The sequence below is a fragment of the Bubalus bubalis genome, chromosome 15 (assembly GCF_019923935.1).
Source record: "Bubalus bubalis isolate 160015118507 breed Murrah chromosome 15, NDDB_SH_1, whole genome shotgun sequence".
Lineage (NCBI taxonomy): Eukaryota > Metazoa > Chordata > Mammalia > Artiodactyla > Bovidae > Bubalus > Bubalus bubalis.
In genome coordinates, this window is record NC_059171.1 from 50,272,924 (window position 1) to 51,342,945 (window position 1,070,022).

Genomic DNA, 1,070,022 nt, shown 5'->3' on the forward strand with positions numbered 1-1,070,022 from the left:
CACTGACCCACCTGGGAAACCCAATGGATTATTAGTATTTTAATAAATAACAGTCATACGAATTTAAGTGAACTCAAAACATCTAAACCATTAATTTCTTAATATAATATCCATATTTTCTTGAAAATACAATGAGAAAAGAAAAAGGGGCCTCATAAACTTTGTCCCCCAACCCTGTTTTCATTGTCCTGTGTTTACACTTTTTCTTGCTAGGAACTCTGCTTTATTATCTTCAAGGCAAGAAGTGGCAACATGACAATGGCCCTGATGTTAGAGGACTTGAGTTGGTTCCTGAACATGCTTCTCACTACCTGTGTAACTGGGGCAAGTCTTTTGGTCGCTGTCACTTCAGTTTCCTCATCTGGCTAATCGGGAGTACAGGTGTATCTCATTTTATTGCACTCCAATTTGTGTTTTGCAAATACTGTATTTTTGGCAAATTGAGAGTTTGTGGCAACCCTGCATTGAGAAAGTCATCAGCACCATTTTTCTGATAGCATTTTCTCTCTGTGTAACACTTTGGTAATTCTTTTTTTTATTATTAAATTTTTATTTATTTGTTTATTTAGGCTGCACTGGGGCTTCATCGCGGCATGGGCTTTCTCTAGTTGCAGTGAGTGGGGGCTACTCTTCACTGTAATGCATGTGCTTCTCATTGCGATGGCTTCTCTTTTTGCAGAGTATGAGCACTAGGCACATGGGCTCAGTAGTTACGGCTTACAGGTTTGCTTCCTCTGCAGCATGTGGAATCCTCCAGGACTAGGGATGGAACCCATGTCCCCTGCATTGGCAGGTGGATTCTTATCCACTGGACCATCAGGGAAGTCCCACACATTGGTGATTCTTAAAATATTTCCAACTTTTTCATTGTTATTATTTTTAAACAGATCAGTGATCTTTCATGTTACCATTGCAAAAAGATTATGACTGGGTGAAGGCTCCAATGATGGTTACATTGTTTAGCAATTAAGTATTTTAGTGTATGTATGTTGTGTTTTTAGACTTAATACTAACACACATGATACACTATGCACTGGGAAAACAGAAATTCCTGTGACTCATTTTATTTCAATGTTCACTTTCTTGCTGAGGTCTGGAGCCAAACCCACATTATCTATTAGATATCTTGTAATTATCCAACCTAAGTCCTAGGACAAGTATAAGGATTACATGAGATGCTATGCACTGATCTCTTAGCATAGGACCTGCCTCAGACTGAACACTTAAGGCGGGTAATTCTTAAATAAAATATCTACTTAAAACATTATGCATGCTTTATGTGTTACTGACTATGATACCTTAAAAGTGGGGTTCTAAAATTCCATTGCTGATGTATTATTGAACTTCTGGTCCATCACATATAAAAATAGCACTGTCTCAACTCTTCAATGAATAGTAGTCTGAGGAACTGTCATAACAACAAAATTTTCAAAAATTTTAAAGTTTCTTTAAGATATAATTCATTAATTATTGTATCCATTTAATAGGATAGGCCACTGTGCAGCTATTAAAATTGTGTTCAACTCTGCGACCCCATAGACTGTAGCCCACCAGGCTCCCTTTGTCCATGGAATTTTCCAGAAAAGAACACTGGAGTGGGTTGCCATTTCTTACTCCAGGGGATCTTCCTGACCCAGGGATCAAACCCACATCTCCTGCATTGGTACCCACCTGGGAAGCCCATAGTGAAGTATTATAGGTATTTAATGGATATTTGTGTGACCCTTGTTTTCTCATCTCTGAAACCATAGACCTAGGTTAGAGATAACTTTTAGTTACTTTGAGTTCTTTTCTCCCACATTTTCTGTAGGTTTTCATTGTGATTTAATTTTCTTAGTTTGTTATCAGAGTGGATTTGGGTGTATTATATCCATACTGAAAGAAAATAGATGAGAGTGAATAGGAGGAGTCATTGTGACAACTAGATTTCCAGGAAATAGCGAAAAACATTCCATCTCTTATACTGTAGCAAATTGAATGCTGCCTTGCTGCTGCTGCTGCTAAGTCGCATCAGTCATGTTCGACTCTGTGCGACCCCATAGACGGCAGCCCAACAGGCTCCTCTGTCCCTGGGATTCTCCAGGCAAGAATCCTGGAGTGGGTTGCCATTTCCTTCTCTAATGCATGAAAGTGAAAAGTGAAAGTGAAGTCGCTCTGTCATGTCTGACTCTTAGCGACCCCATGGACTGTAGCCCACCAGGCTCCTCCATCCATGGGATTCTCCAGGCAAGTGTACTGGAATGCGTTGCCATTGCCTTTTCTGGAATGCTGCCCTTGGAGTTGTGCAATATGGCGGCCCTGCTTCTAATAGGAGAAGCCCTTCCATAGCACCTGCAGATAATGTTGGGATTTGTTGTTGTTGTTCAATCACTCAGTCATGTCCCACTCTTTGTGACCCCATGGACTGCATACGCCAGGCTTCCCAGTCCTTCACCATCTCCTGGAGTTTGCTCAAACTCACATCCATTGAGTCAGTGATGCCATCCAACCATCTCATCCTCTGTCATCCCCTTCTCCTCCTGCCCTCAATCTTTCCCAGCATCAGAGTCTTTTCCAATGAGTTGGCTCTTCGCATCAGTTGGTCAAAGTATTGGAGTTTCAGCTTCAGCATCAGTCCTTCCAATGAATATCCAGGACTGACTTCCTTTAGGATTTGAGTGATTTGATCTTGCAGTCCAAGGGACTCTCAAGAGTCTTCTCCAGCACCATAGTTCAAAAGCATCAATTCATGGGCACTCAGCTTTTCTTATGGTCCAACTCTCACATCCATATATGACTACTGGAAAGACTATAGCTTTGACTCTACAGACCTTTGTTGGCAAAGTGATGTTTCTGCTTTTCAATATGCTCTCTTGGTTGTTCATAGCTTTTCTTCCAAGGAGCAAGCATCTTTTAATTTCATGGCTGCAGCCACCATCTGCAGTGATTTTGGAGCCAAGAAAATAAACTTTGTAACTGTTCGCATTGTTTCTCCATCTATTTGCCATGAAATGATGGGATTGGATGCCATGATCTTAGTTTTTTGAATGTTGAGTTTAAAGCCAGCCTTTTCACTTTCCTCTTTCACCCTCATCTAGAGGCTCTTTAGTACCTCTTTGCTTTCTGCCATTAGAGTGGTATCATCTGCATATCTGAGGTTGTTGGTATTTCTCCTGGAAATCTTGATTCCAGCTTGGGGTTCATCCACTTTGTCATTTCACATGATGTACTTTGCATATAAGTTAAATAAGCAGGGTAATATTATACAGCCTTGACATACTTCTTTCCCAATTTGGAACAGTCTGTTGTTCCATGTCTAGTTCTAATTGTTGCTTCTTGACCTGCATACAGGTTTCTCAGGAGGCAGGAAAGGTGGTGTGGTATTCCCACCTCTTGAAGAATTTTCCACAGTTTGTTGTAATCCACACAGTCAAAGGCTTTGATGTAGTCAGAGAAGCAGAAGTAGATGCCTTTCTGGAATTCCCTTGCTTTCTCTATGATCCAGTGGATGTTGGCTATTTGATCCCTGATTCCTATCTTTTCTAAATTGTGGTCCACTGGGGACGGGAACAATAAACCACTTTAGTATTCTTGCCTCGAGAACCTCATGAACAGTAAAACTTAGGAATGATCTTCTAATGATGAAGGATTTCAAGCTGTGATTTATTTTTAAAACCCTGGTAGCGAAAAATCAGAGAGATGAATAATTCTTGGGTCTCTGTCCCAAGATTGTGGCATTTGCTAACGGGTCTCGTTTTCACATTTGCATAATATATGCCCTAGTCTTAGATATCCCAGCCACACTTCCAGGTGTTTTCTTTGCTCAGGGGTAAGAAGAGCACACATCTAATAATTTAATAAGACTTGAAACAGTTTTCTGAAGGAGCTAACAGCAGATTGATACAACTCTGGACTGCTGAAGTCTGCCTTTATTAAATGAATGCCATACTACCTTTGCAGTTAGGTTCACAAGAGAATGAATTTATTCATGAGGGATTTGCATCTCTTCTGATGGCATTCTATCCAGAAAGCAATATCCAGTTAAGCTCCATAGCAGGTTTTGAGGGATGATGAAACTCACACCCTCTGCCCTCAGCGAAGCACACACTGTTCCTTTGACTCAGGAATGCTTTTCCCTTTCAATCTAGGAGCAAAACATGTGGCTCCATGTGCTTTCCTCCCAGATCACTAAAGCCTGAAGGCACAGGGCTGCTTTCTAAACTGGTTCCTGTAGCAAGAAGCAAAATATTGGGCTTAAAAAAAAATCTCCGCAGATATACATGCTTTACGGTACTAGAGTGCTCATCATTTTGATGGGGCTATAGAATCACTCAACTCCATTCCATCAATATCTAAAGATGAAGGAGCTGATGATGGGTCATGGGCCTCCGCCACCACTTAGCATCCCTCGGGGGTTAAACTGCTGAGCCCTGTGGACTGCAGTATAGGATTTCTGCTCTGTGGCCCCAGAGTTCCCTACTCTCCCTCACCTGGTTCTCCAATCACATCCCACTGGGATTCTACAGGTTGAAATCCAAGGGAATACCACTCCCATCTCCATGCACCTCTTGATGGAATCCCCCAGAGCACAAACTCCGTGGGGACAGAGCCTAGACCCTGGAGGCTGGTTCTCCTCCCGGCTTAAATAAAATAAAGACAGTTGGCAATTTCAGTGTGTCCTGACTGCACCTCTCACTCCCCACCCCTGCTGACCACCCAGTCACATGCCAGACACACCCGGGACCCCAGGACTTCAAATTTACAACTAAGATGTGGTAAGAATATTCATACCGGAATACGATCCAAGTCAGCATCTTCTTGTACTTGAAGGAAGTGGCCTTTGGCATTCACTGCTTTACGTAGTGTCATGACATTTTTGCCTTCAAACTATATATTCAAGCATCCTCCCTGACATTGTTTTCCCACCTTTTCACACCATGACAAATGCGTAAACTTGCCAGGAGAAACAGGAGGTGGAGGAGGGCAGCCCATCCCACCCCCTCGCAGCCATCCAAAGTTGGCCATCTGTCTTGCCATCTTGCTTCCCAGCTTCAGTGTCTTTATTTGAACACATACAGGGATATAAAGCAGGTGTCATCTTCTATGGTTTTCCAACCAAGGGCTTCCCTTGTGGCTTGATTGGTGAAGCATCTGTATGCAATGCAGGAGACCTGGGTTCAATTCCTGGGTCCAGAAGTTCCCCCGGAGAAGGAAATGGCAACCCACTCCAGTATACTTACCTGTAGAAACCCATGGACAGAGGAGCCTGGGGGGCTACAGCCCATAGGATTTCAAGAGTCAGACATGACTTAGCACTATCTTTCCAACCAAATTTACCCTAATATAAAACTTGACCAAAAAAAGAAAAAAAGACTTAAAGCAGAACAGGACTAAGGTTGATAAGGTCTCCTTTGGTTGTCTTCCCACTTTTCATTTCAGAATCCTCCTCTCATCCAGGCTGCCAGCCCACCCCAGCCACACACAATTCTCCAACAGCTGAAGACAGCCACTTCAGGTGGCTGGGTGGGTGGGTAGAAGGGTCCTGTCTGGATTTGTCCTTCCTGCATAGCACCTGTTTATCTGAATGAGAAAGATTATGTTCTCCCCTCATACATGCAATCAAATGTTGTATATTCTGTTTCATTCCTCTCTTAGAACCCTGGTATCATCTTGCTTCTCTGACAAAACGTATAATGCAATGAATAGGTAGCAGTGAAGCAATGATAGTTTTATCTGGAAAATAGTTCATCTTTTCTTATTTTTCTCAGTTAAGACATATAGTGAATGAAGCTCCATGATATAAAAATGAAAAAAAAATTATGGTTTCTGCATTTTAGAAGCTTACATTCTAGCTAGGAGAAAGGGTGCATACCGACTATATTTGAATAAAAACAAGTTATAATACAATGTCATTAAATGGCCTAGTAGAAGTCTGTAAAAACTGACATGGAGACACTAGACAGGAAAAAGAATGATGAGAATGGATAAACGATCCCCAACCTTTTTGGCACCGGGGACCGGTTTTGTGGAAGACAGTTTTTCCATGGATGGGGGAGGAGAGGGAGGTGCAAGTGATAATGCAAGCAATGGGGAGTGATGAGGGGAGGCAGATGGAGCTTTGATCACTCACCTCTTATCATGAGAGTATATGGAAGCCAAACAAAAACAAACAGCTAAAAGTCAGTTATAAATAATTGCACATTCTTCACAGGTTAGACTTTTCTCTCTTCCTGCAGACAGAAAATTTACAGTCACTTTCTGAGGATGAACTGGCCAATGAAGAGAGTGTAAGAGGAGGCTTAGGGTGTCCTGCAGGCCTCACACAGTTGCCACCACCCCACAGTAGACCTTGACCCCAACTGTCTTGACTTTCCTTGGCAGCTAGTTTCCTAGGATATCATCTTAAAACCAAAAGTCAGTGTGTATAACCCTGTCTTCTCAGAAGCACTTAGGAAGAAGGCCTTTACTCTCTCAATAGAATGAAGTGTGTGCAATGCGTGTGTGCTCAGTCATGTCCAACTCTTTGTGACCCCATGGACTGCTGTAGCCTGCCAGGCTCCTCTGTCCATGAAATTTCCCAGGCAAGAATTCTGGGGTGGGTTGCCGTCTCCTACTCCAGATCTTCCTGACCCAGGGATCAAACCCAGGTCTCTTGCATCTCCTGCATTGGCAAGCGAATTCTTTACCTCTGTGCCACCTGGGAAGTCATCAAATGAAGAACAGTGTTATCTAAACGAAAAGGTCTGGGAGGACAACATTTTTATTTGAAAAAAAGCAAAATCCCTTAATAGACAACACTAAAGGAAGTATTCAGTTCAGTTCGGTCGCTCAGTCGTGTCTGACTCTTTGCGACCCCATGAACTGCAGCACGCCAGGCCTCCCTGTCCATCACCAACTCCTGGAGTCCACCCAAACCCATGTCCATTGAGTCGGTGATGCCATCCAGCCATCTCATCCTCTGTCGTCCCCTTCTCCTCCTGCCCTCAATCTTTCCCAGCATCAGGGTCTTTTCAAATGAGTCAGCTCTTCCCATCAGGTGGCCAAAATATTGGAGTTTCAGCTTCAGCATCAGTCCTTCCAATGAATATTCAGGACTGATTTCCTTTATGATGGACTGGTTGGATCTCCTTTCAGTCCAAGGGACTCTCAAGACACATCAAATTTAATTGACAAACAGATTACCAGCAGATGTCAGATGAAAAAGAATAAAAATGCATAGAATATAAGGTAGATGATAAAAAGAACCAAGATTTAGAAATTAGTAATCAGTATTTTTGTATCATATTATGCTTGGAAATGCAACGTTGTAAATGGAATACAACTTAACATTTAACATTATATGTCTCCTTGCAAATTTTTTAAACCACTGCACATAATTTTCACAGTCACAGCTATGTACTATGGGAAAGGCTAAGCCGAAACATACAGGAATGGGTGCCAGTGGGTGAAGGGGGAGAGAGAGAGAGATTGATGTCTGTTAAGCTTACGAAGAAAAAAATTGAGGACTTTCCAAAAGTGCAGAACTAAATTCAGTCCTACAGCTACATACGGAAACTCTTAACTAAAATAGACACGCCATTCAGTATTCTGAAATTATAATTGGTCTTTCAGCTTATTTTGCCTTGAGTTAGTCTCCTTTAACTATTAATACAGAAATACCTGCCCCAACCAGTACATCTTCCCTGTACCCTTACAATGTGATAAAGATCATTACTTTCTTTAGTATATATGAATTTCTGATTTTTGCTGAATGAGTTCTTAAAGCACATTCTCAATAGGATTACATGCATTGGCACACAGGAATGCTAATGAGGCGCTTCAGGCCATTCCCAATTGAAAACCTAATTGCCTTCCCAAAAATGCATTGGAAAGTTGACTAACTGGAACTCAGAATGTATCCTCTTGTGGAAATAAATGGTGGATAATTTCCCGGATGGCTCACAACAGTTAAGCCAGATCATGACATACCTGGGCCATTGTTCCAACAGCAGCAGGATTCCAGGTCCAGGTAATAGAACCTTTTTGGTAGAGTAGGAAGAAAGAAGATACAATGAGGTTTTCTCCTCTTTGTTTTGTTGGTGTTATTCAGTCACTCAGTTGTGTCCAACTCTCTGTGACCCCATGGACTGCAGCACACCAGGCTTCCTTATCCTTCACTATCTCCCAGAGTTTGCTCAAGTTTATGTCCATTGAATCAATGATGCCATCCTACCATCTCATCCTCTGGCTGAGTGGTTAAGGCGTTAGACTTAAGATCTGATGGACATGTGTCTGTCCATTCCAGTAGAGTTGCTTTGTTTCAGTATTAATATTATTATATTGGGTTGGCAAGAAAGTTCGTTCAGGATTTTCCTTACTATCCTATGGAAAAACCCAAATGAACTTTTTGGCCAGCCCAATATATTATTAATACATAGGTTAAGGGCATCTTGGCCATTATCTCACCTCTCATTTAGCATCTCTCCACCGTTTACTAGAGGTCCTGTCCTCAGAGTGACTGTGTCACCAGCCACCCCAGCCTGGCAAAGTGTCTAAGCTCCAAAAGTAAATGCCTTCCCTCCTTCCACCCTAACCGAGCCCCATGGTCTTCATGCCAAGGAGGCAGCATTTGAGATGCATTTACAGTCCATAAGATCACCTACTTACAAGATTTCTTATTGGAATTCTATAAGGAGGAGCAGCTCCTCTCATTGCTTCTTCTGGCTTTCAAGAGACCAAACTGTCATTAAAAAAGAAAAAAAAATCAAGAAATTTGCAGATGTTTCATTCTTGGCAGTAAAAGCCCCAGTGAGTTCCAGACAGCAGAAGCCCCCGCTTCTCTTGTTTCTGGCTCCCGTGGCAGTGTTGAAAAGGTTTAAGAACAGCTGTCTGTGGCCTCTTTCTCTCCTTTTCTCTTTCCTTAAATGTTCTCTCTAACATGCCCCAATGTTCCTTTTAAGTGAGATCTGTTTTTTTATTTTTTGAAGCAGATGCTCTTGTCACTGTCCTATTCTGGTCATGAGGTCCATTGTTGTTGCTTAGTTGCTCAGTCATGTCCAGCTCTTTGCAACCCCATGGGCTGTAGCCCACAGGGCTCTTCTGTCCATGGGATTCTTCTGTCCATGGAGTGGGTTGCCATTTCCTTCTCCAGGGGATCTTCCCAACCCAGGGATTGAACCTGTGTCTCCTGCATTGGCAGGTGGATTCTTTAGCACTGAGCCACTGGGGAAGCCCCATGAGGTCCGTTACAGCAGACCAAATTGTCCTTCAATCCAGTCTGAATCTGAGTGGAGAGGCAGCAGGTGAGGAACAGTCATGGCTCATTGCAAAGCTCCAAAGCTTTATAGGGGCTGCCCGGAAAGTGCCAGGAGAAGAGTCCAAGGAGAAGATCCCAGTTCCAGAACAAGAGGGCCATGATTGATTTTTGAATCGGGCGTGAAAATTGGCCTTTGGATGGCAAGGAACCCCACACACTCACACATACACCACTTGATCTTTGGCAGAGGGAAGTCAGGTCAATCTGGGTTCAGTTCCAGGCTTTTCCATTTACTAGCTGTGTGGCCTTGGACAATTTAACTTCAGTTTCCTCACTTGAAAACTGAGATAAAAGCTATATTAAAGGTTAAAAGTTAGCATTTGTAAAGATGCCAAACTATTACTTATCCTTTTCACTAACACCATCTGCCATTGTCTTTTAAGTCAACTAAATCCATAAATAATGGTCCAGACATGGGTTCTGAGCATGACTATAGGTATAGCCTCTCTCTATCAGTTACCTGTCTGTAAGTGGGGATGTTAACACCCACCTGATGAGGCTGCTGTTCAGGAGTAGAGTCAGGTCCACAGGAAACGTGCAGTGAGTGAGGGCCCAGCATAGAGTGTGCCAGTCCGCAACCTATCATATTTGAGGAGGATGTCATCCTGCTCTTTACCATCTGAGCCGCCCCTCCCCCAGTGGCTCAAACACCAAAGAATCTGCCTGCATTACAGGAGACCTGGGATTGATCCCTGGGTCAAGAAGATCCCCTGGAGAAGGAAATGGCAACCCATTCCAGTATTCTTGCCTGGAGAATCCCATGGACAGAGGAGCCTGGTGGGATACAGTCCATGGGGTCACAAAGAGTTGGACACAACTGAGTGACTAACCCTTCCACCTTTCATCTTACTCTACCCTACTGTTCACACAGCGACAGTCACCTGGAAAGCCAGTGAAGAGCTCACACACTTCCAAGGGGCCTTCTGGCCGTGCTTGGTAAAGAGAGGCACTGGAACCCCACTGTGACTGACAATGATGGGTGGCTACAGAAATAGCTGGCCATGGAGATCACATTTTCAGCAAGGCCCTCCAGCCCCAATGAAACATATTCCTGTCCTCTGTCCTATCCCATGTGCTCCACAAAGTAGGGAAATAGAGTTTAGAAGATCACCACAGATGAGAGGCAGTGACCTAGTCTGTACTACATCAGAACACAGAGTCACCATCTGGGTTGCAGGAGCCCAGAGCTCCATCAAAGTCTGGGAGTGTGGCATGTGGAATGAGCTCCTTCTTCTTTTAACTCGGTCATTGAGCAACTGAGATAGTCTAGCACAGAGTAGACACTCAGTGCATTTGTTGATGATAATTGCACAAGTGCCACGTACATTCCTGTACCCCAGGAACACCAAAATGTTCGGACAGTGAAAGCAATAATGCAGTCTGTAATTAGAATACCAAAAAATTTAATGTCACACTTAATCAAATCTAGTAACTCTCTCTCGTTTAGTCTTATCATAATAGTCAGCCAGTTTGATTATTTGTTATCTCAGGCTTTAACTCCCAGCCTGATTATCAAACTGATTATTGCCTGGACTTAAAAACAATATTGGGAGAAATTTTTAGTTTTTGACTTTATTTTTGAAATTTATTTATTTTTGGTTGTGCTGGGTCTGTGTTGCTGCAGGGACTTTTCTCGAGTTGCAGTGAGCGGGACTACTCTTGTTGCAGTATATGGGTTTCTCACTGCAGGGGCTTTCCTTGTTGTGGAGCGTGGGCTCTAGGCTTCTGCAGTTGTGGCACGTGGGCTTCTTAGTTGTGGTTCCCAGGCTCTAAAGCACAGGCTCAGTACTTGTGACACGCTGGATTAGTTGCTCCATGGCATGTGGGATCTTTCTGATCCAAGGATCGAATCTATGTCTTCTGCATTGGCAGGCAGATTCTTATCCATTGAGCCACCAGGGAAGCCCTGGGGGAATTTTTACAATTAGTCGATTTCCTTCAATTCTGTTATTTAAGATAAAACATTTTGAAATTGTAAATTTTCTGGTTGTTACCAAGTTCTCTATAGTGCACGTGTGCATGCTAGGTCGATTCCATCGTGTCCAACTCTGCAACCCGGTGGACTGTAGCCTGCCAGGCTCCTCTGCTCGTGGTATATACTTCTAATTATAAAGATATAGGCCAAGGGATAGCTAGAAACAACACAATGATTTTTGCTTCACAGTTTAAAGTCATCTATTTGACTCTGAATAAAAATTTTTGCCAAACTAAAATGGTTATTGTACATTAATCATGATAGCCAAACTTTCTATTTTCTGTTCCCAAACCCTCTTACGCAACTTTATTTCCTGATACTAACAGAATTTGTTCCATATAAAGGCATGAATACATTATTTTTGTCACTAGAGGGCAGGAAATTAAAGTACATTGTTTGTAAAATCCCTTAAGGTAAAAGTATTATATTTAGCGAATTGTAATGATTTCTTAAAAGAAGGAATTAATTCATTAAATAAATATTGTCCTAGCAAATACGCCATAAGCACCAATAAATTCAACTCTTTCTGCTTTAACAATTTTTATAGGAAAGAAATACAAAATCCTATTGGGTGGCAATTTTTAAATAAACATTTCTTCTATAATATGTCTTTTAATAGTTCTCATTTGCTTAAAAAATTCTTTATTGCTTTCTGTTGTGATTGTTCTTCATGTAATAAGTTTCTTTTCTCTGAAGTTTATTTAACCTTGTTAAATCTTTAGCGAATGGTTTAAATTTTGAATAATAGAATTCCATCTATTGATTTGCAGTCGTCTTCCAAACTGGCTTTCCTGGCATTTTTCCATAACTGGCACACCTGTGAATACCTTCCTGCATAAGACCTCCAAGTAAATGCCCTGAGAAGTTATGCACACTTAACATTTCTTTAAGTACTTACCAAATGAACCAGGGGCTTCTCTGGTGGCACAGCGGTAAAGAATCTGCCTGTCAATGCAGGAGATGCTGGTTCGATCCCTGGGTCTGGAAAATCCCCTGGAGAAGGAAATAGCAACCCACTCCAGTATTCTTTCCTGGAAAATCCCATGGACAAAGGAGCTTAGCAGGCTACAATTCACGGGGTTGCAGAGAGTCAGAGACAATTTAGTGACTAAAAACAACACAAAATGAACCAGACAGAGCTGAGTCCCTGCCAACATGCCTTAGATTCAAAATGTGAATCTAAAGTTGGAAATCTACATAACAAAATAATACAAAGGAAAATGATCAATTATGAATTCTGTGAACATAGAATTCAAATCAGATGATCTCAGGCTTTTACTGTCTGTCTCAACCTTAGTATAGTAGGCAGAATAACTGCCTCCTAGAGCCTGCGAATATGTTACTTTCCATGGCAAAGGGACTTACAGAGATAACTGAGGTTAATGACCTTAAGAGGGAGAGATTTTCCTAGACCATCTAGGTTGTTGTTGTTTAGTTGCTACCAGCTCTTTTGCAAGCGCATGGACTGTAGCCCACCAGGCTCCTCTGTCCATTGGATTTCCCAGGTAGCAATACTGGAGTGGGTGGCTGTTTCCCTCTCCAGGAGATCTTCCTGACCCAGGGATCAAACCTGCATCTCCTGCACTGGCAGGCAGACTCTTTACCACTGAGCCACCTGAGAAGCCCCAGACTATCTAGGTGGGCTGGTCTAACTATATGAGCTCTTAAAATCAGAAGAAGAAAGCAGAGAAGACCAGGCCAGAAAGATTAACTGGAAGAAGCAGAGGAGAGATTAGAAGTGTGAGAGGGAAGTGCCCCACAGTTGCTGGCTTTGATGATGTAGGAGCAGGGTCATAAGCCAAGGAAAGGCTTCTGGAACCTCTGAACAGCCCTCAGCTGACAGCTAAAGAAATATTTACCTTCCAATCTACAGACCTGTAAGATAATACCCGTGTGTGGTTTAAGCTGCTAAGTTAGTGGGGATTTGTCTGGCTATCCTAGGAAACAGATGCACCTGGCCACTGCTGATGGGATGAAAGAGGTCCCCTTTCCAGGGTCCATCCAGTGCCTTAGCTTTGCATCTTCCTCCGAGCTCACCCACAGCCCCACTAAGCTTTCCTGTAGGAGATGGTGCCTGAACAGAGTCTTGCAGGAGGAGTTAGCCAAAACAAATGGGAGTTGTTTCAGGCAGAAGGGATGGTGCAAGTGAAGGCAGAGAGACGGAAAGTTGTATGCTATGTGAAAAGAAGATGAAGGCTACTGTGTGTTGTGAAGCATAAAGTGTGGCAGGGAGTACAGAGAACGAGGCTGGAGAGGTAGACCAGGACCAAAGCAAGGAAACAAATGCCACATTAAATACCACCTTCACCTACAGGCAATGGGGAGCTGTTCATGTACCACCAGAGTTTTAAAGTTTAAGCATGCGCTTCACATGGATCATTCTTACAGCTGTAAGGAAAGAGGATTCAAGGGAGATGAAGTGTTAGAATAGTCATGCAGATAGCCAGGTAAGATGTGATACCTAACCTAAGATAATGCTGTTTGAGGATGAATCGAATCGGTATTTAGCTCATGAAATCGGCAGAACTTAATGATTAATATGATATGGGATTTGAATGGGAGGTAGGGTCACCAGGTGGCTCAGCGGTAAAGAATCCACCTGCCAAATACAGGAGATGTAAGAGACTAGCGTTCAAACCCTGGATGGGGAGGATCTCCTGGAGAAGGAAATGGCAACCCACTCTAGTATTCTTGCCTGAGAAATCCCATGGACAGAGGAGCCTGGCAGGCTACAGTCCATAGCATTGCAAAGAGTTGGACACAGCCGAGGGACTGAGCACACACACACATGGACACACACACTTACATGGTCATGCTTAACTCCTAGCGTCAGAGTAAATGGTGGTTCCGCCAACAGAGATGAAAATACACAGAAGGAAGAGCTGTGTAGTGGGGAAGAGGGTCATGTGCTATTTTTGGCATATGCTATGGAATTTGAGATATCTATGGAGAATCCAGGATGAGCTGTCTAGTGCTCAGCTGGATTTTTGAGTCTGAAATGCAGGGGAGATGTTTATATTGTATAAATAGGGACATCCTTGGCGTATGGCATATACAGAGTAGTGAAAATCATGAGGGTAGTAGTGATTCCCAGAAATAATATGTTGAATAAAAAGAAATAGGAATCTCACATTAAACCCTTGAGTATGCAATGTGAGAGTCATGGAGAGAAAGAAACCCCACAAAAGGTCCAGAAGAGGAAAAGTCAGTGAGATTAGTTGAAGAAGCCATGGAGGGCAGTGCAGGCAACGTAAGAAGAGAAGAGAGATCCCAGAGAAACGAAGCAGCCAGCGCCAGTACAGCCGTGCTTGAACCCAGCAGGTAAGACATCGCTGGTGACCTGATGGCAATCCCAGTAGCACAGGTGATACTGAAGCAGGCTACAGTGAAATGAGGGGAATACAGCACATGAAGAAGTGAAGAGAGTACTGTTTCATCCTTGATATTCACTGCGTTTTGGCCTGACATCTATTCTTGGTTTTACCAGGATGTAGGATCTTGCCAGCTTCATTCAAGTTTACTGAGCACCTACTCAGAGCCATGCACCGAACTATGGAGAAGATGAAGATACATACATGTAGGGTCTTCCCAGTAAGGAACCTATGGTTAAAAGGTAAGATAATCCATAACAAAAAACGATAGCTGGCCTTTATTGAACATTTTCAATGTGCAGGCACTGATGTCATGCATACTTTACATCTTTATAAGTACCATGTTAGTCACAATTATTATGCTTGATTTTTTTTTCAGATGAGGAAACTGAGGCACAAAAAAAAAATTGTGTAACTTGCACAAGGTCATTTACCTAGTAAATATTCACATAAGAATTTAACTTCAGGAGATGACATCAGTGTGTACATTTAACTACTAGCCCTATAAAGAAAGCTCGAACATAATGGGGGTCAGAAGAGAGGAACTGTGAAGCACTTTGGGGGTTCAGAAGAAAGAGAAAAAAGTCTTCTGTTGAGAGAATCAGGAATGAGTTCATGAGGAGGTTGCATTTGATTAAGCTGGATGATGACGTGGAGCGTGAGAGAAGGAGCAGTGAGGAAGGGCCAGTCCCAGGGCATGAATCAGCCACAAGGACCAGATGCAGAGCTCCTGGGTGCTGCTGAGGCACGTGGGGAGGACAGGAATTCTGGGAGGAAGGAAGTCCTGAAAACCTGGACACTGTGAAGAGTGGACTTGCAAACAAGAGATGAGTTCAGCCCCTGACATGATAATCAGAAATTCGCACTATAAAATAACCAATTCATGAAAGTTTACAATATAATTGGCTTATTTTTTGCTCTGTCCTTCCACTAGTCCCCTTTTCTGAAAAATCTGAATTTTTGAGCTTCTTTTTATCTGGCTGAATGCAATATGAAATGCTAAATGCACATATCTAACAATTGTGAGTTAAAAAGGTACTTCGTTTGTATAAGGAAATATTTATTAGTGAAAAAATATTGCTAAAGGAAATCAGGCCTTCAGAGATTGAACTGTAATGACCTTCCTTAAGACATTCATTTCATTTGGGCCAGGATCAAAACTGGAAGCAAAATTGCAGCTGTCTATAAATATACTATTAAAAATATAAAGACCATATTTTAAGCTGATAAATGTAAGATACTGTCACATTAAAAAAATCTCAGAAATGAAAATGGGAGGCATCTACTTTGGAAGCCCAACTATCTTACAGTAAGGATGTTTGTATATTAGATGTTTCAGTCAAGGTCCTGAACTTAGACAGATGGTGTCATAGCCTGGGATTTTTGAGGAAGCCTTTCTAGTGAAGGAATTGTTTGCAGCAATACAGACAAGGATTCCCAGTGGCTCAGTGGTAAAGAATTTGCCTGCCAGTGCAGGAGATGTGGGTTCAATCCCTGGTTCGGAAAGATACCCTAGAGAAGGAGGTGGCAACCCATTCCAGTATTCTTGCCTGGGAAATCCCAAAGACAGAGGAGCCTGGCAGGCTACAGTCCATGGGGTTGCAAAAGGTAGGACATGACTGAGCACATATGCAAAAGACAGGGTTAAGGGACCCTGTAGTCAGGGTGCTGAAGCGTGCTCAAAGACTAGCAGCAGCTAGAAACCATCACCACCCACAGGCCTGAGATGTAACAAGAGAGAGGCTTTTCTAGAACCAGGGACAGCCCAGGCCTTGGGAGACAGAATAACCATCACACTCACCAGTAACATGTGTATGTAAGGCTGCTGCTGCGGCTGCTACTAAGTCGCTTCAGTCGTGTCCGACTCTTAGCGACCCCATGGACTGCAGCCCACCAGGCTCCTCCATCCATGGGATTTTCCAGGCAAGAGTACTGGAGTGGGGTGCCATTGCCTTCTCCAGTATATAAGGCTAGGAGACTTCAAAACTCAAATCTAAGCAACCTCACCCCATCTCCCACCAGTCACGTGCAGCATATAGTATCCTGCCCTGAGCTGTAAGAAGTTGGTCACAACCCAAAACAAAGACAGAACTTAATAACTAAACAACACCTTTTCTGTCACTTATATAACCCCAGGCCGTGAGATTAGGTCTAGTGTGTCCCTAAAGTCAAATCTTGAACGCTAAAGTTGGGAGGAGTCTGATCACCTTTCAGGATGGCCAGCAATTCCTGCAGGATTTGTGCCCCAAAGAGACATCCCTAAAAGGTGGTGGAAAAGTTTTCAACAGGAAGCATTTATGCTAAAGGATTCCATACATTCCAAATGGGAAATGTCAAGACCGAAATATTATTTTTATTATTATTATCATCACTTTTGCTGGAACAAGCAAATCATCACATATGGACTTTATAGCCAAAACATTTTTTTTTCCTGCTTCTCAGTTCCTCCATCAAGCCCAAAATAGGTAATTACAGAAGCCAATGAAACCCTTTATACGATCCTAAGATTTTGCGGGAGCCCTCACCGCCTACACACTGGGCAGCGGGTCCTCTGGGAAACATTCAGTGTGAGCCACATGTGAGTGAAAGTGGAAACCGACAGCTTTAGTTCTAGCTTTGGAACATATGGTGCAGTAAATGATCAGCATGCAGTCTATAATTAAGGGCACGGCTTCTCAATAATAACACCTAAATGTGCATGTATTTCGCTGTACGTTTATCTCTGGAACAGACTCATATATGGTCAGGCTCTGGTCTGAGGCAACACTGATGCTTTGGTGACTGTCATGAACAGCCTCAAAATGATAAATGCCTTCCTCATCCACTCCCGTCCGCCTCCAAGCAGCTGGTAGTCCACTCTGACCCACATGTTTCTTACCTGATAGTATGTGACCCCCATCATCTTGGCCATGAGCAAATGGGATCAGCAGCTGGGGTCTGAGTCAGTGACTGTGATCAAAAGCCCACAGAGTGGTTTAGCCTGAGAACCTCATAGTGCTCATCACTAAGGAGTATCAACTCAATTCAAGTACTTATTCTCTCTGGAGAAGTCTCAGTGGAAACGGAAGCCAGGGGGCAAGAGCCTCCAGGAGCAGACACAGCCACTCTGACATAGAGTGCAGGGCAACAGGGAAGAAGGCGCTGGGGTGTGGCAGAGAGGCTGTAGATTGGCACTGGGCACAGCAATAGACGCTGAGGCTCTACAGTAGTGTTGTACTGAGATTAGAATGGAGGGCGGGGAGCGACAGATACCTGACTCTGATATGGCTCCTGCAGCAGCCTGAACAGCCAGGAATGGCATCTCACTTCCTTAATGCCTGACTGTGAGGTTGTGGCTGGAGATGGGAATGGCAGCCCACTCCAGTGTTCCTGCCTGGAGAATTCCATGGACAGAGGAGCTACAGTCAATGGGGTTGCAAAGACTCGGACACCACTGAGGGATTATCACGTTCATGAGGTTGTATGCATCATTTCCTGATGTATCCTTATAGAAATTCCTACCACTGAAGATGGCTCTGTGATATCTCTGAGTACATGATGTCTCTGAGCACATCTCTGTGTCTTGTGACTTAAAAAAAAAAACTGAAGACAGGAGATTTTGTGTTGAAACCACATTTGTACAAATGACAGTTTATCCCCACCAGGAATATTCTTTTTGCACATATAGAACAACAAAGGATGAGTATGGGGCTTGGGAGAACTTCACTTCTAACACCTAAGCAACACTGCATTTCAGCTCTGCCAAACCAACGTACTGACCAGTGCCAGAAACTGCTAGGATGAAACCGGTCCCAATCTGGGGAAACTGTGGCAAAAATCTTGGAAGAAACATGAAGTGTTAGAGATTTTCATTCCTGTTGGGCATAACACTATAATATTTATACAAACACAACTATATCATGGCCTCCTTGAGCACCAGAAATGTGTCTTATCGCTCTCAGTGCCTAGGCAGGACCTTGCATACACCTCAGACTGTGTGAAGCTGGTCAGCGCTTCTTATGTCTGGGTTGTCAAGGTACACGGTCAGGTATTTAGGAAGATGCAGCCATGGAACCATAGATTGCCTTAGATTTTGGTGGCATGATTTCCCCACCTGTAAATCAGTAAAAAAAAAAGAATGAGTAATCTCTTTTGATTATAATTGTTAGCATCTACCTCATTATGAAAAGCAAGTGAAAAATAACTTCCTCCAATTTCTTAGTAAAAACAGTGCTGTGGTTTGAAATGGAAGCAATTCTCCTTTCTGAGAAGGCTGGCTGGCTAACCAGTCCCTTACAAAAATTGCAATGAGAGCTGAATTCCCCAGCAGCACACGAGTTCATCCTCAGTTCTGCAGACTCAGGCCAAAGGATGTAGAGGAAGTAGAATGCCAAGTTAATAATGGACATGAACAACGTAACCACCAGGTGGCGGGGCATTCACATCTGCTCAAGCAACCACCCGAGAGGTGCTCAGAGTGATTCCAGAGGGTTCTTTAGTTGATCAAAGGAAGGAGGGGTAAAGTTTCACGGCAGCAAGCTGTGTTATCTTGCTGGTTCCATCTCTAAAATGGGCAGATTTCTGCCAGGTCCTCACACTGGCCTGGCAGCACACATCTCTTCTAAGCAGGGTTGGATGGCACTGTCATCCAGTTCTGGCCTCTCATGTCCCTTTTTTATGTTATGAAGCCTGGAATCATTAACTTTGTTGGCCTATTCCTTTGGCAGTTTGACAAAGCCCAGGAATCCATTCTCAGGATAATATTTTCAATGCATACTATAATACATAGGATTACAAATGAAGCCAATTATCATGAAACACGGTCCAACCCACTGAGGTTAAGATCCCCCGCAACTTGACTCATTCATATAGCCTTTCTCTGAATCAGGAATAATGAAATCAATTAGGTTTCCCCTTACCAAATTAAATTCACATTCTGCCTTACTGTATTATTTTTAGATTGCCTTGGTTGGAGTTTGACAAATCTCCAACTCTTCTGTTGAATTTTTTAAAAGTTTTTATTTTTAATTGGGGGATAATTGCTTTACCAGGTTGTGTTGGTTTCTTCTATACAACAGCATGTATCAGCTAGAAGGATACATACATCCCCTCCCTCCTGAGTCTCCCTCCCACCCTTCTACTGCATAATCACAAAGCGTTTCTTGGTCATGCTCGTACATGGCTCCCAACAACACATGGCTGACAAAGCCCATCATTTCTTCCATCTCCAACTCCTAGAGAAGTTCTTCATTATCACTCCCTAGTAATGATGTACAGAAGGGAACTAGTAAGAAGCTGTGCAATAAGTGAAACAGACTGGATGGAATCCCCTAAATGCAGCTCACCTAGTATTTTCTAAACAACTTGCATGAGTGCTCAGTCATGTCTGACTCTTTGCAACCCTATGGACTGCCACCTGCCAGGTTTGTCTGTCCATGGGATTCTCCTGGCAAGAATACAAGAGTGGATTGCCAGTGTCCTCCTCCAGGGGATCTTCCTGACCCAGAGATCGAACCTCAGTCTCTTGTGTCTCCTGCATTGCAGGCAGATTCTTTACCCACTGAGCCGCCTGGGAAGCCCATTCCACCCAGAGATCCACTCCCTGCTCTCTGGAGTGTCTGGAGTTCAGAGAGCTATTTTGCAATTCAATCTCATCTCCCAAGCAACTCTGGGCAAACCACCTAACTCTCTGGGCTTCAGTTTCCTCATGTAAAATATGTAAATAACAGCCATGGCTCTAAATATAGTTGTGAGTGAAGTAAGTGAAAGAATGCATGTGAAGGTGCTGTGTGTTAACAAAGTTGGCACTGAAAACCACGAGCACCTGGGTGTTCTGTAGAACCTTCATCACATCTAACTTCAGCTATTGTTAATTACTGATGAGTGGGTCCATCCTCTCCCAGCTTTTCTTAAGTTTGGAAGCATCAAGCTTGTCTCCACTCTCAGTGTATCCTACAAGTCTTTCTATTATAATTTCTTAAAATATAATTCATTCTTAAAATAATAGCACTTAAAAATATCCTTGGTCTTCCTAGGATATTTTTGCCCTGAAAACAGTTGTGGATGTTTAAGCACCAGGGTTTTTAACGCCCTGTTGCTGGCTCCGTTTGAGGGTGGGGAGCTCCCCACCCTCAGGGCTATTCAAGCAGGAGCTTGGTAAGCGTCCGTAGTAGCTCCTGTGAGGGTTTGTTTGATCTTTGTGACCTGCATTCCTGGTAGCCAACAACCCATACTTGTTTTGTTTTACAGAGTTCCTAATCAGGACTTTCAGAATCATCTGTCTGCCCTCGCTCCACAGGGCTGGTATTAGTTTTCCCTCAGTTATCCTTTCAGACTGCCTCCTTAATCAGGGATGGATTAAAAGCTACAATCACATGAAAAGTAGAGGCAAAATGGCCTAGGAGTCCTTTATCCTATAAAACTCCCAATAAAACTCAGGCGTGTCCAAGTTTTTTCGACTCCATGGACTGTAGCCCCCCAGGCTCCTCTGTCTATGGGATTTTCCAGGCAAGAATATTAGCGTGGGTTGCTGTGCCCTCCTCCAGGATATCTTTCCAGCCCAGGGATCCAACTCGAGTCTCTTGTGTCTCCTGCATTGGCAGGTGGGTTCTTTACCACTGGCACCACCAAACTGCCAAGCACATAAGAACTCTGTGGAAATTCATCACTGATGTATAAACCCTGCTAATCTGAGAGAGGACCTCTAACTCCTTTTCCTGTGCTCACCATTTCAGACTTTGAGGGGTGGGGCAAGAGGAACAGGAGAAAACAATTTTTTCTTTCTCTCCTCTAAAATATGAGAAAACCTATTATTATCCTTCATAGGCATGAGACAACCTTAATACTGTTCTCACCACTGTCTTACAGCGAGGAAAATTCTCTCCTATCTGAAATTAATTCACAGGAAATACATTCTGCTAGCTACAATATGAGACTCCCAGAAATTACACTAGAAATGCTGTTTAAAAATTCAGAAAACTTTTTCCCTGAAACTTTTGAAGACACCAGAGCAGGTTTTATTCTGGTTCCCTGAGAGCATCTCACCCCGATTGTCAGCCCTGGGCTCCTACCCTCCATTCCATAAGTGTTTACCTCCACAGCAGGTATGCATTGCGTTGGCCATACAAAGAGGCATGAAACACAGTCCTTGTGTTCAAGGAATTACTCTCTTGGTCCAGTTTTTGGTACTGACATCACAATACACAAGTTACAATGTAAATTGTTACAATCAGTGATACCACTACTGACATGCTGATGATAATGAATGATTTACTTTCCTTTGCTGACAAAGGTCTATCTAGTCAAAGCTATGGTTTTTCAAGTATTCATGTAGAGATGTGAGAGTTGGACCACAAACAAGGCTGAGTGCCGAAGAACTGATACTTTTGAATTGTGGCGCTGGAGAAGATTCTTGAGAGTCCCTTGGACTGCAAGGAGATCCAACCAGTCCATCCTGAAGGAAATCAACCCTGAATATTCATTGGAAAGACTGACGCTGAAGTTGAAACTCCAATACTTTGGCCACCTGATGCGAAGAGACAACTCATTGGAATAGACCCTGATGCTGGGAAAGAGTGAGGGCAGGAGGAGAAGAAGTTGACAGAAGATGAGATGGTTAGGTAGCATCACCAACTCAATGAGTTTGAGCAAATGAACATAACTTTCAGCAAACTCCTAGAGATAGTGAAGGACAAGGTAGCCTAGTGTGCTCTAGTCTGTGGGGTCACGAACAGTCAGACACGCCTTAGCAACTGAACAACAATAACTTTCTTAGTAAATTGCTGTTGCTGTTTAGTCACTAAGTTATGTCCAACTCTTGGTGACCCCATGGACCATAGTCTGCTAGGCTCCTCTGTCCATGGAATTTTCCAGGCAAGAATACTGGAGTGGGTAGCCATGCCTTCCTCCGGGAGATCTTCCTGACCCAGGGATTGAACTCTTGTGTCTCCTGCATTGGCAGGCAGATTCTTTACCATTGCACCACCTGGGCAGCCCCTTAGTAAATTAGATCCCATTTAAAGTCATCCCCCAAGCACTTGTGATCATTCTGATTTGCTTCCTTTAGTGGGATGGGAGTGAGTGGAGTTACAGTGACATCTAGGTTCTGCATTCAGGATTTGTGACTATCACCATTCATGAGTGTCACAGAGAGAAAGAGGGGTTGAGAAGAGCTGCCCTGGCACATGCAGTGAGGCGCTGGACTCCTGGCCATAAGGAGCTTATAATACAACTGGCTTGATATATCTGATAACCATACAGATAATGTATAATTCACAGCTAAACTGAGGGAGATTAGACTACGTAAGTGAGAGAAAGAGGGTGGGGGAATGATTTCATATTAGTCTTGAGACATTTTGTAAGGGTGGGGAGGCTCCAAGATTAGGGAGGTGTTAACAGGTGAAAGTCATAAAGACAAGCCTATTGAAGAGGGGTAGATTCCCTTCAAGGGTCTTCCCTGGTGGCTCAGTGGTAAAGAATCCACCTGCAATGCAGGAGACATAGGTTTGATCCCTGGGTCAGGAAGTTTCCCTTAGAGGAGGAAATGTCAACCCGTTCCAGTATTCTAGCCCAGAAAATCCCACAGACTGAGGAGCCTGGTGGGCTACAGATCAAGGGGTCATAAGAGTCAGACATGACTTGACGGCTAAACCACCACAGACTCCCTTCAAAGTGAGACTGACTAAGGCTGCTCCCTTGTGTCTCCACGCATCTTTCCACATCTCCCACTCAGAGCTGCAGCTCTCATCAGATTGAACCTCAAATCCATCCACTTCCCTATACCCCTCAAGTCTCCATCTTAACTCAGGACTTCATAAGGTTTTACCTCTGTTCCTGCTACAGCCACTATACGGCTCTTCCTGTCTCCGCTACTGCCTTCTTCAAATCCCTCCTCCACAGAATGGCCCCCCTGATATAAAGGACCATGTAACTAACTCTTGTGCTAAAACCAGTCAGTGACTCACCTAGTGCCTCCAGGAGGAGGCCCCACCCTTGGACACAAGACCTTGCATATTGTAGTTGTTACTTTCCCTCAGCCTACCCTTGCCCCTTCTGATCCCCTGTCCCCCTCCCCAGAATCTGAATTACCCTCTGTCCTTCTTAGGTCAGGTTAGCCTAACAAAATGCTATAGATTGGATGCCTAAATAATAGAAATGTATATTCTTACAGTTCTGGTGACTGGAAGTCCAAGACCAAGGTGCCAGCAGGACTGATGTCCAGTAAGGACTCTCTCTTTGGATTGCAGATAGCCACCTTCTTGCTGTGTCTTCACATGGCCATTCCTTGGTGCATGCCTGTGGAGAGAAAAGGCTGGTGAGTGAACCAGCTCCTTGGTGTGTCTTATAAGGACACTAATCCTGTAGGATCATGGCCTCATCCCCATGTCCCAGTCTAACCCTCATTACCACCCACAAGCTGCATCTCCAAATGGCAACACACTGGGGGGTTAGGGTTTCAAAATATGAATCTGGGAGGGGGGAAAAAATTTTCAGTCCATACCACTTGCTAGTCTCTGAGTTGTTCCCGCTAGCTGGTATGTCCTTCTCTGAACCACTCCCTGAAACCCCCTTTCTGCCACCCCCTCTACTTGTTGTCTTTGTTTGGCTAATTCCTTTATACACCTTATGACTGAGTTCAAATTTGGCTATATATTCTCCTATAGGCTCCCACGGGCATCTTATATGCTTCCATCAAGGCTGTCCTATAGCTGAAAGGACCATATATATTAATATATGGGTTTCCCAGGTGGTGCAATGGTAAAGAATCTGCCTGCCAATGCAGGAGACACAAGAGACGAGGGTTTAATCCTTGGGTCAGGAAGATCCGCTGGTGTGGGAAATGGCAACCTGTCCCAGCATTCTTGCCTAGATAATCCCATAGACAGAGGAGCCTGGCAGGCTACTGTCCATGGGGTTGCAAACAGTTGGACTTGACTGAGCAACTGAGCACGCACGTGCACACACACACACACAATGTATATATATAGTCAGGATGGTGAAAATATATATATAATGTATGTATATAATAAGGGCCATAATTTCCTTCAGGGCAGAAGTAATGCCTTATTTTTTATCTGTCATCCTATCCCTAAAGCTTAGCACAGCACCTGTCACATATTTGTTGAATGGATGAATAAATGAATAATAAGGAAGGTGAAGCCAAGTTGTGGGAAAAATGAGGCAGAAAATTTATGCTTTTAAAATAAGTAGCTTGAAGCCCTTATATATTCTTGGCATAAAATATGATACACATGGTTTTATAAGGATGGTTGGAAAATTTTGTTCAAGAATGACAGGGGATGGGTGAGGACACCTGCTATGAGATGATCATAATAATCCCATATTAATGCAGAAAATAATAATAGTAACAATCATATCTATCATTTGTTCAGCACTTGCTATGTGTCAGATATCAAGCAGTTTTGTTTATAATTTTTTTACTGTGGTTTTATTTATTTATCTTTGGCTATGCTGGGTCTTCGTTGCTGCGTGGGCTTTTTCTCTAGTTGCAGTGCTCAAGTGCATTGTCGTGGCCTCTCTTATTGCAGGGCACCAGTTTTAGGCACGTGGGCTCGGTAGTTGCAGCTCCCAGGGTCTAGAGCACAGGCTCAGTAGTTGTAGTGCATGGGCTTAGTCGCTCCATGGCATGTGGAATCTTCCTGGATCAGAAATCGAACCTCTGTCTCCTACATTGGCAGTCAGATTCTTTACTACTGAGCCACCACAGAAGTCCTCAAGTGTTTCAAATGTGTAACTTAGATTCTAACAACCCCAGCTTAGAAGATAAAAAAAAAAAAATTCCTATTTTATGTAAGGGGAACCTGAGGTACAGAGAGGTTAAGGTCACAGAGCTAGGAAGTAGCAGAGATTAAAGATAAACTATAAAAGAAATTTCAAAGGCTGAAGAATCACAGCTTGAAGCTAGTTTAGGTGTTATAAGAGAATGGGAGAAGCAAGGATGATGTTCAGGATTCTAACACAGGGAAAGAGAAAACTGAAAAAGTTAGGATGAGAAGTCACCTTGTTGAGAGACACTGTGATCATCTGGGATGAATTGGCCTTAATGTAGTGACTTGACATCCCAGTGGAGGTGATCCATAGGCAGTTATAAATACACACAGCAAACCCATGTGGACTCTGACACACATGTTTAGATCCAGGGAGATGCAAACATGGATTTTATGTGACATTTCTTTCTTTTTTCTTTGTTGAAAGTATAGCTGATTTACAGTATTATATTAGTTTCAGGTGTACCACGTATTTAAAGTTTTTAAATTTAAAAACACCATAAAATATTGGCTGTATCCTTCATTCTGTACAATATATCCTTGTAGTTTATTTTATACATAGTGGTTATCTTGCCCCACTCCACTCCCTTCTCCCCGATGGTTAGCACTAGTTTTTACTCTATATCTGTGGGTCTTTTGCTGTTTTATTATATACATGCATTTTTAAATTTTTTTCAGATTCCAGATTTAAGAGATAACAGCATAATAGTCTCTAGGTCCATCCACATTGTTGCAAATGAGAATTTCATTCTTTTTTATGGCTGAGTCATATCCCATTGTATATATGTATCACATCTTCTTTATCCGTTCATCTGTTAATAGACATTTAAGTTGCTTCCATATCTTGGCTCTTGTGAACGTTGCTGCTAGGAACATAGGGGTGCATGTATTTTTTTGAATTAGTGTTTTCATTTTCTTCTGATATATACCCAGGAGTGGAATTGCTGGATCATGACAGTTCTATTTATAGTTCATTTGGGCAACTAAGTGAAGGGTGGTATTAAGGAGGATTTACTGAAGTCAGGGACACAGGTTAAGAGTGGAAAGGCTTTGTATACTTTAAGATAAATGAAACAATAAATTTAATATTATGTATATTTTACCACTATAAAAAGAGGTGAGAGACTGCTTCAGGGATCCAGGGAAGAGATGATTAGACACAAACGTGGGAAAGGTCAAGGGAAACTTAATAAGGAAGATTTATTGAACCATCCATCCTTTGACTTATTCTAGCTATAAACATAAGAGTGATTTATTTTTTAACATTTATTGACCCGATACTACGTGCCAGATGCAGGGCTGGGGCACAAAGATGGATAATCATTCCTACTCTTTAACTGTATCCTGCACACAATTGCCTAGTGAGATTAAAAGATTCATATGCAATATTCATAATACAGCATATCAGGGGGCTTTTGACACAAGTAAAGGATACTATGGAAGCACAGTGGAGAGCAACTAACAAGCTGTAGGGAATAGTCAGGGAAGAGTTCTGAGACCTGGTGGCCTGTAAATTGGGTCTTAAACAATGAAGAAGACCTTGTCAGGTAAAGGAGAGTTGGAGGGAGGAGGGGGAATTCCAAGTAGAAAAGAGCACAGGTGGTGTTGCTGAGGCATTTGCTGGGAGGCACAGAGGGACAAAGAAGAGACACGAGGTCTTGGCATCTGAAGATCTCCTGTTACTCTAGCACATCTGCTGCTTCCATGATGGGACCCATTCCCTTGGTCCACATGGGTGGTGATGGAGCCCCAAACTCTCAGCCCACCCAGCTGGGGAGAGCAGCTTCATCAGGCAGGATGGATGTCTACTGCCTTTGGCACATTTGGTAAACAGTTCTCCTGAAGTGCCTAGGGGAGCAGAAGGAGGAGCAGTGGAGAGAGCCCTTCAGAAGATTCTGAGGATGCTGTAGACTTCAGCAATGGCATAATTATTACTGAAAGAAGATTTGTTATTTAGTCGCTCAGTCGCGTCCTACTCTTTTGCAACTCCACGGACTGTAGCCTGTAGGCTCCTCTGTCCATGGGATTGTTGTTTTTGTTTTTTAATTGAAGGGTAATTGCTTTACAGAATTTTGTGCTTTTCTGCCGTACATCAACAAGAATCAGCCATAGGTATACCTATGTCTCCTCCTTCCCAGACCTCCCTCCCATCTCCCTCCCATCCCACCCTTTAGTCTATCACAGAGCCCCTGTTTGATTTCCGAGTCATACAGCAAATTCCCATTGGCTATTTTACATATGGTATTGTAAATTTCCATGTTACTTTCTCCATACATCTCACCCTCTCCTCCTTCCCTCCCCCTGTGTCCATTTGTCTGTCCTCTGTGCCTGTTTCTTCACTGCTGCCCTGAAAATAAATTCATCAGTACCATCTTTCTAGATTCCATATATATGCATCAGTATGCTGCTGTTGCTAAGTCACTTCAGTCGTGTCCGATTCTGTGTGTGTCCCACCAGGCTCCCCCATCCCTGGGATTCTCTAGGCAAGAACACTGGAGTGGGTTGCCATTGCCTTCTCCAATGCAGGAAAGTGAAAAGTGAAAGTGAAGTCAGTAGGTCATGTTCAACCCTCAGTGACCCCATGGACTGCAGCATACCAGGCTCCTCTGTCCCTGGGATTTTCCAGGCAAGAGTACTGGAGTGGAGTGCCATCACCTTCTCCAATGCATTAGTATACAATATTTATATTTCTCTTTCTGACTTACTTCACTCTGTATAATAAGCTCTAGGTTCGTCCACCTCATTCAGTTCAGTTCAGTTCAGTCACTCAGTCGTGTCCAACTTTTTGCAACCCCATGAATTGCAGCACTCCAGGCCTCCCTGTCCAGCACCAACTCCCGGAGTTCACCCAAACTCATGTGCATTGAGTCGGTGATGCCATCCAGCTATCTCATCCTCTGTTGTCCCCTTCTCCTCCTGTCCCCAATCCCTCCCAGCAGTTCACCTCATTAGAACTGATTTAAATGCATTCCTATTTTATGACTGAGTAGTATTCCATTGTATATATGTACCACAGCTTCTATATCCATTCATCTGTCAATGTCCATGGGATTTACCAGACAAGAATACTGGAGTGGGTTGCCATTTCCTTCTCCAGGGGATCTGCCCAACCCAAGGATAGAATCTGCGTCTCCTGCATTGGCAGGCAGATTCTTTACCGCTAAGCCACTGGGAAAGCCTGACAGAAGACTAGATGTCCATCAGCAGATGAATGGATAAGAAAGCTGTGGTACATATACACAATGGAGTATTACCCAGCCATTAAAAAGAATATATTTGAATCAGTTCTAATGAGGTGGATGAAACTGGAATTGATTATACAGAGTGAAGTAAGCCAGAAAGAAAAACACCAATACAGTATACTAATGCATATATATGGAATTTAGAAACATGGTAATGATTACCCTGTATGCAAGACAGCAAAAGAGACACAGATGTATTGAACAGTCTTTTGGACTCTGTGGGAGAGGGAGTGGGAGGATGATTTGGGAGAATGGCATTAAAACATGTATAATATCATATAAGAAATGAATTGCCAGTCCAGGTTCAATGCAGGATACAGGATGCTTGGGGCTGGTGCACTGGGATGACCCAGAGGGATGGTATGGGGAGGGAGGTGGGAGCGGGGTTCAGGATGGGGAACACATGTACACCCGTGGCGGATTCATGTTGATATATGGCAAAACCAATACAATATTGTAAAGTAATTAGCCTCTAATTAAAATAGATAAATTTAAATTAAAAAAAAATGCTAAACAATGCCTCAGTAAAAAAAAAAAAAAAGAAGAAGACTAAAAGTGGATAAACGAAAGATTCCTTGAGCTAACTCCAGAGTGTTATTAATGAGTATCCTGGGACACATCCCGGAATGAATGCAGGAGTCACCTGAGGGGAACTCTCTAATGGTGGCAAATTTCAGAAAAACGTATTGCCTTGTGAATGGAGGCAGACTTCCAAGTCAAATGCACCAATTCTGCCAGTTAATATCTGTCTGGACTGGATAATTTTGTTACCCTCTCTCGACCTCTGCTGCTTTTTTCTGTAAATGATGATCAGTAGCACCTGCGTCATGGTCTGCCATGAGGACCAAGTGTGACCACGCTCCTGTGGTTCTTGCAGTCCCTGACACAGACTGAGGCACTCATTGTGTTACGATAACCATCACCATCAAAACGACACCACTGATGCTCCCCAGTCAGAAAGACAAGACAGCCCGAAATGGGGATCCCAGGGCTAACATTTTCACATTTATTGTGTTAATCAGCATTTTTTAAAGAGGTGGATTTCTAGATGTTTCCTTCCCATAGAGTGGAGGACAGCCATGCAATTAGTCTTTTTCTAACTGAATATCTCTTTACAAAGCAAAAAAGAGGGAATATATGAGTAACTGAGACATTGCTTTCCACCTACCAGTAAGGCAACATAAAATGTGCCAAAATGACTGTCAGAACATTAATTTTGGAGTGAACCAATTAAAGAGAAATTTCCTTTTTCTGTCTTTATTTTCATAGTTTCCTTGTTTAGTTAAAAACAAGCAAACAAACAAACAAGCAGTCCAGGTAATGAAATTAGTTCACTAGACAGAACTGATGTCCTGAGAGACCACTGCAGAGGGAGGGCAGGTGTTTCTCACACACAGAGTAAAGGAACACAAGGCAGCTATTTCGGGAGCTGAAAAAAGGGAAATATCAACACATTTCACTGAGTTTTTCCCCTGAGAAATTGTGCCAGGTACACATTTTACATTTTCACATATTAAGAAGCTGAATATATTAAAATATGGGAACTAATTCAACCTCAGGGGTGTAACTAAAATCCTAAATAATGCAACATACGAAGAACCCAAAAGTTAAGCTAAATGAAGTTTTTTATATAAAAAGAAAAATAAAGCCAAGTGAGGAAAATGAAATCTAATGAGTGAAAATATAATTTATAGGGAAAAATGTAAAATTTGTCTCATGAAGTTAAATCTGGTCAGGTGGCACTAGTGGTAAAGAACTCACCTGCCAGTGCAGGAGACGTAAGAGATGTGGGTTTGATGCCTGGATCGGGAACATCCCCTGGAGAAGGACACGGCAACCCACTCCTGTATTCTTGCCTGGAGAATCCCATGGACAGAGGAGCCTGGTGGACTACAGTCCACAGGGTCACAAAGAGTCAGACACGACTGGAGTGACTTAGCACAGCACACACAGCACAGTCATATTGGAAAATAGAGAACTCCTAGTCCTCTACTGAAACTGATGCCTTAATAAAACTGAAAGTACAAAATTATCTGGCAATGTTCATAACTTCTACCATGTCTATTACAGAGAATGATCTTCCACCTGTGCAGACAGGACAAACATTGCCAAGAGGGAATCGAATCCCAAGAGATGGAGAGGAGTGAAAGAGTACTTGGCCACAGTAAGTGTTAACACCCCTTCAGACCAACATAGATTATATTCGGGCTATAAAAGGAATGTGAAGGTGCAGTCAAGGACCCAAATAGATTACTCTTGAGAAATCACAGAGAAATAGACAGCAGTCCTAAGGCTTGAGGGGAAGAAATGCCCCTCTCTTCTAAAACATAAACCCAAGAAACTGCCAAGAGGAGATCAGGATGATCCATAGAATTCAAGTGAGTTCACTAAGGGAAAAAAATTACCCAACTAACCGTCAGTTAAGAAGTTGTCACAGTGTGCCTGATGTCCTCTGCCGGCATTCAGAAAGACAGAAATATAGATCAATGGAACAAAATAGAAAGCCCAGAGATAAATCCACGCACATATGGACACCTTATCTTTGACAAAGGAGGCAAGAATATACAATGGATTAAAGACAATCTCTTTAACAAGTGGTGCTGGGAAATCTGGTCAACCACTTGTAAAAGAATGAAACTAGAACACTTTCTAACACCATACACAAAAATAAATTCAAAATGGATTAAAGATCTCAACGTAAGACCAGAAACTATAAAACTCCTAGAGGAGAATATAGGCAAAACACTCTCCAACATACATCACAGCAGGATCCTCTATGACCCACCTCCCAGAATATTGGAAATAAAAGCAAAAATAAACAAATGGGACCTAATTAACCTCAAAAGCTTCTGCACATCAAAGGAAACTATTAGCAAGGTGAAAAGACAGCCTTCAGAATGGGAGAAAATAATAGCAAATGAAGCAACTGACAAACAACTAATCTCAAAAATATACAAGCAACTCCTACAGCTCAACTCCAGAAAAATAAATGACCCAATCAAAAAATGGGCCAAAGAACTAAATAGACATTTCTCCAAAGAAGACATACAGATGGCTAACAAACACATGAAAAGATGCTCAACATCACTCATTATCAGAGAAATGCAAATCAAAACCACTATGAGGTACCATTTCACACCAGTCAGAATGGCTGCGATCCAAAAGTCTACAAGCAATAAATGCTGGAGAGGGTGTGGAGAAAGGGAACCCTCTTGCACTGTTGGTGGGAATGCAAACTAGTACAGCCACTATGGAGAACAGTGTGGAGATTCCTTAAAAAACTGGAAATAGAACTGCCTTATGATCCAGCAATCCCACTGCTGGGCATACACACTGAGGAAACCAGAAGGGAAAGAGACACGTGTACCCCAATGTTCATCGCAGCACTGTTTATAATAGCCAGGACATGGAAGCAACCTAGATGTCCATCAGCAGATGAATGGATAAGAAAGCTGTGGTACATATACACAATGGAGTATTATTCAGCCATTAAAAAGAATACATTTGAATCAGTTCTAATGAGGTGGATGAAACTGGAGCCTGTTATACAGAGTGAAGTAAGCCAGAAAGAAAAACACCAATACAGTATACTAACGCATATATATGGAATTTAGAAAGATGGTAACAATAACCCTGTGTACGAGACAGCAAAAGAGACACTGATGTATAGAACAGTCTTATGGACTCTGTGAGAGAGGGAGAGAGTGGGAAGATTTGGGAGAATGGCACTGAAACATGTAAAATATCATGTATGAAACGAGTTGCCAGTCCAGGTTCGATGCACGATGCTGGATGCTTGGGGCTGGTGCACTGGGACGACCCAGAGGGATGGTATGGGGAGGGATGAGGGAGGAGGGTTCAGGGTGGGGCACACATGTATACCTGTGGCAGATTCATTTTGATATTTGGCAAAACTAATACAATTATGTAAAGTTTAAAAATAAAATAAAATTTAAAAAAAATTAAAAAATAAATTTCCATGGGAAAAAAAAAAAAAAAAGAAGAAGTTGTCACAGACACTGTATACCAGGATTTTAGCAATGCAGTTTAAAAGCTCAAAAAACTCCTCATGAACCAAGGGTATACTTGCATACTCAAGATAGGTGAATTCCTGAATGGTTGAATAATGTTAAATATGGGTAGGAATTCACTTAGGGTATAAGGAGTTTCATACCTGGTCTAGTTCTTTTCTGTAATGTTGTCCGTGACCTGAATGAACACCCAAAAACACATAAATCACAGTTGCACGATTAACTCTTCAAATTGCTAAATAATTAAAGTACATAAAGAATACATACTTAAAATATTTTTGCCTTTTTCCCACAGACTGGTGGAAAATTGGGTCCAAAATAAATATGATAAAACTTATGACATGTAAAATAGAAAATTTTACATAGCGTTTCAAATGGCAAGTATACAAGACTTTTTAATTTTTTTTTTTTACTTTATCTTCACAGTGATCCAGTGAGGTGGGTATTTTTGCCATGTTACAGATGATGATATTGATGTTTGCCAGATTAGTGACTTTCCCAAGTCACCTTACAACCTCCTGCTTCCATAATCACATCTTCCTGTCTCCCTCCCATAAGGAAACTTGTGATCCCATTGGGTGTACCCAGGTAATCCAAGATGATCCCCTCATCTTGAGATCTTTAACTTAATCCCATCTGCAAAATCTCTTGCTATATTGAGTAGCATTCACTGGCTCCAGAGATGGACATGGACATCTTTGGGGGTTGTTATTCAACCCAGCCATGCTGTTGCATGATGAGCAAGGTGGGGAGTTGTTAGAAATGAGGTCAGAGAGACAATCAGGAACTAAATCACATGGACCAGAGAGACAATCGGGAATGAAATCACATGGGCCTTGAAGGCCATCCTAAGAATCTTGGGTTCCACCTTAGTGGAACACTATGACAAATCTAGATAGCATATTAAAAAGCAGAGAAAGCTATGGTTTTTCCAGTAGTTATGTACAGGTGTGAGAGTTGGGCCATAAAGAAGGCTGAGCACCGAAGAATTGATGCTTTCAAATTGTGGAGCTGGAGAAGACTCTTGTCAGTCCCTTGGACTGCAAGGAGATCAAACCAGTCAATCCTAAAGGAAATCAACCCTGAATATTCATTGGAAGGACTGATGCTGAAGCTTAAGCTCCAGTACTTTGGCCACCTGATGTGAAGAACCAACTCATTGGAAAAGACTCTCATACTGGGAAAGATTAAGGGCAGGAGGAGAAGAGGGTGACAGAGGATGAGATCGTTGGATAGCATCACCGACTCAATGGACATGAGTTTGAGCAAACTCCAGGAGATGGTGAAGGACAGGGAAGCCTGGCATGCTGCAGTCCACGGGATCACAAAGAGTCAGACACAACTTTGTGACTGAAGAACAAGTGGAAATCCACGCAGAGGAGTGACACTGTTGAACTGTGTCTTTAAGGATGACTCTGGGGGCTGTACTGACAGGAAACTGCAGGGAGGTCTGATAGACAAGGGGAGGGGAGAAGAGTGAGGAGGTGCTTACAGTGATGTAACTGAGAAATGATGGCAGCTCAGACCAGGGTGGTATCAGCGGAAGCGGTCAGAAGTGTTTGGATTCTGGAGGTACTCTGAAGAATAGAGCCAACAGGATTATCTGACAGATTCAATGTGCTCAGAGAAAGAGGGGTCAAGGGTGATTTCTTTTTCATCTGAGCAACTCAAAAAATGAAACTATCTGTTCAAATGGAAACTTCTGTACAAGGAGTAGATTTGGAGAGATAATTAGAAAATAACCATATATTCTGTTTTGAATATGTCAATCATCATGACTATTAGACATCCAAGCAGAGATATGGAATAGAGAGCTGGCCTTAGGAATCTGGAATTTAGGAAAAAATTTGGAACAGAAATACAAATGTGAGAATATGAGAATTGTCAGCCTATAGAGTGTATTTTCAGCCACAAGCCTGAATGAGATCATCAAGAGAGTAAGTGTTAGATAAATAAGAGATGATCAAGGCCTGAATTCTGGAGCATAACCATATTAGCAAGACAGAAAGGAGAAGGGAAGCTATAAAAAAGAGTAAGAGAAAATCAGGGTACAAGTGCAGTTTCCTAGAGAATAAGTGAGAAGAGTGAGGAGATTAAGGATGATGAATCATCATCGATAACTCGAGATGAGCCAGATTGCCCAATCCATGTGATCTGGGATAGTCTGATAGCTCTGAGTAGTAATAGCCAAGATGATGAGTAGCTATAGATAAATCACTTAGAACTATGGTTTCCAAGCTTCATCTCATTTTTGGAATCGTCTGAAAACCTAAACTAAACATAGTGATACTTGGCCCACTCCCCCAGATATCCTGAGGAGGATTTTTTAACGTTTCCCAGCTGAATCTAAGGGGCTTTGCTGGTGGCTCAGATGGTTAAAAATGTGTCTACAGTGCAAGAGACCTGGGTTCAATCCCTGAGTAAGGAAGATCCCCTGGAGAAGGGAATGGCAACCCACTCCAGTATTCTAGCCTGGGAAATGCCACGGACAGAGGAGCTGGCAGGCTACAGTCCATGGGGTCATAAAGAGTCAGACACGACTGAGCAACCAAGAGTTTTCAGCTGATTCTTTGTGAAGCAAAGTTTGGGACACGCTAGTTTAGAAAAATGCCCAGTGTATCAGAAGCTTTCTCAGAGTAAATGAAGTTGAGGAAGCTTGTGGGAAGAGAGAGGGTTTAAGGGGAGGGAGGTGGGGGAGATCAGTGTGCAACTAGCAAATTATGTGGACAGCATAACTGTAAACTGAGTGCTTGTTGTTCAAGCATCGTGCTGGCAAAGGCAATTATATTTGAAAAAATTTACATTACAAATTACATTTGGTGCACCAAAATTTTGGGACCTTATACCAAAATTAAGTAGATATTTGTTTCTGCTAGAAATTGTTTTTGTCAGTTGCATCATAACAAGAATGATGCAACTGAGAAAAAGCAAAGAAAATATCTCTAAGAGTGAGACTTAAGCCTCCAAATGGTGGGCCAGACCCCAAAGGCACAGACTGAAGGAAGCCAGTACAGAGTGACCCTTGGTCCCAGCGACACTTTGTAGTGCTGCCTCCCAAGCAATACGAAAGCGATTCCTACCACTACTTCAGACTACCTGAAGAGTTAGACCACAGATAGTTGTCTTTCTTTTGGAGCCGATGTAACCATATCCAGACTGTTTTGTTTTTTTTTTTCTCCCTCCTAGAAATCTTGCAGCTGTGAATTTAATGCCAAGTTGCATGTTTCAAATGAAGTTCAATAAAGAACGTCTAACTCAGATAACAAGAGGCTCTCAGAGATTCTTTATCCACCAGCTGTTAACTTTTATGTTAAAATTCTGCTTGGATATTTGATTCTTTCCTTTAATTCGGAAAAGCACTTAAAGCACTTAGGAAAGCACCAGATTGATTTTCAACTTGGGAACCCCCTGTCTGCAGAGCAACTCAGAAAGAGTTTCAGTAACATTATGTGAGTGTTTTCTGCTCTAGTAAGCAGGTAAAGTGGTGTTAGAAATGCATTCTGAACAAAGAGTTCGCTTATGATGCAATAAGGAGCTTTTTTTTTTTTTTTGGAGGGGGGTTGGTTTTTGTTGTTTTTAATTTTTATTGGAGTGTATTTGTTTACGATGTTGTTAGTTTCTGCTGTACAGCAAAGTGAATCAGCTATATATATATACACATATTCCCTCTTTTTTGGATTTCTTTCCTATTTAGATCACCACAGAACTTCGAGTAGAGTTCCCTGTAAATTAGGAGTTTATCCTGAAGAAAAGGTGGACAAAATCAGGAGGGAAGGTGGATGGAGTTTGATGGGAGTGACCTGATTTGACAGGAGGATTCAAAGGTTAGTGGGGGGGTGCTGACAGGAATTGGGGTGGAAATAGGAAAGACCTGGGGGGGAGGGGAAGGAGACAGGTCCCTGATCAGAGAGAAGAGGATCCATAAAATAGTAAACTAATCATTGGGAACAGGAGAGATAAGAAACAAAAGAAAGAGAAAAAGAGGACAGTCCCCAAACAAGGGAGAAAAGGAATGAGAAGCCAGTTAACGTGAAAAACTTTGGTCAGGAAAAGGAAAGGAACCAGCACAGAACCAGAGATGAAGTGTTGGGGCTGAAGCTGGGAGAAGACTGCCCAGGTTCTGATGTGAAGGAGGAAATATGGTCAAATTCGCTGTTTTCTGCCACCACTGGTGACTTTTCAAACTGTCCTACCTACAACAGAAAAACATCAAAATAATACAAAAACTGTCTGTAGATGACAGAGATTCAAATAGCTGTGGTTAATTTATTACTGATACATGGCCAATGTGAAAGGTCTCATGAGTGTCCATAACAAGGATGATGCAACTGACAAGCAAATCCAGTTGTACATATGGCATGAAAAATAAGATAATCAAGCCATTTCGAAAAACTTTGGTGAAATGTCTGCTAAGGACCACAGTTAAGCCCATTTTCAAAGAAGTTAGTGAAATATTACATCTGATTTATAAAACTAGATGAATATACTTTTTACAGAGGATATAATTTTGATATATAAAATAATCCTGAGACAAAAGACACATAATAAATCAACAATATGCAAAGCATATGTTAAAACTATCCCAAGATTATAAAGTAAAGAGATTTAGTAAGTAGAATCTAGACGTCTGTATTTTTTATAAAACCTAGGAAATCAACCCTGACTATTCATTGGAAGGACTGATGCTGAAGCTGAAGCTCTAATACTTTGGCCACCTGATGTGAAGAACTAACTCATTGGAAAAGACCCTGCTGCTGCTGGGAAAGATTGAAGGCAAAAGAAGGGGCAACAGAAGATGAGATGGTTGGATGGCAATACTGAATCAATGGTCATGAGTTTGAGCAAACTCTGGGAGATAGTGAAGGACAGGGAAGCCTGGCGTGCTATAGTCCATGGGGTTGCAGAGTCAGACACAACTCAGAGACTGAACGACATGCATGCATGTATCTGATGGACATCCCCAGAACCACTGGCCTAGAAGATGTCAGATTCAAATGAAGGATAAGCTTGTGGCAAATAAGCAACTGAAATTTATGACTAACAACACTTGACCATTGATGCCTAAAACCCTCAATCAAAACCACACCAAGACTTTGATAAATAGAAACATGTTGTGGATCACAAGGACATTGACAAATTCCCAGGAACCTGTCATAGAGGATACAGTTTCTGAAATATTTATATTAATATTTTACTTATAAAATATTTACCTAGAGGAGGATACACATCTCTTTCAATTTGACATCTCTCATGTAGTCTGTCAAGAGGAATATAGATTTTTTTTTAAAAATCTAATTATTTCTAGTGCTTTACACAGTGAAAGAATACATCTTTGTGGTTTTGCAGGGGTTCTCTGGGAAATCATAAGTACAGTTTTAGATACAAAAGATATCCTGAAAGCTTTACTTTATTTATTTTTTGTTCTATACTTAGTGTCTGGTTTGAGGAAGACAAAATAAAAATATTATCAGAGGAGATAAAGGCACTTGATTAAGTGGGTGCCTAAGAAACCATACTTGTTACCTATTTAGTTGAAGTGACAGGAAAATTAACAATAAACGTTGAAGGTAGCATAATGGTAAAAACGTTAGGTCTTTCAGAAGTGAGGATTCTTCTTTTGTTGTTGTTGTTTTCTTAAATAATGCAGGATGTGACAAAGTCAGCATAAAGCACAGAAGGTTACTCTTAGGACAATCTTTGCTGTGTAGGTAGATGACACTGAAAGATTAACCCTTCACATTGTAAGCGAAAGCAATAAACAGTGAGCCAAGGAAGCAGTTCCATCAACATGAGCAAACTTTGCTAAGCCATTAACACATTCCATAGCTTTTCAGGTTCAGGTATTATAAACCAAGGCAAACAAAATTTACATTCCAAGCTTTGCCTTTCCTTGTGCTCTTTACTCTCTGGAACATACTGGCACTTTAGGATACATCCTACAAGACCATGAGAAATAATTTCAGAAGATGTTATTAGCATACAATGCTTTCATCATTACTAACCTCAAACAAACAATAAATAAGCCTTTTTTAGAAGTTCTCAGTTTCAATTTCCAATACAGTCATTATCAGTAGCTATTCATCAGTACCTATCCGTAAATGAACTCTTCCGAGCCCTCAGTAAGTTTCAAGAGTGTAAATTGGTCTGAAGAACAACAACAACAACAACAAAACAGAAAACAACAGTATTTTAGAGGAAAACCATTCTTTTCCTTGAAACACAGAAGTACATTTGTAGTTATATTTTCTCTGTCATTGTTGCTCCTAGAATGGTCTCAAACACCAGTATTATTGTAACTTTAAACTGAACCAAAGTGACTAACATCTACTTCATAGAGAAAATTTCTAAGTGGATAATTGAGAATTGTCTGTCAAAAATCAGCATTTTAATCAACAAGAACTCATAAATACATCTAATGCAACTTTCTAAGATACACTTGCTACAATTTTATATCCCTCTGAAAATGGCAAAAATTAATGAAAGATATAGCCTATTGGTAGCATATTAAAAGAAAACATATAAAATTATGCTCAGATATCAATGTTTCAGGGGTTTATCTTCCTTTGAAATAATTTAGATATCCAGTAATGATCCATTAATTAGCTCTATTTAATTAGTCTAAGGTTTTAAATTCCCTAGAGTTCTTTTTTAAATTGAGATATAATTCACATAGCATAAAGTTAGCCATTTTAATGTATACAATTCAGTGGTTTTTAGTATATTTACAAAATTGTACAACCATCGCCATTATCCAATTCCAGAATATTTTCAACACCCCCACCAAGGAAGATTCATACCCCTTAGTGGTCATTCTCTTTAACTCCCTTTCCTCCTGTTTCAGCAACTGCTGATATACCTTGTGTCTCTCTGCTCTACCTGTTTTGGACATTTCGTGTAAAGAAGATATCCATGTGGCTTTTTGTGTCTGGCTCCTGTCGTTTAGCATAATGTTTTCAAGGTTCATCCATGCCACAGCAAGTATCAGCATTTCATGCCTTGTAGGGCCAAATAATATCCCATTGTATGGACATACCAAATTTAGTATTTGTCCCTTCATCAGTTGGTGGACATAGAGGTTGTCTCCACTTTTTGGTTCTTATGCATAATGCTGCTTTGACTATTTATGTATAAGTTTTGGCGTGAACATATGCTTTGATCTTTCTTGAGTGGAACCTAGGAGTGTAATTCTAGATCACAGGGTAACTCTATATTGAATTTTTGAAGAACTATAGCACTGTTTCCTCAGCAACTGCATACTTTACATTCAGACCCACAGTAGCTAAGGGTTCCAAATTTTCTACATTCTCACCAACGTTCATTACTGTGTCTTTGATTCTAGCCATCTTGGGGCACATGAAGTGATATATCATAGTGGTTTTGATCTGCAATTCCTTAACGACTAATGATGTTGAGCATCTTTTTCATGTGCTTATTGGCCATCTGTATATCTGCTTTGGAGAAATGTCTACTCAGATTTTTCCCATTTTTCAATTGGTTGTCATTTTATTATTAAATTCCCTGAAGATCTTGGAAATTATCTTCAAGCTGCCATACTTCAAAACATGATTATTAAAATAAAGCATCTGCCCAAATAATTCAATATAATTGTAGACAAATTGACATTTTTCATAACCAATCAGTACAACTGTATAAGTTTAGAGAAAGTACATTCAAATAGAATAAAAAATGTGCTTTTACATTGTACTTGACATTGATAAATCAGAGAAAAACATTGCTGTTTTTTATTATACCAATATTATTCAACTAATCTTATTTGCCAAAGGCTTACCTTAATTGAATGAACTTGGAGTCTTAAAATGTTTCAGAGTTAGTTTCTGCAAGAGTACATTTTGTTTTAATTGTAGCATATTGAAAGTATTATTAATTCAAGTTCCCTATTTTCTTGGAATTTAGGGACATTGAAAGGATACTTATCTATCTCTACAAGCCAATTCGATCAGAGCTCCTTTATTTTTCTATTTACTCTTTCCCTGTCCTTCAGCACTAAGACAATATTCTCATCTCTCCACCTTTGAGCATCTAATATGTCTGAAAGTAGAACATTACTGTCTATCTGACCTCTCTCCTCATGACAGCTTTTCTTCTTAAACAAATTTCATCACCTATTCCTCAAATTTCTACCCCCCCACCCTTAGTCTTTTTCATAAAAGTTTTGTTTAAAATCTAATCTTATCCACTGTTATACAGTTTCCATTCTTATTTGTTTTTGTTTTTTTCATCATCTTTCACTGTCCTAGGCAAATGGATTGGAGAGTGGTTTTTCAATCCTTCGTTTATTTTTGCTTTTGACTTTATCCTCATCAAACCTTCTTAATCTCTGTCTCATGCTCCATTCCAGCTCAACTTTCTCTTAATTTTCATTAGAACACTTAATGTCACAAATGGTGTAGCAAACATCCTTTCTCTGTTATTTGCAATGACAGTCTCTAAAGTATTCTTATCTATGTTTTCTCTACTTTATAATCACCTTGGAGACAGGATTTAGGAAGGAGGGGAAAGCAGGATGGAGAATGGGAGAGTGGGGAGGGGAGGAAGAGGTGGGAGAGGGGAGGGAGAGGGAGGGCAAAGGGAGGACGAGAAGGAGGAAAAGGAGGAATCAGAAGAAGTAGCTGGTGTCTGAGGGAGAGATGGCTAGTTGACAAGAGAAAGATTAAAAATGTGGGGGCAAGATGGTGCTGGAGAAGATGGATGGGAGAGAATTGCTAGTGATATGTTGTGAAAGGAAGCTCCAGCACATTCCTCACAGAATTGCTGAGACCACATATGGCAGCTAACCTCACATCAGCTCTTTCCTCAGGTGTTGGAACAATGGCAGAAAGCCATAAAAGAGACCGTGTGAGCAGTAACATCTCTGTCAGTAAGACGTGGAGACATGAGCACAAAACCACCTGTGAGGAGAGGATTGTTGTACCGTGAGCCCAACCCAGGTCGTCCACCTTCTCTTCATGAGGTCTTTACCAAAATCTGTCTACATGGTTCTCACTCATAGCCTAAGAAAGGGACTTACAAAGTCTTCCCTCATAGCATCATAGAATCCCAGATCTGGAAGAGACATTAAAATTTATCTAATCGTCCACCAGAATGAACCCACATCAAGGAAGATGTCTTCCTTTCCCTACTGTAGTTTCCTCTTTTTTTTCTCTCTGCAGGATAATATTTCTTTTAATAAAACTCACCCTTCCACTAAAATATGACAAAGGCATAGCCAATAATCAGAATTTCCCTTCTGTCCATCTCCAAATCTCTAACTGGTTTAATAATTCACTCCCTCAGTGCCTTAAAAGGGGGACTTTTATCTTTGAATCCATCTATAAAACCATCTTCTTCTCCTCCCACTTGCTAAATGGACTCTATTTATCATTCATTTTATGGGCGCTTATCTACTCTAAGGGAAGTCTGATCAGATAACCTGGTCTTTAGAAAAGCAGGGGAAGATTGTTAGGAAGGGCTTCTATTGTTTGGGAACCTTTCTTTGATCTTAAATTTTTAGGAAGGTTATAGAATGTCTCCAGGGTGTTTTGCATTTCTGATGGCTCAGGAAATGATTACCTTGGTCTCAGGGTCTGGAGAGCATTTGCTAAGCAGGCTCTCTGGGTCTAGCCCTTCAGGATGATTTCAGGATGAGCTTAATCCCCAGTTAGAGACTGAACATTCCTAGTTTAATGTTGTGATATAATATGACAGATTTATACATTGTTCTGACATAATGAAATGCAAAGAGATGAAGTGTTTTATTTACACAGTAACCTCTTATTTCAACAGCTCACTGGCAGTTGTATAGGCTTTTGTGGCCTTGTCGAAAAGGCCCCAGGAAATATCACTGTGAGCCTTGCTTGCAGAGCAGCCTTGCCAGTTCACAAAGACCAAAGCACCAGGCCAGGAAGTCAAGACAGAAGAAGTCAACATAAACCAGCAGGAAACAAATCCAGGAGGCTGGGTACGGCCCCTTCTCAAAGGCACCCATGCAACTCTCAGCTGCTCCGGTGGGCTTTCCTCTATGTGGATAGAGAGGCCACAGAGTAAATGTCTGTTGAATGAATCCCTTCTCAGCTTAGCACTCACTCAACAAACACTGTTGATCATTCCTTCGGTGAACGTTGTTCTCTCAAGGAGAGAAGAGGCAGTCATACAAAGACAGAGGGACACAGCTCTGCATTCAGGGAGAAGACAGACTTTTGAGAAAGGCAGACCAACACTTAAAATTGACGTGCTGTGCCCTACAGTAGCAGACATAGTGGGTGTTAGGAAGGGGGACATGGAGAAGAGATTAACCGAAGTAATCCTGGGGTAGTTGGAGAAAGGGGCTTCTCAGGTGGCTCAGTGAGCTACCTGCTGACATAGGAGCTGTGGACTTGATCCCTGGGTCATGAAGATTCCCCTGGAGGGGGAAATGGCAACCCACTCCAGTGTTCTTACAGGGGAAGCCCCTGGATAGAGGGGCCTGGGGGATTGCAAAAGAGTCAGACATGACTTAGCGAGAGTAAAGCAACAAAGAAGTTGGAGGAAACTTTGGAAAATCATCTTAGACGAAAATCATTTTTTTAGCTGTTATGCTCCAAATGCCTATGTGTTTGGTTAAAGTCCCCAGGAGGAAGAGTTGGTGATTTCTTTTCTACCAAGGGTTCTGGCTGTCATGTTAGAAGGTGCAGGAGCTCTTGACGGCAACTGGTCGTGGGTGACAGCAGGAGACACCCTAGATAGCCATGTTCTTATTTACTAAAGCAAAGCACATCCTCCCCCAAGATGGGTTTTCTGGTGTATGAGGGTAGAAGTGTGCTGCTGTGCTAAGTCACTTCAGTCATGTCCAACTCTTTGAGACTGTCTGAACTGTAGCCCAGCAGGCTCTTCTGTCCATGGGATTCTCCAGGCAAGAATATTCGAGTGGGTTGCCATTTCCTTCTCCAGGGGATCTTTCTGATCCAGTGATTGAACCCAAGTTTCTTATATCTCCTACATTGGCAGGTGGGTTCTTTACCACTAGCACCACCTGGGAACCCCAGGGGTAGAAGCAAGTAAATGCAAAAACAGCCTTCTTCATCACCAACATGGGAAAACCAAGAAGGAACTGGCTTCCTTCAAGGTTTCCTCCACCCCCTAGCTTTTAGAGAGAAAAGCCAAAGCAGAACTCATTGTAAAGTAAAGCCTTGTTCCTTGAAGTGTGACTGAAGGGCCAGCAGTACAAGCATCAGTTGTAATCTTGTTAGAAATGCAGAATCTCAGGCCCCAACCCCAGCCTGCTGCCTTAGAAGCCGTGTTCTAACAAGATTCCCAGGTGATGTGTGTGCACGCCCGAATTTGAGAAGCCTGCTCTAGACCAGCAAGGGGGCTGAACTCCAGCTCACCTGAGGGGCTTTTTCAACAACTGATCCCACCCCCGGGAATTGATTTAAATAGCCTGGCTCCCTAAGTGATTCCAAATGTGTGGGGAATGTGCCTCAATACCCAGAGTCCTCTAGTTCCCCAGGAGAACCTTTGCACTGGCCTCAGGCCTGGGTGCTGCCGATGACATGTGAAATCAGCATGGGGCTCCCTGAAGCACAGGGAAGTGGCTGCCCTGACTTGGTTCAGGTAGGAGTGGGGACCTGGGTTGGCCGGCCACACCTGAGGTCCCCAGCTCATCCAGACTGAATTCATTGTGCATTTCAGGAGGTGGACTCCAAGGAGAAATTTGCCTTGGTAGAGTAAAACACAAAGCCTGCAATGCTCTACACCTGTGTGTTTTAGCTCATCCTCAAACAAGTCTTTTGCAGTTCACACTCATACTTGTGCTCAGTCATGTCCAACTCTTTGCCACCCTTTGGACTCTAGCCCACCAGGCTCCTCTGTCCATGGGATTTTCCAGGCTAGAATACTGGAGTGGGTTGCCATTTCTCCCTCCAGGGGATGTTCCCAATCCAGGAATTGAACTTGCACCTCCTGTGTCTCCTGCATTGCAGGTGGATTCTTTACCTGCTGAGTCATCAGGGAAGCTCTAGGGTAGGAGGAAGGTTGTCGTAAAAAGTTAGCATCCTATAGTTGGAAAGCAAAAAAAAAAAAAAAAAAGCCTCCAAAAACAAGAAAATAAAAAGAGTTACCCAAATGAAGCAGCACCCAGCAAACCCCCGTGGTGAGTCAGCCTGGGGAGGCCCAGCCCCTTGGAGGGAGCCTGGTTAAGGATCTGATCAGTTCAGGGCAGGGCTGTGTGAGCTGCTGCTTCTCATCCCAGGACCAAGTCTGAGCAGCAACCTCCCTCCCTCAGCTGCTTGAACTTTTTTTTTGTTCTCCGAGGCTGGAAAGAAGTGTCACATTTTGCTCCCTCCCAAGCCCACGCCCCCACCTCTCCCAGGGACCGTGTGCCGTGTGGAGGGGGTGCCTTAACTACAGGGGAACTTTTGCAGCCCTCTCATCCTCACACTATGAAGTTCTTCGGGAAGCCCAGGAGCCAGACAGCAGCTTTTCTGCCTCTCTGCCTGCTCTTTTTGAAGAGCCTGAGCCTAGGACACAGTCACCTTTACAGCAACCGCTATGCTGGGTGAGTGGAGCGACTTTCATGCCCTGCACGGCTTGGAGTAGGATCAGGGGAGGGCACTGGTTTGGTCCTGAGTGAGCCTTACTTGTTCTGGTCTGTGGTCTGTGTGTGAATCTGTATGCTTTCCTGGCCACCTAATCTTAAATGTCCATGCAGTCCCAGGCTCTCTGGAGAGAATGTGCTGGGCACACGTCTAGTTTCTCATACTCTTTATGATATGCCAACCTGAGCCGTGGACTGGTGTTGATTGGGATTCTGTCTTTAGAATCACTGTGGCCAGTGTGTACAGTATCTGCCTTGGTGTATGCTCGGCCGCGGGGATGCTGTACCACATGAACTGTGGCCTGAAAACTAAAGCTTCCCCTTGAGGAGTGTATGCAGGAGCGGTGGGTGGAAATTCACCAGTGATTAATTTAAGAATCGGGTGTGACTTTTTATTTTCTCTTGAGTGTTTGTTAGCCTACAGCGTGGTTATTAGAAAGATTTTCAAATCTGAGCAATGGAAATGAGTCAACTCAAAATAAGCCCAATAAACGTAGCCAACTGCAAAATTATGGGTGTTTTTCTGAAGGGAGAAACCTAAAGGGGGAACGCCGTGTGCGTTTCTCCCCCTCTGGGTTAGCATGCTTTGTTTGCCTTCGGTGAGGAGGCGCGGGGCTGCGTGTGAATCGTGTGGGACTGCGCATGTCTTATCCTAAAGGCTTACTGTGAAATATACAGCCTGTGCTTTGCTTGAATTTGCAGGGGGTCGTTCTCTGAATCTGGAAATGCTGGCATTCCTGCATTTTAGGGTGGGGGGAACCTTAAATAGCTCCTCTAATTCAGTTCCTTTCTACAGAGAAGGAAAAACTAGAGTCTTAAATCTTTCTAAATAGTCTACCAGTGCTCTGTGAGGACCAGTAGAGGAAAGTTTTCATATCAATCTGGATGAAGGCCAGGTCTTAAAGCAATTGTTCTTTCTAGGAATCATGTAGAGAAGAATTTGTAAGTGTGACCCTGGAAAAGAGAATTGTTTCTCTTTTTCTCCTAAAGAATCTGGGCACAGCTATAGAGGTCCCTCTGAATACGGTGCTTACAGAGGAAATTTTGTAAAATGTGCTCTCAGTTTAAGGAGATGCAGGATGATGGAGAGGGGGTGTTGGAGATGAGGACTATAGATAGTAACATCCTCAAAATTTCCACCCTGGTGTTCCTGGGAGTATTCGGAGTTAAATCTGACAGCTGCTTTTCTGTCTCCTGAACATACATCGTCCAGGCTTTACAACTTGTCCTTGGTGGTCACCGCCCTTGAAGACCTGGGTATGGAAGCTGTGTTTAGTGACTGATGATGCCAGCTAAGATGTGGAGGAGTTTGCTCTGACTCTTTAATGGATGTTAGTTACATGATAAACATATATCAGATTTAGATGTGCTCGTGTGACATAGGACCTCACTCCTCCACTCAGCTGTGGCTCAGTCCATAATGACTTCGGTGTGTGACCCTCGTCAAAGATAAGTGAGCACGTCAGCTTAGCAGAGCAGGTGTGCCCACTTCCCTAAGCACCACTTAGCAGAGGAAAGGAAGCCAAAGGTGGTGGCCTTTCTTAAAGAACTTGGAATCTTTCAGGACGAAGTTGCACTATCTTTCTGTTGTTCTGCAAAGAAAGTAATTGCCATTTTCTCTCTGGCTGCTCCATAATAAGTTAGTCCCAAATGTATAAATTAGAGGTGTCTGGAAGTTGTAAGGAAAAGATGAAACAATGAGACATGGAAGGGAGCCTTCGCTGTCCATCACAGGAGAGCTTCTCCTTTATCCAGAGATGTCTTTGAGCACACTCACCATTGAAAATGGGGGTTTTTGCTTTTACTTCATTTGATACATGTCATTTTCTTACCACTAAAGACAGAAATGCTGCGTAGGTTTGGGATTCTGTTGCTTTCCTTCCCCAGGAAATGCTTTCTGCAAGTCTAGCTAGAACTAGATAAAATAACATGATAGAATGGTATTGAACATTATTTTTGTTTCTCATCTGAAGTTATTCTAAACCACCTCATTTTTGTCCTTTAAGTAATCTATTTAGGTACTATTGGTAGTAATTATGAAGCAGCACTATTTCTTGAAGTTTTGTAAAAAAAACAAACAATTTTTTTGTGAGTCTTGGTTGAATCTGATAATAAGTGATCATCATTTGCAGGACTCTGAGCACAAACAAAAACAATACGCAGGGCAGACCAGTGTGCTTCTTAAGAGCAGCTAATGAGCCTAGGCTTTCTACACAAACTAGTAACAGTTGTGTGATGCGGTCGTATAATAAGATGCTTGAAAAATGGCAAATTTAAGCATGTTGGGAAAAAAGTGTAGGGAGACTATAAGGAAAATCTGACATAAATGAATACCTTTTCAGGTAACTACCAAATTACTTACAAGGAAGATTTAAAAATATGTAGAAAAGGGATGAAGCCAAGTGTGGAAAATAACTTGACATCAAATAACATTTATTGGTACTCTGTTAGCAGGTTTTAAGAGCTATGAAACAGGTCAAACATTTTGGTGATTAAAAAAAATATCAGTCAGTGAATGAGACTCCAACTCGGCTAACATCACTCTGTGTTCTCTCCTGTTCCCTTATCCCCTCATATTCCTAGAAGCAGTCTTGGTTATTTATTAGACTGTGATACTGAGGGCAAAAAGAATCTTCTGCATGACATGAAATTAGGGTAGTTTTTTTTAGTGATGGTAAAAGAGAGATCTAAGCCAGTGACACAATAAATTCTGGTGATACTGTAGAAGCAAAGTGGCTATAATATTTTGCTGAACTGCCTATTCAGTTCTGCCTTTACGTATAATGTTTATAAGTCCTGAAGTTCAACTGTCTGCCTTTCAGTTTCTGCTTTCCCACTCCTAGTAGCTCTGTTACCTTAAGGTAAATTCCTTAACCTCTCCGAGCCTCAGTTTCTTCATCTGAGACACTGAGAAAATATTCCCTGCCAAGTTGTCATGGGAATTAAATGCAACAGCCTGAGTATTGCATGGTTTTTGGCACTTAGCTTTTTTAACACCATGTCAACTACTTACTAAAAATACTTACCAGTACTTAATATAAAACATTGATAAAAAAATATTACTTTCTCAATTAGCCTAATGAGCGTTTTGGTATCCTCATTTCACAGAGAGGTTCAATTGAGGGACAAAAGGGCAATCCAAGTTCACAGCTAACTATCCCACAGCGGGGATTCTAACCCAGCTCTGCCTAACTCAACAAACTGTACTTCTCACTGTGCCCCCATTCAGGTATAGAAAAGAACGATTTTTTCAGAAGAACGGAAGACTTCACCTTGTTGAGGGAACTGATAATAGGATGATGAAAGAAAAGAGTAGATTATGTGGGCAAAATTGTGAGCTGACCCTTGGTGGTCTTCTCTAAGGTGGCAAATTGTTAATAGAAAAGCAGGCAGAGACCATATGAGATAAGGAACTTTAGATTGTCACCAAAATAAGTAGCACAGAAAGCGGCCATGGGTGTGCACTTCGTGCCTTCAGTATTATTCCAACACCTACTTGTGCCAAGAGTACAAGAGCCAAGGCCCTCTGATAGCTTGCAGTTTAGTAAAGACAGTAGCCCCACATGTAACATTAGGAGGCACACAGTGTTTGAGTGTGTTGTGGGATAGCAGTCTACTGTGGGATTGCAGAGAGAGCTCAATGCACCAAGAAGGAGGGAGAAATCCCTCCCCTCTTCTGGTCACCCAGCCTTGGGTACCTGGGCTAGGGTAGAGAGAGCACGACTTCCACCACCAGAGCCACGACGTGGGACTGAACGCTGGTGCAGGGTCTACATAGGTATGTGCAGGCTGGTCACAGCCCACTAGCCAGCTGGTGTGTTCTGATGAGCCAGCATCCATGCTGCACTCGTCCTCGCATCCCTGCCCCTCCCCTTCCATCTCCCACCTGTACAGACACCCGGTTATTGGTCAAGTTCACCAATCATCCATTGGAATGGAATATCAAGATCCAGGAATTAGACTTGAAGAAAATGAGATTTTTAAAGGCATTTGGTTCTTAAAATCCTGTGAGCAGAGAGGCCCCAAATTGGGATGTGACACGGCACCCCACTCCAGTATTCTTGCCTGGAGAATCCCATGGACAGAGGAGCCTGGCACTCTGCAGTCCATGGGGTCGCAAAGAGCCGAACACGACTGAAGTGACTTAGCACAGCACGTATTGCAGAGAAGTAGAGGTTTGGGGGAATAGATTTGACTTCAGGGATGTCATTCTTGCTCTCCATCTTAGCTCTCTAGGTAGTCCCCTCCATTGCTCAAAGCAGCTTTTAAGTCTTTTACCTTTCTGATGGTGGGGGTGGGGGTGGTGTTCAGTTATTAAGTCATGTCCGACTCTTTGCGACCCCATGGACTGCAGCATACCAGGCTCCCCTGTCCTTCGCTATCTCCCAGAGTTGGCTCAAATTCATGTCCATTGAGTCGGTGATGCTATCTAACCATCTCATCCTCTGCCACACTCTTCTTCTTTGCCTTTAATCTTTTCCAGCATCAGGGTCTTTTCCAATGAATCGGCTTTTTACATCAGGTGGCCAAAAAATTGCAGCTTCAGTTTCACTGGTAGCTTCCTAGTAATGTTCTGAACTTTTGGAAACCTAGGGCTAGAATTCAAGCAATCCAGTTGCTCATGCATGTTAAGAGTTATCTTCTATGTTGGTGGTTAAAGTTCTTTTCAGATGGGTTGACCATGAACCTCACTTGCCATGGACTGGCCCTGTCTGTAAATACTGTTCTGGGGTAGTAACTGCCAGTGCTCCTCTTTCAGTCTGAGAAGGGTCCTGATTTGGGTGGAAAATTGTGGGTTCTGCCTTTTATTCTTCACTGTGTCTGTTTCCTTGATGAGCTTTACTCTAGATCTTCAACTACCTTCTTATTTCATTCCTGAAGAGCAAGTCTATCTCTATAGTTCCTTCCATACCTATAAAAATTATCCTACTTGTCCTCTCTCTTATAATAGCTACCAGCCATGTTTATGATGTCTTTATCTCAGCTTGGATAAAGGTAACTTTCTGCTAACTGATCTCCCTGCCTATAGTCTTTCCCGTACTGATGACCTCACTAAATAAGACTTCTGTTGTGTTGCTCTCTTGCTCAAAGATCTACTTTGGCCACCTATTGCCAAAATACATCAAATCCATTCTCTGCCAGGCTCTCAAGTCCTCTATCATCAGACTCTCTGGTTCCTCTGCCTCTATTTCACTCTGCTCAGTCCTAAAACTCCTCTGTAATGAGAATAGAGAGCTTCAGCTTTGCTCATCCTGAACAAGCAAGGCAGGCAAGCCCCGCTCATAATAAGAGCCAAAAGCAAGGAGGAGCCATCTCAGATCATGAATAAGGGATTAAAATGTGTGTGATAGACTTCCCTTGCTGTCCAGTAGTTAAGACTTTGCCTTCCAATGTAGGAGGTGCAGGTTCAATCCCTGGTGGGGGAACTATGCTCCCACATGCCTCGCAGTCAAAAAACCAAAACACAAAACAGAAGCAATATTGTAACAAATTCAATAGAATTTAAAAATGGTCCACATCAAAATTTATTTTTAAATGTGTGTGAAAGACATAGATTTGGGGCATCAGGTGTTAGGAAGGGTGTATGGTGGGATCTAAGGTTGCTTTGAAACTTTGTCCCCACAGGTTGGCATGTGATTAATGGAATGGTTCTTCGGTGTCTTCTGGAAGTTCCTTTTAGCACTTGACCCTGGTTGCTGCTGCTGCTGCTAAGTCGCTTCAGTCGTGTCCGACTCTCTGCGACCCCATAGACAGCAGCCCACCAGGCTCCCCCGTCCCTGGGATTCTCAAGGCAAGAACACTGGAGTGGGTTGCCATGACCCTGGTTAGTGGGAGGCTATTTTTGGTTTCCTTAGGCACTAGCACAGAGTACAGCACCCCCTTGTGGATTGTTGGTCAGCTCATTACACCAAAAGTTTTCTTCCCTGCCCGGTGTTGTGTACTGGAGCTGCCAGCTTTGCTTCTGAAGGACATCGATGCTGCAGCCCCTACTCCTGACCTGAACTGGCAGGTCGATGGTACTCCGTGGGGATCAGCATTCCTCCTGCCAGTGAACTAGTGGGAGGAGGAGCATTTCCTGTGCTTCTGGACTGCTTTTCCAGTGGAGCCCAATCTGATGACGGAGCTTTTATTTTATGGCGCCAGGATACCTTCTGGGTAATGCCATTAAGCCTAATCACTTCCACCCCGTGAAAAGCAGTGAAGGATGTTAATGTTTCATAACTTCACGGCTTAGATTGTGCAGGCTACAAAAGCATTGTGTTTTCTGTCTTTATAAATGGAATTACTGAATGGAAAATAAAAACTCTTTTGATGACTTGTTTTACAGTCTTCATTATGATCAATCGGTAGATAACTGGTATATAGGATTAGCATTTGCTTTGACAAATAAATGCCTTTCCAGTCTGCCTTCTGGGTATTAACTTCTTTATAATAAAGCAGCATGTGAAGCTTTAGGATCTTTTTCTGGGTAGTATAGTAAATTTCCTTAAGAATTAGTTTTCTTATTACAGGTTGAAGCAAACTTGTATCTGGTTTTCTTCAACAAAATTACCATCTTTGTTCTTTTTTCTCAGTATACTTTGAAAATAGTAAAATAATTTCTTAATATGTGTTCTTAAGAATATTATTAGGTTGTCTTATTTTTCTTTCTCTTTTTTTGTTAGAATAAAGAACCAAAAAATCAATGGCTTAAACAAGAAACTTATTTCTCTCTCATGTGAAAAATCCAAAACTAGTATGGTTGATGGTGACAGAGACTCAGGGGTCTGTCTGTGCTATGCCTCGGCTGTGCTCAACACTCAACTCCCAGATGTGTCAGGAAGGAGTCTTCCAGCCTTTGGGTCCAGCCTGCAGGAAAGTAGAAAGGGATGGTCTCTCTTTCCTTTTAAAATCACAGCCCAGAAGTTCAAATATCACTCACTACTGGCTAGAATCAATTACATGCCCTTAGCTGCAAGAACCCTAGAATGTCACAGTAGTTCATCTTTATGGCTGAGCTGGCTCTCTATGTGAGAGAATGGTGGTCACAAGGTGTGTGTGTGTTAGTCGTTCAGTCATGTCTGATGCTTTGCGACCCCATGGACTATATATAGCCCAAAAGGCTCCTCTGTCCATGCAATTCCCTAGGCAAGAATACTGGATTGGGTTGCCATTTCCCAGAGTGGTTTGTTATCTTCCTGACCCAGGGATTGAACCCGGGTCTCCTGTATTGCAATGGGTCTCTGGGATTGCAGGCAGGTCCTTTATCAACTGAGCCATCAGGTAAGTCCCTTTAGCTGCAAGGGAAGCTATGAAATAATGGCCAGATATGTGATATAAATAGCAATCGGCCTCAATGGTCACTCTGTTACTTAATAAATGCCCACCCCACCCCGCCATTCTCCCTTCCACTTGGTTCTCCTGAAGAAATAATCCATCCAAATGAGCATTCAGGATTTTGCACTTCAAGGTGATTTGAAAGTGTGCATTTTTATTCTGTATATGATCTTTTTAAAGTCAGAGTGTCAAAGCTGAAGGAGACCAAACAAACAAACAAAAAAAGCATAGCCCAATCCTTTTATTTAATATATATAAGGAAGCAGAACTCCAGAAAGGTAAAGGGATTTTCAGGGCTGGTGGTGGAGTTGGAACTAAAATCTAGGTCAGCCAAGTTCACAGCATTTTTTTTTTTTTGTACAGTTGACAACACTTTGAATCCAGAAAACTTCTCTCTCTTTTCTATTCCCTACAGTAGCTGGGAATGAAGTAAAGTGAGTTGGCAAGGCTGAGACATGTTTAATGAGGGAGGATTTTCATTTCATTTCTATAAATATTTGTTGGGAATCTGGCCCTCTGCTAGTCTGGGATGACAGAGATAAAAGAACGGTACATGTGCACAGCATAATGAGGATTCAGGCAAGAAAACAAGCAATTCCAACTCTGCAATCATGGTGCCCTCAGAGAGAACTCTTGGAGTTGGATAAGTGCAAGAGAGTGTCACTTAATCCAGACTGAAGGGTGGAGAGAGGTCAAAGAAGCTTCTTGATTGCAAGATGGGTCTTAAAAAACAAACAGAAATTTGAATGGATTATTAAATATGCAAGGTAGTTTTCTTTCAAATGGTTGGTACTCAGAGGACATGACCCTGACCTTGGTCATAAAGAAGAGGTAGAAATCAGGTTAAGGTTTTCCAGATACAGGGAATATATTGAATGCACAGAGAACTACAGGTAAGAGAACTTGTCAAGTCTAGAAAATTAAGCATAGCTAAAATGAAAGGCTTCAAAGTCATGAATCACTTTATGCCCCATAACATGAAGCTGTTTTCTCCCGAAGGTAATGGGGTGCTGATGAAGACTTTTCAGCAGGGAATTTACATAGATTTTCTTGAAGAAAGTTCCCTCTGCCATCATTGAGAAGGGGAGGCTTGAGGGCTGAAGATTTAGGGGCAAGAAGACTGGGATGTTATGGTGACCATGGTAATACCCAGAAGAGCCTGGCTTCTGGTAGTGACAATTGAAGGAAAAGGAGGGAAACCAATTTAAAAAGTATTTAGGAGGTAGGATTTTCACAATTGGGTAAGCCAAAGAGGAGACACAACAGGTAGTAGTTATAAAGTGATTCTCAGGATTGGTTAGCAAGACTGAGCACTTAGCAGAGAAGGTTAGTACTTTCTCAGATATGTATGGTTTGAGGTTCAAATAAAGTGCCCAATTGGATAAAAGAGAAACTAGTTAAAGTGTTAATCCCTCAGTGTGTCCAACTCTGTCAGACCCCATGGACTGTAGCTCACCAGGCTCCTCTGTCCATGAAATTCCCCAGGCAAGAATACTGGAGTGGGTAGCCATTCCCTCCTCCAGGGATCTTCCCAACCCATGAAAGGAACCCGGGTCTCCTGCATTGCAGGCAGATTCTTAACTGTGAGGGCCACCAGGGAAGCCCCAATTTGATAGATGGGTTGAATCTAAACTGACATAGATTCTAGTAACTCATGTGTAAGGAATTTTTTAACATTGAATGTACCATAAAACATCCAGGAAGTATTCATTATGTGAAAAGAACAGTGGGGGAAAACCAGAGAAGAAACAAGTAGAAAGGCCTACAGAGAGAATAAGAAACCCAAGAAATATTAAAGGAAAATAAGAGATTCAAGAAGGAAGAGGTCAGTCACATCAGTACTGCAGAATAGTATCCATTGGTTTGTCCATTAAGGAAATCCTATTTGTCATCAAATGATTTTGGTGGAAAAAATGAGTGAAAACCAGAGCACAGTAGGTTGGGGAATGAATGGGATGTGAGCAAGTTAGCAATGAGTGTAGATTATAATTTCAAGAAACATCTATGATAGGGGTGGAAAGAGAGGTCAATGACTAGAGTTGAAGAGTTTTAATTATTTTGCTTTTACTTCTTAGGAAATAAATGGCCATATTTTATGCCAGGTGGTAAGAATGAAAAGAGAAAACAAGACTACAGATAAAGAAGAGGGAGGGGGGAAGGATGGAGTTGGGTCTCTGAAGACACAGTGCTAGCAGGTCTCTCCTTTCTCTTTAAAGTTGGTGGAGCGGTCGTGGTCCTAGAAGAGACCATAGACAGAAAACTGGTAAAAGGAGAGATGATTTACGTCTAGACTGCTTTCATGTCCTAGCTGCTGTAAAAAGTGCTGCAATGAACACTGGGGTACATGCATCTCTCTGACTTATGGTTTTCTCAGGGTATATGCCCGGTAGTGGGATTGTTGGGGCACGTGGTAGTTCTGTTCCTAGATTTTAAGAAATCTTCATACTGTTCTCCATAGTGGCTGTATCAGTTTACATTCCCACCAACAGTGCAAGAGGGCTCCCTTTTCTCCACAGTGGGAATTTGCTGTGTGACACAGGGAGCTAGCTCAACACCATGCTGTGTGACAACCTAGAGGCGTAAGATGGGGAAGGAGATGGGAGAGGGCTTCGGGAGGGAGAGGACATATGTATACCTGTGGCTGACTCATGATGTATGGCAGAAACCAACATAATATTGTAAAGCAGTTTTCCTCCAATTTAAAAAAAGAGATTTAGATTTAAAGTGTTCCTCAGAGAGATGAGTTGAACCCTAAGAAGGACCACCAGGCATTACTGAGAGTCCAGCTCTTGGCAGAGATGTTTGTAAAGGAACCATGATCCGGCTCCATCATTTTCTTGAGGATCATCCTAGGTTTCCTCGTGTTATCTAGATCTTGCCACTGTGGACCCTCCTCATTCAGTCTATCACAGTTTCATGAAAGGGTGAGGATACATCTTTAAACAACCTGTTAGGAAGCTGTAAAGCAAGTTAGGAAAGTTAGTTTCAGAAATCTCCCCATCCATCCTCCACTTTTCTTTTCTCTGTACCTGCAAGATGGGCTTCTGCTGCTGTGTCCAGCTCCCTTTCCCAGCAAGTGAATTGGCAGAAGGAGAGAGAGACGGGGGGTCTAACCTCCCCATCCCTCCGTTCTGCTTTCATTGACACAGTTCTGACGGTAGCTGCCAGCCTCCATGGTTATATAAGGCTCCTTCAGGACAGCCTCTCCTCTAAGGGCCAGGTCATCCTGCCCTCCAGGAGGATAATTTCCTTTCTCCCTTTGTCCCTTCCTTCAGACCCCAGGAATCGCTAACTTCTAGGTTAGTGAGGAACCAAGCTGGAATTGAAAGCAGAAAGAATATGTGTTTAACTCTGGCCATTTGTGTGAGAGCAACTTCTGGAGCTCAAAATGAAAGAGGGCAGAAATGATTTAGCAATGGAAGAGAGGATAAAGTAAAGGCTGCCACTAATATGTATTTCTCTAGCACTGAACAAAATGATAAAGTGGTTTATAAATCTAAATCTATTATAAAGCACTATATTTATTAGGTAAATGATTATGTTTAATATTAGTTAGAAAGGCTCTTGTGTAGATGTATCCTATTATAAAATTGATTACCTTTCCATTACCTTCTAACTTCCTGGGGCATTAAAATACCCCTGAAAATGGATCTTCTTAATCAAATAAATATGGGGCTTCCATGGTGGCTCAGATGGTAAGGCGTCTGCCTGCAATGCGGGAGACCCAGGTTCGATCCCTGGGTCAGGAAGATCTCCTGGAGAAGGGAATGGCAACCCACTCCAGTACTCTTGCCTGAAAAATTCTATGCACAGAGGAGCCTGGTGGCTACAGTCCATGGGGTCGCAAAGAGTCAGACATGACTGAACGACTTCACTTTAATCAAATAAATGAGCCTCTCTCTGCCTCCCCAATCAGTTACCTGAGAACAGGAGGTATTGTCTCCTCTTCCATCTTTCCAGATCTTCCATCCTCCCCCATTTCACAACATTTACTGATCAAGAACCAAGAGTACCGATGGATGATGACTTATCATTCCTTATCCCCAGGTAAGATTGCTATTGTTATTGTTCAGTCACTCAGTCGTGTCCAACTCTCTGTGACCCCATGGACTGCAGTGGGTTGCAAGGTTTCTCTGCCTTCACTGTCTCTCAGAGTTTGCTCAAACTCATGTCCATTGAGTTGATGATATCATCCAACCATCTCATCCCCTGCTGCTCACTTCTCTTCCTTCCCTCAATCTTTCCCAGTGTTAGGAATGTGTAACCAAGTAAGGTTAGGAATTGTCAAAGGAGATAGCAGTAGCCCCTGCATCTTGAGGACTTATGTTTTAATCCAACAATCTAAACTGGAAAAAAACAAATGAAAATTCAAGTATATTAGGTCAACCCACCCTCTTCCTGCTCTTTTGTGACCTGTTTTTTAATTTTTTAAAACACACATATCATTTATTTGGATAGCATTTCAGCCTTAGATTACTAACCACTGACAGATGAAACTTTCGTAAGATCACACGTCTTATCCTCAGGTGAGAATTCTGGTCTATTTTTGTACTTACAGACTCTGTAGCCATTGCATTTGGGACCTCATTTACCATACTTTCACTTCCCCATCTACTTTTTAGATGGTCCAGTTCTTATCAGACATGGAATCACCTAAGTTTCTACTAAGTTCCTTTTGGTGATTTTTGTGAATGTAACGAGGTTACAAAGCTTGTCATGAGATGGTTGGGGTCCTATTTACAGTCTGTCAATCATGTTTCCACGGAACATATGTAATGTGTGTACGATTATGTGTTAGCAATGTATTTGGCATCAAACTTACTAAGCATATGGAAGGTTTGAGATATTTGAGACAAGCCTGTGTAGCACAGTATTTGGAGTAGTTATAAATTTGCTGCCAGAAAAAAAAAAAAAATACTTTAAGCCATTGACTTACAGGACCTAGAAGGAGGACATATGTGGGGGAGACCAGTTCTCCCTTAGTGTTTAAGTTTCTGTGTAGGCACAACAGGGAATAGACTGCAAATGGCAGGTAGGGAAGCATCTTGATATGATATCTGATAGGAAAACCACATCAGTATCCAGAGAGAAATGTAGCCTGCCTTGTTTCCTCTGTCTCAAATGAGGATTTCTTCTTTCTATTTTTCCCTAGGAGCCTAGTTTGCTGCGGTGGTTCACACTCCACAATAGCTACCCTAAAAACTCTCCAATTACCTCAAGTCCCCAGTCTACCTAACCTCTCTTCTTCCCACTCCAAAACCCAAGCCTTTTACTTACAAGAACAAAGAAATATATTTTTTCCCTTCGAGATCAAGGCAATGTGGCTTCTATCTTGAGTCATCTTCGCTTCCATTGTTTCTACCTCAATCTACACAAGGTCCTCTATCTGGCTCTCATCTAAACAATGTCTCATTCATTCAGTCAGCGCTATTAACTGAGTGCTACTGTGTGCCAACACTATCCGAAGTACTAGGAATACAGGAGTTTAGGTGCTCAGAATACAGCACTGCCTGAGACACAAGGGAATGAAATAGTCTCTCGTGGAGTTTATATCTTCATGTTGTTGTTTTTCACTTGCTAAGTCATGTCCAACTCTTTGTGACGTCATAGACCGTAGCATGCCAGGCTCCTCTGTCCTCCACTATCTCTGGAAGTTTGCTCAAATTCATATCTACTGAGTCAGTGATGCTATCTAACCATGTCATCCTCTGCCACCCTCTTCTCCTGATATCAATCTTTGCCTGCATCAGGGTCCTTTCCAATGAGTTAGCTCTTCACATCAGGTGGCCAATACTATTTTACATCCTCATGAGATGACAGGAAAGTCATAAACCATAGTGTTAAGTTCTGATAAGGGTTTTAAAGATAGATGAAGCATAGAGAAGGGATAGAGAGCATCATGAAAAGAATGAGACCAGGAATCACGTTAGTATCTGAGGGCAGACATTCCCCCATGGGAGACAGCAAAGTGGAGTGGGAGGCTGTTTGACTGGTCCCTGTGCAGGGACTGTGGTTCTTGGACGAGCAGCATCAGCATCACCTGGGAACTTGATAGAAATGTAATGTGAAGCCCCCCAACACCACCACTGTGAGGAACTCTGGGGCTAGGGGTGGTGGCCTAGCAATCTGGGCTGTAAGGAGTGACGTAAGCTAAAGTCGGAGAACCATGTGGTGAGCCAGCACCCAAGTGACACAGCTAGAATTGAACCTTTGAGGAAATAGTTGCTCTTGCTGTTGCCCTGCCAGTGGACCTCCATTTCATCTTTTTTTTTTTTAACTTTACAATATTGTATTGGTTTTGCCATATATCAAAATGAATCTGCCACAGGTATACATGTATTCCCTCCTCCCTCCTCCCTCCCCATACCATCCCTCTGGGTCATCCCAGTGCACCAGCCCCAAGCATCCAGTATCGTGCATCGAACCTGGACTGGCAACTTGTTTCATATATGATATTATACATGTTTCAATGCCATTCTTCCAAATCATCCCACCCTCTCCCTCTCCCACAGAGTCCAAAAGACTGTTCTATACATCAGTGTCTCTTTTGCTGTCTCGTACACAGGGTTATTGTTACCATCTTTCTAAATTCCATATATATGCGTTAGTATACTGTATTGGTGTATTTCGTTCTGGCTTACTTCACTCTGTATAATAGGCTCCAGTTTCATCCACCTCATTAGAACTGATTCAAATGTATTCTTTTTAATGGCTGAATAATACTCCATTGTGTATATGTACCACAGCTTTCTTATCCATTTATCTGCTGATGGACATCTTGGTTGCTTCCATGTCCTGGCTATTATAAACAGTGCTGCGATGAACATTGGGGTACACGTGTCTCCTTCAATTCTGGTTTCCTTAGTGTGTATGCCCAGCAGTGGAATTGCTGGGTCATAAGGCAGTTCTATTTCCAGTTTTTTAAGGAATCTCCACACTGTTGTCCATAGTGGCTGTACTAGTTTGCATTCCCACCAACAGTGTAAGAGGGTTCCCTTTTCTCCACACCCTCTCCAGCATTTATTGCTTGTAGACTTTTGGATCGCAGCCATTCTGACTGGTGTGAAATGGTACCTCATAGTGGTTTTGATTTGCATTTCTCTGATAATGAGTGATGTTGAGCATCTTTTCATGTGTTTGTTAGCCATCTGTATGTCTTCTTTGGAGAAATGTCTATTTAGTTCTTTGGCCCATTTTTTGATTGGGTCATTTATTTTTCTGGAATTGAGCTGTAGGAGTTGCTTGTATAGTCTCGAGATTAGTTGTTTGTCAGTTGCTTCATTTGCTATTATTTTCTTCCATCCTGAAGGCTGTATTTTCACCTTGCTTTTAATTTCCTTTGATGTGCAGAAGCTTTTAAGTTTAATTAGGTTCCATTTGTTTATTTTTGCTTTTATTTCCAATATTCTGGGAGGTGGGTCATAGAGGATCCTGCTGTGATGTATGTCGGAGAGTGTTTTGCCTATATTCTCCTCTAGGAGTTTTATGGTTTCTGGTCTTACGTTTAGATCTTTAATCCATTTTGAATTTATTTTTGTGTATGGTGTTAGAAAGTGTTCTGGTTTCATTCTTTTACAAGTGGTTGACCAGATTTCCCAGCACCACTTGTTAAAGAGATTGTCTTTAATCCATTGTATATTCTTGCCTCCTTTGTCAAAGATAAGGTGTCCATAGGTGCGTGGATTTATCTCTGGGCTTTCAATTTTGTTCCATTGATCTATATTTCTGTCTTTGTGCCAGTACCATACTGTCTTGATGACTGTGGCTTTGTAGTAGAGCCTGAAGTCAGGCAAGTTGATTTCCTCCAGTTCCATTCTTCTTTCTCAAGATTGCTTTGGCTATTCGAGGTTTTTCGTATTTCCATACAAATTGTGAGATTATTTGTTCTAGCTCTGTGAAGAATATCATTGGTAGCTTGATAGGGATTGCATTGAATTTATAAATTGCTTTGGGTAGTATACTCATTTTCACTATATTGATTCTTCCAATCCATGAACATGGTATATTTCTCCATCTATTAGTGTCCTCTTTGATTCCTTTCACCAGTGTTTTATAGTTTTCTATATATAGGTCTTTAGTTTCTTTAGGTAGATATATTCCTAAGTATTTTATTCTTTCCGTTGCAATGGTGAATGGAATTGTTTCTTTAATTTCTCTTTCTGTTTTCTCATTATTAGTGTATAGGAATGCAAGGGATTTCTGGGTGTTGATTTTATATCCTGGAACTTTACTATAGTCATTGATTAGCTCTAGTAATTTTCTGGTGGAGTCTTTAGGGTTTTCTATGTAGAGGATCATGTCATCTGCAAATAGTGAGAGTTTTACTTCTTCTTTTCCAATTGGATTCCTTTTATTTCTTTTTCTGCTCTGGTTGCTGTGGCCAAAACTTCCAAAACTATGTTGAATAGTAATGGTGAAAGTGGGCACCCTTGTCTTGTTCCTGACTTTAGAGGAAATGCTTTCAATTTTTCACCATTGAGGATAATGTTTGCTGTGGGTTTGTCATAGATAGCTTTTATTATGTTGAGGTCTGTTCCTTCTATTCCTGCTTTCTGGAGAGTTTTGATCATAAATGGATGTTGAATTTTGTCAAAGGCTTTCTCTGCATCTATTGAGATAATCATATGGTTTTTATGTTTCAATTTGTTAATGTGTATTACATTGATTGATTTGCGGATATTGAAGAATCCTTGCATCCCTGGGATAAAGCCCACTTGGTCATGGTGTATGATCTTTTTAATGTGCTGTTGGATTCTGATTGCTAGAATTTTGTTAAGGATTTTTGCATCTATGTTCATCAGTGATATTGGCCTGTAGTTTTCTTTTTTTGTGGCATCTTTGTCAGGTTTTAGTATTAGGGTGATGGTGGCCTCATAGAATGAGTTTGGCAGTTTACCTTCCTCTGCAATTTCCTGGAAGAGTTTGAGTAGGATAGGTGTTAGCTCTTCTCTAAATTTTTGGTAGAATTCAGCTGTGAAGCCATCTGGACCTGGGCTTTTGTTTGCTGGAAGATTTCTGATTACAGTTGCAATTTCTGTGCTTGTGATGGGTCTGTTAAGATTTTCTATTTCTTCCTGGTCGAGTTTTGGAAAGTTGTACTTTTCTAAGAATTTGTCCATTTCTTCCATGTTGTCCATTTTATTGGCATATAATTGCTGATAGTAGTCTCTTATGATCCTTTGTATTTCTGTGTTGTCTGTTGTGATCTCTCCTTTTTCATTTCTAATTTTATTGATTTGATTTTTCTCCCTTTGTTTCTTGATGAGTCTGGCTAATGGTTTGTCAATTTTATTTATCCTTTCAAAGAACCAGCTTTTGGCTTTGTTGATTTTTGCTATGGTCTCTTTTGTTTCTTTTGCATTTATTTCTGCCCTAATTTTTAAGATTTCTTTCCTTCTACTAACCCTGGGGTTCTTCATTTCTTCCTTTTCTAGTTGCTTTAGGGGTAGAGTTAGGTTATTTATTTGACTTTTTTCTAGTTTCTTGAGGTATGCCTGTATTGCTATGAACTTTCCCCTTAGGACTGCTTTTACCGTGTCCCACAGGTTTTGGGTTGTTGTGTTTTCATCTTCATTCATTTCTATGCAAATTTTTATTTTTTTTTATTTCTTCTATGATTTGTTGGTTATTCAGCAGCATGTTGTTCAGCCTCCATATGTTGGAATTTTTAATTTTTCTCCTGTAATTGAAATCTAATCTTACTGCATTGTGGTCAGAAAAGATGCTTGGAATGATTTCAATTTTTTTGAATTTACCAAGGCTAGATTTATGGCCCAGGATGTGATCTATCCTGGAGAAGGTTCTGTGTGCACTTGAGAAAAAGTTGAAATTCATTGTTTGGGGATGAAATGTCCTATAGATATCAATTAGGTCTAACTGGTCTATTGGATCGTTTAAAGTTTGTGTTTCCTTGTTAATTTTCTGTTTAGTTGATGTATCCATAGGTGCGAGTGGGATATTAAAGTCTCCCACTATTATTGTGTTATTGTTGATTTCTCCTTTTATACTTGTTAGCATTTGTCTTACATATTGCGGTGCTCCTATGTTGGGTGCATATATATTTATAATTGTTATATCTTCTTCTTGGATTGATCCTTTGATCATTATGTAGTGACCTTCTTTGTCTCTTTTCACAGTCTTTGTTTTAAAGTCTATTTTATCTGATATGAGTATTGCTACTCCTGCTTTCTTTTGGTCCCTATTTGCATGGAAATCTTTTTCCAGCCCTTCACTTTCAGTCTGTATGTATCCCCTGTTTTGAGGTGGGTCTCTTGTAGACAACATATGTAGGGGTCTTGTTTTTGTATCCATTCAGCCAGTCTTTGTCTTTTGGTTGGGGCATTCAACCCATTTGTTTAAGGTAATTATTGATAAGTATGATCCCATTGCCATTTACTTTATTGTTTTGGATTCGAATTTATACACCCTTTTTGTGTTTCTTTAGTATTTGTTGGAGAGCTGGTTTGATGGTGCTGAATTCTCTCAGCTTTTGCTTGTCTGTAAAGCTTTTGATTTCTCCTTCATACTTGAATGAGATCCTTGCTGGGTACAATAATCTGGGCTGTAGGTTATTTTCTTTCATCACTTTAAGTATGTCTTGCCATTCCCTCCTGGCTTCAAGAGTTTCTATTGAAAGATCAGCTGTTATCCTTATGGGAATTCCCTTGTGTGTTATTTGTTGTTTTTCCCTTGCTGCTTTTAATATTTGTTCTTTGTGTTTGATCTTTGTTAATTTGATTGATATGTGTCTTGGGGTGTCACCTTGGGTTTATCCTGTTTGGGACTCTCTGGGTTTCTTGGACTTGGGTGATTATTTCCTTCCCCATTTTAGGGAAGTTTTCAACTATTATCTCCTCAAGTATTTTCTCATGGTCTTTTTTTTGTCTTCTTCTTCTGGGACTCCTGTGATTCGAATGTTGTAGCGTTTAATATTGTCCTGGAGGTCTCTGAGATTGTCCTCATTTCTTTTAATTCGTTTTTCTTTTTTCCTCTCTGATTCATTTATTTCTACCATTCTATCTTCTAATTCACTAATCCTATCTTCTGCCTCTGTTATTCTACTATTTGTTGCCTCCAGAGTGTTTTTGATCTCATTTATTGCATTATTCATTATATATTGACTGTTTTTTATGTCTCCTAGTGCCTTGTTAAACCTTTCTTGCATCTTCTCAATCCTTGTCTGCAGACTATTTATCTGTGATTCCATTTTGATTTCAATATTTTGGATCAGTTTCACTATCATTATTCAGAATTCTTTATCAGGTAGACTCCCTATCTCTTCCTCTTTTGTTTGGTTTGGTGGGCATTTATCCTGTTCCTTTACCTGCTAGGTATTCCTCTGTCTCTTCATCTTGTTTACATTGCTGAGTTTGGGGTGTCCTTTCTGTATTCTGGCAGTTTGTGGAGTTCTTTTTATTGTGGCATTTCCTTGCTGTGTGTGGGTTTGTACAGGTGGCTTGTCAAGGTTTCCTGGTTAGGGAAGCTTGTGTCGGTGTTCTGGTGGGTGGAGCTGCATTTCTTCTCTCTGGAGTGCAATGAAGTGTCCAGTAATGAGTTATGAGATGTCTATGGATTTGGAGTAACTTTGGGCAGCCTGTATATTGGAGCTCAGGGCTGTGTTCCTGTATTGCTGGAGAATTTGCTTGGTATGTCTTGCCCTGGAACTTGTTGGCCCTTGTGTGGTGCTTGGTTTCAGTGCAGGTATGGAGGCGTTTGATGAGCTCCTGTCAATTAATGTTCCCTGGAGTCAGGAGTTCCCTGGAGTCAGGGTTTGGACTTAAGCCTCCTGCTTCCAGTGATCGGTCTTATTTTTACAGTAGTCTCAAAACTTCTCCTTCTATACAGCACCAGTGATAAAACATCTAGGTTAAAGATGAAAAGTTTCTCCACCATGAGGGTCACCCAGAGAGGTTCACAGCGTTACATGGAGAAGAGAAGAGGGAGGAGGGAGTTAGAGGTGACCCGAATGAGATGAGGTGGAATCAACAGAGGAGAGAATGGGCTAGCCAGTAATCACTTCCTTATGTGCCCTCCACAACTGGGCTGCTCAGAGATGTTCATGGAGTTATACAGATAAGAGAAGAAGGAGGAAGGAGAAAGAGGTGGCCAGGAGGATAAAAGAGGAGAATGAAAAGGAAAGAGACAGATCCAGCCAGTAATCAGTTCTCTAAATGTTCTCCACCATCTGGAACACACATAAATTCACAGAGTTGGGTAGAGTAGAGAGGGGTTATGGAGGAGACACAGGCGACCTGGTGGAGAAAAAGGAGAGTCCAAAGGGTGAGAGAGCAGTCAAGCCAGTAATCTCATTCCCAAGTAAAAAATGGGTACTGAAGATTGGGTTCTTAAAGGTACAAAATTGGTAACAAATACCTAAAAGCAAAAATTAAAAATCTAGAGTAGAGTTTGGAATTTTAAAAATACAATGTTAAAGAAAAGAAGAAGGAAAAGAAAGAGAGGAAAAAACAAAAACAAACAAAGTCGCAAAAATTATAAAGAAAATATAGGTACAAAACTGATAACAAGTACCAAAAAGCATAAATTAAAAATCTAGAGTAAAGTTTGGAATTTCAGAAATACAATGTTAAAGAAAAGAAGAGAAAGAAAGAGAGACAAAAAAAAGTCACAAAAATTATAAAAAAAAATGTAGGTACAAAATTGATAACAAATACCAAAAAGCTAAAATTAAAAATCTAGAGTAGAGTTTGGAATTTCAAAAATACAATGTTAAAGAAAAGAAAAAAAAAAAAGAGAGAGAGAGAAAAAGAAAAAAAAAAAAACAAGGTCACAAAAATTATAAAATATATATATATGAAGTTTGCTTTTAAAAGAAAATAGGGTCTTTTTTTTGCAAAGTAATAGTAGGTTATAAAAGTGAAAATTAAAGGAGTAATAGAGGACTTAAAAATTTTTTTAAAATTAAAAAAAAAGAGAGAATGATCATAAAAATAGTTTAAATATATCTAGGACTTTCTCTGGTGTTATTGAGGGTATTGTGGGGTCAGTTCATTTTTGGCTAGTTCCTTGGTCTGGCTTATATTTCTCAAGATCTATAGGCCCCTTCCTATGTAGTCGGTACTAACGACAGGGTTTTCATCTACTGCCTGTCGTTTCCAAGGCGGTTCCCTCTGTTATAGCTTCTTCTGTTTGCTGGTCTCTTCAGTGTCTGATTTCCGCCCTGATACAAAGCGGGTGGTGGTGGACACTTTTTTTTTTTTTTTTAAGGCTCACTTGTTCAGTCGCACTGTGGGGAGGGAGGGACGCTGCAAACAAGTAACACTGGCGTGTGCTCGCAGTACCTCAGCCACACTGGGCCTGCCTCCGCTCAAGGAGCGTGTAGTCTCCCTGCCCACACTACTCAGGCTCTAGGTTGCTCCACCGGAAACCATCCAAGGTCGGCCCTGGGCTGCCTGCACCTCCCAGGTCCAAGCCGCGCAGGTTCAGGCACTCAGGTAGTCCTCAGAGGCCCAGACTTGGTTGGGCCTGCGTTTTGTGCCCTTCCCAGGTCTGAGCAGCTCAGGTGATGAGGTGTTTGGCGAGCATGGTTGCTGCGACTTATCGCCTCCCCACAGCTCGGTTTTCTGGGTGTACAACCGGCGCACCTTCTCAGGTGGATGTTGACGATCCAGAACCCCAAGAAGTCTTAGTTAGCAAAGAAGCCTGCTTACAGTTTGTAGATAATGTCTCTCTGGGGCTGCGATTGCCCCCTTCCGTCTCTGGCTCCCTGTCACAGGAGGAGTATGGTCTGTAGCCGGCTATCTGTTCAGTCCTTTGTTCCGTGAGCGGGCCTGGCAGTGTCTTAGGTTAGGGCTGGCTTTTCGCATGGTACATATCCCACAGTCTGGTTTGCTAGCCCAAATTAGTTCGCTCAGATAGCACTCGGGGCATTCAGGCCAGATCCTAACTCTAAGCGATGCAGCCCGCGCCACGCCTCCCTGCCCAGCCCCTGCTTGCTATTGGCGGGTGCAGGCATCCGCGCTGCTTCTCCGCTAGGGGAGTTACCCTGGGCTCCTAATCTGTGGGTTTTAATTGTTTATTTAATTTTCCTCCCTGTTATGTTGCCCTCTGTGCTTCCAAGGCTCGGCACAGACTCGGCAGTGAGAGTGTTTCCTGGTGTTTGGAAACTTCTCTCTTTTTAAGACTCCCTTCCTGGGATGGAGCTCCGTCCCTCCCTCTTTTGTCTCTTTTTTTGTCTTTTATATTTTTTCCTACCTCCTTTCGAAGACTTGGGTTGCTTTTCTGGGTGCTTGATGTCCTCTGCAGGCATTCAGAAGTTGTTTTGTGGAATTTACTCGGCGTTTAAATGTTCTTTTGATGAATTTGTGGGGGAGAAAGTGGTCTCCCCCTCCTATTCCTCCTCCATCTTAGCTCCTCTCCTCTATTTCATCTTAAAACTGTGAACCATCTCCATCACCTGTTCAAACTGTGAACTTCCTCCACACCTTTGTCTAGGTGGGGTATATTTCTTGGCGGGGGGGGGGGGGCCCTCCCTCCCCCCTGCCTGCCCACCTGCCCACCTGCCCTCCAAGAGACTTTCAGACACAGCTTCTCCAGCAAGAGCTCCCTGGCAACCATCTGTGATGGCTTTCTGCTCTGAGATTCCAGAGACTTGCTCAGTCATTTATAGTCATCCCCATGTGCCACAGGGACCTCTCGTCTTTCCTTTTCAGTTATATGCAAATTAAAAGTAAGGTGCTACATCTTATCTTTATCTGTATTCTTAGTCCCCAAATAGTGTTTGACATATTCAGTAAAGAGCTTCCCTGGTGGCTCAGTGGTAGAGAATCCACCTGCCAATGCAGGAGACTCGGGTTCAATCTCTGGGTCAGGATGATCCCCTGGAGAAGGAAATGGCAACCCACTCCAGTATTCTTGCCTGGAAAATCCCATGGACAGAGGAGGGTGGGGGGCTGCAGTCCATGGGGTCGCAAAAGAGTTGAACATGACTTACAACAACGAAATTCAGCCAAAGTTTAGATGATGGAAAGGAGTGAAGGGAGGAAGAGAGGCTGGCAGAGAAGGAAACTAATAAACCAGGAATCAGGGTCTGACATCTGCCAGAAGTTTTGCCAGACTAGGTTTCATCAATCAAGGTTGTGAGAAAGAGACCATTTGGCTCCCATGACTGCAGGAGGAATGTGAGGTTGCTTAGGGCCACCTGTATGTGCCTTGGTGCATCCGGCCTGTTGTTAAGGAGGTGTGATATTCCTCCCTGCTCAGTGTGTCTTGGGTATCACTCACACAATTTCCCAAATTTGGTCTCGGATGTTTTATAGCCTCCTAAAATGCTTTGAAAAGCATTCTGACTCCTGGGGTGGGGTGGGCGGTAGATTGGAGGCAAAGCTGTTTCCTGCAAGTATCAGAATGGTCACCAGCTGGTCAATATGACTCTTCACTACTGCCTTTCATCAAATTTAAAGAAATGATCCTTGCCTTCTTATTATTGTTCTATCCTCTAAGGCAGTGGTCTGCAACTTTTTTGGCACCAGGGACTGATTTTGTGGAAGACAGTTTTTCCATGGACTGGTGCTGGGTGGAAGAGGGGATAGTTTCAGGATGACTGAAACACATTGCATGTATTGTGCACTTTATTTCTATTGTTATTACATCAGCCACCTCAGATCACCAAGCATTAGATCCCAGAAGTGGGGGACCCTTGTTTTAAGAAATACATGTGAATGCATTTGAGATTATAGATTGCTCCTTACTCATCAGTTCACGTTGAGTTTAATATCTTCTCTAAGTCTCTGAATAGTTTTTATGAATCAGGGAACTTCCATTACCCCAAAACTGGGTTCACCTCTTTTTGTGGGTTGTTGAGTCAAAAGACACAACCAAGCAATGATCAGGAGAAGGAAGGATTTATTACTTGCAGCAAGTAAAAAGAACTCAAGGGATATTTCCCAAAGCAATATCTCCCTGAACAGCAAAATTTGAGAAGTTTTAATCTAAGAATGGGTGTGTTAATTGCTCAGTCATATCCAACTCTTTGTGGCCCCATGGACTGTAACCCACCAGGCTCCTCAGTTCATGGAATTCTCCAATCAAGAATACTAGAGTGGGTAGCCATTCCCTTCTCCAGAGAGGATCTTCCCAACCCAGGAATGGAACATGGGTCTCCTGCATTGCAGGCAGGTTCTTTTACCATCTGATCCATCAGGGAAGCCTGAAGGTTACATACATATGTCATGAAGGGGTTTGGGCAGTATATGCATATTCATTAAAGTAATTGAGCAGAGGAGAATTCAGCCTAGAATTAGGTCAAAGACTAACAGAGTCCAGGCTTTAGTTGAAAAAAGTCACAAGGATCAGATAAGGTCAACATCATCATCTGTTAGTTTCCAATGGAGCTGGTGGTTGAGGGGTCAAGCAGGGTCGAATTCTGCAAAATGGCTCAAGAATGTGTTTGAGCTGGCAATCTTTACAACTGATTTATTATCTTTGTTATTGTTACTTTGCTTACCTAATAACAGCCAGTCTGTTCCTGCATTATTTTGACCCTAGCCCACCAGATTCCTCTGTCCATGGGATTCTCCAGGCAAGAATACTGGAGTGAGTTGCCATGCCCTCCTTCAGGGGATCTTCCTGACCCAGAGATCAAACCTGGGTCTTCTGCATTGTGGGCAGATTCTCTTCCCTGGTGAGCCACCAGGGAAGCTTTACTCCCTTAAAATCACTAATTACTGAGACCTGTTCAAGGGCAAACATTGTAGTCTGGCTTAGATCACAAAATGCCAAAAATGGCTTCTCTTACATCAAGAAAGTCATGCCTGGTACTCTTTCTCTGGGGACCCCCCATGCTATCTTCTTGTACATCTACACGATCTCTCAGAACTTTATTGTCCATGTTCTTCCCTTTAGCTCATCTTTTTCTAACTCGTTGGGTGTCTTCATGCAATAGGAATATGTCTGCTGGTATTTCCTATATTCCATTCCCCTACTTAGATCACCATATATAAATTCCAAGTACCATAGAAACAGAATGGCCCTGGAGACCAGAGGCAGGCTTCCTTTAAAAAAGATCACAATAAAAAATTTAACAGATAGAATTGATCAAATAGAGTGCTGTGTGGTTCAAAGTGTCCTGAGATGTACGGCACTTTCTGCTTGGAGCTCAGCACACTTCCCAGGGCAGCAGTCAAGTTTAGTAAAATCTGTAAATATCCAGATGGAAACTGTGTGAAATCCGCTGGTCCCTGTGACAGAGGCTTAGCTTCTTAGAAAGGCTTGAAGTAAGGAGTTGTGGGGAGAAAAGGGGAGAGAGGAGAACCAGCTCAAGAATAGAAGGAAGGGGGAGGGGATTAAAGGTTGGAGAATTTACTCTACAGTTTTGAAACTAATACATAGTTTCTCAAGAAAACATAACGATCTGAACTGCCAAAGGACTTGCCACCATCTTGGCTTCCTTTTTGCAGGTGAAAAAGCATTTGGTTTTTCCTTTAATACAACTTATATAGAAAGTACTTAACTACAGGTTGAATACTGCATCGTGGATCCAGCTATTGATACCTAAGTTCTTTCTAGGATAGCAATCAATAAGAAAAAGAGGAAATAGTAAAATGGAATATTGCCAATTCAAACATTCAGTTAATTCCCTTTCCCCAAATTAAGCCTTCTAAACCAACCAGTGGAACACTGCAAAATCAACATGATGACTCAGGCTCATTTGTATAAAAGTCAATTGCAGATACTTAAAGGAGTGACTTACTGAGAACAGGAAAAATTTATGGTAGGTATTTAACAAAGGTTTTGTATTCTGACATGTACTGTATAATTTATTTAAAAGTTATGCACCACTTCTGGTGAGCATATTGTATCTTTCAAGTATTAATTACTCCAAAGAATCTTTGGGCAGCCAGTTCATTTCACCCAGCTAAAAATATCCGTTAACTTCAAAAAATAGAAATGGCCAAATTGGAACCCATGAGAAAAGCACACCCTAAGCCATAAGACCTGTAACTTTCTTTACCTACTATCATTGTTAAGAACAACACAAGCATCTTGCTTTCACAGTTTAAGCAGTAATTCACATCATCTGTATTTTGTAAAATACCTTATATTCCTCACCCATTTGTTTTATCAGAATCTGACAACTTATGGGGATACCCACTTAATAATCTAGCTAAAGCTTGCAAAGCCAGTCTTTCTTGTCACTAATAGAAGGAAATAATTGTGTTCTTTCATAGCATTTATCTTTCAGGACATTGCTTAACTCCCTCCTGAGGTCTCAGAATGCTCTTTGGTAGCACTTATCATTTTGAATTATAATTGTCTGTTTAATTGTTCATTCTTCCTAATTGTGTACACTCTGGGGGGAAAGAATCTTGTTGTTCTTCCTCAAGTCCAGTCTAGACAGAGGTAGGATTTATTGTTATTAGATATATTATCTAAAATATGAGCAATTTCATGTGGTTCAACCTAATATAAGCTTTGAAATGAAAATATTAGTTGTGCTTTGCAACCTGTTAGACTGTAGCACCCCAGGCTCCTTCCCAGAATTCTCTGGGCAAGAATACTAGAGTAGTTCCCATTCCCTTCTCCAGGGATCTTCCCAACCCAGGAGGTGAACCCTTGTCTCCTGCATTGCAGGCAGATTCTTTACCATCGGATCTTTAACTGAAAAATGAGGATTTTGTTTTCATGCTATGGAAATACTAGCAACTTATATCCAGATTTTCCTTGAAACAAGATCTATCAAGTTTACAGATGTATTGCCAGACTTCCGAAGGTCTAATGTTGAAAATAGATCACCAAGAGATCTCATTAACAGTGAATTTTCTTGAGGGCTGGGGTAGGGCCTGAGACTGTGTTTGTAGCTGACTCTCACGCACGGCTGATGCTATGGTTTGCAGGCCATGCTTTGCAGAGCAAGTTTTTGGACCACAGAATGAAGAGTCAGGAGATATAAGTTCTAGATCTGCTGCTAGCTGTCTGTGTGACTTTAATAAGTTACTTAATCTTCCAGAGCCTTGCATTCTGTGATGTCTGAGGGTTCAGTTGGGAGGTCAGTTCCTTCCTGACTTGTTAAGAGTGTGTGACCTGTTAAGATCGTGTTTACATAAGTGATTAGAGAGTCTGCACAGCATAAAGGATAGAAGCACCAGCCCCATCCTTAGACTGCCTGGGTTCGCAGCTTCTCCGCTTTCTAGGTAAGTGACCTTAGAGGGAGTTACTTACATTTTCTGTGCCTCAGTTTCCCCATCTTCAGAATTGAACTGATACTGAATTATCTTATCTATGCAAAGTGCTTACAACAGAGCCTAGCACATGTAAACTCAATTCATTTCCTCTATTGCAACATTGGTGTTCTTTAGGGTTTCATTACTAGGAAGACTTCTTAAGGGGATTTTCTGAAATATGGGCAAAGATTTAGTATATGGAAAGATGTTCCTCACCAATTTACTTTATCAAAACCTAGGAAGCTACCTGGGGCTTCCCAGGTGACTCAGCGGTAAAGAATCCGCCTGTCAACACAGGAGATGGAGATTCGATTCCTGGGTCAGGAATATTCCCTGGAGGAGGAAATGGCAACCCACTTCAATATCCTTGCCTGGAAAATCCTACAGATAGAGGAGCTTGGCGGGCTGCAGTCCATGGTGTCACAAAGAGTCGGACACAACTTAGTGACTAAACAATGACAACAAGGAAACTATATATATGCTCAACAATGAGAGAAAGGCTTCTTGCAGTGCATGTGATGGAATTTTTTTAATTGGAGTATAATTGCTTTATAATGTTGTTAGTTTCTGCCGTGCAGCAAATTGAATCTCCCACATGTGTACATGCATACCCTCCCTCTTGAGCCTCCTTCCCACTTCTATAGGTCATCGCAGAGCACCCAGCTGAGCTCACTGCGCTACACAGCAGCTCCCCACTGGCTATGTTAGTGTGTATATGTCAGTGCCGCTCTCACAGTTCATGCCACCCTCCCTGCCCTCCCCATGTCCACGTGTCTGTTCTGTCTTTTGTATCCATTGTAAACATCTACAGATAACTCTTGAGATGCAATATAAAATGGGGAGAAATCGGGATATGGAACTGAATTAACAGCTCAGGTTTAATTATGATTTCTTATGTTAACTGTATCTAGGGGAAAATGCTCCAAAATACTGTGATTATTATGACCAAGTGAAAGCATTTTAAGTGATTTTCTTCTTCCCTCCCCTCTATTTACTACTAATTCTACATAAAGCATGAGTGACTTTTATATTCAGAGAAAAAGTAATTTTAAACATGTGTAACTTCCCTCCCCATCCCTTCCTACCCCATTAAAAAAAAAAAAAAAAAACCCTATAGCAAGGATTTTGGCTTCTGTGGTGCCTTATGCCAAAACTGTTCTAGAAGCATTGCAAAGAAGAATCAGAAGTCAGTAAGTTTAGTAATATCCCACTCAGCGCCAAGCTAATGACTGAGAAGTAAAACAAGTGTGTTCATTTTTATTATTATTATTATTTCTGAACGAAATGAGATTGTCGGGTATTCAATGAAGCATTAACTGGTGCAAGCTGCGCATCATGCAGATGCTGGAAAGATTGAAACACAGAAGCAGGGCTTAAGGCTTTTCAGTTTAGGATAATACCAGGAACAGCCAGCACCATGCTGATATGTGTGTTTAAGTAGATGAGTTTTCAAATAGAAATTCAGCAGTGGTCTCAACACCACAGTCCATTTAAATCCATATTTAGATTTTTATTTAAAAGTTAATACAATAGGTCAGCAAAAGGCATTTGAAGTGACTGGAGGGGGGATCTATTATATTTTTCCATATATCCCCCAGGACATATATTTTTCCCTGCCTGAGCTCAGCCATTATACTTTGAGAAGAAATTCAGGAAAAATATTTGCGAGCAATTTCCCACACCATAAAGCTGTCATAACAGTGATCATCAAAACCCAGACCAACTTGAATGTCTTCTGACTTGCCGAAGAAGATTAAAGACTATTTCGTTCTTGCCTCTGTGGGGCATGGATTGGGAGGAAAGTGTCTGCATAAATTTTTTTACTACTACACTGCTGCCTGATAAAAGCCCTCATCCTTAATTTTTATCTAACTTTTTAGTACTTTGAAGTTCTCACTTTTGGGGTATACATCACCTATGATCTATGGACACTTGATTGGCTCCCTAACCAGAAACCTCAACCTCACAACTACAAGAAAATAACTTCTGAATAAAATCACGTTTCAATCACTTACAAATAGTTTTTCTTACTCTCCTCACTCTCATGCATTCTAGAACTCCGATGAAAAAGAATGCTATCTCTGGACTTCCCTGGCAGTCCAGTGGTTTGGATTTCACCTTCCAGGGCAGGGAGTGAGGGTTCAATCCCCGGCTGGGGAGCTAAGATCCCACCTGCTTTGAATTAAAAAACCAAAATGTCAAAAAACAGAAGCAATATTGTAACAAATTCAATAAAGGTCCACATCAAAAAATATTAAAAAAGAATTCTGTCTTAAAACAGGCTTTTGGTTAAAGAATATTGAAAAAAGTTGCAGCTAACTCTGTAACTGTAAGCAGTTTAACTGTGGGTGATTGGTATCATCCAGAAAAATAGGTCTGGGACCTATGTTCATTCATTCATCATACTCTCATTGAGCACCTTTCTATCCCAAGTTGGGCTTCCCTGATGGCGCAGATGATAAAGAATCTGCCTGCAGTGTGGGAGACCCAGGTTCAATCCCTGGGTCAGGAAGATTCCTTGGAGAAGGAAATGGCTACCCACTCTGGTATTCTTGCCTAAAATATTCCATGGACAGAGGAACCTGGCAGGCTACAGTCCTTGGAGTCAGATACAACTGAGCAACTAAAACTTTCACTTTCACGTCCCAAGTTGTTCCAGATATTAGGAGTATCAGGGGCTATGGACAAGGCAGGCAAAGCCCTGATTCTGGTGAAGCCCATATTTCCATGAGGGAAGTGGGCAATGCGCAAGTGAACAAACAATAATCATTACAGGTGCTTACAACAGATATAATGTAAATAGACAAGATACTATGATTTTCATTTATTTGTTCAGCAAATATTTTTTGATTATCGGCTCTGTACCTACTACTGTGCTGAGCATCCCACAAAGTAGGTGTGTCTTTCCTTTCGCTGAGTTTACACTCTGGTTGCTGTGACAAATGTTAATTACAAATACAGTTAAAGTTACAAAGGAAAAGTAGTACAAGGTACAAATAGTTCAGAGGGGACTGACAGCTAAAACTTGGGGGTTGAGTATAAGACCAGAGAGGGCTTTCAAAGGATGTTGTGTGTGGCAGGGCTTTGAAGGGTGAGTTTACTGGGAGTGGTGATTGTAGCCGAGGACAGCTGGTGAGAGATGTGCTCTCATCTAGGGAGAAAGGAGCCAGGGGTACATGCTGTGCCTTTCCTAAACTCAGTTTTCTTTTATTTAAATTCTTAGTTTTTAGGCTTTATCAGGCAACTATTTACTTTCTTTATTGGAGTATAACTGCTTTACAGTGTTGTGTTAGTTTCTGCTGTACAACAATGTGAATCACCTACTTGTTGTTTAGTTGCAGAGTCACATCCAACTCTTTTGCAACCTCGTGGACTATAGCCTGCCAGGCTCCTCTGTCCATGGGATTTCCCAGGCAAGAATTCTGGAGTGGGTTGCCATTTCCTTCTCCCAGGGAATCTTCCTGATCCCAGGGATCGAACCTGTGTCTTCTGAATCTCTTGCATTAGCAGCAGATTCTTTACCACTGAGCTACCTGGGAGGCCTGAACCCACTCCAGTATTCTTACCTGGATAATCCTCATAGACAGAGGAGCCTGGCAGTCTATAGTCCATGGGGTTGCAAGGAGTCGGACACAACTGAGCGACTAAGCACAGCACAGCATATACATAAATCCCCTCCCTCTATAGCCTCCCTTCCATCCCTCCTCTGTGCCCCACCCCTCTAGGTCATCACAGAGCGCTGAGTTGAGCAACCTGTGCTATACGGCAGCTTCCCACTAATAATCTGTTTTACATGTAGTAGTATATGTATGTTAGTGCTGCTCTCTCAATTCGTTCCACCTTCTCCCCCACCCCACCCCCATGCCCACAAGTCTGTTCTTCATGTCTGTCTCAGTTTCTAGACTCTAGAACTGGCCATGGTCCTTCCATTGTAGGACACACCTGAAATCATGAAATGTGGGGAGCCCTTTGCTTTGCATATAGAGCTTTCTGAGTATTCCCTCTTGGCCTCAAGAGGCAATTGAGTTACTGTGAGTTGGCTGCAGAATTAAAAGGAGAGGTTGGAGGGAAATGTCAAAAGGAAAATTCAGATGTGATTTAGTAGGTAGGTGAGGTTTCCTAAAGGCAACACAGCACACGAGGAATTGGATCCAAATGCCAAGAGGCTCTGCAGGCAGGCAATGAATTCGAATGTGAGAAGGTCATATTGGAGGAGATGAGCCTTGGATTCATTATTCAGATAGAAACACACACTTTGTATACATTTTAAATACATGCAGTATGTGAGTGGAAATATCACTGGATATGTATCCTTTGCTCATTTCTCTACTGCTTGTTTTTCTTTTTCCTTTTTGGCATCAATTTCCAAGAGTCTCATGTATTAGGGATATTAATCCTTTGTAACCTATAAATAGCACATGCTTTTTTTTTAACTGATTATCGTTTGTCTTTCAACTTTTTATGTAAGGCAAAAAACAATATACATAATTTTAATGGTTATAAATTCAAACCTACCTTCAATTTTTCCTCCATTGTGGCTTTTAGATTTCTCCTATTTAAAGCATCAACTATCTCTTCTGCTCAAAGTTATACACTTGTTCTAGGATTTTTTTTTCTTCTGATTTGGCAGTCTTTTTCTTTAAGCCTTTATTCTATATGGATTTTTTTCTTTTGCATGATGTGAGGAAGAGTATAACTTTGTTTTATCCTAATGGCCATTCACAGAACAGGACATTCAAAGAGCCAATATACAGGAAAAGTTGCATTTCAATCTCAGGGACATGTAGAGGAAAGCAATAAAATGGCATTTCGCATATATATTATAAGAGTAGCAAAATTTTTGACTTAATGGACGTGAGTCTGAGCAAACTCCAGGAGATAGTGAAGGACAAGGAAGCCTGGTGTGCTGCAGTCCATGGGGTCGCTAAGGGTCAGACACACCTGAGTGAATGAACAACAGCAAGAGATTGAAAGTGCTCAGTGCTGGTAAAGATGTGGAAGAAACAGGAATTCTTGTACAGTGGAAGTGGAAATGTGAAGTTTTGCACGTTCCTTAGAAAATAATCCAACAGAATTTAATAAGAGTTAAGGTCTTTGCACCCGGCATAGCACCACCCGAAAGCGGGAGCCTGGCTGCTCGCTTCTCAAAAGCCAATAAAGAGGAAAGGAACGTTTGCTTTATTTTGGAGATGCTAGGAACCAGGGGCTTGGGGTGGGGGAGTGAGGGGGAGGGTGGGCTCCCCCCACATCCCTCCAACCAATGGGCAAGAGCTTTTATAGGATGAGAGAGAGCTACACGTAGAAATAGCACAGTCAGCTCTGACAGTCGTCTTGAAATCGGTCTGACTGGCATCATCTTGATTGTTTTAAGTACAGTTAATCTTCAGTTCCAGACCTGGCTTTGTTCCCGTTTCCTTGAGGTCAGTTCTTGGAATTGTGACCGCTTCTGTCATGGCATCAAATAGTTAACGTCTTCCACCTGGTTTCAGTATCTGTAAGTCAGCCCACAGGATATGGCTCAGAGTATTATCTATAGCCCTTGAGAAGGAACTGAAGGTCCTGGACTTTGCTTACTGACTAAAGTACTACTGCCATTTTGTCCTGTTTGTTTCCTTTGCTTCTGCAATTTTTTTCACTTCTCTGATTAAATTTATTCTTTGGCTAAAGTATTTCCACAGAAAAAAGGCAGGCAGAGGACTTGGGAAGGGACCAGAGTGTCCTGCGTTCTAATCCCATTCATTAGAAAATACCTGTCAAAAGAACTAGCATGTTATGGTGTTTATGGCAGTGCTGTATACAGGGAATTTTTTAAAAACCTGAAGACAAAGTCTGTCAATGAGGGAATTATTGAAAAAATCATATATCTGTCTATACTGTGAAATATTATGAAGCTCCTATAAAGAATGCATTATTGGCAGAGGAATGTGCATGATGTATTGTTGAATGAAAATAGAAAGTTTTAGAGAATGTATATGTGCTTATTTTTGAAATGTGATAGTTTTGTGTTACAGGGACATTCTTTGGGGTGTTGTCTGTGTGCTTCACTGCTTTTTAGGAGATGGGGAGGAGGTGTTGGCCGTGCTGTTTTGTGAGGGTAACCATCGCTTTCTCCCTTTTAATATTAAAATGATCTAGGGACTTCCCTGGTGGCCCAGTGGTTGGGACTTTGCCTTCCAAGGCAGAGGGTGCAGGTTAGATTCCTGATCGGGGAGCTAAGATCCCACATGCTTCCTTCCAAAAAACCGAAACATAAAACAGAAGCAATATTGTAACAAATTCAATAAAGACTTTAAAAATGGTCCACATCAGAAAATCTTTAAAAAATATTAAAATGATCTAATATAGCTACATGGGAGACAATTCTATCCTGTGATTATATATTTCATAAGAAATAGACTAGGGAGCAGGAAACCTGGTTTATCTTGACTTACATGTCTTGGGTGTGTCTCTATGTTCCTAGTATCTCCTTCTAACACATGTTAAGAAAAAAGAAAACATCAAATACTCCAAATGCTCCTGAAGTAAAGGCGTGATCTGTACACTTGCAATAGTTCAAGGCCAAGATTTACAAGGTCATCAAGAACCCACCAGAGAATGACTATCATTCCCTCATTTAGCAGAGATTCAGTGTCTTAATGCTTATACTTAGCAGATGGAGAATGTAAGCTCACCTTGGGTCATAGTCTAGTTTACCTCACAGCATCTCCCATTCATAGAATGAAACATCTAGAAAGAACTGAGTTACCTCAAAGCTACTGATCAGAATCACCAGCAGCTCTAACAAAGGTAAATACTGAATACAAACACACTAGACCCAAATGGACTGAATCAGACTATTTGGAAACTGGGCCCAGGAATCCATTTTTTTTGGAATAATTGCTGAGTGATTCTGACACATTTTATCTATAGATGACTGTTTGTGAACTACTGACCAAATTGATCTAATAAGTCAAACTACCTGCCAAAGTTCATATAAGCAGTCACGGCAGTGAACATTTGTAAAACCTCCACTTAAAAAGTACGTTTTAGTGCCAGGCTCTCCTGCACAACTAGCAGCATGTGTAAAATTCGAACATGTTTGAAGTTTTTCATTTTTCCCCCATGTGCTAGAGGCCACTGATCCTTGATATGGGGGTTTTGTTAAAGTAACATATCAGCCTTGCCATTAAAAAGTCTTACCCCGAGTCTCTGCCATTAGTATGCACCTGACACTCTCAGTGTCCTGATACTGGTTTTATCCCAGTCTTTAGCCACAATGCATATACTTTGTGTCAAAAACTCAGTTGTCTAGGCAATACGATCCTTTAAAAACTTTACAAGAGTAATGCCAGTGTCCAAGTCTTAATTGTATATTCCCTTCCATTTTGAGTAATGGATCTGACTTGTTTAAAAGTTGAAAGAAAATCTATTTACACCAGACCTTCAATATTTGAGAACCTTGAAGAATATTACCACTAAAAGAGAGACCAAGTGGAATGGAAACCTTTTAGAAACATTGAGACAAAGCAAATGGCACACATGGTATTTCTCCTTAGCCTCTAAGGCAGTAAGGGACCAGCTGTCATACAACAAAGTCTGAGGGGACCATGTAACCTAATGGGCATAGCCAGAGTGCTCAGCTTTAAAAGGCTCTTGTGCTTATAAAAACAATCAACGTGGCACCATTAACTCCATATGTTAGATTTAAGGCTTTTTTTTTTTTTTACCCCAGCCTGCATTTGATTTACTTAAACATTTGTAATGCTTACCTTTTTAATTCAAATAGAGAATATAAGTGAATAAGATGTTTGTTCAGATTCTAATGTGGGGTTTTTCCCTTAGGAGGTTGCTTGGCAAATATTTGTTGACAGTATGACCTGGTACCTTCTTATTGTGCCATTAGAAAAAAAAAAAATCAACTGACATTGATCTCTAAAGTTAAATTAGCTTCACAAAGCACACATTGCTCCACTGGAGAAGGAAGTCAGGAAGGAAATGATTAACGTGATGAAGAAAATCCAGGGTAGGGTTGTAATTGAGCACAAAGTCCCTAATTCAAACATTAAAGCAAGCTATTTCTGAAGTTCAAGGTACATAGTGCAGAGATATAATTATAAAATCACCAAGACCACTCCTCCTTTAAGTTCTATTTCCTAGAAGTCTGTGACATTTTCCAAACACGTTGCTTGCCTCTCTGAGCACTTCTTTGTCTCCCTCACTAGATCCTTCCCCAAAGTGTCCCCCAACCTCCACCCCAGCACAGAGGGCATCACTCAGGGCTCTCCCTGTCTCTAGGAGCTCTGTGTTCCCTATCCCAAAGATGCCGGTCAATTTCACGGCTTTAGGATTACTGGTGTTCTGATGAGTCTCACGCCATTAGTTCCAGCCCTGGCTTCTGACCCTAATTCAGTCCCATATGTCCAACTGTCTGCGGAACATTTCTAAGTGGATGCCAACTTCTTTGAAATAGTTCATCCTTTTCCCCACAGTCTTCCCTGCCTCTGTTCCCAATTTTCATTCAGTTGAGAGAACTCCCACCACACTGAGTCAAAACCTCTGTTTTTCTTTCTCCCCTAGTTCAGCTGCTCCCCACATCTCATCACTCCTTTTTTTCCCCCTCAGTCTCCTTCAGTTTCATTTCTCTTGTGCCACCTTCATTATATCATGGTCATAATAAGCTCATCACTTGCCTCTCTGCCACCAGTTTTACCCACTCTGATCTGTTCTGCACATCAGTACCAAATTAATCTTCCTAAAGTACCGTTCTCTGATGTTGCTGTGCTGATCCAGGGCCCTTCAGTAGGCCTCAACATTCCAAGAATCATGTCCAAACTCATTTGTCTGGTGTCCAAGGCACTCTACAACTTGGCCCTCTATAGTCTTTTCCTTTTCCCATTCTCACTCCTTTTTTCACTCTGAAACAAGTCTCAGTTCAAATCAGAGGGGTCTGACCATCACTTGGCCACACTCCATTTACCCCCATCCTATCTATCAGGATTCTGTCCTTCATACTGTCCTCCTATCTGAAACATCTGTACCCTTCAGCCTCTAGTTCCAAGTTCTTCTCTATCATGACCAAAACATAAGCTCACAGATATGTCTCTCTCCTCCAACAGCTTTTTCGTCAACTCTGTGTACCTTACATGTAAGCCCATGTCTTCAACTACTTCAGATGGCTGTCCTAGTGCTTCGTAAATAGTAAATGCTTGGAAAAGATTTTTTTTGATTAGATTTAGAGCCTGGCCCATTGTCTTGATCAAGATTCTCAATTCAGCTTGCCCCAAACATGAAACAAACAAACAAACCCCTGCCAAAAGGAAATATTGGCAGCTCGACTCCTTTTTTATTCCCCTTTGTGGCTCAACTGGTAAAGAATCCACCTGCAATGTGGGAGACCTGGGTTTGATCCCCGGGTTGGGAAGATCCCCTGGAGAAGGGAAAGGCTACCCACTCCACTATTCTGGCCTGGAGAATTCCATGGACTGTATAGTCACAAAGACTGTATGGGGTCACAAAGAGTTAGACACAACTGAGCGACTCTCACTTCACTTCACTTTACTTTGTCTAAAGTTAAACAAGAAGACAGTGTGTGAATTGCATTTCACCCTCATCTGTTTCCATTCATATAATCCACATCTCCTAAAACCGGGAGATCTGTACTTGGGAAAAGGGATCAGCCCATATAAAGATGTGGAGGAGAGACTGTGGCCAGAGGAAGTTTTCTGACTTGCCAGCTTGATAAAATCCCTCTAGGGGGATTTTCTGAGATGCGCAGCACCCGTTGCCACAGCCAGTACCTAAGCCATGGTCCCCGTGGAGGTGAGTCAGTGCACACAGACCTATCTGGTTTTCCTAAAAACGTTAAGAATTCTATGCTCCAGACCCTTATCCAAAAGAAGTTATGATTTTACTGGCTGTGTTTTCTGTAGCCCAAACTAGCCTAAAAAGAATCAAAGAAAAATACAACTCTTAAAACTCTTGAATGAATTTCTGGATAGATACATTATTACCTTAGTTGTGCCACCCAGGATTGATTATGACTTAATGTACTTTGCTGTGGGGAATTGAGTAGTTTTAAGAAGTTAAATATTCTAGAAGTTGGTGAGCCTGGTGCTAAGTCATTTCAGCCATGTTTGACTCTTTCATGACCTCATGGACTGTAGCCCACAAGGCTCCTCTGTCCAGGGAATTCTCCAGGCAAGAATACTGGAGTGGGTTGCCATGCCCACCTGCAGGGGATCTTCCCAATCCAGGGATCAAACTCGAGTCTCTTGCATTGTAGGCAGATTCTTTACCATCTGAGCCACCAGGTAAGCTCTTGAACCAAAGTTAGCTGGCTTGGGAGAGTGCATATGTAACTCTTCTGGAAAACAAAAGAACATAATGTTTTACACACACACACACACACGTCTTTGTGTCTTCAAGTGTTATAGATTCAGTCCCAAAGATATTTCCTCCCCAAAGCCTGCTTCTACTGAGGATGCTGATGAGGTTGAAATCAAGGCATCCAGGACTGTGCTCCCTCTGAAGGGTCTAGGGGAGAATCCATACTAATGGTGACCTCCTCTCTCCAAACTCTTGCTCTGTGGTCACATTGCCTTCTCTTATATGTGTGTTAAATCTCCTGCCTCTCTGTATAAAGATACTTGTGATTCCCTTTTGTTGTTTCCTTGCTCAATCATATCTGACTCTTTGCAACCCCATGGACTGTGGCCTCCCAGGCTTTTTGGTCCATGGGGAAGATTCCCAGGGGGATCTTCCCAACCCAGGGATCAAACCTGAATCTCCTGCATTGGAAAGTGATTTCTTTACCACTGAGCCATCAGGGAAACTCATTATTGCCTTTAGGGACCTCACAGATAATTGGCACTAATGGTTAAAAAAAAAAAAAAAAAAACACACACACACACAAAAACAAAAAACCCCACTTGCCAATGCAGGAGACATAAGAGATGTGGGTTTGATCCCTGGGTTGGGAAGATCCCCTGGAGGAGGGCATGGCAACCCACTTCAGTATTCTTGCCTGGAGAATCCCATGGACAGAGGAGTTTGGCAGGCTACAGTCCATAGGGTCACAAAGAGCTGAACATGACTGATGTGACTTAGTATGCACACACAGATGCAGATAATACAGGGTAATCTTGTATCTCCAGAGCCTTAATTTAATCATATCTGCAAAGTTCTTTTTTGCCATAAAAGGTCTTATTCACAGACTGCAAGGATTGGAGCATGGATATCTTTCAGTTCAGTTCAGTCACTCAGTCATGTCCAACTCTTTGCGAACCCATGAATTGCAGCACACCAGGCCTCCCTGTCCATCACCAACTCCCGGAGTTCACCCAAACTCATGTCCATCGAGTCGGTGATGCCAATCCAGCCATCTCATTCTCTGTCGTCCCCTTCTCCTCCTGCCCCTAATCCCTCCCAGCATCAGAGTCTTTTCCAATGAGTCAACTCTTCACATGATGTGGCCAAAGTATTGGAGTTTCAGCTTTAGCATCAGTCCTTCCAAAGAAATCCCAGGACTGATCTCCTTTAGGATGGACTGGTTGGATCTCCTTGCAGTCCGAGGGACTCTCAAGAGTCTTCTCCAACACCACAGTTCAAAAGTATCAATTCTTCAGTGCTCAGCTTTCTTCACAGTCCAACTCTCACGTCCACACATGACTACTGGAAAAACCATAGCCTTGACTAGACAGACCTTTGTTGGCAAAGTAATGTCTCTGCTTTTGAATATGCTGTCTAGGTTGGTCATAACTTTCCTTCCAAGGAGTAAACATATTTTAATTTCATGGCTGCAATCACCATCTGCAGTGATTTTGGAGCCCAAAATAATAAAGTCTGACACTGTTCCCACTGTTTCCCCATCTATTTCCCATGAAGTGATGGGACCAGATGCCATGATCTTCGTTTCCTGAATGTTGAGCTTTAAGCCAACTTTTTCACTCTCCACTTTCACTTTCATCAAGAGGCTTTTTAGTTCCTCTTCACTTTCTGCCATAAGGGTGGTGTCATCTGCATATCTGAGGTTATTGATATTTCTCCCGGCAATCTCAATTCCAGCTTGTGCTTCCTCCAGCCCAGCGTTTCTCATGATGTACTCTGCATAGAAGTTACGTAAGCAGAGTGACAATATACAGCCTTGACATACTCCTATTTGGATCAAGTCTGTTGTTCCATGTCCAGTTCTGTTACTTCCTGACCTACATACAGATTTCTCAAGAGGCAGGTCAGGTGGTCTGGTATTCCTATCTCTTTCAGAATTTTCCACAGTTTATTGTGATCCACACAGTCAAAGGCTTTGGCATAGTCAATAAAGCAGAAATAGATGTTTTTCTGGAACTCTCTTGCTTTTTCCATGATCCAGTGGATGTTGACAATTTGATTTCTGGTTCCTCTGCCTTTTCTAAAACCAGCTTGAACATCAGGAAGTTCACGGTTCACGTATTGCTGAAGCCTGGCTTGGAGAATTTTGAGCATTACTTTACTAGCGTGTGAGATGAGTGCAATTGTGCAGTTGTTTGAACATTCTTTGGCATTGCCTTTCTTTGGGATTGGAATGAAAACTGCCCTTTTCCAGTCCTGTGGCCACTGCTGAGTTTTCCAAATTTGCTGGCATATTGAGTGCAGCACTTTCACAGCATCATCTTTCAGGATTTGAAATAGCTCAACTGGAATTCCATCACCTCCACTAGCTTTGTTCATAGTGATGCTTTCTAAGGCCCACTTGACTTCACATTCCAGGATGTCTGGCTCTAGGTCAGTGATCACACCATTGTGATTATCTGGGTCATGAAGATCTTTTTTGTACAGTTCTTCTGTGTATTCTTGCCACCTCTTCTTAATATCTTCTGCTTCTGTTGGGTCCATACCATTTCTGTCCTTTATCGAGCCCATCGTTGCATGAAATGTTCCCTTGGTATCTCTAATTTTCTTGAAGAGATCTCTAGTCTTTCCCATTCTGTTGTTTTCCTCTATTTCTTTGCATTGATCGCTGAAGAAGGCTTTCTTATCTCTCCTTGCTATTCTTTGAAATTCTGCATTCAGATGCTTACATCTTTCCTTTTCTCCTTTGCTTTTCACTTCTCTTCTTTTCACAGCTATTTGTAAGGCCTCCCCAGACAGCCATTTTGCTTATTTGCATTTCTTTTCCATGGGGATGGTCTTGATCCCTGTCTCCTGTACAGTGTCACCAACCTCCATCCACAGTTCATCAGGGAACTAAAATGGACTGGAGTGGGTGTTTTAACTCAGATGACCATTATATCTACTACTGTGGCCAGGAATCCCTTAGAAGAAATGGAGTAGCCATCATGGTCAACAAAAGGGTCCAAACTGCAGTACTTGGATGCAATCTCATAAATGACAGAATGATCTCTGTTTCCAAGGCAAACCATTCAATATCACAGTAATCCAAGTCTATGCCCCAACCAGTAATGCTGAAGAAGCTGAAGTTGAACGGTTCTATGAAGACCTACAAGACCTTTTAGAACTAACACCCAAAAAAGATGTCCTTTTCTATAGAGTACTGGAATGCAAAAGTAGGAAGTCGAGAAACACCTGGAGTAACAGGCAGATTTGTCATTGGAGTACAGAATGAAGCAGGGCAAAGGCTAATAGAGTTTTGCCAAGAGAATGCACTGGTCATAGCAAACACCCTCATCCAACAACACAAGAGAAGACTCTATACATGGACATCAAGAGATGGTCAACACCGAAATCAGGCTGATTATATTCTTTGCAGCCAAAGATGGAGAAGCTCTATACAGAAGCTCTATACAGCAAAAACAAGACTGGGAGCTGACTGTGGCTCAGATCATGAACTCCTTATTGCAAAATTCAGACTTAAATTGAAGAAAGTAGGGAAAACCACTAGACCATTCAGGTATGACCTAAATCAAATCCCTTATGATTTTACAGTGGAAGTGAGAAATAGATTTAAGGGACTAGATCTGATAGATAGAGTGCCTGATGAACTATGGATATCTTTGGGGGGACATTATTCAGCCTATCACAATGATTATTAATATTTTGTTTATATCAAATACTACATAATTTTAAAGTTATAAAGCATCAAGAATTTATTAGAAGAACATACAGCATATGGCTAACAGTTGTTATCTCTTAGGAGTGGAAGGCTGGCAGAATTTCACTTTCATTCTTTTGAAGCATTTTAGTTGCTTAAATAGCAGAGACATCACTTTGCAGACAAAGGTCCATATAGTCAAAGCTATGGTTTTCCCAGTAGTCATGTACGAATGTGAGAGTTGGACCATAAAGAGGGCTGAGCACTGAAGATTTGATGCTTTTTAATTGTGGTGCTGGAGAAGACTCTTGAGAGTCCCTTGGACTGCAAGGAGATCCAACCAGTCAATCCTAAAGGAAATCAACCCTGAATATTCATTGGAAGGACTGTTGCTGAAGCTGAAACTCCAATACTTTGGCCAGCTGATGCAAAGAGCCAACTTATTGAAAAAGACCCTGACACTGGGAAAGATTGAAGGCAAAAGGAGAAGAGGGATGAGATGGTTAGATAATATCATTGATTCAATGGACATGAGTTTGAGCAAACTCCAGGAAGTGAAGGACCAGGGAGTCTGGCATGCTACCGTCCTTGGGGCTACAAAGAGTTGGACATGACTTAGAGACTGAACAACAACTCTTTTACAATGAGGCATGTGATGGATGTGTTTGTGTTTAGGGATAAAACTGTAAGAATTAATACAGATTTTTTTAGATGCGTTCAGCAATATTGAAACATAACTACGGAAGCCCACACACCCTAGAGCCACAAACAGTGCCACGGTGAGGTACTTTTCTCTGTATTTTACAGCACTTGTTTCCAGGACTCCCTTCCCCCACCCCCTGTGCAGCTGTTCTTCGTCTCATCTATGCCATTTGGATTGAAAACACACTTAAGGCAATTACATCCAAGCTCGGATTTGCTTGGCTTCCAAGTCCCTGCTGTTTCCTCTGCTGCAGGCTGGGTATTTTTCCTAATTTCTTCCTTCAAAGACCAAAGAAGGGTGTTTCCGGAAGGAAGAGGACAAGGAGAAGAACTGGAAAAAAAATAGAGAATATTTCTTTTTTGATCTGTGTGCTGAGATTATTTTGGTTTTGGTTTTCTCTCAATAAGGGCTGCAGTGCCCCACCACTTAATTAGGACAGATCCACTCCTCCTTCATATCTAAAAACCTATCATTTGTGGAATGGTGTTTGTTTTTCTATGCTGCCAACAGTGAAGTAATGATACACATTTTCAACCTATGTTCTTGGAGCAGTTGATAGTTTTCAACTGTAAACTGAGGTAGCTCAGAATACAGTTATGAATAAGAAAAAGGCCATGCTCTAAAAACTCATTTTTTTCCACTTCATCAGTCTTCTATCAAGGCCATATGCATACAGTTGACTGATGACTAATTTCTTCCATCTCTCTCTTCTCTAACATTCTATTTCTTTACAAAGGCCTCAAAGTCTGAAGAGTCCATCTAATAATCAAAAAAAAGAAACATTTTGAGTTAGAAAAGAGTGTCGTTTCTCTCTAGAGGACATTTCATTATTTTAAAGAACAAATTTGGAAATCCAGAACTTTTCTACAAATGTATGAATTAGAACCATTATTGTGTTTTGAGGCCATATTAATCAAAGAATTTGCAGTTTCGTGTGACATAGGACATTTTTCATTGTTTTTGTGAAATAACCAACTGTCTTAACCTGTATCTGTAATCAGGCATTTAATTAGATCAACTTGATTAATCACTAGGGGCATTTATTATACTGTCTACTCACAGAGGTGAACAGCTGGTATGTGCATGTGGTTGAAATACTCTGGAAGAAGGAGGTGGAAAATCTGTTAAAATCTGCCACTGTCTTGCTTTTTTCAATTTAGACACTGTAGGGAGGGGCTAATTTTATTGACAGTAAAGGCAGAAGCAGAATAGACATTGTTAAAAGAACGTAGGAGAGCATCTAAGTATATGAATTGTAGAAAAAACATACAGCCAAGCTTCTCAAACTTCGTGTGCATAGGAATCACCTGGGGATTTTGTGAAAATGCAGATTCTGATGTAGGGGGGCTGAGGCCTAAAATTCTGCATTGCTAACAGACCCCAGGGTGCTGCTGGCGCTGCTGCTGGGGTCCACCCTGTAGACTAGGAACACCGAAAGGGGTCAGTCAACCCAAGGCCACTGCTTTTGTGAAATCGAGAAAACAACCCAATTATAAATCTTGGCCCTGAGACGGCTGAAGTCTCATACCTTGTCCTTTTCGGTGCCAAACAGGACTTTCCTTTCGGGAGACTTACAGAGGCTCTAGTCCAGAGGTGCCTTTCTGATATTGTAAACCTACAATAGATTTTCAGTTGCTTGGTTTAATCTGGATTTTTAAAGTGTATGTATTTTTAAGTTTTTATTTATTTTTGTCTCTGCTGGGTCTTCAATGCTATGCAGGCTTTTCTCTAGTTGTAGCAAGCAGAGGCTAGCTGCTCTCCAGTTGCGGTGTGCAGATTCCTCATTGTAATGGCTTCTCTTGTTGCAGCGCATTGGCTCTAGGGTGTGTGGGCTTCCGTAGTTATGGCTCCCAGGCTCAAAAGCACAGACTCAATAGTTGTGACACACGGGCTTAGCTGCTCCAGGGCATGTGGGATCTTCCCAGACCAGAGATCAAAAAGTGTCCTCTGCATTGGCAGGTAGATTCTTTACCACTGAGCCACCAGGGAAGCCTAGTGTGTGTATTTTAAATTTCCAAATGATACTGTAAATTCACTGAGAGCAAAAACAGGATCCCGATAATGGATGCATATTAAATTTTAATCAAATGTGCCTCTAATTGAATATTATGACGGCTCTGTTTCTACAAAACATTTCCAGTTAGCCCAGTCTATGAGCTGCTGATTTTGCCAATAAAACAACTGATGTTGCTTAGGAAGGCACTTAATCCTAAACTTTAAATGTTGACTGAGGGAGTTCCCAAGATGGCAGAGTGGAAAGACTCTGAGCTCACCTGCCCTCATGGGCACACCAGAATTACAACTATTTACAGAACAACTGTTGATGAAAAGATGGGAAAGACCAGAAAAGATCTACATGTGGAATCTAAAAAGTAAAACAAAGTAGTGATATAGCAAAAAATAGACTCACAGATATAGAGAAAAAACTAATGGTTACCAGTGGGATGGGGAAGAGGGAGACTCACCATGGGGTAGGGAATTAAAAACTCTATACTATGTATAGAAGTAAATAAGCTTCAAGATATATTGTGCAGCAAAGGCAATATAGGCAATATTTTACATTAACTATAAATGGAGTATAGTCTATATAAGCTTTGAACCATGTTGTACACCTGAAACTAAATGTATTATTGTAAATCAACCATTACTCAATTGAAAAACAAAAAATTTCTCACTCTCTTCCCACTCTGTAAGTAAAGGATATTTTCATACTGAAAAACAGTTAACCTAAATCTGCCTTCAATCCCAGTTATGATTCTGTATTAGAATAAGAGATACCCTAAGATCATTGGGGAGTTGTCAGCACCTGAACACACCTTTTTTTTCCCCCTCCAACCTCACTATCAGGATTTTGTTCACTTTCCCTTCTGTTTTAGTATACTCTGTATACTCCACCTTCTACCCATGGTATCATCCTGTGCATCTTTAGATATGGTGTAGGTGAAGAGATCCATGGTCTATCTGTGTACCCCAGGACCTGCTATGATATATAGATATACATATACATATATTAATCTTATTATACATGATATAGTGTATATAATAAGCAGATGTGTTTATGGGCAGAATTCAAAATTCTGAATATTTAATGACAGCCCCATTTCTAGATGATAATCTTAACTTTGAGATTTTAAAAATACTTTTGAGACCACAATTAATTGAATCTGGAGCTTGTGTAAAACCAACAGGATTAAAATTCATATGTGGCTGGCATTTAAAAATCAGAGCACCTGAATTACACCTTAGTTCCTGTGCTAAGAGAAAGGAGCAGAAAGTAAATAGACTTGAATGCAGTTATTAACTAGAAATACAAACAGAAGTTAGTTTAATATAGAATATTAGTTTCCCACTAGCCAGTATACTATAAAATCAATCTTCTTTTCAAAATGAAGAAAAACTGAATGAAACCATTTGGAGACTGGGAAGCACTTTAGAAATGCTCATTGTGTCAAATGCCTATGATGGAAACTGCAATTATAAATTGGGGTGACGTAGAAACAATGGGTGAGCTATTCCCAGGCTGCCTAGAAACTTCCCAGGGCACTTAATATCTGACTTCTTGTTACACAGAAGGTGTCTGTTAGTTCCACAAAGCTTAATTGCTAGAGCAGACTTTTTTCCCTCCTCTTTTTTGAAAAACAGAGCCATGAGGACTAAATGACTTGTTAAGAGTCTGAAATGAGGAAATGACCTGGCTAAGAACTGGCTGAAGACAAGCTACTTAATTAGCTTCTCTATTCAGACTTTATTCATTTGCCAAGACAAAACTTCAGATAATTATTTTTTGTCTATTCAAATGACCAGCATGGCTAGTGAAAGATGAGTTGTCCCTAGACCAGGTGTTAGTTTCTAAAATTAGTTTACTTTTGGGAAGGAAAGCTTTCTGAGCTCCTAACCATCTCCATTTCAGTGACCACAAGCTTGAGCCCCCTCTCTAGCCTTTTAGAAGGAACTCGCCCTCATGAGGATTCATGCTTCCACTTTAAGTTTCTCAAAACAGATCTCAGTGGGATCCTTATCCTGCTTCTTATGTGCAAGATAATGTCTACCCTGTGGTGAAGCCACAGACAATTGCAATGAGTTTAGTGTGTCTCCATGCTTTGCGTAGCATGGGAAGCTGTGTGGATTCACGTGCATGGCTGATTGCCATCCCTGACAAAATTCCGCCTGCTATGGCCCCAACAGAGCTGGCTGTCCACTGAGAGTGGGAATGTGTGTCTTCCAATTGGACAGTGGTGTCCTTGATGCTGCTAGACCCCCTCAGGATACAAGGTTGCAGCCCCAGTTGCCCAGCTAGCTGTTTCTCTCCACCTAAGTTGTGCCAAGGCCTGGTCAGGGAGCTCTGCTCCTGCTACATTCCTGTTTTGACCCTCGATCAATGCTGTCCCCTGTGGCTGAGTCATCTCCACCCAGGTTGCACTGGGAATTCACTTCTGTTCCAGCAGCTCCAGGGAGCAGCCCAAGTGTGCATATCAGTGCGGTTTGCTGCACACTTACCACGCCAAAGCACTGGTAGGATGCAGAGGCAGGGGACAATGGAGGGGGAGAAAGCGAGAGAGACCCTCCTCTTCTGAGGATCTGGGAATCTGGGATCCATAGCAATGCAGGTCAGCTTGGACTCTGAAGTATTGTGTGGCTTTCTGAGCCTGTCCACCACTGTTTCTCCTCGGGGAAACCATGCCGCTGGGATGTTGACTGCTTTGCTACAAGACTGTCTTTCATTCAACTGCCACCTCCCTTATACCATTCAATACTCACTGTGGACTGGTTCAGACACCTCCCTTTCCCCTCAACCACCCCCATAGGATCTGACCTCCCTCTTTGAGAAATGCCTCTCTATCTTTCATGTGTGTGTGTGTGTGTGTGTGTGCGCGCACACACACAGACACATGTGCATGCACACACAAGTGTTTGTATACACACACACTTATGTTGGAGAAAGGGTTTGGATTCCCCCTTCCCTCGTCCACTACAAACCTGGAGCCTTCTTAGGTTTGTGTCAATGAGCTGATGCAAACATATTAAGGAGGAGACATGGTGCCCAGTTCCACAAACTGGATTAATCTGAGTGTGATCACCAGCCCAAACACAGCATCTGTTCTTATGTCCTGGGGCCCTGGAAAAGAATGCTGGTACTTATAAATTTGTTTCAGATTTTCCATAGACACTCTGAAGAATCTGATAGTTTCTGTTATTTATCGTAGATAGTCTGGGGGTTCTAACAAATTAGCATTTGAATTGCATATTGGTTAAGGGTTTATTGTTTGTGAGTAACAGAAGCCAATTTGAGCTACTTTAAACCAAAATGGGAAATTTGTTGAAAGGATTCAGGCAGGGCTCTGGGGACTTCAAGGAAGGATCATGGACCTTTCTTTAAGAACTCTGTGTTCATCTGATCTTTGTTTGCAGTCCCTGTATCATAGTTAAAATCCTAAATTGTAGGCAGAAAGAATTTGGTGTCTGTTCGGTCACATTCCAGCCAGTCAAGATCATGGATATAGATTCAGGTCATTCAAACCAAATGCTTGGGGCTCAGCCCTGTAGACACAGTGTAGAGGTCTATGGATAAGACTCCAAAAAATATCCATCATAGGGAGCATTCATTCATCATTTTATATTATTGAGACAACTATAATCGAATGATGACATCTTGTTAGTCCTTTGGACTGCCAGAAGCTCAAAGCAGTCAATCCTAAAGGAAATCCACCCTGAATATTCATTGGGAGGACTGAAGCTGAAGCTTCAATACTTTGGTCACCTGATGCAAAGAGCCGACTCATTGGAAAAGAACCTAATGCTAGGAAAGATGGACGGCAAAAGGAAGAGGGGGTGACAGAGGATGAGATGGTTAGATGGCATCACTGAGTCAATGGACATGAATTAGAGCAAATTCTGGGAGATAGCGAAGGACAGGGAAGCCTGGTGTGCTTTAGTTTGGTGGGGTCGCAAAGAGTTGGACACAGTGACTAAACAACAACAACTTTAACTCCTAGGTCATATGAGACTAATTAAAATGCCTTTTCAGAAAGGAAAGGAACCATTAAAGTAAACCCAGGGGTTCTGAACTTGGTTCCCTAGACTCATAAACATACAGACAGGGCCTCTGCATGTTCCACCGCTCCAGCATTTCCAAAGGCTTTCATTTATTTGCTATGATAAAGCTGCTGCAAATCATTAGGACCTTGAGTTTCTTTGTTCTTTGGGGGGAAAAAATGGTATTAACATCATGTGGAAGTGTTTCTGTGTCCTCATGAGAATTATTTGTGATACAAAATATTCTTTTACTAAACAATGGAGAAATTATTTAATAAGCTGAATATAGTAGTGTGTGTGCATGCTAAGTCCCTTCAGTCATGTCCAACTCTTTGCAACCCTATGGACTGTAGCATGCCAGGCTCCTTTGTCCATGGGATTTTCCAGGCAAGAGTACTCAAGTGGGTTGCTATATCCTTCTCCAGGGGATCTTCCCAACCCAGGGATCAAACCCACATGTCTTAAGTCTCCTGCATTGGCTTTGGAAGGCAGGCTCTTTACCACTACTGCCAACTGGGAAGCCCCCAATACAGTAGCAGTTGTAATAATAGCAAGCACTTACGCAGGGTTTTCTGTGTGCCGACACTCTCCAATGCATGGCAGATACGATCTTTCCAAACCTGGAATTCAAGAAAGAGTGGGCGGAAGAGGCATTTAAGTCCCAAAGAAGATTGAGGGCCACTGAGCTAGGTCTTCAGTTACTGTTCAGCATTGCAGTAATTTTGATGCAGAAATAAAAACATTTTCTTAACAGAGGGTTACAGTTCTTCCCAGGAAAAACGTCATAAATGAGCCTTCTCTTGCTCACCTCCTCTGAATTTGGTTCTAGCCACAGCTTCACACATTCCTAAACTGAAGTTTTGATCTGTTTAAAACCTTCGATGTTTTCTCATTTCTCTTGCTATGTATAGGGCATCTGAAGTTAGATGTAGTTTAGCGCAAGAAAATAATCACTAAACTATAAACACTTTCAGGAAACCATCATGAAGAGCTGTTGCACCCTTTGGTTTTTAAGTGGAGTCTAGAAAAATGGTACTGATGAACCTGTTTGCAGGTCGGGAATAGAGACGAAAAACAATAGAAACGGAGACTAGGGAAAGGACTTATGGACACAGCAGGGGAAGGAGAGGGTAGGACAAATTGAGAGAGTAGCATTGAAATATACACACTTGTTGTTTAGTTGCTAAATCATGTCCAACTCTTTTGTAACCCCATGGACTGTAGCCCAGTAGGCTCCTCTGTCCATGGGACTTCCCAGGCAAGAATATTGGAGTGGGTTGCCATTCCCTTCTCCAGGGGATCTTCCTAATCCAGGGATCTAAGCCATGTTTCCTGCATTGGTAGGTGAGTTCTTTACCATTGAGTCACCAGGGAAACCCCAACCATGTATAAAATAGATAGCTAACAGGAACCTGCTCTATAGCATGGGGAACTCACCTCGGTGCTCTGTGATGACCTAGAAGGCTGGGATGGGGAGGTGGGAGAGAGGCTCCAGAGGGAGGGGATATGTGTGTGCTGCTGCTGCTGCTGCTGTTGCTTCAGTCGTATCTGACTGTGTGACCCCATAGACGGCAGCCCATCAGGCTCCCCCATCCCTGGGATTCTCCAGGCAAGAACACTGGAGTGGGTTGCCATTTCCTTCTCCAACGCATGAAAGTGAAAAGAGAAAGTGAAGTCGCTCAGTTGTGTCTGACTCTTCGCGACCCCATGGACTGCAGCCCACCAGGCTCCTCTGCCCATGGGATTTTCCAGGCAAGAGTACTGGAATACGGTGCCATTGCCTGGATATGTGTATACTTACGGCTGATTCACATTGTTGTACAGCAGAAACCAACACAACATTGTAAAACAATTATTCTCCAATTAAAAATAAATATTTTTTAAAAATTGGAAAAAAATAATGTGAAACATGTTCTCTGATCTGCCACAGTTTCACAGTCATAGTGTGCCTATCCCTTCAAAATTAAGTAACTATCTAATAATAAAGGGCTTCCCAAGTGGCCCTAGTGGTAAAGAATCTGCCTGCCAATGCAGGAAATGCAAGAGACTCAGGTTCGAGCCCTAGGTCAGGAAGATCCCCAGGAGGAGGAAATGGCAACCCATCCCAGTATCCTTGCCTGGGAAATCCCATGGACAGAAGAGCCTGGTGGGCTACGATCCATGAGGTCACAGAGTCAGACACAACTGAGCATCTGAGCAAAGCACAGGATATCTAATAAGAATTCAGTTTTAAATATTACCTGTTTGTCAGTTACTGAATCAGGTACCTCTTCATATGTGCTCTTCACAACGCTCTGAGAAATGAGTGTTATTAATCTCCTTTAACAGCTGAGGTAACTGAGGTCCAGCCAAGTAAATACAGAGGATGCGATCATTGGATAGCTTCATCAATTCAGTGGATGTGAGTTTGACAAACTCCAGGATATAGTGAAAGACAGGAAAGCCTGGCATGCTGCAGTCCATGGGGTCACAAAGAGTTGAACATGACTTAGAGACTGATAACAACAAAGTAAATACTTGATTCATAAGTTGTTGTTCAGTCGCTAAGTCATGTCTGACTCTTTGCAACCCCATGAACTGCAGCACACCAGGCTTCTCTGTCTATCACTGTCTCCCTGAGTTTGCTCAAACTCAAGTCCATTGAGTCAGTAATGTCATCCAACCGTCTCATCCTGTCATCCCCTTTTCCTCTTGCCCTCAGTTTTTCCCAGCATCCAAGTCTTTTCCAATGAGACAATTCTTCATTCACATCAGGTGGCCAAAGTATTGGAGCTTCAGCTTTAGCATCAGTCCTTCCAATGAACATTCAGGGTTGATTTCCTTTAGGATTGACTGGTTTGATCTCCTTGCAGTCCAAGGGACTCTTCAGAGTCTTTTCCAGCACCACAGTTCGAAAGCATCAATTTTTCAGCACTCAGCCTTCATCATGGTCCAACTCTCACATCCGTACATGACTGCTGCAAAAACCATAGCTTTGACTATACAGACTTTTGTTCACAAGTCGCATCCTCTGAATGGAAGCTATTTTATTCTAGGCAGCAAAACTGTGTTCCTGTGTTTCCTGTTTTATACTCTAGCACCAAATGGGCCCAGGAGGAATATGTAAGGAAGGAATAAGTGAATGACTGTCTAATTCAGTCTGTACACTCTCCACTGTACCATGTTTCCTCTGATGTTACCCTGGAATGTGCTCGTGCACTAATTAATATGTGTACAGCAGTCTACTGTCACAGAGTATGTGTATATTCCCAGCCATTGGCTTGTCTTTATGTATTCCTGGCATAAAGAATGTTGGTTGGAGAATATGGAATTAAGTTATCACAAGTCTGTGATTAGTGGGGAGCGAGGGGTGATCAGAATCTTATGTTTGAATACTACCTGTTTTTACTGTTGTTTGCTGTTCAGTCACTAAGTTATATCCAACTCTTGGCAACCCCCTGGACTGTAGTCCACCAGGATCCTTGAGGTTCTCCAGGCAAGAATACAGGAGTAGATTGCCATTTCCTTCTCCAGGGAATCTTCCTGATTCAGGAATCAAACTCATGTCTCCTACATTAGCAGGCAGATTCTTTACCATTGAGCTACCGGGAAGCCCCACCTGTTTTCAGCAGAGCCACAAAAATTCACCTAATTCTGGAATATTTTTCTTCCCAGATAATGATATATAAAATACAACTTCCTTGAAGTCAAGTTATTTTACATTTTCTCTTGTCAATACATTTAGTTTTTGATGTTTTACAGCATAAAAATATGTTTACTATAAGCCCCAACATAAATCACAAGAAGGAAAGATGAAAGCAGAAGACCCGGGCTATAAATATCATCCTTAGAGAAACATTGTGTCACTTTACTCATACATTTTTTAAGTTTATTTTTAATTGGAGGATAATTGCTTTACAGTATCGTGTTGGTTTTTGCCATTAGACAATGTGAATCAGCCATAAGGATACATACATTTGTTGATGATACACATTGTTTTAAACCTTGGAATTGTAGATCTAATGATTCCCTCGTCTCTAAAAAATACCGAAAGGATTACAATACCCATTGACTTTAAGTCCTTTGCTCACCTAAGAACTTCAGGAGACTTGCATTGTCTGGGTGAAATGCGGTCCAATGATTGCTGGAGAAAACGGCCATGTTGATTGAGAATGATAGTTTATATTAGCTTGGCAACTACAGTTTGAGGTTAATTACCAGCAATAGTGGTTTTTCTTTCAGCATTTATATACTCCCTGATACTTAGGAAACTAAAAGAATGTGTGCTCTGCTACTTTGTAACCAAGATTATTCAGTGAGCCTCTTTCAGTATACAAACATCTGGCTCCCAGAGATCAGCAAAGACATCTCAGCTTCAGGTCTATAAATAGTGCCTCTCCATTACAGCCACTGTATTAGAATATTTGAAATGAACTTTTTAAAATGTCATCTAGAGAAACACATAAGAAAAACTCTGGTTTGGTAAGCCTCGTGGTTGTATTAGCCAAAATAAAATCTTTATACCAGGGAGTGATAAACTCCTTTTGAGTTGTGAATTCTTTTGGGATGAATATTATATATCTGGTCCTCCACAGTGGAAATAGGTAGAAAATTTTACACACCATTTTCAAGGATTCTCTAATCTCTGAAGCTCATCCATCTCAGTTAAAAATGTAAATATCACTTCAATTCTTAGGCACAAGCCTACCCAGACTTAAAACTGTTCAGTTCAGTTCAGCTGCTCAGTCGTATCCAACTCTTTGAGACCCCATGAATCATAGCACGCCAGGCATCCCAGTCGCTCAGTCATGTCCGACTCTTTGCGACCCCATGAATCGCAGCACGCCAGGCCTCCCTGTCCATCACCAACTCCCAGAGTTCACTCAGACTCACGTCCATTGAGTCAGTGATGCCATCCAGCCATCTCATCCTCTGTCGTCCCCTTCTCCTCCTGCCCCCAATCCCTCCCAGCATCAGAGTCTTTCCAATGAGTCAACACTTCGCATGAGGTGGCCAAAAAATTGGAGTTTCAGTTTTAGCATCATTCCTTCCAATGAAATCCTAGGGCTGATCTCCTTCAGAATGGACTGGTTGGATCTCCTTGCAGTTCAAGGGACTCTCAAGAGTCTTCTCCAACACCACAGTTCAAAAGCATCAATTCTTCGGTGCTCAGCCTTCTTCACAGTCCAACTGTCACATCCACACATGACCACTGGAAAAACCATAGCCTTGACTAGACAGACCTTTGTTGGCAAAGTAATGTCTCTGCTTTTCAATATGCTATCTAGGTTGGTCATAACTTTTCTTCCAAGGAGTAAGCGTCTTTTAATTTCATGGCTGCAGTCACCATCTGCAGTGATTTTGGAGCCCAGAAAAATAAAGTCTGACACTGTTTCCACTGTATCCCCATCTATTTCCCATGAAGTGATGGGACCAGATGCCATGATCTTTGTTTTCTGAATGTTGAGCTTTAAGCCAACTTTTTCACTCTCCACTTTCACTTTCATCAAGAGGCTTTTTAGTTCCTCTTCACTTTCTGCCATAAGGGTGGTGTCATCTGCAAGTGAATTAATCCCCTGGAGGAGGGAATGGCAATCCACTCCAGTATTCTTGCCTGGAGAACCCCTTGGACAGAGGAGCCTGGTGGGCTACAGTCCCTGGGGTCACAAAGCATCGGACATAACTGAGCAACTAACAGTACTACTCCTAGTGGATTAATTTCCTTGTCTGTTTTTCTGTGTAACCTCTTTATTACCTTTAAATGTCTACGAATGCCCAGAAGCCATAATGATCTAGCATTTGGGAAAAGTTTACTCCAACAATGTGGCAGTTGATACCATGCCATTCTTCAGGTCTTTCTTTTTTAATCGTCAACTACATAATACCTTGCATTGCCTACCTTATGTGGAGTGGCCTGCCATGAGCTTCTAGTCTTTCAAATATATGATTTTCTCTGGAAACTTATTTGAACCCATATTCAGGGGGGAAAAAAAAAAGAAACTGGACCCAGAATGTAGTAGTGGAACTTTTAGACACTATTCTTGCCATTCACAATTAATGCCATTGTGGGATCATTTAGCTAAAACAGCCTGTGTATCAGTGCCCTTGCTTTCTTAGTATCAGTTATCATGTTGGCCTTGTGTGACACAAAGAACTGAAGAAATACATATGCCTGTCTCAAGGATCTTTCAGGTTATAATAAGGAGATCTACACCTGAAACACGGAGTGAAACAAGAAAACAGTTAATTCAGTATTGACACAGAATAAGGAAACATTGATATGTGCTAACTGATTCTAACAGCAAGTATACAAGTACATCATTATAAACTTAATGAGTGTTTCTCAGAGTGTGTTCTCAAACTTATTTGGCCATAAATCCTACTTTATAACACCAATTACTATCCTGAGAGCACACTTGGGAACCTGAACTAGAATTATCATGAAAAATTATTCTAAGGGAGAAAGATCTTGAGAAATAGGTAGGATATGTATGGCCCAGAATAATCTGCCCCCAAATCATCAGCAGTTATTTTTTTTTAAACACTTATTACTGGGTCCTACCTTGGTCCTTGTTGTTCAGTCGCTAAGTCATGTCCAACTCTTTGTGACCCCACTGACATGCCAGGCTCCTCTGTCCTTGTCTATCTACCAGAGTGTGCTCAAATTCATGTTTGTTCAGTCAGTGATGCCATCCAACCATCTCATCCTCTGTTGCCCCCTTCTCCACCTGCCCTCAATCTTTCCTAGTGTCAGGGTCTTTCCCAAAAAGTTGCCTCTTTGCATCAGGTGATCAAAATACTGTAGCTTCAGTACCAGTCCTTCCAATGAATATTCAGGGTTGATTTCTTTTAGGACTGACTAGTTTGATCTCGTTGCTGTCCAAGAGACTCTCAAGAGTTCTCCTGCACCAGAATTCAAAAGTGTCAGTTCTTTGGTGCTCAGTCTTCTTTACGGTCCAACTCTCACATCCGTACATTACTACTGGAAAAACCATAGCTTTGACTATACGGACTCTTGTTGTGGTTTCCATCTGTATAAAATACTTTTAAAAAGTAATCTGTATCCTTCTTCTGATTATTAAAGAGTGATTTTTTTTTTTTCATCTCAAGAGAGAAAAGGGAAGGGAATTTACTTTCATTGAAGGTCTACTAAGGGTCTGGTCTTTTTTGTCATTTATCTCACTTAACACCCAAAACAACTTAATAAGGGAGGTATCATATCTTACAAGATATTTGATAGATTAAGGAACTAAAGTTGAAAGAAGTTGAATGGGTTGCTTAGGTCTTATGACTATTAAGTGGAAAAGCCAGAGTTTTAACCTCCTTTTGTACCTTGTTTTCCCCATGAGAAAACACTGTCTCTGAGAACAGCAGAATCTCTAGACACCTTGTGTCTAGCTCAGGACTCCCTCCTCACTCCTGGCAACAGACCATTTCTGTAGAGGGCAGCAGCCTCTAGTGGCTTCAGCTCTGGTGAAAGTTTGCTGACCCCAGGAACTCCCACCAGCATCATAGTGTTCCAGGCATCTCCCAGAGCCCAAACAAGCAGTGTGGAGGACCGATTGCCAACATGAGCTTAGATTTGATAATGACTAGCCATGTAACCTTAAGTAAATTGCCCAGTCTCTGACACTGTTTTCTCAGTTTCACAATGGGAATAATGCCTGCTCATAGAATTGTGTGGGTTTCATTAACAGGTTTATTGAAGTATAATTTATATTCAATAAAATCATTCAAGGATACAATTGAGTGACTTTAGTAAAAGTCATTAGTGGGACAACTGCCACCAGAATCTAGTTTTAGAAAATTTCCATCACCCCATAAAGTATCACAGGGCCTTTTTTTTTTTTTTTTTCAATTCCCAGCCCTACCCTTGGTTCTAGAAAATACTTATATGCTTTCTATAATAATAGTTTGCCTTTTCCAGAATACCATATAATTGGAAATATACACTATATAGTCTTTTATGTTTATTATCTTTCACTTGATATGCTGTCTTATGGTTCTTTCATTTTGCTTGTAGTTTTTTTTTGTTTTGTTTTGTTTTGTTTTTTTTTTTTAACTTTACATAACTGTATTAGATTTGCCAAATATCAAAATGAATCCGCCACAGGTATACATGTGTAGTTTTTATCAGCAGTTTATCCTTTTGATTACTGAGTAGTGTTTCATTGTATAGATAACCACATTTTTCATCTCATCAGTTGATGGATATTTGGATTGTTTCTACTTTTTGGCTATTATGAATAATACTGCTATAAATAATAAGCCTATAAATATTTCTGTAGACATACATTTTTATTTCTCTTGAGTAGATACCCAGAAGTAGAACTGCTGGGCCATGTTATAAGTTATGTTTACTGTTATAATTTGCAGTCATACTGCTCAGAGTATTTGTACCATCCTCATTTACAGGGCATAAAGGGTTCAGTTGCTTTACATTCATCACCAGCACTTAGTGTTACCAGCCTTCAACATTAACTATTCTAGAAGGCTTGTGGTAGTTTCTCAGTATGGGTTTAATTTTCATTTTCCTAATGCACAGTGGTATTGAGCTTCTTTGTGCTTTGTTGACAGTTCATTTATCTTCTTCTGTGGATCTTCAGTCCAAATTACATATCCTCTTTTATGAAGTATTTAGTCATAAAAGGATTTTTTAAGATATATATCTTCTATTGCATAAGGTCTATTCAGGTATTTTGGTCAATCCAAAATTAAATTTTGTCCCCTTACTGTGTGTTTTAAGAGTTCATTATCTATTTTGGAAAGAAATCTATCATTAGATACATTTTGTAAATATTTTCTCCCAGTTTGTGCCTTGGGTTTTTATTCCCTTGATAGTGTATTTCAAAAAGCTGGTCCTTAATTCTGATGACATCTTGTTTATCAATTTCTGTCTTCTATAACACAATCAGCACAACTCAGAAAAGAAATGTTATTGGTGTCACAGCTAAGAAAACCATGTTCATAAAAATTTTTTTCCTAGGTTTCCTTTTACAGGTTTTATAGTTTTAAATTTTTCACATTTATATTTATGATCCATTTTGACTTTTTTTTGTATAGTATAAGGGAAGAGTCAAATTTCATTTCTTGCATGTGGATAGCCAATTATTCTAGCACAATTTATTGAAAATATTTCTTCACTATTAAATTACTTGGCCCCTTTGAAAAATTCATTGATTATATAAATGTGGGTCTTTTTTTAGATTCTCTACTCTCTTCATTGATCTATACTTCTATTCCTATGACAATACCATGCTATTTGATTACATGATTTTCTATTAAATCTTGAGGTCAGGGAGTATAAGTCATCTAACTTTGCTCCTTTTTTAAAAATGTTTTGGTATTCTAGATGTTATCAGTTTCTCAAAAATGCACACTAGGATTTTGATTGTAATTGTACTGAACCTATACATCAATTTGGGGACAGTTGCTATCTTAAGTTTTCCATCCATGAATACAGTATCTAATTCCATTTGTTTATGTCCTAATTTCTCTCCGTGATACTTTACAGCTTTCTGTGAGGTTTTATACACAGTTTTATTCCTGAGTCTGTCATGTTATGAATGGAATTATCTTTTATTTTTGAATTTTCATTGTTAGTATATAGAAATTTAATTTTTATATTGCTCTTTGTGTTAATTTTCTATTGATGCTATAACAAATCACACAAACTCAGTGGCTTACCACAACACAAATCTATTGTCAACAATTCTGGAAATCAGAAGTCAGAATTCAGTTTCATTGGCTAAAGTCAAGGTGTTCGCCTGGCTGATTCCTTCTGAAGACTCTAAGAAAAAACTTCTTTTGCCTTTTTCAGCTTTTGGTGGCAACCTATCTTCCTTGGCTTATGGTCCTTCCTTCATCTTCAAACACTGCTTTCATCACCATATCACCTTCTTCTCTCTGTAGTCGAATCTCTCTATGCTTTTCTCTTATAAAGACACCTGTGATTCTAGTTAGGACCCACCCAGATAATCCAGAATAATCTTTCCATCTCCAGATCATTAACTTAATCACATCTGCAATGTCTTTTGCCATAAAAGGTAAAAATCACAGGTTCCACATATCAGAACCTGAATGTTTTTGGGGGGCATTACTCAATGTACCTTATGGCCCTGCTAAATTCACTTATAAGTTCTAGTAGGTTTTATGTAAATTCTTTAAAGATATCTACTTGTATAATAATATGATCTCTGAATAAAGAGTTCTAATTCTTCCTTTCCAACTTGTATGCTTTTTATTTTTTTTCTTGCCTCATTTCAACAGATAAAGCTTCCAGTAAAATATTGAATACAAATAGTGAGAAACACCTTTTCCTTGATGTTAGCAGGAAAGCAGTCTATCTTGCATCATGTATCATATTTTCTATAAGTTTTTCATAGATCAGTTCAGTTCAGTCTCTCAGTCATGTCCGACTCTTTGCCACCCAATGAATCGCAGCACTCCAGGCCTCCCTATCCATCACCAACTCCCGGAGTTCACTCAAACTCACGTCCATCGAGTCGGTGATGCCATCCAGCCATCTCATCCTCTGTTGTCCCCTTCTCCTCCTGCCCCCAATCCCTCCCAGCATCAGGGTCTTTTCCCATGAGTCAACTCTTCACATAATTGGCCAAAGTATTGGAGTTTCAGCCTCAGCATCAGTCCTTCCAATGAACACCCAAGACTGGTCTCCTTTAGAATGGACTGGTTGGATCTCCTTGTGGTCCAAGGGACTCTCAAGAGTCTTCGCCAACACCACAGTTCAAAAGCATCAATTCTTCGGTGCTCAGCTTTCTTCACAGTCCAACTCTCATGTCCACACATGACCACTGGAAAAACCATAGCCTTGACTAGATGGACCTTTATTGGCAAAGTAATGTCTCTGCTTTTTAATATGCTATCTAGGTTGGTCATAACTTTCCTTCCAAGGAGTAATCGTCTTTTAATTTCATGGCTGCAATAAAATAAAGTCTGACACTGTTTCCCCATCTATTTGCCATGAAGTGATGGGATCAGATGCCATGATCTTCGTTTTCTGAATGTTGAGCTTTAAGCCAATATCTTCACTCTCCTTCAAGAGGCTTTTTAGTTCCTCTTCACTTTCTGCCATAAGATGGTGTCATCTGCATATCTGAAGTTATTGAGATTTCTCCTAGCAATATTGATTCTAGCTTGTGCTTCTTCCAGCCCAGCATTTCTCATGATGTACTCTGCATAGAAGTTAACTAAGCAGGGTGACAATATACAGACTTGACGTACTCCTTTTCCTATTTGGAACCAGTCTGTCTTTCCATGTCCAGTTCTAACTGTTGCTTCCTAACCTATATATAGGTTTCTCAAGAGGCAGGTCAGGTGGTCTGGTATTCTCATCTCTTTCAGAATTTTCCACAGTTTATTGTGATCCAGTCAAAGACTTTGGCATAGTCAGTAAAGCAGAAATAGATGTTTTTCTGGAACTCTCTTGCTTTTACAATGATCCAGCAGATGTTGGCAATTTGATCTCTGGTTCCTCTGCCTTTTCTAAAACCAGCTCTAACATCTGGAAGTTCACAGTTCACGTGTTGCTAAAGCCTGGCTTGGAGAATTTTGAGCATTTCTTTGTTAGCATGAGAGATTAGTGTAATTGTGCAGTAGTTTGAACATTCTTTGGCATTTCCTTTCTTTGGGATTGGAATGAAAACTGACCTTTTCCAGTCCTGTGGCCACTGCTGAGTTTTCCAAATTTGCTGACATATTGAGTGCAGCACTTTCACAGCATCATATTTTAGGATTTGAAATAGCTCAACTGGAATTCCATCACCTCCACTAGATTTGTTCATAGTGATGCTTCCTAAGGCCCACTTGACTTCACATTCCAGGATGTCTGGCTCTAGGTGAGTGATCACACCATTGGGGTTATCTGGGTCATGAAGGTCTTTTTTGTGTCATTCTTATGTGTATCCTTGCCACCTCTCCTTAATATATTCTGCTTCTGTTTTAGGTCCATACCATTTCTGTCCTTTGTTGAGCCCATCTTTGCATGAAATGTTCCCTTGGTATCTCTAATTTTCTTGAAGAGATCTCTAATCTTTCCCATTCTGTTATTTTCCTCTATTTCTTTGCATTGATCACTGAGGAGGGCTTTCTTATCTCTCCTTACTATTCTTTGTAACTCCGCATTCAAATGGGTATATCTTTCCCTTTCTCCTTTGCCTTTCACGTCTCTTGTTTTCTCAGCAATTTGTAAGGCCTCCTCAGACAACCATTTTGCCTTTTTGCATTTCTTTTTCTTGGGGGTGGTCTTGATCACTGCCTACTGTACAACATCACGAACCTCCGTCCACAGTTCTTCAGGCACTCTATCTGATCTAATCCCTTGAATCTATTTGTTACTTCCACTGTACAATAGTAAGGGATTTGATTTGGGTTATACCTGAATGATATCGTGGTTTTACCTACTTTCTTCAATTCAAGTCTGAATTTGGCAATAAGGAGTTCATAATATGAGTCAAACTCAGCTCCTGGTCTTGTTTTTGCTGACTGTATAGATCTTTTCTATCCCTCCATCCACAGGAATGTCCAGGTGAGAATGATGGAGTGGGTTGAGATTTCCTTCTCCAGGGGATCTTCCCGACCCAGGGATCAAACCAAGGTCTCCCGCATTGTAGGCAGATGCTTTACCGTCTGAGCCACCAGGGAAGACTTTCACTTTCACTTTCTTTCATAGATCTTCTCCAACTTTGGCTGCAAAGAATATAATCAATCTGATTTCGGAATTGACCATCTGGTGATGTCCATGTGTATATTCATCTCTTATGTTGTTGGAAGAGGGTGTTTGCCTATGACCAGTGTGTTCTCTTGACAAAACTCTGTTGCCCTTTGCCCTGCTTCAGTTTGTACTCCAAGGCCAAATTTGCCTGTTACTCCAGGTATCTCTTGACTTCCTACTTTTGCATTCTAGTCCCCTATGATGAAAAGGACATCTTTTTTGCTGTTAGTTCTAGAAGGTCTTGTAAGTCATCACACAACCACAGTTCAACCTCAGCTTCTTCAGCATTACTGGTTCGGGCCTCAGCTTGGATTACTGTTGTATAGAATGGTTTGCCTTGGAAACAAACAGAGATCATTCTGTCATTTTTGAGATTGCACCCAAGTACTGCATTTTGGACTCTTTTGTTGACTATGAGGGCAACTCCATTTCTTCTAAGGGATTCTTGCCCACTGTAGTAGATTTAATGGTCATCTGAATTAAATTCACCCATTCCAGTCCACTTTAGTTCCCTGATTCCTAAAAGGTTAATGCTCACTCTTGTCATCTCCTGTTTGACCACTTCCAGTTTGCCTTGATTCATGGACCTAACATCCCAGGTTCCTATGCAATATTGCTCTTAAAGCATTGGACCCTGCTTCCATCACCAGTCATATCCACAACTGGGTGTTGTTTTTGCTTTGGCTCCATCTCTTCATTCTTTCTGGAGTTATTTCTCCACTGTTTCCAATATGTAGCATATTGGGCACCTACCAACCTGGGAAGTTCATCTTTCAGTGTCCTATCTTTTTGCCTTTTCATTCCATACATGGGGTTCTCGAGGCAAGAACACTGAAGTGGTTTGCCATTCCCTTCTCCGTGGACCACATTTTGTCAGAACTTTCCACCATGACCCGTCCATCTTGGGTGTCCTTAGGGTTTTCCAGATACAATATCATGTTATCTGTAAATGGTGAAGATTTTACTTCTTCCTTTCTAATTTTGATCACTTTCTTCTCCTTGTCTGATTGCTCTGGTTAGAGCTTCCAAATCTATGTTGAATAAGATGATGAGAGTGGGTATCTTGTCTTGCTCCTGATTTTAAACAACATGTTTTCAGTACTTCACTGTTAGAGTATGTTAGCTGTGGACTTGTTACAAATGTTACAAACTTTATTATGTTGAAATACATTCCCTTTTTACCAACTTTGTTGAGAAGTTTGTTAAATCATCAACAGACATTTATAGATGCTCTTTACAAGATTGAGTAATTCCCATCTATTACTAATTTGCTAAGATTTTTTAAAATCGGGAATGGATGTTAATTGTCAAATGAGTTTTTTCACCTATTATGTGGTCATATGGCTTTTTTGCTTCATTAATATAATCTATTCCTTTCTTGATTTTTTCTTTTACTATTAAGACAACTTTTTAGTTGTAGAATAAACCCAATTTTGTCATGCATTATATCTTTTTCAAACATTACTAGATTTGACTTGCTAAATATTTTAAAAATATTTTTGCATGTGTATTTGGGAGAGATATTTGTCTATTGTGTCTTTACTCTTTCATATCGTTGTCTGGTTTTCATGTTCAATAATACTTCATAAATGGAGAGTATCCTTTTCTGTTTTGTGATTTTAGTTGATATTTGCAGTCTTCTTAAATATTTGTTTCAATTCACAGTGATGTTATCTGTGCTTTGGCCTTTCTTTATAAGAAAGTTTTAAGTTACTGATTTAATTTCTTTATATAATAAAAGTATATTCAAATTTTTTGTTTCTTCCTGAGGCAGTTTTGGTAATTTTGATCTTCTGAGGTATTTTCCCTTTCCTCTGAATTTTCAAATTTGTTGGCACAAAGTTATTCATAATGTTCTTTTATTAGCTTCTTAATGTGTTTAGAATTTGAAGCAATATCCTGTTTTATTCCTGATGCTGGTAACATAAGCATCTTTTTCTTGATTCGTTTATCATTTTCTATTTTATTGATTTTTTCAAGAAAGCAACTTTTTCTCATTGACTTTATCATTTATATCTTTCATTTTTCATTGATTTTTAATTTTTTTCTTTTATTTACTTTGGATCAAATTTGCTCTTGTTTATAAAGTTTCTTAAGGTGGAATCTTTGATCATTTGTCTTCAATCATTCCTGCTCCCCAATATAAACATTTCAAGTTATTCATATTCTTCCAAGAACTGTTTTAGGTTCATGCCACATGTTTTAATATATTATGTTTTTTATTTCCATTCAGTTCCAGACTATTTCTTAATTCTCCATGTAATTTATTGTCTTTAATTTAATTCCATTGTGGCTGAAGAATAAATTCTGTTTGCTTTCGGCTCTTTGAAATTTATGAAGGTTTTTATGGCCCAACATTTGGTTGTCTGGTGAATATCTCATGTGTACTTTAAGAATGCTTATTTTGCTCTTGGATTTATGGAAGGTTCTATACATGGGCTTCCCCTGTGGCTCAGCTGGTAAAGAATCCACCTGTAGTATGGGAGACCTGGGTTTGATCCCTGGATTGGGAAGATCTCCTGGAGAAGGGAAAGGCTACCCACTCCAGTATTCTGACCTGGAGAATTCCATGGACTGTATAGTCCATGGGGTAACAAAGAGTCGGACACAACTGAGCGACTTTCACTTTTGTACATGTCAGGGTTGTTACTGTGTTTTGGGTTTCCTTTATTCTTACTGATTTTTTTTTTTTCTACTTGTTCTGTCAGTTACTGAGGGTAGAGTGTTGATCTCTTGCAAGTGTTGATTTTTTGCTCTCCTTTAATTTTGGCAGTTTGTGCTCCATGTATTTTGGAGCTCTGTTGTTAGATACATATACATCTATAATTTTCCCTGCTATATTGACCCTTTGAAAAAATGTGAAATGTATCTCTGGGTTTCTTTTAATTTTATTTGCCTTTAAGTCTATTTTACTTACTCCAGTTATCATATTTATTGTTCAGTATATTTCTCCCATCTTTTGACTTTCAATCTATTTCTGTTTTTGACTTCAAAGTGTCTGTATCTTACTTTTTAAATCTCATCTAATGATTTCTGCCTATTGATTATTTAATTCATAACTTTTGATATGATTGGATTTGGTTGTCCATTTTATTTTCCATTTCTCTCATCACTTTCTATAGTCTTTCTGCAAAATTAATATTTTTGTATGACATTTTAATTTCTCTATTAAAATTTGTAGCTCTATTTCCTTGCCATTACAATATGCCTTTTTAAACTTCTGATAACCTATTTCAAGTTAATACTTGTTTTTTTACATAAAATATGAGAACTTTATATTGATATAGATCTGTACTCCATTCTTTTTTGGTACTATGTCACATACACTTCATGAATGAAAGTTTTAAACCCAATGACACTATTTAATTATTTTTGCTTTAAGAAGTCATATTTTTAAAAGAAGCTCAGAAATCAAAGAAAAATTGTAAGTAGAAATACATGTGTGCATATGAGTAGGTCTATTTTTGTGCCTATATATACATATACACACATACACATATGCACATAAAAACATACCACATATACTTATACCTATAGCTCCATATTTCCAGTGCTCTTAATTCCCTCCTTTGGATCTTAGTAACTGCAAGGAGATCCAACCAGTCCATTCTGAAGGAGATCAGCCCTGGGATTTCTTTGGAAGGAGTGATGCTAAAGCTGAAACTCCAGTACTTTGGCCACCTCATGAGAAGAGTTGACTCACTGGAAAAGACTCTGATGCTGGGAGGGATTGGGGGCAGGAGGAGAAGGGGACGCCAGAGGATGAGATGGCTGGATGGCATCACTGACTCGATGGACGTGAGTCTGAGTGAACTCCGGGAGTTGGTGATGGACAGGGAGGGCTGGTGTGCTGCGATTCATGGGGTCGCAAAGAGTCGGACATAACTGAGCAACTGAACTGAACCTTTTGGTATCACTTCCCTTTAGACTGAAAGACTTTTTAAAATCATTTCTTGTAGTGTAGGTACATTGGCAATTTGCTGGGTTTTTGTTTTACCTGCAAATAGTTTTATTTCACCTTCATTTTGAAAGAGTCGTTTCCCTGGAAAGAGAATTCTTGACCAAAGTTTTCTTCTTTCAGCAATTTGAATATGTCTTTCCAATATTGGTGGTCTTCATAGTTTCTGATGAGAAGCTAGCCATTACTCATATCATTGTGACCCTCTATGTGCTGAGTCATTTTTATATTGCCTGCTTTCAAGATTTTCTTCTTACCTTTGGATTTCAAAAATTTGACTGATCAAGTTTTTGTTTTTTGTTTTTTTTCCCACTTTAGTTAATATATTTTTCATTTCTAAAATCCCATTTGGATCTTTTTATAGTTTTCTTCTCTTCTATATTCACTATCTGTTATTAATTTTCTTTAATTTCTTGAACATAATTTAAGTTTTTGAATATATTTATAATAGCTGTTTGAAATCTTCATCTTAAATCCAACATCTGAGCCCACTCAAAGTCAGTTTCTAATGACTACCTTTTTTCTAAATATGGGGCATACTTTCCAGTTCCTTTTCATATCTCAATTTTTAGTTTAGAATTAGTAAATATTTGTAGATAATACCTGTAGTGACTCTGGAATGTGTTTTCTCCTTTGGAGAGATTTGGGAATTTTTATTATTAACATGTCTGGAGTTAAATTGAAATCCCCAAGTGCCATTTTTCTTTTTTTTAAACCAGAGTCTCTTGAGGGGCTGTGGGTGAATTTCTCCCCTGCACCTTCAATTTAGATGCCAGCCAATAATTTGGGGAAAGATTAGGCTCAGATAGGGCTTCCTTGGAGGCTCAGATGGTAAGGAATCTTACCATTATCTCCTGCAATGCAGGAGACACAGGTTCGATCCCTGAGTCAGGAATATCCCCTGGAGAAGGCAATGGCAACCCACTCCGGTATTCTTGCCTGGAGAATTCCATGGACAGAGGAGCCTGGTGGGCTACAGTCAGTCCATGGGGTTCCAAGAGTAAGACACAACTGAGTGACTAACAGTATCAGAACTAGGCTCAGAGACTTCAAGGCAGTAGTTCTTTCATCTTCTGCTGTGGATGGCAGTACACATTCAGAGGTGTGGCATATGCACAAGCCCTCCTGCTTTTAATTTTTGTTAGTTTCCCTGGAGTATAAGATGAGCACACACAGTGTTTAGCAGTCAGCCAGGGAAGTTTATTATATCTGCTCTTCTACAGTTCTTTCATATCCAAAATCTCTCTTTTTAGCCGCTTTCCCACCAGCACCTAATGGAATCTGTCACCTTCAGCTGATAAATGTGCAGATTTTCAGTGCCCACATTGGGAGCTGCTGGAGGATAGGAATACTCCGAGGACCAACCCCCTCCCCCCACCCAAAAAACAACAGCTGCCAACCCATAGTTCTTATTCCGTGCAATATCAGTTTCTCATGAATAAACATTTATCAACTTGCTGAATATATTTGGTTGTTTTTCCAGTGCCTTGAAGAGACTGTCATTAATAATTTAGTCTAGTGCATAGTCATTGAAGGCAATGGCACCCCACTCCAGTACTCTTGCCTGGAAAATCCCATGGACGGAGGAGCCTGGTGGGCTGCAGTCCATGGGGTCGCTGTGAGTCAGATACGACTGAGCAGCTTTACTTTCACTTTTCACTTGCATGCATTGGAGAAGGAAATGGCAACCCACTCCAGTGTTCTTGCCTGGAGAATCCCAGGCATGGCGGAGCTTGGTGGGCTGCCGCCTATGGGGTTGCACAGGGTCAGACACGACTGAAGCGACTTAGCAGCAGCAGCAGCAGCAGCATAGTCATTTTCTATGGAGAAGAGTCATCTGACCTTCTCGTGCTGTCATCACCAGAAGTAGAGTCTATAGGATTATTTTGAGGATGAAAAGAAATACTGTACATAATGTATTGGTTCAGCTTCCCTGGTGGCTCAGACAATAAAGAATCTGTCTACAATGTGAGAGACCTGGGTTCAATCCCTAAGTCAAGAAGATCCACTGGAGAAGGAAATAGCAATCCACTCCAGTATTCTTGCCTGGAGGATTCCATGCACAGAGGAGCATGGAAGGCTATATATAGTCCATGGGGTCGCAAAGAATCAGATAAGGACTGAGCACCAACACACACACAATGCATTGGGTACAGTGGCTGACACACGGTAAGTACTCAATAATAGTTGTTTCTGTTATTGTTATTTTTACTTAATAGATTCTAGACCTCCTCACTAGGCACCCAGCATTACTCATTCATTTTCTCCTCTGGAACAGAGCATCTAAACGATATGCAGGGAAATCCATCTTACCAACCCTGAGGTTGCCTATCATCTCCTCCTCATGCAGGAGTCCAAATTCCTCAGTTTACCCAAATATTTCATACAAATACTCTCATTGTCCACATGTGCTGTGACATGGAAAGGTTTAGAAAGCACTACTCTTAAGGACTGCCCAGAGTCAGGGCCTGAATGGACTCTGTAGGTCAGCTTTCAAGCAGGCTTTTTGGGAACAAATCTTTTAAGGAATATTTTCAAAGTTCTCTAGAACAGGAGTTCATCTGCATATAAGACCATCCATTCAGCAAGTAATCTGGATGATTTGAAATGTGCCAGGCCCCTTTGCCCAACTTCCACCAATTCAGGAGTAAAGCAGAGGTCCTGACTCCCGCGATGGTCCATAATATGCTCTACCTTCTATGAGTGTCCTATTTCTCCTAATAGTTTATGCAATGTGTATGTGTGCTCAGTTATATCCGGCTCTGTGCAACCCCATGGACTGTAGCCCACCAGGCTCCTCTGTCCATGGAATTCTCCAGACAAGAATACTGGAGTGGGTTGCCATGCCCTCCTCCAAGGGATCTTCCCAACTCAGGGATCAAGCCCATGTCTCTTGCGTCTCCGGCACTGGCAGGTGGGTTCTTGACCACTGAGCAACCTAGGAAGCTCAGTTTGTGCACCATGGTAATTTAAAAGCCCCTAACTGAGTTTGTTGGCTTTACCAAAGACAAGTGGGTAGAGGGTGTATGTGCAGGGGGAGCTCTAATAATAGCTCTGAGTATCATATCTGTTGTTCCATATTTGTAGGGAGTGCCATATTAGTTCTGTAGAATTTTAAAAAAGAAAGTTATCTTGGTCTACACAGTTTACAAACGCTGCATGGTAAACAGAAGGAATTTCGTTCCACAGTTATCCTGTTTGGGGCCAGTCTTTTCACAGTCGTCTATGCACCGATACCATTGCAGCCATCAGCCTCATTAACTAGAGATGGACATCATGGTGGGGCTCTGAGGGATTGGTGGAATTTTTATTCAGGTTTCTATTCCTGCTTGAATTGGCCCCTCAGTAGAGTTCTTTGTGTCCTAGGCTTAGGATTTGTGTCCTAGGCTTAGCTTAGCATTGTCTATGCTAATTGGTAGAACTCCATGAGTATATATTTACATTCATAGTTCTAGCATATTATCGGCCAATAAAGATTACATGTGAACTACTTTGGGTATTAATTTGTACTGATTATCTGTGCGCAGTTTGAAGCAAAGAGGTCAACACTTTTAAGGAGACCTATGATTTAAAGGAGAAGTACACTCACTTCCCATTAATAGAGCTTGTTGCTGCTTAATAAACCCATCAATTAAGGGTCAGCATTTCTGTGTGATACTAGGTTTAAAGAAAAATAGCCTAGCATGCCCACTCTAGAAATCATATAGCTAAGGAATATATGATGTACACATAATAAGTTAGAGCAAGAAACTTCACTGTTAAAATTCTCCATAGAGTAAAAATGTTTACTTTTCATCATTAAAATGCTCTACAGAACAGTTTCAATAAAAATAGTACGGTGATGAAATGCATTATGCGAGACTTATGAAGATAAATTATATTTTCAAGCAGCTGCCAGCACATAGTTCACACTTTAATAAGTGAAATAGCCCTTAATCACACTCAGGTTTCTCTACTCTCTTGTTCTTTAAAAATCTGTTTTTTGTCTCTGCACAGCATCTGCTAGGACAAAAAGATGATGTGTCAATTAAACAACTCCAGATAGTTCATGAGGGAATTATCCTCCAGCAACCAAAAAGGTTTTTGGAGTTGATGCCAAAGATATGTTTGGAGTTTCATTTTAATTTATCAGTTCATGTTTTGGTCCCTGAAGGTAATATTTTCCTTCTAAAATGGGCCTGTATTAGGTTATTTTCACTAAAAGCCAATTTCCTGAAGTCTGTTCAGCATTTCAGGGTGCTATGTAGATAAACATTCAAAAAATTGAAAAATATAGGACTGTGAAGTAACTTGGTAAAGTGAAAGAGATATTTATATCTCAAATTTAAATATCACAAACCATCACAGGCACAGAAATATATGCGGAGCACTCAAGGTTTGTTGCGCTTGCCTAACTGAACATGAGATCTTTACTTTTATTGTATAAAATTATACCTTAATAAATATTACAGATTTATATTAGAAAAAGAAAAAAAAGACTTGTTTGTTGCTCATGACACAGTGTGGGGGCCAGGGGTGCTCTCTCTGAGAGTTATTCAGAAGTCTAAGCTCTTTTCATCTTTCCTGCCATCTTCTCTGGCCCTAGGGTTTAGCAATGGACCCTCTGCACTCCTTCAGCAAATGGGGAAAGGGAGGTGGAAAGGATTTTAAGGGAGATTTCAGGGGCCAGACCTGAAAGAGGCACACATCATTTCTACATACATGCCAACCAGACTGGTCACTCAGGGTCACGTAGATGTCAGCAGATGAAAAATACAGTCTGTGATGTGCCAAAGAGAGGGTGGAAAACAAAAATACTAAGCCCCACTAACCTCAGTCACGGAACTAGAGTTCTGGGCTTATGTAAACCTGTAACAGACACTCTGAACAGATATATGAGGCCAACATGTCTTATTTCTAAAAAGAGACAAATAGCTGGTCCGTATGTGAATTTCCTGTCTTGTTTCCATAAGGTTCCTTTTGTATTACTAAGTGAAAACAGTAAAGTGACAAACGCTTGCAGTTATCAGAATGTAATTTTCAAGTTAATGTATTTTATCCTTCAGGAAATAGAATTTAGTTAGATTAGTCACTCATCCTTAATTATTTTGTTTATAAAAATGATTTGTACAATAAATATGTTGCAGATCAACTTGGATCATACTATGTGATATAGTTATACTTGCCATCACAAGTTGGTATTCATTGGCATTTTGTTGTCTCTTGAAATATATCCCACATTTGAATATGTAATGACATTGTCCCTGCAACTTATCCATAAGTTGAATATATATTTAAGTTAATTTTTAAAACGTCTCGATTCACTGCAATATTTTCTTACTCCTATTTTTAATTTAGTAAGAATTTCCTTCTGTAGTTACTTTTCTAATGTGTCCTGTATCAGCTCCTTTGGTTGATATGGCTGTTTGTCTTGCTTCTGAGCATTTAATAGGACTCGTAATTTCAGAACTTTGGACTCCTGAACACCAGTATTGCTTTACATGCAGTTGTGGTTTAAAATAACATGCCTTTGAATAAGCACTGTGATCATTTGACTAAAAATATCATGTCTCCAATAGATTGCTAGAATCAAATTATTCATATTTTAAATTTATTTGACAAGGATAATTATTTATACAGATTTTTAAATTCTAATCTTGGGTAGTCGTTAATAATCATGTTACTTTATTTATTTCTGTTGTCTTTGATGACTTTAAATATATAATCTCTGATATATTAGACATTGATCTATCAAGACCAGTCAAGTCTTAACTACCAAATGAAATGTTATGGAATTTGATCAAGATTAATTGAGTACCTGTGAGATACAAAGATAAACATCCCATAAAGATAAATGCAATTCCCACATGCATGCTCAGTCACTCAGTTGTGTCCAACTCTTTGTGACCCCATGGACTGTAGCCCAACAGGCTCCTCTGTCCATGGAGTTCTCCAGGCAAGAATACTGGACTGGGTTGCCATTCCCTCCTTCAGGGGATCTTCCCAACCCAGAGATTGAATCCAGGTCTCCTGTGTCTCCTGCATTGCAGGCAGATTCTTTACCCTCTGAGCCATCTGAGAAGCCTGTAACCTATATTTATTCAATTTTGCAATAACCCTTTGAGACAGAGACGGCTGCTGTAGTTGTCTTTACTTCACAGATAAGGAAACCAAGGCTTAGGGAAGTGAAGAGACTTGGCTGAGGTCATAGTGACAGATGACTAAAGAGCCAGAACCTGAACCTTGACGCTAAAGCCCAAAGGTGATGATGAACTACCATGTACTGCAGCTTATTAAATACATGGTTACCAAATACTAGGCCCAGCACTAAGACATTCCATGTCTCCATGTTTAATTTGTATCACCAACAACTCTATTAGAGAGGCAAGACAGTCAAGTGGTTTGAAAAGGGTCACAAGCCTAGAAAATGCAAAAAATGTGATCTGAGAAAAAAAAAGAATATCTGCCAGACCCCAAAATTCCCCCATCCAGCCTAGGTCCTCTGACCCTGAGTCTATTGTTCTGCCCTTGGTACATCAGGCAATGACTTCACAAGACCCAGAAAACAGTCCTGGATCTTATCTGAGAACTCAGGGCTCATCATCCCACAAGTAGATACCTAAAAAATAACAACCATCCCAGTTTGCCCAGGAATAAGGGGTTTCCATGGTGATGGCAATTTGAGAGCTAAAACCAGAAAGTCCTGGATGAACCAGGATGACTTGGTCACTGTAATTATCTGGTACTCTTCTGTCCATGAATGTGTCCTGTGGGAAATTCCTATCATTATCCCAGTTAATTTGCTATTCTGTTTCCTAGAAGAGCTAATTTATCAATTTGCTGTTAAGATGTCACCTCTAAGAAGAAAGAAAGGAGGAATTTAAGTACTGACAGGTACAGATAACCTTGGGTAGACTGAGACTTTTGGGCTCTGAAAACCCAGAGTAAAGTCTATGTATGAGTATCTCTTGCCTCCCAGGTGGCTCATATGGTAAAGAAGCTGCCTACCAATGCAGGAGACATGGGTTTGATTCCTGGGTCAGGAAGATCGCCTGGTAAAAGCAGTGCCTCCCCACTCCAGCATTCTTGCCTGGAGAATTCCAGGGACAGGGGAGCCTGGGGGGATCTCAAGAGACAGACATGACTGAGCAACTAAACAGCAATGAGTATCCATTACATAGCAGAGTTTAGTTTAATTGAATTTTGTTCTTCAAAATTCTTTTCTTGAACTCTCTCACACTGATAATGTAAAAGTCATTTCTCATATAGTTCCCCATCCCCTAACCTCTTAAAAATTTTGTGTTTGTTTTTATATTTGTGAGACACCACTCCCAAGTTCTCCCCTTTTGTAGTTAAGCAGTGTTCATAAATTTATTCCTTAGCTGACATGCCCTCTAAGAATAACCTCAGCATGTAAACTCTTCTTTCATACAGTTTGAAATTGCAAAATCCCCAAATCCCAGCTTGGAACCCAACCATTAAACATGTAAACCCCCAGATGAATAAAGTTCCATTTTGTTTTATAACCATTTTGCTTGAGAGCCTACATACTAAAGCAAAAGCTCTGACAGTTTTCTTTTGCAGTCGAGAGGGGGTTGTGGTCAGCCAAGACAGAACCCCTCAGTCCAGAAACTCATAATTCCTGCTCTTAGCACTTGCCTTCCCCCAAGTTGTTGTTGTTAGGTCACTCAGTGATGTCTGACTCTTTGCAACCCCATGGACTTCCCCAAAGTTATACATACATAATTCTTACTTTTGGCTACTCATATGTATATTCATATGATTAAGAGGTAATTTTTAAAAATACTAGTGTATGCATGAACCAGGTCTTTTTTTTTTAATTGTGGTAGAACTGCTTCACAATGTTGTGCCAGTTTCTGCTGCACAATGAAATGAATCAGCTGCTGCTGCTAAGTCACTTCAGTCGTGTCCAACTCTGTGCAACCCCATAGATGGCAGCCAACCAGGCTCCCCTGTCCCTGGGATTCTCCAGGCAAGAACACTGGAGTGGGAATCAGCTATATGCATGCAAAAATCACCCCCATCCCACCTCTCTGTGTCATCACAGAGCACCGAGCTGAGCTCATTGTGCTATAAGGCAGGTTTCCGCTAGCTGTCTACTTTAGACATGGTAGTATATATGTGTCAAACCTAATCTCCTAATTCATACCCCCTCCCCTTCCTCTACTGTATCCACATACCTATTCTTTATGTCTGCATCTCAATTCCTGTCCTGGAACAAGCTTCATCTGTACCATTTTTTTTAGTTCCACATACATAATTATGATATTTGTTTTCCTAACTTCACTCTGTCTGACAGGCTTTAGGTCCATACTACTATGGAAAACAGTATGGAGGTTCCTTAAAAAACAGGATAGAACTACTATATGACCCAGCAATCCCACTACTGGGCACGCACCCTTAGAAAACCATAATTCAAAAAGACAAACCTGTACGCCAATGTTCATTACAGCACTATTTACAGTAGCCAGGACATGGAAACAACCTAGATGTCCATAGACAGATGAATGCTTAAAGAAGATGAAGTACATATGTACAATGCAAAATTATTCAGCCATCAGTTCAGCTCAGTTCAGTTGCTCAGTCGTGTCCGACTCTTTGCAACCCCATGAATTGCAGTACGCCAGGCCTCCCTGTCCATCACCAACTCCCAGAGTTCACTCAGACTCAGGTTCATCGACACAGTGATGCCATCCAGCCATCTCATCCTCTGGCATCCCCTTCTCCTGCCCCCAATCCCTCCCAGCATCAGAGTCTTTTCCAGTGAGTCAACTCTTCACATGAGGTGGCCAAAGTACTGGAGTTGCAGCTTTAGCATAATTCCTTCCAAAGAAATCCCAGGGCTGATCTCCTTCAGAATGGACTGGTTGGATCTCCTTGCAGTCCAAGGGACTCTCAAGAGTCTTCTCCAACACCACAGTTCAAAAGCATCAATTCTTCGGCGCTCAGCCTTCTTCACAGTCCAACTCTCACATCCATACATGACCACAGGAAAAACCATAGCCTTGACTAGACAGACCTTTGTTGGCAAAGTAATGTCTCTGCTTTTCAATATGCTATCTAGGTTGGTCATAACTTTTCTTCCAAGGAGTAAGCATCTTTTAATTTCATGGCTGCAGTCACCATCTGCAGTGATTTTGGAGCCCCCAAAAATAAAGTCTGACACTGTTCCCACTGTTTCCCCATCTATTTCCCAACAAGTGATGGGACCAGATGCCATGATCTTCGTCTTCTGAATGTTGAGCTTTAAGCCAACTTTTTCACTCTCCACTTTCACTTTCATTAAGAGGCTTTTTAGTTCCTCTTCACTTTCTGCCATAAGGGTGGTGTCGTCTGTATATCTGAGGTTATTGATATTTCTCCCGGCTATCTTAATTCCAGCTTGTGCTTCTTCCAGCCCAGTGTTTCTCATGATGTACTCTGCATAGAAGTTAAGCAGGGTGACAATATACAGCCTTGACGTACTCCTTTTCCTATTTGGAACCAGTCTGTTGTTCCATGTCCAGTTCTAACTGTTGCTTCCTGACCTGAATACAGATTTCTCAAGAGGCAGGTCAGGTAGTCTGGTATTCCCATCTCTTTCAGAATTTTCCACAGTTTATTGTGATCCACACAGTCAAAGGCTTTGGCATAGTCAATAAAGCAGAAATAGATGTTTTTCTGGAACTTGCTTGCTTTTTCTATGATCCAGCAGATGTTGGCAATTTGATCTCGGGTTCCTCTGCCTTTTCTAAAACCAGCTTGAACATCAGGAAGTTCACGGTTCACGTATTGCTGAAGCCTGGCTTGGAGAATTTTGAGCATTACTTTACTAGCGTGTGAGATGAGTGCAATTGTGCGGTAGTTTGAGCATTCTTTGGCATTGCCTTTCTTTGGGATTGGAATGAAAACTGACCTTTTCCAGTCCTGTGGCCACTGCTGAGTTTTCCAAATTTGCAGACCAACAAGACCTTTTTCCAAATTTGAAGACCTACAAGACCTTTTAGAACTAACACCCAAAAAAGATGTCCTTTTCATTATAGGGGACTGGAATGCAAAAGGAGGAAGTCAAGAAACACCTGGAGTAACAGGCAAATTTGGCCTTGGAATACAGAATGAAGCAGGGCAAAGACTAATAGAGTTTTGCCAAGAAAATGCACTGGTCATAGCAAACACCCTCTTCCAACAATACAAGAGAAGATTCTACACATGGACATCACCAGATGGTCAACACTGAAATCAGATACTCAGACATAAGAAGGGTCAAAATTGGGTCATTTTTAATGATCTGAACCAGGGTTTTATGAGAGTTGATTAATTAAATGACAGATGGTGGTAGCAGCCCTGGCTAAGGGGAGAATGTGACTCAAAAAAGATCCTAATGGCTTGATCTCCTATCATGATGATCTCTCTCAAATAGACAGTTGAGCTGGGTCACTCCCATGATAACTACTCATGTGGGTACTACTTGATAAGAGAAGTCATGAAGGGGGTCATGTGATGCTGTACTGGTATCAAAATGATTGTGTATTAAGCAGAACATGAGAAAATTTTGCCTCATGAGTCTAAATGAGAGCCTGACCAAAGCAAAACATGTTCCAGCCATTCACTGATTCTCATTCATTCAACAGATACTTTTCTGAGCATTTGCTACGTGCCTGGCTTCATTCTAGCCATGTAGGCTCCACCTATATTATGGTGGAGAAGCAATAGACAAATGTATCAAACAGATGTATGTGCTATTATCAAGCAGTATAAGGTGATATAAAGTTAAGGATAGAGGGGGAGGGATATTTTATTATTTTATTTTATTTTTATTGACCATACCACACTGCATGTGGGATCCCGGTTACCCAACCATGGATCAAACCCTTGCTCCCTACCCGTAGTTTCAACCACTGGACCATCAGGGAAGTCCCAGGGAAGGCCACTGTAGCTACTGAGATTGGAGAAGTCTTCCCCAATGAAATGATTAGAACTTTGAATAAAGTGAGAAAGTAAGCTATGCCTGTGTCTGAGGAAGGAATCTTCCAGGCAGAAAGAAAGTTAGAATATAGATCAGTACCTTTGGTCAACTCAAGGAGATAGTGATATACCCTACAGACTAGAAAATGGCTAGAAAGTAACTATGAGAATGGCACCTGTGGATCCTTTTACAGACACCATGAGCTGTTATTCCATAATGGCATTTAATGATTCTGATCTTTAAACGTGTGCCATAGTACAAAAAGTAGCCATAGGGCTAGTTACATCAGGAAGATGCTGAGAATATAAAAATAGAGATACAAAAAGAAATCCCTGTAAGATACAGGGTACTCTTTGACACGGGGCTTCTCAAGTGCTAGTGGTAACCTGCCTGCCAATGCAACAGACATAAGAGATGTGGGTTTGATCCCTAGGTTGGGAAGATCCCCTGGAGGAGGGCATGGTACCCACTCTGGTATTCTTGCCTGGAGAATCCCATGGACAGAGGACCTGACCACCTATAGTCCATAGAATCACAGAGTCGGATGCAACTGAAGCAACTTCACACACAAGCAATCACTCTTTGACACATCTGGATACCCAGCCAGAAAGTACCCTGCTCTTTGGGTGTCCACTGCTCCTGAGAAAGAGTGGACAAGTTCCTGACTCTCTAGGGTTGATGCTGGCTGAGACCTGTACAAGTGCCTAGATTTCCCGGGCATCAGCTCAGTCTTGATCAGGGGAGAATCTGTGGTCTTTACACTAATTCGTTGGCATTTGGTTGTTCCATTGGCATCCATCCGCCTGTTGTAAAAAAAATCATCCCACATGGGAGGATACTGGTGATTTGTTCTTGATGGTCAGGGAGGCAAGAACTTCGAGTTCCAACAGCCCATCACCTTGAAGCTTTACAGAACTGACAGATTATCAGGGATAGGAAACTTGTATTTGCATTTTCAGTGAGAGACTATAACAGGATGGAGAATGACCATGAAACATTTATTAAGCTCCTACATGGATGACAGAGTATGAGATGGTTGGATGGCATTGCCAATTCAATGGACATGAGTTTAAGCAAGCTCCAGGAGTTGGTGATGGACCGGGAAGCCTGGCATGCTGCATTCCATGGGGTCACAAAGTGTTGGACACGACTGAGCAACTGAACTGAACATGACACATGACAGTGATAAGCTTAAGCACTAGAGGAATGGTGTATAATACAAGCTTCTGATGTCAAGAACTCTCTCATCCAGTGTAAAAAGAAATCAGAATTGCCTATCAAAAATTAAGGATGAAAAGTACCTGAACTTTTGAGCTTTGTTCTGAGAAGCTCTTAGATAACTTAGGAAAACTATTAAGTTACTTACAAACTTTCTGTCTTAGTAGGCAAGTCAATAATTCAGGCAATAAAAGCAAAAATATATACAGGAGCTTCACGGACTAGAGTCTTAAAGGATCCATTAAGGAAATAGGACTTAACCACTTCTTGAAAATTGGTAGAACTTGAATAGGCTTAAAGGAGAGTGTTCCTCATGGGGAGAATATTGTAACCAGGCAAAGAGACTATGATTCACAGGTAACGTTGGAAACCTGTTTAGTTCAGCCTGGCTGGAATAGTAAGAAGTTTGGAATGATCACTGGAGGTCAGAAGGTGGAGGATCGTGTGTGCCAGACTAGGAATGTGAGTTGCATCCTAAAGCCAAGGGGAGATGCCACTGGTTCTGAAGAAAGCCATGGTATATAAAGATTTACTGAGACTGAGTTAGAGGGAAGGGATGACAAATAGCAGAACCTAAAGCTAGAAGAGTTGTTAGAAAAATTACTGTAGTCGGTAGCTCAGGTGTCAGAAGACGTGATGTTTCAAGTTGGGTGAGTTGGACAAAGATTGACCCAAGTGGTTGAACAGGGCACCGCAACTTCTACTTTTAACCAAGATGGATTAGCAGAGATTGGCTATAACTAACTTCCTGCCTAAAACAACTAAAAAAACAAAATGAAACAATGGTATTCAGATACTGAACATCAGACCTGACAATGATCAATGAGAAGAAACAAATAAGGTTAGTAGTCTGCTCCAGCTTCCTAACTAGAGAGAGTTTCCAGGAAGCAGTGGAGGGAAGGGTGGGGGGAGGGCTGAGGCGGAGCCTAAAAGTCTCCCTGAGTTGAGGAGACAAAGGTAGTGGAAGGTATAGCTTATGGGGAAAATACAGGAAGCAAGAAAGTTCCAGAGATCTGCAGGGAGCTCCTCAAATCTTCCACTGAGTATTAATCAACAAATCAATGTGAAACTACTCAACCCTGGAGAAAGAACCAGCACAAAGATTAAAGAGAACAGTCCCTGTATTCCAGGTAGGGCAGGAATGCAGCAATAGTTTATCTTCCCAAAGGATTGTTGTTGTTGTTCAGTCACTCAGTTGTGTCCAACTCTTTGCCACCCTGTGGACTGCAGCACACCAGGCTTCCCTGTCCTTCACCATCTCCCAGAGCTTGCTCAAACTCATGTCCATTGAGTCGGTGATGCCATCCAACCATCTCGTCCTCTGTCATCCCCTTCTCCTCCTGCTTTCAATCTTTCCCAGCATCAGAGTCTTTTCCAATAAGTTGGCTCTTTGCATCAGGTGGCCAAAGTATTGAAGCTTCAACTTCAGCATCAGTCCTTCCAATGAATATTCAGGATTGATTGCCTTTAGGATTGACTGGTTTGATCCTCCTTGTAGTCCAAGGGACTCTCAAGAGTCTTCTCTAACACCACAGTTCAAAAGCATCAGTTCTTCAGTGCTCAGCCTTCTTTATGGTCCAGCTCTCACATCTGTACATGACTACTGGAAAAACCATAGCTTTGACTATATGAACCTTTGTATCCCAGAGGATAGAGTAGAAAAATCCTCTTCATTCACAGGACCTCAGGGACAGAACTCAGAAGGATCTTCCTGTAGTAGTGGAACAAAAATGATCTGTAGAACAGAAGCTATTCTAATCCTGACTAGCAATGCTTCAAAGCAAGACAGGAGAATCGAATTGTGTCCAGGTACCTTAACTTCTAAGGACAGAACTTAAAAATATTAGAATACAAAAAATGTCCAAGACCCCCAAGTTGGAATTTTTTACCCAATGACTGGTGTCCAAATCAAGTATTACCAGGCATGCAAAAGAGTGTTCGATGCATGAGACAGGGTGCTCAGGGCTGGTGCACGGGGATGACCCAGAGGGATGGGATGGGGAGGGAGGTGGGAGGGGGGTTCAGGATGGGGAACACATATACACCCATGGCTGATTCATGTCAATGTATGGCAAAACCACTACAATATTGTAAAGTAATTAGCCTCCTTAAAAAAAAAAAGTAGAAAAAGGTGAGCCATGAAGAGAAAAATTAATAGAAACAGACCTACAAATGCCACCAGTGATAGAATAGGTAGATAAGAATGTTGTAACAGTCATTATAACAGTATTCCATGTGTTCAATAAGGCAGACAAAAGATTAAGCATGTAAGTAGCAACATGGAAAATATGAAAAAGACACTTTGAAATTCTAGAGATGAAAATTATAATGGCTAAAATGAAAAAAATAAAACCACTGGATAGGATGAATAGCAAACTAGATAAGGCTGAATAAGAGATTAGTGAACTTGAAGAAGACATGACAATAGAAACCATTTTAAATTATGAAATGAGTTGCCAGTCCAGGTTCAATGCACGATACTGGATGCTTGGGGCTAGTGCACTGGGACGACCCAGAGGGATGGAATGGGGAGGGAGGAGGGAGGAGGGTTCAGGATGGGGAACACATGTATACCTGTGGCGGATTCATTTTGATATTTGGCAAAACTAATACAATTTTGTAAAGTTTAAAAATAAAATAAAATTTAAAAAAATGAAACAGAGATAAAAGTGCAAAAAAAAACGGCTCATTAGTAAACTATGAGAAAATATCAAGCAGCCTGATATACATGTAACCAAAGTCCCCAGTGGCCAGGAGAAAGAAAATAGTAGGGAAGAGGAGAGAAAAAACATTTGAAGAGATAGTGGCCCAAAATGTGTACAAACTGGAAAAAATTTAACCACTTTGCCAAATAAGATACACATACAAATGGCCAAATTAGCCCATGAATACGCCAGAGATTAATTACAGCTACAATGACGGTTAAGTTGACTTCAAGTTTTGGATCTTGGATAACAGAAAGGTTAAATGGTATACACGACAGCTAAAGTAGGAAAGCCAATTAGGGCTGGAGGTGTAGGGTTGAATTTTAAATGTGTTCCTTTTGTGGTACAGAAACATTCAGGGTGGAAATATCTAACAGACAGATGAAAAAAATAAGACTAGAACTAGGAAGACAGGTGATGTCTGAACATATAATTGTTAAAAGTAGAAACAATAAAAAAATCAATACTCAATGATTTCTTTCTTGATAATGTTTCTATATATGTGTATGTGTGTATTTCATGTATGCTCACATATATAGTCATGTGAAAGGCTTGTAAGTTTACCTACTGCCTTGAAAGTAGCACTCATGTTAAATTACACTTTGTGTGAATGGAAACAGATGGCATTCTCAACTCATGTCTAATCTATTCCTCTGTTCAGAGTGACATAAAGATGGGAATCCTGGGGAAAGTGCATTTTAATACTGATCTTTAAGAAAAGGACAATGAATAGCTTTAAGTCCAGCCTGCACACAAGTTAGTTTTATATGTGTGTCGTGTGCTCCATGGCTTCCATCGAAAACAACGCATAACCCCCAGCACAGCCCGCCTCCAAGCCTATATTATGATCACCATCAACAATTGCAGCCAAGGAATAACAGGATGCACCACTTACTGAGGAAATGAGACAATTAAGTCCTAACATTCTTGGATCTAAGCCTAACAATAGATTGAGCTATGTGAGGAAATGCTCTATAAGCAGTAAACAGCCATTCATAGGAGAACAGACTAAAACCCGCTAGAATGCTGATTAATTTGGTGAGGGTGCTTTGGCTAAACAGTTCTTGATTGTGACTTCCTATCCATCAAAATCATGATAGCTGTTGACATCCCTGGCTATTTTGCCATTTGATTACTTTACGTAGGTAAAGAGACTTCCACTCTGGAATCCCAACTATCCCAACTATCAAACCGACTAGCATAAGCATTTGTTGAACTTTTAGTAGTAAATAGCATAGTATGCAGTACTCAAGTCAATGATGCGAAATTGAGAATGTTTAGCTTAGCACATTATCAATAAAAAGACTTTCAGAGGCATTAAAATCCATTCAAAACAGATGCCTAGAAGCATTTTGTCTCAAGAGTGTTTTCTCTTCCAAATAGTAAGGTTTTAACACAGAGGCATATGTTTGAGCTGAGCAAAAACGTCCTTTCTATAAAAAAGCAGGGTAACACCGAGAACTGTTTAATCAATAAGCTCTCATGGATAGAATACATGTGATATGCTTTTGGTTCTTAGAATGTTTGAGGCTATTTTTTACTGTGTGCGTTTTATTGGCATTAGTATGCAAGCATAACATACGAGAAAGAAGTTTCATACACACAAACCATAGGTGTTCAGTTGAATGACTTTTCAGAAAGTGACCAGATCCATGTAATTGATAACCAGACCAAGACACAGAGTATTACCAGCACCTCTCAGTCCCTGCCCCTCCCCTCAAGGATAACCAGCATCCTAGGTTAACATCATTGCTTAGTTTTACCTGTGTCTGAACTTTATATTAAGGGACTCATACTCTTAGTATCTGGCTTCCTTCTCTCAGCATTCAGGAAGGGTGTCCATATCTGTGCACCGTCATTGTGTTTTATTTTTATATAATAATATACCCGCTCTTGGGTTATTTCTAGCTTGGGGCCTAACAAATATTACTGCTATGAACATGCCCGTATGTGTCTTCTGCTGAACATGTGAATGCATTCTGTCAGGGATATGGTAGGAATTGCTGAGTTATTGGGTAGCTTTAGTAGATACTACTACAATTTTCTCAAATAGTTGCAACAATTTACACTTCCATCAGCAAGCGTAATAGCTGCACAATTTGGCAAATCCTTGACATAATTTGCCTTTCATCTGAGCTATTCCTGTGAACATGTGGTGATACTGCACTGTGTTTTGACTTGCATTACTCTGATGACTAACAAAATGCCACTTTGTATGTTTATTGGCTATTTCGGATGTCTTCTTTCATGAAGAACCTATTCAAATTCTTTGCTCATATTTCTAATGGATTATTGTTTCCTGTTAAGCTCTAGGAGTCCTTTATATATTCTGGATATATGGTTTTATTGGCTACATGTAGAGTAATTATAATAATTTTTTAAAGTCGTTTAGTCATGTCAGAAATTTGCGACCCCGTGGACCACCAGGCTCCTCTGTCCATGGGGTTGTCTAGGCAAAAATACTGGAGTGGGTTGTATTCCCTTCTTCAGGGAATCTTCCTGACCCAGGGATCCAACCTGGGTCTCCTGCATTGGCAGGTGGATTCTTTACCATCTGAGCCACCAGGGAAGCCCAACTGTAATAATGATTTGTAACAAATTCTAAACGTCCTCTTGCATTTTATGTTGTCTTTTAAAAAAGCTTATTTATTGAAATAAAGTTGATTTACAGTGTTGTGTTAGTTTCAGGTATATAGCTAAGTGATTTAGTTATGTATATATATGAATACACACACACACACATACACACATATACACTCTTCAGATTCTTTCTCCTCATAGGTTATAACAAAATATTGAGTATATTTCCCTATGCTATGGAGTAGGTCCTTCTATGGTATCTTTTGATGAAGAGAACTTTTTTTGTTTTATTGTAGTCTAATTTATCAGATTTTTTTAGGTTTGGCACTTTCTCTGTTTCTTTTAATAAATCTTTGCCTACCCTGAGGCTTTGAAGATATTCTATTTTTTTCCAAAATCAGTGTTTTCTCATTTAGAGCTACAGTCCACATGGAATTAATCTTTGTGTACTGTGTGAAATAGAGTCAAGAGTTGTTTTTTTTTTCTATATGGCTATCCATTGTTGCTTGGATATTTATCAGTCTGGGCATTTGATTATTTCTCTAGTGGAGCAAGAAGAGTAAGTTGCAATAACATATGCATGTGCAAATATATAGATATTTATATATACCCACATATGTATGTACAGATTTATACACACATATGTTGAGGTGCAGATTGTGCTGCAAACATTCATTTGTGAGGTGGTATTTTTTATGCCTCTACATCCAATGTTATCAATATTTAATTTCCAGGACAGCTTATAAAACCCTCGTTGGCACCCATTGTTCCAGTGAAGTATAAGATGCAGTCAAATTCCAGTTCTGGACCCCAGGACATCTTCCATTTCGCTGGCAGCAAGATGAAATAGTGCTTTCAGAGTGAATAAAGAGATAGACTTCAACAGGAAGGTGTGTGAAAGAGTGAAGTAGGTACTATTGAACAGTAACAACGCATTAATAACTTCTGTATAGCAAAGTCTTTGACTCTTCCCAAGTGTTCTGAATTGAGAAATACCAAGTACCTCACATGGCAAGGCAAAAATTGTATTGGCAGATTCCAGGCCCTCCATGGTAAACTGTGTAGACTATGCTACATACCTTGTGGGAAGGGGACAGACTTGAACGGTACCTATAGAGCTATGTAGTACAATTTAGGACATTTGTCCTGCTGAGCTGGAAACAGATATATCTATGGAGAGAGATATGCCATACAAACTTTTCAGGTATCAGGGGGAGTAGTTGCTAAAATTGAAATGTCAAAATTTGCAGACATAATATCCTTGCTAATAGTTATAAGTAAGGATTTCAGTATTCAAAGGCTTTTATACTGGGAGCATTTAAAATAGCAATATACTTTTATAAAAGGATAGCATTTATAATACACTATAACTCTTCAAGTAACACAAACTTCTTTTACTATTTCTGATGCTAAAGTTCAGGGTTCTAAAGGAATGTTCACTAGGCATGTAAAAGCCTGTTTAAGGAAAAGAATTCAAATGAACCTATTATAACTAGTACCAGTTATTTCTGTGCAATTAATCTATAAAAATTTAATAACATAGCTGAGTGTCCAAGTTGAAAACTAAATGGCAATGCAGTAAAATAGTGGCCTGACAGAAGCTATACCTTTGAAGCTCCTGCAGTTACCAACATCAGCTTAAAACCTGAAGTAATATCTGACATGTCCAAACAATCATAGAGAGTAATTAAGACCAGCGGTTTAAAAGAAGTTGTAGGCTTGCCTAAGCTTGGTATTTTAGTAAATGTGATCTGATTTCTTTTAAGCCTTATTTGAATGAGCGTTAAACCTTATAAATGCAGACTCTCTTGGATGCCATTTGGTGGGAAGTGAAAGCACAGCCGCCCCTCTGTATTTATGAGCTGTCCAAGAGAACCGTAACTGGGCAGATTAAATAATAATAAATGTTCTCACCTCCCCTTGCTTATGCTCCCATAACCCTATTAAAAAAGCAAAAGACCAAAAAAGCAAAACAAAAAATACTCCTCTAATTATACAGTTGACATAGAAATAGAGTGTGTCTCACCATATCTGAAAGCACTGAGTTTAGGAATGTGGCTCAGCAGAAAAGCAAGATTTTTCTGGTCTTAAAATGAATAAGACCTTGATATTTGCCAAACAAGCAAATGTGTTTCCGAGCAAAGATGCCCTGCAGCGTGAGTGTTGCGGTGGCTCGGACGGTAAAGGAGCCGCCTGCAAAGCAGGAGATCCAGGTTTGATCTCTGGGTCAGGAAGATCCCCTGGAGAAGGACATGGCAACCCACTTAAGTATTCTTGCCTGGAGAATCCCATGGACAGGGGAGCCTGGCCGGCTACAGTCCATGGGATCACAAAGAGTCAGACATGACTTAGCAACTAAACAATAAGTATTATAAGTAGGTAAGGCATTAGTGGTGTGATCTAAGGATTCACACAAAGCCCCTCTTCCCCAGCCCCACAAATGGCTCTCACATCAAATCATCCTTGACTTTTCACTGCAAAAAATTGTCAGTTCAGTTGGTTGAGGGATTGCCTTCTTTTAAGATAAATGCCCAAGAGAAGGAAGCATTGAGTGACTTAGGTAATCAGATCCTCTCCAGTGAAAAGTAGTGGGTCAGATAGAGTCTGTTTTGTTGGAGTACAGGAGGGGTGAAAAACCAGGGTACCAGAGTGGTAAGAACTGAATGGGAAGAGTGTAACTGGAATAAAAATTGTGGGGGAAAATAGGATGAGTAAAAAGAGGGACAAAACTATCTCCAACAGGTGCCATCATACAGGCTTCAGTTCAGTTGCTCAGTCGTGTCCAACTCTTTGCAACCCCATGGACTGCAGCACACCAGGCTTCCCTGTCCATCACCAACTCCCAGAGCTTGCTCAAATTCATGACCATTGAGTCAGTGATGCCATCCAACTATCTTTTCCTCTGTCATCCCCTTCTCCTGCCTTCAATCTTTCTCAGCATTAAGGTCTTTTCCAATGAGTTCTTTGCATCAGGCAGCCAAAGTATTGGACCTTCAGCTTCAGCATCAGTCCTTGCAATGAATATTCAGGACTGATTTCCTTTAGGATTGACTGGTTTGATCTCCTTGCTGTCCAAGGGACTCTTGAGAGTTTTCTCCAACACCACAATTCAAAAGCATCAGTTCTTTAGTGCTCAGCTTTCTTTATGAAAAAAGAGTTTCCTCTCAACACTCACATCCATGCACGACTGCTGGAAAAACCATAGCTTTGACTAGATGGACCTTTGTGGGCAAAGTAACATCTCTGCTTTTCAATATGCTGTCTACGTTGGTCATAGTTCTTCCTCCAAGGAGCAAGTGTCTTTTAATTTCATGGCTGCAGTCACCATCTGCAGTGATTTGGGAGCCCACAGAAATAGTCTGTCACTGTCTCCATTGTTTCCCCATCTATTTGCCATGAAGTGATGGGACCAGATGCCATGATCTTAGTTTTTTGAATGCTGAGTTTTAAGCCAGCTTCTTCACTCTCCTCTTTCACTTTCATCAAGAGGCTCCTTAGTTCTTCACTTTCTGCGATAAGGGTGGTGTCATCTGCATATCTGAGGTCATTGATATTTCTCCCAGCAATCTTGATTCCAGCTTGTGCTTCATCTAGCCCAGCATTTTGCATGATGTACTCTGCATATAAGTTAAATATGCAGGGTGACAATATTCAACCTTGATGAACTCCTTTCTCAATTTGGAACCAGTCCAGTATTCCACACTCGGTTATAATTGTTGCTTCTTGACCTGCATACAGATTTCTCAGGAGGCAGGTAAGGTGGTCTGGTATTCCCATCTCTTGAAGAATTTTCCACAGTTCATTGTGATCCACATAGTCAGAGGCTTTAGTATAGTCAGTGAAGCAGAAATAGATGTTTTTTCATAATAGCTTTCAGAATTGAAGGAAGCGATTCCCCACTTCTGTGGAGAAAGGAAGGTCCAAGCAGGAGTGAGGAGGGCAACCAGCCCAGTAATGGGACAGGATATGTCTGGTGGGAAAACAAACCCAGAGCCAGTTTCACTCTGCTGATACTGGCATCTTTATTTGGAAGCTTTCAATGATCAATAAATCTGCAAAGAGAATCAGCCATACAGTCTCTATCCCTACCCAGAAGACTTCAAGTAGAGTCAGATATCCATATGATTCCAGCATCATATGGGTATGATGCTGGTCAACAGTAGTTTTCAGTTGAGAGCCTTAAGAAGCAAATACCAGGCTTGCCTTAATTACAGTTGTGGGAAATTAGCATGAAAGCAACCTTGGAGTTCTAGCTCAACCTTAACACCCAAGGCAGGCATCTTCTCTACATTGTTCCTGGAAAATGTCCAATTAGCCTCTACAGCACAACCTGCCTGAGTCTGAACCATGAAGTCAGATAGACCTCGGTTCAAATCCTGGCTCAGCTGCTCCCTAGCTACATGGCATCAGCTTAACCCCTCTGTCAGATTTTACAACTATAGAATAGAGGTCACAGTTCCTACATCATAGCTTTGTTCTAAAAATTAAGAAAAATGGTACATAGAAAATAGTATGGAATATGTCAGTAGCTATTATTATTATTATCTACCTGAATATTCTCCCTTTATTTACCCTTACCTCATAAAGCAAGTCTTCTAGAATGTTCTATATATAACAATTTTATGAAAAGCTTCTTGAGGGGAAAGGCCTTTGTATTTTTTGTCTCCATCTTGTATGTCTTTGACCAACATCAGATGCCTAATGCCTCAAATAGTACCTCTTGCATAGGAGGCATATAATAATATCTTTGTTAAATGAATTTTGCTGAATTAAGTCTGTTCCATTCCCTGCAAGTGCTAAAATGTTATTTTCTGAGGGTAAAAAATATTAAAACTATTGAAAGAGACTACAAAATAAAAACCAGAAACTATAAAACTCCTAGAGGAAAACATAAGCAAAACACTCTCTGACATAGATCACAGCAAGATCCTCTATGACCCACCTCCCAGAGTATTGGAAATAAAAGCAAAAATAAACAAATGGGACTTAATTAAAATTAAAAGCTTCTCCACAACAAAGGAAACTATAAGCAAGGTGAAAAGACAGCCTTCAGAATGGGAGAAAATAACAGCAAATGAAGCAACTGACAAAGAATTAATCTCCAAAATATGCAAGCAGCTCATGCAGCTCAATATCAGAAAAATAAACGATCAAATAAAAAAAATGGGCCAAAGAACTAAACAGACATTTCTCCAAAGAAGACATACAGGTGGCTAACAGACACATGAAAAGATGCTCAACATCGCTCATTATCAGAGAAATGCAGATCAAAACCACAATGAGGTACCATTTCACACCAGTCAGAATGGCTGCTATCAAACAATAAACACTGGAGAGGGTGTGAAGAAAAGGGAACCCTCTTTACACTGTTGGTGGGAATGCAAACTAGTACAGCCACTATGGAGAACAGTGTGGAGATTCCTTTAAAAAACTGGAAATAGAACTGCCATATGACCCAGCAACCCCACAGCTGGGCATACACACCGAGGAGACCAGAATTGAAAGAGACACATGACCTCAATGTTTATCGCAGCACTAGCTAGAACATGGAAGCAACCTAGATGCAGACGAATGGATAAGAAAGCTGTGGTGCATATATACACAATGGAATATTACTCAGCTATTAAAAAGAATGGATTTGAATCAGTTCTAATAAGGTAGATGAAACTGGAGCCTATTATACAGAGTGAAGTAAGTCAGAAAGAAAAATACCAATACAGTATATTAATGCATACATATGGAATTCAGAAAGACGGTAACGATGACCCTATATGCGAGACAGCAAAAGAGACACAGATGTAAAGAACAGACTTTTGGACTCTGTAGGAGAAGGTGAGGGTGGGATGATTTGAGGGAATCGCATTGAAACATGTATATTACCATACGTGAAATAGATGACCAGTCCAAGATCGATCCATGAAACAGGGCACTCAAAGCCAAAGCACTGGGACAACCCAGAAGGGTGGGATTGGGGGGGAGGAGGGAAGGGAGTTCAGGATGGGGGATATGTGTGCACTCGTGGCCAATTCATGTCAACGTATGGCAAAAACCACCACAGTATTGTAAAGTAATTAACCTCCAATTAAAGTAAATACATTAATTTTAAAAAATAAAAATAATACAACCTTGAATATTCAAATTTTAAACTGTTTTTATATCCTACAGTCAGAAAATTTGTGCATCATTTATTCTGCCCCTTTAGGATCTGATTTAATGCTGCCAAATAGAGTAAGAGAAAGGGATAGATGTAAGACAAACAGGACCAAAGAATTTATCTTTTAAAAATTTTTTTGTATTGGGATATAGCCAATTAACAACAATGCTGTGATAGTTTCAGGTGAACGGAGAAGGGACTCAGTCATACATATATGTGTATCCATTCTTCCCAAACTCCCCTTCCATCCTGGCCGCCACATGACACTGAGCAGAGTTCCCTGTGCTATATAGTAGGTCCTTGTTGGCTATCCATTTTAAATACAGCAGTGTGTACATGTCTATCCAAAGCTCCCTAGCTACCCCATCCCCTCATCCTTCCCCTGCCCCTGGCAACCATAGTTTGGTTCTCCAAGTCTGTGAGTCTGCTTCTGTTTTTTTTTTTTTTTTTTTTTTTTTTTTTTTTTGTGTAGCAGAGTTTTATTAAAGAATGAAAAGGGACAGGGAAAGTTTCTGACATAGACATCAGAGGGGGGGATGCCCCATTTGGTAGTCATTGGCAAGGGAATTACATACTTTTTAAATTAGTTATTACAATAAATCCAAAGAATGTCTCAAGCTTGTAAAAATTTCACCAGACCCGCTCCCACAATTTACATTTTAGGGTAACAGGATTAGAACTTAACAATAGAAAGATCCTACCAGACCCACTTCCATAATATACATTTGATATCAGGATTAGTCAGAAGGTTTTCAGGAAGGAGAAACTGTCCTCAAGCAGCATCAGTTCAGTTCAGTCGCTCAGTCATGTCCAACTCTTTGCAACCCCATGGTCACCAGGCCTCCCTGTCCATCATCAACTCCCACAGTTTACTCAAACTCATGTCCATTGAGTCAGTGATGCCATCCAACCATCTCATCCTCTGTCATCCCCTTCTCCTCCCGCCTTCAATCTTTCCCAGCATCAGGGTCCTTTCAAATGAGTCAGTTCATCACATCAGGTAGCCAAAGTATTGGAGTTTCAGCTTCAGCATCAGTCCTTCCAATGAATATTCAGGCCTGATTTCCTTTAGGATGGACTGGTTGGACTTCGTTGCAGTCCAAGGGGCTCTCAAGAGTCTTCTCCAACACCACAGTTCAAAAGCATCAAGTTTTTGGTGCTCAGCTTTCTTTATAGTCCAACTCTGACATCCATACATGACTACTGGAAAAACCATAGCTTTGACTAGATGGACCTTTGTTGGCAAAGTAATGTCTCTCCTTTTTAATATGCTGTTTAGGTTGGTCATAACTTTTCTTCCAAGGAGTAAGTGTCTTTTAATTTCACGGCTGCAGTCACCATCTACAGTGATTTTGGAGCCTCCCAAAATGAAGTCTGCCACTATTTCCACTTTTTCCCCATCTATTTGCCATGAAGCAATGGGACAAGATGCCATGATATTAGTTTTCTGAATGTTGAGTTTTAAGTCAACTTTTTCACTCTCTTCTTTCACTTTGATCAAGAGACTCTTTAGTTCTTCTTTGCTTTCTGCCATAAGGATGCATATCTAAAGTTACTGATATTTCTCCCGGGAATCTTGATTCCAGCTTGTGCTTCATCTAGTCCAGAGTTTCTCATGATGTACTCTGCATATAAGTTAAATAAGCAGAGTGGCAATATACAGTCTTGATGTACTCCTTTTCCTATTTAAAACCAGTCTGTTGTTCCATGTCCAGTTCGAACTGCTACTTCTCGACCTGCATACAGATTTCTCAACCAGGATACATTGTTGCTATATAATCCATAGTACAGAGTTTAAACTGAGTTTTGTTGTGTAATCATCAGTTTCTGGCTTAAAGAAAAAAAAAAAATTTTATGCTTCTGTTTTTTAAGTAAAGTTCATTTGTATCATTTCTTTTTCGATTTCACATATAAGGGATGTCATTTCTCCTTCTCCATTTGACTTACCTCACTCAGTATGATACTCTCTAGGTCTCTCCATGTTACTGGAAATGGCATTATTTCATTCTTTTTAATGGCTGAGTAATATTCCATTGTACCAATGAACCACAGCAGGACCAAAGAATATAGGCCTGATGTGACATTCCTGCTGCTTTTATTTGGCAGAAGTTTCTGTCTTTTTCCTTGTCCACAATTCATTTTTATAATTTTTTTAATAAATTTATTTATTTTAATTGGAGGCTAATTACTTTACAATAATGTACTGGTTTTGCCATACATCAACATGAATCTGCCACGGGTATACACGTGTTCCCCATCCTGAACCCCCCTCCCACCTCCCTCCCCTTACTATCCCTTGAAATTAACAATAACACAATAATAGTAGGAGACTTTATTACCCCTTTTAATATTAAAAATTCCAACATATGGAGGCTGAACAACATGCTGCTGAATAACCACAAATCACAGAAGAAATAAAAAATGCATGGAAACGAATGAAAATGAAAACACAACAACCCAAAACCTGTGGGACACTGTAAAAGCAGTGCTAAGGGGAAGGTTCCTAGCAATACAGGCATACATCAAGAAACAAGAAAAAAGTCAAATAAATAACCTAACTCTACACCTAAAGCAACTAGAAAAGGAAGAAATGAAGAACCCCAGGGTTAGTAGAAGGAAAGAAATCTTAAAAATTAGGGCAGAAATAAATGCAAAAGAAACAAAAGAGACCATAGCAAAAATCAACAAAGCCAAAAGCTGGTTCTTTGAGATGATAAATAAAATTGACAAACCATTAGACAGACTCATCAAGAAACAAAGGGAGAAAAATCAAATCAATAAAATTAGGAATGAAAATGGAGAGATCACAACAGAAAACACAGAAATGCAAAGGATCATAAGACACTACTATCAGCAATTATATGCCAATAAAATGGACAACGTGGAAGAAATGGACAAATACTTATAAAAGTACAACTTTCCAAAACTGGACCAGGAAGAAATAGAAAATCTTAACAGACCCATCACAAGCACAGAAATTGAAACTGTAATCAGAAATCTTCCAGCAAACAAAAGCCCAGGTCCAGACAGCTCACAGCTGAATTCTACCAAAAATTTAGAGAAGAGCTAACACCTATCCTACTCAAACTCTTCCAGAAAATTGCAGAGGAAGGTAAACTTCCAAACTCATTCTATGAGGCCACCATCACCCTAATACCAAAACCTGACAAAGATGCCACAAAAAAAGAAAACTACAGGCCAATATCACTGATGAACATAGATGCAAAAATCCTTAACAAAATTCTAGCAATCAGAATCCAACAGCACATTAAAAAGATCATACACCATGACCAAGTGGGCTTTATCCCAGGGATGCAAGTATTCTTCAATATCCGTAAATCAATCAATGTAATACACTACATTAACAAACTGAAAAATAAACCCATATGATTATTTCAATAGATGCAGAGAAAGACTTTGACAAAATTCAACATCCATTTATGATCAAAACTCTCCAGAAAGCATGAATAGAAGGAACATACCTCAACATAATAAAAGCTATATATCACAATTCATATTTTTATATTTCTCCCTGGGCTACATCTGATTAGCTGCCCAGTATACCCACACCTGCGAATCACAGCTAGTTGCCTTATTAGTTACTGTAGATTTGCTCCCAACTCGCTATAATCTACCACTTTTGAAACTCACTTTGTTACATAAAAACTTGATTTTTTTTTTTAAACTTAGAGGAATAATGTCTTCCTTCTAGTGCCATAGCATCCTATAAGCTTAAAGAAAGCAAGGCAGTTAGGGCGTATTTGTTCAAAAGAGCCTCTGATTTGATATTTCATCAGCTTTAAAAGCAAAACCTCATTTTTGGGACTTATAATAAAGCATCCTGATTGGGTTCTGAGCAGGAATTCAGACTGGTTGGTACCTAGGTTAATAGCATTTTCACTATGATGCTTTATAAATGAAATATAAATTGCTCAGGCTTTTGTCCCTACATGTTCTTTCTGGGCCTCAGCTCACTGACAAACCACCTCTTAGGAGTTCTGCAAACCCCTGGGGTGCTAGACGTACTTGGATGAATTTGATTCTAGATACTGGAGGTGGGGTGAAAAAGACTTGATGATGGATAGGACGAGTGAGGAAGACAAAAGAAAGGATGACTTTGAAGTTACTGGCATGAGGACCTGCCTAAATAGTGATACCATTTACTAAGATGGGGGAAAAATAGAAAATCAACTGCTTTGGGTTGCATGGAACTATGAAAGGGTGATCTATATGATTTGCAGGTAACCAAAGAACATTTTCGGAGAAGGCAATGGCACCCCACTCCAGTACTCTTGCCTGGAAAATCCCATGGATGGAGGAGCCTGGTAGGCTGCAGTCCATGAGGTCGCTAAGAGTCAGACATGACTGAACGACTTCACTTTCACTTTTCACTTTCATGCATTGGAGAAGGAAATGGCAACCCACTCCAGTGTTCTTGCCTGGAGAATCCCAGGGACGGGGGAGCCTGGTGGGAGGCCGTCTATGGGGTCGCACAGAGTCGGACACGACTGAAGCAACTTAGCAGCAGGAACAGCAGCAAAGAACATTTTATGGGCTTCCCAGGTGGTGCTAGTGGTAAAGAACAAGCCTGCCAACGTAGGGGACATAAGAGAAGCAGGTTTGATCCCTGGGTAGGGAAGATCCCCTGGAGGAGGGCACGTCAACCCACTCCAGTATTCTTGCCTACAGAGTCCCATGGAGGGGCCTGGTGTGCTAAAATCCATAAGGTCAAAAAGAGTTGGACGCGACTGAAGTGACTTAGCATGCACACAAAGAAGAGTATTTTATAGTAGAATTGGAATTTAGGTGAGTTCAAAGAGGGAAAAGATTATTAAATTTCCCATTGTTATATGATACTTGGATTCCTTTAGATAATTTTTGAATGTGATGTATTTTTTAAAATGTCAATATTTATGATACACTAAAACTATATCCATTGTAGCCATTTAAACTTGTGAAAATATTAGATGACAACTTTAAAACATGTGAGGAGATAGTTCTTCAAAATTTTCTTGTGTGTAAGTAAGCAAAAATATTTGAAGACCACGGCAGGAAAAAGCCAAGGTAATATTCTAGCCTATACAAAGATCTGATGTCAAATTGTTTTCTTAACAATCAAAAAGTGAAAGCCTTTTCCAAAACCTCCTGATTCTGCGGCCAAGTACACACTAGTGGGCTTCAGATTCAAGGACATCATGTTCTTTAGTGCGCTGGCGAGCTGGTACCACATTTGTATAAAATAAGAGGCCAGAATGAAGACATATAGGGAGACAGCAGTATTCTATCTTGTTTCATGTATTTTTGTATTTGAGGCATCTCAGCCTGAGTCTGAATCATTTCTGTTAGCATCACCAATGAACCCTATGGAACACTGGCTGACATGAAGCCAAAACATAGCGTGTCTGCTAGTTTTGGACAGATGTGTACAGTAATATGATGCCACTGAGAAGGGCCTTTGTGAACAGCACTTCCTGCTGAGTGAGCTACAGTGTTGAGGTGGGGACTGGGGCCTAACAAGAGAAGATAAAATGTTGTCATGGGGACCCAGAGCCCAGGATCAGGGAGAAGGTACAAGATTTACAGACAACTGAAAGATAAATGTACAGGCAGGTTTTAATTCCAAAAAATATTTAATGAGCCCCTAATATGAGCTGAACACATTTGTGGGCTGTAAGCAAGACTGAGCTGATGGCTTTCAAGGCTGGCCAGCCAATACTTCATTTTTTAAAACAATTCTTGCCTCCACAGCAACTGCAATCACTAGTCAGAATAAGAACTCACATCAACATATAGAAAAATACTGTTTTTCCTCCTCAAATAAAACTGATATTTCCTGAGCCATCATCTTGGACTATAAAACAAAGATGGTGAAACATATGTGAGTTTGTGTTTATGTATACAGGATAGGTGAATTATTTTTTTAGTTCAAGGGTGATGCTTTTTTATTGAGATAATTGACATATCACATTATGTTAGTTTCAGGCATATAACATAGTGATTTGCTATTTGTATATATTCTGAAATGATAAGAGTGAGTCTAGTTAAATTAACATCATTACCACACAGTTAATAAATTTTTTCTTGTGATGAGAACTTGTTAAATCTATTCTCTTAGCAACTTTCAAATGTACTTATATAGTGTTAACTTTGGTCACCATAAAGTGAAAGTGAAAGGAAATGGTAACCCACTCCAGTGTTCTTGCCTGGAGAATCCCAGGGACGGGGGAGCCTGGTGGGCTGCCGTCTATGGGGTCGCACAGAGTCGGACACGACTGAAGCGACTTAGCAGCAGCAGCATGGTCACCATCCTGTGCATTATACCATCAGTTCAGTTCAGTTCAGTTGCTCAGTCGTGTCTGACTCTTTGAAAGCCATGAACCACAGCATGCCTCCCTGTCCATCACCAACTCCCAGAGTCCAACGAAACCCATGTCCATTGTGTCCGTGATGCCATCCAGCCATCTCATCCTCTGTCGTCCACTTCTCCTCCTGCCCTCAATCTTTCCCAGCATCAGGGTCTTTTCAAATGAGTCAGCTCTTCGCATCAGGTGGCCAAAGTATTGGAGTTTCAGCTTTAACATCAGTCCCTCCAATGAACACCCAAAACTGATCTCCTTTAGGATGGACGGGTTGGACCTCCTTGCCATCCAAGGGACTCTCAAGAGTCTTCTCCAACACCACGGTTCAAAAGCATCAATTCTTCGGCGCTCAGCTTTCTTTATAGTCCAACCCTCACATCCATACATGACCACTGGAAAAACCATAGCCTTGACTAGATGGACCTTTGTTGGCAAAGTAATGTCTCTGCTTTTTAATATGCTATCTAGGTTGGTCGTAACTTTCCTTCCAAGGAGCAAGCGTCTTTTAATTTCATGGCTGCAATCACCATCTGCAGTGATTTTGGAGCCCAGAAAAATAAAGTCAGCCATTGTTTCCACTGTTTCCCCAACTATTTGCCATGAAGTGATGGGACCGGATGCCATGATCTTCATTTTCTGAATGTTGAGCTTTAAGCCAACTTTTTCACTCTCCACTTTCATTTTCATCAAGAGGCTTTTTAGTTACTCTTTACTTTCTGCCATAAGGGTGGTGTCGTCTGCATATCTGAGATTATTGATATTTCTCCCAGCAATCTTGATTCTAGCTTGTGCTTCTTCTAGCCCAACATTTCTCATGATGTACTCTGCATAGAAGTTAAATAAACAGGGTGACAATATACAGCCTTGACGTACTCCTTTTCCTATTTGGAACCAGTCTGTTGTTCCACGTCCAGTTCTAACTGTTGCTTCCTGATCTGTATACAGGTTTCTCAAGAGACAGGTCAGGTGGTCTGGTATTCCCATCTCTTTCAGAATTTTCCACAGTTTATTGTGATCCACACAGTCAAAGGCTTTGGCATAGTCAATAAAGCAGAAATAGATGTTTTTCTGGAACTCGCTTGCTTTTTCTATGATCCAGTGGATGTTAGCAATTTGATCTCTGGTTCCTCTGCCTTTTCTAAAACCAGCTTGAACATCAGGAAGTTCACAGTTCATGTATTGCTGAAGCCTGGCTTGGAGAATTTTGAGCATTACTTTACTAGCATGTGAGATGAGTGCAATTGTGCAGTAGTTTGAGCATTCTTTGGCATCACCTTTCTTTGGGATCGGAATGAAAACCGACCTTTTCCAGTCCTGTGGCCACTGCTGAGTTTTCCAAATTTGCTGGCATATGGAGTGCAGCACTTTCACAGCATCATCTTTTAGGATTTGAAATAGCTCAACTGGAATTCCATCACCTCCACTAGCTTTGTTCGTAGTGATGCTTCCTAAGGCCAACTTGACCTTACATTCCAGGATGTCCAGCTCTAAGTGAGTGTGAGTGATCACACCTTTGTGATTATCTGGGTCATGAAGATCTTTTTTGCACAGTTCTTCTGTGTATTCTTGCCACCTCTTCTTAATATCTTCTGCTTCTGTTAGGTCCATATCATTTCTGTCCTTTATTGAGCCCATCTTTGCATGAAATGTCCCCTTGGTATCTCTGATTTTCTTGAAGAGATCTCTAGTCTTTCCCATTCTATTGTTTTCCTCTATTTTTGCACCGATCACCAAGGAAGGTTTTCTTATCTCTCCTTACTATTCTTTGGAACTCTGCATTCAAATGGGTATATCTTTCCTTTTCGCTTCTCTTTTTACAGCCATTTGTAAGCATCATGACTTATTTGAAATTGGAAATTTGTCTCTTATGAAGAGCTTCACCCATTTTACTCACCCCTACATCTACCCCTTCAATATGGCAACCACCAATCTGTTCTCTGTATCTGTGAGCTTATTATTTTGTTTGTTTGGGGGCTTTAGATTACACATATAAGTGAGACCATATATGTGTGTGTATATATATATATACATACACACACACACATATACATACATACATATGTTTGTCTTTGTCTGACTTGTCAGACTTAATACACTAGCATAAAGTCATCAAAGTCCATCCAAGTTGTCACAAATGGCAAGATTCCCTTCTTTTATGGCTGAAAAAATATTCTATTTTATCTTTGTATATTTTCTTTACCCTTTCACCCATTTGTGGATACTTAGGTTGCTGCTCTGTATTGACTGTTGTAAACAGTGCTGCAGTAAACAAACATGGGGGAGCATCTCTCTTTCTTTTATTTTTGGAGTTAGTGTTTACCTTTGGATAAATCCTCACAAGTGGAATTGCTGGATCATGTGGTAGTTCTACTTCTAGTTTTTTGAGGAAACTCCCTACTGTTTTTCATAACAGCTGTACCAATTTACATTCCCATCAACAGGGTACAGGAGTTCCACTTTCTCTGCATCCTCACCAAAACTTATTTCTTGCTGTTTTGACAATAAACATCCTAACAGGTATGAAGTGATAGGTCATGGTGATCATGACTTGCGTTTCCCTGATGATTAGCGGTATTGAGGACTACTTCATTTACCGACTGGCCAGCTGTCTTCTTTGGGAAAATGTCTATTCAGATCCTCTGCTTATTTTTTAATTGAATTACTTGTTTTTCTGCTATTGACTTACATGTATTTTTTTATCAATTTTAGATATGGATCCCTTATCAGATATGCGATTTATAAATATTTTCTCCCATTCAATAAGTTACCTTTTCATTTTATTAATGGTTTCCTTTGCTATGCCAAAAATTTTTTAGTTTGATGTATTCCCACATGTTTATTTTTGCTTTTGTTGCCTTTGCTTTTGATGTCAAATCCAAAAAATATCGTTGCTGAAGCCAATGTCAAAGAGTTTATCACCTATGTTTTCTTTAGGAATTTTATGGTTTCAAGTCTTGCATTCAAGTCTTTAATCTGTGTTGAGTTTGTTTCTGTGTCCAGTGTAAGACAGTGGCCTAGTTTCATTCTTTTGCATGCAGCTGTCCAGTTTTCCCTACATCATTTAGTAAAGAGACTGTCTTTTCCTCGTTACATATTCTTGACTCCTTTGTTGTAAATTAATGTAATCTTGTAATGCATGACATGATGCTTTGATCTCTCTGAAAACTGCTTTTGTTAGTGGGAGTCCTTTGTGGTTCCACACAGATTTTAGGATCGTCTGTAGATTGCTTTGGGTAGCGTGAACATTTTAATACTGATTGTCTCAACCTATGGGCATGGAATATGTGTCCATTCATTTGTGTCTTAAAGTTCTTTCATCAGTGTCTTACAGTTTTCAGTGTACAGGTCTTCTACCCCTTTGATTAAATTTATTCCTAGGTATTCTTTTTGATGCACTTGTCAGTGGGATTGTTTTCTTAATTTTTCTTTCTGATGGTTTGTTGTTAGTATATAGAAACACAACACATTTTTGCATATTGATTTTGTAACATGCATCTTTACTGATTTTTATTAATTCCAACAGTTTTTAATATCATGTTATCTGTAAATAGTGACAATTTTAGCTCATTTCCTACTTGAATTTCTTTTTTAATTAATTAATTTTGGCTAATTGCTCTGGCTAAGACTCCAGAAATGATGTTGAATCAGTGTAGCAGAGTGGACCTCCCAGTTATTTTCCTGATTTTAGAGGAAAATTTTTTTACCATTGGGTATGAGGTTAGCTATGAATTAATCATATATGGCCTTTATTGTGTTGAGGTATATTCCCTCTGTATCCACTTTGTTGAGAGTTCTTATCATAATAGATGCTGAATTTTATCACATGCTCTTTCTGCATTTATTGAGATGAGCATATCATTTTTAATGCTTATTTTATAATAAGGATTATGTGGATATCACATTATCACATTAATGTATATCACATTGATTTGTGGATCTTAAAGCATCTTTGTATCTTTGGAATAAATCCTACTTTATCATGACGTATGATTCTTTCAGTATGTTGTTTGAATGTAGTTCACTAATACTTGGTTGAGTAATTTTGCATCTGTGTTCATCAGGGATGTTGTTTAGTCGCTAAGTCATGTCTGACTCTTTTGCGACCCCGTGGACTGTAGCCTACCAGGCTCCTCTGTCCATGAGATTCTCCAGACAGGAATACTAGAGTGGGTTGCCATTCCCTTTTCCAGGGCATCTTCCTGACCCAGGGATCAAACCTGGGTCCCCTGCATTGCAGGTGGATTCTTTACCATCTGAGCCACCAGGAAGCCCAACAGCAGGGATATTGGCTTCTAATTTTCTTTTCCTGTGGCATCCTTGTCTGGTTGTAGTATCAGAGTAATGCTGGCCTCTTGAAATGAGTTTGGAAATATTCCATCCTATTCTATTTTTGGAGAAGTTTTATAATAGTTGGTATTAATTCTTCTTAAATGTTTGGTAGAATTCACCAGTGAAGCCATCTGGTTCTAGACTTTCATTTGTTGGAAAGTGTTTGATTACTTCCTTACTAGTAATGAATTTGTTCAGATCTTTTTCTTCATGATTCAGTTTCAGTACGTGGTATGTTTCTGGGAGTTTATCCACTTCTAGGTTGTTCCATTTGTTGGCATTTAATTGTTCACTGTAGTTTGTTTTTCTGTAGAATCAACTGTAATGTCTCCTCTTTGCTGACTTTGCATCTTTTCTTTCTTTTATTGGTGAGTCTTGCTAAAGGTGTTTCAGTTTTATCTTTTCAAAAAAAAAGACTGTCTTTTAATTTCATTGATCTTTTTATTGTCTTTTTAGTCTCTGTTTTATTTCCATTCTTTGTTATATCCTTTCTTTAGTAACTATGGGCTTTACTTGTTCTTTTCTTTTTAGTTCTTTATGGGTTTATTATTTCACCCAACATGTGGGAGTCACTGAGTTTGGGGGTTTTTTCATGAGAAATTTTTCCATATGTAGCTTATGATGGTATGTCCATGGGAAAAGGTGAGCTCAGGGTCCTCAATTCCTAATTGTGAACCAGAACTTGATGCATCATGAACATACAAGAGTTTCCTTTTTCAGAACATTCAGAATCATGTCAACAATATAGATTAAATATATTAAAATTGGTATTTGATGTTTTATTTGCAGTATCCCCTACTAGGTTCCTCTGCAACTTTCCCTGCCTTTATTTCTGTCTCCATGCAGGACTCCTCTGAATTACTTTCCCGGCCACAGAGCAGTTCAGGTAACCTGAAGAAAAACGGACAAAGACATGTACTTGGTGTTGACTGCTTCCCTGTAAATATACAACACACACAGAGGTGTGTGTTCACACATCATGCTAGTAGACAAGCTATTAATAGATACTGTCATTTGCATTGTTTTCTTTCTGGTAATAGTGGAAAACTTGGGTCTTCTTTTACTCTCTTTGTAAAGTCAATGTTGGACTTTCAGATCTGAGGAAGCATTGTACATGGGAAGGGTGATGTTTGCTTAAACTAGTAGTAAATTATTTGCCAGGGATCTAATCTATAATCAGTCTTTGAGTTAAAGAGAATTATGTTTAACTTTGCTAAAAGGGATGTATCTTGTGTCTTGGATGGGTAACTGAAGAGATTCCCCAGACCCCTTGAAAAATGCTATTCTATATAGACTAGTTTTAAAGGAGCTGGGAGCAACATAAACATCAATGTTTTTACATTAACTATTCTAGCAGGAAATCTTTCTAAACTATAACACGCCCTAACTGAACATAGGCTAATACTTGACCTTTTATAACCAAGATGGATTATAGTCAGTGTCAGTTATTTGGAGGCACTGAAGTGCTGTGGTCTCCTGGCTTCCATGTTATATAGCTCCCAGATGCTGTCTCTTGTCCTGACGTCAGTTTTGGTATCTTATATTCTTTTTGGCTCTTAGTTATATCTATTACAAGCAAGAAGCACCAAAGGTCTATAGTAAACTCTTCACTCCCTTTTGAATGTCTACTCTTCTGTTATTATTCTAGCATGGTAATAGGACACGATAGATACCCAATGAGGAAAAGAAGGAAGAAAGGAAGGAAAGGAGGAAATGAAGAGAAAAGGAGAGAGCAGGAAGGAAGTTATTAGCTAAGAAGTTAGATTACTAATTATTAGAATTATCTCTAAATTAAATGTAAATAAGTTCTTGAATTTTGTTACCTCAGCACAGATTCTATAATATTGCCCTTGGCAACTGGGAGATGATTTTGTTTATTTCTTACTTCTGGGATGAGTTCTGGAAAGACTGTATTTGTCTATAGAGATATGTGTATAATTTGATTAAATTAACCATCTATTTTTTTTAAACTCACCTTTTCCTCTCTTTAGTCTACATATGAAGAAAATTCTGAAACAATAATGAGTTGTTTCTTTACAGTTATATATTGCCACACTTAGAACAATCCTCTTGTTGGGGACTACTTTCAGCCTCTAGTAATAAATGCACTTATTTAAAACTGTGATAGTGTGAACAGTCAGTTGCAATTAGCACTGGAATAAATCAGGTCATAATTCAGAGCATCTTTCCTAGGTGATTTTCTAGATGACTTTGGCAATATATCTTTGTCTAATGGGGGAAGAAAGCTTATTGACATCTAAACTGGTTTTCCCTGGAGAAGGAAATGGCTTCCCACTCCAGTATTTCAGCCTGGAGAATTCCATGGACTGTACAATCCATGGGGTCACAAAGAGTCGGCCACGACTGAGCAACTTTCACCTCACCTTCACTGCACTTGTTCTCCAGGACCCACCTCCAGTGCATCCTTCCACTAACATTGAAGTGCTCCTTCCTCCATGACCTCCCTAACCTATAGCTTCTCCTCGCCGTCTACCTACAAAGGAGCAGTTACCTGTTGTTCTAGCCTCAGCTCAAACACTGCCTCTGTTAAGAAACTTTCCTTTCAGGAAGATTCGGGTGCTCCCATGGTACTCCACTTCCACAAACATATCGTCATGTCATTGTGTATTTGCATGTCAGTTTCCTCTCTAAATTACGTGCTTCCTTGTTGCATACTTAAAACATGTTGTATTGTTGGGTGCCAAGGAGGCACTTAGAAATGTCTTTTGAATGACTGAATAATGGGAGATTTTGTAATCCTAAATCTCCAGAAGGACTTCTGAAGTAAATCAATATCATACCTTCCCACAGGTATCCATTTCTCCTAATAGAACATAGCTTCAGTGGGATATGCTATTTTTCACTGTAATATATTATTTTTAAATACTAACTAGAGAGGAGCTATTACTCTATTGGGAAGAATGGTGGTAAGATGTTACAGGAAAACCTGAATGAACTTTTAGGCCAACCCAATAAAAATACAATTGACCCTTGAACAATACAGGGATGAAGGGCCCATCCAGTCAAGACTTTACGTATAACTTTACCGCTTGCCCTCCAGATTCTTGGTCCCACATCTATGGATTCAACCAGGCAATCACAGATGATGTGATACCTATTTATTGAAGAAAAAAAAAAATCTGCATAAAGTGGACTCAGTTCCAACTCGTGTTGTTAAAGGTCAAATGTAATTCCTGTTATAATTTAGAGACATTGGTTAACTCATTTTAATTGAAGCAGTTCTTTCACACTAGCAAAGCACTTTAGAATTGCCTGTGTGTGTGTAACTAATGGACAACAGATGAGAGCTGTGATGCCAAAGCCTTTTATTGGGTGTAAATTCATTTTTATGGCTCTAGGAACTGTTGTGAATATAGATTAATTCATTTGAGGCTATTGAAATTACTTTGAGAAACTATTTTACCAATATGTGGTAACAAAAGCAATTTCATGTTCTTGTATGTGTGTGTGCCAGAGATGGACATGAACCTGAACTTGGCCCTTCCCTTTCTGCCACTGCCCCCAGTAGCAGGGCTTCACCCAGGGCCACAGTGTCATAAGTGACAAGCCTCACAGTCCTATTGGAGAAGGCGATGGCAACCCCCTCCAGTACCCTTGCCTGGAAAATCCCATGGACGGAAGAGCCTGGTAGCTGCAGTCCATGGGGTCGCTGCAAGTCGGACATGACTGAGCAGCTTCACTTTCACTTTTCACTTTCATGCATTGGAGAAGGAAATGGCAACCCACTCCAGTGTTCTTGCCTGGAGAATCCCAGGGATGGGGGAGCCTGGTGGGCTGTCATCTATGGGGTCGCACAGAGTCGGACACGACTGAAGCGACTCAGCAGCAGCAGCAGCACAGTCCTATCACTAGGCAACCCATATCCCTGGTCAGAGTAGCACAGAGACCCCCCAGCACCAGCCCAACCACGCTGCTGTTCTGGGCTCTGAAGTAAAAAGCTTTTCAAATACTTGCCTCTCTTTGGTGGAGAAGGCAATGGCACCCCACTCCAGCACTCTTGCCTGGAAAATCCCATGGACAGAGGAACCTGGTGGGCTGCAGTCCATGGGGTCGCTGGGAGTCGGATACGACTGAGCGACTTCACTTTCACTTTTCACTTTCATGCATTGGAGAAGGAAATGGCAACCCACTCCAGTGTTCTTGCCTGGAGAATCCCAGGGATGGAGGAGCCTGGTGGGCTGCCGTCTATGGGGTCGCACAGTCGGACACGACTGAATCGACTTAGCAGCAGCAGCCTCGCTTTGGACCACTGACCCCAAATGCTTCCTGCTTCTAATCACCAATAACAAGGAGGAGCCAAGGGGGGCTTTCTGTCCAGGTACTAAGGCTATAGGGCCCCAAGTCATGTCTCCCTCTGCCCAGATTTACTGACCACTACCGGAGCCCTCCACTGGCAAGAGTGACCCTCTGGTTTTTTTTGTTTTTGTTTTTGTTTTATTAAAGCATAGTTGATTAACAATGGTGTATTAGTTTTAGATGTACAGCAAAGTGATTCAGTTATATATATATATATATATATGCTTTTTCAAATCCTTTTACCTTATGGATTATTAAAGACTACTGAGCAGAATTCCCTGTGCTATACAGTAAGTCCTCGTTGATTATCTTTTTTCAATACAGCAGTGTGTACATGTCAATCCTAAATTCCCAATCTATTCATCTCTCCCACCCTTCCCCACTGGTAACCATAAATTCATTCTCTAAGTCTGTGAATCTGTTTCTGTTTGGTAAGTAAGTTCATGTCTATCAATTTTTTTAGATTCTTCACATAAGTGATATCATAGGATAGTTGTCTTTGTCTGACTCACTTCACTTAGTATGATAATCTCCAGGTCCATCCATGTTGCTGCAAATGGCATTCTTCCAGTCTTTTTAATGGCTGAGTAATATTACATGGTATATATGTACCACATCTACTTTATCCATTGCTCTGTTGATGGACATATCGGTCACTTCCATGTGTTGGCTATTGTAAATAGTGCTCTGATGAACCTTGGAGTGCATGTGTATTTTTGAAACATGTTTTTCCCCAGATATAAGCCTAGGAGTGGGATCGCTAGGTCACATGGTTGCTCTAGTTTTAGCATTTTAAAGGACCTCCAAACTGTTCTCCACAGTGGATGTAGCAATTTACATTCCCACCAACGGTGTAGGAGGGTTCCCTTTTCTCCATCCCCTATCCAGCATTTGTTGTTTGTAGATTTTTGGACTATGGGCATTATCACTGGTGTTAGGTCATATCACATTGTAGTTTTGATTTGTTTTTCTCTAATTAAGGATGTTAAGCATCTTTTCACATGCTTTTTGGCCAACTGTATGTCTTTTTTAGATAAATGTCTTTTTAGATCTTCCACCCATGTTTTGATTGGGTTTTTTGTTATTTTGATAGGGAGCCACATGAGCTGTTTGTAAATTTTGGAAGCTAATCCCTTGTCAGTCTCATCATTTGCGATTATTTTCTCCCATTCTGTGGGTTGTCTTTTTACTTATGATTTCCTTTGCTGTGCAGAAGTTTTTGAGTTTAATTAGGTCCCAGTTGCTTAATTTACATTAAACAAAAGTTTCCATTATTCTAGGAGACAGCTCAAAAAAGATATTGTTGCTATTTGTGTCAGAATGTTCTGCCTATGTTTTCATCTACTAATTTTATAGTGCCCAGCCTTACATTTAGGTCTTTAATCCATTTTGAGTTCATTTTTGTGCATGATGCTAAAGAATGTTCTAATTTCATTTTTTTACAAGTATCTGTCCAGTTTTCCCAATACTCTTATTGAAGAGACTGTCTTTCCTCCATTGTAGGGAGTGACCGTCTTCCCTCTGTCACCAATCCCTAAGGTCTCTTTGGACCTGTTTTTCTGAGGGAATGGGTAACACCTTACTTTGGAGGACTTTCTGGAAATGTTTTGCTTACTTCTGTGACTCTCCTCACCAAGCAAGGACTTACAATCCTCTATACTGAGAAAGTGTAGCAGGAAAGTACATATAGAACTAGCACTAAGGAGGGAAGTGTTACTTGTTCCTGGGCAAAGGGGGGTACTGAAGAGGTTGTGTTCCCACCTGGGAAGAACGTGAATCTGCCATCCAACACAGAAGGCATGTTTAGCATGTTTGCAAAACTCAAAGTAGTTCAGTGGTTCTGAAACATAAGCTGTAAGACTGGAAACAGCAAGAGATGAGTCTCTAGGGATGGCAGAGGACCACAAAGCCTAAAAGGACACATATATTTTATTAATTACCTGTGAAAGCGTTCATATTTTCCAGGCACTGCGTTATGGCCGTGCCTATATTAATTCATCTAATATCTACTGCAATCTGATAAGATAGGCACTCTTACTCCCATTTTACAGATGAGGAAACTAGAGACTAGAAAAGTTAAATAACTTGTCTAGAATCATTCTGTCAGTGGAATAACTGGAACTCAAGCCCAGGTCTTTCTGGAGTCTAAAGCTCATACTCAAACTGTATTGCCTGTATCCTTGAAAATCATTGCTGTAGCAAATGGGGCCCCACTGATGATTCTCAAACAAGAATGGTAAATGAAAACAGAACCATAGAAAAAAGTGTACATGCAAGGCTATAAAGAAGCAAGAAGAGCCGAACAATAAAAATGTTAATGAATTTGGACTCATTATTTAGGCAGTGAGAAACCATGGGTATATATGATTAATTTTAAAGGATTTCTTTTTAATTTTAAAAATATTTTCAAAACAGCTTTGTACAAACTGTATTTTCCATCTTTTCAGTCCCAGTATTTGGAGATCTGTTCCTGTGTCATTTTTTTCATTCTCTTGGTGTCATACTATTCAATTTCAGCAGTGGAAATTGAGGTCAGAAAAGAGGAAATTACAACTGCATGTAGAGAATCAGTCATGTAAGGTCCTGAAGATCTCAGTTGCACACAGATATGCCTATTAAGGAGCCCAGAAGGGGAAAGTAATGGAATAAACCTTAGCACACTTTGAACCTGAATTGTGTTCTGCTGTTGTATTTTGTTTTCCTGAGCAGAAATAAAAATCTTGTAGAATAAAGCCACAAGATTGGTACTGACAGTCTACGTGACCTTTAAAAGTGAAACCTTTGCTGGTATTTTTGGGAGAAGAATAAGCAGTTTTTTACTTCAGAAGTAAGAAAATAAGTTGTTTAGGATTTATTGTGTTACTGAAACCATTTTATTTTCACCTTTCCTGGACAGCATGGTAATGTTGATAGGTAATGTTGATCTCTTTTGGTTTAGGATACAGTAAACCAAGTATTTATGTATATATGTTCCTTTCCTAGCCTTTGACATGTTCAACTAGCTTTTCAATCAGATGAGCCATAATTACCCAACTGTAACCAAAGTAATACTATTTCCTGATATTACAGCTAGTATTACATCCTACTAGCTAGGTGAGAGGATCCTCTGCCCTGGGTGTCTTGCTCTGGCTCCCCTCCAACTGTATCTCCATCCTCCTCAAAGTGTACCCTTTTTCCATGGACTGTTTTGGGAATCCAGAGCCTTGGAATCCATGCCCAAACAGCCTCCTTCCCACCTCCAGGGCCCACATAAGATTTGCCAGCTCCAGACTCAAGTGGTAAGAGAGGCAGATATTTGTGCAGGCTGCTCTTGGAGCATGGATATGCAGACTGGGGTATCCACAAGCCAGGAGTAGGAGAAGGCTGCATGTTAGCAGCCAACACTCTCTGTGCTCCTACGCCTGGGCCCAGTACCCCTTGGAATATAATTTGTAAATTTCAGTCTGGATTTCCAGACTGTTAAGAAGGTATGCCTCTCAACCTGGGAGGATAGTACATTTTATTATCTTTTCATCCTGATTTACATCTTTTAGTATTTACTTGCTTGGCGCAGGGTCTCCTTTAGACTCTTGGCTGAGGCCCATCAAAAGTTAGGGGTCTGGGTTGACACCTGACTCAAAACCATTGAATGTGATTCTCTGACCTGGGGTGTGGAGTGGGGTATGACCATCTTAGTTTCTGCAGACCACTTAAGCTGAGAACATGCTGATGTAGGAACTGAGTGCTATCAATGGTAGGGCCAACAAGCATAGTCCACAGACTTTTGGAATGAGACCTTAGAAGCACCTTAGTTCCTGTACTATCCAAGCCTTGGTTGCTCATCTTAAATTCTATAGACAACCCAGTGTCTTCCCTATAAACTTCCTTTCTGCCTCCTTCCTTTGAAAAGGGTGTCCATTACTTCCATCTCATAACCTATGTTTCTACATGGACAGTGGGTCTTAATGAATTCATCGCCTAATAGCCTAAAACATGATGTGGGAACATAGGCTGATGAACAGGCTTTCAAGCTTGTTCATAAAAATTGCACCCACTACATCAAGCAGTTCGAAGAGGCTGGTCAGATAGCTTTTATAACTGGCCAATAATAGACTAAAAGAGTTCTACTATCCAGACTTAACCAAATCTTCTGTACCTACCTGTTGTAACTGAAGAATGATCTTCACTGGTGTTTGCTGATGACTTCATCTCTGTTTGTATTTGCTTTGAGGTTTAGAGCTTTGTTCTCTGAGGCAGTGTACTATATACATTGGGTTTTATTTCTAGGGTTCTGAATAGAGAACTCTTCATAGGAAGGGCAGATAGTAGGAACCTGCCTGTCCCTTTTCTGGAGAGGTGTTAGGGGGATACTCTGTCTCCACCAAGAGCCACCAGCCTCACGAGCCCTTTCCCAGAGGACAGCCTTTTGACGGCATCAGTTCTTTTTCCTCCCATCATGCTTTCTCCTCAGTATAATTCGGCTCTAATTGAGAATGTCAATAAACTGATTTTTTGGAGGATATATGGAGGAGAGGAGAGATGTGCTTCTGTACTACTGACACCAAATAACTCTCCAAGGTGCTGGCTGTGGAGCATTGTGTTACTTTGAGACACATATTAAAATAACACAACAACAAAGTACTTCATCATAAGGGCCAAATCAGCAATAAATCATTGGGTGCAGGAGTAATATTTAGTCCTTTCAAGTAGCTATTAGTCACAATCTCATATTTTCAGAGCTGTATTATGAGTAGTAACTTTGTTCCTACCCAAAGATGAATGCTGCTACTTGAGATGGAGATAGAATTGGAATGGACTGCCCACAGCAAATTGTTGGATTGCGAACTCCTCGTGCATTATATGTAGATTAAATTCCCCCTCATTTTACAAAGTTGGGTTTCCTGGGTGGCACAGTGGTAAAGGATCTGCCTGGCAATGCAGAAGATGCAGGTTCGATCACTGGGTCAGGAAGATTCCCTGGAGAAGGAAATGGCAGCCCACTCCAGTGTTCTTGCCTGGGGAAGCTCAAGGACAGAGCCTGGCGGGCTGCAGTTCAAGGGGTCACAAAAGAGCTGGACACGACTCAGCAACTAAACAACAACAACATCCTACAAGAGAAAATAGAAGCCATCAAGAGCTCCCATTGTCACATGCTACCCTCCTAAAGTTGCCCACAATCCCAGCCATCCTCCGAAAGGAAAGAGTGGAACTCCTCTGCCTTGACTCCAGCTAATTGCCTCCTCCAACTCCCACCCCCAAAATCATTGTCTGAGGAAGTTGCAGTGACCCATAGGGATGACATCCAAGATGGTGATGCAGTGCTGAAGGATACACCCATGTGTGTGTGCGTGCATGCATGCTAAGTCACTTCTGTGAGACACTACAGACTGTAGCCCACCAGGCTCCTCTGTCCATGGGATTCTCCAGACAACAATACTGGAGTGGATTGCCATTGCCTTCTCCAGAGGATCTTCCCAACACAGGGATCAAACCCAGTTCACCCTCATTACAGGCAGATTCTTTACCATCTGAGCCACCAGAGAAGTCCCTCCCTTCTTGGGGGGCAACCACTACCAGAAAAGTTAAATCTCAGGGCTCTGACAGCAGATATTCTCCTCCAGGGGATCTTCCCAACCCAGGGATTGAACCCATGTCTCTTCTATCTCCTGCATTAGCAGGCAGGTTCTTTACCACCAGCACAACCTGGGAAGCCAACTCTACCCATACAGTGGAATATTTTATTCAACCATAAAAAGGAATGAAATTCTGGCACATGCTACAGAATGGATGAAACCTGAATACATTTCACTGAGTAAAATGTCAGACATAAAAAGATAATATCATATGATTCCTCTCAAATGAGATTCCCAGGGTCATCAGATTCAGAGACAGAAAGTAGGATGGTGGCTGCCAGGGGCTGGGGAGGTGGGAGATGTGGGGAGTTGGTGTTTGTTCTCTCTACCCCTGTGTGCTCTGTTTCAGGTTTCCCATTTCTCATAAATTTTTAGAATATACTCCCTGAGCTGTGTAATCAACACCTGTAGCATTCACCCCAGATTCTCCTGTTCTGTAACAAAGGAGTCTTCATGTTGGGATGGGTCATAAGTTATGTGACATTTTCTTGGAGCCCAAGGGTTTATCAGATGCTTGAGCCTTGAGGGGGCCAGCTTGGGGACCAGCCTCTCCCACTGTGGGCTACAGAAACTGTAGGTGCAGGATGCTTCCTGCTGCATGAAAAGGGTAACTTTTGAAAAAAATTCCCTTACTGCACTTGGATCAGACCATTCCTCTGCTTAAAACTCTCTGATGACTTCATCTCTGGCTCAGATTAGAAGCCAAAATCTTTACAATGGCCTTCAAGGCCCTGCCTCTCAGATGCCCCCTTCTGGTCCCCACGACTCACTTCTGCCAGTCACACCAGGCTCCTCCTAACTCCTTAATCCCCCAAGCATGCTTCCATGCCTCAGCCTTTGCATTTGGCCTCTCTTTGCCTGGAACATTCCTTCCATAGGAATCCACATGGCTTTCTTGCTAGTGTTGCCTCCTCAAATACACCTTCCTTGACCACCATACTTTTTAAATATTTATTTATTCATATAGGCTGCTTTGGGTCTTTGTTGCCTCATGCAGGATCTTCGTTGTCTCATGCAGGATCTTTCCTTGCAATGCATAGACTCTCTAGTCATGGCACATGGGCTTAGCTGCACTGCAGCAGGTGGAATCTTAGTTCCCCACCTAGGGATTGAACCTGCACCCCTTGCCTTGCAAGGCAGATTCTTAACCACTGGACCATCAGGCAAATCCCTGACTGTCATATGTAAAATTCAGCAACCCTCCTCTGGCACTTGGTAGAACCCTCCCCTGCCTTCTGGTCTCCATAGTGGCCCTCACCATCCACAGACTGTATGGTTTACTTATGTATTAAGTATGAATGGTTCCCCCCTGATGGAAGTCAGAGATTTTTGAATTTTTGACCATTTCTGTTTCCTCTTTGCTTAGAACAGTGTGTGGTGTGTTGTACACACTCAGTGAATATTTGAATAAATTACTAAATAAAAGAATGAACTAGTGTTTGCTCCCAAGAATGGTTAGAAGTCATGTTGCTGCACAAAACTCTCTCTTTAGAATGGAATTATAAATGGAATCTGTACAGGTCCACAGTGATTCCAGAATTCTGTGACAACCAGGGTTTGTTAATCCAGATTACTGACAATAGTAATAATGCCAAAATCATTAGACCTTCAAGGGAACCATAATGCAAAATAAACCCAACTTTCCCAGGAAACCCACATGCTCTGGGAAATTAATGGAATCAAGTCCCCTTATCAACTGCAACTCTCCAATGATACAAACTCGGAAGTTCAGCATTTTCCTTTGCAAATAAGTAAGGTCAGTGGTAAAGAATTCTCCTACTAATGCAGGAGACTTGGGAAATAAGGGTTTGATCTCTGGGGACAGAAAGATCCCCTGGAGAAGGAAATGATAACCTACTCTAGTATTCTTACCTGGGAAATCCCATGGACAGAGGAACCTGGCTACAGTACAAAAGAGCCAGACACAGCTGAGTGACTAAACAACGAACCCCAGTAGTAGATGGAATATTCTTCAGAGAAACCTGAGGCTCAGAAGTCACTTTCCCAAATTTATTCTGCCATGTGATTCAAACTTAGGTTTTCTGAATCTACCATCCAAAGCCTTCCCATCACACTACACTGCCTCCAAAGATAATAAAATCATACCATTTGGGATTTGTTTTTGCTGACCCTGAACTAGATTTGAAATGACCAAGCCTCTACAACAACTTTCTACCTGTATTGCTAAAACACTGACTACAGTGATGAAACTTTTCCACAGCAGAAGGAAATGATATTTCAAAGGCTCTTATCTTTTCCAATTCATGTTTTGAAGATCATCTTGGCTTATCACTAGGGGAAATCTCTAAGTAATAAAAGAAATGCAATGAAAAAGAAAGGCAATGTATCATAAAATGTGCTTTACATCTTGATAGCAATGTGATTTATTTATTACTGATGATAAATGTGAGAATAAATTGTTTTTGTGGAATTCATGAATAAGACAGTTTTGGTAAAGTGAAGTCTTGCTTCTAGCATTCAGCCGGTTGAATACTTTGTTGAAAAGTAGAGTAAGGACCTTGGGGCAGTTTTGCAAATATAATTAGGTTTGCAGCTTATTAAAATGTAGATTCAAACTTCCCCAATATATAATATATTTTGAATAATAATACAGATGCCAGGAGACTCTCTGAATGAGATTGGGAAAAAAAGTGATAATCTTTTTTTTTAGTGTGCATCAGAGAAAAAATTACCTATCTTAGAACAGCCATTGTAACTTAATCTATTCCATTTTTTCCCCAAGATAAACTATGTCCAAAATGAGCCCAGTTAATTCTAACTGAAATAAATAGGTTGGTATATTCCTTTCCCATGTTAGGCAGTGCCCAGTTATACATATGTATCACACTGTTTTGTATCTTAATTAACAATATCCTTAGTTTGAGTGATGACTGGCAGCCATAATTTAATTAGGAGAATCTCAGCATCCCCTGATAACTGATATAATCTGAATTTGAACTCTATTATGTGTCTGCTTCCATTTGGTATGGAGATTCCTGGCCAATTAAGAGCAAAAAGTAAAATCTGTATGTGTGTGTGTCTGTGTGTACGCACACGCTAAATTGTTTCAGTCGTGTCCAACTCTTTGCGACCCCATGGACTATAGCCTGCCAAGCTCCTCTGTCCATGGAATTTTCCAGGCAAGAATACTGGAGTGGGTTGCCATGCCCTCCTCTAGGGGATCTTCCCCACCCAGGGATTGATTTCTTATGTCCACTGAATTGGCAGCCTGGTTCTTTACTAGCACCACCTGGGAAGCCCAAAGCCTATATATTTGAAACCTACAAAGTGAGGGTGTAAGGAGTGCAAGAAAGGAGAGGAAGGTAGAGACCTATTGGGATAGTGTGTTGCAGATCATGCTAAGATTTTTTTAGAAGAATTTTCTCTTTTTGTGAGTGGAAAGGTACTGAAGAGTTTTAAGCAAGGAAGGATGGGATGCTGTTTGCATTTTCCTTTAAATTGGTTTACCTGCCTTGTGGGGAAGCAGGGGAGCAAGATGGTAGCAGAGACTCCAGTCATGAGGCTGGGAAAGTGGGCCACACAGGAGAGAGGAGGGAGGGAAAAGCAGTGGAGGTGAAGAAAGCGAGGAAGAATCCAGATCTGTACAAGAAGTGGAATGAACTAGATGTGGTAATGGGTTGAATGTTGGGTTAAAGGAGAAGGAAGTTTCAAAGACAAGGTCATGGCTCCTGACTTTGTCTTGGTGCCTTGACTTACAGCAGGGAGTGGATGTTTTATTTAACAAATAGGATAAGTGGATTTGAGGGAAAGATTAACTTTGCTGTTGGATATTATATTTGAGATGTCTGGGAAACACCCAGGAAGAGATAATAAGTTAGATCTACAGTCAGAAGTGAGCAGAAACTGGGAAGAAAGGTTTGATGCAGAGATAAATTTGGGGGGGAGGGGAGTGGTTATCAATCGAGAAGGGAATGGCTACCCACTCCTGCGTTCTTGCCTGAAGAATCCCATGGACAGAGGAGCCTGGCGGGCTGCAGTCCCTGGGTTGCAGAGTCAGACACGATTGAGCGACCAATACTTTCACTTCACCTATCAATATACAGATGCTTCAAAATCATAGGATTAGGTGAGATTGCCAAGGGAAAGAGTCTTAGGGTGAAAAGGGAATGAGACCCTGAGAAAGGATGTTTAGAGGCTGGTACAGGAGGAGGATCCATGGGGAAAGTTGATCTCCTAAGTTACACCTCTGCTGTGATTCTTTGGGCAGATGTGTATTCCATCCCTCCCTAGGTGCTGGGCAGGCCAGCATGCACTAGAACTAATGCCTGACCTCAGGAGGCTGGCATTGCAGCCAGGGAAGGAAAGCACTATGATCCAGTGCTGTATGTATAATGACATACGTGCAATACACAGATGTAACACACAAGCACGTGCTGGCAGAGCTGTAGCATTCAGGATATGCAAGATACAATGGTGTCGTCATTCTGGTTAGGGTAGGAAAAGCAGTCGGAGAGGCCTTTACAGAAAAGCTCTGTAGCTGGGTGTTACAGGATAAATAGGAGTTCTTCAGACCAACAAGGCAGGGAAGGGTTTCATTGCAGAGGGAACAGCTAAATCAAGAAAGGGAGAGTCAGCACTGCTCTCAGGCAGTGAAAAGGACTCTGGTGTGGCTGAAAAGCCGGCCATTGAGATGGGGGAGGAAACCAGGAGAGGAGCCTGGTTACCGTGCAGTTCCACATGTGATGGAAAGTTGTTCAAGGGGATCTTTAGAATCTGAATAGTTGCTAGCAGGGCACAGGAAGTCAGTAAATGTTGATTTAATGAACACGTGATCAGATTTACATTTCACAAAACCCCACTTGTGGCGGCAGAGAGAGAGAACATGGGCCTAAGGAAACAGTGGAGCAGGACCAGCAGAGCCAGCTGAGCCCTTGCTTGGACCAATGAGAGAGAGAGAGGAAGGTGGACAGAGGGTCAGGGAGAGGGGACAGGGCTGTGGAAGAGCTATAGGCAGCCCGAGTGCTATCATTATCCCACCTACAGACAAAAGAAAACCGAAAGCTTTAGAACCTCCAAGATTTAAAGAAGCTTTAATTCACCAAATATTTGCTGAAGACCTACCATGAACTAGGGACAGGACTTGTTGGGGGATACCAGTGAACACAATGCCTCAGGTGTGCACGGAGCTTCCCTATAGCAAAGAAGTAGAACCAGTCGTCTTTGCTGGGCTTCCCGGGTGGCTCAGTGGTGAATCCGCCTGCTAGTGCAGGAGCTATAAGAGATTCAGTCTTGATTTCTGGGTCAGGAAGATTCACTGGAGAAAGCAATGGCAATCCACTCCAGTATTCTTGCCTGGGAAATCCCATGGACAGAGGAGTCTGGTGGGCTACAGTCCATGGGGTCGCAAAATAGCTGGACATGACTTAGCAACTAAATAACAACATACCTAGTGGTAAGAGGTGGAGAGATGCACGGTAGGTATAGAAGGTGGAATAGTATTATTTTGTTGGTTTTATATTTGAGAGGAAAGGACAAGATAGCATCACATTGCCTCAGTTTCCCCAACTCAATCCTCAAGACCAAACTGCTAGGAGATACTTTGCATGAATCCAGAGATCCAGGCACAGAGGCCTGTCTATTTGGTTCTGGCACTCTACTCTTGACCATTAAGGAAAAGTCCCAAACTCAAAAAGACCATCTTTAAAATCCCAAGGGAGAAGGCAATGGCACCCCACTCCAGCCCTCTTGCCTGGAAAATCCCATGGACGGAGGAGCCTGGTGGACCGCAGTCCGTGGGGTCGCTAAGAGTCGGACAAGACTCAGCAACTTCACTTTCACTTTTCACTTTCCTGCATTGGAGAAGGAAATGGCAACCCACTCCAGTGTTCTTGCCTGGAGACTCCCAGGGACAGGGGAGCCTGGTGGGCTGCCATCTATGGGGTCGCACAGAGTCAGAAATGACTGAAGTGACTTAGCAGCAGCAGCAGCAAAATCCCAAGGGCTATAGGCCCAAACAGAACTTCATTGTTATAGGACATTTGACTGCTTTACAAAGAGCCTCATTTCTGTTCTCATTCAGCCCTCCCCAGACTCCGTTCCTTAGTGAGGATGATCAGGTGTTGAGAAGGTGAAGCAACTGAGCCAAGCCTTGAATCCATCTTGATGACCTGGATTCAAGGGCGCTTGTCACCTCCACATGGGTAAGGTCAGGTTTACAACTGGGCATCGGTTGTTAATTGTGATCACATCACCTCCTGGTTCTTCATCCTCCTGTGAGTTCTTTGTCATGATATGTGCTCCACAAGTATTTATAAATCATGTAGATTTGGGGTTAATCAGTCATCACTGCATCAGTCCATGTTTCCTGCTCCCTGGCAGCTGTGGGGATATTGGAAGGCAGAAGAATGGGGTACTGAAAATAGAAATGTCTCAGACAGAAACCACTTCAACAGTGTTTATTTAGAGTTACAGTTTTCATGGGGAGGTAGAATGGCTCTGAAGTCAGGGTTGGGGGTGGGAAGCAACTGCAGCTCTGGTTGGTCTGGGCTAAGTAAGCAAGGACACCCAGCCCGCCCTTTCACCTCCAGAGTTCTTTTCTCACCCAACTCCATGCATAGTCCAGCAGAGGAGGCAAAAATAAATAGCGGTAATAATAATTCCTCCAATCGCCTGCCTTGTGTGCCTCTCTGTTTCCACAGACACTCAAAGGAGTTGGATTCCAACACACACCAAAACCCATAACCCTATGGTAATATGAAGACCAAGTGTTTTACATCCAGGAAGGGAGATGGACAAGAAATAACCTCAGGGAAAGCAGAGCTAAGGATGAACTCAGGGAAGATTCTGTACAAAAATATATTGTATTTTAAAAAGAAATTCAGGTACTTCTGTCTTTGCCACCATCCCTCCTCAGGGCTGTGTCTTCTGACTCACACAGTGTGACTGTTTTAAAGTCAAGGATTGCAGGGATTAAATGTAGCTTTTTACTGATGCCATTACAGTCACACACTCCCAGATGAGCTCGTCCTCCTCTTTTGAATGGGCATCAGAGTCAGCCTATGTGATCCCCCTTAAGGTGGAGATAGAGAAGCTGGTTCACTTTCTTTTTCTTCAGGAATCCTGATTAATGCAAAACAAAAGATTGCAGCAGAATCAAATGTTACATTTAAGCAGTTTGAGTAAGGAAGGACATGAAATGTCTTTTGTGACCAACCATAATGAGGTTTTAGAATTACTCTCAAAGGGGACATATATCCTCATATCCTTCCATCAAAATCCGTGTCTCCTGACTCCTGTTACGTATTTCACAGTAGGCATCCTTTCTGTCCATCTCATTAGAGCCAGTGAAATCGCAGAAACCACGCTAATGCTTGAGTCAGAACCCTGTTATCAGAGATTTGACTGCTATTCTACTTGGATGATAACAGCCCAAAGACTTGCATGTGCCTTTTTCTCCTATATCTAATTTTATAAAGTAGAAGCATCTTAGTGCTTTGCTTTTTAGAATGAGCAAATTATATCACTGCAATGAGAATTCCCACCACAACAAAGAAACCCTCAGGCACATTGAAAGACTGCAGGGTTGAAACACTGCAGACCATTGCTGGTGTTTGAGAGACTAAATAACTCTCTCCCATTGTGTAACTTGACAATTTGCAGAGAATGCCTCCATGCTCCCTAATTTGATCCAACTAGCTGTGCTACAATGTAGGGCAACATTAACCATGTCTTACAGAAAGATCACAGAGGTGAAGTTGTTCACCTCAAGTCTCACAGCTAGTGATGGGAAAGCCAGGACTAGAATTTTAAAGTGCAGAAGAGGAAGTTGAGGTGTATCTGGGCTCCTATTGCTATGAGCCCTCCAGGCCTGGAGTAACATAGAAAAGGAAGAGGCCAGCATAGACATGTCAGAATAATATGATTCCCACAGAGCTCTGATCTAGCCTTACTCAGAGAAGGATATTGTCAAAAAGATTACATAAATTGGCACCCACCCTGTACCAAACCCTCTTCATTAACTGCCTTCAATCCTCTTCCAACCCATATCATATTACAAAAGGTAGAGGGGTGTGGCTCGGGGCAGGAGGGAAGCCAGTAGGAGGGCTGAGGTGTCTGATGTTTGTCAATCAGGGGCTGTCAATCAGGGGCCCTAGCCTCCTTCATAACCCACTCCAGTGTTCTTGCCTGGAGAATCCCAGGGATGGGGGAGCCTGGTGGGCTGGCGTCTCTGGGGTCGCACAGAGTCGGACACGACTGAAGTGACGCAGCAGCAGCAGCAGCAGCCTCCTCCTCCATATTCTGTGCTGCAGAATACAAATAAAGCCATTTGAATTCCAGAAATTCCCCACTATTCCAGACTTCCAGACTTCAATAACAGTTTAGATCTGTGTTTCTTCCCAAGATCTGGCCATTCATAAAGCTAAAAGCCTACATCATATAGATTTTATCCATCGAATGGGGAAAGTTAAGTACCTAGTAAGAAGACACTAAAAGTGCAGCCTGAACAGGTGGCATTGCAGAGTCAAGGCCTTTATAGAATCACAAAGCCATTAAGCTTCATGTAAATTCCTTTTGGGGAGACAAAAGAAATACAGTTTAGTTTTTGCCTTTGAAAGAGCTGACAATCCTTTGATTCTTCAGCTTTTGTGTGGTTAATTTTAGACTGCTAATATTAACATCCCCTCACTGATTATTCTTAATTAAACTTACTCCTGAGTCACTGTTAAATGCCAAAATGTCTGTATCCTCAGAATATTCTTCCAGAAGGCTTTGGCTTGTAGGAGCCTGTAAAAATATTCTCCACTCCCACTCCTATAGTTTGCGCCTCATGTACATGGACATTAAAAACTGCCAAATCAACACTGCCACCCACCCTCCACCCCCTGAGCATCCCACTAATCCTGGGTGCAATCTAGGAAAGGCAGTTGTCAAGAGATGGGAAAGAAAGTGCACGTGGGATTGCGTCTTGGTTTATACACACAAACATTGTGTATTTCCTCATTGTGAAGTAGTCATGTGTTTTTATGATACCTCCACCGCCATCACCACCATCTTCCCATCATCATCTGCAGGAGTGAGCCTAGATAACATGAAGAATACATTCTTCTTCCACCATGATTGGTTCAAGGATGAGCTTAGCATCTTAATGATCCAATCTGTAGGACTCTTTCCTTTCAGTAGTTGAAAAGGAAAAGTAAGCCCTTCTTGGTAACAGTGTGGTATATGGATGTGAGACCTGGGCCTGCAGCAGCCATTTTGTGACAGTGAGTAAAGTAGGCTTGGGTGAACAAAGTTAAGAGAATTGTGGAGAAATCAAGCTGGAGCCCTGACCAAACTCTGCTGACTTATTGCCAGACTTTTCACTGATAAGCAAATAATTTCCCATATGATTTAGTTCATTGTAAGATGGGTTGTCTGTTATTTGAAACCAAAAGCATCTTAACTGAGGTGTTAATTACACAATCATATTTCTTAACCCCTGACTGAAGTGTTCCAGAATTGGTTACATTTATAGAGCCAGATAGTCCAAAAATGAAAAGTACAGTTGGTCGACCCTTACCAAGGTGGGTTTGAACTGCCAAGGTGCACTTATACATGAATATTTTTCAATAGTAAATATTACAGTACTATATGGTCCTTGATGGGTTGCATCATGGATGTAGAGGAAGCTCAGATACTGGCGGGCCAACGATAAACTATATGTGGATTAACCCCCAAGTTATTCAAGGGTGATCTGTAAATTCAGAATTTCTTCCAGGAAAGGAACTCAAAGACCTAAACCACCCAACATCATACAGAGAGTCACCACATTCATTTAATAGAGAAAATAAGGAGGGAAAAAAGACATATCCAGGGTCTGGGCCCTGCAGGCTCTTGGATCCCACAGGGGCAATGACAAGGCCCAGCTGCCTCACTCTCTGCAAGTGTCCTCATTTCCCTCCCACTGCTGCTGTTCCTTCTCCACAGGCTGGTTGTCATTCTGCCAGTTTTCCTTAAGTCTTCACAGCATCAGCCACCATTGCCATGCAAGGAGCTTTTTATCAGGGCAAGCTTACTTCAAAGTTCTTGTTCCTTAGAAATTTTCAGATTCAATAGAACAAGTCACAAGTGATGATAGCTATACAGTTCTGATGTCATACATTGCTCACAGACACAAGAACAATTCAGGACAATTTTGACAAAGTAATCCTTCTACGACATTGAATAACCCTTGACAAAATTCAACCCTAACTCTCTATGCTCTTGTATACACAGATAATCATTGCCTTTATCATTTCTTCAAGTCCTTAAAGGATAGAAATAATCAAATACACTACCTTAAAACAGCAAACACTAAATTATGAAAGGATCAAAAAAATCATAAAAGGATCAGATGAGATAAAACATATAAAACATCCAGAAAGAGATTGATAATAAAAACTCAAAAACTATTGGGTATCATTGTAATTTATTGTTTGGATTAAAAGTAAATACATTAAACATTGCAATTGAAAAAGCTCTCTGCAGACTATTCAACTTGGGCAATTATTGTACGCCTAATTATTTTTCATACAGCAGACAATTCCATATTCACACTGTATTTGGATAGCTCCAGTATGATTTTAAATAAGTTCTAGACATCTTTATCAACATCCCCTGAAATTTTAGGCAGAGAAGAAACAGGAATGTATAGGTAGTCTTTTGCAGCTACCTTAGTCTCCGCATGAAAAAATTCAAGACTTGCAGTTCTGATGTTCTTCTAACTTTGTTGAGATATAATTGACATGTTAAATTTGTGTAAGTTTAAGGCATACAATATGATAATGTGAAATGTTTACTAGTATAGAGCTAGTTAAACACATCCCTTACCTCATAAATTACAGTTTTGTTGTTGTTGTTATGGGTGGGAAGGACATTAAAGTTCTATTCTCTCAGTAACTTCCAAGTATACAGTACGATATTATTTTTTTTTTAATTTTATGTTTTTTTCCTTTTTTTTTTTTATTAGTACAGATTTTTTTTTAAAACCTCAAACACTGTATTAGTTTTGCCAAACATCAAAACGAATCCGCCACAGGTATACATGTGCTCCCCATCTTGAACCCTCCTCCCTCCTCCCTCCCCACACCATCCCTCTGGGTCATCCCAGTGCACCAGCCCCAAGCATCTAGTATCGTGCATCAAACCTGGACTGGCAACTCGTTTCATACATGATATTACACATGTTTCAATGCCATTCCCCCAAATCTTCCCACTCTCTCCCTCTCCAACAGAGTCCATAAGACTGTTCTATACATCAGTGTCTCTTTTGCTGTCTTGTACACAGGGTTACTGTTGCCATCTTTCTAAATTTCATATATATGCGTTAGTATACTGTATTGGTGTTTTTCGTTCTGGCTTACTTCACTCTGTATAATAGGCTCCAGTTTCATCCACCTCATTAGAACTGATTCAAATGTGTTCTTTTTAATGGCTGAGTAGTACTCCATTGTGTATATGTACCAGAGCTTTCTTATCCATTCATCTGCAGATGGACATCTAGGTTGCTTCCATGTTCTGGCTATTATAAACAGTGCTGCGATGAACATTGGGGTACACGTGTCTCTTTCCCTTCTGGTTTCCTCAGTGTGTATGCCCAGCAGTGGGATTGCTGGATCATAAGGCAGTTCTATTTCCAGTTTTTTAAGGAATCTCCACGCTGTTCTCCATAGTGGCTGTACTAGTTTGCATTCCCACCAACAGTGTAAGAGGGTTCCCTTTTCTCCACACCCTCTCCAGCATTTATTGCTTGTGGACTTTTGGATTGCAGCCATTCTGACTGGCGTGAAATGGTACCTCATAGTGGTTTTGATTTGCATTTTTCTGATAATGAGTGATGTTGAGCATCTTTTCATGTGTTCGTTAGCCATCTGTATGTCTTCTTTGGAGAAATGTCTATTTTGTTCTTTGGCCCATTTTTTGATTGGGTCATTTATTTTTCTGGAGTTGAGCTGTAAGAGTTGCTTGTATATTTTTGAGATTAGTTGTTTGTCAGTTGCTTCATTTGCTATTATTTTCTCCCATTCTGAAGGCTGCCTTTTCACCTTGCTAATAGTTTCCTTTGATGTGCAGAAGCTTTTAAGTTTAATTAGGTCCCATTTGTTTATTTTTGCTTTTATTTCCAATATTCTGGGAGGTGGGTCATAGAGGATCCTGCTGTGATGTATGTCAGAGAGTGTTTTGCCTATGTTCTCCTCTAGGAGTTTTATAGTTTCTGGTCTTACATTTAGGTCTTTATCCATTTTGAGTTTATTTTTGTGTATGGTGTTAGAAAGTGTTCTAGTTTCATTCTTTTACAAGTGGTTGACCAGATTTCCCAGCACCACTTGTTAAAGAGATTGTCTTTAATCCATCGTATATTCTTGCCTCCTTTGTCAAAGATAAGGTGTCCATAGGTGCGTGGATTTATCTCTGGGCTTTCTATTTTGTTCCATTGATCTATATTTCTGTCTTTGTGCCAGTACCATACTGTCTTGATAACTGTGGCTTTGTAGTAGAGCCTGAAGTCAGGTAGGTTGATTCCTCCAGTTCCATTCTTCTTTCTCAAGATAGCTTTGGCTATTCGAGGTTTTTTGTATTTCCATACAAATTGTGAAATTATTTGTTCTAGCTCTGTGAAGAATACCGTTGGTAGCTTGATAGGGATTGCATTGAATCTATAAATTGCTTTGGGTAGTATACTCATTTTCACTATATTGATTCTTCCAATCCATGAACACAGTATATTTCTCCATGTATTAGTGTCCTCTTTGATTTCTTTCACCAGTGTTTTATAGTTTTCTATATATAGGTCTTTAGTTTCTTTAGGTAGATATATTCCTAAGTATTTTATTCTTTCCATTGCAATGGTGAATGGAATTGTTTCCTTAATTTCTCTTTCTGTTTTCTCATTATTAGTGTATAGGAATGCAAGGGATTTCTGTGTGTTGATTTAATATCCTGCAACTTTACTATAATCATTGATTAGTTCTAGTAATTTTCTGGTGGAGTCTTTAGGGTTTTCTATGTAGAGGATCATGTCATCTGCAAATATTGAGAGTTTTACTTCTTCTTTTCCTATTTGGATTCCTTTTATTTCTTTTTCTGCTCTGATTGCTGTGGCCAAAACTTTCAAAACTATGTTGAATAGTAATGGTGAAAGTGGGCACTCTTGTCTTGTTCCTGAGTTTAGAGGAAATGCTTTCAATTTTTCACCGTTGAGGATAATGTTTGCTGTGGGTTTGTCATATATAGCTTTTATTATGTTGAGGTATGTTCCTTCTATTCCTGCTTTCTGGAGAGTTTTGATCATAAATGGATGTTGAATTTTGTCAAAGGCTTTCTCTGCATCTATTGAGATAATCATATGGTTTTTATTTTTCAATTTGTTAATGTGGTGTATTACATTGATTGATTTGCGGGTATTGAAGAATCCTTGCATCCCTGGGATAAAGCCTGGCTGAATGGATACAAAAACAAGATCCCTACATATGTTGTCTACAAGAGACCCACCTCAAAACAGAGGACACATACAGACTGAAAGTGAAGGGCTGGAAAAAGATTTTCCATGCAAATAGGGACCAAAAGAAAGCAGGAGTAGCAATACTCATATCAGATAAAACAGACTTTAAAACAAAGGCTGTGAAAAGAGACAAAGATGGTCACTACATAATGATCAAAGGATCAATCCAAGAAGAAGATATAACAATTATAAATATATATGCACCCAACACAGGAGCACCACAGTATGTAAGACAAATGCTAACAAGTATGAAAGGAGAAATTAACAATACCACAATAATAGTGGGAGACTTTAATACCCCACTCACACCTATGGATAGATCAACTAAACAGAAAATTAACAAGGAAACACAAACTTTAAATGATACAATAGACCAGTTAGACCTAATTGATATCTATAGGACATTTCATCCCAAAACAATGAATTTCACCTTTTTCTCAAGCGCGCATGGAACCTTCTCCAGGATAGATCACATCCTGGGCCATAAATCTAGCCTTGGTAAATTCAAAAAAATAGAAATCATTCCAAGCATCTTTTCTGACCACAATGCAGTAAGATTAGATCTCAATTACAGGAGAAAAACTATTAAAAATTCCAACATATGGAGGCTGAACAACACGCTGCTGAATAACCAACAAATCACAGAAGAAATCAAAAAAGAAATCAAAATTTGCATAGAAACGAATGAAAATGAAAACACAACAACCCAAAACCTGTGGGACACGGTAAAAGCAGTCCTAAGGGGAAAGTTCATAGCAATACAGGCACACCTCAAGAAACAAGAAAAAAGTCAAATAAATAACCTAACTCTACACCTAAAGCAACTGGAAAAGGAAGAAATGAAGAACCCCAGGGTTAGTAGAAGGAAAGAAATCTTAAAAATTAGGGCAGAAATAAATGCAAAAGAAACAAAAGAGACCATAGCGAAAATCAACAAAGCCAAAAGCTGGTTCTTTGAGACGATAAATAAAATTGACAAACCATTAGCCTGACTCATCAAGAAACAAAGGGAGAAAAATCAAATCAATAAAATTAGAAATGAAAATGGAGAGATCACAACAGACAACACAGAAATACAAAGGATCATAAGAGACTACTATCAGCAATTATATGCCAATAAAATGGACAACGTGGAAGAAATGGACAAATTCTTAGAAAAGTACAACTTGCCAAAACTGGACCAGGAAGAAATAGAAAATCTTAACAGACCCATCACAAGCACGGAAATTGAAACTGGAATAAAAAATCTTCCAGCAAACAAAAGCCCTGGTCCAGATGGCTTCACAGCTGAATACAGTATGATCTTATTAACTAGAGTCACCTAGAGCTGTGCACTAGATTCCCAGACCTCATTCATCTTAAACTGAAAGCTTGTACACTTTGTCCTGCATCTCCCAAGCCCCCTACCCCTCGGCAACCACCATTCTACTTGCTATTTCTATGAGTTTGGCTTTTTTAGTTTCCATTCACAAGTGAGGTCATATAGTACTTGTCTTTCCCTGTCTGGCTTATTTCACTTACCGTGATGCTCTCTGGGTCAATTCACATTGTGGCAAATGGCAAGATTTCCTTCTTTCTTAGGGCTGAATACTATTCTATTGCATCTTCATACCACATTTTCTTTGTCCATTCATCCAGCACTGGACACTTATTTCCACATCTTGGCTATTGTGAATGATGCTGCAATGAACTTAAGAGTTTGCCCTCTCAATCCCACATTCTGTATTAATTGTATATCCACAAAGCAGTAAACGCAGTCACCCCCAAAGATATAAAGACCAATCCCTTTCCACAATATGAGAATGTTTCCCAGTTTAAAAACATCCTCAAGGTTTCAAGGAGCTGTTCATTCATAGAATTCTAAAGGGAGGGAACTGAATTTAATGAGACATCAACACAATCTGTGGGAAGCAAAAGGCACTGAATTTTGATCACTCAAAGGAAGAGCTCCCTAACAAGGAACAGTTTGTTCTTCATCTCGGGATCTTAGTTTTCTTTAAACTGGAGAAGGTGAGGAAAACCTGGTAGATCTGCAAGTAGATTTTGAGAATGGAATCGCTGCTCAGCTTCTCTATATGATTTGAGCCTGTGATGCTGTAACTGCAGTTAAACTCGAAAATAATGAACCTGGTGATTTGATATTGTGGGATATATCTGAATTTATACAAGAAAGTTTCAGAAATTGTAATATGATTACCTTTTTAAAATAACAGAATAAATATTTTATATTTAAAAAAAATAAAAAATAAAAACATCCTCAAACAAAACTAACATCATAAAAAGACCAAAAAAACCCAAAAAACTCCAAATTTCCAAACTGAGGACTACATTTGGCAAGAATGTAAACAGATCCTGCTTCGTTTTTCCCGTTTCATTGACTATATCCCCCAGTTCGGTTCCCAGTAATTTCAGTCAATTCTTGTTTTTGATTAACAAATTAAAGGCTAATTTAGAAAACTGGCTCATAGCTTCCAAGGGAAATTTGCCACAGCTTTCTGTAACTGCTTCATCCCAGTAGTGCACCAGAAGGAAAAAATGTTTCTGCATGTCAAATTTCCAATAAGTGTTCTTCAAATCTCTTGTAGAATTAAAGCCTCATTAAAAGCCAGTGCCCATGTTTTGCTGATCAGCGGGGCGGACACTAGATTGGCTCTCTCAGCACCTCCTGCAGCCTCTGCTTGTGTGTCTTTCTGGCCAGCAAAGGCTACAAAAACCTAAGCTCCCTTGGTTCCATATGTGATTTAGGTTGCATTTGACCCTGACTCAGATTAGAGCTGAGGTGTGTGGAGAGAGACACTGTGATAACAAAGCAGCGTTGTACGTATGAGGTGTGTCTTGTGGCATAGTAGCAGGGCTGTTCTCTCCCCAGCTCTTCTGCCTCATACAATTTCTACTGAACTCTCAAATCCTAAGGTTACAAACAGAATGAAGTAATAACTAGGAAAAGAGAAAGTCTGGCCAACAGCTTCTGGGAAATCCAAATCCTATTTACAACATTTTACTACTCTAAACATTCTTTGCCCTAGTTAGGAGAAATGAATATCAGGGTTTTAAATACTAACCATATGTTGTGTGTGTGCATGCGTGTGCACATGCCTGTGCTCAGTTGCTCAGTTGTGTCTGACTCTTTGTGACTGCCTAGACTTTAGTCAGGCTCCTCTGTCCATGGGATTTTTCAGACAAGAATACTGGAGCAAGTTGCCATTTCCTACCATTTACCAATCCAGAGATCGAACCTGCATCTCCTGCATTGACAGGTGTATTCTTTACTATTGAGCCACCTGGGAAGCCCCAACCATATGTTAATGTATTCTAAATTTTCGTTTCTGACCTCAGCTCCCTGCCAAACCCCAAATTCATATAATCCAACTGACTCATCACCTTATCCAAGGCCTGATAGGATCTCAAATATAGCATGTCCAGAAAGAAAAAGGAGCTTGATCTTTCCACCAAACCTGCCTCCGGTCTTCTCAATCTCAGCTAATGGCCAAAATGTAGTGGTCGTCTGTGATTGTTCTCTAACTCTGCTTTGGTTATATATAAACTCAGCAGTGAGTTCTATGGTCTCTACCTCTAGCCTAACCTGGATCTAGCCTCTCTCTCCCCCTTCGTAAGCCAATTCTGTCCTTCTTGTTTAGTCACTAAGTCATGTCTGACTCTTTGTGACCCCATGGACTGCAGCACACCAGGTTTCCCTGTCCTTCACCATCTCCTCGAGCTTGCTCAAACTCATGTCCATTGAGTCAGTGATGCCATCCAACCATCTCATCCTCTGTCACCCCCTTCTCCTCCTGCCTTCAATCTTTCTTAGCATCAGGGTCTTTTCCAAAGAGTCAGCTCTTTGCATCAGGTGGCCAAAGTATTGGAGCTGCAGCTTCAGCTTCAGTCCTTCCAATGAGTATTCAGGTTTGCATTCCTTTAGGATTGACTGGTTTGATCTCCTTGCTGTCTAAGGGACTCTCAAGAGTCTTTTTCAATACCACAGTTCAAAAGCATCAGTATTCTTTGGTGTGCAGCCTTCTTTATGATGCAACCCTTGCATATGTACATGACTACTGGAAAAACCATTGCTTTGACTAAACAGACCTTGCCTGCAAAGTGATGTCTCTGCTTTTTAATACACAAAGTTTGTCATAGCTTTTTTTTTCCCAAGGAGCAGGCGTCTTTTAATTTCATGGCTACAGCCACCTTGGGACTTGCATGGGTAGATACCTATTGAATGAATGGTTTGTTCTCTGTTGTGGTAAAAGTTTTCTCTGATTGAGTCCTATTCTTCAATATCACAAGAACTTGTCAAATAATTATTTGACAATAATATACAAAAGTCCTTGAGACATAATAAAGATAATATTTTACTGTAAGAAAAAAAGAACTTCATGGTAGGGTTACATTTCATTGCTTTTTCCCTCTCTGACCTGTGCTAATAAGAGAGCAGGGAATTTTCAAACCACACAATGGAAGCCAATTTCAGAAATTTCAAAGCAGTTTACAAAAAGCCAATTTCAATTCAGCAAATATTTCTTGATCAGCCATTACATATGAGATGTCAGGGTAGGCATTCAACCTCTTGAGAAATTGTCTGCTACAAAGTGAAGTACAAGAGAAAGGCTTTTGAAGATTATGTTTTTCTTTTCTCTCTCGTGAAAATAACTGTAGCAACAACAAAAAGAAGGTCGTCACTTCTGCCTAATGTTGATCCAAGAGTGAAGTCTAAATCTTCGTGTTCTAGGCAAACTGCCACAGGGAGCTTCTTCATGTTCTGAGTACTTTATATTGCAACTATAAACTATGACCAAAGATGGGAGACTCCATTTAGCTCTCTTGAGTATTCTCTGCCAAGTTGCCTCTTATTTATTGCTTTTTAATGAAATTTTTCATGTGCATCAAAACACAATCTTTCAACAAGGGAAATACAGCTCTGAGACCTCTCTAATATAGAATCTACATGTGAACATTAATTTTTCTAGATGGGATTACTTAATAGACTTCTTTGTCCTTGGGCTGAGGGGTTTTTTTTTTTGTTGTTGTTGTTGTTCAATAAATGAACAGCCTATTATTCATTCTTCCACAAGATACAAGCTTTCAGAAAATTCAGCAAATATTTTAAACTGTCCTATTTTTCTTGCAAATGAAAGATGAGCCTTAGCTATTGAGTAAATCTCCCCTTTTGAAAACACACAGTTTTTTTAAGCTGCCATCAAAATTAAACAGGTGTTTTAGAGAACGGTATTCGGGGAGGAAAGAAAGAATATCAATATGTGTTTTCCCACATATGAAATATGTTATTTACTATTGTGTGCATGTTAAGTCACTTCAGTTGTGTCTGATTCTATGTGACTCTCTGTAGCCAACCAGGCTCCTCTGTCCATGGGGATTCTCCAGGCAAGAATACTGGAGTGGGATGCCATGCCCTCCTCCAGGAGATGTTCCCGCAGGGATCAAACCCAAGTCATGTCTCCTGCATTGGCAGATGGGTTCTTTACCACTAGTGCCGCCTGTTTACAGTTCAGTTCGGTTCAGCTGCTCAGTTGTGTCCGACTCTTTGCAACCCCATGGACTGTAGCACACCAGGTCTCCCTGTCCATCACCAACCCCTGTAGCCTAGTCAAACTCATGTCCATCATGTTGGTGATGCCATCCAACCATCTCATCCTCTGTTGTTCCCTTCTCCCCCTGCCTTCAATCTTTCCCAGTATTAGGGTCTTTTCTAATGAGTCAGTTCTTTGCATGAGGTGGCCAACGTATTGGAGTTTCAGCTTCAGCATCAGTCCTCCCAATGAATATTCAGGACCAATTTCCTTTAGGATGGACTGGTTGGATCTCCTTGCAGTCCAAGGGACTCTCGAGAGTCTTATCCAACACCACAGTTCAAAAGCATCAATTCTTCAGTGCTCAGCTTTCTTTACAGTCCAACTCTCACATCCATACATGACTACATAGCTTTGACTAGATGGACCTTTCTTGGTAAAGTAAAGTCTCTGCTTTTTAATATCCTATCTAGGTTGGTCATAACTTCTTCCAGGGAGCAAGTGTCTTTTAATTTCATGGCTGCAGTCACCATCTGCAGTGATTTTGGAGCCCCCCCCAAATAAAGTCTGTCACTGTTGACATTGTTTCGCCATCTATTTTTCATGAAGTGATGGGACCAGATGCCATGATCTTAGTTTTCTGAATGTTGAGTTTTAAGCCAACATTTTCACTCTCCTCTTTCACTTTCATCAAGAGGCTCTTTCATTCTTCTTCACTTTCTACCATAAAGGTGGTGTCATCTGCATATCTGAGGTTATTGATATTTCTCCCAGCAATCTTCATTCCAGCTTGTGCTTCCTCCAGCCCAGCATTTCTCATGATGTACTCTGCATAGAAGTTAAATAAGCAGGGTGACAATATACAGCCTTGACGTACTCCTTTTCCTATTTGGAACCAGTCTGTTGTTCCATGTCCAGTTCTAACTGTTGCTTCCTGACCTGCATACAGATTTCTCAAGAGGCAGGTCAAGTGGTCTGGTATTCCCATCTCTTTAAGAATTTTCCAGTTTGTGGTGATTCACATAGTCAAAGGCTTTGGCATAGTCAATAAAGGAAAAGTAGGTGTTTTTCTGGAACTCTCTTGCTTTTTTGATGATCCAGCGGATGTTGGCAACTCAATCTCTGGTTCCTCTGCCTTTTCTAAATCCAGCCTGAACATCTGGAAGTTCATGGTTCACATACTGTTGAAGCCTAGCTTGGAGAATTGTGAGCATTACTTTGCTAGTGTGTGAGATGAGTGTTTACTGTTAAATAACATTAAATGTAATTATTCCATTGGTTTTCCTTATGTAATTCTTACAAATAGCCATAAGTAAAATCAGTTATTGTGCAGCATGCTTTTGGTTACAAGCAGATGACTCAAACTGGCCTACAGAATAAAGAAAAATGTTACACTATAAATTTTACACTATATAACAGGAAGTCTGGAGGCAGGACAAGCTTGAAAGTTGGTTGATTCTCTAAGGTCATTAAAGACCTGGGTTCTTTCTGTCTTTCTATCCAATGGTCCAAAGAATCTGCTTCACCCCAAAGTTCACTCTCTTCTTAATTATGCTGCCATGGCAAGCAGGGTTACACATTGTTTATGTCCAACAACAGAATGGATCTTATTTTCCCTTAAACCTTGGAATATCAGTCCTTCCCTTAAACCTGATTGAGTCCATTTATAGCACGTGGCCATCTCCAGACCTCCAGACTAACAAAAGCTTCCAGGGATATTCAAGCTCTAATTGGCTGACAAGACTCATTCCTGATATGGGGATGGGGGTGTTTATCTGAGCAAGTCAGTTCTGTTAGGGTTTAAAGAGGGGGAATAGATTTAGGAGGGGCAGTCAAAAACATCCACTACACTCATCTTATCTAATACCTTGTGAAGGGCAACATTAGAAGCCCTTTTCCACATCTGGTAAATTGCCTTTATTAAAAAACTGAACATGGGTAGCTTGTACCAATAAAGAAGCCATTACTACAAGACTATGAAATTTTCCCTCTTCATTATATATAAATCATGGTTGTAGAAAATAATGAGACTATCCATATGTGTGTTTCAGATGCCAATGAGAAGAGAGGAAATAGTCCCAAACAGAGAAACTTATCAATGATTAGATTCAAATACATGTGAAAATGTTAAGAAATAAAAACACTACCAATAGCCAAAGAAAGTTAAAAATACACACGACTGAGTCATGGGTTGCTTCTGATACTTACAGTGAAACACACTTGGAAAAGCAACCTATTTCAGCCCTTTAAGTTTTAAAGGGTGAGAAAAATATTTTTCTGTAGAGGTAATAATAGTAGCTACTATGCACTGATGGAGAAGGCGATGGCACCCCGCTCCAGTACTCCTGCCTGGAAAACCCCATGGACGGAGGAGCCTGGAGGGCTGCAGTCCATGGGGTCACTAAGAGTCGGGCACAACTGAGCGACTTCACTTTCACTTTTCACTTTCATGCATTGGAGAAGGAAATGGCAACCCACTCCAGTGTTCTTGCCTGGAGAATCCCAGGGACAGGGGAGCCTGATGGGCTGCTGTCTATGGGGTCGCACAGAGTCGGACACGACTGAAGCGACTTAGCAGCAGCAGCTATGCACTGAAAGGCTGTGAGAAGTTAGGTGTTTCTCAGACAGGTGTTTCTCTCCAGGACTATGAGTATAAGCCCATCATGGTAGGAACTATTGTATCCGTAGCACCCACCACTGTGCCTGGCATATAACATAACTTTTAAAAAGTGTGGTCAAATGAAATTTCACAACCACAGTTGTGAAAGATACATGTGCCCCAGTGTCATCGCAGCACTATTCACAACAGCCAGGATGTGGAAGCAACCTAGATGTCCATCAACAGATGAGTGGATAAAGAAGTTGCAGTGTGTGTGTGTATATATATATATATACACACACACACAAAGGAATATTACTCAGCCATAAAAAGAAACGAATTTGAGTTGGTTCTGTCGAGGTGGATGAACCTAGAGTCTGTTATACAAAGTGAAGTAAGTCAGAAAGAGAAAAACAAATATCATATATTAATACATATATATGGAAGCTAGAAAAATGGTACTGATGAACCTATTTGCAGGTCAGCAATAGAGATGCAGACATAGAGAACAGACTTGTAGACACAGTGGGGGAAGGAGAGGGTGGGAGGAATCAAGAAAGTAACCTTGAAACATATACCTTACCACATATCCTTGAAATGGATAGCCAGTGGGAATTTGCTTATAACACAGGGAGCTCAGCCTGGCACTCTGTGGAAACCTAGAGGTGGGGGAGGGAGGTTCAAGAGGGAGGGGACATATGAATACCCATGGCTGATTCATGCTGATGTAAGGCAGAAACCAGCACAACTTTGTAAAGCAATTATCCTCCAATTAAAAATAAATAATTTTTTTAAAAAGAAAAATTCTCACAAAAACCTTATGTGACAATATTTTAGTGTTTCCCCAACTAAGGATCAGGTATTGTTGGCTCTAAATGTTTATACAGCTTGGTCAAGTGGAGAAGCCCAGACTGGAATCCAACCTTATTCTTTTTTCTTTCCTGAATGAGAGGGAACTGGATCAGAAAAGATAAATTCAGTGACTTAGAGACAGGAATGAAAAACTGAATTACTGGAGTTTGTGTTCTTAATACTGGTGCATTTATTAGGTTTAGAAAAGACATGTTCCAGATACATCAGATGATAGAAGTTTATCATGCTTGCTAAGTCACTTCAATCATGCCCAACTCTTTGCAACCCTATGGACTGTAGCCCGCCAGGCTCCTCTGTCCATTGGATTCTCCAGGCAAGAAACTGGAGTGGGTGGCCCTGCCGTCCTCCAGGGGATCTGCCCGACCAGGGATCGAAACTGTGGCTCTTATGTCTCCTGCACTGGCAGGCGGGTTCTTTACCACTAGTGCCCCCAGGAAAGCCCAGAAGTTTATCATAAGGAAACACAAAAGGAGGGGGACTGCTTCTAACACAGGTCCTGAAACCAAATGATCATCACGAAGGGCTGTGTCCGGAGATTCCTGCTTGATGACTTTGGTCACTCGGCAGTTCTGAGTCCAGTGCCCTCCTCCAGACCCTGCAAGCTAACTGATCTTCTGTTCTCTAGGTCTCAAGCGCAAACTCCCCATGACAGGATCCGACTGCGTCGGCTGTTTACCTGTTGCCGCTGGCGGTAGAGGGAGCCCAGCTGGGCAGGACTCACTTGTAATTCCACCCTACTATCCACAGACTGTCTTTAAGTTAGGTGTCAAGTTAGGTATGGTCCCCAGGGAAGCAGTTACCAAGAAAAAGACAGCTGGAAGGGAGACTGCAGACAGGTCACAAATTCTGAGGCCCCCTGAAGGTCTGCTTCAAGCCATTTCTTCATGAGAATCTTATTCATTCTTCCGCTTGACAGATTAGGACAGGAGAGAATATGAAGGAAGGATGCATGAGGAACTCTCAAAGTATTAATACTGGATAAAGTGGGAAAATGCCAAAATGTAATAATAATATCAAACATCTAAAATATCTGACCATGCTGCTTCTGCTGCTAAGTTGCTTCAGAGTGTCTGACTCTGTGCGACCCTATAGATGGAAGCCCACCAGACTCCCCCGTCCCTGGGATTCTCCAGGCAAGAACACTGGAGTGGGTTGCCATTTCCTTCTCCAATGCATGAAAGTGAAAAGTGAAAGTGAAGTTGCTCAGTCGTGTCCGACTCTTAGTGAGCCCATGGACTGCAGCCTACCAGGCTCCTCCGTCCATGGGATTTTTCAGGCAAGAGTACCGGAGTGGGTTGCCATTGCCTTCTCCGATATCTGACTATATGTCAGGTATTACTCTAAGCACTTGACTTGAATGCTCCTTTAACCCTCACTCATTGAATAGCCCATTAATTAAGTGCAATTCTCCCCAATCCACTGAGAGAAGGACTGAGACACAGAGAGGTTAAGAACCTTGCCTAAGGCCACACAGGTGATGTTGGCAACTTGCCCTCAGAGTGCATGATGCTACTGCCCTATCAGTTAGTGGATAACTGAGCTTTGGAGAAAGAAAAAAAGAGAAAAGTTACAGGTGCCAAACATTTGAGGGAAAAGAAAAACCAAAGCTGAAATGGAAAAAACTGATGCATTGTGGTCTGGGAGTCAGGACTTTGAAATGGGGCCCTCAAACTGAGGATGGGGTTCCAATGCCAGCAGTGGACAGGAAGGGGTTCTAGAAGCAGGTGTGTATAAAGCAGAGAACCTCAAAGCATCTAGAAAAACTTTCCACTCAGCTGGAAGAAATTGAGGAAGGTTTTGGTCTCCTAGGGAAGTGGGTATGAGAGGTACCTCTGTAATATTTTGATTTTTATAAACATGGATTCATATACTAGCTCTGTTAACTTACAAGGAAATGTAGAGTTTGATGTAAGCGTTAATTGTGAAAGGTCATGCCAGGAAACAGAGGAAAAATCTGGAGCTTTACATCTGTGTCTTTCAAAAAGAGGCTGAGGAAAAGGACTCTCAAATCACCCGTTTGTTGTTGTTTAGTTGCTAAGTCACATCTAACTCTTTTGTGACCCTATGGGTTGTAACCCACCAGGCTCCTCTGCCGGTGGGATTCTCCAGGCAAGAATACTGGAGTGGGTTGCCATTTCCTTCTCCAGGGGATCTTCCTGACCCCAGGATTAACCCTGCATCTCCTGCATTGTCAGGCAGATTCTTTACCACTGAGCCACCTGGGAAGTCCCAAATTGACATAAACAGATGTTCTTCTATAGTTGTGGTGTGATCAAGGCATAGCAATGACTACGGCAGGCACTGAACTCAAACAATATACTCTTTGTTATTTTGCTTTGTGACAAAAGTCAGAGAAAGACAAATGCTATATGTTTTCACTTCTGTGCCTGTGTGCCTAGTCGCCCAGTCATGTCTGACTCTTTGTGACCCCATGGATTGAAGCCCACCAGGCTCCTCTGTCCATGGGGATTCTCCTGGCAAGAACACTGGAATGGGTTGCCATCCCCTCTCTCCAGGGGATCTTGCTGACCCAGGGATCAAACCTGGTTCTCCTGCATTGCAACTTCCAGGAGACTTATATGTGTGACTTAAAACAAGTGAAGTGAAAGTGAAGTCGCTCAGTCGTGTCCGACTCTTTGCGACCCGTGGGCTGTAGCCCACCAGGCTCCTCCATCCATGGGATTCTCCAAACAAGACCAGTGAACAAATAAAACAGAAATAGACTCATAGATACAGAGAACAAGCTAGTGGTTACAATTGAGAGAGGTGGGGCAGGGGGGAGAAGTAAGTGAAGGGGTTTAAAAAAGACTACTAGTTATAAATGGGTCACAGTGATACACAACACAGGGAAGACAGTCAATATTCTGTAACTTTGGTGTGTCATCTATATAAAAAATTGAATTGCTATGTTGTGCACCTGAAAATAATATAATGTTGTAAGTCAACCATACTTCAAAAAATTTTAAATGTGTATATAATTAAACTCAATTTTAAAATATAATGAAAAGGCAACTGGGAGTTCATCCCCCACTCCTGCAACAAGGACCCTGAGACCCAGACTGATGGTAACAAGTTTGAGATGGGAATCTCTTTCTGAATTCTCTTCTCTACGATTATATTCTCACTAGACATTTTAAAAATTTTTTATTAAAATATAGTTGATTTACAATATTGTATTAGTTTCAGGTGTACAGTGAAGTGATTTAGTTATGCACATACACGCATTTTTTATATTCTCTTCCATTAAAGGTTACTGCAAGACATTGAGTGAAAGTCACTCAGTGTCGTCTGACTCTTTGCGACCCCATTGGCTATACAGTCCATGGAATTCTCCAGGCCAGAATACTGGAGTGGGTAGCCTATCTCTTCTCCAGGGGATCTTCCCAGACCAGGGATCAAACCCAGGTCTGCCACATTGCAGGTGGGTTCTTTACCAGCCAAATCACAAGGGAAGCCCAAGACATTGAGTATCTTGTGCTTTATAGTAGGTCCTTGTTGGTTATCTATTTTACATATTATAGTGTGTAGATATTAATCCCAATCTTCTAATTTATCCCACCCTTTTCCCCTTTGGTAATCATAAATCTGTTCTTTGTGTCTGTGAGTCTATTTCTGTTTTGTAAATTAGTTCATTTGTATCCTTTTTTTGCATTCTGCATATAAGTAGTATATTTGTCTTTCTGTCTGGCTTCACTTAGTATCTCATTAAACATTCAGTAATAGTTTCTTTTTAATTAATTTTTAATCAAAAGATAATTGCTTTACAGTGTTGTATGGGTTTCTGTCATACATCAACATGAATCAGCCATAGTTATACATATGTCCCCTCCCTCTTGAACCTCCCTCCCACCTCCCAACCCATCCCACCCCTCTAGGTTATAATAGTTTTTAAATCAATTAAATTTATTTATTCTTATTCATATGGTTGCTATGGTGCATAAGGGCTTCCTAGGTGGTGCTAGTGGTAAAGAACCTGTCTGCCAATGCAGGAGACGTAAGAGACGCAGGTTCACGCCCTGGGGTCAGGAAGATCCCCTGGAGGAGGGCATAGTGACACATTCCAGTATTCTTGCCTGGAGAATCCTATGGACTGAGGAACCTGGCGGGCTACAGTCCACAGGGTTGTGAGGAGTTGGACACAACTGAAGCAATTTAGCATGCACGTATGGTACATAAGAATTAGTCAACAAATTTACAACCAGACTTGATGCTAACATTACAACAAAACCTCATTTGCCCTGTAAGACAAAGGGACGGAACATCAGTATAGCATTAGTGAATGCATATTAATAAATATTGGGCAATTACTTACCTGTTATCTATACTACATCCTTAAACTGTAATTAAAAACATCTGTGCAATCTTTCTGGAAACTTTATATAGGCTGAGTTAGAAATCTCTGACTTACAATGCCCATATGTATGAGTAGCTGGTTGCCCACTCATGTCTCTAACCTTAACCCGCATTCAGACCTTTGAGTCTCTCGTTTTTAATCCCAAGGGGCCTTAAAATGATGTTGCCACCTAGCGGTTGAAAAAAAAAACTGATACATTATAGAGGATTGGGAAAATCCGGAGAAGGGAAGGGCAACCTACTCCAGTATTCTTGCCTGGAGAATCCCATGGATAGAGGAGCCTGGCAGCTACAGTCCATGGGGTCACAAAGTCAGACATGACTGAGAGACTAACACTTTCACTTTATGAAGGAAGCCTCAGTTCATCTTCTCTGATAGTTGTGCACAGCTAATTTTCCTAAGTTTCAGTAGCTACTTGACTTCCTGAAACTTTCCTGTTTGTGGTCCTGAATTTTTGTTTTGCTGGTTTTGTTAGTTGCTAAGTCATGTCTGAGTCTTTGCAACCCTATGGACTGCAGCACACACATGCTCTCCTGCCCTTCACTATCTCCTGGAATTTGCTCAAACTCATGTCCATTAAGTTGGTGATGTTATCTAACCATCTCATCCTCTGCCGCTCCCTTCTTTTTTTGCCTTCAGTCTTTCCCAGCATCAGGGTCTTTTCCAATGAGAAGCTCTTTGTCAGATGGCCAGAGTATTGGAACTTCAGCTTCAGCATCCGTCCTTCCAATGAATATTCAGGGTTGATTTCCTTTAGGATTGACTGGTTTGATCTCCTTGCAGTCCAAGAATTATTGTTTACCACTTCGAAAAAGACTAGCTAATGGATCTGGGGAGAATAAGCTTTCTGTTTGGTAAAACAAATGGGGCACTTGGGAGGCACTGGTCTTACATGCTGAATAAAGAGCTGTTGGGTTTTGGCTACTGGCTAGTTACCAATATAATTTATGAGCTTACAAAAAAGTATGACATTTCATGGGCTTTGCGAAATAGCTTTCCTTATTCTCTGTTCTTTGATAAGTAATCAAATGGTAATAAACACATTTCTCAAGTCACACCTGAAAATTTCTACAAGCTGAGATGAAGTGGACTTTTTGTGGTAAAAATGACAAAACTGGGTTTGAACAATCACTTTCAGGGTTAATAATCCCAGGGGTGGTCCCCTTTTATCCTGTACTCACAGAGGAGGAACCAATTGCCAGGTTGAATTATCCATCATCTTAAAAAAAAAAACAAAAACTTCCCATGGCTGTAAAACAGCTACAGATTGCTTTCTTTGCACTCTTGAGGAGCTGACAGGGCCCCAGATGGAGGTGTTTTTCAGCAACTTGTCAAGCGATCCATTCCTCAAAAAACAACCATATCATCCATTGGAGTTGTTCTTTGCCAAGAATTATATTGGGCAGGTGAGAGAGGCCAGGATATGATGAATCCAGAAAACACAAAGGTCAGAGAAATGTGTAATAGAAATGAAAAAAAAGAATGAAAGAAGAGGTGTAATTGCATTTAAATTCCGAAGGTCATAGTTGAAGTTTTTTGTTTTGTTTTGTTTTTACAGTGACTTGATTTTTTTTTCTCCTTTCCTTCTACTTTTTTATTCTTTCCAGGAAAATGGACTTTATGACACAGGTAGCAAGAGGTGGTTCTGTGTGATGTTTTTGAGGAATACAAAAGCCAAAGCTACAAAACCATATTGAGTAGGAGTGTGTACAACATACTAAATTATCATTCAGCAAGCCAAGGGTCTTTTAATTCATAGGCCTAAGGAAGGTATAACAGGGTCATTTGAAACCATAAAGCAAAAATTATGGGAAATGGACACAGAGCCCTAAAGAATGACTGTCTAACAAATCCAAAGTCTCCCTTGGGCTCTGATGTCCTCCATATTAATTTTAACCTAGTCTTTGAGACTGCAATTCATCTAAGTGGTAAAACCATGGAAAGCTCATAAATTCCATCCTTCTTCTGATACAACTTTGAGGCTGGAGAGAGAAGCTATGGCTGAACTGCTCGAGTTTTTGTTTTGTGCTTTATATATGTGGTATGGGTAGCATTCTATTTTGTCTGTAGTCATTGTAAAATGCCATTGAAGATGATGGAAAATACTCATTCCTCTTATACTTCATTTTTCCTTACATTTCCTCTGGAAGCCAATTATTCTCAATGATCTCCTTTATACCAATCTGCTAATAAATATTTAGTAAGTTTCTACTCCATGAAAAACTCATTGAACAGTTGTGGGGTTTTTTACTATGATAAATTAATTTTTTTATTGAAGTGTAGTTGATTTACAGTGTGTTAGTTTCAGGTGTACAGCACAGTCATTCAGTTATACATGTATAGTTGTGATTATTATATACTAGCATTGTGCTTCTCAAGCGCATCATGACAAAATTAGAAAGTGATAATACGTGTGTGGCACACCTGGGGGAAAAGTACCGCTGCAGAGAGCTCTCTGGTGGAAAGCATGACACCTCTAGTCTTCTTAGGCAATTCAGAATCTGTGTAGACTGTTCAGATGTAATTTTAACTGTGGAAAATTTTTAATGGCTGTAAAAATTGATTTTAAGTTTTTATCACTTTCAAAAACCATAATGAAAAATAATATGAAAAATAAAAATATATATATATATATAACTGAATGACAGCTGTACACCAGAAACCAACACAACATTGTAGATCAACTATACCTCAATAATTTTAAAAAATAAAAAATAACAAAAATTTTATAGCCATCGGTATTTAATGGCCACAAACAATGGGGGCAGGGGGTTCCCTCCAGTTCGGTCTCACATACCAGTCGGTAAGCTGTGTACTCAAGAAATAAGATGTCCCTTAGAGGTGGGCTTATCTTTATGTTCTCAATGTGGAAAGATTCCAAACCAGAAATGTTCCACTGTATATGGATGTCATGGGTCCTCTTATCAAAAGTCACGTTCCTTTTCAGCATAAAGTTAAACATTTTAAGTAGGCTTTTTTGCTTTTTTTTTTTCCTGTCATCGGGAACTGTCCTTCTCAGTATCTGCTCTGAGATATCATGGAAGTTCTTGTCCTGTTGCCACTGTTACTGTTTTTTTCCCCTTTCTCTGCTTGAGTGTGAATTTGTAATCTTCAAAAACTGATGAAAAAATAAATAAATAGTTTTAAGACAGAGGGGGAAAAAAAGATGAAAACTATCACAGAGTACCAAGAATGCAATAAAATTCCTATAGGCCAGTCTAAAATTTTGCTGTTTTTTCTAAATGCAAAGGCAGTTTTTTTTAAAAAAAAAAAAAAATAGAAATGGCTGTATCTTTATTTTTAAAGGGTATACCTCACCATTTTTTTCCCTTTATTATAGTGATAAGGTGATAAGACTCACTCCCAATACAGAAGAGGAAGCATTTGTACTGAAGAAAATATGCCACCAAATGAAGGTAAGCAAGTGTCCACTCATTTGTCATTACGCTCATATGTGTTTATAAGGCTTTGCTGACTGAGGTTGAATCACTGGACTCATGGGAAAAAATCACTGGACTCTTAGCCATGGGGAAAAAATGCTAAGAGCTAACCTGAAAGTGCCTGGAACGTATAGTTAAGGTTACTCCAAATTGTATATATCTGACCAGTTTTCTAGTCTATTTTCCATCTCCCTTAGTAGAATGTAAGCTTCATGAGAGAGCTTATTTTTGTTTGTTGCTCTGTTCTCAATGAGTGTCTTGAACATTAGAAGCTCAGTAGGTTTTCTTAACGAATGAGAGAATTTAGTTAGTAATTTTCCAGAGCTTCACTTCTCCTCCTTGAAATCTTCTTGCTGATTATCTAGACACTTTCCTTCTAATTAAAACTTCAAGCAGACGTGAGCGGAGGAAAATAAGCTAGAAACTCAAGTTAATTAATTTTGCTATGTTTCAGTGAGTCCGATAAGAGGATTCTGTTGGTAAAGGTTGAATGACTTTGATTATTCAATCTTTGATGAATTCTATGGATTTTAGAGTTAGAGGATTTCTCATCTCCCTATTACTATATATAATTCAGTGTTAACTTTAGCTAAAAGGTTATGATGAGAAATGGGGTTGATGGTCTCTTTTCCATGCCTACTAAGCACAGAAGCATCCCATAAAGTTTGTGGTGCTCTAGCTTCATTTTAATGGAAAGCAAAGCATATTTACCAGGGCGGCTCATTAACCTCAGTGTGGGATAGACAAACAAGTGTCCTAGGACTGGCATACAGTTCTACCTGGAGATGGTGTTAGGGGGATGACAGAGGAAGGATAAATTCGGTAGCTTCTGGAGATATGTATAATTATCAGATTTGGGGTCTTTTATTTTTGGTTTGATGTTTCTCTTTGCCATCTTCCCTTCAGATACTGACTTTATTTGCAAAGGAAGTTTGTTTGAACTTTTATTGATTGCTTGCTTCCTCCTCATCCATGGTTCCTACACAGGCAGTGCCAATTTAAGTTGGAGTCTCATGACAAGGGCTCATGAATGAGGATGCAGGAGTTTATTCCAAACTCTTGTGATTTTCTCCAATACCAACGAGGCTGAGCTTGCCAGGCATTTCCTAAATCTCCTCTCCCCTTCAAAAGAATCCCTGATTCTGGGTACTGACATTGAGCTACCCCTGGTCACATATGATCATCAACCCCATTATAGATTTTTTAGCAGCAATACCTGAACACTCTCTGAACAGTACCCCAGGGACTCAAAAGTTGCAGTGAAACAAAGCAAGGTTCAAATAGAAGCTTCTGTCTCCATTGACATGTGGTAGACATATCACTCGGAGAAGGCAGTGGCACCCCACTCCAGTACTCTTGCCTGGAAAATCCCATGGACAGAGGAGCGTGGTAGACTGCAGTCCATGGGGTCACGAAGAGTCGGACACGACTGAGCAACTTCACTTTTACTTTTCCCTTTCCTGCATTGGAGAAGGGAAATGGCAACCCACTCCAGTGTTCTTGCCTGGAGAATCCCAGGGACGGGGGAGCCTGGTGGGCTGCCGTCTATGGGGTCACACAGAGTCGGACAAGACTGAAGTGACTTAGCAGTAGCAGCAGCAGCAGACATATCACTAGAAAAGTATAAGAGCCCCCTTTACATTTTAGTGTGTAGTATTTCAGGGAACAAATAATCTGAACAAAATATTGGGGAAAAAATTGTTCATCAAAGGACTTTTTCCCCATTTTGTGAATATATTTACCTGGCAGGCCTTATAGAGTTATGAAAATGAAATTGCATAGTTCTATATGTGATAATCACTTACCATTATCAAAAGCAATAACATTGTATCAGTGGGAACTGTGGGAATTTCTTATAAACTCATCAGTCATTGTAGATGAAACCAAAAGATGCTAAGCCTAGACAAGATGGTAGACCCTGATAACAGCACATTTACGTCGTAACTTTTGGTACTTAAGAAAAACACAAAATCATATACAGAAAAAATGTGTACAGAAAAATATGTTCCTGTATATTGTTTTCATTAGGTCCTTAAGGAAAGGGAATAAACCAGGGAAGGAAATGATTTGGATGTGAAGGGGCTTAGGGGAAGGGACTGTTGAGGAAAGAGGGGAGCAGAGTGAAGGGGAGGGAGTTGGAGTTAATATTTCAAGTGTTAATGATACTCTGAGTCCATGTCACAGACAATTACATCCGGCCCCTCACGGTCACTGTGTGATGGTCACAGTGCTAAGTGCTTTCCAGAATTGCCTCATTTCAACAACACAATGAATTGGGTATTGTTATTACTGCTGTGTTATGACCAACCTAGACAGCATATTAAAAAGCAGAGACATTACTTGGCCAACAAAGGTCCATCTAGTCAAAGCTATGGTTTTTCCAGTGGTCATGTATGGATGTAAGAGTTGGACCATAAAGAAGGCTGAGCACTGAAGAATTGATGCTTTTGAACTGTGGTGTTGGAGAAGACTCCTGAGAGTCCCTTGGACTGCAAGGATATCAAACCAGTCAATCTTGACTGGTTTAAAGGAAATCAATCCTGAATATTCATTGAAAGAACTGATGATGAAGCTGAAGCTCCAATACTTTGGCCACCTGATGCAAAGAACTGACTCACTGGAAAAGACCCTGATGCTGGGAAAGATTGAAGGCAGGAGGAGAAAGGGATGACAGAGGATGAGATGGTTGGATGGCATCACTAACTCAATGGACATGAGTTTGAGCAGGCTCCAGGAGTTGGTGATGGACAGGAAAGGCTGGCATGCTACAGTCCATGGAGTCACAAAGAGTCGGAATGACTGAGCAACTGAACAGACAGAGAAACTGGGAGAGACAGATAGAGGTTGAGGAACTTGCCCAGGTCACAGGGCAGAATACACATCTAGGCAGTGCCAAGCCTTCTAGAGCCCAGGTCAGCCCACCTCCTGACTCTAGTCTGTGTTCTCTGATCCTAGTCACAATGGAGAGGATTAAAGCTGAGTCTGCAGGGCAGTGGAGCCCGGTCTCAGAATGTGATCAATATCATGCTCTTACCTACTTTATTCCTTGAGTCAGGGGGTCACCAAGACCACCCCCAGTTTCAGTGATTGCTGGAGGACTCTTACGGCTCAGCCTATAAACTGTTTTATTGGGCTGAAGTTTGAGGCCCGGAGCTTAAATAAATTTCTATCCAAAAGTGTCATGTTAACTTGATGTAATTTTTAAATTCATGTGATTTCATCCCGTGATCCTCTTGCACTGCTGAAAATGGCAATTCTGGCCAGGCAGAGAAAGCAGCCTGCAGAGAAGAAAGAATGTGACCGTCTGCCATCCGATGCCCTGTGGAGCTGGCGGGACAGAATTGGGGCCATTGTTAGCTCTTCAGCACACCCTGTGCACTGCCTCCACGGAGAGAGAGGAGAGTTTGCCAGAGGCTTTCAGTTGCCTTCTTTCCCTGCAGCATAGTGTGGCGGGCAGAATCCTAAGGTGGCCTCACAATTTCTATCCCATGGTGTACACATCCCGCATAATCCCTCCTCTGAGTGTGTGTGTGTGGAGAGGTGGAGGCAGGGAGAGCTGTTAATACGATAAGATAGTCATTTTCTTGATATATAATGTATTATGTGGCAGAAGGGAGAGTACCAGGGTGGGCCTGACCTAACCAGACAAGCCTCTTAAAAGCAGAGCGTTTTCCCCAGCTGTTCACAGACAAAGAAGTCAGAGAAGTGCTCCCACTGGCCTAGAATCAAGCTGCTGTGTTGTGAACCGCACATGGGAGCCATGTGATAAGGAGAGTGGCCTCTAGGACATCAGAGCCCTCCCCAGTGATAGGCAGCAGGGAGATGGAGATGTCAGTCCCACAACCATAAGAATTCTGCCACAAGCATACAAGCTTGGAAAACGACCCTGAGGTCCAGATGAAAATTCCAGCCCAGCTTGTACCTTGATCTTTGCTTGGGGAAATCTTCAAGAAAAAAATCCAGCCAGCTGCATCTGGACTTTCAACCTATAGAATTGTAAGATGATAAATGGGGATTGTTTTAAGCTGAGCTTGTGGTCATTTGTCCTGCAGCAATAGAAATGAATAAGCACAGTAAGATAACATTTCTATATCTTGGGCTTTGATGGCTCTTGGTTTAACAGCATATATAAATGCTTTAGGACTTCCAAGATAGTACTAGTGGTACAGAACTCACCTGCCAATGCAGGAGATGTTAAGAGATGCAAATTCAATCCCCGAGTCAGGAAGATCCCCTGGAGGAGGGCCTGGCAACCCGCTCCAGTATCCCTGCCTGAGAAATCCCATGGACAGAGGAGCCTGGCGGGCTGTGGTTCATAGGGTTGTACAGAGTCAGACACGACTGAAGTGACTTAGCACATGCACACAGGAATGCTCTAAGTTACTTTTTCTGTTTTCACTGGCTGTAACCAAGCATTTATGGAAAAATGAAAAACAATTGGAATATGTGCTTGGGCTAAATTCACAATGCCTCATCTGAAACCTGAACAAATGCAAAGTGTGTGTGCAATGCTGAATGGAATCTGAGAAGGTACTGTCAGAGCATAGCTAATTAGACAGAGAACTGCTGTTACAAAGCTGGTTACTTTCCTAATTAAATTTCATGGTTTCACTGAAGAATTAAAACAAGAAAGTTAAACAGAAAACCATGCCTCCAGAGAACTGGATTGAGAAAGCACCAACCAATTAAATTGTTAATTAAGAGCATAACCATGATTTAAATAAAATTATGATGGAGAGGGGAGAGTTTGCAGGTGAGTAAAATTAAAGTCTGAACACCATGGTCTGCCTACATTTCCTTGCAAATTCGCTGTGCTCTGAAGAAACAAAAATGGCTTTATGTAAGATCACAAAGTTTCTCTTAGAGAATTGACACAGCCTTGGTGAAAGAAAAACTAATGATGTTTGTTTCCAATTTTCTCTTCAGAGATCTGTGGGATAAAAAAAACTGCCCTGTGTCTGAAATTTTATCATTTTTTTCCAACTAAAACATATCCTCAAAAATATTAGTTTTCTTGGTATCTTTGAGTGACATATCTAGAGTCATAAATTTCCATGGGGAAAAAGCTGCACTTCATATGAGGCAGGCTTTATCCTTTCTCTCTGCTCAGTTGTGAACTTGGCTGCTGCCTTGCCCAGGTGTGACCTCCCTCCTCAGCTTTGTGCTCTAGTTGACCCCTCTCTTCTTTTAATCCTTCTTGGTACCCACCCAAGTCATGCAGCTGGACCCACAGGAGTCCAGAACACCTGTGGTCCCTAGAAGCTCACAAGTTCCAACATCCAACTGGACAGTTTAATGGATTAGGGAACTTGTAAGGAGGAAGATAAATGATAGAATTCTTGCTGCAGGAGTTACTTGTTCTGAGTTTCATTAGAAACTGATTGTGCCATTAGAGGATCTCTTAAGCCTTGCTATGAGAGACAGAATTCTAAGATGATCTTGAAGATTTTTAGCCCTGGTATATACACACCTTCTCCCAGCTATTCCATCAAACACTAATCTAGGCACTGCTTTTAAAGGATTTTGCAAATGTAAGTAGGGTACCAAGTCAGTTGATCTTAAAGTAGGGAGATTGCTCAGGTGGGCCTGACCTAATCGGATGAACACTTTAAAAACAGAGTGCTTTCCCCCACATGATTGCAAAAAGAGGAAATCAGAAAGACTCCTGCTGGCCTGGAGGAAATCAAACATCTAGGCTGAGAGCTGCCACGTAGCAAGAAACTGCAGGAGGTCTCTAGTTTTTGACAGCTGACTAGGAGAAAAACAGGGACCTCAGTCCTACAATCGCAATGAAGTAAATTTTACCATCAACCGGTGAGAATGTAAGAGGATCCTGAGCCCCAGATGAGACTGCATTTTAAGCTGGCACCTTAATTGCAGCCCTGTGACACCCTAAGCAGAAAACCAACCCACTTCTGACCTACAGAAATGGTAAAGTAAAAAACTGCACCACTAAATTTATGGTAACTTAGCAATAAAAATCTAATAGGATAACCTCAAACAGCCAGTGACTCAGTAAGTTAGCTGATGATACACACAAGCATTTTGAATGATATTGAAAGATAAATGTGAAGAAGAGACCAAAACTTTAATCTGTCAAAATGTTTGGGGCAGGAAATAGCATTTACATTTTTCTGTTAAAGGCTTTGTAAAGCAATGAAGCAACTTTGCTTTTGCTTTCTCTGGCATGATTTTTGAAAGAAAGCTTCTTATAATCCAGGCAGTATGTTCAAATGCAGTTATGGATTACATTTCAGGAATACAAATTTCAGAGGTGGTATGCAGTTTTTTCCTCCCTTTGTGTGGCTATTGGTAATTAGTAAACTCAATAACAGAAACATTAAGAGAAATAATACAATCTGTGGGAAAGACAGGAATACGTTGGAAACATTCTTTCAAAAGTAAAAAAAAAAAAAAAAATCCTACAGTATTCTTATTCTGATTACCCTGATCCTTCATTTAATTTACTCAAGTTGACAACATGACCATGGACTAATGCCACTGTATTTTTTAAATTTATTGTTAATTGGATGACATTTGCTTTACAATGTTGTGTTGGTTTCTGTTGTACAACAACGTGAATCAGTCATAAGTGTGCGTGTGTGTGTATCCCCTCTCTCTTGAACCTCCTTCCTGCCCCACCCCCATCCCACCTCTCTAGGTTGTCACGGAGCACTGGGTTGAGCTCCCTGGGTTATGGAGTAACTTTCCATTAGTTATCTATATTACACATGGTAATGTACATGTTTCAAAGCTACTATCTCAATTGAACTCACCCTTTCCTTCCCCCACTGTGTCTACAAGTCTTGTCTCTATGTATGCATATCTACTGCTGCCCTCCAAATAGGTTCATAAATACCATTTTTCTGGATTCCATATAAATGCAGTAATATATGATATTTGTTTTACTTTCTGACTTACTTCACTGGGTATAACAGGCTCATCCTGTTCATCCAACTCAGTTCAACTGACTCAAATTTGTTTCTTTTTATGGCTGAGTAATATTCCATTGTATATACGTACCATATCTTCTTTATCCATTTGTCCATTGATGGACATCTGGGTAGTTCCCACATCCTAGCTATTTTAAATAGTGCTGCAATGAACATTGGAGCACATGTGTCTTTTTCAGTTCTGGTTTCCTCAAGGATAGGCCCAGTAGTGGGATTGCTGAGTGATATGATAGTTTTATTCCTGGTTTTTAAAGGAATCTCCATACTGTTCTCCATAGTGGCTGTATCGATTTACATTCCCACCAACAGTGCAAGAGGATTTCACACATCCTCTCCAGGGCTTATTCTTTGTAGATTTTTTGACGATGGCCATTCTGACTGGTGTGAGGTGATACCTCATTGTAGTTTTGATTTGCATTTTTCTAACAATGAGTGATGTTGAGCATCTTTTCATGTGTTTACTGGCCATCTGTAAGTCTTCTTTGGAGAAATGTCTGTTTAGGTCTTCTGTCTCTTTTTTGATTGGGTTGTTTTTCTGATATTGAACTGTGTAAATGGCTTGTATATTTTGGAGATTAATCCTTTATCATTTGCTTCATTTGCAATTATTTTCTCCCTTTCTGAAGATCATCTTTTCATCTTGTTTATAGTTTCCTTTGCTTTGCAAAAGCTTTTAAGTTTAATTAAGTTCCATTTGTTAATTTTTATTTTTATTTCCCTTACTTTAGAAGGTGAAATACCACTGTATTTTAAGTTTACCATGTTTCTTTTCTGTTTGTAAGACTTCTTAGTTTTGATCTTTAAACAACCTGTTCTGAGATGAGTTTTTAAACTTTAAAATTAGTTGCTCTTGTTGGATGATAGTAATCGTTATTCCTAAAGTACTTGAAACTGGACAGCTCAAGAGGCCGGATCCAGCACAATCTCCCATAGAAGGTGATCTCCACTGGGCTCATTCATCTACCTACCATCACTCTCATGGCTAGGGATTGGCTGTGGGCTGGAATGACAGGACATCTGAACCATGTGTCTCTTAGTCTAGGTAGCTAGTCTGGGTGTCATGGGGATCTGAAAGCAAACTTACAAATCTTCTTAAACCCAGTTCAAAACTCAGGACTTCTTCCACATTCCATCAGCCAAAGGAAGTCAAACGGCCAATCCAGACCCAAGGTACAACAGACTCCAGTTCTTGATTAGATGATTTCAAGGTGTGAACTGTGGGCTTTTGGGTGGCGCTAGTGGTAAAGAACCTGTCTACCAATGCAGGAGACATATGAGACTCAGGTTCAATCCCTGGGTTGGGAAGATTCCCTGGAGAAAGGGAATGGCAACCCACTCTAGTATTCTTGGCTGGAGAATCCCATGGACAGAGGAGCCTGGTGGGTTACAATTCATGGGATCACAAAGAGTCGGACATGACTGAAGTGATGTATGCATGCAAGGTGTGAATACAGACACGAGAAAAATGTGTGGTCATTTTTATAAGCAACCTCAGACCCCACACATACATATCCTTTCCAGTCTGCACCAAATATGAAGTGAAAGATGACAGCCCCTACCTTGTCTATAGTCTCGCTGCCACTACCTTGATTCTGGCCTTACGGTCTCTAGCCTGGTTTGCACTCATCTCCCAAACTGCCTTCCCATCACTCACTTATGACTTCAATTTGTTCCCGATAGTGTAGTCAAGGTGATCTTTCTGAAGTGAAAACTGACCATGTCATATCTCTACTTAAAGCTTTTGAAGTGTTCCCCATTGTCAAAACTGGAGAAGACCCTGATGCTGGGAAAGATTGAGGAGGAGAACGGGGTGACAGAGGATGAGATGGTTAGACGGCATCACTGACTCAAAGGACATGAGTCTGAGCAAACTCTGGGAGTTGGTGATGGACAGGGAAGTCTGGCATGCTGCAGTTCACGGGGTCACAAAGAGTCAGACAAGACTGAGCAACTGAACAACAACTCATTGTCAGTAACAGTATTTCTAGTCCAGGCTGTACACTGAGTCTTCTTGGAAGCTGGTATCTGGCCCCCACACTGCCAGAAGTTCAGATTCAATTCTGATAACCAAGGCTCAAATTCCAGATGAACCTTGGTTATTAGAGTGTTTTGAAAATTTCCTTAGGTGCCTTCACAGGTGGTAAGGAGAATCAAGCACTGGCCAAGGGTATAAACTTCAAACTCTTTGGCATGACACACAGATCCCTTGAAAACCCCACCCGGCCTGCCTCTTAAGCATTTCTCATCATCCATTTTGTCCTTGGCTCAGTGCTCAGAACCCTTGCTGTACTGACCTGTCATTTCTCTCTGAGGGGCTTTTTCTAAGCTATTCCTCTTATCTGGAATGCTCTTCTCCTCTTTGCCCTACTCATAAACATCACACACCTTTGAAGATTAGGCTAACACTTAGGGTTCTCCTTGAATTCTGACCCTCTACAGACAGTATATCTGGGCATCTATGTCACTTTGTACTTAACCAACATCTTCCCTCCCCCAGTCCATCCCCAGTGCAATGAGTTGCTTACAGATCTGCAATTTAGTAGATCCCTGAATTTCAGTCAGCGCATATAACTCCTGGGTTGGGAAGATCCTGGTTGGAGAAGAAAATGGCAACCACTCTAGTATTCTTCCCTGGAGAATCCCATGGACAGAGGAGCCTGGCGGGCTCCAGTCTTTGGGGTCACAGGAGTCGGGCACGACTGAGTATCTAAGCACACACACACACAGGGAGGCACTGACGGGAGAGAAATAAGTGAGTCTTCCATTGGTGCTAAAGAAGTGCATAGCCAGGCACGCACTCCTAGGAATGCAGCCAAGCCAAAACATACAAGAGACCATTACTCCTTCCAGACCCACCCTTTGGGCTTCACTTTTTTTTCCTGTCCTTGGTAAATCACCCTTTGTATTTATTCTTATAATTTTACCCCAAAAATAATAAGAATTGAAGGGTGTGATTTTTGCTTTGTCAAATTGAATTTATTTCTGCTTTTAAAGAACATGAACATGGGATCAAGGATGTGGGAATAGATGAAGTTCCTTTATAAGGGCAGAGATGAAGCTTCTTAGTGGCTGAGAGGTTTCCGACCAAATGTATAGACTACACTTTGGTGCCATTTCCTAGACCCATGAACTTACAATAGCCTATTCATCAGCCACAAAGACTTTGCTTGGTTTTAGAAGTTTCCTGTTTTCTAGTATATTTTTTTCTCTAGTTACATAAATGTGGAGTGATTTCCCCTGCCTTACATGGTTTTAGAGATCATTTTCGGTGAGAAAGACGGAACCTCATTTTAAAGAAATGGGCACCAGCATATAAGTGAGTACCAGTGACTCAAAGGAGTGGACCATGACCATCCAAACACATGTATTAAATATTTAACCATGTGAGGTCTTATACAGGTCAGTTGGGGAAAGCAGTTAGCATGGTGATGAATGAGAGTATAACCCTTGGAGATAGACTTCCTAGGTTCATATCTAGGCTCTTTCATGTTGTGTGTGCGCATGCTCAGTCATGTCCGACTCTGTGACCTCATGGACTGTAGCCCACCCGGCTCCTCTATCCATGAGATTTTCCAGGCAAGAATACTGGAGTAGGTTGCCATTCCATTCTCCAGAGGATCTTCCCGACCCAGGGATTAAACCGACGTCTCCTGCATCTCCTGCATCAGCAGACAGTTTCACTGAGCCATCTGGGAAGCCCTTTCATGTTATATGTGTCAGCAAACTACCTGATTTATCCGTGCCCCTACTTCCTAACCTGTAATGTAGGAAAATTTAGAAAGAGTTGATTATTCCCACACTTGGGTTACCCTATAGCCGGCACATATATTAATATATCATGGGAAATAGATGGGGAAACAGTGGAAACAGTGTCAGACTTTATTTTTCTGGGCTCCAAAATCACTACAGATGGTGACTGCAGCCATGAAATTAAAAGATGCTTACTCCTTGGAAGGAAAGTTATGACCAACCTAGATAGCATATTCAAAAGCAGAGACATTACTTTGCCAACAAAGGTCCGTCTAGTCAAGGCTATGGTTTTTCCTGTGGTCATGTATGGATGTGAGAGTTGGACTGTGAAGAAGGCTGAGCGCTGAAGAATTGATGCTTTTGAACTGTGGTGTTGGAGAAGACTCTTGAGAGTCCCTTGGACTGCAAGGAGATCCAACCAGTCCATTCTGAAGGAGATCAGCCCTGGGATTTCTTTGGAAGGAATGATGCTAAAGCTGAAACTCCAGTACTTTGGCCACCTCATGCAAAGAGTTGACTCATTGAAAAAGACTCTGATGCTGGGAGGGATTGGGAGCAGGAGGAGAAGGGGACGACAGAGGATGAGATGGCTGGATGGCATCACTGACTCAATGGATGTGAGTCTCAGTGAACGCTGGGAGTTGGTGATGGACAGGGAGGCCTGGCGTGCTGCGATTCATGGGGTCGCAAAGAGTCAGACACGACTGAGCGACTGATCTGATCTGATCTGATATTGCAGTTATTTTTGACATGCTGTGTCTCCCTCAGTAGACTGAGAACCTTCTGAGAGCAGAGAGTACTTGTCATTCTTCTTTGGGTAGAATCAATGTCTGACACGCCCTAGTACTTGGCTGTAGTAAACACTCAACAAACCTTATAGGAATAAACAGATGTCATTCATTCATCTACTTGCCTATGATTATAATGCAAGCAGCTCTAACTTGGATTCTAATCAAGAACATAAGTATGACTGAATATGTTTTAAACAGGATCCGAAAGATTATCATCATAGATCATCTTTTGGATAGAATGATGGGTTAAAGGGAGTATCAAGAAATAGGCAAAGGTGTGAGGTAAAGGAAATTATCTGTCTCTTCAATTACAAAGGAAGTTTGATGAAGGAAGTAGGATTTCTCTAAAAGCTTGATGTAAGTTTTCTGAGAGAATCATCTTTAAGTTCTGCCACTTTCTGCTAGAGGCTCAGGTCACGTTAGAATTTTGCCTTCAGGCGTTGACTAACTCAATGACTACAATAATGGTAATAACCAGAAATACTTCAATTTGAAAATCAGATTTCAGGTGTTCTCGGAGTCTATTTGTTCTGTTTCATCAAAAGTGTCTGTATCTCTTTAAGGTGCTGACATCCTTGATGAGCTTGATGAACAAATCCATGCCTTTCTTATAACCTAAAAACAGTTATTAGGGATGCCTATGTGGCAGTTCTCTGTGCCCTAAAAAAATTCAGAGCAGCTTCTGCATATTCATCAGCCACAAAGACTTGACTTGATTAAAGACATTTCCTGTTTTCTACCATTTTGTTTTCATAGCTGTGTAACTGTGGAGTGATTGAAATTCCCATGGTCCCACAGATATATCTCTTAGATCTTTTCCTGATAATTGCATTTGCTTTAAGTCTATCTGATCATGAGTGTTCTTCTGTTCTCTCACATTTTAGTCACATTTTGAAAGTGGACTGTGAACTGGGCGGAGACTCAGCCTCAGATTTTTGAGAAAGAAGAAAGGAGATGGTCCAGGGGGCACAATCATGATCTCACAAGGAGAAGATATTGACCCAGTGTAGGGATCAGTGATCTTTAAGAAGTCACATGTCTTGTTTGTTCACCCCCTTAGGGAGAGAACGTTGGGATCACAGGCAAAAGACATCTCTGTGTTGGTGGACAAGTCTGAGCCTGGCAGTGATCTGATGAGGGAGCAAGCCCTGGGCTCTCAGGAAGAAGTGACTAGATGCGAGGATAAACAACAGAAGGGCAGGATGTGTTCTTCTCTCATTCAGTAGTCCCACCCTTCCTTGTCCTAAAACCTCAGTCACCACATCAGGAGTCTGGCTTAGAATAGACAGTCCATTGGTTTAGTCAACAAGATCAGCCAAGGTCCAGTCAGAAACCACACTAATAATTTGAACAGAAAAATGTTATGTACAGTATTGTGTTGGCCAAAATGTTCATTCTATCAGATGTTATGGGAAAATCCAAAGGAGATTTTTGGCTAACCCAATAGTGTTAACTTAGTAAAGGATGACTGACTACTAAAAGGCATAAGAGAGTAAATACAAGGGCAGAGAGTACTGCACTTGGGCTCTCTACCCCTGGGATAGGAAAGAAACTGACGAACGGACTAAGAACTTAACAGTGTTTTTCACCACCCCCAATGCCAAGGCAGAGATTCAGTCCTCCCTGCAGTCAGTGGCTCACCAACGGGTGGAGAAATGAGCCAGGATACCTGCAGGCCAGAGCTGGTCCAAAGGAAACTGTTAGCTATGGGGTCCAAAAAACCCGACAAAGTAAGTGCAACTCAGACTCACATGAGTCAAGTTGGGCGGCTCAGACAGTAAAGAATAACTGGCTTCAGTCCTCGGGTTGGGAAGATCCCCTGGAGAAGGAAATGGCAACCCACTCCAGTATTCTTGCCTGGAAAACGCATGGACAGAGGAGCTTGGCAGGCTGCAGTCCATGGGGTCACAAAGAGTCGGACACAACTGAGCAACATACACACACACACAGACACGACTCACATATGCCACCAAAAGCAGTGACATGGGAGGGAAGAAAGCACATGGGAACCAGAAGAGGCTCCTTCCTCTGCTGTGTCTCTGCAGCCCTCTCCGGACAAAGCCTGCACTGACCAACCATCAGAGGAGACATGTTTGCAGGGCCCAGCTTGAGTACCACAAAGCAGGACAAGAAGAGGGTGGACTTGCAGTTAAAAGGCAGTATATTCATAACACAGCACCTTTGCTTTAGCCCCAGAGATATGGTAGTTAACAAGATAAATTAAGGTCCTTATTCTCACTAACCCTATCATCTGAAGAGAAATAGAAGTAAAAAAGTCATGGCAGGGAGTAGCTATTAAAATGTTAGTTACTCAGTTCTGTCTGACTCTTTGTGACCGCATGTACTGTAACACATCAGGCTCCTCTGTTCATGGGATTTTCCAGGCAAGAATACTGGAGGGGGTTGCCATTTCCTTCTCCAGGGGATCTTCCCAACCCAAGAATTGAACCCAGGTCTCCTGCACTGCAGGCAGATTCTTTACCATCTGAGCCACCAGGGAAGCCATATTAAAGGATGATTTTGAATCCCTCAACCCACCAAAAAAAGAGAAGGGATTTAACAGTTCTTCACTTACTATGTGCCAAACATTCTAAGTATCAAATATTTATCATGTAATTGCTGCAATTTAAAGATTGGGATTATTATCCCAGTTTTTAGATGAAAAAAAAATGGAGTCATCCTGCATCCATTTCACAAAAGACTTTTTTAATTTAAAGGAGTTCCTTTTGAACATGATTTCAGGAGGTTTCATCTGAAATCTTTATCAGGTTTGGAAAAAAACTTTTGCTGAGATTATTCGGGCGGCCAGCTGAGAGCAAGAAAGAACACTGAGATGTGGATGTGCTAAAAGGGGGAGTCTGGATGGAAGGAACTGGGGGCTTGCCACGGACCAACCTGGCTCCCTTCACAATATTATCCAGAAGGGCTGAGGGCCTGGCCAGTGAGCCATCTCTCCTGCCACCCCCAGCAACAAGACTGCTTCTTTATTTATTGATTAATAATGTGTTCAAACCATCCCAGCACATTTTATTTTAGTATATCTAAATAATTGATGTCAAACATTAAAAAATTATTTTTCTACTATGACTATGTGAATAATGGAGAAGCAGCTAAGAGACTGGAGGAGAAATAGTGGCAGCAAATGAGGTCTTTCTATTTAAGCAAATGTAAAGTTGACTCTACATATCACAGATCTTATCGTTTATTATATGTATTTCAAAAATATCAGGCAAAACAATTTATAGACTATGAAATAAACACTGATTTTGGCATAACAATCTCTTGGGGTCACCTGATCTCTTTTAAGAGTATCAGAGCCCTTATTGGTCAAGAGATCAATTGATCAGAGTTGATCAAGGTAAAGGATGTATACTAAAGGTTGACTTTCACAGGACTAAGGATATTACCTAGGATAATTTATTCCTCCATAAATTATACAAATGACATCTATATCATACAATTATGAGTAGATTCCATCTCAGATAAGGAATGTAAGGAACATAGCCATAAAAGTTAATTCTCTGACCAAAAATATCTAGCCTCATTCTCTTCATCAAATCTATGCTTATGGTCTCCAGAAAATGTCCAGGAAGCTGGGGTTATAATCAGAATTCCAGATAACTGTAATTAAATAGTAGATGGTAAAGAATCTGCCTACCAATGCAGGAAACTCAAGAGATGTAATTTCGATCCTGGGTCAGGAAGATCCCCTGGAGTGGGAAGTGGCAACCTACTCCAGTTTTCTTGCTTGGAAAGTTCCATGGACAGAGGAGCCTGGCAGGCAACAGTCCATGGGGTTGCACAGAGTCAGACATAACTGAGCAACTGAGCACTCAGAAACACAGAAGTCAGAGTTATCTTAAGGACAAATGCAGAGTATGCTTACAAACTTTTAGACTATATCACACATAAGGGAAAAAAATCAAAGACCATAGTGAAATATGAGTTTATCACTAACAAGCATTGTAGAATTAAACGTCTGTGAGTTGATGTGCCTATTAGGGTGCAAGGCTGACTGTCCTTCAGTTTCTAGTCTCCTCTCTTATGATAAGAGTCAGGCTTCCCTGGTTGAGGAAACTCCTAGGGAAGAGAGTTACGACTGTTACAGGAAAGTTTTTTTTAGAGAATGTATTAATATTTTCAGGCAGATAAGGAAAATAAAAAAGTTTCTTCCTGCATTTGCTGTTTTTCAAGTGCTTAAAGCTTAAAATAATCAAAATACCAAAGCAGCACCCCTGAAAGTGGCTTGTCCTGAACTCCTCATATTTTGGGATGGCATATTCTTTTTTAAATAGTTATTCAATTATTTGGCTGCACTGGGTCTTAGTTGTGACGTGTGGGATCTAGTTCCCTGACCAGGGATCAAACCCTGGCCCCTGGCATTGGGAGCATGGAGTCTTAGCCAGACCACCCTGGGTTGTATATTCTGCCCTTCAGCATCATCACAGCTAATACTGAAGGTGGTACAACAGAGTGCTATCTTAAACAAAAATATTTGGCATTAACTTAGCAACTGGGCAGTAGATGGAAGGAACCTAGACATCACCATCTGGAGAGAGAAAGACCAATGTTATATAATAACATTTAAACTATCAGCTAAACTGATATCAGCTGTCCCAAAAAAAGTACTTATTGATCCAGCTACCCTGGTGGCTCAGACAGTAAAGAATCTGCCTGCAATGCAGGAGACCAGAGTTTGATCCCTGGGTTGGGGAGTTCTCCTGGAGAAAGGAATGGCAACCCGCTCCAGTATTCTTACCTGGGAAATCCCAGGACAGAGAAGCCTGGCAGCCTACCGTCCATGGGGTGGCAAAGAGTTGGACACAACTGAGTGACTTTTACATTGATCCTATAGCTCTAAGGAAAGTAGTTGCAAATATCCAGAATATTAACATGCATTGGTTCTTTTCTTTGTTTACAGAAAGGTATCACAAGGAGCTGAATTCAGGCAGGAACTGACCAGTTTACAAACAGAAATGAAAAGGAATTGGGGGAATAAAAAGGCAAGAAAAATGCTTCTAGATTCTAAACAGAGGAAAATAAAACTGAAAGAGCTTTTCAGAAAAAAGGGTTCATTAAGATTTCTCAGATTTGCAAAGTGACTTTTTTTTAAAGGTTTTTTTTTTTTTAATGTGGACCATTTTAAAAGTCTTTATTGAATTTGTTACAGTATCACTTCTGTTTTATGTTTTGTTTTTTTGGCTCCAAGGCAGTGGGATCTTAGTCCCTGCCCTGGGATCAGACCTCCACCCCCTGCATTGGAAGGCGAAGTCTTGACCACTGGACTGCCAGGGAAGTTCCTGCAAAGTGACTTAGATCGAGTTCTTTTTCTACCTTTCCACTTCAGCCTACTTTTTCCAATACCCTCAAAGTGGCTCCCATTGAGTTAGGGAGCGGGGACAGTGACCAGGACTAGGAAGCCAAAAATTATAATAAGATTTGAGAATTATGTTTAGATTCAGGATTTGGTTACAGAATCTAGTTTCTGAGAGATAGCCCAAAATATCATAGACCTGATCCCAAAAAATGTTTAAAAAAATATTAATATCAAATGGTCATATTTGTTGGGCAAAAGTAAAGCAGGAAGAACACTGAAAGACATGCAGTATAATTTTAAATAGAATGGTCAGAAAGACATCATTAAAAAGATGGCCTTTGAGCAAAGGTTTAAAGGAGGTAAGGGTGAGTTTTAATCCTACACCTTTGGGAATACCCACCCCTTTCATATTTACCTGTCCAAAGGACCATCCTGGATGCTAACTCATGAGAAGCTTTTGCCAACTGCCATGACTAGATGCATGCATTCTCCTTGAGCCCATGAAGAACTCTGTTAGTCTCTCGTACAATCTGTTCTCACATTCTTGTTTTCTTACACACGTGTTCTCATTCACTTGTTAGTATAGGAGAATGACACACCCAACTTAATAAGAATAACCTAAGGTTAATAAATTGTAGCTCTCTTTTCCTTAACCCCACACAACCTCCATCACCTCTTCATGTATTTTAATATTGACGATTGACATTTCTCAACATCCTTTTACCCTTTCCAACAAAACTACTGTTTATACACCCCTTCCACACAGAAATACTACCTTTCCTGCCTCATATACAAAGAATGTTCTTCCCAGGTGGTTCACTGGGAAAGAATTTGCCTGCCAATGGAGGAGACGTGGGTTTGATTCCTGGGTTGGGAAGATCCCCTGAAGGAGGAAATGGCAACCCATTCCAGTATTTGTGCCTGGGAAATCCATGGACAGAGGAGCCGGGCAGGCTGTTGTCCATGAGGTCACAGAGTCAGCCAGGACTAAGTGACTGAGTACATACACATATAAAAAGGACATGCGTTTTTAAAGATGTATACTATGTTTGTTAATACAAAGGATGAAAAATGTTAATGACACCCACAGGCTTAGCTTGAGTCAAGGGGACAGAATGGTATATAGGCAAAAAGAGACAGACTTACAATAAGACAGTGTGAAGGCAAAAGCAGAGCAAAACAAAGCAATTACAGAATTTAGGTTCAATTTAATCTGAGGTTAACAGGAAGGCTTTAGAGAGAAGATAATGCTTAGCGATTCAAGTCCTTGCTTATTCTCAAAGGAAAAAGGGTAGAGGAAAAAAATCTCACTTGCCTGGGAATCATTTGCAGACAGTCTCACTGAATATACACCACCAGTAACTCCAGACTGTCTGAAAGGAAACTTAGTAAATACTGACTACAGACCTGAATGTTTCCAATACTCTTCAAAGAATCTCTAATTATTTATTTAATGCTGTTGAACAAAAATTCATGGACATGCTTTAGCAGCTGTCAGTTTCATTCAGGATCCATTTTGAAACTGACAGAGGCTTGCTTTCTTTTAATAACAACCTCATTCCTCTTGGAAAACCATAATCCTGAAAGAAGTATGTTAAAGTACAGGACAAACTCTTTCAAGAATAAATAAGTTTGTAGTTTAAATTTGAATGGATTTCTAAATGTTTCTTCTCAAGGAATTTTGTAAGAATAATTGCTAAAATTAAAACAGCTCAGGGACAAATCCTGCACTCATCTCTGCCTGGGAGGTAAAGAGTACCTGCATATAATTTGCAAGCTCAGAGTGAGCCTCCGTACTTACACGCAAACATTTAAGGAATGCAGTTCTTGTACATACAGAAGGATATTTCTTAGAAAGAGAATGATCCTTGGAAATAAAAGCATTTTGTATGAGGATATAATAGACAAAACTCAGACCAAACCTCTAAAATAGAAACTTACCTCTTTTCTAGGATGGAAACACAGAGATCCATTTTGAGTCACAATTAATTTCTTGCTTATAATGAGAACATTAACTTTATTTTTTTAAAGACTAGAAAGCTTATAAAATTCTTATATGAACTTCATGAGATTATATAATTCTTATATAACACTTTGCTATCAAGGGATTCTAAACTCTTTATAAAATGTTAGTTGGTTTAATTATCACAGTTCCCAAGCAGGTAAAGAAGTGACAAGTTGTATGTGTGATGGGCTTTATCTCATTTTCTACTGTGAGTCATGGTTACTCTTGAAGCAGAAATGGAGCTATACTTTCCTAATATGCAGTTGATCTGACTCATTCTACCTCCCCCTGAGTTGGGTGGTTATGTTCCAGTTTTGCTGTTATTTCTGTTTCACTAAGGTCTGGCAATGGAGTGTCATAGTCTATGCCTCCATGTTGGATTTGATGAGATGAAGGCAAGCAAAAGCTTTTTAGAAGATACCGGCTTTGTTCTGTTTTATGGGCAGTTATACCTTCAGAGTACTAGATCTCAGTACATGATGACTTCTTCTTTGTTGTGACATATGTAGGGTTCAAATGGACTCATTCAAAGTTGGATTTCTTTTTAATGTAAAACACAATACATATAGTGTTCAAAATTCAAAATATTTAGAGGAGACACAATGAAAATAAATCCCCTCCTACCTCTCTTACCATAAGGTTCTTCCCACAGAGGCAACCAGTGTTAGCAGTTTCTTACAGAGATATTCAACACAAATCCAGGAAGGGAGGTAGCAGGGGAAGGGATAGATAAAGATATTCCATAAATTATAACAAACCTATACACATTGTTCTACTAGGCACTTTCTTCACTTAAGATATCTTAGCAATCATTCCATAACAAAATAAAAAATGCTCCCATATTCTTTTTTTGTAGCTCTGTAGTTTTCATTGTGTGAACATACCAAACTGTCTTTAACCAGTCTTTCACAGATGATGTTAAGATTGATTCCAATACTGTGCTATTATGAACATTATCACAATGAAGAACCTGATAGGAAATTCGTTTCCCACATTTACCAGTAGGATAATTTCTCAGAAATGGAATTACTGGGTCAAAGAGCATATGTACTTTCATTTATAGATATTTTTCAAATTGTTCACTGAGAATTTATCAATTCACACTCCCACCAGAAATGTCTAAGAATTTCTATTTCTCTACATCCATGGCAACATAGTGTTCAGTCAAATTATATATAGACTAAATAATGAGTTCCCTATTCTTAAAGAAGATACTTGATACATCAAAGGCTATCATGTTTCCACAGGCCCACACACTAAAAATAACTTGTGTACTTATTTTCAAGAAAAGTTTTTGAAAAATTTTAACTTGAGGTAAAATTGCTTATAAGTACAGCTCTACCCCATGCGCTATGACCATTGTTGTTGTTCAGTCGCTCAGTCGTGTCTGACTCTTTGCAACCCCATGGACTGCAGCATGCCAGGCTTCCCTGTCCTTCACTATCTCGAGGAGTTTGCTCAACCTCATGTCCATTGAGTCATTGATGACATCCAACCATCTCATCCTTTGTCACCCCTTCTCCTCCTGTCCTCAGTCTTTCCCAGCATCAGGGTCTTTTCCAGTGAGTCGGCTCTTGACATCAGGTGGCCACAGTATTGGAGCTTCAGCTTCAGTCCTTCCAATAAATATTCAGGGTTGATTTCCTATAAGATAGACTGGTTTGATCTTGCAGTCCAAGGGACTCTCAAGAGTCTTCTCCAGCACCACAGTTCAAAAGCATCAATTCTATGAACAGAGCTTTGCTGAAACAATTTTGTGTGTCAGATTTCTAAACCTTAACAAGCTAACAAGTTGTTTCAATAAATATCTGATAGAAAACATTTCTAGTACTATTGAAGATTCTGAACAATATATTGGAGCCTCTTATACTGTAATGTGGTCACTTTCAGGAAAATGTGGAAGCCTGAATCTAGTGAAAAGTAGAAAATACTATTTCATATATGGTATTTAAAGTATGTATCTGTAGTACAGGGTAGGCATTTAAAAATATGCATGGGTTAGGATTTGTGATATTACAAGCTGAATTGCAGTGAAGTTCTGCCAAGTGAGAAGTTGTTTTTATGAGATGTTTAAATGTATGTTGCATGTTCCAACAGAGCTAGCCTGCTGTATACTATACATTATGTATATAGCATTTGCAGAGATATAATAAAAATGTCTAATATTCCAAATGTGGACTTGCACTCAACCATAAATTATGTTACAGATATCTTATAATAGCTCTCTCCATTTACAATTACAGGAAATTCTCAAGATTTTATTATACACATGTATGGACAGGTATGCCCCCAGAGCCTTGCTGTTTTCCACAGAAAGTAGTGTTTGACAAAGCTCTAAAGTATCAGACCTTGATAGGTAATGTAAAAATACTTGATTAATACTGTAATATCAACAAAAGTTTACTATTCATTCAAGGCCTTCTCTTGAAAATCTTTGTTCTTACAAAATAAGGCTATTGAGGAAACCTTCTTGTGGTTATATTAAAGAGGAAAGATTAAAACATGTCTATGTTGGTATTGCTAGAAGTTCATATGGCATAAAAACTGCCTCTCACTTAAACATTTATAATACCAAATATTCCTTTACACCATTTGAGTTAGATACTAAGAATTTTTAAAATAAACTGAAAATGGATTAAAGACCTAAATGTAAGAGCTGAAACCATAAAACTCCTAGAATAGAACATGGGCAGAACACTATTTGACACAAATCATAGCAATATTTTTTTAATCTGTCTCCTAAGGCAAAAGAAATAAAGGCAAAGATAAATAAATAGGACATAATTAAACTTGAGACTTTTATACAGAAAAGGGAACCATTGAGCCCTTGTGCATCCATGGTGAGACTCTAAATTGGTACAGTCACTATGGAAAACAGTATGGAAGCTTCTCAAAAACTGAAGAACTACCATATGACCCAACAATTTCACTCCTAGGTCTATAGATGAAAAAAACACTAATTTGAAAAGATACATGCACTCCAATATTTATAGCAACATTATTTACAGTTGCCAAGATATAGAAGTAATCTACATGACTTCTTTGCCAAATTACTTTGTTGGCAAAGACATTACTTTGCCAACAAAGGTCCATCTAGTCAAGGCTATGGTTTTTCCAGTAGTCACATATGGATGTGAGAGTTGGACTGTGAAGAAAGCTGAGCGCCGAAGAATTGATGCTTTTGAACTGTGGTGTTGGAGAAGACTCTTGAGAGTCCCTTGGACTGCAAGGAGATCCAACCAGTCCATTCTGAAGGAGATCAGTCCTAGGTGTTCTTTGGAAGGAATGATACTAAAGCTGGAACTCCAGTACTTTGGCCACCTCATGCGAAGAGTTGACTCATTGGAAAAGACTCTGATGCTGGGAGGGATTGGGGGCAGGAGGAGAAGGGGACGACAGAGGATGAGATGGCTGGATGGCATCACTGACTCGATGGACGTGAGTCTGAGTGAACTCTGCGAGTTGGTGATGGACAGGGAGGCCTGGCATGCTGCGATTCATGGGGTCGCAAAGAGTCAGACACGACTGAGTGACTGAACTGAACTGAACGTGACTTCTTGGGTGGTGCTAGTGGTAAAGAATCCACCTGCTAATGCAGAGACATAACAGACATGGGTTCAATCTCTGAGTCAGGAAGGCCCCCTAGAGAAGGGAATGGCAACCCACTCCAGTATTCTTGCCTGGGAAATCTCCTGGACAGAGGACCCTGGTGGGCTACAGTCCATGGGGTCACAAAGAGGCAGACATGACTGAGCAACTGAGCATGCATGCACCACGTCCATCAAGAGATGAATGGATGAAGAAGATGTCACACACACACACACACACACATATACACATACATACATACATACAAGAGAATACTTTTCAGCTATAAAAAAGAATGAAATTCTGTTATTTTCAATAACGTGGATGAACCTAGAGGGTATTATGCTGCTGCTGCTGCTGCTGCTGCTAAGTCGCTTCAGTCGTGTCCGACTCTGTGCGACCCCATAGATGGCAGTCCACCAGGCTCCCCCATCCCTGGGATTCTCAAGGCAGGAACACTGGAGTGGGTTGCCATTTCCTTCTCCAATGCATGAAAGTGAAAAGTGAAAGTGAAGTCGCTCAGTCGTGTCTGACCCTCAGCAACCCCATGGACTGCAGCCTTCCAGGCTCTTCTGTCCACGGGATTTTCCAGGCAAGCGTACTGGAGTAGGGTGCCATTGCCTTCTCCGGGGTATTATGCTATTATCACTTAAATGTGGAATCTGAAAAAAAACTTTAAATGCATATATATAACAAAACAGCAATAGACCCACAGATATAGAGAACAAATTAGTGTTTACAAGCAGGGAGAAAGAAAGGTGAAGGCGTAATATAGGGGTAGAAGATTAAGAGATACAACTACTGTTCTATACATCTGTGTCTCTTTTGCTGTCTTGCATATAGGGTTATCGTTACCATCTTTCTAAATTCCATATATATGTGTTAGTATACTGTATTGGTGTTTTTCTTTCTGGCTTACTTCACTCTGTATAATAGGCTCCAATTTCATCCACCTCATTAGAACTGATTCAAATGTATTATTTTTAATGGCTGAGTAATACTCCATTGTGTATATGTACCATAGCTTTCTTATCCATTCATCTGCTGATGGACATCTAGGTTGCTTCCATGTCCTGGCTATTATAAACAGTGCTACAATGAACATTGGGGTATATGTGTCTCTTTCAATTCTGAAGGGAGGGGGGTTCAGGATAGGGAACACATGTATACCCATGGTGGATTCATGTTGATGTATGGCAAAACCAATACAATATTGTAAAGTAATTAACCTCCAATTAAAATAAATAAATTTATATTAAAGAGACACAACCACTATGTATAAAATAAATAAGCTACAAGGATATATTATACAGTACAGGGGAACATAACCATTATTTTGTGATAATTTTAAATGGAGTATCATCTATAAAAATATTGAATCACTATTAAATCACCTGAAATTAATATAATATTACTTCAGTTTAAAAAGGGTACCTCCACAAGGACTAACTCAGACACAACTTTTGTTGAAGATGATTTTCAACAGATCCCATAACCCACTCAAGTGTGATATTAATAATGGTAAATAATACTTGACAATAGTCCTGTGAATGTGAAAGTCACTTAGTCGTGTCGGACTCTTTGCGACCCCATGGACTTCAGCCTGCCAGGCTCCTCTGTCCATGGAATTCTCCAGGCAGGAATACTGGAGTGGGTTGTCATTACCTTCTCCAGGGGATCTTCCTGACCCAGGTATCGAACCCAGGTCTCCTGCCCTGGAGACAGATGGTTTACCATCTGAGCAACCAGGGAAGCCCTAATAGAGGCATACCTTGGAGGCACTGTGGGTTCAGTTTGAGACTATCAATAAAGTGAATATCACAATAAAATGAATCACACTAATTTTTTGGTTTCCCAGTGCATATAATAGTTATGTTTACACTATACAGCAGTCTATTAAGTGTGTGGTATCACTGTTTTTAAAATATATACCTTAATTTTAAAAAACACAATTAGGATAGTAATATCAAAGATCACTGATCACAGATAACTGTAACAAATAATAATGAAAACAGCCTGAGATACTGAAAGAATTACCAAAATGTCACATGCAGACACAAAGTAAGAAAATGCTGGTTGGGAAATGGCACAGATAGACTTGCTCAGTGCAGTGTTGCCACAGCCTTTAATTTGTTTAAAAAAAGAAAACTGAAGCACAATAAAACAAGGTGTGCTTGCTTGAGAAATTGCTTAATTTCTCAGTAGAAGCAATTGGAAGCCAGAAGTCAGTGGGATAACAGCTTTAAATTGCAGAATAATAACTATAACAATAAGATTCTGTCATATGACAAAACTAAAGCAATGTAATAAAATTTTGATGTCTTTTATTCAAGGAAAAATAAGGCATGAATTGGAGAAATACATTGCCTCACAGGCAGTGGAGTGCTCTGCCCAGTAATTTTGGATAACAGCAAGTTTTACAGTTTTAGAAAAGGCAATGTGTCAATGGGCACGACTGACTAGGAGGTCAGGGATTTCTTTTTTTTTTTTTTTTAATTTTATTTTATTTTTAGACTTTACATAACTGTATTAGTTTTGCCAAATATCAAAATGAATCCGCCACAGGTATACATGTGTTCCCCATCCCAAACCCCCCTCAGGGATTTCTTTACAAGGCTAGTAGGTCCTGTTTTCCAGGGCAAGGTAACCTAGGGCTTCCTTGGTGGCTCAGTGGTAATGAATCTGTCTACCAATACAGATGTGGGTTCAATCCCTGGGTTGGGAAGATACCCTTGAGAGGAAAATGGCAACCCAATCCAGTATTCTTGTCTGAGAAATCCCATGAACAGAAGAGCCTGGCAGGCTATACAGTCCATGGGGACACAAAGAGTCAGACACAACCCAGCGGCTAAACAACAAAGGTAACCTAGCTAGAGCTTAGTTAGAGGACCATGATTGGTATCATGTTAGCTTTCCTTGACAGGTGTTTCCAGTGAGTATGGGCTGACTTACTCTAGACTTGTGATGTGGGTCAGGCCACTGCGACAGCCTCCATTTTGTGGGTCCTGTATAATAAATTATCTTTATCAATGCCAACCTTTAAGTGCAAACCCAGCAAAAGATATCTTCTGAGAATGAGGATGGAGTATGTCAGACAAAATTGGAAGACTTCATCAGCAACACTCACTAAAGGAAATGTTGGAGGCTGTTCTTTAGGGGAAGGTGTAACTTCCAAACTAATGAAGAGAAAAAATAGAACAAGCATACAAACAAAAAATTAATCCCAGAAATGACAAGAATATTGAAAAACAGCATCAAGGAATAGGTCTGGGGCTATACCCCATAGGCCCAGCCTCCAGACAAAAGAAAGAGCCCAGAGACAGTGACAGAGATAGCAGGAGTTTATTGGACCTGGGATCTTCATGTCCAAATAAAGGTCTTGGAGCGACACCCCGCCATGAATGGCAGGCAGGACGTAACCACAATCTTTGGAGAAGGAGACTACCATTTATATGGGGGGTGTTAGTTGTTCAGTTGTGTCCAACTCTTTGCAACCCTATGGATTATAGCCAGCCAGGCTCCTCTGTCCATGGAATTTTCCAGTCAAAAATACTGGAGTGGGTTACCATTTCCTTCTCCAGGTGTATTCTTGACCCAGGGATCAAACCTGGGTCTTCTGCATTGCAGGCAGATTCTTTACTGTCTGAGCTACCAGGGAAGCCCCTTTTTATAAGGGGAATGGATGTTAAGTTGGCTCATCAATTACCAGGACAATTAGCCACTAGGGCTCAGTACAAGCATTTAGGCAGTTACCTATTAAGTCCTATAATAAGAGGGTTGGATAACTGTGTGAGTGAAGTGGGGACTGGTCAAGCAGGGGTTCTGCAGAGAGTAAGAGAATAGCTATATTGAAGGACTTGACCACACAACAGGTGAGACAATTAGAAAGAATTGTCTTGTTAGATGATTAAAACTAGAAATGAACAACAACAAAAAAGTGATTCCTATAAAAATTGGGGGAAGGGTCTTCATTAGGGGTCCTAGGGTGCTACTGAGGTTTTGTTTCTTAACCTAGGTATGGTTACATGGATTTTTCACATTGTAATAATTCTTTAAGCGCTATGTTTGGCTTGGTGTATTCTTTTGCAGCAAAAATGTTTTTAAAACTTGACAACTCTGTCTCAGCCTCATTGCAAGAAACATAAAAATGATTAAATGGCCCCTCAAACTCCTGAAAGATCTCACAAGGTACATTTGAGGATCGGAAAAAGTTTACAAAAACTCTCACCCACACCCCATGAAAGATCTGATTTTCTATAAACTACTCCCTTGCTTTGATATTAAATGTCTATCTATATTCCCTTTTCCTTCTGTGAAGTTTTCTCTCAACAAGGTATTTCATTCATTAGAAAATCTATCATTTCATTCACACAAATTCCTTCTAAAAGTGAGGGCACTGTGCTGCCTAGAACTATTTGTGGAGGAGTTTTGATCAGATCTATTTTTTTAAAAAATAGACTTTTTCATTTTTTAAAGATTTGATAGACACTATTTCAGTAGTTTGCTAAAAGGATAGATCTTAAATGTTCTCACTACAAAAAACTAAAATTGCAAATAGAAAATAAAGAAATAACAGGCTTACAGAAATTTTGAAATAAGCTAAAGAAATGTTTCAAACCTTATAAAACTACCACATTCCAAGCTAACATACCTGAAGCTTCCTTGTACAAGTCCCAATAATTACAACATCCCAACATCAATCTTTAATCTAGCTCTGGCTTCTGGTCTCCATCACTCATGATCTTGATAAACAAACCATACCTTCAGGCTGAGCCAAAGTGAAAATTCAAAAAGTAAGAAACACTTGACATTCAGACTCAACAAACTACTCTGATTTTTCTTTGATAATAATTTTCTGTTTTGGGGGCATTTTGAGTTTTGCCCGTTCACTGGCTATTTCTCTTTTTTAAAGTATTGGTTAAGCAGTGAAAGGGGCTTAATAGGATTCCTGCCATGATTTCAGTGTTGCAATTAGAAATTACATTTATTTTAATCCTCAGGCTTATTTTTCCTTTCCATACAAATTTTTATCTTCTATCTTATGTTTTCCTCCTTCCTTCTCTAAGTTTCTTTGGTTTTAAGACTTTAGATTTTCTGGAATATGAAAACTGGACTCTTTAATAGTCTGGAGGCATTTCAACAATTCTTTTTATGAGGTAACTGAAAGGCAAAGCTAACAGCAATGAAAGCCAGAACCTTTTCTGTTCTTGTCTAGATGACACATCGGTTTGTTGTGACTTTACTTCTGGTCCAGAAATGCTGCAGAAATATTGCTTATGAGGAAAGGCTAAGAATCCAAATTGTAAACTCAATGAATCAAATATATGCCTGTATTTCATATTAAAAACATATAGGCAAATATTACATTTTAAGACTTCCTGATATGAGGACAGGACAGTCATAAGTTCAGATTAAACTGGAGTTTGGGATGCTACCCAGGGAAAGACTTAGCTGAGATACTTAATTAAAACCATCTGTCAAGGCAAGAGGAGCCAAATACAGAGAAGATGGATGAATGGTCCTATAGGCAGCTAGGAAGGAAAAGCAGAATCCCCTGCATGTGAGCTTTAGAGGTGGGTCTAAAAAGTGAACTTGTGGATTCCTAAGCTTCTAGAACACTTCCTGGGCTCAGGGAGAAGCACCCTCACCACTGGGCAGGGCGGCTCCACTTGGATCCTGCATCTCAGTTGATGGGTGGGTGAGAGGATAGATGAGAAAGATTGAGGGCAGGAGGAGAAGGGGGCAACAGAGGATGAGATGGTTGGATGGCATCACTGACTCAACGGACATTTGTTGCTGTTGTTCAGTCGCTCAGTCATGTTTGACTCTTTGCAACCTCATGGACTGCAGCCATCTCCTTCACCATCTCACGGAGTGTGCTCAAACTCATGTCCATGGAGTCAGTGATGCCATCCAACCATCTTGCCCTCTGTTATCCCCTTCTCCTCCTGCCTTCAATCTTTCCCAGCATCGGGGTTTTTTCTAATGAGTTGGCTCTTTGCATCAGGTGGCCAAAGTACTAGAGGGACTCTCCAGAGTCTTCTCCAACACCGCAGTTCAAAAGCATCAATTCTTCGGTGCTCAGCCTTCTTTACAGTCCAACTCTCACATCTATACATGACAATGGACATGAGTTTGAGCAAACCCAGGAAAAATAGTGAAGGACAGGGAAGCCTGGTATGCTTCAGTCCATGGAGTCGCAAAGAGTCAGACATGACTGAGCGACTGAACAGCAACAATAAAGATGGGAGATGAGGGGGAGAGGGAACCTCTGTCCTTATACGCACACACACCCCCCCCCAAAAAAAACACTTCTCTGCCCTTTCCCTCCTCTGCTTTCCTATCCTCAGCCTTTACTGTTTATTGTTCTCTGGGTAAATGGAGGATGAGGATAAACAATCTTTTAAAAGAAGCTCTTTTCTCTTAGTTCCCAAACACCCTTCAGGCAAAATTTTCTGCTACAATGATCCTTTATTGGGGTTTTTGAAATTCAAGACACAGCATGACTTGCATCTTCTAAAAAAAAACAAGGGGGGGTGGGGAGGTAATAGGGAGCACACTTTCAGTAAAGGGCGCGGGAGAGTAAATGTTTTAGGTTTGATGGCCATATGGTCTCTGTCTTAAACACTCAACACTGACGTCTTGGCCCAAAAGCCGTCATAGATAATACTTAAACAAATGAGCATAACTGTGTTCCCATAAAACTTTATTTATGGATGCTGAAATCTTCTTTTATTTCTTTTTCCACTTATCTTTAAAAATGTAAAAACCGTTCCTAGCTTGGGGTCATACCAAAACAGGCAGCAGGCCAGATTTGGCAATGAGCTATACATACTTTTCTAACCCTTGATTTAAAAGGTAAGATCTTTTTGCTTTAAAATTGAGGTTATTTTTAAGAAAGCATAGCCTTATAAATGGTCAAAAAATTCACATCAAAAACACAACAAGATAACATTTTCTAATCACATAAAAAATAATTAAGAATTAATGAAGGTAGATTGACCCACCTGGAGCTTTCCAGGTGGCACTAGTGGTAAAGAACCCGCCTGCCAATTCAGGAGATGTGAGAGACAGAGACCTGGGTCTGGAAGATACCTTGAAGGAGGACATGGCAACCCACTCCAGTATTCTTGCCTGGAGACTCCCATGGACAGAGGAGCCTGGTGGGCTACAGTCCATGGGGTCTCAAAGAGTAGGACACAACTGAAGTGACTTAGCACAGCATGGATTGACCCATAGTACCTGTACTTTGGGGTTTAAGTTTAGGTGTAGGTGTTAAATTCATTGGGGCAATCTGTGTGTATCTGATATTTACTTACTTGTAATGTTTGATGTGATAGAGAATTTAATGGATTAGTTAGGAAGATTCCAATTAAAATGTATAATTGATTATAGATGACTTCTGATTTTAAGATAAAAGTTGGAAAAGAGTTTAACTACACTCAAATGATAGCAAAATGCTTGGAAGAACTTTAGTCTCTATAAGTTTAATAGTTTATATTAAAATTTACAAGTTTAATTTATATTGTTCAAGTATGTAAAAAGGACTTATCTGTTTAAGTAGTAAACTTGCCTGGTCAGACATTGAAATAAAATTCATTGAGTACATTTATAAATGCAATGTAAAATATTTAAACACATTGGATAAACTAAAGACTATTTAAGGATGTTTATCCTGAAGATCCCTCAGAGAAGGAAATGGCAACCCACTCCAGTATTCTTCCCTGGAGAATCCCATGGACAGAGAAACCTGAAAGGGTATAGTCATAGGGTCACCAAGAGTCAGACATGACTGGGCGTACACATGCACACATCCTATGCAACTTAACTAAACATTAATGAAAGAACAAAGGGGAATTTCCTGGCTATCCAGTGGTTAGGACTCAGGGCTTTCACTTCCAAGGGCAGGGATTCATCCCTGATGGACGAACTAGGATCTGGCAAGCTGAGGAGCCGGAAAAAAAAAAAAAAAAAAGAGTAAGGAAGATCTCTTTGAATTGATAGGAAGTGATCTCCAGGACACATAGTTAAAGTGAAAAAAGTAAAGCAAAAAAAAAAAAAAAAAAAAAAATCTATTAAAAAAAAAAGAGAGAAGGTAAATTTGTTGTTTTAGATAGAGATTTGCAAATGGAATAATAAGATTTGTATTAATAAGTTGAGGTTAAAAATTAATGAAAAGGATGCTTTTAATATGTAACATTGCTAAGTTGATGTTCTTGAAAAATGTAAGCAACTGAGACTAATCCTTTCTGTGAAAAAGCTTCTTGAACTTCAAAACTCATGATAAGAGGGATCCATAAAGAGCACAATGACAGGAAGAGGACACCAGGTATAGATAGCAAGACTGGCCAGTCCACATTGACAATTGAGAGTGCCAATGATATTGTACCAACTGGGTCTGTGCCCATGATGCTAATTGGTAATGTGTTTCCATAAGATATGCTCTTGACCCCAAGCTAAGCCACCAGTAGCCAATCAAACGTCATGGATCAGGAAGATGTCAGTGTTGCTGTTGAGCACTTTGAGGAAGGAGACCCACAGATGTTTTAGATCTTCAGCATGATGCCACCAAGTAGCTGGAGCACAGTATTCCCTGTAACTTGAGAAATACCCTCTGCATAGAAATGTAGAACAGGAAAGTGGTGTCTGTCTAAACCTGCCATAAGTCAAATCCCAAAGCTTTCCTGAGAATGTTTTAAGAACAGAGATCACCAAACTATAGTCTGGGGCAAAATCTGGTCGGCCACCTGTTTTTGTACAGCCCTCAAAATAAAAAATAAATGGCTTTTATATCTTTAAAAGTTAAAATCAAAGCAAAATAATATTTTGTGACACATAAAAATTATATGCAATTTAGATTTCAGCATCCATCACAAAGTTTAATTGAAACACAGCCATGCTCATTCTTTGGCTTTGTGTGTTGGTGTCACAATGGCAGACTTGAGTAGATGCGACAGAGGCCATATGGCCTGCAAAACCTAAAACGTTTACTACTCGATCCTTCATAAAGTTTGCCAGACCCTGCTCTAGGTGGGACAGCTTTATCACCTCCAGAGAGTTGATGTGCTGCATGGACAATCCACGGCTACCGCGTATTTCTTATCCCAGGTGACCTGAGATGATTTGCTGGCCAGAGGTTTGAGGTGGGGAACTAACCCCTGGGGCTGCAAACAGGCAGGCAGCTCTGCATGACACCAGGCGACTCCTCATTCATGTTATTAATATGTAAGCAGGTTGGCCTCTCCCAGGATTAAGTTACTCTCTTGTGAGAGTTAGCAGCAGATTAAAGCTAATCTCTTTACCTTTGCTCTCAAGAAATTTTAGTATCCCATTTAACTCAAAAAACATTTTAATCTTTACTCTTTGGATTTCGACTACCTCTTATTCAAGTCATCTTCAAAGAGGATAAAGAAAATTCTTGTTCTTCAATTAGTATTAATATTAGAGTAGCCCATCTTCCCAAATAGGAACCTCCAAGTTATATGCCAGTCAAGCCTTAAGAGTTCAGATGCAAATATGAATTTACTGTTAGGTTAAAAAAGTCTGAACTTTAGCACACTCACAAGATAGCCTATTTATTTTATTTTTATTTTTAATTTTTTATACAATTTTTAAGGTTACTTTCCACTTACAGTTGAAACAAAATATTGACTTTATTTCCTGTGGTGTACAATACCTCCTAGGCCTGTTTTACACTCAATAGTTTGTACCCCCCACTACCCATATAATGTCTCCCTGTGACTGGTAATCACTAGCTTGTTCTCTGTATCTGAGTCTGCATCTTTTTTGTTATATTCATTTGTTTGTCATATTTTTTAGGTTCCACATATAGGTGACATCATACAGTTTTTGTCTTTCTCTGACTGATTTCACTTAGCATAATGCCCTCCAAGTCCATCCATGTTGCTGCAAATGGCAAAATTTCATTCTTCTTTTATGGCTCAGTAGTATTCCATTGCACATATATATCACATCTTCTTTATCCTTTCATCTATCAATGGACACTTAGATTGCATCCACATATTGGTAATTGTTATTATTTATGCTGCTCACTGGGATATGTGCATCTTTTTGAAGTGGTATTCTTGACTTTTTCACATATATACCCAGGAGTGGGAATTGCTGGGTAATTCTTGATGAAGGTGAAAGAGGAGAGTGGAAAAGTTGGCTTAAAACTCAACATTCAGAAAATGAAGATCATGGCATCTGGTCCTATCACTTCATGAGAAATAGATGGGGAAACAGTGGAAACAGTGTCAGACTTTATTTTTGGGGGCTCCAAAATCACTGCAGATGGTGACTGCAGTCATGAAATTAAAAGACGCTTACTCCTTGGAAGAAAAGTTATGACCAACCTAGATAGCATATTGAAAAGCAGAGACATTACTTTGCCAACAAAGGTCCATCTAGTCAAGGCTATGGTTTTTTCAGTGGTCATGTATGGATGTGAGAGTTGGACTGTGAAGAAAGCTGAGCGCCAGAATTAATGCTTTTGAACTGTGGTGTTGGAGAAGACTCTTGAGAGTCCCTTGGACTGCAAGGAGATCCAACCAGTCCATTCTGAAGGAGATCAGCCCTGGGATTTCTTTGGAAGGAATGATGCTAAAGCTGAAACTCCAGTACTTTGGCCACCTCATGCGAAAAGTTGACTCATTGGAAAGACTCTAATGCTGGGAGGGATTGGGGGCAGGAGGAGAAGGGGACGACAGAGGATGAGATGGCTGGATGGCATCACTGACTTGATGGATGTGAGTCTGAGTGAACTCCGGGAGTTGGTGACGGACAGGGAGGCCTGGCGTGCTGCGATTCATGGGGTCACAAAGAGTTAGACACAACTGAGCGACTGAACTGAACTGATGGTAGTTCAGAAAACTAAGATTATGGCATCTGGTCCCATTACTTCATGGCAAATAGATGGGGAAACAGTGTCTGACTTTATTTTTCTGGGTCCAAAATCACTACAGATGGTGTCTGCAGCCATGAAATTAAAAGATGCTTACTCCTTGGAAGGAAAGTTATGACCAACCTAGATAGCATATTGAAAAGCAGAGACATTACTTTGCCAACAAAGGTCCATCTAGTCAAGGCTATGGTTTTACCAGCGGTCACATATGGATGTGAAAGTTGGACAGTGAAGAAAGCTGAACGCTGAAGAATTGATGCTTTTGAACTGTGGTGTTGGAGAAGACTCTTGAGAGTCCCTTGGACTGCAAGGAGATCCAACCAGTCCATTCTAAAGGAGATCAGCCCTGGGTGTTCTTTGGAAGGACTGATGCTGAAGCTGAAACTCCAGTACTTTGGCCACCTCATGCAAAAAGTTGACTTATTGGAAAAGACTCTGATGCTGGGAGGGGTTGGAGGCAGGAAGAGAAGGGGACAACAGAGGATGAGATGGCTGGATGGCATCACTGACTCAATGAACATGAGTTTGGGTGAACTCCGGGAGTTGGTGATGGACAGGGAGGCCTGGCGTGCTGAGGTTCATGGAGTCGCAAAGAGTTGGACACGACTGAGTGACTGAACTGATGGTAGTTCTATTTTTACTTTTCTGAGAAACCTCCATGCTGTTTTCCATAGTGAAGGGCAGCCTATTTCTGATGCATTCCATGCTCATCTGTATTGGAAAAGCAAGATTTTTAACTGTAATCTTTTGAGACCAATGCTTCAATCCACTTAAACATTCCTTCTGTCACTCCTACCTCCTTGTCTTTGGAAGGGCCATGGTTCTTGAAGGATCCATCTAAAGGGAGGTAGAATTTGGGTTATGTTTAGTTCAGTATGCTGCTGCCAAGTCGCTTCAGTCGTGTCTGACTCTGTGCGACCCCATAGACGGCAGCCCACCAGGCTCCCCTGTCCCTGGGATTCTCCAGCCAAGAACACTGGAGTGGGTTGCCATTTCCTTCTCCAATGCATGAAAGTGAAAAGTGAAAGGGAAGTCGCTCAGTCATGTCCGACTCTTAGTGACCCCATGGACTGCGGCCCACCAGGCTTCTCCGTCCATGGGATTTTCCAGGCAAGAGTGCTAGAGTTGGGTGCCATTGCCTTCTCCATTAGTTCGGTATAAGTGGGATTATATTTATATGACTTGAGTTACCTGATCTACACTTGTTAGCTGTCTTTTTCAGCCCATTCTGCCAACATAATGACTCTGTGACAGGTGAAGTAAAGGGATACAAACTCATCCTATAATGCCCAGGACTGGAAGTAGGATTCAAGGGGTATAAGATGTGTAAAGCCAGATTCTGCTCTATAGAATAGTCTTCATGTCATCAGACATGCATAGCTGTAAGCATAAGATTTGCTTTTTTTTTTTTTTACCATCTAGTCAAGTCAGAGAAGGCAATGGCACCCCACTCCAGTACTCTTGCCTGGAAAATCCCATAGACGGAGGAGCCTGGAAGGCAAGTCCATGGGGTTGCTGAAGGTCGGACACGACTGAATGACTTCACTTTCACTTTTCACTTTCATGCATTGGAGAAGGAAATGGCAACCCACTCCAGTGTTCTTGCCTGGAGAATCCCAGGGACAGGGGAGCCTGGTGGGCTGCCGTCTATGGGGTCACACAGAGTCAGACACGACTGAAGTGACTTAACAGCAGCAGTCAAGACAGACATCCTCTGCTGTTAGAAATGTGCTTGACAGAAAAGCACATGCAATTATAAATGCACTGTATATTTTTTATGGAAATCATGTAAAGTACCAGAGAAGGCAATGGCAACCCGCTCCAGTACTCTTGCCTGGAAAATCCCATGGACGGAGGAGCCTGGTAGGCTGCAGTCCATGGGGTCGCTAAGAGTCCGACAATACTGAGCAACTTCCCTTTCACTTTTCACTTTCATGCATTGGAGAAGGAAATGGCAACCCACTCCAGTGTTCTTGGCTGGAGACTCCCAGGGATGGGGGAGCCCGGTGGGTAACACAGAGTTGGACACGACTGAAGTGACTTAGCACCAGCAGCATCTAAAGTAAAATTTCTGTGTTTTCAGAATTTGTGTTTTTTTTAATTTCTTTATTTTTAATTGAAGGATAATTGCTTTACAATATTGTTTTGATTTCTGCCATATATCAACATGAATTAGCCATAGGTGTACATATGTCTCCTCCCTCTTGTACCTCCCTCCCACCCCCACCCTTTCCTACCCCTCTAGGTTGTTACAGAGCCCCAGTTTGAGTTCCCCAAGTTATACAGCAAGTTTCCTTTGGCTATCTATTTTGCATATGGTAGTGTATATGCTTCCATGTTACTTTCTCCTTTCATTTCACCCTCTCCTTCCTCCCCCCCACCCCCGACCCTTGTCCACAAGTTCGTTCTCTATGTCTGCATCTTCATTGCTGCCCTGCATATAGGTTCATCAGCACCATCTTTCTAGATTCCATATATATATGTTAATGTAAGATCAAAATTAGTGTTTTTAAAGCATGAATCTGTAGCACTTCTGCCAGCAGTGAGTACATTCATGTGATAGGTCACATGTCATGCCTTCCACTGTATCATAGCAAATCCTAGTGCATACTTAGCATATCATGGCCTGATTAAGGCTCATGGTTCCAGACAATACGCTTTGCAAAACTACCACTAACTCAGTTAAGTAGCCTGAAGAAATCAGTGTTTTTGTAGCAAAACTATATATTCTTCAGTAAGTTAGTAGTTGCCACGAAAGAGTGATTTGCCTTGGAAACAAACAGATCATTCTGTCATTTTTGAGATTGCATCCAAGTACTGCATTTCAGATTCTTTTGTTGACTATGATGGCTAATCTATTTATTCTAAGGATTCTTGCCCACAGTACTGATATAATGGTCATCTGAGTTAAATTCACCCATTCCAGTCCATTTTAGTTCACTGATTCCTAAAATGTCGATGTTCACTCTTGCCATCTCCTGTTTGACCACTTCCAATTTGCCTTGATTCTTGGACCTAACATTCCAGGTTCATATGCAATATTGCTCTTTACAGCATCGGTCTTTACTTCCATCACCAGTCACATCCACAACTGGGTATTGTTTTTGCTTTGGTTCTGTCTCTTCATTCTTTCTGGAGTTATTTCTCCACTGATCTCCATTAGCATATTGGGCACCTACTGACCTGGGGAGTTCATCTTTCAGTGTCCTATCTTTTTGCCTTTTCATACTGTTCACAGGGTTCTCAAGGCAAGAACACTGAAGTGGTTTGCCATTCCCTTCTCCAGCAGACCACATGTTGTCAGAACTCTCCACCATGACCCGTCTGTCTTGGGTGGCCCTACACGGGCATGGCTCATAGTTTCATGGAGTTAGACATGGCTGTAGTCCATGTGATCAGATTGGTTAGTTTCCTGTGATTGTGGTTTTCAGTCTGTCTGCCCTCTGATGAAGAAGGGTATGAAGGTTATGGAAGTTTGCTGATGGGAGAGACTGACTGAGGGGGAAACTGGGTCCTGTTCTGATGGGCAGGGCCATGTTCAGTAAATCTTTAATCCAATTTTCTGTTGATGGATGGGGCTGTGTTCCCTCCCTTTTATTTACCTGAGGCCAACTATAAACTTGCATCTGGGTCAGTCTCTTATGGGGTCACTGCTTCTTTCTCCTGGGTCCTGGTGCACACAGGGTTCTGTTTGTGCCCACCAAGAGTTTGTTTCCTAGTCCTGCCTAAGTTCTGGTGGCTCTATGGTGGGCTCAATGGCAACCTCCTCTAAGGGGGCTTATGCCATATACATGTTTGCTGCACCCAGAGCCCCTGCCCCTGTGGCAGTCCACTGCTGACCCATACCTCCACAGGAGACACTCAGAGTTCTGTCTCAGTCTCTGTGGGGTCTCTGGGTCCTGGTGCGCATAAGCTTTGTTTGAGCCCTCTGAGCATTGTTTAAGCTGGATTTAGAAAAGGCAAAGGAACCAGAGATCAAACTGCCATCCGATGAATCATGGAAAAAGCAAGAGAGTTCCAGAAAAACACCTACTTTTCCTTTATTGACTATGCCAAAGCCTTTGACTATGTGGACCACAACAAACTGTCGAAAATTCTTAAAGAGATGGGAATAACAGACCACCTGACCTGCCTCTTGAGAAATCTGTATGCAGGTCAGGAAGCAACAGTTAGAACTGGACATGGAACAACAGACTGGTTCCAAATAGGAAAAGGAGTACGTCAAGGCTGTATATTGTCACCCTGCTTATTTAACTTATATGCAGAGTACATCATGTGAAATGCTGGGCTGGATAAAGCACAAGCTGGAATGAAGATTGCCGGGAGAAATATCAATAACCTCAGATATGCAGATGACACTACCCTTATGGCAGAAAGTGAAGAAGAACTAAAGAGCCTCTTGATGAAAATGGAGGAGAGTGAAAAAGTTGGCTTAAAACTCAACATTCAGAAAACGAAGATCATGGCATCTGGTCCCATCACTTCATGGGAAATAAATGGGGAAACAGTGGAAACAGTGTCAGACTTTATTTTTGGGGGCTCCAAAATCACTGCAGATGGTGACTGCAGCCATGAAATTAAAAGACACTTATTCCTTGGAAGAAAATTGTGACCAACCTAGATAGCATATTAAAAAGCAGAGACGTTACTTTGCCAACAAGGGCCCATCTAGTCAAAGCTATGGTTTTTCCAGTGGTCATGTATGGATGTGAGAGTTGGACTATAAAGAAAGCTGAGCGCCAAAGAATTGATGCTTTTGAACTGTGGTGTTGAAGAAGACTCTTGAGAGTCCCTTGGACTGCAAGGAGATCAAACCAGTCAATCCTAAAGGAAATCAGTCCTGAATATTCATTGGAAGGACTGATGCTGAAGCTGAAACTTCAATACTTTGGCCACCTGATGTAAAGAGCTGACTCATTTGAAAAGACCCTGATGCTGGGAGGGATTGGGGGCAGGAGGAGAAGGGGACAACAGAGGATAAAGATGGTTAGATGATATCACCCACTCAATGGACATGAGTTTGAGTAAACTCCGGGAGTTGGCAATGGACAGGGAGGCCTGGCACACTGCAGTCCATGGGGTCACAAAGACTAAGTGACTGAACTGAACTGAAGAGTGATTTGACTGTAGATCAATGCAAAGAAAGAGTGAGTTTAAGACATTCTTGGATTGCCTTTGTGAACCATGTTAATTTTGCATTTTTTAAGAGAATACCTCAAACTGTGTAAGCATCCACAAGACCTGTACCTGCCCTGGCCAGGTCCACTCATCTGATTCCCAATATGAGAGAGGAGTTGCACTGGTTGGTCTACTCTGTTATCTAAATAATAAATAATACACATTTGTGAGAAAGATGGTGTAGGGGAAAGACTCTATTATTATTACTGTGACTCTTACTATCTACAAATCTGCTCCTCTTTCAGTCTCTTCACATGCCAGCTGATGACTTACTTCCATTCTTAAATTTCAAATTACCCATGAAGAAGTCTAACTCAACTTTTCTTCCTAGGCTACAGTATAGGTTATTGAGGAGCCCATGGAGTAACCACCCTTTTGCTCCAAACAGTGGCCACTCCTTTGTAAAGAACAACTCTGAGCCTCACCAGTATTCCTGGGCATCTCCTTTAATCATCTCTCCAGTCAGTACATGAATATGAAAGAGGCTTGATGAGCAGCACTGAGTACCCTACTGAGGCTGGAGAACCTGCAGCAGAGCCAGTCCACACACTCCCTGCCCTTCTCCAGCAGCCCTGGCTCTCTGGGTGTAGGAACAGAGCAGGTAAGCTGCAGCATTGGTCCAGGGCTGGGGTTGGCTGGTGCGGGTGCAGTGGCATGAGGTCACATAGTGAGGTGATTGTAAGTGCTGTCAACCACAATGTACAGTTTGGTAAAGAAAGAGTGAAGGCTGCAAGGGAACTGGAAACCAGGAGAAAGCAATAGAATCTAGGGAGTCAATATGTAAATGAGATTAAAACTCAGAAAGGTGAAAGCATGGCTCAGGATCTGTTGTGGTCCATGAGTGGTTAAGATTTTGGAAGTGTCGTAAGATGTCCTCAAAGTGCATGTCTGGAGTGGAGTGGAGATCTGGGTCATTGTAGTCAAGATGGTGAAGGTTCAGGTGTCAATTATGGATGTTGTCTTGCTTCTAGAATGTTGTCTGCAGGTGGGGTGCTGACTGCACACCATGAGGAAGTGCCCCATCCCAGTGCACGAGGGAAAACGACCACAAGGTCAGCAGAGGGCAGCACCAAGTCAGGACAGATGGCAGTGCATCCACGTAGCATTATCTTTGGAGGAAGATACTCCTCTTCTAGAGGAAAACTAAAGAGTAGAGGCATTGAAGCCATAAGGGGGACCTGGGAAAATACCAAGCAGGAGAAGAAATGGAAGATTGGCTATTACTTCCATGAGATTTGAGCTATTTATCCAGATATGAGAATTTAGTTTTGCTCTAGAAGGCTTTTCAGAAGCCATTTGGGTGTCTGGCAAAGAAATGAAAATCATGAATCAGTTGCAACCATATACGAATGAAATTCTCTCTGAAAGTTTAATTTAGTCTTGGCAACAGCAAAGGCAGGGTCCACTTGTCATGGTGATTCTTGCTGTCCAAGTGTTTGCAGGAGGCCTTCTTCAGAGTGGCACACAAGGAGCCTGGTACTCTTGAAAAGTCTGGCAAAGTAGAGATGGCATCTTAGAGACAGAGCTCATCTGCCTGAGAGTCCAGGTACCTGAGAAAAATCTGCTTCACAAGTCAACCATGTTTTCAGTAGATTCCCATAGTTGATTGATACATACAAATGATTTGTTCATTCTGTTTCCCCTGAGGGCTGGGAAACAAATCTAATAGCAACTTGGCAAATAATCGCCATTGAATTTGCTGTCCTAAAGGTCTTTTTCAAAGCAGTTTATCCTTTAGGAGCAAAAAAAAAAAAAAATAGTGCTTTTGTACTTTGGGGCTTCCCTGGTGGCTCAGACAGTAAAGGATCTGCCTGCAATGCAGGAGACCCAGGTTTGATCCCTGGGCAGGGACGATCCTCTGGAGAAGGGCATGGCAACCCACTCCAGTATTCTTGCCTGGAGAATTCCATGGACGGAGGAGTCTGGCGGCCTGCAGTCCATGGAACTGCAAAGAGTCAGGCAGGACTGAGCGACTAATGCTTTGGCTACATGTCCATTAGCTCCTCTGCTGCTCCATTTCTAGGGTGTTTCATGGTAGCCCTGCACCTTGTGTGCAGTGCAAGGAGCTGCCTTTGATCTATCATGTCAGCAGTCAGGGAAGCCCCTTAGCCCAGCAGAGGGCTGCCTCAAAGGACAGACTTCAAAGTGATTGTCATTCTCAGAAATAAGCACACTAACGGGTCTGTATGGGTTTTTTTAATCACATGCTGCCAACAGAAACTTCATCATTGGTTTTGTTTTTCTATGTCCCATTATCCTTCCAGCCTTCCCCCTTTGAAGTGTTTACTCACCATCTCTACATCTGGGTTTTAAGGGGGATTCTGCAGTAGTTTATAGCATACCTAACAGCAGAGCAAGAGACTCTGGGGGGGAAAAAAGAAAGACACACCATGATCCCAGATCTAATTGTCTCCCACCTGCTCTCCATTACCCAGCATATTTGTTTTGGGGTCGTGCAGATTTAAATTTGTCTCTAGCTTTAATTCAAATAGTGTGACCAATCTGACCAAATGTCACATACTAAATGATTTAGAGACCACACTGTGATTCTCAATTCATTTCTCAGTAGTAATCATTTTTTGACACTGAGTCAAAATACTTCTTATAAGATCCCTTTAGAGGACAGCAGCATTACCCTTTGTGGTTTGCAACAATTGTTCTCATCATTGTTTATTTAGGATGAGCTTGTTGCCACTTTATGGATCATTTTACATCTGAAGAAACTCACAAAATTATATTGGCAGTTTTAATTACTAATTAAAATACACTGACTTCATTTGTTTTGCTGTCGTTCAGTCACTGTCGTGTCCAACTCTTTGTAACCCCATGGACTGTATGTAGCACGCCAGGCTTCCCTGTCCTTCACCGTCTCCCGGAGTTTGCTCAAACTCATGTCCATTGAGTCAGTGATGGCATCCAACTATCTCATCTTCAGTCACTCCCTTCTCTTCCTGCCAGCATATTTCCCCGCATCAGGGTCTTTTCCAATGAGTCCACTTTTCGCATCAGGTAGCCAAAGTTTTGGACACTGACTTCAAACTTAGTGTATATAATGAGCTCAGTTCAGGCTTTTTAAATGAGAAAATTCACTTTATGCAGGGATAATGGTTGGAAACAGACACAGATCCCTTCTAATGGATACTGATTGGTATAACCATTTTACTGATGTGATGGTTACAAGAACATTCTGTGTATTTGATACAGCTCTATGTACTATTGTCAGAACTCACTCATGTAAGAGAAGAATACAGTTTTGCAAAAGGGTGAATCCTTGCACAAGCAGAAAGTCTGAATTAAATAAACTAATACTGTAGGTACTGTCCTATCTCTCCAAAATATTATCTTTAGTAGCCACTGCTCAGTTTGTATCCCAGCCAAAGCACAGGCTGCCAAAAAAAAAAAAAAGGCGGGGCAGGGGGAGAAATAGGCAGAGAATAGGGAGAGAAATATGGGTTTTACCACTGTAGACTTCAGCGAGCTTTACTCCTAGAAGCAAGACCGATTGCATGGTTCTTTTTCTTATACATACATTTTGTCCTGCCAACAAGAGGATAACCTCCTCTGGGGCAGTTATATCTTTCCTTCAATTTAAAGTACTGGAAATAAAGTTTTATGCAAAGTCCCAGGACCCCTAACTTATACTTAGTAGAAGTAACCTGAACCAATAAGGAGCTCTCCCATACTGAGAGAACTGGAGAGGTAGATTACCAATGTGCTCCCCAACCCCAAAAATGGAAGAGTATTCCAGCCCAGGATGACTGCTCCAGGAAGGATAACTGAGTCCAGGAAGGGGAAGTGAATAAATCATTTAAATTGTGCCTCAGAGAATGCAGTGGGGATCAGTTAAAGTTAGCACTGAGTGCAGCCTTGAAGGACACAGGCTGAACATGCAGAATTTCCACCACAGAGAGAAACATGGAAACATGATGAAATGCAGTGGCCTTACTGTGGAAGAGGAATGAGATTTTAAGGCTGTTAGTGTCAGGTCATATGGTATCATCCCTGATGGCTCAGTGGGGTAAAGAATCTGCCTGCCAATGCAAGAGATGCAGGTTTGACCCCCTAGTTCGGGAAGATCCCCTGGAGAAGGGAATGGCTACCCACTCCAGTGTTCTTGACTGGAGAATCCCATTGGCATGCTACAGTCCGTGGGGCCACAAAGAGTCGGACACAACTGAGCACACATATACACACACTCAGGCCTGAACTCCCCAACCCACCTTGTATAACTAGTCTGGGAAAGGAACTGGATATAAGATGACTTCTCCTTTCTCAGAACTACATGGGTTATCCAATAGCTGGCTTTCCAGCTGAATCCTCTTCGAGAAGCCTGACCTCCTTGAGAGAATTTCAGAGCAATACATTTTCATTTTCTATTCAAAAATTTTAGGAAAAAAATTAATCATAATAGCTAACCGTCCTCGAGTTGTTAATTATTAGTCAAACACATAATGTTCTTTACCTATATCATTTCACTTAATGCAAAAGCCTTAGGCAGCAAACATTACTAATAATTTCCAGGTTCTGAAGCTAGGAAGCAGCAGAGCAATGATCAAAATGTAACCTGGGAGCTGACCCCAGCCCTGTGTTCTCAAACATGCTTCATTTTCCAAGGGACAGTTGCTTTGTGTTTTTGCTAACGCTGAAGCATTTATTTCTGTAGCTTCTGTTTTAATTAAATAAGGAAACTGTGATTTCACAACTCGCTTAGAATTGCTTTTCTTTTTCTTGTCATCATTCTAGTTTTTGATTCAGTTCAGTTCTACAGACATTCATTGAGCAACTAGTCTGTGCAACTATTCAGTGCTCCTATGGAAACACAGCCTCTGCCCAGGAAGAGCATGTGAATGGGACAAAATGAATATAGAGGAAACAGAGAGCCATACAATTGCAATATATTGTATCAGCAAATGCAAGACGGTGTCATGCCAGCTGCATGTAGAACTGCAGAGCAAGGAGTAAGTTGCTGATTGAAAGTACCCACAGACTAAGTCTTCCTAACAGTCATCAGGACAGGGAAGCCAGGCATGCTGCAGTCCAAGGGTCGCAAAGAGTCAGACATGACTGATGGACTGAACTGAACAGTCATCAGGAAGTTTCATGCTCCCAACCATCAACACTTGTTATGGCGTTTGAATCAGACATTCTCTTAGAGCCAGAAAAGGCACAAAATCTTGGCTAAGATCTAAACAAAGCTTTGAGTGCCTGGGTGAAATATTCAGAGAGAAAGGGATAGAAACTTGGGGAAAGGCAAGATGCAGCAGCAGAAGAATAGACAGAATAAGCTGAAAAGTGTACGTCTGTATGTTTTCACTTAGGCCGGAAGGGGCTGGTTGTGGAGAATTGGACTTAGAGCTTTCCTTTAAGGAACCCCAGTAACTTCTGGCTCCGCTAATCACTAAGGGCACTGTTCCTCGCTCTCCACCAGAGACTGGATCTCAGAACAGTCTTGGCGCTTCTAGGGATCACCTGGAGATCTAATTCATTGTTTTAAACCTGAAGAATTTACCCTAACAAACTCTTATCTGCCCAAGTCCTCCCATTCTAATAGCCATTACTCTACTCTCATCTGGACAATCACTATTAGCTTCCTAACTGCTCTGCTTTCTTTCAAGGTCGCTCTGCACCAACTCCCGTCCCTTCTACACAACACAAATTACCTTCTGTAAAGTGTAATTCAGATCATCATTATTATATCATATCTGCATCTTCATCAGTGATGAATGTGGCAGGAAGTATGCTGAGCCCTGGACACACAATTAAATCTCACTAATTCTCACACACAAACATCAGCTTTATTTCCACTTTACAGATGATGAAGTGCTAGCGCTCTGCTAAGTCGCTTCAGTCGTGTCCAACTCTTTGCGACCCCTCAGACTGCAGCCCGCCAGGCTCCTCTGTCCATGGGATTCTCCAGGCAGGAATGCTGGAGTGGGTTGCCATTTCCTTCTCCAACAGATGATGAAACTGAGATTTAAATAGTCACAAGTCACACAGCTTGTTAAAAAGACAAAGTCAGCATTTGAATCTGGGTCTAACTCCAATGTTCATCTTAGCCATTTTTCTATCCTGCCTCCTCCCATTTCTCTGAGAATTTGTAAGGCAACAGGGAAGCACTAAGTGTGTTTGAACACACCACTTTACATGAAAAGTTTTCCTCCTAGACATCACTACCTATTTAAATTCTCCCTCAATCCCATCTCTTCCATGAAGAAAAGCAAAATAGCGCACAGGAGAATATACCTTTCTAATTATTTTTATTTTGAAACAGTCTTAACTTACAGAAAACATGGAAGTATAGTCAATACAAAGGGCTTTTTTCTAAACCATCTGAAACTAAGTTTTCCCGTTATGCTGAACACTTCCAAGTATATTTCCTCCAAACAAGGGCAGTTTCCTAATAACCAAAATAGGACCCTCAAACTCAGAAATTAACACTGATACCTTACTACCGTTCAATCTTCAGACCCCACTCAGATTTTGCCAATTCTCCCAAAAATGTCCTTTATAGTAAAAGCATCTGGTACAGAGTCACGTGATTGGATTAAATTGTCATCTCTCTTTAGTTTCCCTCAGTCTGAAATAAGTCTTTCCTTAACTTTCATGATGTTGAGACTTCTGAAGTTTTCAAGTCAGTTATTTTGTAGAATATTTTTTGTTTTGTTTTGTTTTGTTTCATGTTTCCTCGGGTCTAGAATCTGGTTATTCTTCTTCGGCAGAAACATCAGAGAACATCTCTGTGTTCTTGTTGCATCCTATCTACCAGCATAAATTTCTGTGTGTCCCATGGCTTATGATGTTCACAGCAACTACTAACTGAAAAGGAGTCTGCCAGGCTTCTCCACTGTTTCTTCTCCTAAGTGCTTTGTAGAGAGGTATTTTGAAACTGTGTAATTCCCATTTCTCATAAAACTTTAATCTATGTATAATATATATTAATATGGGCTCATGTTTTCCTATCTGATTCAAGAGATCTAATCTATTATTACCATGATCTATAGTGATGCTAAATTTGTTCTGTATTAGACCAGTGGGAACTCTTTTAAGTTGGCCTCTGTGTCTTTTCCCATCCTTCTAATCATACTTTGGTTATTTTCTTTCTGGCACAAGAGGGAGTTCCCAATTCATCTTGTACTTCCCTTGCCCTGGTCTTGGAATTAGCCATTTCTCCAAAGAGTCCTGGTTCCTTTTAGTGCAAATTGATATTTTAGAAGTCAAGGTCTAGACATTGGGTATGCTCGTTGATGCTGGTAGACAGAGCTAACGAACATAGGCATGTATTATATATGTGTGTGTGTGTGTGTGTGTGTGTGTGTGTACACAGACATATATACACACATTCCAACTTTTATTTGAATATTTATTTTTGTATCTGCTTTTATGTTGAAAAGCATTGGTTTACATTAAAGCCTATTTTAATTTTTGTCCTGTCTGTAATTCTTTCTTCGGTACTGAGAAACCAGCCTCCCATTATTTGAAATGCATTTACTTATTTGACCAATCCCCTTGAGTATAACCTACTCATATCATTTCCTCAACTTTACACACGCACACACACACACACCATCCTCCTCACCCTATTTGGGCTCTAAAACCCTGTGCCAGGCCACCAGTTACCCCATATAGAATCCCTTCTTAATCTATGCAAGTGCTGATGCTCAGAGTGAGCACCTATCCACATGGGCACCCTCCTCATCCTCCATGGGCTCCAACATCCATCTCTTGGCCAAGCCCTCTGTGTGGACACCCTCATGACCCTGCCCAGGCTCTGACACCACACTCCCTCCCCACTCCAGCAGGACACCCTCCTTCCTACACAGACATCCTGCCTAGGTTCTGGGTTTCCATCCCCCACCCCCAAACAGGGCTGCTCAGCCCCACCTCAGGGTCTTAGGGCTGAACTGTTTAGGAAGGGAAGGGAAGAGGAGGAGAAAGAGGAAAAGGAAACAAGCATGTACTTGGAAGTAAAATAAATATGCTTTTCCATCCCTGTCACTGCTTAAGAGCTTGATGAACTCTGGCAAAGCTGCTGACCTTCTCTGAGCTTTTTCCCTAAGAAGGCAGAGGGCATAGTCTAAGGAAGACAGACTTTGGAGTCAGAGACTTGTTTTGAAACCAGGTTCTGCCTCTGTCTCAGTCTGTCCAGGCTTCTATAACAAAATAACACAGACTGGGTGACTAAGAAACAACAGAAATGTATTTCTCACAGTCCTGGAGGCTGGAAGTCCAAGACCAGGTTGCCGGCATGGTCCAGTTCTGGTGAAGTCTTTCGGTTTGTGGGCTGCTAGCTTCTCACTGTCTCCTCATGTGGTGGGAAGGGGCTCAGGAGCTCTCAGGCTTCCTTATTAAGTCACTAATCCCCTTCAGGAAATCCTGTCCTCATGACCTAATCATCTCTAAGTCCCGACCTGCCAATACCATCCCACTGGGCATTAGAATTCTAACACGTGTGTATGGGAGGCAGACACACATGCTCAGACATCGTGGCCACTGACTAGTTCCATGACCCCAGGCACATCACCTACACTCATTGTAAAATGAGAGGGATTAAGTGTGATGCTGTATACAAAGTGCCTGGTGTGGGCAGGAACTGGCAGTTGCTGTTGCTATAGTTATCTGTAAATGGAGATATCAACATCCAGGTTCTACAAATATTAAAAGTGGCAAGGGAAAAACAACAAATAACACACAAGGGAATACCCATAAGGATAACAGCTGATCTTTCAATAGAAACTCTTCAAGCCAGGAAGGAATGGCAAGACATACTTAAAATGATGAAAGAAAATAACCTACAGCCCAGATTATTGTACCCAGCAAAGATCTCATTCAAGTATGAAGGAGAAATCAAAAGCTTTTCAGACAAGCAAAAGCTGAGAGAATTCTGCACCACCAAACCAGCTCTCCAACAAATACTAAAGGATATTCTCTAGACAGGAAACACAAAAACGGTGTATAAATTCAAACCCAAAACAATAAAGTAAATGGCAACGGGATCATACTTATCAGTAATTACCTTAAACGTAAATGGGTTGAATGCCCCAACCAAAAGACAAAGACTGGCTGAATGGATACAAAAACAAGACCCCTACATATGTTGTCTACAAGAGACCCACCTCAAAACAGGGGACACAAACAGGCTGAAAGTGAAGGGCTGGAAAAAGATTTTCCATGCAAATAGGGACCAAAAGAAAGCAGGAGTAGCAATACTCATATCAGATAAAATAGACTTTAAAACAAAGGCTGTGAAAAGAGACAAAGATGGTCACTACATAATGATCAAAGGATCAATCCAAGAAGATATAACAATTATAAATATATATGCACCCAACACGGGAGCACCGCAGTATGTAAGACAAATGCTAACAAGTATGAAAGGAGAAATTAACAATACCACAATAATAGTGGGAGACTTTAATACCCCACTCACACCTATGGATAGATCAACTAAACAGAAAATTAACAAGGAAACACAAACTTTAAATGATACAATAGACCAGTTAGAACTAATTGATATCTATAGGACATTTTACCCCAAAACAATGAATTTCACCTTTTTCTCAAGCACACATGGAACCTTCTCCAGGATAGATCACATCCTGGGCCATAAAGCTAGCCTTGGTAAATTCAAAAAAATAGAAATCATTCCAAGCATCTTTTCTGACCACAATGCAGTAAGATTAGATCTCAATTACAAGAGAAAAACTATTAAAAAATCCAACATATGGAGGCTGAACAACACGCTGCTGAATAACCAACAAATCACAGAAGAAATCAAAAAAGAAATCAAACTTTGCATAGAAACAAATGAAAATGAAAACACAACAACCCAAAACCTGTGGGACACGGTAAAAGCAGTCCTAAGGGGAAAGTTCATAGCAATACAGGCACACCTCAAGAAACAAGAAAAAAGTCAAATAAATAACCTAACTCTACACCTAAAGCAACTAGAAAAGGAAGAAATGAAGAACCCCAGGGTTAGTAGAAGGAAAGAAATCTTAAAACTTAGAGCAGAAATAAATGCAAAAGAAACAAAAGAGACCATAGCAAAAATCAACAAAACCAAAAGCTGGTTCTTTGAAAGGATAAATAAAATTGACAAACCATTAGCCAGACTCATCAAGAAACAAAGGGAGAAAAATCAAATCAATAAAATTAGAAATGAAAATGGAGAGATCACAACAGACAACACAGAAATACAAAGGATTATAAGAGAGTACTATCAACAATTATATGCCAATAAAATGGACAACATGGAAGAAATGGACAAATTCTTAGAAAAGTACAACTTTCCAAAACTTGACCAGGAAGAAATAGAAAATCTTAACAGACCCATCACAAGCACGGAAATTGAAACTGTAATCAAAAATCTTCCAGCAAACAAAAGCCCAGGTCCAGACGGCTTCACAGCTGAATTCTACCAAAAATTTAGAGAAGAGCTAACACATATCCTGCTCAAACTCTTCCAGAGAATTGCAGAGGATGGTAAACTTCCAAACTCATCCTATGAAGCCACCATCACCCTAATACCAAAACCTGACAAAGATGCCACAAAAAAAGAAAACTACAGGCCAATATCACTGATGAACATAGATGCAAAAATCCTTAACAAAATTCTAGCAATCAGAATCCAACAACACATTAAAAAGATCATACACCATGACCAAGTGGGCTTTATCCCAGGGATGCAAGGATTCTTCAATATCTGCAAATCAATCAATGTAATACACCACATTAACAAATTGAAAAATAAAAACCATATGATTATCTCAATAGATGCAGAGAAAGCCTTTGACAAAATTCAACATCCATTTATGATAAAACTCTCCAGAAAGCAGGAATAGAAGGAACATACCTCAACATAATAAAAGCTATATATGACAAACCCACAGCAAACATTATCCTCAATGGTGAAGAATTGAAAGCATCTCCTCTAAAGTTAGGAACAAGACAAGGGTGCTCACTTTCACCATTACTATTCAACACAGTTTTGGAAGTTTTGGCCACAGCAATCAGAGCAGAAAAAGAAATAAAAGGAATCCAAATTGGAAAAGAAGAAGTAAAGCTCTCACTGTTTGCAGATGACATGATCCTCTACATAGAAAACCCTAAAGACTCCACCAGAAAATTACTAGAACTAATCAATGACTATAGTAAAGTTGCAGGATATAAAATCCACACCCAGAAATCACTTGCATCCCTATACACTAATAATGAGAAAACAGAAAGAGAAATTAAAGAAACAGTTCCATTCACCATTGCAACAGAAAGAATAAAATACTTAAGAATATATCTACCTAAAGAAACTAAAGACCTATATATAGAAAACTATAAAACACTGGTGAAAGAAATCAAAGAGGACACTAACAGATGGAGAAATATACCATGTTCATGGATTGGAAGAATCAATATAGTGAAAATGAGTATACTACCCAAAGCAATTTATAGATTCAATGCAATCCCTATCAAGCTACCAACAGTATTCTTCACAGAGCTAGAACAAATAATTTCACAATTTGTATGGAAATACAAAAAACCTCAAATAGCCAAAGCGACCTTGAGAAAGAAGAATGGAACTGGAGGAATCAACCTACCTGACTTCAGGCTCTACTACAAAGCCACAGTTATCAAGACAGTATGGTACTGGCACAAAGACAGAAATATAGATCAATGGAACAAAACAGAAAGCCCAGAGATAAATCCACGCACCTATGGACACCTTATCTTTGACAAAGGAGGCAAGAATATACAATGGATTAAAGACAATCTCTTTAACAAGTGGTGCTGGGAAATCTGGTCAACCACTTGTAAAAGAATGAAACTAGAACACTTTCTAACACCATACACAAAAATAAACCCAAAATGGATTAAAGATCTAAATGTAAGACCAGAAACTATGAAACTCCTAGAGGAGAACATAGGCAAAACACTCTCTGACATACATCACAGCAGGATCCTCTATGACCCACCTCCCGGAATATTGGAAATAAAAGCAAAAATAAACAAATGGGACCTAATTAACCTTAAAAGCTTCTGCACATCAAAGGAAACTATTAGCAAGGTGAAAAGACAGCCTTCAGAATGGGAGAAGATAATAGCAAATGAAGCAACTGACAAACAACTAATCTCAAAAATATACAAGCAACTCCTACAGCTCAACTCCAGAAAAATAAATGACCCAATCAAAAAATGGGCCAAAGAACTAAATAGACATTTCTCCAAAGAAGACATACAGATGGCTAACAAACACATGAAAAGATGCTCAACATCACTCATTATCAGAGAAATGCAAATCAAAACCACTATGAGGTACCATTTCACACCAGTCAGATTGGCTGTGATCCAAAAGTCTACAAGTAATAAATGCTGGAGAGGGTGTGGAGAAAAGGGAACCCTCTTACACTGTTGGTGGGAATGCAAACTAGTACAGCCACTATGGAGAACAGTGTGGAGATTCCTTAAAAAACTGGAAATAGAACTGCCTTATGATCCAGCAATCCCACTGCTGGGCATACACACTGAGGAAACCAGAAGGGAAAGAGACACGTGTACCCCAATGTTCATCGCAGCACTGTTTATAATAGCCAGGACATGGAAGCAACCTAGATGTCCATCAGCAGATGAATGGATAAGCAAGCTGTGGTACATATACACAATGGAGTATTACTCAGCCATTAAAAAGAATACATTTGAATCAGTTCTAATGAGGTGGATGAAACTGGAGCCTATTGTACAGAGTGAAGTAAGCCAGAAAGAAAAACACCAATACAGTATACTAACGCATATATATGAAATTTAGAAAGATGGTAACAATAACCCTGTGTATGAGACAGCAAAATAGACACTGATGTATAGAACAGTCTTATGGACTCTGTGGGAGAGGGAGAGGGTGGGAAGATTTGGGATAATGGCATTGAAACATGTAAAATATCATGTATGAAACGAGTTGCCAGTCCAGGTTCGATGCACGATGCTGGATGCTTGGGGCTGGTGCACTGGGACGACCCAGAGGGATGGAATGGGGAGGGAGGAGGGAGGAGGGTTCAGGATGGGGAACACATGTATACCTGTGGCGGATTCATTTTGATATTTGGCAAAACTAATACAATTATATAAAGTTTAAAAATAAAATAAAATTTAAAAAATAAAAAGAAAAAAAAAGCATCCAGGTTCTAGGGTTGTTATGAGGATTCATGATACGAGATGTGAACCACTGGCACACCACACAAATAAATGCTTAGTGTATAATTGCTGCTCTTCTAGATGCCTCCTGTGTGGCACATATATTCTGCCCTTACATTCTCCCAATTAGGTTGTAAATTCATTGAAAGTAGGAATCTTCTTAGGCTCATTTTGTATCTTCGGCAATGCCTAGGGAAGTTCTTGGCATGTATTTTTTTCACTAAATTAATGGAGAGCTTTAAATTACCAAGATTAAAATCTGGGAGTTTTGTTCTATAGGCAATTTGTAGTCATTATAAATTTGAGGGTATGGCAGAGACATTGGAAGTGTTGTTAAAGAGTGATTAATTGGTTGGTTTTATACAAGATGAATTACAAGAGGAATGGAAGGTGGAGATTTAGAAATTGTCTATTTATTTGGTGTACTATATAGAATCTTCCACATTTGCATGTTTATAATGTGGTTTCAAATAATCAGGCTTTGGTGAGCCAAACTACATTTACTCTCTAAACAATAATTGTTTTCAGCAAGAGTGGATAGATTTTTTTTTTTTTTTTTTTTTTTGCAGTGTCAGGGTGAATGAGGAATAAGGGATGGGGCTAAGCAGAGATTCCCATAAAGATTCTGACTCACAAAACTGGCTGGAAAGGGGATCTAGAAGGAAAATGGGAGAGGACCTAGTTGACAGTTTCCATTTGGCTTAAAGTCCTGGTGTCAGCTGGTCACTTAAGATGCTTGTGTGTGTGTGTGTGTGTGTGTGTGTGTGTGTGTGTGTGCGCGCGTGCGCGCATGCACGCAAATGTGCTCAGTCGTGTCTAACTCTTTGCCAACCCTATGGACCATAGCTGGCCAGGATCCTCTGTCCATGGCAATTCTCCAAGCAAGAGTACTGAAGTGGGTTGGCATGCACTCCTCCAGGGGATCTTCCCAACCCAAGGATCAAACCCATGTCTCTGCATCTCCTGCATTAACAGGTGGGTTCTTTACTGCTGGGGATGTCAATACCTAAGTTAAAACGTCAGGAACACTTGAAAAGTTGGCAAACCTCAGCTTCCTTCAAGTCAACCCTTAACCCCACCCCCATGTGAACCTCTTCTGGTAGGAGAAGAAAGAATGAGTGAATGAATGAGTAGCGATTCTAGGGCCCTTCACCCTTGAGCCCCATCCCCCACCCACCTCTTACCAATGCAGTTTACTGCTCTCCACAAAGGCTTTTCCTATCCACGGGGACCGTGGCTGTGTAACTCTGGGAAGATAAGGTTTTGCAGGACACTGTTAACTGTCTGCTGCTTTTGAAAGCTTTGTCTTTCTTTCTGGCACATACCTGGACTAAAGGATAGGACGTCTGGGAAGTCCAAGCTTGAGAAAGGTAGCCTCATCCCACTGAGGGAGACTGTATGTAAATCAGGAATGTCCCCAATGTCATAAATGGTGGCATCTAGCAAGCACAGAGAAGCATCATTGCTTTTGTAACAAGTGTGTTCTCTCCATTTCACTGTGCAGTGGTTTAGAATCAGAGTCCTGCCAAATGTCCATCTGGGAAATAGGACTCTTTGGTCCAAATCATCAGCAGTAGAAAGCCCTAGTGTTAAATCCTCTGTTTATGAAGTTACAGACAAGTTTCTCATTTTACTGCTTTCCCTCAGTGACTCAGAGCATGACGTCTATGGTTGTGAGAGGTACCTTCGTCAAGACCTTAAAAAGATAAACAGTAGGATCAGGAAGAAAGCTTGCCTGTATCTCCACACTTGTAAAATTTGAATAGATTTGGGATGTTGACAGTGGAGAAAGTCGGTTCTACTCTTACGGTAGGGTCATAATGACCGAACATGAGCAGAAATCTGAAGACTGTGTCCTTACACAGCTAAATTCTCCACCTCGACAGGGAGTAATTTTGTAGGATCGCATGGCTATGGAGTAGTGAGCGGGGCTGTGGGCAGGCTAGCATCATTTTTCCTGAGACTGAATTCATAGATGAGATTCGTCTTGTTGACTTTGTCCACCCAGTTTCCCTGTATATTATATGTGTATTTGCAAGGAGGGGTAATAAATACTTTCAGTGGGAGAAGTATAAAAGTTGGATAATCTATCAATTGGGAAATCGTTCTATGAGTAGTCTATATAAAGTTTCATATGGATTTTATTAACTTACATGTATATAAATGCTATATCATGGATAGTATAGTTATGGTACTATAAGAGTGTGCCAAGATATGGGGACAAAGAGAAATTTCCTAATGAAATACGGTTCTCTAGAAGTGTAATGTCTTTAGTCAGACCCCAGACTTTGGTGCATGACATGTTATGGTCAACCATTTGATTCAAGGGGGCCTCAGATGTGTTTGGAAAAGGAAGATGAGTCAATATCAGACAGTCTGATAAGCCCCTTGGACTAATATAACTTGATAGGGCTTCATGAAAGAAAATGTCATCAGTTTTACTGATTCTTGTACTCTGCCTTAAATTTTTGCTTATGTGACAAGATTATACCTTTTTCCTTTGAGTCGGTGTTCAGGGCATGTTTGCAGACACCTTCAGGCTCATGATGAAGTGTGACCAGATGGGATGAAAAGCCTAAGCCCACAAGATTTGTGATATTCATTTGCTGAGAGCAAATGCATTGGTGAATGGTTTGCAACTGCTCTTCCTCACTCTGTTTTGCACTGACAGAGTCTTGCATCAAAACTATGCTTAACCCCCTTCCTGCTGATCTCTTTTTCCAAGAGGACTTAGTGTAGCACATGAATGGTCCAACCTGTGAAAACAGCTGTCCACTTGTTCTGGGTAGACTTAGAAGAATAAAAACTTTATATTTAGGTACTTTGAATTTCTATGTTCCTTTGAAGGATAACACTCATAATTTGCATTTATTTGCATATTTTAGACAGTGCCAAAAGCTAAATTTATTTTTTAATCCAATAGCTATTTAAAGAGGTAATCAACAAGGTAGACAAAACAGATGCTCCTACAAGCTTATATTCTAGTCATGGAGAAGAAAATAGGCAAATACAGAAGAAAACAAGGTAGTTAAGGATTATGGTAAATGCTATGAGAGAAATAAAGGGGATTATATTGAGAGAATGGAATTCTTTGAAAGCTCAGTAAAAGCCTCTTTTAAAAGGTGATAATAAGACTGTAACCTGTCATGCAAAGGTCTCAAAAGAAAACATTCCAGACAAATACCATTGTAAGCACAAAGGCAGATTTGCCTAGCAGAGCTTAGTTGCTTTATGGGAAAAAAAAGTTAATGTGGCTGAATTGCAATAAATAGAAAGAAGAGGAGTTAATCATGAGGTCTGAGATACACCCCAGGGCAAGGTCATTCAAGGCCTGGGAGAAAACCATATAAAACTGGGGTTTGTTCTGAGGAAAGTGGAAAGCTGACTTTTTAAGCAGAGGTATGATGTGGTCTAGGCTTCCCAGGTGGTTCAGTAAAAAAAGAATCTGCCTACTAATGTGGGAAATGCAGGTTCAATCCCTGGGTTGGGAACATCTCCTGGTGAAGGAAATGACAACCCACTCCAGTATCCTTGCCTGGAGAATTCCACGGACAGAGGAGCCTGGCAGTCTGTAGTTCGTGGAGTCACTAAAAGTCAGAAACAGAGCACACACGCCCGATGTGATCTAAAGCAAAAGACTCTTTCTTCCAGGAATGGACAATCTTAGGCATAATCAAAACCCAGTGCTGAAAATGGTCCACCCAAGGCTCAACAGCTGTGATCAGAAGTCTACTTTCTCTTGAATATTCAGTACAACAGGGGCTTAGTGTCTGATCCATGGACACATGAACAAAGGGAATAAGTAAGGATTATTAGACTTGAGGGCTTCCTTGATGGCTCAGACAGTAAGGAATCTGCCTGCAATGCAGGAGACCAGGGTTTGATCCCTGGGTTGGGAAGATCCCCTGTAGAAGGGAATGGCAACCCACTCCTGTAATCTTGCCTGGAGAATTCCACGGAAAGAGGAGCCTGGTAGGCTACAGTCCAGTGGGTTGCAAAGAGTTGGACACCACTGAGCAACTAAGCACACCACATTAGACTTGAGACTCACACAAAGCCTCCCTCAGAGCCAGAATGCAGAAGTCTGAGGATTCAGACCACTGCTTGGCTGATGCTGATGTCCCAGGAGCTTTGGGCAGACACTCTGCAGACCTGAGATCCAACCTCTGAGGATGGAGGGGTTTGCTGACCAGACGGTACTGATCTCTCTGATGTACAGTGACACACATGCTGAAAAGACAGAAGAAACTGCAGATTGAATCCAGCAGCTATTGCTAAAAACAACTGCTACAGGAACAGATACATGGGGTGGCAGGAGTTGGGGTGGGGGGGTGGCGGTGCGCAGCAGCCACTTCATCATTAAAGAGTGAGATGGAAGGTGCATGCCTCACTTCCACTCCTATTGTCTTGGTTTGACAGGCAACAACAGGGTTCAGAAGAAATATGACTAATTACTGGTGAGTGTGCAATTCAAATAGCAGGGCAGTGGTGCACAGATATTCCATAGAGAGTAACCTGCAGACTTCAGCTGTCCAGTAAGTCTTGGGCCTTAGTCAGTGTCCTTTCCAGAGAGCATGGAGACCATCCATTAATCTGGCAACTGGTTAACATCAGTTCAATTAAGTCTGTTTTGGGCACTAACTGCTGGTCCTGCTCAAGCCTCACCATTTGTCCTATTAATGGTCAAAGATGCAGTGAAGCCTTCCAACTTACATGGGACAAGTAAAGAGCTATAAAAGAGACCTGGGAGTAAAAATTCCTTTTAGTTATCCAACCTCCCTCCCTACCCTTGAAAGGTTTGTGTGTGTGCGTGCTCAGTTGCATCTGATTCTGTGATCCATGGATTGTAGCCCACCAGACTCCTCTGTCCATGGGATTCTCCAGGCAAGTATACTGGAGTGGATTGCCATTTCCTCCTCCAGGGGATCTTCCGCACCCAGAGATTGAACCCATGTCTCTCGCATTGACAGGCAGATTCTTTACCACTGACCTACCTGGAAAGTCCTTGCAAGATTTGGTAGGACCATGGTAAAGAGAGGTAGCTTAGAATATCTCTCCTTCACTCCTTCAGGCCTTAGCACAAAGAGGTCTCATTCTTCTTTAACATCCAAGTGCTAATCTCCACGTGATCAGTGCATGCTCAGTCACGTGATCAGTGCATGCTCAGCCACGTGATCAGTGCATGATCAGCCACGTGATGAGTGCATGCTCAGCCAGGGCCAGGATCAGATATGGTCCATATATTGAGTACACATAGAGCAAGTAACACATTCTGCTAAAAGGCATGGCTGTGGTGAGGGGTGGGAGAGGGTGCAGTTATATTTCTATCCCCATGTCTCCTTGTCACCTGAGGCCCTTATGACACAGGCAAAGCCTCTATAAACAATTCACAGTTGTCTAAGTGAAGCAATGGTCACTACATTGTGACGTCCACACACTCCCAGGCTTTAATAATAGTAACCTGCTGCCCTTCTGTTCTCTTTGTGAATTTCTTTGTGAGTGTACTTATATGCATGTACTGCCTTGTTTCTCTAATTCTCCACTTGTTAAGTCTGGTTGTTTCAATAGCTAGAGGGAAGAAAGATTTCATTATAAACTGCATGACCACATTTGTTTAATTTGAAAGGATTTAGAAGAAAGGAAACAGGCATTTTTTTTAAGTATGTTTATGTTGTGAATGAAATATGAAAGAAAGAAAATGAAAGAAAAAAAAATCGATTCTTAAAGCAACAATCTGCTTCTTATAGCAGATGATGAGAAATGCCCACTGAAAGTCTTCCCTGGACCATTTTGTCAGCTGCAGGCATGTCATGAGTTCACATAATCCAAACTTCTGTTGCATATTAAAATTGAAATTAAATTTTTAATAAATTTTTTAAACTTTAGTTCTAGATTGTGGGTTTCAACAGTAAATTAGGGCCTAAGAGTCAGACACAACTGAGTGACTAACACACATACGGTCTTTAAAAACTTTACCTATAAGTTTCCAATTTTGATGTTAAAACAATGCTAAGATCTCTTAAAGTTGGAGCCAGCACACTGGGCAAGAGTGCCCAGCCCACCCCACATCCAGGGCATCACCACACATGGACATGCACCCCATGGGGAATGGTGAGCAGTCCTGTCCTTAATCCCTAATAACCTCAAGGCTTCAGGTAAACAAAGAGCTTTTATTCCTGGTAGAAAGTTTGGTAATTTCTTTCTGAAATGATTCTATGAGTAAGAGTGCCTGGGCTTCATAATTTTTGCATGTGTGTGCTGGGTCTTCATTGCTGTGCACAGCTTCTCTAGTTGTAGTGTGTGGGTTTCTCTAGTTGTGGAGCGCAGGCTTTGTGGGATCTTGGCTCCCAAGGCAGATTCTTTATCACTGGAACAGCAAGGACTCCCTGGGCTTTATAACCTTTCAAAGCCTCTTTTCAGTTCTTTCTTTCTTCCTTTTCCTTTTGTGTGTGTGTGTGTGTGTGTGTCTTTCCTCTTTTCTTCCTTTTGGTCCTCAGAAACTCATCTAAATTTTTAGATAAATAAAGCAAATCACCGGTATTACTACTCTAAAATTTTTAAAGTTTTTCCTTGTTGAATAAATTTTTTTTCATAAAATTTTCTTAACATTATGCTCTACTTTGCCTCTACTCTGTCATCTTCCTTTGCTTTTTCAAAACTATATTAGTCTCTGTATTCTTGTATACATCTTAAGTACTGTGGAATTAAATGTTTTGTCATATATAACAGTTTTCATATTAAAAACTCACATCCTTATGGGTATGATTTTAATCAAGTACCACCTTTTTTAATATTAACATTTTAACAGTAAAAACTCATGTCATTATGTATATGATTTTAATAACCTCATGATATTCTCCCTTTCTTTAGTCTTTGGTTGTTATCTTTGTAATAAGAAAAACAATACACCCTAATCTAGAATAAAGATTTGGTAACTGTTGTTAAATATTTCCCCAAGTACTATAGTAGTTTTTGTAGTGCTGGTCGCTCAGTCATGTCCAACTCTTTGCGACCCCATGGACCACAGCCCACCAAGCTTCTCTGTCTATGGGATTCTCCAGGCAAGAATACTGAAATAGGTTGTCATGCCCTTCTCAGGAATTGAACCTAGGTCTCCTGCATTGCAGGCAGATTCTTTACCATCTGAAGCACCAGGAAAGCCCCAAGTACTATAGCAAATATATAAGGAACAGTCTGAACCTTTAAAATTCTTTTTATTTTCCTTCCCTTTAAAACATGATCTAAGAATGGAACAACAAAGGATTATTAATTTGCAAAGTAATATATAGTTACTCAATAAATTTTGTTAGTTACATTATTAATAGAGAATTCAATTTTTAAAAACTACATGTAAGACTCCATAATTTTTTACTCGCTAAAAGTATAGAAAGATAAAATTTTATAAGATGCTTAATTCTTTTTCAGTTTAATATATATTCAAGCACCTAGCATGAGCTCAGAATGAATGAGCTTAGAGTGAATGGGATGTAATTCCTGTAGAACTTGGCCACCAGCACCCTCAGGAACTTGTCAAAAACGTAAATCCTCAGCTCCATCCAGCTCAACTGAATCAGGAACTCTGGGAGTGAGAATCACAAGTTATTCAAGCTGTTTCAGGTGTACTATAAGGTTTAGGGATTTACTGGTATATTATAAGGTCCCCAATCCACAAGAAACAAAAACACACTATTGCTACTTACTGTTCAAAGTGCCATGTTAAACGTGTCTACAAAGCACCCTGGAGAAAAGGAAAAATCAACATTTAACTGTTTGAGAAAATTCTGGAAGACAGACCCAAACTTTGGTGGGAGTAGAATTTTATTCTTTAATTCAATAAATCTTTATTGAGCATACTCTATCCTCATTACTCTACCAGACTGAGAAAGTTTAACGAACAATAGTTCAAAAAGAGTCATTGAGGAATAGCTCAGAGGCAGATTTACCAAGAAGCTAACCAAGCTTAAGCTCGGGCTTCCTCAGTTGTCTGGGACCCTGCCAATGCCTGCCCCTATTTTCATAATTATACAAAAGTATGAGAATGCAAGGCTTCCCAGGTGGCACTAGTGGTAAAGAACCAGCCTGCCGATGCAGGAGACACGAGATACGGGTTCGATCCCTGAGTTGGGAAGATCCCCTGAAGGATGGCATGTCAGCCTACACCAGTGTTCTTGCCTTGGAGAATCCCATGGACCAGAGAAGCCTCACAGGCTACAGTCCGTGGGGTCACAAAAGAGTCGAACATACCTGAGTGACTGAGCACACACACACACACACACACACACACACACGCAAGAAGGCATAATTGTGTATTCTTTTTCTTTTTTCATTTAAAAATAATTTAGTTTATATATATGCCTGTAGCTTTTGGTTTTTCCAAATAGATAGTCACATCTGTAAGCAATAGGACTTCTGTTTTAGCCCCAACTCCCAATTCCTTACAACTTTATATTCTCACACAATGACCAGAACTGCCATTGTTGTCATTGTTTAGTAGTTAAGTCGTGTCCAGCTCTTCTCGACCCCATGGACTGTAGCCCACCAGGCTTCTCTAAGAGATTTCCCAGGCAAGAATATTGGAGTGAGTTGCCATTTTCTTTTTCTTCATTTAAAAAAAATTTTATTACGGTATAGTTGCTTTAGTGTATTCTTTTTCTTACACTGGACTCCCCAGATTGTATAAGCCTCAGGTTCCCCACAAAGCCTGGATGGGTCTCACACTTGCCATGTTTGGGAGTAGAAGAGAAATAGTGAGGAAGCAAGTGGGACCTTCCAGCAAAGGAAACCGTATATGCCAGGGGATGGAGGCCAAGAATGACAAGCCTGCCTGGTGACCGGGGGAAGGTGATGCTGAACAGGTGCATGACCGGGGGCCTTGGATGTGCTGCCAAGGGATCTGGACCTGATCTTCTATGCAGTAGACAACATTAGGGATTTGTCAGTAGGTGCCTGCATTTAATAAAGTCAACTGTGGAAGGAAACAGATAGGTGAAGGGAAAGACTAGACCAGAGTTATCAGTCAGCAGTATAATGAAACCAACCAGGAGCGAAATGTTGAAGGTACAGATACAGACAGTAGGAGTGAATTTGAGGGACATTTCAAAGAGACAGTCCACCTAGGGACTGATAGACTGGGAAGAGGCGTTAAAGGTGACATTTTAGATTTAAAGTTTGAGTGGTTTGGGTGCCTTATAATGTGGACAATGAACCTCTCAACTCAAAGAAAAATATTAGAGGAGCAGTGAGTTTCATGGAAAAAACAATGAGCCCCGTTTTCAATCATCTGATTTTTTCTACATGATGCTTCTATCATCCTGAAATACATATATCATTCCAACCAAATGCTTTTTGAAAAGAGCTACTACACATTTAAAAGAAAAATCACTTAGACATGGGCCAGTGTTTTATAATTACACAGTATCGCTATTCTAAAAATTATATTCTATGGTCATTAAACAACTAGTTATTTCCAAAAAAAAAATGGGATATAAGTACATAAGCAGCAGTCTATCTTGATGATTAAATATCAATTGAATAGCCTTTAAAATAATTTAGCGCCATCTTTGATGGCTAGGGCTTTTCTGGTAGCTCAGGCGGTAAAGAATTTGCCTGCAATGCAGGAAACATGGGTTCAATCCCTAGGTTGGGAAGATCTCCTGGAGAAGGGAATGGCTACCCATTCCAGTAGGATGACTAGAAAAATGGTTCTAAAGTATCTGCAAATAGTTTCTAGGATGAAGAGGTCCATTTATATCATTAAATGGATAGTAAAGGGGAGAAGTTAACAGTAGGCTCTGCTTGGGCCCAGTGGAGGTTGGAGGTTGGTGGAGGAAAGTTTAAAGTTCCATATCAGAGATATATATGACAGAGCAGTGAATTATATTTGCACTCCACATCAAAGAACACAAGACAGATTTGGCGCCTTGATATAATTATACGGATTAGACATTTAGCAAAGCATAAAGCAGCATGATGTCTCAAGAAGAAGGTCATCTAAATACCCCTCAAGGATTTCTCACTGAGATTATTCTGAAAGAGTAAACTCCTCGAGGATAAAGGACATCTGTTTTGGGTACATGATCTTCGAAGAGCCTGTTAGACTTCATGATTTATTCATGGCCATTTAGGGGGCAAGCTGCTGCCCGAGCTCCACACTCCTAGTCTGTACTCTGCAGAGCCATGGGGCTGCCAAACACACAGAAAACAGCCATGGAGGCTCCTGAGTTGCCATGAAAGTCCTCAGGCCAGCTTAATACTGATCAAAGGGTTCCTTGCTGTGAATTAAGAATTGATACATCCTGACCACATTTCTACTCTTGAGATTAGAAGTTATTTCTCTCTTTTCCTGGATTTACCTCAAACCTGGTTGAAATTAATTCCCTTGGTTCTTTGAATTTTTTATGACTCAGCAAGCTAAAGGCGATTTTAGATAACCATACAGTTACCACCTGTTCAATTGGCAAATGGTCAGGAATTTTTAAAAATTATGGTGGAGAGAGGGGAAAGGGAAGTTATAGTTTAATGGGTAGAGATGACGTTCTGCAGACCTGTTCCCAGCGTGACTGTAGTTAATCCTACTAAATTGCATGCACTTAAAAATGGTAAAGACAGTCTAAAAAATAGAGTAAAATTTGTCATTCTTATCACACATTTTGCCACAAGAAGGAATTCTCCAGGCAAGAATACTGAAGTCGGTTGCCATTCCCTTCTCCAGGGGATCTTCCTGACCCAGAGATCGAACCTGGGTCTCCTACATTACAGGCAGATTCTTTATTGTCTGAGCCACCAGGGAAGCCCTACATCATACATTATGCCACAAGAAGCCCCAGGCCCTTACTGGGTAATTCAGTTTCAAGATTCCCCCAAAGAAACCCACCTCTTTCTTTCCATACTTGTTTTTGTATAGAGTATCTGGTTTGGTTCTTGGATCTTTAACTGTGTATTTGTCAAACAGAAATTGGGCAGCATGTTCAGCTGACAGGCATACACTCTAAAGGTGGGTTAAAAGAAGATGTGTGGATCTGCCACTGTAAGAAGTTGAGATCCATAAACCAAATCCCACGGCATGGTGCAGAAAAGCAATGCTTAGTGATTCCAAACTCAGAGCCAAAACCTGCCCATTCTTCAGTATTCTTCTTCACAGAGACGATCAAAGACATAAATGATTTCAAACAGCACATAGACAGATGACCATTTCTATTTTGTTTAAGAATATAGGTGTTTTTGGAGAAGGAAATGGCAACCCACTCCAGTATCCTTGCCTGGAGAATCCCATGGACAGAGGAGCCTGGCGGGCTACAGTCTATGGGATCGCAAAGAGTCAGACACGACTAAATGACTAACACACACATACATACACATAGGTGCTTTTGCTAGAACACAATATTTACATTCCAGAAAACCTTGCATTATACAAAATTATACACTAAAAATAACAGGGCTTCTAAGAAAATTAGATTATTGACAGACCACTCAAACCCATGCAACTTTATACAGAGAATAACAACAAAAACAACAACAAAACAATAACATACTAGTGTGATTTAAAAGGTATGTTAAATTCCTAATGAATAAATACTACAGTTGACACAGGGACAGTAAATATAGGTATTTATTTCAGGAAATAGAGTGGCTGGATGGAAAGGGGTGACAGGAGTCCACTGAGCTTCACAGTGACAAGGACAACATTCAGAAGGATCAGAAAAAAACAAGCAAAGGGGACTTTGAAGGCGAAGCAGTGATCGAGTTGAGCCAAGAGTGAAAACACAGGGTGAATGGGATTTTGAAATGTCCTGAATTCCTCTGAGCCTTGCTGTGTCCCTCTGCAGAGTACCCTTATGTTCAGCTCCTATTACTTGTCAGTGTAAAACATTAACACACTGGGAAAACCATATAGGAACCAATGCAAATTCAGTTTTATTTTTACATTGCCCCGGATTACTGCTATTGAATGAATGTTTTTGTCCCCTCCAGATTCATATGTTGAAACTGATCACCAATGTGATGGTGTTAGAAGATAGGGCTTTGGGGAAGTGACCGGGTGATGAAGGGGAAGCCCTCGTGCATGGTACTCATGACCTTGCCCAGAATACTTACCTGCCCCTTCCATCACGTGAGAACATACCAATAAGACTTATGAACCAGGAAGCAGGGTCTCACCAGATATCTAATCTGCTGGCATCTTGATCTTGGACTTCCCAGCTTCCAGAATTATGAGAAATAAATGTTTACTGTTTATAAGCCACCCTTCCCTGGTGGCTCAGACGGTAAAGAATCTGTCTGCAACAGGGGAGACTCGGGTTCAATCCCAGGGTTGGGGTATTTCCTAGAGAAGGAAATGGCAACCCACCCCAGTACTCTTGCCTGGAGAATCCCATAGACAGAGGAGACTGGTGGGCTACAGTCCATGGGGTCACAAAGAGCTGGACATGACTGAGCAACTAACAATTTCACAACTTTCAGTCCATTATAGAAATTTCCAGTCATGTAGAAGCTATTTTGAATTATGGAAATGCACATCGTACAAAAACAGACTATACCTGAATTTGAATGTTTTCTGAAAATGCAGAAAATGTGTAGATTTGACTCAGGAAAATTTGAGAATGGACTTCGTTCCTATCCCTGCCTCCACATCTCTGTGCATATCCTTTTCTGCTGCCAAACAAATGACTTTTCCTCTAAAACTGGTGCCAGACACAAGCTTTCTCTAAGAGTCACTGAAAAAGAGTAGCTGATTAAGGGCTACTAAGGGTTTCTTGATGTACAAAGTAAACAGAGAAAATTTCAGAGTCTTCAAAACTATAGTTAAATCTGGTGTTGTCATTAACACCCACTTGAAAGAGCAGTCCTCACATGGGACTTTCATAAAGCATGGTCCTCAGAATAACTATTTCAGAATTGCCTACTGCACTTGTTAAAAAGTCAGATTCTCTTGGAACCCTTGAAATTAGGATTTCTGGCAGTCGGTCCCAAGAGTCTTCATTTTCAAGACTTTCATTTCTTCAAGTCTTTCATTGTCAAGCTATCCGTCAGGCTAATAAGTCTGATACTCTCTAAAGTCTCAAAGGCAGTAATATAATGGTCTCTTGCCAGACAGTGCAGAGGGACATAGTAGGCAATAGCTGTTTAAAAATGTATTTTTCAAAGCATGTACTACTTAAGAATCTGATACATCTTTTTGACAGGCTCTGGATAAGGTAGAAGCATTACAAGAAACTGCTACTGCTAAGTCACTTCAGTCGTGTCTGACTCTATGCGGCCCCATAGACGGCAGCCCACCAGGCTCCCCCGTCCCTGGGATTCTCCAGGCAAGAACACCGGAGTGGGTTGCCATTTCCTTCTCCAATGCAGGAAAGTGAAAAGTGAAAGTGAAGTCACTCAGTCATGTCCGACTCTTAGGCTAATGCTGCCTGATACTGTTGGGAATATTAGGAATGTTAGGGAAGACATGATCTTCAATGATCTATTCCCTGACGGCATTCAGGTCTTATGTTCAAGTCTTTAATCCATTTTGAGTTGACTTTCATGTATAAGACTGTGGTCAAGTTCATTCTTTTGCATGTGGCTGTCCAGTTTTCCAGCACCATTTGTTTGAAGAGACTGTCCTTTTCCCATTGTATATTTTTGGCTACTCTGTTGTAAATTAATTGACCATATATGCATAGGTTTATTGCAAGGCTCTCTTCTGTTTCATTAATCTATGTCTGTTTTATGCTAATTTCATACTGTTTTATTATTATCCCTTTATAATATAGTTTGAAATCAGAAAGTGTGATACCTTCAGCTTTGTTCTTCTTTCTCAGGATTGCTTTGGCTATTTGAAGTGTTTTGTGGTTCCATACAAATTTTAGGTCACCAGAGCCAGTGGCATGTACAAATTCAACTCTAGGGGCCAGCTGCACGTGCCTCTGTAGTGTGCACGCATGCATGCGTGCCTACGATCAATCGTGTCTGTCTCCTGGTGACCCCATGGACTGTAGACTTCCAGGCTCCTCTGTCTCTGGGACTTCCCAGGAGAGGGTACTGGAGTGGGTTTCCACTTCCTTCTCCAGGGAATCTTCCCAACCCAGGGTTGGAACCCATGTCTCCTGAACTGGCACGCAAATTCTTTACCATCTAAGCCACCAGGGAAGGCAAAGGCCCAACCTGTGTGGTGGCAGGAGCTCAATGCAGATATACTTGTAGTAACAGGGGCCAAAGCAAGCAGCAAGGATCAGGGTTAACAGTGAACTTTCTGGCAACTATAGGAGCCCTGGGGGTTGGTGTGCCCTCCCGTCACTACACCATCTCCCCCAGGTGTGTGTACTACAGTGAGGCTGGTGGCAGGGCTGGGCCAGGCAGGTGTGCAGCTGGAGACGTTAACTCCAGATGAGTATCATGGTCAGGCCAGTGACAGAAGACAGGGCCTGACCTGTGCCCACAAGCAGCCACAGGGGTTTGCTTGTGGCTGTCAGCATGCTCTCCTGTGGCTGTCCCATCTCCCTCAAGGTGCGCACTCTGCAGTCTGGTATTGGGCCTCAGTTCAGTCACATGCAAGTGCCCAGCTGGAGGTGCAGCCCCAAGTACATGCACAGTGGTGGGGGTCAGCCACAGGAGTTAAAGCAGGTCAAATGCATGTTCTTGCACCATCACAGGGGCCTGAGCTGGCTGCTAGTGCAGCTGGAGGTGTACTAGGCTCTGCCGATGTTGGGGGGGGAGTGGGGGAAGGGGAGCAGGAGGGGCTCAGCTGGCATTAGTATGTATGAATACCTATCAGGGCAAAAGCCAGTGAAATCTGCAGGAGGCCTGCGGCAGCCGTGTTGGTCATTGGTTCCTTCCTCAGTGGTAAATACAGCTCAGTTTCTCTTTAAAAGATCTCAGACGGTAAAGAGAAGGAGAACTCTGTCTTGCTGGCATGTTCCCTCTTGATACTGAGCAGTGCTGGGTTTTGGCTGGGATGATGCAGGCAAAATGAAGCTGACTTTCTTGTCTTCTTGCGCAGTTATTCCCATTTTGTTGTTGTTGTTCCACTGTGTTGCTGAAACTTCTTAAGTAGACTCCAGAGCTCACTCAGCTGTTTTTATTCATGGATATCTGGCTAATTGTTGATTTTTGTTGGAAGATGGAGTCTGGGGTCACCTATGTCACCATTTTGGTGACATCACCTAAACCTACTTTTCTAATAACCCACTTTTTCACTTAATGCTATTTTATGGAGATATTTCAAGGCCCATCAAATACACATTTTTAAATTTTTTATTGGAATATATAGCTTTACAATGTTGTTAGTTTTTGCTGAAAGCAAAGTGAATCAGTTATCCATATACATATCAGTTCAGTTCAGCTGCTCAGTCACGTCCGACTCTTTGCGACCCTATGAATTGCAGCACGCCAGGCCTCCCTGTCCATTACCAACTCCCAGAGTTCACTCAGACTCACATCCATCAAGTTGGTGATGCCATCCAGCCATCTCATCCTCTGTTGTCCCCTTCTCCTGCCCCCAATCCCTCCCAGCATCAGAGTCTTTCCAATGAGTCAACTCTTCGCATGAGGTGGCCAAAGTACTGGAGTTTCAGCTTTAGCATCATTCCTTCCAAAGAAATCCCAGGGCTGATCTCCTTCAGAATGGACTGGTTGGATCTCCTTGCAGTCCAAGGGACTCTCAAGAGTCTTCTCCAACACCACAGTTCAAAAGCATCAATTCTTCAGCATTCAGCTTTCTTCATAGTCCAACTCTCACATCCATACATGATCACTGGAAAAACCATAGCCTTGACTAGACGGACCTTTGTTGGCAAAGTAATGTCTCTGCTTTTGAATATGCTATCTAGGTTGTTCATAACTTTCCTTTCAAGGAGTAAGCATCTTTTAATTTCATGGCTGCAATCGCCATCTGCAGTGATTTTGGAGCCCCCAAAAATAAAGTCTGACACTGTTTCCACTGTTTCCCCATCTATTTGCCATGAAGTGATGGGACCAGATGCCATGATCTTCGTTTTCTGAATGTTGAGCTTTAAGCCAACTTTTTCACTCTCCTCTTTCAATTTCATCAAGAGGCTTTTTAGTTCCTCTTCACTTTCTGCTATACTCCTCCCTTTTTTAGATTTCTTTCTCATTTAGGTTACCTTAGAGCTTTGAGTAGAGTTCCCTGTGCTATACCGTACGTTCTCATTATTTATCTATAGTAGTGCACATATCCCAACTCCCAGTTCATCCCACCCCCACTTCCATCCTTGGTATCCGTACGTTTGTTCCCCACATGTGTCTCAATTTCTGCTTTGCAGATAAGTTCATCTGTACTATTTTTCTAGATTCCACATATACGCGATATTATATATTTATTTTCTCTTTCTGACATACTTCACTCTGTATGACAGTCTCTAAGTCCATCCATGTTTCTGCAAATGGCACTATTTATTCCTTTTATGGCTGAGTAATATTCCATTATGTGTGTGTACATATATGTATATACATATACCACATCTTCTTTATCTATTCTTCTGTTGATTGACATTTAGGTTGCTTCCATGTCCTGGCTTTTGTAAATAGTGCTGCAATGAACACTGGGGTGCATGTATCTATTTGAATTATGGTTTTCTCTGAGAATATGCCCAGGAGTGAGATTGCTAAGTCATATGGTAGTTTTATGTTTAGTTTTCTTAAGGAACCTCTATACTGTTCTCCACAGTGATTGTACCCATTTACATTCCCACCAACAGTGTAGGGAAGGGTTCCCTTTTCTCCACATCCTCTCCAGCATTTATTGTTTGGAGATTTTTTGATGATGGCCATCCTCACTGGTGTGAGGTGATACCTCACTGTAATTCTGATTTGTATTTCTGTGATAATTAGACACGTTGAGCATCTTTTCATGTATTTGTTGACATGTGTATGTCTTCTTTGGAGAAGTGTCTGTTTAGGTCTTCCATCCATTTTTTTCATTGGTTTGTTTGGTTTTTTTGTTATTGAGCTGCATGAGCTATTTGTATATTTTGGAGATTAATCCCTTGTCAGTTGTTTTGTTTGCAAGTATTTTCTCCCATTCCAAGGGTTGTCTTTTTGTCTTGTTTATGGTTTCCTTTGCTGCACAAAAGCTTTTGAGTTTAATTAGGTCCCATTTGTTTGTTTTTATTTTCATTTCTCTAGGAGGTGGGTCAAAAAAGATCTTGCTGGGATTTACGTCAGGATGTTCTATGTTTTCCTCTAAGAGTTTTATAGTGTCTGGCCTTAGATTAATGTATGTGTATATATTTACTTTGATATTATATCTCTAAATGCTGCTGATCATTGAATTTTCATGGTTTACCTGTGTTGACTCCCTTGCCTTCTCTGTACGCAGTGATTTGTAAATAATGACAGTCTTATTTCTTCCCTTCTAGCTCTTAGCCTTTTTTTCTTTATTCTTCTGCTGGCTGTGAAGAATATACTTCTGCCTCAGTATGAAAATCTGTGGAATTGGCATTAATGTACATTTACTTTGTTTCTGACTTTAAAATGAATGCTTCTAATGCTACTCCTGTATGCAAGTGCCTGCTGTATATTTTTGGTAGATAGTATTTAATAGACTAAGGAAGTATACTTTTCAGTATTAATTTCTATATATATATTTTATAATTAATAGACATAGGACTTTGAAAAGTTATCTTCCTGAGTATATTGATATGCTCATATAGTTTCTTTAATATATTACTATTGATATAAGGAAATACACTAAAGATAAACTAATTGCATTCAGTCATGACATTAATACCTTTTTCTATAGTTTGCTAACATACATTTCTAGGGTTGGCACCTATGTTTATAAATAAAATTGGCTTATCATTCTTTTTCTCAGGCTATGACTGTCTCATCACTGTTAATAATATTGGTCACCTGAACCTTCATTCTTTTGCTCTTAAGCAATTGTGCTAACAAGTTTTCTATTTTAAATATGTTTCAAAGACCAACTTTGGTTTTGGTAAGCCTCATCATTACTTTTTTTTTTTCCTTTTCACTAATGTATGCTCTTTTTTCTAATGCCCTGTATTCTATTCTTTTGTAGTTTATACTATTGTTCTTTTTTTAAGTTTTGATTTAGACGTAAGACTCATCAATTTCTCATCTTTATTCTTCTGCAACAGGATCATTTACGGTTATAAATTTCTTAGAAATGTCCTATTTAGTTTTGATTTGGTTGCAACTTTACTACAGTGTCTTTCTTAACCCACAAGTTATTTAAAGTCTGTTTTCTCAATTTCTAAATGTAGATATATTTTGTCACTGATTTCTAAATTTAATTACACTGTAATCAGAGAACATTTGTTTGACATGAAGTCTCTGACATTTGTTGAAACTTATTTTGTAGCCTGGTATTGAGTTAATTTTCATAAAAATTCTAAGTGTGCTTGGGAAGCAAGTCTGATCTTTTGGTTACTGAGATATAAGATTTTTAATTTGAAGTCCTTATGATATCCATTTTTGTGATACATATTTTGATGCTGTTTAATTGAATGCATTCAGATTAGTAGCATTTATGTCTTCCAGTAAACTGAGAATTTTATTAGTATATATGGATGTACATATGTACATACATATGTATAAAGATATTTTTATATTTCTACATTATATATAGTGATATGTATATATATTAATATATTATCCCCAAAAAATGGTTTTGCCCTAAATGTTTTGCTATTAATATAGTTATACTAGCTTTTTTCCTGTAGTATTTGCATAGTGAGTGAAGTGAAAGTCACTCAGTCATGTCCGACTCTTGCAACCTCATGGACTGTAGCCCGCAAGGTTCCTCTGTCCATGGGATTCTCCAGGCAAGAATACTGGAGTGGGTTGCCATTTCCTTCTCCAGGGGATTTTCCCGATCCAGGAACCGAACCCATGTCTTCTGCATTGCAGGCAGATTCTTTACCAACTGAGCTAGTTTTCACTGCTTCTATTTTATGTCTTTTGTAACCAGTACTTAGGAGAATACTTCTTATTATTCAATATTCAGGCTCTTTTAAGCTGGAGAATGTAATCCTTTTTAATTAACTATATTTACTGACATGTTGTCTTATTTTTTTCTTGAAACTATTTTTTCCTGATGCTTTTTCTGTGTTTTTCTGCCTTGCAGACATTGTACTTCCCTCAGAACTCCTTTACCTTTCTCCTGTTTGTCTGAAATATTTCATCTATATGGAATTGATAACCCCATCAAAGTATCTTTCATTTCCTTTCCTTCTCAGGAACTTCCTCTAGCCAGTCTTTTAGACCCTATGAAGATCTCGAGTTGAGCATTCTAGCTATGAGTTGGATATGTTGGCTTTTACTTATAGTAGATACCTTGATCATGTGTTCTACATATTTTTTCTCATGAACTCTTCTTCAGCAAAGTTTCAGATGAAAGAATTCTGCATGGCCTGACTTGAGGGTACATCTTTGTCTGGAGAAGTCTTGCATTTATTACTACAAAGTGCCTCCTTATCAAATCTTACTGGTGTAGAGTTGTTAATTCCTACTCTTTAACTGAGGCTATTGCCCTTTGAAGGTCTAGTTTTATACTAGAAGCTTGGTTCCAGCTCTGAACTTTGGACCCCAGATCTCAGCCTGATTCCCCATGTGGTTGTGACAGATTCCCACAATTCTGATACCATCACAGCTCATGTGCACACAGCTCTAAATGGCATTTTCTTCTTTATTTTAGGCTCCTGGGAATTTCGCTTTACATTTCGCTCTACTTTAGGAGGAATGGTAGCTATATTTTATTCAGCTTTTTCTAGATATCTTGCAGCAGAAGAGTGTTAAGGTTTTCTAGCTCTCTGTATTGCTGGAAAAGTAAATCCCATGGCAAGTTGATCATTAGCATGAAAGTGTTAGTTGCTCGGTTGTGTCCAACTCTTTGTGACTCCATGGACTGTAGCCTGCCAGGCTCTTCTGTCCATGGAATTCTCTAGGCAAGAATACTTTCAGTTCAGTTGCTCAGTCATATCCAACTCCTTGCAACCCATGGACTGCAGCACGCCAGGCTTCCCTGTCCATCACCAACTCCTGGATCTTGCTCAAACTCATGTCCATCGAGTTGGTGATGCCATCCAACCATCTCATCTTCTGTCATCCCCTTCTCCTCCTGCCTTCAATCTTTCCCAGCATTAGGGTCTTTTCAAATGAGTTAGTTCTTCGTATGAGGTGGCCAAAGTATTGGAGCTTCAGCTTTAGCATCAGTCCTTCCAATGAATATTCAGGACTGATCTCCTTTAGGATGGACTGGTTGGATCTCCTTGCTATCCAAGGGTCTTGAGAAGACTCAAGAGTCTTCTCCAACATCACAGTTCAAAGGCATCAATTCTTCAGTGCTCAGCTTTCTTTATGGTCCAACTCTCACATCCATACATGACTACTGGAATAAACATAACTTTGACTAGATGGACCTTTGTTAGCAAAGTAATGTCTCTGCTTTTTAATATTCTGTCTAGGTTTGTCAGAACTTTTCTTCCAATACTTAAGTGGGTAGCTACTTCCTTCTCCAGAGGGTTTCCCATCCCAAAGTCAAACCCAGGTCTCCTAGCACTGGGAGCGGGGTCATTAGCATACACTGTCTAAAAACTTTTAGGATCTTGTCTTTATTCCTGGTATTCTAAAAATCCTTATATATTGATCTGAGTTCTCCTTTCTTCTCTAATCTGTCTTTATGCTCTTAATTCACCAGATGTTGGGCATATGATATATTTTCCTGTATTTTCTCTATTTTCTATCTTTTTACCATTTTGCTCTACATTCTGGGAAATTTTCTCAACTTTTTTCTAAGATTCTATTGGATTATAAGTTTCTGCTCTTTTTTATTCTCTAATTGTTCCTTTTTTAAAGCATTTGCTCTCAGGGCTACGGCCCTGTCTCAGCTCACTGGGGGGAAGTGGGCAGGTGAGCACCCTGTACTGATAAGCTCGAGGGAAGAGTCTGCGAGCAGCCGTGTCCTCATGGCACCATGAGGTCCTCCAAAGGCCTGCCACCAGTATCTGCATCCCCAGGGAGAGTCCCCATTACACTGGCCTTCAAAGCCAGACATTCTGGGGGCTCAGTTTCCTTTGCAGGAGCCCAAAGTGAGGCTCAGATCCCTTGTTCCTTGGGAAGAACTCTTACAGTGGTGATTATCCTCCTGCTTGTGGGTCACCCACCCAGGGGTGTGGTCGTGAATACACTGCGTCTCCATCCATCCTACTGTCTCACTGTGGTTGCTTCCTATACCTTTCGTTATAGAAACTCTTTCCTGCATTTCCTGTCATTCTCATTGATAGCTGCCCTGTAAATTGTTGTAATTTTGCTGTGCCCTTGTGTGAAGCAGGGTCCCTTACTCCACCATGTTGGCCACCCAGGCACTTTTCAGGTAACAATAACAACTAGTTAAGGGTTTTCAAGCTGTCACTATGACAGGCTCTCTGCTATGTATTTTACTTCTATTGTTCCAGTTAATGTTACAAAAAAAACCTGTGAGTAGGTTTTAAATTGACCTTCACAGACTGGATGAGGAAACTAAGACTCAGAAATGTTAAGTGAAAGTGAAAACCGCTCAGTTGTGTCCAACTCTTTGCGACCCCATGGACTAAACAGTCCATGGAATTCTCCAGGCCAGAATACTGGAGCGGGTAGTCTTTCCCTTCTCCAGGGGATCTTCCCAACCCAGGGATTGAACCCAGATCTCCTGCATTGCAAGCGGATTCTTTACCAACTGAGCTATGAGGGGAGCCCCCAGAAATGTTAAAACCTCATCCAAAGTCACACAGCCCATGCTGCCAGCGCTAGCATTCCAGCCTAGAGTCTTGGATTCCCAAGTCCATGCTGTGAACTTTTACATTAAAGTTCCTCCACCTCTTAAACAGATCTGGCTGCGACTGGTAGTCATAGAAGGAAAGGAATGCATGGGAACACCCACCCAGTTCCAAGGTGAGAGACTCTGCAGAGGAGCATCCTCTCCTGGAATATCAGTTGGCCGTGGCAATAAAGACCTGAGGCAGCTGGTCTGCAAACAGCCTTAGGCCATCCTGACCAGGCTGCTGATTCTAGGTTGTGGTCAGTATCCAGGGTCACCCAGCCTTTCTGCTCATAGCCGGTTCACTTCATCCAGATGGGATCAGGCCCTAAGGAAATGACTAATGGTAACCTGCCCACAGTGGGCTGACCTGAACTTTGAAATACCTGCATATAGAATTCATAGGGCAAAAAGCCCTTAATGGGAAAGATCAGGATGTGAAAGCCACCAAGCAGACCCTCTTGAACACTAAGGCAGGAAATTGGAAGTTGTTTCTAGTTCTGGGATATTCGCAGGAAATCCTGGAGATACTTACCCAGTCAGTAAATGATGGGTACCGGAGTTAAGCACATTCTATAATACCATTCAGTAGCCCTGCATCCTTGGGAAAGGACTTTGCCTCTCTGAACCTGAGTCTTCTTGTTCATAAAATGTACAATCAACTCGTTTCCCAAGGTCTTATAGAAAAGATTAGAACTACCATAAAGTGGGTGGCACTTTACAAATCTCATGTGAGTATTACAGGAGTATTACTATAACTTAGACATAGGAGTCTCCTGTATCTTAGTGTGGGCATCAGCCTGCCACCCAAGACTGAAATATTCATGTTACTTACCCAAGTACCCTTTCCCTAAAACATTACTGGAGAAAAATCTGGTAATTCATTTTAGTTTACTAATACCAAAACAAAATACACTTCCTGATTTTTGCAGATTCTTTTTTGTTGGTTTGTTTTAGACCAACTGCTTTCTGGTGACGTTTCCTAGGAAGGCTTCTCCAGGTCAGGCAGTAGGGGACATTTCTTCCATGGAATTTTCCTATGGAGAAGCTATGCTCTTCTGTGGAGTGAGGATTCTTATTTTAGCATATGCCCCAGAAACAGCACTCACAGACTCATCACCAGAGTGGTTATTCAGATATTTCAGGTTCCTGTGGCTCTCCATCCTCTAAATACAGCACTATTTCCTCATCTCCACAGGTATGAGGTGATACACCTTAATAGCAAGATCTGTCTCTGTAATGGGTTTAGAGGCAAAGATGATTAAAGGATTAGAAAGTCTTAACATATAAAGAAAAGTACAAGACAGAAAGGTACTTTGTCTCACAAAAGCAAGAAACCAGTCATTCCCCATTGAAGAACAGAACAAGGAAAAAAAAAAGTGTGCTTCAGTGTAGGGATTAAGAAAATGTCTGAAAATCTGGTTAAATGTGGATATGAGTTAAATTAGGATAGCGTCGACTCTCATCTTTGGGAAACATAAGAGATGTGGTTTAGATGCATCAATTGGGGACAGTCTGGTCCAGGCCTGGACATATCCTTGCCCAAGGGCTGGCAGATGGATCAAATGACCTCTCAGCATCCCTCCCAACCCCACACTTCTGTCATCCTATGCTTGTTGGACTAGCACATTAGCTGCGTTAGACTTGCCCTTGCAAGTTAGTGGAGGAGGCAGCTGCCTGAAAGAAAACAGGTAAACTCTTTTTGTCCCCAAAATAAATGCCTCTGTTTCAGGGGGCTTCCCTGGTAGCTCAGATGGTAAAAAATCTGCCTGCAATGCAGGAGACCTGGGTTCAGTCCCTGGGTCGGGAAGATCCCCTAGAGAAGGAAATAGCAACCTGCTCTAGTATTCTTGCCTGGAAATTTTCATGGATGGAGGAGCCTGGTGGGCTACAGTCCATGGGGTCACAAAGACAAAACTGAGGGTTGCATGATCCTGCAACAGATCAAGACCAGAAATGCAGGAAGAGGGAGTCCCAAACAGAAGACGTGAACATGACCTGTAAAGACAAACTGTGCCTTACTGAAAGTGCAGCTCTTGGCTTGTATGGAATTGAGGCTCTCCTCCATCCCAGCTGAGTCCAGTTCATTCTTTCAGTGAATGAGCAGCTCCTACAAGGCATGGAGCACTAGACAGTGTACCACAGACTCTACTGTAAGCCAAACAGTGACCTTTTGCTTTCCTGCAAAACACTGAATGAGTGATGAACATGTGGTCAGTTACCCTGCAGGGTCTGCACTTATGCAGCAAACAATGACTGAGTTGCTAAGATGCACAAGACACCATGCCAGGCACTTGGAATGGGTTGGTAACTAAGTGGACAAATCCGTTGCCCTCATGGAGCTTACATTCTGGGAAGAGACACACATGATGAAAGACACACGAGATTCTCTAAGAACTGTGACAAGGAGCCCTGCCCTGGCTGACAAGTACCCCCCCACACCGCCCCTGAGAAAGGGATGTTTCTATTGGCATGTGAAAGCTGAATATGAATCGGTGAACAAGCTTGCATCATGGGAGGAGGCATTAGGAGAGCGCTCCATTTAAAGATACCGAATGTTGTCAAGGGACCACAATCTGCTTTATAGTAGGATGAAGGGTCATCTATGTATTCCTCTTTCTTGCTATTGTACAAATATTAGTGCAGTAAATAATTTTAAACAGTATCAAAGTCATACTTAAAACTAGTTTATCTCATTTTTATCTTATGACTAATAGATTGGTATTTATTACTTGTAAACTATGATCAGATTCTACATGGATGTGATATCATTTGAACACTAAATTCAGAATCAACTGAGAGATTGACCCTGATAATGAAAGCCTTGAGTCTAATTCTAAAATGGCTTTGGTATTGCTGTAAGCCAACAAGACAATGTGTTTGACACTGTGACACGGATCTTTCCCCACCGACATTGACTGTGAATTATAGGTTGGTTCCTGCACTACAGGTGGACCTGTGGCAGCCCGGAGGTGTCTCCCAGATATCACAGGGAACAGTCACCGATGTCCACGTTCCCCACAATGGCTCCCGAGCCCTGTTAACCTTCCTGCAGGAAGCCAACATCCAGTACAAGTAAGCGTGCTTTTTCATTGCTTAATTCATTTCTACTCAATTGAACTGAATGGCAACTGTATTTAGGTTATGTCTTAAGTGCCAACAATAGTGTTTCAGGTTCTGTTTTTCATGTTGGGGAAGGCAACATGGATGTAGCACAGTTCTATTTGCCAGTCATGAGCTTCTTTCTTAGTGTAATGGTGGAAGGGGAGCAATCACACTTCTCTATCATTTACCTAAGTAATCAGTGTACACATGGGAGGGTTTTACTGTGTGAGAAGAAGACAGTAGTTTATCCACGCCTAGAAGGTGATGGGCAGACAAAAGCCAGACTCTGCAGGAGCTGCATCAGTTGGACAAAGGATGAGACTTGGGACCTTGAAGGCAGAGGGGAAAATGCAAGCAAAGGCGCAAAGTAACACAGTGAGTGCGCAGGGAACTGGTGCAGGTCAGGGAGTAGGAAGAAAAGGTGCCTGAGAGGTAGGGCGAGGGGCCAGGTTGTGGGAAGCTGCTGTTCAGAGTTAGGAACTCAGACCTTATCTTATGGGTGATGCTGCACAATCGTAGGATGTGAGCAAGGGAGCCACATGTAACTGGATAGTGGGGTAGGAGGAGACGACAGCAGCAATCCAGGTGAGATAATGAGGACCATGAGTCAGGACCAGAGTGGCGGGATCAAAAGAGAATTCCAAAAAATATTTCAGAAGCAAAACCACCTGGACTCTGCATTTGTTGGGATGTAGATGGAAGAGGAAGAACTCTTGGGTGATTCCAAGTCTTCTGTCTTTGGTGACCAAGTGGATAGATTTGAATACTTTGAGTTTTTTTTTACAGTATTAGTTAAGCAGTGAGTGTGAAACAGCTGGAAGATAGTCCCAATCATCAAATAAGAAACAAAATCTTTTGAGATAAGGGATGTCAGTGGCACCCAGTGCCACAGTGATCTCCTGCAAGAAAAGGACTGATCAGTTACCTTCAAATTTGGCAATGGAAGTTTCACTGGTAACCCTAATGGTAGGATTAGAGTGTCAGGAGCAGAAGACAGAGCAGTGAACAGGAGGTGAGAACACAGCAGCAGAGCAGACTATTCTGTGACTCTTAGAAGTTACAATAGGGAGAGGGCAGAGGTGAGGAAGATGCTTATTCAGTGACTGCCTGAGATTTGGAAGGTGGGCAGGGGGCCTGAAAGTGCTGTGACCAGCAGGGAAGGAGGCAATTGATGATGAAAGACAGAATGCACAGGTGAGGGAGTAGTTTTAAACGGTAGGAAAAGTACTTTATCCTATAAGACCAAAGAGGTAAATGTGGGTCTAGTTCAGATTGTGGAGAAGAGAGTCAAGAGGTTAAAGAGAGAGCAGTCGTCGTCGTCGCGCTAGTGGCTCCGTCCTGTCTGACTCTTGTGACCCATGGACGGTAGCTAACCTGGCTCCTCTGTCCACAGAGCCCTCCAGGCGAGAATACTGCAGGGGTAATCATTTCCTTCTTCAGAGGATCTTCCTCACTCAAGGACCGAACCCAGGACTTGTGCATGGCAGGTGGATTCTTTCCATTTGAGTCACCAGGGAAGCAGGGCAAGAGATCATAACTAATAGCCCAGTTTTCTGGATGAACTGAGAAGCAAAATTTATCACTTAGAATAAAGAAATAGGGGTAGGAACCAATAAAAGTGGTTGTTGCAGAGAAGAAAGATTGTAGCACTGATACAGAGTTGATGTTTTGTTGGTTAGAACCACAAAAAGCTCAAGGCGATAAGGAAGTTAAGGTTTCTAGTGAGATGCTAGCTCAAGTATTCATCTGTGGGGTCTAATCTGGAGAGTCTAGATTAGAGGAGGATCTAGGAAGAATGATGGAACACTGGGGTGCATGTTATTTTTTGAATTATGGTTTCTTCAGATATATGCCCAGGTATGGGATTGCTGGACGTATGGTAACTCTGTTAGTTTTTTAAGGATCCTCCATACTGTTCTCCATAGCGAATGACATATACACAGTACTATAAATAAACTAGCTGACTAATTAACTAAATAAACTAGGACCTACTGTGTGGCTTCCCTGATGACTCAGTGGTAAAGAATCCGCCTACCAATGCAGGGGATGCAGGTTCAATCACTGGGTCAGGAAGATCCCATGGAAAAGGAAATGGCAACCCACTCCAGTATTCTTGCCTGGGAAGTCTCATGGACAGAGAAGCCTGGAGGGCTACAGTCTATGGGGTCAAAAAAGTGTTGGACATGACTTAGGTCCTTTGTTGGTGTTGTTTAATATCTAACTGTATAGCACAGGGCACCCTATTCAATACTCTATTTCCCCATATAGGTCATTACAATCTAAAAAGTGGATGTATGTTTAACTGATTCACTTTGCTGTAAAGCAGAAACCAACAACTTTGTAAAGCAACTATATTCCAATTTAAAAAAAAAAATTTTTTAATGATGGGACAGAATGGAAGAATCAGGGCATTAAGATATTTACAGTGAAAACAGGTTTAGTGTGACTGAGGGCAACAAGTTGGAAGGAAACACATTTTGATAAAGTGTAGGCTGCTGGACATTAAGAGTTCTGGAGTAGAATACTTGTGGCTGGTGGCAGGATTACAGGGGTAGCAATGAAGGAGATGGCTGAAGTGGAATGCAGATCATTGAGGTTGATGCAGTCAAGAGAGAGTGAGGTTAATCACCATAAAGCCATCTCAGCAACCTTGAATTTCCTTGGCTGATGGCAAGATTAGAGGTGGGGAAAGAGAATGTGTTTCTCAGACAGGAAGTAGCAGGGAGGAGCCAGGAGTTAGAGGTAAGCAACCAGGAATGGCACAATGCTGAAGGGAGGATGAGCTTTTCCTGGAAGTTAGAAGGTTAATGGAGCGGTACCAATGGTACCCAGGAGGATGCTGACAAAGTAGAAGAGAAAGTCACCAAAGAGTCTGTGTCCTTGAAAGAGTCCAGTTTCTGCTGGTGCAAGAATATGAGAAGAGGGAGTTCTCTAAAGAGACTGGAGAATGTAGGAATTTTATTTATGATCAAAGAGAATTCCAGAGAGCACAAAAGCAAAGGATGGGGGGAAGAGATGGAGAGAAAATGAAAAATCTGGGGGGAGAAATGCAGGCTAGTGAATGAGTGAGATGGGAAGGAGTGACTTACTCTTGGTTTGGAACCCAATGATTTTGGCCACAATTGTAAATGACTAAGCAGGTGCTGCTAGTGGTAAAGAACCTGCCTGCCAGTGCAGGAGACACAAAAGATGCAGGTTCCATCTCTGGGTCAGGAAGATCACCTGGAGAAGGAAATGGCAACCCACTCTAGTATTCTTGCCTGGAAAATCCCATGGAGAGGAGCCCGGCCGGCTACAGTCCATGAGGTCGCAGAGAGCCAGACACGACTGAGCACATGCAACCTCTCAAGTACTCCAACTTTTAAGCTAGTGTTTTTACCGCCAGAACTGGCACAGAGATCCCCAGTGAGGCCCAGGAAGGGTTCAAGGCTCTCTCAGTCAAGGGAGAGAGCTCTCGTCTCTGTGAAAGCCTGGGACAGAGGGTTCAATGGGGCAGTAACATCCTTCCCTGGCCCCAGAGATATTTGGCTCTCAGAGCGATAACGCAGCTTTATGAAAGTACTGATGGGCTTTTTGCAGAAAGGTATTTTAGCTGTGCCTCCATAACAGGGCAGAATCACAGCTATGCATAAAACCATTGTTCACAGTGAACACATTTTAGTCACTGCTGTAGCTCTGAAGGCAGGCTTTGATTCTCTGAATGCCTAGCAGGGAAGAGCTTATTTCTATAGGTCCTCAATAAAAAACTCAAATGCCTCATTAATTATTATTTGGAAGAAAAGAATATACCAGTTATTTTAACAAGTCTCTATTTCCATTCAACATAGGTCATGTGGAACTGCTATAGAATAAAATATCACCCTTTATACCACAAATAGAGTTTTAAAAAATGAGAGTTTTAAACCAATGGTCTCCTCCTGGAGAGCAATCATTTAGAATTATTCATTTTGTTGGCATGAAGATAATAATACATAGGTCAATTAAATTCCCCAGGGCTGGTAGGTATAGATCATTCTAATTGAGTTATATTATTGTAGCCTGGGATATTTTCCAAAGATTATAATTTACTCTGTACAACTATACATAATGTATAGATATACTCATCTTTATAGCAGAGATAATGTGGCCTCATGTGTCTGGCCCCTGGGTGATCAACCCCTCTTAACAATATGACCTAGGAAATGATTCCTTTTGCCACAAAAAATTTCAATAATTTTTTAAATTGAATACCTGTTAAAAAAAAATGGTAATGGAATTTCAAAGTTTGACACACACTCACTCCCTTGTCCACCCTAGAAGCTTTGGGAAGGTGATTTTGTACTAAGTGATAATATTACTTGTATATAGTTCTTAATAGATCTAGAAAAAAAAATCTTTGACTATTTCAAAAGGAAAACAACTCAATGAAAATATAATCATATTAAAAAAGCTTGAAACAGTACACTTTGGCATGTTCATTGACTTTTTAAGGAAGTATATGCTACACATTGAGGCTTCCCAGGTGGCACAGTGGTAAAGAATCTGCCTGCCAATGCAAGGATGCAAGAGACGTGGGTTCGATCCCTAGGTCAGGAAGATCCCCTGCAGAAGGAAATGGCAATCCACTCCAGTATTCTTGCCTGGAGTATTCCATGAACAGAGGACCCTGGAGGGCTACAGTCCATGGGGTCACAAAGAATCAGACACAACTGAGCACACACATGATTAGAGTAGAAAGAGTAATCAGCCATAAGGAAACTAAGAAACTACAGCTGTTTTTTTTTTTGTTTTTTTTTTTTAAAGCCATTTGGACCCCATTTCATGGGCCTCTCGTCAATCTGCTGGTTTCCAGTTGGCCACTTTGACAAGAAAAATGGGGCCAGACCTGGTGTGACAGCGTGGCGGTCAGGAAGCTGTTCCCAGGCTACAACTGCTCCCACTCTTGTGACCATTAATTGCCTCTCAAGTCAAGAAGCTGGTGACTGGACCCCAGAGTTCTGAGTCCAGACACCTGACAACCTCTAAACAGTCATGTTTCTGCCACCTCAACATGGTCACACCAGCAAGAGATGGCCTCTGCCCTATTCTTAACTTCCTCTCTTGGCAGGGTTCACAAATTCATACCCAGAACCATAGCTACAATAGATGCTGTTGACCACACCCAGCACAGACACTCAGGAGCAAAGAGGATGCACGGACCAGTCATATTCTAATGCTTTCTTCCATTTTTATTTAATGTGGAAACTGAGAAGACTGAGAACAGTCAGTTTCCAGATTAATTAGCCTAAATTACTGGTTTCCAGATTGTTAGCCTAAATTTGAGCTCAACTATGTATTAAAATCACCTTGTGATCTTTTCATAAAGGCCTGATACCTTTACACAGAGATTCTTGTGTAAGTAAGGCTCAGTGCGGCATATTTTTTTACAGCTCGTGGGTGATTTTTAAAGCAGCCTATCTTGAGAATCACTGGCCTAAATGAATGGATAGATAGCAGAGCTCCAAAGACCAGCTCAATTGAGGGCACCAGGAAATTTTAAAACAAGACTGAGAGCTTAAGTGTTGATTCATCAAAGAAGTTAATACTCAACTAGATTGATTCCACAACCTCAAACTGAAAAACTTCATAATTTTCTTACTTTGGTTACAACACTAGTTAGAAAATATTACAGTAAATCTTGTATAGGAGCAATTATCAATTAGAACTATTCTGATTATTCTCTGAATGGGGATTTCATTATATTATTAGCAATATGTTAAGTCATTTATCGACTGATAATGATAAAGAATTCATTCAGAAGCATGATTTTTCATACTGAAACTCCTGGGAAAATATTAGCTTTTGAAGGGGTACAGTGCCAAACAAACAGATGGACCAGCATCAGAACTTCAGAAATTTTCTGATGATGAATATGAAGAATGACCTTGTGCCTGCTTAGTCGCTTCAGTCGTGTCTGATCTTTGCAATCCCATGAACTGTAGCCCACCAGGGTCCTCTGTCCACGGGATTCTCCAGGCAAGAATACTGGAGTGGGTTGCCATTTCGTTCTCCAGGGGACCTTCCAGACCCAGGGATTGAACTGGCATCTCTTGCATATCCTGCATGGGTAGGGTAGGTTCTTTACCACTGAGCCACCTGGGAAGCCCACTCTTGCCTTAAGGGGAAACAAATTATCTGTGCTTGTTTATGTTTAAAAAGTCTGGAAATAATACAAAAACAGTACACTAGAGCTTCGTTTTGTAAACATTCTGTAAAGGTCTTTATACCTTTGAAAACTTCTGTGTGTTTGTGTGTCTTATGTTTTTAAATTTAAACTTCACAGAGATTCTTCTGTAGTTTGCTGGCTTTGACAAATCTATTTACTACCCACCCCCCACGTCCCCCGCTTAGTTTCCTGAAAGAGATAGAAGTATCCAGGAGAAATGGATAGATGGTACTGGTAAGGGAATCATAGCTGAAGACTGCCTGCAGTAACTGGAATTTGTTGATAGTTTATAACCATCTCAGCTCTAATCAAACTTGCATTTTTCTTGACCACCCCAGATTTGCTCACAACACAAGAAGATGACATTGACAAAGATGTTCATTTGGATCTTTACAGCCACACTGGCAATACTGGAAAATTATTTACCCATACAAAGCTACTTTCATCTATAACTTGTTTCCTTGAGGGAGGAAAGAAAGAACTAATACAGATCATGTTCAGACTGACAATTTAAACTCCACTCATATTTTGAGCCCCAGCAAACAGCTACCAAACAAGTTTACCAACTCTGTGCCATGCCACCTTACCTTGATTTTTGACGTTTCTAAAGTCAAACATTGAAACCAAAAGGACAGTAAGCTGATGATAAATTCCCGATTAAATGCTTTGTCCTCAGTGGGTCCTCAGTAAATAACAAATGAGTAAATCAAAAGGAATGTCCTACACCCAGCATGACCCTAAGTAAATCTACTTCTTTTGTGGAGCAAAAAATTGTCTTGAATTTCTTGAATAAAGTGGCTTTCATGGGTCAGCTTTGAAAGTCATTTAAAGATGCCATTATATGTTGCTTTAATAGCCCTGAAACCACCAAGCAACAAGTTCTTTGGAATATAAAATAAGAAAGCAAAGTTTTTGGTTTTCTTTTTTTTTTTAGCTACCTGTCCAGCCCAGGAAAATCAGTGAGAGGCTCTTTAACATCTTTAAGTAAATAAATGAGCACCTTGTTACTTCATGGTGCTCTAACTGGTGGAGGTGAGCGAGCACTGGGGGAACTAGCCATATTTAGCTTGGACATCTCATCGAGGATATCAATGACTGCCGCTGGAGCTATTCCACACATTTCAGTGACCCTGGAATCCCCGACCCTGGCCACAGCCTTCAGTTCCCAAGAGCATTCGCTTTGCTTACCTGAACTTGTCTTCTCTTGGCATCCTTGATGCTGTCAGGCAGTAAAAGTAGCTTTTTCTGACTCTGGTTGTTTCTTCTGTTTCCTCTTGAAGCTGGCAGCTTCTTCTTTCCCTTTTCTGAGCTCTGGGTCAAGTGTGCTAGGTAATGACATAAGGAAAGTCTTTCAGTGACAAAAGGCACAGAAACAGAAACAGATAGAAACAGCTGAAAAGGAGGCTGCAGCAAGGGAGTGAAGGAGCTTGTCTTGCTTCATTTCTCAAAATGTTGCACTAGATTGAGTCTGTTTTGAGTTCACATTCCAAGTTCAAATTCTGGCTTTGCATCACTAGCGGAATGACTATTGGCAAGTTCTTAACCCTTTTGAGGCTTGGTCTCCCCATTTGCAAAGTGGAAATAACCATATGAGGTAGGTTTTATTAACTCAGTTGATGTATGTATTGGGATGGCCAAAAGGTTCATTCAGGTTTTTCTGTATGATGTTATGGAAAAACACGAACAAACCTTTTGGCCAAGCCAATAAAATACACAGCACAGTGCCTCCCACCTGGTAGGTGCCCAGCAAATATAAGTGTTCCCATCATTCCATTCTTGTAGCTACTCCATCAATGGTGGTTATTATTAGTATCATTATTACTTGGGAACATCTGTTCTGTAATTTTACATTTAATATTCATTATACCATTTATCTAAGAATTGTTATTTTCTGAAAAAGAACATCTTCCCCACATTTGGTATTTTTAGAAATGTCAGTCCTGGTTTTCTTTTGACTCATTTTTATATTTTCTCCATTTAATTGTAATCATGTCTATCATTTTAAATCCAGGATCCTCATAGAAGATCTTCAGAAAGTACTGGAAAAGGGAAGCAGTTTGCCAGCCTGGAGAAGTCGAAGATCCCTCTCTGGATATAATTATGAAGTTTATCACTCCTTAGAAGAAGTATGTAATCAAAGGACTTTTTGTGGCTTTTTTTCAAGTGCCTCTTTATCATTCAGGTCTCAGGACTGGGGAGAAGCATAGGGACACAGGCAGAAGTTATGTGAAGAATATTTAAGCTCTTACAATGTCCAGGCACCTCAGTTCTCTTCCATTAAGCATTTTGTCTGAGAAGTATATACGAGAAGTAGCAAAATAATTTTAATTTCACGTGCTTTACCCAACCCACCCCTACAATGGCCAGGAGAAGTGCAATGGAAGAATGTGGTAATGCTGCTGTATAGTCAGCCCTTGGTATCCAAAGGACATTGGGTGCAGGACTCCCTGTGGATTCCAGAATTGTGGATACTCAAGTCCTCGTGTACCACAGCATGGTACAGTCAGCCCTCAGAATCCACCAATTCAGCATCCAAAGATATGGAGGGCCAACTGTAATAACAGTAATAAACACCCTAACTGGAAATCCATGGAATGTAGAGCTAGCCAGAGTTTGAGGGCAATGGTTTGGCTGAGCAGTGGAGTGAATTTTGATGTTGGCCCCATACCCTCTGCAAATTTGAGTCCCCCAAGGCCAAATGGCATGTGTGGCTCCTCAGAGCCTGTTAGCTTGCTGTTACTTATTTTATCTGGAAAACATAGGGACCCATCCCACTGCTGCTACTGTACATCTGGGCAACAACTAGTTATTCTTCAAATCTCAGTTTGTGCAAGAAGACAGCTGGTTCTACTCTCCCAGATGGGCCAGAACTCCCTGTCCCAGCCCCAGCGTATTACCTGCACCCATGGTACATGGATGTGATACCTAACATAATTTTTAATTATGACTAAGTACTTGATTAATGCCTTCCTCTCCTAATAAGCTGCAAGGGCCCTGGGGGCTGGCCATTGCTTTCTTGTTCACCATTGTATCTCCAGTGTCAAGCAGAGACTTCCAAATAGAGGGTCGTTGACAGAATGAATAAATGAATGAGTACATACATTTTTTCATTCTTCCCCTGAATTCTGAATTGAGCAAAGGAATGCCAGTCATAGAAGTAATGAGATCCTGTTATATTCTTAAGAGAATGTTTGGTTCTCTTGATAATGACTTTCAAAATTACGTCCACATATTTTATGTTTTTAATATACTTTGGAGAAGCTTGGAGTTAGCAGCAATGGAAAGGATTTAGATAACCTGACACATTAAAGTGCTATTAACATGCACTAGAAAAAGGTCAAAATTTTAAAATATATTAATATAGATAAGTACATATACATGTGTGTGTGTTGAGTTGCTCAGTCTTACATACATATATGTAAATATATGTGTGTACATGTGCTCATTAGACTAAACAGCAATAGAAAAAAAGGAAAATATGAGTACTTTCCAAATATTTTTTTTAGACTCTTACACATCTTGAAACAGTGGGACACTTTTTTTTGTGACTTCCTTCCTCCTCTATTGGGCTTTTAAGTCAGAAATGTTACCCATCTTTCTAAATACCTTATTTATCTACCTCAAATATACCTTTTCCTGATGCCAGATAAATGTGTGTGAATGGATCAGTGTCAGCATATTGCTATCACTGGGGAAATTATTCATGGTATGCCCTCAGATGTGTGGCTGGGTAGACTAAATCTTAAATGCAAAAGATAATGCCTTTTTCTTAGCATCTTCTGTTCAGTGGTAAATTACAATATATAGGACTTAAACACCTTCGAATAGTTGGGATGGTTTTTCTGAAGCTTATTTCTTTCTTTTCCTCTTAAACACTTGGAGATGAAAGAAATAAATTTTTATTTTTAAAAAAGAATCCAGAATACATTGATTAACTTTCTGTAAAATTTTGCCATTAAGATGTTAATGACAAATAGTAGTAGAAAGGTATGCTTTAAAAAGGGAACAATATGAAGACAAAGCAGCTATATATGAGAGCAGAAAACAAAGTGTAATTTTTAGTATCCTGAAGAAAATTAAGACTACAAAATTGGTTTTTCATTAAATTTTATACTACATACATGCTTTTTGAGTTCCAAGACCTATTGTCTTTTTGTTACCTTTTGTTTATTAAAAGCTCCATAATTGTGTGAGTCTAATATGGTTTTTAATTTATTTGCTTTTAGATTCAAAATTGGATGCATCATTTGAATAAAACACATTCAGGTCTCATTCACATGTTCTCTATTGGAAAATCATATGAGGGAAGATCTCTTTATGTTTTAAAGGTAAAAAAAATAAAAATTAGCAACTGAATATTTACTATTCATCTTTTTCAGCTTTGACTTATAAGGAAAAGAAGCAAAATGGTATTTCATAGTGTCTCGTATTTAACATCATCTGGTAATTTAAGACTGGTGGCTTAGATAGTAAAGAATCTGCCTACAAACAAGAGACCCGGGTTTGATCCCTGGGTGCGGAAGATACCCTGGAGAAGGGAATGGCAACTCATCCCAGTATCCAGGCTGGATAATCCCACAGACAGAGGAACCCGGTGGGCTGTCAGTCCATGGGGTTGTAAGGTGTCAGACATGATTGAGTGACTAACACTTTCACTTTTTTCCCAGTAATTTAAGAAAAAATATTTTTTCCCTTAAGTTTTTGAGCCATATTTAATTTTTGCCATTTGAGTATTCCAAAGAATACTATTTCTAACTTATTCAGAGTGACTGATGAACTTCAAAAATAATGACCTTCAAAATTATTTGTGGGTTGGTGCTGCTTACAATGAACACATGCAAAACTATACAAATGTGTCAGAAGGTGTACATCACTCCCAGCCCTTGAGCCTGCATTCTCTTCCAGCTACTCACCTGTAGCTCTCCATTCCTTCTCAGCCAAACATCTTAAAAGATTTTCCTACATCACTGTCTCTTACTTCCTCACCAACCATTCAGACCCTGGACTCCCTGACCTTTGCCCCGACAACGACTCTAGAACTTCTGCATGACTTCCCATCTCATAGCATCCTCTTCCCTTGTCCTTTCTATACGTGCTGGTGACCCCAGGGTTCTCTCCCCAGATGTGCTCTCTGTCTACCTACTGTCTCAGAAGCACATCCACCACATGGTTTCAGTGATCATTCCAGACTTACCTGTTCAGTGGACTCTGCTCTCTAGAGCTGGGCATCCTCATCTCAACATTCACCAAAGCACCTCAGACTCACGATGACACCACAGTCTCCAGATCAGGAAACATGAACCACCCCAAATTCCTCTTCCTTATTCTAACCACTTCAAATCTAACATGAAGAACTGACAAATTTTTTTTTCTTCTATCTTCTGGATTTATCACAACCTCTCCTCTTTTCCTCACTGCTGTTGACCTAGGCTTGTTTCTGGATCTATTCTCCCTGGACTATTACAATCATGGCTTCAGGACTGAACTTCCTCATGAGTCCCCATCCTCTCATCCTCTAACCTAACTATACACACACACCCACACCCCTCCCATAGAATACAGGATGAAGCCTTATCTGTATGTCATATCCAGGAATGTCATCTGTCTCTTGCCTCTGTGTCAGCTTCATCTCCCTTCTTTCCTCAGACCTTAGAAGCAGTGGTTCAAACATGGTGTGCTCAGCTTCTCTTCCAAGCTTGAGGTAGATGTCTTCTTTCACTTGTCTGCCAAGCCAGCTTCAAGTCTTACTCTCCTACTCAAAGTCTTTCTCTTCTGAGAAGCCCTCGTTTGTTCCACAGGCAAATGACACATAGCACCCAATGTCCCCAAAGTAACTCCTGCATATTCACATTATAGTGATGAATTGCTGGTATCTCGGCCCTCTCCACTACCATATAAATTCCTCATCTTCTTTTCTCAGAATCTCCAAGGCCAAGCACCATGTCTGATATTTAAAAGGATTTCTTGAAGTGTTAGTATAAGTTGAGTGAATTAATGAATGAGTGAAAACTAGATCTCCCATCAATGTCAAAAGCCACCTACTAATTAGTGGGTAAGAAACCATGTTATAGATGAAATTTATATAACAAGATTATAAAGAAAAGTTTATTGCTTGATTCTACAAATCAAATTGTTTTGTGTTTCCTTTATGTACTGTAATAAAATTTGACTTTGTCTTACTACAAGACATAGCTATTTCTTTAATAGATATTGCTTGGGAATATTTCTGTTACCTTGCCTGGGGAGGGGGGTTGAGAAAAAGAGGGCAAGGACAAGGAAAAGGAAGGGGAAAATTCAGCTTCTTACTTAACCGCCACATACTATATTAAAATGGAATGTGTGTGTGCTAAGTCGCTTCAGTCATGTCCAACTCTTTGCAACCCTATGGACTGGGGACCTCCAGGCTCCACTGTCCTTGGGATTCTCCAAGCAAAAGTACTGGAATGGATTGCCATTCCCTCCTCCAGGGGATCTTCCCGACCCAAGGATCGAACCTGCATCTCTCACATCTCTTGCTTTGGCAAGCAGGTTCTTCACCACTGGCACCACCTGGGAAGCCCTAAAATGGAGAAGCACACCTATTTAACCAAATGCCTTTTCCTTATGTATTTTCCACTTCTTTGATTTGTAATTAAGGCAATAAATTTACAGTTTCTGCATAAACAAGCCTGGACTTCTGAAATCGATAGGCACTCTCTTTGTCTTTTTTATGGGTTACCTAATGAACCCAACTCTAGTGAAGTATTATGGTGAAACCATATTAAATTATGCAGGTCAGTGAATCCAAAAATAAAAGCTTGCTTTGGTAACTATGAATACTCTTGTTTTCAGCTGGGCAGAAGATCACGAGCTTACAAAAGAGCTGTCTGGATGGACTGTGGCATTCATGCAAGAGAATGGATTGGCCCTGCCTTCTGTCAGTGGTTTGTAAAAGAAGTAAGTTAAACCCATTATGCAGTATCCATTTGAGCTAGCCAGTGTTTTTATTCTGCTTAAGGAACAAAACTGGGAATGTGAAGCGAGTGATACCTGAAAATAACACCATAATTTTGTGGGTTGCTTTTATGTTTATGAAGGCCTCTCAAAACCCTGGCTTATCTTCACCTCTGCCCTTGGAGACTGGAATTACCAACCCTCATTAAAGAGAAAGAACTTGAGATTCAGAGTGTTTATGAATTTATGACAAATTAGGAACCAACCATAGGAGCTGATATATGACAAAACGCTAAAAATTCAATGTATGGTGTTCCAAAACAGTTTCTCATGTGATATTCAGCATGGAATATTCTACATGACTTTTGTTCTCCTTCAAAATGATCCCACATAAGCTATAGCAATAAAGAGATGCCCTCCTGCTATGGATCTGTGATTTAGACACCCAAGACCTTTAGCATTTGTAGATGTAACATTCGCTGTTTCAGTGCTTTTCAGTGACTAATGGTTGGTGACTCATAGTGGTTTCTCATTTTCTGGAGGCTTCATTTAAGCCATAAGCCCTATGAGGCTAGTATATTGAATATGTTCTTATCCCAAGAGTGGGTCAGCTTCATGGGCTAACATCTTAATACGTTCTGATATCTTTCTATTGTCAAGAATGTAATGACTTTCATGGTTTTCTTTTTCAGTTTGACTTCTTAGTGTTTTGTTTTTTTTTAAAGACTCCTAAAAGAAAACAAACTACTAGTACAGGTAATAAAAGTGAAAAAGTCTAAGGAAAGGAGGTTCTAAGCCAGAAAATAACCCTAAAAATTATTTATGGAAAACCATTAATGATACAAGATAGTGAAATATTTCAGTTATATTTCACTATGTTTTATGGGAAAGTGACCTAGTGCATTTGTGATTTTGAAGACTCCCCTAGTCTTAGAAAATATGCCTTACAAATGTCAGTGATGTACTAAATTTGTAAAATCTGCTTCTCCACCACTACCAAGCCCACACAAGTATCCATTTTATAATGTAATAATAAAATTTTCAAAGTATTCCCACTCAGTGTATTCAGCAATTCATATTCTCTTAAAATACCATTTTATCCAGTAGGACAAATGCAAAAGCTAACAAACTGTTAACCCTAGCATCTTGTATAAATATCCATTATATACATATAACATTTTCTACTGTCTTAAGTTTCAAAAATGAAAAGGGAATAAATGGTTAAGAACAGAACATCTTGGTCTCCCACATTGCAGGCAGATTCTTACTGTCTGAGCCACCAAGTAAGCCCCAAACATGTGTTCAGTTCAGTTCAGTTGCTCAGTCATGTCTGACTCTTTGTGACCCCATGAATCACAGCACGCCAGGCCTCCCTATCCATCACCAACTCTCAGAGTTCACTCAAACTCGCGTCCATCAAGTCAGTGATGCCATCCAGCCATCTCATCCTCTGTCGTCCCCTTCTCCTCCTGCCGCCAATCCCTCCCAGCATCAGAGTCTTTTCCAATGAGTCAACTCTTCGCATGAGGTGGCCAAAGTACTGGAGTTTCAGCTTTAGCATCATTCCTTCCAAAGAACAACCAGGCCTGATCTCCTTTAGAATGGACTGGTTGGATCTCCTTGCAGTCCAAGGGACTCTCAAGAGTCTTCTCCAACACCACAGTTCAAAAGCATCAATTCTTCGGCGCTCAGCTTTCTTCACAGTTCAACTCTTGCATCCATACATGACTACTGGAAAAACCATAGCCTTGACTAGACAGACCTTTGTTGGCAAAGTAATGTCTCTGCTTTTGAATATGTATACATAAGATAAATTCCTACACGTGTACTTGTTAGGTCAAAGGGCATGTGATTTTTATTTTTATTTTAAGGAGTATTCTAAAATTGCCTTGAGATTGGATATAGCATACTCACAGCAATATGTAAGAGCACCTCTTTCTTTACTCTTTATATTTAGTGTATTATCAAACTTGTTATATTTTGGCATTTGTCAGGTGAAAATATGATATTTTGACAGAGCTTTAATTAACTTTCCTCTCATTAAATATGATTTTGTTTTATATTAAAAAAAAAAAGAACAGAACATCTATTGTTTATAGACTATGGTCCTTCCCAGGTGGTGCTAGTGGTAAAGAACCCAGCTGCCAATGCAAGAGACGTAAGAGACATGGATTGGATCCCTGGGTCAGGAAGATCCCCTGAAGAAGGGCACAGCAACCCACTCCAGTATTCTTGCCTGGAGAATCCCATGGACAAAGGAGCCTGGTGGGCTACAGCCCATAGGGTAGCACAGAGTCAAACACAACTGGAGCGATTTAGCACACATGCGTGCATGGTCCTGTGTGTTATTATAAAACATAAAATATATCTTCCAAACATTTAGTCTCACCCTCACATGTGCAGCCTTTTTATAGCATCTAAACTTAATTTGTCCATGTGGTAATTGTCTCTCTTCTTATACCAGTGCCGAGGGCAGAGCCTATCTTATTCATTGCCAAATCCCTAGCACCTAGAACACCATCTGGCACTTAATAATACTTTAGTTATCTGTGAATAAATGGGGATAATGAGAATTCAGTGGTTATGATAATGAGAAATATCTGGGAGATGACTTGCAATTCATCTCCTAAGGATATGAATGGTACTACCTGGACTTTGCAGTGTGCAATATGTATAGCCATACATGACAGCCCTAGAACCCAAGCTAAATTGAGTCCCAAAGAGTTGATGCTTTTGAACTGTGGTGTCGGAGAAGACTCTTGAGAGTCCCTTGGACTTCAAAGAAATCAAACCAGTCCATCCTAAAGGAAATCAGTCCTGAATATTCATTGGAAGGACTGATTCTGAAGCTGAAGCTCCAGTACTTGGGCCACCTGATGCAAAGAACTGACTCTTTTGAAAAGACCCTGATGCTGTGAAAGATTGAAGGCAGGAGGTGAAGGGGACGACAAAGGATGAGATGGTTGGATGGCATCACCAACTCGATGGACATGAGTTTGAGTAAGCTTCTAGAGTTGGTAATGGGCAGGGAAGACTGGCATGCTGCACTCCATGGGGTTGCAAAGAGTCAGACATGACTGAGTGACTGAACTAAACTGAATTTTTGCTCTCTCTTTTTTGGTGCTTTTCCCCAAATTCAGCAGCTTAAAACAGCAAACATTGATTACTTTCTAGTTTCTGTGGGTCACAATCCAGGTGCAGCTTAGCCAAGTGCCTCAGGTAAGTCAAGGTGTCAGCTGGAGATTGGGCCATCTCAGGCTTGTGTGGGGAATCTGTATCTGAGAGCTCAGTCGCGTGACTGTCGGCAGCTTCCATTTTCACTGGCTGTGAGCCAGAGATATTAGTTCCCCATCACATGGGCATCACCACAGGACAGCTCACAACCCAGCACGTGGCTACCCTCAGAAAAGATGAGGCGGAGAAAGAGCGAGCAGCCCAAGATGGAAGCCACAGTTTCTTTTAACCTAATTTCAGAAGTGATATCCTATCACTTTTTCATATTCTGTCCATTGGAATACATCACTAGGTCCAGACTGGATTCAAGGGGAGGGCATTAGACAAGAGCACAAGTGCCAAGAAGTGAGAATCACTGGGGGCCACCTGGCACCTTAGAGGCTGCCAGCCGTACCCGGTGGGACTTTCCCGTAGCCATCACTGTAATGTTTGCATCCTTACTTCAACATGAACTGGAAGAAAGCTCATCAAGCCTTTTAAGTTCCTGCTAGAACAGCAGATGGCACAGAGGTTACGTAAACACATGTAGTAGTCAGACAGCCCTGGGTTGAAATGCCAGCTCTGCCATTTACTAGCTGTGTGATCTTGGTGGGCAAGTCATAATCATAATCATAATATGTGACACACTCGGTTATTGGGAGGATTCAATTATACAATGTTTATAAGAGACAAGAGTGCTTGGCATATAATAAGCAGTTAATAAAATCAATTCATTTGTAATAGGAGTAGTATCAGCAAGTTGATATTTTAAAATGACCAGAGCATCTTTAGAAAGAAAGTCAGCAAGGATATGAAAAAACTTACCACCAACAACCAACAGGATCTAAATCACATTTATGGATCACCCAACCAACAACAGCAGAATATGCATTCTTTTCGAGCGCCTGCAGAACATACTGGGGCTTTACCCCAGCTCAGCTGGTAAAGAACCTGCCTGCCAATGCAAGAGACGCAAGAGATACAGGTTCAATCCCTTGGTTGGGAAGATTCCCTGAAGAAGGAAAATGGTAACACACTCTAGTATTCTTGTCTGGGAAATCCCATGGATAGATGAACCTGGTGGGTATGTCCATAGGGTCTCAAATAATTGAACACAACTGAACACACACACAGAACATATACCAAGATATTCCATATCACACACCAAGAAACAAATCTCAACAAATTTAAAGGAAGTGAAATCATACAGACTGTGTTTTCTGACCACAAGGAAATCAAACTAGATATTGATAATAGAAAGATAACCTCCAAACACTGAGAAATTAAGATGCCTCTGAATTACCTATAAGTTAAGGATACAATCTCAAGGGAAATTTAAAAAGTAAATTGCACTGAATGAACATGAAAATACATACAGCATGTTAAAATCTGTGGTACACATCTAAAACAATGCTATGAGGGAAATTTATAGCACTTAAATGTATACATTAAAAAAGAGGGAAATTCTCAAAACAATAAGCTCTCAACTCAAGGACCTAGAAAAAGAGAAAATAAAGGCAAAGCAAGAAGAAGGAGGTAATAAGGATAAGAGTAAAAATCAATGAAACTGAAAACAGAAAATCGTTAGAGAAATCAGTGAAACAAGGAGCTAGTTCTTGAAAAAATCAGTGAAATCAACAAAGTTCTAGCAAGAGAGACAGAAAAAGACAGAACATAAATATTACCAACTTAGGAATGAAAGATATGATTACAGACCCTGCAGATATCAAAAGGATAATAAAAGAATACTATGAATAACTCTACACATATAAATTTGACAACTTAGGCAAAAATATACCAGTAAATAGAAAAACACAAACTTTCACAACTCATCCATTATGCAACAGGCAAGTTGAATATCCCTACTACTATTAAAGACAGTGAATTCATAATTTTAAAATTCAAAAAGAAGAATAAATCTCCCTACCCAGATGGTTGCACTAAAGAATTCTACCAAATGTTTAAAGAAGAATAATACCAATTCTACACACTCACTTTCACAAAATAGGAGCAAACATTTTCAATTCATTTTATAAAGTTAGTATTTCCCTAGTACCAAAATCAGACAGAGACAGTAGGAAAAAAAAAAAAAAACAACTAGAAAATAGATTCAGAAATCCTTAACAAAATATTTCCAAATAGAATTTACCAATCTATAAAAATAATTCTGCATCACAAGCAAGTGAGGTTTATTTCAGAGACCCAAACCTGGCTTAATATTTGAAATTCAATCAATGTAATCTACAATACGGAGAAGGCAATGGCACCCCACTCCAGTACTCTTGCCTGGAAAATCCCATGGAGGGAGGAGCCTGGTAGGCTGCAATCCATGAGGTCGCTAAGAGTCGGACACGACTGAGCAACTTCACTTTCACTTTTCACTTTCATGCATTGGAGAAGGAAATGGCAGCCCACTCCAGTGTTCTTGCCTGGAGAATCCCAGGGACGGGGGAGCCTGGTGGGCTGCCGTCTATGGGGTCACGCAGAGTCGGACACGACTGAAGTGACTTAGCATAGCATAGCATAGCAATCTACCATACTAACTAGCTAAAGAAGAGAGTCTATTTAATCTTATCAATTGATATAGAAAAATACCTTGACAAAATTTAATAGACATTCATAATAAAAACTCCCAGAAAAGCAGATATAGAGTGGAACTTCCTCAACTTTATAAAAACTATCTATGAAAATCATATTGCAAACATTATACTTAGTGGTAGATAAGCAAATGCTTCCTCCTAGGATCAAGAACAAGGTAAGGATGTCCACTCTCACCACTCCTAATTAACATAGTGCTGAAAGTTCTAGTCAGTAGAAGAGGAAGAAATAAAAGACATACAGATCTGAAAGGAATGAATAAAATTTTTCTATTCATTAATGACATGATTGTCTACATAGAAAATCCCAAGGAATCCACAGGAAAATAGAAGTAACAAGTAAGATCACAGGACACAAGATAAACATACAAAAATCAACTGTATTTTATATACTAGCAGTGAATATGTGGATGCTGAAATTAAAAACACATAATTTATAATTACTCAACAAATGAAATAAACTTAGGCATAAATCTCACAAAACAAGTATAGGAATTATGTGCTGAAAACTATAAAACACTGATCAAAAAAAAATCTAAATATATAGAGACATGCCATATTCATGGACTGGAAGTTCAATATAGAAAAATATCAGTTCTCTCCAATTGATATCAATGTTTAACATAATTCCTATAAAAATTCCAGTAAGACTTTTTGTAGATATAGGTGAAATTATTCTAAAATTTATATGAAAAGGCAAAGGAACCAGAAGAGTTAAAACTATTTTGTTAAAGAATAATTTTACTCAACTTCAAGGTACGTAGCTACAATAATCAAAAGTATATAGTACTGGTGGAGGGACAGACAGAAAAATGGAACTGGAGACTCAGATACAGATCTACAAAATGTGCCCGGGTGATTTTCAATAAAGATGTAAAAGCAATTCAGTGAAGGAAAGACTTGCTTTTCAACAAATGGTGCTGGAGCAAGTGGACTTCCATAGGCAAATAAATGAATTCCAACCTAAGTCTCATTTCTTGCACAAAAATTAACTCAAAGTGGATCATAGACGTAAATGGAAAATGTAAGTTTATAAAAACTTTTTTTTAAAAAAATAGGAAAAAAACCTTCAGGATCTAAAACTAGGCAAAAAGTTCTTAGACTTGACACCAATTGCAAGCTCCATATAAGGAAAAGTTGATAAACATTATCAAGCATAATCAAAATTTAAAATTTTACTGTGTGAAAGACCCTGTTAAGAGGATAAAAAAGACAAGCTACAAACTTTGCCACATATCTGATAAACGACTCCTATTTGGAGAATATAAACTCAAAACTTGACAATAAGAAAGCAAGTAATCCAATTAGAAAATGGGCAAGAGCATGAAGAGACATTTCACCAGAGAGTATACAGATGGCCAAAAAAAAAAAGCCCAGAAAAAAAGATGCCATTAGTGCAATTCAAATTAAAACCACAATGAGTATCACTAGACACCCATCAGAATAGCTAAAATTACATACACACACACCCCTGGAGGTACAGGGAGGGACTGACTCACCAACCAGTGCTGGGGACGATGGGGAAAAACTGGATCACTCACACACTGCTAGTGAGAATGTAAAATGGTGGAGTTACTCTTGAAAACAGTTAACACTTTCATTTAAAACTAGACTTGCCATCTGCAAACAGTGAGAGTTTTACTTCTTCTTTTTCAATTTGGATTCCTTTTATTTCTTTTTCTGCTCTGATTGCTGTGGCCAAAACTTCCAAAACTATGTTGAATAGTTATGATGAAAGTGGGCACCCTTGTCTTGTTCCTGACTTTAGAGGAAATGCTTTCAATTTTTCGCCATTGAGGATAATGTTTGCTATGGGTTTGTCATATATAGCTTTTATTATGTTGAGGTATGTTCCTTCTATTCCTGCTTTCTGGAGAGTTTTTATCATAGATGGATGTTGAATTTTGTCAAAGGCTTTCTCTGCATCTATTGAGATAATCATATGGTTATTTTTTTTTTCAATTTGTTAATGTGGTGTATTACATTGATTGATTTGCGGATATTGAAGAATCCTTGCATCCCTGGGATAAAGCCCACTTGGTCATGGTGTATGATCTTTTTAATGTGTTGTTGGATTCTGATTGCTAGAATTTTGTTAAGGATTTTTGCATCTATGTTCATCAGTGATATTGGCCTGTAGTTTTCTTTTTTTGTGGGATCTTTGTCAGGTTTTGGTATTAGGGTGATGGTGGCCTCATAGAATGAGTTTGGAAGTTTACCTTCCTCTGCAATTTTCTGGAAGAGTTTGAGCAGGATAGGTGTTAGCTCTTCTCTAAATTTTTGGTAGAATTCAGCTGTGAAGCCATCTGGACCTGGGCTTTTGTTTGCTGGAAGATTTCTGATTACAGTTTCAATTTCCGTGCTTGTGATGGGTCTGTTAAGATTTTCTATTTCTTCCTGGTCCAGTTTTGGAAAGTTATACTTTTCTAAGAATTTGTCCATTTCTTCCACGTTGTCCATTTTATTGGCATATAATTGTTGATAGTAGTCTCTTATGATCCTTTGTATTTCTGTGTTGTCTGTTGTGATCTCTCCATTTTCATTTCTGATTTTATTGATTTGATTTTTCTCCCTTTGTTTCTTGATGAGTCTGGCTAATGGTTTGTCAATTTTATTTATCCTTTCAAAAACCAGCTTTTGGCTTTGTTGATTTTTGCTATGGTCTCTTTTGTTTCTTTTGCATTTATTTCTGCTCTAATTTTTAAGGTTTATTTCCTTCTACTAACCCTGGGGTTCTTCATTTCTTCCTTTTCTAGTTGCTTTAGGTGTAGGGTTAGGTTATTTATTTGACTTTTTTCTTGTTTCTTGAGGTATACCCCAATGTTCATCGCAGCACTGTTTATAATAGCCAGGACATGGAAGCAACCTAGATGTCCATCAGCAGATGAATGGATAAGAAAGCTCTGGTACATATACACAATGCAGTATTACTCAGCCATTAAAAAGAATACATTTGAATCAGTTCTAATGAGGTGGATGAAACTGGAGCCTATTATACAGAGTGAAGTAAGCCAGAAAGAAAAACACCAATACAGTATACTAACGCATATATATGGAATTTAGAAAGATGGTAACAACAACCCTGTGTACGAGACAGCAAGAGAGACACTGATGTATAGAACAGTCTTATGGACTCTGTGGGAGAGGGAGAGGGTGGGAAGATTTGGGAGAATGGCATTGAAACATGTAAAATATCATGTATGAAACAAGTTGCCAGTCCAGGTTTGATGCACGATACTGGATGCTTGGGGCTAGTGCACTGGGACGACCAAGAGGGATGGTATGGGGAGGGAGGAGGGAGGAGGGTTCAGGATGGGGAACACATGTATACCTGTGGCAGATTCATTTTGATATTTGGCAAAACTAATACAATTTTGTAAAGTTTAAAAATAAAATAAAATTTAAAAAAATAAAAAATAAAAATAAATAAATAAATAAAACTAGACTTGCAAATATAATCAGTTCAGTTCAGTCGCTGTCGTGTCTGGCTCTTTGCGACCCCATGAACTGCAGCATGCCACGCCTCCCTGTCCATCACCAACTCCCAAAGTTCATTCAAACCCATGTCCATTGAGTCAGTGATGCCATCCAACCATCTCATCCTCTGTCGTCCTCTTCTCCTCCTGCCCTCAATCTTTCCCCGCATCAAGGTCTTTTCAAATGAGTCAGGTCTTTGCATCAGGTGGCCAAAGTATTGGAGTTTCAGCTTCTACTATCATATAACCCAGTAATTGCACTCTTGGCATTCATCCCAGAGAAATTAAAACTTATGTTCACTCAAAAACTGTATACAAATGTTTCCAGCAGCTTTATCTGTAATAGCCAAAAACTGGAAACAATCCAGATACCCTTCAATGGGCAAGTGGTTAAACAAACTAGTACATGCATACCATGGAAAACTACTCAGCAAAAAAAGGAACTATGGAAACACACAACATGAATGAATCTCCAGAAAATTATGCTGAATGAAAAACTAGTCCCAAATACATATATACTTTAGGATCTCCTTTATAGGATGTTCTTGACTCAAATAGACAGCATATTAAAAAGCAGAGAAATTACTTTGCTGACAAAAGTCTGTCTAGTCAAAGCGATTGTTTTTCCAGTAGTCATGTATGGATATGAGAGTTGGACTCACATAAAGAAAGCTGAGCACCAAAGAACTGATGCTTTTGAACTGTGGTGTTGGAGAAGACTCTTGAGAGTCCCTTGGACTGCAAGGAGATCCAACCAGTCCATTTAAAGGAAATCAGTCCTGAATATTCATTGGAAGGACTAATGCTGAAGCTGAAGCTCCAATACTTTGGCCACCTGATGCAAAGAATTGACTCATTGGAAAAGACCCTGATGCTGGGAAAGATTGAAGGCAGGAGGAGAAGGGGACAACAGAGGATAAGATGATTGGATGGCATCACCAACTCAATGGACATGAGTTTGAGCAAACTCCAGGAGTTGGTGATGTACAGACAAGCCTGGCATGCTGTGGTTCATGGGGTCACAAGTTGGACATAATTGAGGGACTGAACAACAACAAATATGGATTTAAACTGCAAGGGTCCACTCATACACAGATTTTTTTCAACAAATACGTAGCACAGCTGTACATGATCCTTGGTTGGTTGAACCCAGGGATGTGGAACACTAGATACAGAGGACCAATTGTAAAGTCATATGTGGATTTTTTTTTCTGGCCATACCGTGTGGCATGTGGGATCTTAGTTTCCTGATAGGGATTGCACCTGTGTTCCTTGCACTGGAAACATGGAGTCTTAAACATTGGACCTCCCGGGAAGTCACATATATGGATTTTCCACTGCTTTTGGAGGGTCAGCACCCCAGTCCCCATGTTGTTTAAGGTTCAACTGTATAGAAATGGATAACAGATTAGTGTTTTCTGGGGATTAAAGAAAGGAAAATGGATGTGGCTATAATAGGGCAATCATGAGGGGTCCTTGTTGTGATGGCAAGGTTCTGTATCTTGACTGTGTCCATTTCAGTACACTAGTTGGGATATTATACTATAGTTTTATAAGATATTGCCATTGGGGGAAGTGGGTCCAGGGTACAAGGGATTTCTCTGTATTAATTCTTATATGTGAATTTGTAATCTCTGTCCATGGAATTTTCCAGGAAAGAATACTGGAATGGGTAGCCATTCCCTTCAACAAGGGATCTTCCTGACCCAGGAACCAAACCTGGGTCTCCCGCATTGCAGGCAGATTCTTTACCATCTGAGCCACCAGGGAAGCCCCATGTGAATCTATATCTATCTCAAAATGTTAAATGTATTGTAAAAAGAGTAACCAGGTCTCCGTACTCCTGGGTTCCATTCTCTTTGGAACCAGGTACTGTTTTCCTTTCTGGGCAGTCAGAAGCCAAGTTCATTCTTGCTCCTTCCTCTCGCTATGTATAAACCTCATCAACTGACCCTGACTCACTCCACCATGGACACCAGGAGTATTGGCTGTGGCTGTGACTGTCCCTCTCAGCCAGCTTGCCTCTCCCATGTCAGGCCCTGGGAGCCACTTCCACTGCTGCTGCCTACTCCAGTTTAGTAGATGAGTCCCTGAGTGTCTTGGACACACAAAGCTTAGAAAACAATGACAGAGAAGCAAACTACCTGGCTTGATTCACGGGTGAGATGGCCTTGATTATTTTAGTTTAAAAACTGCTCAAGCGAATTCACTATCTCAACACATAACTGATAACTGTATTCATTATCTCAACAAATAACTGCTGGCTGGCAGATGTTTTTAAAATGCAAAATGCATGATAAGATTGTGGGTTTTATCTTTTAAATTGAAAATCTTTTAATTATGTTGAAAAATAGAGAGCTATCACTTTCAATTTCAATACCTGTCACTTCTTTTTTTTATAGTATTCATATTATAAATTTTTTATATCTTATTAATATAAGCAAAATAAAGAAAACCAATGGAGGTATGCTCGGGTTACAAAATCTTTCTCTTTTTCAATGCTTCTTTATACCAGGTTAACAGAACCATTATTAATGTTATATTTATAGTACAGCAGATAGCTCAGTTGGTTAAGAATCCACCTGCAATGCAGAAGACCCCAATTCAATTCCTGGGCCAGGAAGATCCACCAGAGAAGGGATAGGCTACCCACTCCAGTATTCTTGGGCTTCCCTTGTGGCTCAGCTGGTAAAAAATCTTGCCGCAATGCGGGAAACCTGGGTTTGATCCCTGGGTTGGGAAGATCCCCTGGAGAAGGGGACAGCGACCCACTCCAGTATTCCGGCCTGGAGAATTCCATGGACTACAGTCCATGGGGTAGCAAAGAGTTGGACATGACTGAGTGGCTTTCACTTCATTGGTATTACTACACTTCAGGGGTATACTTTGGCCACCTGATGTGAAGAGCTGACTCATTAGAAAAGACCCTGATTCCAGTGTCCAAAAGACATTGGAAGGACTGAGAGCAGGAGCAGAAGTTGGCAACAGAGGGTAAGACAGTTGGATGGCATCACTGGACATGAGTTTGAGCAAACTCCAGGAGATAGTGAAGGACAGGGAAGCCTGGCGTGCTGCAGTCCATGGGGTCGCAAAGTCAGACAAAACTTAACAACTGAACACAACAACTGGTTTTGGATGGAGGAAGCCAAGGGGAAAAAACATGGTAGATGTACTACTGAAATGTGTATCAAAGATGTCACTTCACCATGAATCCAAAAAGGAATTTTAAGAAACACTATCTTTTGCTGATAAAGTTTTCTTAAATTTGTCATGGGCCAAGAGGGATGATACAGATACTAAATTCATCAAAGAAAGAAAACTAGAACAGATTAAGAAAGGGAAAGAAACAGAGGTAAATATATAGAACTTGGAAGTTACCTGTGTGCAAAAGTGAACAGCTACTACTTACAGATGAATAAGAGACTTAAATGGGCTTCCCTAGTGGCTCAGCGGTAAAGAATCTGCCTGCAATGCATGATCAAACCTGGGTTTGATCCCTGGGTTGGGAAGATCCCCTGGAAGAAGGCACGGCAACCCACTCCAGTATTCTTTCCTGGAGAATTCTGTGGATAGAGGAGGCTGATGGGCTACAGTCCATGGGTTGCAAAGAGTCAGACATGACTGAACAACTAAGCATGGCACAAGAGACTTAAATATGAGGACACAGGGCAGGGAACAAAGAAAATAGAGAGCTAAGCAAGACTTATAAAAAGGAACACTCACAAAGCTTAAAAGTAATGGAGTTAAAAATAAAATTGCAAAGGAAACTAACAAGTTAAAAATAGTTAAAAACCGTTTAGCACTTCCTCAAAAAGTAAACACATAGTTACTCATGCAACCCCCAAATTCCACTCCTGTATATATAACCAAGAACAATGAAAACATATATCCACACAGAAATGTGTACAGGAATGTTCACAGCAAAATTTTCCTAATAGCTAAAACAATGGAAGCAACTCAGAGGTCCATCAACTGATGGATAAACAAAATATGGTAGATGCATGCAATGGAATATTATTCAACCATAATAAAGTACAATGCAAACCACAACATGGATGAACCTTGAAACATGTTATGTGAAATAAACCAGAAGTAAAAGGCCATATATTGTATCATTCCATATATATGAAATGTCAAGAACAGGCAAATCCATAGAAACAGGAAGTAGATTAGTGGTTGCCAGAGGATGCAGGGAGAGGGGAATTGGGAATGACTACTAACAGGTACCATGTTTCTTTTGGGGGGTGATGGAAAAGTTCTGCAATTAGATAGTGATGACAATGGCATTTATGAACATACTAAAAAAAACCACTGAACTGTACATTTTTAAATGAATTACACTCAATTTTAAAAAAAAAGAAACAAAATGTTGATACATGCTACAACATAGATGAACCTTGAAAGCACTGAGCTAACTGAAAAAAGCAGCCACAAAAGACCACACAGTACACAATTCCTCTTGTACATGACGTCCAAAACAGGCTAATTTACAGACAGAAAGTGGATTAGTGGTTACCTATGGCTAGGAAAATGAGGGGGGTCAGGGAGTTGATACCTAAAGGATATGAAGTGTCTTTTTTGGTGATGAAAATATTCTAAAATTAGGTAGTGGCGACAGTTCATTACTCTGTGAATATATTAAAAGCCACTTAATTGTATACTTTAAAAAGATGAACTGTAGAACGTGTGAATTATATCCCGATAAAGCTGTTATTTCTTTAACTCAGTGTTAAGTAGGGTCCTGTTAGAGAATGTTTATATTAATCAGCCAACAATTTCTTGCTGGTCACTCCATTTTCAGCTCTCAACACTGTGGGGTCAGCAGAACTGTAAGTCATGGGCCAGCCCTCAAGGAGTCTACATTTTATTTGAGGAGAAATATTTGTGTGCAGGAAGCAGTAAACAACATAAAACAGTGTATCTTTGGAGATTAAGTTATACTGACTGTAATAGCTGAAGGAATTCAAGAATCAGAGACGGACTTTCCTGGCGATCCAGGGGTTAAGACCTCACCCTCCAGTGCAGGAGAGTGTGGGTTCGATCCCTGGCGAGGGAGCTAAGATCCCACATGCCTCATGGCCAAAAAACCAAAACATAAAATAGAAGAAATATTGTAACAAATTCAATAGTTTTGAGTTTTAAAAAAAAAGTTTTTTAAAAAAATAGTTTTCAAGAGTTTTAAAACGGTCCGCATCCAAATTAAAAAAAAAATCTTTAAAAGAAATCAGAGAAATCCATTAGACTTTGAAAGATGACAAGCTTTAGGAAAAATCTGTGGGGAAGTGAGTCTCATTAGACCTTGACTCAGGAATGGAAATGTGACCAGGGAGATATAATCATGAGATATAATCACAGTCTTTTTTCAAAAAAAAGACTAATAACATTGAGGACATGGTGTAGATTAGTAAGACCAAATCCTACAGTCTGTGTGAGTGGATTCTAGTGCAATCTGAGACTGACTGAAAAATTATTAAAGTTAGCCTTGGAAGCCAGAGTTTGGTCCAATAAAGAAAAATGAGAAAATACTCTCATGCATGAAAAGCATATCAGTATTAAATGAGAGTTTAAAGAAGAAATACAATGATATATGAATGGAAGGAAGTAGGAGCCTAGAGTGAGGCAACTAACTAGAAGTGTTTAGGGCAAAATTCCACACATGGACAGGGAGAGTGGATGTAGGAATGGAAAGTAAAGAAAAGGTTTATATGGTTCAAATGAAAAAATCATTCATTCATTCAACCAAAGACTTATTAAGCTCTTCTTTTTATGTGAAAGCAGCTTGCAAAGTTCTAGAACAGTACAAGTACTATAATGTACATTACGTTAATGCTTCCCTCAATTCTTTTACTACACTTCTACTGGGGAGATGAGACACAAACACAGAAAACAGCAATAAAGAAAGTCTTTAGGAACTGATGACCAGCTTGATATGGGGATGAAAGTGCAGGACAAGTCAAAGATGGCAAGATGCTCAAGAGAATGATGAAACTGTGGGAGCATCAGCTGAAATGTTGGCAGTTTTATTAGTCTGAAGGGAAGAACCCAAAACCACACTCCATTAAGCAAGTTAAATGATTGATGTAGTCAACAAGTAATTACTAAGTGTCTATCATGCACCAGCCCAGGCAGAGTGTATAGTGGGGACGGAGACAGGATTTTCAAAACTCTGTTCTCTTACAGCTTGATTCTCCTAAACCAAAAGGAGGAAATACTCTGATGAGAGATTAAAGAGACTCTGTAAACAGAGTTGAGTATCGCAACCAAAGGAATCAATACCTGGTTTACTGGTTTAATTTGGAAACAGAAATCCAAGAAAACATCCCAGTGATTTAGCCAACCATAACAGAATTGTTACAAATATTTTTCTTGAGTGTATTACTCCACCTGAAAAGAGACAGGAAAAAGGTAGAGAACTGAAACAGTTTACCACTCCTGTTCTGAGCTCTGGCACGAGTTCAGGGGAATCATAATGGTAGTTGAGGTAGGCAAGCAATTTTTAGCAGCAGCCTATATTTAACATCTTTTAATTTTTCATATTTTTTTCTTAATTGTGGAAAAGCCACTTAATTCTTTGTTGGCAGTGCAGATGGAATAGCATTTGCTCATTTCTCAGAATCATCTCCAATCAAATGAAGTCATCTGGGCTTTGTGCACTTTTGACAGTTTAAAATTGTCTATCTCCAGAGATGGGTATCTCAAGCCACGGCTGGGGCTAGCTGGCTCAGAGTTATGTACATAACTTAATTTTTGCCTCAAATATTTCTACATTGCTAGAGCAAATTTTTTTAAATTATTTATTATAATTGGAGGCTAATTACCTTACAATATTGTGGTGGTTTTTGCCATGCATTGACATGAATCAGCCACAGGTGTACATGTGTCTCCCCACCTCCCTCCCCATTCCATCCCTTTGGGTTGTCCCAGTGCACCGGCTTTGAGTGCACTAGGGCAAATTTGACCAGAGTCTTTACTTACAAAATATAGAATAAGTGGCACTTCCCTGGTGGTTCAATGGCTAAGACTGCCCTCCCAATTCAGAAGGCCTGGGAGTTAAATCCCTGGTTCAGCGGGGCGGGTGGGGGCGGGGGGAGTTAAGAGAACTAGGTCCCCCATGCCACAACTAAGAGTTCACATGCCACAACTAAAAATCCCACATACCACAATGAAGATCACGTGCAGCCAAATAAATATTTTTTTAAAGAATATAAAAGAAGTAACTCTGGAAAACATTGATTTGACTTCCAAGTAAGTAAGATGTTTCCAAATGTCAAAGTAAAGCAGAAAAGTATAAAGGAAACGACTGATAGCCCTGACTTCATTAAATATATTAAAGGAGTATTTAGGATGGGAAAAATGCCTGTGACATGCTGTTATATCAAAAATAAATAAATAAATAAAAGCCAGCATGGACACATAGCAAAGTAAACCTAAAGCAAATGAAAAGACAACCCTCAGAATGGAAGAAAATATTTTCAGATGAAGAGACTAACAGGAATGTAATCTCCAAAATATACAAACAGCTCATGAAACTCGATGTCAACAAACAACCTAATCAAAAAATGGGCACAAGACCTAAATAGATGTTTTTTCCAAAGAAGATATACAGACAGCCAAGAGGCAAAGGAAAAGATGCTCAACATCACTAATTATCAGAGAAATTCAAATTAAATGATGTATCACTTCACATCTGTCAAAACGGCCATCATCAAAACATCTACAAAGACTGGAGATGAAATGGATAAAAGGGAACCTTCCTACATAGTTGGTAGAAATATAAATTGGTACAGTCGCTCTGGAGAAGAGTATTGAGGCTCCTTAAAAAAACTAAAAATAGAGCTACCATATGATCCAGCAATCCCACTCCTAGACATATACCCAGATAAAACCATAATTCAAAAATATACATGTACCCCAGTATTCATTGCAGCACCATTTACAATAGCCAGGACATGGAAGCAATCTGAATGTCCATCAACACAGGAATGGAAAAAGCTGATGCAGTACATATATACAATGGAATATTATTCAGCCATAAAAAGGAATAAAATAATGCCACCTGCAGCAACACAGATGGACCTAGAGATTGCCACAGAGTGAAGTAAGCCAGAAAAGAACACATATCATTTATATATAATAATGATATATAATATCATTTATATGTGGAATCTTAAAAAAAATGGTACACATAAACCTATTTATAAAACAGAGTCACAGATGTAGAAAACAAACTTATGGTTACCAAGGGGGACTGGAGACAGGAGACTGATAAATTGGGAGATTGGAAGTGACGTATACACACTATAATATATAAACAGATAACTAATAAGAAGCTACTGTATAGAACAGGGATCTCTACTCAATATTCTATAATAACCTATATGGAAATAGAATTTTAGAAAGAGTGGATATGTGTATATGCATTACTGATTAACTGTCGTATAGCAGAAACTAACACAATATTGTAAAGCAACTATACTCCAATAAAAAATAAATTTTAAAAAAATTTTAAATAACTTTTACACTTATTACAACCTGAAAAAAAACAGCATGGACATTATGATTTCCATGTTGTAAAATCTATATTTGGGATACATATACATATATACTAAATACTAAAAAATTATGATTTTTCTTATTTTTTTGAATTTTCCATATTAAACAGAATCCAAAATGACATGTTTTAAACAAATTTAACCCAGTCAAAACTGAATAGTTTCATTCTCAAACTAAACTCATTTATGCTTGAGTTGTATATTCCTGCAGGTATTTTAAAATCGGGCTTCCCTTGTGGCTCAGCTCTTAAAGAATCTGCCTGCAATGTGGGAGACCTGGGTTCACTCCCTGGGTTGGGAAGATCCCCTGGAGAAGGGAAAGGCTACCCACTTCAGTATTCTGGCCTGGAGAATTCCGTGTACTATACAGACCATGGGGTCGCAAAGAGTCGGACATGACTGAGTGACTTTCACTTTCACTTCATTTTAAAATCAGTGATTGAATTTAACTCAGCGGCAGACCAAAGATAAAGAAAGCAAGGGTTTGTGAGAAGATGATCCATGGGAAAACTGGGACAAGAATGCTCTGAAATGGAAAGTTCTTCCAGACTTTGAAGAGGCATAATATATAGGTGGATCTAATTTGGTCCTTTAACAGAATGGTAGCCAAAAGGAGGGAGGGAAAGAGAGCGAGAGAAAAAAAAAACTTCCTTAATGTCCCAGGTGGATCATGGTATTCTTCTGCTGTTATACAATGTGAAACCTCACTCTTTCAGGCCCAGCCTGATTACACTGGAAAACCAACTCCATTTCCACGCTCCTAGCCATCTACAATAGGCACTAAGGATGGCTAATCCTGGTGCCAAAACCTGGCATGCGATTCAGGGTAGTATGTAATTGTTGGTGGTGTTGTTAATGAGTTTCTAAGTCATGTCTGACTCTTTGCAATCCCATGGACTGTAGCATGCCAGGCTCCTCTGTCCATGGGATTCTCCAGGCAAGAATACTGGAGTGAGTAGCCATGGCCTTTTCCAGGGGATCTTCCCAACCCAGGGGTCGAACCTGTATCTCTTATATCTCCTGAATTGTCAGGCGGGTTCTTTACCATTGGGATTCCCTGGTGGCTCAGATAGTAAAACATCTGCCCCCAGTGCTGGAGACCCGGGTTCAATCCCTGGGTCGGGAAAATCCCCTGGAGAAGGAAATGGCAACCCACTCCAGTATTCTTGCCTGGGAAATCCCATGGACAGAGGAACCTGGTGGGCTACAGTCCACGGGGTCGCAGAGTCAGACAGAACTGAGCGACTTCACTTTCACTTTTCTTTACCATTAGAAGGAAGCCCCTCATTATGTCTTACTGGAAATTAAAGGTAAAAACCAATATAAACCCTCAAATGTAGGCATGAAACTCAAACTTTTGGTTAAGAAACGTATCACTAAAAATAGAATAAACCTTTTAAGGAAGAGAATTTAAGTTTTTGTATAAAATATACCAAAGGTTGGGGAATAAATAAGTAATTGAGAGGGTTACTAACTCCAGACCAAACTTCTAATAAGTTCAGCTGAGTAAGCAAATAAGTCTTTGTTGTTAATGGTATAATAAAAAACAGTTCATAGATCTGCATTTGTAAAAATTCTCTGATTTTGTCCACTACCATCCCTTTTAATTGCAATATTTTAATTTTTCTGCCAGTCTTTTAGTACCTTTAATTCCTTATATTCTCCTATCCTTCTCACCCTTCCCAGTCTTCTCTTTAATCCTCTGCATCCTCCAACCAAGCTCTTTCTTCCTTTTAATTCAATTTGTAATGCCTTATATATAGCAGGCTCTATATTAATGTTTGTTCACTTTATTTTTTTTTAATTTTATTTTATTTTTAAACTTTACATGACTGTATTAGTTTTGCCAAATATCAAAATGAATCCACCACAGGTATACATGTGTTCCCCATCCCGAACCCCCCTCCCTCCTCCCTCCCCATTCCATCCCTCTGGGTCGTCCCAGTGCACCAGAAAGCCATTGCATCCATCATGCTCCACTATTCAACATCTGAGAATGTTTTGGGCACTGTTTATACAGGCAGTGTTTATACAGGCAGTCTTCACTTATCTGGCACAGAAAAGTATGTATGACTGTAGAAGTGACCATGCAAACTGAAGCCATAAAAATCTATCTTGATAACTAATGTGGAAAATTAAGTTTGTTCTATGATCTTTATGTATTTTTGTCAAAAGATTAAAGACTTTCTTACTCTGTTGTAAGCATGTAAGACATTGACCAAAAATAGTGAAACTAACACTTATTACACTGTAATTTAAAACATTAAAGATATTGATAATTAAATGTCTTATTTCTTTGTAAAAATCTTTATCACAGGTTGTTTGGATAGTGCTTCTCATTATAAAACTTACAACATGAGGTGAGCATCATTTTTTTTAACACTCTGGCAAATTGTAATACTCCTTTCTTAGTTTTGATCAGATTTCAGTATTTTTTTCCTTTCCTTGTGCTTTTGATGTCAAAAAATATCTGCAAGAGTTGCTTTAATGTGAAATGTTGACAGCGTCGTTTTTTCTGGAACACCTTCCTCCTTTCCATTACAACCATTTCCCTCATTTATGTCAGTGAGTTTGTCTTCACTTAGTTCCTCAGGCTACCTAAGGCAGTGTCCATATTCCTGTGGTCAGCTATTTCTACTATAACTCCACTTACATTTGATTCATATTTCCCTTCTGCATTATCTGCATTATTGCTTCACTGTAAGCCTTGTTGGCCAATACTCTCTTACCATATCCATTTTTGCAAAATGCCACATGAGTTTTTTCACCGGAAGACAAGGGAGCAACACAGCTACATACTTTGCTGTCTGTGTATGAACTGAGTAAACACACACAGTGGCCAATCACACACCTACAGACTTTAAAACAAGTGGCACAATTTGTCACAGGTCTTGATGCACAGCTATAATTTACACAGTGGTTTGTAGAGTTAAGACCTAGCACTAGTAACAAATTTGAACTGTACTTGGAGGACTGCTATTATTTAACTAAACCATGGTTACTGATATTTGTGTATATCAGAGCCATGCAGATTGAAGATGCCTATGCTTTCTTTTTGTAGGTTAATGATTCTTACATAGTAGATTTTAACAATGCCACCAAGTCAGTCCTGGCCTCTGCTCTGTTGGCCCTGATTAAATACAACCAACCATTGTTATCAGGCTATCTCAGTACAAAAATTCTAGAACTGTGAAGTGGTTTTATTTAAGGAAAAAGTAATGCAGCTACTGCTAAGTCGCTTCAGTCATGTCCGACTCTGTGCGACCCCATAGACGGCAGCCCACCAGGCTCCCTGTCTCTGGGATTCTCCAGGCAAGAACACCGGAGTGGGTTGCCATTTCCTTCTTCAGTGCATGAAAGTGAAAAGTGAAAGAGAAGTCACTCAGTCGTGTCCGACTCTTAATACAAAATATTTCAAATGTTTATCTATATCTCTTAATAGAAAATATAGATTAATAGATAACATTTTTCAATAGTCACCTTCCCTGTTAGACTAGCCAGTCTCTGAGAGGTTCTCAGTATAAATTAATTAAGTATAAAAATAACTAGATGTGCATATGATTTTCCAGTTCTCCATCATTCATTCACAGAGCCTTTGTTCATGTTGCTTCCAAGCTATTATTTAGTTACCATATTGTATTTAAGGAGCTTCTCACAGTATGACTTTGAATACATTATACATTAAGCTCCCTTTTTAAAAATTTCCCTGGGAACTCTCTCCTGCTCTAATTCATTCTCCAATTATTGCATTATAAATAACTCCTTTGTGTCAAGATGCACCCACTTTGGTGTTTCAACTCTTTTCTACCATAAATAGTTTTACTCCACTCCAGTCTAGGTGAGAACCTTCAACTTGACTGCTGACTGTGCTGTTACTTTGACCTCAGTTATAACAGCTAGTTCTCCCAGCATGCACTTCACTCAATATGTGCTTGTTATTTTTAGGTCTTCTTTTTTTATATATAAATTTATTTATTTTAATTGGAGGCTAATTACTTTACAATATTGTATTGGTTTTGCCATACATCAACATGAATCCGCCACGTGTGTACACGTGTTCCCCATTCTGAACCCCCCCTCCCACCTCCCTCCCTGTACCATCCCTCTGGGTCATCCCAGTGCACCAGCCCCAAGCACCCTGTATCATGCATCAAACCTGGACTGGCAATTCATTTCACATATGATATTATACATGTTTCAATGCCATTCTCCCAAACCATCCCACCCTCGCCCTCTCCAACAGAGTCCAAAAGACTGTTCTATACATCTGTGTCTCTTTTGCTGTCTCACATATAGGGTTAGTTACCATCTTTCTAAATTCCATATATATGCGTTAGTATACTGCATTGGTGTTTTTCATTCTGGCTTACTTCACTCTATATAATAGGCTCCAGTTTCACCCATCTCATTAGAACTGATTCAAATGTATTCTTTTTAATAGCTGAGTATTTTTAGGTCTTCTGTAGTGATTCTAGAAGAAAAATAATGGAAAAAATTTTAAAGCTGCCTTTTTAAAAGCCAGCACCACTGATCCTAAAAACAGTGTCACATTCCAGGTTGCCATCGAGTTCTAAGAAAGCAACATCCAATCAAATAAATTAAAAAACAATGAAAAGGGGGAACTCTTGGGCCTAACCTTCTCTTACCACACAAAGACTTTCATAATTGCAAAATTTTTCTTTGAATTTAACTGAAGCTTATTTGGTGAATTCTGGTATATGTTCAGTTCAGTCACTCAGTTGTATCTGACTTTTTGTGACCCCACGGACTGCAGCCAGGGTTCCCTGTCCATCACCAACTCCTGGAGCTTGCTCAAACTCATGTCCATTGAGTCCATGATGCCATCCAACCATCTGTCGTTCCCTTCTCCTCCTGCCTTCCATCTTTCCCAGCGTCCGGGTCTTATCCAATTAGTCGGTTCTTCGTATCAGGTGGCTAAAGTATTGGAGCTTCAGCATCAGTCCTTCCAATGAATATTCAGGACTGATTTCCTGAATTCTGATTCTGATTCTGGTAAATGACATGCATCTCTTGATGCAGAAGCCAAAGTAGTCTTGGTAGGTACCAAATAGATTCATTCTTTGTCTCTCTTCATTAAGTTCAGAAATTCCATAACCTAATACCAACATATCACTCTCCTAGCAGAATGTTATACTCAAAACTGTACCTTTTAACTTAAAATGCATCTCAGCAAAGTACTTTTAAGTGAACTGATGGAGGTGAGTGTAGTACCTAAAGACTGCCACAATGAGGCGTGTGGAACATGGTTTTGTGACTGGCTTTCAGGTCATGACTACTTAAATCTTCCTTCTAAGCAACAACAGTAGTCAAGAAATTAAACTTGGAAAACCAGGAAGGAACTCGATTAGTAGGTATCTCCTTTCCTGTGTGTATGGATGGTGGGAATTGATTGCTAAAAAGAGTCCCACGTGTTAGAAGGAAAGCACGCCCCAGTGTTCTTTATGGTTATCCTGTGTTAGAGTATGATAGACAGTCACATGATCATCTTTTAAGTATGATAGTATGATCATGTTAGAGTATGATAGAATGTCACATGATCATCTTTTTTTCCTAGAAACTTCACCTAAACCATACAAGAAGCCATCTACAGCCATTATTTAAAGCACTGAAGAAAGAGGTTTCTGAATTGTCCTATTCAGCTCTGAACAGTCATCACATTGTGATCATTCTCATTTTGTCTGACCAGATGGAGAATGGCTGCAATTCTTAGAGTTATAAAAATCACAAATATAGCATATGCAAAACAATGACACTCTGTTTATTTGTCAGAGGAAGAAAATGTTCCGGCACATCTCAAATATTAAATCCACTCCAGAAAAGAATGTTAGGAAACAGGTTCCTTAGTTAATACATTATTTGGAAATGAAGAAATTTAAAACAAAGCCATGTTAATGGCCTCAAAATATATAAAAACACTTGACAGTTATAATTAAAAGTGATAAATCGTTTTAAAATGAAGTTTTAGAAGTGGAATATTTCCAAACTCATTCTATGTGGCCACCATCACCTTGATACCAAAACCAGACAAAATTACAAAAAAAGAAAATTACTGGCCAATATCACTGATGAACATAGACACAAAAGTACTCAACAAAATACTAGCAAGCCAAATCCAACAATATGTTAAAAAGATCATACACTGAGATCAATTGTGACTTATCCCAGGGATGCAAAGACTCAATATATGCAAATCAATCAATATTATACACCATATTAACAAATTAAAGAATAAAAACCATATGATCATCTCAATAGAGCAGAAAAAGCTTTTGACAAAATTCAACAAGCATTTATGATAAAAGCTCTCCAGAAAGTGGGCCTAAAGGGAACCTACATCAGCAAAATAAAGGCCATATATGACAAACTCACAGCAAACCTTATTCTCAATGGTGAAAAGCTGAAAGCATTTACTCTAAGATCAGCAACAAGCAAGGAGCTCCACTCTCACCACTTTTACTCAACATAGTCTTGGAAGTTCTTGCCATCACAAGGAAAGAAAAAATAAATAATAGAAATCCAAATTGGAAAGAAAAAAAAAAAGGAATCCAAATTGGAAAGAAGAAGAAGTTATCTTTGCAGATAGCATGATATTATACATAGGAAATCCTAACGATGCCATCAGAAAACTACTAGGGCTAATTAATGAATTTAGTAACGTCTCAGGATACAAAATTAATATACAGAAATATCTTGCATTCCTATACACTATCAATGAAAGATCAGAAAGAGAAATTCAGGAAACAATCCCATTTACCATTGAAACAAAAAGAATAAAATACCTAGGAATAAAGAACAAAATACCTAGGAATAAACCTACCTAAGGAGGCAAAAGACCTGTACATAGAAAACACTGATGAAAGAAATCAAAGATGACATGAACTGATGGAGAAATATACCATGTTCTTGGAGTGGAAGAATATTGTGAAAATGACCACTACCCAAAGTTATCTACAGATTCAATGCAATCCCTATCAAATAACCAATGGCATTTTTCACAGAACTAAAACAAAAAAAATTTACAATTAGTATGGAAACACAGAAGTCTCCAAATAGCCAAACGAGTCTTAAGACAAATGGAGCTGGAGAAATCAGGCTCCCTGACTTCAGACTATACTACAAAGCTACAGTAATCAAGGGAGTATAGTACTGGCACAAAAATAGAAATACAGATCAACAACATGATAGAAAGCCCAGAGATAAACTCACACACCTGTGGCCACCTAATCTATGACAAAGGAGGCAAGAATATACAAGGGAGAAAACACAATGGCTTCGATAAGTGGTGCTGGGAAAACTAGAAAGCTACATGTAAAAGAATGGAATCAGAAGACTCCCTACCACCATGTTCTTTACTGTTTTAGTCCCTCAGTCCTGTCTGACTCTCTGTGACCCCATGGACTGTAGTGTGCCAGGTTCCTCTGTCCATGGGATTTCCCAGGCAAGAATGTGGAGTGGGTTGCCATTTCTTTCTCCAGGGGATCTTCCCAGCCCAAAGATCAAATGCACGTCTCCTACTTGGCAGGCAAATTCTTTATCACTGAGCCACATGAAATGCCTCCCTAATACCATACACAGAAATAAATTCAAAATGGATTAAAGCCTTGAATGTAAGGCCAGATGCTATAAAACCCATAGAGAAAAACATAGGCAGAACACTTTTTGACATAAATCACAGCAAGATCTTTTTTGACCCACCTCCTAGAGGAAGAAAAACAAAAATTAACAAATGGGACCTAATTAAACTTAAAAGCTTTTGCACAGCAAAGGAAACCATAAACAAGATGAAAATACAATCCTCAGAATGGGAGAAAATATTTGCAAACAAAGCAAATGACAAAGGATTAATCTCATAAATATACAAGCAGTTCATGCAACTATATATTAAAAAAACAACCCAAATGAAAGATGGGCAGAAGATCTAAATACCCATTAACTTTTTTTCATTGAAAGCTTAACAAAACCAAGGGTTGGCAAGTTGTAGAGCAATGGGAATTCTCATTACTGATAATGAAAATATTTACTGATTTAGACACAAAATGGCAACATTTAGTAAAGTGCAAGGCACAGAAATCCATGACCCAGCAAGGTATTCCTAGATTTATATAATAAAGAAACTTTCACACATGTCTAGGAAAAATGTTCAGGAATGTTCACCGCCAATCTTGTAACACTGAAATATCAGAAACAACATAACCATCCATCAACAAAATAAGGGATAGATATAGTGTGCATTTACCTTTATAAATGCCTCTATATACCTTTATAGATATAGTGTGCATTCCATTTATAATGGAATTCCATATAATAGTTAAAAATGAATAAATCATCAACTTAATAAGTGTCAAAATATAACATTGGAGAGAAAAGCAAACTGAAGATTGCCATATCATGATCTCATTTGCATGAAATTTCAAAGCATACTCATATTATATATTGTTCATGAATCCACATATATGTACTAAATTAGAAAATCATGCACAGAAATGATAATGGCAAATTGAGGACACTTATTGAAGGAGGGGAGGAAAACGGGATCTGAGAGTGATAAAAAAAAAAAGGGGGGGGAGCTCTAGTTTAACCTATAATGTCTTGATATTCTTTTAAAAAGATTTGATAAATACAACAAGATACAGTGGATGTAATTTCTTCTCTGTATTTTTTATATTTGTTTAAAATATATTGTGATTTTTTAAAAGGAAGTTAGTGATATTTTCTCCAATACAAAAGCATGGCAGTCAATTGCATTGGAGGAGGAGAAGGCAGAATAAAATGAGAAGGTCCAAATGCAAGTCTCCAGAATAATCTAGTGCTTAATGTGCTAACATGTAGCACATTTTCTGTGCTTGGAAGAGGTGAGACTTCCCCACTTTGGACTGAGATGAATGAGTCATGGATCCCAGTGCTATGAGAGAAGGGAGAGAAATTACAACTTTTCCTATCTCTTCATTCCTGCCTTGCTGCTCCAAATTCCTTTCCTTCCATCTCTTCTTCCTCTCTAGAGTGGCATGGAAAACCACAAACCTCTAACATTAAGGGAGAAAAGATAGCTAATCATATAACTGTCTCTGGCATCCCACCAGCAGACTTCCTCCAGGCTTTGGGGGACCTCCTTTTATTAGAGGAAAACAAAATTCCAGGGTATGTACAATTGATCACATACCAGGAACTTTCCTCTAGTTTGAGACATTGGACTGTTAATAGAAATTCAAGCACATATGAAAGTTCTACCGAAGTTATTTGGCCAGCAAATTATTGAGTCTTAAAGGAGAACAAGAGAGAATTGTATTAACAATGTTTATCGACTTGTATTAATTTATAAGTATTAAAATTATAGTTAATAAAATAGTATTTAACTCATTTCTTATGTTCTTGAATATATTCCTATATTTTCAGTATTATTTCTAATATAGTGATACTTTCTCAGATTGCATTATTGGATTGCTGCTCTCTCTTAACAGAATTCTCACTGTATAAATACAGAATGCTGCTTATGATTGGTTCAGAAATTCTACATACCTGGATGTAAAAGAAAATTGAAACTTTTAAGTATTAAATTTTCCAAAGCAAGATATAATTTAAGAATTATTTGATTTTGAATTATTTTAATATGGTAAAATTCTAACAATCCAAATGGATATAAAATGAGAGGTGGTAATCTTTCCTATACATTGTCCCCCAGGCCCCCTCCCCCAAGGCAGCCATTGTTACAAATATCCTAAATGTTTGTCTAACGTACTTTATAAATAGACAAATATGCATCAAAAAGGATTTATTTTAAAAGTCCATTCCATAGGAATGGTATTTCAAAATGTTTATATTCTTAACTTGGCTTAGCATATTTAATGCTTTTCTATTTGAGGCCAAATCTTCAAGCCTGGCATCAGTCACACAGAAGCAAGATTTCAAAGGAACCATGATAAAGGTGACACAATAAATAATTGTCCATTAACTCTTTGTAGAAAAGTCAGGAAAGAACAGCGTGTCCATGCAGTAAGTTCCAAAACTTGAGTCTGCTACCAGTTACACATAAACAGTTAAGTGGCAGATATAACTATCCTGTGTTGTGATGTATCATGTAAGAATATCAAAATATTTAGGTAATTGTTTGTCCACAACTGAATGGAATCTTAAAAAGCACTGATAATACAAAATCATATCTAAATTGCTGCTTTCTTAATCATCCTAAACTTTAGCCAGATCTGAAATATTACAAGAGGCTGCCTGATTAATCTGTTTTGCACCCTTGCTAAAATGTTATCAGAAATAGTTTGAGACAGAAGTCTCAAGAAAGAACATGTGATGTCAAATTATAACTCACATTAGCTTGTTACTTTTCAACTCAATATATTTAGTATTGCCCATAGATATAAAATATTTCTCATATTATTTTTCGAGATCTTTATGTGGGATTGATTTGTAGGAAACATGTCACCTCTGTCTTTTAGGCTCTTCTAACATATAGGAGTGACCCAACCATGAGAAAAACGTTGAATCATCTGTATTTCTATATCATGCCTGTGTTTAACGTCGATGGATACCATTTTAGCTGGACCAATGTAAGTCACTTTGCCTATCCAACTGAAAAAAAACATGGAAAATTGTCCTAAAGCAGGAAGGATGCTTGGTGGGCAGCCAGCCTAGTACTTCCAGAGCTATGAAAGATTTCCACTCCCTTCCCTAGCACAGCATCAACCTTCTGATTTTGTTTATATATGTTTGTCTTTTGCATAAGATTTCATGTTTAAAGAAAGATGTCTCCTTACAAATAAATTATGAAAAGTCACTTGTCTAGTCCAGCTTATTGAATTTTGCCTGTGAAGAAATGAGGCCAAGAGAAACTAAGAGAGAAGTCTGTGGCAGGAATTGGAGCATGAACCTGGGTGTCCAACGCTCATCTTGTCCTCTTCTCACTCCATGGACTTGTTTATTCCTGGAGGAAATCCCCCACCCCTCACTGCTGTGATTCATTCACTGAAGAACTACTAAAATGCATGGGCATAACCTCTTAAGTGTTTATTCTGCACCTCTTTTCTTTTAATTACATCTAGGATCGATTTTGGAGAAAAACAAGGTCAAGGAACTCAAGGTTTCGCTGCCGTGGAGTGGATGCCAATCGAAACTGGAGGGTGAAATGGTGCGGTATGTTGGGGACTAATTGGGATCTGGATTCAGAGGTATCCATTGCGTTCACTCTCAAAAATGATGAGCCCATTAGGGCTCCGATGTAACTTTGATGTCTTTGTGTATGTGAAAACCTCCTATGTTATGCACTGTAGCTGTAATTCACAAAAGAAAATCAAAGCATTTTCATAAAGGATTCAAATCTGGCAACCTCATCCTGAAAACTGAAAATTTAAACACAGACATAAAAGCAGAAAACTAAGGGATATTTGTCATTCAGAAACTAAAACAGGAAATGTGGTTTGTGGTATAAATCCAGTTATCGTAATTTATCCTTTCACTGAGAGTAACGCTGATCCTGTCTTCATCTATCTATGGTGATCACAGCTGCCAAATTCTTGTCTAGAATCTACCAACCTGCCAATCATACACTGATTGGGCACTCATTTGGCAAATATATTTTCACTACATTCCATGTTTCATGACAGTAACCTTTTAAATAAGGAGAGGATGTCATTTTAAGAAAGGAAACTCTTGTGGCAAAAGAAAGAAGCAGGTAGACAGCAAAAGAGAGAAACAGAAAATCAGCCACAGCTAGTGTAGAAGAGGCAAAACTTGACCTCGTCCCATCTTGGGTTTTCAGCTGGGGCTCTTAAACAGAAAGACAGATTAACAAGGAAAAACAGCTTATTAATGGGCTCTGCACAGGATACATAGGAGAAAGCTCATGAAAAGTAACTCCAAGTGGCAACTTAGAACACCAACTTATACAGAGTCTTCAACGAAGAGCAATAAACTTGTAGAGAAACAATAGGACAAAGGAAAACAGTTTTAAGTTTCCAAGGGCTGCCAACTGTGGGAAATAATTATATGAGAAGAAACTCAAGCAGGAAGGTTTGTTTGCAGATTCCTCTGGTGTTGTCTCTGGGCTAAAGGTCTGTCTCCAGTAGGAGAATTTATATCCTGTCTTTAGGCAGAAAAGGGGAAGGTGAACAGAACTTCTGCATTTGCTGCTGCTCAATTGCCTTGGACTCAAATTAATTTTTATGTCAAAGAGGCATATTTGGGGGCAAGCGATATATTCTGGTTTACTTTGCTAGGTATCCTAGTTGGCAACAGCGGGGAGGGAAACAAGTGTAAGCCACATGCAGCTGTAAAGAGCTACCCTTTCTCAGAGTCCTTCCCTAGTGCCCTCAAAATACAGACCAGAGCGTTGTGCAATAGCATGTCTCACGAGAGTCTCTTAGCAATGAAGCTCATCACAGTCTTTCCTTCTGTGAGGCTTTGGTTCGGTACCAGATGCCACTCCTCCCATCTCCACCAGCATCAGGCAGGATAACTGGGTGTGCTTGAGACTCCTTCCATAGAACATTCTTTAATCCATTAGGACTGGCAAATCAGAATATGGTAAAGCAGAAAGAATATGGTTTAGAATATCACAGATAGATGGCTTCCCTGGTGGCTCAGACAGTAAAGAATTTGCCTGCAATGCAGGAGACCCGAGTTTGATCCCTGGGTCAGGAAGATCCCCTGGAGAAGGAAGTGGCTACCTACTCCAGTATTCTTGCCTGGGAAATCCCATGGACAGAGGAGCCTGGCAGGGGTTGCAGTCCATGGGGTTGCAAAGAGTCGATAGACTGAGCGACTAAATACCTTCACTTCACTTTCACGATTTCATTCTACTCTTGTTAGCAGATTGATTTGGGTGATTTTCTCCAATCTACCAAATTAGTAATAATAATAATACCCACCTCATTGGGTTCTTAAGGGAATTAAAGGACTTAACATATGTTTAAAGATGATTCGGTCCTAGCTCCAAACGGGTTGACATCTCAGTGACCCAACCATTCTTCCCCACCTTCCAGAACACTCAGTTCACCTCAGCCTCAGGTCAGTTGTTTGTAAAACTACCTCTTTCCTTCAGGGGAGTGTTGTGGTGATGAGCCATGAAATAAGCTTTAAAGTATTTGCACTTATGAGAGAAAGAAAAGCATTACATAAATACTATACAGTGGGGACTTCTCTGGTAATCCAGTGGTTAAGACTTTGCCTTCCAATATGTGTTCAATTCCTAGTCAGGGAGCTAAGACCCCATATGCCTCACAGCCAAAAAACAAAAACATAAAACAGAAACAATATTATAACAAATTCAATAGACACCAAAAAAATCTTTTAAAAAAACACTATAAAGTGATACTATTGATGCCTATTTAGATTTTTTTTTCTTCAACCTGGACTGAGAAAGCAAACTTATTCGTATTAACTCCCTGAGATCACTAACTTTTAAAAATTCCCTTTTTTCCATCTCTCAGATGGGAACTTTTTGCAAGCTCATAATTATGTGTGCTGTTTCAGTAGCTGCCAGGTGCCCGCATCCATAGGTATGGCCAAGATGCCCACAATCACCTGAGTGAGCATCCAGGATAGTAACTGAGTCAAGTCACACTAGCAGGCCAGCCAGCTCTGCAGTGTAAAACTAGACCCTTGATTATATCCAATTACAAAGAAGCGGCTCGCTCCCCTGTGCTTCCTCCTTTCTCCAGACTGTTTCCTTCAGCCATGCACCTTCTCTGATTCCTTAGTTCCAAACTACAGTCCCAGCTGGAATTCCTTTGATTCTCTCCATGTTTGAATCATTCTGATTCTTCCCATGAGTTGGCACTCACGATGTGCAGGGGATTTTGTCAAATGTCAGTGGCAAAATGACCCTGGTGGACCATTGTAGGTGATGCAGGAATGCAGGTGTGGCTGGACCTTTCTCCCCACCAAGGTCTCTCAAGTGGATTCAGCTGATCTGACCGGCAGGCAGCTGTGGCTTCCTCCCTCACAGCGTCTAATCCATCTGCTTCACTGAGGGAACCAGGATCAAGGGCATCCTGGTACCTGAAATCAAATCCTAAGTGAACCTCCAAATAAATATCTATAATGTAGAAAAGCCCAAGACCAGTGAAAACACTATAGAGTCAACACTGAACTGACAAAAACCAGTATTTCTTTCTCTGAAATTAGTGAGTCTCAGACTTAAAAAGATGAGAACATGAAACTATGGTTTTATCATGAAAAAAAAATCTGTGGACATGCAAATAACAGTCTGAATACAATGTGGAAAATACAGCTTAGAGCATATACATGGAAATAGGTATACCTGTCCAATACTTGGGCTTCCCTGGCGGCTCAAATGGTAAAGAATCTCCCTGCAATACAGGAGAGCCAGGTTCAATCCCTGGATCAGGAAGATCCCCTGGAGAAAGGAATGGCTACCCATTCCAGTATTCTTGCCTGCAGAATTTCATGCACAGAGGAGTCCATGTGTGGCAAAGAGTCAGACATGACTGAGTGACTAGTACTTTCACTTCCAATACTTTAGAGCACGCCCCAGGGGCTTTCAGGCTATAAAATAAATATCACTCTTCTGGAAGTCCAGCAGAGGGACTTAACAAGGCAGAGTAGTGTAGGAACCAAGAATAAATTTCATTCATTCATTTGCCAAAGTTAACTGAGCACATACACTCTCTTAGACATTGTGTTGTTGTTTTTTCCTTCCTCTATGCACTCTTTTTTAGAGAATACTGTGAGTACATAATTTTCCAAATTGCAATAAATCCAGGAGAAAACCAAAGGGTTTGGATGAATCCCATACTAAGCTTTAATCTGTGAATAATTCAAGTGTTGCCTAAATTTAAATTACTATTAGGACAACCTACAGATGGGAGAACATGTTTGCAAATCATATATCTGATTAGGAACTCAGAATATTAAAAGAACTCTTACAAGTCAACAATAAAAAGATGACCAAATTTTAAACACACAAATTATTTGGGAACAGACATTTCTCCAAAGAAGATATACAAATTGGAATAAGCACATAAAAAAATGCTCAACATCATTAGCCATAAGGAAAATGCACACCTAGGTACCACTTCACACCCATTAAAATGGCTAAACAACCCTCAAAATGGGAGAAGATATTTTAAAATGACACAACTGAAAAAGGATTAATCTCCATAATATACAACCAGCTCTTGTAACTCAATATCAAAGAAACAAACAAACAAACAAACAAAAACCCCAATCAAAAAATGAGCAAAAGACCTAAACAGATACTTCACCAGAAAAGACATACAGGTGGCCAACAAACACATGAAAATATGCTCAACATCACTAATTAGTAGAGAAATGCAAATTAAAACTACAATGAGGTATCACTTCACACCAATCACAATGGCCATCATCAAAAAATCTACAAATAATAAATGCTGGAAAGGGTGTGGACAAAAGGGAACCTTCATGTACTGTTGGTGGGAATGTAAATTGATACAGCCACTATGGAGAAGAGTGGAGAAGGGAATGGCAACCCACTCCAGTATTCTTGCCTAGAGAATCCCATGGGCAGAGGAGCTTGGCAACCCCAGTCCATGGGGTCGCAAAGAGTTGGACACAACTGAAGCGACTTATCACCCATGGAGAACAGTACAGAGGTTCCTTAAAAAACTAAAAACAGAACTACCATATGACCCAGAAATCCCATTTCTGGGCATTTACCCTGAAAAAATCATTGTTCAAAAACACACATGTACCCCATCAACAGGTGAATGGATAAAGAAGATTTTTCATATATATATATGCATGTGTGTGTATATATATGTGGAAAATTCTGAAAGAGATGGGAATACCAGACCACCTGACTTGCCTCCTGAGAAACCTATATGCAGGTCAGGAAGCAACAGTTAGAACTGGACATGGAACAACAGACTGGTTCCAAATAGGAAAAGGAGTACATGAAGGCTGTATATTGTCACCCTGTTTGTTTAACTTATATGCAGACTACATCATGAGAAACGCTGGGCTGGAAGAAGCACAAGCTGGAATCAAGATTGCCGGGAGAAATATCAATAACCTCAGATATGCAGATGACACCACCCTTATGGTAGAAAGTAAAGAGGAACTAAAAAGCCTGTTGATGAAAGTGAAAGTGGAGAGGAAAAAAGTTGGCTTAAAGCTCAACATTCAGAAAACGAAGATCATGGCATCTGGTCCCATCACTTCATGGGAAATAGATGGGGAAACAGTAGAAACAGTGACAGACTTTATTTTGGGGGGCTCCAAAATCACTGCAGATGGTGACTGCAGCCATGAAATTAAAAGACGCTTACTCCTTGGGAGGAAAGTTATGACCAACCTAGACAGCATATTCAAAAGCAGAGACATTACTTTGCCAGCAAAGGTCCGTCTATTCAAGGCTATGGTTTTTCCAGTAGTCATGTATGGATGTGAGAGTTGGACTGTGGAGAAAGCTGAGTGCCGAAGGATTGATGCTTTTGAACTGTGGTGTTGGAGAAGACTCTTGAGAGTCCCTTGGACTGCAAGGAGATCCAACCAGTCCATCCTAAAGGAGATCAGTCCTGAGTGTTCATTGGAAGGACTGATGCTGAGGCTGAAATTCCAGTACTTTAGCCACCTCATGCGAAGAGTTTTCTCATTGGAAAAGACCCTGATGCTGGGAGGGATTGGGGGCAGGAGGAGAAGGGGACACCAGAGGATGAGATGGCTGGATGGCACCACCGACTCAATGGACATGAGTTTGGGTAAACTCCGGGAGTTGGTGATGGACAGGGAGGCCTAGCGTGCTGCAATTCATGGGGTCACAAAGAGTTGGACACAGCTGAGCAACTGAACTGAAATATATATATATATGATAGAATATTACTCAGCCATAAAAAGGAATGAAATTGAGTGATTTGTAGTGATGTGGATGGACCTAGAGTCTGTCATACAAAGTCAGTCAGAAAGAGAAAAATAAATATTGTATATTAATGCATATGTATAGAATCTAGAAAAATGGTACGGATGAAACTATTTTCAAGGCAGACATGGAGAACAGTCATGTGAATACAAGGTGGGAAGGGGAGGGTGGAACAAACTGGAAGAGTAGGCGTGACATATATACACTACTATGTGTAAAATAGGTAACTAGTGGGAAGCTGCTATATAGCACAGGGAGCTCAGCTTGGTGCTCTGTGATGACTTAGAGGGGTGGGATGGGAGTATGCGCAGGAGGCTCAAGAAGGAAGGAATATATGTATACATATAGCTGCCTTGCAGTATATATATGTATTCATATATTCACATTGTTGTATACCAGAAACTAATACAACATTGTTAAGCAAATATACTTTTTTTTTTTAAGATGGCTATAATACAAAAAAAAAAAGTATAGCAAGTATTAGTGAGGGTATGGAAAAACTGGAACTCAATACTTGATGGTGGGAATGTAAATGATGTGGCCACTTTGGAAAAAATGTTTTAATAGTTTCTCAAAAGTTAAACACAGAGTAGCCATATGGCCTAGCAATTCTGCTCCTAGGTATATACCCATGAGAAATGAAAACACACATCCATAAAATAACTCATACGTGAATGCTACACAAAATAAACTAGTTATGAAATAAAAAATATTGTATGATTCCATTTATATATATAAATGTCCAGAATAGACAAACCCATAGACAGAGAGTAGATAAGTGGTTGCCAAGGGTGAGGGAGATGGGGTAGTGACTGTAATGGGTAAGGGTTTTGGGGGGGAGATGATGAAAATGTTTTTTAATTAGATAGTGGTAATGATAATGAATATACTAAAATTCATTTAACTGTATACTTCAAAAGAGTGGATTTTATGGGATGTAATTATAGCTCAATAAAACTGTTACAGTTAAACTGTTAAAGAATTTTAACTATCATTTAGGATGAAATTAGGCATTTACTAAAACATAACTACTCTTTGTAGCAGACTCCATTACCTAATATTGTAAATTACATGTCATATGGAGAAGAACCACATTTTGTAGGAGCCAATCACATATGCACCTCTCCACATATGCCCTTCTCCTCCCAACACTCCCTCACTCTATCAAAATAAGAGGGGTATGTTTTGACAGGGCAAATATTTTGACAGATCACCTGAGATGAAAAGGGAAACTGCCACTTAGTGGTTGTTCCCAGCCAATGCCTGGGAAAGTACAAGAGAAGGTCACTGGGTGACTTTCTGGGAATTTCTGCAGCTGAAGGGCTTTAGTTTTTAGAGAGCTGTTCTAGCTGAGAACCCGGGTTGCACTGCTACCAAGACATAGGAAACTTCAAAGGACTGGGGCAAGGAGAAGGAAAGAAAGGCAATGTTGCTAGGATATCTAGAAAGGGGTTTGGAATCCCAAGATATCTAATGAGGATTTTAATTAAATTTTGCTGTGAAGTATATAAATTGTCTTCAGTATGTATTCCATAACCACCACCATTGTTCAGATTCAGCACCATCTACTTCACTTACTAAGGCTTTGCGGAACTGGGTCTGCTGTTTGGGGCTATGGGCAAGTGCTGAGTCTGCCCTCCAGGTAAGCTCAGGGAGAGACTGCTGCTAAGTTGCTTCAGTTGTGTCCGACTCTGTGCGACCCCATAGACGGCAGCCCACCAGGCCCCCCCGTCCCTGGGATTCTCCAGGCAAGAACACTGGAGTGGGTTGCCATTTCCTTCTCCAATGCATGAAAGTGAAAAGTGAAAGTGAAGTCGCTCAGTCTTGTCCGACCCTCAGCGACCCCATGGACTGCAGCCTACCAGGCTCCTCCATCCATGGGATTTTCCAGGCAAGAGTACTGGAGTGGGGTGCCATTGCCTTCTCCAAGGGAGAGACTATTCCACATCAAATGTTTCAGAGGCATGGAATGCACAATAGGAGTCCAAGTGAATTTACATCATCAGAGATGTACAGACAAGAGTTCGATAATTCTGAGTAGAGTGATGGATTAAATGTCAACTAGGTGATCAAACTAGATCCTTGAGATTCCAGCCACCTCTGTTAATGGTGATTCTAATATGTTCTGTGTGCTATGTGCTAAGTCGCTTCATTCGTACCCGACTCTTTGTGACCTTAGGGACTATAGCCTGCCAGGCTCCTGTATCCATGGGATTCTCCAGGCAAGGATACTGCATTGGCAGTCAGGTTCTTTACCACTAGCACTACCTGCTGCTGCTGCTGCTTAAGTCGCTTCAGTCGTGTCCGACTCTGTGCGACCCCATAGACGGCAGCCCACCAGGGTCCTCTGTCCTTTGGATTCTCCAGGCAAGAACGCTGGAGTGGGTTGCCATTTCCTTCTCCAATGCATGAAAGTGAAAAGTGAAAGGGAAGTCGCTCAGTCGCGCCCGACTCTTAGCAACCCCATGGACTGCAGCCTACCAGGCTCCTCTGTCCATGGGATTTTCCAGGCAACAGTACTGGAGTGGGGTGCCATTGCCTTCTCCGAGCACTACCTAGGTAAATCCAATTAATTTTTTTAAACTGGAGGATAATCACTTAACAATGTTGTGTTGGTTTCTGCCATACAATAATGCTAATCGGTCATACACACAAACACACATATATATCCCCTCCCTCTGGGGATATTAGACCATTCATTCACTAGATCATTCAGAATGACCTAAATCAAATCCCTTGCAATTATACAGTAGAAGTGACAAATAGATTCAAGGGATTAGATCTGATCAAGTGCCTGAAGAACTATAGCCAGAGGTTCGTGATATTGTATAGGAGACAGTGATCAAAACCACACACCCCCAAAAATGAAAAAAGGCAAAATGGTTGTCTGAGGAGGCCTTACAAATAGCTGAGAAAAGGAGAGAAGCTAAAGGCAAAGGAGAAAAGGAAAGATACACCCATTTGAATGCAGAGTTCCAAAGAACAGCAAGAAGAGGTAAGAAAGCCTTCCTCAGTGATGAGTGCAAAGAAATAGAGGAAAACAATAGAATGGGAAAGACTAGAGATCTCGTCAAGAAATTTAGAGATACCAAGGGAACATTTCATGCAAAGATGGGCACAATAAAGGACAGAAATGGTATAAACCTAACAGAAACAGAAGATATTAAGAAGAGGTGGCAAGAATACACAGAAGAACTGTACAAAAAAGATCTTCATGACCCGATAACCATGATGGTGTGATCATTCACCTAGAGCCAGACATCCTGGAATGCAAAGTCAAGGGGACCTTAGGAAGCACCACTATGAACAAAGCTAGTGGAGGTGATGGAATTCCAGTTGAGCTATTTAAGATCCTAAAAGATGATGCTGTAAAAGTGCTGCACTCAATATACCAGCAAATTTGGAAAACTCAGCAGTGGCCACAGGACTGGAAGTGGTCAGTTTTCATTCCAATCCCATAGAATAGCAGTGCCAAAGAATGTTAAATTACCACACAACTGCACTCATCTCACACGCTAGCAAAGTAACACTCAAAATTCCCCAAGCCAGGCTTCAACAGTGCATGAACCATGAACTTCCAGATGTTCAATCTGGATTTAGAAAAGGCAGAGGAACCAGAGATCAAATTGAAAACATCTGTTGGATCATCTAAACAGCAAGAGAGTTCCAGAAAAACATCTACTTCTGCTTTATTGATTATGCCAAAGCCTTTGACTGTGTAGATCACAACAAACTGTGGAAATTCTTCAAGAGATGGAAATACCTGACCACCTTACCTGCCTCCTGAGAAATCTGTATGGAGGTCAAGAAGCAACAGTTAGAACTGGACATGGAACAACAGACTGGTTCCAAATTGGGAAAGGAGTACATCAAGGCTGTATATTGTCACCCTGCTTATTTAACTTATATACAGAGTACACCATGTGACATGCTGTGCTGGATGAAGCACAAGCTGGAATCAAGATTGCCAATAGAAGTATCAATAACCTCAGATACACAGATGACACCACTCTTATGGCAGAAAGTGAAGAGGAACTAAAAATTTAGCCTCTTGATGAAAGTAAAAGAGGAGAGAGAAAAAGATGGCTTAAAACTCAACATTCAAAACACTAAGATCATGGCATCCGGTCCCATCACTTCATGGCAAATAGATAGGGAAACAATAGAAACAGTGAGAGACTTTATTTTCCTGGGCTCCAAAATCACTGTAGATGGTGACTGCAGCCATGAAATTAAAGGACACTTGCTCCTTGGAAAAAAAGCTATGACCAACCTAGATATCATACTAAAAATCAGAGACAGCAGTGTGCCAACAAAGGTCCATCTAGTCAAGGCTATGGTTTTTCCAGTAGTCCTGTATGGATGTGAGAGTTGGACTATAAAGAAAGCTGAACACTGAAGAATTGATGCTTTTGAACTGTGGTGTTGGAGAAGACTCTTGAGAGTCCCTTGGACTGCAAGGAGATCCAACCAGTCCATCCTAAAGGAGATCAGTCCTGAATACTCATTGGAAGGACTAAAGCTGAAGCTGAAGCTCCAATACTTTGGCCACCTCATGCGAAGAACTGACTCATCAGAAAAGACCCTGATGCTGGGAGGGATTGGAGGCAGGAGAAGAGGACGACAGAGGATGAGATGGTTGGATGGCATCACCAACTCAATGGACATGAGTTTGAGCAAGCTCCAGGAGTTGGTGATGGACAGGGAAGCCTGGCATGCTACAGTCCATGGGGCTGCAAAGAGTCGGAACCAACTGAGCGACTGAACTGAAATGAAACTCCCTCTGGAGCCTCCCTCCCACCCACCACCATCCCACCCCTCTATTTTGTCACAGAGCACTGGGTTGGGCTTCCCACTAACTACCTGTTTTACACGTGATGGTGTATATATGTCAGTGCTGCTCTCTCAGTTCCTGCCACCCCCTCCTTCCCCTGTTGTGTCCACAAGTCTGTTCTCTATGTCTGCATCTCTATTCCTGCCCTGAAAACAGGCTCATCAGTACCGTTTTTCTAGATTCCATATGTATATTAATATATATTTGTTTTTCACTTTCTGACTTACTTCACTCTGTATAACAGACTCTAGTTTCATCTACCTCCCTACAACTGACTCACATTCATTTCTTTGTATGCCTGAGTAATATTACATACACACACACACACACACACACACACACATATATATATACCTAGCAATTCCATTACTGGGCATATACCCTGAGAAAACCATAATTTTAAATGATATATGTATTTCAATGTTCACTGCAGCTGTTTACAATGGCCAGGACATGGAAGCATGGACATCTAGCATGGAACCTAGATGTCCATTGACAGATGAGTGGATAAAGAGGTTGTGGTATGTATATAAATCTAATTTTAAATCAAAACAAATGTATTGAGCACCTTATTTCTTTCCAGGATAGAAGAGCACAAAGCTAAACTGCAAATCCTCCTATTTCTAACACTTTAGGAAAATGCAAAAAAACACTTCATTTTCTTCTGTCATAATTCAAACACATTTCCCAATAATCCACCACTAAAAAGAGCTATTTTATTTTACCTTTTGGCAAATTACTTGTAAATCCAGTTTTTCCTAATCCAGATACTGATTATATGTAAAACTCACCTCATCTCCCTATTTTATATTTCATGTTCTTTGTACAAGGTGCATCCAAAAATTAGTTTTTTGTAACAACAAATTAAATAACATTTGATATTGATTGCATGGGTGTACTGTACACAAAATGATATATTGTTTTATTTCTCTGATCATTCTTCTGAATAAATACGTAGGAATTAGAAGGTGGATGAAAATATCTTAGTTTATTTTTTAACGTATTTTCCAACATCATGCTCAGATATCTTTGTTGAAGCTTTTGAAAATGACATCACAAAGTTTAGAAACCTTTTATGAACAGCTCATCTTTGAAAATCAGTGAAGAAAGTAGCATGAAGTGAGGCACGATGGACGTTTCAGAATTACTCCCTTGGTTCCTGGGACACTGACCTCCTGATTTTTCATTTGGCACTGATTTTTTAGTCCAGTAATTTTATTGTACCTGTTTCAGCAGGTAAGCCTCCCATGCTGCTAAATCTTTAGGAGACTTCTAGTCTTGTGCTGGGCATGTGTGCTAAGCCGCTTCAGTCGTTATCCTACTCTTTGCTACCCTAGGGACTGTAGCCCACCAGGCTACATGGGGTTCTCCAGAAAGAATACTGGAGTGGGTTGCCATGCCCTCCTCCAGGGGATCTTCCCGACCCAGAGATCAAACTCTACGTCTCCAGCATTGGCAAGCAGTTCTTTACCACTAGCACCACCTGGGAAGCCCATGCTGGGCATAAGAGTGAGGATTTTAAGGTTTTTATCAACTTATTCTTGTTCCCTTATGCTGGCTGCTCTTCAGCATTATTGGATTTCTGAGTTCACTAGAAACAAACTATATCTCTCTGATCATTTTCCTCCAGCTGTTAGCATTTGCATTTGACAAGTCATGTAATTTTTTATTTTCATAAATTTCATGCATATCTAATCGCTTTGAATTTTTGGGTCCTCATTACTGTTTTTAACATTATATAAGCATTACTACATTATTAGCTTCCTTCTGGGTCACTAATGTTGTTATTTCCCTTGTTTTCAGATTCCTGTTTCCTTTCTGTGTATATGCTTATTTTTAATGAAAACTCCTTTTGAAGTAACTTTTCTATTACTAAAGCAATCTCTTTTGAATGCTATTCTTACATGAAGAAATAGGAAAACAATGATATTCTTTTTATCTACCACTTTTTATAATTGAAAAGCTGTGATCTGCTGAATAATGACATGAAGCACATGGGCAGTTACCTTGCCTTCACACCGTCTTTTTGAACAGCATTCCCCAAATTACACAAAACAGCAGCATTCCCCAGCCATAAAAAATCCTAGAGAACTGCAAAACCCTAGTGGTCCAGAAGTTATTAAGTGTCTCCCACAAATAACTATCTTAGTCTATCCAGGCTGCCAGAGCCTAATACAGTTGACCCTTGAACATCATGGGGGTTAGGGGTGCCAACCCTTCACACAGCTGGATGTCCGGGTACAACATATAGTCTGCCCTCTTTATCTGCGGCTCCTCCACATCAAAGGTTCTGCATCAGAGGATTCAACCAGCCAGGGATCATGGAGTGCTATGGACTTACTATTGAAAAAAATCTGTATATAAGGGAACCCATGCAATTGAAAACCCGTGTTGCTCAAGGGTCAACTGTACCAGAGATGAAGTGGCTTACAAAAACCAAACATTTATTTCTCACAGTTCTAAAGGCTGGCAAGTGCAGGATCATGTTCCAGGCAGATCCATAGTTTACGAGGGCTTCCTGGTCCATAAGTAACAGCTTCTCTCTGGGTCCTCACTTGGTGGAAGGTTCTAGAGAGTTCTCTGGGTTCTCTTTGATAAGGTCACTATCCATCCATGAGTGCCCTACCCTCATAACCTTATTCTGTCCCAAAGGCCTCACCTCCTAACACTATCACACTGGGCATTAGGATTTCAACATATGAACTTGGGAGGGGGGAACCACAAATATTTAAACCAGAGCAATAACTGATACTAATGATGGTAGTATTTTTTATTCCTAGTTTTTTTAAGGAACCTCAATACTGTTCTCCATTGTGGCTGTATCAATTTACATTCCCACCAATAGTGCAAGACGGTTCCCTTTTCTCCACAACCTCTCCAGCGCGTACTGTTTGTTCATTTTTTGATGATGGCCAGTAGTATTTCTAAGTTGTAAGAAAAAAAAAAGACTTTATTTCACAACCTAAGAAAAAATACCAATTATATTTTATATAGTTGTCATCTCAGACGTTATCAGATGAGTGACCAAATTCATTCATTCATTTATGTAACCACTATTTGCTGAGCTAATTACTGAGAGAACAGCAATAAACAAAGTCAAGCGTCATACATGCTATGAAGAAACAAATGCCAGGAAAGTAATAGAGAGTGACAGGGTGAGGGTGGGTTAACTGTTTTAGGTGACATGGGGAAGATGATCTCATCTGATGAGACTTGAGAGTGAAGGAGGGCTGGAGAAAAAGCAGGTAGAGAGAAAAACAGTATAAAATCTTTGAGTCAGGAGCATCTTTTAAGGGAGAGCAATGAGGGCTGCGTGCCTGGAACTGAGAGAGGAGGAGGAAGGAGAGACAGGTAGAAGATAACGTCAGAGAAGCAGACACAGGGGAGATGATGTAGGTCCAGTATCTTAGGAAGGACTTGGGATGATGTTTTGAATGGGATGGAAAAAAAAATTACTGGCAAGTTTTGAATTGAGAAGTGACATGACCTAATGAACTTTGAAGATAATTATTCTGGTTTCTCTATATCAAATGGATTGTTGAGGGCAGGTATTGATTGCTGAAGGCAGATGTGGGTGCATGCTCAGTTGTCGCTGACTCTTTGTGACCCCATGAACTGACCCCATGAGCCCACCAGGCTCCTCTGTCCATGGAATTTTCCAGGCAAGAATACTGGAGTGGGTTACTATTTCCTACTCCAGGAGTTCCTCCCAACCCAGGGATCGAACCTGCATCTCTTGCCTCTCCTGCATTGGCAGGTGGATTCTTAACCACTGAATCACCTGGGAAGCCCTGTTGAAGACAGATATTTGGATTCAAATTATATTGTGTTGGCCAAAAAGTTCGTTCGGGTTTTTCCGTATGCTGTCACAGAAAAACCCAAACAAACTTTTTGGCCAACCCAATACTTTTCCATTTAAAAACACTGCTTTTAAAATATAACTTTAAAAAAGTCTGACCTAAGAATATTATTCCCATTGACAACCATGGCATATACGACAATGAATTCTAAATGTTAACATATCTTTATTATATAAAGAACTAAGTGTTTGTTTAAGGAACCAAAGATAAGCAACTATGTGAGAAAAAAATATTTGCAGTAAATAAAGCAGAGAAAGTTTTACTATCATTTTTACATAAACACTTCAGAATCAAACATTACATAGTAAAAAGTGATTTTAAGCGTCCACATAAAACGTAAAGAAAAAGCCTCTAGAGGCTGAGATTTTAAAAACAGTCATAATTCATGAAGATAAAGCCATATGATGAAATGGGCAACCTCCCAGTAATCAAAGAACAATATTAAAGTAAAACAAGATACCATGTCATCCATTAAATTATTCGCCAAATTATTTGATGTGATAACCTAAGCTGGAAACAATGGTAAAACTGGGAAAGCATGTACCTCTGGGGGCTTTTCTGCTGCTGCTGCTGCTGTCGCTTCAGTTGTGTCCGACTCTGTGCGACCCCACAGACGGCAGCCCACCAGGCTCCCCTGTCCCTGGGATTCTCCAGGCAAGAGCACTGGAGTGGGTTTTAGAAAGCAGTTTGATCGCACATCCAGAATGCCATTCATTCTTCTATTCACTCAAAAAAGAAAAGGTTACCACATGCATTCTTTTTGCCACACTAGACTAGGCACCCAGCAAGTAGAGATGAATCCTACAGTTTCCCTGTCCTCATGGTGTTTAGAAATCTTTGAGCTTGAAGCAGGTGAACAGAAGAATGACAAAGGAGAAAGAGTGAAGGGTGGGGGGGGAGGGACAGAAGAAAAAAGGAGCAAAATGTTAGAGATATACATAGTATGGGCAGGGGTCCCCAACCTTCAGGATCTAATGCCTGATAATCCAAGGTGGGGCTGATGTAATAATAGAAATAAAGTGCACAGTAAATGTAATGTGCTTGAATCATCGCAAAACCACCCCCTGTACCCGGGTCCATGGAAAAATTATCTTCCACAAAAGCAGTCCCTGGTGTCAAAGAGGTTGGGGACCACTGGTCTAGAGAGACATACACACATGCAGATGATCCTCAACTTATGATGGTTCAACTTACAATTTTTCACCCTTACAATGGTGTGAAAGCAATACACATTTAATGAAGGATATACTTCAAATTTTGAATGTTGATGTTTTCACGCCCAGTGATGCGTGGTATGATGCTCTCCTATGATGTTGTGCAGTGACAGTGGGTAGGTCAGCCACACAGCTGATACACTTGCAACTATTGTATACCCAGAAAACCAGTTTTCACTTTCAGTACATTATTCAATAAATTACATGAGATCTTCAAAACTTATTATAAAATAGGCTTTGTGTTAGATGATTTTACCCAACTGTAGGCTAATGTAAGTGTTCTGAGCATATTCAAGGTGGGCTAGGCTAAGTAAGCTACAATGCCCTGTAGTTCAGGTGTATTAAATGCATTGCAACTTAGAATATTTTCAATTTATCATGGGTTTAATGCCATCTGCATGTAACCTCACTGAAGTCTGGGAAGATCTGTATAGTAAGGCTATAAAGGAAAAAGGAACCAGTGCTATTTGATGAAGTCAGAAAAGTCTTCACAGAAGAGATAATAGCAGATTTAAAAATTAAAAATATATTTGTCATCAGGTAGACTGAACTGTGGGGCAAAGGTAAACACAGCAAAGACTTAGAGTTACAAGGGAATTCAGGTAGAGGAAACAGGTATGTTCTGGAGAAGAATAAGTAGGCAATTAATGACATGTGAAAATAGATTTAATATCTTGGCACTATTAAAAATTATGATTTATGATATGAAAAATTATCACCAGTTCTTAGGCTGTGGTTTTCATTTCTACCTTTCACAATATTTGAAGTTATTTTACAAGGTCATAAGTATAGTGAATTTGTAAGATTCTTGAGAAAAAATAAATGAAATTTTTCAACTACATATTAATGTAAATTTTAAAATAGTTTTTCATCAAAATAGAGTATGCTGCTGCTAAGTTGCTTCAGTCGTGTCCGACTCTGTGCGACCCCATAGATGGCAGCCCACCAGGCTCCTCTGTCCATGAAGGTAATAAATTGCTCTGTTTGAAGTTTTTGTTATATTTTAATAGCAATTCAGTTTCAAAAACAATCATGGCCAATACTGTCTCTCTCAATTCATTTAATCATTTATAAATATTTAATAATTCAAATTCCTTAATGTAAGTAAAGGAAAAAAGTAGCTGTTTTCATGTGAGTCTTAAACTCATTAGAATATAAATTACAGAGTTTTGTGCAGGAACATGAATAAAGTCTATGTACGAAATTTTTTAAAAAAAAGAATATGCAACACGGTAAAGAATCTGCTTGCAATGTAGGAGACCTAGGTTCAATCCCTGGATTAGGAAGATCCCCTGGAGGAGGGCATGGCAATCCACTCCAGTATTCTTCCCTGGAGAATCCCCATGGACAGAGGAGCTTGGCGGGCTACAGCCCATGGGATCGCAAAGAGTCGGACATGACTGAGCAACTAAGTACATCATGCAACATTAAACAGGCTTGGATGTGAGCATCAGGTGACCCTGGGTGGCTAGCGCACAGGATGCCTAGAAGGACAGGTGAGAGATGAAGCAGGAGAAGGTCCCAGTGTACAGGTCATGAAGGACATGCTGAATTTCAAGGCTGTGCTGGGCTCTATAGATTTGATCCTAGAAGCCGTGCCTTTCAAACTGAACTGAGGTTATATGCTTATAGATACACATCCCAGAGAAAGTCACCAAAAAGCCATAGCACCCTTTCAGGGCATATCAATTTCATTTGAAGATTTCAGAAGGGGAATTATTATTTTATGTTAGAACAAACACAAATACATAATTGAGCAACCAGACAAGTCACATGAATTTTGAACGTAAAACAAAGATTTCAAAGAAGTCATGGACTTAAGAGTCTATGTTGCTTTTGCCTCCTCGGAGCATTTTGATGGAAAAGTTTGACCAACACTCGGTAATTGCTGGCCTTTTAAGGGAAGGATCATTGGGAGCTTTCAAAGCTGGGAAGGAAATGACTGATCTCTGAATGTCAGTTGAACAGGAGTGTCAGACAAAGGATCAGTCACGAAACTACAGCAGGACCATCACCCTGGGGGAGCAGCAAGAATGGAGAGGAAATCCACACGTGAGAAATGAGGAAAGATGCACTCACTGGACCCCAGTGAGATGTAGATGATGAAGTCAGAGGGAAAAGAGAGCAGCCTAGGATGATTCCATTTCTGGTTAGAGCATCTGGCTGGTGGATGGGGTATCACCTGCCAAGATCTGGCATCTACCAAGAGGTGAGGATTTGGTGGAAAATCAGAGTCCAGTTTGGGGCAACGGATCTCAAATGCTTGTGGAAATCTAGGGAAAGATGTACAGCAGGTAGCTGGATACAGGCTTGGAGCACTGAAAGGGGTCTAGTCTGAACAAACAGGCTTGTGGGTCTTCAGCACATCGAGAGTAATTGAAACTTCAGGGACAGATTAGATCAGTACACATGAATAGTAGAAAGAGAAGCAAGTCAAAGCAGAACCTTAAACCTGTGCATACCCTTGGGACTCAGGATTCCATTTTAAAAACACATTATAAGGAAACAGAAGATGATGCTGATCACAATGTGATCTATATCAACAAAAGATTGAAAACAACCCAATGTTGAACAACAGGGCAATGATTAAATACATTAATGTATGCCCATTTGGTGAAATTTTAGGAAACCATTAAATGGATTAAAAGTTCATTTAAAAATAACAACAACAACAAAAAAAAAAAGAGGCTTCCCTGGTGGCTCAGTGGTAAAGAATCTGCCTACCAATGTAGGAGACATAGGTTCGATCCCTGGTCTGGGAAGATTCCACATGCTCCTACACCACAACTATTGAGCCTGTGCTCTAGAGCTCGGAGACCACAACTGCTGAGCCCACATGCAGCAACTACTGAAGCCCGTGTGCCCTAGAGCCTGCACTCTGCAGCAGGAGAAGCCATCGCAGTGAGAAGCCAGTGTGCTGCAACTGAAAAATAGCCCTGGCTCACTGCAACCAGAGAAAAGCTGGTACAGCAACAAAGGCCCAGCACAGCCAAAAATGTAAATAAATAAACTTTTTTATTTTTAAATAACAAAAAGGGAATGCCCCAGTGGCCCAATGGTTGAGACTCTGTGCTTCCACTGCCAAGGGTGAGGGTTCAATCCATGGTTGGGGAACTAGGATCCCACAAGCCCCATGATGTGGCCAAAAAATAAAATTTTTTAAATAAAATAAAAATAACAAAAAGCTTATGATATAATATTGAGTCTCATTCTAATTTTTTTCATTGTGATTACAATTCTATAAAACATATAGTGATGATTCCATGTGTACATATAACAGATATGTGTATATGACATATACACATTTACATACTAACACAAGAGAAAAAAGACTGGATGAAAATATGCCAAAATGCTGGAATTAGAGGACTAGTGGTGTTTTTCTCTTCTTTTAAATGTTTTCTAAACTTAATTTTAGAACTTCACTCTAAGAAATAAATTTGCCTTTAATAATGTATAGTCTGTATTTACTTCTCCCATACAACCAGCAAGTGATAAGCCAAATAATCAATCAAGTGGCATGGGTTTTTTTAAAGATGTATATTTTGAAAAAGAATCCCAGAAATAAGTGTCATTTAAATATATGCTCTTGTTGCCACTAATGAAACCTTAAATAAGCCCATCCTATTACTGAGAACTTAGAAAAACTCAGTAGAGGCACAGAATTTATTCAACAAATTTATTGAACACCTACTACATGCTGATACTCTATTTGGATTCTATTTTGGAATAAATGTTTCCTCAGATCAAGGAAACAGTTTCCAATTTTCTTCTTCAAAGTATTTTTCTCTGCTTATCTGTGTTCAAATGACACTTCAAATAAAAACATCTTTGCTGACTATCCAACTTGGACCTATTGATATTCTTATAATTCTATTTACATTTCTGTGTGTTAGAAGACATAAAGAAAATAAAATTTGAAGGATACAGGATGCTGTGAAAGTGCTGCACTCAATATGCCAGCAAATTTGGAAAACTCAGCAGTGGCCACAGGACTGGAAAAGGTCCGTTTTCATTCCAATCCCAAAGAAAGGCAATGCCAAAGAATGCTCAAACTACTGCACAATTGCACTCATCTCGCACGCTAGTAAAGTAATGCTCAAAATTCTCCAAGCCAGGCTTCAGCAATATGTGAACCATGAACTTCCTGATGTTCAAGCTGGTTTTAGAAAAGGCAGAGGAACCAGAGATCAAATTGCCAACATCCGCTGGATCATAGAAAAAGCAAGAGAGTTCCCGAAAAACATCTATTTCTGCTTTATCGACTATGCCAAAGCCTTTGACTGTGTGGATCACAATAAACTGTGGAAAATTCTGAAAGAGATGGGAATACCAGACCACCTGACCTGCCTCTTGAGAAATCTGTATACAGGTCAGGAAGCAACAGTTAGAACTGGACATGGAACAACAGACTGGTTCCAAATAGGAAAAGGAGTACGTCAAGGCTGGATATTGTCACCCTGTTTATTTAGCTTATATGCAGAGTACATCATGAGAAACGCTGGACTGGAAGAAGCACAAGCTGGAATCAAGATTGCCAGGAGAAATATCAATAACCTCAGATATGCAGATGACACCACCCTTATGGCAGAAAGTGAAGAGGAACTCAAAAGCCTCTTGATGAAAGTGAAAGTGGAGAGGGAAAAAGTTGGCTTAAAGCTCAACATTCAGAAAACGAAGATCATGGCATCCGGTCCCATCACTTCATGGGAAATAGATGGGGAAACAGGGGAAACAGTGTCAGACTTTATTTTTCTGGGCTCCAAAATCACTGCAGATGGTGACTGCAGCCATGAAATTAAAAGACGCTTACTCCTTGGAAGGAAAGTTATGACCAACCTAGATAGCATATTCAAAAGCAGAGACATTACTTTGCCAACAAAGGTCCATCTAGTCAAGGCTATGGTTTTTCCTGTGGTCATGTATGGATGTGAGAGTTGGACTGTGAAGAAGGCTGAGCACCGAAGAATTGATGCTTTTGAACTGTGGTGTTGGAGAAGACTCTTGAGAGTCCCTTGGACTGCAAGGAGATCCAACCAGTCCATTCTGAAGGAGATCAGCCCTGGGATTTCTTTGGAAGGAATGATGCTAACGCTGAAACTCCAGTACTTTGGCCACCTCATGCGAAGAGTTGACTCATTGGAAAAGACTCTGATGCTGGGAGGGATTGGCGGCAGGAGGAGAAGGGGACGACAGAGGATGAGATGGCTGGATGGCATCACTGACTCGATGGACGTGAGTCTGAGTGAACTCCAGGAGTTGGTGATGGACAGGGAGGCCTGGCGTGCTGCGATTCATGGGGTCGCAAAGAGTCGGACACGACTGAGTGACTGATCTGATCTGATCTGATACATTTCTGTTAAGAATGTGAATGAGTAGAACTTCTTTGGAAGGGTACTTGGCAATGTCTACCAAAATTGTTTTAAAATACACATCATTTTGACTGAATAAATAATTTTACTCTTAGGAATATGTCCTATGGCTATATTCACATGTGTAGAAAATAACATATATACAAGGATATTCATTGCAGCACTCTTTTGTCATGACAAAAGATTAGAAGCATCAAATTCCACCAACGAAGGACCAGTTAAAGAAGTTAGGCTATAATTATACAGTGCAATAGTCAGAATTAGACAACTATTTTATGGACTAATATGGAAAAATCTCCAGAATTACACATATCAACACACACAGTTGAACAGAGTAAGGCTTTAGATTAATATATATAAAGAATACTACTATTTGTTTTAAAAAAGGGTTTTTCCTCAAAAATGGGTATTTTAACTGGCTTTTTGCTTATCAATGCAAAGCCTAACCATGGAACAGTACAAGAAAGTAGTAAAAGTGATTGCTTCTCAGGAAAAGAAATGGATGGCTAGACAGATGAAACAGGAGCCCTTGACATGGCAAACCATGTATATCCACTGGACCTTCAAAAATAAAATTAAAGCAGTAAAAATAAGATTCTTTTCTGAAAAAACAAAATAAAATTTCAACTAAATCAAGCTCCAAAGGTACTATTATTAGTAAAACACAGGAGAGTGAGGCCAAAAAGCAGTAATTCATGGGCCTATACAGAAGTCATATCATACTTTTTCCACCAGCATACCTCACTGCCTCCACTCACTGCCCCACCACATGGGGTGGAGAGTAGTAAGTCACAGACTATCTAATCTAACACACAGGCTTCCCTGGTGGCTCAGTGGTAAAGAATCCACCTGTCAACACAGGAGACTTGGTTCGATCCCTGCATCAGGAAGATCCCCTGGAGGAGGATATGGCAACCCACTCCAGTATTCTTGCCTGGAAAATCCCATGGACAGAGGAGCCTGATGGGCTACAGTCCATGGGGACACAAAAGAGTCAGACGGGACTTAATGACTAAGCAACAACAACAAATCTAACACCAAAACATGATCCTCTACCCATCTGGCCTTCCCCATCATCCCTCTCAGTACTACCCTAGAAGTGTTGACTGTGAAAGAGATTGAGAGAAAAAGGTTTTACTTTGATTCAAAACATTTTACAAAAATGTATTGTTATACAGAAAATGTACATCAGCAAAAAATATTTTAATTAATGTGACATATTCCATTAGGATACAATATCTATTTTCTTACACTGACATCTGTTTAAAATCAGGTTCCAGCATGTCATTCCAGACTAAGTAATTCTGAAAGAGAAATCCCAGAATGGGCTTCCAACAAGTTCCATAACAACAACAAAATAGCACTAATCCATTTCATTTACCACGCCTATATTGAGAAGGACATGGGCAACAATCAAAGACAAAGCAGCAATATGATTTAAAACTATTGATTCCCTTTTAATTTATTCTCATTCTCAGGTATATTCTTATTCTCAGGTATGGTTTTTTGTGTTTTTTTTTTAAATTTTTTTTTTAATTTTATTTTATTTTTAAACTTTACATAACTGTATTAGTTTTGCCAAATATCAAAATGAATCCGCCACAGGTATACAAATGGATTAAAGATCTAAACGTAAGACCAGAAACTATAAAACTCCTAGAGGAGAACATAGGCAAAACACTCTCTGACATACATCACAGCAGGATCCTCTATGACCCACCTCCCAGAATATTGGAAATAAAAGCAAAAATAAACAAATGGGACCTAATTAACCTTAAAAGCTTCTGCACATCAAAGGAAACTATTAGCAAGGTGAAAAGACAGCCTTCAGGTATGGTTTTATTTGTACATATTTTAAGAGTACACTGGAAAGCTAGAAAGCAACATCTTTGTTCAGCTCTTGTTCAATCTCTCACCTTCTTTTACAACCTTAAATTATAATAAAACTGACCTTAAAATATAAAACACAAGTGGAATTTTAATGTGATAGACTAAGAGGGACCTTGCTGTAGGGCAGATTGACTTAATAAACATTTATTGAGTCCCTGCTATGGCTGATAGGCAAATAGGAATACTATCCAGTTCTTGTTCTTGGGAACTGGTGGTCAGTGAGGGAGACTGGCAGGTAAACCACCAGCTGTGCTTTGAGACTGAGTGAAAACTGAAAACCAGGGGAACAAGTGTCACCCTTACAGAGGCGAGAGGGAAGAGAAATCCTGACCAGCGTGAGACGGAAAAGCTGCAGATCAGTGGCTTTTGAGCTCAGCCTTCAGGTGTGGAAGGACCTTGATAGGTTGCAAGAGAGGAGCCAGACAGTCCAGGCTGAAGGAGAGGAACAAAGGCAAGGAGGTGTGGGGGCATGAGGAAGCAGGAACTGACAAGCGAGAGCAGGGGCTGCTTGTGGGGTATGCAGGAGAGAACGTGAGTCTAAAAACGTTCAGTCAGCCTGGGCTTGGGCACCGTGCTGAGGGTGGTTGCATGAGGAGCCAATGAGAACTGGGGGGAGGGGTGCTGGAGAGGGTAACACGATCTATTTGTGTTTTAGAAAAGGTCTCCGATAGCAGTAGAAAGGATGGATTAAAGTGTGTGGTGACAGGGAGACTAGCTGAGAGGGCATGGTGTTGTCCAGGTGAGAGATGAGGGATGTCAAAATTAGGATAGAGCCAAAGAGGAGAGAAAGCAGACACTGGAAAGATAGAGGGATAAAACATGGTGACTGACTGGAGGAGGGATGGGGCACAGTGGAGTTTAAAACTCAGATCTTTAGCCAGAAAATTAGCTTCCCTATATATCCAATTAAAGAACTTTGACCCTCAAACCAAAGAATGTCAAAAGAGAGAAAAAATAATAATTTTGTAGAAGCATCCTCTGGTCTGAATCATATTAATAAATTCATTCATTTACTTAATATTTCTAAAAGCAGTATGCTAGGTAAAGGGATACAAATAATAAAAAGACATGATTCTTGCCCTCAAGAATATAGTTAAAATCTTGAGAAAGAAGAACAGAGCTGGAGGAATCGAGCTCCCTGACTTCAGACCATTCTACAAAGCTACAGTAATGAAAAACAGTAGGTACAGGCACAAAAACAGATACACAGATCATGGAACAGAATAGAGAGCCCAAAATAAGCCACACAGTCATGGCCAATTAATCTATGACAAAGGAAGCAACAATATACAATGAAGAAAGACAATCTCTTCAGTAAGTGGTGCTGGGAAATCTAGACAGCTTCATGTAAAAGGATGAAATTAGAACTCTAACAGCATATGCAAAAATAAACTCAAAATGGACTAAAGACCTAAATATAAAACCAGAAACTATAAAAGTCCTAGACCTGGCTTCCCAGGTGGCTCAGTGCTAAAGAATCCTCCTGCCAGTGCAGGAGACATGGGTTTGATCCCTGAGTCAGGAATATCTTCTGGAAGAGGAAATGGCAACCCACTCTAGTATTATTGCCTGGAAAATCCCATGGACAGAGGAGCATGGCAGGCTACAGTCCATGGGAGCAACTGAGCATACATAAAACTCCTAGAGGAAAACATAGGCAGAACACTTTTTGACATAAATCGTAGCAATACATTTTTTTTGTATCTGTCTCCTAAAGCAGAAGTAATAAAAAGCAAAAATAAAAAATAGAACTTAATTAAACTTAAAAGCTTTTGCACAGCAAAAGAAACCATCTACAAAATGAAAAGACAACCTACTGAATGGGAGAAGATATTTGCAAATTATATGGCCAATAGTGATTAATTTTATCCAAAATATATAAATAGCTCATACAACTCAACATCAAAAAACCAACACAACCATATTAAAATGGGCAGAATATCTGAATAGGCATTTGCCAGAGAAGACATAGAGATGGTCAACAGGTACATGAACAGATGCTCAGCATCACTAATCATCAGAGAAATGCAAATCAAAATCACAATGACATATTACCTCACACCTGTCAAAATGGCCATCATCAAAAAGAACCAAAATAATAAATGTTGAGGAGGATGTGGAGAAAAAGGAACCTTTATACATAGTTGGTGGGAATGTAAATCGGTGCTGCCTCCATGGAAAATACTATGAAGGTTTCTCAGAAAACTAAAAGTAGAACTAACATGCTGCTGCTGCTGCTGCTAAGTCACTTCAGTCATGTCCAACTCTGTGCGACCCCAGTGACGGCAGCCCACCAGGCTCACCCGTCCCTGGCATTCTCCAGGCAAGAACACTGGAGTGGGTTGCCATTTCCTTCTCCAATGCATGAAAGTGAAAAGTGAAAGTGAAGTCGCTCAGTCGTGTCCAACTCTTAGCGACCCCATGGACGGCAGCCTACCAGACTCCTCCGTCCATGGGATTTTCCAGGCAAGAGTACTGGAGTGGGGTGCCATTGCCTTCTCCGGACTAACATAGAACCCAGCAATTCCACCCCTGCATATATATCTGAAAAAAACAAAAACCCTAATTTGAAACAATACATGCACCCCAATATTCACAGCAATGTTATTTATAATTGCTGAGATATGAAGGCAACCCAAGTGTCCAACAAGAGATGAATGGATAAAGAAAATGTAAAGAACAAACTAGGGTTATCAGTGGGAAAAGGGAAGTGGGGCAGGACAATATAGGAATAGAGGATTAAGAGGTGCAAACTAGTCTGTATGAAATAAGCTACAAGGATATATTGTGCAACACAGGGAATATGGCCAATATTTTATAATAAGAATAAATGGAGTATAAAAAAAGACTGACAGTTAAGTGAAAATAAAATTAAATTAAACTATGATAAATGCTGTTTAGGGATAAATAAAGGATGATTATAAGAGTGTATTTGTGTCCTATTGACTTCCGTGGTGGCTCAAACGGTAAAGCGTCTGTCTACAATGTGGGAGACCTGGGTTCGATCCCAGGGTCAGGAAGTTCCCTGGAGAAGGAAATGGCAACCCACTCCTGTACTCTTGCCTAAAAAATCCCATGGACGGAGGAGCCTGGTGTCCATGGGGTAGCAAAGAGTTGGACACGACTGAGCGACTTCACTTCACTTCATTTAGTGTCTGCTCTAACAAACTGCCACAAACCGAGTAGTTAAAACAAAACAAATTTATTTTCTTACAGTTCTGGAGGCCAGATTTCACCAGGCTAAAGGTGTGCTAAGCCCCCATTCCTGCAGGAGACTGTAGAGGAACACACTTCCTTGTTTTTTCCAACTTCTTAGTGGTCTCTTGTATTCCTTGTGACCTCTTCCTTCTCCTTCAAAGTCAGCACCCTAGCATCTTCTCTGACTCAGCTTTCCTCTGCTTCTGTCACATGCCCTCTGTCTTTAATCAAATTTCACTCTTAGAGGATACTTGTGATTACATTAGGGCCTACCCAGATAATCCAGGATAATCCCCCCCACCCCCGTGTCAGACTCCTCAGTGTATCACATCTGTAGAGGCCCTTTTCCATTTGGGGAAACATTGACAGATTCCATGGGTTAGAACCTGGCAATCTTTGGGGGCCATTATTCAGCCAACCAGCCCCTTTCTCCTAAAGGCTGTGGTGAGTTTTAAGCAAAGGAACTATGTGGTAAGATTTGAATTTTAGTAAGATTAACTTGGAACTTCTGAGGATGCAGAAGAAGAGCCTGGAGTCAGGGAACCCCTCCAATAATTCTGGAAAGTTTGATTGAAACCATAGTAGTTGGGTTGGGTGTATTGGTGGGAAATTAAGATGGCACCAACCGCTCTTTGCACACTGCTGGATGCAATAAATGATTTCTGGTTTGGGCAATCAGGTGCCACAAATGAAAATTTGTAATACAAGAAGAGAAGCAGATTTGGAAAGGGGTTGGAGGACCTTAGGCAAGGAGGGAAGTGTTTATTGAAGAAAAGTATTTCTAATCTGAGAATTAAACAATGTGCTTGCAAACAGAAATCAATTTACATTACTTGTGTTAGTAAGTTTTATCCTCATATTCTTAGAACATAATCTAAGGATGTTAAAGAAAAATAAGCATGTAATTATACTGAATTTTTTTTCATCTGGAATCTGCAACCAACAGTCCCCAACCTTTTTGGCACTAGGGACCAGTTTCATAGAAGACAATTTTTCCATGGACTGGGGGCATTGAGGGTGGTTTGGGGATGATTCAAGCCCATTACATGTATTGTCCACTTTATTTCTTTTATCATTACATCAGCTCCACCTCAGATCATCATTCATTAGATCCCAGAGGTTGGAGACCCCTGCCCTAAACTATCAATGCTGTGAAGTCACAGCGATCTTTCTCATCCAATAGTTCTCAGTTTATTTTTTCCACTGCTACATGCCCAGCTGAAAAGAGGGGCACACTCCTTTTGGTTCATTCCAACACACATGTTCTAATTGACCTTTTTTCTCCCCCATTACAAGCTTATGTTAGAATAAATTGAGTTATTTATCAGGATAAATAAACCAATTCTTTTAGTTCAACAATTTTGTAATGTGAGAACCAGCTACTGTCAGACAAACCCCAGGACTGATAGCAACACACTGTCACAGAAATAGAGCAGGATCCTATGGTCCTGGACCCCCTTCCCCCACCCCTTTGTGTCCTCAGTCTGCCTTTGGTCTGTGAAAAAAAAAAAACTTTAACCAAAGGATAAGTTGAATCACAGAAGTGAGAAAATGCAGAAACAAAAGAAAACAGGCAACCAAACTAAATAATAATAATTTAGTCACTAAACTAAAGATAGCATCACTGACTTAATGGACATAAACTTGAGCAAACCCTGGGAGATAGTAGAGGACAGGGAGGCCTGGTGTGCTGCAGTCCATGGGGTTACAAAGAGTTGGACACGAGTTAGTGACTGAACAGTCACTAAGCATAGTCAAGGACATTTAGTTCCTTCTCAAGAACTACGAATAATATTCTGAGCTATATCTTGTGATCTGTCTTATAGATACTGAAACCCCCACAAGGTGGAAGTTAACTATTGCAGTACTTGAAGACTAGGCTGTAAGCATGACATAAGCTCCCATAATTCTGAGAACCAGCCTCAAAGAAATGGAAACAAACAAACCCTGGAACTGAAGATTAACTGTACATAAAACAATCATCATGACGCTGGTCAGACCACTGATGACCAATTTCAAAATGCTTGTCAGAGCTGACTGTGCTGTTTCTGTATGTAACCACGCCTCCTCCCTCTGTCTATAAAAACTCTTGCCCACTGGTTGGGGGTGAAGGGAGTCAGCCTTTGGACAGGCGTCTGCCTTCTCCCTCACTCCCCCAGCCTCCAAAGTGGAAAGTTTGTTGGCATCCAAAATACAGCAAACTTTGTACCAACCTGGCCTCTTTATTGGCTTTTGAGCAGTGAGCAGCCAGACCCCACTTTCAGTTACATCACAGCAGCACATAAGAATCACTAATTCGGTCCCTAATCCACCCAGGACCAGTGAAGCCAGAGCAGTGACACGCCTGTTCACTGAGCTCATTAGGACAGCTCTGACCAAGCCCGGTCTTGTGATTTTCAGCCCATTGCTGCTTCTAGTATCAGTTCCTTCTCCATTTTTTCTCTATAAAGACTACCTTCCACCTCATTTTACCATCCAGAAGGACTAAGGTTCATAGAAACAACAGAATTTATTTATTTTTTTTTTTCAGTAAAGTAGTATCTTTTCAAGTTTCATCCATCTTGAGTCCCATCTAGTTTCTTCACTATTACAGCCTCACGGGGCCTTCCCTGGTCTCCCGCGCTCTCTCCTCCCTTTGTGCTCCTATGCACTCAGCCTGCACCGTGCACTTTATGGCTGTTATATCCTACGTTGTCTTCTCCTCTCGTTTCCTTATATGTGCATGCACTGTCTTCTGCCTAGATTTACGAGGTCCTTGTCGAGTTTTGCATCTGAGAACTCAGAAATGAAAGAGGTGATCTATGGTGTGGAAGTTAAACTGCTGAAGCATTCAGAACAGAGATGTCTGCTGCTTTTTTGACGAGACTACCATCTCCCCCCTCTGCACTGCAGAGATCCTGTTATATATTCTGCAGTTGTTCTGCATGTAAAGATGGGAAAGAGACTGTTGTTTCAGCTTCAGAAACAATATATTGGCTCCCATAAACTGAGAGAAAACTAATAACCTGTACATTCTCATGCTCCTAAAACCTAGAGTGATGGCTTAGATGATTCTTGTTCCTCTCCCCCAGAAGTATGTTTTATCATTGTTTCTTGGCTATGGAATTCTTTTATGGTGTTGTTTCTTTGAAATGTGTCCTGGTGCTTTAGCTTTCTGCTATCTTGATCTTCTGGAGTACAGCAGCTATTTCTGATCAGAATCTGTGTAATTGAGGCTAGGTTTGGACAGGACTCTTCAAATTGTATATCCAACATGGTTACTTAAAATCCGCCAGGGACTTTCTGTTCAATAATATTTGTGAGCTGTTTCTTCACATTTTAGTAAAGCCTGGATAGTGCCCCAAAAGGCTATAAATAAAATTAGATTGTTTTAGTGGTTTTCTTTGCACCTGAATTAATTTATTTCCATCTTAGAGGCCCCACTATTCAGGATTCTGATTTTATTTTTTAAAGACAAATAAGTAAGGCAAAAAATTAGAGATACACTGGCAGAAAGCATTCTCAATGTGATATCCCATTTTGCTGCTGAATCAATACGTAATCTGTAGTAAATAACTGTGGCAGGATGCCAATCAATAAAATTAAACCATAAAGTGCTATAGAATATTCCAGTGTCTATATATGTTTCTCAGGCAAACAGCATTAAATTGAGGGATAATCCTTCTCCATATTATACCATTTAGCTCATATATGATAATTATGAAATAAAATGCTTTTGAGTTTATTTTGCACCCAACATTGGTCAAGCACTCTGCTTTGCCTAATCGAGTAGGGAAATGGGTTTGCATACATTTTAACATAGGCACTAAGTTTTATGACAAATGCAGATAAAGGGCGTTACAGGCATACAAAGTACAGGCACCTAACCCAGCCTGGGGGCCACTGGAAAAGGTGCCAAGGAGAAGTGCTATCTGAAGAACAAGTAAAATCAGACTGGGAAGAAAAGAGATACATCAGACAAGGGAACAGCACGTACAAAGTCATAAGACAAGGTGTGTGGAATATCAGGAAAATAACCAATAGTGTGGTGAAGAGTGTAGTGTATTAAAAGTAGAAGTAGAATGTTTAAGACAGACTGGTGGAACCTAAAATTTCAAGCAAATCAACAGAACAGATCATGAAGGGCCTTATCCCATAGGCATCTGGCCAGAAGGAGAAAGCATAACCCTCTGACATTCTGAATTCTAAAAAAGGGGGAACTATGTAACCTTGAAACTATTATAGAACTACAGAAGGTCCATGACATCATCTGGTAAATGGTTAAATACCAATCACAGTGCTCTCTGTATAGCAACAGGACAAAAATCACCAATTGGGTTTTGATTTTTTTATTTTTGGCTATGCCTCTCAGCATATGGGATCTTAGTTCCCCTTCCAGGGATTGAACCCATGCCCCCTGCAGCGGAAGTGCTGAGTCTTAACCACAGGACTCCCAGGCAAGTCCCATAAATTCATTTTTTTTTTAAGACAGAAAAACACACAACAAGATGAACTGTAATGCCTTTCACTACTATTTTCAGACACTTTGACCACACTACCTCTCTGGCCTTTAAGCCATAGTAAAGACCTCCCAGGTGGTGCTAGTGGTAAAGAACCCACCTGCCAATGCAGGAGATGTAAGAGACGCAGGTTCCATTCCTGGGTCAGGAAGATCCCCTGGAGGAGGGCATGGCAAGCCACTCCAGTATTCTTGCCTGGAGAATCCCATGGACAGAGGAGCCTGGCGGGCTATGGTCCATGGGGGTGCACAGAGTCAGACACGACTGAAGTGACTTAGCACCCACTCAAAGACTTTAGCACTTTATCTAGAAGGCAGCCAATGAAGGCCTTTAAACAACAGAGCAATAAGATCAGTTTTACGTTTTTAGAAGATTACAATGACATTGTTGAGAAGGCATTCAAGGCAAGCCAGACTGAAGGCAACGAACTATTGTGGTAATGCAGGGGAATAATGCTGAGGGTCTGCACTTTGCTCGTAGGAGTCACATAGAGGTGGAACAGATGGGATCGACTGAATTTCCTCTCCAACAGCATGGAGGGATTAGGGAGAGGGCTACTTTCAGGGTCTCTCCATCTAAGTTTCTGACTTGAGCCACTCAATGAATGAGGGAAATATAGGTTAAGAAACATTGCAAGAGGTCACTTTGGTGGGTAGGAAAGACAGAGATGATTTCATCTAAGGACAGCTTGAGCTTCCAGTGCCTCTGAGACAAGCCGGTGGAGACATGCAGAAAGCTTGAGATAGAGATTCAAGACATTGACTTGAACTAGATATTTCCTACTCAAGAATATTGCTCCAGGAATTTTCCCATCTCTATTGTTTTGTTGTCTGTTTGTCTGGTTGGCTGGTGTGTTTGTTTGGTTCTCTACTGGGCTTTCCCCCATCAGCATGAAAGCATGCCATTATTCCTCTCATCTGAAAAAATCCTGTCTCCCCTTCTTCCACCAGCTACTGCCCCATGCCTTTGTTCCTTTTTAGCAGAGTCTCATCCTCTCCTAGTCCCTACACATAATATTATACTATATAAACTCACTGCACATAGTATTATACTCTAATCAAATCCCACATTGCTAAATACAATGGTCACGTCTTGATCTCACCTTACTTAGTTTCTAAGCTGCTTTGACCACGTGAATCATGCTTTATTTTTCAAAACATTTAGCTTCACTTGACCTCCATAATATAAAACTCTCTTCCTAACCCACTGGTTTCCTCATCATTTTTTTCACTCTAATTTTTTGGGGTAGGAGTCGGACATGAATGGGCGACTAAGGCAAACACACACATATACCATTTTTCTAGATTCCACATATATGTATTAATATACAGTATTTTTTGTCTCCTTATGACTTACTTGCAAAGCAGAAACAGACACACAGACTCTAATATATGGGTACCAAAGAGTGGGTATGGTTGGGAGATTGGGATCAACATATATACACTACTGTGTATAAAACAGATAACTAATGAGAACCTACTGTATAGCCCAGGGAACTCTACTCAGTGCTCTGTGGTGACCCAAATGGGAAGGAAATCCAAGGAAGAGGGGATATATGTATACGTATAATTGATCCACTTTGCTGCACAGCAGAAACTAACACAATGTTGTAAAGCAACTATGCTCCAATATAAAAACCAAATTAAAAAAAGAACTTCACATGACCTGGTCCCCCGTTGATTGTCTGATCTAGTCGATTTCTACCCCACGCTCGACACTTGGCTGCATGCACACTGGCCAGGCACACGCCAGGCCCGCTGTGGAGCCATCACATTGGCTGTTAGCTCCACCCAAAACACTCTTCCCCAGCGGCACTGGCTGACCGCCTGTGTTCTTCAAGAATGCTCAACTTCAGCTACTAAGAATAGCTCTCAGTGCCATCTTTGTAATCGCAACTCACATCCCCAGAATTCCTGATCTTTCTTTTACTCTCTGCCTTTTCTCTGTTCCACTTCTACTACACAGTGCAATTACTTAGTCACTGTGTTGTTCATCTCCCCATCACTGTCACTGCCACCGTTAAAATGTAAATTCTATGTGGCAGAAAACTTTAGTTTGTTCACTGACCCGTCCTAGTTTGAGGTGCATAGAACTAAATGAATGAAACTATCAATACATAAGCAGGAGCTGAAGAAGACATAGTCATTGAGAGATTATTGGAGAAAATGGACTAAGGGCAGAACAACTGGGTACTTTTCTTTTAAGGACTAAAAGAGGAAGACAAACCCATAAAGAGGGCTGAGAAGGAAATAATATAGTTGTTGGAAGAAAAATATAAGAGGAGAATGTGGGGGAGAAGGGGAGGGAGGTTCAACAGGGAGGGGATATACGTATACGCATAGCTGGTGCATGCTGTTGTACAGCAGAACGGCTTCACAGCTGAATTCTACCAAAAATTTAGAGAAGAGCTAACACCTATCCTGCTCAAACTCTTCCAGAAAATTGCAGAGGAAGGTAAACTTCCAAACTCATTCTATGAGGCCACCATCACCCTAATACCAAAACCTGACAAAGATCCCACAAAAAAAGAAAACTACAGGCCAATATCACTGATGAACATAGATGCAAAAATCCTTAACAAAATTCTAGCAATCAGAATCCAACAACACATTAAAAAGATCATACACCATGACCAAGTGGGCTTTATCCCAGGGATGCAAGGATTCTTCAATATCCGCAAATCAATCAATGTAATACACCACATTAACAAATTGAAAAATAAAAACCATATGATTATCTCAATAGATGCAGAGAAAGCCTTTGACAAAATTCAACATCCATTTATGATCAAAACTCTCTGGAAAGCAGGAATAGAAGGAACATACCTCAACATAATAAAAGCTATATATGACAAACCCACAGCAAACATTATCCTCAACGGTGAAAAATTGAAAGCATTTCCTCTAAACTCAGGAACAAGACAAGGGTGCCCACTTTCACCATTACTATTCAACATAGTTTTGGAAGTTTTGGCCACAGCAATCAGAGCAGAAAAAGAAATAAAAGGAATCCAAATTGGAAAAGAAGTAAAACTCTCACTATTTGCAAATGACATGATCCTCTACATAGAAAACCCTAAAGACTCCACCAGAAAACTACTAGAACTAATCAACTAGTAAAGTTGCAGGATATAAAATCAACACACAGAAATCCCTTGCATTCCTATACACTAATAGTGAGAAAACAGAAAGAGAAATTAAGGAAACAATTCCATTCACCATTGCAACGGAAAGAATAAAATACTTAGGAATATATCTACCTAAAGAAACTAAAGACCTATATATAGAAAACTATAAAGCACTGGTGAAAGAAATCAAAGAGGACACTAACAGATGGAGAAATATACCATGTTCATGGATTGGAAGAATCAATATAGTGAAAATGAGTATACTACCCAAAGCAATCTATAGATTCAATGCAATCCCTATCAAGCTACCAAAAGCATTCTTCACAGAGCTAGAACAAATAATTTCACAATTTGTATGGAAATACAAAAAACCTCGAATAGCCAAAGCAATCTTGAGAAAGAAGAATGGAACTGGAGGAATCAACCTACCTGACTTCAGGCTCTACTACAAAGCCACAGTTATCAAGACAGTATGGTACTGGCACAAAGACAGAAATATAGATCAATGGAACAAAATAGAAAGCCCAGAGATAAATCCACACACATATGGACACCTTATATTTGACAAAGGAGGCAAGAATATACAATGGATTAAAGATAATCTCTTTAACAAGTGGTGCTGGGAAATCTGGTCAACCACTTGTAAAAGAATGAAACTAGAACACTTTCTAACACCATACACAAAAATAAACTCAAAATGGATTAAAGATCTAAACGTAAGACCAGAAACTATAAAACTCCTAGAGGAGAACATAGGCAAAACACTCTCTGACATACATCACAGCAGGATCCTCTATGACCCACCTCCCAGAATATTGGAAATAAAAGCAAAATGAACAAATGGGACCTAATTAACCTTAAAAGCTTCTGCACATCAAAGGAAACTATTAGCAAGGTGAAAAGACAGCCTTCAGAATGGGAGAAAATAATAGCAAATGAAGCAACTGACAAACAACTAATCACAAGACTATACAAGCAACTCCTACAGCTCAACTCCAGAAAAATAAATGACCCAATCAAAAAATGGGCCAAAGAACTAAATAGACATTTCTCCAAAGAAGACATACAGATGGCTAACAAACACATGAAAAGATGCTCAACATCACTCATTATCAGAGAAATGCAAATCAAAACCACTATGAGGTACCATTTCACACCAGTCAGAATGGCTGCGATCCAAAAGTCTACAAGCAATAAATGCTGGAGAGGGTGTGGAGAAAAGGGAACCCTCTTACACTGTTGGTGGGAATGCAAACTAGTACAGCCACTATGGAGAACAGTGTGGAGATTCCTTAAAAAACTGGAAATAGAGCTGCCTTATGATCCAGCAATCCCACTGCTGGGCATACACACTGAGGAAACCAGAAGGAAAGAGACACGTGTACCCCAGTGTTCATCACAGCACTGTTTATAATAGCCAGGACATGGAAGCAACCTAGATGCCCATCAGCAGATGAATGGATAAGAAAGCTGTGGTACATATACACAATGGAGTATTACTCAGCCATTAAAAAGAATACATTTGAATCAGTTCTAATGAGGTGGATGAAACTGGAGCCTATTGTACAGAGTGAAGTAAGCCAGAAAGAAAAACACCAATACAGTATACTAACGCATATATATGAAATTTAGAAAGATGGTAACAATAACCCTGTGTACGAGACAGCAAAAGAGACACTGATGTATAGAACAGTCTTATGGACTCTGTGGGAGAGGGAGAGGGTGGGGAGATTTGGGATAATGGCATTGAAACATGTAAAATATCATGTATGAAACAAGTTGCCAGTCCAGGTTCGATGCACGATGCTGGATGCTTGGGGCTGGTGCACTGGGACGACCCAGAGGGATGGAATGGGGAGGGAGGAGGGAGGAGGGTTCAGGATGGGGAACACATGTATACCTGTGGCGGATTCATTTTGATATTTGGCAAAACTAATACAATTATGTAAAGTTTAAAAATAAAATTAAAAAAAAACTAACACAACATTGTAAAGCAATTATACTCCAATAAAAATAATAATAAATGAAAAAAAAATAGTAGAGATGGGAAAAGGAGGAGAGTATATCAGAAGCCAAGGGAGGAAAATATTTCAAGCTCTGTGAGAAGCCAGGTAAGGCTTCTGGTCTCCTGAAGGATCACCTGGTCCTTCTTAAGCCATGGACCATTTTCCTGCTTCACTGGCCAGCCTATACCTTTTCTGGCCCTGTCCATCCTCCACACCCCTCTGCTCTCTCTGCACGTTCCTTGAGGAAATAGTTCTTGATGGAAATGTGGCATAAAATGGAGAGTGAGGTGACCAAGCAATACAGAATATAGAGTTTTATAAGAAATTAACATTTGTGTATAGAATAACAGTTGCAAATATTCAAACAATAAAGTCTGAGGCTAAAGGGAAAAAAAAATGCCTTCCTGTTGTAAACACTCCCCTCCAGTTACAAATATCTCTCCATCCATCCTCTGAAAGAAACGTATCAGCATACTGTCACAGCTTTTATGCAATCTAAGAGGAAACTTAATGGCCCTTTTTGGCTATGACCTATTAAAAGCTCACTCATGAAACTATCACTCAGGATAGCTTGTGTTAGGGGCAAGGGAGGATTTGCATCTACATGCATAAACAATTGGGGCTCATCACCATAGAGAAGAAGTTTTGAAGTATCCCATTTCCTTGCTAAACATTTATTAAGGTATAATCTTGGGAACGGAGAAGGCAATGGCACCCCACTCCAGTACTCTTGCCTGAAAAATCCCATGGATGGAGGAGCCTAGAAGGCTGCAGTCCATGGGGTCACTGAGGGTCGGACACGACTGAGCGAATTCACTTTCACTTTTCACCTTCATCCATTGGAGAAGGAAATGGCAACCCACTCCAATGTTCTTGCCTGGAGAATCCCAGGGACGGGGAAGCCTGGTGGGCTGTCCTCTATGGGGTCACACAGAGTCGGACACGACTGAAGTGACTTAGCAGTAGCAATCTTGGGAAAGCTCAGAATTTCGGATTTGAAATTATTCAAGAAATGCTTAGGTAATAGAGTGTTTTCATACACCAACAGGCTTTTTGAAGGTAGTTTGGTGGTGGTGGTGGTGTTGCCCTGGTGAGTCCTCAGCGTTCCATGGAGATGAACTGGTATTGTCTAAGCAAAAACCTGGATTCAATGAAATAGTCCAAGATATAAGCACCCCCCCTGAGGAGGGTCAGCTCAGCTTATTCATTCAACAACAATTAGAGTGGAGCAAAGGTGTCCACTTTGCTAAGTACTGGGAATAATAAGGCATGACTTCTGTCCTAGAGGAGTTCACCCTCTACAGAAGTGGTAGAGTCTATAAAAATAAATAACTACAGTACAACATACATGCTACTGAATTTACAGCCAGACATAGTCATCTGTAGAACTATTCTATATTCCAAACCCTGCTGTTCTTCCCATCCTGTGTTAGATCTGTACCACCTATGTTAGTAAGCGATGTTACAAAAACCTCAGATATACCCAGAGAAGATTTAGTGAAGGTGTGGGAAAGCAAGTGCTTCAGGTCAAGAATAGTGTCTCCCTGTGGCCACACAGCCAGGGATACAAGACTCTCAGCATCCCACCTCAATCTCGCCGCGAATGCTCCCCACTCCAGAAAGGAATACTAGCACTAGCTCTGTCTTCAGTACAGTGTAGTTATCCCCCTTGCTACTCAGAAGAAGTGTATTTCTTGGAAAAGAAAAGCATTGTTTGGTTTTTCTTACCTTATAAAGGATAGAAGACGGCAATCCTTACCCACTATTAGCTGAAAAACAAGTAGATCTCTAGCTTCTACAGATTCAGGAATGGCTTAGAAATACTTCACAATCTATAGAAAGAATGGAAAATGAGAATACTAAAGAATTATGGGCCTTCTTTCTTGACAGTTTGAACAAAGCAAGTAATTTAGCAACTTAGAATGTTATTTAGAAGAGGGTCTGATTTTCTAAAGAAATGTCAGTTGAGCTGTCACTCATTATCCCAATATGATATTATCTAAGGATACAGTTATCAGAAAACACTATTTATATGTGTAAATAACATATATTTAATATAAAATTTAATGGGCCACATTTTTTTTTATTTTGACAGCACAGAAGGCTCCAAAATGAAGTTTAAAGAGATGGTTTGGACAACTAATTCCTAGTTAGGTCTGATGGATCTGGTAGAGGACAGGAAGGGGGAGAATGGGAGGAGTTCTCATGGTATCATGAAGTGACTTCTACCACCACAGTCTTAGAGGACCATTTGGAAAATAGCTACCAGTGGTAGCCACTAGGGAAAACAGTATGGTTTCTCAAAACACTAAAAACAGTATTACCATATGACCCAGCAATTTCACTCCTGGGTACATATCAAAAACAAAAAACACTTATTCAAGAAGGAATGCACTCCAATGTTCAGAGCAGCATTATTTATAACTGCCAAAATATGGAAGCAATGTAAGTGTCCATCAACAGATGAATGGATGAAGATGTGATATACATATGCATTGGAATACTGCTCAGTCATAAAAATAATAAAATTTTGCCATTTTCAGCAACATGCGTGGACTTAGAGGGCATTATGCTACATTAAATAAGTCATACAGAAGTAGGAAGATTGAATGATACCACTTTTACGTGTAAAATAAAAATACAACAAATTAACGAATGTAACAAAAACAGAAGCAGACTCACAGATATACAGAACAAGCATAGTTACTAGGAGGAGGGTGGAGGGGCAGTTATGGGATGAGGGAATGGAAGGTACAAACCACTAGGTGTAAGATAAATTCAGGGACATACTGTACAACATGGGGAATATAGCAATATTTAGTAATAACTGTAAATGAAAGGTAACCATTAAAATTGTGTAACAATTTTTAAAAAGAAATAGTTACCAATTCATAGTAATAACAACAATAAACAAGATATACTGAAGAAAAGAGTGATAAAATATTGATGATGAACATAAAACACCATCTGAGCAAATGGAATGGTGTAACATGTCCTTGGATTGGGTGACTCAGTATTATAATATCCTCAAAAAATCAGTATAAATTTAGTGCAATTCCAGTTAGAGTCTCAACAGGGTTTTTCATTTATGTTTTGGGGGACTGATAAAATGATTATTAAATCTATATGGAAAAGCAAATAGACCCTAAAAAGCACTGAAAAAAAGAATAACAGTAAGGGGAACTTGTCTGATATCAGCACATATCTTAATGCTACTATAGACTAATAGGGTGACAATAAGGAAAGAGACTAATAGAACAGCAGAACAGAGAATCCAGGAATAGATCAACAAATGCAACAGAGTTTAATATATGACCAAGGTGGTTTTTCAATTCAGTGGGAAAATGGTAGCATATTTAATAAATTATGCTGAATGAATTGTCTATCAATATAGAAAAACTGAAGACAAAGCTGTGTGTTACATATGTATAAAAAGAAATCCAAAAGGATTAAAGACTTAGATGGAAAAAAGATAAAATGATAACATTCTTGAGGTTTCCCTGGTAGCTCAGTGGCAAAGAATCCATCTGCTAATGCAGGAGACATAGGCTTGATCCCTGACACGGGAAAATCCCACACGCTGTTGAGCAACTAAGCACATGCGCCGCCACTATCGAGCCTGTGCTCCAGAGCCCAGGAGCTGCAACTGCTGAGCACACGTGCCACAACTACTGAAGCCCACACACCAAGAGCCCGTGCTCTGCAACAAAAGAAGCCACAGCAGTGAAACCTGCACACTGCAACTAGAGAGCAGCCCCTGCGCACGGCAACTACAGAAAAGCTTACGCAGCACCAAAGACCCAGCACAGCCAAAAATAATAATTTTTTTTAAATGACAACATTCTTAGAAGAAAACCTACAAACAAGCTATAATCCCTCAGAATAGGAAAAAATTCTTAACCAAGACAGGAAACCCAAAAGCCATTGAAAAAGACATAGTAATTATATAAAATTTAAGATGTTTAAAATTATAAAAAGCTATCATAAACAATTGGAAAGTATAAATATGAGGATAAAATGCAATGCAGATGACAAACATCTATACAAAGCTCTTTTATACATGAGTAGGGCTTCCCTTGTGGCTCATTCCCCCACTGCCAATGCAGGAGACACAGGTTTGCTCCCTGGGTCGGGCAGATCCTCTGGAGAAGGGAATGGCCACCCACTCCAATATTCTTGCCTGGGAAATCCCATGGACAGGGAACCTGGGGGGCTATGGGCCATGGGGTTGCAAGAGTTGGAGATAACTTAGCAACTAAACCAACCAACCAAAAAAAGATAAACAGCCCAACAATAATATGAGCTAAAGACAAGATTAACCAATTCAGAGGCATGTCCAATCCAATTTCAACCTATAAATCAATGTTCAAACATACTTGCAATAAGGAAGGCAAATTAAATTTTGCCATCAAAGGCAAAAATCAAAAGGTGATGCACTTTCAGGGTATTGTTGGAAGAGATGGTGCTCTTGACCATTGCTTGTGAAAATATCAATAATAACAATCTTAGTAAGCAATCTGACAAAATTGATGATAACTAAAATCTTTTTAAAACTTTAAAATTATGTAATACATGAAATTTAAAAACTGTAAGTGAAAATAGTACACATTTAAAATGAAAAAATAACCAATGAAAATATGCCAATAACTATGACATCTTTATTTCACTCTCGCATTTCAATGAATTCAGCTGTAAGTCTAGACTCAAATTTCCTGTTTCAAAAAAACTTTGCAAATATTATTCTAGTTTTGCTGTTTAAAATGTCAGGTGAGCTGAGCACTGAAGAACTGATGGTTTCAAATAATGGTGGTGGTGAAGACTCTTGAGAGTCCCTTGGACTGCAAGGAGATTAATCAATCCTAAAGGAAACCAACCATGAATATTTACTGGAAGGCCTGATGCTGAAGCTCCAATACTTTGGCCACCTAATGTGAACAGCCGACTCATTGAAAAAGACCATGATGCTGGGAAAGACTGAGGGCAGGAGGAACAGGGGACGACAGAGGATGAGATTGTTGGATGCCATCACTAACTCAGTGGACATGAGTTAGTGAATTTAAGCAAACTCTGGGAGATAGTGAAGGACAGGGAAGCCTGGCATGCTGCAGTCCATGGGATCGAAAAGAACTGGAACACAACTTAGTGACTGAACAAGTGTTGCTATTTAAAATGTCAGATGTGAATCTAATTTCATTCCTCTATAGATGGTCTGCTGCTTTCTCTCTGGAATTGATTCCTTGCTCCTAAATTTCACTTAACTGTATCATGTTGATATTTTTCCTTTTCTCTCTCATGTTGGTACACAATAAGACCATTTAACCTTTAATCGTGGCAAAATTTCAATTAGCAATTCTTCAAGTGGTTAACTTGATTTTTCATTTAGAAGCCCTACTAATCAGATGTTGGCGATTATTCTATTTTTCATGTCCTTTAATTTTTTTTTCATTTTTACAATTCTTTGTTCCCTTCTCAATGCCTCTGGGAATGTTTCAAAATCCACTCCATCTCATCAATTCACACATTGATTGCATTCATGCAACCCATGAGTTAAGTTTTTTCCATTATATCTTATGGTTCTTTTTTATAACTTCTTGCCCCTGTCTAATGTTTCCAGTGCCCTCCCATATGCCCTTGAGAATATTTACTATGGTTGTTGTGAGCTCTTGTTTCTCTAGCTCATTACTTCTGCTCCCTCTGGAAGTAGTTGCTCAGTTTGTGATCTCTCCTTTACATCAGTGTTGCTCAAAGGTCTAGTTTTTTCTGTTCCTTTTGGAGCCTTAGCTATAGTTTTTATATTAAGTTCTGAGTTCCATATATATCCCAGTTGCTTTTGAGGCTTTGAGTTCAAAATTAGAGTCCAAGGAAGAAAACCACAATTGCTTTAAGTTCCCTATCCTGACTCCTTCTGCATAAATGAGACATAATGTCCTCAAGAATTAGCCTGGTCTTAGTTTTTTCATTTTCAGTAGTGCTAGACTAGGTCATAGACCTACCAACCATTTTCCATTTGTTTATGGAAAGAGTTCCAGCGTTCCAGTTATAGGAGAGATAGCAAGGACTCAGAATGGCAAATCACTATGGAAAATGCCATTATTTCCAAAATTTCTTGGAACCTTAATCCTCTGTGATTATTACTGTAAATCTTATTTTCCTCCCTCTCCTTCATGGACTTGCATAATTTTTTAATTTCAAAAATATTAAAATTTACTTTTGAGGATTTCTTAACTGAACTGACCCTGAAGATAACTAGAGAGCTCTCTTGGGTTTTATAAAACCAGTTTGACTATAGCTGATCTAAAAATATAACAGAAATTGGCATGTTCTGTGGAATTATTTCTGTTTTGCCTCCCTGTTCTTAATATATCAATATTTGTATCTTATCAGACATCTATACAGATGTCTAGACTTTTCTTTTGATCTGACATTTACTTATTCAACAACTGTTTGTTGAACACTTGCATATTATTGTTCTAGTTGTCAGGTGCCCAAAAAGAAAGACACAGTCCCTGCCTTCACAGAGCATTAGAATCTAACAAAGAATCCAGACTGAATGCGGGTTCGGTTATAGCAGGGATTTCTTCCTATGTTGTCTTCCAGTATATCCCAGGCACCCAGATCAGTGTAAATATTGACTGCATATTAAATGAGTAACTATTGACACTTAGGACAAGTGGGTTGAGTGTTATGGTGGGAAAGTGCAAGTGTCATGCAGTATATAAACAAGAGGCCTTACCTGCTCTGGGGGGATCATACAGAATTAGTTCTCCAGCTGTTGGAGCCCTCCCGTTAGGGTGTTTTATGCAGGCTTCGCTAAACAAGCAGCATCCAGTTCCTATTCAGGCTGCCCGGCCATTATATACATGGAGGCCTGAGCCACCTTGGATTTTTCAATATTAATTTCAGTAAATGACAAATTAGGCGAACTGCTTAATAATATCGTGTGTTTACAGAAACAACAGAAGAATCCGTTTAACAATGGCTATTTGTGTTTCTTGCTTCTTGCCTGCCCGTGCCTACAGCCCATTTTCCTTTCTAACTCGCAGATGAAGGAGCCTCCACGCATCCTTGTGACGATACATACTGTGGACCGTTCCCAGAATCTGAGCCGGAAGTGAAAGCTGTAGCTAACTTCCTCCGAAAGCACAGGAAGCACATCACGGCTTACCTATCTTTTCACGCATATGCTCAGATGTTGCTGTATCCATATTCTTACAAGTATGCAACAATCCCCAATTTTAGCTGTGTGGTAAGTACTTGAAGCTGGATATGTGTGTCGGGCTTCATGCTTTTCTAATGCCAAGATGGTCCTATGTAATGATGCAACAAGCATTGTGTATATATATACACACACTATACTATATATACTATACTATATATATATATACTATATAGTTATATAGTATAACTATAGTATAGTTATATAGTATATGTATAACTATAGTTATACATATATATAGTTATATATATAGTATATATATAGTATATATAGTTATATATACTATATATATAGTATATATATTATATATAATATATAGTTATATATATAGTATAGTATATAGTATATATATATAATAGTTACTGTATATGATTAAGAAAGGTCTTAATCATATATAGTAACTATTATCCTCATTTTATAGATGAGGAAACTGAAACCTAAGCATATTAAATAATTAAAATAAGAACACACCACTACTCACTGTCATACCCAGGATTCACTCCAAATCTAGCTCAAATGTTGTTGCTTTTAACCACTGTGCTACACTGCTTCTCAAATGCTATCATTTGAAACTATTTACTTTCTTACCACATGTTATTTGGAAAATGTCAGGATAGATTTGATTGTTTTACAACTTCGGTCACATATGCAGGAGTGTAATTAACTTTATTGAGTAAATAATTGTTCATAAATTATGGTCTGACTCTCATTAATTAGAAGCAAGTTTTAATTTATAAGCGCTATTTGCTTAATACCACTAAGTCTCTGGGCATGTATCTGACAAGTTGGTGCTTAGAATGAACAGCTTTTCAAGCATGAGATTACTTGAAAGTGAAAGAGCAGAGTTCCTTCCTCTCCTCATCTCAGAAACCCAACAAGCTATCCACTACAGGAATTAATTCCTTGTAAATGAGTCTGGTTCTGAGCCTGTAGCATCTAGAGGCCAATGAAGTTCAAAGCCAGGCCAAGCTAATAGATAGTGTTACAAGTAAGGAACAAGGAGGGAGAAGGGATTGGGAGGGGGCGTAGGCAAGCTTTGGGTTGCTGTTGATGTTCTGTTCTTTGTCTGGATGCTGGTTACTGGATGAGTGTGTGCAATTTGTGATCCTTCATCAAGCTATAAATTTAATTTGTATACACTTCTGTAGGTATGTTACACTTTAAAGTTTTTTTCATAAAAGCATCCCCTTTCTTCCTATACCTCAATCTCCAAATCCTGCATCTGTTGCTTGGGATTGCAGGAATCCCTGATCTAGATATCCAGGACCTAGGAGGAATGAGGAACATGAGGTGGTCAGAAGGTGGTCTGGGGAAGGTTTGTTTCCTATCCAAAAGAGGAACTCTGTTCTTAGCCTTTTGTGCAAGAATTCTGAGCAAATTCTCTCTCTTGAGAAATACTGTAAAGGTGGGAGTGATGCTAGATGGTGCTATTCTTCAGCTCCTCAGTGGAGCAAAGACGCTTTTCATTTTCGGTGTTAGTGCCCTGGCAGCGTAGCACCTGTACTGCAATATTTCTATAGGCAGTTGTTCATCCCTTTCTAAATTGGGCACAGCGTCTGTTTGTATCCTCCCGACTGATTATATAGAATATGCAATGTATTCAAACTATCACATGAGGATGGTCTCCATATTTTGAATTTATTTTCCCACCAGCAGTTAAATTACTTTCTTTTTGTCTTGGATTAGAGGATATGGTATGAAAATTGGATCAGTGATGAACTCTCCTCCCAAGGGACACTGGACAATGTTAGGGACATTTTTTGATTGCCACCACAGGGGTGGAAGATGTTACTGGCATCTAGTGGGTAGAGGCCAAGGATGCTATGAAATATCCTACATTACACAGGACAGCCTTCCACAGCAAAGAGCAATTCAGTCCAAACTGTCAGCAGTAACCCTATTGAGAAATCCTGTTCGTGGGTTGCAGATAAGCTAAATTGCTAATACCAAGATTACAGTTCTCAGAAACCAGATAGTCTGTGAATGTTAACCAGAAACCATTAAATTCTGTTCAACTTGTTCAAAAGCATTCCATCAATATGTAGGAGTCTGTGGTTCTGCTAACATATTTAGGTCATGAAGATCTTTTTTTTTTTAACTTTTAAAAAATGATTATTATTTTTGGCCATGCTATGCCACAGCATGTGGCACGTGGGATCTTAGTTCCTTAACTGGGGTTGGAACCTGTACCCTCTGCACTGGGAACATGGAGTCTTAAACACCAGATTGCTAGAGAAGTCCCCAAACTTGCTTTAAATATACAAATATTTAAAGAACAAATATACTCCTTACTTAGCTGAGATCCAATAAAGGAGGCCTGGGTCCTTCTGAACAACTTGGGGGAAAAAAGCAATGGAGAAAGGAAGAATCACTTAAACTTATCTAAATAGATGCCACCCTGGAAAATAATTCTTAGAAAATTTGATGAAGTTTCTACTCTGTGGAAGGAATATGCCTAAACCTCTTATCAACATACACCCCAGTCACAGAAGTCCAGTGATCACAAAAGGCTAAAACTATGTTTTGTGAAAACAGGCAGAGTGATTATCTTTTTTTTTTTTTCTCAATAGTTTTTTTTCCCCCCTTTGGGTTTAGTCATCTGAAATAAAAAGGAAAAAAGGTCTGTTCATATCAGGATGCAGTAATCTTCTAAATGTAGAAATATCTGCCCTTGCCATGGACTATTGCTGAGGCCATTGGAGAAAATGTTAAAAGTCTTTGCACATTCTCCATAAAGATACCTCATTATGGTGTTTACATTCCTATTCTGTTGGCTCCCACGAGGAGAATGTCATCATCAGGGAGATCAATAATAAATGTTTGTCAGGTCCTACTGCCTGGTCCCTAAATAGCCCCGTGTAGCGTTTGCTGCAAATGCTGCTCTCTGCATCCCGGAGGTAAGCGAGAGCAGCAGGCTGAAGCCGGGCCCAACATACAACACCGTGTTGCCCAGAGTGCTTCAGTGTGCTGCATTAAATTATTCACAGGCAAGTGGAAATGGGAGAGTCATACACCAGTCTCAGCATACTTCTTTTCCCCTCACTGGTCACTCAATATGTCTCTAACTCCTTGTTGAAACTAGTCCTTTCACACCATTTGAAAATGTTTTCACAGGGTAGTCTTTATCATTTGAGTTCATCTTAGGAATATTCACCTTTAGGTATATTTATGGCATTTATTTTTCCTGCTTTTTGGCATAGGTAGGAAGTTCCACCTTAGAATTTCTACATCTTAGCCACACCTGGCTGAGCTCTGCCAGAGGAGTGTGTAACCTTAGAAGCCAGGAAGCATTCTGAAAGTGTTTCCATTCCCACGAAGGATAAACACACAGAACAAGAGGAGTCACTCCTACTGAATTAAAGGGTTTGGGAACTGATTCAAATGGGTTTTAACTACCTTGAACCTAGCCAGTGAAGTATGTACTTAAGGATTGAAAAGATTATCTTGATGCTCTTGCAGATCTATGCTTATTCAACATACATGCAAGAAATAGTGATTAAGGGGACTTCCCTCATGGTCCAGCAGCAAAGACTCCATGCTTTCCCTGCAGGGGGCGCAGGTTCCATCCCTGGTCAGGGAACTAAGATCTCTCATGCTGTGTGGCTAAAAAAAAAATTTTAATTAAAATAATCTATTTTTTTAAATTTCTCTTAAAAATAGTGATTAAGCATCTGTTATATACAACCATGTTGCTAAATGGTGTATATGTAGCTATGAGTAAGACTGACATGAGCTCTGCCCTGTCAAGCATTTTGTAATTTATAGAAATGGTGTCTCTGAACTAGTTCAAAATAAAGAGGGCAGAACACTAAATCGGTCTCGGAAGATGTCTTTATTTCAACCCAACCATTCCATGCAGTGTAACCCCAGTCTGACCACTGAACCTTGATGAGCCTTCCTTTCCTTGTCTATATATGGAAATATTACTGATCACTGGCTCACTGTAGAAATTAAGGGAAATAGTGTGCTCTAAAACATATTGCAAAATGCAATATGCAACAAAGAATAACAATATTACCATTAAATACAGCTATTCATCAGTGTGCCCAGCGTTCTCTAAATTGAGTACTGATAATACTCAGACAACATGTCGGTGTTTCTAAAGGTGTCAATGCAGTGATGTATGTGATATAATTTCTCCATTTAAATTAATAGGAATCTGCAGCTTATAAGGCTGTGAATGCACTTCGGTCAGTTCATGGGGTACAGTACCGATACGGGCCTGCCTCCAGCACATTGTGTAAGTTTCCTTTGGATGCTGTGTTGGAATCATCTCTTGAACCAATATCCTGTGTAATGACTTCCCTTTAAAAAAAAAAAAAAGAGAGAGAGAGAAAATATGTTCCCCACTCCCCAAAATGAAATTTTTGACTACCAAATTAGCCAAGGAAGATGGAAGTTTACGTCTGACTAGTTTTACGCTGCTTGACAGAAATGACTGTCCCAATTCAAATAAATCCTACACAGAGAACACGCTAAGCACGTAATAAAGACGACAGAGTTGAACTGAGATCTCATGACAGTACAAAGTACCCAAATGGGCTCCTTAAGCAGGTGTAACTCCTGTGAAATGGTAATGGGCCTTGAGAAGAAAATGAAGTAATGTTTCAGCTCTGAAAGAGCTTCCTTTTTATCCCTTTCCTTCACCGTTCTTGTTATGACATTCTATTTCTTACATAACACCATCAACTGAATTTCTTCTTGAATGGTAATTAAAATATCTCCTATTTCATGTGAAATAAAGAGATAAAGAGTAACAAGTTCTTTCCAGTGTATGGACATAACTTGGACATATATAGAACCAGGAGACATGGATTCTAGTCTTAATTCTGCCACTAGTTAGACAGAATCCTGACAAAGACGATAATCCTGGGCTTCAGTTTGCACAACTGATGCATGAGGAATGGGACTAGGTCATTTCCCATAGTCTTTCAAACTGTGCAATTCATTAACAGACTTCTCTGGTGACCCAGTGGTTAAAAATCTGCCTGCCGATGCCAGGGACACAGGTTTAATCCCTGGTCCAGGAAGATCCCAAATGCCTTGGGGCAACTAGGCCAAGTGTGACAACCACTGAAGCCTGAGCACCTAGTGCCTGGGAGCCACAAGAGATACCACCACAATGAGAGGTCCACACACCACAGGAGAAGACCCCACTCTCCACAACTAGAGAGCCCATGTACAAAGACCCAGTGTAGCCAAAAAGAAATGTAAAAATAAAATTCATTGACTATATGATTTAGAAAATCTAGTGAGAAACCATATATTCCTGAATATCTAGTGTCATTCTAGAAGCTCACCATGACCATATAGTGAATCATATAATGTACATTATATGTGGGTGTACAGACATTGACATTCAATTATACTTTTCAATGAGCTAGCAAATTTCTTAATTTCTTTAATTTATCCATTGTAACCAATTTATCCATTTCTAACCAATCACTTCTTCAGCCTTCAGAAGAAATGCTTGGCTTGTTAATTAACATTGTTTATAAGTTTATCCTGGTAATGGTGATATCTTAAGTATCAGAAATTTTTTTTAAGTTAATGATCATTGGTCTAATGCTGACCTTTCTATAACTGTCTTTTAAAAGAGCCACTTTGAAAGGGGAAATATAGTATTTTTTAAAATCACATTACCAGTTAATGCCAATACAATATATATTAAAAATCTAAAAACATTAATTTTTAAAAAGCCTTACTCACAGTTCACCTTTCAGCTTGGTTTTAAGACACAGTCATAGTGTTATATTTACTGAGAGCAACCTGTTACCATAGAAATGAGGCTGTCATATCACCATGATGTAAGGGTTGGCAAATATTGTCTCTGACTTCGGCTACTATGGCTACTATTTGCAGTTCCAGTGACTGACTCTAACCCAGAGGGACAAGAAAGCCACAGCCTACCTTCTGGCCCCAACTGAAGCAAAGGGGTCCTGGGAAACAGCAGAGTCATTTGATTGTCATCGTTATGTAATTCTGTCTAACTAGTCCTAGCAAAAATGGCATCAAAAAGTGGTATCATTTGAGAGGGAAAATTTTTAAATAATGGTGTTATGTTAGGCTGGATCATATAAACTTCAGGAAAAAGTATATAAAGATTCTTCTATGAAAATTTATTCATTTATGAGTTAATTATTAAAAGCATGTTATGCTAAAAACTGCATACTAGGCACTTTGGGGTTAAAGGTATTAAACAGTAACACCAAATGCATCCTGATTGCTTTAATTTTCAAAACAACTCTATGCAGTAGGTACTATGATCCCTTTTTCAAAAGGAAGACTGAGGCACAAAGAATCCCAGAAGGTGCTGTGATTGGACACAGTCCAAGCCCACAGTGTGGGCTTTCAGTTCTGTGCTGGAAAGCTGGAGTGTATAAGGTCACAAAAGCCAGAAGGAGAGAGTTGCCAGAATGGATTATCAGCTAGGTTAAATGCTGCTGAGAGGCTAAAAGTGTGATCTGAGCAAGGAAAAAATGAAAAAGGAGATTAGGCCCGCTGTCATAGGTGACCTTCAAGAACAAAGGCTTCATAGTCTGGTAGAGGCAAGAACCAGATTGAAAGTGGTTGAGGATGTAGAAACAACATATATAGATTATCTTTTGAGAGCTAAAGCAAAAGAAAGAAGAAAAAGAAGATAATATATAGTAGGGATCTTGAGAAGGAAATGCTCCAGGGAAGTAGGGCTGGGACAGTTTGGTCAATGAGGATGCAAGAGAAGGGGTGGTCTATTAGCAAAACAAGGTCCTGGAGAAGGGACCCTCTCACTACCAGAGAAGACAACAAAAAATAGCATCAGACAATGTCACGTGTAAAAGACGAGCAGCATTTCTTCCTGAGCTAGGAGAAAGGTGAAGAGTGGGATGGAAGCAGAGGAGGTGCTGGGTTAACTACCCATAATGAGAGTGGAAACAGTGATAAAGTAAGGGGCAGGACCAGAAGAGAATGACGAAGGGTCTGTAAGTGAAAGTCTAGAAAAAGGCACCTATAATACTATTGGTAATGGAGAAAGACTTCAGAATGAATGAATTTACAACAGATTTTCTCCATCTCCCTGTTGAGATCGAAAATGGAGAAACTGGACTTCAGAATTGAGAATTAGTAAATCAAAAGCAGAAAAGGGCTAGAAAAGAAGGGTCTAGTGAGAAATTTAGTGGTGTAATTCATAGTCAGCTAGAGAGTTCAATGAAATTCTAAGAAGCCTGTGGGCAGTCTTAGAAACTGCAATAAGTAAAGGCAAAGAACAAGTTCATCAGGAGTGAAAAACAGGGGATATAGAAGAAATGAGGTTTTCTGAGATCAGAATTTCAATATTCTAGACCTTGGAAGAGAAGAAAAAAGCCCACAATATGGGTATGTTTCTTGGTGAATGAAGTGAGGGTGGAGAGAAATGATATTGAAGTTGAAGCTGAGAAATTGAGGTCATTGTACTGGAAAAGCATTGCTGCATAGACTAGATCCTCCAAGAGCAAAGTTTTCATAAATGTCAGAGGCAAGAACCAGACTGAAAGTGGCTAGGATGATTTATGATGATAGCAGGTATGATTTATAAGTTCCATGAGCTCAGTGTTAAGGAACTCTGGTTAAATTGCTCCTGTTGAAAGGGTATTTAAGTGGAAAGATTTAGTATAGCTTAGTAAGCAAGTACTATATATACATTTTGAAAATTACATACTCTAGTGAGGTTGACAATTTTTTTTTTAACTTTTAGATGTGAGTTCTGGTAGCTCAATGGATTGGGCCTACAAAAATGGAATACCCTACACGTTTGCTTTTGAACTACGTGACACTGGGCATTTTGGCTTTTTACTCCCAGAGACACTCATCAAACCCACCTGTACAGAGACCATGCTGGCTGTGAAGAATATCACAATGCACCTACTAAAGAAGTGCCCCTGAGCCACCCCAAGGGGCAGGTCAACCACCAGAAAGAGCCGATTCTGTGCAAGATTCATGTGAAAGTTACAGAGAAGGGCAACTGCTGAGAGGGAACCTAACTGTGGACTTTAAAATCTTCTCATGCAATCCCATTATATTGCCTACTTTGTTGTAAGAGAAGACATCCATTTCTATCCTTTTTGAGTCTTATTTGTTTAAGTGGGGAGGGGATATTTTCTAATTTTTTTGTCTCAAGAAATGTACAAATTGGGGATTCTACTTCAATAAATCTCATCTTCTCAATTAAAATCTAGGCTACTAATTATGTTTTATCACTTGGTTCTCATGTAAAATGAAAATTTTTAGAATGGAAAGAAATATATTTCTTAATATCGTAAATATAAAGCCTAATAAGACCTCAGATTATTCATATCACCCACTGGCATTAGTGCACCAAACACCTATAAAGATGTAGCAAGGAAGGGCAGTTATGTTCAGACTTCAAGAATGCCACTTAAAAAAAAATCGAGTAAACATTAATTGAGGAGCCACACAGTGTTAAGAGTTTTACACTTATTAGCAATCTCACCAATTCCTCAAATACTATTTGGCTTCCCTGGTGGCTCAGAATCTGCAATCCCAGCTCCTGCAATGCAGAAGACCTGGGTTTGATCCCTGGGTCAGGAAGATCCCCTGGAGAAGGGAATGGCTACCCATTCTAGTACTTTTGCCTGGAGAATTTCATGGAAGAGGAGCCCAGCGGGCTACAGTCCATGGGGTCACAAAGAGACAGACTGAGTGACCTTTCACTTTCAGACACTACTGTCATTCCCATTTTTCAAATGAGGAAATTGTGGTTTAAAAGGATGATATCAAGCAGGGGGTGGGATGGGGTAGATTGGGTAATTGGGATTGGCATATATACCCTGCTGCTGCTAAGTCACTTCAGTTGTGTCCAACTCTGTGTGACCCCATAGACGGCAGCCCACCAGACTCCCTTGTCCCTGGGATTCTCCAGGCAAAAACACTGGAGTGGGTTGCCATTTCTGTCTCCAATATATACGCTACTATGTATAAAATAGGTAACTAATAGCATTGATGACTGTATAGCACAGGGAACTCTACTCAGTGCTCTGTGTTGATCTAAATAGGAAGGAAATCCAAAAAAGAGGAGATATTAATATATGTATATGTGTGGCTGATTCACTTTGCTGCACAGCAGAAACTAACACAACATTGGAAAGCAACTGTTACAAAAAAATTTTTTAATGTTTTTTAAAAAGGTAATATAGATTCCCATTTCTAAGAATATGATAGGATAAGTATCTGTACTGGTGGAAATAACTCAAGCTTCTAGACAAGTAGAGAGGGTACAGATTGCCACTGAGTCCTCACCCAGGTTTGCAACCCCAATTCAGACTACCTAGATGGTCTGATAGGCCTCTAGCCAAGAGTTCAGTTCTGACTAATCCCAGACTGGTTATACATTCCAAGTATGTGATAGAAGCAAATCCTCTCAGAGGACTTAGCTGACCAAAACACATCATGAACACCAAGATAAAGAGATGAGCCTTAAAAGTTCCAGAGAGAAAAAGAAGTGATGGCAAAGAAACAAGGACCAGAGTGTCGGGAAACTTCTCAACAGCACCACACATGCTGGATGATAGAAAAATGTCTTTAGACTTTTGAAGGAAAAATCTATTCTAAAAATCTATAACACACCTTCCCTGACTGTCCAGTGGTTAAGACTGTGCTTCCACTGCGGGGGGGTTGCACATTCGATCCCTGGTTGGAGAACTAAGATCCCACATGCCAAGCAGAAAAAAAAAAAAAAATCTATACCCAGCAAATCAATCAATGAAATGTGAGGGTAAAATATAGACATTTTCATATAACTGAAGTCCTAGTTATCTTTCTCTGAAAACTCCTTAAGGATATGCTCTACCAAAGTAAGGGTCTAAATGAAGATAAAAATGTAAAATCCTAGAAAATAGGAAATTCAACATAGGAGAAAAGAATGTAAAAAAATCTCTACAGTTGTGTGATTTGAACATCCATGCCTTGTGCTTGGTTGCTTAATAAATATTTATATTTGGCTTTAAAAAATAAAAAAGAATAAACAAATTTCAAGATAAAGAATCTGAAAAAGGGACTTCTGGTGGCACAGTGGGTAAGAATCCACCTGCCAATGCAAGGGACACCAGTTCAATCCCTGGTCCAGGAAGATCCTACCATGGAGCAACTAAGCCCGTGCACCACAACTATTGAGCCTGCACTCTAGAGTCCCTGAGCCACAACTACCGAAGCCCACGCACCTAGAACCCTGCTCCACAAGAGAAACCGGCATACCCCAAGGAAGAACAGCCCCTGCTCTGCACTAGAGAAAGCCCGTGCACAGCAACAGAGACCCAGCACAGCCAAAAACAAACAAACAAAATTATATAAAACAACCTGAAAAATACATAAACATATAACTGAATCACTTTGATGTACATTTGAAACTAACATAACATTGTAAATTAATTCTACTCAGTTTAAAAATAAATAAAATTATGATTTGCCTCTCCATTAAAAAAAAAAAATCAAGATAGTGGTGAAGGGAAACTTTCCAGTAACAGCATGTGCCAGGCTTAGAGAATGATTAACTTGGCATAAGGGAAGGAAAACTAAAGACTTCAGAGGAAGTTTTCCAAGATATATATGAAACAGAACACTTAAACATGCTCAGAGGCAATTTTCACTTATATCCAAAAATTCAGGGATGATTTAGTAATGAAAGCACAGAAACCAAGCTAACCAAAAACAAGCAGCAATGGAGAAGAAATATAATCATATACAGTCAGCAAAAACAAGACCAGGAGCTGACTGTGGCTCAGATCATGAACTCCTTATTGCCAAATTCTGACTTAAATTGAAGAAAGTACGGAAAACCACTTGACCGTTCAGGTATGACCTAAATCAAACCCCTTATGATTATACAGTGGAAGTGAGAAATAGATTTAAGGGACTAGATCTGATAGACAAGAGTGCCTGGTGAACTATGAACAGAGGTTCGTGACACTGTACAGGAGACAGGGATCAAGACCATCCCCATGGAAAAGAAATACAAAAAAAGCAAAATGGCTGTCTGAGGAGGCCTTACAAATAGCTGTGAAAAGAAGAGAAGCCAAAAAAACAGGAGAAAAGGAAAGTTATTCTCATCTGAATGCAGAGTTCCAAAGACTAGCAAGGAGAGATTAAAAAAACAGCCTTCCTCAGTGATCAATGCAAAGAAATAGAGGAAAACAATAGAATGGGAAAGACTAGAGATCTCTTCAAGAAAATTAGAGATACCAAGGGAACATTTCATCCAAAGATGGGCTCGATAAAGGACAGAAATGGTATGGACCTAACAGAAGCAGAAGATATTAAAAAGAGGTGGCCAGAATACACAGAACTGTACAAAAAAGATCTTCACGACCCAGATAATCATGATGGTGTGATCACTCACCTAGAGCCAGACATTCTGGAGTGTGAAGTCAAGTGGGCCTTAGAAAGCATCACTACAAACAAAGCTAGTGGAGGTGATAGAATTCCAGTTGAGCTATTTCAAATCCTGAAAGATGATGCTGTGCAAGTGTTGCACTCCATAGGCCAGCAAATTTGGAAAACTCAGCAGTGGCCACAGGACTGGAAAAAGTCAGTTTTCATTCCAATCCCAAAGAAAGGCGATGCCAAAGAATGCTCGAACTACCACGCAATTGCACTCATCTCACATGCTAGTAAAGTAATGCTCAAAATTCTCCAAGCCAGGCTTCAGCAATATGTGAACCGTGAACTTCCAGATGTTCAAGCTGGTTTTAGAAAAGGCAGAGGAACCAGAGATCAAATTGCCAACATCTGCTGGATCATCAAAAAAGCAAGAGAGTTCCAGAAAAACATCTATTTCTGCTTTATCGACTATGCCAAAGCCTTTGACTTTGTGGATCACAATAAACTGTGGATAATTCTGAAAGAGATGGGAATACCAGATCACCTTACCTGCCTCCTGAGAAATCTGTATGCAGGTCAGGAAGCAACAGTTAGAACTGGACATGGAACAACAGACTGGTTCCAAATAGGAAAAGGAGTACGTCAAGGATGTATATTGTCACCATGCTTATTTAACTTAAATGCAGAGTACATCATGAGAAATGCTGGGCTGGAAGAAGCACAAGCTAGAATGAAGATTGCAGGGAGAAATATCAATAACCTCAGATATGCAGATGATACCACCCTTATGGCAGAAAATGAAGAGGAACTAAAAGCCTCTTGATAAAAGTGAAAGAGGAGAGTGAAAAAGTTGGCTTAAAGCTCAACATTCAGAAAACGAAGATCATGGCATCTGGTCCCATCAATTCAGTTCAGTCGCTCAGTCATGTCCATCTCTTTGCGACCCCATGAATCATAGCACACCAGGCCTCCCTTCCTGGAGTAAGCGTAACTTGCCTTCCAAGGAGTAAGCGTCTTTTAATTTCATGGCTGCAGTCACCATCTGCAGTGATTTAGGAGACCAAAAAAATAAAGTCTGACACTGTTTCCACTGTTTCCCCATCTATTTGCCATGAAGTGATGGGGCCAGATTGACTAGTTTTCTGTGATTATGGTTTCAGTGTGTCTGCCGTAATCACAGAAAACTAGTCAATCTGGTCCCATCACTTCATGGGAAATAGATGGGGAAACAGTGGAAACAGTGTCAGACTTCATTTTTTGGGGGGCTCCAAAATCCCTGCAGATGGTGACTGTAGCCATGAAATTAAAAGACGCTTACTCCTTGGAAGGAAAGTTATGACCAACCTAGATAGCATATTCAAAAGCAGAGACATTACTTTGCCAACAAAGGTTCGTCTAGTCAAGGCTATGGTTTTCCCAGTGATCATGTATGGATGTGAGAGTTGGACTGTGAAGAAGGCTGAGCGCCGAAGAATTGATGCTTTTGAACTGTGGTGTTGGAGAAGACTCTTGAGAGTCCCTTGGACTGCAAGGAGATCCAACCAGTCCATTCTGAAGGAGATCAGCCCTGGGATTTCTTTGGAAGGAATGATGCTGAGGCTGAAACTCCAGTACTTTGGTCACCTCATGTGAAGAGTTGACTCATTGGAAAAGACTTTGATGCTGGGAGGGATTGGGGGCAGGAGGAGAAGGGGACGACAGAAGATGAGATAGCTGGATGGCATCACTGACTTGATGGACATGAGTTTGAGTGAACTCCGGGAGTTGGTGATGGACAGGGAGGCCTGGCGTGCTGCGATTCATGGGGTCACAAAGAGTCGGACATGACTGAGCAACTGAACTGAACTGAACTGTGTCACTTAGCTATAAATAATACCTATATCATTAAAATGTCAGCTCTAAATACTGATTTGACCAAAAACTGATATAAATATATGAGAAGGATAGAAAGAGGTGAATGTATATGAGAGGAGGGTGTACAGAGTTAAATCTTTGTCTGCTGTAATAGGTCAATAGATAAGATCTAAAACCAAACAAAAAAATTTTTTTTAAAATCAGTATTCATATATTATTTAGAAATAAAAAAGTAAGTACTAGAAGGCAATTTTAATGATTAAGAATTGTTGCACTAATAACAGAGAACTGGAAATAAGGAGGATGGAGCAGGGGATTGCTGTTTTTGATATAAGCCTTGTTATGTTAGGGCTTCCCTGTACCTGCTGGTAGCTCAGATAGTAAAGAATCTGCCTGCAATGCAGGAGACACGGTTTGAACCCTGGGTCAGGAAGAACTCCTGGAGAAGGGAATGGCTACCCACTCCAGTATTCTTGCGTAGGAAATCCCATGGATAAAGGACCCTGGCAGGCTACAGTCCACGGGGTCGCGAAGAGTCAGACATGACTGAGCGACTAACATTTTCACTTTTCACTTGTCATATTATTTGACTTTTTTTAATTATGAAAAATATCATGACGTATATCCCTTTTAAAAGGAAGATTTAAAAAAAAATTTATATTATATTGGAGTATAACCAATTAACAATGCTGTGATAGTTAGGAAGAGTATTTTTTTAAAACAAACTCTCAAACTACTCACCTTCCTGTCTGTTGATGTTTGTAAAATAGACATTATTTCAATAAAAAATAATCAAAATTAAATTTAATATTAAATAAGATTATCCATTGAATGCCTGGCATAGAACCTAGACTATAGTAGAAAACCAGGAAATAGTAGCTTTATCTACGTTTTACAAAACTGATTTATTTTTTTATCTTATAGTCCCAGTTATATATTGTAGAAATTAATCTCAGGCAGGTTTGGGGCTCAGTCCTGCTAAAGATGATTGCACCTGGGAATTTAAACTTCAACTCATTCCTTCTGGCAGTAAATGTTCAGAAATCATGTACATTTGGGGGTTAGTTTATACTATTTACTTCTACCCAGAGAATAGGCAAAAGCCAAAGTGCAAAGAATCTGTCTGCAATGCAGAAGACCAGGGTTTGATCCCTGGGTCGGGAAGATCCCCTGGAGAAGGGAATGGCAACACACTCCAATATTCTTGCCTGGAGAATTCCATAGACATAGGAGCCTGGTGGTCTACAGTCCATGGGATTGCAGAGTTGGACACAACTAGAGAATAACGCTTTCACACACACAAAGTGTCCAGACACAACCAGGAGACCCTAAGGCTTATAAAGACCCAAGAATGCAAAGGGGCTGCTTCTCAAAGGATCTGGCAAAGATGCACACCATCACCTGGAGGCCTCTGGCGGCCTTCATGGACCCCTTATCCTTTCGACTGGGAATCTGCTGTGTGGCCCCTGTTCTGCTGGTTGCCTGTGTCTAGATCCAGATGCTTTGCCTACTGATACCTTTCCAAACTTTATCACCCCTATGACAACCAAACACAGTCAACTTGTGAATATTCAGGGAGAAAAAAAGAATTTACAGATAATCCCCCAAATTCATTTTTCATTGTATTTTAAATTTCTAGGGACTTCCCTGGTGGTCCAGTGGCTAAGACTCCATGCTACCAAAGCAGAGGTCACAAGTTTGATCCCTCATCAGGGAATTAAATCCCACATGTGGAAACTAAAACCCAGCACAGCCAAATAAATAATTTTTTTTAATTCTACTTTTTCTATATCCTCTGAAATAAGATCTGTTAGCAAGTTAATACCTAGAACTTAAATTTTTATTAGTTATCCCTGCCCTTCATATAGCATAGGTGCTAAAAGTAATTTTTTCAAAGTCAAAACAAGGGTGACAGAAAATATAGAATCTGAATAATCCACAAACTAGCTGAGTATATAATTTGTTATCCACAAATAGATTCAAGATGAAATGTTGCCTTGATGAACCTCATGTAAATTCTTTTCAATGCTTATTCTCACATTTCAGGAGCACTATATATATTTTACAGCTCAAGTTCCATAAGTGAGTATTTTAATATTTATAGGCTATTTTCATTTTTAATCTTTTTAAACTGAGCTTCAAAATTCCGTACTGTTGGATAATTTACATTCAAAGCATTTCGCTAGGTGCTGTGTGTGTGAGGAGGGTGTGCTGGAAACAAAAAATGTTATACTGACGTCTAAACTTGCTTAGGAATGTAAATGGTTAACTTCAAATTAAAAATATTTTTAATAGTTTAGCACCTGAATTTTAATAGTTTAGCAAGATACATCCCCCCATCCTTCACTTTTGTTAATAATTTAACAAATCCTGGTTATGTTGGGTTGTTTTTGCTCCCAAGAAATTCTATAATAAAACACCACAAATTGGGTGGCTTAAAAAACACGGAAATCTGTTGTGTCAGGGTTCTAAAAGGCTAAAGTCCAAAATCAAGGTGTCAGCAGGACCATGCTCCCTCTGAAACCTGAAGGAGGATCCTCTCTGGCTCTTCCTTGTTTCTGGTGGGTTGCTAGAATCTTCAGTGTTCCTTACTTGCGGTACTTAACTTCAAACTCAGCTTCTCTCACATGGCCTTCTCCCCATGTGTCTCTGTCATCATGCGGCGGTCCTCTAAGGCCACCAGCCATTGGGGACCCACCCTACTTCAGTATGATCTCAACTAGTTCTATCTGCAATGACCCCATTTCCAAACAAGGTCACAGGTACTAGGAGTTACAACTTCAAAGTATCTTTTCTGGGAGGAAGAGAAAACTCAACCCAGGACAGTGAACAAACATCCTTAGATACTGTCACAGACCCCAGAAGTGATGGATCTTGGGAGTTCCCTGGTGGCCAGTGGCTAGGAGTCCAGGGTTTCAGTGCTGTGGCCCAGGTTCAAACCCAGGTCTAGAAACTGGGTGGCATTGCCAAAAATTTTTTTTAAAAGGAAGTGGGTGAATCTTGCTTGAGCTTAATATTTTGTTCTCAAGGTTGCTGGGGAATAGATGCAAATAAGCATATTTTTAAGTCCTAACACTCCCAATGAGATTGTTTTTAATAGACGATTAATGGAAATAGAACAATCTACTCTTTGTAGTTTACTTTTTTAAAAACACTAAAATTATAGTTCAAATGACAATTTATTTTTCCTAACATAGGAAGCTTGTTCATTTTAGGTACGGTCACATATTACCTTAGCTCCCAATAATTATTTGGGGTTGCTGCATCATAAAAAGTATTTACAGCTAAGTTATACTAGATCAAATCTAATTGATTAAATCAGAATTCTGTGCAACATTAATTAAAGTATGCTGCAGATTAAGCAAAGTAATTACATGAGGGATTGCATTTAATGGAATATTTTTATGAATCAGAATATTGCATAATAAACCTGAAAACAGCTACACTGAATACCAAATATATTTCACAAAACAAATTGCACTGAGAACTGCAAAGACATCTGAACAAATGCGCATGAACCTAAAGGCGACTTGAAGTTCTTCTTAAGCAGGCTCCATTCTTCATTTCTACGCACCGCCAATCCCATCCACCACCACCACCCCCCCCCCCACCCCGCATGCTTCCATAATGATCACTTTTAGGACCACTTCCTCTTTCCCCAGGAGAGGCACTATGGGAGTTTCTGCCATGGAGCATCCATGCCTATTCCACCAGCCCAGGCAAGGGGAGAGAACCATATCAGAAACACGAGATGTTATAGCATATAGACTCTGGAGTACTATTCACCTTATAATTTATGAGTTCAACTAACAGGATAGCTTCCCACAAAACACTGAAACAGTGTGTTTGAATGTTTAAACTGTTTCACAAGTAAATGCTTCCCCAGTTGGCAAGATCTAAAAGACAACAAAGACACCCAGCCCCACCACCCCAAGAAAATGAGCCAACAGTTCAGGGCAAATGCTCTGGAAGAAATCATTTGCAACAACCAAAGGACTGCTGTTAGGTTCAGTTATTGAATTTCTATTTCTGCAGTTATACTTCTGGCCGAAGCACAGATCTCTGCTACCCTAGGTAGAATTCTTCAGTAATGTAAAGCTGTATCCACTCTTCTAAAGGAAGCTATCTGACATCTGCTCGGTAGAAATTGTGTTGCTGGATGTTTTCAGATCCAGCTGTCCTATCTCAAGCAACAGTAGTCTGAAATCTTATGTAAGGTTTTCATTTGGTAGAGCAGCAGACATAAAGAGACATTGTAATGGCTCTGTGCCAGTGTCAAGGGAATTTCATAAAAGAAGGAATATTTGAAGTAAGTGCCACTGCTGCACCTATTACCAACTATCAGGGGAGATCCTAAAGAGGTAGAACCGAGCTAAGCAGGAGTGTCCAAGAATCAATCAATCATTTAGAACAATAATAGTAACTCTGAGATACTATTAACTAAAGAATTCTATACTGGGAACTTGAAATCAATTTTTTTTACTGTCATAAATATGAACACTGGGCTTCCCTGGTGGCTCAGACAGTAAAAAATATCTGCCTGCAAGGCAGGATGCCAAGGTTTCAATCCTTGGGTTGGGAAGATTCCTTGGAGAAGGTAATGGCAACTCACTCCAGTATTCTTGCCTGGAGAATTCCATGGACAGAGGAGCCTAGTGAGCTACAGTCCAGGGGGTCACCAAGAGTTGGACACAACTGAAAGACTTTCAAATATGAACACTAGCCTTTATGTTTCCTTACAATAACTTCAGAGTCTGTTCTTTTTTATCATCTTTAAGCTGCTTTTATATAGAAGACTTTGAGTCACAAACAACATTTCAACCACAGATCTTATAGCAATCTGCATATTTTGTTAGCCAATTAATCATTCCAAGCATACTACTATAAGTGTTTCTCTTATACCTGGATACAAATTTTCAGCATACCACTGTCTTTCCCTATCTATTCCCCTTCTTTTAAAGGCTAAAGAGAATTCTAGCTTCCTGTGTCTTAGTCTCTTTTATCTGCCTCCCTCCAACGTGCATTCTTCCCTAGTAGACCCTTCTTAAGTAAGTTTTTGCAATGGGCAACTGGGGGAAGAAGTGAAGAAAGCAGAAGAGGAGCGGGAGGCTCCTTTGACAGATGGGAACTTTCCCAGGGCCTTTGAGGGCAGGAGGCACAGGCAGCTGCAGTTCATAGGATAACGGATAGGAGAGTAAAGAAGGAATTCTAGAAATCATTTCTGGGGCTTCCCTGGTGGCTCAGTGGCTAAGAGTTCACTTTGCAATGCAAGGGACACCAGTTGGATCCCTGGTCCAGCAAGACCCCACATGCCGGGAGCAACTAAGCCCATGGGCCACAACTACTGAGCCCACACACTTAGAGCCCATGCTCCGCAACGAGAAGCCACTACACTGAGAAACTAGCGCACAGCTAGAAAGTAGCCCCCACCCACCACAACTAGAGAATGCACATGCACAGCAACAAAGACCCAGTGCGGTCAAAAATAAAGAATTAAATACATATATTTATAAAAAGGAATCATGGCTGAAGATTATACATGGCTTTGTCATGGTCAACAAGGACCTTGAAATTACTGGGCCTATTCATTTGAATATATAAATATACATTATTTGAAAATGAACCATTTGGATCCTAGTTAAAAACATTAAACTCTATACTGGATGTTTATTATAATTTCTGTTTGGTTAGCACCCTAGAATACCCTTGCCCATGTCTAGGGAAACATGAAGATGTAAAAATCCTGGGTTCCCAAGGTGGAACCCAGAAATAAGCTTAGTATCATTTGCACAACGCACAGAATACAAGCATGTGACTTAGGCTCCCCTGATAATAGGTCCAGAAGTGAGAGTTGCTATTCAACAGTCATTAAGTTTCAGCTATGTAAGATAAGCTCTAGAGATCTCTTTATAACATCATGCCTATAGTTAACAATACTGGATTACACACATAAAAATGCAGTAAGAGGGTAAGTCTCATATTATATGTTTGTAACAATTTTTTAATACCGGAAATTTTTTTTAAGTGAGCAACCTGAGGAAGAGAAAGTACCACTCAGCATCCATGAGGTGGCAAAAACAGCAGCCAACCAGACAAAACTCTAATTCGAAAAAGATACATGCACCCCAGTGTTCACAGCAGCACTGTTCACAATAGCCAAGACATAGAAACAAACCAAATATCCACTGACAGATGAATGGCTAAAGAAGATGTGGTGTGTACACACACACACATACAATGGAATGTTACCCAGCTATAACAAAGAATGAAATAAAGTCTTTTGTAGCAATATGGAGTAACAGGCAAACTTGGCCCTGGAGTACAGAATGAAGCAGGGCAAAGGCTAATAGAGTTTTGCCAAGAGAACACACTGGTCATAGCAAACACCCTCTCCCAACAACACAAGAGAAGACTCTACACATGGATATCACCAGATGGTCAACACCGAAATCAGATTGATTATATTCTTTGCAGCCAAAGATGGAGAAGTGCTATACAGTCAACAAAAACAAGACCAGCAGCTGACTGTGACTCAGATCATGAACTCCTTATTGCCAATTTCAGACTTCAATTGAAGAAAGTAGGGGAAACCACTAGACCATTAAGGTATGACCTAAATTAAACCCCTTATGATTATACAGTGGGAGTGAGAAATAGATTTAAGGGACTACATCTGATAGAGTGCCTGATGAACTATGGACGGAGATTCGTGACACTGCACAGGAGACAGGGATCAAGACCATCCCCAAGAAAAAGAAATGCAAAAAGGCAAACTGGTTGTCTGAGGAGGCCTTACAAATAGCTGTGAAAAGAAGAGAAGCGAAAAGCAAAGGAGAAAAGGAAAGATATATCCCTTTGAATGCCGAGTTCCAAAGAATAGCAAGGAGAGATAAGAAAGCCTTCCTCAGTGATCAGTGCAAAGACATAGAGGAAAACAATAGAATAGGAAAGACTAGAGATCTCTTCAAGAAAATTAGAGATGCCAAGGGAACATTTCATGCAAAGATGGGCTCGATAAAGGACAGAAATGGTATGGACCTAACAGAAGCAGAAGATATTAAAAAGAGGTGGCAAGAATACACAGAAGAACTGTACAAAAAAGAGCTTCATGACCCAGATAACTGAGATGATGTGATCACTCACCTAGAGCCAGACATCCTGGAATATGAAGTCAAGTGGGCCTTAGGAAGCATCACTACAAACAAAGCTAGTGCAGGTGATAGAATTCCAGTAGAGCTATTTCAAATCCTGAAAGATGATGCTGTGAAAGTGTTGCACTCCATAGGCCAGCAAATTTGGAAAACTCAACAGTGGCCACAGTACCGGAAAAGATCAGTTTTCATTCCAATCCCAAAGAAAGGCAATGCCAAAGAATGCTCAAACTACTGCACAATTGAACTCATCTCACATGCTAGTAAAGTAATGCTCAAAATTTTCCAAGCAGGGTACAACAATACATGAACCGTGAACTTCCAGATGTTCAAGCTGGTTTTAGAAAAGGCAGAAGAACCAGACATCAAATTGCCAACATCCGCTGGATCATCAAAAAAGCAAGAGAATTCCAGAAAAACATCTATTTCTGCTTTATTGACTATGCCAAAGCCTTTGACTGTGTGGACCACCACAGACTCTGGAAAATTCTGAAAGAGATGGGAATACCAGACCACCTGACCTGCCTCCTGAGAATCTGTATGCAGGTCAGGAAGCAACAGTTAGAACTGGACATGGAACAACAGACTGATAGCAAATAGGAAAAGGAGTTCGTCAAGGCTGTATATTATCACCCTGCTTATTTAACTTCTATGCAGAGTACATAATGACAAATGCTGGGCACAAGGAAGGAAGCACAAGCTGGAATCAAGATTGTCAGGAGAAATATCAATAACCTCAGATATGCAGATGACACCACCCTTATGGCAGAAAGCTAAGAAGAACTAAAGAGCCTCTTGATGAAAGTGAAAGAGGAGAGTGAAAAAGTTGGCTGAAAACTCAACATTTAGAAAACGAAGATCATAGCATCTGGTCCCATCACTTCATGGCAAATAGATGGGGAAACAGTGGAAACAGTGGCAGACTTTATTTTTGGGGGCTCCAAAATCACTACAGATGGTGACTGTAGCCATGAAATTAAAAGATGCTTTCTCCTTGGAAGAAAAGCTATGACAAACCTAGACAGCATATTAAAAAGCAGAGATATTCTTTGAAAACAAAGGTCGATCTAGTCAAGGCATTGGTTTTTCCAGTAGTCATGTATGGATGTGAGAGTTAGACTATAAAGAAAGCTGAGTGCCGAAGAATTGATGCTTTTGAACTGTGGTGTTAGAGAGGACTCTTGAGAGTGCCTTGGACTGCAAGGATATCCAACCAGTCCATCCTAAAGGAAATCCGTCCTAAATGTTCATTGGAAGGACTGATGTTAAAGCTGAAACTCCAATACTTTGGCCACCTGACGGTGGGAAAGATTTAAGGCGGAATGAGAAGGGGACGACAGAGAGTGAGATGGTTGAATGGCATCACCGACTCAATGGAGATGAATTTGGGTAAACTCTGGGAATTGGTGATGGACATGGTAGCCTGGTGTGCTGTGGTCCATGGGGTGGCAAAGAGTCAGACATGACTGAGCAACTGAACTGAACTGTAGCAACATGGATGGACCTAGAGATTATCATACTAAGTGAAGTCAAAAAGAGAAAAACAAATACCATATATCATGAATTATATGTGGAATTTAAAATATGACACAAATGAACTTATCTATAAAACTGAAACAGACTCACAGACATAGAGAACAGAACTGTGGTTGCCAAGGGGGAGGGGGTTGAGGGAGAGACTAAGTGAGAGGTTGAGGTTAGCAGATAAAAGTTTTATATACGGATGGATAAACAACAAGGCCCTACTGTATAGCACAGGGAACTATATTCAATATCCTATAATAAACCATAATGGAAAAATTATATGTGTATAACTAAGTCACTTTGCTGCACAGCCAAAATTAAACACATTGTAAGTCAGGTATACTTCAATAAAATAATTTTTTTTTAAATAGCAGCCAAACTCACGCTACAGAAACAGTGGTGGGGGGGTGGGGGCAGCTACAGTGAAGGTTATGGTTAAACTCGGCAGGCCTGTTCTGCGGCCTGTAGTTGGACATCATCCCCAGATTCTTAGCTGTGAGCCTGTTCTCCCATAAATATTTATACAATAAACTCCTTTCCTGTTTGATCAGCCAGCACCAATTTCTGGCGCCATACAAAACATTTTATTAAAACTCTGGTGGGGTTGCATATGAGAAGAATGGCCCAGTTTTCCATAGTTACTCTGCTTTTATATTTAACCCAGGCATTATTTGCTGCATAATATTACTTGGAGATTTTAATCAGTGGCTTTTAGTTCAAAGTTAGATTGTATTTCCACAATGTTAATGAAAATGGCATGAGTATACCATGGAATAAAGTGTCTTCAAAATTCCATATGTAACTACTCTCATAAAGAGAGGGTGCAGTGAGACAAGAAGTATGTTTGGCTTTATATTTAGAAAGAGAGAAGATTCTGACTGGGTCTCTTAGTCATACTCCAGAGGAGTCTTCCTTTAATATTTTTCTGAGCAATAAGCACATATTATGAAGGACCTGAGCTTCATATCATTCATACCAAGCAACAGCCTCTAAATTTTACAAATATGTAAAAACACAGGGTAGGAGATGCAGGCAAATTTTACTGAACCAAGGGGTGGGTATGGTGATGGTGGAGGATATTAATCTAATCAAAGCTTGCAGAGGTCCTCATCGATTATGGGTAAATGATCATTAGGATTTCACCTTGATCTACTTTTATCATAGTCAAGCTACTGGTCACCTTGTTTAGCCAAAGGAAATTCTTTTTTTTTTTTTGTATAGCACACTGTTGACAATGCAAGTCAACTTAGAAGAAAAACATTTCAGTAACTATCTCATCTAAATAAAGGAGGAAATGATTTAAATACAGGCTTTGCTGAGAAGAAATCTCCCTGTTTGGTATTCCTGGGGATAATAAAGATTTTATTCTTAAAAGCCTAAACTAACAAGACTAAACCACTTACTGGATACATTTACCATTCTGCATGTGTGACAAATAAGCAATCATGCCAGAGCAAATCCATGCCTCAAAGGAGTTGATGTAGTTACCCAAAGGTTTATTGAGCAACTGCTCTGTGTCTCCTGCCCAAATGATTCACGAGCAAAATCAAGAAGGTATAAAGTTATCAACAGTGCCTCCTCTCTTGGCAACCTCTATTTCCTCTAGATATCCAGCTCCCTCTGTTGCCTCCCACTGCTCAAGAAATCCCACCACCACCACCATGAGCCCCAGCTGAAGCACCCACCGATGGCCTGCCTTTCCAGATAGGTCTCTACCTCTAGATCTCTCTCCACTCCTCTCCTGTAAAGACCAAATCTTTTGTCCCTGAAGGAAGTGCTCTTATCTGTCTTTTGAAAGGTTATTAGTCAGCTCTTGCAACCATAGCAAAATACTGCAGACTGGGTGACTCAAATAGCACCCATTTTTTCACAGATCCAGAGCCTGGATTCTAAGGTCATAGTTCCTGGCCTTTCTTGATGCATGGTAGCTTGGCGGGGTTTAGGCCATAGGGTCACAAAGAGTTGGACAAAACTGAAGGAACATAACATGTAAGCACACACGGGGTGGGGGAAAGAGACAGAGGGAGTGAACACTCTGGTATCTCTTTTCATAAGCACACAAATCCTATTTAATCAGGGCCACACCCCTGTGACCTCATTTAACCTTAATTGCTTCCTCAGAGGCTCCATCACCTCTGGGATCCACACTGGGAGTTAGGGCTTCAACATATGAATCTGTAGAGGCTGGAAACACACATATTCAGATAACAGAAGACATACAGTTAACTCAAATAAACCACATGATGAAAGGATTTTAGCCCTCTTTGCGCAGAATGCACCTTCTGGCAGGGAATAATCCCTCAATTACCATGGGAAAGAATTTCTAGTGATTCAGTGGGTAACTTTGATGAGAGTCAAAGAAAAGTGTGAAAAAGGCTTGAAACTCAACATTCAAAATGGCAACTGGTCCCATCACTTCAAGGCAAATAGAAGGGGGTAAAGTGGAAGCAGTCACAGATTTGATTTTCTTGAGCTCCAAAATCACCAAGGACAACAACTGCAGCCATGAAATTAAAATATGCTTGCTCCTTGGAAGAAAAGCAATGACTAACCTAGACAGCACATTAAAAAGCAGAGACATCACTTTCCAACAAAGGTCCTTATGTTCAAAGCTATGGTTTTTCCAGTATTCATGTACAGATGTGAGCGTTGGACCATAAAGAAGGCTGAACACCAAAGAATTGATGCTTTTGATCTGTGGTGTTGGAGAAGACTCTTGAGAGTCCCTTGGACAGCAAGGAGACAAAACCAGTCAATCTTAAAGGAAATCAATGCTGAATATTCATTGGAAGCACTGATGCTGAATCTCTTATACTTTGGCCACCTGATGTGAAGAGCTAACTCATTGGAAAAGACCCTGATGCTGGGAAAGATTGACAGCAGGAGGAAAAGAGAGTGGAATGGATGCGATAGTTAGTTAGATAGCATCACTGACTCAATGAACATGAGTTTGAGCAAACTCCAGAAGGTAGTGAAGAACAGGGAAGCCTGGCATGCGGCAGTCCATGGGGTCACAAACAGTCGGATATGACTTAGCAACTGAACAACAAAACAGGAGGGAAGTACAGCCTTCACTTATCACATGGCCCCTGTGTCCTCCTGACCCCACTGGGTGCAAGGCTCACTCTCATCCAGGTTTGCAGCTGTCTCACTGTTCCCGCTTCTTTGGTGTGGGTCAGGAATATGCAGTAAACCACTCCACTGACGGCCGGGCACGCAGTCACACACTCCATCCCCAGACCTTCAGGCCACAGGTCATCTGTGGTCCTGAACTTTGCCAAGGCTACAAGTCCACAAATAAGAAGGGGTACATCATGTCCCCTAGTCTGGCAGTACACCATACAGCCATGCCTGGCCCGTATTCCAAATTTTCTAAATCATTTATGCTTGTGCATATAGAGCAACAGACAAACTTGCGTATTCTTAACTTGTAAGCTTTTCCTTCTACCTTTACCTGCCTTTGGGGGAGTTAAATTATATTACCTTGTAGTAGATACAGATGGTGTTTAGAAATCTTAAAGGTTTCATGGCCTGTACCTCAGAAATAGAGAAAGAGCCAAGATGTGTGTGTAACATTACTTTTTTTTCCCCTGTCCTAGTCTCACATAGAAATCTGACCAAACGCTACATCAGCAGCTACTGCTGCTGCTACTGCTAAGTCGCTTCAGTCGTGTCCAACTCTGTGCGACCCCATAGAGGGCAGCCCACCAGGCTCCCCCGTCCCTGGGATTCTCCAGGCAAGAACACTGGAGTGGGTTGCCATTTCCTTCTCCAATGCATGAAAGTGAAAAGTGAAAGTGAAGTGGCTGAGTCTTGTCTGACTCTTAGCGATCCCATGGACTGCAGCCCACCAGGCTCCTCCACCCATGGGATTTTCCAAGCAAAAGTACTGGAATGGCTTGCCATTGCCTTCTCCAAACTTTTTTTCCCTCTATGTACTTCTCTCCCTCACAACAGGGAGACCAAATCAATTTTAATGGATCAATAAACAGAAGAGTAAAAAATAAAATAAAATGCAATAATCTTGATGGTAGAAATTTAAAATGTCAGCTTTAAGGTTACTTTAAAATATTTTAATATGTTCCATTTCCATGAAAAGTGCAAGCAAATCCCACCATTTCCCTCCAAGAAATCAGATCCCTGGAAAAAGTCATGTGTGGAAATGCCTATCTGGGTACTTCAAAACTCCTAAGGTTGTATCAAAGCTATATATATATATAATTGGGTATGGAAATTGTGGAGGTATTTAATAAAATGTAAATAATTCCGGAGTGTGTCACCTTGTTAAATATTTGGTATATAATTTAACAAAGGTTCTCTGATATTACTGTCTTCTGAGTTTATCAAATTTTCAATTTATTCTCATTTTAGTATGGAATTTTCATTTCACACTCATTAAGGCAATCCAGGGTGGAAGGGAGCTTCAAAAGGGAAGAGAAATATGTATACCTATGGCTAATTCATGAAGAAGTCAATGGCACCCCACTCCAGTACTCTTGCCTGGAAAATCCCATGGACGGAGGAGCCTGGTAGGCTGCAGTCCATGGGGTCGCTAAGAGTCAGACACGACTGAGCGACTTCACTTTCACTTTTCACTTTCATGCATTGGAGAAGGAAATGGCAACCCACTCCAGTGTTCTTGCTTGGAGAATCCCAAGGACAGGGGAGCCTGGTGGGCTGCCGTCTAGGGGTTGCACAGAGTCGGACACAACTGAAGCAACTTAGCAGCATAGCAGCAGCATGGCTAATTCATATTGTTGTATGGCAGAAACCAAACCAATATTCTAAAGCAATTATCCTTCAACTAGAAATACATTTTATAATTTTTAAAAAGGAAATTCATTCACTACAGAGGCAAATAACTGACCTGTAGAGTAGCCATAATGCCTGGCAATGGAGGCAACCATATATAAGTGGTTTATTGAAATGACGTGTCAATACATTATGTTTGAATGTTGTCCTTCATTAATGATGCATAGTTTAGTGTGTTAGGCAGACTGGCAATGGACAGGATACTAGGATACGTTAACGCCACATTTCTAGCAAGTCTTATACATACATCTGCAGTGCATTGATACCAATCATTAGTTTTCAAACAATACCTGGAATCAACAGAATCAGCAATGCCTGGGAACATTAAAAATGCAAATTTTCAGGACCTCACCCAGACCTACTGAATCAGAAACTTGGACTCAATTGTTTTAACAAGCTCTGCCTGGAAAAATCCCATGGACAGAGGAGCCCGGTAGGCTGCAGTCCATGGGGTCACTGAGTCAGACACGACTGAGCGACTTCACTTTCACTTTTCACTTTCATGCACTGGAGAAGGAAATGGCAACCCACTCCAGTGTTCTTGCTTGGACAATCCCAAGGACAGGGGAGCCTGGTGGGCTGCCATCTATGGGGTCGCACAGAGTCGGACATGACTGAAGTGACTTAGCAGCAGCAGCAGCAGGTGATTTTAATGCAAGCTATGGTTTGATAACCCCAGGCTCATTATTTGTGCCTGATTTTCAATGAACACAAAAACAAACCCCAAACCCTGCCCTTTCTGCACACCCCAATCATAGTTGCCAGATTTAGCAAATAAAAATAAGAGGACACCAGTTACATTTCAAATAAAAACGTAAAATTTTAGTATAATTATGTTCTTGCAGTTATGTCCCATATACATACATATATATATATATACACACACACACACACACCACTTATACAGGGGGATATATAGTATCTCTGTGCATACTTATACTAAAAAATTATTTGTTGCTTATCTGATATTCAAATTGAACTTTTCATCCTGTGTTCTGAGGTTTTCTGGCCTCCACACCCAAGGATGTTCTGATCTGGCCAGCCCTTGGCATTCTCCACAGGGTTACATCATCCAATCCCGTTTTAGAGTTTATCACCTTACCAGCCTCTCACCACCCCAGGGGTCACATGATGGTTGCTCTCAGAGTGACCTTCCCTCGCCTGTCAGAGTATGCACACTAATTGGTACAGAAAGTGAAGAGGAACTAAAAAGCCTGTTGATGAAAGTGAAAGAGGAGAGTGAAAAAGTTGGCTTAAAGCTCAACATTCAGAAAACGAAGATCATGGCATCCAGTCCCATCACTTCATGGGAAATAGATGGGGAAACAGTGGAAACAGTGTCAGACTTTATTTTTCCGGGCTCCAAAATCACTACAGATGGTGACTGCAGCCATGAAATTAAAAGACGCTTACTTCTTGGAAGGAAAGTTATGACCAACCTAGATAGCATATTCAAAAGCAGAGACATTACTTTGCCAACAAAGGTTCGTCTAGTCAAGGCTATGGTTTTTCCTGTGGTCATGTATGGATGTGAGAGTTGGACTGTGAAGAAGGCTGAGCGCCGAAGAATGGATGCTTTTGAACTGTGGTGTTGGAGAAGACTCTTGAGAGTCCCTTGGACTGCAAGGAGATCCAACCAGTCCATTCTGAAGGAGATCAGCCCTGGGATTTCTTTGGAAGGAATGATGCTGAGGCTGAAACTCCAGTACTTTGGTCACCTCATGTGAAGAGTTGACTCATTGGAAAAGACTTTGATGCTGGGAGGGATTGAGAGCAAGAGGAGAAGGGGACGACAGAGGGTGAGATGGCTGGATGGCATCACTGACTCAATGGACGTGAGTTTGAGTGAACTCCGGGAGTTGGTGATGGACAGGGAGGCCTGGCGTGCTGCGATTCATGGGGTCGCAAAGAGTAGGACTGGACTGAGCGACTGATCTGATCTGATCTAACATGGTCAAACAGAACAGTCACCTACGTTTATACTTGTGGCCACTCAAGGTAGAAATATTGGGTGTCAGCTGAAGACAAGAGCTAAAGAAACATACACCAAACTTCACCTAGCTAACTTTAATTAATGAAAAACTTTTTTTCTGTTTAAAGAGCTTTACATTTCATGCATGATTCTGGATTACTAATAAGGAATAATTAACTGTGGATGAAAAATGTTTGTGTATCTCTTAGCAGAGCTGTATGCTGACGGTGGGTTCTTTCCTACAACTGTTCTATTTAAGTCAGACAACCAAAACCCAGCAACTGTGAAACATAAATCCTTCCCAAATTGGTTTTATAGTCATTTTTCATTTTTGAATTGTCACCCTGTTTCCTTTTTGAATTTACATAAAATAGATTTTAAATACACAGTTCAATATGTTTTGACAGACACGCATCTTCACCCCATTAACATACAGAACATTTTATTTTCTTCTCTCTAGAAAAGATCCTCAGGCCCCTTTCTAGTCAACTACCACACACCCCCCAGAGGCAACCACTGCTCGGATTTTTATCACCCTACATTAGTTTTGTGTGTTCTAGAACTTCATATAAACAGAACTGCTTTCCCTTTCACATATTCAAAACATTTGGCTCTGTGGCAGGGGACTTTTAATGTGTTTTTATTTCTCTCCTCTGAAATTCTCTGAAAAGATCTAAAGTTAGGATCTCAGGCCTCACTCGCAAGAGGCAGGATGGGTGCTGGATATTTTTCTGGTCTGAAAGGAACAGAAATAGGCCAGGGTTCCCTAATGGCCTCCTGAGACAGGTCCCCAAGGCAAGAAGCTCTTGGGTCAGGGAACCCAGGAAGTGGGGCGGGGGAGGAAAGGCAACTGGAGGAGCTTGGCGGGCTACAGTCCAGGGGGTCACAAAAGAATCTGACACGACCTACCGAGCCACTAAACAACAAAGGGAACGTCTAGGAGCTGTGCTGGATGGGGAGCTCCTCCAGCGCCCCCGTGGGCTGCGTGAGGTACTGCACCATCGCCTTTAGGTCGGCTCCCATCACTAGGCTTCTAGGCCTACAGGGGTTGCCCGTGTACTCCATGGTATCTGTAATGAAAATCAGACTCTGCAGCATGGGAAAGTGTTCCTATGTCTGTACTTTGGGGACAGACTAGACCAGACCAGACTCCCTACAGCAACAGCAGAGGAATGTAGCTGCCCCAGCTCCAGCTAATATATGTTAAACATATGAGTTACTTAATATTTTTAGTGCTTTTCAAAGTACCCACTGGAGTAGTCTCTAATTATTATTTTAAAAGTCTACTACCCAGACAGAACATAAAATTTTAAATACCAGAAGTATGTAATCTAATATTATCCTCTATTTCACTTTTGTTCACATCCCCAGGGGGAATCCAGGGATGAAAAAATATATAAATCCAAACAGACATGTTGCTGGAATGGTTAATTTAAATTGGTATATACAAATGTTATATATGAGACAAATTTAGAAAAATACAAAGAATAAAATTATTTTAAAGACACCCCCCCAAGACATTGACGCTCATCACAAATAATCAACAGCCCTTCCGCCCCCCAACCTGGAGTTGTTCTCAGACTTCTAGAATCTCCCAAAGGCAGACTTACCTATGGCTCCTTCCATGAAGACTCCAAAGCTGTTCTTGCTCACTGGATGGTAGAATCTATCTCTGTCAGGTTCCCAAGACCATCACCTCCCCTAGGTCAGAGGAGAGGCCTTGTAGGACCATCACACAAGACAAAAAGCCTTCCTCCTCCTTTGCTGTCAGAGGCTGAGTCCTCCTGGAGAGCATTCTGGCAGAGTTTGTAGAGCAAGATGCTTGTCAAGGATCAACAGCTGTGAAAGGAAGGGGCACAAGCTGACTTAGAGGAAGTAGGAGAACAACCAGGCAAGCCCAACAAACATGGCTGAAAACTCTGGGCTGAGAACTCCTTGACCCCTGACCCCTGCCTCTGACCCCTGCCCTGTCTCTAGATCCCTCTCTCTCCCATCACCCCATGCAGGCAGCTCCAGGAAGGGTGGAATCTCGGGCCAATCAGCTCAGGAAATGAGGCACACCTGAGGAGCTGACTCTAGAAACCCCATACCTGTAAGCAATTATGCCCAACCCTCCCCTCCCTGCTCCCCTGGCAACCACTCATCTACTTTCTGTCTCTATGAATTGGCCTATTTCGGACATTTCGGATAGATGGAATCATATAGTAAGTGGTCACTCATTTCTGGGTGTGTAATTTCAAGGCACATGTCCAGCACTGGTTTTCAGATTTCCCCAGGAGGATGAAGCTTGCTGCCCACAGTGGTGTGGTGATGCTGGTTTATTTGCTAAGTCATGTCTGACTCTTGTGACCCCTGCAGACTGTAGCCCACCAGGCTCCTCTCTCCATTAGATTCCCAGGCAAGGATACTGGAGTGGATTGCCATTTCCTCCTCTGTGGGAATCTTCCAGACCCAGGGATTGAACCTGATCCTGCGACTCCTGCATTATAGGCAGATTCTTTACTGCTGAGCCACCAGGGAGGCCCCACCCACAGTGGTGATGGGTAGTTAATTGGCTGCTTTACTTTTCTGATCTCATTCTCCTACTTCCCACCCCCACCCTGCCCCCATGTTTCCTAGAATCATGTCTCAAAGAAAGGTCTTGGCTCAAATCCTTGCTTTAGGATCTGCTTCTGGGAGAACCTAAACTGAACACTGGATATATCCAGTTAAGTAATCCATTTATCAGATATATACACTGAACATTTCCTCTATGCTTATTACATTGCTTGGTAACTTTATGTTTTGTTAGTTATATCTCATTAAAAACAAATTGCAATAAATAAATGATGGAGCTGGGATATTTATATTTATATTAATATATTTCTGCTGCTGCTGCTAAGTTGCTTCAGTCGTATCCGACTCTGTGCGACCCCATAGACGGCAGCCCACCAGGCTCCCCTGTCCCTGGGATTCTCCAGGCAAGAACACTGGAGTGGGTTGCCATTTCCTTCTCCGATGCATGAAAGTGAAAAGTGAAAGTGAAGTCACTCAGTCGTGTCCGACTCTTAGCGACCCCATGGACTGCAGCCTACCAGGCTCCTCCGCCCATGGGATTAGCTCCATTCAATAATCAGGGCTACTGGGGAATGGGATGTTTATTTCCACAGCTCATTCAAGCTCAGGCAGAACAGACTCTGAGATCAGGGCTGTGTGTATGTGGTTAGTCATCAGTCGTGTCTGACTCTTACGACACCATGGACTGTCGCCCACCAAGCTCCTCTTTCTGAGATTCTCCAGGCAAGGATACTGAAGTGGATAACCATTCCCTTCTCCAGTGGTGCCCTCTGGCAAAGAGATGTAGGTACCAGCCAGCACTTGTAGTCTGGAGGCAGGATGCACTGAAATGGCAGGGATGAGGGGCTGCAGGTGGGGCACAGATAGGACCTGCTGCATTTGGTACCTGAGAGATGGACCTCACATACCTGCCCAGCATATTCACAGATGAGCCATTCTGTGAAGAAGGAGGGTTCACTTAGAAGCTTCCAAATCTAAGAACTTATCTTTATAAATGTATTCCTAAACAGATCAGTACATGGATGACGTGTTTGGGGAGCCCCTTTATCTCAGTTGTAACCCCAAATCAAGAAAAGCTGAGGAAGGAGACAAGCACAAAGCTTTCAGGCCAAAGTGGGATTTTAGGTAGAATAAGGACCCCAACATCCCCAGTTATGTCTGCATCCTAATCCTCAGAATCTGCAAATGTTCCATTTTAAGGTAAAAGGGACTTTACAGGTGTGGTTAGATTAAGGATCTTGAAATGGGGAAATTATCCTGAAGTACCCAAGTGGGCTCAATAGAGTTGCACTTGTTTTTAGGGTTAGCGTTTTATTTTTTTAATATTTATTTCTTTATTTGGCTGCATCAGGTGTTAGTTGTGGCACGCAGGATCTTTAGTTGTGGCATGAGAGTTCTTTAACGGGCTTTCCAGGTGGCGCTGGTGGTAAAGAACTTGCCTGCCAATGAAAGAGACATAAGAGACGTGCATTCGATCCCTGCATTGCAAAGATCCCCTGGAGGAGGAAATGGCAACCCACTCCAGTATTCTTGCCTGCGAAATCCCTTGGACAGAGAAGCCTGGTAGGCTACAGGCCATGGCATCCCAAAGAGTTGGACACAACTGGAGTGACTTAGCACACACACATGAGGGTTCCTGAGTTGTGGATTCAGGATCTTTAGTTGCAGCCTGTGGACTCTTAGTTGCAGTACATGGGATCTAATTCCCCAACCAAGGATCTAACCCCAGGGCTCCTGCATTGGGAACAGAGTCTTAGCCACTGGACTGCCAAGGAAGTCCCAATCTCGCAATTTTTATGAGAGGGACAAAGGAAAATTAGAGTCAGAGAAGGAGATTGTGAACACAAAAGCAGAGATCAGGGTGATGTACTTTGAAGATGGAGCGAGGGGCCATCAGTCAAGGAGTATGAACGCCACTAGAAGGAGAAAAAGGCAACAACACAATCCTTCCTCAGAGGTTCCAGAAGGAACCAGTCCTGCCAATATCTTGACTTTAGTCCATTAAAAATGACTGCAGACTGCTGACCTCCACAGCTGTAACAGGGTAAATGCACTTTGTTTTCAGCCACTAAATTTGTTTATGTTTATGTAGTTTATGGCAGTGGTAGGGAAAAGGCAACAGCACCCCACTCCAGTACTCTTGCCTGGAAAATCCCTGGTAGGCTGCAGTCCATGGGGTCACTGTGAGTCGGATACGACTGAGCAGCTTTACTTTCACTTTTCACTTTCATGCATTGAAGAAGGACATGGCAACCCACTCCAGTGTTCTTGCCTGGAGAATCCCAGGGACGGGGGACCCTGGTGGGCTGCCATCTTTGGGGTCACACAGAGTCGGACACAACTGAAGCAACTTAGCAGTAGCAGCAGCAGCATGGCAGTGGTGCCATGTACTCAGTCATGTCTGACTCTTTGCAACCTCGTGGATGGTAGCCTGCCAGGATCCTCTGTCCATGGGATTTCCCAGTCAAGAATACTAGAGAGGGTTGCCGTTCCCTGGAAAAGAGAATCTTCCCAACCCAGGGATCAAACCAAGCCTATAGCATCTCCTACACTGGCGGGCAGATTCTTTACCATGGCATCACCTGTGGTAGTAGTAATGGAAACTAATACAGGGACCATTGGAGAGTACTTTCCCAGAATGGGTTTGAAAAATAATTGCCATCCTTTCTTTTCCAGAATACATTGCAATATTTGGAAGAGTCTTTTTTTTTTAATTAATTTATATTGAAGTTTCTTTGCAGAGTTGTCTTAGTTTCTATTGTACAGCAAAATGAATTGGCCACACTTATACACATTTCTGCTCTCTTCTGGACATCCTTCACATTCAGCTCACCACAATGCACTAAGTAGAGTTCCCTGTGCTATACAGTATGTTTTTATTATCTATTTTATACAAACTATCAATAGCATATATATGTCAATCCTGATCTCCTAATATCTCCCAACCACCCTTTCGCCCTGTTATCCATACATTTGTTCTCTAAGTCTGTGCCTCTATTTCTGCTTTGCAAATAGGATTACCTATACCATTTTTCTAGATTCCACATTTATGACTTAATATATGGTATTTGTTTTTCTGACTTATTTTACTCTGTATGACACTCTAGGTCCATCCACGTCTCTACAAATGACCCAGTTTTGTTCCTTGTTAAGGAGGAGCTCACCCTTATGACAGAAAGTGAAGAACTAAAGAGCCTCTTGATGAAAGTGAAAGAGGAGAGTGAAAAAGCTGGCTTAAAACTCAACATTCAAAAACAAAGATCATGGCATCCGGTCCCATCACTTCATGGCAAATAGGTGGGGAAATAATGGAAACAGTGGCAGACTTTATTTTCTTGAGCTCAAAAATCACTGCAGATGGTGACTGCAGCCATGAAATTAAAAGATGCTTGCTCCTTGGAAAAAAAGCTATGACCAACCTAGAGAGCATAATAAAAAGCAGAGACATTGCTTTGCTGACAAAAGTCTGTCTAATCAAAGCTATGGTTTTCCAGTAGTTATGTATGGATGTGAGAGTTGGACCATAAAGAAAGCTGAGCACCAAAGAATTGATGTTCTTGAACTGTGGTGTTGGAGAAGACTCTTGAGAGTCCCTTGGACAGCAAGGAGATCAAACCAGTCCATCCTAAAGGAAATCAGTCCTGAATATTCATTGGAAGGACTGATGCTGAAGCTGAAGCTGAAGCTCCGATACTTTGGCCACCCTTTGCAAAGAGCCAACTCATTGGAAAAGACCTTGATGCTGGGAAAGATTGAAGGGAGGAGGAGAAGGGAACAACAGAGGATGAGTATATATATACTGAACTGAGTGTGTGTGTGTGTGTGTGTATATATATATATATATAATGGAATATTCAGTTCAGTCACTCAGTTGTGTCCAATTCTTTGTGACCCCATAGACTGCAGCGAGCCAGGTTTCCCTGTCTATCACCAACTCTCAGAACTTACTCAAACTCATGTCCATCAAGTTGGTGATGCCATCCAACCATGTACTACATTTTCTTTATCCATTCCTCTGCTGATGGACATTTATGTTGCTTAATGTACTGGCTATTGTAAATAGTGCTTCTGTGAACACTGGGTTGCATGTATCTTAAATTATGGTTTTCTTGGGGTATATGCTCAATGTCACTAGCTATTAGAGAAATACAAATCATAACTGAAATGAGTTATTACCTCACACCAGTAAGAATGGCCATCATCAAAAAATCTGTAAACAATAAATGCTAGGCAGGGTGGGGAAAAGGGAACCCTATGTGCTTCCCTGGTGGTTCAGTGGTAAGGAATCTGCCTGCCGATGCTGGAGACGTGGGTTCAGTCCTTGGGTCGGGAAGGTCACCTGGAGAAGGAAATGGCAACCCACTTCAGTATTCTTGCCTGCAAAATTCCATGGACAGAGGAGCTTGGCGGGCACTATAGTACATGGGGTCACAAAGAGTCAGACACAATTTAATGACCAAACAACATCATGTACTATTGGTGGGAGTGGAAATTGATACAGCCGCTATGGAAAACTACTGAGGTTCCTTTAAAAACTAAAAATAGAACTACTGTATGATTCAGTAATCCCCCTACTGAAAGGATCTTAAAAATTAAATATAAAGAAAATAAGATTTTTGTACCTGGGTGTACTTAATCTATTTTTTAATCTCCTCAAATACCATACTTTTACTTTCTTTGTATGATTCCTTTTTAAAATAAATATGATTTGAAAGTATTTGTGTGTGTGCTTTTTAAAAAATTTTATAAATTGAAGGTTGAAATTTACCTTTTAGGCTTTGGATTTACAAATTATGTCATGCCAAGTAAATATTCTTCTTGTAATGTTAACATATGAAAAAACAATGGATGAATTCCATGAAAATAACATGTTTACAACTCTAAAAATAGTGTAAAATTCAGTAAATTAAACAGAAATATTCCTACTACATATCATCAAATATCTGAGCAAATTCAATGTGAGTTGAAGGAAGAGGGCTGCCAGGCATAAAGGGGAGAGTGTGAGGTTCCTAAAGATGAGAATGGGACACAGGGTGGGATAAGGTCTTAGAAAAATATAAGAAGAAAAAAAGGAAGGGGGTTTACAGACATAAAAGAAATAAAGTGTTCCAGGGACATGTGGTAAAAGGCCCATGTAACTTATCTCTGACTCCAGTCCATTCCCCACCTTGTCACCAGGTAACATATAATAAAGTTCACTCCAGTCATTCCCCTGCTTAAAATGCTCTAATTAAAAAGTGTTAGGTTAAAATAAAACAGAAGAGCCACAGTCCGTAATCTCAATGGTCTGCAAAGCCCTGGAGGATTGAAAGCCTTATCACCAGCAGCCCAATCAGACAAGACTCTGCATTGTTCCTAAGACATCCCATTGTCTCTCATGCCTCAGGGCCTTTGTGAATACTCTTCCCTCGTCCTGTTTGTCCTCATCAATTATCATTTCAATCCATCCTAACTACCATCTCAGTGAATTTTCTGCTAGAAGAGTTAATCCATCTTGGGTGCCGAGCATCCATCCGTTGCATTCTTGCCAGGGATGCCAAGAACACAAAACTCTGACTGCTCTTTACCCTGGTTAAGTTCTCAGCTTTGTGCTTACAGAGAGCCGTCTTGAGAGCTGATGCAGCATCTTGCTTGCTGCTCACTATAAAAAAGATAAATTCCTTAAGCTCAGGGTTCCTCTCCTATAACACAACACTTGGCATGTGCAAACATCCATCCGTCTAGCCCCACCTGCATGCCCCATGGGATTTGGGAGGCAAGGGGTCTGATGTCAATGTCATGCTAGTGCTGGTCACTGTGCTGTGATTAATAGTCATTTGTCTCTGTCCTAGAAATCGTGTATCTTCTCCCAGTATCTATGAAACATTACCAGTCTAGCCTGTTAACTTCCAAGTAGGGTTGTTTAGTTGCTAAGTCATGTCCAACTCTTTTGCAATCCCATGGACTGTAGCCCACCAGGCTCCTCTGTCCATGGGATTCCTGGGCAAGAATACTGGAGTGGGTTGCCATTTCCTTTCCCAGGAGATCTTCCAGACCCTGGGATCAAACCCAAGTCTCCTGCATTGGCAGGCAGATTCTTTACTACTGAGCCACCAGGGAAGCCCCTCCAAGTAGGGCAAAATCCCATATTTTTCACAGACCTTGATAGTTTCCCTTCTCTCCAGACAAGGTCTGTGGCCTCTTCTATCTGTGATCCCACAATATTTGCACAAATAAAATATTATTACAGGAGGGCATGGTTTATGGCACATGGGAAATGTTAAAATAAAATGTGTCAAATAAATATTTTCAGTTTAGTAAAGGTCTGTGCTCTGAGAACTGCTTCACTGTCCCCAAAAACTGGGCCTATTTAAATAGAATAGACAAAGGGAGACTGTTCTTTCATTGCCTAAGGCCAATGTGAAAGTCACTCAGTCGTGTCTGACTCTTTGTGACCCCCATGGACTATACAGACCATGGAATTCTCCAGGCCAGGATACTGGAGTGGGTAGACATTCCCTTCTCCAGGGAATCTTCCCAACCCAGGAATCAAACCCAGGTCTCCCACATTGCAGGTGGATTCTTTACCAGCTGAGCCACAAGGCAAGTGTTCCTGAAATGACTGGTGCTCTGAAGACCTTGGAGAATCAAAGAGTGACAGTGTTAGGCTCCTTCCATCTTGCTTCAGGTTTCCCCAGTGGCTCAGATGGTAAAGAATCTGCCTGCAATGCAGGAGATGCAGGTTTGATCCCTGCATCAGGAAGATCTCCTGGAGAAGGAAATGGCAATCCACTCCAGTATTCTTGCCTGGGAAATTTCACGGACAAAGGAGCTGGCTGGCAGCGGTCCATGGGTTGCAAAGAGTGGGACATGACTAAGTAACCAACACAAACATACAACCTTGCGCATGTCAATTACATCTGGCCAGCATGATCCTGTTAACAGTTCCGAGGCTTAAAAAAATCCATTTGAAAGCATAGTTTTTCTAGTCCATAGTATATGTTTTCTGTCCTTAAGAATTGAAGGTTGAGTCTACATTTCAACATTTTGAATGATTTTTTTTTCTGAATGTTGTAAGCTGGGGGGAATAAAAACTCTCATTAATTATTGAATTTTTTCCCAGTGATTCTATCATGTTTTTGCAGCCAGAAGGCATGGCAGTGTATTAATAAGCTGAAAAAAATAAATGCATTAATAGACTCTTACTTGGTTATGAGATCATGAAGAGAAACTGAAAAAAATGCAAAGTAACAAACAGAAGCAGCTGTTAGAAAGCCCCAGTAGTGGGGATATCATGAAATAATAAGTATCTCTAGCCAAAGGCAACAGGTTGGTGTGCCAGGTGGAAGCCAGAGTCACCTCACTAATGGATGGTACAAGAAACACTTCCTCCTGCCCAAGAGGTAGGGAAAGAAGGAATAATGTATTCTATTCGCTTCAAAACTAGTTGAACACTTGTATTTAAATTAACTAAAGTCAAAGACTCTCATGTTTGAAATCAGATTTATGTTGATAAAATATGCAACTGATTTTTGAGATAGCATATGCACAAGGCTAGGGGCTTTCCTGGTGGCTCAGATGGTGAAGAATCTGCCTGCAATGCAGGAGACTTGGGTTTGATCCCTGGGTCGGGAAGATCCCCTGGAGAAGGAAATGGCTACCCATTCCAGTATTCTTGCCTGGAGAATTCCGGGGACAGAGGAGCCTGGCGGGCTATAGTCCATGGGGTCACAAAGAGTCGGACACGACTGAGTGACTAACACACACATGTACAGGGCTGAGTTCCTGCTGGAAATGAACCTTTTGTTAAATGCAGGAGGTAGATTCCCTCCCTCAGTCCCTGATGGCATGGTGACCCATGAGGTCACCCCAAGGTTACAGCGCTATGTGTCTGTGTTCCAAGCAGCACCGTTCACCTCACACTCTGGCTCCAGAGCTCGATTTAGGTGGAAAGTTGAATAAGAAAAGGATGTTTAGCCAAAACATTCCAAAATTTGGAATGGCTTGAGAGAACATTGCGCATTTTATTCCATCTTAATCCGCCTTCCTTATTTTTTCCGACATTTGAAAGAAGGAAACAGGAACCATGAAAATACCATTAATCAAAGCAACATAAAAAGAGAGGAAAGATGAGTCTTCTAATAATTGGAGGAGAGGATATCTTCATAATTTTGGCACCTATGCTGTACTCCCCTTACTAAGGCTCACACCAGAAGCTGTATCTTGGGGCTCTGGGAGGTGGGTGGGTAACTCCCATGAGCTCTGTTCAGGATTTCAGTCTGCCTCTACTACTGGCACAGTTCAGTTCAGTTCCGCCACTCAGTCGTGTCTGACTCTTAGAGACCCATGGATTGCAGCACACCAGGCTGCCCTGTCCACCAACAACTCCCAGAGCTTGTTCAAACTCATGTCCATGAAGTCGGTGATGCTATCCAACCATCTTATCCCTTCTCCTCCTGCCTTCAGTTTTTCCCAGCATCAGGGTATTTTCCAATGAGTTAGTTCTTCGAATCAGGTGGCCAAAGTATTGGAGCTTCAGCTTCAGCATCAGTCCTTCCTGTGAATATTCAGGACTCATTTCCTTTAGGATGGACTGGTTGGATCTCCTTGCAGTCCAAGGGACTCTCAAGAGTCTTCTCCAACACCACAATCCAAAAACATCAATTCTTCGGAGCTCAGCTTTCTTTATGCTCCAGCTTTCACATCCATACATGACTATCGGAAAAACCACAGCTTTGACTAGACAGACCTTTGTCAGCAAAGTAATGTCTCTGCTTTTTAATATGCTGTCTAGGTTTATCATAGCTTTTCTTCTAAGGAGCAAGTGAAGAAAGAAGCAAAGAAGAAGAAAAGGCAAAGGTGAAAAGGAAAGATATACCCATCTGAATGCAGAGGTCCAAAGAATACCAAGGAGATATGAGAGCCTTCCTCAGTGATCAATGCAAAAAAATAGAGGAAAATAGTAGAATGGGAAAGACTAGAGATCTCTACAAGAAAATTAGAGATACCAAGGGAACATTTCATGCAAAGATGGGCACAATAAATGACAGAAGCAGTATGGACCTAAGAGAAGCAGAAGATATTTAAGAAAAGGTGGCAAGAACACACAGAAGAACTACTGACAGAAGAGTGGGAAATGCAGAAATGACCTAGCATGTTCTCTATTTTGGCCATTGTCAATGGCACCCACCTGTCCTTTTTTTCAATAATTTGTTTATTTATTTATTTATTTAGGGCTATGCTGGGTCTTCACTGCTGCTCTCAGGCTTTCTCTAGTTGTGGTGAGTGGGGGCTACTCTTCCTTGTGGTGTGTGGGCTTCTTATTGCAACGGCCTGTCTTGTTGTGGAGCACAGGCTCTAGGCTCAAGGGCTTCAGCAGTTGCAGCTCATGGGCTCTAGAGCACAGGCCCGGGAGTTGTAGTGCATGGGCTTAGTTGCTCTGCGGTATGTGGAATCTTCTTGGACCAGGGATCAAACCCATGTTCCCCGCATCGGCAGGCAGATTCTTATCCACTGCGCCACCACGGAAGTCCCACCTCCCCTTTTTACCACAAAGCTGGAAAGCAAGGTACCTTCTCCTTCAAAGCTTCATGTCCCAATTATAACTCTCACTCTACCAATAACCTTCATGATAGCTCAGGGGCCAGGAAAAATGAAGTTGTGTTAAACCATTAGCCTTGAATAATTAGATCGTTTATTAAGAGAACTCTAGATTCAGCGGTGGATGAGAAATGGGAAAGGCTGTTGAAAACAAAAACAGTTCAGGAAAAAAGGAAAACTCACCAGGCTCAATACTTCCCTCCCCTATTCATCTTCCCTATTCTATAAGGTAGGGTCTTTTACCTCGCCTCCAAATTCCTATCACTTTGCGGGATCCCACTGAGAGCTCCAACAGGGAAGATGGCTGTGATCCCAGACTGTCAAGGATGTATGTTTTGACATGTTCTGTGCTTCAATCTGATCTAGTGGTGTGAAGACCAATGACATCATCCCCAGCACCATCTTGTGTGCTTGGGTAATAAGATGAAGACCACTGACAAAGACATCACAGGTACCCCAAGGAAATCTCTGGTCTATGCATACTAATAAAAGTCTCTTACCGGTCATTCAGGGTGGTGCTTATATCCACTAGTTGTGGGTTTGGGTTATTCTGGGCTAACCCAGATAAAGCCTTCTGGGGGTTTCGCTTCTATCCTTTCAAATTGGGGAAATAACTAACAAGGGAAAGTTGTTTTTAACTTCTTCATTTGTAGTAAGAAAAGTAATATAACAGGACTCAAAAATGAGGGTCACCTAGTTTCCACTCTGCTTAAAGTTTGCCTAGTAGGGCTGGTACTTTCCCGGGTTCTCTAGAGCAGTATCTGCACAAGCCCCACCCCAGGGTGGAAAGGTAGGGGTCACAGAAACAGCCTTACATACATATTTCTCAGGAGAAGTTGACTTACTAGAATTCCTGCTGCTGCTGCTGCTGCTAAGTCACTTCAGTCATGATCAACTCTGTGCAACCCCATAGACGGCAGCCCAACAGGCTCCCCCATCCCTGGGATTCTCCAGGCAAGAACACTGGAGTGGGTTGCCATTTCCTTCTCCAATGCATGAAAGTGCAAAGTGAAAGGGAAGTCGCTCAGTCGTGTCCGACTCTTAGCGACCCCATGGACTGCAGCCTACCAGGCTCCAGTATTCTTGCCTGGAGAATCCCATGGACAGAGGCTACTTTGTGTGTGCTTGCTCAATCATGTCCATCTCTTTGCAACTCTATGGCCTGTAGCCTGCCAGACTCCTCTGTCCATGGGATTCTCCAGGCAAGAACACTGGAGTGGGCTGCCATTTCCTTATCCAGGGAATCTTTCTGACCCAGGGGTTGAACCCTCATCTCTCTCATCTTCTGCATGGGCAGGCAGATTCCTTGCCATTGCACCACCTGGGAAGCCCCTTGACCAATTCATAAGTACCATTTAAAACTCAATTACCTGAGCCACATTTCTCATGTAATTCCAAATAGCTGTTATCCCTAATCATTGTATTCATGTTAATAGCACCAATATTCTTTTGTTCATCCAGGCATAAAGTATCAGATCACCTCTGACTCCTCTTCATGAGGCCCCTTCTTCACCCAATCAATTGTCAAATCCCCTGGTGGTGGTAGTTGAGTCTTTCAGTCATGTTCAGCTCTTTGCAACCCCACAGACTGTACCCTGCCAGGCTCCTCTGTCCATGGAATTTCCCAGGCAAGAATACTGGAGTGGGTTGCCATTTCCTCCTCCAGGGGATCTTCCCAACCCAGTGTTCGAACCCATGTCTCCTACATTGCATGCAGAATCTTTACCACCAACCCACAAGCAAAGCCCCATCAAGCCCCTGATTCCTTAATAAAATAGTCTTCCCTTCTGCTAATACCCTAGTTCTGATCCTGTCTGGCTTTAAATGGTCTCCCAGCTCCAGGCCTTTCCTACCTTCATTTGGCAAATGGCAGTTTGATTAATCTGCCCGTTTCATCATTTTGGTTTTAGGACCCATGTGTTTAAAAGTTCTTCAGGACTTTTTTTTTTTTTTTAAGATTTACTTATTTATTTTTGGCTGCTCTTATTTATTTTTTGCAGCTATGAAGATTGCTGCATGCAGGCTTTCTCTAGTTGCAGCAAGAGGGGACTAGTTGCAGTGGGAGGGCTTCTCATTGCGCTGGCTTCTCTTGTTTCCTAGTGTACAGGCGCTAGAGCACTCAGGCTCAGTTGCCTCACAGGCTTAGTTGCTCCTCTGCATGTGGGTTCTTCCCCGCACAGGGATTGAACCAGTGTCTCTTACACTGCGAAGCAGATTCTTAACCACTGGACCACCAGGAAAGCCCCGGGACTTTCTATATTCTGCAGCAAGGTTTTTCATCTGGTAACACACAGCATTTTGTCCCTGTTCGTTGCATGCTTTGCAAACATCCTGCCACCTTTTGACCAATAAGGTAAATGTTGGTTTCCTCAGCATTCAAACTTTTAACAGCAGTTTCTGTCAAACAGAATGCTGATCTGAGCAACTTGGGGGCGGTGTTACCTAGAGGATCACTTGAGTGGGAGGAAAGAGGCTTGAAGTAACATCAAGAATATGCCAAGGGAATGATCTTGGGCTTACTGGAACTTGTGACATCAGCAGGTGTTTAAGATGTACCATCTGAGAGTAAATAGCTCCATTCCCAAAGAAACACGCTGAAGGCCAACCAAGTGAGCAGTGCAGTATCTACGGATGCTTTCATAAACACTGTTAGACCTTCATTGTACCACACCATGGCTTGTGCTAGAAGTGCTGCTGGCTTGTTTACTGTTTCTAGACTTTTCATCTTTTCCACTGTCCTGCAACAAATTCTAGTTCTTAAAGTTACAGCACCAGCCCAAAAGACAGAATCACTGGCCAGTAAGACTTAAGTCCAAATTCCTTACCATATTCCACAAGGCACTTCTCACTTTGACCCCAACCTTCCTTTCCTGCCTCAGCTCCCAACACTTTCCCCTTGAGTCGCATGGGACCACACGTTGCTCTTTGACTAAACCAGCCATGGTCTTTGGGACTTTGTATGCAGGAGAAATGCTATGTTCTTATTTTTTCTGTACTCATTCATCAAGACCCAGTTACAACGGCATCTCCTCTCTGGTGTTTTCTCTGACTCTCCCTATGAGAGGTGATGGCTCCCAAATTCTTCACATGGATCTTCATGACAACATGTAAATTAATACCTTCACTTATTGTAATCAGTTCAGTTCAGTTCGGTCACTTGGTCATGTCCGACTCTTTGCAACCCCATGGACTGCAGCACACCAGGTTTCCCTGTCCATCACCAACTCCCAGAGCTTACTCAAACTCATGTCCATCAAGTCAGTGATGCCATCCAGCCATCTCATCCTCTGTTGTCCCCTTCTTCTCCTGCCTTCAATCTTTCCCAGCATCAGGGTCTTTACCTATGAGTCATTTCTTTGAATCAGGTGGCCAAAGTATCGGAACTTCAGCTTCCGTAGCAGTCCTTCCCATGAATATTCACGATTCATATCTTTTAGGATGGACTGGTTTGATCTCCTTGCAGTCCAAGGGACTCTCAAGAGCCTTCTCCAACACCACAGTTCAAAAGCATCAGTTCTTCGGTGCTCAGCTTTCACTATGGTCCAACTCTCACATCCATACATGACTACTGGAAAAACCATAGCTTTGACTAGATGGACCTATGTTGGCAAACTGCTGTCTCTGCTTTTTATTATGCTATCTAGGTTGGTCATAACTTTTCTTCCAAGGAGTAAGCGTCTTTTAATTTTGTGACTGCAGTCACCATCTGCAGTGATTTTGGAGTCCAAGAAAATAAAGTATGTCACTGTTTCTGTTGTTTCCTTATCTATTTGTCATGAACTGATGGGACCAGATGCCATGATCTTTGTCTTTGAATGTTGAGTTTTAAGCCAGCTCTTTCACTCTCCTCTTTCACTTTCATCAAGAGACTTTTGAGTTCCTCTTCACTTTCTGCCATAAGGGTGGTGTCATCTGCATATCTGAGGTTATTGATATTTCTCCCGGCAATCTTGATTCCAGCTTGTGCTTCTAGGTTACAATCTCGTTGAAGTAGGAAAAATGCCTTATTAGTTTTTGTTTTCTCAGTGATACGAATAAACTTACTTATAAAACTGAAACAGACTCACAAATTTGCAGAACAAACTTATAGTTACCAGGGGGGAAGTGTGGGGGAAAATGATAGACTGGAAGTTTAGGATGGACAGATAGACTCTGCTATATTTAAAATAGATAGCCGACAAGGAAGTCTGTTGGAAGTCTATATAGCACAAGGAAGTCTGCTCAATATTCTGTAATAACCTAAATGGGAAAAGAATTTGAAAAAGAATACACATATGTGTATGTGTGACTGAATCACTTTGCTGTACAACTGAAACAAATACAACACTGTTAATCAACTATGCTCTAATATAAAGTAAAATTATTTTAAATTTTGTTTTCACATTAGCATCTATGCAACATTTTGCCAACAGAAGGTAGTTTTCAAATGCATGAATGAATGAAGTGATCGTTTGTGCAGTGCCTCATACGATCCAGTGTGTTCTATTTACATCTGCCATCATACATTTAAGCTGTGGTTTATGTGATAGGAACCACTGCAACATTTCCTGGGCACGTTATGCAATTGTTATCATGGGAAGCAAATTCTTGTATCATATTCTCAACACTATTGCAGGCCTGTTTCCTTAATAAGATAAATTTTTTAAACACTACACAGGATGAAGATGTTAACAAACCTTATCGTGGTAATCATTTCACAATATGTACGCGCATCAACTCACCATGCCGTACACCTTAAATTTACATGTTCTATGTCAATAGTACCTCAGTAAAGCTGGAAAAATCTACACAGGTGTTCTCCTCTTACTCTGGAATGTGAAAAATCATAATTTATAACACAGGTAAGAGGAATGACAAGTCCTAATACAAGTGAATTCCTTCTTTTCCACCTGCAGGCAAAGTTGATTTCTCTCTTCACTTCAGTTCACATATGTATTATAGCAATAATTTCTATTGTTTTGTAATTATATGTTTCTACATTATCTCATCTGCTAAATTTTGAGCTTCTCAAGCCCAAGAATCATGTTTTATCTATCTAGATCTATTGATCAATCTATAATAATCAATTTGCATATATAAATATATGTATATTTTTATTTACTTTATATACTTATGTATAAACATATACATTTATATACTTAGTATTTATATAAATTTATAAATTATATAAATTTACATAACTAATTTGACTGGCAATACTTTCCATTTGACAAATATCAACATTACTAAAATAATGAATGGACATTTTAAACAGTCAGTAATTTTTATCACTAACAATTTGTTTTCAGAACTACTAAAAGGAGAAAAAAATTAAAGCAAGGCTATTAAGACCCATTGCCCCTAAATAGTAATTGAAAATGAATACAAAACTCCTATGAAGTAATTTTTAAAAAAGCCAAAACTCAATCATGATTCAATTTTTTAAATTTATTTTTTAATTGGAGGGTAATTGCTTTACAATATTGTATTGGTTTCTGCCATACATCAACATGAATCAGCCACAGGTATACATACGTGTCCCCTCTCTGTTGAACCTCCCTCCCACCTCCCACCCTATCTGACCCCTCTTGGTAATTACAGAGCTTCAATTTGAGTTCCCTGCGTTATACAGCAAATTCCCATTGGCTATCTATTTTACATATGGTAGTGTATAAGTTTCCATGCTATTTTATCATGATTCAAATTTGACAGAACTTTCTAGTTTAATAGTATTGGTCCATAATTTGATATTATTTAGCCACTGGGGTAATAACAATTTTCCATTGCAGTTTAGAGCAACGTTTCCCAATTTTGGTTAATGAAAAGACCCCCTTTTAAACGTCAGAATCCTCCAGACTCACACTTGCCCTAATTTGTGCTTGTTGCTGTTCAGTAACTCAGTCATGTCCTACTCTTAGTGACCCCATGGACTGCAGCACGCCAGGTTTCTTTGTCCTTCACCATATCCAGGGGCTTGCTCAAACTCATGCTCATTGAGTCAGTGATGCCATCCAAACATCCTCTGTCATCCCCTTCTCCTGCTGCCTTCAATCTTTCCCAGCATCAAGGTCTTTTCTAGTGAGTCGGCTCTTCCCATCAGATGGCCAAAGTATTTGCGTTTCAGCTTCAGGATCAGTCCCTCCAATGGATGTTCAGGATTGTTTTCCTTTAGGATTGACTGGTTTGATCTCCTTGCAATCCAAGGGACTCTCAAGAGTCTTCTCCAACACCACAGTTCAGAAGCATCAATTCTTCAGAGCTCAGCCTTCTTTATGGTCCAACTCTCACATACATACAGGACTACTGGAAAAACCATAGCTTTGATTATATGGACCTTTGTTGGCAAAATAATGTCTCTGCTTTTTAATACGCTTTCCAAATTTCTCATAGCATTTCTTCCAAGGAGCAAGCGTCTTTTAACTTTATGGCTGCAGTCTCCATCTGCATGAGTTTGGAGTCTGATAAAATAAAGGCTGTCACTGTTTCCATTGTTTCTCCATCTATTTGCCATGAAGTGATTCATTTTCTGAATGTTGAATTTTAAGCCAACTTTTTCACTCTCCTCTTTCACCTTCATCAAAAGGCTCTTTAGTTCCTCTTCACTTTCTGCCGTAAGACTGGTGTCATCTGCATATCTGAGGTTATTGATATTTCTCCTGGCAATCTTGATTCCAGCTTGTGCTTCATTCAGCCCAGCATTTCTCATGACGTCCTCTGTGTATAAGTTAAATAAGCAGGGTGTCAATATACAGCGTTGATGTAGTCCATTCCCAATTTTGAACCAGTCCGTTGTTCCATGTCCAGTTATAACTGTTTCTTCTTGACCTGCATACAGATTTCTCCGGAGGCAGGTCAGGTGGTCTGGTATTCCCATCCCTTTAAGAATTTTCCACAGTTTGTTGTGATCCACACAATCAAAGGTTTTAGCATAGTCAATGAAACAGAAATAGATGTCTTAACTGGACATTACATGAATTCAAAGTACATGTCCAAATCATTTCAGATGGTCCTTTATTATTTTTTTTTCCTAATGTTTACTTATTATGTCTGTGCTGGGTCTTTATTGCTTGTGGACTTTTTCTGTAGTTGCAGCAAGAGGGGTCTATTCTCTAGTTGCGGTGCACGAGCTTCTTATTGCAGTGGCTTCTCTTGTTGCAGAGCACAGGCTCTAGGGCATGTGGGCTTCAGTTGCTGCTGCTCCCAGGTTCTTGAGCCCAGGCTCAATGGTTGTGGCACACTGGCTTTGTCGCTCCAAGACATGTGGGATTTTCCTGGACCAGGGATCGAACTCATGTCGCCTGCCTTGGCAGGTGGATTCTTTACCACTGAGCCACAAGGGAAGCCCTGCCCTTTACCTTTGACTCGTTTTGTATGGAATAGAAGTCACAAACAGAAAAAAAAAAAAAAAGAATAGAAAAAAATAGCTTTCTCATCCCTTGTGGCAGCATGGTGAGAAGTGCAGGATCTAACAATGTTGGGAAACTTATGCTCTGTCCACACTTTTCTGATTTCAACAAGTACTTCTCTGAGAGAAGACCAGCCTGTTTTAACTGTACACAAAGTAATAGCAGATCCTCTTTCTTCTGTCCTTCACACGTGGAAATGGCTGACAACCCTCAACCTTTTTTTATTTAGGGTGAACATTTTATTAATAAACACAATGTAACGTTTAGAAAGGTGATACAGGATCAAAGAATGCATTGGTGATTTTGTTTCCACTATTATATATAAGATCTATCATCTTATAAAAATCTCTTAACTCTGTTCAAGTTTTTGTTTTCCCTTCCTCGAAAATCTCTTGTGAGTTCCACCATCTGTTTTTATTTATTTTTAAATTGGAGTATAACTGCTGTACAATGTTGTGTCACTTTCTGCTATAGGACAATGTGAATCAGCGAGAAGTATACATATATCCCTTCCCTCTGGAGCCTCTTTGATCCTTAACTTACGTTGAGTGCTCAGGCACTTCACTAGAGTCCAACTCTTTGCAACTCCATGGACTGTAACCCACCAGGCTCCTCTGTCAAGGGAATTCTCCAGGCAAAAATACTGGAGTGGGTTGCCATGCCCTCTTCCAGGGGTTCTTCCCTACCCAGGGATTGAACCCACAACTCCTACGTCTCCTGCATTGCACACAGATTCTTTACCCACTGAACCACCTGGGAAGCCCTAATTTATTTTGTCCAGGACAAAATAAATATGTCCTCTTCAGACAGGCTGGCCTCCTTCACACCAACAATTGTCTCTGAAATTCTACAGGTCATCCAGGTTCAATGACAGACAGAAAAAAAAAGCTTCACGATCTGCAAATTCTCAGAATCATCGCTTCTTGAGTAGAGGCCAGGAGTCCCTGGTTCCAGACAAGTCCCAACTCCTCTGAAGGTAGAAACCCTACCTGCTGGAGCTGACAGGAGGGCAGCATATTGAAAAACTAGAGTGTGACTACAGGGAAATGGGCTTGGTTATCTGGTAACACAGAAACAGGCTCTAGAGGTAATCTCTAAAATATTTTGATCACCAGCCCAGCCACTGGAATGGAAATTTAGTCTCCTAAGCAGATCTTTGATGCACCATTCTGGTCATTGTTTTCTGTTTTTATTTTATTTTAATATGACTTAGATCAAAGACCACCTCTCTATAAAGCTTTCTCTGATCCTTCTTGTCAAAATTCATTGTCCTCTCCACTTTATATCCATAAACGTACTTCTACTGAATATGTTTCGTTATATTTCATGTTGTGATTAGTTGTTTAAAATGTTTCATATTGCTCGTCTCTTGAGAGCAGCCATTAATTTTAATCATATTTGTACCCCTTAAGTTCTCTGCTGGTGCTTAGAAATAGCAAGTATTCAATGCATGTTTGTTGATTGGAGTAAAAACCTGCTAAGTTGATGTTTAGGTTAATAACAACTAAAAGAATAGTGAGTCTGTGCCACGTGATTTTTAAAACTATGTGGCAGGGCTTCGCTGGTGGCTCAGCAGTAAAGAATCCTCCAGCCAATGCAGGAGACATGGTTTCCATCCCTGATCTGGGAAAACCCCGCATGCCTTGGAGCAGCTAAGCCCCTGTGTCACAACTATTGAGCCTGTGCCCTAGAACCCAGGAACCACAACTTTTGAGCCCCCGCACCACAACTACTGAAGGTGGAGCGCCCTAGAGCCCATTCTCTGCAACAAGAGAAGCCACAGCAATGAGAAGCCTGTGCACCACAACCAAAAAGTAGCCCCCGCTCGCTACAGCTAGAGAAAGCCCTGGCAGCAACAAAGACCCAGCACAGGCAAAAATTAAAAAACTACATGGCAGCTAAGCAGTTCAGGCTTTCACAATAACGGACATGGACATCTTTGCAAACATTTTATCCACGATGTATGCAAAGCACTTTGGAAACCTTAGACCATTATAAAAATACTAGTGGTTTCTATTAGGTTCTGAGATGAACAAAGTGTATAGCATTTCTGTAGCTAGGTAGTCTAGTGAGGCAATTTTGTTAAATGTGGTTATTTAAAATAAAATGTATAACAATGGAGAAGGCAATGGCACCCTACTCCAGTACTTTTGCCTGGAAAACGCCATGGACGGAGGAGCCTGGTAGGCTCCAGTCCATGGGGTCCCTCAGAGTCGGACAGGACTGAGTGACTTCACTTTCACTTTTCACTTTCATACGTTGGAGAAGGAAATGGCAACCCACTCTAGTGTTCTTGCCTGGAGAATCCCAAGGACGGGGGAGCCTGGTGAGCTGCCGTCTATGGGGTCACATAGAGTCGGACACGACTGAAGCAACTTAGCAGTAGTATAATAAATGTCATGGCTATGATTAATTTGCATTTCACTGAAATCAGAATTCATCATTAGGATCATATGAGCTGAAAGGTACCTTTACCAATAGCACAGGGTTTTGCTAAAAAAAAAAAAGAGAGAGAGAGAGACAGAAGAACAAAAAAGCAAGCTGTTTTCAAAGAGTTTGACAGCCCACATTAAAAAATTACAATAAAGCAACAGTGGTGTTGTAAACAACTGTTTGTCACAGAGATAAGTACCAAGGACCACTACTTGCCAACACCTTGGCCCAATGGAGGGGCGTCTCTATGGCTACTGCATTTGAAAATATTAAAGCTGCTTAGCTTCAAAAAATAGCATTTATTCATACTTTTCCTTTAGCACAATTAGTAAGGTGACTAACACTGGCTTAGTTTGTATATCTTCCACATGGTTTATTTTAAACTGTTATGGACATGGCACATCAGAGAACCTAGGAAGTCCAAGTTATCTTATACAACAGTTACAGAATATCATTTCAAAAAGATAGTAATGGACAATTAGGGGGAGCGGGGAACCTTCAATTTTTGTGAGCATACAGGGCAAAAACCTGATGAAATTTGCAGCAATGCACTATTGTAAAGCTTAACAGAGGATCCCCTGCAATTAGCAAAGGAATATCATAAAGACCAAGACTGTAGAGAACTTAAACACACTGCTACCATTAGAAAATCATAAATCCTGGAAAAAAAAAAAAAAGAAAATCATAAATTCTGACCCATTGGCATTTAGTCTGATGTGCTACGTTATTGAACAGCTAATATTTGAGGGACTTCAAACTTCACCCAATGGTAAACAACGGTAAACACTTTGAACAGAAAGAATGAAGCGGAAGTCTAAAGTTATGCAGCGTTTTCAGAAAAACAGGGGTAGAACTCATAAAAGGTCTCAGCAACTCAGATATAGTCCACTGAGCCTAGGTTTCCCATTCTTCAAATTATTTTTCTTGTTACTTTTAAGTGGAAAATAGAAATATTTTCTAATCTCAGTTCAAAAAATTAAACAAGGCAAACCACTCAGAAGCACTCCCTAAAGTCAGCACTCAAGTGGGAAAGAATTTAATATTGGATCTGAGGAAGTGTTAACCAAAGTCAATGATACTTGCCGGGAAAAGACAAAATTCTGTGGACTTTAATTTTAAGGAATAATATCTCATGTGATCATACATTCAGTTTTCCATTATAATTTTTATGAAATAATATTTGAAATATGCTGCAAGGCATGCATGTTTTTCAAGATATTAAGTAAGCTGTTAATATAAAATTCTTGGTAAATGAAAATGCCACATTACTGTATTTCAATGTTTTCTCTGTTAGGCCATCTCCTAACGTTATGTCTCATGAACTTATTTTTATATACCTCTTTTATTACTCACACGGAAAAAATAGAAAATATAGACAAGCAAAAAAGAAAAAAATTGTATATTGTTACCATCCAGAGATAAGCAATATAAACATTTTTATTTATGTCCTTTCAGAGTAACTAAAGCTCAATACATTCATCATATTGTACGTTGATTTTTCCCCAATTACAATATGAAATCTTTCCATATCAGCAATATAGACACACCATCATTTTTTTCCTTTTTTTAAAATTGAAGTATAGTTGATTTACACTATTAGTTTCAGGTGTACAACATAGTAATTCAACATTTTAACAGATTATAATCCATTTAAATTTATTATAAAATAATGGATATATCCTTGTTGCTTATTTTACTAATACATGGTATTAATAATTATAATTGTTGCTTATGTATTATTACTATGTACATGGTAGTTTGTATCTCTTAAGCACTGGTAACCACTAGTTTGTCCTCTATATCTGTGGGTCTGTTTCTGTTTTGTTATATTTGTTCATTTATTTTATTTTTTAGATTCCACATGAGTGATAACATACAGCATTCGTCTTTCTCTATACAAAAAAGTGTTTGTATTTCACTAAGCATTAATACCTTCTAGGTCTGTCCATGTTGTTGCAAATAGCAAAATCTCATTCTTTTTTACTGCTAAATAGTATTCCATTGTGTGTATGTATGTACATATGTGTGTATTTATATACACACACACACACATATATATATATATATATGTAGCATTTTCTTTACCCATTTATCCATTGATGGACACTTAGATTGATTCCATATCTTGCCTATTGTAAATAATGCTGCTATGAACATTGGAGCCCATGTATCTTTTCAGATTAGTGCTTTCATTTTCTTTGGAAATATATCCAGGAGTGGAATTGCTGGATCATATGATATTTACATTTTTAGTTTTCTGAGAAACCATCATACCATTGTTTTATTAACCAATTCTGCATCAGTAGATGTTTGCTGCTGCTGCTGCTGCTAAGCTGCTTCAGTCGTGTCCGACTCTGTGCGACCCCATAGACGGAAGCCCACCAGGCTCCCCCGTCCCTGGGATTCTCCAGGCAAGAACACTGGAGTGGGTTGCCATTTCCTTCTCCAATGCATGAAAGTGAAAAGTGAAAAGGAAGTCGCTCAGTCGTGTCCGCGTGTCCGACTCTTAGAGACCCCATGGACTACAGCCTACCAGGCTCCTCCATCCATGGAATTTTCTAGGCAAGAGTACTGGAGTGGGGTGCCATTGCCTTCTCCCAGTAGATGTTTAGGTTGTTTATTATAAAACTGTGATAAGCAATCTATCCTCTATCCCATACCCAGAATGAATTTTTAAAACATAAACTAGGTAAGTTATTCCCCTACTGATCATTTCATTTTTCTGTTGTGAAAAAGACTAACTCCTTCCTTAGCCTATAAAACCCTACCTAAAATAGGACCCTGGCTCCTGGCCAAGAACCTCTTCCCCTTCCTCCTCTCACTTATTTACTCTGGCTTCACATTTCTCTGTGGTCAGACACGTCAACAGTATGGTTTCTGCATCAGGGCCTTTGAACACACTTTTTAACCAGACATTCTGTAGCAAGCTCCTCACCATCCAGGCCTCTGTGCCCTGTGGGTCCTTTCCTGACTACCCACCCAACCACCTCTTTTCAGTTATTTTACTTCATACTGCCTGATAATACCATATTTATTTGTTTTAATTTTCTGAATATTTTCTGTCACTCTCCCTAGGTTACATATAAGATGCTATATGTACTCTTAGTGGAATATCAGACTTCCCTGGTGGCTCAGATAATAAAGAATCCACCTGAAATGCAGGAGACCCAGATTCAATCCCTACGTTGGGAAAATCCCCTTGAGAAGGACCTAGCAACCTACTCCAGTATTTTTTCCTGGGAAATCCCATAAACAGAGGAGCCTGAGCCTGGTGGGCTACAATCCATAAGGTTGCAAACAGTCAGACTCGACTGAATGACTAAGCGCGTGCATGCACACACACGCATGCACACACACGCACGCGCACACACACACACACGTGTTTGAATTAATCAGTTAATTCAGGACAGAAACTCAACAAATACTGTTGTTCTTATTTTAATTGTCTCCTCAGAGGCAGCAACTGCAAAGAAAAACACACTGGTTTAGGAGTAAACCAGCCTTTTCTAATCCTGGGCAGATTAAGCGTGTCAGGAAAACCTTGCCTCACTCCTCACCCCTCTCTCCTTTCTGCCACTGCCACACCCTTCCAGATAATACTCAGAAATTTCCCTCTGTGGAAACCACTGTAGTGGTTACTAGATTATTCACATCATCATTTGTTTAAAACATTTCTCCTCCAGGAGACCAAAACTCTGTAATAAGACTATGTCGTATTCCCTGCTGAGTTCCCAGCTCCAGGAATAATGCCTGGCATGAAATAAGTACACAGAAATTTCTTTTACTTGTTGAATGAAAGAAAGATTAGTCTTCTTTTGACTGAAAACACTGGGGTTTAAAAATAAATTATAAAGCGTCGAAATTTTTATTTTCTTAAAGCTGCACCAGAACTCTTCTTAGGAAGGGAAACACCTTGGTAAGGAGGAGGAGGTGAACACCTGCGGTCTGTGGGAAGGTGCTGAGGCAACAGAAATGACTTAACAGGTTCTGAATGACACCGCAAGAGGAATTTGTTTTGCCTCAGAGTGGCAGGAGGAGCCCAGGTGATGAGAATGTGAAACCAGGGCACCAGGTAAGATGGAGAGTGTGAGAGAAAGTAAAATTTCCCTTGGAATTCTCTACTTCCATCTCTCTCTTAGATCTTCAGTAAGGTCCACTTACTATGCAAACTGGGGCTTCCCACGTCGTGCTAGTGGTAAAGCACTGTTCTGTACATTTGTGTAATCTTAGAACACTGCCTGATGCAGTAGACTCAGGAGACGCAGTTTCAATCCTTGGGTTGGGAATTTCCCCTAGATGAGGAAATGGCAAACTACTCCAGTATTCTTGCCTGGGAAATCCCGTAGACAGAGGAGCCTGAGCCTCGTGGCTACAGTCCATGGGGTTGCAAAGAGTCGAACATGACTGAACACATATGAACACACCGTGAAAATCACCTTGTGGGAGCTGTGTGTGGGTAAGAAAACTGGGAAAGAGCCTGAATGTGACATCTGAGTCAATGCATTGCTGAACAGAACCAAACACATGAGACACCAGAACAATCCATAAACTGAGGAAATAAAAGTTTGGAGCCAGAGGACTTTAAGAAAGTTAACTGCCTAGGTATTTAAGGAAACCAGCCACAAGCCTTGGAATTGGAGAACTGATTTCATTCCACACAGACCTCAAGGGACAGGGACACCCCTGGATTAAAACAACCAGGGAGGGACTCCTCTTAACTTGTTACCCCAGTTCTGGTTTAGGTTGCAGCTCATCCTTTCAGCAATGTGGAATTTGGGGTCTGAAAGATTGAGGAAAATGGGGAAAGAAAAAAAAGGAATGAGAGACCCTTTTCTTTTATCATCAGATAAACTCAACCTCACTAACATGTCCCTTCCTCCTTGTCTTAGAAGACAGAACATAGCAATTTCGTGGTTGAACGTCTTTTGGGGAAAGGTACTCTATAAATAAGCAGCGTATCCTTTGCAGTTAAGTTACTCAAAGTAAATGCCACATGGTTTTCTTGATTTTACTTGATTACTCAAACAGATTTTTGCCACTTGGAAATTTCTTTGGAGTATGAATTGCATTACTGTTTTCAGCTCCCTACCTAGGGAATCTGTAAGGACAGTCCTATGAAGATCTTTGATGATGACTCATGAGTGACCTGCCAGGAGAAAAATATCTGATATCAAGAGTACTATTCTGTACATTTGTGTAATCTTAGATCACTGCAGGAGGAAGGAAACAGTTGCCCAGTCAGACATAAATTGTTAGAATAAATATATAAGCTGGGTCTCTTCATTTTCACAGAGCTCAATAGGCTGAAGCATGCTTTATACAAGGTTATGTTTCAAGTGTGGACACATAAGGGTTTCACGGCTGCCAATGGCTGCTGTTGTCATTGGAACAACCCTGATTCTTCCCAGAAAGAGAGTTTGCAAACTTTCTTGCCAAAATTCAGTCAACTCATAACTCAACACACACTAACACATTCACTCTACTTCCATTGGCCTCAGAATTCAGAACATGCAGGGCCAACTGGACTGACCGCTTACATCCAAAGTAGCTTTATTGATTATAACTAAAGTGTTGTTGTTTAAGATTTTCTTTTTTTTCTTTTTGATGTGGACCATTTTAAAGTCTTTATTGAATTTGTTACAATATTGCTTCTTCTTTTTTTTAATGTTTTGGTGTTTTGATCCCGAGGCATGTGGGATCTTAGCTCCCTCACCTGGGATCAAACCCACATCCCCTGAATTGTAAGGCAAAGTCTTAACCACTGGACCACCAGGGAAGTCCCAACTAAGGTGTTTTAAGGCAGGAAATTTGTGGTAATATGCTATGGCAGTAGGAAACTAGTACAATGTGTAATTCTGGTTATCTTTCCTGGGGGGTTTTGAAAGAAAGGGAGTTTGATATTTCTCAGATTTTATATACAGACATACCTCATTTTATTGTGCTTCAGTTTATTATGCTTTGCAGATACGGCATGTTTTTATCTATTGAAGGTTTGTGGCAACCCTGCATTGTCCAACAATAGTTTGCAATTTTTGGCAAGAAAGTATTTTTAAATTAAAGTATGTCCACTATGTTTTTTAGACAGAATTCTAATTTACATTAGAATAATGTAATTATTACATTATATATTAAATTACATATTATAATATAAATTTAACTTTTATATGCACTGGGAAACAAACAAAACAAATGTGTGACTTACTTTATTGCAATATTTGCTTTATTGTCTGGTCTAGAACTGAAACTGCAATATCTCCTACTTATACCCATGATGTATATACATTACTTTTATTTATTTATTTATTTTTTACTGGAGTCCTTCTTTTTTAACTGGAGGATATTGCTTTACTATATTTTGTTGGTTTCTGCCATACATCAACAGGAATCAGCTACAGGTATACCCATATATGTATGCATTACATTCATAATCAGAAAAATATCAGGTTTATTATTTTCTCCCAAAATACTAAAATGGTAATGAGAGCTGTGGTAGAAAGTTTTAAGCACTGAGGCTCAAACTGACAACACTCCAATCCTTAGAGTCTAGTGTCATTTATTGAGAAAATCAACTTATGAAGATTCATGAAACGAAAAGTGGCAGAGTTTATTTTAATCAAGAGCTCATAAACAAATAAAACTCAATTTATTAGACATTTATCGAGGACCTGTTGGGTATCAGGCACTATCTAGATCCATCAGGTGTATCTTTTTAACAGACTTCTTTAAAGGACAGAATGTAACATTCTCTCTGCACAGGCCAATGTGCAGACATCTTTCCAGTGCCTGAGCTTTGTGCCCGGTGGCTGGTGGTGCTTCCAGCAGTCAGAGCGGCTGGGGGAGGAGGTTGTCAGTCATGGCCAGGGGTGGAGTCGATGCTCTTGGGACAGAGGAGGAGGTGATGGCACGGGGTGAAGGCACTGGCAGGAGAGGGGATAGCAGAGATGATGGACTATTTCATAATTCCTTAATTAGGACACTGAAAAGGCACCTCCAAGATAGCCTTGTTTGTGGCAACATGTTGATGTCCTTACTTTCCTTTGGTAATTTCTGGCCAGGTCAGGAGGACCAGAGGGAAGCTAATGAGATGGCTGAAGGGAGAGGCAGGGTAACTAGCTTTTTCTTCATTGTCTCTCAGCCCCACAGCACGTTACAAAAGCTTTGTCTAAGATAACTTTCCGTGTCCTGTCTTCTCTCTCCAGGCATCATCAACCTCTCAAGCCCTCACACCTGAGCCCCACACATTCAGTCCTCTGTCTCCAGGCTGTTCCTTCAGCTTGGAATATCCTTCTCCCTATTCAAAAATTACTTTATCCTTCGGAGCTGCTCAACTCCAATGCCAATGGCTTCTTGCAACAGTAAGTTAAACCGTGTGCCAAGGACTTTGATATCCAGTATATTATTGGATCCGTTCCATCTGAGTGTTGCTTTCTCATCTGACAGTGTGTTTATTCAAACCTGGGATCAGCCCACTATTGCCTGTGGCTGCATAAAATCTCCCTTCAGTGGGTTTCTCTTTCCTCTTTGTTCCCATAGCTCAAGGCATAAGTATTATCATTGATTTTACACTGCTTCATAATTAGCTACCATTTTACATATTTGCATTCTCCCTTTGGACCCCACTGGTGATACATGTGTACAAAGAAAACACAAATATATTTATAGATCAGGGGTTTCTTCTCCAGTTTCTTCTCCTAACCCTGAACTTTGAGAGAGTCACAAGGTTTCAAAAAGGTTAGAATTTTCCCTCTGTGCTACCACTGCCAATTAATGTAGAAAGTTCATCAATGTGTCACACACTGGAGTCAGGAAATGGTACTAAAACGATTGCTTGCTGCTACTGTTTTGTGTAAAGCCTTGAGTTAGTAAGACCTGCTGCTTAATGAAGTGGAGAAATGAATCTTGGAGAAATGGCTCTAGGATTTCAAGGTGGAGTCAGAGATAACATCACTGGAGGAAGTATAGGGAATTCAGTCAGTTAAGTTCAGTCCCTCAGTCGTGTCCAATTTTTTGTGACCCCATGAATCGCAGCACACCAGGCCTCCCTGTCCATCACCAACTCCCGGAGTTCACTCAAACTCATGTCCATCGAGTCGGTGATGCCATCCAGCCATCTCATCCTCTGTCAACCCCTTCTCCTTCTGCCCCCATCCCTCCCAGCATCAGGGTCTTTTCCAATGAGTCAACTCTTCACATGAGGTGGCCAAAGTATTGGAGTTTCAGCTTTAGTATCAGTCCTTCCAATGAACAGCCAGTACTGATCTCCTTGCAGTTCAAGGAACTCTCAAGAGTCTTCTCCAACACGACAGTTCAAAAGCATCAATTCTTTGGCGCTCAGCTTTCTTCACAGTCCAACTCTCACATCCATACACGACCACTGGAAAAACCTTGACTAGATGGTCCTTTGTTAGCAAAGTAATATCTCTGCTTTTTAATACGCTATCTAGGTTGGTCATAACTTTCCTTCCAAGGAGTAAGCGTCTTTTGATTTCATGGCTGCAATCACCATCTGCAGTGATTTGGGAGCCCAAAAAAATAAAGTCTGACACTGTTTCCACTGTTTCCCCATCTATTTCCCATGAAGTGATGGGACCAGATGCCATGATCTTAGTTTTCTTAATGTTGAGCTTTAAGCCAACTTTTTCACTCTCCTCTTTCACTTTCATCAAGAGGCTTTTTAGTTCCCCTTCACTCTCTGCCATAAGGGTGGTGTCATCTGCATATCTGAGGTTATTGATATTTCTCCCGGCAATCTTGATTCCAGCTTGTGCTTCCTCCAGTCCAGCGTTTCTCATGATGTACTCTGCATATGAGTTAAATAAGCAGGGTGACAATATACAGCCTTGACGTACTCCTTTTCCTATTTGTAACCAGTCTGTTGTTCCATGTCCAGTTCTAACTGTTGCTTCCTGACCTGTATACAGATTTCTCAAGAGGCAGGTCAGGTGGTCTGGTATTACCATCTCTTTCAGAATTTTCCACAGTTTATTGTGATCCACACAGTCAAAGGCTTTGGCATAGTCAATAAAGCCAAAATAGATGTTTTTCTGGAACTCTCTTGCTTTTTCCATGATCTAGCAGATGTTGGCAATTTGATCTCTGGTTCCTCTCCCTTTTCTAAATCCAGCTTGAACATCTGGAAGTTCATGGTTCACATATTGCTGAAGCCTACTTGGAGAATTTTGAGCATTACTTTTCTAGCATGTGAGATGAGTGCAATTGTGTGGTAGTTTGAGCATTCTTTGGCATCGCCTTTCTTTGGGATTGGAATGAAAACTGACCTTTTCCAGTCCTGTGGCCACTGCTGAATTTTCCAAATTTGCTGGCATATTGAGTGCAGCACTTTCACAGTATCACCTTTCAGGATTTGAAATAGCTCAACTGGAACTCCATCACCTCCACTAGCTTTGTCCGTAGTGATGCTTCCTAAGGCCCACTTGACTTCACATTCCAGGATGTGTGGCTCTCGGTCACTGATCACACCATCGTGATTATCTGGGTCATGAAGATCTTTTTTGTACAGTTCTTCTGTGTATTCTTGCCACCTCTTCTTAATATCTTCTGCTTCTGTTAGGTCCATACCATTTCTGTCCTTTATCGAGCCCATCTTTGCACGAAGTGTTCCCTTGGTATCTCTAATTTTCTTGAAGAGACCTCTAGTATTTCCTATTCTGTTGTTTTCCTCTGTTTCTTTGCATTGATCACTGAGGAAGCCTTTCTTATCTCTCCTTGCCATTCTTTGGAACTCTGCATTCAGATGCTTATATCTTTCCTTTTCTCCTTTTTTTTTTGGCTTCTCTTCTTTTCACAGCTATTTGTAAGGCCTCCCCAGACAGCCATTTTGCTTATTTGCATTTCTTTTCCATGGGGATGGTCTTGATCCCTGTCTCCTGTACAGTGTCACGAACCTCCAACCATAGGTCATCAGGCATTCTGTCTATCAGATCTAGTCCCTTAATTCTATTTCTCGCTTCCACTGTACAATCATAAGGGATTTGATTTAGAGCAATCCTGAATGGTCTAGTGGTTTTCCCCACTTTCTTCAATTTAAGTCTGAATTTGGCAATAAGGAGTTCATGATCTGAGCCACAGTCAGCTGCCGGTCTTGTGTTTGTTGACTGTATAGAGCTTCTCCATCTTTGGCTGCAAAGGATATAATCAATCTGATTTCAGTGTTGACCATCTGGTGATGTCCATGTATAGAGTCTTCTCTTGTGTTGTTGGAAGAGGGTGTTTGCTATGACCAGTGGCGTTCTCTTGGCAAAACTCTATTAGCCTTTGCCCTGCTTCATTCCATACTCCAAGGCCAAATTTGCCTGTTACTCCAGCTGTTTCTTGATTTCCTACTTTTACACTCCAGTCCCCTATAATGCAAAGGACATCTTTTTGGTGTGTTAGTTCTAAAAGGTCTTGTAGGTCTTCATAGAACCGTTCAACTTCAGCTACTTCAGTGTTACTGGTTGGGGCATAGGCTTGGATTACCGTGATATTGAATGGTTTGCCTTGGAAACGAATAGAGATCATTCTGTCATTTTTGAGATTGCATCCAAGTACTCTATTTCGGACTCTTGTTGACCATGATGGCTACTCCATTTCTTCTAAGGAATTCCTGCCCAGAGTAGCAGATATACTGGTCATCTGAGTTAAATTCACCCATTCCAGTCCATTTTAGTTCACTGATTCCTAGAATGTCGATGTTCATTCTTGCCATCTCCTGTTTGACCACTTCCAATTTGCCTTGTTTCATGGACTTGTCATTCCAGGTTCCTATGCAATATTGCTCTTTACAGCATCGGACCTTGCTTCTGTCACCCAGTCACATCCACAGCTGGGTATTGTTTTTGCTTTGGCTCCATCCCTTCATTCTTTCTGGAGTTTTTTCTCCACTGATCTCCAGTAGCATATTGGGCACCTACCCACCTGGGGAGTTCCTCTTTCAGTATCCTATCATTTTGCCTTTTCATACTGTTCATGGGGTTCTCAAGGCAAGAACACTGAAGTGGCTTGCCATTCCCTTCTCCAGGGGACCACATTGTGTGAGACCTCTCCACCATACCCGCCTGTCTTGGGTGGCCCCACAGGGCATGGCTTAGTTTCATTGAGTTAGTCAAGGCTGTGGTCCTAGTGTGATCAGATTGACTAGTTTTCTGTGAATATGCTTTCAATGTGTCTGTCCTCTGATGCTCTCTCGCAACACCTACAGTCTTACTTGGGTTTCTCTTACCTTGGACGTGGGGTATCCCTTCACGGCTGCTCCAGCAAAGCACAGCCGCTGCTCCTTACCTTGAACGAGGGGTATCTCCTCAGGGCCACCCCTCCTGACCTTGAACGTGGAGTAGCTCCTCCCGGCCCTCCTGCGCCCGCACAGCCACGGCCGCCACTCCTTTGGACATGGGGTAGCTCCTCTCGGCTGCCCTCCCTGACCTCGGGCGTGGGGTAGCTCCTCTCGGCCACGCTTCTGCGCGGTCCGTCGCAGCATAATTAACTTCAATAACCAAGCAGAGACCACTCCCACCCCTACCAGCTGAACTTACTATTCTCTTATAAAACATGTTGGGGAAGAGGGGATTGGGGATGACAGATTCTGGGAGACTGGTTTAACCTGTTGGCTCTAATATTCAGAGAAATAAAAGCAATGGAAGTACAAACCAGATTTGAGACTCTGCATGCAGTTACTAAAGAGATTCTCTTTGTGACCCCATAGACTATAGCCCACCAGACTCCTCTGTCTATGGGATTTTCCAGGCAAGAATACCAGAGTGGGTTGTCATTTCCTTTTCCAGTAGATCTTCCTGACCCAGGGATTGAACCCACATCTCCTGTGTCTCCAGAATTGGCAGGCAGATTCTTTACCACTGTGCCACCTGGGAAATTAAAGAGATTCAAAGCCAATTAAAAGCAGCACCGATATAAATGAAAACTATTAACATGTCAGTTTCACACAAACATTTTCCATCATTTGAAGAGCAAGGGGGTCTGATCATTCTTAGAAGAAACAATTTGTAGATGCCTTTCAGGAATGGCATCTCCCCAAATTATTTTGTTCATTTGCCGCTAAGTGAGGCAAGACCCTAGAAACAAGTACATATTTACAAAATAAAAATTCTAACATAAGCAACACAAAGAGATAGCTCTTTTGTCAAAATCTGTTTGTTTCCAAAGTTCAGGGTTAAATTCTATGCTTTGAACATTTTCTCTTCCTCTTTCTCTCTTTGTGTGTATGTGTGTAAAAGTAAATATTTTTTCATTTATTTTACCATATCATGTATTTTGCAAAACTACATAAATATTTAAATTAGAAATAAAAAAGAGAATATATTTCCCCAAAAATAAAGCTTCCTCATACCAGACTTTTTTTTTTTCCTAAAACAAGTGTTTCCAGAAACAGAGACTTCTTTTTGTGGAATGTGTTTTTCCACTTGCGAGAAGGAATGAATTAAAAGAGCCATAACTGTCTGTTGCTGGCTAGAGCAGAAAGTAGGAAAAAACAGTCATTTTGCTTTTTTCCCTCTACACTCTCTCAGTGACCTCCTCTTCTCCATCAGGAAGGCATGATTATCCTAGCATCCATGCCCCCTGATCTCTGTGGTCAGAAGGGGGAGGCTGACGAAGACCTGGTGCTGAATTCTCTGGAACAACACATACTTAATCTTCAACTATAAAAGCAGAAAGGAAAGGCAATCACATACGAATACCACCATCTTTCTTCCCCAGTCTTTCTCTCTGAAATATATAACCAGTTATACACATGTTAGCCCTGGGCACATTTTAGAATATGGAGGAATTTTTAAAGGAAAGGAAAATGAGAGTCCATTTTATGAACTCTAGATTCTACTCACCCTTGCCAATGGCCAATTTTGTCATTTAGCAATTGTGTTACAATTTCAAAAATGAATGGTTTCCAAGAGTGTTGGTGGACCAGGATCCTTCTAGCTTTCATTTTAGAAGGAAAAAGAAAAATGGAGAAAAGCAAGGGGAAGGAGTGGAACAGGAGTAGGAAAGTTTGCAGCCGTATTCTTCAGGCTAATGTTTATTAACATAACTAGATTCCAAGTCACGGTTAACTAACCAAGTCCTAATTATATTTCATGGAGCAAATTTAACCCCCTACAGCAGTAGTGCTCAAACCATCAGAATCACTACAGGATCTTGTTAACACACAGCTGGGCCTTACTCTCAGAATTAGACTTCCTTGTTGGCTCAATGGTAAAAAGCCTGTCTGCCAGTGAAGAAAACACAAGTTCCATCCCTGGGCCAGAAAGAACCCTGGAGAGGGAAATGGCAACCCAATCCAGCATTCTTGCCTGGGAAATCCCATAGACAGAGAAGGCTGGTGGGCTAGAGTCCATAGGGTCACGAAAGAGTCGGACACTACTTAGTGAGTAAAACAACAGCAAACCTCGGAGTCTTGGATTCAGCAGATTTGGAGCAGGGCCAGAGAACCTGCCTCTCTAACAGGTTCCCAGGTGATGCTGCTGCTGTCGGTCCAGGGGCCCCACTTTGAGAGCTGCTGTCCTTTAGCAGCAGCTATTTGCAATCCTGTCTTGCATCAGAAGATTCTTCTTAGAGGGTTTATAAAATCCTGATTCCTAGGCCCCACCTTAGATCCACAGAAATAGAATCTCAGGGGTAACTCTTGTCAAAGACAAATCTATATACCAGTTAAAGCAGTAAGGATAGAGTTTATTCAGTAATAACAGCTGTAACAGGGAAGAGGGTCCAGCGTGAATGGAAATCAACTTTGTTGAAACTAAAGGCAAGAGACTTTTTTTTTTTTGGTATGTATTTATTTTGTACTGGGGTGTAGCTGATTGACAATGTTGTGGTAGCTTTAGGTGAACAGTGAAGGGACTCAGCTATCCATATACATGTATTCATTCTCCCCCAAACTCCCATCCAGGCTGGCACACTGAGAACAGTTATGTGCTACACAATAGGTCTTTGTTGGTTATCCAGTTTAAATATAGCAGTGTGTAGGTGACTTTCCCAGCTATCCCTTCCCCCTGACAACCATAAATTCATCTTCTAAGTCTGTGAATCTCTTTCTGTTTTGTAAGTTCATTTGTATCATTTCTTTTTAGATTTCACACATAAGGGGTGCCCTGTGATATTTCTCCTTCTCTGACTGACTGACTTCACTTAGTATCACACTCTCTAGGTCCATCCATGTTGCTGCAAATGGCAGTACCATTCTTTCTTTCTTTTTAATGGCTGAGTGATATTCCATTGCATATATGTACCACATCTTCTTTATCCCAGTGTTCACTGCAGCACTGTTTACAATAGGCAAAACATGGAAACAACCTAAGAGACTTCTTAAAGATAGGGTATCATAGGGAGAGGAATCAAGTGGCATTAAGGGTCCACGTGACTAGGCCATTTGGGTTTGTTAATTGGTGCTTACCCAGGGGAGAAGCAAACTTCTCTTAGCTTTACAACAGGAGGTTGGGACATCCCTGGTGGCCTAGTGGTTAAGACTTCGCCTTCCAATGCCAGAGGTACTGGTTCAATCCCTGGTCGGGGAGCTCAGGTCCCATATGCCTGATGGCCAAAAAAAAACAAAATATATAGAGTGAAAAACCAGCAATATTGTAACAAATCCAATTGTTGTTGTTTAGTGGCTAAATCAAGTCTGACTCTGTGTGACCCCATGGACTGTAGCCCACCAGGCTTCTCTGTCCATGGAATTTTCCAGGCAAGAATACTGGAGTGGGTTGCCGTTTCCTGCTGCAGGGGATCTTCCCAACCCAGGGATCAAACCTGAGTCTTCTGTGTCTCTTGCATTGGCAGGCAGGTTCTTTACCACTGCGACTCCAGGGAAGCCCAACACATTCAATAGAGACTTGAAAAATGGTCCACATTAAAAAAAAAAGTCTTAAAAAAAACAGGAGGCAGTGGTGCAAGTTGATGCCCTGAACCCACCAAAGTTCAGCCCTTACTCTCCCTAAAGGGCTGGGAGCCAGATTGAAAGGTAGCTCCTTAAAAGTTTACATTTCAAAGAAAGATTCTTGAGATTCCTTTTTTCCCCTCCTCATCCTCCCACCCACAACTTTTTTTTTTTTACTTGAGATTCTTGAGAAAATAATTCTGGGTGGTAGAGATTAATGGCTCAAAGTGGGAGTGAGAGGATTTATAATTGCAAGCTTCCTAAAGTTGGGGTTCCCTGGTGACTCAGATGATAAAGAATCTGCCTGCAATTCAGGAGACCTGGGTTCAATTCTTGGGTCAAGAAGATCTCATGGAAAAGGGGATGGCAACCAACCCACTCTAATATTCTTGCCTGGAGAATTCCATGGACAGAGGAGCCTAGCAGGCTACAGTCCATGGGGTCACAAAGAGTCAGACACGATTGAGCAACTAACATTTTTCCTAAAGTAACTGCTCTAAGAAGGAGTTTAGGGAGTCTATCTGCCTATCACCAGTTTGAGTTGGAACAAACAGTAAATTGTCCTGGCAGCCCTGAGCTTGCTCAGGAAGGAATTTAAGAGGACACAGCCTTGAGTTTTTAGAAACTAGTGTAGTGTTTCTTCAGTTCTCTAGAATATGAGGTTTAAGGGGTGGGAGAGAGCAAATCATTTATGCTGAGAGTCTGGTTAAGAACAGGCATCAGAAGAGCCTGACTGGACTTTGGTCAAGGAAAGAATCTTTGTGAGTGCAGGCATCTGTACATTGAAACTGTGAAAACTGTCCATAGATGATTTTAATGACCAGGGTTGAAAGGCAATTCGTACAGTAAGGAGATTTACAGTTCTAGATGAGAGGTAAGGTTTGCTTTAATGTATTTCTTTTATAAGTTGTTCCTAATACTTACACAACTTCAGGAGTAATTGGAAAACAGGAAAGATTTCTGCACTTCTCTATGGTGTGGACACACAACATTTCAGAGCACCTACAGTCACCTTATATTTTATAAAGTAACATTTCAAGAAGTTCCAAGTCAAGGAAGATAAGGGACTGAGAAGTAACTGCCAAAACCACCCTGAACCTTTTTCACAATATTTAAAAATACGTACTGAAGGACATGTGATTGCTAACTGTGGGAGACCTAGGCCAAGCCCCTGCGTCTCCCAAGTCCAGAGTCACTGCTACACATTCCCAGGGAAAATCAAACCAAGCGACACCCCCTGGCTGCAGCATTTTTGTTCAGGAAAATTATGTTTAAATAAAGAGTAAGCACGGGGCTTCCCAGGTGGTGCTAGTGGTAAAGGACCCACCTTCTAGTGCAGGAGACCTAAGAGACACAGGTTCAATCTCTGGGTCAGAAAGATCCTCTGGAGAAGGGAATGGCAACCCACTCCAATATTCTTGCGTAGAGAATCCCATGGACAGAGGAGCCTGGTGGGCTACAGTGCATGGGGTCACAAAGAGTCAGACATAACTGAAGCAACTTTGCACACACGTGTGCAAAGAGCAAGCACAGTCTTGATTGGGATAAGAATTCCAAAGGACATGTAGGCTAAGAGGGCAATTTCTTTGATGATCGTGGGAGTGGAATTCTTTGTGGGATCTGCTGAGGACTGAATTAATTGGGTCCTTCTGAAATTCATGTGTTGAAACCCTAACCTCCTATGTGACTATTTGGAGATATAGCTTTAAGAGGTAATTAAGGTTGAATGTTAAGGTTAAAAGCAGAGATGTTCCTTTGCTGACAAAAGTCCATATAGTCAAAGCTATGGTTTTTCCAATAGCTGTGTATAGATATGAGAGCTGAACCATAAAGAAAGCTGAGGGCCAAAGAATTGATGATTTTGTACTGTGGTGTTGGAGAAGACTGTTGAGAGTCCCTTGGACTGTAAGGAGATCAAACTAGTCAATCCTAAAGGAAATCAGTCCTGAATATTAATTGGAAGGACTGATGCTGAAATTGAAGCTCCAATACTTTGGTCACCTAATGCAAAGAGCTGATTCATTGGAAAAGACCCTGATGCTGGGAAAGATTGAAGGCAGGAGGAGAAGAGGACAACAGAGGATGAGATGTTTGGATGGCATCTGCAACTCAATGGACATGAGTTTGAGCAAGCTCTGGGAGTTGGTGATGGACAGGGAAGCCTGGCGTGCTGCAGTCCATGGGGGGTCACAAAAAGTCGAATGCAACTGAGCAACTGAAATGAAGGGTGAGTGAGGTCATTAGGGTAGAATCCTAATCCAACAGGATTAGTGATTTTATAAGAAGAGAGAGTGGGAGAAAGAGAGAGAAAAGATAAAAAGGAAGGAAGGAAGCAAGAAAGGAGAGAGGGGAAGATGTCTTCATGCTCACATACTGAGGAAAGGCTATGCGAAGAGAAGACACAGCAAAAAGGTGGCCACCTATGAGCCAGAAAGATGGTCATCAGTTCAGTTGAGTTGCTCAGTTGTGTCTGATTCTTTGCAACCCTATGAATCACAGCACTCCAGGCCTCCCTGTCCATCACCAACTCCCGGAGTTCACCCAAACTCATGTGCATTGAGTCAGTGATGCCATCCAGCCATCTCATCCTCTGTCGTCCCCTTCTCCTCCTGCCCCCAATCCCTCCCAGCATCAGGGTCTTTTCCAATGAGTCAACTCTTCGCATGAGGTGGCCAAAGTATTGGAGTTTCAGCCTCAGCATCAGTCCTTCCAATGAACACCCAGGACTGATCTCCTTTAGGATGGACTGGTTGGATCTCCTTGCTGTCCAAGGGACTCTCAAGAGTCTTCTCCAACACCACAGTTCAAAAGCATCAATTCTTTGGCCCTCAGCTTTCTTCATAGTCCAACTCTCACATCCATACATGACCACTGGAAAAACCATAGCCTTGACTAGACGGACCTTTGTTGGCAAAGTAATATCTCTGCTTTTAAATATGCTAACTAGGTTGGTCATAACTTTCCTTTTAAGGAGCAAGCATCTTTTAATTTCACGGCTGCAATCACCATCTGTAGTGATTTTGGAGCCCCAAAAAATAAAGTCTGACACTGTTTCCCCATCTATTTCCCATGAAGTGATGAGATCAGATGCCATGATCTTCGTTTTCTGAATGTTGAGCTTTAAGCCAACTTTTTCACTCTCCTCTTTCACTTTCATCAAGAGGCTTTTTAGTTCCTCTTCACTTTCTGCCATAAGGGTGGTGTCATCTGCATATCTGAGGTTATTGATATTTCTCCTGGCATTCTTGGTTCCAGCTTGTGCTTCTTCCAGCCAAACATTTCTCATGATGTACTCTGTGTATAAGTTAAATAAGCAGGGTGACAATATACAGCCTTGACGTACTCCTTTTCCTATTTGTAACCAGTCTGTTGTTCCATGTCCAGTTCTAACTGTTGCTTCCTGACCTGCATACAAATTTCTCAAGAGGCAGGTCAGGTGGTCTGGTATTCCCATCTCTTTCAGAATTTTCCACAGTCTATTGTGATCCACACAGTCAAAGGTTTTGGCATAGTCAATAAAGCAGAAATAGATGTTTTTCTGGAACTCTCTTGCTTTTTCCATGATCCAGCGGATGTTGGCAATTTGATCTCTGGTTCCTCTCCCTTTTCTAAAACCAGCTTGAACATCTGGAAGTTCAGGGTTCACGTACTGCTGAAGCCTGGCTTGGAGAATTTTGAGCATTACTTTACTAGCATGTGAGATGAGTGCAATTGTGCGGTAGTTTGAGCATTCTTTGGCATCTCCTTTCTTTGGGATTGGAATGAAAACTGACCTTTTCCAGTCCTGTGAACACTGCTGAGTTTTCCAAATTTGCTGGCATATTGAGTGCAGTACTTTCATAGCATCATCTTTCAGGATTTGGAATAGCTCCACTGGAATTCCATCGCCTCCACTAGCTTTGTTCATAGTGATTCTTCCTAAGGTCCACTTGACTTCACATTCAGGATGTCTGGCTCTAGGTGAGTGATCACACCATTGTGATTATCTGGGTCATGAAGATCTTTTTTGTACAGTTCTTCTGTGTATTCTTGCCACCCCTTCTTAATGTCTTCTGCTTCTGTTAGGTCCGTACCATTTCTGTCCTTTATTGAGCCCATCTTTGCATGAAATGAGCATTGTCACCAGAAACCAAATCAGCCAGCACCTTGATCTTGGATTTCCATTTTCCAAAACTGTGAGAAATGGGTTTCTGTGGTTTAAGCCACATGGTTTATGGTATTTTGTTACACCGGCCTGAGCTAAGACAGGATCATTTGTTTGTTCATTCATTTATTCAACAACTGTCTTTCTTTCAGGCACTCTGGAAATAAAGTTCCAGCCTTTGAGCGGCTTATATGCTAAAGAGGGGCAAAAAAACCCAACAAAAATCAAAGCAATATGTAGTGTGAAAAATGGTAACTGCCATGGGGAAAATAAAGGAAATTGAGAGGGACAGAGGAGTGGGAAGTGGGTGTTTCATGCAGTGTGGTCAGATAAAGCTCCAACAGAGACTGGAAGTGAGCCTTGGATTCTTTGAAGGAAGAGGATTCTAAGCAGAGGAACAAGTGCAAAGATCTGGAAGCTGACAAGTTCAGGGAATAGCAAGGAGGCCAGGTGGCTGGAGCTAAGCCAGACAAGAAGAGCAGTTAAAGTGCTGGTTGGGGGGAGGCAAGTTATGCACAGAGCCAACTAGGTCTGCCTTAGGACTCTGCTTCTTACTCTGAGTAACAGGGGGTACCATTGAAGGCTGTGACTGCAGGAGATTGACTTCTATGTTAGGACAATCGTTCTTACTGCTGGGGAAATGGTGGATGGGGAAAAGTCCATATGCAGGGAGACTGGATGGAAGATAGGGAGATGGGCTTACTCTTAAACTAAGTGATTTTGTTTATTTTGGTTTGACTTTTGAAACAGCTAATGGATACATGTCTTTAGGAGTTTTCAAAGGTGATTTTGTTTGAACCTTGGGTTATTCAAATGAAGGAGACTATATATTTACATCCAGGGTTTCCCAGGTGGTGCTAGTGGTAAAGAATCCACCTGACAATGTAGGAGACATGGGTTCAATCCCTGGGTTAGGAAGATTCCCTGGAGTAAGAAATGGCAACCCACTCCAGCATTCTTGCCTGGAAAATTCCATGAGCAGAAGAGCTTGGTGGGCTCCAGTCCAGGGGCCTCAGAGAATCAGACATGACTGCATGATTGAGCACATGCATGCTAGCACGCGCATGCGCACACACACACACACACACTTACACCCAGGAGCTTGGATTTTCTTTTTTGACCTTTGGTTCTGGGTCTTTCTAGGATTCCTTTTGGTTCTTCTGTAAATTTCACAAAGTCTGCTCACTGACCTTTCTCTATTTTGATATATTATCAACTTGCCTAATAATGTAGGGCTGTTGGCACCATCTTCCTCCAACTCCAGCTTTCTTTTGGCTGTATTTTTTCATGCTTGAAGGTGCACATAAATCCCCTAGGAGGGTCTTTAATTAAAATGCTGATTCTGATTTGGTAGATCTGGGGTAGGTCACAAGGAGTCTGCATTTCTAGCCAGCTCCCAGTGCTATCTATCCTCAGCCAATATTTTGAAGAGCAAAATACGATTCAAAGGATTTTACACACTTTAGATATTCTTTTTGTGAAGAAAAAAAATCAGACAAATGTATGCAATTGAGGTAGTAGGTAGAGAGGCCCCAGGCTGAGCAGCTGTAGCTGGCCTCCTGCCGATGCTTCAAGATGGGGTACCAGGAAGAGCATCGGCCCCACTTGGGTGCATTCTTGTGAATTTCCCCACCCAACACATGCACAGAGAAGGCCCTTAGTCTAGGGGAAGGACAAAAGGAGGGAGAGGCCAGCAGGAATCCATCTTAGCTGAGAGATGTGTGCTCACACCAGGATCAAATGTGGAGACGACTGGCCAGAGATAACCTGGAAACCTGCCCCCAGGTAAGCAATCTAAGCCACCCCATTGGCTGCAACTCACTCTGAGCTCACCTGTGTGTTCTTTCATATGTATTTTGCTTTTTCCAAACATACTTTGCTGCTGATAAAAATTTTTATCTTTTTCATAATCTTGGTCTCTTTGCTGAATTTCTTCTTCAAAGAAGATAAGAACCAAGGTCCTTATTCCAGCTTTTCAGTACTGGAATCACTATGAGAAATCTATTCTTCAGCATTTTTCTATTGAGTGAGAATTTTTGGCCCCAATAAAGACATCGAATTATTGTTTCTTCTTTTTCTAGGCAGTTTTTATAAAATGCACAGATATTTTTTGCAAAGAAGAGGGAATAACATTTATTTTTGTAATAAGCAATGTATTTACAGGGTTCAAAATATAAAATACATAAAATGGTCATCAGTGGTATATTCCAACTCTCACTCCTGAACACTTAATTCTCCACTTCTATATTCTTCCAGAAACAGTCTGAGCAAATACTATAAATATACATGCATGTGTGTGTGTGTATATACAAGCTTTTCCCCCATTTTTGCACAATTTATAGTGTATTAAGTCTACTATTCTGGTTTGCTTTTTTTACATCTAATATGTATTAGGTGTAATTTCATATCAGTACATTAAAAGAATTCTCATTCCTTATTATGGTTTTGGAATATGCCATTAGATGCGTGTGCCATAGTTTATTTAACTAGTCTCAAAAGGTAGCTTTAAATTAATATAATTGGAACTGACAACTCTAAAAACTGCAAATGAAAACAATTATAATTCAGTTTTCCAACCACAGAGGAAACATATTTATACATAAGATAAAGACTAAATTGTTCCTATAATAAATGCAAATTTGTCTTAAGTATTTAAAAAACTTAAGAGATTTTACTTAGCTGCACATCAGCGGTGATATTTTGAAAAGAAAACAATTTTGACATCTTCTAGTATTTAAGGAATTACTTTGGGATTATGAATAGTGTGTTAGGAAATTGCAGAAACTCCTTCAGCTTGAAAACAGTGGTAAATCACCAAAACGAGCTTTGGAAGTAAGTGTTCCTGTAGTTGTTTAATCATTAAGTCGTGTCTGACTCTTTTGCCACCGCATGGACCGTAGCCTGCCAGGCTCCTCTGTCTATGGAATTCTCCAGGCAAGAATACTGGAGTGGGTTGCCATTTCCTTCTCTAAGAACACTGGCGTCAGTTGCCATTTCTTTCTCCAGGATATCTTCCCAACCCAAGTATCAAACCTGCATTTCCTGCTTGGTAGGCAGACTCTTTACTACTGAGCCACCTGGTGTTTCAAAAAATATAATTGATTGCTGTGGAATGATTAATGCACTTCAAGAGTCTTTCTTACTTACAGGTGAGTGGGATCTTGTGGAATGATCCAAAAAATTCCATTCATGGCCTATCTGGATGATTGAGATGATGATTTTATTAACCAGACACCTGCCCTCACCAATCCTACTTACTTTTTTTTTTTTTTACTGCTTGATACAGCAAATCTGTTTCTTTCAAGTACCTAAAATATCTTTAGAATGTCATTTATCTCTATCTTCTGTCCAGTGGGTCCTGATTTAGTAGTTTCATTGAGGTAAAATTGATATTTGGTGTTAAAAATAGAGGGCTTTTCCAAGGGCTCAGCAGGTAAAGAATCCCCCTGCAATGCGGGAGACACAGCAGACTCAGATTCTATCCCTGGGTTGGGAAGATCCCCTGGAGAAGGAAATGGCAACCTACTCCAGTATTTTTGCCTTGGAAATCCCATGGACAGAGGAGCCTGGTGGGTTACAGGCCAATAGGTTGCAAAGAGTTGGACATGGCTGAGCAACTAAGAGGGCTTCTTAAATTATCATATGGTAAAACTGACTTTTTCCAGTGAGCATTTCTATAAATGTGAACACATGTATGTACAGATTCATGTAATCACCACCATAATCAGAATACAGAACATTTTAAGCACTGACATCCTCTCTCCCCATGCAAAAGGAAACAAAATAAAATTAAAAACCTCCTTTGTGCTGTCCATAAACACAGATTTTCACCCCAGTAGTTTTGTACTACTGTTCATCCATTTACACAGTGAAAAAGATATGAGTTGTTTCCAATTTTAGTGAGTATGAATAGAATTTCTATAAACATGTATGTTAGATATATGAGTGAAAGTCACTCAGTCATGTGTGACTCTGTGACCCCATGGACTATAGCCCACCAGGCTCCTCTGTCCATGAAATTCTCCAGGCAAGAATACTGGAGTGGGTAGCCATTCTCTTCTCCAGGGGATCTTCCCATCCCAGGGATCAAACCCAGGTCTCCCACATTACAGGCAGATTCTTTACCATCTGAGCCATCAGGGAAGCAAAAACATATGTGTACATGCTTTTTTTGTAGCTATAACTGTTAATCTCCCTTTGATAAATAGAGAGGGATTGCTGGGTCACAGGGTAAGTGTTTAACTTTATAAGAAACTACCAAACTGTTTCTCCAGAGTTGCTATGTATATTTTGCATTTCTGATAGCAATGTGGGTTCAAATTCTTCCACGTGCTCTCTGGCACCTGATATTGTCATTTTTTTCCATCATTTTTATAGCTGTGTAGTAGTATCTCATTAGGAGAAGGCAATGGCAACCCACTCCAGTACTCTTGCCTGGAAAATCCCATGGACGGAGGAGCCTTGTAGGCTGCAGTCCATGGGGTCGCTAAGAGTAGGACACGACTGAGCGACTTCACTTTCACTTTTCACTTTCATGCATTGGAGAAGGAAATGGGAACCCACTCCAGTGTTCTTGCCTGGAAAATCTCAGGGACAGGGGAGCCTGGTGGGCTGCCATCTCTGGGGTCGCACAGAGTTGGACACGACTGAAGCGACTTAGCAGCAGCAGCAGCAGTATCTCATTGTGGTTTTAATTTGTATTAATGGCTAATTTGTGACCTGCTAGGTTAATTTGTAGCCTGCCAGACTCCTCTGTTAATCAGGTTTTTAAGGCAAGAATACTGTAGTGAGTGCCATTTCCTTCTCCAGGGGATCTTCCCAACCCAGGGATTGAACCTGAATTTCCTCTGTCTCCTGCATTGGAGGTGTATTCTTTATCCTCTGAATCATCAGGGAAGCCCTTTTAAAGCTTATTTGCCATTGTATATCCTCTTTAGTGAAATGTCCAAGCTTTTTACCCATTTTTGAAAATTGGGTTGTTGTTTTTTTAGTAAGGTTCAGGAATTTTTAAAATATATATTCTGAATACAAGTTACTTGTCAGATACCTGATTTTCAAGCATTTCCTTCCATTTTGTAACTTGTCTTTTAGCAATGTCTTTCACAGAGCAAACGTTTTAAATTTTGTCAAGTCCAATTTGTTAATTTTTTTCTTTTATAGATCATGCTTTTGGTGTCATGAAGAAGAAACTTTTGCCTAACCCTAGCTCATGGAGATTTTATCTTATGTTTATTTTTGAAAGTTTAATAGCTTTATATTTTACATTTAGGTCTATGACCTATTTTGAGTTCATTTATGTACAAAGTATGACCTTTAGGTTGAGGCTGTTTATTTCTCCCACATATGGATGTCTTAATTTTTTCAACACTATTGATTGAAAAGACTATCCTTTCTTCACTGAATTGTCTTTGAGCCTTAGTCAAAAATCAACTGGCTATATTTCTATGAGTCTATACCTGGACTTTCTATTCTGTTCTGTGACCTGAATGTCTATCCTGTAGCCAATGCTGTATGTCTTGATTATCACAACTTTATATTAAGACTTCATATTGGGTATTATGATTCATCCATTTCTATTCTTTAAAAAAATTTTATTACTCTTCTAGTTACATTGCCTTTCCATATAAATCCTAGAATCAGCTTCTCTATAACTACAGATTTAGAATTATACTATACCTATAGATGACATCTTTACACATGTCTTTCAATCCATGAATATGATGTCTCCCCATTTCTTTAGGTCCTCTCTGAGCTCTTTCATGAGCACTTCAAAATTTTCATCATAAGATCTTGTATATTTTGTTAGATTTACAATTAAACCTTTTATTTCTGCCTTTATTTTAAATGATGTTTTTAAAATGTTGGTTTCCAATGCATATGAATAATATGTAAATATAAAATAGATTTTTGTACATTGACTTTGTATCTGACCTTATTAAACTCAGTGATAAGTTCTAGATATATTTGGGTAGATTCCTTGGGATTTTCTGCATAGACAGTTATGCTGACTGTCAACGAGGAAAGCCTGTTTCTTCCATCCTGTGTGCCGTTTGCTTCATTTTACTGTATTGGCTAGGATCTTCAGTGTGATACTAAATAGGAGTAGTGAGAATGTACACCCTTGCCTTGTTTCCAATATTAGCATTCAGGTTTTCACTGTTGAATCTTTTCACATTTGAGTATGATGTTGACTATAGCTTTAAAAAAATTTTTTTTCAAGGATATATATTTTTTCAATTTTCTTCATTATTCAATATTTATTGAGCAGTGACCTTTTTTTTTTTTTTAAATTGGAGGGTAATAGCTGGCTTTTTTCAAAGATGTCCCTAATCGAGTTGAGGATGCCTGCTCAGAGTTTTTATAATGAATGAGTGTTGAATGTTACCACTTGCTTTCCCCTGACCTGTTGATAAGATCATGTAGTTTTTATCTTTTCATCTGTCAGTTTGATTACATTGCTTGGTTTTCTAATATTGAACATATCTGCATCCTCAAGATGAACCCCTCCTATTGGTTGTGGTGAACTTTCATATACTGCTGAATCTGATTTGCTAATATTTTGTTGAGGATTTTTACATCTATATTCATAGGGGATATGGTCTGTAATTGTCTTTTTGTATTATTTTTATCTAGCTTTGGTTTCAGGTTTATGCTGGCCTTATGATTTGAGAAGTGTTCCCCCCTTCTATTTTTTGAAGGAGATAGAGTTGATGTTATTTCTTCTTTTAAATGTTTGATAGTTTCACTAGTAAATTCTATCTGGGCCTAGAAATCTCTTTTTTCAGTAGGCTTCAGATTACAGTTTCTTTAAAACAGGCTTTAAATAAAAATCTCCATGTAAAAATTTTCTTAAAAAACCTGACCTCCAGAAAATTAATTCTCACTTAGTAATTAATATGTACTTGTAGTTGGCAGTTGTTTCAAAGGAAATAAAAGATATGGGTCTGCTTCCCATGTGGCACAGTGGTAAAGAATCCACCTGCCAATGCAGGAGACATGGGTTCGATCCCTGGGTCAGGAAGATCCTCTGGAGAAGGACATGGCAACCCACTCCAATATTCTTGCCTGGAAAATCCCATGGACAGAGAAGCCTGGTGGGCTACAGTCCATGGTGTCACAAAGAGTTAGACACGACTAAGCAACTGAGTAATTAATGTGTACTAGTTGTTGAGAGTACTTTCAAAGGAAAGAAAGATATGGGCCTGCCTTAATATAATTATGGCACAGCATTGGTCAAAAAGCACTTTCAAATGGATTATTCAAATGTGTGACTAAGAAGAAAGTATAGAACAATGGATAAGAACATGCATGAATTTTGGCAAGGGACAAGTTTATATTTGGTACTATTAACTTCTCTAACCATTTTTTCCTCATTTGTAAAAGAAGAATAATAACATGTACCTGGCTGAGTTGTAAGAATTAAATGAGTTAATGCTTGTCAAGGGCTTCATACAAAGTAAACACCTAATAAGTAGTAGTTAACATTAGTGTGACTTTACAGGAAAAATTATAACAATGTATACAGAAAAGTACTGTACCATGGATTGAAAGTAAGTGCTTTCCATCCCTCTAGAGCGAATTACATAACTTTAAATTTTTAATGAAATCTAAGTGCTTATATTTTCAGTTTTGTTATTCTGTAAATATTTAGCACTGAATGATTTAAAATTATGGAAAATTATATTACTTCCAACTTCCAGCTCTAGATTTGTAATTTTTTTTTAACCACAACATTTAATTTTTTTGAAACTTCACTTTATCAAATACCACCTCTTGGTATTTGATATAGACACAAATTTAATTACAAATTTGTTTGCTCTTCTTATATTTTCTAGATGAATTTCTTCAGCCTACCATGCTCTTCTTTTATCTGTGCTGTTCAGTGTATTTTGACACTTTTTCTGCAGAATAGTGAGCAGGACCTCTGACTTTAAAGACAAATTTTATTCATTTACTTCCTTAATAAACAAGATGAAAACAAGCAGACTGATAAATAAGGAATATCAAGTTTTCAGACTAAACTCTAAATGAAAAGCAAGAAAACAGACGAGTGACTTTGGAGATGGCCTCTCTCATTCATGTCATTATCGAGGTCTCAGCAAAACTGATTGTTTCTGGATTTAATCCATGTTTCCCATCTTTTACTAAGTTGCCTTCTTTGTGTGTGTTAGTTTCTCAGTCCTGTCTGACTCTTTGCAACTCCATGGACTGGAGCCTGCCAGGCTCCTCTGTCCATGGAATTCTCCAGGCAAGAATACTGGAGTGGGTTGCCATTTCCTTCTCTGTTGCTTTATCTTTTCTTAAATCCCTGGTCTCAAAAATTTGCAGTCTGATTAAGAGCCACCATGGTTATATACTTAGGTATAAAGTATGAGGTAGACAAAGATATGCGTGCGTGCTCAGTTGCTCAGTCGTGTCCAATTCTTTGCAACCCCTCCTAGGCAAGAATACTGGAGTGGGTTGCCATTTCATCCTCTGGGGGATCTTCCTGACACAAGGATTGAACCCAGGTCTCCTTGCATTGGCTAGTGGATTCTTTAACATTGAGCCACCTGGGAAGCCCAGACAAAGTTATACAAGGCTAGAAAAGGGAGGGATTTGTGCTGTTGTAGGTAAAAGGAGAAAACTTAGAAGTGGATGAATTTCACTGAGGTTTGGAAGGTTGGGAAGACTTTGGGGAGAGCAAAAAAAGAGAGATGGTGGTGGGTGCTCTGGGTTGCTGAATGATGAACAAAGGCATACAGGGGCAGGAAAGCTTTGTGTTTGTATGGACGTGTGGTGTGGGGATGAGAGGAAGGAAGGAGGTGGGCATGAAGGAGGAATGGGTTGGAACTTGAGAATCTACATCTGTATTTCAGTGGAGGAGGGAGTGGACAAGGAAGGAGGTTACAAGACTGTTCAGAGGCAGTATAGCTTAGTTGTTTAGAGTATGGGCTCTGGAGCCAGACTTTCCAAACTGGAATCCTGGCTCTGCTGCTGCTGCTAAGTCGCTTCAGTCGTGTCCGACTCTGTGCGACCCCATAGATGGCAGCCCACCAGGCTCCCCCATCCCTGGGAGGAGCCAGACTTTCCAAATTGGAATCCTGGCTGGCTCTACCACATATAATTTGCATGATGTGGGCAAGTCATCTAAATTCTCTTATGTCTCAGTTTCTTCATCTATAAATCAGAAATAATAATGGAAACTTCACTTGAGTTATTGTGCTTGGCTTATAATGTGGTGGTGGTTTAGTCGCTAAGTTGTGTCTGACTCTTGTGAACCCGTGGACTGTAGCCTGCCAGGCTCTTCTGTCCCTGGGATTCTCCAGGCAAGAATACTGGAGTGGGTGGCCATTTTCTTCTCCAGGGGATCTTCCTGACCCAGGAATTGAACCCGGGTCTCCTGAATTGCAGGCAGATGATTTACCGATTGAGCTATGAGGGAAGCCTATACTATATTAAGTTCTATATAAATGTTAATAATTATTGCCATTGCCATTGAGACATTAGTTGGAAGGTCAGAGAAGGGTCAGATTACAGAATGTTTTGAGATCATGTGAGACTACTGGAGGCATCATAACTTCTTTTTAGTCAAGTGAATATGATGCTATTTTTGGATGTTAACCAGTCTTGGCTTTTAACATCAGATATACTCAGCATTAATTAAAATTTTATTCACATTTTCATTTTCATGCTACATCTATATTTAAAAGGATGATAAAGCACACCAACCAAGACTCTAAGATCTGGGTCAAAGTCTTTCATTGTTTGATATTATTTAACGATCTGGAACCAAGGTGGGACTAATACCCAAAAAGTCAAGGCAACTAATATACAACAAAGTTATAGATGAAAGAGAAAATGATGAGTGGTAATTAATGATAGGAAGGTGAGATTGCAGACAGAGGCAAAAATAGACTCAGTAAAGCAATCATGTATAAAAAATATATATTTTAACATTTAAAGGATAGAAATTGGTAGAATTTAAGTGTGTGGAAAACAATGAGTCAAATATAAGTAAATACTGAAATTGAACTTATTTAAATAGATTGGATAAGCACCAAGCAGCGACATTAATTTTAAAAAAAGGAAACATACGTACAGGGAAATATACTCAAATTTAGTGTAAAATTTGCCTGAGCCTGACATCCCTTCCACTATAATTGAGAATAAAAGAGTAAAAATATTATCTTTCCCTTATCTTTAAAAGGCACCTGCTTTAGCGTCATACTTACTTTTTGCTCCAGACAGGTAAGAGTTAATATCTTGAGTGTCAAGTTGGGTAACAGGTCTCCAACTCTCAAGGCTGTGCACCAACCCCCATAACCCACCCCATCCCACCCCTATCCCTACCACATTTTGGATGACATCCTAGACTCAGCAAAGGGGAAGAAGGATTGTCCTCTGGGAGAAAGGAGGGTGGAGGCCATTACTTCTGATGGTCAGGTCATGTTTCACAGGCGTAGATTCTTCTAAAAATTGTACCCTCACCCTCAGACATGCTCTTCTCCCAGTCTAGGCCCTCTCTATAAACAGCATTTCTACTCATCTATGGATTCCAGTCAGAAACATGGCATTCATCATGATCTCTTCCTTTCTCTTATCTTCCCTCCAATTCATTACTAGATCCTGTCCATTCTGCTACCAAAGTACAACTCAGATCTGTCCACTCTGCTCCATCGCCACTGCCATCACTCACAGTATTGGTCGAGCTAACATTTATCCAAGTTAGAAAAAGGAGCCCCTTCCCCTTGGTAGATGCTGGGGCTCAAGTTCAGCCCCATTTTGCTCTGTGCAGGGTGTGGTCTCCAAGCTTTGCATGATAGTTCAGGACCCCAGCCTAAACCATGAGGCACTGTCGTAACCATCTCCTCACTGTTCTGTCCACATACAAACTCATCCCATTCCAATTCATTCTACAGATAGAGGGGCTACTTTTATATTGCCAATTTGATAACTTAACTCAATAGATTTCCATTGCTAGTGGGATGAAATCCTAAACCCTTAACATGAAGTCCATAATCCTTAACATGCCTATATGACCTGGTTTCCTCTTTATCTTTACTAGCACCATTTCCCCTTGATAACTTTCAGCCATGCTGCCTTATTTTGGTTCCTGAAACTTGCAAACTTCTCCCCAACCCCAAGAGACTGCCAGGAATGTCCGGCTTAGTTTGACTAATTTTTCCTCTTCCTTCAGGCCTCAGTTAAATGTTACTTCTTCAGGGAATCATCTCTGAACCCCAAATCTAAAGTAGATTTCCTCATAGCACCTTAATAATACATTTTTAATTATATATTCACTAATGATTTACTTGTTTAGTATCTTTTTCCCTACTATATACTGCAAGCTCCTAAGTCACATGTGATCTTGACTTAACCTGCTGCTAAGTCACTTCAGTCGTGTCTGACTCTGTGACCCCATAGATGGCAGCCCACTAGGCTCCCCCATCCCTGGGATTCTCCAGGCAAGAACACTGGAGTGGGTTGCCATTTCCTTCTCCAATGCATGAAAGTGAAAAGTGAAAGTCAAGTTGCTCAGTGGTATCTGACCCTTAGCGACCCCATGGACTACAGCCTTCCTGGCTCCTCCGTCCATGGGATTTTCCAGGCAAGAGTACTGGAGTGGGGTGCCATTGCCTTCTCCTGACTTAACCTAGTGTCTTTCAAAGTTTCAAGTTTCTACCAAATGCATTTTCTGTGCCAATGACTACACTAGATGCTAGGCTTATAGAAATGGATAGATGATGTTTTTGCTCTGTATTATTCATTAATGAGTGTCAAGTACATTGATTAGGATAAGGCCAGCTGCTAAATATACCCTTTTGCCCATGTAAAGTCCAAAACAAATATTGGATGACTCTCCATCAAGTTGTAATTCCAGGGACCTTGGCTCCTTGTAACTTGTGGCTCTGCTGTCTTTAGCATGTGGCCACTGAAGGGAAAGAGCATGGAAGACTGCCTGTGGAAGATTTTTTTTTTTTTTTTTAATGAGCTAAATCTGGATGCTAAGTCACTTCAGTCCTGTCTGACTCGTTGCAACCCTAGGGACCGCAGCTGGTCAGGCTCCTGTCCATGGGATTCACCAGGCAAGAATACTGGAGTGGGTTGCCATTTCCTCCTCCAGGGGATCTTCCAGACCCAGGGATCAAATCCATATCTCTTATCATCTCCCGAATTGGCAGGCAGGTTCTTTACCACTAGTGCCACCTGGGAAACCCAAATCTGGATGGCTACACTTAACTGCAAGGGAGAGAAGAAAATACAGTATATCTCTGTAAAGAAGAGTAAATAGATTCAGTGATCAGCTAACACCTTCAACAATACCTGTTCCAACACTGGCATGACAAAGAAACAAAAATTAGAAATGGAACTTGTTCTCAAATCTTATTACCTATGAGAGTGAAGACAGAAATCAATATTATGTCTGATCTAGTATATCAAATCTCTAACTTCCAGGAATCTATATAGAAACAGCTATTTAAAAAAAAAGAAAAGAAAGAAACAGCTATTGGAGTGAAATTAATCAATTTATGGATTTGTTTCTTAGGATAAGAAAGTTTAAAAAAACTAATCTATTAATACTAGCCCACTTTAATTCTGGATCACCTTCAAGGTTTCCATTTTTATTTCCCATGGTTTTTAGCCTGCCCCAAATTACAGCCTCTCCTTTTGAGTTTAGTTCGCTGCATTAGGACAAGTCCATAGTCAAGGGCCCTGGAGGAGGGCATGGCAACCTACTCCAGTATGGTCCCACCGAGTCGGACACGACTCAAGCGACTAAGCAGCAGCAGCACAGTCAAGGGAATCGAATGGATCAGAACAGTGAGAGACACATTCTAATACTTCGAGATCTAGTATTGATAAAGCCACACAGTAGCTTTGAACTTGGAAAGATGTGCCCCTAGATCACCATGTAAACGAATTCTTCCCATTTAATGGTTTTCCTTGTTATTTTCTGTTCTGAATGAAAACACTGTGGAAATCCGAATAATTCTTTGGTAACAAAATAGGCACACGGTCAGCTGTGTGTCTGCGGTAACGTTTGTACTTAAAGCTTTTCCATTCTGAAACTGGTTTTCATATCCTCGACTGAACCTTAGTATTAGAGGTACAGAAAACACAAAGCTCTAAAGGGCCTCGTCAATCAGAAGCATTCACCTGTTCCTTAACTTTAGTCTCAATTCAGAAGAAACCTCAGAGATTCCTGATTTACCCTACAGAGATGAAAAAGTGAAACATTCGTGCATCCTCGTCAGATCGGTTGTACTCTTCCCAAGAGAGAATCGTGAGGTAGTCGGGGGACACGGTCTTGGATCTAGCAGTTTCCTGCAGCTGGTAATTAAAGAGTCGAGAGCGGCAGGTGGAAACAGTGCCGCCGAGCACCGGCCACGCGGCAGGTGGAACGAGTGCGGTCGAGCTCAGGCCCTGAGGGTGTTTCCGTGAGTCCCGGGGCGGAAGGGACTGCGCGCGCGCCCACCCACTTGGACTCTGGAAAGTCGGCGAAGCGCCCGCAGCGGAGCCCGGAGCCGCGTCCGCTCGGCGGCGCCGGGGGTCATCGGAGCACGAATCACCCAGCGCGGCGCCGCAGGACGCCCGCCACGCCCCGCACCGCCCTGCAGGCGAACGCGGGAGGCGGCGAGGCCCCGCCAGGCCGCCGTAGCGCTGCGGCTCGAGCCGCTCCTCCCGCGCCGCCCTCCGCCCCCTGCCTCCCGGCGCCGCGGCAGCTCTGGGCAGCCAACGCCGCCGCCGCCGCCGCTTCCTCCTCTGCAGCCGTTCGGCCGCTGCGTGACGCGTCGTTTCCTCCCAACATGGCGGCCGGGGCAGGTCGGCGGTGATGGAGGCCAGTCCGCGGCCGAGGCGGGTGCTCGTTCCCACAGGAGCCAGGGCAGCCCTGCTCTCGCCGGGCCTCTGATCCGCCGCCTCGTTCCTCGGTCCACCAGCCTGACGGCCGCCGGGCTGGGCTCCCTCGCCGTCTCCCGGGCGGAGGGGCGAGTGAGGGGGAAGGTGGTGGTGGTGGTGGTGGCCGGGAAGCGACCCCCGGGCCGGGAGAAGCGGAGGTCCCACGGGCGCGGCCCTTTGGGGGACGGCTACGACCTGCGCGCCCCTCGCCCACCCCGCAGCCGGCCCAGCTCCTCCGCCCCTTCCTGATCCCGCCGCTGCCCTCCACGCCTCCTCCTCTCCCCCACTGCCACCCCCTCTCCTTTCTCTCGGCTCTTCCTCTCCCTCGTCGTCGTCCTCCTCCCCTCCAGCCTCTGGGATCCGCGGGTCGGACGAGCCGCCGCCTCCTTCTCTGCGTCCATGTATGAGGGGAAGAAGACGAAGAACATGTTCCTGACCCGGGCCCTGGAGAAGATTTTGGCCGACAAGGAAGTGAAGAAGGCGCATCACTCCCAGCTGCGCAAAGCGTGCGAGGTGGCGTTAGGTGAGCGGGGAGGAGGCCCGAGGGATGGGGGTGGGGAGAGTGCGGGGCGGGGGGAGGGAGGCCGGCGCGGGAGGTGGGGTCGCCGGGGCTAGGGCCTCGCCCCTGGGCCGGCGCCACTGACCCCCGGGAGGCCGGGCGAAGCTCTGGGGCTGCGTGGCAGGAGTTGACAGTAACTCGGCTCGATGCGGGGCAGGGGCAGGGTGGAGGAGGAATGGCAGTGAGACGGGCCCGGGGAACGCGGCCGGGCTGGGGGGTGGCGGGGGTCGCCTGGGGAATCTGCGAAGGTTTGGTTGGTGGACCGTGCGGTGCGGCCGGGGCATCACCCTTTGTGAAGAGGCAGGAGTGGAGGTGCTGTTTATTCGCTGAGAAAATTGAGGTGGAGCTGACTTGTCAAGATGGGGCGTGGGAAGGGTTCCGTCTCGTAATTTCAAATAACTTTTCGTTTGGCGTGGTACTTTGGGAAGAGAGGCTGAAGTTGTTCCCTTGTTGACAGTGTCGAGAAGGGGTTTGCGAGAGGTGCAGCCTGTACTGGTATCTTTCCGCCTCCGCCACGGGAAAAACAGAGAGTAATGTTGTATCCGACTGGGCTGACCTGGAAGAACAAGACCTGAGGTTAAGGGGTGGGGGTGGCGAGATAAAAGCGGGGAAGGAAAGGACCTTTAGATAAGCTGGCTTTAGTGACGGGAAGGGAGGCTTTGAACGGGGGAAATGAACAAGACAATGACACCCACCAGCCACATGTCTGGACCGTGACAGCTGCTCGCAAGCTTGAATTGTGATTTACAGTTCAGACGAAAGAGATCTAGTGTCTTGAAGCCCCTTAGCAGGGTATATGCAAACAATACCCTACAGCGAAGACTGGCAGATGAGGAATTGTTAAGGGGGACCACTGATGGATCTTTTGCATTCATCAGGAATGAAATCCTTTAAGGAAGGACCAGGACGTTAAACGCAAAGACGAATTCCTAATGCTTGGCTTTAGTTTATAGCGCTGGAAACAGACTAGATTAAGTTGACGAGAAAAGAAAGAGTGTTAAGTGGGCTTGGAAAAAAGCATTCTTAAAAGGGGCAAAAATCCGGAATAACTTGGATGTATGCTAAAGGGTCAAGATAGATCAAAAGCAACTTTGCCTTTTAATTATTAAAATAGAAAGACTTTTTAACTTACTGTAGTAAGCGGTTTTTATCTCCTTTTTGGATCCTTTAAAGTGATGAGAGAAGTATTATTGAAGAAATTTTCATTAATTTTTTTTTAATTTTATGTATAATGAATTAAAATTTTTTTTTAACCCTTCATGGATCAGAAGTTCACCTTTTGTTATTCTTGTAGCTAGCGAAAGACTATTCCAGGTTTATGAGAGGATGTTGTACAGTGGTAAAAATTGAATTTATAGCTGGGTCTTGAAAGAAATAATTAACTTGAGGGAAGGAGTGATTTGGGGAATTTTTTTAAAAAATTGTTATGTGTAGGTTTTTTAATAACTTGTAGGTTAAAGAAGTTAAGAGTTCAAACTAAAGTTTTAGTTTTTGAGGTCAGATTTTCTGTGTTAAAATATACCTTTCATTAGATTAAGGAAATGGAGTGTTGTGTGTGTGTGTGTGTGTGTGTGTGTATATATATATATATTTTTTTTTTTCTTTCCCCTCTCCAAAATGCTAATATAAGTATCTGTTCTAAATGGAATGCTTACTGGAAGGAGAATCAGATCCTGGCTTTAAATTGCAGGTCTGTTACATTGCAGCAAAGTCAGGTCTGTGGGCCTCGGTTTCCTTCTCTGTATAGTTAGGATATTGAGCATAATGGTTGTAATGTGCTACGAATGTGAACACAGTTGTTTTGTTAACTTGTACCTTGAGAGTATTCCTGTCACTCTTGATTGGCATCTTTAGAGGCTTTAATGGCTTGGTCCTTGCTGTTTTGAGAGGGAGGGATTACTTGCTCATGTCTGCCTCGGCTCTAGAAAGATTATTTCAGATTTTGCCAGTTATTACTTGTTTGTCCCTTCCACATAGTTAGCAGAAGCTTATGAGGAGTGTCCCAGAGTACTTTTCTTTACTTTAGACATACAGGGCTTTTTCCTTTTATTTCATAGTTATATTTAGTCTCCTACAAAATCTCATTGAGCAATCTGATGGTAATTAATCCCTGATGACCTTTGTTTCTTCCCTTTTAGTCATCCATGTACATTACCGCCCAAACATAATTTAATAGGAATGGCACTTTTTATCTTTGCAGAAAGTATAATGTCCTGTAGTAGATAGTATCCCCAAATACATCCCTGGAAGCTGTCATAGGCCTCATTCTTCCACTTCACTACTGAGACCTGGGTCAGGCCACCTTTGGTTTCTTGGTAATCTGTATGGCTAGCAAGCTGGATGGGAAAGTAAACTGGAATGGCCTGGTTTGGTCATTCCTTATCTCTGGGTTGTGAGTGAGTAGGAGTTGCCTGGTAGTGGTAGAGAGGTGGGTGTTGCTGTAACTCTTCTAAATAGACTTTGTAAATAACCCACCTAAATACACCTGCCTGCATTTATTCTGTGTGTCGTCACCCCCCCCCCCCCATTTTTACTGAGCACCTACCATATAGCTAAAGGGAACAAGAAAATACATCTAATCCTTTTGTGTTTTAAAATCATGTTAGTGGTGTGTGAGTAGATTCAGAGCACTGGTATTCAAAATTCAGTTACCTTTTAACAAGATGACCTATAATAAATTGATTTTCTGTAAATTATACTCATGAAATTACAGTTCATCTCATGTTCTTAAGAATACTGTATTTTTTTCTTTTTTCTTTGGTCACAATATAGCTTTTTGGAAACCTTACCTAGATAAGGGGAGATTTTACTTTATTAAAAAAAACCCAATCTCAAAAAATACCACATAAAAGAGCTTTTATTTTCATGTAAAGAAAGATAATGAAACCTTTAAAGCAGATTATTGGAAACTTTTGTAAAATTATCTTACATTTCAGACTTTATTGTGAAGTAAAGTGGTTAAAAAAAAAAAAGAAAAACAAAACCCTTCCCACCTTGACTTTATTTTGAAGTAAAGTGGTTAAAAAAGAAAAACAAAATCCCTCCCACCTACGTTGTTACCATCGGTGTGAAGCCCACAGGCCCAGGAACAGCTCCAGGTTGCCCTCTCTTGGTACCTGCCCCACACCAGCTTTCTGCAGCAACCACTGAACTCTGCAGAGTCAGGGCCTCCAGGCTGCCCTAGCTTAGCTTGATCCATTCTTGCTCTCTAGAATCCTGAATTAAAAATAGTCTGGCCATCTGCTGGCAGATGAGACAACAGCAGAACTATTTTTAGTTTTAAAGAATTTAGGATTGTTGAGGGATTGGGCTTGAAGGTAGCATTGTTTGTCTTATAGGGAGGGGAGGGTGCAGTTGGGCCGTATTCCAGCCAGGCCTCTTAAGTTTCAAGAGTTTCTTTGATGTTAGGGCTATGACTAGTTCAGCTTTTGCCTCTAACATTGAATATTTGTGAAGATACCCTGCAAATGTTAGGGTGAGTGAGTTCAAGGTTGGAAGCTGGCACTGATAGAGAATAGAAGTGAAAGAGGTGACCAGAAGAAGGTTTTAGAGGCAAGGGAGGCCTGCAGAGGCAGCATTAAGGTTGGGTTCCCTGCAGAGATACTGGGGAATGATGGAGAAAAAGAAGGATTGCTAGGAAAGTAAATTTTGCATCATACAGGGTGTGAATTTCTGTTCATTATGTTCTAAAGTGATCCTGCTGATTTTCTTTTATGAGTTTGTTATCTAAGCTTATAGTCTTTTCCAGAAATGTAGATATCAATATCATATTTAGGCTAAAAACTTTCAAAACTTGCTCGTTCTGCACCTCCAGTCTCGCCCTTGTTTTGGTTAGTGACGTTCTAAAAAAGAAGTATGAGTTGGCGGGAGCGGGATTATTTGAGTGCATTTGACCTCAGTTTTCTGCTACTTCTGGTAATTTTATTAATTTTTGTCACTCTTGACTATTTACTAGAAAATGACTTTGTCTCAAATAATACCCTGCAGACAGTGAATTATCTTAATTATAATTTAAATCCATTAGCAAGTCTCCTTTTAAACCTTCCGTGATATCTAAAATAAAAGGTGTTTTCAGTAAGTCAGGCTGCTAGAATTTTTGAGGTAGCTAGGAAAGAAGGGCGTGATGAATGATGTGACTGAAAGAGTATATATTAGGGTTGAGTGGAAAAAAATAAGTTTGGGTTACAGTGTATATACACTTTCCATTGTGGAGATTTATATTGCGCATTAACATAGTTAAGATTCTGAAGAGTCCTCTATGAAAAAAAAACGGCTCAGTTTTGCTTAATGAAGTTTCCCTAAATTTGACCCTTTTCAGTATCTGTTAACACCCCTTGGAAATGTTGTTCCTTGAAATTTACTTTAGGACACTGTTCAAGGAAAAAAGACAAATGCGGATAGAATGGCCCTAACTGCTGAGGGAACCATTCTTATGTTTTTGGAAAGCAGGAGTTTTGTTGATAGTATGTGGAGAAATGAGGTGTAGTTGGACAGAGTGGTATCAGGATCAGAGGGCCATTTGGTTTCTAGCTCTTTCTTTCCTATCCTGTCTAATGGCAAAGCAACTGCTCGTCTCCGGTGTTAGTGTTTAACTCGTAGAGAAACTTCTGTGGGTAATTATTGTTTCAAACCAGAGTAAAAATGTATTGTGAATGGGAAATAATTTGGGGGAATATTTGTCATAATGTTCATCACAATTGGATGAGGGAATTTCTGAAAAAGGGAAACACATGAACAAATTATTGTTGCCATTCCAAGTTAAGTGTATTCTTCATTCAGATCCTGGGTTGAACTAGTATGGGCCAGGTAGTGTTTCAGCGCTGGGCATAGAGCAGTGAGCCAAATATGCTTTCATGGAACGTACTTTCTAGTTGAGGCTGAGAGTAAAAAACTGATGTTTTGTGTTGTCAAATTGATAATTGTTATTATCTGAGGAAATAGTTCAGAAAGGTAAAGGGAGAATGACCAGGAGGGCAAGTATAGGTAGGGCTGTCAGGAAAGGCCTTTTCAGGAGGTGACATTTCAGCAGAGAAGTGATAGATCCGGTTTTTCAAATACCTGGGTGACACAGGCAGAGGGAACAGCAAGGCGGGTGTTGTGCTTGGTACCTTCCAGGACGAAAGGAAGCTTGTGTGGCTAGAGAGTTGGAGGAGGGAGGAGGAGAGGAGAGCAGCTTTGGCTTTTATTACATCTGTACTCTGAGTCCCTAGAGAGTTTTACAGGGGGTGACAAAGCAGGTTTACACGTTGAAAAGCTCACTTTGGCCAGAGGTGATAGTGATTTAGGCTGATGGTGGTGGAGGGAATGAGAATTGGTTGCATTTGAAAATGTATTTTTTTCCCGTGGGGTGCAGGGTGCCATATTCAAAGCCTCAGTTCTTGCTGTTGTTGTTGTTGTTTTAATATTTATTGATTTGACTGGTTCTGGTTTTAGTTGCAGCACATGGGATCTTCCTAGACCAGAGATCAAACCGTCTGCATTGGTAGGCGGATTCTTATCCACTGTCACCAGGGAAGTCCTGGAATATACTTTAGAGTTGACAGGATTTGCTGATGGGTTGGTTGCCTGACAACAAACAGAGCCAGAGCTTCCAGGCTATTGGAGAAGGCGTTCACTATGATGGGGAACACCAGGAGAGAAAACATATTAGTAAAACATTTTATTCAACTCTTTGTGTATTTTAGAATTTTTTAATGATAGAATTTCCTGCTGATGTAATAGAATATTTTCTACTGAGAAAAGGCACACTTAAAATGAGAGAATGGCTTCCCTGGTAGCTCAGAGGGTAAAGCGTCTGCCTGCAATGCAGGAGACCTGGGTTCCATCCCTGGGTCGGGAAGATCCCCTGGAGAAGGAAATGGCAACCCACTCCAATATTCTTGCCTGGAGAGTTCCATGGACAGAGGAGCCTGGTAGGCTACAGTGCATGGGATTGCAAAGAGTCGGACACAACTGAGCGACTTCACTTCACTTCAAAATGATAGAGCATAGTCTAGTGAGAAGGCACAAAACAATTTCAGATTTGAGTTGTCAGTTTTTTCTCTGAGGTTTTTTCCTAAGAGAGCGTACCTTTCACATTGTTTCAATTACAGTAAACAATTGATCTGGTCCCTTTTCAGGAATAGGAACTTGGCAGATGATATCAGTTAAGGATCTTGAGATGAAATCAGCTTGGATTTAAGGGTAGGTCCTAAGTCCAGTGACTGGTGTCCTCTGTAGAGGGAGAAACACAGAGACACACAGAGGAAGAGAGGCATGTGGAAATGGAGGCAGGCAGAGATCGAGGTTATGTTGCTGGAAGCCAAGAGATGCCAGGTGTCACCAGGTTGAGACGGGGCAAGGAAGGATTCTTCCTGGAGCTTTCATTGGTGGAATGGCTCTGCTCACACCTTTAGTTCAGACTTCTGGCCTCCAGAACTGAGAGAAAATGAATTTCTAATGATTTAAGCCAAGTTTGTGGTAGTTTGTTGAGTCAGCCCTAGGAAACTAACAACAGTTGTCTTTATCCTGACTTTAAACCCACTTCGATTTATTTGAGCTTCTCTTTTTAGAGTGCAGGTATACTTGAACAACATGGGGGTTAGGGCACCCACCCTCCAAGCAGTTGAAAATCCAAGTAAAACTTTACAGTCGGCCCTCCTTATCCATGACTCCACATCCTTGGATTCAGCCAGCCTTGGATCATGTAGTGTTTATTAAAGAAAATCTGCATATAAGTTCAGAAGATCAAACGTGTTTAAATAATCAAATACTGTCTTTGGTCTTTTTCATAAATTTAGAAAGGAATTATTCTCAGGCTTTAATGTTCATGAGTCTTAAGAAACCTCTCTTAATAAAAGAGTCCTGGGCCCAAGTGTTTAATTAAAAGTTTTATGTTCTACTTTTGATAAGAATTCACTAATCAGCTGTTTAATAACACTCATCTGTCCACACCTTGCTAAGAAATTAATCAGTAAAAATGCAAGCAAGCAAAGTAGTATCAGGAAAACCAAGGACTGTTTCCATAGGAGAGTCCTTGTGCCTTTACTCAGTTTACTTTTAATTACATGTAAGTCCAATAAATTTGGCAGTTTACTTTTTTAAAAAAATAAATCCTTTTCTTCAAACCATTTTCAAAAGTAGAACTAGGGGTAAAAAATCACCCATCACAATGGAGGTAGTTGTTACCTTTATAAAAAGTTTTATTGAAGTCGCAGTTTACAATCTGTAAAATATGCCCATTTAAAATATATTTTTTACTAAATTTCACTGAAGTGTGCACCCATCACCATAATCCAGTTTTAGAACATTTACATCACCCCAGGAAGGGCCCTCGTGCCCATTTACAGTTAACCCCAGTTTGCAGACATCCACTAATCCAGGTCTTTGCCTTTTCTGGAAATCTGTGTGTTATACATATGTGGTCTTTCATGCCCGACTTCACTCAGCATAATGTTTTTGAAGTTCATTCTTGTTGTAGCATGTATCAGTATTTTTTTTAATTGCTGAATAGTATTCCATAATGTGGATGTGCCTTATTTTTTTGCTTGTCTTCGCACAGTTGTTAAGCATTTGGGTTGGACATAGAATGCTGCTATGAATATTCAAGTGTAAATCTTTATGCAGGTCTAATATTTTATTTTTGATAAATACCTAAGAAGTGGAATTGCTGGGTCATATGATAACTTTGTTTAACTTTTAAAGAAACTAAGTTGTTTTCCAAAGTAACTGCATCATTTGGGTTTCTTATACAGCCTTGCCAGTCAATATTTTTTATCTTCTGTGTTTTTGATTTTAGCCATCCTAGTTAATATGAAGTTATTTCATTGAAACAGTGTTAGCTTTTTGAGGCATTTTTTTCCCCCAGACTTTGTACACATACACATGAACAGATAAATTCTTCCAAAAGTTGAGCTATTTAACTTGAGGTGATAATAGGAAAAGAAATAGCTGACATTTATTGAATGTTTACTGTATTCCAAGTTCTTTGCCAATTAAGTACTTCATTAGCTGTATCTCAGTTAGTTGTCAGAACAATCCTATGCGCTCTAGTGCTGCTATTCTCTGCGTTTTGCAGAGGAAGAAACTGAGGTTTAGAGCTGTGTTTAGTACAGTTGGAATGTACTTTTGGCTTAATGTGGCCGTCCTGAACTGTGCCCTAAGTCACGGAACTGTTTACAAGTAACAAACTAAAAAACGAGGTAAGAGAGCAATCACAGAAAGAAAGGCATGCTAAGAAAAGATAAAGAACAAAATACATAGAAGACAGAGAAACAGTCAACCGACAGCAACAGAAGAAAATACTGCTCTGTACATTTCAGTGAGTCTTGAGGGTGTTTATGTACTGTGTGCTCATAATGGCGTCCCTGAGTCCATCATGCAAAAAATCATTTTATTGTATGTTCTACCTAGAAAGTCAGGCAGATTCTTGTGCATTTTTCTGTGTCTTTTGAAGATTTTTACCAAAATTTTAAAGTAAGATTTTTATTTGAGCTCTTTGAAAAATTCACCTGTGTTCTTACTCCCAAGGACTCTGGCCAGGCTAGCTTTCATTGTATCTGTAGTCCTAACTTGTAAAAATACACTACTCTCATGTGCTTTCTTTCTTAATGTTCATAGCATTTCAGATCATTTTAAGAATTGAAAACAAGATCTTATTGAAATGTCATCTTATGGCAAATTACAAATAAGACAATCTAAAAATAACTGGTTGTATATCTCAGTATATCTCAGCTTCTTTTATAAGTATACAAATGTAATTATTGTGTAATTGTCATAATTTTTGGTTGTATAGTCTCATATTTCATATGCTGTATCTGTGTCTTCCTACCTAGCATTTTAATAAGGTGTCATTTACTTAAATGTTTTTGACTTTGGGAGTATTTACATATAAAATTTGCTTCACAGATTTTTCTTTTATTAATCCCTGCAAAATTCTTTGAGCATTTAGTTATGTATGCAGAATTACCTAAACATTAAGATGGAGCTCACTGGGTTATTAGAGTGTGGTCACTTATGGTTCTCGTTCTTTAGGCAAAGTTATCATAAATATAGTTGTGCTGGGTATAACTGTACATACAGCACAGTATTAGGAAAATAAGTCAGGGTATTCATCCTCTTTAGATTATTGGTTTTGATCCATTTTTACTGTAAACATTCTTTTTCATTGTTTCTTTGCACTTTTTTTTGTTCTTAAAGTAGGAATTAAAGACATAAAAACTGCCTTTTTATAGTTAGGATAAGTATAATTTTGTTTTCTATAAATTTTATTTTTTCATACTTTTTTCCTTGATATTTATTAGGGTATAATGAGTTTTATATTTAATAAATTCACCTTGTCTCAGAATTGATAATCAGGTATTGAAAAGCAATTACTAAGTTAGAAAAGCATTTTATCACATCTTACTCCAGTATTTCTGTTTAGTGCTTAGTGAAAGTGAAGTCGCTCAGTCGTGTCCGACTCTTTGCAACTCCGTGGACTGTAGCCTATCTGGCTCCTCCGTCCATGGGATTTTCCAGGCAAGAGTGCTGGAGTGGATTGCCATTTCCTTCTCCAGGGGATTTTCCTGACCCAGGAATCAAACCTTGGTCTCCCGCGCTGCAGGCAGATGCTTTACCGTCTGAGCCACCAGGGAAGCTGTTTAAATTGTATCAAATATGATTGACTAGTCCTCATTGCCCCTTAACTTTTTTATAACATTTGATTTTCTTTCCCAAATAATTTTAGGATTTTCTTTATTCTTTAATGTTTTCTTTATATTTTCTTAGGCAATGGCACCCCACTCCAGTACTCTTGCCTGGAAAATCACATGGATGGAGGAGCCTGGTGGGCTGCAGTCCATGGGGTCACTAAGAGTTGGACACGACTGAGGGACTTCCCTTTCACTTTTCACTTTCATGCATTGGAGAAGGAAATGGCAACCCACTCCAGTGTTCTTGCCTGGAGAATCCCAGGGGCGGGGGAGCCTGATGGGCTACCGTATGGGGTCGCACAGAGTCGGACACAACTGAAGCAACTTAGCAACAGTAGCAGCAGCAGCAGTGATTTATTAACATAATACTTAATCAGCATTTCTTTACCTTATTCTTGTGTATCAGATAAAAAGTGTAATTACACTTGGGAATAGGTTATTTTGTTTCATCTATTTTATTGGGTCCTCATGCTTCTAGTCTCTAAGTGTTAATTCTTACGTAATTGAGAATGTATTTAATGCAGTATTAAGCAAAAGCTTAATTGTGATTTCTAATGTGCTTGTTTGTATCTTTAGAAATGGAGATGGAATACATGCATCGTCTAGTATTAGGTTGGTGCAAACGTTATTACGTTTTTGCATTGTTGAAATTTGCCGTTTGATATTGGAATGCATTCTTAAATGTGGTTATGTTATACATCATTTTAATGTGCATTTCTCCCTTTGTTTTTTTGCTAATGACTTATTACTTGATGTTTATCCTGTATTTATTTTAAACTATGGAAGTGATGCTAGACAAAAAGCAAATTCAAGCAATTTTCTTGAGTTCAAAATGGGTAGTAAAGCAGTGGAGACAACTCAAAACATCAACAGTGCATTGGCCCAGTTACTGCCAACAAACATAGAGTGCAGTGGTGGTTCAAGATGTTTTGCAAAGGAAATGAGAGCCTTGAAGATGAGGAGCACAATGCCTGGCCATCAGAAGTGGACAACGACCAATTGAGAGTCATCATCAAAGCTGAGCCTCTTAACGACCACATGAGAAGTTGCCAAAGAACTCAAGGTTGCCCATTCTACAGTTGTTTGGCATTTGAAGAAAACTGAAAAGGTGATAAAGCTCCATGAGTGGGTACCTCATTAGCTGACTGCAAATCAAAAAAATTATCACTTTGAAGTGTTGTCTTCTGTTATCCTATGCAACAACAATGAACCATTTCTCAATCCGATTGTGATGTTCACTGGTAAGTGGATTTTATATGACAACCGGCGACAACCGGTTGGTCTGAGAAGACACTCCAAAGCACTTCCCAAAGCCAAACTTGCACCAAGAAAAAAAAGTCATGGTCACTTTGGTGGTCTGCTGCTTGTCTGATCCACTACAACTTGCTGAATCCCAGCGAAACCATTACATCTGAGAAGCATGCTCAGCAAATCGATGAGCTGCACCAAAAACTGCAGTGATTTAGCAGCCGGCATTGGTCAGCAGAATGGGCCCAATTCTCCATGACAATGCCCTACTGCACCTTGCAAAACCAGTGCTTCAGAAGCTGAATGAGTTGGACTGTGAAGTTTTGCCTCATCTGCTTTATCCACCTGACCTCTTGCCAACTGACTACCACTTCTTCAAGCATCTCAACAACTTTTTGCAGAGAAAATGCTTCCACAACCAGCAGGATGCAGGAAAGGTTTTCCAAGAGTTCGTCAAATCCTAAAGCACAGATTTTCATGCTATAGAAATAAACTTATTTCTCATTGGCAAAAATGTGTTGATTGTAATTGTTCCTATTTTGATTGATAAAGATGTGTTTGAGCCTAGTTATAATGAGTTATAATGATTTAAAATTCATGGTCCAAAACCACAATTACTTTTGCACCAACCTATTAATAGAACAGAAATAAGATGTAATATGTTTGATACCAGTTAATAATTAAGTTAGCACTTGTTAATAATTAAGCTTTTAAAGTGTATACCAGTTCCAGAATGGGTATTTTTAAATTTTCTTTTCCCACAATGGGTATTTTATAATGATTAGAGAACAGAAGTTTTATAGTAAATACTGTGTCTGCAGATTATTTTTCCAGGAGAGACATGGACAGAAGGTAAACTTACATTATCAGAATGTACTTTTTTCCTAAATGCAGTGATGAATCTTTGTGTTTGGATATATGAAGTGAAAAAGTATTTTATTCTCTGTTCCCATATCAACTCTCATTTTTATGGCTATTGGGAAAGTCTTGAATGGCAGATTAGAAAGAAAGGTACTTTTGTTAGTAATGTGTAGCAACACACACACACACATGTGCTTGCTTGGCAGGAATACTGGAGTGGGTTTCCATTTCCTACTCCAGGGATCTTCCCACCTCAGGGATCAGACCTGCGTCTCTTGCATCCCTTGCATTGGCAGGCAGATCTTTACCACTGTACCTGCTGCCTGGGAAGCCCCAGTGTGCAGCATATGCTTCCTTACAAAGTCAGTGAACATGCCAGAGCCAAAGCTTTTTTATGTGGTCATATCTTCATTGAGTTGTTTTCCTTTTGAAATAGTCAAAGCAAAGATTTTTGTTGTTGTTGTTTTTTAAACTTTCTTGTACATTTCAAAAAGCACACTTGATTAGGTGATCAATATGCTGCAATCTGGTTCCTTATAATAAAGTTTGGCATTCAAATCATAACCCTTATAATTCTGTTTGTTTTTACTTGTTTTGAATGAAAAATGTCTTTAGGAAAGATTAGTCTTTTTCTGTTTTATTACTAAGTTAAAATTATATCCATGAATATTTCCTGAACAGTTTAGGATTTTATGTCAAATTGAAAATCTTTTTTAAATGCTTCTGCACTTGGTTTCTATTAATTTGGTCTTACTGAAGTTTTTTATTTTTAAACATTTCTTAAGGGTGTATAATTGTTCATTTATAACAAGCAGGAGCTTTGATTTTTGCCATTTATGTATGCCTCCTGCTGTTCTGTGTCATAAAGTTCTCTCTCACTAGTTTGCTTGACCAAAGCTTCTTAATGTATATTTTGTTGATTCAGTAAGTTAATGTCCCCAAATACATTGTCTAGGATATGCTATGCTATGCTAAGTCACTTAAGTCGTGTCCGACTCTGTGCGACCCCATAGACGGCAGCCCACCAGGCTCCCCCGTCCCTGGGATTCTCCAGGCAAGAACACTGGAGTGGGTTGCCATTTCCTTCTCCAATGCATGAAAGTGGAAGGTGAAAGTGAAGTCGCTCAGTCGTGTCCGACTCCTAGTGACCCCATGAACTGCAGCCTACCAGGCTCCTCCGTCCATGGGATTTTCCAGGCAAGAGTACTGGAGTGGGGTGCCATTGCCTTCTCCGATTGTCTAGGATAGTCACAGTTAATAATTTGGCTTTCCAGAAGATGGATTAAAAAAACAAAAATCTTTGAGTTTGGAAATTAAATATCAAGAATGTTTGCTTTTCCTCAGTTTTTCCATTTTTTTTTTAAATTAGTTTTTATCCTAAACTTTTCATTAAAAAAAATCACAGTATTTCAGTTCATTTTATGGGAACCATCCCTTTTATGTTCATTTCCTACCTGATTCTCTTTTCTCCTTCTCAAACCTTCAGAGTCTCTTATCAGCATTGATGTATGAAAACATTCTTAGATTGATAAAGACATATTTTAAAGCAGTTGAAACAATTTAAAGAGAATCAGTGGGTAATCTGATATCTGGTTAGCAACCTTTGATGTGACCTTCCAGATGACCACTAACTTGTAGAAATGGAGGAAAATTTGTGGAAAACCATATTGATAGTAGTCTTACTAGACTCAGGAGGAATGAATGAAACTAAAAGAATGAGAGAAAAAAGCACAGGTATGGAGGACAAAAACCAAAACTATTCCACATGAATAGTTTCCTAAACAGAGAACAAGAAAATTAAAAATTGGAAATTACAAACAAGAATAATCAAAGACATAATAAAACTTCACCAAGAAACACCTATGTATGAAAACTGCCGTATCCCAGGAAGAAGAAAACTCAATGTAAAAAGACTCTTACAAGTTTCAGTCGAGCAGTATTATTTAAAATTAAAGAGAAAAAAAATATCCTTTGAATTTCTAGGCAGAGATAATAAGCTTTCAAAGAAGCAATTGTAAGTGTTTAGTTACGATTACAAGTTTCACCCTAGGTAAACAAATGTGCTGAAAATGATAGAATAGCAGCTCTGCTAATATATTCAGATACACTGTTTTACTTTTTTTTTTTTAAATCGGTCTTACTCCACCTCTTTATTTTCCCTGTTTCTTTTTTCCTCTCCTCCTATCTCCTTCATCTCCACCTGTCTCATTCCTTTTATCTTAAATTCTACTTCTAGAAAATTGTTAGAAAATAATGATGCATGTTGTGAAGATAGATGTACAGATTTATTCATCTTTGTGATTTAACATTTTTGTCTTGAACTGTCTTTTATTTGCAATCTTGTGTTGATTTCTTTAGAGCAAAGTGAATCAGTTATACATGTATCCACTTTTTAAGATTCCTTTCCTGTATAGGTCATTATAGAATACTGAGTAGAGTTCTCTATGCTCTACAGTAGATCCTTATTAGTTATATCTATCTTATATAATAGTGTGTATATGTCAATCCCAATTTATCCCTCTCCTTTCCTCTGCGCACTGTAATCATAAATTTGTTTTCTATATATGTGACTCTTTCTGTTTTGTAAATAGGTTCGTTTGTACCATTCTTTTAGATTTTGTGTGTTAAAGTGATATCATATGATATTTTTCTGACTTCACTCAGTAAGACGATCTCTAGGTCCATCCATGTTGCTGAAAATGGCATTATTTCATTCTTTTTAATGGCTAAGTAATATTCCACTGTGTATATGTACCACATATTTTTTATCTGTTCCTCTCTTGATGGACATTTAAGTTGCTTCCATGTCTTGGCTATTGTAAATAGTGCTGCCATGAACACTGGGATGCATATATCTTTTTGAATTATGGTTTTCTCTGGATATATACCCTGGAGTGGGATGGCTGTATCATATCATAGCTCTTTTTAGTTTTTTAAGGAACCTCCATACTGTTCTTCATAGTGGCTGTACAAATTTACATTCCCACCAATGTAGGAGGGTTCCCTTTTTTGATGATGACCATTCTGACTGATGTGAAGTGATACCTTGTTCTAGTTTTGATTTGCATTTCTCTGATAATTAGTGATGTTGAGCATCTTTTAATGTGCTTTTTGGCCGTCTCTATGATGGCATCCGGTCCCATCACTTCATGGGAAATTGATGGGGAAACAGTGGAAACAGTGTCAGACTTTATTTTGGGGGGCTCCAGAATCACTGCAGATGGTGACTGCAGCCATGAAATTAAAAGACGCTTACTTCTTGGAAGGAAAGTTATGACCAACCTAGATAGCATATTCAAAAGCAGAGACATTACTTTGCCAACAAAGGTTCATCTAGTCAAGGCTATGGTTTTTCTTGTGGTCATGTATGGATGTGAGAGTTGGACTGTGAAGAAGGCTGAGCGCTGAAGAATTGATGCTTTTGAACTGTGGTGTTGGAGAAGACTCTTGAGAGTCCCTTGGACTGCCCTGGGATTTCTTTGGAAGGAATGATGCTAAAGCTGAAACTCCAGTACTTTGGCCACCTCATGCGAAGAGTTGACTCATTGGAAAAGACTCTGATGCTGAGAGGGATTGGGGGCAGGAGGAGAAGGGGATGACAAGAGGATGAGATGGCTGGATGGCATCACTGACTCGATGGACATGAGTCTGGTTGAACTCCGGGAGTTGGTGATGGACAGGGAGGCCTGGCGTGCTGTGATTCATGGGGTCACAAAGAGTCGGACACGACTGAGTGACTGAACTGAACTGAACTGATGTTATCTTTGAAGAAATGTCTGTTTAGATCTTAACGCCCGTGTTTTGATTGTTTTTTTTTTTTTTTTTTTTTTTTTTTTTTAATATTGAGCTGCATGAGTTGTTTATATACTTTGGAGATCAAACCCTTGTCCATCTCTTCGTTTGCAGTGTTGGTTGTCTTTTTGTTTATGATTTCCTTTGCTGTGCAAAAGCTTTTCAATTTAATTAGGTCCTATTTGTTTTTATTTAAACATTATTCTAGGAGGTGGATCAGAAAAGATCTTACTGCAATTTATGTCAAAGAGTATTCTGCCTATGTTTGCCTCTAAGAATTGTATAGTATCCAGCTTTACAGATAGGTCTTTAATCCATTTTATTTTTGTATATGGTGTTAGGGAGTATTCTAATTTCATTCTTTTACATTTAGCTGTCCAGTTTTCCCAGCACCACTTATTGAAGAGACTGTCTTTTCTCCATTGTATATTCTTGCCTACTTTGTCACTGATTAGGTGGCCACAGGTGCATGGGTTATCTCTGGAGTTTCAGTCTTTTTCCATTGATCTATATTTCTGTTTTTGTGCCAGTATCATATTGTTTTGATTACATTAGTAGTATAGTATGAAGGCAGGGAACCTGATTCCTCTAGCTCTGTTCTTCTTTTTTCAAGATTGCTTTCACTATTGAGGGAGAAGGCAATGGCACCCCACTCCTGTACTCTTGCCTGGAAAATCCCATGGACGGAGGAGCCTGGTAGGCTGCAGTCCATGGGGTTGCAGAGAGTTGGACACGACTGAGCAACTTCACTTTCACTTTTCACCTTCATGCATTGGAGAAGGCAATGGCAACCCACTCCAGCGTTCTTGCCTGTAGAATCCCATGGACGGAGGAGCCTGGTAGGCTGCAGTCCATGGGGTCTCTAAGAGTCAGACACGACTGAGCGACTTCACTTCACTTCACTATTGAGAGTCTTTTGTGTTTACATGCAAAATGTAAAATTTTTGGTTCTAATTCTGTTAAAATTCCATTGGTAATTTGATAGGAATTGCATTGAATCTATAGATAGCTTTGGGTTGTGAAGTCATTTTCACAATATTAATTCCTCCAATTCAAGAACACGGTCTCCCTCTCCATCTGTGTATGTCATCTTTGATTTCTTTCATCAGTGTCTTATAGTTTTTCAAGTACGGGTCTTTTGCCTCCTTCAGTTCAGTTCAGTCGCTCAGTCTTGTGTGACTCTTTGCTACCCCATAAATTCCAGCACGCCAGGCCTCCCTGTCCATCACCAACTCCCGGAGTTCATTCAAACTCATGTCCATGGAGTTGGTGATGCCATCCAGCCATCTCATTCTCTGTCGTCCCCTTCTCCTCCTGCCCCCAATCCCTCCCGGCATCAGGGTCTTTTCAAATGAGTGAGCTCTTCGCATCAGGTGATCAAAGTATTGGAGTTTCAGCTTGAACATCAGTCCTTCCAATGAACACCCAGGACTGATCTCCTTTAGAATGGACTGGTTAGGTAGATTTATTTCTAGCTATTTTATTCCTTATGATGTGATGGTAAATGGAATTGTTTCCTTAATCTCTCTCTGATCTTTCATTGTTAGTGTATAGGGATGCATAGATTTCTGTGTATTAATTTTGTATCCTGCAACTCTTCCAGATTCGTTGATGAACTCTAGTAGTTTTTTGATAGCATCTTTAGGATTTTCAATGTATAGTATCATGTTATCTGCGAACAGTGATTGATGGTTTTACTTCTTTTTTTCCAATTTGGATTCCTTTTACTTCTGTTTCTTTTCTAATAGCCATGATTAGGACCTCCAAAGCTGTGTTGAATCAAAGTGGTGAGGGTGGACATCCTTGTCTTGGTCCTTGTGTGTGTGTTTGTGTTTTAGTTGATAAGTTGTGTCCGACTCTTGAGATCCCATGGACTGTGCCTGCCAGGCTCCTCTGTCCATGGAATTCTCCAGGCAAGAATACTGGGGTGGGTTGCCATTTCTTTCTTCAGGGGATCTTCCCAACCCAGGGATTGAACCTGGTTCTCCTGCATTGCAAGTAGATTTTTTACTGTCTGAGCAACCAGGGAAGCCCCTAAGCCCGCTTTCAGGAGAGTTTTTAGTTTTTGGGTTTTTTTAAAATCATAAATGGGTGTCAAAACCCTTTTCTGTGTCTATGGAGATGATGACCATATGATTTTTATTCTAAAAATTGTTAATGTGGTATATAACTGATTTTGCCTATATTGAAGAATCCTTGCATCCCTGGGACAGATCCCAACTTGATCAGAATGTATGATCTTTTTTCTTTGGCTGTGCGATGTGACATGTGAAACTTCCCAACTGGGAATCAAACCGTGCCCCCTGCATTCTAAGCGTGAAGTTTTAATCACTGGACCGTCAAGAAGGTCCTGTACAGTCCTTTAAATGTGTTGTGAATTTGTGTTAGCTAGTATTTTGTTGAGAGTTTTTGAGTATATGTTCATCAGTGATACTGGCTTGTAATTTTCTTTTTTTTGTGATGTCTTTGTCTGAATTTGTTATCAGGGTGGTATTGTAGAATGAGCTTGGAAGTGTTCCTTCCTCTGCTATTTTTTGGAAGAGTTCAAAAGGCTAGGTGTTAACTATTCTGTAAATGTTTGATAGAATTCACCTGTAAAGTCATCTGGTCCTGGACTTTTGTTTGTTGAAAAATTCTTTATCTGTTTCAATTTCGGTATACTTGTGATTGGTCTGTTCATGTTTTCTGTTTCTTCCTGGTTCACTCTTGCTAAAGGTTATATCTTTTTAAGAATTCATCTGTTTCTTCTAGGTTGTCCATTTTATTGGCATATTGTTACTTGTAATCTTTTATGATTTTTTGTATTTCTGTGGTGTCCATTATAACTTTTTTCATTCTAACTTTATTGATTTGAATGCTCTCCCTTTTTTCTTGATGAGTCTGGCTAAAAGTCTTATCAATTTTATCTTCTCAAAGAATCAGCTTTTAGTTTCATTGATCTTTGCTAGTGTGTTCTTTGTTCCTGTTTCATTTATTTCTGCTCTTCATGGTTTCTTTCCTTTTGCTAACTTTGGGTTTTGTTTGTCTTTCTCTCATTGCTTTAGGTGTAGGGATAGGTTATTTGAGATTTTTCTCATTTCTCGAGGTAGGATTGTATTCCTATGAACTTCACTCTTAGAACTGCTTTTGCTGTGTACCATAGGTTTTGGATTGTTGCGTTTTCATTGTCATTTTGTCTGTGGGTGCTTTTTAATTTCCTCTTTGATTTCTTCAGTGATCCATTGGTTATTAAGTAACATTGTTTAACCTCCATGTGTTTGTGTTTTTTACAGGTTTTTTCCTAGCATTGATTTCTAATCAGATGGTATTGTGATTGAAAAAGGTACTTGATATGGTTTCATTTTTCTTAAATTTACTGAGGTTTGATTTGTATCCCAAGATGTGATTTGTCCTGGAGAATGTTCCATGTGTACTTGAGAAGAAACTATTCTGCTGCTTTTGGATGGAATGTCCTATAAATATCAGTTAAGTCTATCTGGCATAATCTGTCCTTTAAGGCTTGTGTTTCCTTATTGATTTTCTGTCTGGATGATCTGTCTATTGGTGTAAGTGGGATGTTAAATCCCCAACTGTTAATCGTGTTACTGTAAATTTCCCCATTTATGGTTATTAACATTTGCTCTATATATTGAGGGACTCCTATTCTGGGTACATATATAGTTAGTTATAGCTTCTTGGATTGATTCCTTGATCATTGGGTGTTGTCCTTGTCTGCTGTAACAGTCTTCATTTTAAAGTCTGTTTTGTCTGATATAAATATTTCTACTTGAATAGAAATATTCAATAAATATTTCTATTTCTATTTCTTTCTTTCTTTTTCTTCTTTATGGAATATCTTTTTCCATCTCCTCACTTTTGATCTATATGTGCCCTTAGGTCTGGGGTGAGTCTCTTGTAGACAGCATATATATAGGTCTTGTTTTTGTATCCATTCATCCTGTCTGTGTCTTTTGGTTGGAGAGTTTAATCTATTTTCAGTTAAGGTAGTTATTGATTTGCATGTTCCTTTTGTCATTTTCTTAATTGTTTTGAGTTTGTTTTTGTAGGTCTTTCCCCCCCCCTTACTCTTTTTTTTTTTTTTAATTTATCTATTTTAATTGGAGGCTGATTACTTTATAATATAGTGGTGGTTTTTGCCATACATTGACATGAATCAGCCTTGGCTGTACATCTGTTCCCCATCCTGAGTCCCCCTCCCTCCTCATCCCATCCGTCAGGGTCATCCCAGTGCACCAGCCCTGAGCACCCTGTCTCATGTATTAAACTTGGACTGGTGATCTGTTTCACATATGATAATATACATGTTTCAATGCTATTCTCTCAAATCATCCCACCCTTGTCTTCTCCCACAGAGTCCAAAAGACTGTTCTGTACATCTGTGTCTCTTTTGCTGTCTCTCATATAGGGTCATCGTCACCATCTTTCTAAATTCCATATATATGTGTTAGTATACTATATTGGTGTTTTTCTTTCTGACTTACTTCACTGTGTATAATAGGCTCCAGTTTCATCCACCTCATTAGAACTGATTCAAATGTATTCTTTTTAATGGCTGAGAAATATTCCATTGTGTATATGTACCACAGCTTTCTTATCCATTCATCTGCTGATGGACATCTAGGTTGCTTCCATGTCCTGGCTATTATAAACAGTGCTGCGATGAACATTGGGGTACACATGTCTTTCAGTTCTGGTTTCCTTGGTGTGTGTGCCCAGCAGTGGGATTGCTGGGTCATATGGCTGTTCTATTTCCAGTTTTTTAAGGAATCTCCACACTGTTCTCCATAGTGGCTGTACTAGTTTGCATTTCCAACAACAGTGTAAGAGGGTTCCCTTTTCTTCAGCATTTATTGTTTGTAGACTTTCTGATAGCAGCCATTCTGACCATCATGAGGTGGTACCACATTGTGGTTTGATTTGCATTTCTCTGATAATGAGTGATGTTGAGCATCTTTTCATGTGTTTGTTAGCCATCTATATGTCTTCTTTGGAGAAATGTCTGTTTAGTTCTTTGACCCATTTTTTGATTGGGTCGTTTATTTTTCTGGTATTGAGCTGCATGAGCAGCTTGTATATTTTTGAGATTAATTCTTTGTCAGTTGCTTCATTTGCTATTATTTTCTCCCATTTCAAAGGCTGTCTTTTCACCTTGCTTATAGTTTCCTTCTTTGTGGAAAAGCTTTTAAGTTTAATTAGGTCCTATTTATTTATTTTTGTTTTTATTTCCATTACTCTGGGAGGTGGGTCATAGAGGATCCTGCTGTGATTTATGTCAGAGAGTGTTTTGCCTATGTTTTTCCTCTAGGAGTTTTATAGTTTCTGGTCTTACATTTAGATCTTTAATCCATTTTGAGTTTATTTTTGGATATTTTGTTAGAAAGTGTTTTATTTTCATTCTTTTACAAGTGGTTGACCAGTTTTCCCAGCACCACTTGTTAAAGAGACTGTCTTTTCTCTATTGTATATTCTTGCCTCCTTTGTCAAAGATAAGGTGTCCATAGGTGCATGATTTATCTGGGCTTTCTATTTTGTTCCATTGATCTATGTTTCTGTCTTTGTGCCAGTACCATACTGTCTTGATGACTGTAGCTTTGTGGTATAGCCTGAAGTCAGGCAGGTTGATTCCTCCAGTTCCATTCTTCTTTCTCAAGATTCCTTTGGCTATTCGAGGTTTTTTTGTATTTCCATACAAATTGTGAAATTATTTGTTCTAGTTCTGTGAAAAATACCGTTGGTAGCTTGATAGGGATTGCACTGAATCTATAGATTGCTTTGGGTAGTATACTCATTTTCACTATATTGATTCTTCTGATCCATGAACATGGTATGTTTCTCCATCTATTTGTGTCATCTTTGATTTCTTTCATAAGTGTTTTATAGTTTTCCATATATAGGTCTTTTTGTTTTTTTAGGTAGATTTATTCCTCAGTATTTTATTCTTTTCGTTGCGATGGTGAATGGAATTGTTTTCTTGATTTCTCTGTTTTCTCATTGTTCATGTATAGGAATGCAAGGTATTTCTGTGTGTTAATTTTATATCCTGCAATTTTACTATATTAATTGATTCAGTCAGTCAGTCAGTTCAGTCGCTAAGTCGTGTCCGACTCTTTGTGACCCCACGAATCGCAGCACGCCAGGCCTCCCTGTCCATCACCAACTCCCCGAGTTCACTCAGACTCACGTCCATCGAGTCAGTGATGCCATCCAGCCATCTCATCCTCTGTCATCCCCTTCTCCTCTTGCCCCCAATCCCTCCCAGCATCAGAGTCTTTTCCAATGAGTCAACTCTTCGCATGAGGTGGCCAAAGTACTGGAGTTTCAGCTTTAGCATCATTCCTTCCAAAGAAATCCCAGGGCTGATCTCCTTCAGAATGGACTGGTTGGATCTCCTTGCAGCCCAAGGGACTCTAAAGAGTCTTCTCCAACACCACAGTTCAAAAGCATCAATTCTTCAGTGCTCAGCTTTCTTCACAGTCCAACTCTCACATCCATACATGACCTCTGGAAAAACCATAGCCTTGACTAGACGGACCTTTGTTGGCAACGTAATGTCTCTGCTTTTGAATATGCTGTTTAGGTTGGTCATGACTTTCCTTCCAAGGAGTAAGTGTCTTTTAATTTCATGGCTGCAGTCACCATCTTCAGTGATTTTGGAGCCCAAAAAAATAAAGTCTGACACTGTTTCCCCATCTATTTCCCATGAAGTGATGGGACCAGATGCCATGATCTTCGTTTTCTGAATGTTGAGCTTTAAGCCAACTTTTTCACTTTCCTCTTTCACCTTCATCAAGAGGCTTTTTAGTTCCTCTTCACTTTCTGCCATAAGGGTGGTGTCATCTGCATATCTGAGGTTATTGATATTTCTCCCGGCAATCTTGATTCCAGCTTGTGCTTCTTCCAGCCCAGTGTTTCTCATGATGTACTCTGCATAGAAGTTAAATAAGCAGGGTGACAATATACAGCCTTGATGGATTCCTTTTCCTATTTGGAACCAGTCTGTTGTTCCATGTCCAGTTCTAACTGTTGCTTCCTGACCTGCATATAGGTTTCTCAAGAGGCAGGTCAGGTGGTCTGGTATTCCCATCTCTTTCAGAATTTTCCCCAGTTTATTGTGATCCACACAGTCAAAGGCTTTGGCATAGTCAATAAAGCAGAAATACATGTTTTTCTGGAACTCTCTTGCTTTTTGATGATCCAGCGGATGTTGGCAATTTGATCTCTGGTTCCTCTGCATTTTCTAAAACCAGCTTGAACATCTGGAAGTTCACGGTTCATGTATTGCTGAAGCCTGGCTTGGAGAATTTTGAGCATTACTTTACTAGCAAGTGAGATGAGTGCAATTGTGCGGTAGTTTGAGCATTCTTTGGCATTGCCTTTCTTTGGGATTGGAATGAAAACTGACCTTTTCCAGTCCTGTGGCCACTGCTGAGTTTTCCAAATTTGCTGGCATATTGAGTGCAGCACTTTCACAGCATCACCTTTCAGGATTTGAAATAGCTCAACTGGAATGCCATCACCTCCACTAGCTTTGTTCGTAGTGATGTTTCCTAAGGCCCACTTGACTTCACATTCCAGGATGTCTGGCTCTAGGTCAGTGATCACACCATTGTGATTATCTGGGTTGTGAAGCTCTTTTTTGTACAGTTCTTCTGTGTAATCTTGCCACCTCTTCTTAATATCTTCTGCTTCTGTTAGGTCCATACCATTTCTGTCCTTTATCGAACCCATCTTTGGATGAAATGTTCCCTTGGTATCTCTAATTTTCTTGAAGAGATCTCTAGTCTTTCCCATTCTATTGTTTTCCTCTATTTCTTTGCATTGATCGCTGAGGAAGACTAATTACTAGATGCTAATAATATTAATTGATTAGCTCTAGTAATATTCTGGTGGAGTCGTTAGGGTTTTCTGTGTAGAGGATCATGTCATCTGCAAACAGAGTTTTACTTCTTTTCCAATCTGGATTCGTTTTATTTCTTTTTCTTCTCTGATTGCTCTTTTCTTGTGGTTTGATGACCATCTTTATTGTTATTTGGGTTGTTTTTTCTCTTTTATATGTGTATCTCTTGTAGTTTTCTGTTTTGCATTTCCCATGAGGTTCTGATATAGCAGTCTGTATATACACAAAGTTGTTTTATGTTGCTGATCTCTTAATTTCAAATATATTTCCCATTTCCTGCATTTGTACTCTCTTCTTGCAGTTGCTGGTTTTGATGCCATATTTTTTCTTTTCTATGCCATATTTGTGTGTGGATGATTTCGTACTTCTGCTGTAAGCGTGCCTTTACCAGTTTACTTTCCCATTTGTGATTTTTTTGTTTGTTTCTAGTTGTGACCTTCTGGCCTCCCCGACCTCCTCATTGTATTGATAAACGTTAGCTATAGCCCAGTTTTGAAGAGGCAGGGACTTGAACTTAAGGCCTTGTATTGAGAGCTTAGATCTCAGTAAACCAACAGGGCTTCCTAACTGTTTGGGTATAAGTAGTGAAGGAAATGAAGGCATTTAGGATGATTCTGAGGTTTCTAATGGGGGATTTCAGTCTGTTTGATTTCATTCACCAAAAATGGCAGTATAGGAATAAAGCACATTTAAGAGCAGAAATTGAGGAAGAAAATGGATTCAGTTAAGGTTAAAATGATTTTGAGGTGCATATGGAGCATCTAAGTAAAAATGTTTCATTTTGTTGACAGTTGTTAGTAACTTTTGTTTTTTATTTGTTTATGACAGAAGCTTGAGAGAGAGAGAGAGAGAGAGAGGAGAGAGAGAGAGAGAGAGAGAGAGAGAGCTGAGCTGTAAAGAGAAGTTTAGCTATTACCAGTATGTAGTGAACCACTTAGGTCCTTTTGGAGAAAAGGAGATGTATATTCATTTGCCCAGGAAATTTACTCTCATTTACTCTTTCTTCAAGAAACATTTGTTTGTTAAGTACCTATTTGTTCCAGAGTTTATGCTAAGCTTGAGAAATAGAAATTTAAAGAGGATGACCTTTGCTGTTAAGGAGCTAGTTGAGGGAAATGGACACACAAAATAATTTCAGTGTAATAAGGTAAGTGTTGATGATAACCAGAGGGAGGTACGGGATAGAGAAGTATAATTACTTCAGCTTGGAAGTGCATCAAAAGAGTTTTTTGGACTTGACAGCTGTTTTTTTCCTAGAATGAATGGGTATGTGCCAGGAAAAGATGGGTGGGAAAAGAATTCTGGGGAGGGAGGAGCATCATTAGCTAAAGGTTTGATCAACAAAAAAACAAAGTGTGGGAGACAGTTACCCAGAAAATTGGCATTTTAAGGGTCTTAAACATGAGGCGGGAATGGAGGAGATGAGGTGCATGGACAGTGTAAGCGGTGGGGAGCATGGGCAGAGAACCACTGAAGGTTTTCAGTTGGGAGTGACACAGAACACGTCATGGAAACTGCTCTGAAAAGTGTCTGCCAGGCAAATTCTTGGTGGGGCAGAATTCCAGACAGAGGGTATGGTTTGAGCAAAAGTCTAGAGGTGTGAAATAGCAGATCACTTCAGGGGATTTAGAGTATTCTTTTATTATTGAATTGTGGAACTCAAGGGAGGGCATGCAGAGAGACGAGAGTGACAGGGAGCAGATCTTGCAGAGTCTTGCATGCCATGCTAAAGCACTTGAACTTTATCCTGGTAAAGGTCACTCTGGAACTAATAAGGCTCAGGAATAGAGATGAGGAGTCAGTAGGCCTGATGAGAGATGAGGGCCAACCTAAAGAGGTAGAAAAATGGAGAAATCAAATTTAAGAAGTTATAAAATAGTTCTCATCCTTGGCTATACACCAGGATCACCTGTGGAGCATCTTAAAAATGCAACCATCTGCATCACAGTACTGGACATCCTTATTCACTCAGTTTAAACATGGGCCTGAACGTCGTATTTAACTTTTTAAATTTTATATTTTTCATTAACATAGAGTAAAATTGAATTTTTTTTTTACTTTTTACATGAATTGAATTTTAATCCCTGTAAAGATTTGTGTAATCTCTGTCAAAACTGAGATACAGAACAGTTCCAGCACCCCAAAATTTTCTGTATTGATATCTCTTTATAATAATACCTTTTTCACCATCTCTGATCCCTGGCAAGTTCTGTATCATTATAGTTTTGTCTTTTTGAGGCTGTTGTGTACAGTGAAGGCAAGCTTTTGAGACTTACTTCTCTCACTTAGCGTATCTTTGAGATTCATCTAGATTGTTGGATGTTTTAATAGTCTGTTCCTTTTTATTGCTCAGTAATATTCAACTGTATAGTTGTACTACAGTTTGTTTATCCATCACCCACTGAAGAACATCTTAGTTGTTCCCAGTTTTTGGCAGTATGACTAGAGCTGCTGTGAACATTTGTGTATAGATTTTTATTTGAACATAAGTTTTCATTTCTTTAGATTAGGCACCCAGGAGTGGGATTGCTGGGTCACATGGTAAGTATATGTTCAACTTTATAAGAAACTTGTAAAGTGTTTTCCGAAGTGGCCATGCCATTTTACGTTCCCACCATCAGTGTCTAGTAGGAGTTCAGTTGTTTCACAGTCTCACCAACTCTTGCTGATGTCCCTATAAACTATTTTAATAGGGGTGTAGCAGTATCTCATTGTGGTTTTCATTTGTGTTTCTTAAATGGCTAATGATGTTGAATATCTTTTTGTGTATTTATTTGGCATGCATATATCCCTTTGACGTGTCTTAAGTCTTGCTCAGTTTTTTTAAAATTTGGTTATTTTCTTACTATTGAATTTTAAGTTTTAAAGTAAATTTATATACTGTATATCTAAATATGTATATACAAACACAAATCCTATGTCAGATATGTGATTTGCAAATGTCTTCTGTAGCTACCTTTTCATTTTCTTAACAGTGCTTTTCATAGAACAAAAGATTTTAATCTTTATAAAGTCCAGTTTAACTTTTCTTGTGTCTTATTAGTCCAACACCATTTGTCGGAAAGATAGTCTTTTTTCCATTGAAACCTTTGCACTTTTGTTAAAAAACAATTTGTCATCTTTCTGTGTGTCTTTTTTTGGACTCTGTCTATCCTTTCTTCAGTACCACATTGTTTAATTGTGACTTTAAAGTCCTACAGTGAAATCTGTTTCCTCGTACTTTATTCTTTATTAGAATTATTTTATCTATTCTCTCAGTGTTACATTGCTTTTCCTTATTTCATAGGTAGTTACATAGGTCATTCCCTTATCTATGTATGGGAAATTCTGCTGGACTGTTATTATCCGTGAGTTAAATCTGTGGACCAATTTGGAGAGAATTGACAGCCTTTACTGTTTTGAGTTCTCTAATCCATGATGATGATGCATCTCTCCTATTTAGTTTTTCTTTGATTTCTTTCAGTATACATCCTGTACTTGTTTTGTTAGGTTTATACTTAAGAATTTTATTTTGGGGAGAGCTATTATAAATAGTATAGTTTCTTCAGTTTTGGTTTCCAGTTGTTGGTATATAGAAATTTGATTTATTTTTTTGTGTTTAAACTTTGCACAATAAATGCACTTAAAAGTTCTAAGCGTTTTTCTTCCAGATTTCTTGGGATTTTTTTTTTTTTTTTTAAGATAACTATGTCATTTGTGAATAAGAACATTTTTATCTATTTCTATACAATTTGTGTGACTTTTATTTCTTTTCCTTGTACTATTGACTTGACTGGGATGTTTGGTACAATGTTGAATAGAAATGGTGACAGTAGCCATTCTTGCCTTGTTCCAGATCTTCGGGGAAAGCATTCAATTTTTCACCATTAAACTTGATGTTAGCTGTAAGTTTTTTATAGTTACTTCTTGAAGTTTCTCTATTGCTAGGTTTCTAAGAGTTTCTTTTTAATCATGAATGGATGTTGAATTTTGTCATATGCTTTTTCTGCATCAATTGATTTGATCATGTGATTTTTCTTCTTTTGCCTGTTTATGTGGTAGATTACATTGGTTGACTTTGTCATTGGTCGATCATGATGTATAATTCTTCCTATAGGTTTCTGTAGGTTGCTGAGGCTTCCGAGGTGGTGCTTAGTGGCAAAGAACACGCCTGCCAGCGCAGGAGACATAAGAGGCACAGGTTTGATTCCTCGGTGGGGAGATCCCCTGTAGGAGAGCATGGCAACGCACTCCATATTCTTGCCTGGAGAATCCCATGGACAGAGAAGCCTGGCAGGCTATATAGTCCATGGGGTTGCAAAGACTCAAGAGATGACTGAAACGACTTAGCACATACAGGTTTCTAGAACAGGTTGTTTTATTTGCTAATATTTTGTTGAGGATTTTGATATTTTTACTCATGAGTGATACTGCTCTCTATTTTCTTTTTCTGTACTGTCCTTGCAGTGTAATTCTTACACTGCCTACCTGGGATCAGGTCAGATTTAACAGGTTAGGGGCACTGTCCTCCACAAAATGCCTCATTTAAGAGTGTCCACAGTGTCCAGGCCATTTGTGCTTCTAACCAATTGGCTACAAATTGGGGGTTCCCACTGTCTCCTTAGATTTGCCAGAACAGCTCACAGAATTCAGAAAAGTGCTTTACTTAGGATTGTAAACGTGCACTTAGTTTTATTAGAAAGGATGCAAATCAGGACAGTCTAAGAGTCCCTTGGGGTGAGCTCTGGCAGAGCCCCAATTGCACAGCTTTCGTGGCTTTAGGATGCACCACCCTCTGCCACGTCAGTGTGTATCACCAACCAGGGAAACTCACCCCCAGCTTCGGGTGTCCAGGGTTTTTGTCGGGGCTTCATTTCATGGGCATGATTGATTGTGTAGCCACACGATTGAACCCAGTCTGCAGTCATGAGATCACATGACTGATCTTAGTTGATCTTTCCAGTGTGACTAGCAGGTATCCTGAAACTGCCCTTAGGCCAATCATGAATAAAATGGATACTCCTTTGGGACTTCCACTGCAGGGGTCATGGGTTCAATCCCTGGTTGGGAACCAAGATCCTGCATGTGGCACAGTGCAGGCCCCCCTCACTCCCCCCACCCCCGCTCCAAAAAAGATAGTCCTTTAACTGGGAAATTCCAAGGGGTTAGAGACTTTCTTCTTTCCAGCACTAGGGACAAAAGCCAGCCAAATTGTTAATTATACAGCAGTCCAGTTTTATCATCAGGTTAATACTGACTTCATAAAATGAATTGAAAAGTGTTCTCTCCTGTTCCATTTTCTGAAGGAGAGGGTAGAGAATTGGTGTCCATTTTTCTGTATTTGGTAGAATTCTCCAGTGAAAACATCTGGTCCTGGAGATTTCATTTGTGGTTGTTTTTAAACTAGAAATTCAGTATCTTTAATAGTTGTAGAGCTATTCAAATTATTTCATGTTGGGTGAGTTGTGGTAGTTTGTACCTTTTTGAGAAATTGGTCTGTTTGATCTCAATTGTTGAATTTACGCGTATAGAGTTGTTTGTGCTAATCCCTTTAATGTCTGGTGTTTGTAGTGATACTCTTATTTTGGATTCTGATGGTAATTTGTGTCTTTTTTTGTTTCAGTCTTGCTGGAGGTTTGTTAATTAAATCTTTTCAGAGAACCAGCTTTTTCATTCATTTTTTTCCTGTTTTCAATTTCATTGATTTCTTCATATCTTCATTTCTTTCAGCTGTGAAAGTGAAGTGACAGTTGGGTTTAGGTTTATTCTGCTTCTCCTTAAGGTGAGAGGTGAGATTTGAGAACTTATCTCTATTATAAAAATGCTGAAGTTGATTGGCAAGAATACTTAAGTTCTACTCTTAGCAGATTTATACTATATAGTGTTATCAGCTGTATTTACCTCATTATATATTAGGTCTTGATACTTCATTCATCTTATGACTGCAAATTTGTACCCTTTTACCAAGCTTTCCCTCTTTGCCTCAGCCCTTGGCAGCCACCTGTAATTGTGGCTCCTCTCTCTAATTGTGAGTTGAGTATTTTTTCCACATGTAAGTGATACTGTGCAATATTGGTCTTTCTCTGTCTGGCTTATTTCACTTAGCATGTGCCTTCCAGCTTTATTCATGTTGTTGCAAAGCTGAATGATACTTTATTACATTTATATGCCATGTCTTTTTCGTCTATTTACCTGTTGATGGACAGACACTTAGGTTGTTTCTATATCTTAGCTGTTACAAGTAATATGAACTTGGAGAACAGATACCTCTTTGAGATAATGATTTTGTTTCCTTTGGATGTATACCCAGAAGTAGAATTGCTGGATCATACAATAATTCCATTTTTGATTTCTTGAGGAACCTTCATACTGTTTCCCTAGTCACTGTACCAGTTTGCGTTCCCACCTACAGGTTACTAGGGTTTCCTTTTCTCTGCTTCCTTGCCAGCATTTGTTATCAGTTGTAGTTTTGATAGTGGACACCATAACAGATATGAAGTAGTATCTCATTGTGATTTTGATGATGAGCACATTTGATTGACCAGTGATATCGAGCACCTTTTCTCTTACTTGTAGGCTGTTTGTATGTCTTCTTTGGAAAAATTTCTATTCAGGTCTTGTGCCCATTTTAATTGAATTGTCTATTTTTTTGTTGTTGAGTTGTATGAGTTCCTTGTCTATTTTGGATATTAAACCCTTATCAGGTAAGTGATTTGTGAATATTTTCTCCCGTTCCATAGGTTGCTTTCATTTTATTGATGGTTTCCTTTGCTCTGCAGAAGCTTCTTAGTTTCATATAGTCTCACTTTTTTATCTTGCTTTTGTTGCCTTTGCAACAGAATTCAATGTCAAATTCAAAAAATCATTGATGAGGCCAGTGTCAAGAAGCTTACTCTTTGTTTTCTTCTAGGAATTTGATAGTTTCATGTCTTGTGTTTGTCTTTAATCCATTTTGAGTTGATCTTTGTGTATGGTGTTAAGACAAGGGTCCAGCTTCTTTCTTCTTGAATATGGTTCACTAGGTTTTCCCAACACCAGTTACTTGAAGAGACTATTCCTTTCCCCATTGTATATTCTTGGAACCTTGTAGAAGATTCATTAACCATAGTTTATGAATGGGTTTATTTCTGGAGCCTGAATTCTGTTTCTTTGATCTGTGTGTCTGTTTTTATGCCAATGCCATACTTCTTGGATTACTATGGCTTTATAATATAGTTTGAGTTCAGGAAATATGATGATTCCAGCTTTGTTCTTCATTCTCAAGATTGCTTTGGCTAGTCAGGGTCTTTTGTGAGTTCATACATATTTCAAGATTGTCTTCTTCTTCTGTGAAAAATGCCATTAGAATTTTGATAGACATTGTATTGACTCTGGATTGCTTTGGGTAGTGTGGACATTTTAATGATATTTAATTTTTTCTGTCCATGAATGTGGAGTATCTTTTTGTTGGTTTGTGTTCAGTTTCTTTTATCAGTGTCTTACAGTTTTCAGTGTATGGATCTTTCACCTCCTTGATTATTTCTGATTATTGTATTTTTTGAGGTCATTGTAAATGGGGTTGATTTCTTAGAAAATTCTCTTTCAGATAGTTGATTGTTGGTGTATAGAAATGCAGCTAACTTCTGAATATTGATTTTTGTACCCTGCAACTACTGATTTCTGTTATTAGTTCTGGCAGTTCTTGGGTGGAATCTTTGGGATTATCTATATATAAGAGTGTGTCATCTGGAAATGAACAATTTTACTTCTTCCTTTCCATTTTGGATGCCCTTTATTTATGTCGTTTTCTTGCCTGTTACCTCTAGCTTAGGGTTTCCAGTACTATGTTGAATGGAGTTGGCAAGAAAGGATATCCTTATCTTATTTTTGAGCTTAGAGGAAAAGCTTTTCACCATTGATTATGATGTTAGTTGGGGGCTTATCATATATGGTCTTTATTATGTTGAGTACATTCCTTCTATATCCACTTTCTTGAGTTCTTACCATGAAAGAATGTTGAATTTTGTCCATTTTTTCCTGCATGTCTTGAAATGATATGGCTTTTATCTTTCATTTTGTTAATGTGCTATGTCTTACAGATTTTGGTATGTTGAACTATCGTTGCATCCCAGGAATAACTTCCACTTGATCTTCTTTTCTAATGTAAACATTCACAGCTATAAATCTCCCTCTCAGTACATTTTAGCTGTGTCCCACAAATGTATTTGTTGTAGTTTTGCTTTTATTTAGTTTCTGTATTTTTAAAATTTCACTCTGGACTTCTTGACCCTTAGATTGTTTAGAAGTGTATTACTTAATTTCCAGGTGTTTGGAAAATTTACTGTTATCCCCATTCATTTCTAGTTTTATTCCATTGTGGCCAGATAATATATTCTGTATAATTTCTGTTCTAAATTTGTCGAAGTTTATTTTATGACCTAGAATATGGAGTGTCTTGGTGAATATTTATGGGCATTTGAAAAGAATGTATTCTTCTGTTGTTGAGGAGAGTGTTCTATAAGTTCAGATCCTGTTGATTAATGGTATTGTTTAGTTCTGTATCTTTGAAGTTTTTGTCTAGTAGTTCTGATGGGAGTGGGGTGTTGAAGTCTTCAATTGATACTATAGATTTTGTTGTTGCATGTGCATGTAGGATTGCTATGTGCTCTTGTATTAGACTCTCTTACCATTATGTAATGTATGTCCTTTGTTCCTGGTCGTTTTCTTTTTTGTTCTGTCAGTACTTTGTCTGGTATTGATATAATCATTCCTGCTGTCTTTCAATTAGAGTTGATATGGTATATCTTTTGTATTCGTTTACCTTTAACCTACTTGTATCATCATATTTGAAGTAGTTTGATGTAGATAGCATATAGTTAGTTCATACTTTTTGAATCTAGTCTTCCAAACTGTCTTTAATTGTTATGTTTAGACCATTTACATTTAATGTAATACTGTTATGTTAGAACTTAATTCTGCCTTTTATTTTTGCTTTTTGTTATTCCTTCCCCTCCCCCCCCCCCCCATGTGTCACTTTTCCTGCCTTCATTTGGGTTGCTTGAACAGATTTTTAGAATTCCATTTCAGTTTTTCTTTCAGTTGAACTTTTAGGGTAGATCTAGTGGTGACAACTTTCTTTTTTCTTTTTCTGAGAAGATTTTGGTTTTACCTTCATTGATAGTTTTACTGAATATGGAACCCTGGGTGACAGTTCTTTTCTTTCAGCTCTTGAAAATGTGACACTGCCTTCAAATACTGGCCTCCCTAGTTTCTGATGAGAAATCCACTGTCATTTGAATCATGTTCCTCTGCAGATAATATGTCTTTTTTTTTAGCCTGCTTTAAAGATTTTTTCTTTGTATTTAATTTTGTAAAGTTTGATTATGATACGTTTTGGCATGGGTTCCTTTTAATCCCTATCCTGTTTGGATTTGGTTAGCTTCTTGAATCTATGGTTTGCACATTTTGCCACATTTGGAAGATTTCATCCTTGACTTCTTCATATACAGCTGAGCCTTGAACATTGTGGGGGCTGGGGCACCAGTCTCTTCACTGCTGTGTGCAGGCATCTTTATGTGTGGCTTTATAGTCAGTCCTTTGTATCCACAGTTCCCTATTCATGGATTTAACAAAACATGGATAGTGTAGTACCATAGCATTTATTGGAAAAAAAAAAAAATCTGCGTATAAGTGAACCTGTGCAGTTCAAGCCCATGTTGTTCCGTGGTTATCTGTACTCTTTTGGCCCCCTCCTCTGTTTTTGTTTTAAATGATGGCCACTTTAAAATCCTGGTAGTATGTGTTTGTGTGAGTCGGTCGCTCAAGTTATGTCCAGCTCCTTTGCAACCCCATGGATTGTAGCCTGCTGGACTCTTCTGTCCATGGAATTCTCCAGGCAAGAATACTGAAGTGGGTAGCCAGTCCTTTCTTCAGGGGAGCTTCCTGACCCAGAGATCAAACGCCACTCTCTCTGTTCAGGCAGATTCTCTTTGGAATCTGAGCCACCAGGGAAGCCCTAAATTCTGGTTAGATAAGTCAAATATCTGTGTCGCTTGGGATTGGCACCTGTCAATTCTATTTGCTCATTGAAGTTAATTTAAGATTTTCCTGGTACTCGGTATGATGGATGATTTTCAGTTGTATTCTGGGTGTTTCTGTGTTATGTTGTGAGATTCTGGATCCTGTGTAAGGCTCGCTTTGCAGTCCCCCAGTTTAGGTGTAGTGTACACAGGTTCAGGCAGCACCAGAGTAGATGAAAACAAAGGGCCTACTTAAACTGTCTAGTTGCTGCTGGGCTGGGAGTTGAAATTCAGCTCTCCCTCACTGGACCCTTCTGACACTATCCCTGTTGGGAAGGAGGATTGCCAAGCTAGCATCACCATGCATTGCTTCATCCTGCCTTTTTGCTGTCTTGTGGGATTGGAGTTTAACTGCCCCACTGGCATCACCTTAGTGGGAAAAGCTCAGGGTCACTTGTCCTGCCTCACTGACACCAGATGGGACCATAAGTCCAACTTGCCTCACTGGCACTGCAGGGTAGTTTTTTCCTTTAGTCTTTGGTTAAAATTGGGCACATACTAACGGAAAGTTTTCTGTTCTGTTGGCTGCTTTTCCCTGTCCTTTGGCTAGAGAGACAGGGCTTTTCTTGAGGGTGTTTTTCGTTTGTTTTTGATATGTGCCTGTTGGCAGTTACAGGTTGGAGGCTTCTTCAGCATGCCATTAAGGATGTATGGGAGACTCAGAGAAACCCAGGGAGTTCACTGTGCTGCTCCGAAAGTCCCAGGGTCCCTGAGGCATTTTGCCTTCTTTCTACCATTCAGTCTTCCTTTGTGTGTTGTATTATGTACCCTAGGATTTTTTAGTTGTAAGTGGGAGGACTGGCAAGGAATAGGGCTTATTCCATCTTGGCCAAAACAAATGATCTGTGAGTCTTTTCTCTTTATAATTGTGAAAAAATAGACATATCATAAAATTTTTCATCTTAACCTTTTTTTTTGTTTTTTTTTTTTTTTTTTTGTTTGTTTGTTTGTTTGTACTACACAGCTTGCAGGACCTTAAGTTCGCTGACCTGGGATTGACTCCTGGGCCACAGCAGTGAAGCACCAAGTCCTAACCCTAGACCACCAGGGAACTCTCCATCTTAGCCATTTTTAAGTGTGGTACAGTTAAATAATCTTAAGTACATTCACATTGTTGTGCAGCTCATCTCCAGAATTTTCTTCATCTTGCAAAACTAATGCTTATTACTACTGAACAGATTTTCCACTCTGCCTCCTTTCCCCCAGTCCCCGGCAGCTATTGTTTATTCTGCTTTCTGTCTTTATGAATTTGATTACTCTAGGTTCTTCTTATGAATGAACTCATACAGTATTTGTCTTTTTATGACTGGTTTATTTCACAAAGCGTAACGTCTTCAAGGTTAATCCATGTTTGTAGCACATGTCAGAATTTCCTTCCTTTATCAGGCGTAATAATGGTCCACTGTATGTGCAGTTGACCCTTAAAACAACATAGGTTTGAACTACAAGAGTCCACATATACGTGGTTTTTTATCATTGGTAAATACTACAGACCTACATGAGCCACAGTTGGTTGAACCTACAGATTTGGAACCACGGATAGGGAGGAATCGCAGGTCTGGAAGAATTATAGCTACATCAGTCAACTTATCTGACTCTAAGTTGCTTGTAAATTTTCCACTGAGTGGAGAAAGTTGGTGCCCCTAACCCCTTAATTGCTCATGGGTCAACCACATTCTGCTTATCCTTCATCGGTTGATGAAACTTGGGTTGCTTCCACATTTTGGTTATTGTGAATAATGCCCCTGTGAACCTGGATGTACAAATATTTAAGACCCTGCTTTTAATTATTTGGGGTATATACTCAGGAGTGAAATTACTCGATCATATTATATTTTAAGTGTTTTGAGGGATTGTCATACTGTTTTCAGTAAGCAGCTATACCAGTTTATATTCCCCCAAACAGTGCACACGGAGTTCAATTTCTCCACCTCCTCACCTCTTGCTACCTGTTTTTTTTTGACAGTAGTCATTCTGATGGCTGTGAAGTGGTATCTCATTGGGGTTTCTGTTTGCATTTCCCTGATGATTAGTGATGTTGAGCATCTTGTCATGTTCTTGTTGGCCATTTGTCTTTGGAGAAATGTCTGTTCAAGTCCTTTGCCCACTTTTAAGTCAGAGTTTTGGTTGTTGAAGTTCTTTATATATTCTGGGTATTAACTCTTAAATAAATGATTTGCAAATATTCTCTCCCATTCCTTAAACTACTTCTTCACTCTCTTGATTATATTATTCGATGCACAGTTTTTAGTTTTTATGTAGTCTAATTTATTTTTACTTTTGTTTCCTGTGCTTTTGGTATCATATCCAACAAATCATTGCCAAATCCAGTGTCATGAAGCTTTTCTTTTATATTTTTTTCTACGAGTTTTAGCTTTTACATTTAGATATTTGATCCATTTTGAGTTAATTTCTGCATATGGTATAAGGTAAGAGTTCATATATTTGTCTCTTTTAACATCAGTCTTAGTTTTAGAAAGATAATAAAAGCCTTTAATAGTAGAAGTTGTTAATAAGCACAAAATTCTAAACAAACTTGAGTTGCTTGGTTATTAGACGTCTCTCTTTTTAACTTTGGTGACCTCCTAAGGCTTTCTGCAGTAATGCACACAAATGTAGTTCTTTTACTTAAGCTACTCTTTTATAAAAATAATATTACTGTTTAAATTGTCTATGGTAGCCGTGAATGTTGTATAAAAAAGCAGAAAAACAAGTAATCATAGAATAAGAGAGAAGGACCAGCATTCTCTTTTTTTTTTTTTTTTTTTTTATAGTGTTCAGCTAGATTTCATGGTGTGCTGGAAAAAAACCCAGATAGGCAATTTTTAATCTGGATTTTGTTATTAGCTCTGAGACCAATTTCGTTTCTTTGGATCTCTTTTGTTCATCTGTAGTGCCTCCTTCATAGTTATTATAGAATTAAATGAGATAGTATATATAGTCAATAAATGTGAAGTTCTTACCCCCTATATTGTGATTTTCGAAGAATGTATATACAATTTATTTACAAAACTAAGTATCTGCATAATATTAAAATAGTTGTTTAAGTCATTTGAGTTTAAGTCATTGAGTTTTCAAAGTAAAGTGACAGTTACCCTTTACTATTATAGAAGGAGAGTCTATTGAGCTTATAACTCTTTTTTTTTTTAATTTTATTTTTAAACTTTACAAAATTGTATTAGTTTTGCCAAATATCAAAATGAATCCGCCACAGGTATACATGTGTTCCCCATCCTGAACCCTCCTCCCTCCTCCCTCCCCATACCATCCCTCTGGGTCGTCCCAGTGCACTAGCCCCAAGCATCCAGTATCGTGCATCGAACCTGGACTGGCAACTCGTTTCATACATGATATTATACATGTTTCAATGCCATTGTCCCAAATCTTCCCACCCTCTCCCTCTCCCACAGAGTCTTTTATAACACTTATATACTGTCCACCATATATATTATACTTTAATAAAAAGATTACTCAAAATATTCTACAGTATAGTGTTAACTAGATTTATATCTATATTGTGGGATCATGGTTGGTGTTTTTTTTCTTCTTTATACTTTCCTATATTTTCCAGATTTTTTGAACTGATCATGGTTACTTTTAAAATTATATTTTAAAAGACATTTTAAAGGTAACTTCACACTGAAGTGTTTATAGATTAAATGGTATGCCTGGAATTTGTGTACCATTGAACTGAACTCATTGGGGAGGGGAGCGTGAAGTGGGTGGAGGGTATAAATGGAGTATGGTCATTGTTGAAAGTAGATAATGGGACACAGGATTCGGTATATTATCCTCTACTGTCAAATGTGTTTGGAATTTTCAGTAATAAAAAAATTTTTTTAATTGTTAAAATGAAAGAGTACACTGTGAAATGGGAGACTTAAAAAGGACTCAAGAATAAGATGATTTTCTTTTTTACAAGAAGAGCAATTTGTTTTATCTCAAAGTTGCTCTGTGACATGTGGGATCTTCCCTGATCAGGGATCAAACCCATGTCTCCTGCACTGGCATGTGGATTTGTTACCGCTGAGTCACCAGGAAAGCCCCGATCCACTCTTTTTTACATTCTTTTCCCATTTAGGTCATTACAGAGGATTGAGTTACAGTTACCTGTGCTAGGTCCTGACTAGCTATTTTATATGTAATAAAGAACCATAACTTTCTTCAATTCTCTAAAGGCTAAGAGAGGTAAGGAAACTGCAGAAGAAAAGGTTGAAGCTGGCAAAGATTGGTTCATGAGGGTTAAGAAAAGCTGTCTCTAGAACATAAAAGGGCAAGGAGAAGCAGGAAGTGCTGCTGTAGAAGCTGCAGAAGTTTCCAGAAGATCTAGCTAAGATCACTAATGAGGGTGGCTGCCCTAAAAAGCAACTTTTCAGTATCAGTGAAACAGCCTTGTATTTCAGTATCAATGAAACAGCAAAACCATAACCACTGGATCACCAGGGGATTCCCCCAAAGTATTTTTTAATTAGAGTATGGACATGTTTTTAAGGCATAACGCTATTATGGCACACTTAATAGATTACAGTATAGTATAAACATAACTTTTATAGGCCCTGGGATGCCATCTAGGACTTTCATAGCTAGAGAGGAGAAGTCAGTGACTGGTTTCAAGGCTTTGAAAAACAGGCTGACTCTGTAGTTAGGGGCTAATTAATGCAGCTGGTGACTTTAAGTTGAAGCCAGTGTTCATTTGCCATTATGAAAGCCCTAAGCACCCTTAAGAACCATGCTAAGACTCTTCTGCCTGTGCTCGGTCAATGCAGCAACAAAGCCTGGATGATAGCATATCTGTTTACAGCAGGGTTACTGAGTATTTTAAGCCCACTGTTGAGACCTACTGGTTAGACAAAAGATTCCTTTCAAAGTATTTCTACTCACTGACAGTATTCCGGGTCACCGAAGAGCTCTGTTGGAGATGTACAACGAGATTCATGTTTTCATGCCTGTTAATAACACATTATCCATTCTGCAGCCCACAGATCAAGAAGTAATTTTCACTTTCAAGTCTTATTAATGAAGAAATATGTTTTGTAAGGCTATACCTGCCGTAATAGTGATTCCTTTGATGTTTCTGGGCAGAGTAAATGAAAATCTCTGGAAAGGGTCCACCATTCTAAATGCCATTAACATTTGATTCATGGGAGCAGATCAAATACTAACATTAACAGGAGATTGGGAGAAGTTGATTTCAACCCTCATGAGTGACTTTAAGGAGTTTGAGGGTTCATTGGAGGAAGTAACTGCAGATGTGGTAGAAATAGCAAGAGAAGTAGAATTAAAAATGGAGCATGAGGATGTGACTGAATTGCTGCAGTCTGTGATAAAGCTTTAACAGAAGAGGAGCTGCTTTTTATGGATGAGCAAAAGAAAGTAGTTTCTTTAGGTGTAATCTATTCCTGGTGAAGATGCTGTGAAGATTTTTGGAATGACAACAAAGGATTTAGAATATAACATAAATTTTGTTGATTTTGAATCTGCAGCAGCAGATTTTGAGAGGATTGACTCCAATTTTGAAAGTTCTACTGTGGGTAAAACACTGTAAAATAGCATTGCATGCTACAGAGAAATTGTTCCTGAAAGGAACAGTCAATTGATGTGGCAGACTTCACTGATGTCTTATTTTAAGAAATTGCCGTAGCCACCCCACTCAGCAACCCCCACCCTCATCAGTCAGCAGCCATCAACTCCAAGGCAAGACCCTCCACAAGGTGAAGGTTTGAATGATTGATAGTATTTTTTAGCAATAAAATATTTTTTGTTTTGTTTTGGGAGGGGCGGCGCCACACCGCCTGGCTTTCAGGATCTTAGTTTCCAGACCAGGGATGGAACCTGTGCCTGTGCGTTGAAAGCATGAAACCATAACCACTGGATCACCAGGGGATTCCCCCGAAGTATTTTTTAATTAGAGTATGGGCATGTTTTTAAGGCATAATTCTATTATGGCACACTTAATAGATTACAGTATAGTATAAACATAACTTTTATAGGCCCTGGAAACCAAACATTTGTGTGCCTTTATTGCGATACTTGCTGTATTGCAGTGGTCTGGGACTGAACCCTCCAGGATCTCTGAGGTATGCTTGTATACATTTATGAAATGCTTTCATAAAATTAAGCTTGGGTGGTTGCCTGCTGCTGCTGCTAAGTCACTTCAGTCGTGTCCGACTCTATGTGACCCCATAGACGGCAGCCCACCAGGCTCCCCTGTCCCTGGGATTCTCCAGGCAAGAACACTGGAGTGGGTTGCCATGGCCTTCTCGAAGGCATGAAAGTGAAAAGTGAAAGTGAAGTCACTCAGTCGTGTCCGACTCTTAGCGATCCCGTGGACTGCAGCCAACCAGGCTCCTCCGTCCATGGGATTTTCCCAGCAAGAGTACTGGAGTGGGCTGCCATTGCCTTCTCCATCACACTTCCTAGATGCTCCTAATATTCTTATGAGTGGTTGTTTAGTTGCTTAGTCGTGTCCAACACTTTTGTGACCCCATGGACCATAGCCCATCAGGCTCCTCTGTCCATGGGATATCCAATGCAAGAATAGTAGAGTGCATTTCCGTTTCCTTCTCCAGGGCATCTTCCCAACCCAGGGATCAAACCCCTGTCACCTGCATTGGCAGGCAGATTCTTTACTGCTGAGCCACTGGGGAAGCCCCATTCTTACGAGATAGAAATCTAAATATTATTTTGCCTGTTTGAAAAGTCTATAAACTCAAGTTTAGAAAGGTCATACAGTGGCAGACCTGGGGTTTGACTCTCAATCTTTCGGGGCTTCTAACCCATTTCTTGCTACTGTATTTTGCTTATGCAGCCAAGTTGAAATAGAACTCAAGGCCCTGACTTCCACAAGTGCAGTATTCTTTCCGTGATCCCATAGCTGTGGCTTCTGCATATCTTCCTTTGAGCAGAATCTATGAAATGTCGATTGTTTATTTACCAGTAGGGATGTTAACACTGAGAACAATAACTGTTCTTGTTGATTTTCACTGTAGCCACTGCAAGTTGTTGATCGAAGACGGCCGCTGCATTCCTTTCTGTCCAAATATTTAGTTCTGTTAAAGGACCATGTTCATAATTCATGATTTCACTAAGAGTTTATTTTGTCTTAGTTTTCTTTAAATTTGGCTCACCTTTATATTTATCCCTTTAGTGTCATTAGACAGGCACTTGATCTGAATTCTATTGAGATTTTTTATTTTGTATTTTATACATGAAGCCTGGAAATGGAAAGAATTATTGAGTTGAAATATTTACTATTCTAATTACATTTCTAATTTTGATTTTCAAAATACGATTTTTTTTCTATTTCTGAATTAACAGGCAGCACAGTGGTTTATTGTTTTGTTAGAACTTGCATGGGCACATTGGAAAATTATAAAAACAGTGTTGTTCTAAAGTTAATATTCTTTTTAAATTAATATGTCATTGAAATTTAGTCCTTTGATTTAGGCTTATTCCATAGCAAAGTCATACTTAAATCATTCTAAATCCTTCTTGTCATCTTGGGTAAGTCACTTCAGGTTTTTTATTCAGGTTATTTAATCTGTAAAATGGACATGTTGGCAGTACTGTCTGCTGTTCTAAGAATTAATATGTATGTAGAACTTTTTGGTAAATTGTAACATGCTACACAAATACAAGATATTTTTGTTGTTTATTAGACTTGTTTGTATTTGTGTGATTTTGGTGAGCTAATCAATTTTCATTATCTTAGAAGACATTTCTCATTAACCTCAGTTTTATTGATGTACCACACATTGAAGAAACAGTTTCAGTCTATTAGAATTTTTCATTCCTACTTTTAAGTTATTTACCATGGAAGATTTACTTAAGTACATTAGAGAAGATAAATTTCAGTAGTATGCCATGTCTGCAGGGAATGTTCCAAAATCCCCAGTGGATGCTTGGAACAGTGGGTAGCTATTGAACCATCTGTATACTGTGTTTTTACCTAAACATACATACCTATGATACAGTTTTAAGTACAGTAAATTATGAACAATTAACATAGAACAATTAAAGCAATATAAGGTAATAAGATTAGTAAATATGGTCTCTTTCTCTAAATATATCTTATTGTAAAAATTTAACGCCTTTTCCATCTTAACTAAGCACTTAACACACTATGGCTGTAACTTTTGCAGTTTGAGGTGTGACAGCAAAATTAACACAAATTTCTTTTTCTTTCTTCACAATTTTGTGTGTAGAAGGTTCGTTTTTACCGAATATCTTAGCAACCTCAGCCTTCAGGTTTTTTTCTTTCCTTATTAAGTCAAGAACTTACACCTTTTCACTTAAAGAAATTACGTTTAGTTACGTGCACGCGTGCTCAGTTGTGTCCTACTCTTTGTGACCCCATGGACTATAGCCCGCCTGGTTCTTCTGTCCATGGGATTTCTCGGGAGAGATTACTGAAGTGGGTTGCCATTTCCTCCTCCAGGGGATCTTCCCAACGTAGGAACGGAACCCACATCTCTTGCTTCTAGGGATCAAACCTATGTCCCTTTCATCTCCTGCGTTGGGAAGATGGGAAGCCCAAAAGAAAGCACTTTAAGTGAAGCTAAAACTACTCTTTACCAGCATCACTGCTCTTGCACTTTGGGGCCATTTTTCAGTCACATACGGGTTACTTGAACACAGCACTGTGATACCATCTGTGACTGTTGATCCTGATAACCAAGAACAATAATAAGTCAGAGCAGGAAACTCTGAAGAGATGGATGGTTCATGCCGTTAATGGGACCAAACAGGACCAAATGGTGTGGGTTAGCACAGGATTTCATCACACTGCTCCACATGTCATGCAGTTTAAAACTTCTGTTTATTTCTGGAATTTTCCATTTAATATTTTCAGACTGCAGTTGACTGTGGGTAATTGAAATTTCAGAAAGGGAACCATGAGAGGGGGTCTACTGTATATGTAATCTTTGGCTAGAAATCAGGGTCTAAATTTAAAAGTTGTATAGTGCCTTTCTGTTACAAGTAATGAACAATCTTTTCAAACGTTAACTTTGGGAATTGTAAGTTTGAGTGATCGTAGGCTGATGGTCGGAGAAGGCAGTGGCAACCCACTCCAGTACTCTTGCCTGGAAAATCCCATGGACGGAGGAGCCTGGCGGGCTGCAGTCCATGGGGTCGCTAGAGTCGGACACGACTGAGCGACTTCACTTTCACTTTTCACTTTCATGCCTTGGAGAAGGAAATGGCAACCCACTCCAGTGTTCTTGCCTGGAGAATCCCAGGGATGGGGAAGTCTGGTGGGCTGCCGTCTATGGGGTCGCACAGAGTCGGACATGACTGAAGCGACTTAGCAGCAGCAGCAGGCTGACTGTGGCTCTTGTGTCCAGTTTTCATTTAAGTGGGAGCATCCCGTCTCTCCCCCTTAGGTGGCTTCTCCTGTTTTTTGGTGGCAATTTCACTTTACACCTTTATTCTGAAAATTCCACCAATATTCAACCCATTGAGGACAGTTAGAATGTTTGCAGTCAGAATTTTGCCCTTCTTTTTGACACATCCTCCAGAACCATATTGGGCTTCCCAGGTAGCTCAGTGGGTCAAGAATCCTCCTGTCAATGCAGGAGACATGTGTTTGATCCCTGGGTCAGGAAGATCCCGTGGGGAAGGAAATGACAACCCACTCCAGTATTCTTGCCTAAGGAATTCCATGGAAAGGGGAGCCTGGCAGGCTGTGGTCACTGGGGTCACAGAAGAGCTGGACTCGACTTAGCGACTAAGCACACACGCACACTGGAGCAATAGTATCAAATGGGGCTCTGCTGGCTTTCCGTGGAGAGGGCAGGACTATTGGCTTTTGAATGAAAATCTGTTCTTCTCCCTTTGTATTTCAGAAAATAGCCACTCCTATCTAGTTTTGACTGTGATACAAAAACATTTATTTGAGATTCAGCAGCAAATTTGGTAATATAAAGGACTGCTCAGTTTGGTTTATGGTGCTTGTTTCCTTTTATAGAAGACTGCAAGGTAAATTTTAGCTTAGCTCAGGGCAAAATGATACACATACATAATCAGTAAACTTTCTAAGCTGTGTAAGAGCACTTAAATTATTGCATTGATAGCTGTGACAGTTTTTATTGTAAGCCATGGCGATTGATAAAATCTTACAGTATAAGATCTTTCTGCTGCCTTTAGATTGGAAGGAAGATGGTGGTGAGAGGAGTAGTGTAAGAAAAAGTTATCTTTCTGTTTTCTGGGTGCTAAAAAGAAACTTCAACTGGTCTTCTGTTTTAAATTACTTTGTACTTCATAGCTATCAATTATTTATATATGATTTAGTCATAATTTTGTAAATGAATTTTGCAGAGGACCTCCAAGTCCTGAGGAGGCTGCTAAATCTATTACAAGGGTAGAAGTCCAGGCTGCATTTTTATACCTGTTAACCACCTGGACTCCAATTGCTCAGAATCCACTGGAACTTTCCACATTCCTGGCAGGTTTTCTTTTTGTGTGTGTGTGCTCCTCAGTTAGCTGTCTCTCCCATTTGCCAGAGTTATTTCAAATCCCAGTCTCCTCCTGCCTCCTTAGCCTTTTCTAAGGAGGCCCAGTTACCTATTGCTGTATGATAAACCAGTCCAAGACTTAGTGGTGTGACTCAACAACCATTTTATTATGCTCAGAGTCTCTGTGTTCCAGGAATTCAGGTGAGCCATGTTGCTGCTCCACAGCATCGGGAGTCTCAGGTGAGAAGACACAAATGCTGGGGGAGATATGAATGGCAGAGAACTGGAATCCTTGGGAGGCTTCTTCACTCAGCGTGTCTGGTGCCTGGTCTGCGATGATTTGAAAGCTGGGCTCAACTGGTGTTGTTGACTGAACAACTTACATACAGCTTCCCGGTGGCTTGGACTTCCCACATCAGGGCCTTTGTGTTCCATGAGTGGGTGTCTGGAGACCCAGCATTCCAGGAGAATTGGTCAGGAGCTGCTTGGCCTTTTCTGACCTGAATCTTGGTGGTGTTCCCTGTCACTTCCACTGTATGCTATTGGTTAGGAATGAATTTCCGAGGCCAGCCATACATAAGAAGGATGAAATTAGACTGTCTTCTCTTGGTGAGGTGTGCAAGGTCACTCTGCAGAAGGGCATGTGGGGGTGGAAAATAAAATAGTGACTATTTTTGAAAATACAGTCTGTCACATTATTTCTTGATCTTCAAATTCATATACCTGAGTGCCTGCTGAATACTGCCACTTGAACATCCCCATTGCTTAAAACAAGATACGACCAAAATTTTCCTCCTCTTGTCCCGTGCACCTTCACCCCAACTACTGCACAGCGAGAAAACTGTTTGGTGTCTAAATTAGTGATACCTTTAGTATCCAGTTAGGCAAGCCCCATCTTCTCTTCTTGCTCCTTCTCCTCCTAGATAAATGAGATTGTTTCATTGTTTTTCCTCCCATGATGTCCATGGAATCACATTTACTCATCCCTGGTGTCACAGCTTTTGTTCAAGCCATTATCTCTCTCTTCCGTAAATACTGTAACATTCTATTTAATGCCTGTATTTTTGTTTAATCCTTAACTGTTTGAAATGTGATGCTAAAGTCATAGGATTGGCTTTGAAAAAGTAAACCTAACAGAATATATATACTTTGTTATTTTTCAAAGCGATCCCTTACATTTATGTAGTATTTTAGAAATGTTTTGTTTCAAATTGCTTAAATGTATAGTCATCTTTAGTCATTGTTGATCCAAATTACTGCTTTTAATTAATCCTATATCATCTTTATAGTCTGGGTTACAGACTTCTTTCAGAATCTAATGAGAGTTACATACTTTTTCTAAAACACTGCTTGCAAACTGACAATTTGCCATGGTTTGCAGAAGCACTGAAGTTAAGAACTTTTGTTTTGAGGTCACATACCATTCTTCATGCTTGGCTCCAAACCACTTGTGGTTAATTGGTGGTTAGAATTTGATTCCTTTTCTAGAGATTTTTTTCCTTCTATGAGATTATTCATTTAAAAGAAGGAAGCAGGCAGGAAAGAACTGAAGGCAATGAATTCCACAAATATTTTTGAATACTGGCAGTATTATGATAATCGAAGCATAACCTCCCACAGTTACTGCTCTGAAGGAGACAGTACATTGGACGTGTAAGTTTTAATATGTTTATTACAGACTCTTCATTTGGCTTTGTCTTTCCTTAGATTGGGAGCTTCCCTGGTGGCTCAGATCGTAAAAAGTGTCTGCTTGCAATGCGGGAGATCCGGGTTTGATCCCTGGGTTGAGAAGATCCCCTGGAGAAGGAAATGGCAACCCACTCCAGTACTCTTGCCTGGAAAATTCCATGGATGGAGGAGCCTTGTAGGGTTGCAAAGAGTTGGACAAGATTGAACAACTTCATTTTCACTTTTCCTTAGATTGGGGCTTCCCTTGTGGCTCAGCTGGTAAAGAATCCACCTGCAATGTGGGAGACCCGGGTTCAACCCCTGGTTTGGGAATAACACCTGGAGAAGGGAAAAGCTACCCACTCCAGTATTCTGGCCTAGAGAACTTCATGGACTGTATAGTCCATGGGATCACAGAGAGTCAAACACAACTGAGCAACTTTGACTTCACTTCCTTAAATTATCAATTTGCTTTGAGTGAGTAAGTGCTGTTGCTCTGTAAGCTGTAAGACAGTGATGTCATGAGAAGTAAAGTGATGTCATGAGAGGTAGATGTAAATCACATGTATCATACATATGCATTTTAATAGAATTTCTTGAAATCTGTATAAATGTCATTTTGAAGTTTATATTGTACTGTCAGTGGGGGAAAAGAAAACTGCTCAGCAAGTTGATGGAAATCATATTATGAGACAGAATATTGAATATACTTGGGGAACCAGGTACATAACTTGCATGTGATCAGCTTTTTTTTTTTTTTAATAAATCATTCTTTCCTGCTCATTAAACAAGTCCTGTGCCTTATTAACTGTTCTGGTAATTTAATATACTTTGTTTGCAGTAACCTAATGTACCCGAAAGAGTAAAACTTGTGTTTCTTTTAAAATACTTTAAAATCTATACTTTTTATGCTAATTTACACTGACCTGTTTCCTCCAATTTTTAACCTTTTCCTTCTATATATAATATGGTGGTTGTTTCTAAGGTTTTAGAAACATTGTATAAAAATGGTTGTGAAGGGATAGGGTGAGTTAATGGCTAGAGAGACAATGATTCCTGAAAGAATTTCAGTACTAAAGTGTTATGACTACATATTTAAAACAAACAAATCCAGCGTCTGGTTTTTGTTTTACTTCAGCTCAAGAGTGAGGACTTTTATCACGTCTGTATTGTCTAATTGCGTCGCCTAGTGTTTCCAGAGCAGTGTCAGAACGGTTTTGCTGTTTGTGGTCATCCTTGTAAAGAGTCTGACTGTAATGGGAAAATATTTCACAGTTAAGCACCAAGTGGTTTTGAATTTGAGTATACTATTTCTTAATTTGATACTTTAGTATTTTGTTTTTTCTGGGTTTTTTTTCCTTTAAAAATTGAGAATTAATTAGTTTACAGTTGAGACTTGAACAGTGCAGATTTGAACTGCGTGAGTTCACATGTACATGGATATTTTTCAGTAGTAAATACTGCAGTAGCACACATCCTTGGTAGATTGAATCCTGGATACAGAGGAACAGCAGAAGTGGAGGGCTGACTGTAATTTAGCCCTCACCTTGTGCAAGGGTCAACTATACTTCTCGATTCTACTGTTGAAGGCCAACCTGAAGCAAACTCTTTTCAAGCCCTGATTCGTCAGAGAGGCAATTGCCTTGAATGAGGTGTTACTGGGCATTTATTACAAGTTAAGAAATGTGTTAGTCCATGTAAAACGTAATAGTGCTTATCCCATAATAAATACTCAATAACTATAGTTATTATTAATGGTATATTTGAATGCTTTTCTTACAAATTTCCTACAGGTTTAATCAATTAACCAGATTCCTCAATTTATTATTAAATTTAAGGTTATTCTATGACAGGTACAATTCCTCACATTTACCTCATCTCTATTGGATATAAACAGCAAAAGGGGAAATTTCCCATTAAATTGGGCATGTGTATGTTATAGTGCCTTGTATGGTCATAAGTAGAAAAATTGGTTAAATATCAACACATCTGTACATGATCAAGAATTTATAGTCCTGGCCTGATAATCGCCTTGAGATAATCCCAAGGGGGTATCTTGAGTTATTTTCCTCACCCACATGTGCCTTATATTTTGTCATTTGAATACAGTATACATATTATTCTGTTCTTAATATTAATGCCTTTGGTTAATGCAAATACTAACTTGACCCTCCTCCCCCAAGAAAAAACTACTTTGAGAAAAGGAAATGCTTTGAAAATTAGTAATCTGTCATTTGTACCTATTCTTGTGGTTGTTAATGTATGTTCTTCATAAGTCTTATAGAATTATATTATTTGTGTAAATTAATACATTTGGCAGCAACGGAGTTTTAATACCTGATTTTTTTTGAAATTGTATTCTTCCCGACATCTTATAGAAGTTATAAATTAAAAAGCCTGTAATCAAATTAGTTAATGATCTTTCTCTTGTCAAGTTTTCTAATGTACGCTTCTTTTCTTCTCCTGCCCCCAACCAGAGGAAATAAAAGCGGAAACTGAAAAGCAGAGGTTTGTGGGTTTTTTTTTCCTTCAGTAAAAATAATTTGCAAACTTATTAGTCTTGGCAAAATAATAATGTAGTCATCTCTGTTTGGATGTGGCAGATTTTCTGTATGTGATCTTTATAATAAAATCAATTTTTAAAAAATGATTTTGAGAAATATTATAAACGTACTTACAAATACAAAAAGATTTTATAAATAAGCGTATTTCTGAAATACTGTAAGATATGCTTTGTCTTTCCTTAAAGACTGATTCATGTTTAGAAAGATTACTAAATATTTAGTAACCTATATAATTTAAAAATTAATTGTTTAATTAAATAATTTTCTTGAGTTTAGTTATAGCTTTGATGACTAGCTTATGACCTGTAGCAAATCACTTAACTTCTCTGGGCTTTGGTTTCCTCATGAAATACGAGAAAATGAAGATTGGTTTAGCACAGTGCCTTTTAGAACTGGAATTAGAGTGAGAATATCATCAAGATGATGAATATGATATTCTAATCAAACTCTTCGTTTTTCCTTTAGTCCTCCTCACGGAGAAGCAAAAGCTGGATCAAGCACCCTTCCACCAGTGAAATCAAAGACAAATTTTATTGAAGCAGACAAGTACTTCCTCCCCTTTGAATTGGCATGCCAGTCCAAATGTCCCCGCATAGTCAGTACATCTCTAGATTGTTTACAGGTATGTATAAAATGGCACTATCTAAAAACCCTCCAATTTGAATGTATTCCTATATATTACAGTTGATGAATAGCTCAGGCATTTTATGTGAAAGCCTTGATTATTCTTTTTGTGGTAAGAAACTAAATGGTTTCTTACACTCAAGAGAAACAGTAGTTGCAAAAAGATGTTTCTAGGTTAAAGGTAAACAAATCATTAGTTAGCTTAGTGAGAGGCAGTGTTTTCTAAGGTTATTAATAATGAAAGTTAACCTGCTGGTAATTTTGCATATTTCATTATTTGCAGTGATTTTACTAGATGCTTGCTGTTTTATGTAAAGCAGTAGGTTAATATTAACAGTTCAATATTTATACTTACTACAAAACTTTAGCACTGACCTTTATTTATATCAGAAAATTCTTTTCTGTCTTCCTGTTTTACTTAACACACACAAACATGCGTGTGCGCACGTGTGTATGCAGATTCTCTTAGATATTTGTGAGACAAACCTCCAGAGAGTCAGTCCTTCTCTTTTCAGGTATTTTCACTGTTTGGGGATTATACCTTTTAAACTAACAATTGAGTGGAAAAGATCATATCCATATGATTTGTTGTTAAGATAGGTTAAGGATAAGTTCATTTGATTTGTGGCCTTGTTTTCTCTGAAAAATTAAAATTATAATATCTAAGGCCTTCCTTCCAGGGTTGTAATGGTAATGATACATGAACAAATCTGTGATACATTGTGGCCAGTGTGTGGAAATTGGGTTTCAGCATATTCACAGATCCAGTTTGGAAACAGATTTGGGTCATTTGAGTGTGTTAAGATAGCTTTCACAAAAGCAGTATCAGTAATGTTTGGATAGAAAGCAGTGAGTTGTTACAACTCATCAGAGACAAGTTCTAAGGCCTGCCTTTGTCAAAGTATTGCCCGATGGTTTTGTTATCATTATTTTGCTGTTTTTGTGATTATTACAAGTGTAAATGATTTTACATGTTTATAGCTAATAAAGCTTTCTTCAGGAAAAGTTGGTATAGCCTTGACTTTTGCTATATCTTAATATTTTTGTGTAAAAAATTTAACATATAATCAATTTGTATATTATAATTTTAATGTGTATTTCATTAGTGTATATGTGTGTGTTTGTGTGTGTGTGTGTGTGTGTATATATATATATATATATATTTGTTAGCTTAATCAGGATATTTATCTTCTTTCTTGGTTTCAGAAACTTATTGCTTATGGGCACTTGACTGGCAATGCTCCAGATAGTACAACACCAGGCAAAAAATTAATTGATAGAATTATTGAAACAATTTGTGGCTGTTTCCAAGGTCCTCAAACAGATGAAGGAGTTCAGTTACAAATAATAAAGGTAATTAATTATAAGAACTGAATTTGTTATTCATTATCTGTGCTTTTTAAAATCAGAAGCCTTTTACCTTGACTTCCCTGGTGGTTTAGATGGTAAAGCATCTGCCTACAATGTGGGAGACCCAAGTTTGATCCCTGGGTTGGGAAGATCCCCTGGAGAAGGGAATGGCAACCCACTCCAGTACTCTTACCTAGAAAATCCCATGGACGGAGGAGCATGGTAGGCTGCAGTCCATGGAGTCACGAAGAGTCGGATGTGACTGAGCGACTTTGCATTCACTTTTACCTTGAGAGCATTGGGAAAAGTCATTTTTTGAGCTTTCCAGATAAGATGAAGTTCATTTGGGCTTTTTAGATTCTATTTCAGGGAACTTTATTATTAGATGCTGAGAGTTCACTAGGGGAAGACTCTTACTTTGAAGGTCCCAGTTTAGGCCCCCAGAATCTTCCAGAGCTTTTCAGTTTCTGGCATGATCTATGTTTTGAGCTTTAGGGTAGCATGTGAAGGTCCCGTGACCCTTCTAGTTTCTTCTTCTCCTGTCATACCCCTGGTAGTCGGCTTTCTAGTCCCAGGCTTCACCATGTGAAACACTTGTGCACCGGTTTCCCTGTGTCCCTTGCGCCTGTCAGTCTGCTGAACCTGCTCGGGTAGTCCTGTCCTAGGTTTGTGCTCTGATACACCTGGATCATTAAACTCCTTTAAAGAAAAATCACTCATTTGTGTTTTCAGTCTGATATGTAGATACTCAGTTTTTAATGTTACTGCTGATAGTAGTGGTGGTATGTTGATTTGTCAGCAAAATTCTCTTGTACTATTAGTACTTTAGTTTACATGTATAATGTGTTCCTTTACATGTGGTTATCACCCCTCTGAGCTTTTCAGTCTCAGCATTCTCTTCATAAATCATAAAATATCTTGATTCTAAAAAAGCGACCCAGTCTGGCCTCTCATTTGCAGCTTCATGTCAGCTGTGGTTTGTTTAGTATGTGCTCAGTGCTGACCTGCATGGCACTGAACAGCATGTTAAAGGAAGGACAAAGATACGAGTCCTTGCTTTTGAGAAATTGAGTAATGTGTGACAGTTCACATAAATTAAAGCTGTTCATTTTATTGGAGGATTATTTTAAATGTTTTATTTTAAAACATTTAAAACATTTATCTTCAACAATAACAACAGCACACTGAGTTCAGTCTAAAAGTTAGATCTCAGAAAAATTTGAAAGTGAATAGGACACTATATATTCTGTAAAGTTGATGTTTAGCTCAACGGATACATCATATGAAGCATATATCTGTGCTATACTATGACAGTATTAATGTGCATTTTAGTAGACTAAAATAATATTTCTGTTAAAATGACACAGTTGATGATATATTTAAGGTAGGTAGAAACTCTTGTATACTTTACCTTAGAGTGGTAATGGTGTCTGAAAGTTTTTAATTCTGATACAAAAATAGCCATGTATTTTTGTGCTGAAACTCTGGATGTGAAAAATTGCTTTATCTTAGTTTTCTTCTTCTTTTTTTTTTTTTTAAGGCTTTACTAACTGCAGTAACATCTCAACACATAGAAATTCATGAAGGAACTGTACTGCAAGCTGTGAGAACATGTTACAATATATATCTAGCAAGCAAAAATCTCATCAATCAGACAACAGCCAAAGCTACTCTTACTCAGATGTTAAATGTTATCTTTGCACGCATGGAAAACCAAGCAGTAAGTATTAAAAAATGAGAGAGATGGTATAGAACACCACAGGCATCAACTATAGAAAATATTTTGAAAAAATTATAATAAAATCTTTTGTGACTGTGCAGAAAATATCTTCGTTTACAGTTTTATGTACTGGAGATCTGTGGTATTTTGTTTTGACTGGCTTACTGACTTGTTTGCTTTTGGATTAAAATGTTTTGTGTTTTTTTCTCATCACAAATAGAATTTGAAAGATAGAGATTGATTGGCATCATCCTGATGGAAGTGTTTATGAATTGATATTTTTATTGCTCTCAAGCTTAGATCAGTGAATGTAGTTAGAAAGTTACCTAGTGTGATCTATTCTTATAGAAAATTATTCATTGAGCCTTTAAAAAGTGAAATAAATTTATGTAGTAATGGAATATATTTGGGGAGGAAAGTAAGAGACCAGCAGCTAGAGAATCTTTTTTAATTGTTTAGGTCTTCATAATTGAAAACCAACTTCAGACTTTTTATTTTGAACTGATTTTAAACTTAAAAATTACAGAGGTATTTACAGAGATTCTCTTTATTCTGCTTTACTTAATACCGATGTCTTACATAATCATATTACAATGTTGAGAAACAGGAATTCACACTGGTATAATACTATTAAGTACAGTAACCCTGATTACTTGCTTAAAGTGGTATCTTCCAGGTTCCTCTACTGAAAATTTATTCTTTTACATTTAATAAATATCTTGGAGATTCTTTCACACTCCCCCACACCCAATTTGAGTATCCCTCAGTAGATCTTGTTGGCAACAGTTATTACTGCAGTGTTTTCCTGATACAGGTTTTTGTTTGTCTCTCCTTATATATTTATTAACCAGAGTTAATTCCCCTTTCATATTTTTTCATTCAATTTTTAACTTCTATCAGTCCGTATTCATGGGTGTTTATTCTGTGGTTTCTAATCTAATTCTGTTATTATTTTGTTGCCCCAGATAGTCCAGCTTTGGCCTTCTGTCCTTTTTGACAAGCCCATGTCCTTTTTTGAGTACTTCTGGAATCTCAGGATGTTCCGGGCTCATTTTGAATTTTTTCTGCTTTACGTCTGGAGTAGTAGACACATAAACAGGGAGCCCTGGCTCCTTTGAATGGTAATAGGAACCAAAGTCTGAGTGCTGGGTGTGTTCATTGCAGCTGGGTTGTTATTGCTTCCCTCTCAGTGGATTGAACTAGGAAATACATGTGTGCATACTAACTACCCACCCTTCCCTACCTCCCCCACATCTGTATGTGACTACCCATCCATATATATTTAAACTTATGTGTTCATACTGATACTTCTGATTCCAATACCACAGGGTTCATTGCAGCCTCCTCTCTTTATTTGTGACTTCTCTTTATACAGTGAGATAAAAGGCTTTCATTTTCTGTGATACATTATTTGTTCAGGCCTATTACATACATATGATAGTTTTTGAATTGCTGACTCATTCCACTGTGAGAAGCAAATTTACTGGGTACATTATAACATTTATATTGTTTTTTTTTTTTGTTTTTTTGTCTTCAGCCTTATAGTATCTATCCATTTAGAATGGTTCCCAGAGTTACTTAGGTTAGTTCTTCTCTTCTCCATACTCTTCAATGGGATAATGTTATTACTTTATAGTACAGTTAAGTTCATTTATTACTGCCTGTTTTCCATTTCAATACCCTTCACATTCTGGTTTAATTGCTTGCTTATTTTTTAAGTAAATTAAACCCTACCATGCCTTAAGAGTTAGAGATCTACAAAAGATATTCTCATTCTTATCATGCCAGTCCTCTCCCTCCTGCCTTTCCACCCCTTGGATGTAGCTCATCTCTATGGTTTTTGGTTTATCCTTCTGCATTTCTTGAGCACAAGAGCGCACATGTATGTATGGTTTCATGTATCACCTTTCTTACATGAAAGGTAGCATACTGTATTAGTTATCTATCACTGCATAGCAGATCACCCCAAACTTCAGCTGCTTAAACCTCATAGTTTAGCTGCTCATCTCTTACAGTTTCTGAGAGTCCAGAACCCAAGTGTCTTAGCTGGTGGCTATGGCTTGGATTTCACATGAGGTTGCAGTTAGTTGGCTGTGTGGATCACAGTGTTAACTGGGGATGGGGTCATTTAAAGCCTTTACTGGGCTAGAGAATGAGAAGAAAGAGAAACAATGCAGAAGCCATTATACATTGTCTGTCTCATGATCTGAAGTATCACCGAGACCACCCTGCATGGTGTGGGAGGAAACTCTACTGGGAAGTGAGGGTTGGAAATGGAGATGGTTGGTGGCCATCCTAGGAAGACTGGCTTCCACACTGCTCTGGATACTCTTTCATACTTTACTTTTTTCAGGCAGCAGTATTTCCTGGAAAGCATTCCATGTCTGTCCTTAAAGAACTTCCTCATTCTTTTTGACAGATGGTATAGTACTCAAGGATGTACCATAGTCTATTCAGTCACTCTTCCTGTGTTTTAAATTATTAGTATTGGATTATTGCTCATATTTTACAACCACAAAAAATAGTTTTGCTGCTTTTTGAAGAACCACTACAATATTGTAAAGTAATTAGCCTCCAATTAAAATAAATAAATTTATATGAAAAAAAAGAAATGAATGAAACTAACTTTATCACTTTTTAATGACTCGATCAGTAAATTATGCTGTGTTCTCTTTATGTTCTTGGCACTGTTCTTGTTCTCAGTTATACAGTGCTGGACAAAACCAGCACTGAATGACCATTACTCTCAAAGATCTTAAAATCTGTGGAGCATAGAGGGAAAAGTGAGTCTTAAATAATCACACAAATATATAACTGAATTATGATAAAGGCTATGAACATGTGTCAAGTCATGAAACATTTACTTCTGTGCTATGGATAATTAGAGAAAAGTAGGAAAGGGAAGAGAGTGAAAATTAAAAGGGGGACAGAGTGATTTTCCACATATGCTAAAATATTCTAAGCTGGATATGTAATTCATTTATATATACTACTGATAACTTTTCCTCGCCTTTCCAAATAAAAGCACTATAAAGTGTTCAGTTCTAAAATTTGAAAGGAGAAAATGCTAGTTTCTTTCTCTAGAGTGGTCGTCTTCAACTGGAGGTGCCCAAAGCCACATTTGAGACACTTGCTGGGGTGAGTCATGACCTGTCATGGACTGGGATGTTGCTAAACTCAGTTCAGTACACCAGCCAGCGTCCACCCCATCCCAACCCCACTCACATATAACAAAGGATTATCTGATCCAAATGTCAGTAGTACTGATGGTGAGAAATCCTCCTCTAGAAAGTGTGAGAGTATATAGAAAATGTTTAAAGGTTATTTTCAGGAACGTTTCTAGAGTTTATACAAGTCTGGGATAAGTAGAAAAAAGCTAGAATTCAACACTGTTCTTGTCTGTAGTTCCAAAACATGTGCTTGCCCTACTAAACCATGGTACAAATTAGCTGAGGTTAGGCTGAGAGTGAAATTGGACTGCAGGTCATAGGTTCCTCACTGTTAATTTGGAAATTGACTTTCTTATAAATGGGCTAAAGCTTTGGTTTGAGAAGTCTCTTCTGATTGTGTGTGCAACTCGTCATGCCCATCAGTTTCCTTATCTGTAAAACAAGGAAGTTAGATGATGTAGATTATAAGTCTCTTACTACCTTTTGTGCATTAAAATATTTTAATTCAACTTTAATTTATAAATTCATATAACTAATTCTGATATTTCCACATAAACTAGAATTTTTAATTTCTTAAATTAATTTTTATTGGAATATAGTTGCTTCACATGTTATGTTAATTTCTGCTGTACAACAAAGTGAATCAAAAAGAAAAAAAAGAATATATATATATACACACATATTCCCTCTTTTTTAGTTTTATGATACACATAACCTGGAATGTTACTAGGAATATGAAATGTTCATATTTGACACTGTAAAGTATTTATCTTTGTGGAAATTAATTCTGTGAGAATGTTTCTTATTAGGTCATGAAGACCAAAAGAGATGTGTCTAAAAGCAATAAAGTGCTAAAAAATGAAACCCTGTGATCTTGATTATTACTGTTTTTAGCATCCTGTAAGTGAGCCAATTTTACACGTGGTATTATATACATAAAAATGACAGGTCTCCTAAAATAAAACTGGAACATTTATAGATAGTTTTTTCATTCTTTAAATGACTGATTGGTCAGAGGCATTTAAGTACTTACTGCCATTTTATTTATTCATTGTAATTTTATTATTTTTAATACATTTGACAAGGTGACAGAAGAACATAACTACAGAAAGGTATTCACTGAAAAGTTCCCTCCACTTTTCCTAACCTCTGTCCCCTATAGGTAACCATTATTACTAGCTTCTTATATATACGTCTAGGTTTTGTTTCTGTATATATAAGTAAAAATGAATGTGTGTGTATTTTATTTCCCTGTCCCTTTTTTCCTCCCTTAGTGAAACTTTTATTTGATTTTAGGTAAGTCTGCTTTTCTGTTGGCAACAATCTATCATCCTAAGGTTATTTTAAAAAAAACTTTTTTCTTTTAAGTAATACATGTATATCATTTAAACACCAAAAATACTGACAAGAGGATACAGTGAAAGACGTCCATCTCTGTTCTTATTGCCAAATACAGGAAATTATTTTTTTTCTTTGTAGTTGCAGGAAGCCAAACAAATGGAAAAAGAAAGGCATCGACAGCACCACCATCTGTTGCAGTCTCCAGTAAGCCATCATGAGCCTGAATCACCTCAACTCAGATACTTGCCACCTCAGACTGTTGATCACATACCCCAAGAACATGAAGGGGACCTTGATCCCCAGACAAATGATGTGGATAAAAGCCTTCAGGATGATACAGAGCCCGAAAATGGATCTGATGTTTCCAGTGCAGAAAATGAACAGACTGAAGCCGATCAGGCAACTGCAGCTGAAAGTAATCTTTTTGAGAAAGGGTTTGCGGGGGGTTGGGAGAGGGGGCTGTGGAGTGTGTATTAAGGGAAGAATGTAGGAAGGCAATTCTGGTAAAGAAATGTGAAAAGAGTAATATGACCTAATGCATATCGGACACATTGTGGTAATTGTGGACTTTTTCCAGCCTAGTTGGTAAAGTTAATTTCACTTCAGCCCATAAGACATCTATTAGTGATATTATGAATTCATTAGTATCTCATAAGCAGGATGATTTACAGATGGGTTTGGAGGAGATATGTTGCTAAAGAGGGTCATAAATGTCTGTGAGCATGTTATGTAGGCACTTCAGGTTTCTTAAAATTAGTTTATAGCTAACAGGAGACCTATATATTTGTAAGGTTTTCTGGAGTGTGCCTGAGAATTTTAGGACATTTTAAATTCACAAAATACTGTTGTCAAACGAGTACTGAAATTAAATATGAAAAGAAATCTTTTGAGTAACCACCTGACATATAAAAATACTTATTTTTAAATCCTGACATGTAATAGTCAATGATATTTAGATATTCTCTGGCAGTGTTTTTTCTAAGTATACTTATTTATAAGAAAAAGGTTACAAGATTACAAAAATTAAACTATATTTATTTATATTACAAATTTTCTCTAAAAATAATCACATGCAATCATTTTTCCTCTCAAACATTGTTCTCAGCTTTAGCTATTTTATAAAATTGCCAGGCAGTGAGTTTCTTCCCTTCTTCCCTCCTTAGCTTGGTGTCAAAAAATGATGGAAATTGTTACCTTTCCAATAGAGTTAGGATGGTTAGGGTTTAGTTACAGTTCATCTGAATTCTGTTTTTACTTTCCTTTGAGGAAAATCTTCTATAGTATATTTTCAGCTCTTGACTTTTTTAAACCACATCTTTTCTGTAACTGTGGCATGAACATTGGCAGTGGCGTGAATAAGTGGCTTTTTACTCTCATGCTTTATTTAGTGTTTATTTTAAAAGGGACACTTTTGGTAAACCAAGCATTCTCAGTCCTCATGCTAATAGTGAATCCACACTGCCTATAATATGATTTACGTTTTTCTAGTCTGCCCTTGATAAAATTTCCCCTACTTTCATTGTAAGCTTATAAAGGGACTGATTCAAAGAGCTGATCCATAAGAAAGCTGCAACTTTATTTATTCTTCCATTTCTTCATCCATGCATTCAGCACACATTGATTTCACATACTATGTCCCAGGCACTGTGCTAGGAACTGGGGTTAAAAAGCTGATAAAGGTGTAGCCATTGCTCTTAGGGTATCCATCATCTGCCTGGAAGGTCAGGCATGTATAAATGAGTTATACCCTGCAGGTGACATGCATGAGATAATTCTGTCGAGGAAAGTTAGGAGGTACTTTTGTAGAGAAAGTGATGTTTTAGCTGGATCTTGTTCAGGTAAAGGTAGGAGTTGACTGGCTAGAAAATTTAGGAAGTTTTCTAACAGAAAAAACAACATAGGCTGAGACCCAAGGAATGGAAGCACCTGCTGTGTAGTAGACACCACTGTAGGTGCTTTCAGGATGCAGAGCTACAAATACAACATAATTCCTGCATCATATTGTGATTACTTTGACTTTAAAGGTGTTTTTCTCCCTATAGCTATATAAATGAAAAATTTGCCTGTGAGCCATTGGTTTAGAGTGCATGCTCTGGAGTGGGGTCACCTGCTTTGAATCACATCTCTGACACTTCCTGGCTATATGACTTCGGCCATAACAGTTAACTTCTGCAATGGTTTCCTATGTGTAATAAATATTTTTCACTGTTACTTTAATCTATTTCTGTCAAATGACTTAAAAGAGAATTGACTTCTGATTCACTAATCATTTTGTGCAAAATTTAGTGACTATATTTAGTTACATTGAAACTATTACTTTTTAGACTCTTGGTAATAATATTAGCCAAGTAGAGTGCAGAAACACACACCTTAAGAGTGATGGAAAGATTATCTTTTAAGACATTTATGTTTTTACTCCACGGAAGAATCTAAATGCTGTTGTATTGAATTTTTTGTAAAGTTACTGACTTGACATGCTTATTTGTCAAATTTCTTCTGTGACATTCAGTATTTTGCAGAATGCAGCAAACAGTAGATTAGGAGCAGTGAACAGTAGGAAGAACGGACTTCTGGAAGCCAGAGTTATAAGTAGTGGTTCTTTATCGTAGGGTGAGTGGAGATCAGGGTATGTAGACAGTAGCGCTGTCAGCTCGCATGCGGTCTGAGGCCATTTGGTGTAGGGCAGTGGCTCCCAGAACAGGATCCCAGTTCCCAAAGCATCATAAAGTGCTGGTTGAGCCTTCTGGAGATATTTTCAGCATTTCAGAAAACCCAGTGGAAATCCTATTTTTATCTGCAATAGTCTGTACAGCCTCACCAGTTATATCAAGTTTTATTAGTTTCTTGTGTGTTCAGAATTTCTGATTGGCAGTTATATCTGTTTTCAATTACTGTTAAATTGAGGGATGAATTCTTTTTTACTTATTAAATTTAGTTTTATTAATACATTGGACATGTGGAGTCTGTTGTGGAAGAAATAGTAAGGAAGGGCCCAGATAGCCTTGTCTCTGTTTCTTCAGTGACCTTGTTACATTAGAGCACAGTAATGAGCTTGTTGTTATTGGTGGGCCTCATTAATCAAAACAAGGTTTAATTACATTTAATATTATTTGATTAGCATGTGGGACATGTTAGAAATGTTTCCTTCAGAATACTTTAAAATTTTTTGATTTTTTAAAGGCTTATGTAATCTATAGGATTAATCTAAAGGATTATTCTTCTAGAAAACTTGAAGTTGAATAATTAATATTAATAGCTTGTCAAATGAATCATTTTTGAAGTTGACTTGAAATTATAAAACATTCAAAAATATGGTTTGGTTAAAATATTGAAGATTTAAAGAATATTTGTATCTACTTTCATATATCTATTTGATTTTTTCTTTTATTCTTAATTTCTTAGGTTTTTTCCATTATAAATGTTTAGTAAAAATTTCCAAAAAGCTAAAATGATATTTTCTTAAATTTTTTCTCTTTTAAAGCATTGTCTAAAAACGATATATTATATGATGGAGAAAATCATGACTGTGAGGAAAAGCCACAGGACATTGTACAGAGCATTGTAGAAGAAATGGTGAACATCGTTGTTGGAGGTAGTGTGTCTGACTTGAAATTAATTTATTCTGTCTTATTTTATCTAAGAGTGGAGACAGTTTTTATAATGTGTGGAACAAAAAAGGCTAAAATTGTTATGTAGAAAAAATTTTTAAGTGTCTTTGCTTATAAAAGAGTAGTTCCTTTTTCTCCAGTTTCAGTGATAATTTTTAAAAAAGTAAAAATCCACTATTTCCACTGCATTTAAAAAAGTTGATACCATTTTATTATTATTTTTTGTTTGGTGGGATACAGGCAGGGTTTATTCTTCATCCTCCTAAATATGCTAAGCTTTATAAATTAGAAACTGTTTAAATTTATTTGGTTTTTAGTATTTTATATCTTTGAAAAAATTGTGATTTCTTATACCTTTATTATTATGACTAAGTCATAATATAGGGTATAGGGTCAAGTCCTACCGTATGGATTGTATTATAAAACTTTTTTAAAGTTTCTTAGGAATTTCACTCACTTTTTTTGTAAATAATATAGATTTATAGGTAGTGTTAGATTCAAGACCAATCCATTGAAGCTTATTTAATTCTTGTATCTTGCATAGGACTAAGCATAGTACCTTGTTACAGATGCTCTAGAAATATAATTAAATGTACGGTGTGGCTCTTGAATGACAATAGTACTATTTCAACCATTCCTGATTTCAATTTATAGCATCATTTCTAATAATATATTTCCTTCTTTAGTTTGAACATTTGAAGCACATATTCATCTGATTGCATTTTAATTTTTCATACATCTTTTCATTCAACAAATACTTAAGCAGCTCATAAAATTTCATGGTTCTGTTTAGTTCAGTCGCTCAGTTGAGTCGGACTCTTTGTGACCCCATGGACTGTAGCATGCCAGGCCTCCCTGTCCATCACTAACTCCTGGAGTTTAACCAAACTCATGTCCATTGAGTCGGTGATGCCATCTAACCATCTCATCCTCTGTCGTCCACTTCTCCTCCCACCTTCAGTCTTTCCCAGCATCAGGGTCTTTTCAAATGAGTCAGTTCTTCACGTCAGGTGGCCAAAGTATTGGAGTTTCATCTTCAGCATCAGTCCTTCCATTGAATATTCAGGACTGATTATGTAGGATGGACTGGTTGCGCAATCCAAGGGAATCTCAAGAGTCTTCTCCAACACCACAGTTTAAAAGCATCAATTCTTCACTGCTCAGCTTTCTTTACACTCCAACTCGCACATCCATACATGACTATTGGAAAAACCATAGTGTTGACTAGATAGGCATTTGTTGGCAAAGTAATATCTCTGGTTTTTAACATTCTGTCTAGGTTGGTCATAACTTTTCTTCCAAGGAGCAAGCATCTTTTAATTTCACAGCTGCAGTCATCATCTGCAGTGATTTTGGAGCCCCCAAAATAGAGTCTATCCCTGTTTCCTTTGTTTCCTCATCTATTTGCCATGAAGTGATGGGACCAGATGCCATGAACTTAGTTTTCTGAATGTTGAGGTTTAAGCCAACTTTTTCACTCTCTTTCCATTTCATCAAGAGGCTCTTTAGTTCTTCTTCACTTTCTGCCATAAGGGTGATGTCATCTGCATATCTGAGGTTATTGATATTTCTCCTAGCAATCTTGATTCCAGCTTCTGGTTCCTCCAGCCCAGCGTTTCTCATGATGTACTCTGCATATAAGCTAAATAAGCAGGGTGACAATATACAGCCTTGACGCACTCCTTTCCCAATTTGGAACCAGTCTGTTGTTCCATGTCCAGTACTAACTGTTGCTTCCTCACCTGCATACAGATTTCTCAAGAGGCAGGTCGGATGGTCTGGTATTCCCATCTCTTTCAGAATTTTCAACAGTTTATTGTGATCCACACAGTCAAAGGCTTTGGCATAGTCAGTGAAGCAGAAGTAGGTGTTTTTCTGGAACTCTCTTGCTTTTTCCATGATCCAGCAGATGCTGGCAATTTGATCTCTGGTTCCTCTGCCTTTTCTAAATCCAGCTTGAACATTTGGAAGTTCACAGTTCACGTATTGCTGAAGCCTGGCTTGGAGAATTTTGAGCATTATTTTGCTAGTGTGAGAGATGAGTGCAACTGTGCGGTAGTTTGAGCGTTGTTTGTCATCGCCTTTCTTTGGGATTGGAATGAAAACTGACCTTTTCCAGTCCTGTGGCCACAGCTGAGTTTTCCAAATTTGCTGGCATGTTGAGTATAGCACTTTCACAGCATCATCTTTTATGATTTGAAATAGCTCAACTGGAATTCCACCACCTCCACTAGCTTTGTTCATAGTGATGCTTCCTAAGGCCCATTTGACTTCGCATTCCAGGATGTCTGGCTCTAGGTTGGTGATCACACCATCGTGATTATCTGGGTCGTGAAGATCTTTTTTGTACAGTTCTTCTGTGTATTTTTGCCACCTTTTCTTAACATCTTCTGCTTCTGTTAGGTCCATACCATTTCTGTCCTTTATTGTGCCCATCTTTGCATGAAATGTTCCCTTGGTATCTCTGATTTTCTTGAAGAGATCTCTAATCTTTCCCATTCTGTTGTTTTCCTCTATTTCTTTGCACTGATCGCTGAGGAAGGCTTTCTTATCTCTGCTTGCTATTCTTTGGAACTCTGCATTCAAATGGGTATATCTTTCCTTTTCTCCTTTGCCTTTCGCTTCTCTTCTTTTCATAGCTGTTTGTAAGGCCTTCCTAGACAACCATTTTGACTTTCTTTTTCTTGGCAGTGGTCTTGATCACTGCCTCCTGTACAATGTCATGAACCTCTGTCCATAATTCTTCAGGCACTCTGTCTATCAGATCTAATCCCTTGAGTCTATTTGTCACTTTCACTGTATAGTCATAAGGGATTTGATTTAGGTCATACTTGAATGGTCTAGTCGTTTTCCCTACTTTCTTCAATTTAAGTCTGAATTTGGTAATAAAGAGTTCATGTTCTGAGCCACAGTCAGCTCCTGGTCATGTTTTTGCTGACTGTATAGAGGTTCTCCATTTTTGGCTGCAAAGAATATAATCAGTCTGATTCGGTGTTGACCATCTGGTGATGTCCATGTGTAGAGTCTTCTCTTGTGTTGTTGGAAGAGGTTGTTTGCTATAACCAGTGAGTTCTCTTGGCAAAACTCTATTAGCCTTTGCCCTGCTTCATTCTGTACTTCAAGGCCAAATTTTGCCTGTTACTCCAGGTGTTTCTTGCTACTTCTGCATTCCAGTCCATTCATAAGCCCTCTTGGAGGAGGTCGTCATTTCCCCACCATAGAGCCACCAGAACTGACACAGGACTGGGGAAACAGACTCTGGGAGGGCACACACAGAACCTTGTGCACACCAGGACCCAGGAGAAAGGAGCAGTGACCCCACAAGGGACTGACCCAGACTTGCCCGTGAGTGTCCAGGAGTCTCTGGTGGAAGCGTGGGTCAGTGGTGGCATGGCTGTAGGGAGATACAAAAGTTTATCTGAAATAGACCATGCTCTGGAGGAAAAAGGTTCTGGAGTGTAGGAATGTAAGATAAGTACCATTAGAAAGAAACAGCTAAAATCCTATTAAATTCAGAAAAAAGGAATGGTTATTTCTAGCTAGAATTATGCAGGAAGGCTTCATATAGGAGGTGACACTGGAACTTAGACTCTATGGATTCATGCAGGTGTAGGGAGTGGTGTTTGGTGGTTGGACACTGTTCATGCTGGTGTGGGGAGTGGTGGTGATGGTTTTACACTGTTGGCTAAAGTCTGGAGAGAATGACTTGGGAATCAGCAGGTATTGGTTTGGGTAAAGTGGAGAGGATGTTGTGTCATATGGTAGAAAATAAGTTTGAAATAGTTAGGAGCCAACCAATGGTTGGCAACTTCCCTGGTGGCTCAAACAGTAAAGCATCTGCCTACAATGCAGGAGACCTGGGTTTGATCCCTGGGTCGGGAAGATCCCCTGGAGAAGGAAATGGCAACCCACTCCAGTATTCTTGCCTGGAAAATCCCATGGACAGAGGAGCCTGGTTGGCTACTTGTCCATGGGGTCACAAAGAGTCGGACACGACTGAGTGGTTTCACTTAAGCGACTCCCTTAACCAATGGTTGGTTATACATTCCAGGCTTAGGATTTTGGATTTTGTCCTAGGGCAAAATAAAATTACCACTGAAGATTTTAGAACTAAGAAATGAACTTATCAGAATAACATTCTAAGAAGCTAAGTGGAGAAATAGAAAGTTATAAAAGATCAGTGTGTAGTAATCTAAAATTAAATAGGACAGTAACAGTGGAAATGGAGAGGAAAAACTGAATGAGAAGTGAAATAATAGATGTTGAATCAAGAAGAGCTTGCAGATGATTGACATCTAGGTGAAAGAGAAAATGAAGTGTCAGGAATTCCCAGGATTACCTGAGGATGTGGTGATTTGCTAGCAGGACACATGGCGCTCATCATATAGTTACATTCAGCACTATGATTTATGATAAATCACGGTACGAGGCAAAATCATCAAAGGGGAAAGGTGTGCAGAGCAAAGTCTGAGGAAGTCAGGTGCACATTTCCAAGAGTCCTCTCCCAGTGAAGCTGCCTGAGAAACTTAATTCCTCCGACACTGAACTGAGAAATGTTGTCTACCTGGGTAGGTCCTTAGAGACTGGAGTGCCCAGAGTTTTTACTGGGGCCTGGTCCTGTAGGCACCCTTGAGATGCATATTCCTAGATTCCAGATTCCCAGAGAGAACACTGGTGTTACAGCATAAACCACATTATTTGCACAAACTGTTGGGGCACAGTGAGCCACTTCAGTAGTTCTGGGGATGGTAGAAACCCTTCCAAAGTACAAGTTCTGAGGTTCCAGCCACGGGTCAACCTTGCAAGCAGGGCTTTCTGAGTATAGAGTCTCAGGCCTGCTATATTAATATTAGCTCTTCCTGCCCAGGCAGTCGCCCAGTTTTGAGCCTAAATGGTTAAGTAGGTGGTAGAATTATTGACAGAATTGTTGAAGTGGAGGTTTCCATGGGGAAAAAGGGACTAATTTTTATTTTGACATTGAACTTGACCTTCAGGCGTGCCATTCATGTGAAAATGTTCATGAAATATATAATGGAAATATAACACCTGCCTTGATATCTCTTAGAACTCTGGCCTGAGAGATATCAAGCGGGTGTTATAGGTGGGAGTCATTCTGTTAAAATTAGTACTTGAAGTAGATTACCAAACAGAAAGGTGTAGAGGCAAAGGAGACAGCATGATCGTAGGGAGTATGAATTTTTCCCTGAAAAACCGTGAACTTATAAAAGATGAAAGAAGGAGCATTAGGTACCCATCATTGTTTTAAAGTCTCACCATGTATATTAGGAGTTGGAAGACTGATCTGTGAACCAAATTTGACCCATCACCTATTTTTGTAAATAAAGTGGCATTGGAATACAATCGTGCTCATTTGTTTATATATTGCCTATAGTGGCTGCCTTTGCACTACAAAAGTAAATTTGAGTAGTGGCAACAAAGATCATATGGCCAACAAAGCCTAAATGTTTATTGTCTGGCTCTTTACCTGAAACACTTGCTAGTTTCTAATACATATGAATACAGACTGTGAAGTGAAAATTTTTTCCATTGTTTTGCTTTTTTTATTTAGAAAGTTTTCAAACTTAGAGAATAGTTCAACGAACAGTACAGTGAAAGCTGTATGTGCTTTTCTAGGGCACTAATTAACAATTTTGCTACATTTTTAAAATTGTCTTTAAATAGACCTCTGTGTGTGTGTGTGTGTGTGTGTGTGTGTCTTTGCTGAACCTTTTGAAAATTGCCTGTATACAACATGCTACTTTCTACCCTAAATAACTCAGCATATATCTTCTAAGAATAAGGGCATTCTCATACATGACCACAATTCCATTTTTACACCTAGCAAAAATAACACTCTTTTAAGAATATCTAATATAAAATTTAAAAATGTTCCCAGTTGTCCCCAAATGTGTTTCTTAATGTCCTTTTTTTTTTTCTAGTCCAGGACACATTCTAGGGACACTCGCTGCATTTGATTTTTCTCTTGGGTCTCGTTAGTTTAGAACAAGTCCTCTTGGCTTTTTCTCATCTTTCATAACATGTGTTTTTAAGAGTATAATATTGTCTTGCAGACTGTTCCACATTTTGAATTGATCTGATAGTTTCCTTATTTTGATTTAGAGTAAATATATTTGGCAGAATACTGCATTGGTGATATTGGTATATTACATCATATAAATTGGTACATAATGAAGTTACCAGCTGTTGATATGTTTAGATTACTTGGTAAAGATAGTGACCACCAGCTCTCTTCACTATAAGGGAACCTTTTTCCCTTTATCATTAATAAGTAATCTGAGAGTGACACTTTGAGATCATATGAAGATACATTCACTTAGTGGCTTTAAAATCAGTGTAGTGATTTCATAATTCTAATAAATTAACATTTTTCTGTGAGAGCATCTCCCTTTAAAAAAAATACTATGAGCTCATAAATTCTTTTATTGTTCAGTGTGTTGTAATTCTTTACCATAAGGAATCCCTTCAGGGTAATTCTCATGTCCTTTTGATGTGATTGCATTGCTCTTTGAGCAGATTACTTAATTTGAAATCCCAGATTTATCCTAAATGTATCTATTGGTGTTTTCTATACAGTTACATTGACCTATTTATTCTTATCCAGTGTTGAATTGCTCTGACAGTCTTTCCTAATTTCCATCATTTTGTCTTACGATTCTGTATTCAGAGAGAATGTTACAAGGGGCTTTCCAATACTTGATTCATTAACGTCCATTCTGCTTTTCATATTTTTTTATTTCAGTAATTTTGTTTTTGTCTCAAAGAATCCTGTTTTTCTTGAGCTTCTTTTTTCATAGCACTTTGTTTCTGTTTGATACAGTATTCTTTTACATATATCTGGGAGTACTAATTAAAATTGTTCCAGCTATAAAATTTGTGTTACCAGGAAACCATTTGCTCAGAGTGCTGACCTTGGTCCTTACTTTTGATCTACAGACTTTGCATTTCTATTTGGAGACTAGAAAGACTAGGAACCCTCCTACACTGTTGGTGGGAATTTTAATTTTTTAAAAGCCACTATGTAGAACAGTATGGAGGTTCCTGAAAACACACACACAAAAAAAGACTAGAAAGGGTAGATTAAAGAGCTTTCTCATTTTGTGTGCTCTGTTTCCAGTTCTCATGAGGCTTTCCTCTCCAGAATTTGTGAGCTGACTGTGATCCAAAGGCAGACCTTGTTTCCCAGCTGAGAACTAATCATAAGAAGCACAGGCCTCCCTTAAGCAGAGTGTGGTGTAGTGGTCCTTGGGCTGTGCTGTAAGCACAAACTTAAGCCAGGTGAAGCTTAGGATAAATGCTCTTTGAACATTTCATAAATTCTAGACTTGGAGTGGGGGGTGTTCTTCCAACTTGTTGGTTTTTTCCCATCCTTTGCCAGGAAATCTTAGGCTGCCTTCCTTCAGTTAGGGCTTTATTTAGCATTAGTTAAGCAGAAACAGATAGTTAGAATGGAAGCACAGAACTTGTAGGAGATTTCACTGCTTTACCAGGTTGGTTTTCCCTCTGTTTGTTGCAGCGCGCTGAGTGAGCTGGGATACTGCTCTCTCCCTACTACCTTCTTCTTAGGTTATAAGACCCACTACGCAATTCCTGCACTTCAGTTAACAGGCTGATTTCTAAAACCTTCTCCATGATAACGGCTGCGGACAGCTCTTCTGGTAGACACTGGCATGGTTCCCCAGGATTCCCCTCCTACCCCATAGCCCTTGGCCTTCTTTCTATCTAGGCTTCAGAGTTTATTGGAACCCACATGGCGCAATTCAGCAACCTCTCAGGTAGCTCTGTCCTTTGTACATGTTCAGTCGCAGGCTTTTGATGTTGGCTTTTCTGTTGATCTGAACCTATCTTTTTTTTGGAGGGGGTCCTGTTATGTGGCTTGTGGAATCTTAATTCCCTGACCAAGGATTGAACCCAGGCCTCCAGTAGTGAAAACACTGAGTCCTAACCACTGGACCACCAAGGAATTCCCAGAAACTCTTCTTAACCTTTAGGAATTCTTTCAAGATTTTGGTCTCTCGATTGTATCTTCCTTAGTTTTCCAGTGCTACTAAAGACAATTTTTCCTATTTATATTTTTTCCTAGGAATTTCAGTGAGATTTATGAAAGGAGAAGATATATTAGTGGGCTCAGCTCACCACCTTGTAAACAGAAGTCTGCACTAATTGTTTAGGGAACAATTAGAGGGAGAATTAGAGGAAAAACATATAGAATAATAATATCTGTTAAGTGCTTTCCTTGTATCCTTAATGATTTTATGTGTTTTACTTGTGTTTATTCATGTAATCCTCCCCAGACTTGGAGATGTTTAGATACTATTATGATTCCCTTTTTTACACATGAGAAAATTGAAGCACTGGGAGATTGGTAACCTGTAAGAAGTGGTAAAGTGAAGACTCCAGTCCAAGCATGTCTGGCTTCAAAGCCTGACAATAAAAGAATGTTTTCAGTTCTTTCAAGAAATTTCATAAGAAGGAAGGTATTATCAGTGATTATTAATTCCTTTAGAAATTTGATTAAAAAAGAAAAATAGACAGTAGCTGGTATGTGGCAAGAGTTGAAGGAAAATCATGTTTTTACAGTATAAAGACTTGAGTGTGTTGGTTGAGTATTGGGGAAGATCCAGTTATGTGCACAAATTGAAACCGTAATATTACAAGAAAACATTCAGGGGAGAAACATACTACTAAATTAGGTAAGAAGAGATGAATTTTTGAGGCTGAATGAATGGTGTGCCAGGTACAAATATGAAGGAATATTTTTTTCCCTGAAATGAGAGGGAAGGAAAAGATGATTGTTGATGTTAAGGAACTTTCTGATGGGGCGAGGAAGAGTGAATTAAGTTAAATTATCTACTTAGCTAGGTAGAAAGTCTAAGTTGTTTATTAAGGGAAAGGCAGAAAAAAAAGTTTGGAGTAAGTGCTTTGGGAAACAATTACCAGTTTCTGATAATCATTATTAAATTTTTTGTGCCTTCTTCCAGGGAGTTCTTTATAAATTCCTCATCTGGTTTTCCATATATATATATATGTGTGTGTGTGTGTGTGTGTGTGTGTGTGTGTGTGTGTATATATATATATAAAATTCTTTACATATATATATAGAAAGCCATAATAGTATTTAGTGTGGCAGACATTAGCGTATTACCAGGTACACTCCTTTCATTACCCAAATCAGTTAAAAAAAACAGTTGGGCACATGTTATCAATTATCAACAAAATTAATAATAGCTACCACTAATTGAGAACCAGTTGTGTTCTTTTTGTATTGTGCATGTGTGTGTTTGTTGGTGATTCCTCACAGACATTGTTATAGACATTGTTATCTTCGTTATTTAAAAAACTGAGGCAAAAGAAGATGAAATGACAAGTAACTTATCCAGTTAAATGGTAGTGACATGGGTGAAACAAGGGTCTTTCATGTTCCGAAATCTGTGCTCCTTCTAGTCATTGTATTTCCCTTATGCTAGCCTATAACTTCTTTTACTTGGTAGCATGAAAGTAGTGGTTCTTTGCCAGACAGCTACTGAGTTATGACCACAGACATGTATGTGTTCCTTTTTTTATTCCTATTCTTTCCCATTATAATTTATTACAAGATATTGAATATAGTCGCTGGGCTATACAGTAGGATCTTGTTGTTTATTCATTCTATATATTGATATAACATTAATAGTTTACATCTTCTAAACCCAACTCCCAGGGCATCCCTCCCCTGTATCCCCTACTTCTGTAACCATAAGTCTGTTCTCTATGTCTGTGGGTCTTTTCCTGTTTGTGTCGTATTTTAGATCCCACATATAAGTGATGTCATGTAGTATTTTTCTTTCTCTTTCTAAAGACTTCATTTAAGTATGATAATCTCTAGGTCCTATGTTATATCAAAGGGCATTATTTCATTCTTTTTTTTAAGCTGAGTATTATTGCCGTGTGTGTGTGTGTGTGTGTGTGTGTGTGTAAGGTTGGCCAAAACATTTGGGTTTTCCCATAGGATGTTACCAGAAAACCTCAATGAACATTTTGGCCAGTCCTACACACACACACACACACACACACACGCGCGCGCGCGAATCAGAAAACCTGAAAGAACATTTGGGCCTTCGCATACACACACACCCATCTTTATTCATTCATCTACTGATGAACTAGAAAACATGAAAGAATATTTTGGCCAATCCTACACACCCACACACCCATCCCCAAACACACACACACACACACACACACACACACACACACCTTTATTTCTTCATCTACTGATGAACATTTAGATTGTTTGTTTTCTTGGCCACCACTGCAGGGCTTGTGGAATTTTAGTTGCCTGACCAGACATTGAACCGGGGATCCTTGGCAGTAAAAGTGTCAAGTTCTAACCGCTGGACCCAGGGAATTGCTTACATTGTTTCCATGCCTTGGCTAATGTAAATAATGCTGCTATGAAGTGTTCCTTTTTTAAAGTAACATACATTACACCTAGAGTAGTTCTAAAACTTGGTATTATTTCATTATCTATGTTTGTTCTACTAGAAGTCATTTATTTCTGTTTATCTTACAAGTGTGATTACTCAGAGTGACGTACTGCAGTATATTCAGGGCCATTATTTCCATAATTATTCCAAAGAATCTATGTTATTAAAGGTATTAATGGGTGTTCTAAAAAAGGGGGAGTCTTGTGATAAAATGAATTTTGGAAACACTGCATATTGTATATCCCCTTTGGAGAACTCAATGTGTATTAGAGAATTAAAATCTATAATAAAGATACATATTTTCCATCATTTCAGTAATTTACTTGAAAATGGAATTTTGTTTGGAAGAATTTTCTTTTCATTGTCTTAAGGCATTAGCATTCATTAGAACTCAGTTTAGTAAATGCTAATATATCAGTAGACTACAACTAAGCCTCTGTTTTGGCACATTCTGGTTGGCCTTTCATTGGCTGAGTGTGTTTCATTGCTAGAGCTACTTACAGATCATGTTTGGATGTATTCCAAATGAATACTTACTTGTTTATGCTAACCTTTAAATGGTGCCAATACATCTTGCTTCTCATTGCTTTTCTGCTGTTTCATTTTAAATAGTCTATGCTTTTTCAGCACACTTCAATTAGAAATGTTTGCATGTTTTTATTCTTGCCATTTCAGATATGGGAGAAAGGACTACCATAAATGTAAGTGCAGATGGCAACAATGGAACCATAGAGGATGGTAGCGACAGTGAAAATATTCAAGCAAACGGAATTCCAGGAACACCAATTTCTGTTGCTTATACACCGTCCTTACCTGATGACAGATTGTCTGTCTCTTCCAATGATACTCAGGTAGAAATAAAGGAAAAAGTCCTCTTCATCTTAAACACTGATAGGCTACCAGCACCTTGTGGTGAATATATCCAGTTGATAGTGCTGGCTGATTTCAGTTTGAGGAAATAAAAACTTTTTTTTAATTGATATAAATCTGAGCAGTTTATTCCTTTAAAATATTGATAGCTAAATTTCCAACTTGGAATGTGTCTTATAGGTGTTCACATCTCCCTCCCATTGAAATTACATTAAAAAAAAAAATTCTTACCACATATTCATAGGATAATTCTAGTATACTAGGAGAAGAAAGAACTTTTAGCTAGAGAACATTGTCTTTGTTTAGGGCTGCAATGAAATGTGTACTGTAGTAGTGATAGGCCTTCCTCATCCTTCCTCCCCTATATTTGGTATATTTTTTCCTTACCTTTTTAGATAAGGGAATCCTGCTCTGAATCATTGCCCCATACATAGGGGTAAGTCTTCTTGGCCTTGCTGGCCTTCATCAGTTAACAACTTTTAAACATTGCCTGAATGGTCTCGACTGTCTTACATCTTATCTGCACAGAGTAGACAAAATATAAAATAGGACAAAAAGATAAAATACCCAAGGACTGGTAGTAGAAAGCATAGCTTAGGCCATGGATGAGGTATCTTATCAAGGCACGATGTGCTATTAATAGTTTATGTTAGTAGTAGTATAAACCAAGTAAACGTTAAGAGTTTGGTAGCTGGGGGAATGTTTTAAAAGAGATATTTATTGTTGGGGATGGGAGTGGCATGTCACCGTAAAGAAAAGCCATGTGGCCCATTCCTCATCTGATTTTCCTTCCAATAGAACTCCACACCCTACTGATTGAGTAAAGTATATTGAAGACTGATATTATTTTATACTGGCAAATGCCTTTATTTACATGGTGTGTTCACTCATTTAGGAATCTGGAAATTCTTCAGGACCTTCACCTGGTGCTAAGTTTTCCCACATTTTACAAAAGGATGCCTTTCTAGTATTCAGGTCATTGTGTAAACTGTCAATGAAACCACTATCGGATGGACCACCGGATCCAAAGTAAGTCCTCAGCTGTTCTGCCTGACTGATGCAGGTTTTGAAGCTTGAATCTTCTTGTGTCTTTGGGGTTTCTTTTTTCCTCTTTGTCTTTTAGGACCTTCAAAATTATTTTTTAGGGTTATTTTACTTTAAAAAAAAAAAAAGGAATTAAAAAACAGTGAGTGTCAAAATTTAGCTAGAGTAGATGTCTTGCACTATTTCTGAAAGCACACGAACAGCATTATAGAATTGTGTCTGGTTCATTGTAGGTGCTCAGCAGGGACTGAATGACTGAGTGAATTATTTTTTCAGTATAGTACGTAACACTGGAAGTAATGTAGCCCTTTACATGTATCCTTATGCTAGGCATCTGAAAGCTACCAGTTGAAAGGTAATAAAACCTAACAGAAATAAATCTTAAAAGTCAGAATGTAAGATAATAACATACACATTAAGGTCTGAAAAAATGCCATAAGATAACTTCCTCCTGTGGGGAGCAGGAAATACTTTAAGATAGGAATCACTTGTCTGATTCTCTTCGTCTATATTAGTTTAAACAGTAGAGAAGTGCCATTTTTCTAAGTCATAAATTGGCAAATGTCTTTCCATTTAGATGATTCCAATGCAACTGATTCCTGCTGAAGATTGAGTTTGGGAATTTCTAGAGAGCTCTGCTCCTCTGATGTTGCAACATGATGTGTCATATACATCAGTTTTAGGAGAACTTTCTGGAATAAGAGCTTGGAGAAGGCCTGAGTGATTTTTAGAAAGGAATATTGAAATGGGAAATTCATTTTAAAAACTCTGTTTCAGTTTCTAGATGTCAACTGGGAAGAAGACTGGAGACAGTTATAATAAAAACTTTATAAGTATTGGGAAACCACATTTGTTACACTTTCTACAGTTTTGTTTTCTTTTGTCACAGATTACTGATTCAGTGAGAAACATCTTTTAGGCCCAGAAACCTGAAACTCTCAAATCTTTTTAGGCCCAAATCCTGAGAGGCAGAAGTACAGTTTATTGATTGTTACATACTTTGAAAATACAGATACTACATAAAAAGAATTAAGGTTGTTCAGATTACAATATAAAAGTTGATTATAACCATATATTTAAAATTTTTAGTATGAGGGGAGGCGGAAACTGACAGGTTTGACAGCTCATTCTGGATTGATGAAACCTTCTATAAAGAGAAGATAAGAATTTGGTCTTAGTGTTGAAGGCCATTTTTGCCATTATTTAAAAATAGTATTGACCTTAAAAGCCTTATACATTTGTTTTTCCTAAATCAAACCTTTAATATTACAAAGGATAATTATGAGGATTGATATACATTATCCTCCTACATGGTGGGTTTAAATCAAATACTAGGAAATTTTGTTGGACCATAAAAAAAACCTTCTTGACCACCAGAGTCATTAAATACTGGAACTGAATTTTGAGAGAGATCAGATTTTCCACCCCTAAAACTGTTCTTTTTCCAGAATATATGATTTTGTATCTTGAATGGTATTTTTCCAAAATTAATGATCTCTTATATATAGTTACATAATTTTCTTTTTTGTGTTTGCTTCTCTTTATATTTTGTGGCCTTTCTAAGATGATGATCCAGGAATTGTTCTTTAAGCTGGAATCATATTAATAATTTGAAACTACCCCATGAAAAACTGCAAACCTGTAATTTCAAGCTTCTTTTGCCTGTCAAAAGTATACTTGTGTTATAAGACAGTGATTTGCTCATTTCTTCATTGATATATATCTTATACTTAGTAGATACTTAATGTTTAGATAAGAACATGAATAAATCCATTGATTATTTTGATCCATGCTAACAAGGCATTCTGTTAGATGCTGGGAATACAACTGGTGAAACATTAAAACTGTGTTAGAGAATGGTAAGCTACAGGATTTAGTTACCGTTGGAATTGAGCAAAAAGGGTGTTAAATGTGAGCTAGACTAGGAAGTAGCAGTAGTGGATAAGCCTGGGAAAGCTCAGCATCAAGGAGGAATACCTGGTCCACTCTGTATTTTCCTATAGCTATTCAGTCTTAGCTCTCACTGTTTCTAACTTGATTTATCTACTTTTTGGCAGGGTGGTTGGTTTTGGTTTTGGTAATACTATATCTGCTGTACATACAGATTCTTAGATTCAGAGGCATAGGCCATCTTGGAAACATGACTGTGTATTAATGAGCTGTGATATTATTGTTTCCAGTTTCATTTCAAAGATGGCAGTATTTTTTGTGATTCCTATTTGCATAAAATTAAATATTCCCTGTTAGTTTTAGGTCCTTGAGTCACTTGACACTTTAACCATAAAATTTTTAAGGTAGAAATCAAGAGCAGTTAAGCTTACTATATGGTAGAAATGTGACTGAGTACAATTTGGAATAAATAAACATAAGAACCATCTGCTAAGCATTTAAATGTGTCCTGTATTTGCAAAGTTGCCAAGGATATATCACTCAATTTCCTTGGTCTATTGGACTTAAAAAACCTGTTTCAATGGGAGAAAAATTGTATTTGTGAAATCCTGATAATTAAAATTTTAGATATTGATCAGAAAAATAAAATTTTAAATTAAAGCTTAAATGTATTTTTCAGCTTTTCATTATAAAAATATTTATTAATAGAGTGAATGGGTAAGCTCCTAAGAGGTACAAGTATTCTAAAAGCCTCAATTTTTCTTTTTTAAGTTTAAATGGTTACTGAAAAAGTAAGCTTTAAATAAATGCTTTGTTAATGCCCTAATAGTGTTTATTACTGTTTAGGATTTTTGAGTAACATAACTTGGAAAAAAAGTACTTTGGAACCTATTTATACTAAATTTGGCCCTTCATCTGAGAAGTTCACAATGATTTCTAAAGAGTGAAATATATTTGTGAAAGAAAGGAACAAGGCATAAATCTTTTCTTGTTCAAAGGAACAGTAAGCTGATGTTAGATATGTGTGAATGATAAAAGTTCTTGAAGTTATGTGGTAGAAGAGAACACCAGCGGAACTACCTATTACTAGCGGCTAAACTTATTTGTGTACTTTTCTTTTTTTATGCTGTAGAGTTTTCTCTTTCTTTCCATGTAAAGGTTTATGAAATTATGTGGTATAGGAAATATCTTCGGAACAACCCATTGTCACCATGATGCCAAACTTGTCCACATACTGTGCCTTCTTTTTTGTATTTTAGGTCTCATGAGTTACGATCCAAGATTCTTTCACTGCAGTTACTTCTATCCATTCTGCAGAATGCAGGACCTATTTTCAGGACAAATGAGATGTTTATTAATGCTATAAAGCAGTATCTGTGTGTTGCGCTCTCAAAAAATGGAGTTTCATCTGTCCCAGAGGTTTTTGAGCTGTCTCTTTCCATATTTCTTACTTTGTTATCAAACTTCAAGACACATCTGAAGATGCAGATTGAGGTATGTTCTGCATTTAGGTATTGTTGGATATTTCATTTGTTTCATGTTAAATCATATTTTAACACACTGGAAAGTTTAGAACATGAAATAATACTTGTGTATTGTTGTGTTAACATTTGCCTACAAAGTGCTAAGCACTCAGTAAGCACTAAGAATGCCAAATCAAATTAAGACGTAGCTCCTGCCTTCACAGAATTTATAGTAGTTCCATGAATGATTTTAATTGTCTTGAATTAATTTGGTCCTCACAATAACTTTCCTATTGTATGTATGGTACGTAATAGTGAATTTGGTTATCTTGAAAGGAAGCTCTAAATAAATACTTTGTCTATGTGGTTTTAAGCTATTTAAGTTTTTAGTACTTTAAAGAGGTGATCACGAAGAATTATATTTTAGGGGTTATATTTAGGAGATTTGAAATTTTAACTTTTGTATTTTTTCCCCAATGTACTTATTATATTCCTCAAGTTTTCTCTCAACATCTTTGGAACTAGAATAACAGTTACATCATTCTAAAATATTTCCAGAGACTTAGCAAAATGAAACTAGGGAATGTTTCTAACCATGACATGTATTATGCAAGTGTACCAATTCATGATCTTTTTTTCACACCTTCAAATAATTCAGTATATAAAAACAGTACTTTATGTTTTACCTATTTAATGGGTTTCTTTTCACAATTTGTCCTTTGTGGAAATATTGTTTTGGTTGGACATGATATAATTTAGAAACACTTCTGCTAGTCAACTTTAACCTTCATGTTTTGTTTGATATGGTATGCAGGTCACATTTTAATTTTTAATCCTGACTCAAAACTAATGATTCATTAGCTCACAGGAAGGATAAATTATTATTTTGCCAGAGTTTTGATATCTCCTTTATTGTAAATGTTCTGTAGTATCAAAATTCATGTAGAACATTATTATGGGAATGAGACAGAATAAGGCTTTGGTATTTAAAGTAAAAATTCTTTAATTTGGGTCCTATTTTTGGACAGGAAAAAGTTTCAGGTGCATTTTTGTTGTAAAGTTTTTGAAGTTTGCCATATATATGTTAAAATAATACAAGGCAAAACTAGAAAGTTACTATTTTTAGATAGTTTTTTCTCATTATCTTCAGGAACTACAGATAAGAGACTTTAAAAACTTATGGAACTTTTGCTTCTGTAGCAAACCAAAAGTATTTCATTTGATGATGAGGCATTTAAATTGACATTAGAAAATTTTGGAAGACTTTTGTGCATTCAGTTATTACTACTCTGAGACGAGTACTTTAAGTACTATTTAAATGACTCTGTGAAGTATAAATTCTTATGGAACCAGATACCATAAAGCTCATATAAGTTGTGATTACTGTTTCTGTAAAATAAATTTGATATAAAAATTTTGTGTAGACATGAATTTAAAGGGAAATACTTACAGAAATTTCCTGTCTGTTCATAGATGGTAGATTCTCATTAAAACTATTGTAGTAATAGTCTGTTGTTGTTTTTTTTAAGCGATCAGGTTTATTTCACTCTCGATTGTCCCCTGTGGGGAGAATATGAAGATAAAACAAGATAAATATAGATATGCTTTTGAGAGTACCGAACATACTCAAATACAGGATGAACTGTGTTCCATTTGGAGAAAAGCCAACATAAGAAAACCTAAATTTGCAAAACAGAATTGAGATGGTTGTTACATGAAGATTTATTTTATGAGAATATTCACTTCAGAATTTTTATAATATGATTTTTCCTTGGGTAGTAACTTACATATCTATTTTAGAAAATACAGTTTATACACACTTTTTCAAGACAATATCTATTATGTGAAGACAAAGTACTTCTGTTATTTTGCATGTATTTCATGATAGGTGCTCTGTAAATCTTTAGAATTTTTTTTTAGAGCCCCTGTTGATCGGCATGGTGTCTTAAATTACTCTGATAGTCTTTTGCTTATTAGTGCAATTCAATAACCCATAGATAGTAGCTAAAGACTTTTTCCCCCTGTTTTCTCCAAATTTGTGTTTTTTATTTATCCCATAAATGAGATATATTCACACTGATTCACAGCATCATTAAGCTTCTCATCTTTCCATGGTGTACTTACTCCAGACGAAATATCCAACAGTTCCATTTATTAAACAATTAGGTCCAAACAACTAAACAGTTATTTTTATGAACAATGAAGTCTGCATTAAATTGAAGAAAGTAGGGAAAACCACTAGCCCATTGAGGTATGACCTAAATCAAATCCCTTAGGATTATACAGTGGAAGTGACAAATAGATTCAAGTGATTAGATCTGATAGACTGCCTGAAGAACTATGGACTGAGGTTCGTGACATTGTACAGGAGGCAGTGATCAAAACCATCCCCAAGAAAAAGAAATGCAAAAAGGGAAGATGATTGTCTGAGGAGGCCTTATAAATAGCTGTGAAAAGAAGAGAAGAGAAAGGCAAAGGAGAAAAGGAAAGATAAACCCATTTGAATGCAGAGTTCCAAAGAATAGCAAGGAGAGATAAGAAAGCCTTCCTTAGTGGTCAGTGTAAAGAAATAGAGGAAAACAACAGAATGGGAAAGACTAGAGATCTCTTCAAGAAAATTAGAGCAAGGGAATATTTCATGCAAAGATGGGCTCTATAAAGGACAGAAATGGTATGGACCTAACAGAAGCAGAAGATATTAAGAAGAGCTGGCAAGAATACACAGGAGAACTATACAAAAAAGATCTTCACAACCAAGATAATCACGATGGTGTGATCACCAACCTAGAGCCAGACATCCTGGAATGCGAAGTCAAATGGGCCTTAGGAAGCATCACTACAAACAAAGCTAGTGGAGGTGATGGAATTCCAGTTGAGCTATTTCAAATCCTGAAAGATGATGCTGTGAAAGTGCTGCACTCAATATGCCAGCAAATTTGGAAAACTCAGCTGTGGCCACAGGACTGGAAAAGGTCAGTTTTCATTCCAGTCCCAAAGAAAGGCAATGCCAAAGAATGCTCAAACTACTGCACAGTAGCACTCATCTCCCACGCTAGTAAAGGAGTGCTCAAAATTCTCCAAGCCAGGCTTCAGCAATACGTGAACTGTGAACTTGCAGATGTTCAAGCTGGATTTAGAAAAGGCAGAGGAACCAGAGATCAAATTGCCAGCATCTGTTGGATCATCAAAAAAGCAAAAGAGTTCAAGAAAAACATCTGCTTTATTGACTATGCCAAAGCCTTTGACTGTGTGGATCACAATCAACTGTGGAAAATTCTGAAAGAGATGGGAATACCACACTACCTGACCTTCCTCCTGAGAAATCTGTATGCAGGTCAGGAAGCAACAGTTAGAACTGGAATGGAACACAGACTGGTTCCAAATAGGAAAAAGGAGTGTGTCAAGGCTATATATTGTCACCCTGTTTATTTAACGTATATGCAGAGTACATCATGAGAAACGCTGGGCTGGATGAAGCACAAGCTGGAATCAAGATTGCCATGAGAACTATCAGTAACCTCAGATATGCAGATGACACCATCCTTATGGCAGAAAGGAAAGAAGAACTAAAGAGCCTCTTGATGAAAGGGAAGTACTTTCGTTTGAAAGAGGAGAGTGAAAAAGTTGGCTTAAAACTCAGCATTCAGAAAACTAAGATCATGGCATCTGGTCCCACCACTTCATGGCAAATAGATGGGGAAACAGTGGAAACAGTGTCAGACTTTATTTTGGGGGGCTCCAAAATCACTGCAGATGATGACTGCAGCCATAAAATTAAAGGACGCTTGTTCCTTGGAAGAAAAGCTGTGACCAACCTAGACAGCATATTAAAAAGCAGAGAACACGTGTACACCTGTGGCAGATTCATGTTGATGTATGGCAAAACCAATACAATATTGTAAAGTAAAAAAATAAAAATACTTCTGTTTAAAAATAAAAAGTAGAGACATTACTTTGCCAATAGAGGTCTTTCTAGTCAAAGCTATGGTTTTTCCAGTAGTCATGTATGGATGTGAGAGTTGGACCATAAAGAAAGCTGAGCACCAAAGAATTGATGCTTTTGAACTGTGGCATTGGAGAAGACTCTTGAGAGTCCTTTGTACAGCAAGAAGATCCAACCAGTCCATCCTAAAGGAGATCAGTCCTGGGTATTCATTGGAAGGACTGATGTTGAAGCTGAAACTCTGATACTTTGGCCACCTGATTCGAAGAGCTGACTCATTTGAAAAGACCTTGATGCTGGGAGGGATTGTGGGCAGGAGGAGAAGGGGATGACAGAGGATGAGATGGTTGGGTGGCATCACCGACTCAATGGACATGAGTTTGAGTAGGCTCTGGGAGTTGGTGATGGACAGGGAGGCCTGGCATGCTGCATTCCATGGGGTCACAAAGAGTCAGAAACGACTGAGCCGCTGAAGAACTGAAGTCTGCATTTGGGGGCAGGGTTGGAAGCACACATAAATTGAAAGAAAAAAAGTTTTATGTCATTGTTAAATAGAAGTTACTGACTACTGGAATGTATGAGCCTGTTGGATACTACACAACTTCTCAGACCTTGAAATCAAACTGGACACTGCCACCCTCATTTCTTCCTTTAATTTTCATGGACTACCTCCTACTTTTCATAGCAACCACTAAACCCCAGGTTTTTGAAAATGATGATGTCATTGAAAGGAATGTAGTGTGATCTAATTGATGATGAATCTGTGAACAGTCTTTTGAGGTATCCACAGATACTCAGAGGGACTGTTGTATTTCCCTCTGAATTTTCCCTCGGAAATTGTCATGGCATCCCTCTTGAGTTTGCTGCAGCATTCTGGGGTGCCTTGGTGCAGTATTTGGGAACTGTGGCTGCAAATATGCATTGAATGCCTACTGTATTTGCCATGCAGTGTGGACACAATGCTTAGCAAGAATGACCTTGTGTCTACCCTCTAAGAGCTTACAGTCTTACAGGAAATACTGACATTGGGCAAGTCATAGAAATATATTAAATTTTGTGAAAGAAAAGCTCATTACAAGGGTACATAACCCATTTGGGGAGGCGAAGATGTTAGTAGTCCTAAATTATAAATATGAATTTTTGGATTCATAATAGCATGTGCCATAAAAGTTATTATATTGTTCTAGGTTTTCTTTATCACTCATCCCCTCTTAAGTTACAGTTACTTTTCCAAAATAAATATGAGTCTGATAATTCTTAGCTCTTAAATTGAAATTAATTAGGTTAACTAAACCCTTTGTACTGGACATTATTTGATGTAAAGAATAGTTAGAAATAGTTTTATTGTTTTCAGACATAGATTTCTACTTGTGTGAATAATTATAAAAATATAACAATATATGAGAATTAGATCCTTTTTAATTGTGTAGATTATAACATTAGTTACTTTAAAATCTAGGAACCCTCAGGCTTGCCCAGTACTATAATGTCTGAAAAAATGTAACTGATGAATAGAATATAGTTTATGGTCTACGGGGGATTAAAAAATGAAATAGGAGTTTTATTAGTTTTGTAAATATATTTAAGAAATAATCTCCCAGAACTCCAGATTTTTGCAGATTTCATTTGTAGTGACTATGTGATAACAAAATACGGTGATGTGAAGTACAGTTCTTTTATTGCAAAGGCCAGTGGAAGTGACCAACTCATGTTATTGAAGTCCTGACATTTCAGAAACAGAACTCTAAAGGAGTTGAACCTCAGGACCCTGGGTCCTGATCTTTGCTTTACAACTAAGGGACATTTACAAAGCGATCACATATATGAATTATAAACAATATTTTAAGTAGAGGTTTTTCCCTAATCACAGGTGTTCTTTAAAGAAATTTTCCTATATATTTTGGAGACCTCTACCAGCTCATTTGACCACAAATGGATGGTTATTCAGACATTAACAAGGATTTGTGCAGGTATTTGAAATTACCCTTCTTTATTATCTCTTTCTTACTGTGAGATGTTTAAAAGGCCATATTCTAGATGCCTTTTGTTAAAATTAACATATTGCTCTGTTACAGATGCTCAGAGTGTAGTGGATATATATGTAAACTATGATTGTGACTTAAATGCAGCAAACATATTTGAACGACTAGTAAATGATCTGTCAAAAATTGCCCAAGGACGAGGCAGTCAAGAACTTGGTATGAGTAATGTTCAGGTAAGAACTTGAAAAACATTTTTGCCGGGAGCCGGCGAGAGACATTCCACTCGTGACAAAGGTCATGAGGAAGGAGGCTCGGCAGACGCAAAGGCGGGATCGAGCCTCGGGAGTGCCCCCGGATATTCTCGAGCATCTACCCCCAAAAAACCAGAGTCTGCCTACTTTATTGCTTTGTGCTCTCACCTCTGACTTTACTGGGGGCTGTCCCCCACCACCATCTCGCTCTCTCTGTCAAAGAGTTAACTTACAGCTCCAATTAATAAAGTTCCTGGGCAATTAGGAGTGTTTAAATCCAAACCCCTCAGATGGCTCTCTAACTCGCCTGACAAGTTTACCCGGACACCTACGGCTATGCATATGATTGTTTACAGTCTCCCAGCCTCGAGAGGCACGGGAAGCTTAAGATATTCAAATAGCTTAGAGCCTCTCAGAGAGTTAGAAACTGTCAGAATAAAACTAGTAAAAGATTTCATTGATGAGCCAATGCTTGCTGCCAAGTTTCTACATCCCCTGTATTGTATCCTTGAATGTGTATTAATTAATATAGTTGGTATGTAGAAAAAATAAGTAGTGGCCTTGGTGTTAGTAACTTTAGACCCTTAAGGTAATAAATTCTTTCCTTTGTAAACCCATTACACATCCGCCCTATAGGAATGCAATTTTATCTTCGGAAGATGGCGCCAAACCTTAAAATAATTACTCTTAGAGAAAATAAGTCTTTGTTGATAAGTCCTTGTCAAGAGTCATAAAATGTTAATAGGCCTCTGGCCAGAAGATGATGTAAATCACCTAAACCATTTGTATACGATAAATTTGCAGGAAAGAAACCCTGGTTTTTGATAAGCATCAAAGACTGCTGACTTTGCATCCCCTATTATCCTCTATGTGTAACTTAGGGTATAAAAACCCCTGTTGAAAATAAAGCTACGGGCCTTGCTCACCAACGCTTGGTCTTCCCATGTCATTCTTCCCTTTAACTTCCAGCTGAGTGTCCATCTGGAGCGCAGATATCCTCTGCGACCATTTATTTGCCTGGGCTTCTAAGACCCACTCGAGAAGGTGTCTAAGGTGGGGCACCTTCCACTATTCGAGAGGGCGCCTGCGGCCTCCGTGGTCAGAGCTAACCTGGTGTCACGGGTTATATTGATTTTCCGCGTAAACCAAGCCACTCAGCTTCTTTTCTCCACTGAATTTTCCTACTGAGCTATCCTCATTTTATTACTCTTCATATCTCTAATTAACATTTGAATAGGTCGCCTAGCCGTCTCTCCTTCGAATACCCTGGATCAGCCGGGGGGCTGGACCTCGGCACATTTTCAAATTGGAACTTTGCCAAGGAAGAGCTGTTTGTTTTCCTTAAAAGATTTGTTGTTGTTTTAATTGCTTTTATGAATTCTCTTGTAGGAACTGAGCCTAAGGAAAAAAGGTTTAGAATGCTTAGTGTCAATTTTGAAGTGCATGGTTGAATGGAGCAAGGATCAGTATGTGAATCCCAACTCACAGACGACTCTTGGTAAGCTGATATTTGAACCTAATTTTTTGTCATTTAAGTAAGTGATACTGTGGAGGATGGTTGCAGATGCCACTAAACCAGTTTCATGACATCTTTCCCAATTTAGCTGATGAAGCAGAGTTCTCTGTGAGTTAAATAACAAACTTATGAATTTCTCAACTTAGTTATCCAAACTTTTTTCTTTCTAAATCTTCCAGAAGTATTTTGCATATCACATTAAAGTGAATCATGTTTATGCAGCTTTGTTAGAGGATAATTATAGAAGAAACATATAAAAACCAGAAATATTTTAAGAAGATTGACTTGTTCATTTATGTTTGACATTTACCCTTACTCAGAGAAAAACTCATAGCTGCAGGGTCATCTTGGTGTTATCTTAGTCAAGAGTGCTTTGAGGGAAAACTATTCCAAAACTGTTCCTTGAGCTGAGAGCAGAAACCCAGTGAATACTCAGCACTGTAGTTGTGAAAAGAACTGATGGTACAAATTGTACACGTACTAATTGCAGTGTGTTGTAGTATCAGTGTATATGATCTGTTAACGGCACTTAATATGTTATTTGTATTAAATAATAGATATTAAGCAACATGAAATTATCTTGCCTTATTTGAGAAATCTTTTTCCTTTGACAGAATAATTTATTGAGGCAGTTTTTCAACTTACAGGTCAGGAAAAACCCTCAGAGCAAGAGACGAGTGAAATAAAACACCCAGAGACAATAAACAGATACGGAAGTTTAAATTCCCTGGAGTCAACGTCATCATCAGGAATAGGCAGCTACAGCACACAGATGTCTGGCACTGATAATCCGGAGCAGTTCGAAGTCCTCAAGCAGCAGAAAGAAATAATAGAACAAGGGATAGACTTGTGAGTATACGATTCTAAGGAGAAATGTTACTGAATGTTCCTCTGCCTGTTCTGTGCCGCCTTGTCCTGGGTTTCTCTACATCTTTGGATTATATTTAGTCCCTTCTTATTCCCACCCTTCAGTGAATAAAATGAAGCACAGTTCTCCCAGACCCAAGACTTCCGGTGACCCCTTAGTCCGTGCCCCTTGTTCGTTGGAGTCTAGCCCAGACAGACCCTTGTGATGTACGTTAATTTTGTACCGTGTTTTACGTGCTGTTGAACATCATCCAAGCAGTTTTGCTTTGTTCATTTAGCTCAGTTAAAGAATCCCCCATTGTATTCCCTAAGCAGGCGAGAACTCAAAAAACTTCAAGTATAGAACGTCTCCTGCTAGTGTTGCTCCTTTATAGGTTTCATATTTTCCTCATTTCAGTTACAGACGTGCTACTCTTATTAGTGATTGATTGTTACTGCTTGCATTTTATAGGTTGATAAGGTGATCACCTCATTTTCAGACTTGAATACTGTACCAGACTCTGCTCTTGTGAAGTCAGTTTTCCTGCTAAGCTGTGTGCTATCAGCTCCTGGGCTGCTTTGGGTCTAAATAGGCCCATACTGTTTTCCTTCCTCTTATCGCCGGTCTCTTCTTTCAAAGAGATTGTCTAAGGAAAACTGAACTTGCTGACCTTTCTCCATGAATCTAAACTGTTAAAAAAAATTCCCTTATATGTTTACTTGGCTTGCTACCTCCTCTGTAAAGCATTTCTTCCTGAATCTTAAGCAGCAGCTTTTGCTAAATGTTCAGGGGTCCCTTTTTACTGTTAATGTTAAAAGAAAAAAAGTTGATAAAATGTACACATACTCATTGTCATAAAACTATAAAATCTCAAAAGTAGCCTCAGAAACAGCCATCAATACTTCATTTATTTTAACTGTTCTGCTGCTGCTGCTAAGTCGCTTCAGTCGTGTCCGACGCTATACGACCCCATAGACGGCAGCCCACCAGGCTCCCCCGTCCCTGGGATTCTCCAGGCAAGAACACTGGAGTAGGGTGCCATTGCCTTCTCCATCTAACTGTTCAGTCAGTATTTATTGAAGTCCCATCTGTTGCAGACATTATGCAAAGTGCTGGGAAACCTGAGGAGTGAAACAGTCCTTGTTTCTGAGATCACAGGGTCTAGTATGTGCAAACAGACGCTCATATTGAAATTTTGTAAGTCACTCAGCAAACACGTTTGGAACTTGGGACTGTTTACCAAGAACCATGAAGGTTCAGTTCAGTGGCTCAGTCATATCCGACTCTTTGCAACCCCATGGACTGCAGCATGCCAGGCCTCCCTGTCCATCACCAACTCCCAGAGCCTACTCAGACTCATGTCCATTGAATCGGTGATGCCATCCAACCATCTCATCCTCTGTCGTCCCCTTTTCCTCCTGCCCTCAATCTTTCCCAGCATCAGGGTCTTTTCAAATGAGTCAGCTCTTTGCATCAGGTGGCCAAAATATTGGAGTTTCAGCTTCAACATCAGTCCTTCCAATGAACACCCAGGACTGATCTCCTTTAGGATGGACTGGTTGGATCTCCTTGCAGGCCAAGGGACTCTCAAGAGTCTTCTCCAACACCACAGTTCAAAAGCATCAATTCTTTGGTGCTCAGCTTTCTTTATGGTCCAACTCTCACATCCATACATGACCACTGGAAAAACCATAGCCTTGACTAGACAGACCTTTGTTGTCAAAGTAATGTCTCTGCTTTTTATTATGCTGTCTAGGTTGGTCATAACTTTCCTTCCAAGGAGTAAGCGTCTTTTAATTTTATGGCTGCAGTTACCATCTGCAGTGATTTTGGAGCCCCCAAAAAAAGTCAGCCACTGTTTCCCCATCTATTTCCCATGAAGTGATGGGACCAGATGCCATGATCTTCGTTTTCTGAATGTTGAGCTTTAAGCCAACTTTTTAACTCTCATCTTTGACTTTCATCAAGAGGCTTTTGAGTTCCTCTTCACTTTCTGCCATAAGGGTGGTGTCATCTGCATATCTGAGGTTATCCTTATACTTGATATTACAGTCCAAGTATGGGCAAAATATATTTTCTACTAGTACTGAGTGATGTCCATAGTGGAGTGTTACACAGAGTTATGCCAAGGTAGGAAAATTCAGTTTGAAGTATTAATACTCAGGAGTGAGGGAGCACTCGCTGGGCCCCTGAGTGGACATGTCCCCTGCCTCCAGTTCTCCTCCCAGCCACTGCGCATGCATCCTGCTTCACACTTCAGTGAGCACAGTGTGCTCGAAAGGTGCTCTTCCTCAGCTCTTCCTTTCATGACACCACTCTGTCTGGTCCCTCCTACCTTCTGACCATGCCATCTCAGTCTTGGTATGGGCTCTTCATCCAGACCATGTGTCTTAACATTTCCACTGTCTGTACCTCATGACTTCAACTACTGTGTGCTAACATCTCACAACCCTCAAGTGTTATTTTTCATATAGAAACTCTACTGAACTCCAGACTCTTCTCTAATTGCCCATTGGACATCTCCCCTGGACACTGCATAACTTCTCACACTCAGCATGTCCATAACCATATTTATGAGTCTCCATAATCAACTCCCCAATACAACCCAAAGCAAACGACAAACAGAAAACCCTATTGTTTCCCATTCAGGGTAGTAACCCCAGCATGCTACTAAGTAATGAGCTAGAATCGCAGGAATTACCTTAGATTTCCTCAGTTGATCTGATTTGTCACTAAATCCAGTTGATTCCACTTCCAGAATATTTCTGCAGTTTATTGTCTTTATCTCCCACAGTTGTTTTCTCAAGTCACGCCATCACCATTTCGTGCCTTGAGTAGTAAACTCTTTTATTTGGCTTGCCTTTCTTTGGTCTCATTTATTCTCTCATCTTTTCTTACACTTAGCTGGAGTCATCTTTCTTTGAATGAAATCTGCTTCTGTTTCTCTCCTCTCTCCCTGTTACAGAGGATAAAGCCACAGCTTTTTCTCATAGCACAGAATACCCTCATGATTTAATTCTGCTGGTTTTTTAGGTACTTCTTCATCTCACCTGATTTTTCCAACAATGCAGAGCTATTTAATATCATGCTGTGTTATGCTGTTGAGTATTTGTATGACCTCTTCCTCTCTGGGATGATTTTTCTTACTGTTCATAAGAGTTGTCAGCATTCTTCAAAGCTCAGCTCCATAGTCACCTTCCCAGGAGCTCGATCATGGTCATTTCTCTTAACCAGTCAACTCCTCTGCTGCGCTGTCTTCTCAATAATACAGTATTTGTTGCATTTTCACTGTTAAATGTTTTCTTAATTTATAAAAATTTAAAAATAATTTTTACTATTAAAATTTAAAATTTTTTCCTCAGTTAGAGTGAGAGCTTCTCAAGAGAAGAAGTTGTGTTTATCTGTGGGAAGAATGCTTGATTTTGATTTGTGTATGTGGCAGCAGTTTAATTAGGAGTTGATAGGGAAGTGTTGGGAGGACAGAGCAGGGGAGGACATTTCAGACAGAATGGCACTGGCAGAGGGACAGGAGGACATTTGAGGACCATGGTTAAGCGCGGCAGGAGGTGACATGAGAGCACTGAGTTGGATCCAGATTACAGGGGCCTCTTTTCTCCATGTAAAGGAGGTTTTGTCTTGTTCTCAGCGTTGGTATTCTATTGAAGGATTTTAAGCCAGAGGTCCAGCAGCGACAGGTTTCTGTTTTCGACATATGACTTTGCCAGCAGCTTGAAGAAATTATTGGAATGTGAGCAAACACGAGATAGGGAGACCAGTTAGGAGCGCTTGCAGTACCCAGGTGATGGGGCCACAAACTAATTATTGGACCAATGAAGGGAGAAAGGAAATGATTTAGAAACAGAGAGGTGACACTTGACTCAGATATTAAACCATGAAGGAGAATTCTACAGTGAATGGAGCACAAGGACATGTGGAGAAAATAAGATGCTGCAAATGCTTTTTGTTTAGGGAATGAGAAGGGGATGCGTGGAGGTGGATGAGAGGAACAAGCTGTATAGAGGAAGGTTTTGTATGTCTGTCTAATCAGTGTGAAGTTTATTTTGAAAACACTGGGTACATAAATTTTTTTTATAAAGGAAATAACGCCATCAGGTTATAGTTAAAACAGTCACCAAAATTCCAGTTGTGTGTTTTAAAAGCAGGAAACTTAGAATTAATCATAGAATAAAAGAATGAGCCAAGATTACTTGAGCACTTGTGCTGCTGAGTTGCTTCAGTCATGTCTGACTCTGTGCGATCCCATAGACGGCAGCCCACCAGGCTCTGCCGTCCCTGGGATTCTCCAGGCAAGAACACTGGAGTGGGTTACCGTTTCCTTCCCCAGTGCATGAAAGTGAAAAGTGAAAGTGAAGTCGCTCAGTCGTGTCCGACTCTTAGCGACCCCATGGACTGCAGCCCACCAGGCTCCTCCATCCATGGGATTTTCCAGGCAGGAGTACTGGAGTGGGGTGCCATTGCCTTCTCCTTGAGTACTTAGGGAGACTCTATATTAAAAGTATGAGAAATTTAGTATTCATATCCTTTTACTCAGAGTTCATCTACTGAAGGGCCTTATCTCACATATGAAATGATCTGTATCAATGATAAAGATTGCCCTCCATTTGAGATTCTTATCTAAGAAGAAAAAATAAAGAAAACTTTGCATAATGTATTATTTTTTGTGCATTTGTTCATTGATTATTTTAAGTAAAGTGCTGGAAACCTAATTTACTGTAGTTTTAGATCTTTTCAGGGAATATGAATGGCTTTCTGTTTCTAATGTTCCTTTTAACTTTAACATCATCCAGATTTACTAAGAAACCAAAGAGAGGAATCCAGTACCTCCAAGAACAAGGGATGCTTGGCACCACCCCTGAAGACATTGCCCAGTTCTTACACCAAGAGGAAAGATTAGACTCAGTAAGAACACCATGTTACTTCATCCTAGCCTTTTCTATAGGATTTCTTTTTAAGTTAATAATAATATGCGTTGCTGCCCCTTTCAAATGCCCTAAGTATGTAAAAATAAACTAGCTAGCTGTTCTTAATTTTGCTTTTTAATTTTCTATACTCAAAAAAATCTTGATTTTTATTTTTTGATGCATTTTGGTACATTTAACTTCACATTCAAACTATTTAATTAACCCTGTGGTTAATGGACTAGTTAACTGTGGATCTTATGGACTTCTCTGCCTTTTAAAAAATTGGGTGTGTGGGAAATGTAATGTTCCACTAGGATATCAATTTCTGTCTTTTATTCTTCAGACTCAAGTGGGTGAATTCCTGGGAGATAATGATAAATTTAACAAAGAAGTCATGTACGCTTATGTGGACCAACATGACTTTTCAGGAAAAGATTTTGTTTCAGCCCTTCGTATGTTTCTGGAAGGATTCCGTCTTCCAGGGGAAGCTCAGAAAATTGATCGATTAATGGAAAAATTTGCTGCGAGATATCTAGAATGCAACCAAGGGTAAGCAGGATTCAGATTCAGATGTTTATTGATTGCTGGCTGTATCCAGACCTTCTTCTGGGAGCCTCGGGTGATCCATAAACCCCCTGCCCCAGGGAACTTAGATTGTCTGCGACCTGGAAGTGATGAGACAATTCCATAAAATATTATGAGGTAGAACATAAATCTTGAGAGAGAAAATGAAAAGTGATGTGGGGTTAGAGGTAAGTTATTTAAATGATGTATGTAAACAGTATAAGTTTATAACATGACACATGTATTTTTCCAGGCAAACCCTTTTTGCCAGTGCGGACACTGCTTATGTTTTGGCTTATTCAATTATCATGCTGACCACAGATCTTCACAGTCCACAGGTATGGTATTAACCATAATTTTAAAATATCAGACATCCAAGAAGTGTTTAAATTTCATTTGCTTCATAAAATTGTAATTTCTTCTTAAATATTAAGGAACTGTCACTTGATTTCTGATAGCCACTAATAAACATTATTTTTAAGGTTTTAGGTTTAGTTTCCAAAAACTTGGGGAAAATTATCTTTATAAATAAACCTATTTGCTAGAATTTCTTAATGCTTCTTAGGGATGAGCTCCTAATGATACCTGTTGCTCTTAAGAGAAGAAGTAAACTATATACTTATTATTAAGCTGAGATGAACTGGACAAATTGTAAAGTTTGAGATTAAACTTTATAGGGATTTTTTGGAAATGTATTTTGAGATGTTTAAGGCAGGATTGATACAGAAAGTATTGACCACATGTAAGATTTTAATCATTTAAAATTTGTCTTTGGCTTGCTACTGGCAGTATTGTAGAAGCAACTCACTTCCAGGGCTTTCATTATCTAGCATGACACTTTTTTCTGTGGTTTTATAAAGCAGTCTACAGATAAAGACTTATTTGAATATTTTCCTATCAAGAATTTTCTGTCAGGTTTTTCACTCTAAACCAAAAGTAACTTTACATTTTACACTGCCTCCCTTTGTTTTTAGAAGGTCATACTTTTAACAAATTTTGTTCTGTTAATGAATTATAACGTTAAACGCATCTGTGTCATATCTTCTTAATTTTCTTTTTTATTGTACTTGATTTACAGTTTTGTGCCAGTCTCTGCTATACAGCAAAGTGACTGAGTTATACCCATGTGAAAGTGATAGTCACTCAGTCGTGTCTGACTCTTTGCAACCCCATGGACTTTAGCCCTCCAGGCTTCTCTGTCCATGGGGTTCTCCGGGCAAGAATACTGGAGTGGGTTGCCATTCCCATCTCCAAGGGATCTTCCTGACCCAGGGATAGAACCCACGTCTCCCACGTTGCAGGCAGATTCTTTACCATCTGAGCCACCAGGGAAGCCCCAATTATACACATAGACATTCTTTTTTTAATATTCTTATCTATTACAGTTTATCCTAGGATATTGAATATAATCCCCTGTTCTGGTTCAGTCAGTTCAGTTCAGTCGCTCAGTTGTGTCCGACTCTTTGCAACCCCATAAATTGCAGCATGCCAGGCCTCCCTGTCCATCACCAACTGCCGGAGTTCACTCAAACTCACGTCCATCGAGTCGGTAATGCCATCCAGCCATCTCATCCTCTGTCGTCCCCTTCTCCTCCTGCCCCCAATCCCTCCCAGCATCAGGGTCTTTTCCAATGAGTCAACTCTTCACATGAGGTGGCCAAAGTACTGGAGTTTCAGCTCTAGCATCATTCCTTCCAATGAACACCCAGGACTGATCTTCTTTAGGCTGGACTGGTTGGATCTCCTTGCAGTCCAAGGGACTCTCAAGAGTCTTCTCCAACACCACAGTTCAAAAGCATCAATTCTTCGTCGCTCAGCTTTCTTCACCGTCAAACTCTCACATCCATACATGACCAGTGGAAAAACCATAGCCTGGACTAGATGGACCTTTGTTGGCCAAGTAATGTCTCTGCTTTTGAATATGCTATCTAGGTTGGTCATAACTTTCCTTCCAAGGAGTAAGCGTCTTTTAATTTCATGGCTACAATCACCATCTGCAGTGATTTTGGAGCCCAAAAACATAAAGTCTGACACTGTTTCCACTGTTTCCCCATCTATTTGCCATGAAGTGATGGGACCAGATGCCATGATCTTCGTTTTCTGAATGTTGAGCTTTAAGCCAACTTTTTAACTCTCGTCTTTGACTTTCATCAAGAGGCTTTTGAGTTTCTCTTCACTTTCTGCCATAAGAGTGGTGTCATCTGCGTATCTAAGGTTATTGACATTTCTCCCAGCAATCTTGATTCCAACTTGTGCTTCTTCCAGCCCAGCGTTTTTCATGATGTACTCTGCATAGAAGTTAAATAAGCAGGGTGACAATATACAGCCTTGATGGACTCCTTTTCCTATTTGGAACCAGTCTGTTGTTCCATGTCCAGTTCTAACTGTTCTGTATAATACAACCTTGTTGTTTATCCATCCTCTATATAGTAGTTTACATCTGCTAATCGCATACTCCCAGTTCTTCCTTCTTTCCCTCCTCGCTTCCCCTTGGCAACCACAAGTCTCTTCTCTGTGTCTGTTGAGTTTGTTTTGTAGATCAGTTCTTTTGTGCCATATGTTAGATTCTTTATAAATTCTTATATATGTACACTCTCGTGTAGGTTATTTTCTTTTTAAACTTCTTTGAATGTTCTTTCACAGTTTCCAGATTGTTAAAAATTTCTGGACACATGCCAGTTAGGGAGCATTCTCTTGAAGTCAGTGTTGCATCTTGGTGGCCCTGTTGCTGTCACTGCCCATGTGCCTGGAGCCCCACTCCTGCAGTGCTCACTGCCTCTGAGATGCTGCTCCCTGTCAGGCTGGTGTCCTTGCTCCCATTCAGCCTGCCAGCTCTCAAACAGCTTAGGAGTCCCTGTGAGGATAGGTGGCCTATTAGAAAATTGAACCCCATAATCAGGACCCCATGTAATTTATGATGCAGGACCAGATGAACTGTCACAAATGGTTGCGCTTTTTTTTTTTTAAGAACACAAGTAACTTTAAAGAATTTTCTTAAAACTAATTCTCCACTTTCTTGTTTTCAGAGTTAAAATATAAGTGAATTTCTCAAGTCATTTATGTTCCTTTGCTAACTAGAACATTTACCTTTTATATATAGTGTGAATCAGTTTTAAAATTTTTAGATATATTTAGAACATGTTAAATTTTTTTGTTTATTCATTTTGATCAGTGGTAACAATTGGCTTGAAGAGGTTTAAGCATTAAAGCTTAATTAGTCACAGCTTAATTTAAGCACCTGAGAATAAACGTCAAGAGTAAAGTGTTCCATAAAAGATAAGCCGGAGAAGAAAAGTAGTATTATATTTTACACTGCTCCCAGAACCCCGCTGTGGCAGAAGTGTTTCGTTTGCGCGGTGTGCTTTTATTTTCTGTACCTGAGACTAATGTATTCTCTTCTCTAACGTGCTGGGAGCTCCTTCCCCTCCCTCCCAACCTAGATCCACAAATGGACTTTATTGCTACTTCAGATTTTCTGCCAAGATTTGTTTTGTGTCCGTCTCTGTTTCTCATTGGTATGATGTTAAAATATTGTACCATGTTCAGAATTTCCAGTGATGTTACTCTTCTTGTAGCCTCTTACTGGAAGCACTTGCTTGGTCATTTATTTTGATGCCCCTGCGTCATTGCTTTTTTAGGACTCATTAGAAATTTCGGTGAAATGGCTTTCTTTTAATGTTTTTTAAGTGCCTTAACTCAAGTTTTTAAAGTTTTAGTATATTAGAGCGTTTTTCCCTTGAATAATAATGATGACATTTGAAAACTTTTACCGTAATATTTTTGCTTTTTTGTAGGAAAACTGCTCTTCTCATCTTTTCTGACACTCTAGAAAGATCTGTTCGCAGAGTAGTCAGAACAGGTGGTGCAGTGGTAAAGAACCCATCTGCCAGTGTAGGAGTCGTAAGAGACGCGGGTTCGATCCCTGGGTCAGGAAGATCCCCTGGAGGAGGGCACAGCAACCCACTCCAATATTCTTGCCTGGAGAATCCCATGGACAGAGGAGCCTAGTGGGCTACAGTCCATGGGGTTGCAAAGAGTCGGACACGACTGAGCGCGCAAAAACACAAAACTAGTTAAATGTTTGTATTCCAGTTATTATGTCTTCTGGACCTTCTGGTTTCTCTATAGTTATTTTTGCAAACTTCTGATGATTTACTCCTGATGTTGATTGTTATTCTATGTACCTTCTTCAAAATTTACAAGAGCCTTATCTTTACAGGTGCCTTAAATTCTTTGTGGAAAGTGGTAGAAATATATTTAACTAATAAGTAAATATAGAGATGTCATGACTTCTGGGTTTTATCCATGGGCAGAAAAGTTTTGGTTGTGCTAGTTACCAAGTTCAGTGGCAGGGGCACCATCTTACCTACTACAGATTTATACTCCCCAGACTTACCATGGTATGCAGCATGATGTTACTGTTGTGCGTACTCTTAAACAAGATGAAAAGTTCAAAGAATACTTTGCCCACATCACCTAGCATTCAGTTAACCACACTGAGTCAGTCAGCAAGGTTGTTACCTGATTTTAAATTTCAGCTCGTGTTACTCACATCCACTGTTCCATAAAATCAGTTCGCAAATCATTAGCAAACACACTTACGTTCTTTTGAATGAAGATCTGAATCTTTTTGGTAGCATAAGTTTCTAATGATTGTCATGATCCTTTTTTAAAGACTCTGGCTAGAACTCTTAAACCTCGGGCAGAAACAGTTTCATTATTCCATTTGCCTGTTTTCTTACCACAGATCACCTGGGGACATCACAGCAAGGTGAATTAGCGTATTGCCAACCTGGGTCTTTGCTACATTGGCCTCATTTTCTGTGACTTCCTTTTTCACTTTAATGTCTGCCTTGTTTAGTATTTTCCACGTTCTGTCTCAAAGTATTTATGAATTCTCTTACATGAGTATTTTTCTGTTCATTTTTAAGAATTATAACAGTTGTTCATTTCTAGGTTAAAAATAAAATGACCAAGGAACAGTACATTAAGATGAATAGAGGCATCAATGACAGTAAAGATCTCCCTGAAGAGTATCTGTCAGCCATCTATAATGAAATAGCTGGAAAAAAGATATCAATGAAAGAAACGAAGGAGCTGACAATCCCTGCAAAGTCAAGTAAACAGAGTAAGTGTCCAGATCAACTGAATCCTGGTTGTTTAGGAGGAAAAAATACGGTTCTTAAAAAGTTAAGTTAGAGTAGACCAAATATCACTTATTCTAATGAAAAGTATTATAATACATTGTTTGATGATCTGATTATGTCTTTCTCCATATCCTGAAGAAAGATAGCACTGACCAGTGATAAATGGAAAATGCTACATACTGTGCATGAATTAGCATGCATTGAGTATACACTTGTCACAAGGCAGTTAACCTCAGCATGGACTTGGAGAGCAGACAGAGTGGTTAGGCAACCCCAGTAGTCAGACTTCAACTCTTCTTTCTTCTGCCTCCTTGTTGTCTACCAGCAACTTATTTCCATTGGTTTACCTATCATTACACAATAACAGAAGCTAGAAGTAGGGGTGATTCAGGGAGATGGGGAAGGTTAGGATCATGGGGGAGCTCAGGGGGTTGGAAATCACTACTTGACATGCACCAGAAATTATATCACTCTGGCATTCCTAGATCTGACCGGTGTCAGGAGTTACCTGTGCCTGGCTCCATTCTCAACATTCTATATGTATAGACAGTGGTGATTCAAGTAGAGCTAAAATCGGACTACAGGCATGAGGTTAGGGTAGTGGCTCGGAGAGGTCCTGCCTTTCTGAACAGCTTCCACTTGGAAATGAAATCTCAAGCTTCATCAAAAAGAACCGATTGCAGCAGCAAAATGCTGTTGAAAGGTTATTGGTGTTCAGTTGCTAAGTCGTGTCTGACTCTTTGCGACCCCATAGACTGTGGCTGTTGACAGGAGCGAGAGTTCAGAAGGCCTGTGTGATATGTGTTTCTAGAAGTTGATGAAGAATTACAGGGTGGGAGTCAGAGGCTCCAGAGATAATGTTAGAAGGGATAGTGGCGTGTAAATGGCCTTCTCTTCGGGGAGTAGAGGAGTGGGCCTGAGGAGTGTTAGTAAGTTCTCCCTCATTTTATAGACAAGGAATCAGAAGTGCAGAGAGATTAGGATACCTAGAATCAGAGAAGCTATGAGCTGAGTGCAGTACGAAAGCCTTTGTTAAATCTCTGTGCCTAAACCCTGATGAGTGGCAAAGGCTGGCCCAGAAGCCGGCGTCCTTGGCCCTTACTGCAGTCCAGCGCCAGTCGGCAGTTCACACGGTAACGTCATTCTCTTCTACTTGAAAAACCGTTCAGTGTATTGATCAGGATTTCATTTTTACACCTGAGTAGATGCCAGTTATCTGATTTCATTTTCGTTTGCATACCCACGTAATGACATCTTCCTATCCCTCTCTCTCTGGCCTGCTCTGTGCACCGTGAGGAGGTCCCTGAGAGAGCTGGGTGTGGGAAGCGGGTGGCAGTGTGCTCATATTCTGCAGTCATCTTGCATGTGAGGCCTCTGTTTTCTTGTTAACTCAGGAGACCCCGCAAGTCACACAGGTGAACCATGGCCCCTCGTCTGTTCTCCTAGCCCTTGTTTGGGCTGTTTCCCTGGCGCTTTCAGTGTGACAGATTTGTGCCTGCTCTTTTCCCTTGGCATAGATTTCCTGCATATCCCTGAATCCTAGTTGAGGATTTTTTCCCCCCATTTTTGAGGTAAAATTCATATAACACAAAACGAGCTGTTTTGAAGTGAGCAGTTACTGATACTCAGCACCTTCCAAGTGCTGTGCAGTCACCACCTTGATATAGTTCCAAAATACTCCATCACCCCCAGTAAAGCCCCATATCCATTAAGCAGTTTTTCCACATCCCCTGCCTTTCCTCAGCCTCTGGCTGGCACCAGTCTGCTTTCTTTTTTATGGATTTACTACTCTGGGTATTTCATCTAAATGGAATTATATGGCCTTTGCATCTGGCTTCTTAGGACCATTTTGAATTAGTATTCATTGGTTGTGTTGATATTTTATGCTGAAACATCAAAATATCATTCTTAAAGGCTTTATATATTAAATGCTAATAGTGTTTGCTGTTTCAGACGTAGCCAGTGAAAAACAAAGAAGACTCCTGTATAACTTAGAGATGGAACAGATGGCCAAGACCGCTAAAGCGCTCATGGAGGCTGTGAGCCATGTTCAGGCACCTTTCACGAGTGCAACACATTTGGAGCATGTGAGACCCATGTTTAAGGTAAGAGTTATTAATGACTTTTGGTTGCAGTATATATATATTTATATATACTGCTGTTCAGCATATTTTTAAGTTAAGGCAGTTCAGTGATACAGCTCATTAGTATAGACCCAGAAGTGAAAGCCATGTTATTTAGGTATGCATGATTAGTAATTGATAGGTGTGTGACCTTAAGAATAGAAAGGTTTGGGGAGAATTAATCTCTGGCCTGGTTTCCTCTGAGTTCTCTTTAGATCTTAGGAGTTCCCTGACATCTCAAAGTGACCTTGAGCCTCTTGCTGTCTTCAGGTACCTATGACCCAAGGGCTAATGTGAGGGTTCTGAGTGCTCCTGGGGCCCAGAAAATAGCATTGGGAACAAAACGGAGCTTTCTTTTATGTTTATAGATCTAGTAAGGATGGTACTTACTGCTTCTCTATAATTTGATTTTCCATTTCCTCTTCATTTTCCTATGCTTTTTTTCTATCCTTTCTTCAAATTCCAGAATGAGTAAGCAGTGCATCATAAGGGTTATAGGGAAATGGACGGGAGTCTAGTCAAAGAAAGTGGGAATTTTTCCTAGAGAAGGAAAAATGGGTCAAGTACATGTCCATTTGTGAGACAGTGCAGTTAGATGGTCTGTGGAGGTTATCACTTGAGTTCTTCAGACATTAACTGCATTTGTGTGGGTAGTAAAAGATGATGTTTCAGCTCTAAAATGTTATAGTTCTACCCTTGCTTTAAGGTCTGTGTGATCATGATATTTCTAAAAGTTGATGGAGAGTTACAGGCTCAGAGTGGGAATTTGGGGAGAGAATGTTAGAAGAAATAGTGGAGTATTGCCGGCCTCTCTTTTACCATAATATAGGAAATGAGATTGAAGTTAAGAGCACTTATTATGAAATAAATTACAAAGCAAGTTTTTGTTCTGTTTTGAATAATCTTATACCTTTGTTTTGTTTGCAAAGGTTTTTGGTAGACAGGAGGTGGAGGTGAAAAAAACAAAAAGAATAAGGAGCCAGTCATAATTCTGCCACTCAGAACATTTCTCTTACTATATTTACATACTACTTTTTCTCTTGTTAAACAGTTGTGACCCTACTGTGTATAGAATTTTGTAACTTGCTGTTTCTCACATGAGTGTTTTCCCATGTTATTGGGAATTCTTCCTAAGTAGCTTTTATGATCTCTTCTCTGGATTAGGTGTCATTTGTTTCATCCTCTGAGCTGGAATTGAGAACCTTTCCTCTCTCTGCCATTTCTACTGTCGTTACCTTTTCAGACAGTGTCCTTCCTTTGTCACTCTTAATGCTGGAGTGTTCTGTCTGGTGTCCATGTCTGCTTTTGTGCTTCTCTTACCCGTTTACAGAGCACAGAATGTTTAAAATACAAATGAACTGTCACCTTTTTCCTTAAAGCCATTCACTGATTTTGCAACTGTGGTGAACCCTAACACAACCAAGGGTCTGAAACCAGGTGTGACCTGGCTCCACCTGCCTCCAGCCTCGTCCTTAGATTTCCTCTTACCGTGCTGCAGTCACACTGGCGTTCTTTCTATTTCCAGAATGCCCTAAATTATTTTCTCTTCAGAGCATTCACACAAGCTGTGTCCTTTGTCTAGAATGCTTTTTCCTTCTTTGCCCAAGTTGTTTCTACTTTCAGTGTTACTTTCTTAGTGAGTTCTGCCCTGGCCTCTCTAAGTCAGGTCTCCTTTCATACGTGCTGTGTTCTTCCTTCACTGTATTTATGTGTATCTACACATTTATTTATCTTAAACCTTAATGTCTGTGCTAGACTTAACTCTGAGAGGTAAGGGAGTACATCTGTTCTGGTGACTTTTCTCAAAGTCTGACAGTTCCTGGCTTGGAGTTAGTGTGTAGTAACTAAGCATTGGTTGAGTCAAGGAATAAATGAAAGTGTCCTAGAAGTGATGTGATATTAAGGGATGTAATTAAGAACCTTTTTACATATGGCCAGATCATTTTCTACAGCGGTTTATACACTTAAGCAGAAAATTTCACTGTCCCCTGGATGTTATTTAGGTATAATTTGATAATACAGATCCTTCTTTAATTTGCAGTGGGGTTGTCACAGGCTTAAGAAGCTTATACTTCTCCTTGTATTTATTACATAGGTTTCCAAATAGAGATATGTTGTTTCTTCACTTAGCATAGGATGCATAATGCATTACTCTCCTGTGGTGCTTTGTGTTTTAAAGTCCTGCCCATCATATGCTTCCCACAGCATCTCTTTGTAGTGGCAGTCCAGGTACTAAAGAGGAGGAAATGAAGTTCAGGGAAAAAAGAGGTGAAATAAGTGACAAGGCTAAGACTGAAAGTTAGGTACTGTGACTTGTGTTCCTTTGTTTAAGAACTAAACTTCTGAACTTCCTGAGGTTACAAAGCTGTGGGTAATTCTGTCTTAATAATGCAGAAATTTGTTTTTAGATCTTTTAAAAATTCCAATTATTGTTTCTGTACCATGTTGTCATAAATACTCTTTATCTGTGTGACTATATATAGTTCTTCATTTTGATTTATTAAAAGAAGCCAATACTCTTATATCAGACATTTCAAAGTTACACACACACACATATATACATGCCAGTATATACACACCAGTATATGTATATATATGTGTCTTGATATGAGGACTTTCAGTGGTCAGGGATACCTCTCTTTTTTTAAATTTTACGTTACAGTTTCAGAAGGTATTCAGTTTTGATAAAATTTAGTGCTCGTTGGCTTTCATAGTCTGTAAAGAGGATGTATTTTATTTAACTGTATTTTAAAATATTGTCCAGCTAGGAGCCAGAGATATCACTGCTGTCTCAATGTAAAATATTAAAATTTTACTACAAAAAATAATAAGGCTAAATGACACCCACAGAACAGGCTTAAAGAAAAGAGAGTAACGTAAGTCTTACAAGTAGAAAATGGTTAAAAGGATTTTTTTGGAAATAAAATTAGTCCATGAAATATTGCAAGAGACACAGCTTGCAGAGAGAGATGAGTTCTGAAGTCAGGGGTAAAATTAATATAATTTATGAATATAGACTATCCCCATTTTTTATTGTGAGTAACTCATAGGTGCTATGCTTAAAATGTATCTGCCATCTTCTCTTGAATTTACAATGTTTCTCTCCCACTTACTTAAGCCCAGGCAGCATTATATAGTTTCTCCTCTTTTTCTAAGAAAGCTCTCCAAATAACTATGCCTAGAAACTTATTGCTCTTTTTCAGAATTTCCACAAATCATTTATTGTCTGAAAGCATTGAGAAATGTTAATGTGGTCTTAAAGTTTGATTATCATTTGATGTTCATGATATATTTAAAATTTTTACCTTTTCTAGCTGGCTTGGACCCCTTTTCTGGCTGCATTCAGTGTGGGTCTACAAGACTGTGATGATACTGAAGTAGCCTCTCTTTGCCTGGAAGGTATAAGATGTGCAATCAGAATTGCATGCATTTTCAGCATTCAGGTAACAGAATTTTGCGTTTGTAGCCAGTCTGGAAAACATAAATTACTTATGTCATTACTATAGTTTAAATTATTTCTTGTGTTGACACTGTTAAAAAACTAATTTCAAGTTTATAGTGGAGTTTAAATGAATCTTAATGTTTTAAGTTTCCAAGAAGCTGTGACAAAACCGGGTAGTTCTCTGTTGATGTGTCTCCCATTCATCAGCATAACTTCGTGTTGCAGTTTTTTTCTGTATAGAATATTAGCTGTGTGGGAAATTTCCAAGAGTTTGAATTCCTGTATTGTAATTTGAATATCTTATTTATATTGCATGTTCTTATTTATTGAATCATATAGTACTTTTTCATATTTTGTATATTTATAGATACTATTTTATAACTTAAGCCTAAGAACAGGTTATCTTTAAGAGACTCAAGTATCAAGGACATAATTCTTATGAAGATAGTCCTTTCTAGTAAATTATATGCTTTGTCTGATAATAAATTTTATCCAATACTTGCCTACTTTCTTTTTGAAAACCCATTTCACAGTTAATTATGAATGTTATAGCATAAAAAGCATAGTCTTAACTGTAGGGGAAACATGAGCAAATTTGTAAATCAAGTTTCTGCCACTTCACGCAAGTCAGTTGAAGCATGTGTTCAATGAATGCTTTCTTACTATATGAATTATTGTTGCTGAAATTCCATCTTGATTTGACACCACCATTGCCTTTCAGTTTTAAAAATTCATCCTTTTTGGCTTCATTCATATTAAAATTTAAAGAACTTTAGTTTTGAGGTATCATATGTAATTCATGACATAGTTGAAAACTTACTTAATTAAGTAAACAGTTCATCCTAGGGAACCGGAGCCTACTCTATTGTGCTTACAACCCTGTGAGCTCTCTTTCTCTGTCTCTTTCAACAGCTGGAAAGAGATGCATACGTCCAGGCGCTGGCAAGATTTACCTTACTCACAGTGAGTTCTGGGATTACTGAAATGAAGCAGAAAAACATTGACACAATCAAAACGCTTATCACAGTGGCTCATACAGATGGAAATTACTTAGGAAATTCATGGCATGAGGTATATAAGCACTTTCTTTTTTCTTTTGCAATTTGGTTTATAAAATGAGCTAACGCTAAATATTATATCACTGACATGCTTAAGTGTTTGGGGAGAAAATTAATCTAGTACATTCAGGATTAAGTACATTTAACTTGCTGATTTATAATGTAGCCTGTGTTTAAATTGTGACTTTGTACATTTAAACATTTTTATGAAGATTTTTAACACAGAATTTAATTTGTTTTTCTTCTTGTAATTAAGATTCTGAAGTGCATCAGTCAGCTGGAGCTTGCTCAACTTATAGGAACTGGAGTGAAGCCTCGGTACATTTCTGGAACAGTACGAGGCAGAGAAGGATCACTTACTGGAGCAAAAGATCAGGCTCCTGATGAATTTGTGGGGCTAGGGCTAGGTGAGAATTTTTTGAATTATTTTTGTGAAGTATCACAGTTGTTTGTAACTTGCTCAATATAAGTAACTTTGTTGTATGAATGAAATATAATTAGAGGGCTAGGATTAAAATGCCCTTTGGCTAACCTTATAAGGGTGAAGCAAGATAACATTGTAAGTCTTTTTTGCCTGGTCCAGTTTGCAATATTAAATGACCCTTAGTCTTAACCACATAGTTGAGGGTGGGAGAAAGGTGCAGTTTAAAAGTACCTCCTTTTACATTAAAAAAAAAAAGAATGAAATGCTGCCATTTACAGCAACCTGAATGGACTGAGAGAATATTATACTTGTGAACTAAATCAGACAAAGAAAGACAAATATTATATGATATCACTTACATGTGGAATCTAAAAAATAATACAAGTGACTCTGTATACAAAACAGAAACGGACTCACAAGCATAGAAAGTAAATTTATGGTCACTGAAAGGAATAGGGAGAGAGGAAGGGATAAATTAGGAGTATGCAATTAACAGATACAAACTACTATACAGAAAAGAGATAAGTAACAAGGATTTACTGTATAATACAGGGAACTATATCCAATATTTATAATAATCTATAATGGAAAATAATCTGAAAAAATGTTTTAAAGAATTACCTGCTTTTAAGACTAAGCAGATAAGTTAAATGAGTGAAGGCTTGTTTAAGATGATAAATAGTTGGGGGCACCTGGAGAAAGCATTCATATGCACATTTTTTTTTAACGGCACTATGCAGACATAACCCAAGTCTTAGGCCAGTGTGGAAACTGTCCCATGGCTCCCCTTGAGTTCAGTGCAGCCAGGAGCAGCCAGGTTTAACCCAGCAGGAAAAAAGGAAGGTACTGTCAAAAGCAGATGAAGAAGAACCAAAATCATACATTTCTAGTCATAAGTGGAAAACGTTCTACCGGCGAAGAAACAAAGTTTAGACTGTCTTTGACATTAAATATGTACTTCTGGGTTTGAATTCTTCCATGTTTCTTCTTCACTTGTGCTTCTTCTGCACTTGTGCAAGATGTGCAAGTTACTTTAATTCTCTGAGCTTCAGGTTCCTCTTTTCCAAACTAACAGTAGTATCTACTTACAGAGTTGTCAGGATTACAATATATTAACATATAAGTGGACTTAGTGCTGCTATACTGTTTCTGGATTGTTGTTTTTGTTCAGTCACTAAGTCATGTCTCACTCTTTGTGACCCCATGGACTGCAACACGCCAGGCTTCCCTGTCCTCCACTATCTCCTGGAGTTTGCTGAAACTCATGTCCATTGAGTCTGTGATGCCATCCAACCATCTCATCCTCTGTTGGCCCCTTCCCCTCCTGCCCTCAATTTTCCCAGCATCAGAGTGTTTTCCAGTGAGTTAGCTCTTTGCATCAGGTGGCCAAAGTATTGGAGCTTCAGCTTTAGCGTCAGTCCTTCCAATGAATATTCAGGGTTGATTTCCTTTAGGATTGACTGGTTTGATCACCTTGCTGTCCAAGGGACTCTCAAGAGTTTTCTCCAATACCACAGTTCGAAAGCATCAGTTCTTCAGCCCTCAGCCTTCTTTATGATCCAACTCTCGCATGTTTCTGGATTATTCTTTATCTGGCCTCCCTACCTCACTTCCAACAGAGAAATCTAGAGATACAACCTAAAAAAAAAAACATGAGGTCTAAGAATACTTATATTTACCTTTTAAGGCTTTGTGCTATATTTAACATTGTACTTCTGGACTTTCTCCTTTTATCATTTAGTGATTTCTTCGTTGTTGCTGGCAATAAAAAGTTTTAGGAAATTCAGAAGAATTTCAGGCTTGAAAAACAACCCACAGGGAGGGGAGTAAAGACAAGGACCATGTTGTGGCTTCAGGTTGAGTGAGTTTGCAGTGGTAATTCAGCAGTGCAATCTGCACCTCACTTGTAAAATACCAGTGGTGTTCTGTGGTTCTGGAAGGTGCAGGTATAGACAGCTGCAGGATTTACAACTGCTTGAGCACCCGCATGGCTGGTGACTTATGTAACCTGCAAGCCTGACTCAGACATTAGAACTCTATCAGTGTTAGTAAAACAAGAGAAATCATCCTTGCTGATCATGTTTACTGGAATACTTGAAAATGAGTTAAAATTAATTTCACCATTGTGCTGCTCTGCTGCTTAGGTTGCAAAGAGGTGACCTGACCTGCTTTCTCCCTTCAGGAAAAGGGAATTTATATTAAATTAAACACATTTGGAATCTGGAACTGTGATTGATATAAAAATTCCAGGCCTCCAATTCACGAGCGACTGACCACACCCTTCATCTCTCATCTTTCTCTGTGTCATCCACTTCTCTCTGCTCCACGGCCTGCTCCCTTCTGCTCACACTGCTGAGGGATCAGGTCTCAGGTTCTAGTCTGCATCCTAGAGGGAGCCTCTATGCTGACTCAGCTCCTGTTGGGCAGAGCTCCCCCTAAGTTGAGCTCATCTCAGTAGTTGGTTCCCGGCTCACCCAGTGTGGCAGGTGTCCACCCTGTGCTGCGGTGTCCTGGCATCTACTCAGGATGCTTTAGTCCATACCAAAGCTGGAAGAGGTTGTGGTGCAGACGATTGAGCTGGTTTCATCTGTATATAATTTGTTTTTTAAAAATAAACTATTAGCCTCCTTTGTTAGCAGAATCTATACCTCAAATATTGATGTAACCAAGTTAATAGGGCTGAGTGCATATTTATCTCACATCCTTACAGATGTGATACAAGACTATACTTTTAATTTTTGGAAATAGGAAACTTTTGTTACTAAGAATAAATAGCTTATGAATTATTAGATTTCAATTATATGCGTACTATTATATGTATTAAAGTTTTAAAATTCAGTTGCTTGGTCATATAAATCTTGAGTGAATATTATGACATCTTACATCTTGTTCTTAGTTAATCTAAATGTTTGTTCTTTTGAGTCATTTCTTTGGTAAAACCGAAACTATTGGCTTATTACTTGTACTGTCATACAAATGTTTGATAGATGTCATATGTTTATGAAATTGGTTCTTGGATTGTTAGGCATTTTAAATCTTCTTTAAATGGGTTTAATGATTACAAATTATTATATCTAAATAGAGAAGGTACAGAAATACCTTCTGTGGGTATTTGAAGAAAACCCACAGAAATGTGGGAAGGACATTTAGTTGATACACAGACGAAGTTATGTAGTGACTGGCATTTTTTTCTCACAGATTTTCTTCATTAAATTCCTGTAACATGCCACATACCTCATCTTGCTTGACACTATCCTCCTACCACCCCATTTCTCAGTCGCTTATTTCAGGCTTTCATCCTTGTTCACTTGTATTACAGAAATAGACCCTTAATTTGTCTGCATGGCTTCCGTGGCTCTTCATGTTTCACTGTGTTCTACAGATATTACCAGAATTATTTTTCAGAAAATAGACTGGATCTTGTCAGTCTTTTAAAAGACCTAATGGTTCCCTGTTTTCAAAAGTAGAATGTTAAACACGACGGTCAAGGTTCTTGACATTCTGTTTCTGGTCTCTCTGTCCAGCTTCATCTCTTACTGTTTGTTTCTCTCTCTCCTTCCTTGTCCCCTGCCAGATCATCCTCCATAATGGCTACATCCAAGTGTGTTGGAACATGAACTTCACATGCCTGCTTCCATTACTTCATATATTCTGCTTCTTCTTCCTGAATTGCTTTTTCTTCTTTCTTTCCCGCATGATGATCCTTTCAGATCTAACTTGAATTAATATTTCATCGCATGTGAAAACTTTCCATGAGCTAACAACACCTGCATTCTCCCTTCCCCTATAAAAATTAGTTCTGTTTAGCCACACTTGTGTTATATATAATTAGTTGAGTTCAGCCATGAAATAATCATCAGAGTATATGAAAGTAGGTAATAAGTCTGTCTCTCCTGGTAAATCATTAACTGCGTGAGGACAGGGGTCACATTCTTTTCCCTTTGTTCAGTTCCTGGAGTAGATTTTGAGTTCAGCTGGTTTAAATAAAACCATCTATTACATCTGCATTCAAAAAGTCATTTGAGTGTCTAGTCAGTCAACAAGTACTTGTTGAGCATCTGCTTTGAGTATGGTAGAGGAAGAAAAAAAAAAGGGTTTGATTTGCTTCCTACCCTGGGAACTTTTTATCTGGCCGAGAAGGCAGCAGTGACACACCTGAAGTAATTGATAGTAAGAAACTAAATGGAAGAAATTCTGAGTTGAGCAGTACTTATTTAAGTAAATACTTCATTCAGAGGAAGGTGAAGGGGAATCCTTCATTGAGAGCTCAGGTTGGGTCTCAGTAGATAAACTTTAGATGATGACCTGAATAGAGACATATATATGTTGGAGGGAGCTGCCTTAAGTCCTAGGCTGAAAAGCTTATACTTTATCCTGAAACTAATAGTAAGCAAAATAAAGGTGGTGATTTAGGAAAATTAATCTCCAGGAGAAGAAAGGAGATTAAGGGGTGGGGGGAGTGCTGGGAATCAGCAAAAAGGAAGGCAGTAAACTGTTAGAGTAATCCTGTCCTGAAATGATAATGGTCTGAACTAAGTAGGAATGAAAATGAATGAATCAAATGAAAAACATGCCAGAAGAAAGATTTAGTGATAATGGAAGGGAAAGATATTAAGAGCCTGAGAACTGGGGGAATTGTTTTGCTGTCTACAAACACATGGAACCAGTGTTGGGGGAAAAAACCAAGTGATTCTTTTGAATAAGAGGATACTGTAGCGGCATACCAGTTGAATTTTCAGTGAACATTTGTAAACAGGGGACTGAAGACTACATTACAGGAGAGATCTAATTGTATGGAATTGGGAATCCTCCTAAGTTGATGCATTTGGAACTGGGGTTGGTTCTGTTTCTTACGTGCTGAGGGAGGGGTTTCCCTGGTGGCCTAGTGATTAAGACACTCCTGGGGCCACAGGTTCTCTCCCTGGTTGGGGAGGTTCTGTATGCTGTGCGGTGCAGGGGTGAGTGGCCGGGGGAGGGGGTTTCTCTGAAACATTGAAAGAAATTCTGCCTAATGTCATTGAGTGATTAAAAATTTCAGTGTCCCTAATTTGTGTGATCTTTGAAACAAGTTTGTCTTTACCCATGTCTGTATACCACTTAGCCTAACTCAGTAAGTCACTGATGCCAAAAAGAATTGTTCACCCAAAGCTTTCTTTCATTAGGAAAATAACTAATTTTATTAGAAATGTGTTTTAGAACTGTAGGTACATTCTTTCACTGAATTATTTTCACACTGAAATGACTCTCTTTTCTGTGTGGTAGTTGGAGGAAATGTGGACTGGAAGCAGATAGCAAGTATTCAGGAATCCATTGGAGAAACCAGTTCTCAAAGTGTTGTTGTTGCTGTAGATAGGTAAGGTATCTGTTTTATTCCCTTTTCAGATGAATGCTGTTTTAATTCTGTAGCATTTAGATGTGTGTTGCTCATTAGTAAAAAGAAAAAAAAAATGATTGCCAAAATATCTTTCCTGAGGTAATATAAGACTATATTGTGATATGCTATGATTTAAATGATGAAGTACCTACAATTTTGCTTTTAAGTCACAGAACATAGGAAGGAGATAAACAGTATGAAAATTTAAATGGCAAGTAGACATTAGGGGGCATTAGGGAAGCATTAACCTTGATGAGAAAGAACAGTTTTTCTTTTCCTTTATTTTTTAAAAATTTCCTTTATAAAAAATGTACTCCCCTTATTATTCCTATTTGAAAATAGAGTATAATTTATCTTTCTGAGTGTATGATATGGAATTGCATTATGGGGAAAATGAAGGGGTTTGCTGGCAGTTCTCACTGGGGAGAATTATATTTTATAGTATATACATTAAGAGATATTCCTCATCTCTAGTCTGGTTTTCTAAAAGACTATTTCTAAATATTTCTAAAAGAATATATTATGGTTGGTTTTACTATAGAATATTCTAGAATATTTAGAATAGTCTAGATTTTAAAAATCCCCAGTATTCAAAATAATGTCTAGGTTGTTTTTTTTTTTAAGATGAACATTTTCCATATGGATGCCCAAATAATTGAAACATTTTGTAACACTGGTGTTTACATTTTAACACTTCTGATGGGAACTGTCAAAAATACAGTGTGTATTGTAATCTTTCCTCGATGCTGAGAGACTCCTGCTGATCTATTATTTTACTTTGCTGTAGATGAAAACTTTTTGCTCTTAGATGGAACTAGAGTGTTCAGTTGTTACTGACCCTGGCAGTACTCCCTGGAACTTCTTACTTGGAAAGAATTCTTAGTGTCCATGTGCCCACTTGGTTTTTGGGGGTGGAGGGGTGGAGGGAGGGGCTTAATTTGCCTTTTTCTTGTGATGGTTGAAAAAAGATTGTGTATCATTTTATATCTACTATATAACTCTGAGGCTTAACATGTGCTTTTCAGAGTGCTCTCTGGGAAGGGAATTTTTTTAAAAAGTGGATGTATTTATAACTGATTATATTAAACAGAAAAGGTGCTTTCCATGTGTTACTTCATTTAATCCTCTTAGTAGCCTATAAGATACGTATTATTACTGTCCTCAATTTACAGATGAGGAAGCGGAGACGAGGGGAATCAGGTAACTTGCTCCTTCCCGCGGCCAGGCCAGGCTGGTCGTGGCGATTACAGCGGCACCTGCATTGCAGAGCCTGAGGGAAGCGCGGCTGCCCTCAGCCTCGGCCGGTCTGCCCGTGTGCAGCTCCAGAGCACTGTGGTGTGTCCTGCTGCTGCCAGGGTAGACCGCCTCCTGATGGTTTTCTAGCCACCCCAAAACACATCATCACTGTTAGGAGAATCGACCCAGACAAGAGTCAAATTTCACTTACTAGTCTTGTTGCCATAGCATACTTCATGTGATCAAAGCCAGTTCTGATTTATCTAGCTGGCCACTTTGCTGCAGAGAAACATGTCACTCATTTGAACAGGTGATCTGCCTCTCCATTTTAAGAGTTTGTGCAATTTCAGAGGAGTCTTAGCACAAATTCTATTAGTACGTCACTGTCTCAAACTCATCATCACCAGATACTTTTACAACATAAATTCAGGGTCCACACTTTTATGCACAACCTCAGCATTTACATTTTACCTTATAGTGAAAGCATCAAAAATTACATCTTTGATTTGTTACAGGATTTATATTATTCTTATGTGGTACGTATCACAGTTCTCATTAAATCGCTTCTGAATTTCTTTCTGAGTATCTGAGTTAATTTTTATTTGTGATATTCTGATTCCGTAGGCTAACTCAGTGAGACAGCCCTGGTAGTCAAGATGGTGGTTGAGAGTATTGTCAGGCATCATCCTTGAAATTCCTGTACTTGTTCAGCAAAAACATTTTCCTGACCTTAGGCCTATTGTTCTGAATAATTTGTTGTGATAAGTATAAGAACCAAACATGCAAAATGAAAATAATAATTCTTTGCTTAATTATATATAGGTTCTGTTTTTTAATGGAAAAAAATTTGATTCCATCAAAAGCTTTAAAATGGTAAAATTTTCTGATTATCTTCACTTTTGTGTTTGGAATCCTGTATTATTAGAACTTAAGAGTATAAAGGCACTTTAACCTGGAGTCCCTGATCCTCTCGGATTTGCTAGGAAAACATTTTCTAGGCGTTGTTAAACCAGCTATTTCTTAAATGTTACTCAACTTCGCGGGGGTGGATTTTATCTAGGCACGATTTACCCCTGAAAGTCAAAAGTCATGTAGCACCATAGTTTTTTCTTTAATTGTTTTTTAAGCACACCAGATCTGGCTTTCTATTGACCTGTCCCACACTTTGGAATATTCTGTCACCTATCAGAAAATATGGACTACTCCTCCCTGTTTTCTCATAAACGTCTTTCAATTGAGTCTAAGCCATAAATGTTACCTCTGATATTTTCACTATGAAAACTTTAGATACACAGTCATTTCATCTGCCTGTGTGTTGCATACAGCTTAAAGTTGATTTGATCTAGAATCTGCAAGTTTCATCTTTTTTTTTTTTGCATTGTTTCATCTCTATCATAATGTGTAAGAATTCAGTAAATCTGTCAATCTTTTTTTCCTACTTTTCAGGGGCGTGTCTTTTAATATTAACACACAAGATTCTCATGCGTCTGTTCTCTGCTTTTCACACAGGCGTGTAGAATCCATTTTATAGTTGATGTTGTGAAGCATAGCTCTTTTCTGCCTTAGTATATTAAGGCTTTACTATGAATGCCTCCCTAGACCACTCTGCTCTCCCATATGACTTATCTTGAATGGAGCATTTCTAGAAATGTAGTGACCCCTCAGAGGCTACCAGAGTGAGTGGGAATCAAAATGCTCTTTCCCAGGATGGATGCTCCCCTGCTCACACTGTCTGCAGAGCCTGGCTGTTTGCTTGCGGTTCTCTCTGGCCGTCTTCACAGGGATCCTTGTGGCTTTCCCTGGAGTCCTCTGCTGCTGTTCTTTCCTTCCCTGCTCTTTGTCACTTGCGTCCTCTTTGCTTAAAAAAGGTTCTTTGTTTCCTTTGTTGTTTTTCCTATTGTTTTCCTTGTACTGTTTAGGTTGAACTCTGTTTGTGGTATGGTTTTTATAGCCACTGCCTTCCAGGAGCACACCTCTAGTTTGAGAAGCAGCTAATGACATTCATAATGCAGAGTCTAGCACTTCTCATTTTTGTTCATGTGAGAGGTCTGTAGCCTTTCTTTTATATTTCTGGATCCAGTCTAACCACTAGGTTCACTGAGGCCCCGTTACTCTTCCTCCCCACCCCCCATAGTGTTTTCAGTCAGATTTTTGAACTTTTGTTTTGTTCTACTCACAAGAGCAATAGAGGAAATGTGAAGATATCTCTTTAGCAGGAGTTCAGATTCTGAGTTATTACCTTGTCAGTTTTTAAGCTGCTTTTCCTTCTTGTTTTCATTATTCACTGTTGCCAGGACGCATAGACCTTCAAGGGCATAGAGGTTGAAAAATCATGATATACTCAAAACATTTAGACTGTGGTAGTAGGAAGAAACTAGAATGTATTGTAAATGTTTAAATTCTGTTTTGCTCAGATAAATGTGGGGTGGTTGAGAGGGTGGACTCTGGGGTCAGCCTGTCCTGGTTTGACTGGCTCTAGTACGTACTAGGAGAAGGCAATGGCACCCCACTCCAGTACTCCTGCCTGGAAAATCCTATGGACGGTGGAGCCTGGTAGGCTGCAGTCCATGGGGTCGCTAAGAGTCGGACACGACTGAGTGACTTCACTTTCACTTTTCCCTTTCACGCATTGGAGAAGGAAATGGCGGCCCACTCCAGTGTTCTTGCCTAGAGAATCCCAGGGACAGGGGAGCCTGGTGGGCTTCGGTCTATGGGGTCGCACAGAGTCGGACACGACTGAAACGACTTAGCAGCAGAAGCAGTACGTACTAGCCTTGTGATCTTTAGACAGTTATTATATATCTTTGTGCCTCAGTTTCTGTGTTGATAAGATTGGGAGTCTAACGTACTTCATGGTATCTGTGGTTGTTATATGAGTGGATATATAGATAAATAGATAGATAGGTAGATATAGATATAAAGCACTTTGGGTAGTACCCACCCTGTGATTGCTGGTAGCTGTACTATTACTATGATTCCCTTTGTTTCTGAGTTTAATGTTTGACCTGCTCCTGCTTTTGAGGTTTCCTTTTTATCGTCCAAATCCTATCATATACAGTTTACATTGAGGAATATCAATTTATCCTTGATGTCACCACATCAGACCCTTCGTTATAAACTGGGAACATGGCTAAAAATGCAGACTTTAAAGTAAGAGGACTAATGTGTTTATGCTGAAATCTTTTATGAAACTTTGAAACACAGAAAAAGAGCTCAGTGAAGAAGGCAGGGCAAAGCTGGATAGCATAGCTTAACTCTAAACATTTGAATGCTCTAAGAAAAGGGGTTAGTTACGTGTTAGTTAAACTGTTGGAAACTATTTGTAAGGTTTTATTCATCACTTGTAATTCAACATGAGTTTTTTAATCAGATGTACATTATTTATAAAAATGAAGTAGAAGTTTTCATTTTAAGAACATGTTTAAACTAGTAAAGACTCAGAAAAATTGAGAAGTGTGTTTTGTGTATGCCAGTTATTAGTTTTACAGATTTATAGTGTCTTATTTTGAGGCTCATGAAATACCCATCCTAGTGTTGATAAATTTACTAGTAAAATTGCAGCAGTGTATTCATTCTCTAGTATCATTCAGTGCAAGGGTGGGGGGTACATTCCAACTACACTTGTTACTAAACTGTCTGGTACAAAGTACACATTCAGTTACAGATAAAAGTAGTCGGTAAACTAGGCCACTTGTTTTTGAATTGATAGATCAGAAGGAGACTATAAATTTTTGCATTATGATTTTTGTTTTTTCTTTAGAATATTTACAGGGTCCACAAGGCTAGATGGAAATGCCATTGGTAAGTATGTACATTCAGTTAAAAAACTGACTTTAGGGCTAAAAGACTTTAAGCTTTATAGTAAATGTTAATCTATTTCTATTATAGTGGATTTTGTCCGTTGGCTCTGTGCTGTGTCTATGGATGAATTACTTTCTACTACGCATCCAAGAATGTTTAGTCTGCAAAAAATAGTAGAAATATCATATTACAACATGGGAAGAATAAGATTGCAGTGGTCTCGAATTTGGGAAGTTATTGGAGAGCATTTTAATAAGGTATTTGAGTAATTATACAATTTGCTTAATTTGTTATTTCTTTTGTTGTTTAAAATTCCCTTACCGTAATCTAGTTGAGAGGCCTTTTTCCTTTCTAATCAGTTTTTTATTACATTTTTTTGTAATTAGATTAGAAAACACTTTGTCTTGTTTTTTCTTCTAGAAATAATTGTTCTAGGTTTTAAGAATTTAATTAAAATATGTTCTTCTTGTTGAGAAATACTGTTAGCATACTTAGTGTGGCTATGGAGAATCTTTGAATTTACCTGTCTTTGCTATTAATGATATATTTTTCTGGAAAATTACCGATTTTTCTGCTGATAATTAGCATCCTGTATTTATGTTGCTATTGCAGGTTGGCTGTAATCCTAATGAAGATGTAGCTATTTTCGCAGTAGACTCCCTGAGGCAGCTGTCAATGAAGTTCTTAGAGAAAGGGGAGCTTGCTAATTTCAGATTCCAGAAGGATTTCTTAAGACCTTTTGAACATATAATGAAACGGAACAGGTATTACATTTGTTAAACTGCTTAACATCAGGAAAATAGTGTATTTTCCACAGTAGTGGGTGGGGTGATGGGGGTGGAACAGAAGAGAAGGGGGCGGGGGGAAACCTGATGAGATTTATCCAAGCAATTATATTACTATTTTAGGTCTCCAACAATTCGCGATATGGTTGTACGGTGTATAGCGCAGATGGTTAACTCTCAAGCTGCTAACATTCGGTCCGGATGGAAGAACATCTTCTCTGTATTTCATCTTGCTGCATCGGATCAAGATGAAAGCATAGTTGAGCTTGCATTCCAGACAACGGGACATATTGTCAGTGAGTATCCCCTAAGCTCTGTTGAAGTTAGAACACAGCACAACACAACTTCAGTGGGTTCAGAGGATAGCTCAAGTGTAAGATTATTGGCTTGTCATGGGCTTTACCAAGTTTTGCCTATAGAAGCAGAGTAAAAAGTGATAGTATTACCATTATTATAATATTATAGTTAACATTTATTGAATGTTTACTGCATGGCAAGCACTATAAGCACTTTGCATGTATTTTCTTCAATTTTCACAATAACTGTATGAGAAAAATATCTTTATTATCTTTTTTTTAAATTAGATACAGAAACGCAGATCGAGTGAGGTTATGTAATTTGTCTAAAGACACAAAACTAATGAGTGATGGATTGAGGCACAAAACCAGAGTCTTAAGACATAGCCTTTGTTTCTGATACTGTACTACACAGCCTCCTTTGACTTTGAAACACCTAAGATGTTCATTAAGCCTCTCTTAGAAGATGGTAATGACCATCGTTGTCATCAACATCAAGAGTGATGACATCACCATAGCTGTCATTTGTTGTTTGCTTAGATTTAGTAAATTAAATATTGTGCTAAAGATAAGCACTTTGTTGTTGTTTAGTCGTTAAGTCATGTCCGACTCTTTGCAACCCCCTAGACTTGCCTCCCAGGCTCCTCTGTCCATGGAATTTGCCAGGCAAGAATACTGGAGTGGGTTGCCATGCCCTTCTCCAGGGAATCTTCCTCACCCGGGTATTGAACTCAGGTCTCCTGCATTGCAGGTGGATTCTTTACCATTTGAGTGTACCAGTCTCCGTTAGGTGCTGGGTTTATAGTAAAAACAAAACACAGGCCTGTCTCGCTGTTCCCACTACCCCTGGCAGTCAGGTGACTGGTCAGGACAGACTTTGGAACCCATATCTTTTGGAATCAAAACCCTTAACCTTCAAGAAGTATCCATTATATCTAGAGCTCGGTATATTTGGGTATAATTAGGAATAATTGAAAATCTTTATTTGGATATATTTTTCTCCCTTATAGCCCTTGTGTTTGAAAAACACTTTCCAGCGACCATTGATTCTTTCCAGGATGCAGTGAAATGTTTGTCTGAATTTGCATGCAATGCAGCTTTCCCAGATACAAGTATGGAAGCAATTCGACTTATTCGCCATTGTGCAAAATACGTGTCTGATAGACCTCAGGTATAGCATCGTTTAGTAAACAAAATGTGATTTAGCATTTATTTCTAGTCTGAGATCTAAGTTTATTTGGGAATCTAGGGGATATGAAGCATTTTTCAAAATTATCTTGAGTTGTCACATTTATTGAAGACGGGGTATTTTTCTGAGTGTTTCACATGTAAAAACTTGTTTAATTTTCAGTAACAGCTTTATGGGATAGATTGTGTTATAGCCCCATTAAATAAGGAATCTGAGGCACAAAGAAGCTCAAAATGTGCCCCTGCTCATAGGGATAGTGAAGGAGACAGGATCTGAACCCAAGCCTGTGTGTTCAGCCATTACCTTGATACACTCTTTTTTGTGTGTCAAGCTCGGCAGCACTGAAGGTAACTGTGGGTGAGTGTGGTTGTAAGCACTGGAGTGAAAGCTTGAATTGGCAAGCTGGCAGCCAGCTTTGACTTGCATATCTTTGTAACTGTCATTAGGAGAAAAGATGGCTTCATAGATTTTGTGTCACATGCTGACATGGACCTGTGGTGTGTTCAGTACTTCTTACATGCATTCGATCCGCACACCTCCCCAGTGTGGTGGTGTGGCTATGTGATGTTATAACCACCTAAATGCCTGCAATGGAAAGCTGATGATGGAGTTAGAGCTGAAAGCAGCTTTTGGATTCTATTCCATGCTCTGTAGGCAGTTATAATCTCCATCTTTTTATAAGTGTTTTTTAATCAAATGGCTCATTTTTGATTTGCAAAGTGTTTATTTAAGAACTGCTTTGGAGAAATGTATATAGGTGTTAATGCCTTGTCTGTAATAAACCCGCCTTTCTTTTTAAAGGCTTTCAAGGAGTACACGAGTGATGACATGAATGTGGCACCTGAAGACAGAGTGTGGGTGAGAGGCTGGTTCCCAATTCTCTTCGAGTTATCGTGTATCATCAATAGATGCAAATTAGATGTAAGAACCAGGTAACAATCAGTATTTGTAATTAAAACTTTGCAAGGGTTATTTTGACTTTAATCAAATTAACCTTTCTTATGTGAACGTAAGTTTAACTTGATCAAATATAGTAATTACTACATAGGCAAATTTTAAAATGTTAAATAGAGCAACAAAAAATGGAAATAGATTACTTTTCCTTAAATTTTGATTATTTCCAAGTTTGAATTTTAGAGTCCGTGTTAATTTACACATTCTGTCTTTTCATACTTTTGTTTCCAATCAGAAATTGAAGTTAGTCCCGAACTTTATTTTCTGATGAATGAGAAAAGAATTTCCAAATGCATGTCCCTGGTGGCTTTTAGGTAAAGAACCATTTCTCTTTGAAGACTGGCCAGTAACCTAGTTTTGAGTAACATAGGCCTGTTGAAAAAGAACTCTTTCAAAAGTATATTCTCAATAAAAGATCTGTATGACTGCCCAGTGCATTTGTAAAGAAACTGCTGTGGGTGTGATGTAAGCAGACAAGTGCTCGGTGCACACATTTTATACTCACAAGAACTTGTTATGAATTTGTTAGCGTTCTTAGCAAGCCCATAATGTAGTTTTTCTCACTCTGAATTTTTGACTGCCAAATTGAAATGACCAACTTGAGTATCCTAATATCTGTCAGCAGGACATCAGAAAGGTAGTATAGACTTGTAACAAAATCAGTGATAGAATGTAATAAAAGGATGAATCTCTCCTTCCTCCCTCCTCTTATGCCAGAACCACACCCATCCCTGCTGCTGCCACTGCTGCTAAGTCGCTTCAGTCGTGTCCGACTCTGTGTAACCCCAGAGACGGCAGCCCACCAGGCTCCCCCGTCCCTGGGATTCTCCAGGCAAGAACACTGGAGTGGGTTGCCATTAAAGTTGTTTTATAGCCTAAGAAGTTTTTTATTTTTAGAGTGTTATTTGTTACAACAGATTCTTAGGAACTTTAAAATAATCCAAAATATTCTCAAATCTTGGAAACTTGTCACAGAATTTAGTCATCACAAGCACATTTGACATTCATTTCACATTTAGGCCCTGAGGAGTTTTTGTTAGTGGACCTGTTAGGAAGCTTGATAAAATTCAAGCTAGCCCTCTAATTGATTATATATACCACTCTCAGATGCCCACCACTTCAGTAGAGCAATTAAGATGTGGTAAGTGAAAGTCACAGAAACTCAGCACTCCCTCCCTGCCCGTGTTTATTTGTAGAAATCTCTTTGGCGGGGGACGAACGGACTTGCTTTCTTAGTCTCTTACCTGTCCTTGTCTGGGACCATGCCACCTTGCTTTTCACTGTATCCTGTGTTCAGATTATGGATGGGTTTAGTTCTTAAGAGGAGAAAATAAGTGTTCTAGGTGGTAAAGAGAGAGAAAATGTGAGTAAGCTTTGTCCAGGGATGGCTTTGATTTTCTTACCTCACTCCAGGATTTGTAAAGGAGTTATTTCAATTACATCTAAAAATGCAGCACTGCGATTTGTATAACACACTAGTTATAGAGTACTTTCACAAGCATTCTCATTTGAGTCCCTCAAAATTCTGTAGATTTAGGGTTAAATAATTAACTTAGAGCCCTCCATATTCTTTTCCGTATACCAGCAACTTAAATATTCAGCAGAACTTCGATAGGTGAAAAGCCTTGGGAACCTCTGTGCATCTGTGTTTGCTCTGGGGGCCTGCAAGAAGCAGGATGTTCATGTCTGCTCAGCCCAGCCATGGGTGGTTATTCAGCATCCAGTTACTTTGAGTGGGAGGAAGAACCAGCCTGTCTCATTGTGTGTGTGTGGAGGGGGCGTGGGGGGCAGGCATGGAACTCAAACAGGGTTTTCTGGGAAACATACAGTGTGTTTCTTCCACAGAAATTCCTTTACTGTAGTTTTACACATTAGGTATCTTACAGAGCAAACAAACTCAACTTGCCTTAGGACCAAACTACCGTAATGTTATTTTACATCCATTGAACAATTACGTGTTACTGTGTACCACGCGTGTATTAGTACCAGGCCCAGGGGGTAGCATTGCAGCAAATGAGCTAGACCATCTCAGGGAGCCCTCAGGTCCTCAAGGAGTATTTCACAGGAAATGTTGTTCTGACTTATGACCAGACTTTGGGAAATACAAACCTTTTCTAAGTGGAAGGGTACCTATATTTTCTTAGAAGGAATTTAACGAGAAAGAAAAGATCAAGCTTTTTAATGGTTACATGAAGGCATTATTTCAAGAAGGATAATAAGGAATCAGAAGGCAATTTTGAGTTTCAGTTTTAACACTTATTCAGAAGAGAATGAATGGAATACTAAAGCAGCTTATTCTCAAGGAACACTCCACCTATGCACCATGTGTGGCACATGCTGCTCTGGCCTGGCACACGGTTGGGAGTAGACACCCTCCCCCCATGAGTGGGGGTCTTAGTGAATTAGTTTGAGAAGTCCTTTAATTTGAGGATACTACATGAACAAGTGGGATATTAGCTAAAAATTCCTATAGTTCTTTGAAAAAGATTTTCCAAAATCTAATTTTATTTGTTCTTAAACATATCAGTATACTTTCTTCTGTGGTCATAGAGCCACCGAATTAGTATTCACCGAAATTATAATCTTTCTCACTCTGTAGTTCCCATGTATATTTTTTAAATGCTGCAGTGATGGAGTGGGAGTAGAAGAAAAATAAAAAACTGAAGGCCAGGGTCTTTGGAGTTTTTCCCTAAACAATTAATCCAAAAAAAAAAACCTGTTTACAACCTAAATTTCTTAAAAGTTTAGTATCAATTGTTTTAAACTTAGCTTTCAGTAACGTTGTGAACTAACTTAAAAAAATCTATTTTAGGAAGGAGATACTGATGTAGTATGCTAGCTTTTCTAATTATATTTTTTCATTTTAGGGGTTTAACAGTAATGTTTGAAATAATGAAAACTTACGGTTACACTTATGAAAAACACTGGTGGCAGGATTTATTTAGAATTGTTTTCAGAATCTTTGACAACATGAAATTACCAGAACAGCAGACAGAGGTAAGAGATTTTCAAGTCAAAAGGTTCTTTTTTTCCTAATACATTTTAGTATTTCAGATTAAGCACAGTGAACAGAAAAAAAATCCTAGAGATTTCTTCTTTAAGGCATTATGATATAGTAGTATATCTTTGTAGCATGTTTTCTGTCATCAAAACAATGCAGCTTTGACAATAGAAGTGAGTTAAGGTTTTCGGTATTTTTGTTGAACTTTCAGTATCTTTTCCTCATTTTAATACTGTCACAGCTAAAACATCAGTAGTTCTACTTAGTATTCATGATGACTTATTATTCTAAATTGAATAAAGACTACATGGTAAGTTTTATTTATTTCAATGTCTTTTAATTGTTTTAATTTTTGGAGTATGGTTGATTTACAGTATTGTGTTGGTTTCTGCTTTACAGCAGTGATTCATTTATACGTGTGCTCACTCATAGTGATTCCTTTCCCATATAGACCATTACGGAGTATTAAGTAGAGTTCCTGTAATGTTCAGTAACTAATGTTCAGATTCTCATTAGTTATCTACTTCATACATAATAGTATATATATATGTCAATCCCAATCTCCCAGTTTATCCCTCTCCCCACTCGCCCCCAACTCCCTGGTAACCATAAGTTTGTTTCCTGCATCTATACCTCTGTATCTGTTTTTGTAGATAAGTTCACTTGTACCCTTTTTTTTTAGATTCCACATGTAAGTGATACCATATGGTATTTGTCTTTCTCTGACTTCTCTCAATACAACAGTCTCCAGGTCCTTCCATGTTCCTGCAGATGACATTATTTCATTCCTTTTTATGGCTGATATACATATGCACCACATTGTCTTTATCCACTCCCCTGTTGATGGACATCTAGGTTGCTTCCTTGTCCTGGCTATTGTAAACAGTGCTGCAGTGAATATCAGGGTACATGTATCCTTTTGGATCATGTTTTTTTCCAGATATATGCCCAGGAATGGGATTGCTGGGTCCTCTGGTAACCGTAGCTCTATTTTTAGTTTTTAAGGAACCTCCATACTCTTCTCCATAGTGGCTGCACCAATTTACATTCCCACCAACTATGTAAGAGAATCTCCTTTTCTCCACACCTTCTCCGCGTTTGTAATTTGTAGATTTTTTTGATGATGGCCATTCTGACCGGTTTGAAGTGATACTTCATGATAGTTTTGATTTGCATTTCTCTGATAACTAATGATGTTGAGAATTTTTTAATGTGCTTTTTGGCCATCTGTATGTCTTCTTTGGAGAAATGTCTCTTTAGATCTTCTGTCCATTTTTTAATTTGTTTTTTGATATTGAGCTGCGTGAGCTGTTCGTATATTTTGGAGATTAATCCCTTGTCAGGCTTCCCTTATAGCTCAGTTGGTAAAGAATCTGCCTGCAATGCAAAAGACCTGGGTTCAATTCCTGGGTCGGGAAGATCCCCTGGAGAAGGAAATGGCAATCCACTCCAGTATTCTTGCCTGGAAAATCCCATGGACAGAGGAGCCTGGAGGGCTACAGTCCATGGGGTCACAAGAGTCGGACATGACTTAGCTACTGAACCACCACCAGTCCATTGTCAGTTGCTTCCTTTGCAAATATTTTCTCTCATTCTGAGGGTGTTTTTTTGTTTGTTTGTTTGTTTGATTCCTTTGCTGTGCAAAAGCTCTTAAGTTTAATTAGGTCTTTTACTACAAACCAGTCACAGAATGTGTTTCAGTGTTTGTGGGGAGAGAACATCAGGTCTTTGCGTTTTGTTCCATATAGTGTGTTAAATGCAAATTTGGGGGCCTCTCTGACCTGCAGAAGATTTTACTTTAGATCTACCGGTAGGCTCTTACTTAAAACATGTTATTAAGTAGACATATGTTTATGCAGAGGCATAAAACCATGAATGAATGAATCAGATTAGTCCATTTGAGAAAAATAAATTACTTACACCAGTTTTATTTTAAACCTATGCTAACCCCACTTGGAAAATTCTCATCATTTCCTTCCTCTTATTTTTTTCCCATGTTCTGTCATATTCTGGAGCAAGACCAACTGTTGCAGTTAATGCTATGACTTTTCAGTAGCACACACTAATAACAGGACAATGCAGTGATGGTTTTTTATAATCAAAACAGTGCAGAAAATAGTTATTCTATGCATAGATTTATGAGATAATGAGAAATAGGTATCAGATATGAAGTTGAGGTGAGTATATTCTAGAGGGAGTTAAGCACTCTGAAAGGAACATGGACAGTCTTTTTTAAATATGCAAACATTTTCTTTGTAACTTCTAGAAACTAATGAGTGGCCTGACCTCTGTGTGATTACTGTCTCCCTTGTAGAAAGCCGAATGGATGACGACAACATGCAATCATGCACTCTATGCGATCTGTGACGTGTTCACCCAGTACTTAGAAGTGCTCAGTGATGTCCTTTTGGATGACATTTTTGCCCAGCTCTACTGGTGTGTGCAGCAAGGTAGGTCTGTCCCAGTAAATAACACAGTGTTAAATGTGACCCTGGTGATACACAAATGAATTGCTCTTTTCTTTTCCAGACAATGAGCAGTTGGCACGATCTGGTACAAACTGCTTAGAGAATGTTGTTATTCTGAATGGTGAAAAATTTACACTAGAAATCTGGGATAAAACGTGCAACTGCACACTGGACATCTTCAAAACCACAATCCCACACGCGTAAGATTTTATACCACTTTGTATTGAATGAAGGACATAAAAGACTTGATAGTAACTAGTGATTTCTCATAACAAATGCTTTGTCAGATATCTCAGTGTTCTATGAATTTGTGTTTATTACAGACCAAACTCCTATAAACCGTAACAAATACATCAGTTGTTTTATAAACCAGAACCTTTAGTCTCATCATCTAAATTTGGGTCACAATGAAGTGCTTTTATGAGATTTTATTCATGCAGATTAAACCAAGCAGTGGTTCTGAATTTTTAAAAAATCTCAGCATTTATTTTATTTACTGTGAATAGTCTAAGAAAACTTGATTTGTAAACACTTTTTTTTTTTTGTAAACACTTTAAACTACTGCATTTCGTAGTTATTTGTTATCCTATTCTGAGGGTTAAGTTTGGAATTGACTCGTAGGTGAGTTTTTACGGGAAACTAAGACATAGCCCTGCTGCCTGACGGTTGATGGCACCCAAATCATTTGTAGGACAGCTTGAACTTCCCCAGCTTATTTTATTTCAAAGTGTGTTGGCTGTGGCATGTCTCACACTCTCAGTGATTGGTATGGTTTTGGTATTTCAAAGGCTCTTGACCTGGCGTCCCATTTCTGGAGAAACTGCTCCCCCAACCCCATCTCCTGTGAGTGAAAACCAGTTGGTAAGTTTAAATAAATCAATCCTAGTTTAAATCATTGGACTATTCATGATAAGAAATTTTACCATGGGGCAGATCCTTTAATAGGGGCCCAGCTCCTTTAGAAAGATGGTGTAAAATATAGATGGTTCTGAGACGAAGATTCAAATGATTTCTCAAGTGCCTGCATGATACCAGTTTACATAAGGGTGTACATGCCAAGCTGCAGATGTTATTGGATATTGTTTAAACATCAAATTTTGATAAAAATTTTACCGTAGAGAAAAGTTGGAAAAGCAGTATAAAGAATTCCAGCAGACCCTCACCCTGGATATTTGTTTCCTGGGCGTGTGGTCACAAATTACTAATAAACTTAGCAGCTTAAAGCAGCAGCAGTTTATTCGCTCACAGTTCTGGGGGCCAGAGGTCCAAACTGAAGGCATCAGCAGGGCCATACTCCTCCCCCGGGTTTGCTGCCTCTAGCTTCTACTGGCTGCTGACAACCCCCGCTGTTCCTTGGCTTGTACACACATCACTCCATTCACAGCCTCCATCTTTACATAGCTGTGTAAAGTCAGATCTGTGTATCAGATCTCTCTTTTAAGGACACTAGTCATTAGATTTAGGGTCCACCCTAAATTCAGAATGACCTCAAAGTTCCTTAATTCTGAAGACCCTATTTCCATGTAGCCTTCATAAGTACCAAAGGTTAGGACTTGGACTTAGCTTTTTGGGGCCACTATTTAGCCCACTGCAGTCTACCCTCTGGTGCCCCAAAATTCATGTCTGTCTTTTGGGCTAAGACATTTATCCCGTCCCAACATCCCCAAAGTCTCAATTTATTGTAGTATCAGCACTAAGTCAAAATCTCATGTAAATATCATCATATCAGAAGTTCCAGATCTTGGCCTCTAAGTCATCTAGATCAGGTACATAGTCTGTTCTGGAGCAAAATTTCTGTGTATCTGTGAACCTGTAAAATAAATGACCCCTTGCAAAATACAACGGTGGGCAAGCATGGGTAAAGATTCTCATTCCAAAAGCAAAAACTGAAAGAAAGAAAAAAGGGTCACTTGTGGAAGCTGGCAGTGATCATCACAGTCTTTCCTTGGGTCTGTCTGAGACCTGCAGCTGCCCTGGCTCTGCTTCCAGTCTCATGCTGGAACCAGGTGGAGCTGGCAGAGTAGTCTTGTCAGCCACCACATACCATCTGACACTGCAAGTGCCTTGCATTTACTAGCAAATCCTCCACGACCTGCAAAGAAAGTGTTGTCTTCATTTTCAGACCAGAAAACCTCAGCTTAAGAACTAGATTCCTGACTTTCCCAAGGTTACACGTAGTTGGAACTGGACACTGGTGTGGTTTGTGGACCTGTCAGCTTCTCTGCAGGGCCAGTCTCCTTGTCGGCCACCTTCTCACTGACGTTTCTGGATGCGGGTCTGGGGTGACAGAACACCCTTCCTTCACAGAGCTTTCCTGGGCTCAGCCTGCACCAGGTGTGCACAGGCCACACCCACTACACACGTTCTGCTTGGATTTCATGACAGTTCATGGATATTGCTGACAAGCTTTGCCACACAGTGAAGCTTAGCATTTTTATCTGTTGCCCTTGGGTGCTGTCAGGCCTGATCTCAGTGAGGGTCAGAAAGTAAGCTTTTCTTTAAAAGATTACCGGCTCTTATATGTGTGTAGTGATATTAAATACTTTCCCATTATGTCCATTATTGCAGTGTGTGCCCTGTCATTTTCATAGGCACACAATGTAAATTACGTTTTTAAAGACAATGTAATAGAAACTGTTTTCATCATTAAGCTTTATTTGTTGTACTTAAAATGAATTTTTCTTATTAGGATACAATATCGCAGAAATCTGTAGATATTCATGATTCTATTCAACCAAGATCTGCAGATAATAGACAGCAAGCTCCGTTGGCTTCTGTCTCTACTGTGAATGAAGAAATCAGCAAAATTAAACCCACAGCAAGTGAGTTATTTCTCTCAATCAATTGTGTATTTTGTTTTGTGTATGCAAGACTTTATAAATGAAAGTTTTGCTTTTATTCACACACACATACTGTAGTTGGTTATGTGGTCACTTTATTACTGAGTTTGCCGCAGCTTGGACATCCCTGATAGAGGCTGTCTTGGGGTGGTCAGGACTCTGCTGACACCTGCAAGGCTCATTTTTTTCCTACAGCGCTCTCAGCTGATGTTTGTTACAAGCATGTGGGGATTCTTCCTGCAGAAGAGGAGCCTAACAGGTCTTCCTCTGTCCTCAGCAAGAGGGGAGATAGCAGCCAGGGCGTCCAAGGAGCACTCTGCTGCCCCCCAACCCCAGTGCTCCTCTGCACCTCCCTCACCTTTAGTTCTTTTTACAAAGGAGGAGGACTCCCTTGTTTTTCACTAAATTGGTTCAGTTTAATTTACTGAACAAAAGTTAACAACACTGAGAAAAGACAGCTTCCTTCCTGGAGGAAAACGGGAAATGTATTCCACAGTGGCTGCACAATTTTATATTCCCACCAGAAATTCCATTTTTTCCACATGCTCACAAACATTTCAGTCTTCTTTTTCTCTCCTTAATAATAGCCATCCTAGTGGGTATAAAATGTTGTCTCATTGTGGTTTTACTCTACATTTCCTGATTGATTGATGTTGAGTATTTTTTCATGTGCTTTTTGGCCATTTGTAATCATTTTTGGAGAAATACTTATTCGTGTCCTTTGCTAATTTTTAATTGGGTTGGCTGGTGTTGAGTTGTAGGAGTTTCTTACATACTCTGGATACTATCCCCATATCACATAATGATTTGCGAGGATTTATTTTCTCCCATTCTGTAGGTCATCTTTTCACTTCTGATGATATGCTCTGATTGCATGAAAGTTCTTCTTTTGCTGAAGTTCAGTTTGTCTTGCTGTTGATCACGCTTCTGGTGTCATGGTTAGGAACCAACCGCAGCCCACTAAGGTCAGGGAGATTTTCCCTAGTGTTGCCTTCCAAGAATTGTATACTTACAGCTCTTAGATTTAGGGAATTGATCCATTTTCAGTTTATTGTTTTCAGGGTATTTTTATTAACCCTCAGTATTTATACTTCTTGTTGAGGGAAGACAGATTTTGTACCTCCTGGGAAGGAGCCTCTGGCTTCAGTTACTGTGTCTCGCTTCTTAGAAGGGAGATAGGTGGTGGTGAGTTGTCCATTTTCGTTTTTCATTCCTGTTTTCTGGAGCACAGCTGTTAGAATCTGTACCAGCTTGTCTACCCTGGAAAATGCCACAGTACATGGTGGCTTTGCTCTCAGCCCCAGGACTTGACCTTGGAAGGGAAAGACATAGTTGTAAGTTTTCACTGAGCTGATCTGGGCACAGGCCTTGAACTGGAGTGGAGAGTGCTGCCCCCTGCCCCTCTGATCCAAGGGCTCACGTTTCTTTCCTCCTGCCACCCCCTCGCAGTCCTTTAGGAAGAGCTCCCGTGTCCCCCAGAGCCCTTTAGGAAGAGCTCCTGTGTCCCCCAAGAGTCCTCCGTGCAGGAGACGGCGGCAGTGCCCGAGGACGTGGCTCAGAGGAGTGCAGATTGCAGCTGCTTCGCTCCTCCTTCACTCTCAGAAGCTGGTGCTGCCCCAGTGAAATGGTCCCTAACATGACCCTGTAGCCCTTGTGAAGCGACTTGTTCAGATAGACATTGTCCCTCAGACACACTGCTGGTCCCTGCTGGTGCAGGCCAAGTGCAGCTCCTCACCCGCGACGGTTCTGAATGCCCACGCAGACGTGGTGGCTGGTGAGAACACGTCTCCTCAGCCTCAGTCTCCCCGAGTCTGGGGTGTGACCTGCGTGTCCTGCCCCAGAAACCTGGGAGTGTAGTAATGACTTGGATGAGGGAGGGCTAGGAAGGGACAACTTGGACTTGGGGGGTGTCTTTGGTTTTTTACATTTTTTGACTTGAGACCTAATACTAAGAACTGAAGATTCAGTACAGCAACATTTCTGAAAACTATCTGGAAAGGAGCCGTCATGACCTAATAGAGAATAAATTTAAGCAAGTTGTTTGGCTGTCTTCCCCAAATTCCTAAAACCTGAATTTAACTTCCGGAAATTGGGGGATTCCCTGGTGGGTCCAAGTGGTGAGGACTCGGGGCTCTCACTGCCATGGCTCAGGTTCAGGGAACTAAGACCCTGCAAGCTGCAAGGTGTGGCCAAAACCAAAAAAACTAAATTCTAGAAATTGGTGCCAGAAAAGGGAGTTTGTGATAAAAGCAAAGTAGAGAAAATTTGAAGGGTTGTCAAGGCGTCCAGTGCTGGAGCTGATGTCCTGAGGCCAGTGTACGGGCCCCCCCGACTCCACCCAAGCAGGGACGATCATCCAGCTCCTGGAAAGCTTCCCGGAGAACTGACCTTGGCTGGGTCAGTGCTGCTGGCTCTTGAGCATCTCAGTAGTTGAATTGTCTTTCCTAACCTTGTGTTTCTGCATCCGCTCACCTGACCCCATGTAGGTGGAAAGTCCTTCCTTCCATGAGTCTGTGTGTCCTTACAGAAACGGCCCTTCCAAGCAGTGGTTCAGGCCAGAGGAAGGCAGCCGTGTTCCACCCCAGGCCGTGTCTGAGCACCGGTCACCTCCAGGGCGGTTGCTCCTAGTCCTGCACTAGGCATGACTCTGCGTGGACTGCTGGGCTCGCTGTGCTTTAGAAAAAGGAGGCCATTTTAGACGCAGCCACCAGCCTGGATCCAAATAAAGCAGGTGCTCTGGTTGACCCTCCGTGTCTTCCAGTTGGTCACAGTCCTGAGCCCCTCGCTCCCTGCCTCACAGATCTAGCTCCTGTTGTTTTCTTCTGGCTTTTTTATGTTCAGTTTTTTATATTACCTCTAGTCAAAGGTCAAACTTGGGTTTGTAGCAAATGCTATTGAAACTGTAGCTTTTAATCCATTTGATACATTTTTATTAAGGAATAACCTAAATATTTCTTTAAAATTTGTCCTGGCACCTTCTTGAATGTATTCACTGTTCTGTTATTTTGAATATTTTTGTTTACTGAAGAAGTGAATTTTCTAAGGCTCTTCTAAATACTGATGAAATGCAGCTTTTACTGAGTGCTCATGCGCAGAAGCAGGCTGTCCTTCAGTGTGATGTGTGCAAGTTACCTTCATACATGTTAATGTTTCCTTAGCATTGTAATGTCACAGAAATTATAAAGGATTCAAAATAATTTTTGTTTGCATGTGCATTGGGGTGGGTTTCCTCACAGAATTTCCAGAACAAAAATTGTTTGCCGCCCTGTTGATTAAATGTGTTGTGCAGCTGGAACTCATCCAGACTATCGACAACATCGTGTTCTTCCCCGCCACAAGTAGGAAGGAGGACGCGGAAAACTTAGCCGCGGCGCAGGTGAGCGGGTGCGGGGGTCAGCTCTGCTGTCTGGGCTTCCGGGCAGAGGCCTAGCGAGAGGGGCCATTTGGGGGCCATTGCCCCACGGCTGTCAGCCCAGACCATGGGACTGAGGACACGGCCGCGGTTGAGTGTGGGCACAGCGGGGAGGGGGTTCGGGATTGAGCCACGGGTGACGAGCTTGGGGGCAAGAACCAGGGAGGCAGGAGGGGCCACGAGCCAGTGCTGCCTTGCAGCTCCGTGAGGAAGCTGTGCTGAAAAGGCTGCAGTCAGCTCCACTAGGGCAAGTGATTCTTCATCCATTGCGGGGTAGGGGGTTTGCCAGCCAGTTACTAAAGGGGTGAGGGGTGGGTTATGCACAAGGATATATATGATTACAGTCCACAGCCTCAAACTGGTTAACAGAAGTGAGGACCTAAGCAGGGCGAGGAACGTGAAGGGGGCGGAGGCTGAGGGTCTCCTGGGGCAGAGCTTTGGGGTCAAGAGTTGTGGGCAGGGAGCCAGAGACACTGGGGGTAGTGCTCAGTAAGAAGGGTGCAAGGAATGAAGATTCTGGAGATTTAATAAGAGAAGGTGGTCTTTTACTGTTGAGACAGATTAAGTTCTATGGCTTGCTCATAGAAGTGGTCTTTGGTTCTAACTGTGGCTGTGGGTGCCTGTGCTGTGGTGGTGTGTTTTCCAAAGAGAGACGCTGTGGACTTTGATGTTCGAGTGGACACTCAAGACCAAGGAATGTATCGCTTTTTAACATCACAACAACTCTTCAAGCTCCTGGACTGCTTGTTAGAGTCGCACAGATTTGCAAAAGCTTTCAACTCCAACAACGAACAGAGGACGGCTCTGTGGAAGGCAGGTAAGCCGTGCTGGGCGGGCCGCGCCCTTAGCGGGGTAGCAGCGGGGTCACACAAGGGGACTCACAGCACGAACGCTGAGTCCCACCAGCCGTCAGCGAACACTCCACCGACGGGTCTTTCTCCGGCCTACAAAATGCCGAGTAACTGCCTGGGTGGATGAGCCTCCCACGTTTAATCACACTGTCAGCTGACTGGCTTTCACGTTGTTTTTCACTTTATGTGCTCAGCCTGGGCCTTCCTATCCATACCGTCTGCTTACTAGAGCTGAGAGGGTCCCAGGCATGAAGGCATCTGTATTGAGTGCCTGCTTCCCAGGGCGTGGCCAGAACATAAGTCAGGGTTTTGAAGTGGGAGGGAGATTTGTTTTTGAACAAGTTGGAAAATTTAAGTAAGAAGCAAGCTTTTTAACAATTTTACTGACAGCGTTATTTTTTAAAGAAATAGTTACTTGGGGCCAATTAGGTGCAGAACAGTGCTGAAAGGAGAGGCTGAAGAATATGCATAAAAAAGAAGGAAGCTGCTGTTCTTGAACGGCAGTCCTCTGACAGTGCTGGGTGCTGTACACTTAGGAATTTTATTTCATCCATGGTATCTCTTTACCACCTCATTAAACCCACCCAGGCTCTGTTCATTCTCCCCCTTCTTGTACAACCTCGCTTCTGTAAACAGACGGTACTTAACTTTTTCCCTTTTATTCAACCCAAGTTGTGGCCACTGTTCAGCTGAGACCGTTCCTGCCAAGGGCACTGGGCTCCTCACTTCCCTGGGCCTGCAGGCTGCTGACCTTTGACCATTCTGCATTCCAGGCAGGCTGTGCTCCTTCACTAGATGCCTCCCCTCCTGTTAACTCTGACTTCCCCTCTGCAGGCTTCAAGGGCAAATCCAAGCCCAACCTTCTGAAGCAGGAGACGAGCAGCCTGGCCTGCGGGCTGCGCATTCTCTTCCGGATGTACACGGACGAGAGCCGGGCCAGCGCCTGGGAGGAGGTCCAACAGAGGCTCTTAAAGTAAGACTTGGGGCTTCGGCCCATGCAGCTGCTCAGTACACAGTGCGGAGGGCCGCGCCATGCCCCGGGAGTCTACAGCTGGGCAGATGACTTGGGGCCTGCGGAAGAGATTGTAAAAGCTAACGCAGTCTTATAGACAAATGTGCTTCCGCAGAGTTGTTGAGATATAAGCAAATTGTCTTATTTTTGCTGTTACAGGACAAAGGAGGAAGTTCTTTGTCTTAATTTTTAGGCTCTTTTTCATGGCATAGATTTATTTTTAGAAACTGATCTGTTTCTGAAAGTTGAAAACATTCCTGCTGACATTTAGTTTGAAAAAGTATGTGGAGTTTCTCTTTTAGTTTTGTTTGCATTCCATTTTTACTCCATGACAACTTAAGATTTTGTCCTTTCAGAAAGAATACAGTCTTTTACCTTGTATTTTTTTGTCTTCTTGAGAGAATAGATGTTCTCAGAAACCAACTAATTTCATTTTAGAACTTCTGGCAGTCACCTGGACCGTTTCCCCAGTTCTTGATGAGGCTGTTAAGGCCCCAAAGCATCGAGGGCTCGGTGCAGGAGGGGAACGGCCACCCGGGTTTCAGCCAGTCTCGACACCAGTCCCGTGCTCGTGCTCCTCCACGGCGGTCTAGCATATAAGAGAACTTCCAAAAGGAAGAAAGTGTGGAGCCCAATAGGCTCCAGTTGACAGTAGTTACCGTTCACTGTCCTCCTGGTCTCAGTTGTTCCTGCACCGTTGAGGTCAGGCCAGCAGGTGCACCACCAGGAAGCGTGATGGGGAACCTTTTCCATTTCAGTGTCTGCAGCGAAGCACTCAGTTACTTTCTTACTCTAACGTCGGAAAGTCATCGGGAAGCCTGGACTAACTTACTGCTCTTATTTCTGACTAAAGTCCTGAAGATCAGCGATAATAGGGTGAGTACCAGGCACCTTGTCTACCAGCATCCCCAGCCTGAGGGACGCATGCCCGAGTGGGAGGTGGGGGTGCAGGCCCTCCCCACCCCACTCTGTTCTCCTGTAGGGCTGCACTAGGGGAGGAATCAGAATCCGTTAGGATACCAACAAGCTGCCTAGGTTCCCCCACCCACCCCCACTGCAGCTCCCATCTTGACCCCTGGAGTCTCCTGTCACATCCAAGACAGCTGCCAGGCGTGGCTGCGATCATGGTTGCATCTGGGCAGCAGGCTCCCGTTGTTCCTCTGGCAGAGGGACTGATTCTGTGGGAATGCGCCATAAACTCATTTAAGAATTTTAACCAGTAGAAAACAAAGATCAGATGTATAATGTATAGCTGTATATACCATTTAGACTTTTCAGAAATACACATTTTACTCATTAAAAAATGTAGCAATGTACAGCCCACATAAATGGAAACAGGTTCCTGTGATCTCTAAATAGGTTTAAAAATGCCTAATCTGGAGGCTGACACTGTGGGCCCCACAGATGCCATGTAATGCCGCTCTGTGCCCATGTGTGTGCCCCTCTGACCTGGGCCAGGTAGAGCTTGGAGAAGTACCTTCCGGCAACCAGCAGCCAAGTGGACTCTGAGGAACCCCAATCCATCTGCCTTGTCCCACATGGCTCCCTCATACCTTATGAGGTGGGAGAACAGCCAAGGAGAGAAAACAGGCAGACAGCTAGTATTCAGAGATTAAACTACAACAAAAATATAATAGAATGTATGGAGCCCTCATATTTTATATTGCAATATTAGATAGAATTTGAAGTTTGAGAGACAACTCTATTTACCAGACAGAATAGTTTCAGTAACCCATAGCTTACAAAAACTGTGATTCTTGCTTGGCTTCTTTCTTTTGCTTATTACCCAAGGGAAAACAATGATAAATACTAAATGTCTGTCATAAGTTTGTCAAGGAAATGCAATGAGAAATGTTTTCCAAAATAAGGATAGATAACTAAGTGAATCAGGTGAAGTTCCAAATACATCTCAGTCTTTCAGGTGCATGATCAGTAATCTCTGCTTTATGCAGATGCGTCTCCTGTCTTCACTCTCAGGGCAGTGTCCCCAAGTGGGTTCCTTCTAAAGGCACTTTGAGGTTCTGTGGTTTGCAATGAGAACATTACTAACAGAGAATTCATTTCCCCCCAGTTTAAAGCTCATGCATCATTCTACTACCCTCTCTTATGTGAAATTATGCAATTTGACTTGATTCCTGAACTTCGTGCTGTTCTTAGAAGATTTTTTCTGAGAATTGGAGTAGTTTTTCAGATATCACAACCACCTGAACAGGAACTTGGAATAAACAAGCAATGATGGGAACTTCATATTTTTGTTGGCGTTTACATCCCTCCGTTCTTTAAAAGGACCCTGGAGCTGAGGTTTCCTACCTGAAAAATGGTTTCTCTGGATTGCTGTGTCTAAAGGTTACTTCTAAGAAGCTTAGAATTTCAGTTCGAACCTGCAGTGCTCCCGTCCGTCCCTTTTGTAACCTGGTGGATTCTGTTTGTCGTGTTGGGCTCACAAGCAAAAAACCTGTTCCCACAGTGTCAGCTTGTATGCTCACATGTCCTTCCTTGTCCTTGGTGGCAGGGAGAGCCCTACATATTTCTGGCAGGTATGGAAGTGAAACTTACCCAAAGAACTCTAGATGTAAAGATTTGAACTTCTACAAGAAGTACAACTCAGGAGAGCTGTATTTTGAAGGATAAAATGTTTATAATTGGGGGTTGGGGGGAGAAGAAGAAATTATTGTTCATGGTAAAAGTTATTTAGCAACTATGGTATTCTTATTCTGAAGATTTTTGCACACTCAGGCTATCTGAGATACTGGTAATGATCCTTCTGTGAAAAATGTACAGAGATGCAGGTCTGTAATATAAAAATCTTAAGACATTATATAGAGTTCTTCCTGCACTGTTTTATTTCTTTATTTTCTTATTCATTTGCTAAATACCTATAATATTTTGTCAAATGCACTAAACATTTGGGTTCAACTTCTTGTCTATTTTATTTTGTGGGGATTTGGTTTTGCCCTCTTTACGGGGTGGTTATTTTGAGGGTTTAACATGCCCAGAAGCTGTTGTGGCTGACACTTGTCATGATCAACACCAACAAAGGTGGAACATACCCCTGCTGATGTAACTACCTGTAATACACTTCTCGTAGGGCTTTGAAAGATGAGCCATTAAAATAGAATGATCCTTCATGGACCGAAACTTGAATCACTGCAGAATGAATCTTGGTTGCTGTCACTTCCTTTTCTTTTCTTTTGGGTGGCGGGGCTTGATGTAGATTTTACTCTGTGTACAGAATTTAATGTTGAATATATTAAAATAACAAATCTGGCATGGTTTGGGGAGGTTAGATTTACTGGAAATGTATTCATACTGTGAATTGTGCTCTGATGGTTAAAAAAACAAGATTGTCAAGCATTCCGTATTAACAGTGGATGTAGAAAATTTTTTCAGATGGATAAAATGTATATGGTACAGATGTAAAGTTTTCTATGTAAAAATTCTGTACAACTTTCTGTACAATATTGATTCTCATCTGGCATATTCTAATCAGGTTATAGGTCAATAAAGTTTTTGGATTATTTCATCAGTGCAATCAAAACCTATGTCATCCACGGCCCCATGTTTCATTGACTTTTTTTTTTTTTTTAAGCCTAACTAGGGAAAGGATATTCTCATTCACAGCTCCATGTGAATTCAATGTCCATTAGTTGTGATATTTTCTCACCAGCTCCTGGCGTTTGATCCTCCCCCATATTCTGCTCTCTCAACTTTAGGCTATTCAGTTTAATATTTTGTGCATGTATGAACCCAGAATAGGGCAGTACTATGTGAACGAATGCTGAGAGAAAGAGCTAAAATTACCTTTGAGGCAGCTTGCAGGGTGGCGGCGTGTGTCCTCAGTCGAGTGGTACAACAACCTGAAAAGAAAAAAGAACATGTAAAGACTATTTTGATGGTTGTGTTAAAAAAACAGGTGAGCATTCAGTCTTAGCCCTTGCATCTCTCAGGTCACCAGCAGTCACTGAACAGAGCATTTGTAAGTGCACTACATTTGGTACCCTCAGGACCTCGCCCTGTGCAAGCCCAGCTGGATGCTGCAAGGGCCAGGAGCCCCCGTGACCATCTAGGCCTGTCTCAGGGTATTTTAGAGGACCTGGCTGTGTGTTATTAATATTTATGGTATAAAATCAGGACTTTTCTCCAGCAGAGGCTTTAATCTTACTCAGGTGAAGACATAAGAAGAAAAATCTTTCATAAATGATTACAAAAATTAGCAGGGCATTTACATGCAACTAAAATTCCAAATATCTGAGAAGTTTCCCACTTAACAGTGTGCTTACCTGATCTTAGAAGCATATGATCAGTGCCTAGGGGTGTTCTTGGCTCTCATTACTAGAATCTGAACAAGAAATATTTCCAAGGATTTGAATTAGTCTTCCCTTTTTTAAAGGCACCTCTAGCATTTAGGAGGGTTGATCACTCACCACAGGGTCCTCAGCCATGTGGCGGGGGTCTCCATCCTCGACCCTGGGTTCTCCTGCCTCTCCTTGACTTCTATATAGAAACCTCAATTCCAGTTAAATTAAGAAACTGACATTGGTAATAAAAATAATTTATTTTTATCAAGAAGTAATTAATTACATCATAAAAAGAGCAAACTTACTGCCTTCACTGGCACAGAAATAGAGGCAGAAAGATGTGACATGTAAGTGCATGGCTCACAGGAGATAGTAACAACTCATTTATACTGAGTCAGTAGTTCTAAATGAAATGGAAGTAGCACATCTGATTCTGATTACAGAGCAACAGCTATAACCAGTATATTTACTAAGTGAAAAATGATTTTGAATAGTGATAACAATAGCAGATGTACATATAGCAAAGAGTAGTCTTACAGTACTGTTAAGATACTTGTTTTATTCACCTTATCTTACAAGCAGAATTTAAAATAATGCACATACGGTAGTTGATTGTGAGAGTTCATTACCACCCTAGTTTATGGCAAAAGTTGTGCAAAAATAATTCTATACAATTCTACATTATATAAATAGCCATGGCTTTTTATTTATGTACATAATATAAATACATCATATACATCATCATGGAAAAAATATACCTTATATACAGATGGAATATGAGTAACTGCCATGTACAGGCCAAAAGTAGCACATATTATTCAGGTTCAGGTTTCACATGCCTTTCACCTTCAAAGGCACTACTGGGTCCAGTACAGACTGATTTTAACCGTGTGCAGTAGACAGTCCCTGCCAGGTGAAAGCGCCTGGTTTGCCAGGACCCTGCTGCTGCTCCTGCCTCAGCTGTTCCGCCATGAATCGCTTCAGTGTTTCTGAGGTGCCTGGCCGGAGCCAGGGCTCAGTGGCCACAGAGTTTGATCCGTCGTCACCCCGGTGCCTCATGATGTCATCAGGGTCAACCAGTGAACTCTCATCATCTAAAGGAGGCGAGAGAGACTTGACTCAGGTAACGGGAGCGGTAGGTAGGTGATGGGAACAGACCTCCTGTATTCTAACCCATTAAGCTCTGCATTTCTCCACAGCATTGTGTTCTAAACTGTCCTGTTTTGTCCACACCCCTCCTTAGAGAGATGGGAAAGCAAACCCAGGAACAGGCCAGTCATAAGGAACAAAATGGGATCAACTGAGCAAGGTGACTGTATGGTCCCAGCACCCACAGGGATTCAAGGACAGCAGATGACTAGAAAAGTGTCCACAGGCTTACTTTGTGTCCCTTGAAGGATACCACACCAAACTTTTTTTAGCAAGGTTTTGGAAATACTCCTAACACTGTTTTAAGGAAATAAGGTCATTTTAGGAAAACATTAGACAGGGATGAAATTAATTCCATTCTTCTACCTAATCTAAGAGGTTGTACTTATTCCATTAAGACGTAGCTCTCATTTTTCATTCTTTTAATTGGTTATACGCAGAGCTTCTATATCTATTTAACTTCTCATTAGATATAATAATAGGAAAATCGGTCTTCTCTACCCTGTGATGTCAGTTTCTTTTATAATTACATCTGGTCTGTGAAGCATTAGTTCAGCAAACGGACATGTGCAGTCAATGCAACGAGCAATCAATCTACATCATACTTAAAAGCTGTTTGAAAGGACCATGTTTTTAAAAAAGTTTAGAAGTTGAAAGTCTTCTGAAAAAGATAATTTCAAATGGTATATTTTCTCTCAATTTAAGTATATCCCTGTTCAGTATTAATTCAACTTACTGGTTCTAAAAGAAATTGAGGAATAGGTAATTCTCAGTACAGATTAAAATGTCTTTTAGCCAGAAAGCAAGCATTCTTTCCTATGTCCACATTTTTCTAGCTATGGCATGAAAAGTACTTCTCTTGTCAGTCTACCATGTTGTCTGGTATTTGGTAAGAAATTCCTACAATCAGAACACATGATATCTTGATAGAGATGGTATGACTACAGTTTTAAATTAGTATAACATTAAAAGTTGGATCTAAAATATATCTTTCAAAAATCTTAAAAAATATAGTTATTAGAAAATTATTGTAATGTAGTCTTAACAGAATAAGGTGAATTGTTCAAATAGACCACTCTGCTATTTGCTAAAGCTAATAATAGGGCTTATTACTATAGTATCATCCTATTATCCTCAAGACTGAGAGCAGTGCCATAAAGAAGGTGGCCCAGAGCTGGCAGAGGAGCTCATGAGTTGCCTAAGGAAGTGTCCTGCCTGCCTGTGCTCAGTGATCAAGCTTTTAACCCGCTGTTCACCTAAGATGTGAGATATGGTAATGCCTTGCATGATAAAAAAAAAAAGACTATATTTTGACATTTAAAAAGAAAACACAATCCAGAAGCTTTTTTGCTTTATCCACATACAGAAAGCCAAGTAAAAAGGTTAAAAAAAATTTCTTTGTACCACTACAAATTTATAAAAGATGTGTTATATAAAGAACAAGGTTTTAAAGTTGACTTCTGATAACCTGTCACTTCAGTCCAGACATCCTGGAATGCGAAGTCAAGTGGGCCTTAGGAAGCATCACTACAAACAAAGCTAGTGGAGGTGATAGAATTCCAGTTGAGCTCTTTCAGATCCTAAAAGACAATGCTGTGAAAGTGCTGCACTCAATATGCCAGCAAATTTGGAGAACTCAGCAGTGGGCAGAGGACTGGAAAACGTCAATTTTCATCCATCCCAAAGAAGGTCAATGCCAAAGAATGTTCAAACTATTGCACAACTGCACTCATCTCACACACTAGTAAAGTAATGCTCAAAATTCTCCAAGCCAGGCTTCAACAGTACATGAACCGTGAACTTCCAGATGTTCAAGCTGGATTTAGAAAAGGCAGAGGAACCAAAGATCAAATTGCCAACATCCACTGGATCACAGAAAAAGCAAGAGAATTCCAGAAAAACATCTGCTTTATTGATTATGCCAAAGCCTTTGACTGTATAGATCACAATAAACCATGGAAAATTCTTCAAGAGACGGGAATACCAGACCACCTTTCCTGCCTCCTGAGAAATCTATATGCAGGTCAAGAAGCAACAGTTAGAACCAGACATGGAACAACAGACTGGTTTCAAATAGGGAAAGGAGTACATCAAGGCTGTATATCATCACCCTGCTTATTTTAACACATGCATAGTACATCATGCGAAATGTCAGACTGGATGAAGGACAAGCTGGAATCAAGATTGCCAGGAGAAACACCACCCTTATGGCAGAAAGCAAAGGGGAACTAAAGAGCCATTTGCTGAAAGTAAGAGAGGAGAGTGAAAAAGCTGGCTTAAAATACAACATTCAAAAAACGAAGATCATGGCATCCAGTCCCATCATTTCATGGCAAATAGATGGCGAAACAATGGAAACAGTGACAGACTCTCTTTTTTTGGGCTCCAAACTCACTGCAGATGGTGACTGCAGCCATGAAATTTAAACATGCTTGCTCCTTGGAAGGAAAGCTATGACCAACCGAGACAGCATATTAAAAAGCAGCAACATTATTTTGCCAACAAAAGACCGTCTAATCAAAGCTATGGTTTTTCCAGTAGTCGTGTATGGATGTGAGAGTTGGACTACAAAGAAAGCTGAGTGCTAAAGAATTGATGCTTTTGAACTGTGGTGTCAGAGAAGACTCTTGAGAGTCCCTTGGACAGCAAGGAGATCTAACCAGTCCATCCTAAAGGAAATCATTCCTGAATATTCATTGGAAGGACTGAAGCTGTACCTCCTGTACTCTGGCCACCTGATGCGAAGAAGCAACTCCTTGGAAAAGACCCTGATGCTGGGAAAGATTGAAGGCAGGAGAAAAATGGGACGACAGAGGATGAGATGGTTGGATGGCATCACTGACTCAATGGACATGAGTTTGAGCAAGCTCTGGGAGTTTGTGATGGACAGGGAAGCCTGGCATGCTGCAGTCCGTAGGGTCGCAAAGAGTCAGACACGACTGAGCAACGGAACAACTTCTTCAGTAGGGAAGCAAGACATCAGTACAAATCAACATTTTCCCTGCTGAAAGCAAAGTCTGGGTATGTTTAACACACAAAAACCTTATCTGTTTAGATTCCACTTGAAAAGGGGTAGTCCCTCTGGTAGAAAGAATCCACTGCAAAATTAATCCTTAGGCTCTACAACTCAAAGGATTTCAGAACTCATTTCCTCTCTCAGCCATCAGTGAAAACTTTATGAAGCAGGTTTGAGTTTTCACCGAATCTGCTGTTGGCTATTATACTTGGCCTTTTACCTGTAGTAATAGGTTTATTCTGAAGTTCATTCAGTCTTCGCATTCGTTCTTCATTTCTCATTCTAAGCTGATCAATATTTATACTGGATACAGATTTTAAAGAGACACCATCTGGTGGCACATCAGGGTGACTGTTATCCTGTAATTAAGAAAACAGAACTTCAGGAATGATCATTAACATAAAATATGTTCACAATAAATCAGTGAATCAAAACATGTTCTTAAGCTTGATAAATGTATAGTGATGAACAAAATTAAATCTGTAGTATTTATATTCTAACTTGTGTTTATCCTCAGATGAAGGTAAAGCATTTGGTGATAACATATAAATGCTACCAGAGTGGATAAAGGTGGGGAATTAGAAAACACAAAAGGAAAAACTGAAACATCAGGGGCTAAGAATCAGTCCAGCTATACTAATCAAGACAGGGTGGTCCTAGCCTAAGGGTAGACATAGATGAATGGAATAGAAATAGAGAGTCCAGAAATAAGCCCTTATACTTAGGGGCAGAAAAACCAATAAAATTCACTAGGATTTTTTTCAACAAATGGTACCAAAATAACAATATCTACATGTAAATAACGAATTTGGACCCTTACGTTTGCAAAAATTAGCTCAAAGTGGATTCACCGACCTAAATTTAAGAGCTAAAACTCTTAGAAGAAAACAAATAACATTCATGATCATGGGTTAGGCAATGGTTTCTTAGATACGACAGCAAAAGCACAAGCAAAAATAAGATTGGTAAGCTCTACCTCTGTCAAGACCAAAAGCTTCTGGGCTTCAATGGACACCATCAAGAAAGTATCTGTTAAGTCATACATCTAATATGGGACTTGTATCCATAATCTATAAAGAGCTTAGAACTCAACAATGAAAAGATGACCCAATTAGAAAAAGGGCCAAGGATTTGAATAGACCTATCTCCAGAGAAGATCTCCAAATAGCTATGAAGCACAAGAAAGGATGCTCAGTATCATTTTGTCAGAAAAATACAAAATCAAATCCACAACGAGATAATACTTTACACTCACTAACAAATGTTGGCCAGGGTGTACAGAAACTGGAACCTTCACAGACTGTGGGTGGGAATGTAAAGTGGAGCAGGCACTTTGGAAAACAGTCTGGTAGTTCCTCAAGATGTTACAGGAAAAGAAAACATAACATCTATATGCTAATGTTAAAAGCTGCTGTATTGATAACAGAAAAAGTGGAACAACCCAAACGTCTATCAAACAATTGGAAAAAAAAATAACGTGGAATATCCTTACAATGAAATATCACTTGGCAATAACAAGGAATCAATGATATGTTATGACTCAGAGGACCTTTGTGTCCTAGTAACCTGCTCACAGTCGTCCAGCATTTGGTGGCAGAGCCTCTCTGTTCAGACCCATGTCCAGCTGAATCGAGAGCATGTTCTCTTTCTTTACTGGACCACACCAGTTTAGCCAATCAGCCCAGACCTCTCCTTCCTAAACTTGAAAAAACAAAAGGACATTTCATACATACAAAGTCCAATCCTTTCAGTTTGTTCCTTCTGCGCTCTCTGGCGGAGGGCAGCGGAGACAGCAGCAGGAAGCCCCCATCCTCAATGGCCGAGTACGTCTCGCCATGCGCACCTAGAGAACACGGGGAGAAGCTGTGAACGTCCACCTTTCACATCTCCGTTCAGAGCTAATCCAAGACTGTCTTTTAATAGTTTTATTAAGATATTATTTACATATGATAAAATCTGCCCACAATAAACATACAGTGATTTTTAAAGAACTGCACGAAAACTATACTCTAGAACATTTTGATCACAAAATCACTCTTCCCCACTTCACCTGCCAAGCCCATGTGAACACTGATCTGCCTTCAGTTTGGAGATGTACTGTTCCTAAGATTCCATATGGAATTGTACAATGTAATATTTTGTGGGGGCTTATTTATTTTTTGCAGAATATCAAAAATACTAAGCTGAAGACATCATGATACTTCGTCCCTAAATGCTTTAGCAGAGGCCATCTAAGAACAAGGGCCACAGACTGTACAGCCACAGTCTCAGTACCACATTCAGGAAATGTAACATTGATAAAATACTATCATTTAATATATAATTGATATTCAAATTCCTGAAATTTAATGCATAGTTTTTCTTTAAAGCAGCAATAACTGTATTCTATTGAATGAGATGTGGGATTTTCTAAAACTCCAAAAATATAGTTTTCTGACTTCTTTATTATACCCCACCAGTAACTCACTTGCTCTTTTTTTAAAAGCTTTGTTTACAAGTTTTTGTAAAACTGAGTGAAAGGCACGGAGAATTCCTACTAAACCCCCTGCCACCACATATTCAGAGCTTACCCATGTATCAGCAGCCCCCACAAAATGGCACATTTGTTAAAACCAATGAACCTACACTGACACATCATTTTTGCTGAAAGTCCATAATTAGGGTTCATTCCTGGGGTTGTACATCCCCTGGCTTTTAACATATCCACCATTCCAGTATCAGGAGAGCTCCACCCTTCATTCCTCCCCCTGCTGTAACCTTGTGGCAACCACTGATTTTTTAACTGCCTCCATAGTTTTACCTTTTCCAGAAAGTCATAGTTAGAACCATACAATATGTAGATTATTCAGATTGACTCCTTTCCCTTACAAACATTCAAGGTTCCTCCATTTCTCTTCCTGGCTTTGTAGTTCAATGCTTTTTAGCACCAAATAATACTGCATTGTCCGGATCTATCACTGTATATCCATTCATCTACTTAGAGACAACTTGGTTGCTTCCACATCTTAGCAATTATGGATAAACTGCTAAAAACATCTGTGTGCAGGTTTCTGTGTGAACATAAGTCTCAACTCCTTTGGGTAAATACCAAGGAGTGTGAATGCTGGATCATATGGTAAGGGTATGTTTACTTCTGTAAGAAACCACCAAACTGTCTTCCAAAGTGATGGTACTGATTTCCATTCCCACCAGCAATGAGTTAGCGTTCCTATGGCTCCATATTCTGCCAGCCTTTGGCAGTGTCCGTGTTCCAAATCTGGGTCATTCTATAGCTATGTGGTGGTGTCTCGTGTTGATCTGAGTTTCCCTGATGACACATGATCTGTGTTTCCCTAATGACAATGATGGACATGGGGCACCTTTTCATACACTTACTTGCCATCCTATCTGTGGTGAAGTGTCTGGATCTTTTGCCCATCTTTTAACAGGGCCATTGTCTTAACTGTTTTAAGAGTTCCTGGTGTACTTGGGATAGGAGTCCTTTATTAGACGTGTCTTCTGCAAATATTTCCTCCCTGTCTCTGGCTTGTCTTATTTTCTTACCATTTGCAGAGCACTGAAGTTTAATTTTAATGAGGTCCAAACAAAGAGTGGGCTTCCCTCATAGCTCAGTTGTCAAGAGTCTGCCTGCAGTGCAGGAGACCCAGATTCGATTCCTGGGTCAGGAACATCCCCTGGAGAAGGAAATGGCAACCCACTCCAGTATTCTTGCCTGGAGAATCCCACGGACAGAGGAGCCTGGCGGGCTACAATTCACGGGGTCCCAAGAGTCGGACATGATTGAGCGATTAAGCACAGCACAAACAAAGAATAAAGTACTGATTTTTTAGGTATGGAGAAAAACACTTGAATATAAATAATGCTAAATATTTAAACAAATAGATTGGTAAAATAAACATACTCACCAATAAAAGCACTATCAGATTCTAATAATGAGTTTTTCAAGAAATCATCAGTGTCCTCTCTGGGCTAAAAGAAACATCATATATTAATGACTATTTTTATTAGTCCTGTGTTGAAAAACAACAAATCTGTACAAAGAGGTACAAGTCTCCACACTCCCCAAAACTAGCAAAAGTGCGTGGGGAGAAGCAGGACTGGCTGGTTCCCTCTTTCACCACATTCCAATGCTAGAAACCACAGGAAAAGACCTTTTAAGAGTTATATTACCGCTGATAAAAATATAATAGAGTGTGAAGCAATGAACCAAATTAAACATCTAAAGTCTTTACATCATTGTCAAGATTTATTCATTCTCTCAATAAATCTGCTGAGTGCACTTAGTATTTCCTGCACGTGAGGAACTGGAAATAGAAAGAGGAGTAGGAGTTTATGCTATGGAGTGGGTCACGCTCCCATGGGGAGAGGCATGCCCTCAGATAACAACAGCCCTGTGGGATGGCATGTGCCACAAAGACAGCAAAGATAGACAGGGATATAAGAGTAGGGAAGGTAATGCTAGGGTCGGGCTTGTAATGAGCTCTCAAATTAGAGGTAAACCCTAGATGTAAATTTCCTACAACAGAGAATGTCCTCTTACACACTGGAAGAAATCTAAAGTCACCCCACACCCCTCCCTGCACTTCCCTACCAGATTTCTAGGGTGTGCTAGAACACTCCAGTGAAAAGCTGTCCACTATCCTCTAAGGAAGTGCACGCAATGAGACATAGTATTGGTTACCAGAAAGTTCTTATCTTTCACTGAGGTCTTCCATATACTGAACTGAATTCTTCTACATTTAAACCTAAGGATTCTACTTCTGCCTTCAAGAACAACAGTAATGGTGATAATAGCTTCTCAAATTACCAAATGGTCTGAACCAGCAGCTCTCCTTAACGTTGTGCATACTGTCCAGCCTCTCTTCTGTTTCACAGTCCCTCCCACACTGGAAAGAGTGACCACCTCAGCCCAACCTTCTCCACGACAATCTTCCCCAGTCTCACCTTGAGTTTCCATATAATCCAGTCTCTAGAAAGGTGAGCCCCAAATCTATTAGCTTTTCTTTTGTAATGGCCATGTTAAACGGTTGGTTCATGCTCAGTTTCTATGCAGCAAAACATGGTATTATTAATCAGCATTTTAACTAAAATCCCAGTGGTTACATTTCAGTGCCTTTTCACTGAGAGATGTGGTTGCCATATACAGAGAAACCTACAGCGTGTTCAGAAAAGATGTCCATACATCTCAGGTAACGTGGGACAGGGAAGGGCTCTGGAGTTCAGCCTGCGTCCAGACATGGACTTTACTGCTCACTGGCTGTGTGATCGTGGCCTGAGTCTCCTCTTAAGTAAAATGGGGGTAGGCAGACCTTGTTTTGAACTTCAGAGCAAATACACACCAAGTACCTCGCAGGTAGTATGGGTACAACTTGCTGCTGTGAGGCTGTTACCACCACTATCAGTTCAAAACCAGCACCAACTGGTAACACTGAGCAAATAGCAGCCTCAGTTCAGTTCAGTCGCTCAGTGTCCGACTCTTTGAGACCCCCTGAATCACAGCACGCCAGGCCTCCCTGTCCATCACCAACTCCTGGAGTTCACTCAGACTCACGTCCATCGAGTCAGTGATGCCATCCAGCCATCTCATCCTCTGTCGTCCCCTTCTCCTCCTGCCCCCAATCCCTCCCAGCATCAGAGTCTTTTCCAATGAGTCAACCCTTCACATGAGGTGGCCAAAGTACTGGAGTTTCAGCTTTAGCATCATTCCTTCCAAAGAAATCCCAGGGCTGATCTTCAGAATGGACTGTTTGGATCTCCCTGCAGTCCAAGGGAATCTCAAGAGTCTTCTCCAACACCACAGTTCAAAAGCATCAATTCTTCGGCGCTCGGCCTTCTTCACAGTCCAACTCTCACATCCATACATGACCACAGGAAAAACCATAGCCTTGACTAGACAAAACTTTGTTGGCAAAGTAATGTCTCTGCTTTTGAATATGCTATCTAGATTGGTCATAACTTTCCTTCCAAGGAGTAAGTGTCTTTTAATTTCATGGCTGCAGTCACCATCCGCAGTGATTTTGGAGCCCAGAAAAATAAAGTCTGACACTGTTTCCACTGTTTCCCCATCTATTTCCCATGAAGTGGTGGGACCGGATGCCACGATCTTCATTTTCTGAATGTTGAGCTTTAAGCCAACTTTTTCACTCTCCACTTTCACTTTCACCAAGAGGCTTTTGAGTTCCTCTTCACCTTCTGCCATAAGGGTGGTGTCATCTGCATATCTGAGGTTACTGATATTTCTCCCGGCAATCTTGATTCCAGTTTGTGTTTCTTCCAGTCCAGCGTTTCTCATGATGTATTCTGCATATAAGTTAAATAAGCAGGGTGACAATATACAGCCTTGATGAACTCCTTTTCCTATTTGGAACCAGTCTGTTGTTCCATGCCCAGTTCTAACTTGCTTCCTGACCTGCATACAGATTTCTCAAGAGACAAGTCAGGTGGTCCCTGGTATTCCCATCTCTTTCAGAATTTTCCATAGTTTATTGTGATCCACACAGTCAAAGGCTTTGGCATAGTCAATTAAGCAGAAATAGATGTTTTTCTGGAACTCTCTTGCTTTTTCCATGATCCCCCGGATGTTGGCAATTTGACCTCTGGTTCCTCTGCCTTTTCTAAAACCAGCTTGAACATCAGGAAGTTCATGGTTCACATATTGCTGAAGCCTGGCTTGAAGAATTTTAAGCATTACTTTATTAGCATGTGAGACGAGTGCAATTGTGCAGTAGTTTGAGCATTTTTTGGCATTGCCTTTCTTTGGGATTGCAATGAAAACTGACCTTTTCCAGTCCTGTGGCCACTGCTGAGTTTCCCAAATTTGCTGGCATATTGAGTGCAGCACTTTCACAGCATCATCTTTCAGGATTTGATATAGCTCAATTGGAATTCCATCACCTCCACTAGCTTTGTTTGTAGTGATGCTTTCTAAGGCCCACTTGACTTCACATTCCAGGATGTCTGGCTCTAGGTCAGTGATCACACCATCGTGATTATCTGGGTCGTGAAGATCTTTTTTGTACAGTTCTTCTGTGTATTCTTGCCATCTCTTCTTAATATCTTCTGCTTCTGTTAGGTCCATACCATTTCTGTCCTTTATCAAGCCCATCTTTGCATGAAATGTTCCCTTGGTATCTCTAATTTTCTTGAAGAAATCTCTAGTCTTTCCCATTCTGTTGTTTTCCTCTATTTCTTTGCATTGATCGCTGAGGAAGGCTTTCTTATCTCTTCTTGCTATTCTTTGGAACTCTGCATGCAGATGCTTATACCTTTCCTTTTCTCCTTTGCCTTTTCCTTCTCTTCTTTTCACAGCTATTTGTAGGGCCTCTCCAGACAGCCATTTTGCTTTTTTGCATTTCTTTTCCATGGGGATGGTCTTGATCCCTGTCTCCTGTACAATGTCATGAACTTCATTCCATAGTTCATCAGGCAGGCACTCTATCTATCAGATCTAGCCCTTAAATCTATTTCTCACTTCCACTGTATAATCATAAGGGATTTGATTTAGGTCATACCTGAATGGTCTAGGGGTTTCCCCTACTTTCTTCAATTTAAGTCTGAATTTGGTAATAAGGAGTTCATGATCTGAGCCACAGTCAGCTGCAGGTCTTGTTTTTGCTGACTGTATAGAGCTTCTCCATCTTTGGCTGCAAAGAATATAATCAATCTGATTTCGGTGTTGACCATCTGGTGATGTCCATGTATAGAGTCTTCTCTTGTGTTGTTGGAAGAGGGTGTTTGTTATGACCAGTGCATTTTCTTGGCAAAACTCTATTAGTCTTTGCCCTGCTTCATTCCATATTCCAAGGCCAAATTTGCCTGTTACTCCAGGTGCTTCTTGACTTCCTACTTTTGCATTCCAGTCCCCTATAATGAAAAGGACATCTTTTTTGGGTGTTAGTTCTAAAAGGTCTTGTAGGTCTTCATAGAACCGTTCAACTTCAGCTTCTTCAGTGTTACTGGTCGGGGCATAGACTTGGATTACTGTGATATTGAATGGTTTGCCTTGGAAATGAACAGAGATCATTCTGTCGTTTTTGAGATTGCATCCAAGTACTGCATTTCGGACTCTTTTGTTGACCATGATGGCTACTCCACTTCTTCTGAGGGATTCTTGCCCGCAGTAGTAGATATAATGGTCATCTGAGTTAAATTCACCCATTCCAGTCCATTTTAGTTCACTGATTCCTAGAATGTCGACATTCACTCTTGCCATCTCTTGTTTGACCACTTCCAATTTGCCTTGATTCATGGACCTGACGTTCCAGGTTCCTATGCAATATTGCTCTTTACAGCATCGGACCTTGCTTCTATCACCAGTCACATCCACAGCTGGGTATTGTTTTTGCTTTGGCTCCATCCCTTCTTTCTTTCTGGAGTTATTTCTCCACTGATATCCAGTAGCATACTGGGCACCTACTGACCTGGGGAGTTCCTCTTTCAGTATCCTATCATTTTGCCTTTTCATACTGTTCAGCCTGTTTCATACTGTTTCATACTGTTCAGCCTAGCTGAGCCTTATTTTTAAAATCTGAAAATGGAGATAATATTACCTGTATTATTAGTTTGGGGAAGATTAAATTTATTTCCAACCTCAATCTTTCCCCAAACTTTTCCTCTTAGCCATCTATTTGCCACCTCCCAACTGTCTGTCTAGTGGGCATCTTAGACCTACCAACTAAATATTTTATAATTTCTCCTTGTTTCTTGGCTTCCCTTGTGGCTCATCTGGTAAAGAATCTGTCTGCAATGCAGGAGACCTGGGTTCAATCCCTGGCTTGGGAATATCCCCTGGAGAAAGAAAAAGCTACTCACTCCAGTATTCTGACCTGGAGAATTCCATGGACAGTACAGTTCACGGGGTTGCAAAGGGTCGGACACAACTGAGTGAAAGTAATCCCTCAGAGGGCAAAGATTTTTGTTCACTCCTGTGCCCACAGGCACATACAATATTATCTGGTCTACAGTAAGTATTTCACAAATATCTGCTGAACTAAAATGGCTGGTCCCCTCCCTCTTCAGTCTTCGCACAGATGTCCCTTTCTCAGGATAAGTTATGCCCTTTACAGGTCTCACCACTGCATGAATTACAGACTCGTACTCCCACCACTACTGACTGCACTACTGAAAACTGATCGCATTCATTATGGGACAGGCCCGCACAAGGGTTTTTAATGTTTTATCTCATTTAATCCTCACAATAGCCTTTGAGCAATTTTTTTATCCAGTTAATAATAAACATTTATAGGCCTATCCTTATGTGCTTGCAGATATTGATTTTAATCTTATAGCCACCCTCAGAGATAAGTACTATCATCCCATTTTACAGACTAGGAAACGGAGGCAAAAAAAGATTAAATAAAACATTAAGTACCTTGCCTAAAGTCACACAGCTAACAACATACTAACTTGAACAGCCTAGCCCTAGAGTCCTATTCCTGGTCAGTCCTATTCATTACACTATGCTTTCTCTACATATTAGACTTTAGCTACCCATAACACTGATGGGACAAGATTTAAATTCTTTCTTAACTCAGTATTTCTGAAGAATTCAAAATTGGAATACTCCCTTACCATGTTCCTAAAATCTTCTATCACTCAAAAACTAGCTTGAAAAACTATAACTGTTTTCTTACCATTCTGTGGTCTCGAACTTTAGTGCTTGGGACAGCATCCAAGTCAACTGTAGTCAATGAAGGGTAAAAATGAGATAAAAGGTTAGAAAATACTTTACAAATAAATTTTAGAGCATCTTTTGTAATTAATTCCTTACTGGAAATTACTTTTCAATGATCACATTTCAGAATATTTTAAAGATACTACTTGTTTATCAATAAATATAACCCAGCATCCAATTCATTCCAGCTGCATAAAATTCTTCTATTCACATTTAATAAATAAAAAAAGTAAAATCACTGTGAATTTAAAACTGATGCCTATAGAAACATAATCATCTCTTCTCATATTTCTGCAATCTGTGTAGAAAATTGTTGAGAAGAGTTAAACAACTCCCTTATGTGGAATTGAAGGAAATGAATTCAACTCCAAGCACCTGGTTTCAGGGGTGAAGAATTTTCAATCAGCTATCCCAAAGGCCTCTCTGATATGACCAGGGTTCGATGTGTTCCTCTGAATAGCGCATTTTAGCCTTTTAGCTATTGCCTTTGGGAATAAATACAGTACTGTTGGTAGCCTGTATTCCTTTATAGCTATGTTTTTGATTGTTGTGAGTTAAATCATATTCTTATGAATTCAGTCATCACAGTGTTTGGTAGAAACTGGGGTGGTTGCCATAGAGGGTGTATACCCTCAGTGCCAAAATGGACCTATATCCACATAGGCTGAGATTAGCCTATAAGCAGTCCCCGAGTTGCCAATATCACACCAGATCAGGTCATCAGCTAGGTCACCTAAAGGAAAGGTCCACCAAAATGGGTGTAACGATTGAAGACTGCAATTGCTTCTCTCCTGATGATATGCCTACTATTTATCACAGACTTTGGGTTACTCTTTTATCAGAGGGTGATCAATAAGACCACTGTTAAAAATTCTGTACAGATGGAGGGAGGACGTGCCCTATCCCCTCCACTGAAGTCTTGCCCTGTGATCTGGGCCTGACGTGGTACACAACTTACTCCTGTGATCCTCTCACGTGGTCAAAACAGGCTCCTCAGATTCTGCTGGTCAGACAAGCCTGCTAAGTAGGGTTTTTAATTTTCCTAAAAATAACTGGTAGGACTGTCTCCTTCTATTCTTGTTGCTTAACTGTTGTATTTTTTATGACTCATTTTCCATGGCTGCACTCAATGGCCTGAAGGCAGGCAAAACTGGTAAGATATTGCGAGGGTCATGCAGGACCCATCGATGTTCTGAGGCCACTAGCTCCACTCCACCCCTGGGTGCCCACCCCACCTCCAGTTACACACTCCCAAGGGACCCTAGATTTCTCCTTTGCAACATTCATCACACTTACACTTACTTAGCATCTAACTCTTCCAATAGAGTATAAATTCCTTGAGAGCAGCAGCGTATTTCATTCATCCCCATATTCCCTGGATATGGGCAGTACCCACACTCATAGTAGGCACTCAGTAAGTTATCTGCTGATTAGCTAATTACAGAGAGATATACTTATAGCCCCAGAGAAGGCAATGGCACCCCACTCCAGTACTCTTGCCTGGAAAATCCCATGGACAGAGGAGCCTGGTAGGCTGCTGTCTATGGGGTCGCATAGAGTCGGACACAACTGAGCAACTTCACTTTCACTTTTCACTTTCATGCATTGGAGAAGGAAATGGCAACCCACTCCAGTGTTCTTGCCTGGAGAATCCCAGGGATGGGGGAGCCTGGTGGGCTGCCGTCTATGGGGTCGCACAGAGTCCGACACAACTGAAGTGACTCAGCAGCAGCATACTTATAGCCCAGTATGGAACTTATTCATAAAGATTTTATGCTCTATCAAAACCCACACACACACGGTAGAAATGTCCCCCAGGACACTGGTGTGTATGCCAGGCATTCTTTCCCCTGGTTTAGATGTCTCCTGGCCTCGTCAAGGAACTCAACCCTTCTGGCTACAGTGAATGGATGGACTCCTCTCATGCATGGACAGCCAATCAAAGCCCTCTCTGGAACTTACTCTTTCCTGGGACTACAGACCAAAGGGGCATGTGAGCATGGGGCTGCCAGTAGAGGCAGCTTGCCTTGGACTGAAATCAATATTAGAGATGGAGGAAGAAAGCCGACAGAAAAACAACCCACTGAAACGATCTGAAATAGCAATGATTATTTTTTGCCTTTAGCACCTTCCTGCATTTTTAGTTTATTCAGTCTCTTCTGCTGCTCTCTTAGCAAGGCTTGCTGTTCTATCTCCAAGGTGTCATTATCTCTTGGATCATCTGGGTACATAGATTTCGGATCACCTCGCGTTTCTGAATCTGGTACAAAAATAAGTTATATAACCAAGTTAAATCTTGTTTCCAAATGAGATTTTATAAAACTTCACTATAGATAACATATGAATAACCTAAATTCAAAATCAAGAAACAATATAAATAATGAGACATCAGCAAAGTCAAAGCACATCATACAACTAATGAACATGAAATTAATATTCTTTAAATAAATACGTTTTCACAAACTCAACATTATAAGGGAGCCCCAGAACAAGCAGCACCTTACTGCCACATACTCCATCCCAACTCCCCACTTCCCCAAGACGCTACCCAGAGCCTGCAACCATGTGCAGGAGCATCCAAGCCGTCAGTCAGTCAGATGGCTGTGACTCTGGCAGCTACCAGACACTGAATCACAGCTGAGCCCTCAAATGTACTGGAAAAATGAAAACATAATGTTATTGGCCAATTAATATTTGTAAATATCATGCCAAAAAAACACACAATTTTACAGGCTCCAGCCAGCCTGGAGCTTTAAGAGGGACGTCATTTCTGGAGGAAATGACAGTCTAAGAATTCACCTATGGCACAAGTTCAAGAATATCACTGATCAGAATGAAAATGTTAAACCTTAATTTTTAAATCTTGAGAATAAAGATATAATTCACACATTTAAAAAGTCTTTTGACCCATAGTAGAATCAAGCAGAATCCTGTGCCCCAACCTCCATCCCCTTGTTTATAGAAAGGCTGAAATCTCCCAGGCCTCCATGAGTCACCAAAAAGTAGGTTCAAGCAGCTAATGATTAGGACAACAAAGTTCCAGATTTGTGTCTGCTGCAATTCCTGAGTTGTTCTACAGATACTTTTAATTCTTACCAGAGGGAAAGTGCATGATGACTGTTCTGCAACCATGACATAAACTGCTCCATCTTGAGCAGTACTGAATTTATGGCTAGGACAATTCCAAGAACTGGCCTCAAGAGAATGGGATTAACGCTTTTGCTCATATTAATCGATATCTTTGTGGGCATCAAAATAGTTGTAGCTTGTTCTGCCCATATATGTAAATGGGCAACTACGACTGCCAGCAGAGAGATGCTACAGAGCATGTCAACATCTCTAATACAGCATCCTGTGTCAGCATGAAGTTACAGAAAAGGGACCTTCACATGTGATCCCACAGAAACAGAAAGATGTTCTGACAAGTGGGGGTTTGTAAGCAGCTTTTGGCAGGAAAGAATTCTCTGCAGGTGGTCCCTTTGTCTTGTCACTAACCTTAAACCAGGCACCCCAAGCTCTACTTACCTCAAGCCCTAGCACACCTTTCAAATCTTTTGATCACACAATACCCTGCTAATTTGTTGACTCTTTCCATATGTAGAAATGAGGAACAGGTGATTAATAGATGACCATATCTCTTCCCTAGCTTCCCCTTCAGTAACCTCGTAAACAAACCGTGTGAATCAGAGAGCATCTAAAAAAAGATGAGGAGGAGTCCACAAGCCTGCACCGATTGGGGGAGGGCGAAGACTCTGACCCCTATCTCACTGATTAACTGAGATTACTTCCCTTCTTCCACTTAAGAACTTTCATGGTCCATCAGAATCTTTGGAGATGGTTTTGAGGGGGACAATGAGTCTACCATCTCCCTAGATTGTCAGCATTCTGATTGAAAACAACTTTCCTTCCTACCAACTTTTACAAGCATTGACTTTTTTAAGCAACAAGCAGCCAGCCAGACCTTATTCCATAACAACAGTGGAAAATGGGAACATGCTGAATATCTAAGAGTAGAAAATGACTAACAGCAAAGTTAACAGAAGAGGCTCTGGACACATGGTCTTGGCTTCACCTGACTTCCCCACTTCCAGACTGTTTCCTCTCCGTAAAAACAAGAGACATTAACAACTAAGTCATCTGACGAATGAGGACTAGTTGTGATAACAGGGAGATGAATTCCCCAATTTTATGGTTTAAACCTTTTTGTTTTGAAGACCTACCTTCTAAAAAGTTAAGGACCCCCAAAGAGCTTTTATTCACCACTGTCCCACACATAACATTAGAAATTAAAACTAAGAAACTTTTAAAACATGAAAATACAAAAACACATTTTATCAGCTTCAGAGCAATGAAGTTATCACATGCCATATAATTTCTCAAAGAATAAAAATTGAAAGGACAAATAATGTCTTAGTTTATAATAAAAATAGTTTTGACCTCAAAAAGTCCCCTGACCAAATTCTAAGACCTACTGGATTAATAGAACGCCTGGCATATAATAAGCAATCAATAAATGATAGCATAAAAACTATGATATATGTAATTGATGACATGTATATCTAAGTGGAAAATAAAACTGAATAACATAATTACATCTAGCTTTTATCTTTTTCATTTTAATTAAGCTCAGAAAGACTAGTAAATATACCAAATATCAACTGTTCTTATATTTAGGTGATTTGAGTAAAGAGATGTTTCCTTCTCTTTCTAAATTTTCAAAACTTCTAAAATAGATACTACTTTTAAAATGAGAAACAGAAGTAAACTCATCTGGTATAGGTTATATGACCACCATCCAACAGCCTGCCTCCTCTGCTCCCAAGGCTGCTCTGAGAGTGCTTCTGAATAAAAATCACATATAACACATTCTGGTTCCCCTACACATTTTCAGTCTCCCAGGCCTTTGTTACCCTGGCAAGCCAACTTCCCTAATTAGCTTTCTCTCCTCCTCCTTACTCCCTTCCTTCAACAATCCTTCATTTCCTCCGCTGCTCAGGCACTCTGCTCTCTTCAGCGGTTATTCCCTCCCTCCTCTATACTATAAGCCTCTTAATTCTCTAACAGCTTTCACATCAGCATCCTAACAAGTTCCTCCAGTTCCAGACCCTGTGATCCCCCCTTCCTAGCCATGCTTCTTCCAAGGGTTCTTATGCTTATTGCCTCCAACACCATGCTTCCTAATTATTCAATCCTCATTCCAAAGGTGATTGGCTTCTGACCCAATAATTCCGCCAAAAAAGGTCTATTTGAGGTCACCGCTGACCTCTGATGTGACTGACACCTTCCAATATTCACTTTACACAACCCTCCTCCCTGGCAGACTCTGTTCCCTCAGTTTCAGAACTGACATTCTCCTGCTTTTCCTCCAATCACTGACTTTTTCTTCATCTCTTTCCCAAGCTCATCTTGCTGTCCATCCTCCACTAAATGCCAGGTGCCACTCTTCACACTATGTCACTGATCTAATCCACTCCTGTGGCTTTAAGAGCTGTATGCCCTGCAAAAGAAAATAGCTACACCAAAGCTCTATCCCCACCAGACTGGTAAACTGAAGAACTAGAGTAATACAGAAGTTTTATTCATTATCACTTAAAATAGATACCATAAATGAAACTTTACTTGAGAAAAAGGATACAAATGTCTTTAAAGACCCTTGAATATGGGTAGAACACTCGGCTCTACTTTTAAAATAGCAGCATTCTTACCTCTATCTTTCAGCTCCTTAAAGTCATGAATATTCTGAGAAGAAGCAGAGTCTAAGCTCTTAGGTGACGGTCTTCTGACGGGAGCTTGTAACCGATGTCTGGCCATATCAAATACATCCATGGAACTTTCTCTTTTCCTATAGATAATAACACATTATGATAAAGGCGTTTTTATAAGAAGAAAATCTGAGTTGACATTTAACTCCCTATACAAGAAATCTGGCATCTTTCACTACAGTATATTATAAAAATTGATTCTAATAGCTGTTATTTCAATTCCCTGTATTAAAATAGGTAATTTACAAGGTCACTGTAATCTTTCAAAATGCTCGGAAGCAAAGTATCTTATTGGAAGAATAGAACGAATTAGCTTTACCTTAAAAATGTTCATGTAGTAGAAACAGTAGTCTTTGGTTAAAGAAATCAAGATTCAAAGACCAGCTCTGCTACTTACTATACGTTTGACTGCATCATCTGTGCCTAATATGAGGAACTCAATAATATTATGAATTAATTAATAAGAGATTCTTTTTGTGAAACTATTTATAAAACTAGAATAAAGAACCAACACTAAGATGTCTCTGATCACAATACACAGTGAAAACTACACCAAAGTAAAATATATTTAACCAATTCTTGCTAAATGATGGCAATTCTAACATATATTATCTAACTTAAGTTAGCATACAGAATTTACAAGGTACTTTCCAATAAATATATCTATTTATTCTTCACTAGAATCTCATGGGGTAGAAATTATTATGCAAGATTTGCAAGTGAGAAAACGGAAATGCTGCCTGGTTTCTCTTTCTTATAATGTTTTGCCAAAAAAGAGCACATATAGTCTTCAGTTTATGAATGAAAAGAAATAAAATGTCAATAATCCATTACATTTAATTGAATATGCATGTCTGGAATATGGAAAGTTGCAACAGTTAAGGCATTTATAACATCTTGAAAGTAAATATAGAAAACCAATACTGACCTATTACTTCAAAGTAGTTGACCGACTACAGAAGAATTCTTTGTTGAAAATTACCACCTTGGGTTAACATTCCATTACCTAGCCAGTCTATATCTTGACATTTCCTCACCTTGTTTACTTAGCCAGAACACGCCTAGAGAATGCTAACAAAAATCTAAGTGAAGCATAATTATGCAGGTTAACATGCTACATTAAAATCCTACCATATCCTGGACTACAGTCATAAATATCAGTATAATTGAATGCATATACAAATTGATAATATGCAAATTGATAGACACAACAATAACAGATGTTTATGACTTAGTATATATACATGTGTATATTATCTAGCTATGTCCACCAAGAGCCTGGTTTATAGACACAGTTCTCCAAGAGGAACCAGGACTCCTTAGAGAAATGGCTGATTCCAAGGCAGAGGCAAGGAATACACAAGAGGATCCTGGAGCCTCCTGCAGCAACAGAGTAAAAAAGTGCTCAAAAAACACCAGCTTCCACCTTCCATGGAATTTTCCAGGCAAGAGTACTGGAGTGGGTTGCCATTTCCTTCTCCAGGAGATCTTCCCGACCCAGGAATTGAACCCGGGTCTCCCGCAGTGTAGACACTGTAGGCAGACGCTTTACCGTCTGAGCCATGAGGGAAGTAAGCAATGCCACAAATAACACTGGATGATAACAAAAAAGTACAAAATAAATGTACATGAAACAACAGTGATATAAGTAAATGGTTGGATAACTAAACAAAGAGAGGAGAAGGGACATTCTTTCTTATAGAAGAATTCTAACAGAAGAATTCTAAATATACATAGATAACACCCTCTCCAGGAGATAAAGCTTATTCCCAGAGTGTGCTAAACTTAGTGGTTCCATCATATGCACATCTTGTACCCCCTGATACAATGTGATGAGAAGGCTACCCTGTGTTATTCTTTCCAAAACCCCTTAACCCTGGCCTAATCATGAGAAAACATCAGACAAATGTAGACTGGGGGACATTTTATAGGACAGCCAGCCAATATCTCCCTAGGCTGTCAGTCATAAAAATACAAGGAAAGATTGAAAAACTGTCCTGGATCAGAGAAGACTAGGAGACATGACAACTAAATGCAGTGTGGTGCCCTTTACTGACTAAATCCTGGAACAGAAAGAAGATACTGATAGAAGAACTGGAGAAATCCATAAAGTCTGGGATTTAGATTGTGGTTAATATTCCAATGTCAGCTTCTTAGTTGTGACAAACATCCTGTGAATGTAAGATGTTAACAATAGGGAGAACTGGGTGAGGGGTCTATAGAAACTATGTTTGCAACTTTCCTGTGATCTAAAATTATGCCAAAATAAACTTTTTTTTTTTTTAGATAAACACTCTTCAAAGAAAATGTGGTAGTTACCCACTTGCATTGATTTTACAAGCTACTAAAAGACTGCAACCTACAGTTTGAAGAATATTGCTTTAGAAAACTTATGAGGCCTTTTGGCAAAAATGATCAGAAGTGTTTGATAGTCTGTAAGCTATTTTGCTGGAACATAAATATTTCAGGAAACAATACACTGTTGAAGGAAAATATTTTTAAAACAGTTTTAAAAAGTAACTGTCTTTGGTTATTCCATCTCTGAAGTTTTCTCCTATTATTATTTTCCCTTCAAGGACCAAGCTTCTATGCCTGACGTTTTAAGACCAAAAAGGGGAGGTAAGGAGATTGTTTATTAATTGTCTAGTCTATGTATGGATATGAGAATTGGACTATAAAGAAAGCTGAGTGCCAAAGAGTTGATGCTTTTGAACTGTGATGTTGGAGAAGACTCTTGAGAGTCCCTTGGCCTGCAAGGAGATCCAACCAGTCCATCCTAAAGGAGATCAGTCCTGGGTGTTCATTGGAAGGACTGATGTTGAAGCTGAAACTCCAATACTTTGGCCACCTGATAAAAAGAGCTAACTCATTGGAAAAGACCCTGATGCTGGGAAAGGTTGAGGGCAGGAGGAGAAAGGAACGACAGAGGATGAGATGGTTGGATGGCATCACCGACTCAATGGACATGGGTTTGGGTGGACTCCGGCAGTTGGTGATGGACAGGGAGGCCTGGTGTGCTGCGGTTCATGAGGTCGCAAAGAGTCGGACACGACTGAGCTAATGAACTGAACTGAACTGAGTCTATGTCTTCTTCAACTATCACTTTCCTATCTTGGAATTCCTTATCACCTAGATTAGCTTATGAAGCAACTTCTGAATCCATCTGAGTCCTAAATTAGTCAATTATTTTTCATGCAGTGATTTCTCTGTAGTTAAGACAATCTGTCCTGAAGACAGAGCTTGAAGAATGGCCTGTTCCCACTACTGATTTGTCACTGTCTAATCCTATTAAAAATGTCATGGTTAGGGATAAGACTCTTGGTTTGCCTTAAGAAAGTCCTACTTCTTTCTTTTTTTCTTTCTTCCTCCTATCAATACTACCACTGTCATCACCACTGCCATAAACACATTACTGGCAGTACAGAGGGACAATTAAAACGCTCAACTTAAATATTTTACATTTGGTTAAATCAATATTCATTAAATATCCCATATTTTTACAGTGAATAGATTTCACAACTGTAATGAAACATTTTATGAAGGCAACTTTATCTACATAAAATTCAAGAATGTGAATTAAATAGCATATTAGCTAAAAGAAAGAGCTCTTGTGCCAAAAAAGAAAAGAAAGAAAATATACCATATACTACAAACACAAAGAGACTAAAGATATCACACATTATTTTGTATTAGTTGTACTGAGTCCCTCCCTTGCTTGTTGCTTGTGAAATGTGCTTAGTCATGTCTGACTCTTTGTGACCCCACAGACCACAGCCTGACAGGCTCCTCTGTGCATGGGTTTCCCAGGCAAGAATACTGGAGTGGGTTGCCATTTCCTCCTCCAGGGGATCTTCCTGACCCAAGGATCAAACCCATGTCTCCTGCGTCTCCTGTATCGGCAGGCCAATTCTTTACCACTAGAACCACCTAGTGAGTCCCTCCACTAGACTATAATTATTTAGCTTATTTCTTCTGGGGGGATGGGGGTGGAGAGCTATTTTCAATCATTACAATTTCACCAATAATCCATTAAACACCTTTTTCAAGCTTGCAAAAGTCTAATAGATGAGGGTTTATGATAATTAATCCTGTTCCAAAACTGTAAAATTGCTGGACAGATTCTGATTCCTGATTCTGACAGAAAAGAATACAAGAACAGACAAAACTATGGAATTCAGAACTTGCCTTATATGAACGTCGTCGTCACTATCAATGTGTAGTAACCGCCCCTGCAGACGTCGCTCTTCACTACGAAGCTGTTTTCTCATTTCTGATAATTCCATAATTACATTTTTTTTCTCCTCTGAAAATTCCCATCAATAAGTGAAAAATAAGAGAGGTACATGAATAAAAGGTTAAACACTAAACATAACCTGACTTATAAAGCTAAAATGCTCAGTTATATTTTTATGGAAAGTTATTTTTAAGGCTGTATATATAGATGTATTGTATGGACATTATTAAGCGTTAATAATAACATTAACCCATAAACACACTTCTGACAATACAAGAATTTCAAACATTTAGAAACATTCCTGAGGGGAGGGAGAGACTGCCTTCCCCTATTAAGGGGCAGCAAAATGGGAGTTCCTTTGTGATGATACACAAAGGAAGGATGTGTATGATACACAAGGTTACAATTCTGTAACCTTGATTGTGTGGTAGTTACACAATTTACACATGATAAAAATGCACAGAACTACACACACAAACACATAAATTAGTGTAAGTGAAACCAGACGCAGGTCCGTAGAGCATGCCAATGTCAATTTCCTGGTTGTGATACTGCACCACTGAGGGAAGCTACGGGGAGGATGCACAGCACCTCTCTGTACTATTTTGCAATATTCTGTGATTCTTATTTTTCAGAACAATAAAAAGTTAGAAAAAAGGAAACAGTCTAGATTACAGGTTTAATAGTCAGCTCTACCTTCTGCACGAAGCTGGTTTTTCCTGGCAGGTACCGGAGGAGATTGTGCCATGGACATGGAACTGTCCTGTTTAACAATCACGACAAAGATAAAGTCAGTATATGTCTTCCCTACTCAGAAGCTTTAAAAGAGGAACTAAAAAAATAAAACAAAAAACATAAGAGGAACCAGATTCCCAACCAATCTATCTATAAACTTACCTACATCTGTTTTTTCTTCCCACTGCAATGGGAGCGGCCTTGCCCCAGCCAAAGACAGTACACTCACCTGTGCTCTGTATCTGACAGGGGACCCCCACCTCCTCCATCCCTGACTCTTCTTTCTCTACCACCTTTCTATCAGGCTGTGCTTAAAAAACTAACCTCACCCTTCATCACTCACTATCTATCATCCATTCTCTCCTTCCTTCACAGCCATTCTTTAAAAAAAAAAAAAAAAAAAAGTATGTGCAGTAGTATGGCACCTGCTTCCTTATTCCCATTCACTCCTCACCTCGCAGCTACTGCCTTTGCAGCTCCTACCAAGTGATCACTCAGCAATGCATTCTATGGGCATTTTAAGCCCTTGTTTTACTTGGCTAGTAGCAACTACTATCATTGACACTTTATTTCCTTGCTATAAGTGGTGATAATTCTCTACTGTTAGATCCTCAGCCCTCTACTTCCCCTGAACACACACGAGACAATCGTACTACTTAGGCAGTAATGTTAGTAGTTTACAAACTACAAATCCGGTGCAGAGCTCTTTCCTTGGCCACGACCTGTATTTTCAACTGCCTACCCTATAAAGTCGTCATTGACTCCGACCCACCACACAGAGTCAGTATACCACTATCTGTGTTTCACAAACATCTTGAAGTTGTCACCCTTTCTCAGTTCTTAATGTCACTGCCACTGTTTAGGTCCTCAAAATCACATCTGAACTTCTGCAAAAGCATCTTAACTTTACAGTTTTGCTCCACCTCCATGATGCATCTCCATACCACTGCCTGAGAGAACATTATGCAAGACAACCACGGCCGTGTCATTTTCCTACTTAAAACATTACATGAACACCATACATGACCACAGACCTACTAAATCAGAACCACAGAGGGTGGGGTTGAGGAAGACATTCTAATACATTCCTTTGTCTATTCTAGTAATTGGCCTCTTTGATATCCTATAGAATGAAGTCAAGCCCCTCAGCACTCCATACAACACCCTGCATGTGTTCTAACCTTCACCTCCCCTACGTCATGGTCAGGCATTATCAGGCCAGACCAAATCATGTATTCTCCATGCTGCCACGTGGCTTACAGTTCCCTCCAAGATTCTGCATGTGCTGGAAGCTGCTCTTCCTCATCCTCTTTTTGGCAAATTCCTACTCACTCTTCAAGAGTCAACTCAAGGATCAACCCTTTCTGGAACATTTTCCTGGCTGTCTTTTAATTGTAATTCAGTCTAAAGTACAAGGGACTTTATTAGTGTAACTACAACTAGCTAGTAGATATATCATCAAAGAAAAAGCCTTCCTGAGGGACCTGAACAAGAGCCACATGCTAAATTATGAGCTGTCAAAAGAATTTAAACTTTGGGGCACCAAAGTTTAATCATTTATAAGTATTACCATTTACAACTGAAGAAACAGACAAATTAATGTAAACATTACCTATGTTTCAGATCTGAAAAAAGTAATCTAGCTAATTAGGATGAATAAGAAAATCGCATTCAATCCCCTTAATCTTAGATGAACAATCAAAAGAAAAAACATATACCTGAGTAAAGGAAGTTATAATGCTGTCAACTGAAGGAGGTCTTTGGAGTCTGCTTGCAATCTTATTCTGAAGAGCAGGAACCACAGGAGAAGGCTGTCTCAAGTGCTAATGTGGGGAGAGGGACGGGAAATATATATATATATATGCATATACACACATACTCCCCAACATATGTCTATGTGTGTATACACATACCCCAACATGTTTGTGTGTGCATACACACACATATACATGTATACATGTATACGTACACATATGCAAACACACACAACCCTAATAGTTAACAAGACCACCAAAGAGGTTGCTTTAATTTAATAAAATATTTACCAAAAAATCTATAAAAATATTAGATCATTATGTTGTGCACTCAAAACCAATATATTAATATTGTAAATCAACTACCTTCCATTAAAAAACATATCTACCCAAGAAGTCAGAAATTAAACTAGGTAAGATCAAATATATTGGTTAGGATAAACAAATGGATTTACATATCCTTATTAAAGAATATGACTATCAGATTAGGATTAAAAAATTCAACAAACTGAAGTAAAGCATTAGCATACCAGATATTGGGAAAGTAGCAAAAACAAAAAATATAGCCAAAGTAAAAAACTGTCTTAATAATAAAAAGATATAGGATAAAACAAAAAAGAAACAAAAACCCTTTCTGAGAAAATCATATAAATCAGCTCAAATCAGTCTCTAAAATCTAGATTCCCTTGTCACCAGGAACATCAAGGGTCTGAGCAGAGCTCTGCATCTCCATGAGAGAAGAAAACAGGGTTTCAGATCATTGTGTAATAAAGCTAACAGCTCCCAACTTCATATTAAAATCAAAATGCTGGAAACACAAATACTCCCAACAAAACGCAATAATGATTGGCTGGGTAAAAATTTAAATGTGTATTTCTAAAGGTGGATGTTAAATTGTTCATTCTGCATAGTACAAAATCAAATATTACTTTCACTAATGACTAATACAATTAGAAATATAGGAGAGACAAAATTTAAAAAGAAACTCTAGGTGACCACAAGCAGAAGTATAGCAACAAATTAAACCTTCTAAAGGACTGCAAAGAATGAAGCAAAGAAAGCATAGTCTACATAACGAACAATTAACTGTCAAGGAAACAAAAACAAACAAAAAAGTCAGAAATTCAATTAATATGATCAAATACGTTGGCTATGATAAACATAAATGGATTCAATGTCTCATTAAGATTATAACTCAGATTAGGATAAAAAACAAATTCCAACTAATTAAAATATACAGACTAAAAATTAAAAATGCAGACAAAAAAGTAAAAACTAAAAGAGTAGACAAATATATTTTAGGCCTACATATATTAAAAAATAACAGCTAGCAATAATAATTTCAAAATTGAGGGTAAAATGCATTAAAAGGAACAAAGCTGCTCTAAAACTTTCTGATATATCACAATTAAACTATAAAACAGTCATAAAATTACATATCCCTATATGCAGGTCAGGAAGCAACAGTTAGAACTGGACATGGAACAACAGACTGGTTCCAAATAGGAAAAGGAGTACGTCAAGGCTGTATATTGTCACCCTGCTTATTTAACTTATATGCAGAGTACATCATGAGAAACACTGGGCTGGAAGAAGCACAAGCTGGAATCAAGACTGCTGGGAGAAATATCAATAACCTCAGATATGCAGATGACACCACCCTTATGGCAGAAAGTGAAGAGGAACTCAAAAGCCTCTTGATGAAAGTGAAAGAGGAGGGTGAAAAAGTTGGCTTAAAGCTCAACATTCAGAAAACGAAGATCATGGCATCTGGTTCCATCACTTCATGGGAAATAGATGGGGAAACGGTGGAAACAGTGTCAGACTTCATTTTTTTGGGCTCCAAAATCACTGCAGATGGTGACTGCAGCCATGAAATTAAAAGACACTTACTCCTTGGAAGAAAAGTTATGACCAACCTAGATAGCATATTCAAAAGCAAAGACATTACTTTGCCAACAAAGGTCCATCTAGTCAAGGCTATGGTTTTTCCTGTGGTCATTTATGGATGTGAGAGTTGGACTGTGAAGAAAGCTGAGCGCCAAAGAATTGATGCTTTTGAACTGTGGTGTTGGAGAAGACTCTTTGAGAGTCCCTTGGACTGCAAGGAGATCCAACCAGTCCATTCTGAAGGAGATCAGTCCTGGGTGTTCTTTGGAAGGAATGATGCTAAAGCTGAAACTCCAGTACTTTGGCCACCTCATGCAAAGAGTTGACTCATTGAAAAAGACTCTGATGCTGGGAGGGATTGGGGGCAGGAGGAAAAGGGGACGACAGAGGATGAGATGGCTGGATGGCATCGCTGACTCGATGGACGTGAGTCTGAGTGAACTCCGGGAGTTGGTGATGGACAGGGAGGCCTGGCGTGCTGCGATTCATGGGGTCGCAAAGAGTCGGACACAACTGAGCTACTGAACTGAACTGAAGCATTTTTTTAGGTGTAATAAGTGGCAGAAGCAGAACTGTGAAAAACAACTTTCATTTTCAAATAATCAATTTTACAATAAAATATTCTCTGCTTTCCATTCAATTCTGCTATAAACCAAACACTGCTCTAAAAAACAAACTTTATCAATTAAAAATGTGAGTGATATGACACTTGACTGATATATTTTAAAAGGCTGAGAAAATATATATCCAATTATATATCCTAAGAATGAAGGATATTAGCCTTATGTTCCTGGAACACTGAAAATAGAACAAAAATATAGATCTGACTCATAGATTTCCCTTTAAACAATATTTCAGAAAATTCAAATTGTGAATACTTATTTCTATAACCATAAAACCTGGGGGTGAGAAATTCAAAGAGTATATTTGCCCCAGTCAGAAATGGCTCACGTTATCTGCAGAAGATTATATATTGAACAGTGTACCAAAACACACCATAAATACACCAGAGCAGCACACTCAGTTAGGTTCAGTTCAGTCGCTCAGTTGTGTCCGACTCTTTGCAACCCCATGAATCGCAGCATGCCAGGCCTCCCTGTCCATCACCATCTCCCGGAGTTCACTCAGACTCACGTCCATCGAGTCAGTGATGCCATCCAGCCATCTCATCCTCTGTTGTCCCCTTCTCCTCCTGCCCCCAATCCCTCCCAGCATCAGAGTCTTTTCCAATGAGTCAACTCTTCACATGAGGTGGCCAAAGTACTGGAGTTTCAGCTTTAGCATCATTCCTTCCAAAGAAATCCCAGGGCTGATCTCCTTCAGAATGGACTGGTTGGATCTCCTTGCAGTCCAAGGGACTCTCAAGAGTCTTCTCCAACACCACAGTTCAAAAGCATCAATTCTTTGGCGCTCAGTCTTCTTCACAGTCCAACTCGCACATCCATACATGACCACAGGAAAAACCATAGCCTTGACTAGATGAACCTTTGTTGGCAAAGTAATGTCTCTGCTTTTGAATATGCTATCTAGGTTGGTCATAACTTTTCTTCCAAGGAGTAAGCGTCTTTTAATTTCATGGCTGCAGTCACCATCTGCAGTGATTTTGGAGCCCAGAAAAATAAAGTCTGACACTGTTTCCACCGTTTCCCCATCTATTTCCCATGAAGTGATGGGACCGGATGCCATGATCTTCGTTTTCTGAATGTTGAGCTTTAAGCCAACTTTTTCACTCTCCTCTTTCACCTTCATCAAGAGGCTTCTTAGTTCCTCTTCACTTTCTGCCATAAGGGTGGTGTCATCTGCATATCTGAGGTTATTGATATTTCTCCCGGCAATCTTGATTCCAGCTTATGCTTCTTCCAGCCCAGCATTTCTCATGATGTACTCCACATATAAGTTAAATAAGCAGGGTGACAATATACAGCCTTGACGTACTCCTTTTCCTATTTGGAACCAGTCTGTTGTTCCAAGTAATCTTTTTGTCAACTCTACTTAGAAGAAATAATGTCTGCATAAATCTAAATTTCTGAAAACAATATTTTCAAAATTAAATTGGGCTAAACCTATAAGATATGGGGTTTTCCAACATATGGTTCACAAGCCAACTGCATCCAAACCGCTATGCGTTACTAAATCACACTTAGTAAATCAGATACTGCTGAGAAAGACTGAGGGCAGGAGGAGAAGGGGCAGACAGAGGATGAGATGCTTGGATGGCATCACCGACTCAACAGACATAAGTTTGAGCAAACTCCAGGAGACAGTGAAGAAGAGGGAAGCCTGGTGTGCTGCAGTCCGTGGGGTCAAAGAGGTAGACATGACTTAGTGACTGAACAACAACAAATCAGTTACACTGTAGATGAGACCAGGAAGATGAATTTTTATTAAGTCCCTAGTGATACTATGGGCTCAGTGGTAAGAATCTGCCTGCCAATGCAGGAGATGTGGGCTCGATTCGTGCGCCAGGAAGATCCCCTGGAGAAGCAAATGGCAACCCACTCCAGTATTCTTGCCTGGGAAATCCCACGGACAGACGAGTCTGTGGGCTACAGTCCATGGGGTTGCACAACAGATGGACATGACTAAATTTTAAATACAGCTATGAAATATAAGCAGAGATATGAACTGGATTTTCATAAGGGCCAACTGATTTTCTAGAGAGAAAACACCTGTCTAATAACTTAGATTCATGCACCTAAGGGTGAATCAACCCCCATCTCAGAAACATGGACTTCAAATCAATCTGCAGTGAGCCACAAGTTTCTTTTTTAATTTCCAATCCATCATGGACAGATGCATAAAAGAGTAAGAATGAATTATAGTTGATCCTTGAACAATGCAGGTTTGAATCACAAAGGTCTACTTCCACAGAGAGATTTTTCTGTATCAAATGCTGCAGTACTACAGGCAGTGGTGGGCTGATTACACAGACATGTAGGAACTGCAAGTATGGAGGGCCAATTATCAATTACACACATGGATTAACCCCTGGGCTTGGTTCAAGGGTCAACTGTACTAGTTAAATAAAAACTTTTAACAGATGTTACAAAATCCAAACCCAACTTTTTTTTTTTTAAACAGATTCAACAGACATTAAATTATAATGACAAATTGCTATGAAAGTTTCCAAACACTTTCAATCTTATCAGGAACAGTTCATAGGGTGCTGGTCTATGGACCATGGGAACAAGACTACTCTGTTCCCAGCAGGGAAAATACCACAAAGCACAGTGACATCATCTAGTACAGAAGTTCAGTGCACTGCACCCAGAAAAGCACCATGATGAAAGTAGACACAAAAGCACCTCCTGTGCTCTCTTTTTGCTGACCACTCTACTTTTACAGGGAAAATGGGTTAAACAATGGGTTCCACAGACATTTTTGTCTGAAACTTACCTTTGTATCTTCCCCAATCACGTTTTCTCTTTCATAGTAGTGCTGAAGTTGTAGGTTATGTTTTTCTTCTTCTTCTTTCTTCTTTCTTTCTGCTTCTTTTCGTCTTTCTTCAGCTAACCGAATAAGCTCTTCGTTTTTCAGTCTTTGCTTTAAAATAAAGAAAAAATACATACTCCATACACACATTCAGTTCATTCATATTTGTGTGAAATAAAGAGATAAAACGGAGGGTATAGATGATATGTCCTCATGTCATTCAGTTGTGTCCAATTCTTTGCAACCCCTTTGGACTATAGCCCACTAGGCTCATCTGGCCATGGGATTTTCTAGGCAAGAATACTGGAGTGGGTTGCCATTTCCTCCTCCAGGGGATCTTCTCGACCCAGGGATCAAACCTGTGTCTCCTGCACTGCAGGCAGATTCTTTACTGCTGAGTTATCAAGGAAGCCCATAGATGACATACTGGTCTGCTTAATAATAAAATATTAGGCATCTAAAATATTACAACATGCTAGTCAGTCTAAACTATTTTTTGGCTATAAAAAAAGTCATCATTTATCTCTTTTCTTAATTTAGTATTTCATTTTTATAAAATAACATCTACAAATGCATAATGATCTGCTATTTTCTAAATGTACTCCAAGACTGTTCTCCTTTGTGAGTAATAGGTATCTTTTCAAGTCAAAGTAAGGAGTTCACTCTCAGACTAAGCAGAAAAAGAGAGTAGGAAAAAACGCACCTCCTCCTCTTTCTCCCTTTTCTTTTCCTGCTCCTCTTCATACTCTTGCTGGATTCGAGCTCTCTGTTCTGCAAGCCGTTTTTCTTCTTTTTCTTCAGCAATTCTTAATCTCTCTCGCTCTGCTTCTTCTCTTTGCTTCTTTTCCTCAATCTAAAGAATTAAATCTAGTTATTATTTTCTAAAACTACTGAAAAGTTAGAATACCACTTAATTTACCCTTTTATCCTATGAATTCAACCTTTATATCCTGCTTTTGTAAATAAGTTCCTAAATTTTTCAGTTTCCTGTATTGTACTAGAGAGGCCCCATGATATAATGATAAGAGCTCTAAGTAAAATTCCAGCTCCCACAGACCTTATGAAACTTTCTGGTTCAGTTTTGTCATTTGGTAAAAAGAGTTACTAATGTCTATATCTCAAAGTACTGCTCAAAGATTGAAATGAAAATATGTATGTAAAAAACATAAAAGTTCCTATGTAGAAGGCCCAATACTTAGTAATTAATGATTATGTTATTCTATAATGACTACTACTACTATGTCTCAAAGTTCCTTGCGACTAGTGTCCTGAAACAGCAGTGAAATGTTTTAGCAACCATTTTTAAGCAGAAATCCCTAGAATAGCCTTTATTTCCTTTCTAATGACGAGATGTAAGGTATATGAAGATGTCAGCTACAAGGATTCATAATTAAGTTTTGTTTGAATGCCACCTGCAACCTGCAGTGCTGAGTATTCTAGGTGAATATTATAAGGCAAAGCCTAAGATGTGACAGGAAGAAGACTCTGAGAGATAGTCTACATCCTTCATGAATGAGACAGAGAAGAATGACAGCATGGGACCTGAGGATTCATGATGCTGGTTTAAGGATATCAATAAATTTTTATCCCTCTTAAGTATGGACTGATCATGACTATTCACAATATTTTAAGAGTTCTTGTCTGCATTTCCTCTAGTCTCAAGGTTGCTATATTTACTGCTGTCAAACTTTTGAGCTATAAGAACTCCAGTCTTCTTACCTATGCCACAACTTTACACGCTAGGGCTTTTTCCAACATTTATCACAAACCTTTTAAATATGTACAGTCCTAATATTTAGGACTAAGTGGTGTGTATGTAATCACCTCCTCAATTACAATAGCCCTAAAGAAAACATCATTCATGAACCATACAATAAAACCACACACTGAACACTCAGTTCCCTTTCTTTCCTCCATGAAAAAAATAATCACAATCACCAGGTCACTTCACCATTAATGGGTCACAATCATAAATGATCTCACACCTAATGAATTCACAGAAATATCATTCCAACAAAAATGCCACACAGCTCTTCAACAGAAAGAGAAAAGTTATTGCTCAGGTCAATGGTTTGCAAACCATATAATACAAAAGTAGTTCAATGGTCCTGCAAATAGTTTATTAAACTTGCTAATTATTTTTAAAGTTGCAGTTTAAAATGACATCTAAACACTCACATGTATTATTCACCAAATTTGAAGCACATGAAGACTTCTGCTGCACTAAAACTAATAATGGTATAACTTTTTTAGTGTTAAAACCTATTTATGCAGACATGGAGCTAAGGCTTCCTTTGAATCTTTATGCACAGATCTGAACATTTTGTAACATTTCTTTTAACACTTAAGTTTAGGGATTCTTTTTGTCTGACACTATATTGTTGATATTAATAAATACCATTTAGCTATTTTACATTTTTTTGGAGCTCTGGAATAGATTTTGTTTGGAGGGAAAGCAGGAGATTTTAACAGACTCCTAAAAGAAAAATACAAAAACCACCATTTTATAGGCTGGGAGAACTGAAGGTTGCACTTATTCTGAAACTAGTAAGTCAAAGTTTCCCACAATACTACTAGTTTTTTCCCAGAAGAAAGACACTGGAGAGTGTGGAATCTCTAGGTATGACACTTAAAGTCAGGACACTTGGGGTCAACGTGCTAGGTCTGCCACCACAGGTGAGCCTCAGCCTTTTATTGGTCTTAAAATAAAAATAGTAATACCTTCCTCAGAGAGTTGTGAGGTTTAATAAGAAAATATATTTAAACCTATCTTACAAACAACAAAAGACTACAAAATGACAAGATTTCTTTCTTTTTCCCTAAATTCTACCCTCAGTTCAGTCAGTCAGTCACATCCAACTCTTTGCAACTCCAAGGACTGCAGCAAGCCAGGCTTCCCTGTCTATCACCAACTCCCGGAGCTTGCTTAAATTCATGTCCATCGAGTTGGTGATGCCAGCCAACTATCTCACTCTCTGTCATCCCCTTCTCTTCCTGCCTTCAATCTTTCCCAGCATCAGGGTCTTTTCCAATGAATCAGTTCTTCCCATCAGGCGGCCAAAGTACTGGAGCTTCAATTTCAGCATCAGTCCTTCCAATGAATATACAGGACTGATCTCCTTTAGGATGGACTGGTTCAATCTGCTTACAGTCCAAGGGACTCTCAAGAGTCTTCTCCAACACCACAGTTGAAAAGCATCAATTCTTCAGTGCTGAGCTTTCTTTATGGTTCCACTCTCACATCTATACATGGCAACTGGGAAAACCATAGCATTGACTAGATGGACTTTTGTTGGCAAAGTAATGTCTCTGCTTTTTAATATGCTGTCTAGGTTGGTCATAACTTTCCTTCCAAGGAATAAGTGTCTTTTAATTTCATGGCTGCAATCACCATCTGCAGTGATTTTGGAGCCCCAAAAAATAAAGTCTGATGCTGTTTCCACTATTCCCCCATCTATTTGCCATGAAGTGATGGGACCAGATGCCATGATCTTCATTTTCTGAATGTTGAGCTTTAAGCCAACTTTTTCACTCTCCGCTTTCATTTTCATCAAGAGGCTCTTTGGTTTCTCTTCACTTTCTGCCATAAGGGTGGTGTCATCTGCATATCTGAGGTTATTGATATTTCTCCCGGCAATCTTGATTCTAGCTTGTGCTTCCTCCAGCCCAGCGTTTCTCATGATGTACTCTGCATAGAAGTTAAATAAAGCAGGGTGACAATATATAGCCTTGACGGACTCCTTTTCCTATTTGGAACAGTCTGTTGTTCCATGTCTAGCTCTAACTGTTGCTTCCTGACCTGCATATAGGTTTCTCAAGAGGCAGGTCAGGTGGTCTGGTATTTCCTCCCATCTCTCTCAGAATTTTCCACAGTTTATTGTGATCCACACAGTCAAAGGCTTTGGCATAGTCAATAAAGCAGAAATAGATGTTTTTTTGGAACTCTCTTGCTTTTTCAATGATCCAGTGGATGTTGGCAATTTGATCTCTGGTTCCTCTGCCTTTTCTAAAACCAGCTTGAACATCTGGAAATTCACAGTTCACATATTGCTGAAGCCTGGCTTGGAGAATTTTAAGCATTACTTTACTAGCATGTGAGATGAGTGCAATTGTGCAGCAGTTTCAGTATTCTTTGGCATTGCCTTTCTTTGGGATTGCAATGAAAACCGACCTTTTCCAGTCCTGTGGCCACTGCTGAGTTTTCCAAATTTGCTGGCATATTGAGTGCAGCACTTTCACAGCGTCATCTTTTATTATTTGAAATAGCTCCACTGGAATTTCATCACCTCCACTAGCTTTGTTCATAGTGACGCTTCCTAAGGCCCACATGACTTTACATTCCAGGATGTCTGGCTCTAGGTGAGTGATCACACCGTCGTGATTATCTGGGTCATGAAGATCTTTTTTGTACCGTTCTTCTGTGTATTCTTGCCACCTCTTCTTAATATCTTCTGCTTCTGTTTGGTCCATACCCTTTCTGTCCTTTATTGAGCCCATCTTTGCATAAAATGTTCCCTTGGTATCTCTAATTTTCTTGAAGAGATCTCTAGTCTTCCCATTCTATTGTTTTCCTCTATTTCTTTGCATTGATCTCTGAGGAAGGCTTTCTTATCTTTCCTTGCTGTTCTTTGGAACTCTGCATTCAAATGGGTATGTCTTTCCTCTTCTCCTTTGCTTTTCGCTTCTTTTCACAGCTATTTGTAAGGTCTCCTCAGACAGCCATTTTGCTTTTTTGCATTTCTTTTTCTTGGAGATGGTCTTGATCCTTGTCTCCTGTACAATGTCACGAACCTCTGTCCATAGTTCATCAGGTACTCTGTCTATCACATCTAGTCCCTTAACTCTTATTTCTCACTTCCACTGTATAGTCATAAGGGATTTGATTGGGTCATACCTGAATGGTCTAGTGGTTTTCTTCACTTTCTTCAACTTCAGTCTGAATTTGTCAATAAGGAGTTTGTGATCTGAGCCATACTCAGCTCCTGGTCTTATTTTTGCTGAGTGTATAGAGCTTCTCCATCTTTGGCTGCAAATAATATAATCAATCTGATTTTGTTGTTGACCATCTGGTGATGTCCATGTGTAGAGTCTTCTCTTGTGTTGCTGGAAGATGTGTAGAGTCTTCTCTTGTGTTGTTGGAAGAGGGTGTTTGCTATGACCAGTGTGTTCTCTTGGCAGAATTCTATTAGCCTTTGCCCTGCTTCATTCTGTACTCCAAGGCCATATTTGCCTGTTACTCCAGCTGTTTCTTGACTTTCTACTTTTGCATTCCAATCCCCTATAATGAAAAGGACATCTTTTGGGGATATTAGTTTTAGAAAGTCTTGTAGGTCTTCATAGAACTGTTCAACTTCAGCTTCTTCAGCATTACTGGTCGGGGCATAGACTTGGATTACTGTGATACTGAATGGTTTGCCTTGGAAACGAACAGAGATCATTCTGTTGTTTCTGAGATTGCATCCCAGTACTGCATTTTGGACTCTTTTGTTGACCATAATAGCTATTCCATTTCTTCTAAGGATTCATGCCCACAGTAGTAGATATAATGGTCATCTGAGTTAAATTCATCCATTCCAGTCCACCTTAGTTCACTGATTCCTAGAATGTCGATGTTCACTCTTGTCATCTCCTTTTCGACCACTTCCAATTTGCCTTGCTTAATGGACCTAACACTCCAGGTTCCTATGCAATATTGGTCTTTACAGAATCGAACCTTGCTTCTATCACCAGTCCCATCCACAACTGGGTGTTGTTTTTGCTTTGGCTCCATCCCTTCATTCTTTCTGGAGTTATTTCTCCACTGATCTCCAGTAGCATATTGGGCACCTACTGACCTGGGGAGTTCATCTTTTAGTGTCTTATCTTTTTGCCTTTTCTGTTTATGGGGTTCTCAAGGCAAGAATACTGAAGTGGTTTGCCATTCTCTTCTCCAGTGGACCACATTCTGTCAGACCTCTCCACCATGACCCATCTGTCTTGGGTGGCCCCACACAGTATGGCTTAGTTTCACTGAGTTAGACAAGGCTGTGGTCCATGTGATCAGATTGGCTAGTTGTCTGTGACCCATGCTTCCAGTCCTTTAAATCCACCCAAAATACTTCAACAGTATTGCCAGATCAATTATCCTTAAGACCACATCCATTATGTCACTGCCTTATTTAAGAGTCCATAATAATTAGGATCAGAAAGATGGCATATTTGAGTAGACTCTCTTTAAGAAGAATTTAAGAGGCTGGGATCAGACTGGATAGCCTTAAGTGTCAGACTAAGGAATATGGACATTTTATTTAGAAAAGCTATTGACAGATTTTAAATAAAGAAGAAAAGTGTGAGAAATTATATCAAAGGAGGATTAACCTGGGCAAAGGATTAATCTGACACTGGGTTGTAAGTGTGGGTATGGAAGGGAGGATGGTAAGAAGAGAAAATATTGTGAGCCCACTATGGGCAGGTACCTCATTCACCTCAGGCTCCATCCCAAGGGTGGACACAGTATAAGAGTTCAATAAACCCATTTGCTTAATAAACACCTGATGCTCAAGTGTCTTCCTCTGGGCATTTCTAGTGTTTTAAATGCAATTTGCTTACACACATAAATGAAGCAAATAAATACAAAATGTGAGAGTATTTTTAATATTTCCTTACAAACTAAACAACTGAGTCAAGAATATAAAGTCATTTAGAAAAAAACTATTTCTATTAACACATAAACATCTAGAAAGATTCATTTTATGCCTGATAGGTGAACATTTTAAGAGTTTCAGTTTTAGAAATTCCAGCACTCTCTAACAATTAATGATTTAACAAAATTTTAAAAAGATTAAGTCAACTGGTATACCTAACATGTCTCCTTATTCCTTTTTCATATATAAGTAAAACAGTATAATAATATAAATTAAATAATATAATTTCTATCTAATATGAATTAGATATTTTAGATAACTGCACGGCATTTTAGAATTTATTCTAAATTTAAGAGGATTTTATCTTGTGGATAAAATCTTTGCAAGTTTATTAAAACTTTTATGAAACTTTGAAACCATGATCAAATAAGCATTTCACCTGAAAACGAAGAAAATTCTTGTATAATTCCTGCTGTTTAATCTGAAGTTCAGTTGGAGGCTCACTAAAAATATTTCCCCGAGCAAAAGGAGAGCTCTGTGTTTGCATATGACCTTGGAAAGGAAATTTTGCAAAAACATACCATTAGCCAGTGCTTAGAAAACATAAAGGTTAAAGAATAAAGACTTTGCTAAATAAATTCAAATTTTGAAAAAAGGCACTAAATATGGAAGCCCAGAGGCTAAACTCGGAAGACGACCAAGATTAGAATCTAAAGACCAGATGAAAAGAGAGGGAAAAAATGGTGAAACTAAAAAAATTAATACACAGTTGAAAAATCATAATATAGCTATATCTGAAAGTCATCAAGGAAACATAAAAGTTAGTAACCTAAGCAACTCTCACTGCAGCAAAGGCTTTAAAATAAAATTTATAAAGCACACATTTAAGTTCTTATGTATGATGTAAATATCCTTTTCTTAAGAATACTGCTTAAGTACACATTAAAATGTATTATGTATACACATATAAAAAATTTCTAAAATTGCTTTTAAAAAATCAGTGGATTCCTATCCATGGTTTAAAACACAGATTAGAAAATTAGCTCTAAAAACATTTTTAATTTTTACAAAATTAAAATGACTTTTAATCACTGCAATACTTTTTACTTAAAAATTTGTATCAGATTAATGATATAAATTTGAAGATTAAAAATATGCTATATATAAGTTATTTATAAATAGTATTAAACATTCTGGGAAAGGAAACATATTATTTTATAAAAGCAGCCTGGAAAATAAGTATACCCCAGCAGTCTTTTGAATGCAGAAAAAAATTGTATGCAAATTTAAGGCTCACATAACTTTTTTATATCATTTTATATTTATATAAAAATATATCATTTTTTAGTTTCCTTATACCATCAATCTAAAGCATTTATTTCTCTCACTCATATAGTGGTTGTAAGCCAATTGCTTTGCAGTTGAGCTGTCATTTGGGTCTCTTTTCCTTTGTATTTAAATTTACTAATGCTTACTTGAATAGATCAAATCAATACCTAAACATTAAAAGCTTAGGTTATGGTGGAAAAGCTGATCAGAAAAACAAAACTGAGTAGTTTGTTTCACATTAAGATCTGTCAAATTCTAAACCTTTGAGGCAATTAGAGAAGAAATATTGTTAGAGACAGGCAAGATAAGTTCCTTTAAACATAAAAACATTATAAAAACAAAACAAAAGGGAAAGACATGCTCTAAACAAAGAAAATGAAAATGCATTCAAGCATAATAAGCAAAAAAATAAATTTAATCCAAATTAGTATGAACTTTATAAACATGATTTTTCACCCAAAAACCATGAAGTAAAAGAAAAACAACAAACATTAACAAGAGCTTTTAAAACAGGCCTAATGAAGACAAAATATTAGAGGATAGTGAATCTCAAGTATATATGAAGATATTCAACTTCCAGGCATATTTGAGCTCCCTTAAGGCCTTTAAAATACTACATGTCACATATGTATATTTTATGTGTGAACACATGTATATAAATACACACACACAAATACATAAACTCATATACATATATGATGGCATAGCAACAAATTAGGTGACTCTCAATAGTTTTTTTGCATTCAGAAAGTCTATTTTAGGTTAATTCTTAGGAAATGAAAGTTAATTTAGGGAATTTCAATGCACAAAAAAGGGGAATTTAAACATTTTATGATTTCTTAAACTAGAACATCCTGACCACATCCTGGCCACGAATTAGCACCAAAACCCTGGTGTTAGACACAATAAAAATAGATAACAAATTCTGCTGCGCATATTCAGTCATCAAGGTTGTGCTCTTTTTTGGGAAAGAATCATGGAAACTTTCTATTTTTCCTGTGTTTTTGCTTAGTAAGAAAAGCTAGATGCCTTACGTATTATTACTGTGACAAAGAAAGTTCTAAGCTAAGAAGGAACTATGTACAAACAATACAGGGGGTGGACGAGAGGAGTAGAGCAGGGGTCTGTACCACTGATCTCAATACAGACTGCTCCAGAAGAAGCAGCCAATGAAGAGAAAAATAATGGTAATCAGAAAGAAGCAAAAAATTCTCTAAAATAAAATGAAAAGGTGTTTTGATGTACGAAGAAATAAAATAAGTTTACTTTGACTTCTGGTCACATTCCCCATTTATTTACAGTAAACACTCTGTGCTTTCTCAAAAATTTTAATTTTAGACAAGAACACTGTATTAAAAAGTCCTTTCAAAATATCCCTGACTGATCATACACTCTTTTAAAAATTTTTTTTACATGTTTAATACATATGACTTATTGGCCAAACAGACAGACTAAATGGTGAGCTCTGATTTGAATTACTAGCCTTGCATTTTTCAAGCCTTTGATAGTAGCACTAATTTCTGCAGCCTTTTGGAATACTTCAAGAGATGTACTGTAGGTTGCTTCCATGGACAGCCTGTATCACTATTTAAACTCTAATTATAAGAAAATATTTTCTTACTTTGAGCCACAGTAGATTTTTACACAGTGAATCTAGTTTTGATTTTTGAACTACTAAAAAGTAGAATTTTTGATGAAATTATTAATTTGGCTCTCACTCTGAGTCCTAACAATTCAATTTGCTGTAAATAAATGGTTATTTTTATAGGCATCAAAATACAGTATAAGGTAGTATATTCTTTAAACTTCACTTGAATTTTAAATATGTAACATATTTTCACATATACTTGATAAAGAAAGATGATTACAAATTTTCCTGGCAAGTCATAAAGATACTGAATAATCTTTAATTTACAGAATCTTTAAAGGACCCTGTTTAATACCAAATCAAAGGTATATGCTTATGAAAGGGAGATGTGACAAGAAGTCAAAGTAAATTATTTACTTCTTTGTACACTGTGGCTTATAAGGGAGTGCAAATGTTTATAAAACAAACAAAAAATGAATTTTACTGTATAATTTATCATATACAACATCTGGTATGTTCTCACTAATTTAAACTAATTCTTATGGGTGTAAGAACCAAACTCTGTATGGGTAAAAAAAAAAGAAAAGAAAACTATTTAAGAAATGTCCTTCCCACTAGCAAAATGAAGCTGTTAGCAGCACCTAAAGTATATATAAGAACTAATAAAGCTGAGAAGAAATACATAGTATAATTAAGGAGCAAAATGTATCTCTTTATTCATTTTTTCAAAATACCTATATAGAAAAGTTATTGTAAATAACATAAATAATGTGTTATGCTTTCTGACTCAGAATAACCAAATTCTCAAAATCTTAATAAGAACTTTGTTGGAGAACAGAAGAGAAATGCTACTGAACAACTTTAGAAACGTAAATATATATATATATATATATATGATTAAAAACCTGAGTTTTTATTTGCAGCATCTTCTTGGTTCTCAGCATTTGAAGTGGCTAAATTTTGGTCTAGAGATACAACAGCCCTTTTATCTTCATATGTTCTTGCATCTGGGTTATGGTAGGCATCTATATTTTGTCTGTGCATCCTATTCAAATCAGCTGAGAGGGAAAAAATAAGCCATTTATTTCAATAAACACATTCCTATAATTAATATGCTTAATAGAAATGAAGAGAACCAACAGGACCAGAGCTGGAATAATTAAATGGTTATCTTGGTAACCTGAAAACAGAAACAAGATTATCAAAACTTGTAAGAAATTTTTCAAAAATAATGTTACAAAATAAATTCAAAATTAGTAGAGAACTTAAAGAGTGTATACATTTTTGACAATCCATAAAAACCATATTTATATGTACCTTACCTCAGAACTTTGACTATCTAAATATAGAACAAATAGTAGTAATTCAAAACAAGTCACAGTGACATTTACCCAACATCATTAGTATTCCTAATGAAAAAATATCATGTGGAGTTTTAAAACATATTCATAAATTTTTTTTATATAAACATTCCTTAAAAGATGGAGCTCTAGTCCCTTCCTCTAGAGTGTGGATTACTTTTTATGACAAGGATTCTGCATAGTGAAGTCGCTTGGTCGTGTCCGACTCTTTGTGACCCCATGGACGGTAACCTACCAGGCTCCACGGTCCATGAGATTTTCCAGGCAAGAATACTGGAGTGGGCTGCCATTTCCTTCTCCAGGGGATCTTCCCAACCCAGGGATCAAACCCAGGTCTTCTGCATTGCAGACAGACGCTTTACCATCTGAGCCACTAGGGAAGCCCAGGATTCTGCATAATGATGGTATAAAACTTTCAAGGCTACTTCATAAAAGACATTATGTTTCCATCTTGCTAGATCTATTGGTTCACTCACTTGGAAGAAAGCCAGCTACCATTCCATAATGAACACTCTAAGGAGCTCTAAGGGGAAGCCCACATGGCAAGGAAACTGGGGCCTCCTGAGTCATGTGAGGGAGCCATAGAGAAAACAGATTCTCCAGTCCCAATCAAGCCTTTGAATGACTTATAGCCCTGACTGACACATTAAAAGGGTCAATTGTATCATATGCAAATTGTCTCCAAATAAATCACATAAAAACAAACATAAATCTAACTGGGGCATATATAATACATAAAAAATATATAAATACCTAATCAAATATACATGAAACAATCTTGCTATTAATCAATTAGAACTATGAGATATTTTTGTTATCTTTCAAACTGGTTAAGTATTTTTAATTTTTTTTTTACTTTTTCTCTTAGTGTACAATTTTTAAAAATTTTAATACACAGTCAAGTAACATCACCATAATCAGGAATCAGAACAGTCCCATCACCCCCCCAAAATTCCATCATAGTTATTCCCTGTCCTCAGCCATAATCTTGGTACCAGTGATTTGTTCTCCATTTCTGCTGCTGCTGCTGCTAAGTCACTTCAGTCGTGTCCGACTCTGTGCGACCCCATAGACGGCAGCCCACTAGGCTCCTCTATTCCTGGGATTCTCCAGGCAAGAATATTGGAGTAGGCTGCCATTTCCTTCTCCAATGCATGCAAGTGAAAAGTGAAAGTGAAGTCACTCAGTCGTGCCGACTCTTAGCGACCCCATGGACTGGAGCCTATCAGGCTCCTCGTATTTTGAGAATATATGTGTATGTAATAGGGCTTCTTTCCCTTAGGTCTTCTCTTTGGAGCCTCCCAAATTGTTCTGTTCATTCTTTTTTTTAACTGCTAAGTAGCATCCCATCATATGAATGTACCACAGTTTATCCATTCACTCACTGTAGAATATACTTGGTTTTTTCTTTATGGGAACTTTAAAAAAACTGAGAAAGGAAACAGATGTTAAATGTATTACAAATAATCAAAATGAGAGGTACTTACTCTCAAAGGGTTGATGCTGTGTTAAAATTGTATGAGTAACAGATTTTGATATTTTATTAATAACTACCTTACAAAGAGATCTTTCTCAGAGAGCTAAGAATATGGTGAATATTCAATTTCTTTAATTTCTTTGTAATAAAAGATGAAAGACGAAACAGGAGTAATTAGAAAAGCCAGCAGCTGAATTAAAGTCATCCAACATAATCCCTGTTATATGGTCTTGGCCATCTAATGAAGTAAAAGAAAACACTGATTTTTACTACATATTGGGAATATAATAGGAAAATTAGGTTCCCTCTCCTTCTCTCAAATGTAACAGCTAAATACAAAACAAACATATTCTTCAAGTTTACTTGCTTTGAAAATACCATTAAAAAACAGTTCCACTGCATTTGATAAAATAGCACACCTTTTTTATTTCATGGCATAACTGAAGCATTAAATAAGCAAACTAAATATTACCATTAAAAATAAAAATCTCAGAAAGGTTTGCTCCATTCCTGTTAGGTCAAGCAATTCTAAAACAATATTTTATAATTCAATAACAAATACTTATCCTACTCACTTCCACCAATTAAACACATATAGGACATTATAATTATATTCTCTGAACTGGAAATAATCTTTGAGGCAAGCTGGAAACTTCTAGGAAATTATTCCAGTGTTTCCCAAAGTTTCTGTTACATAAGCACTTCCTTCATGGTAACTATTATGCTTCTATCAATTCATAATTTAAATTTATTATAGCAAAGACTGGGTAGATGCTTATCAATTTTATGTCCTCCGCCTGGGTATAAAGAAACCCTTCCAGCCTCCCAAGAAGTTACTTTAGAACCTTATAAATAGGTTTGAACAATTGAACAAAGACAAAAGTGATATTTCTCCACCTTTAGGTCAGGCCCCATCAAAATTCTTAACTTGTTCTCCCATCCTCTGGACCATGTCTATGCAGCTAGAAATTAAAGACTCCAAAATGGTACAAGTGACACACTGAAAGAGGCAGATTCCCAAGTCAGCTCTTGGAGAACCACTCAAATAGCATCAAATGCAGTTTAAGTGAGAAGTAACTTACACTGCCTTAAGCCTCTGAAAAACGGGAGTTCTTTGTAAGACCACTTTTCGTTTAAATACCTTTACTTTCAAAGGAAATGTTACAGTACCACCCATAAATGGAAAACCAGTAATATATATTTTATTGCAGTAATATATAATTTTAAATATATGTTTAATGGATCACCTAAAATCATCTTATTAAATATGATCACCTAAATCACATTTAATGGATCACCTAAATTAAATTTATATATTAAATTAAATATATATTTAATGGATCACCTAAAATCATCTTATTAAATATGATCACCTAAATCATATTTAATGGGTCACCTAAAATCATCTTATTTATAAACAGAATAAGAGTTCTAATCTTCAAAATTGTGAAGAAAGTATGAGATGAATATAGGAAAGGAATAAATCTATCGGGAAAGAAAAGAGTTTCCTCATTAATCTAAGTGGGCTTCTAATATATCTTTTTTAAAAAACCATCTTTAACAGAAAATCAAAGGCATAGCCATTAAGAACTCTAGTAACTCAACCCCCAATATCTTCTGACTGCATCACTCAGTTATCCCTACAACAAAGCATAAACCTGAAGAACATCAAATTTACTTTGTATCACTCTAATGGGTTTTCTAATTATTCGTTTTCCATTTCTAATTAAATGATTTTTAAAAACCCATTATCTTTCTCTGCTTTTATTCTAAGCTAGTTGAAGACCATCCCAACATATATAACAAGTTGCAAAAAGTCTCTTTTCAAAGTGCCCATTGTGTGATTTCTAGATGAAACATTTTTAAGAATACATAATTGAAAGATAAATCAATATAATTCTGCAATCTGCCAAACATTTCTGAGCCCAGGTTTTTGTCGAGAGCCCCTGCATTGTGTGGGTATATGGCATATAAGAATTAAACATAACATTCCACAACTGAGCTCAACTGGTGGCTCAGAGGTTAAAGTGTCTGCCTGCAATGTGGGAGACCTGGGTTCGATCCCTGGGTTGGGAAGATCCCCTGGAGAAGGAAATGGCAACCCACTCCAGTATTCTTGCCTGGAGAATCCCATGGACAGAGAAGCCTGGTGGGCTACAGTCCAGGGGGTCGCAAAGAGTCGGACACGACTGAGTGACTTAACTTTCACTTTCTCCACAACTACATCAGATCACTTAAGACACCTTATTAGTTTAAAAATATTGCAATAAGGATTTTATTATTTTTACTAGAAAACTTAAAAAAATTCAAACTACTGGTTTGGGTAAAAACTTGCTAACAATAACATAAACTTTTCTCTACAATCGAGTTATTATCATTAGAAGGTGAAAAATTTGTAATAATAATAAATGAAGAAAGGCTTTTTAACATGCTATCATGTTTACTATCAAAATACCTCTTCTGCATCAAGCTGTATAAAAAGAGACCTTTCCTTACAGACTATGATTCCCACTTCTTTCTACTCCCCATTCTTTTAAAAGTTAAACTTAGATTCTTTTAAAAACAGCAAATCAGAGACTTCCCTGGTTGTTCCGTGGCTAGGACTCTGTGCTCCCACTGCAGGGGGCCAGGTTCAACCCCTGATCAGTGTACTGCATCCCACATGCTGCAACTAAGACCTGATGCAGCCAAATAAATAAATATTTTTTAAAAATCAATAGAAATAACATACTTATCAGATTTCCTTTGTCATCTCTCAGAGGAGCACCACCTCCACCTTTCCCCCAGGGGTTGTAACTTCTCATTTCAGCTTCTAATTTGGCTTCATATACTTCTTTTTCTTCACGTTCTTTCTTTCTTCTTTCTTGTCTTTCTTGAATCTTAACAACATTAAGAAACATTTGTAATAACTGCTAACTGCTAACAAGTATTCCGATACACAAAATTAGTTTTAAGATATTTTATTCTGTTTTTCTTATTAGAAAATTAGACTTTTTCCCAGTATACTTTACTATAAATTTAATATCACAAATATATGCAAAAACAATTAAAAAACACTTTGGTAGCTGGAATACATAGCTGCTACTCCCTCACATCCTGTCACTTGGGCCCTTTCCAGCCACTGGTGCCACTTGGACTAAGGCAACTTCATCTTCCCAACTCCCAGCTTCTACCTGAGCTATTCCCTTCCTAACCTCACCATTTTCATGGGCTCCAACAGAGTCTCCCTACCTTCATTTTCTTCATCTACCCTTTCATGGTACCTGGCCAGCCACAAACTACTCCCCACACCTCTGAGACCTGGGCCAACTACTCCCTACCCATCACCAGACCTACTCTACCTTGGGCAAACTCCATTCCCAAAGTTCAAAGGTACTGAAGGTTCAAAGCTCTCTAGAGAATGCCAGGCTATTTAAGTACACTTTATGAAAGCACACAAAATGGTCTTATCATCATCAAGTGTAAGCATAGGGTTGGTCTTTAAAGACATATAAATAGGCAATGAATAAAGACCTACATTTTGGAAAGTTACTTTTAAAATCATTACCATATGCATGGCAAATTTAAGTAACTACTTCAGGAAGGTCAAGGAAGTCATCACATATAAAAAATTCTAGGTTAGGGATTCTGGTTCTGTCAGTGGTGTTTTTAATATGCTCATTTGAAAACAGATAAATACAGTCTCTTGTTTATAGATTCCTAACACAAAAAAATAATGTTGGTAATTCTGTAATTTTTAAAAAGCCCACTTTTCAAGGAGGTTGCTTAGTGTAGAAAACAGAACAAAAATCTGAGCTTTAGAAGAAATCCCAGTGGAATTTTGTAGAAGGGTACCTCAGGTGAATATATAAATCTAGAATTCCAGGGACCTCTCTGGAGAAGATTTAACTATTCCCTCCCAAAATCCACACATTTGATACAGTTATTCCTAAGTAAACTCTCTCCAAATATTACAAACCACAATAGAATGTCATCTTCCTCCCTAAGCGTTCTGCCTCTGTTTTCCCTATCCTTAGGAGTTCATAGCTTTATCATCCTCTTACAACACTCAGAATCATCTTAAAGCTCTGTTCTTTCCTCAGTCCCTAAATTTAAGTCCTATTAATGAAATCCAAGAAATGTCTCTTCCGATGTCCTGTCCATCTTCCCCACCTGGTACAGGACCTTGTTACTTCCTGGCTGGACTACCTAATAGTTTTACTAAAAGGTTTCTCCACCACATCTCTTTCCCAACCGTCCACATCACAACCAGATATCTTCCTAAAAGCCACATCTGCTCACATCAATTATAATATTTCTTTCACTCTTTGGCTTGAGATTTCCTCCCTTTGGCTGTCGATAGATAACAAGATGAAACTGAAAACCCCTTACTTGCTATCTTTCACAATCCAGTATAATCTAACACTCCAGCCCCTTCTCCTACATCAATTCCATTCCCTGAATACACCAGGAATTTCATATTTATTCACTGTATAACATGAAACTCAAAAGCCATCAACCACGTGAAGCCCTCCTTAATAGCCAAGGCAATTACTCTCCCTATCCCATGCATTCCAGACTGTCTATATCAAACTTTATCACATTTAATGATAAATAAATGGAATTCTTTCTCCTCAGCCACACTCTGAGTTTTAAAGGGCCACTGTACTAACACATAAGATGTTTAACATTACATGAATGAACAAATGAAAAAAATGAATGGATACCTGCTGCTGCAAAGCTTCCTGGTAAGACTGAAATGACTGTTTTGAAGGCTTTGGTTTGTCTTCAAAAAACAATCCTGAATTTATTGCTCGATTACTTGTAATTTTCAGCTCATTCTGTCCAACTGTACTCCTACATCAAATACACAATTAATAATTTAAATCCTTTTATGACAAAACAAGAAGAAGATGCAATACTTCTTTGAAATAGCATGGCATATAAGTACATTTAAAATAGAGAAATGGCAACCCACTTCAGTAATCTTGCCTGGGAAATCCCATGACAGAGGAGCCTAGTGGGCTACAGTCCATGGGGTCGCAAAGAGTCAGACATGATAAAGAGACTAACACACACACAAAATAGAGAAATTATTTCTTTATAGTTCAAAGAGAAATTTTTAAGTAAATGCCCCTTATCTCTGCTTTCAAAATTAATGGAACTTTCAAATTTACTGAATCTATTTCCTAATTTAGGTGGCAGTTACACGCAAGTAAAACATTCACAAACAAATAAAAACACTTTTGATAATTCATCAAGCAATATACACATGACTTATGCACTTCTCTGAATGCAGTGGAAGTCCCTCAAATAATATCATAACTAATGATTTACTTAATAAATTTACTCCAAAATAAAGTAATAACTTCCTAGCCATTTTAAGAATAAAACAAATAATTATAGTAAAAAGTCTGACTATCTCAAATAAAATTTTTTTCACTGAGTCATAGATTTTATTAATGGCATTGATGGTATAAGACTAATAAAATCCCTAAAACCTTGCCCTGTTTATGGAGGCCTGGGATGGGAATTTTGTCAAAGGTGAGAGGTTCTAACTGTTGGGTAAAGTTACAGCAATGATTCCCTAGTAATTGAAGGCCCCTTCTACCCTTCCTTTTTATTTATTTATTTTTTTACCCTGGTAATCCAGGGCTTGTACTTCTTAGAAATTATGCATACAGAACTCATCAAACTCAAAGCAAAAAGGCTCAGAGATCCATATCTATACACATCATGGTCAAAGAGAAGAACTGCAAAAGCAGCAAGAAAATAAAAACTCATCATATACAAGGGATCTTCAGTAAGATTAACAGCTCATCAGAAATGCTATGAAGGCCAGTAGGCAAGGAAATGACATATTCAGAGAGATGACGGGGGTGGGGGGAAATCAACCAAGAAGTCTATATCCAGGAAAACTATGCCTCACAAGTAAAAGTGAAATTAGAACATTATTAAATAAAACTCAGAGAAGACATCACTAACAGACCTGTCTTATAAGAAATAGTAAATGATGCATTTCAGGTTGAAATAAGAAACACTTGACAGTAACCGGAGTAAACACAAAGGAATAAAGAACACCAGTTAACAGTAACTACATAGGTAAAGGTTAAAGATATTACTAATATGCTTTTATTTGCAGCTATATTCTCTGATTTAAAAGACAACTACATAAAGGAAAGAAGGAACAGTTAAAAACTATTGATGAGCTTAAATATATAACAATATACTTTGTATGCAATAGGGGCATCAAGAAGGGAAGGAACGGCATTATACTGGAGAAAACACTTTACATATTATGGAAATTAAACTGGTGTTAATATGAACTCAGTTCTTTTAAATTAAAAACATAAATTTCAGTCTGCAAGGAAACCACAAAGAAAATGACAAATTATACTAAAAGAAGCAAGAGAATTAAAATGGAATGCTACATTTAACACTAAAGAAAAAGCATTACTGGAACCAAAAAAGGAATCTTTTATATTGATAAGGGTCAACTTATCAGTAAGATATAACAATTATGAGCAGATGTACACATAGCTACAGAGATTCAAAACACAGTAAACAAAAACTGACACAACCGAAGAGAGAAATAAATCAAAAATAATAACTGGAGACTTCAATACACTACTTCTAATAACAAACAACTGCACAGGAGCTCAGTGAGGAAATACAGAAAATAAACAAAACTATAAACCAACTATATCTAAGTCACATTGATAGAACTATCCACCCAACAACAGGAAAATGCTAATTTTCTCAAGTGCATATGAAACATTCTACAGCACAGACCACATGTTATAAGCCTAAATCTTAAAATAAACCTTAATAAATTAAAAAAAAATACAAAATATGTTCTCTAACTGCAATGCTGCTAAGTCACTTCAGTCATGTCTGACTCTGTAGGACCCCATAGACGGCAGCCCACCAGGCTCCTTTGTCCCTGGGATTCTCCAGGCAAGAATATTGGAGTGAGTTGCCATTTCCTTCTCCACCAACTCCAATGGAATTATATTAAAGCTCTATTAAAAATTTCCACAATCATATGGAAATTAAACAACACACTCCAAACTAACAAATGGATCAATGAACAAATCAAATGAAAAACTGAAAAATAATGAGATGAATGAAAACAAAAAGATAATGTATAAAATTTAAGGAAGAAGCTAAAACAATAAGAGGAAAATTTAGTTGTAATATATACATATTAAAAAAGAAGACACTATATCAATAACCTAAGCTTCCACCTTCAAAAACTAGAAAATATACAAGCAAACTGAACCCAAAAGAAACAGAAAGAAGAAAATAAAAAGATGAAAGGAGAAATAATATGAAATGGAGACTAAAAGCACAACAGAGAAAATCAACTAGACCAAGAGCTGATTCATTAACAAGATCAACAAGATTGACAAATGTTTAGTCAAAATGTACAATAACAAGACTAAAATTATTGAAATAAAAAAATAAAATAAGAAACATTACTACTGACCTTATAAAAATAAAACAGATTGTAAGGGAATACTATGAACAACTATATGCCAACACATTAGATTATCTTGACAAAATGGGTAAATTTCTAGAAAGACACAAACTATCAAAACTGGTGCAAGAAAAAAATTTTAAATATGAATTAACCAATGACAAGGGAAGAGATTAAATTAGTAATCAGGAAATTATCCATAAAGAAAAGATGAGGGTAAATTGGATTCCAGGTGAATTCTACCTCGCTGAAAAAATTAACAATGCTTCACACAACACACACTCCAAAGTAACAGAAAATGGAAGAGCACATCCAACTAATTCTATTAGGCCAGTATCATTCTGATACCAAAATCAGACAGACTTCAAAAGAAAACAAAAACCAAAGACCAGTATCACTCATGAATACATAGACAAAAGTCCTGAACAAAAAATTAATAAACTGAAAAGTCCAGCAAGATATGAAAAGGACTGTACTTGCTGACCATGTGAGATTTACCCCAGGAACGCAAGTTGATTTAATATATCTGAATCCAATAAATATATCCCCACCATACTAACAGAATGAAGAACAAAAACCACAGGATATCTCAATAAATGCAGAAAAAGCATTTCACAAAATTCAATTTCCAACTCAGTAATATGTTGAAAGAACATACCAAATACCCCTTCCTGAATCAACAAAGAATACAAGGGGACTTCCTCAAGCTAATAAAAGCAATGTGAAAAATCTGCAACATCGTACTTAATGGTTAAAGACGGAATGCCTTAGATGCCAAGATAATAAGATTATCTTGACGAAATGGGTAAATTTCTGCCTAACAGCAGAATAAAATGAAAATGCCCATTCTCATAATATCTATTCATCATTGCACTGGATGCTCTAGTCAGGGCAATTTAACAAGAAAAAAAAAAAGCATTAGATGGAAAGGAAGTAACCTCTATTAACTGATGACATATTATATATCCAGAAAAATGCTAAGAAACCCACCAAAAAAGGAGTACATCAAGGCTGTATATTGTCACTGTGCTTATTTAACTTATATGCAGAGTACATCATGAGAAACGCTGGGCTGGATGAAGCACAGCTGGAATCAAGATTTCTGGGAGAAATATCAATAACCTCAGATATGCAGATGACACCATCCTTATGGCAGAAAGCAAAGAAGAACTAAAGAGCCACTTGATGAAAGTGAAAGATGAGAGTGAAAAAGTTGGCTTAGAGCTCAACATTCAGAAAATGAAGATGATGGCATCTGGTCCCATCACTTCATGGCAAATAGATGGGGAAATAATAGAAACTGTGAGAGACTTTATTTTCTTGGGTTCCAGTATCACTGGATATGATGACTGCAGCCATGAAATTAAAAGATGTTTGCCCCTTGGAAGAAAAGTTATGACCAACCTAGACAGCATATTAAAAAGCAGACACATTACTTTGCCAGCAAAGGTCCATCTAGTCAAAGCTGTGGTTTTTCCAATAGTCCTGTATGGACGTGAGAGTTGGACTATAAAGAAAGCTGAGCACAGAAGAATTGATGCTTTTGAACTGTGGTGTTGGAGAAGACTCATCAGGGTCCCTTGGACTGCAAGGAGATCCAACCAGTCCATCCTAAAGGAAATCAGTTCTGAATATTCATTGGAAGGACTGATGCTGAAGCTGAAACTCCAATACTTTGGCCACCAAATGCGAAGAACTGATGCATTTGAAAAGACACTGATGCTGGGAAAGATAGAAGGTGGGAGGAGAAGGGGACGACAGAGGATGAGATGGTTGGATGGCATCACTGACTCAATGGACATGAGTTTGGGTAGACTCCGGGAGTTGGTGATGGACAGGGAGGCCTGGCGTGCTGCAGTCCATGGGGTCGCAAAGATCAGACACGACTGAGTGACTGAACTGAACACTAAATAGATTTACAGATTTTATATCCTCTCCATCAAAATCTCAAACTGAGCAGCTCATCCCAAGTAAGATTCACATGGAAATACAAAGGACCTAGAATAGTCAAAAAAGAATCTTGGAAAAGAAAAACAACTTTGAAGAACTCATACTTCTCAATTCCCTAACTTCCACAGAGCTACAATTATCAAGTGACACCAACACAAGGACAGACACACAGAACAACGGAAGAGAATAATCCCAGAAAGAGACTCACAAAAACATGCCCAGCTGTTTTTGACAAAGGTATAAAACCCATTTCCAGGAAAAAGGATCTTGTCAACCAATGGTTCTGGGAGCTACTGCCACTCACATGGCAGGGAATGGGTACCCTGACCTAAATCTAACACCTTACCCAAAAAATAACTCAAAATGGATTATGAAGTTAAATGTAAAACTATAAAAACTTTCAGGAAAACAAAGAACTAAAGAGTTCTTTTGTTTTTTAAAAACAAAACAGTAGAAAATCTTTTGGATCCAGGCTTAGGAAACAAGTACCTAGATACTTGATACTGAAAGCATGATCCACAGGAAAAAAGTTGATATATTGGACTTATTTAAAATTTACAAGTACCCTTCTAAAAGGATGAAAAGACAAACTTTAGACCGAGAGAAAATATTTGCAAACCGCATATCTGACAAAGAACTAATATTTAGGATATATGAAGAACTCTTAAAAACTCAGTATTAAAAAAAAAAAAAATGCTCCAATTGGAAAATGTGCAAAAGACATCAACAGAAAGTAAAAAAGTGAAAAGTGAAAGTTTGAGCTGCTTAGTTATGTTGAACTATTTGCAACCCCATGGACTGTAGCCCACCAGGCTCCTCTGTCCATGGGATTCTCCAGGCAAGAATAGTAGAGTGCGTTGTCATTCCCTTCTCCAGGGGATCTTCCCAACCCAGGGATTGAACCTGGGTCTCCTACATTGCAGGCAGATTCTTTACCATCTGAGCCATATCAACAGATGTTTCACCAAAGATTTACAGATGGTAAATAAACACATGAAAAGACATTCAACATTATCATTATTAGGAAACTATATTAAAACCCCAATCACTATATATACACCTATCAGAATGGCCTAAACACAAGTCACATGCCAAATATTGGGGAAGATATGAAGAAACCAGGTTTTGTTTGTTTTTTAAAAAAAAACAGGTTTTTAATACATTGCTGATACAAAAGGAAAATAGTACAGTCTCTCTGAAAAATGTCTGGTAGTTTCTTACAAAAGTAGGCTTGTAACTACCATACAACCCAACAAATACTCCTAGGCAATATCCTAAAGAAATAAAGACTGTGTTTACAAAAAAAAGAAAAAGCCTGTACAAGAATGTCTACAGCAGCTCTATTCATAATAACTTCAGTTCAGTTCAGTTCAGTCGCTCAGTCGTGTCTGACTCTTTGCGACCCCATGAATTGCAGCACGCCAGGCCTCCCTGTCCATCACCAGCTCCCGGAGTTCACTCAAACTCACGTCCATCGAGTCAGTGATGCCATCCAGCCATCTCATCCTCTGTCGTCCCCTTCTCTTCCTGCCCCCAATCCCTCTCAGCATCAGAGTCTTTTCCAATGAGTCAACTCTTCGCATGAGGTGGCCAAAGTATTGGAGTTTCAGCCTTAGCATCAGTCCTTCCAAAGAACACCCAGGACTGATCTCCTTTAGAATGGACTGGTTGGATATCCTTGCAGTCCAAGGGCCTCTCAAGAGTCTTCTCCTTGAATTGATGTTCAAAAGCATCAATTCAAAATAACTTAGATGATCTTTAATAAGTGAATGGTTAAACTGTGGTACATCCCCACCATTGAATGCTACTAACAATTTAAAAAATGAACAATTTACACGTGCAAAAACCTGGATGAATCTCCAGACAGTTATGCTGACTATAAAAAGTCAACCCCTAAAGGTTACATATTATAAAAATCCATTTATAAAACATGCTTGAAGTATTACAGAAATAGAAAATAGATCAGTTATTGCCAGTGGCTAAGGAGAGAATTGGGGTAGGACAGAACTATGTCTGGCTATAAGAGGGCATCTTCAGGAATCCCTGCAATGATGGGAGTATATTTTGACTGTATTCGGTGTTATGTATCTGAGTGATATTGAACACAGTTTTGCAAAATATTAGCAACTGAATATTGAAAATGCTGAAAGAAACTAAAGGGTACATAAGATGTCTCTATATTGCTTCTTATAATTTCACCATAGGAATCTCTACATAAAAATATCTCTACACAAAAAGGTCATTTTTTTAAAATGATGCTATAGTGTGTTCTGTATATATTTTTGTGGTTTTATTTGTACATAAAATGGGTTCCTGAATACATATTTAGATATATCTACCTCTGGATGAATGAGATTTTAGGTGATTTCAATTTTTTACACATTTGTACTCTTATCAATAAGACACACAAATGACTTTTCTAATAAAAGAAAGAGAGGTTATTCTTAATTTTTTAAATGTGCTTTCTATGAAATATGAAACACTGACTTAAAAGCACTGCATATAACGTTGTTGTTATTCAATCACTAAGTTGTGTCCGACTCTTTGCAACCCCATGAACTACAGCATGCCAGGCTTCCCTGTCCTTCACTACCTCTCACAGTTTCTTCAAATTCATGTCCATTGAGTGGGTGATGCCATTCAACCATTTCATCCTGTGTGGTCTCCTGCCCTCAATCTTTTCCAGCATTGTGCACTGGTTAAATAATAACTGGAAATTAAAATAAGTTATAACTATTCTGAACAAAAAAGAGTGCACTGAATAATACAGGTTCAATGGAAGACAAATTAATCTTGAAACAAAGTATTATTTTAACTACTTACACGATAGGCTGTACTGGCTGGTGGGTGACAGGAGCTGTAACATAAGGAGCAGGAGCAGGCTGTACTCCCATCATCCCTGAACCATCTAAAAAGAAAACAAACACATTTGTGTCTGAGTACTCACTTAATTACACTTTATCCCTAAAGGAAAAGTCACATACTGAAAATGCTACCTAAGGGGAAAAAAACATATTTCCTTCTGAGTTAAGAGTTAGCAAAGAATAATGCAAGAAAACATGAAATAGTTATTTCTTAAATCTAGATAAAAAGGAAATAACTATGAATTATAACTGAGTTTTAAAGTAGAGCATTTACTAAATCAATAAATATATAATATTGGAATTAAGTAAAGCTGTGCTTTTTCTCATTGACGTATTTTTGCTTGCACAGAAACCAATCTTCTTGACTGAACTGCTGTACAATAATGTTTACCCCACAGATAACTTACAATAAGCAAGACTAGGATCCAAAGTATTCCTGGCCCCATAGAAATAGTACACGTCATCGTAAGGAGTTCGGTAGTTCGCAGCCAAAGGGGGCAGCATGGGAGGTGGAGGCAGAGGTGCAACTCTGTACCAACATAAAATTGGGAAATTCTTCTCATATTTCATTGCAACTTTAAAAAAAAAATCAAGATAGTATTCTTTTACAAAAATCTTACTGAAAATCTAATTGCTACTTTAGGAAAAGTCATCATCTTGCTTCAATATCTTATCAAAAATTATAATTCAAAAAGCAAAAAATATAAAATTTCAGAATTTAAGGTACCACAGTTACTCAATGAGTATTTAATTTGTCACCATCTGCCAGTATTGAACAAATATGGTCTCTGTCCCTCAGAAATAATACAGAAATAAAACAACCATTAAAGCAGCGTATAGCAAATGAAGCGGTTTCCCAGGTGGCACTAATGGTTAAAAAAAACAAAAAAAAAACCCTGCCTGCCAATGCAGGAGACATAATGAGACACAAGTCCAATTCCTAGGTTGGGAAGGTCCCCTGGGGGAAGGCCTAGGAACCGACTCCAGTATTCCTTCCTGGAGAATCTCATGGACAGAGAAGTCTGGTGGGCTATAGTCCAAGGGGTTGCAAAGATTTGGATACGACTGAAGCAATTTAGCACAGCACAGAGCAGATGAAGCAATACAATGAGACATGGGGTGTTAAAAGAACAGGAACATTTAGATTATATGGAGTAGGAACATTTAGATCACATACAGAAGGGGAAGAAGTATGAGGATGTTTTCCAAGAAAGGCAATGCTTCAACCACGTTGCCAGAGTGAATCACAGAGGAGGAGGAAACAAGAAGAAGAAAAGGCAGAGGTACAGAATGGCATTACAAGTGGTTTCATGTAACTGAGAGAAAGGTGTATTTTTTTTTAACTCTAAAAATGTATTGTTCTTTCAAAGGAATTAAACTATAATGTGAAAAAGAAACTACTTAAATATCAACAGTAAAATTTTGACTTAATTTTCAGCACTTCATAAAGTTAAAACTTCTGAAAACGTCTACATCAGCACTTCATTAATGATTAAGAAGTATCTCTGTATTTCCACCAAGGCAATATTTTCCATTTGTTAAAAGGTAAAAAGCAGATTCCTTTAGATGAACAGAAAGACAAAGGAGGCATCCTAGAATGTCTTCACATTTGAGTGTGTATCTTAGGTTCTCCTTTGTATACTTCAAAATAATTCTGAAGAGCTGAGAAGGCATTAAAGTTCTCTTCAGTCATGAATACTCTTCACATTTACTAAGCATTTATGTGTCTAATCTTACTATCCTTACTCTGTAGATACATCAACAAAACAGCTGAAAAATTACTATAAAAGAAAACTTTCAGTATCATTAAAGCTTAAATTTTTAGAGATTTATACAAGATTTAATCCTCATAACAATCCTCTAACTGTAGATTTAAAAACATATACACACACTCACACACACATATGTATGTTACTATTCTACTTTAACAAGTGAGAAAACTGAAGTTCAATAAAAGTCTGGTTTGCCCAAACTCCAGGCAGTGAAGCAACCATTTTAATCCCTAAGTCAAAGCTGATATCATCTAGCCTTTTGAGTTGGGAAGCCATCAGATGAAACGAACCAAACATCTGATAAGTACAGTAAACATGGTTAGACAATTTGTTAGCAGTAAATAAAAGATGATACCAAGTCTTACTGAAGGAATGTATAGCCCAGAAAGTATCAATGTTAAAAAAGAAAACACCTGATTAAATGCAATCCATCAATTAATACACTAGTAGTGAACAAAAAATAAGCAAAAATCCTGAAAAAAGAAAAGTACAGACCAGAAAATACCAACATTAACAAGATTTTCTTTATGTTTAATCCAATATAGTATGATGCCTTTTACCTGTGACATTAAATCTTTACCCTAATACCTAAATTACAGGTTTTATAATCTCAACACTTTATTTCAGATGAGTTGCATAGCCTGTAAGTAATCACAGAGAAAGAGTTGAAGAAAACAAACTAAAGTAATATATATAAAACAGTCACATTAGAAACTTTTTCTGCATTAACTGAAGGAAGTATTCAATGTTTGCCAAGTGGAAATTACAAAATTGAAAATGTCCAGGTTTTATATGTTAAAAGATATTAAAATGACATTCCAAAATATGACCTAAAACTAAATACTAAATGTATTTAGTTATATATTTTAAAAATACTGAAGCATCTTTAAACAATAAAAGAATGTTATAAGAATTTCTCTTGTTTTTTAACAGAGCAAAGATCAACAATGAAAACACATTTCAACAGAAATTATTTGACAAAATCCATTAATTGTACGAAAATCTCTGAAGGATACCATCATCTGCTTCAGCAACTACTTCTAAATATAAAATATAATGATACCTTACCTAATTTCCAAACACAAAACATTTTAAACAAGCACCTGGGAGGCACCATGTCACCAAGAGTGCTGCTGAGTCCACTGTGCACATCTTCATTCTGAGCTGGGATGGAGTAAACTGATGGGATAGGTGGGACAGATGGGGCGGACAGAGGAGGGAGAGGTGTCTGGAAAGCTATTCTGGGTCTCTCAGGTGGTATCGTCTCTTCAAAGTGTCTTGGTGTCACACTAAACTGCTTTAGTCTATCAGGCTAAAATAAAGAGAAAAATCTGTGTGTCACATGTAATCAAAAATTTAAAGGTGGAAGAGATCTCAAAAGACCCTCTATCCCAGACTGCCAGCAGGCACTTAAGTTAGACACAGAGCAGAGACAGAAACACTTGGGATTTCCCAGCTGGCTCAGTGGTAAAGAATCTGCCTGCCAATGCAGGAGACCTGGGTTTGATCCTAGGGTTTGGAAGATCCCCTGGAGGAAATGACAACCCACTCCAGTATTTTTCCCTGGAGAATCCCGTGGACAGAAGAGCCTGGAGGGCTACAGTCCATAGGGTCACAAAGAGTAAGACACGATTGAGCACACACAACAGAATTTTACAGCTATAAGAGAGTTTTAAGATCCAATTCTTATTTTATAAAATGAGTAACTGAGTCTCCATGAAAGTACATAAATCACCTAAGGTTTCACCATTAATAAATAAGCAAAGACTAGAGCCAGATATTAATTCTAAATATAAAACTCTATTATACTACAACACTATGCTGCTTCACTACTCTCAATTGTCATCAAAGTATTCTAACATTAAAGTTTCTCCAGAGCAGAGTGAGCAAACATTTTCTGTGAAGAACCAGTTAGTAAATATATCAGACTTTGTAAGCCACATGATCTCTTCGTAACTTCTAAAGTAGACCAAAACAGCATGTAAGCAAATTAGCCAGGAGGGTGTGATGCAATAAAACTTGACAAAAACAGGCAGCAAATGGATTTGGCCACAGGTTATAGTTTGCTAACCTCTGCTCCAGAATATCATTTAAGTGCCCTTTTCTAAGATTTGCACATCAAAAATAAACCCAAAAGTGATGGTCTAAATAACTATTACATGTAACATTTTTATTTATTCTCATAAAAAGCAACTTGACACTCTAAAAGTTGTTTAAATATAAATAAGAAGATCCATCAAACAAAAAGGTAACTATAAATGCGAGGTTTAACATGCCACCACATTACATTAAAAAGTTCAAGATTCTAAAAGGAAATTCTTGACTGTCAAAACTATTTGGAAGGTATTTACTGACAGAGGAAAATATATTCAGTTTTGGAATTTATTCTTTTTTCCTAGCACTTTTAATTTCTCAAGAATGATTTCTCAGATTAATCTTAAAGTTTTACTCTATGAGAAGTCAAAAAGTACACTAGGAGTGATACTGGCGCAGTATCAAAATTTTTAAAATGAAGAATCCACAGGTTATATTTAGCATAAGAAAATGTAAGACAAAAGTTGCCTACAACAGAGTTATTTTCAGTTGCTGTATTCTTTTTAAGAACAAACTTTTTAATGTAATTTTTAAAGAAATAAGTTTCTTAGAGATGAAACAAAAACTTGCCCTAGCAAATAAATTCTACACATCCAACTAAAAAAAAAAGTAGCTTTTGAGAAGAGTAATAAATTATTACCTTCTCCTTACTCAACTGCATGATGTGTATAATTCATTCCAATTATGAAAATTAAAAAATTAAAGTAATATAAGGTTATTACCTCTAGATTTACATTAAGCAAAAATTACTAAAATGCTTAAAGACTAGAATTAAAGATTTCAATTTCTCTGGAAACCCCTCTAATACAACAAACATTATCAAAATACAATGAAGATTAACATTCATTGTATATTAAACTAAAATAGTGCATGAAAATAAAGTGAAAGGACTAATTTATAAGAAACTTTAAAAATATATATATGAAAAGGGAAAAATTATCTTAGAGAAGTAAACAAGAGTTAGGACTACTGAATTTAGTTTGTTACTGTTCAAACTTGTCTACTCTTACATTTTCCCCAATATGCTCTGTCTCTACCTGCCACTACATCTGAGCCTTATTTGAATGAAAGAGTAAACATTAAAAGATGGCAAGAACTCTTACCGATTTCTCAGGGTCTTGTGCTCCAGAAGCTGCAACCCTGAGATCCAAATCTTTTTCTCTAAACAAAATTAAAGTTTTATATATTACAAGGTTATAATAAACAGTATCAAAATCATAATCATTATTGAAACAAACTTACAAAGTCCATGCAATGACATCTCCAAAAATAAATAGTAAATAATTTCTTTAATTAGCAATACAACCTTAAATAATTTTGAAAACTAAGTTTTCTGATTTGGTGGAAAATAAACAAGCATTCACATGCAAACTGACTTGGAATAAATATCTCTAAACCAGTGCCTGGGATACTTCAAAGTCTAAGCAATTTACACAGAATAAAGAAGTAAAACAAAATCTTAGTAAAACAAATAAAAACTTCTTTTAGGGTACATGTATATCTTCAGTTCACAAAAGGGAGGATTAACAATTAAAAGTTAACATGATACTCTCCAATAAGAGTATTCCAGAAAAATGATCTTAAATATGGCTAATACCAGACAAGAGATACTGGCTTCCTCTAAGACAAAGGCAAGACTAAAAGGTGATGATAAGTCTTGAATTCTCTAGAACCAAAATATCTATCCCTAATTTTAAACTGAAATTATTATTTCAGAGGTCTTTCTACATGAATGATTACAAACTCTGCGAGTTGTATACAATACAAATATCTGTGGATCTCTCATGATTATTTTTATATGGCATGTACATACACGTGTGCTTACCATTTCGTTGTTAAAAGACAAAACACTTTTTACATGCTACTATATATGGGGATAACACAGTGGGCATGTAGATAACATTAAATGCTCCCCTAAAATTGAAGAATTAATGAGAATATGTATAAGGCCTATTACAGAATGAACACACAGTCTCTTTTGTTACCTGTGATGAAGAAAATGATCACCCTCAAAGTATCTGTTTTATTACCCTGGCTGATTTACAATGTGGAGACTGAAACAGAATGATTTACAAACACAGAACTGTATTATGAAAAATATTCCCTTATTTTACCATGTAATAGTTACTACCATGTCATTTTAAACAAACATTTAAATTCAAAACATCGTTGTTAAATGCAAACCTTTCATTACCGTCTCTTGTTCCTCTGTTGTTCAGCCATTTGTTCCAATAGTTCTTGTCTATATTTCTCTTTCCTTCTCTGAATAAGTTCTCGATCTTCACCCCCTAGAAAATGGTAAAAAAAAAAAAAAAAAGCAGTCTTAACTCTGAAGTAACACATGTAACTGCAAAGTCAATTTTTTAATTTTCATTGTAATTATATCAGAGTATAATTATTACATATGCAGCAAATATAGAAGGTAAAATCACATGTAACATTACCTATTCAATTTTAGTTTTATAATTTATGAATAACTACTATGTGTCAAACACAAGGCACATTACTCCTTCTCAAAATTCTACATTAGTCAAAAACTTTCTTAAATAAGAGAATAATTTCTATTCCCACTTTCCAAAAATCAGGATACTATCTCTACTAATATTTCTCACAAGCCCCTTAAATTTAACAAGTGTGTTCAAAATGGACATCACAAAAGCAACTGTCCCTTTGTTTTCTGTTAGCGGCCTAATAATCGAGCCTCAAAACATCACTATAACTTTGCTATCTCATTCTTTCTTATTTATTTCATGTGAGGCCCCTCTTCTCTACTGTTATGGCCATCAACCTTGGATAGGAACTCTATATTTTACCTGAATTGCAGCAATAACCTTTTAACTTGTCTCCACAACTTCTTCCCTCCCTAATACATCCAGCACACTTATATATGATTAACTGTCCTAAAGTACAACATTAATCATGATGACACCCTGCTCAAAAAATTTCAATGGTTATTTCAATTCTACAGAAAAAAAATATGTGAACCTTTTACTCTGGTATCACTCACATGAAAATCCAGTCATGCAAAATCTGGAAAACCACACAAATCACAGGATATCAAAAATGCAACTGAACCAGAAACTTCTCTACTACCTTAATTATTAGTTTCCTTTTGTCCATTAAGCACAGATGTCAGCAACACTGAAGCTCCCATAAGGTAATATAAATGTTAAGGTTAATAATAATGGTTTACAATTAAAGTAGATATGTCCATTCTGCTTCTGATCATGATGGAATTAACAAGCACAAAACTCAGCCTTCCATTAAAAAAAAAACATAATAAAACTAGGCAAAATATATGAAATAACTGTTTTTCAGACACTGGACAAGAGGTAGCACACAAGTGAAATACCTGAGAGAAGGTAAATAAATGTGAGCACCTTTCAAGCACCCTCCATTTCTGCCTGCGTGCAATCTTCATGGGTATAGGGAGGGAAAAAAATTTAACATGGGAAACAGTTAAATTGAGCAAATAAAGGTAAAAATTAGGAAAGCTAAAGTGGCTAGAAGTTTGGGCCAAAGATTCAAGAAGAAGCGTAAAAGGGCTTTGGAAATCTGTAAAGGGGTTCCTCTGAACTTTACTGTGAACTAGTCAGTGTATGCAGAGTGAAATTCCATTAGGCTGGGCAAAAAATTACGAAGAACCCATAAACTGAATTCACAGACCTCCCCCAATGAAGTGGGGAGAAATTTAAGCTCCAGCCAGCTAGATTGGAGTTCTTGGTGATCCTTTAAGAGTATTCAGGGAAGAGGAGCAAGCATGAAGGCTGAGCAATCTTCCTCGAGGGAAGGTTGCTCTTGATATTCCAGCTGAGTTTAAAATAAGGCCTCAGAGAGACTGGTCCTTAGGTAACAGAAAAACATGAATGTGGCAGACAAAGTTCTCAGACATATCTACATTCTTTCTCTGCCTTCTGGCGCGAACTTCCTGTACAAACCTTTCCCTGAGTGTGGCAGGACCAATGACTTGCTTCCAGCCAATGAATGTGGCAAAAGTGAAAGGAATCTGCAGATGTATTTAATTAAGGCACCAAATCAATTTTGAACTAATTAAAAGGGAGATGATCTTGGGTGGGTCTGACATAAGCAGATAAAAGTTCTCATTGAGTTCAGAGATTCTCCTTGGTGGCATGATAAAATGAGCAGTCTTGGAGGAAAAGACCAAGTGGCAAGAAATAGCAGACGGCCTCCAGGAACTGAGGACAGTGTCTAGCAGATACACAGGAAGAAGCCAGGGCCCTTAGTAATGCAGCCACATAAAAATGAATTGAGCCAAAAATCTGAAAGCGCTTCTTTCCCTATAGTTGAAAAACAGCCTGGCTGACACCTTATGAGATCCTGAGTGGAGGACCCAACAAAATTAATGTCACACAGAAACTCAGATGTGTGACATTTTGAGCCACTAAATCTTACTAATCTGTAATGCAACAATAGAAAAGCAATACAGTGACCCATAACCATTAGAAAAGTTAATCAGTTGAAAAAAAAATCACAGAAACAGAGATGATGGACCAATGAACAAAGATGTTAAAACAGCTACCAAAACTATGCCCAAATATTTAAGTGAAAATAGTAATAAGGATAAAATAAAACTATTATGAAGAACCAAATAGGGACTTCTGCTTAGAAAGTAGAAAGCCACAAGAGAACATTGTTCATACCCTACAATAGGAAACGGAGAAGGCAATGGCATCCCACTCCAGTACTCTTGCCTGGAAAATCCCACGGATGGAGGAGCCTGGTAGGCTGCAGTCCATGGGGTCGCGAAGACTCTGACACGACTGAGCGACTTCACTTTCACTTTTCACTTTCATGTATTGGAGCAGGAAATGGCAACCCACTCCAGTGTTCTTGCCTGGAGAATCCCAGGGACAGGGGAGCCTGGTAGGCTTCCGTCTATGGGGTCACACAGAGTCGGACACGACTGAAGCGACGCAGCAGCAGCAGCACAATAGGAACAAGCTCATCTACAAAATCGTAACTTTTAAAAAGCCCATCAGAGAGCTGAGGTTATAAGCAACCAGGTAAACTGAATTTCAAAGGGTATAAAAACCAATTCATAGAAAGATGGGACAAGACAAGTGTTTTACCTTTACCAGTGTATGGAGAAACGGGCAGCAGCCTTAACAGTAAGGAATCTGCCTACAATGCAGGACACCTGGGTTTGGTCCCTGGGTCAGGAAACTCCCCTGGAGAAGACAATGGCAACCCATACCAGTATTCCTGCCTGGAGAATTCCATGGACAGAGAAGCCTGGCAGGCTACAGTCCACAGGGTAGCGAAGAGTCAGAAATGACAGAGTGACTAATACTTTCACTTTAGAAGTAGGTAAATTGAAAATAACTGAAATGGTAATGAATTCTTAAATGTTTGTGTGGGGTTGGAGTAGCAGTGTAGCTTCTCTGAAAGCCCAAGACACAAGGGGAATCTGCACTCACTTGCTGCCTTCACCTGACGCTCATGAGAGGCTGGAGATGGGGCAACACAAGACACCTGGAAGACAGCATTCCAAGGCAAAATCAACCAACCAACCATTGCCCACATTCCAGACTCTTCTCTCATATACAGAAATCTATTGGTTGAAGGACAGAAAACCTTGGACCCAGAGTTCTGCCCTCATACAAAGCAAAGGTCTGCTACTGCTAGGGGAGAAGCAGGAAATTCTTACACAGAAGACCCTCCACAAACACAAAGGAGAGTTTGGCCACCACCCTGGGGAGAAGCAGAACACTAAGAAAGACTCATTGCTGAGAACCAAATACACAGGGCCAGCCTGGCATCGAGGAACAAGCTACAGCAAACCACTGCTGAGCAAGGAAAACTGGCGAGAGAGATCCTGTCTGTCAAGGGCATGGAGGAAACTGTGGAAGGTGCAGAAACACTGAGAAAATCCCTCCAGGCCCTACACTAAGAACAAGGTAGTCAGGAATTGAACTCTTCTCTCTAAATAAGTCATTAAAGATGTATAAGACACGAACATCACTATCAACCAAATGGCTTGACATTTATAAACTATTACACTCCACAAGCACACAATGCACATTCTTTCAAGTACACATTAAACACTCACCAAGACAGACCAAATTCTGAGCCACTGTTTAAAATTTTACTTAAAAAATTCAATTTTGAAATAACTGAAATTTAAAAATTATTTTCCCCACAAGGGAATTAAACAAGCAGTCAATGACAAAAAGACAGCAGGAAAATCCCCAAATAATGGAATTTAAAAACATACTTTTGAATGATCCATGATTCCATTATAAACCCCACAATATATTATTTTTGCTCTCAGCAGTCAACTGTCCTAATTCTTCAAAGAAAGCAAAATGCTCTAAACAAGATCCTTGGGGAAAAATTAAAGGAAGACAAATTCCAGCTCAAGAGAAATGAGAATACCGCAACGATCAGAGTCACCGCAAGTTGGAATGTACTGCCTCAGGGGAGAGTAAGTTCCCTAAGGGGACACACAAATATAGCTGGGGAAAAAAGATCCAACCATGTGGTAAATCACTGAATTAAATGAGCTTAATAGTCTAGTCCAAGCAACAGAGTCTATTATCAAATATCAATCTATAATTCCTGGATTGAATTAATGATAAATTCATACCATTCATCTTTAAAATTTTAGGGTATAGTAATCCATTTACTGATAAAATTGTCAGCGGGTTTCCAACACAAAAAAGCATTTCTCCAATTTTTATCATGTTTAACAAAAAAAGAATCCTAAGAAGGAAGCCATGACTCTGACTTATTGATAGGTTAAATTGGTCAATTCTCATTTAAAGACATTAGAATAAAACTCTGGGTATTATGCCATTTTTCTCATAATAGCCATTTCAAGGAAACAAAAGTGAGAATATCACATAAATATATATCTCTAAGCCAAAATTTGCTGGGAATTTTTGAAGGCAGGATTGCTGGGAGGAGAAGGGGACGACAGAGGATGAGATGGTTGGATGGCATCACCGACTTGATGAACATGAGTATGAGCAGGCTCTGGGGGTTGGTGACGGACAGAGAAGCCTGGTGTGCTGCAGTCCATGGGGTCGCAGAGTCGGACACGACTGAGCGACTGAACTGAAGCTAAAATTTAAATTACTGATTGATTTTAGGTTGAATGAATATAAATTGCATTCTTACACTCCAATTTCTTCATATACTTCACTGAAACAGAATCTCAGGCAATTTTTCTAACATATTTACACAAAGAACAGACCACTTTTCTACTTAAAAGTTACACACAGGAAATACTTTCTCTTCACACCCTTTCTGAAATTAAATGTAACAAGTTAATAGAACAAATCAACATGCTTAAGCAATGACCTTCATTTCTGACAAAATGAACAGAATATCTGGATTATAATCATTATTTGACCAAAATACTTTCTCAGAAACTAAATGGAAAGAACATGGGAAAGGATTTTATCAAGAGATTTCATTCAGGGGAGCTAAACTAAAATGTACGGCACTTTTGTGGTAGCTAAAGAAAAAGAATCAAGAAAAAAACTATTACGTATAAAAAAGAATATAAGAAACAGCAACACTACAATAAAGTGAAATATGAATTTTAAAGATTTTACTGAACTTAATACTTCATTTATCATCTACAGAAAGTTCATCACTAAATAAAAGCTATTTAGCTTTAAAATTATACACAGAGCTATATAATACATGCTAAATATTTAGAATAGTGCCTATCACAGAGTAAGCACTAGAGAAATTTTTCTATTATTAGTAAGAGTGGTACTAATTACAACGCTGAGTTCTCACTAAAGACCTTTTATAAAACACTCCACAAAAATCTAATTAACTGGAGGGCATGTACACACCAAAGAGCATTCCCGCAAAAGGACTGCATGTCTCTCGATAAGTAGGTTTGGATGGTTCATTGTCTCGAGCACTAAAAACAAAAAAAAACAAAAAGAATCAAGACTCAAACAATTTTCAGGAAAAAAAAGTTAAAGTGAAATGTAGGTGTGAGTTATTGGCCTTTCAACATACTGTGGATATTACTAACATAACAGTTATTACATGTTTTTAAAACAAAGGTAAAATCACAGCATTTTATCTCTTTATACAGTGGGACTCCAAGGCATTCACATAAACATGTGACCTTTTTCTTCAGCCAGCTTCACTGACTCCAGATTCAGTCAGTGAAGGGTTTTATAAAATAAAACCCTTTTTCATAAGAACAGTTACTCCAGTAAGGAAAATGAACGTCTAAGTACACATAAATAAATCCCCAAAAAAGAGGATGATATCTATTCCACCCACACTCTGAAAAGATCATCTTTAAAAGAAACTCTTTCCTTGAAAGACAGAATCAAGGGGGGAAAAAAAAGACAACTCTTTCAAAGTAAATTTAATTTGACTCAAATAGAAAATCCAAATACAGATAGACTCAAAATAGACAACTTTCCTGACACACAATATTATCTTCATTATACACTATAAATTCAGAACCACTTATGTACAACACAAGAAAGCCACCAAAAGATAAAAAACTATAGAAAAAGAACATGAATATAAAATGCATATAATTTCCTTTTTTACCCCAATATAACACAGTTATGTATGAGCACTGAATTTACAAAGTAAGCAAAAATGTTATCTACTCAATGTTGAAAATGATAGTTTTGAAAAGGAAACTCATATTACAAGAACATTTTCAATTTATTTCAAGTTATGTCCCCTCCATAACTCCAAGATAATTTAAATTGATCTTTGGCCCATTAAATTATATGCTTATTTTTCCTTTTGTTAGTTCAAATTTATAGATTTTATAATGATAGGACTCAGAACACCTTGGCACACTTTATAATCAAAACTTGCCCTTCAAGAGAATGCTGTAAAGTACCAAAAAGTTTCATATAACACAATTCTTCCCTCCCCCCTCTCCCCTAAATCCTCTCTCACTAATAAGCAAGGCTGTTAACATACTATACCTTTCTAGTTTTCCAGCAAACCAGTTTTAGCAGTTGCTGTTTTACAGTGCAGTGGCTGAAGGGCAGAATTTATATTACATACTATACCTTTGATTTCCAGCAGATGAAATTCGTATGTTTGACTGTTCTGTGACATCACCATCATACTCCATAGGAGGCTCATTGCCTCGTCTGTTCCCGTACATCCTTAAAAACATATTAGCTTATAGAGCTTGCTCCACATACAGTGGACTTCTCTTATCTTTCTTTGGTGATTTTACATTTGATGTTGGAAATATTAAAGGGAACAAAGCATTATAACGAAGTTTTACTGTAAATACATTTGAAAATTAACTCAAATGACATCTGACAATATGATCTGCTGGTTAATGAGACACTAAGAGTTTAGATTCAATAGTCTTTAAAACAAAGGGAGATCAGTTATAAATTATTTCAATATAACTTCTAGAAAATCTTAATATTAAAAATATGAAAATACTAATAAGACTTTTTCATTATTCAATTAGTCAAAGAGTATTTATTGAGCACCTACTACATGCCAAGTACTACTCCAGGCACTGAGTATGTGGACATGGTCCTTGCTCTCATGAAGATAAGTTAAATTTCAAAAATGAGATCTTTTTTTTACATCAGAATTCACAGATTCTGAGAATTATTTCACTGCATATACAAACCTTTTAACTTACAAATAAAGAAGCAGTCTTACTATGAAATTAAACCAAATATAGCAAGCCACAACATTTGCTAACACTGTAAATCACATGAAATACTAAGTAATACCCACAGGTGAATAGAGAACATTATAAGCAAACAGGCTGATACATGAGTAGAAAATGGTTAGGTCATTTTACTCACAATTTCATGAACAAGAAAAAGGAAGATTAGAATTTTTAAATTTATTTTCTTCTTAAGAATTCTTTCCAGAAAATAACTTTTAAGTGTTTTTTAATTTTTTATTTCCACTTGGCAAACAAGGATTCCTTGAGCTTAATTTCTCACATCAAGAAACCAACATGACTTTTCACACTAACCTTTATCAGCACCCATGAAAATCAGCATTTCATAAGTCATATTTCTTTGCATGGTTGTTAAACTATAATCTCTCTCATGAGGTCAACTGGTAAGAAATGTGATTATTAAAGTATTATTCAATATTTTAGGTGAATTTCATTATCATATTAAGAAAAACCAATTTTCAGAAGAAAAGGAAAGTTCTCCTCACTCTCCACAGAGCCAGCATGTAAAATCTTCTCTTTGTTTCCATTACACTTTTCAATATCCCCTGTGGAGGAAAGACTACCCAGAACTGTAACCTTACTATTATATGAACTGTGGCAGAACAGATATATGGCTTCCATTTTTCATCCACATCTAAAACAGAATCCTCCCCAATCCCTTTCAAAACACAATTTCAAATTATTTCAATTTATCACAACACAGCTGATTTTATATCTAAAGCCAAAGGACTCAAATCTCCCTTTTAAACTGACACATCAGTTTACTGTTATTCCTTACTTCTATCACTTAAAGAACAGGGATATATAAACTTTAAGTCAGCTTTGTAGTTAATAGTGCCAGGCAACCAGATTTAGTTATACTGCATCGATACAAACACATATGTGCAGAAAAGGGTAAACAGCAGGCCTGAGACCACCACCCTTAACAAAGGTCTGTTTGCAAGAATGGCCCTTAGGGGTACCTGGGAACACAGACTGTGGGAGGAGTCCACCATTCTCAGAACTGGCAGGTGTGACCCACTGTGCCTCAACTGTTTGTACAAGCAATAGAGTTTATGCTGAACTCCTTTCTTTCAGCAAGTGTAGAATTTGGGCACATGCTAGGAAAATGCCTACATGACCAGCCCCCAATAATAACATTGGGCAGTGAGTTTCTAATGCACTTTCTGGTAGACAACACTTCACCCCTGTTTTCACACTTTGATACTGCAGGAATTAAGCATGTCCTTGGCAGGGAACTCTTGGAAGTCTGCTCCTGGTTTCCTTCAGACTTTGTCCCATGCAATTTTTTCATTTGCTGATTTTACTGTGTATTCTTCCACTGTTAATAAACCACAGCCATGAACATAACTACATACACAAAGTGCTGTGAGTCCTAGTGAATTGCCAAACCTGGGGATGGTCTTACAAATCCACAACACAACCGACAAAAGTGAATTAGTTAACATGATAAAGCAGAGCATACACCAGTGAAAGTATTCAAATACAGAGACATTTAAAGTTACACATTTTAAAAGACATAACTTGGGATTAAATCAGAATTAAAGACTAAGACATACAAAAATTCTCTCTAAAATTTATTGAAAAGTTTGTGGCTTCCTGTGTTTTCAGTTGTCTAAAAACAACATTTGGACTTGTAATTGTGGCTTATCTTTATACAGTTGTCCCCAAAGTATGGGCTTCCCTGATGGCTCAGTGGGTAAAGAATCTCCCTGCAATGTAGGAGACACAGGAGACCTGAGTTTGATACCTGAGTCAGGTAGATCCCCTGGAGGAGGAAATGTCAACCCACTCCAGTATTCTTGCCTGAAGAATCCCATGGACAGAGGAGCCTGACTACAGTCCAGAGGGTTGCAAAGAGACACGACTGAGCAATTAAGCACACCCAAAGTATGTTATATTTAGCACATCTACAATGTTTTATCAGCTCTTCAGTATATAGAAATGTATCTTAATAAAGCAAGCACCAAAAATGCAAAAAGAAATTTCAATCATTCTAAATTAAGAAATGATTTTATGTATGCATAAGGTCAAGGTCTCTACTAATTCTACAGCAAAACCATAAAGATTTCCTAACAAAATGACCATATGAAAGATACTTCAAAGTATACCCTTTCACTACATAAAAAAAATTAATTAAATCATAAAAGTCCCCTTCTGTCACTTATAATCATAATAAATTCAAGACTGGAAAAATATTTAAGAAGCCAAAAAAGAACAAATACATGCATTTCACTAAAATAATAAAAATCTTAAGACATCCTACTCAATTTTATGAAATGACTGATGACATGATTGTGCTTACTTTGTTAAATCAAGGAAAAACTACTTACAAATAGAGATTCATAAATATTTTTTAAAGTACTAATATAAGACTTTAAAAAAAAAAAAGCAAAGAAGCAAACAAAAAACCTAGAAAGCAACCTAACAAGCTGGGAAGTCAAATTATAGTTTGGAAAGTTAACCACCTTACTTATTACTAAAATGTCCCTATAATTATAATGGAATTTCTTTCATTTATTGAACTCTCCTTCATTTTTCCAATAAATGCAGCATTTAATCACTCTCAACTATCCCAGTGAGTTGGCTTTAACTGGTTTTCTGAGGCTCTCACAATTTATTTTTATTTTATTGAAGCAAATGAAGTCCCAAAACAGGGGAACTGGTGAGAGGCAGCAACACTTTCACCATTTGTATCTTCTTATCTCTTCAGCCCTCTTCACATTAAGGGGCAACTGACAGATGATAAAATCCACAAGTAATGAACTCATCAATCATCTAAGAACAGCCTAATTTTATTCAGATCCAGGGATTCCAGTTAGGGCCAGTAAGTTCCTTCTGTTTAGCTATAACTTGGGAGCCAGTTCCACATTAAAACCATCCCTGTGACCCAGAACTAATTTATCCAAATATTCTACCACCTTTGATCCACAGGTTCACTTACCACACCTCAAGCCACTGAGGTTTTTTCAGAAAGGCCCAGATCTCATAAAAGGAGAACTTTACTTCCTTTGACATATCAAATCAGATTTGATTGAGGGAATAAAATAATTACAAAATATTTCACCATCTTACTATCAAAAAAAGTTAAATCTATGCTAAATGGAAAAAGTTTTTTCTATTTCCTTGAAGACATGGGTCACTAATTCTAGGTAATTAGGTTCAAATTTCAAGGCCCAAAGAAAACAGGTATAGGCTAGAGGCCAAGTTTACTCTAAAAATTAACACATTTATCTTTTTAAAAATACTCTCTTACAGAAGAAAAAGCAAGTTGTTTAAAACCACAAGTATTTTCAGCTAAGTTAAATGTGAATGAACAATTTCTAACTGATAATAAAAAACATTTTTCATTAATAAATCACAGAATCAAAAAACCCCTTCAGGAATAAATTTACAATGTTTATGCTATCAAGAATGACATAAAATATTTACCACCTGTTGGTCCTGACACAGCTTACAGGGAGAAAGAATCAAGTTCCTCCTTACTTAAATCATAAAATTCATAATGGTTACACCACCTGTTTGTTTTCATGTAAAAAATTTCTCTAACGTGAATGAATTTTGCTAGGGGGACTCTCAACTATAGAAATTATAAGAAAACTACTGAGCTGTTAAATATTGGTCACTAGTTTTCTCCTTGTTTTCTGTTCTTTTCCAATTTTCATATTCACTTTAATTCAATAATGGGTTTTTCTAATATTGATCCCATCTTTAAAGTGGTGAAAATGACATAAAAATGGTCTTTCCAAATAAAAATGAAAAGTAACTAAGAAAAAAAAGTAATACCAAGTTTAATAAACTCATGTTCTAATAAGCTATTTCTCATTTATATTTTACATATTAAGCATGCACACTTAAGAGTGTCCCACACTAGGCAAGCACTTAGTCTATTGAGTCAGATTCTATTTCAGATTCTAATTTCACATGAAGCACAATTTCAGAATTTTCTTAAATGAAAATCACAATTACAAATTAACAAATTCAAGAGTTAAACTGCAAGTGCTAACTGCCTTAATCACATAAAAACTTTAAAAAAGAAACATTTTTAAGGCTAAAAATTTCCTTTACCCATTACATAAACATTGGTTGTAAAATAAAACATAATAAGGTAGTTAGTATATTAACTTCTACAGCTTAAGTTAATAAATAATAAAGACTAGGATGACTATCTTTTTTAAAAGCATGTAAAAGTTTCAAAGTATTATAAAACAGTATTATACTCAACTTCAGAAAGCTCCTAAAACATTATTAATTTACTTAAATTAGCAAATATGTATCAAACTACACACACATACACACGCACAGTACAACTGTCAAGCTAATGCTGTTACCTATTTTAAAACACTGTCAGTGATTGATTAATTTAAGAAAGTAAAATCATTCTTGGGCTTTATCTTCACATATTTAAAGTGAGGGAAATATTTTATTAATAAATACATAATGGTATATGGAAAAGTTAATAGGGTAATTAGAAAAGAACTAAGATTAAAAACCTAAAAATCAAAATCAAAACTAGAATTCACTGCATGTTGACTATTCAAAGGAAAAAAAAAAAAGAACATGGGAAATTTAGAAGTATGAAGAAGAACTTTGTACTTCTCACAATCAGCAGTGATTATTTGTTTTCAACAACTTATGGTTAAGTAGACAGTAAACCAACTATATACTCCAATAAAATTAATTAAAAAAGAAAAGAAAATGACCTGCAGAGCCAAAAAATGATTACAATATATAGTCAGCCCTCTGTATCTGTGGGGGTTTCCCTGCTGGCTCAAACGGTGAAGAATCTGCCTGCAGTGCAGGAGATCCAGGTTCTGTCCCTGGGTCAGGAAGATCCCCTGGAAGAGGGAATGGCTTACTACTCAAGTATTCTTGTCTAGAGAATTCCATGGACAGAGGAGCCGGGCGGGCTCCAGTCCCTGGGGTCGCAAAGAGTCAGACACAACTGAGTAACTAACACTTTCACTTTCTCTATCTGTGGGTTCTGCAACTAATCTCAGATAGAAAGTATTTGAGGGAAAAAAAAATTCCAGAAAGTTTCAAAAGGCAAAACTTGAATTTCTTGCAAACAGGTAACTATTTCCATAGCAGTTACAACTATTCACATAACATTTACATTGTATTAGATATTATAAGTAAACTAGAGATGATTTAAAGCATAAGGGAAGATGTGCATAGATTATAAGGAAACACTACACCACTTTACCGAAGGGACTTGAGCATCCAAAGATTTTTATATCCCTGAGGGGTCCTGAAATGGATCCCCCTTGAATACCAAGGAACAACAGTTTTAAGAATAGTTAAAGCAAGAGACCAAATGATGGTACACATTTCTTTAGTCTCAAAAATTTCACTAACAAGCAGAGTAATTTTTCCTAGCAACCACTCTGCCTGAAAAAAATCTAGTGATTTCAACCTTTTTTTTTTTGCTGGAAATAAGAAATCTACAAATCTGAAATACAGAAATTCAATTTTAACCTCAACTGCCAGTACTCTGCCTAGAAAATCCCATGGATGGAGGAGCCTGGTAGAGTCAGACATGACTGAGTGACTTCCCTTTCACTCTTCACTTTCATGCACTGGAGAAGGACATGGCAACCCACTCCAGTGTTCTTGCCTGGAGAATCCCAGGGACGGGGGAGCCTGGTGGGCTGCAGTCTATGGGGTTGCACAGAGTCAGACATGACTGAAGCAACTTAGCAGCAGCAGCAGCCATTGAGACATATGTGAAAAACCTTACATTTAGAGATGTAAAAGTTTACACAATAACAAAATGTGTAATAATGATTCACATTTTTAAGAAATATTGTTAAAAACATTAAAATGTATAACAGGAATTAGTCTCACTGACCTATATATTTAATCTAAACTACTCCTTGGGGAAGATTTTATATAGAAATTTCATTTCATTCATGGGATACATAAGAAAAAAGACTGCTCTCAAATAATTGGGCTGAAATAGATTTGTTAGTTCATGTAAAAATTATCACAAGGTATAATTATAAAAATAATAGACTAAAATATGTTAAAAACAAAACAACCATCATAATAAGTTTTTTGAAATTCCAATCTTAAAAGGTATACATTACATTACACTCTAAACATAAATTGACACCATAAGGAAAAAAAGTTCTCATGTTCAAGTTAAGGCAGTACCAAGAGTCCAAAAATATCTGTATTGCCCCAACTGAGACTTCCTGTAGTTCAGGCAGCCTTTGACGACCTCCAGATATAAACATTTTCAAATATAACATGTTACAGAATTTGGAGCATTTTCTGAAGTACAACTAGATCCAAACAAGAAATAAACTATAATTGGCATTACAAAATTCTAATCCTTCAATCAGATTACCTAAATCAAAGTGAATATGTTGTACAGCAGAAACCAACACAACCTAGTAAAGCAATTATCCTCCAACTAAAAAACTAAAAAAAAAAGAAAGACTGGATATTAGCAGAATGTAATAACTACAGAATAAAGAGCAGATGAGAAAGAACTGCAAAGGCTTTATATGATTATTAATAATTAGAATAATAATCATGCAGCATTATGTCTCAGAAATTTTTCTAAAATATTTAAAAAATAATCTGTTTGGATGGATGAATGAAACAAGTCCCATAAACTGTTCAATATTTACATTTAATCCCTACAGGTTACCTAGTCAATGAAAATATCAGATCCTATCATATTTCTATCTCCAAATCAAAAGTTAGATTAAAGCAAGCTTTGAGTATTAAGACAAATGACTTAATAAGACCCCATTGTAGCAATTAATAAATTACAAATAGTGTCACAGAAACAACATCCAAAGGAACTGAAAAGCACCTAAAAATCTGATCAAAAATAGTAAGTGCCATTTCACTTAAATAAATGTTCAATAAGTAACTTAAAAGCAAAAATGTTGATAAAAGTACTTAAGAGCATAGAAACATTAAAGGAATGAACTGTATTTCATCTATTTTAAAGTGCTCCCTCCCCCTCACCCACATTTTAACTTCTGAAACTCAAACAGCCTTGAATCTGGCTGTAAGTCAATTATTGCAGGGAGAAGTTATTTTTCTCATGCCAGTCACCATGGCACCCTAGGAGAATGAGATAACTGAATTCTCACCTCAGGGCTGTTTTGGACAATGCTGCTAAGTCACTTCAGTCCTGTCCGACTCTCTGTGACCCCATAGACGGCAGCCCGCTAGGCTCCTCTGTCCCTGGGATTCTCCAGGCAGGAACTCTGGAGTGGGTTGCCTTTTCCTTCTCCAATGCATAAAAGTGAAAAGTGAAAGTGAAGTCGCTCAGTCGTGTCCGACTCTTAGCGACCCCATGGACTGCAGCCTACCAGGCTCCTCCGTCCATGGGATTTTCCCAGCAAGAGTACTGGAGTGGGCTGCCATTGCCTTCTCCGGTTTTGGACAATACTGCAGCATGAATTCAGACTGAAAACCTGAATCAGAACTGGCTTACAGTTCAAATTCTCAGGGAAGTTCTTTTTAACTCCCTCCACTCAGTGCCAAGGTTGAGAAGTGGAAGTTTATTTTCTGTCCTTTTCTGTGGGAAAGTTTATTTCCCTTTTCTGAAGTTGTAGCCTTTCAGTGTCCTAGCTTTTTAATTGGGTCTCTTTTTCCTTATCATGGGTTGTTTTCTTTGTTCTTCAGTGACACATAAATTATGGTATAAAACTGATAGCATCCTAAAATTAATCAAATATGTACATCAAATGAAATAGCATCTCTCTAACATAATGATAAAAAGTAACAAGAGTAATATTAAGCAAATAAAGAAAATAAAAATGAAGTTGTAAATACCTGTCTTTTGTATAAACTCTCAAAAGTCTTCTATCAAAATCACTTTCATATCTAAACCTCTCATCCATGTCTTCACTTACTTCTGGATCATAGCCTGGTCTGTAAGACTGTTTATCAAAAGCACGATCCTCATTAAACCTGTGAAATCTTCTATCTGGAATGTCAGTCTTGCTGTCAAACCTTTGATGTTTTTTACTGGAAACACCCACTTCTTCATCAGTCTTTTTAATGACTCTTCTATTGTTCCTTAATTCAATTTCATCATCTAATTTTCGGTACCTGTCCTCTTCTAGTCGTCTTTGATTTAGAAGTTCTTCATATGCCTCTGAAGGAGTTAAGACATCTTTTCTAGGACCCTCTGAATTTTCGCAAGATGATTGTATTTGTGAAGGTAAATCAGGTTTAACCTGACTGATAGGTTTTTTACTTCTTTGATTCTTCTGCTGGTTAATTAAAAAAAGAAGAAAAAGATCTTCATGAGATGCTATCTTCTAAAAGGTAATTAAATTCTCAAATGATGCTTAAGCTATTTACCATCTCAACTCAAAGGCTTAATCACCCATAAGAAATATCTTTTCTTTAGGAAATAACCTTCAAGGAAGTGTTATCCTTTAATAAAACTTAATAAATACAAAATAAATAGACAACAATAATATGGATAGATGGTTACAAAAAGAGAAGATAAACTATCCCAAGGAGATTTTACACATATATTGGCAGTTAAATATTTGTTCAGAGTATTTCAAATTAAATGCCTTCTCAACACAGAGAATATAGGATGCAGTAAATTTTTCAACCACTCTTAAATTTGGTTTTATTTCTTTACATATATATGTATATACATACATATAGCTAGAAATTTTTCAGTATAAAAAATCATTTAAAAATAAAATATAAACAAACATTACTTACAACCAATCTCTAAAATTAAATCCCCTCTATGAAGTTAAAGTTAAAAAGCAGAGTAAGTTCTTCAGTATGAGATAAAACCATTTACAAAATTAAATCTCTCTCCTGTGTTTAGTTCAGTTTGGCTTAACTTTCTAAATATTTATATAAAAACTAAGTGAAATGTTTAATAATATAAAAATATTTTCAAGTGAGTACAAATATTCAGCATGTAAAGATTTATTTAGAAGCAAAACCTACCTCAGTACTCTTTTCTACCTGTCTGAACTTTTCAGTGGATTCTTCCTTATCCCTGAGAAATTGATTGTATTCTTTGTTACGTTCAAGTTTCAACCTTTCCTTAAAATAGAAAATCAAAAGGCAATGTTAAAAAAAAAAAAAAGGCAATGCTAATTTCAACATTAGGAAAAAGTACCTAACAGTCAAATCAGACTTATACAATTCAGAGATCCTACTCAGTATCAAACTTTACTAATAATATCAAAGGCAGGAATAGTTGTAAGGCACAGGAGATGCAGGAAGATACCAGAGACCATCAGTGCAGTTCCCCTCGTCCATTCTGGCCACATTAAAATAAGGTTTACTATATGCTTAAGTTCCAATTAACACACGAGATCTCTAACATAAGGGCATGGCTTTGATTTTGAAACACTTACTTTTTTTTTTTTTTTTTTGACTTAGATGACTTCTTAGGACCTGTGACCAGTAAGTCCCTGAATTCTAGGTTTGTTTTTACCAACAGCAATCCTAGAGAATCCTGGTGCACTCTGCCAAAAGCATTCATAAATAAATCTCTTCCACCAGGAAGTACATGAATGTGTTTGCCGTAGGTCTGTCATTAGCATGTTTCCAAGACTTGACCAGGCTACCTTTCTACTTTCATTCTCAAGGTTATCTCTTGCCTCTAATTCCTCATACTGCACCCTTGAAACACCTGCTTCTATCCATTTCCTTCCCAAGTTTAAGGAAAGATCTTCGTTCTATTTAAAACATACAAACATAAAATGATCATAGTAACTAAAGTGTTATAACATCAATGTTCTGTTGAAACATAAATATGTTGTATTAGGAAATGTTCTTAAGCCCCAATATCTTCAGCATCATTGAAATAGCACAATCTAAAAAAGTTTTGTAAGAAGTGAGGCTGTCTTTTGAAACTTACTGTCTATTTGCTTTATATATCATGATTCTGATCTAGCTTGGGAATCTGAATATCTGCAAGAGGAATACAGTGCTTAATCACTACCCCCTGTTAAGATAATATACATTTATTTGTGATAGGAACACATACTCAAATAGCCCAAAAGTCTCCTATATAAAAGCTCAGTATACTTTCATCCTGGAGAAGGCAATGGCACCCCACTCCAGTACTCTTGCCTGGAAAATCCCATGGACAGAGGAGCCTGGAAGGCTGCAGTCCATGGGGTTGCTGAGGGTTGGACACGACTGAGCAACTTCACTTTCACTTTTCACTGTCATGCATTGGAGAAGGAAATGGCAATCCACTCCAGTGTTCTTGCCTGGAGAATCCCAGGGATGGGGGAGCCTGATGGGCTGCCATCTATGGGGTTGCACAGAGTCGGACACGACTGAAGTGACTTAGTTAGCAGCATACTCTCATCCACTCATCTCACTGATAATTTTTTTCATATACCATAAACTTTATAGCTTAAAAACCAATGCTTTAAAAAATGAATTCTGAATATGCAGTTAATTAATATATTAAAGGAATATAGCATATTACATGGTTACAAATGTAACATTCCAAAACATTTTTTAAACAGCACTAGAGACTCAACAGATTTTGAAAAAAATCACATATGGAAAATGACGTAAACTTGTTTGCATTTAAATCAAGAATATGCTCTTTCATGATTTTGATGCCTCAAGAAACTGCTATCCTTAACAACTATTCCTATCCACCTACCTTAGCAGATAACCTCTCACCAATAGGAAGAGAAACTCCCAGAGTAGATGGATCTGTTTCACTCGTGGATAGAAAATTTTTCTGTATATAGACACACACATTAAAAAAATATATTACCTAACTGACTTTATAAAATGCTTCATAAATGTGCTTTACATTCTATTAATATAGTCTAAATTATTACATTATTCAGAGCAACAGAATGAAATGGAGATGAAGACGGAAACTACAAATGTGTGAAGACTATACCAAAATTAGAAAAAAAGAGAATTTTCTAATTTCTCTGCAATTAATGGATATCTATTTAAATGCCAGAAGACATAAACTATGAACATTATTTCTTTCTGAGCCTCTCCATTCCTGTCCATTAAGCATCTATGTAATGCAATGTGACAGACAGAGCATCAGACTAGGAATCCAAAGGCCTGGGCTCTTGGACCAGTTACAACAATTTTCAGCTGTGCTACACTGAGCAAGTCACTTAATCTCTCTGATCCAGACTTTCTTCTGTAAAATGAAACTGGAATCTGTTCTGCCTTAACAAAGCTGCTACACGATCAAGAAGGATTTAAAAAATGTAAAATCTCTTTGAACACCATAAAACAAACACAAGGGATTTATAAAAAATATATATAATCCCCAACTTTCTGGTACTGGTGCTGAGTAGTCATATAATCTGGAGAAGTTACTTAATTTATCTGCTTCTGTTTCTTTGTAAAACAATAATAATAACGTCTATATTATTAGGTAATGAGGATTAAATCAATCAATACTTATTAACCTAATTCTATGACTTTTCTGTATTCATAAAACAAGCAATCTAATACTTTTCTATTACTTTTACAGGTGACAGGGAGAAAAAGATAAGCATATGTTCCCTATATTTAAGAGATTTATAATTCAAATGAAGAAACAAACATGGAAACAAATAACTACAATATAATGTACTGCAACAGAGTTATACTCAAAACATCATGGGAACAAAATAATTGATAAAACAGACTAATGTGAATTTAGAAATAAGCTGTGCTACAAAAGCTAATTTGAAAGGTGGTTATATAAATTCTAAGCTTAAGAGAAACAATTTGACACACAACTAGATCCCTGAGTCAGTCTGATCCCTATATACCAAAGTACAATGTAAACCTAGTCATTTTGTAGTTACACATGTATCAAAAAACACAGAGTTCCAATTTTGAGCATACAGAGATACTGCATCCTTATTCCTTCATTAAGCCATGCCCCACTTTAAACCCGGCCCAGAATGATGTCTGTACTTTTCAATAAAACGAAAAAAACTAGTAATAAGGACAACACCCTGAGCTTTGCTGAACTTTAATCATTCACTCATTCATTTAGTAATTATTGAGTGCAACAATGTCTACACTGTTCGATACATCTGGGACTTAACAGTGAAGAAAACAAAAGATCTTTGCCTTCCCAAAGTTCACATTCCAGCAGGGGAAACTGACAAGAAATAATAAACACAATGAAGAATAATTCTACAGTATGTTAGAAGGTGGTAAGTGCTGTGGCCAAAAAATAAATAAATAAAATGAAAAGAATAGTTGATAGGTAGCCTACAGGCTTCTAGGGGATGGGAGTCAAAAGATTGGAAATCTGGAGTTCCCTTTTTAGACATGCTCAACACAAGATACCCACTAGATTTCTAAGTGAAAATGTCAAGAGTCTGAGGTTCAGGAGAGAGGTCTGGGCTGGAAATAATTTACTGACTCAGTTTAAAAACTTCTTCTGAGAATATGTTCTTTTTGTGTTTAGATGGCCAAGTGTTTTTTATTCTAAAGACTAGAAGATGGTAGTTAACTGTTTAAGTGGCTCTTCTTGGCAGAACTTTAAGATTTGATCATTTTTTAAAGTTAATACTTTTGCAAAAGTCTGGAAGCCACAAGAAATCCAGAGAGAATGGGACTTGGAAACTGTACATATTCCAGGGGTCAAGGAAGCCATGGCAGCCGCCTCCCCATATCCTACATAATTTTCTTTTTCCCTTGCTTTCCTCTCCATTTCCGCCTTCTCAGATGTCAACCAAAAATTGTCTTCGTCATATTAAGGAAATACTGTTCCTCTACCACAACTATATTCTTAATGATGTAAAACCAAAAATTCCTTCACAGCCCTTTACATTTAAAGATTTGTGCTCCTCAATTCTTCTCTTTCATAATGGCAATTTCTTCTTATACCTTCCAGTGCCATTCTTTTTTAAAAACGTTGTGTCTATAAAATAATGTAAAATCCACAAGTGAAAGTGGTGGTGGTTTAGTCGCAAGCTTTGTCCAACTCTTGCGGCCCCACGGACTATAGCAGATACTAAAGGAAAACCTCAGCCAATGAGCAGTAGGGAAGGGGAGAGGACAATAAGGCCCAAGGCCAGGGAGGCAGGCTAGACTGTGAAGAGACTACTCATGTCATGCTAAGGAATCTGGATTTTTATCCTGAAGGCAGAGAGGAGACACAGAAGGATTTCAACTGGTAAGGGACAAGATCATGCTGGAAAGTATCATGGAGAATGGGGCTGAGATTCAGGGCAAGGAGATCAGTCAAAAATCTGGAGGCCTTTCCTGATCATTACAGTACCTGCCTTGTTAAGAGTTATCACTGTCTGAATTGTATAAATGTTATCTCTACAACTAGATTCTAAGCCCCTTGAAGACAAAATTCATACCAGATTCATCTCCATGACAAGTGTTTAAAAAGTGTTGGCTGAAAGATAAATGGATGTGTGAGATTCATTTTAAAAACAGTCATTTTCTAATATATGTTTGCAAATGTAATCCACAGATTTGGGAACCAAAATATCAAGTAATCCAGTCTGACAACAAACAGTTCAAAAATATCTTAGAATATCTTAAATATTCTGTCATTTTATTAATCTTAATGCAACTAGTACAATTATATTTTGAAGAACAAAAACGTGCATGCTGAGAACAAATGAATTTACAATAGCTGCAGAATATTTCTAAAAGATGCATAAGAAAGCAACAAAAACAAATGCAAAGCAGGAATCAAAAAGAATGCCTGATTGTACTAATGGAAATGTACGATGTATAGAGTGTCATTTTGCTAAAAGCAAGGATCCAAAACGGTGCCATTAAAAAGTCTCTGAATCACAAATGAAGTTATTTTTATTAGTTTGCAAACAACAATATCATATATGCAAATAATCACAAGCTACTAGATCAAAAACAAAACAGCAAGGAAGAACATTTTGCAGGCAACCCTACCTTTCTTTTTGCTTGTGTAATACCCTAAAGTCAAGGGAAACAAACCATTGGTAAAATGTATTCAAAGTCCTTTCTCTTCATGTCAAATCAGAATAAATAAGAGACGATTCATATATGTGGAATAAACATTACAAAGTAGGAAGAAACTAAAGAATCTCTTGGGATGACTAGAAACATGATGACTGTTTTAGATACATTTATAACCTAGTAAACTATATTTTAAAACTTACAATAGTTATCATATAATTTAACAAAAAATACTTAAAACAAGAGTTCCACTAAGTAAATAGATTAAACCATAAGGCAAAACCTGACAGTTAAGGAAATATGCTGAATGACGTTTTATAAGCTTAGTTCTTAAGAAAATAATTAGAAACTAGAACTCCACATGTCATTTTAATACATGGTTGAGGGGAAGAGAGTAGTAGGCTGGGCTATTTTACACCATGACTACTTTACAAAAAACATGAACAACAAGAACTTACAATCTCATTTAAAATTAGAACCCACTGTCCTCCTTAAAAGGTCAAGAGTCTGTGTTATTTCACGGCACCAATTCTCAGAATCATTTTTTTCTCTATCAATGTCATATGTATCACTTAACTTTCGCTACAGTACATTGCTAGATACCCCTAAAAATGTAAATATTAATGTATATGACTAAAAAAATCTTATGAAAATAAATTCAGGAGGTAAATTCTAAAGCACAAAACCAAACGAGTTACTAGAACTCATTACCTGAGTAAGATAGCGTCTGTAATCTTGTCGCAATTCTTCTTTCAGTTTATGTTTCTTCTGTTCATAGTCTTCCCCAAGTGGTAAACTTAATCCATAATCAATTCCTAGAAAGAAAACAACTTCTTAAGCAATGTAGCTCATTGCAACCCAATCTCAATTTCAATGCAGTGTCTTATAACAAGGCACAGTAGGAAGGAACACAGTCATGTGGATTCTGAGACTTGGATCAGGATAATAAATTTTTTATTTGAAATGTTTCAATAGGTGACACATTCAAACAATGGAAAATATCCCTCCCACCCACTTCTCCCGCCCAGAACAACCAACACTGCTGTATCTGTGTCTTCTTCCAGAGGTTTTTAATACATCTATAAAAGGTGTCTTCATAGTACTATGTGGGTGTGTGTTATATTTAGTTCTTCCCCCTTCAGATAGATGGCTCTGCATTGTTTGCCATCTTGCTTTTCTTTTCTTTTTTTTTTTTTTTGACATGGACCATTTTTAAAGTCTTTATTGAACTTGTTACAACATTGTCTCCGCTCTATCTCTGGTTTTTTGGCTGTAAGGCTTGCAGGATGCCAGCTCCCCAAACAGGGATCTGTTCCCACACCCCCTAGATTGAAAGGTGAGGTCTCAACCACTGGACTGCCAGGGAAGTCCCTCCCATCTCGCTTTTTGAAGGACAGCAAAATTAAAGCAAAGAAAAGCCAATTACCTTTACTTCTTCATTTAATTCTGCTGAAATTTCTTTTAAAATACCTACAACAACTTTAATATGTGTCTTTCAGTCTGTGAAAATTAATAATGTGATATTCTAACATAAAAGAATATGCCATAACAATTTTTTAATTGAGGTATAGCTGATTTACAATGTTGTGCTAATTTCTGCTGTACAGCAAAGTTATTTAGTTACACATATACATGTAAAAATGAAAGTGAAGTCGCTCAGTCATGTCTGACTCTTTACGACCCCATGGACTGTATAGTCCATGGAATTCTCTAGGCCAGAATAGGGGATCTTCCCAACCCAGGGAGTTTTTCATATTCCTTTCCATTATGGTTTATCACAGGATATTGAATATAACATGTCTGAAAAAACCAGCCATGCAAGGTTTAGGCTGAAATTTCCAAAAAATTTTAAAGTTGCCAATTCTGATTTCATATAAACGGATATTAATTTTTATTGTGGTAAAACAGACATTTTAACCATTTTTAGGCATACAATTCACTGGTATTAAGTACATTCAAAATGTTGTGCAATCATTACCACTATCCATTTCTAGAGTTTTGTCATTCCAAATAGAAATTCTGTAGAAGAATCTTAGTTTTCTAAGAAAAACTTCCATTTTGAGTAGGGCCTTCTTATGCAAGAGTTCAAAAATCGAATTACATTTTGGGGTGATGACCATAGCAATGGCTGCACAACTTGTAAATACACTGAAGACCACTGAATTGTACAATTTAAATGGGTAAACTCTATGGTATGTAAATTGTATCTTCATAAAACAATTAAAATCAAATTATATACTTTAAAAATATTTTTAATACTAAAACACTATGTCAAGCACCGATATCACATAAGTGTTTCAATTTCTGAAGCCTCTATCGCTTTTTTAGTCCTACTAGGCAATACTAACGGAGAAGGCAATGGCACCCCACTCCAGTACTCTTGCCTGGAAAATCCCATGGACGGAGGAGCCTGGTAGGCTGCAGTCCATGGGGTCGCTAAGAGTCGGACATGACTCAGAGACTTCACTTTCACTTTTCACTTTCATGCATTGGAGAAGGAAAAGGCAACCCACTCCAGTGTTCTTGCCTGGAGAATCCCAGGGACGGGGGAGCCTGGTGGGCTGCCATCTATGGGGTCACACAGAGTCGGACACAACTGAAGCGACTTAGCAGCAGCAGCAGCAGGCAATACTGAAGTATAAAATATTATTTCTGAACAAAATTAATTTTCCTCAAAGTCAGCTACAAGAAATACAGATTAAACAACTGACTGTAAGTAATACACCAACAAGGATATTACCATTTTTTCTGCCTTATTCCTCATAATGCATCTAAATGATGGAAACTTTTCATGACTGGTCATATCACTGCTTTGTTACATCACTAAAATGTTTCAGGAGCAAAAATAAAACCAAAGTAGTATAAATATAAATGAACGTCAATTGATTTTTATGTAATACTAAATTTCCCTTCCTACCATAAAAACCCGAATTCTCTTCATAAACACTCCTGGCCTACTTGACTCCTAATGACGAGGGTATGACAGAGGAGTCCTTAAAGACACCTCTTACTCATGCTCCCAATTCTCTTCCAGAAGAATCTAAAGCATTCCATATAAATTCATCTGAGAAAGACATTCTTTCCTCACAAAGAAAATTTAAAAACCTATTTTCAAAGAGACAGAATTTAAGCCTAAGAGAAAAATGGTTTGCTTCTCACATTCAGAAAGGAATTTCAGACATGAAATTAAACTATAAAATCCACGAATGCATGGTCCACGCTTTATTCAACTTTACAATAAATGTGTATATAAATATATGAATGAATGCCTGAGTAAGAGAAAGATTAAGAAGAAAAACACTATTCTTAGTATTTCATTTCTGCTTTTAGGAGTATAATTGCATAGAAAGAGTAAGCATAATGACTAGTAACCAGAGTTACATGTCTCTAGTTACACAGGGTCACAATGGATGCACTATTGTGTCAAGAAGGAAAAGAAAACAATGCTACAAGGATGATGCCCCCCAAGGTGCTCAGCTTTCCTACTCAGCAGAACAAGTAATTTACATCTTTTTAAGTCATGTATTTAAGGTGGCTTTTACTGCTGATTTTCAACTCTGCTTGGTGGGTTTATATGAAAGAAAATAAAGAAAAGTATGGTTCATTTTCATCTATAATTACTATTCATATGAAGTTTATCATGAGTATCTGCTTTTTACTATTGATTCAAATAGTATTTGTAATAACTGTGTTAAAAGATGAGTGAGAATACATAATGCCTTCAGAATTATTTAAAATTTTATTAACTAAATGTTCAGTCAACAGAAAATACTTACTTTTTAATTATTTTTGTTATCTGGTACCAATATTTTACAATATTAGAGGTAAGTCATAGACATAAAATTAAGAACTGTACAGAAGAATTTAAATATTCTGTGGACTTTAAGTATTACCAACGGAATCCTAACTAACTTAATGAACTGAAAAATATGGTGAGACTTACTTTTTCAGGGCAGTTGTCTTCTGATTGTTCCTGGGGCAAGTAAAGCATCAGTGTCACCTTAGGGTCAGTTGAAGTGATGTCACTTCACCAAATACAACATCAGTGACTCTAAGTTAACATTATGCTTCAGAGCTAGAGCAATTAAAAGTATCTGGTTTCCATAGTGGCTATGGGTTAAATATTTAAAACCACAGTGTGTAATCTTTTTAAAATTAGTTTTAATTTTCTAAATAGCACTCATAGTAAATACTTTACAGATTACCATGGAACACTTAGTTTCTTCTTTTCAGTATTATAGTACCATCAAAAAGTATTATGTCAAAATAATCAAAGGACAAATTATAGGAAATAATACCAAGCCTTTCCATAAGCAAATGACTTATCAAGAGATGCAAATACTTTGAGGAGAACTTCAGCTAAAAGACATTATTACAAAGGACCCATTTGACTTGTACAAACTACACCAAAGAGGCAGAATGTTTGGGATTTAGCTTGGAATTAAGAGAAACCGGAGAAGGAAATGGCAACCCACTCCAGTATTCTTGCCTGGAGAATCCCATGGATGGAGGAGCCTGGGGGGCTACAGTCCATGGGGTCGCAGAGTTGGACACAACTGAGCGACTTCACTCACTCAAGACCACATATGCTACAAGGAGTGACAATTAAAAGTACTACTAAAAATTAGTAAAAACAATTTTCTTTTGTCCAATATCCAAAATCTTTTTTAGTTAAACCCTAGAATGACGCTGCAATATGAAACTCTGCTGTTGTTTCTTTTCTGATATTATTTTTAAATTGCAGCAATGTAATTTTCCTTCCTTATAATTCTTTTCCAAATTTCCATAAGCACAACTGTATTTAGAATAATTTTTAAAAATCATACTAATTTCTAGTAACAAGAATAAAATTTTTTCTTACTTCAATAATCTGCAATCTTTTTGCTTGCAGATTTACTTGACTTCTAAGAATGAAAGCTAAAATAAATTTTGGAGGTTCTGGAGCCTGAAATCAATGGCACTTTGATATGAGTGAGAGATACTGCCTAGAAATGGCGGATGGATAAAAAACACCTAGGGCCTACAAACATTAAAGATGGATTCTGGAGTATCCAAAGTTTAGAGGTGAGGGAGAGAGAAAGGAACCAGAAAAAATAAAGACTGAAAAGGACTGTGTTGGGAGTCTTCAAAGCCATCCCCAGGTCTGTTGACTTGACAGGACTTACAGAATGCAGAAGCCATTATACTCACAATTATGGTTTATTACCCTGAAAGGATACAAAGCAAAACTAACAGGAATGTGGCACTGTCCAAGGTAAACTAGGTTCAAACTTCAAGAGTTCTTCCCCAGTGGAATCATACAGGACGTGCCTAATTCCTGCACAACAAGCCGTGACAGCACACGTGAAGTGTTGTCTCCCAGGGAAGCTCCCTACTCAGTGCCCAGGGTTTTTAATAGGAGCTGGTCACTCAGGCACCCTCTGCCTAGTACGTACCAAAATTCCAGACTCTACAGACAGAAAGCAGGTACTCTACATAAACCATATGGTTTATATAAAGCTTAGACACAATGACCCATTCTTTTTATCAGTGTAAGAAACTATTTACAAGCTCAAGTTCCAGACAGCAGCCAACAGCCAGTCTGCAGTGGAAACCCTAGCAGCAGACAGTAACTGCTCCAGGTCTGTCAATAAACAACAAGGTTTTTTTTAATCTCAAATGTCATGGTCATGCCCCTATACTGTAAATGGTGGTATCTTCAAACGCACAACAGGATTTATGCTACCATATACAGAAAAAGAAGAGAGGGTTATACACATGTGTGCAGTCTAGTCATGAAACTGTATACAAGAGACTGCTAAGTAACTAGAGGACAAGGTTAGGAGGATCATCAATTCTCATGCTATATACTTCTGTGTCATTTTTTTTTTACCATGTGCACGTTTTCCTTTATTTCTTTAATGAAAAACAAAGGGGGGGAAAACCCTTAAATACAGCAATGCTCTCATCCTTATCACTGAGCCAGGAACTACACTTTAAAAGCGGTACAAAATCTATGGATGTAGAGTCAAAATACACACATATAAAAAAAAATGTTGCAAGTATTTACTGTATTATTTATTAAAAATGTCTTCCAGGATATAAAACATCAAAATGAAAAGAATAATCCTCAACCAATCTAAAGGGAAATGTTCAACTTCTCTAAAGAAGAGACAGGATGAGGGGATGATCTTTGACTGAGGTATAACAGAACTAAATTTAAAAGATTAAAGGAAGCATTTCTCATCAATAATGCTTATGAAACATGAAAATGAGCTGGTCAGAAAGGTTTAGGATTTTTAAATAAAATAATAACAAGTATTATGCCTAGAAATGGTTTAGGGAAATGGAAAACAGCATTTGCTTTTACAGATTGTTTTCAGCTGATTTTCTCATAATTTCATTAAATCTAAATAATTCTAACCAACTCCTCATCAATGACACCATTTCATCAGCATATATCAACTAAGCCATGCACATGCTGTGTACAAGAAAGAATCTAGCTAGCCCCTGTCTCTGGGAGGTAACTTCTAAATTCTTGGAATCTTCTGAGTCATGAGATCATATGTTACTCATGACAGGTCCCCAGAACAAATCTCTAAGTTGATACTAATAAGGTGACTCACAATGAGTCCCTAGATGGTTTAAGCTAAAGAGATAATACAGATGGGGACTGTTCACACCAAAAAGATCAAACATGTAATTGGAGTGTTGGCCCTTTGACCCATGTGATATCAGCCTGACCTCAGGAAAGTAGGAGATCTGGAGAGAATGAGCCACGTGGACAGTGACAAAATCATTCATGCTTATACAATGAAACCCCTGTAAAAATTCTAGACACCAAAGCTCGGGTGAGCATCCTAGGTGGCAGTACTCTATACTGTCACCTATTGATGTGCTAGGAGGGTAACACATCCCTGAGGCTGATGGAACCTTTACGTTTAGACCTCCCAGACCAGGCCCTGTATTGTATGTTTCTTCCTTTGGCTGGCTGATCTGTATCCTTTTGCTGTAATAAACCTGTAATGATAAATACAGCACTTTCCTGAGCTCTGGGAGTCATCTAGAGAGTTATCAAACTTGAGGAGGTGGTAGAAACAGTTCATCTGAAGGAAGGATGGCCCATGAACCCCACACTTGCACCTGGTATTTGAAGTAAGCGAAGTCTTGTAGATTAAGACTTGTAGAAGTCTTAACACTCCTCAAATCCTTTGCTCAGAGGTATAAATGGTGGAAGAAGGAGCTACATGGATAAGCATTATCCGTGAATATCATCGTCTAACAGAAATGAATTTACATAATCATAAAAATGTAGTGGTACATGGGGTCGCTAAGAGTCGGACATGACTGAGCAACTTCACTTTCACTTTTCCCTTTCATGCATTGGAGAAGGAAATGGCAGCCCACTCCAGTGTTCTCGCCTGGAAAATCCCAGGGACGGGGGAGCCTGGTGGGCTGCCGTCTATGGGGTCGCACAGGGTTGGACACGACTGAAGAGACTTAGCAGCAGCACCAGTGGTACATGACAGCTGTACAATGAGCTATTAATAGACTGTCTTCGTTGGCTAAAACAAATATTGCCAGTTTACCTATCACTGATGGCTACTATGCTTAATTATTCAAAGTATGGTGTCACTGAGCTTAATTCAATGTATAAATTTTAGACCAGTTTGTTTTATAATTCCTCAAATCACTTACAGAAAACTGTTGCCAAGTTACTTTACATTTTTCCTAACACCAAAAATTAAGTATTTGGCCTAATTACTATTCAGGCAAGAAATCAGTAACTGAATGCTCGAAGATACAAAATCAAATTATTATTCTTTAGAAAGATTCAATGTGCATCAAAAATAATTATACTTCAGTTGGCAATTAAAAAAAAAAAATCCAGAAAATTAAATTCTATACACCTAAAAAATTGCTTATTTTTGCCATGGGAACTTCATTCATTCAAAATATCTTTTCTAAACACCGAAGTGCCAGACACTGTGTTAAGCAATGAATGTACAATGGCAGAAAAGCTGGGGTGCTATTGGGGTAAAATAGAGAGCTGAACAAGTTCAAAACTGTTCTTCAAGGGAAGAGCCAATGTCACAGGAGTATAAGGTAGGGATGGCCAACACAATCTGGTAAAGGTAATAAAAGAGTAAAATCACCGTAACGGAAACTAGAATCCATTGAAGGGTTTGAAATAGAGACTAACATGATCAGATTCGGTTTGGGGGAGGACATCAACTGGCAGTGCAGAGACTTAATAGAGAAGGCTAGATTGTACAACAAAGAGAACACTAGAAAAATAATCTAAGTGAAAGCCAAAGGACGCCTACATAAAATGATCTCTATGGAATTAGAGAAAAGTCAATTTATTTGAGGTTTAAGTGTTAGAATCTCTGAACTATGTAATTATTCGCTGTGGGATACAAAAAGGGAAAAAGGTCAAAGATGACCACAAAACCAGCTCACTTAAGTTTGAGAGGAGTCAAGTTAATTTTGCACATGTTGATTCTGAGTCCAAGACATCCAAGTACAGATGTCATTAAAACATTAGACATATAGGTCTGGAGTTCACCAAAGAAACTGGAATTAGGATAGAGATTAAGGAGTAATGAGCACACTAATGGTAAATAAAGTCCTGTGAATGAATAAGGGATACCAGTTAGGGAAGAGGGAGAAGTCATTATCTGTTAAGTTGGACTTTAAACTCTACATGATTTGTGAATGTAATAAAGGATAAGTTTTAATATAGCTCTTAAAAATAAAAAACCTAGTTTAAAAATGTAAAAAGTCATGGAAATTAATATTTATTGTCCATCAATAATGCACCAATCATCTTTTCATACATATTCAACTATTGCCACAATAACCTTTTAAGATAGACACAATTCTTAAGATGAGGAAACAAAGCTTAAATAATTGATGCCAGGTTGCAAAGGCATGACAGCCACATTCCAAAGCAACTCATAACTCCAGAAAGTCAGTGAGTCACCTTAGTGCTTGAGAGAACCTACTATCAAACTTTCAAAAAACTCTCTCTCAGAATAATTAAATTTTCAATTCATAAAATTTTAGGGCTAGAAGATAATCTAACCTCTTTATGTTATAAAGAAATTGAGTGCCTTAGAGATTAAGGCACTTAACCAAAATATAATACTTAGTTCACTAAAGCTGCAGGCATGTGTGCGTGCTCAGTCGTGTCCGACTCTCTGCAACCCCACGAACTATATAGCCCGCCAGGCTCCTCTGTCCATGGGACTTTCCAGGCAAGACTACTGGAGTGGGATGCCATTGCCTTCTCTGCAAAAGCTGTATTAGCCAATAATTTGTAACAGACTCAGAATGGAAAAGGTTTTCTATATATATGATACTAAAAGTATGGCATTCACTTTGAGCTGTTTTTCTAGTAGAGATAGAGAGCCCACTAAACTATTCAGCAGTCTTTTGGCCAACATCCCCATGTACTCCTAGCAGAATACAAATGCAAAGCAACTAACAACTTAGGAGTATACTCATGGCCATGAAAAGTCATCCACATGAGAAATGCTTTAACCAAATGGATTAATCATATTTGACTTCTTTAATGTGAAAAAGGTTCAGTTATCATCAGTAATTCACAAGGTAATTTTTAAATATTCATATATTTTCTTTAAAAAAAAAAAAAAATACACCTACCAAAAAGCTAAAATGAGGTAGTATCCCAAATATTTTCACACCAAACCATAATCAAAGACTCAATATAGCTAAATATTAACTTATTTACAATTTCAAAATAGTCATCAGTAATATTTTCTATCTTTTAAGCATAGTTCTTTGATTTTTAAATAAAAGCAAGCCTACCATTATTATTCAACAGTTAACACACTTTCTCACACAATTTCCATTCAAATTTTTCAATTATGATACATACTTATGGCTATGATTTCCGTAAATCATAACCAAGACAATTAACAGTTACAGTGAGAACAAGTTTCTCAGTATACATTATATTTCATATATAGACCACACTGTCACATATAAGATTCCAGAAAGGAAGGAGTTACTAGAATTCAAAAATTGTCTTTTTTTCTGACGAGACAAAGCTCCTTCATGACAGCCTGCTAAGAATATCTTAAATTCAGTTTAGCACACCTAAAGACATACCTAAAGAACGCCTTGTCTGTTGACTGTTAGGTGGTATGTTTTCCTTAGCCATGGAGATTAATATTTTACTGTTTTCAGAAAGCTTCTCTGATGCTTTTCCCTGAAAGAGACATAATATTTACAAAAGCAGTGGGGGAAAAAAAAATTCCAAAAATGTACAATTAATTTCAGTATGTTTAAAACAAAATTTAAGTGTAAGGTTTGAGGAATTACTCAAAGGTATTTATTAGTGCTGCAATGTTCTATTATTTAGCTCACTGATTTATCAACAAATATTCACTGAGTTCCCACCAGATATTGTCCTAGGCATCAAAAACAGGTAAGTGAAGAAATACTAAAGGATCTCTGCCATCACAGAGCTTATAAACTACTGTGATAACAAACAATAAACACAACACACAATTAGATTATGTTATATGTAGTGAGTGATACAGAGGAGAAACAGAAAAAAAAAAAAAGAGAACAACTGTAAGGAGGCCCAGAAATGATAACGGAGGAACTGCAAGGCCTGAATGAATAGGTGATACTTGACCTAAAGACTTGAAGATTATTATCTATCTGCTATAGTATTAGAAATCATAATGCTGCTGCTTAAGTTGCTTCAGTCGTGTCCAACTCTGTGCAACCCCATAGATGGCAGCCCACCAGGCTCACGCTGTCCCTGGAATTCTCCAGGCAAGAACACTGGAGTGGGTAGAAATCATAATAAAGCTATATTTAAAGCTATCTAATAACTCCCTCCTAAACCTGTCAGTCCTGAGTACTAAAGAATGGTTAAGGGCATAAAATGTGGAGCTGGACACATGAATCCAATCTTGTACGTGCCTGCACGATTTACTTAACCCCGTAAGCCTCATTTTTGGAATCTGTAAAACAGACAAAAATTCTGCCTACTTCACTGGGATTTTATGATTAAATGCTATCATACATATAAAGTCCTTGGCACAGCTCCTTGTACATGGCAAGTACTATGGAAGGAAAGATAGTTAAGAGAATAAACACTGGATTCAGGTTGCCAGGGGTCAAAGCCTAGTTCTACTATTCTGTCACCTAAGTTTCATACTTAACGTCACTATGTACCAGTTTACTCGTTTGGAAAATGACAACAGTACTTATCTCATAGATTCATGATGTGAAGTATCAGTGTAACCGCTAAAGACTTTATGCCTCATCCATAGTTAGCACACAATAAATGTTAGCTATATGAATAAAATTATTTTATAATTATGGTGTCCATGTTATTTATCATTTCCACCAGGATACCTTTGTCCAGGGCAAATGCTAAACCAGATGAGACACTGGGACAACAAGAAAATCAAGACTGTCTTGGGCAAGTCATTATATCTGATTCCTCTAATTAGGATGACCCATATGGCATAGATTAAGATACATACTGTTTCTTATTACACACACTGAGCCCATGGGAGAAAGCATCACATCTGTCTAGACCATGGCTATATTCTCTGAGCCCAGCACAGTACTCAGCAGTCTCAATAAATATCAAAGCTAGAAAAGTTTTAAGAAGGCTTTTTCAGACACTGCTTTCAGAAACATTTTAACAAATTTATATTCTGAAAAGTAAATACACAAAAGAAACTATCCTTATAAATTCATTTTTTTAGATTTCAAAAATGTTTAAGATACTGATTCATTAAAAAAATGAATTATTCTCACAAAGAATATAAGAAATTGCTTTTACATCTATTTATAGTCTGAAAATTCCTTGCATTAGAACTAGTCTCCTAATCATGTTAGAAAGCACATAAATTATTAATTAAAACGCCAATAAGAGAGAAGAGAAACTGTGAGGTACAAAACACCACAGAAGAAAAACTGCATTCAAAATTACTGAAATTTTATCCAGGTTCAGGGTCTCAGAACAACAGCACAGTTAAACTAAAATATGAAACAGAAGCTTCTCACTCCCAGAAGAAGAAATTTTGCATTTAAAGAAGGTAATCTTCAGAGACAATTTAATGAAACACATTAGAAGAAAATGATTAACTTTACCTTCATTTCCATGTACGGTGGATCACTTTCCAATTCTGCTTTGTCTCTGGCCAATTTGGCTTTTCGCTCTTCAATAAATTCATCCAAATTATCAGCCATTTTGAAGATACTAAAAATAAAAAAAAATTTTTTTAATAAATTTTTAGGGCTTCCCTGGTGGCCTAGTCGTAAAGAATCCGACTGCCAGTGTAGGAGCCATGGGTTCAATCCCTGATACGGGAAGATTTCACATGCCCTGGAGTAACTAAGCCTGTGTACAACCACTGAGCCTGTACTCTAGAGCCTGGAAGCCACAACTAACAAGGCCATACACCCTAGAGCCCATGCTCCACAACAAGAGGAGCCACCACAGTGAGAAGCCCAAGCACCTGAGCTAAAGAGCAGCCCCCACTCTCTGCAACTAGAGAAAAGCCTGCACAGCAACGTAGACCCAGCACAGCCAAAAATTAAATTATCTTTTAAAAAAGATCACAGTCTAAATATTTAAAAACCCTTCAGTGAGCATAGCTATACCAGAATATCTTTAGCCTAATTATTAACATGCAGGTTTAGTCTACATTTAGTACTCAGTGTCAGTTATCAAATCGATAACAAGCTTGAATGAAATTTGCCTACCAGCTTTCAATCTCAACTCCCCCCAAAACCTACAACATACTTTAAAATATCAGAAAAGAAATAAAAAGGAAAATGAACAACTACCACCACCACATCAGAAAAAAAACCTTTGAGCCTTAAATCAAAACACTTTTATTAAAATTTATTTTAACCATTTGGAGATAATTCTGAACTTACAAAAAAGTTACAATAGGAATAGTACAGAGAATACCGTATATTATTTATCCATTCTCTGTTGCTTAAGATTTTGTACCTCTTGCTTTACCTTTGTGCACACAAGTTTGTCCTCTTTACACATTTTTTTCTAAAGTTATTCACAGCATGAATTACATATATCAGCGCTCTTTATCCCTAAACGTTTCAGTGTGTATTAAGAATTATTTTCTTACATAACCTCAACATACTTGTCAACCTCAATAACATTCTTTAATCTATTGTCCATGTTCCAACATTGTCACCTGACCTAATACTATCCTCTACACCATATTTTTCTCTCTCTTCCATCTAGGATCCAGTCTAGGTTAGGTATAGCATTTCACTGTTATGTCTCTTTACCCATCACTTTGGAACATTTCCACAACCTTACTTTTGTTAATGACACCAATATTTTGTAATACAGCCCACCCACCACCTACTCTTTTAACAGAACAGTCCTTATTTGGAGTTTGCCTAATGTTTCTTTGTGACTAAATTCAGGTTATGCATCATCAGAAAGAATATTACATAGGTGATGTGTCCTAAAGGTATCAACAATGATGGACACACATTCACCTGCTCTTTACTAGTGATGTTACTTTTTATCACATGGTGGTCAAGACTAATCTCTGCACTACTGTTTCCTTGTAAGTAATAAGCAGTCTATAAAACAGTATTTTTACACCATGCAAATATTCTGCTCCTGAACAAAATTCCAAGATTTAGCATCAACTGGTGATTCTTAATTGATCTAATCTTTATTCCTGATGCCTGCAAAATGCTAATTTCCAAATTTTATCACTCCCTGCATATATATTTATCAGTTGCCATTGATTTATTTTTCAGTTTATTGTTAAGACTTCATGAAATTTTTTTTTCTGTTAAGTCCTGGATTTTTTAAATCCAAAGTTGTTGGTTTTCTTAAGGAATAACTTACATCCCACACAACTCAGTCATTTAAGTGAACAGAAGTTTTAGTAAATCCACACAGTAGTACAATTATCACCACAGTCATACTTTATAATGCTTCCATCACCCCAAAAAAGTTCTCTCATGCCCCTTTGCAGTCAATCCTCACTCCCACCCCTGACTTGGGCAGCAAAGATCTGTTTTCTGTCTAATTTTCCCTAATCTGGAAATTTCATATAGATGTCTTTTTTATATGGTTTCTTTCACTTAATGTAATGTTTCCAAGATTCATCCTTATAATTGCATCTATCAGTAAGTAGTTTTTTGTTTTTTTTTTTTTACTACTGTGTGTGTTCAGTCACTCAATTGTGTCCAACTCTCTGCAACCCTATGAACTGTGTGGCCCGACAAGCTCCTCTGTACATGGGATTTCTCAGGCAAGAATACTGGAGTCAGTTGCCATTTCCTCCTCCAGGGGATCTTCCCAACCCAGGGATCGAACCCACGTCTCCTGTGTCTCCTGGATGGCAGGCAGATAGCATCAAATTATATGGAAATGTTTTCTATCTATTCATACCTTGCTAGACATTTGAGTTGTTTCCATTTGAAAGCTTGCTTAAGAATAATGCTGCTATGAATATTTGTATAGAGGCTTTTATGTGTTTTCAACTCTGTTCTATAAATACCTAGGAGCAGAACTGCTGAGTCATCTGTAACTCTGTTTTAACATTTTGACAAACTGTTCCCCTCATTCCAACCAGCAATGTATGAGAGTTGTAATTGCTATATATCCTCGCTAACGCTTGGTACGTTCAGTCTTTTCGACAGTCATTCTAGTGGATATGTTGGGCTCCCCTGGTGGCTCAGCTGGTAAAGAATTTGAAATGCAGGAGACCCAGGTTCCATTCCTGGGTTGGGAAGATCCCCTAGAGAAGGGAACAGCTACCCACTCCAGTATTCTGGCCTGGATAATTCCATGAACTATATAGTCCATGGGATCACAAAGAGTCGCACACAACTGAACGACTTTCACTTCACTAGTGGGTATGTTAAAGTTTCTCATTGTGGCTTTAATTTGCATTTCTCTAATGACTATGACGGAGAAGGCAATGGCACCCCACTCCAGTACTCTTGCCTGGAAAATCCCATGGATGGAGGAGTCTGGTAGGCAGCGTTCCATGGGGTCGCTAAGAGTCGGACACGACTGAGCAACTTCACTTTAAATTTTCACTTTCATGCATTGGAGAAGGAAATGGCAACCCACTCCAGTGTTCTTGCCTGGAGAATCCCAGGGACAGGAGAGCCTGGTGGGCTGACGTCTATGGGGTCGCACAGAGTCGGACACGACTGAAGCGACTTAGCAGCAGCAATGACTATGATGTTGAACATCTTTTCACGTCTTTATTCACATATCCATATATATAACCATTGGCCCAAAGTCTTCAAATCTTCAGGCCCATTTTTAAAATGAAATTGTTTTCTTATTGAGATGCAAGAAACAAACAAAAAAAACTTTTATATAAGCTAGATAGAAGTCCTTCATCAAACACCTTTTGTAAATATTTCCTTCCAGTCCACAGTTTGTTTTCAAATTTTCTTAATGTCTTCTTTTTTTTAATACTTTGTTTTTTACAGCAGTTTTAGGTTCACAGCAAAATGGAGCATAAGGTACAGGTTTCCCTTATATCCTCTGCCCTGACTCATGTAGTCTCTCATGCATTATCAATATCTTCTACAAGAATGGCACATGTTACAACTGATGACTCTCTACTGACACATCATACCACCTTCAGTCCACAGTTTATATCAGGGTTCATTCTTGGTGCTGTGCATTCTATGGGTCTGGACACATGTATAATGATATGGATCTACTTTTACTGTATCATACAGAGTAGTTTCACTGCCCGAAAAGTACTCTGTATTCCACCTTTTCATTTCTCCCTCCCCTCCAGCCACTGTCAATCGCTGATCTTTTTACTGTCTCCATAGTTCTGCCTTTTCCAGAATGTCATATGGTTGTAAACACACAGTATGTAGCCTATTCAAATTGGCTTCCTTCACTTTCTATTACATACTACTAAGGTTTTTCATTGACTTTTCATGGCTTTTTAGCTCATTTCTTTATAGCACTGAAATTATTCCAGTGTCAGGATGTACCAGTTTTATCCATTCCTTCACCCCACACTGAAGGCTAGCATGGTTGCTTTTAGATTTTGACAATTATAAATAAAGCAGCTATGAACATGTGCAGTCATGTGTTCCAACCAGCAAACATTTTTAAATTTTATGAAGTCTAATTTATCTATTTATCATCAATTTTTAATCAAATGTTTGTGCCTTTTGTATCGGATGTAAGAAACTTTTGCCTAACCTGAGATCACAAATATTTTCTTCTATGTTTCCAAATCCTAAAAGATGATGCTGTTAAAGTGCTGCACTCAGTATGCCAGCACTCAGTATGCCAGCAAATTTGGAAAACTCAGAATGGCCACAGGACTAGAAAGGTCAGTCTTCACTCCAACCCCAAAGAAAGGCAATACCAAAGAATGTTCAAATTACTTTACAACTGCACTCATTTCACATGTTAGAAAGATTATGCTCAAAATCCTTCAAGCTAGGTTTCAACAGTACATGAATGGAGAACTTTTACAGATGTACAAGCCGGATTTAGGAAAGGCAGAGAAACGAGAAACCAAATTGCCAATATATGCTGAATCATAGAAAAATCAAAGGAATTCCAAAAAACATCTACTCTGCTTCATTGACTATACTAAAGCCTTTGACTGTGTGGATCACAACAAAGTATGGAATATTCTTAAAGAGACGGGAATACCAGACCACCTTACTTGACACCTGAGAAATCTGTATGCAGGTCAAGAAGCAACAGGGAAGCCTGGCGTGCAGCAATTCATGGGGTCACAAAGAGTCAGACACGACTTAGCAACTGAACAACAATGTTTTCTTTTAGAAGTTTTATAACCACCTCTCTTACATGCATTATTTCTTACATCTTATACCCATGATCCATTTCAAATGTTTAAGGTCAGGGTCATCAATGTTCAATTGTCTGCATCTGGATATAAATTCCAGCACCAGTTTTTGAAAAAACTATCTTTTTCTCACTGAAACTAATTTATTTTAAAATAAATCCTTGAAAAATCCACAAAAATTAATGACTAATTCAATGTGTGGCAAGAAAGGAGCCAGTGCTAACCGAAGTTTTAAGTCCTGGAAACTAAACATTAATAGACTCCTGGACAGAAATAAGTCAGAAGAAGCTGGGTAGTTTGGCAAGGTTTGGTTTCACTGTGTTAAGTTACAGTTAGTCACCGATGACGACCAACTAGCTGACGGAAATTTCCAACAGATTCAAGAGGACCACATTAGAAATCTTTGTTTAAAAGTTAATAATTTTAAAGATAATAGTTGAAGATCTGAAAAATTAAGGCAGACAGGGACAAAAGATGATCCAGAACTAAATGATACGAATGTTCATTTGAGGTGGTAACAGAAGAATTGAAGCTGGGGTATGTGGTGGGGGGGAGTATAAAGAAGGAATTAAAAGAGGATACAAAGCAAAACCCAGTCAATGTAATTTACAGAAGAAAAAAAATGAGAAAAAAAGTAGTAAACAATATTAAATCCAAGAGAGCTAAAGAAAAAGGCATCCACAAAATGTAATGTTTGGAAAGTGGAAGTCACTCAGTCGTGTCCAACTCTTTGCGACCCCAAGCACTGTACAGTCCATGGAATTCTCCAGTCCATGGAATTCTGAGTGGGTAGCTTTTCCCTTCTCCAGGGGATCTTCCCAACCCAGGGATGGAACCCAGGTCTCCCACATTGCAGACAGATTCTTTACCAGCTCAGCCACCAGGGAAGCCCTTAATGTTTGGAGGACAATAATAATTTGAAAAAATGTAGAAAATCAAGTTTTACCTAAAAGAAGTATGTTGAAACTTATATTACTACAGTTAAGTAGTACATAATGTGAACTTCATTTTATTATTTACTTCCAAAAAGAACACTGATTTTAAAATGTGGCCTTAGCAAAATATATTGCAAACCAAGAAGAGTTAAGTGCAGTTTTTCACAAAAGAGCTTTTCCTAATAAAAATTCAAAACAGTTCAACAGCAAAGAGTAGTTTCAAGTGAAAAAGTCACTTTTTAAAACCTCCTAGTTTTCCTAAGTATTTTATGTCTGAAAAAAATAAAAGATAATGATGGGATAACACATACATAATAATATAATTTGCTATAGAATTTTATAAAGAATTTAAGCAGAAATGTCTTTAAATCTAAAAACAAAAACCGTTTTACAGGCCTCTTTCACTCTGTTAAAGAGTTAATTAAGGTCTGTTAATAATTATCAGTTTAACATGCTCATTTCTTAATTCTAACCAGACTTTGAATTTATAAATAAGTGGATTTCTCTTTATTACAATAACTTAACATCAATTATAAATTCTAGAACTGATTTCACTGAACAGCTATCATAGCAATAAACATTTTTTAAGCAATGGTAGTGAGCATAAAATATATCAATACCTTAGCTGGGACTTTCTCGGTGGTCCAGTGGCTAAGACTCAGCCCTCCCAATGCAGGAGGCTCAGGTTCAGTCTCTGATCAGGAAATTAGATTCCACTTGCTGCAACTAATTAAGAGTTCACATGCCCCAACTAAGACAAGGCGCAGCCAAAATAAATAAATAAATAATTTTTTTTAAAAGATGCCATAGTTAAAATATAAAATTTAGCAGATATAAGTACATGTTTAATTATCTCTAATTTTGCCCTGCTGTCTAACGTGATTAGAGTATAACATCTCAAATACTAAATCAAAGAGTCAAAAATACTAATAAGCTTTCTTCTGGTAATACCCTCCAAAGAACACCAGGCACATTACAATAGTTAAACTAGCTGGGTTTATTACTCATCAAATTGAAGGATGTCAACGCCACCATGGGGAACTCTGGAGTATCTTATTAAGAAGGTGTTAACAATTATACAGTGGAAGTAAGAAATAGATTTAAGGGACTAGATCTGATAGAGTGCCTGATGAACTATGGACGGAGGTTCATGACACTGTACAGGAGACAGGGAGCAAGACCATCCCCATGGAAAAGAAATGCAAAAAAGCAAAATGGCTGTCTGAGGAGGCCTTACAAATAGCTGTGAAAAGCAAAGGAGAAAAGGAAAGATATACCCATCTGAATGGAGAGTTCCAAGAACAGCAAGGAGAGGTAAGAAAGCCTTCCTCAGTGATCAGTGCAAAGAAATAGAGGAAAACAATAGAATGGGAAATACTAGAGATCTCTTCAAGAAATCAGAGATACCAAGGGACCATTTCATGCAAAGATGGGCTCAATAAAGGACAGAAATGGTATGGACCTAACAGAAGCAGAAGATATTAAGAGGTGGCAAGAATACACAGAACTGTACAAAAAAGAGCATCACGACCCAGATAATCATGATGGTGTGATCACTCACCTAGAGCCAGACATCCTGGAATGTGAAGTCAAGTGGGCCTTAGGAAACATCACTATGAACAAAGCTAGTGGAGGTGATGGAATTCCAGTTGAACTATTTCAAATCATAAAAGATGATGCTGTGAAAGTGCTGCACTCAATATGCCAGCAAATTTGGAAAACTCAGCAGTAGCCACAGGACTGGAAAAGGTCAGTTTTCATTCCAATCCCAAAGAAAGGCAATGCCAAAGAATGCTCAAACTGCTGCACATTTGCACTCATCTCACACACTAGTAAAGTAATGCTCAAAATTCTCCAAGCCAGAATTCAACAGTACATGAACCATGAACTTCCAGGTGTTCCAGCTGGTTTTAGAAAAGGCAGAGGAACCAGAGATCAAATTGCCAACATCCACTGGATCATTGAAAAAGCAAGAGTTCCAGAAAAGCATCTACATCTGCTTTATTGACTATGCCAAAGCCTTTGACTGTGTGGATCACAATAAACTGTGGGAAATTCTGAAAGAGATGGGAATACCAGGGACCACCTGACCTGTCTCTTGAGAAATCTGTGTGCAGGTCAGGAAGCAACAGTTAGAACTGGACATGGAACAACAGACTGGTTCCAAATAGGAAAAGGAGTACATCAAGGCTGTATATTGTCACTGTGCTTATTTAACTTCTATGCAGAGTACATCATGAGAAACGCTGGGCTGGATGAAACACTAGCTGGAATCAAGATTGCCAGGAGAAACATCAATAACCTCAGATACGCAGATGACACCATCCTTTTGGCAGAAAGTGAAGAAGAACTAAAGAGCCTCTTGATGAAAGTGAAAGACGAGAGTGAAAAAGTTGGCTTAAAGCTCAATATTCAGAAAACAAAGATCATGGCATCTGGTCTGATCACTTCATGGGAAATAGATGGGGAAACAGTGGAAACAGTGAGAGACTTTATTTTTTGGGGCTCCAAAATCACTGCAGATGGTGACTGCAGCCATGAAATTAAAAGACATTTACTCCTTGGAAGAAAAGTTATGACCAACCTAGACAGCATATTAAAAAGCAGAGACGTTACTTTGCCAACAAAGGTCAGTCTAGTCAAAGATATGGTTTTTCCAGTGGTCATGTATGGATGTGAGAGTTGGACTATAAAGAAAGCTGAGAGCCGAAGAATTGATGCTTTTGAACTGTGGTGTTGGGGAAGACTCTTGAAGAGTCCCTTGGACTGCAAGGAGATTCAACCAGTCCATCCTAAAGGAGATCAGTCCTGGGTGTTCATTGAAAAGACTGAGGCTGAAGCTGAAACTCCAATACTTTGGCCACCTGATACGAAGAACTAACACATTTCAAAAGATCCTGCTGCTGGGAAAGATTGAAGGCAGGCGGAGAAGGGGATGACAGAGGATAAGATAGTTGGATGGTATCACTGACTTAACAGACATGAGTTCGGGTAAACTCCTGGAGTTGGTGATGGACAGGGAGGCCTGGCGTGCTGCAGTCCATGGGGTCGCAGAGAGTAGGACACGACTGAGGGACTAAAGTAAAGAAAGACTCATAGGCTGGGCTTGTATTAGTTGATTTGGGGGAGGGCTTAAGGAAGGCTTAGTGGTAAAGAATCCACCCACCTCTTTCTTGTAGGAGATGCAAGAGATACGGGTTTGATCCCTGGGTCGGGAAGATCCCCTGGAGGAGGAAATGGCAACCCACTCCAGTACTCTTGCCTGGGAAATTCCATGGGCAGAAGAACCTGGCAGGTTACAGTCTATGGAGGCACAAAGAGTCAGACACGACTGAGCACACACTAACTAGCTAGCTTAAGGAAGCAGAGCTTTGCTCAGGACTAAATGCTGTCAGGCTGCTGCTGCTGCTGCTAAGTCGCTTCAGTTGTGTCCAACTCTGTGCGACCCCATAGACGGCAGCCCACCAGGCTCCCCCGTCCCTGGGATTCTCCAGGCAAGAACACTGGAGTAGGTTGCCATTTTCTTCTCCAATATGTGAAAGTAAAGTCACTCAGTCGAGTCCGACTCCTAGCGACCCCATGGACTTTGGCCTACCAGGCTCCTCCGTCCATGGGATTCTCCAGGCAAGAGTACTGGAGTGGGTTGCCATTGCCTTCTCTGTGCTGTCAGGAAGTGAGCATAATTCTATGCTTGGACATCTTAGTAAATCTCACCCACAGGGAGGCTAAAGATGTAACTAGTAGAGCAGCAGCAGCTCCTGCTGCTGCTGCTAAGTCGCTTCAGTCGTGTCCGACTCTGTGCGACCCCATGGACTGCAGCCCACCAGGCTTCTCCATCCATGGGATTCTCCAGGCAAGAACACTGGAGTGGGTTGCCATTTCCTTCTCCAATGCATGAAACTGGAAAGTGAAAGTGAAGTCGCTCAGTCGTGTCCGACTCTTAGCGACCCTGTGGACTGCAGCCTATCAGGCTCCTCCATCCATGGGATTTTCCAGGCAAAAGTACTGGAGTGGGGTGCCATTGCCTTCTCCAGAGCAGCAGCAATCATTACCAACTGGGCGTTAGTTATTTTGTGGCTGGGACAACACTCTTGTTTCATCTGTGTTTGGACATGACGGTGGAGTACTACTGTTTTTCGCTTGCTCTACCATGGACACAGAGCAGCTCTGTCTGATATTGATGTTCTGTGCAACTGCTTCAACAGAAGAACACCAAGTCTAAGCAATATTGTCAGGCCAGTTTCTAGCAACACCAAGCCCTTGGTTACATGCCGGCCTCTAGCTGTCATAGCCATTTTTCTCCTTCTCACTCCTAAAAACATGTGACAACTTACATAAAACATATTTCAACTAAAAATTTATTGAAGAATTACTTAATGAATCACAGAGACTGAATTAATGGATACAGTCTAAGTACAAAATTAAGTAAAAAAGGTTTACAATTTTGAGATTAAGTTAAAAGGAATATCAACCTAAGGAAATCTAAATGGGATTCTTCATTCTTCCTTCACTCTACAATGTAATATCGTTCATACTTTTCCCAAGATATTACCAGTTTTTCTTCCCAGTAGCTGTATATATAGTATGTATATGATAAACAGTTTTCAGAAAATCAGTTTAAGTGAAAGACATGGATTTGAAACCAATTCTATATGTGATTGACCTCAATGTGTTCCTTAATTTCTCTGTTCCTCTGTTTCCTCACCTGTAAAGTGGAACTACCTACTCCAGGGGTTGCTATGAAGAAAAAATGAAATGATTCAGTACATACAAACTGTATGGTACCCTTGTCACATAGACATCAATAACCAGGGACTTCCCTGGTGGTCCAGTGACTGAGAATCCGCCCTGCAATGCAGGGGGACTTGGGTTTCATCCCTGGTTGAGGAACTAAGATTCCACATGCTGTGAAGCAACTAAGCCTGCGTAGTGCAACTACTGAACCCATGTGCTCCAGAGCCTGCATGCCACAACTAGAGAGTGTACAGGCACCCCAACAAAAGATTTCATATGACTCTAAAAGATTCTGCATGTCACAAGTAAGACCTGACACAGCCTAATTAAAATAAATCAATAAATCACAACTGTTTTATTAATTCTCATTGTATCTTCATAGTCTTTGTATACATGTATCAGTACTCATCCAAAGTATACTGGGATTTATATCACCAACAAAGGATACTTATTTATCATAATCCAAATCAATATCTTTAAATTTTAAACATAGGCCCTTCATGCTTATTATATAGATAGTAATATAAGCTGACCAGAAACATATTCATTCTGAAAAACCTGAGTCAATCCAAAAAACAGAGAAACCAGAAAGAACTGAGTATGCCTGATGCCTTCTCCCAATCTCATAACCACAAAAGGAAGGGAAAATATTGTTCCCATCCTTTCTCTCTCTGGTGAAGTGCAAATTTCCACCCTTCTATGGAAGTATTAGGAAGGGAAAGTAACTCCCACCCCAAAGGAGGACATTGCTCTAGATGCTAGGGGAATGAAAAGTGTAATATATGATCCTTGCCCTCAAATTTGGGGACATTATGTCCCCTGGCACACTGGCTCACAGTCTAGCCAGACTGAGGTTGATGTGAGGTACCCATCCATAAAGGATCCAATAGTGGTATCAAGAAAACAATCTGAATATGTCTGGAATTCAGAGTAGAGTCCATGTTAGTAAAAAAGGGTTAGTAGTTTTTTAAATGATTTTTAAAGCTATAAAAGAAGAGGCTGTCAGGAAAAAAAGAGACCCTAGGCAATGGCACCCCACTCCAGTACTTTTGCCTGGAAAATCCCATGGACGGGGGAGCCTGGTGGGCTGCAGTCCATGGGGTAGCTAAGAGTCAGACACAACTGAGTGACTTCACTTTCACTTTTCACTTTCATGCATTGGAGAAGGAAATGGCAACCCACTCCAGTGTTCTTGCCTGGAGAATCCCAGGGATGGGGGAGCCTGGTGGGCTGCCGTCTATGGGGTTGCACAGAGTCGGACACGACTGAAGTGACTTAGCAGCAGTGCAAGAGAACAGAATAGCAGGGAGTGATTATATATGGGTGTGGGGTGCAGCGGGGAGCCTGTGAAAAAGCCTTAGAAGATAAAAAGGGAGTTCTGAGCTGAACCAAGACAATGTTTTTCATTTCCCATCCACATGAAGATCTTTCCACCTAATGAAAGGTGCTAAATCTTTTTCTCCTGGCAGATGACATCCACATGAATGAAACTTGCGAGGGTGTATCTAAACTTTGACAAATCTCTCTAAATATTGCTAAGAAGTAAATACCATGTTACTGGAAGGAGAAAGAAAACTGAGGGTTAGGATAGAGAGAGCACACAAATTTATAAAAGCACAAAGTCTGTTAGTAACTGTTAATAATACATCATTAATGCTAAGAACAGTAACATAAATTAGATAAACTTTTGGTTATGCAAAACTTCCAAAACATTTATTCAAACACTTTTGTCTCCCACTCAGGAAAGCAATCAGAAATTAAGTCAGAAAGACGTTAAAGGATAATCTGCAATCTGCTCAAAGTCTGTAATAGTTAATCAGGTTAAGTCTAAAAACTTCATTTGAGAAATGCTGTACTCAAACCACCCTTTTTTTCCCCCCAATTTTTAAATTTATTTCAAAGTTAAACCCAAGACACACTGATTTCATAGGAAATCCACTGAGAAATATTTTTCTAGGCTGACCACCTGCTTCCCCTTAGTCTTCCCCAGCAGAGAATGTGCATGCTAATTACTTTCATTCTCAATCACTGCTGTCCCATCACTATACCAGCATCACCTGAACTGTGTGTGTGGTATTCTGAATGTTCTTAGTTATACCCTAATTTCACTAACTGCAAAAGATTTTCTGGGTTAACCTGTCACTTGAATTTTCTGGCTACTTTTGAAGATGAAGTCTAAAGAACTCTTAGATGATTCTCCAGTGGGGGGAGGGGGCAGGTGTTATTTCATAGTATAGGTATTAGCAACGGAACACCTGGAGCTGTGCTGATCCCATCTGCCATCACTAGACCACAACCTGTAAAACCAAAGAATCATTTGATGCAACAGTCAACTAAGTGACTCAAAACTGGAGGTTTAATTTAAAGAAAAAACTAGAGGGAAAAAGCAATCCTAGAGGAACTCATTCTAAGCAATCCATCATCATGCCTCTGTGTGTGTCTGTGTGTGTGGAAGGCACAACCAGATCCATTCAGTGAAAGCACCCTTTTTCAATTTATCCTATCTAAAACCACCTGCTCCCTTTCATCGGGTTATCTGTACTGCGTGCCTGGGTGCTAAGTCACTTCAGTCATGTCCGACTCTGTGCGACCCTATAAACTGCAGACCTCCAGGATCCTCTGTGCATGGGGTTCTCTAGGCAAGAATACTGGAGTGGGTTGCCAAGCCCTCCTTCAGGGGATCTTCCCAACACAGGGATCAAACCCTCGTCTCTTAGGCCTCCTGCACTGACAGGAGGGGTTCTTTACCACTTGCGCCACGTGCGAAGGAGACGCAAAATTTCATCCTTGGGGAGCACTTCAACATACACTTAACCATCAGAAAGTCAGTGCACTTCTAGCAAGAAGAAATATGCAGAAAAGAAAGCAACATTTTACGGGTTATCATAGGATTCATTTTTGCTTATGAACATGAAAAGCCATTCTTTCATGCAAAGTTGAACGCCGTCTGTGTAGGCTTTTTACAAACTCATATTGGTTACTATTAGACTCCTGCATTTCCCAAGGTGTTTGGAATCGAGGTAGTGGTTTACTATACAAATTAGTCTTCCCAGAAACCCAAGCTAAACTTCATCCTATAATCTTGAGACCCAGCTTCTCTCAAAGGATGAATCCCAGTGCTAAGTTATTGCAAACGTGATTCCAATCGCAGGTAACTATCCTAAAATCAAGGCAATTAGAAACAACAGGTTCAAGCTCAAGGAGCCCGGGGAAAACTGGGTAATAGCAGCGCCGACCTCACAGGGCTGTGGGAATCCAATTTTACTTGCAAAGCAAAGCACTGAGAAACAGCGCTGGGACACAAGCACTCAATAAACGTTAACCATTAACCAGCCCCGAGTGAAAGGAATGGTGCTTCGACAGGCACTGGCGAGCAGCAGAGAGCGGCTGACGGGGAGGGGAGGCACGACAACCGAGGCGCAGCTGGCCTCCGGACGCCGGCGCCGTGGGTGGCAGTCTCCTCGGGAAGCGTCAACGCGTTGTCAGGCAACCGGGTCTCAACAGCACCCAGGGCGGCGGCGGTGGGAGCTGCGGCCCGGAGTCCAGACCACGTAACCAAGGCACCGCCCCGGGCCGGTCTGGCGACGGCGAGACCCTCACGCACAGGGCAACCCGGGCACCGAGCACCGCCCCCAGCCACGCTGCAGCGAGACCCCAGAGAGGTCCGGGACCCCGGGGCCCGCAGCTGCTAGACACCAACCACAGCCCAGCGGCCACGAGACCCCAGTACGCAGGGAACCCCACCCCAACCCAGGTAACGCCAGGACCTTGGCCCCCAGTGAGGCCCTCAGCCGCGAACCCAGCTCCGGGACGCTCCTCAAGCCCGGCCACACCCTGACAGGCCCGCTCCCCACCGTGGCCGATGGACGCTTACTCAGCTAAGCGGTCTGGCGTCGGGGAACAGCACAGCGTTCTAGCGAGGCTCTAGCCGCGGTCCGAAGAAGCGACGGCAGTCGCCCAGCGCGGGAACGGTGTGACAAGCCACCCGGGCTCCGCCTCTCAGGCCGAGCCCTCCGCCCGCCCTTCGCCAACGGCCGGGCGTGGCCCCGCCCCACTGCGGCCGCGGGGCAGAGGCTCGCGGCCGGGGGCGCCCCCTGCCGCCCCGGAGGCCGCATGGACGCCCGGCGGTTCGCAGGGCTCTCCCGAATCTGGGCTGGGACTCCCTCCGCCTGAGACTGTTCAACTGCCAGAGTCACTTTCCAGGCTAAACTGATTCTGCCCACTTCAAACCTTCCAAGCCCTAGATCGCCTCTGTTCAGAGCCTGGGGGAGATGGGTGGGGGGAGCCTGGAGGACACAGATAGGGGAAAAGGTAGAGAAAAACTGTTGGCACACCTCTCCGGGCACTACTGCTCCCTCAGGAGTCTGGTCAATGTTTTGTCCTAGACTTTATTACTAATTTCAAAATACTCAGTTCACCCGAATACTTAGTGGCCATATATCACCACTAGAAAAGAGATCTCTCTCTGGCTTCCCAGGCCAGTGCAGCTAAGGGTCCTTTATCTGAAGTCACCTTGTATGAGGGTTTGAAAGATAATGTCAAAACCGCAGGCGGGGCTGTAGATTCCGTAATTCCTATATATTTGTCTTAACTAAATGTCAAACACCTTTCTAGGAGTAGAGAATACAACCCAGAGCAGAGTACACCCGCTTACAGTGAAAAGAAAAACTTCCAAGTAAACAAATACATTATTTCAATGTGTAACAGCTACAGAAGCACCTACAGACATTTAGATTCGTCGTGGAAGGAAGATGACTGGAGAGAGAAAGAAGTTCAGAATGATTGCATGGTAGAGCTCTTTGAACTCTTTTTAAATATTAATATGTGCTCCCAGTCAGAAAAGTAAGAGGAAAGCACTCCAGGCAACGCTGACCACTTATGCAAACTTTCAAGGTAACTAAAAGTTGAAGTTGCGGAGGTGAAACTACCCCCCGCCCCACCTCTTTTTTTCCCAGTAATATAAACACTGAGCATCTAAGGTAGGTATTAGGGATAAAACAAGGAATAGAGACACAGTCCCTGTGTTTTGGAACTTAGAATCTAGTGTGGAATGGGGGATAGGAGAAGAAAGAAGGATACCTAAAACAAATAAATGAAATAATTAAACACTGTATTAACTCTTCAGATCAGATCAGTCGCTCAGTCGTGTCCGACTCTTTGCGACCCCATGAATCGCAGCACGTCAGGCCTCCCTATCCATCACCAACTCCCGGAGTTCACTCAGACTCACGTCCATCGAGTTAGTGATGCCATCCAGCCATCTCATCCTCTGTCGTCCCCTTCTCCTCCTGCCCCCAATCCCTCCCAGCATCAGAGTCTTTTCCAATGAGTCAACTCTTCGAATGAAGTGGCCAAAGTACTGGAGTTTCAGCTTTAGCATCATTCCTTCCAAAGAAATCCCAGGGCTGATCTCCTTTAGAATGGACTGGTTGGATCTCCTTGCAGTCCAAGGGAATCTAAAGTCTTCTCCAACACCACAGTTCAAAAGCATCAATTCTTCGGTGCTCAGCCTTCTTCACAGTTCAACTCTCACATCCATACATGACCACAGGAAAAACCATAGCCTTGACTAGACGGACCTTTGTTGGCCAAGTAATGTCTCTGCTTTTGAATATGCTATCTAGGTTGGTCATAACTTTGCTTCCAAGGAGTAAGCGTCTTTTAGTTTCATGGCTGCAGTCACCATCTGTAGTGATTTTGGAGCCCAGAAAAATAAAGTCTGACACTGTTTCCCCATCTATTTCCCATGAAGTAGTGGATGACAACATATTCCCCCTAGATTAATTCGGTTTAGGGGACAGAAGTGGTTCCACAGTGGAATGTAGAAGATTAAACTGTAAACTGCTTCAAGAAGTGGGTACTGGACACTTGCAAAACACTAATAGCTCGTATATATGTTATTTTTACAAACGCGCCACAAGGCACGATCATAGCCATCCACGAGTTTCCATGGTCACCTTGGGACGCTAGAGAACGCCCCTCTAAGAAAGTTTAGCGCCAAACCACTACAAGTCAAAGGGCTTTACGCATGTGCAATGATTCATCTGGAAGTAAACTAGGATGCCATGTTATCATTCTCTCAAAAGCGGCATTCGGAACTACTTCTATGTCCACTTTTCCATAGACTTTTTTTGGGGGGGGGGGCTTTCAACAATCTTAAGAGTACCTGCTGCTGCTGCTGCTGCTGCCAAGTCGCTTCAGTTGTATCCGACTCTGTGCGACCCCAGAGACGGCAGCCCACCGGGCTCCCCCGTCCCTGGGATTCTCCAGTCAAGAACACTGGAGTGGGTTGCCATTTCCTTCTCCAGTACATCAAAGTGAAAGTGAAGTCGCTCAGTCGTGTCCGACTCCTAACGACCCCATGGACTGCAGTCTACCAGGCTCCTCTGTCCATGGGATTTGCCAGGCAAAAGTACTGGAGTGGATTGCCATTGCTTACACCCACGTAAAAACAGTTCTCTGCCCCATTGCAGCTTCTTGGTGGTTCAGACGGTAAAGCGTCTGCCTACAATGAGGGAGACCCGGGTTCAATCCCTGGGTCGGGAAGATACTCTGGAGAAGGAAGTGGCAACCCACTCCAGTACTCTTGCCTGGAAAAATCCCATGGGCGGAGGAGCCTGGTAGGCTAGTCTATGGGGTCGCAAAGAGTCGGACACGACTGAGCGACTTCACGCACTCCCATTTTTAATATGGCGGAAGCCGAACCTGCGCAGAACGAACAAGGAGGGTCAATTCCAGTTTCTGGCATAACGTTACATGCCCTTCTTCCGGTACAGAAGGCTATACCATTCCCTAGGTAACTACTGTTTTCGTCCTATTTCACACATATAATTTTCCAAGATAGTAAGTTCTCTTTTCAGTAATGAGACGACTCCACTGCCTCTTAACTATTGTGTAACTGCTATGTATATAGCCGCGTCCCCCAAGGACCCCCGCCATCCCGCGGATGGTCCGTACCAACTTCACCTCCGGTGCTGGGTGTCATGGCTGCCCCGAGAGCCTAGTGTGAGTTTGCACCTGCGGTGGGGTGGGTCCGGAGCCCACGCCCGAAAACCTAGCGAGATCAAGTTGCGTCTCGATTGCGGAGGCGACAGCTTATCAGATTCCTCGGCGATGGCAGCTTCCGGGAGTGGCATGGCCCAGAAAACGTGGGAGCTAGCCAACAACATGCAGGAAGCCCAGAGTGTCGATGAAATCTACAAATACGACAAGAAACAGCAGCAAGAAATCCTGGCGGCGAAGCCCTGGACTAAGGAGTGAGGAGGTCCCTGGCGAAACGCAGGGGAGGGAGGGGTGGCGGGACTTTTAAGAGACCCAGGGGCAGTAAGAGTTGGGGATAGAGAGCTTGTCTTTCCCTCTGCCGCGAGAAAAAGGAATCGTCTAAGAAATTTTATTTTACCTTTTTATCCCCGCAAATAAAGCGTAAGACCCTCCACTGGGGCTTGCTTGATTCCCCCTTTCTGTCTCGTTTGCCTTGGGAGAATGGAAGAGGAAAACGACAAGCGGTAGTTTGGGCTTTCACTTCTCAGCCCCCGTATTGTTAGAGATACTCCACACTCTGCCTTGAACTTTGTGTCGATATACACTTTGTTGGGATCTTCAGCTGATTTCAGACTGGGACTACAGCTATCTTCAGATATTGAGTCAATCCAATGGTCTCTAAAATAATTATGAGCCAGCTTTTTTTAGTCTGTAATCTTTTATATCTATAATTGCTTCTTTTTTGCTGGTAATTATTTCAGAAACAACAAAGAGGCTCTACTCAGTCTCCCACAATGCTTACTCCACCATTTTTTTTTTCAGAAGCTGTAAATTATATCAATAGAACTTAAGGTTTTTTGCCCCTTAGCAAAACTCATGTGTCCCTGGGAGTGATGACAGGTCAAGGTTTCTTTGCAGCGGTATTTATCCTTTCCTGACAGCAGATATTGTATGGAAAGAGTAAAAAGGTCACACAGTCTCTCTAATGGATAGACAGGAAAGCAGTGGTCAACAACAAAAACCATTTCATCTGTCTCACAGGTTTTTCCAAGGCAAGCTTTACCTGTGGAAATTCAGATTCAGCAGTGTTTACTGAGTACTTAACTACAGGCTGAGTTTTGAGCTGGGAATTTCCATATGTCACTTAATCTTTATGACAACGCAGTATTTTTATTCCTTTTCTGCATATATGAAAACAAGCAAATACAGTAAATAACTTACTTTATAATTACACAGAGGCAATGAATTCTTAAGTGAACAACAGTTAAGACTGAAAATCAAATCTCACAACTATAACTAATTAGTTGAAATTTACTTATCTTTTATATCTGTAAAAGAGAAAAAAGACCTATCTGTTGGTGATGTTATAAAGATTAGATCAGGGCATGTATAAAAAAGGGTCTAGAATGTATGTAATAGAAGCACAATAATGGACTGTCTTTTTTTCCCCAGTAGATAGAGGAGTGAAGATTTTAATTCATGTCTTGACTTCCAAGGACAGGTCTCTATTTTTCATCTGTGATTGAAATCTGTGGGCAGACATTTTAAAAAGACTTCTCAAAGACACTGACACTCTTTACAGACTGGTTATTTTGCCTGGTTGTCTGCTATTTCTAATAGCAGGCTGCATACTTAGACTGATATAGCCTATTGAATATTTTAAATTATCAACCTCACTGTGTGATTGTATCTCCAGTTACAGTCATCCTTGCTGTCTTTGGCTACATCAGTGAGACTGAAGTGGAATTTTATTCAACAATAGTTGAGTCACATACACAGATGACAAACTGAAACACTGATCACAGTAGGACTAAAGATTTTAAGGCTACGTTTTACATTTTTAGACTGATACCACAGAGAGAAGCTACAGCCCTCAACACATTGTACTCTCAGAGTACTATAAAAGATAGGTTAATAATGCAGCTAGCACTTAAAAGGGAGAAGGCAATGGCACCCCACTCCAGTACTGTTGCCCGGAAAATCCCATGGATGGAGGAGCCTGGTAGGCTGCAGTCCATGGGGTCGCTAAGAGTCAGACACGACTGAGCGACTTCACTTTCACTTTCCACTTTCATGCATTGGAGAAGTAAATGGCAACCCACTCCAGTGTTCTTGCCTGGAGAATCCCATGGACGGAGAAGCCTGGTAGGCTGCAGTCCATGGGGTCGCACAGAGTCGGACACGACTGAAGTGACTTGGGAGGCAGCAGCACTTAAAAAGTTTTGTATGTGTCAGGCACTAAGCCAAGCACTTTACGTACATTATTTTATTCATTTCCTCCAAACCACAACTCTATGAACAGGCACAGACATTAAGTGGCTGTCTCAAGGTTACAGCCAGGATATGGCAGTAAAAGGCTTCAAACCTAGGTAGATGGATGTCAGAGCCTACATTCTTAACTGTTAGGCCTGGAAAGTTAAGTGGGAGAATAATGAGGCAAAACTGACCAACCAGGGTCAGAAACCTAGATTTGGTGATTCCAAAATTAATGGAGAAAAAGTTTATTGAAATGGTCGTGTAATTCCCTTCTGTCTCCTCGAATAGCATATTTTAAAATTATTTCATACTTTTCCCTTCCCCCAATGGGAAGTAATTTGCAGGATTGTTTATCATTTCCATCCCCCTTCAGGAACTCTGTCCTTTTCTACTTTGTTTTTCTTTCCCTTATTCTATATATATGTACGCTTTCTCCCCATTTCTTCAGTGTAAATTGCTTCAGTACTTATTTGTTAATCTCCACAAAAACTGTACAAAAACTGTCTTACAATTGTACTTCTATAAGAAAGTTAATTACACCATGCCTTTGTTTTGTAGTCACCATTACTTTAAGTACTGCAAAATCTCAGCACTGGCTCTACTGAAAATGGTGATGCATGCCAGATCAGGAGGCAACTTGGAAGTGATGGGCTTGATGCTGGGCAAGGTGGACGGTGAGACCATGATCATTATGGACAGCTTTGCTTTGCCAGTAGAGGGCACTGAAACGCGAGTGAACGCTCAGGCTGCTGCATATGAGTACATGGCTGCATACATAGAAAATGCTAAACAGGTAAGAATACTGTTCCCTAAAATTTGGTTACTGCAAGTTAAGAGTCTCATAGTTTTGAGTTTCTAAACTTAAAACTATCCTCCTACATTAGAGTTTATATTTTAAGTTATCCTTAACTATATGTAACATATATGAGATTAGCATGGATTTTTTAAAATTCTCAAGAGAGTAGATCTTAAAAGTTCTCATCACAAGGAAAAAAAAAATTTGTAACTGCATGTGGTGTCGGATGTTAACTGTACTTATTGTGATCATTTCACAGTATATACATATATTGAATCATTATGTTATACATCTGAACGAATGTCTATATATTATACATATATAAACTATATCTGAGTTTTTAAAAGAAATTATAATTCTCATATTCATTATGTGTGTTTAAAACCAAAAAATTGTAAACAACCTAAATGTAACTGGATATCAAGCTGATTAAATAAATTATATCCCACACAATGCACTGCCAGCCAGCCTTTAAAAGGTAGCTATCTATATGTTTATTTATGTGAAACAGATCCAAGAATATTTTGTTGAGTGAAAAAGCAAAGTGTAGAATACTATTGGTGGTATGCCATTGTCTGTTTTTATTAATCTACATATATGCAAAGAATCTATCCTATATGCAGAGAGTAACTCTGGAAGATAGGTGTGTAAGCCTATGACAGTAACATCTGGGCTGAGAAACTAGTTGAGGGGAAGGAGGTGGAAGGAGACTGAATGACCTTATTGTACATGTATCTTATTAATTTTGTGCCTTGAGCATGTATTATCTAAAAAAATTTTTTTAAGCACCATATGCTATAATTATTCTGTATACTGTTATTTAACTGTAGGGCTGTCTAGACAAATCACAAGCATCTCTAAGATTAAACAGGAACCTCAAGCGCCTTTGCTCTCTTCATTTGTTAGGTTGGCCGCCTTGAAAATGCAATTGGCTGGTATCATAGCCACCCTGGCTATGGCTGCTGGCTTTCTGGAATTGATGTTAGTACTCAGATGCTCAATCAGCAGTTCCAGGAACCATTTGTAGCAGTGGTAGTAAGTATTTTTACAACTAGTTGTAATTAATTTTCATGAAGATTTACTAAAGCAGGTATACAGGGAAATAAAAACAGTATGGTAAAGAGCAAGGCTCTGGTGCCAGCCTAGGTTTGAATCTAAATTCCACTTCTTTGTAGCTGGGACTCTGAACAAGTTACATAACTTCTCTGCATCTTTCCCCACCCTCTGTTAGATGAGAATGTACACAGCACCTGTGTCTCAGTTCCCTGCACACAGTGGGCATTTGGTTGATGTTGAGTGAACTGATTGAATCAGGAATTGCTAGAACAGCTCTTGCTATGCTTAAAGTATTTTAGATGTAATTCAGGAAGGTAGAAATTGTTCATCTGTTTAAAAAGACTTCTGGAAAAGAGAGGAGCAAATCTGTAATTAATACTCTTAAATAGTATAATAACTAGATCTAAATAAATGATGAGACTTCCATATTTAACCATTCTGTTGAACTTCTGTGATTTTCCAATTTGGTTATTTTTTTCCCTATTGGTTATTTTTAATTATGTGTGTGTGCCTATAGTGTTATATGTACATATGTATTTCTAGGCTTATAATGTTTAAACAAATAAATCAGCAGATATTAAATATATCTTTCTTGTAGATTGACCCAACAAGAACAATATCTGCAGGGAAAGTGAATCTTGGAGCCTTCAGGACATATCCAAAGGTAATTTGAAAAATTCCTAGTTCTTATAGTTTTTCAATTTTTAAATATTTGGTTTATTTTTAAAGATGTGTTATAGTTAGTATCTCATTTTGCCCTAAAACAATTTAATGGTATTTACAAAATAGAAGCCCAACTACCACAAATTGTCTTTAGCAAAAAGGTAATACATTTGTGCTGCATGTTGTTAATTCTACTAGAAAAGCAGCTCTTTTGTTAATAAGGATTTGTGTGTCATGGCCACCTTCTATCTACTGCAATCTGAAATAGATATGAGCACAAGTGAATATCACCTAAGGACAAGAAAAATTAATCTATAAGCCAAATCTAGCCTTCAGCCACCGAATGGGGTTGAGGAAGAGTATAAGCAATAACGGAGAAGGCAGTGGCACCCCACTCCAGTACTCTTGCCTGGAAAATCCCATGGATGGAGGAGCCTGGTGGGCTGCAGTCCATGGGGTCACTAAGAGTTGGACACGACTGAGCGACTTCACTTTCACTTTTCACTTTCATGCACTGGAGGAGGAAATGGCAACCCAATCCTGTGTTCTTGCCTGGAGAATCCCAGGGACGGGGGAGCCTGGTGGGCTACCTACTGTCTATGGGGTCACACAGAGTCGGACACGACTGAAGTGACTTAGCAGCAGCATAAGCAATATACTTTTTTTTTAATTAGGTGTTTATGTTCAGTAATTGGCTCCCCCAAATGAATGTTTCTGTAAACAGAAAGTCACATAGAAAACATATGTTTTTCTTCTGTTGTGTTTAAATCTTCTATTTTCTTCATTTTTGTTTAGGGCTACAAGCCTCCGGATGAAGGACCTTCTGAGTACCAGACCATCCCACTTAATAAAATAGAAGACTTTGGTGTACACTGCAAACAGTAAGTCATTTAAAAATGTATCTGATGCCGGAATCATCATAAGAAACCTCAAAGATCGTCCAGACCAAGCCCCTAATTTTATAGATGAGAAAAAAATTCAGATGAAATGCATTTCATAATACCTTTTAAAATAATAGTAAGAATATATAAATTTAGGGTAATGTTTGAATCTTTATTAACAATTGTTTTAATCTAACATGTTATTTGCCTTTCACCCATCTATATACGTTTTATCAATGTATAAGATACTTGGCCTGTTAATGAAAGTACAAGTTGAAGGAAGCTGTATGCAGAGCCAGCCTGACACTAGCAATTTCTACAGCCCTCAATGTACCCAGTTTCCACATAGCAAAAGTTCTCCCTAAACATTTTTACTCCAAGAGTTAAAGAAGTCATACTAAAAACTACTTAACTGTATACTACTTTAAAACAGTGACTTTCATGCTATGTGAATTACATCTCAATTTTTTAAACTGGTAAACCAATGAGGACAATTTTCTCCACCTTCTAAATATATCACCTCTCTTAATATCACCTTGACCCAGGCCACAGCCATCTGGAACTTAAATCAGAGCACTAGCCTTCTAGCTCGTCTTCTTGCTTCTGCACTTCACCCCACCCCTTAAAGGGCTTTTGTCAGCCAAACAGATTCTGTTAAAATGTAAGTCTGATCATGTTCGTCCTTCTCAGAGTGATTTCCTGTCTCATTAAGAATAAGATCTATAGTGCTTACCATGGACCACACAACCCTATGTAGACTGGCCCCTACAATCGTTCTGAGCCCATCTCAGGGACTCTACTTGTCACTAAGCCTTTGCTCTGTCTATTCTAGCCATAGTGGCCTCATGGTTTATCAGATGTACTAGGCTGGCTCCTGCCTTAGGGCCTTTGCACTTGCTAATCCTTCTGCCTGGAACATTCTTCATTATTCCATGTGATTCACTTCAGTCAACGAGTGTCTGTTTAAGGGTCACCTTAACAGAGAATGTTCCTTGATCACCCTATTTCAATTAGCACTTTCTAGTCACTGTTACCTTTCCCTGCTTCATTTTTCTTCTTAGCACTTGTGACCATCTGATATGTTTTTGCTTCCTTGTTATTGACCTCATTAGAATGAACTTCGTGAGAGAGAAATCAATTCACTGCTATATCCTAACAATTAAAATAGGGCATGGCACATAGAAGTGTGGGCACCCCCCTAAAAAAAAAGTTTTGCCTGATTACTACTGTCCCTTTCTCCACACCTCCTATCCTAACTTCAAGGAATACTTTACTACTCATGTGCTACTACTGCTCTTATTTTTCTGTTTAGAATTCCTAGAAAATACCAGAATTTCTAGAATTTAATTTTTAAATATGTCTGATCCTTGGCATACTTCTGGAAAAAAAGATTTTTATTTTATTTTCATTTATAAACCAATGAGAGGTTTGTAATTAAATCACTTAATTTGCTCTACTGAAAAGAATTTAAGCCATTCCTATTTGAGAGGATTGCTCCTAAGCATGAAAACACCTTTGCTGTAATACTTTCACTTTCAGAGTTAACAATTTTTTTTCATTTATATTGAGTTGCAGTTTCTTTAATACCTACTCTGCTTCTCTCATCACCAGCAGCAGCTTTTGAAACAAAGACCATGAAGCATACTGTGCTTTCTATACCCAAACAAACCTGCATTTCCTGGTTTTTTCTGAGAAATGAGCCTCTCTAAGAGGAGTTGCTGCTTTCTAACTACCTGCATTGCTAGAGCCTAGAATTTTGAACCTGGAATAAGCAGGATGTTCAAAGATACTCTCTTACTTAGGACCAGTTCCTAAATAGAGAGTAAACTTTTTTAATAGGGCAAATAAGTTGCTTATTTTTATTTCAAATCCTCAATGAAACATAGTGCCAAGTTAAGAGCAGACTCATTATAGATCATTTCCTAAATCATTTGACAATGAGCTGTAATTTGTAGTTTATACTGATCTTTTTTCTTTCCTATTTTAAATTCTAGATCATAATCCAAAATTTGTTTTCAACATAGAATCTAATACAGATATTAAATATATTTAACTTTGAAGAGCCTTAGTAAAAATAGGACACAACAGATTTTTTAAATTAGCTTGTATGTTATCAATGTTATACAAGCTCATAGTTTAAAGAGTCACTGGTTCTATGAAAATACCATTCCCTTTCCCCCACCCACAGAGGGAATCACTTCAACTATTATAGTTATACTCCGTTTAAGTATTTACCCCATTAACTTCAAACAGCATGCTGATAGTGCTACTTCTTGATTTTCAGTTCTAGGCAGTATCTATTATTGACTTCCTGTACAGAAGATGAGGATTTAGCTCCACGAGTAATTTTGAATATTCTTCTTGCTTTCAGCTCTGCTACTGAGATTTGCAGCTAATATTAGACCAAAAAATTTCATTGCATCAGCCTACGGAATTAAGACAGTAATAACATTAAGGTGATCCACAAATTTTAAAACATAAAAGTCTATTCTAGACCCTCCAGTTTGAGCTCCCTTATTTTCCATCCTTTATAATCTACATCTTTTGCTCTACTCATCCTCTCTTTCCCCTAAAGTATCAGAGGTACAACCTGTCATTTCTAAAACTGACCTTTCCACCTGAGCCCCTGCCTCCTCTCCCCATACCTAACTGCCTCAACTCCCGGGGCTTCACTTCTTAAACAAGGTCTTAAATGTCTACACTCTGGATATAACAATAAATTAGACCATGAGGTTTTGATAACAGACATACTATCATATCCTTTTGCTGCCACTTTCTGTGGTGTTGAACAAGTCTCTACTCTAGAGTTGTTTCTTCTGCCTAGAATGGGAATAATAAATCTTTCCTTTTGTGGTTGTAGGGAAGATTAAATGAGTATATATAAAGCGCCAAAACATAATAAGTGGCTCAAGAAATACACTGTTCCACATCCCACTTCCACATTTCACTATAGCTGTGTCCTTTTCATCTACACATATGCAGGGATATCTTATTTATAAAGCCCTTACTTAGAAGGGTCTTTAAATTCTTACTCTTTTTAAATTTCTTCACTCCTGTATTGAAAGAACACACATTTCTATTCTGTCCCTGTGCCTTTATCTTCGACAGCACTAACCTGAGAGGCCTTTTTCTCCTGACATCTGCTCCACTGCAGTGGCATCCTTTGTGGTCTCCCTGCTTCCCATTTCTTCTCTGACACATCTTACCACAGCCAGCCTTCTCAAACACTGATATAAATGGCTGTATCACTGATCTGCTCAGACACTTTCCATGAGTCCCCAAGTACCTAGAAGATAATTTCTTAGCCTTTTATGTAATGTCTTCTGCTAGCTAGACCCCAACATAGCTTCCTAGATTTCCCTTACAAAATCCTTCTGCTCCCTCTAAACTGTCCAGGCAGACTGATTAACTTCTTGTTCCTTTCATGACTTTCCTTTTTGTGAGTTAGGGCTTTCTGCCTAATGCTTCCTCCTTGCTCTTAACATAGCCACACTATAGACTCATGTTAGGGTTACTCGAAATCCTGCCTTTTCCCTGGAGCTTCTCAGGCTGTTCTGTCTATACTAAGAGTACTCATTACTGCTAACATTTAATTGGCAGATGATTAATTTTAAATATGCACTATAGCATCACTTACTGTTATTCAACATATACCATTATATTTATAACTTTTCATGGATTCATCCCACGTGTCCCATGAAAATAGTAAGCTCCTTAAGGTGAAGAAGTCCCTTGTGTTTCTTTGTAACATAGTGACATATTTAAATATTTATTTCTTTAAAAAAAAAAGTTTTTCAGACATTTAACCGAATTTCCCTTGATTATAAATTAGGCACCTTTAGAAGCAGCAGCAATTCTTTTATATGCTTTAATGACCAACCTTAAAGTTTTGCTTTTCCAAAAAGCAATTGTTCCTAATTAGAGGATTAGAAAGGGAGGAATCGAGAATCCACATGTCATTTTTGGTATTTTTAAAAGCCTAACAAAAGTAATAGCTAACCTTGGAGAGGGGAAGTTCACTACTGTTGGCTGAAATTTATGAAGTCAGTGGCAGGGGTAAATACATGTCATTCAGAAATTTTAATTAGTTTTTAATAATTTTTTGAGAATTTCTGGGCTTTACAGAGGGGAGAAATATAACTCGAGAATATTTGCTTAACTGAATTGCAACCACCCCTCTGAAGAGTAAGAAAACCAGTTACTGTTATTTACCTGTTATTCTGTTGGAAAAAATTAAAGCATGACTATTTGGATATAAAATGTAATTAACTTAAATTTGGCCATAACCTTATGTGATGTGGTTGAATGTGTTTTACTTACTAGATTTGTGGTTTTGTTTCATTAGATACTATGCCTTAGAAGTCTCATATTTCAAATCCTCTTTGGATCGGAAATTGCTTGAGCTTTTGTGGAATAAATACTGGGTGAATACGCTGAGTTCCTCTAGCTTGCTTACGGTAAGTACTATGCTTGCAAGGAATGTGTCTGAATTTTATCAATCTACATAAGTTGTTTAATGTCTGAAAGTCTTTTTCATGGAAAGACTGACTTTGCCAAGATGGTGGGCTTGGGAGCAGATTCTGCATGACCAGAGGTGGATTGGAATACTAGGCCAATCTAGGATCTGTATTGTGTACTACTGAGACCAGATGAGGGTGAGATCTACCTCTGACTGAGTTAGAGAAAAATGCCAATAGTGTTCTTTGTTGTGTGTCTCAGGTAGCACTCTAGTTACAAGTGACAGGAGACCCAACCAACCTGGCTAAAACAAAAGAGAGAATCATGTAAGCTGCAAAGTCCAAGAGTACCAGGAGGAGGGCTGACTTCAGGCACAGCCTGAGTTTGCATTCAGACAATATTTTGAGGTCTTGGTCTTCCTTTCTCAGCTTTGATTTCAGGTCAGTTGGTTTCAGTTTCAGACTTCATGTGAAATCAAGATGGCAGTATTCGCTTAGACCTCCCAATTCCACATTCAAAAGAAAAGATCAAGATACACAGCACACACATACAGAGACACATACACACCACTCAACATATTCCCCGGCAAAGCCTCACTGTGTGTCTGAGTTTTGTAGGTCACATGCCTAACCTTAAACATGCTCTGGGCCAAGGGAATGAACACCATGAGTAGTTGAGCCAAGGCAGTCCGTCACTGCTTTACTTCTGGGGTGGAGTAGAAGAAACTCTCCAGAGCCCTTGGACTAAGAATGTCCCCCAAAGAAATCAGAATATCACTACCTTATAGCAAGCAGATTGCTGCTACCACCAAAAAAAAAAAGTGAAAAAGTCAATATTTTCCAATATATCATTAAAATCTAATACCTAGAAGAGGACAGAAACTTTTATCTAGATCTTGGTTAAGAAACAGTTCTGTTTATCTTTTTTAAAGTAAGCCACTTCATATAGTACAGTATAGCATAGTGGTTAGTACCACTAAATTTGGACTAAGATAAACTCAGTTCACAAACAAGTCTGCCATTTTACTAGCTGTGTGTGACCTTCACAGCATTATTTAATGTGTCTGAGGCTTTCTTGGGCCTGATGATAATAATACCCACATTGTTAAGTACACTTGAGAATTATATGAAATATATATATAGTAATTAGCAAAGTACTAGGCATATAATAAGGTAGTGGCACTCCACTCCAGTACTCTTGCCTGGAAAATCCCATGGGCAGAGGAGCCTGGTAGGCTGCAGTCCATGGGGTCGTGAAGAGTCAGACACGACTGAGCGACTTAACTATCACTTTTCACTTTCATGCATTGGAGAAGGAAATGGCAAACCACTCCAGTGTTCTTGCCTGGAGAATCCTGGGGACAGGGGAGCCTGGTGGGCTGCCGTCTATAGGGTCGCACAGAGTCGGACACGACTGAAGTGACTTAGCAGCAGCAGCAGCAGCAGGCATATAATAAAGCCTCAATAAATTATTTTTTGCTCATTTGATTCATTGCACTCATGGGTAAAAACCTCACTTGCGCATATTTACTATGATTTTTTTTCTTATTTCTTATCCTCAACAGTCAGAAATAGTAAATTAGAAAGAGGCAGAGTGATCATAATAGCAAACATTTATTAAATGTTTTCTGTCTATCTAGCACCGCTAAATGCCTCATGTGTCATGTTTCCTTAGAGGCAAGTATGCTGATAGCAGCCAGAAGTGACACATGATGGCATGGGCAGGAAGCAGTAAGACTGGAGCTGTCTGAACCTTTGTACAAAAGCAGCCAGCTCTACTTACTCAGCCTGTGGCTGTCCCTGTATTCCAGCACTGCATATACTGAGGACATTAATAATCAAGAAAAGGTTAAATTATATTTCCTCCTTTTTTGTGTGTAGTTTAATACCTAGTACATTACAGCATTCTAAGAAGAAAATATATAAATAAATGTATGTCATCTCTTTGCCTTTACAGCTAAAGCATGTAATCTAAAAGCTACCAGAAAAGTTTTTTTTATTTATATTAGTTTTCTCTGTTTGAAATGTAATTGGTTTCTTTTTTCATTTTACTAGTATAACTGTTTCTGCCATCCCACATTTTTATATCTGCAGCTAAATCTTCTAGATGTGAAGTGATCTACAAACATTAGGGTTTTCTCCAAATCTGTTGGGGAAGGATGTATTGGTGACCTAAACCATTTAGACAAAGTGAATATAATTGCATGTTTAAAAAATTATCATGTTTGTAAAATCACTGGAAAGCTGGTACCATTTTAAAGGGATTTTTATAGTAACTATGATGACAGCAAATGTTTTTAAAATGTCTTGTGACTGAACTCTACTGCCTTTACAGTATCTTACAGACTGAGCAAATAGAAAAACATAAAGATATTCCAGTAGAAACTTTTAAAAGATATTACACTTAAGTACACTTAAGTGTACATACGTGATTATTAAACTTTTGGTTTTAAAAATATATGAAATATCAGCAGTATATAGAATATTTCAGTTTACCAAATGTGGGTGTGCATGTGCTAACTGTTTGTGACCCTGTGGACTGTATATAGCCCACCAGGCTCCTCTGTCCATGGGATTCTCCAGGCAAGAATACTAGAGTGGGTTGCCATGCTCTCCTCCAGGGGATCTTCCCAACCCAGGGATCAAACCCGTGTTTCTTCAGATCAGATCAAATCAGTCGCTCAGTCGTGTCCGACTCTTTGCGACCCCATGAATCGCCAGGTCTCCCTATCCATCACCAACTCCCGGAGTTCACTCAGACTCACGTCCATCGAGTCAGTGATGCCATCCAGCCATCTCATCCTCTGTCATCCCCTTCTCCTCCTGCCCCCAATCCCTCCCAGCATCAGAGTCTTTTCCAATCAGTCAACCCTTCACATGAGGTGGCCAAAGTACTGGAGTTTCAGCTTTAGCATCATTCCTTCCAAAGAAATCCCAGGGCTGATCTCCTTCAGAATGGACTGGTTGGATCTCCTTGCAGTCCAAGGGACTCTCAAGAGTCTTCTCCAACGCCACAGTTCAAAGGCATCATTTCTTCGGTGCTCGGCCTTCTTCACAGTCCAACTCTCACATCCATACATGACCACAGGAAAAACCATAGCCTTGACTAGACGGACCTTTGTTGGCCAAGTAATGTCTCTGCTTTTGAATATGCTATCTAGGTTGGTCATAACTTTCCTTCCAAGGAGTAAGCATCTTTTAATTTCATGGCTGCAGTCACCATCTGCAGTGATTTTGGATCCCAGAAAAATACAGTCTGACACTGTTTCCACTGTTTCCCCATCTATTTCCCATGAAGTGGTGGGACCGGATGCCATGATCTTCATTTTCTGAATGTTGAGCTTTAAGCCAACTTTTTCACTCTCCACTTTCACTTTCATCAAGAGGCTTTTGAGTTCCTCTTCACTTTCTGCCATGTCATCTGCATATCTGAGGTTATTGATATTTCTCCCGGGAATCTTGATTCCAGTTTGTGTTTCTTCCAGTCCAGCGTTTCTCATGATGTACTCTGCATATAAGTTAAATAAGCAGGGTGACAATATACAGCCTTGACGAACTCCTTTTCCTATTCGGAACCAGTCTGTTGTTCCATGTCCAGTTCTAACTGTTGCTTCCTGACCTGCATACAAATTTCTCAAGAGGCAGGTCAGGTGGTCTGGTATTCCCATCTCTTTCAGAATTTTCCACAGTAGATTGTGATCCACACAGTCAAAGGCTTTGGCATAGTCAATAAAGCAGAAATAGATGTTTTTCTGGAACTCTCTTGCTTTTTCTATGATCCAGCAGATGTTGGCAATTTGATCTCTGGTTCCTCTGCCTTTTCTAAAACCAGCTTGAACATCAGGAAGTTCACGGTTCACATATTGCTGAAGCCTGGCTTGGAGAATTTTAAGCATTACTTTACTAGTGTGTGAGATGAGTGCAATTGTGCGGTAGTTTGAGTATTCTTTGGCATTGCCTTTCTTTGGGATTGGAATGAAAACTGACCTCTTCCAGCCCTGTGGCCACTGCAGAGTTTTCCAAATTTGCTGGCATATTGAGTGCAGCACTTTCACAGCATCATCTTTCAGGATTTGGAATAGCTCAACTGGAATTCCATCACCTCCACTAGCTTTGTTTGTAGTGATGCTTTCTAAGGCCCACTTGACTTCACATTCCAGGATGTCTGGCTCTAGGTCAGTGATCACACCATCGTGATTATCTGGGTCGTGAAGATCTTTTTTGTACAGTTCTTCTGTGTATTCTTGCCATCTCTTCTTAATATCTTCTGCTTCTGTTAGGTCCATACCATTTCTGTCCTTTATTGAGGCTGTCTTTGCATGAAACATCCCCTTGGTATCTCTGATTTTCTTGAAGAGATCCCTAGTCTTTCCCATTCTGTTGTTTTCCTCTATTTCCTTGCATTGATCGCTGAAGGCTTTCTTATCTCGCCTTGCTATTCTTTGGAACTCTGCATTCAGATGTTTATATCTTTCCTTTTCTCCTTTGCTTTTCCCTTCTCTTCTTTTCACAGCTATTTGTAAGGCCTCCCCAGACAGCCATTTTGCTTTTTTGCATTTCTTTTCTATGGGAATGGTCTTGATCCCTGTCTCCTGTACAGTGTTACAAACCTCATTCCATAGTTCATCAGGCATATCTATCAGATCTAGACCCTTAAATCTATTTCTCACTTCCACTGTATAATCATAAGGGATTTGATTTAGGTCATACCTGAATGGTCTAGTGGTTTTCCCTACTTTCTTCAATTTAAGTCTGAATTTGGCAATAAGGAGTTCATGGTCTGAGCCACAGTCAGCTCCTGGTCTTGTTTTTGCTGACTGTATAGAGCTTCTCCATCTTTGGGTGCAAAGAATATAATCAGTCTGATTTCGGTGTTGATCACCTGGTGATGTCCATGTATAGAGTCTTCTCTTGTGTTATTGGAAGAGGATGTTTGTTATGACCAGCGCATTTTCTTGGCAAAACTCTATTAGTCTTTGCCCTGCTTCATTCTGTATTCCAAGGCCAAATTTGCCTGTTACTCCAGGTGTTTCTTGACTTCCTACTTTTGCATTCCAGTCCCCTATAATGAAAAGGACATCTTTTTTGGGTGTGAGTTCTAAAAGGTCTTGTAGGTCTTCATAGAACCGTTGAACTTCAGCTTCTTCAGCGTTACTGGTTGGGGCATAGGCTTGGATCACCATGATATTGAATGGTTTGCCTTGGAAACGAACAGAGATCATTCTGTTGTTTTTGAGATTGCATCCAAGTACTGCATTTTGGACTCTTGTTGACCATGATGGCCACTCCATTTCTTCTGAGCGATTCTTGCCCGCAGTAGTAGATATAATGGTCATCTGAGTTAAATTCACCCATTCCAGTCCATTTCAGTTTGCTGATTCCTAGAATGTCGACATTCACTCTTGCCATCTCTTGTGGAAATTGGAAGTGGAAGACCACTTCCAATTTGCCTTGATTCATGGACCTGACGTTCCAGGTTCCTATGCAATATTGCTCTTTACAGCATCGGACCTTGCTTCTATCACCAGTCACATCCACAGCTGGGTATTCTTTTTGCTTTGGCTCCATCTCTTCATTCTTTCTGGAGTTATTTCTCCACTGATCTCCAGTAGCATATTGGGCACCTACCTTCCTGGGGAGTTTCTCTTTCAGTATCCTATCATTTTGCCTTTTCATACTGTTCATGGGGTTCTCAAGGCAAGAATACTGAAGTGGTTTGCCATTCCCTTCTCCAGTGGACCACATTCTGTCAAATCTCTCCACCATGACCCGCCCGTCTTGGGTTGCCCCACCGGCATGGCTTAGTTTCATTGAGTTAGACAAGGCTGTGGTCCTAGTGTGATTAGATTGACTAGTTTTCTGTGAGTATGGTTTCAGTGTGTATGCCCTCTTGCAACACCTACCGTCTTACTTGGGTTTCTCTTACCTTGGGCGTGGGATATCTCTTCACGGCTGCTCCAGCAAAGCACAGCCATTGCTCCTTACCTTGGACGAGGGGTATCTCCTCACCGCTGCCCTTCCTGACCTTCAATGTGGGATAGCTCCTCTAGGCCCTCCTGCGCCCGCGCAGCCACGGCTCCTTGGCCGTGTTTCTTAAGTCTCCTCTCTTGGCAGGCAGGTTCTTTACCAGTAGCACCTCCTGGGAAGCTCATGTGAGTATATAGCAATACTCTTTAAAAAAAATTGTGTTTATACCTAGGTGGAGGGGATGGTAGGTATTTTCTTTTATATATATTTACATTTTTATTTATATATATATATACACACACACACTGCTCTACATTTTCCAGATTTTCTGTATAACTATTAATTTTTTAATTAGAAAAGCTAAAACACAAATGTAATTTTTTTAAATGTGTTATAAGTACTAATTCTGGAAGTTCAACATGAAAAAGTAACAAAATTAGCTAACAATTGTTAAGCTTTTGCTAGGTGTCATCAACAGTCCTACAAGCTTTGTATACATCACTCACAATAGCTTTAAGGTAGAAATTATCACCCTCCTCCCCCATTTTCACAGGAAGACTGAAAGGCATAGAAAAGTAAAGGACCTCTCCCAAGGCCTCCCAGATAATCTGCAGGAGGACCACAATCTGGACTCAAATGTGTGTACTTCTAAGCCTCTCATAATAACAAATTATTAGATTTAAGCAGTTGAAAAAGACAATTCCAAATTTAATCTTTAAACTATAAAAGGGTAAAATTTCTATACTCAACTGCTTGAACTTTGGAATCAGTTCTTGCAAGTATAATTTGACTTCTTATTTCACTGACTATCCACTTAGATTTCATAGTAGAATTATTTGTAAATGAAATACTCTATATGGAAGAAAATTTACATACGTATATTTTTTTACGTGATAGACTAGTATTGTATATTGATACAATATCATTTTCCCCATAGAATGCAGACTATACCACCGGGCAGGTCTTCGATTTGTCTGAAAAATTAGAACAGTCAGAAGCCCAGCTGGGACGAGGAAGTTTCATGTTGGGTTTAGAAACACATGATCGAAAGTCAGAAGACAAACTTGCCAAAGCTACACGAGACAGGTGAGAGCAAATCTATTCCTACCCCTTTTTTTTTTTCCTCAAGATTTGTAAATAACAGGATTCAAATTCCTTACAGTTCAACCTATAACTTACAGTGGTACCTAAATGTTAACCTTTAAGGTTGTCAGATGCAGGTTTTAAGTTTGAAAATTTAGGAGACAGTAGATAAGAATATTTGGAGAAGGAAATGGCAACCCACTCCAGTACTCTTGCCTGGAAAATCCCATGGACGGAGGAGCCTGGTAGGCTGCATGCAGTCCATGAGGCTGCTAAGAGTCGGACATGACTGAGCGACTTCACTTTCACTTCTCACTTTCATGCATTGGAGAAGGAAATGGCAACCCACTCCAGTGTTCTTGCCTGGAGAATCCCAGGAACGGGGGAGCCTGGTGGGCTACCCTCTATGGGGTCGCACAGAGTTGGACACGACTAAAGCGACTTAGCAGCAGCAGCAGGTAAGAATATTAAAGGCTTCTGGGTCTAGGTGATGTTGTGAAAAACTCCCTTTCACCTTTTCTAGCTTCAGCCATAAAGTATAAGAAAGAAAACCAGTCCATTGCTGGGTCTTTAAACAAAAACCAAACAAAACTTTGCAAAAAGATGTCCTAATCTATTCTAATATAATCCTTTTGTGAAGGATTAAATTAGGATTTCTTAAGTTTATCAAATTTCAAATTTTTATAAAGTTTTAAGCCCTAAATATCAGAGAAATGATTGTTACCTCTCAATTTATTTTTCTGAAATAATCCTTTATATAGTAATTTAGTATCTCAAATCTCAGTAAAGAATTTATTAAGAACAAACTTGATATAACATGAAATAATTACGTGATCCTTCAGATACATACAGAATTGGGAAGTAATATAATATTCACTTTCACAAAAATTTGAATTTTAATATGACAGGGATAGAGAGGAAAGGAAGACTGTGTTGACATCTACATAAATCACTATCTTGGTATCCATTTTGAGAAGAACTAAATTAGTTGATAGGAAAGAAAAGAGAGACGGAAGGCCGAAATGTGTTGGAATAGAAGCTATCTTGGGTTAGAATGACCTCATTTATTTCTTCTCTGTGAGTAATAAAAGGTATAAAGGTAGCAGCCTGGATAAAAGTCACATTTTTCTTTGACGTTAGGGCTTACTTTTGATACTTGCTCTGAATATGTCATTTTGCTCATCTATCTTTATATGTGTCTGATTTATAGTTTTATCTGCATTTACATCTCAATTTCTTATGAAGCAAAAATGTCACTGTGGGAATGTAACTGTATAGGAAGAAAAGTAGGAAGGAGAAGAGTAATGGCACAATAGTAGAGAATTTTCCTTTGGGGGTAATTTTACAAGAATTGCATCTTTTCTGAATATTTGTGGGTTTGTTTTTTTTTTTTATCAGTTCTAAAATCTAAGTCCTTCATCCACTAATCTGACTTTACCTTTGCGTTGTTTGAAGGATGTCTCTGATTTTTCCGGAGAAAAAAGCATAAGGTTCATTAAAATCATTTTTAAAAACAATTCCAACTAATGAACAACAAGGAAAAGCAGATTTTAGTGTAATATTGGAATCAATCTATATTTCTGAATTATAAATAACTTCAGTAACCTTCTAAAATAGAACTTTTCCCAAACCTTTTCACAAATAGTAAAATAACTTTTGAATTTTATCAGATATTTACATTGTCATTCTTTTGGGAAAATTTAGTAAGTAGGAAATAATCAAAATACATGCAGAAGGCTAAAAATCACTATGGTATACTATAGAGAGTGAACTGTAGATTGGTATAGTATACAGTATGTTTTGCAGAATATGAATAGAACCAGAATCATTACTAGGGGTGCAAGGATGGAATTGTGGGGGGTGGGAGGGGGGGCATGCAAGTTGCATGTTTGAAACAGTTCTCAGTTCTTGTGACATTATGTGATCTGTTTTTTCTTTCTAGCTGTAAAACTACCATAGAAGCTATCCATGGATTGATGTCTCAGGTTATTAAGGATAAACTGTTTAATCAAATTAACATCTCTTAAACAAGCACCAAGTAGTACTTTTGCCTGAAAGCCAGTATGAGGAAAAATACTCAAGTAACACTTTAAACCCAGTTACCAAAAATCTGATTAGATGAATAAGGTGCTCTGAAAGTGTCCTGGATATTAACATCCTATAATAAAATTCTTTAAAATGAAATTGTTCTTTTTTTGTTTTGTGGGAGGGATTACATTCTTTTTCTAGTATCAATGTTTTAAAATATGAGGGAAAGAAATATTAGAACTTTTCTGTTTTAAAAGAGTCTTGCCTGTTTAAATTAGTCAAAGGATTTCAGCATTTCACTTGCTGTACTATCAGAGCCAGTTTCAGTTTGCCTAAGCCTTCTTTATCTACGGCCATACCACCCAGAATGCACCTGATCTCCGAAGCTAAGCAGGGTTGGGCCTGGTTAGTACGTGGATGGGAGTCTGCCTGGGAATAAGGGGTGCTGTAGGCTATTTGGGGGGCTTCCCAGGTGGTGCTAGTGGTAAAGAACCAGCCTCCCAATGCAGGAGATGTAAGAGACACAGGTTTAGTCCCCAGGTCAGGAAGGTCCCCTGTAGGAGGGCATGGCAACCCACTCCAGTATTCTTGCTAGAGAATCCTATGGACTGAGGAGCCTGATGGGCTACGCTTCATGGGATAGCAGAGAGTCAGACCCGACTGAAGTGACTTAGCATGCATGCATGCAAACCTTCTTTTGATCTATTAGTAAAAGTACAATTTAATATAACATTTTTATGTTCCAATAAAACATTAACCAAGTCACACCATAAATTATTTTCCTGAAAGTCAAATAAGTCATTTGAGACAGAGTCTAGCACAGGTATCTAAGTCGTTAAAACACTCACCAAGTGCCTTTACTGAATGAGGCCCAGTTTTACTCTCTGGAGATACTCTGAACAAGGTAGACCTTGTAAATTCTCTAAACAATGGAGTCTAAAGCTAAGTTAACAAGAACCTAAGTATACTGCTGTGAAGGGAGAATTAAAGTGGCTGGGAACTATGCCAAAGCCTTTGACTGTGTAGATCACAACAAACTGTGGAAAATTCTGAAAGAGATGGGAATACCAGACCACCTGACCTGCCTTTTGAGAAATCTGTATGCAGGTCAGGAAGCAACAGTTAGAACTGGACATGGAACAACAGACTGGTTCCAAATAGGAAAAGGAGTTCGTCAAGGCTGTATATTGTCACCCTGCTTATTTAACTTATATGCAGAGTACATCATGAGAAACACTGGGCTGGAAGAAACACAAGCTGGAATCAAGATTGCCAGGAGAAATATCAATAACCTCAGATATGCAGATGACACCACCCTTATGGCAGAAAGTGAAGAAGAACTCAGGTGCCTCTTGATGAAAGTGAAAGAGGAGAGTGAAAAAGTTGGCTTAAAGTTCAACATTCAGAAAACTAAGATCATAGCATCCGGGTCCATCACTTTATGGCAAATAGATGGGGAAACAGTGGCTGACTTTATTTTTCTGGGCTCCAAAATCACTGCAGATGGTGACTGCAGCCATGAAATTAAAAGACGCTTACTCCTTGGAAGGAAAGTTATGACCAACCTAGATAGCATATTCAAAAGCAGAGACATTACTTTGTCAACAAAGGTCCATCTAGTCAAGGCTATGGTTTTTCCAGTGGTCATGTATAGATGTGGGAGTTGGACTATAAAGAAAGCTAAGCGCCAAAGAATTGATGTTTTTGAACTGTGGTGTTGGAGAAGACTCTTTGAGAGTCCCTTGGACTGCAAGGAGATCCAACCAGTCCATCCTAAAGGAGATCAGTCCTGAGTGTTCATTGGAAGGACTGATGTTGAAGCTGAAAAACTCCGATACTTTAGCCACCTGATGCGAAGAGCTGACTCATTTGAAAAGACCTTGATGCTGGGAAAGATTGAGGGCAGGAGGAGAAGGGGACAATGGAGGATGAGATGGTTGGATGGCATCACCAACACAATGGACATGGGTTTGGATGGAGTTGGTGATGGACAGGGAGGCCTGGCATGCTGCGGTTCATGGGGTCACAAAGTGTTGGACACAACTAAGCGACTGAACTGAACTGCTCCTTGGAAGAAAAACTATGACCAACCTAGACAGCATATTAAAAAGCAGACACATTACTTTGATAACAAAGATCCGTCTAGTCAAAGCTATGGTTTTTCCAATAGTCGTGTATGGATGTGAGAAAAGGCAATAAAGTGATAGCTTTTATATACATATAATTGGGCTTCCCTTGTGGCTCAGTTGGTAAAGAATCTGCCTACCATACAGGAGACCTGGGTTCAATCCCTGGGTCAGGAAGATCCCCTGGAGAAGGAAAGGGCAACCCACTCCAGTATTCTTGCCTGGAGAATCCCATGGACAGAGGAGCCTGGCAGGCTATATAGTCCATGGGGTTGTAAGAGTCAGGCATGACTTAGTGAGTAAACCACCACTAAAGAAAGCTAAGCGCTGAAGAACAGATGCTTTTAAACTGTGGTGTTAGAGAAGACTCTTGAGAGTCACTTGGACTGCAAGGAGATCAAACCAGTCAATCCTAAAGGAAATCAGTCTGCAATATTCATTGGAAGGACTGATACTGAAGCTGAAACTCCAGTACTTTGGCCACCTGATGCGAAGAACTGACTCACTGGAAAAGACCATGATGCTGAGAAAGATTGAAGGCAGGAGGAGAAGGGGATGACAGAGGATAAGATAGTTGGATGGCGTCACCGACTCAATGGACAAGAGTTTGAGCAAGCTCCGGGAGTTACTGATAGACAGGGAAGCCTGGCGTGCTGCAATCCATGGGGTCGCAAAGAATCAGACACAACTAAGTGACTGAACTGAACAGAAGAACTCTCAGGAGGAAAATCCCCCAAAGAGGAGCTACCCCAGTAAACTTCCTGAAGGAAGTAACCTGACATTAAGCTGAAATTTGAAAGATAGAACTAGCCAGGGGAAAAAAAAAAAACAGGCGATTACTTTTCCAAGCAAAGAGTATAGCGATATGTGGAAGGCCTGAGGCAGAGAGCAAGAATCTAGAACCATTAAGAACTGAGAATCAGATAGACCTGAGAGTGGAGTAGTTCATGGGGAGTAACAATCGACGACTTTAGTCAATAAGGTAAGTACAGATCCTGCAGGGGCCTTTTGGACTTAATCCTAATCGCAATAGGGAGTTATGAGAGTTTTAAGCAACAGAAATGTATTACACTGATGTTTCTAAGAGCACTAGGTTAAGTTTTGATGAGGGCTAGATGAGATCAGATGAAATGATTTGTGGAAATAAAAAATGAGAAGAAGGCCCAAGACATGGCAAACATCAGATGTAAAATGGTTAGTGGAAGAGGAAACCACAGAGCAGAGAAGAAATCTTTAAGAAGTAATTTATGAGCGACTTCACGTGTGGCCCAGAGGTCAAGGAAAATTTTTCATTAGATTTACCAATGAAGTGGTCTTTAGTAAAATGAGGAAGCCAATTAACATTAGTATCCAAATACTTTCTCAGATAGTTGATAATACAGCAGCATTTTTGGTCTCATTTTATACTCCTTTAAATAAAAGCAGGCATCCCAGTTTCAGATGGCTCAACCTGACCTTCATTTTTAGGCCCTTTTAAAATAAAGGATGACTGCCCCCGATGAGTGGGGTTTTCCAGGTGGCGCTGATGGTAAAGAACCTGACTGCCAGTGCAAGAGACATAGGAGACGCAGATTCAGTCCCTGGGTCAGGAAGATCCCTTAGAGGAGCCCACTCCAGTGTTCTTGCCTGGAGAATCCCATGGACAGGGGAGCCAGGTGGATGATAGTCCATGGGGTCACAAAGAGTCGGACACAACTGAAGCAACCAAACACGCATGCACGCCCCCAGTAAGCAGCTAAAATCTGTTTACTGCCACAGCCTTCAGTGATACCAACTCATACTGAGCCATTCAATTAGAAACAATAACCAAGTCATTGAGGTTTCTCTGACAGACAAGATTGAAGGCTTAAAGTTTTGACATGAAAGAGTAAGGAGTCAATGCAGTCACCATGAAAACAAACTCAACAGTTTTCATTCTAAGATGTGAATACTATTATCCATATTTAATTTGACATTGGTGATCTAATCAATTGAGTCATCTTGGTGTGATGGGAAATGTCTAGCTAACAACAAAGAGAACTGCCAGAAAAAAAAACTTGTCAGTCCTAACTTCACTGGACTCAGTATTTCAGCTATTATGCCTTGGTTGCAAGTAGCAACAAAAGCAAACAAAAACAGTTGCTTGAACAGAGATTGTTGGTTCACCTAACTTCAGAGTCCAAAATCATACTTGGCTTAGGCATAGTTGTATTAGGCTTCTGGTAATGGTTCCCACGCTCTGCCCTCCACATGCTGACCTAAGTCTCAAGCTGGATACCTCCCAAATGGCTGTACACCACACCATCTAGTCACTGGAAAGAGCTGCTCACGGCTGTCACAATAAGGTTCTGTCTTCACTCTGGCTAACTAGGGTCATGAAGAGCTACCCTTGGGATTATATATAGTGACTGGTTTAGACCAATTAAGTTTATTTATATATGATTATTTATATACATAAATATAATTTATATGATTATTTATAGTGACTGGTTTAGACTAATTAAGGGCAACCCCTGCAGCTGGAAGTGGGGTCAATAATACACCAAATTCATGACTACTACGCACGGAGGCTAAACTGATACCACAGAGACAACAAACGATGTCCCCCCCTCTGCTTTATAGTCCAGTCCACGTGAAAATAGCCCCAGAAAAGAGTAGTTGCATTTTATTGTAAATGCAGTTACTTTATTAAAAAGCAAGAACCTTTATTAATATTTATGAAGTATATTTTTAAAATTTTAATGTATTGTCATGAACATTTTTGGTATAAGTGATCCAATTCATAATACTGAGATTTTAGGAAATCAAGGCTCAATTTGCAGCCATCGTTATTCAGAAACTAAGTTATGGATTGGCACTGCCTTTTCCTACAGATTATTATCTTATAGCCTTGAGCTATTCAGGAGTCAAAAAGGCCATTTTCTAAGAAGTCTGGTTTTTGTTCGGCTTCAAGTTTTTTCAGAGATAATTTCTCAAGCTCTTTGGTGATTACAGGGAATGTCAATCATCATCAAAAATTTAACCCCAACATCCAAGTAATAAAGCCAGAGCCAGAAGCACAGGCTGGAGCAGAGATGGAAAGAGAAGTCAATGGTTATGCACAGGGGATTGGGACCCATGAAGGGACAGTGAGATCCCAGAACTAAAGCTGCTCCAAATTTTCCAGATTGTTTTAATATCTCAAGGTCCTAGTTCCAAACAATTCATCTCAAGGTCCCAGCTCCAAACAGTTTGACAACATTAACTTCTATATATATTGTTGAGACTTTATGCATTTAGTATCATTTTAGGTTACACTGTCCAGTTATAGAAGGACCTCAATCTACACATTTTATTTATCAATTAACAATAAGATACCACACGAGTTATTCTGAAATCAACTGTACTGCCAAGAACAAACAGCCAAAAGGGGCAGAGAAACCATTTGCGCTCCGCTGTTTCTGAATTTGGAAAATCAGCTCTGAAACCAAACATCACGTGCTCCATCTGAGGGATCAAGTCTGAAGACTGTTGTTACAAATTAGTATGACTACCTGGTATTCAGGGTTTTGAAAAATCACTGCATCACACAATAGAATAATAAACTGCCCTATAGTGCAGCCACTTGAAAATAAACACTGAAGAGCAGGAGCGTAAGTAACTTTACAGTGAGTCAGAGGGACTGTTTGGGTGTTGGAGAGCTGCACATTGCAGAGGTTTCAGAGTTTCCAAAAACCGTTCTGTGAGTGATGAGGTACAGATGCATAAGTCATGCATGCAGAGAAGAGTTCATTTATATTACTAAGTCTGCACTGTATCCACATGCAGCTGACTAAAATGAACGGAACACAGACTGTTGAGTTTCCAAAGTTTCTTTCTAAATTTCTGGATTGTTTTAACTATAAACTCCAAAGAGACGCACATGAGTGAGCAATGTGGTTTTTTGTTTTTTGAAGATACAAAAATATACTACACCGAATGATGGCTCTTGGTTTTGCTCCTCTGTTTGATATAAAGGTTGATTATATCAAATTATGATAGGGTAATTATTTCACTCATTGTTCACTACATTTGAAAATTAAATATCGAGTTGTATGTTCTCTCATTCTAGTCTATCTTCAAGTTTTAGCCGCAGATAAATTTATCTCCTTAGAGTCAAATGCTAGTTTAAGGACTTCAAGTAATCAGTCTGTTCTGAAGTAATTAGTTTGTAAGTTTCTAAAAATTTCTAACCCGTCTATCCACATATTACTGGAAGAAATGCCATTTATCTTTATAAAGTTATGATCTACTTATTTTAGAAAACTAGTAACACAAAAATCAGGTCAACTGTAACCAGACTGGTGTATTTAAACTTTTGATCTCAGAAATCAGAATATTACAAAAATAAAATAAGGAACTCTGTCATTTCAGGTCAAATTTGGGAGGAAACAGCTAAAATCATAGCTTGATAACTAACACCAATGATTAATTGCTTTTTCAACATGTGGATTATCCTGGTGCCAAAAATTATGGAACAATTGCCTAACAAATTGGAGAGTCCCTGATGTCAGTACTCGTATTTTCTTTGGATTATACTAAGCAATTATGCTAAACTTTCTTTGACTGAGTCAAATGGTATTGTGCCTTGGGGCACATTTTGATGAACTGCAGTTGTACTTTTCATAACCTAAGAGGAATATGCATAAAGCAATATATTTTTAAGAATAGAGCTTTGTGACCTTTATGTTAGGTTATAAGGGGGTTATAAATATCTATTACATAACTATGAATATGTTTACCATTACAAAACATAACTTTAACTACTTTCCTTCCTTCCTGAAAATTTAAGTTTGTATAAGTACATCTCTAAATAAATGTTTTATTTAAATGTTCATTTTTGTTCCTAGAATTTTCACTTTATACTCCATGCTCAATGTATTATTTAAATAAACTTCAATTTATTATTTATATTATTGATGATACTAAATAAGTCCTTTAAAACATGTATGTGTTTAGCTTTAAATCTTCAACTCCGATGTAATCCTATCATTTCTTGCATGTGTTTCTAGTATACTTGAGGATATTAAGATTCTGGGCTTAAATAAAATAACACAAATTAGACTAAATAAAAAATTAATTTATGGTCTTATATGAGAGGGCATACCATGTTGAATAATTACAATCATCTGAAAAGTTCTATACCTTCAGAGAAGTTAATTTGATATGCCACCAATGTAAGAGCTATATACAAACATCACTTTCCAAGGGAGATTATTTTTTAAGTTTCTAACTAGTCTTAATATTCAAGGTAAAACAACACATTACCTAAAACTAAGGAACTATGGACTGTTGAAATAGTAATTCATTTAGACAGACATCAATACTATGGATTTCTAGTTATCTCAAAGGCAGTGGCACCCCACTCCAGTACTCTTGCCTGGATAATCCCATGGACGGAGGAGCCTGGTAGGCTGCAGTCCATGGGGTCGCTAAGAGTCAAACACGACTGAGCGACTTCACTTTCACTTTTCACTTTCGTGCATTGGAGAAGGAAATGGCAGCCCACTCCAGTGTTCTTGCCTGGAGAATCCCAGGGACGGGGGAGCCCGGTGGGCTGCAGTCTCTGCGGTCGCACAGAGTCAGACACGACTGAAGCGACTTAGCAGCAGCAAAATAGTTCTAAAAATAGTTTATTAACAAGTGCTTTAAGCTATTATGGGAAATAGTATGGAGATTTCTCAAAAAACCTAAAAACAGAACTACCATATGACCCAGCAATCCCCTCCTGGGTATATATCTGAAAAAAACAAAAACACTAATTGCACCCCAATGTTTATCATAGCATTATTTACATTGTCTAGATATATAAGCATCTATGTCCATCAACAGATGAATGGATAAAGAAGTGGTGTATATGTGTATGTGTGTATATATATATTATGTATATATATACATAATATATATTTTCAACAACATGGATGCACATGAAGGATATTAGGCTAAATGAAATGTCAGAGAAAGACAAATACTGTATAATACCAGGATGATACTATATGATATCACTTGTATGTGAAATCTAAAAAATATAACTAGTTACTAAAACAAAAAGCAGACTCACAGATATAGAAAAGCAGTGGGGAGTGGAAAGGGTTAGGACTACTATGTATAAAATAAGCTACAGGATATATTGTACAACACAGGGAATATAGCCAATATTTTGATAACTATAAATGGAGTACAACCATTAAAAATTGTTATATTATATACCTATAACTATTATAATATTGTATATTGGGACTTCCCTAGTGGTCCAGTGGCTAAGACTCCACACACCAAATGACCAAATGTAGGAGGGCTGGGTTTACCCCTAGTCAAGGAACCAGACTTCACATGCTGCAATTAAAGATTCCACCTGCCACAATGAAGACAGAAGATCCCACATGCAGCAACTAAGACCCACACAGCCAAATAAATAAAAATACTATACAGCAACTATAACTTAGCTTAAAAAAATGCTTTATTTCAGTAAAGAACAGACTGAAACAAAAGCTCCATTAAATTTGGGATTTGGGAGCACAAGTTGAAATTACACTTTCTAATTCTCAGGCTCCTGCTAAAACACCTTTGATAATACTATATTCATTATATTAATATCACACTATAAGAACATTACATGTAATTGGTAAGTATCTGTTCAATCAAGAAATAAATGCAATGGACATTTCAGTTTACTCTTAAGAAACACTAACATATGTTTTTAGGATGACAAAATTAAATATGTATGCCTTTTTATGGGAAGCTGACTTTTTTCACTGTTAAGATTCTGATAAAATGAAAATCTTTTCCCAAACTTCTTAGCAGATTTAAAACAAGAGTGAAAAAAAGCTTTTTAAAATTTTTCAATAAAGGATCACTACTGCAGAAATATGCAAATGGAAATGCACACTGGTAAAAAAAAACAAAAACAAAAAATTGACAACTAAAAAAGCACCAGTCATTTTCAAAACAAACAAGAAGGATGAAACCCTTTTCAAACACGTAAAGAATCTGCCTGCCAATGCAGGAGACACAAGAGATGCGTGTTCAATCTCTGGGTCAGGACCAGCCCCTGGAGAAGGGAATGGCTACATATTCCAGTATTCTTGCCTGGAAAATTTCATGGACAGAGGAGCCTTGTGAGCTATAGTCCATGGGTCCACAAAGAGTCAAACACGACTGAGCACACACACAGACACACACAACCAAAAAAGCAGACAGGAGCCAAAAAACAAAACAATTAAATACAAATATACAAGACATTTTCAATGATTTTCACCAACTGTTTTGAAAGACACAGGACTACAGTGTATTACATTGCTTAGTTTTGCTCTTAGCCTCAATCCATCATCAACTAATTAAACTTTTGCTGAACTTATTATTGGCCTGATAAACTTAAGCAGTGTCTTGGAACTCTATTAGAAGACAGAGGTTCCCCACCCGTGGTTCAAGAGACAAATTTTTTTTTAATTCCTAAAACATAAGCAATGAACTGTTCCTGAAACCTAAACTTTTTCCAAAATTATAAGTCCTTTTCTTGCAAATGCTTCCTGAAAGACTCAAACTAAAGTGTTAGGCTCTACTGACACTAGATGTTTCAGGAATCTTCATTCCTGAATAAAACATTGCTTCAATTAGAACATCTGTGGCAACGTTAACAAAAATACTTTCCAGAAAACATTTTTACTCAAATACATTAACTAAAATATAATTAGATATAAATGTGACTTTAAGATAATGAAACTGATTTGCAGCTTAGAGCGCTTAATTTACAGTCACATCTAATATAACTTTAAAAATATAACTTGAGAAACTTTAGTGTACTAACATTAAAAGAACTTTTAAAAAATTAATAGAACTTGTCAAAGTCCTTTCCAGTCCATTCTTAGGTACTGATGAAAGCATGGTTAGACTGCTGGATTTAGAGTCGTTTCTGAGCTGAAGTGGACTTGATGTGCTGACTACATGGTGATACTAATAATTGAGAGTCCTGGAGATGGCTCTCAGGCTCTTCTTTGGGTAGCATGGTCGACTGTGGGCAAGACAGAAACTAGAGAAGGCAGAGCAGATGTGTGAAGGATACAAATGAGTTCAATTCTTGACAGGTTCAGGGGGTTTTTTTGGCCTCTGGGACATTCATATTCATGTGGAATAAGTGTCAGGCAGCTGGCTGGATGCATAGGTCTGGAACTCAAGAGAAATACCTTGGTTCGTTTTATTTAGAATTTATATAATCATCAACCAGCCACCTGGGAACTTGTTGGATTAAAAAATTAGTGATTCAACCATTTTAAACTATTTTAATATTAGCTGTCTTAAAGAGATTTTCTCTTCTACAAAGAGCAGAATCCAATATGAACATTCAGAATATAATGTTATAATTCTTAAAAACCTTGATAACTAAAAAAAAAGAAGAAAAATTAAACAGTCATAATCCCACCACCAAAAAATAATCACAATTAAATATTTGGGGATATAGATATAAGAATATATGTATCTAATTCTATACATGTACAGACACAGATGGGCTTCCCTGGCAGCTCACTGGTAAAACTTGCCAATGCAGGAGACACGAGTTTGATTCCTGGGTTGGGAAGATCCCCTGGAGCATGAAACAGCAGCCCACTCCAGTGTTCTTGCTTGGAGAATCCCATGGACAGAGGAGCCTGGTGGGCTACAGTCCATAAGGTCAAAAAGAGTCGGACACAACTTAGCAACTAAAGAATATAGACACAGACATAGATATATTTCCTTTCAGACATTTAAATATATATATAATATTTCCACAATTGAGCTCATACTCCTTTTACAATGACATATGAAACTGCTATAATACAAAGATTAACAGAGCAACTGGTTTTCAATGAGGCATTGCTAAACATGTTTCTCATAAAATAATGTTAGCAAATTCCATGAGGGCTACACAGAGGAATAGGATGGCCCTGCATATACTGCCGGATCTATTGTTCCCAAATAACCTTTAAAATAGTTAAGAACAACCTTGGTTTGTGCTGTAGTGTTTTAGCCATATTGTTCTGATCATTCTTTTACATCATCATATCCTTCTGTAGCTGTTCATTCACTTAGATACCTTCCTTCTACAATTCTTTCCCTAGCATCTGAATCTAATTTACTGGTTTTTGAATCGCTAATTATTTGTTCTTCTCAGAACAGATCTTACCTCTGACACATCTTTCTCTGATAACTAGCTTTGCTTCCCTTTTCCATTCAAACTAGCTGGCTTCGTTATTAACTTGTTTGTCCCTTCTTTCCTCCCTCACCACCAGTTATGACTCCATGGTTTAAATGATTAGCTCTATTCTGGAAACTACTGAACCTCTCACCTCACATTTAACGTGTGTAAACGAAATTCATCCACTTCTGCCCAAATTACTTGTCACCCTCTCCAGTATTGTTCCTTTATCCTAACTAACATCCAGGAATTATCTCCAATTTCTCCCTCCCCTTATCCTATCCAATCTCTCTTTATTAAATCATGCTTCAAGATTCCTCCTAAATTTGTTCGTTCCATGTCACTTTCTTTGCCTTAACCCTAATCCAGACCAACACTACTTCACAACTGGACAATAGCAACAATGTCCTGAATGGGGTTAGGACATCTGTCCCTATCCACCTGTCCCTCTTTCTAGGCTACTCTTACTGAGACAGTCAGTGAAACATAAGGAGGGGAAACCTTTGCTTGAAATTAGGAGCTCAAGGCTAAATTCTCTCTCTGCCACCTCAGGTAACACCTTCAGCATATTTCTTTCCTCTCTCTAGGTTCTGAGAATTTCCTTATCTGCAAAATGGTAAGTTGGACTGTTCACATGGGCTCCAAGCCACCTGGTAATTCTAACAATCTTCTACTCTGACACTTCTTTGTTCAGAACAGCAATGACTTTTCCACTGTACTCCCACCCTAAAGATCAGAGCTATTACAGTTTTCCAGCTCGTAGAGTCCTTAATGCAGATTGCTCACTTTACCAAATCCCTAATGAGCCCCCTTTCCAAGAAACTGCCCGCAAAGTGGAGACGCGTGAGCAAAGCAGAGACATTACTTTGCCAACAAAGGTCAGTCTAATCAAAGCTATGGTTTTTCCAGTAGCCATGTATGGATGTGAGAGTTGGACTATAACGAAAGCTAAGCACAAAAGAATTGAAGAACTGTGGTGTTGGAAAAGACTCTTGAGAGTCCCATGGACTGAAAGGAGATCAAACAAGTCAATCCTTAAGGAAATCAGATATTCATTGGAAGGACTGATGCAAAAGCCAAAACTCCAATGCTTTGGTCACCTGATGAGAAGAACTGACTCATTGGAAAAGACCGTGATGCTGGGAAAGATCGAAGGCAGAAGGAGATGGGGACGACAGATAGTGAGATGGTTGGATGGCATCACCAACCTGATGGACATGAGTCTGAGCAAGCTCCAGGAGTTGGTGATGGACAGGAAAGCCTGGCTTGCTGCAGTCCATGTGGCTGCAAAGAGTCGGACACTACTGAGCAACTGAACTGAATGAGCCCCAGTCTTTCCATTGTCAATGTCAGTTTCTTGTTCTATTGTTCTTCTTCTCCTTCATTTGTACATTATGTATTTTCTAAATACTTGAGGGTGACTGTTAAGGTACAAGGCATTTTGCCAGGTCCTGGGAATGGCAAGGTAAAAGGTAAATAATCTTAACCCCCAAAGAATTTACTATCTTATTGGAGACATGGGTAACAAACATATTGTAGTGTGTTTGTGCGATACTAAAGAAGTTACCACATCCCAGTGGTCGGGGGTGGGGGACGGATAAAAGTATCACTTAATAAGACTGAGAACCTATGAAGGCTTCAGGAAAAAAAGAAATGTGTTAATTCCAAGCTGATTCCTTGAATCTCAAAAGGCAAAGTCAGAATTGAGGAAAGGATAAATTTTTTTTTAGAACAGGGCATACAGGGCCAAATGCCAAACTGTAAATACTGAAGAGAGCAAGAGACAAGCAGTGAAACTGGTCATTATAAACGGACTGGACAGTCACCCTGAAGAGTTTGGATTTTATCAGAGGAAAAGTGAAGTATGGACTACACTTTCAGGCAATTCTTTTCCTGCCCTATTTTTGGGGAAACGTAGTAACAGCACTGAAACATTCAAAGCTGATGGCAAGGAGAATCCAGTAGGGGGAAATGGTGACCTGCCAAAAACTGTTCTGGTCCACGAAAACAGTAATGTGACCGATGCTTTACGGCCTCATTCCGCTAACCGACATCCACTCGGACTCTGCCTCGTGGATACCCATCAATCCCAGGCTGCTATGTCACAGAGGAGGGAGGTCGGCGCATGGCCACAGAGGAGCGCGCTTCCGGAGACCGAGCGACATTTCCCGTGAGCCGCGTCCGACCAGGAGCGTCTGTCTGGTTGCTCAGCAACCGCACCAGGAAGGAGGCTGGCACCCGCGATATTTACCAAACCTGAGTTACCGACCTGGCGCGTCCCACGAACGGTGAGATGCCTTCTGAGGCGAAGTGTGGGAACCGAGGAGGCCCTAGAGCCATGTTTCTCAAACTTGCCTGCCTGTGAGACTTTCCTGGAGCACTTGTTAAAATGCGGGTTCATAACCCTTTTCTCCAGATATCTAGAATTTCCAGAAAAAAGTCTTAAAGTCCGTATTTCAAACCGAGGGTTAGAATCAGGCAAGGTTGGGAAACACCTCTAGGATAGGGAGACAAGGGTGGAGGGGGTAGCCGCGAAGCTGAAGGAGAGGGATCTGTGGGTTTGAAAAAGGGAAAGCCTCATAGCTGGCAGTATACCGCTTCTGAGTTTGGAGCTACCTAAGGGAAATATACAAACCGAATTCAGAAAGGTCCCCTGCATCTGGCCTAGCCTGCTGGAGCCCAAAACGATAAAAGTCAAGGGGTCTACATAAGTGGATTCCCCAAGCACTTGTAGTAGAGCTGCTGCTGCTGCTGCTAAGTCGCTTCAGTCCTGTCCGACTCTGTGCGACCCCATAGACGGCAGCCCACCAGTCTCCGCAGTCCTTGGATTCTCCAGGCAAGAACACCGGAGTGGGTTGCCATTTCCTTCTCCAATGCATGAAAGTGAAAAGTGAAAGTGAAGTCGCTCAGTCGTGTCAGCTTTTACCATCTGAGCCACCAGGGATGTTAGCTTAGACCTGCTCTGCTACATGGAGAAGGAAACAGCAACCCACTCCAATACTCTTGCCTGGAAAATTCCATGGACGGAGGAGCCTGGTAGGCTACAGTCCATGGGGGTCACAAAGAGTAGGACACGACTGAGCAACTTCACTTTTACTTTAAGCTGTCCCCACTAGTGATCTGGAGAGATAGAGACATCCTATCAAGTGGATGCCTGAGATAACAGAGATATATAGCAGGGATAAATTATGAAAAAGCAGTTTACAAAACTTTAGAAAATAATGAAACTCTTTTAAAAGAAAATCAGGGACATCTCACAAATGTTGACATAACTATTTTTATTATATTGTTCTAAAGTGTATTCAAATCCAACTAGGTTCAGTTTAAACTCCTGAAGCTTATAATTTCTCTAAAACAAACTATAGAACCAGTAAAGGTGGATATTCTATTCAGGAGATCAATGGTGGTGTTTTGATGAAACCAGATCCTCTCTTGCGGATCTGACTGCTACAATGCACATTGTTTTGAGTCAACAGTCTCTATTATTGTGTTACTGGTTGATTCAATTCTCTCCCTTTCCATATTCAAACCCTTGGAAAGCTTGCCTATGACTTGTTGATGAGGTCCATTGGCCTTCCTCTGGTTTAATATATACTTCACTTATATATGACGTTAGCCTCTTTCCTTTTCTAGTTCTCTGAGGAAATTAATTTCTGTACAAATACCAACTTGTGCACTGGAATGTAGAGACAAAGTCCATTTATAGCATGGTCATCCATGAAGATTCAGATGATCCAAAATTTATGTTTTAGCCCAGGTTAGAAAACAGAGCCTGAAGGAAAAACTCATGTGATAACACTTTTTCAGGGGTTGTAATCTCAGGGAAGCAGGAGAGAGGCAGGAAAGGACTAAGAGATAGAAGGAGAGCAAATTAAGAGAGTGTATAACCCAGAAGAACACCACATATTTTCAAAGGGACCTTTTGAAACCGATGTGTCTCCTAAAAGTCCATGGGGGGAGGAAGGGAGAAGTCATTCATGGCGCCTGTCTCCCATTAGTCAAAGTCACTCCCAAAGGACATCACTTTCTTCATAGTATAGGGCTGCTCCTGCATGGCCACCTGTATAGCAGTCTCCTGCCTCAGCTATAAGGGAAAAACCTTGGGTTGTATAACTTCTTTATGATATGCATTTTTACCATAGTTATCAGTGTAAAAAGTGTATTTGAAGTTTCTAGAAAAGTTTCTAGAATTTTAAGATATGGGCCAAAGAAATCATATTTTTAAAGTATTTAAAATATTTTTAAAACAGTGCATTTCAACACATTAGGTACGGAGAATATAATTCCTAAAAGAATGACATTTACAATATAAACAAAAATATTTGATCCCTAAAAATTACTCAAAAAAAAAACACCTCATGTGTGGCCTTAATTAGAAGAAAATTATAAAACAATTGAAAGTCATTTAAAGAAACATTCTAAAATGGAGACACATACCATAGTAATGGAAAAGATAATTCAGAGAGATGTTGTGTGCATGCGTGCCTGCTCAGTTGTGTCTGACTCTTTGAGACCCTGTGGACTGTAGCCCACCAGGCTCCTCTGTACATGGGATTCTCCAGGCAAGAACACTGGCGGGGGTTGCCATTTCATCCTCCAGGGGATCTTCCTAATCCAGGAATCAAACCTGCATCTCCTGTGTGTCCTTACATTGGCAAGTAGATTCTTTACCACTGAGCCGCCTAAGAAGCCCAGGTGTTAGTGCTTCACTAATTATTTCTAAATTCAATGCAATTCATAATAAAATTCTGAGAAGATTTTTTATGGAACATGATAAGTTGATTTTTTTTACATGAATATGAAAGAGTTAAGAAGGTGAGAATTCCAGAACTGCAGCAGAATAGGGAGCCTAAACAGCAGCTACATGGGTAGAACATGTCCACTATAACTATTTTAGAATGCTGGAGTCTGCTGAAGGCTTACAACTTCCAAGGAAGAATTAGATAATAAACTGCATAAAATGTGGTTCATTTCGGTCAATTTCAGATCTTACCTCTACAATAGCTACCCATCCCCCAGACCCAACCCTGTGCAGGAAGTTGGGCAGGGGTTTCTGTAGCATCTCGCACACAGCTTACAGGCACCAGGTGGGCAGAAAGCACACTATCCACCAAATATTGAGGATCTGCCCTCCTATCACTGACTGCTGCTTCTGGTTACAGAGATGCAGACAAAGAGGTGGCACCTCTCCCCACTATTACAAACCCCACTCCCTCTGGCTGAAATGACTTTCAGGGGGATTTACAGGGCTACTGCCTCCCTTTCCTGGAGAAGGCAATGGCACCCCACTCCAGTACTCTTGCCTGGAAAATCCCATGGACGGAGGAGCCTGGTAGGCTGTAGTTCATGGGGTCACTAAGAGTCGGACACGACTGAGCGACCTGACTTTCACTTTTCACTTTCCTGCATTGGAGAAGGAAATGGCAACCCAGTCCAGTGTTCTTGCCTGGAGAATCCCAGGGACGGGGGAGCCTGGTGGGCTGCCATTTATGGGACCGCACAGAGTCGGACACGACTGAAGTGACTTAGCAGCCTCCCTTTCCACTAACTTCCATTTATTTTTCTCTTTTTTCCTTTTTTGGAACAAGACATTAAAACACTAGGGCATTCAAAAGCAGCTGCACATAAAGGGAAAACCAGAAACTGCCCTGTACATGCCAAGAGAAAGGTTTCAGACTCAGGAAACACCTGAGAAGACCTAAGTTTACACCTCAGGCTGATCCCCAGCACAGAAATAGTCTGTAACCATCAAATAACCAAAACAATAACAACAAACCATAAATTCTAGAGCAGGAGGAGAATCTGATTTTAAGAGCTACAATATTATTAGATTAAAATGTCCAGTTTTCAACAACAAACAAAGGTATACAAAGAAACAGGAAAGTATGATCTATTCAAAAATAATCAGAGATTGTCCCTGAAAGAGACCTGATGGCAGATATACTAGACAAAGACTTTAAAATGACTGTATTAAAGATGCTCAAAAAAACTAAAGAGGTAGAGAAAAGTCAAGAAAATGATACATGAACAAAATGGAGATATCAATGAAAGGTAGAAAGCCTAAAAAGGAATCCTGGAGCTGAAAAGTACAGTAACTGAAATGAAAAATTCATGTGTGGGTTTCAAAGGCTGATTTTAACAGGCATAAGAATCAGCCAATGATCTTGAAAAGAGGACCATGAAAATTATTGAGTCTAGGAATAGAAAAAGAAAAATACTGAGAAAAGTGAACAGAGTCTAAGGGACTTGTGATACAGCATCACGCAGACCAATATATGCTTTGTGGGAGTCCCAGAAAGGAGAGCGGGAAGAAAGAAAGACAGAAGGGGAAAGAGGGAGGATTGAGCAGAGAGAATGTTTGAAGAAATAATGGCTGAAACCTTTCCTAACTTGATGAAAAACATGAATCAAAACATGCAAGCAGCTCACTGAACTCCAAGTAAGATGTACTCAAGACACCCGACACTGAGACACATTATAATCAAACTTTCAACAGACAAATCTTAAATGCAGCAAGAAATAACTCATTACATACAAGGAACCCCTAATAAGATTATCCACACATTATTCATCAGAAATGTTCAGGTCAGAAGACAGTGGGCATATATATTCAAAGTGCTAAAGAAAAAAAGAATCCAGTATTGGCAAAACTGTTCTTCAAAAGTCAGGCAAAAATACATTTCCAGGTAAATGAAAGCTGAGGGAGCTCACTGCACTAGACCTGCCCTGCAACAGGGAGTCCAGCAAGGTAAAATGAAAGAACGCTAGTGATTTGAAGATAGTAATTTGAAGCCATATGAAGAAACTAAGATCTCAACAAAGGTAAATACATGGACAATTATAAAAGCTGGAATTTTTGTAACCGTGGTTAGTAATTGCACTTTTTCTTTTTCCATGTGACTCAAGAGACTTATATATTTTAAAACATGAATCTAAAATCTAGTATTATTGTAACTTTAGTTTTTAACTCTCCATATTTTATTATATAATTTAAGTAACTAATGTATTCAAAAGAATTGTTTTAGGTACACAGTGTATAAAGAGGTAACTTTGTGACATCAACAATCAAAAAACGTAGGGCGAGAGCTATAAAGGAACTGAGCTTTACATATTATTTAAGTTGTGCTTAGCTGCTTAGTCATGTCTCACTCTTTGTGACTCCATGGATAGTAGCCCATCAGGCTCCTCTGTTCATGGGATTTTTCAGGCAAGAATACTGGGACGGGTTGCCATTTCCTCCTCAAGGGGATTTTCCTGACCTAGGGATTGAACCCATGTCTCCAGTGTCTCCTGCATTGCAGGCAGTCTCTTTACCTCTGAGCCATTGGGGGAGCCTCTTTATTTAAGTTAAGCTGGCACATATTCAAATTAGAGTGATATAACTTTAGGATGGTAAATGTAATCCCCATGGTAATCATAAAGAGAACAGCTCTGGAATATACACAAAAGAAAATGAGAAAGGAATTTAGTTTTACTACAAAAAATCAATTCAACAAAAAATAAGACAGGAAAGCAGAAAACAAGGGGCAAAAAGCTATAAGGCATATAGAAAATAGATAACAAGATGACAGAGACAAACATTTATGCACCTCATGAGAAGCCATCAAAATATATGAAGTAAAAACTGACAACTGAAGAGATAAACAGATAATCCTACAGTACTAATTGTAGACGTCAATATTCTGCTTTCAGTAATGTCTAAAACAACCAGACAGAAGTAAGGAAATAGAGGTTTAAAATAACATCATAAAATAACTGGGTCTAACGGACACATACAGAATGTTCCACCCAACAACAACAGCACACACATTTTTCTGACATGCACATGGGACATTTTCCAGGATAAACCATGTTAGTCTACAAATTAAATTCTGATAGATTCTAAAAGATAGATGTCATACAAAGTATCTTCTCTAACCATAATAGTATGAAGTAAAAAATCAGTAACAAAAAGAAAATTGGAAAATTAACAACAAGCAACACACATATGAATCAAAAAGGAAATCACAAGAGAAATTAGAAAATACTTAGAGATGAATGAAAATGAAAAACACAATATACCAAAACTCATGGGACACAATAAAATTGATACTAAGGGAAATTTATAGCTATAAATGCTGACAGAAAAAAACAAGAAAGATCTCAAATCAACAGGCTAACTTTACAACTAAAGGAACTAGAAAAATAACTAAGGCTAGTAGAAAGAAGAAAATGATGAAGATTAGAGCACAGATAAATGAAATAGAGAATATAATATAGAGAAAACCAATGAAACCAAAAGCTAGGTCTTTGAAAAGATCAACAAAATTGACAAACTTTTAGCTAGATAGACTAAGAAGAAAAAAAAGACACAAAGAACTAAAATGAGAAATGAAAGTGGGGACATTACTATCAATCTACAGAAATGAAAAGTATTGTGAGAATACTATAAACAACTGTATGTCAAAAACTGGATAACCTAGATTAAATAGAAAAAAAAATACTAGAAACATAAAACCTACCAACACTAAATCACAAAGAAATAGAAAATCTGAATAGACATGTAACTAGGGAGGAAATTGAATCAGTAATCAAAAATCTCCCAACAAAGAAAAGCCCTGGCTCTAATAGCTCCACTGGTGAATTCAACCAACCATTTTAAGAAAAACACCAAACCTTCTCCAAGTTTTCCAAAGCTCTGAGGAGAAGGGAACACATTCTTACTCATTCTGTGAGGCCAGCATTACTGTGATACCAAAGTCAAAGATACTGCAACAAAAGAAAACTACACATGTATATGTATGACTGGATCCCTTTGCTGTTCACCTGAAACTATCACAACATTGTTAGTTAAATCAGTTATACCCTAAACCAAATAAAAAGTTAAAGAAAAGAAAAAATTAAGAAGATGCAAAAGCCTGAAAAAAAAGAAAATTACAGACCAATATCCCTTACAAGCACTGAAGCAAAAACGCTCAACAAAACACTACCAAACCAAATTTAGCAGCATGTTAAAAAGATTATACAGCATGAATAAGTGGGATATATCCCTAGAATACAAGGATGGTCAACATATAAAAACTGATTTACATAATATTTTATATTAACAGAATGAAAGAAAAAACAGATAATACAGAAAAAACATTTGACAAAATTCAACAACCTAAATTTTCACAATAAAAATACTCAACTAACAGTAATAGAAGGAAACTACCCAGACATAATCAAAGCCACATATGAAAAACTCAAAGTGAACATCAGACTTAATAATGAAAAATTGAAAGCATTTCCTCTAAGGCAAGAATGCTCACTTTCAACACTTATATTCAACAGCACACTGTAAGTTCTAGCCAGAAACATTTGGCAGGAAAAAGAAATAAAAGGCATCCAAAATGGAAAAGATGAAGTAAAATTATCTCTGTTTGCAGGTAATAGGATCTAAACTATAGAAACGCTAAAGATTATACATATACATACACACAAATGTTAGAACTAATAAATGAATTCAGCAAAGTAGCAGGATAAAAAGTCAACAAATATCAGTTGCATGTCTATACACAAACAACAACCTGAAAAGGAAATTTTTTTTTTAATTCCATTTACAGAAGCATCAGAAAGAATAAAACACTTAGGAATTAACCAAAAAGGTGAAAGATTTATACACTGCAAACTATACAACACTGCTGGAAAATAATTTAAGAGACAAATAAGTGAAAACATATCCCTTCTTCATGGCCTGGAAGACTTAATACTGTTAAGATGTCAATAATACCCAAAGCAATCTATAGACTTATTGCAAGCCTTATCTAAACCCCAGTGATGGGTTTGTGTGTGTGTGTGTGTTTTTAGGAAATAGAAAAATGCATCCTAAAATTCATAAGGAACTCAAGAAATCCAAATATCCAAAACAATTTTGAAAAAGAACAAAGCTAGAGGACTTGTACTTCCTGATTACTGCAAAGTTATAGCAATCAAAACAGCATGGTACTGGAATAAAGACAGACATAAACCAATGGAATAAAATAGAAAGAAATAAGTCCTCACATATACAGTCAAATGATTTTTGACAAGGGTGTCAAGATCATTCAATTGGGAAAGGACAGTCTTTTCAACAAATGAAGCTGGGAAAGTTGTATATCCACATACAAAGAATGATGTTAGACCCTTATTTAACATCAAATCAAAGATTAACTCAAAACAGATCAAAGACCTTAATGTAAGACCTGAAACTATAAAACTCTTAGAAGAAAACAAAGAGAAAAAGCTCCACAATACTGGATTTGGCAATGATTTCTTAGAAATGACATCAACAAAACAGGCAACAGGATAAAAAGTAGGCAAATTATTATATTTCATGAAAATATTTAAAATTTGTGCTATCAACAGAGTAAAAAGACAATACAGAGAATGGGAGAAAATACTTGCAAGTAATATATCTGATAAGGAATTGATATCCAGAATATGTAGAGAACTCTTAAATCTCAAACGGGCAAAGAACATGAAACTGTTTGTAAATCATACATCTGAAAAGGGTCTACAACTCAATAAGAAAACAATCTGATTAAAAATGGGCAAAGGACTTGAATACATTTCTCCAAAGAAGATAGGCGAATGGCCAATAAGCACATAAAAAGAAGCTCAACATCACTAATTAGGGAAATGAGTATTGAAACTACAATGAGATACTACCTCACGCCCATTAGGATGGATACTATAAAAAAAATACAGATAATAACAAGTGTTAGCAAGAATATGAATTACTGGAACTCTTGTGCAGTTGGTTGTAATGTTAAATGGTAAAACTACTGTGGAAAACAATAGCAGTTACTAAAAAAATCAAAAGTAGAATTACCATATGATCCAGCAATTCTGCTTACAATACATATACCAAAAAGAATTAAAAACAGAATCTCAAAGAGATTTTTGTACATCCATGTTCACAGCAGCATTATTCACAATAGTTAAAACACAGAATCAACTCAAATGTCCATAGATGGGTGAATGGTAAACAAGATCTAGTACACACATATCAGATCAGATCAGTCGCTCAGTCGTGTCCGACTCTTTGCGACCCCCTGAATCACAGCACGCCAGGCCTCCCTATCCATCACCAACTCCCGGAGTTCACTCAGACTCACGTCCATCGAGTTAGTGATGCCATCCAGCCATCTCATCCTCTGTCGTCCTCTTCTCCTCTTGCCCCCAATCCCTCCCAGCATCAGAGTCTTTTCCAGTGAGTCAAGTCTTCGCATGAGGTGGCCAAAGTACTGGAGTTTCAGCTTTAGCATCACTCCTTCCAAAGAAATCCCAGGGCTGATCTCCTTCAGAATGGACTGGTTGGATCTCCTTGCAGTCCAAGGGACTCTCAAGAGTCTTCTCCAACACCACAGTTCAAAAGCATCAATTCTTCGGCACTCAGCCTTCTTCACAGTCCAACTCTCACATCCATACATGACCACAGGAAAAACCATAGCCTTGACTAGACAAACCTTTGTTGGCAAAGTAATTTGTCTGCTTTTGAATATGCTATCTAGGTTGGTCATAACTTTCCTTCCAAGGAGTAAGCATCTTTTAATTTCATGGCTGCAGTCACCATCTGTAGTGATTTTGGATCCCAGAAAAATAAAGTCTGACACTGTTTCCACTATTTCCCCATCTATTTCCCATGAAGTGATGGGACCGGATGCCATGATCTTCGTTTTCTGAATGTTGAGCTTTAAGCCAACTTTTTCACTCTCCACTTTCACTTTCATCAAGAGGCTTTTGAGTTCCTCTTCATTTTCTGCCATAAGGGTGGTGTCATCTGCATATCTGAGGTTATTGATATTTCTCCTGGCAATCTTGATTCCAGTTTGTGTTTCTTCCAGTCCAGCGTTTCTCATGATGTACTCTGCATATAAGTTAAATAAACAGGGTGACAATATACAGCCTTGATGAACTCCTTTTCCTATTTGGAACCAGTCTGTTGTTCCATGTCCAGTCCTAACTGTTGCTTCCTGACCTGCATACAAATTTCTCAAGAGGCAGGTCAGGTGGTCTGGTATTCCCATCTCTTTCAGAATTTTCCACAGTTGATTGTGATCCACACAGTCAAAGGCTTTGGCATAGTCAATAAAGCAGAAATAGATGCTTTTCATATACTGGAATATTATTCAATAGTAAAAAAGGAAGGAGGTTCTGACTTACATTACAACAAGGATGAACCTTGAGGACATTCAGTTCAGTTTAGTTCAGTTGCTCAGTCGCGTCTGACTCTTTGAGACCCCATGAACTGCAGCACGCCAGGCCTCCCTGTCCATCACCAACTCCCGGAGTTTACCCAAACTCATGTCCATTGAGTTGGTGACGTTGAGGACATTATGCTAAGTGAAATAAGCCAGTCACAAAAATAAAATATTATTCCACTTATATGAGGTTCTTAGAATCATCAAAGTCATAGAGACAAAGTAGAATGGTGGTTGCCTGGGCCATGGAAGACAGATAAGTATAGGGAGTTATCGTTTAACAGGAATAGAATTTCAGTTTTACAAACTGAAAAGAATACTAGAGATAGACTATGGCAATGGCTGTACATTATAAATATATTTAGTAAAACTGAACTGTACACTTATAAAATGGTAAAGATTATAAACTTTGTATTTTATCATAATAAAAAAATTGGAAAATAAAAGAAAAGAGTTAGGAATCAAGAGTAATCAAGGTGGAGAGATACTATTAAGCAGAAGCTATATTTTTTTAATGTAGTAAAATGTATCAAGAAATTTTTTGTTCGTGTTTTATGCTTTTTGTAGCATATAAGTTAACTCCTTCCATATCCCAATTTTAAGAGAAAGACCTGTATTTCCTTCTAAATATATTAAAGTTTTGCTTTGCACATTTTGGTCTTATCTAGAAGTATTTTCACCACTGTCCGATGAATACACTAAAGGTTTTCACACCGTGTGTTCTGATTTTGGACACTACGGTACTATGGTACTAAGGTACTATGAAAAAAAGAGCCAGGAGGCCTGGTCTCATTTTCAACTGTCACTAACTTGATTGGTTTGAGACAAATCTCTGGCCCTTAATTTCTTCATGGGAGAACACTAAATGATACTGAGGTCTTTTTCAACTCAGAGAGAGAAAAATGATCCATCCACAATAACAAGTCAACACTAGGAAGAGTAAAAGATTTAAAAGTAAAACTGAATTTGCACTGTAATTTAATTTAATTTTGGTGTTTTATATCTTTTTATGAAAAGAATTAAAACTATAAACTTAGAAAAAACATAACCCTAAAACTGCTTGTGAACTACTTTATCAATAGTTTTATATATTAAAAAGTCAAAGTAATTTTTCCTAAATTGCTGTGTACATAATACTCCTTTTTTTCTTTGCTTTTTAGAAAGTTGGGCATTAAACAATACTTAAACTGCTTCCTAACATGGTTATCAGAAGAGAGCTATTGCCAAGAGTTTGATTTATAGAGAAGTCATGGTTCGACTGACTTTGGATCTAATTGCCAAGAACAGCAATCTTAAACCCCGAAAAGAAGAAAACACTCTACAATATCTGAAGAAAATAACTCATATAAATTTTTCAGATAAAAATATAGATGCAATTGTAAGAACTCTGAAATTATTTCTTATTTTTATATAATTAGCAATGTAAAGTATAGAAATTGGTATATCCAACTAGTTCCCAAGATGTGGCTGTATTTTAAAAGATCTTAACTTAATGAAAGCTGGGATATTTTTTAGCAGAATTTCACTCCTACCTCTTGCCTACTTACTCTAACTCTACCACAACACAAAAAATGATAGACTCTTTAAAATATCTTTAAGTATTTTCTTACCTTCAAAAGTAAGTAGTGTTCATTTATATAAAGACATATAAAAAAGAAAGAAATTGACTTTAATTCTTTCACATAGAAAAACCAAGGGTGATGTCCTTTCTCCCTTTTTTTTCTAGACATAAGTGTTAGTCAGTCAGTCCTGTCCAACTCTCTGTGACCCCCTGGATTGTAGTCCACCAGGCTCCTCTGTCCATGGGATTCTCCAGACAAGAATACTGGCGTGGGTAGCCATTCCCTTCTTTTTCCTGACCCAGGGATTGAACCCAGGTCTCTCATATTACTCCGGCAAATTCTCTACCACCTGAGACACCAGGGAAGCCCCCTATACATACTATACATATAGTCATATAGTTTTACAATAATGGGTCATATTGAATGTACTGTTTTCATTTTTTTAATGAGATCTACAAGATATTACTAAAGATATTAAAGGATATTTAATGGTGTTCCCTTCAATCGCATTATTATAGCTTATTAATCCACTGTTCTTGAATATCTAGATGATTTCCAGTGGTTTTTCAATATTCCAAACCACACAGTTTATTTCCAATCCTACAGAAAGATTAAGCCCTGATTCATAATGTTGAAGCAATAATTGGTTAGATGCTTTAACTTCCAGAGGAGTCTAACTGTTTCCAAGGAAAAGTGCTTGCACTGGGAAAACCTTTCTTAGCAAAAACAATTTTATTGATAAGGTTACAGAATACTAAAGCCTAGAACTAATATTGTAAGCATTCTGGTCTTATTTTGACTGATCTAAGAATGGGGGAATTCTGTTCTTTTATATTAACCTTAATGAAATGTGTAGAATGATTGAGTGAAAAGCTTTCTTGAAAATGACCCTCTAAGTTTTCATAAGAAATTAAGTATGATCTGTTTTTGTTTTCCTTTTAGGAAGATCTCTCTCTTTGTAAAAATCTTAGTGTTTTATATTTGTATGATAACCGCATTAGTCAAATCACTAACCTGAATTATGCCACCAATCTGACCCACTTATACCTACAAAACAATTGTATTTCATATATAGAGAACCTCAGGTCATTAAAGAAACTGGAAAAACTGTAAGTGCTTTTATTTCTCAGTAATGTAATTGTCATCATTACAGTAATATTTTTGCATGCAAGCATTTCCTTTATCTGTCCCATTTTTATTCCTCTGCAGTATTACTGTTATATATGTAATACTTGATAATTTGTATTCTGTAAGCCCTGGTATGCTTCTTTTGCAGGAGGGTGAGTTGTCTCAAGGGCTTATAGGGATATCTAAAACATGCTTATTTAGGCTCAACTGGTGAAAAAAGTGTCCATGGAACCCAAATGAGTTCTGTGCCTTTCAGAATCACACATCTCAAAAGGGCAGGGTCATAGAACTGATAATGTTGATGTAGATTTGACTGTAAAAGGCATTACTGCCTATGATTTTAATTAAACAATGGGGCCCAGTGGATCCAATTTCCTCATATTGGAAGAACTATCACTGCTTTCCAAAAGGCAGGCCAAGGTCTCAGAATGGGGGGAAGAAGTAAGGTGGGAGATGCTTATTAAAACTTCATATTGCTGTATAAAACAGACACACAAAAAGGATTTACTATGTAACACAGGGAACTATGTTCAATATCTTCTAATAACCCATAATGGAAAAACAATCTGAAAAAAAAAATATATATATATATATAATTGGATCACTTTGCTATACACCACAAACTAACACAATACTGTAAATCAACTATATATCAATTTTAAAAATGCAGATTTCTGGGTTCCAACCTAGGTAACCAAATCAGAATCTCTGGCAGTTAGGCTCAGAAATCTTTACTTTTAAACCTATAACCCAGATGATTCTTATGCACTCTAACACAAGAGGAGCACTGATAGACAGGACTAGTCCAGTTCTCTTATTTTAAAAATGAATATTTCTCAGAATCAATTAATTGTAAGAATCAAATAAACAAACCTTTCACTGATTTAATACAAAAGAACATTCTGCATGTACAGATGACCTTTGACTACTGAGGTTTTTCAGTAGAAAACACTATAGAGCTGCATGGTCCATGGTCCAGTTGGTAGATCTGCAAATATGAAGTAATCAGGGATAAAGAGTGCCCACTCTAAGTGATATGCAAATTTCACTACATGAAGGTCAGCGTCCCTAACCAGACCCCATACATACACCCAATATTCATTGGTAAACTGTATAATTTTCAAATAGTTCAATGATTTTGTTATGTTTTCATCATACACATAGACCATGATGTCTCAGAATGCCTACTTAAAATTTTGTTTTATATTTTGCAGATATCTGGGAGGCAATTATATTGCTGTCATAGAAGGCTTAGAAGGACTAGAAGGACTAAGAGAGCTTCATGTTGAGAGTCAGAGGCTTCCCCTTGGAGAAAAGCTCGTGTTTGATCCAAGAACCCTTCATTCTCTGGCAGTAAGGCTGCATTTGAGTATTCTGACAAAGACTATAGTGACCAATGGTTATAATGAAAAAAAAAGGAAGGTGGTGAAGGTTTATCTGGACATTGTACATACTGTGCATGTTTATATGGTCAGTTGAGAATTTAAGGGCAAAAACTAATTTTTCCTACATAATTTATTTGGCTGCTCTGGGTCTTAGTTGCAGCACAGGGGATCTTAGTTGCGGCATGGGAAATTTAGTTCTTCCCTGTCCAGGGATTGAACCCCGGGCCCCCTACATTGGGGCTTCCTTGGTGGCTCAGACAGTAAAGAATCTGCCTGCAATGCAGGAGACCTGGGTTCAATCCCTGGGTGATGAAGATCCACTGGAGAAGGAAATGGCCTACCAACTCCAGTATTCTTGCCTGGAAAATTCCATGGAAGGAGGAGCCTACCAGGCTACAGTCCATGGGGTCACAAAGAGTCAGATACAACTGAGCAACTAACCCTTTCACTTTCCCCTACAATGGGAGCATGGAGTCTTAACCACTGGACCACCAGGGAAGTCCTGGGTAGTGCTTTAAATTGGAAAAGAAAGGAGTGACCTGATTTCTAGCCTATCCTCCCTACTCTCCTACAGAAACAACTATATTTCAGCTCAACCTCAGCTGAACCAAGCAGACTTACCCCACTGTGGGGATGGCTAGTTCTATTACAAATTGCCACTGAAAACACTTTTGCTTGCTCATTTTGGTATAGATTCAGGCAGATTCTGAAATCCTATATGAAAGGAATACTTTTAAAGCTATACTTCAAGTCCTGAAAAGTATCAGGAAGTATCTTCTCTAAAGGTGGGATACCTGAGTGAGTTGTCTCCATCTTGGTAGAGAATTCTGGGCCTTAAGAGTTTAGATGCCTCTGACTTAGTGTTGCTCTATTATATACTTATGTCCTCATTAACAGCTGATTTTGAAGTTCTTGTTAATTGGTAATTATTATTTTACCTGGCTCCTGAACATACAAATTACCAAGAGAAAACTATATGGAGAGATACAGATAAAAGTACAAAGAAGATATTCTTTCAATTCTTGATCATGTTTCCTATTTAGAAAAACAAAGATGAAAACTGTTTCTCCCTAATCTTAGTGATATTTAACACAGAAGGATAATTTGCTTAAACTAAAATAAGCATTTTTTCTACAATGTGTTATTTGCTTATTGGGACATCTTTTTTCTCTCTTTCCTTCTTTCTTGGCTTCTATCTATAAATTTCTCTCATATCTTGGAAGAGAAAAATCAGATTTATGAAGGAACTTTAGACAAAAATAATAAGTTACATTACAATTACCATAGTCCTAAAAGTTTCATCAGAAAAAGAAATGGCATAAAAACAAAACTTCCAAGGATTTTTATTTTCTTGTCTAAAGAGGAAAACAGGCTGAACTGATCAATTAAAAAATTTTTCACAGATTAGGATTTCTGGTTTCTACATATAGCATTTAAGTAGATTATTTATTAATCCTAAATTAGTTCCTTTTCTTACAGAAATCCCTCTCTATATTGAATATCAGCAATAATAATATTGATGACATAAGAGACTTAGAAATACTGGAGAATCTTAATCAGCTCATAGCAGCTGACAACCAACTTCTGCATGTGAAGGTAAGGTAAAGAAAAAAGTTTTCAATATTTACATGAAATTGTGGTTGAAAATACTTATTTTACTATAGCTATAAACTTACTTTTAAAACTATTCTAAATTTGTTCTAAAATTAGTTCATTAGTCTTTACTTTGTAATGTATTTATTTGCATAATTCTGCTCTTACCTGATTTTCTCTTCCATACCCCAAGATCTCCATCCCTCACCAACAGACAGATGTTTCTCTGAGAAGGAAGTATATGCTTTTTCCACTCTATGTTATTTTTCTATCAAATGCTTCCCTCTAAATACTTTGCTGTCAAAGGTCCGTATAGTCAAAGCTATGGTTTCCCCAGTAGTCATGTACAGATGTGAAAGTTGGACCATAAAAAAGGCTGAGTGCCGAAGAAATGCTGCTTTTCAAACTGTTGGAGAAGACTCTTGAGAGCCCCTTGGACTACAGGGAGATCAAACCAATCAATCCTAAAGGAAATCAACCCTGAATATTCATTAGAAGGACTGATGCTGAAGCAGAAGTTCCAATACTTTGGTCACCTGATGTGAAGAGCTGACTCATTAGAAAAGACCCTGATGCTGGGAAAGATTGAAGGCAGGAGGATAAAGGGATGACAGAGGATGAGATGGTTGGATGGCATGATCAACTCAATGGACATGAGTTTGAGCAAACTCTGGGAAATGGTGAAGGACACAGAACCCTAGGGTACTGCAGTCAATGGGGTCGCAAGGAGCAGACACAACTGAGTGACTGAACAAGACACTAGATTTCTTGCCTCTTAACTCTGATCTCCCAATGAATGAGTTTCTAGTAACTGTAACTAGAAGTGAACTCTCTCCTTGCTGCTCCTCCAAGGGAAACACCTGTTATCTTTAATTTATTCTAATTTGCACTAGCTATATTCTGGTCATATTATGCCATATCATACCACATTCATTTATTTACTCATTCATTCAAACATGTATTTGGCATCTACATGTTTGCCAGGCATTATACTACTCCATGTAGATCAGAAGAAGAAAGAGTACAGGCCCAGGGAATAAAAAAAAGTCAACAAGTGATCAGACTACAATGTGGTTCTGTTTTCATAAGTATTATAGTATCACTAACTTAGCCTAGGGCTAGGGAAGACTTCCTGGAACCAGTCATTTGTGAGCTGAACCACTGCCAAGACCTCATAGTTTCTGGTTTGGCAATGAGGTGACTGTGATATAATTCCTTTACATAAGACCATAGGAGGAAGAATAGGCTTCTTTCCCCCCATAAATAGAACTCTTGTTTCAAAAGCACTTACAGAAAAAAAAAAAAAAAGCACTTTCAGACAGCTATCCGCTGACTCTAAAACAGTTATTCCTGGTCTTGTTTCCAAATTTAGCACTATTACCTTGCTCATCTCATAGCCACTGTAGTTGTTCACTTGCTAGGTTCTGTCCAACTCTTTGCAACCCCATATACTGCAGCACACCAGGATTCCCTGTCCTTCACTATCTCCCAGAGTCTGCTCAGACTCATGTCCATTGCATTAGTGATGCCATCCAACCATCTCATCCTCTGTTGCCCCCCTTCTCCTCCTGCCCTCAATCTTTCCCAGCATCAGGGTCTTTTCTAATGAGTCGGCTCTTCACATCAGGTGGCCAAAGTGTTGGAGCTTCAGCTTCATCATCAGTCCTTCCAATGAATATTCAGGGTTGATTTCCTTTAGGATTGACTGGTTTGATCTCTTTGCTGTCAAAGGGACTCTCAAGAGTCTTCTCTGGCACCACAATTCAAAAGCATCAGTTCTTCAGTGCTTAGGCTTCTTTATAGTCCAACTCTCACATCCGTACATGACTACTGAAAAAACCATAGCTTTGACTATATGGACCTTTGTTGGTAAAGTGATGTCTCTGCTTTGTGATAACTACTGTTAGCAGTAGGTAATTACTAAAATAAATATTATTCTACTACAAATGAATTCCCCCAAATATCAAAATGCCTTTAAGAGCAAGGACTTTTTGTCGATTTCAGGATGCCCTAGAGCTCAGGCCAGTGCCTGGCACATAGTAGACACCTACTACGTGTTTATAAAATGAATGAATACAATAACAATTTAAAATATTCAACCATCTGGGGAAGGAATGCAAATCATTTAGTAAGTTCCAAAGGCTGAGATACACCAGAAGTTGCTCTTCCTTCCCATAGAGAAAAGATATTCACAGTGTGAGGATGAAATCTCAAGTTCTTTTCCTTCCAGCAAGAAGATACACACAATTAAAAACACTTAGACACAGCTTCTTGGATGTCTGAATACAGACTTGCCTAGGAGTCATTTGGAATGTGCTTTTATGGTCATTTTAAATCATCCTCCAAAGGCTTAGTCAAAGGGCAGGAAGGTTAGCATCAGAATATTAACTTAGTTCTCTTTATATATTCCTGGGATCAGCATCTCCATTTTTTGGCTTTAATTTTTCCATTCTTTATACTCATTGATCGAAGTTGCCCCAAAGCTGCTGACATCAAGCCCTGTGCCATGGGAGAGAAAGCTCAATGTGCCATACATAAAGTCACTGACATCCATCCTAAGAGTCTTCAACAACAGACAGCTTTGTGCCATGGGGAAAAAGAAATGTACATCATTAGAGAATTCTAACCAAACCACTATAATTACCGATGGCTTTTAGCACTCAAACCAGCTGCCTTTATTTGGACACTGTAGGTTCCTCAAATGCATCTACAGAAAATACATGAAATAAAAAAAGGAAAAAAATAATGGTCCCTTAGGATGGTTGCATAAGGACCTGGAGGAATCTGGGCAAATAGCGTCTGTCCTCCCTGCTATTTGGGATTTCATTTACCTTCCCTCTCACCCACAGCTGCCACGGACTCCTTCCCCCAAGATCTTCTAGCCCTGCCAGCATCTCTCCTATTCCCTAGTCCAAAGTCCAGGCAGAGACTCCGGGTGAGGGAGACGAGGTGCGGGTAGAAGAATAGAGGAAAAAACAAAATAGAAGATAAATCCTGTCTCTCCATTCTATGTCTGCAGCACTGCTAATCAGCAGAATTTTCAAAATAGTTCCATATAATCTCTTGCTTAAAACTCTTGTTCTGCTTCTCACCTCAGATCCATTCATTCATTCAGGCATTCACTATTTCTTCTTTTTCATTCATTCAGAACACCTACCATGTGGCAGCACTTGCTAGACAAAGGGGAAGACAATAGTGAGCAAAAAAAACCCCAAAAAAACAGATCCAGTCCCTGAACTCAAAGATCTCTCAGCATTGAGAGGAAGAGAAACATTAAGCACATAACTATCCAAAACATAAGTAAAATTGTACCCCAGGCAAGTGCTATAAAGGGAGCAGTATGTCGCTCTGAAAGCCTATAACTAGGGGAACTACCTTAGGGAGCTGAGTGAAGGCTTCCCTTAGGAAGGCAGTGCTGAGCTGAGCTCTGAAAGAACAGAATGGCTTACCAAGTAAAGAGAATAACATGTGCAAAGGCCCTGGGTCAGGTAAGAGTAGGACCCAGGGAGCCTGCAAGAAAAGCCATAAAGGATGCAGTCAAGTAGGGTAAGTTGCTTCCAAGAACTGAGACAAAGAAAGTACAAAATTGTCAATGTATGGCTCAGTGGTAATGTTAGTGGTGCCTGATCAAACGCACCAGGTTGTAAGAGTGCCCAGTGACTGACGAAGCAGAGAAGGTGACCAAGACCCTTATAATTCCAAGTGTGGTCCTAGAACCAGCAGTGTCAGAAGTGCAGAATCTCAACTTCTGCCCCCATACCTACTAAACCAGGACCTGCATTTAAATAAGAACCCTACATGATTCATAAGGACATAAAAGTTAGAAAAGACTTGGTCTGGACTACTATTTAAGGAAGTGTAGTGATGGTGGGTAAGAGATAGGATAAAGCCCAGAGGAGGCGGAGAGACTGGAAATCGAAGAGAAGGATGATCCCAAGAGTAGGAGGCCTGTGGAGAGAGGAAGGGATGAGAGAACTGATTCATTTGGGAAAAGAGGTAGGACTTTTCCTTTGCTGATAAAAATTGGAAAAAGGAATGGAAGAGGAAGTGTGAGACCAAAGGTAGAAAACTGAGAAAACTCTATGCTAGATGACCCAGTTCTCTTTAATAAAAATGGTGGCAGAATCAATCACTGAGGAGGAGAAAGAAACATTTTAAGCCAAATAATAATCCATACTTTAGAAACTCCCTTTTTTAACTTATAGAGCGCTAGTTTAAATATTTACTTTTGACTAGTATTTATTTGCATTTTTTCCCCGGTAACTCTTTTAAATAAGAATCAGACAATGGAGACTTCCTGGCAGTCCAGTGGCTAGGACTCCATGCTCCAGATGCAGGGGGTCTGGGTTCAATCCCTGATCAGGGAAATAGATGCCACATATAGTGCAACTAAGAGTCTGCATGCCACAACTAAAGATCTCCCATGACTCAACCAAGACCTAGCACACACAACTAAATAAATACTTTTAAAAGAATGCAACAATGTATTAACCATTTATAATAAAACCTGGATTTCTGCAAGTAACTTGATGAGCCATGAACTAGTAAAAGGCCAACATTATATATCTTGCTGATACTATTAAATCAAATAAATATCATGGCTGCAAAAATGTATAACAACTTGAAAAAAAGTTTAATCTTTACCTTCAGTTTTTATGTCTGCAAAGTTTGCTAAGTCAATAAAATGATCTGAAAAGTTCATCTCCCAGTCAGATATATCAGTCAGTGATTTACTTCATTAGTTTTCTGATGCCCATTTATCATGAGGTAAAGCATCTTAGAATGAACAGTGGAAATCAAAAATTTGACGTGCTTGCCTTTTATAAAATATTTGACTTATAAGATACAAACAAATAAACCACTATGGCCTGTCATGTATTTCCAGTTTCTAATTTATTCAACCTCTGCTCAATATTGATCCTGACAAGCAAAGTAACTCAAAAGATAAATTTATTCACTCCACAGTTTAGTCAGGAACAAGCCCAAAATTATAGATTTTCCCAGGCAGATGATGACAGGCAGTCACAGGGATGACAAATGGCTGTCTTTAGATTTAGTTAGGACAGTTGGGCTAGACGTTTCCAATAAAGATTGGTGCATGCTGGTCAAATACAGGTTCGTCAGTGGCCATCATTAATTGCAGCAAGAGCACTGCCAGGCAGCACGCTCCTATCCTAGAGCTTAGACACCAACCCTGCATGGGAAATAAAATCAGCTCCTTAGTATTTTGCAGCACTCCTCTAAGTGATAGCATGACATGATCATTTATCATACCGAGACTGTCCAGAGAAGTGTTTGCTCCCTTTAGCAACTTACTGAAGGGCACAAAAGTGAAAGCATTTTATGAAAGACAGGAAGGCAATGCACAACCAGAGCGTATCCAAAGGGTAATCATATTTCAACACAGGATTAGTTTAGTCTTAAATAAACATACACTGGGAGGAGGAGTATGCTGAGGGCCATTTATCAAGTGATGAACAATTAATAAAAACATACAGGACTCTTTATCCATATAAATTTTAAAGTTTTCTTATTGTTACTATAATGGGCATCATCTTCAACACAGTACAAAGATGCAATGCATAGTTCCATCCTTCCAGAGGTTTTTAAACTAAGAGAAATATAATGAAATTCTCACAGAAAATAATTATGGTTATATCAAAAGCTGTGGAACAAATGCTGAGAAGAGGGCATAACCCATGACCCAGGACTGAAGGATGAAATTAGAACTTTCGAAGAGAACTTTCTTTAAAGGCATCAGTTACTTGTCAGTGGATCAGAACCTGACTCTCTCTTAACGTCACTTTTTCTCTGTGTTGACCAAAATTAAGAGAGAAGTAGCTCAGGGGTAGCAGGGCAGACAAAGAGGCAGAGAAATAACACAAGTATTCCCTATCTGCTCTGCCTCACACACTTTACATGCCACAGCAACGAATCCTCTAATTACCCTCACTTTATAAACGAGGTCACAGACTTGCCTAAGGTCAAATAGTAAGAAGCAATGTCAGAAAGTTTAGGATTGCTTGTACAATTGCTTATAAAACTCCTAGTATTTTTCACATAACTTATTTATTTGAATCCATCGGAGTCTAGCACAGAAATTAACCCGTAACTCAATACATACATGATGAATAATGAAGTAACCAGAACTAGAAATACTACTTTATATGGGAAGACATTGGTCTCTGAAAGATTAAAGTGCTCTGCAGTGGGTTCTGAAAACCCAGCTGTGCTTCTAATTATTCCCCAAAAGACAGCATTTCTTCATGTAGACACAGGCACCTATCTGGATGTTCCATTTTTGTTACCTCCTTTTACAGTTTTGGGAGGATATTTAATATGTAGAAGGGACCTGCTACCAAAGCTTCATGGTAAATATATATTCTAAAGTCTAAATAATAAATATAGTCTTATTATATGAGATTTTTTCCAAAAATGGAAAAATGAAATATCTAAGCAACAGTAAACATGGATCAAGCAAAGAATAAGGTGGAAGATACAAATAGTTAAATAGATATACAATGCTAAATAGTATCAAGCTTTGAAGGTGAGGAAATGCTATGAGGAATAAAAATACCAGCCAATGCATTAACAATTACTTTCAGCTTAGAAATTAAGAATATGTATGTATAATTTGTATTCCTAACTTTTCCCTTATAACCTATGATAAGTTTGGTCTTAGCCTGAAGAAAACAAAAGAATCATAGGTGTTTGCCTGCTGCTATCCTCTGGAACTTTTATTAACTTTGTAATTCTCATACTCATATTCTAATGAAAAGCAGTCCTCTTGGATATGCACAATATCATATGTATACAGCAGTGCTCAGAAAACCAAAAGCTCGCCACAGAATTAGTTATTATCAGTATTTATTATTATTGTCAGCAAAACATTTGCTTTAAAATAATGGTTTTGCCCTATTGAAGGTAGTTTTCCCTTTTTTTGCCTATGGCCACTGAATTATTAAAAATCAATCATGGGCTACAGAGTAGAAAGAGGGAAGAAAGCAAGGAAAGGAATGACAGAAAGACAAGACATTGGAGAAAGACAGTAACACTGGATTGAAAAAAAACAGGGAGGGAGAGGAGGTGATAAGGGCAAACAGAAAGCTTGTTCTTAAAGGTGACTAATCTGTTTTTCTCACATTTATTTGGATTTTCAACCATAGAACAATTTAATCATCCCTTTGAATATCAATAAGCTGATTTTCTTATAAGCTATTAAAACATGAAAATGTTTATGATGCACATAAAACTGCACACACAGTATGACTGACAATTAAAAAAGAAATCCCTATGCTCAAAAAAGAAGACTAGAAGGATACATAACACATTAAAAGTGATCTTTGGGACTTCCCTGGTGGTTCAGCAGTTGGGAATCTGGCTGCCAGTGCAGGGGACACCAGTTTGATCCCTGGTCTTGGAAGATTCCACATGCCACAAGGCAACTAAGCCCGTGTACCACAACTACTGACACTGCTCTAGAGCTGGTGATGTGCAACTCCTGAGCCCATACGCCACAACTACTGAAGCCTGTGTGCCCCAGAGCCTGTGCTCCACAACAAGAGGCGCCACCACAGTGAGAAACCTGCCACCGCAACTAGAGAGTAGCCCCTGCTCACAGCAGCCAGCGAAAGCCCGCACTCAGCAACAAAGACCCAGCACAGCCAAAAAGAAATATTTTTTAAGTGATCTTTGGGTAATAAACACACATGGGATTTTTTTCTCCATTTTCTCCCTTTGATACATTTTTTATAGGTTTTAAAAGGAAAAGCAACTATATTGCTTGCAATGTCAATGGACTGCTTACTTACTACTCCATAATGGCCTTAATCTGTAAACTTCCATAAACTCTGCTAAGAACAAGGCATCTTCTGTAGCATGGATAGCCAGAAAGGCAAAGTGTTTCCTGAGATACAGGTTGGGTCCATTTAAGCTAGTGTGACAGAGTACAATTCTGTGGTCCCCAACTCAGGACCTTACTTTTTGTCTCATCTTTAGCCCTTTCTATTAATACTACAGGCCATTTCATCAAAAAAAGATGTATTGTACATCATCTAAGTACCTGGCACTGAGCTAGAACTCCATGGGAAACAGTAATTACCTTTAAAAACAGTTAACTGACATGAAAAAAATATTGATAAGTATGAAATACCTGTGTCTTGCTTTTTTCTCCTCTAATTATAGGATCTGGAGTTTTTACTGAACAAGTTGATGAAGCTGTGGAAAATGGATCTAAATAGAAATCCTGTTTGTCTCAAACCAAAATACAGAGATAGACTGATATTGGTATCCAAATCACTGGGTATATGTTTCTATTATATTAATATAATTTTCCTAGAGAAAGAGACTTGGTTCACTCTTTAGTTAATGTATCAGCAAGCCTTCAGAAATATGAATATAACATCTGGACCTACAAAAATGGTCAACTTTAAATTTGATATTTTAATAAGAACAAAAGTTAAAATTGAGAAATAAAACATGAAAAAATATATTCTGTTCAGAAATAATTAAGATATCAAACACTTTCTTTAAAAAAGAAAATGTGGCTGTTACCAACAAAAAATATTTAGTCATAAATGTGTACAACTTGCTGACCTTAGACTCTTGATTCTGTAGGTAAAACTGATCAAAGTTTTCATTGCTTGACATTTGCCAAATGGCACCTTAAGAACATACAGGAGTTCCTTTCATTTGAAATGGGAGCAAAGTAGGGAGTCCCTTTATGAGACCCTTACAAATAATAACACTCCTGAATATGCACTATATAAGGGAAAATGGACCAGCACTCTTCAGTAGGGACCAGCTTACACAGTATCAGAAGGATAAGCACTGCCCTCTCACAGAGGAGATTGTGGGAGAGTTTCTATGACATGCTGTGCGTGCATGCATGCATGCTAAGTCACTTTAGTCATGTCCGACTCTTTGCAACCCCATGGACTGTAGTCCACCAGGCTCCTCTGACAATAGGATTCTCCAGGCAAGAATACTGGAGTGGGTTTCCATGCCCTCCTCCAGAGTATCTTCCTGACCCAGGGATCAAACCCATGTCTCTTACATCTCCTGTATTTGCAGGTGGGTTCTTTACAGTATTCTCGGGCTTCCCTTGTGGCTCAGCTGGTAAAGAATCCACCTGCAATGCGGGAGACCTGGGTTGGATCCTTGGGTTAGGAAGATCCCCTGGAGAAGGGAAAGGTTACCCACTCCAATATTCTGGCCTGGAGAATTCCAGGGACTACACAGTCCATGGGGTCGCACTGGACTCAACTGAGCAACTTTCACTTTCACTTTCTTTACCACTAGCGCCACCTGACATGCTGTACTTGGGCATCAGTTCAGTCAGTTCAGTTCAGTTGCTCAGTCGTGTCTGACTCTTTGCGACCCCATAAAAACTAACATATGGCAAAACCATTTCAAAGCTCATGGCTGTAGTAAACCTTGGTTAATCACAACGCTAGTACAGCGGTTCTTTTGAGGGAAGGAGGGGTTGACAGGAGGCATATCAAAAGTATCCAAAACGATTTTTCAAAAAACACATATGGGAGGATCACACCCTGCCTACCCTTTAGCCCATCAGCCAAGAGTAGGAAACAGAGAACACACAGGAAGAACGATCATGTATATTAGGTATATTTTTAAAGTAAATTACTTGTATATTTATATTTAGAATATTATCATTCATTAAAAATTGTCTTTAAAGAAAGACATGATAAAATGTTCACAATATAATATTAAAAAAGTAGGATGTTAATACTATATAGAGAGTTCCATTTCTATATAATATACACATATATACATGGTACATACCTAGGAAACAAACCAATGCTAAAAAATATACTAAAGTATTATCAGTGGTTTTCAGTGATTATTTCGGGTTGTGAAATACAGGCAATGTTTTGCTTTTTTCCATTTCTTTAAATTTTCCAAATATCATACATACAACATACAAAAATTATTTATGTAACTGAATATGCTCAATTTTCAAAACTTTTTAAAAGGAACAAAACGTTAAAATAACTGAAATCTCAATTCGTAGAATAAAGAAGCCAGCTATGTGTATTATTCCTATTATTTCCTATATCTTAATGTATGTACTTTAAAAATACCATGTTACATATATAAAACTTCTTATTGACATTAACATAAAATATACTTTTCTTTTTCTATGAATAACCATAAAATTATTAAATACTTAATTTTTGTTAAGTATGACATTTTTGTTTTGTAAAATAACAATGTAACTTATGCTTCAAGAAGGGCAACCAGACATCTAATTGTTTATAGTGATTCTCTTTGTTAGTCATGGAAAGGAGAGATATGGATAGTAATTACGGAGTCATTTTATGTTTTTACCATCACGTTTCAGTTGTTTATAAAAAGCACATATTCTTTTTGAAATCAGAAAAAATAAAAGCTCAACAGAAGTTGTACAAATACAAGAAGTTGTATAAATAAGGTATTTTAAAAATAAATTTATTTCGGTCTAGAGTGTAACTTAAGTTCATGTGCCCTAAACCAGTGGTATATATATTGTATATGTATTATAATATTTATGCATTATATAGTAATATTTATGTTGTACTGATAGATAGCATTTGTAACATGTATATATTACACTTTAAACATATATATTGTTTTTCTCTAGAATTCCTTGATGGAAAAGAAATTAAAAACATGGAAAGACAATTCCTAATGAATTGGAAAGCATCCAAAGATGCCAAGAAAACCAGCAAGAAAAAGAACAGTAAGAATGAGGATACACATAACTCATGCAACAGTAAGTAGGCCATCATTCATTAGTCAGTCACTCCTACCAGCAAAAGGAATATTATACTCAACAACAACAACAAAATGCCAAAAATTAGGAGGGTTTGTTTCATTTTCTAATGGGCTTTTTTTCTTAACTTGATTACAATTTCTAGAAAAAATTTCCTATAATGTTTATATATAAAAATGGTAGCTACTATCCAAAAAAGCTATGTTTAGTTCATACTGAGTTATAATTATGTTGGCTATATAAACAGAGAGCCATGAGGGCAGGGAAAATGTATAATTTTATATCTGGCAAAAGTGCATGGGGACCTCCCTGGTGGTCCAGTGGATAAGACTCCACGCTGCCAAGGCAGGGGGCCCAGATTCCACCCCTGGGCCCTAAGGGAACTAAGATCTCATGTACTGCAACTAAGCCCACACATGGCAACTAGAGAAGCCTGCGTGCCACAACTACTGAGCCCATGCCGCAAGGAACAGTCCATGTGGTTGGTGCAACGAAGACCCCGTGCAGTCAAATTTTTTTTAAAGTGCATAATACTAGTTATCTAAATGGTGAAACAACAATCAGCTATATAACTTGTGAAACTGAAGTCACAAGTATATTCATTTAGTAACAGCACAAAAATCACATTTTCATCAGGATAAAAAATAAAGATGTATCACAGTCATATATGTGGCCTATACTTGGTGGCCTGTCCCCTTTCTTAAGTACATACCCTATCATTTGAATATTTTGATTATAATATGCCTAAGGTGGTGTTACAAGGATATGGCAACCTCCCGAGTATAGCCTAACTAATGAAACTAACTGTAGCTAAGTGTAATGTGTAATAATCATTTTTACCATATTGGGGAGTATCCTAGAATTCACTCTTCACCAATTCTGTAGTCAACAATATTGGAATGAGCCACTTCCTCTGTTCCATGTTCATTTTCTAGTTCCATAGCTAACGGGATGGAGACATGGGAAGAAGTGAGACCAGGCGAACAGGGAAAGAGGAACTAAAACAGTGTAGTGTGGCTTTATGCATAGACAGCATATCCTAGGAGTTCTATCACTCTAGGACAAGGAGGTTGAGGTGAAGAGAAGGAGGTGGAAAGCTCTGATGATTTTGCCATATTGTATCCACTGAACATGAACTGTTACTTTTATCTCACATGAGTGATGATACTGTATTGGCAATATGAATTTCTCAAGATTTGAAACTTATAAAATGGACAAGAGGCATTTCCCCCTCTCTGCTTATACGTGGTTGGCTGTGAAGGGCAAAACTAGACTCAGGGTAAGGATTTACCTGTTTTCAGTATTACCTCAAAGATGCCAAAGTACAACCAAAGCAATGTTGAGAAGGATCAATAAAACTGGAGGGATAATGCTCTCTGTTTTCAAGCTACAGTTGAACCCTGAGCAATGAGGAGGTTAGGGGCAGTGACCCTCCCCAATCTCGAAAATCTGGATGTGATTTTACAGTCAGGCCTCCATATCTTTGGTTCCACATCTGAGGATTCAACCAACCTCAGATCATGTAATACTGTAGTATATACTATAAAAAAAAAAATCCATGTAAAAGTGGACCTGAGGAATTCACACTTGTGTCATTCAAGGGTCAGCTGTATACTACAAAGCTACAGTAATCAGGGAGATCAAACCAGTCAATCCTAAAGGAAATCAGTCCTGAATATTCACTGACTCATTGGGAAAGACCCTGATGCTGGGACAGATTGAAGGCAAGAGGAGAAGAGGACAGCAGAGGATAAGATGGTTGGATGGCATCACTGACTCAGTGGACATGAGTTTGAGCACACTCTGGGAGATTGTGAAGGACAGGGAAGCCTGGTATGCTGCAGTCCATGGAGTCATAAAGAGTTGAACATGACTTGGTTACTCAACAACAGTAATCAAAACAGCATGGTACTGGCACAAAAATAAGACACATAGATCAATGGAACAGAATAGAGAGACCAGAAATAAACTCACGACTATACAGCCAATTAATTTACAACAAAGAAGGCAAGAATATGCAGTGGGGAAAAGACAGCCTCTTCATTGAATGGTGTGAGGAAAACTAGACAGCTACATGCGAAAGAATCAAACTGGACCAGTTTTTCACACCATGCACAAAAATACACTCAAAATGGGTTAAGGTTTACTCCATGTAAGAGCTGACACCACAAAATTCCTAGAAGACAATATAGGCAATGAATATTTTTTTGAATCTGTCTCCTCAGGCAAGGGAAACAAAAACAAACAAATGGGATTACACCAAACTCAAAAGCTTTTACAAAGTGAAGGAGACTACCAACCTGGTGAGAAGACAGTCTAGTGATTTTACAAAGTGAAGGAGACTACGAGAAGACAGTCTAGTGATTTTACAAAGTGAAGGAGACTACCAACCTGGTGAAAAGACAGCCTAATGATTTTACAAAGTGAAGGAGACTTACCAACCTGGTGAAAAGACAGCCTAGTGAATGAGAGAAGAAATCTACAAACGACAGGATGTATAAGGGGTTAATATCCAAAATACATAAAGAATTCACACAACTTAGTATCAGAAAAACAAATAACCCAATGAAACAATGAGCAGAGGACCTGAATAGACATTTTTCCCAAAGAAGACATACAGTCAACAGAGAAATAAAAAGATGCTCAGCATCACTAATCATCAGAGAAATGCAAATCAAAACCACAATGAGATATCACCTTACACCTGTCAGAATGGCAATTATCAAAAAGGCAAATTACAAGTGTTGGCAAGGATGTGCAGAAAAGGGAACCCTGGTGCACTGTTTGTAGGACTGTAAATTGGTGCAACCACCATGGTAAACAGTATGGAGGTGCCTCAAAAATTAAAAATAGAATGGATCATGTGATCATGTGATCCAGTAGCTTCACTACTGGGTATGGAAGAATGGATGAAGAAGACGCGATATATACAATGGAATATTACTCAGCCATTAACAATATGAATAGTATCTTACCACTTGTGACAACATAGGTGGATATAGAGGGTATTATGCCAAGTAAAATAAGTCAAAAAGAGAAAGGCCAACACTGAATGATCTCATATGTGGAATCTAAAAAACAAGGCAATGAAAACAGACTCATACAGAAGAGTGGTTGCCAGGAGGAGTGCGATGAACAGGTGAAGGGGATTAAAAGGTAAACCTCCGGTTATAAAATGAATAAGCCACAGGGACAAAACATACAGCACAAAGAATATGCTCAACAATATTACAATAACTTTGGATGAGGACATATGGTTACTAGGCTTATTTGTTGTTGCTGTTCAGTCACTAAGTTGTATCCAACTCTTTGTGACCCCATGGACTGAAGCACACCCAGCTTCCCTGCCCTTCACTATCTCCCAGAGTTTGTGCAAACTCATACCCATTGAGTCGGTGATGCCATCCAACCATCGCATCCTCTGTTGCCCCCTGCTCCTCCTGCCCTCTATTTCTCAGCAACAGGGTCTTTTCCAATGAGTTGGCTCTTCCCATCAGGCAGCCAAAGTACTGGAGCTTCTAGGCATATGGTGATCATCATTTTACAATGATACAAATGTCAAATAACTATGTAACACTCCTGAAGCTAACAAGATATTATGCATCAACTACATCTCAATAAATAAATAAATAATTTCAGGCACACATTTTTTGATTGCACTTTACTGCACTTCCCTGATACTACATTTTATACAAATAGAAGGTTTGTGGCAACCCTTTGTTGAGCAAGTTAATTGATTCCATTTTCCCAACAGCATTTCCAACAGACATATTTCCAAAGAAAACCTACAAATGGCCAATGGGTATATTTTTTAAATGTTCAATGTCACTAACCAGGAAAGGCAAATCAAAATCACAATGAGGTATTTCCTCACACCTGTCAGAAAAACTATTATCATATGACAAAACAACAACAAATATAGGTGAGGATGTGGATAAAAGTGGAAACCTTGCATGCTGTCAGTGGGGATGCAAAATGGTGCGACCAGCGTGAAAAAAAGTATGGCAATGCCTCAAGATTTAGAAATAGAACGACCGTATGATCCAGCAATCCCACTTCTGAGTATTTACCCAAAAGAACTGAAATCAGGATCTTGAAGAGATGTTAACACTCCTATGTTCATTGCAGTTGGCTATTACTATTCATAATAGCCAAGATGTAGAGACCTAAATGTCCACTGACGAATGAATGGATAAAGAAAATAAGGTATATACAAACAACTGAGTACTATTCAGCCTTAAAAAAAAGAGAGAAATTCTGTAATATGAAACAATGTGGATGAACCTTGAGGATATTATGCTAAATGAAATAAGCCAGTTCCAGAAAGACAAATACTCCATAATTCCACATATATGAGGTATCTAAAATAGTCTATTTCATAAAATCAAAGAATAGAATGGTGGCTGCCCAGGGCTGTGGGTGGGAGGGTAATGGGGAGTTACTAATCAGTGGATATAAAGTTTCAGTTAAGCAAAATGAATAAGCTCTAGAGATATGCTGTACAAAGTTGCACATGCATGCTAAGTCACTTCAGTCATGTGTGACTCTTTGCAACCCTATGGACCATAGCCCACCAGGCTCCTTTGTCCAAGGGATTCTCCAGGCAAAAACAGTGGAGTGGGTTGCCATCCCCTTCTCCAGGGGATTTTCCCGGCCCAGAGATCAAACCCATGTCTCTTATGTATACTGCACTGGCAAGCAGTTCTTTACCACTAGCACCACCTGGGAAGCCCACAAAGTTGTACCTAAAGTCAACAATAATGTATTTATTGTACATTTAAAACAGTAACAGGGTAGATTCCATGTTAAGTGTTCTTACCACAATTTTTTTTTTGAAAAGCCATATGGAATGCTACAAAGTACAGAAGCGTCATTTCATACCTTATTGTAGTTGCTATCATGATAACCATTAATAATTTAAAATGGAAAGCACTCCAGTCTAGGAAGCCAAAAAGAGGGGCAAAGGAAGAAAAAAGAACCAATATTATCATGCCAATCATTTTAGATATTTAAAGGCATTACTGCTTTAATCATTTTACCTTGTGGGAAAAATTATATCCATTTTGCAGCTGAGAAAGCTGAGTTTTAGAAAGATGAGATAACTAGTCTAAGGTCACAAAGATAGCAGAAAGTGAAGGTAAAAATGTTAGTTGGTCAGTCATGTCCAACTCTTTGCAATCCCATGGACTGTAGCCTGCCAGGCTCCTCTCCAGGCAAGAATACTGGAGTGGGTTGCCATGCCCTTCTCCAGGGGAATCTTCCCAACCCAGGAACTGAACCTGGGTCTCCCGCATTGCAGGCAGATTCTTTACCATCTGAGACACCAGGGAAGCCCAGTAATTACTCAAAGTTATCTGATTTTATCAAAGAGCTTTGGTTTCTAGTGATTACTGTATTGATGACCGGTGGACAACTCATGCTTGGACATAAGGACAATAATGTCTGCCCTACTTAGAAATTCACTTCGGTTTGGCAGGAATTTAGAAAAATCTGCAAATGTATAAATACATGATATGTAAACATATAATTTTTGCAAATACAAAGAAACTAGGGAGAAAAATGAGACTATATTATGAAAGAACTTCGAAATTTTATAAGTATTCAAATAAATTATATTATTTACTCTATTGAAAAATAGACTGTAAGGTCAACTAAATTAAATTTAAATTGAAAGCTGACTACCTGCAATAGAAATTATCTGAGTTTGCCTCAGGCATGTGCTAAGTCCAACTCTTTGTTACCATGTGGACTATAGCCTGCCAGGTTCCTCAGTCCGTAGGGTTCTCCAGGCAAGAATACTAGAGTGGGTTGCCATGCCCTCCTCCAGGGGATCTTCCTGACCCAGAGATTATACATTGAACATCTTGTGGCTCCTGCACTGCAGGTGAATTCTTTACTGCTGAGCCACCAGAGAAGCCCTTTCCTCAGGAGTACTTAGGTATTTTCTCTTGGCCATTTGTAGATATCCTTCTTTCTTGTCACCTACATGCTTCTGTGAACCCTTTGCAAACAAATGGTACAGTTCCTGAGCCTCCCAGGCTTACAACCGGTGACCTCCCTAGACACATGCATGTAACACAGAGTAACTATTCACCTGGCCAATAGCTTGCACTATGGTCTTTATGTAAAGTCTCTCTGTCATTGCTGCTCAGAAGAAATGGAAAGCGTGAATTAAAGTCTAGAAGATATACTGTGCTTTTGAAAATCTACAGTATACCTTCAGGACTTTAGAAGAGTTAATATGAACCATTTCAAGATACCTCTGCACAACCAAATACATTGTAAGTGAAGAGGAATTCTTAGGAAGATGGTCATTTTTAAATTTCCTGACCTTTGACATATTTTTGGTAGCCCTGTAAATTTGGAGCTCTATAATAATAAAATTACAGGGATTATGTCTTTAAACTTCAAGGATCTTACAATAAAAAATCTTGTCCTAAATACAGTCTCAAAATCAGAAGTAGTCAAATACTTTAACGAAGTTCAAAATATCTTAATAACTTTCAGCATTTACTTTTGTAGTGTTTTGATGGAAACATTCATTTTTTCATTTAATAAACACTTGTTGAGCACTGTGGATATGCCCAAGATTATGCTAAGCTCTGAGAATTAGAGTTGATTAAGGCAGTTTCTACTTAAAAGAAAAATCATTGCTAGAAAGTTACGAGGATCTATAAACAGGGAAATGATGTTAAGTGTGGAAATAAGGTATGAACAGATTACAAAAACTGTAATTGACTAATCTACTCCCTAAAGGTTAAACACACTGAAAAAATAAACACATAACAGCAAAACGCAAGGGTAGTTAATATTAATTAATGTTGGTATACCCATTTTGTCTATGAGAGTTGACCATGAACTTTCCTGTGTGGGTTCTCATGTATGAAAATCTGTCATATTTTATCTTGGACATTAACTTTTTATTGGTTTTGCTATGAAACTATTTAGTCATATTTAATTCCATTTCTCAAAATATAGTCTAATGCTGTTCTATGTCATGTTTACAATTTAGTTATTAGTTTCAAAGCAGAATGCTTTTAATTCTTTGTATGCTACAGGTAACTTTGAAACAATGCATCACATAGTTCCCGTTTATTACCCACAGGTGGGTAAGCCAAAATTAGTTTTTTTCTCTGATATACAGAGATTTCTTGCAAATGGAAATGCAGCTCCAGAAAGCTCCCAAGAAGATAACTCTAAAATTATTGATGACATGGGGTAGGTTCTTTCAAATACTTCTGTGTGATTTATGTTTTGGCGGGAAGGATGGGACACCCTCACTGTCAACAACACAGAGGAAGAAAGGTCCTCCATCCATCTTCTAGTTCTCTGTTCTCAGTTCTTCTTGACCAAGCACCAAAAAAAAAAAAAAAAAATTCACTGTTCACCTGCCAAAACAGTCATTAAGTTGCAGTGGTTCAGGAAGAGCTGGGACTCACAGACGAGATATGTCAACTGGAATAAGGCAGGTGACTCAGGCAAGTCCCCAAAGCAGCAGGTAAAGATGTCTGAATGAGCAGGGATAACAGCAAAGGAGCCCGAGACTGAGATGGTAATGACAGCCCATTGATGAGTAGAGGGCATCTGGTGGTGGAAAGGAAGGGGAAGCCACAGCACAACAGGGATAGGCTAGTTTCACCACTTCTACAATCCAAACGTTCTTAATTTGGGGTCCCTGAAGGATGCATTAAAAGTTTCATCAGATTCTCAAAGAGATATATGATCTAAAAAATAGTTTAAGAATCACTATTCTAACCTCACGTGCGTGCTAAGGCCCTTCAGTCATGTCCGACACTTTTCGACAACATGGACTTCAGCCCTTCAGGCTCCTCTGTCCATGAGATTCTCCAGGCAAGAATACTGGAGTGGGTTGCCAAGCCCTCCAGGGGATCTTCCTGACCCAGGGATCAAATTCGCATTTCTTAGGTCTCCTGCATTGGTAGGCGGGTTCTTTACCACTAATTCTAAACTTTGAATATACACAGGGGCTTCCCAGGGGGCATATACATAATTTCAGTTCAGTTCAGTTGCTCAGTCGTGTCCGATTCTTTGCGACCCCAGGAATTGCAGCACGCCAGGCCTCCCTGTCCATCACCAACTCCCAGAGTTCACTCAGACTCGTGTCCATCAAGTCAGTGATGCCATCCAGCCATCTCATCCTCTGTCGTCCCCTTCTCCTCCTGACCCCAATCCCTCCCAGCATCAGAGTCTTTTCCAATGAGTCAACTCTTCGCATGAGGTGGCCAAAGTATTGGAGTTTCAGCTTTAGCATCAGTCCTTCCAAAGAAATCCGAGGGCTGATCTCCTTCAGAATGGACTGGTTGCATCTCCTTGCAGTCCAAGGGACTCTCAAGAGTCTTCTCCAACACCACAGTTCAAAAGCATCAATTCTTCGGTGCTCAGCCTTCTTCACAGTCCAACTCTCACATCCATACATGACCACAGGAAAAACCATAGCCTTGACTAGATGGACCTTTGTTGGCAAAGTAATATCTCTGCTTTTCATTATGCTATCGAGGTTGGTCATAACTTTTCTTCCAAGGAGTAAGCATCTTTTAATTTCATGGCTGCAGTCACCATCTGCAGTGATTTTGGAGCCCCAAAAAATAAAGTCTGACACTGTTTCCACTGTTTCCCCATCTATTTCCCATGAAGTGATGGGACCAGATGCCATGATCTTCGTTTTCTGAATGTTAAGTTTTAAGCCAACTTTTTCACTCTCCTCTTTCACCTTCATCAACAGGCTTTTTAGTTCCTCTTCACTTTCTGCCATAAGGGTGGTGTCATCTACATATCTGAGGTTATTGATATTTCTCCCGGCAATCCTGATTCCAGCTTGTGCTTCTTCCAGTCCAGCGTTTCTCATGATGTACCCTGCATATAAGTTAAAGAAGCAGGGTGACAATATACAGCCTTGATGAACTCCTTTTCCTATTTGGAACCAGTCTGTTGTTCCAAGTCCAGTTCTAACTGTTGCTTCCTGACCTGCATACAGATTTCTCAAAAGGCAGGTCAGGTGGTCTGGTATTCCCATCTCTTTCAGAATTTTCCACAGTTGATTGTGATCCACACAGTCAAAGGCTTTGGCATAGTCAATAAAGCAGAAATAGATGGTTTTCTGGAACTCTCTTGCTTTTTTGACGATCCAGTGGATGTTGGCAATTTGACCTCTGGTTCCTCTGCCTTTTCTAAAACCAGCTTGAACATCGGGAAGTTCACGGTTCACGTATTGCTGAAGCCTGGCTTGGAGAATTTTGAGCATTACTTTACTAGCATGTGAGATGAGTGCAATGGTGCGGTAGTTTGAGCATTCTTTGGCATTGCCTTTCTTTGGGATTGGAATGAAAACTGACCTTTTCCAGTCCTGTGGCCACTGCAGAGTTTTCCAAATTTGCTGGCATATGGAGTGCAGCACTTTCACAGCATCATCTTTCAGGATTTGATATAGCTCAACTGGAATGCCATCACCTCCACTAGCTTTGTTTGTAGTGATGCTTTCTAAGGCCCACTTGACTTCACATTCCAGGATGTCTGGGTCTAGGTCAGTGATCACACCATCGTGATTATCTGGGTCGTGAAGATCTTTTTGTACAGTTCTTCTGTGTATTCTTGCCACCTCTTCTTAATATCTTCTGCTTCTGTTAGGTCCATACCATTTCTGTCCTTTATCGAGCCCATCTTTGCATGAAATGTTCCCTTGGTATCTCTGATTTTCTTGAAGAGATCTCTAGTCTTTCCCATTCTGTTGTTTTCCTCTATTTCTTTGCACTGATCGCTGAGGAAGGTTTTCTTATCTCGCCTTGCTATTGTTTGGAACTCTGCATTCAGATGTTTATATCTTTCCTTTTCACCTTTGCTTTTCGCTTCTCTTCTTTTCTCAGCTATTTGTAAGGCCTCCCCAGACAGCCATTTTGCTTTTTTGCATTTCTTTTCCATAGGGATGGCCTTGATCCCTGTCTCCTGTACAAGGTCACAAACCTCCGTCCATAGTTCATCAGGCACTCTGTATATCAGATCTAGTTCCTTAAATCTATTTCTCACTTCCACTGTATAATCATACGGGATTTGATTTAGGTCATACTGAATGGTCTAGTGGTTTTCCCTATTTTCTTCAATTTAAATCTGAATTTGGCAATAAGGAGTTCATGATCTGAGCCACAGTCAGCTCCTGGTCTTGTTTTTGCTGACTGTATAGAGCTTCTCCATTTTTGGCTGCAAAGAATATAATCAGTCTGATTTCAGTGTTGACCATCTGGTGATGTCCATGTGTAGAGTCTTCTCTTGTGTTATTGGAAGAGAGTGTTTGCTATGACCAGTGCATTCTCTTTGCAAAACTCTATTAGTCTTTGCCCTGCTTCACTCCGTATTCCAAGGCCAAATTTGCCTGTTACCCAGGTGTTTCTTGACTTCCTACTTTTGCATTCCAGTCCCCTATAATGAAAAGGACATCTTTTTTGGGTGTGAGTTCTAAAAGGTCTTGTAGGTCGTCATAGAACCGTTCAACTTCAGCTTCTTCAGCGTTACTGGTTGGGGCATAGGCTTGGATCACCGTGATATTAAATGGTTTGCCTTGGAAATGAACAGAGATCATTCTGTTGTTTTTGAGATTGCATCCAAGTACTGCATTTCAGACTCTTTTGTTGACCATGATGCTACTCCATTTCTTCTAAGGGATTCCTGCCCACAGTAGTAGATATAATGGTCATCTGAGTTAAATTCACCCATTCCCATCCATTTTAGTTCGCTGATTCCTAGAATGTCGACGTTCACCTCTTGCCATCTCCTGTTTGACCACTTCCAATTTGCCTTGATTCATGGACCTAATATTCCAGGTTCCTATGCAATATTGCTCTTTACAGCATCAGACCTTGCTTCTATCACCAGTCACATCCACAACGGGGTATTGTTTTTACTTTAGCTCCATCTCTTCATTCTTTCTGGAGTTATTTCTCCACTGATCTCCAGTAGCATAATGGGCACCTACCGACCTGGGGAGTTCCTCTTTCAGTATCCTATCATTTTGCCTTTTCATACTGTTCATGGGGTTCTCAAACCAAGAATATTCAAGTGGTTTGCCATTCCCTTCTCCAGGGGACCACATTCTGTCAGACCTCTCCACCATGACCCTCCTGTCTTGGGTGGCCCCACACAGCATGGCTTAGTTTCATTGAGTTAGACAAGGCTGTGGTCCGTGTGATCAGATTGACTAGTTTTCTGTGATTATGGTTTCAGTGTGTCTGCCCTCATGTTAACAGTGGAGAGAAGCAAGTGTCTGGCTTTGCTTTGTATTTGTTTTTTATTTTTAGTCCATTGTTGAAAGGTTTTTATAGTGCATAGAATGTATAATTGTTGTTGTTTAGTCATTAAGTTGTGTCCCACTCTTTGGGACCCTATGGACTGTAGTCTGCCAGGCTCCTCTATCTATGGGATTTCCCAGGCAAGAATACTGGAGTGGTTTGCCATTTCCTTCTCCAGGGGATGTTCCCAACCTAAGGATCGAACCCATGTCTCCAGTATTAGCAGGCTGATTCTCTACCACTAAGCCACCAGGGAAGCCCCATAACATAGTAGTCACTATGTTATAATAAAGGGCAATAGCAAATTCCATTAAGAAAGTAATCAGAGCCAGTAGATGTACTTTGGAATGGATTTCCTTTTTCCAGAACTGCTTGATGAGGGTCACATGGGTTTGTCATGAGACACTCTCTGAAGGGTCCAATCAAGGGATGGTGACTCAGCACTCCGTGATGCAGCCCACCTGAAGAAGACCCATGAACAACAGTGCTGCTACCCCCATTCCCTGAAGAGTGGCTTAGGCTTGTCGAGAGGGGCCTAAGGGGGAGAGAGTCCTGTAAGTCTGGAAAATGCTTCATCTGGGGAGAGGAGATAGGATAAGTAAGGAGTCCTAGTTTGGATCTTGCTTCCTCTCCATTCACACACACACAAAACAGAAGTTATGTGTGAATTTGCCATACCTGATTATGTCCATTGCCGTCAAAACTGTAGCAAGTTTGTTCATAGCACCCCAAGAGTTTCTTAAAGATTTACATAACTCAACGTCAATTCCACAACAGTGTTCTTGCATTTTGTTTCTTTGCCAAGCATTTTGAAAGGTCTTGCTAGTGTATCATCAAGGTGGAAAAGAAAACAATAAAAACAGACACAGCCTCAGAAAACAATATTGGTAAATCTGTACGTTGCCACACATACTGTTAGATCAGTTGTGAGCTGTGGCACGTACTACATATTCTGCAGCCCCAAACAAAGCTCTGGTCACTAGGACCGCACTGACAAATCCTAGTTCCTAACTAGGAACGCTAAACACAAGCTAAATGCATTTTCAACTACCAATACTAAGTACTGTTGAGATAGGCTACCCTAAAGAAACCACCAGCATAGAGGGGTTCCTGTGAGAAGAATATATTGTCCTGCTTTTGCCACTGTCAATGAAACTGATTATGTTCAATCCTGATTCTTAAGTTTTATTTTGTGAAAAAGCATTACATAAACATTTTCATTTTTAATTTTCATTTATTTATGTTTGGCTGTGCTGGGTCTTCCAGAGAAGGCGATGGCACCCCACTCCAGTACTCTTGCCTGGAAAATCCCATGGACAGAGGAGCCTGGTGGGCTGTAGTCCATGGGGTCGTGAAGAGTCAGACACGACTGAGTGACTTCATTTTCACTTTTCACTTTCTTGCATTGGAGAAGGAAATGGCAACCCACTCCAGTGTTCTTGCCTGGAGAATCCCAGGGACGGGGATGCCTGGTGGGCTGCTGTCTATGGGGTCGCACAGAGTCGGACACGACTGAAACGACGCAGCAGCAGTGCTGGGTCTTCATCACTATGTGGACTTTTCTCTAGTTAAGGAGAATGGGGGCCACTTTCTAGTCACAGTGTGCGGGCCTCTCACTGTGGTGGCTTCTCTTGTTGTGGAGCACAGGCTGTAGGGTGCACAAGCTTCAGTAGGTGTGGCTCCCAGGCTGTCCAGCACAGGCTCAATAGTTGTGGCACACGGGCTTAGTTGCTCCACGGCAGGTGGGATCCTCCAGGATCAGAAATCAAAGCCATGTCTCCTGCATTGGCAGGTGGATTCTTTACCCCTGAGCCACCAGGGAAGCCCCAATAGTTTCTTTTAAATATCTTTTATCTCCTCAGGGCACATTTTCACTGAGGGCATGCCAAAACATTGATTTGGTTATCACAAATGATTTAAGTCTTATTAAACAGAAATATCACCAGTTAATATCACCTTCAATCAAAGGTGACCAAACCTATTATGGAATTTCATTAAGCTCTTGATAATAGACTATTAGGGTGTGCCTCTTGCTAACATTTTACTAATTTAGTGTAAGGCTACAAGACAGTCCATGGAGTCCCAAGAGTAGGATACGATTTAGCAATTATACCACCACCATGAGACAATGAGAATAAAGTTAGAAGGTTAGTAAAGTATTAAAATACACAGCTCTTAAGAACAGATTTTTAGTTTCAAAAAGTTGATTAAACCAACTCCCTCCCTTAATTACTTGAAGGAGGGTTAATGAGCTGGTATCAGCAGGAGAGTCCCCTACAGTCTACATTTAAGATTCAAGGTGGGGAGCCTGATCAGAGGTGGAAAGGAGCTTTAGAGGCTTCTTCCAAAACTCTAGAAGTATAAGCCCCACACTCCTTTAAGGTTTACACACTGAGAGCTGTGCCTGTGTCCTGTGTAGAACACAGTGAAGCAACATCTGTCCAATGACAGGGGAATGTTTTCCACCTCCTTTATAAATGCATGCCGTCTGTGCTCATGTATATTTACACAAGCCTGCTTTCCCTACAGGGAGGAAAAAGTCAGACTCATTGACGTTGCTGTTGACCCCCAAACTGAACTTGATACTATCAATGTACACTTTAATTAAAGATTAGTTCAACACTATTTTTTTTATTTAAAGGCTGATTCTGAACAAATGCCTTCACTGTTCAATTAAAAATAGTATGTGGTATGGAACAAAAAATGTGCAAATTATTGCCTCTTTTTCTGTTTGTCACAGTAAATACTTTCTGACAGATGTTTCCTCTCTTTTCAAGCTGGCTAGGAGGTATTTGAGCCTTAGTAATTTAAAAATAGGCATTAAATACATTTATACATTGTAAATAAGATCCACTGAGAATACAGTACCCACAGCACGGTACAATGAAAAGAGCAAACTGTTACTTGATTAACTATCTTTCAAGCTCAAGCAATGTCAATAGAGTCGATCCATCCCTTCTGTTAATGTAAAAATAATAACTTCCTAGCTGGGTTAGAATGCCCTTAGGTTCAGACACCTTTAAGGAATGTGAATCCCTGGGACCTATAATTCATAGGAAATGTTCACTGTATGTTATTTAACTATTTATAAAATACCTACTAACTTTAGTTAAAAATGAAAGCTTTGGGTTTCTTTGAGTTAAAAAGTGATCTTTAAAAAGAGTAAATTTACCACTGTTAAGGCTATGCTATGTTTGAACAGTTGTAACAACAGATTTCCTATGTGCTTCAAGAAGAATTTTTTAAAACTTAGATAATACTTTTAGTCATGAAACTCTGGGATGATCTTATATAAACTCATTTGTAAAGCTCTAACTACGTTTAATTTTGCCATATTAAATCCAACCTCAGCCTAACTTTTATATGCAAAATAACTGTATACATCAGTAATATAGGTATAATGCTAAGATTTTGGTTTGCAGTTCTCAAAGAACTCTTTTGAAATTAGGAGAACTCCCATCTCCCTAAAAAAAAAAAAGAAAAAATAAATTAATAGTAATGAGCAACAAAACTTTTTTTAGAATAGTCTAAGCTAGCTTTTCGGAGAAGGCAATGGCACCCCACTCCAGCACTCTTGCCTGGAAAATCCCATGGACGGAGGAGCCTGGTGGGCTGCAGTCCATGGGGTCACTAAGAGTCAGACATGACTGAGCAACTTCCCTTTCACTTTTCACTTTCATGCACTGGAGAAGGAAATGGCAACCCACTCCAGTGTTCTTGCCTGGAGAATCCCAGGGACGGGGGAGCCTGGTAGGCTGCCATCTATGGGGTTGCACGGAGTCGGACATGACTGAAGCGACTTAGCAGCAGCAGCAGCAGCAACAAACTAGCTTTTGTGATGTCTAGTCTCAACTCTGTCAATGGCTTACTCTATGAACAAGAATTATGTAAGTTACAAGAACTGTACTAGTTATTTTCCATTTTAAAATATCTATTCTGAAAGCTTTGTCTTCATTACCCAAACAAATTATAAAACACAGTAGGACCCTTTGAGATAAGAGTACTATCAGCCCCAACTTATACATAGGGAAAATGAGTGTTGGAGAAACCCAGTCAGAGGAGCCCAACGTCACAGGATTCCCAGGAGGCAGAACTGGGGACATGAATCTAGGTCATTGACTCCAAAAATCAGTTCTTAATTACACTGCCAGGGGGTCTCAAAAACATTACACTGCCAGGGGGGTCTCAAAAACACCCTAAAGTAAAGGCAGATAAAATAAGTAAGGGAAGCAGGTGAGAATGTGACTGAGGTAAACTGGAGAGCATGCTTTCCAACTAAAGGCAACTGTAGCTACTTGGCTCCAAAACACTACAGCCAGGCAGACAAGTTGAACTTGGGAAATCAGATTATCTGACAAGCAAGATATCTAGATTGTGGTATTATCTGATTTTTAAAATGTTGTAAATATTGGATCAATATTTTTTCTTTAAAAATGTCCATTACAGTAGGTAAAAAGAAAAAAAATCAAGTAATGCTAACGAGGATATGGAGCCACCAGAACTGTCATGCACTACTGGTGGGGATGCAAAAAGAACAGTTCAGCCAATTTGGAAAAAAGTTTGACATATTCTTATAAAGTTAAACACACACTCAACACACTCAGCAGTTCCACTCCTAAGTATTTCCCCAGGTGAAATGAAAACATATACTCACACAAAAATCTGAACCCTAATGTTTTCCATGGCTTACGAAGAATCACCAAAAATTGAGAACAACCCAAAAGCCCCTCAGCAGGGAATGGATAAACAAACTGTGGTATACCCATACAATGGAATACTACTCGGCATTAAAAAGAAATGAACTAGCAATATATGAAATGACACAGACCTCAGAAGCACTATGCTGAGTGAAAGACACCAGACTTAAAAAGCTACACAATGTATGATTCCATGACCTACTGGCAAAGGCTAAACTGCAGAGACAGAAAACATGAATAGTTGCTGAGGACCTGGGGTTGACTACAAAGGGTCAATACAAGGGAATCTTGAGGGGGTGATGAAATGTTGCCTATCTTTATTGTGGTAGTAGTTACATGACTGTAAATGTTTTATCAAAACTGTTGAACTATATACTCAAAGGACTGTTTAAGTCTGTAAATTATACCTTAATTAACAATGAAGGAAATAGTTGAAAGGTGAAAAAAGCACCAACTGTATACAGATAACAAAACAATATATTTTCTTCACTGGTATATGTGATCATTTTACATTATAAAGATAACAAACTATGTGACACATTTTTTACAAAGATAAGTATGATTTTGAGACCTACATCACACTAGGACTTCCCTGATGGTCCCGTGGGTAAGACTCCAAACTCCCAATGCAGTCTTTGATCCCTGGCAAGGAACTAGATCTCACACACTACAACTTAAAGAGTCCGCATGCTGCAAATAAGGATTCTGCATGCCACATCTAAGACCTGAGGCGGCCAAATAAATATCTTTTTAAAAGGCCTAATCACACTCAGTGAAATAAAATCTATAGCACTCTAAAACCAGATTAGGCAAGAATTTCAAAGAAAGATGTATAATGAAAATAGTATTTGGATTGTTAATAGGGATTCAAGTTAATGCTCTTTACTGAGATAAGAGATACAAAAAAAATGTTTTGCAAATAATGAAGATCTCTACAAATAGTAAATAAAATAGTATGGCAAAAAGCACAAGTGTTAAGGTCAATCTGCCTGGCTTGAATCCTGTCTCTGCCACTTAGTAACTGTGTGACCTTGGACAACTTATTTCAACTCTCTTAGATTTATTTTCTCAACTATAAGGTCCTCAAAGGGTTTTTGTAAAGACTAAATGAGAAAATAAAAGTGCTTTCTGTAAAACACTTAGCACTTAAAAAGATACCTGTTACTAATTTATACAATGTTGAAAATTTGAAGATGTTTATTCTCCATTTCAACTGTAATTGCAAATACTGGAGTCTTGCAAGAATTAGGACTAGAGTCATCAGAGCATTCAGAGGCTGCTTAGAGTGGCAGCAGACAAGACAAGGGGGTGGCCTGAGGTGGCGGGTCCTGTTACATCAGTCCTTTCGAACCTGTTGGGCAACTCAGCAGGCAACTGGCCAGTCATTATTAGCAGTGAAGTGCCTGCACTGTGCCGCACATGCATTCGCCCGAACTCCTAGAGTAGCAGAAGACTCGAGCAGTCTAGGCTAGGGCGAAGCTTGTGAGATGCCAGGGTGCAAAATATAAGGAGCCCTGAGCACCTAATTTGCCTACCCTAGTCCTGGCCCCTACCTTCACTCCAATGTTGTTATTTCCACACCTCTCCCAACTCACAGATTTTCCATAATCTTCCCTACCTCAGGGGCACAATCTTTGTTTCTGCTTTCTTTAAAGCCTGAGAAGATTCACAGTTTAGTAACTAATCATTAGCCTTCACTGCTGTTAATGTGTCCTCGATTATATACGTTTCCTACCTGTTTTGGATAACTTTGTTTTGAAATAATTTAAATGCTGTTTGTTTTTTTTTTTCTCTGTCAATACAGAACTCTCTCTTTGAAGACATCTGAAAGCTTGCTGACAAAAAATGATGTACGTGAACCTCACCTTCTTCATAATTTTCAAGTAAATTTGTAAAACAGTAAATTCAACCTCAGTGATCTGAAATGTTTCATTCTTTACCTTTATAGCACTAGGCAACATCATCTTTTGTGGTTTGTAGCTTTACAGTCTCTCATTATATAAGAAAAACCTTTGCAATTCCTGTTTGATTTGCTTCTTTATAGAATCTGAAACAGTCCTTTACAATTGCTTTATTTCTCATTACATACAATTTTCTGGGAAGATAAAGATGTGCTTTCTCATTCATCAAAAGTAATCGTTTTCTGAACTCACGGTATTTTGGTGTGCTTTTTTATCTTAAAGTGTAAATCTGACTATATTTATCGAATGGGAATTGAGATGAAAACCTGAGGATTATTCTGAGTTACTAATAAACTTAAAAGTGTGTGGAACTTTATACTCAAATGAAGTAAGTGACACCATAACTATGTACTAGGTTTGTTATTTAGACCCTAAGTCGTGTTTGACTCTTTTGCGACCCCAAGGACTGTAGCCCACCAGGCTCTTCTGGCCATGGGGATTCTCCAGGCAAATATACTAGAATGAGTTGCCATTTCCTCCAAGGTATCTTCCTGACCCAGGAATCAAACTGCACTGACAGGTGGATTCTTTACCAGGAAAGCCCTGTACTTGTTGGCAGCTCCAATTTTTAAATATATGGTAAAGGATGAAATTATGTCACATGTAAAAGAACGGTTTCATTAAGGATACTTTAAATTCTATATTCTGTCTCGACCCTCAAAGAAGATTGACGCAAGAATTGTTTTCAACGATGCATTAATCACATTGCTGGGAAATATTGGGCGTCTGCTCAAACTTCACCTGTGAAGGCGATGGTTCCAAACGAGCGGAAGCCACACCAGGTCGGGGGCATCCAGGGCCCGGGTTTCCCCGGGCAGCGCCCCCTTTTCTCAAGGAGCCTGGACGGAGCCCCTACCCACACGGCCGCCATCCCCGCTCCCCGGGAGCCACGAGGGTACAACACCTCGGGCGAGCTCCCCGCAGGGAAACTCCCAAATCCGTTCAACTACGGAAACAAAGGGGGGCCCCGGGGGGGGGGGGGGATGGGACGATGGAGGCGCCGGCCTCGGGAAGAATCAATTGCGATTAGGGGAACTAAAAGTACCACAGACCGTGGGCACGCTCGAACTCTGCAGTTTACCTCCGGGCGGCTCAATACACTGGTCGCGGAGTCCCGAGGCGGCGGGACTACGCTTCAAGCAGTCAAGACGGCAGGAGACGTTGACCTTGTGGTGGAGCAAACTGTGAGCGCGTCGAGGAGGCACACGCCACACTTCCTCACCGAAAGTTAAGGCGCGTTGCACAGAACGGCCACCTTCGCGCCTCCGCCCGGCGCGGATCTGGAAGGCGCCCGGGGCTCAGCCTGGGCCCGAGGCGGAAGGCTCACGGCGAGACAAGGTAACTCGCGAGGCCGCGCTGGGGTCCTTAGAGCCCAGGCCGTGACTGCGGCCCCGCCGGCCGCCAACCCAGCGGGCGCTTGACGTACCACGCTTGGGGCCCGACCTGGGGGAGAACCTGAACGCGGGGGCGTGGCCAGGAAGACGCCCCGCCCCCTATGGCCCCACCCCGCCGGACGGTTTGATTAATGAGTCTCCCGATGCAGAGAGGCTCCGGGAGCACGCAGCCCCACAGCACAGCACCACAGGTGCCAGAGGACGTCGGCGGGTCCTGCCGGGTGATCCGGCGCCTAGCTTGGCCCACAAGCAGTCTTCGCCTCGCACGAGCCCGCATAAAAGGCGCACCCGATCCGCTGGACGAAGATGGAGTGACCGGCGCGGTCCAGGCCACGCAGACCCGGCTAGACGCTTCAATTCCCGCGCAGCGGAGCCGAACCCCGCACAGCCCCTCCAGGAAAGGTGAGGACCCGAGTCCGACCCCTGCCTCGCAGTTCCCGGACTTGGACGGGTGGTGGGTGCCTTAGTCTGAGATGAGGCCACAGGTCCCTCTGGCAGAAACCACCCCGGGCTCCTGCCGTCGCCCCTGGGGACCCCGAGCCTCCGGAACGCATAATGCGAGGGCGGCCGGCGCGGGCACCGCGGGCCACGGCGTGCTCTACGAATTGACCCGCTCCATCTTTCCCGCGGGATGGGCAAGTTAATAATCCAGACGCGTGAACAAGTTCTGAACCTGAAATCTTCCTTCCCCCAGTATCGTAGCCCTCTTGACTAAATTGTTGGTGGAAAGTAAGGCTGGTTGGGCTTCCCTGGTGGCTCAGACGGTAAAGAATACGCCTGCAATGCGGAGACTTGGGTTCGATTCCTGAGTCAAGATTTCCCTGGAGAAGGAAATGGCAACCCACTCCAGTATTCTTGCCTGGAGAACCCCATGGACAGAGGAACCTGGTTGTCTACAGTCCATGGGGTCGCAAAGAATCGGACACGACTGAGCGACTAAGCACAGCACACAACGCTGGTTGGTACCGGGGCCCTCCTGAGCCTTCTAACCAATCTAAGAATCCTCGGGCCCCACCACTCTCCCCAGACCCCGGAAGGCAAAAGTGCCCCAATCAAAAGGTGCTCAACCCTGAGATGGCCCGGAGCCACATCGGATGGTGGGGCGGGGTGCGCAGGGGGAGCGAGAGGGCTGCGCTCCCATCCGGGGTAAGCTCGACCAGCGCCGCGGCCTCACCGCGCCTTCGGTCCTTTGCAGGGAAGCCGCTATGGACCGCGGCGGCCCCGCAGGCAGCCCCCTAATCTCCAGCAGCGAGCCCGCGCCCCCGATAGTCGCAGTCCGAGACTTGAGCCCCGGACGGACTGGGCCGGGACCCTCGGGCCCAGGCGGCGGCGCGCGGTCGGGAGGCGGGCGGCCGGCGGCCGCGAACGCGGCGCGGGAGCGCAGCCGCGTGCAGACTCTGCGGCACGCCTTCCTGGAGCTGCAGCGCACGCTGCCGTCGGTGCCGCCGGACACAAAGCTGTCCAAGCTGGACGTGCTGCTGCTGGCCACCACCTATATTGCGCACCTCACCCGCAGCCTTCAGGACGACGCCGAGGCGCCGGCGGACCCAGGACTGGGCGCCCTTCGCGGGGATGGTTACCTACACCCGGTCAAGGTAGGCGGGCAAGGCACTGAGGAGCCGGGCCCGGGAGCAAGGCACTATGACCTGCCGAGTCTGACACTGCTTGGGCAGATACCAGCGAGCTCTCACCGCTCCTTCCGGGTGAGACAGGGGACAGACCCGGAGAGCGATCTTCGCCTGCCAAGTCACCGGCAGGAAGGTCCCCACTGCACTAGGTTACTCCTTAACGGTTTGCAGGTAGTGGCTTAAACCTGGGGTGGCTTGGGTAGGGGGAGTTTCATGCCCCCTATAGGATGATGGAACCTACAGGATACCTTTCCTAGATGAGAAGTTTTTCGGGGGTGCCTGGTGGGGTGCTTGGTTGCACATCCTGATAATTTTTAGTTATCAGAGCCTTTGAGGGTTTTAAATTTACATAATTATGTTTCCCCTTGTGATTTTTGTCAATTTTTTTTAAAGTTTCACGAATTAAATAGGGTGATGGAATTATCTGTTGCTAACTCACCCTAGGAAACCAATGTTGAAATTTTTTTGTAAAATGAGACCGTTCTGCATCCCCATATGGTAAATTTTCAGTACATTTTAATGTTAACTATCATAGACTAGGCAGCTACCAAGAATATTAGAAAAACTACAATGAGTTTATGTAATTTTCATAATAAATTGGCATGTATTTGTGTTCGGATTAAATACTATATTCAAATTCTTTAATGTACAAAATGAGCCAAGAGAGTTCCTCTTGTATAATATTTTTTACATTACATGTAGATAGTAATGTACAAAATTGGTCAGGGTTTTGTTTAATACAGTTTATATGATTATGATTTATTACCTATATTGCAATATTTAGACTCTCGTCATCCTTTTCTCCTAGATCTAATTGTTTTTTAAATATTACATCGATCAGGCTTTCTGTTCAAAATGAATCTCCTTCCCTATATTTTCTAAAGCCAAATATTCAAAATTTTTATTCTACTATGCACATTTTCACACACACAAATATAAAATTAAGACTTTGCCTTAAGTGTATCAATGTTCAGTAAATTATTGAATAATCATTATTGAAATGAAGGTAAAATACACCCTCTAATATTAATTGAACTTAAAATTCTGTGGTAAGCTTTAACAAAATTTACTTTGTAAATGCAATCAACATGATGATATTCAAACTAGTTCAAATATTAAGTATAAATATTTGAGGTATTATTTATTCATAATTATGATAGGCTATTCCACTCCATTCATGTGTTATATAACCTCAGCTGGAAATTTATTCATTACTAATTGAGGGGTTTTGTATATAACCATTAGATGTTATTAATCTATCAATATTAGATTAATATTAGGTACCTCAGATTGCTATTCAAATATATCATTTATATTAGATTTCTTTTGACTTGACATTATACTCTAACAAAGTTTATTTCAGCATTAAGTAGGCTTAATACAAAAGGCATCTGTTAAATGCCTCTTTGTGGGAGAGAGAAATCATATGAGAAATCCCGTTGTTTTTCACTTTTGTTTCTTGCAGTGCTTTTTTGAATGAGTAACGTTAAAACCATAATTTTCATGAATGCTAAAACCATAAATTTCATGTAACAATAAGCTTAACAAGAGTTTCTTTTTGCCCTAATTCCCATACCAAATGTTTTTGTAGTCTTATAACTCTTTAAAGAAAAATTATATCTCATTTGTCCTCTGAATCAATTATTTTTATTTTAAAAGACAATTATAGGGATAATGAAAGACGGCCAAAGATTACCTCTTAAAATGAAATTGAGGGACTTCCCTGGTAGTCCAGTGGCTAAGCCTCTGTACTCTCAATGCATGGATGCCAGGATTCTATTACTGGTTAGGGAACTAGACCCACAGCCATAGCTACAGATCCTGCATGCTGGCAAGGAAGATCAGAGATCCCAGATGCCACAACTAAGACCTGGGCATATAAATAAATAAAAATAAATATTAAAAAATGAAATTGATGGTGGTTGAACAAATGACTAGTCTATTTTAAAATTATTTACTGGGTTTCTGCTATGTGCAAAGCACTGTTAAGAGAGTGAATACAATTAAGGGTAAGACTCAATCCTTGCCCTAAATGAACATAGAATGGAGAAAAGGACATAAATACAATAACAGTATTATAAGACACAGGCTTCCCCAGTGCTGCTGCTGCTGCTGCTAAGTCGCTTCAGTCGTGTCCAACTCTGTGTGACCCCATAGACGGCAGCCCACCAGATTCCCCTGTCCCTGGGATTCTCCAGGCAAGAACACTGGAGTGAGTTGCCGTTTCCTTCTCCAATACATGAAAGTGAAAAGTGAAAGTGAAGTCACTCAGTTGTGTCTGACTCTTAGCGACCCCATGGACTGCAGCCTACCAGGCTCCTCCATCCATGGGATTTTCCAGGCAAGAGTACTGGACTGGGTTGCCATTGCCTTCTCTGCTTCCCCAGTGGCTAAGCGGTAAAGAATCTGCCTGCCAATGCAGGAGATGTGCGGGTTCATTCCCCTCATTGGGAAGATCCCCTTGCGGAGGAAATGGCAACCCACTCCAGTATTCTTGCCTGGAGAATCCCATGGACAGAGAAGCCTGGCAGGCTATAGTCCATGGAGACGCAGAAGAGTCAGACTGGACAACAACAATTTTAAGAGAGAATGCTGTACATGCCATAAGAGACTATAACCTTGTGCTGTGGCGATGCAGAGGAAAGAGATTCTGTGTACATAACTGAAACTGTTTGTGACACTTTATTTTACAGATACTACCAAAATGCTTAAATATTAAGTCTGTTGTTGATTAATCTAATGCCAAAGAAATATTCTAATTATTTGTACTTTTTAATCTACAAAAGGTACTATAACCTTTAGTTAAAGAGTGTTCCAAAATGACTATTTTTCTTACAACATAGTATTACTGGGCCTTACTTTGATGATCAAAGATCCATTAACAAATATTTCAAGGCCATAATTTTGAATCATCAAAATAATCATCTTATTATCAGTATTGGAGATTTGGCATTATTAGCATTGTTGGGAATTTACAGTAAGAGTACCTCAAGAGACTTGCCCATTGGTCCCGTGGTTAAGATTCTATGCCTTCCAATGCAGGGGGCCGGGGTTGCATCCCTGGTCAGGGAACCAGATCCTGAATACCGTAAGAACCTGCATGCTGAAACTAAGACCCGGCACAGCCAAATAAATTTTAAAAAAAGAAGCTCTCCTGAGAATCTTAAAAAAAAAAAAGAATACCTCAAATGAAACTGGAAGGTTTAAGAGACTGGGATCCCAGAGGATAGGCTAAAACAACACTTTATATGCATTTGGGATGTGAACAGTTCTGATCAGCACCAGCATCCGAAAGAGCAGAACTCCAAGAGAACGGGGCTGTATTTCAGATACTTACATTGTAAGAAAAGCACTGTTGGCCTTATTAATTGCATTACCCCTGGATAATCATTGTTGATAACACAGATAAACAGTAATTTTTAAAAATAAATTTTGTTACTTTGTTTTGTTATTTTGGAATCATTTAACTCCAAAAATAAAGAATATATATTTTTAAAGTCTTTTATTTCCGGTTTAGTTCTGGTTAATTGTATGAGTGCATTAGATTGTTCTAAGCTAATGAAACTACATAATTTTAAATATGCCTTCTTAGGTAAAGTAGAAAGTCAAGATTGTGTTAAACTACACAGTGCTAAAACAGACCATTGAGAAGTGAAATGTAAATCAGTCACCTGTTTTTTTTGGCGTGATGCTGCCATGCAACCTCACCAATATTTTATTTATATGTTTATTTCTGACTCCTAAAACTATTTGTGTGTCTACTTAAATTCATTTAAAAAAAATTTTTAGTAGCCTTTTTGAAAATCCAGGGACACAAAGTTATTAAAAAGGGAACTTTACTAAGTTCATGAAATATCAGGCAAAACTCCACATAAATATTTTTAGGTTTGTTTCATAAATTACATATAAATTACTTATGTAGTGTGTGCGCTCAGTCACTCAGTGGTGTCTGACTCTTGGCAGCCCCACTGACTGTAGCTCGCCAGGCTCCTCTGTCCATGGAATTTTCCAGGCAAGAATACTGGAATGGGGTGCCATTTCCTGCTCTAGGGGATCTTCCCTACCCAGGGATCAAACCCTCATGTCTTGCATTGGCAAGACAGTTCTTTACCCAGATACTTTACCTCTGGGCCACCTGGGAAGGCCACTTACCTACTAGCAAGGCTGTAGAGCAGATCCCTTCATTGGTCTCCACTCTTGGTTGCATGCTTTAGAGTGATTCTCAATACAGTGAAACCCAGGTAACACATAGAACTAACAGGGAGCATTCAGTAATACTTTTATTTTATTTATTTTTTGACGTGTTTTAATTCACATTCTCAAATTATTATTATCTACAATTCTCAAGTGTAGAATTCTCAAATTACATTTGAGGTTTGAGCATGAGATTTTTATACTCATGAAAATGTGGCAGTAGTGTAAAAGATTGAAAAGTGCAGATTTAGGGACTTCCCTGGTGGTCCAGTGGCCAAGACTGCATGCTCCCAGTGCAAGGGGCCAGGGATTGATCCCTGGTCAAGGAACCAGATCCCCACATATGGCAACTAAGAGTTCACCTTCCACAACTAAAAGACCCTGCATGCTGCAAGTAAAGATCTTGCATGCCTCAACAAAGTTCGAAGATCCCACATGCTGCAACTAACATCTGGCACATCCAAATTAATTAATTAAGTCTTTTAAAAATAAAAGCACTTGTTTATGATATGCCTGAATATCTGCACTTCAAATTGACGATCTATGCCCTATACTACTTGCTGGACGTGGTGATCAGCTCAGACTGTGATAACAAAATACCACAGACGGGTAGATGAAACAACAGAAATTTATTTTCTCACAGTTGGAGGCTGGAAAATTCAAGATCATGGTGTTGGCCAACTCACTTCCTAGCAAGAGCTCTCTTCCTGTCTTGCATTTGGCCAACTTCACTCTTTCTCAAAGAAGGGGAGCTCTACCTCTTCTTAAAAGGCCACTAATCCTATCATGAGGGACCCACCCTCATGACCTCATCTAACCATAATTACCTCTCCAAATTATCATCACACTGGGGGTTAGAGCATTAACAAGTAAGTTTTGGGGGAACACAAATGTTCACTCCATAATACCATTGACACTGGATTCTTCAGTATAATGCAGGCCTTAACTCTGGTCTAACAATGCCAAATTCAGACATATCAAAAAATCCCAGGCAAATTTCTAAAACGCTTCACATTCCCAACTGGTCAAGGGAATCCCAGGAATAGGACCAATATGATACATCCAGAGCATACACGAATGCACTTCTATGATTTAAAACAAAACCGGAAATGGATTTGCAAAAATAAATAATAGTCTTATTACTGTATTGAATATAAAATACAAGTTTGTTTATAGGAAGATTATATAGGAGTGGAACATTTTAAATTCCAAGTAACACAGATGTTGTATTTAATCTGTGTTGAAGTTCTGCTAGATTCTGAGCAGAATAATCTGACTTTAGGACTCTGAAATGATCTAAACCACATTGGAGCAAGTTCAGTTATCACATCTGGAGGCATAAAACTCACATGCTTACTTATTATTCTTATGCTACATTTTACATCTGGAATCCCAGTTGAGGTGACAGTCCCTGTATTTGGAAGGCTTATAAGGCAGGCTTATATTATTCCAGATAAGAATTGGCTCTACCTTATACTTTTATGAAGAAGTCCAGTCTGATTTAATTGTTCTGGAGTGTGATTTGGCCATTAGTTTTTGTTTTTTTTTAAAGCTCCCATGTGATCCTAATGTGCAACTTGTGTTGAAAAGCCAGAGCTCTTATGAACTTTTAAAAAACTTATTTATTTATTCATTTATTTACTGGATGTATTGGGTCTTCATTGCTGTGCACGGGCTTTCTCTGGTTGTGGCGGATGGGGATTACTCTCCGGTCGGGCTTCTCATTGCAGTGGTTCCTCTTGTGGAACACAGGCTCTCAAGCATGGGCTCAGTTGCCCTACAGCATGTGGAATCTTCCTGGATCAGGGAACCTATGTTCCCTGCATTAGCAGATAGATTCTTAACCACTGTACCACCAGGGAAGTCCTCTTATGGACTTTGAATTGTTAATAACAGTACCTCTGTTTGAGCACCATGGATTATCTTCCAGGCATTTAAGAACATTTCAAGGACCACCCTTTCCACTGATGGTCCAGTGGCTAAGACTCTGTGCTCCCAATGCAGGAGGCCCAGGTTTGACCCTTGGTCAGGGAACTAGATCCCACATATCACAACTAAAGATTCTGCATGCTGCAACTCCTGTATGCTGCAATAAAAATTAAAGATCCTGTGTGCCACAACTGAAGCCTGGCAGAGCCAAATAAATATTTTAATTTTAAGTTTTTTTTTAAAAAAGAACATTTCATGGTGCTGTGTAACCAGCAGTCTGCCCATGTACATTCACTGGTGAAAGTAGCCTGCTGCTCACAGCAGTGTTTACTCTCTGGAGAGTGTGGGACCCCACTGCCGACCTCAAAGAATTACACTTTAGTCTAAAGACTTATCTTTGTATTTAAAAAAAAAAACAGTATTTCTCTGATTATTCCAAAGACCTTAAACCAAAATTATATGACCCTCCCCTCTAAGAAAAAAAAAGTGTATCCTGAAAGTATTACCTGTGTAGTATATTTTTTCATCATCATCCTGTTTGGAAATTAATTATATTATTTGAGAGGCTGGCCATTTTAAAGGTGAATTTAGAAAAGTCACAATCAGAATAGAAATGTGATAATGAGTGAAAGTTAGAGCGTGTGATGCCAGTACAAGCAGACATTTAATCTAGGTGTTCTAGCTGTGTAACCCCGAACATTCTAATGTTTGCAACTTCCGGATATTGCTTTTAGCAGGATAAAATGTTTAGGTAGTTGAATTAGTCACTTTTCATTGTAATCCTTTGACAAATGTAGATGCATAATACCACATATAACTTTTTAAAACATTTTTAAAGCCAGGGATTTTGTTTAAGGTTGAGTTTAAAGTTAAAACATTGTAGATAGATAAATTTTCCTACATCTAAATATATTTATTCTTCATAATTTTTTGCAGTTCTGGTCCACATGCACGCATATTATTTCATACAGTTATAATCGGAGTCTGGGTATATTTTAAATTTTGCTGTTAGCATTAATAAACATTTTTTTGTCATCACTTAAACTTTGTAATCACAGTTGTTACTAGCTACATAGTATTGCATTTGCATTGAAGCATTAGGAATTTTTAATATTATTATTGCACACTGTCTGTAGATACTAACTTTTGGATTATTGTTTAAATATTCTTTTTCAGAAATGGCCCATGCGATCAAGATTGTACATTGGTGCTACTGGTCAGTTTCTGAAGCATCCTGTCTCTGGAGAAAAAACAAATCATGACAATATTCCAACAGACTCTCAGCCTTAGGCTCTCCCCTGATGGGAGCTGGTAGAAAGTGATGTTGTTGTTATTAACTGATATGAAATAACTATATTTATTACATCAGACATAACAAGCATTATTTCTGAAAGTTTTCACGTGAATCCATAGTTGGATATTCTAATTTATCTAAGTAAATGTGGAATGAAATCCTCAGTCAAATGTAAAAATACACAGCTTGTCCATTCAGTATGAGAGAGTTACTACTATAAATTGCAGAAGAAACTAATGGGAAAAAAAAAAACCCCATATGACAACAAAGAATTGTGTATATAGCCAAAGAATACATATGTTTTCTATAGTGTATCTATCACAAGCTCATCTGTACAATCTTCCTGGTTTAAAAAAATTAAATTTGTAAAACACCAGTATTTCATTTTTGAGAAGACCGGCCTGTGCTTAAAATTGGTCTAAGAAGCCATTCCAGCTGGAAGGTGCTACATCATTTACTCAGTTTTAGCTGAATATATGTGAAGACTATTGAGCTATATGGCGACGCAGTAATTAGAAATGGTTTGCTTCCTAGGACAAGTCTTGGCCGCCTTCCTAGAGGATTATTAAATATCTTACTGTGTTTCCAAATTATGGAAGGCGCTGGGCCTCCCTGCAACCCTGTGGGAACAGCAGATGGTTGTCACTGGGCAGCAGGGTTTGCCACCCTCCCTGCGCCCCAGTCACACCATATCCACCCTACTCTCAGGTCCTGCACTAGGTAAGCAGGTTTAGCTGTAGCCCCTAGAGAGAGTGGCATGTTCAGGCCTGTCGGGGGCCTCCAGTGAACCCCTTGACTTCACAGTCACAACCTTGGCCAGGTTCCTTCTCCCCTTGTCAGCTGCTGTTCATAGTGAACCTACCTGACCCTTATGAAACAGGAGAAGTCCTTTCTGACTTGGGACTTTTGGGGCTGATCTGTACCTTGAAGAGGCTAAGGACACAGAGTGACCATCCTGAGATACAGGATGCTCCAATTTGGACCCACAAGCAGGAAAAGCCCTCTGCTCTGGGTCTCTCCCACTGCCCCGCACACGAAGTACCCAGGGAGTAGCTCTTTTGCCTGACTGAACCAGTGGTTTCAGTTCTGGCAGGAACTTGATGGTCCTAGCTGAGAAGTGGGGATATTTATCAGGGAACACATCAAATCTCAAAACAACAGAGTGTAGTAGAGACACTTGTTAAAAAAAAATTATTAGTCTCTTTTGTCATCTTTGCTGATTTAGATTCCCTTTTATCTCCCTTTCTTATTTTTCTCCTCACTCTTTACTATTTCACTGTCCAGGTGTGTAAAGGTCATTCATTTCTTGATAACCTGCAGTTTTAAAGTTGTGGGTTTGGTCCAACATTATAAAATAGAAATGTGTATGAATGGCCTTGGTTGAATTAATATAGCAGCTGAACCACCATTTCATTTCCTCCTCCATTTAACTCCAGCTTTTGGCAGTGAAATGAAATAAAAGACTATTTGAAGGCAAAGTTGATTTGAGGATGATCATGTCTCAGCTCATGTCTGATAGTTTGTAACTTTTATTTTAATGTGAATGTACTCATTGTAATGTGACCAAAGCATGTCTTTAAAAAGAAAAGGCATATAATAAAAAATGTCTGCATATTAATATGTAGCAAAAATGTTTGTATATTTAAAGATTTGTGAGTATACTTACCCATTCATATGCCATTGAAAGGAATACAAAATAAAATGAGATGGATTCAGCCATTCATTATTATAAATTATTAGAATAAAAAAGTGCTAAAAATAATCTTTTAAGGAATGAAATCAGAACTTCTTTAAAGTTACCTAGAACTGAACTGAAAACACTAAATGTGATAGCAAGAATTTCAGGGGAAAAATGCCGTTTTTAAAGCATTTAGTTGGGGAATAATTACGATTTTTGTTGAATTATCAGACTTTTCTAAATCCTCCTTCTAAATTATTAGTCATTGTCTTAACAGTATTACTTTTTATTTCTTCTTGTCCAGTTACAAATGTTTTAATGCCAAAGAACTATAGTTCTCTCATAAGCTTTATAACATTTTATTAAATTGCTAAATATGGTAACAGCGTTTGGTAGGTTGGAAAACTTGAGGTGAAATTGCATATTTTCACTCCAAGTTTAAAAGAAGCATGCTGTTTAATTAATGGTGCATGGTCAAGATAAAGGATATTATTACTAAAATAAAATAAAGTACCAATTTGAAAACTAGTTTAGTCTGTTATATCTATCTCTGCAGTTATTTAACAAATACCTATGGCAACACTTGAAAATCTTTCTGGAAGATAGACACCTACTTGGTATTAGCTTCTTCACCATGCTATCTTTAGTGGAGTATGTAATATGGAGGGGAAGAGGGTATACTGGATCACCATATTATCCCATAATATGCAAGGGAAATCCTCCTTTAAGTGTCTTCAGTTCACTCACCTCTCTCAGTAATAGTCATATATTTACGATTCCTCTGTAGTGATAATTTGGGTGGATAAGGAAATACCTTTTCAGAAGCATAACCAGTTCTAATAGACCTTTAAAATATTTGTTGCTTCTTTTTCTGATTATAAAAATGCTTACAATGCAGTTTGTGTCAATTATACATCAGAAAAGCTATGTTAAAAACTATATACATACCTGTTCTAAAAAATAATAACGAAAAGGAATGGAGTGGAAAAGTAAAAGTCTCACAGTGGAAATGGTTGTTTAGAATAGAGTGAAGCTGAAAGTATCTGTTTCACACATTATTTGGTGATAGAAAATACTGGTTTTAGGGACTTCCCTGGTAGTCCAGTGTCCAGGACTCCATGCTCCCAAAGCAGAGGACCCGGGTTTGACCCCTGGTTGGGGGAACTAGATCCCACATGCCATAACTAAGATACAATGTAGTCAAGTAAATAAAGAAAAATAAATATTTTTAAAAACTGTTTTTATATTTTGATAAGGCTTTTTTGATCCAACTACTTCAATCTGCAGAGTTATTGATAATCCTAAACAGTAATTTTCTTATCTACTCATGGAGAATTTATTTAAAGTAAGAAAAAGCTATAAGAAAAGTAAATAAATGCTAGTTGTCTTCACTGAAATGCACAGTATTTTAGTTGAAATTGCTTTTTAGGTTAAATTATTCAATAATTTTTCCTTTTTCCAAAGGGTCTCATTTTATATTCATGAAGGCAGCTAGCCAGTTATTATCAAAAAGAAAGCTTTCAAGCTCTAATAAGATCTCTTTTTTTGGTTTAGGTTTTTGTGTTTGTTTGGGGGTAGGGGGGTGGGTTATAGAGGTAATTCTGTATATATTTTCCAGCAGTATTTAATCTTTTTATTTAGTCTTCAGTGTGTCAATAGTGCCATTCTGAGGAAATAATCCAATCCAGACCAAACATCTCCACCATGGCCGACATAATTCTGTTAGAAATCAACACATGAATTGTATTTGGCATCTTTTAAGACACTTTGCATGCTGGCTGTATATAAAACTGTATTCTTAGCTGGCAGGGAGAAGAAATGATAAGTCAAACAGATTGCTTCTGATCCAAATTCATATATTAGATACCTTGAGAGGGCAGTTTAACCTAAATGCTGTTTCCTAGCTCTGTATGCTGCCACTGCTGCTGCTAAGTCTCTTCAGTCATGTCCGACTCTGTGCGACCCCATAGACGGCAGCCCACCAGGCTCCCCCGTCCCTGGGATTCTCCAGGCAAGAACACTGGAGTGGGTTGCCATTTCCTTCTCCAATGCGTGAAAGTGAGAAGTGAAAATGAAATCACTCAGTCGTGTCCGACTCTTGGCGACCCCATGGACTGCGGCCCACCAGGCTCCTCCATCCATGGAATTTTCCAGGCAAAAGTACTGGAGTGGGGTGCCATTGCCTTCTCCAAAGGGAATACTACAAAATTGTATATCTCAAAAAACTACTTTTATTGTGCTGCACACTGGTAGCTGGTGGTCTTATATGTGGTTATTTTATTGAAAAAAATAAATGCCCCTTAAATCCTGTAGATTTGCTTTCTATAAACTTTGAGTGCAGCACAGATGGCACTGCAGCACAGTTGGGAACGAGGGACGTTAAATATTCCTGCCCAACTCCATAAGCCCGGGAAAGGCTTCCCTTCCTATGTTTACACAGGCCTTAGTTTCAACTCATAAGAGGAACCAGTTCAGTGAAATATACCTCAATCAGTCAGACTTTCATTATAAATTATACCACAGCACAGAGCTGTCAGAAGCTTTTAAATTATAAACTGAAGAATAATCTTAACTATTAGGCTTAAAGATTATGTCAATAGTCATTTCCTGTACACATGAATGTTACTGAAGAAACGCATGCATTCCTGCCCTCTCAGGACCAAGAAGTATGTCCATGGGGAGGTCTGGGGATGAACTTAAATCACTTGTCTCTGTTTTTATGGCCATTAAAAACTGGGGGCCTTTTAAAACAATGTGAGGTCTAAATAAGAACTGATTTTAGATGTTCTTATTTTCAAATAAGTTCTGAAGTCACTTAATTTACAACCTTTAAATGTGTGCTATTATAAGGCACCTAAATGCTTTACATACTTATCTATATAAGTATGTCTTGCATGTCAAAATTTTTAAATTAAGTTTATATTTTTCAAAGGCCCATGCAAAACTGTCCTTACTGTGTACCTGTACCTCTTGCTGACAGTAAGCCCCTAGACCAGAGCCCTCCTGAAACTGGGCAATAATAGCAAGTGAAAAAAGTGGGGTTCAACAGCAGAGATGTGCTACAGTCCATGAAGTCACAAAGACTCGGACACAATTTTGCAACTGAATAACAACAGCAATGGCAGAGACAGGAGAGTCAAGAGAGGGGAGAGAGGTGAGAAGCAGGAAGCTATTTCCAGATCCTCCTCTCAGAAGGAGGAGGCCTGGTCCACCCGTGTTCAGTCAGGCTACAGGTGTGGTGTTCTGGGACACACAGGAGAGACTGCCTTGAAATGAACCTGACTTCCAGCTAAGATCAATCCATCACTGCAGTAAGCACCAGGCTTAGTGTTTGCCCTCAACAAACTGCCCCTTGCCTTTTCTCCTCTTCCCCTCAGCTCACAGTCGATGTGAAATAATTCCCTGGTAGCTCAGCTGGTAAAGAATCTGCCTGCAATGCAGGAGAGCCCGGTTCAATTCGTGGGTTGGGAAAATCCCCTGAAGAAGGGATAGGCTACTCACTCCAGTACTCTTGAGCTTCCCTGGTGGCTCAGACAGTAAAGAATCTGCCTGCAATGCGGGAGACCTGGGTTCAATCCCTGGGTTGGGAAGATCCCCTGGAGGAGGGCATGGCAATCCACTCCAGTATTCTTGCCTGGAGAATCCCAAGGACAGAGGTGCCTGGCCAGCTACAGTCCATGGGATCACAAACAGTTGGACATGACTGAGTGACTAATCACAGCACAGCAATAGCTAAGCAAGTACACACAGGCAGCTCAAAGCAAGTCAGGATTGTCGTTTCTGGCTGGTTAGATGTTAGAAAAAGGGTTAAAGATGATAAGGTGAAGCGTGACACAAAAACCCAAGAAGCTGGACTTCCCTAGTGGTCCAGTGGCAAAGAATGCACCTGCCAGTGCAGGAGACGTGGGCTCGATCCCGGATCTGGGAAGATCCTACATCCCGTGGAGCAGCTAAGCCCGCGTGCCACAACTACTGAAGCCCAAGTGCCGTAGAGCCTGTGACCCACAAGAGAAACCACTGCAATGAGAAGCCGGCGAACCACAACTAGAGCGTAACTCCCGCTTTCTGCAACTAGAGAAAGCCAAAGTGCAGCAACAAAGATGCAGCACAGCCAAAAATAAATTTTTAAATAAATGAATAAATAAAAACCAAGAAGCCACGAAAGAAAAGCTCGGTAATTTTGACTATGTAAAATTCATAAAACAAAAGAAAAAACATAAGGTAAAGATACTGAAAAAAAAAAAAAAAACTTGGGAAAAAAGCCACAACACATGATATCCACGCTAGTAATTTCCTTTATATAATGCAGCTCTCAGATTTAAAAAGACCAGCTACTCAGAAAAATGCCGCAAATGATATAAGTACAAACTTCATAAAAAGAAACCAAACACCCAGTATCTTTATGAAAAGACACACAAACTCACCTAAGATAAGAAATGTAAATTTTAAAAAGCAATGAAATAAAATATTTCACCTATCTGAATGCTATAAACTATCCAATTACAAAGTAAGTCCTGGGGGATGTAATACACAGTATGGTAAATATAGTAATATCTGTATTGTATATTTGAAAGTTGCTAAGAGAGTAGATCTTAAAAATTCTTAACACAAGAAAAAAAATTATAATTATGTGAGGTGATGTTAACTAAACTTGTGGGAATCATTTTGATATATATCATTATGTAATACCTCTTAAACTTATACAGTGTTATATGTCAATTATATCTCAATAAAACTGGGAGGGAGAATGTGTAAGTGATGATGATTAATTTTACTGGTATACTAGAGTTAACTTGTTTTAACCATAATGCTTGAGTATTTATGTTTTTGATGAAAATTAATCTTTGTCATTTTTATCCTCCTGCCTTTTCTCTCCCAGGTTAAATTAAATGGAGAAATGTGACCAAAAAAGAATGACATAAAGTAGAATACCCATTTTTAGTGAGGGTGGGGAAATGATGATTATAGCCCTGTTGGAGTATCAGTTCAGTTCAGTCGCTCAGTCGAGTCCGACTCTCTGCGACCCCATGAATTGCAGCACCCCAGGCCTCCCTGTCCATCACTCCCGGAGTTCACTCAAATTCACGTCCATCAAGTCAGTGATGCCATCCAGCCATCTCATCCTCTGTCATCCCTTTCTCCTCCTGCCCCCAATCCCTCCCAGCATCAGAGTCTTTTCCAGTGAGTCAACTCTTAACATGAGGTGGCCAAAGTACTGGAGTTTCAGCTTTAGCATCATTCCTTCCAAAGAAATCCCAGGGCTGATCTCCTTCAGAATGGACTGGTTGGATCACCTTGCAGTCCAAGGGACTCTCAAGAGTCTTCTCCAACACCGTTCAAAAGCATCAATTCTTCAGCGCTCAGCCTTCTTCACAGTCCAACTCTCACATCCATACATGACCACAGGAAAAACCATAGCCTTGACTAGACGGACCTTTGTTGGCAAAGTAATGTCTCTGCTTTTCAATATGCTATCTAGGTTGGTCATAACTTTTCTTCCAAGGAGTAAGCATCTTTTAATTTCATGGCTGCAAGCTTTTTAAACAGTTTCACCATCTCTCTCTCAATATGTTAAGTGTACATATCCTGACTTAGCAATTCTACATTAAAGAATTTGCCTAATGATACACAGTCGTAAAAATATATAACAATTATTATTGTAGGTATTCATCATCTTTTGTCTCATCATCGTATACTTAAAAGTTTCCCCTGTCTTCTGTACTGGCTGCACTCAAGTAACCTACCAAAAGTGCAAACCTGAGGATGTAATGTACTTGATCAAATCCATTCAATGGTTCCTCATTGTGTAAGAGCAGGTCTAACCCCTTAACTTGGGTTATGAAACCTCTGTCTATATCACTGCCTACAGTCCTCTACGACTGCCTATTTTACACTTTGTGTGTGTGTGTGCCTGTGTGCTCAATCATGTCCGACTCTTTGTGACCCCATAGACTGTAGCCTGCCAGGCTCCCCGCTGTCCATGGGATTCTCCAGGCAAGAATATTGGAGTGAGTTGCCATTTCCTACTCCAGGTGATCTTCCCAACTTAAGGATCAATCGTCATCTCTGTGTCTCCTGCATTGGCAGGCGGGTCCTTTACCACCGAGCCACCTGAGAAGCCCACCCATTTTATACTTCAGGTTATAGTAAACACACACACACACACACACACACACAGCCGTTTCATGCTTCAGTGCTTTTGTTCATCAATCATCAGTTGGTCCACAAATATTTTCTTAATACTATGGCATGCATTGTTCACTGCTTGTCATATCAGTTAGGAATTGCATTCAGCTGCTAATTAGAAAGTCTGAACCATACTGGCTTCAATAAATTAGGGCTTTATTCTCTCCTGTAAAAGAAATCTACAAGCAGGAGGTCCAGGGCTGGTAAGATGACTTTGTAAATTTATCAAGGGCCAAAGCTTCTACATATTTCTCCTTTGCCAGAAGTGGGTTACAAGGTCGCCCCTAGGTGTAAGGGAGGTGTATCTATCAGTCTGGGTTTGGAATGGTCTGCTCTTGCTCAGTTAAAAACAGTCAGACTTCTTACAAGGAATTAGTGACTTTCATCACTGGGATGAAACCAACTTGAGCTGGATTTCTAGGAACAATTTCCTAAGTCATTCCATGGAACTTGGCTGCCAAAGCAGCTGAACCTTCTGCCACAACCTGGACTCTGCCTGCCCAGCGGAAGCTGACTCCAGAAGCGCACAGACTTTGCTGTGTAAAGGCCAGCACAATGGATGTCTCACAGCTTGCTTTTCTCCTCGTGTAGCTCAATTTAGAATCTGGGTTTTACACAAATGTGTTTCATTGGTAGGATCTAATTCACATCCAGAATCTAAGCTGCTGAAGAGTTTTGGAATGCTATGTAATACTTAGCCTTTCATCCTCTGACATATAGAAACAGATAAAAGGAGGCTGGGAAGCAAGCAAACAGATTGAAACAAGAGGCTTAGCCCTAGAACCAGGCACATAACACAAACAAAATCAGGGTTTCATTATCAGGGAAGAAGGCTGGGGATGGTAACAAAGAACCTGACCCAGTCTTAAGAAATCAAGGAAGCCTTCCTGAGAAGGCAAAGAGGGACAAGAAGAGCATTCTAGTTATAGGAAATACCAAGTGAAAAGAATGTGCTGCTTTGAAAGAAAGTGCCTGGGGAAGAAGGATGGGTATTTCACATATATTATCACATTTATTCCTCACAAAAATCTTAGGAATAAGTTATATTATTCCCAATTTTTAAATGAAGGAAGGCTTTGAAATGTACATTAAAGGATTTGGATTTAAGGGTAGCCATAAATCTTGCATGGAAATGCAGCGGTATTGGGTATCAAGGAGCTATTCATAAGCAGAAAGAAAAGTACAAATTTCCAAACAACATAAAACCCCATAACTACAACTAAAAAATAAAACAGACTGAGAAAAGTTATTGGCAGTGCATGTGACTATTAACTGACAAAAGATTAGTATCCAGAATATAGAAAGAAATCCCATAAATTAAATTTTTTAAATTACAGATACTTCAGTAAAAAAACTGGGCAAAGCTGTGAAGGCTATGATTTACAGAAAAGAAAACCCAAATGATTAAAAATGTGAAAAAAAAAGGGAAAAACAAAACATTTATAAAATTATCTTTTCAACCTCATAGCAAGTGCAAATTAAAATAACAGTTAACACCATTTCATATTTATCATATTGACAAAATTGTTTAAATTCTGAAAACAGCAAGTTTTGACAAGGGTATAGAGCAACTATTTGGAAAGCAATTGACTGTTAAGTATGAAGATGAATTTATCCTTTGATCCTTAAACCTGGCAGTTCAGCCTCTAGAGACAATGGTATGTTAGGAAAGCTAGTTGTTAAGTATTCAAGTATTCAGGTATCTTGTGAGCCAGTTGTTAGTAGCTTGAAATCACCATGATATATTAACAGCATTGTTATTTTCGTCATTTAGTTGCTAAGTCGTGTCTGACTCCTTCATGACCCCATGGGCTGTAGCCCGCCACGCTCCTCTGTCCATAGGATTTTTCAGGCAAGAATATTGGAGTGGGTTGCCACTTCCTTCTCCAGGGGATCTTCCCCACCCAGGGATCAAACTCACGTCTTCTGCGTTGCAGGTGGATTCTTTACTGCTGTGGCACCAGGGAGGCCCAGTTAACAGCATGGATATCTGAAAATGCTACAGATAAGGGTTTTGTTTGGGGGGAGTTGGGTTTTACTCTTTTGTTGTTGTTTTGAGCTCTTATTTACCAAAAACCAGCAGACATAGAGAAACCCATGCCTAAGTACAAGGAGACATCATAGGAAAAAACATTCAGAATTTCCACTGTATTTACGTTTAACGGGGTGTTAATTTCAGGACATAATTCATATTAGATCATCACAGAGGTACAATAACATCATACTTTAACCTTAGTTTGAATTTTTCAATTACTTCCACATTCTCTACTCTCTATGTAGTCATTCTCAAATAATTTTTGTTTAAACAGTAAGGAAAGTATATTATTTCACATAAGAAGCTGGAGAGGCTTCCTGGCTGCTTAACTTGCTGACTATTTTTAAGTTGCTTGGTTCCTTCTCTTCCCATTTTGCCATCAACGGAAGCTCCCCTCATTTAACAAGAGCTGCGGCGATGCCAGGAATTCTTTCACCAATGATCGATGGTGATCATATGTAAGGGATAAAAGCTGCTTCTTCCCACATGTGCCTTTTCATCAAAGAACAAAACTTTCCCTGAATTCCCCTAGCAGACTTCCCCTCAGGTCCCATTGGTCAGCTTGAATAATTTAAATTTTAATTCCATTACATTCAAAATTTGTCATAGGATTGAAGTAGTTGTTTGCAAGCCTTACATAAAAGTTAAATTTTTAAACAGAAAAGGAAAACCCTAGAGTCTCACACTGACAATTAAAGCCACTCATTATTTTAGATCCGGGCAAAAATCGTAAGTAATTTAGGTAATTTTCACTGAAATTATCTCAGTAAAGTTCATGTACTTCAAGTGTTTAAGAATCAACTTTCATTCAGATCAGTGCCCTATTTTCTGACAATTTAATGTATTTTTCACAGATTTAGAACTTTAACCTTGACGAGAGGTATAAATGCTATGATTATCTTAATGTCAATATTATGTTTAAAAATAATCTTGCCGGAGGTAAAAGGATCATATATATGAAAGTCATGCAGTTATGACTAGGGTCATTTACATTTCTCTTGCTTAACTCTATTTTGACATGCTTACCATTGAGCCAGGGAAAGCACAAGCATATGGTTATTATAGCCACTTCCTTCCAGTTCCAACCTCATTTTCTGCTGCAAACATCGAGGGGAACCAGGTTCTCCGAGTCATTCACTAATATGAAAAAGGACTGAAGGCCAAATGTATTAATTTACTAATGAGATTTACATGTGGAAGTGCAGACGATAGATTCTGACAGCTTCTAAGGAAATAATACCCTGTATGCCCTGAATCCACATATATGTCTACCAAATGTAAACTTTCTAAGATAATCCAAGTTATACTGTCAAAAAATAGCTATTTTTTAAAAAGTTACATTTGGATAAACCGTTATATTTAGGGCTTCCCAGGTGGCACAGTGGTAAAGAATCCACATGCCAATGCAGGAGACTCAAGAGATGTGGATTCAATTCCTAGATCAGGAAGACCCCTGGAGGAGGAAATGGCAACTCATTACAGTATTCTTGCCTGGAAAACTCCATGGACAGAGGAGTTTGGCAGGCTACAGTCCATGGGGTTGCAAAGATTCGGACACAACTGAACACACGTGCACACACATATCATATAAACCATGAAACTTTCCCTTTGAAGTGGTTTTAGTTGTATTTGCAACTGGCAGCGTTAACTCACTTCAGCAACCTAGAGACTGGCAACGCCTAAGATGGTGCTCCTTGCTGGAGAATACTGAACACTTGTCATGATGTTAATAAGGGAATGATGGCTGAAGGGGGCAAATCTTCAAACAGAAAGGGGGCAAATCTTCAAATAGAAAGGAGGCAAATAGAAATGGTATATTTTTGCAGTCAGAAGAGAAAATGTACTATTTTAATAATTTTTCAACTTACTTTAATTATAAAATTGCATACACACAGTAAATATCCAAACAGTAGTGAACGGCATACAAAAAAAAAATTAAAATATCACTTTCCCTCCAAAACCAACTAGAGACATACATTGCCAACATTCCTTCTGAGCCTCTCAAAAAATCTATAGTCAAATAAATGCATGTTCTTTTTATTTAGGAAAATAAAATAAATATTTAAAAATAGCTTTTAAATTTTAACATATCTTGAAATAATTTCCAAATCAGCAAATACAGATCCATTTATTTATTCAATCAATAGCTATTTATTAAATGCTGGAGACTATATTAGGTACTAGGAATAAAATGGTCAGCAAAACAGACTAGATGTTTCCTCTCACAGAATGTATATTTCAGTGAGGGCAGCAAAAGTACAGAATTTCTTTTTTTTTTTTTAATGTAACTACAGATTATGAAGGAAACAAAAAAGGATATGTTTTACAGTGGACCCACTTTAAATAAGTGGCTCAGTCAGTAAAGAATCCACTTGCAGTGAAGGACATCTCTTGCACTGTAGAAGTGAGTGAGTGAAAGCTGCTCAGTTGCTTCTGACTCTTTTCGACCCCATGGACTATATAGCCCATGAAATTCTCCAGGCCAGAATACTGGAGTGGATAGCCATTCCCTTCTCCAGGGCAGGGGATCTTCCCAACCCGGGGATTGAACCCAGGTCTCCCGCATTGCAGGTGGATTCTTTACTAGCCGAGCCACCAGGGAAGCCCAAGAATACTGGAGTGGGTAGTCTATTCCTTCTCCAGTGCATCTTCCCAACCGAGGAATCAAAACGGGGTCTTCTGCATTGCATGTGGATTCTCTACCAGCACTGCAGGAGACCTGGGTTCAATCCCTGGTTTGGGAAGATCCCTGAAGAAGGAAATGGCAACTTACTCCAGTATTCTTGCCTGGGAAATCCCATGGATAGAGCATGGCAGGCTGCAGTCCATGGGGCTGCCAGAGTTAGACACAACTTAGTGACTAAATCACCACCACCACCACCACCACCACACTTTAGATAGGAAGGGCAAGTATGGCCTCACTGAAAAATTGACCTAGAAGCTAAGATGAAAGAAAGTAGTTAGTCACTCAAAAAACTGGGATAAGAGAATTCCAGGCAAGGGCAAACGCCTTGAGATGTGAAAGTTGTTTGCCACGTTCTAAAAACTAAGAGTTGGGCAGGGTGATTTGTGTGCAGCAAGAGAGGGGAAACAAAAGGTGAGGTGAGTCATGTGAAGTGCAGAAATTTTTTCCTCTAAAATATTTTTTAAATTTTAGTTGTATTGTTATAAAATATACATAACATAAACTTACATTTTAACAATTTTTAAGTGTATAGTTCAATGAGATTAAGAATATTCACAGGGCTTCCCAAGTGGCACTAAAGAACCTGCCTGCCAATGCTGGAGACTTAAGAGACACAGGTTCGATCCCTGGGTCAGGAAGATCCCCTGGAGGACGGCATGGCAACCCACTCCAATATTCTTGCCTGGAGAATCCCATGAACAGAGGAGTCTGGTGGGCTACTGTCCATAGGGTCACAAAGAGTCAGACATGACTGAAGCAACGTCACACAATCACAATTTGTTTTGCCAGGTTTAGATTCTCACACCATGCTTCTTTGAGGCAAACATATCCTGCCCTGGATTTTGTATCAATTTTTTAGGATTTGTTACCCAAGAATTCCAAGAACAGAGATCTGGCAGCAATAAAGAGGTGTTCATTTTTGGTGTGTTGGGACTGCAGCCTGGGGAGATAGAGCTCCAAGAAGCACCTGAATTATGTTCTGCCACACTGCAAGGTGGGGGAAGCTCATAAAGGCAGAAAACCACATAAATTACATAAATTATAAATTACATAAGCCACATAGATTACATAAATTGTCAATAATTAGGACTGGAGTTGGCAAGAAGTAAGGGTGCTTGCCAACATCCGATGGATCATCAAAAAAGCAAGAGAGTTCCAGAAAAACATCTATTTCTGCTTTATTGACTGCCAAAGCCTTTGACTGTGTGGATCACAATAAACTGTGGAAAATTCTGAAAGAGATGGGAATAGCAGACCACCTGACTTGCCTCTTGAGAAACCTGTATGCAGGTCAGGAAGCAACAGTTAGAACTGGACATGGAACAACAGACTGGTTCCAAATAGGAAAAGGAGTGCATCAGGGCTGTATATTGTCACCCTGCTTATTTAACTTCTATGCAGAGTACATCATGAGAAACACTGGGCTGGAGGAAGCACAAACTGGAATCAAGATTCCCGGGAGAAATATCAATAATCTCAGATATGCTGATGACACCACCCTTATAGAAGAAAGTGAAGAGGAACTAAAGAGCCTGTTGATGAAAGTGAAAGAGGAGAGTGAAAAAGTTGGCCTAAAGCTCAACATTCAGAAAACTAAGATCATGGCATGTGGTTCCATCACTTCATGGGAAATAGATGGAGAAACAGTGGAAACAGTGTCAGACTATTTTTTGGGGCTCCAAAATCACTGCAGATGGTGATTGCAGCCATGAAATTAAAAGACGCTTCCTCCTTGGAAGGAAAGTTATGACCAACCTAGTTCAGTACAGTTCAGTTCAGTTCAGTTCAGTCGCTCAGTCATGTCCGATTCTTTGCGACCCCATGAATTGCAGCACCCCAGGCCTCCCTGTCCATCACCAACTCCCAGAGTTCACTCAAACTCATGTCCAGCAAGTCGGTGATGCCATCCAGCCATCTCATCCTCTGTCGTCCCATTCTCCTCCTACCCCCAATCCCTCCCAGCATCAGAGTCTTTTCCAATGAGTCAACTCTTCGCATGAGGTGGCCAAAGTACTGGAGTTTCAGCTTTAGCATCATTCCTTCCAAAGAACACCCAGGACTTATCTCCTTTAGAATGGACTGGTTGGATCTCTTTGCAGTCCAAGGGACTCTCAAGAGTCTTCTCCAACATCACAGTTCAAAAGCATCAATTCTTCAGCGCTCAGCTTTCTTCACAGTCCAACTCTCACATCCATACATGACTACAGGAAAAACCATAGCCTTGACTAGACAGACCTTTGTTGGCAACCTAGATAGCGTATTACTAGAGATATTACTTTGCCAACAAAGGTCCATCTAGTCAAGACGATGGTATTTCCAGTGGTCATGTACGGCTGTGAGAGTTGGACTGTGAAGAAAGCTGAGTGCTGAAGAATTGATGCTTTTGAACTGTGATGTTGGAGAAGACTCTTGAGAGTCCCTTGGACTGCAAGGAGATCCAACCAGTCCATTCTAAAGATCAGCCCTGGGATTTCTTTGGAAGGAATGATGCTAAAGCTGAAACTCCAGTACTTTGGCCACCTCATGCGAAGAGTTGACTTATTGGAAAAGACTCTGATGCTGGGAGGGATTGGGGGCAGGAGGAGAATGGGACGACAGAGGATGAGATGGCTGGATGGCATCACCAACTCCATGGACGTGAGTTTGAGTGAACTCCGGGAGTTGGTGACGGACAGGGAGGCCTGGCATGCTGCAATTCAAGGGGTTGCAAAGAGTTGGACACAACTGAGCGACTGAACTGAACTGAACTGAAGGGTGCTTGATAAACAAAGATTGCTTTGGGACAGAAATGATACATAGCTGAGAAAGATAGGGGGTAACCTTTGAAACTATAAAGTTGTAGCTAGCAGCTGCTAATACATTATTATTTTGAAACCGGCTGGTGGTGTCCTGAGTTTGACACAGTTCAGAAAATTCAATTTCTCTCTGATGCAGAAATATGTCTGAAACCACACCCAACTATGTCTACCAGGCTCAATTCTGAATGCCTGACACCATAGTTACTCCATCTTGATATCTTAAACGATGTAAAATATGTTATCAACTTCCAGTTTTCAAAGGAGAGATGATATGTCTTTTACTGATTATTGTTTAATTATATGTTTTCATGTGCATTCTTTCTGACAAGATCATCAGCCTGTCTCTACCAAAGCCTAGAGCTATACAGTCAAGATTCAAGATATAACAGACTTGAGAAAAACAAGCCTTAACAAAACGCAAACCACGAAAACTAACGAATGGTAAGTTTATAAACAAGGCAAGTGTTTTATAAATGCTTTTTCTTCACCCTCTACTATTATTATCAATAAAATTAGCAACAATAACTATTGTCATAATATAAAGGACTATACAGCTTCTTTTTTTCTGGTAACAAGTTCTTCTGTGAGTGTTAACGGGTCGATTCTGGGTACTCTTACTCTATATAGGGGTTTCCAATACCACTTTTCTAAGTACTGAACTACCTGAGGAAGTAAAAGACCAAGCAAATGAAAACCAGGAATGGGAGGAACTTTCTTTTCTTTAGCATTTTCTGGTTGCTTGGATCCATTACAAACTGGTAGACTAATCACTTACATAGTCTACAGACCAGCTCACAATGAGGTCCTCAGCAGCCCTAAAGGCCAATGCGGAAATCCCAAAAGTCCCCTCAGCTCTCGGTGTAAACTGCCGCACCGCATACACGCGCCGGCTGAGGGGCGGGGCCCAGGCCCGGAAGGGGCGGGGCCAGGCCTGGAGCGTCCGAGCGCCAATCCGGGCCGCGGCGCTTTCTTTTCCGCTTGGCCGCGGGAGAAGGACGGGTTTTGAGGCTCCGTCTGCCTTACGGGCGTGGCGGCAACGCCCGCGGACACGTCTCCCGGCTCTTCGAGGGGGGGCGGGGGAAGTCCCCGCGGAGTTAGATCATTTTCTATTTCTCCCGGGAACCCGACTCTGTGCCAGAGTCTATAAGTCCGCCTCGGGCCACTCCGCCTTGTGCGTCCCGCCCCGGGGCTCCCCCATCCCGGTGGCCTCCGTTCATTGCCGGGCACAGCCCAGCGGTCGGCGCGGCCTAGGCCTCCAAGTCATCCCAGAAGGCCACCTTCCCCTCCCCCACCCGGTTGACGCCGCCTCGAGCTCTCCTCCGTGCCTTCTGCTCAATCGCATTTTGTGAGTAACCGTTACCTGTGAGTTTTAGCCGACCCTTGTTACTAAAAGCCGGTTTCGACTGTTCTCAGCTCATACTAACGAAGGGCCTTTTGCCATTCTGTGGGTTCCGAGGCGGGTGGCCTCGCGCCCAGCCCAGGCCTCGACCGGAGCCCTTTTGTATCCCAAGTAAACCTTTGTGTGCAGCCTTTCGGCTTCGGGGCCCCTTAATTGTGCGCTCGTTTACCTTTTCTAAGGAAACGTTCTGTAAAGGGGGAAGGGATTACCTCTTAAATCTTAAGGCAGTCTTGACTTGGCTGGATTTTTTGGTTGTTTTTAAAACTTTTTAACGCGCACGGTTAACCTGCTAACAGTGAGTTCTGGGCACTGCGCAGTGGCGCGCTGTAGGCATTTGTTCCTGGATCCTCCTTTGTAAATAGGCTCTAGAGACGTGGCACTGAAGTTGCAGAACAATCCCTAGGGATTAGAAGACCCTTAGGCTATAAATGCCGGCTGTAGCCTTAGATGATTGGATTTACGTAGAGATGTGTATTCTGAACTTGCTTGATACAGAAGAAACTGGTCAAGAGCTGGAAGACCTTTTGTCTGTTTAAAAGCACAGTTATAAGTACTCGTCGATGAGACTTACTATAGTCAGGTGTTTTGGTTTTTTCTCTCCCCCCGATTTGAAATGCACGTTTTTTCATCTCAAATAATCCCAACAGTTAGTTAACTTTCACCAGGGCAAATGTGATGGCTTGAAGTAACTTATATTTGGCATTTCAGTCATTCTTTTTAAGGCATGGTGACTGGAACCCTATTTTCATTGCTAAGTGTTGGAATTTTTTAAAACTTTACAAAATAACCGTTTGATTAAAATTTTGATAATTTATATAAGTCCTTAAGAATAATTAAGGCTTCCCAGGTGGCGCAGTGGTAAAGAATCCCTTGGTCGGGAAGATCCCATGGAGTAAAATATGGCAACCCACTCCAGTATTCTTCTCTGGAAAATTCTATGGACAGAGGAGCCAGGCGGCTTACAGTACATGGGGTCGTGAACAGTTGAACACGACCAAGCAACTAACACACACAAGCATAATAAACACACAAGAGTCCAGTGATCCATTTAAGAACTGGAATATTATTGATACCATAACATCCATTTGCTTCCCTCTCCTATTCCTTCTCTCCTGAGGTGCCCATCATCTGGGATTTTGTGTCTAAACTTGGGTTTCTTTGAGGGGAGTAGAGTGGATAGCAGTTTTATACATACATATCCCTAAGTGTTGGTTGGTTCAGGCCTTAAATAGAACTTGTATGTAGTTGTCAGAAATGTTATGAATCATATATTAAACTGAAGTTTTCCAAGTTGAAAATATTCATAACCAGTAGTTTGTGTTCTTAATATTATGTGAAATATCTCAGCATTTCAAGACTTGAAAGTGATAAATTGTTTTGCAAGGCCCAGCATTTGTTATGTCCTCATAAATCATTTCCAGTAGCTGTCTGGTTCAATGATTTATCCTCTTGGGGTTCTAGGGGATATGATCTGTGGCCCTGACCGTGCCCTTTGCAGTACATAAATATGCTTTCAGGCAACTTGGGACTTAATTCTACAGGACTGTGTCCAGTAATGATGTCAACATCATGTATCTCTGCTCTGAAATTATATTAGAGCTGCCATAATAATGTTTTTAGTTAGACGTCTGCACACGTGTTTTTATATATCTAACCTTTAACCTGGCTCACCTCATCCATGTCAAGCTCTGAGACAGAAAAGCAATGGTTAGGTACTCATTAGGACCATCATGTCTTAAAATCTGTGCTGCCACAGTAAAAGAACATCATAAATACATCCATCATTTTTACCTATGCTAATAAATCCATTTCCAGCTTGGAAAAATCATTTATGGAATTATTAGGGCCTAGCCAATCAAAGGGATCAAGACATGCCCAAGTCATTATAGGTATTAAACTGGGAGCCTTACTGGGAGCCTTATTAGTTTTGATTACCAAAAAAAGTATAATTAAGCAGCAAGCACATTCTTTTGTTCCTTTCAGTTCAGTTCAGTCGCTCAGTTGTGTCCGACTCTTTGCGACCCCATGAATTGCAGCACGCCAGGCCTCCCTGTCCATCACCAACTCCCGGAGTTCACCCAAACCCACGTCCATCAAGTCGGTGATGACATCCAGCCATCTCATCCTCTGTCGTCCCATTCTCCTCCTACCCCCAATCCCTCCCAGCATCAGAGTCTTTTCCAATGAGTCAACTCTTCGCATGAGGTGGCCAAAGTACTGGAGTTTCAGCTTTAGCATCATTCCTTCCAAAGAAATCCCAGGGCTGATCTTTAGAATGGACTGGTTGGATCTCCTTGCAGTCCAAGGGACTCTCAAGAGTCTTCTCCAACACCACAGCTCAAAAGCATCAATTCTTTGGCGCTCAGCTTTCTTCACAGTCCAACTGTCACATGCATCAAGACTACTGGAGAAATCATAGCCTTGACTAGACAGACTTTTGTTGACAACGAATGTCTGCTTTTTAATATGCTATCTAGGTTGGTCATAACTTTCCTTCCAAGGAATAAGCATCTTTTAATTTCATGGCTGCAATCACCATCTTCGGTGATTCTGGAGCCCCCAAAAATAAAGTCTGACACTGTTTCCACTGTTGCCCCATCTGTTTGCCATGAAGTGATGGGACCAGATGCCATGATCTTAGTTTTCTGAATGTTGAGCTTTAGGCCAACTTTTTCACTCTCCTCTTTCACTTTCATTAAGAGGCTTTTTAGTTCCTCTTCACTTTCTGCCTTAAGGGTGGTGTCATCTGCATATCTGAGGTTATTGATATTTCTCCTGGCAATCTTGATGCTTCTTCCAGCTTGTGCTTCTTCCAGCCCTTCAGAGATGTGTTAAACAGCAGAAAATTACTCCACTTGTTAGTGGTTTTTATTAAAAGTTGATTGGGAGTCAGAAAGATTGTAAGTTTTTCTTTTTTTTCTTAAATGGTTCTTGATGAGTATGGGGAAAAGAGCCTGCTTGTCCATACTAGATATAAGATGCCAGATACAAGTGCAAATGACAATTCACGATGAAATATATTTAATTTTTAGGTGCAGCAGTGCCTATGAGTTGAAGATGAAGATCATTGTGATAAATGTTTTCCAAAAACCTGTCACAGAAGATGGCTGTGAAAACACAAGGAGGACCGCTGCACATGTAACAAGGTACCAAAAGTTATAATGTTAAGTTGTGTGCTTTTTTTTTTTTATGTGTTTGTGGTATTGTTCCTGAGGCACAATACCAAAATGTTTAATACCTGGCACAGTGATGACAAATTACTTTTTGCCGTTTACCCAGCTGAGGGTATCTTTGAAGAAATAACTTTAAGACTGAGATGCCAGCAATATATATTATGTGAATTACTCAAATCTAATACAGTTTTTTATTAAAATGGGTGAACTGTTCTTTTCAGCAGATAAGTACCTGCAAATGAATGTTCAAGTGCTTAGCAGTGGTGCTTAAAAACTCTTCATTACCTCAAGTAAGTGATTACGATTTGTCCTGCAGCCACATGTTGACAGTTTGAAAGTATCTGATAAACTCCAAAAAGCTGAGGCCATTTCCTTTCCTGTTGAAGGTGCCTTTGTGTGTCAGGTGTATGACTTTCAAGTTTTGAGTATGGAATGATTTTCACTGTTGGTTTCTGATTTTTCCCCAGGGGTGTGGCACATGACGTTTTCGAAGGAAAAATGAAGAGTTGTTCAAGAAGACATGCATTAAAGCAAGTGACAAAAATTAAAATTTTATTTAACGTTCATCTCACAATAAATTATGGAGAAAAGTACATCTTCGAATAATTTTAATTGCTGGGCAATAAAGTCTGTTCTCTTAAAAATATATCAGGTCTTTAAATAGCTTCATTTTCATAGTTACTGGTCAGACTTGTTTTTAAAGTACTTTAGGGATAGTATATTCTTGTCAGTAACCAGCTCCTCTGGATAGTGATTCTTTTTGAAGTGGCAGGTGGCTGGCAGCTGGGGAGACATTTTTAGTACATCCAGTTCTCACTCACCCTTTTTGCCTTAGGGGGTTTCTGCAGAGGTTAATCACTATGTACTAGATAACTATGAGGGCCTCCACATTCAGAATCTCTGTGTATCTGAAAAACAAGCACAGCTGACCCTTGAACAACAAAGGGGTTTAGAGGTACCAACTAAACATCTCAGCATCAAACAATCAAGTATAGCTTTATAGTCCACCCTTTGTATCCAAGGTTCCACATCCTCTGGTTCAATAAGCTGTAGATTGTATAGCATAGTATGTATCTATTGAAAAAAAAAAAAACCCACCCTGTATTGTGGTGGACTTATGTAGTTCAAACCTGTGTTCAAGGGTATACTAGTTGAAATTTTCTCAACTCCTTAAATGACGCCTTACAAGTAAAGGTTTCACCTGTGACCTACAGATTTTTTTTAAATTTTACTTTTATTCTTGGTTTGCTTTTATGTTTATGAATTAAAAAGATCTGGGAGTTAATCTAAGGAAAATTGCAATTTTTCCTAATTCTAGTATACATAATAATATGGTCAATTAAAGCAAGTAGTGACAGTCCAGTCTGTCCAGGGCATGCGAATTTGAAAACAACTTAATTCCTACCAAGATGATTTAAATTTAGCTGAATCTTGCTTTTCCCCTGTTGTGTCCCACAGTACATAAAATCCTTGCTTTTATCAGGGTTATAATTTCAGTTTGGTAAATCAGTATAAAGTGTATAGCAATATCTTTATAATGCCTTCCCATCAGGGGTGACATTTGAAAACCATTTTCACCTGTATTTGATACTAGTCCTTTTCATCAACAGAATCTGAACACTTCACAATTAATTGTAAAGAGGATGCCATTTTATAGATCCTAGTTTTATAAAGAAATGTGTTTTGCCTTCATCTCATAGGGAACAAAAAACAAACCTAAATACATAAACCACAAAGTAAAGGCTTTAATTTGTGATACACATTTTTTTAAAAGATGAAGCTTGCCTTCTGAAAACACTGTATAGTCTCTGGCACTAGTGGATATTCAATAAATACAGCTGAATGAATGGCTAGGAAGTAAAATAATAAATGATGAGTCAAGTCCTCTAGAGAGTGCGAGAGCTGTCTACCTTCATGGTTAAACTCCATGAAGTACCCATTTCTACAGAACTGATGTGTGATAGTGTCTTGGTTGATAAGGTGGCAATTTTGTGATGACATTTTCCTTTTAGTGAGTAGTCTTTTACTAAAACTTTGGAAAATGAAAAGGTTTGGGGGATTTTATAAGTATATTTTCTCATCATGTCCCTACCTTTTCAGAGTAGATATCATCCCTCTAAAAATGAAGACAGGGTTTGAAAATTGGTTTGTTTGCATTTTGGTATCTTGCAACTGGGTTTAAGGAGCCAATTACTGCTCTTCAATCCAGTGTAACTTTTTTTTTTCATTTAACCTGGTTTAAAAATGGAAAATTTCCAAAGCTTTTTCTTATCCTAAAATTAGGGTTTCTAATACAATGTAATAGACATGACAATATCTAGTAAAGCATGAAAAATTCTTAAATTGAAGGCTTTTGGTTATATAAATGCTGTTATTTACCCATCAATTTGTCAAGTTCACAAATTAAAAAAAAAAAATGGTTTTAACTTTGTAAATATTTAAAGTGTTACTGCCATCTTGAGACAAATAGAGGGAACTACACAAAAACACAAAACTTACCTTTTTTTTTTTCATTTCTTAGTTTGTAACATTCTTCATATTTTAATCTGTGGGTCACTGGTATACTAGGCTAACTAGAAGTTTTTTCTTTTAATAAAATTCTCCTAACATAAATTTCTGCTGCTGGCTTTGACATTTGGATTAGTGTTTATTCCATTAGCAATTTGAAGAAATATATTTTAAGATGACATTCTAATGTGTCCTACACAATGTAGGTACATTCTAATGTATGTACACACAAGATTGCCTGAAGCATCACTTAAATCATTCACACTTTTTTCCATTGCTTAAAAAGGAATGAAGAAAAAAAAGTTTCCTCACTGCCTATTCATCACTAGCAAAAATAGCTGTCCCAGGTGCATATGTAGCAATAAACTGCTGGAGCTGTTGTTGGCACTCAGTCAGATAGACATCCCTTTGCTCTAAATATTCTTCATTATACTGTTCAAATGGAAACACTGCATTTGGAGCAACACAAAATACAGCGGCCCCTAAGTGAAGAAGGAAAAAGTAAAAATGAGAAATACTTCAAATGCTAAATGTGAAGGCATACTTTCAACAAAAAAGTTTATGCCTGCATTAGGTTGCTAGGCAGAAAAACAATAATTGGTATTGATTTCACTTTAAATAAAGAAGCTTCAAATGGGCAGTTGCACTGCCTGAAAAACCTGTTTCTCTTCTAGCACACTTTATCTCCCCCCCTACCCCACAGTGACTATTATATTCCATTCTGTTCCCCTCAGACCGAGGCCTTTACCTTCACACATGTTCCAGATCCCATCCTCTCTCACCTTTTTAAAGACTTCACGCTTCTTTCTATAGTGTCGTTAGTTTACTTTCTACTGCACGTCATATGAACTATTATCTTCCATCTTAAAAAAATCCCTTCCTGGACCACACAACCTTCTCTAGCTAATACTCTATTTCTCTCTTCATCTTCATAGTCAAACATCTCAAAGTTTGTGTGTGCTCTCTCCATAGCCTCACTTCATACCCCACCCAAATCCCAACTCCATTGAAACAGCTAGAATCATGACCATCCACAACCTCTAGATGCCAAATCTGATGTTATTCAAATTCTCAACACATGATACAGTTGACCACTCTACTCCTTTATTGAAAGACTTTTTTCTTGACTTCTCTAATACAACTGCTTCTCAGTCTCATGAGTTAGCTCCTCCCCCTCAACTCCTTTTCTAAATACTGGAATTCTTCAAAGGCAGTCCTGTGGTTCTCTGTATAGTCTCTCTCTCAGTGATTTCATCCACTCCATGGCTTTGAGTACCATCTCTGTACTGATGATACCTAAATTATATTTCTAGTTTAAAACTCTCTTCTAAACCCCAGATTATTGTATCTGTCTATTGATATCTCTCTAGGATGTCTTAAACGTGTACCTATAATTTGATTCTCCACCCCTGACCCAACAAGCTGGGTTCTGAAGAGGTAGAGCAACTAGAGATCAAATTGCCAACATCCGCTGGATCATCAAAAAAGCAAGAGTTCCAGAAAAAACATCTATTTCTGCTTCACTGACTATGCTAAAGCCTTTGTGTGGATCACAAAAACTGAAAAATTCTTAAAAACATGGGAATACCAGACCACTTTACCTGCCTCCTGAGAAACCTGTATGCAGGTTGAGAAGCAACAGTTAGAACTGGACATGGAATAACAGACTGGTGCAAAATTGGGAAAGGAGTACAACAAGGCTGTATATTGTCATCTTGCTTATTTAACTTCTATGCAGAGTACATTATGTGAAATGCTGGGCTGGAAGATTCACAAGCTGGAATCGAAATTTCCGGGATAAATATCAATAACCTCAGATATGCAGATGATACCATTAATGGCAGAAAGCAAAGAGGAACTAAAGAGCCTCTTGATGAGGAGAATGAAAAAGCTGGCTTGAAAGTCAGCATTCAAAAAACTAAGTACATGGCATCCAGTCCCATCACTTCCTGACAAATAGAAGGGGGAAAAGTGGAAGCAGTGACTGATTCTATTTTCTTGGGCTCCAAAATTACTGCAGATGGTAACTGCAGCCATGAAATTAAAAGACGCTTGCTCTTTGGGAAAAAAAGCTGTGACATACCTAGACAGCATATTAAAAAACAGAGACACCACTTTGCCAACAAAGGTCCATATAGTTGAAGCTATGGTTTTTCCAGTAGTCAGGTACAGATGTGAGAGCTGGATCATAAAGAAGGCTGAGCGCCAAATAATTGATGCTTTCAAATTGTGGTGTTGTAGAAGACTCTGGAGAGTCCCTTGGACTGCAAGGAAATCAAACCAGTCAGTCCTAAAGGAAATCAACCCTGAATATTTATTGGAAGGACTGTTGCTGAAGCTCTAATACTTTGGCCACCTGATGAGGAGCCAACTCATTGGAAAAGACCCTGATGCTTGGAAAGACTGAAGGCAAAAGGAGAAGGGGGTAGCAGAGGATGAGATGGTTAGATAGCATCACCAACTCAATGGACATGAATCTGAGCAAACTTCAAGAGAGAATGGAGGACAGAGGAACCTGGCATCCTACAGTCCCTGGGGTTGCAAAGAGTCAGACTTGACTTAGGGATGGAACAGCAACAACAACTGGACCCAAGCCTTTCTTTCTAGTCTTGGTAAATGGCAACATGATCCACTCAATTGCTCAAGGCAGAAACCTGAGAGTTTTCTTTAATTCTTCCTTCTCCCCACTGCCCCAACTCCTAAATCCAGTTCACAAGCACAGGTATTGGTTTTTTCATCCAAGAAAAACATCCCTGAGTAGGGCTTATTTTCCTATCTTTAACACTTATGGACTTCCTAACATCATTTTGCTTAAGACTTAAAAAAGAATATACCTAACTGACACTCATTATGGAAACAAAAAGTAACTAAAGGAAAAACTTTACATAGCTTTATTTCCCTAAACAAAAGCTTTCTTAAATGCTTCAATAAAGTCTTGACAAATAGTTATCAAGTGAAAATAGCCATATTCAGTGACAGGAGTCCTGAACATTGTAGTACCATATTTCCTAAATTCAAAAACATACATTTTTATATTCTTACTGAAATCTAGTTTTGTCTTAACATTTTGATGGTGATAGTTTGTCTTAGTAAAATTGGCAGCATTTTTTCTTCATAGTACATAATGTCTTAAATTTTATCAAGTATATTTTAAAATATAGAATAAGAGTGTAAAGATAAAGCAAATTACAAATAAAAATACATATCCTTATTTATTGCTGGTTGGGAACAAGTGATTTTCTTTTTCGGTGAGTGAATGTGTTAGTTGCTTGATCATGTCTGACTCTTTGCAACCTCATGGCCCGTAGCCCACCAGGCTCCTTTGTCCATGGGATTTCCCAGGCAAGAATACTGGAGTGGGTTGCCATTTCTTTCTCCAGGGAATCTTCCTGACCCAAGGATTGAACCCAGGTCTCCTGCATTGCTGGCAGACTCTTAACTGTCTGAGCCACCAGGGAAGTTCTTAATTCAGGATGATAATTAACATTTTCTGAGGGTCATGAAACTCTAAGACATACTCCATAAAACTTAATGATTCTTCTTCCTAAGCAAGAAGGTAGAAAGCAAATACATATACAAATTCACATGTAACTTAGGGATTCACAAGCCCCTAAGGACTCTCTCAGTATCCATGGATCCTAGGTTAAGAATTCCTGATTTAGATAAGAACAAAGTTCTAATGGATGTCTGTGAAAAATTATTATAAATTGAATCTGAAGCAAATTAAAACACTAAATATATACACACAGAAAAGTCGGTGTTAATACTTCATTGCCCAGGGCTGGAACTGAAAATAGAGTAAAAATCTCACTAAAATGGAGTTGGGAGACCAAAAGGGGGAGCTCTCATACAGGTCCCTCTCAACATCAATATAGATCCCAACAGGAAGAAACAGATTTTGCATCTCCATCAGGAAGCGACACTACTCTAGTACCACCAGATTTGAAAGATTTTTCTCCTTGCCTGGCAACAGCTCTGCCAAAGAGAGACTCACAATGTAGCCAATGAAAAGACACTAAACTTGGAACTCCCAGTTCTCTCCAATGGACTTTCTATTACAACTCTCCCAACTGTTTTTCTCCTCTATAGAAGAGTTTCTTTTTATTTGCTTTACCAGATTTGCGATGTCCTGAATTGCAATTCTTTCCTGCTCCTGAATAAAAACCATTTTCCTGGTAAAATAACTGGCTGTTTTATTGTTATGTTAGCAGAACCAATGTTTGAAGGATGGTGTATCTCATCAAAATTAATGTCTCATAATAATTCAAATTGCCAATATCCACTGGATCATCGAAAAAGCCAGAGAGTTCCAGAGAAACATCTATTTCTGCTTTATTGACTACGCCAAAGCTTTTGACTGTGTGGATCACAATAAACTGGAAAGTTCTTCAAGAGATGGGAATACCAGACCACCTGACCTGCCTCTTGAGAAACCTGTATGCAGGTCAGGAAGCAACAGTTAGAACTGGACATGGAACAACAGATTGGTTCCAAATAGGAAAAGGAGTGTGTCAAGGCTGTATATTGTCACCCTGCTTCTTTAACTTATATGCAGAGTACATCATGAGAAATACTGGGCTGGGTGAAGCACAAGCTGGAATCAAGATTCCCGGGAGAAATATCAATAACCTCAGATATGCAGATGACACCACCCTTATGGCAGAAAGTGAAGAGGAACTAAAGAGCCTGTTGATGAAAGTGAAAGAGGAGAGTGAAAAAGTTGGCCTAAAGCTCAACATTCAGAAAACTAAGATCATGGCATCTGGTCCCATCACTTCATGGCAAATAGATGGGGAAACAGTGGCTGACTTTTTTGGGGGGGCTCCACAATCACTGCAGGTGGTGATTGCAGCCACGAAATTAAAAGATGCTTACTCCTTGGAAGGAAAGTTATGACCAACCTAGATAGCATATTAAAAAGCAGAGACATTCGTTTGTCAACAAAAGTCTGTCTAGTCAAGGCTATGGTTTTTCCAGTGGTCATGTATGGATATGAGAGTTGGACTATAAAGAAAGCTGAGCGCCGAAGAATTGATGCTTTTGAACTGTGGTGTTGGAGAAGACTCTTGAGAGGCCCTTGGACTGCAAGGAGATCCAGCCAGTCCATTCTAAAGGATAGTAGTCCTGGATATTCATTGGAAGGACTGATGCTGAAGCTGAAACTCCCATACTTTGGCCACCTGATGGGAAGAGCTGACTCATTTGAAAAGACTCTGATGCTGGGAAAGATTGAAGGCAGGAAGAGAAGGGGATGACAGAGGATGAGATGGTTGGATGGCATCACTGACTCGGTGGACATGAGTTTGGGTAAACTCCAGGAGTTGGTGATGGACAGGGAGGCCTGGAGTGCTGCAGTTCATGGGGTCGCAAAGAGTTGGACACGACTGAGCGACTGAACTGAGCTGAATAATTCAAAAAGAACTTTATAAGGATAATTCTCTTTACTCTCACCTTTAACAGCTCTTTTTATATTTTTATTAGCAAAACCACAATAAGTTCCTTTGATTTCAGATAATTAAATGCTATAGTCACAGTATTATAACTAGTAATTCAGAAAAGGTGGTGATACAAGTTGATCATATTTTTTTGGCTTAGTGTCTAATTCCACTGTGGGGGATTTGCTTGACAATTACATGTTGCATGATAATTTAAAAGGAAGATAAATTTAAAATCATTTCATGCATCATACTAAGTACTTTTTTTTCAGAATTTTCTAAGCAATGCAAAAGTTAAAGTATAGGAATAACCATGGACAATTAGGAACTTAATATCAGATAATGATATGACCTGTAAACAATAATTAAATGTTTAAATTCAAACTGGACTTATCTTGTAGATATTTATTATTCTTTAAAATAATATTTAATATATATGTAACATCTTAACAGATTAAGAATCTTTAAGTTTAAATATAATTTGTAGTGATCATTAATAACTTAATAGATTACCATATTTCAGTGTTAGAGATGTTTCAAATAATAAGGCTGCAATTAGTACATCTTCTTTAAGCACTTTATTCCTTAAGTTCAGTCGAGCATGGGCTTCAGATAGGGAAACTCTAAAAGAGAAAATTGAGGCCAATCAAAATATGCTGATATTATAAAGAATATATATTTTGGCAGGAAAAAACCAAGATATGTGTGAACATAAGCCACCCTTAAAGATCAGCATATTCTTATTTTTAAAACAGTTTTAGTTTCTTTACAAAGCATTTTTTTTCTAACAAGTTGAATAGACTGTTTCAGAATGAGGAAGTCTCCTGATTTGTTATCAAAGAATTGGCTTTTATCCTGGTCTTTCTTTATTATTCTACACATTACCCTCCCTAAGTTCTGTTCAGTTAAATACACAGCTAGAAAATTAACTAAATATCTCTTATAGACACATGCTTGGTTGGTCTTTTCTTCCAGTTCTTAACCCACTGGAAGTCCTCATAGAATCTTGAAATTTCTGTGTTGGAAGAGATTTTAGACAGCAAATTACAACATCCCATCAGATAACTGAATTTTCTATACAGCATCCCAGGATACTTATTATTCGGTCTCTTTTGAACTTACCCTAGGATTCACTCAGAATCGGGAAGCAATCCATTCCTTTATTATTTTTAAGCTAGCTTTAAGGCACTTGACGGAGAAGGCAATGGCACCCCACTCCAGTACTTTTGCCTGGAAAATCCCATGGACGGAGGAGCCTGGTAGGCTCCAGTCCATGGGGTTGCTAGAGTCGGACTGAGCGACTTCACTTTCACTTTTCACTTTCATGCATTGGAGAAGGAAATGGCAACCCACTCCAGTGTTCTTGCCTGGAGAATCCCAAGGATGGGGAAGCCTGGTGGGCTGCCGTCTATGGGGTTGCACAGAGTCGGACACGACTGAAGCGACTTAGCAGCAGCAGCAGCGGCAGCAAGGCACTTGAATGATTGTTGGATGTGGGAATCAGAAAATCTGAACTATGTCTCTAGAAATTTACTAGCTGTGTGAGTTTGTATGAATCATTTAATTTCTGAGATTTTTTTGAAGCTCTGCTATAAAATGGGGATAATAAAAATTAATAGGGTTATTGTGATTTCAAATAACGCATTTGAAAATTTGGGGACTCACCCACAAAGATTATATAAATGTAAACTGAAATTGGTTTCACTGCAATTTACACCCACCGGTCCCTGTTTTGTCCTCTGGGATTTCAAAACAAATCTAACACTTCTTAAATGAGACAGCTCTTCAGATATTCAAAGACAACTTTTCTAGTTGCTCCATAGTTTATTTTCTCCAAGATAAATATTCCTAGTTCTATTTTTCTTTTGGCCACATTCCACAGCATGCAGGATCTTAGTTCCCTGACCAAGAAACCTGCACCCCCTGCTTTGGAAGTGTAAGGTTTTAACCACTGGACCACCAAGGAAGTCCCTCTTAGTTCTTTTAATATGTCATGTGACATGATTTTCATGCCCCTTATCATCCTGGCTGTTCTCCTTGTGACCAAATTTGGTTAATATTCCACTTCAGTACACTACTAAGGTGTGATTTGATCAGTAGAGAAGACTTGGGGCAGAATTAGCATTTTCTCACTCTTGATACTATGTTCTATTAATACAACCCCAAATCACAGTATTATTTACAGCCCTATTACATTACTTATTCATATTAAACATAAAAATATGAAATCTCAAATCTTTTTCATATTAAGGCAGATCACTCCTTTCCCATGTATTCACACATGTATCAGGGAGGTTGGGACCTAATTAAAGACCTTCAGTTCAGTTCAGTCACTCAGTCGTGTCCAACTCTTTGCGACCCCATGAATCACAGCAAGCCAGGCCTCCCTGTCCATCACCAACTCCCAGAGTTCACTCAAACTCATGTCCATCGAGTCGGTGATGCCATCCAGCCATCTCATCCTCTGTCGTCCCCTTCTCCTTCTGCCCCCAATCCCTCTCAGCATCAGGGTCTTTTCCAATGAATCAACTCTTCGCATGAGGTGGCCAAAGTATTGGAGTTTCAACTTCAGCATCAGTCCTTCCAATGAACACCCAGGACTGATCTCCTTTAGGATGGACTGGTTGGATCTCCTTGCAGTCCAAGGGACTCTCAAGAGTCTTTGCCAACACCACAGTTCAAAAGCATCAATTCTTCGGTGCTCAGCCTTCTTCACAGTTCAACTCTCACAGCCATACATGACCACTGGAAAAACCATAGCCTTGACTAGATGGACCTTTGTTGGCAAAGTAATGTCTCTGCTTTTGAATATGCTATCTAGGTTGGTCATAACTTTCCTTCCAAGGAGGAAGCGTCTTTTAATTTCATGGCTGCAGTCACCATCTGCAGTGATTTTGGAGTCCAAAAAAATAAAGTCTGACACCGCTTCCACTGTTTCCCCATCTATCTGCCATGAAGTGATGGGACCAGATGCCATGATCTTCATTTTCTGAATGTTGAGCTTTAAGCCAAATTTTCACTCTCCTCTTTCACTTTCATCAACAGGCTTTTTAGTTCCTCTTCACTTTCTGCCATAAGGGTGGTGTCATCTGCATATCTGAGGTTATTGATATTTCTCCTTGCAATCTTGATTCCAGCTTGTGCTTCACCCAGCCCAGTATTTCTCATGATGTACTCTGCATATAAGTTAAAGAAGCAGGGTGACAATATACAGCCTTGTACTCCTTTTCCTATTTGGAACCAGTCTGTTGTTCCATGTTCTAACTGTTGCTTCCTGACCTGCATATAGGTTTCTCAAGGGGCAGGTCAGGTGGTCTGGTATTTCTATCTTTTTCAGAATTTTCCACAGTTTATTGTGGTCCACACAGTCAAAGGCTTTGGCATAGTCAATAAAACAGAAATAGATGGGGTTTTTTTTGAACTCTCTGGCTTTTTCGATGATCCAGCGGATGCTGGCAATTTGATCTCTGGTTCCTCTGCCTTTTCTAAAACCAGCTTGAACATCTGGAAGTTCATGATTCACGTATTGCTGAAACCTGGCTTGGAGAATTTTGAGCATTACTTTACTAGCGTATGCTGCTGCTGCTGCTGCTAAGTCGCTTCAGTCGTGTCCGACTCTGTGCAACCCCATAGATGGCAGCTCACTAGGCTCCTCTGTCCCCGGGATTCTCCAGGCAAGAATATTGGAGTGGGTTGCCATTTCCTTCTCCAATACATGAAAGTGAAAATTGAAAGTGAAGTCGCTCAGTCGTGCCCGACTCTTAGCGACCCCATGGACTGGAGCCTACCAGGCTCCTCCGTCCATGGGATTTTCCAGGCAAGAGTACTGGAGTGGGGTGAGATGAGTGCAATTGTGCGGTAGTTTGAGCATTCTTTGGTATTGCCTTTCTTTGGGATTGGAATGAAAACTGACCTTTTCCAGTCCTGTGGCCACTGCCAAGTTTTCCAAATTTGCTGGCATATTGAGTGCAGCACTTTCATAGCATCATATTTCAGGATTTGAAATAGCTCAACTGGAATTCCATCACCTCCACTAGCTTTGTTCATAGTGATGCTTTCAAAGGCCCACTTGACTTCACATTCCAAGATGTCTGGCTCTAGGTGAGTGATCACACCATCGTGATTATTTGGGTCATGAAGCTCTTTTTTGTATGGTCCTTCTGTGTATTCTTGCCATCTCTTCTTAACATCTTCTGCTTGTGTTAGGTCCATACCATTTCTGTCCTTTATCGAGCCCATCTTTGCATGAAATGTTCCCTTGGTATGTCTAATTTTCTTGAAGAGATTTCTAGTCTTTCCCATTCTGTTGTTTTCCTCTATTTCTTTGCATTGATCGCTGAGGAAGGCTTTCTATCTCTCCTTGCTATTCTTTGGAACTCTGCATTCAGATGCTTATATCTTTCCTTTTCTCCTTTGCTTTTCACTTTTCTTTTCACAGCTATTTGTAAGGCCTCCTCAGACAGCCATTTTGCTTTTTTTGCATTTCTTTTCCATGAGGATGGTATTGATCCCTGTCTCCTGTACAATGTCATGAACCTCTGTCCATACATTACATTTGTCCTATTAATTTTCTTGTTGCTAGACTAAAATAATAATTTGAGTCTGTGAAGATCTCTCCAGAGTTGCTTATTTACAAATTTGATTATCATGTTCCTGATGTCCTCACCCAAGCTTCTTCTAAAAATTTTGACCAGGACAGAATATATATATATAGCTTTTCAGGGAAAGCAAAGAACACTGTTCAGCTCCACTTCTCTAGAAAAGCATGAAAGTGAAAGTCACTCAGTCATGTCCAACCCTTTGGAACCCCATGGACTATACAGTCCATGGAATTCTCCAGGTCAGAATACTGGAAAGGGTAGCTTTTCCCTTCTCCAAGGGATCTTCTCAACCCAGGGATCAAACCCAGGTCTCCCACATTGTAGGCGGATTTTTACTAGCTGAGCCACAAGGGAAGCCCAAGAATACTGGAGTGAGTAGACTTTCCCTTCTCCGGGGGATCTTCCCAACCCAGGGCTCAAACTGGGATCTCCTGCATTGCAGGTGGATTCTTTACCAGCTGAGCCACAAGGGAAGCCCAAGAATACTGGAGTGGGTAGCCTATCCCTTCTTCAGGAGATCTTCCCGATCCAGGAATCGAACTGGGGTATCCTGCATTGCAGGCAGATTAAGCATGGCTGGTGTTAATAGGCACCTGTCTATAGAAGCAGGAGAAAAAGTCAAGGTTTATGACTCTTCTGAGAAGTGCTTAATTTACTTGACTCTTTCATAAGACCCATTTCCATCTCTAGTATTTATTTCTACAAGAGGAAAAAGTAGAGTTGTCATATTAAACTTAATTCTCTCTTATTCTTGGATTAGTAGAGTCAAATGTAAACTGAGGTTATGTGAGTTTAAATTAAAAATATCTTTTCAAGACAGAGAAAAAGCAAATGAGATAATAGGGCTTTCAAACCTTTTAAGCTCTGAGTATTTGAAATATTACTTCAGAAAACACCATTATATAATTCTGTTTGCCATTTTAAAACATCACAGTTAATTTCTACCTTCCCTTTCTGTAGCAATTTTTTAGTTCTATGAAGATAGAGTTGGAGAAATTAACTAAACATATTTATCTCTTTTGGTCCTACACTTGACATTTCCTATCAGTCCTCCACTTGTCTTATTTTATACTGCAGTCATAACAAGATATTTATTTATTTAATAGATTGTTTTTACCTCTGGTCCTACTTCATAATTTGGGTTGAGATTACATATTAATCTATATCAAATGAAATAATGGTCTATCAACAGAGGACTGTTTAAATTATGGAATAGCCACATCATAACACAGTAAATCTGTAAGGGAGCTATTAAAACAGAATGAGGTAATTCTTTATGTGTTGATAGTAAGATATCATGATATGTATTCATGATTCCATTTGGGCAAAAAGAGAATATCAATATGGCTACATATGTATTTATGTATTATAAAAATATTTTTATATAATATGTTAAATAACATATTAATCTAAAATATATAACATTTAAATAAAATATGTACTTAATATACATCACATATTTAAACTATATATTTGTATATGCTAGTATCTGAATGGGTAATTTATGAAAGGACAGACAAAACCTGTTAGCAGGGATCATCTCCAGGGAGTGAGATAATCACAGGTAGGGTTAGCAAGGGACTTAACTCATTATTTTAGACTTTTCTTTCACTATGTCCATACTTTACTTTTATAATAAAAATTAGTTTTAAAAAACTTCTCAAGGAACAATAGTACTTGAGTGTACTAAAGTGTTTAAAAGTACAAAGAATAACATAATTTTCTTTTCTAAGCTCAATTATAAAATATCTAGAAAGTCAACTGACTCAATGGACATGAGTTTGAGTAAGCTCTGGGAGTTGGTGATGGACAGGGAGGCCTGGGCTGCTGCCTCCATGGGGTCTCAAAGAGTCGGACATGACTGAGTGACAACTGAACTGAAGTGAACTGAACTGAACTGAACCATATTTACAAAAAATAATCATTTGCATTAAAAAATTCAGTCAGTGCATTTTTTTCAGATGTACCTGATACCAGGTATCCAATAAAAAGTAATTTAGTGAAAACAAATTGTTGGAGATTCAAATGATGTAAGGCTATAACAGAAGAAATAATTAAGTTACCTTAAATTCTTTTGGAACAAAGTATATTGTAAATCAACCACCCAGCAATCAAAAAACAAGTGAGACAGTTAATTAAACACATCATTTAAAAGTAAATAAAGGGGGCTTCCCTGGTGGCTCAGTGGTAAAGAATTTGGCTGCCAATGCAGAAGATACAGGTTTGATTCCTGGTCCGGGATGATCCCACATGCGGCACAGCAAGTAAACCTCCGGATCACAACTACTGAGCCTGTGCTCTAGAGCCAGGGAGCCACAACTACTGAGCCTTCGCATCGCAGCTATTGAAGCCCATGAGCTCTTGAGTGCATGCTCCACAAGAAGAGAAGCCACTGCAGTGAGAAGCTTGTGTACCTCAACTAAAGAGTAGCCCCCACTCTCTGCAACTAGAGTAAACCCCACACAAGGAGAACACAGCACAGCCAAAAAAAAAAAGGTAAATAAAGATTTTTTAAAGTCAATAATGATTTTAAAATTGCACACTTACAAATATTTTAATGCAGATGCTGACAGTTTTGATCCACATATAGAATCTGTTCTGATTCTGCGACTTGCTAGGTAATAGCCATGAATCATTCTTTCTGCCTCCAAGCTGAATTCGACATTCAAATTTTTTGCAAAAGCAAGCAGCTAAATTGAAAGTGTGAAAATTCAAGAGATTCAAACTTTATTAAGAGAACCTATATTACAAAAATCCAAAGTATATGGTCATTTTATTTTTTAAAGTTTGCATACTTTATATCAAAACTGATTTAAATATATGAGCCATCCAAAGCCACTGAGCACTTTAAATCATTTTATACTTACAAAGAATATTACAGTCTACCCAGAATAACCTCTTCTTCCCTCTTAGTACAGAAATGTTCTGTGCAATGTATTTGAATGACTATCAACTCTTTGCTTCCAGTGGAATAAAGGCTTACTCAGAGCCTTCTAGAGGGAGACAGCTCCCCTCAGAATCTCATTTCCCTTTGAATAGTCTTAATTCTCTGACAGTTTATTTCTAGAAAACTTTCTCTCATTGGCCTTCTTCCTTCCTTTTAAAAAACACATCTAAAGACCAGCGATGTGGGAAGTACTGTGTTAACTAATATGAAGATGGGCCTTGAAGATTCAGAAAGATTTTGGGTAGAAAATAAGCCTTCAACTAAATGATTATCACTGTTTTCTCTGAGTTTTGTGCTTTCTTTCTGAGTGATTCCCAGTTCCTCAAGTCCTTATTCTATGACACCATTTCCAGACTTTTCACCATTCACCATTTCTTTTGTTTCTGTGAGTTGTAAAACCAGAAAAACAAGAGGAGGAAACAAAAGAGAAAAACCACCCATAATAAAGTTGCTATTAACTATTATATCTGTATTTTAAATATAACTTTTTAAAAAGATCTAGATATGTCCTGGGTTGGATATGTCCTGTCTTTATTTTTCTTATATTCCACAATTCCCTCCAGGCCTTCAGAACAGAACAATACTATCAATAACATTGATAGCTCTCTCTAGGTTTTATGCTATGGGGTCACAGTGATAAGACATCCACATCCCCCTTCAGAAAAGACCTGTTGTCTCTGCTATTGGGAATGCAGCACTGGGAGCCAGCGCTGGCCTCCAGTTACCAACTTCTTCAACAGTTGCTTAATCTTGATGACTACATAATATAATTTTTGCTCCAGTTGACAGGTCTTCTCATTGTTTTCCACGTGTACTCATCTCTACTTTTATGTCTTTGCTCTTAATTTTAGCTTTTTTTTTTGAATGTCCATCCTTCCTGTCATTTAAATCTTACCTTTTGTTTTCTTTTTTTCCTTTTTGTAAAATTTAGTTTTAATTGGAGGGTAATTTAAATCTTACCTTTTCTTAAGGCCCAACTAAAGATTCACCGCCTTTTGGGTTATTCCTAACTCTTGCATTCTACTTGATACCTTCCTTTCTGAAATCATGCAATACTTATAGTCAGCACCACCTAACACAGCTTTAAATTGTCCCTTGTTTCATATATCTCAATTAAATGATAAACTAAGGAAGAAAAATGAACATTTCTAGGAGAATATAAAAGAACAGAAAGAGGCTCATCTATATTAAATACTCAGTAAATGTCTGACTAATTAATAAATCCATAGACTTTTTTGTTGTTGTTTTTCACGGAAAAACTGGGCAAGAATTTTTCCAGGTTATTAGCATGTCTATATCATTTAGTACCCCAGTTCCTAAAGACTAATTGCCTTTTTTTATACACACTAAAACAAATGAAAAGACCTTATTTTATTGTAAATATTGTTCTTTTTCTGTTTTAATCTATGTGAATAAACTCCACCTTTCAACCTTTCATCCATGCAATTTGGGCTACAAAAAAATGCAGGTATGAACAAAAAATTTACTGACCTGTGGATTCCCACTTCCCAAAGTTACAGGCCATTTAGCTATCCTACACAGGCACTTTAACTCTATTGTGGACAGATTTCTCAACAGTTAATATTAAAAGGGCTTCACTTGTAAATACTTGAGTACTTTTAATAGCTATGAGAGTCATTACTAAATTTGCATCATCCAACTCTCAGGTTCTCTGAACATGCCACACATGTTTTCAGGTCAAGATATTAAAATAAATGGGTTTGTGAGTCATGATAGATACTCCCTATAGTCAGAACTATTCCCTTTGAATAGTCTGTAAAGTGTAAAAAACTGTGTATCTAGAAAGCCTCTCATCATAATGTTTTATAAAAATATTCTATTTTGAATGTTTTAATGGAAAGATAAACCATGGTGATCTGATTAGTGATTCAAAGAATAAACTCAACATTTTAATATCTATGTCCTTATAGCTTTTAATTTAACTTATCTAAAATATTTTCTATACAATGTCCTTAAAATTCTTAAAAGCTGAAAGCAAACTGAAATAAAAGAAAATTCTAAATAAGGAAAACTGAATGTTCAAAGGGAGTTTTATTTAAATTGAGAAACATTAGCACAAATATTCATGGCACTCATTTTTTCCACCTTTACCTTTTCAAAATCTTCAGTTGTGAACTGTTTAGAAGCTAAATAAAGCAGCCCTTCAGGATCAATGCCTTTCTTTAAAGTATGTTGCACAGTTGGAAGAAGTGGGTGGCAAGGAGATGATTCATTGCAGTTAATCAATAATGCAAATGCCTCTACAAGATTAGCTGGAATTAAACTGCAATCCTACCTCAAACAAAAATGTAGAAGGCAAATATTAAACACTGGCATTTTCACAAACACTTTAAATAATAACAAAATAAAATAATTATTACAATTATTATTTCATAATTTAATGTAATTAACACTATAGTAATATAATTATATTAATAATTTAAATAATAATTATAAATAATACTTCATTTAAAGTGATTCCCAAATAGCATGGGATCTTTGTGGTAACCAATTTTTTAAAATGCTCTTTATTGAGTATTTTCTTACACATTATTCATGAAAACCTCCCCCACTACCTACTCAAATAATAATTTCTAGTGAGCAGATACCTGCTTTGTATGACTAAAAAATGAAAAATTGCAAATAACTGTGTCATTATTTAGTTCCAGGATCTAAGTAGACAGAAAGTAAGCACAGAAATAAAACATTAAATTGTTATTCAAAAATTGAGACTAAAATCCATGACTAAATTCCTTGAACAACATTCTAACAATAAAATACACATATACTTTACCATCTGGCCAATTAGCATATTGGTTTTCTGTATATTTCTCCTTGAAGGTGAATCCATATCAAGAAAAGACCAAAAACTGCACTGAACTGGAAAAGTCATTTGTTGATCCACATCATCCCCAAACTTCTTTCCGGAGATGTAGACTGTGATGCTTCTACTTTCCACAGCTAAGTCAAGAGACATTATCCATTTGTTACTTAAGTTCACTTTGGTCAATATAGCTATAAATTAATAAATATTATTATAATGAATTTTATGACTTAAATTTTGGATAGCAAAGATACAGGAAAACTTCATGGTTTTGCAGGATATGGCTAAATTAGAGGATTTGCCATAAAAAGAACAAGGCAAGAAAAATATTTGAATGTTTCTGTATCCCCTGATGATGAGAACCATTAGTCCAAAGCATGAAGCTAGAATTGTGGACAGGAATGAATAGGCAGAGGGTAAGGAGACTGGTCGTATCATGCAGGTTACAAAGGAGGCTGAAATTAAGCAATGTTCTTTTGTGTGGGAAAAAAAAGAAAGCAGATCATCTAAGTCAAGAATGAAAGAGGAAAAGATTGTGAGACAATACACACAATCTGGTATTTTGCATCTGGTTCTTTAGGGGGTTTTTTTGTGGGGGTGGAGGGTGGGAGGTTCCTGGTGGCTCAGTGGGTAAAAAAATCTGCCTGCAGTGTGGAAGACTCAGGTTTGATTCCTGGGTTGTTAAGATCCCCTGGAGAAGGGAATGGCAACCCACTCCAGTATTCTTGCCTGGAGAATTCCATGGACAGAGGAACCTGGTGGGCTATATATAGTCCACGTGGTCACAAAGAGTTGGACATGACTGAGTGACTAACATATACATTTTGTTTTTTAAATTACTGACCTGTAGGAATTGTTTCTATGTTCTAGGTATATGTCCTATGTCAAATATATGTATTGCAATTATTTTCTTTTCCTTTATTTGCCTACTCACTTTTTAAATGGCCTTTTGATGTGTATAACTTTTTAGTTTTGATGAAGTCCAATTCATCAATTATTTTCTGTTAATTGCTTTCTGGGTTTTGTCCAAAAAATCTTTGCCTACTCTGGTGGCACAAATGGTAAAGAATCTGCCTGCAATGCAGGAGATTAGGGTTCAATCCCTGGATAGGGAAGATCCTCTGGAGAAGGAAATGGCAACCCACTCCATGTTCTTGCCTAGAGAATCCCATGGACAGAGGAGCCTGGTGGGCTGCTGTCCATGGGGTTGCACAGAGTCAGACACGACTGAAGCAACTTAGCATGCATGCTTGCGTTGGAGAAGGAAATGGCAACCCACCCCAGTATTTTTGCCTGGAGAATCCCAGGGACAGAGGAGCCTGGTGGGCTGCCGTCTGTGGGGTCACAAAGAGTTGGACACGACTGAAGCGACTTAGCAGCAGCAGCAGCCAGTGTTCTTGCCTGCAAAATCCCATGGACAGAGGAGCTTGGCGAGCTACAGTCCATGGGGTCACAGAGTCAGATATGACTGAGCATGCACACAACATACCCTTAAGTCATAAAGATTTCTCATGTTTTCTTTTAGTAGCCTTATAATTTAAGTTTTTACATCTAGGTTTATGATTCATCTTTAATTATTGTATATAGTTGTGAGGTATGAACAAATATTAATTCTTTTCCAGATGTTCCATCATCATTTGTTGAAAAAACTTTCCCCATTTTCCCCATTGTTTTGATGTTGTGATCAAAAATCAGTTGAACATATGAGTGTGAGTCTATTTTTGCAGGCAGAGGCAATATGCTATGTCTCCTGTGTATTGCTGCACATGCTTGCTGGTATGCCAAGAATGCAAGGTCCTAACTTTTCTTTGCCCAATACTTATTTTTACATATCCTTGTTAGTTATAAATCTGGCTCAAATAGCATTATCCTAATACCAAAATCAGATAAAAGATATAACAAGAAAACTACACACCAATAGCTCTTGTGAATACACAGGCAAAAATTCTCAACAAAATATTGCAAATTAATTCAATGATGTATAAAAATAAATATATAACACGGCCAGTAAAATTTATGTTAGGTATGCAAAGCTAGTTCAACATTTGGAAGTCAATTAATGTAATCCCCATAATATCAACAGGCTACAGAAGAAAAATCACATTATCATGTCAATAGATGCAGAAAAAGCATTTGGTAAAATTCAACACCCTTTATTTAAAAACTCTTAGTAGATTAAGAATAGAAGGGAATTCCTTCAACTTGAAAAAGAACTTCATCAAAAAACCTACAGCTGACATCATACATGATGGTGAGAAACTTGAAACTTTCCTATTAGATCAGGAACAAGACAAGATCATGATGCTCCTTTTCACCACTGTTTTTCAACATCATCTTGAACGTCCTAACTAGTGCAATAACACAAGAAGAGGAAATAAATCTGGAAGGCAAGGCAACCCACTCCAGTATTCTTGCCTGGTGAATTCCATGAACAAAGCCTGGTGGGCTACAGTCCATGGGATCACGAAGAGTTGGATACAACTGAACGACTAACTCTAACTAATACAAATTCATGTGTTACAACTGAGAGCAAAGGCTTAAACAGTACATTTACACATTAAATTCCTGTTTTTATTTATCAAGGTAAAATGAGAAGTGTCATTTAATATAATTTCTCTATTTCTAAAATGTGTACAACATAATCTCTATTGTTAGGTAAGTCCTAGGCTTCCCTGGTGGTTCAGATAGTAAAGAATCACCTGCAATGCAGGAAACCTGGGTCCAATCACCGGGTCGGGAAGATCCCCTGAAGGAGGGCACAGTAACTCACTCTAGTATTCTTGCCTGGAGAATCCTGTGGACAGAGAAGCCTGGAGGGCTACAGTCCATAGGGTCTCATAGAGTCAAACATAATTGAAGTGATTTAGCACAATCAACTCCATGACACTGATGGAAAAGTTAAATAGGTAAAAATTAATTTGAAGAAATATTGTTTACCTGACTGAAGCTGTTCAAGTTTATCTTTTTTGTGTGAAGCCAAGTCTCCTATAAAGCAGATACCACCTTTAGCTAGCAAAGCACTGCCAGCTTGAATGCTAACTGCTCCAGTTCCATACTTATTCCTGGATAGAGTAGGGAAAATTTCAGTAGAGACTGAATGACGTATACCACGGGGCACAAGGTTTATACTAAAATTCAAAAGCCTAAGGGAAAAAATAAATCATTAATTACTACTATTTAATATTTGACTTTCAGAAGCCATAATGTATAATAGCTATACAATTAGATTTAATTTGATTTAATGTTTATTGAGCACCAGTGCTAGGGATAAAAACATATATGAGATTGGTCCTCAACTTGGAAAGCTCACACCTTAGAGAGATGAAAACAAAAAAGTAAAATACGATATGATGAGTACTAAAATAATGCTGTGAGGACATCCATAAAAGATTTATTTCTTCCTGGAAAAAAATCAAAGAAAACTATAGAGAGATGACATTTGAACCAAGGCTTTCTCTTTTGATGACCTGCTTTCTTTCATTTATTCAAAACTTCTGCATTTAGGTTTTGCAAATAGTTCATCATGACTACCCCTGCTACCTATGTATCAACATAACTTTTGATACATCCTGTTGTGCTTTCTAATATCTTTGCCAATTGCCTCAAGCCTCTTCGTTTCTCAAATTTAAATTATAAGAAAAGAATATGATTAACTTAGCTTAGCTTTTAAATCCTTGCTGCAGAAATCATAGCTTGCTGGTGTGATCTGCTATGATGACCAGACACACACATACAATGCAAAAGAGGGTGAAGCAGATCTCTTAAGAATGGACAGGTAAGACACTATAAAATGTCTAGAATATGTGTCATTCCAGGGAATTTAGATGTTAATTTGAAGATATGTAAAATGGGTAAGATGTAGAAGGAAAATTTGCAAGTCTATAGGGCAGTGGTTCTCAACCCTAGTTCACTTTAAAATCACTTGGGGAGTCAACAGTCATGTGAAAAGATGGTCAACATAAAAAATCATCAGGGGAATGCAAATCAAAAACACAATGAGATATCACAACACACCTATCAGAATGACAGTTATCAAATACACACAAACCCAAAAACCAATTGTTGGCAAGAATGTGAATAAAGTGACCCCTTATGCACTGTTGGTAGGAACATATATTGATATAGCTTTTTATGGAGAGCAGTGTGGAAATTCCTCAACAGAGTTATCATATGATCCAGCAATTCCACTTCTGGGCATTAATCCAAAGAAAACAAAAACATTAATTGGAAAAGATATATGCACCTCCATGTTCATTTCAGCATTTATTTACAATAGCCAAGATATAGAAACAATCTAAGTGTCCATCAATAGATGAGTGGATAAAGAGATGTGGTGTGTATATATACATATATATATAATGGAATATTACTCAGCCATAAAAACAATGAAATCTTGACATTTGTGAAAACATAGATGGGCCTAAAGGTTATTATTCTAAGATACTTTAACAAAAAAATTGCTTGGGGTGTTTAAAAAATTCCAATGCTAAGCCATACTCCACACAATATAAATTATAATCTTTGGGGGTGAGCCACATGCATAAATATTTTAAAAAATATTTTTCCAGATGATTCTAACAGGCAGTCAGGCTGAGAACCTAACTGTATGGAACAATGGGACTCAAAATTGGCAAATCATTGGAATTAACTGAGGAAATTTTTGACTACTGATATAAGGTCACAGAGAATAAGACACAAATACAAAAATCAATGCTATCTCTATATATTCAAAGCAAATACTTAAAAATAAAATTAACAAAGCACTACCACTTTAACAGCATCAGTACAGTTCAGTTCAGTTCAATTGCTCAGTCATACCTGACTCTCTGCAACCCCACGGACTGCAGCACATCAGGCCTTCCTGTCCATCACCAATGCCTGGAGTTTACTCAAAAGCATGCCCATTGAGTCGGTGATGCCATCCAGCCATCTCAGACTCTGTCTTCCCCTTGTCTTCCTGCCTTCAATCTTCCCCAGCATCAGGGTTTTTTCCAATAAGTCAGTTCTTTGCATCAGGTGGCCAAAGTATTGGACTTTCAGCTTCAGAATCAGCCCCTCCAATGAATATTCAGGACTGATTTCCTTTAGGATGGACTGGTTGGATCTCCTTGCAGTCCAAGGGATTCTCAAGAGTCTTCTCCAACACCACAGTTCAGAAACATCAATTCTTCAGCGCTCAGCTTTCTTTATAGTCAAACTCTCACATGCATACATGACCACTGGAAAAACCATAGCCTTGACGAGATGGACCTTTGTTGACAAAGTAATGTCTCTGCTTTTTAATATGCTATCTAGATTGGTCATAACTTTCCTTCCAAGGAGTAAGCGTCTTTTAATTTCATGGCTGCAATCACCATCTGCAGTGATTTTGGAGCCCCAAAATAAAGTCTGACACTGTTTCCACTGTTTCTCCATCTATGTGCCATGAAGTGACGGGACCGGATGCCATGATCTTTGTCTTCTGAATGTTGAGCTTTAAGCCAACTTTTTCACTCTCATCTTTCATTTTCATCAAGAGGCTCTTTAGTTTCTCTTCACTTTCTGCCATTAAGGGTGGTGTCATCTGCATATCTGAGGTTATTGATATTTCTCCCGGCAATCTTGATTCCAGCTTGTGCTTCATCCAGCCCAGCATTTCTCATGATGTACTCTGCATATAAGTTAAAGAAGCAGGGTGACAATATACAGCCTTGATGCACTCCTTTTGCTATTTGGAAGCAGTCTGCTATTCCATGTCCAGTTCTAACTGTTGCTTCCTGACCTGCATACAGGTTTCTCAAGAGGCAGGTCAGGTGGTCTGGTATGCCCATCTCTTTCAGAATTTTCTACAGTTTATTGTGGTCCACACAGTCAAAGGCTTTGGCATAGTCAATAAAGCAGAAATAGATGTTTTTTTTTGAACTCTCTGGCTTTTTCGATGATCCAGCGGATGTTGGCAATTTGGTCTCTGGTTCCTCTGCCTTTTCTAAAACCAGCTTGAACATCTGGAAGTTCACGGTTCACGTATTGCTGAAGCCTGGCTTGGAGAATTTTGAGCATTACTTTACTAGTGTGTGAGATGAGTGCAATTGTGCAGTAGTTTGAGCATTCTTTGGCATTGCCTTTCTTTGGGATTGGAATGAAAACTGACCTTTTCCAGTCCTGTGGCCACTGCTGAGTTTTCCAAATTTGCTGGCATATTGAGTGCAGCACTTTCACAGCATCATCTTTCAGGATTTAAAATAGCTCAACTGGCATTCATCACCTCCACTAGCTTTGTTCATAGTGATGCTTCCTAAGGCCCATTTGACTTCACATTCCAGGATGTCTGGCTCTAGGTGAGTGATCACACCATTGTGATTATCTGGGTCATGAAGATCTTTTTTATACAGTTCTTCTGTGTATTCTTGCCACCTCTTCGTAATATCTTCTGCTTCTGTTAGGTCCATACGATTTCTGTCCTTTATTGAGCCCATCTTTGCAAGAATTGTTCCCTTGGTATCTCTGATTTTCTTGAAGAGATCTCTAGTCTTTCACATTCTATTGTTTTCCTCTATTTCTTTGCAATGATCACTGAGGAAGGCTTTCTTATCTCTGTTTGCTCTTCTTTGGAACTCTGCATTCAAATGGGTATATCTTTCCTTTTCTCCTTTGCTTTTTGCTTCTCTTTTCACAGCTATTTGTAAGGCCTCCTCAGAGAGCCATTTTGCTTTTTTGCATTTCTTTTTCTTGGGTTGGTCTTGCTCCCTGTCTCCTGTACAATGTCACGAACTTCTATCCATAGTTCATCAGGCACTGTATTAGATCTAGTCCTTTAAATCTATTTCTCACTTCCACTGTATAATAGTTTGGGATTTGATTTAGGTCATACCTAAATGGTCTAGTGGTTTTCTCTACTTTCATCAATTTAAGTCTGAATTTGGCAATAAGGACTCATGATCTGAGCCACAGTCAGCTCCTGGTCTTGTTTTTGCTGTCTTCTCCATCTTTGGCTGAAAGAATATAATCAATCTAATTTCGGTGTTGACCATCCAGTGATGTCCATGTGTAGAGTCTTCTCTTGTGTTGTTGGAAGAGGGTGTTTGCTATGACCAGTGTGTTCCCTTGGCAGAACTCTATTAGCCTTCGCCCTGCTTCATTCTGTACTCCAAGGCCAAATTTCCCTGTTATTCCAGGTGTTTCTTGACTTCCTACTTTTGTATTCCAGTCCCCTATAACGAAAAGGACATCTTTTTTGGGTGTTAGTTCTAAAAGGTCTTGAAAGTCTTCATAGAACCGTTAACTTCAGCTTCTTCAGCATTACTGGTCGAGGCATAGACTTGGATTACTGTGATATTGAATGGTTTGCCTCTGAAACGAACAGAGATCATTCTGTTGTTTTTGATATTGCATCCAAGTACTGCATTTTGGACTCTTTTGTTGACTATGATGGCTACTCCATTTCTTCTAAGAGATTCTTGCTCACAGTAGTAGATATAATGGTCATCTGAGTTAAATTCTCCCGTTCCAGTCCATTTTAGTTTGCCAATTTATAAAATGTCGATGTTCACTCTTGCCACCTCCTGTTTGACCACTTCCAATTTGCCTTGACTCATGGACCTAACATTCCAGGTTCCTATGCAATATTGCTCTGTATAGCAACGGACCTTGGTTCCATCCACAATGTGGATGTTCCATCCACAAATGGATGTTGTTTTTACTTTCTCTGTCTCTTCATTCTTTCTGGAGTTATTTATCCACTGATCTCCAGTAGCATACTGGGCACCTACCAACCTGGGGAGTTGATGTTTCAGTGTCCTATCTTTTTGCCTTTTTGTACTATTCATGGGTTCTCAAGGCAAGAATACTGAAGTGGTTTGCCATTCCCTTCTCCATTGGACCACATTCTGTCAGAACTCTCCACCATGACCCATCTGTCTTGGGTGGCCCTACACGGCATGGCTCATAGTTTCATTGAGTTAGACAAGGCTGTGGTCCATGTGATTAGATTGGTTAGTTTTCTGTGATTGTGGTTTTCAGTCTGTCTGCCTCCGATAGAGAAGGATAAGAGGCTTATGGAAGCTTCCTGATGGGACAGACTGAGGGGGAAACTGGGTCTCCAGCTTAACAACATCAAAAATACCAAATACTTGGTAATCAACAAATTATGTACATGACCTTTGCAATTTACTGAAAGAAATTAAGATTTAAATAAATGGAGATATATACCATATTCATGGATTGGAAGAATGAACATTGTTAAGACGTAAATTCTCCCCAAAATTGATTTATAAGTTAAAAGCAGTTCCAATCAAAATTATTAAAGGCTTTTTTGGTGTGATGGAGGTTGGTAATAACATATGGATTCTAAACCTTTTAAGAAAATGCAAAGCACCTAAAATAGTGAAAACAAATCTTAAAAATGAAGAATAAAGTTGCACTACCTGATTCAAACCTTAATATAGAGCTTCAACAATCAAGAATGTGAGGCATTATCATAGACAAACAAGTCAAAATAGCACAAAAGAAAGTTCAAATAGATGTATACCCAGTTAAACTGTGTACCTAAATTTATAACCATATAACCAGTTTACCAGATTTTCAATACTGGTACCACAGCAATTCAATGGGGAAAGGAAAGTCTTTTCAACAAATAGTAGGGAAAAGTTTGATAAATCATAGGAAAAACATTAATCTTGACTCCTACCTCACATATATACAAGGTATATACAGAAACTGACTTGGAATAGATAACAAATCTATTGTAAAAGTTAAACCTATATGCTCCTAGAAGAAAACACAGAAGAATATCTTCATGACCTTGAGGTAGGCAGAGACTTATTAAACAGAAACCAGAAAACACTAAACATAAAATAAAATAATAATCAAAACTAAGAGGTCTGCTCATCAAATATATCATTAAGAAAAAAAACGCAAACTATTTTTGTACCTGGAAGAAAAGTTTTGTGATACATGTGACAATCGATGTGCATTCAGAACTCCATTTAAAAGTCAGCAAACAACTTGACACTTCATAACATAAGATGAGTAGCAAATAAGTACATGAAGAAGATTTCAGATCAGTAGTCATCAGGGAAATGCAACTTATAAATGTAATGAGATACCATTTCACACACACTAGTATGGCTAAATTGAGAAAGACTGACAATACTGGATGTGCATGAGGAGAGAAACATCTGGAACCTTACCTCATTGGCTGGAATGTAAAATTGCACAATCACTTTGAAAAACTGTTTGGCAGTTTCTTATAAAGTTACATACACCTATCTTATGACACAGCAATTCCACTCCTAGATATTTATTCAAGATAATGAAAGCACAAATCTACAAAAAGACTTGTACAAGAGATGTTTATTACAGCTTTATTTATATAGTCAAAACATGCAAAACCCAAATGTCCATCACTAGGGAAATGGAGAAACAAATTCTGGGACATTTATATAATGGAACACGACTCATCAATAAAAACAAGTGAACTCTGACATGCACACAACAGGGCCAATCTCAAAAACATGCTGAGCAAAAGAGATTAGATCCTAAAGAGGATGCATTGTGTGATTCTATTTATACAAAATTCAAGAACAGGAAAATTAACTTATGGCGACAGAAATCACCTGTGGAAATAGGAATTAACTAAGAGAATAAAGGAACTTTCCAAAGTGATGAAAAATGGAAATGTTTCATATCTTATTGAGGTGATAGCTATAGGAATGCACGTATCTGTCAAGATTCATCAAATTGCATACTTAAGATCTTATTACTTCACTTTATGTAACTCTTACCTAAAAAACAAAACACCAAATCTCTCATACAGCCCCAAATACTACAGGAAAAGGTTAACGACAAACAGAAAGAGAGACAAGGGCTTTAATTTGCAGAGGTATCACAAATCAACAAGAAATAAGCAGATTAATTTAAAAATGGACAATGGTCACAGTGTCATAGAAAAATAATAAAAAGTGTTTAATAAATTCTAAATGATGCTAAAGCTTACTTCTAGTTAAAGAAATGAAAATTAAAATAAAATACCAGTTTCCACCCATCAGAGGGCCAAATTTAAAAGTCTAATAATACCCAGTATTGGTGAGACTGTTAAACAAATATTCTCATGCTTATTAGTGGAAGATTAAATTGGTGCAATCCGTGGCAGTTAGCACCATATTTATGTTATGATTTAACTTTAATTTTAGCAAAACATCATCTGTCCAATTAAGTTAGAGCTAATTGGACTTTTATTTTTTTAATTTAAATTTCATTCTATAAATTTGTTTTTGCCTTATAATTGCACATACTATATTAATATATGAAGTTCATTCCTAGCTTTTTTGAACATTTAAGTAAACTTTTTAAAAAGAGTACTTGCTAGTGGGGAGCAATTTCTATCAGATAAATTCTAAATATCTGTCTTATAATAATCTTTATGGAAAAGATTTATGCAAAGCTGTGATCAATTTGTAATGGCATATATTTTACCTGTCTATGAGTAGAGTATCACTTGTTACGATTAAAATATCCAAGAAATTTTCCAGTTCCTTGTTACGGTCACTTGTCTGTACTAGACTCATTAGCAAACAGAGCTTGAGCAAATTGTAAGTCCCAGGAGGAACAATCTGTGATGCAAAGATGTTGGCAAGTATGGCTGTAAACTTCCAGCATGAGCTGGAAGTCAGAGAGAGGAGACACCTGAAATTGTCACTAATTCCTGAAGGAACTGAAAGTAAATATTAATACACATATTAAAAAGGGCTTTAAAACAAGCAAATGGTATACAGACTAGATGTGCCACATTCAAATTATTACAACGATAATAAATTATGATTGGAGGTCACTCTGGTCTATCATTTCTACCCAAGGAACATAATAAAAGGATGCACACCCTGTGTGCCCACATACATTGCTTGTGGGTTGCAAGTAAATTCCTAATTTTTTCTTTTAAGACCTATGTCAGCAAAGTCAAATCATGAGGCTCCTGTATCACAGTGTTTCCTTTATATTTCTGTGTTTGAAACAGTATCACATTTAGTGAGGGCTAAAAAGCAGAACTGAATATTCTGCTTTAGTGAGGGCTAAAATCAGTCCTGAATATTCTTTGGAAGGACTGATGCTGAAGTTGAAACTCCAGCACTTTGGCTGGCCACCTGATGTGAAGAACTGACTCATTTGAAAAGACCCTCATGCTAGAAAAGATTGAAGGCAGAAGGAGAAAGGGATGACACAGGATGAGATGGTTGGATGGCATCACCGACTCGATGGACATGAGTCTGAGTAAGCTCCAGGAGTTGGTAGTGGACAAGGAACCCTGGTGTACTGCAGTCCATGGGGTCGCAAAGAGCCAGACACAACTGAGTGACTGAACTGAACTGAACTGAACTGAAAAAGCAGAACGGGATACATTTGAATGCTTCTGTTAAAAGGGAAGATTTATACCCTACTACTTTATCATAGCGGAGAAGGCAATGGCACCCCACTCCAGTACTCTTGCCTGGAAAATCCCTTGGATGGAGGAGCCTGGTGGGCTGCAGTCCATGGGGTCGCTAAGAGTCGAACACGACTGAGCGACTTCACTTTCACTTTTCACTTTCATGAATTGGAGAAGGAAATGGCAACCCACTCCAGCGTTCTTGCCTGGAGAATCCCAGGGACGGGGGAGCCTGGTGGGCTGATGTCTATGGGGTCGCACAGAGTCGGACACGACTGAAGTGACTTAGCAGTAGCAACTTTAACATAGACTGTAACATTCTAGATCTTCTCCATTCCCTTATTTTGTCCAACTCCTGAAAGGGATGAGCAATTTAATCCAACGGGTCAGTTTGGGAAGAGCTGTGCACATATTACTCAGTCCCTTTCTCTTTCCTCTTGGGCTGTCATCATGGAGCAATGATTTCTTCTATTCAGCCATGTCCATGGACTAAGGGAGGCCTACCTAGGGTAGGTCTTGTCACATTTAGGTGGTTAAATCTGCCTAATTCTAGAGTTTAGCAGGAGAAAGCACACTTCACCTACATATAAGTCATGTTCTGCTACCAAATCAGTAAATTTTAAAACATTTCATAGCAGAAAATACTGAAAGGATCTTTAAAATGTCTAGTTCATTAATGCTTTCTTTCTTCAATATTTTTATTCTTTTAATAAGTTTTTATCTTCAAAATAAGCAGAGGTGTCTAGAATCCATTGTATTTAAATTCAAATTGAAAGAAAGTGAAAGTGCTAGTTGCTCAGTAGTGAGCAACTCTTTGTGACCTATATATAGGTCTATATATAGACTATATAGCCCTCCAGGCTCCTCTGTCCATGGAATTCTCCAGGCAAGAATACTGGAGTGAGTAGCCATTCCCTTTTCCAGGGGATCTTCCTCACTGAGGGATCGAACACAGGTCTCCCACATTGCAGGCAGATTCTTTACCATCTAAGCCATCAGGGAAGCCCTAAATTCAATATGGGCCTCTGTTATTCTAGATAGCTATCTCAGTTCAGTTCAGTTCAGTCATTCGGTTGTGTCCAACTCTTTGCGACCTCATGGACTGCAGCACGCCTGCCTCTCTGTCAGCCATCTCATCCTCTGTCTTCCCCTTCTCCTCCTGCCTTCAATCTTTCCCAGCATCAGGGTCTTTTCAAATGAGTCAACTCTTCGCATCAGGTGGCCAAAGTATTGGAGTTTCAGCTTCACCATTGGTCCTTCCAATGAATATTCAGGAATGATTTCCTTTAGTATAGACTGATTGGATCTCCTTGCAGTCCAAGCGACTCTCAAGAGTCTTCTCCAATACCACAGTTCAAAAGCTATATAGTGATTAAAAAAAAAAAAATCTATTATCCGAGATTTAACTAGCATGTCTTACATTTAGATATTTGTTTGCCAAATTAAAAGAGTAGATCTGCTCTTCACTTTTGTTTACTTAGTGCTTAATTAAGTTGGAAGAAAATTATCAGTAATAAAGCAGATATTTTGGCCCCCAGCTGCCTTTGCCTCTTGTCTTATTTCTCGATTGGCTAAAAACTCAGATGAGGAAAAGGATGCTATTTTATCCAGCTCTTTTTCTCAACCACAAGTTACTTAGCATTGCCTTAGCTAGAAAACAAAGGTAAGAAAAACTTTTAGACTACTCTTTAACCCCTGGCATCTTAAAACATTCTTCTCATTGGTAATTACTTTTTAAAAAACTCTAAATAGAGTTTAGCCAAAAGAAAAGAATCATTCCTAGGGGCAAGTTTCCACATTATCCTGCTTTATTTCTTTCATAGCATTTATTATCTGAAATTGTCTTATTAATTAGTTTAGATTTATTCACTATCTACCATATGATTTAAGGGTGGGAATCTTGACTGTCCTGATCACAACTCTATCCCTAGTGTTTTGAAGAGTGTCCAGCACACAGGCAGCCAATACTTGTCTCCTGAACGAATGGATTTAAACTTGCAAGTATTGTTAAAAATGATATTAACATTTTCCTTACCTTTTGGAATGCAAAAAGTGATACTATTTGCTTCTACACAGACAGCAGTTTGTGATGTTTTTACACAGGTTGGAATTCCAATAACCTTATACTCATTTCCTATATTCATTTTATTCACTGATTCATCTAAAATTATTAAAGACAAAAGAAAATATGTGTTTACTGAATGAAACTTTTACTGATGATATGGTTCAAAGATCTAAAACCAGTAACAATTTAATAGTTCAGTTAGCTGTTAAATATTTACTTTTGTTTAGTATAACATGCATACTGAGTGACATGAATAATGTAAATTGAGGTACTTTTATTGCTGATAAATTTTGATACATCATTTTGAGCCAGTGATGAATTAACTTTAAGAAGTATGTGGCATAGCAACTAAACAGTCTCCTATAATATAGTCAAGAGTCAAAACAGGACAACTCCGTTTAAATGAAACATGTTTCCATTAAATAACAAAAATGTTAATAAAAGACTTTATAAGTAATAATTTTATTTGGGAAGAAAATTATTTTTAAAAGTATTATGTACTGTCTATAATATAGGCAAGGTGCTTTTAAACACACTATGTAATTATAAACTTTAAGACAAATATTGTTATCCCCATTTTATATAGAAAGAAACCAAGAGGTTAAGTGACTTATACAAGGCTAAAGTAGTTAACTGCTTATTCATTCAGTCATGTCCGACTCTTTGTGACCCCATGGACTGTAGCCTGCCAGGCTCCTTTGTCCACGGGGATTCTCCAGGCAAGAATACTGGAGTGGGCTGCCATGCCCTCCTCCAGGGGATCTTCCCAACCCAGGGATTGAACCCAGGTCTCCAGCATTGCACGTAGATTCTTACCATCTGAGCTACCAGGGAAGCCCAAGTAGTTAAGTAGCCGAATTGAAATTCCTGTCTGGGTCTGCTCCTGTCTAAAGTCTACCCACAAGACACTTTACTAGGTTCCTCTCACCTTTATGGATTGAGCAAAGCCTTTGCACAAGTTCAAAATTTATTCTGAAAAACTAAAAAATCTTGATCCTCCATTACACAGTTAGAATTTGGATGGTTGTAAAGCTGTGAAAGAAAGGCTTACAAGCAGGAGCAAGGATTAACCTCCCTCTGTGAGTAAACAGTGATCTCTGTTTCTCCCTCTCTGTTCTCTCTCTCTCTCTCTAGCTCCAAAGAGTATATTGGTAAACCCTGGGAAGAATCAGGCCCAAGACTTAAGAAAATAAAAACCCCAAACCAAATAAACAAACCAACATTCCCTCTTCCCCTACCCCCTCAAACCCCTGAGGAAAATTAAACAAATCATTTTTCAGCTGTTCCCTGGACTCTTAGAGTTTGGTGAACGTATCCTGAGGTCAAAAAAGGATCAAGAGAAAGGCTATGAGACTGGGAAGTCTGGGTATCTCTTCTGATAATCCCAAAGGCCTCCTTTTATTAGTTTAATTTTAAAAAATTCATTTGGGTTCTATTAAAAGTTTATTTGAAGAAAGGGTTTTCTACTAAAATATATGTTGGATAGTCACTTATATTTCTATATTGTAATGTATGGTTTGTATTTAGTAGAATTAAGTAGTTAAAATAATAGACTTTGCAGCTAGAATGCCTGAGTTTGAATCATGACTATGTCATGTACTAGCTGTGTAACCTTGGAAAAGTTATTTAACTTCTCTGTGCATCCATTTCCACACTGTAAATGGAGACAACAATTGAAAGAGTTGAGAGTTGCTCTGATTAAATGAGTTAATATACGTAAAAGTGTCTGGCACACAATACTTGGTATTAAAAATTATAGTCATCTGGGCTTACATGCCTGCCTTGTCCTTGTCAAGCCATGGTGAAAAGAATTCTTGTTTGAGTCTCTACTTTCCAAACTCTTGAGTTCCCCACACATGGTTGCATCCAAAATCTCTCTTTAAAAACAGTTTAATTCTTCCAATTTTAGCCCAAGAAAAGAGGCTGAACCCATCCTCATTTTCACAATTCTGGCTTCTTAATGAAGACTCACTCTTCCCTGGGTGATTGATACTGATAACGATTTCCTCCTTTATTGTAGAATCTGTCTACTCACAGGTCTTAACCCATGGAGTTCATTCATTTATTGAATGAATTTACTTACTAAATTTTTACTATGTGCAGTAAAAATTCACGTCCTACCCTCATGAACATTATATTTTAAAACATTAACTCCAATACTTACATAAGACATACACACACAATAATGGGAGATTATTACTGTAAATAACTGTCACCCTGAGATTTAACATAGTGCTTCATAGCATGTGCTAATATCTTTTTAAGTGAATGTTGTGTGACTGAATAAATAATTGGTACATTAGCTGTATATGACTCTAAAATATTTAAGAAAGAGAAGACCTATGATTATCAAGCTATACAAGTACCATGTATAAATACCATGTTTATACCATGTATAGCAAGCATAAAGTCAAGTACATTTTAGTGCAAACAGGTCTTACCTCTGAGGAAGACTGTAAGAGATTGAAACCTAAATGGCTGGTTGTTACAATATCCTTGAAAAGCATGAAGTGACTTTGCAGTAATTATTTCAACTATCTGTTTATCTGAATGCAAAAAGCAAAAAAGAATTAGTTATTAGGATATATATTCAATTTAATTTCTACATTAAAATATCAGACATTATTTTAAAAATTATAATTATAAAACAGAAATGCATTTTACCACCAAGTACTCTAAATTTTCTGTCTTCTTGAAGTGAAGATGAACATAGATTACACAAAAAGTCATTTCTTACTGTTGCAGATTCTGTAGCACCAGGTACATGCACTCTTATATACTGAAATCCTGAAAGAAAACAGAGTTAAGATAAATTTGCCTTCAGATTTAGCTTTCTATTTTCAATCCTTTCGTCGTGTAGTGAAGTTGCTCAGTTGTGTCCGACTCTTTGCAACCGCATGGACTGTAGCCTACCAGGCTCCTCCCTCCATGGGATTCTCCAGGCCAGAGTACTGGAGTGGACTGCCATTTTCAATCCTTTAAAATGAATCTAATTCAACATATAATTAAATTGGGTTTGGATGTGAGTTCACAGCAGTTCAATGGCTATTTTTTGCCAGGCCCTGTGCTAAGGCACTGGTTTTATGGATATTTAAATACACAATTTCAACAGGTGGTGACCAAAAACAGACAATTTCAATACAAAGTGTTCGGAGAGAAGACAGGAGGGGCAACCAACCCAATGAGAGGTGGGGATGAATGGAAAAGTTGTCCTGGAGAAAGACTGAATGGAGTTAAGTCAAAGGGTTGAGAGAGGACATTATGTGGAGAGGGAACACCATGAACAGTCATGAAATTGTGTGAGAGAACAAGTACATCAGCAACACAAGTATACCTATTAAATTACAGGGGAGAGGTGGGGAAGAAAGAATGAATTTCAAGGTTATACAAAGTAGAATTGTAAACACTGTGAAAGTCACTCAGTCAGGGTGCGACTCTTTGCAACCCCATGGACTGTATATTCCATGGAATTCTTCAAGCCAGAATACTGGAGTGGGTAGCCTTTCCCTTCTCCAGGGGATCTTCCCAACCCAGGGATCGAACCCAGGTCTCCCGCATGGCGGGCAGATTCTTTACCAGTTGAGCTATGAGGGAAGCCCTTGTAAACATTGAAAGTGAAAGTCAAGTTGCTCAGTGGAGTCCGACTCTTTGCTACCGTATGGACTGTAGCCTGCCAAGCTCCTCCATCCATGGGATTTTCCAAGCAAGGATACTGGAGTGGGTTGCCATTTCCTTCTCCAGGGGAACTTCCCGACCCAGGGATTGAACCCCGGTCTCCCAGACTGCAGACAGACTCTTTACCATCTGAGCCACCAGGGAAGCCTAGGAGACACTAAATTTTATCCCATCCTTTTTATGCTATGAATGTTTCATAACTAATTATAAACATGATTTAAGACTAAACAATAAATTATTTTGATTTTACATTTTAATATTTACCTTTTGAAAGAGGGCATGCTTCATCTGAACAAAGAAATCTTGCACCTTGTGTATACTTGGTTACAGTTGTCATTGCAATCACAATTCCTTGCATTGTATAAAATCTTTGAGATGTATAATCACGTGGAAACTCACAAAGATCAAGACAATAACTTGGCAGAGGAGGTAAATGTGTTAACTTCAGCACTATATTAATCTAATAAGAACATAAAAAATAGTATTAATAAAAAGTGCAGATCCAATTGGACTTGCATTACAATATAGTAAATATATTTGTAGGGTAAGTCAAATGAATGATTTGTTAGTATTAGGAACCAATCTTTTGAGCATTAAGAGAAAAGATATTTAAATGTAAAATTAAAATGCAAAATCCTTTTAATCTGATATTTTAATTAAAAGTATTATGAACTATTATCTTTCTTTAAAAACATATATTTCTGTAGAAAATAACAAAATTCTGTAAAGAAATTATCTTGCAATTAAAATTTAAAAAATAAAATAAAATCAGGGAAAAGTTAAAAAAATATATATATATATATACACATTTCCTCACCATTCCCTGAAAAACTTATTTATAAAACAATGACAACCTCATAGTAATAAATACTTCTCATGCCCAGATCTCTAAATATAAATTCTCACTGAAAGGAACGAGAGCTCCTTAGGAAAAATGGTTAGTTTCAGGTCTGGGGCAGAAAAGACACTAATGAAATGTATCAAAAGGAAATAAGAACAAACTTTAAGAAGCCCCCAGTGACCAAAGTTAGAGAATATAAACATCAAAAAAAATGACAAAGATTCACTGAAACATATCAGATATATTTAAAAATTCATGTATTAATAGCTCCTCATAATTTAAAAATGGAAAAACAAACAAAAAATATTGTTCATCATTGGAAGCTGCTATATTTCAACTTATCACTCCAAGAATTTATAAATGGAAAGAATCAAACATTTCTTCTGCTTTTCCTGTACAAATTGTATTGCAAGGTAATTAAACAGTTGATGAGAAAAACTTCTCTTGCAGGATAATTTTAGCTAATAAACATTGAAAGTTTTCTAAAATCTGGAAAATCACAATTTTGCAACTCCTAATGAAATAACGGAATCTAGGCAACGATTCAGGAGATCTGGGTTCGATCCCTCTGTCAGGAAGATCTCCTGGAGAAGGAAATGGCAACTGGCTCCAGCCTTCTTGCCTAGAGAATCCCATGGACAGAGGAGCCTGGCAGGCATGCAGTCGCAAAGAGTTGGACACAACTAACACACACACAGGCAATGATTATCAATGACTACAAAAACTGAGGTGAAAACTGACTGTGTTTTGGAGGGGTCAGACTGACATCATCTGCACCCACTGATCAATTGTGGCATTGCTAAAAGTGGGACCACAGAGAGGGCACTTCTAATGTAGGGCAGTATGAAACATGTGACACTATAATATATTCTTGTCAAAATGAGTTGAATTTGAATCTAAGCAAGTATAATATTTAGAAGCAACTGCTATTTTTCAGAAATATGGGGTCTAGGGAATAAGTTAAATACCACATTAACATAATCAGACAAGCCCAGATTATAAGACATTTTACAGGACAACTAACTAGCTTCTTCAAAAATTCAATGGCATAAAAAGGGAGGGGAAGGAAATGCCTCTAGATCAAAAAAGACATAGTGAGATAAAAGCACCAGTTATAATGTGTACATCTTGTTTTGATTTTGACTTGAACAAATCAGCTGTGAGAGATTCTTGAGAATCCCAATTGGGCAAATTTAAATCTGGGCTGGACAGGATATTAGATGATACTAAGAAATTACTGTTTTTTGTAAGGGGTAATAGTGTCATTGTGCTTATAAAAGAAAAATGTTCACAATTTTTAGAGGTTGATACCTACCAAAGTATGTAGGGGTGAAATATCAAATGTATTTTAAAGATTTGCCTTAAAATATTTCAGAAAAAAACTGATGATGCAGGTATGGCAAAATATTGCAAACTATTAAATCTGAGCAATAGATAATATGGAGGTTCATTGTATTATTCTCTTTATTTTAGGGTATGTTTGAAATGTTTTATTATTAAAATGTTTAATATAAGTGATAAGTTATAAGTGATAATGCAGGAAGTAAAGATGTGTATGTAGTCCACTGAACTTTGAAAAAATGTTTTAATAAAAAATATATTTTAATATAAAAATATTTGTTTACAAGTTATCCTGAAAGTACTATACCTTAGTTTTCTTTGTTCAATTTAACTAAAACTTACTTGAGTTTCAGTCTGCAACTGTCCAATTAGTGAGAGAGTCTTAACAGCAATATAACAGACCTGTGATTTCAAACAAGAAAACCAAAGAAGTTATGGAAGATTCCATGTGGCATAAAATTATTTCTTTCTTTAACTTACTGATTGAAAAACTTGAGCAGCTTTTAAAGGCTGGTGTAAAATGTGATTTCCAAGTTCAGCATCCAATTCAACAATATCAGAGGGATTTATTAAAACATTGAATCGATAGACAGCATAACTTTGTTTTGAATCTGTAAAAATACACAGATTTAAAAATGAGGTTAGTTATATGTAGGGCTTTATTTTAAAGTTTCTAAAATAAAGTCACCTTTGCTAAACATACCGTTGTAGTATTTGCAATCATCTATGAACTTCTGGAGGCCTCCACTTCTGTCAAGATAGATAAGGGCTGCCTCTTTCATTTTTAGATTTGACATTTTCTTCTAGTTAATGATTCTTCTCTTTTACTAACTGCTTAAATCAAAATTGCTAGTGAAGACTACAGAGACTGATACTCATAGAAAATATAAGAAAACCTAGAAATAAAATAAAATTTACATTTAAGGACATAAAATAAAACTGTTTACACTATTAAAGGTAAAACTGAGAGTGAAATAAAATGAGGTAAAAATTCCCACTTAAAAAAATTCCTAGGAGTTCCCTAGCAGCCTAGTGGTTCGGATTCTGAGCTTTCATTGCCTTGACGCAGGTTTAATCCCTGGGCAGGGAACTGAGATCCCACAAGCTGAGCAGTGCAGAAAAATCCTACCCAAAGGGAAACCACACTTCGGCTTCTTTTGCCAAATGATATTTTATTCAAGACTAGGTTATGAAATTCTTCACAAGATTGCAAATTTAAGAACAGGATCCTAAAATGTCTCTTTACAGAGTAAGTATACCAAAATACACTTGTTGAAAAAAATATTAGATAATGAGGTCCTAGCCTAAGGGATCTGAAAACCTGGTTCTAAATCCAGAGTTTTCTAGTTGCTGTAGGGAAATCACTTGACCTCTCTTGGCTAAGTATCTTCACCTGTAGGAAATTAAGGGGTTGTATTAGATGATAAGGCCTCTTTTGGCTTTACATTTTTTATCAGTGACCAACATAAAACATTAAACCATAGCAATGAGAGTGGAATACATAAAATTAATTTAAAGATAGATAGCAAACAAAAATTGGAAACAATATATGCCAAAAATTCTTTTAGGTGCTAGGGATAAGATGATTAAGATTGAATTCTGCCTTCAATGAGGTGCCAATTTAGAGAAGTAAAAAATAATGACTATCACATTTACTCATTATCAAATATTTATTGGGCATTTGCTATTTAATGGATATCATCCTGTCCTAGGCACTGGGGATACAAAGATCAGTAAAATAAGTTCCCTATTGTTCCAAGAGTACAGTGAGGGAAAGCAGACATGTAAAAAAGTTAAAATTCTGTACAATTTATGTGCTATAAGAGAAATATTAATGTACTAGACAGCACAGAAGGAACTGTATATGAAAGAATTCACTAAACTTGGGGTCTTCCTCGTGTAGGGGTAATAATATTTTCTATTGTTTTAGGACATTTTGATTTAATATCGTTGAGTCATAGACATTTAAAGGTGACATTTCAGTAACTGGCGGATTGTTAAGTGAGATTTCAGTAATTGGAGGAGAGGTGAAGAGAAGAAAAAGTTTTTCAAGGATAGAGGTAATCTCTCTTCTCCCAATTTTCACGCCTACTCTATTGACTCCACACCCCTGCTACTTGTTCAGCTCATTTTCCAAAGCCAGACTGTCCTTTTGGCTAGTACATGGAGGGCGTGGGGGTGGGGGCGGGGGTACATGGAGGGCGTGGGGGGGGTACATGGAGGGCGTGGGGGGGGGGGGGGGTACATGGAGGGCGTGGGGGTGGGGGTGGGGGTACATGGAGGGCGTGGGGGTGGGGGTGGGGGTACATGGAGGGCGTGGGGGGGGTACATGGAGGGCGTGGGGGGGTACATGGAGGGCGTGGGGGTGGGGGGGTACATGGAGGGCGTGGGGGTGGGGGTGGGGGTACATGGAGGGCGTGGGGGTGGGGGTGGGGGTACATGGAGGGCGTGGGGGGTATATGGAGGGCGTGGGGGGGGTACATGGAGGGCGTGGGGGGGGTGGGGGTACATGGAGGGCGTGGGGGGGGTACATGGAGGGCGTGGGGGGGGTGGGGGTACATGGAGGGCGTGGGGGGTGAGGGGGGCGCCGGCAGGGAGGCGGGGAACTTCAGAGTTTATTTCTCAGTGCCCCTAATCTAAATAAAACGATCTCAAAGTGAGTGTTGTGTTCAGAACGTTCCATGTGTTTCATCAGACCATAATTTGGAGGCCGAATAATGGGAGACTGCTAATAATGAAATGTTTCGGTGAAGTTCAACAGGGTTGAAAAATTTGGAAGTCCATAATGATTATACAGACAAAGGGAAATCATCAAAGTTTTTAACAGGGGAGTAATATGGTCAGATTTTTATTTTGGACATCAGTGCCTGCTGCCAGAGTAGAAAGAGGGGTTGGAATAGAGGAATTCTATGATCAGTTTCTATTCTTCGGAGATGCGTAGCCCAACCTAGGGCATTAGGAATGAAAGAGAATGGAGGAGATGGATTCTAGACTTTTAAAAATTTCACGCCGGTCTTACTGGTGTGGGTGGATGCTGCTGCTCTAATAGAATACCAAAGTCGGGGGAAGGGTGGGGAAATGACAAGGTGAAATTCATTTCAGATATGCTGACTTTGATCGGTTCTGAGGACGTCCAGACAGACAGAAGAATTAGGGCGACGTAAACTAGGGCTTGGCCTTCAGTAATTTTAAAAAGACCAGAGATAACGCTCTGGGTATCACCGGTGTAAAGCGGAGGTCCTGAAGTACTGGCATTATCAAGGAAGCAGACCGTGGAGGAAAAGACATGGAACCCTTTGGGAAAGCATTAAATAAGCCAACAGGGACAAAATGTGACAGGTCTCCCCACAGCCTAAAGAACTCAAGTGTTGGTTCACTAGAAACAGGCGCAGGTCGGGTCTCCTCTCCTGACCGAGTCAGCACGAAAACACCTCACAAAGTGGATGGAAGCAAGTCCGGCCTCACATCCTGAGCTCCAGGACCTCTTCCACCCACAGAGGCACTGTAGACTGTGCCTGTGGACCCCAGCCCAGCAGGGTGTGACACCCTTCCACCCACCGAACCTCTCCTGTCGCGCGCCACCTGGAGCCCGGGAGCCAGCGATGTCCTCGCGCGCATGCGCGCATCTCTGGGCCGTTGGTCGCGCAGAGCTTGCTGGGGTTGCCCCTTCCAGTCACCAGAGCACCTAGTCTGACCTGCACTCCATCTTCTTTAATATAACGGCTCTTGCTCGCTCCTTGCGAGGCAAAGAACAGAGAGAAAGATAAAAAACCGTTGGTTTTCACCCGCCAAAGATGTTCATGTTTGTTAAAAAGCTTACATAAAAATCTGGTGGGAATGCAAAATGGTGTAACAGTTCAGAAAACATTCCCTGATAAAGGACCACAGAGTTACTATATGACCCAACAATTTCGTGCCACATATTATACATATTATATATAGATAGTATGAGAAAGAATGCAAAACGTATGTTCACACAAGAACTTACATGTGAATGTTTGTAGTATTAAAGTAGCCAAAAAGTGGAAACTGATAAATGCGTAAATAAGATGTGGTATATCCATATAACATGATGTTGTCAGTTCAAAAGAATGTCTGTTCAACTGAACTGACTTTTAATACTCAAAAGAATGAGTATTAAAATGTGCCACAACATTGATAAACCTTGGAAACACTATGTAAAGCAAAAGAAGCTACATAGGAAAGGCCAAATATAAGATTCCATTTATGTGAAATGTTCAGAAATAACAAATCTGAGAGTGAGATAATAGTTTAGTGGTTTTTTGGGGCTTTAAGGGGAAATGGAGAGTGACTGCTAATGGGTATAACTTTTTTTTAAACTGTGGTAATTCACATAAAACTCACCATTTTAACAGTTTTTAAGTGTACCGATCTCTGGTGTTGAGTACATTCACATTGTGAAACCTCACCACCATCCACCTCCAGAACTTTTTCACCTTCCCAAATTGAAACTCTGTCCCCCTTAAACAGTAATTCCCCATTTCCCTGGCTCTCTACTTTCCCATCTGCCCCTGAGAGCAAGCTGGGTTCTGTCTCCATGAATTTGACTACTCTGGGTACCTCATGTAAGTGGAATCAGTGTTTGTCCTTTGTAACTGGCTTATTTCACTTAACAAAATGTATTCAAGGTTCATCTACATTATAGCATATCAGAACTTCCTTTTAAAGGCTGAATAATATTCTATTGTATGTATATACCACATTTTGTTTATCCACCCCTATAGGTGGAGAGGGAAAGGGGGATGACAGAGGATGAGATGGTTGGATGTGGCATCAACCAACTCGATGGACATGAGTTTGAGCAAGCTCCAGGAGTTGGCGATAAGACAGGGAAGCCTGGTGTGCTGCAGTCCATGGGGTTGCAAAGAGTTGGACACGACTGAGTGAACTGAACTGACCCATATAAGGTTTCTTTTTGAGGTGATGAAAATGTTCTAAAATTGTGGTGATAGTTACACATCTCTGAATAAATTAAAAGCCAGTGAATTTTACACTTTAAATAGGTGAATTCTATGGTATGTGAATTAAATCTCAATAAAGCTGTTACCAAAAAACCAAAGCTTGGGCTGAGTCCTTCCCTGTTAGTATTACTTTGAACAGTTATCAATCTTGCTGTATTTCATTGGGTTGGGGGGATCCAGGAGTTGGAAGCCTGGACCACTTTCCTTGGGAAATAATAGAAGCCACTCCTTTCAATACTTAATAGGGTTGACAAAACACCACAGACTTTGTTTGTTCCTATGGGAAAATATCATCTATGTGAGCGATGAGGTGAAGAAAATGTTTTGCTGAACTAGAAATCAATCTGCAACAGCAAAGGTCTGTTAAAACTGTCTTGTACTAAAATCCTGTGGTTATGAATACTATTTCATATGAGAAGAACTAGACTATGGGCTGCTGATGGATCTTGTTTTAAGGTAGAATCAATTCTTCTGAAAGGTATTTATTAATATATATACAAAAGTTTTGGTTAATCAGTTAACTGTAATGATTCATTTCCATGCAAAGTAATAATGGAGTTTTAAATCAACCAAGTCCAACAAAATCTTCCAATAGGTTTTTATGTATTTAGTACATCCTTTAAAGTATGTTAGACATAGAAAAAAACACTTAAAATTTTAAGTATTAAGTGCATTACTGCCTGTTGCAAATTCTCTGAAAATGAAAATATCTAGAGTCAAAATTTCATTGCTTCTGATTGCTACATTGTTGTAAATACTTACAGCATTTTATTGTTTTAGGAGATCACTGAACATCACAAACAAAATCTCAGTGGCAGGTTAAGAATTAGAAGCCTCCCAATAGGAGGCTTGAAAATTTAAAGTAGATATCCAGTGTGTAAAACTAGTATGCTTTGCAAGAAGCGACATTTAATTTTAGATACACATATAGGGCATCTGTTGGGAAGATTTATAAAGATAAATACTTTGTAAGTGATTGGTTCAATTTTGTAACTTGAATGTGGTGGTGTGAAAGAGGACTGTTTTATGCAAATCAAAGTCCTTTCCATTCTCATCCCCTCTTCCATTTTTTCCCCTTTCAGCAACTAACTACACAGGACCTGCTGTCATGCCTTTTAAAGATTTAAAAATTTTAGAGCAGTTTTTTTTTTTTTTTCACAGCAAAACTGAGCAAAAGTTAACAAGTTTTAGGTAGAAACTTATTTTTAGATCTTTCTTCCTAATATATGCATTCAATGATGTAAGTTGAATTATATCAATTCAAGCAATTATCTCCAAGCACTGTTTTCTCTTTTCTACAAATTTTGATAATTGTTTTCATTTTCATTTAGTTCAAAGTATTTTAAAATTTCTCTTGATATTTCTTCTTTGACCTATGTGTTATTATATATTATTTCATCTTCATGTATTTTGGGACTTTTCAGTTATATTTGTTATTGATTTCTTGCTTTGTTCTGTTATGGTTTTAGAGCCGACATGATATAATTTCTATACTTTTCAATCTGGTTAACTGTTTTTTATGGTCCATGATTTGACCTATCTTGGTGAATGTTCCATGTGAACTTGAGAAGAAAGTGTATCTGCTATTTTTGGATGAAGCAGTCTATAGATGTCAATTATATCCAGTTGATGGATGGTGTTGAGTTCAGCTAAGTCCTCACAGACTGCTGTCTGCTGGACCTGTCCATTTCTGAGAGGACTGTTGAAGTCTCTAACTATGATGGTGAATTCATTTCTCTCTCCTTAGTTTTATCAATTTTTGTCTAACGTAGTTTTATACTCCGTTAGGTGCCTACATATTAAGGATTGCTATGTCTCGAAGAATTGACTCCTTTATCATTCATTATGCAATGTCCTTTATGCCTGGTAACTTGCCTTTCTCTGAAGTCTCCTCTGTCTGAAATTAATATAGCTACGCCTCCTTTCCTCTGATTAGTATTAGCATGCTATATATTTTCTCCATCTATTTACTTTTAACCTGTATGTCTTTATATTTAAAGTGGATTTCTTACAAACAACATAGAGCTGGGTCTTGATTTTTGATCCATTCTGAAGAAAATCTTTTAATTGGTGTGCTTAAGACCATTTATGTTCAAAGTGATTATTGATATAGTTGGATTAATATCTATTACATTTGTCACTGTTTTCCATTTCCTGGCTCCTGCTTTTGTCTTCTATTCTTTTTTTGCCTTTCGTGGTTTTAACTTACTCTAATTTCTCTTTTCTTGGCATATTTTTTCCTTTTTTAAATTGATTGTTCTAGAGTTTGCAATATATATCTACAATGAATCAAAGCCCACTTTCAAAGAACATTAACGGCTTCACAGGATAGTGAAGTACCTTAGTGCAAACAACAAACTAATCTTACTCTCTCCCTCTCATCCCTTGTATGATGATGTCATATTACTTATGTAAAAGTATGAGTAAGCATATTTATACATTATATACATACTCAAATAACATTTATTTCAAACAAACTTAATTCTCTCTCAGATCAATCAATAAGAAAAATGTTTTTATTTTACCTTCACTTATTCCTTCTTGGATGCTCTTCCTTTACGTAGATCTGAGTTTCTGAATTATATAATTTTCCTTCTCTCTGAAAGTGAAAACGTTAGTCACTCAGTTGTGTCCAGCTCTTTGCAACCCCATGAACTGTAGTCCATCAGGCTCCTTTGACCTTGGAATTCTCCAGGCAAGAATACTGGAGTGGGTTGCCATTTCCTTCTCCAGGGGATCTTTCTGACCCAGGGATGAAACCTGGGTCTCCTGCAACTCAGGCAGATTATTTACCATCTGAGCCACCAGGGAAGCCTTTCTTCTCTTTAAAGAGAACTTCTTTTAACCTTTATTGGAAGGCAAGTCTATTGGCAACAAATTACCTCAGTTTTTGTTTGTCTTGAGAAAGTATTTCTCCTTTACCAAGCTGGTGGGCTTTTTCCTCTCTTCACTTCACTCTCTTCTTGCTATCATAGTTCCTGAGGAGAAGTCACATGTAATTCATATCTTTGTTTCCCCTGGCTTCTTTCAGGAATTTTTGTCCCTAATTTATGCCTAGGTATAGTTTTGTTTTGTGGTTTTTGCATTTATTCTGGTGTTCTCTGAGCTTCCTGTATCTGAAATTAATTTGGAGAAATATTTCTTCTATTCCTTTTTCTCTCCTTCTGGTATTCTCATTACACGTAAGTCACATCTTTCGTAGTTGTCCAACAGACTGAGTATGTTTCTGTTTCCTCTCCTCCCACCTCCACCCCTTCGGTGGGACAGGATTGCTAGAATGGACTGGACTTGGGTACTTCCCTTCCCTTTCGTCAGTTAGGCTCTGATAAAACTGCTGTGAGTCAGGTTCAGATTAACTAGTTTCTTCTGCGAGCAAGCCTTGTTAAGAACACAGTGCTCTGGCATATTTGAAAATGGTTCATTTTCCCTCCTCATACTGGAAGTACAAGGAAATGTTTTTCTTAGTATTTGTGAGAAGTTGGTTCAGCCCTGGGAGGTAAATCTCACAAAATTGTGGGGACCCCTGTGACCAGGTTCCCCTGGACTTTTGAACTCTCAAAAACTTGTGCACGTGATCGCTAGCATTTGTTATATAGGTTTTGCCACTGCTGCAGTGCCTCCTGCAGGGGTTGTCTGCTCCAGTAAACCACAGCTCTTTACACTTGGCCATCTGTCTCTCCAGTCTTAGGGGCAGCAGTTTGCCCTGTGTCCTCCACTGTCATGTGTATCCGACAAAAACTGTTGATGTTTCAGTCTGCTCAGCTTTTTATTAGGCAACTTCTAAGCTCCCCATACACGTGGAACTGGGAAAACGGAAGTCACCACAGCACATTCCTGTGCACTTGCATTGCTTAGGTGATGCTGTTTCTATCTCTTTTTCCACTTTCCCTTTGGTCCAAATTCCTGATTCACTTATCAGTAATGTGGTACAATGGCTGAAATACTAAAGATGGTAGAATAATGACTTAACTTTTATTTCCATAAGTAAAAACTGCTATTACAGGTAAGTGGCAGAAAATCCCAATTTCAAAAACAGCCAACTTCCAAACTACATACACGAGAAAATAAGTTATTAATTTTAACACACTTCATTAAAAATCATTCTGGCACTACCAAAAATGTTCCTATATACCTACTCCCACTTTTCATACAGCATGTGATATACAAAAGAATGAGTCATAAAATATCTGTGTAAAGGTCTGTACGTCTATGGATAAATCACTACAAAAGTTACAGGTATGCTAAGAGATTGGTAATGGTAAATTTTTATAGTGATAAAATTTCATAGTAATAAATATTACAAATATTTAAATCACTTTTCAAATGTTTATCATTACTGAAATTATATCCCAACAGTGTTTGCTGGCTCCTAAGTTCAAAAATTATTTTGGCATAGAAAACTTTTGAGCAGACTACTTGTTGCCAGTATCTATGTCAGTTAACACCTCCCTGTGGGTGTGCCAAATTCTGTAATTTTCAGCCTGTGCTGTAACATGACAAAGGTTCGGAAGCTCTACACTCTACCATATGCAATAAAATAAGAGATATGTATAACATGAAGAATATTGGGGCTTCTTCATTTCAACCTTTGAGTTTATTTTGGCAATAACCATGAAATAGTTCAACTATTCAAATGGCATACATTTTCTAAAAGACAGCATGCTCTGAGAAAAAAGATAATCTTGAAACTTGGAAGAGATTTTGCTCACTGAATATTAAACATGTCAGCCTATGATAATCTAGTAATTTCTGTGTAGGCCCAAATATTTAAAATGTTATACTTTTCTCCCGTACATATATGAATAATTACTGTTTGCAATGACTATTGTAACCATCACCAATTTTAAAATAATGGCAGGCATTAGATGATCATTAATCTTTTTGCTAGTTTTTATTACACTTATAAGATTTGTATTTCTTATGACCCGAGAAACATCAATATTCTATTTAAAATCTGTTGTTAAAAACATACAATATTGCACTTTAATTTTTGGCAGTTTAAGGAACAGCTGAGTAAAAAAAATCATACAAGAAACTACAGTTTTTATTTTGCTTTACAATAAGCAAAGAGCTTTGTATAAAAGCAGAACTTACAGTAGTGCCAAATAAACCAAATATTTACAGTGTTGCTATTAAAGTCTTACCTCTAAAGGAAGATTCAGTGTATTGGATGCAAATATTACTAATCTAACAAAAGTACACTCTCCCGTCCCCGCTCCTGCTGAATAACTGTAAACTAAAGGGAATTCTATAATTTCTTTCTCAAGAGAAAATTACATGAAAGAACGCTTGTTCTTGAGGCATTAAAACTGTGTCACTGAGCTCTTTCACAGTTTCCTACAAGACTTGAAAAATCTCTAAACTAAGAATCAGAACCCCAAGGTAAGCATAATTTTTAGTTTTCTGAAGATACTCCTTTTTTACAAGTACACAAGTTGGTTTTAAGTATGATTTTTAAAGGTCAATTTCCTGTACTTTTTCTAAGATAAATAAGATACTATGTATCTGCCTAAATTATTTTTAACTTTTGTTACATTGTAGTAAAACTGTATAGATTTATACTGACCCATAATTTGCTATTCTTTTAATTCCCAATTAGGTAAACAGACAGTGCAATATTCTTGTTACTTATCAACCAATTAGGAAGATAGCTTCGAACAGCTATTTGCAAAAGCAAATACCAAGATTTAGACCTACTTAACAATATATTAAATATTCAAAAGACCAAAAAGAACATAAATAGAATGTATTGGTAATATAAATACATGAAACAGAGACATTCATTTTTGGCACCACCTAAAAAAAAAATCCAGCAGTTACTTTATTTCCCTTCAGATCTTTGGGAATATTTATATTTTCTAACTATTGAACTTTCACTTTTCCTCCAGAGGAAAAATAATTCACAAATTTGAACTGGTATTTCAGAAACATAGAATTTCTTCTTGTTACTTCTTATTTGGATCTGTAGAATGAACAGTCATCCAAAGCATCAGCTAGCAGCCAGTGAATTAACTATGCTTTTATATTTTAATCCTACCAAGGAATAATTATGTCTAACAGTGATTCATTATGGAAAGATGGTTTTTTTCTTAAACAACCGTGTACCAATTGCATAGTTGTGATCAGAGAACAAAGGTCAAAGTAGAGAGCTACAAAGGCATTAATATACATTAACTGAACTGCAATAGACTGCTGAAAAACAGCTGATCTTGGGTAGATGTTAGTGTAAACCTAGAGGGGAAAAAAACAGTCATTAGCAAAAAGTTGTTTTTTTTTTTTCCCAAAAAATAGGTTAGTGCTAAGAACAACAGCTTTTAAAATTTGTTTAAAAATAAGCTTAATAAACAAGAATACAAATTTTAATCCAAAACTTAGCTCTTTGAAATGCCCTATTTTCTTGCATACAGCAGAAAATACATTTTTCATAGTTTTAAACATTACATGTAAAAATGAGGCACTAGTTAAACATATTTGAATATATTCACACAAACAGAAGTTTCCGTCTCATCTGTAGGTTTATATTTGCTTAACGGTTTCTGGAGGGCAGACTGTTCACAAAAATAAGTCTTCTGAAGGAGGCGCGTAAGAGAAACCAACAAAGGCATCATCTGCCTCGAGTACGCTGGCGTTCACTATGGAATAGTCAGAAGACACACAGACAGAATACGGAACTGTTTCTTCTGTAAACACTGCATCAAAGTTCCTGATATCATCCGGTCCCACCTAAAACATCAAAAAGCATACCATTATTCACCATATCTTTTTCTTCCCATTGATGCAGTCACCCATTAAAGCCCTCTTTGGAATCTGTCCATTTATTCCTGGCAAGTTTAGATGTCTTCCTACTCCATCATGTCTCGGAAACATTTCCTGCTTTTTCCTTTTTGACTTTCATTATTCATGCCCTTCTCACAGTTAAGGTTCTCGTTGTTGGGTAGAGGGAGGAGAGAGAAGGGTGAGGAAGGCCAGTATGACAGAGTCCTTGCCTCTGTTAACGTGACTCTCAGGTCCTGTAACTGATCTGCTTACTCTCTACCCACCCATCATCACCTCTAAGTTTAGAAAAGGAGCTCAGGGATGTTTTCAAGAGAGCATTTTGCATCTGCTCTTCCATAAAATGCCTCCATCCAGCTTCTCAATTCTGGAGAGGCCTTTTGATAAAGAAATGAATATTAAGTAAAATTGTGAAAGGTGATTCTACAGAGGTCATTCATTCAATATCTGGCTGTGACACCCTTAGCTCTGGCGACCTAAAGGGACTGGAACCTGAGAAGTGAAGTATCGTGGCTGCTTAGGCTCAAAGGCAGTGGTTAACCTTCCTTCAGGAAGCTGATACAAGCTAATGGACTCTTTCCTTCCAATGTATTTACAGATCAAAACTGGGATACAAACTCAGGTGGTTCACTCTTCAAGCCCATCCCTGAAACTCTGGATATTTTCCACTCAGGGGAAGGGAATCCTTAAAATGTCCAAGTCACCAACTCTAACCAAGTTAGAGTTAAAATGGATTCACAGAAGATATGGAAGTCAAGGATAGAGTTAGCCCAGCAGGTCTACAAACAAGTAGAGCAGAGACCAGGGAAATCCAGGATGCTAGATCCTTCCACATGAGAGATTCTCCAACAGAGGAGAAAGAATGCTAAAAATTATATTCATGTATGTATATAAAAGTCATCAAATTCTCATTTATAACCCTAGAAGCATGGACTCTGGAACAAGACTAAGGTTTGAATACTGGCTATGAAGGCTGCTAGCTATAATTCCTTATATAAACTAACCTATCTCTGTGAGTTTGTTTCTTCTCTGTAAAATAAAAATACTACCATAAACCTGTTAAGGTTATTGTGAGGACTAGATGCGTTGATACATAAAGTTTCCCAAATCTGACATATAGAAGGTGCTCAATAAATGATGACAAATGTTCCTTCACTTGACTTTATAAATATTTTATGAGTACCCTGATGGTTCGTGGCTCGTATTGCGAGGGATAATACTGCATGGCTCATGTTAAGAGTGAGAAAGGACTCTTTTCAAAGCACCCAAGCTCAAGTTCTACTTCTACAATTTTAATTTTAAACTTTCGCAAGTGATTTAACCTTTTTGAGCCTAAGTTAATTCATCTGTATTATGTGGAAAACACCAGTACTATTTCATAGGATTATTGTCTGGCTTGAGTAAAAGACACTAGTATTGAGGACAGTATAGGAGCTAATTTTTTCCTCTTTGCTTATCTGTTAGGTGAAAAACAGCAACATGTTAGGGTTTTATTTTGCTTTCCTTAAATGTCAGTGAGGTTGAACATCTCATACATTTGAAAACCATCTGTATTTAGTTTTCTGTAATTGCTTATTTTGTGTCTTTTGTCCATGTACAAAAGCATAGAAGGAATAATGACCTTGAATCAGGCACAGCTTTGAATTGCAGCTCTACTACTTTTAACCAGCTACATGACATCTCTGAGTTTCCATTTCTTCATTTATCAAACATGTATAGTAAGAACAATAATAGCAGTAACTTGGCAGCTTATTTGACACATAAATTACATGCTGTAATGCATAAAAAGTATAATATGCCTACATATAGGAAGCTATCATTAGTAACATCATTATTAGCCTTCTCATGATTTATTAATAATCTCCCTATCATTATATATTTATTTTCAAACATTTCAACACTGTTAATCCTTTAAGTAAAATGTTTCCATCAGCAGATTTAACAAGTCAAGCTAACATAAGCATTTTTATAATACTGTCTTACTGTTTTCCAAATAGGATGTAACAATTTACATTATCATTAATAATGTTTGACTGTAGCTGGCTGTACATCAATCTAGGAAAAAGTGCATTAGTGTTACTTAAAAGGTCTTTTTTTTAACATATGAATTTGATACCTCATGGTCACTTTAATTTGCATTTTTTTTAACCTATTGTGCTCATTCCTTTTTCATACATGCTCTACAGAAAACACCAGATACTGGGCTGGAAGATATTTGTATCAATCTAAAGTAACTAAAATCTTAGGAATCATCCTGAAGTTACCAGTTGTGCCTGACCTGTTTCATAAATATTTCGGCACTGATTCAGTTTTATTCAGGTTAGATTTTGAGATCTAGTCCTAAAATTACGAGGAGCTATAGTCCCACACTTCACTATTTAGAAAGACTTAGATGTAACCTTACCACGTTAGGATTAAATGGTGGTGGAATCTTCTTCTGCACAAGATCAGTCCAGCTGAGTGACTCAAAAAAGGGATGATTCTGAATCTCAAGCTAGAATGGTAAAGAAACAGATTTATTATTTACTAATTGCCAACATCCACTGGATCATGGAAAAAGCAAAAGAGTTCCAGAAAAACATCTATTTCTGCTTTATTGACTTGCCAAAGCCTTTGACTGTGTGGATCACAATTAACTGTGGAAAATTCTGAAAAAGATGGGATTACCAGACCACCTGACCTGCCTCTTGAGAAACCTGTATGCAGGTCAGGAAGCAACAGTTAGAACTGGACATGGAACAACAGACTGGTTCCAAATAGGAAAAGGAGTTCATCAAGGCTGTATATTGTCACCCTGCTTATTTAACTTATATGCAGAGTACATCATGAGAAACGCTGGGCTAGAAGAAGCACAAGCTGGAATCAAGATTGCCGGGAGAAATATCAATAACCTCAGATATGCAGATGACACCACCCTTATGGCAGAAAGTGAAGAGGAACTCAAAAGCCTCTTGATGAAAGTGAAAGAGGAGAGTAAAAAAGTTGGCTTAAAGCTCAACATTCAGAAAACTAAGATCATGGCATGTGGTTCCATCACTTCATGGGAACTAGATGGGGAAACAGTGGAAACAGTGTCAGACTTTATTTTTTTGGGCTCCAAAATCACTGCAGATGGTGATTGCAGCCATGAAATTAAAAGACACTTACTCCTTGGAAGGAAAGTTATGACCAACCTAGACAGCATATTCAAAAGCAGACACATTACTTTGCCAACAAAGGTCCATCTCATCAAGGCTATGGTTTTTCCTGTGGTCATGTATGGATGTGAGAGTTGGACTGTGAAGAAGGCTGAGCACCGAAGAATTGATGCTTTTGAACTGTGGTGTTGGAGAAGACTCTTGAGAGTCCCTTGGACTGCAAGGAGATCCAACCAGTCCATTCTAAAGGAGATCAGTCCTGGGTGTTCATTGGAAGGACTGATGCTAAAGCTGAAACTCCACTACTTTGGCCACCTCATGCGAAAAGTTGACTCATTGGAAAAGATCCTGATGCTGGGAGGGATTGGGGGCAGGAGGAGAAGGGGATGACAGAGGATGAGATGGCTGCGTGGTATCACTGACTCGATGGACATGAGTCTGAGTGAACTCCGGGAGTTGGTGATGGACAGGGAGGCCTGGCGTGCTGCAATTCATGGGGTCAAAGAGTCGGACACGACTGAGTGACTGAACTGAACTGAATGCTAAAAAATATACTTAGTACTCACTGAAGAATTTTAGGAAGCCAAACCATTCCCACTTGGTCCCACACCTTCCAGAGTTCTTTCTAGGCACATGTTCATGTCATTCAATGTGGCAAAACAGTGTAGTAGACAGACGCCCAGAGGAGGCGTGGGAGAGTTAACTCAGAATGACCAACTTAAGTTATGTCCTCTTCAAGTCATTGTTTCCTCACAGGCAAAGTGAGGTTAACACTTCAGCCCTATATACTTCATAGGTTGTTGTAAGAATCACTGGCAAATATGGAAATAAAAGTGGTATGAAAGGAATAAAGTACTACCTAGCTACGAAGAATTATTATTACTGCTGAATGTGGAGATAAAGATGTCGAATGCGACTTTTACATGGTGAGGCTGAGGTAAAATTCAGGTGACAAGCTCTACTATCAAAAACAATGCCATTCTGGGTTACTACTGTTGAAAGCTGGCAAAGTACTCATACCCATTCCATTTTTTCTCCTACAAGGAGCCACAAAGTGTATAAAAAGTAGGATCCCTATCCTGCTGCTCAGGGGAAGTGATATCTGACCAGAGTTCTGGAAGATCAGTAAGAATGAGCCAGACAAAAAAGAATGAGGGGAGAATATTCCAGGTGGCATACAAAGGGCCTGATATGGCAGATAGTTTAGTTTGGTCAAGAAAACAAGAGCCCAGTATGGCTGCAGTATAGGAAAAGATGGGGATTGTCACACACAGAGGAGCTCAAGAGGTAAATGGGCTGTACAACATTGGGTCTACGTGAGGAGTCGTCTCTGCTGATTCTATTTTCGCTATAAAACAGAAGGCAACAGCATCTGCTAAAAGTGAAGAAGGAAAGGAACATAAAAACTTGGCAAGAATGCTGGAGTGGGTAGCCATTCCCTTCTCCAGGGGATCTTCCTGACTCAAGGGATCGAACCTGGGTCTCCTGCATTGCAAGCAAATTCTTTACCATCTAAGCCACCGGTGAAGCCCAGAAATTTGGAGAGAAGGTCTAAAATAGTCACTACAGAGAGCAGGAGCATTAGGTGGAGAAGCATCCAAGAGACTAATGACTAGACTTCACAGTGCTTCTAATAGTCTCAGTTGTGTAACTTCCATCAGCACCGTCCACTAGCCAAGGGATGGCAGATGGATTGATTCATCCAGGGTTCCAATTTCTGCCAGTGAATTAAACAAAAGGACTGAGGTACAAGGAGGGAGGGAGCATTAGCAAGGCTTCCTAAAACAGTGGACTCTGGAGCCCAAGTCCTGCACTCCACCACGGAGTTCACTATTCACAGCTCAAGTTCAAGACTGACAAACAGCCCTCAAGAATTTCTGAGAACTTTTAATGAATTTAAAATTCATGTTCCTAGGTAATTCATGAATTCACTAATGTAACACCAGTAACTTTGTTAGCAATTAAATTATTCTGATTTGAAGTGAAAAACAAAAAAGAAAAAACCCCTGCAAATTCCATAATTTTTTCAAGGAGGTGTCACATTTACATTCTCAGGGGAAAAAAGCCCCTGAACGATAGTTCAAGCAAAAGTTACTACCTCATGTAGTCAGGAGGCACTTAAATTCTTCCTAAACAAAATGAGCCTAAAGTTTAGGCAATCAAAAAATGCAAGCCACAAATTATTTTTTTAGGAAGAAGGGGGGAGCAAAAATGCTAATAAATGAAATCAAATAAATAATAGGATATGAAAGCTGGATATGGAGGATGAAGAAGACAGGATCAAATTATTCTGAAGGTCAAATGAAAAAATGCATGTGCAGAAGTTTTATACACTGTACAGTTTTATATAAACCCTGGTGAAAATTTTTGGGACAAGCATGGTTCCTTTTCATGGTACTATTCTTTAGGAGCTGTATTCATCCCATTAAATACTACATAAAATAAGGATTTTTCTTCAAATGATAAATAAATAAAGAGGCTACTGAAAAAGATGTACATACAAAGTCTTCTTTGGCACCGAGTCGATTTTGCCTGTCTTTTTCTAGGAGTTCTTCCAGAATGGACCAGGCAGTGAGGCTCACTCCTGGCCTCAAATTTAGAGGCTTGTGAAGAATATTGTCATACATTTCAGCCACGTCTCGGCAATAAAAAGGAGGCTTAAAAAACAACAACAACAACATAGAGAAAGAAAGTTAGTATTAATTGAACTATGCACAAATGGGGTTTAAAATTGTTAGATTTGGCCCTGACCTAAAGTGAGCAGTCTGCGTCCAGCAGCTGCAGAAAAGCACTGGCATCTCTGGGCCTGTGTACCCCTGCAGTAAGCCCTCCCATGGGAAGAGATTTTAGAAGTCAGCAAACTGTAGAGCTTAATATATGGTCACCGAATGAATAGGGGCTGGTTTATTCAATAACACTGGGCAGACAGGTGTGAATTGCATATAAGTTGTAATAATAACTGTTTTCAAGAAAACAACCTCCAACTTCACCATAAGACATGATGATAGAATTACTGGAAACAGAAATTTGACACAGGGCAAACATTAAATGATTTCTTGAGACACAGTAATATACTAATTACAACGGATTTTTAGAAAGTGTTCTTCCTAAGGACTTGTGGCCATGGCAGTGTCCTGCTGCTGCAACTGCTTAAAGACCTGAGGCACAGCTTCAGCGTGAGGATCGGCCAGTTCATTACTGAGTTAAAAGTTTTGAAGGAAAAATAATTTTTAAAGTTAAAGAAGTTACAGGCTTGTCATTTTTTTCCCCCTTTTGTACAGGAAAGAAAAACCTCATTTTTTCAGTTTTTAAAATGTAATTTTATTTCTGAATCATTAATATAAGCCTGATTAATGAAGTATGTGATTCAAATATTCCCTATTGAGTCAGCTGCATTTTACATGCAATGATATTTTATACTCTCAAAGACTTCTAAAGAAATTAAAAGGATATGAAAATATCAGGATGAGAAACACTCAACACTTAAAGAATGTAAGATATAACGTGGTTAGCAGGTCTTCTAAGTTATCAGCATAACCAGAAAACTAGGTCTTTTTTTTTTTCAATTGGAGTATAATTGCTTTATAATGTTGTATTAGTAACAATGTGAACAAGCTATAAGTATACATATAATCCCCTCCCTCTTGAGCATCCCCCCTTCCCACCCCTCCAGGCTGTCACAGAGCACCAAGGTGAGCTCCCTGTGTTAACACAGCAAAACTGGGTCTTTTTAACAAGTGGATTGTGGTCAAGGGCAGAGAACAGAGTGTTGGCTGTCATAGGGCATCTGTCATTCAGAGTTAACAACATGAGACAAATTCTCTAAAACATACCTCAGGGGTTAAATTTCATCACCCCTGTTTTCAGGGGACACACACACACACACACACACACAGCAAACAGAAAAGCCACGCCCACCTCAGGTCTCAGTGACGGTGGGCGTGGCCTCGTGAGGGCAGCATGGAGTGCATGGCTCCCAGCATGAGGCTGCTGGCCACACAGGACCACCAAGGGAACCTAAAAATGTTTGTTCTGGCTGAAATGATATTAACTCAATGTAGTAAAACAACTTGACTTATTAAACAGAAGCTTTGGCTGATAATGTCTTTAATTAATAAAAACTGGGGAAACTGATTACATAGTAAACATCACTTTTTTTCCAATGAAATCTTCAAGACATGGTGTTTATGGTAAAGGGAATAAAGGACTCCCGGTGATTAAAAAAAAAAAAAAAGAAAAAAAGCAGAGCACCAGTATCCTAATTAAATCCTATGAAAACAAAATACAAGGCAAAAACCTAAAGGTATTATTATCTTCTGATAAATAAAATCTTTTTCTTTCCATCTTTTTGAAATTAAGAAAATTAGAAATTAGGCAGAATGGCCAGAGTAAACTGCATGAAAGTGGGTAATTTTAATGTTATAACTAGGTATCTTATTTCTAAAAAATACTAGTGGGGTGAGAATATTTGAAGTAGTGATTAGTATGGCAGAGAAATAATTCTAAAAAATCAGTAACAAAATGACAGGGTTTCTTTTTGTGCATACCCCTAATGTGGTTCTGGATTCATTTAACCAGGTTACTACTGTTCCGTTAGTGTTATCTAGTTAACAAGGGTCCACAAGATTACTGAAAGGCAAAAGAGAAAACTCAAATCAATTACAATGAAACACATACCAATCCATAGAGCATCTCATACAGAACAGCACCAAGGCACCACCAATCCACAGTGTTGTCATAGGGCTGTTTTCTGATTACTTCAGGTGCTAGATACTACAGAAAAGATTAACTATTAGAACAACTCAGAAACAAATCAAGACAAAACCTAGGAATAATTGAGAAATTTAATAAATCTTAGGTGTTATATCACACTAAATGAAACATGTTATCTAGATTTTCAGTTGGTTCGGTATTCTCACTGTATATCAGTGGTTCTTGGTCAGTGGTACTTGAGAGTCCACTGGGATAATTTTCAAAAACCACATATTCAAGTATTTTCCCCAGAAATGATGATGCAGGTAAGACAGAGAAGGATGACAAGTATAGAAACCATAATAAAGTAGGTATTTTGCAGGGGGTTGTCTTTCACAAAATTAATTTTAGATTAATTAATTAAATCTTATTTCTCTTTATTCTTGTTTCTCTTGAAGAAACAAGTCGTTATTGAAGAAAGATTTCTTAATATGACAATTATAATTCATTTTTTTTCTTTTCAGTGAAAGAAAAAAGAATAAACTGTATTCTTATTTAAGAATTATGACAGCAATTCTTTAACGTATTATTTTAAAAAGTTGTATAAGTTATTAGATGGCTATTTACACTTCAACTTGTAAAACATTTAAGCATCATGATTTCACACATATAAAACAGTGAATTTGAATTTTAGATTCCAAAATATATATTTCCTCTTCCCACATGAAATATATACAACGAAATACATTTTCAGCTTTTTTATGTGATACAAAGAAATGGGAAAACAAATAAAAAGGGTTTAATAGTTTGCGATCACATTAAAATTTAGACGACAGAAAAAAGCTACCTGGCACTTAAGATCACAATAAATAGGATATTTTTAACTTATATGCAGAGTACATCATGAGAAACGCTGGACTGGAAGAAACACAAGCTGGAATCAAGATTGTTGTGAGAAATATCAATAACCTCAGATAGGCAGATGACACCACCCTTATGGCAGAAAGTGAAGAGGAACTCAAAAGCCTCTTGATGAAAGTGAAAGTGGAGACTGAAAAAGTTGGCTTAAAGCTCAACATTCAGAAAACGAAGATCATGGCATCCGGTCCCATCACTTCATGGGAAATAGATGGGGAAACAGTGGAAACAGTGTCAGACTTTATTTTTCTGGACTCCAAAATCACTACAGATAGTGACTGCAGCCATGAAATTAAAAGACGCTTACTCCTTGGAAGGAAAGTTATGACCAACCTAGATAGCATATTCAAAAGCAGACACATTACTTTGCCAACAAAGGTTCGTCTAGTCAAGGCTATGGTTTTTCCTGTGGTCATGTACGGATGTGAGAGTTGGACTGTGAAGAAGGCTGAGCGCCAAAGAATTGATGCTTTTGAACTGTGGTGTTGGAGAAGACTCTTGAGAGTCCCTTGGACTGCAAGGGGATCCAACCAGTCCATTCTGAAGGAGATCAACCCTGGGATTTCTTTGGAAGGAATGATGCTAAAGCTGAAACTCCAGTACTTTGGCCACCTCATGCAAAGAGTTGACTCACTGGAAAAGACTCTGATGCTGGGAGGGATTGGGGGCAGGAGGAGAAGGGGACGACAGAGGATGAGACGGCTGGATGGCATCACTGACTCGATGGACGTGAGTCTCAGTGAGCTCCGGGAGTTGGTGATGGACAGGGAGGCCTGGTGTGCTGGGATTCATGGAGTCGCAAAGAGTTGGTCACGACTGAGCGACTGATCTGATCTGATCTGATGTGTGAAATTAGAATAACAAGCCTTTAACATAAATCTTAAGGATTATTATTACTGTTGAAAATGGAAAGATACACTTTGTGCTAGTTAACATGATTAGAGAATAGGTGTTCTGGTTAATAAATTCTGATTTGTAATTCCCAACCCCCATACACATTGCTTTATTTTCTTGCATTAAATAGCTTCATTATGAAATATTTTAACCATATAAAAACTATAAATATGTAATAGAAACCAACAGAGCTGCCGTCCAGACATAAGCAATGCTAACATTTTGCCATATTTGCTTTAGCTTATTTCCTTTAAAAAAAAGCAGCTTTATTAAGATATTCAAATATCAAGCAATTCACCCATTTAAAGTGTACAATTCAATGGCTGCTAATTCAATATTTACAGAGTTGTTCCAACATTATCACAATTACTTTTTGAACATTTTCATCACTGATTTATGATTTTTTTCTTAAGGATTAGAAATGTAATCAAATGCTTGAAGAAATCGAAGATAAACTTTTAACATTAAAAACAAATAAGCACAAAAAAGTGTAATTTATCTTTGTTGGTTACTGGTGATATCACAAAATCAGAGTTAAAAAAAAACTACCAATAAAGTTTTAAATGTTTATTTATTATTTAAATGTTTGTTTATTAAAAGAAGAGATGATTATCAGATATTCCCAGCTGGTTGGAAGCTGAAAACATTTTATTCTACTTTTCTTTCCTTTTTTTTTTTTTTGTGACAGCACCATGAGGCATGTCGGAGAAGGCAATGGCAACCCACTCCAGTACTCTTGCCTGCAAGATCCCACGGACGGAGGAGCCTGGTAGGCTGCAGTGCATGGGGTCACTAAGAGTCAGACACGACTGAGCGACTTCACTTTCACTTTTCACTTTCATGCATTGGAGAAGAAAATGGCAACCCACTCCAGTGTTCTTGCCTGGAGAATCCCAGGCAAGGGACGGGGGAGCCTGGCGGGCTGCCATCTATGGGGTCGAACAGAGTTGGACACGACTGAAGCGACTTAGCAGCAGCAGCAGCAGCAGCAGCAGCATGAAGCATGCAGGATCTTAGGTCCCCAAGCAGGGATTGAACCCACGACCCCTGCAGTGGAAGTATAGAGTCCTAACCACTGGACCACCAGAGAAGTCTCTTCACTTTACTTTTTTTATTTCAAATTTTATATAAACAATTTGTGATTCAGTTTTGCATTTTAGGTATAATTCCATGAATGACAAATGAGATATATTTCTTACCTCTGGTGTCCCACAAAATGTTGTTGTGGTGTCAGAAATAGCAATTCCTTCTTTACAAAGCCCAAAATCTGTTAAGACAACATGTCCCTGACAAACACAGGGGCAGTAAAATAAAAAATGCATGGATATAAATTGACACTTTTAAAGAACATTTGATTTTGAAATAATCATAGACCAAAAGGAAACCGCAAAAAATAATACACAAAGCTCCATGTCCCCTTCCCTCAGCTTCTCCCTCCTCCCACCCACCCCGTGCTGAGAGCCTATATAATGTAGGACAGTGTCAGAATCAGGAAACTGATACTGGTACAATTCCGTTAGCTAGACTGCCACCCTTATTTAGTTTTCACTCTTTTACACGTATGCATTTGTGTGTATGCATGTGTTGTTTTAGTTGCTGAGTCGTGTCCGAATCTTTCGTGACCCCATGGAAAACAGCCTGCCAGGCTCCTCTGTCCGTGGGATCTCCCAGGCAAGAATACTGGAGTGAGCTGCCATTTCCTTCTCCAGGGGATCTTCCCGACCCAAGAGTTGAACTCACGTCTCTTGCATTGCAGGTGGATTCTTTACCACCGAGCCACCAGGGAAGCCCTGTGTGTAGCTCTATGCAATAGATATATAGATTTGTGTAACTACCTCTACAATCAGAAAACTTTCATCAACCCAAAGGAACAAAAGAACTCTCTTATGTTACCACTTTATTTTTGAACTCCCCTATCCCTTAGTCCCTGGTCCCCTTACAACTACTAATCTGTTCTCCATCTCTCTGGTTTGGACTTTTCGAGAATGTTATATAAAACACTCATGTATGAATGGAACATGTGTTCCATTATATGGAATCACACAGTGTGGAACCTTTGAGGCTGACTCTTTTTCACTAAGCATAACATCAACCAGAATCGTGAACCAGCAGATTTTTAAAAGCCAATACTTACTACTGAATCCAAGAGAATATTTTCTGGCTTCAAGTCTCTATCAAATTAAAAGGAAAGAAAAGCAAAACTCAATTTGAACTGAAACAAAATAATAAAAAGACATTTTCAGAAGTGCAGTTAAAAAGTTTACCTGTATACTATTTTGATGGAGTGCAAGTAACCCAATGCACTGGCAATCTCAGCAGCATAAAACCGAGCTCTGTGTTCAGGAAAGGAACGCTCTCTTTGTAAGTGAAAAAACAGCTATAAAATTGAAGTAAAAATGAATACTAAGATAATTCACACATAAAGTGAGACACATATACTCTGTAAATATAAAAACAGGATTTATTTTTGTTACTTTGAACATGAGATAAAAAAGCACCAAAGTACAGAATTTTGATAGTCCCTTGCCTTTGTCCCCCATCCGCCCAGCAATCATTCTCTCTTCAACCATAACTCTTTCCCTGCTCTTGCTAACTTACTCATCTATTTACCACTCAATCCTTAAGTGTGGCAGTATCCTCACCACACCAGGCAACCCCCTCTAGAAAAGATTATTAATGAAGACCAATGATCTTGATTTTTCCATGTTAATTATCTTAACTTGATCTTTTTGGACTATTATTTGAATTAAACCAAATACTATTCAGAAATTGGTAACTAGTGGCTGGCAGACCAAACAGAACCCACAGATATAATTTGTTTGAACCAAATATTATTTTCAGAAAAATCTAAAATAATTGGTAACCTTTAAAAACTGGGAACATTTTTTTGGGTAAAAATTCATAGCTTTAGTTCGGGCAGGGGGCAAAGGGAAATGGGGGGTGCGGGTCTCTGAACCATTAAGCCTAAATTCAGCGTGGTAGCAACTGGCTGAAGCTCAGTGGCAGCTGGATTCTCCAGTTGTCTTTTTTTACTTTTTGGCTGTGCTGGGTCTTCACTGTGGTACCCACAGGTTTCTCTTGCTGTGGCACATGGGCTTAGCTGCCCCACAGCATGTGGGATCTTAGTTCCCTGACAAGGGATTGAACCTGTGTCCCCTGCATTGGAAGGCAGACTGTTAACCATTGGATCACCAGGGATGTCCCTTCAGTTTATTTCTAACAACCCACCCTCTAGTCATCAGGTTACCTGCCTAAGCTAAATTTGCCCTAGGTTCTTACTCTAAATCTTTAGGTTCTAAAACAATGATCTCTCTTATTGGGCTTTCTTCTACCTTGGAGAGTTACTGCTCCTTACTACCCCCAATGCTTCAAGGATTGATAAGGTGTCTGTCCTCAGTTTCTCTACTATTATTCTTTCTATGGATACCTTCCCAGCCAACTCAATCCAATGACTTTAACTACCACCTCTATGTGGATGTCTTTCACATGGACTAACCCATATGACTTAATCAAGTTATTAGCTTCTCCATATCTCACCAAGTTCCTTTGTCTTATACAACACAACTGTTGTGAGGATAAAACAATATGTATAAAGAGTCATAAGAATGCTCAATACAAGTTAGCTATTACTGGAATTACTATCTTACCAGCAGCATTTCTCAAAAATATATTTCAATATCCCTCTGACTCAGAGTTTTGGGGAATATTATTATTAGATTTGGTTCAAACAAACAAAAGGTGACTGTGTGATTTAAAAAAAGTTTTAAAAAAATAAATCCTGGCTGTCTTTAAGGCATTAATTTCTCAAAGTCTCAAATATGCTGAAACGTACTGTAAACCACCAAGGGGTTATAACATGAAACGTTTTTCAAACTAGCTTCACCACAGAACCCTTTATTACAGGATCATCTCATCTGATTAACAGTTGCACATTTTGGAAAATGACAGACTAATGTTTATATGCAATTGCTGAAACCGTAATTATCAAAAATTACAAATCAAGTTTCATTCCAATGTTTCCATCTATGTTCTTGCTATATAGCTCAGTGACAAAACTATCAGAGAAGTCTGTAGCTTCATAACAAGCTTCTTTTATGAGCTTCCCACCTGCACCATAAGCTGCTTAGGAAAAGAACTTTATGTCTCACTTCTCCACATCCTGCATGGTGCTGATTAGCCAGCATCTTATATATTATTGCTACTCAACAAATAGCTGTCTATTCTGGGCTTTGCTTCCAAAACTGATAAGAAAAACTCTAACTCAATTCTATTTTTTTTCCCTAAACATCATCAATACTGAAACACTAATTACTCACCTCCCCTCCATTAACAAAATCCAGAACAAAATAAAGCTTTTCAGTTGTTTGGAAAGAATAATGTAATCCAACCAAAAATGGATGTTTCACATTTTTCAAGAGCACATTTCGTTCAGCCATAATGTGTTTTTGCTGTTTAAAAAAATAAAAAGAAAAGGTAAAAAAAATCAACTTGCATTATACACCAGAAAACAATTCTGTTAACTGAGAAGATGGATATAGGAAAAACAAAGCTATTTTATTTTACCTCTTTTCTATTGAGAACTATCTTTTTCTGTAACACTTTGACAGCATAAAATTTTCCATCCAGTTTCCGTTTTGCAAGAAGAACCTGTTATATTTAAAGATTGTGCTGTTAGAAATATCAATGTTTTGACAGAGACAATTCACTTATCACTAAGTCAATATTTTATAAAAATAAAGTCCACAACAGGCCTAGATAATGTAATGTTTTTATTTTGAAAGCTGAAAATTCCTAATTTGTTTCTACAACTCCACTTTTCCTTAGATATTTTACTAAAACCAAAGAAATGTAGATGATTTAAAGAGCCAGGCATCGTTTGTCACTTAACATGCTAACGCTTAAGGTTTTTACTAAGTGTCAAAATCTATACTGCTTGAGAAATGTGTGTGTTTGTGTGTGTGTGTGTGCCAGCCCTGAGTCCCAAGGTGTCTTTGGAAAATACTGAGGCTATAAATTTCATGGCTACATTTAAAAAAGGGAGAGAAGAAAATGGTTTCTCAGTGATCAAAATGCATTTTCGTTTTAACATTTGGGTTTCTCTTATAGGTTTCAAATTTAGAAGCACTCAGAGAAACAAACGCCGTATGTAGCTGAGATTCTATAATGGGCTGCGGTGCACACAGACATCATGGATGTGAAGAAACTTAGAAGATCTTGCCCCAGAAAAAAGGCAGACATACTCCAAAGTTTTAGAAATAAATTTTAAGGGATTCAAGACAACTTGTAGATACAATCTACAAGTTGTGTAACTATCAGCTGATACATTTCAAAATGTCTTGAGATGATCTGCCACAGGTGACAATGCTGGGCCTTACTTTTCAGTGCATCTGTGGTCTTCCTCGCTTGTATCTGTAATCACAGTCTGGTCTTGAGAAAAACACCAAACTCCAAGGACAGACAGATGTCTTACAATACACTTAACCAGTGCTTCTCAAAACCATCAAGGCCCTCAAACACAAGAGAAGTCCTAAGGAGACATGGTAACTTAATGTCCTGGATGGGACAAAAAAACAGAACTCTGGGTAAAAACTAAGGAAATCTGAATAAATGATGGGCTTGAGTCCATAATTATGGATCAATATTGGTCTACTGCTTGGAACAAATGTACCTTACTGATGTAAAATGTTACTAAATAGAGCAAACTGGTGGTTTGGAAATTCTCTGAATTTTCTTTTTTAAAAAAATTTAAAAAATATTTATTTTATTTGACTGTGCTGGGTCTTTCTTATGGCATGTAGGATTTTTAGTTCCAGCATATGGGATCTAGTTTCCTGATCAGGGATCAAAACCAGGCCCCATGCATTAGGAGCTTGGAGTCTTAGGTACTCGACCATCAGAGAAGTCCCCATGAATTTTCTCTCTACTCAGTTTTTTTTTTTTTTTCCGTAAATCTAAAATGGTTCTGAAAAATAAAGTCTATTGATCAAGATGTTTCTTACTCATAAAAATAAAGTCAAGAATACCTTCAGAGTGTACATTTCCTCAGTTCAACTGCTGGCATCTCTCTCATTTCTCAGGCTTTTGCTCTCTACAATACTTGACTCCATTGAATGTTCCTTCTTTCTTACATTGTTTTTTCTTTTCTTGACAGCTCCCACTCACCTGACCTTCCCTTCTCTACTCTGACTGGTTCATCTTCAAGTTTGTTCTGAGAAAGTAATTCAAAGAATGTGGCAACTAGGAAGTACCTTGATGGCAGGCACTTTTTCAGCAGATTAGTAGATGTGGAGAATAGACAGACAGTTAAGAAACAGATGGGCAAATGGAAAGTGGAACCAAGACCACCATTTGCAGAAAAGCTTAGAATATGAGATTCCCATTATCTATTTTAGTTTGTCATACATATTTTTCACCTTCATTGTGAATCTACATTTCTGCTTGCTTTTTTTTCTTTTGTGTACTCTGCTTTTGTTTTATTGTACTTTGCTGGTGTCTAAGCATTTTGCTGGATTTAAAGCTTTTATTAAACATAATATGCATGTAGAAAAACTCACAAACATTACAGCTCAATAAATTATTACAAAACGGACACACTGTGCAATCACTTTCAGGTCAAAAAACCCAAACACTGTGAGTAGCCTGAGGCCTCCCATTTGCCCTATTCCAGAAATGATTCATCCCCTTTCTTCCTCAAAGATGACTACTATTTTCACTTGCAGTAAAACAGGTGAGTTTGTCTATGAATTTTATATATTGGAATCACATAGATAATGTTATGCCTGCCTGACTTCTTTCACTCTATATAACATGTTCACATTGTGATATGTACTGGATTGGCCAAGAAGTGCATTCGGGTTTTTCCATACAATATTACAGGAAGCCCAAATGAACTTTTTGGCCAAACCAATAGCACTGCTTTCATATTTCATTACTGTGCAGAGTACTGCATTCCACAGACATACCACAATTTATCCACTCTTTCAGTGACATTTAGATGACGAACAATGAAGCTTATGAATATTCTGGGACACGCCTTTCCTAGTGGGTATGTGCAAGCATTACTGGTGGCTACACAGCTTGGAGGAGAACCAATGTGTCACAGGTAATGCATATATTCAGCTTCCAGGTTTAACACCAGTTCTCACCGCATAAAAAACGAAACACAAAGGAATACACTCAATTAAAGATACATAAAAATCAAATACATAATGCCACAAAACACTACCAACAAAAGCTTAAGATGAATTAAATTAACAAAGGGATATGCCATGATCGTGGATTGGAAGACTCAATACTGGTAAGATGTCAATTCTTTCCAAATTGATCTACAGATTCAAAGCAATTGATCAAAATCCAAAAGAATCTTGTTGAACTTAGCACGCTAATTCTAAAACTTAAGACTGATACACAAAGGGCTAAGAAGAGTCTCTTGAGAGGAGCAAGGAGAGAAGATGTTCTGTTGAATATCAACCTTCATTTTTAAGACAATGTGGTACTGGTGCAAGGATAGACATATCAGTTAATGAAACAAAATATAAAATCTAGAAACAAGTATAAAACAAAATCTAGAAACAGATCCAACACATATATGGACACTGGATATATGATGGAGGTTACCCTGCAGAGTAGAAGGGAAAGAAAAATCTTTTCAATGAACTGTGTAGGACCAGCTGACATTCATGAGGAAAAAAGTGAAGTGTGACCCTATGCCTCACATTATATACATTAGATAGATCTATTTGACTCCAGGTCCAAATGTGAGCTTTCTGAAAGATAATGCTCTCTGTCTTTAACAGCAGACTATCTCTAACGTTCCAACAGACTGTGAGCATTTTGACAGCAAGATGCACTTCTACTTTTCTATAGCTTATTTTAGCACAATGCCCAGCGTGCAGCAGGTGGCAAACATATATTTGCTGAATTAATGAACACACACGGGTTTAATTTTATGGTCACAGTTTCTGGTCTCTAGGGAACTCAGAAAACAAACCAGATCTAAACTGGAAGCTATGAATATAGCACACTATAATTAAACACATACATATTTATTTTTACTACAGATTGAAGTATAATGCAAAAAAGGAACTTAAATACATTTGATGATTCTGACAACTCCCATCTATGATGCTTCTGGCTTTAGGGATTCTTCTTGCTGTGGCACACTGTCAACTTTCGTGATTCACTCAATATTCACTGCACGAAGAGGGACAGGGGTCTCAAACTTGCCTTTCCTTCTCCAACTGATGTTTACACAGCTGCTCACTGATGTCTTTATGGCCTCAACTTAAATAATACTTCTTCAAAGAAGTCATCCGTAGGCACTTCCCTGGTGGCCCAGTGGTTAAGAATCCACCTTCCAATGCAGAGGATGCGGGTTCAATCCCCAGTTTGGGGAACTAAGATCCCATGTGCCGTGGAGCAACTAAGCCCATGCCTGCAACTAAAGAAGCCCCCATGCGTCAGTGTAGCCAAAATATGTATGTGTGTGTATATATATGCATAAAGCTATCCTTGACTAACTCACCTAAGTAGGGGCTTCCCCCCAACGGCCTACTCTCCTGTCTCTTCACTCTAGTCTTCATCCCCTGCACAGCTCCATTACTACATGTAATTATTTACTTGACTGCGTATTTTTAATTGACTATTTCCCTCAATAGGATGTAGGCATCACAAAGGTACAAAGCATGTCATTTTTGTTCAATACTATCTAACACGGACCAGAACAGTGCTTAGCACAGAGGTGCTCAACAAAATACTCATTGAACAAATAAATTTTAGAAAGGTTAGAATCTGAGTAGATGCCTTGTATCTTGAATTATTCTGTCAGTTCTTTGAAGGTAGAGAAAGCATCTTAATTCTATATCCTGCATACCAAAAAGCGCCATGGTATCCAGAAGAACTGTACAAAAAAGATCTTCACGACCCAGATAATCATGATGGTGTGATCACTGACCTAGAGCCGGACACCCTGGAATGTGAAGTCAAGTGGGGCTTAGAAAGCATCACTACGAACAAAGCTAGTGGAGGTGATGGAATTCCAGTTGAGCTATTCCAAATCCTGAAAGATGATGCTGTGAAAGTGCTGCACTCCATATGCCAACAAATTTGGGAAACTCAGCAGTGGCCACAGGACTGGAAAAGGTCAGTTTTCATTCCAATCCCAAAGAAAGGCAATGCCAAAGAATGCTCAAACTACCGCACAATTGCACTCATCTCACACGCTAGTAAAGTAATGCTCAAAGTTCTCCAAGCCAGGCTTCAGCAGTACATGAACCGTGAACTTCCAGATGTTCAAGCTGATTTTAGAAAAGGCAGAGGAACCAGAGATCAAATTGCCAACATCCGCTGGATCATGGAAAAAGCAAGAGAGTTCCAGAAAACCATCTATTTCTGCTTTATTGACTATGCCAAAGCCTTTGACTGTGTGGATCACAATCAACTGTGGAAAATTCTGAAAGAGATGGGAATACCAGACCACCTGATCTGCCTCTTGAGAAATCTGTATGCAGGTCAGGAAGCAACAGTTAGAACTGGACATGGAACAACAGACTGGTTCCAAATAGGAAAAGGAGTACATCAAGGCTATATATTGTCACCCTGTTTATTTAACTTCTATGCAGAGTACATCATGAGAAACGCTGGACTGGAAGAAACACAAACTGGAATCAAGATTGTTGTGAGAAATATCAATAACCTCAGATATGCAGATGACACCACCCTTATGGCAGAAAGTGAAGAGGAACTCAAAAGCCTCTTGATGAAAGTGAAAGTGGAGACTGAAAAAGTTGGCTTAAAGCTCAACATTCAGAAAACAAAGATCATGGCATCCGGTCCCACCACTTCATGGGAAATAGATGGGAAACAGTGGAAACAGTGTCAGACTTTATTTTTCTGGGCTCCAAAATCACTGCACATGGTGACTGCAGCCATGAAATTAAAAGACGCTTACTCCTTGGAAGGAAAGTTATGACCAACCTAGATAGCATATTGAAAAGCAGACACATTACTTTGCCAACAAAGGTTCGTCTAGTCAAGGCTATGGTTTTTCCTGTGGTCATGTATGGATGTGAGAGTTGGACTGTGAAGAAGGCTGAGCGCTGAAGAATTGATGCTTTTGAACTGTGGTGTTGGAGAAGACTCTTGAGAGTCCCTTGGACTGCAAAGAGATCCAACCAGTCCAGTCTGAAGGAGATCAGCCCTGGGATTTCTTTGGAAGGAATGATGCTAAAGCTGAAACTCCAGTACTTTGGCCACCTCATGCGAAGAGTTGACTCACTGGAAAAGACTCTGATGCTGGGAGGGATTGGGGGCAGGAGGAGAAGGGGACAACAGAGGATGAGATGGCTGGATGGCATCATTGACTCGATGGATATGAGTCTCAGTGAACTCCGGGAGTTGGTAATGGACAGGGAGGCCTGGCGTGCTGCGATTCATGGGGTCACAAAGAGTCGGACACAACTGAGCGACTAATCTGATCTGATCTGATCTGATCCCATATATAAAGCATGCATTCCCCTATAAACTGGTACAGACACTATGGAGATCAGTATGGAAACTGCTTAAAAACTAAAAATAGAGCTACCATATAACCCAGCAATCCCATTCCTGAGCATATATATATCCCAAAGAAAACTAGAATTCAAGAGAATGCATGCACCTAATGTTCATTACAGCCCTATCTGCAATAGCCAAGACACAGGAGCAGATTAAAGGTCCATCCCATTGATGGAGGAATGAATAAAGAAGAGGTGGTACAAATACACAGTGGAATAATACTTAGCCATAAAAAAGAATGGAATAATCCCATTTGCAGCAACATGGAGAGACCTAGAGATTGTTATACTGAGTGAAGTAAGTCAAAGAGAGAAAAACAAATATTGTATGGTATCACTTTTATGTGGAATCTAAAAACCTGGTAGTAATGAACTTATCTACAAAATAGAAACAGTCACAGATGTAGAAAACAAACTTATGGTTATCAGTGTGGAAAGGGCAGGGGAAGATAAATTGGGAGATTGTGATTGACATAAATACACTACTGTATAAAAAATAGATAGTAAGAACCTACTGTATAGCACAGGGAACTCTATTAAGTATTCTGTAATGACCTATATGGAAACAGAATCTCCGTCTATCTAGATTCACTTTGCTGTACAGCAGAAACTAATACAACATTGTAAATCACTGTGTGTGTGTGTGCTTAGTCACATCTGACTCTGTGTGATCCCATGGACTACAGCCCAGCAGGCTACTCTGTCCATGGAATTTTCCAGGCAAGGGTACTGGAGTGGGTTGTGGGTTGTTGTTTCCTACTACAATGGATCTTCCTGACCCATAGATTGAACCTGTGTCTCCTGCATTGGCAGCTGGACTCTTTACAATTAATTTTTAAAAAGCATGCATTTTTAAAGTATTAATTTACTGAAGAAAAAATAAAAATACTCTTACCTTGCCAAAGCTGCCTTTTCCAATAACTTTTAAGAAATCAAAGTCTGTTGGTTTAGCACTGAAATAAATGAAAAATGACAAGAATTAGCCTCCAATAAAACTGATAGGATGTTAACTTTTCAATAGTTTTTAATACTTCACTCCTTAATAAGTAAATCTGGGTACACTTCAGCATGAGAACTCCAGCCTTTACACTGGTAGGATCTCATTTTTACTATTAAAAAGGTAATAAGTGAATGAGTGATAGTCACTCAGTCATGTCCGTCTCTTTGTGACCCCATGGAGTGTAGCCTTCCAGGCTCCTCTGTCCATGGAATTTTCCAGGCAAGAATACTGGAGTGGGTAATAATGAATAGTAATAATACCTACTTTCTGGTTAGATAAGAGATTTTGTCATTTTCTTTAAGCTTTGTTAAGTTTGGCTTAAGAAGGGCTTCAGTAATAGACTTTTTGGGAGAAAAAGGTCTGTCTATCTATATATGATCTGTCATTTTGAACTCAATGTAGCAAATCACTTTTATTAACCATAAACCTCACAATATTGTTAATAAGGAAACTGAATGACTAGATAGATCAGTGATATATTTCAAGGACTAAGTAGTCTGGAAATTATTATGAAAACAAAGTTATTAGTAGGAATACCTGGTGAAGTCACTAAGAAAATTTTCTGATGGAGAAAAAGTCACCACAGTGTTCTGCATACACACTACTTGCGTGTTAAAAATAAAAGAACTCTCTACTTATTCTAATAGATGGCAATGCAGAAAAACCAGGGATCGAGAAGGCAGAAAGAATACTATGACAGCCTTTTTATTTTTATCTTAACCTCAGGTTAAAAGCAGCATTGGCTGTATGTAGGCAAAACAGATGGCTGCACAAAGTTGCACTTAAGTAGCCAGAAGAGCTGTTTTTTTTAACGGAGGATGAATTCCTAAATTGGACTAGGGAGAGTGAAATGATTCCATTCACATTTTATATGTCCTTCAATTAATTACCAAAACAAAGTCAATACAAACATGAGAGTAATACCAGGTCTGGGTTAAATAATAACTGGTCAGGATTACGGAGATAAATACTTAACTAAGCTTAGGTGTTTTTCTTCTTCTAGAACTTGCTCTTTGAACTATTTTGTTCTCTAATGATATGCTGAAATACTGAAATAATTTTCTGAACAAATGTAATAGTGAAAAAACATGCAAATCCTTCAAACACAGTAAACACACCAAGGCCACAGCCAAAGTCCTATTATTAATTGTTGGTGACAAAACCTAACTGGAAGCATATTTCTATTCTGTGCTGCCTGACAAACTCTCTTGTATCCACCATACGACTGAAACTGCTCATAGAAGTCACCCGTGACATTAAATTCAACGGTCCATTCTCAATCGTCATCTAACCCACCCTATCAGCAACGTCAACAGTTATCTATTCCCTGTCTTCTGCTTTTGTAATACCACATTGCTGGTTTCCTATCTTACTGATTATTCTTTCTTTAGTCTCCTTTATCATTTCTCCTGTCTATACTCGCTGGGCTTCCGTGGTGGCTCAGCTGGTAAAGAATCCACCTGCATGCAGGAGACCTGGGTTCGATCCCTGGGTTGGAAAGACCCCCTGGAGAAGGGAATGGCTACTCCAGTATCCTGGCCTAAAGAATTCCATGGACTGTACAGTCCGTGGTGTCACAGAGTCGGACACGACTGAGCGACTTTCACTTCACTTCATACTCACTCTCTAAGTGAACCAAAAGGGTGAGAGAAGCAGCACAGTATGCTGGGCTAAGACAGTATTCTTTAGAATTAATCTGGTAAGCCTGGAAGGATAATTATGAGGACAGCCACACTACACTCTTCTTGTAACCCACAGCAGTCATCACTCATCTGTCAGGGCCCTCCTCAGAGCCAGGAAGTGGCCTTGGACTCCTCCGTATCCCAATGAACTGTTGGAGTTGAACCTTAAAGTGAAGCCTACATTTGCCACTCCTGGTGTTCTCCAAAATGGTTCCCCTGGGTTCAAATAAATATGGGACTATGGGAGAACTGGAAAAAAAAAAAAAAAAGTTTAATAGCTTTTCATATGCTGATTTCCATCAAGTCTCCTCTGGACCAAGCTGGCTAACAACCAGGGCTGTACTGATGACATTGGGTACCAGGAGAATGTCAATTAGGCCTGCACAGATGTTTTTGCCAGAGTACTTCCCAAGTGCCTCCCAGGACTTCTGTTCCTCTGGGAAATATGGTCTACTCATCTTACACACCCACCCACACACACACATACACACCCACACACAAGGAAAGTGACAATGGCAAAACAGCAGAACCCAATCAACAACCTGTGGATTAAAAACTCCTCAGCGCTCTACTGTAACCAAGAGAAGCAGAGCAGTGAATCGGAAAAGCGTGTGGCAGTACAACAGTCACTGTAACCGCGGTTCTGTTTCACAGGCTTCCAGTTAAACTGGTATAATTATGTACATCTGCACATTTACAAAAAAAGACCTTCCTCAAATCCATTTAGACTGCTGAAACAAATTACACCTACTGAGGATTTCCAGATGGTCCCAGGTTGATGTTCTGTGAGGTAGAGAGTAGCTGTTGGGATGGAAAAAAAAAAAAAGAATTTAACATTCTTACTGGAGTTTCAAAGGTTATCAGTCAATGGCTATTTCTGAAGTAAAATACACATAACTGTATCACAGATATTTGCCATGTTAAACCTAAAGCTTTAATTCTCAATAAATGCATAGAGTCTTGGAAAGATACACAATCAACATAAACAATCATTTTAATGATAAATTTCAAGAGAAGTTGTAAGGGAAAAGGTAAGGCAGAAATCAAGCTCAAAGATGGCAAACGAATGAAGTAAACTGCAGAAAACTCCTTAGAAGAGGCGGGCACTGAAATAACGATTTAAGAGGAATCTTTTTTTTACATTAAAAAAACTGGTTAAAATAGCTTTTGTTTTTAAATTTTCAAATATTTTAATAAACTATTATTAAAGATAAGAAATGATAATGTGATGATGATTATAACTGCAAATGGTGGATTAAAGTTTTAATTTGGGAGGAGGTAAATTTACTTCTAAAGCAAGAACATAAAACCAAGAGTGCTTTTCTCCCTAATTCCACTATTATGATAGTACCTAATTTTTAGATAGGCTTCTCTTTTTATAACAGTAGCAAAGTACATTTAATCTCTCCTATTAACTTAGAAGCAAATCTTTACTCACCTATTAATATAGCATACCATAAAGCAATTTAACTAATAAAATTCTAGCTCACTAATAATTAGCTAGAAATTTAACTCAAAATCCCAAAAGATTAAACTAGTGATCCTTTTACAATGAGCACTTTTCACAAAAGCCAAATGCAAGTGAATTCTGCTTCAAGAAACTATGAAATTCTTAATATATTCAAAGAATTAAATCAGAGATGTCTCAAATATGCACATTTACCAGAGCCCTATACAATTATACATCATATAAGCTTATATAAAATAAGTTTTTAAAAACATTCTCTTTAATCAGAATCAACAATTTTAAGCAAATTTCTTATTAGAGACATATGTCATATATATTCCCACTTAAATTCATTTGCAACTTACAATCTCTAGAAAACAAGTTATTTTTTTAAATTAAGGACAAAGGGTCTAAAGTATATGCTTCTTATAAAGTAACAATGCTGGCACCAAACTGATACATTTCCTATAAATTTTAATTAAAAATAAAAAATAAATATTTACAAGTATAAGATGAAGCAAGGATTTTTTTTTTTTTGAGAGGTTCTTTCTATTGGTATTTTAAAACAGCAAAAGATCCTAGTCCAAGTTGCAGATTTTATGGATGAAACAAGAAACAAAATCTGGATCTAAAGTCAACAGAGACAGAACAGGAGCCAGAACCCAGCAATTTCTCTTAGTCTTTTTCCTACAGCAGTGCAAGGTATTCTTCACATGACCTACACCTACACACACTCAACGTGATTAACAAAAAAAATCATGGTTACATAAATTTTACTCCTTAAAATATTTTTTGAATAGTAGTAAACTGTCTTTAAAAATCCATACTAACAAGTAATTTGATTACAAATACTTCTAGCACCTCCATATAGTTTTTGCATTAACTTCTAAAAACTGACCATGCTCACACTGTAAATTTGCATAAAAAGTTTTATACCTGATTTCATTTAATGGTATGTCAAAATAATATCATCCTTAGAAATATTTTTTAAATGTACAATATATAGGGACAATCACTATTTGATGAATGTTCAGATTCTAACTTTTCATTATAAATCTTACTAAAGTGAACATCTTTGCTATTTTCTGTGAGAAGGGTTGTTTCATTTACATCAACTCCTAAGTGACATGAATTATTTTCATGTTTGATACACTTTGCCAAATTGCTTTCCAAGAGCTGCATAAAATGATAACACCAGTAAGGCCCAAGGATGCCCATCTTACCTTACCCTTATTAGTCCTGGTGTATTTCAGTTTCTTGACATTTTTGTTAATTTGGTAGAGGAAAAAAACCTGTCATTTAAAACTTTTATTTGCTACTGGCATCAAGGTTGAACATTTTCCCATATATTTGTTTACCAAGAGCTATTTCTTCATGGTCCTGTTCCTTTCATCTACTAGAGTCTTGAATATCATTCTTTTCGAAAATTCATTTGTATGAGCTTTTTTTCACACAGATATTTTTCCTTCTTATGTTTATTTACTATGTTTTCCCAGCTGGTTATTTCTCTTTTGACCAACTTTGCATATATGAAATTAAAATATCCTTTTACATTGTCCTAGGAGCAACCCTGTCACAAATGGAAAGAGTTAAACCTTTTCTCTTAACTGAGGGCCCTCTTAGAGAATCAGAACTACTTTCTAGTAGTCATGTCTATTTTTCAAATGAAGATATTATCTGTGGGTAATGACATTACCTTTTAAATTAGAAAAACAGCACCATGACAAAATTAAAACATTATAAAGACAAAACTGTACATCTCTCATTTTCATGTATTTACCAATAGTATGAATCAATTTTGAATTATAATGGTATTATCATATTTATAAACACTTGCAATTATACTTTTTTAATAATGTACTTTTAACTGCTACATAATCCTGAGTTAAATTATGGTAATTTACCTTTCTAATATAACCTTTTAAAGTATATGTTGACAATGTCTTCATAAGAAAGCACAAACTTACTATATCACAATTCATTAAAAAAATAAGAATATCTATTCTTTATTCAGAATACATATTAATTATGTGCATATACCTACAGCAATAAAACTTAGTCAACGCCAACCAGCACATGTATATTGACTGCTCTACGTATCAAAACCTGACAAAGCAGAGAAAGAGGTATGTAGTGTTCTGGTTGAAAAGCCCTCTTCTGCTGGTCAAAATTCACCATTTCAAGTTACAGTGATCTTGATGAAGATACATGATGATCAAAAAGTATGATGTAAAGTTAACAGAGCAGAACACAAAACTTTATATGTTGTATAATTAAAATCAGGTAATTAAAAAATTCATATATTAAGAAATCTTTCATATATTAGAAAGAAAATCACTGAAATATTAAAAATAGGTTGGGTTGTTGATAATAGGGATATTTCTGACTTACTATTTTCAAATCTTTAATTTACATTACTTTTTGTTATAAAAAGTACTCATTTTATCAATTTTACAAGAAATAGTGATCAGTTAGAAGTATACACATTTGTTTTTATGTTTTCTACACAGCAGAAAATCTACAATGGAGGAAATTATTTTAAGTAAATGTGGCTCCTAAGGTTGCCAATAATTTCATCTTTGGGGAATGGTATTTTTTTTTTTCTGTTAGAAAATACAATTCCTCTTACTACCTTCTGAGTACTTCTTTCATCCTCATCCTCAGATGGATCTGACTGATGTTTTGGACTGTCCATTTGAAGGAATGCTCTGACATCTGGACTAAAAACAAAAATTAACTTTATTATGACTGCATTTCTACACCTTTTCTCTCTTTTAACATGAAAACAAAAGTCAGCATTGTAGCATTTATAGTAAGAAAGGCAAACAAAATCCAATAATAATCATTACTGTATTGTAATAAGCAAATTAATTTTAAAAAACAGGGAGTCCAATAAACAAATGGGCAAAGGTTCACAGAAGAGAAAAATCCAAATGGTAATGAAATTTAGGAAGATGGCCAACTTCACTAATTATCAGGAAAAAACAAAACAATGGTGAGAAGTCATTTTATGTCCACTAACCAGAAAAATCTAGAAAGATACATAAAACCCCAAGTTGGCAGGGATGAAGGGAAAGGAACACTCTCACATACTGCTCACAAGAATGTAAAATGAGGCAACTTTTCTGAAAAGCATTTTGGCAATATTTGGTTAAACTGAGTATACATTTTCCCTGGGGCCAGAAATTTCAGTTTTAAGGATAAACTACAGAAAAAAATTACGTACAAGTTCAGTGAAAGACATGTAACTAGGAGACTCATTGTTATACTCTCTATAGCTGTGAATCAGAAGCAGAACAGCCATCCACCACTAGGGAAATGAGTAAGCAAGCTACAGTAACTGGTTGCAAAGAAGACTGACCAGCCAGCAGTCAGAAACAAGGAACCACAGCAAAGCACCATTATGTGTACACATTAAACACTCAGACACAAAGCAACAGTCAATCAATATATACCCAAAGACTTATAACAAACCTGCTGAAGTGGGCATCAACAGTGGGTATGAACAAATGGATAGAAAGAGGAAAGAAAGTGAAAGTCACTCAGTTGTGTCCAACTCTTTGCAACCCCGTGGACTATCAGTCCATGGAATTCTCCAGGCCAGAATACTGGAGTGGGTAGCCTTTTCCATCTCCAGGGGATCTTCCCAACCCAGGGATGGAACCCAGGTCTCCCACACTGCAGGTGGATTCTTTACCAGCTGAGCCACCAGGGAAATCCAGAAATACTGGAGTGGGTAGCTTATCCCTTTTCCAGTGGATTTCCCTGACCCAGGAATAGAACTGGGGTCTCCTGCACTGTAGGCAGATTCTTTTCCAACTGAGCTACCAGGAAAGCCCATAAAGAGGAAATAAGACTGCACAGATTAATGACGATCCTGCTGCTGCTGCTAACTCGCTTCAGTCATGTCTGACTCTGTGCGACCCCACAGACGGCAGCCCACAAGGCTCCCCCGTTCCTGGGATTCTCCAGGCAAGAACACTGGAGTGGGTTGCCATTTCCTTCTCCAATGCATGAAAGTGAAAAGTGAAAGTGAAAAGTGAAAGTGAAGTCGCTCAGTCGTGCCCGACCCTTAGCGACCCCATGGACTGTAGCCCACCAGGCTCCTCCGTCCATGGGATTTTCCAGGCAAGAGTACTGGAGTGGGGTGCCATTGCCTTCTCCGATGATGATCCTGAGGAATGGTTAAATCTCTACATCTGGGTACCTCCTCCTAAATTGTTCTTTTTTTTTTTCTTTTAAAAAGTTGAGATATATTAATCCCCAAATGCTAATTTATCTTCCCCCTACTCCCCACCCTGTTGCTATCCTCTCTGGTAACCATCAGTTTGTTTTCTTTGTCCATTTCTATTTTGCCATCATTTCATTTGTATCATTATTTCAGATTTCACATATAAATTCTATCATATTGTATTTGTCTTTCTTTGTCCAACTTATTTCACTTAATATGATAATCTCTAGGTCCATCCATGTATCATTATTTCACTTTTTATGGATGGGTAATATTCTACTATATATATACATACACACACACACATATATATATATCATATCTTCTTTATCCATTTGGCTGTTCATGGACATTCAGGCTGCTTCCATGTCTTGGCTACCGTATATAGTACTGATGTGAACACTGGGGTACATATATCTTTTTGAATTAGAGTAGTCTCCAGATATATGCCCAGGAGTGCGACTGCAGATCATGAAGTAACTCCTTTTAGTTTGTTAAGGAAACCTCCATACTGTTTAGGATTAATATACACACACTACTGCTGCTGCTAAGTCGCTTCACTCGTGTCCGACTCTGTGCGACCCCATAGACGGCAGCCCACCAGGCTCCCCCATCCCTGGGATTGTCCAGGCAAAAACACTGGAGTGGGCTGCCATTTCCTTCTCCAATATACACACTGCTATATATAAAAAAGATAAAAAACAAGAACCTACTGCATAGTACAAGGAACCATATTCAATATTGGGGTGCTAATAATGTTCTATTCCTTGGCCTGGAGGGGGTGTGATACTCAGATATATTCACTTTCTCATAATTCATTAAGCTGTACAGTCACAATTTGTGCTCTTTTCTATTTGTGTTATGCTGCAATAAAGCTAAAATATTTTTGTTCGTTTGCATTTTTTAAATAGATAAGGAAACATTCAGTTTCTCTAGTAATTAATCAGCCATTTGCATCTGTTAATGTGCTGTCTATTTGGGGGGTGGTTCTTAAGTGTGTATTATCTGCATGAGCTCTTTTAGTAAGTATATTTATCTATTGTCCTTTATTCACAGGAAACTTTTTATATTTTTGGTTTTAAATTTCACTTGTAATTTTTGGAGGTCAAAAGGTTTTATTAATCAAATTTATTAATGTTTTACTTTGTAACATATCACTCATTCCCAATATGCTCAGAAAACCCTTTCCTATCCACAGGTCAGAGAAATTAATAATATTTTATTTGAGTTTTAAAATTCCATTTTAATAGACGTTATCTTAAAAATAACCTTTTCTCTACTAACGAAAAGCTACTTTTGAAGTGCTTTTTCCACACATAATAAGAATAGGCATGTAGTAGGTGTTCAAGATACATTTGCTGATTGGCTTCTCTTTCTGTTTTCTTAAACCTATTTTTATAAACAGTTTGATGTTCAAATGGAGAGTGTGAAAACTAACAAAGTTCCATTAACAGAGGAGATCCAGAAAATGTGAAATGTCACTTTTTATTAAAAAGAAAACATCCATTAAACCTTAAATTGAAAATTAAAAGAAAATCTCTTGGCTATTTAATCTGGGGGTGCTGGAAAAGTCCTCTACTTTAAATGGAGAGGTGCATATATATGAAAAAGTCTATTGGGCTGTATAATTAAGAATTGTGTATTTTATAGTATAATGCTAAACCAAAATAACCAAATTGGTTTCAGTTAAATTTCAATACCAAATGTAACATCCATACTTATATACTTATACTACCATACTTCAAGATCCAAAATGAATACTTCAAATTTAACATACACTGTCAGAAGTTCTGAGTAACAGCATTCAAAATACCAGCAGAAATAATAAACATCACCACCATCTATTCTATACTTACTCCATGTGAAGTTCTGTCAAAGGAGACAAATTCAAGCTCTTAGCATATGAATTTCAAACAAGTCAGAAATATGTCAATTTGAAGTAATCTCAAGTGCATATAATAATAATTAAACATTAGAAAGGTAGGGCTTCCCAGGTGGTTCAGTGGTGAAGAATCTGCCTGCCAATGTAGGAGACATGGGTTCGATCCCTGATCCAGGAACATCCCACAGTAACACGGAGCAACTAAGCCCGCTCACCACACTGCTGAGCCTGTGCTCTTAGACCCTGGGAGCCTAGCTACCAAAGTCTGTGTGCCCCAGAGCCCGTGATCCGCAACAAGAAAAGCCACTGCCACGAGAAGCCCGCACACCACAACTAGAGCCCTCACTCTCCACAACTAGAGAAAAGCCCCTGCAGCAACGAAGACCCAGCAGAGCCATAAATAAATAAATACAAGTTAAAAAATAAAAACTAACTTTTATTTTGTTTTTATTTAGAAGGGTAGATGATCTAAGCTGACGATAACACAGAATTTGTCTGAGGGAAAAGGCATGATGTTCAAAAAATAATTATACAAAGAGCCAAAAGATTAAGGTTCTTTGATAAAAGGTTCTTTGCTGAGGAACACACAAGACACACAGGAACCCTGAATTCAAGGATCCTACCGAGTTTTGTGCCCCTCCACCACCTGCTCCTCCCTGCAGAGGCCAATTTCAGAGCTACAGCAGGGGTTGACCTTCCCCGGACCCTCATCTTATCTGTGAGCATCAGGGGAAAGGAAACCCAGAGCACTGGGCTGAAGACCTTGGTCAGAGGAGGTCCAGCTCAAGTATTTTACTAATTTAGTAAATTAGGTTAAAAAGGAGGTCAGAGCATCTGCTCAGAAGATAGGAATCCTCTATAAACTGTAAAGAACTATAAAGTAGTAATCACTGTTACAAGGGGAACGATTAAAAAATACAGTCCTCCCGTGTTGAGACTCTGAAAAGTCTGTTAAAAGCATGGGAGCCAATGCCTCTGGAAGGTAAGGGTAACACTCATTTCTCCTTTTATTCCCATTTCTTCTTTTATTCCCACACAGAGGTACATGAGGAAATGCTTTCTCAGTGCATGAATAAATATAGCATCAAATAATCAGCAAAATGTTTTAACTGTGCAAAGTCTTTTCAAGTTAAATCCATAAAACAAATACAAGTACAGTAGGAAGAAAGAAAGTAACTAGGACCTTGAGTTGATGGAGGAAAAACGTGGAAAATTCTTAGAGGATTAAAAACACCAGGGGAAAAATGCTTGAGGAAGACTCCACAAAAATATACAGCACAAAGTAACATTCCACAGATCTGAGGCTGGGTTTCAGTGTATCCTCAGAACACAATGACAATTACTTACTGGTTGTAAAGCTCTGGATGCCTAACTAAGTTCTGAATGAATTCATTCAGTCCTGCTCTTCTCTGTTTAATAAAATCTGTTAAGAGAGACAATACTATTAGGATTATTTACATCAGACTGTAATTATCATCAATACAGTTATACAAGAATAGACCAACACAAGAGAATGAATTTTGATTAAGAAGTTATTTCTTAATTCATACTTCTTGATATAAAATAAGGAATAAATATTTAACAAATATATTTTAATCTATAAATATGATTATAACATTAAAATAAAGCAGGTAACATATTTTGCTGAAGAAAATTCTCCCCCACAAAAATGCCTATTTTAGGTTCTAAACAGACTCACTACAAAACCTGGAGTCACCAGTTTGCTTTGTCCAACTCCTTGTATACTTTCAGGTAATGAATAAGAATTAACACTATGACACTGATAGCTGAAAAGTCATACTAACTGAAATACACACAAACAAAAAACAAAAACAAGCGTAATCAGGAAATACTGAAATCCTTGCAAGTGGGAATGATGACTAACTGGTTAACTGACTATTATGAAAACTCTGCTGCTAAAAACAGGTTTTTATCTTGTATAAACCCATTTCTCTTCAGAGGTTAAAACTGAGAAATAAAAATGTTTTCTATGTAAGTCACTGAAGACAAGGGTCATGCTTTTAAATTTATTTTTAACATCAGCCCTTAACACAGTGTCTTGGAACATACTTAACTGATGTTTGCAAATGAATAAATAAAATACCAAACAAATGATTACACATTTTAGCATTTGTCATCTCTAAATTTCATATGCCAATCCTTATCTAACTTACATTGTTTTTGTTCTTTTGTAATTTTATTTTTCAGGGGTAAAGATATCCTTCTTTTTATAAAAGTACCCCAAAAGTAATTTATATATTGACTCCAAGATCCAATCAGCAAAAAGGTTTGATATTAAACTATTCAGAATATAAAAAAGTATGTCTAACTCTGTGTGTACTCTACAGAAAGATCCTTAAATTCAAAGTGAAATTTTAACTTTGAAAAGTATAGGCAAAAAAAAAAAAAAGAGAAGTATAGGCAGTTCAGTTCACTCAGTCCTGTCCAACTCTTTGCGACCCCATACACTGCAGCATGCCAGGCTTCCCTGTCCATCACCAACTCCTGGAGCTTGCTCAAACTCATGTCCATCGAGTCAGTGATGCCATCCAACCATCTCATCCTCTGTTGTCCCCTTCTCCTCCTGCCTTGATCTTTCCCAGCATCAGGGTCTTTTCAAATGAGTCAGTTCTTCTCATCAGGTAGCCAACATATTGGAGTTTCAGTTTCAGCATGAGTCCTTCCAATGAATATTCAGGCTGATTTCCTTTAGGACGGACTGGCTGTATCTCCTTGCAGTCCAAGAGATTCTCAAGAGTCTTCTCCAACACAACAGTTCAAAAGCATCAATTCTTCAGTGCTCAGTTTTCTTTATAGTCCAACTCTCACATCCACATATAACTACTGGAAAAACCATAGCTTTCACTATGTTGGCAAAGTAATGTCTCTGCTTTTTAATATGCTGTCTAGGTTGGTTATAGCCTTTCTTCCAAGGAGCAAGCATGCTTTAATGTCATGGCTGCAGTCACCATCTGCAGTGATTTTGGAGCCCCCAAAATTAAAGTCTCTCACTGTTTCTATTGTTTACCCATCTATTTGCCATGAAGTATTGGCAGAAACAACCCTAAATTCTGCCTCAAGTATGTAAAACTTATCTTACAGAGGTTGGTAACCACCAAAATGAAGAGAAAAGAAAAAGGAAATGACACATATGGACTTAGAAGTTGCAGCATGACAACTACATGGTAGTTGTCAAACATGAGGTTAAAAGAGCAACTTCTTTTTTCATGGTCTTATTGTCCCATCTTTGGCTGGTAAGGGCTTCCCTGGTGGCTCAGAGGTTAAAGCATCTGCCTGTAATGCAGGAAACCCAGGTTCGATCCCTAGGTCAGGAAGATCCCCTGGAGAAGGAAATGGCAACCCACTCCAGTATTCTTGCCTGGAGAACCCCACAGAGGGAGGAACCTGGTAGGCTACAGTCCACGGGGTCGCAAAGAGTCAGACATGACTGAGCTACTTCACTTCCTTGGCTGGTAAAAGCCCCCATCAACTGTGCTCCTGTGTCCTTTTGATAAAACTTCAGTCAGTATTCTTACGTAGCTTCTTTGCTTTCAGGCAAGCTGTCCTAGGATATCTTGCACATTTCCTGCCCAGCACCTGGAAATGGCACTTTTCCATGGAACTCTGGTTCCTTTAAAGGGGAAATGGTATTTAGATGGATGCTAAGGGTGTTTGCTGCTCCTTATTTGTTACTGTTTTTAGGCATTTCCAGGGGAGAGAGCTAGGAAATGTGTACTGTTTTAGAAAGGGAAAAATAAATTGTGACTTCATACTATATTCCCAAATCAAGTTTAAAAATCACAGGACTTTTTAAACTTAAAATCTCCAGTTTTATATTTGTATCTCTTTCATATTCTGCTTAAAATTTTGGTTCTCATAACACTAACAGAATCACAAAAGAACAACTCTATATAAATTAACAATAAGATCACTGAATGCAGAGTAACATTGCTTTGTGTGCTTATTTTGCCCTTAGCATACATCCCATGAGGATTATACAGGTTAATGTCCATGTTTTAAAGTCATTTAAAATAATTATTCTCCATGCGTTTCACCACCAATTAGGTTATAGATTTTTTCCTTGCTTATTTTCAATTGTTAGAGACCTCCATATTATGCATATTATGCAATATTATTGCATTTATTTTTGTTTTTAAATTGCTTAAAATATGCAAAGCTATGAACAAGATTCATCCAGAGGTGTCTTCAGTTGACCTCTCCTTGAAGTCATCAGTTTTCAGTTTTTGATTTATTCTTCCATTATTCCCTTTTGAATATTTACATCCTTTCCTACACAAAAAACATACAATGTCCAGATCTGCACCTTGTTTTTTCCACTTAACCAGGTATTCTGGAGATCACTTCACAGTAATGTACAAAGAGTTTTTTTGTTCCTTTTCCCAGATGCATCATATTCCAATAATGGAAGGCTATTTCAGTTGTTTCCAGTTTTTACTATTAAAAACAGTGCCACAATCAACAGTCTTATACATACATCATTTCCTATGCAGTTTTGAACAGATCCCTAGAAATGTGATTTCTTGGTCAAAGTGAAATGCATGATAGTTTTGCTAAATATTACCACATTTCATATGGTTTGTACCACTTTGTATTCCTACCAGCAAAACATGAGAATGTCTGTTTCCCTAAAGCCTAATTAAATGAGCATTCTATCAATCTTTGCTTTGTTGAGTATAACTTGGGTTTTCCAAAAATCTATGGCATGTAGTCTGTTTAACTGTTGCCAAGTCATATAAGATATGCTCATGACTGATTTCCAAATGTTCAAAAAAATCAATTTTTAGTGTCAAATAATTAATCCACAAAAACATCAATACCACAAGAACTTGTCTGGTATTTTGCCTTTAACAATGGAATAGCAATGTTGCAGGTCTTTATCCCTTTGCCTTCTTCCCTGGATAAAATGATTCTGACTTCAGGGTTTAACTGAGGGCTCCACAAAACTCTAAACGTACTTCCAGTCTCATATTAATCACTAATATGTGGTTTGAGTCACCTTAAGTGTCTTTCCGCCACTTCAAATTAATTAATTCTCTCATTCCCCCAAGTCAGACACATCAGTTGTCTCTGATTCTACTCTATGTCTCCTCTACCCAAGCAACCACCAAGATTTTTTATAGGTTTTTCATTAAAAGAATTCTTACATCTGACTCAATTTTTATTTTTTATTTTTTTTTTATTTATTTATTTTTTTTTTTCTGAATATTTTATTTCAACAGACATCCCTGGTTTTAAAAAAAAAAAAGATGGAGGGAGGGGGGGATATCATCACACCCAACAGGGAGCAAAACTCCCATTATTTAACTTTACAATATTGTATTGGTTTTGCCATATATCAACATGAATCCACCACAGGTATACACGTGTTCCCCATCCTGAACTCTCCTCCCTCCTCCCTCCCCGTACCATCCCTCTGGGTCGTCCCAGTGCACCAGCCCCAAGCATCCAGTATCGTGCATCAAACCTGGACTGGCGACTCATTTCATACATGATATTATACATGTTTCAATGCCATTCTCCCAAATCATCCCACCCTCTCCCTCTCCCACAGAGTACATTTGAAACAGTTCTAATGAGGTGGATGAAACTGGAGCCTATTATACAGAGTGAAGTAAGCCAGAAAGAAAAACTGACTCAATTTTTAGCCCCATTTCCACCCTACTTGCAGCTCTCATTCTCTAACTGGAGGACTCCTGGAATATTCTCTTTTTTTTTTTTTTTAATTTTTTTTTAAATTTTATTTTATTTTTAAACTTTACATAACTGTATTAGTTTTGCCAAATATCAAAATGAATCCACCACAGGTATACATGTGTTCCCCATCCTGAACCCTCCTCCCTCCTCCCTCCCCATTCCATCCCTCTGGGTCGTCCCAGTGCACCAGCCCCAAGCATCCAGTATCGTGTCACCAGCCTCCCAGTCTCTATCTTGTCTTCCCTCTGCTGTGCATACTTACATATACACGGTGGGTTCCACATTATATTGCCATTTTGCTCAAGTAACTCTGAGGCCCCCAGGCTGCCCTCCACAATGTTTTTAAACCCATGCTCTACAGACATACTTCACTGCTGCACCAACAAAGCAGTTCCATTTTTATTTGTTCTACACATGACATTTTCTGCGTAAGATTTCACTATTCTGCAGCTAAAGAGAATACAAGAGAACAAGAGCTCAAAAGTCACTGGTCTATAGAGTCAACCCATGGAATGTGTAATCTGACAGTGTTGTGCCAACTCAATCTTCTATTAATGAATTCATGTAATATTTATTGAGAACCAAATATTTACTAGGCATCATAAATAAAAAAGATAAAGTATCCACCTTCTTAAAATCTACACCCAGATAAAACAGACTGGTAGGACAATAAAGTGTGCTAAGTTCTCCCAAGAGGAAAACAATCTACATAAAATAGGAGAAGTGAAAAAAAATTGGGGAAATGAGAATCCTTTCCAATCCAAAGGTTCAGAAAGTATAGGAGAATAAAGCGTCTTCAGTTGAGAGGATTACAGGGGATTCCAGCAGCCTGCGGCTGTGGGGGTGAGGGGGAGTCAGTTTTAATTAAAGCAAGAATGTGAAAGAAATATGAAAAAGATGGAGGGTAAAGGAGTTTGTTCATTGTGGGCAGAACTGCACCGGGTATGGTGAAAAGGTCTGGGAGACAAAGGAACACTGTAGGGTCAGGCTGTAGAGAGGAAGCAAGATAAGTGGTTTGAGAGCTCATATCCTGAGTAACAACCAAGAAAGCAGCCACTCAGGAATCACAGGTCTGATGGTTACAAGCAAGTTAGCTGAGGAGGCAAGATGGTGGGGAGAGAGGAAACTCAATAGCTTGTCAGGATCCACTTGTGGCATAGACAGATGACTTTACGTATGGAATTTCTAGTGGATAGAGATTTCTGTCTAATAAGTAGATATTTGTGTACTAGGTTGATTTCTTAAAGTCTAGTAAAAAAATTTTTTTTGCAGTTGAGGCTTCAGACATACATACAGCCTCCAGATTTCTGAGATCCTATGTGACATTAGGCGTCCCAAAGGTGAACAATAGGATACTTGGTATCCCATTCAAAGGCCTGAAAGGTGCCATGTACAGACCACACATTTAGTAAATGTTTCTGGATATAACAAGGAATGCCTCTCATGGTTAGGAAAGTAATCCACATTATCCTTAGTGATCAACAGATTTATCTGAAGCCAGACCACTTGAATTTAACTTTCAGATCTGCTATTTATTAGCTGTATGTGAGCCTGGGCAAATTATCTAACATGTGCCTCAGCTTCCTCATCTATAAAATAGTGATGATGGTAATACCAGCCTCCAAGAGCTGCTGTGAGGAGTGAATGAATTAAAACATATAAAGTATTTAAAACAATGCCTGGTAATCAGGCATACAGCCTGAGAACCATCAGCTTTGCAGATTTACACTACTATCCAGGGCAATGAATATGTTAACTGCTTCTTCAAAATTTAACATTACTCATGGCTGGTCTAAGAATTTACTGCCTACCTGGATCAAAATTATCACCAAATATTCTCTTGGCAGGAATCTTCAGGGCCATAGCAGGAAATTGTTTCCTTAACTAGAATTGAAAAAAATAATATTACATAAACTTACTACATAGGTCTTCTAGTTATACACATGCCAAAATAAAATACAGTCTAATTTTCAAAAAAAAATCCATCATAAAAACCCATCATACTTTTAAGTGTATCATGATTAAGTGTACAATATTAAATCATGCCAGTAAAATACCATTAATCTGGCTAATTCTCTTTTGTCCCAGTAAAACAATTAGTATCTTTGTGACCTTGGATAAGCTACTTAACATCTCTGTGCTTCAGTTTTCTTGTGGAAAATGGGGATAATCTTAGCACTTATAGATTTGCTGTGAGGCTTAAAATTGTTTAAGTTAAGTACTTGGATGAGAACCTGGGGTACAGGTTTTGAATACCTGTTACTTACTCCCTGTTTATGATGTCAGGAAATGTGACTTCTGTGTTCTAACAGACTGGCAATTGTTTTCTGAGAAAGCTGATGAATTTTCAATTTCCTCTGCTCAATCCTTCCTCCTGTTAATATTCTAACACATTTGTCTCTTAGATTTGCCTATCCCCAGAGAAAAACAACTTGGTCCTGAAGAAATTCAATTTAGGGCAGTAAAGCCATAAAAATGGGTAAATGCTTATTTTTACTATAAGCTTGACATCAAAGGACCACACATATACTGTCTTTACACAGTCTTACCAATCCTTGCATTTCTCTAGTAACTTTAAATGTTTTAGAAATAAACAAAAAAACCCAAACATATACTACATACACACACACACACACACACACATACGCATACACACACATACAGTGTGTGTTTGTGTGAGAGAATAAAGATATATCTCCAATGACAGGAAATACAAAGAATAGGAGAGTGAATTAATCAGTCTAAACCATGGGCAAGCTGTCAGCAAAATTCAGATAAAAAAATCAGTAGAGAAACGACTCTTTTTTCCAACAAAAAAATTGTACACAAAAGAGAGGTGGAGGGGGAAACTTAGTGATTAAAAGACAACTCATAAAATCAACTATATTTCAATAAAAATTTTTGAAAAAGTTAAAACAAAAAAATAAAATTTATAATGATTTGTTTGAAAAAAAAAAGACACTTCACAGGATTATCAACCAGTCATATGAACACTGAGTATTTGATATTAAAGCATTTTCATTAATTATTATGATAATGACATTGTATATTTTTAAAGAATCTATCTTTTTAGAGATATACACAGAAATATTTACAAACAGAAAGATACGATGTTTGAGATCTGCTTCATAATTATAGTGGGCTGGCTAGGGATACAGATGAAACAAGAATGACCATGTACAATAATTCTTGAAGATGGATGGTACATTATCTGATGTTCTCTATTTATACTAGTCTAGTTCCATACATGTTCAACAAGTTCTATAATAAAAAGCTTCCAAATGCAAACTACAGTCATAAAAAACACATGTTTACAGATTGAAAATGTTATTTTTTCTCTTCCCTTTTATTCTAAATGGGCTTCCCTGGTGAATCAGACAATAATCTGCCTGAAACGGAGGAGACATGGGTTTGATCCCTGGGCTGGGAAGATGCCTTGGAGAAGGGACTGGCTCCCCACTCCAGTATTTTTGCCTGGAGAATTCCATAAACAGAGGAGACCAGTGAGCTACAGTCCATGGGGTTGCAAGGAGTTGGACACAACTGATGCGACTTAGCATGCACACACGTTTCTAAAATTGGCTTACATGAACGTGGAATAAATGCTGAAGACACTGCAGCAAAAATGGCCAGACCCACATCGCGATCTCTCTGCTCTAACACTTAAAGCTAACAGTTGGGCAGTTTAACTAGAAATAAATAGCATGATGATTCAAAGAAGGCAATGGCACCCCACTCCAGTACTCTTGCCTGGAAAATCCCATGGACAAAGGAGACTGGTGGGCTGCAGTCCATGGGGTCGCAAAGAGTCGGACATGGCTGAGCAACTTCACTTTCACTTTTCACTCTGATACATTGGAGAAGGAAATGGCAACCCACTCCAGTGTTCTTGCCTGGAGAATCCCAGGGATGGGGGAGCCTGGTGGGCTGCCGTCTCTGGGGTTGCAGAGTCAGACACGACTGAAGTGACTTAGCAGCAGCATGATGATTAACAATTATTAGAAAAACAGATAGAAAGGATTTATTTCTAATATTCTATGACACTGAAATGTATTTTAGACTACACATCTATATCTTCAGTAGTTTATCTGAAGTCCTCTCCCACCCTTTTTAGTAAGCATTCCAAAATTAGGATGATTTTGAAGAATCTCTTTTCTGCTTGTCTGATATATACATAAGTATTGTTTAGTTATCAAATAATTCCTTCAGCTTCCAGTTTTCTCAGATGTTTTAAGTAAAAATCTTGTAGACTCTTACTTACAGTATTGTAAAGTTTATCAAACTCTGCATATCTCCTGAAGACAAACCACTCACTCCTGCCCACTGAGACCAGAACTTTATAAACCTGTAGAAATTAAAAATAATAAAATAAAATTTGAGGGAAACGCCCCACTAGCTATTTACATATGCAAATAAAATGTTTTCATACCTATGAAATAGATAATTAGACATTAATATTTATATACAATCCTCCAAGATACACAAGTATACCAACTCAAACACTTCTTTTATCTTGTTGAAAGGTGTTTTATTTTTTAAATGGTAGGAAAAATTTTCTGTAGTTTTCAGAGTAACATAATGAACACCAGTGTACTCATTATTTAGATCTTCTGAATTCTGGCATTTTTCAATTCCTGTTTCAGATTTCCTGGAGAAGGCAATGGCACCCCACTCCAGTACTCTTGCCTGGAAAATCCCATGGACAGAGGAGCCTGGTGGGCTGCAGTCCATGGGGTCGCTAAGAGTCAGACACGACTGAGCGACTTCACTTTCACTTTTCACTTTCCTGCATTGGAGAAGGAAATGGCAACCCACTCCAGTGTTCTTGCCTGGAGAATCTCAGGGATGGGGGAGCCTGGTGGCTGCTGTCTATGGGGTCACACAGAGTCGGACATGACTGAAGTGACTTAGCAGCAGCAGCAGCCCCAAGAATAAAACACAGTTTCAACAGATGACATTGCTCTCTTCTTTCCCAAAGGTAACCACTACTCTGAAATGATAACGTATTTTCAAAAGTGATGCCTGGCACATAGTAAATACTCAGTTATTAGTTCTCCTCCTTTCAGGGCATCTTTTACACAATATTTTTCAAACTAAGACTTTATTCTCATATTTCCTACGACTTTCTTGCCTGTGTTTAACATTTTCATGCACACACAATTTCATATAACCAGAGTCAACAACCTTATGAAGTAAACAGAAAAAATATTACAACCCCTATTGCAGATAGGAGGAAATGATGGCCCCACAAAGTTAAATAACTTGCCCAAGTTCACAGACTTGTGAGACTAAAATCTAAATATTCTAACCTTCTATGCACTAGAACAAGAGTCAAATCAACAGTTATAATACAGAATTATCTTTCATAGTCCATCCCACAGAGAAGCTCAGAATACAATTCAACATAACACAGAGAAAACAATTTGGACCCCAAAGATCTTTTTATCATTTCTAAAAATAACAAGTATCTAGGTGTATGAAGAAAAACTCACTGATGTATGTCTTGGGTTATCAACCTCACTATTTTACAGTGAAGATTAGGGGAAAGAGATGTTTATAACACAATTGTCCACAGTCTGTAGATAACACAGTAAATTTATTTCAGAAGATGGCCAGACAAGCATTTACACAAACTATCCTTTCCCATGAGAGACTGGAAAGCTCCACTCACCACTTCATAGTTAGATAATACTGTGAGCAAAGATCTCTCTGACACTGTGTGTGTTTATGAAGTATGAACTCTGAAGTATTGTTAAAGATAAGGTCACATTAACAGACCCACAGTAAGAAGGGCCCCACAACGTAAAGCCATACCCTCCCTCCCATGAGAAAGGGGACAAAGTCTCACCAGGAAGGTGAAGCCAACCCATTGCATTAGTCACCTGGATAAGTGAGGCAGAGAGAACAAGACCATCCAGGCACCTTTACATGAGCTCCAAGGGTAAGAGAGCTTTTTGGTGTTACCTCTGGTGTTAACCAAGAGGACATTAAGCTGTCTTACAGGAAGCTGTTGGGTGAGATGTCAGAATTGTTTATAAGATGACATGGCTCCCTTTGGAGAGAGTGCAGAAGTAGAGGAAGAAGAACCTAATCAGAGTGCCAGCAAAACAGAGCCATGTTTCTAAAAGCAGACTACAGATTTTATCTCCCATGGTAGTCAGCATCAGATGGGCCTGGAAGCAGGACTCCTTCCAAAGGATCAGAGACTTAGCTTTATATGATTATGAGCATCTTGAACAAACAACGCTGTCTGTGCTGACTTCCTGACAGGATAAGGTGGCTTCCCATGGATACTTGAGTACAGCCAAGACTGGAACCAAACCTAGGTTCCAGGCTGAGGCAGCTCTGCTCTCTATTTACAGGAGCTGAGATAAAGCCCTGTGAGGTTACTTATTAGCAGGATGATTTATGAACAAGAGCTTACTAAGTAAGTTCTAATAAAATACAAGTGAAAAAAAAAAAACCTTTCAAATTTGAAAAGACACTCTCATTTGCAAAAATACATAGAATTTAACAAAACCAAGTACAATAAATCTTATGAAGTTTTTTTAAAAAAAGATTTCCTTGTTGCTTGTCTTGCACCAGAATTTGAGTTCCTTGAGAGCAAGGACTGCCATCATGCTTGCTACCCACTTATCTCCAATGCCTAGAACAGCAGCTGGCGTAAGAAAAAAGCTCAAGGACAGTTCTCTGAGTGGATAAATCAAAGTATAATTTAGACTTGGTTTAAGTCAAGGCTTTCTAGAATGCAGTGCATTTCTCTGAGAGAAGCTGAACTGAATAAAGTCATTTAAAAGGCACATGAGAACTATTCATAAAAATATTACTGAAGAGTTAATGCAGTGCCTATTTTTGTTTCCAAGTATTACACAGACATGCTGAAGCTGGAGAGAGTCTGTGCTGGGTTGGGTGGGGTCTATCTGCACTGACTAGACCAAGCTTGTCGAGGACCGAGGACTGTACTACAGTGGTCAGCAACAAATACAAGAACTTAACCCTCCTTCTCATTCAACTTCAATGCCACAAGCACTTACTAAATGTCCATGTCTGATCTAGATACTGGTGAAATGATAGTGAGGGAAGTTCTTGCTTCAAAGAACAAGTTCAGGAGAAGTGCACATAAATAAACCTAAAGGTATGTCAGGTGGTGATAACTGCTATTAAAAAGCTAAACAGGGTAAGTGGGACAGAGTGTGAAAGGGGCAGGGTGACGTGTGAAAGGGGCAGGGTGAGGTGTGAAGGTGCTATTGTATAGCAGGTGGTCAGTAAAGTCCTCTCTGACAAGGTACCATCTGAGCATCCGATAGGAGGAGGTGATCAAGGTGATCTAGAGGGAGCCTCGGAGAACTCCAGGGACAGCTCTGGGAATAGTTGGTAAGAGTGACGCTAGAGGCCTCCCTCACTCTTTCACAGAAGATAAGGAAATACTCCTACCACGAAAAACAGGACCCTTGAGATAACCCACTGCATGTATCTGCTATGGATGAGCTTCCAACAAACTCGGCAGGAGGTTCTGTCCTTGAAGGAGAGAACTTACCAAAGTTAAAAATAAGGAGACGGAAGGAATGAAAACTTTGTACATTCTACTCTACTACCTAAAGTATACTGATCTCTGGTTTAACATCAATATGATGGTTTTTTCTCTAATATTTATTTACTTTTGGCTGTGCTGGGTCTCCATTGCTGTGTGTGGGCTCTCTCTAGTTACGGCGATCGGGGGCTCCTCTCAAGTTGTGGTGCATGGGGTTCTCACTGCGGTGGCTACTCTTGTTGCAGAGCAGAGGCTCTAGTGCACACGGGCTTCAGTAGTTGTGGCATGTGGGCTCCAGAGAGAGGGCTGAGTTATTGAGGCATGTGAGATCTTCCCAGACCATGCATCAAAATCTTGTCCCCTGCATTAGCAAGCGGATTCTTAACCACTGGACCGCCAGAGAAATCCAACATGATGTCTCTAAAACTGGCTTATATGAATGTGGAATAAACGCTGAAGATAATGCTACAATGTCTGAGGAGAGTCAAATGGCCAGACCCACGCTGCAATCTCTCTGCTCTGGGCTTGCATGCAGGCTGTGGAAGCATGTTCATTAAGGAAGGGAGAACAGAAAATGGAAGGGCTGTTCCCAGCTCCCTGTCTGAGGCTCTGGGAAAAAACCACCATTAGGGGGCCCCTACCTAGTTAAGAAGGCAGACTGGAGTGGTCAGAGGGTTTAGTTTAACTCCTCAACCCCTCCTGTGATGTGGACTCTGGCAGGGGCCAGGTTGCCCAGTGGTCAGAGCCCAGGGCAGCCCACTTGAGTGAGGAGCAGTGGAGGGCACACAGAGCCTCAGTGGGCTCCACAGCCACCAAGGGGCCGAGGGGAAGCTAAGTCAGCAGTCAGTCACCCCCACTCGCCAAGCCAACAAAGAACAGATTACAGATCAGTCCGTCAATGGCAGATGCCAGTGGTGGATGCAGGCATGAGGCCCAGGGTTGGATCAGGTCAACCACAGCCAGAGATTCACCAGACCCATCACTCTACACCTGGAATGGCAAAGATCTAGAGGATAAGAAAGCCGGCCTTTGCCAGGTTACCATGAGGTCAGTCATCCACTGAACAAACACTGTGAAAGGGGACACCTCTCCTGCCACAAACCACGAAGCCAAGCTGGAGAAGGAGAATGTGTTCACATACATAAGAGAAAGAGGCCACAATGAAAAAGACAGCCTAGGCGCTTTTACTTAAAAGAACTGCTTACATTTTCAGTCAAACTGTTAAACAGGATGGGGTTAAATGAGTTTCTTCATAGTGCTCAGTGGGTGGGGCCTTACAAGGAAGAACAGATCTGTTACAGACAAGATAAATGACAGTTTTTGAGGAAAAGGAAGACAGCAGAACTCTGTATATACTAACAAGACTGCCAGACTAAATACTAATAGTGTGGCATTACACTAAATAGAAAAGTGAGTGTTTCCCAACAGCAGTCACTGATATACTGACTCAGCCAAATACCCATTGCTTGCTCTTTATAAAGTCCTATAGTAGCTGATGAGGAGAAGGTGATACATTGCGCAGTCATTTCTGACTCTTTGTGACCCCCTGGACTGTAGCCCGCCAGGCTCCTCTGTCCACGGGATTCTCCAGGCAAGAATACTGGAGTGGGTTGCCATTTCCTCCTCCAGGGGATCTTTCCCACCCAGGGATTGAACCCACATCTCCTGTGTCTCCTACATTAGCAGGCGTATTCTTTACCACTGAGTTACCACCATGATAATAAAAGGTAAAATTAGAAATGGACTTTGCCTCTATGGTGAAAAAAGAGATAAATACTAGATTAAATATTTTTTCAATGAGGTAGAAAATCACAAATGTCAGGGCCTCCCTGGCAGTCCAGTGATTAGGACTGCACCTTCCAATGCAGGAAATCCGGGTTTGATTCCTGGCCAGGGAGCTAAGATCTGACATGCCTTGGGGCCAAAAAAAAAAAAACCATAAAACAGAAACAAAATTGTAACAAATTCAATAAATATTTTAAAAATGATCCACATTTAAAAAAAAATCTTACAGTGACAAATGTCTTAAGAAAGATATGTGGAAATTAAGACAGTGGTTCTTCACATGGACTCAGTGACTTTCAGAGCCCACAGACCCTGAGAAGAGCATGTGTCACAGAAGCACGCGTACGCACATTTTCGACTGACAGGGTCTATCAGACAGTTCACAAGCATCTCTGAAGGGATAGTTCACAAGCATCTCTGAAGGGATAGGGAAACAGGCAAAAATCTACACTGAAAAGGAAATTGTATTCCATCACAGTACACAAAGAAGACTGTGGAGGACACATCATTTGAAAGATAAGCTGCCAAGTCTAGGGGAGGCCATTCTAGGTTCGGGAAGAAAAGCAGAAATGGAAATATTCTCTACATTCAATTTTGTCCCATGAACTTCACATTACATACTTACAGTAAACCTCTTCTTTTTCTCTCTGTGTTCATCAGAGCTGGGGATGCTTACACTTGGACAGCTCTCCTTGTAGTCCATGGTATAATCCCTTTGAGTTTATTGCCTCAGAAGGACACGAAGAAGTGAGTCCAAAGAAACAGTCAGCAGAGGACAAACACAATTAGCTAATCCAAAACATAAAACCTCTTGAGGTAATGTTCAAACTCCATCATGCAACCTTAACCAACAGAAAAAAAAAAAAAAAAGAACTGATTAGCAAAATGATTTTAAAATACCTTGATTTGTCATTCCTGGCTCACAGAACCCATTTTATCCTTCTTCTTGCAGGAATTTAACTTTTGATCTTAAGTCTCAGCCCAGGTTAAAGACATAGTTTCTGTTATGTCCCTTTCAATAGCTAAATCGTCTACTTTCTTCTCTACTAAGAATTTTTGGGAGCATTTACAACCACGTTTCCTATGGACCAAGGGTTAACTCTCACCTGAAAGGACTCTATTGTGATGGACTGAGAGTAGAGTTTTCAAAGGGTGGTTTAAGTTCCTAGCATCAAGAGGAACTGCTGAAGCCTGCTTCCAATTGGGAACCTGTCTAGTAACCAATTCTTTACTCCCATTTTACAAATGAGACAACTGAGACACAGAGAGGTTAAGTGACTTGAAACAAGGCTGTCTGGCTCCCACCAGGTGACCTCTCTCTCAAGCTACAGCTGAAAGCCTGGGAGCAGTAATGGCTTCCAAACACTGTGAGAGGGGTGCTTCCCCATGTCCTGTTGCTTCTCTCACCTCTGCCCCCATCAGCTTAGTCAACAGTCCCTTTGTTCGAGTCCCTTCTACTCCAGTAAATGCACCAAGAATGACCCCAGAAAACTGACCCTCAAAAATGAAATGCATGTTTGATCAATATCCTGATAACATTACTATGGAGGGAGGGGAGGGGAAACTGACAATCTGGCACATACTGATACCAAGACCATTCAAACTTCCTGTCCCACGATGAAGTACAAGTGGTGAGCAAGGTGCCATAAGGTCAAGTATATGATGAAAATGTTGATTTCAAAAATAGTGACCTGGACTGTAGCTGCTTCTGACTGTCCCTGAGAATATACACAAAACAAATGACCAATTGAAAGCTGTGAATTCCCAAATAGATGAGTGGAAAATCTATGGCTGTTCTAAATGAGCCCTTTTCCCCTAACAGCTGCTAATCTGATACAACTAAAAATCAAGGCATGGTTTGATGACAAATGTTGCAGAACCAATTAAATATGCAACGCTGTAAAATCTCTTACGCTAACATGAGGGCAAGAGCTGGAAAAGTGAATGACCCTAAATCACAGATGCAGGCACTTGGGCAGATAAAGATGAGGCTTGCTTCTTGGAAGAAAAGCAATGACAAACCTAAACAGCATATTAAAAAGCAGAGACATTACTTTGCCAAAAAAGGTCCATATAATCAAAGCTATGGTTTTTCCAGTAGTCATGTATGGATGTGAGAGTTGGACCATAAAGAAAGCTGAGCACCGAAGAATTGATGCTTTTGAACTGTGGTGTTGGAGAAGACTGTTGAGGGTCCCTTGGACAGCAAGGAGATCAAACAAGCCAATCCTAAAGGAAATCAACCCTGAATATTCATTGGAAGGACTGATGCTGAAGCTCCAATACTTTGGCCACCTGATGCATAGAGCTGATTCATTGGAAAAGACCCTAATGCTGGGAATGACTGAAGGCAGGAGGTGAAGGGACAACAGAGAATGAGATGGTTGATGGCATCACCAACTCAATGGACATGAGCTTGAGCAAGCTCTGGGAGACGGTAAAGGACAGGGAAGTCTGGCATGCTGCAGTCCACGGGGTCGCAAAGAGTCAGACACGACCAAGCAACTGAACAACAAGGGTGTTTAACTCCACATTTGGCCAAATATCTCAGCTGAAAGTAGCGACTTGCCCTCTGAGGAGACACGGCCTCCTAACTCCCCTCCCATAAGCCCTTTCAAATTGTTTCATGATTTCTCTTTGCCCCACCATCCCTCACTGCCTCCTAATGGGAATTACATGCCAAATGAGCCCAGAAAGAAGTTCAAAGCCTACTCTGAGAGATCAACTTGACACCAAAAAATGCGCAGAATCTCAACAATTTTACCAGGAGTCTGATATGAGAGTACATTCACGGTAATCTAAACATAAGATTACTGTGGCCCTAGACATACCCACACGTGCACCCCATCACACTTTCTCCAGACCTTACTTAAGAAGTACCTGCAGCCATTCACAAGGGTGACTGGCCACTGGGAAAGAGAAGAGTGAGGATTTTCCAAAGGTTACCAGACACTAGCTCTGAAGTGACTCTAGTCCCAGGAGACCTAAAACATAGCCCTCCAGTCAGAGCACCCATCTCACTCCAGAGAGCAGGTGAGAGATAAAGTCAACCCTGGTATCTATCGCATGGTGGGTCCAATGGGAGCACTGGCCTGTCCTGTGGTTATTTTCCTAGTCCTAGAATTTTAGTGGAAATAGATACACTTAGTCACTGGCCAGATAACTACACTGGCTCCCTGTTCTGTGTCATAAAATCCATTATGGAAAAAAAGGTGAAAGAATCCTTGGACCTCTCCCCCGTCTCCCCACTAAGAAAGCAAATCGAAAACTACACCACATCCCTGGAGAAGCTCAGAAACCAGTGCCACTGTCAAAAACCTGAAGGATACAGGGGTGTTGATTCCTACTACATTCACATTTACGGGTCTGTTTACCTGGCCCAAAGATCTTAGGGCACGACTATGGATGACTCTAAATTTAATCAGATGGTGATGCCAATGGGATGTTTTTGCTGGAGAAAACTAGCACAACCCTTGACATCCGGTAAGCAATGACTGACCAGGCAGAGGGTAAGGGGAACAGAAAGTAAGTACTAGAAGAAAAAGAGGAATGATGAGCCATTTGAGCCAGAGAACTAGCTACAGATACAGAGACTACAGCGGCTACATTTTATTTTCGTTTTTTTCTATCACCTTACGTGAAGAACACTAGCAGGGACTCCACGTGGGAGCATGAATGAACTGGCTGAAGTGACTACAGGACCTTGAGTTTCCTGAGTTAGGAACAGAAGCTTTATGCACCAAGTGTGAGCGAATGCTAAGGAACAGAAAAAGGAAGACTGCACTGACGTTCTCTGTTTTCCTTTTCAGACTCCACCCTGCTCCACACCACACTCCATAACCTAGGACAGTGACCACCACAGCCCACACCGCACAGGTTCCCTGGCCCTCTGGCTGCTGGCTGATTTAATCCAGAGAGGCACTGGCAGGACATGGGGTGGAAAGAAGGGGATCAGGACATGCATCTCCTCACCCTGCTCCTTCCTGGGCAGGCTGTGGCATGGCCGCTGCTATGTTCCTCTCTCTCTTAAGGCCGAAGCTCCTGTTGGGAGATCCTTTCTTCCAGGACCACAGCTCTTATGGGGATGAAATGCACAATTTTCTACCTTGAGTCCTTACATAAGTTTAAATGATAGGAGTTCCAATTTTCTAATCTAGCAGATGAAGCTAGCAACACCTACTTCACAAGGTTGTTTTAAGGATTTGCGATGATGAAACCTAGCACTGTTCAGTCAGTCAGTAAACTGGATCAAACACATTACAATTTGCTTCAAATGAATTTATATTTCCTCATTCAACAAATACTTATTAAGCTTTCATTGTGCACTAAGCAACACAAAGACTAAGAGAAAACTATACCTGCAAGGAACTTGACTAATGGGGAAGAATGATAAGCAATACAGAATTTATGATAGTTGGTTATACAGAATTTATGACAGTTGGTTAAGTATGATTTTAGATGTATGCATGGTACACTCTGCTGCTAAGTCGCTTCAGTCATATCCGACTCTGTGCAACCCCATAGACGGCAGCCCACCAGGCCCCGCTGTCCCTGGGATTCTCCAGGCAAGAACACTGGAGTGGGTTGCCATTTCCTCCTTCAATGCATGAAAGTGAAAAGCGAAAGTGAAGCCGCTCAGTCGTGTCTGACTCTTAGCGACCCCATGGACTGCAGCCCACCAGGCTCCTCCGTCCATGGGATTTTCCAGGCAAGAGTACTGGAGTGGGGTGCCATTGCCTTCTCCATGGTACACTCTGAGAACACACAAAAGGGACATGCACGCAGATCATCATGGATCCTCAGGAAATCCACCAGGGATTTCCCTGGTGGTCCAGTGGCTAAGACTCTGAGCTCCCAATAGAGGGGGCCCAGGTTTGATCCCTGGTAAGGGAACCAGGTCCCACGTGTCACAACCAAGAGTTCCCATGCTGCAACTAAAGATCCCTGTGCAGCCAAATAAATAATTTTATTTTGCAAATTATAAAGCCAGGCAGGTATGGGAACAGATGTTTGAAAGATATCACACTTGTCTGCCTCAATTTTCTCTGGAAAAAGGAGTTAGAATAATGAAATTATTGCTGTGAAGAAATCATACAAAGATCAAATCATTTGTCCATGCTAGTATCCAGCAAACACGTGATTCCAACTCAAATCTGTGACTCCCCAAATATATATGTATTCATTTGCTATACCATACTGGCTCTCCTTAAGCTGAGTTGAACCTGCAACCTAACAATATTTAATATTTAGTGTCTAAGCAAGATTATAACCCAGACTGTGCTTTACATGTGTTAACCTGATTGCTCCTCACAACAGTTCCACTGAGAGGAAACCAAGGAAAAACCGAAGCATAAAAAAATGAAGTAACCTCCTGAGGCGGTGGAGTAAGGATTAGAGCCAGCAGTGGTCTGACTTCAGGACCATTATCTTTTAGATCACATACCTCGACAACACATGTATGCTCTGAAGAGCCCTCTGGGAAGCAATGAAGAAGGTTCATGGACATGTTTTTAAATGGTCAGAAGCAAAATTTTGAAAAAGCAATCTTGCTATGACTGTATACTTAAGGTATATTTATTCTGTAAAACTGAAGCAATTAAAATTCTGAAGCAATTAAAAATCTAATGGCCAGGCAGCTCAATAAAATGGAGTGAGGAAAGGACTGATATAAGAATCTCACTCTAGGCACGTCCCTGGCAGTCCAGGGGTTAAAACTCTGTGCTTCCACTGCCAAGAGGTGTGGGTTCCATCCCTGATCTGGGAGCTAAGATCCTGCTGCACGGTGCAGCCAGATAATAATAATATTAATAGGGAAAAATGGATGTTGGGTACATGGGTACTTCTGTACTACTATCTTTGTTACAATTTTGTAAGTTAAAAAAAAACTATTCTAAAATTAAAAGTTTAATTAAAAAAAGGAATCCCACACTAAGAAAGAGAAGAACAAAGAGCCATGTGTTCACATGAGAATCAAAGTTGGAACTCTGGGGCAGGTTCAGAGGTATGGAGGGCCTCTCAAAGAGGAACAGAAAAACAGTCTGCCTTCGTTCTGCTGGAGAGTCACAAGATCATCCTGCAGACTGGTTCCCAGGGGCAGCTGGCTTGCCTAAGGGAGGTCACATGGTTCTAAGGAGACTGAGTTTAGATGTGTGTGTGAAGTCTCTCAGTCAATTTCCACTCTGGGATCCTATGGACTGCAATCTGCCAGGCTCCTCTGTCCATGGGATTTTCCAAGCAAGAATACTGGAGTGGGTAGCCATTCCCTTCTCCAGGGGAACTTCCCAACCCAGGGATCAAACCCGTGTCTCCTGTGTGTCCTGCATTGGCAGGCGGATTCTTGTACCACGGAGCCACCTGGGAAGCCCTGACACCATGAATGAACTCAGACACGTTCAACGTAACAAAACAAAGTGGGTCAGATAAGAAAAGAATTTTCAGAGGATCTTAGGGGCGAGAATGCTTTGCCAAGATACTGTCACAGCTAGTAAATGTTGTATGTATGGTGGTTCTCAACAGGGGACATCTGTCAACGAATGGAGACATGTTTGGTTGTCATAGTTTGGGGGGCTGCTAGTGGCTACAGGTCAAGGATGATGCCATGCATCCTGCATTGCTCCTACAACAGAAAGTTACCTGGTACCCCTCCCCAACAAAATTAACAAATAAGTAACGATAATAAATAAAAGGGACGTCCCTGGCAATCCAGTGGTTAAGACTCTGCACTTCCAAAGCAGGGGATGCAGGTTTAATCCCTAGTCAAGGAACTAAAATCTCACATGCTGGGCAGCATGGCCAGGGAAAAAAAAAAAAAAATTACCTGGTCCACAATGTCAATACTGTTAAGGTTGAGAAAGTAACGTTTATTGAGTGCTAGCACCAGGCACTGTTTCAAGTGTTCACATCCAACACATAGCTTACTTCTCACAGCAACCCAAGAAGTCAAGGGTCATTATTCCTATTTTACAGATGAAGAAACTGAGGCTACCAGGTCCACATCCTCACAGAGCTCTGGGTGGCAGCACTGTGATGTGAACACGGCTCTCACCAACAGCCCAGTGTGCACACGCCGCCTCTCAATTTCTTACACTTCTGCTGCACACATCCCTTCTAAATCACATTTGGAGGCAAAGCAATGGAGCACCAAGTGCCCATTAACCACGGAGTTACAGAAAGAGAGCCGCACACAGGAAAAGCAGCTTTCAACTCTGCCACCAGGAGGCGACAGGGAGTGCTGCTGAGACCATCACCCTCAACATTTAATCAAAAGCCTGGTACAGAGCGGGCTGTGAGTGGGGGTGGTCCCATCACTAGGGCAATCAAGAGCTAAATTATGAAATCAAGAAAATACCAAAATAGATCTTATCATAGGATTTTTTTTGAGCATTAATAAATTCAATTTTTTAAAAATATTGGCCCTGTGAGACTTAGAAAATGAACTTACGGTTGCAGGGGGAAGGGATAGTTAGGGAGTTTGGGATGGTCATATACACACTGCTACAGTTAAAATGCACAACCAACAAAGATCTACTGTATAGCACATGGAACTCTGCTCAATGTTATGTGCCAGCCTGGATGGGAGGGGGATTTGGGGGAGAATGGATATCTGTATATGTATGGCTTAGTCCCTTCCCTGTCCACCTGAAACTATCACATCGTTAATCGGCTATACTCCCAATACCAAATGTTTTTGGTGTTAAAAAAATAAACAAAAACTTAAAAAAAAATTGGGCCTACGAAAAGCAAAAATATGAAAAAAGATGAAATTTCATGATAGAAAACTCCAAATTCAAGTTATATTAAAAATGTTGGATAAATATTGATTAAAATAGACAGATACTAATTAAGACTTGTTTTCCCCCTTCACCATGTTCACCTTTTTGTCCACTGTATGCAATTATTGGCCTGGATTGTGTCCATCTTTGTTTCAGACAGCAGGAAAAAAAAAAAAAAAAAAACACAGCTCATAAGAAAGTCAGAAGATTCTTCTGCTTTTCCCTCTACAATACAAGCAGAGCCCTTCTTAACTCATTTCTTCCACAATCACAGAGACTGTTCAGTATTGACTAATGGGGCCTACCCAAAATTACAAGGTAGGTGCATTCGTAACTATCAGCATCCACTCAACTCAACACGGCAGAGAGGGGTCAGTGATTCATACTAAAGCACAAAGGGAATTTAATAATGATCCTGTTTCGAGCAGAAGGAGCAGGCCTGGAGGACCTACAGGTTTTCTTCATCAGCAGGAACATGACTGGACACTGTGTGTTTGGAAACAAGGATCCTAAGGAGGGAACTGACAGAGATGGTGAAGGAAGAGAAAAGAGAAAATTCAGGCAGACCCTGGGCATGGCTTGGGGACTGGTATGAGAATTGCTCTGGGGAAGGGGGATTTACCTAGAGAATTCAAGAAAAATAATTGGGGGATGAGGGCAGGAATTACTCCTGAGAAGGCTATAAGTCAAGTGGGTAGGTCTGCTTTTAAACTATATTAAAAGCAGCTTCCTAGGACATTCTTACCCCAAGCCAACTGGTTACTTCATTGAAAGTTTACATAAGAGTATATAATCTAAATCTGTTTACTTCCCCCTCACAGACTACCAGCTCCAAATATATTGGAAATGTTTCAACAGAAACAAAGCACCTCTTTGTCACATCTATAAACTAAGTTCATTGCAGAAGAACTGAAAAATCTAACAGGATCCGCCAATGAAAGATACATAGTAACCTCCCCAGCCTAACACATGATGAATCAGTTACAACTTTTCCTGTTTTCCTACTTTATTCTAATTCCCACCCCACCCTCCTCTTTGATTTCGCTCTCATTCTGTAATCACAAAACAGTCCTAGTTTTCCTTACTGCAACTCTTATTTGAGACACCTTTTATCCTGATTCTGGATAAAGAACAGTGATACAAGAATCAGAAATAAAGTTTGTGCACAATATCCAATGTGTGGACACAATATAGAATAGTCTGCACCCAGCAATTTGATAGGAGTGTTCCAGAATCTGGACAAAAGTTACATTAATTTGTTGGTTTTCTGAAAACTGGCTGCATTTTATTAGACACTTAAGGAAGGGACTGAGTGAAGAGGCAGAAGTGACTGCTGACAATCCTTTGTTCTCCAGTATTAAAATCAAAACTGCTAGGATAAAGAGGAAGGCCTTAACCTCATGCCAACTAACATGTCCCTTCACTGGTTCCAGAAATGACAGGGCAAGGGTGTGAACTGCAGCAGCAATGCTCTGCTCTACCCTCATCAGCCTCCCAAAGCCACTATCTTGGGGTCCCCATCACGAGAACACCTGCCCTATTCTCAGCTTCCCATGCTTCTGCACTGTTGGGGGGAAGCACATTCCCACCCAGAACACTTCCAGAGATGATTCTCTGGGGGACTATGATCACTGGCAGGGAAATAGGTAGATGGGTGCCTATATGAGGCAAGAGAAAAGTGCAGGGGCAAGTGGCACGGAACCAGCAGTGGTAATAAAACACCGCAGGCCCTAGGAAAGCTAGGATACAGCTGCTTCTGACTGGGGAGGTTGGCAGAATTCAGATTAAAGAAGCACCAAAACTCCAAAAAAAAAAAAAAAAAACCACACAGGAAAACAAAAACCAACCAAAAAACCCCCCACAAAGACAAGGATAACCATCACATCTTAGAGTGTCCTGGGAGCACCTTCAGCTTTGTATCTCTTCTAATCTCATGTCAATCCATTCTTCCCACAGTAGCCAGAGCAATTTTTTAAAATCACTGTAAATCTGATAATTTCACTCCTTTCCTTAAACTCTTTCCATTGCTTCCCCCTGCCCTTAGAATAAAATCCAAACTCTGAATTACTGTCAACAGCCTACAAGCACCCATGTGACCTAACCACTTCCTACCTCTCCAGCTGCCTTGCACCAGGGTCCTTACCCCTGCAATCACTAGACTCCAATCAGAACAGCCTCTCCCCAAGGCTCACACTCACTGAGCATGTTCCCAACTCCGGTCTCTGGTCCCTGGGTCCCCTCTGCCTAGATGGAAGGCTTTCTCTTCAACCCTTCACATTGAGGCCTTTGTTCAAAGGTCACTTTCTCCTACAAGCCTTCACGATCACCCTAACTAAAGTGCTCCTTCCCCAAATGAATCTTCTGTCATCATCCTGGGCTTTCCATTTTAGCATTTACATCTAAGATAGCATGTGACTTGTTTATTGAGAAGCCCCAACTATAGTGCAAAATTTGTGACTTCTTTACCACCATCATGCACTCAGTAAACCCCAATATACATTAGTTGTTTATTCTTTCAACAAATGGGTGGAAAGAAACACTTGGGAATTGTAATTTGCTAAAGAATGTAAGTAAGATCTTCAAAGCAGCCACTGCCTCATTATTCCTTCATCAGTCTCCAGAATCACCCATTTCTCCCCTTTCACTAGATCAATTCTATTACCATACATACTAATATACTACAGTATCTTAATAAAATTTTCCTTAAAACATATAGATTTACTTAATTTAACAGATAGTTACACAGTGCTTACCAAGTGCCACAGATATATAATTAGTCTATGCTACAACTTTCAAATATTTGCATGAATGATTCTATCTGATAACACCTTTAACTAAGGCGTTTTATAAACAAAGAAGACTCAGGGTAAACACAGATGATTATACGGTGTGATAAAGGATACTTTACTCCAAAGCAAATATTTGCTTTCAAGGTTCTTTTTCTGACAGTAAAATTTCACTGGTTAGCACATTAGAAGAAATTTCCCAAAGACAAAATTTACAGTCAATTACAAATTTAAATTATAGTACACTTTCAATTTAAATTGTAGTATGTTTGCTTTAAATCCTGACCTCACACTAGCTGTTGTTAGTAAAGATGCAGATTTTTACCTTAAAGTTTTAACATTTCAAAAATTAGGTCTTAACCTAATCAAAAAAATGGGCAGCAGATCTAAACAGACATCTCTCCAAAGAAGACACACAGATGACTAATAAACACATGAAAAGATCCTCAATATCAATAATTATTAGAGAAATGCAAATCAAAGCTACAGTGAGGTATCACCTCACACTCGTCAGAATGGCCATCATCAAAAAATCGACAAAAAATAAATGCTGGAGAAGGTGTGGAGAAAAGGGAACCCTCCTACATTGTTAGTGGGAATGTAAATTGGTACATTATGGAGAACGGTATGGACGTTTCTTAAAAAACTACATATAGGACTTTCATATGATCCAGCAATCCCACTCGTGGGCATATATCTGGAGAAAACCATAATTCAAAAAGATAAATGCACTCCAATGTTCACTGCAACACTATTTACAATAGCTAAGACATGAAAGCAACCTAAATTCCAAGAGAGGAGTGAATAAAGATGTGGTACAAATACACAATGGAGTATTACTCAGCCATAAGGAAGAATGAAATAATGCCATTTGCAGCAATATGGATAGACCTAGAGACTGTCATACTGAGTGTAGTGAGACACAGAAAGACAAATATCATATCACCTGTATGTAAATCTATAAGAATGGTAGAAATGAATTTCTTTACAAAACAGAAAGAGTCACAGATATAGAAAACAAACCTATAGAAGGGAAGGGGGATAAACTGGGAGATTGGGAATGACATATATACACTACTATGTATAAAATAGATAACTAATAAGGACCTACTGTATAGCATAGGAACTCTACTCATTATTCTGTAAGGACCAATATGAGAAAAGAATCTAAAAAAGAGTAGATATATGTTATGTGAAACTGATTCACTTTGCTGTACACCTGAAACTAACAAAACACTGTAAATCAACTATACTCCAAAATAATTATTTTAAAAATCCACAAAAATTAGGACTTAACATATGTGTATTTTTTTTCCCTACCAACTCTTTCCTGTCAATAGAAACTACAGATTCATCCCAGCAATGGTAAAATAAATTTAGAAGATATTTGTAAGAAAATAAATTAGGCTAATGAGTGCCCGAGAATGGAAAAACTCCAGTTGAGGTTTGGGAGGCAAAAGAGAAGGAAAGAAAATTAAACTGCAGAAATGTCTACACAACTTCCGTAAATAAGATTTAATCTATTAGGAAAAAAAAAAAAATCACAGTAAAATAAAAGCAATCATTCAGCTAGAATATGTGCAAGGGCACGTTTATAATGAAATGAAGCAAAATATATGAAACCAAATGCTGACAGAAGACTTAATAAAACCGGAAGCTTCAACAACAGACAAATTCAAGAATCTTGTATCTATCACCTTTCTCTGAAGAATTTAAAAGCTTCTGGCATTTATCCTCTGTATATATCCAGAAAATAAACAACAAAAGAAGCACAAACATTTTATGAAACAATGAAGGAAAAGAAGGTAAACTGCTCTCTGCAGGTCAGAAAGAATGTTCAGTCTTCCAGCTCAGAAAACAAAGGGAGACAGTATTATTCATGTCAAGAGATGCAAATACAAAATACAGCTTAGGAATAACTCCTCACAAGAAAATCCAAAGCTGCAGATGGCTCCATGACTCTATCTTGTTCTAATGGTTTTCTGAGTGAGTCTGTGTATTTTTTTTTAAACTTGGGCCTGGCAGCCTACATGGGTGTTGGGTCTATTGCTCTCCCTTCCAAAAATCCAGACCTCAGTAACTTGCATTAAGAATTTTTCTAGAACTGAGCTTCCTTTGCCTTCTTCCTGGAGTGTCCATCTTGTAGAAATGATCGCTGAGGCTCAATATTTCATGATTTAAAGACCTATTAAGGTGAACTTTATTTTATTTTAAAAAGAGCTAAGTGGGTACATAGCTTGCTTTCCTCAAAAAAGTAACTAGAATTTGTGTGTACATGCTTCCTGTCCTCCAGGACCTTGTATGTACCAAAAAAGAAAAGACAAATGCCCAGAGAACTACAATCAGAGTGTGACAAGTTCTTTAAAAGTCATAAAAGTCTCTAGACTTCAGAGGCAGGAAACACATTTTCCAACTAAACCTATATAGGTATCTGCAGTAGCAGTAACATGTGAGAGGTTTTGAAGGCTGGGCACTTAGAAACAGCAGCAAAAGTCCTTGGGACAAACAGGTAACAGTCATATAGTCCCATTTGTCAGAATTCCTGCCCACCCAGAGGAAAAGACCTACTTATTAATAAAAAAAAGAAAGAGAAACTGTTGTGAGGCAACCCTGGAATTTTATAGGGAATCAACATCAAAGCCTTATTCTACTTTCACATTTACAAGTAAGTATAGGCTGGAAATCACTTTTCTTCTATGTGGGAGACACAGGCTGGAAAAGTGGATTTGAGATCGCATTACAGAGAACTCAGCGCCAGCCTTCTCACTCTGGATTTCATCCTGCAGGTGAGGATGTGAAGGCAAACGAGAAGGGAGCTAGTAGAGCTGAGTGTAGAGGGCGAAATGGAATCCAGGAGGACATGAAGACATGGGAACGTGGCAGCAATAGGAATGGCAGGACTGCAAAAAACTGACAAGAGAACTCAGTCAGTAGCTATTATCTGCACATGGAGCGCCAGGGAGAAGGAGGAATCAACACTACCTCCAGGTTTCGCTTCCCTGGTGGCTCAGGCAGTCAAGAATCTGCCTGCAATGTGGAGACCCAGGTTTGGCCCCTCGGTCAGGAAGATCCCCTGAAGAAGGAAATGGCAACCCACTCCAGTGTTCTTGCCTGGAGAATTCCATGGACAGAGGAGCCTGGTGGACTACAGTCCAAGAGGTCACAAAGAGCTGGACACGACTGAGTGGCTAACACAACAGGACAAATAACTAGAAATGGGGGAGGGTGGAACATGGCAAAATGAATGGTGAACTGGCTTAAGTAATTACTAGTCCTAGCTGGACACGCCGGCATGTGACCCTCCCTGGTGCCAGGCACTTCGGGAATAGCAGTGGACACAACTGGCAAGCACCCCTGTCCTCATGGAACTTACCATCTCGTGGCAGACAACAGATAACAGACAAGTAGACAGGCAACTATATATTACAGGAAGAGTAGGGCTGAATGGGATTTTAAACAGGAGGGTCTGACTGATACAGCAACATCTGAACAAATACCTACAGGTGAGGGAGTGGACTCGACAAGGAGCCAGGGGACAGTCAGCAAGCAACAGACCAGTATCTCCAAATAATTTCACTTCAGGACGCTTTTGAAGTTAGTAGCAATTGCAACGTATCTCTTTCATGACTGGGACTCAAGTCTGATTTCCTTGCGCTAGCATTTGGTAACTCTCTTACCCAACCAAGGAAACTTCACCAATAACACAATGATAATAAACTGCCTAGAAGGTCAATGTGTTCACACTGGCTGTTTACATTCCTTACATGAGAGAAAAGGGCTGTATAAAATAACAAAACTAAAGCGCTGTTAGAACATGTTTGTACAAAGCTGAAGACAATCATCTTGTTCTCAAAGCAATCATTGATGTGGCAACTCTGAGACTTGTGATTTAAATCAAAGGTGCTAAAGAATGATTATGAATCATGCAATTAAGCTATGAAGCAGGATGATGCTGAGAAAAATCATTCACAGCACCATAAAACTGTCAAAAATAAAAATAGTATTATCATCAACACCAGAAGTAATATCATCCTTTGATTTTATAATCTGCTTCTCAGCAGAGCTGAATTCTAGTCTAAGCCCTGTCACTTGCTGGTTTTGGATCTTTGGGTATGATTCTCATCTATGAAAGGCAGCCCATCTGATTTCTCAGACTCCTTTCAATACTGAGTTTCAACCTGGCAAATTAGGATTCTTATGATGATGGTTAGTTTATGTACTCTGGTTTACCTCATTTTGCAATGATATTATAAATAAGTACCCACCCAAAAGAGTATGACTTATAAGTTCTGTATAAAGTGAGATGAACTTCTTTTTGAGCACCAGAGTTTAGTGCTTAAAATGAGGCTAAGCTAAGCTGCTGCTAAGTCGCTTCAGTCGTGTCCGACTCTGTGTGACCCCACAGACGGCAGCCCACCAGGCTCCCCCGTCCCTGGGATTCTCCAGGCAAGAACACTGGAGTGGGTTGCCATTTCCTTCTCCAATGCATGAAAGTGAAAAGTGAAAGTGAAGTCGCTCAGTTGTGTCCGACTCTTAGCAACCCCATGGACTGCAGCCTACCAGGCTCCTCCATCCACGGGATTTTCCAGGCAAGAGTACTGGAGTGGGGTGCCATTGCCTTCTCCTTAAAATAAGGCTACACTCACTAAAAAGTGCTGCCTTTCTTCATGCCTCTTTGAGAACAGCCCTCAAGATGCTGAGGTTTTGGTATCATTTGAGAGTGGTTTTGATTTGGAAGAAGGAAGATGATCACATCTCTAGCACGACAGAATAGTAATGAGAACTTTTCCAGTGGGATTCAGTCTTTGAAAACTGTTCCAAAGCAACCTCCAAGCAATGGTTCTGCAGGAAGGTTTTTCTTTGAAGATGAATGCCCATCTGATTGCATAATAAAGAAAACGGCCCAAGTTACTGTGGACTATGCCTGCAATGCAGGAGACCCAGGTTCAATCCCTACGTCGGGAAGATCCCCTGGAGAAGAGAATGGCAACCTACTCCAGAATTCTTGCCTGGAGAATTCCATGGACAGACCATGGGGCCTCAGAAGAGTCAGACACGACTGAGCGACTAACATGAGCCAGACACTACTAAGTAGTAACTCACTTAATCCTCAAAAAAAATCCTATAATGCTGGATCTATTATTATTCTCACTATACACATGCAAAAGCAAAGTCATAGAAAAGTTAAGCAAACTGCCGGGGTTTTCATAATTAATAAGTAGATTCAAACCCCAACATTCCAGCTTCAAAGCCTGCCCGCTTAATCTCCACAATCCACTGCCTGTGCAAGCCTCCGTGTCCTTGCTGAAATAACAGTCCCATTACCAGCCGCACTCTTCCCGCAAACTTTGTTACACGAAGTCAAAATAAAGGCTCCCGGTAAGCTCACTGCCGAGTTGCTCCTACAGTTTCTGAACCACGAGCTAGACATGTACGTTACAAAGTATAAAGTCTCTGCAGTACCTGAGGTCTCTCGAGATTTGTGTGGTGGGTGGAGGGAAGAGTTTCGTGGCTCGGAGCCAGTGCGATGAACACGCGCTCCGAAGCTAGAACCCGACCCTGTCTCCCTCCCTTCCTCCCTCCCGAGGCTCACGCCACCCGGCCGCCCGCCCGCGCCCTGCGCTCCTGCTCCGCGCGGAAGTGGTACCGGGACCCGTCCGGCCGAACCACACCTGCCTCTGGCGCGCCCCCCAAGGGTGCCTCCACAGGGTCGGCGCGGCGCCGGGCCACCTGCCCACGCTTACCTTCGGAGACAGACGCCCAGCGCGTGGCGAGCGGGAAGCGCGGCCACAGCTGCGCCACACTCCACAGGCTTCCACGCCGCGCCTCCCGCCCCTACCGGCTCCCTCCGCGTTCCCCGCCCCCCGTGGCAAGCCACACCCCCACCTATCAACGGCGCCGTCTCGGTCGCTAGCCCCGCCCAAGCCGCGGGGTGGGGATGGGGGGGCGGGCTTTTGCTCACTCAGCTCCACCCTCTCAGCCTCCTGGGGCGAAGCTTCCGAGAGGAGCTGTAGGCGGGTAGCAGCCCCGGAGGGCCTGGGGTTGTCCGACCCCGAGGAAGGAAGGGCGGGACGCTTGCAGAGGGAAAGGGTGAAAAGAGAGAGACAGCCTTGAGGGGTAGGATGAGGAAAGAGGCTTGGGAAAGGGAAGAGAGGGCACTCTGCCCAGGTTCCAGCTAAGGTGTTGGACTGGGTGAGACAACGTTCACTTATTCAGGGCATTGGCTAATCTCATTCTCTTCGGACAGTCACACGAATTCTGGGTTCCAAGCGTGAGAAGTCATAGGGAACGGGTTCGAGGGGCAAAGAAAGGAAGCAATTCCTTTACCTATCTTCATCACACAGCCTCCTTGTTTTGAAAATTGTGGAAAGGACTCCCAGAAAGTATCCTCACTCCAGATTTGTTGTTGAGTCACTCGTCTCCAACTCCTTGCGACCAATGGACTGCAGCACGCCAGGCTTCCCTGTCCTTCATCATCTCCCTGAGTTTGCTCAAACTCACATCCATTGAGTCGGTGATGCCATCCAACTATCATTCCAGATTTAAATTAATGTTAATCATTCCCTTTCCCTTCAAACAGCTCCCCTCAAACAACTTTTAAACAGAGCAGACCCAAGTTTGGCATTAATGCCCATTGTGTACTACTACAAAGTTTGCCATGGTGTGTTGATAAAGAGAAAACAAAAATCAGATCTCTGGAAAGGAATTATTTTAATTATTAATTGATTTAGGAAGGTGAAAAAACGATTTAGGGAATTAAGTCAATAACTAATTGAATTATGGCGGGGAAACACACAACTCACTTTGCCACAAACAGGAATGATATACAGAAACCTTTGCTAGAAGATTTTCTGAAAATGGTGCCAAGAGGCCAGCCTAGCTGTGTGGCCTGAAGGGAAGTCACAATATCTGAAGTCCTCAATTTCCTTATCTGTAAAGTGAAGTGATTAGGCCTGGAGACCTCATGATCTCTTAAATACGCTTCCTCACTCCACATTATCCTGCCAGGTTCAATGATAAGGGAGAAGGGCCATGGGAAAGGTGCTGTCCAGTTAGGAGACACACAGAGAAATTGGGAATTTTTAGGAAAAGCCTCAGAGATCTCTGGCATCATTTCACTGAAGCGCTCCTCTCTGACTTTTCTATTTGTTATAATAGTAACACTCTGATCCTAGCTCAGAAGTTTAGACGCTTCTTCCTTCTCAATCCTCACAACTAGTCCCTAGGTCCTTGATTTTCTCCATTTCAAGGTCTCTTCAATGACCCCTCTCATTTTCAATGTCATCTCTGTACAGAGTACAAATGCAAAGAACTCAGAATCTTGTATCTGACCCTCACTTACTTTTTCCACCTACAATCTCCAACTGCTCTCTGTGTATCTACACATTTGTCTGACAGACTGTCTTCTCACTGCATGGTACCCACAATAAACAGCCAACACTTCTGCCATGGCACACTTATAGCCACTATTCCCTGCTCAGAATACCTCTCCTCAGTCCTAGTTACTGTCAGGACTACAATAGCTCAGCTCAGGAACCTCTCTATGTAATAAAATGGCTGCAATGCTTAGAATCTGTACTGCTCCACTTGGCACTCAGCAACAACCACTTGTTTTGTTTTCTCTGTTATTTATCATTTTTATCTTCAAAACTAAACCATAAGCTATTTACTGAATGTCCCCAAGCTCCAGCCAATCCAGGAAGAAAAAGCTATTTTCAATATCTCAAAAAGCCTAAAAGAAATTATATATTCATCTACAATTAGGCTATTCAGGTTACCTATCACAGAAAGATTCTCTGTTTTTGTCTGAAATTATACAATGCTGAAGTTACACAATTACTTCAAGTTAAACCATGGACAGAGGAGCCTAGTGGTCTACAGTCCACAGAGTCTAAGAATTGAACACAACTTAGCACTAAACAACAACAACCAAAGCTTTGATGGGCAGTTATATGTGACTGATCAAAGACACAGGAAAATAAATTATCATTAAATAAGATTTGTTTGTTTTGAAGACCAAATCTTTGAGATTCATGGAGCTACATAAAAATAAAAAGTAGCCTACCCATTCTTTGTCACCCCATGGCCAAACAAGTGATGTACCTATGTGTGTGTGCTAAGTTGCTTCAGTTGTGTCCAACTCTTTGTGACCCCCATGGACTGTAGCCCACCAGGCTTCTCTGTCCATGGGATTCTCCAGGCAAGAATCCTGGAGTGGGTTGCCATGCCCACCACAGGGGATCTTCCTAACCCAGGGATCAAACCCATGCCTTTTATGTTTCATGCACTGGCAGGCGGATTCTTTACCACTAGTGCCACCTGGAAAGACCAATGTGTCTATAGTGAGTGAAGTCGCTCAGCCGTGTCCAACTCTTTGTGACCCCATGGACGTAGCCTACCAGGCTCCTCAGTCCATGGGATTTTCCAGGCAAGAATACTGGAGTGGCTTGCCATTTCCTTCTCCAGGGGATCTTCCCAACCCAGGGATAGAACCCAGGTCTCCTGCATTGTAGGCAGACACTTTATCGTCTGAGCTACCAGGGAAGCCCGTATGCTGCTGCTGCTACGTCGCTTTAGTCGTGTCCAACTCTGTGCGACCCCAGAGACGGCAGCCCACCAGGCTTCCCGTCCCTGGGATTCTCCAGGCAAGAACACTGGAGTGGGTTGCCATTTCCTTCTCCAATGCAGGAAAGTGAAAAGTGAAAGTGAAGTCGCTCATTCGTGTCCGACTCTAGCGACCCCATGGACTGCAGCCTACCAGGCTCCTCCATCCACGGGATTTTCCAGGCAAGAGTACTGGAGTGGGGTGCCATTGCCTTCTCCAGGGAAGCCCCTATAGTGAGTCCTTAAAAATATATTCATCAGATTATAATTATTTTCAGTTTTTTTTAAGTTCTCTCTCTCCCTTGCTATAATTAAAATACTGGCCTTTTCTTTTTCATGCAAATAAAGCTGTAGGAGTTTCCCTTTCTAATTTCAAATAAACTTTCAAGAATAAGATAAACAAGAATCACACAGCACCTCTTGGTGTTGGACTAGAAAAGGTTTTAGTATTCCAGAAATAAACCCTCGATTCACAATAAACTGCCTGTGTTAGGAGGCCCTAGGTACTATTAAGATCTTAAGAAAGTAAAATTTCCTTCACTGCAACCTTACCCAAACGAAACAAGTAGAAGCAGAACCAAGTTTGCAGAACCATACCAAGTAAAAGACTGAAAACTGATTTGCAATCTATCAATGGCTCCTTGTGTTTTGAAAATGTCACTGGCATGTTTAAGGGAGGCCGCAGAGCTCTGAAGTCTGGCCTAAACAATCTATAAATCACCAGTCACAGCAAACCTTTCTAATATTCTAGAGATTTAAGAAGTATTAAACAGGCAGACTAAACAACAGTCACACTTCATTTTACAGAGTGGTTGTACCAGAGGCTATTTATTATAGACTCTTGGAACTTTTCCTCTCCTCAGAGTGTGACTGTTAAGAGCAGAGCCTTGGGACTTACCTCGTGATCCCGCCTGCCAAGGCAGGGCACACGGTTCAATCCCTGATCCAGGAAGATCCCACATGCTGCGGAGCGGCAAAGCCCATGTGCCACAACTATTGAGCCTGTGCTCTGGAGCCCAGGGAACTGCAACTACTGAGCCCGCGCATCTAGAGCCTGTGCTCCGCAACAAGAGAAGCCACAGCAATGAGGAGCCAGCACAGCACAACAGTGTAGCCCCCCGTTAACCGCAACTAGAGAAAACTGTGCAAAGCAACAAAGACCCAGTGCAGCCAAAAAAAAAAAAAAAAAAAAAAGGCAGAGCCTTGGGGAAACCGCTGAATCCAGAGAATAAGGAGTAACGAGGGCCATATTTGCCCTCCCATGTAAACCAACAACAAGGAAACAGACAACATATATAAAACAGCAGTTCTTAAGATAGTGCATGTTAGGCAGTGAAGGAGAGTGATCCCTCAGGGATGGGAAGTGAACAGAGTTTACCTCAGTTTCTAGCCTTCAGAGAAATTACAGGTGATGGAAAGGAAAGGGGAATCACAGGTGAGTCCAGCAGATTCCCTGAGATGAGGAGAAGGAGCTGTGAGTTCAGGGAGAACAAGATGGCTGGAATTCACAGGACAAAGTCGGGAGATAGACAAACAACAGAGAATCCCAGAGGTCTGCAAAGGGTCCTCCTTGAGAATTCAGTAGAGCTGGTCAGTGCATGCATGGAAGGAAACTACTCAGGGTTGAGGAAAGAACAAGCCACTGAAGCATCAGAAGGAACAATACTGAACACTCACAGAGGGCCAGGTGAATAGTGGCTGTTCACACCAGGCCAACTAGAAAACCTCCCAATTCAATTCAACCAGGAGAGTATTCAGAAAGGTCTTGCTTTGGTACTGGAGAGTAACTGTGTGTGTGTGTGTGTGCGCGCGCGCACATGCACACCCACTCAGTCATGTCCAACTCTTTGAGACTCATGGATTGTAGCCCGCCTGGCTCCTCTGTCCATGGAACCCTCCAGGCAAGAACAGTGGTACCGGTTGCCATTTCCTCCTCTTGGGGATCTTCCCAATCCAGGGATTGAACCCCCATCTCTTGCATCAGCAGGTGGGTTGTTTACCACTGTGCCACCTGGGAAGCCTATCTGAATCATTACCTCTTTCTCAACTGCAGTTCCAAATTTCTAACTACCTGCTAAATATCTCCCCTCATAAATGAATAAATTAATGGTTTTCCCTTCAATCATTTTTTATTCATAGTACCTCCTCATACCCAGTCACACTAATTCAAAACCTTGCATTCTTCTTGGACTTCTCCCTAAATCTTCCCCCCCTTTCCCATTTAAGTTCTCAGAGTCTTTGATAATTTTGTTGTTTTGCAGAAATGAAAAAACTGATCCTCAAATTCACATAGAATTGCAGGGGGGCCATATAGCCAAAGCAATACTGAACAAGGTCTCACACTTACTGATTTCAAATTTTGTCACAAAGCTATAATGATCAAAACAGCATGATCTCAGCATAAAGACAGTTTTACAGACCACTGGAATAGAATGGAGTTAATAAACTTGTACATCCATAGCCCACTAATTTTCATCAAGAGTGCCAAGATGATTCAATGGGAAAAGGACAGTCTCTTCATATGGTGCTTGGCCAATGGCTATTCACATGTAAAAGAATCAAACTGGACTCCTCCCTCACACGACATGCAAAAATTAACTGAAGATGGATCAGTGACTTAAAAGACTAAAAACTATTAAAACTTTTAGATGGAAACACAGGGGTGAATTTTCACAACACTGGATTTGACAATGGATTCTTAGATATGGCACCATAAACATGACCAATAAAAGAAAAAATAGGTAAATTAGACTTCAATTCTTAGATATGATGCCAAAAAGAGTTAAAACTTTTTGTGAATCAAAGGTCATTATCAGGAAATTAAAATGACAATCTAAAGAGTGAGAAAATACAACTACAAATCATATATCTGATAAGAGTCTAGTATCCAGGATAAAGAAGTTGTACAGCTCAACAAAAAGATAAATAACATAATTAAAAAGTCAGCAAACGGCCTGAATAGACATTTCTCCTAAGAAGATATATAAATGGCCAACAAGGACATAAAAAGATATTCAACATCACAGTTCAGTTCAGTCGCTCAGTCGTGTCCGACTCTTTTCGACTCCATGAATTGCAGCACGCTAGGCCTCCCTGTCCATCACCAACTCCCGGAGTTTACCCAAACTCATGTCCATTAAGTCGGTGATGCCATCCAGCCATCTCATCCTCTGTCTTCCCCTTCTCGTCCTGCCCCCAATTCCTCCCAGCATCAGGGTCTTTTCCAATGAGTCAACTCTTCGCATGAGGTGGCCAAAGCATTGGAGTTTCAGCTTCACCATCAGTCCTTCCAATCAACACCCAGGACTGATCTCCTTTAGGATGGACTGGATGGATCTCAGTGCAGTCCAAGGGACTCGCAAGAGTCTTCTCCAACACCACAGTTCAAAAGCATCAGTTCTTTGGCGCTCAGCTTTCTTCACAGTCCAACTCTCACATCCATACATGACCACTGGAAAAACCATAGCCTTGACGAGACGGACCTTTGTTGGCAAAGTAATGTCTCTGCTTTTGAATATGCTATCTAGGCTGGTCATAACTTTCCTTCCAAGGAGTAAGTATCTTTTAATTTCATGGCTGCAATCACCATCTGCAGTGATTTTGGAGCTCAATCACTAGTCATTAGAAAAATTCAAATCAGAACTACAAAGAGATACTACTTCACGTGCATTAGGGTAAAAATAAAAAACAATAATCAATAATCAACTTAGTAGAAACTGTTAGTGAGGATGTGGATAAACTGGAGCCCTCATACATTGTTGGTAGGAAAGTAAAATGGTACAGCTGCTGGGGAAAACAATTTGGCAGTTCTTAAAAAAGTTAAATATAGAATTACCATGTGACCCAGCAATTTCACACCTAGATATATATCCCAAAGAACTGAAAACAGTTACCCAAATATTTATACATGTATGTTAATAGCATTATTCACAACAACCAAAAGATGGAAACAACCAAATGTCCATCCACATAGACAAACTGTGGTATATATACTCAATGGAATACTGCTGCTGCCGCTGCTAAGTCACTTCAGTCGTGTCCGACTCTGTGCGACCCCATGGACTGCAGCCTACCAGGCTTCTCCGTCCATGGGATTCTCCAGGCAAGAACACTCGAGTACTAGTCAGTCACAAAAAGGAATGAAGCACTGATGCATGCTATAAGGTGGGTGAATGCAAAAACGTCATGCTAAGGGAAAGAAGTTAGACACAAGAATTTACAGCCTGAATGAATCCACTTATATACAATATTCAGAATAGACAGGTCCAAAGGAAAAGAGAGCAGGCTGGTAATTGCTAGGGGCTGAGGGACTGGTCAATAACTCATTAATGCATATGGGGTTTAATTCCAGGGTGATGATAATGTTTGCAACTAGACAGAAGTAGTGGTTGCAAAACATTGTAAATAATCAAAGTATCTCTGAATTGTACACTTTAGAATGGTTAACTTTATGTTATATGGATTTCACTTTAATTTTAAAAAAAAACCTTAATGATGACTGAATGAGATCTTATCAGTTTAGCCTCCTAGATCCTCTATATTTTGACTATCATATGACCTTTACTTCCCCTTCATGCACTCCATGCTCTAAGCAAAACAAACCCTTTCCTTTATATGCAACACAGACTTCATTTCTCTCTATATATAAGTCCAACTGATTTTTCAAGGCATTATTCAAATACAAGCTCCTTCAAGATTTTTTTTTAATCTTTTAGTGGGGATGCTCTCTTTTCTGTAAGCTCCTATGAGCATTTTATCTGCACCTCTTGTTTTCTATCTCAGAGTATGTCTTTATATCTATATATCCTCTATTATCCAGGAGTTCTTAACAAGATTCATAAGTGATTCACCCTGTTATTCCCAGGATCCTTAGGACACTCTTACACAGAAAAGACACCTCAAGGTTATTAAAAGAAAAAGATGAATAGAAAATGAATTTCTGCATATGAATCCTCTCGGCTTTCATTACAAGATTAGAGACGTGTTTTCCTGGGAATATATTTGGCTCCAGAATGCCTAAAACACTTTGAAAATTACATGGGGTAATATTACAATATCCTGATGAAATGGTTATAAAAATATTTCTGAACACTAATATAAAATAACTAGAATTATTTGTATCCTTAATAATTTCTAATGCTAACAGTACAAGTCATAATAATAATTTCCATTAATACCAGTTCTATAGCACATATGTGCTGCACTCTCCAAGCACTTTATATATATTGAGCAGCTATATAAAATTATCACCCCATTTTACAGGTGAAAAAAACACAAAGTCAAGTAACATGGCCAAATGTCACTTACCCAGTAACTAGTATGCTTGGGATTAGAACCCAGGTACTTTGTTTTTTAAAAATGTTTATTTATTTGGCTGTACTGGATCTTAGTTGTGGCATGCAGGATCTTTTTTCTTTTTTTACTTGCAGCACATGAGATCTTTAGTTGCAGCATATGAACTCTTAAATGTGGCATGTGGGATCTAGTTCCCTGACCAGGGATCGAACCCACACCCTCTGCATTGGGAGTGCACCAGGGAAGTCCCAGAGCCCAGGTACTTTGGTTCCAGAGTCCATGCTTTTATTTATTTATTTATTGGGTCACACCGCACTGCATGTGGGATCTTAGTTCCCTAACAGATCCAACCCGTGTCCTTTGTATTGGGAGCATGGAGTCTTAACCACTGGACTCCCCCAGAGTCCATACACTTAACTACTATGCCCTGTCACCTTTCTACAATAGGAGTTTTACTGTGCATAATAAAATGGCTTGGAAAGGTCAGTGAGTGTCCAATAAAACATTTCCTAATATTTCAGAGCAGGTTAATAGGAAACTTTCACTTTTTTTCAGACTTTGTATTTGAAATTTTGAGATGGTTGATAACTTTTAGAACTACACTTGATTTCACTACTGAAAGTCTCTTGAAAGTGAAAGTGTTAGCTGCTCATTTGTGTCCAACTCTTTGTGACACCACGGACTGTAGCCTGCCAGGCTCCTCTATCCATTGAATTCTCCAGGCAAGAGTACTAGAGTGGAGCCGGTAGCCATTCCCTTCTCCAGGGGATCTTCCCAACCCAGGGATCGAACCTGGATCTCCTGCATTGCAGGTGGATTCTTTACCATCTGAGCAATCAGGGAAGACTGAAAGCATTTTGACTGAGAAACAAATTTGAGGCAAGAACACAATGTAACACACGATTAAAAATGTAACTGGATGAACTTATATAATAAAGGAACACAATAAAAGTATAAGTACACAATGGGACTGTAGACACTGAAATATAAAGGAGCCTGATAATTTGATAAAGACTTCTGACGATATAATTTTAAAGAGTGATTTTCTGTATCTCAAATTCCAATAAAATTCTTGTGTAAAACAGTGCTTATGTATCTTTTTGCTTAAATGCATGTTGGTTTACATAAACATTAATGTTATAGTAAAGGAATCTAACTCTATAAAAGAGAATTAGTAATCTATGATGTAATTACATTCATCTCATATAGCAGTGGACCAAAATAACAATTAGAAGTTGTTCATCTTAGAAAATAAAATCTTTGAATTCGACATCCAATTAAATCATTTTCTCAACTCTCAAAAGTCTTTTCTATTAATCTTGCATGCAGAAAGTCATCTTATTAATAATGTACTCTATAATTTTATTTGACACTGGAATTTGGAGTAGGCCTTTGGGTTTAAATTTGTCTGAAATGATTTATATGATATGGTCAGTAAGTTTTAATCCATGATTAATTACCCATGTTTCCTTTAAAATGCTGCCTAATTCAGATTCCATTAATGGACACAGAGATCACAAGGTCATTTTTATGCATTCTTTTGTATGTAAGGGGGGGGAATCATTTTCTACCTTATTTTCACGATTCAATAGATTATGTTATAAATAAGGAAAAGTTTTTTGCTTTTTTCCAGTTTGGGTCAGAGTTCAGCATTAACAACGTCATTCATATGAATTTACTTTCTAAGATTTTATTGTAGATTAATCTTTTACCTAATTAAAACACTTTCAAGTTCTCTTCCTTTGTAATTTGTCTCTATTCATACCAAATTTGCATCACAATAACATATCTTTTAAAAACAGAATAACACAAATATTAAAAAAGTGATGCTACATCCAAGTCATTTACAGAGAATGAGGGAAAAGGAAAGGAGACAAAGATGACTATTTCTGATTCTAATTCTTTAATCTGACATCATGAGTTATAAAACTAATTATTAATTTAGCTAATATCTGCATTAATTGAAGACTAACATTTTATTTGGCCAAGAGTATAATAAATACTCAACTTAATTTAGTAAGTATTGATTACCTAATACGCACATTGCTCTCCACTGGGTCCTATGTATAGTACATTAAGTGTATAAAATTTCAAAACCTTTCAATCCCACCATCTATTGTTGATAGAAGAAGAAACAAATGTTTTTAAATATAAAAGTTATAGAGTGATAAATAGAGTATTTTAAAATGGTGACCTTACTACAGTGAGGGGAGGAGTTCAAGTTTTATTTATTATATGTAACTGTATGTACAAAGTTGACAAAAATCAAGAAAGATATACATTCATTATATACAGATATTCAGGGAAATAAAACAGCAACTAAAAGCAGAGAAGATTAAATATGGTTCCTTCTCAAGATGAGAACTTCTCAAGAGACCTAGCTAAGCTGATTAGAGGAATTATTTCAAGTGACTTCAAAACAAAGTATATTTCTAGGAGGGTAAACCCTAAGGACAAAAGGAACTGAAAAAAAAAAAAAAACAACTTAAAATCTTAAATTCGAGCAATCATATTGTTGGTGGGGTAAATAAAATAAGTAACTACCTTTGTGTCTTTAAGAATCAAGAATTTTGATGTGGGAGAAAAGAGGTCTAGGTGATTTAAAGTAAAAAACAAATCTAAAGTACTGAATTTCAGTTGGAAGTAACATTCTGTTTTGTATTTTATCTGTAAAATACACATATATATGTATTACTCAACTCTGGCAGAAAAGGTCTAAAATCAATGACCATTTCAGTGAAAGGAGCACCACCTGCATCTGGATAGTGGCCTCTAAATATTTACCATTACAATGAGTTAGGGCTTCCTTGGTGGTTCAGATGGTAAAGAATCTACCTGCAATTCGGGAGACCTGGGTTCAACCCCTGGGTAGGGAACATCCCCTGGAGAAGGGAATGGCTACCCACTCCAGAATACTTGCCTGGAGAATTCTACATTCTATGGGATCACAAGGAGTCAGACACGACTGAGCGACTAACACACACACACATAAAATGAGTTAAGGCTCCTTGCAGAACTGGCTGACCAGGAAGTGTACAGATGAGAATTCCAAGGACAGAGGAGCCTGGCGGGCTACAGTCTATGTACAGACAGCCTGGTCTTCCTTATTCCCTGGTATGATGTCAGTGATTGCTAGAGTTACATCAAAGCCCCAAGGGGTCACTGAAAGAGTTAACCAAAGATGGAAAATAGAGCCTAAGCAATAATAATGACAATGATGAACTGAAACACACTGAATGTTAAGTCTGGAAGTTTACAAAGATACTAAAAAATACAAAATAAACCTTAAGGATTACTTTTGAATGATGCTAAGGAACTAAATCATTTTTTTTAAACTGGTAAATAAAGAACAAAAATCAAACCTTTGTTATGCCTTTCCAATACAAACTATACTCTAAGTTAACCAAAGAGCTGATGAGGGGATGTTTCTATTTATAGAATTTCAGCTAATGAATGGAGAACAGAATTAAAATACCATTTTGCAACCCCTAATGAGTTACCGTGGGACTTCCCAGGTGGCTCAGTGATAAAGATCCACCTGCCAATGCAGAAAAAAGATGCGGGTTTGATTCATGGGTGGGGAGGATCCCCTGGAGAAGGAAATGGAACCCACTCCACATTCTTGCCTGGAAAATCCCATGGACAGAGGAACCTGGCAGGCTACAGTCCATCGGGTCTCAAAAGAGGCAGACACGACTTGGAGGCTACAACCACAGCAACGAGTTAATGCATCAAGGCAGTGGGCGTTGACAGCTACTCACCTCATAAAAGGAAAACCAGCCAGACCTTTCAAGCTTTCTGATGGAAAAACAGACCAGCACTTATGAAGTGTTCTTGCCAAAAAACCTGAACCCAAATCTCACAAATTATTAGCTCTAACTTCCAATTTATAGGCAACAAAGGATCAGATGTGAATGGTATTTCAGGAATGCAATTAATAAAATTTAGTGGGAAATTCTACAGGACAAAGGATCTTCTTTCTTCATTATACAACTTGTGAAAGAAAAAAGAAAGGCAAAAAACAAAGATTAAAAGACCAAAAGGTGCATCAACTACCAATTCTAATGAATGCATATTATTCTAATATATACCTGTCTGGATTGGACTAAACAAACTGAAAAAATTATGAGGCAACTGATTAAGAATTCACTGTGTTTTTCCTTTTAGGTATGATGATGTTACTGTGTTACGATTTTTAAAAGAGTGTATAGTTTAGAGATAACACCGAAATATTTATGGTGAAATGACCTGATATCTCAGATTTGCTTCAAAATTACACATACGGGGGGAATGGGATAGTGATTAGCCGAAATAAGATTTAGTCATAAGTAGGGAGAAGGCAATGGCACCCCACTCCAGTACTCTTGCCTGGAGAATCCCAGGGATGGGGGAACCTGGTGGGCTGCCGTCTATGGGGTCACACAAAGTCGGACACGACTGAAGCGACTTAGCAGCAGCAGCAGCAGACAATGGTTGTAACTGGGCAACATGTTTATGGGAGCTAACTATACAACTCAGACTAGTTTTGTATATGTTTGAAATTTTCTATAATAAAAAGGTTTTCCCTAAAACTGTATTTGCTTCAGAGGAATGCTGAGGTGAGAGACTTTTTCATTATAAGCTTCTTTTACAATTTTTTTTATTTTTAGGTACATGCATATATTTCATTTCTAAGGAACCAGTCCTATTAATAATGTAAGAAATACCCATACATTAAGATTTTAGCCAGTCCATGATGATTTAGTTGTAACTGAATGGTATACAGCAGTTTTCCAAGTATAGTCTGTGGACCCCTGGAAGGTGCGAAGACTTTTTCAGGGGGTCTGTGAGCTCAAACTATTTTCATACTAACACTAAGGTGTTAGTATGTGCCTTTTTCACTGTGCTGCCATTTGCATCGATGGTGTAAAAGTAATATAACGGCGAGAATGATTGGTGCCCTGGCCTGAGTTAAGGCAGTCACACTGCTGTACTAGTATGCATTGCATTCTCTACTGTCACTCACTTGCAGTTTAAAAACAGAAAAAAAGCCAAGCTCATTTAAGGATGTCCCTGACAGAACAGTAAAAATTATTAATTTTATTGAATCTCAACTTTTGAGTACCTTTCTCTGTGACAAAATAGGAAGTATGCATAAGGCAATCTGCTGTTCGATAAAGACGGTCTGGAGGGAAAGCCAATCCCTGAGTGGTTGTTGGAGTTCAAAAAGCTGAACTAGCTGCTTTTACATAAAACACCATATTTACTCAAAAGGACAACTGACAAACGACAATATTTGCCAAACTTGGGTACTTGGCAGACATTTTCTTGGAAATGAACAAAAAAAGTAAGCCTGTCACATCAAGGAAAACAACTCAATGTATTTGTTGGCAATGATAAAGTTCAAGCCCTCAAGTGAAACTTAGAGTTTTGGAAAATTTGTTTCTGCCACCATGAGCCTGACTGCTTTTCTCCTCTGAAAGAGTCTTCTGATTCATTTGGTTGGTGATATTAACAAACATGATTTTTTTAACATGTTGTTAAAACAAAATGTTGACTCACTGGAAAAGACTCTGATGCTGGGAGGGATTGGGGGCAGGAGGAGAAGGGGACGACAGAGGATGGCTGGATGGCATCACCGACTCGACGGACATGTGTTTGAGTGAACTCCGGGAGTTGGTGATGGACAGGGAGGCCTGGTATGCTGCAATTCATGGGGTTGCAAAGAGTCGGACACGACTGAGCGACTGAACTGAACTGAAAACAAAATGTGTCAACATTTGGAAGATCCGCATAGATCAGTGAGCCAGTATTTTTCCAAATGACTAACGCATGAAGTTACAAAACCAGGCAAGCATCAAGGATCTATTCAAAATGAAAGAGGCCTGCCATGGGTGGAATGGTGGCCCCCAAAAGGATCATGAGATAGATCCTCTGGACCATCCACGTGGACCCTGAATCCAAGGACACGTGTCCTTAAAAGAGATGAAAGAGACAACACTGAGACATATGGGGGAGAAGGCCCCGTGAAGACAGAGGTAGACAGCCACTGGATATAAGGAACCACTCAAGCCTTTGGAGGGAGTGTAGCCCCGCTCATACCTTGATTTCAGACTTCTGGCCTGAAAACTGTGAGAGAGTAAATTTCTGTTGTTTTAAGACACCTAGTTTGTATTAATTTGTTATAGCAGCCGTAGGAAAATAATACAATGACCATTGGACTTTTTTAAGGTGGTTTTAGTATTTTAAAATTTTTGTTGAATTCGTTACAATATTGCTTCTGGTCTTATGTTTTGGGTTTTTGGCCCTGAGGCATGTGGGATCTTACCTCCCCAACCAGGGATCAAACCGGTACCCTCTGCATTAGAAGATGAAGTCTTAACCACTGGACCACCAGGGAACTTGCCAATCCCCCCTTTTTTTTGACCATTGGACCTTAATGTAACTGAGTGCAAAAGTTTATTGATATGGATTCAGTATGCACACTACATCTAATCTTTAAGAAACTACCACTTGCCAAGTCTTGGTATGGCATCAAAGAAGAATCTCCGTATTTTTCAGATAAAGTTGCTAAAATATCCCTGCTTTTTCTCACTACACAGCTTTGTGAGGCCTGATTTTTACACACACTTCAATCAAAACAATATACTGTAATGGTTTGAACGAGGAAGCAGGTGTAAGTATCCAGCTGTCTCCTATCAAGTCAGACACTAAAAAGATCTGAAATATGTAAAGTTATGCTAATCTAATTTTTTAGGTGGGGGGGATTTATTTTTCATTAAAAATGTTTTATTTAATATGTAGTGGGAGTATATTTTTAAAGTATTTTTAATTTCTCAGTTTTAACTTATATAGTAGACATACCTAATAGATATATAATATATATAAAATACATAAATACTAACATAATATATATGTTATATATGTATATAACATAATAACATAATACATAAATACTCCTTGGGATCCTCAATAATTTTTAAGAGTGTAAGTGGTTCTGAGACTTTCCTGTGAAAAACCATTGTCAGGAAAAAACCATAATCAGGAAAAGAGGACAAACTAGGGGCCTGAATAGTCAGAGGTATCATGTACGTAAGATTTTGGCTATTTTGAACTATATATTGGATTCTCAGGGGCAGGAAAAGGCTGAGAAAGATGCTTTTGGCAAAAAGACCCTGTGAGCATGTAACATACCAAGAAGCAGGTCTACACACGGTAAGGTCAGGGGAGAGGGTGACATCAATAAACATGGAATTTTACATATCAAAATTAGTAGTATCTCTTTTTTTTTAAACTGGAGGATAATTGCTTTACAATGTTGTATTGGTTTCTGCTGTACAACAACATGAATAAGCTGAAGTATACATATATCCCCTCCCTCTGCGACTTCCCTCCCCGCCACCCCGTAGGTCATCAGCACAGAGCACCGAGCTGAGCTCCCTGTGCTATACAGCAGCTTCCTACTAGCTATCTATTTCACAAATGGTCGTGTGTATATGTCAATGCTACTCTCTCAGTTTGTCCCATAGTATTATCTTTTTAAAAACTTGATTTCAGAACTCTTCATTTATCTTTGTGTAACTTGAAAAGCTGTTTGGTTTTGTGAATGTGGGTGACATGCTATTCTTCTCGTGCTTCTTGGGCTCCAAACAGATGGAGTAACCATGATGATGTGAAGTCGCTCAGTCATGTCTGACTCTTTGCGATCCCATGGACTGTAACCTACCAGGCTCCTCTGTCCATGGGATTTTCCAGGCAAGAGTACTGGAGTGGGTTGCCATTTCCTTCTCCAGGGGATCTTCCCAACCCAGGGATTGAACCGGGTCTCCCGCATTGCAGGCAGACGCTTTACTATCTGAGCCATCAGGGAAGCAGATGGAGTGAGTCCTGTTAAATACTGAAATGGCCAACCGCAGTTCTCCCCAGGTTGCCCTACATTCACTCCACCTGAAGCCTCGCAAACCTGCTTTTTGCCTATTAGTCAACTAGGGCCGCAATAACAAAGCGCCACAGATGGGGTGGCTTAAACAACAGGAATTTATTTTCTCACAATTCTGCAGGCTTGATGTGCAAAATCAAGGTGTCTGCAGGGTTAGTGGCTTCCAAGGCCACTCTCCTTGGCTTGTAGACAGATGTCTTCTCCCTGTGTCTCCACGTGGTCCTCCTCCTGGGTGTCTGTGTCCTGATTTCTTCTTTTAGAGACACCAGCCATAGTGGCTTAAGGCCCACCCTAATGGTCTCATGTAGCCTTAATTACGTCTTTAAATAGCCTCTCTTCAAATAAAGTTACATCATGAGGTACTGGGAGTTAGGTCTTCAGCATACGAATTGCAAAGAGGAGGGCACAATTCAGTGCACAAAACTTGGCTAACTCCTCCCACTAACCCTTTGGGAATCTGAATCAGACTTCCTTAGAGAAGCTGCCCTTGAACCTGGACTTAGGTTAGGACTTAGGGCCCTACCTAAGTGGATGCTGTTACATTCAACCAGTATCCACTACCTATCAGACCAGTCAATCCTAGAGGAAATCAACCCTGAATATTCATTGGAAGGACTGATGCTGAAGCCGAAGCTCCACTACTATGGCCGCCTGACGCAAGCAGCTTACTCATTGGAAAAGACTCCAATGCTGTGAAAGATTGAGGGCAGGAGGAGAAGCAGTAGACAGAGAATGAGATGATTAGATGGCACTGCCCCCAGTCTTACCTAAAACAGAGTGGCCACCAGACTTTATCTTCCTCAGCATCCCCATGGGAGCACCGGGGCTTTCTTCCCCCAGCCTTCCAGCAACATCCTCCTCTCTTTCTGGAAAAAGCTAGTTGTGTTTCTCTATAGACTGCATGCTACACACTTTCTCTGCCTGAATTGTTCTGCTCTCTCCTCCCCAAGCACAGCCCGTTTTTGTGTTAAGTGTTTGAATACAACATGGATTCAGGAAACCATCCTATGTGTTTTTCACATAGTTCCACATGGCATATAATACTTATGATTTCATAAAAATAATCACACACACACAAAAAATGATCAATGACCACTAAATGTCTTCTAAATAATAAGTTTCCAGAAATCATGACTCATGGAATTAAAAAAAAAATTATTGAAGTAATAAGAAAAGCAGTTCTCCTTTTTCATGCAATCCAAACAAGAATACAGGATGGTATTTTAGGAAACACATAATGATTTTTCTTTTTCTTTCAGGCTCTGAAAATATAGGTATAAAAATGACCTTAAAAAAAGAGTAAACAAGTAAATTCATTGAATATTTATTTTTAATTAAAGAACAAGTTTTTAAAAATATCTTAATAGTGGAGGCTTTTCCTCATCCTTTCTTAAGACTAAATACGAACAAACTCTTATCAAAAAAGAAAAAGATGCCTGTGAACTGCCTGCTATTCTTCTCTTCCAATGAGCTCTACCTACTTCTGTGCGGGCAGGATTGGATCTTGCTTCTTACTGCATCTCTGCTACTTACATAAACAGGTGGCTAGCCCCAGCAAGGGCAAACATTATGTCTTAAGTAAGGAGGCAGGGAGGAAGGAAAGAAATCTAGAAAGAAAGTGAATTTTATATTGTTGTAAAACAAGGACTTTTCAGAAGAGAGGGCATTATATCAGAAAAGCATAAAATTTCACTTGTAAAACATTCTCAAATATATACAGAGGAAAGCACTGGCGATAAACACTAATGGTGAAGTTGACAATTATGATAGCTATTATTGACTCATCTTTTCCTGAATTTGTATCATTTTCAGCATCACAGTGAAAAATTAATTCAGCCTCTTATATAGCCCATCTTACTTCCAGACAGTAGAAGATGCACTGGCAATCAAAACAGGCTGAATAAACAGAAAATTCCTCTTTTATCCCCAAATCAAGAAGTCTGAAGGCAATTTTTTCACTTTCCATATTCAGACATTTACACACACACACACCAAAAACTACTTCCAGGCAGTGGCAGATATTCAGTTATTCATGTGGCACACACCAGGACAGTCATTCTGTTTTGTATATATTCAAGTTAGCCATTATTATTATTACATTCTGATTTCTGAAATTGATTCTATCTTATTTTATTTATATATCTATATCTCTACAACTATGTATGTGCTAAGTCACTTCAGGCTCCTCTGTCCATTGAATTCTCCAGGCCAGAACACTGGAATAGGTTGCCATACCCTCCTTCAAGGGGATTCTCCCGACTCAGGGACTGAACCCATGTCTGTTACATCTCCCGCATTGGCAGGCAGTTCTTTACCACTAGCGCCATGTTGGATGGAAGTCCATACATGTATAATATAAACATATCTAAATAATCAGGAATTTCTCACTTCTTGATCTTTTTGAATAAATCAATTATCTCTAATTTCAAAAGCAAACAATTTTCCTAGAAAAACTGCTAAAATTGATATAAAATTATCAATTTGTATAATTTTGAAATAAATTATACAAATTTATTTGATTTGAAATACATGATCTCAATCTCAAATCCTCAAGTTCAAAGAAAAGCAAATGCATTTTTCATGAAATTCAAAGATTAAGTAATTTGCCTAGCAATTCAGCTTTGGCTCATGGGACACGTATAAGAAGTCAATGTTTAGGACTTCCCTGGCGGTCCAGGGGTTAAGACTTTGCCTTCCAATGCAGGGAGGGCAAATTTGATCCCTGCTCGGGAAGCAAAGATCCTACAGCCAAAAAAATAAATAAAACCAAAACATCAACCAGAAGCAATATTGTAACAAATTCAATAAAGTTGTTTTTAAAAAAAATCCATATCAAACAAATTCTTTAAAAAGTTAATGTTTGTACTAGCCAAAATCTAGCCATGACTCAAAAGTCCATCAAGGGAAGAACAGGTAACTGAATTGTGGAATATTATACAGAATTGAAAATTAATGAATATCTGTATACATCAACATGGGTGAATGTCACCAGTGTTACTTTGATTATATTAAAAGTAAGTATCAGGAGAAATTTTTTTTTTTAAACTTTACATAATTGTATTAGTTTTGCCAAATATCAAAATGAATCCGCCACAGGTATACATGTGTTCCCCATCCTGAACTCTCCTCCCTCCTCCCTCCCCATTCCATCCCTCTGGGTCGTCCCAGTGTACCAGCTCCAAGCATCCAGTATCGTGCATCGAACCTGGACTGGCGACTCGTTTCATACATGATATTTTACATGTTTCAATGCCATTCTCCCAAATCTTCCCACCCTGTCCCCCTCTCACAGAGTCCATAAGACTGTTCTATACATCAGTGTCTCTTTTGCTGTCTCATACACAGGGTTATTGTTACCATCTTTCTAAATTCCATATATATGCGTTAGTATACTGTATTGGTGTTTTTCTTTCTGGCTTACTTCACTCTGTATAATAGGCTCCAGTTTCATCCACCTCATTGGAACTGATTCAAATGTATTCTTTTGAATGGCTGAGTAATACTCCATTGTGTATATGTACCACAGCTTTCTTATCCATTCATCTGCTGATGGACATCTAGGTTGCTTCCATGTCCTGGCTATTATAAACAGTGCTGCGATGAACATTGGGGTACACGTGTCTCTTTCCCTTCTGGTTTCCTCAGTGTGTATGCCCAGCAGTGGGATTGCTGGATCATAAGGCAGTTCTATTTCCAGTTTTTTAAGGAATCTCCACACTGTTCTCCATAGTGGCTGTACTAGTTTGCATTCCCACCAACAGTGCAAGAGGGTTCCCTTTTCTCCACACCCTCTCCAGCATTTATTGCTTGTAGACTTTTGGATCGCAGCCATTCTGACTGGTGTGAAATGGTACCTCATAGTGGTTTTGATTTGCATTTCTCTGATAATGAGTGATGTTGAGCATCTTTTCATGTGTTTGTTAGCCATCTGTATGTCTTCTTTGGAGAAATGTCTATTTAGTTCTTTGGCCCATTTTTGGATTGGGTCATTTATTTTTCTGGAGTTGAGCTGTAGGAGTTGCTTGTATATTCTCGAGATTAGTTGTTTGTCAGTTGCTTCATTTGCTATTATCTTCTCCCATTCTGAAGGCTGTCTTTTCACCTTGCTAATAGTTTCCTTTGATGTGCAGAAGCTTTTAAGGTTAATTAGGTCCCATTTGTTTATTTTTGCTTTTATTTCCAATATTCTGGGAGGTGGGTCATAGAGGATCCTGCTGTGATGTATGTCGGAGAGTGTTTTGCCTATGTTCTCCTCTAGGAGTTTTATAGTTTCTGGTCTTACGTTTAGATCTTTAATCCATTTTGAGTTTATTTTTGTGTATGGTGTTAGAAAGTGTTCTAGTTTCATTCTTTTACAAGTGGTTGACCAGAGTTCCCAGCACCACTTGTTAAAGAGATTGTCTTTAATCCATTGTATATTTTTGCCTCCTTTGTCAAAGATAAGGTGTCCATATGTGCGTGGATTTATCTCTGGGCTTTCTATTTTGTTCCCTTGATCTATATTTCTGTCTTTGTGCCAGTACCATACTGTCTTGATAACTGTGGCTTTGTAGTAGAGCCTGAAGTCAGGTAGGTTGATTCCTCTAGTTCCATTCTTCTTTCTCAAGATCGCTTTGGCTATTCGAGGTTTTTTGTATTTCCATACAAATTGTGAAATTATTTGTTCTAGCTCTGTGAAGAATGCTGTTGGTAGCTTGATAGGGATTGCATTGAATCTATAGATTGCTTTGGGTAGTATACTCATTTTCACTACATTGATTCTTCCAATCCATGAACATGGTATATTTCTCCATCTGTTAGTGTCCTCTTTGATTTCTTTCACCAGTGTTTTATAGTTTTCTATATATAGGTCTTTAGTTTCTTTAGGTAGATATATTCCTAAGTATTTTATTCTTTCCATTGCAATGGTGAATGGAATTGTTTCCTTAGTTTCTCTTTCTGTTTTCTCAGTATTAGTGTATAGGAATGCAAGGGATTTCTGGGTGTTGATTTTATATCCTGCAACTTTACTATAGTCATTGATTAGTTCTAGTAATTTTCTGGTGGCGTCTTTAGGGTTTTCTATGTAGAGGATCATGTCATCTGCAAACAGTGAGAGCTTTACTTCTTCTTTTCCAATTTGGATTCCTTTTATTTCTTTTTCTGCTCTGATTGCTGTGGCCAAAACTTCCAAAACTATGTTGAATAGTAATGGTGAAAGTGGGCACCCTTGTCTTGTTCCTGACTTTAGAGGAAATGCTTTCAATTTTTCACCATTGAGGATAATGTTTGCTGTGGGTTTGTCATATATAGCTTTTATTATGTTGAGGTATGTTCCTTCTATTCCTGCTTTCTGGAGAGTTTTGATCATAAATGGATGTTGAATTTTGTCAAAGGCTTTCTCTGCATCTATTGAGATAATCATATGGTTTTTATTTTTCAATTTGTTAATGTGGTGTATTACATTGATTGATTTGCGGATATTGAAGAATCCTTGCCTCTCTGGGATAAAGCCCACTTGGTCATGGTGTATGATCTTTTTAATGTGTTGTTGGATTCTGATTGCTAGAATTTTGTTAAGGATTTTTGCATCTATGTTCATCAGTGATATTGGCCTGTAGTTTTCTTTTTTTGTGGGATCTTTGTCAGGTTTTGGTATTAGGGTGATGGTGGCCTCATAGAATGAGTTTGGAAGTTTACCATCCTCTGCAATTTTCTGGAAGAGTTTGAGCAGGATAGGTGTTAGCTCTTCTCTAAATTTTTGGTAGAATTCAGCTGTGAAGCTGTCTGGACCTGGGCTTTTGTTTGCTGGAAGATTTTTGATTACAGTTTCAATTTCCGTGCTTGTGATGGGTCTGTTAAGATTTTCTATTTCTTCCTGATCGAGTTTTGGAAAGTTGTACTTTTCTAAGAATTTGTCCATTTCTTCCACGTTGTCCATTTTATTGGCATATAATTGTTGATAGTACTCTCTTATGATCCTTTGTATTTCTGTGTTGTCTGTTGTGATCTCTCCATTTTCATTTCTAATTTTATTGATTTGATTTTTCTCCCTTTGTTTCTTGATGAGTCTGGCTAATGGTTTGTCAATTTTATTTATCCTTTCAAAGAACCGGCTTTTGGTTTTGTTGATTTTTGCTATGATCTCTTTTGTTTCTTTTGCATTTATTTCTGCTCTAAGTTTTAAGATTTCTTTCCTTCTACTAACCCTGGGGTTCTTCATTGCTTCCTTTTCTAGTTGCTTTAGGTATAGAGTTAGGTTATTTATTTGACTTTTTTCTTGTTTCTTGAGGTGTGCCTGTATTGCTATGAACTTTCCCCTTAGGACTGCTTTTACCGTGTCCCACAGGTTTTGGGTTGTTGTGTTTTCATTTTCATTCGTTTCTATGCAAATTTTGATTTCTTTTTTGATTTCTTCTGTGATTTGTTGGTTATTCAGCAGCGTGTTGTTCAGCCTCCATATGTTGGAATTTTTAATAGTTTTTCTCTTGTAATTGAGATCTAATCTTACTGCATTGTGGTCAGAAAAGATGCTTGGAATGATTTCTATTTTTTTGAATTTACCAAGGCTAGCTTTATGGCCCAGGATGTGATCTATCCTGGAGAAGGTTCCATGTGCGCTTGAGAAAAAGGTGCAATTCATTGTTTTGGGATGAAATGTCCTATAGATATCAATTAGGTCTAACTGGTCTATTGTATCATTTAAAGTTTGTGTTTCCTTGTTAATTTTCTGTTTAGTTGATCTATCCATAGGTGTGAGTGGGGTATTAAAGTCTCCCACTATTATTGTGTTATTGTTAATTTCTCCTTTCATACTTGTTAGCATTTGTCTTACATACTGCGGTGCTCCCGTGTTGGATGCATATATATTTATAATTGTTATATCTTCTTCTTGGATTGATCCTTTGATCATTATGTAGTGACCATCTTTGTCTCTTTTCACAGTCTTTGTTTTAAAGTCTATTTTATCTGATATGAGTATTGCTACTCCTGCTTTCTTTTGGTCCCTATTTGCATGGAAAATCTTTTTCCAGCCCTTCACTTTCAGTCTGTATGTGTCCCCTGTTTTGAGGTGGGTCTCTTGTAGACAACATATGTAGGGGAGTTGTTTTTGTATCCATTCAGCCAGTCTTTGTCTTTTGGTTGGGGCATTCAACCCATTTACATTTAAGGTAATTACTGATAAGTATGATCCCGTTGCCATTTACTTTATTGTTTTGGGTTCGAATTTATACACCGTTTTTGTGTTTCCTGTCTAGAGAATATCCTTTAGTATTTGTTGGAGAGCTGGTTTGGTGGTGCAGAATTCTCTCAGCTTTTGCTTGTCTGAAAAGCTTTTGATTTCTCCTTCATACTTGAATGAGATCCTTGCTGGGTACAATAATCTGGGCTGTAGGTTATTTTCTTTCATCATTTTAAGTATGTCTTGCCATTCCCTCCTGGCTTGAAGAGTTTCTATTGAAAGATCAGCTGTTATCCTTATGGGTATTCCCTTGTGTGTTATTTGTTGTTTTTCCCTTGCTGCTTTTAATATTTGTTCTTTGTGTTTGATCTTTGTTAATTTGATTACTATGTGTCTTGGGGTGTTTTGCCTTGGGTTTATCCTGTTTGGGACTCTCTGGGTTTCTTGGACTTGGGTGATTATTTCCTTCCCCATTTTAGGGAAGTTTTCAACTATTATCTCCTCAAGTATTTTCTCATGGTCTTTCTTTTTGTCTTCTTCTTCTGGGACCCCTATGATTCGAATGTTGTAGCGTTTAATATTGTCCTGGAGGTCTCTGAGATTGTCCTCATTTCTTTTAATTCGTTTTTCTTTTATCCTCTCTGATTCATTTATTTCTACCATTCTATCTTCTAATTCACTAATCCTATCTTCTGCCTCTGTTATTCTACTATTTGTTGCCTCCAGAGTGTTTTTAATTTCATTTATTGCATTATTCATTATATATTGACTCTTTTTTATTTCTTCTAAGTCCTTGTTAAACCTTTCTTGCATCTTCTCAATCCTTGCCTCCAGGCTATTTATCAGTGATTCCATTTTAATTTCAAGATTTTGGATCAATTTCACTATCATTATTCGGAATTCTTTATCAGGTAGATTCCCTATCTCTTCCTCTTTTGTTTGGTTTGGTGGGCATTTATCCTGTTCCTTTATCTGCTGGCTATTCCTCTGTCTCTTCATCTTGTTTAAATTGCTGAGTTTGGGGTGTCCTTTCTGTATTCTGGCAGTTTGTGGAGTTCTCTTTATTGTGGCGTTTCCTCACTGTGTGTGGGTTTGTACAGGTGGCTTGTCACGGTTTCCTGGTTAGGGAAGCTTGTGTTGATGTTCTGGTGGATGGAGCTGTATTTCTTCTCTCTGGAGTGTAATGAAATGTCCAGTAATGTGTTATGAGATGTCTATGGTTTTGGGGTGACTTTGGGCAGCCTGTATCTTGAAACTCAGGGCTGTGTTCCTTTGTTGCTGGAGAATTTGCTTGGTATGTCTTGCCCTGGAACTTGTTGGCCCTTGTGTGGTGCTTGGTTTCAGTGTCGGTATGGAGGCGTTTGATGAGCTCCTCCTTTTGAAGAGTTGGGTTGCTTTTCTGGGTGCCTGATGTCCTCTGCTGGCATTCAGAAGTTGTTTTGTGGAATTTACTCGACGTTTAAATGCTCTTTTGATGAATTTGTGGGGGAGAAAGTGTTCTCCCCGTCCTACTCCTCCGCCATCTTGGCTCCTCCCCAAAAGTAAGTATCAGGAGAAATTATTCCATTTGTTAAAGTTTCAAAAATGAAAAAGTTCAACAATTTATTGTTTAGGGATAAACAAGAATTAGTTTTACAAAAAGTCAAGGGACAATACAAATACAAAGTTTTGTCATGGTTACTCGAGGGACAGAGGGAGGTAAACTGAATTGGGGAAGGGCAATGGGGAAACTGCTACTGCTACTGCTAAGTCACTTCAGTCGTGTCCGACTCTGTGCGACCCCATAGACGGCAGCCCACCAGGCTCCCCCGTCCCTGGGATTCTCCAGGCAAGAACACTGGAGTGGGTTGCCATTTCCTTCTCCAATGCATGAAAGTGAGAAGTGAAAGTGAAGTCGCTCAGTCGTGTCCGACCCTCAGCGACCTCATGGACTGCAACCTTCCAGGCTCCTCCATCCATGGGATTTTCCAGGCAGGAGTACTGGAGTGGGGTACCATTGCCTTCTCCAATGGGGAAACTAATGGATGGCTAATATTCTGTTTCTTGAACTGGGTGATAGATACATGAATATTTGTTTTGTTGTTATTCTCTATACTATGTATACATGCTACAGATTTCTTCTTAATATGTTTAAAAGTATGTTAAAGGAATGAACAATTTACAAAAATATTTTAAATAATTCAAATCTAAGTCCACTATATCCCTGGAATATTAAATCTTTTATTTTTTAAATAAAAAAGCATACAAGGAGACTGATAGTATAAGAAATGGTCTATAAAGTTGTGTATTATCTACCTTCAAAATTTAGAATAAGTCTTCCAAAAAAAAGAAACAACCGAAGTAGTAACTCTTCTATCAGATGAAACAAATAAAAGTTTACCCATTCAGTTATATGGTGACCAAAGGTAACTAATTTCATAAAGTGTATTATTCAGAATAACTTTCTGAACAATACAAAACAGATCCATCCCTTACTTCATATTTTCTTCACATTCTCTCATATAAGCATTCATACAATAGGGATATCTACTGAGAGTTTCACTGGAAATAATTAATAGCAAAGTCAGAAATCCCTAATGGCCAACTCTGACATGACAGGTTTCAAATTGATGAGTCTATCATCTCTGTAAAAGTAACCCAGACAAATTAATGACCATAGTATGTAGGCAGTTTTCACAATTAAAATTGATGACTGTGCTTCTTTTACTTGTCAGAGTAGAGAGTTTATTGATCTTAAAATCAGTGGTGTTACAGGAAAACGCAAGTCAGGGCAGGGCTGGACTGGTCCTATGGGTTGCAAGCCTGAGTAGGCATTACGTCAGGCCCAGAGGGATAGCGATGCTGGCGATTCCAACAACAGTCTGAACAAAGCATGCCCCACAGGCAGGATGAGCCCAGCATACTTACAGTACATTAACAGAAAAAGGAAGAATCTATCGAGGCTTGACATATTGATAAATTCTCCTTGGTAATCCCCCAAATCCTGAGTAGCCTCAGAAATAAATTATTCCCAAAATTTGGAGTTCCTCCAGCAACTCACTATTGTTTTTATAGGTTGCTAATTCAGCACAGACAGGATTGACTCTTTAGAAAGCTCTGAGCATAAATATTACTTTAGTGGCAGTGGGTTTTTTTAATTTACCAAAACTATCTCCAAATTAAATCTTCTATGAATTAGTAGAAGAAAGGATCTATATTATATAACTTCCTAGTGGTAGTTTTGAATCTGCAGAACATCCTGAGTAAGTAGGAGGACAGTAGGAGGAAAGGGTGCTTGCCAGATTCTTCACATACCTCAACAGAACCAGCTACCATTGTACTAAGGACTTCACATGCATTCTCTCATGGAATCCCTATGAGGAAACCTTATGAACTCCATTTTACAGATCCAGGAAATGAAATACTGACTTGTTCAGATTCACATAGCAATTGGCAGCGCTGGGGCTCAAGTTCAACACTTATGCTTGTGTTCTATCTACCATTTTTTGTTGTTGTTTGGTTGCTAAGTCATGTCTGACTGTTTTGCAGCCCCATGGACTATAGCCCACCTGGCTCCTCTGTCTATATTATGCTGTAAAACACACCGCATTACAACACAATATAGACAGAGGAGCCAGGCGGGCTACAGCAAAACACACCGCATAAACTGTGGAAAATGCTGAAAGAGATGGGAATACCAGACCTCCTGACCTGCCTCTTGAGAAACCTATATGCAGGTCAGGAAGCAACAGAACTGGACATGAAACAACAGGCTGGTTCCAAATAGGAAAAGGAGTACGTCAAGGCTGTATATTGTCACCCTGCTTATTTAACTTATATGCAGAGTACATCATGAGAAACGCTGGGCTGGAAGAAGCACAAGCTGGAATCAAGACTGCCGGGAGAAATATCAGTAACCTCAGATATGCAGATGACACCACCCTTATGGCAGAAAGTGAAGAGGAACTAAAGAGCCTCTTGATGAAAGTGAAAGAGGAGAGTGAAAAAGTTGGCTTAAAGCTCAACATTCAGAAAACTAAGATCATGGCATCCAGTCCCATCACTTCATGGCAAATAGATGGGGAAACAGTGGAAACAGTGTCAGACTTTATTTTTCTGGGATCCAAAATCACTGCAGATGGTGACTGCAGCCATGAAATTAAAACATGCTTACTCCTTGGAAGGAAAGTTATGACCAACCTACATAGCATATTCAAAAGCAGAGACATTACTTTGCCAACAAAGGTCCGTCTAGTCAAGGCTATGGTTTTTCCAGTGGTCATGTATGGATGTGAGAGTTGGACTGTGAAGAAGGCTGAGTGCCGAAGAATTGATGCTTCTGAACTGTGGTGTTGGAGAAGACTCTTGCGAGTCCCTTGGACTGCAAGGGGATCCAACCAGTCCATCCTAAAGGAGATCAGTCCTGGGTGTTCATTGGAAGGACTGATGCTGAAGCTTAAACTCCAGTACTTTGGCCACCTGATGCAAAGAGTTGACTCACTGGAAAAGACTCTGATGCTGGGAGGGATTGGGGGCAGGAGGAGAAGGGGACGACAGAAGATGAGATGGCTGGATGGCATCACTGACTCAATGGACATGGGTTTGAGTGAACTCTGGGAGTTGATGATGGACAGGGAGGCCTGGCGTGCTGCGATTCATGGGGTCACAAAGAGTCGGACACGACTGAGCGACTGAACTGAACTGAAAACATACTGCATTAATTTTTGATAACAGCTTTTTAAAAAACTGAACTGCTAAGTGGCTAAAAGTTTGAAAGACAAGAGGCTTTTTAGCTTTATCCTAAAAGAGCACACATGTCAAAGAACTTAAGACCATTATTCCATAGCATGGCACCATACTGGATCTGAGTCTCCCACCCCCCACCCCCATTCTCTTACTAGTCAAGACCTGGACTTTCAAAAACAGGCATTCTGTGCCCTTTAATTAAAAAACTGTATGGCTGCTTAAATTACTTAAAAACAGTCTTTTATTTGTAAGCATTATTCTGTAAGAAATCTTACTGAATTTACTGAGAGGAAAAACTATGGTCATATGCTCAAAAAGAATAAAAACATTAAAATGAGGTTAGGGAATAAAACAGTCTATTTTAAAAGTGAACTTCACACTTTAAAATCATGAGAACTAACAACTTTCACAAAGATTCAGCATGCTTCGTATTACGAATCATCTCCTGATGTCATACACTGGATATCTGAATTGACCATGAGAGACCAACAAAGACTGGCCTACCAAAATTTAAATTTTCTTTTTTTTTTTTGAAATAGTAAACCACATAAGGTAATCTAAAAATATATATAGCATTCCTTCTATGCTCTCTGGAAACAGCATGCCAGTTAATACTTTTGAAAAGATTTCATCTTCATAAAAGCACTAACATTGATTAGGTCTCAACATCCCCATGTGGGAGAAACAACAGCACATTCCCTCCATTTTCTAAATGATGTATATGGAGAGACTTGTGAATTGAAAAGTTCAAGTAGGAATTTCTGGTTTTAAAATGTTGGTGTAAAGATGTTTCACCTCGTCTTCTCAGAAATCACCTCAAAATAGGGAAGACACAACACATCCTACTTGAAGACAGAAAGCCTATGGAGGAGTAGGAAGGAGGTAAGAGTGGCAGAAGGGGAAACCTGAGAGGGCCTGAGAGGGGTGCCAGGCAGGAGCCCACTGACATAGCCCGCAGAACCTGAGAAGAGGCTCAGGCTTTAGGGCAACAACAGGAAGGAGATGAGAGGCTTCTTACCTGGGAAAACTGTATGGTCCTGAGAAAAGAGAGGCTGCTGATGAAATCGGTGACGGTCTCCATCTTTAACAAGTTCCATCCAGATCACAGAACTTTTATTCCATTTTTAATACATTCTATTAGTGTCTTGAAAGTGTTAGTTGCTCAGTCGTAACTGACTCTTTGTGACCCCAGGAACTGTAGCCTGCCAGGCTCCTCCATCCATGGGATTCTCCAGGCAAGAATACTGGAGTGAGTTGGTATTTCCTTCTCCGGGATGTGTTCCTGACCCAGGGATCAAACCCAGGTCTCCTGAATTGACAGGCAGATTCTTTACTGTCTGAGCCACCATAGAAGCCCCTATTTTAGTGTATTCAATTCAGTTCAGTTCAGTTCAGTTCAGTCTCTCAGTCATGTCTGACTCTTTGCGACCCCATAAACCGCAGCACACCAGGCCTCCCTGTCCATCACCAATTCCCAGAGTCTACCCAAACCCATGTCCATTGAATCAGTGATGCCATCCAACCATCTCATCCTCTGCCGTCCCCTTCTCCTCCTGCCCTCAATCTTTCCCAGTATCAGGGTCTTTTCAAATGAATCAGCTCTTCGCATCAGGTGGCCAAAGTATTGGAGTTTCAGCTTCAACATCAGTCCTTCCAATGAACACCCAGGACTGATCTCCTTTAGGATGGATTGGTTAGATCTCCTTTCAGTCCAAGGACTCTTGAGAGTCTTCTCTAATACCACAGTTCAAAAGCATCAATTCTTCGGTGCTCAGCTTTCTTTATAGTCCAACTCTCACATCCATACATGACTACTGGAAAAACCATAGCCTTGACTAGATAGACCTTTGTTGAAAAAGTAATGTCTTACTCTTAAATAATTATCAAGCACTTAAAGGAAATCTCTAACACAAAGGACCAAAACTAAAAAAAAAACAAACAAACTAGAATACATTAAAAATAGGAAACAGAATACTAGGAATAGACAAAGGTTTTTATTTACAAAAAAAAAACAACAACTTCACAGAGACAGAAAATATTATATGCATGAAAGAAAAATAAAATTCTTTTTTTTTTTTTAAGAAAATAATGAGGGACCTTCCCTGGTAGTTCAGTGGTTGAGGCTCCAAGCTGCCACTATAAAGGGCAAAGGCTTGATCCCTAGTCAGGGAACTAAGATCCAGCATAAATTGATGCTTTTGAATTGTGGTGTTGGAGAATACTCTTGAGAGTCCCTTGGACAGCAAGGAGATCCAACCAGTCCATCCTAAAGGAAATCAGTCCTGAATATGCACTGGAAGGACTGATGCTGAAGCTGAAGCTCCAATACTTTGGCCACCCAATTTGAAAAACGGACTCATTAGAAAAGACCCTAATTCTGGGAAAGATTTAAGGCAGGAGGAGAAGGGGATAACAGAGGATGAGATGGTTGGATGGCATCACCAACTCAATGGACATGAGCTTGAGCAAACTCCAGGAGTTGGTGATGGACAGGGAAGTCTGGGGTGCTGCAGTCCATGAGGTAGTGAACAGTCCAGAGTGATGAACTGAACCATCTTGTTGGGGCTTCTCCTTTGCCCTCGGACGTGAGGTATCTTTTTTGGTGGGATCAAACAGTCTCCAGTCGATGGTTGTTCAGCAGCTAGTTGTGATTTTGGAGTTCTTGCAAGAGAAGATGAGCACAAGTCCTTCCACTCTGCCATCTTGAGGGTACAGAGTGGTATCATCTGCCTATCTAAGGTCACTGATATTTCTTCCTGCAATCTTGATTCCACCTTGGGACTCATCCAGCCCAGCATTTCACATGATGTACTTGCATATAAGTTAAATAAGCAAGGCGACAATATACAGCCTTGACGTACTCCTTTCCCAATTTTGATCCAGTCCATTGTTCCATGTCTGGTTCTAACTGTTGCTTCCTGACCTGCATACAGGTTTCACAGAAGGCAGGTAAGGTGGTCTGGTAGTCCCATGTCTTTAAGAATTTTCCACTGTTTGTTGTGATCCACACAAAGACTTTAGCATAGTCAACAAAACAGAAGTAGATATTTCTCTGTAATTCCTTTGCTTTTTCTATGATCCAGTGGATGTCTGCAATTTGATCTCTGGTTCCTCTGCCTTTTCCAAATCCATTTTGTACATCTAGAAGTTCTTGGTTCACTACTGTTGAAGCCTAGCTTGAAGGATTTTGAGCATTACCTTACCAGCATGTGAAATAAGTACAACTGTATGATAGTTTGAACATTCTTTGGCATCGCCTTTCTTTGTGATTGGAATGAAAACTGACCTTTTCCAGTCCTGTGTCCATTTCTAAGTTTTCCAAATTAGCTGGCATATTGAGTGCAGCACTTTAATAGCATCATCTTTTTGGATTTGAAATAGCTCAGCTGGAATTCCATCACCTCTACTAGCTTTGTTTGTAGTAATGCTTCTTAAGGCCCACTTGAATTCACAGTCCAGGATTCAATAAATATTTAGTGAATACAAAGATTCTGTTTAGTTTACCAACACACACCTTTAAACTCTATACACTGATTCTAAAGCCTAGATTTGAAATCTAGTCAAAATCTGCTCCAAAGGAGAACAACTAATCCAGATTTCCTGCCTCCTCTGCCCATGAAGTAAACTGATCTAACTGAACAGACTGATTCTGTAGAAGCGCTGCCCAAAATCAGTCTAGATAGGCAGGACAGGGTGAGGAGTTTGGACTTGAACTCATAAAGAGCTATTGTAGGTTAAGAAATGTACGCATGCAATTTTTAAAAAGAGCTTTGAGAAGATTAGCCTCTCCTGGTATGCAGGATAGAATGAGGGCAAATTTTTTCCTCCATTTTTTAGCCTGTTTTTAAAGATGTGAGGTGACCAGTCAACTACAAAGGCTCAGTCAGTTTCTACACTAAGTGACCGACGAACCACTATCTGAACTACGGTCTAGAGACCCCCATTCTTAGCCACTATTAGCATAATCTGTCACAGAAGTTGAAAATAGATGAGTCACCAGAGGCAACCTGCTACTTCTGTACACAACAATGCCTGTCAATGACACTCATTCCATTTTATAACATACCCATTTTAAATAAACATTCTATTTTTACATATAATTACACTAAAGTTTAAAGATTCAATTAAAGGTTCTATTAAATACCACAGTCCAAAGACTCATTCTGCTTTAATTATGAGAAACATAAAAATTGAAACCTGAGTGGTAAACTTTAATGACAGACAATAAAATAAAATTGCTTTCTAAGTTGAAAATGTTAAGTCTGTAGCTAACTACCTCAGAGGAAATGAGAAAGTGCTCCTTGCTTACTATTCCTGCATCTTTTTTTTAACCAAGAAAAATGAGTCTGAAAGTCAATCCTACCCACAAAGACAGGGCTAGATCAGGTGAGTCCCAGAAAGGTTTAAGGACAAATGGTGACCAGGGTAGAGCAGAGTAGAATTACCCTACAAATACCTAGTTTTCAACACAACCACTTACCCAAAACCTTTTCCAAGTGACCCAGGCTTTATGTTTTAATGATTAGAAAGTGCATGAGAAGTGATTTCCATGGAACATGTACACTGTCCTTTTCATTAAGGATTTGGGGAATCTGTTATTTCAGGAGAGCTGTATGCCTGATAGGGGCTTCCCAGATGGAGCTATTGGTAAAGAACCTGCCTGCCAATGCAGGAGACTAAAGAGACATGGGTTTGATCCCTGCATCAGGAAGATCCCCTGGAAAAGGGCATGGCAACCCACTCCAGTGTTCTTGCCTGGAAAATTCCATGACAGAGAAGCCTGGAAAGCTATAGTCCATAGGATCGCAAAGATCCTGGACACAACTGAATCGACTTAGCATGCATGATGCATGCCTGATAGAGCCTCTCATTTCTGTACATACTTACACAACAAACCGTAATGACTCATTACCAACATCCATTACCTAAGTTACTGTTTCGCAACTTGTTTGCCACTTTTCCCTCCTTTTAAAACTGAACTTAAGTTTGAACATAATTCTGTGTACATAGAATTATGGTAAATGAACTTTAATAGCAAGAATTTAAAATTTAAAAAAAGAAAAACCCACAGTTACACTTGGATGATTGCCTCCCGGTTTTCCCATGAAAGCTCAAATGGATATTTAAAGTGTATTTTTTTAAATATAGGTAGAAAAAAACTGTTTTAGTTCTCATAACGTTAATAATTTTTAAGCAAGGTACAGTACTATGAGATTGTGATTTCTATTAAGATATATAAATATACATTTACATATTTATAAGATATACAAATAAATATAAATATAAAATTGATATATTTAAATGGGCTTCACATAAGCCCATAAATAAGGGCTTATTTAATAAGCCACATAAATAAGGGCTTCAGCTCTTATTTAATTACACTGCGGGATAAACAGGGCTTCCCTGGTGGCTCAGATGGTAAAGAATGTGCCTGTAATGCGGGAGACCCACATTAAATCCTGGGTCGGGAAGATCCCCTGGAGCAGGAAATGGCAACCCACTCCAGTATTCTTGCCTGGAAAATTCCATGGACAGAGGAGCCTGTCAGGCTACAGTTCATGGGGTCATAAAGAGTTGGACACGACTGAGTGATGAACACGTCACTTCAATTTCAAATGTAGTGATTAACTTTCACTTTCATGTATACACACACACACACATGCACATTCGGTCTGTCTGTTTCTGGTACAGAGCTCCTAAAACCCTTGAAATTTCCTAAGTGATAAGAGAGATAAAGGTGAAATAGGTATCTTTTGTTATTCATATAATAAGTCTCTTTCAGTCACACCTGACTTTATATTAATGCAGTGACTCTTAGAAAGCCCCTAGGTAATTTAAGGCTGGGAAGTGGTTGCAAAGACAATCAATCTGATTAATTAGAAACTTGGGAGATTTTAGTTCCCCTTACCTCCTGGGAGGGGAAAGGGGCTGGTGGTTGAGTTGATCACCAATGGTCAATGATTCAATCAACTACGCCTACTCAATGAAGCCTCCAAAAAAATCCCAGGAGAGGTTGGGAGAGCTTCCAAGTTGGTGCACCTGGAGGTAATCTAGTAAGTAAGCTGTTTTCCTGTGTACTGAGAGACACTTAGCAAATTAATTGAACCCAAAGGAGTGGTGGAGAAATGATTTATAGCCTCTGGTCAGGAGCCCAGGTAACAACCTGGATTTGCAACTGGCAGTTGAAGGGTGGGAGTGCAGGTATACAGAACTAAACCCTTAACCCGTGGAAGCTCCAAGAAGACAGTGTCAGCACTGAGTTAAACTGTAGAACATCCAGCTCGTGTCTCAGGCTTGGCTGGTGTGGGAAAAACTAGCACCCATGTGGGAACCAGAATACACAAGTGTCAGTATCACATGCAGTGAGTGTAAAGGAAAACAAGGGAGTTTTGATTTGATTTTGATTCTGCACAGCATTTGAAAGTCAGGCATTGGCTTCCTTTAAAAGCTAAGGTAACCAACCACACAGTCTCATTCTCTGTCACACCATATAGCAACCTTTCAAAATGCTAAGAATGCTTCTAAAATCTACATGACTATGAATTTTTTTTATTAAAAAAATCACACAGATTCAGAAAACAAATACAACAAAAGGCAACAACAGTTCTTCCAACAGCCTCTTACGATCTCGGCCAAGCTTCCAATCTGCTTTTCACTATGATTCCTGCAGAGAATTCCACCAATACATTTATAACTTTTGCAAATTAAGTTAGAAGTACTTGTTCACCTCCATTCGTCTCCGTGAATGACGGTGGAACTCTAAATTTAAATACAACTGCATTACTGTTCTCTGATTAGCGTAGAATAATTCTTGGATTCATGGCAAGGCCAGGCTAAATGACACTGCAAAGAAACCCTTTGTTTTCAAACAAATCAGTGGTTGGCTTTAGATAATGCTATAAAGAATCTTATTCATGCAATGTACCCTAGTCAAAATTGTAAAAGTTGAGAACAAAAATAACAACTTCTACCTCTATTAAAAGAAGAATCTATAGTTAAAGCTTTTTTTCTACATGAATAGAACTGTAAAATTTTAGAGGTAGATAGAACTTTCAGTAATTTAAAGTCAAGGAAAATAAAGTCATTTGCTAAGGATCATTTAATAAATTACTGGCAGATCAAACACTATAACCTAGGCACTGCAAATTCCCTAGTGTAGGCTATTAAATACTATAGAATGTTATGGACAAGTTAATATCAGCCAACATTTATCAAGTGCCTACTTTGTGCCCTTAACTATGGCAAGCATTTTCATATCTATTATCTATTCCCTAAGTCAGCTAAAAAGATTTTAATAAAAGAATCACATCTACTTGTTTGGACATTCAGTGTTGCCAAAACAGAGTGTGCTACAGGAACTAAATGGAAAGAGGTAATTCAATTACTGCAATAACTACACTACAGAAGAGGCTGTGTTCCAACAATACACTTAACTCTCAGGAATTTCCATCCCAGAGGCATATATAGATTTAGAAAGCCTAGGAGTGCATTTCTGGGTACTGGCCTCTCTGCCAAGGACCGATAAAGACTTCAGTACTACTTCCTCCTCTTCCTTCTTCTACTCCTATACATTTTCCACTGTCACATTCTTGTTTGATTCTTCTGTAGTTGTTGTCTGCTCTTTGATCTATGCTTTCTCCTGAACTGCTGTTCCCCACCACCCCAGAAGGAAGAAAGTAATAATGACTAGAGCAGAAATCAATGAAATACAAAATAGAAAAACAACAGAGAAAATCAATGGAATGAAAAGTTAGTTCTTCAAAATAATTTTAACAAAATTGGAAAAACTTTACCTAGACTGATCAAGAATAAAAGAAAGAAGACTACTCCAATACTTTGGCCACCTGATGTGAAGAATTAACTCATTGGAAAAGATCCTGATGCTGGGAAAGATTGAAGGCAGGAGGAGAAGGGGATAACAGAGGATGAGGTGGCTGGATGGCATCACTGACTCAATGGACATGAGTTTGAGTAAACTCCAGGAGTTGGCAATGGACAGGGAGGCCTGGCGTGCTGCAGTTCATGCGGTCACAAAGAATCAGACACTACTGAGCATCTGAACTGAACTGAAATAAGGAATGAAATATGGAACATTACTTCCAACTTCACAGAAATAAGAATTTTAAAAGAATATTATTAACAGTTGTATACAACAAATTATCTGGTAGATAACCAGATGAACATATTCATTGGAAGAAAAAAGCTATGAAGCTAAATCAAGAAGAAATAGTACTTATCTGAATATATACATAACAAGTAAGGAAACTGAACTAGTAATTTAAAATAAAAAGTGCCACAAAGAAAAGCCCAAGTCCAGATGGCTTCACTGGTGACTTCTACCAAATATTTGAAGAAGAATTAATAACAATCCTTCACAAAATCTCCCACCACCCATAGAAAAGAAAAGAAAGGAACTCATCAACGAGGCCAGTATTATCTTGATACCAAACCCAAATGAAGATATCACACAAAAAAGAGAAAGTTATAGATCAATGTAAGTGCAAAAATCCTCAACAAAATGCAAGCAAACCAAATCCAGGAACATATGAAAAGGATTATATAGCATAACCAAATATGATTTATTCCAGGAATTCAAAGTTGGTTTATCATCTGAAAACCAATCAATGTAATATACCGTATTAACAGAATAAAGGACAAAAACCACACAATCATCTCAATGGATGCAGAAAAGTCATTTGACAAAATTTAACACTCTTTAATTATAAAAATATAATAAACTTCGAATAGAATAGAATTTCCTCAAGCTAATAAGAAGTGTCTACAAATAAACCACAGCTGACATTACATGTAATGGTGAAAGACTGAATGCTCTTCCCCTGAGATTAGGAATGAGACAAGGCTTCTCTTTAACACTGAAGGTTCTAGCCAGAGCAACCAAGCAAGAAAAAAAATTATAAATTTTTGATTAAAAGATTGACAAGGAAGAAGCAAAACTATCTCTATGAGCAGAGATAAGATCTTATATACAGTTGTCTCTTAGTTCCCATAGGGGATTGGTTCCAGGAGGCCCTGCAGATACCCAATTGGACTCAGACGCCCTTATATAAAACAGTACGTGAATACAGTCCACCCTCTGTATCTGGGGATGCAAGACTCCCAGATATTGAGGACTGACTGTATAAAAAATCCTAATCAATTCTCTAAAAAAACTATTCAAACTAATAAATAAGTTCAGCAAGTGTGAATACTAGTATGTGTAAAATAGATAGCTAGTGGGAAGCTTCACTCAGTGTTCTGTGATGACCTAGAGAGGTGGGATGGAAGAGTGAGAGGGAGGCTCAAGATGGAGGGGATATATGTATATATATGGCTGATCCACATTGTTTAACAGCAGAAATTAATACAACAGTGTAAGGCAATTATCCTCCAATTAAGAGTTTTTAAAGATAAAAATTTTTTTAAAGAATTTAGAATACAAGTTCAATATTCAAAAATCATTGTATTAATATATTGTTATATAAATTATACTCAAAAAATCAAGTACAGTAGCATGAGTAAACATTAAATGAATTAAAAAAATAATTCCATTGACAACAGCATCAAAAATAATAAAATACTTAGGAATAAATTTTAATGAAGTGCAAGATTTGTACACTGAAAACTAGAGAAAATTGTTAAAAGAAATTATAGGACTTCCCTGATGAATAAGAGTCCAACTGCCAATGCAGGGGACACAGGTTCCATCACTGGTCCAGGAAGACTTCACATGCCATGGAGCAACGAAGTTAATGTGCCACAACTACTGAGCCTGTGCCCTAGAGCCCACGAGCCACACCCACTGAGCCTGCGTGTTGCAGTTACTAAAGCCCGTGCACCCTAGAGCCTGTGCTCCACAACAAGAGAAGCCACCACAATGAGAAGCCCACACACTGCAATGAGTAGCTCCCATTTACCACCTACAGAAAGCCTAAATGGAGCAAAGAAGACCCAGCACAGCCAAAAATAAAAATAAATTTTTAAAAAATTACAGAAGACTTTAAGATACAGAAAAACAATCCAGGTTCATGGATCTGAAGACTAAATACTGTTAAGATGGCAATACTCTCCAAACTGATCTACAGAGTGAATCCAATTCCTGTCAAAATTCCTTGCCATTTTCTTCATAAACTGACAAGCTGATCCTAAAATTCATATGGAAATGCAACTGACCCAAAATAAGACAGTCATCTTGAATAGGAAGAACAAAGTTGGAGGACTCATACTTCCTGTTTGTAAAACTTACTACAAAGCCACACTAAGCTAGTTAACACAGTATGGCACTGGCATTAAGACAGAAAGAGCTTTCCATTTATATGTGGCAGCTAAAAAGTAAAACTAACTGCTACCTGGGAGAGCTGAAGGAGTGTACACAGAGGTCCTGTGCCAGCACCCTGGACCAGAGGTCCACACAATCTAAACATTAAACACAACAGCCGCCTCAAATCCCTGGGAATTTCAGAATGACTGACACTTCTGAAGCTGTTCCAAATTTTGAAGAGATGTTTGCCAACACATTCACAGAAGATGACAAAGAATACCAAGAAACACCCTCCTGAGTCTCCTCTGATTGTTGAGGAATGAAATAGCAGAGCTGGTGGCAACCTGAGAAATAGAGGCAATTGGTTGTAAGATAATAGACAATTTAGAGGCAGGGACAGCAGACAGGGATGGCCAAGTGACAATCGATCCAATCAACGGCATGGACGATCCTGGGGTAACAACTGCCCACAGCACAGACAAGAACCTTACTACCCCTGTCAATATGGACACTACGGTTACAACCAACGACCTCCCTATGGCTACTACTGATAGAAATGTCAGCAACTTTTAGTAAAATTATTTACTCTGCTAACATGACAAAAGTTTATGTTGTATTTTCTGTTGGTCATAGTTGTACATCTGATTGTAGAAACTGAATTTTCTTTTTGGAACTTGGGACTTTTAAAAAAAATTTTGGAACTTGGAACCTTTTAAAAATTAGATCTTACTGGAGAGACATGATGGTTGCTGGGAATAAATACTCCCCTAAAAAGGTTGTGGATTATATTGCTTGACTTCTACCTCAGATTCATCTTTGTTTCATGACTTAATAGTGCTTTGAATGTTGTATCTTTTTTTCCTTGTTAGACCTTCAGGAGTTGTCTTTATTTCACACAGAAATAAAAATTTTATATAGAAAATGCTTGCTTTTAATTTGTAAGATAAGGAAGTATCCCTACACTCGGATGTGCTCATTCCTAAAATTTTACACACAGAGTACAATCAGCTCCTAAATGCACCACTATGCCTACTTACGACGTACTGTACACAGTAGTAATTGAAAGGTAAAACAATCATAGTATATCTCGTTTGGTTTTTGTTGTTATGTGAATGTGGTACTTGGTAATTACTCTATAGGTATGAGTCATCTTCATAATCATACTGGTGTCTTTTTAGAGTGATATCAAAAATAAAGCTGTAAAATCAGGAAGGAATCAGTCTCAGTTTCAGTGTCTTAATCTAGTGGTGGGTGAGATTAAGGCACACAGTCATTTTCCACAAACTCAAAGCCTTTGCTAACATAAACATTACATGTTATGCAAAAGTTTAACTCTGTAATGTTCCCTTCCTTCTCAGTCACATGTAAATAATGGTGTGTTTTGACTCTATTTACTTTTATGGTATTTAATATGGGTTGAGTTTACAATGTTATTTCACCTCCAGATGTACACCTTTGCTGCCTCCTCTTCTGTAAATACAGTGATGCTGTAACTTCCTTTCATAAGAGCACCATAGTTCCCATCATTTTAATGGCCATTATAAAGGTTTTATTCAAATAAAATACTTGTAAGCATTCTCCCTCAAAAAAAAATAAAATAAAAAGTCAAACTAATGGGTACAATTAAAAAAGAAACAGTCTCACAGACACAGAGAACAAACTACCAGTTACCAGTGAGAGAACAGTGGAAGAAGAGGAAAGATAGGATTAAGGAATTAAGAAGTACAAACTACTAGGTATAAAACAAATAAGATATAGGGTGTAATGTACAGCCCAGGTAATATAGCTAATATTTTATAATAACTTTAAATGGAGTATAGTCTAGAAAAGTATTGAATTGTACACCTGAAACTAATATAACATTGTAAATCAACTATACCTCAAAAAATAAGTTTTAAAAAGATGGGTAGAATAAATTGAAAGTACAGAAATAAATCTTTATGGTCATTTGATTTTCGAATGAATGCCGACATAGGACAACTGAATATCCACATACAAATGAATAAAGTTGAACCCCCTACCTCACATCATAACCAAAAGGTAACTTGAAACAGATCAAAACCCTAAAAGTAAGAACTGAAACAGTTCCTAGAAGAAAACACAGTAGTAAATCTCTGTTACTTTGGGTTAGGCAATAATTTCTTAGATGAATAGCTTGGCATCAAAAGCACAAGTGACAGAAGAAAAAATTAACTGAACTTCATCAAAATTAAAAACTTTAGTGCTTCAAGGGAAAACCATTAGGAAAGTAAAAGAAAATCCACAAAACTAGGAGAAATATTTGTAAATCATATATCTGTGCATCCAAAATATATAGCGAACTCTTACAATTCAGCAAAAAAGACAAATAACCCTATTAAAAAATGGACAAAGGAACTGAACAGACATTTCTCCAAAGACGGTTACAAATGGTCAACAAGCACATAAATGATGCTCAATATCATTAGCCATTAAGAAAATGAAAACCAAAACCTCTGTGACATACCACTTCAAACCTACTAAAATGACCAAAGTCCAAAAAGGACAGATAATTAATGTTGGTGAGGATGTGGAGAAATTTGAACCCTCAAACCTTGCTGGTGGGACTGGGAAACAGTGCAGACACTGGAAAACAGTTTGGCAATTCCTCAAAAAGTTAAACTGAGTTATACATGACCCAGCAATTCTGCTGCAAGGTATACACCCAAAAATGAAAATACATGTTCATACAAAAGCCTGCACATGAATATGCACAGCAGCCTTATTAATAATCATCAAAAAGTGGAAACAATCCAAATATCCACTAATATATAAATGAATAAGCAAAATATGATAAACTGAAAAACTGGAATATTTTTCAGCAATAAAAATAAATGAAGTATTATATGCTACAATGTGGATGGACCTCAAAAACATTATGCTAAGTAAAACAAACCAGTCACAAAAGACCACATATTCTAAGATTCCACTTTTTTTCTGGCCAGTCCAAGCAACTTTCCAAGCACTCCCTAGTTCCCTAAACCAGGGACTGAACCCAAGCCACGTCAGTGAAAGCACCAAGTCTTAATCACTGGACCACCAGCAAATTTCTGTAAGATTTCACTTTTTAAAAAACATCCAGAATAGGCAAACACACCTACCAAAAGGGCTTCTCTGGTGGCTCAGATGGTAAAGAATCCGCCTGCAGTGAGGGAGACCGGAGTTCAATCCCTGGGTAGAGAAGATCCCCTGTAGGAGGGCAAGGTAACCCACTCCAGTATTCTTGCCTGGAGAATCCCCAGGGACAGAGGAGCCTGGAGGGCCACCGTCCATGGGGTCGCAAAGAGTCGGATACGACTTAGCCACTAAGAACATACCTACCAAAAGTAAACTGATCATTGCCAGAGGCGGAGCACGGAGGGCACAGGGGCGGTGGGGAGAGGGGGGAGTTTGGCAGGGAATGAGGATGAGAGACTGCTAATGAGTCCAGGGTCTTGGCGGGGATAATGAAAACGTTCCGGAATTAGATAGTGATGATACCTACACAGCTCTGTGACTAAAGCACTGAATTGTACACTTTAAAGTGATTAATTCGATGGCATTATCAATTAAGTCTCAATAAAGCTGCTTTTCTCTTTAAAATATTAAATGTAAGAGAATATGCTATGGGTTTATTCTGTCTTCTCCATTCACCTCTGTGACATTTTAAACTTTTCTAGTGTGAATTTCCTCAGTGTCTTTCTCACCATTTGTTCAAAACATAAGTATATTTTATTAGATAATAGAATCATAAAATGTTCTTTCATTCCTACTTGTTTAACAGGAGCTCATCCTTTAAAGACGGAGAAGGCAATGGCACCCCACTCCAGTACTCTTGCCTGGAAAATCCCATGGACGGAGGAGCCTGGTGGGCTGCAGTCCATGGGGTCGCTAAGAGTCGGACACTACTGAGCGACTTCACTTTCACTTTTCACTTTCAGGCATTGGAGAAGGAAATGGCAACCTACTCCAGTATTCTTGCCTGGAGAATCCCAGGGACGGGGGAGCCTGGTGGGCTGCCATCTATGGGGTCGCATAGAGTCAGACACGACTGAAGCGACTTAGCAGCAACAGCAGCATCCTTTAAAGAATATTTTCTGGCAAGACACAATATTTTTGCATTAGCTAATACCCAACAAGAATCAGCAAAATGGTAGATGGTATCTGCGGATGGCTCTCTTTCTAAGGATTAATATAAATGGGGCTGGCTATCGCCAATATGGGATTTTAGAATATGGCAACAGGATTTGTTAGAGTTGGTAAAGTTCATTGGATATTGGCTGCTAACAGTAGAAACTTAACAGCTCTACAGATAACAAGACATTCAAATTCTGTAGGTTCAGAATTTAACATATTCAGGAATTAAATTTAGGATTTTAGCTCCTTTCTATTAGGGAAGTAATATATTTAAAACATTTTCATTCAACTTCTTTCCTGAGGTCTGGCAGCAGTTTCTAGATGAAAAATGAATACCATCTCAGAACCATACAGTAAAAATGAAAGGCCAGTTTTCAAAACTCATTTAACCACAGCCTCATCAGTAGATGGTAATCAGAGTGACCTATAAATCAATTCTGCCTGTTCTCTCTGACGAGGGTCTTTGAAAGGAGTTAGCCTTTACCCCCTTCTCAAAGGCAAAGGGGACCCCCTGGTAAAGCTAAGTAGACCAGACCAGCTTCAGATCAGCGCTGCCCCATGATGGCCACACAAGGCCACCTTGGAGGCCTCACTAAACCCTAATTTGCTGTTGTTGTTTAGTTGCTAAGTTGTAGTCATGTCTGACTCTTCGTGATCCCATGGACTGTAGCCCACTAGGCTCATCTGTCCATGGGATTTCCCAGGTAAGAATACTGGAGTGGGTTGCCACTGCCTTCTCCAGCGGATCTTCCTGACCCAGGAATCGAACCCAGGTCTCCCGCATTGGGAGGCGAATTCGTTACTGTGAGCCACCAGGGAAGCCCAGATCCTAATTTGCTCATCTGTAAAATGAAACTTCTGCCTACCCTACAGAGTTATTTTGAGTATTTAATGCAATACTATCTCTAAAGCACCCAGCACATGGTAGGTACAAAATAAATACTAGTTTCTCTTTGTTCTCCAAAGGATAAAATACATATGACAAATGACAAAAACTATGAAAATCATGATGAACGAAACTCCTGGGTTTAGCATACACTGAAAAGAGCAGAATTATCTGAATACTAAAAATAAACAAATCTTTATTTTCTAAAAGACCAAATTCATATAATTTTAAGTAGGGGAAATATAACCATGATGATCAGATACAAGATATCAAAGCAGGGGTGGTCTGGAATCAACTAACTGTGCACTAATTATATTGGCATTATATAACAGTTTTATTAGGAAAAACTGAATATCCAGTTTGTAGGATGCTGCAGACAATTTCAGTTAAATGGTTCTTCGAAGAAGCCAACAATAACTCAATATTTGGCCATATTTGCAGTATTAGAATTTCCTATAGGAAGGCTTCATAATGAATTTTTTTAATTTTTTTTATTTTTTTGATTTCTTAAAATCTATATTCTTAACATAGTGTACCAGTCTTTCAAAAGTTTATTCCAACCCATTTCTTCTTTTGTACTCTAAAACATCTTCATTATGTTGTTTGATGAGATAGATTCACAAGAAAACAGAGATGCCCAAGGTCGATCCAACTTTCAGCCAATCAGGTCTGCCATGTGGATACTCCCGGATGTAGACCTTGCTGACTCAGGTGCCTGGCTGGGTCTCAGCTTTGAGAAAGGGACACAGCAACATGGATGGTATCATCTTGCTGGCTTACATCTATATCTTGAAACCAACTGGGTTTTATATCTGATATATTTGAACAGAGTCAGAGGTGGGGATCTAATTTTATATTCTTTGAAGTGTTGTTGCAGGAATGGGACCCCTTCTAGGGCCTGAGGTTGGGCTCTTGAATAACACTCAGAAATGAATTGTCTGAGCTGACAAAGCAAGAGACTTTACTGGGAAGGGGCACGTGGGTGGTGAGCAGGAAGGTCAGGAAACCCAGGAGGACTGCTCTGCCACATGGTTCACAGTCTCGGGTTTCTGTGGTGATGGGATGAGTTTCTGAATTGTCTCTGGCCAATCACTTCCTCAGGGTCCTTCCTGGTAGCATGTGGTTCACTCAGCCAAGATGGAATCCAGAGAGAAGGATCCTCTGGAGGGAGGATGGTGAAATATATGGACTAGAGTCTCCTCTGTCCTCTGACCTTTCCCGACCTTCTGGTTGGTGGTAGCTTGTTAGTTCCAGGTTTCTTACTGGGACCTCCTGTTATAAAATAGCTCACGTAAGTGACTACTATCTTGCCTGACCAGGCACGGCTGTTTCAGTTAGTGTCTCCCCTAACAGTATGGCCAATGAATTGCTTCAATACCATGTAATCCAGTCTTTCCAATGGATCCAAATCATTTAATATCTGGGCCCAAATCCCATGCATCAGTAACAACCGCCAAGGATAGCTTCATCCCACAAGTCCCACTCTTGGGCGTTGTGTTTGCCAGGATGCTTCTTCTCTCTACTGGACCTTCTCCTCTCCTTCCTGGTGTCCCAATCGTGGGTGCTCTTTCTGTGTTTGGACTTCTCTGTGCTGCCTGGCTCCACCTTGGCCTTCCTTCTATTCTCTTTGTAGGAATCTCCATCCTCATGGTTCTTCCTCTTCCACTCTGCCTGCTCCTCGCCACCATGTCCTACTCCTTCCTTTTCCCTGGATCTTCTCTTCCAGCCTCTGTCTTGATCTCTATCTTGATGGATGCTGGTGAGGTACTCTGAGATGCAGCTAGCCTCATCTTTGTGTTGTGTGGCGTGGGGACCAGTGGTCATTCCTTGCACAGGAGGCCTTGGAAACCACCAGTTATTGAAGAAATGGTCGTGTTTTTTCTGACAGTGACTAACAGGTTCCAGTCTTTGTCTCAAGTGATGACTACTGGACAGTGGAGACGAGTGGCTTTCCACTGTTTTCGGCCTTTTGTAGGAACCACAGGACTTGTGGGGCTGCCTGAAGGGGAAGCCCTGCTCCAGAACTGGAGGTCTGGGTGCTGTGTGGTCACTTTCTCTGTATGCAGAGTCTTCTGTCCCCTTTCTAAAGCAAACCTCTGGCTTTAATCCTCTGGCTCTCTGCTTTCTGATGTAATCCTGAAGTTCATGTTGAAAAGAGTCACAGGTCTTAGAATTTTCCATTATACTGACTATGGATGAATCTCTTTTACCTGGAATCACCACCATGCATGCACTAGTTTACTGAGAGAAATTTCCACAGGTGGAACCCTTATTTCTTGAGCCTACAAGACTTTGGGGTCATGTAAGTAGAAGACCTGTGGGCCTACGGAGAGCAGAGTTTCGCCTGCCTAGTACCTCAAAGGAAAGAAGGAAGGGAGGGAGGGAGGGAGGCAGGAAGGGATCCCTAGTCAGGGGTAGGTTTTACTCAGCTCAAGGAGAAGAATCTCAACTTCTTTGCAGCTCAAACATCTCTTCATAATGAATTTAGTCACAGGACTTGAGAGTGCTCCTGAAAGGGAACAAAGCCAGGACCAGATGCCTGCAAAATACTACTAATCCTTTGAGACTCATCTATACGTGCATTCTTAAAAATTTTTTACTAAAGATGTATGGAAAAGGGACAACAGAAATATACATATATATTTGAAGTCAGGGAACTCACAGACATAATTTTTTTTAATTATTTTTTAAAGTGGGTTATATATTCACCTGGTTAAAACACCTCAAGAAAATATAAAAGAGACTCAGTGAAAAGTTTGCTTCCCACACCTCCCCTTTCCCTATCCACCTAGTTCTCATCACCCAATCTCCAAAATAGATAAACACTGTTAATTTCTTATGTATCCTTCTTTACGCTTAGATGAAACAAAAATACATTATTTTTCTACACAGAAAGACAAAGCAATTTATATACATATCATTCTGCATCTCAAAGGCAAATTTTTAAATCCTAAAATGTTCCAATGAAAGTGTGAAAATGAAAAACGGAAACCTCATTTAAAATGGTCAGAAGCAAAAGTAAACATCAAACTAAAGAGTTTTTGCACAAGGCAGGAAATTATCAACAAAATGAAAAGCCTGCCTCCTGAATAGGAGGAAATATTTACAAATGATATATCTGATAAGGGGTTAATATCCAAAATATACAAAGAACTCATACAACTCGACATCAGAAAAAAGCAAAACAAAACATATAACCCAATTTTAAAATAGGCAGAGGACCTAAACAGACACTTTTTCTAAAGACAACATAGAGATGGCCAATAGACACATGAAAGATATTCAACTTCACTAATCATCAGGGAAACACAAATCAAAACTGCAATGACATATCACTAATACCTATTAGAATGGCTATCATCAAAAAAATAACAAATAACAAATGTTGGTTAAGAATGTAAAGAAAAAGGAACCCTCATGCACTGTTGATAGGAATATAAATTGGTATAGCCACCATGGAGAACAGTAGGGAGGTTCCTCAAAAATTTAAAAAACAGAGCTAGCATACAATCCAACGATTCTACTCCTGTGTATTTTCCCAAAGAAAACAGAAACAGCCCCATGTTCATCACAGCATTATTGGCAATAACCAAGATATGAAAGCAATCTAAGGCTCCATTGATAAATAAATGGATAAAGAAGATGTGGCAATACATAATGGAATATTCAGTTCAGTTCAGTTCAGTCGCTCAGTCATGTCCGACTCTTTGCGACCCCATGAATCACAGCACGCCAGGCCTCCCTGTCCATCACCAACTCCAGGAGTTCACTCAGACTCACGTCCATCGAGTCAGTGATGCCATCCAGCCATCTCATCCTCTGTCGTCCCCTTCTCCTCCTGCCCCCAATCCCTCCCAGCATCAGAGTCTTTTTCAATGAGTCAACTCTGCGCATGAGGTGGCCAAAGTACTGGAGTTTCAGCTTTAGCATCATTCCTTCCAAAGAAATCCCAGGGCTGATCTCCTTCAGAATGGACTGGTTGGATCTCCTTGCAGTCCAAGGGACTCTCAAGAGTCTTCTCCAACACCACAGTTCAAAAGCATCAATTCTTCGGCACTCAGCCTTCTTCATAGTCCAACTCTCACATCCATACATGACCACAGGAAAAACCATAGCCTTGACTAGACGGACCTTTGTTGGCAAAGTAATGTCTCTGCTTTTGAATATGCTATGTAGGTTGGTCATAACTTTCCTTCCAAGGAGTAAGCATCTTTTAATTTCATGGCTGCAGTCACCATGTGCAGTGATTTTGGAGCCCAAAAAAATAAATTCTGACACCGTTTCCACTGTTTCCACATCTATTTCCCATGAATATTACTCAGTCACAAAAAATGAAACACTGCCATTTGCAACAACATGGATGGCCACAGAGGGTATTAGGCTTAAGTGAAAGAAGTCAGACAGGAAGATAATACCACATGATTTCACTTTTATAAGTAGAATCTAAAAAAACAAAACAAATGAACAAACATAACAAAACAAAAACAGACTCATAAATACAGAGACAAACTGGTGGTTGCCAAAGGGGAGGAGGGTGAGGGGATGAGTGACATAGGTGAGGAACAGTTAAAGGGACAGACTTCCAGCTATAAAATAAGTCACGAGAATGTAACGTACAGAATAGGGGATACAGCCAATAATACTATAATGACTTTGTATGGTGACAGATGGTAACTAGACTTACCATGGTGACCATTTTATATGGTATAAAAATATAGAATCACTAGGTTATATACCTGAACCTAATATAAAATTTTAAGTCAATTATATTTCAATTAAAACATTTTAATAGGGAAAAAATTATTTAAGAAATAATAAAATTTAAAAATAAGATAAACTACAGTCAGGAAGCCCTGAAGTGGGGGCTTTCACACATTACCCTGGTGGTGGCTGCTTGCAGACCTCAACAGGATGCTTACTTCATATATCCCTGCAGGAGGAAGGAAGTTTTCTCCTTGCTCAGCACCAGCCCAGCCAATGAGAAGTCAACAACTAAGCCAATAAGGGGCTTCTATAACCCTGATTTCTCTCTCCTCCAAAGGACTTCTATTCAAAAACAGTCTCTCCCAACTTCTCTTCCTTTTCTGTAGAAAAGACCTCTCCTTTCCTTTGTTCTTTGGACTCACCTACAGCTCACTATAGTTTGCTCGTCCTGAACTATAAAGTGTGTCAGTAGCTCAGTCGTGTCTGACTCTTTGCAACCCCATGGACTATAGCCCGCCAGGCTCCTCTGTCCATGGGATTTCCCAGGTAAGAATACTGGAGTAGGTAGACATTCTCTTTTCCAGGGGATCTTCCCAACCCAGGGATCAAACCGAGGTCTCCTGAACTATAATTCCTCTGCTATGCCTGAGTGAATTTGATTTTGCTGGCTAAGTCACCTACCTCTTTGTTTTAAAGACTGATTAAAGCAACAAATACATTCAATGGGACAGGGGCTTCTGTTCACACTTGAGTGGATTTTTAAAAGGAGGAACAGAAATAAATGATGTTAATGTTAGTAGGAATTAGAAATAAAGGAAATTTATGTCAGACATGGGGGTTCCCTGGTGGCTCAGAAGGTAAAGAATCTGCCTGCAATGTAGGAGACCTGGGTTCGATCTTTGGGTTGGGAAGATCCCCTGGAGGAGGGCATGGCAACCCACTCTACTGGATACTACTGGATACTGAATACTTCTTTTCTCGGAGAATTCCCATGGATGGAGGAGCCTGGCGGGCTACAGTCCATGTGGTTGCAAAGAGTCGGACACAACTGATCAACTAAGCGCAGCACAGCACAGCACATGGCAGACACAAAAATCAAGGAAGGGGACATAGTTTCTTAAATCTCTGAAAAATCCTTCACAGCCAAACACTGGAGCATCTTATCTCTCATGAATTAAAAAGATCATTTCCCAACAAACAAAAAGTAAATTAAACCAAAAATTCATGAGAAGAGAGAGTAGGGGGTAAAAGCAGATGAATTAGAAAGAAAAATAAAAGTACTGATGTTGAAATGGACTAAAATGTAAACTATGAACAAATATGTTTTTCATATTTTTTTTAATTTACAGTAAAGTCTTAACTTCTGTTTATTAACAGTAGTCCAGGTTCAAATAAGCAAATAAAACAGTGCTTTCATGTTTAAGCCATCATCAATTTTACCACCAGGCTGTCTGGAAGCTGGATAAAAATATCTTTTTAAAAACCTTTTTCATTCCTGCTTATGAAAAAATAGGCCTTAATTCTCAGTGCAGCCTAAATAGCTATTGCCTTGGTCCTGAGCTCCTTATAATATTTGGCTCAGGTCCCGTTATAGGTGAGCTGAAGTTGCTATGAAGTCAGCTGCTGCTGCTAAGTCACTTCAGTCGTGTTCGACTCTGTGCGACCCCATAGACGGCAGCCCACCAGGCTCCCCTGTCCCTGGGATTCTCCAGGCAAGAACACTGGAGTGGGTTGCCATTTCCTTCTCCAATGCCTGAAAGTGAAAAGTGAAAGTGAAGTCGCTCAGTCATGTCCGACCCTCAACGACCCCATGGACAGCAGCCTTGGAAGTCAGCTACCTGGGCTTAATCACCTACATGTATCTCTTGAGAGAGCTTCCAGGGATATTCCTGCATCCAGCACCACTTCTCTAACTCCCAAGAATGGAAGACTGATCTACATGTGCTTCTCACCAATGCATTTCTCTGCTGATGAAAGGCTGCAAGAAAAGGGGTTGGAATCCTGACACAGCACTTCTCAAAGACTGCTAACCTTTGGTCTAAGAGCTGGTGATGGACAGAGAAGCCTGGTGTGCTGCAGTCCATGGGGTCGCAAAGAGTTGGACACGACTGAACTGAACTGAACTGAACCTTCTTCATCTTCTACTTAAAGACAAAGAGGTTGCTTTTAAACCAGAATTGGACACGACTGAACTGAACTGAACCTTCTTCATCTTCTACTTAAAGACAAAGAGGTTACTTTTAAACCAGATGTCCAAACTTAACCCGAATGAACTTTTTGGCCAACCCAATATTTTCTAAAGCGAACAGTGCTCTTATCTAGAAGTGAGCTTTTAAGACCAAAACACTCTCTACTCAATCTATAACATGGTTAACATCTTCAATGAGAAAAAAAAAAATAGCACAAAATAATGCTACTGCCATGACATGAATCAAAAAAAATTATAAATAGTTTTAAATTTTATTATACATGCCAATGCTTAAGGAAAAAACAGCTTATTTAGAGATGAAGAGGTGGGTGGAGACTTCTGTGGAAATTTTGGAAGGAATTACTGGGTATTCTCAAACACTAGTTCTTTATAATATCTACCTTTCCTCCCAAACTAAAAGCTTTCCTTTTCCTTATTAAAGGCTTGTTCTTAACAGTATTGCCATGATTAGTACCTTTTTTGCTCAAGACCAAAATAAAGAGGGAGGAATGGAGAAAGGACAGAGAGAAATATTCTTAAAGCAAAAGCAGGAAGAAGCAAATTAAGAGAACAAGGTTAAAAGAGGGACTAAACTCTCAGAAAGTGGAGGGAAGCGACAGAAGGATACAGGAGGAAAGTGTGGGTCACAGCTTGTGTAGGAGAAAAAGAGGGTGGAGAGATTAGCCCAGACAGACAGTGTCTGGAAAAGCTGGTGGAGTTAGTAACTAGACAGTTGTATGCATGAAATTATTCTAAATCAACTGTTACTAACTCTGAGACAGCCTATAAGATGAGGATCACAAGAAACTTCAAGGTCACCTATTCCTACCATTGGAAGGAGCTCTGTTAAGCCAATTACTCCATACACTGTACTTATCATTAGGAAAACTATTTCAAAACATCTGAAGTTCAATTGTTCTAATCTTCAACTGAATTCAACACTTTTCCCTTGGTTCGGGTCCATTATTTCTGCTTTTCCTTTTATGATCATAATTGATGATATATGAATATCCTATCATTTCTCTTCTTAAATATCTTGTATTTTAGATGTGCACAGAACACAAATGTTGACTCACCTCCATCAACAGGATACATGCTTTATGCTGATTTGGATGGGTATTTCGGTCCTTCCGACACCCTCACCTCATCCCCTTTATGAGCACTAGTATAAATTTCCAGTAGTGTTATTCAGGTTTGGGGAATGGCAGGTGGCCAGGAAATACAGTAAAATAACTGGCTCCAAAGTGCCTGGAATCTCTGACGTTGGCTGACTAAACAAACACGATTCTCTAAGCGACAAAACAACCCTGTATAAGGGAAATTTTTAATGGCATTGGAAATATGGATATGCACATACATATGAAAGTTTACAAAATATACTCTAAAATGCCAACAGTGATTGAGTGGAAGGTTTACTGATGATTTTTATTTCCTCTTTTTCTTCTTTTAATTTTTCTTAAAAATGTATTACTTTGGTGATTTAATATTTTTTAAAAGATATGCAAGAGTGCACATACAGAAAAGAGAAATAGAAAATGGATAAATTAATTACAAAGTGGAATATTATGCAGCTGTCAAAACCAATGATGCAGACCTATAGATGTCCATGATAAGGTGCTAAATAAGAGATAAAAGGACAAACTGTATGGAATGAGTCCCATTTAAAAAAAACTCTATATATATTTACAGATATACATACTTACATAAGCATGGGGTCAAGGCTAGAAGAAAATAAAAACGCAGCAGTGGTTACCTTTGTCGGTAAGATTAGAGTGAAGAGGACTTATTTTTTTACTTCACACACTTCTCAACTGTTTAAATTTAAGGGCATACATTTTTAATTAAAAAGAATATTTAGAAAATATGAGACAAACTAAAATAAAAATGAGAAAAAAGACGACATAGTGTTTTCCCAGGAACTAAGAAGTTAAGAAGATGATTCTATATTCCATTTTAGCTGACCATCTACAACTGAGCGACTCACACACACAAGTGTAATATATATGTGTATTAGATTATATAGTCTATACACTGGTCCCTATGCACATTTATCTGCATTTGAGGATGCTGAGTTGGAAATCAGATTATTTTAACTTCGACCTATTTTTATTTTAAAAAAACAAGGAGGTAAATAACTAGAATAATAAAGGTTCCTTCTCATTTTTCAACTCAAGGAAGCAGTCAGTCAAGTCCTTAGTGAAGCCCCACTGGACTGAGGACTTTTCATCCAGCAGCCAGTAGATTGGCTAGTCCACCAGTGAGTTCGATTATGCATCTGAATATATTAGATGTGTTAGTCGCTCTGTTGTGTCAACCCCATGGACTGTAGCCTACCAGGCTCCTCTGTCCATGGGATTTCTCAGGCAAGAATACTGGAGTGGGCTGTCATTTCCTCCAGAGGATCTTCCTGACCCAGGGATGGAACCCAGGTCTCCCAAATTGCAGGCAGATTCTTTACCATCTGAGCCACCAGGAAGCCCACTTTCCATCTTACATATTATTCCTCTCTTTTTTTCTTTTTAAAATCACTCAGTCTTGTCTGACTCTTTGCAACTCCATGGACTATACAGTCCATGGAATTCTCTAGGCCAGAATACTGGAGTGGGTGGCCTTTCCCTTCTCCAGGGGATCTTACCAACCCAGGGATTGAACCCAGGTCTCCCCCATTGCAGGCGGATTCTTTACCAGCTAAGCCACAAGGGAAGCCCAACAATACTGGAGTGGGTAGCCTATCCCCTCGCCAGCAGATCGTCGGACCCAGGAATCCAACCGGGGTCTCCTGCGTGGCAGGCGGATTCTTTACCAACTGAGCTATCAGGGAAGCCTGCATAATTTGCCTTACATAATCACCCTTCTTTCATTCACCCTCATTGCCCACCCAAGGAAAACAGATTTCAGTGTTGAATAATAGAAGAAACTGTGGCCACAAGGAGATGAACTAAATCAGGTTTTCAGGACCTGTCAGACACAGAAAAGGCCCTGAGAAATTGGTCAAGGGCAAGAAGATTCTACCCTGCCTAGTTCTCTTTGAAAACTCTCTGGCTCAACTTCAGACAGGCAATAACATTTTACTTCTTGAGGCTCTGAAACAGACTCCAACATTGGATTTCCATGTTGTATTCTTCAGCAATGACAACTCAGAGTTAGTATAGAGTTAAAATTTCTTTGACATGAACTACCAGATGTGGAATCAGTACTATCTTTCTCCATTAAATTTTTTCAAAAGTGAAATGAGAACAAAGACTCCACCATAAAGAATGCAATAGGTAAAGGAAAACAGAGACACTGAGTCCTTTAACATAATGCGGGGGCTGTTTCTGTCAGGAATAACATGTTACATAATTTGAGTTTCATGAATCAGCAGTTTTAGTCTGTAATTACAGGAATTTTTCAAAAAGGGAAGGAAAAAAAAAAAAAATCCCTGAGGATTGGAAAAGGTAAAGTAGTTTTTGAAACGAGGCAGGTTTCAAAAGTATTTTATTCCACCCCCATACAAAAGAATGTTGACAGGCAGATGACTCAGTCTGGCTTCATTAAGGGTTTCTTAACACCTAAAATTCCTCTTGGGAAAGCCCACCCCATCTCTCATTTTCCTCCATAGCCTTCCCAGTTCTTCCCACCAGGTAATGGCCATATTTTCCTCTCTCATTGAAGGTTATCCATGTAGAAGAAACATACTTTAGGATACACAGAGTTACACTTGAAGGAGAAAAGTTGAGGATTTTTGTTTGTTTTTTGAAATACTACAGTAATTGTAACACTTCAAAAAACACAGCAGTGATGTCAAACACTTCAAAATAATTATAATATCTATGATCTCTGTGTTTGAACTTGCTCATAAACCCAGGTGGCCTAATTGAGCTCACTTAGAATGAAAACCTACAGTGATTGGCAAGTCCTTAAAAATGATCTCGAATGATCAGGAAGAGACAAGAAAAGTCAACACAAGCATGAGAGCCATGTGTCCAATGGTAACTACAAATCAGAGGGGGGAAAGTAGGATGCTTGAAAAAGGGGAACAACCAACTTATTTGCTTTTTCAAACACCAGAGATGATCAGTTCCAAGAAGTTCAAAGGACTTTTCAGCTCATCCCTTTTGTAGAAATTACGTGGTAGCAGATACTGCTTGAAAAAGAGAGGTGTTAGATTAGGCCTGGCAATCCCTTAGTCACAACTCAACTATGGTGTGACAACTCAACATATAATGTTTTGAAATACAGTAAGAAGTCTGAAGTCATTGAGAGTCATTCATTCCACAAATGTTTATTACAGGCTGGCACGTGCCAGGCACTGTCCATACACCTGCTCTCTATTCAAGCTCTGCCTCTTACCAGCTGTGCTACCCAGGCTAAAGCACTTTCACATTTCTATGCCTCAGTTTCCTCATCTGTAAAAGTTGGAATGAAAACTGGCTATCCACCTCAAGAGGTCTCTCTGAAGAGCAAATAAGTATACACGGAAGCACTCTGTAACCCATGGAAGTGCGGGTTGCCATTTGGCTGAACTGAACTCATGAATGTCTATGTGCCATAAAATTATATCAGAAGAAAGTGACACTTCTTGCTTCCAGGAGACACTTCATAATCTTATTAAATAAGGCTCAGAGTGTCATTTCATCATCTCCCTGGAAATTTAAATATATGAAACAGAGAAAGCTAGTATGACGTGCGGATTAGATTCATAATCACCATAATGACAAGAACCATACTTATTTTAGACACCATTCTGGGTTTCCATCTGGCCATCAGGCTAAGGCACCCATTTGAAGAGGGTGCTTAACTCTGGAAAATATTCTCTCAATATATCTGAAAATCACAGAACGGTTACCTAGAAGGTTGACCCATCAACTCAGCGTTACCTGAGTTTTACAGTTTACAGCAAATGGTAGTAAAATTACAAAGTATTGTTTGTTATGTGGATGTGTTCAAACAAAAATGTTCTATTTTATAGTACATTTCAAGTTCAGTCTGACCCTCAAATCTAAGCTACAGTCACGTCTGTGTGTATATGTTAGTCGCTCAATTGTGCCTGATTCTTTGCGACCCCATGGACTATAGCCTGCCAGGCTCCTCTGTCCATGGAATCCTCCAGACAATAATACTGGAGTAGGTTTCCATTCCCTTCTCCAGGGGATCCTCCTGACCCAGGAATCAAACCTGGGTCTTCTTCATTGCCGGCGGGTTCTTTGCCATGTGAGCCACCAGGGAAACCCAAGCTACAGTCATACCAATTGTCAAATATATTAGGAAGGAAACAAAATTAAGCTCAGTGCAGTGGCAGCTGAAGAAAGGGGAAGTTCTGGTCTCCTCAGAGTTAGTTAAGGTTGGGCACTCTGTCCACTGAGAAGGACCATGATATTGAAGATGCTAGCGATCTGGCCAGAAATCTGTAAGAAGAGTTCTCACTCCCTTCACTCCAGACTCCCTTCCTCCAGGGGAGTAGACGGGTGATGGCTTGCTTTACTGGACTGGAAGCCAAGCGGGCTAGAAGGCACACCCAGTCCTAAAATATGCCTGAAACTTCCTCTGTTTCTAAAAGCTCTTGCAATGACATTCAGGGAACTGAAGTATGCACAGCCTGGACACTGCTAGAACGGCTATAATTTAACATTTTGAGTTAATAATTTGTTAATATTTATAAAACACTTAGAACCAGCCTAACACATGTCAGAGCTACCTAAGTGTTTGATAAATAAAAAAGCACTTCCTAGATTGGCTGGGTGAATGATCAACCTACTGACAAAGTAGAGAATCAAAATACACCACGGTCTACTTTTTTTTTTTACCCTAATAAAGACGTAGAAACTGTCGTGTTCTGCATCTCAAGTGTGCCCTGTACAGCGTTGTGCAGAACTGAAACTCTAGTCGTGGTTCAGAAATCACTACTAAATTAAATAACCTAAGAGTTTAAGTTTCAACAGATGAATTCTTTCTCTTTTCTGTCTTTCCCGGTAACCACCACTAAAAATGACAAAATCTAAAAATCTCAAAGCATTTCTAGATGGCACATACCAATGCTCAACTGGGAATCAACAAAGCCAAATGAACGCTAAAAGGGACAGAAAAGGTTTCAAATCACAGAGAGCTTAAAGGACAGACACGCATTAAGGTTTCAGACGGCAGGTTCGCTGACAACAGGTTAAGGATTCCGGTGCCCTCGCAGATCCTCACAGGTAAACTGCACCCACTTTCGACCTCAGGTGGGGGGTCTCCCACCCTCCTGGTTCCCGGCTCCGAAGCTGCATTCGGATTAACAACATCTGTCCCCGGGGACACCCCTCGGGCGTTTAGAAATCGGAAAGCAGAAACCGAATTCACCTCGAGGAAACAAAGACCACAAACTCTCAGAGTCAAGGGCTGGGCGAGGGAACGGCTTTTCCCACCGACCAACGCGGAGGTTTCCGGGCTGAAGGACGGGGGCGCCGCCACGGGACCCGGGAAAGTCACGTTTGCTCCAGAAAGAGGCAGCCGAGGAGGCCCGGGTACCCTCGCCCCGCCCGAGGGCCCGACTGCGGCCCGGCCGCTCGCCCGCCCGGCGGCCCAAGGTCCCCGCCGCCCCGCACCTACCCGGCTCCGCGGTGCTGCCTCCCCGCGCGGCGGTCGCGGAGCCGAGCGCTCTCGTGCTTCCTCCTTCCCGGCAGGGCCACCGGGCGCTGGCGTTTCCTCCCAGACGCGTCACGGCGGCCGCCTCCTCCCGCAGGGCGAAGCCGGGCGACCGGCAGCGCGCGGGGAAGGCGCCCGCTCCGGGCTGAGGGGCGGCCCGCCCCGGGCCGGAGCCGCGGGCTGGGCGATACCTCCAGCCGCGGAGACCCGCGCTCCGCCCGCTTCCCCGAGGACCCTCGCGAGAGGCCCCCGCCTCGCCCGGGGCGCCAAGTTCGGGGGACCCCGCGGTAACCCGCCTAGACTCCCCGGGGTTTTCCGCTGCTCCGCTTGTAGTGACCGCTGCCGTGGGGCCCAGGAGCGCTGTGGGCCATCGTGCCCGGCCCGGCCGGGGACTCTAACCCTGGTGCGCGCAGGGGGCAGGACCGCCCGACCCCCGGAGGCTCCCCCAGAGCCACCCGGAGAATGGTCTGGTGGGCATGTGTAGTGGTGTAATGTAGAAGTATCCAGATAATTTTAGGGGAACAGCTGTGCTTCATTTAACATTATTTGCACAATTTTCTACTTTTTCATCAGCAGAATTTTGGCCTTTGTAAGATGGGAGAGCGCTTTCACAAAGTGGCAGGTCCTATGTACAGAGAAATTTCCTTTCCACAGCTATTTTTGGATCTCTCTCTCTCAATATATATGTATATATTGGGAAAGTGGGCATAAAGTACAGTAGATATTAAAATCCAATACATACAAATCAACATATCGCCAGTGGTCCTTTGTATATTTTCTGTGGTCCACACAAAGCAATCCATACAATAAAGCACAGAGAAGCTAAAGAAGTTCCTCTAGTAACAAAATCAACAAGTGATCAATGTGATCTCTTAATGAAAGCTATATTCACTGGACTGAAAAATTTCTCAGACAAAAGGAAGTTTTGTGACAATGAACTCCAAGTGAGATGATAGACAAATATCTGGCTATTACTCTTTTTCAACTTTTTTTTCTTTTGTTTGAAAAACAAACATCTGGGAACCATTACCTTTTCAAGAGAAATTTGTCCTCCTACTGTGAAGAACATAACACACACACACACACACACACACACCCATCTTGCACAAACATTTCAAGACAGGAAGGTTGGTGGGCAATGTTCAGCTGATAAGCTAATAAGACTTCAGATATTTTGCATTTACAATCTGAGAGCTGCAATTTAATAGCTTGATTTCTCAGAACACTAGAGGTCATAAATATATTCAAGAACTATTAAAGGACTTTTTCACTTAATTAAAAGCACACACTTTAAGGCTGATCACTTTGATTAATCATATTCACCTATAGATATAGATCATATCTCCATTTTCCTTTACATTTCCAATTTCCAAGTTTACACTGTAAAAGCTATTGAATTTTCAGCAATATCTAGCTGATGTTTATGCCTTTATAAAAGGTTTCATGTACATTTCACATAAGGACTTTTTTTAAAATAGAGTTTTTTTGTTAGACTCTGGGTTCTAATATTTTGTTTGCAAATATGATTCATTTCATGAGATAGGGCAAATATTTTGTTCATCTGTTATATTTATAATGTAGAAATTATGAGCACAAGCTTTGGAATCAGACTCAGATTTAAGCTGTGGCTCTGCTACTCTCTACTTCAAATTCACTTCTCTGAACAGTGATTTCATCTAAAACTAAAGGATGATAATAGTACTTTTTTCTCCTTAGTAAAACACATAGTGCGTGTGTGTATGCTTAATTGTGTCCAACTCTTTAACTCCATGGACTGTAGCCCTCCAGGCTCCTCCGTCCATGGGATTCTCCAGGCAAGAATACTGGAGTGGATTGCCATTTCCTTCTCCAGGGGATCCTCCCAACCCAGGAATGGGACTTTGATTCCTGCGTTGGTGGGCAGATTCTTTATCACTAAGTCACCTGGGAAACCCAAAACACATAGTAATAGTGCTTATCTCATGAAATTGCTATCAGGATCAAATGAACCTAGTAGAATGGCTGGAACATATTATCAACTGACTGATGATTGTCTTCACATTATTATAGCTTTAACACATATAAAAATGCCAATTTTCATATTTCATTTGCACTACTATAAAGAATGGTGCTTCCCATGTAGCTCAGTTGGTAAAGAATCTGCCTGCAATGCAGGAGACCTGAGTTCGATTTCTGGGTCAGGAAGATCACCTGGAGAAAGAAATGGCAACCACTCCAGTATTTTTGTCTGGAGAATCCCATGGACAGAGGAGCCTGGCAGGCTACAGTCCATGGGGTTTCACGAGTCGGACATGTCTTAGCGACTAAACCACCACCGCTATAAAGAATGGTTAATTTTTAGAGCTTTGAGATTTTTTTAGAAGTCCGAAAAGTAACAGGAAAAAAAAATCACAAGAGGAAGGGGATATATGTATGCATATAGCTAATTCACTTCCTTGTACAGCAGAAACTAACAACATTGTAAAGCAATTATACTCCAATAAATAAATAAAAATAAATTAAGGGTCTCACGTTAAAGAAAAAGAGAAATATTGAGACATAGTTACGTTCAGAATTTTAGAAAATTGGACTGGCAATACTGTAAACCACTGACCCAAACATTAAAAAAAAAAAAACCCTATCTAACCAGGGAATAGGAAGGAAGGCTTTGTCATTCAGTTGTGTCTGACTCTTTTTGACTTTTCCCGGCCAGAATACTGGAGTGGGTAGCCTTTCCCTTCCCCAGGGGATCTTCCCAACCCAGGGATTGAACCCAGGTCTCCCACATTGCAGGAGGATTCTTCACAAACTGAGCTATCAGGGAAGCCCAACCAGGGAATACAGTATTTCTTTTTAAATAATATATTCTGATAAGATGAGTGCCTGGTTTTCATCCTTTTTTCAAAATGGAAAGCCTTTTCTCTAATATGGTGTCTGATATGGAACCATCATGACTTTTTATATCATAATAAAGTCCTGTGTTATTTATAATTCTTTTATTGTAACCATGGAAAAGTTGCGGAGCATAACAATATAAGATTATCACTTCCCTTCAGTTCAGTCAGTTCAGTTCAGTCGCTCAGTCATGTCCGACTCTTTGCGACCCCATGAATCGCAGCCTGCCAGGCCTCCCTATCCCTATCACTTCCCTTAGGGAAAAAAAATTTGATAAAATAGGCAGTCACAGGACCTGAATGACTCTATTCATAAGTCAGCTGGAAATGGAAGTGAGGGCCAGTATTCATTAGAATATTTGTTTTATAGCAGGAAACTCACCAAGACTAGAGATGTAAAAATAGTACTACCAACTACATGATTAGAAAAGGAAAGATGTTCTAGATGCATGTTATTTGTATAGTTTTTATATAAATTTTTTATACTTTTTCCTTCCTTCTACTACATACTCATCTACTTAAGTGGGTCATACTTTGTGAGTTGTTGCTATAGTTTCCAGCTATGTTTATCCGTTGATATACCAACCATCTCTGTGCTTGGTGTTCTAAGTCCCTTCCATCGTGTTTGACCCTGTGTGACCCCATGGACCGTAGCTTGCTTGCTACTCTGTCCATAGGATTCTCCAGGCAAGAATACTGGAGTGGGTTGCCATGCCGTCCTCCAAGGGATCTTCCCGACTCAGGGATCAAACCCGAGTTTCTTTTGTCTCCTATATTGGCAGGCAGGTTCTTTGCCACTAAAGCCACCTGGGAAGCCCCAAGCCAATCACAGTCTCCCACAACTTAAGTAAAGAGAAAAACCTTTTTTTTTTTTTTTTTTTTTTTTGAGAAAGTAATTTAAGGCATAGTCCTAGCCATGAATTGGTTCAGAAAATAACTAACAAGAAAAGCCTGCTGTAAAAATAGGTAAGGATATGAGAATTAAAGTGACCAACTTACTGAATTTTCTGAGTAAAGTTAATTTAATAAAACACAAAGCAATGCAAGTATGGAGAAGGCAATGGCAACCCACTCCAGTATTCTTGCCTAGAGAATCCCTTGGACAGAGGAGCCTGGTGGGCTGCTGTCCATGGAGTCGCACAGAGTTGGACATGACTGAAGCAACTCAGCATGCCTGCATGCATTGGAGAAGGAAATGGCAACCCACTCCAGTATTCTTGCCTAGAGAATCCCAGGGACAGAGGAGTCTGGTGGGCTGCCGTCTATGGGGTAGCACAGAGTCAGACACGACTGAAGTGACTTAGCAGCAGCAATGCAAGTATATTTAGAAAAACTCCAGTACTCACTGGAACTGAGACAGATTGGTTTATCGTGCCTTAGCACAAAGCGGAATTACCGTTTCCTTAAGCCCTTGTGGCTCAGCTGGTAAAGAATCCACCCACAATGTGGGAGACCTGTGTTTGATCCCTGGGTTGGGAAGATCCCCTGAAGAAGGGAAAGGTTATCCACTTGAGTATTCTGGTCTGGAGAATTCAGTCCATGGGGTGGCAAAGAGTCAGATACTTTTGATCTGGAAAATGCTTCAGAGCGTGCTCATTTTGTGTGTTGCAGGTGGGAGTGGCTCAAAGCTCAAAGTCTTTCTTGGGCCAGATTAGCCATGTTCAAACTCAAAACTGAAATACCTGATGTTCAGGCATGTTTTGTATTGGTAATAAAGAGAAAACTCTATTTTAAAACTATATGAGGGATAAATATAAAGCTTCCAGATCGCAGAACTTTCTTATTTTCTATATTAGACTCAAGAGAAAAACTAAGGGGAAGTGTCAGATCAAACTCCCTAAACTTCCTAAAAACATCAGCTTTTTGATTAAAAAGTTGCTAGAAATTGCTTTAAATGCTGCTAAGACCATTTATTATCTGAAGTAAGACTATTATCTTCCCCTATTAAGGAAATGTCATTGCCTTCCCATCTAGTTGTGAGTATCAAGAACAAAATGTAAATTGCTTGCTTTTTCTTTCTTGTTTTTTATCTTGGTTTTTTTATGTCTCTGGTTTGGATAGTCTGTTATGTACAGTAAACCGTGTCTGTTAATAGTTGACCATAACTTATTTATGTTAAGTCAGTCAGCAGTTCCTATGTTCCTCAGAGAATCCTATTAGGCCTTTGAGCTCCAACCTACTAGGTGAACTTTGAAGATAATAATTATTTTAGTTACTTATCAGTATGGAATAATAGCTTTTCTTAAACACCATTCATTTGGTGACTCAGTTACTTACTGTCAATTATGTGTGATTAATGATTGAACCCATTTCAGATGGCAAAGGCTTAATAGCCTTTGGCTGGAGAAGGAAATGGCACCCCACTCCAGTACTCTTGCCTGGAAAATCCGATGGACGGTGGAACCTGGTAGGCTGCAGTCCATGGGGTCGCAAAGAGTCGGACACGACTGAGCGACTTCACTTAAGGAGGAGCACTGCTGTCGTTTCCTCACCTAGCTCCCCAAGGAATCTGTGTCAAAGGCTTAATAAAGCTTAAGGGACTATAACTCTCCAGATACCAAAAGACCCTTAAATTCCCTAGGTTTTGTAGAATAAACAGCATTTTAACTTTTTGTACTCTTTCTTTTTCTGATGTTTTTCAACTCTCATACAACTTCGTTCCAAATTCTCCACATTCTATTTTAGATGAGATGCCATTATGAGTCATGGAATCTTCTTGGAAATGATTGGGCAAGCCCGTAATATATGAGAGCTTTCTCTCAGCTTTTCAATTCACACTCCTATAATGCAATTTGGAATTATTCTTATATTTAAAATTGAAGTGAAGTATTAGTCACTTAGTCATGTCCGACTCCGTGTGACCCTATGGACTGTGGCTGCCGGGCTTCTCTGTCCATGGGATTCTCCAGGCAAGAATACTGGAGTGGGTTGCCATTCCCTTCTCCAGGGAACCTTCCCAACCCAGGGATTGAACCCGGGCCTCCCTGCATTGTGGGCAGATTCTTTCTCATCTGAGCCACCACATTTAATATTATGTAGACTAAAATCAGAATTCTAAATGTTTTTTTAGCCTATTTATACTTCTCAAATTATATTTAAGGGGTTATTTTGATTATCCTATTGCACTCCTCTGCACCTGTTTTACCAGACCTCTATTTTTCCTGAATGATTTAAAAATATATATTTATTTATTTATTTGGCTGCTCTGGGTCTTAGTTGTGGCATGTGGGATCTAGTTCCCTGGTCAGGGATCTAACCCAGGCCCCCTACACTGGGGAAGTACATGCAGAGTTTTAACCACTAGACCACAAGGGAAGTCATCGGCTCGATGTTTTTTTTTTTTTTTTTTTTAATTTTATCAAATTCTTTAAGACCAAAAACATTCAAAGCGGAGGGTATACATCCTAGGAGTACTCAAGACAATCTACCACAGTTGAGAAAGAAAATATCCCAGTGTCTAACAGATCTTCCTCAACTTATGATGGGATTATGTCCCCAGTAAACCTCTGGTAAGTTGAAAACATATAGTACACCCTACTTATTAGACATCATAGCCAAGCCTAACTTAAACCTGCTCAGAATATTCACATTAGGTTACAGTTGGGTAAAATTCTCCAACACAAAGCCTCATGGATATCTCGTAATTCATTGAACACTGTACTGAAAGTGAAAAGCAAATACTTATCTGGGTCCAGATTGGTATGGACTATTCACCCTTCTGACTGCATGACTGTTCAGAAGCTGTCACTGGCTACTGCTGAACACCATCACCAAGAGGATCATACAGCATATCCCTAAACTAGGAAAAGATGAAAATTCACAAGTCAGAGTTTGGTTTCTACTGAGGTCGTATTGCTTTCACTCCATCTCGAAGTTGAAAAATCTTAAGATGAACCATTGTGAGTCAGGGACTATCTGTATTTGTTTTACCTAAACGGAAGAAATTAAGCTTTATTATTTAACATATCAGCTTCCCCAGTGGCTCAGATGGTAAAGAATCTGCCTACAATGCAGGAGACCTGGTTTCCATCCTTGGGCCAGGGAAGATCCCCTGGAGTTAGGAACGTCGACCCACTTCAGTATTCTTGCCTGAAGAGTTTCATGGAGAGAGGAGCCTACCTGGATACAGTCCACCGGGGGCGAAGAGTTGAACACAGTAGGGCAATTAACACTTATACGCTTACGCTTATTTAACATACACACTGCCACTAGCATGCTCATACAGTCCTTTGTCAGTCATTCGTCTGTTCTGCAGGGTATCCTGAGAAGGGTGGGCTTCCACTTGAATGGAAACTCTCATTCATCCACCATCAGTGTGTTGCAGTTTTGTGCACTATCGGAAGTCATTGATATGATTAATTTTCTAAAACAGATCCTCTCAATAGACTGTATATAGTACTTTGTACTGAGATGGGGAGTAATCATGGAAAACTCTTTATCTTCCATCAACGTTTTCAGGATGCTTAGAATTAAAAGTACAGCTCCAAAATAAATAAATAAAGAAAAGTACAGCTCCTGGATCCACACAGTCTAGTTCTGACCATAGTTCTGCCATCATGAGCCACGTAGCCCTGAGTAAGTTATTTCACATCTCTGGGTTCAGTTTCTTCATCTGTAAAATGGAGATCATCATAATATCTACTGCACTGGGTTGGTTGTACTGAGGGTAGAATAAGTTTACGTATGTGCAAAACCTGTATGCAAGTCAAGAAGAAACAGTTTGAACCCAATGGAGTTCAACAGAGCAACAGACTGGTTCAAAATTGGGAAAGGAGTACGTCAAAGCTGTATACTGTCACCCTGTTTATTTAACTTATACGCAGAGTACATCATGAGAAACACTGGGCTGGATGAAGCACAAGCTGGAATCAAGATTGCCAGAAGAAATACCAATAACCTCCGACATGCAGATAACACCACCCTTATGGCAGAAAGTGAAGAGGAATTAAAGAGACTCTTGATGAAGGTGAAAGAGGAGAGTGAAAAAACTGGCTTAAAACTCAACATTCAAAAAACTAAGATCCTGGGATCCGGTCCCATCACTTTATGGCAAATAGATGGGGAAAAAATGGAAACAGTGACAGACTTTATTTTCTTGGACTCCAAATCACTGTGGATGGTGACTGCAGCCATGAAATTAAGACACTTTCTCCTTGGAAGAAAAGCAATGACAAACCTAGACAGCATATTAAAAAGCAAAGACATCACTTTGCCAACAAAGGTCCACAGAGTCAAAGCTATGGTTTTTCCTGTAGTCATGTACAGATGTGAGAGCTAGACAATAAAAAAAGGCTGAACACCGAAGAACTGATGCCTTCGAACTGTGGTGCTGGAGAAGACTCTTGAGAGTCCCTTGGGCTGCAAGGAGAATCAAACCAGTCAATCCTAAAGGAAATCAACCCTGAATATTCATTGGAAGGACTGATGCTGAAGCTGAAGCTCCAATACTTTGGCCACCTGATGTGAAGAGCCAACTCATTGGTAAAGACCCTGATGCTCGTAAAGATTGAAGGCAGGAGGAGAAGGAGATGACAGACAACGAGATGGTTGGATGGCATCACCGACTCAATGGACATGAGTTTGAGCAAACTCTGGGAGAGGGTGAAGGACAGGGATGCGTGACATGCTGCAGTCCATGGGGTCACAAAGAGTCGGACATGACTGAGCGACTGAACAGAACAGAGAATATATAAATCTACCACCAAAATAAGCTTTACATAAGCTCTAGTTGTGATTACTTCCTGTGCTATGCTTAGTTGCTCAGTCGTGTCCAATTCTTTGTGACCCCATAGACTGTAGCCCTTGGGGCTCCTCTGTCCATGGGGATTCTCCAGGCAAGAATACTGGAGTGGGTTGCCATGTTGTCCCTCCTCCAGGGGATCTTCCCAACCCAGGGACAGAACCCACGTTTCCTGCATTGCAGGCAGATTCTTTACCGTCTGAGCCACCATGGAGTAGTTAAATATCAAGATGAATGATGCATTTTCCTCTGATGAAAATACAAGAAATCCAAATTTCCCTGTCTTTTCTGGGACTAGTACTTTCCTTTCAAGGTAAAGTTGAAGCAATGACTGAGAAAGTAACTTTATCCACCCTCCTTTTTAAGAGTATGTGTTTTGAAAGAAATACTTCAGAGAGAAGGTTTTGAAAATGATGTTTGGAAACAGGTAATTCTATTGCAGAAATAACTGTGTCATTGAGAACAAACAAACATATGGACACCAAGAGGGGAAGAGGTGGGTGGGATAAACTGAGAGATTGGGATTGACGTGCATGTGTGCCTGCATGCTAAGGTGCTTCAATCATGTCCAACTCTTTGTGATCCTATGGACTGTAGCCCGCCAGGCTCCTCTGTTCATGGGATTTTCCAGGCAAGAATACTGGAGTGGGTTGCCATGCCCTCTTCTAGGGAATCTTCCTGACCCAGGGATTGAACCTGCATCTCTTAAGTCTCTTGCATTGGCAGGTAGGTTCTTTACCTCTTGTGCCACATGGGAAGCCCTGGGATTGACACATATACACTATTATGTATAAAATAAATAACTAATGAGTACCTACTGTATAGCATGGGAGGTGAGAAAAAGAAGGTACAATCTGTTTGTTGCATATATATTAAGTTAACCTTTAAAATGCATTCCAGTATACATTGTTGTTGTTGTTATTTAGTCACTAAGTCATGTCCAACTCTTTTGTGCCCCCATGGACTGCAGCCCACCAGGCTCCTCTGTCCATGAAATTTCCCAGGCAAGATTACTGGAGTGAGTTGCCATTTCCTTCTCTACCAATATATATTAGGTGCAGACAAATACTATTTGGTTCCACTTATATGAGATACCCAGAATAGTTGAATTCATAGGATCAGAAAGCACACTGGTAGATGCCAGAGGCCAGAGGATGGGTGGGGGGAGGTTTGGAAGAGGAATGGAGATTTTGAGTTTAATGTACACAGAGTTTCAGTTTAGGAAGGTAATAAATTTGGGAGATGGGTGATGGTGAGAGTTGCACAACAAGGTGAATGCACTTAAAGACACGGAAATATACTGTTAAATACAGCTAAAATAGTATGTTTTGTATTATGTGACTTTTACCACAATAAAAAAAAACCTGTGTGTGTGTTATATTAAAACTCTAATACATGTACACTTAAAATTTTTGGAAACAATTTGTAACGTGTTTAAGTATTTTCCAAATAATGGATTTCACTGAGTCTTAAACTCATCTCTTGAAAAGATTAAATGCAATGCTTTTAAACTGCAGGCAGACCTCAGGGATACTGCAGGTTCAGTTCCAGACCACTGCAATAAAATGAGTATCTCAGCAGAGTCACAAAACTTTTGGTTTCCCAGTGCATATATCAGTTATATTTACACTCTACTGTCATTATATTAAGTGTGTAATAGCATTATAGCTTTAAAAAGTATACATGTGCTGTGCCTACTCGCTCAGTCATGCCTGACTCTTTGCAACCGCATGGACTGTAGCCCACCAGATTCCTTTGTCCATGGGGATTCTCCAGGCAAGAATACTGGAGTGGGTTGCCATTTACTTCTCCAGGGGATTTACCCAACCCAGGGATTGAACCTAGGACTCCCGCATTGCAGGCAGATTCCTTTTACCATCTGAGCCACCAGGAAAACCCAAGAATACTGTAGTGAGTAGCCTATCCCTTCTCCAGGGGATCATGCCCCCAGGAATCAAACCGGGGTCTCCTGTATTGTAGGTGGATTCTTTACCAGCTGAGTTAACAGGGAAGCCCAAAATGTACCTACTTTAACTTAAAAATACTTTATTGCTAAAAAAATGGTAATCATCATCTGAACTTTCAACAATCTTTTTGCCACAGGAACATCAACGATCACTGATCACAAATCACCATAACAAGAAAAAGTTTGGAACATCTCAAGAATTGCCAAGATGTGAAGTGAGCAAATGCTGTTGGAAAAATGGTGGCCAGAGACTTGCCTGACACAGGGTTGCCACAAACCTTCAAGTTGTAAAAACTGCAGTAACTGCAAAGCATGAGAATGTAAAGCATAATAAAATGAGGTATGCCTGCAGTTTGCCAGAATTGCTAATTGATAGCAGGGAAGATGGAAATTTCCTTGTCAAGCTTCAGCATAAACCTTTGCAGAACTGGTTGATGAGATTAAAAAAGAAAATGAGTATTTTAATAGAAAGAGGCAACAATAAAACATTTCTTCTATTTAAATCCAAATACTCTCTTGAAATATCTTTTCCAGCTGGGAAAGCTATTCAAATGTAGTATTAGAATAATCTAACCTTAACACCACATGTGCAAATCACTATATCATAAAATATTAAGCCAAGATTTTAAAAGAATAATAATGTACTGATAACAAAGCATCGAATGAAAGCAAAAGGCTCTTATGCTAGGAATAACATACCATGAAATTATTTTAGATATATTGATTATTTTATTTTTTTAATTTTGGGTTTGTATTGTGTACAATCTGTTACCATGGGTCACAAATACATAATTCATGTGCGTGCAGAAACATTCTTAAGGATGGGTGCACAATTCAAAAAGCAAGATATTAGTTACCTTTCACCATCCCTGTTCCTTGTTTTGGTGTCATCTAAGAATTTAATGACTTTTGTTCTCTTCTTTCTTCACTCAATAACTATTTGTTGGGACTTCCCTGGTGGTCTAGTGGCTAAGATTCCGAACTCCTAATGCAAGGGGCCCAGGTTTGATTCCTGGTCAGGGAACTAGATCCCACAACCAAGAGTTTGCATGCCACAACTAAAGATTCACAAGACTGAGGATCCCTCATGCTGCAACTATAACCCTGGGGTAGCCAAGGAAATAAATATTTTTAAAAAACAACAAAACTATTTGTTGAGTGCTTAGTGTGCACCAGGTACTGTGCTAGATACAGAGAGGTAGAAATTACTCACATTAGTAGTTTAAATCCTTTATGAAATACATAAAAATATAAAAGGACTGTTCCCATGACTAAACTCCAAACTGTCACCTGCTTCTCGATTTCTTCCCTGACCTCCAAATCAGGCCTTTTACCTAGGGAATGATTCCCCATGGGTTGATATTTTAATTTGAAACTGGCCATTTGAACACCTACTTAGTTTTTATGTGTTTAAATAAACCACTTATGACTCATTTTCTCTTCTAAATATCTGCAAGGTGCTTTTAATGCAATCTTATGTAAACATAAACATTACTAATTCAACAAACACTTCCTCTGCAAAGCACTGTGCTAAGACAGGGGGAAGTTTCCAGGTACAAAGACAAAGATATACTGTACTATTTTATATCCTTGATAAAACAAAAGAAAAAATGAGAAAAACACCTTAATTTTTTCGTATGCAGTGTAGCTTGCCTTCACTATTGAACATATTCCTCAATATACTGCATTTTAAATTATTTTACCACTTCGGCCTTGTGTTGTTTCTTCAAGCCTAGTACAATATGTTTGGAAGTTTTATAGGCATATTGTTTGGCTTCAACCCCGTCTTTCAAATTTCATCTCGTTACTTGTAATTTTAACCCATGATTGGGGTAAATTATTTTTAATTACTACTTATCTTCATTGGAGAACAATCATGAAAAACAAGTAGAGGAAAATACTTCTGGAAACTAAGATCATAGAAAGATCCTATCTACTTAAAATGGTATCCTGTACCATTTCCCTACACAGCAAGAAAATGTGGTGATTTGAGGGATTCAAGGCAAGAAACTGGACCACGTGATTTCCTGAGGTCTTGTTTACTTTTAAACTCTGCAAATAAGCAAAATCCTAAAGCTCACAACCTTTGGAGGAATTTATACCCAATTGTCTTTTTAAAAAGGAAGCCCTATTAACAATTCAGAAACTTTGGGCATGGTATGCTACTGCTACTGCTAAGTCGCTTCAGTCGTGTCTGACTCTGTGCGACCCGATAGACGTCAGTCCACCAGGCTCCCCCGTCCCTGGGATTCTCCAGGCAAGAACACTGGAGTGGGTTGCCATTTCCTTCTCCAATGCGTGAAAGTGAAGTCGCTCAGTCGTGTCCAACTCTTAGCGACCCCATGGACCACAGCCTACCAGACTCCTCTATCCATGGGATTTTCCAGGCAAGAGTATTGGAGTGGGGTGCCATTGCCTTCTCCTAGGCATGGTATGAATAGCCAAATTTCTTACAGAAGTCTGTGATAATATAAAATTCTATTTAGAAACCTGTTAGCAGCACATAGGGGCTTCCCAGGTGACACAATGCTAAAGAATCCACCTGCCAATGCAGGAGATACAGGTTTGATCCCTAGGTCAGGAAGATTCACTGGAGGAGGAAATGGCAACCCACTCCAGTATTCTTGCCTGGGAAATCCCATGGACAGAGGATCCTGGCAGGCTGCAGTTCAGGGGATCACATAGTCGGACAGAACTGAGCATGTATGCACATATATGTATGAATAATTGACCCTTGAAAAATGTAGGGATTAGGGGTGCTGATCCCTGTCTCAACCCCAGCAGAAAATCTGTGACTAACTGCCATCTCTTCATATCCACAGTTCCACATCCATGGATTCAACCAATTGCAGATCATGTGTTACTGTAGTATGTGTTTATTAAGAAAAATCTGCATATGAGTGGATACACACAGTTTAAACCTGTGTTGTTTAAGAGTAAACTGTTAATATACATAAATTACATATATATTACATATATAAAATACCCGTTTAGATAGGCAGGATGGTGGTTCCCCTAAAGATGTCCATGTCCTAGTACCCAGAATCTGTGAATATGCTACATTACCTGGCAAAGAATTAAGGTTGCAGGTGGAATTAACATTACTAATCTTAAGAATCTTGAGCATCCCTTGGACAGTAAGAAGATCAAACCAGTCAATCCTAAAGGAAATAAGTCCTGAATATTCATTGGAAGGACTGAAGCTGAAGCTGAAGCTCCAGAACTTTGGCCACCTGATGTGAATAGCCACTCATTGGTAAAGACCCTGATGCTGAGAAAGATTGAGGGTAGAAGAAGGGGATGACAAAGGATGAGATGGTTGGATGGCGTCACTGACTCAATGGATATGAATATGAGCAAAATCTGGGAGATGGTGAAGGACAGAGAAGCCTGGTGTGCTGCAGTCCATGGGATCGCAAAGAGTCGGACCCAACTGAGCAATTGAACAATAACAACAATGTTCAGATAGGAAGAACGTTCTGGATTTTCTGGGTAGGTCCAATGGAATCAAAGGGTCCTTAGAAGTGGAAGAGGGAAGCAACAGAAAAGAGTTAGAGAAAGAGATGTGATTCTGGGAGAATGTTCAGAGACATGCAACACTGCTCACTTTAAAGATGGAGAAAGGAAGGGGACTTCCCCAGTGGTCTAGCGGCTAAGGCTGTGCTCCTAAAGCAGGGGGCCTGGGTTCCATTTCTGGTTAGGGAACTAGATCTTGCATGCCACGGCTAAGACCTGGCGCAGTCAAATGAATATATATATATATATATTTTAAGGTGGAGAAACGAGCCAAGAGTCAGAGAATGTGGGTGGCCTCTGAAAGAAGCTGGAAAAGCAAAGGAAATGGATTCACTCCTAGCACCTCCAAAAAAGAATGCAGCCTGCTGACACATTGATTTTAGCCCAGTAACACCAATGTCAGATCTCTAACCTGTGGAACTGTAAGATAATGCATATCTATTGTTTTAAGTTTCTAAGTTTGTGGTAATTTGTTACAGCAGCAGAAGGAAAACAAATTGGAATGTTAGATTTATAAGCAGCTCTACAGAGATGCAGCTAAGCTTGGGATATGAAGAATTATCTTTGTTTTCCCCAGTTTTGGGAACCATGCTAATTCAAAAACATTTTCATTTTTGTTTTCTTTATAGAACTAATTGCACGAGTCTGATTTAACGTACTGTAAGATTATCCTGCGAGTAATGGAAGTGCTGTTGGCTAACTGCTTACCTCCTTATGACGTGTGCTTAATTGTGTCTTACTCTTTGTGACCCCATGGACTATAGACCGCCAGGCTCCTCTGTCCATGTGATCTTCCAGGCAAGGATGTTGGAGTGGGTTGCCATTTTCTCCTCCAGGGATCTTCCCAATCCAGGAATTGAACCCACGTCTCCTTCACTGGCAGGTGGATTCTTTACCACTGTGCTGCTACCTGAGAAGCCCTTCTTGATGATAGCAGCTAGAAACTAGGGAATGCTTAGTTAAAATTTATTTCCTATAATTGTCCTTGATGATGACAGCTGACAATTACAGGAAATAAATTTTACCTAAGAATGCCCTCATTTCTTGTGATTTTCTCACTTGTGTCTACACACCTAGAGTATTGTACAAATCAGTTACAAGTTGATGACCACAGGAGTGGCCCTGTCATCTTCCAGAGAGGTGAGGACAGAGGTTGTCAATGGAGGCAGGCCGCACTCACTGCCTGCTTCCTGCTGCTTCTATCAGAAGCACATTATCCACATATTGCCTTTAATCCTCATAACCATGCCAATCACACTGTTTGACAGATAAAGAAATGGAAGTTCTCAGAGGTCACCCAGTAGGAAAGTGGCAGAGCTAAGTCCATTTGATTCCAAGCCCATGATCTTTGTAGAGCATCACAGAGCCTCCAGTGACAACAAGTAGTACTGGGTGAAAGGCAACAAGGACCAGGTGTAGGAGAGTTTACAAACACCTGAAGCACCAGGTGGCACCGCCCGTACTGAGCGTTGGAGCTGGTGAAAGTGACGCGAATGGCAACTGACAGTCTTGGTGAGTGGCAGGTGGGGGTGCCCTCTCTCCAGGGAGCGGCTGATAGCTGCTGTATGTAAGAGCACAGGCCCAGTGTTGCCAGGTCAGTTCATTTTTCAATAAAAACTAGCAATACACATTTTCATGTGAAGTGGCATGACTTCAAAGTGCTAGGAAAAGGAAACTGCCTTGGTGGGCCAGCAGTTAGGGCTCCATGCCTCTATCGCAGGGGGCTGGGGTTCCATCCCTCGTCAGGGAACTGCAAGCCGGGCATCATGGCCAGTAATAATAATAATACTAAGTAGAACGAATTCAGGCTTTCTTAAAACACTGGCAATTCAATAAGCCATATCTATCTAGCAAATCTGCCTCAGTTCAGTTCAGTTCAGTTCAGTCGCTCAGTCGTGTCCGACTCTTTGCGACCCCATAAACTGCAGCACACCAGGCCTCCCTGTCCATCACCAACTCCCGGAGTTCACTCAAACTCACGTCCATCGAGTCGGTGATGCCATCCAGCCATCTCTGTTGTCCCCTTCTCCTCCTGCCCCCAATCCCTCCCAGTGTCAGAGGCTTTTCCAATGAGTCGACTCTTCTCATGAGGTGGCCAAAGTACTGGGGTTTCAGCTTTAGCATCATTCCTTCCAAATCTGCCTCAGGGACTGTCAATTTGAGACCACTGCCTAGACCCTGGGGGTCAGTACTCCCCCAAGAGTGGCCCATGGTCAAGTTACAAGAGAGATGTGGAAAGGACTGGACCAGATTTTGACTGAGTAACTTGAGAAAGGAAGGTGCCCTAATCTAAGAACAAGGGAGGCGTATTCTAGGGCATTGAGGCACATTGGATAAGGGAGTACAACTCAACTCCTCCACAGAACCTTCTTAAAGAGACCTGTCTAACCACGAATTAAAGCAACTCTAAACATTAACCTACCTGTTATTTTCCCTTCTCCTTTTTGCTAATGTAGAAGCACTTTTGGGTGAGTCTTCATCGATAGATATGTTTATCTGCCATATTACTGCGTGTGATAATTAGTAGCCAGATTCTATCATTATTTTAATAGAAAATGGATTAATTAATGAGGTGAACTCATTTTATGCATATGCAAAAAGTTGACATGTATCTATAGCACAGGAATAAACAGCATAAGGCTTTGAAAATATTTAATCAAAATAAAACAATATCAAAAAAAGAAAACTACAGTTAAAACTTATTGATACGCATTTTGAACTAGAAAGCTCTGATTTGAGAAACACAGTTGCAGAAAACACTGAGGGATAAGCTGATAGAGGGATAAGACTGCAAGTTGCACTGCAGACAGCATGTTGACTATTATGATTTTGAGGTACTTCCTTGGTGATCCAGTGATTAAAACTCTGAACTTCCAATGCAGGGGGTGTGGGTTCAATCCTTGCTGGGGGAACTAAGATCCCACATGCCATGCAGTGTGGAAAAAAAAATCAAACAAAAAGAAAACACTGTTGTGATTTTTCTTCAGCAGAGCTATACAGTTCCAATGTAGACACCTGGATTGAACCTGGGTTGAAAAGGTTCAAAAGAGAGTTAACAGGGCAGAGGAAAAGAGCCCACATGGGGAGTCGGGCCTTTTACACTTGTTAAGGAAAGGAGGAAGTTGAAAGCAGAAAGATGCAGCCAAGGATGTGGGGAACTTGAACAGGTACAGAGTAAGGTTAAAAAAAATTACTATACACACTGACACTATTAACAATATTTTCCATTTTAAAACACACTGTAATTTTCAAAGCATTTTAAAAGATAAACTGTATTGTTCAGAACAGTTTTAGGTTCCCAACAGACCTGAGCAGGAAGTAACCGAGAGCTCCCATAGACCTGATGGCCCACGTATGCACAGCCTTTCCCACTGTTGACATCTCCCACCAGAGCAGTACATTCATTAAAATCAATGAACTTACACTGATGCATTGTTACTAAACAAAGTCTATAGTTTACATTAAGGTTCATTCTTGGTGGTGTACATTCTGTGGGTTTGGACAAATGTCTAATGACGTGTGTGTGTGTATGTGTGTGTGTGTTAATCCCTCAGTCATGTCCGACTCTTTGTGATCCCATGGACTGTAGCCCGCCTGGCTTCTCTGTCCATGGAATTCTCCAAGCAAAAGTACTGGAGGCAGTTGCCATTCCCTTCTGAAGGGAATCTTCCCGACCCAGGGATAAAACCCAGGTCTCCTGCACTGCAGGTGGATTCCTAACTGTCTGAGCCATGAGGGGAGCCCATAATGATGTGTGTTCAACATTATAGTATCAAAGAGAATAGATTCACTGCCCTGAAAACCCTCTGTGCTCTGCCTGTTCATCTCTTCCTTCCCCCTACCCCTACCACTCATCTTTTCACTCTCTCCATAGTTTTGCTTTTTCCAGATTGTCAGGAGGAATCATATGGTATATAACCCTTCTAGATTGGCTTCTGTTACTTAATAATATGCATTTAATACCCCCACCCCTCATCTTTCCCTGGCTTAATAAGTCATTTCTTTTCAGCACTGAATAATCTTCCCTTGCCTGGATATACAAGTTTATCCATTCAGTTACTGAAGGATATCTTGGCTACTTCTAAGTTTTGGTGACTGTGAATAAAGCTGTTAAAAACTTCATGTGCAGATTTTTGTGTGGACAATGCAATTTTTACATTCATAGTCTGAGTCTGAATATAGAGCACATTTTCTAAATCAAATTCTAATGAGCCAAATGCAGCACATCAAATCACATCATTGACCAATATGACTGGTAGGGATTACCCTTCAAGTACACAAGGAAGTCACAGAAACTGTAACATTTACATTAGTAATGAAGAACTCTGTACCAATGGTGTCAATAAATGTTTTGAAGAAGTCCTTAATTTTATCATTTCCCTCATCTCTCTGCTCTGTACCTCCCTAACACTAAGCACAGGCAGCATGATACAGCGGATCAGTGGATGCTGTCGCCACGTTGTTTTTGTATCCGTTTGTATAACCGGGCTCTGACACTTATGGGCCACAGGGATTGAAGCAAGTTCCTTAACATCTTTGTGCCTCTTCTTCCTCACCTGTCAAGCAGGGATTTTTAACAGTGGCTACCTCGTAGCTGAAATGAGTCTATGTTCATACACTCTTAGAATGATGCCTACCTGGTACATAAGTACTTGTCAATTAAAACGAAGGGTATGTACGTGGATCTCTTCTGTGAATGCCAGTCTCACAAGCCTGTACAGAATTCTGATGAGGTTGTCCTGTTCAGTCAGACTGTCAGGTCCGTGATTTGATTTTATCCTACTTACAAGGCAACAAGGTAGCTAATTGGTGTCTCACAGATGCTGGAAGAAGACACAAGACCCCCCAAGTGAGAGAAAAAGAACTATAGCAAAAAAAAAGTATGAGCATCAGAATGTCTGTATCAATTCCTCTTGTCTCCAAGTTACACACAGGTGACATGGGGGATGGGGCAGAGAGATGTCATACATGCAGTGGGTTGGTGTTGCAGCTGGGAAACAGTAAGCCTGGGAACCCACTGCTTTTCCAGCAAGCACTAAGCTAAGCCTCCTCTTTGTCCCAGAGGGAGATAATTACTTCATCTCTCAAGACTGCCCACTGCAAACTCAATCATGGGAAATGGTGTGGGTAGAGTGCCTCCGTTGTTGTTTGTTGCTATTTAGTTGTTAAGTCCTGTCCGACTCTTTTGCGCTTGCTAGGCTCCTTGTCTGTAGGATTTTGCAGGCAAGAATACTGAAGTGGGTTGCCATTTCCTCCTCCATGGGATCCTTGAGACCCAGGTATTGAACCTGAGCCTCCTGCATTGGCAGGTGGATTCTTTACCACTGAGCCTCCAGGAAACCCCAGAGCACCTCCCAGACAGCCCATAGTGGTTCTTGCCTCCCAGTATCCGCTCTTTTGTGTGACCCCCTACAGTTGACTATAGACTGGACTTACTGACTCACTTCTAACTAACTGAATATAGCAGAAGTGTCAGGATGTTGCCTTTGAGAGGCGGTTTTAAAAGGACTGTGGCTTCAGTCTTGGGCACCATCTTTTGTTTTCTTACTTACTCACTCTAAGAAAGACTGCTGTCATGTTGTGGGCTGCCTTATAGAGAGACCTGGATGGTCAGGAAAGGATGCCTTCGGCCGACAGCCAGGCGAGTGAGCATGGAAGCAGAATTTCCCCCATTCAAGTGAGGACATGACTGCAGCCTTGGCCAGCACCCTGACTCTAACCTTGTCAGAGACCCTGCCCCAGGGACACTCACCCAAGCTGTTCCCAGATTCCAAATCTACAGATATTGTCAGAAAGTGATTGTGGTTTTAAGCCTCTATGATTTAGAGTAATCTCTTATGTAGTAATAGACAAGTAATACAGTCAGGGTCTTGCATTCTGAGCATACTGAGCAAGACATGCAGGATCATGAGAGACTCACAGATAACCATCTCCCAGCAACAGGGTAAATAGACAGCTCAGGGGTCAGCAATGCCATCTTCCCAGAAGAAGCCTTGCAGGACTTCTCTGGTGGTCCAGTGGCAGGGACTCTGTGCTCCCAATCCAAAGGCCCAGGTTCTATCCCTGGTTAGGGAGACAGATCCCAATTCCAAAACTGAAGATCCTGCATGCCACAGCTAAGACCTGGCACAGCCAAATAATAATAATAAGGCTCGCAAGCTAAGTGTCCAGCATGGAGGAAAGAAGCAGATACTGAAACTGGAAACTAGAGTTTGGAAGAAAGCCCAGAGCTGAAACTCACCTTACCAATCTTAGAGCTGTTTTTTAAATTTTTTACTTGCTGGAGGATATAATTTGTTGTTGTTGTTGGTTAGTTGATAAGACGTGTCTGACTCTGCCACTCCATGGACTGTGTAGCTCATCAGACTCTTCTGTCTGTGGGATTTTTTCAAGCAAGAAAGAATACTGGAATGAGTTGCCATTTCCTTCTCCAGGGGATCTTCCTGACTCAGGGATCAAACCCGACTCTTCTGCATTGGCAGATGAATTCTTTACCACTGAGCCACCTGGGAAGCCCTTGAGGACACAACACAGGGTAGAAAAAAGTGGCTTCTGCTTTGTGCAGGTAGTGGGAAGCAAGGTAGGGAGGAATCCTTTTATGGTGTCTAATGCAGAAATGCCTGCACTTCATTCAGTGAGCAAATGATCTAGTTGCATATTATTACTCCCTGTACTCATTTGTCTTTTTTTCTTCCAGAGCCCTTTGTAAACTTCTGTTAAATATTTTTCCTGGTCTTATCTGTATGGCAGGGAATTCCTGAGTGTCTAATGCTTGAGCCACAATATTAAAGGGGAAATGGCCCCCCCTGGAGGCCAGACTGGCAATGTTCAGAGACGCCAACAAGGAGAAACTAGGCCAGGCAAGGGAGATGGCAAGGTTCTCAAGAAATGTTAGGAAAATATGTGATACAATTTAAAATCCCTCTGATTTAAAAGCCTTTAGGAAACTGACATGAGAGTTTTGTAATTATGTGTAGTGATGGATGTTAACCAGACACTGTAGTGATCATTTCATAATATATATGAATATAGAATTATTTTATATATCTGAAAATAATGTTATATGTCAATTAAATCTCAATTAAAAATTCATTCTAAATAACTAAAAGAACTTTTTTTTTTAAAAGAAAGAGGTTGGTATGTTTATCTTTAATACCATAAAAACCTTTTTGGTTTCCTTTTTTTTTTTTTCCCCCTAAAAGAGAGTTAACTTTATATGTAATGAAGGACCAGATAGTAGTTATTAAAAACATGGTTTTGAAATATGACAAGGTTTCCTTTTGTTAACTTTAGCAAGTTAACAAATCTGAGCCTATTTCTTCATCTGTAAAACATGGATAATATCTTACTGGATTATAGTGAGGATTACATAAGATTATATATATAATGTCCTCAGCACTTAGTACACCCCACTCCAGTAAGTACTCTTGCCTGGAGAATCCCATGGACGGAGGAGCCTGGAAGGCTGCAGTCCATGGGGTCGCGAAGAGTCGGACATGACTGAGCGACTTCACTTTGACTTTTCACTTTCATGCATTGGGAAAGGAAATGGCAACCCACTCCAGTGTTCTTGCCTGGAGAATCCCAGGGACGGGGGAGCCTGGTGGGCTGCCGTCTATGGGGTCGCACAGAGTCGGACACGACTGAAGCGACTTCACTTTGACTTTTCACTTTCATGCATTGGAGAAGGAAATGGCAACCCACTCCAGTGTTCTTGCCTGGAGAATCCCAGGGACGGGGGAGCCTGGTGGGCTGCTTTCTATGGGGTCGCACAGAGTCGGACACGACTGAAGCGACTTCACTTTGACTTTTCACTTTCATGCATTGGAGAAGGAAATGGCAACCCACTCCAGTGTTCTTGCCTGGAGAATCCCAGGGACGGGGGAGCCTGGTGGGCTGCCGTCTCTGGGGTCGCACAGAGTCGGACACGACTGAAGCAACGCAGCAGCAGCAGCAGCTCTGCTACCAGCGGTACTCGCACCACTATCACTACATTGATGAGATGATGTGTTCTGTGTAACCACAACTTAATATAGTATTCTACATGCTGCTAATAGAATTTTCAGATAAGAAGAATTTAAAGACATATCTGGATAAGAAACTTCAATATTTGCTTTTAAAAAGCCCATCCTTCCCATGCTGATCTGTAAATTAAATGCAATTTTTATCAAATTCCCAATGGAATTTTTAAATGTAAAAGTTGATTCTCTAGCTTCTCTAAAAGAGTAAATGCTTGAAACTCACCAAGAAAGTTTTAAAAAACAACAACTGTAGCAAAATAGGACTTGGCTCACGAGACACTGAAAAGAACTTTAAAACATGGTAAATAGGATAGTCTAGTACTGATCAAGAAAACATAAGTAGATCATTGAAGTGGAACCGGGTCCAGAAAATAATGAGGCTTTTCATGTAGAGGGTTTCATATGTGCTCAAGGCTATATTTCAAGTCAATGAGGGAAAACTGGATTATTCAATACAAACAGCACAGGGATAACTGGCTACCCATAATTTACCAGAGATTTAAAGATCTAAATGGAAAAAATGAAACAATAAAACTGTTAAAAAAAAAACAAACAAACAACTAGGGACTTGCCTGGTGGCTAAGACTCTGCACTTGCAGTGCAGGGGGAGTCTGACTCTTTGTGACCACATGGACTGCAGCATGCCAGGCTTCCCTGTCCTTCATCTCCTGGAGCTTGCTCAGACTCATGTCCATTGAGTCAATGATGCCATCCAACCATCTCATCCTCTGTCGTCCCCTTCTTCTGCCTTCAATATTTCCCAGCATCAGGGTCTTTTCTAATGAGTTGGCTCTTCTCATCTTATGCTCCAGGAATTCTAAAATATGTCACTGATGAACGTCCTTTTCCTGTTCGAGGCTCCAATTTCAGATACCACACTGCATTGAGTTGCCATGTTTCCTTAAGCTAAGCTAAGCTAAGTCGCTTCAGTCGTGTCCGACTCTGTGCAACCCCATAGACGGTAGCCCACCAGGCTCCCCCGTCCCTGGGATTCTCCAGGCAAGAACACTGAAGTGGGTTGCCATTTCCTTCTCCAATACATGAAAGTGAAAAGTGAAAGTGAAGTCGCTCAGTCATGTCCAACTCTTCGCAACCCTATGGACTGCAGCCTACCAGGCTCCTCCGTCCGTGGGATTTTCCAGGCAAGAGTACTGGAGTGGGGTGCCATTATCTTCTCTGCATCTTCTAATACATGGCAAGAGTCTCCATCTCGCCTTGTTTCTCAGAACATTGATACTTTTGAAGAGTACTGATCAGGTATTAATATTTTGTGAAATGTTCTTCCATTGAGTTTGCCTGATGTGTTCTCATGATTAGACTATAAGATTGTCGCCTTCTGTCACCTGCTACATGAAGCTTGAGGATGCTGGTGGTGGTGGTTTAGTCACTCTGTTTTTGACCCCATGGACTGTAGCCCACCAGGCTCCTCTGTCCATGGGATTTCCCAGGCAAGAAATACTGCCATGGGTTGCTATTTCCTTCTCCAGAGGATCTTCCTAACCCAGGGATCAAACCCATGTCTCCTGCATTGCAGGCATACTCTTTACCACTGAGCCACTGGGGAAGAACACTTGAGGATTCTATGCTAAGTGAAACAGGCCAGTCACAAGGCGACAGTCACACTGTATGATTCCACTTATGTGAGGTACCTAGAGAAGTCACTTTCACAGAGGCAGGAAGTAGAACACTGGCTGGCAAGGGCTGGGGTGGAAAAGGAGAATGGGAACTTGCTGTTTAATGGGTACAGAATTTTGGTTTTGCAAGATTAAAAGAACTCTGGAGATGGATGGTGGTGATGGTTGCACACGCTTAACTATATGAACACACTTAACACTAACGAACTGGATGCTTTAAAAAGGTTAACATGATAAATTCTGTTATGTGGATTCTTTCACAATTTTTAAAAAAGAACAAGGATGGCAATGGATTAAAACACTTCAGATAAATCTCACTTTGGATAAAATGTTAGAGATGCCTAATTAGAGTTGTATATTGCATTTGATCATGGCAATAAAGACAAGTACCAGCATGGGATGCAGTGATTTGGGAACCTGCATACATGGACAGGTCAACTCATGTTATTCTGGAGTGAGTGGAGGCTCTGGCTTGTTAGGGTAGAGAAATCTGACCCTCTTTATTGGAAAGATTTTTAAACTTCTATATACTTAGAAGTCACTGTGACTCTTACAGTCTGTCAGGCTGGTTTTCTCATATGGGCTGGCAAGCCTCACTGGTGATCCAATATTCAGTAGTGATTAACAAAGGCAAGAGTTAAATTCTAAATCTACATTCTAGCTATTATGACTTTAGGCAAATTGCATAATCTCTTCAAGTTTGTTTCCTCATCTGTAAAGTGGACTGTTGTGAAGATTCAATTATCTACAGTAAGAAAAACAATTAGTATAGCTCCTGGCGTATAGCTGCTATTCAATAAATTACTGTAATTATATATAGCACCGTAAACTACTTCCCTTTAGGACTCTTGTGACTTATAACTCCTATTGCTCTTTTATGATTATAAAAAATCATTCCCAGACACTTGATGTATACATCAAGGTCTCAATAAACATTTGCTAAATAAATGGACGATGTTGAACCAACATCATATTGAACCAACAATTGGTTCAACAATTGGTCCATTATAACTCCTAGAATATTATCTGTCAATGTTAATCTCATTGTTAGTGTAGTCGGGTTTGGTTTAAGTTGCTTTTGCTACTTTACAACTAGTTGAACAGCAGGATGAGGAAGCATCAACATTTTCTACCATTAGAAGGCCAATTTAACTAAATAAACATTTACTGATGTCTTACTAGAAAGACAGCTATGATCCCTGCTCTTAAGATACTTATATTTCAGTGGAGGGTATATATTTGTACATGGTAAGTCTAGTACAAGGTAGGATATGATCCATCCAAAGAGCTATAGGAGCACAAAGAAAAGAGAGACTAATGATCAGTGGACTGTGGGGAAGACCATCCACTGCCCACCCAATTCATCCCAGACAGTATGTCAAGGCTCCAGCCTGGTTCTCCACACACGTGTCTCGTATATGGATCAAGAGAAGGCAGCAGAAGCCACAGTAGCTGTCTGGTTGAGGCTTCAAGGATCCTGATTCCCAACTCTCTTTCATGTTAAAATAACTAATATAGGGACTTTCTTGGTGGTCCAGGGGTTAAAACTCCATACCTCCACCACAGGGGGTTGTGGGTTCAACCCCTGGTATGGAAACTAGGATCCTCATGCCACATGGTACAGGCAAAAAAAGTGCCTCCCCCCAAAAAAGTAATATGTACCCCTGTCAAATGGCTCCTAATTTAAGGCCTAATCTTTTAAGATCTAAAAGACACACCCAGAATTAGCCAAGTTACACTTTAAACCCTGTTTCACTTATTATCCCTAAGTCCCTATAAATTAAGTAGGGTATGTCCGTTTTACACGAGAAAACTATGTTACAAGTTTTCTCTAGCATGTACTGTGGTAGGGCCAGGATTAAGTCCAGAATGTGTGAGACACGTTCAATGAAGAGATTACCTTTGTTTTACAGAAGTGAAATGATATCAAATAGTTAGTTTTTTAAAATACAAGATTTATGCTCAGTTTGGAACTGTAGCTTTTCTTTGAATCTTCAAACTACTAAATGATTCAAAATGATTAGTATAAGATGGATATATTTTTTAAAATCCTTTAAAATTTACAATAACATTCATGTACCTGTTGAAACAACAAAGCCAAAAGAACCAGTGATCTAATTCTAGTTACTGCAGGTAAGTTCTTGGCATCATTGACAACAGAAGCTAATTATAGTAAAGAAATCAAAAGTTAAGTTGACACTGAGGTGAAGAAACCATGCATTGTTTCGTCGCTGCTTTTTCTGTGCATCCTTAAATTGGAACCAAATGTGGTTTTCAGTGAGGCTACCTCCCCCGCAGGTGGCGCTAGTGGTAAAGAACCCACCTGCCGTTGCAGGAGACATAAGAGAGGCGGGTTCAATACCTGGGTTGGGAAAATCCCCTGGAGGAGGGCATGGCATCCCACTCCAGTATTCTTGCCTGAAGAATCCCATAGACAGAGGTGCCTGGTGGGCTACGGTCCATGGGGTCACAAAGAATCGGACACGGCTGAAACGACTTAGCATGCTGGCAGGATGCTACCTTCAGTTCAACTATTTTTAATTTTCTAACGTCTGAAGTAGAGAAGACTGAAGTTAGCAAACAAGCATTATCTTAATTGTTTTTAAGTGCTTCAGAAACGGTGCTATGTTTCAGATGCTGTTAATTTAGTAACAGTAGACAAATCACAGTGAGGAAACAGGTCAAGAACCTGAGAAGGCTGAATGATAAAATTAAAACATTCAGCACAAGCTCTCTTGTTTAACAGCCTGTGTATGCCTGCCAAGCGTGGTGAGTGTTTATGGTTCACTGGACTGGACTGTATGCCAAACACTTCAAAGAACGTTCCAGAGAGATGGGCTAACTTATTGGAAGTTGAAAGGCTCAAACTCCACAGTTTGTTCTTATTTTTACTTTTAACTTAAAGTTTTTATTATGAAATATTTAGACATTTTATAGGATAACTAATCCAGTTTCTACAAGTCAATGACATAAATTTTTAAAAAGGAGAAAAGAAAAAAGGAGGGAGAAAAAAAGCAATGCCCTGGATTAAAAGAGACTTAAAAGATCTGAGATCCAAATACATGGTGTGGACCAACTATGAAAAGACATTTTTGAGACATCAGAGAAATTTGGTTATATTAATAGAATTGATACTAGATGTTAGCAGTAAATTTTCATGTTTATATTTTATGCTTTGTGGTATGTAGGAAATGTTTATATTTTAGAGCTAGAGAAGATATGTGAAGGGATAAAATTACATATTTGGGATTTGCTTTTAATTACTTTTATGGAGAAGGAAATGGCAACCCACTCCAGTACTCTTGCCTGGAAAACTCCATGGACTGAGGAGCCTGGTGGGCTACAGTCCATGGGGTCACAAAGAGTCGGACACGACTGAGCGACTTCACTTCACTCACTTTAATTACTTCAACAAAGGATGAAAAAAGTGATAGATGAAGTCAATGTCAGCAAACTTAATATTCATTGAGTAATTCCCAAGGTAATGGGAATTTATTATACTCTTTCTTTTCATGAAGTTTAAATCTTTCAAAATAAAATGTTTTTTTAAAAAAAACCCTCTAAACTTTAAAGTGGGAAAGGGAGTTTTGGTTATCAATCTCGACCTTCCAGACTTGTGAAGAGTCTATGAGTTATTTGCAAACTGCATAAACAGTTCTTTATAGATGAAGTTACTGTAAGTCTGTTTTATTTGCCATTGTGGTTTTTAAACTCTCTGACAAGAGGGAAAAATAATCTGAGGTCACAAAAACTTTCCTTTGTCAAAGATGCCTGAATGATACCCCTGCTTCCATATCTGACTTTCTCTACTCACTCTCCACCTACCAGCTGGAGTTATATTTAAAACAGTAAGTACAGGCATCTCACTCTCTGCTGAAACCCTTCAGTGGATTCCAGTTCCTGGAGTGAATCAAATGTTCATGGCTCACTAGGCCCATGTGAGCTAGTCCCTGTGTGTCTCTCCTGCCTCCTCTGGGCCACTCACCTGCACTCACTGTATTCCTGCCCCATTGGCTTCCGTCAGCCCTCCAATGGCCGAGGTCTGTCCCGGCCCATGACCTTCCCTGAGCTTGTCGTTCGTCTTGGAACATCCTCCCCAACCCATTGTTTTCTCCCTAATGGAAACAGTTCTTTCCTCTTTTATCAATTTTCACAATTGCTTAGGGTTTATAGTTTTGTCTCTTTACCCTACTCTTCTCCATGTGTATTCTGTTTACCACTGTATAGCCAATGACATTCCATTTTTGTTGAATTAGCTAAGAATCATTTTTACTAAGCTCCTAGTCCTGTAAGTATCATACGAATCTTGAAATTTAGAGTTGGAATTTTGGAAAAAGGGAGTATGGTGAGTATCATCAGAAAAGTTAACTGAAGCTTTGGAGGAATTAGGGTTGAGGGAGCAGGGGGAATTTGAGAGGAAAAATATCAGAGCAAAGCAAGTGATGAGTGGGTTGCAGAGTGAACCTTGCGTGGGGGAGATGATGCCACTGTGGTTCCTGGTGTGTTTGAATTCATGAACTTACATTGCCCTGTGATATCTCTGCTGTTCAGCCAGTGTCCTAACTTCCATCCTAGGTCTCTGCTGTGCACTGAAGGACAGCCCTCACTAACAGGAGGGATCAGGGGCTGGGATTTGGGCAATGACTAGAATCTCTCACTTCTGTGCCAAGGAGGAAGAGTTGGAAGAATACAGGCAAAGATACACAGCTCTAAAATCACAGGGAGATTTCAACCCACTTCTCTAAAAATTGACAGCTTTTGTACACATACAATTTGAACAAGACAGTTAAAAAATATGAGCCAGAGGGGCAAGATAGGGGTAGGGGATTAAGAGGTACAAAATATTAAGTATAAAATACATGAGCTCCAAGGAAATAGTGTACACCACAGGGAATATAGCCAATATTTTATAATAAATTTAAATGGAGTATAATCCATACAAATATTGAATCACTATGTTATACACCTGAAACTAATATAATTTTATAAATCAATTATATTTCAATAATAAAAATATGAGCTAGTGGGCTTTATTTATAACTGTACAACCAAATGGCTATTTATTAAAATTTAACACTTTATGGTGCTTATGCTGTGCTAGCCACTGTTGTAAGTGGTTTCCAGCTATTGGATCATTTGAAGAATTAGAGAGTACACATTCTTTCTCGGGTTACATAGAACATTCATAAAAGTGATCAAGTTCTGGATTACAAAACAAGTCTCAAAATAACAAAATTCATCTCTAGGTCTAATCATACATAGTAAAATGTTCCCTGACAAAGGTGAGGGAAGGCAAGGAGAGAGGAAAGGAGATGGGTGAGGAATAGGGAGCTCAGCTCTACCTAAACGTTTTATTTGAGAGAAAGCAAGCAAGGAAGGAAAGCTTCCCTGTGGCTCGGATGGTAAAGAATCTGCTTGCAATGCAGGAGACTTGAGTTCAGTCCTTGAATTGGGAAGATCCCCTGGAGAAGAAAATGGCAACCCACTTCAGTATTCTTGCTTGGAGAATTCCATGGACAGAGGAACTTGGAGGGCCCCAGTTCATGGGGTTGCCAAGAGTTGGACATGACCAAGCGACTAACACACACACAAGGAAGGAAAAAGGGGGAGGGAGGGAAATTTATCTTAAATGGCTCAGGGAAAAAAAAAAAAAAAAAACCTGCCGATCTAACATAGACAGACAAGGATAAGCAAATGTGGTAGATATTAACACTTGGGAAACTGTGAAGGGTGCGCGGGAATTCTTTGTAATATTCTTCTGGCTTTTCTAAAAGTCTGAAATTAAGTTAAAATTTTTTTAAAAACTTTTAGCAAGTATGGCTATGTCAGTTTATGGGTAAAGGAGTTTCACATGATATCCTTCTTACATGAATTTATAATTAAAAGATAAAAAGAAAACATTTAAACTGGGCATAGCGAATTATTCATAAGAGGAACCCCTCATGTCAGAAGAGACACTGATAGGCCAGGGCAGGCTGTCATCTACTCACAGAAGGCTGCCTTTGAGCCGATGAAACACGGTGCTCTTGGGGGCTCTGTGAGTCTAGCGCCCAGAGCTTGGTTCCCATTCTCCTTTGGAGTTGGTGGCTCCGTGCAGGAAACCATTGAGCTGACGCTTAGGCCCTGACTCCACATCCCATTTATCTACAGTTGGCAGATTTTCTCTATGATAGGATAAACACTTATTAAATATTTAAACACACCTAGCAACAGCAGCAGCAGGGGAGTCCTCTGGTGGTCCAACGGTTAAGAAAGTGAAAGTTTCAGTCACTCAGTTGTGTCTGACTCTTTGCCACCCATGGACTGTAAAAGCCATGGCACACCAGACTCCTCTGTCCATGGAATTCTCCAGGCAAGAATACTGGAGTGGGTTGCCATTCTCTTCTCCAGGGAATCTTCCTGACCCAGGGACTGAACCCAGGTCTCCCACATTGCAGGCAGATTCTTTACCATCCGAACCACCAGAGAAGCCCCAATGCAGGGGATGAGGGTTAGATCCCTGGAGAAGTAAGATCCTACATGCTGCAGGGCCACTAAGCCCATGGGGCCACCACTAAGATCCTGCATGCCCCAACTAAGTTCCGATGTAGCCAAATAAATATTAATAAATAAGTATCTAAAAAAAAACCCACACCTAAAATCTACCTACCCATGATTTAGTTTCTGCTCATGTATGCCAACATTGTTCAGCTGGTATTTATAGGACGCTGCTGTAAACAAAGCACTGTACTTTATATAGTAGAAAAGTGTAAAAATAAACACAAGACTTGGCAGATGCTTGCCCCCCAAACCACAATCTGAGAGCAGAAGGAAAGGTCCAAGTGTCTGTGTGTGCCAGGGGCTACAGGGTCCACTTTCATTTTTGCTGGCTCATTGCATGTTCATACCCAATTCTGTGAAGCAGACTTCATTATTCCTGTTTTACAGATGAGGTTGCCCAGAGAAGTTATTAACTAGCCCCAAGTTGCACAACTACTAAGTGTCAAAGCCAGGAGTTTACCTCAGGTCTGTCTGACTCCAAAGTCCATGCATGTGCTTTCCACACTGCCATGTTTATAGAAGTCACAAAAACATAAATACTGTAAAATTTCATTTACTCCACACTCTTGGGCATGAGTCATGCTGGACAGATGAGTAAGTGAAAGTTCATCCTCTAGGAAAAAGGGCATTGCTCCAGACCTTCCTGGTTAGAGCAGAGAATGCTCCAGGAGTCTCTGGGGAAGAGGCTTTTCCTCCCTGTCCTCTTTGTCCTCTTGGGACTCAGTGGGCATTTGAAGCCCAGCACATGGTGTGTGCACACATACTAAGTCATTTCAGTTGTGTCTGACTCTTTGTGACCCCATGGACTGTAGCCCACCAGGCTCCTCTCTCCATGGGATTCTCTAGGCAAGAATACTGGAGTGGGTTGCCATTCCCATTTCCAGGGGATCTTCCTGACCCAGGGATGGAACATGAGTCTCTACATCTCCTGCATTGGCAGTTCTTTACCACTACTGCCACCTGGGAAGCCCCTTAACACACGGTAGCTTAGTGGTATAGAGTCTGCCTGCAATGCAGGAGAAGCAGGAGGCTGGGGTTAGATCCCCGAGTCAGGAAGATCCCCTTGGAGGAGAAAATGGCCACTCACTCCAGCATTCTTGCCTGGAGAATCCCATGGACAGAGGAACCTGGTGGGCTACAGTCCACGGGGTCACAAAGAGTTGGAGATGACTGAAGCGACGGCATACATCCACAAAGGTAGATTCACTGGGGGAAGGGGAATGGGGGTGGGATAAGGGGGACAATACTAAGGATAAGTAACTTCCAAAGTTAGGAAGAAGTAGTTGCATATAGGAGGGTGTGGTTTTTTTGTTTGTTTGCTGTTTAAGGTCAGTTATACTGCATTGAAACAGTAACTTATAAGTAAAAAGTGAGTATTTTCCCCCATCATTAGGACACTGATTAAGAATGAGAGTTAGCAGACAGAGATTGAATTCCAGCAACACTACTTTACTAGCTGTTCGAACTTCTGTGTTTTCTCATCTGTAAATGGGAATGATAATACCTATCATCTAGGGGTATTGTTAGGCTTAAGTGAGACAGTATGATTAAGGTGCTTGGTACAGCGCCATATGTATCACCAGTAAGCAATAAAATACTTTTATTTTTACAACATCCCTGTAATGGCTGAAGAGTATCCTGTCTCATGGCTGTGCCAGGATTCATTCAACCAGTCCCACATTGTTAAACATTTGGACCATTTTCAATATTATCCATAATATAAACAACAGCAAAAATTTCCTATACATGATGGTAATTTCTTTAGGATTAAATCCTGTAAGTGATGTGGTAAAGCAAAGAGTGTCAACCCTGTAAACCTGTGACACACATTATCACATTATCGATCAATATATAGTTTTAGCAAGTTAGTCTTTTCTATGTTGAAAGTATCTAGTCAACTCTTACCAATAGTAAATATCGTTTTAAAAAGAAATATGCTGATGTTGTAGCCCCCCCAAATCACACTGTTATTTTACTCTATTAGATGTTTCAATCTCTTCCTTTGTTATATTATAAAGCTCTTGGGTTCTAAATTAATTAAAGTATGAAATTGGCAGTAAAATAGAAAAAAAATGAAATGGGTAGAAATTTTAATGTAGCATATTACAGACATGCTGTTTTAAAGTCATTTATGAGGGGATGAATTACTCCAATGATGTTCAAAATACTCCCTGGAGCCTCCCAGATAGGGAGGGTGGGAACAGGGATAGGGAGTGTTGACGGTTGGAATAACTTTCATCCTTCCTCATTTCATCCACATTTAACTATTTTACATATTGAACTTATTGGTAAGTTGATCTGAAGGATTCTGGACCTGAAAATAAAACCAAAAACACACTTAATGCAAGGTTTGGGGACAACTGATATTCTGTAATATAAAATAAAGAGATAAATAAAATAAGGTGCATCTTTTGCCCACATCTTATACAAAACCACATATTAACTAGAGTATAACGTTAAATGGAAAAAGCCTCCATATCCTATCAGAAAATATGGGCAAGCAGTTGACTTTTTTTCAAGCACCCAGATAAAGGTAGACCATAATGAGAGGCAAACTTTGTCTGTGTTGGTTTTTCCTAGAGTGTGCCTCTGACACAGATTCAAACTGGTTTTACAGCCAAAGAAGTGTAGAAACACTCCATGTCAATAATAGGGTCTGGGTGGCTTAGGCCATTACTTCTTTCACCATCCCCAGATCACCCTTGAAATATACACTCTAAAGAAAACAAACCCAAAAAAGTAAATAAATAAAACTGCAAAGAAAGTCAGCATAACTTAGGACCTTGGGCTGCCAGCGGACTCTGGTCACTAAGCCCGTCCTCTCCCTAGGCATTCGGAGCTGTCAGCACCGCTCTCTGGAAAGAGTAACGTTGGCATCAGCTTAGAAAGGCTCTGAGAAGTTCTTCAGCAGAAAAAAGACTTAGTTTACTCAACCTTTCCTCAACGTATCTGACCGTAGAACCCTTCCCTGGACAATACCTACTAATAGCCATAGAATTTGGGGAGCACACCTTAGCAAATGCCGGGCTATTTGAAAATAAATGGGAAAATGGGAAAATGCTGGCTGAGGTGTCCTTGTCGGGGATATGCTATCCACTTAATCACTCTCTCCACGTTGAGATTTGCTGACATCTAGTGCCGATGCTTTAATTTAGGACACGCACGTAATTTCTTCAATATACTGCTGCTCACTGACGTAAAAGCCCCCTCCTGCAGACTGCCTTGGATTTAACTTCTTGCCCATCACCATTATGATGCATGTATATCTTGGAATATTATGAATTTACATACATGATTCACTGGGCTAAAAATGTGTATTGGCTTATACTTTGGCTCTTCCCTTGCCTTTTAAAATATGCCTTATGAACTATACATACAAAAACTGTGTCAAGTACTTCTTGCTCTAACTTTTTGTTCATGAACGGCACAACTGTGTTTAGGGCATAGAGCTAGAAGGTTCAGAGAGGTCTGACGATTCTAGAAAAACTCAAAATTGTTCCTGGAATGAAGATACAAGTTTTTCTTTTAGTAAATTCTTGAACTTTCTTTTACCCTTCAGGTTCTAAATTGAGGGAAAAGAAAAAGAAAGAAGAGGAAACCGTAATATAACCACAGTGATGAGCATTCTCCTGCCCCAGGACAAGGGTTACTCGGTCCATCCATTTAAAATTAATGTCAATGAAAATTGTAAAATGTTAGGTTTGTGAGTATAAGACTCAACTTATGATCCACATTATATGTGTCTCTGTATGTTTAATAATGGCAGTGCAAATTATACCTGTTTGCACAAAATATTAATAACTTCCAAGATTTTTGCTGTTAGTTCAAGATAATCAGATTTCATATATTCATAAGAATTCTGGTGCTACAAAATCCTGGAATGTCAATTTTAATTGAGTATCACTTAATAACTCTGTAAAGCAGTCTTATTCACTGTAAGATAGGGTTAGTATTTTTGAGTGTTTGTAATCTGGATTATGGAGAAGACAATAGCACCCCACTCCAGTACTCTTGCCTGGAAAATCGGACACAACTGAGCGACTTCACTTTCACTTTTCACTTTCATGCATTGGAGAAGGAAATGGCAACCCACTCCAGTGTTCTTGCCTACAGAATCCCAGGGACAGGGGAGCCTGGTGAGCTGCCATCTATGGGGTCGCACAGAGTCGGACACAACTGAAGTGACTTACAGCAGTAGCAGTGATCTGGATTAAATAATATTTAATCTAATTTTAAGGTTTCCCAGTTGGCACAGTGGTAAAGAATCTGTCTGTCAATGTAGGACCACAAGGGTTAGATCCCTGGGTTGGAAAGAGCCCCTGGAGAAGGAAATGGCAACCCACTCCAGTATTCTTGCCTGGGAAATCCCATGGACAGAGGAGCCTGGAGAGCTACAGTAAACGGGATCACACAGAGTTGGGCACAATTTAGAGACTACACAACACAATTTAATTATTGCTGGGAACCAAAGAGCAATTTCTGTGTGTTAAACTGGTTCACTCACAGCTAAAGTTTTTGTGAATATAAGCACGTTTGTATGTTTTGTGCAATTTCTGCTTCTAACTGGAATATGGCACTGACAGTTAACATGCTGGTTCTTTTGTTGAGGTTTCTCTGTGACGTGTGATGACTCAACTCTCAAAATTACATGAAATCTGTATTCACACACTTCGTCAGGATGTCCTTTGGTGTTCATCGGATCCAAACAAAACCCTAACTCAGTGTGAACTCAGCACTTGAAATTTCATGTTTTAAAGTGCTCATCTTGAAAAATCATAATATTACTTAATATAGAAATGATAACACAATTTTTTTTAAATTTTGTAGAGAATTTGTGGGTTTTCTATCAACACATACTTGGATCTCAGGCTGAGAAATTGCCATGGATGATAACCATTCATTCATTCAACAGTATTTATTGAGGCTATTGTGTGCCTGGTACTGGGAATCCAACAATCAACAAACTGCCGGCCCTTATGAACAGCCTTACAGTCTGATGGGGAAGGAGGACAATAGACAAGTAATTATATAATTTCAGATAGTGATTCGTGCTGTAAAGAAAGTGCAAGGGATAATGGAATGGACAGTGTCAAGGACAGAAGTGCTGTTGAAGAGAGGTGGCACGAATGGCATCTTTTTGGAGCTGACATTTGAGCAGATACCTAAATGAATATTGTCTGGGAAGGTTTAGAAGAAGAGCAAATGCAAAAGCCTTGAGACAGGAATGCACTTGGAGTGTTTGTTGAGGACCAATAAGATGGCCGGTTGGGCTTCCTGGGTGGCTCAGTGGTAAAGAATCTGCCTGGGACACGACTGAGCAACTTCACTTTCACTTTTCACTTTCATGCATTGGAGAAGGAAATGGCAACCCCCTCCAGTGTTCTTGCCTGGAGAATCCCAGGGATGGGGGAGTCTGGTGGGCTGCCGTCTATGGGGTCACACAGGGTCGGACACGACTGAAGCGACTTAGCAGCAGCAGCAGCAGGAGACCAACGCAGGAGACACGGGTTTGATCCCTGGGTTGGGAAGATCCCCTGGAGAAGGAAATGGCAACCCACTCCAGTATTTTTGCCTGGGATATCCCATGGATAGAGGAGCCTGGCGGGTTACAGTCCATGGGGTCACAAATGAGTCAGACACTACTTAGTGACTAAACAACAACAAAAATGGCTGGTGTGGCTGAATCACAAGCCAGGGAAATAACGTCAGAGAAGTAGCCAGGGGTCAGATCACACAAGGTCTTATTATGTCGCAGTAATGACTTTGGGGCTGTTGGGGAAAGAACTGGGATTGCAGAAGGCATGCTTGAGATAGACAAGAGGTAGAACTCCTGTCTCAGAAAATCTTCTGTTTTCCCCCTTCTAAAAATCAACTTTATTGATTTACATACAACAAAATGTCCCCATGTTAAGGGCACAATCAGATGAGTTTTGGCAAATATATATATCCATGCCACCATTACCATAATCAAGATGAAGACTATTTACAGTATCCCCCAAAGTTCCCTTGTTCTCTTTTGCAGTCAGGGCTCATCCCCTGACCCTCACCAGAGCCAGGAACTCACTGGCCTTGGGGGACTCATTATTTTTAGTGTGGGCTTTAAGGACCTAGATCTGGGCTGCCCAATATGGTAGCCACTAGCCGAATGTGCAGATGGTGACTGCAGCCATGAAATTAAGACACTTGCTCCTTGGAAGAAAAGTTATGACCAACCTAGATAGCATATTCAAAAGCAGAGACATTACTTTGCCAACAAAGGTCCGTCTAGTCAAGGCTATGGTTTTTCCAGTGGTCATGTATGGATGTGAGAGTTGGACTGTGAAGAAGGCTGAGTGCCAAAGAATTGATGCTTTTGAACTGTGGTGTTGGAGAAGACTCTTGAGAGTCCCTTGGACTGCAAGGAGATCCAACCAGTCCATTCTGAAGGAGATCAGCCCTGGGATTTCTTTGGAAGGAATGATGCTAAAGCTGAAACTCCAGTACTTTGGCTACCTCATGTGAAGAGTTGACGCATTGGAAAAGACTCTGATGCTGGGAGGGATTGGGGGCAGGAGGAGAAGGGGACGACAGAGGACAAGATGGCTGGATGGCATCACTGACTCGATGGACGTGAGTCTGAGTGAAGTCCAGGAGTTGGTGATGGACAGGGAGGCCTGGCATGCTGCGATTCATGGGGTTACAAAGAGTCAGACACGACTGAGCGACTGAACTGAACTGAACTGAGCTGAATGTGGCGACTTTAATGTAAATCAAATTAAATGAACAATTCAGCACCTCAGTTGCACTAGCCTTGTTTCAAGTACCTAATAGCCACATGTGGCTAGTGGCTGCCATATTGGACAGGATGGGTAGGGACTTTTCCATTACTGCAGACAGTTCTATTGGGCAATACTGAGATGAAACCCTGGTGGAATGTGACCTTCACCACACAGAGATAGGCCAAGCAGCCTGTGAGCTGAATAAGCTGTACATTTTGCATCACCCAGCTGTATGTTACTGTGTTTATTACCTTTATTATAAGTAGTCAATAAAGCCATGCTTGGGCTAGGGTTTTTAAGGGGAATGGTATGATTGTGCTATGATAATGGTAACAGTAACAATGGAGTTGCTCACTACACAGAAATTCTCCCTGCATTACTAAGTTTAAGGGATGTCCTATTTTTATTAAGTGGAATGATTTCCCTTATGACTTCTAAGGTCCAATCTTAAGTAAAATCAAACCTAAAAATCATAGTCTTACTAAGTCTGTGTGTGTGTGTGTGTGTGTATGTGTTTTGGAAGGGAGTACTCAGATGCAAATATTTTGCAATAGAAACATTTGTTAAACCTAGTAGTGGTTTTTATATTATTTTTCTGTACATCCTTGAAAGTTTGAAATATTTTTTTAAAAGGAGGTGTTCATTTTAAATGTTGGACAAGAATAGTTAATGTTATCAAGATTGTTCATGACGTGAATGAATACAGGTTAAGAACTGTGTGCGTGGTAGTATATATAGCACAATGGTCAGAACAGCCTAAGGGTCAGTATAGCACAACAGTTGAGTGTACTCTGGAGCTAGACTACTTGGGTGTTAATTATGCCACTTATTGGGCTTCCCTGGTGGCTCAGACAGTAAAGAATCCACCTGCCAATGTGGGAGACCTGGGTTCGATCCCTAGTTTGGGAAGATCTCCTGAAGAAGGGAATGGCTATCCACTCCAGTATTCTTGCCCGGAGAATCCCATAGACAGAGGATCCTGGTGGGCTAATCTGTGGGGTAACAAACAGTCGGACATGACTGAGCGACTAACACTTTCACTTTCATGGCACTTATTAGCAGTGAGACATTGAGCAAGTTACCGAACTTTTCTGTGCCTCAGTTTATTCATCTGTAATATAAAAAAGATAACAGTAGTACCTGGCTCATAAGGATGCTGTAAGGATTAACTAAATAAATGTGGAGAGCCTGGCACACAGTAGACACTCAGTGTTAATAGCTATTACGATAAGGCTGAGAACGATACAATTTTGGCTTTTTAAAAAAGGATATCCTCCCTCCGTCTTTTATTTTTTTTAAGAAATAAAGGACTTGAACAGTCCATCAAAAATGTTAACAACTGAGAAATCTAATTGATAACAGACTTAACTTTCTTCCTTTAAACATTAATTTTTATTGGAGTAGAATTGCTTTACAATGTTGGGTTAGTTTCTACTGTACAGCAAAATGAATCAGATATACATATTCATCCTCTCCCTTTTGGACTTCCTTCGCATTCAGGTCCCCCACAGGGCATTATATAGAGTTCCCTGTAATTTTCTTCTTTTTTACTTATTTTCTAGACATTCTATGTCAAGTGATTCTTTTTGGACTTAAAACAATAGAAACCAAGACACAAAATATTGGCTTTGAAACCTTCCCTCAAAGCGCCCTGCAGTCAGGTAAGCAGTAAGTTTCCAAGTGTGATCTTTGGACGAGTAGCATCAGCAGTACCAGAGAACTTGCTAGAAATGTAAATTCTCAAGCTCCAGCCCAGATGTATTCATTCTGGAGTAGAGCCCAGCAATTCATATGTTAGCTTTATATTCAATTCTGAACTTGCTAAAAGTTTGAGAATGACTGTGCTAAGGCATAACATGTGGCTCTATACTTGACCTCTCTCATGCTCACATAGTGATAAGTACTGCCAATCACTCTTCCTCAAATACTCTGCAGCTCTTGTGTACAATGTCTACCCTTGGACATACTTTCTTTGTGAGCCTCTCGAGAGCTACTGCTTCTCCGGATTCTCAGTGACTGCCCAGTGATAGAAAATGCAAATGCTTCCTGGAGCCAAGCAGGTAATTTGTCTCAAGAAGGCCTGGTGCATGACCTTAAAGAGTGAAATGCTGGCCACTGCCCAAACACGTCCACATTTTTCGCAAAGTTAAACTGCCTCTGGCTGAACAAAAACACATCTAAGCCAAGTTTGGCTCCTGGCCACCATTTGCACTCTCATGTCTTGGCGAATTCTCTCTCAAATCACTAAGCAGCTATGATGCAGTGGAAAGACTGAGTGTGGAACAAGGAAGAAAACCTTGATTTGAAGCCCAGCTCTGCTAATTGCTAGCTGGGTGGTAATAACGAAAATAATGTTAACTTCTCAGCTTTAAATCTTCTCATCTGTATAATAAAGACAACCCTACTGACCTCATAGAACTGTTTTAAAAATTAAGATAATATACTTAAAACATCTGCCCTATAATAAGTCCTCAGTAAATTTTTCATAGCGCTTGCGGTTTTTTTTTATTTCTTGAAATAGAATTGATTTGTAATATTGTGCCAATTTGCTGTACAGCAAAGTAAATCAGTTATCCTATTTTGATTATATTCTTTATTCTGCTTGTATTTATGAACAATTTAGTTTAGCCTGCTTATTCTCAATGGACGAGTTTGAGCAAACTTTGGGAGATGGTGAAGGGCAGGGAAGCCTGGTGTACTGCAGTTCATGGGGTTACAAAGAGTCGGACATAATTTAGCAGCTGAACAACAATTCATTCTATTGGGGAAGCCCATGGCTCAGCAGTAAAGAATTCACCTGCCAGTGCAGGAGATATGGTTTGATCCTGGGGCCTGGAAGATCCTCTGGAGAAGCAAATAGCAACCCACTCCAGTATTCTTGCTTGGGAAGTCCCATGGACAGAGGAGCCTGGTGGGCTACAGTCCATGGGGTAACAAAGAGTTAGACACGACTTAGCAATTAAACAATAACATTCATTCTATTAGACTTTGAATTCCTTTGGGATGTTTCTTTGGGACAGGGATTAACTTCTGCAATCTTCTCCTTTTAAGTTCCTATAATACCTACTTCAGTAATTAAGTCCCTCTCACATCCACCCCAAACTTCAACGAAAGCTTGTCAATGTCCAGGGTAGGTATCTGAAGTGACATATTCAATTCTCAGTAGAGATGTACTTTTCATAGATGAAAACATGAGGCCCACTTCTAATAACCCCCAAAGTTATGCTTCCCTTCTTTTTTCCACATAAAAAAGAACAAACAATGATGATTGTTCCAATGTCAAGTGGAGGCCTCTTGCTCCTTACATTTGACCAGGTTTGTTAAAAGCAATACAGGAAGTTTAGAAGTGCCATACTAGAAATTATGAAAAGAAAAAAAAAGAGGGTTTCAGTTTTAATTTTGACAATTCAGATATAAGTGATGCTGGGATGATGCTGGTAGAAGAGGTGGGTATTAGAACAGCTAACATTAGATCCCCAGCTCATTTTTCCCATCTGGAATACTGAGGCAAGAATAAGAACTGTTATGCATCCTATAAAGCAGGTTATTATGCAATTAAGATCATGGCATTAGGGGAAGTGGAAGGACACACGTGTATTGCCTGCACATAAGCAGGTTAGGGGCTTTCTGCACTCCTATGATTTTATGTTTGGTCCTAACAATCTTCTTCTTACTTTATAGGTATCCATGCCTAAGTGCCTGTAAAGAATTCACATATTGGATTTGGCTTGGTTAATATAATTTAATACACAACATATAATAATTTTAATATATTATTTATGTTAGCTTTCTTTGCATAAATGATGAACTTTGCATCTATGCTGCTGCTGCTGCTAAGTCATTTCAGTCGTGGCCAACTCTGTGCGACCCTATAGATGGCAGTCCACCAGGCTCCCCCGTCCCTGGGATTCTCCAGGCAAGAACACTGGAGTGGGTTGCCATTTCCTTCTCCAATGCATGAAAGTGAAAAGTGAAAGTGAAGTCGCTCAGTCATGTCTGACTTTTAGCGACCCCATGGACTGCAGCCCACCAGGCTCCTCCGTCCGTGGGATTTTCCAGGCAAGAGTACTGGAGTGGGGTGCCATTGCCTTCTCTGTTGCATCTATAGATTCATTAAATAAATGACTTTCAGGTTAAATGATCTCATTTTTGAACTGCTTGAAAATTTACCTCCTCTCCCTCCCATTAACTATGCTTTAATCCAGGGTATTTCTATTTTTTTCTTTCAAAATTATAACCCTTAAACACAGAACAACTATGGTAACAACTGGGTTTAGATATCAAATTTAGTTTTGGAAGTTTGTTTCTAACTAATCTAGGTTCCATATGGATAAAGAAACACTGGACCCAGTCAAATGGATTATGATTGATAAGCCAGTTTTCAGTAGGGAAGAAGTAGTTATTTTGTGAAGGCACAATTTAGAATGAAATATTCAGATGCAATTTTTAAAAATTTCATTTCACATCAACAAGGAAAATGTGACTTGGTGATGCTGACATGAAAGTACATGACAATGTTAGAACTGCACAATGGCATTATCTTTCTTGTTCACCTAGGCTTTCATCATGTTGTTGCTGTTTAGTTGCTAAGTCATGTCCGACTCCTTGTGACCCCATGAACTGCAGCAGGCCAGGCTTCCCTGGCCTCCACTATCTCCTGAACTTTGCTCAAACTCACGTCCATTGAGTCAGTGATGATATCCAACCATCTCATCCTCTGTTGTCCCCTTTTCCTCTTGCCCTCAATCTTTCCTGGCATCAGGGTCTTTTCTAATGAGCTGGCTCTTTGCATCAGGTGGCCAAAGTATTGGAGCTTCAGCATTGGTCATAAGAAAAATCTAATTTCACCACAGGTGTAACTTCTCTGTCACAGTAGAAAATAATTTCCATTTAAAAGCCATATCTAATTTCTCACCTTAGAACTAAAAATCAGTTCCAAGAACTTTTGTGTAGTGTACCACCAAACTACGGTTAAAATAGAAACAAACAGTTTCCTGCATGAATCAATTCTTTAAGAAAAACTTTATTGAAGATTATTTTCTTCAAGTTAAGTAACATTATCTCTCTTATACAGAGATACCATTATTTTTGAACAGGCCAGGTAGAATTGAGCAAGAAAATAATTAACATTTAAAGGATTTCTAAAACGCATTTCTTTAGAAGAAAATTGTAGATAATAATTAGTGAAAGTCAGTACTAATACCTTTTAGGAATGTCTAGTTTATAGACAATTCATTTCAAAGCATCAAATTTTATTTATTCAGAAAAACCTAATGTGGTAAATATAGCCTTGGCAGCTACAGAAAACTCGAATGGGGTCATGGACTGTACTGATGTATCTGTTTTGTGCCAAATGTTTCAGAAGTTTTGAGGTGGTGCACTTATCTAAGGTTTCAGAAAGCAAGAGTTTCCAGAATGATAAGGGAAAGGGGCTGACTGTACAATATTAAAAAAAATACTAGCTTTCAATTAATATATGAATGTATTTTGCATGAGGAGACAGTTTCCTAGCACACAGTAAACATCCTTACAGCCCCTTGAGTCACTAAGAGGAGATCCTGAGGCCTAACAAAAGGTCTGGGCTTAAAAGTTTCTTTTTTCTCTTATAAGAAGTGGTATAAAAAGCACTCTCTGGATCTGAGAGATCCTGGTGATTTGACTTTGGACAAGTAACTTAATTCCTTCTAGTCTGTTTCTGTAAATGGAGTCAACAATACCTGGCAGAGGAGTTACAGGAGTGTGGGTGGGATGATCTGTGTGATCATGTTATGTCAATTATAAAGCCATAAGTGACTAAAAGGTAGTTACTATTTTGTACAAGACTGGCCTAACCTTTCCTGCCTATGTCCCTTGTCTGTAAAATGGGTACAGACCAAGGTCTGAGAGCACCTGAACTTGAGCAAGTCATTTCTTTTTCGGAAGTGTTTCCTAGCAAGGTTATTATAACATTATGAAGATCAAATGTTATCGTGTACGTAAATGCTATGACAAACATATACCAAGAACGTAATAAATGATAGCTGTTATTACTCTCTGAGGGTAAGGAGCAAACAAAACTACTTAAAAGACTTTGGATATGTACTTAAATTCTGTACACATCCGAGGTATTTTTATTTGCACTATAAACTGCAAAGACGTATATGGAACGAGGAAACAAATGGCGTCTGTGCTTCCCAATGTGGGGGAGGGAAGGCAGAAAAGGGGTCTCAAGAGCCTCAGCGGCTTGTAATAGAGGCGGGAATGAGAAGGAGTGTGACAGAAAAAAAATTAAGTAACACTCCGAGAATCAATTCACTATTCTCCCCCTTTTTCTCTTATGACCTCCAGCCTTGATTAGACCATTTCACTCAACTTCCCAGCCCGCCATGTCGCTGGACATTTATTTACTGTACCTTCTTCACTGAGAGCCTTTCATTCCCCTCCCCTTCTAGGAGCCGTGAACTTCAGACCCTCTGCTTCCGACACCCATTCCCTTTAACTCTGTTTTTAACCAAGCTTCCCTGCATCCTTCCCTCCGCCTAAGGGGGAAGTGAGCTTGATCGCACCGCAGGGCATCCTAGGAAATGTGGTCTCTCATACTCATTTTGCTTGGGCCTTAGAATGGGGACGACGACAAAAGAGATTGAGCTAGAACTACAACTTCCGGAAGGCAACGTGAGTGAGTCTCTTCCTGTCTGCCCCCATTCCTATTGCTTTCCTCTTCCTCCTCTCTGCGGGCACCGAACAGCTTTGCCTCACGGTACTTGCAGTTCTTTGTGGACGAAAGCTCCTAGTACTTGATGGCCAGGAGAGAGGCTGAAAGACTCTAATTCCCAGAGGGCAGAGCGAAAGCTGCGCCTGCGCAGTCTCAGAGAGGGCGTGTATGTCTGTGTGTCTGAGGGAGAGAGAGCGAGAGTGAGTGAGTGTGAGTGCGGGGTAGGGTGGTGGCCGTTACGTTCGGGGCAACGGCAACGGCAGTGGAGAAGTAAGAAGAGAAACAACGTCCGGCGCTTCCGCCTTCGCTTAGGAGGAGGAGGAGCTGGTAGGGAAAGGAAAGTGATTCGCCCTGGGCCTGGACGAGACCGAGTCGGGCCGCCGGGGGTCTGGGCTATGAGCCTTTGAGGGTCGCTTGGGACGCGGAGCGAGACTCGAGAGCCGAGAACTATGTCTCAGCCGCCGCCGCCGCCTCCGCTGCCGCCGCCGCCGCCACCTCCCCCAGAGGCTCCGCAGACTCCGCCGTCTCTGGCAGCGGCGGCGGCGGCGACTCCGGGGGGGCTCTCGAAGCGGAGAGACCGGAGAATCCTGTCTGGGAGCTGCCCGGATCCGAAGTGCCAGGCGCGTCTGTTCTTCCCGGCCTCCGGTTCCGTCAGCATCGAGTGTACCGAGTGCGGACAGCGGCACGAGCAGCAACAGCTGCTGGGGGTGGAGGAGGTGACCGACCCGGACGTAGTGCTTCACAACCTGCTGCGGAACGCGCTGCTCGGGGTGACGGGGGCACCCAAGAAGAACACAGAACTGGTTAAGGTGATGGGCCTTTCAAACTACCACTGCAAACTGCTGTCGCCCATATTAGCTCGCTACGGAATGGACAAACAGACCGGCCGGGCTAAGCTGCTCCGGGACATGAACCAGGGCGAGCTGTTCGATTGCGCTTTGCTGGGTGACCGCGCCTTCCTCATCGAACCGGAGCATGTCAACACGGTGGGCTATGGCAAGGACCGCTCCGGAAGCCTCCTGTATTTGCATGACACCCTCGAGGACATCAAGCGGGCCAATAAAAGTCAGGAATGCCTCATTCCCGTGCATGTGGACGGGGACGGGCACTGCCTGGTGCATGCTGTGTCCCGGGCCCTAGTGGGCCGAGAGCTCTTCTGGCATGCCTTGAGAGAGAATCTTAAACAGCACTTCCAGCAGCACCTGGCCCGGTATCAAGCGCTGTTCCATGACTTCATTGATGCTGCTGAGTGGGAGGACATTATCAACGAGTGTGACCCTCTGTTTGTACCGCCTGAGGGGGTTCCCTTGGGCCTGCGGAACATCCACATATTTGGCCTCGCCAATGTGCTTCATCGCCCTATTATTTTGTTAGATTCGCTCAGTGGCATGAGAAGCTCTGGTGATTATTCAGCCACCTTTCTGCCAGGGCTCATCCCTGCAGAGAAATGCACCGGCAGAGATGGTCATTTGAACAAACCAATCTGTATCGCTTGGAGTAGCTCTGGTAGAAACCATTATATCCCCTTGGTAGGCATAAAAGGGGCTGCTTTGCCTAAACTGCCTATGAATTTGCTTCCTAAAGCATGGGGTGTGCCTCAGGACCTCATTAAGAAGTACATCAAACTTGAGGAGGATGGTGGTTGCGTTATTGGAGGAGACAGAAGTTTGCAGGATAAATACTTACTTCGGCTTGTTGCTGCTATGGAAGAAGTCTTTATGGACAAGCATGGTATCCATCCTAGTTTGGTGGCTGATGTCCATCAGTATTTCTACAGGAGGACCGGGGTGATAGGAGTTCAGCCTGAAGAAGTCACAGCAGCTGCTAAAAAAGCAGTAATGGATAATCGCCTTCACAAATGTTTGCTCTGTGGTGCCCTTTCTGAACTTCATGTTCCTCCAGAGTGGTTGGCTCCGGGAGGGAAACTGTATAACTTGGCAAAAAGTACTCATGGACAGCTGAGGCCTGACAAAAATTATAGCTTTCCCTTGAACAATTTGGTTTGCTCATATGATTCAGTGAGAGATGTCCTGGTACCAGACTACGGCTTGAGTAACCTGACAGCTTGTAATTGGTGCCATGGCACATCTGTGCGAAGAGTTAGAGGAGATGGATCTATTGTGTATTTGGATGGGGACAGAACTAATTCCAGGTCCACTGGTGGCAAATGTGGTTGTGGATTCAAACATTTTTGGGATGGGAAAGAGTATGACAATCTACCAGAAGCTTTTCCCATTACTTTGGAATGGGGTGGAAGAGTGGTCAGAGAAACAGTGTATTGGTTCCAGTATGAAAGCGATGCATCTTTGAATAGCAATGTGTATGATGTTGCGATGAAACTTGTTACCAAGCACTTTCCAGGTGAATTTGGGAGTGAAATCTTAGTTCAGAAAGTTGTCCACACTATATTGCATCAGACTGCCAAAAAGAATCCTGATGATTATACTCCTGTAAATATAGATGGTGCTCATGCCCAAAGATTTGGAGATGTACAAGGACAAGAGTCGGAGTCCCCGCTCCCAACTAAAATTATTCTTACTGGACAGAAAGCGAAAACTTTGCACAAGGAGGAGTTAAACATGAGTAAAACTGAAAGAACTATTCAACAGAATATTACGGAACAGGCGTCTGTAATGCAGAAACGGAAAACAGAGAAGTTAAAACAAGAACAGAAGGGGCAGCCCAGGACTGTTTCTCCCAGTACTGTTCGTGATGGCCCATCCTCTGCACCTGCCACCCCTACCAAGGCTCCCTATTCGCCAACCACTTCTAAGGAGAAAAAGATCCGAATCACAACTAATGATGGACGGCAGTCCATGGTTACACTTAAGCCTTCAACAACCTTTTTTGAACTTCAGGAAAGCATAGCCAGAGAATTCAACATTCCGCCATATTTACAGTGTATTCGATACGGCTTTCCTCCTAAAGAGTTAATGCCACCCCAGGCAGGAATGGAAAAGGAGCCAGTTCCTTTACAGCATGGTGACAGAATCACAATCGAGATTCTGAAAAGTAAAGCCGAAGGGGGTCAGTCTGCTGCTGCCCACTCGGCCCACACTGTGAAACCAGAAGACAGTGCTGTCACCGGCAGACTGTCCTCTAAGGAGCTTCAGGAGCAAGCTGACAAAGAAATGTACTCCTTGTGTCTTTTAGCAACGTTAATGGGTAAGATTGGCTTAACTCAGATGGTGTTTCGTAACTGTGAATGTAATATACTGAGTTTTTCTCATGTCTTTGTAGAAAAAAATCTGGTCAGCGTAAAAACTGATTATATATTTTAGAAGAAAATTATTTTCTTCCGTTTTTTGACAGTGGATAGATGTTAGTGTGATTCTCTATTGAGTAAATCCTGGGAAAACATAACTAAGAAAGTGAAAGTAGTCCCTTACTGTCACCAGATTATTTAAGTGTAATGTATTGCTTGTCATTTTTTAAAAATCATAGCGTGATGGCTCCATTTACAGCCTTTTTCATTTTTTAACCCCTTTGGCTCTTTTGAGCATGTATACCTTGTCCCTTGTCATTTATTTTTAAATTTCATTTTCTTGTATGTCATGTGATTTCAGGACTTCCTGTTTGATGAATTGCAGTTTCTGGGTTACATGCTCACTGCGCTCCCACCTAATAATCTCTCATCCATTTCCTGTTCTCCCTTTCCTAGTCCATCAGCTTTTTCTTATTTGTACATCGGGATTTGTGTTTTAAATAATTTGCTCAGTGACTCTTTGCCATCAGTTATAATGAACTATTATAACTCATGAAAAACATAATAAACAGAGGTAGATGTTAATGGGATTCCTTAAGAAGCATTTCTTTTTAATAATTCAACACAAATTAAAGGAAAATATATTGTCAACCAAATGGGTGATTTAAAGCTTTAAATGATTTGGGAAATGATCCAATGGTGTACTTTTTACATTATTTTTATTGGCTAATCTTTGTTTTTAAATTACTGTTAGTATGCTTTATTGAGGCTTTAAAGTAGAAGTAAAACAAATATATTACATATTAGAGGGGCCTTATTTTTGCTGAGATGAGATCTTTCAAGTAAAAAAGTGATCTGGGTGTTTTTTGTCTTTTCTAAGAGTACTAAATATCAGTGAATTGGGCCTTGACCTTCCAAAATGAAGATAATTTATTTCTGGCTTAAGTTTGGGGGCCTAGTTAATAGGGGATCTATTAATACGGGATCTATCTACGCAAATTTATAACTTAATATTGCTGACTTTATTTTGTCAGACGTAATTATTGAATTGGGGGATATGTCAAGAAATGTACTTACTAGGGGCAGTTTACGTTTTTCTGTCTTTTAAGAGTTTTTAGTTTCTTGGAGACTGTGTGGAGTAAAGGAAAGTAAAGGAAAGAGAGTAAAGATTGTGATTTCTGGAGTCAGAAAGTCCTACAATTTGAATTCTGCCTTCAGTACTTGTTAGTGGTTTTAGGCAAGCTGCTTAACTGCTCAGGTCTTCAGTTGCCTCCTGTACACAGGATTACCTCTTGTAAGTTGATTCTTAGGTAACAGTTATGTACTCCCAGAACTCTGTAAATTAAATAATACCAGCACAGAATGGGTAAACTTAGATGTATGCTGAAGGCACGTTTTAAAGAAACCGTAATCTCCAGGTCAGAGATTAGTCAGGAAAAGAGGTCTTTCTCAATACAAGAGGATGTGGCTCATGTCCAGCCTTGGATGCTCAGCACCTTGTATAGTGCCAGGCAGGTAGTAGGCACTTTGGAAGGTTTTTTGATTGAATTAAATAGATGACATTAACATAGCTAAAGAAAGGCTGTGTCAGCAGAAATGGAATGGATGGTCAGCATTGAACATTGAAAAACAGTTGAAAAGCAGAATTTGGCACTGTTTATACAGTGCTGTACAAAGGAGAAAGATGTGTCAACTGGGGCTCATGAAAATTCTGGTAACTGAAAGGTAATCTCTGTTGAGGGGCAGGACTATTTGATCAGTCTTTACCGTGGCCTGGCTGAAAAATCTGTATCCCTTTACCGATTCCATAGTCATCAAGCTTCTAGTCTAATCATTTAGCTTCCTGATGTAAGTATTGATGTGGAGGTGACAGTGAGGTGAGGCTTATATTCATTTGGAGGTTGTGTTCTCCATGGAGATTAAAAATGCAGTGGCACCATTGAGATTATGATCAGTAGTCTAAAATTCTGGCCAGCATAATAATATAGTACTATTTCATAATGAAAATTAGTAAAATATAATTCTTGTTTACGATTAGTCACTTTTTGAGTTTGAATTGAGGTTTCTGGACCTTAATGTCTGAGTACTGGACTGTGGACTGCAAGGAATTGACTAAGATGATGTATTCTTGTTAATGATCTCTTCTCTTTCCACCTCTGGCATTTATGTTGCTGACCTTAAAAACCCACACATTTCATTAACTCTCCCACTTCTACTCCTGACACAGAATTTAAGCAGAGTGCTTTGCTAATTTTATGGTGGTGTTACTTGACTTTCTGCTTTAAAGTACGAAAACAGTGCCTGGCCCGTATATTAGTCCCTCTGTAAGCATTAGTTTTCTACCTCTAATTCTCTCATAACTGTATTTGAATTATGTAGAAGATACTCTCTTTATTTGGCCATGCTGTGGGACTTGTGGAATCTTAGTTCCCCAACCAGGGATTGAACTTATGCCCTCGACAGTGGAAGCACGGAACCCTAACCACATTACTGCCAGGGAATTCCTGGGAAGATTTTCTTAAAAGTGCTAGTTTGTAAAAAATCTCAATATGGGGATAGCTAAGTAAGTACACACAACCTTATGTGAATGAGTGCCAGGAACTCTTGATGTTTAGATTGGAGAGGGCTAGAAAATGGGAAATGACAGGGTTTACTAAGAAAACTGTAAATTTCAAAGTGCAGAAATTGTGAATTACCATGTGTTAGTTTAGCAAATAGCTCATCAAGTTTTCTGCTGTTCCAATAGCTGGCTCCTTCTCATTTAGGTTAAGGCTTTGATATCACTTTCTTAAAAGAGGTTTCCTCCTGACCACCTTACCCAGGGGTAAGGGTTTCAGAGACCTTTACTAAGCCACTCCAAGTAGGTTCCCTCTGTTATGGCACCCTGTTCATTTCCCTCATAGCACCTGTTACAAGTTTTCCTGATTTTATATGTTGGTTTACTTACTACCCTATCACCTAGTACTGGCCCTCCACTTTCTAGGTGCTAAGTACATGCTTGTTGAATGAATGAATGCAGATCCTTTCAGCAAAATGTCTGCTATGAGCGAGACTGTGCTGTAGATATAAAGATAAATCAGACATGATCCTTGCCTTCCGTAAATTTACCTGTAGGGTCTCAACTGAGGACTTCCCATACTTTTATAGCTTTCATTTATAATTTTTATACATAAAGAAAAAGGAAGCTGGAGACCTGTTGATGAAAGCCATAAAGATATAAGATATATATGTGTGTATGTATGTATAATGATTGTGTATCCATATTAAATAGGCTGACTTCTTGATAGCCAGAGACATGTGGTTTCTCTATTGTTTTTTTAAGTAGGATATTTATTAAATAGAATTTATATTTCTTGTTTGTATCAAGACAGTGAGTGCATCAATCTTTTGCTCAGTTCATGGAACTTGTCACTTTGAATCTAATGATGTTAGTTAAAAATGAAATAACAGTGTTCTTACCTGTAATATTTCACAGATTTTAATCTTCTTTATCCAGACCAGTTGGACGTTATTAAACAATTTTTACACTGTTCTCTTCATTATTTATACAATATGTGAGTGACTCTAACTCTGGCTTTGCAAAGGCCAGCTTTTTGTGGTAGATATGACAGACAGTACATCATCCACTGTAAAGACTAGGCTAATTTCTTTTCTCTTAGTATTATATTCCACAAAACTTTTCATTAATTTTCTTTTTCAAGAGATAAAGACAGATTTGTGAAAAACAGTTGGTCAGTTTTATTCATATGTTGTCAGAGTTGCTTTGATGGAATTAAGCTACTTGTTATATTTACTCCACTTTACTGCGAAGGTTAGCATCCTTTCAGGAGTTGAGAAACTACTTTCTATCTTCCTGAAAGAATGGCATGAGTTTTTAATATACAAGTTTAAATTACACAGCTTTTTTTTTTTTTACACAGTTTTTCATAATTTCATAGTACTTCTTGATGTTGTAGTTGCCTTGGGTATTTTCAGAATCGCACCTGGTATTCAGACACTTATTTTTAAGATGACTTGGAGTCTGAATATCATTATTGCTTCTTGAATTTTTTCTTCAAATATTGGGTGAAGGACACTTTCAAATCTAGATAGTACTTAATCCATCTATTATGCTTAACATACTATCAGATAACTTTTCTAATTGATTTATAAACAGCATATTTCTAATGGGGGAACAGTTATAAAATTGAATAAAAGGAATGTATATAGATGTATCTTAAGGTAAATATGTATATTATAAATGTTGATTTTTATAATATACTTTGAAGATTAAATTAAACATGATTCTATTTCTTTTTTTCTTCATATTTTTTCAATTATAAGATAATATTACTTTTAAAAATTCAAAGAACTCAAGTATGTAGGGAGTAGAATACAGTAGTTCTCTTAAACACGTGTACTCCCCAGAGACTCAGACTATGTATGTTTGTGTACACATTTCCACACAGGTTTGTGTGCATGTATGTGTGTGATAAATATATCTTTTAACGCTGATGATTACACTGAGAAGACGCATAAGGGATTGAGTACAAGGAGAGAAATAAGCATGCCTTTCTTAGAAATAATTTTGACAGTTAGTAAGGTAGATGGTGGCTCAGGTGGTAAAGCATCTGCTTACAATGCGAGAGACCCAGGTTTGATCCCTGGGTCGGAAAGATCCCCTGGAGAAGGAAATGGTAACCCCCTCCAGTATTCTTGCCTGGAAAATCCCATGGATGGAGGAGCCTGGTTGGCTACAGTCCATGGGGCTGCAAAGAGTGGGACAGGACTGAGCAACTTCACTTCCACTTTTCTTTCAAGGTAGATACAATTTTAGATGGCAGAATCTACAGGAAGGGTAGAGAGATGGCAACAACTTTTTCAGCTAATGAACACCTTTAGAATTTTTTCTAGTAGAAACAGCCCCATGTTCCTAGTTTAAATGTACATTTTAGTCAGTTTACTTTATGGTAATAGGTATTTGAGTTCAGAATTAACTTAGGTATTTGGGGAGGGGGGACTCTAAATAGTATTTCAAAATTGATTTTGTTTTTCTTTTTATAATAACTGTATTTCACATATATGTTAGATTTTAAAATCTTACTTGCTTTATAAATTGCCAAGTAGAAACTTCAAATTGCCTTTTTGAATATCTAAAGTTAGAAAATTGGAATGATGACCTTTTAAACTCACTTTTAGCTCATTATTTTGTTATTAGTGATTAACTGATTTTTTTCTAAAATCTAGAAAAAAATCATTTAAAAAATAATTTATTTTAACATATTTTTAAAATTTTATTTCTTTTTAAAGAGGAAGAAAATTAGACAACCAAAGGGAAAATCATCCATACTATCACTGCCATATATAATAACTACTGTCAGGTAGGAGAATTACAGATTATTAGGAAAGATTTGAGGAAGACAGCGTATGAAAAGAGGTTTTCTATGGTTGTGTTATAGACTTTTTTGTACAGTTATGCACAGTATGTTCAATGTAAGTATTTTACTGTTGTACTATGAAGAAGCAGCTGAATTAAAATAAGTGGAGGCTATCAGAAGAATGTGAATTAACATTTGGTAGATGCTTTACCAGACTAGTCCTCGTCTCTTAAGAATTTGCTCTCCAGTGAAATAGTAGAAAATAATTCTACCTGCCCCCCCCCCACTTTTTTTTTTAAAAGATTACTCTTTTAGCAGTTTTCAAATACAGTATTATTAACTATGGTCACCATGATATACGTTACATTACTGTGATTTATTTATTTTTTAACTCCAAGTTTGTACCTAAAAGTCTTTACCTTTGTTTTTGCTATGATTTTATTAAATTCATTAAGAGATATACAGATAGTACCATTAGTTAACATTTTATCCATATAGCATTATAGAACAGTTGTCATTATAGTGCTTAAGCTAAGTTTTTTCATGGACTCCTCTCAGGCATTATTGAAAGAAAAAGCCTCATTTATACTATTTATTCATTACATGATCTAAGTGCTCCTGTCTCTGCAGCATTGTGCCGGGCCCTGGAAGTAGAAAGTCGAATGGGCCACTGACCTTTTCCTGACTCTGAAAAGCTTCTGATATAGAAAGGGAAACAGAAAAGTTAACTGAGTCAACCTACCTTGTGATCAGGGCTGTGGTGTTCATAACATAGGAGCAGCAAGGAAGGAACTTCCCTACCCACCACTGAAGAATCCTACAGGAAGTGACACCTAAGTTGAATTTTAAAGAATGCATAGCTATCATTGGCCTTTGGGAAAATGGAGCAGTTTGGTGGTTTGCTTTGTAGAAATCAAGATTTAATGAGAGATGTGAGGCGAGAGTGAGGACGAGGAATCTTAGGCTGACTTATATGCCATGAAAAGGGACTAGACCTTTTGCCTTATCGTATGGGGGAACCATTAAAGGTTTCTGAAGGCTGTGTGGAGGAGGGACTTAGGGAGAAGATTAGAGTGGAAACCAAGGATGAGGCAGTGGCAGCCCTTCAGGCAGGAGACAGGCCTAAACCAGGGTAGTTCTAGAAGGGATGCGAACTGTCTGTGACTGATGGGACACTTATGCTGTGTCACAGTTCCTGCTTTCTGATCTCTGATCCCTTTCCTTGGTTCTTATAAACATGACTTCAGTGGAAGTGTATATATTAACACCAAAGGAAATAATTTGCCTTTTTTTTTTTTTTTTCTTCCAATCAGTCGTTGATGCTGTGGGTTTCTATAAGGAGAGTGTGTTGATGGTTATGCCAAATTTGTTCTAACATGATTTGACCTTTAGTAGTGGTTTAGTTCGGAGAAGGCAATGGCAACCCACTCCAGTACTCTTGCCTGGAAAATCCCACGGACCGAGGAGCCTGGTAGGCTGCAGTCCATGGGGTCGCTAGGAGTCGGACACGACTGAGCGACTTCACTTTCACTTTTCACTTGCATGCATTGGAGAAGGAAATGGCAACCCACTCCAGTGTCCTTGCCTGGAGAATCCCAGGGACGGAGGAACCCGATGGGCTGCCATCTATGGGGTAGCCCAGAGTCGGACACGACTGAAGTGACTTAGCAGCAGCAACGGTTTAGTAACTGTGGAAAGAGTATAAGCTGTAGAATGTACCCAGGATTCAAATCCAGGCTTTGCCACTTAATGGCTATTTGATCTTGGGAGAATGATTTACACTCTCTGAGCTTGTCTCTTCTGTGAAATAGGGCTCAGTTGTGAGGAGAAAATGAAGCCATGTGAGGTGCCTGCTCAGAGCTGAGTGGTTGTTGTTTAGTTGCTAAGTCGTGTCTGACTCTTGTGCCCCCATGGACTGTAGCCCACCAGGCTTCTCAAGGTCAGTGGAATTTTCCAGGCAAGAATATTGAAGCAGGTTGCCATTTCCTCCTCCAGGGGATCTTCCTGACGCAGGGATTGAACCAGCAGCTCCTGAGGCTTCTGCATTTCAGGGAGATTCTTTACCACTTGAGCCATCTGGGAGGAATTTAGATGGTATCTATCCTTTCCTTAAAGCAATAGAGTATGCATACTTACTGGGGCCATATAGTCTGAAGGGAGTGAAACTTGGTTCTTGGCGGAGGGTAAAATAAATCTTACTCTATTTAATGAAACAAGTGTAAGATATATACATAATACATAACCAGATAAACAGCGTGTCTGTAGTATTCAGATGTCATTAGGAAGGCAGATTAGGAAAATAATGTCTAAAAAGAATCCTTAGGGAGATGACGAAAACACAGGGTTGATAAGCACTTCAGTAGAATTCTTTCTTTTTAGAGTTCTGCCTGCTAAGTAAGGAATCATCACGTTTATAAAGTAGTACTAAGACATCATTTTTCTTACTAGTATTTGGGTGGTCAGTTCTGAGCAGTTTATTATTTTGGCACCTGTTTAGTTTCCGACCCTGGGTCGGGAAGATCCCTTGCAGAAGGAAATGACAACCCACTCCAGTACTCTTGCCTGGAAAAATCCCTGGACAGAGGAGCCTTGTAGGCTACAGCCCATGGGGTCGAAAAGAGTCGGACATGACTCTTTGAGCGACTCATGAGCGACTTCAGTTCACTTCTGGATTCGGACCAAATAATTAAGTGCTAACATATAATTTTTGATATGTTTTGATATTCTAGAATATTTGACAATTAATATCCTAGAGTATTTTATAAAATACTAAGTACATTTAAGATAACATTGATAATAACTAAATGAAAGGTTACCACCGGAGAAATAATCCAAGTAAAGTTCAATGATAAATTCAGCAGTCAGAACTTCTGACAGAGTTGTTAACGTTCTGTATTTGGGGTTTCTTATTAATATTCAGAATTTTAAATTAAACTTCTGTTCACCCTTAAATATTGCCATATTCTGGTTGCACTGTATCATTAGTGAATGAAGTGTTTATGTGTAAGTAAATGTTCTAATTAACTGAAACGCTAAGTGCTGAGGCTTTTTATATATTTTAGGCTTTGTTGTACACTTTAAACTTTATACTTTCACCAATTCCCTTGCAGATTCATATTCCTGTTTATGAATGTGGGAAGGGGTTAGAGCTCTGAGAGATTGTAGGTACAGAATGCTTAACTCACATTATCATAACCTCCATTCAAAGCTCAGATCCAACAGTATCGTCTTCTAGTAGAAATCAACTTTAAAAGTCTTGAGTATAAAAGCAGTACATACACTTTATCAGATTAGAAAATAATGAAACCACACACACAGAAAAACCATATTCCACAAACCAAAATAACTTTTATGTTCCTTCCATTCTTTGTTAACTTCCTGGATAGTGGTTATCATTCTTAACTTTTTATTTGAAACTTCTTATTGATAATAGGCACTTCAAAGGGTGTTCTTGAAAAATATGTTTCTGTGAAATGGTGGTTTGCTTGTGGCTATTTTGTGGGCTTCTGATATTTATTCTAAATCTCATCATTCCCCCCCAGCAAATTTCTGTTTTAAAAAGTCAACTTTGGAACAACAAAATACATGAATTACTTATCTTCAGTCTACCTATTTACTTTACTCCCTAGCCCTTTCCATCTGCTTTTATTAGTTTTAACATAAATATAGAATATATTTTTATATTCTACTTTAAAAACATAAATATCTTTCAATAACCTTTTCTGTCATTCTAGTCCATAGTTACGTACTAGTTTACTTTAAACTGGATTGAGTCTTCATGTATATTTTGTTTAATATGCCCAGTATTGACTCATGCAGTTTTAAAGTCATTTTTGAATCAGTTCCTGTGTTTAAAAACTGGGAGAATTGACATTAGAAATTTGGGTTTCTGGCTTCTCTTAAAATGCCATTTGTTCTTGAACCATTGGACCTATATTCTTCTGTGACAGCACTTGGCAATGGCTGTCGCGTTTAGAGGGGCCGTAGTCCCTATTCCACATTGCTCCCTAGATGGTATATTATACTAGACTGCATTGCTCATTTAGAATATCTGCCTTACAGTCTCTGTTTGAGGCTCATCCATATTAAAGCAAGCCTGGGTTGAACTCTCTGGTTTTCTGCTAATACTGTATCTTTTTATTTTACAGGAGAAGATGTATGGTCTTATGCAAAAGGTCTTCCTCACATGTTCCAGCAGGGTGGCGTATTCTACAATATTATGAAGAAAACCATGGGTATAGTTGCTTTCTGACTTTATTCTTGGATAATATCTCCACTCAAGCTATTATAAGGTTTTAAGAAAGTTCAGATAATATTCTTCTAAAATGATTTCCAGTGTTAGGGTATATATTCTTCTGTATCAGTCTGAGTAGTTAGAATGAATTATTATCCTGATATGGTCAACTATGTTTTCTGCTATAATATTACTAAAAATCTCCTATCACTTTCTTTTTCATATTTTCTCATTTAAATTGTAGAATTAGAGGCCAGTTTATTTATAGTGCTAGTGTCCATCTCAGAATCCGATAATGCAGCATTTTTTTGTTGTTGTGTTGGACTGTGATTACTGTATACCTCAGTATTTTCTGGAGTCTAGGAAATAATTCATTTTACATTTAACTTCTTTTCACATTGTGTATGTATTGTTTATAAAGATATGTGCAAGTGTGTAACTTATCTTCAGAGTTTTAAGGTGTTCTCTTAACACCTTAAATTGCTAGTGTGTATATTTAGACACCATATGTTTTTTAATGTGAATGCTTTTGGCTTCTGACTTTTATCAGTCTGGCTTTCTCACTTTGTTACCTACCTGACCTCTTTAGACCAAGTGCATAATCTCTATTTTATGTTTTTTCTTTCTCGTGTACTTTTTTTTCCTTGTTAAAAAAACAAAACCCAATTTGGCTGTTGTAGAAATGTTCACACATATAAAAGTAGCAAGAATAATGTAATGAACCCCTATTTACCTACCACCCAGGTTCAGTAATTATCAGTACATTTTTATCCATCCCCTCTCAAATGGACTGTTTTAGAATAAATCTCAGACATAATTTCATCTGTAACACTTCAGTATGTATTTCTAAAGGTAAGAACTGGTTTTTTTTTTAACCTTAATACCATTATCATATCTAAAAGATATGAACAATAGTTTTTAAAATATCACCAGGCAGTATTTAAATTTCCTTGATTTTTGATTGTTTGGAAAAAAATGTTTTTTTCCTTTTGATTTATTGAATCAGGGACCAGAAAATGGCCAGTTGGCTTGCTTCTTTCCTCCCTCCCTCCCTTTCTTTGACAAGATAATTGAAACAATTTGCATATAATAAAATTCATCCTTTTTAGGTATATGGGCATGTGAATTTTGACAAACATATGCAGTCATATAATCACTACTACACTTAATATATAGAATATTTCCACCATTCCAAAAAGTTGCCTTGTGCCCTTCTAATTAGTCCCTTACCTCTATCCCTAGGCCCTGACAGCCACTGATTTGATTTCTGTCCCTATTTGTTTTCCTTTTTCATATCACCATATAAATTGGGCCATATAGTTTAATCTTTTGTGTCTGGCTTTTTGATTGAACATGGGGGTTGGCAGGCTACTGCCTGTGGGCTATTTCAGGCTCACTGCCTGTTGTATATAAAGTTTATTAAAACACAGCCACTCTTATGCTTACATAGGACTGCTTTCACAGTGCACTGGCAGAGTTGAATAGTTGTGACAAAGACTATATGGTCTACAAAACCTAAAATATTTATCATCTTGCCTCTTTACAAAAAATTTCTGTTAATTTCAGTTTTTAATGTAATGCTTGAGATTCATCTGTCTGGTTGCATGTATTAATAGGTTATTCATTTTTGTTTATTTTTTTTATTGCTGAGTAGTATTCCACTGTGTATATATATCACATTTTAAGAATCCTATGACCAGTTGAAGGACATTTAGTTTGTTTTTAGTTCTGGGCTTCTGTGAAGAAAGCCACTAAAAACATTTGTGTACAGGTCTTTGTGTGAACAGATGTTTTCAGTTTTCTTTGGTAAATACTAAATACCTAGGAGTGGGATTGCTGAGTCATGTGGTAAGTATATGCTCATCTTTATAAGAAACTTCCAGATCATTTTCCAAAGTGACTGGGTCATTTTATATTCCTTCAGCACTTGGTAGTGTTGGTGTTCATTTTTAAAACTATTCTAATAGATTTATATTATTCTCTCATAATGGTTTTAATTTGCATTTCTCTAATAACTGATGATACTGAGCATCTTTTGTGTACTTATTTGTACTGTGCTGTGCTTAGTCACTCTGTCATGTCCGACTCTTTGCAACCCCATGGGGATTATTCTCCAGGCAAGAATACTGGAGTAGGTTGCCATGCCGTCCTTCAGGGGATCTTCCAAACCCAGGTCTTCCACATTGCAGGTGGATTCTTTACTGTCTGAGCCACCAGGGAAGCCTGTGCTTATTTGCATCTTGTTATTTTTTGGCCCATTTTAAAATTGGTTTAAATTTTTTTTTAACTGAGTTTTGAGAGTTCTTTAGATATTCTGGGCACACATCATTTATCAGATAAGTATTTTGGATATATTTTCTCCCAGTTTATAACCTGTCTTTTCATTCTTTCAGCATTATCTTTTGAATATCAAAGGTTTATAATTTTGATAACCAATTTAACAGTCTTTTGTGATTCATACTTTTTGTGTCCTATCCAAGAATCTTTGCCTAATCCAAAGTCACAGAAATTTTCTTCTGTATTTTCTTATGGAAGTTTTATAGTTTTAATTTATATGTAGGTATATGGTCCATTTTGAATTGATTTTTTTAATATGTTGTAAGGTATGAGATGAGGTTCATTTTGTGTGTGTGTGTGTGTACATATCCAGTAGTTGCTCCAGCACCATTTGTTGGAAAAGGTATACTTTATACATTGAATTATTGGAGACTTGTATTCAAAAATCAATCGACCATGAATTAGACACTTGAAAAATCAATTGACCAAAAAAAAAAGAAAAATCAATTGACCATGAATTAGACACTTGAAAAAGGTGAATTATATACAGCATATAATCAGTAAAGTTACTTTTAAAGCAATCAGTTGACCTTATTCATGTGAGTCTATTTCTAGGATCTCTTTTCTATTTTGTTGATCTGTATGTCTCTCCTTCCACCAATACCACTGTCTTGATTACTGTATTTTGGGTTGAGAATGGATATTCTTGCCTTGTTCCTGGTCCTAAGGGGAAAAGCATTCAAACCTGTAGGTGAAATGCCCTATATCAGTTTATTGTGATTTTATAGTATTGTGAATGGATGTTGAATATTATCAGATGCTCTTTCCCTGCATCTGTTGAAATAATATTTTAAGGCTTTTCTCTTTAGTTTGGTGGTAGTGTGAATTACATTGATTTATTTTTGAATGTTGAACCAACATCACATTCTGGATTCCAACTGCTAGTATTTTGTTGAGTGTTTTTGTGAGCATTTTCATGAGGCATACTGGTATGTGGTTTTCTTGTCAGTTCAGTTCAGTTGCTCAGTTGTGTCCAACTCTTTGCAACCCCATGGACTGCAGCACACCAGGCTTCCCTGTCCATCACCAGCTCCTGGGGCTTGCTTAAACTCAAGTCCATCGAGTTGGTGATGCCATCTAAACATCTCGTTTTCTTATTTTCTTGTAATGACTGTTTAATCAGGGTAATTTTGGCTTCAGAAAATAGAGTTGGGAAGTGTTATAGCTTTGATATTATTTTTTTCTTAAATGGTAGAATTTACCAGTGAAGCCATCTGTTCTTGGAGTTTTCTTTATAGGACAGTTTTTAACTGTGAATTTAATTTTTTTAATAAAGTGCTCTTAAGGTTAATCCCTTTCTTGAGTAAGCTTTGTTAGTTTTGCCTTTAAGAAATATGTCCATTTCATCTAAGTTAGTAGTCTTATTGGCATGAAGTTGTTTATAATACTGCCTTACTGTCTTTTTAATGTCTGTAAGGCCTATAGCTCTGTCATTTCTGATATTGGCAGTTTCTGCCTTTCTTCTTTTGCTGATCAGTCCAGCTAATGATTTATCAGTTTATTGATCTTTTCAAAGAAACAACTTTGGTTTCATAGGTTTTCTCTATATTTTCCTGATTTCATTTTCATTGATTTCTGCTGTTATGTATACCTTTTCCTTCCTTATGCTTGCTTTGGATTTAATTTGTACTTCCAAGCTTATTTAGATAGAAGCTTAGATTATTGATTATAAAATTTTTTTTCTACTATAAGCATTTAAAGCTATAGATTTCTCTCTCAGCATCCCCCTGCCTCCCCCCTTTTTTTCTGGCATCCTTTTCTTTTTAACTTTTCATCTGTCACTTCTTTCTACCTTTTGAAATATATTGATACCAGTTCATGTTTTTTTTAAGTTATTATTTAATTGTAACTGATCATAAGGCCCCCAGTAATTGGGGTCCTTATGCAGTGTCTTTCACAGAACTGAAAATAACTTCCCTCAGTTGTTTTTTGTGTGTAGGAGGGTTGTGGTGGGTGGTATAAGGATGATTATTCTCTTGATTGTTTTCTAAATAGTTTTTTGTTTTCAGTTTGAAATTATTTTTAAAATGTTAGCTGTGATGCTAAGACAATTTAATGGGGGAAAGAATAGTTTTATCAATAAATGGTGCTGAGACAGCTGAATATCCACATGTAAAGTAATGAAGTTTGACCTCTGCCTCACACCAAATACAAAATTAACTCACATTGTGTAAAAAACTTGAGTATAAGTGCTAAAATTAGAAAGCTCTTAGAAGACAGAGGCATAAAACATATTGCTTTTGGATTAGGCAAAATCTTAGATATGACACCAAAAGTACAAGCAACAAAAGAAAAAAGTAGATACAAAGCAAAGTTTTGTGCTGCAAAGAACACCAACAGAAAAGTGAAATAACCCACAGAGTGAGAGAAGATTTTGAATATTGTCTATCAGGTAATAGATTTGTATCCAAAATATAAAGAACTGAGCAGTAAAAAGACAGACAACCTGATTGAAAATGGGCAAAGACTCTGAATAGACATTATTCAGAGAAAATATATATATGGCCAATAAGCACATGAACGGATGCTCAACATCATTAACCGGAATTGCAAATCAAAGACACAATGAGCTAGTACTTTACACTCACTAGTAAGGCTGTGGACAAAAAGACAGATAATAAGATCTACTGGCAAGGAAATTGTGGTGAAAATGTAAAATGGTATAGTTGCTTGGGGAGAAAGTCTGGCAGTTTCTTCAAAAGATTTAAGATGGAGTTACTGTACAACCCAGCAATTCACTTTCACATGTGCACCAGAAAGAAATGAACACTGTCCACACAAAACTGGTACACAAATGTTTGTAATAGCATTATTCATAATAGTCAGAAGTGGAAAGCATGCAAATGTCTATCGGCTGATGACTAGATGAGTAAAATGTGGCATATATATACAATGAAATATTAGTTGGCAATAGAAGGAATGAAGTATTGGTACAGTCTACATGGATGAACCTTAAAAATATGCTACATGAAACAAGCCAGAAACAAAAGGCTGTATACTGTATTATTTCACTTACACGAAAAGTCATATAAATGACAGAATCAGTGGTTGCCTGGAGCCAGGAACGGGATGGGGCAAGGAAATGGGAGGCACTGCTAATGCGCTCAGGGTTTCTTTCTGGGATGATGAAAATATTTTAAAAGTCACTGTGGTGATGGTTACACAACTCTGAATATACTGGAAAAAAAAAAACATTCAACTGTACACTGCTGCTGCTGCTAAGTCACTTCAGTCGTGTCCGACTCTGTGCGACCCCATAGACGGCAGCCCACCAGGCTCCCCCGTCCCTGGGATTTTCCAGGCAAGAACACTTGAGTGGGTTGCCATTTCCTTCTCCAATGCATGAAAGTGAAAAGTGAAAGTGAAGTCGCTCAGTCATGTCCGACTCTTAGCGACCCCTAAGACCTCTTAGGACTGCAGCCTACCAGGCTCCTCCATCCTTGGGATTTTCCAGGCAAGAGTACTGGAGTAGGGTGCCATTGCCTTCTCCGCAACTGTACACTTAAAAATGGGTGAATTGTGTGTGGGTTAGATGTCAGTAGACTCATTATATTTTTCAAATCTTACCTGTGGTGTTTATTCTTATTAGGAGGTAGTTTAGAGCTCTGGAGTAAGAACATCTAACGTCAAATTTTAGCTCTACTGCTTAGTCCAGTGTGATTTCTAAGCCTCAGTGTCTTTGTTTGTATAGTAGGTGTGATAATCTTGGGATTGTTACTAGGATAAAATGAGGTTGTGCACATAAAGCAGTTAGCCAACGACCTGGTACCTAATAATTACTTAGCTAATCCCAGTTGTAATTTGCAGAATTATTTTTTGACCATCACATAGCCATTTGAAATGGGCCACCATCAGAAAATTATTTTACCTTTCAAATATAATTTCATCTGATATTTGTGGTAAAATGTTATCTGTATTTTTAGGACAGATTCATTTGGCAGATCATTTTCTTCATCCCGTGAACAAAGACTCAAAAGTGTAACATGCCCTCCTCACCCCCTAAACATACACCCCCTAAACATACACCCCCTACCCTCCAAAAACTGGAAAAGAGCATAATTTTCTTACTTTCAAATCTACTCTTAACAGATAGATGGTTATATTTATGTTTGAACAGACATATTGCCTAATATAACAAATCAGCTTTTAATATTCCTGGTGTTTATATTTGGAAAGGTGTCTTTAAATTAATTTGCTTAAACCATAGTAAGTTTCCTTAAAGATGTTTATACAGAGATAAATGCAGAGATGAATGGCAAATTTAGTTTTAATACTTTTATAGGTATCTAACCTTACAATGTTTAGTGCTTTGTTTGGATTTTATAAAAATGGAATTATGCTGTGTACATTCTCTCTGTGACTTTCTCTTATGCAGCTCTTTTTTCAGATTCATTCAAATTCATGGGCTCAACTAGTTTGTTCATTTTCACTGCTGCACAGTATTCTATTATCATTTTAATATAATTCATCCATTGTTCTGATTCACTTTAGGTAGTCTCCAGTTTTTTGATGTAAGAAAGAATGTAGCTATTAAATATAATTACACATGTCTGTTGGTATATATGTCCAGTGTAAATGTGGATATAATATATATATATATAGAAATTTTAATATACCTTGATTCTTAAAATTCAGAGGACTATGTAAGTTATGTAAAGCTTAAATGATTATGTTTAATCACAACACAGTATTTGCTTGATTTTTTGATATATATTTTAAAGTTTTTTAACAGTTTAAGAAGGCTAGAAATATAGAAATGGGGAACATGACCTAAAACTGCTAAATATTCCTCTTATACATACATTTTTGGGCATGATTGTAATTACAGTACTTTCCTATTTTACCATCATGCATATTTTATTGTCTATCTGAGGCATCATAGGTTACTTATTTATATCAGTATTAGTAGCTGCATATTACTTTTGTTAGGTAGATAGACCGCAGTTCTCTTAAACCCTGTCTTCTTGTTGAAAGCTTAGATTGTTTCCATTGTTTCATTGTTAAGTAATACTGTGATAAATGTGTTGGTGCTATGGTTCTCTCCAGGAATAGCCAAGGGAAAGCTTCACAGTAGAAACCTGGAAGCAATTACAAAACCTTTTGATCTAAGAGAAATTAAAACCGTTGACTGCCTGATGTATATTAGGCACTGTGGTATGTGCTTTGCATGAGTTATATAATCCTCAAGTAATTAGTGAATTAAGTACTGTCAGAGGAAAACAACAGAATGGGAAAGACTAGAGATCTCTTCAAGAAAATTAGAGATACCAAGGGAACATTTCATGCAAAGATGGGCTCGATAAAGGACAGAAATGGTATGGACCTAACAGAAGCAGAAGATATTAAGAAGAGGTGGCAAGAATACACAGAAGAACTGTACAAAAAAGATCTTCCTGACCAAGATAATCATGATGGTGTGATCACTCGCCTAGAGCCAGACATCCTGGAGTATGAAGTCAAGTGGGCCCTAGAAAGCATCACTATGAACAAAGCTAGTGGAGGTGATGGAATTCCAGTTGAGCTATTCCAGATCCTGAAAGATGATGCTGTGAAAGTGCTGCAGTCCATATGCCAGCAAATTTGGAAAACTCAGCAGTGGCCACAGGACTGGAAAAGGTCAGTTTTCATTCCAATCCCAAAGAAAGGCAATGCCAAAGAATGCTCAAACTACCGCACAATTGCACTCATCTTGCACGCTAGTAAAGTAATGCTCAAAATTCTCCAAGCCAGGCTTCAGCAATACATGAACCGTGAACTTCCAAATGTTCAAGCTGATTTTAGAAAAGGCAGAGGAACCAGAGATCAAATTGCCAACATCCGCTGGATCATGGAAAAAGCAAGAGAGTTCCAGAAAACCATCTATTTCTGCTTTATTGACTATGCCAAAGCCTTTGACTGTGTGGATCACAATCAACTGTGGAAAATTCTGAAAGAGATGGGAATACCAGACCACCTGACCTGCCTCTTGAGAAACCTATATGCAGGTCAGGAAGCAACAGTTAGAACTGGACATGGAACAACAGACTGGTTCCAAATAGGAAAAGGAGTATGTCAAGGCTGTATATTGTCACCCTACTTATTTAACTTATATGCAGAGTATATCATGAGAAACACTGGGCTGGAAGAAGCACAAGCTGGAATCAAGATTGCCGGGAGAAATATCAATAACCTCAGATATGCAGATGACACCACCCTTATGGCAGAAAGTGAAGAGGAACTAAAGAGCCTCTTGATGAAGGTGAAAGAGGAGAGTGAAAAAGTTGGCTTAAAGCTCAACATTCAGAAAACAAAGATCATGGCATCTGGTCCCACCACTTCATGGGAAATAGATGGGGAAACAGTGGAAACAGTGTCAGACTTTATTTTGGGGGGCTCCAAAATCACTACAGATGGTGACTGCAGCCATGAAATTAAAAGACGCGTACTCCTTGGAAGAAAAGTTATGACCAACCTAGACAGCATATTAAAAAGCAGAGACATTACTTTGCCAACAAAGTTCCGTCTAGTCAAGGCCATGGTTTTTCCAGTGGTCATGTATGGCTGTGAGAGTTGGACTGTGAAGAAAGGTGAGCGCCGAAGAATTGATGCTTTTGAACTGTGGTGTTGTTGAGAGTCCCTTGGACTGCAAGGAGATCCAACCAGTCCTTTCTAAAGGAGATCAGCCCTGGGTTTTCTTTGGAAGGAATGATGCTAAAGCTGAAACTCCAGTACTTTGGCCACCTCATGCGAAGAGTTGACTCACTGGAAAAGACTCTGATGCTGGGGAGGATTGGGGCAGGAGGAGAAGGGGACGACAGAGGATGAGCTGGCTGGATGGCATCACTGACTCGATGGACGTGAGTCTGAGTGAACTCCGGGAGTTGGTGATGGACAGGGAGGCCTGGCGTGCTGCGATTCATGGGGTGGCAAAGAGTCTGACACGACTGAGCGACTGAACTGAAGTACTGTCATTGTTACACTTACCTGATTGTGTTATAATTATCTATTTATATCCATCTCCTAAGAATTATATTTTATTTTTTAATCTTCGGGTCTACTTTAGTTCCTGGCACATAGTGAGACTCAGTAGCTGTTCTCTGTTGAAATAACTGTGTAAAACCTTTGCTCCGGGGAATCCCTGGCCTTACCATTCCAAAGTCTGTCTTCTTTGCTACCTTTATTTCCTAGGCCATGGCTTACAGATCTCTGAGGTAGGGGATTGGTAGAAGGTAAAACTGATTTCAGGGTTGTACTCTGAAAGGTATGATTTAGACATCTCTGATTTTAAAGTTTGTCCATCTATTTTTGTTAGTTTTTCTGCCAAAAATGTTGTACTGCTAAGAGGAAATTCTCGTTGGATCTTTAACTTACCGCCAAAATGAATGTTTATTTGAACTTACTCTCATTCTGTAGCTTTTTTCAGAAAGGAAGAAACTATTCTTAATACTTATAAGACTACCTAATGCCCACAAAGCATTCCAGATATCACTCATCCTTCCCCTCTCTGAATTTCCATAGTACTTGCTAACAGTCTGCTTCATTTTAAACTAGTTTGCTTTTGGCTTTATATTTTGCTATAAACATACCCATATATTATTATAAATTCTCTTTCATTTTTTTAAACATAGAAAAATCTATGGTTTCATAAAATTTGAAAAGTCTGATTTTTGCATATTTGGAGTATACTTACAGTATACAAACTTAACATGTAAAAAGATATTGGATAGCTTAAAACACGAATGCAGTTTTTTTATGCCCAGGCTGGAAAAAGTGTAAACATTTGAAGTACCACGTAGTGAGACCAAACTCAGCTGGAAAATGAAGGGAAGCCTGCTTTAAAGTTCTTACCCTCTACTGCTGCATCAGTTGACTATAAGAAAGCATATCACACTGGGCCATTTGAGGTGCATTGACAACTCACTCTTATTTTGGTGGTTCTCATCTGCCAGAGAAGAATAAGAGTTGTAACATGAAATACAGCTATTTCAGAGGAGTTGAAGAAGATATTATTAATTTATTGTGACCAGATGTCAATTCTTGCAGTTATACTTAAGTCTTTGCAATTATACTTAAGCCTTAATGTTAACTTTCCTAAATGTGCCCCCATATTGACTACTTTAATTATGGAATATCTTATTTTGAAAGTTCATACTTTTTATATTTGTGAAAAATACATATGTACACCCAGAGGAAACTTTTTATTCTGGTATTCTGTAATTTAATAGAATTACTATGATTTTTAATTCAGTATTATGCAACATGTGTATGTATATAACACTTTGCCCTTACAGGAATTTTTAAAGTTTATAATTTGAATTTTATTAAATGAAAGTCCATTTTCTTATTGCTTTACTCTAAGCAAATGCTTTACTAACACTAGTGCTAGTTTTTTTTTTTTTTTTATTAAACTCAGCTGTTTGTTTCAAGACTAACTTTCCTAACTTTGTAATAGGTTAATGATATATATATATATATATATATATATATATATATATATATATTTCAAACCCTCTGGGGAACTACTTTAAGGTTTATGGTGGTATTTCTTTTTTTGTTGTAATTTATTAAATTATGTTAATAAGTATAATAAATTATTTGCTAATTAATTTTGTTTTGAAAGCTGTTACCTGTAAATTATTATTGGAGGTTTACTCTTTCAATTATAATTGTCTTTACTCCACCTTTAAAGTAAGATTTTAATGTGTTAAATTCTTTTTCCTTTCTTAAGGTATGGCTGATGGCAAGCATTGTACTTTCCCACATCTGCCTGGCAAAACCTTTGTCTATAATGCTTCTGAAGATAGACTGGAGTTGTGTGTGGACGCTGCAGGACATTTTCCCATCGGTCCTGATGTTGAAGATTTAGTTAAAGAGGCTGTAAGTCAGGTTCGAGCAGAGGCTACTACAAGAAGTAGGGAATCAAGCCCCTCACATGGGTTATTAAAACTAGGTAGTGGTGGAGTAGTGAAAAAGAAATCTGAGCAACTTCACAATGTAACGGCCTTTCAGGGGAAAGGGCATTCTCTAGGAACTGCATCCAGTACCCCACACCTTGACCCAAGAGCCAGGGAGACTCCAGTTGTAAGGAAGCATACGACAGGGACAGACTTTAGTAGTAGTTCCATTAAGACAGAGCCTTCTGTATTCACAGCTGCTCCTAGTAACAGTGAGCTTATTCGAATAGCTCCTGGAGTAGTTACAATGAGAGACAGCAGGCAGCTTGATCCTGATATGGTTGAGGCCCAGCGGAAAAAATTGCAGGAAATGGTGTCTTCTATTCAGGCGTCTATGGACAAGCACTTGCGGGATCAAAGTACAGAGCAGTCACCATCTGATCCTCCTCAAAGGAAAGTGGAAGCTGTGAGTTCTTCTGTGAAGTCTGGGAGTCTTCAGACTGGCTCACCTGAACCTTTTTCTCCAACTGGTGACACTGAAAATTTGAATATAGAAACAGCCGATGGCTGTGTGGCAGAGGCACTGGAAGCAGCATTTGCTGAAAGGTCAGAAGCACAAAAGGGAAGTTCCGTGGAGGAGCCCGAAGAGATGGATAGTCAAGATGCTGAGATGACAAACACAACTGAGCCAATGGATCACTCTTGATTTAATTAGAGGGTAATAAAGGCAGAATGTTTATTGTGAATATGTAATATTTGTTGGCTGGGCCACATAACTTGATTAGTCATTAAAAAATCTTGTACGTATATAATTCAAAGATTATATCTTGTTATTCAGTGCATGATAGCAAGTGTGTGATTGGCAATAGCTTTTAATATACTGCTGCCCAGGCTGGCTCTGAATTCCTGTAAAATAGTTATTAGATCTGCTAAAATGAGTTACTTCCATATATGTGGTTCATTGGAAGTTCTTTGTAATTTTAATTCTATGAAAGTCTTAATGTTGCAAACATGAAGATTCTCTTATATCTGTTTGATTTCTGAAAAGGCTAGAACTGGGGGAAGATAAGATTTTGCTAATGTTGATGTCATCAGGATAACCATTCCACATACCTATTAGCGTGTCAAAGGATTTATGTAAATTTGAAGGTTATCTGAACTAAATTGTATCTTGAAATTCATAAAGGATATGTTAGACACTGGGATCCTGACATTTCTGTGAACGTAAACACATTCATAGAGATATGTATTCTTCATGAAAATATCTTGAGAATGTAGTGTAATGATACATAACATTTTGCTGATTTGAGCAAGCTTGGGGGAAAGTATCTATTCTAGAATGATAAAGTCAATGTGATTCAGTAATGTTGCTGTCTGAGCCAACACAGCCAATTGTGTGCTCTGGTGTTGATAATATGTTACCATTATTTTGAATCCTGGCCTGGTCAAGTACCACCAAATTTTTGTTCTTTAATCTTGCAGAAAAGTTGATTGCAAAGTGTGGTAGAAAAATAAGTAAAAAAATAATGGTAGCAGTAGTTAATCTCTAATTTTCAGAGTTTGTCAGATTCACAGAGAATTTATAAATAAGAATTTATCTTTATGAATGGGTTACATTGTTCTACAATTTTGATCAATGGTATTTAAGTTTGTATATGCTAAATGTCTTTGAGCCCCTCTGAACCAAAAATGTTTCCTTTTTTTTTTTTCTTAGAGTCCATTATATTTTCTTCATTTGTTAGCTTCTCTTGGATTTGGATGCAAACTTGACTGCATCATACCCTGATCAACTGGGCATTTGCTTAAATAGTGTACTCATCAAACCTTTAGTGCCTGTTTCCTCAAGAAGCAGCTTTCATGTTTACTCCTTAAAGAATGTTTATCCTGAGATTGGCATCGCGCTATTTTATCCTATTCTGCAAATCTGTATTCTGAAATGTACACGTTAATCCATCTTTTTCCTTTGTTCACTGAAATTAAGTTGAATTTGAATGGATGAAAGACAAAATGTATGTTAATACAATCTCTTATCTAGAGCATTCAAAGCCTGGCTGTCTCTGTTTGCTCGTGTGATAGATGCAGGACCGTTTCCATTTTAAGAAAATGTATATCAGAAAGTATGTTATCGGGTGTTTAAAAATCTCAGCAAATTGACTCATAAGGAATATAGACAGTACTTGTGTTTCCAAATAAGGGAGGTTTTGGTTTCTTTCTATGAAAGTGTCTCTGCCTGAATCCACTTATTAAACAAACTACTCCGTTTTGAATAGGGAAAGAATGGAAACCTCAGACATTTTGCAGGTGATATCTGAGCAAGATACACATTTGGGTTTTATCACATTATCACCTGTTTAAAATCATATTTTATCTCCATTCTTCTAAATTTACTTTCAAATACCTTTCTCTATGTCTATAAATAGAAGGAAATTTTAGAACTTTTATATTGTGTATTAGTTTTACATAAAGAACTGTGGCTCCCAAATAGTATTTCCCATTTAGTTAATGCAGGTGACTTCTCTGTATTAAATTTAAAAATTACAGATATCACTAACCACTATAATTATTTTTGGCTTTTTCAGCCACTGAACAACTCCCCCCCCCCCTCGCTTTTTTTTTTAGTTTAAATACAGGAAAACTTTCACAAACAAATGCATTGCTTCCAGGTAAACGATATAATCACCTTTTCTTTAACAAATATTTTCTTCACCTGTGGCTCAGTATGTTTGATAACTGACAAATACATTTCATAGCTTAAAGTAAAAACATCAGCTACACATTTTATCTCCCTTTAGTCAAGTTAGAATGTACCTGTGGATAGTAGAAGGCAGGCTCAATCTCTAACAACAGTATTAATTTCTCTTGCTACGGCAGTGCTGTTTAGAAGCTGGTTTAGGTGTGAATATTTTAATAATAGTTTGGGTTCTCCCTTGATAATAAAAAGCTTGATGCTGAGAATGGTCAGGTTTCTTGACATTATTTTAAATCAACTGAGATACGGCTGCAGGAATTAATGGATTTGAGAAGTGGGCCAGGAATCTTCACAAAAAAGTCTTAGAATTTCTTTAAGTTCTAGACTATCATTATTTGTCCTTCCATATGGTTACCATCATCAAATACATAAATTACAGGAATGATTTTTAGAACTACCTTTTGTGATTGCCACAACTTTGAGTCTAAACTGGGGATCATAAATTAGTTAAAATATTTTCTTAGCTCTCCATGAAACGTAACTCTTAATTCAGTCCTATAGTTAAATGACATTTGCAGTGTTTAACTGAAAGTTGAAGCGTAGTTAGTCATACCAAGATTGCATTGATGACCTGCAGTCCAGGTAGAGTTGAAGATGATGTGTCTCTAGAATACTGGTGTGAGAAACTGGTTGAAATCGAAGAAAACAAGATACTGTCAAATATTATGAGCTAGAATATAATGAACACCCAGGGAAGGGTTACTCAGGAACTAAAGAGCAAGTCTAAGGCCCATTTCCCCTCCTTTCACTGTATTTCAGGTATTTTATTGGAAAAGTTAAGCTAAAGAACTGAGACATTTAGCAAGTGCTATTTACTGTGAAATTTGCTTTAAATCTGATGAGTTTTAGTTTGGTTTTTTGCAGTCAAGTCTGTTTGCAATTAAGATGCCAATCTGAAATGCATCTATGGTTCCTAGCCACACAGGTCCTCATTGCCATTATTTTTAAGAATCTAACTTTATTGGAAATTAGCAAACTTTTGCATATGATCTCTTACCTCAGGGAAGATCACTTGCTAGCAACTCACTACTAATGACAGGTTTTTGAGAATTGTACTGACATCACTTGTTAGCTACTAAATGCAAAATTTATAACAGTATTATTTTATGTAGTTAACTACTAACTGGCTGCTAGTGAACATTTCTCTAAAAAATTTAGACCTCACTAATAACTAACCTTTAGGTATGAAATAAACTTGTAATTTCTGTCTTTAAGCTTTGGTCAATACAGTGACAATATAAAATGTTTATTTCAGAATATCAGTACCATTTTGTTTTTATTTTTCAACAAGAATTTTAATTGGTCCATACATAAAATACCGCAGAGCAGAATTTTAAGATTCATGGTTCTCAGAACAAAGTTTCCATATTAAGATTTTCATAAAAGCTTTTGCAGAACTGAATTAAACTCCATTCATCATTTAATATGACTTTAAAATCACCTTTTATAAGAGTAACAGATACATACTCTAAGCTGGGGTATAGATATATCCTACATGTCAAGGTTATCATGTAATTTAACAAAATTGCACAACCTCAGGCTCTTCACAATATAATTTTTCAAACCAGAAGTATTCACTTGAAAACACCACAGTAGAATGTTTACTTAACAAAAACGGGAGCTATATTACCAATGTAAGATTTATAGTTAATTGTAAGTTCTGCCATTCTTAATAACTCTTTGAGATGCTAAGTGTTTCAATTCATATTTAATGATACTTAAATCGTGGGAATTTTAACATTTGTTCCAAAATAGCAGAAATTGTAAAAATTGTGAATTATTGGAGAAAATGCCATTACTTGTATATCTGACATTTAATTTTTTTAAATTATGGAATCTACATGCTTTTGTAGTATAATATTAATACGATGATTATTCTCTTGTAAAAGAAAAGGAAAACTAGTAAAAAGTTTTAGTTGATGTTATGTGCTTGTGAGTATCAATTACTTAGTATTTGAAATTTTAAGGTACTGCATACTTTTCTTTAGAATGCACAAGTCCCTTCCTGAGCTTTTATGCCTGTGGTAGAGCAATAAAAGCTTGAAAAGGTTATCAGTATTTTTAGGTTCATTTGACTTTGAGAATTAGTGCCAAGAGCTGGAGGATCTGCTTTTTGGAGGGAAATGTTATTTAGAATATGTAAAAATAAGTGTAATAGTGTAAATATTTAGAAAAAATTAAGTAGCAAGTGCTTTAACTGCTGAATAAAATAGTATAGATATTCTACCATCCCTAAGGCACTGGCTGTTATCCATTATTTTCTGACTTTGTGATTGCTGTATATATTACACTTGAGTAATAATTGGTGATAGTATATCCTATCTATATAGAGTTCTACAACACACCTCACTGTACAGTATTTGAAAATTTTATATCAGTAATAAAACTGTAAGTTAATACATACTGATTTCCCCCTCAACTTCTCCATATTAACTTTTTATTCTTTAGTTTCCTGGAATCATACCTAATTATTAAAATGCATGAAAATATAGTTCAGTTTTATAAAGGAATTCTTAGTATAATAAAGTTTTTTTTAAAAAAACTTCCTTCAGTGGAGTATCATATAGGGACAGTGATTTCTCCCCTTAATACAGATTTCAGTGCAAATGAAATGGATCTAATTAGAAAAGAGCAAAGTTTCCTTAGACATATTACATAATTGGGTCATGTGATGCTTACTGAATCACATGATTAACAAATCACATTTGTTAAAGATGTTCTAATAAACAGAACTTGTTTTTGTGTTTTTTAATGCTAGAGATAATGAAGGAAAATATAGAAAATAGTATTAAATAACACTTGTATAGCTTAACAATCAACACAACTGGTATTTTAAATTTTAAGGTATGTGCTTAATGTCTATTTTGTTAGACTGTTAACTTAGTAGTCAGTGAATAGCCTTATAGATCTGAGCCCTGGCAACTCTTTACTATGTGACCCTTGTGCTTCAGTTTCATCTCTGGGATGATAATAATAACATCTGCTCCTGGAGTTTTTGTGAGGATAAAACCAGTGAACACATATCAGATGATTAGAACAGTGCTTGACATAGTAAGGGCTTCCCTGGTGGTTCAGCTGGTAAAGAGTCTGCCTGCAATGTGGGAGACCTGGGTTTGATCCCTGGATTGGGAAGATCCCCTGGAGAAGGAAACGGCTACCCACTTCAGTATTCTGGCCTGGAGAATTCCAAGGACTGTGTAGTCCATGGGGTTGCAGAGTTGGGCACGACTGAGTGACTTTCACTGACAGAGTAAACTGTAAAATGTTTGCTATTACTGTTATTTACTCATCAATGTAACTCGAGCTCAGTTGCCATTTAAATGGGATAAATCATACCTAGGGCTTCCCTGGTGGCTCAGACAGTAAAGAGTCTGCCTCCAATTCGGGAGACCCGAGTTTGATCCCTGGGTTGGGAAGATCTGGAGAAGGAAATGGCAACCCACCCCAGTACTCTTGCCTGGAAATGCCATGGACAGCAGAGCCTGGTAGGCTACAGTCCATGGGGTCACAAAAGAGTCTGACACGACTGAGTGAATTCACTTTCAGGGCATAACATTATGTTAAACTTTGCTTTATTTGTGGTATATAATTAATGAGCTAAAAACTGAATGGTAATGTGTTTCAGTTTTTAGGCAAGAGCTTTATGACCACACGCAACATTGGAAATCTGAACTGACAGTCTGCGCTCTGTGACTAATAACATTCTGACCTAAGGCGAGTCGTGGAGCTTCTGAAGACCTCCATTTCTACTACAAGCTGTTAACAGTTGTTACTGTCTTGTTCGGGTGACTGTGTCATCGTGGTCTCACTCGCTGGCAGCATATGCTGATGACACAAAGGACATGGGTATGAGCCCGTCCCTTCCAAAGTTTCAAGCAAAAGGGAGTAACAACGTCAAATCCTATAGAAAGATCAGGCAAAACAGCTTTCTTTCTTCAAGTGTCCATTGGTTTTAATAGGGGTTGGTGACTTTTACAGCCACAATTTCAATGGTGTGATGGTGGTAAAGGTTAGATTGTGAAAAGACTTAAGACTAATTGGGAATCAAGACACGTTTTAAGAAATATGAGCTTCCCTTCCCTCCACAAAATGTTTGAAAGGAAAGAACAAAATACTGCAGATACAAGAGGAATATGGATGGATTTCAGATAATATTTAGATAAATACTTTCAACCCTCCTGGAGCCAGTATCCCCCTTTTATAATAATATATTCTAGTCCTTATATCCTACTGAAATAAAATTCAGGTAATTTAAAAAGCCAATTGAATGCTCTACCTATGAGAAACAGAAGAGATTTATAATAAAACCTCTCTGAAGCACAACTAATCCAACTGATATATATGTAGACAATAGCTGCAAATAGATACCGGTGGGCTGTATTAGTGTCTTAAAATCTTGAGTGTCTTAATACCTTCACTGGTGTGATTTTCTAAAATAGGCAAACAACTCTTAAGTCTGAATAAAGTAAAATACACTCTTGCCCTGGTTAACATAGTAGTTGTGCTTCTGGATATAGTCGGTGATTTTAAAAGCGTGCAAAATCCCCTGATACTTTGAATACTTGGGTTTATAAGTAAAAAGGAGTTGGTTCCAGGCTTAAATAATTATCAGCTTTTTCACTTAACTGCCTGTTTGAACTTGGACCGGAACTCAACATAGTTTTTCCTTGTTCAATCTCATTTTTCTGTTTCTAGGCCTGGCAGTCTGAATGACAGTAACAACCTTCAATCACCACAGATTTCCCAAAATTTTCTAAATTGACTTCCCTTTGGGAAGTACCCTCTCCCTTATCTTGGATTCCTAACTTTCGTTTAAAATCCTCAGCTAGTAGGCTCATTTGCTGTAAGTAAGAGCTAAAATTTACATACTGTGAAAGATTACTTTTTGAAGAGAAAGCACCATTTTTATTATGCCAGGTCAAAAATGTTGAAAATTTCAGAGCAGGTAGTTTCCTATTTCTCTTATTGTATTACTATTGCTGTAACAAATCACCACAAATTTAGTGGCTTAAAACAATACAAACTTACTATTCTAAGGTTCTGGAGATCAGAGGTACAGACAGCATGTCCCTGGACAAAGATTAAGGTGTTAGCAGGGCTGTGTTCCTTTCTGGAGCCTCGAGGAGAATCCGTTTCCCTGACTTCCTACTTCCTAGAAGCTGTTTGCATTCCTGGGCTCATGACCCTTTTCTTCATTTTTAAAGCTAACAGTGTAACATCTTCAATTTCTCAGACTCTTCTGCTTACATCCTGTACTCTTAAAGGACATTTGTGATTACACTAGGTCCATGTAGATATTCCAAACTGTCAAGATCTTTAATTATATCTGCAAAGTCTCTTTTGCCACTAAGGTAATATGCTCACAGGTTCTGGGAGTTAGGAAGTGGACATATTTGGGGGGTTCAGTTCAGTCGGCTCAGTCGTGTCTGACTCTGCGACCCCATGGACCACAGCATGCCAGGCCTCCCCATCCATCACCAACTCCCGGAGTCCACCCAAACCCATGTCCATCGAGTCAGTGATGCCATCCAACTATTTCACTCTCTGTTGTCCCCTTCTCTTCCTGCCCTCAATCTTTCCCAGCATCAGGGTCTTTTCAAATGAGTCAGCTCTTTGCATCAGGTGGCCAAAGTATTGGGAGTTTCAGCTTCAACATCAGTCCTTCCAATGAACACCCAGGACTGATCTCCTTTAGGATGGACTGGTTGGATCTCCTTGCAGTGCAAGGGACTCTCAAGAGTCTTCTCCAACACCACAATCCAAAAGCATCAATTCTTTGGGGGGTAGGGGGTGGCATTCTATCTACCAGAAAAGGATAGAAGCAAGGAAAACAGAGTTGAAACTGGGATACTTTAAAATATTTTTTTTCTTATAGTATTTCTTTCTTGCAGTTCAACCACCCTTATTTTTTGCATTTAAAAGCCAAACTAAGAATTCTCTAGCTGCTTATGTTAGTATGGTTTCTATTTGTAACTTCCATTAAATTTAAAATAGCACCCTAAATATACAGTAGAGATTTGTAATGTAAATGTAAAGTGGGGAGATAGACATTGTACAGAATACATTTACATATTAAAAACAGATTTATTTCTAAAAATATTTATTTGGTTGCACCAGGTCTCAAGTTGCTGTACATGGATTCTTAGTTGGGGCATGTGGGATCTAGTTCCCTGAGCAGGGATCAAACCTAGGCCCCTGCATTGGGAATACATAGACTTAGCCACTGGACCACCAGGGAAGTTCCCTCAAAATAGAGTTCTAAACCTGATTTGGTTTTCATATTGAATACATAATATATGGTTTCATTATTCTGCCAAAGCTTGCTTATTTAGCATTATCAATACTGGAACAAGTTTTATATACTTGCATCTATTGCATCTATATGTGTTCTATTTCTTTCTAGGATTTTTAGAAATTTTTAGAGTTTATCATCAACTAATTTTTTTTAATTAAAAAAGAAACATGGAATTTATGATTAAAAACAAAGTCAAATCATACAAAAGTACATGTGGTAAAAAGTTAAAGCCTGTTCTGTTTCTGTTTCATTCCTCTCTGCAAAATAAAACATTCTTCAACAGTTTGGAGTGATTTCCATAGAGCTGCACAGATTGCCTTCTAGACTATTAGACACATCTTCACATATACACTCCCCTGAGTTTTTGTTTATGTAAATGACATCATACTAATTATACAGTTCTGCTATTTCTGTGCACTATATCACACTATCTCTACACCTACACTATACTTATAGTTGAATGCCCATAGATATTAAGGTAGTAGAGTGATTTAGAGTTTGGGTTCTAATTTAAATCTTGGTTCTGTCAAGGTATGCCCCTGGACAAATTAACCTTTTGGTACCTGATTTTCCTTATTTATAAAGTGGATGAAAATAACAGTAACTATCTCATAGGGTTGTTACGATTATAGCAATTGTGGATGTTACCTAAGACTAATGCATGTGAAGCACCAAGGAGGACCTAGTAGTGTAATAGCCGTTTAATGGCACTGCCTTAATATTACACTATTTTTTATTGGCTATACATTTTTTTTTTTTTTTTTACTGCTGACAAACCATTTAAACTAGTCTAAAAATGTGAATGCTTCCAAACTTGTGTTCTAATGGAATATACTACTATTAGCGTTGAAGCCCATCTTTTTTGCTTGAATTGAATTATATTTCTCAAGCTAAATTTTTGTCAAAGGCTATGCACACATTTATGGCTTTTGCTCTGTACTGCTTTCCAAAAGGATTACACCAGTTTTAATACATCAAAGAATTATTCAAACTTTGTTGGCAGGATTTAGAAAAATTTTGCTACCTCAGTAGTCATAAAATGGTATTTCAAATCTGGTTTAATTTGTACATTTTGCATCCTGATAAGCATATTTACTTATGTACTTATTTATATTTTTCCATTCATTTTGCAGTTATATTGCGCATCTGAGTGCATCACTATTCTAGGGGCTGGACAAGCTAACAATAGTTAGACAAAAATCTAATCATGGAAATGGTTGATACAGCTCTATTGAAACTACAGTGTATTAGGTACTATATTAAACCAGCATAAGCTTTTCACACTAACACTGGCAAATCTTTGGGGTACTTGGCCTTTCTAGGATAAGAAGCTGGTACAGTCATGTGAAAGATAAGCATGGTGTACCTTCTGCTCATTTATTTACTATTAGCAATAATGAGGTGATTTATTTAAAGATTTGGAGTGAGAAAGTAAATCAGTACATAATTAAAACTCATTTTTATAGTTACAAATGAGTTTTTAAAGCTAAGACAGTTTTCAAGGAAATTTCCAGCACTCGTCCCCAGCCTTCACCCCGTGTGGTATTTTCCCCTATACTTGCGTGGAAAGACTTGGGAAGCATTTACAGACTATTCAAAACGAACTCCTGGGGTGCTGAGGAGTACATGTGTGACAATGTTCCTTGTGTTTTCAGCTTTTGGTGATTACAAATAAAGCCACTGTAAACATCTGTTTTCCAAAGTGGCCGTTTCATTTGCGTTCCTATCAGCAATGTATGCAAGTTATATTTGCTCAGCCTCTTCATTTCCACCAACACTAGTACAGCATTCCCCCTCCCATTCTAAAAGCTGTTCAGTGGTACCTCCTGAGCTTTTACTTTGTATTTCTCTAATGATTAATGATGTGGAGCACCTCTCCATGCTACCTATTTGCCATTTGTATATCTTTTTTGGTGAAGTGTCTGCCCTAATTTCCCATTTTTTATTGCTTTTCTCATTATTGAGTTTTGAGAAGTAAATTTACTAAAGATATGTTTTGATTAAAAAAAAAAAAAACAAGTCACAGGTTATGGTATCTTTAAGTGAAGTGAAGTGAAGTCGCTCAGTCGTGTCCGACTCTTTGCGACCCCGTGGACTGTAGCCCGCCAGGCTCCTCTGTCCATGGGATTCTCCAGGCAAGAATATTGGAGTGGGTTACCATTTCGTTCTCCAGGGGATCTTTCCGACCCAGGGATCGAACCCGGGTCTCCCCGCATTGGAGGCAGACTCTTTGAGTATGTGTACTCAAATACTGTGAACCACTTGAAGCCCACATTTTGTTTTTTTGTAAGTAATTTACATGAATCTGCAATGTTATCTTTCTGAGGAATTATATTTTTCTCTATCTCTAAAATGAAAAGAATTCGCTTTGCTGTCAAAATCTAAAATAACTCTCTTCAAGCTCTAAAATAGTATTCTGTATAAAACCGACTACAGCCTAAAACATAGCAGAAACTCTGTTTCTTGTTAGGATGTAAATAAGCGGAGTAATGCATGGCCCAAGAGTAAAGAAAACATTGTTTTCAAAAGACATTACTTTCTAAATTAGGTTTTCTTTTTTAAGTGAACTAGCGACATAGTAAGGAATGATTTGAAAGAAAGGCTGTTTTACCTTACCAGAATCCATACTTTGAGAAAAAGGAACTATAAAAAGCCAGGTGTTTTTAAGTTTTGAAAGTAGTGCATGGAAGCTCTTCTTAGTACACATTTGCACCTGCATCTCTGATTTGCAAAAACGGATGCGTAAATTTTCAAAAGAGCAAAATATAAGTCTGTTACAATATTAACATGTGGTTTCGTGCTCTATGCAGTAGAGCATGTTACCTTGCAAATTTGCATCCTTTACCATTTCTAATCGTTACTGTAGTTAATCTACTTTCATGCTGCTTGAACTGAGCATTTCATAGGTATTAGACTTGAAACCTCTAGAGGAGTTGTAACTGCTAGAAGGTCCTGCAGTGCGGTTCCCCACTTCCTCCCGGCTCTCTTGCGAGAGAAGGTCACCTTCTACCGTTGACTACTCATTTATCTGGGCGAAATTCCCAGTCCGCTCCTGTCTTCCTGCATTCTCCTTCTGGACCAGGGCTCCTTCACCGAGCGCAGCAGTTACTTCCCGAAGAGTCAGTCGGGCAGGAGATTAAAGTACTTTGAAGGCCAGCCGCAGACCCGGATTATTTCCCTTTCCCGTTCCATGTGTCCAACTAAAAACTTTTTCACCTGTCACACTCCTGCTCCTTCCCGCTACAGAGTCTTCACTAGATCAGTAGTTACGATGTCTGGAAAAAAAAAAAAAAAGCTCGCATTTTTGCTTAAACAGTAACGGCCGCGCAAATTTTATGGTTAGGTTTATCTCAAATCCAAAGACTGAGCTTCCTAACTAGTGAGGAGGGATGCCCCCGAGAACTGAGGAGCTTTGGCCGAGAGAAGGTTGCGGTGAACGGGACTGCTCAACACCCAGAGACACCGTCCGCGCTCCCGGAGAAGCTTGGATTCTCGCTGCCGCTTCCGGACACGCCTCTCGGAGAGTCTGGAACTCACTTTCCCAGCAGGGCCCCGCGCGGCCCTTGGCGCCCCACCCCCTCGGGTGCGGCGCTCGGCGCGCTCCGGGTCCTGTCACAGCAAGACCTTTGAGACTTGCCTACGGCCACACCCCCTGGCTCCCAGCTCCTTCCCGGACTCCCGCGAGTTCCAGTCCCGGCTTCCAGCTCCCCAGCCCCGCCCTCAGTCGCGCGCGCTCTCCCCGCCCCGCCCTTGTCCCCCCGCGTGCGGCCATCACAGCCAATGAGGTTAGGGGCCGCGTGCGCAGATTCAAACGGCGGCTCTTGAGGGAGGCTGGGCGCGAGATTCGGCGGTGCGGACAAAACCCTGCAGGGAGACTGCGAGTCCTGCAGAGCTGCCCGCTGCGGGGAGAGGGCGGGGGTCGGCGCCCGCGGCAAAGCCGCTCTGGGACCGAGGCGAGGAGGCTAGGAGGCGGCGGGAGGGGTCAGGGGAGGGCAGGAGCGCGCCCGCTGACATGTTGGGGGCATCCCTGACCGGGCAGGGCCGGGGCTAAGAAGCAGCGCTGCGGGCCGGGGGCGGGTCGCGGTCCGCCCCTCCGTCCCTCCGTCCTGCCCTGCCGGGGACCTGCGTTCCGCACTCGGTCGGCCTCGGAGCGGGAGCGAGGGAAGCGGCGGGGGAGGGTCGGGGAGAAGGAGCATTCGCCCGAGGCTGGAGGAGGCTGACCCGCGTCCCCGCCCAGCCCGCGCCTATGCGGTACTTGAAGGATGGCGAAGAGGTCGCGCAGGTGGGTGACATCCCTTTCGCCCAGGCCTGTGGGCACAGCCTCGGCTCAGATTCCCTTTCCTTTCCCTCTGAGTCCCCCCAACCCCCCCGCGCCTACCTGGGCCCTCCGAGGCCGGGGCAGAACTTTTCCTTCCTGCTGCGCTACAGCCGCCTTGGCCCGCTGGCCAGAGCGCAGCCGTGACGTGTGGAGAGTTGGGGACCAGGGCATTTCGGACTCAGAAAGTGAGTTTCAGATGCCCAGGCGGCTCCTTGGAGTCGATTCTCCCCCAGCATATGTCCAGCTCCCCACTGTCCCACAGCCACTTGTTGGGATTTGTTGGCAGGTAAGTCGGTGCGCTTTCAGGGAATACGCTCCGCACCGGAAGGTGGTGGTGTCCTACCCAGACGGCCTGAAAATGCTGTTCCTAGGGCCTCTTTCTCTCTGGATTCCTGAGCCAATTACAAACGGGGGCTCTGTGATATACCTGGGTTGGGGACCCCTCTGCTACCTTGAAAGGTGTGAAAGTCCTCTGAGATATAGCTGAGGAGAGAGTACTTTTTTGATGTCTACTGTGATTACCATACCCATGGTCGCAGTTTCCTTCTACTGGGAAGATGTCACACTGTTAACACCAGTAACTTGATCTTAAAATAAAACAATGTGTTTTATTCACTTAATATTTTGTGTGTCCGTTGGACTCTGACTGTACTTGAGGGTTGCATAGAGGTAGGGCATTTCTTTGGTGGTGGTGGTGGTTTTGGAAAACTTGATAGAGTAAATTTATGCATCTCGGTTTTATTTAAAGGTCACTCTAGTAGCTACTCGTAGACTGAGTGTGTAGGAATCACTCATATGACAAAAAACACTAGGGTGTCTTTTAGTTGTCAGTATTATTCAATAATATGAAAAGTTGTTTGACAGCGTTTCCAAACGATTTTATTTATCTGGATCCACAACTTCAAAGTCTCAACTAGAAGTGTTTTTCCCAAGTTGAAATTTAGTAGTAACTTCATTCATTGCAGATGTCTGTTAAAAATTGTCAACAGTCACACCATAGTATTTGTTGCTCTATTCATTTATTAAGGATCTGCTGTCTGTAAGGTATTTTTGCAGAAATTAGCATAGAATGTAATTAAGTCCCTGTGAGATTATTATTTTGTACCAACTACAGAATAGATCAAACTTTTGAAGTGGAACAAATACACACACACTTCTCTTGTAGAGAATTTTCAACTTAGGCACTGTTGATACTTGGGATCAGATAATTCTTTGTATTGGGAAGGCAGTGGTGGGGGCAGTGGGGAGTGCTGTCCTGTGCTTTGTAGAATGTCTAGCAGCATCCCTGGCCTCTGTCCCGTGGATGTCAGTAACACCTCACTTCCCCAGGTGTGACAATCAAAAAATGTCTTTGGACGTTACCACCAAATGTCTGTTGAAGGGCAAAATCACCCAGGTGAGAATTACTGCTCTAGAACATCAAGGACCTGACTGACTTCTCAGTCTTCAGAAAAGATTGATATTAAAAGCTTCTGTAACTATAATTACTGAAGTATTGATTTAGGCCTTTTCTTTGGAATTTTTAAACATACCTTCTTTAAGCAAGGTGACAAACTAATATTGTCAACTCAGTAACAGGAGTTTGTATTCAGTGTGCGGCATTATCTACTTGCCTGTATTGATGTTAATCTTATATGAAACAGTTTCTTGGCTAATGCTGTCATCAGCAGTTAGTTATGGTTAGACATGGATGCTTGAATGTCAGAACCCTGCCTTCTTCAGTTAGTTTTTTGTCCATAATTTGTGTATGCTTCATAATAATAGGCTAAGAAGAAAGCGATTTCATGATTAATTTGCTGGTGTAAGTTATTTTGTTTTATTGACAATATTGTGAGCTTTGAGATCTAAATATTAATTGTACTACTGACTTTTATTCCTGTCAGCTGTATAAATTAATTGAAATGTATTATAGAATGATTGAAAGAGTCATAAGTCTGGAGTAATTAAATGTACTGAAGCTACACTCCCTGTTTGAATATACGGGTAGATGTGAGAAACTATCATCTCTGAATGGTGTATTTCTTAGGGCCTTTATCCTTGAATGTCTTTTGTTCTATAAATTCTATTTCTTGTATATGTAAATATGACTTATTTGCCCTAGAAAAAATAGAATGTGAAATGTTTTGAAGGATAAATAATCTTTATTCAGCATAGTCTCATGCCTTTAACTATGAATCTAATTTATAGTTGAATGAGAAAGGACATGAGTCAGTCACTTTGAAGTCTCCACTATACAACCATTGAACTGTTTGATTGAAAACTATACTTTGCTGTATAAAAGTTTTGCATAAGACTACAGGCATAAATCCTGTAATAACCTTTCCTGTATGATCTGAAAAAAAAAAAGTAAAAAACTGTTACCTCCCGGAGAAACAGCTGAAGGGTATTAGCTCTTTTAATCATTGTTTAAGATAGCTGTAGTATCTCTGGTCTGGATTTACATAGAGGAAAAAGTTTATTTAGTGTTGTGACTTTAAATAGTTTTAGGTCCCTTTGGGGGTTATAATGACATAATTTACAGGCAGTACTAAAATTGGTATATATGTTATTAATGTGTACGTGATTTTTAACCATACTTATTATTAAGTAAGTAATTTTAGATTTTAAAAGCCAGTTCCACTCTTAAAAATTAGCTTAAAGAAATGTCATTTAGAAGCTAGAAGATGTATTTAAGTAGTAACAGATTCAGGTTTTTACCCTTGAGATGACTGGCAACTACAGTAAACTGGAAAGACAAAAGCCAGCTCTTGAATTAGAAGATGTTTTTCCATGGGGTATGTGTGTGCGTAGGAAGCAATTTTACTGTGTTGCTTCTAGTGAGATGGGTGTCATGGGTGAAAGAATACTGGAATATGAGAACTGATATGTTTAATCAACTTTGTAATTAGCAATAATATTTGGAGAAAGCAAGTAAACTTTATATCCCAGTTTTTTGTCTCTTAATATAAGAGGTTTGGATTTTGTGGTCTATAAGTCTTTTAATATATTTCCTATTTTGAACTCTTTTTGTAATCATCTTTCCTCATTTAAAAATATACACACGCTAGTGGAATAAAATAGAAATGTTCTCGCATTGTTTTTGTTTATGGATCGCTAGGTAGAATTCCCTTCAGTATATATTTCATTATTGCTATTCATGGTCAGATGAAGTCCAATTTGTCTTACTATAATAATGCTAGGTTGCAGTCCAGATTTGAAATTAAGATATTCATGTACGCAGTACAGCATGTTAACCACTGGGTGGCCTGATTTCACTTTACTAAATCAAGCTGGTAAATTTTCAGGCCTTGAATTTGATTGAACTTAAAAAAATGCAAATACACAGTTATCCTGTCAAGACAGTATAATAAAGATGAATTTTTTGATTATGATAAAAATATTTAGGCTTGATGCAGTTTAATTTAAAATACTGTCAAGTTGAAGTGGTTTTGCTAGAAAAAATTTTATAGAACTACTGATAATTCTCTTAATTTCAAATCTGTAGTTTCTATTCAAATAAAATAAATTTTAAACAATTTCAAATTCTTCCTTTGGCACACCTCATTTTAATCTTTTCAGGTAGAATAATTGATGTCCTTTATTTTTTTTATTTTTTATTTTTATTTTTTATTGATGTCCTTTAAAATTGAACTTCTCTTGAATGTTTTATCTTGATGTTGCCAAGTGTGAATAGTTTGTGTATTATTTCACAGGGAAAGTTATGAGTATCACATCCTATTAGCTTAACCCCAGTGTAGAATTACTTTTAAACAATTTTCCTGGTCTAATGAGTCATAATATTTTTGTGTGTGTGCGTGTGTGCTTCCTTTTGCTGTTGCATAATTACCCTAATCGCTTTGTTCATAATCTACAAAAGTTTTTGAACATAGTACTTAGGTTATATATTAGACAGTTACAGAATAAATATTTTCTTTGACTTAAAAAATAAAACTGGCAGAATGATTCTGGAAACCAATTCCTGGAGAGAGATTCAGAGACCAAATTCCTCTTCTATTTTTGCCTTGTGACTGGAGAAATAATTTCACCTATTTTTACTGTCTTCTAGATTAGTCACTCTAGGCTTAGAAATGGTTTATCTATTTATAGATAGATAGTAGAAAGTTGACTTTATTTAGCTATTAGATATTGCTAACATCGATTGCTACAATACAGAAATACTAAAAAATGAAATAAAAATCAGAGAAATAAAGCAAATGAAATATGATTTGTTTTGGTGATGTTTAATGTTTTGAAGGTGTCTAACCATTATTAAGGGTTCCCTGATAGCTCAGTTGGTAAAGAATCCGCCTGCAATGAACCTGGGTTTGATCCCTGGGTTGGGGAGATACCCTGGAGAAGGGAAAGGCTACCACCCACTCCAGTATTCTGGCCTGGAGAATTCCAGGAACTGTATAGTCCATGGGGTCTCAGAGTCAGACACGACTGAGTGACTTTCACTTCAGTTCACTTCAACCATTATTAAGCAGTGAAACTTTTTCACTGTTAAGTGGTAAAAGTAGAACATTGGTGATGTTATTTGTGGGGTTTTATCCCTTCCCAGTTTTCTTTGCAAAGCATAGACATCCTTAGGCATCTTTATGTTGTTCAATTCAGTTCAGTTCACTCAGTCGTGTCTGACTCTGCAATCCCATGAACTGTAGCACGCCAGACCTCCCTGTCCATCACCAACTTCCAGAGTCCACCCGAACCCATGTCCATCGAGGTGATGCCATCCAACCGTCTCATCCTCTGTCGTCCCCTTCTCCTGCCATCAATCTTTCCCAGCATCAGGGTCTTTTCAAATGAGTCAGCTCTTCGCATGCGGTGGCCAAAGTATTGGAGTTTCAGCTTCAACATCAGTCCTTCCAATGAACACCCAGGACTGATCTCCTTTAAGATGGACTGGTAGGATCTCCTTGCAGTCCAAGGGACTCTTGAGAGCCTTCTCCAACACCACAGTTCAAAAGCATCAATTCTTCAGCGCTCAGCTTTCTTTATAGTCCAACTCTCACATCCATACATGACCACTGGAAAAACCATAGCCTTGACTAGACAGACCTTTGTTGACAAAGTAATGTCTGTGCTTTTTAATATGCTGTCTAGGTTGGCCATAACTTTCCTTCCAAGGAGTAACTAGTGATAATTTCCTAGGATCTTTTCTGTCACGCTTACTTGAAAGTTTTATCATCCTTTTAACAATTACATAAATAGTACAGAAATAACTTAATGTGTGCACCAAGAAGTAGTTAGGTAGATAGATTCTAGGAAAGCCCCAGTGGTAGAGAGATGGATTCTAAGAATTCTGCTTTAATCCTCCCTCACACTCAACCACTCAAAAAACCCAGCTTCCTGAACATGATGGCCATGCTTTTGCAAAACAGATAATGAAACCTCTTGTAGAAATAGAAATTTCTCACAAATCAAGTATGTGGTTAAAAAATAAGGCAGATTTTTAAAGTTAAAATGAACACGTTTTCAGGAAGATCATTCCTTGGAAACTAGTCTTTTGACCAAAACAACATTTTTGGACGCATATCTTTAAAATGTTTTGTTAAGAACCTTACGGTGAATTTTGTACAGATTAATGTAGGTATTTTTGTGAATAATCAAAGTTTATATGAATGAGTCCCCAAATTTAAAGTTATTTTCAAATAACCTAATTTTTAAACCGTAATTTTAAAATATGCTGTTGGGGTCTAAGAAAAGGGAATAAAAGAGGGAACCTGTAAAAACCATAACTGAGGGCTGTTTGGGAAGGCTGGAAGTGTTAATGTTGCGAGGGACAGTTGTAGGAAAGGTTAGGCTGTATTGGTAGATACCTCAAAGAACACCTTCTGTACTGAATATTTTCTTTACATTTGTTTCAGCAGGTTTATGCTTCTTAAAATTCTACCACTTGGCGGTGCATTTGGATTTTGAAAGTTCTTTTTATGGGAGTATTTTTCACCTCCTCGTAGAGGTATTTTGTTTAACAAAAAAGGTTTTTTTTTTTTTTTTCTCTCATATCAATTTGAGATCATCTGTATTGAGGGAGGTGGAAGTTTTGATTGGGTTGGGAAAGAAGGAGGTAATTTTGGAATACAGAATAGTTGGAGGAGGTGAAAGTGTAAGCAATCATTCAGTAATTTTACAATCATTTGAATGGTCAAGTCTTGGACTTGGTGCAGAGAGGTGAATGTATTAGACATGGTCTTTGCACTCCTGAGTTGTTTGGATGGGAAGCATAGATGCCATGAGTGCATATAGTGGACAGTAAGCTTCAGTATGGTGTTTTATCAGGTTTAATAGCCGCCTTAGAAATTTATGAAGTCATTACTTCCTGAACCATCTCCAACTTAACAATTTAATCATCGTTAATCAGGTGATATTTCCGATAGCTGAAGATGGCTGCAAATAACAGGTATTTCTTTAATTAAGCCTGTCCTTTTATTTTCAGCATAGTTTATCAAAACAATCATATGGAAATGTAGGACTGGCAGATTATTAAATAGACATTGGCTTTAGGGGAGAAAGGATTGAAATACGTGCATTGAACTAGAGAAGCAGTTAGGTGTCATAGCTAGTTGGGTGGGGGATTTTGGTATCTTGTTTGGTCAGATAATTTTTGGTCAGATGTAATTGACAAATCAAGGAAATTAGAAGTTCCTGCAAAGGCTCTGTAAACAGTATATATTAAATCTAGGCCTTCATTTTCCACAATGTCTGTTACTCAGAAAGGTTAAATAAATATTAGCTCATGTTATTTTCAGATGTTCATATCTTGGTTCAGTCCACTGACTACTCAGAATTCTGTAATTCAGTTTATCGTTAAGACCTGCTCTCTTTTCTAGGGTTTTGTGCTCTCGTGGCTTTAACTTTTGTCTGTGTGCTAGTGATTGCCAAAACTAAGTCACTGCTAGACCTAGAGATGAGCAGAAGATCCACATGCCCAGTTGTCTTCAAGATCTGCTCTGCCCAAAAGGAGAGCCACTGGTCACATGCGGCTGTTGAGCTCTTGATGTACTACTAGTCTGAATTGCTGTGTACTTTTTATTTTATTACATCTAAAAAATTTTATTTTTGTTTTTCTGGTTACCTGTGTCTGAAGCTAGGAATTTACTTTGTTGCTCCCGGGCTGTTTCTATCAGCTTCATCTTCTTGTTATTTTTCTCTTTTGCCTTTGGCTCTCTTTTCTCCTGGACAATGCATGCCAGATTTCAAAGACTTAAGTAAGAAGAAAAGAATGTAAAACATTTTGTGATTATGTTGATTACACGTTGAATTGATCACTTAAAAATTGATTGGGTTAAATATTATTTCTTATTAAAATTAATTTCACCTGTTTTTTAAAACTGTGGTGGTTGCTAATAAATTACTTAGGTGGCTTGCATTATGTTTCTACTGGACAATGCTTTGTAGATACATGTAGTATCCACCTGTGTATTTCTCAAGTACCTTGAAATCAGTTCAAACTACTTATTCTCCTCATTCCCTTCTCCTTCCCAAAGTTCTTTTTCTCCTTCTATTCCTTATCTCAGCGGATAGTTCTGTGTTTCCAAAGCCAGAAATTTTGGAGTTGTCCTTGAATCTTCTTCCCATGTCTCTCATATTGATCAGTTGAACAAAATCCTTTTGTTTATACTTTTTTCTCAGTTTTATATGTGTGTCTTTCTGTTGCTACTATCATGACCTTAGTTGGTTTATTCTTTTATGGTTTCTCGATTTTTGTCCATTTAGATCTCTTCTACTCAAGGATATAAAAAATATGAGTTCTGCCTTAAAAGGTAGAACTAATAGGGCTAATAGGGCTTTCCTGGTAGCTCCAACAGTAAAGATTCTGCCTGCAATGCAGGAGACCAGGGTTCAATCCCTGGATCAGGAAGATCCCCTGGAAAAGGAAATGGCAACTCAATCCAATATTCTTGCCTGGAGAATTCATGGACAAAGGGGCCTGCCAGGCTACAATCCATTGGGTTGCAAAGAGTCGGACAGGACTGAGCAATTAACACTTTCACGTTCACCATAATAGGTACTGTTATGTTTTCATTTTTAAAAGTGTAGAATATTTGCTTCATCTGAATTCTTTTATTTTAAAGTAGGACTTTAGGTTTATTTTTTAAAATAACTACCCACTGTCTTACCCTTTGTTGAAAAGTCCATCTTTACCACACTGATATTATAATTGATGAAATTCCCATGTGAGTTTTTTTCCTGAATATTCTATTCTGTTCCATTGATTTGAGTATTATTTATTGTTTCTCTGCAGTATTTTCTGGTATTCAGTAGTGCTAATTCTCTTTCTCTCTCTCTTTTTAGAGCTTTTCTGGGTATTACTACTTGTTTGTTTTTCTATATGAACTATAGAATCAGCTTGTCTGTGTTCCTCTGAAAATCTATTGGTATTTTTATTCATTTAATTTAAATTTATGGATTAATTTACAGAGAATGGACTTCTGTAATATTGTTTTCGTGCCCAAGAATGTGGTCTGATTGTTTTTTCATTTGTTCTGTGTCTCCTGATAGTGTTTTGTAGTTTACTATATCTTGATCTTGTATATTCAAATTATTTCTACATATTTTAACTTTTTTGCTATTGGTGTTGTAAATGGCTCACATCTTACATTATGTCTTTTAACTGACTGTGTTTTGTATTTTACCATTATCATTGCCAGGCCCTAATAATTTCTTATTTGGATTCTTGTGAAAGATCACTAATTGATCTTCCTCCATGTCTCCACATTCCTGCCAGTGATTTTTTTCTGAAACACAAGATATTTGTCTTTTGCTTCTTTACTTAAATTCCTTTAACTCTGTAGGTTAAAGATCAGATTAAGAATAAAGGCCAAACTCCTTTGCATGACGTAAAGGTTATCACTTGGCCCTTGCTGACATATCTAGCTTCATTCCTCTGGTATCAGTAAGCACTATAGCTCCTGTCCATTTTGTGACTGTTAATATTTTTATACTTTGAATAGTCTCATTGGACATATGTCTGCTAGTCTGAGTGGCTTATTTAGTTGTATCTATGTGTTCAGATTTAGTGATTGAATTCACATATTTAAATAAAAATCTTGATTTCAAATTGTGTTGTTTTCAGTGAGGATGAGGATGATGACCTTCAGTATGCTGATCATGATTATGAAGTACCACAACAAAAAGGGTTGAAGAAACTCTGGAACAGAGTAAAATGGACAAGAGACGAGGTGATTATGTGTAATATGGTTTACTAATTCCATACTTGTATTTCTTGATTAATAAGATATGTATTAAAGATACTTAAAAACACAACATGAGAAAAGTTATCCCTCAGCTAACTTGCACATTTTTCTTCTTCAACCATACATGAAGAGTGGGTTGATGTTGAGACCGACAGAATCAGTTTAGTTAACGGGAGAACATGTGTGATAATGGCTTCAGTGTTTCTAAAAATGGCCACCAGATATGATGTGAAAGAATTGGACAGTGTATTCAGGAATAGGGGAATAGGGTGAGGGAAAGCTTTTTCATTTTCATAAACCTGTCTTAATAGGATGACAAGTTAAAGAAGTTGGTTGAACAACATGGAACTGATGATTGGACTCTAATTGCTAGTCATCTTCAAGTAAGTGAAACACTCTCTCATACTGCTAACACTAATGATTTAGGCCAAGGGGTTACATTTGCTGTTTTTCAGAAATGTGTCTATGTTATTTTAGATTTAGGTTCCTGTCCTAAAAACAACTGTTTTGTTCTGCTCTTCCTACAGTTGGAAACTTAGAAAGTCTGTTTTTTGTGTGTGTTTTTTTTTTTTAGTAATTAGTTTATCTGGGGATCTAAAAAGATGACTGACATAAAGAGAGGACAGACCTAAAAAGATGGCTGACCTAAAGCAAAAATGATACCAAGTTTGGATAGGGCTTTATAAATATTTGCTAATCAATGTTAAAACATTTTGAGAGAAGTTAAATCTATTGAAATAGTTTGGTAACTAATAAAACCAGAAGAAGCTATGTTGCTGTGAGAATTAGAAGTAACGTATAGGATGTTTGGCACAGTGCCTTACATTTAGCACATGTTCAATAAATAGAATCTAAATTAGAAAAGCTGCGTACATTAGCTTTATCAGTTTAACTTCAGTGGTATAACAGCAAATATAGTCAACAGACAAATGCTACAAGGACGTACAAGAACAACCTGATTATTTTGAGAAAATGATAACCTTAAAGTGAATCAGCATTGATGTACCGAAGCTATACATGAAGACACTCAGTATGAATAAAAACAAGTCCACTAGGCATCAGGAGAGAGCTGTGGTTAAATACAGTATTTGTATTTATGTCCTTCAAAATTATCTGTAATCCTGTGTATGAACTAATATCTTTAGAAACCAAATCACTAAAAGAAAAGTTGTGTTATTAGTATTATCCTTGTAATACACAGGACTTACTAGGTCATGAATTGACTAAAAATAAGGCTACACTTATTAATCATTTTTAAAGTTTGACATGTTTCTACATAAGGCTTTACTGTGGTAAATTTCATTTTCCTTTTGAACTTCAGTGCTTAAATATTTAACTGATATATAATGTATATCAATCTGGATATACTTAGTTTTTTCTTGATAACTTGGAGTTATCATTTATAAACATCCTTTAAATACCATACAGTAGTCTAGTGGTTCCTTTTGGGTTTTTTTTTTAATTGTGTAGAGTTAGGTAATGCTATACTCTATGAATCCAGGCTGCTATGCTGTTTGAGTTTGTACGTCTGCATTGTTTAGTTGTCTTTTTACTCCCTTTTATTCATCAGCACATTTCTTTATGTTAATATCTGTGTTGTTTTGCTTTTTTGCTGTGTTATCAGGCAGGGTATAGAGATAAATAATTTTAATTTCAAATATATAATTTTTATTTATACTCTAAGCAATGCTGACAACTTTAATTAAAAATGAATTGGGATATAGGCATATAAAATAAATACTGCAGTTTTAGAGAATGCTATTGAATGTATTATTCCTGGAAACTTTCTTCTTAAGGTTGTGAAAGTTTGGAAGACAGTTGTTCATTAACAAAATCATCTAAATTCTTTCAGAATCGTTCTGATTTTCAGTGCCAACATCGGTGGCAGAAAGTTTTAAATCCAGAATTGATAAAGGGTCCCTGGACTAAAGAAGAAGATCAGAGGGTAACATGTTCATATTCTTTATTTTCACCGTGTAGGTGGACTTGCTTTTTTTTCTTACTAATACATGGTTTTGGGTCACATAAATACATGTTTAAATCACCTGGATTTGTTCTCTGGGTACTGCTTGCACTAACATTGAAACTTGAGTATTTTGAGATGTAGTTTTTTCAGAATTGAGTCAAACCAACTGTAATATAATGTAGCTTTTGCTGTCTGCAAGTCTGGTTTATAGAATAAAAAATACTGTCAGCTTAGTCACCTTTTTAGAGCTTAGGTTAGCAACATTTAGGGTGTAGTTTCTTACTGAAAATTCAGTTAGCATTTAAAAAACAATTTAATTTTATTCTTATTTTATCTGAAAACTTGAGGTATAAGGAAGTTATTCTTTAACTTTCCCTCTTAACCTAAAATGGGCTCCCACATAAGACAGATATCTTATCATCGTGTTCCCAGAGAGCTAGAGGATTCAAAACCAAGGTAATTCTTTGTGTTATGAAAGTATGAGAAGAATGGGAGTTACTATCCTCTTCTGAGACTTACCCTTTAGTTCATGCTCTTTATGGCATCATGTTATTAATGTAGTTGGAAAATTAGAGCATTTTTACTGCCACTCAAAAAAAAAAATTCACTAGGCTCAGAACTGATCTGATTTACTTGGTAGCCAATGGTAGGTTTTAAAATGTGTGCTTTATATCCTTTCAGTTTGAGAAAGAAAGTAATGAATAGACAGTAACTATAAATCCTTCCTGCTTCCAAAATGATTTATTTGGCTTTCAGCTAAGCATTAAAAAAATGTAAGAGTAGAAAATCTTTAAGTCTCAACATTTTACTGTTATTTCATATTAATTTTGTATGAAACAATTTAATTTTCAGGTCACTTTAATACCTTGTATTTAGATAAGTTTGGGATCAATTTTTGAACTTGGCAAAAGCTGAAGGAATATTTTTAGCAAAATTGTTTTTTTTTAATTATACTTGTGGTTTGGATTTAATGCATTTAAAATAGCATTCTTGAGTTATGTTTTAAGATTCTATCAAGGTAGTGCTTTTTAAAAATTGAGGTATGTGGGACTTCCCTGGTGATCCAGTGGTTGAGACTCCACACTCTCAATGCATGGGACACTGGTTTGATCCCTGGTTGGGTAGCTAAGATCCTACATGCTATAGGGGGTGGCCTAAAACAATAGATAAAATAAAAATTGGGATATAATTATATATTAGTTCCTGAAGAAGGAAATGGCAACCCCACTCCAGTATTCTTGCCTGGAAAATCCCACAGTTGGAGGAGCCTAGCAGGCTACAGTCCATGTAGTCGCAAAGAGTGGGACATGACTCAGTGACTTCACTTTCACTTATATATTAGTTTCAGATGTACAACATAATATATATATTATGACAGTCAGTTCAGTCACTCAGTTGTGTCCGACTCTTTGAGACCCCATGGACTGCAGCACACCAGGCTTCTCTGTCCATCACCAACTCCGGAGCCTACTCAAACTCATGTCCATCGCGGCGGTGATGCCATCCAACCATCTCATCCTCTTTTGTTCCTTTCTCTTCCCACCTTCAGTCTTTCCCAGCATCAGGATCTTTTCCAGTGAGTTGGTTCTTTGCATCAGGTGGCCAAAGTATTGGAGTTTCAGCTTCAGTCCTTCCAATGAATATTCAGGGTTGATTTCCTTTAGGATGGACTGGTTGGATCTCCTTACAGTCCAAGGGACTCTCAAGAGTCTTCTCCAACAGCACACAGTTCAAAGCATCAGTTCTTTGGTGCTCAGCTTTATAGCCCAACTCTCACATCCATGCATGACTACTGGAAAAACCATAGCTTTGACTAGACAGACCTTTATTGCTAAAGTAATGTCTTTGATTTTTAATATGCTGTCTAGGTTGGTCATAGCTTTTCTTCCAAGGAGTAAGCGTCTTTTAATTTCATCGCTGCAGTCACAATCTGCAGTGATTTTGGAGCCCCCAAAGATAAAGTCTGTCACTGTTTCCATTGTTTCCCCATCTGTTTGCCATGAAGTGATGGGGCTAGATACTATGATCTTAGTTTTCTGAAAGTTGAGTTTTAAGCCAGCTTCTTCACTCTCCTCTTTCACTTTCATCAAGAGGCTCTTTAGTTCCTCTTCACTTTCTGCCATAGGGTGGTGACATCTGCTTGTCTGAGGTTATTGATATTTCTCCCAGCAATCTTGATTCCATCTTGTGCTTCAACCAGCCCAGCATTTCATATGATGTACTCTGCATATAAGTTAAATAAGCAGGGTGACAGTATACAGCCTTGACCTACTCCTTTCCCCATTTGGAACCAGTCTGTTGTTCCATCTCCAGTTCTAACTGTTGTTTCTTGACCTGCATACAGATTTCTCAGGAGGCAGGTCAGGTGGTCTGGTATTCCCATCTCTTTAAGAATTTCCCACAGTTCGTTGTGATCCACACAGTCAAAGGCTTTGGCATAGTCAATAAAGCAAAAGTAGATGTTTTTCTGGAACTCTCTTGCTTTTTCGATGATCCAGCGGATGTTGGCAGTTTGATCTCTGGTTCCTCTGCCTTTTCTAAATCCAGCTTGAACATCTGGAAGTTCACAGTTCACGTACTATTAAAGCCTGGCTTGGAGAATTTTGAACATTACTTTGTTGTGAGATGAGTGCAATTGTGCAGTAGTTTGAACATTCTTTTGTATTGTCTTTCTTTGGGATTGAAATGATAACTGACCTTTTCCAGTCCTATGGCCACTGCTGAGTTTTCTAGACCACTGCAAATCTCATTAATATCTATCCCTGTACATAGTTATTCATATTTTTTCTTGTGGTAAGAACTTTTCAGATCTACTCTCTTAGTAGCTTTCAATATGCAATACAGTAGTACTAACTATAGCTACTGTACTGTATAGTACAGTATATCCGCATGACTTATTTATTTTTAAAAAATAATACTTTTTAAACTTTATTTTTCTTTTTTTTAGGTTATTGAATTAGTTCAGAAATATGGACCAAAAAGATGGTCTTTAATTGCAAAACATTTAAAAGGAAGAATAGGCAAGCAGTGTAGAGAAAGATGGCATAATCATCTGAATCCTGAGGTAAAGAAGTCATCCTGGACAGAAGAGGAGGACAGGATTATCTATGAGGCACATAAGCGGTTGGGAAATCGTTGGGCAGAAATTGCCAAACTACTTCCTGGAAGGTACTTATACAAATGAATATATATTTTTCTGTACTTTAAACTTGATCTTTATTATGGTTACCATTAAATATATTTATAGGTACCCCATGACTTTTATTTATAATTAAAATTTAGACTGCAGAATACAAGCAACCCTTTGTGATATTTGTAGTACATTTTGTGGAAAGGAATATAATTACTTTTTTAACAAAATATTTTATAGCAGTAATTTGTGCAACAAAATGATAGACCTTTAGATTATGTAAACATTTAATGCACTCCCCCAAATTATGGTTACATATCAGTGCCAATCAAGCAGTCTTTGTATAAACTAAGCTGTAGTGGAATCTAAGTTGAAGAGATTTCTTTCATATTGGATTCTTTGCATAAGACCAGAGAATAACAAATACACTGGCTGAAATAAATTGCTCTGAAAGTACATTAGAGAAAATTCAGTTCTTAATCAGTGCTTTAGATCCTGAGTAGTATATATATATATATCCATGTGGCTAAAATATGGAGTTTCCATCAGGAGCAGTGATGGGCTACATATACACTATACATTGCATTGGTTCAGATGCTTCCTAGCCGTTTGTAGTACAGTAGACCAGCAATTTTGGGAAAATCCATTACTCACTCAGAAGGTGTACACTTGTTTTTTATTGTTGTAGTCTCTGTATAGTACATAGTAGTTAATTAAATGCATTTACATGTATCCTTTTTTTAACAGAAATAAAATACTTTTATTGTTGAATAAACATTAACTCAGAATGTGATGCCCATCATAGGCAATCTGATAAGAGACTGGAAAAAAAAAAAAAGATAAATCTCACCTTCACCCACATAACCAAGCAGATACGATCCATTTCATGTAGGTTCTCAAGATAATATTTAGTCCTAAGTCAGAAGACTTGATAGCACCATTTTATTTCATGTAGTTCATCCTATATTTACCTAGCAATTGGAGTGCCCATCTGTTGTCAATTATTGGCTTTATGTAAAGGAAAAACAAACTTCTCGTATCTTTTTGTTAGAAGGTAGTTTTACAACTTGGAATCAGGTCAGCTAAAGTTGAGCTCCTTTCCTGATGGAACTTGGAGATAGAGCACTATATTCTATATATTCTTAATTAATCTTCATGTACTTGTGAAATAATGTAGAGCAATACTGCAGAGCAATATTTGTCTTAGAGAAATTAGTGTTAAGTTTTTTTATCTAAGTTACTGAAGCTGGTTTAGGAACTTCTCATGTTTTCAGTCTTTGATACATGTTTACTATCCATAGAATGTAGCTTAATGTTTACCATAAAGTAGGTTCTCAGTAAATGTTTGTGTATTTTTTAAAATGTATACTATAAGTAGCTGTAGGTTGAAGGCTTCCATTTTTACAAGGGGAACTTAGGTAAAAGGGGAGCCAATGAACTTTTTCTTCCATAGGTGTTTTGTTGATAAGAAATGAAGATGAATACTGGGATTCTGTCTTTTTATGACCATATTTGATCTTGGCTTCAAAGGCTTTTGCCCTTGTTATGCTCTTTATCTGGAATGCTCTTTTTAATTTTTTTTTCTGTTCCTGTATGACTAGTTCATTCTTATCCTTCAGATTTTAGCTTCACTGTCCCCTCAAAATTGCTCAAAATAAAAATTACTGTAGTTACTCACTTTCTCTTATTACTTTAAATGATCTGCATTGCACTGTTTTTCTTTTTTTTTTCTTTTTTTTTATTGTATTTTTAAACTTTACAATATTGTATTGGTTTTGCCATATATCAATATGAATCCGCCACAGGTATACACGTGTTCCCCATCCTGAACCCTCCTCCCTCCTCCCTCCCCGTACCATCTCTCTGGGTCATCCCAGTGCACCAGCCCCAAGCATCCCGTATTGTGCATCAAACCTGGACTGGCGACTCGTTTCATATTGATATTATACATGTTTCAATGCCATTCTCCCAAATCATCCCACCCTCTCCCTCTCCCAGAGTCCAAAAGACTGTTCTATGATTTTCTTCTTATTTATTTTTTTTGTTTTTCTTTTCTTCCCTCCTTCCCTGCTGCCATGCTTCCCGTGAAGATGTAAGCCCCACGAGAGCTGGGACTTTATCTTATTGCCTTATCTCCAGTGTTTAGAAGTGTATTTGACATACAGACATACAGTATATTTTTTTAATTTAAAAAAGTATCTAATTTTACCAGTTGTAAAAATTTAAGTACTTTGTATACTTTATATGGTGTTAAAAATTTATGGAGTCCTCTTTTTCATTTTAAAATATACACTTTAATTTCTTAGGACTGATAATTCTATCAAAAATCATTGGAATTCTACTATGCGGAGAAAAGTGGAGCAGGAAGGCTACTTACAAGATGGAATAAAATCAGAACGATCTTCATCTAAACTTCAACACAAACCTTGTGCAACTATGGACCATTTGCAAAGCCAGAATCAATTTTACATACCTGTTCAGGCACATATTTTTAATACTTTTTTGTTTAAATATCTTTTTTAGTTGCTCTTTGGGAAGGTGTTTAGTTTCTTAGTAGGATAAAAACAAAATATATTAAGAGAAACAGACATTTAAATTTCCAAAATGAAAAAATATACCATTACTAGCTGTTAAACCATTGTTGTTGTTGTTTAGTCGCTAAGTCATGTCCGACTCTCTGAAACCCCATGGACTGTAGCCTGCCAGGCTCCTCTGTCCATGGGATTCTGCAGGCAAGAATACTGGAGTGGGTTGCCATTTCTTTCTCCATTAGTGGAAGTTTATCTCTGCTTGTTTTGATTGGTAAATATTTTGGGAACAAATTCATTAAAATATTTCCTTTTATATATCATTTTTACAGTATCTAATTATGAAACTTGGTATGTACATTTCCTAACTGTCATTCTCTGAATCTTCATGATTCAAAGCTAATGATCATTTGTGCTTTAATTATAGTTTTCTTTAAAAAAATTTTTTAGCGTGATTGTAGTATAGCTTGCCTGTAAGAGGTGAGTGAATATAAATAATGGTTTAAAGGAGAGAACAGTCAAAAATATTTCAAGCCATCATATAGGGGTATGTGGTAAATAATTGGTTCTTTGGCATTCAACTTTGCTGTTCCCTCATCACTTAACTGACTGAGTGAATTCAGCCTTTGTTTAGACCAGTTCATTGCAGATTACCCACATTCATCATAGGGCAGGCTCTGTTTTCCTTTCAAAGCATTTTCCTACCTGCAAGAAATTAGGAGTTTTCATGAGCTTTGTTTTACCTTTTCCCTGTCTACTTGTCTGTCGTCCCATTTTTCATGTTGAGCAGTTCTTAATTTTTGTCACATAGAATGTAAAGATTAAGTCAGGACTTAAAAGTATCTACTGCAAGATAAATTTTGGCTTGTGGTTAACAATCTGTGGTTAGTATTTAATTTTATTAATTTTATTCCAGATTTAACTTTATTCCACTAAATGGACATTATTTTTTTTTAGACATAATTTTCAAAGAACCTCTTTAAAAAGGTAGTGACATCTTAATTTACAAATAGGAAAACTTGCAAAGACAGTACAGTTATCTGCTGATACTTAGTACCTTAAGATTTCTGTTGTCTCTACATTTTTCTTTAGAGTCCTAAATTTCAGCAGCATAAACTAAAACATTCTGCTTCTGCCTTAAAGATTATCTTTAAATTTATTTTTTTTAGCTCACAGGATAATTTTTAAAATTATTTGGGGCCAAATGAGTGTTTAATACGCTCAGTCAGAATATATTGGAATGTGAGAGTATTTCTTGTACTTTAAGAATTATTTATCTTTGAATGATTTTTGAAAGATTTGTGTATTCATAGTTCAAGTTATTTAAACTGTTGAAAAGCTAATTCTAATTTTGACTTGAAAGAAAAAAATGGATTGGTATGAAGTACTGTCACAGGTTAAAATGAAAAGTTTGAGAAAGATGCTTCTAATTCATTGGAAGTTGAGCAATAACTGATATTAATCAAATGTACAAATTCAGTTCTGTGTTAGAAGTTATACATAATGCTTCTGCATTAGTGATTTACATAGGCCATTATGGAAGATAGACAGTTTCTTATTTATATTTATTAGATTTTAAGGTTTTAAAAAATCTTATGAGGGTCTTCTCAAATTTCTCCCTACCACTACACACTAAATTTGCATGCAACTTCAAAAATTTTATTACAGATTCTTTAGAAAAGAGACAGAATAATTCATTGTCTATTGTCAAAGTATTAAAAATACATGAGTGATTCTGATTGTTTTTCTGAGACAAATAATAGAAGCAGCCTCTGTTTTCATATCTTCCTATACTGAAATTGGCATGGTGGGGAGGTGGTAGGAGTAGGAGATGTGAATATTGAAGACTTGCTTTAGTCTCCAGCTGCATAAGGGCTTCATATGGACCAATCAGTCCTTTACCCTGAATGATAAAACACAATTACTTTGTCTTCTCCAGGAGATAGAGCAATCCTTTAATAGCAGATTTTAAAAAACACTTGGTAGATATTGTAGATAATAAGTAGACTGATTGGGTGATAAATCTAGCCCAAGTAATTCTCATATTTCATTTAGGGGAAAATAGGTCTTTGCTAAGAGTTATGCCTTTTAGTCAATAGATTTTAAGAATAAGATGGAGCTCTTAAGAAATTACTATATGTGTAAATACTCAAAGTTAACAGAGATACTGTTCCATGTTGATATTTTATTCAGCTTTTGTCTTTGCCTCAGATTTTTAAAAATTTATAGTGTTATATGTTCTATCATATGTTATATATGATATATATATGTTATATATATCATGTATATCATAATGTATATCATACATGTTATATATTAAAACATATATAATATCATATGTTATATGATACAAATGATATTAATTTTAAATTACTTTTTTAGATCCCAGGCTATCAGTATGTATCACCTGAAGGCAATTGTGTAGAACATGTTCAGGCTTCTTCTGCCTTTATTCAGGTAACTTTTTATTTATTAAAAAACAAAAACAAACCCCAAAGGAAACACTCAAACATTTTCAAATTCTAATAGCACCTGTTGCTCATCTATAAAATTGCGGCAAAAGCAATACTATCTGATCTACTTATTTTGAGTATTATAACATTAAAGGAGAAAGTCTTTAAGTGTGTTTGAGAAATATAAACTGTACCAATGTAAAGTAGTTCACAACACCAGTGAGGTGGTTCTTTCATTCTTCTAACTTAGAACATTCAAGTTATGAATGAACATATTTTTACTAAACTGGATAGAATGTATGTATTCAGATTCAATAAATTAAAACAAATTCCACACATAAGTTTTTAAATTGATTAGATGATATAGTGTAAGTTTTTTCATGCATTTAAATTTCCCAAGTCTTTTCTGTTAAATTGAAAATATTTACCAGCACCTCTTTAGGTCCCAGAAGAAGTGTGATACTGAGTATTTGGGATTTTGTAGTATTAAGCTTTATTAGAGAGAAGAGACTTTATGTTGCATAGAAGAAAATAAAACTTAGAACATTAATAATAATAAAAAAGCAATTTTGTAAATGATCTGTTTTTTCTCTTTTGTTTAACTCATTTTAGCAACCCTTTGTAGATGAAGATCCTGATAAGGAAAAAAAAATAAAGGAACTTGAGTTGCTTCTTATGTCGGCTGAGAATGAAGTTAGAAGAAAACGATTTCCATCAGTAAGAAATAATCTAAAGTGTTTAGATTTTATTGTTGGAATCTTTTATGTGCTTTATATGCTTTTATAGTTTTAATCAGCACTGACTTTTATATGCCAGCAAGTAGAAAGCATATTCATTGTGATTCCGGATTTTAGTATGGACTGAAAATAGTTTTTCTAATTTGCAACTTTGAAGTTGCCTGTTTTTGACATGCATCTCTTGGAACATACTTTACAGTGTTTTGTATTAAGATGCTTCTTGATAATATCAAACAAACTTAAGATATAATCTTCAATATGTGTATTTGTGAAAATGTGTGGATTAGATTAGGCTTTGTTTTCTATTAGACATTCCATGTGATAATGACCTTAATAGAAAAAAAAAAGAAACTTAAGGAATTTAATTAGATATGTAGAGAGATTTCTGTGCTTCAAAATTATTTTTATTCTCCCTTTGAAAATGTTTTCTTGTCTACTGTATTAGAACACAAATTCAGTAAATTGGAAAAAGTAATAATGTTTTAAATATAGGGAAAGGGAACATTTAGGTTTTATGCTGTCTAAAGAAATCTTTCAATGGAAGTGGGTTTTGGTTATCAGGTATGAAAAGTATTGTCTGAGATTTGGTTGATGAGAACAACTATGAGTATTAAATCAGGATAAATGATAATGATTCTAGCTAAGTTAAACAGGCTGTGCTAGAAAGAAAAAAAGTTTGTATTTAAATGACAGTTTTGAAAGTTTAATATCCTGGGATTTTTTACATTTAGGAAAGTGTTTTTCTTGATCTGGGGCCAAGTCAGGGGACAATATATTTAGAGTGACTGGGAACTAATACAAAATTACTAAATAGAATAACCTCAGGGCTTGAAGTAGTATTATGAGGCAACTGGTGATGTCTTTAAATCATTTCAGATGGTATTAATAAAAATGACATTTGTTAATTGTAGTGGATGAGATAAATACCATGGGAAAAGTAATTTTTGTTTTGAAACTACAAATACCATGGGCAAATAGGGATACCTGAAGTATACTTAAAGTTAATTTCAGATTTATTAAGAAACTGCAAATAAATAACCCTAATCAGAGGGTCCACATTTATAGATAATATATTCAGGTTTAAGCATATTTAAAATTTTTGATAATAGTGTAATTTTGTAATTTAATAGGAAAATATAATTAACTAAAAGAATTGCTATTTTGCATTAAAAAGGGAGAAAGTTACTAATTATTTTTTTTAGACTTGCTATCTAAAATCCACTGTCATAAACATCTGGTTGAATAAGGAGATTGGCGATTTTAGAGGGAAATTACTGCACCCAGTATAACAGATTCTATACTCATATAAAGTATTTATTCTAGACAATTATGTGGTAATAATGATTGCCATTTTTCTGAGTATTCATTATATTCCACTGTTGTAGATGTGCTAGATGTATTCCTGGTAATCCTTGTATTAACTCTGCAAATTAATTGCTAGGTATTCAGAATCAGATGTATGCGATTACAAAAAATCTATCGTTTTGCCAGTGGGCCTAGTAAGCTCCCTCTTTGAATCTTTTTCCTGCCTGAAAACTAAGTTGAAATGTATATGGTGTGGAAGTTATCTCCAAAAAGCGATTGTAAACTCAGAAGGTGGCTATGCTAGTGAAATAAGATTGCTTTAATTTCTTTTATTTATAGGACTCTTTAAAATAGATGGAACTTGTTTTGAAACAATGCTGGAAAGTTATTTTTTCACCTTAACTCGAGACTTAACATTTTGCTATTGTAAATATCTACTACATTCTAGTGATTTTTAATTTTAATAGTCATAGGTACTGTTTATTGAGTGCTTCCAATGGACTGAGCAATATGTTCTCTAAGATATGGTAGCTGCTGCTGCTGCTGCTGCTAAGTCACTTCAGTCGTGTCCAACTCTGTGCGACCCCATAGACGGCAGCCCACCAGGCTCCCCCATCCCTGGGATTCTCCAGGCAAGAACACTGGAGTGGGTTGCCATTCCTTCTCCAATACATGAAAGTGAAAAGTGAAAGTGAAGTCGCTCAGTCGTGTCCAATCCTCAGCGACCCCATGGATTGCAGCCCAACAGGCTCCTCCGTCCATGGGATTTTCCAGGCAGGAGCACTGGAGTGGGGTGCCACTGCTATTAGCCACATTTAATTCAGAATTTAAAAATTCAGCTCCTCAGTTGCACTAGCCACATTGTTGCTGCTCTTATGGCTGGTGGTGCCCATGTTGAGTAGCCTCCAGTGCAGAACATTTTCATCACCGCATAGGGTTCTTTGGACCATGCTGTACACTTTACATCCTGTTGCTTCTTGTTTTTTTTCCTATTTTTTTAAGTATAGCTGTGTATAACCTTAATGTGTACAACATCATGATTTTACTTACATATTGTTAAGTTTAGTGAATATCCATTGTCTAATATAGAAACCAAAAGAAAAGAAAAAGACAAAGGGAAAAACCCTTTTTTTCCTAATGATGGAAGCTCTTAGAATCTGCCATTCTTAACAGTTCTCAGATTATGTATTGTTTCTTAACCATGGGTCTTCAAGATCTCACTTCTTGTTTTTCGTTATGAGACAGTAGAAAACTGGGCTAAAAAGATAAGTAAATTGGCCAGTGTACATCTCTAGCGAGATCAAGAAAAATGGCACAATCCCTGAATTCAAAGGATTTACTTTGCAGTGGGGAAACAGTGTGATAAAGTAAGTCACACGGTTTTATGGGAGTTCATAGAAGATTGAGATTTAGGTAGTCAGAAGGGGTCCCTGGAAGAATTCCTATTTGAGCTTAGTCTTGAAAGACAGGCGGTGAATATGTATTAGCAAAAGAGGTGAACTTGGACATTATTATAAACAGAACAGTTAATAGTGTATAATAGGATGGAGTACTTCCCAGTATTTGAACTGTATCTTGAATGAGGAATAGGAATTTTTCCTGGTCAGTAGGTTGAGCCTTCTAGATAAAGAGAATGCTCCCTTTTTCTAGGGTAAAAGACCAAAACTCGCTGGGAACTGCAGGTACTACAGTTGGGTATTCCGTATTCCCTGGAAAGAGGGCTTGTGTTGGGAGATAAAGTTTGAAAGGTAGAGAAAAGTCAGATTCTAGGAGTTTGGACCTTATTTTGTAGTATATACATACTAGTTTTATCTCACCATGACTTTATAGGTTTAAAAAAAAATGTGAGTTAGACAAAAGAAATATAGTCAACATGAGGTTTAATTTAAAAAAACTTAGGGTCAATTTTAAGGAAAGATGGTATATTTGCTACTATATTTTTAGCTGAAATGTTGCAAAGTATGTTGTCCTAGAAAAATTCATACTTAAAAATCCACATTTTTGCTTAGGTTGGGAATGAAAAGTAATGTTCAAATTTCTTCTGTACTTTCAGCAACCTGGAGGCTTTTCTAGCTGGCCTGGTAGTTTCCTCATGGATGACAGCATGTCTAATACTCTAAATACCTTCGAGGAGCATGCTAGTGAGTTTTACAGTATGGATGAAAATCAGACTATGTCTGCTCAGCAGAACTCACCTACAAAGTTCCTGGCCGTGGAGGCAAATGCTGTGCTGTCCTCTCTACAGACCATCCCAGAATTTGCAGAAACTCTCGAACTTATTGAATCTGTAAGTTTGAAATTGTGAAATTATCAAAAAGCTCAATTTTAGATATGTGGTTTCATATTCAGAAACAGTTTAATGGATACTCACCAGTTTTATGTTGCACATTACCTTCTACATCATGGTTAATTTTGTTCTGATATTTTGCAGTAGTTTTTGGCAAAAAATATATGTATGTATTTATTATACAAGTTGTATATTAGAGATAGTTGGAAAGTAGAGAAAATTAAAGAAGAAAATGAAAATCCTCCATAAATCTAGAGTTAATAATTTGATGTATTTCCTTCCAGGCTCTGTTCTATACATATAAAACATATGCATGTATTTTTAAACTCAGATGTGCACTAATGCTTGTGAATTTTTTTCCCACATTATACCATGATCATGTCCCTGTTTTCTTAACTTGTTTTTAAACTTGAATATAAATGGTTTGATGGTATTCTATCATATGAATGTAGCAAATTTTATTTACCAAACGTACTGTTATTATTGGACATTTATCTGGTGGTGGTGTTTCAGTATTACAAGTTAAAGAATATGTGTAAAAAGCTTTGTGCAAAACCATGATTATATCCTTAGGTTAAATTGAATTTTTGAATCACAGTGTGTGACCACTTTGAAGATACGCCATGTGTGTTTGTGTGTGTGTGTGTGTCAGTGGCTTTGTCGTCTCTGACTCTCTGCGACCCCGTGGCCTGTAACCCTCCAGGCTCCTCTGTCCATGGGATTCTCCAGGCAAGAATACTGGAGTGGGTTGCCGTTTTGTTCTCCAGGGTATCTTCCCGACCCAGGGATCTGACCCAGGTCTCATGCATTTCAGACAAATTCTTTACCATCTGAGCCACCAGGGAAGCCGTACATGTTACCAAATGATTATGTAGATGTAGAATGGAGAGTAAAGTTTTCTGATAGAATAGAATGTGGAATTTTATGACAAACTATACTGTTTTATGAAAATAATGTAATTTGTTCCTTTCATTTGAAGTAGTTTGGTAATAAGCTTCAGCTACTGAATTAGATGAAGTGTTATTTTGAAATGTTCCAAATTGGAGTTGTAGTAAAACCATAATCTGTTCCTCTCAGATGGTCTTGCTTAAAAAAAAAAAGAGAAACCAAGGAAAGCCTATTTCTATGGATAAAAATGGGTAGTTAATTAACTCTGGAAATCATCATCCTATGTTCAAGACTAGACGTAACCAGGTTATAATATTAATAACTTTAGTTAAGAATTTAATCTGTTGCAGGATCCTGTAGCATGGAGTGATGTTACTAGCTTCGATCTTTCTGATGCTGCTGCTTCGCCTGTCAAGTCCACCCCAGTTAAACTAATGCGAATCCAGCACAATGAAGGCGCCATGGAATGTCAGTTTAACGTCAGTCTTGTACTCGAAGGGAAAAGAAACGGTTGTAATGGGGCAGACAGCGAGGCTGTTCCTTTAACCTCCCCAAGTGTGGCTAAGTTTAGCACTCCACCAACCATCCTCAGAAAGAAGAGAAGAATGCGAGTGGGCCAGTCCCCGGGCAGCGAGCTTGGCGACAGCTCATTCAACGACGGTGGTCACACAGCACTAAAGCACACACCGGTGAAAACACTACCATTTTCTCCTTCACAGGTAGTCGTGTCGTTTTTGTTCATGTTTCCAACTGTTGATGAGCTCGATTGAATTAGATCTCGGATATCCATACTAGCATTTAGTTCATTGCTTTAGTAACACATAATGTATACTGTAATCAGATGTATATAGGAGAGTGCTGAGCTGGGATAAATCAGAAAAGCATCTTGGGAAGTGAAGTAGTTGCATTTTATCTTACAGTGTTTAGAGCTGAAAGGGATGTCTTAGATACGTAGTTCCACATGTTTCTAGAACTCATCAGGAAGTAGGCCCAGAAAGGGAAAATGCCTTGCCCACAGTTATCTAATGGCAGAACTGAGACAGAGAGCCAGTTTCCTGACTGACTATTCAAGAAGTACCAGGTATATATTCCTAGACAACTGCTTCTTAGAAGAATTTCATGTGTCAGAAGGTCATCTAGGGATGTCAGGAATTAACCTGCTTTCTCCTGTAGTTATATCTTTAAGCAGCAGATACTTATATCAGGGCAAACTGTTTCTTTGATTTTATAATACTGTCTTAATGAACACCATATTCCAGGCTGTATGCTAAATGCTTTTCTTATAGTATCTTAGTTAATGCTCTTGCAAAAAACCTCTGGAGGTAGTTAGAATGAAATTCAGAAGTTAAGCAATTTGTCCAAGATCAGTAAGAAAGAGATGAAGCTGGTATTTGCTTAAAGTGTATTGACAGAGGTGAAAAAGTTTTATGGAAGAAGAAGGAAGTTTAATGGCCAAGTAAACTTGGAGGCTGTTGGGATATTATTGGAGGTATATTTTGATGCTGGGAAGATGAATATCTGGCAGTAACTACACAGCCACTGTTTTCTCTGAAAATTTACCACCCACCCCCAGTGCACCCTCAGAAGTTACAAAGTGTCCTGAGGAAAGTGAACCTGGGTTGAGCATACTAGCAGTTTTGTTTTTGGAGTTTTGTATACCTGCAATTTTTGTTGAGTAAATTCTAAGATGGAAAGTGGCTGAGAAGCTGAGGCATGATTATAAAGACCGTGTGCTGTGCTGTGGTGTGCTGAGTCACTTCAGCTGTGTCTGACTCTGTGCCCCGTGGATTGTAGTATGCCAGGCTGCTCTGTCGATGGGATTCTCCAGGCAAGAATACTGAAGTGGGTTGCCATTTCTTCCTCCAGGGGATCTTCCCAACCCAGGGATTGAACCCACGTCTTCTGCATCCCCTGCATTGGCAGGTGGGTTCTTTACGACTGGAGCCACCTGGGAAGCCCATAAAGAACATATATTCCATAGCAAAGAGCTTGGATTTTATCCTGTGACTTGCAGGCATCAGAAGTGATAGAGCTAGAACTCATTTCAGTTACAAGTAGCCTTAAAGCAGTTTCTACTTTTTCTTATGATTGCTTCTAATCTGTTGGCTACAAAAATAAATTAGTATTTCACAATTGTATGTAAGTTAAAATCCAATGTGTAAATTGTGTCATTTGGAAAATGGACTCTATGATACCAGTTTTGGCTGCTCAAAGGTTCTGAACTGTGTTCTAAATAGGAACATTTGCCACACAGCTGTATTTCTTATTAGTTAAACTTATTCTGGGGCTTCCTGGTAGCTCAGCTGATAAAGAGTATGCCTGCAATGCAGGAGATCCCAGTCCAATTCCTGGGTCAGGAAGATCCTCTGGAGAAGGGATAAGCTACCCACTCCAGTATTCTTGGGCTTTCCTGGTGGCTCAGACAGTAAAGCATCTGCCTGCTCATCTGCCCGGGGACACCTGGGTTTGATCCCTGAGTTGGGAAGATCCCCTGGAGGAGGGCATGGCAACCCACTCCAGTATTCTTACCTGGAGAATCCCCATGGACAGAGGAGCCTGGCGGGCTACAGTCCATGGGGTCGCAAAGAGTCGGACACAACTGAGTGACTAAGCACAGCACAGCACAAACTTACTCTGAATTCTATATGTTCTTATAGAAAGGAGCATTTAAGATCATTTATTAATAAAATCATAAAACTTTTTTTCAGTTATACCATTGTACAAAGCTTACCTTTAGCAAAGCAGCTAGTTATGGCTTCTATAGATTCTCATTTGATAAGATACACTGTTTGGAAATTTTTTACTGTGTTTTGTTACTTTTGGATTTTTGTTAAATGGCTATTTTTGGAATACCTATTAGGTGTTAAACAACTGTTCTAAGAGCTGGGGAGGCAGCAATGAAAAAACAAAATTTCCTGCCCTCGTGGAACTTTATTTTTATCGAGTGGAATGTAAATATATTATTATTGGTATCTTTTCCTGAAAGGAATGGAGAAATAACTTGAAAATTTAATCAGTTTGATATTTGTGTAGGATTTTGACATTTTAGAAATTGTCTCTAACACTCTTTTTTTTAGTTTTTCAACACATGTCCTGGAAATGAACAAATTAATATTGAAAATCCTTCATTCACATCAACCCCTATTTGTGGGCAGAAGGTTCTCATTACAACTCCTCTTCATAAGGAAACAACCCCCAAAGATCAAAAGGAAAATGTAGGGTAAGTAGACACTAAATAATTGTGTTGAAGAAAATGGGAAGCAGTTTCAAAAGTAGATTAACTTTTTGTCCATTTATATATATATATCTCATAATCCTTTTCATATGAGATTTAGAATTTAAAAAAATCATAACCTTGAATTTTATCCCTAGGAGACTAGAAATCAGCTAAAGGTAGTATAGAAGTTTGATCTTAAGCAAATAACATTTTTAGTACTTATTTCTACATTAATCTTTTTTCTGTTTTAAGATGATTGGAATAAGAATAGTTTAGGCAGGCAAATTTTGAAAGTCTTGGAATATTTAAAGCATGTATATATACAAGAAAAATTCAGTGTGTGCTTTTATGATGGCTTTGTCTTCCTTAACTTACATGAAATCAAATTTTGACTATAATACAAATATCTGAATAATTGGACAGGTTTAGAACACCTACTATTAGAAGATCTATATTGGGCACCACACCAAGGACTCCTACTCCTTTTAAGAATGCGCTTGCTGCTCAGGAGAAAAAATATGGACCTCTTAAAATTGTGGTGTGTATACTCCTTTTATTTTTAAAAAGTTCCTAATTTTAATAAGACACAAATTTTGATATTTTTATCCTTGATTTTTAACATTTAAAAATGATGTTCAATGAACTGGATTAAAAAGACTTACCTCCTATAAGTTTGAATTTGTGTTAATCTTTTTCCTTGTAAATAAACCCTTGCTTGGCTTGTTTTGAATTCACACTTTCTTTATGTCATCCAGAGAAAGAAAAGTGTCAGTAGAACTCATTTCTTAATACTAAAACCTACCTTTTAGTAGTTTCAGTAGCAGTTACCTACAGTATAATAAAATAACTTTAATATTTTGATATACATAAGCACTGGAGAAGGAAATGGCAACCTACACCAGTATTCTTGCTTGGGAAATCCCGTGGACAGAGGAGGCTGGTGGGCTACACAGTCCATGGGGTTGCAAGGAGTCAGACACAATGATTTAAACAACAAAATTACATAAGCACATTCCTAGTAATATTTATGAAACTGATCACGATACCTCTTTAAGGCTCAGTTTCCTCTTCTATTCAGTGGATATTATAAAACACCCCAGCAGGTTATTTATGAAGGTAGATAATAGAAATAAAGGGGCTGGTACTAAGATTCAAGTAGTATGTGCTTAGTTGCTGCTATTATTACTTTAATAATGATGGGTAACAGTAGTAGTACGTGAATAGAGGTGGCAAGTGTTATCTGTACTTTCATATATATATTGTCAATGTTGAAGTACCTTAGGTGAGCCATGAGCATTCTGATTCTAGGCAGATATAGATTTCTTACAAATTGGGTACATTAGAAATAAAATATGATTTTTAAAATGGTCATTTCTAGGGTACTTTAGTTATGTAAATCAGTTAATAAATTCTGGTTTACTTGATCTAATCAGTTTTCTATCAAAAAGCATGTATCGCACTCAAATGTTGTAGTCTTTTCCTTATTTTGAAATACTCTTTTAGAGGGTACGTAGTAGGATTGATCAAGTCTTTTTGCCACTTAGCTCCATATACTGCTATAAGAAAAAAAAAATTAGCATTCTCTAAACTTCTTAGTTTTTATGCATATACATAATACTAGTGGGATCACATTATGTACTTTTTGGTAACCTTTTAAAATTTATAAATTGCATTCATTTAAAGAAATTACCTTGCATTTATCTCATAACTTTTAATGTTTTTGTACTGTTCCATTGTATGGACTTACCTAGTTGATTTAACTAGTTTGTTTCAGCATTTTGTTACTCATTTTAAAAAAAAGTCATGAATTTGACAAATACTGAGTGCCTCATGGGTGCCAGCTGCTGGGCTAGTCTTTTGGGGATGTAATGTTAAACTCGTCAGGTGTGGTTCCTGCCTTTATAAGGGTGTGTGGCCTAATTGAGAATTCTAAAAATAAGCAATAATTTGAAAACATTTGAAAAATTCTAACAGTTCCTCAGGGTCATTTTGCCAACAGATACTTTGAATAAAAAGTGTTATTTTAATAATAATGCACAAGAAATTAGGTTTCAGGTATCTAAAGTCCCTATCAGTTTGTTCATGTTTGGGAAGAATTTATCCATTGCCAAAATAGGTCATTTTCATAAAAAATTTAAGATAAAAGCAAAGTATAGATTTTGTAAGTAAAATTTCTAAAATATCTGCAGGCTCATTTGCAGCAAGCTGACTTTTCATTCCTCCAGTTGTTTACTGAACACCTGCTGTGTGCTAACCACTCAGCTTTCTTATGTATCTTACTGTGGATCAGATGTACTTCTTAGACTTTGGCTTTCTAGGACACTTGTATTCTTTTTTTAACTGAAGTATAGTCGATTTACAATGTCAAGTTAATTTCTGATGTACAGCAAAGTGATTTAGTTACATATATATGCATTCTTTTCCATTATGGTTTATTACAAGGTATTGAATAATATTATAGTTCCATGTGCTATACCTTGTTTTTTATCCTTTCTATATATAATAGTTTGCATCTGCCAACCCCAGATTCCCAGTCTTTCCATCTCCAACCCCTCTTCCTGCATGGCAACCACAAGTCTGTTATCTTTGTCTGTGAGTCTGTTTCTGATTCATACATAAGTTCATTTGTGTCATATTTTAGATTCCATATGTAAGTTATATCATATGGTATTTGCCTTTCTCTGTCTGACTTGACTTAGTATGATAATCTCTTAAGTCCATCAGTGTTCCTGTATACGATATTGTTTTCTTTCTTTTTTAATGGCTGAGTAGTATTCCATTATATATGCACCACATCTTAGGGCACTTGCATTCTTATAGGCAAAAGAACAGATTCCAGATTCCTTTTTAAGAACACATAACCTGTGTTCTTTGTGAAGCATAATCCTTAAAACAAGAGCTCTTAGAGCAACACACAGAAATACTCACATAATTCCTGCATGTCTCAGGCTATAGATGAGAACACTTTAAACATTCTGTTTCCATTTTAAAGTTTTTGTAAGTACTGTGAAATCTCGTTTATGTATGGATGCTATTCTCTCTAACTTTGTTGACTGGGAACGTAAGCTACTGGTCATTACATGCTGCCAGTTTGTTCTTTGGTTTAGTGGAGCTTTGATTGCTTTTTTTTTTTTAACAGGTCTTGGTTATGGTAGATCTTAAGACCTATGGTAGGTCTTAATATAATTTACATTTTTTTCTGAGTTATATAGTGTGCGTAGTTATTTGAGGGCTTCCCTGGTGGCTCAGATGGTAAAGAATCTGCCTGCAATGCTGGAGACTTGGGTTTGATCCCTGGGTTGGGAACATCGCCTGGAGAAGAGAACAGCTACCCACTCTAGTATTCTTGCCTGGAGAATTCTATGGACTGTATAGTCCATGGGGTCTCAGAGAGTTAGACATAACTGAGTGACTTTCTGTAGTTACTTGATAGAAAGATAAATGAATAATATTTTGAGACTATTTCATCATTTAGCCCACATTCAAGTGTTTTTTTTTTGTATTCTCCCTTCCCACACTCCAGTACACACATAGACAGCCACAGACACACATGCACACACACATGCTTCCTGAACACTGTGACTAGCTCTGAGCTTAAGGCTAGGTGTGGAGAGATATATACAGAAGAAAAAGCTCTTAAACAGCTTACACATGTAGTGGTAAGACAAATATGCAAACTAGTAATTACACGCTGTATAATAACTACAATAAAAATAGGATAAGGAGAGCTACTGTCATCCAAATTTATTCTGTTTCCTATTTTTATGTAAAAATAGGGAAGTAATATCGCCTATATTGCATTCTTATAGGCAAAAGAACAGATTCCAGATTTCTTTTTAAGAACACATAACCTGGGTTCTTTGTGAAACATAATCCTTAAAACAAGAGCTCTGAGAGCAACACACAGAAATACTCACATAATTCCTGCTTTTACTCACATACTCAAATACTCACATAATTCCTACATAATTCATGTAGTGGTAAGACAAACATCTCTCCACACCTAGCCTTAAGCCTTATCCATCTCTCCACACCTAGCCTTAAGCTCAGAGCTGAGTCACAGTGTTCAGGAAACATGTGTGTGTGCATGTGTGTCTGTGGCTGTCTGTATGTGTACTGGAGTGTGGAAAGGGAGAATACAAAAAAAAAAACTTGAATGTGGGCTGAATGATGAAATGGTCTCAAAATATTTTTGCATTTTTATATGCCTATATTGCATTCTTATAGGTGAAAAATAGGGAATATGAAAATAGGAAGTAATATGGGTTCCCCCAAAGGAAAACTTTTATTTAGTGCCTTGCCATGAAGGAAGTGGCATACTTCATTCAGTGCTTGCAATGTGCAATATTATTTTTGCCATTCAATGGATTAGTTAATTTATTCAACTTATATATCTTTAGGGGCTGGGAGAAAATTATGCCAATAATGAAAAAGTATAAAAGTTGGGTTTCTATATATGGGGAGAAAAAAGGAAGTGCTATAAAAGGCTTTTTAAAACCCCTTTTAAAAATAATTTAGTCACAGCCACTTGCCTTCTTGGAAGAAGATATTCGGGAAGTTTTAAAAGAAGAAACTGGAACAGACATATTCCTCAAAGAGGAAGATGAACCTGCTTACAAAAGCTGCAAGCAAGAGGTGATCTTTTAGTATTGTTGTTGATAAAAGTCTTTATCATGTTCCAGTGACTTGGCCATAATGTCCCTATTGTAAATTATTCATTCTAGCATAGTGCTTCTGTCAAGAAGGTCAGAAAATCACTAATCTTAGATAATTGGGAAAAAGAAGAACCAGGTACTCAACTGTTAAATGAAGACCTTTCAGACTTGCAGGTTTGTAAAGGATTTTCCTTATATTAAGATGGTTGCTTTAAGCTCTAGTGGTTCTTGTGCTTTACTCATTGTGTGGTTAATTCATTAGAGATCATAGAGGGCTTCCTTTGGTGTTGTTCAGCCTAATTCAGAGAGAAACAGTTAACTGTAGAGAATATTTCATTCACATCCTTGCTTTTTATATTTGTTTTGTTTTGAGAGAAGTTAGCTCTCTTACGTATGATGTCAAAGAGTGGTAGTCCTCAAAGCTTGAAATTTCAGTATTTATCTTTGGTTCACCTCTTAAATATTTAATTTTGCTACATTGCTAGAAATTTCATCGAAGCGAAAGCTTTCTTGGAGGGACATGAACAGAATTTCCACTACCACTTACTCCATAGTCCTTCTGTTCGTCTCCATTTTTGAATTAGTTATTTTATTTTCCTCTTTCTTTTTTCTCTTAGTCAGAAAATATATTTACAACATCTTTATTAATGATACCATTATTGGAAATACATGACAATAGGTGCAACTTGACTCCTGAAAAACAAGATATAAATTCAACCAACAAAACATATACACTTAATAAAAAGAAACCAAACCCTAACACTTCCAAAGTTGTCACATTGGAAAAGAATCTTCAGGTATGAATTTATAAATTTCTTTCAGTGACTTTTGTTGTTGTGTATTCAGTTATCACGCTGGACCTACTGATCACAAATCATACTTTTTCTTTTAAATTCAAAATTGACTATAACAGTAACTAGACATTCACCATTGTTTTGTCACTCAAACTAGATTTGGGTTTCTGAGAGACTCACTCATCAGGGCACATATAAAGTAAACACCTGGAATTAGAACTGGGGACTCTCCTGGTGATTTCTTAAGCACTATTTCATTCTTAAACTAAAAATACCTAAATCTACTTCTGGCACCTCTTCTTCTGTAATAAATAATTGTAGCCTGAATTGCAACTTTTAAAGGGTAAGTGGTTGGAAGCAGTTTCAACTTGATTTTGTTGATATAATGGTTTCCAGTGAACTTTCTGGCTCATAGTGTAAAATAAAATGGTTTTTTTTCAGATACTGTGCAGCCATTATGTCGCTGCAAATGAAAGCTGGAAAATTTTTTACTATACTTAAGAACTTAACCTAGAGAATTTGAGAGGTCACTGAGGAAAAAGTTATCTTCCTTACACCACAATGACTGCAGAACTAGCGTTCCTGACATTCAAGCATTTCTTGAAAACATCTCGGGCAGTCAGACGTGTGGCGCCTCCTCTCCTTATTGAGCCGCTGCTCTTCACAGAGCCATGCAGCACATTCTCTGAATCCATTTAAAGTGATCTGATTTACCAGTGTTTAACACAGAACTTTTCAGGAAAATTTATTACATAGGAGGTCATACCTATACAGTAGTAACCTTGATAATGGAGGAAAACAAATGTAAACTTGACTTTGTGTTATTTTTCCTAATTTGCAAGACATAAAGCATTCTCGGTTCATTTTTTGACATTATATCCTCTTTATATCTTTTGCAAAACTTTGAAGCAGTAAAGATTGGTATTTCTGTGCTCAGACTGATTTTGTAAAGCAACTATATACTCCAATTTAAAAATAAACCGGAGTTGATTTGAGGGGCAGTTGTGGAAATAGAACTTTAAACTTCCTTCACAGGCCTGTATATGGCTAAAACATTGACTAACAATTGATCATAAACAGTATATGATGTTGAAACATCGTTATTTAAAAAGAATCACAATGCCATTGTCAAAAACATTTCATAGTAATTACTTATCAAATATCCAATCAATTAATTGATTTTTTAAAAGTCTTAATTGTGAAGTAGAATGGATAGTTTTCTTAGCGGTTTTCACATCACTATTAATATTTCCTTCCTAGTCAACTTGTGAATGGGAAACAGTGGTTTATGGGAAAACAGAAGACCAACTTATCATGACTGAACAAGCAAGAAGATATTTGAGTACTTACACAGCTACAGGCAGCACTTCAAGAGCTCTCATACTGTGATTGTTACTAAGACTGATGAAATGTCCCCACTCCCTTACTAGATTCTATACTAAGTTAGGCTGCAATGAAATATTTTTGTTGATTGTTTTTAAAGTTTTAAAACAGCCCTAAAACGGTTTGTATCCTTTTTCATATTGGGCAACCAAAAAGCTAGGCACTTAACTAAGGGGTAGGCAATTTCATAGTTTATTTTTTTAAGACATGAGATTTTTAAAAATTGTTTTTAAAGAACAAGATGGGGAAATCATATTAGAATGTTCAAGGGTCCGGGAGCCGTGGCTTACCCCAGCCCTCGCCAGCGGAACCTAGAATGTTCAAGGATATTCTGAAAGTAAATTCTCACATCTTTTCTTCAGAAGATATATGTTGCTACTCTCCTGATGCTGCAGTTTTGTTATAGATAGGTCTTATGAGTATGTGTGATTTCTGAAATTAGTCTCTATACAGAAAGCACACATGGCCTTATGAAGTACTTTTGCCTATCTGCTGATTTACTTAGGCTACCATTTACAGAGAAACACAGTGGGAAGGCATTTAAAAGAATAAAAGTTGCACTACTAATTTTTGGTATTTTTCAAAAATAGTAAAATTAACTACAGTGTTAAATGTATTTATTTGAGCGTAGTCCTCAAAACAAAAGGCATTGCAAAAATGTTTTTTCCTTATTGGTAAAGAGTCAGTATTTTCTCCATAAATCTCAGAAGAGCTGAGAGTTTTGTTGAATGTATTGTACAGTATGTAGGAGCAGGAAAACTGTAAATTGGAAAGAAATCTGTTTTTATAATTTATTTTCATTTTTAAAGCTTAAATGTAGATATTTAAACCTATACAGGGTGTCTAGAAGCCAATGTTGTTTCCTGTTATTACAGATAACATAGTAAAGAACAATTTTGACTTTTAAGTATGAAACAGTAGTAAGTTATAGCTGCAAAGAATTCAGTATCTATACTGTATGTCACATCTACCTAAATATTGCACTATGTCCTTTAAATCATGTTGGTTATAAAGTAGTTCTAAAAATATACTAAATAATAATTTAATATTTTCTTTTTAAATTATATGGGGGGTCATATAAATTAATCTGGTGATTTGTATATTTGTTTGAAATTTTTGCATTTTGTTTAAAAAAATAATATGGTACTTTGGTCCCTAAAAACAGTCTGCACTTAGAAGTTTATTATATTTACTCAATGTTTAAGAAGTAGAGAACATTATCTTTTATTTATAAAAATATTTGTCCTTTTATAAATGTTTTGTGTTTCTCTACAGGTTACAACAGTTGCTTCAGTTGCCTGTTTTAGGTGTTTGCACTTACTTTATTTCTTCTTGAAAGAATGTCTTTATTTGCTTTTGTGTAGAGATTTTATGTAATTTTTTGAAACATATAATGGTATGCTGTCAACTTAAACACTGACAGGTAAATAGAATTGTACACTGTAGTTGTAATTATTCGTAATTGACACACTCTCTCCCTCTCCACTCCTGAAGTATGCTGCTATAGAAAATAGCAGAGTCGGCTTGCTGCTATGAGAGAAGGAAAGAGCGACCACCACTTGCACTGTGTGAAAACATAAAAAGTATGATGATGGCAAGTTCTCAAGTTAACTTAATGGAATCAACCATTACCAGGCAAATTCTTGCAAATACCAAAATGCTCTGCCTTAAAACAAAAACAGCTTAAGATTCTCTGTTGATGGAAATGGAAATACGAAGTATTTTAATGCCTAGCTTTTGAACAGTAGACCTAAAAGGATTTTAAGCTATTTAAATCTACTTGCTCATTTTTGCATATTATATGTAGTGAGAAGTGAAGAAAATGTGTGGTACTAAGATTATGCCTTGTTGATAACAAATAGATGAACCAATTTGAATCTTCCTAGCATGTTTGTTAAGTATGTTGATTGCTTCCTAATTAATGAACTTCTCACAGAAATTTCACTTTGTAAAACCAATGATTATAGCAAAATCATACTGGATCATTTCAATTTCAGTTACCTTGAACTAATAGCACATAATGGTTCCCTTTTATCTTTTCTTTTTTTTAATGTAGCCCTTGGCTGGTTTGGATGTACATAGTCTCCAATTACCAAAGTATAATATCTTAGAAGAGCTATATTTTTTTAAAGCATAGTTTTTCTTGAGCATTAAATTATCCCACATGTAATATATTGCAGATAAGCTTGGGATTTTTGGACATAGTACATGTTTCGGTTGGTATTGGTTGAATCCTCCAGTTAACTGCTTTGTTGCTTTTTGCAAGAAGATTTTTTAATCTTAAACATGTCAGGCATCTTAAATCACCTTTTATACTGTTGTGTTCAATTTGAATTTCTTTCAGTATGTTAAAAATGCCAGACATAACATGTAGCAGCCATACTTGCATGGACACTGACTACACATATAATACTGCATTTTGTTGTAAGGTTTTCGCATTAATACAGCCATTACCCTGACTAAATTGAGTTTTTTGATGTATGGGAAAAAACTTTCCATTGTAAGAGAATCTTGCATACAATGTTGACTGTTAACATCCAAAATAAAGCATCTGTGTACAAGCTGACATGGCATTGCTCATTTCACTCAGATTTTGTATTTTGTATTGACTGACCCTTGAAGGACTTAACCCAATATTCTGTGCTTAAACCATTTTTCTCCTTTCAGGTGATTTCATCCGTTAACACAACTTGACCTCTTTACTCAAGAAATGAAAATACATTTCCATTTCTTGAGCCTCATTTAGAGCCATATTTTCAACTGCCTTTAGAGATTTCCATATGACTCTTCTGTCAACACCTTAAATGTAGGATGTTCTCTTTTTCTCCAGCTTGAACCTGCGCCTCCTTTGTTCTCTTAGTGGTGTTACTTTCCCTTTGATCACTCACTGAGAAACCTTGTGCCTCTCCCTAACCTTCCACGTTGAAATCTGTTTTAAAATCTTAGCCCACTGAAAGGCTCAGCTCTAATGCCATTCCTTCATCTCTGACTTAGATTATTGCAC

At 39.3% G+C, this 1,070,022-nt stretch overlaps 10 protein-coding genes, 4 long non-coding RNA genes, 1 other non-coding gene and 2 pseudogenes across 44 annotated transcripts; 12 read left to right on the top strand and 5 right to left on the bottom strand.

The window, feature by feature from the left end:
- The first annotated feature begins 35,870 nt into the window (after positions 1-35,870).
- LOC123329483 lies at positions 35,871-43,922 on the top strand. 2 transcript variants are annotated; one of them, XR_006640040.1, is made up of 4 exons: positions 35,871-36,108; positions 36,354-36,483; positions 41,478-41,630; positions 42,443-43,922. It is a non-coding gene; the product is annotated as an uncharacterized LOC123329483 (long non-coding RNA). The 2 variants fall into 2 exon arrangements; XR_006640041.1 differs by having other exon boundaries at positions 41,478-41,607.
- A 162-nt stretch (positions 43,923-44,084) lies between these two features.
- Positions 44,085-353,359, top strand: CPA6 (carboxypeptidase A6). 2 transcript variants are annotated; one of them, XM_025265287.3, is made up of 12 exons: positions 44,085-44,248; positions 45,058-45,191; positions 183,530-183,605; positions 259,998-260,122; positions 268,348-268,462; positions 270,563-270,664; positions 273,168-273,272; positions 301,574-301,684; positions 302,177-302,267; positions 345,036-345,238; positions 349,364-349,448; positions 352,923-353,359. In XM_025265287.3, the coding sequence occupies exons 1-12, from the start codon at positions 44,183-44,185 to the stop codon at positions 353,108-353,110; spliced, it is 1,401 nt and encodes a 466-aa protein (XP_025121072.3). In that variant the 5' UTR covers positions 44,085-44,182; the 3' UTR covers positions 353,111-353,359. The 2 variants fall into 2 exon arrangements, 1 of the variants encoding a protein (XP_025121072.3); XR_006544968.2 differs by lacking the exons at positions 44,085-44,248; positions 183,530-183,605; positions 259,998-260,122; ... (6 more) ...; positions 349,364-349,448; positions 352,923-353,359 and adding an exon at positions 50,856-51,546 and having other exon boundaries at positions 44,793-45,191.
- A 75,628-nt stretch (positions 353,360-428,987) lies between these two features.
- On the top strand, positions 428,988-562,011 carry ARFGEF1 (ADP ribosylation factor guanine nucleotide exchange factor 1). Of its 3 annotated transcripts, none has more exons than XM_025265289.3 (39): positions 428,988-429,258; positions 477,400-477,430; positions 477,952-478,108; positions 479,317-479,463; positions 481,001-481,180; positions 485,830-486,106; positions 489,173-489,283; positions 500,459-500,634; positions 501,549-501,682; positions 504,847-505,081; positions 510,864-510,963; positions 511,069-511,208; positions 512,616-512,724; positions 513,390-513,591; positions 518,398-518,509; positions 518,855-519,060; positions 519,329-519,413; positions 524,032-524,203; positions 526,161-526,327; positions 529,660-529,788; positions 530,700-530,858; positions 531,102-531,252; positions 536,532-536,622; positions 541,640-541,680; positions 541,768-541,937; positions 542,293-542,444; positions 542,589-542,761; positions 543,772-543,932; positions 544,752-544,882; positions 547,772-547,901; positions 550,220-550,355; positions 550,435-550,573; positions 551,162-551,234; positions 553,063-553,195; positions 556,450-556,589; positions 557,274-557,442; positions 558,311-558,449; positions 559,247-559,364; positions 560,560-562,011. In XM_025265289.3, exons 1-39 carry the CDS (start codon positions 429,135-429,137, stop codon positions 560,722-560,724), a joined length of 5,565 nt encoding a protein of 1,854 aa, XP_025121074.3. In that variant the 5' UTR covers positions 428,988-429,134; the 3' UTR covers positions 560,725-562,011. The 3 variants fall into 3 exon arrangements, with proteins under 3 accessions (XP_025121074.3, XP_006069582.3, XP_044784639.2); XM_006069520.4 differs by having other exon boundaries at positions 526,176-526,327; XM_044928704.2 differs by lacking the exons at positions 558,311-558,449; positions 559,247-559,364; positions 560,560-562,011 and having other exon boundaries at positions 556,503-556,589; positions 557,274-557,411.
- Positions 562,012-563,024: 1,013 nt separating this feature from the next.
- Positions 563,025-675,245, bottom strand: CSPP1 (centrosome and spindle pole associated protein 1). 14 transcript variants are annotated; one of them, XM_044928707.2, is made up of 31 exons: positions 675,206-675,245; positions 658,662-658,770; positions 656,652-656,751; positions 647,247-647,350; positions 646,509-646,532; positions 643,267-643,347; positions 641,580-641,678; positions 640,431-640,873; positions 631,981-632,079; positions 630,778-630,848; positions 625,143-625,236; positions 624,052-624,109; positions 621,958-622,166; positions 619,490-619,611; positions 619,042-619,126; positions 611,516-611,645; positions 609,541-609,688; positions 604,877-605,029; positions 601,494-601,606; positions 595,135-595,284; positions 594,396-594,542; positions 589,074-589,178; positions 587,317-587,383; positions 586,572-586,689; positions 582,330-582,466; positions 578,744-578,884; positions 576,584-576,630; positions 570,857-570,920; positions 568,685-568,794; positions 567,172-567,310; positions 563,025-563,880 (listed from the first exon to the last, which is right to left on the bottom strand). In XM_044928707.2, the coding sequence occupies exons 2-31, from the start codon at positions 658,758-658,760 to the stop codon at positions 563,669-563,671; spliced, it is 3,669 nt and encodes a 1,222-aa protein (XP_044784642.2). In that variant the 5' UTR covers positions 658,761-658,770; positions 675,206-675,245; the 3' UTR covers positions 563,025-563,668. The 14 variants fall into 14 exon arrangements, with proteins under 14 accessions (XP_044784642.2, XP_044784644.2, XP_044784649.2 ...); XM_044928709.2 differs by lacking the exon at positions 675,206-675,245 and adding an exon at positions 672,914-673,098 and having other exon boundaries at positions 640,431-640,870; XM_044928714.2 differs by lacking the exon at positions 675,206-675,245 and adding an exon at positions 672,914-673,098 and having other exon boundaries at positions 640,710-640,873.
- On the top strand, positions 672,659-673,719 carry LOC123329484. The gene is made up of 2 exons (XR_006544974.2): positions 672,659-672,793; positions 673,654-673,719. It is a non-coding gene; the product is annotated as an uncharacterized LOC123329484 (long non-coding RNA).
- Positions 675,246-675,713: 468 nt separating the features above from the next.
- Positions 675,714-695,363, top strand: COPS5 (COP9 signalosome subunit 5). Of its 3 annotated transcripts, none has more exons than XM_025265308.1 (8): positions 675,714-675,835; positions 678,835-679,069; positions 679,979-680,107; positions 680,727-680,792; positions 681,587-681,672; positions 686,018-686,129; positions 693,034-693,182; positions 695,122-695,363. In XM_025265308.1, the coding sequence occupies exons 1-8, from the start codon at positions 675,729-675,731 to the stop codon at positions 695,204-695,206; spliced, it is 969 nt and encodes a 322-aa protein (XP_025121093.1). In that variant the 5' UTR covers positions 675,714-675,728; the 3' UTR covers positions 695,207-695,363. The 3 variants fall into 3 exon arrangements, with proteins under 3 accessions (XP_025121093.1, XP_006069586.2, XP_025121094.1); XM_006069524.3 differs by lacking the exon at positions 675,714-675,835 and adding an exon at positions 675,993-676,295; XM_025265309.2 differs by lacking the exon at positions 675,714-675,835 and adding an exon at positions 676,164-676,303.
- A 189-nt stretch (positions 695,364-695,552) lies between these two features.
- LOC123329539 lies at positions 695,553-695,661 on the top strand (annotated as a pseudogene).
- Positions 695,662-708,509: 12,848 nt separating this feature from the next.
- Positions 708,510-784,142, top strand: PPP1R42 (protein phosphatase 1 regulatory subunit 42). 4 transcript variants are annotated; one of them, XM_006069526.4, is made up of 13 exons: positions 708,652-708,790; positions 719,866-720,083; positions 721,210-721,376; positions 722,610-722,748; positions 724,260-724,376; positions 732,558-732,675; positions 735,016-735,147; positions 742,206-742,252; positions 752,946-754,898; positions 779,254-780,269; positions 783,356-783,469; positions 783,718-783,786; positions 783,964-784,142. In XM_006069526.4, the coding sequence occupies exons 2-9, from the start codon at positions 719,955-719,957 to the stop codon at positions 752,967-752,969; spliced, it is 873 nt and encodes a 290-aa protein (XP_006069588.2). In that variant the 5' UTR covers positions 708,652-708,790; positions 719,866-719,954; the 3' UTR covers positions 752,970-754,898; positions 779,254-780,269; positions 783,356-783,469; positions 783,718-783,786; positions 783,964-784,142. The 4 variants fall into 4 exon arrangements, with proteins under 4 accessions (XP_044784655.2, XP_006069588.2, XP_044784653.1 ...); XM_044928718.2 differs by lacking the exons at positions 742,206-742,252; positions 752,946-754,898; positions 779,254-780,269; ... (1 more) ...; positions 783,718-783,786; positions 783,964-784,142 and adding an exon at positions 737,373-737,764 and having other exon boundaries at positions 724,245-724,376; XM_044928719.2 differs by lacking the exons at positions 742,206-742,252; positions 752,946-754,898; positions 779,254-780,269; ... (1 more) ...; positions 783,718-783,786; positions 783,964-784,142 and adding an exon at positions 737,373-737,762.
- On the top strand, positions 754,767-765,737 carry TCF24. Its single transcript, XR_006544971.2, has 3 exons — positions 754,767-754,898; positions 755,692-756,091; positions 763,424-765,737. It is a non-coding gene; the product is annotated as a transcription factor 24 (long non-coding RNA).
- On the top strand, positions 783,561-783,647 carry LOC112579283. Its single transcript, XR_003103778.1, has one exon. It is a non-coding gene; the product is annotated as a small nucleolar RNA SNORD87 (small nucleolar RNA).
- A 1,882-nt stretch (positions 784,143-786,024) lies between the features above and the next one.
- MCMDC2 (minichromosome maintenance domain containing 2) lies at positions 786,025-823,295 on the bottom strand. The gene is made up of 14 exons (XM_006069530.4): positions 821,835-823,295; positions 821,612-821,742; positions 821,474-821,533; positions 819,214-819,409; positions 817,939-818,061; positions 817,716-817,820; positions 815,245-815,370; positions 812,264-812,501; positions 804,749-804,954; positions 801,782-801,948; positions 801,100-801,279; positions 798,588-798,730; positions 791,953-792,062; positions 786,025-786,486 (listed from the first exon to the last, which is right to left on the bottom strand). Exons 1-14 carry the CDS (start codon positions 821,926-821,928, stop codon positions 786,320-786,322), a joined length of 2,046 nt encoding a protein of 681 aa, XP_006069592.3. The 5' UTR covers positions 821,929-823,295; the 3' UTR covers positions 786,025-786,319.
- Positions 823,296-830,985: 7,690 nt separating this feature from the next.
- Positions 830,986-951,751, bottom strand: LOC102392047 (serine/threonine-protein kinase Sgk3). Of its 5 annotated transcripts, none has more exons than XM_025265315.3 (17): positions 951,354-951,751; positions 878,980-879,196; positions 873,300-873,383; positions 870,850-870,922; positions 864,671-864,746; positions 859,843-859,930; positions 856,515-856,564; positions 853,977-854,034; positions 847,092-847,175; positions 846,845-846,976; positions 844,793-844,905; positions 844,663-844,699; positions 843,728-843,814; positions 840,702-840,797; positions 838,526-838,681; positions 835,292-835,381; positions 830,986-832,836 (listed from the first exon to the last, which is right to left on the bottom strand). In XM_025265315.3, exons 2-17 carry the CDS (start codon positions 879,055-879,057, stop codon positions 832,666-832,668), a joined length of 1,473 nt encoding a protein of 490 aa, XP_025121100.1. In that variant the 5' UTR covers positions 879,058-879,196; positions 951,354-951,751; the 3' UTR covers positions 830,986-832,665. The 5 variants fall into 5 exon arrangements, with proteins under 5 accessions (XP_025121100.1, XP_006069593.1, XP_044784656.1 ...); XM_006069531.4 differs by lacking the exon at positions 951,354-951,751 and adding an exon at positions 894,657-894,810; XM_044928721.2 differs by lacking the exon at positions 878,980-879,196 and having other exon boundaries at positions 951,354-951,750.
- On the top strand, positions 933,077-933,425 carry LOC102407162 (annotated as a pseudogene).
- On the bottom strand, positions 939,335-940,120 carry LOC102407794 (zinc finger matrin-type protein 1-like). The gene has a single exon (XM_006044587.2). The coding sequence runs from the start codon at positions 940,118-940,120 to the stop codon at positions 939,335-939,337; it is 786 nt and encodes a 261-aa protein (XP_006044649.2).
- Positions 951,752-983,752: 32,001 nt separating the features above from the next.
- LOC112579166 lies at positions 983,753-995,078 on the bottom strand. The gene is made up of 2 exons (XR_003103619.2): positions 994,830-995,078; positions 983,753-983,993 (listed from the first exon to the last, which is right to left on the bottom strand). It is a non-coding gene; the product is annotated as an uncharacterized LOC112579166 (long non-coding RNA).
- A 208-nt stretch (positions 995,079-995,286) lies between these two features.
- On the top strand, positions 995,287-1,023,811 carry VCPIP1 (valosin containing protein interacting protein 1). The gene is made up of 3 exons (XM_025265319.3): positions 995,287-998,296; positions 1,007,842-1,007,928; positions 1,018,972-1,023,811. Exons 1-3 carry the CDS (start codon positions 995,581-995,583, stop codon positions 1,019,841-1,019,843), a joined length of 3,675 nt encoding a protein of 1,224 aa, XP_025121104.3. The 5' UTR covers positions 995,287-995,580; the 3' UTR covers positions 1,019,844-1,023,811.
- Positions 1,023,812-1,032,155: 8,344 nt separating this feature from the next.
- Positions 1,032,156-1,069,584, top strand: MYBL1 (MYB proto-oncogene like 1). 4 transcript variants are annotated; one of them, XM_006044581.4, is made up of 16 exons: positions 1,032,156-1,032,463; positions 1,041,555-1,041,660; positions 1,041,987-1,042,058; positions 1,043,528-1,043,620; positions 1,046,589-1,046,809; positions 1,049,078-1,049,252; positions 1,051,682-1,051,756; positions 1,052,365-1,052,469; positions 1,055,848-1,056,081; positions 1,057,320-1,057,688; positions 1,060,047-1,060,189; positions 1,060,610-1,060,724; positions 1,064,705-1,064,821; positions 1,064,911-1,065,015; positions 1,065,459-1,065,638; positions 1,066,896-1,069,584. In XM_006044581.4, the coding sequence occupies exons 1-16, from the start codon at positions 1,032,444-1,032,446 to the stop codon at positions 1,067,022-1,067,024; spliced, it is 2,259 nt and encodes a 752-aa protein (XP_006044643.1). In that variant the 5' UTR covers positions 1,032,156-1,032,443; the 3' UTR covers positions 1,067,025-1,069,584. The 4 variants fall into 4 exon arrangements, 3 of the variants coding, with proteins under 3 accessions (XP_006044643.1, XP_006044644.1, XP_044784658.1); XR_006544975.2 differs by having other exon boundaries at positions 1,032,161-1,032,463; positions 1,065,521-1,065,638; positions 1,066,896-1,067,032; XM_006044582.4 differs by lacking the exon at positions 1,065,459-1,065,638 and having other exon boundaries at positions 1,032,160-1,032,463.
- The last annotated feature ends 438 nt before the right edge of the window (positions 1,069,585-1,070,022 follow it).

Coding starts and splice junctions, on each gene's coding strand:
- CPA6 (XM_025265287.3), top strand. CDS start 44,183: ATGACATGTGAAATCAGCATGGGGCTCCCTGAAGCACAGGGAAGTGGC. Junction 268,463..270,562: donor TTTATCACTCCTTAGAAGAA/GTATGTAATCAA, acceptor ATTTGCTTTTAG/ATTCAAAATTGGATGCATCA. Junction 301,685..302,176: donor ACCATTTTAGCTGGACCAAT/GTAAGTCACTTT, acceptor AATTACATCTAG/GATCGATTTTGGAGAAAAAC.
- ARFGEF1 (XM_025265289.3), top strand. CDS start 429,135: ATGTATGAGGGGAAGAAGACGAAGAACATGTTCCTGACCCGGGCCCTG. Junction 529,789..530,699: donor CATGCATTTTCAGCATTCAG/GTAACAGAATTT, acceptor CTCTTTCAACAG/CTGGAAAGAGATGCATACGT. Junction 550,356..550,434: donor CTACTGGTGTGTGCAGCAAG/GTAGGTCTGTCC, acceptor TTTCTTTTCCAG/ACAATGAGCAGTTGGCACGA.
- CSPP1 (XM_044928707.2), bottom strand. CDS start 658,760: ATGGCTGATAATTTGGATGAATTTATTGAAGAGCGAAAAGCCAAATTG. Junction 624,110..625,142: donor CAACAGAGGAACAAGAGACG/GTAATGAAAGGT, acceptor AATTTTGTTTAG/AGAAAAAGATTTGGATCTCA. Junction 589,179..594,395: donor TGATTGGGGAAGATACAAAG/GTAAGTTTCAGA, acceptor TCCCCACATTAG/CACTTGAGACAGCCTTCTCC.
- COPS5 (XM_006069524.3), top strand. CDS start 676,153: ATGGCAGCTTCCGGGAGTGGCATGGCCCAGAAAACGTGGGAGCTAGCC. Junction 679,070..679,978: donor ACATAGAAAATGCTAAACAG/GTAAGAATACTG, acceptor TTCATTTGTTAG/GTTGGCCGCCTTGAAAATGC. Junction 680,108..680,726: donor AACCATTTGTAGCAGTGGTA/GTAAGTATTTTT, acceptor TCTTTCTTGTAG/ATTGACCCAACAAGAACAAT.
- PPP1R42 (XM_044928718.2), top strand. CDS start 719,955: ATGGTTCGACTGACTTTGGATCTAATTGCCAAGAACAGCAATCTTAAA. Junction 721,377..722,609: donor TTAAAGAAACTGGAAAAACT/GTAAGTGCTTTT, acceptor TATATTTTGCAG/ATATCTGGGAGGCAATTATA. Junction 735,148..737,372: donor TACACATAACTCATGCAACA/GTAAGTAGGCCA, acceptor CTGTCTCCTCAG/GCAAGGGAAACAAAAACAAA.
- MCMDC2 (XM_006069530.4), bottom strand. CDS start 821,928: ATGTCAAATCTAAAAATGAAAGAGGCAGCCCTTATCTATCTTGACAGA. Junction 818,062..819,213: donor AGCATGCCCTCTTTCAAAAG/GTAAATATTAAA, acceptor GTTTTCTTTCAG/GATTTCAGTATATAAGAGTG. Junction 817,821..817,938: donor AAAATTTAGAGTACTTGGTG/GTAAAATGCATT, acceptor TTTTGCATTCAG/ATAAACAGATAGTTGAAATA.
- LOC102392047 (XM_025265315.3), bottom strand. CDS start 879,057: ATGGACTACAAGGAGAGCTGTCCAAGTGTAAGCATCCCCAGCTCTGAT. Junction 870,923..873,299: donor TTGATAAACTTTACAATACT/GTAAGTAAGAGT, acceptor TTTCAATTCTAG/TTAAGGAAACAATTTCCTGC. Junction 832,837..835,291: donor CACCATTTAATCCTAACGTG/GTAAGGTTACAT, acceptor TTGATGTTTTAG/GTGGGACCGGATGATATCAG.
- LOC102407794 (XM_006044587.2), bottom strand. CDS start 940,120: ATGGTGGTGATTCCAGGTAAAAGAGATTCATCCATAGTCAGTATAATG.
- VCPIP1 (XM_025265319.3), top strand. CDS start 995,581: ATGTCTCAGCCGCCGCCGCCGCCTCCGCTGCCGCCGCCGCCGCCACCT. Junction 998,297..1,007,841: donor TCTTTTAGCAACGTTAATGG/GTAAGATTGGCT, acceptor TTTATTTTACAG/GAGAAGATGTATGGTCTTAT. Junction 1,007,929..1,018,971: donor TATTATGAAGAAAACCATGG/GTATAGTTGCTT, acceptor TCCTTTCTTAAG/GTATGGCTGATGGCAAGCAT.
- MYBL1 (XM_006044581.4), top strand. CDS start 1,032,444: ATGGCGAAGAGGTCGCGCAG. Junction 1,056,082..1,057,319: donor CTCTCGAACTTATTGAATCT/GTAAGTTTGAAA, acceptor AATCTGTTGCAG/GATCCTGTAGCATGGAGTGA. Junction 1,060,190..1,060,609: donor GATCAAAAGGAAAATGTAGG/GTAAGTAGACAC, acceptor ATAATTGGACAG/GTTTAGAACACCTACTATTA.